The sequence below is a fragment of the Xenopus laevis genome, chromosome 4L (assembly GCF_017654675.1).
Source record: "Xenopus laevis strain J_2021 chromosome 4L, Xenopus_laevis_v10.1, whole genome shotgun sequence".
NCBI classification, from domain to species: Eukaryota; Metazoa; Chordata; class Amphibia; order Anura; family Pipidae; genus Xenopus; species Xenopus laevis.
This window is the reverse complement of record NC_054377.1, coordinates 89,867,950-91,021,382: the sequence shown is the minus strand read 5'-3', so window position 1 is coordinate 91,021,382 and position 1,153,433 is coordinate 89,867,950. Positions and strand designations below refer to the sequence as shown.

At 37.3% G+C, this 1,153,433-nt stretch overlaps 4 protein-coding genes and 2 long non-coding RNA genes across 15 annotated transcripts; 3 read left to right on the top strand and 3 right to left on the bottom strand.

Annotated features, from left to right (window-relative positions):
- Window positions 1–118,797: 118,797 nt before the first annotated feature.
- Window positions 118,798–183,705, bottom strand: elavl4.L (ELAV like neuron-specific RNA binding protein 4 L homeolog). 8 transcript variants are annotated; one of them, XM_018256505.2, is made up of 8 exons: window positions 183,445–183,705; window positions 143,492–143,732; window positions 137,236–137,322; window positions 130,360–130,463; window positions 127,708–127,861; window positions 126,394–126,619; window positions 123,070–123,108; window positions 118,798–121,157 (listed from the first exon to the last, which is right to left on the bottom strand). In XM_018256505.2, the coding sequence occupies exons 1-8, from the start codon at window positions 183,490–183,492 to the stop codon at window positions 120,830–120,832; spliced, it is 1,227 nt and encodes a 408-aa protein (XP_018111994.1). In that variant the 5' UTR covers window positions 183,493–183,705; the 3' UTR covers window positions 118,798–120,829. The 8 variants fall into 8 exon arrangements, with proteins under 8 accessions (XP_018111994.1, XP_041445103.1, XP_018111995.1 ...); XM_041589169.1 differs by lacking the exon at window positions 183,445–183,705 and adding an exon at window positions 182,903–183,051; XM_018256506.2 differs by lacking the exon at window positions 183,445–183,705 and adding an exon at window positions 179,427–179,781.
- A 41,412-nt stretch (window positions 183,706–225,117) lies between these two features.
- LOC108714306 (cytosolic carboxypeptidase 6) lies at window positions 225,118–1,096,765 on the top strand. Its single transcript, XM_018258404.2, has 13 exons — window positions 225,118–225,229; window positions 270,778–270,897; window positions 295,144–295,268; window positions 455,133–455,227; window positions 621,891–622,107; window positions 719,312–719,351; window positions 903,206–903,295; window positions 918,429–918,543; window positions 946,528–946,639; window positions 1,003,513–1,003,665; window positions 1,013,410–1,013,572; window positions 1,079,819–1,079,912; window positions 1,096,080–1,096,765. Exons 1-13 carry the CDS (start codon window positions 225,199–225,201, stop codon window positions 1,096,177–1,096,179), a joined length of 1,455 nt encoding a protein of 484 aa, XP_018113893.2. The 5' UTR covers window positions 225,118–225,198; the 3' UTR covers window positions 1,096,180–1,096,765.
- Window positions 782,215–783,092, bottom strand: LOC108714310. The gene is made up of 2 exons (XR_001935346.2): window positions 782,967–783,092; window positions 782,215–782,756 (listed from the first exon to the last, which is right to left on the bottom strand). It is a non-coding gene; the product is annotated as an uncharacterized LOC108714310 (long non-coding RNA).
- On the top strand, window positions 782,999–797,741 carry LOC108714305 (BEN domain-containing protein 5-like). 2 transcript variants are annotated; one of them, XM_018258402.2, is made up of 6 exons: window positions 782,999–783,273; window positions 785,583–785,719; window positions 786,701–787,085; window positions 794,643–794,728; window positions 796,282–796,495; window positions 797,569–797,741. In XM_018258402.2, the coding sequence occupies exons 1-6, from the start codon at window positions 783,084–783,086 to the stop codon at window positions 797,724–797,726; spliced, it is 1,170 nt and encodes a 389-aa protein (XP_018113891.1). In that variant the 5' UTR covers window positions 782,999–783,083; the 3' UTR covers window positions 797,727–797,741. The 2 variants fall into 2 exon arrangements, with proteins under 2 accessions (XP_018113891.1, XP_018113890.1); XM_018258401.2 differs by having other exon boundaries at window positions 783,003–783,273; window positions 794,643–794,797.
- On the bottom strand, window positions 894,205–915,917 carry LOC108714308. The gene is made up of 3 exons (XR_001935344.2): window positions 915,614–915,917; window positions 902,270–902,391; window positions 894,205–898,825 (listed from the first exon to the last, which is right to left on the bottom strand). It is a non-coding gene; the product is annotated as an uncharacterized LOC108714308 (long non-coding RNA).
- A 25,194-nt stretch (window positions 1,096,766–1,121,959) lies between the features above and the next one.
- LOC108714303 (spermatogenesis-associated protein 6) lies at window positions 1,121,960–1,149,694 on the top strand. Of its 2 annotated transcripts, XM_018258398.2 has the most exons (10): window positions 1,121,960–1,122,108; window positions 1,122,499–1,122,622; window positions 1,128,934–1,128,996; window positions 1,130,656–1,130,871; window positions 1,132,820–1,132,913; window positions 1,133,395–1,133,435; window positions 1,137,059–1,137,234; window positions 1,144,582–1,144,681; window positions 1,147,558–1,147,643; window positions 1,148,873–1,149,694. In XM_018258398.2, the coding sequence occupies exons 3-10, from the start codon at window positions 1,128,976–1,128,978 to the stop codon at window positions 1,149,054–1,149,056; spliced, it is 918 nt and encodes a 305-aa protein (XP_018113887.1). In that variant the 5' UTR covers window positions 1,121,960–1,122,108; window positions 1,122,499–1,122,622; window positions 1,128,934–1,128,975; the 3' UTR covers window positions 1,149,057–1,149,694. The 2 variants fall into 2 exon arrangements, with proteins under 2 accessions (XP_018113887.1, XP_018113888.1); XM_018258399.2 differs by lacking the exon at window positions 1,128,934–1,128,996.
- Window positions 1,149,695–1,153,433: the final 3,739 nt, after the last annotated feature.

Here is a 1,153,433-nt window from a genome sequence, read left to right as displayed (position 1 = left end):
TCTACTTAGAATCAAACAGAACCAGCAATTGGTTTGAGTTGCACCACTGCGCATTTAACCATCAGACTAGACTGTCACAACAATGAATTGCAGCGTCATTGACTTCCTTAATAATCCACTGTGGGTTTTTCTGTTCAGACAATCAACAATATGCTAGAAATCTGAACACGATGATTACTAAATCACCGTTGCAGTTACTTAATGAATTAATCAGAGGCTATACATTTGCTCACACATGTGAAGCCTGGACAATAACAAACTGTTTCAGAACTCTAGCTTTACCTTTAGCAGAACTACAACTCCTAATCACCAACACGATAGTGGAGAGCCTAACAACATCTCTGGAATTCCTTGTATGAAATAAACTTCTTTAATTACACCAATTAAATGTCTTCTCAGTGTGTAATTTAGAAACAATACCAAAGCCTCATACAAAAGGTTTTTTTCCCCTAAAGCTGGCTTGAGTAAAGGTCTGACATCTGTCCTGGCTACAGTGGGGCTCTATGAGCCGCTGGCACTCAGTGATGGAGCAGAGAAGCAGCTGCTGTCCATGGTACTGAAAGCTTCAGTCCAGAGGTAACGCTATAAAATAAAATACCGTAATCCATTTTTGTATATGATATGTATATATATATATATATATATATGATATATATATATATATATATATATATATATATATATATATATATATATATATATATATATATATATATATATATATATATGTAACTGCCTGTCTCAATAACATGCTGAAATTGTATTCCTGTGGACTATTGACACTCCTTATCTGCTGCAAGTATTAAAGACAATAATCAACCGTATTTCTTAGTGAGTTGTTATATTTAATAATTTGATGGATTACCAGCCAACAGGAGGTTAACATACAACATTTAGGAGGAATGTAATTAAAATTAGTCTTTGCAAATGTTTAGCACTGCTAGCAATGTAAAGTCAGTCGCTGGGGAATATTACATTGAGCATTTTCGCTAAGCAAAGGTTTAGTGTTAACACATATCTGGAGTTTTGTTAAATATTTTGTCTCAAAAAAGGTTTTGCGATTGTGAAATTTTATTACATCCATTAGAAAACGTCTGCAAAAACTATTAGGTCTTTAATCAGTCAAAAAGGACGCGAACATGGTTGCCAACATTTGCAATATATACATGAGTAATATTCTGAAAATGTTATATTTTTACAGAATGCAAGAGCTTCAACAACTCCAAGTGATTGTTTCTACCAATAAGTCGGACATGTCTTGCTAAAATGTTTTAAAGTTCAACTGGAGGAAGAAATGGTAGTTTGGCATTGAATTTTGCCACTATTCACAGCAAAAAAGTGTCATTGCAGTAATAAAAAGCAACTGAGAATCCATTCTATAAATAAACTGTAGTCCATGGCTGCTCACCGACACATTTCCACCTTCCCTAGTCAGACCGGTCTGTAAGAAAGTTGTGGGATTACATTTGTCCCTCAAAATTAGGCTTAATGTATATAAGGCCTCAGAAAGGAGAAATGTTTTTTAAGCATACATGGAATTATGTGGGCATTTGTATTAAAAAAAAAACATATGGTGGAAAAACAAATTATTTTTAATGGTGAGTTAGGTGCTCCTGAACACAAATCATAGCACATACAGATCATAGCCCTTGGCTATACAGGTGTGCAAAAGCAACTTGCCAAGGCAGGCATAATACCAACTGCAGCATTAGCATTAACTTGGTACTGTCAGAATGGTGTAAAATGTACATGCCAAGCTGAACAGTGCAAAAACAGATAGAACTGCTTATTGCATAGCCAGAGTGGTGAAAAGCTCCCTCTCTTTAAATTCAGTTTGCCTCACCTAATAGTTCAGATTAGACCAGCACTCCACTTGTATTTTAAAATGATTTTATTAAATCATCACTCATATTTTACCAACGTTTCGGCCCCCCTTGGGGCCTTTATCTATATATATATATATATATATATATATATAGAAAAAACAAAGAAAGTCTTTCGCACACCTTCCAATATTAACAATAACCAGGTGCTGCTGTCTTGTCAATTATGTAAAATTCCGGTTGTAGTTAACAGCGCACACTGGGATTCTTTAAAAGATTAATTTATTTATCAAATATTAAAATTCACACGTATCTATATATATATATATGCAATTGTATAATAAAAATTGCAATTGTAAATACAGAAAAGAATTACCCTTCTGCCTACCTGAAAAATACTAAAATGCTACCTGCCATGTAACACTTTCTTCCTCCAATTAACCTTTATATCATAGCTGTTAATTAATAACCAGGAACTAAACACTTTCAAAGGAACTTGGATTGATTCTGTCATCAGCATCCAAACACCATAAAAAAAGTGTAAAACTTTTGTGGGATATAAAAAGAGAAAATGGCTTAAACAAAACTTATTAGCTGGTTGCTGCTCTTCTGATTTATATGGTGTAGTGCATTGAGACACATTGGTGCTCTGTACAGAGGGCACTTTTTGTCTTGCACTTACTGGTCGCTCCCTATTGTTAATAAGAGAAGACTGCAATTTTTTATTAGAAAACAGAAACATAAAACTTATGGAGCTATGCATATGTTTGTTTCCTATCATAAGATGTTCATAACAGCCTCTGTTTGGTGATGTATTTGTCTGTAGCATGTACTTCTATGCCTAATGTGTGGAACTTTTCACATGTCAGCACTGAGTGTTTTTTCTTATTAAGCCTATGCATTGTCTTCAGGCTAAATCTATCCTTCAGCTGCTCTTTGTGGTTGCCTTTGATTTAGCTATTGTGCAGAACTGTCTACCATCTGCAGATTTTGCCACCTTGCTATTTACACTCCCATTTTAAATATGTATAAATTATATATCACATTATCTGTATAATAAAATATTAAAGAGGGATAGACTCAGTAAAGATCCTTGAGGAATATAAATATTTTGGAGTAAAAACTGTGTACTTCTGTGTACTGTAATCTGTAAACTGTGTACTGTAATCTGTATGTCTGGTACACGAACCATGAACCATGTCTTTGTCATAGTTAGTATTTGCTTTGTAATTAAATTCAAAGTTACTGGAGGTTGTGACCACATTAAAGTACAAGGCTGAAGGTCTTGGAACTCTGAGGTGACTTCTACATTGTACATGTTTTGCATTACCCTTTCCAGTTCATGCTGATGTGTCCTTTGCACAGGGTGTGCCCTGCATTAGTGGTAGGCTCCTCTCATGACCAATTATGTTTCCAGGTCCCAAGAGAGGCCCAACACATTTGTTGCATTAGGTGCATGTATAAAACTGGTGTAAAAATCAGTGCAAATGCATCTGTACAGCTATGTGCAAAAAGAAAATAATCAGTGCAGAAAGCTGCATAATTAGTAGAGTTATAGTATCCATTATCCGGAAACCTGTTATCCAGAAATTACATGAAGACTCCATTTTAATCAAACAATTTAGATTTTCAAAATTAATTTCCTTTTTCTTTGTAATAATAAAACAGTACCTTGTACTTCATCCCAGCTAAGATTAAAGTGATCCTCATTGGAGGCAAAACACGTTTGGGTTTATTTTAATGTTAAAATTAATTTTAAGTATACATAGGGGCCCATTTATTAAACCTTGGTTTTTTTCTGGCCGAGATTTTCAGGGGTAAAACTCACATTTTTCATGGAAAAAAACCCTAAATCTTTAGAGATTGATTATACCCCAAAGATGCTAAAAATCCTAATCCAAAAATACTCCATCTCAAACCTGTACAGGTCAGGTAGAAGTTTTTTTTTTTGGATAATCAGGAAAATTCTGGGTTTTCGATTGATAATCTAAAAAAGTCGGCCGATAATCTGAAAAAATTGGCCAATAAGCCAATGAAATTGAGTTTTTGCAGTGTTAATCTTATCATACGAATTGACGCTCGACTTTGTCGTGACGTTTTATTTGCTGCAATGCTGATGAAAAATTATTGATAAATTAGTTAAAATCAACTTTGTTTTCAGAAAAAAAGAGAGTTTTAATAAATCAGCCCCCTAATGTATTGAGATCCAAATTACGGAAAGATACCTTATCTGGAAAACCCCCAGATCCTACGTATTCTGGATAACAGGTGCTGTAGCTTTATAACTGTGTAACATTTGTGTAGCTTATGAATCTTTACTTACAACACAGATTTGTTCCCGTCCACTTCAATGGACCAAGTCCATAGCGCTATAAAATCCTTTTGAACACAAGGATGTAATTCTGGCTTACACATTTCATGAACAAGCCAATCAAACATTCAGACATACAAGATAGGGAGCGGTGTCAGTCATTTATTAAAAAAAACTGACCCTTAGTTTCTCTTTAATGACCGTTCATATACTTCATATACATGTGACCAAATGTCTCATCTGAAGGCACTGTAATTCTGACAGACATGCAACACCAGTAAATACAGTACCAGTATGGGATCTATTATACAGAAATCCATAATACAGAAAGCTCCGAATTACAGAAAGGCCTTTTCCCATAGGGGCAGATATAGGGGGGTGGGTGAGATAAAGAATTATGGGGAAGCTAGGGTAGACGGGGCAGTGGGGTTAGTAAGGGGTCATGGGGGAGGAGTAAGGGGGGCATACAGTTTACCAGCTAAGGAGGTCCCTCTGTTACAAGGAAAACAGAATAATACTAACTTAACGTATAATTCTCCACTAAGTAATGCAAATTTTAAAAGTAAAAGTAGGAACCTCCGCTGTATGCTGGCAAATGCACGGAGTTTGTCAGGTAAAATGGGAGACCTGGAATTAATTGCATGCTCTAAAAATTATGATATAATTGGTATTACTGAGACCTGGTGGGATGAAACATGTGACTGGATTGTGAATTTAAATGGTTACACCCTTTTTAGGAGGGACAGAGGGTTTAAAAAGGGTGGAGGAGTGTGTTTGTTTGTAAAGCCTGAATTAAAGCCATGCGCTAAAGAAATAACAATAGCTGGCACTGGTGAGGGTGTAGAATCCCTCTGGGTAGAGATTTTGACTGGGCAAAAGGTAACAAAAAGAATTATCATTGGTGTATGCTATAAACCACCTTGTATAAGTGTTGAGTATGAAGCCCAGCTACTCTTGCAGATACAAGCGGCTTCACAGCTGGGTCAGGTTGTTGCTATGGGTGACTTCAATTATCCAGACATTGACTGGGGTAATGGGGTTGCTAAGACAGAAAAAGCTAGTAGGTTTGTAAATATGCTGAATGACAACTTTTTATTCCAGCTCGTTCAAGAACCTACTAGGAATAACTCTCTTTTGGACCTTGTAATAACTAACAATACTGAACTCATCTCTAACATTTGTGTGGGTGAGCATTTAGGGAATAGTGATCATAACATGGTCTCCTTTGAGATTCTGTTGCAGAAGCAATTCTATAAGGGAGTAACTAAAACACTAAATTTCAGACATGCAAACTTTGACAGTATAAGGGCATCTCTGCAACATATTAAGTGGGAAATGCTTTTCACAGGGTTAAACACAGAACAAAAATGGGAAGTCTTTAAAATGCTGCTTAATAAATATACTTGTCAGTATATTCCACTTGTAAGCAAGGAACGTCGTTGCAAAGCAAAACCTTTTTGGTTCAATAGAAGCATTGGTGTTGAGGTGGGTAAGAAAAGACGTGCTTTTAAGGCTTTCAAGTTAGCTGGTACAGCCGAAACATTTATAAGGTACAAGGAGGCCAATAAATCATGCAAAGAAGCCATAAGGCAAGCTAAAATTGCTATAGAAAAGGATATTGCAGCAAGCAGTAAAAAAAATCCAAAATTATTTTTTAAATATGTTAATAGTAAAAAAATGAAGCAGGAAGGGGTGGGACCCTTACTATCAGAGGGGGGTCAGCTGGTTGATGAAAACAAAATAAAAGTGCAGATTCTGAACTCATATTTTTCATCGGTCTACACAAATGAGGAATCAGTAAGTGAAGGTTTCCTTCTTAACAGTCCCAATTCTAGTAATACAACTAATGATGCATGGTTCACACATGAAGAAATTCAAAAGAGACTAGAACATGTTAAGATTAACAAAGGTCCAGGGCCAGATGGTATTCATCCCAGGGTAATTAGCGAGCTTAGCTCTGTGATTGCCAAACCTCTTTACTTAATTTTTCAGGATTCATTGAGATCTGGCATAGTGCCGAGAGACTGGCGAATTGCTAATGTGGTGCCTCTATTCAAAAAAGGATCCCGTTCTCAGCCTCAAACCTATAGGCCAGTTAGTCTGACGTCAGTGGTAGGAAAGCTTTTCGAAGGTTTAATAAAGGATAAGATACTGGACTTCATAGCAAATCAAAATACTATGAGTTTGTGCCAGCATGGTTTTATGCGTAATAGATCTTGCCAGACTAACTTAATTTCTTTTTATGAGAATGTAAGTAGAGACCTCGATTCTGGGATGGCAGTGGATGTGATTTACTTAGATTTTGCTAAAGCATTTGATACAGTGCCACACAAAAGGTTACTGGTTAAATTAAGGAATGTTGGCCTGGAACATAGTATTTGTAACTGGATAGAGAACTGGCTAAAAGATAGACTACAAAGAGTGGTGGTAAATGGAACATTTTCTAATTGGACCAGTGTTGTTAGTGGAGTACCGCAGGGCTCTGTACTAGGTCCCTTGCTTTTCAACTTGTTTATTAATGACCTGGAGGTGGGCATTGAAAGTACTGTTTCTATTTTTGCAGATGATACTAAATTGTGCAGAACTATAGGTTCCATGCAGGATGCTGCCACTCTGCAGAGTGATTTGTCTAAACTGGAAAACTGGGCAGAAAACTGGAAAATGAGGTTCAATGTTGATAAATGCAAGGTTATGCACTTTGGCAAAAATAATATAAATGCAAGTTATACACTAAATGGCAGTGTGTTGGGAGTTTCCTTAAATGAGAAGGATCTAGGGGTCTTTGTAGATAACACGTTGTCTAATTCTGGGCAGTGTCATTCTGTGGCTACTAAAGCAAATAAAGTTCTGTCTTGCATAAAAAAGGGCATTAACTCAAGGGATGAAAACATAATTATGCCTCTTTATAGGTCCCTGGTAAGGCCTCATCTGGAGTATGCAGTGCAGTTTTGGACTCCAGTCCTTAAGAGGGATATAAATGAGCTGGAGAGAGTGCAGAGACGTGCAACTAAATTGGTTAGAGGGCGGAAGACTTAAATTATGAGGGTAGACTGTCAAGGTTGGGGTTGTTTTCTCTGGAAAAAAGGCGCTTGCGTGGGGACATGATTACACTTTACAAGTACATTAGAGGACATTATAGACAAATGGCAGGGGACCTTTTTACCCATAAAGTGGATCACCGTACCAGAGGCCACCCCTTTAGACTAGAAGAAAAGAACTTTCATTTGAAGCAACGTAGGGGGTTCTTCACAGTCAGGACAGTGAGGTTGTGGAATGCACTGCCGGGTGATGTTGTGATGGCTGATTCAGTTAATGCCTTTAAGAATGGCTTGGATGATTTTTTGGACAGACATAATATCAAAGGCTATTGTGATACTAAGCTCTATAGTTAGTATAGGTATGGGTATATAGAATTTAATTAAAAGTAGAGAGGGGTGTATGTATGGATGCTGGGTTTTCATTTGGAGGGGTTGAACTTGATGGACTTTGTCTTTTTTCAACCCAATTTAACTATGTAACTATGTAACTAAAGGGCGAATTGTCACCAGCGACCACTTCACACACTTCGCACCACTTCGCCAGGCACAAATTCGGTACCCCTATGCTAATTCACTAAAATGCGAAGTTGCGTCCTGGGTGCCTAACGCTGGCGACTTCTCGCTAGCGATACTTATTCAGTTTGAGCATTTCATAACAAAGATTCGCTATGGTTCGTTTATGCCTAGCGAAAAGTTGCTAGTGATCTTACGCTTAGGTCAATTTGAATAGGGCGGGTACATTAAAGTTGTATGGACGTCTTTATTAGAGATGTTGGTGCAAATGCTTGAAGTGATCACTTTTTATTACAAAACTAACCTACTGGGTTTATTTAATGTTTACATGATTTCTTAGTACACTTAGGATATGTAGATCAAAATTACGGAAAGATCAATTATCTGGAAAACCCGAGGTCCCGTGCATTATGGATAACAGGTCCCATACCTGTACTTTTAAATTAAAACGTCTATCAAATGTACAGCAATCAAAATGTTATACTGGCAATATATTCTCAACATTCACTTTTTCCTTGCTTAATCCCCCCGTAAGTATATAAGTATATACCATATATATATATATATATATATATATATATATATATATATATATATAGTGATTTACAGTGTATCTCTGCTATTTCTGTACCGGCACTGAATGACATCAGCAGACATTTGTTTAGGGAAGCATGAAATTGCAGGGAGTGGTGGGGCTTCCTTTGAGACTCCAGGCGGTACCTCCTGCTGGGACACCAAATGTAGCCGCGCCGGTCCAGTGGGACATTCAGCAGACAATTCTGGCGCCAGACTAATGGGCAGGTGTCTACTGCATGTAGGGCTTCAATAAACCCCTTCACTTCTGGATAGAAAGCAAAAGAGTTATTTTAATCACTGTATCATTCATCTTTTTGATCAGGGACATATTTGATAAACTTATCCATTTTTTTTAAAATTTAACCCAGCATATTAAAAACATGTATATAATGTGACAGGGCACACAGATGTGGATTTAAAGCAGGGACATGTCCAGCACAGAACACCGCAGAGAGAAATGGAATGTAGCCACCATCCACTGTAACAAAGGTCTTGTGTAATTTTCCAAAATATTTACATAGTAGCTGAGGTTGAAAAAAAACCTCCCTAACCAATCCTAGGCGATGCAGAGGAATGCAAACAAAATATATTTGCAGCTTCTTCCAGTTATAGATTTTTAGAACAGTTCGGACTCAAAAAGTTTAGTTTATTACATGTATAATGATAACTTAAAGTTAGGCATGACCACGCTGCATCTCACTGGCTGTTATTGAACTACTCCCAGCATAGTATTGATAGCTGAAGGCAGATTTAATTAGTGATAGGGTCCATCCATTGCTTTGAGCCTCCCTCTTCTGTAGCTTAGACCTTAAAGCAGTGATCCCCAACCATTTGAACTGTGAGCAACATTCAGAAGTAAAAGGAGTTGGGGAGCAACACTAGCATGAAAAATGTTCTTGGGGTGCCAAATAAGTGCTGTCATTTGGTAGCCCCTATGTGAATTGTCAACCTAGATTGAGGCTCTGTTTGACAGTGAACCTGGTTTTTACGCAACCAAAACTTGCCTCCAAGCCTGGAATTCAAAAATAAGCTCCTGCTTTGAGGCCACTGGGAGCAACATCCAAGGGGTTGGAGAGCAACATGTTGCTCACGAGCTACTGGATGAGGATCACTGCCTTAAAGTATTCAACTAAACCCTTCTAGAAGTGCCACTTTCCCCTTTAAATTAAAAATAGCATTGGACAAAAACACGACGTAGCTAACACAGATGGCTCTTTGAAGATCTAGTCTACGACAAAGGTGGTTGAAGTTTCTTCACAGAAGGTTGCTCTGCTTTTGGCTCATTAACCATCAGGTACGCAGGTCTCCATGTATACAGCTGAACTGTCAAACATTCTGACAGTCATTTACTGGGACATTAAGCAGCTAATGAAGCCCATTCAATATCTGCTGCCACATGCAGGTAAAAAAAGACACAACTTTTTAAAGATGCAATTTCTCCTCTCATGTTCAACTATTTATACAAAAATATGAACCTTCACAAGCAGCTTTGATAAATGAATATTTTAGCTGAAAAGGGCTCCCTGCACCCAGGATAAATGCTATGCGACTTACAGATGGGTCAAGAGTAATTGAAGTTTTGAATATTTGGGAGAATGCGAATGATTTGTAGGAAGCCTGCTGTGTAGCACACCATCATACATATTCACTTGCACTCTTGCATCAGGCATTAGTTGTGGTATATATTAAGTTACACCTGCATCATAATCCCTGAACATAGGTTCTGTTTAGGGTAAGAAAAGATGTAGTAATTTAGCACCCATAAGTATTTGCTTCAGATTGTAACACTGGAATGTAGGTTGAAAACACTTAAAATTCAAATTTATCAAATTTTTTTTATTAAAAAAAAGTCAACCTAACTCCCATCCACTAATTTAACTCATTTATTAAAACATCAGCTTAAAAAATTTGGCAAGGGAAAAGTCTTGACAATTCGAATCATACTAATTTTTCCAGTTTTGCCCGAAACTCAGAGTTATTCAGATTATCGTATAAAAACCAGGACAGATCACGATCATCATCATTTATTTATATCACGAAAGAACTCCAGAGACATCTGCCATTAAAGCTGCCCATAGACAAAATGATCCAAACGTTCGAATCCTCGAACGATCGGACTTCCCCATCTCCCGACCTGCCACTAACCTTAAGTTTAAAAAAAATAGAAAAAGAACAGATCAACGATGTTCTGCCTCTTACATCAATCCTACGAAAGTTATGCCGTCAGGAGGACTAAACCCTAAAAATGAATATGGCTAAAAATGCCATATTCTATATACTTAACTTGCACCAGCCTAACGTTTCAACTCCTCAATAGCAGTTACTGTATATTCTATGTGTACTGTATATTGTAAATGGGTCCCTAAGCTCAGTAAGTGACAGCAGCACAGAGCATGTGCAGTGAATCAGCAGAAAAGAGATACTGGGGCATCTTTGGAGACACAGATCTTCACTGATAAAGGGCTGTGGTTGCCTTGGGTTGGTACAGAAGCAACACAATCTACATGATTTACAATATTGCTAGCCTACTTCTTTAGTTAAGCTTTAATTCTCCTTTAAATGTAATTCCCCCAGCATGGAATATTCACCATACAAGGCTGACCAACGGTTAATTCAGATTCAAATTACATGGAAACCTGTGCATTCTGCATCTATAACAGATCATTCACTTTCTGCTAAAGTGTTGATTGTCCCAAAGCAGCCCTGAGCTCACTGAGCATGTGCAGTGTCACTGACACTCAAAACATGGCCAGACATGAGGAACTTTGAAGACATGGATCATGTTAAAGGTATGTTGAATCTCTAGCTTTGGACAGCAAGTTTAGTAAATACAATATAGTATTTCTAGCTATATTTAAATTGTAAGCACAGAAATATCACCCTGTAACACCCTACCACATATTGTGCTGGGAGAAGATTTTTGATCATTTTGATCCCTTATCTTTTGTTAAAATAAGGGGCTTATAGGATAATATGGATGAGTTTTATAGAGTGGTTAACAGAAGTAAAGTGATTACTTTTGCAGAGTGCACACTAAAGTTCACTAGGCCTTTCAGATGTGATATTTGCCAAACTAAAAAGAGAAATGAAATCTGAAAGTGTTATTTTATGGTAACAAGCCTTTAATGTTTTATTACATGAACAGTTAATGGATGCAGTGAGTCATCAGACAACAGCCTGTTCCCACTAAATACGTTGTGGTGCACTATTGCCAAGAAAGATATAAGCATTAGGTTTACATGTCCTCAAATATAATATGATAATTAATAAAAGTCAAAATGAGGCAGAGCCTGATAATCCAGGGCAGTGGTTTCCAAACTGTGGGGCTGTTTCCCTTAGGGGGGTCCAAAGCTATGGCTTTTTGTTAAAAGCCAGTTAGGATAGATAGTAGATACAGGTATAGGCTCAATTATCCAGAAAGCTCCAAATTATGGGAAGGCCTTTTCCATAGACTGTATTATAATCAATTGATTATAGTTTTTAAAAATAATTTCATTTTTCTCTATAATAAAACAGTACCTTGTACAAGAGGAAAGCAATTATATTGGATGTATATGTTTAAATGATTTTAGCTGACTAAAATTACATAAAGACCCCCTTATACTGAGCATTCTGGATTACAGTCCCCATACCTGTACTCCTAAAAGTCCAAATTAAAAGTCAGTTGGGGTGAGATCTGGGTTAAACGCATATTTGCTGTCTATATACAGTATCAAGTAGAATTAAGTGAAAGGCAACTGGACAATTAGAGTTTTTCTTTAAAACATTTCACCTCATATGAATGGCTTCTTCAGTTCCAAAGTGGAAAGAAAGTAACATGCACTGGAACAATCTCTGTCTGTTGTTTTCCAACAAGAGCATGATCCAGTCACAGTAGTACCATGATTTTACATTTCAATGTATATAACTGGAAGTGTGAATTGTTGTGAAGCTGCAGAGGTAAGGATGTCAAAGCGGCATTGTATATTGATGACAAATGGTGTCACTGGGCCCCTCCTCTGTTCAGGGATGGTTTCTCCACTTTGGCAAAAATGGCCTCTTTTATACCTCTTTCAAACCATCTGTCCTCTGTATCCAAAAGGTGCACATTTTTGTCCTCAAAGAAGAGTCCCTTTTCCTTGAGATGTAGATAGACTGCTAGACCTGAGGAGTGAACCCTTCTATGTTGGGCCATTCTCTTACAAAGCGGTTGTTGTGTCTCCCCAATGTATAGATCAGAGCACTCTTTACTACACTGGACAGCATAGACCACATTACTCTTCATGTGCTTTGATGTTAGGTCTGTAGGGTGCACCAACTGCTGTCTTAGGGTGTTTCGGCCACATATGGGATAACTATGTTGACTAAGAACTAAAGAAGCCACTCGGATGATCGGTGAAACATTTTAAAGAAAAACTCTAAGGGGCATATTTACTAAGCTCGAGTGAATTTTCAAAGTTAAAAAACTTTGAATTTCAAAGTAATTTCTTGGGTACTACGACCATCGAATAGGCTACTATGACCTTCAAATTCAACTTTGATTCGACCATTCGATAATCGAAGTAGTGTCTCTTTAAAAAAAACTTTGACTTCATACTTCGCCAAATTAAAGCTACCGAAGTGCAATGTTAGCCTATGGGGACCTTCCACAGCACTTTTCTATGTTTTATGTTTTGTCTAATAGAAATCCTTCGATCGATCGCTAAAAATCGATTCATTCGAACGATTTATATTCGATCTATCGAATACGATAAAAATACTTCGACTTCGATATTCAAAGTCGAAGGATTTCAATTTGAGGGTCGAATTTTGAAGTTTTTTTATCTTCGAAATTCGACCCTTAGTAAATCTGCTCCTAAATGTCCAGTTGCCTTTGACTTAATTCTACTAAATACTGTTAATCATGACCTGGATAAATGAGAATCTTTATAGAAATATTGCTGTCTATATATTCCTGGAATTATAGCTACAGTAGATGGCCAGTAATATGCCCTGTTGCCCGAGGCTAATCTCAAACCTTCAAGCAAAGACCATGGAGCTGTGAGGTCTATTAGGATATACTGTACATTATGTCACCAGCTGAACAGCATCATTAATGGCACTTTCCATATTAGGACAACTTGCTAGGTTATTTATATCCTGTAATGATATATATCATGTATCAATGCCAACATTTGTAGTCCCCATTGGTTTTCTGGACTTAAGTCTGAATTGGCCCTTAATGTCAACACAGATTGCAAGAAGGAGCTACAGAACACCCCCTTTTTTTGACTTAGGTGAATAGCATCAGTATGCAACACACTCCTACATGCCCACACACACAGACATGTGCATAGGACATTAGGTTACTATGAATCAAAATCATGACTTGCATTAGACTTTAGGGCTCAGTTACAGAACCCAGGTGCCCAAGTGCATTTTTGAGCAGCAAGTGGTTCCTAGATGAGAACTAAGGGGCGCCTGGGCCCATGGATCTGATGCTCTCTGCAGTGAGAACCAGATCAAAAATATCATATTATACAGAGTAGATTTTCTAGTCCATGGCACATAAATATTAATCTAAACAAACCCAAGCATAATGATGCAGTGCATATCAGCGTGGCATTATTAGTAAAATGATATTATTCATAATGCATTGTAACAATTTCTTCATAACTTAGTAAATATTTTAAAGGTCTTACTTTTAGTTTTAATTACATTTTTCTCCTTTATTAGCCAGTTGTGAAATAAAGCACAATCATTCTTTTTATGATCAAATATTTTATTCCTAACAAATTAATCAAAAAGGGAATAGATTGATTCTACTTAATAGAAGTTAATTATCCAGAAGAAGAAAAATCTGTGTTTGAAGCCCGCACCCCTCCCCTAATGTGCACACCTTCAATTGAGTTTCTTTTCTCTATCAGGCTGCTACGAATCAGAGGAATTCAACTCATGTACATTATGGCTCAGTGAGCACTTGCAAGAGCTGTGGATTTAAGAAATATGTTAAGCAATAAGAAGGGCTTTAGTGAGAGTTTGTTGTTGCTGCTTTGATATTAGTTTTCAGCCTCCAGAATCGTACGCCAAAGGCATAACTATCAGTAATGAGTATGCTAAGAACCACCACTTTAATGGGCATCCATTATGCATTTATTTTTAATGCTAGTGGGCAGATGATAGGAAAAAATAGTGAAGAAAAATTACTGAACTAAGTGAAGCAATTGATGTAATTTAAAAGAATATGTAAATACGGCAATATATGTGTATTATATATGTTTGGCATAGTGCAATATCTACATCAGTTGTCTCAAAACTGTAATGCTTGAACATTGGTTGTGGCAGTGCCAGACATAGCCAGCTGAGTGTCATAGGCTAACCGGCTGGCTAAAAGATCAGGAGAAGACCAGGAGGGCAGGAGATGAGCTGGCAGCCATTTCGAAGAGGGCACAGAGTATGGGTAGGCAGAGAGAAGAGGTACTTGCCACAACCATTACACCCTAGATAAATGCCTCTTCCGTCTACCCCTAATTCTGGCCCTGAGTAGTGGGGCTCAACAAGCCAATTAAATTGAGATTTGGGGATAATGTCGGTTTGCTTTCATACATAGCTCAGAGGTCAGCCAGAAGGTGAATTAGGATGAGATTTGGGGTGAACACCTATTGGTCCTAGATATTCTTGAAACTATGACTGAATAACTGATATGCCAATGTTTTACTATATCTGTAACTTTGTTATGAGCTAAGGGAGGCCCTGACCAAAGGTGAACCAATTTGGTTTGAGCCCTCATCTGCAAAAAAAGGCTGACAACCACCTGTCAACATAAATAATAAGATGAAGCACCTGAACGAGCTGTTAACTGTTCTCTACGTGGTGCATTAGTTAAGCCTTACCAGCAACACATGCCATTCTTACTATTCCCCAGCAAAAAGGACAGATACGAGCACAACATTATTATATATATATTACCACATTAGCAGGAATAATATTTATATACAAAAGTACTATTAAAGCAACAGACAGGTGCAAAATAAAAGCCATTAGTTATAATAAAGAAGCAACATGGATGATTTTGTCCTGGCATATCCCTGATTATTTTAAAGGGCCATATACTGAGTTACAAGCAGTAGTGACAAAAATTGTCTTTCGGGACTAGTCCATTGCATTGTTTTGAGGGCCTGTCAAATACAATATACTGTATTCAGTTGGAAGGAAATCATAAAAGGGTGGTCAGTCTTGTTGCCCCCCCCTACTGAACTACATTAAATGACTGTATAAAGCAAAAGAAGAAATGGCAAGCAGTAAAGCTTTGAAACAATAAGAGGAGCAATAAAGCTTGGCTTGTGCTAGAAATACGGGTGATATGTTATATGCTATAATGGATTTACATATCTGATATAAAACAAATTACATTCTCTGGCTCTGTTGTTTTATTTCTTTTTTCATTTGTTTCATGTTTACCGTCTCCATTTCCTTTTGTTGGAGCGGGTCGGAATGTTTAAGTGAAACAAAATGGAGAAAGCTCAAAATGAAAGATAGCAGAGAAATTAGCAGCAAGAGTGAGCAGAGCTCCTTCCACCTAGCCGCTGATTTTTCATAACATTCAGAGGAGCGGAGTCTTCAGATTGAGAAATATGTGTGTCTGTAAGATTGGATTGTGCAGTGAACAGTAGCAAGAAGTGAACAATAATAAATCATGGTGCCGTGAGACAGTGGGAGAAGCACATGCAAACCCCCTGCCGGAATCTTTCTGAAGGTGACCTTACTGGTAGAAGAAGGAAAAAATCATACCAAAATCAACACATACTTATACAAACAACGCTGGGTTTGATGGCTTAAGACAGAGGCCATGAAATGTGTCACACATTCTTCCGGCACTTGATGTACAGTACAAAATACATTTTGCAAAAGAAATAACCCTGTGTATGCCAATCATATCCCCTGTATCATAAAATTGTACTAATAGCATACAGATCAATACCTTTAGCATCAGTTCTGTGTTGGACCTTTAGAAATAATAATGCTGGAAGGAAACATTTGTGGCTATGAATGTTTAGCAAATAGCAGAAATTCTTAACCTCTCACTTGCTGCTGTTGTTTGTGCTCAATGCACCGGTTGCAGGTGTGCAGCTAACAGTATACACAGTTATGCACAGATCCCCAATAGAGCTGCTTGAGTGCATGATGACTTCAGATCTAGCAGTGTTTTCAAAATATACCATGAATTCACTTCTGAGCTCTTCCAGTATTCCTTATAAGTAAGGAAAAAGACATTGCTGCTTTGTGATAGGCTGCTATCTCTTCATCTGTTTGTCGCTCTCTCTGTCTAACACATACACACTCCCATTTGTCCCCTAAAGAAAAGGTGATACAATACTGTACACATCCATAGACAAGGGAAGATAGCATCACTTATCACCTTCTTACACATCATCAGAATCCTCTAAAAAGCAAGTCACCCATACACAATCCATGTGCTGTTTTATTTCACTGAAAGTCAAACTTAGTTATTGATATGTGACATTATATTATGCAAGAAAAAAAGTATTGAAAAAGAAACAAAAATATGTTGTTTGTGAATGTAGGAGGATTTTGCATATGACTTCAGACAGTTGCCATCAACGTTGAGCCAGCATAGGAAGGGGGGGGGGTTGTTTCCCTATCCAGGTCAAATTCACTGGTGTAATTATAGAGGTCTGTATCATCTATAGTATTGAAATCCCCCTCATGGGGGCACCCTCGACTCCTGGGGGAGGTTTCGCACAGGATTTCCTATGCACACCGAGCTCTCCAAATATTTTTCTGGTGGGGGGCCCGGCACACTGTTGTCACACCTCTGGGCCATGTAGTTATTTATTTGGCAAAGGATGTCAGGTTTGTCTGCACTTTAAAAAGGGAAGTCACCATGTGCTCAATCACTTTGGACTCCACTTGCAGGTGGGGGTGGTTGATGCCAGAAGAGGAGATAGGCCTCTGTAGGAGAAGTAAGTGTCAGGAGAGATCAGGGGAGTTTGCTCTAGGAGTGTGAGACAGGATTGGTGTAGTTAGTAGAGCAGCCATAGGCTCCAATGCAGAGACCAAAAAAGTTAATACCTCACAGTATCACTCACCATTATCGGAACTCGAGCAGTTTGTTTCAAGAGTAGGAAATTCCTGGCGTAATCCACCATTGTGAGCTGGAGACTAGTTCACTAGAGGTGCTTGATCACATGCATTTGCTTACTGGAGGTCACTGACCCAGGCAACCAAAATACTATTGCTCTGCAAGGCTACACTTTTATTATTATTTTTGAATTTTATTGCTATCATTATTTTTGTTACTTACTTTTCTGTTCAGGCCTTCTCCAATTCATCTCCAAGTCTCTTCTTCAAGCAACTGCCTGATTCCTAGGGTAAGACCCTAGCAACCAGATTGCTGCAGAAAAACCATACCGGACAGCAGCTGAACAAAAAGCTAAATGATTCCAAAAGCACACAAAAATATAAAAAATGAAGGCCAATTGCAAATTGTCTTAGAATATCAATGTCTACATCATTCTAATAGTGATTTTAATTGTGAACTACCTTTAAGGAAATATGCATTTGGTATTTGAATAATTTAACGCTTTTGTTCTGTGGCTCTCTATAAATGCTACCTGCTTCTAGACAGTCATTCAAATCACAAGATGTAACCATCCCTTTCTGTAAAATACCTGTTTTGTGATTGCGTGTTTCTAATGAAAGCACAAGTTGAGGGATTCTTGGCAAGTCTTTCTCTAGAAGGAAATCTTACAATCACATGCAAAGCAAAGATAAGACAAAGCAGCAAACAACAAAACCAGGATGTAAAATGTGCTTTTAAAGGGAAAATTGTTCCCAGTATACAATATTTTCTCCATCATTAGCAAAGTGCCTGTGACAGAAGAAGGAAAGAACCAAAATGCTGACCCCGGGTATAAAATGTGCAGCTCTACCTGGTTAGTATTGTTTTAACCAATGTGCTCATGATTCTAATTCTGTGTAACTGAAATGTGGTACCAACTGCATTATGTGACTAAAATCAGTAAGAAATTTGCCATTAGATACAAGTTAAGGTCAGAACTACTTTATTATTAGAAGTAAGTGCAATCAATACACAATTTTTCTTTTAGAGGTAGAAAACAGCAATGCTCAAACAGCTCATTATCTTAAGTATCCTTTCATGTACTCATGTATTATTTTATCTGTCCCTAAGTGGCCTGCAGTCCTTTGGAAACCAATGAGTTCTGGCCTTTGCCAAGTATGTTTTAATCTTTCCTCTTTTTAAGAGCTGTCAAGTTGAACATTTTGCAAGTCAGTACTCCAAAATAACCATGTTTTCAGCATCTTCTAGTTCTGGGTACTAAGAGGAGATAATGTAGTTTAAAGATCACCTACCACAAACATGTTCTAAACTGTGCTTGGTATAGAGAACACCAAAAAAAAGTGAGAGCCTCACATAATGTACAGTAAGGCAGCAATTTGTAAAAACATTTTTTCTGACATACAGTAATTCAAAATTTAATGCATTTCCTGCCTAATGGGACACTTGGTCAGTATTAAGTCTCCAACAAACGAATTATCAGCGTATCCCCAATCCTTGCAATAGTAGGCACTCCTTCCAAAGGTCACACCGTTTAGACCTCAAATAACATCAAAAGAAGAATAGTGAAAGGAAGCCATAGACTGCAGAGCTCTGCTGCGTTAGTGCTTTATTGTACACACGACATGTTTCGAGTCACACGGACCCTTTGTCAAGTGTAACTGTACACTTGAGAAAGGGTCCGCGTGACTCGAAACATGTCGTGTGTACAATAAAGCACTAACGCAGCAGAGCTCTGCAGTCTATGGCTTCCTTTCACTATTCTTCTTTTGGTCAGTATTAAGCTTGGTATAGTAATTACATATGGCAGTTAGAAATTCACCGAAAGGCTCCGTTAAAGGAATTGTTCAGTGTAAAAATAAAAACTGGGTAAATAGATATGCTGTGCAAAATAAAAAAATGTTTCTAATATAGTTAGTTAGCCAAAAATGTAATGTATAAAGGCTGGAGTGACTGGATGTGTAACATAATAGCCAGAACACTACTTCCTGCTTTTCAGCTCTCTTGGTTTACACTGACTGGTTACCCTGGTTACCAGGCAGTAACCAATCAGAGACTTGAAGGGGGGGCCACATGGGTCATATCTGTTGCTTTTGAATCTGAGCTGAATGCTGAGGATCAATTACAAACTCCCTGAACAGATATGTCCCATGTGCCCCCCCCTTCAAGTTGCTGACTAGCTCATAGTTATAGAGCTGAAAAGCAGGAAGTAGTGTTCTGGCTATTATGTGAGACATCCAGTCACTCAAGCCTTTATACATTACATTTTTGGCTAACTAACTATATTAGAAACATTTTTTATTTTGCACAGCCTATCTATTTACCCAGTTTTTATTTTCACGCTGAACTGTTCCTTTAAGTCCTTTAGCTATAGAGCGAGTTGTTCCTCTTGGCCTTTTCATGTTTGGACTCTTTTAGTCCAAGCTGATCTCAGGAGGTAAATCTGAGAGAATCACTAGAAATCTGAATATGCAATGCATGTGACACTTGTTTATTTTCAGATCATGTTTGCTGTTTAAAGAGGTCAAAGTAATCTCATATTTACATGTGCAACAGAAAGTCCCATATTCATGGTAATCCAAAAGGGGGCTTAGACTGTGTGTGCACAAGTAACTTTATAATCCAAACAACAAGGCTGCAAGCAGCATGACATTAGCATGCCATGATCCCCAACTACTGGCCTAAGAATAAGTTCCACTTACTACTTGCCTTACGTTGGAATTTATGTTGACCACAGCTTTATTACATTATTATTATTATACATATTATTAAGACATAAGCAATAAGAATACATAAATTAGAACAATAATATTGACAGTAATATAACAGTAACATAACAGTAGCTCTCAGAATCTGCAAGGTCCCTGGCAATGAATGAAAACAAGGCACATGGCAATCATACTAGGCCACCAGCCGCATGTGCCCTCCAACATGGTGGGTACCAGATAGTGCTGGGTATTATAACGTTGTAATATTTGTCCCTATTAGCTGTGATATATGCGGGGAATACAATGAACTATATAATAATATATGGGAAATGTGTGCTTGTTTTGTTCAGTATCTGCAGTGGCTGACTTTCCCATCTTGGCTTGCTCATTGCAGGACTTAAAAACTATTCTTCTGTAATGATTTTTGAAAGTAAGGGATTCTGCAAATATCTGATGTCATATTAGTACTTTTTCTCAAAGGCAGGAATATGGCTGCCAAAAATACACAGTGAATCTGCCAGGATTAGAGTTTTTACAGGCTATTTCATTATTTCAAAACATGATGGAAGCAGCTGTTGTACAAAAGAGCAGCAAGAAATCCTTATCTCCTTCATGCAGCGTCCATTGTAAGCGCTAATCCACCTGCTTAGCTAACCCCAATAACGTTATTAGTGCATGGCCTCTCATATCTGCTCTAGCACATAATGTGCTAAGATTATTATTTTGCTTTCATCCACCAAACCCAATTCCAGCTTTTTTCACTTAGCAACATGTAAGGTACAAGGAAAGCACTCAGCCAGGTTGACACTAAGAAAAAAACTTCTCCAACGCTAACATGAGTATTTTAGGATCACTGGCAGAACAATGTGGCACTTAGGTAACCTTTTTTAAATCTGTGAGAAATGCCGCAAACGTAATTACATATTAACAAGAGAAATTCTAAAACACTGTCAGGTCAGGTACTACAAGGACTTAATTGGACAAGTCTGGACACAAATTAGGTTGAAGAAGAACAAGCCATGATAAAAGGGATAGATGCAAGACCAAGCCTTGCATAATTAAAGATTAATCCAAGTGAAATACCCCAAGACTAAATATATTTTATTAATTGTATTAACTTTTATTAACATATAGCAATTCCATCCTTATTTTCTACACAGCTACATTTATCTCACATCTGTGAACAAAAGTTTGCAATGTATTGTAAAGGAAGTCTGAAATAGTCTTACATATCTCATATAATTACCAGTTAAATCTTTGGGGCTGAAGTACTTATATGCACAATTAGATATAAACTGGGTTAAGCATTTGCTAAACCCTTTGTATAAATAACACATTATTAAATGACAACTTTATAAAGATATTCTTTCTATAAGGTCATCCAACTCATTTCTTTTAATCACAACCACTGAATCACATATGATCTCAGCTGTAAATTCAACAGTCTTACTTCCCTTTCAGGGAACAAACCCTTCATGGACTTGAAAAACATCCTTGTCTTAATGAACGCCCATTTGTCACCTGCATCATCCCAAGTATGAAAAGTGTATTAGATAGATCTTTATACTGACCCTCTATGTATGAGCCAAAGTTGATTAAGTCAATTGTAAGGTGCCTCAGGTCATCAGATGATTGGAAATCACTTTGGTGAAAATGCTATTAGCGGTGCTGTACAGATTGCAATTGATTGCAATTAACCTAAACTAATCATTATTTACACCGCATGTACTTCACTATATGTGACCAGGGACCCGAAACTGAGTTGCTCATTCCCACCTTTGAAAACATAAGCATATACATTTTAAATACTTTATATAATGCAATATTGTAATAATCGACTATACATTTCATCATGAATTATTTCTTATTACAGGGTTTGTGATTAATGAAAGCCTCTAATTGCCTTATTACAGGCTTCTAAGGAGCTAATTAAAATATAATAACCTTATTGCAGGCTCCCAGTGACATTTTTATTAGACTAGATGTATAACAGGAACTTTTCTACTCATTAAAAATATATATACCAATATATAATTATATAAACAGCTGTATACATGTGTGTTCAAGTGCTGCTGTTTTGTTGTATATAAAATGAAGATGGTATTTGTTATTTCATTAGAGCTTAATATAAGAAAAGCAGAACAGAACCACAAACTCCCTCACTCTGTAATTACAAATTCACAAAACCATCTGATCTGCTAGTCTATCACGTTGTATATAAAGATTACCTCAACAACTTTGATGTATAGCATTTAATTTGTGATCTGATTGCCTTTCAGGAAGGATTTTTTCCCATTCTGAGGCAAATTGGAGATATTTTTGTTTCTTCTACGAAACAACCATGTGTGCAGTAGCTGGACATTATGCTGAAATTGGTGGGTTAAACTAGAAAAATCAACTTCACACTTGTAGTATGAATGAGTTGTTAGCAGCAGAAAATAACATGATAAGTGAGGAACTAAAAAAAAACCAAACATAACAAAAATGATATTTAGGAGAGACCAATAATGCACCCACTCAATAGTTGAATAGATTTTATTAATCATGCTGACAGATCCCCTTAACCAGTGAGGTTGGATTTGGCCATCTGAATTAATATTTGAATGATCATTTTGCAATTTGAAGAAATTCAGACAAACCATTTTTATGAGATACATTTTCTGCTGCACTTCATTTTCAATATATTACACATTACATTATGGAAAAGTGGACAACAAGGTTCAATGATAAGTACAAATGTGTGCACTTTGGTAGAAATAATATAAATGTGTGTTATATGTCAAATCATTGCTGTCCAACTTCTGTGGTACAGAGGGACGGAATTTTTCAGGGTGGAGGGCTGATAATGGAAGCCAGTGTTGACCACTCCCATTTTTTAAACAACACCCACTTTAAAGCACACCAATTTTATTAAAAAAAAATTCAAGACCAGACCCACATTAATGGTGGTAGTATGCCAAAAAACAAAATGGTTGATGCTCACTGCAGGGATATCACTCATTTGTGAAAAAGGTTTATTAAGTCATATTAAGGCATACCCATAAATCCATATGCTTCCTCCTCTCCTCTGGATACCACAACAGCCCCCAGTACATAATTAAACACCTTGGGCCCCCCTAAGTATTTCCATTGCACACAGAGGCTACATAAAGGTGGCCATACACGGGCCGATAAAAGCTGCCTACAGACAAAGTCTGCATCTTATTGGCCCATGTATGGGGCCCCCCAATGGACTTCCCCGATCGAGATCTGGCCGAAAGTCAGCCAGATCTCGATCAGATGGGAGAAAAAATCCCCTCGGATCGCGGCCGCATCTGCTCATTGATGCGGTCCCGCGATCCGACCCCCGTTTCCCATGCATTAGGATCCGATCGTTGGGCCCTAGGGCCAACAATCGGATCAGCCCGATATTGCCCACCTCAAGGTGGGCTTATCGGAGAGAGATCCGCTCGTTTGGCGACATCGCCAAACGAGCGGATATCTCCGTGTATGGTCACCTTTAGACAGACAGAGTATGGCACACATAGGCAATGAAGGGCAGGCAGAATATGGCATACACAAGCAGAGTAGTGCAGTCAGAGTATGACCCACACAGGTAGAGTAGGGTAGGCAAAGTATGGCTAACACAGGCAGAGTATGGCAGGTAAAGTATGGCACACACAGACAGCATATGGCAGGCAGAGTATGGCCCACACTGGCAGAGTAGGGCAAGTAAGGTATGGCACACTCAGGCAGAGTTAGGCAGGCAGAGTATGACACACACAGGCAACGTTGGACAGGCAGAGTATGACATACACAGTCAGGGTTGGACAGGCAAAGTAAGGTACACACAGGTAGGGTAGAGCAGGCAGACTATGGCACACACAGGCAGCATAGGGCAGGCAGAGTATGGTACACACAGGTAGGGTAGAGCAGGAACAGGCAGAGCAGGGTAGGAGATCCATCAGGACCATTTGAAAATGAACAGTAGACTCTACTATGTACAGTCACACAATGCCAGTGCTTCTCCTACAGTCTGTATGAGGTGTGACCAGGTGAACAATGTGGGCACTGACAGTCTGAGGTGTGATCAGTGCAGGGTTTTAAAGGTGTGAACAATACATGCTATTACAAGTGTGAACAACGCAGGGCTTTTACAGCCTGAATCTCAGGTGTGAAAAATGCAGGGGCCAGTTGATCTCAGTAGTGATACCTTTTTGAAGCTTACCCAAAGGTAAGCAATCGAAGCAACCAGACTTCAATGGAGGGCTACATAAAGGGGGTTGTGGGCTGGATGTGGCCCGGGGGCTGCCAGTTGGACAACGGATGTGTGTTGAGGATCTGGGGATTTTTGTGGATTATAAAATGTGTAACTCTAGGTAGTAGTGTCATTCAGTGGCTACTAATAATAAAAAGGGCATTAACTCAAGGAATTAAAACATAATTTTGCCTCTTTATAGAGTATGCATACTCACCTTGAGTATGCAATGTAATTTTGGGCTTCAGTTCTTAAAGGAGAACTAAAGCTTAACTAAAGAAGTAGACTAGAGCTGAGCTTAGGGACCAACTCACAATATACTGGACATATAGAATATAAATGGCACAATATGAGTCTGATTAGTAATTAATACAGATAATTACTACATGGCAGCACATAAATGAGCTGGAGACAGTGCAGAGACGTGCAACTAAACTGGCTAAACTAAGAGGAAAGACTATCAAGATTGGTGTTGTTTTTTCTGGAGAAAATGTGCTTGTGTGGGGCATCTTTACAAGTAAATTAGAGGGCATTATAGATAGCAGGGGATCTTTTTGTCATAGGAAAGATCAAAGAACGAAAGGCCATCCCTTTAGACTAGAGGAACATAACTTTCACTTGAAGCAGAATAGATAGTTCTTCTCAGTGAGGGCAGTGAGGTTGTGGAACGCCCTGCCGGGTGATTTTGTGATGTCTCATTCTATTTTTCCTTTAGGAATGGCTTGGATCATTTCTTGAACAAGCATAATATCCAAGGTTATTGTGATCTTAAAGTGGTGGTTCACCTTTTAGTATGTTATTGAATGCCCAATTCTAAGCAACTTTATAATTGGTCTTCATTATTTTTTTTTTTTATACATTTTTTAATTATTTGCTTTCTTCTTCTGACTCTTTCCAGCTTTCAAAGAGGGGGTCACTGACCCCATCTAAAAACAAATGCCATGAAAATCTACAAATTTATTGCTATTGCTACTTTTAATTACTCATTTTCCTATTCAGGCCTCTCCTATTCAAATGCCAATCTCTTATACGTTTCAATGCATGGTTGCTAGGGTAATTTGGACCCTAGCAACCAGATGAAATTGCAAACTGGAGAGCTGCCAAATAAAAAGCTAATTTACTATAAAAAACCGCAAATAAAAAATGAAAATCAATTGCAAATTGTCTCAGAACATCACGTTCCACAAGTTAACTCAAAGGTGAACAACCCCTTTAAGATCTACAGTTAGTATAGTATAGATAGTTAGTTAGATATTGGTTTATAGCTTATATATGTGAGTTTATAAATGGGTTGGTATGAGTGTGTGTGTATGTATGTGCACTGGGTTTCATTTGGAGGGGCTGAACTTTAAGGACTTTGGTTTCATCCCAACTTAAAAATGTAACTATGTACTATGCTCCCTGGATTTAAGTACACTGGCATATGTTCTCATACACATCAGCATTTTCGGTATAAGTGTTATCCCTCCGAACCTGATTACTGTTAATGATATTGATCATTCCATTGGGCATTGCACTAATACATAGTACACAGTGACAATCTATTCTAAATTGGAAGCAGTCTGGCCATCTAGTTCTCCTACAATCAGAGTAGCACATTGTTCATAGGTTGACTCAGTGCCCAAAACATTGAAGTGACTGTGATTTGACCGAATACATAATCTTCATGTAATCTTTTTTGCATTAATGCATAATAAACGTATAGCTCTAGTGTCAAATTTTATAAGCCATCAGAAATTATTTGCACTTTGCTAGTATGTTAAAAATCTGTTTTTTTTTAAAAAAGGGTCTCAAAATTAATGTACATATGCTTTATTATATACCTTGCACATAGAAGTAATCCATACAGACTGCAGTGAGGATAATACAACACATATAACCATGGATTTCCTCAGTGACTTGTAATATCCTTATTACACCCAGCAGGAGCACCATATCCCTTATATTCCATCTATTGCTGCAATCAGAGCAGATTAGGCTTACCACCTGTCCAGTTGTCAGAGGTTTTCCAGTATTTAAAGGGGTTGTATCACCTGCAGTCATAAAGAGTATTCGTTTCTCAAAATGAAATGTCTCCCATTTCTACGAGTTGCCTTTTCTTAGCAAAAAATTATTTCTTTAAGGTTTATAACTCCTGTACATGAGCCAAGACATATGGCAGATGTTAGCTTGCTCCCACCCATAATTCCTAGGTGAAAATTAAAATCATGTGTATTTATACTGTTGGAAATCCTGGTTCTTAATTGACTGTGGGCATTCAAATATCTCCTTATTACACAATGATATTTATTATGACGGTGTTATAGGAAGAAGTTTGCTCGCATCAGACACAAAATGGGCTTCATGACTTGTGATGAATGGATCCATAATTTTTTGGATTTTTTTTGGATTTAATAAAAATTAGAGTGTCTTCATTTATAAATAAAAATGTATCCAGTATTTCTATGTAGGTTTCATAGTCTATTGTGCAGTGGAATGTTGGCGCTTTGTAAATATATAGCAATAGAAATAATAATACTGTCCTTCAGTTGTACAGTGTTTTACATTGTAAAGTCACGTGACATTAGGGGGTCTATTAATGGAGTGTTTTCTGGTTCCGTTTTTTTAGGGGGAAAACTTGAATATTTAGAAAGAAATTATTATGCTCCAGAGCTGCTAAAAATCTGAATCCAAAAGTACTCCAGCTAAAACCTGTTGAAGTCATGGAAAAGTCAGTGGCACATGTCCCTTATACAATTTGAAGATGTTTCCTGCCTTTATGAGGTATCAGGCTGGTTTTTGTTTGAAAATCCGAAAAAGTTGAGTTTTTCTGGTGTCAAATCAAATTGAAAAAGTTCTATGATTCGGGCGTTCAATCAAAAAAAATCTTACTATTAGATTTTACGCATGATTTTGTCTCAACTTTTTGCCTCACCTTTGACTTTTTGAAGTAGATACTTTGATAAATTAGATATATTCGTGGATGGGAGTTAGGTCGACTGGGAAAAATTTGAGTGTTAGTAAATACCCCGCTAAGGGTTTAGATCTGGTTCAGAATACCAAGACTTCATCCAAATCTCGCAAAACGTGCTAAGGTTTGGCCTAGTTCTTAATATGGTCCTGGATACAATGCACTCCTGCTCAATGTAAGGTGAAAATTGGCACATGGGATCATCCAGTAAATTCTGTCATTTCACACTTTATTGTGTGTCACGGTCTGATCAGTGCTGCAAGGGTTAACACTACATTGGACTAGCTGCTATCTCATTTCTGCTGTGCAAACACATGCTACCTGCAACAAATGGTAGACAGGAAAGAGAGTGTCCCCAAGGGAGGATGACAACGCTGCTGTCTGCCTGTCTGGGTGGTGTTCAATCTATTATTCATTGAGTTGGGGAGGGGGAGCTGGGAGATTCTCGGAGCAGCTGTGACCTCACCATCTACTCACCAAAACAGGCAATTAACTGAAAAGTCATTTATAATAACAAGTGACATCCTGCTGAATCTCAAGACTTAACCACTTTATTGCTAGAGAGCAACCCATGCACATATTCTCTTGGTGGAGGGTGACCTTTTCTGCAACAGTTTATATGTTATTTACATCAAGTGATGTTGAAATATAAGTGGCCTGCAATTAGTGGCCTATAGTATTTTGACTGGAAATCAGAAACAAACATACAGTATAGTTTCCCTATGCAGATGCGGAAATAATATGAAAAGCAGTGATATAAAAATGAGCAGTTTTTCAAGATTTCAGCTCTGTAGTGTTTAAAATATGCTTAACTACTACTCCCAGCATCCTCAGTAAGCTGGAAATGCAGAATCTGTAAAACCTTAATGTATATGGGGGAAACTAAAAATATATATAAATACATACCAAGCAATAACTTTAAGGACCAGCACTCCCTGTATAATGTGTTTCTCTTCATATATGTTCACATTTTTAATGTTGGACATTTGTACAATGTGGAAAGAATAGAGAAACACATTATATAGGGAGTGCTTGACCTTGAAGTCATTTTTTTAGAAAATACTTGACCGTGCCTCCCATTCGTATCTTGTACACATCATTTTCTATGTACATTTTGACAGTTGCATTTCTGCTGCATCCAACTACTAGATTAGAGCATCTACTGTATGTGCAGAACACTCATTTACTAATGTGCACAAGAAACAAATTAAAATAGAATGTCTGACATGGGGAAATTAACAATAGAGCAGCTGTCTCTTCTATAGAAATATTTTAGCTCATATGTTTATCTGATACATTTAAAGTCTATAGGGATTTGACGTCTCATTTGCTTAAAGCAAGTGTGGGTACTGCTTATCCGGGAAAATGGCTGTGTCTTCATCCAGGTGATCTCAGCAGCGTTGCACTGCAACAATATACTCAGGGGATGTAATGTTGTGTCTGCCTGCACGGCAATTATTCTGCCTACAAAGAAGTCAGGAGACATGTCTGGTGCCTCTGCAGCACAAGGGAACTGGGTTCTTCTTTCCCCCTGAGGGTTTAATGTATAGCAATAATGCCAATAGTACAGAGAATTGTCTGCACTTGTTAGTGGGAACACGCAACCAACCTTAGTCGGCACAGCATAAGCATTCTAATTTCAATAACATTACCTAGCCATAATTCATTTCTGAGTATACAAAAACATATTTTATCATTTTGTTACTGCACAAGAAGATTTCATTACAAACATATATTATCCATATATTATAGGGATGCACAAATTTGTAACATAATTTGCTGCACATTCATTAATATTCATATTGTTAACCATCAGCATAGGACTCAATAGTGGCAAATGTTTCATGGCACATTATAATGCACACTTGCAAACACTTATTTTCACAATTAGACACCATTAGACCATATCTTACTTTCTAACTATAGGGATTAGTAATGAGTCAATCTGTCCCATTTTGCCAGAAAATTTGAGAAACTGTAGAAGAATTTGTGAAACTTTTTTGTTGTGAATATGTTTGTTGCGAGTAATTGTTATAGAAAACAATATTAGAGTCTATGGGGGAGTTTTTTTTGGAGCAACTTGTTTCTGTTTTGGGGCTATCAATAAAAAAAAAATTCTTACAAATCTGCCATGTTGTGCTTTGTGTCAAAATTTGCAATTTTGCAAAAAAGGCAAAATCACACACATTTTTCACTGCTACACACATGCCCTACATTGTTAGAGAACATCCTATCCACTAGGCTACAACTACTTTTTCAACAGAAAAAAAGAAATTTCTTATAAACATCAGTGATTTTTTACTTTACCTCTGGTCCACTGGTAATGGTAACCACTACTACACTATGTTGCTGTTTAAGCAAAAAATACCATCTATAGTTTATATATTACAAATAGCTTACAAACACAGGTACGACTAATAATAAAACTGACCACCAACAGATAATATCTGGGTGCTTTGTATCCCACATTAAAATCAATAAATCATATATTTTCGTTTCCACCGATCCCATCCCATTTTGTGGTAGGAGGATAATAAATGTAGTTTTCACCTGATCATTTCCAAAAAGTAGGATTATATGTGGGTCTTATAGTTACAATTTTAAAAATTGGCTGGAATGTCTTGTTGTGTCACTAACTTTCTGTGCACCCATGATCTTCTGTATATAGTCTGGTTTTCAACCTGCACACTCCACTGACACGCCCTATGTAGAGTTCCAATGATCTCCAGACTGCAAGGCTACCCTGCCCATATATTTATGCTTTCAAACTTGGACCAATAAAAGATTGATGTTTTAATGTTGGACCGATATCGTTTTTTTCTTAAATCATATTTTTAAGAGCGATTTGAGTGTGCCCATGTGTTCATGAACTTCACTCTAATGCAAATGTTCTATTCTCTTGGCATCTGGAAGCTGCATCCTGGGTCTCCTTTTCCCTTTCTAACTGATCTTTCTCTCTTGCTCATGCTAACAAATGTTCTTCCCCAGTTCAGCTTAATGTTGGGGTGCCTCAGGGATCTCTACTTGGTCACTGTTCTCCTTGTAAACTCTGTAGGAGAGTTGCTTTAAAGGAGAACTAAACCCTAAACATTAATGTGGTTAAAAATGCAGAGGACATCCAAATATATCTAGATACTCCATCATTAACCTTTGACACTCAGACCCTGATTTATAATGACTTGTTAGCGATTTCCTTGAACATAGCTAAAACTGGTCTTGCAACCCCAGCCTGGCCCTTCACTTTCTTTTACTATCACTATCAATGGCATGACTATTAATCAGCACAATGCATAAGAGTCATCTTGGATCATGTTACTGCCAAAACCTGCTGCTTTTTCCAATGTGATTTTGCCACGATATACCCCTTTATTCACAAGTAACAGCAAAAACATTAATCCATGTCCTTATCCTATCCCCTTTAGATTACTGCATTCTTTTACTAACCAGACTCCCACCTCTCTCCCCTGCAATCAGGCCCAGATTTGTGGAAAGGCCACCAAGGCCCAGGCCTAGGGCAGCAGGATTTTAGGGGGTGGCATGCTGCACATCCATACCCACATTGGTTCAGAAACACTGGGGATGCGCAGGAGATATAATAGTTTTTAAAATTTCCCGTGCACCAATCCCATTGCTCCAGCCCCGATGATGAAAATTTGTGCAAATAAAGGGGATTGGGGTGCTGAAAGGCAGTGGGCCTAGGGGCGCTCACTATGTAAATCCGGCCCTGCCTGCAATTAATCTTAAACTCTGTTGCTAGAATCCTCCTGCTCTCTCTGTAGAGGGAACCTGTTTTCCACTGTTAAAATCCCAAGGATAGCATACAAAATCTTTCTGCTAACATCCCATGCCCTTACTACACTGCTTCTCACTACATCTCTTAAAGTGGACCTGTCACCCAGCCACAAAAATCTGTATTATAAAAGTCCTTTTCAAATTAAACATGAAATCCAATTACTATTTTATATTAAAGCATTCATAGCTGTTGTAAGCTGATTTAAAAATCTCAGCTATCAATCAAATATTGTCTGCCACTCCTCTATGCCCTGGGCATAGAGGCGGGGCAGACAATTACTTTCACCTTCCATTCAGCACTTCCTAGATGTCACTGCTCTCCACACATTCCCCCGTTCTCTTTACCATTTAATTGTGTAGCCAGTGCATGGGGATGGACATCAGGTCCCCCATTCTGGTGCACAAACAAGATTCTGAGATGATGCAAGGCTTGCCTTAGTAACAATGTCCACAAAATGGATATTGCTATAATTATGAAATCCCAGACTGAAAGAAGCAAGATTCAAATAATTTATATAGTTTAATTAAAGTTCATTTTGTGTAACTAATGTGATAAAATAGGATTTTGAATAATTTTTTTGGGTGACGGGTCCACTTTAAATCCTCTCCTTGTACATTCCTTATTTACAACTATGCTTGTTATTTATTTAATATTAATTATTATTATTATTATTATGTTTGTGTTCCCTGTGTGTGCTGCATTTTCATGTGGCACTATATAACTAAAGTTATACATAACCAAACATGCTGAGATATATCTGTTTACTTGTATTTTCCAAGAAACAAACATTTCTTACTAATGTAGCCCAAATGCTTGTGCCTCATCATGGCCATATTCCATATTCCATATCATTTGAACCATTTCTATTTTTGTGCATTTATCTGCTTGATGGAAGTGACTGAATTCTTTGCAGCAGTGAAATCTTTATACAGAATCATCACTGCAGATTACTTTTAATATGTTCCTCTTGTAAGACTTTCCCAGTTCTTCTGTTTACTTTCATGAGAAACGTGAAATTAGAATTTATTTGTCTTTTCACTGTTTGATTATTTTAGTGAGTTTGCTCTTGTTAAGCAAATATTCCCACATATTTTCAGGTGCATAAAGTTTGTAATAGTATTTATCCTGTTTTATTGCTATCTGCACTTTGCACATAAATTACCATGTATTTGCATAGCATTTTTCAAGCTTGGCTTGTTTGTATCTACCAAGGCTCTGTAGACTTAGAACAATAATATCCCATGGACATAATAATTTTGCTGAGGTGTCAGGTAATGAAGTACAATTAAACTGCCAAACGGTGTAGTTCTGTCTACCATAACCCATTATTGGCTCATCTACGTTACAAGTTAATCTTTGCTGCATTTCAGGATCTAACCTACTTACCATGAATGATCTCACCTATGATTATTTACAAGCATGTTTTGCAAGGCTGAATTCCTAATTAATCTGCATACAAAATCTCCCAAATATGTTTCAACTGTGCGAGTAAAAAAGTGCACTGGCAGAATAATAAGCATAGCTATCACATATGTATTCTGCATGACATTATACATTAAAACAACTATTAAGTTGTGCAAACATGAGCAGATATCTTCTTTCTGATTAATTATGTCTGATTGGACAATTGGCTTTGCATATATCCATGTATAGAGAATGTAGCTGATTCACTGGCTCCCAAAGGGTAATCCAGTCATTGGGCCAAATGCTTGCAAAGGTGCATGTGTACACATGTATTGTTAGTTTGTTGAGCAAACTGTTAGGCAAAGTTATTTTTTCTTGTCTGTGTGGTTAATGAAGTTTTTTTAGGAGGAGATATCTTCTGGAGGAAGAGGAAGTGGATCGGCCTTCCTGTCATTGAACAGCAATGGGGTAACTATAGAGGAAGAAGACCCCACCTGGGACAGGACAGTTTATTTGCTTCTTCTATAGCTTTAAGAAATCCCCCGTCCTTGTCTTCTCTTTTACCTACCTTAAGTGTGCAGCAGGGGACATGGTCAGGTTGAGGGAGAGCCTGGTAGGTGTGTGCCAGGCCCCTCCAGATATTTTTACATCTTTAATGGAAAAGCTTTTTGAAAATTATATTTGTATATATTTTGTGGTTGGAACATTTCAAAATGTCACCAAATCCTCTGGAATCCTCACAAATATAGCACTGAAACTGCTCCTTGCTTCATATTGTCATTGGGATAGTATTTTATAGACAGATAATTAAAACAGTCCCTTTGCACTTACCATCCAGCACTTTTCCATTCACTGTAAACAATAATAGATATAATGTATTATAAAAATTTATGTACAGTAGAAAATATAAAAAACACATCTCCTATACTTGTAGTTCAGATTTTTTTTTAGCATCCTACCAATACTGACCTCCTGCTGCAATTCCATGGCCATAGTAACGGTAGCACATTCTCCAGCAGTTTTGCCCTGTACTTGTGATGAGAATATATCCCTTGCTATATCCTTTCATTTGATACTTATTTAATTTCTTGCTTTGAGGCATGTTTAATATTGCTTGATCCAATTTCTGCATTTTACTGACTGCCAGCGCTTAGAAGGATAAACCGTGGTATGTACACATGCTAAAGGCGGTATCCAGAGGTATGTTTAAACCAGATAAATCTGCCGGAATTAGACAGGCAGAAGTTATTTTAAAACAAATTCAACTGTAGTAATATCAACCACATAGTCATGCAAAACCTGGTATTAATATTAATTTCCTTCTGCTCATTTTATGATGTTCATATATTCACCCAATAAAGCCCAAATGAATATAACATTTCTTGCAGAAAATGTTGCCATGGATATAATTTACTGCCAAGTACATCCAAGCTAGACCATTTCTAATCACATTAAAAAGACAACTGTTTGGTTTCAACACAGTGACCCTATGTCTGATTTATATTATGCACCAAGGTTCCAAACTCTGTATCTATAGACAGAGAAACCTTTGGACATCTAAATATTGTTGAAACACTATGGGGACTATTCCATTTAGGAGCCAATGGCTGACTGCTAAATATATTATGCAACAGCTTGAGGACTACACATCTTTATTTTAGGCCATAGACAGGAGACAATATTTTTGAGATCGGTGGAGTATTATTTTATTTTATTATTAACATGTATTTATATAGCGCCAACATATTGCGTAGCACTGTAAAGTAAATGTGATTATACAACTACATCACATGAATTACATACATAGAACATATGGAGTAACAAACTCCATATGTAAGAGTCATTCCATAAACACCAGGAAAGGTGCCTATTTGTACAAATTCTGGTAAAAGCAATGAATGTAGCGATCCATGTTCATCTGATGCTTGTGCAAAATATAATGTTGATCTGGAAGGTTTTTTTGTAAGCAGCTGTGATTGAATACCTGCCAAGTTTAAAACAGGAAACCTAATTTTCCATGCCACGTTTCCCTCCACACTTTGTGACATATTTAGTAATGTTTCTCTTTTGCTTAGAAAACCCTATATTTAACATCACAGGGAGGATAATGCAACTGTTTATTCTTTGGATCTGTGAGCAGCAAATATGGCAAAAGTGTTGCAAAATATATTAATCACATGGCTTTCAAGGTACGCCACAAATAAATATCCATTTAAAGGCAATGCAAATCTTTACCATGACTTTAGATCTGCTTTATGGTGGCTCTCACAGAGCTACTGTTCTAGACACCTTATTTATAACTTACATAACTTCTAGCTTTAGCCTTTATAGGAAGTTCCATCCACCAACATGAAAAAATGCATGTTGCCTTGGTAGCATGCATATATCAGTTTTTTCTTTGTATAGACCATAAGGTACATGAACATAGCTAACTGTGGCAAAAGTACAATCCTTGCACAATACATGCACATATAGTGGGAGCTAAGGTGTTCTCAAGTATCGTCAAAAGTAATCGCAGCTAACTTTCATATGTATAATTCAAATATGTAGGGAAGAAAGGTTCTGTGCACACACAGAATTTTTATTTTAATATATAAAAAAAAAGATTTATATAAAGATAAATAACATGTAGTTTAAGGTGAACATTCCCTTTTATCTGCTTGTGTTTGTTTATTCCATAAGTACTGTTCATTCATGTATTACTGTAGAAGAAGCAAGGCCACTCTGTGACAAACACAAGGGACTTGACTGATGCAAGGACAATTATCTTTTTGTTATTGAACAGTGTGCACTTCATACCTCCACTCCATTCTTCCCCACCTCCCTTGGCCACTTCACAGAAAATGTAAAGGCAACAATTTCATTTTTTAACAAAACTGCATAACATCCGAATGTAATATGATAATAAAAGCTAAGATAAACAAAACAGCCATTTAAAATATACTGGACAATATTGATAATCATTTTATCATCTCAAAATAGTTTAGCATAACTTTTTAGATTCAATGGTAATAGATTACTCTATAACGGTATCAGTGTTTTAACATTTTATTCCAACCACCTAGGGACCTCAGGCCCTTAGAGAGATGATCAATATAAGACCCTGTACCGGGCACATTTCCTTAAACTTAACTCCCCATTACATCTCCGCTTCCATTTTTTATTGCAAGGACCTGGCACCATATGATACATTACACTTGCATTCACACCTTTTTTGCTTTTTCCATCCTTCTTCTTTGGCTAAACAATATGTCTAAGTTGACGATGTTTAAAAGAACTCTGTTGGGTCTAAGATGGTGTAACAGGACAACTCAACCCATAGGCCATGAATGACATACTGTGTATATATACAACTACAGTATAATACTACAGTATAATAAAACAATGTGAAGTAGGAGTAGCCTGTTTATATGGTTTTAGTGATTACAATAGGCTACGTCTCTGGTTCAGCACACCTAAAGAAAACGTAGCTATATAAGAACAGTATACCTAGGGGCATATCATGAGTCACAACCTTTCCAGGAAAGCACCTTGAGTCACGACCTTCCCAGGACAGCACCCAAACTGATTTCTATCTCCCCCTTTATCAGGGGTAGTATTTGCAATGGTCCATACTGGATACTCTTTCCTCATGTCCTGCACAACTGTGTAGTCCCCTCCTCTTGATTTCACCACTGAGTTCACCATTAATTCTATACGGTATGTTATCTTGCATGAATATTGACACTTTGAGCACCAGACCTCCACTAAAATTATTTTCCTGGATTTGTAATTGCTTTCTTAGTATATTTGTATTGAGTATTTAAAAAATTCCTTTGTCTGACCTGGAACAGAATGCATTATATTTGAGAGTAATGTGGGAGACATAAGGCAAGAAATGTATTAGTTATAAGATTGTTTCAAAATATTATAACAAATACAGAGAAATGTAATCAGTGCAGCATGCAAATTACCTCCATCCAAATGCAATAGTATGTATTTACCTCTTTAATATCATTCTGTCAGAAACTCGCATGAACCCAGAGTTGTGCGATAAACAGTCATACCTATTTCACACCTATGCGCATACCACACATACAGGTAATTATAAAAATACAAAAGCAATAAGACACACACATAAGCACACAGACCTGTGTATTGACAGACTTAGCACAGCACAAAGCCCACTTGTAGGAAGTATCCAGAAATATTGCACTGCAGTCATTATGCTAATGGTATAAAGAACATCAATTGTCCTTAAGAAAGAGCAGAATGGGGTGTGCAGTAAATGCCAGTGGATGAGTGATGGGCTTATTGCAGGGATGCTGGCTCCATCCTGCCTCCTCTCTACATTATCCTGATGAATTTTTATGGCCCTGCCTTTTTCCCTCTTTTCAGTAGCTGCACGGGAAGGTTTATGGTATGCAGGTTTTCTGGCTGATTGAATGCAACTGGCGTGCTTGCAGTGTAGGAAAAATGTACTAGGCTAACAAGTTTAACCCTTGCTCTGCTTATAGCTCCCTGAAAGCTTTCCTTATGAGAAGGAAGATTCAAGTTATGGGTCTCAAAAAGTCAACAAGAATAGTGTAATCGATTAGCCTTAACTGCTGTTAAACCTTATAGAAAGGAGAAATACTTGCTTATGTTGCCATTGGGATAGTTCCCATTATGGTCATTCTTGCATGAGACAATACACCTAAATAGGTTTTTGGAATACTTAAAGGATTTACATTTAATGCCATGAGACAGTCCACAAGTCAAGTTCTTGGTTAGCAATGAAGGTATTTTCCTGCATTGACCGGAGAATTGAAATTTTATTTCTGACAGTTCAGATAGTTTCTGCTGACAGCTGTCAACTGTTCTGGCAGTCCAAACATATAGGCTTTGTTTGTTCATTCAATTTAATTGGTCACGTATTGACAGAATGAAAAGCTGATCTGTGCTACAGACCTGTTTATTGTTCTGCTTTTGTAACTAGAATAAAAATGTCATTTTAGGGTGTATACATTTGATACTGTCCTGTCAGGAAAGCAGATAAATGTTTTGCCTTACAAAGAAATTCATTTAGGTAACAAAGAAAACACACTTTACACCTGTTGTTATTTATTACTCGACACAATAAACAAAATAAAAATAGAAGCAGCCATTGCAAAACAATTCTGCTCTACAGATTATTGTCTGCCAGTCATGGAAGCATTTGTAATGTGATTATTTTAAATCATGGAGGGAGAAAAACATCTGAGAATTCATTTTTGAAATATTCCAGTCCAGTTATGAATATGACAGTATCTTCTGGATAATGGCAATGGCAGAAGCAGCAATTATGGGCATTTTGTAGCCCTGTCTGTTGACAAAACACCTGGAAAGTGGGAATATCTTTACCATCTGCTTGAATGGCTAATGTCTGGATCCATGCTATATGTCAGCCTCACAATTGACCATACATTGAACTCTCAGATACTTTACTTAACAGTAGGTCTTTCCAGGGAACAAAGAGACATTGAAAATAACTAAGATCATCCTGCACACTTTGCATGTCGCCCTATACAGGCAGAGCATCCATGCGGAAATCCGTTATCCTGAAAGTTTCAAATTACCGAAAGGTTTTCTTCCATAGGGGCAGATTTACTAAAGGGCGAAGTAACTAATGCTAGCAAAAGAGATACTCTAGCGGTACTTCGCTCCCTTTGCCTGGCGAAGTTGCGCTCTGCTGAATGGACGTATGCCAATTCACTAAGATGCGGATTTAACTGAACGTTACCTCTTGTGCCAGACTTGCCTTTACACCTTAAACCAGGCGAAGTGCAATAGAGTAGATAGGACTTCCTCAAAAAATAGTTGAACATTTTTCCAAGTCCCAAAAAACGCTGGTAACTTTTCATTTTTCAGGGTAATAGGCTGCAAAAGTTCATAAATTTTTTCTGGGGTGCCCGGCTTCCCCCTACATTTCCTAACCTATGGCACATAAACTATACACTGAGCTCATGTCTAGGACAATATAACAACTCTATTTTCTTCTATTAAAGTTTCCCGGGCTTGTGTAGTGTGCTGTATTTGCTGCAACATATAAGTCCATTGAACTTTAACTTCCTGCCATATGCAAATTAGGCAACGCTAGCCTAATTTGCATATGGACGCAACTTCGGGCTCTATTGAACTAGCGTTGTCCTGGCGAATTTACACCTGCCGAAGTGTCGCGATGTGACCGAAGTCGTCGCTGGCGAATTTTTGGAGGTTAGTAAATTTGCCCCATAGACTTCATTTTCTCCAAATAATCCAAATTTTTTAAAATGATTTCCTTTCTCTCTGTAATAATAAAACAGTATGAGTAAGTGCCCATTTGACATGAAATGCATTAGGCTACACATGTCCTAATAAATACTTTTTAAATTTTACTACTACCTTTTCTACTGCATTTATATGTGGATCTCCTTCGCCTATTTTGAGTTTTCAAATTTTTGGTACCCTTGGACTGGGGTTTTTTGTAACAAGACCACAGGGTAACATACTTTTGGTAAACTTTACATGTACACGTACTCTATAGGAGCAGATATACATGTAATTTGTGTTTATTTAATAATAATAATACAGTGCCTTGTACTTGATCCAAACTAACATATAGTTAATCCTAATTAAAAGTAAAACCAGCCTATTGGGTTTATTTAGGGAGTTATTTATCAGAGGTCTAGTGCTAGAGTTTTTATACCTCGATTCAACTCAAAAGAACTCACAACTTGAAAGGTATCTTATTTAAAAACAACTTGAATGGAAAAAGTAGATTCTGTGCGTTTAAGTTGCAAAACCTGCAAAACCTGAAAACTCGAATTGATCGAGTTTTCGGCAAAAAAAAACTTGAATAAAAAGCAAGGCAATTAACATCTTCAAATGTTTCAAGGGACCTCTGCCATTGACTCCTTCATGACCTAGACAGGTTTTAAATGGTTTATTTTCAGATTTTAGCTATTTCCAGGGTCAGGGTATAATAAATCTCCAAAAATTAAAAAAAAAAAAAAAGTTTTTTTTAACCCAAAAATGCGAGTTTTGACCAAAAAAAAAAAAAAAAAATCAAAAACTAAAATTTTCTTGGAAAACACAATTCGAACCGTAATAACTATGCAAAGAATTTGTATTTATTACTGATTTTAGATTTATTTATTCATAATTTATTCACTGTGTTTCCTGGCCGGCCAGTGTTTTTGTGATTATATAATAAATTGTACTTATAATATATTGGTTTTGCAGTCTACCTTCTACTTATTTTTCTTAATAAATATGCCTCTTAATGTTTACATGATTTCCTAGTAAACTTAGGGTAAATTACAGAAAGATCAGTTATCCGGAAAACCCCAGGTTTATGGATAACAGGTCCCATACCTGTATCATGTAAATAGGATCCATCATCTTCAAGAAAGAGTATTCATTGAAAACAAAGCTCTGTTTGACTCATAACTGCTGCACAACATTTTGCTGGTCAGTTTCTGAGCCTGTTAGTAGTGTTGCCAAATAAAATGCCCTATGGCTAAAATGCAAGACAGGAGCACTGTGCTCTTTCAGTTATTCACACTAGAAACAACACAACAAAAGTACCGATCAAAGCTAACTCAACATGGTCTATGCTGCAACCACCTTTTCATATGAAAATAGTTCTTTGCCTACAGGAATATAACTGGACAGCGGATCTATAACCCTGTCTTTTAAGATACAAATTGCTTTGAGTTTCTGCTGGCATAAGGCCCACAATCCTCACACAGTTCAGAAGTATCAGCATCTCTTTAAAACCAAGTTATTATTTTAAATGTGTGAATCACAGGCAAATGGACCTTTAACTATTGTTTATTTATTGCAGAAAAATGTGCAGTGAAGAGTGAAGATATCTCTAAACATTCTGGGAAATTGGCTTAGTACTTATTTTACTTAATATTAATTCTGTGACACAGATCCAACATTTAAAAAAACACAACAATATTATATAAAAAGGCAGGGGCTGGGGTGTTAGATGGGCAACTATCCAGACACATATACTGCAGCTCATATATCTGAGAAGCAAAGATTCTTCTTCTTTGATTAAATGAAATGGAACCGAGTAAAGTGAGAGTTGCAAAGCAACCCCAAATTGATCTGTCAAAATGATTCAGGCATTAGGCCAACTATCTGATTTTTCTTTTTACCTTGCAATATTATTGAAATGGAGGTTTTATGCAATGCCTATTGATCTCATCAATCTCACTCTCCTTCATATCACCTTGATTTGCAGCAAATGCTCATGCAGATTAACTCTACATTACCCTGCAAGCAAGCATTCGTTCTATGTTTTTCTGATGAGTGGAATTTCATATTTGAAGATTACTTACAGACAAAAAAATATATAAAAGTAATTAGATGTAATTATTAAAAAGACAATAATGCATATAAAAGAAGAGATTTCCATCATTTGAGTAATGCATCCATATCTGTGAATTATATAAATATTAAGTGCATCAAGTATCAAATATCAAGTGCATTAAGTAAAGGCTGTATTCCCTGCTCTAATATCTTCCAGAATTGTAGTTAGCGTCAAATAAATGTGCTTTAACTGCATAAAAAAAATTAAAAAAAGGGACAGTATTCGCCCAATTTCAACATTATGAAAGGATAGGGCTTATTCTGAACATACTTTTTGGCTATTGTTTTAATTTTTACATTTCTAAGTGGTTCTTAGAGAATGTGAAGCCAGTTTCACTTTAGTACTTCTGGGCCCAAAAGAACCTGAAAGGAGTTGATAAACTAATTGCATAGGTACTTGTTGGGCATTCACAGCGATGTGGGGGCCTCTGTGGTAGGAGTGGTGGGCCTCAAGGTGGCAGTCCTGGGTGGGCCGTGCAACACCCCACTCTGACACTGCACATATTCACTATATATATATAGGAATGATAGAGATCGCACTCACAGGTCTTAGAAGAAATAAGTGGATTTTTTATTTGTGGATTTATTTGTGGATTTGCGATTGTCCACAAATAAAAAATCCATTTATTTCTTCTAAGATCTGCGAGTGCGATCTCTATCATTCCCATAAATTCATCTTCACTGAGGACTGCACCCAGGCATACGTGATTCCATTATCGTGAGTGCTGGTTCTCCTCACAGCTACATATATATTATATATATATGTGTATATATATATATATATATATATATATATATATATATATATATATACATATATACCATAATTAACATTCCACCTTACTTGTTCTCAGTTAGAATACCCACTGCTGTGGAACAATGTCTGTTCTGACTTCTTTTGTGTGAGAAAACCAATAAAAACACTTAAAAAAAAAAAAAGAATACCCACTGCTAGGTTTAAACTGTCTCTGGAAGCAATGTCATCACAACAACTATTAGTAGGAAGTGAAGGGTTGGGGTGATCATAGACATACAAACCCATCACCATGTACGATGCCTAGTGTCTCCTGAAGTGGTGTAAAGTTATGACTATTGCTCTTTGCAACACTGGAGATTTGTTTTCTCCAGTGATAAATGGCATTTTATCATTTGGCAGTCTGATATAAACGTCTGGGTTTGGCAGAAACCGACCTGCCTAAATAATAAATATTGAATAATTCAAGCTGTGACATTTGGTGTTAGAAGAATAATGGCCTGGGCTGTTTTCTGTGGCTTGGGCTAAGGCCCCAAATCTAGAGGCTGTAGTGTACACAGGCATAATTTCTATATTCCTTGCTGCCCTGAGGTAGACTTTCCTTTGCCATCCTCCTTGGGGCCCACATACACAAAGCAAGTTCTCTACAGAATTAGTCTGCTCTGATTTGGATGGAAGAACATGACTTGAAACAGAGCCCTGACCTCAACACAACTGAACACGTGGGATGAAACCCCAGATTTCAACAAGGGCTGATCCCCAACATCATTGTACAGCCTTGTTAATTCTTATGTGGATGAATAGAAATAGAGAAATAGATCCTATGACCAATTTGCCAAAATCTAGTGGAAACCGTTCCTAGAGGAGTAGTGGCGTTTATACCTGCAAAAGGGAACTCTAACTTCATATTAATAGTCATGGTTTGGGAATGAGATGTTGGACAGGCAGCTGTCCAAATACACTTGGCTGTATATATGTCTTATGGCTTCCCCGCAATCAATATTTTATTCCAAAAATGAGTATCTTCCTATTTCCAAACATTTATACACCTGCCCTGTAATCTTAGCAACTTCAGCAACCTGGAAAATGGACAGGCAAACACAGATACATTCTTATGTACAATTTATCAGACACGTTACAGTGGACTTAAAGAGGATAAAAAGTCATATCTCAGTCATATCTCAGTGCAGCTGCTGGTTCTCTCTTACAAAAAACTTAGTAACAGATTGGTTAATTCTCTGATTTACTAAGCATTGCTAACCATTTGGTCCTGTCACCAGTTACCTTATGCGACTGTCCATAGCAGGTTTTTAGCTGGTTAAGGATGTGTCTGAACTTAACTGGTTGTATTCTGGATGCATCAGGGGTCCGGCCTAAATTGAGTTTTGATAATTGAAATGTTGGGTGTTATAGATTTTCTTGCTAAAAAGCAAAGTGTAGTTGTTTTCTTGGTCTCTCTCAGCAAGCAATAACCACTTTTAATTAAGAAATGCCTTTACTCTGTAAATGCCAGGGATCCTTGATCTTGATGTGCTGTATGTTAAATAAACATAATGCAGCATAGATCAAAGAGTTGCTACAAAATATAAATGTTACATCAACTGATGGGAGTTGGAAATGTTAGTCTGTTGTTTTGCTACAGAAGCGATCTTTAAGCTGGCCATAGACGTGCAGATATACCTGCAATATCGGACGAACGATTGGACGTCCCAATCGCCTCACCTGCCACTAACCTTTCAGATTAAATAAAGTAGTAAAAGAACAGATTAGATGATGTTCTGCCCTAACAGTAATCGTACGAAAGTTATGTCCGACAAAAGATATTATCGGCAGCCGACAGAAATGTTCTAACCTGTCCGATCTACTGAACGACCAATCACCATGGCATGGAAAATGTCGGGAAACTCCACACATGCTCTGAAAATCATACAAAACAAAGGTTTGTACGATCATATCTGCACGTCTATGGCCAGCTTAACTAAAGGCTACTGCTGCAACAGAAGATTTAATAAAGGTCAGTACAGGGAAAAATCGACAAATCGTGTTGCTCACCACCCATATGGACCATATTGTTGGAAGCTGTGTTTTCTTTCCTTTAACTTTGAAGAAGTACAACACCCATCAAATATCTTACCTTCCATTTACAGTGGTAGAACTGTTCTTAAGTCCAACATATTATGCACCCATTCAAAGCCTTATCAAAAATAAAGAATTACGAAAGGATTTCATCCCAATTCGTTACAGTGCAAGGTAATTTTCTCTTCTATTTTTTTCCCCTGAAACAAAAACTTATCTCTCGCTGAAAGACTGCAGGAGTCAGGAGAGGTCAGAAAAAGAATATCTGTATCTCTGGGTACTTCCAGGCTGCTTGCAGGAGTGAGTGAAGATAACTGATTTAAAGCAGCTGATAGTATTTTTCATTATGCAATGCATTGCATTACACAGGTACACAGGATCCGACTGCTAATAAAAAATGAACATTCGTGACTGCAGAATTTTCTCTTAAGCTGGAGCAAAACACATTTGAAGTAAATTCATGTGAAATGAATGTTCTGTAATTTATTCATCCGCCAGCTTAATATGCATTTAGTGAATTTATTAAACTATAGATTACAGCCTGTGCTGGCGGTAGAAAAGAAGAAGCAACTAACTGTATGGCAGTGGTCCTTATTTGTAAGTAGAGGTTTATATTATTTGTAGAGTGATTCTGTGAGTTGCAATTTAACAGCAGTTATAGGGGGTGCAGATTGAGCATTTCTGATGTATATATTGATATAATTGATATTTTGTTTTTATTAGATCAAACAGTACTAACCTCTGCCTGCTCATATTGTCTTTAATCAGTGAAATCCATTCCAACTCATCTGGCTGATTAATAATTATTCTATCATTCAGAATGCAGAATGTGGCACACCTCTCAAGTATCAAATTCTCTCTATCCTAACTTGATTTCTCAAGATAAGGGGAAATGGGATTACAATATTAAAAAAAAGGCTGAACCAGATCTGTACATGACGACTTCTCATTCTTTCAAAATTTATTCTAGCAACAATATCCCCATTATCCTTTATATGAAAGTGTCTCTTTACTATGAGTGCAGATCAACAACCGACTCTTTGACAACTGCAGAATTGTACCCAGGAAAGATGCTATAAAGCTGATACATGTTTGACTCATTCCCTGAGTATGTTATCTGCAGACAGTCAAACACAGGGACACTATGAAAAGCCCATTAAGGACTGCATGATGTCTGAACAATAAAATCTTTCAAAGGACTGGTTTCACAAAGTGTGAATTATGCTGTCAAGTTGTCACTTTGTCTGACAATCATTCGACTTAAAGTACCAAAGCATCGCTAGATGGGGCCATAGAGCAAGCGTTTTATCATATTTTGCAACTAAAAAAAGACAACTGAGCCTCAGGCAGAACATTCCTTCTGAGTGAGGTGCATCAACACAGCCCTTTAATGAGGCCCATCACAGACCTCAGTCTCAGTTTGGTTGGTAAGAGGAAGATTTTATTTGTAAGACTATATAAAGTGCTACTTAACTTGCTGACTAAATAAATCATGATGGTGATTTAAGCTTGATTAAAGTATTGATTGCCTCCAGATATATTATCACTCCCTGTCTGTATAAGTTAATTCCATGCAAAAAGTATATATATATGGCTGTAAGTGCACCTTCCTTCTAATCCCCTAATTTTAATCCAAAGAAATCTCAGTGTTGCTGGTCTTCTTTAGTATATTTTGGATTTTTTACCATGTACCCAGGGATGATATGGAAGCAGAGTGCTGCCCTGATAAAAAACAAACAAAAAAAACAAACAAAAAATAAATAAAATATATATATATATATATTATACTGTATAAATTACATTTGCATTTAGAGCAACAACTTTGCACTCCTATATGTTTATCTCACTCTCTCACAATCTCTACACTCGTATTAGCTTTTGTTTTTAAAGGGGACCTATAACCTTAAGAAATAATTTCTATTGTGTTTGTCAAGTAAAATAAGCTTTACCTACACTATATAAGTTATTTAAATCTTGTTTCCTTCAGTCTTGGAGTTGCACAATCACAGCAAGCAGTCAGCAGCCATTTTGTGAACACTGTTATTAAGGCAAGCTTTGCATCATCCCAAAATCTTATTTATGTGCCAGAATAGGGGACCTGATAACCATGCCCATGCACTGGCTACACAATTAGATGGTGAGGAAGGAGGGGGGATGTGAGAACTGCCTGTCCTACATCTATGCTTGAGGCTGAGATGTTGAAATGTTGAACTACCTTTTATAACAGGTAGGGATGTTTTAAAAAAAAAAAATACAATTTGGATTTCATGTTTAATTAGAAAAAGGACTTTCATTATACAGCTTTTTATGTCTATGTGACAGTTCCCCTTTAAGAGGGCACAGCATGTAAAGTCACTTTGCATCTACACCTCTTGGTCTATTTATGTTTCTAAACAGTTCAAGACTAGGCGCTGATTTATAAGTTTCCTGCTGAGTACTGCAAGATGCCATTTAACTAACATGGAGCAGAAAGTGATGCCAGAGGTCAGGGTACTATCTGTGGTAATGCAGTTTTGCTTTGTATGTTGTGTATAATGTGGGAGGCCAAAGTGCAATGTTTTCTGGCAAGGAACCACCCTCCTGGTATGCCTCCATTGCCTTCTTTTGGATCAACAGTCTCAGTTTGGTGAATTTAGGGGTAGAGGAGGAGGGTTAAAAAACCTTTAAGCACTGCCCAGAATCCCATGAAAAAGATGGCACCACGTACAATAAAAAAAGTGGATTGATTCCATTTATTGGGGTAATTTCTCTTCTATGGGGCCAAGCAAAATCATCAATTTTTCAAGGGAAAGTCTTCTATTGGTGGTCTCCTCACCAATAGATGATTCTGCCTAACTTTGGGCTTACCATATGATGAAATGTCCCTGTGAGTGCACATATCTCTGCTCACTCCACTTTCATTGGTTTATCAAGCTGTTTGGTAAACCATTTTGCTTTTTCATTATGACTTGAATAGCCATTATTTAAGATATCTGTTTAGAGCAGGGGGTTCATAACTTATGGGTCAGGGCTCAAAAATACGTCCCCATGATCTGCCTTAAACTGGTGATATTTTCTATGGCAACACAATAGTTTTAATACACAGACAGTAGGAAAATAAAAGAATATAATCAGTTAATGATAAACCAAATTGTGGTTGCACCAAAAGATGTTGAAGAGACCAAATTCTTAAAAAAGAAAGCTCACTTGGACTCGTTTCATATTATTTATATTTTTTATTATTATATGGAACTTCTATCCCAAAATAACAACCAAACTATTTATATTTTATTCCTAAAATAGACATAATAACATATACAACCAAAACAGTATTTTACATTTACAGATTTTATATTTTCCGATTTTATATGTTCTTATCATTTCTGTTGTCCTGCAACTGTTTCCATTGTATATACGTTCTTATATTTTACTCCAAATATTTCCTGTTTCATCTCATTTTCCAATTTTTCATAATATAATATGTGTCTCATGCTGATCTGCTGATCTGGTGTCTGTAGACATCTGTTCCTGGCTTCTGATTGGCTTTTTTTAGTTAAATGCAGTGTCAGGCTTACTGAAATGTACTTCACCAGCTGTGAGTGTGTTGGCAGTACAAAGGAAGAAATAACTGTACCTGTCACATGGAGTCAAAGCAAGTAGATTTCCTCTTGGAAAATAAGTTTCTATTGTAACAAGCAGTAATCGAAAGTACCCTCATAGTACAGCATTGTATATATTTACTCTGAAGAACATAAACCTTGTGGCTTTTTGCAGCTTTGTTAAGATAATAAAAAATTTAATCTGTTTTGCTAATCAAATCTACAGTTTACAGATTAAACTAATTTCCTGAATTTTACATTTGACTACAGTGACTATAACTGTGATGCTTCTCTCTGATTTTAGACCTGTATTCAGGGATGCTTTTGCTGAAAGTGGAATGTCGGACCAGGGCTGGATTTGTGGAAAGGCCACCAAGGTCTGGGCCTAGGGCGGCAGGATTTTTGGGGGCGGCATGCTGCCCAACCACACCCATATTAGTTCAGAAACACTGGAAATGCGCAGGAGATACAATAATTTTTTTTAATTTCCCATGCGCCAATCCCCATTTCTCCAGTCCATGATGAAAATTTGCATGAATAAAGGGGAGGGGACAGGGGTGACGAATGGCAGTGGGCCTAGGGGCGCCCGCTATGTAAATCCGGCCCTGTGTCTGACATAAGCTAGCACTCATTATGAACAATGCCATATCTATCATAGGGGTAGGGCTGCATCAAGGCTGCGTCGTGTTGACCCGGTGGGCCCAGGTGCCAGTGGGCCCTAATGCTGCTAAACTTTTGGCCTATTTCATGGCCATTCCCTATTTCTATGAGAACAAAGAGGATAAATAGATGGAATAATTGATTATAGTATGTAAAGAAAACAGACTAGGAGAATATAGGTTGATAGAGGAGATGAAGAATAATAGTACTAAAAGTGGCCCCTGGTCTAAGGTTTTATGGTGGGCCCCTGGTCTGAGGTTTATGGGTGGGCCCCTGGTGTCCCAGTCCGACACTGTATGCAAATCAGGATGGGGAGGGAAACAAGAGCCGCTCGCAGCTAAATTACTTTCTTGTTTTGTGACAAAAAGTCACATGATTTTAAGGATTCGAATTCAGTTTAGCCAGACACAAGGATTTGCCCGAATCCAGATCCTGCTTAAAAAGCCCAAATCCTGCCCGAATAGGATCAGGATAGAATTCAATCAGTAGCTAGACTGACCTAATAGGAAACTAAAGCCTATCTTTGCTTTTTTGCATGGCTGTGATTGGATATCCCCCTCCTACTGTGCTTCTGGCAGGGACCATTAGGACATGCCCATACCATATTCCATACCATATACCCAGGGGTGCTCCATCAATGAAGCAACGCCCCCTGGTTGCCAGGGGCGGCAAAATGCCGCTCCTGGTAACTAAGAGCCAAAGTTTCAACTCGGAAATTCGGCTCTTCTAGTGCAGAGAGCACAATTGCGCTCTCTGTACTAGCGACTGGACCTTTCATGACCCCCTCTGACATGACGTAGTCCACCCGACCCACTCCGAGCTGAAAGTTGAGTGCCATGGGAAGGGTTGGGGGGCAGCAAAATGAGGGCCGCCTCAGGTAGCAAAATGGGCAGGATCGCCCCTGCATATACCATATACCATACCATATAAGGTGCATGAAATTCATACACTTTTATCGAAGCACTCTTTTGTGTCTTACTCCATTGATCTGCTATTTCTGACCGAAAGAGGCTGCTTTAAAACACATCAGGACATTAGCTGCTGAGAATAAAATTAAACAAGTGACACGCAATAAAAATAAAGATAAAAATAACAGGGTTTGCCTAAGCCATGGAAGCACTGTTACTTATTAAATTCTCAGAAGGGATGATGCTTTCATGGCTGTAAAGAGATTTCTGATAGTGTTGAAAGAGATAACAGCTCCACAAGCTAACTGGAATTATGCTTTAAATCAATACACAAATATGCCTTGGTTCTCTAACAAAACATATATGAAATGACAAGTAATAAAATTAGTTGTTGTGAAAAAACACTAAATTGCATATTAAAAACAGTATAATATAGTATATATGCATATTTCAAATCAGTATTTTCCCAGTTGTGAATCCATGCTAAGGCTGAAGAGCAGCAAAGTGCATAAAAAATGGGTACCTTGTGCAAGTACCTTTGTACATTGCACCCCTAAAGGTTCATTACATGGCAAAGCAAAATGTTTTTGCACACTGCAACCTGTTGTTGATCTCCCACAGATGCAATTCTGTGCCTCCCAGATGTATACAGTGCTTTCTGCTTTTGCAGAGCTGTACTCATAACCCTTAAATTGCACTTCAGAGCCCAGTCCTAACCTCCTGCCTGTCACTGTGCTCTTTAGTGCTCCATATAAATACTATGGTATATGCACTAGTGATTTATCATCATCATTATCATTATGTAGCAGATCGTCAGATTTACTGCTTTCTGGCACAGTTTCCTGCCATTCTCACTGAAATAAAAATGGGTCTTACTGTAAAATTGGTTGGAGATAAGGTGTAATCGAGCCTAGACAATATAACAAACCCTACTATGTGTGTTGTTATCCATCTAAGAAATCATAAACATAATTTGCATTAATAAAAATCCCCTTTTTATAGCAATTGCCTCCTTGGCCATTGAAGAAAAGAAGGTGCAAACATAGAAAAAAGGAAAAATTGATCAACGCACATTCCCTGGTCCCGTTTCACAAATGAATTTAGTATCTAAGCTAATGCATGTATTTTGCAAAACAGGGGTTTTTAGTTACAAAATTATGAGCATAAAATTGATAAGCCACCATACCACAACAAGGTGAACACCATATGGTGGCCCTAACTGTTTACCTCTGGTCAAGTTTTTTCTGGGGTGACATCTCTTTCATAACTGCATGTCTCAAGGTCAGTGTCTCCAGACCAGCACCAAAGTACTGATCTAACTATATATAAAGAAATGGCAAGCCTAGTTAAACTTATTAGGGCTCATTTAAGTCTGTAACTGCAGTGGACATTTTGCACTTTTCCCCACAGTGAGTTGCATGTGAAAATACTTTCATCCAAGGTACTTGCATCAAAATGTGCTCCTTGTACTCCTTTATATGTGCGCTAAGAGCCCTTTCTGCCATCCATTCTGAATTGGGTGCTGTTGTACCTATTGACACAGGGGAACCCTGGAGCTACCACCACCTCCTGACCAGTAAGTAGCCCCAGGGTTCCCCCTGTGCCTAAAGAATCAGGTGCCGATGTCATTGCCCAGATAGTCAGGTGTGCAATTGCATCCGGTTTGCAAACGTGGTTGGGCGCAGCCCAATACCATCAAGAGAATTGCCCTTTTGCTTCCACAATGACACTGGAATTCTGGGAAAAACGGTGCATGTGTGTGGGGAAAAACAAGTGAATGCACCACAATGTTTGCTTGTTTATTTATTTGATCTAATGAACATTGCTTTTTGTGTATTTATATACATGTGCCACAATTAATGCCCTTTAAATTATTACATTAAATTAGACCTGGGGATGAATTGCCTGTAAACTTGTTTTCCTAGCTAAAATATTTTGCTCAGCTCTAACTAGTTCCTAAATTTCTATTATAATTAATGTGATGTTTGGAATATTATTTTGAACATTTCTTTTGCATCTTTCTAAGTATGAAAGAAAGAGAGAGTGAAAGGGTTTTTTGTTGGTCAGTAAATCCCTCCAATGCATACTGGTTGCCACCTTTTCTGGAAAAGGGCTTTATTCCCTGTTAATAGCCTTGGCATCTAGTATAATTTATAGTTATAAGGTGACAATCCTATGCAGGCTCTCTGTCCCTTTTGCAAATGCATCTTATTTATATAGTATTAATAGGCTGCTGACATATACAGTCATTATTTTATTTTTCACAGCTTTCTAGTAGAGCTGTCTGTCTTCTGGGTGATGGTTAATTATTTTGCATTCATATAAGAATAGATCTGATTTCACCTGGCTATTATTAAAAAAGCCATGTCTCAAGCACAGACGAATGATAAACACAAACCAAAGCCTTTATCTTGCTTGGGAGAGAGTAACTAATTGGGGAGATGCTTACTGCAAAACAGTGCCCTTAAGAGCATGTGGTTGGTCCCCTTGGAATCTCTCCTGTATTTCTCCTAATGTAATCTAATGCTTTGTTGGAGACTTTATTCTCACTGAAGCATCCAGCCATGCAAGTAATTGGCCATATATGCTTATTATTAATTCACTGTCATTAAAAGAAAATACTATCCATGTTAAGCATACAAACAAACAAACAAAAAAAGTACATGTACAATATGTGTTTGTTATTTACATAAACCAGACATTATACTCCCTTTCTAGATAATGGCATACTGATACCAGAAATGTGTGTGAAACCCGGAACAGATTTTTGGAAAATCATGAAAACCCCTTTATAAATTCCAACGAACAGAACGCTATAAGGGGACATTCAGTTTCGTTATATTTTAGTAGGGAGACTTGGTAGGCAGAAGCTAATGCCTATAGTGAGATAGTTTTACTGTATGCTTCCCTACATCCCATTTCTTGAAATATCATGAATCTTTGGCTGTCCCAACCAATTTGAAATAAGACAGAACTGTGGTCATTTGTGGACTTAAAGTACTACAGTAAAAGGAGCAGACATAATTCCTAAATCCAACAACCCTCTGTATTCTTACATATGGCAGGCTTATATAATAAAAAGTATTGTTTGCCCAAACTGAACTCATAGCAGCTGCTTTAAAACTTAAATTCTAAATTATAAGATGACTGCTTGCTATTGTTTAATAGATATGTAGCAAATTAAATTACGTTGCTACCTAATTTATTGCATAAATGCCTAACCTGTGCTTTGCTTACTGTGTCTTTAAATAATAATTTTTGCTATTTCTAAAGCAGCTTATGTTCAATTTCACAGTGATAGGAATGGGACCTGTGTGACCAGATTATTCTTTTGTTACTTGGTATAATTGCAAAGAAGCAAAAATATGGCATTTTAACTGTGCCCGTTGGTTATTCATAAGCTCAGTGCTCTGAAATTCAATTTTACCTTTATTTATTATTCTTATATAATGCTAGATTCTGAGGGTAGAAAACAATGGAATGTGACATAACAAAGAAACAAGGCATATATAATACTCACGTAAATTGCACCATGCATTTCATTAAGTAAATAATTTGTACTGTAATATTAGTTTGCATAAAGTGTATTTTAATATAGTTTTCCCCCCACAAGCATTGAAAACCCACAGCAATTCAAATGAAAACAAAAGTAATAAAATCAAATGGAAATTGCAGTGCTAGTATTAGAGATATAAGAATAAAGGGAAGAAATTGGAACCTTTTTTAGGCATGCTTCAACAGTGCAATTAGTGGCTCTTGCTGTCACGCTAGGGATGTGTTTATCTATACAGGTGCGAGCAAATTGGAAAATGGCATGAGACAGTAACAATACCAAAAAGAAGGCTATGTCAAGAAACAAATCATATGCTACAAATAAAACATCCCTCTATGTAAACTGCATCATGCATATCAGGCTTTCTTTTATCATGCTTGCTTCATCCATGCTTGCTTCACTACATTAATAATCCAGGCCTGCATGAGATCTTTATTTTTATTTTTTTGCTCTGCTAAACTATTCAAAATATGCTGAATTGACTTTGTTATGTCAAATCATAGACTTTAGAGTACTGAGGTTTGTAAACCTGTCATAAGACAAATGTGTCCTTTTTTTAATGATGCAATGTCTTTGTCAGTATATTAACAGGTTCTGTCAGCCTTTGTGCTTGGATGAAACTCAAATTGCATTTTGCCTTGCAACTACAAATGACTACCCATGATAGTTGCCTCGGTCTGTCCGTGTATTACTTTTTAAAGACTCCATTGTAACGTATTCTAGAATAATATAATACACTTCTCTTTTCAATCTTGTTCATGGTGGAAGGCAAGTAATGTTAAAATTAAAGAGGAGGTGGTCTAGTTTAACCTGAAGATTACTAAGGATCCATTCACAATGACATATACTGTACTTACGTGAATATAGATAACTGCTAAACAATACTTTGTAAACTGTCTTTTGTGTATATTGATCTCCTTTCCTTTGGATACGTACTTAGTGGGAACCATGCGATCAATAATTTGTTGCCATGGACATGTAGAATATTCCTGTAAGCCCACGTTGTAAGTAAATTAGTGTGAGATTGTATTCTTTAAGCCATGTAGGAATGACTGTTACAGTAATGTTTTCATTTAATGATAACCTTGTTATTAGCTATCAATCCTTTAAGGGATCTTGATCTTTATAAAATCCAGAACTCATTGTAGAGGGTACCTTCAAAAAAGATATTATTGGTAAAGACTACATTTCCAGTTAAGGTCAGTTGTCCATAGGTCATAATGAGTAGGTTGATGTGCCTTATGGTTTGGTACTTCCAATGAAAAAATGCTCTTTATCTGAAAATATCTGGAAGTATCTTTGCTGATATATTAACTTCCCTCTTCTGGGAAATGTGATTCATCACTTCAGGGAATAAGTCTGCATTGCCCCAGAGATCACTAGTGACCACTTGGAAACGCAGGGGCACAAATGATCCCAGTGTAGCTCAATTTAATTTTTATCTACTTCTGATTAGTGATGGTTTGCTTTCCCTCACTTTACTTTTTTATTTCAGTCAGTCAGTTGCTAACTTATCCTGGTAAGGACTCAGAACCCTGCAGAGATTGAGACTGAACAACACCAGCCTTGTACCCTTGGGCAACTCTTAAACTAGGATTTAGTGCCTTTGGACTTTGTTCCAACTTTATTACTTCCATTGGTTTCTTGCACAGTTATTTTTTAACAAGACATCTGTTCTTTGTGACTGACAGACAGTTTAGAAAAGCAATGTTTAGAAGGACAACAATTAGAATCCTTGATTTACATACATGGGCTGTAAATAGGGATACAACATAAATTAATATTATGATTAAATGATAATAATAATGCAGTGTTTTGATGCAAATTATCTTCCTCAGAGATTTTGGTAAAAGAAACTGCTGAAATTTAATTATCTGTTATTTATATAGAGCTGGCATATTTACACTCTATTCACATTAGTCCTTGCTCCAGTGGAGCTTCCTGTCTAAGGTTCATCTCTCATACATGCAGTTAACCTGCATGTATGTTTTTGGACTGTGGGAGGCAGAGGAAAAAAATACAAACTCCTTTGGCTGGAATCAAACTGCTACCGAGTCACCACATGTTTACCTTTCTATATGTGAAGATGCTTTCCAATCTGAGCCATTCCATATCATTCTTGTGGGTACCCAAGTGAGTGACAGGAAGTTGGCAGTTATATCAGTAGCATATAATAGAGTGAGGAAGGTAAATGTGATTATTCTAATGAGGATTGCCAGGGACTACAGAGCAATACATGAGGTAAGAATGTAGGACTAATAATATGTCTGTGCTATAAATTAAACTTGGATAATAATATTAAATTAGCCCAAGGCTACTCAACAGCACATGTTAACTGAAGCACACGCAGATTGTTCTCGTGAATGATGATCATGTGCTGGGGGCATCCTTAATTGAGAGGGATCTGGAGATTTTTGTAGATAACAAGCTGTGTAACTCTAGGTAGTGTGACTCAGTGACTACTAAAGCAAATAAAGCACGGTGTTGCCTAAAAAAAGGGCATACATTTAAGGAATGAAAACAAAATCTTTCATCTTTACAGGTCCCTAGTACGGCCTCACCTTGAGTATGCAGTGCTGTTTTGGCCCAAGTCTTTAAGAAGTATATTGTGCAAAGTGCAAATAAAAAGCCACAATCAGTCACAATTTTTGCACTGGTGGAACAGGCCAGCGTGACACCCCCTGTCACTGTTTTCTGCACTGAGCTCTGGATTTATAACCGGATACTTGGTGCAGAGTGCACCAGGGAGCAAGTGCTTGTTAAGCATGTTCTCATACATGTCTTTGCACTATTGCATTTGCACCCTGGGGTTCAGTAAATGACTTATCATGGCTTAAGGCTAGTAACTGACCATTTGTTGCAGAGAGAAGGGAAATCAAGCATAAATTAAAAACAGTTATTTTGTGTGCAGTTCAATTATCATTTACTGATTGAATTTTACTTCACTACTTCCATTTTCTTCTTATCTTCTTTTTGGCATTAAACTCAAACAACAGGCAGGTTATTGGAGACAGATTTACAGACACTAGGACAAAATATAATTTACTTATAATACAAAAAAATATTTCCCTTCCTTAAAATCAGCAATGCAAACCCTCTAGCCCTTCTGATCATCAGCTTTGATATTCTGGTCTGGAATTGTTTTCTAGTAGTTACTGTATCCAAATTCCAAAACATGTGTGTGTAAAGTTGATTAAAGTTTGTATCTATAGCCAGTGAAACAATGACAGTATTTTAAGCACACAAATGAATACGTTTGTAGTTCTTGGGGAACCACTTTTTCAGCATGAATTAAGCAAGTCTAGTGCCTTGTGTCTGTGGCTGCATACACTCAAGTACTTAGCTGAGTATCATTATGGGTGGCTGGCTTTCTGTTTAATTATTTTAAGAAGATTTTTGGATTTTATGGATTTTTTTTGAATTCTTATTTTATTTGAGCAATCCCTTAAGCAATGCATTCTCTTTTAGAGAAAAAGCATACTGTACAGAGAGTACAGATGAAATCACAAGGAAAGGTATGGGTACTAGAAAATCATGACAGACAAGTGAATATCTGGCCAGTAAAAAAATATGTAGAAATTATGCTCAAAGAGACTGAAACCAGCACAAGTCAAAGGGTTGCATCTCTTGTCATTACAACTACATTTGTCTTGGATTTCAGTTGCTTTGTCCATAACAGAGCTGGTCATTAAGCAGTAGCTACAAACACTCTGCTGTCTCCTCCTGGATGTCACAGCACCACCTGAAACTGAAGCTTTCAAAAACAGAACTCATTATATTTCCTCCAAGATCTTCCTCTGTCCCTCAGATATCACTCACTGTAAACAACACCACCTTTCATTCCACCACACAGGCACGCTGCCTAGGAGTTATCTTAGACTCTCTTCTGTCTTTTTCACCACACATTCAAACACTTGCAAAATCTTGCCGTATTCAACTGCGCAACATTGCTCGAATACGACCATATCTCAGTTCAGAATCAACTAAAACACTGATTCAGTCTCTCATCATCTTTCATGATGCAGTAATCATCTCATGATTACTGCAACTTACTCACAGGTATTCCAACAAGTCACCTTTCACAACTCCAATCTGTTCTAAACGCGGCCGCTAGACTCATTCATCTAGCTTGCCACTCAACATCAGCTGCTCCCATATGCATGTCCCTTCACTGGCTCCCAATCTCTTCTAGATAGGGATGTAGCGAACCGCCGAGTATGTGTTCGCGAACGCCGTTCGCGAACACCGGCAAAAAATGCGAACAGTTCGCGAACTGTTCGCGAACTTCGAACATCCGAAAATCGTTCGATACGAACGATCGAAGGATTTTAATCGTTCGATCGAACGATTTTCGTTCGAATCGAACGAAAATCGTTCGATTTTAGCGATCGAATGGTCGAATGGTCGAACGATTTTGACGCGAACGCCTATTGGCGAACGTCGCGAACTTGTGGCGGACGCGAACAGTCGAAGTTCGCGCGAACTAGTTCGCCGGCGAACAGTTCGCTACATCCCTACTTCTAGAATCAAATTCAAATTACGTACACTCACATTCAAGGCCCTTAATAAAGAAACTCCTCCCTATATTTCATCTCTAATCTCCAAATACACTCCTTCACGAAACCTACGCTCTGCTTCTGATCTTCGCCTCACTTCTCCTCTGATCACTTCTGCCCATTCTCATCTACAAGACTTCTCTCGGGCTTCTGCTTTTCTCTGGAACTCTCTGCCACAAGCTGTCAGACTTTCTCCTTCCTTCCAAACTTTCAAGCGCTCCTTAAAGACCCATCTGTTTAAAGAGGCTTATTCGATGTACCTTAATTAATCATTGCTGTATCAAAAATGACAAAATATTTATATTATCCTAATGTCTCAATTGTACCCTAACCTTTTAATTTGTAAACTCTAATCTCTAGGTCCTTCTAACCCTATTGTATTCTGTAATCCTTGTTTGTTATCCACCATTTATTCCCTGTTTAACTGCAGTAAAGCACTGCGTATCTTGACAGCACTATATAAATAAATGATGATGATGATGATGATGAAACTAGAGAAGGCATCTTTGTTTTTTTTATCTACACAGGGAAAAAGTGCCTGCTATGGAACACCAAATGATGCAGATGCAAACCAGCTGCAGTAAAACTTATGCACAAATTATACAACCGCCCTCTGGCTTCTGATGGGCCCAGAGCAGTAAAGTGCTTGCACTCGTGTGCACACAGCAAACTATTCACACACCAGAAGATTTGCAGGCAATTTGGCTCAAATTGGCTCACATAAATTGGCTCAAACCAGTATATCTCTACGCACACCGTTTTTAAGCATGCAAACCTAGGGGCTCATTTACCAACCCGATAGTCATGAGTGCTGAGTTCTAAATACCACACAATTCTGCCCATCTATGGAACACTTGCACGTGCACATGTAGGATTGGTGGTGCAGAGTGCAGAACTGTTGGGTGCAAGTGAGCTTTTATGGCAGGCAGCAACAAAAGGACCCCCCAGCACCTTAAGTCATGTAATAAAGGGGTTAACCATTATAAATTCTGTGATTAGGATTTATTGCTAGTCAGCAATAATTTAGACACACAGGTAGAATTATATAGATATCTACTTAGCATGTTTTTTACCCTTAGGTTCCTAAAATCCAAGTAATTATCCAACATTTAAACCCTTGGGTATATTTATCAAAGAGTGAAGTTAATAGTGAAGTTCCGCCACTAGAGGGAAATTCCGCCACTCTCCATTCATTTCTATGGGATTTTTATAGGCGTATTTATCAAAGGGTGAACTTTCACTTTCACCCATTGATAAATACGCCTTTCAAAATCCCATAGAAATGAATTGAGAGCTGCGGAATTTCACTCTAGTGGCAGAACTTCACTCTTTGATAAATCTACCCCCTGGTCTTTCTTAAAAATGCTCCATTGCTCTTAACGGTTTTAGCTGTTCCAGGTGTTCCCAAAAGAAGAAAGTGCTATTTATAATTTTTGGTGGGATAAAGTTTACCACAACTAAAATAATGTGAAAGGTGCTATAGAGAGAAGCAGAAGCATTAACACAATGATGAGATTAATCTGTGAACTGTAATTTCTTCATAGTGACTATTAACACAAATGTTTTTGCCCTTGCCAGATCCGTTCTACTATTTCAACAGAATAAAATCAAGCACATTTTTGAGATTTAAAACAAAAGAAAAAAACTGACAGCAGCAAATGAATTTGTCACATAGCACTCCCTTTGGTATTGTTGCCTGCCATGTCTGAAGAGTGACCTGGATTAATGAAGATGTGGCTATGTTTTAATGAATAGAAAATGTTGCTGTGGTTTTTTGCACAGCTTTGGTGGGTATTACTGTCAGGAGGTAGGTGCTTTGATACTATCCTGATTTTTTTTATTATTATTTAAGAGCCACTTTGTACAGAGAGAATTCTAGATGAAACGTCCAAATAAGGGATTTGTACAAAGAAAACACAATTATGTAAGCAACTTAGCAAATAAAGCTGTTTATTTGTAAAACCTGTACCCTGTTGGTTTTATAAGTGATAGTGGCAATGTGCTCCCAGCCCTTCTTTACATTTCTAACCAAATTTTCATAATAGAATATTTAATATATCTACTGGATTTACACAAATCTGTCAATATACCAATTAAATTAGTACTAAACAACAACAAATAATAGTAGTTTGAGGGATTCGTTGGTGTGATTCCAAATCAAAGTCCAGGAAACTATCTGCCCCCAACCTTTCAGTGAAATATGTCATTACTAAGCCAATCCCTGACAGATTCTAATTCTAAATTAATGTTTCTAAAAGCCAAACCTCATGAGGATGAGTCTTTGAGCCGCTTTACATTGTTACTCAACTCTCAGAAATGGGCTCTGTCCAATCTAATTATAATTTAGTTAAAAATCAGATAATGTCAAGTGTATTATTCATTTACAAAGACTAATTATTGATAGATGGAATTCAATGTTACAGTTTGTACTAGTATTAAATCAAAAGAGCTTAAAAGAAACATTGCCTACCTGACTAACATATGACTATGCGGTACAAATATGCTTATTATTTAACAACCAATCTCCAAACTCCAGACACTGTTGTGAGCCAATCAACATCATTCTTCATGTACCTTTCTATAACTTTGTGTATTCACTGCAAAATTTTAATTAACAGGCCAATGTTTCTCCACGCCCCCCTTCACAATAGTCTTATGCAATGGAGAAAAGATATTTACTAAGTGTAAATGATACGTCTTAGACTAATTAAAGACTGCATCATACATTTTTTCAGTAGATACACAAACAGAAGATATTAACTCTATAGATATACAACTATAAAATATAATCCAACCTGGAGCTACAGTATATGTTTGCCTTCTACCTTTCCAGGGTTTCCTCTGCACTATATTACTAGATTATGTGGTAAAATGGGGATGGGCAGATTCTGCTAGGGAATGAGAATCAACATAAGAAAAGTTGGAAGTGGGAGATGCTTTGGTGGATTCCTGTTAATTAATATAAACATTTTATGCAACATGTTAAATAAATATATTATTCTTATTTATTATTATTATTCTTTTTGAAATTGTTTTTTTCTGGTGTGAAGCACAGATGACAGTTGCAGGTGTGTCCTTGGCATAGCAATGATCTGCACCTTGTGCTGTGGGCACATTGAAGCCCGGTATTCAATACTTGTAAAAGGCAGCCCTTGAATACAGGTGTAAGGTACTTACCCAGGGGACGGCAGGGACGCCTGCCGCCCCCTCGACGGGGACGCCCGTCTCGCACCTCCTCCGCCGATGCGGCTAGGCCCCAGGCGCCGGCTCCTATGGAGCGCGCGGCGCGCATGCGCTAGAATTAAAGACGCAGGCACGCTGGCGCAATTGCGCTGGCGTGTTTGCGCAGGCGCTGGCGCTGATTCGCCAGCGTCCAATGGCGCCAAATTCAAGTGTTTAAAGGGCCATCAGTCCTTTTGTGCCTTGCCCAACGTAGGTTCTGTATATGGTTCCTGGGTGCGATTATTTCTGTGATTCTTGTTGTGACCTTGGCTATCCCTGATTCCTGTTTGACTTCCGCCTGCCCTGACCCTTTGGCTTATCCCTGACTACTCTTTGGATTCCGTTCTGTACTTCGACCCTATTAGTTGCTGACCTGGCCTGTGACCTCGATTACTCTGCTGCTTACCGATTTTGTACTGCATTCCCGATTGGTTTCGACTCGGCCCGTTCCTGGACTTTGATAACCTTTACGTTACGTTCCCTTGCTCGCCCAGAGTTCTTCACTCAGTCTCCTCACTATTAAGTCCTGGCGGCATCCGAGTAGCGGAGGGCCCCACCCGACGTGAAAGGCGGCGGTTTTAGGCCGAAGCGTGAGCCGAGCCCGGGACATTGGGGTTTACTCTGGGTTGTGGGATACTGAACGTTACAACAGGGCTCAGTTGTTCCTTATACCTGCTGGTGCTCCAAGTGAATAACAACTTGGTATCCCCTGGAACTTGCCTCATGAATATATTGATGAAGGAAGGTATTCATGAAAACTGAGCAGGTCTTTGACTTCCATTCTAGTAGGCAAATAGATGTGCCTATGGGCCCTAAGCATAGGGCAGGGTGAAAAGTGCAAAAAAATATGATGCTTTGACCCATACAACACAAATTCACTAACCTGCGTAAATTCGCGACCCCCGGCTTCACTTACATGGCAACACTTCGGCAGGCGAAGATTCGCCAGGACAGCTACTTCACTAAAATCCAAAGTTGCGTCCAGGGCGCCAAAGCAAAGTTATGCTAGCGTTGGCTAATTTGCATACGGCGGGAAGTTCAAGTTGAATGGACGTATATTTTGCAGCAAATACATACACTACACAAGCCCAGGAAACCTTAATAAAATGAAATAGAGTTGTTATATTGCCCTACACATGTGCCCAGCATATATTTTATGTGCCATATGTTAGGAAATGGATGGGGGAGCCCGGGTACCCAAAAAAAAGGACTTTTGCAGCCTATCACCCTGAAAAAGTAAAAGACGCCAGCGTTTTTTGGGACTTCCATTGCAGTTCGCCTGGTCTGAGCTGGTGAAGGCAAGTTTGGCAGAACAGGTAACGTTGAGTAAAAGGCGCATCTTAGTGAATTTGCAAAGTAACGCTCTTTCACTAGAACAAAACTTCGCCTGGCGTAAGAGTGCGAAGTAGCGCTAGAGCCTATCTCCTTCGCTAGTGATGTTACGCCTGCGCCCGTTAGTAAATCTGTGAAGTCCTGAATTGACGTAACGCTGGCAATTTTCGCTAATGTTAGTCACTTGGCCCTTTAGTGAATTTACCCCAAAGGGTGCTGCATTAAGCACACTGGTGTATACGGTACCTGCCTTGGCTAAATACCAAAACCCACCATAATAGCATGTTTTTACCATTTTCTACCTACTCAGCTAGCAAGAGGTGTGCCTCAACAAAACACACAATGTCACATTGTTTCTTTCATTGAATAGTATTACTTTAAAACATGTTGCACTAAATATACAGTAGCTATTATGTAACATTTGCCTGCTCCATCTCTATGTCCATGAGATATGTCTTATTTTACCTCACAATAGTCTCAAATTTCATGACACAAAAGACAGTGGGAGGAGCTAGGGCAAGATAAGACTAAGGGTAAAGTAAGAGTGGATCATGGTCATATTAATAAATGAAAGAAACACATTTGAATTAAATTATGATTAAAGGGGAATTGCGGCTTCCAAACCAAAATTTGATGAAGAGGCCCACAGAACACAGAAACCCCAAATATACCCATCACAGTTACCTGTTTTTCTATGCTGAAATCCAACAGTTCTTCTCTTTCTGCATCATTTGAAATCCTGGCAGGGAAGGGGGGATTAAACACTGTTACAAATTGTAACAACTTCTCTACAGCTTACAGAAAGCATGCAGGAACTGCATAACCCACAATACATTGCACTGTGATGTTCTTTTCCTAGTGTAGGGAATTGTGGTGTTTGGAGGATGCAGGCTGAGGACAGATGATTGTTGATACAAAGTAACAGTAGTCAGCCAGCTCAGCAAAGTAGTCAGTAAGATCAACTGAACAGCAGGGGGCTAGGCTTAGGGAACTGCCAGAAACCATTAAAGATCATGAAAAGTCTGCATATTTTTTAATAGATGTATATTCCAAAGTTGCTTAAAATTATGTTTACTTTTCAAAAAGCTCAAGTTATGTTTTTGTGGAGTTCCCCTTTAAGTAAAACACATGCATATCTGAAATGGGTAAATAGTCTCTTCAGTACAGCAGCATATTCATCTATATTTATTGTTTCATGTGCATTTCACTTTACCAACTTTCATGCAATCTGTACAGTCTTTAAAAGAGATATACAGTAACATCATATCAAATGGGTGTTTATTAAAATGATTATCTTTTTGTAACTTGGCTCTGCAATAAACCTTCATTTCCATACTGCATAGTATTATACCTTTAGGGCCAGTAACACCAATGAATGAAAGGGTTTGTATACATTTAAATACTAATAGCCTGTGCTTATAAGAATTCTGTTTCTCCTTTGTATCCTCTAATATTGGTTATATAAATAAATTATTGTCTGGTTTTGGGGCTGCTATTTGAGTTCCATGGGGCTGTAAGTTCCATATTTTCCCAGTAGAACTGATCAGCTATTAAGAATACAATAGTTTTAAGGTGGCCATAGCTGATCCTCTGCAATACCTGACTGATGCCTTGTGCACTGAATGTATACACAATAGCCATACATGGACAGCCCAAATGATTGAAATTGTTGATGTACCATGCACCTGCCAATCGGACATATTATCTATGATCTGATAGGAAATACCATATAGTCTGTAGCAACCCACCCGCAACCTGGCAAGCCTTAACCAACAGGAGAGCCCCCAACTGAGTTTTTCCTCAAATTACTGAGCATGTTACTATACTATCATTATGTTCTCCTTAAAAATGCCTTCTATTTACAGGTCATTTGGTACAAGATGGACTCTAAAGTGGCCTCAATGCTATGTAGATGACCATCTGTTATTCACAGACACTGACACAAACTATTGATAAACTCCACCGAACTGGACAGTAGAACAGCGGCTAACTTAATTGACATGCATATCTACTTAGCAGGAAAGAAACTTGCCACAACACTATAACATAATGAAAATGACCAGCAAATCTTGTTTTTCCAAGCACTTAGAGCCCTGCAACATGACCAAGAGGGAGTTCTTTACTTTGACTCTCAATGAAACTAATAAGACAATCAAACAGAGTGCAAAGTACAGGTTCAACTCCAGAATGTTACAGAAAGGATTTACAACCATTAATTGACTATTAGAAAAGCCATTGACACATAGAGTTCTGATCTATCTATTTACAAATACTTTTTACTCAAAAAAGTGTTTACTGCAATTAAATATATGGTTATTAACCATGTACCCCCACCTGGAAGAGGTGGCAACTGTGAGATAGTTTTGCTATACTTGAGTCATGCTGGATACAACTTGGCACCTCGGGGTCTAAACAAAGTATTGCATCTATCAGTGTTCTTCTAATTCCTAATATGGGGCTACCTATGTGTGATATTCATGTGCATTTAACATTGACTCTGTTTATATATATATATATATATATATATATATACCTCACAATAGTCTCAAATTTCATGACACAAAAGACAGTGGGAGGAGCTAGGGCAAGATAAGAGTAAGGGTAAAGTAAGAGTGGATCATGGTCATATTAATAAATGAAAGAAACACATTTGAATTAAATTATGATTAAAGGGGAATTGCGGCTTCCAAACCAAAATTTGATGAAGAGGCCCACAGAACACAGAAACCCCAAATATACCCATCACAGTTACCTGTTTTTCTATGCTGAAATCCAACAGTTCTTCTCTTTCTGCATCATTTGAAATCCTGGCAGGGAAGGGGGGATTAAACACTGTTACAAATTGTAACAACTTCTCTACAGCTTACAGAAAGCATGCAGGAACTGCATAACCCACAATACATTGCACTGTGATGTTCTTTTCCTAGTGTAGGGAATTGTGGTGTTTGGAGGATGCAGGCTGAGGACAGATGATTGTTGATACAAAGTAACAGTAGTCAGCGAGCTCAGCAAAGTAGTCAGTAAGATCAACTGAACAGCAGGGGGCTAGGCTTAGGGAACTGCCAGAAACCATTAAAGATCATGAAAAGTCTGCATATTTTTTAATAGATGTATATTCCAAAGTTGCTTGAAATTATGTTTACTTTTCAAAAAGCTCAAGTTATGTTTTTGTGGAGTTCCCCTTTAAGTAAAACACATGCATATCTGAAATGGGTAAATAGGGGTCCGTTTACTAAAGTGCGGTAAATCTGACTTTAAGTTTCCGCATGTTATCGCTGAGAATATTTTTACGCCAGAATATTCGCAGCGACTAAGTTTACTAAACAGCGATGCGCTCAGAAGTCATTGCGATCACTTGCGGTAACTACGTTAAGGAACCAGCTTACGTTAGCGGTAATTTTAGCGAGTTGCGAATTTTCTGGCGAAAAATTACGTTTTTGCGAATATTTATGCTATAAAATAGTCTTGTTTTATGGCGGTTATTATGGCAATTTTTACTGTGACATTTATGGCCAGAAATGCATCTTCAAAACTTATAAACTTTATTGACTGATGATTATACCATCCAACAACATCACCAGAGTAATACCAAACATGTCTGCATCATATAAACTCTTCTGCCAATAGAATCATAGGAAATGATACCAGTCAATCTCTTTGCTTCATAGAAATGCACAGTTTAATGTAGCCAATCCCAATGAAACCAAAAAGTGTAGAGGCTGACGAATCCTTGGACTGTGATGCCACTGCCAATAATACGACTCTGAGCTGAAACTGCTGCTGTTGCACCAGATAGAAGCAGAAGCCAAAACATCCTGTCAGCAATAGCTACAGATCTCTCTCCTGTCAGCAAAGAATGATGGGTAAAAAAAAAACATTATTATGGGATATTTCCTGCCCCTTGAGAATTTTCTGGCAGAAAAAATACTTTTACGCCACTTCATATGTGGCGGTAAAAGTTTGCGAATATTCTGGCGTTAATTTTGTCTTTAGCACATTTCGCTGTTTAGTAAACCATGCGTTAATGTGTACGTAGCGTTATTTTCAGCAAATGCGATAACTGGCGAACAATTATTCTTGCGCAAGAAAATTCGCAAATTTATATTTACCGCAGGTTAGTAAACTGGCGATAACATATTTGGCGAAAATTCTGTCTATATATTGTGCGAATATTTTTAACGCACTTTAGTAAACGGACCCCATAGTCTCTTCAGTACAGCAGCATATTCATCTATATTTATTGTTTCATGTGCATTTCACTTTACCAACTTTCATGCAATCTGTACAGTCTTTAAAAGAGATATACAGTAACATCATATCAAATGGGTGTTTATTAAAATGATTATCTTTTTGTAACTTGGCTCTGCAATAAACCTTCATTTCCATACTGCATAGTATTATACCTTTAGGGCCAGTAACACCAATGAATGAAAGGGTTTGTATACATTTAAATACTAATAGCCTGTGCTTATAAGAATTCTGTTTCTCCTTTGTATCCTCTAATATTGGTTATATAAATAAATTATTGTCTGGTTTTGGGGCTGCTATTTGAGTTCCATGGGGCTGTAAGTTCCATATTTTCCCAGTAGAACTGATCAGCTATTAAGAATACAATAGTTTTAAGGTGGCCATAGCTGATCCTCTGCAATACCTGACTGATGCCTTGTGCACTGAATGTTTACACAATAGCCATACATGGACAGCCCAAATGATTGAAATTGTTGATGTACCATGCACCTGCCAATCGGACATATTATCTATGATCTGATAGGAAATACCATATAGTCTGTAGCAACCCACCCGCAACCTGGCAAGCCTTAACCAACAGGAGAGCCCCCAACTGAGTTTTTCCTCAAATTACTGAGCATGTTACTATACTATCATTATGTTCTCCTTAAAAATGCCTTCTATTTACAAGTCATTTGGTACAAGATGGACTCTAAAGTGGCCTCAATGCTATGTAGATGACCATCTGTTATTCACAGACACTGACACAAACTATTGATAAACTCCACCGAACTGGACAGTAGAACAGCGGCTAACTTAATTGACATGCATATCTACTTAGCAGGAAAGAAACTTGCCACAACACTATAACATAATGAATATGACCAGCAAATCTTGTTTTTCCAAGCACTTAGAGCCCTGCAACATGACCAAGAGGGAGTTCTTTACTTTGACTCTCAATGAAACTAATAAGACAATCAAACAGAGTGCAAAGTACAGGTTCAACTCCAGAATGTTACAGAAAGGATTTACAACCATTAATTGACTATTAGAAAAGCCATTGACACATAGAGTTCTGATCTATCTATTTACAAATACTTTTTACTCAAAAAAGTGTTTACTGCAATTAAATATATGGTTATTAACCATGTACCCCCACCTGGAAGAGGTGGCAACTGTGAGCTAGTTTTGCTATACTTGAGTCATGCTGGATACAACTTGGCACCTCGGGGGTCTAAACAAAGTATTGCATCTATCAGTGTTCTTCTAATTCCTAATATGGGGCTACCTATGTGTGATATTCATGTGCATTTAACATTGACTCTGTTTATATATATATATATATATATATATATATATATATATATATATATATATATATATATATATATTATATCTTCAGTTTCCGCACTCCAACAAAGCAATCGCAGGGGTGCACGGCCAAACATCAATCATATACTCGCAATTTGGAATAAAGCATTCCCAGGCCAGCACTTCCCTTAGTAGATCAAGTGATTTTATTTTTCACACATCACAGTGCTCCAACATTTCGGTGTTATTCCAAATTGCGAATATATATATTATAGCTTCAACATGTATTCTGATATTTCAGCCTTTCAGGCAATATATATATATATATATATATATATATAAATATATATATATATATATCCACCATTAAGGACCGCACTCGTCGTTATGAATCCAAACTCGGGTGCTGTGTGTAGATCGTGAAATCCAGAAGTCCAGTGGTTACACGCACACCGATGTTAATATTAAAATTAATTTATTAGAAATTCATTAAATATACATTGCATCATATATATATATATATATATATATATATATATATATATATATATATATATATATATATATATAACAAACAAGGGAAAGTTGTGCTCACCACTATTTTTTAAAACCATTAGGCGGGGGTGCAATGAGGCTGTGACCACAAAATACATATAGTCAAATACAAGAGTCCTCTGCACTCAACCCATTATTAATATATTTAAGACAGCGACATTTTGTGCATACTGCTACTAAAAAATGCCTTACCCTTTAAACAAAACAGGGATTGTTTGTCCATATATTGCAATATATTTAAGCTGGCCAACTACGTCAAAGTCATCCCATATCTGGCCAGTCCTATGCTCAATTTTATCTGATTCATTAAGAATTCTATTGCTTCATTATACATTTTACAAAGGGACTAGGTATTACCTGCAACTTAACTTGCTGCTTTCAAAGTAAACCTCCATACTTGGCTGCCCTTTTATTAGACACCAGTGGGATCACCTGACTATAGCTGGGAAGGGTGGGAGCTACAACATGGAGCTGGTCACTGCTCCTGTATAAACTATAACAAACAAGGGAAAGTTGTGCTCACCACTATTTTTTAAAACCATTAGGCGGGGGTGCAATGAGGCTGTGACCACAAAATACATATAGTCAAATACAAGAGTCCTCTGCACTCAACCCATTATCAATATATTTAAGACAGCGACATTTTGTGCATACTGCTACTAAAAATGCCTTACCCTTTAAACAAAACAGGGATTGTTTGTCCATATATTGCAATATATTTAAGCTGGCCAACTACGTCAAAGTCATCCCATATCTGGCCAGTCCTATGCTCAATTTTATCTTTATATATATATATATATATATATATATATATATATATATATATATATATATATATATATATATAATTACAAAAGGCTGGAGCACTCATAGAAATGGCAACCGCCTGAGTGCTGGTTCAAAAACATGTAAATCAACCTTGGAAAAAAACGCACATACAGGCCTTGTAAGTTGTGCAAAAAAATAGGAATAAAAACACTTTTTTTGCACAACTTACAAGGCCTGTATGTGTGTTTTTTCCCAAGGTTGATTTATATATATATATATATATATATATATATATATATATATATATATATATATATATATATACTGATATTATACACAGAAGCCATAAGGGACATCAAGGTGATCGGCTGTTGCTCGAGCCCCCCTAGCCTGTGCATTTATTTATCTCGATATCTCTGCTGATATAGAAATCACTTTTTTCATCACAAAAGACTTGTGAGTGCAGTATTATATACTCACATCTATCTATCTATCTATCTATCTATCTGTCTGTCTGTCTGTCTGTCTGTCTGTCTGTCTGTCTGTCTGTCTGTCTGTCTATCTATCTATCTATCTATCTATCTATCTATCTATCTGTCTATCTATCTATCTATCTATCTATGTATCTAATCCATCTATCCATGCTATACTTCTGCCTGCACCAGGTTTCTAAAGTTGTAGTTACTGATGAGCACAGAGCTACTATGTTGGATCAGTGTGGGAGCTGTCCATGGTGCTAAAGCACATTGTTCTAACAGAGACCAGGGGCTTATTTGTCTGTGAAATTGCAAAAATTATGCTTTCTTTCTACATGCCATTTATGTAGATGAACCCTGGTTGATTTAGAAAATAGTGTTACAAAGGGGTCTTCTGGGCATTAAGCATTTGCATGTAATGAATACACATACAGCCAGCCTACTGTGAGAAGAGTACAGAGTGCCAGAAAAAAGATAGAAATAATGCATAGTGAAGTGAAACGGAAACTACACCTGCCTAGTAAAGTGAGATGTAAGATATCTGCTTCTAAGTTCAGCTTTTCACTCTTCTCTAGTGTAGACCTGGGCCAGAACTTAGATCTAAGGAAAAGATTGTGACAAGGCTTTTCTTGCCTACTACCCTGGGCTGGTGAACAGTAGCAGTGGCCTGGGGACTTAGGTAAACGATTATAAGAGGGTGGTGACTATCCAGTTTAACATTAGAATTATCAACTTTATTCTTCAATAATCCTACATAGCAGTCAAGATAACTGATGGGCCAAGCTTTGTTCTGTGACTAATTAGAACATTTCAGAAATGTGCAAGCAAAGTTTTGTTGATATTGTTTAAAAGTCTTGACAACCAATGACAATGCACTGAATCAAAATACATTTTTTAATTGAATATTAATTAGTTTTATCAAAAATGGATTGGATTGTTTGACATAATTAAACTTGGAGCAAATGAGAAACAAAATGACAGAGCACTTTATTAACCAGCTAAAGGGACGCAGCACCTTTCCTAAGTATAACTACATGAAATACAAACCTAAATGTAAATGTGATATACCTTATTAATAGTGAATAGTGATGGGCGAATTTGCGTCGTTTCGGTTCGCCGAAAAATTCGCGAATTTCGCGAAACGGCGAAAAATTCGCGAAACGGCGCCGGCGTCTCGTTTTTGACGCCGGCGTCCGTTTTTTCGGAAAAAAATTTTGACTCCGGCGAATTTTTGCCGCGAATTTTCGCGGGCATTTCGCGAATTTATTCGCTGGCGGCGAATCGCGCAATTTTGCGCGAAATTCGCGCCTGGCGAATAAATTCGCCCATCACTAATAGTGAAACAAGTCTCACAGTAAATACCTGTGAGTCCTAATCTTTTTATACACAAGATTCCAATTATTATTTCAGCAGCTCCATATTAAAGGGGGGGTTTTGCACACCTTAACTGGTAACCACATTTAAGCTTTCCTTATATTGGCATCATTGCAATTCAGCATCGTTATTGTGATGGAAATTTCATGCGATGAAGCAAAAGAGCAGATATATATTAAATAAATCCCACAATGCATTACTTTTTGGGTTATCTAGAATTTACAGGGCTCCAAATCAAAATGGGAAAGAACTTGCCTATTTAATACTTCAGCTAAATCATCACCATGCCTTATTGGTATACTGTTAGACCCTTTGCATTGGCTGCATTAAAGGTATCCTCCATGCAGGCTGGTTAATGTGTCCTGTAAGCAGTTTCCTGTTGGCACTCTGTCTGCTGTTCCTCTATATCTGAGCTCATCCTTGTTTTTTTTTATTACAGTTCTATGTACTCATTGGAAAGCATAGTGCAAACTATTCTTCCATGGACTCAGCTAGGCTTGTGGCATATACCTTATTGTTGCATTAACTAATGCCTCCCTCTCTCCAAAGCATGACCAGTAACCTTGCATCCAACATTTTCTTCCTTTCTCAAGCATACAGGTATGGGATCTGTTATCCAGAAAGATCCGACTCACTGGAAGGCCATCTCCCAAAGACTCCATTATAATAATAAAACAGTTCCTTGTACTTGATCCCAACTAAGATATAATTAATTCCTATCGGAGGTTAAACAATCCTTTTGGGTTTAGTTAATATTTAAATTATTTTTAAGAAAATTTAAAGTGTGGAGATCCTAATTGCGGAAAGATTCCTTATCCGGAATACCCCAAGTCCCAATCTGGATAATAGGTCCCATACTTGTACTTATTTTCGTGCTGATTTACACATAGCATCAGTATGTAAGTAACATACTCATTATAGTTGTCTATTCCTCAGGATACCACAAAGGAGAAAGATATAGTTATCTGTCTCCTTTGCTCATTTCAAATTAAAAGCTTAAAAATATCCAGCATCATTAAACAGAGTGCTCATTATAAGCATATACTAAGGATCATTATAGTGAGTAATATGCTCACTATTCTTCTATGGACATCTTCTGTGGTTATGTGCAGTGATCTCATTATCAGTTTTCAACGACTCATTATACAAAAGAATCGTAACTAGGCAGTAGATGTAATAATGTTCACTCTGATATACATATAGTTGCTACTCTTCATGCTTAAGCTTATTACCAATGCAGAACCATTTACACTACACACACGCACATTCACGTACTCGGTGATGAATTCTGTATAAATGAATATAATCATAAACATATGAATTGCTTACATATTTTGATTAGCATATTTTTGCAACCAGTGTAAACCTGCATTATTTATTGCTTTATAATGGTTTGCATACCAGATGTCTTGAATGACAAGCATTTGTTGTTGATATGGTTCTGTCATTAATGTGATTGGTATGTGTATGTTATATTGTACCTGAAATGTTTTCTCATTAATTTGAAGATGAGTATAAGATTATCTTTAGTAGGTATGGGGTGGGAGTACAGTCAACATCTATTTTACCAATAAAGGATTATGTGGAAGACCATTATATGGGAAACAATTAGGACTGGTCATGGCCCCCCTTAACTGTCTTTAGAAAAGGGGAAATGAAGCACACCATACTTCGGCTCCTGCCTGTAAAAAACATTTATTGCAGCAGAAATGTGGCACAGGATTTCAAGACAACCCCTTCTTCAACTGTCATTTATCATACTCTGTAAAATGATTAATACCAGAAAAGGGTGCAAGGCAAGTACCAACAGACACAAATTGCAGAAAAAACTACACAACATTTTCAAGTGGCTACTTTCTTTAACACTGGATTTTTACACAGGTACTCAATAGTTGAAAATCATTACACAACTTCACAAGTACGCCATTTTTTATATAGTAATGCCTGGTGATATGTGGTGTATTTGGTTACCGTTTCTATTCAGCTAGGCAGTTAATAGCATCTAGGACAGCGAATAACTATTTGCCTCCATATATGTAGCAGAGCCAATAGACATTCTCCTCATATCACACTTTAATTGGCTTTCAATCTAACCCCTAAGATATTGATGCTGCACATACCATGAGTTTAAACAAAAATGGGTCTTACAATAGGATCTGAGGTCCCTGCTCACAAGAGCTTACAATCTAAAAGGTGAATAAACAGTTGAAACATAAGGAAGATGAAAACATTTGTCGAATCTTTATAGAGAAAAGCAGTAGTTTGAGTGAAGTCTTGCAGTTGTGATGAAGTGAGAGGTTCCTGAGAGGTGAGGCTCATGGAAGTGTTCATCTTTATATACATCTATTGATAGGCTTTGGTAAATACAGTTTTAGGCCCATGTCTCTAAAGATAAGAAGAGTTGCCAATGTCTTTCCTAAAATGTATGGATATCAAAGTCTTTACAGAAATGCATGTATATCACCAGTAGAGTCTTAAAGGAGAACTAAAGCTTAACTAAAGAAGCAGGCTAGAAATGTTGTACATTATGTTTTGGGCTTCTGTCCCAGTAGCTCCCCATCTTCTTTTCTGCTGATTCACTGCACATACTCAAAATATACTGTACACATAGATGTCATAATTTAATGGGGTGGTTCACCTTCAGGTTAACTTTTATTATGTTATATAATGGTCAATTCTAAGCAACTTTTCACTTGGTCTTCACTATTTATTTTTTATAGGTTATGAATTATTTGCCTTCTTCTCCTGATTGTTTCCAGCTTTCAAAAGGGGGGTCACTGACCCCGTCTAAAAACAAATGCTCTGTAAAGCTACAAATTTATTGTTATTGCTACTTTTTATTACTCATCTTTCTGTTAAGACCCACTCCTATTAATATTCCATATTCTCATTCAAATCAATGAATGGTTGCTAGGGTAATTTGGACCCTAGAAACTAGTTTGCTGACATTTCAAACTGGCATGCTGCTGAATAAAAAGCTAAAATGAAAACCAATTGCAAATGGTCTCAGAATATTATACTCTACATCATACTTAAAGTTAACTCAAAGGTGAACAACCCCTTTAAGGCTGATTAGAAATTAATACAGATATTTAATAATCTGCCTTGCAGCTTATATTACAGACCAACCTCATTATCTGCTTGAGAATTTGCAATGACCCCTATGCTTAGCTTCTCAACAGCTGCTCAGAGCCCACTGAGCATGTGAGTGTCTCAGACACTTTCCAAGATGGTGACCCCCTGTGACAAGTTTGAAGTCCTGGATCATTGCTGCTATTGAGAAGCTGAAACTTTAGGCTGGTACAACAAGTTTAGTATATAAAATATGCCTTTTTTAGCCATATTAATTTTTAGGGTTTAGTTCTCCTTTAAGCATGCCTCAGCTCATACACATCAATTTTTTTAAAAAAAAATAAATAAAAAAAACTTCTCTTTAATGCTGATTTATCTTTTGTATCTTTGGTAATTTTTGTAATTTTTGTATTGAAATTGATATTCTTCACATTTTTCTCTCATTTTTGTATAATTACTCACTAATTGGTTTGCCTTTATAATGTTCATCTACACCTGTATGTAGTATGCTTGACAAAGGGGCGGAGCCCGAAACGTTGCACCACCGCAGTAAAAACTTTTGCAAGGGCTTGCCCTGCAGATACAAGTCTCGTGTGCTAGTGTGGTTTTTCGATTCAGCTCATGGTCACGTTTGAGTTGAGACATATTTAAATAATACACACTCCACAATAGTCCACCGTCTTGAAGACGTCACTAGACATTTACAGAAGAAATTCTTGCATCAGTAAATTGAATTATGAAAAAACATGTCTTGTCTCAATTTCTTGGGATACTCTGATGTTTTATTTACAGTCATAAATGTACTTATTTTCTAAGGGATGAGTTTGGCTGAAGATATTGCATAAAGAAAAAAAGTTTATTATCAGATTACAGTGGGATCCTGACAAAGGGAAGATGTTCTTAACACTAGTTTGTACTATTTGCACAGGCACAAATGATACACGTCTGCTGGTATGCAATTTGCTAGGTACTGTGTGTGGGCACAATGGTGATTGGAAATGTGAGGTTTGTTTGAAAATAGAAACGTTACATCGCTACAGTTGATTTATTATGAGTAATAAAACCCAGTAAATCAAGAGAATGTCTAGCATGGAGTTATTCATTATTTTCTTGGTTGAATAAAAGTTTGTTTACAACTCGATTCTGCAGAGAACATTACACAAACAGAATATCAAAGGTAACACAATTAAACAAAAAAAAATAAAAAACCTCTCTAATTATATAGCACTTCACACAAATGTTTATCACAAAAGAGACTGATTTATGACTCATTTGAGATAAGGTTGTGTGGGTTCCTTCAGCCGCATGCAAGTGATGCATTTTAGAAGCAAAATCGTGCCTGCAGAAGATTCCCATTACACTAACAATGGTGGGAAAACTACATATTGATTCAGCTTAATTAAGGCTATATTTTTTACTTGCCACTTAATTCAAGATTTCAGAATTGTGTTAGTAAAGAAAACCCTTCAAGCATAACAAGATCTACTGTTATACTGTTATATTAATTGTGTATTTGAAACAATAATGAGTTTTAATTTTGCTTTTATTAAGAATTGCAATGCAGATTACAATTTGTCACAAGAATGGAATTCAAAAAATATATAGGTATAGGTGAAAAAGTGTATATGTTTATTCCAGTGTCATTGTTTTTATTAAGAATGACAAATTCTTAAATTCTTAAATTCTACCAGTCACAGGAAGAAATGGAATTCAAAAAAATATAAAGTTTATAGCATTGGTAGTTGTGCGTGCTTAAGGGCTAAGGAGGTACAAAATTGATGCCTCTTAGCCCTGAAATTAAGGATTTCTCTTTGAGGCACAACTCTTTGCATTCTCAGCAACCAGTGTATCCAGGGCAAATGGCAAAATGTGGTGTCTGCTTCAGTCAAATGTAATACCAGTTGAAAGATCATGGTGCATCACTCCCCTTGCCATGATGGGCCCTTGACAAATTATATTTTATTTTATAAATTTGACCCTGATTTTCCATCATTACCATTTTGCTTTATGGCTAATACCCTAATTTATTGTCAGGGAGGGTTAATGCAGTTTCAATTACTAAAAAAGATGTGGCCACTATTTCCAGCACCCTTGTATACCATGGTTAGCGTCACCATTGCATCAATTAAGTTAGCCATCTGTAAGAGTTGCTTTATGTATTTATTTTATAATACTGTGTTAAGAATAGATTAATGCCATACCTGTAAATGAGAAAACATGCAGATTTGAAAGTCTTTGCACAGAAATAAATTTTCTGTTTCCCTATGAGGTAGCGCATCCTATTTTTCTACTTCCTTACTTTCAAAAGAAACGGCAGCTCATTACTGGCCCCATGGTGTTATCTCATATTGCACTTCAAATGTGTTTTGTGTGCTGGAAATTGCCTTATGGAATAACACTCTTTGTAAACAAAGGCCTAAAGGTGCCCACAACATTTCACCGGTGTGTCTGACTGGGAAGATGTTAAAATAACTCAGCATTATTTGGGATGCCAGATAATTAGGGAGTCTTTAAAGCACATTTCCAAGTTGAGGGCAATGGAGACAATTTGTAGTGGAACAGATGGCTGGTCTTCATTTGCCTGTTGACAGGTAGAATGTCAGCACTTCAGGTTGTTATCATACAGAGAACAGCAGTTGAGAATCTTAATTAGGACCCAGAAGGGTTTGCTGTACTGAATTGGGTGCATCTTAACAGGCACACAAAGCTGCTTATAAAAGAATAAAAACAACCAGCTTGAGTTATCAATATGATTGAACTCGGAAAAAACACATACAGTACACATGGTGAAATGATTTCCATGCTCGGCTGACTTTGATACCTTGCTATAAATGAGGACTTGCAGAGCTATCAAAGCCAAATCAGAAGAGCCCTATTTACCAAACACTCTGCTGTCGGTGGGAGCTGAATAGACTATGGATGAGTAATAAACAGACAGGTTTGACAGCAATAAAGACAATACCTGTATTTACTTATGTATAAATCATGTACATTGTTCATTTCTAAGTTTAATACGAACATTTCTTTTCTCTGCAGTATTACAAATTGATACAAACCAAGCTCACTATTATCTGCTCAATAAAGTGTATGTCTTAGAAAGATACCAAAGGATCACTCTCACGCAACTTAATGGGTTTGTTCTGCCTTGTACTACACTGGCCAACAGATTTCTGTGGCCACAAAGCTACACATTAGGATAGTAATGGAGCTTTATAGCTTTTATATGAATCTTTCAAAATTGTATAAACATGCCTCTAATTGTTTATTCCCACCATCTCACAGATTAAGGGGATATTCACCTAAATAATTATTTTTTGCTTACTGAAAATGTTTTATTATATATTTCAAGTTATTTGTATATGAAATTGTAACAGACAGCAGTTTCTCTCTGCCCTGTTTTATTCCCTTCAGAAACAATTTATCAGAAAATGTTTTCTCCTTAACCATGAATAGAATATCGACAATGTCTCGCATTGTCTGTTATTCCTCTTGTCATATTTGTTAAAGGAAAAATATACCCCCAGAATCAATAATTAACCAACAGATTATATCATATTAAGATATTAAGATAGTCAGAAGGGTGTCAACTGTCAGAAGACAGAACTTTGTTCAGTAATTGGCTGATGACTAAAGTGACTTAACATGTATGTGTACCCTTGGTATGTTTGTGTGCACTGCAAATCGTAGGATTCCAGGGGACACCATTTAGTAATTAAAATGGCAATTTACTATGTAGGATTAGTTAATGGCACATACTACTGTACTAAAAAAGTATATTTTTATGAAAATGGTTATTTGGATAAAGCAGGGTTTTACATATACACACATATATATATATATATATATATATATATATATATATATATATATATATATATATATAAAGAAAAAAAACTTCCGCACACATAGGTCTTGATAAGTGAAAAAAAGCTGGTGGATTTATTTCAACGTTTCGGCTTACAAACTCAAGCCGTATATATATATATATATATATATAATGCACATGCACAAGAGCCATGAATATTTTGTAAATCATATCCTTATAAACAATACTTGGGGGCACATTTACTATGGGTCGAATATCGAGAGTTAATTAACCCTCGATATTCGACCATCGAAATTAAATCCTTCGACTTCGAATATCGAAGTCGAAGGATTTACCGCAATTCGTTCGATCGATTGCTAGGAAAGCCTATGGGGACCTTCCCTATAGGCTAACATTGGTGCTCGGTAGGTTTTAGGTGGCGAAGTAGGTGGTCGAAGCTTTTTTTAAAGAGACAGTACTTTGACTATCGAATGGTCAAATAGTCGAACGATTTTTAGTTTGAATTGTCCGATTTGAAGTCGTAGACGAAGGTCGAAGTAGCCAATTCGATGGTCGAAGTAGCCAAAAAAATACTTCGAAATTCAAAGTATTTTTCACTCTAATCCTTCACTCGAGCTAAGTAAATGTGCCCCTTAGTGATGTCATCAGTTACAATTGGCGCATAATGATTTATTTTTTGTCAAATGGCTCCTGTGTATTATAGTAAATAATGTACCCCTTAATGTAAAATACAGTATGAGGATATTTCATGACCTGTATAAACGCACTTAGATTATAAGATTACAAGATGTTGACGCTATATCAATACATGTTAATAAATTCCTTTACTTGTCAATACAGACCATATATAGTTATATAGTGTATCCAAATCACGTTTCACTCAGCCCCCCCATGGTGCATTTACATAAAGAAAGAGCTTTTGAGGATACAGGGCTGGTCCTATCAAATGTGGGGCCCAATTGGGACCATGTTGGCGGGGCCCCTAGACAAAGTGTTGCTGGCTACTGACACACCAAGTATTTAGGAAAATAAGGGCATACAGGCACAAAATAGAAAGGAAAGGGGCAGACAAGGTAAGAGAGTGAGAGGGATGAAATAGGGGCACATAATAGGGGCACACAGGGTAAGAGAGAGAGGGAGGAAATAGGAGAGTGGACTGGGCCAATTAGTTTGGGGCAGGCTGGGCCGATTCAGCTTGGGAGCAGGCTTGGTTGGATTGGGGGCAGGCAGGGCCTATAAAAGTTGGAGGAAAGCTGGACCTATGAGATTTGGGGGCGGGCTAGACCTATGGAGTTGGGGCATAGGCTGGCTTATCAGAGTTGGGGGTGGGCTGGACCTATGGATTTGGGGATGGGCTGGACTCTCAAAGTTGGGGGCAGGCCAGGCAGCATCATGTGCTGGGGGAAATACTATCTGTGCTGCCCTCTGGTGCGGGGCCCCCAGAGGTGCGGGGCCCTATTGGGCCCAATTGGTCCAATAGGCCTAAGGCCGGCCCTGTGAGGATACATATAAGGTGCAGGGAACAGTTACGATATCATTGTGTTAAGGACTCTTATTGCTTGTGGGAAGAAGCTTTTGCCATGTCTAGTGGTTTTAGTTTGAATACTGCGGAACCTTCTTCCAGATGACAAGAGAGAGAACAGAGAATGAGATGGATGGGAGATGTCTTTGGCTAAGATCTTTGCTTGACGTATAATGTGTTTCCGGTAGAGTTTGCCTCGGGTCATGAAACTCCTTGGTGACTTACAGTATAATACCCTTATATTTTACAATAGGGCATTTGTTGAGACACATCTTATATTTTACTGTATTTTACCCCAGTACATATGGACTGAAAAAATGTGGACCTTGAGGGCATGTAACCATTATCTATAGAGAGTAAGAAGTTCACATTTTTCTTTTATCGCTGTTATAACACAAATTTAGGATGAGGGCAAAAGATATTACTCTTAGCTTGCAGGAGTTCATGCCTCATAAACCCTCACTCTTTTTCTGTCTCCCTCTCTATTTTTCCAACACTTGCAATACGGTTTTGCAAAATTGTTGGCTTTTTGTAGCTGGGTTTTCTATTGCTAGTGTGGGCAAATATTTCTAAAAGTCAATGGGTGTTTTTTCACAGTGGTTGTTTTTCATGCATAATGCCTGAAAGAATAAGGTCACATGCCAAACATTGTTGCCTGAAAGAATAAGGTCACATGCCAAACACTGTAAATGACACCAGTGAACATTGTAAAAGAGGCCAGGCAAGTGCTTTAATTTTGGCAAAACAGATGCAATTGTGGAGTCAATAGCATCACACTTTTGTGACCTCAATGATGCTGGAATTCTGGCAAAAATACTGCATTATGGCAAGAAAATACAATGACAGAGGCTGTACTTCTTTCACTGTACTTGTGGACATATAACGCCCACACTGTCTCACTTTTAAATATATATAGCAAGACAGTTATCATGCACAAGCAACAATCTGAAATGATATGCGGTAAAAAAGCCACAATTTTCAAAGCTATAACAAACAGATCTGATTGGCAGCAGAAATCAAGATTATTTGTCACCATCTTTTGCTTTTGGAGACTGTAGTAGTCAAAGGTTTGTCTCATCATTTATATCAGCATCCCAGGTTTCTCCAGTGGTGCTGTGTGCTGCAGTTAAGTGACAGGAGAAGAAATGCAAGTATAGCACATATGATGGACTGACTAAGACTTACTCTAAATCTGTACTGAGCACATTTCCCTTCTATAAAGTGTTTCAAAACTATTAGGAGAGTCACAGCTACGCTGTTATTAATTTAATATTTATATTAAGTGGCAAAAAATGCTAATTTCCCCAGACATACGAATGGTATTCAACTGAAAAAACATTTATCTTTAGTTTGAATTTCCAAACAAATTAAAAACCTTTGTAAAAGTCAGGCTTCAATAACTTTGCTTATTAGTTTCTGAGAAAGGGCAAATGTACTTAAACAGGGGTATAAACAATTACTGAGATGAAGGAATGTACACTGTGATTTTATAATTAGGTTATATATTTTCCAGGAGCTGCTGGTGCTTAGACGCTTGTTTAGGTATGTTTAGATTAAGCCGCCCTAACCTTGCAATTAATTAGCACAGATTTTATTTCACTTAATTTAGATGTTAACACTTTAAATGCTTCTTTACTTTTCATATTCTGTTTAGGGGGAAGAACAGTATGGGTTTGTGGAACAGATCATATTTTCCAAGGCTTGGAGTTCTCTGTGGGGCCTTTAGCATCTACTTGTAAGGTTGCTGAATATGAAGATATTAAATTCAGCCTTTCTCAATGCTGTCCTGATATTGATAATGGCATGCCTAGTATTAAGACCCTGATAACAGCTGGCTGAGAGTTGTTCTACAAAACATCTGTTTAGTTTATTAACCTTCACACTCTGCATTTTAAAATCCCATTAAAAGGGGCAAATTAATCATGTAACAAGTTTTAAAATGTGGTCTTTAAAAAGTGCAATTGTTCATTAAATAACTTTAAAATTGATAACACAGCCAATTCATAATTATTTCCTTTGTAAACAAATATTCCATTGATAGCAAATTGTCCATTGCTATCACACATTGCAACTGTGCTTCAAGTTAAAATAGTGCAAACTGAGGTGTGTCTCATTTTAGAACAAACACAACTAATATATACTAATATCATTGATCACCCTAAGAACACCCAGGGTCCAGTATCCAAAAACATTTAAAAAAAATAATATCAAGCTTCATTAAGTAAACATGGCAGGTCTCCATTGACTATTAAAGCCCTTGGTCATAGAGTTCCCACTTCATTCATTTAATACGTTTCTCTTTCCTTTATGTGTAATACCATTATTTCCTCCTCTACTAAGCCTGTTGACTGCATCATTTACCTGAAATGTAAGTTATCATTTCATAACGAGACTGATATTGGGTTGATGATGTTCAATGTGATGTATTATGTTTTGGGTAATCTACTCCATGTATAAAATGCCACCCAGGCATTTCAATGAACCGTTTAGAAAAAATTACGTACAAAAAAAATTCTTATTTTATGCTAATTTTTTTGCATTGTATACGCAACATGTAGTTGCCTGTTAGGCAACCTTTTCCTACTACATGATGCAAATGTTTTAGCAATGGTGGTTTCCATTAACCCTAGAAGGAACATAACTTCTGACTTTTTCTCACTGGAGGAGATTAAGAATGGACAACTAAACTTCCCTCCAGTCATTACCTTTAGTTCTTGAAAAATGTATGCCAATTTTAAAACTTTTTTCTCATTTGAATATACAAATTAGGTTTAGATATACCACACAAGAATCATGAAGAAAACTGGAGAGTATTTAAATGTGAAAGAAAATGTAGTTTTTTATTGAGGCACTACATGTTTTGGGGTCTGAAACATGTGGTGAGTCAATAAAAAACTACATTTTCTTTCACATTTAAAGACTCTCCAGGATTCATGATATGGCTGTGGAGATGGCTTCTCCACTAATCTGTTGAAGAGTCTGACTACAAAGTCATTTGGAGGATCGCTTGGGAATAAATCCTGTGTCGATATACCACACAACCATCATCTGAAGTACAAGTGACATAAAGCCTCCATAAACACACATATTCACAAAGTAATATTATATACCCGTAAACATGCTCATGATTAAAGGGATACTGTCATGGGAAAAAACATTTTTTTCAAAATGAATCAGTTAATAATGCTGCTCCAGCAGAATTCTGCACTGAAATCCATTTCTCAAAAGAGCAAAAAAAAAGTTTTTTCCCATGACAGTATCCCTTTAAACACAAACTGGTGTTATTATGTTAAAATATATATATATATATGCATGATAAAATGTTCACCATATTTATTATGCTGTGTGAAATGAAATTCGCAGAAAAAACAACGGTGTAAAAGTCTGAGTAAAATAAGCAGTAAATTTACCAAGGTGTTTTATTTTCTGCCATGCAAATGCCATATTTGCTGCTGTTTTTTTTTTTACATTGGTTCCGGCAGAAAGCAAAAATACTTTTTTACATGGTGAAGCCTGGTGATATGTAGGGGCCCATTTACTTAAATCGAGTGAAGGAATAGAATAAAAAATACTTTGAATTTCGAATGTTTTGTTTGGCTTATTAGACCATCGAATGGGCTACTTTGACCTTTGACTACGATTTCGACTTGGAATCGAACGATTCAAACTAAAAATCATTTGACTATTCAACCATTCGATAGTCGAAGTACTCTCTCTTTAAAAAAAAACTTCGACCCCCTAGTTCGCCACCTAAAACCTACCGAAGTCAATGTTAGCCTATGAGGAAGGTCCCCATAGGCTTTGCTATCGTTTTTAGGTCGAAGAAAAATCGTCGATCGATGAATCAAACGATCAAACGAATTGTGGTAAATCCTTCGACTTCGATATTCGAAGTCGAAGGATTTCAATTCGGCAGTCAAATATCGAGGGTTAATTAACCCTCGATATTCGACCATAAGTAAATTTGCCCCGTGATGTATTATCCCACCATTTTTTACACCACATAATAAATATGCCCCTTAATGTTCTAGTCCTCTCATTTCCAATTGGTATACAAATTGCTTTAACCATGCAGAGAATCCCTTGGGCAGAAGTATCAACGTCTCTGAAGCCTCCCCATGGTGTCAGAGTGTTGGGTGGTGTTGGTGTCCATATTGGTACTTTAGGAATGTTTTCTATGGTTTTCTTCAGTCTCACTGGAGGTAATATTGGCAATTTTTTGTGTTGCAAGTGGAACTACTTTATACTGCTGTGTCAGAGGACTATGGTTATGTGGATTGAATATTTGTTTTTTTCAGTGTAGAATATGCTATTGTACTTGCCAATGGAGGGTTCCACATTCAGGTGACCATGTCCATCATTATAACATGCCCCCTTAGCTGCTCGGCCCTGTTTCCCCTTTTGAATAAGGCTGGCATTAAACACAGTGGTAGGTTGGGGAAAGCTTGAGTTAATTCAGACTCTCTAAAAGCTGGTAGGGGGTCAAAAGTAAATTAATTATACCCCTATTAGACAAATACAAAATTAATATCAGGAATATATCAGATTTCCAGTTGATAAGAGACTTTGAATCTAAACACAGGCCTGTAAGTACCTAATAGTGAAATATTCCCCAGACTACCTTTGGTCCAAAGGGTTATGTAGCTTGACAATCCTAGTGTTGTGGAAAAATGATATGTACAGATGAGAAGCTGTTGAACTATTCTTAGATATTTGTTCCTTTGCTTTTGAAAAGCACGTACTCCAGGCATATCAGCTTCATTTAATATTTCACTGTGGATACAGAGTGGCTTTGTTTAACTTACACAGCTACAGGAACGTGAGCGGAGTATTCCAACAAAGGATATTAGTCATTACAGAAACTGAAATGTGTTATTTCTGTTTGAAGGTGAAGCTATTATTCCTGCATAGGAGAAAGCTCTGTGGCTCTCAAAAGGAATCCTACTAATGAACTTGAAATAGCGTTTGATGATCTATGGGGCATTGGTTCACATGGCAGTCTAAGGGGCTGCAAACATATAAAATGGGGTTTTAAACTGTCATGGGAATTTTAAGTAAGGGGTTTTGCATAACAGATGCATAAGGGGAAGTTTATAAGCTCTGATAAATGGTAATTCTGTACTTCACCACAGGAATGGTGAACAGGGATGCTTACTTGGTCTTTCAGCATTTTCCAGATTTTGTCTAGAGTACAGTATCTTTGCAGTTTCCCTGCTGATGATACAATTCCATTGTAGTTTGGGCTTTGTTTTTTTTTTATGGTTTCTCTATGTTTTTAGTATAACTTTTTGTTATAGTGGCACACTTCTTCCTGGTTTCAGCCAGGTTGTGCCAGTGGGAATTCTGAGAAAGTTTTCTCTCTGAGTGCACTCTGAGGGGCCCATTCATTAAGTTCGAGTGAAGGAACAGAAGAAAAAATGCTTCGATTTTCGAAGTGTTTTTTTGGCTACTTCGACCATCGAATGGGCTACTTCTACCTTCGACAGCGAATCGAAGGATTCGAACTAAAAATCGTCCGACTATTCGACCATTCGATAGTCGAAGTACTGTCTCTTTAAGAAAAAACTTCGACCCCCTAGTTCCCCATAGGCTTGGCTAACTTTTTTTGGTCGAAGGATAATCCTTCGATCGTTGGATTAAAATCCTTCGTATAGTTGGATTCGAAGGATTTAATCGTTCAATTGAACGATTATTCCTTTGATCGCTCGATCGAAGTATTTGCGCAAAATCCTTTGACTTCGATATTCAAAGTCGAAAGATTTTCATTCTCCAGTCGAATATCGAGGGTTAATTAACCCTCGCTATTCGACCCTTGATGAATTTTTCCCTGAGTGTTGAGTTGGGGAAGTGCTACAAGAACAATGTTAATATTTAAATAAATACATTTAAGAAGTTTTTTCTGGATCACATTTTGAGTATATGTGAACTCAAGACGGCACTGGTATCGATTCAACATTGGAATATGTATCCATATAAAAGGCTTACAAATTATTCCTTTATGGTTATTAAATATACGTACCTAATAAAAGGCTGCGTACATTTCTAAAGAACTTGTTTTTTATTTGCCCTGAGTCAAAATGTTTAGCTCTAAAAATTGTGTATTTAACTAATTACTCGAAAGCACAAAAAAACTGATATTTATTACGTGTAAAAACTATAAAAAACTCTAATACAATACTACTTCATCATGTAGAAGTCAATGGGAGCTGTCCTTTGCAAATTGTAATAACTTTATTTGCTTTGAGCTTTTAGAAGTTTCAAAGGTTTTTGTTGTTTGTTATTGCATGAAAATTCGTACAAATATGATGACTGCAAGGTTTTCGTATTCTTATTTGGATTCGTTCCACGTTTCCATTCGTTCTTGTTTTTTATATTTGGATCTTTTAATAAATATTCATAAATTCATATTCATATTCATAAATATTCATGCTTTTTTAAAATGTGAGTTTAGTCGAGGTTGCAGAAACCTCTAAAATTATACAAATTCGTATTTTGATGGCACACAGGGTGCTTTCTTGCCTGTGGGCCATAAAGCAGCCGAAAGTACCTTGCTACTGGGAATTACATTATTGCAAAAATGTTTTATGGTTACATTATTCATATGTTTTTTCCCAATGGCCAGGTATTTTGTGCTCATTGTTGGCCACAAGTGAGTGGGATTTCCCACAGGTAAAAAAGCTCCCCATGTGACATGACCTGAAAAAGTATAAAAATGTTGCCATGCATACACAAACTGTTGTGTATATTATACTACTCTGCCTATTAGTGCCACTATTAACATGTTTCCACTTCCTTGGTGCCTTAGATTCTTAAATTATTATTAGATTATTTCGTATTTATTTTTGGATGTCTTGTAAGACTATTCTTCATGGTGAGCAACATGTTGAAACAATTCTATCTTGTTTACCATTCTAATTATTTTTTTTTTCCTGGCCTTGAATGAATAATAATATTACAATTATTCTATGTCATCAGTGGCTTTTCACAAGATACACCATAGCTTTCAAGGACATTTCCAAACACTGTATGTGGATACCACTGTATATTTTTTTTTTTTTACCTTTGATCCCCTGTCTCCTGAGATAAAGAACGTCATACATGCTGTATATCAATCATGCTTTATGTGTAGGGAAGATTTAATTTGGAAAGAGCAAGAAAAGAGAAATGATGGCATATCATATGTGATGCTGTGTTGGCAGTGTATTCAGGGTACTCTGTCGAGCATCTATTACTTCAAATTTGCATCCTGGACAACGAGGGGCAGATTTCTTAATTTTTGTGTTCACGTTTGTGATCTCAGTTTTTTGGTTGCAATAACAACATTGCCACTTAAATCCTGCCACGATTTTTACTTTTTGAAACAAACAAGCAAAACCAGGATCACTAGAAAAAAAATGATTGTGAAAAAGGAATAAATATCACCTTAGTGTAGTGGTGAATGAAACAGATTGTGACCTTGCTGCTAGTGAGTTGCAGTCCAATGATTGATTTAAGATGCTTTGATTGAATTAGCCTTCAATGTTATTCCATTCAATGTATTCATTACATGATTTATATGTACTCATGTTCTTTATATAGTGAATAAAGTACCCCCTCTTGTAAAATATAAGGATATTATAAGTTACCGAGGAGTTTCATGACCATATAAAAACACAAGGCCGAAGGCCGAGTGTTTTTATACAGGTCATGGAACTCCGATTTAACTTATAATATCCTCATATTTACAACTGGGAGTACTTTATTAATTATAATACACAAATTTTAGTGAGTCATGTGACAGAAATTACATCACTACTCACCGTTTATAACTGATGACATCAGAACTCACCGTTTATAAGGATATAATTTACAAGATATTCATGGCTTTTGTGTATTATATAGTGGATAATGTACCCCCTACTGTAATTTATAAAGATATTATGTTACCGAGGAGTTATGTGACCATATAAAAGCACGAGGGGGTACATTATCCATTATAATCTACAGTGTTTTTACTTTTTTTATTGTCTCCCTGTGTGATTCTTCTCCTTTAAACTAAGTTCTGTGGCATTCTGACCACATGGTTGCAGTTGCAGTCATTTGGCTTTAAGTTAAAAAGTGGCAAAAGGGGAAAGGCACGAAGGGTGTAAAATGCAGGGGGGTGGGCAACTCCAGAGATGAACTGAGTGAGATAAAGAGGAGATTGATGGCACAAGAGGTACGTGAGTGGGAGGGACAGACGCAGTGAGAGTTTGAAGCTGGGGGGTGGGAGCAGCAAACAGATCGAGACAAAGAGTAACAGGGTGTGGGAGGGGCAGATGGATTGTGACGAAGAAGGAGGGGGAGCAGTAGAGAGAGGCAGACGGAGCAATATTGAAGTTACCTGGATTGGAGCGCTGAAGAAACAGGAGCAAACGGTGACAGAGTGTGGGAGGGGCAGAGGGAGGAGGAGTGGAAGAGGAAGCCCGAGGCAGACGAAGCAAGATCAGTAATGGAGGGGGAACAGAAGAGGAAGAGAGACACTGAGGGAGCAAGCATCAGAGGGTGGGAGACAAATGGAGAACGGAGAGGTAGGAAAGGCAGCACGACCTTAATAGGAGGCGCGAGAGAGCACGCAGCGTGAAGGCGGAAGTGAGGCAGACAAAGCAGGAGGAAAGCTGTAGGGACAGTGCAGCACTGATAGCTGCTGACGCATTAAGCTATAATCGGCGCGTTCCGACGTCAGAACGCGCCGTTTATAAGGATATAATTTACAGTCTGGTCCCATAGGGAAATGACCAGACTGTAGATTATATAGTGAATAAAGTACCCCCTCTTGTAAAATATAAGGATATTATAAGTTACCGAGGAGTTTCATGACCATATAAAAACACGAGGCCGAAGGCCGAGTGTTTTTATACAGGTCATGGAACTCCGAGGTAACTTCTAATATCCTCATATTTTTCAACTGGGGGTACTTTATTTATTATAATACACAAGTTTCAGTGAGTCATGTGACGGAAATGACATCAGAACTCACCGTTTATAACTGATGACATCAGAACTCACCGTTTATAAGGATATAATTTACAGGATATTCATGGCTTTTGTGTATTATATAGATATAAGGAACACCAACAAGGCACAATATTTTAGACTACAAATAGGCCTTTAGTAATATTGGTAGTTAGTAGTACTACACTCATTTTCCCATGCATGCCACTATGTTGCTTCATGTAGTATTTTACTGATGGCTTGTTTGTTATAAAGTAAAGTAGAACAGTTATGGGGTAATTACAGGGTAGTTTTAATATCTCGGGGGTTAAAAGTGCAAAACCTGTTCCGACTATTTGTCTATGACAAAATGCGCAATTGCCATGGTTTTTTACACACAACGTTTTTTTGTACAGTTCCAACTCCTCCAGGGGGAGGTGCCTGATGCAATTGTGGTGGATATGTCAAAATTTATGTGGTTGCGATTGCACTTTGACGAGACAGGGGTAAAATCTTATTGCACCAACATGCAATTCCATGTAAGTTTCCTATAGTTAGGGCTTTTCTTTTTTGGGGTTTCTCTATGATTTTAGCATAACTTTTTATTAGCTATACTGTCACACTTCCACCAGGCCTTATTCCTTGTTGCTCACTAAACACCCACTGTTTTTCCCTGAAACAAAAGTTTTTTCAAAATATACAATAGCCATATCTTTTGTGCAGCCTTGGGCTGTGCTTTTACTCACTTTCTAGTAAACTCAAGTTGGTCATAACGCCCAGTAACCCCCATTACATTGCTAATCTTGCTATCTAAAATGTATTCCTAAATATTGATGTATGGATCACAAATCTGGGATGCCTCATTTATATTCCTGTGTTCAGTGTTTTAGATTCCCTAAACTGTTTTCCTACCTTACAGTTATACACAGCATGTGAAATGTTGAAAAATTAAAGATGTTAGCTTAGCTCAGTAAGAGCTATTGAGTGTGTACCATTTGGATTAGGCATTGTGATAATTTCAAGTTATCTCATCTCACTTTGATAAGTGTTCATTAGCTTTTTCCTACATCATGAGTAGATTCCTAATGTCTAATGACATTTTTCCTTTAAAAAAATGATTGTTAATGTACATGACACATAATAAATATAAAGACTAATTTAGTTTAGGAGAATGTATTAGTTTAGCAGTTTACCCTTAATGACAACTAGTGATTGTTGTTTGTTAGCAGCGACAAGAAACTCTCTCACAAATCCCGCCTATTCATCACTACCTAGACTTTTGGATAAGCCTCCAGTGGAATTAAATGACTCCAAAATGCCAAACAACTTGCTCTCTCTAATTGAAAGGAATAATGCAGAACAGCATGTAGAGGCCAAACCAAGATCTTTACAAGGCCTGGGGTTATTTTCCTATGCAGGAGGTACATTTTGTCAGTAGCCTTCTTTATTGAATGACCTCCCTCTCAGTGCTCTCAGGACATTGTGCAGGCTCTGGACTGATAAATTATCATTATTGACCTAGTGCAGTGTTTTGACAGCTATTGTGAACTCCCCTGTGGCTGTATCATATCTGTGCCTGTGGTTTGATGGGGACAGGATGCTTGCAATATACTACATTGTGAAAAACACTATTTTGGCAGAACATTTGAGCTGTCAAATCACTATTCTCAACTGAGAGAGTCCTGTTTTTTATGTTATCAGGTAGTGACGGGAAGCTGTAGGGGTGACTGGGGAGTTAGATGGTATAGTCTCCAAGGAAACAAAGTGCCCCCATGATTTTATCTGCTTAGTATATAGATAGAATGTACACTGAAGCAGCTTAAAAGTGAATGAATAAATGTTAATTTCTCATTTGCTTCTCAGTTACTTGAATTTATTTATTAGGGCAAAAACATTTTTTAACAATGAATTTTAGTGACGTTACTAATAATATAATGCTCCCCTTGGTAAAGCCATAAATAACCCCATTAAAGGATTATAATATATTTTACTGGAATTCAGTTTTTACAGGCCTCTGATTTTTATATATTTGTATGGCAGAACCCCCCAAATTTGTGCATTCCTTGGATTAGACATTGCTACACCCATTAACCTATTGGCCATGTAGGATTGTGTATTTTAATTAAGATAGAAATTCATATACAGGTACTCTACTTCCATACGATCACGTTCTTGTGTGTAAAATGTCCCATCACATCAATAGGTGTTGAATTATGCTGGAAAATATTTTCACAGTTATTTTTTGTGAGGAAATTAGATCTATTAATAGCTTAGATTTATTACCACTTTGTTCAGATTGTAGCAGCTATATCAGTATTGCACAACTCCCCCCACTAAAAACATGTGTGTTGACTGTTTAAGAAAAGGTCAATTAACCCATGTATAGTTGATAAAATGTATAATGATTGTGTGTGGCTGCTTACTCAAAACATTATAATGAAAGCGAGAGTAGGCTTGCTGATTTTCATAGTCATTCCACCTTGTCACTGCAATATACCTGCTTCATTTGTATAATTCATAGATTCCTTGGCATCCATGTACACAGGTTGTGTTTTAGTCTACTAGGTTATTGCATCTTTCATTTAACAATAGGAGACTTATAACAGTGAATTGCTGCAGAGATGCACTAAAATTCTAGTTTACATAGTACTGGGTCCTGCTTTTGCATGCAAGTCTACTATTCTAATAGTGAATATTCTGGTTCATCAATATATTCTTTTTGACAAAAGAGTAATTCATGTTTGCAAAAATGTGCATTTTCCATTTTAAAAGAATGTTCTTAGTGAGGGTTTTGCAAGTGCAGAAAGTTGATAGCACTTATTTTTTCACCTGCCTCTGGAGAAGAGAGATGTGGACACAGCCGGGCTGTACTTGTTGATTACGTTTTTCTTCTCATGAAAGAAAAAACTGCAGCATAGTCCGCTTTTCATGCTAGATTAGTGCTCCTGTGGCCAATTTGCTTTTACTAATGTCAGGGCCCTATGGAGCCAGATCATCTGTTGCATAGCAACAGCCCCAGCAGCAGAGAGGGTACCCATGCATAAAAGATTATACATGATGGCAGGGCAAAAGTGTGAAGAGTTTCAGAATTAGATACATGCTCTGCAGAAGCCTGAACTCTGGTGTTGAACTGGAAGGATTTCTTTAGACCTCAGTGCTCAGCTTACTCAGCGAATTCTATTTTACTCAAAGTGAAAATGCTTTAACATCTAGCAAACATTGCTTTCAACTTTAGCCTTTTCTGGAAGATAGCATTCAGCAAAGGCAGGAGATTATGCTGTAATTATTATTTGTTTATTACTATCACGATATGTTTGTTTGTGAGGGAACTAATTAATGCTCTAATAAGAACGACATTCCTTAAAGGAGAACTAAACCCTAAAAATAAATCTGGCTAAATATGCCATATTTTATGTAATGCACTTATTGCACCAGCCTAAAGTTTCAGCTACTCAGTAGCAGCAATGATCCAGAATTTCAAACTTGTCACAGGGGGTCACTACCTTGGAACGTGTTTGCTCTGCTCTGGGCTCTGAGCAGCTGTTAAAAAGTAGCTTAGGGGTTGTCGCAAATTATCAAGCAGAAGATGAGGTTAGCCTCTGATTTAAGCTGATGCTACAAGGCTGGTTAGTAATTCTGATGCTAGTTGCACGGGTTTCTGTGCTGCCATGTTGTATTTGAGCAGATAACAGCTCCCTAACACAAGATAACAGCTGCCTTGTAGATCTATGAACAACACTCAATAGTAAAAACCCATGTCCCACTGAGACACATTCAGTGCAGGCACAAGTCACATGACTGGGGGCAGCTGGGAAATTGACAATATGTCTAGCCCTATGTCAGATTTCAAAATTGAATATAAAAAAATCTGTTTGCTCTTTTGAGAAATGGATTTCAGTGCAGAATTCTGTCCCATGACAGTATCCCTTTAAGCTTTAGTTCTCCTGGGCTGGTCGTACTTTGAATATATAAAGTAATAATGAGCATCTACCGCCAAAACAAGTTTGGGAATGTTGTCATGTGGTCTCCTGGGATTGCTAGTATATTTTTGCATGCATATGGCTAAAGCACATAATATAACAATAAAAATAAAATATAGTACCCTTACATAATGCCAAGAGACATATTATTTTTTAATGTCCTGAATCTTCGCATTTGTCATAACACATAAGACTAGTGTGAATAACTAATGCTAAAATGGCTAGTAAAACTGCTCTAAAGGAAAAAGTAGGCAACAGTGTAAAAGACTTTTAAACCAGAATAAGCTACTGCAGTAACATTTATACAGTAAATTTAATTTTTTTTCTGGGAAAATATTGACTGCTGAGCTATTGGTAGTCTCTTTTCATTGATAACAAAGGTAAGATAAAAGCTTTGTGGCTAAGGTAAGCATTTATCTTTTATGGCTATTTCTGTTTGTTATCCCACCTTATTAAGAAGTTACAAATGAAATGGCTTGTATGGACATTTTTTGTGGACTGTATTTGACACTTTTGTACTTGCCAAATAAAAATTTTGAGTTACAAAATAAAATTAATATGGCTAAAAATTCCATATTATATATATTGAACGTGTTGCATCAGCCTACAGTTTCCGCTTTTCAATAGCAGCAATGATCCAGGACTTCAGACTTGTCACGGGGGGTCACCATCTTGGAAAGTGTCTGAGACACTCACATGCTCAGTGGGCTCTGAGCAGCTGTTGAGAAGATGAATTTAGGGATTGTCGCAAATTATCAAAAAGAAAATGAGGTTTGTCTCTAATATAAGCTACTACAGGGCTGATTATTAAATTCTGATGCTAGTTGTATTGGTTTCTGTTCTGCCATGTAGTAATTATCTGTATTAATTACTAATCAGACATATATTGTGACATTTCTATTCTATGTGTACTGTTTAGTGGGTCCCTAAGGTCAGTTACTGACAGCAGCACAGAGCATGTGCAGTAAATCAGCAGAAAAGAAGAGTGGAAGCTGCTGGGGGCATTTTCAGAGGCACAGATCTTCCCTGCTAAAGGGCTGTGATTGCCTTGGGCTGGTACTTAATTATGGAAGTTCAGTATCACAATAGACACTTTAGTGAACTATCAACCCTGTGCAATACAAAAAGGCATTAATAAAAGTATTTGTCATACTCTCTGATAATAATATACCATTGAGTCGACTGTAATGCATTTTCTTCTTCTGCATAATATTGATTTTATTTGTTTTAAGTGAAAATCAAATAAAATATTTAAACATGTGAATAAATGTTCATGTCAAACAAAAAAAACAAACAAAAAACAAAACAAAAAAAAATAGTATTTGTCTACGGTGTATTATACAAAAAAAACAAGGGCTTGCAATCAACTGTTTAACTTTGGTTCTGGTACTTGTATATATATGTATGTATATAAATACTGTACTTGTGAATGATCAATCTGTTATTATATGTAGCACCTGTTTTCAGTTTAGCATATTTTTATACTGAATACTAGCACTTCTTTTTTAGGTTTAGAAAACCTGTGAAAATGGCAGGTATGTAAGCCATGTCTATGATCAGGCAACACATGCCCAGGCAAAGTAAATAACCTTTTATGGGTAACAGTATGCAATTATATGTTTACTGTATGTCACCATCAATGTATGTTAAATAAGGATTAATCGAGCAGAACACCATAAAAAGAGGCAGCACAATATATTCTAAGTGTACAAATTATAAGTAACAGTAATTATGAAGTTATGTGCATTTGATATACAGCGTATTAATATTTATGTAGATACAGAGGTGATCATTTTATCAGTGCCCTTTTTTCTAGTGTATTTGTATGCAGGTCTGTGTCTGTGTGTATATATTTCTTAATATATATTCACTGCAGGTACAAGCTGCCTTATCTAAAATGTATGTAAAGAAGGTGCCATTTAAATCAAGCCAATGCAGAAGCAGGGATCCTTATAGGCTGAGATAGCCGGGTCTCTGGGTGCTGTAAAAGTCAGGCAGACACAATAGTGCGACAGACTAATTCTGCAGGCTACATATACAGTTCCTTGTGGACCTAGACGTTTACACTCAGTAGGGGAAAGCCAGGAGCCTGAAGGTATACACATACCTTGTCAATTTAGCTTCAGTGACTTTTACATGAAAATATGGCATGCTCAGCTTTGGGACATGAAATTAAAGTTAGGCTTAATAATAATAATAATAATAATTCAATAATTGTTTGAACTGAAGGAAAAGAGATGCAAAATACTACTAGTTTGTAAATGTGTTTTTCCCACCATCAAGTTCTTGCCTGCAAAGAGACCAAACCCCAAACCTGAAAACCAGAATTTAAACCGTGGTCAATATGGAAATATATAGATTTAAAAAAAAAATCACAAACCAAAAGGACACAACTTTATTAATTGATAAAGCAAAACAACCAAACCAAACATATTGTGTCAGAAGCTGAACAAGTCAGTAAGGATATACTGAATTGTGAGTTGAGTATTGTTGCCTGTAGTTGTTTCCTTTTCCTATAGGCTTATCATTATATAATTTACCTTTCTGTTTGCACTGCACCCTGCAGGGTCTTAAGATGGAGAGAGGTGCAGGACTATGACCACAAATTGAAGCACCAGCACCTTTGAAAACCCATATGTACCTGTTTTGTCCCATACATGTCCATTTTGTCCATCTTCAAGGAGTTTGTATGTTCTACCTGTATCAGTGTGGGTCTACTGGTTGCCTTCCAAATTACCAGGTTAATTGGTTATTGATACAATTGACCAGTGAGTGTGTGTTTGCACTGATGTGAATGATGTATAATCTCTGCTGCAGTCTATGTCAGTGATATAATAGAGAATAATATTCAAAGCATAGTCATTGACCTCCTCCTTGATGGGAGGATAGTCCCTTGGGAACTTTTTTGTTTATATTTTCATATTGTATCTGAAAACATAATGGACACAGCCGCCAAGCAAAATGATAAACCTACAAACTTTCCTTTCTATATATATAAGATAATTTGTGTAATAAATGTTTATTCCCTTGATACCAGCTGCTTACTCCATGTCAGTTAGAAATAAGCCCTTCAATTATAAAGTATCAACTCAAGAGATATATTAGTTTCTGCCAAGTGTGCTATAGGAACACTTTCACATTTTCTGCACACTGCAGAAGCATCATACACTGCATTTCTCACCATTGCTTTGATGCAAATAGGCACAACATAAGCTATAACTGTCACAGTCAAAACACTGCCTCCTATTCAAATGCAAATGAACAGATGAGGCTGAAGCAAGACTGCAGAGCAATGTATTCTTAGTTCTTTTAATGTTTAATAATCATATTGTCCTCTAGATAAAGTTGGGAAATTCCATAGCATTAGTGATGGGCGAATTTGCGCCGTTTCGCTGCGCCGGAAAATTTGCGAATTTCGCGAAACGGAAAAAAATTCGCGAAACAGCGCCGGCATCTCGTTTTTGACGCCGGCGCCTGTTTTTTTGACGCAGGCGTCCGTTTTTTTCTGACGCTGGTGAAAAACTTTTTTGACGCCGGCGAATTTTTTCGGGCGAATTTCCGAGGGCGTTTTGCGAATTTATTCGCTGGCGGCGAATCACACAAATTCACCGCAAATTCGTGCCAGCCGAATAAATTCGCCCATCACTACATAGCATGCATTATTATTACCTTGGGTCTTGAGGAGCAACCAACATACAAAAATAGTTGTTCAAAAATATGCACCTGCTTTGAGGACACTGAGAGCAACATTCAAGGGGTTGGGGAGCAACATGTTACTCGCGAGCTACTGGTTGGGGATCACTGCTCTAGCCTGTTGTATTTATATAAACATACCTCTGTTTATAAATAAGTAAACACAGATCTTAGTGAAATAATATATATGTTAATATATTATATGTCCATTAATGTAATGTATGTGCATTACTCGCTTCTCTCCTTCCAGTGACTGCAAAGCAACGCGTGCGTTGAATTAATCAGTTGGGCTTCATTTACTAAGATGGAGAAGGCAGTGGCCTTTCATTTGCTTGGTTTGTAACCAAGGAAATTCAATTCCAAGATATCTCCAAGAACATATATCCTGTCGCACGGAGCCTGCCACAGTTTCCTTACTCAATAACACCACAATTTATTTCTGAAAGAGAGATGTTCTTCTTGTGCTGAATGTCCCTTCTTGTCTATCAGGTACTGTGCCTGAAAGACCTTTTCATTACATCTTGCTGCCTGTGTTTTATCCTTTCTTATTTTAATTTCCTTTTGTGTTTTATATTGCTTTTTTGGGAGAATTCACTTTCTGCATGAAAACTAAGCAATGCATGGGGAACTCATTTAGAAAAGTCTTGTGTAGTTAAGAATGAATAATTACCCTTATTTGGGGACTGTTTGCAAGAGCAGAATTCGCATGATGCAAGAAAAGAAAATGTCACCTTAGATGTGTCCACAAAAATATCTGGCCAATAAAGAGGGTGAAATAGGAGTAACTTTAGGTGGACATTCTAGAATTAAAATAAATTGTGACTTTAGGGAAAGGTGCTTTAAAAAAAAAAGGAAACAAAAATACATAGTTCTTACAGTCCTATTTTCATTAATTTTTTTCATATGCAATAACATGTGGGGGATATTTAAATCAATAATCAACATCCTTTTTAAGTGATTCACATATTTAACACATATGATGTATGAATGTATGTGCATAATCAAGGTAGATACAAAGAAATTCAGTAGGAAGGTTTTGGGGGCAGTCAGGTTATGGAATACTCTACTGAAGGAGGTGGTAGTGAATGACCAATTGGCAAGGTTTAAACACAGATTAGATACCCTTTCAGGTAAAGGCCATATAGGACATCCCCATGTCCAGCCATAATTCAACTTTAGAGCCTTTTTAAATAGATTATCTGCAGGGTACAGGGCACAGAGTTCCAAGGTGTCTTTTAAGGCCCTTGCAAACTTTTATTGTTGTATATTATACAACAAAATTTGCTATTTGGAACCATAATTAGGGTGTTTGTGAAGATTCTCATTTATCCAGGTCATGTTATATCTGTAGTCAAATCAACTGGACTTGCTGTGTTTTTTTTTTCTTGAAGATGTTTCACCAGGCGTCCAAATGGCTTTCTCAATTTTTGAATTGAGAAAGTCAGTTGGATGACTGGTGTAACGTCTTCAAGAAAAAAAAACACAGTCCAGTTGATTTGTCTTATTTCTACAGATACACTATTAGGGTAATTTATTTTGGCCTTAAACACAAGGGGGCAGAAAATCAAGCCCCTTTGGGTTTATTTAAAAAAACAATACACTTGCCCAGATGCTAAATTGTTAATCCAAGTGGACCAGGGAATGTGCATTTATTGGCCAAGTTACTCAAAATACCATTTCAGTTTAGTTAGCCTTGACGTGCTCCCACAACTCCTTTTGTGTATTTACATAAGGACATTAACATTTATTATTATACATATCGCATATTTTACATACTAGATGCAATTTTTTTTATAAAGCTATATATACATATAGTAAAATAAAAAGCAGAACCAAATGTAACATTACTTTTAGCTGAACTTAATATCATTTATTTGCATTTGTTAATACCCATTGTGAGTAAAGACCCTGCACTGCATCATCACAGTAGCTGTAGTCTATCCATGCATGTCAATTCTAAGCCTACACCAGCTGCTAAAATATATAAGCATATCTAAAGTTACCCTTGTGACATGTATAAATTGCTCTTTTAACATATTATATATTAAATCTCATGTAAAATGTATGGATCTGTGCCTTCATATGAAATCATATAAAATTTAGTACAAAATGGAATGCAGATTGGACATACAAGTTCAGCTATTTTTAGTGTCTATATAGGGTTTCTTAGTGAGGAAGAAGGCAATACATTTAACGGAGCATCATAAAATAAAGATACATCATAAATCATGGCTAGCCTGATCAGTGTAAGGAGGAGTGAAGTCAGATTTGGTCAGGGTATCTCACTTAGGTTCTTTATAAGTGCGAGCAAGGGCGTGATATACAATTAACCCAGTTCAATATAAATGCTGATTTTGCATAGGTTTGGAAAGTTTGGTGCCTCTGTACTGTAGGCTCCCTAAAAGTGACTAGACATTGAAGGCCACGACTTAGAAGAGAATTTGATAATAATGGGGTAAATTAAATATTTAAGATAATTATGGTAAATAAACACAGGTATGAGATCAATTATCCAAAAACCTATTTAAAAGTGCAATTTTTCATTTTGGACTGATATGCTTTTTCCTATAATAAGTCAGCACCTTGTATTGGATGTTAGCTAAGCTACCATAAATCAATGTTATTGACAAACCAATACTACTATGTTTTGTAATATTTCATTGATTTTAGTAGCATTAAAGAGTAATGCTCTATCTTACAGGAAAAAAACCTTTTCTAGAACCCATATGTTCTCCAGCATTTTGGATAACCTATTCCATAACTGTAGCTGAAACGAGAGCAAGAAGAAGTACAAAAGCTATTTTCCTTCTTTTTATACTGTAAATGCCTGTAAGATTCTCATCTACTTCTCTATCTACCTTCACAATCTTTTTCCACACCAAATCTTTCAAATTTTTCACTAAGTCTGTCTGACGCTGGTACTCTCATTCTGCCAATTATTCAAGAAACTACAGTATGCTCTGATATATTTTAAAAGTCAGTCTACAATCTATGATTAAGGTTATTAGGCATTTGCTAGTGAAACATCATTATAAATACACAGCCATTATATTCTGCATATTTTATTAGGTACAGTATACAAATGTTTCCATGTGCCTTTCAGAATTCCTACGTATGTGCTCTTTTTAAGCTTCACCATTGTTCTCAGCTTTACAAAGTTGACTTTATATCCATTCTAGTTACTTTTGACTTCAATCAGTCCTTGGCTCTGCTACAGATTTACTGAGAGCTGATACTGATTATCACGGCAGAAATCAGAAAGTATGAAGCTATTACAAGCAAGAGCTTTAAGTACCATCATGACCTTTAAATCAAAACTAAAACCTAGATGAGGATGCCATTTGCCAGCTGAGGAGCATATGAACATGTGTATATAAAGATCTATATATATCTATCTATATATTCCTATTTATGGTGGAAGCCAAAACAAGATGGCAAAGGTTTCTTGTAGCATAATATAATGTCATTAATTGAATATAAATTTTAAAACAATTACAAATGTATATACAGTATATAAGTATAATATTGTTCATGTATTTCCTATATACATAATGAATTATAACTGGGCACATCACAAGTAAAAGGCTTGTTTTATAGGACAACTAAAGCCTAACTAAAGAAGCAGGTATAAATTTGTACATTGTGTTTTGGCTTCTGTACCAGCCCAAGGCAACCACAGTCCTTTAGCAGTAAACATCTGTGTCTCCAAAGATGCCCCAGTAGCTCCTGATTTCTTTTCGGCTGATTCACTGCACATGGTCTGTAGTGCTGTCACTTACTGTACTTAGGGACCCACTCACAATATACAGTACATATAAATAGAAATGTCACAATATAAGACTGATTAGTACTAGTAATACAGATAATTAATACATGGCAGCACATACATCAGTGCAATTAGAATCAGAATTTAATAATCAGCCCTGTAGCATCATCTTATATTACAGACAAACCTCATAATTTGTGATGACCCCTAAGCTTAGCTTCTCAACAGCTGCTCAGAGCTCACTGAGCATGTGAGTGTCGCAGACACTTTCCAATATGGTCACCCCATGTGACAAATTTGAAGTCCTGGATCATTGCTGCAGAAGCTGAAACTTTAGGTTGGTGCAATAAGTTCAGTATATAAAATACAGCATTTTTAGCCATATTCATTTTTAGGTTTAGTTCTCCTTTTAGGTGAATTTATGTCACTTTTCCAGCAACAGGTTTTATTGCATTACTGACTGGTGCAAACTAAAAAGTGCACACATTTTTTTCTAATGTCTGTCCATTCTAGGGTTGCCACTGTCAAGTTATGAACTAGACAGTTTGCTTGTCTTTAAAACTGTCTGATCAGGTTTCAGAGCTCTGAAACCCAAAAAAACTTTGTTGCTGAGGTTTCTGAAATACACCAATCCCCATCCTCTGCATAATTGCCCCACATCCTGATGTCGTAATCTTGCCCAAAATGCCATCACCCTTCTTCTGGATGTCATCCCCACCCCTAAATATCATCAACCAGTCCCCCGATATCATCTACCTGCCCTTCTGTCCAGTTTCAAAAGGGAAAGGTGGCAATCTGGCTGTCTTTGCATTCACACTCACAGTATCACTTACGGTAGTATTTATTCCACATATAACATGACATTTAGGGGCTCCTTTAATACTACTTAGTCAATAATAATCACTTGGATGAAGGATTATTCTTTGCTAGAAGTAAAATGCAGCAACCTGGGGGTATGTGGGAATGTGATTCCTTTTGTGTAAATATTTACTCCAGAGTCACATGTTGTTAAAAAATCCGTTGTGAATAACTGGAGAAATACACAAGTTCAATTCCGTTGCCATAATGTGTTCTAACACAATGCTGGTGGGTTCATATTTTTGTCACTCATATACAGGCAAGAGGTGTTATACCTGTTGTAGATTTGATTGCTGTACTACTTTTAGGGGGTTATTTACTGAAATCCAAATTTATCTCATATTTTATTAAAAATCCACAAATAAAATCCCATGCCCGATTTTAGTTTATTTATTAATAAAAAACTAGATTAAATTGGATAGTGGAAAAACCTGATAAAATCGAGCAAAAACCAAATTTCTCAAATTTTTCAAGTTTTTGCATGAAAACCCTGAAAAAGTTGGATTTTTGGGGCTAAACCTACCACAGACCACAAAAAATTTGATATAGGTGCCTCTCCCATTGACTTATAGATTGACTTTCGAATTTTGGCTTTTTGCAGTATTGAGGTATAATAAATCTCGTAAAAAAAACTAAATTTTTTGGAGATTTTACATTGGATATTAATAAATAATCCCCTTAGTGTTTATCTAATTAAGTGTCCATGCTCCCTGTATTATATTGGAAAAACAAATCAGATGTTTAAAATCAGGTTTGGGGAAAACCAATCTCACATAAAAAACACAATTGGTCGAGTTTGCTTAGGGAAAGTTAAGTGGAGATGAACATCCATTAGCAGTTTACTGTGCCATCAGATCTGTGAATTACCTACAATAGTAATCATTCAGGTGTGTGTGTGCTAAAACGAGGAGGAGATAGAGAGAAATATCTTCTTCAGAAAGAGGTGTTTTTGGGTATATACCTTAAACACAAAAAACCCACATGGGTTAAATACCTATTTGCCCTTTGAGTGCTGTTTTTAAACGAATGTTGATTTTGTTAAATTAATAAAGGGTTAATTTTGTGGGAGGCTGATCATGTGGGGGAAGAGGCGTGGTTTTGGTTTTTTAATGTAGGTGGGAGTTGTAGTTTGTATTTGACTTGCAAAATGGATACCGTGCTCTGCCAAAATGTTGTCTTATATAGTGCAATAAAAAGAAGTTTTTAGATTATTCCTGGCTGCCTTGGAGTCTGCATAAAGAAGATCATTACCAGTTCTTGGCAAGTCCCATCCAATTGAGCACCAGGTTAGATTTGATTGCTGAGTGCTGTATAGAATTACAAGATCCAAAATAAAGTCATCAACATTATCTTCACTGAAGCCCTTTAGCTCTTGGGCCTACTTGTCTCTGGCTCTTCACTGCCCATTTGCTCAAGTGTTCTGGTGGGATTTCCAGTTGCTGCCTCCTTTGGGTGTCTCCCTGAATTGGACTGATGCTTGGCTAAAATAAGATTAGAGAATGGGCTGAGTTCTTATTCCCCTCTGGGAGGGGGAGGATTAAGCCTCTGAAGAAGTCGCAGGACAAAACGCGTAAGGCAAGTGACGTCACTGGAAGGCGCCCCATACCACACAAGAGGAGAGGACGATATAAGCTAAGTTTACAACTCCCTTAAAGAAAAAAGTCTTTCCCTTTGGGACTCTGTGCGGACATTTCAAGGGGGAGCTTCCAGCAGGACAGAGGCATAGATATGCTTTATGTGAGTGCATTTTAACATTTTACTTTTTAAAAAAATAAAAAGGTATTTTACACTTACTGCTGCAGCATGTCATCTTACAGCTTTTACCAGGACGTACTTCACGAGTTTTTTTACATGCAAGTTGACAATATGTGAGTACCCATCTCAACAAGCTCTTTAAAGGAAAGTTTTTTAACCCTTTGGTGGTGGTGAATGTTAAATAAGGGTAACACTTTAAAGGTGGAGTTAACTATTTCCGCTGAACACAGAAGGTGACGACATTGTAAAACAATATTACCCTATTTAGCTATTTTGTCTGTTTCCTGTGCCTTTGGCGCTGGCTTTCATTATAGAAATGTCTCATAAGCTGTCAACCTGCTGACTATTTCAGGTATCTGCCAAACACCTCCATATAGCCTATTACAGAATTATATCTGAACTTATCTTAACTGCATGTCAAACTACACACTGCCTCAGGGTAATACGTAGTGGGGACAGAACATATATATATATATATATATACCTACCTACCATAACAATCAGTGTCGGACTGGGATGCCAGGGGCCACCAGAAAACATTAGACTGTGGGCCCACTTTCCAAACTATTATTCCTACTCTCCTCACTCAATCTCTTTATTCTTTTATATCTACTTAGTCTATTCTTCATTATTAAGCATTTTTTCCCATAAATAAATAAGGAATGACCATGAAATTGGCCACATAGTTAGAAGCACCTGGGCCTACCGGCAGTTTTCCTGGTTTCCCGGTGGGCCAGTCCGACACTGATAACAATATATATATTTTAAAAACTGCATCTCCAAGACAGCCCTTAAATAGCTTGACAAAAACCCCTTTGCCTTCAAATGATTGAAATTGACCAAAGATTTTCTTAAAAGAGCTCTTTTATATTGCAAAAGAAGTCTGCTAGGCTGGGTACATCTCCCTGCAAACCTTTTACAGTATGCAGACACGTTACTGATGAGAAAGAAATGTTAGTGAATCAGTAATGTATGGAGTGACTCAGTGACACAGGAACATCCCAGCAAATCAGCAATTCTGAATCCAGCCATGATAGGAATAGCATATGAAATGTACATTAGCCCATGCCTCCCTCTCAATGTGACTGTAATTTCAAGGATGCAGTCAATGGTACAGATTTCTGTAGATTTGCCTTTTTTCCATGTAGCAGTTTCTGAAAATAGATTTGGGTGTCATATGCTGCACTTTACTAGTAAAATGTATCCCAGAATGTTATGAAGGCTGTGTGCATTGAACATCCTTTCCCTGCTTAGTTACCTAGTTATATGAAAGGCTAGTGGATTCTATTTTCTTGCTTAAAAGCATTGTTCAGTGTAAAAATAAAAACTGGGTAAATAGATAGACTGTGCAAACTAAAAATGTTTTCAATATAGTTAGTTAGCCAAAAATGTAATGTATAAAGGCTGGAGTGACTGTGTATGTAACATAATAGCCAGAACACTACTTCCTGCTTTGCAGCTCTCTTAGTTTACACTGATTGTTATCAGTCAGTAACCAATCAGTGACTTGGGGGGGGGGGTCACATGGGTCATAATTGTTTGCTTTTGAATCTGACTTTCATGCTAAGGATCAATTGTAAACTCACTGAACAGTTATGTCCCATGTGGCCCCTCTTAAAGTTGCAGACTAACTCAGAGTTAGAGAGCTGAAAAACAGGAAGTAGTGTTCTGTTATATTAGATATCTAGTCCCTCCAGCCTTTATACATTACATTTTTGGCTAACTAACTATATTAGAAACATTTTTAATTTTGAACAAGCTATCCATATACCCAGCTATTAGTTTTACACTGAACTGTTCCTTTAAGGACTGTGGCCCACAGGAATGTGCAATTACTGTTGTCCCTTATGGGAAAAACATTAGTGATCAGTCTTATTTGCCAGTAGATGATTCCCATTCACATAAATAGGAATTTACTTGTCTATGGCAGATGCATTTGCAGGTTGGCAGGTATAATTTTGAAATTCAGAAATCTTGCACATGTCCAAAAAGCAACTGCCAGAAGAGAAGGCCATTTTGATAGACTATTCTCCCCCTGTGTCCCATTGCCCATAACGGAAACCTATTTATGAAGCAGGTGAAGCAACCAACAAGACACTGATGCATGGAACAGATATTCTGTGCACACAGTAAACTTTGCTATTACTCCACTGGGACTAAATAGAGAGTGCTGCTGATATGTGAGTATATATATTCTGCAATTTTAGTTGCATTTTTCCAATGAAACAGTCATCTTTTCTAATAAGACACGGGAATGCATTTATTATACATTATGCTGAAATGCATTTAATAAACTCTGCTTACTTTATACCTTTTACTAACATATCTGTTTGTTGCACATGGGCTCAGCACTTGTCTTTGTATTTCATTTCAGCAAAGCTTGCATTATGTTAAAAGCACTTCACAACCTATCTTGTTACTAAACAAAAAGTCCATACAAGCACATCCCACTAATAGCATGAAAAATGTATTTATCTGCTGTGTGAAAACTCAATTTTAGTTCTATCTCAGGTAAAAATATCTGGCCTATTTATTTATGACCTTAACGTCTACATTTTAAAAGAAAGGTGAGAGTTATGTAATAACAGAGGGGGGGGGGGGGTTGTCAAAAATTCTGCATGGAATTCCATTTTTCAAAAAAGCAGCTTTTTTATATTTAATTTTGAAATATGACATGGGGCTAGACATGTTGTTAGTTTCCCAGATGCCCTCATTCACTGAAAGTTGAAACAATATTACTCCCTCCCCCCCATCAGCCCATCAGCCCATCAGCAGAACAATGGGAAGGTAACTAGATAACAGCCCCCTGACACGAGATAACAGCTCCCTGGTAGATATGAGAATATCATTCAATAGTAAAAATCCACGTCTCAATGTGGCTTCTTTGGTTACAACTGAATAGGATAAACAATAGCTTTTCTGAAAGTAGTTCCATAGTGAAGTGCTGGCTCTTCCTGAAAGCACAAGATCAAGCGAAATGACCTGAGACGACTGTCTACACACCAATAGTACAACTACAAATACATTTGTTGGTTCAGGAATACGATTTTATATAGTAGAATGGATTATTTGCAGTGCAAACAGTATAGTTTAGAAATAAAAACGACACCATAAAAATCATGACAGAATCCCTTTAAGCTCAAATGCCTCTGTAATACAAACATTAAAATATATCAAGGGAATCAAAGCAATCAGAATAGAATCATGTTTTCAGAAATGCATGAACCAGAGGAAGCAACATGAGTCAGTAGGAGAAAAATGGAAAGGTATCCTAAGGAAGCACCTCTTTCTGAAAAAAAGTGATAAATACAGTACATGGAATAATCTACGATACCAGAAGACGGAGCAAAAACAAGTGTTGGAATTGAAACATGCATGAAAGAGTTCTAAAATTAAAACACAACCGATTAGCAGAATATAAAAATCTGCTTTAAAAATCGGTATTATGTGTTCTTATATACACGGTACGTGTATCTCAATATGCCAGTGTAATAAATAGCGAGGTGAATCTTCATACCCGCTGTGCCAATTCCCATTGTTTAAAACAGGATTTTTAGCAAACTATCAAATACAGTCAATTGTCTGCTAACACTTGGCCACCAGTAAAATGTTTTTTTCTAGAGCTTTCTTTAGCATTTGTGTAGCTGTCTCCATTGCAACTGCCATTGATATTTACTTCACCTGAGCTTCCCCTCTCTCTGTGTGTTCATTTTATGAGTGTCCTGTGAAGCAATGAATATACAATCAGTTTCATATTACAATGAAATCGAAATAATGCTAATTTTAACTTTCCAGCACTGGTATTATTCAGTAAGGGAGAAGATGATTTTTTTTTTCATATTCTGCTTCTGATCTTTCGTTACAAGAACAAAAAAACCACCTAACTGAACATAAAATATTAATGCCAGGCTCACACAAAACCTATTACAAAAAAAAAATCTATGACAAGCAAATCTCTCTCTTGGTGATAACGAAAGAAAACATTCCAGATTAAATTTAATGGTCATACAAATAACTCCCGAAAAATATCCTATGGGGAAAAAAAGCTGCAATCAATATTTATATACTTTTACTTGTGCAATATGCTGAAGATCAACAGCAGCCATACTCTGTGCTGAAATAAATGTAATTCCATGAATACTGGGATACTACTGACATGGCATTTGATATAGCAAAGAATGAACAAGGTATGAACACTTCTATGGCAAATTCATACCACAGGGCCTTTATACTCTTGGGTTACCCAGTGGCTATCTCTGTTCTTCCACCTCTGAATGTATCCTTTGAGGCCTATTTACTTGGGCGATATTTTTACACAACTGACTTGTATTGTGTGATCCAATAAACACTGTCTGATGCAAGTAGCAGCAACTTTGTTCATTTCAAATATTACTTTCCACATTACAATAAAACTTGCAGGCACCTGCAGACAGTAGACCCAAGTCATACTGCTGGGATTTTGATTGTCATTGACACAACCAGTTCGATCACAACAGCTTTTTCCTCTGGCAGCCCATTCCCATTCATTTAAAAGAGCTTTGGCCGCCAGAGAAGAAGGTCGTTTACTGTGGAGATCAAAATACCCAATATGTCAATAGCCTCATCGTTATATGCTGTACAGTTCCTCTACTGAATTTTTCAATCAGAAGAATAAGAATGCAATATCCTGACTGGAAATAGAAACTTTCACACATATTGTTGTAGACAAAGAGCAGGAGGCTGGCACTTAAAGGGTTTTAACTTCACAAAATGTGTTGCTATTATAGACTTGGCGAAAATGCTCATTGACTTCTATGTGTTCTGCGAATTTTCACAGTTTTGGCAATTTTTCACATTGCCGAAATGGGACAGATTAAGTCACCCCTATTATTAAATAATACACTGCAATTACTGACTTTTTAAATTGTTCTTGGATGTTTTGTTTTTAAATTGTTATTCTAAAATACACTGTTAAATATTATCCCACTTCAATCTGTTACAATTTGATACATTAGTTGCTGCCATTTCTCAGCAGCTGCTTCTGCCTCTACTGAACCTGCTCCATGAATCAGTGTTGGACTGGGGCATTGGGGGGCCACCAGGGCTTCAACACCATGGCCCCTGCCTGCAACAACTAGTGGCCTCCCTCTTCCAGATGTCCACCCCTCGCACATGTGCATGTGTGTCGCATTAAGTTTACCTGCTTGTTCTTTAAACTTTGAGGAGGGAACCTGTGGGGTGGAGTCCTGCGCGGGTCCATTTTTTATACCCGAACCCATACCCACAATCTGCAACCCAGACCCGCAACCCACATTCTTACCCGCTACCCAACCCGACCTGCAAGTATCTTATCCCCAACCCAGACCCACGACCCACTGGCCATCAAGAATCAGGAAGTGCTGTCATTGTAAACCGGAAGTGACGTCGTTGGAAGTAGGCGTGATCAGAAAAAGGGAGTAAATATCGCTATTGGGAAGACCCGCAAACTCGCAGAACCACTGACCCACTTCTATACCCGCACCCAGAACTTCTACCCACAAAACCCGAAGGGTACCGCAGGTTTTTGCAGGTAACCGGCGGGTACCAGCCCGCGAGGACAGTAGAGTCTGCAGGACTCTACTGTGGGGAATCAGACCTGGGCCGATGGGGCCCACAAGGGCCGGGCCCCATTGTATTTTTTCCTGGTGTCCCATCGGCTAAGTCTGACCCTGCCCTGAATTGAAGAATGCCCATTTTCTTCAACAGAGCAAATGTTACATTTTGATAGATAAGCTGCTGTCATTTCTCATCTGCTGAGAAATGCCAAGAAATTATTTATTAAATTGTAAGAGTTGGGGACCAGGAATTCTAAGTTTAGATTGGAAAACCTAAGGGGGGGAACTATAACATTAAGGGGCAGATTTATCAAAAGTTGGGGTGAATTTTCGAATTAAAAAAAAATCGAATTTCAAGCTATCTTTGTGTACCTCGACTAGGGAATAGTCCACATTAGATTTGAATTTGAAAAAATCTGAAAATTTAAATATTGAAATTTATCATGTACTGTCTCCTTAAAAATTCGACTTTGACCATTCGGCATCTAAAACCTGCCAAATTGCTGTTTAAGCCTATGGGGAACCTCCTACAATCTACTTGGAGTCAATTGGTGCGATTCGAATTTGCACTATTCGACCTTAAACTGACCTATTCGGCCAAAAAAAACCTTAATTTCGGTTGGTCCTTTTGAATTTTAATTTCGAATTTTTTTAAATTCGAAATTTGACCCTTGATAAATATGCCCCTAAGAAAGCAAATGAAAATAATCAAGGAGGTAACATCATAAATGCTTTTTTGTATAACTATAGTTGAGTTTAAGATGAAAAGAACAGAAAAAGGGATGTATGAAATGAGAAGAAAACATATGGTGAATATGATCTGGGGTGGGAGGAACTCTATTGAACTAGGAAGTGTTCAGTATAGTCTTGGGGGATACCACTCATAGTAAATAAAAATGCTATTTGTCAATAATGCCTCTCTTCACAATTCACAGCAATTAAGCTGGATTGCCACGAGTAATGTTTTACTTGCTCCAATACAAAACTATGGCATGGGGAAGGCATTTTCAGGACATTCATTGTCCAGGGTCGCTCAGATTTACCATAATCAACAAATCTCCTTGTATCAGTTCTATTAGGTGTCAAAGATTTAATTGATACAGTATGGGGCCGATTCATCAAGGGTCGAATATCGAGGGTTAATTAACCCTCGATATTCGACTAGGAACTAAAATCCTTCGACTTCGAATATCGAAGTCGAAGGATTTAGCGCAAATGCTACGATCGAATGATCGAAGGATTATTCCTTCGATCGAACGATTAAATCCTTCGAATCGAACGATTCGAAGGATTTAAATCCAACGATCGAAGGAATATCCTTCGATCAAAAAAACTTAGGCAAGCCTATGGGGACCTTCCCCATAGGCTAACATTGACTTCAGTAGCTTTTAGCTGCCGAAGTAGGGGGTCGAAGTTTTTTTTAAAGAGGCAGTACTTCGACTATCGAATGGTAGAATAGTCGAACGATTTTTAGTTCGAATCCTTCGATTCGAAGTCGTAGTCCTAGTCGAAGGTCGAAGTAGCCCATTCGATGGTCAAAGTAGCCCAAAAAACACTTCGAAATTCGAAGTTTTTTTACTTCGAATCCTTCACTCGAGCTTGATGAATCGGCCCCTATATGTAGAGAGCTATGGAAAACGATACAGAATTCCTTAGCATTACATCAGCAACAGAACTTTTTTTTACAAATCCTTGTACTCAAATATTGCCGTGTCTGTGTAACACAAATTTCATGGAACAAATACCAGCAACATTCTACAACATGAATAGGAAAGCTTGGGCACTTGCCTCAACTACAACACCCAGCAGTACTATAGTAAGTGTATGTCAGCAGTTTTAGTCTCTGCAACATTCAGAAAAATAAAGATTGTTAGTCTATACAGGTGGTTTGGTTTGCTATTGCAGTATAATTGCACTACTGTACTATCATACAGTAACGTTAAATTAGATATCCTTTTTTTGTGCTCAATTGAGGAAGAAAACACTTCTTTGATAAAGAAGAAGAATTCGCCTCCATGCAAAGAATCATTCCTATTAAAGTCAACACGAGGTACAGTATGTAATTAACTTTTTAAGCACAGAAATGTGAAATCCGCAGTGAAACTCCCACACATAGCCATCTGCTATGAGATGTCCACCTCGCAAAGGAAATCCTGAAACTTTGTGCGCAAAGAAAGAGGAGACATAGGAAAATCTTGACAATGCAGCCCATCTTTTTAGAAGCTAAAGGACAGTAGCGTGCCACTAGACCCACCACACCTACTGATTGAGTTGTACAAATAGTAAGGCACTATGCATATGATATGCACATCAGAAACAACCCCAGTTTGAAGAAAACAGGCTTCCTTAATTAGACTAATTTTACACACAGGGGCTTATTTTCCATTACCCCAGGCATTAAGAATCTGGCAAAAATGCACAGTTCAATGACTCCAGGTGCAGGGGAGTCCTGTACTTAACATCTGCACATCATTCAGGAGATGCCCCAGTACTGTACACTACCTGCCCCCTCTGAATGCAGATATTCCAAATGCAGGCAGCCCCTCCTTTAGAGAAAAGCATAGCTCCATTTCAGTTGGGCAGGTTTGTATAATACAAAGTTATAATTCAAAAATAGAAATATATGACGCATTCAGGGTACCATAATGAGTTATACTGAGTCAATAAAATATATTTGTAACATTTGTCATTATTTAACTTCATGTTGCTTTGTATGTACATTACAATATTGGAGATGCCTTATTTTGAGCGGTCAATTACAACTGAACTTCATAGCAGGAACAGTAAAAGCCTATCCTGCATGCAAACAAGCATCTTGGTTAAAGGAGAAGGAAAGTTCCAAGACAGTTTATTGCCAACAGATTAGCCACAAAAGTGTGAGCTAAAACGCTATATTTATTCTGCAGAATGCTTTACCATACCTGAGTAAACAGCTCTAGATGCTGTCTCTGTTTGTTTGTTTTTGGTGTGACATCACTTCCTGCCTGAGTCTCTCCCTGCTCACTTACAGCTCTGAGCTCAGATTACAACAGGAATGGAGGAGGGAGGGGGAGAGGAGCAAACTGAGCATGCTCAAGCCCTGCCCTGGAGGTTTATACTGAAAACAGGAAGTCTGATACAGAAGCCCATGTGTACACAATAAAAGGAAAGAAATGCTGTGTTTCTTTTGACAGAGGACTCAGAGCAGCATTACTTTGAGGGTTTACTGTTGTATTTATATAGACCTTTCTGATAAAGCTTACTTAATTTTAGCCTTTCCTTCTCCTTTAACCAAATGCCAGTGTTTTAAGACTGCAGTACATTTCAAAGATAGCTTTATCGAGAGAGAACAATATAGGGTTAATATAAGGAGAGACACCTTGATTAGCCTTCTAATATACGTGAGTTGGACAAAGCATGGGTCATTTTTCTGTGTCTGTACCTATCTGGTTTTCAATGGGCTATTTGATTTCTATTATTGTAGCATTCTAAATCATTATTTAGATTTTCCTCCAGTGTTGATGTCCACCAGTAGACAGCAACACTGGACCACTGATGGCACAAAATGACCACACAATTATAGAAACAACCATAAAGGTCCAATGAATTACCCATATATGGTGCCAGAACAACTGCTCGAGAAACCACAAACAAGTGACCATTTTTTGTGCCTCGTTACTGGCAACAGAGGTTTGAATTTCTGGAAAATCCAGTATCTGAAAGGTATTTTCAGTTTCAAAATAAGGGTCATTTGCATGTACCAGCTATCTTTCCAAGAGTAGAGCTACAGTATTTATTTTGTTCTTAGTCTAGTCTAGTTAGTTACGTTGTGTGGTGTATTCATTTTTCTTGCGATTTCCCTTCCAGACCCTAATTTTCATATGCAAATTAGTATTCAGATTCAGTTGGGCCAGGCACAAGGATTTGGCTGAATCTGAATCCTGCTGAAAAAGGCGGAATCCTGAGCAGAATCCTGGATTCATCCCTAGTCTATATTGTCTTAATTCGAGGCATAGAAATGACGTGTGTACAACAGCTGCTCATATAACTAATGGAGTCTTAAGAATGATCTGAAACCAAACGGACATAGTATTGAGAGACAACTGCTAAATGTTAAAGGTGCCAAGTAGTATTTCCATAAATACAAAACACAAGATTTATAGGCCTATATGAGATCATGCTTTTTAATGGAGCACAAAGGGAATTAATATCCTGCATGGTTGCTCAAAGTGAAATGCAACATACATACATTTATAAGAAAAAAGGCATAATATCCTACTGATTAAGAGGATTAGTACCCTGTATGGACATATAGGAGCTTATTTACTAAAACTCGAATTAAGTCAACCAAACTCCCATCCACAAATTGAACTCATTTATCAATAATTCTTCTCCAAAAAGTCAGAGCACAAAAACACTGTGTCAAATTTGTGTGTCAATTCGAATCATACGTTCAACAATCTGAAAACTCGTTTTTATCAAATTATCGCTGAGAAAACTCGACTACATCAAATAATCGGATGAAAACCTCAACTTTATTGGATTATCTAGCGCAGATCACAATGTCAAGAAACAAACTCAGGGACATCTGCCATTGACTTCTACAGGTTTGAGCTCAAACTTAAATGAATGAGCCCCTAACTCAAAATAAATGTGCCTCTAATCGATATCAGATGGTTTAATAAATGGGCCCCTAAGGACCTTCTTTTTTTTGAGAACAATTATTGATAAATTAGTTCAATAGTTTCAATGAAAAACTTGAGTTTTCTGGGAAAAAACCCTCAACATTTTCAAGATTTATTATGCTGTGAAGCTGCTAAAAGCCAGAATCCAAAAGTATTCCAGCTAAAACCTGTCGAGGTCTTGTAGAAGTCAATGGTGTTTTACGGTGGTTTGCACTCGAAAAGTTGAGGTATTCAAGGTTTTTTAGCCTATAAACTTGATAATTTAAAATTTTTCCCTGATTGCAATCAAGTTTTTTACATTGGGATTTTTCCATAAATAAGCAAACTTCTGTTGTGAGTTTATTTTAGGTAGAAAACACCTCACAAACCTAAACTTTGATAAATAACCCCCTTAATGTTGGAAACATAACTTCTTATCACTTACTGTATAAGGTCTGCAGTAAGTTATATTTATTCTGCAGATGTGATTCATGCTGGACTTGTAATGAACTTGGATATTACTTGTATATTTCATCTTCATAGATTATATAATAATATAGGGTACCTGTACTCTATTTGGAAGACATGTCTGTGTGCCCTAGCTGGTGTAGTTAGATTGGCATAAAAGTGGTCTATGGGAATTATTTAACATTTAGCTGTTTTGCATCTTATGTTTTTAACATAAATATGATAAAGGTCTTAGAAGGAGACCGAAACATTGGGCTGTTTTTAATTGTTCTAATTAGTTATGGGTGAATAAATTCGCCAGGCATGGATTTGCAGCGAATTTCCGAGTTTCGTCGCCTGCAAATGTTCGCCGGCGAAAAATCTGCCTCGACAAAAAAATTGACCTGCAGCAAAATTATTTGGACACCCATTGACTTAAATGCATTTGGACAAAATAGTTGTTCGTACAAAAATTCACGCTCCCGTCAAAAATAGTCAATGCATTTAGTTTTGTGAATTTTTCGCCGTTTCGCAAAAAATGGACAGATTTGCCCATCACTAGTTCTAATAAAATTATGATTGTTTAACTTTTCAAAGGCTCTTGTTGTGCACCCTCTCATTTTGGAATCTAAATAAATATATATACATTAATTAACCTTTTTAAACTGTTTGATGTTATTTATAGCTGATGTGTTAAATCTCAGTTGATATCTATGCTATAATATTATAGGGTACCTTTCTGTATACACTATTTAATGCTGGCACAGATAGAAATCAAGCCTGCATTCTTCTAAACAGTACTATTCCCATTTCTGCCCGCACAACACCACACCAAGAGGCAGATTGGCTTTGATTGATCTACTATTCTGTTCATGTTGAAGCATATTATATCCTGGATTCCCTGTAGTAAATGGGTTAAATAAGAATATATTCAGAGATAAAATCAGGCTGCAAATAGACGTATTTATTTTCTCCCAGTAAGGCTGCTGGATGACTGATATATCTGTGTATTCACTGGCTGTCAGAATGCAGTTTAAATATCATTAATCATCGCAGTACAGGCCGTACACTCAGGGCTGGCACACTCCACTGCCTTAATGTGGCCAATAAACTGGTCAAGGAGGAACATAAAATGTACTTTATGTATTCTATCTCATGGACAGACATACCAATATATACCCATTAACCCTTTCACTTGGTTAGATCTGCTATGGGTGCTGCTGTTGCAAAGAAGGTCAAGGAGCTGACATGCCATACAAAGTCCATTAAAGCTTTGATGTGTGCTTGAAACAAATCCTGTTTGATTTGCACACTATCTGGTATGGTGTTTTCTATAACATATGGTCATATAAATTTATTTTGCTTTAACATCATAGTTTAGTTCAGTATTTTACAGCTACAGTATAACATCAGTGGATTTCAATAACAAAACAAATGTCAAATAAATACTCTGCTGGTAACTCTGCTGGATAATTCATGATGGAAATGCTCATTTCACATTTAGATTTTCTATTGATTTGCCTATTTTATAACATCTTCCCTTTAGCAGATTGAACAAAATATATTATTTAACTATCATGTTTGCAGATCATTTTGGCATACAGTAATCCATTTATTTGTTATAACACTGCTTATTATGAATCCTTCACTTATTCAGTTTTGAAATAATTAAGAAACAATACTGTAAAAAAAAAAAAGCTTTACTTGTATATGAAATTAACAAAGGAGCTGCTCATAAATTGTTGGGGTCCATGTATCTCTCCTACAGCCTCCATCCATTCTGATAGTGGGGTGGGATATGGCTAAAGAGAAACAAGCTGGGTTAAATAGTCATCTTTGTCTGCATTCCTGCCCAGTTAATATATATATATATATATATATATATATATATATATATATATATATATTTGCAAAAAGAGCGACACTCACAGGGTTTTCTTTGCAGTCAAAAATGTGTTTTATTCCACTCAACGTTTCGATCCCCCACAGGGATCTTCGTCAGGAGATTACAAACAAAATACCCCAAAGCCATGAATATCTTGTAAATTATATCTTTATAAATTTTATAAATAGTGACTAGTGATATCATCGGTTATAAATGGTGAGTAGTGATATCATTTTGTCACATGACTCACTATTATAATAAATAAACCCCTTGTTGTAAAATATGAGGATATTAGAAGTAACCGTCGGATTTTGATGACCTGTATTATAGCACAAGGCCTTCTCTCTCTCTCTCTCTCTCTCTCTCTCTCTCTCTCTCTCTCTCTCTCTCTCTCTCTCTCTATATATATTTGGTATTATATATTATGTTATAAATAGGGATGAGCAAATATGTTTACCTTATACAGATTTGCAGTGAAATGTATGTTTTGTTTCTCTGGAAATAAATAGGTTGTTTATTGAACTGGAAATAAAACATTATATAACTTTTTGTTAACAAATATGAAATTGTTTATTTTTCTACTTTTTGCCTTTTTGGTGAGAAAAAAAACATCCATGGACTCCAATTCATTTAGTGCAAGAAAAAAAAAGACCACTGACTTTAAGGCATTTGGCAAAATTCTGACGCAATGTATCCATTTTGCAAATTTTTCTGTAGTTTCGCTAAGTTTTTGGCAAAAAGAAACTTTGTCCCCAGGAATGGTAAGGGCTGTGAATGTAACAATATAGATTGTGGCATAGTGGCATAACTAGAGTGCCCAGTGCACTCCTATCCCCATCCTTCTGCCCACTTCCAACCACACCCATGCCCTGCCCACACACATGCCCCACCCATACCCATGCCCCGCATTGACTCTACCCAATTCCCTCCCTGACTTGCGTCCCCTTCCTCACTGGTAAGAGAGCGGCTGGGAGGAGGGGGTTTTCTTATTAGCCATAGAGGAAGCAGACCCCCACAGTCCGCCCCCCCTTACACCCCTACGACTAGGGGGTTTACTTACTCTATAGTTACACTACTGGATTATCTTATACTGTACATAAAGAACAAGTCACAGCTGACGATGGCATCACTAGAAAAAAAAGAGGTTTGTAATTTTATCTGTCAAGCATGGTCTGTCTCTCATATCAAACATAGGGGGCAGCCCATGCTGTTGTGACAATTGCAATGAGGAAAATCTGTAGCAAAGTCAAAACATGGCAGATCTAACAGAAAGAAATAGGGAATACAACAAGTGGCAAAATATTTGTTCCTTTCCTAATTACTGTGAAAAATGCCATTATTTATATTTGTTGTGATTCCAGCATAAGGGTCTGTTAAATAACCTCATATCAAACTTCACTGTTTTTCTATTTCCTATATCTAAGATTTCTTGTGCAAATGTACCTTTTTGACTAATGTGGTAAAATGTCATATTTTATGTGTTGTCACTTCTATCATTTTTTTTAAATATCTAAAGGCCTTACTTAGACTGTTTCTCTATAAAACCGTGATGACTGTGGCAATAGGACAACAGGGTTTAGTTGCAATTGCAACTAAACAGGGTAGTTTCCTTTGCAGATGAAGATCTGAGAGGCAAGCCTTCTGGATGTGTGAGCATCACTGGTTATATCAGCTTCATTCTAAATTTAGAAGCCACTGGAAAAGATGTGTAATATTAAACTTGTTATTTTTTCAATGCATTTAATGATCTATGTTCACTAATGTGTTTTGGATTTATTTTGGCCTTTACATGTTATAAATAATGTGCTAATTGGGTCTGTTATTAAGGTGCAACTAACAAATACATTTTAAAAGAACATGGCTTCTTCCTGCTATAGCAAAGAGCTCTAATTCTCGGTCCATTCTCAGCACAATGTATTGAAGAACATGTTCTTTTATTTGCCAAATGTACACTAAACTCCAAGCTTTATAAACAACACTGGCAAAAATATGAGTTTGAATAAATGGTAGTGATCCTCCAATTACATTATAGGATGAGTCAGTATTGTTAGGTTTAATAAATAGGCCCCTATATCTATGTAACATCACCCACTTTTCTGCTAATTTCTCATAGCACTAGTATATGCAAAACCGAAGCCAATATTAACAACGTAAGGAGAATTCCCCTCTCGTTTATAGTTTCCTTTGATCTCAAGAAAAAAGTTTTTTACAGAAAGTCAGTGGATTGAAGAAAGAAAGTCTTCAATTTAATGGAAATTCAAAGTTTTAGACTATGAATCAATGAAGATGGAACACAGTGTGAATGCATCTACTGAACATATGGCCATGCCAATATTTCTAAATTACTTCTTTACAGCCAGAGGTGTCAGCAGTGCAATGTGGATAGGATGCTGGCAATCTAATAGATTTGCTTATAATACCTTCCTACCTTTGGTGTTTTATTGGAACTAGTGCTAAGATTGTTTGAATTTCTATGTGGCCTACAGCATATGTGTTTTACAACAATAAAGGATTACTGGGTTCCATTTTCCAGCTGAAGGAAAACACTCCATAGATGGAAAAATTATAAAATGGCCCTTACCCCTCAGGATCTCCATACAGTTCAAATAATCTTCTAGTCAGCACAATGGTGTGGTATGAAGGAATATTTATAAATACTTTGTTAGTAAATAATGAACATAGACCTTGTTTATAAACACAATGGAAGAAAGAGGCTTCCTGTACAACATAAATACTTGTGGTCAACAATGAAACTAAAAAGTAAGCAAGTTCTAGAATTACCCAATAGGAGCACACAGTGGGGCTCATTTATAAACACTGGCCAAATTTGCACCTGGGCAGTAACAAATAGTGGTTAAAAACTGCTCTGAAATGTCAGCCCATAATGAATTATATGAAGAAAAAAGAGATTACCACTTTAGAAAAAACTAGCTTAAATAGTCATTTTGAGTCATTTGTAGACACTTTGAACAAATAACTTATACAAATAACTTTATTCTATGTGTGATTCCTATTTACTTTAAAGATTTCCATTTTCTCCAAATCATTGTACCTGCCCTTTATATCACTGTACACTTTTCAGCATGCTATGGTGCAAACTAGAATGATACTGATTTAATAAAATCAATATTATTACTTGTATTTGTAAGAAAATAATGTAGGGTTCATTTATTTATTATCCATCTAGGTACTTATCAGAAACTGAAAAGTAATAGGACCATGTTGCTACCACCTATATGATTTAGCACAGATACAAAGCCAGATATACATGGCATTCTGAGAAGGGAGAGCGTTTGCACATACCTACTGGTGTTTGGGTGAGTATTGGGCACTGGACAAGCAAATTGAGAATGTTGTATGTGCATTTATCTTGCCAAGTACAGAGTAGCCACGGTTAAACTGTGTTGCACTGGTTACTATGATGGAAGAAAGGCTGCATACTGTATAGTTTTCTCATATAATAGTGACAACTAGTCAGCTTTGCATTGCTATTATTGTATATATATATTTACGGCAGATTTACTAAGGGTCGAAGTGAATTCAAGGGAATTTTCGAAGTAAAAAATTAGAAATTCAAAGTAATTTTTTGGATACTTTGACAATCGAATAGGATACTACGACTCTGAATTTACTTTGCCTTTGATTCGAAGTAAAAATCGTTCGAAATTCGACCATTCGATAATCGAAGTACTGTCTCTTTAAAAAAAACTTCGACTTCAATACTTCGCCAAGTTGAACCTGCCTAAGTGCTATGTTAGCCTATGGGGACCTTCTACAACCATTTTCAAAGTCTTTACACATCGAATAAAGAAATTTTTATTCTCTGCAGGATTGCCAAATTTGCTGAAAAACTTCAAATTCGATGGTCGAATTTCGAAGTTTTTTGTACTTTGAAATTCGACCCTTGATAAATCTGCCCCTTAAGGGGGTTATTTACTAAACTCCAAATTTTTCGTGTTTTTTTTTTCATATAAAATCAGACTTTTAAAATCACGAATTTTTCCGAATTTATTAAACCCTGAGGATGGAAAAGTCTGAATCTGAAAATCTGGCATCGCAGACTTGTCGAGGTTGCATATAAGTCAATGGGAGAAGTCCCAATGATTTTTTTGATGTGTACTGGGTTTTGGGCAATACCCCAAAGTTTTTGGAGCTTTCGGGTGAAAATTACGGAAAAATCTTGAAAATCGGATGAAAAAGTCAGAAAAATTCGTGAAAATCAGATTTTTTCCCACAAAGCAAATTTTCAGGAAAATGTAATAATAAATAAGCGTAAAAAACCTGAGCAGGTTTGATCGCATTTATAGCAGAAAATACTGAGATAAATTCAGACTTTGATAAATATACCCTCAGATGTGTAGCCATATAGAGCATTTGTTTTTTAGATGGGGTCAGTGACCCCCATTAAAAGCTCGAATGAGTCTGAAGATGAAGGTAAATAATTCAAAACTATAAAAATTTAAAAATGAAGGCCAATTGAAAATTTGCTTAGAATTAGGCATTCTATAACATTCTAAAAGTTAACTTAAAGGTGAACCACCTCTTTCAGCAGTAACAATTGCTGTTGGTTTTATAACCATGGCAAACTCTGGCAATGCTGGTACATAATCTACTATGCGTTTTGTAGGAGTGTTGCACAAGTAGTGAAAATGTTGACATGTCTTAACAACAAGTAGACAAAATAAATACACAAAATAATCACCTTATATATAACCATAACAACGTTTTATTACCATTAAGACTAAACTTGTATTCAAAAGATTTGATATAACAAGACAAGAAAAAGCAATAGCAAATTGTAACTATCAACTAGATTATGCATAGCGAGTAACTTCCTAGTACTCAGGGAAGAGCAGAACGTTTTTTATTTCATTTTATTTTTTAAAATATAGAACGCTACAGAGCACAAACATACTAAAATTATCAGTGCACTGGATGTGGGAGAACCACCCATTCCATCTTCTGTTCCCATAGCTTTGTTCTTTCATCCATCAGATTAACATTAAAATAAAGAACCAGTTTTTTTTTTCCGTTTCTACTGTGCATTAAGAAAAATTATTCACGACAAACATGACAACATATCAAACAATATTTCTACACAAGTTACCTTGATACGCTTGTCAATCAAGTATTATAAGAAAACATTTTAAGACATACAAACATAACTAGCAAAGTAGTACAACTTAATAATAAATTAACAGAAAGAAAAAAAAAAGAACTTTATATATATATATTTATATTATATATACACGTACACACACAAGAAATGACACAATAATATGCTTCTTCCCATAGTTTAAGTAAACAAATAAATAGACTAGCCAAACCTGCTATATTTGATATTGGCCAAATGCATTACATCAGCAATTAAATAAATAAGTGTTGCAAGCAACATAAAAACAGTGTTTTAAAATGTGCCAACGCAGCCCAGTTATATTGGAGTGGGCCATAAAGTGAACTCGAAACCTCTTAACAAATTTAAAGCAAATGTTTATTCTTTCTAAACACATTACATTTAACTATGATACTAAGATATGTAAATGATTTGTAGCACCTACTGCTCAAACTAAGGAAGTTTTTGCGCCAACCCCCCCAAAAAATTAGTTTTTCTTTTATTCTGCTGATTTCCCATACTGATGACTTAAAGAAAAAAATTGTCTTGCAATGCACCTCTTGCTTTTTTGGGTTTTGACTGTGGTTTGGGGGTTCTGTGAAGAACACCCTCCCTTGCTCAATAGGATTGTTTGTAACATGCTATGAAAAGGTACGAAGATCAACTGTTTGTAACCCATCTTTCAAAAAACATTCTACTAATCCAATTTAAAACATGTCTTGTTCTCTAAAAAGTTACCAGTGCAGTATGAATGACAAAGTTGTCAATTTCCCCTAAATTAGCCAGTCAAAATATTATTTTATTTTTTTCTCAAATCCAGATTCTCTTGTAAAAATTCTTTATATTTTATAAAAATAGATTTTTCTGGAAACCCATTTTCAGCAAAGAGACCAACTCTTTGGCAACATTGTTCATTTATTTAAATTGTTTTGCGTCATCAGGTATTCTGACCCCTGTGATCCCCTCAGATTTCTCTTATCAAAGCCTAACAAAGAAACAATACAGTTATTTGCAAAAGTCATTATTTTTGTTCCCTTTTTGCACAAATGTATTGTTTCTTTTTTTTGTAGCTCCCTTTCAGTGCTGAAACCTTTGCTACATCCCTGCACTTCAAGGGTTATCAGAAAGGAGGGAGGAGTTGGGTCACCAATCTGAAAGGACTCATTTTGTGAACAAAAAAAGAAAGCTGAGAAAGAAAAGAAAACATTTTTTTTCTTTTCTTTATTGTGTTTAGTTTGTAAAAATTGTTTTTTTCCAAGTTTTTTTAATTGTTTTTTTCTTTTTTTTTTTTTTTACTTCTTCAAATGAACTCATGGTCATCTTAAAAACAGCAACCTTCAAAGAAGGTGTAAAACTAGCCGGCTGGGTTAAAAAAGCCCTGCTCATTGTAATCTATGTATATTATATTCAACAACGACAGCTATGAAAGAACATTCAATGCATCAAAGTTTTTTTTTTCTAAGCATTATAAAATCCTTTCCGGTTTATCACAGGATATCCAATGGTAATACTTAGGCAACACCGGCTTATAAAGTCCATGGTTGGTTATAAGCCATTGAGAGTTTGTTTTTTTCATCTTCATTTTGTTCATAAGATTAGGGTGATGTGTATAGGCTAGAAATTCAAGACTTGTGGGTTTTGTTGGTTTTAAAGGAAACTTGCAAAACTCTGTCACCCAGGCGATATCCATTAAGGCTGGCAATGGCCATTGCAGCTTCATCATAATTGGTCATTGTGACAAAGCCAAATCCCTTGCACTTGTTGGTGTTAAAGTCACGGATGACTTTCACATTGTTGACAGCCCCAAATGGGCCAAAAAGCTGCCACAGAACACTTTCATCGGAGTCAGGAGAGAGGTTGTAAACAAAGATGCACCAACCAGTACCCGTGTGCCCAGGGATGTTCATTCCCACCAGGCTTGTCATTCCATCGATGGTGATAGGAGAAAACCTAGGCAGAGAAAAAAATATCATGTCAGTTGCTTGACACTGGGGGTTCAAGAATGGGAATGGATAATTAGTGAAAAAAGGAGCAATGCATTAAAAAAAGGTCATTGAATGAAGTTCATGAAGGAAATATTTTCTCTAAAGAACTGAAATAATAATATATAAAAGAACTCAAGGTTTAGATGACTACAATTCTTCAGCGACCATATTCTATGATATAAATATAGCTCAGCCAGATATATGCTCTCATAAAAGGCATGCAGTATAGCCAAGGGCAAAGGTTAATGATGAGTCTATCAACAAGAAAGATGGGTATATCACATACTAAATCAATCTGAAGAAGCCTTTGAGCTCAATGTAATATAAGGATGATCCATCCACATGATGACATATAATAATAAATTCCAACTTCTAAATTTAATTATATATATATATATATATATATATATATATATATATATATATATAAATATATATATATATATATATATATATTATATATATTTGATATATATCATTGACACCTTATATATCTGTAGTAGCATATGATAATATTGTGCAAAAAGAGTATTGAGCTATGTGCAGAAATGGTACATGTCTCTTATTTATCCCAACACTGAAACTGGCATACAGTACAATGTATTCTGTTTATTTTTATATTGTACTGTACTGAGAAAATTCTTGATGTTCTATATGAAACAATAATAATACCTTTAAAGTAAAATGAAAATAATCATGGCAAAAATGTATATAGGTATATGTGTATATATACACAAAACCCCCATACAAAACCACATTTAATATATTAAACAAGGGTATATTAAAGGAAACAAAATAAATGAAATGCTAAAGTTAGTTATTAAAATACTTCTTAAACCTGCAAGTAAAAACAGCCCATGGCTAGTTAAGGTGCACACATCTACACTGTTCATATGGATAAAATCTTCAATATATACAACCTAAATTGCAAGGATCAATTTTCCATTTTGTAAATATATTTAAATATTTTATAGGTGTGTAACATGATCTAAGTACAAACACAACTTTGTATTTGTGATAAAAGCACTCGTTCACTGAAATGCATTACTTGGAGACAGTAATGATCTGCCAGAATTAGAAATGTTGTTTAAGATCTCAAATTCTCCTGTTTCTCAAATCGGAAGAAAAAAGGATTTGTGCTACTAAAACATTGTATGAAATTTTGTAGAGTTCTGCCACAGCCCTTCTATTTAAGAGTGTTTATGGTAAGAGAAGGAAAACAACAGTGACTAACCTGCTAGTAACCATCCTAGGAGCTAAACAGGATTATATAGTTCCCATGATAACAGAGGATATCTTCTTTTTGGGTACATTTTTAGGAGGTAATGTTTTAAACTTTAAGTTTTAAAAAAAATGCAAATGAAACAAATACACTAATCAGCCTAGTGGTCATTTTGTGGTCAGTAACTATTTGAAGTGCTTTGTGGGTAAAAGATTATTAAGTGAAACCACTTCACTGTTCCTGCCAATAAAGATATGCCCAGTGAGGCTAGGGCAATTGTTATAGTTCTCATTAAATTTTATTATGTGTATTTTATTTTGAAGTTTCCTTGTATGTGTTTAGTAAACCTTATGTTTATACAACCAAACCAGTGTAGTAGATGTGCACCTTAGCTTTGTGTAGAGCCCACCTGCAAATAAAAGAAAATGGTAAAAAACACACAATGTATTTGCATCCTCAAATAAATAAACAGAACAGAAGTCCCAACTCAAAAGAACTGAATCTCACATGCTGGTGGGAAAAAAGAGCAATTAAACAAAACACAAATAAAGTTAGTGAATTGAAAAAATACATAACAAAACAAACAAAAAGAAATAAATTGTAGCACCAATTTGTGCCAACATGGACATCTGGCATTCTGTGAAATTCTAATTACCTCTTAACGCCATAGGCCATATTAAGCAAATTGTCCAGCCTGAAAGAGAAGGAGTGTCTTTGGGTTAATGTCTTACAGATGGTAAGAGAGCTCAATGGAGCTTTTATTAATGACGTCCCTCTTCAACAGAAAGACAAATCTTCTAGCACTTGATTTGGCTGCTTCTGGTTCAGCTTGTAGGAGTCATTCAAACAGTATTTCTTATTTAGAAAACCCACACAGAAATGTAACTTGCTGCTTATTAACTTCTGCATTGCTAGCATAGGGGGGAAAAGGACAAAAAAGTATGTACTTCATCTCAGATAGAGCTGAAATAGTCCTCTACATGAGAAGCAGTTAGCAGTTCTGTCAGCTGTGAGAAGGTCATGTAATGCATCTCCATGGAGATGAGATCTGAGCCAAGAATTTCAGCCCCCCAGGATCCAGGCCTTATTTTAGCCGATCAGCTGCCATAAGCCACATGTATGATAATGTGGTGGGGGAGGCGAAACGTTATCAACCATTTATTTAACATTTCTCAATAGAAGGGTATTATAATAAAAGACTATGCAGAATATGCACCCCCTGTGAAAACGAGTTCCCTGGAAGGCCTACAACACTCATATTTATTACAACTAGAAAAACATTTGCATGGAACATAAAATTACTGACACAGCAAAAATAATCAATTAATCTAAGTTCTATGCTGTTTATTACACAAACAAGGACATTTAGGAGACATTAATTCAAGGAAATATATGCCACAAAATTAGGGCAAACTGTGAAATGAAGGTAACTATAAGCATAGTGAAGACATTTTAATAAACACAATTTGCTTGAGGGGAAAGTCAAAAGGGAACCCTACCATTTTTAGGACTGATTTACAAAGATGTAAATTTGCACCAGTGAAGGAAACCATGGCAACCAATCAGAGATTGGACATTAGCCCAATCAAATCAATGCATGATTGGTAGCTAAGGGTCAATGCACCTAAGTTTGTAAATAAACCCTGCTCTCTTCAGAATTGTGTCCTTTCAGTCAACTTAAGAAGAGAGAAATGCTAGTTTTGCTTCATTCTTAAATATTCTGACCTGCAGAAAAACTTGGTTCATGCTTTATTGTAACCGTTAAATCTATAACGATTCCTTTTTTAATAGGTGAATCTACAAAAACGGCTTCACTAGGAGACGTTTCACATTAAGAAGAATGCAAGTAATAATGAATCTTTCTTTTTTCAATAGCCTCTGCATGCACAGACATTAAAAAATGATGGCATATAAAGGATTTCAGCTTCCCAGCTCTGCCCGTCAGCTTTCTGAAGCACCACAAGAGAATATCGGAGAAGCACTGATCAATAACCCCTGAAACTTGGCAAGAAGATTAGTTCTCAGCCTTGAATAAAATGGGCCTTTGAGCAGGTCTGAGTGAATAATCGATTTATCTTACATAGAGTTAAGAAGCCACCTAAGTTTACACTACATTACCTTTCTCAGTACTATATTCCACCATCTGCATCACCATATACTGCTGTTAACCCTTTCAAGATTACAAGGAATTAGAAATAATAAATAAATCTGAGTGTTTGGGCTTGATGCAGAACCAGGGTAAAGTAGCTTCTTTGCTTTATAACCATTTACGCTACGTAATGATGAATCCTATTTTATTCCCTAACTGGCCTTTGATTTTGTGTATTTAATGGAAAAGTTGCCAATGGAGGGATGGACTCTGCAGGCTGGAGGGTGTATGGGTGGGTTTGTGGGATTTTTTTTTTTTTTGTTTTGTTGTATGATTTGTGAACTGTTTATGAAATGATGATTATTTAATATAAAGTGATCTGTTAAATAAAAATAATCCTATTTTATTCTGTTTTAAGTTAAGTTTAATTTGGGATCAAGAGGGACAGATGCATGGAAAAGTTGCTGATGCGTTTCGTGTTCCAAACATTCAATCATAGGCTAAACTCGTAGAGCCGTGCCTGTATAAATATTTGAGGCACGGCTCTACGAGTTTAGCTTATGATTAAGTGTTTGGAACACAAAACGCGTCAGGCTGACACAATAAATTCTTCACTTGAACATTTGCCTGGTGGAAGTCTTGCCTTTTTGAGTGCTTGCTCCATATTTGTTCCTCAAAGACTTCCTCACCAAGTTTGCGACCAAATGACTTTTGCGAACATTTGCAGTGTATGTAATAACATTTTGCAATTGTATTTTGGGACAAAACTCCAGAGCAGGTGTTAACGCTAACCATTGCTCAGCGATGTAATATTCGCCAGGGAACAATTTTACATTGTAAGCAGCACAAAGCATTCGCAAAAACACAGCTTTAAACATCACTTGCTATTTTTAATTACATTCCCCTTATATATTTTGTGCCTGCATGAAAGACCGACTAATATATCCTATAAAAATACAGTAAGTCAGCTGAATCAGTGTCTCCCATGGTGTAGCAACTTCTAAAATGCATTAGATGATACATCCTTATATGCTTCCTTCTAAGTGTAAACAAGTGTATATAGTGATGTAGTTATAATATAAAATGCTCAGGTGCTTAGTAAACTGCTGGACACCAAAGGGTTATGGACATTACAATCAACTTCCAGTAGTGACCACATACTGAACTTCCCACACTCTCTAGTCTACTCCATACAAAGGCAAGATAACCTACTCACCAGACAGAGACATAAATCATGCCAAATGCAGACAATAAATCTTCCGGGCAACTTGGCCTCCAAACATCAATATGTCATAAAGGCAAGGGAAGGGCAAAAGTGCATGTACTGCAGATGTGTTTAACACTTTTTTAAAAAACTGCCCCACCACTTAGACCACTTATAGGATAGATAAAATCAAGAGGCATATTATCATAGAAGAATACATCTGTATAGATTTTCTGTGATTCCTACTTGATATACTCTATATACCCTATAAGGCTTTAAATTGAATGTCCAGTATTTTACTGAGAGTATAAGCACTTAATATTATAGAAATATATTAAGTTACTATACGATATACAATGTTATTGTATAGCCTCTTCAATATGTGTTGCTCCCTGTCTTAACAGCTGATTTTAAAAGGTGACCTAATCATAATGGGATATTTCAAAACCTGCCCTCTTTGGGATTATTTCTAGGTATATGAATTCCTAAAGTTGTGAACAGAGTGCAAAATAAAGGCATAATGACATTGAACTCCCTGACCATTCTGGGAAGATTTTTCATTGACTTTAAGCAAAAGGACTCTCGTCTCTAACAATCAAATGATGTACTTATTTTTCATTTCAACAATTCAGCCACTGTAGTATCAGTACTTGTTCCAACTTAATACAAGATATGGTTATATTTACCTGAATCTCTGAGCCTGATGATGAAGGGGGCCAGGATAACGTCTGTTGGGGGATTGGTAGAGTTGGGAAAGTAATGCCTGGCTTGTTTTCTGACTGGGGTTGTTGGCAAATTTCACAGTAATTGGTTCTGCGGCTCCACTTGGCTTCTGTCCATTCAATCCCTTTATGGCTTCCTCTGCTTCTATTCTCTTGTCAAAACGAATAAACCCAACTCCCCTGGACACACCTGAACACAAATGCATATTGTAAGTACACTGATCAACAAAGACAACAAACCATGTTCAATCTCAACATCTCATTCTGTCTTGAATGACTCAAGTCTATAATGTTTTGTTGGGTTTCTATCCTCAGCCCTGTACTTTAATGTCTTGTATGCTAGGTCTTACCAAATGTGCATTTTATAGCAAATGTTAGCATCACTTTAAGAGCTGCTGACGGTATTTAAAAAATATCATATTCATGCCATACCAAGGACCTAACATCCTGGGGTGACACTTTTTCCAAAAGGTGCATTTTTAGCAGCTGTTTAAGTCAAGCTGCAGTGCTGTCCAACTCACTATAGTAAGTGTGCCAATTATTGGTGATTTCTCTAGGGCTTAACTGTAATCCTGGGGTTGACATTACGTTTTTTGCAATAATACCAATATCACCTTTATGGCTTATATGTAAGAAGGTAATGCAAATGCACCTGTAGCGTATTTCTAAGCATCTGGATCATGCAATATAAGTTTATTGTTATTTGATAAAAATTAAGTCAAACAGTGGGAAAAGGAAGAAAAGTACAAACAAGAAATTCCACAAGGGAAAAAAAAAGAATCAGTCCTCTGACTTTGATTTTAATTCTTATGCCAAGTAAAGGTTTCTTTTTTTTCTTATAAGTGGCTGTCAAATACATTTTCTTTTTGTGGAAACTTTTACTTCTCATAGAATATGACAGTTCTCAATGCTACCTATGTGGCAGATACCCAAACAAAAACAAGATGAGACAGTCCTTGTGTGTGGGGGAAAATACATCAGAATTGAATACGAGTAGGCTTTGAGGTTAAACATTCATAGTTTGTAATGATTTATTTAATAAAGTACCTCAGGATACTCCATTGATTACTGAAGATGTTGAATTTTCCCTTTAACAAAAAACTGGCACATTCCACACATTTTTGTCATAATTTTAACATGGGCATGGGTCAAATCCGAAAAGATAGGTGCAATTACGAAAAACATGTGGCGGGGGATCTTACATTCATACAGTTATTCATACAGTAATTTAACAATATCCGATTGGATCCTAATCCTGTTGTATTAAAAAAATTGTACCTGTAACTTGATCGACTAAGATTCTTGAGGTGATGATGCGTCCATACTGTGAAAATAACTGCTCCAGCTCTTTCTGTGTCATGGTTTTTGGAAGGCCGCTTACATACAAGTTAGCATCACGGATTGATGCAGAGCTGGGGCGGGCATAGGAAACCTACCAAATAAGAAAATGAATTGCCTTAAAAACTTCATAGCATAAAAATACAGACATTTATAGTTTAGATTACATTTTCTCTTTCCACTGGATGCTCATTCGTATTTGCATACTATTTTGCAAGCACATTTGTTATACTTTTATACTGTAATGAACAAAAACTGCATTTTTAAGCAGAAAATAAAATAGTTTCTAGGACTGAAATAAATCCAGAGCAAAGTGTTTTTTCCCCTATATAAGAAACACTTTTATTAATAATTAGTGAAACAGTTTTCTTTCCAATGAAATAATTTATTTTTAAAGAATGAATCCATCTTTGTTTTTATATGTCACCCTATGTTTTCAGTAGAGCCCAATAGCCGGCATCATCTGACATGATCATTTTCAGTAACTTACTTATATAGGAGAAACTACTGCCAATATGAATGAATATTTACAGTTGGAATAAATAAAATAAAAACTATTCTCTGTGTGCTCAAATGTCAACTAATATGCAAGTATATATGCAATCGCACCCAAGCCTGCACCCCCTTGGGACCCGTCTAAGCCACAATAAGGATATTGCAGGCAGCAAGGCAGGGAGATCTTTCTGCACACATGAATCTGGAGGCAGTTGGAGCATGAAACTGGAGAAAGTTAAAGAAAATACAAAGATAGTTGATGAGACAAGCAATATGCCAGCTTGTACTCATGAAACATAAAGAAGCAAATATGTTAAAATTGAATATATAATATAATTGAAATCATATCATGATTTTGAAGATAATAACCATATTTTTCTTTATTATATTTTATATTATTGCACTTGAGTAGCAGTGCAAAAGGATTACATAGTAGTTCTGTCTCACTAAAACCCTGCTTGTCTTGCCTGCCAATACTGCAGCTATAACCACACTGTCTCTCAGAATATTCCTGACAAGTCATTGCACGCAGGATCTAATATTTCTGAACACATTCGTTTTTTGGTGTATCAGAATCTTAAAGGCTCCAAGGAAAATTGAGATGGGTTTCTGCAGGATTACGTGTTAACAATGTGATGTACAGAAGAACCATATAAAGCATCACATCCAGCCCCCAGCCACAAATGATCTGTCTTTTTCGGTTCTATGCTTAAAAATAGCTGATGAAAATGGAACTAATGTAAGCTTCAGCATAATGGATGAAGAAATCCAAACTTGCATTTTTATTTGATTGGTTGACTTTGGATCTTGCGCTCCAGCCCTTGATGTAACTGGATATTTAGGCTGTAGATTACACTATTACAAACAAGCTTAGTAAAGTCATTTGTAGGTCTAGCAGCCTTTAATTATCAATCTGCTTCTTGCTGAAATTGTAAATGCTTATGGCAGTATACTATTTTATTTACATTTCATGTAGAAGAAGCAATAGGTCACTTGCAGCCTATTTTTGGCTTTACAACAACAATCAATGATGCATCAGGTAACGTTGTCAATTGCTCACAGTAAATGGAAAACATTACCCTTTCATGCATTTATAAATCATGTGATATTGATTGACATCTGGCTTATATGTCATTTTTCATACAGTTATGTGCTTTTGACTGCCGAGCTTTCCTTTATATTTTTTAATACTTACAGACCCATTGAAACTGTACCTCAGTCTTTCACTTTCCAATAAAGATACATAATGCCTAGTGACATCCTAGTAAGTAATCATGTGTGGTCAGTAACCGAACCGACTATCCATATGGCAGAACAAGCTCAGCAACGATAACAGGACTAAGTTTATAACATTTTGGTATTAACAGCCCAGTAGCTAGCTTATAGACTGTCTTGTCTGAAATCATAGTTCATTCTGAACAGAACTAAAGCTTCTCATCATTACTGCATAAGTTTACAGAAAAAAGCACATATTGCTCTATTATCACCCTGTTTCATTCTGCAACCTTTGTTTGTTATTTGCGTTGTTTCCTATTGGATATAATTTTGCTACTGTTGCAACATAAGTAAGCAAAGATACAGTATATTGTGGCTAATTACTAACATTATAATCAAATTGCTTATGGCACAGGGGTGCAATCCTGATTGAAAATAGGAATGACCTTTTACTATAATGGAAGAAAATACCTAGCAATTCTTGATTTTGCCATACTGAAAATAAAAAAGTAAAGGTTTTTGTGGAGAAAAATATAAGAAGAAGTAAACCACCTTATCCAAAATAACAACTTTGAATGTACATTATATCCTGGAAATAAAACAGTATATGCCAAACACTTATTTATAATACATTGGGAAGCCCATTTATCAAAGGTCGAATTTCGAATTCATGTGAATTTTTTTTTAATTTGAATATACTCAGAATATATTTAAAAAAAGTGTGAATGTCTAATATTCAATCAAATGGTTCAGAGCCGACAATTCAAATCATATTTGATTTGTATTCGATTTGTACAAATCAAGTTTTTCTTCCAAAAAAAACCCTTGACTGTCAGGAAGGCTATTAACAAATGGCAGATTTAATAGCAAAATAGTCCTTACCTTGATGGTTTTGGTTTGTAGTCGGAGTCCATTTAATGTGTTAATGGCTTTTTCTGCATCCTTTGGATCAATGTAGTTAACAAATCCATAACCAAGGCTCTGCCCTGGGTGGGAACAAAAAAAGGCAAATTAAGGACTGATCCTGGTATGCCGTTAGCGTTGTCTTAAAGTTCTTCAGCTTTTCTATTGTTATAATCACAAATATACTGTGTGCTCTGTATGGATGGGCTTTTTAAAATTGTAATCATTAATGGCGAAGAACGTAAGAAAAACTAATTTATTATGAATTATATAAATTTAATAAGGATATAGCTATTTGTATTATTCTTTCATGCATGGTTTTTCTACCTCTGTGACCGACACTGTCAAATTTTTCTTTAAAACAAAAGGAGGAATATACATTGCAAGTTATTTGCTCGTATTTGCAATACTCATTTACTAATGTTCATGCAGTAACCCTTGGCAACAAATAAGCAATTACAGTGGTTTCAGTTGTTTTAGTTTAGTAAGGAAGGCTATTGACAGCAAATGTTGCTATAGGCTTCTGCACTGATGCATTTTTGCATATTTGTTGATAAAATACTCCTAGAATGATTATATTATAAAAGCAAATATATGACACAGAGGGAAGTAGTGGTAAAAGTAACGTTATCTAATGTAAGTAATCCTATACACTTGGGTAACTGGAAAAATATCTTTATTGCACACATTTATTAATACTGTACATTGGTAAAAACCCCCACCCAGCCCTCTTCACTTCTGACACCCCTACAGGGCCTGCTGTCTTAGTTGTTAAAGCCCTAGATACAGTCTGGCCTCATTTACTTGAGTGATAATAGTTCATGCTTTATTTGAAGGCTTCCCTTTCATTTCTTTCTTCAGACCTTTAAATGATTGACAGAATAAAAAACACAGTTCTATGAGCCCCAATGCAGTTGTACTATTATTCTGTCATTTAGCCCCATGCTGCATTGTAATTTATTCTGTTCTGTTGCACTGAAAATTAACAAGATATATACTACAACTTTCGCTTTCGCTTTGGAAAAATAAAGACAGAAGCATTATTAAGTGCAAACTCACAAGACTGCTTGGGGACATGTATAGTGTGACATGTTTGCCTGTTTCAGCCAAAAGCCAAATAAGCGAAGCTGTTATATAGGTGGTCGTGAAAGAGATGGCTCAAACAAGACAATAAATGCAGTTGGCTAGATGCTTGGGTCACTGGGTGGATCCATGCATCTCTTCTTACCTAAGCTGAATTACCTACTTTACATGTCTATTTTGGGAATACAGTAAGTTTCTTACATTTTTAATGATCTGCCCATAAACGTTCAGCTTAATTTTTACTTCTTCATCACAAAACCTTACACACACACACACAAATATATATATATATATATATATATATATATATATATATATATATATTATATATATATATATATATATATATATATATATATATATATATATATATATATATATATGTATATATATATATATATATATATATATATTTATTTAATGATCCCCTCGCCCATACCCATACTAAAGCACCTACAGCCTTTTACTGCAATCTACAAAAAATAAATGGATAGCTTTCCTATTCAGTGTAGACTACTGTTTACATCTCATTAGCACTGCTCAAATCCCTTTCTCAATCCACAAAATCAGTTAAATTGCCTGCCTGAGCAAGGCCTTAGTTAGAAAATGCTGACTAATAGACATGTCACTCTGTATTCCTTGCATTTCAAACCCCCACCCACCAGCTGTGGAACTATAATTCCCATCATCTCCAGCCTATGGAGCGAAAACTACACTTTATACTTAAATGTCAGATGACTGCTAAAATCTAAGCAGAATTAGAGATGTCAGTACTGGAAAAAAATCTAATTCCTCTCTGTCTTAAAAGGAGAATTCATTAGTGCTTTTGTTTTATTATAGCTGCAGTGAAACGCATCTGTATTGATATAAGCTCTGGCCTGTATAGAATATGTATATTAGCCATTACAGAATCTCTGCTGCACAAATGGTAGCTGGTCTTATGAATAATGCAGACACTATACCATGCAGGATGAGAAAGCAGCAGATGTGCATAGAGAAGAGTCAGCAGTGTAATTCTAAGGTTAAAATAATACAATCCGTAGGGATCAAAAGGTAAAAATAACCACGCGCTAACGCCAAGACAGCAGTGTCACAATAATTCTGCTGGTTACAGGTATTTTGCTGATAACATGCAGTCCTTGTACAATGTCACCCCAGACTGGCAGGTTTTAATATTTAACCCATCAGAATGATTAGGAAAAAGCGACTCTCCCTTGCACACCACAATCTTTATAAAAATGTTCTTTTATAACTATACAACATTTTTCCTTGCTGCTGTCCAAAGGGCCAGATGAAAGGCACACAAAGAGCCAATGTGAAGAGAAGTGCAGACCTGGCATGTTTTTTAAAGTTATTATAATGCTTCGGGAGATAACTGCCAAATGTGTACTTCTCCTTCATTTGAAAGACAAAAAACATGTGTCTATTGGTATTGAGCTCAAGGAGCTGCAAAAAGAGAAAGTACTTTTTTTAGGAAAAATAGCATTTTTATTTATAATGTATTCCCTACCTGTCATTATTTCTTTTTAGTGCAAGAGATCTAAACTCTAATGCTCTTTTTGCAGAGGCTGGCTGCAGAGTTTTTGAAGTCTGCTACACCTATATAGACCAAGGATAGAGACAGAAAAACATCATGCCTAGGGATGTGGGACACATTAAGGAGTTGCCATATGATCAACATCATGGCCTATTAGTTGGATCTGGTTGTAAATCGGTCTCTACTATGTTAAAAAATATTCAGTTTCTGCTGAAATTTCTATCAATGTCTTTTGCAAAACAATTGAACCTTTTAAAAACATGTTCTGCATGTGAAACCCATAAATTACTGTTTGATGTACAATACTGGGCTTAATATTTCTTGCTAAAGTAGTTGTAACTGAGCACCCACAACTAAGCTTTCTATGAATTTCTTTTGATAATATATAATACTCCTGTCTAGCCAGTTTCTGTTTCTGGAGGTAAAATAAAAATAGAGCAGACAGGTGACCTTTCCAGCATTTTCTCCTTGGTCTTTAGATGTGGCCTACTTTACTTAAAGCTCAACAGTAAATACATGTCTATGGTTTGTTTGTTTATACAAACCCTGGACCAAACCATTTACAGGGGTGGTTCTGCATGAAAAATAAGCACATTCTTTTTTCAGGTTAGTGGGACATGCTGTAAATCAGTCCAACTATGTCCTTGTGGGGATTTTCTGCTTTGCTAACACTGGAGTAGACTGTTTCATAATGTCATACAGAACAGTCTAGGGCAGGCTAAGGGATGAAATAAAAAAAGGCTCTTAGAAAGCTTCATTTTGTCTGACTAACCCTAGTTGCAAAGGTATGGGAGCTTTAATCCAGAATGCTCGGGACCTGGGGGTTTCTAACATAACAGATATCTCCATAATTTGGATCTTCATACCTTAAGTCTACTAGAAAGTCATGTAAACATTAAGTAAACCCAATAGGCTGGTTTTACTTCCAATGAGGATCAATTATATGTTTGTTTGGATCAAGTTCAATGTACTGTTTTATTATTACAAAAAAAAGGAAATCATTTAAGAGTTTTCTGGATAAAATTGAGTCTTTGGGAGCCTTCCTCTAATTCAGAGCTTTCTGGATAATGGATCCCATACCTGTACAGAAAAATCTAGTAAAAGTACACATTGTACAGAAATCTTTAAATTTTTCAATACTTTTGTACAGAAGGACAGATTTACTGGAAAAATACACTAGTAGAATTACTACAATTTATAAATGCCTACATCAGGCATTTTTTATAAGCATCACTTTTATTTTGCAAGATCTAGTAGTTTAAATATGGCAGCCTTATTTTCAATGTGTAGGTTTATAATTATGCTAAGAATTTCCCTGCAGTGATATACAATAGCCTTACAGCAGGAGGCCAGTAATAGCTGGCTGTTTTGTAAAATATAAATTCTAAGACAAACATTGTATCCAACGGGATAACAAAAACTATCCCAACTATGTTAATTTCTGTTAATTTATACAGAAACAAAGATGTGCATCGAGTTTGAGTTGTTATCATTTATCAGGAGGTTCCTCTTTCTAGGCAGGGGCCAACTGAACTTATTAAAGGTCTTTCCTGTTGAATCTCAGGGCAAAGTTTCTTGTCATCTCCCTCTTAAAGCTACCAGGTCATTGCTTTTAAATCCAGTGCAATCAGGGCAGGCCTTCTAGGGGTTTTCTAGGAGTGTTTCTAGAAAAGTCACACGATAACTTTATGATCAGTCTGTGTCCAAAAAGCTTACCCACTGAATATTTTGTAGCAGTCTATGAGCAGAAACACATTAAAATAATATGGCTATGGGGGGATGGGGTTGGATAACAGAAAAAACATTTTTCAAGTCCCATTATTGAATACAGTATTGAATGCATGAAAAGGCCTCTGTACTAAAACAGTAACGTTTCCTCTTGTGCTTGAAGACAATAAGGGGTCATTTGCTTTGTCCTCGGATGTAAGAGCAAGAGCACTAAAGGGTGTAAATGTGCACTTCTTAGCGCTCATTCAAATAGCACTATGTTCAGGACTTTATTGTGGCCGGTGCAAGCTGGCATTCCTTAACTTACATGTCTGAATAAAGGATATGGGACAGGTATGGCTTATGTGTCTCCCCATTCCTGCCTTCCTTTAATACAGAGTTATCCAACAAAGGTAGTGATGTATTTATAGGACAAGCACAGAGATCTGTTGCAATTCTTCAGGGTACACAATACAAAAAGGGTTAATTTTGTACAGGTATGGGATCCGTTATCCGGAAATCCGTTATCCAGGAAACTCCGAATTAAAGAATGAATGTCTCCCATAGAATCCATTTTATCCAAAATAATCCAAAATTGTAAAAATCGTTTTCTTTTTCTCGGTAATGATAATACTGTACCTTGTACTTGAATAATGAAAAATAAATAAGTTATTCTTTGAATTACATTTGAGAATAATGTAGACAGTTATATTCTAAGCCAAAATACAACTAGTCATGTATATTTTTAATCAGCTCTTTTTTTCTGCAGCTCTCGAACTTGGAATTTCAGCAGCTCTCTGGTTGCAACTTAACCTAGCAATTGAGCAGTTCTTGTTGAATTTGAGACTTGATAATGAAAATAGTAAGTAATGAAAAGAAAAATAATAATAATAAATTTTATCCTCACAGGGCAATCGTTTCTTGTCTACCAGCGACACCATTGGAATGGCAAAATGTAAGGTAAATACAAATTTCAACTATATTTTAAGGCTAAAAACATTTAAACATTTTTTTTGAAGAACAATAAAATATTGTTTAGCCACCAATTTGGATTTATGCTGTTTAGTTACCATGAAGTACAAGGTACTGTTTTATTTAATTAGAAGTTTATTTTAATTAGACTGGCTTTCCTGTAATTTGGAACTTTCTGGATAACGGGTTTCCGGATAAGAGATTCCATACCTATTCAAAAACTATAAAAAATGAAGACCAATGAAAATCATAAATAGGGCAACGTTAATGAGACATGCCTGGATGAATAAAGCAAAGTATGAGGTTGAGGAATAGAAACAAATCATTGTCCAGCACCCTGGACAGCAGCCTTGTAGTTTTCTAATAGTCAAATATATGCAAGGCTCTGTCCCTGCCTTGTATTATATTTATTTGTATAATAAATAGAAAGCCCCCTTTCTTCTTCGGTGTTCCTACAATACTCTTATAGTGGTATTTATTTAGGAACTTAACAGCACTTCATGCAATAGCATGTTTCCACATTGCTAAATTAAAGGTACTGTGTATGTGAATCTATTCCTCAGCACAAAAAAAATCAGTGCCTGATATCATATTTATTTCTTAATTTAATATTCATATTTGAATTTATTGAGGAAAGGTTTAACTATTTATCATTATAGCAGCTGCAATTTAAAAATCACATGAAGAATATGAAACTCTCTGAGAACTGAATATCCTGAATGCTATGTTAATTTTACGACTGCAGAATTGCTATTTTCTTATTTTGCCATTTGCCATATGTGACGCATATGGTACTTTTAAAATAAAGAGAATTTCTATTTCATTGTGAAATGTACATTAAAGGGTTAAGGTCAGCCTTCAGCAAAGGGAGTGGTTCAAACCCAGAAAAATGTAGAGCAGGCTGTTGTCTTTATTATGTCATTAATAAAGCCTTGCGCGTTTCGTGTTCACAATACTTAGTCATAGGCCTACGCCTAAGTGTTGTGAACACGAAATTCGTAAGGCTGTAATAATGACAAGCCTATTTTACTTAAATACTTTGCCTGGTGGAAGACTGCTCATTCGAGTGCCTGCTCTACATTTTTCCGGCTTTCTTAGTAAGACACTGATATAAACTGAGAGACATGTAAAATGAGTGGTCAATCATGGCAAAACATTACCACAAAATAAAAACAAAATCCACATATTACCCATAGGAGTATTATATACAGTAGTTGTCTGCTTTAATGCTTAGATTCATATACAGAGATGTTTCTATTTTTCCATTCTTTCTGTCTCTGAACTGATTAATATGATCCATAAGGGAACCATATTTGCAAAGACTAAGTTACAGAAGGCAAGTACAATTTTGGCACTTGTTAAGCAATTTTTGGTAAAAATTATCATAATAGGTCATGCACTATGTTCCCTCCCCCAATCCTATTCATAAAATAATCCAACAGTCTCCATCCACTAGATTACTATGGGGAGCAACCACCCATTGATGACTAAGACATTGCACTTCCCTCTGGAACAAAGATACATTATACCAAAAAGCAGTAACAAACACTACTGACCTTTCCCAAAGATAGGGCCCTCTTCAGTAAGGGGTTTCCATTTTGTGCCAGTGGCTAAATCCTTGAAGTTTTCCTCGAATTGTGTGCCTATGGCAAAAATCCTTAGTGAATAGGGCCCCATAAAAATTATTGCTCTGTATATAATATATTTATATCATACATATACAATATTAAATTGCCAAGGAGAGCAAAGCTCCTAGCAAAACATTTTGAAGGGTGAACACACTAATCACTTAAACACTCTAATCACTTAGCATTAACATTTTATATGGTGTTTTACAGTTGTTTAGAATTGTAAGGGTCTATTTATCATGCTGTGTAACATTGGAGAAAAATATCACTGGTGATGTGGCCCATAGCAACCAATCAGCAATTAGGTTTCAACAGTCACCTACACGTTAGAAATCAAAAGCAAAGATCTGATTGGTTGCTATGGGCAACATCACCGCTTCTTTTTTTCTTCAATATTTTACGCAGCATTATAAATAGGAACCATAGTGTTCCTTTTATCAAATAACTGTACAATCTTTAGATAATCTTCTGAAATGCTGTGCAGTTAAGCTCGGTTAGCCCACACTATCTAGGGCAGATTGCCCTTCTCTGCTAGAGTATATTGCAAATAGGAATAAAGAAATACCTCAATACATAATACAGTATCTCCTCCCCGCTATGCTGCGCCATTTACACACTGCAGTTCTTTCCATGTACTCCTCACTTCACCATAAAGGTCCTCTTTTTGCTAAATAAGCTTACATGCATCTCTTTTGTTCAGCATACCCTGTTTCTGCTATTCCAATTGTACCAGATAAAGACCCTGTAACTTCTGCTTTCCTTTATATACAGATCCCAAGAACTCTATGAAGTTGCAATTGTTTCCTATAGATCATCTTAGTGTTACAAAATGCACATCGTATATTTCTCTCTTTTAATACATCTCTCTCGCTGTGTGTGTCTGGAATCTTGATTACGTCTTACACACACGGGTTTCTAGAATCATTAAGTAATTCTTCTGTCTAACTTAATACAATCAAATACTGTAAATTTCTATTCTCTACTCTAAATACTCTTTTTTTTATATAGACTGTTGCTATTCTACTTATAATAACATGTTATCTTTACCACTACATACAATCTATCTATATGCTACAACATTGTGCCTGTGATGGATCCTCAATCTATATCCCAGCAGTTTCTGTACTGCATCAATGACGTTTCTTTTTTGTTTGAAAACTCTAATTTAAAATGGCTTACAGAAGTCTAAAATGGATACTTGCAGAGCATTATGCAAAATGTTGCTGTAAATTATAATACATTGTATACAGTATATTTTATATATCCTTGCTTAAAATCAATACAATTCTTATTTAAGTGTAATATTAAAGGGGAACTATCACAAAAAGGAAAATTACATATAAGCTTCATCATACTAAAACAATTTATTTTCTAAATATAAGCAATTACAAATTCTGACCATTTTCTGAAACAATCAAGTTTTTCATTCTCTCTGCATGCAGGAGTTGGGAGTCTGATTTGAATGATAGTTAGGTCTGATGCAACCTTTGCGGGAAGGTGTAGAATATGAATTAAAGTTCACTGTTTTAAAATCTTTAGAAATTCTGTCTCTCTACTTGCAGAATTTGTACCAAAGTCAGTTATTTTGTTCGATTTTGTTTGTGCTGGAATCAGTTATCTAAGCAAGCTCAAACATACTCTATCTCCTACAAAAGGGATTCTCCCTAAAATATGTATTGGATCTAACTGCCAATCAAAATCTGACACCCAACTATTAAATCATTTATATTAAATGTTAATTTTTGTGACAATTTCCCTTTAATATAGATAATCAAATCACCAACACTGCTTAGCTAACAAAAATGAAAAATGCACTGATGGTAAGCAAGTATTGGTCCGTGCCAAAATTAAGGATTTTTTAACATATTTTATAGATAAACGTGTCCTTTAAATAATGCCTGGGTCATCAAAACATTATGGCAGAAGCTCCATTGAAGGATGAAATAGCAAAGCACTTTGAACTGAGGCTCATGCTGGGCCCATGATCATTTTCTCTAGTAACCCTTTCAGGAAGTACACAATGCCATATAAAGCTTGGGGCATGTGCTATTAAAGCTAGGTAGACTTTGGATATGGCACCTAGAGGGTGATTTTATCTCAGGTACAATAATGGAATTTCAGCAGGGACAAATGTCTGTTCACTGACAGATTACGCAGACATTTTCTTTAGTGCAGGACCAAATACAAAAGAAAAAAAATCTGCAGGGATGTATAGAAACCAGTTCAACCCTATGCAATACATTTTTATAAGCATCCTGCATCCTTACTGGATTGCTGAAATCAATAGTTGTTTTCACAACAATAAAATTATAGGAATATTTCTGTTTTCTTTTGGGAAGTTGAAATAAATAAATGAAGGAGAAATAATGTAGATGCGTAAATGAGACTATAACTAATTACTAACCATACACACCATGCATGCTTATTAATACTCCTTCCTGTGCTAGTATTGACATTATGTTTAACCTTACATAGGAACAAAGAATGGAAAATTCCAAGGACCACGTTGGGTGGTGGTGGTTCTGAAAGGACTGAGCGAGACATTATTTAAAGGTAAAAGCATTACACTGGGGCCAGCAGACAACTGGTGCATCATTTATTTATAAGGAGCTGTGTAAGCCCTTTGAAATGCTTCAGCACGTCTAAGAGGATAGCAGTTTTTCTCCTCCAGCCTACCTTACAGCAGGGGTTTTCCTTATTAACCACTGCCAGGTTAGAGTGGGGATTGCAGATGTAAACCTCAGACTGTACAGACATTTCATTAGAAGAGTCTAACGCCTACATATATGTGCAGCATGGATACTGGGTGCTCCAGTGGGGTGCTTTTGAACAGCTGCCTCACTACCTCCAAATAACACAGGGTTGTGAGACTTAGTACTGAACATTGCTTTCTCTGATTGTGGAGGACAGATCCAGAATAAAGATCTGTTTTTTCTTTTTTTAAATACCTGAGCAAGGAGATGTATCATGTATTTTCAGAGCCCTGCCCCTTTGAAGACTGTTTAGCACTAAAATGGAAAATGAATTACATAAGTAAATGTTAACACTGTTAACACTGATAATCCAGCCCAGAAAACGTCATTCATTTGTACTCCTGCTGATATAAAACTACAACTACCAGCATGCTATGGGCTGCAAGGAGGGGAGGGGTGGATAAATTATTTCCTAGCAGCTGGAGCACAAAGGATTATTTTTCTATGGCTCGTAGCATTTTTTTGGGGTTTACTTTTTCCTGCAAGATTACAGCAGTCTCATAGCAGTTACTGCTACCGACAAAACTGTTTTGGTACGGTCTCAATTAGCAGTGCTCATCTGCTCTGAACAGAGAAAAAAAATCAGATCCTGCTAAAGCAAACGGTTTAGCTATGGGCTAATAAAACATGTATAGCATGAGAATCTATGGCAGGCGGTGAACAGCACACAGCATACAAGGCCCATTCATTTCACCGTGGCCTCATTTTATCATTTCCTTTCTGCTGAACAGGTAAAAAAGTTTATCAGTCTTCTTGCTGGCCTCTGTGCAGCTTCTATTGTTCAGCGGGGAACAATTTTACTGTTAATTTAAAAAGCCAGAATTAATTATGTTTTGCCACTGGAAGGCATAATAGGTTCACTTTATGGCTAAATCGCTTCCCCCCTCATCCGAGCTGAGCTTCTTTACAAGACAATAACAGATACGAATCATATCTGTTCATAACAGACTCATTAAGGTACCACTGTATCCTCTTAAAGGGGAATTGTTCTTCTTGTGTAAGAATAATCACATTTATAATGGAAATTTAGGTTTGAATTTTTTTAATACTTACCCCCTCTTCACCTAAATCAGTGTTTTCTACCATGCTGGACAGACAATAAAGTTAAGGCCCTACATGCCTCATCCAGATACAATAATTTAGGAGAATCAGGGAGACCAGAGCAAAAGAAATTACTCCAGAAAGTGCAATTTATTCACACTACATGGCTCATCTACTACCATTGGTGCTAAATTGCACAAACACAGTTACCAATAGCAACTAACAAGCAATTTACTTCACAATGTCTACTATGAGTTAGAAAATAAAAACAATGATCTGATTGGTTGCTATGAGTTACTGCACAGGTGGAGTTTAGCAACTATGTTAATTTATCAGCCTATACAAACCATATATCAAGTGTGACCAAAGTATGACTCTTGATAAAGGGATTGTGAAGCCAACATGAAGTATAAATAAATCACATATGTAATATCCTTGTACTAGTCTCCATGCTTTTGTTTTTTACTGGAAGATCCAATCACTCAGCTCATGCTACAGTTGCTTTGTATTTTATGGAAATTAATGAACAATTAATGATTTCTAAACCTAAGGATTTTACCAGGTGTAATAAACGGACCAATGCTACTTATTAGTATTTTGTAAACTGAGAATAAAGTGCCTACTGTTGTAAATGATAAGGTCATTAGAAATTGCAGATGACTTCCATCATCATAGACATGAAGCCACAGCTGGAGTGGTTTTATACAGGCCATAGAACTACAAGATGAATTCTAACATTCTCATATTTTATAACAGGTGGCACATTATTAAAAAAAAATACTCACATACTCACAATACTCACATTTCAATGAGTAATATGACAAATGTGACATAGCACCAGATATAACTGATTACATCAAAAAGCATGTGTAAGGATATAAAGGCTTAAGTAAATGATTATTATAATTTACAGTTTGCCTATTTTACTCTGGGCAAAACTATACATTATATAGTGAATAAAGTACCCCCTCTTGTAAAATATAAGGATATTACAAGTTGCCTTCGACCTCTTGCTTTTATTTGGTCATTGAACTCCGAGGTAACTTCTAATATCCTCATATTTTGCAACTGGGGGTACTTTATTTATTATAATACACAAGTTTCAGTGAGTCATGTGACAGAAATGACATCAGAACTCACCGTTTATAACTGATGACATCAGAACTCACCATTTATAAGGATATAATTTACAGGATATTCATGGCTTTTGTGTATTATATGATTATAATACACAAAAGCCATGAATTTCCTGTAAATATTATATCCTTATAATCGGTGCTTAGTGATGTCATTTCTGTCGCATGACTCACTGAAACTTGTGTATTATAATAAATAAAGTACCACCATTTGCAAAATATGAGGATATTGTCCAAGTGTTTTTATATGGTCATGGAACTCCTCAGTAACTTACAATAGGAGCAGATTATAAAGAAGAACTAAAGCCTAACTAACGAAGTAGACTAGAAATTATGTTTTGGCTTCTATACCAGCCCAAGGCAACCACAGCTCTTTATCAAGGAAGATATGTGCCTTCAAAGATGCCCCTGTAGCTCCCCATCTTTTTTTTCACTGCACATGATCTGTGCTGCTGCCAGTTATTAAGTTTAGGGACAATAGCACAATATACGGAATATATATCATATAAATGTCACAATATAAGTCTGGTTAGCACTTAGTACAGAAAATGACTACATGTCAGCTCAGAAAAAGTGCAATTAGCATTAGAATATAATAATCAGCCCTGTAGCATCAACTTACATTAGATAGAAATGTAATTTTCTGCTTGTATATTTGCAATGACCCCTAAGCTTAGCTTCTCAACAGCTGTTCAGAGCCCACTGAGGATATGAGTGTCGCAGACACTTTCCAAGATGGTGACCCCCTATAACAGGTTTGAAGTCCTGGATCATTGCTGCTATTAGGATGCTGAAACTTTAGGCTGGTACAATAAGTTACGTATGTAAATTATTGCATTTTGAACCAATTCATGTTTAGGCTTTAGTTCTCCTTTAAAAAGAGACACACAATCACAATTTGGTGTGTCTCTCCTAGCATCTCCCACCTTTTCCACTGTCTACCTGCATTGTTCTTGTGTTTCTTGTCTCTCCTGGCATCTCCCCTATAACCTGCTACACTACCTGTCCACATGCACCACTCCAGCATGCCTACCTGCACATCTCATCTGCACTCCTGCCCAAAGGAGGTCCATGCTATGGCCTTCATATAAAACATATCAGGTACAGATGACTCTTGTAATTCAATTTAATATTGTCAGAATATTTTTTGAGATAAACTATAATTAAATCTTTTTTTTTTTTTTAAGTTGCACTCATTTTTTGTTACCCCTGTTATGGCTTAGTGCTAAAATTAAACAGAATATTTATATGTACCTGTAATTTTATCCCGCACTAGTTTACAGGATTCTATCTCTCCGATGCTGCCAAATAGACTCCTGAATTCCTCCTGCGTCATATTTTGCGGCAAGTAGTTGACTATGAGGTTTGTTTTGCTGTCATCTGTGGCTGCGCCTGTCTGCATGGGAGAAGGACAGTTCCTGCTGTTACTGGAGGGGCCATTGCTTGTATTGGAAGTTGGGCCATTCGACACCTGAGGTTCCATGGTGCTAATTATCTGTAGAAAACACATAATCAAGAGTTAGCTACTCCATCAGCATGAGTTACATTAAAGAAAGAAACAAGAAATAAGGTGGCAAATAAATCGATGGAATGTGGACAATAAGATAATAGTTTTTAAAATTATAAAAGTATATTAAAAAAAAAATCAACCCCATTTTTTTACAGAGATATCTATTCCAGGATTGTAAAAAGCACTTGACAAAATACTTTAACAAGGATTTGGTCTGTATAATGTTGGACTGGGCAGGCAAGACAGCTGAAAATACCCGGTGTACTCCACCAGCCTGACCCCATTGTGGCCATAAGAAGAAAAAGGTAAGTGGGGGTTGTGGCTCAGGCAAGGGGTTGTAGGGTGAGTGTGGGGGGCTCCTGAGGTCATGTGTCCCCCAGTCCAAGGCTGAGTCTGTATTTGGTCTGTGGTTGCTACAAATGTTTCCTCTTATTGCCTTGTACCAACAATAAAACAAACATGATATAAATGCTGAGGCAATCCAATAACAGGTGGAGGCAGCACCTTTCATAACCAGAGATATGAGACAAATGTGCACAAATTATTGGTTGTCCCACAAGCTATCTTGCATCTGCCCACTATTACAGTGGATTTTGGGTAAAGAACTTGATTTGTGTCAATATTTTGCTTTTGCACTGCCATCATATACAGGTATGGGACCTGTTATCCAGAATGCTCGTGATCCTAATGGATCTTTCCATAATTTGGATCTTCATACCTTAAGTCTACTAGAAAATCATGCAAACATTAAATAAACCCAATAGGCTGGTTTTTCTTCCAATAAGGATTAATTATTTATTAGTTTGAATCAAGTACAAGGTACAGTTTTATTACTATAGAGAAAAAGGAAATCATTTTTTAAATTCTGGATTATTTGATTATAATGAGTCTATGGGAGCCAGTCTTTCTGTAATTCGGAGCATTATGGATAATGGGTTTCCGGATAACGGATCCCATACCTGTATACTGTAAATTATCATTTCAACTACTGAGTTAGTTGCTGACTAATTGTCCACTGTCTTTGCAAAAGTAAAGGTCTGCTCTTGCAGTAGGTTTGTCAAAAAAAGGACGCGACACACTGAAAGGCTCCTCTTTATATAATGGCTTACATGGCACTTAAAAATGAAGTGTATCCTTTTGTCCAATAACAATTCAGTGAAAAGGGCTTGTGCTGCTAGGTAGATAATAAGATTACCAAAATACAAACCCTTAATTTACACCTTGTTGTGATTATTGTATTAGCATGAATTCATGATGTAGGGGGATTATCTGTGCACTGGTAATCTAATGATCTACATGGCATGGACCAATCCAGGAGTAGCTTCAGTTTCTTTGCCTTGTTTAAAATTTTTCATAATTAAAACGACAAAAAGTATGACCAGCACAAGCACTATTTATTGCAATGATTTTGAACAAGGGGTATACTGTCCCTTTAAGACAGTGTTACAACATCAGCAGGTTTGTTACTCTGTGTATTGCTTCACATCATTTATAAAAATGCAAATCAATCATATTTCTTAAATAGCAGGTATGAGAGCATAAATCAAGGTGTGCACAGAACATTCAATGTATATATATGGATATTCATACTGTAGTTCTGGGTGGGAGATACTGTATCACTTGTTCTTAAGTGCAGAGCTCTACATCACAAAGCCAAAGCAATGACTTAGTAACACGGGAAACTGGTTTTTGCCCTTCTGTAAAACAACATACTTTCATTACATTTTTGCTATGATTAAACAAATATCAGCAATGCTGACTGCAAAACATGTTCAGGAGCTGGGACCACTAAAACAGCAAAGGCAGCACTAATGTTGCTGGGCTTGCCCTTTGTGAGAGAAATAAATATTTTGCATCCTTCTATGTGCCTACCTTGCAGTTTGCAAACTGCGGTTTAATTTTTTTTTGTGCTATAGACATATTTTGTAATCTCAGCTTTAAAAACAGTACGCAGAGTTTTGATACAACATGGATTCAACATCAAGAACACACAAAAAAAAAGGAATCCTATGGGTTTTTATAGATTACAGTGTATTTTGCATCTTAAAAGTGTACTGTTTACAAATAACAGCAGTCTATTTTGAAGGATGTAAGCATTTTATAGATATAATTCACTAGGCTAAGGGAATATATATTTATGAAGGCACCTGCTGCAAAGGCCCATTTTATTGTCAATGGTACAATGGGTATGCTTTGCCCTTGGCTACGAAATATTAGTTTTTTCCCCGGTAATCCTAGATTAGATGTCTGTTGGGACTTCAACTGAAAAATTGTATTATTATATAGATGTTACAAACAAAAACTGCAAATAATTGAATACGCATGCTCAGTTAAACAAGTCCCTGAATCTGCAACAACCCTGGCTTGATAAATTGCCGGCAGAGCCCGAAAAGTCACCTGGTGGCCCCTTGATTTCACAATTTTGGCATTCTGCTAGAATATTCTTTATATAAGTCACAGAGGAGTTCCATGACCAAATAAAGGTACAAGGCTGAATGCCAAATGCTTTTATAGCTCATATTTTATAACATGAAGTATAATACTAATATTTTACAACAGGGAGCACATTATTTATTATAAAACACAAGTCTCAGTGAGTCACGCGACATCACTAAGTACCAATTATAACGGATGACATCACTGTTTATAAGTATATAATTTACAGGTTATTAATTGCATATTATATGAGAATAATACATTATTTTCTGGTGTGTGAAGTACCATGGGTCAGAAGACTAAAGAAAAAGGTGCACATTTTTTATAAATAAATATACATCCTTAGATTATGAAACTTAATTGAGCTCTTTAGAGCCAATTTACTCTAGGCATGTGCGGGCTCCCCAGGTTACATTTACATACTTATAGTCACAATAGCAAATCTACAAAGAATACACGCTGAAATCGAGGCCATACATCTTCCTTGGAATGGTTAGCTGTAAAAAAAAATGAGAGTCATTGAAATTGTAGCACTTTCTCTACTTAAAATACAATGACTGCTACACAATGTTGCAGAGAATGTGACTGCTTGTTTTTGTATTGTACTTTTGGCCCTTATTGTGTGTTTGTGCTACCCACGAAAGCATGCTGAGAGTGTGAAGTTTAACGGTGCCTTGCACAGTTTAGTACTATAAACGAAATGACATTTGTTTGTTATTTATGGTATATATATATTGAAAATACTATCAAATCATTACACATAGTCAAGTTAACCCCTACAGGTTGCAGGCCTGCTGAGAGCTATAAGAAAACATAACCCATATAAATGTATAAATAATAGATTAACAATATAATAGTATATACTGAATCAGCAACAAGATCATTATATATCAGCATGCCAGCCTGTTACATGGATAAATGCTGTATTAGAGTCAGAGACATAGCAGTATAATTGCCTGTATTTATAGCTGATATAGCCAAAAGTCACTGATTCTTTAATATTCTGTCTCTCTTCTAGTTTTCCATGGTGTATTCTATATTTTAAATAGTATTTTGTATAGATCGTAAGCTCTCATGAGCAGGGCCCTCTCACCTCATGCCTTGATTTTTTCTTGTTGAGTAGTGATTTTTTTCTGTTTGATATCCTCTTTGTGTTCTTCCTAATACAATATACAGCAACTCTGAATGTTCTGCCACATTATAAATAAACTATGATAATAATAATGCTATCCTTTGCTGTGTGTTAAAGCCCAGCTGCGTCCACTTACCCACAATACTCAGTAAAACACAGTGGATTAGAATGATTACATTCCACCAATATCTTCTATAAATAAACAAGTCATATGGAGCACCAACCTGCTGTTTAGCTGGAACTACATAAATTACTACAACTGAAAATCAACGGGCTCATTGCTCTTAGCTCTATGCTAGATAAACATGTTTGGATTCTGTGGCACCTTACATTTAGGACCTTATTTAGCAAAGTCTGAATTTATCTGACTATTTTAATGAAAAAAAGTCAGACCAAACTAGAATCCATGATTGAGCCTTATTTATTATTAAAATATCGGGGACAAACACGGAAAAATCTAGAGAAAATTCAAACATAAATTGTTTACGGATTTTTTTCCTGAATCGATTTCGGGGAAAAAGTCAAAATTTTTCGGCTTTCTGTCCAAAATAATCTGTTTTTCCAGTGCAGACCACAGAAACTTCCAAATAGGATAGGGACCAGTTTTTGGCATTCAGACGTTTATAAATAACCCCCTTAATGTTTGTATTCTATGCTTTAGAATAAGAGAGTTCTTAGCTATAACTCACTTTCTCAAAAAATGGATCGACTTCTTTTTTACAGCAAAGGATGGAATTCTTTTCCCCTCGGACATAAATAAGAGATGATTTTTGACCCCACTTTGTTGGGTCAAATAGTTGGTAGGCAAATTTTACTTGGGAAAAGGGTTGACTTTAATAGACAAGTATCTTTTTCAACCTTTTCAAATATGTAACTAGCATAGAGAGGCATCAAATAAATCTATGCCTTCAGGGATCTCCTGATCCCATGCTATCTTTATCTACATGGTACTTTACTTTACTTTAAACGGTGTCATAAAATATGGCCTTTATAGACCAGGACTGGACCATGATTTGTGGATGTTGAATTATGTGGTCTGAATAAATTTCAGAATCGTTGATTTCAAAATTTCCCACAAAATACTCAACATGTTCCATTTGTCTCCCCAGTGTTGATTAAAGTGAGAAATGATCACACCATCCCATCATTTTTATTTTATTATTAGTCAACACAACATTCATCAGATGTGTGAAAAAGATGAATGTACTTAATCCATTTTCCAATGGACTTTTCCCTATGGCTTATGGATTTTTTTTCACATGCCAATAAGATGGCCAATGTAGTTTAACATCACCTGCTGGCATGTAATCTTTATTTTCAACTCATCTTATATATCCAGGAGCATGAACATAATTCCAGACCTACATTCCAGAATGTAAAATGCAAGTCCCTTTAAACCATATATGGAACATTCTGAACATATAATCTATAATATAATAGTCTAATAGAATGTTAATTGTATGTGATGTGTAAAATATATGTGGACAGTGGATAGCCTGCAATAATATTACCTTCATATCTTCTGTGAAATCACTTGCATATTTGTTATAAGTAGTATATCACTGACCTCAACAATACTTATATTGCCAAAAATAGAATTTTGGATGAAACAACATATTTTCTATTACAGACAACCCCCAAAAGCTCTAGGCATAGAGTTAAACATGTTACGCTGTCAATCTGTGTGCTTGTTTGCTGCCAATAAAAAGGTTTTCCCTATTTTAAGGCATGACCATATTGCTACAATCTCTGTCCTTAGCTTACTCACTGATACCCATAATTTCTGTTACTTGCACTGTGTAAATATGCCTCCATTAGCGTGGAAAGAAATGTCTTTCAAAGTGTGAGTGACACCAGGTGCCACTTTGCACCTGCTCTGTGGATCTGCTAATTTCACGCTTGCCGCTTCCTATCAGAAATCCTTTCAAGCAGCCAGGCACCCATAAATACCCTCTGTATGTGTCAGCATATATCACCTGACCATGAATTTGCTACAGGGAGAGAACCCATGAGTTGGTAGGTAAGTAGTAAAAGATCTATTATTATCATCTATCTATTATCTATCTATCTTTGCTATAGTGCCTATTGGAGCCTGTAGTTATTTATTCAGACCCAGAAGATATGCAAGGATGTGTGGAAATATTTAGACGGGGAATAAATCCCATCCCCCACTCTCCTTGAAATACAGCTGCTAGTAATCTAATAGCTAAATAACCAGAAATTGGCATTGTCTGGTATTTAGTCAACTGCAAGTTAAGAACCCCACTAAAGGCTTTAATTTTTTTTAAAAATTCTCACTAGCAGCAACACCATAACTCTGGGATATCACGATATATAAGCCATCTAAGAATATTAAGAGTTGTAGATCCTGACTACAAGATGGTAGATCCCATCTAGAGGAAGCAGCTTTCCTTGATGCCCTTTGCAAAGGATGACTTCTACCAATATCCATTAGCAAAAACCAATGGCATATGGAAAAACACTAAGTCAATATATGGAAGACCTTTCAATGTAAGGGATCCACACCAGGATATTTAGTGATGACTCAATGCAAACAAACATTTTCATTGCATTTATTTGCAAGCCAGCTGAGAATATTAAGAGTTGTAGATCCCAACTTAAAGAGGCCCATCTAGAAGAAGCAGCTTTCCTTGATGTTCTTTGCAAAGGAAGACGTATACCATTGACCATTAGCAAAAAGCAATGGCATTTGGAATAACACTAGGTCAATCAATGGAAAACCTTTCAATTGAAGGGATTCAAACCAGGATATTTAGTGATGACTCAATGCAAACAATCATTTTAATTGCATTTATTTGCTCTCAGTGCAAATACTTTTTGACACAACAGAGACGTATGGAGACAATAATCACAAGCCATCTGCTCTATGAATAAGCCCTAGAGTTAAATTCACAGGTAAATCCACACAATTCACTAAAACAGTCTAAATTTATGAAATACAGTTGTTTTTCTCTTTATTCCATCAAGCTTTTGCTAGTTTAGGAAAGATGTTAGTTTGGAATATGTAAAAGAATTCTTAGAATAGTTAAGCTGATATACCAATTATATACCAGTAGCACTTTACTACTGCCATGTAGCGGGCCTGTCATCCACTATTCCACATATTCTTTGGTTAGACACAGAAATAGTTGCATATAGTTGAACATGCAGGGAGAGAATGCACAAAGATTGGGAAAGCTGGGAAGGGAGTCTTGTATCTGGAAACGTGTTATCCAAAAGGCTCTCATATACGTCAAACAATCTCTATTTTTTTTTTTTTTTTGTAAAAAGACAACATTACAATGAACTTGATGGTAGGTTAGTAGCATAAATCCATATTAGTGCTAAAACGATTTTTTAATCTTTACATATTCTTTTAGTAGCCATGTGTATAAAAAGGCCAGTCTCTCACATTGCTGATACAAATGTGCATACAAGCTTTATACAATCATCTCAGGCATCTTCACTGCACATCTCCTGTATGTGGGCTCCATCCTATCTCAAGCATACTTCAGACGGGATGAGGGTAAGTCCACATGATTATTGAATTAAAGGTTGTTCATATTTATATTAGCAACATCAGAGACAATCCTTGTTTTACACATATACTGGTCTGACTTGAGAAGTAGTCCGTGGACTCCTGTGATCCAGCTACTGTTACATTAACTTTTTGTGGACTTAAGACATGGTGCTTAAAATGATGAAAGACCCATGTCACAGTCCAGTATCTTAGCCAGGTATTTGATTGTGTCTTTTATCATGACAATGGCAAGGACAAATAACTGTCTTACTACCACACTAATGTCCTAGAAATAACAGGTTGCAGACACTTTAAAATGAAGATGGATCCACAAAATGGATGCTCCCTTTTCAAATTCACTCTGGCTCCACCGTTTGCACTATAATAGCTGGACTCACTAAGTTAACCCTGCATGATCAGGATTGACCTTTCTCAAGGATCATCTTTCTAACTGTATTAGACTGGTGGTTTGGTTGATACACACAAGAAATCTCCTAGGAAGTTCCTTACCAACAGGCATGTCCAACTTATGCCCCTCTAGCTTCAAGCTGAGAAGGATATAGGCTAAGAATTATTCTTCACATCTATAAAGAAGGGATGTCTAAATGTACAGCCCCAACAGTCAACAGGTAGTCAACTGGTATAGATTGTAGTATAGTAACAGTGTAAGAGCTGGTGGGGAGGTCATGTTTACCTTAGAGCTTGTGAGCTGATAGCTGAAGGGTATTTTTACCCTAGATCCTTTTCAATTTGAATCTGCAGACGGCATTCATATCAGAGAAGCGATAGAAGCCTTTAATATTATTAGCTTTTAATATTTTATACTAAGGCTCCTTCAGTCCTGGAATATCCTCAAATATAGAATTGTTCCTACATCAGACACTAGGAAAGGATTTCGCAAGAGACATTCAGAAATGCACTGCATGACTCTCCACTGGCAGAATATTATACTGTCAATAACTATTTGATGATATAGAGGCTTTCTAGCTGTCCTACGTTGCTAATGTGAAAACAATTAAGCAAATAGGCTTAATTTTTATTTGTAACCTTTGACTGGCTCCATGATGAACAATTAACATCATACTTCAGAAAAATACTGACTGTAACATACACATTTTGCTCAACATTTCCTTGCGGTGATTAATATGGCCAAATGTTCCTTTATAGCTCTTATAATATGCAGGCACGTAAGTTTGAGCTCTGCCCACTGTAATTTGAATTCTCCTCTTTCCACTTTTCAGTAGAACACTGCTTTTCAAATTGCAAGACAAATTATTCCATGTCTGAATGCTTTTAAAAAAGCAAATTAATTCTAGCAGCTAATGACTTAAATTGTGCCATGACCCCTATCTCTAATTTACACTTGAATTATTTATACGGGAAATGGCACAGTCAGGAAATCTGAATCATACCTTTTTACTACTTTAAATGCCAGTCTGATTAATTAAGATAAATACAGCAGCATAAAAAGTTACAGTTATGGGTGATGAACAATATGAAACAATATGCATATTTTTTTGCGCTTCTGCATGTATTCTTTTTTAGTTAAAGGTAAAAAAATTAAAGTCTGCGGAAACAAGGTTAGGTAGGGAAAGTTATTTCTTTCATTATTCAAATAAGCCAGTGAAATGTGACAGCGTGTGACATTATACAATAGTATAGATTTAAAGGCATCTGAATGCAAAAAATATCTTAAATTTGTCATATAAATGTAGTTACAGGTAGGCTTAAAGAGATTAAGTCCTCCGCCACTTACTCTGACTCCCAAGGCAGAGACCTTGATTTGATTCCTTATGCCACCTCCTTGCTTTGTCAGCAATTAATGTGGATTAATCTAGGGCAGTTGGATTATGATGACAAACAGTTGCAGGATTGGGCTAAAATTGTCACTTTAATATTTGCATATGAATGACAGTGTTCCATAGCAGCAGAAAAAAAACTATACTTGCACTCTAGGCTATTTGAATTTAAGATGGCCTGATTGGCGGGATGTCTCTGCAATATAGCTACAGATGTGGGTGGACAAATTGCATGGATTAGCCTGCAGGCTGAATGGTATGATCACTTAAAATGGTGGGAAAGTCCATTTCTGGGTTTACCAGCTATCTGTCATATACACTGAATCAGGTCAACAGTCAGTCTGATTTTCTATTTAGCCTGATCATCTTTGCTGCAATTGCATTGAAGGTTCAAATATAATAATATTAATGGGCCACACAGACAAACAGGAATGTGAGTCAGAAATGGTTTAGACTGTATAAAAATGTAGGGTATGTGTGCGGCCAGCTGTACAGAACCCATGTATTGTTATTTTTCAGTGGGAGGTATTCTAAGCATGTCTATAATGTAACCATAACAGTATGACTAACAGTATGAAAAAACAGAGCTAGTAGTAAGAAAAAACTGTTTCATTTCTGGTTTCTTTTATGTACATCAGTGGTGTAACTAGATATTACTGGATCCCACAGCAAATAATTTTTTCAGGTCCCCTAAATGTGTAGAGGTTGACCTGTTTTACCGATATTTATTGAAATTGTATATGAATTAGGGCCCCTATACCTCCTGTGCCCCCTGAAGCCACAGGGTCTACTTTCTATAATGCTGAGCTTTCCAGAGAGAAGCCAATTTGCAGGCCCTCCAGCTCTTGTGAAACGGCAGACTGGGACTTGAGTTGTATAGCTGTCTTGTAGTATATCTGGCACTGACAGAAGGACACAAATGCAATGTAAATATAAAAAGGTAGGCCATGCAGCAAAGAGCTAACATCTGTAATAAAGTAGTCAGTTTCGCATGGAAAAGGAGGTCATTCTTACACACCGTAAACAACAGCAACGTAATGGTAAGATTTTATAGAGCCCCTGGCTAGAGAGTCAGTGATACAGAGCTTTAGCTATGCATTGCCTGCTGAACTTGCGAATCACAGTTCTCTACTTCTACAGCTGTTAACCTTTCCAGTGCCAAATGCATAAATGCTGAGCCATAACAGCACCAGCGATATATCATCATTCAACTCCTCACCCTTGCGAGAAACAAGGATTTCCACATTTCCTGAGAATCAGTCAGACTGACATTGGAAAGAACAACATTAAAAGACCATGTCCTTGTGCTATTCACCCGGCTTTGTGTGCCAGATTTTGCTGACATTGCAACAATCTTTAGTCAATGCTTTAAGGAATAATCTTCAAACTAAATGCTGCCTGCTAATCAAATATATTGATCTGTGCTATTTCCAAACGATGATGTTACTCTAACCGTGCTGTTAGGAAATAAATGCAGACATGCAAGTCTTGCCCACAGACATACTCATCCTAACAGAATACAAGATATGAAATATTTACATTGCATTTCATCACCAAGGAGCAGGCTTTCTAGCATTCAAAGCATTTCTCCCCAAGGAATTTGTGAATACAGTATTTCTCAGAACATTTGAGATAGGAAAAAACAATTTTTTTAATGCATTTTGAGTGTGATTTTTTTTTTATGATTGCAATTTATAAAAACCATGTTACATTCCATATGCAGCAGGAGGTACAGTATGAAGTCTTAAAACACAAGCAAATCTAATGAACAAATAACGAACAAATGAAAACCAGAAGCACAATGCACTGATGTCTGCTAAACAACAAATTAACATCAAGGACTGAAGTGGAAAAGACTCATCCTCAGCAGTAGGGATGTAGCGAACGTCGGAAGAAAAGTTCGCGAACATATTCGCGAACTTGCGCAAAAATGCGAGCGGTTCGCGAACGGTTCGCGAACCCCATAGACTTCAATGGGAAGGCGAACTTTAACATCTAGAAAAGACATTTCTGGCCAGAAAAATGATTTTAAAGTTGTTTAAAGGGTGCAACGACCTGGACAGTGGCATGCCAGAGGGGGATCAAGGGCAAAAATGTATCTGAAAAATCTGCCTGTGTGTGCTTGGAAGAGATAGTGTAGGGGGAGAGCTGTTAGTGATTTCAGGGACAGATGATAGTAAGCTTGCTGGCTAGTAATCTGCTTGATACTGCTCTGTATTGGAGGGACAGAAGTCTGCAGGGATTTGAGGGACATTTTAGCTTAGGTAGCTTTGCTGGCTAGTAATCTACTGTTCTCTTTAAACAACTGCCATACGTTGACCTTGTAGGCATTGTTTGCCCAGTTTTTTTGGACGCAGCCACTGAAGCACAGTTGCCAGAAAAAATATGCCATATAAATGCTGAAAATAGTAATTTTTCGCCATACGTTGACCTTGTAGACATTGTTTGCCCAGTTTTTTTGGACGCAGCCACTGAAGCACAGTTGCCAGAAAAATTATGCCATATAAATGCTGAAAATATAAATTTTTTTGGTTGCAGCCACTGAAGCACAGAGGCCAGAAAAATTATGCCATATAAATGCAGAAAATATGCATTTTTTTGGTCGCAGCCACTGAAGCACAGTTGCCAGAAAAATTATGCCATATAAATGCTGAAATATAAATTTTTTTGGTTGCAGCCACTGAAGCACAGAGGCCAGAAAAATTATGCCATATAAATGCAGAAAATATGCATTTTTTTGGTCGCAGCCACTGAAGCACAGTTGCCAGAAAAAATATGCCATATAAATGCTGAAAATAGTCATTTTTTGCCATATACGTTGAGTCAACGTATGGCAAAAAATTACTATTTTCAGCATTTATATGGCATATTTTTTCTGGCCTCTGTGCTTCAGTGGCTGCGGCCAAAAAAACTGGGCAAACAATGCCTACAAGGTCAACGTCGTTGACCTTGTAGGCATTGTTTGCCCAGTTTTTTTGGCCGCAGCCACTGAAGCACAGAGGCCAGAAAAAATATGCCATATAAATGCTGAAAATAGTAATTTTTTTGGTCGCAGCCACTGAAGCACAGTTGCCAGAAAAATTATGCCATATAAATGCTGAAAATATAAATTTTTTGGTTGCAGCCACTGAAGCACAGAGGCCAGAAAAATTATGCCATATAAATGCTGAAAATATAAATTTTTTGGTTGCAGCCACTGAAGCACAGAGGCCAGAAAATTATGCCATATAAATGCAGAAAATATGCATTTTTTTGGTCGCAGCCACTGAAGCACAGTTGCCAGAAAAATTATGCCATATAAATGCAGAAAATATGCATTTTTTTGGACGCAGCCACTGAAGCACAGTTGCCAGAAAAAATATGCCATATAAATGCTGAAAATAGTCATTTTTTGCCATACGTTGACCTTGTAGACATTGTTTGCCCAGTTTTTTTGGTTGCAGCCACTGAAGCACAGAGGCCAGAAAAAATTAAACCAGTAGGGTTTGCACCCTAGTTTGTAACGGTGGCGGAGGGAGGAGGAGGACGCTAAAGGACAGCTGTGTGTGGAGTCATGAGGCTTGAAGAGAAGGACAGCTGCATAGAAGTCAGAACAAGTCTTCCGGCGTGCAGTAACCCTCCGAGATCCACCCCTCATTCATTTTAATAAAGGTCAGGTAATCGACACTTTTGTGACCTAGGCGAGTTCTCTTCTCAGTTACAATCCCTCCTGCTGCACTGAAGGTCCTTTCTGAGAGCACACTTGAGGCTGGGCAAGACAAGAGGTTCATGGCAAATTGTGACAGCTCTGGCCACAGATCAAGCCTGCGCACCCAGTAGTCCAGGGGTTCATCGCTCCTCAGAGTGTCGATATCTGCAGTTAATGCCAGGTAGTCCGCTACCTGCCGGTCGAGGCGTTCTTTGAGGGTGGATCCAGAAGGGTTGTGGCGCTGCCTTGGACAGAAAAACATTTGCATGTCTGACGTTACAGACTGGCCAAAGGGCTTTGTCCTTGCAGGTGTGCTCGTGGCAGGATTACTGGCACCTCTGCCCCTGGAATGTTGATGAGTTCCTGAAGTGACATCACCCTTAAAAGCATTGTACAACATGTTTTGCAGGCTGGTTTGTAAATGCCGCATCTTTTCGGACTTGTGGTATGTTGGTAACATTTCTGACACTTTATGCTTGTACCGAGGGTCTAGTAGCGTTGCGACCCAGTACAGGTCCTTCTCCTTAAGCCTCTTGATACGGGGGTCCTTCAACAGGCATGACAGCATGAAAGACCCCATTCTCACAAGGTTGGATGCAGAGCTATCCATCTCCGCTTCCTCATTATCAAGGACTGCATCATCCACGGTCTCCTCCCCCCAGCCACGTACAAGACCAGGGGTCCCCAAAAGGTCACCACTAGCCCCCTGGGAAGCCTGCTCCTGTTGGTCCTCCTCCTCCTCCTCCACAAAGCCACCTTCCTCCTCTGACTCCACTTCTGGCACCTCTCCCTGCGTTGCAGCAGGTGCCTGGGTTCGTTCTGGTGATTCCGACCAGAAATCGTGCGCTTCCAGCTCCTCGTCACGCTGGTCTACAGCCTCATCTGTCACTCGTCGCACGGCACGCTCCAGGAAGAAAGCGAAGGGTATTAGGTCGCTGATGGTGCCTTCGGTGCGACTGACCATATTTGTCACCTCTTCAAAAGGTCGCATGAGCCTGCAGGCATCGCGCATAAGCACCCAGTAACGGGGGAAAAAAATCCCCAGCTGTGCAGATCCAGTCCTACCACCCAGTTCAAAAAGGTACTCGTTGACGGCCCTTTGTTGTTGCAGCAGACGTTCCAACATAAGGAGCGTTGAATTCCAGCGAGTCTGGCTGTCAGAAATCAAACGCCTGACTGGCATGTTGTAGCGCTGCTGAATGTCAGCAAGGCGTGCCATGGCTGTGTAGGAACGTCTGAAATGGGCCGACACCTTTCTGGACTGGGTGAGAACGTCCTGGAATCCTGGGTACTTGGAGACAAAACGTTGGACTATTAAATTTAACACATGTGCCATGCAGGGCACATGTGTTAAATTGCCTAGTCTCAACGCTGCCAACAGATTGCTTCCATTGTCACACACCACTTTTCCGATCTGCAGTTGGTGTGGGGTCAGCCACCGATCGGCCTGTGACTGCAGAGATGACAGGAGTACAGATCCGGTATGGTTTTTGCTTTCCAGGCACGTCATCCCCAAGACAGCGTGACAACGGCGTACCTGGCACGTCGAATAGCCTAGGGGAGCTGGGGGTGCACAGGTGTGGAGGAGGAGAAGGAGGACCCAGCAGCAGAGTAAGAAGAAGAAGAAGACGAGGTAGAGAGCGATGGAGGAGTAGAGGTGGTGGCAGAACCGCGTGCAATCCGTGGCGGTGACACCAACTCCACTGTTGTTGTTGAGCTACCCATTCCCTGCTTCCCAGCCATTACCAAGTTCACCCAGTGGGCAGTGTAGGTGACATACCTGCCCTGACCATGCTTGGAGGACCATGCGTCAGTAGTCATATGGACCTTTGGCCCAACACTAAGTGACAGAGATGCGGTAACTTGGCTCTGCACATGTTGGTACAGGTGTGGTATTCCCTTTTTAGAAAAAAAAATTGCGGCTGGGTACCTTCCACTGCGGTGTCCCAATTGCTACAAATTTGCGGAAGGCCTCAGAGTCCACCAGCTGGTATGGTAAAAGCTGGCGGGCTAAGAGTGCAGACAAGCCAGCTGTCAGACGCCGGGCAAGGGGGTGACAGTCAGACATTGGCTTCTTACGCTCAAACATGGCCTTCACAGAAACTTGGCTGGTGGCAGATGACTGGGAATGGGAACAGGTGGTCAAGGTGGAAGGCGGAGTGGAGGGTGGTTCAGACGGGTCAAGGAGAGCAGAGGTAGAGCAGTAAGATGCTGGACCAGAAGGAGTGTGGCTTTTAGTTTGCCTGTTGCCTTTGAGGTGTTGCTCCCAAAGTGCTTTGTGCTTGCCGCTCATGTGCCTTCGCATAGAAGTTGTACCTATGTGGCTGTTGGGCTTACCAAGGCTCAGTTTCTGACTGCACTCATTGCAAATTACAATGCTTTTGTCAGAGGCACACACATTAAAAAAATCCCACACTGCTGACTTTTTGGAAGTGTGCGATCTGGCGGTAACAGTAGAAGTTGGCGGAGTTGGCGGTATTGGCGGCAATGGCGGGTGCGTTGGCCGGCTGAACACAGGTGCCGATACATGTTGTTGCCCTGCTGATCCCTGCGGGCTGTCCTCCCTGCTTCTTCTAAGTCTTATTCTCCTACTGCCTCTCTGACTCTCCGTCTCTCCATCTGAACTACCCTCCTCTTGCTCTCTTCTACTAGGCACCCACAAAACATCAATCTCCTCATCATCATTCTCCTCAGATGCATCAATTTCTTCTGACACATCACAGAAGGAAGCAGCAGCGGGGACCTCCTCCTCATCACTCATTATGTCCATCTCTATCGTGTTCTCTGCCAGAATTAAATCTGGTGTAAGGTCCTCATCTCCTTCATCTTCTTCTGGCAATAATGGTTGCGCATTACTCAGTTCAAGAAACTCATTGGAAAATAACTCCTCTGACCCCAGTGAAGAAGGGGCACCGGTGGTGGAGGAAGTGTTACGTGGGGTGGCCATAGCAGTGGAGGATGAGGAGGATGTTGTGGTAAAGTTAGAAACGGTAGAGGATGGGGTGTGCTGTGTAAGCCAGTCAACTACCTCTTCAGCATTTTGGGAGTTCAGGGTCATTGGCTTTTTAAAACTGGGAAATTTGCTAGGGCCACAGGATTGCATAGCAGCACGGCCCCTAGCACGGCCTCTGCGTGGCGGCCTGCCTTTGCCTGGCATTATTTTAAAAAAACAACAACAACAACAAAAACTCAGTTGGTTTTTCTGGAAACGATAATACACACAGCTAGATGGCGGGTTGAAGAAAACACTGTGCAAATAATGCCTACAAAGTCAACGTATACACTACTACAGCGGTGGATACGGATTACGTAAAATATATGAATGCTGCTTGAAAAAAGTGACTCCGGTGTTTTTTCTGGAGACGGTAATATTATGGATATTTAGACAGAATGGAACAAGGTCACACAGCTCGATGGCGGTTGAAGAAAACAGTGTGCAAATAATGCCTACAAGGCCAACGTATACACTACTACAGCGGTGGATACGGATTACGTAAAATATATGAATGCTGCTTGAAAAAAAGTAACTCAAGTGGTTTTTCTAGAGACGATAATATTATCAATATTTAGACAAAATGTGAACAAGCTCACACAGCTCGATGGCGGGTTGAAGAAAACACTGTGCAAATAATGCCTACAAGGTCAACGTATACACTACTACAGCGGTGGATACGGATTACGTAAAATATATGAATGCTGCTTGAAAAAAAGTAACTCAAGTGGTTTTTCTAGAGACGATAATATTATCAATATTTAGACAAAATGTGAACAAGCTCACACAGCTCGATGGCGGGTTGAAGAAAACAGTGTGCAAATAATGCCTACAAGGTCAACGTATACACTACTACAGCGGTGGATACGGATTACGTAAAATATATGAATGCTGCTTGAAAAAAAGTAACTCAAGTGGTTTTCTAGAGACGATAATATTATCAATATTTAGACAAAATGTGAACAAGCTCACACAGCTCGATGGCGGGTTGAAGAAAACAGTGTGCAAATAATGCCTACAAGGTCAACGTATACACTACTACAGCGGTGGATACGGATTACGTAAAATATATGAATGCTGCTTGAAAAAAAGTAACTCAAGTGGTTTTTCTAGAGACGATAATATTATCAATATTTAGACAAAATGTGAACAAGCTCACACAGCTCGATGGCGGTTGAAGAAAACACTGTGCAAATAATGCCTACAAGGCCAACGTATACACTACTACAGCGGTGGATACGGATTACGTAAAATATATGAATGCTGCTTGAAAAAAGTGACTCCGGTGTTTTTCTGGAGACGGTAATATTATGGATATTTAGACAGAATGGGAACAAGGTCACACAGCTCGATGGCGGGTTGAAGAAAACAGTGTGCAAATAATGCCTACAAGGCCAACGTATACACTACTACAGCGGTGGATACGGATTACGTAAAATATATGAATGCTGCTTGAAAAAAGTGACTCCGGTGTTTTTTCTGGAGACGGTAATATTATGGATATTTAGACAGAATGGGAACAAGGTCACACAGCTCGATGGCGGGTTGAAGAAAACAGTGTGCAAATAATGCCTACAAGGCCAACGTATACACTACTACAGCGGTGGATACGGATTACGTAAAATATATGAATGCTGCTTGAAAAAAGTGACTCCGGTGTTTTTTCTGGAGACGGTAATATTATGGATATTTAGACAGAATGGGAACAAGGTCACACAGCTCGATGGCGGGTTGAAGAAAACAGTGTGCAAATAATGCCTACAAGGCCAACGTATACACTACTACAGCGGTGGATACGGATTACGTAAAATATATTATGGCTGCTTGAAAAAAGTGACTCCGGTGTTTTTTCTGGAGACGGTAATATTATGGATATTTAGACAGAATGTGAACAAGGTCACACAGCTCGATGGCGGGTTGAAGAAAACAGTGTGCAAATAATGCCTACAGGGCAAATAATGCCTAAAAGGTCAACTTATACACTACTACAGCGGTAGTAAAATAAAAAAAAGTAAAATAAAAAAAAAATGAATATTAAAAAAAAAAAATTAAAGTTGGTGCTGCTGAACTACTAGGAGCAGCAGATTAGCACACCAGTCCCACTCCCCAACACTGCTAGACTAATAGCACTGGGCTCTTATAGTAGTAGTAGTAGTAGTAGTAGTAAAACAACAAAAAAATAAATAAAAGCAGTCCTTACAAGGACTACTGTTATTGCAGCAGTCAGCAGATGAGATCAGAAGCAGGACAGCTGCCCACTGCAGCTACATACAGAGCACTGCAGTAGAAGGTAGATTACTAGCCAGCAAAGCTACCTAAGCTTAAATGTCCCTCAAACCCCTGCAGACTTCTGTCCCTCCAATAACAGAGCAGTATCAAAACGATTACTAGCCAGCAAACTTTCAACTGTCCCTGAAATCACTAACAGGCAGCAGCTCTCTCCCTACACTATCTCTTCAGCACACACAGGCAGAGTGAAAAAAACGCTGCAGGGCTTCGGTTTTTATAGGGAAGGGGAGTGGTCCAGGGGAGAGCTTCCTGATTGGCTGCCATGTACCTGCTGGTCTGGGGTGAGAGGGCAAAAAAAAGCGCCAACAATGGCGAACCCAAAATGGCGAACGTCGCGCGACGTTCGCGAACTTCCGGCGAGCGCGAACACCCGATGTTCGCGCGAACAAGTTCGCCGGTGAACAGTTCGCGACATCTCTACTCAGCAGAATGCTTGTCTTATTACATTAGCATTATCTATTCTAAATATATTGTTTCAGAGGCCTTCACAGTCCCATTCAACTACAACACTCCCAATTGTGGCTTTAGTTTACCATCAAGCTGGAGCATTGCATGTGAATTGTCAAGTGGTTAACTTAGGCCATGATAATACTCTATAACTTCCTGCATGGCAATGGTTTTTTAAGAAGACTTCCATCTTTATATGAATTAATATGAATACTAATGTTTTTGGGATGTAATGCCCAACCATGTAGATATTTAATATAAGCACACATTTGACCAGTCATTTTACAACCCGTAGTGCATTTGGGAATGTGTAGATTTCTGAACAGTCAGTTGCCCAAAACATTTCTTAAAGGTACTTGCATCAAAATGTAGCCCTTTCACTTCCATATAGTCCTTCCTGCTTCCTGTTCTGAATTGAATGCAGTTGCGCCTATTGATGCAGGGAAATCCTGGCACTTCCAACACCTCTGAACCAGGCAGTAGCTTCAGGGTTCCCACAGCAACCTGCATATAGGGCCCAAACATCACTTGCAAGCCAAATGGCATACATTTAGGCAACCAGTGCAATTTTATCCAATTTGCATGAAGTGTGAGCTCAATTGCATTCGTTTTTGTGCATCAGTTAAAGTTGTGTCAGATGTGTCTAAACCATGGTAACTGCAACAACCCTGGAAATTTGGGGAAAAAATGCTGCATTATGGGAAAAAAGCACTTTATGTTCACAGCACGTTTGGTTGTATATGACCCCTTTTGTATTTAAGTCAAACACATAGGACTCCCATCCACAGATATTGAAAACGGAACAGTGCTTGGAAAATTAAACCAATGCTGGTTAAAATTTGAGCTTTTTGTGTTTCAAAGCACCCGATTTCAAATGCCAGTACAATAAAGATCCATATCATGGGTTACAATTAATATATATATATATATATATATTTTTTTTTTTTTTTTTTCCTCATTTAACTAACGTATTTATAGAGCACCAAAATATTATGTCTTTCATAAACAGATGGATAGGAAAATGTGGAAAAATAGTGGAGCCCCAAGCATATAGATAACACCAGATGCCTGTGCTCAGAGGGTAACAATTGCTAGACATTACTTCTATATCACATAATTCTTTCAATAATTTAAAAACATATAGCTTATTTTCAAATATACAAATATATATGTATCTGTGCAGATATTTAATACTTGAGAACCAGATTTTTATTAATCTTCCCAATTTCCCCCATTTGTAGTCATTTGGCACATGCTTATAAGTGCCGAAATCCCTGTCTGCTCAGAGAGATGCCCAAAGGCCATAGTACACCCCCAACCAGCTGCTTAGCATAATACATGGAATATCAATTATCTTACAATCAGTCAAGGTGTGAAAAGGTTTACTTATATCTTTCCAAATGCCCTTTCAAGCGGCAGCAAGGCATATATTTGTAATCATTTTTACTTTTATAAACCCTAAATTGCAGATTATGTTCTTCAGCAGTTAAAGTAGTGGAAGTAATTTTCTTTTTAATAAAAACTTCTGAATTACTTTCTGTTTAGAAAACAACCAGCACTTGTTTATAAAGCTAAGAATCCCATTACTGGCTACCTAGGCAGAGGAAGGTAATATGACTTGCCCAAGGAACTAGAAAAGATTGAAGCCAGAGTTCAAGATATGGGGGCAAAATTCGCCAGCGTGATGTCATTTCGTTACTTCGTCGATTTACTAACTAGTGCTGGTGTAAATTCGCTAGCAAAGTGGACCTACTCTAGCTCTACTTCGCTCCCTTACGCCAGGTGAAGTTGCGCTATGGCGAAGGGACGTAAGTACGCTAATTCACTAACTTGCTCATTTTACTGAACGTTACCTCTTGCGCCAGACTTTACTTCGCCAGGTCAGACCAGGCGAAGTTCAATACAATAGATAGGAGTTTGTCCAAAAATAGTTGAAATTTTTTCTAAGCCCAAAAAAACGCGGGCGTCTTTTACTTTTTTTAAGGGTGATAGTATGAAAAATAGCGTAAATTTTTTGGGGGTACCCTCCTCCCCCCCTACATTTCCTAACATATGGCAACTCAACGATACAGTGGGCACATGTGTAGGGCAATAGAACACCTTTATTTTATTTTTTAAAGCTTTCCTTGGCTTGTGTAGTGTAATGTAGTTGCTGCAGCACATACGTCCATTATATTTTAACTTTGCGCTATATGCAAATTAGGCATTGCTAGCGTAACTTCGCTTTGCCTGATGAAGTACCGGTAGCGCAACTTCGCTACCGTTTGCCTCCCTGAGCACAACTTCGCATTTTAGTGAATTTGCATAGCACTGGACAAACTACGCCTGGCGAAGTGCGCTGGCGCAACTTCGGATCTTAGTGAATTTGCACCATGGTTTCCAGATCAGGAGGAAAATCAGTAGAACTTCTAATAAATGCAAGTTTTTAGGCTTCTCTAATTTCAGATGAGTTGTGTTTAAATGGGATCCTGTAAATATAGCCCTTCTAGTTGGATTTTTCTAGAAACTTCCCTGATTTTTTTATCCTGTCTTATTTCTTAGAGACATTTAAAATAAATACTGCTTTGTCTACAAGCCACCTCACTATTTTGCATAATGTCAGGTAGAATATGTGGATATTGTACAGAACTGTGCTACATAAATGCAATCTAATTCACAAATGTGAAAATTGCCATATTGTTCTAGCAGCATAGAGAAGAGTCATGTTTCAGTTCCATTAGTACAAAGAGCTAGTGCTCTGTGGTTGCATCAACAGGTTCTAAGTACAAGGTGCATGGAGACAAGTAGGTGATGGAATAAACACCTGCTTTGGGGAGCTGTTACTTTCAGGGCTCTGTTTTAGTGTTGCGCCTACACATGCAATTTAATTTGCATTGCCATCTCTAGCACTGCCAGCATTGGTTAGGTATTAGTTAAAGCTAAAATTTAAAAAAAATGGTACTGTACTTACAGATAATTTACCCTAATGCATTCATCCATCAGTTCATAGGTTAGAATCTAATAAAATTCTAATAGGACCAAGTTGTAAATCTATTGTAGATCATTATTGGCCATGTAAGGGTGTAACTCATAAATATAGACAGCGCATAGGTCAAAACTAATAGCATAACTACTGATGTTCAGCAGGTGCAAAACAGCACCAATGGTAAATATGTGCAAAACAAATGCACAGAATCATAATGGTAAAGTGTAGATGTTAATTCAGTAAAAAGAAGTAGAAAAATTGTACATACCCATGTAATTCATGCAAAGAAATTGGCATGAATTCAGTGCTAAAGATGTACCAACAGCATATGATATGTCCAAATCTCATTCTAATGCACAGATGTATTTTGCTGTTGTATAGGCAGCTAATTTGATCATCTGTAGAAAAAAGGCGCCAGCTGAATGTATAGAACTGTACTAATGCTGCATAGAAGCAACTCCCAATTCTTTTCCTTCAGCCATTTCCAGTCTCCAAAAATGCATATTTCTTGTTTCTTTGAATGCCATTAAGACAAAAGCTTGCCTTTTGGATTGTAAGCTCATTTGAGTTGTACCCTCATTATGTTGCCTCGTGGTACATTTTTTAAATACTATTTTTGACTATTCTGTAAGAAAAAAATGACTGATCTTTTATAGCTTTAGCAAAATGGCCCACAAAAAAAAAAGAAACAACACATTTCTCCAGTTATCCGGGGATTACCACATTGCAGTACTTTACTTTTTGCATCTACTTCTTCACCTCTTTTGGGCTGATGATGATTGCATTTAAAACACTCACTCCTTGGACTCTCCATAAGGACACTGACAGTGTAAAACAGAGGGTTTACCACTAAACTGACTATATGCAGTACTCGGATATAGTTTTCCTTTACAGAATCTTACAGTAGGGAAGTGTTGGCTCTTCTGCAGCACCTTTCATGTTCATTGGCATTAGACTTTGTTTTTATTTTGGCTGTGCAGTTTTTGAAGAATGGATTAGATGAGGCCTGCATGATGAATTATATTTGTAGCTCTAGGAATAATCTGGCACAGTTAAAAAGTTGTTACCTGTGTTTGTTTTGTACCATCAGATGTGCATCTGTAGAGGCTTTCTAATGATGACAAGGAGAAGTCTATTTATTCATGCCCAAGTGGCATTTGTTTGGAAAATATCAACTCAACAGAGCTTCACAGAAGTAAAATATTAGGGAGAAGACAGCAAACATGCTGTTACCATCCGATTCTGAGAACAGATTGCTATTCCTAGCAGCATGAAGAAGTCCAAAATATTATCTATGCATAAGAAACTGTTCACTGCACCTTTGTGCCAGGAAAAGAGATTGTGGTAAACTGTGTTTCATAAACTATTCATGAGCTCTGATTTCATATTATTTCTGATCTTCCTTAATGAAAACACATGCTGCATTTGACTGTAATGAAAGCATTCCGATATACTGTATAACACCTAGGGGGTTAATTACTAAAACTGAAATTAATCTTAATTTTTTCTGAAAACAAAGTTGACCAAACTTCCTTTCCACAAACTGAACTCATTTTTCAATAATTATTCTCAAAACAATCGGAGCGACAAAAATCACAAAAAAATTGTGCGTCAAAACATATCGTACGATTGGCGCTCCAAAAACTTGAATTTATCGAATTTCCAGTGCACATCATGATGTCGTGAGAAACTACTTCAGGGACATCTGCCATTGACTTCTACATGACCACCACAGGTTTGAAATGGATTTTTTGCAGCTTTGGGGGAATAATATATCTCCCCATGAAACATTCAATTTCCCCCCTTAAAAACCTTAACCAGATAAATTCAAGTTTTAATAAATGGGCCCCTTAATGTACTGATTCTAAAAGATTAAAAGACTAACAGACTGAGATAACATAATCAGGGGAGCATGTGCTGAAGTGCAAAGAGACACAAAGTTGCATCCCTTGGAGCCCATTCATTTAACAATTTCACCTCTGCTCATGGTCTATATTATCTGAGCCAAAATGAAAATCAAAACTGATAGACGCAAGAGAACCCTATTCTTGACACTTGACATTAACATGGGGTTGATACAAGATTTCCTGTGTCCCTCTGGTATGAACAAGAGCAACGGGGGCACAAAACATTGTCTTAACTAAAGACAGCACAGCAAGACTGATAGATTGAATAGATAGAATAGAGTGAAATGATAGGAAAAATCTGCATCAGTGTATATTTTCATTGTACTAAGACTTTATGCACTTTTTGTGTCAATTAGGGCAAATATTGCACATTAGCAAAATGATTGCTTTAGAATATTCTCAGGTTACTTGTACAGAGTTGAACTACAATACTCAGCAACTCAGCAGTGGGATGCCGAGAATTGTAGTTCAACATCATCTGGAGCACTTACAGTTGCTACAGACCGCCTTTTAAATTGTAAGCTCATGAGAGCAGGGTGCAATACATTGATGCAGAATACATTGGGGCACAGGGGAAAGGGGAATCCTGAGGGATTTCCAGCAGTGCCATATTTTTATTTTTTCAATTATGTTTTATGTATTATATTATTAACATATTTCTGACAGTCAGCAAATTTGTTTAATGTTTGACACATTCATAATTGCATTTACTGCTTTGGTCAATGAGTCAGTTGGTCAGAACATGTTCAAATGCTAAAAGCAATCAAATTCAATTTTACATTACTTAAACATCAAAACTGCTGTTTCATTTGGATAAAATACATGTAATTCCAAAGGGACCATGCAATGCTCATTTACTAACTTCGGTGTTAATTGCACAAGAGCAGATAGCTATTTTAACACCCGTCCTTGGAAAAAAGCCCTTTGAAATGATTAAATCAGCAACAATTATTTTAATGATTTTAAAGGAGAATTTTTCTATAAATAAACACTAGAATGCAAGTCACAAGCATCGATAACTCAATAACAAGCTAGCAGAATTTAAATAATCTTGTCTTTAAATACAACATACGTCTCACCATCTTTCAACAAATGTCATTCAAATAACCTTGACTATTGCAATGGTTTTTAGAAAAGTTAATCATACGACCTTGTATATTGACATTTAGATGGTGAAATACAAATGATACATATCATATACTGAATGCCCTAACTTCCATACAGGACAGAGTATAGAAATGGATTATAACAAAAAGATATTTGACCCATGGAATTTTACGATACACAATGTGAAATTCTAAAAGTAAAGTATAGCGTATACGGTATTGGAATTTTGAAACAACTACATAGATGAAAACATATTAGCATAGGTCAGGTGAAAAAATGTCACCTAGTACAGTATGTGAGCTGCCAATTTCAGCCTTTCAGGGGAAAAATCCTTGGTGATCTTAATTTCTGTTAATTGTCTAGCAAACTACAGTTGTAGATTTTTTTCTTTGCTGGCAAAGCATTTAGCCCATGTTGAACGTTGAACCTGACTGCCGTTACAGTAAAGAGATCCTTATTAGGCAGAAAGTGAAAATGCCTTTCTATGATCTTAAACAGCCATGCATTTCATGTTTTTACCTGCCATTTGTAATAATTGCCATAGACAAAACAAAGCTCTGCTGAGATGAGTGTGAGTCAACAGTCATGAATACAAGTGGAAGTCTTATAGGGGAGCAAATCTAGAGTACACATTTTCTATAGGGGAAACAAACCCTTTACCAAAAAAACTCTACCCCCACCCCACGTAGACCCCCTCCCTCGTCCCCTCCTGCCTAGCTGCCCCCCCCCCCCGGGAAATGCCCCTAACTTTTTACTTACCCCTCGGTGCAGAGTTACAGCATCTGAGTTCATGGCAGCCATCTTCAGGGTCTTCGTGTCTTCTTCCGGAGCTTCGTCAATTTCCGTCCATTCTGGCGCATGCGCAGTTGTCGGTAAATTGCTCCAACTGCGCATGCGTCGATTCACCGGCCTCTGTCCAGCTTACCGAAAACCCAGAAGATGGCTACGGTGAACTCAGATGATGTGACTCTGCACGAGGGGTAAGTAAAAAGTTAGGGGCATTTCCCCAGGGGGGGGGCAGCTAGGCTGGGGGGGGAGGGAGGGGGGTCTACATGGGGTGGGGTTTTTTTGGTAAAGGGTTTGTTTCTCCTTTAAGGGAGGACATATAAGAATAAGAACCTGTGCATTGCCTTTATAAAGTGACAGTTGACATTGCCTTCACATAAAGGTAATTGCTGCATGAAAGGTGACTTTTTTGTTTCTGTTTCAGGCATTGTAATCCATTAGTGACAACAATAACAAAAGAGCAGAAGATCAATGTTTATCTGGCTGAAGCCGTAAGGTAGAATATTAATCTTCAAATTATTGTACTTCTACTCATAATTATCCATGTTCAACTATGTGCAACCACAAATTTCCTGTTGTCTAGATTCTCCTGTCTGATACCGTTCCTTTAGCCAATTTGAATTAACCAAAACATAAAGGTTTCCGCAATTTTTCAACAGATAATAGTGGAGATTCAACTTACATGGTTGAATTTAATTACATTGGTATTATATGCTATTATAAGCATATTATATTATATGCTTATATGAGTTCATATCAATGAATTCAGAAGGCACATCTTTACAAGCCACCAACAATTAATGTTTTCTAGATGTTTTCAAATCAACAAGCATGGATCATTTAGTATTTACAGTATATAAGTATAGGCTAGCTATTTACAATCAATCTCTCCTAACTGATATAACTGACCACATCCCCTAATGAAAGTTCCTGTGCAGTGGGGCTCCAGGGGTGCCGAAGTCTAACACACACATCATTTCTGCTTTGGGAATACTCTTTGTATCAGTAGGAGCTGGGTAGCAGCTGCCACTGAACCTGAGGGAATAGAAAAGATCTAAGGGACACTCACATCCTCACCAGGTATACCTATATATTAAAAGCCATTGGTCCTACACAAAAAATAAATGCAGAACAATCATCAATTACCATTGTACACATTACTTACTGGTCTCCTCCAATAAGGCTCAAAACAGAGATCTTACAACGTATGGTACTAGTTTTCCATGAGTATATTTCCCCCATTCATTTGGTTTATATTTATGCAGAAGATGGAAAGCAAAAGAAAAACATCACTTAATTTACTATTTGGCAAAACATTCAATAAGCTGAGGTTCCTATAAACCTACAGTAGATGGTTGATAGATGAAACATTGATATTGCAGTAATGATGGATAAAACAGCACTAATGGCTGTAAAATGTTATTGTATAGACTGTATGATAGCAGATACTGCAAAAACTGTAACTTAAAAGGATATAAACATGTTTAAAAATGACAATTCATAAGTGAATTTTAATGCACAGTTCTGACACAGCAAAAACGGTTTTGTACAATCTGTATAATGTAATGCCACGTATTAGTATAAATTCAAAGGATAGTCAGCTTCTTAATGCCTAAAGATTGCTAAAGTATGATTTCCAATATTTCAAGCCAGCAAAATGCTGGCAAGAGAAACACTTTCTGGCTAGGCCAAGTATATACTGTACACAAATACAGTATATGAAACAAAAGCAATCTGATGACAGAAACAATGAGATCAATGTGTCACAGTTGCCTCAACTATACATACAACTACAGACTAGAGCTTTTATCATTAACTCTATAAATATGGCAAATTTGCAATTGCAAAAATGATTAAAGAGGGCTCCTAATTTGCAGGCCCTGCACACAAATGTTTACAGACATATATTTACTGCACACTACACTATTATATCATTTTATGAGGACATACAATGAGCAGATATATACCGTGTTCATTACTGGTAGCAAGAAAATAGTGCTGCATACCAGAAAGCACCTGATTTTTCAATGAATCAAGGTCCCCTAACTAGTCTATGATAAGCCCATCACTTAGTGAAGAAAGTCATACGTTCTATTGAGATCAATTCAAAAACAGAAAGTCAGCAAAATGTCTTGCACGACTGACCTTAAATTAGATCTACTCTCCACTGACACATCATTATATTTCTACTATCTTACACAGGACTCTTTCCTGCAATTCTTTATCATTTACCCCTACAAAAACTGTCACCAATAAAGTTTATAATAAATCCAGTTGTCAGGCTCATGCACCTCATCAGCTACACCTCCTCCGACATGCCAGTTCTTAAATGTGTTTCTTGTTTCCGCTACCATTCAGGACAAAATGGAAACTGCTGACGTTTAAGTGCAAAGTATTAGAGGGCTTAGATGATTAGTTAAGCAGCAAATCAACTTTGATGAACCTAGGGTAGTCAGAAATTAGTTTATTTCGATTCCCGAGCAAAGTATTTGTAATTTTTTTTCATACTAAAGGTTGCACATTTGCATCCTGCTTTCATTGAACCAAGAAGGTCCAAATAAGTGCACATTTAGCATCACAGTTTGCATCACTATTTGCCTAATAATAAACAAGTTGTTATCTTTCCAATAATATTATTATGGATTAGCGTTTAGAATAAATATAAGTATATAAGGCCCACATGACCCTTTTGTTAGAGGAAGGAAAGGAGCAGTTTCATTTCAAATGTGCATATTGCGTGTTTCCCTAAAAAGATCAAGATCACATTTATTTCTTTCACCAGAGGAAAAATATATTAAATAAAAGTGATGGGATATGTGTTTGGGAGCAATGACAAAATAAGGATAAGCTTTAGAGAAAAAATAAATAGGAAATAACTTTCTGTGAAGTCAAAAATGTGTGATAGCAAAAAGCTGCCCTCTGTTGCCATTAGAGCTACCCCATTAACATTAGAGACAACCTAAACACCTAAGAAGGTTGACCCTACACATTCGGAGATGTCTGCCCCCTATAAAGGCAGTTCACAAAATGTAAAAAAAAATAGGCCTTACAAAAATGATAAAGTAGATGTGACTTATGCACGCCTGTATTACTTAGTATGTATTTGTAGTTTTTATTGCTCTGATATATTTGAAAATAAAATTATCAGTACTGGCATCACTGTTGACCTATTTAAAATATATGATGTTATAATTTTGCATCTGCTATGAAACACACTAAAAAAATACAAAAGGGAGGAAGAATAATCATAAACCTTCGTGCATCTCTACATGAGACTAATCCCTGTTTCAGAAGTGTCTCCTTACACAACTTCCCTGCACGTGTGTAAATGTTGCATTGTCCTACCTTTGGGGACTTCTTCCAATGTCAGCACCATATATATATATATATATATATATATTGAGGTAAATATCACAAAGGAATCCGTATGAAGGTAAACTCACTCTGAAACCCCAACCAACCAACAAGAGACTTTATCAGATTAAAGTTATTCCCCCCCAAGTGGGAAGCAGGTTACAGTGGCACTGAATATGTTAAGTACAGGGGCAATAGAGCAGAGCAGCATTTTTCTGAGCTGGCTCTGCAATTTTCAGTGTGCTGCAGTCAGATCTTTGGAAATGTGCATGCACATCCATTTTACTGACCTTATTTCTCACACACCCTCGCCATCTCTCCATCCAATTTAATTAAAGATTCTGCGTGCTTCTAAACACTTCCTTACTCTTTCAAGATCACCTGATCCTCCAGGGATAAGGAATAATGAAGGATAGCGCAGGGTACAGCATGGTATGGTATCTCAGAGCTGCCCACTCTACTGATCTGGTAGAACTGAATGAAAATTATGTAGAAAAAAGGCCAAGAAAAAGATTATTACAGATTTAACCTCTCCACTGTCAAAGCCACACAGTTTCAAACAGAGGAATAGTGTCATTTAAAAAAAAAAAAGGCTATGGAAAGAGCACAGGTCATTTTCGGCTACTGAAAACAGCGGAGTATGGTTCAAATCCCACATCAGCTTCTTGTGACCTTCTGCAAGGCCTTTGTTTTCTACTGCCCCAGGTTCCAAAAATTAGATTATGAGATTCACAGAACAGATGCTTCCTGTGATTAAAAAATATGAGTATAATTAGCAGCACTGTACAAGAATAATTATTAAAGAAAGCCTTGGTTGTCCATGTATATAGGGAAGTGCAATTTTTTAGCAAGCAACTGGGGCCTGTTAATGACATTCCCTATGAAATCCATGTACGCACCATTCCCTATAAAATCCATGCACCCTCCATTCACATATTGTATATGTTAAAGCACATAGACACGTATTAAAACTGACTAACAGGGGCGTAACTAGAGAGGAAGCAGGACCTGCGTTTGCAGGGGGACCCAGGAGGTATAGGGGGCCCCATGAGGCCCTAATTAATGAGAAAACTCAATATATATTAGTAAAACAGGACAACCTCTGCATATGTTGGGGGCCATAAAATTATTTCACTGTGGGGCCCAGTAACATCTAGTTATGGCACTGCTGACTAATGCTTTTTATTTTTTCTAAACATGAATTGAAGTGTGAAATGCCTCTGAACTACAATTCCCATCACTCTCAGATAGCTTCTAGCTGTGGACCATTGCTTCTTTGGAGATACGGAAAGCAAAGCGTTAAAAGGAAATTGGCCATTTTTCATTTTGTCATTCATATGAATTTCAGAAGGATAGATAGGAAGCATATAATATGCTGTCAAAGTGGTCAATAACTTTGTTACAACCATTACTCTCTAGAGTCAGACAGTTTAAGACTTATTTCATCATTCCAATAGAGCCCCAAAATATTTTGCTCATGAATCGATACAACATATACCGGTAATAAAGGGATAAATCCCTATACAGTGTACAGAAAGAAAGAACAATAAATAAGTGTGCCGAAATAAATTCCAGCATGTTACTTATCTCGTCAAGGAGAGCATTACATTCTCTTCTGAAAGGCAATACATCATAACAGTCCATTTTAATTATATTGACGCATATTTTTTGTGGGGGTATTAACCGTTATGAAGCCTCCAAAATTTGCATCTTAATCATTTCTATCAATGCGAATATCACTCTGTTTTATGAATGGCTGCTTTGGAACACTTATCTTTATGGGATGCAGAGATTGTTTTTCTGCATTTAAATGTGTCGTCCTTCAGCATGCTGTTTGTGTGACAACATACCGGGTGAGAGGTCAAGCGAAGAATAGACTGGACTGATGCAATGGATAAAAGGAAGACAAAATGAACATTCAGCAAAATCCTCCCCCCATTTATACAACAGGTTCTTCTAATATTAACAATCTTCTAAATGTTCCATACAGACAGCTGTGACTCCTGCCACAATATATACGAGAGCAGCGCTCTATATGTTAATGTAACCCATTCCATCAATGAGGACTCCAGAGCAGTAAATATATTAAATATTTAATGCAGCTTTCACGCTAGACATAGTGACTGGGCTCAATGAACTATAAGATATTCCACTTAGAATAGTTCTCTGTGCTACCTGCCATGTAATTGAAAGAAGAGGTGAAAATAAAAACAGTCATCACTTGGGGAGATTAGTGATTGCATGAGGCCGATGGTCTATTTAATTTTGAAAACGTGATACATTTTTATTTCTAAATATATCTTAAAGTAAAGTGTAATATTCAGCATTTTACACTCTAACCATCAGGTCACCCTTCAAGGTCACGTGTGTTTATCTGTGAGTGTGTGCCTACAACCTCCATTTCCATCATTCTATGACTATTAGAAAACACAGTGAACCAGAGAAAATAAATGTTTTTTTCCTTTGCTTTTGGTGAGTGGATTAATTACTTTCTCACTTGACTTGTGGCCATATTTCCAGCATCATAGGTTAGTCTGTTTCTCTCTATACACTCACACGGGCACAGACACACACAGCTCAGCTGAAATCCATTCAAACGCTAAGCTTAATGATACATTTATACAAAGTACGTGTATTTCGTTTAGATCAACACAATACATTTCTCTCGTCTCAAAGAGCTTCAATCACTTAACAAAATATAGGAACCTCATAAATGGCCAATGTATCTCTTTTTAGCATTTCAGAATGACTTTGTAAATTAAACTTCTCCAATAAATGCTGAACACCCCACGTCACTAAAAGTTTGGTTTATCCCACTACTCGTATACAACCAGTTTCATGCTTAATTAGTCACGCTTCCCACATTTAGACATAGAATAGCAGAAGGAGGAGCTATGTTATCTCTTGGGTTTATTACTCCATCTGGAAAAGCCACATGGAATTTGGTGATTATTTTGAAACGTTACCCAGCAAAGTGCTCTCCCCTAAATATCCTAATGACATTGAAAAAATACTGCATTGCAGTACTCAGTCTACAGAGTTGTATCCTTAGCTGTCTTGTAGCCTAAAATAAATGTAAATAAATATACATACTGTATCCTGCATAGAGGGGCTGTTAAGTTATGAAGTGCATGTATATCCAAGATACATTGTGGGCTGTTTCTTGTAATTGCTTATACACATACTGTATACCCATTACTGGTTTCTGGAACTTTAGTGGCTAAGGACACAACTTCATATACCACAGAGCTTAGTGAACTGACCAATAGCATGTATGAAGGACATGCACAAATGACCATTGATGTTCTCTCTATTTGAACAAAAGAAAGTGTGCTTGTGTGCGTATGGTGGTGGGGGGGGGATCCATGCAAATCAGAGGCTGCTGAGAGACACTGAGATTGTCAGAACAAAGAAAGTGAAAGGAATTGGATTTAATTTTCCCAGAAAATCTGTATCCCTTAAAATATGAATATGCATCACATGAATTAAACGGTCCAGGTACCTTACTGCAGCACTCCAATTAATGAAATGCCATCATTTAAAAAAATGTATTTAGAAAATGCTTCATTGCACAAAACAAGAGGCTAATTACAATTTAACACTAGACACAACTCTTCATATGATAAATATCGATGGATGTTGGAAATATAATATCAATGGGTACTGTATATTTCAATACTTCTCTGTGGTTTTCAGTGTTTTCTCTATAGAGCTCAGTGCAGGTATAGGTATCTGTTTTATGGAATGCTTGGGACCTGGGATCTTTCTGTAAAACTGAATCACCCTAGCCTAAGTCTGCTAAATATAATTTAAACCAAGAAGACAGTACATGTGTCATCCGCATGGGCTCCTATACATCTCTCTGCTTGATTTCCTCCCTTCAACACATTTTCCCATCTTTAATCTGAAATCAGTGATCAGGCCTCCCGTGGAGGTGATGAGTGGGTGTCGTTTGAACAAACAACAAGGCACAAGCAAACTGGAAGAAAAATAAAAGTTCACATAAAGGAAACAGTGGTCCAACTCCAAGAACTTACAATTATTTTTTCTCTTCAGAAGAATCAATTGATCAGAGCGTGCTATGAGGGTTACCTACATCCCAGCCTATAACGTTTCACTGGAGCTAAACGAAAAGTGTCATTTTACATCTTTCTAGTGGAGAGAACTGGGAAAGGGAACAATATCTTCAGTTTCTCAGGGAGTTCTGGGAAATGTGATTACAAAAGACACGAAGGAAGTGATAACCACAGCAGGGAAAAAATGAAACAAATGACCATATTATCCTCTGCCTAAAACTTTACTCAAACCATAAATCTGAAAACTGGCATTTCTACAGGCTAATACTAAGTACACCACAGCACATTTTCTAAATAAAATAGCTTTGCATTGCACACTACTGGTAACAAGGTTCTCTCTTCCTCATATTAGTGACCACCATTTAGCTTTGGGTGAACTCGTGCACATCTGTAAACTCCTTAACCCATGACTACACACACACGTACACACATATATAGGCATGTTTGTGGGCATACATGTATATGTATATACATATGTATTTTTGTCTTAAATTACCTGTAAAAATGCACGCATGTACACGTTTATTCACATGAATTTTTAGTACACACTGCTTTCATTTATCCACTGCAATAAGGATCAAAGTCAGACATGACTGTATCATTGTACTCAACTGGAAGAGAACCTGCATTCAGCTACAATACATGCATTTCCAGAGCTGCATATTGTAAAAAAAGCTTTACCGGCTATACATTCTTTCATTTAGTAAATAGGAACGAACATTTAGGTATTGTGTGCAATGGAGTGAAATATATCGTATGATTACAGGGTTTTTTCTCTTCTCATGGGCTGATGTCTGACTGTATTTCACAATTTAACAAAAGAGCAGATTAGGACAGAGTAATTGCTGCTCATGGTTTTCAAACTTCCACCTAATGTATTATATAAAGTAGCTGGTAGGTAGGGTGCTGAAAAGAGAGTATCATTATGATCTGAAAGTACTTGAGCGACAGTGGTTTAAAGCCTATATAGTAAAAACGATGTGAAGTTTACAGTAAATTCCATTTATTATATCCGCCAGTGCAGAATGATATGCCCTTAAATTTCACATGTGCCCTGAATGACAGCGCATAACAACTCAGCAACAATGTAAATACATTTGCCATTAATTGTTCAGCCCTGAACAAAGAGAACTATGAAAGGTTAGACTGGAAAAAGTGCCCATATACATCTGAAGAACATTCTGCTACGTGTTCTCAAATGACTGGGTTCTTACTTCATCCAGAATTACTGGTGGTGGTTAAAACTCCTTTCTGACTGAGCTCAAAGACAGAAATGCATTTACTGAAACATTTTTCTTTCCTTCTCCTGTTCCCACTTGCCTTTGTTCTGATAGCAAAATGACTGCAGATCTGTGATTTGGCCCTTAAAGTGACTGCATAATGCAAATAAAAGCTAAAGTACAAACCCAAGCCCAGTTACACATGGTAGGCACAAATATGAGATGAAAAAAAGCATTACGTTATTGACACTCTAGGAACGGCAACATCTTATTTTGTAGGCAGAAGGGGAATAAACAGAGGCACAATGCCTATGAACGGACAGATGCTTAAATATACTGTTAGGCGAATCACTGTACATCTGTGGCAGCAATGTAATTAGCACCTATATGTAAAGAATAATTAAAGTTGTGACTGCCACAAAGAAGAGCAGATAATAGAGGTAGCCCCAGTCTTTTTTTGACGCGCTCGCAATATTCCCAAATGATTGCCACCTGCTCCCCTATCTCGGCTCCCTCCCTGGTTGTTTCCTCGGCAACCTTTCACTAGCTTCCCCTTGAAGCTATAGCTTTCAGTTCGACTGCTCTGTCTAATCTTGTTTGTTTTACAGCCATCAAAACAAGCAGACAGACAAAGATGATTCCTTAAGAATGGTAAAGCTGGGTGGGGTAGAATGGAGCCTCAATTTCCAGAAACAAGAAAGTGTTTTGTGGTGCAAGTCTACGGCAGGTTTCAAAGGCGCACGAATTGCAGTCAGGGGAGTACATTACGCCTGTGTCCCCGCAGTGTTTCAATGACATGCCATGCAGGTCACGACTGCAAGATTTAAGTGTGGCACTTTCCACTCATTGTGAGAAGCCTATAGAAAAGGAGCGTCAAGTAGTTACACAGTCTGGGTTTGGAAAGAGAGAAAAGAAAGGACAGATGTACTTATTTAACATATGTGCTTTCTGCGGCAGACGTTTTTGCTTAAAGGCACAAAGCTTTCAGCGGCAGACTCGGGGGGGGGGGGGGTAAACCAGTGGCACGTCCAAAGACTCATGTAATTCAAATGAAGATTACACAGCATCAAGTAAATCTTTGATGGACATGCATTGACATTATAGTTGTCAAGGAACCCTCCCAGACTGCCTGAAACACGCACTGGCAGCAGCAGGGAGATGACTGAATAGCATCTAACTGGGAAAAAAGGTCCAAAAATCAAAATAACTGCTTACATTCAAAAATAAGAAAGGTTGGGAAATTAGACTAAAATAGAAATATACAAGACACTCTAAGCCACTTACCATCTTCAAGCCATTCCACTCCATCTGTGACTATGGAGATGGAGCCTTGTAGCTTGTCACAATGTCAGAAGCAAAAAGAGCGTTATGTAAAAGCTGACATTCCTTCTTACAGTACTGCTGGCAAGCGATGCTACGAAGGACACACACACAGTGCGCGCTCAAACACACGCCAGCCTCCTCCTCTTTTTATGAGGTCACGGCAGGAAACTCTGAAATACAATATGCAGCATTCACAGAGTCCCTATAAATCATTCTGATGAAAGATTACCATACAGAACACGCATCTCATCTGAAATTAGCAGGCACGATCACATTCTGGGGACTTGGTCTATCTACATTTTTCTGGGTTTCGGGAGTCTTTTGTGCTGAAACACAATGACAGAACCCAAATCTTGCACACAACCCCCAGGATAGGCATAGACAGATGAACATGCACACTACAGACTTTGGAGGTGTTTTACTGATGAGGATGATGCTATCAAGTAACATAGAAATGACCTTGAAAATGCTATTTCTTTCAAAACAGCAGATTTCTAGGAGTCAAATCAGTGAAAAAAGCAGAATAGCACTGCTTAAGCGACAAAGACCAAACGTAAAGCAACATATTCAGGTGCAGACACAGACACAACAGATTAACAAACTGAATGGAACTTCAACACAAGAGAGGATTTACGTACCATCACCATTCTTATGGGATTAAATTGAGTCTTGCCGGACTTCGATATTTCTCCTCAATTTCTCAACAGACAGTTCGGGATGGTTTTATTTATTAAATGTTTTTGTTTGTTTAATGTATGATATAGATTCTGCTTGTTCCTAATCCAGAGACCACCATGAAAAAAAAAATATGTAATTATACCTAAAATATTTCAAACAAAAAGAACTAACAAAAATAAATAAATAAATAAAACCAAACCATAAAATAGAAAAATTAAAAAAAAAAGAAAGAAAAAAAAACAAAGGGAGAAAAAGGAGAAGCAGAGAATGTGGTTATGCCTCTCAGAAGTAGGGTGTAGATATGAAAATAGGCTTGAGCCTTGCTTGAAAATTGGCTAGATGCTTGCATGCATTTATGGGACTATCTGTCACATGAAGCCAGCGTCTGGTTGGCTGTCTGGCCTGGAGAAGGTGGGGCTATATAAGGTGCTATTGAAATTGGCTTCTAGCAGACTGAAGATCTTAACTCCTTGCCTGCTGTTGCAGGGAGGCTGTTCCCGATGTTCTTTTGATATAAGCTGCTGCCAGAGCCCTGGGGTCAATGGCTGGGGGATCAGCATTGAAATGTTCCTTGTATCACATCATTAATGACTAGCTGCATCCCTTAGACTCAAGCAGTTCATTGTATACCTTAACATCAGCCTGCAAACTGTTTTAGTCCCAATGATTTTTATTAAAATGTGTATGTATATATATATATATATATATATATATATTAAAAATTCATAAAAGACAAGGGTGATTGCAGCAATACAAGCAAGTACGAGCTGAATGACAATATTGGGGATGCTGGGAATTGTAGTGCACAATAACTAGAAGGCTATTAATTTAGTAACTTTAATATAGATACTATCCACCAGTAACCACTGTCTCTTTACTTCTACAAACAGCCCAGCTTTACATGTCTTAAACATTTGCAAATGGAAGCCCCCAGCATAACAGTTAACTAATGAGGTTTAAAGAGAAAGGCATGCATTCAACTTAAACAGAGAATCTATATTTAGAGAAACCTTGCTCCCTAGCGCCCAAAGAGTTAAGGAATGATTGAATATATTTAAGTAAAGCCACTATTTCTGTTTATGATAAACCATTTCTATGCATCTTGTGTTCTGGCCCTGGGGCTGTGATTTTTAACCTTTGACCCTGCAGCTGTTGCTGGTATAACACCCTAAAGGTTATCAGGGGTTGCTGGGAATTGTAGTCCAATGACATGTGGGAGGCCAATTACTGGATAGTGTTGTCATTTGCCTTAGTTATATATTTTACCATTTTATCTAGGATATCATTGTTTTGTATTTTGGGGGAAATTTAAGGAAGGTTATGTGGCCCATCTGCCTCAAGGTAGGAGGTCTCAGCTCCACTATATGTGTTGTCTATCTTTAGTTTATAATCAGAATGAAATCCTTTATTGACTGGAGGATTGCAACTCAGTGCATTATATCTATAGCAGTATAAGGGCTACTGGAAAATGTGTGTTTTTTTTTTAAATTGAATGCAGTTTTTTGGGACTCTTTGGCAATTGTCATACAAGCTTTTTGACATATACAAACTCTGCAATGTACACAAGAGCCTCTGTCTCCATTCATTACAGGAACACTGCATGTTTTGTCCACATGCTGTGAGGTTATATTGCTTTAGCACAATGTAAATTAGAGACATTATATATATATATTCCATTATTTTAGTATGGCTAACAATATAATGACAACCAACGGTTATACAGGAGAACACTAAAAAGGGCATAACTCCAGCTTTTTCAGAACTATTATTCCCATCATGCTCTGGGAGACTGAGTTTAAACCATCTGGAGTGCGAATGTTAATCAACACTGCTTAAGACTCATTGAAACAAGCATTGTTCTACACCCACATCCTGCACATGAAAATTGGAACATTTTGAAAATAGTGTGGATTAAATTTTAGTGGTTGGTATATCCATATGTCTCTGTTGTCTCCATGGCTGAGCAGAATATTGAAGATCAATGCCAACCCTCCAACAATCGCTAAGAGTCCCATGAAGCAGAGGAACTTAGAAAACCAATCCCACAGAGGAGAACAGTGTCTGTCAGGAGCTCATAGGTTCAACTTCAATAGAGTAAATTCACTTTTACTATAAATGTTAGGGGAAGTCACTGCTGAATCTCAGTTTCATGGTAGAATGAGTAAAACAATATACAGTTTTTTTTTTTCTCTTGCAGCTTCTTCATTTTTCACAGGAACCCAGGTGACACAGATGCATTAACCAGTGGGATAAACATGGGGTTAAATGTCTGTATTATATCTGCACATACGGTGGTGGCGCTGTCTGCCCAGCCTAAAAGTTATCCATTAACTCCTATGGTGGCCAAAATCCAATGCAATGTATATTATGAAGCTGTTTAATTATTATGACTCTTTTGCATTTGTTTTGTAACAAAATGGTAGTGTCAACTCCACTCTGTTTTGTATTCGCCCTAATGTATACAGCTATTTACACACTGAGCGAAAGCTGAACTGACACAAAAAAAGGCAAACCAGAGATGCTTATAAATATGTTGACTGTACACATTGAATTTATTTGGCAGATAAGAGAAACAGTTGTTTTACTCATCTCCTATCTCAGCAAATATCCTGATTTATCCAAGGTCACAAAAATAATGATTTCTGCATCAGCTGAATGCGTGTATATCTTACTAGCATGTCAGGGCAGAACAAGGAGAAATACACATATTGATTACGCTATTAAGCATGAACACATATCTTTGCAAAGTTGTATTTGCACAAAACCCTTCATGCTTTTATTTAAACGGCCCATAGTTCATATCTTTTAGAAAGGCAGAAGAAATGCATAGCTAACCTGTAAGAAAAGGACTTAACCATCACAATATATTAATGTGACCTTCGAAGGGTTGTACACAAATGTAACTTTATGTAGTATCATTGTACGAAAGTAATAGAGAAATGCGTTTAATGTCTTTTCAGATATCTGTTTAATGCAGTTAAAGATGATGCTGAGAACATGTTCTGCATGCTAGGGAACATATCCTATCAGCTTAGTCTCCCGTTCCGTTTGTAACTTTCCCAACCAGTGCAAACAAACAGTGCAAGACAGTTAATACCTGCAATAGTTACTATCGCTCCAATGTCTTTGCCATGAACCATCCCAACTTAAAGACCAATCTCACTGCCTTCTACACCTATTCCAGAGCATAGACATAAGGAGCACCAAATCACAAAGGGAGAATTTTTTTACAAGATTGACAGAATGCAGTTCCAGAATAGTGACGTGCCCCTCTACATCACAAAGGCTGAAGTGAAAGCATGCAGACTTCCAAGCTTCGTCCGGAGGAAAAAAAAACCCATCACATTGAAAGAATACAAAGACACATAAAGGAAAGCAAACTTCTCCAAAGCTGATCAACCACAATCAAATCAAAAGGATGACTGAATTTCCTTACCCTATATGAGCAGCCTTGTAAGTCATTAGTAGCAGATGCAGGTAAAAGAGATGGGTTCACGGCGTATCTCTTAGCCTGACTCCAGCAAGCATTGTTCCCAAAGGTTACAGACATCTTAATATCACAAGCAATCAGCAGTATCTCTTACCGTCCAGATGGGCTACACCACAAGCCAATTCAGCATTAATAAACACCTACTCTGGGCAATTTTAAAGCCCCACTCGGTACTATCACAGAACAAAAACAGGTGACTGATGCACTCATTAACCTCTGTGCTGTCACAAGGACCAACAACGTACTGCGCTGATGAATCCTTTGGCTGCAGAGAGGTTTGAACTTCATGAAAAAAAAAATCTTGGTTTTTTTTTGCTTGTCGTAAAATCATAAACGTACCATATAAATGAGAACATCAGGCTAATTTTGTCTTCGTTCAAAAAAAACCAAACAAACCCCAACAACAATGTAATCATTCTTCATTATCGCAGTTAATACTTCAGCATGAAAAATTTTAAGAGTCAGATAACAAAGTGCCAAAATGTTACCTCATTATTTAATAAAGCAGCATTAAGGGTCCTGGTGATTTCAAACATCTTGCCAGAGAGTAACAAAATGAAGCCTTTGCTAAGCTCCGTCTGCAAGGGGTCTGGCTGAATTGTTCTTTCCAAGAGAGTCAATATGATGATTCCCTAGGGTTCGCACATCAGAGCTTCTATTCAGTGAGCTGGATTTTCTCCCTGATCAAGCACACAGAGTACAAATGCATTCAGCAGCATGGACCGTTCTCTTGCAAGGTTACACTGCTACAAACATGGCTGGTGTTAAAAGTATTCTTTCAAAGTAACAATTCAAAGCATCACCACCAGGTGGTTTGAGCACTCACATGCAAATAACCTTGAGGAGAAAGAGTTTCTTGGTTGGATGTGCAGATACAGGTATATTGGCTGTTTGCAATCCCAGCTGCTGTCTCCCCACGACCCCTTATATCCCACTATCTCCAGAGATAGGAACTGCACATTTCACCAGTGTCGCAGCATAACACAGACATCCTTTTAACTGCAATGACTCACATCTGCTGTGTTGCTTATTGATTTACACCTGTAATGCATATATTTAGTGAGATCTAATTCCTGAGCATTGAAATACACATGCTGAAAATATAATCCTTCTACTCCTCCAGCTGTGCAGAATGCACAATCTTGCAGTGGGCTAGGGTTATAGTCATTGGTTTTTGGCTTGAGCCTTTAAAACTTAGATTTTAATGCTTGAATTGTGTGCCATTGGCTGGAGCTACAGTGCAGGGTTTGGGTTAGGGGGGTATCCTTGAAGGAAAAGTAAAAAAGATGAAATACAAGTTACTGTTATGATATGTGTATTATATATACAATATACTGTATACAAAATAACAAAAGAAATACCACACTCAACAGGCTCAGTTAGAGTAGCCGATTTTAATAAACAAGCAAAAGAAATTCCAACGTTTCAATCACATCATAGTGATCTTCCTCAGGGAAAAAAACATATATACAATATATACATATATAAACAAATATATATGTGTGTGAGGATAAAAGACAACAATATATATACTACTATTAACTAACACGGTAAATTACAATTATGTAAATGTAAAGCATAAATCAAGTAATTTGTTTATGTATTTGTTTAATTGTCTTTAATGGGATTGAAGGGCTTATTAATACAGACAAAAGTGCTAAGGGGTACAAAGCTATGCCCTATAGAGCTTATCTGTAGAACACTTGTGCCTGTACCTTTCAGAGGTGCAAGTTGTGCTATTTTTATTTGTAAATGGGTGCAGTAGGTATAGATAACTGTGTTTCAAAACATAAACATGCTTCATGTTTATGCTTCATTTGGTGGTAATAACATTTATTCTTGGCAGTGCTACCACAGCCAAAGAAATAGCTTAATTTATAACTATTGCATAGGTACTAACTCAATTATCACTTGCAGTAAAGCTTATAGCACTTCAAAAGTTATGGCCCTTTTTGCAATTACCCTTGTTTCCATTTCTGAGCTCTAAACGGACATGGACAGTGATAGTCTATATGTAATTGGTCTTTTTTTTATTGCTGGTTGTTTTTGAAATATTTAGCTTTTGATTTTTTTTCAACAGCTCTCCCTCCAATTTGGTATTGCAGTTATCAATGGTTGCTAGGATCCAAGTAGAAAGCAAATAATTCAAAAACTATAAAAAAATAAATAAAAAATGAAGACCAGTGTAGAAGTTGCAATCAATAGAATATTTTACAACATACTAAAGGTATGGGATCCATTATCCGGAAAGCTGTTATCCAGACCATTGTGGGATGGCCATCTTCCACAGACTCTATTTTAAATAAATAATTCATGTTTTTTCTCTGTGTAATAATATAAAAATTGATCCAATCTAATATATAATTAATCCTTATTGGTGGAAAAACAATTCTGTTGGGTTTATTTATTATGTATTATATGTTTAAATGATTATTTAGTAGACTTAAATATGGTAATTCGAACTACATAAAAATGCCTCATACATGAGGGGCGTGGCGTACCAGGCAACTAGAAAGACGCATCCTAGGGCACTCCCAGGGCTCCAGCCACAAACAGACCCAATCCTTCCACCAAGGCCACCAATTATCCATTCAGGCATTTAGCAAGGGCTGGGGGACTACCCGCAATCCGTACTGGGCCATAATAAATTTCCTGGCACTAACAGAACTGAACAAGGCCTAGAGGCGAGTGTGAAGTGGCTGCAGCCCCCGGCCGAAGCCCGACCAGAAGCACGGTCCCCATCAGAAGCACCCAGGGGACCCAGCAGGAGCCATAGACGGCACAGAAGAGTGCAGCAAGGTGGGGTGAGTGGTTTTGGAGCCCTGGAGGCCCCTTCTGCAGCCCATAGCAAACACTGCACAGGAGAGCCAGCACCTTATACCCAAAAAAGTCTTTATTCCCCAGCAAGAGATACTCACACCAGACACATATAATTCTCTATGGGTCCAGATAGTGCTGTCCTGGCCCACACAAGCAACAAATGGGGATAAAAGGGACTTTGTTCAAACACAGAATTGAGTGAGGGACCCTGTGAACAATCCTATAAGAAGGGAACCCTGCATTAACATAAAGGTTAAAATAACCCTTCACCCAGATTAACAGCCCAATGACTAAACTAATCACAGCAACAACGCAGGAGCTGTATAACAGAACCAGCACCCTCCAGGAACAACACTGGGCAACTGGCCCCCTGCCAACCTGAGACCTACCTCCAGGGTTAAGCCAGGTTCCCCTTAAACCAAGCATTTTACTACTCCTGGAGCACACGGAGGGTAATATACTCACTACCGACTTTTACAGCATAAAGAACCTAAAGAACTAAGGCGGTTACTCAGCAGGGTAAATGCAACAATCAACCACTAATCCCTGGACAACCGTGCCCAGTCTACTAATCCATCAAATCTGCCGAACTGCAAATTCCACTAGACTATTCCTTAACTTAAACGTGATACATCAAGATCAAATGAAAACATGGGCAAATACGGGTCAAAACTAAAGAATGACGCAGCATATAGTTTGGAGCACTATGCACATAGCTCCCAACAAGCACCAAACAAGGAAGGAAATAGTGACTCGCAACTAGTATCTCCACAATCTGACGAAACATGCCCTGAACCAATGCTAAGTGAAGTACTAGGGGCAATATTGGAGAACCGTACCACAGCCACAGCTCAGCTTGAAGAACTTAAAATAGATATATCATTGCTGAGACAGGACTTGCAAAATGTAAGGGAGAGAACATCAAAAGTTGAACACAGAGTTTCATCCCTCAAAGACCAAGTAACTCCCAAAACACCAAAAACATCCAGATTGTCAGACTGCCAGAAAGCAGAGGGACAACATCCTGAACAGTTCACAGAAACCTGGCTGAAAGCTTTGTTTGGAGCCAACGTTTTCTCCGAAGTGTTCACAGTGGAAAGAGCCCACAGGGTCCCCACTAGAGCACCTCCACCAGGAGCTCCACCTCGGCCCTTCCTGCTAAAAGTCCTTAACTATAGGGACAGAGATGCTATCCTTAGAGCAGCCCGTTAAAAAGGAGAAATACAATACAATAGCAACTGTATCTCCTTCTACCCAGACTTCTCAACAAGTACAGAAACAAAGAGCGACATTCCAGGGTGTTAAAAGGCACCTGGGAGATGCACAGATCCAGTACAGCATGCTCTTCCCTGCCAAATTAAGAGTTTTGGATGGTGGTCGAGCCCACATTTTTGCAAACCCAGCCGAGGCAGACAACTGGCTAGACGTAAGGGGCCCGAGGAGACAATCTCCTAATAACAGCCCAAGACGAGAATAATCACTTTTTATCAAGTCGTGTAAAAGATCATCTACCTATATAACCCATCGGTTTACATTAGAAACTGGCAACCCAGTAAACTTTAACTGATCCACCCTAGAAAATGGACTTGCCACACCCAATAAACCAGATACACCCCCCGCTCAGTCATCTGTACAGTTTTCAGTGACGTTGGGTCAGATAGGTTTTTAGATGGAAAACGATCATTCATATGCGGTGGGATTGGATACGTACAATATAAAGATTATTCCCCAACATAGCAGTACCACTATGTTAAGTTCTAACTGGGCCAGGAAGGATAATGGACACACAAGACCTTCAACCAGTTATGTTCTGGGTTTAAGAGGGCACATGCCCCACCACTGACATTTTCAAGGTCTACAGTTATGGATATTAGACCCATTAGCAAATTAGTAGTCAGCACAACTTCCACTCCCTTCTTTGGCTGGGTGCACGTCCTCCAATGGCCACTTTCCACTGGCAATACTGGCAAAGAAATCAGTCCAGCACCCACAGTTTTTGATAAAACGGCCTTTATTGAACCAAGGGCATTACAGGGTATTAGACCCACCCAAGTTTGGGGGGTAGGTAGGGTGGGAATTGGGGGAATGTTGAAATGTTGTTTGATTATTGTTTTAACTAATATTTTCTACTGTCAACCAATGTCTCTAGTCAAACCTCTACGGCATTAAATAGTGCCCAACGTGTTCTCTCAGGTATACCCCTTTAAACATGTCAACTTATAACATAATTTCGTGGAATATCAGGGGCCTCAATTCTAAATTTAAGTGCAGCCTGATGCACAACTACCTCAAGAAGCACACACCCTCCATCGTCCTTCTGCAAGAAACACATCTTACGGGGCAGAAATTTTTTCCCCTCAAAAGACCTTGGGTGGGTTGGTCCTATCATGCTACATTCTCCACGCATGCACGAAAAGTATCAATCCTAATAAGGAAAAACATTAAACTTCTCGATGAAGTCATTACCGACCAATATGGTCGTTACATTATTCTCCATGGCATGCTGTGTAATAAACCCATCACTATTGTTAATGTGTATATGCCCCCACCATTCAATAGGGCCCTGTTAGACCTGATTAACACTAAAATAGCATTCTCGCCACCATCCCCCCTGTGTATAATACATGACTTTAGCTCCACAATGCACCCCCCTCGCAAATCGCCTTCATTCTCAAGAGCCTAGCCCAACTAAACTACCACAATGGTCGGAAGCCCTCACTTCAGTAGAATCCTGGAGATAGAAACACCCAGAGGCTAAAGAATACTCTTGTCATTAAACCACTCACCACACCTTCTCAAGAATTGATCTAGCACTTGTAACTACTGATGTCCTTCCCCTCATTGACAGGGCACAGTTCCTACCATGCATTCTTTCTGACCACTCTCAACTTTTGCTCTCCCTCTGCTGGTCAACTCCAACAGGGTCCAGACTGTGGAGATCGAGTCCCTTATTGATGAATAATGATACAGTACAGGTGGCCAATTCTGAAGGATACTCAGATTACAGGGTACAAAATGTAGATTGCGACCCCCAGGCAAATTCTATGGGATGCAAGTAAGGCGGTAATGCGGGGAGTGCTGATGAGAGCTATTACACAAGCACGCCGACAAACACGAGAAATAGTAGAACAGGCAGAGGAAGAAGCAGAGCAATCAGAGAACAACCATACCGCAAACCCCACACCACAGACTTATGCACTATTACAAACAAAACGTAATGCCCTAGAACGTGAAAACACCCTCCTAACAAAGAATGCACTGCTATACCAATTCCAAAGAATGTTTGAAGAAGGAAACAAAAACGGGAGACTATTGGCATATTTTGCGAATACCCAAAGCCCTACAACGGTGGTGTCAAATATAAAGAGGGTAGATGGGACAATAGCTACAGACCCTAAACATATAGTGGAAGAATTCGCAACCTATTACCAGAATTTATATCAAACACTATACCACACCCAAACAAGATTGCTGTTCCAGGTCTTGCTCTTTTTTGCTAAAAAATGTGTAATAATGCATTGGATGGGGTCTAACACACCCACAAGAGACTCCTGGATTAATCCAAAATTAAACTTACCTATGAAGGTAGAGGCAGTGCAACTAAATTTAAAAAAATATGGAGTCCCGAGTGGGAGTCAGGACCTGGAGCAGAGCCAAGGGATACCGAGGGTAGGGTATGATGTGTTGCATATACAATTCTATATTATATACCAAAGATTGTAAAGATGTGTTTCGTGTTTCCACAGAGTGAGCAAAACCAGAGACAAATGTAATTTTAAATACAAATGTTTATTGCTTGTATTTTTACAAAAATTAAAAGAAATAAAGGTTACCTTTAAAAAAATGCATCATAAATAACATCCCAGGTCCTGAGCATTCTGGATAACATGTCCAATACCTTTAAGACTTGTGTACATATATTTGTCGCTTGTGCACCATTGATGCTCCTTTTATTAAAATCCATAGTCTGCATCCATAGTCCACCACACCAAAAACTTTTACTGCATCCTGTCTGGATTAAAAATCACAACTGGGAGTAACTATTCTAGGAGAGCCATGGCCCACCTGGCCACCCCAGTTCCAACTAAGGGGGACAAGCAAGCTAAGAGAATATAAAAATCATGAGGGTTTAACATTCAAAGTATATTTATTTGCATTTTTGAAGGCAGAACATACACTTATTAATTTCAAATTGGTACAGGTATAGGATAAATTATCTGGAATGCTTGGAACCCAGGGGTTTCTGGATAAGGGATCTATAATTTGGATCTCCATAGCTTAAGAATGCTAAAATCATTAAAATATTTAATAAACCAACTTGGACTGTTTTGCCACCAATACTATGTACTATGAACTTCACATTGAGGGTTTACTCTGTGTAATAACTTGTGTATTTATAGGATCATACAGAGTGAGCCACTGCCCCGGTTGGCTACCATGAACCAGGCTCTAACTAAACCACAAGGAATGAATTACAGTATAGTCTACAATTTGGCCATACATATGGAAGATTATATTCATCTGACTGTTTAAGTGGCAGATCCACTTTATTCCTTTTATTAAATATGCTTAGTGCTTAGTGCTATTGCCATTTCTAATTAGCATTTATGTTAAATTCACTATTACAGGTCACTGTTTTGCAAACACAATTTGCCATGGTTTTTACCCACGACGCAGTGGTCTTTTTCCCACAATTACAATTACAATTTCATCAAGTTAATGCATCGAATACAATTGTATCCAATGCATTAAAACTGAACTATACTATGAATTTAACTCAATTGAAAATGTTTGGAGTGGGAATTTAGTAGTTTCCGCTAAGTTGCATCAAAATTTTGTGCATGAACCTGGTTCAGAAAGTCGCTTATTCACAAACTACATTTTTTAGGGGAGGGGATTTTTTAATTCTGGAAAAAAACCCTGTATAGTGGTTAAAGAGTTTTGTACATTTTAGCACTTGTAGTTGCGTCCATAGATGATGCCTGGGGAGTATTAGGTGGGCAAAGGGTTTTAATTCCGCCTACAATTTTATTTCCCAGCCAGGACTAGTGAGCAATATGTTTGTGCCTTTGAAATCAATATTTGGAAATATCAGCCGTTACTATAAATGTTTTAAACCAGCCTGTTGTTATGGAGTGTTTTATTTAGATACTTATAACAATGATATACATTATAATAATACTAGTTCTGCCTAGTGTTTTATTAGATATCCGAGTAATAGCTCATTATTCATTTAAGCTGGTATTCCTCTACATTCCCCAACACATCTAACAAAACATTAAGCCCTATTCTTATATTTGATACATTTAAAGGTAATATTATGTAATGACTTCATTGATATTGCAGGGCTTTGATGATATTTTATCAAGTTATTGGAGCTTATATCATATCTATTTTTAAAGAGGTAGTTGGTCTTAATATAAACTTTAACTATTGTGTGCACAGTGGTAGCCTAATACAATTTGCAGTTGTTCTTGCCATTTTTAATTGCAATCTGGTTGCTATGGGTTTATGACCAGGTAGCAGTTTGAAATGATAGAAAATGGGCCTACATTGAAAGATATGCAATAAAAAATGGAAGACCTAGAAAAGTTCTCTTAGAAAACAAAAGTGACAGGTTTAACTCTTACTCAGGGATCATTGGAGGAGACATGCAAATTACACCTTAATGTCTCTATAAACAACCCTGGCTTAATAGCACAGTCTGCTTAGATCTTAAACAGAATAACCAAAGAAGTTATGGTTAGGAAGGCTTAAAACGGCCCTTCTACTGCAAAAAATAAGAGTAAAGATAAAAGTGAAGCCTCTCCGTTATCAGTATAACTATTGCAGGCTGCAAGAGGTAGAATATACAAGCTAATCATTCAAAAATCAAAAAGGCCAATTTAAAACCAATTAGAAATAATGTTTAAAGTAATACTGACACAAAAAAATTTCTTTTCAAAATATTAGGGGCAAATTCATCAAGGGTCGAATTTCGAGGGGTTCAATCCCTCGAAATTCGACTGGGGAATAGAATTGAATAGAATCGAATAGGCAATTCGGGCGAATTTACGCGCTGGCGAATAGTCGAATTGGCGAATATTCGCCAGGCAAATAGGCGCTCGATCGAATATTCGCTCGAAGGATTTTCATTCGATCGGATGCCTTTTTATTCGATCAAAAACTTGGACTTTCCCATAGGCTTTTAAAGCAATTCGGTAGGTTTTAGGTGGCGAAGTAGACAGTCGAAGTATTTTTAAAAGAGACAGTACTTCGACTATCGAATGGGCGAATAGTCGCAGCGTTTTTGCGCTCGATCCAGTACTTCGACTATCGAATGGAGAATAGTCGCAGCGTTTTTGTGCTCGATCTATTTGAATCATTCTACTCAGGCGAATTTACACCAATTCGATAGTCGAGGAGTACAAAAAACTACTCGAAATTCGAAGTTTTTTTACTTCGAATCCTTCACTCGAAGTTAGTGAATCAGCCCCTGTGTGTACATTAAGGGGCACATTTACTAAGGGTCGAATATCGAGGGTTAATAAATGAATATCGAATTTGAAGGATTTTGCGCAAATCCTACGATCGATCGAACGATCGAAGTAAAAATCGTTCAATCGAGCGATAAAATTCTTTGAATCGAACGATTCAAAGGATTTTAATCGATCGATCGAAGGATTTTTCTTCGATCAAAAAAAGCTTAGAAAAGTGATGGGGAAGGTCCCCATAGGCTAACATTGTACCTCGGTAGGTTTATGTAGTCGAAGTTTTTTTAAAGAGACAGTACTTTGACTATCGAATGGTGGAATAGTCGAATGATTTTTACTTTGAATCGTTCAAATCGAAGTCGAAGGTCATAGTAGCCTATTCAACGGTCAAAGTACCCAAAAAAATACTTAGAAATTCTACGTTTTTTTCATTCGAATCCTTCACTTGAGCTTAGTAAATGTGCCCCTAAAAGTTGCCTATAGGTTATGTCGCTAACATTGGTAACATAAAAGCATCAGGGAAATACTTTTATGGCAAAATTACAAATAACATTCAAAGATAATGTTATGATAGATTTAAAAAAGGTTATTTTCTGGTGTCAGAATCTCTTTAAAACCAATGTAGACGTTGCTTAAAATATGCTCATCAGTAATATATTAAAGGGCACATACCTAACAGAACTAACAGAGCCCACATACAGGATGGAGTAAATAATAGTATCCTTTGCAGAGCAGATATCCATTTTGGGGCACACAGATGCGCAAAATGATAGATATGTCGACTGCCTTTTGTCACCTGTAATTACCTCCATTGTATACAGCAGTAACTTCATTTTTTCTTCTACTGGTCTGGAAAATGTAGTATTGCAAGTTTCTCATAATAAAAACCACCATATAACCCTAGTTGTATTCATTTACTTTACATCTATTTCTGAAACATGTTTCAATAGTATTGTTTAGATGGAGGGGAGTCAATCCACTGTGAATAGAGGAATAATCTGTATGGCTTTAGCCTTTGTCTGGGGCATGAGATGTTGGATATAATCTTTATAAGCAGGAAAGGTCTTATCATATCTCAAACTAAAATAGTCTCTAAACATTCCCATAAAAGATCATGGAATTGGTCAGCTTGAAGGTGGCAATTTTTTTCGGTAACACTCCTTATTAAAAAGGTATTCCTTCTATTCATATACTTTCTTAGGGTTGCGAAAACACTTATTTTAAAAGCATTTCTAAGTATATGCAGAAAGCAATTGTTTTGGAAGTATACTATTTACCTTTTCTTAAATTTGCCTTTCAAATCCCAACAAGTGTCACCTCTAGTATTGTGTAAAGTGAGCTGAACTCCATTTATTCCAAGTTATGATCATCATTGATTAATGCTATCACTAACTTTCTACAATGTTTTTGCTTAGTAGTTCATGAAATGTGTCATACCTAATGTGTGATAAAATGAAAATCACATAGCATATTGGCAGACAAATTCCACTATGCTAGTAGGTTGTGTAAAATGTATTTGTTTATCATATACCATTTTTTATTATGACAGCTCATTCTTCTATTCCACATGCCATGGGTTAATTCATCAGAGGGCAACCAAGTAAAACTACTCCAGTTTTCCTAACCCGTTCCACCCTCAGGATACTTTGGCTGATCAATATTTACAATTCCCCATTGACATTACACCATCTGCCTCTTTGCGCTGCTAAGTGCAACTCAGCTGTTATAAAGAGACTTTTTCAGTCTCTTAAAGTCACAGATCCACTTAGCAAATTGTACTCAAGGTGCAGATGACTGAATGGATTCTTCCAAATGACACAGAGGTCATCCACTTTTTGAAGTTATAAAAAAACATGTTCTTCCCCATTTGTCACTATAGTTTTCGCATCTGATGGAGAAATTCATCATATTTTAAAATTCTCTGAATCTTTAAGAACATAATTAATAATAATAGTTGAATTGTTAAATTACTATTCATATGATGTAACACAAGGGCACGAAAATTTAAATTTGCAATTAAAATGCCACATTTATGTGCATATCTTCTACAACAGAATTCTTTCTGGATTTTAGGGAAAAATTACAGTTTATACAAATGTTGGTCTTTTCCTTCCACAGTAAAAATAATGGGGCTCATTTATCAACACTGGGCAAATTTGCCCATGGGCTGTTACCTATAGCAACCAATCAGTGATTAGCTTTTTAAAGCCAGCTGCAAGAAGAACAATGAATGCAGCATTCTGATTGGTTGCTATAGGTAATAGCCCATGGGCAAATTTGCCCAGTGTTGATAAATGAGCCCCAGTGTGCCTTTGCAATTTAAGCTTGAAATGTTATGCCTATTTGCTATGATGAGGAACCTCCTCTCACCACCCTTGGATTATTTAGACGTGTATACCCAACTCACATAACATAATTGCTAGTGCAATGATGAGTGTGTACATGTCATGGAGGGCTTTGCAGAAGGGCTATAAAAGGTAATGAGAATGGTTGTGTTCAGAAAGTTTACAGAAAAAAACTTTTTATTCAGTGCTGATTTGCAGGCAGCATTAGCTACACCTTCATAGAAGCTGGGCAAAAGATTATATTTTGAATTCTTACTATTCCCATTAGAGAAATACAAAGGGAAAGTAAGAAATACAAATTTAGTAAAATTGGAAAGCATTATTTGTTATTAATTTAAAAAAAATTTATGATCTTACATTCTCTGACAAATATTTGTTCACATTAAACATGAAAGCTTAGCATACTGAAATAAGAAACTTTCTAAATACAATCAATTAAACATTCTGTACCGTTTCTGAAATAATCAAGTTTATCTTCACTATTCCTCTCTTAGCATGTTTCTCCTCATTCTCTCTTCATTTAGGAGTTAGGTGTCATATGAATGGTCCAATATAAAGGGGGCTCCTTTTGCCTAGAAGATGTATTTGGGCTCACTCTATTAAAATCACCAGAAACCCTGTCTCTCTACATGCAAAATTTGTGCAAACGGCAGTTATTTTGTTAGATTTGTTAGATTTTGTTTGTACAGGTATAGGATCCCTTATCCGGAAACCCGATATCCAGAAAGCTCCAAATTATGGAATGGCTGTCTTCCATAGACTCCATTTTATCCAAATAGTCCAAATTTTTATTTAATGTTTAAATTAATTTCTAGTAGATTTAAGGCATGAAGACCCGAATTACGGAAAGATCCATTATCCAGAAAACCCCAGGTCCCGAGCATTCTGGATAACAGGTCCCATACCTGTACTGGAATCTGTTATTTGAGTGAGCTCTAATACATTTGCTAGGAAAGGGAGCCCCCCATAAGATATATTGGATCATTCATCTGACACCCAACTGCTCCATGAAGACAGAATGAAGAGAAACAGGTGCTGAGAGAGGAATAGTTAATATAAACTTGATTATTTCAGAAACAATGCAGAAAATTTAATTGTATTTAGAATGTTTCTTATTTATTTATTATTTCAGTATGAGGAAGCTCATATTAAATTTTCATTTTCGCAATAGTTTACCTTTAAATTTTCAAAGGAACCACAGTGAATGCTCTACAATTTTACAAACGGCTTTTATATAGTTGTTAGGTTTTGTCATATTCATCTTTCCCTGTCACTCAGGCTCCAGAAATACTTTGTTTAAATAGTGTAACTGTACTGTAATAGCAGGTAGAGATGCCCTGATTCCGTTTAGTTCAGGATTCGGATAGGATTCTGCATTTTCAGCTGAATTCTGATTTGGCCAAATCCAAGTGCCTGGTCAAACAGAATCCTTAAAATCATGTGACTTTTCGTCACATGAAGCTAAACTTTTTTAACAGAATCTTTCATGAAGGATTAAGGATTTGGCCAAAAGAGTGGATTTGGTGCATCCCAAATAACAGGTACAAAGTTTGCTCTATGTCTACCACCACATCTATTAAATAACTTGCCTTCTTCATTCTTGTTTTTTTCCCTTATCTTGAGTGACAATTCTATTGACTGATGTGAAGTTAAAATTTGATAGGAGGGTTTTGTAAGATTTTATAGGTTATGCACAGCTTTTTTATTTCTTGATGCCAGAAATAGCTTTTTTAGTAAGGTACATAAATACAGCACATTTGCACTTGCTTTATAGCAGTTATGCACTGTTCTCTGTATACTTTCTGTTGGTGACATGAACAGCAGATCCGCTGAGAAGGGAATAATCAAATTTCTGTGCAGAAGGATTTTATTTAATTTAGCCCATGATGGAGAGGGTATTAAGCTGGTTGATATTTATTACAGTTTGGTGAATTTGAGTGAGATACCTGGTCCCAGAGCTCCTTCTAAGTAAGGCTGTCTGCTTACAACTTGTAATTTTTTTGCACCATTGCCACCTGGGTTACTGTTGAACTATTCATTTGGGTTCTTCTACAGGCAATCCAGAGTCCTTTTATTAATGTGGTAGTTCACAAAAGAATGCAAATAATAAAAATAGTATAAAAATATTAAGACCAATTGAAAAGTTGCTTAGAATTGTTCATTCTATAACATACTAAAATGTAACTTTAAGGCGAACCACCACTTTAACGAAAATTCTTAGGTATTTTATGCTTTGAGTAATTTACACAGTTTTTTAATGGAAGCTTAGTGCTATAAATATTGAACAAAAATATATAAAGAGGAAATTTTGGTCATTTTGACTCTTTTTTTAACTAATGAAAATACCCTCTATGGCATTTTTTGTATATTGTCTATGGCAAATATTAGAGGCACTCGCTGTTGAGCCAAGCTATTAGAGGCAGGCTACATCAATGGCAGTCTGTGATTTGCCATTTCCCCCACATGTACAGACAAAAGGGCTATCATTATGTTAGAGAAGTGAGCAAGCATTTGGACACCCCACCACTGATGCAAGTGCATCTGTACATCTAATTATCTATGTTGGCCTCTTTATTTGTTAAAGGGTTAAAGACTAAAAGTAATTACATCCCAACTAATCTTGCCAAACAACGGGAGCATCCTATAGGCATGATTACCAAGAATGCTGTACAAATGCAAATAATAGCCTTCTTTTAGAAACTATAAGCTATTTCATGGATCTTATCCACGTGCATGTGTCTTCAAGACATAATTGTATTAGTTTACTCTAATAATCTGTTATTGCATTACATTGGCAGAAAGCTCATTCATTTGATTAGGACCGCAAAGTCCAGCATATGTTCAGTGCATTTGGCATGCAAGATATTGTCACTGTTTCTGCTCTAAAGCAGGAAGTAGATTAGATAACAGGAATCAGATTTCTAGTAAAAATGTAATTCTCTGTGGCTGCATTTAGAGACATTTAGCCATCTGGATCAATCAGGTCTGACCCTTGTAAACCATAGAAACATATGCACCAGAATTTCAGTAAATGTTTTATTCTGTTGTCCAGTAAGTCAGACAATGTATATACATTGTACCCATTTCAGATCTGATTAGTCTCTCTGTGTCTTTATATGGAATATTCCCTGCTTACTTGAGCTAAAGGAACCACTAGAAGGATCAGTGTGATTACAGAATAAATCTGCAGAAGAATCTGATTCACTGTGCTTTCATCACCGCCATGTTTCTGCTCTAGTGAGATCTGTATAAATAAGTCATATCAAGTGGACTTGCTGTCTTTTTATTTGAAGACGTTTCACCAGTCATCCGACTGGCTTTCTCAATTCAGAATGACTTGTAAAAAGATCTTTCTGGAATGTACGCCCTGGAATGTTGCTCCAATCATAATAATCAGTTTATCATAATCCACAAGGATCTCATGGATTTAGGTGTTGATTGTATTTGCATGATTGGATATTTGAGGTGTAATTAAACCTTTCAGATAGAGAGAGAGAGGTGCCAAAACAGCATTGTATGTGGCGGACAGTAGATGTTATACCCCCGCCTCTATCCAAACTTGTTTTTATCTGTTTTTACATATATGGCTTCTTTAACACCTCTTTTGAAACATTCATTCTTCTAGTCTCTGGATTTGGCAGTCTTCAAAAGTGTGTCCTTTTTTCTTTAGTTGTAGTTACACATCTGAGTCCTGACCAGAGGACATCTATTTTCTGCCACATACAATGCTGTTTTGGCACCTCTCTCTGAAAGGTTTAATAACACCGTAAAGCTTCAATCATGCTAATACAATCAACACCTAACTTCACAAAATCCATGCTGATTATTATAAAAAGATTATGCTGATTCCGGGGTATTTATTCCAGAAAGATCTTTTTACAAGTCATTCTGAATTGAGAAACCCAGTTGGATGACTGATGAAACATCTTCAAGAAAAACACAGCAAGTCCAGTTGATTTGACTTATTTCTAAAGATATATCATGACCTGGATGAATGATACTCTTCACAAACATGCTCTAGTGATGTTCTCCACGGTGATCTTCATGCACATTTGGAATCATTTAGACATTCTACATCACCAGTGCACAAGCTGAATCTTGAGTCATTTGATCCTTGGTGTGTGTTCCTTCAAGAAACTTGCTATTGAAATGATTATCTATCTGCTCATTTCTATGGGCTCATTGGCTCTTTATTATACCTAGGTATAATGCATTATAAACTATATATGAGACAGATGCTGTGGTCTGTTTTCCAAAGATAAATATTGACTTCTCAATATCTCTCATTAAAACATTGAAAATATATGTATAAATTGTACTGTGTCGCTTATGGAAGCATTGTACATTGAGTAATGTGATACAGCAAGAGCATACATTATTCTATACTAGACAACTTATGGTTTACAAATATGTTTAAAAATACAATATTTTAAAAATGTAGCAACTAATAATTACATCAATTGTTTAACGAGAGTATGAGCACTACAATCCATCAGTTAAGTCTTAAATGGACTATATATATATATATATATATATATATATATATATATATATATATATATATATATATATATATATATATATATATATATATATATATATATATATATATATATATATATATATATATATATATATACCAAGTCCAAAGGTGCACTCCATTGACTTTGTAGCAACCTGGGTGCCAGCACAGAGATACTAGATATTTGCAAGAAGAGCGACACTCACAGGGTTTTCTTTGCAGTCAAAAAAAAGTAAAACACATTTTTGACTGCAAAGAAAACCCTGTGAGTGTCGCTCTTCTTGCAAATATATATATATATATATATAGAATGGGTGAAAAGCATAGATTTGCAGCCCTTGGAGTTCAATGTCTGTGTCATTTGTTATACACATTCCTTTGTTTGCTTTAGTTTCTAAAGTATAAAATGAGATGCTATTTTTAGGGCCAGAGTAATTGTCAGGCCAGCCAAAAGCAGAAAGGATCCTAATGAAATTTCTCTTTTTTTAAACTGAGGTCTAGGGATGTTTGATTTTTTATTTTCTATTTATAAATTCATGTTGGGGATATTTAAGTTTGGTCCTAAGGCCCTCCTTACAATTCCCATACATAAAAAGTGGCATAAAGTTATGACCTGACTTCAGCTGAGGTATGCCAAAATATTTTTATTCATTAAGCAACTGGAACAAAACCTATGTTTGTTCATAGTCTTAACAAAAACTATAAAACAGGTAGTCACAGGTGTGGCAACTTATCAACAGCCAAGTCAAACCTACCAGTATAACCTGGTCTAACTGTATATTTCTAGGCAAAGGAGCAATTGTTTTGAAAAAATGATTACCTTTGTATTTTAAACTAAACTATTCCATTGATTTCGACTTCTCGTTACTACAATTATGTTTCAGCATATTCTAGCTGTGAATAGTTACCTCTGTCTAGCACATAGTGGCACTTCATGAACTACAAGGTTTACATTCAACATAGCAGTATGCAACCTTTCCCCTTAAATTTACTACTGCAAAATATCTATTGTGCATAAACAATATACTCCCTGGGGGAATGAACCACATTTCTTCACAGGAGGACTAATTACTAACAGATCTGAATGTATTAAACCAAATCACTGTAATACCTTGAAAACTGAGAGAATTCCACCCACCTATGAATAAAAATTGTTATTCAATTAAAAAATGTAGGAGGTGATCAGTTTATAAAACATGCATTCCAAACATAAATACATTTTACTTATATATTACTTGCTCAAAAGCAAATGATGTACCATTAATACCTAGTAACACTTTGGGGCAGATTTACATAGGGTCGAATATAGAGGGGTTAATTAACCCTCGATATTCAACTGCCGAATGTAAATCCTTCGACTTTGAATATTGAAGTAGAAGGATTTACCGCAAATAGTTAGATCGACCGATCGAACGAAAAATCGTTCGATCGATCGATTAAATCCTTTGAATCGTCCGATTCGAAGGATTTTAATCCATCGATCGAACGATTTTTCTTCGACCTAAAAATTGTTTGAAAGCCTATGGGGACCTTCCCCATAGGCTAACATGCCACCTTGGTAGGTTTTAGGTGGTGAAGTAGGGGGTCCAAGTTTTTTTTAAAGAGACATTACATCGACTATTGAATGGCCGAATAGTTGAACGATTTTTAGTTCGAATCGTTCGATTCAAAGTCGTAGTCGAAGGTCGAAGTAGCCAATTCGATGGTCGAAGTAGCCTAAAAAAACATTCGAAATTCTAATTGGAGAGAGTGCAGAGACGTGCAACTAAATTGGTTAGAGGGACGGAAGACTTAAATTATGAGGGTAGACTGTCAAGGTTGGGGTTGTTTTCTCTGGAAAAAAGGCGCTTGCGAGGGGCCATGATTACACTTTACAAGTACATTAGAGGACATTATAGACCAATAGCAGGGGACCTTTTTACCCATAAAGTGGATCACCGTACCAGAGGCCACCCCTTCAGACTAGAAGAAAAGAACTTTCATTTGAAGCAACGTAGGGGGTTCTTCACAGTCAGGACAGTGAGGTTGTGGAATGCACTGCCGGGTCATGTTGTGATGGCTGATTCAATTAATGCCTTTAAGAATGGCTTGGATGATTTCTTGGACAGACATAATATCAAAGGCTATTGTGATACTAAGCTCTATAGTTAGTATAGGTATGGGTATATAGAATTTAATTAAAAGTAGGGAGGGGTGTGTGTATGGATGCTGGGTTTTCATTTGGAGGGGTTGAACTTGATGGACTTTGTCTTTTTTCAACCCAATTTAACTATGTAACTAACTATGTAACTATGAAGTTTTTTTTCTTCTATTCCTTCACTTGAGCTAAGTAAATGGGCCCCTTTATGTGTGAAACTTATTATAGTTTTTTTTTCCCAAGATGAAGAAGGCAGTTTTATAATTGTCTGAGGTTTTATTTTTAATGATATTCATTAAAATCATGGCTTAAATATGAGGTTCCCCCCTTCCTTTCCCTGAGACAATAGCAGTTAGAAAAAACAGACTTGAAAATGTGTCTAACCAGATTTACTTGGGATTTAACAGCTTCTTTTATACTCTGCTGATATTGTTTGGCTGCCTCAAAGGCTTTGTGATGCAATGCTACTTAAGTGTTGTATATTTCTCAGGTTTAACAAGCACTTGTGAAATCAAGAGATAATTACTGCACTAGGCACCGGTAGTGTTACTGTTTCTTAAGTTCAATATGTAAAATAAAACTCTGAATGATATAATTTCATAAGCATTCTGCATTATTCCTCTTATTAGGTCTCACTAGTACTTTGGGGCAAATTCACTATAAGGGGGAATTTTCGCACCACTTTGTCAGGCTCTAATTCGCTACCACTATGCTAATTCACAAAAATGAAAAAGTGCGACTCAGCAGCCAAACGCTGGCAAAGTTTCGCTAAAAATTAAATAGTCAGCACTGACCTCCCAAAAAACAAATTAAGAACAGTAGCCATGCTAAATCCCATCCTGAATACAGTAAAGAACCAGCGGTGTATTTAAGATGAATAGACAATTCCCTTAATGTCACCAGAAGAATTCTATCATCTCTGTATTCACTTCTACAGGACTTCTTGCAAATTTGTGGTGATGTCTGCTTATTGCTCTGTAAATTTTACCCAAGTGTTCCAAAAGTTGTTAACATTCATAGGATATGTCAACATAATAACAAATGACTACTATTTGTAGAATAAAAACACAGCAATATTACGAATAACAAACATGTCTCATATATTGATCAATAAGAACAAATGCTATTGATTAAAGTCAACATGATAATTTACTAAACAGGATTAGCATGGCAAAGTAGAACAGGATAGACAAATCTTTGAGTAATACAATAAAGAAACTGGGGCAGCATGTATGAACAGTGGTAAGCAGTACGGGCCTCACATCGTTTGAGTCTTGGACTCAATTTACAGTGCCTAATGCAGGGGTCCTCAACCTTTCTTACTCGTGAGCCAGAGTCAAATGCAAAAAAAGTTGGGGAGCAACATAAGCATGAAAAAAGTTCCTGGGGTGCCAAATAAGGGCTATGATTGGCCCATATGAGGACTGGCAGCCTACAGGAGACTCTGTTTGGCAGTATACATGGTTATTATGTGACAAAAATGTGCCTCCAAGACTGGAATTCAGAGTTTGCAGCTACAGGACTCTACAGGACTCTAGTTTGTAAATACCTTTCTTGTAATGAAATTGATAGTGGTGCTCTGATTGGATCTTTCTGACAAGCTCTTCAATTAGAGTGCAGTTTTGCCCTGTATATGCAGTGGCATGCAGGGATGTTCCATAGCAAGTGGCCAGCCCAGCACAATATGGAGCAGGTACTTGAATTATCTGAAAGAGTATCACACAGTACTGCATGACAATCTGTTTCCTGCCAGTGTGGGGCATGCTGTTGCAGTCTACAGATATAGTTAGTGTTTTGAATATACTGCATTTCAAGATCACATGGGGCTACTTGCTGCCAGTAGTCTTATGCACATACTTACACTTACTTACAAAATTACTCATTGATTGGATATGTGACAGAAAACAGGTATGGGGATAATAGAACATTATTTTGTAGAGCAGATGAGGAAGAAAAACAGAATAGGAGAGCAGAACAGGAATGCATAAGAGATGGGAAGTGGGAAAAGCATAAAAGTGGAAGGGGAAGAAGGAAGAAATGATATGGGAAATGAGGGGATGAGAAGGAACTGAAAACTGAGAACATAAAAAATAAGAAGATACAAAGCCTTTAATATCACACAAGATATGAAACCAAAGAGGTAGAGTAAGTGAGGAAAAGGGCATGGGGTCACTGTTCCATTTAATGTAGGGGGTCAGTGTATCATTTTATGGTGCAGACAGAGCAGGTACAAAACATATCTAATGGGAATGGCTATTAAAGGTGGGTGGGGCTTATGTAAATTTTTGCCTCTGCACTTTGCATGCAACTACATTTTAACCCCACTGCTGTCTGTTCCTCTTTTTTGTTTTTACATTATGGGAGCCCTATGAATACCATATTTTGCTGAAAATATCCCCATTATAGTGTAGAGTTTTTTATAATAGCTGTTTTTAGTATATATACTTGATTCTAGCCAGGAAAATACAAATTGTCCAAAGAAGACCTAAACAATAATTACAAATAATTCTCTTTTTTTTAGTCAAGCAAAATTAACTTTATTACACTGTATAAATGATTTAAATAATGTTCCCTTCATTCTTTTGAATTCAGCAAGAAATTACAGGTGCCATTTTGTGGAAACTATTGTGAAGGCAAGTTTTGTATCATCTTAAATGTATGCGCCAGAAAGGGGGACCCAATGCACATCCCCATGCATAGGCTACGCAGTTATAGATAGTGAAGAGGGCGGTGGCATGTGATGACGTCAGGTACATGGGTCAGAAATGAAAGTGAAAGTAACTGTTGTGCCTTAGGAATGGGATTTTTAATGAGTTGAGAAACAGGTATGGTTGCTTTAATATAGAAAAAAAAATAATTTGGATTTCATGTACTGTATATGTTGAAAAGCACTTTTATTATACAGTTATGTCTGGGAGACAGGCCCCCTTAAATTAAAAAAAAGATCTCAGAGCATCGACTATGAAAAATTCTCACTAAGCACCTTTGTATCTTCATATTCATACTGCATTAACAGCAAAAAAGACCTCCTTTCTACCTCAATGGTAGATTTTATCAACCAAGGGAAGTAAACAACACAGCAAAGAATGTATGCAACCACTTTAATTTTATTGTGAAAAAGTGAATATGTCTTATTTATTTTGACCCTTAGGCATTATGCACACAGAGCTGAAGATTGGCCTGGTCAAATTACCCAGTGCAACCAATCAGCATTTGGCATTTCATCTTCTAGTACTGTTGTAATAATGAAATATTGAGGTTGTGGCTTACAGGTCAGAAATGCTACTTAGATTCATTTACTTTATCAGCCCATTTAAAATAAAGATTGCAGCCTAGATATATAGATGCAAACTATATCTAAGCTGGTTTAAATGCATGCAATAGATCTGCCATTGCAACCATACACAGGAGGCATACTGTAAATTTGCACTTGGATATTGTATAATTTAAAAAGATGCTCTAAACAGATGATCAAGACCCATCGATAGGCTGGAGGCCCATAATGAGCTTATCTTCTGCTAGAAACCTACTGAGCTATTTTTGGATTTTGGTATAAAGTTAACTGGATTGGGAATTATCCCTGTAACTCTCCCTAATGCAAAGCTTAATCCACTTTACTAGTGCTAAGCTTTGCATCTTCTCCTGGGATAATTAACCAAAACAAAAAAGATATTTCAGGCTTTAGAAAGACACAGATAAATCTAAAAGGATCATATTTATTGCAAGCTCTGTACCCTTTGACAACATAACAGTTGTGTTAAATCTCACCATTTTAACAGTTGTGAGTACTATTAAAGGAGCTTGTATAAGTCTTGCCCCTCAGTCATTCACTCATTTAAGACTGCTCAAAGCAGCCAAACAAATCGCCACATTCATCAGGTTTAATAAAAATAATAGTAACACTTCTCTGACTTTCAGGAAAGTGTTGATAAATGGAAAACATGTGAACTGCTAGGAATCTCTAACTCTTACTCTTAAATTGCCCATTCATGTACTAATGCCATTTACAGTGCAGTTCAGATTATTGTTTATGGCATTGTTCCATGTATGACAAAGATATCTTATTTAACTATCTACTTAACCCCTGACAACTAATAAAGTGTTTTACATTGTAAGCTGGAAAGAAGCAGAAGAAGACAAATAATTAAAGACTAACAAAAACAAACATGAAAAACAACTTGCTAAGAATAGTACATTTTATAACATATTAAAAGCTAAATTAAAGGTGAACTACTCTCTTAAGGTGACTTCAATTACATTTAAATTTATGTTCAATGTTTAACTGTTATTTCTGCCAGAAGGGGATTCTAATCATATGTCTTATATGCATTATTTTGCACTTTGGCATTTAGTACTACTTTATGTTTTAACTAATATTAACATTTTATTTACACCACCTATGATGTCCACTTTGTTGTAAATCCACACAGTGCACAGTACACTTTCCTAACCAAACCATATGCAATTTCACTAGTTGCAAGTAGTGTTTTACTAAGCAAGGCTGCCTTCACTGGACAGCACTATGCTTAGCTACTCTCTCATACAGGCTGTTTGAAAGCAGAAATTACAAAAAGCACTGCTAGTTCTATCAAGTAAAATGCACCCTTGATGACTTGAAACTTGATATAGATCTTCAGCATCAACTTTTTCCTTTTGTAGCCCTGTGGGTGCTGTGGCTTCAGGCATGAGCAGAAGAAAGTCTTGAAGCAAACAAAATCAATAAGGAAAACATCTACATTTTACCCATTAATGCAATTCACTTATTTTAATTATCGAACCACTGTTTATTGGACCTAGCATTTTTACCTTGCCTTAGCATCTTACTGGTGTGCCTTTGCCCTCATGCTCAAATGAGATGGCTGTACAGCAGCATATGACACCACATACAGTATGACATCAATACAGCTACATTGCATTCAATATTAACCCTGAAGCAGAAGCTATGCTACACTTTTTGCATAAGGCTCTTAAAAACAAGACTACAAAAAAGGTAAAGTTAAGACCTTGTGGTACTTACTTTTTTCACTGAAGAAAGAAAGAAGCTGCTTATAGACCCCTTCATATAAGCTGCTTGTCTGACAAAGTGATAAAGAACATTATACTGTATTTTTTACACTGAATATTTATGAATATTATCAACTAACATCTGCATATAAAGGACTGAATATGAAAATACTTTAAGTTAATGTTTCCATAAAGAAAATTTAGATTTAAGTAAACTTTAGTCGACTTTTCTTCATAAAGAATGATAATATTGCAGATTACCCTGGCATGTTTTGGGTGATTTGAGTGCAATCACCATATCTCTTTCTACTTATACAATTCAATTAACTATATATATATATATATATATATATATATATATATATATATATATATATATATATATATATATATATATATATATATATTTATCAGCTCCCACTCTAATCACATCCAGGGACAAACCAATACACAGTTATAAATCTCACTGACAAAAACAAATCTACTTCTCATCACTTTTTTTCAGTGTTCCTTCTTCCAACATTGATGATATCTCTTCTAATTCAAAGGATCCAACTTTATCTTTCTTAATCTTACTCTTTTATTACTTTCATCATTTTTATGTACTTTGTTGTAGGGCCAACTTCACTATTGTTAAATGTTTTTACCTGGCTATAGATGGTTAGATAAAAACACTGTGGCTTCAAGTATTTTAAATTATTATTTTTCAATTCCTATGTTTATACATGCTCATAAAAAATATTAGCTTTGCTAATCTGACTTTTCATTTGAGCAGTCCACCAATATCTTCTGTTTTAGACCTCCATGTTGTTTCTCACCTAGAAGGGACAAACTTGGTGAATGAGTTTGAGCTTAATGGTTCCCTTTTTCAAAATCCTGAATGGAATTATTTAATGGCTCTCTGCTGTATTATTATTTTGCCATGCCTTCTGACTGCTTCATCTGATTTACAGATTTTGCAATAGCAGAAGGCCACTCAGTTTATGCTTCCAAGTACATCCTCTCTGAATTTCTTTCCCTTCATAAATCAGACCCTTTATATTATGTCCAGTGAGTTCTAGTGTAAGTGTATGATTGGCATTGAGTGATAGTTTCAGTTGTAACTTGAATTACAAGTCACTGCTAGACTGTCAATGGAAAGCAAACCATTCTGTTTGACTTATTTACTTATAACTGGTTATATTTGTGTTGCATTTGCCAGTTTCCTTTTCAGTAAAACTTCTAGTTTTACTATTTTTAATACAATCTTCCTTTTCTAATTGGTCTTTCTTGCAACCTCAACTATTGTATATAGTGCTTACCTGAGCTCTTTTTTCCTCTGAAAGCACTAATCTCTGTTGAAGATTGCATGAATTTGCATCTTGTGTGAATAATAAATCCAATTATTGCTTATTTTTAGCATTTCAATATTCTTATTGTTTATGCCCAACAATGACCTACTATCATTACCTCACTGGCTGCTTCAGAACTCCAACACACTGGCAGCTGAAAGTTCAGTAAGATACACAAACCCTTATTCCATACCTAGTGGATGCTTGTTTAAGTTTCTTTTACTAGTCCATATTAGTATATGCTGACACAATGGGGCATATTTATTAAGGTTTAAATGGTAAATTCAAATTTTAGAGTTGGATTTTTGGGCAAAACTCAGAAATTGAGCTGGGAATAATCCAAACTCGAATTTGATTTAATTGATTTATCATATGTTGACACTAGGAACAACTCGAATTAAGATATGCCACCAAAAACCTGCCCAGTTCATGTAGAAGTCAATGGCAGAGGTCTGGTGACCCATTTGAAGATGTTAACAGCCTCCCTGACATTTCAGAAAAAAACTCAATTTGAGTTCCGTCAAATTCATTTCCAGTTTTCAGGGTCGGGAATATTTGTTCGAATTTTAAAAGTTCAAGATACTAGTCGAGTTTCGAGGTCATTTGAGTTAAAAAAAAATGTTAACACTTAACCTTTGATAAATTTGCTCCAATGTGTATGCAGGGACAAACAAAATTTGCAACAAATTTACACATTATTTATATCCATGAAAATCAGCCAATTTAGTATTCCCAAAGATGGCCAGATATAAGGTACAGTTGAAACAGAATCTGGCAAAAATCTACTGCCTCAGGCTTGATTGCTGGAGGATGTTGGAAGATGTACTTAAATAACAGCTTTATTTTCTAAAAGTGCAAAGATTTATCTACATTTTGTCTTCAAATAGGGGTTATGAGTTTTCCTGTACTCAGTAGGCTCCATATTCTTTTACAGCACTAACCAAACCAGAGCTTCAAGAAAAATGACATTGATAAATGGTTCTGCATGAAACTCAGAAAAGCAAACAATCAGAAGCAAGAACATGGCCATTGAGGACTAATATCTTTCAACCAATATTTCTAATATTCATACATTTTCTTAGAAACACTTCGGCAGGGAAGTTGCAGTTTATTGTTATCTTCTGTGCAATAAAGCATTAATTGCAATGCATGGTAACACACAAATTTAAAGTACCACTGTACTTCACACTAGTGTACTGCAAATAACAGTAGGTACTGGCCTACTGCTGTTTGTTGCAGGAACTCGTGGTACAGCTACATATTTACTGTTTATTTTATTTATTTGTCTAACTAAAAAGACTCATCTAGTGGCAATGTGGTACTAATGTTATACAAATCCACATATGTCCTAATGCCATGTTACTTCCAATCATGTGGAGGTTGTGCCATTAAATGACAGTTTGCCAAAAATCATGCATCACCACAAATCTGGGCCTGCATGTGAATAACATCAAATAAAGCGATATACTTTTCACCATTTTTGCCTTTTGACAAGGCACGTGGGTATATTAAAATCAGAACAGCCATGGACATTGTATTTGTTATCTTGTATTTGTCAGCTATCAATAATTAGATCTGGTTCCTTTAAGGAGCTCTCCTGCAGCTCTTTTTTATATACAAACACACATACATATTCATAAGCGTACAACAAATTCCCATAGGGATAATCTATTTGCAGAATGACGCTCTGTTATGACAACTCAACTGCAGCTGTCATCAGTAACACCAAGGGATTATGGGGATTTATAAATCCATACTCCCAGCTGGAGTGAGAAGAATCACAAAGGGGAAAATAATTTGATATCCCCTTTTCACTGAAGAAAGCTAAGATAAACATAATTTAAATGTACTACACAGTTTATTTCCCATTCCCATTTCCCATTATATGAAACAGCAAGTTTTAATCACTACTGTTAATTCCTTTTGTGGGAAGCACAATAAATAACCCAATGTATGCTGGGAATTATATTTGAAATAATAATTCCTTTCATAAAGGGCAGACCTTACTTTTAACCAGCAGCAATGTCATAAGGACCTTAAAGGAATAGGGGTAGTTCACCCTTAAATTAACTTTAGTAGGATGGAGACAATTTGCAATTGGTCTTCATTTTTTAAGTAGTGTTTTAATTATTTAGCTGTTAGTTCAGCAGCTTGTTAGAGTCCAATTTGCTCGGGCAACCAGGCAGTGACTTAAATTAGAGACTGGAAGATAAATAGAAGAGGACTCAAATAGAAAGAAGAAGTAAGAATGAAGTTACAAAAAGTATCAATGACAATAACACTGTAGCCTCACAGAGCAATAGTTTTGTGTCCAAAAGCTGGAAAGGGATTGAAGAAGGCAGCAAATAGTGATGGGAGCTAATTTGTGGCAAATTTGCAGTTTCGTCCCAGAGAATAAATTCGTGAATTTGCCATCACTAGCAGCAAATAATTTAATTTTTTTTAAAATAAATGAGCAATTGCAAAGCTGCTAAGATATAGGGCATAAAACAACATACTAATACTTTACTAAATGGTGACCTACCTTAAAGCAGCAACCACAGAAAAAGCCACAAGCTTAGCAAATCATGCGATAATGAGGCTTTATAACATACAATTTCCAGGGCTGCATTTATGGCAAGTCCACCGAATTTAAACTATAATTACTGCAGGAGTTTTAAAGTGCTCCATACGAATACACAAAATTATTTTATACTCCACATAGAACAAAGATTATTTGTATAAAACAGATTAAAAAATAGAAGGACAACCATTCATGATTGTTTGCCAAACTTTAATTACCGCTGCTGTTTCATAACTGAGGCCCAGACCCACGCTTTGCAGGGTGGAGTGGACTTGTGTACTACTCAAGCATTTCTGCTATATGAATTGTAGCAAAAAAGCATTTTGCATTCCTTCACTGTCCACCAAGCTTTTATTGTAAGTACTATCAGTGCAAGCAAGCATGGTTGGAAACAGAGTTTGTTTTTTTCTAATTTAAGTAATCTTTAACATTGTTTTACCCTGAATAACTATGGATGTTCCAGTAGGAATGGGTCAAAGCAATTCTTCAATTTATTTATTATTTCAAAATTTTCTTTATAGTGCACCCTTCCTGCTAAAACACAAATTAAGTCTTGTTTACTTCCCCAAACATGCTATTATAGTCTAAGAAATAATTTCATTATGGAAGTAAAGTTTCTCAAAATACAGTACTTACTACATACTAACAAATACACTAGTTAATGAATCTTATTTAGCATGTCAGTAAAAGAACCAACTATACTAACTGCACTGAACTAAGTCATCATTTTTATATAAAAAAGTATTTATAAAGTAGTGTGGTACTGTCTAACTGGAGGGCCTCAGGCCCTATTCTGTTATCTAGGTAAAGCTTAAGGTCTTCAGCCAGCCTCATATACCTCTGTTAAAAGAATACAGGTTTTGCGTTGCACTCAAATCCCAAACCAGTCAGCTGTCAGTAGTGTAGGATCCTCAGCTTTATACACACCAACCGGGAAATACTTAAAAAAGACAGAGAGCACACATAGGAAAACTCCCAACTCATTTTGTGGAAAATTTGATGGAAGCCAGGAGTGGTCAGTGGTGGGCCCTTACCTGATACTCACATTTTTTACTCACATTCTGTAGTAATTGGTAACAGGATTTGAAACTTTGTAATAATACTATTGGTGATATGTTATGGGATATGCCTTATGCTCTCTCTCTCATACTTCTTTGTATGACATCATCATTTTACTGCTAATTGGCAATGAATTTCCACTCTGTGGAGAGGTTGGACAGCACTTAAGTAGCACATTCCACATAAGCAGCCATTATATAATATTCATTTTCTAATATTTTCAGCTCAAGTCCCATTTAGGGAGTTATTTTTCAAAGGTTGAGTTTTAGAAGTTTGTGAGGTTTTTTTATACCTTGAAAGAGCTCACAATTTGAATGTTTTCCGATTTAAGAAAAAACTCAAATAGAAAAAATTCAAATCATTAAATTCGGGATGAACACCCTGGAAATTTGAATTATTCATGATTTTGGCAAAAAAAAAAGAATCGAATTGCACAAATTAATCTGGGTTTCAATCGAAATCCACAGAAAAAAACTGAACATCATGAAGGCTACATACATCTTCAAATGGTTCAAGAGATCTCTGCTATTGACTTCTACATGACCTTGACAGGTTTTAGCTTGAGTATTTTTGCATTTGAGTTATTTCCAGCTTCGGGGTATAATAAATCTGAGATATTTGAGATAAGGGCCCACCACTGAAAAATACCTTTGAAAACTCAAATTTTTGGGGTTAAATGCAACTCAACCTTTTATAAACCTGTCCCTTAGTCAAGTCTCCCTTTGCTCATGACCAGGTTATAGATATATGAAAACATTGCAGTTTCAGACATTTAGGGGCAGAATTATCAAAGGTCGAAGTGAAAATTCGAATTAGAAAAATTAGAATTTCGTTTTAATTTTTGTGTACTTCGATTAGGCAATTCGAACTAGAAAAAAATTGGAAAATTCGAATATCATAATTTATCATGTACTGTATCTTTAAAAAGTCTACTTTGACCATTCGCCATCTAAAACCTGCCAAATTGCTGTTTAAGCCTACGGGGGACCTCCTAGAACCTATTTAGAGTCAATTGGTGGACTTTCTTTTTAGATTTGTACGATTCGAATGCGCTATTAATTCGAATTTGGTTTATTCACCTGCAAAAAAAACTTTGGTTGGTCTTTTTGAATTGGAATTTCGAAGTTTTTCAAATTCGAAATTCGACCCTTGATAAATCTGCCCCTTAAACAATAGTTTCATGAAATAAATGTTCACACTAATTTAACTCTAATTGGAGTTCAAGCTGGACTTCAAGAACAATCTAGGAAAGCAAATAGCCATTCAAATATCACCAATACTGGTCTTCAGGCTGGACTTTCATAAAATGCACAAGAGACACCAGCCCCCAGTAAACCACTATCATATACATTAAAATGATGGACACTTTAGCTAGCTAGCTAAGCACATAGAAATAGACACTAACCCAATTGCCTGTTCATAAAATGTCAGAAAAATGCAGAACAGGAAAATTTTGGAACTTAATTTCCAGAAAAACACTGGTAAACCACATATTATTTTCATATTTATATGGGTGTATAAATTAGAGAGTGGGTGGTGTACTACAAATGGTCAGATCCTTCCAGAATGTGCTGCCAGAGTATTGCTGTAGTTAGAACTACATCTCCCTGCATTCCACTGACATCTAAAGGCTGGGACCCTTTGGGAGTTGTAGGTAAATAACAGCAGGTAGGACCACAGGGTGGATATATCTAAATAAGGTAGTATTTCTTTTTTACTTCTCAGGTAGGACAGATGGGCTTAATGTTAACATTGTCAGTTTAAAAAAGCAGCTGATCTTGTGTACCATAGTACTATGGAATATGTAGCAGGGATGGACAATATGCTAATTCTTCCCCCCTCGGCAATCTCTAGGGAGGAGCCAGTCTGTTGGGATAGGCTGCTGAGAGATGGTGTGTTTTCCAGTTACACTGCCTAGTCTGTGTTCTGAAAATTGGAAAGTTGATATGATAATTGTCTTTTTTATATCAATTATTTTATATAGTACTTCAACTTACCTGTGGGAGGAGGGAGTTATCTTGTAATGAGCCCATATGTCGTCTTATAGTACAATACATTTATACTTATTTGCTTTATTTATACATAAATGTGTGCAATCTTTTAATGCAAAAATGTTGCTGTTAGCACATCATTTCTATTAGAAGCTGTTTACTCTTTCCACTGTCTCTCAAGTACAGAAGGTACTTTTAATAGACATTCATGTTAAAGACTATACGGAGGAAATTAACAGTGTTAGCTTATCTACACTTAAGAATACTGTACTGTCTTGTATTAAAGGAGAATTCAACCCTAACATTAAAAAACACCTACCCCCTTACCCTACATAGACCCCCCTCCCTCCAGCCTAAGTGTTACCCCAGGCAAATGTCCCTAACATTTTACTTACCCCGCGGTGCAGATTCAGGCATCGGAGTTCACAGGCACCATCTTTGTTAATCTTCGTAATGAGACTGGTGCTTTGGCAATTTTCATGAGTTTTGGCGCATGCGCAGTTGTCGTCAAACAGATAATTGCTCCAACTGCGCATGCGCCGACACACCGGTCTCATTCTACAGATTTTCAAAGAGAAGATATCGCCCGTGAACTCCGGTGCCTGAATCTGCACCGAGGGGTAAGTAAAAAGTTAGGGCCAGGGGTAACACTTTGCTGGGGGGGGTCTATGTAGGGTACGGGGGGGGGGTAAGGTTTTTTAACATTAGGGTTTAATTCTCCTTCAAGAATTTATGTTCAGTAAGAAAATAAAAAAGCATATCTTCCTAAAATGAATTTTCTGCTTACTACTAGCGAGAGGTAGAAAAAAAACAGATCTAAATAAAATCTGGTGCAAAACTCTCACTTTTTATATATAACATCCATTGAAATCTTAATTACTTAGACTGCATTTCCATGGATCATCTCTGTACATTCACTGAAAATAAACCTACCTTCCCGAAAGAGTATTAAAACCATTGTACTGACAACTGGTTCTGCACCTTTTGTGGGCAATGGGAAATCCTGGCTATTACCATATAAATGAACATGTATATTTTGAGGTGTTAATCATACAACAAATATTTCATCAGTCACCAAAAGCAGCAAATGCTTGAATATTTATTCTATGAAATATATGGGATGAAGGTTTAGAAGAAGAAAAAAACTGCTAATCTGAAAACAAAAACTGAATCAAACACTGACATTTGCCCACATGGAAAGTGTTAGTCATAATCATAAGCAGCAAGCATGTGTTACTTTTGCATTCCATGAAAACAACTGATGGATTATCTTCCTGTCAACAAATACAAGATATCCAAATTGAACGTATGTCAGCTGTGCTGATAATATCACAATAAAGTATCATTAAGACTTACTGTATCGTTAGTGGCTCTTGATACTGATGGCAATGAGATGTAATCAGGAGCTGTGCAGCATGTGCATTGCATTTACCCTTTCTTACCAGTCCACCTATTTCTTTGTGTGGCATAGTCCCACCCGTACCTGTGTGTGTGAGGGAGGTACTGCTCCTCCCTGGATCAGCTTACTGTTGATAGGCTAGGACAATACATACCTGTGAGCTTAGAGTCACTAGGAAACTGTTGTCACAGGTGCTGATGTTAGTCTTCGCATCTGCATTTAAAGGAACACTAATTGTATTATACTGTATACATTAAACTAATATTGCATTGTTCAACTAATGTACCATGGTCACAAGGCTTATACAAACTGGATGTGCAACAAACACTTTCCATTTTCATGAAGCTGACCACAATGCTGACTTCTTTCTGTGTTAAATCACAGTTAAATGATATTCTGGGTACAGTACTACAATGAAATGCACAGCTAACGGAGAAATACTGGAAGCTGTTCTTCACTCATCAGTTCCTTAAGAATCTACAATCTATCCCCATATCTAATAAAAGGCAGTAGGTTGGGTGCAGGTACACCTGGTCAAATGTGTGCCTTTTATTATATAACTCCAAGTCTCTCTACAATATTTAGCATTCCAAAAGATATATAACATCACTGGAACCCAACCCCCAGGCTAGAAATAGGGAATGGCCAGTCAGAAATAAGTAAATGACTTATGTTAACAGCACTGGCTGTTCTAACCAAGGCAGGGGCTACTATAAAGATAAAGGGCATGACCCCCTTGGTCCATACAGCTCACCCCATTAATTCTGTGCTTGGGGTAAAATAATTCTTGCATATATATATATATATATATATATATATATATATATATATATATATATATATATATAATTGAACCTGTGAATAAAAGCACATTTATTTCACCTTTATGAATGAGTGCGGGTCCATTAACTGAATTGTAACATGGAATTTTGACCAACGCACCACCATCAACAGAATTTGAACCGGGAGGAGTGCGTTCACTGTACAAACTTTGTATATATATATATATATATATATATATATATATATATATATATATATATATATATATATATATATATATATATATATATATATATATAGGTAAGGGATCCGTTATCCAGATCCGAATTATGGAAAAACTGTCTCCCATAGACTCCATTATAATCAAATAATCTATATTTTTAAAAATGATTACCTTTTTTTCTATAATAATAAAATAGTATCTTGTACTGGATCCAAACTAAGATATAATTAATCCTTACTGGAAGCAAAACAAGCCTTTTGGGTTTATGTTTATGTCCTAGTTGATTTAAGGTATGAATATCCAAATTATCCATTATCCATTATCCAGAAAGCCCCAAGTCCCATGCATTCTGGATAATAGGTCCCATACCTGTGTATGTGTGTATATATATATATATATATATATATATATATATATATATATATATATATATATATACACACACATCAATCTCACTTGTTTGCTCGAGTATAGTAAAACGAATATTAATCAATGCTAGGTATAAATATAAATACAACAGTGTGTGGTGTGGTGTGACAGGAAAGGAAAGCTTGCAGCTCTACTGTAAGATAGTGCCGGCTATTTGCAAATTCACATAATACTAATGATGACAGTGACCAATTAGTGATGTGGCAATAGTGCCTTTTTATTTTACAATACATCCTATCTGCTTGGGCTGGTGGTTTTCCAAAATGTATTTATTACAGTAATCAAAGGTTCCAAAAAAAAGTTAATACAGTCTCCTGACCTTTATCATTTTTGAACTACCAAGTATTTGACACATCAAGGTTATTAAATGTAATGTAACGTATTTGGGGCTTGCCTCCTCAGGCTGTCGTCAAAATGTGGAAATTTACCTACAAAATGTTGACCTTTGCACATTTTTCTCAAAATGATTTGCTGTCAGTCTGCCACAAAATGAGAAGACAAGGAACATGGTCACAAAATAAAATCACAACAGAACACATCAGTGCTAGAGGGCATTTAGTAAAGCTCAAAGCTTACATTTATATTTCTTGCCTAGGGACAAAGAGCTTCCCTTTTTAATATTTTTTTTTATTTCTGTGTTTTCTATATTGACATGATATACAGGTATGGGACCTGTTATCCAGAATGCTCGGGACCTGGGGTTTTCCGGATAACAGATCTTTGCGTAATTTGGGTCTTCATGCCTCAAGTCTACTAGAAATTCATTTAAACATTAAATAAACCCAATAGGCTGGTTTTGCTTCCAATAAGGATTAATTATATCTTAGTCGGGATCAAGTACAAGCTACTATTTTATTAATAAAGAGAAAAAGGAAATCATTTTTAAAAATTTGGATTATTTGGATAAAATGGAGTCTATGGGAGACAGCCATTCCATAATTTGGAGCTTTCTGGATATCGGATTCCCGGATAATGGAACCTATACCTGTAATATATATATAGGCAGTATATATATTTTTTTAAAGGACTTGTTCACCTTTGAGCTAAATAGTAAGATGTAGAGTGATATCTAGTGATGGGCGAATTTATTCACCAGGTGGGAATTCGCGACAAATTTGCCCGATTCGCGGCCGGCGAAAATTGTCGCCGGCGTCCAAAAAAACTGACGCCGGCGTAAAAAACGTGCGTCGGCGTCAAAAACGAGACGCCGGCGCAGTTTCGCAAATTTTTCCCCGTTTCACGAATTTCGCGGGAAATTTGCAAATTATTCGGCGAAACGGTGCAAATTCGCCCATCACTAGTGATAGCAACTTGCAATTGGTGGTACTTGAGTTATTTGACTTTTTATTCAGCAGGTCTTCAGTTTACAATGTTTAGCAATCTGGTTGCTAGGGTCCAAACTACACTGATTTGAATAAGAGACTATAATATGAAGAGGAGAGGATTGAATAAATTAGTAATAAAAAGTAGCAATAACGATTAATTTGCAGCCTTACAGATCATTTGTTTTTAAATGGGGTCAGTTTGCTGATAGTTGGAAAGAGCCAGAAGACAAATAATTCAAAAACTTTAAAAACAATTGTAGCATAGTATACCACTAATGTTAAATGTTTTAAAAGGCAACAAGTTTTCCTCTTAAAAATGATAAATGGGCAGATGAATAAGTTAAGTTCTCTGCCAGGCTAAATTGTAGGGAAATGGACAGCTTTAAAAAACAAAAAATGAGCGAGAAAAAGATTTGATTTAGAAGCAATTTTTTTCTTGCATATTATTGCTAATTCTATTTTGTCAATCTTTGTTCCATCTCATTCAACTCCTCTATTATATTTTGCTCATCACAAATGTATCTGCCAGTTCAGTTTTTACCTACATAGAACTTTACTCCTCTTCATACTCCTCCTCATGCATCTCCCACTCCAGATGCTTGCCCCAATTGTCTCCAGATCTACCTCCCAACCTTCCTTCAGTTCTTTGTTCGTATTTTGGCCCCTGACTCACTGGACCCTATTATATATAGTTTCTTATTATTCCACAGTCCCAGTTCCCAACTCTTTCCATTTTGTACATAGTTTACCCTCGTCTACCTGCCCCCTCCATACCAATCCCACCAGGTCCCTACTTTTTTCTTCCCAAGTTTCTGCTTATTTATCCCATTTCCTTATGTAACAGTCCCTGTGTAGTGTTAAACAGATATGGGACAGTTGAAATTGGATTTTATGCTTGATGCATGAGGCTATGGTTAGAATGGGCAATATATGCACCCTCAACTCAGGACAGGGCCTTACAACCATCACAATAATACAGGTATTAGATTTATTAATATCAGAAACTGCTCAGGGTACTCCCTGAGAGGAGATATGATTAAAAGGCTGTTCCTTTAGCATGTAATACATGTTGCAATACTCTATGCAACATCCAGAGGGACATGTTACCAGAAAATTAAAACAATTACTGGGGCTCATTTAGCAGCAAAAGATTATTAACCATCACATTTTATTTGCTATTATGATTTTACTTGCAGCTGAAAAAAACGAATCATTGGATGCTATGGTCTACAGCCACAGTGCAAAGTTGCATAGTGTTGATAAATAAAGAGAGGAAAGTATCTCTTAACATTTCTCAGAATATGACATTCAATATAAAATCTGTTCATATCTAGTTTTGCAGAGATTGAGTCTGTGTCCTTGTGGATTAAGGATAAACTTCTAGCAGCTGAGATGCAGTTTTCAGATTCTATAGCTATGTGTTATTACATGCCATATTATAATTGAAGTCTAAGTCACCATCAAGTTAATGCCAGGCCAGGATCATATATTGTGATTTACTGTAATGGAATGATTATATGCCGTCAGTTTGGGATTACAACAGGAACCATTGCAAACCTCCCTGCCTTTTCTTTTACATAGAGACTGGGCTTGGGTGTGTTAACCCTAATGTGATTAGGAATGTTGCAGCAGATTATTGTTAGGCCAAGGAGATTTTAGCACGAACCTTTCAAATTGTTCATAAGCATCAGTAAAGGGGGACTGTAAAAGGTACAGTATGTAACTGTGACATTACAATGTTGCATTCAAACCCCATATGTAATAAAAGGCACTAAGTTTGCCTAGGAGCAGTTGCCCATGACAACCAAAAATATGTTTACTTGTAAATGGTGAGCAGAAAATGCTTTCTGCTGATTGGTTGTTATAGGCAATATTAATATGTATAGTTGAAAAATGACATTAGGGTTTTTTAATTTCATTTTTGTCTGTAATAAGACAGTATCTTGTACAGGTATAGGATCTATTATCCAGAATACTTGGGACCTGCAGTTGTCTGGGTAAGGGATCTTTCCATAATTTGGATTACCATACTTTAAAACTGTTAAAAATCATGCAAACATTAAATAAACACAATAGTACAAGGTACTATTAGACGATTACAGAAAAACATAATACGTTTTACATATTGGATTTATTTGCTTAAAATGGACTCTATGAGAGATGGCCTTCTTGTTATTCTGAGCTTTCTGGATAACAGGTTTTCAAAGGGTTCCCATACCTATACTTGATAATAACTAAGCTGCATGAATCCATGTCGGTGGCAAAACAATAATGCTGCTTTTTTGTCATGTTTGAATAGTTTAAAGGAATTGAGTTCCAAATTACGTAAAGACCCCTTATTCAGAAAGCCCCAATTTCCCTGAATTCCAGATGATAGCTCCCATGCCTGTACTAATAACTTTAAAACTATTAAAACATTCGAATTCATGGATAATGGAAGTTGCTTAGAATTACATTTTTCTTTCATTATACATAATCTTTTTTTCATTTCATTACTTTGTCTAAAAAAGTGATAAAAAGATAAAGTAGAATTCCCCAAGTTTGCAACCAGATATTTGTATTTTAGAGTCTTTTTTTAAAGTTTTCCTATGAAATCCAGTGGTATAAGAGTACTAGTTGATATTATTTTCCGTGTCTCCCACCAGCTGGGTCCCATATAAATTGGCTGCGTGCCAAGAGGGAGACAGGGTTGATAGCAATTTTCCGTGACTGTGTGTTCAGATCCTAACATAATCAGCTGATCATTTCTAGGTATACTGGTCTGCCACCTGTCAAGCTCTCTGTGGGCAAATTTCAGTTACACTAACTCACCGTGAGGCTTTATTTTATGTCTGAAATAAATGGACATTGTTACCCTGCAGTCTGACATACTGATCCAAGATGTGTTCCTCATGTTTAAAACCTTGTTAATGCTGACTGCCCCAATGTCTGTGCTTACCTGTGCCTGAGCCATGTCTTTTTTACAAGTGTTGACATAGTAATTAATCTAATCTCTATAATCTATACTTTATTTGTGTTGCTTGCAAGTCAACATACCGAGAGAGCTAGCACAGATTAGCATACTGCGGGATCTAATGAATTGAAACTGAGTGGGTGGGTTAAACATGCTGTGTTGTATTGTAGATTGCAGAAGCAGACTAATATCTAGCACTTGTATATTTCAACTAAGAAATATGAGTAGGTGATTTTTTTTTCTCTAGTAGCTCCCAAATCAAATGAGTGTGTCAGCTTTTAATGGCTCATTAATTGCAAGGAATACATACCTCAATTCAATTATTATTATTATTAATAATAATACTAATAATAATAATAATAACAATGCATATTTATAATATGCCAACATATTCCACAATGCTGTACAATAGAAGGGTATATACATTGTACATACAGATTACATTTAAAAAAAGCATACACATAAAATATATATACGATAACCAGTTCAAGGGGTAAATAGGGTCCTTGTAATGCATGCCAAAGTGTAAATTCACCAAGACAAAATAATCATCTCTTTTTACTTGTAAAGGATTGTGGAGTCCCTTTTGGCCAATTTTTACTATTAAATATGGATGATCAAACTTTTTCACTCATTACATTGCTATGAAGAAACTTGTTTCAGTGAAAATTTCACAAACGTGTGGTCTGTTTTGCTGAAAAAAACAGGGTGTAGTGCGGTCAGAAAAATAGAACACCATTGTCATTATTATCCGTCCTTGGTCTCCTACATGAACCAATGGCCTTCCCCTATCTATCTAAGGAGCTATCTGGGCAGTGAGCACCTTTCCATATATTTTCAGTGAAGCCAAACTCTGCAAGTCCACTCATCAGTACTCTATTTTATAAATTTCATTTTGCAGCAAATAACTTGCTTCAGCTGTAGAACACGTATAGGACCTGTTATCCAGAATGCTAGGGACCTGTAGTCTTATGGATAACAGATCTTTCTGTAATTTGGACCTTAAAGGAGAAACAAATCCTTAATAAAAAAAACCCTACCCCCTACCCTACATAGACCCCGCCCCAGCCTAGCTGCTACTCTTTACTCACCCCTCCATGCAGATTCTGTCTAGTGGAGTTCATGAGTGCTTTCTTCAGCATCTTAGATAATCTTCAGAATAAGACCGGCGCTTTGGCGATCTTTGTCACTTTTGGCGCAAGCGCAGTTGTCGTGAGACAGAAAATTGCTCCAACTGCGCATGCGCTGCTACGCCGGCCTCATTCTGAAGATTACTAAAGAGAAGATGGCTGCCGTGAACGCCGCTGGACAAAATCTGCATGAAGGGGTTAGTACAGACAGAGGGGCATTTGCCAGGGTTAAAACTTAGGCTGGGGGGGAGGAGGGAGGGGGTCTATGTAGGGTAGAGGGTAGGGATTTTTTTATTAAGGGGTTGTTTTTCCTTTAAGTCTACTAGAAAATTCTTTAAACATTAAATAAACCCAAAAGGCTGCTTTGCTTCCAATAAGGATCAATTATATCTTAGTTTGGATCAAGTACAAGGTACTGTTTTATTATTAAAGGGAAAAGGCAAATCATTTTGGATTATTTGGAACAGTTCAGTATAAAAATAAAAAATGGGGGCCCCCTTATAGTCACTGACTAACTCAGAGTTAGAGAGCTGAAAAGCAGGAAGTAGTATTCTGGCTATGTTAGACACCCATTCACTCCAGCCTTTATACATGACATTTTTGGCTAACTAAATATATTAGAAAGATTGTTTATTTCACACAGCCTGTCTATTTTTACACTGAACTATTTCTTTAAAAATTAAAAAATGTTCAAAACTGCCACTTTAATATGGGTCCAGTGAAATCAATCACAGATCAACTTAAATTTTATCCTACTTCCCCAACACAGTGGGTCCCTCAATGAAACCATTGAGCACCCCTAGTTCACGATTTGCAGTTGTTTTCAAACATGACCAATATGTATAACTAACATGGAAGCACAACATATTGACACAGTGGTATTGTTGCTAATGCTTTTTTGTGCAAATAAAGGCCCTTGTGATGCATTTCAGGAAACATAGTCTTTCTGCACAGACAATGAGCAACCTTTTGCAATAACAGTGTGCCGTTTCATGAATAATAATAAATAATAAAATAATAATTAATGTTTTTTTAATGTTAATACTAGCCACCACAGCCATTTTACATAAGTATACCCTTTACAGTACACTATAAAAGCTATAAATTACTTACATTTTTTAAAGAAGAGCTATACTTAGAAAAAGTATGAATGTGGCACCAATCATCAGGAGAAGCAAAGGTGTTGTGCAGGGTCAGATATACTTAATATGATTGAGGGAGAGAGGAGCGACCCATTATAGTTGCACCACCCCACCATCTTAGTGACAAATCTCAATTAGATGCGTAAAATGTAACTTTTATTAGTTATATAAAATATTAGATGTCTGTTGTGAATAAGTTAAAATTCTCAGGTAGTAGAGTTTTAGGGAAAACGCTAGAAGAAATCAACGGTACACAGCTCCCAGGTCCACTGTGTTCGGTATCGTGATCGGTATTGAGCCTAATCAGCTATGTCTCAGTGGCACCTAACAGGGTGAATATGAGGCTAATAGTCTATTGTAACCTTGCATTAGATCATTCTGTAGCCTCCCCCCACCAGTAGCTCACCCTCCCACCATGTGATAGCGATCGGTATTGAGCATGATTGGCTCTTATGAGGACATATCTGCAGCATTGGCGGCATCTAATACAGTGAATATGAGGCTAATGTTCTCTTAACCTATTGAGTTGGATCACTACATAGCCTCCCACCACCAGTAGCCAGTTCCAAGCCCTGCCTATGAAATCTAAAAGAATCAAATGCGCCTGACGCTCGTTTCGCCCGGGAACCCCAGGCTTTGTCAAAGGTAGCAATCTCGTTGACGGATGTCAGAATTTATAGCCACGTATGTCCGCTGAAATATTTAAACCTGCCAATGGCAGGTAGATATGTCATAGTGGGTGGAGAAGGAATAAAAAAACTTCCTACCTGAGGGTAGGCTTTTACCACTGCCTGTTTGCTAGGGTAAATTGGACCCTATCAACCAGATAGCTGCTAAAATTCCTCTAAAAAAACAGATAGCTGCTAAAATTCCAACTGGAGAGCTGCTGAGCAAAAAGCTAAATAATTAAAAAAAGACTAAAACTAAAAATGGAATATCATTTCCTAGAACATGCCTAAAATTAATTTAATCGGGAACTACCCCTTAATTGTGCAGGTGAAAAAAATCTTTTACTGGAATGCAAAGAAATGTCACTCAGTTTATGAAGCAATGCCACAGGGTTGCACATTTAATGTCATTAGAAAGCATGCAGCTCATGCAAAATGGATCTTGCCTATCTGACTGAGCTGCTGCAAGACATGCAGAACTGCAAATCTGTGTCTCCGACTGCAACCAACCAAACAAACATTGATGACAGTTCGTTAGCTCATGAAATCCTGAGCTTGCATAACTATCTGTTTTCAGATAAATACTCTTGGGCCCACCCAAAAACCTTAGACCAGGGGCCCACTCTCAGTACTATTATTATTCCTCTCCTCACTCAACCTCTATTCTTTTAGTCTCTATTCTTTACATACTATAAACTTTTATTCCATCAATTTAGCTTAATAGAAATAGGGAATGGCCATGAAATAGGCCAAATGTTTAACATCATGAGGGACCACTGGCACCTGGGCCCACTGGGAGTTTTACTGGTATCCAGGTGGGCCAGTCTGACACTAAAATGACAGTCCTGAGTCCTTGACTAGGCCTAATTAGAAGCCAGACAGACAAGGATTGGGTAAAATCCACCCCAGAGCACTTACTCCATTGTTTCACTAGCCATCATAAAGATGTACAGTGCCCTTTTATTAGCTGACCCTATAAATCCCCACCAGTTTTGGACTGGGATGCCAGGGGCCCACCAGAAAACCTTAGGGCCCACTTTCCAAACTATTATAGCTCCTCTCCTCACTCAACCTATTTATTCTCCTAGTCTCTTTTCTTTACACACTATACTATATTATTCCATTATTAAGCCTCTTTTTTTCTCATAAAGAAATAGGAAATGACCATGAAATATGTTAGAAGCAAGTGGCACACTGACTCCTGGGCCCACCGGGAGTTTTCCTGGTATCCCGGTGGGCCAGTCCGGCACTGATCCCCACACAAGCAATTCTAACGCACTATCCCTTCCAACTCTTAAAGTCTTTTATGGATAGAATCAGGCCCGGATTTGTGGAAAGGCCACCTAGGCCCGGGCCTAGGGTGGCAGGATTTTAGGGGGGCGGCATGCTGCCCAACCACACCCACAATGGTTCAAAAGCAGTGGGGATGAGCTGGAGATACAATCATTTTTTACATTTCCCCATTGATGATGAAAATTTGCACAAATAAATGGAAGAGCACAGGGGTGATGAACGGCAGTGGGCCTAGGGGCGCCCTCTATGTAAATCCGGCCCTGGATAGAATTAGCCACAAAATTCGATGATTTGAATTTGCTATCTGCATCTCCGGCCCAATAAAGCCACGTAGTGTATTAGCTAAAGTCCTCAAAAGTACTGGTGTTCGTGCCTTAATCTGTGTGCTAGAACATATCGTGGTCCAATGCCACCACCACGCACGCACAATGGCCCTGCAACTGCAAGACAGAAACCTCGTGTTGCGGTCACTGGGTCAAGGATATACGGAGAATTATTTCGTTTCAGCACCAAGGACAGCAGAATGGCTCCGCCTCCACGTGACATCATCATTACGCCTTGGACCATTCCCAACGCGAAACGGCAAGACGTCACTGGTTACTATAACAACGCTATAACAGCGTCTCTTAGATTCTTGCGGAGGAAAACAAACATGGCGGAAAGTCGCGGGAATACAGAGACGGGTCTGTTATTGTTCTGGCTTACGTGAGAACTCCGCGGGTCTGGGGAAAAGGGGGGGGGGGGTTTAGGGGACGGGCATATTGTATATTGGATAGAATCTGGTTGATCGTTGTTTGCGTTTTTAATGCAGGCTGTTCATTTGATCTTGTGGGTCTTAATTCCATTAATAACCCTATCAACATTAAATGGCTGTCTTAGTGTGCTAGTTTGAAGTGTTACGTTTTACTGGTGTATTCTACTGTAGTTCATAGCATCTCGTGTGTATTAGATCAGTCGGGTGTTCCATTCAAAGAGCAGACAGGCTAAACCATACATGATGCTTCATGCCAATGCTAAGAATCGTGCAAAAAGAGCAAAATATAGGAAGACCTGAGTTTACAGACCTTTCCAGGTGCCTATGGCGACAGGCAGTCCTCCTTTTACCCAGTATTTCTTAACCTTTTACTCAAGGGATCCTGAGTAAGTCATTCAATCCGTTTTGCCACCCTGAAGTTGTTTTATAACCAGTAATAATATGTGTTCTTTTAATTACTACTTGAAATAAATGCCACTGTTTTCAGAGGAGTCATAGCTACCCACCCTGTTTAATGTAGGTGGCCATAGTTTTCTGCTTTAGCCAATGATTTGTGGTCTATGTAGAATGACATATGAGCATGTTTTCAGGGCTGATGTATAGCATAAATGCTCATTTAAAAGAATTGTTCAGTGTAAAAACAAAAACTGTGCAAAATAAAAAAAAGTTTCTAATATAGTTAGTTAGGCAAAAATGTAATGTATAAAGACTGGAGTGACTGGATATGTAACATAATAGCCAGAACACTACTTCCTGCTTTTCATCTCTCTTGGTTAACACTGACTGGTTACCCTGGTTACCAGGCAGTAACCAATCCGAGACTTGAGGGGGGGGGGCACATTGGTCATATCTATTGCTTTTGAATCTGAGCTGAATGCTGAGGATCAATTGCAAACTCACTGAACAGAAATGTACCATGTGGCCCCCCTTCAAGTTGCTGACAAGCTCAGAGTTAGAGAGCTGAAAAGCAGGAAGTAGTGTTCTATTCTGTTATGTTAGACATCCACTCACTCCAGCCTTTATACATTACCTTTTTGCCTTACTAACTATATTAGAAACATTTTTTATTTTGCATAACCTTTCTATTTACACAGGTTTTATTTTCATACTGAACTGTTCCTTTAAGAGTCAAGAGTGGGTTTATTGTCATTTCATCCATATACGTTTGTACAGTACACAGGGAAACGAAACAACGTTCCTCTAGGACCATGGTGCTACACACAACAGACAAAAGATGCAAGTGCAAAAATATGCAACTCCTGCAAGACAGGACAGCATAGTGCAGGGACAGGACAAGACAGTGCACACTCAGCAGATGTAATATGTTAAGTAAATAATGCTAAACGTCAGACATGATGGGTGTATAATTGTGATATGATAGTAGTAAGAACATGATAAAGAACATGATAAAGTGCAGATGTGCTCATAGAGAACAATTGTATCCAATGGCTATTTATTTATACAATGGCGTACAGTGGCTGTGTAACGTTGTGGTATATAGTAAGGTCAGATGGAGTGTGTGTGGAGTGTGAGAGATCTGTCCGGTCCTTGAGTATTTAGGAGCCTTATGGCTTGGGGGAAGAAACTGTTACACAGTCATTTGCCCTTATCGAATGGGGTTGGGACATGGCACAACACATTTTGCAAAATGCAGGTGCAGATGGGGAAGTATAGATCACACACTTTTGTTGATAGTAGTCAGTATGAAAGTAGAAAAAGCTCAGGTTTTTAGTAGAACTCACCAGTTGTAAAGGGAGGTCCAGGTGCAGTCCAGGTGAACCCACAGCCCCTTTAAGAGGATCAGTTGATACTATACAAATAATTTTAATTTGAGCAAACTACATTGTGCATGCATCAGTAATCATTTACAGTGGATTTAGAGTGATTTGTAAATGTGATTCTTATTGTTAGCAGTATTTGTCTCTTTCTGTTCTCTGAATTGTTAGTTCTGATTCTTTAAACAATGTAGTAGATGCCAACTGAAAAGTCAGAACCAACATTGCAGAGAGGGACAAACACATAGTGCTTTCAGTTGCGATTACATTTACATCCATTTTCTGTGCCTTCCCCTCTAAAAAACACACACACACACTCACACATCATAACACCTATTTTATTGGATGGATCTTCCCTCAGGAGAATTGCAGACTGTGCTAATCATACATATAATTATCTGATTGTTGTTTAGAAGTAATGCTTAAATATATAAATATATATGTATGTGTGTGTAATGTACAGAATAATCACAACAGTTATGGTCATCTGTGCCTTTGACGTGCTGCTAAGTACACATTGTTGTGAATAGTGTTTTTAATTCTGTCAATTACGTTTTGGTAGTCCCAAAACAAACTGCTAATTATCTGTAATAATTGTTGGAATTTAAATTTTCAGTGTCAGGAAATTGCCGCAGCCATTCTAATTAGCTTTAATGGACTATTGTTACAAAAAATAACTACTTAGAGTAAAGGATGTAGCAGGACATCATTTGTATCACTAATAATATGCCATTAGTTATTAATTGCTTTCTAACTCACAAACTACGGCATAACAAGTAGATGAGAAATATATGATACTTATAGTTATCTCATATCTTATGAGGTAACAGTTTTAAAAAGGTAGACAATAACACTCAATTGCTGACACCTTGTTTACAATGTTTTATGTGTCATATGCACAAGAATCATTACAAATGCTGATATTATGCACATTTCATTCCCTGTTTGTTTTCTAGTGTTGAAGTAAAACAGTATACTGTATGCATTGAAAATTGCACAGAAGTATTAACTTTTTATACAAGAGTATTAAGGTGAAAAATGGAAAAGATAAACAATAAAGGAATAGCATTGTTGTGTGCTTAAATACAGATGCAGGTTGTAAATACAAGTAAGGTCTTTGAAAATGACACAAAAATATATAGATCTCTCCTGAATCTGATATTTTTCGGGTCAACAGTAGCAGGTGTCAAAAGAAGGATACAAAAGATACAGGAGCACCAGCAGTGGTCCCACCGTCCAACAAAGAAGATGCTATTTTCAGTTCAAGTTCCTGATTCAAATTGTAGCATCTCCCTGGTTTCATCTTATGATATAAGAGTCCTGGCTGCACCATATGTTTGCATATATTTAAGCTGTATTGGTTATTGAGGCCATGATTTATTTAAAAATTTCAACTCTTGTGATTACCTCAGTAATGTTAGGAACCTTATGAGTTTTCTTTGAAACGGGGAGTACCAGCTGGATGGCAGTTGCAATGTGATATACAAGTTTCTGTGGTGCACAGGTTCATTTTGGCATGGGTTGTGTTAGCAAGAAGTGTGGAAGGTTAATAGTAAGTGGTAATGCTAGTATGGTTCGTATGGGGTTCGATGACCAGGGAATATGTCTTAAAGTCCTCTGTACAACCCATTTCATAATGCATAACAAAATGCTATCTTTGATATGTTTGTATCAAATGAGCAAAACTGTTTTTTTTGTTTTCCTATTGAGAGCAAGTATGGGACCTGTTATCCAGAATGCTCGGGACCTGGGGTTTTCCAGATGACAGATCTTTCCATAATTTGTATCTTCATACCTTAAAGGAAAACTATACCCCCCAAACAATGTAGGTCTCTATTAAAAGATACTGAGTAAAACAGCTCAGGTGTAAAACCCTGCTTCAGGTAAATGAACCATTATCATAATAATATACTTTTTTTAGTAGTATGTGCCATTGGGTAATCATAAATAGAAAATTGCCATTTTAAAAATTTAGGGCAGCCCCCTGAGATCGTAAGATTCACTGTGTACACATACAAACCACATGTAAGGTCACATGAGTCAATTAACAGACAGAGTTCTGCCTTTTGCTTCCTCACTTCTTCCTGTTACAGTTAGTGTTGTAGTATTTCTGGTCAGGTGATCTCTGAGGCAGCACAGATAGAGTCACGAAATGGTGGTTCAAGGCAAGCGATGTAAAAGGACAATATTTATGTAAATATATATTCCAGTTTGGTAAGATTCTTTAATATGCCATTCAATTCAGTTACTCGGGTTCAAGTACAAGGTACTGTTTTATTACTACAGAGAAAAAGGAAATCATTTCTAAAAATTTATATTATTTGGATAAAATGGAGTCTATGGGAGACAGGCATTTTGTAATTTTGAACTTTCTGGATAACGGGTTTCCGGATAAGAGATACCATACCTGTATTATGTTAATCTTATTTATGTACTAGCAATAGTGCAGTAGTGACTTTTAAAGATCTGAATGATAGTGAATATATTTGTTAAAATAACAGTGTTTTGCTGCAGTTGCAATTCTACCTTTATACTTTTTATACTTAAAAGGAACAGTTCAGTGTGAAAATAAAAACTGGGTAAATAGATAGGCTGTGCAAAATATAAAATATTTCTAATATAGTTAGTTAACAAAAAATATAATGTATAAAGGCTGGAGTGACTGGATGTCTAACATAATAGCCAGAACACTACTTCCTGCTTTGCAACTCTCTAACTCTGAGTTAGTCAGCAACTTGAAGAGAGCTGCAAATCAGGAAGTAGTGTTCTGGCTATTATGTTACACATCCACTTACTCCAGCCTTTATACATTACATTTTCTAAACTCGGGTGAATAGGATCGACCCAAAAACTCGAATTAAATTCAAACCGAATTCGATCTGAGTTATTAAAACTCGATTCAAGTTTTTTTCTCTGCAAAAAAACTTGAATGTCAGGAAGTCTGCAAACATCACCAAATTGATCCCTGGACCAATTAACTTATACAGCAATTGGCAGGTTTTAGGTAGTGAATAGGCAAATAATAGTTTAGGTCTTAAAAAAGCTCGAAAATTCGAATTCTAAATTCGAATTCAAAATTCGACCCTTGATAAATCTGCCCCCCTAAGTGTAAAAATTAGCAAAATGGCCCTGCAATGTGTATGAAAACCACACCAGATGCCTGCCTGCAATTTACTGTATTGCATTTTATGGTATCTTTATCAGCTTCAGAAGTACAAACACAATTTTAGTAGAACCTTTTATAGCTCTGCACAGAGGCTGAAGTATCAAATACAACTTGAAATGAAAAATCAATGCAGCAAGTTGAACCGGGTGACTGGAAGATTTAATTGGATTTAGTCAGTCATAACAAGCTACAGTACATCTGTTTACAATTTAGATTTTTTGCATTGCCTGCATGGACTAGGACAGTATAAACATATATACATATGACATCAGCAGAATCTTGGTAATCGTGCTACATATGTAAACCGGCACAAAAGACAAGGAAAGAGTAAATGATAACATGCTCCTCGAACAGGGCAGCGGGACATTGGGAAAAAACCCAGTGGGCCCCAGCCCTCATGGCTCTGCTGGACCAGACCCGCCAGACACTGGTGAGGGGGGTGGCGGCGGGGCCCTGAAGTGTCTGCCCCGGTGGGCCCTGACCCCCCAGTCTGACCCTGAGACAGGGTGTACTTTGGGTGTATATTAAATGCAGGGTTAATATAGAGGTCACATTAGGTCAACAAAGGGACATTTCACAGCTCTATATTCAGTTTTATAGAATTGTTATCAAGGAGTGAAGTCAGGATAAAAATACCCTTAAAGGTTATGCAGTGGGATTGGCAGTGGGATTGGCAGGCACCATCTATGTCCAGATCTGCTTCAACCTCACATGCTTCTGCATGCTCAATGTCCACAATCTGACAGAAGAGTAACCAAAGCAGCATTAGATGGTGCCTGGCAACCTTGCTGCACAACTCTGCCTTTTTATAGCAGGTGCTAAATTAAGTATACTTTTGAAAGTAGCTGGTGATGTGGGAAGGGCGTGGAAAAGGGGGCGAATGGGGTTGTGGCAGGGTTTTGTTCCTCTTTAAAAATCCAATATAAGTGTACAGAGAGCAGTGAAATGTAAGCAATTCACCACCTACCCCACCCTTTAGCAAAGTAGCCCTTTGAGTTTAATCCTGATAGGCTCTAATACGAGTCTCTAAGCTAGCCATATACGCAAAGATCCGGTCATGTAAATCATCGAACTATCGGACTTCCCCATCTCCCAACCTGCCACTAACGGTTCCGATCAAATAAAGTAGAAAAGAACAGATCAGCAATGTTCTGCCCCTGACAGCAATCAAACGAAAGTTATGTCCGACCAAAGCTAGTGACAGTTTCCCACTGAAAACCATACAATCGGCAATACATGAAGAGATGTTTTCGGCAGCCAACAGAAATCTTTTAACCTGTCCAATCGACCAAACGACCGTTCTCCGCCAGACGAAAAATGTCAAGTCTCTCCATACACGGTTTGAAAATTGTACGGATCCTCGATTCGTACGATCAGATCTTTGTATCTATGGCCAGTTTTATTGAGAGTCCATCTGGTTTGTAATCTGATCTGATATGTGATATGTGGATTTGTGTGTCAAACCTGTAGTTTCTAAGACACCTGTCATGTAAAGAGATCCCTTAACTAGAAAACTGATATCCAGAAATCTCCAAATTCAAGAAGACTATAGAGTTAATTTTAAGCAATTAATTGTTTTTTCTTTAATGTTTTCCTTTTTCTCTGTAACAATAAAACAGTAACTTGCTCCCAACTAAGCTGTGTAAGTCCAAATTGGGGGCAAAACATTGCCACTGGGTTTAATTAAAGTTTAAAAGTTTTTAGTAGACTTTGGGGCTGATGTATCAATGTTCAAATAAAATTTTTTACTACAACTGGAATAAAAACTATGAATTTTAATTATGTTTCAAAAAGTTGCTTAGCCAATGGTATAGCAAAAGCAGTCTAAAGCTTAGAAGGTGCACACTCAAATCAAGAATGTGACGTGATAATTCAAAAGAGGGTCCTGCTGCCTTTTCAGTTTTATTTTCATTTTGATTGCCCCTGAGGAAGACCATGCTTTGGTCGAAATGCGTTGGGCTATGAGATTTGCTTTGCTATGACTTTTTTGATGTAATATATATTTAAATATTATATTATATCATAATAAATATTTTTGGAAAAATCCTTTTGAGAATTTTTGAGAACAATCCTGCCTATCAGGTGCCATTTAGCATATTTAAAAGCACGCTTGAAAGTTAGCAATCATATAGCAAATTTCTTTATTGTGTATTGATTTTTTTAAATTGTTTTTGAGTTTCAGTGATTCTACTGCTTACTTCTAAAAGGACTAGGGATGCACCGAATCCAGGATTCGGTTCGGGATTCTGACAGGATTCGGCCTTTTTCAGCAGGAATTGGATTCGGCTGAATCCTTTTGCTCAGCCGAACCGAATCCTAATTTGCATATTCAAATTAGGGGCAGGGGAGGGAAATCGCGTGACTTTTTGTTCCAAAAGAAGGCAGTAAAAATGTTTTCCACTTTCCACCTCTAATTTGCATATGCAAATTCAGATTTGGTTCGGTATTCGGCTGAATCTTTCTTGAAGGATTCGGGGGTTTGGCCGAATCCAAAATAGTGGATTCAGTGCATCCCTAAAAAGGGACAGCAACATCTATCATGCAAAAAGGAGCCATCTCAAACATATTGTCATAGAGTTTGATGCAAAAAGCTTTTTGCATGTATGTATGTATGTATATCTGCCTTGAAGCTTATACCTCCCAATATAGAGAACTGTAAGGAAAGACTACACATTTCTCTGGTCACTCTACCACACTCTACAAAGATATGCAGCGCTGTACAATCTTACAATATCCAAAAGTACACACAGGGAGGACAAATATTAAAACAAATAGGTATAAATACACAGATATTAAGTGTTATGTGGTATAAGACATAGTAGGAAGGAGGTCCCATCTAAAAAATCAGCTCATTCTTAGCAGTAGTACCCTATATGCCACAGTCTCTGTTCTTAGTGATGTGTGCAGCTACAGTGATGCACATTTTGCCCAACAATGTGCTTTGTTTAATTTAAAGGTGAACAATTTACATTTTTAGCTTTTAGTATGATGTACAGAGTGATCTTCTGAGACATTTGGTTTTCATTTTTTATTATTTGTGGTCCAAATTACTATAGCAACCATGCACTGATTTTAATTAGAAACTGGGATATGGATAGGAGAGGGCCTGACTATAAATATTAGTATGGGTTGATGGGAGCAGCCTGGTATGGCATTAGTCGTAGCCTCCACTATTAAGTACAACTTAAAGAGATACTGACACCAGAAATTAAAGGAACAGTAACAACAAAAAATGAAAGTGTTTTAAAGTAATAAAAATATAATGCAGTGTTGCCCTGCACTAGTAAAACTGTTGTGTTTGCCTCAGAAACACTGCTATTGTTTATATAAATAAGCTGCTGTGTAGCCATAATGTTGTTATCTGTTATCCACTATTTATCCTGTGCCATATAGCCCTTTTCAATTTCCGCCATTGCTACACAGCAGCTTATTTATATGAACTATAGTAGTGTTTCTGAAGCAAACAGATCAGTTTTACCAGTGCAGGGCAACACTACATTATATTTTCATTACTTTAAAACACTTTCATTTTTTCAAATGAAAGTTGCTGCTGATAATTCCATGTGCAAACACTTCAGTAAACATAACAGGTTACATGCACTGATCCATTTTAAACTGAACCTACTTAATTTATTGTAATCTGGGCCATTTAACCCTGACCTGAGAAATCAGTTACTATTTGCAGTTTTCTTTTGAATTGCCTACATGATCAAACTGCTCTATAATTAAATATAATTGCTTTTCATAAGCTTATTCAAGTCAGTTATCAGATGCAAGGAGAACTAATTATTTGTATTTTTATTGAAATGTAAGTTTGTGTTTACCCCCAAAATATTTTGTAACTGTTGTCAATATACTTACCCCTAACCTTTACCCCTTTTTTTGTACTAGGTCAGTGAACATCAAAGTAAGGTATAATTAGAAATGCAATGAAAAACAGTATTGCTTTTTTGTACCTGTACTTAGGCAGAGGCTTAAATTATTTGTGTTATTTGAACTGTCATTTTTACTTCACATACAACAGTAACCGAATATTCAACAGGAGATGAGGAATTGATTGAAGTAAACTAAAATTGGAGTAAAAGGTATTATTGGAGTATTATTGGAGTAAGAACTTCAGATTCACAATACCCTCAGTGCAATTAATGAGCACTTTAGGAAATTTGTAATACAAAATGTTGCCATAAAAACAACTTATGACACTGTGAAGTTTGTATACGTTATTTATGCCATTTTTACTGATAAGAATGTCAAATTCAAAAACATGTGCTAAATTGAAGAAATTGCTTTACTTCAACGTTTTAACAAAAATAATTTGGCATAGAGTGGAGTAAAAAGATGGCTTTCAGAGTATTGTAAATTTGTCTTTTGTTTGAGTAGACAAACATTTTAGTTAAATGTAACACCAAATGAATCTTAAAATGTGTTGCAAAAATGAAAATGTAATATGAGCTTCAGCATACTGAAATAAAACAGTTTTCTAAATATAATCAGTTAAAAAGTCTGTACCATTTCTGAAATAATCAAGTTTTTCTTCATTCTGTCTTCATGCAGGAGTTGGGTGTCAGATATTCATTGACAGTTAGATTCAATATATCTTATAGGGTGGCTCCTTTTGTCTAGAAGATGTATTAGAGCTCACTCTATTAAAATCGCCAGAAATCCTGTCTCTCCACATGCAGGATTTGTGCAAAACGCAGTTATTTTGTTAGATTTTGTTTGTACTGGAATCAGTTATTTGAGTGACCTCTAATACAGTTACTATGAAAGAGAGTCTCCCCCTATAAGATACAGTATATTGCATCTAACTGTCAATGAATATTTGACGCCCAACTGCTGCAAGAAGACAGAATGAAGAGAAACAGATGCTGAGAGAGGGATAGTGAAGATAAACTTGATTATTTTAGAAGCAATGCAGAATATGTAATTGATTGTATTGAGAAAGTTTCTTATTTCAGTATGATGAAGCTTATATTACATTTTCATTTTAAATTTGCCCAGTGTTTTTAAATGAGCCTCACCATGTGTATGTAGTATTAGGGCTCTGAGATATGGCTTTTTTATGTGTATGATGTATATTTAAGGCACACGTATGAGTGCACCCAAACGCATCAGCTTATCATGCAACATTGTCTTGCCCTTGAAGCACATTCAGAAGACAATATAATATAGGGTTACATTTGGAACTGACAAAAGTGGACTAAGGTGCATTTAAAAAAGCAATATAGAGGTTATGTAATAAAATACACTAAAAAGGGTGCCTATTTATCATGCTGTGAAAAAATGGAGTGTAAGCATTACCGTTGATGCTGCCAAGAGCAACCAGTCAGCAATTATAATTCAACAGTTAGAAAACAAAAGCAAACATCTGATTCGTAGCTATGAGCAACAACTTTCACTCCATTTTGTACACAGCATGATAAATATGCCCCTAAGTTTGCCCAGGTGCAGTAACCCATAGTAACCAATTAGCAGGTAGAATTTACTTGTAAGCCATTTAAAACCTTATTGTTGATTTACTGCAACTGGGCAAACTTAGTGTATTTCATTACATATAGGGGTAGTCTCAAGTCCTTGTAATGAATACAATATATAGCAATAAATATGTGCTTATTAAAGGAAAACTATACCCCCCAAACAATGTAGGTCTCTATAAAAAGATATTGCATAAAACAGCTCATATGTAAAATCCTGCTTCATGTAAATAAACCATTTTCATAATAATATACTTTTCTAGTAGTATGTGCCATTGGGTAATCATAAATAGAAAATTGCCATTTTAAAAAATAAGGGCCGCCCCCTGGGATCGTACGATTCACTGTACTCACAAACATACCAACAAACCATACATGTTAGGTCACATGAGCCAATTAACAGACAGAGTTGTGTCTTTTGCTTCCACACTTCTTCCTGTTACAGTTAGAGTTGTAGTATTTCTGGTCAGGTGATCTCTGAGGCAGCACACAGACCATCACGAAATGGTGGCTCAAGGCAAGAGATGTAAAAGGGCAATATTTACTTAAATATATATTCCAGTTTGGTAAGATTCTTTAATATGTCACTTAATTTGATATGAACTATCTGTTGCTTAAGTGTTCATTTTGGGGGTATAGTTTTCCTTTAAATAGCAAAATAAATTGATTATTAATATTTTTTTGGAGCAACTACTCTCTCTCTCAGCTAATGTTATTGTCTGGTTGTACTCATGTGTTCAGAGTTGTTATTTGCATATCTATGCTTTATTTAGACACCACATGCTGCATTGCTTGATGCACATTCAAAAGACAATAGGGTAAAGGGTTGCGTTTGGAACTCAAAACACACTTAGGTGCATTTAAAAAAAAATGTTTATATAAGCAATATTTGCATTTTGTCACTTTCAGCATGCATTTCTAAACTCTGTCTACAAGAGCCCTGAAAATGATTACCTAGTCATGTGTTAGGATTCATTAGCCTTACCTGTATTTAAAGGAGAAGGAAAGCCCCAGGGCGCAAAACCCCTCCCCCCCTCCCGTGTATTGCCCCCCCTCCCTCCTCCCCCCTGGCCTACCCCTCCCGCTGGGCAAATGCCCCTAACTTGTTACTCACCCCTCTGCGCAGGTCCTGTCCACGGAGTTCACAGTCGCCATCTTCTCCCACGCGCGTCTTCTTCCTGCTCTGACCGGCGTCTTCTGGCGCATGCGCAGTAGGAACAGGTACCGGTACAGCTCTATTGCGCATGCGCCGAATGTCACGAAGTGAAATCGGAAAACTTCGTGACATTCGGCGCATGCGCAATAGAGCTGTACCGGTACCTGTTCCTACTGCGCATGCGCCAGAAGACGCCGGTCAGAGCAGGAAGAAGACGCGCGTGGGAGAAGATGGCGACTGTGAACTCCGTGGACAGGACCTGCGCTGAGGGGTGAGTAACAAGTTAGGGGCATTTGCCCAGCGGGAGGGGTAGGCCAGGGGGGAGGAGGGAGGGGGGGCAATACACGGGAGGGGGGGAGGGGTTTTGCGCCCTGGGGCTTTCCTTCTCCTTTAAGAGGCATGGCCTGACCTGGTTGTGGGATTTGTGGCAGTGGTTGATTGGAAAGCTAAGAAACTACAAGTTTCTGTGAGTGTGATTGTGTCCTTTTCTGTTCTATTGATTTTATCCTAATTGTGGAGGTTTTCAGGAAGGTAGGACTTGATGTTACTTGTACAAGTATGGGATCTGTTATCTGAAAACTAGTTATCCAGAAAGCTCACAGATTACAGAAAGGCTGTCTCCCATAAACTCAATTTTATCCAAAAAATCTGAAATTTTAAAAATTATTTCCTTTTCTCTTATAATAAAACAGTACCTTATACTTGATCCAAACTAAGATATAATTAATCCTTACTGAAAGCAAAACCAGCCTATTGGGGTTATTTAATGTTTAAATGATTTTCTAGTAGACTTGAGGTAATGAAGATCCAAAATACGGAAAGATCCATTATCCAGGAAACCCCAGGTCCCAAGAATTCCTTCTTAAAAACAAATGCTCTGTAAGGCTACAAATGTATTCATCTTCCAGTCTCTTATGGTTGTTAGGGTAATTTGGACCCTCGTTACCAATTGCAAATTGAATAGCTGCTGAATAAAAAGCTAAATAACTCAAAAACCTTCAGTAATAGAAAATGACTACAAATTGCAAATTGTCTCAGAATATCACTCTCTATATACTTAAAGTTCTCAAAGGTGAAGAACCCCTTTAATGGGGTTATTTAGTAAACCTAAATTTTTTTCTGATCAAGCTATTTTGCCAAAAACTCAAACCTGTTGATCCTGTATAAGTCAATGGGAGAGGCACTAATCTCAATTTGAAGTTATTGCATTTGAGCTGGGTTTAGTCTGAAAATCAGACTTTTTCAGTCAAAAACTCAAGCGTTTCGGGGGAAAGACGGGCAAAAAATTCATACAATCCGAAATTTCGCTCAATTTAATTCGTTTTTTTTTCCCGAAAAATTAAATCGGATTCATAAGGCAACTAATTTAAAAGCTATAAATAATGAAGACCAACTGAAAAGTTTGTTATAATTGGCTGTTCTATAACATGCTAAAAGTTAAGTTAAAGGTGAACCTCCTCTTTAAAGCTGCTGCTTTGCCTACAAAAACCTTTGTGTACTTGTGTGCAGAGTAAATGTACGTTATAGTACAGATATGGGACCTATTATCCAGAATGCTTGAGACCTGGGATTTTCTGTTTAAGGGATGTTTTCGCCATTTGCATCTCCATACATTAAATCTGCTTAAAATTAATGTAAACATTAAATAAACACAATGGTATTGTTTTGCCTCTAATACCCATACTCTTTATTACAAGAAAAAAAGGAAATCCGTTTAAAAATTCTGAATTATTTAAATTAAAATGCAGTCTATGTGAGACTGCCTCCTTGTAATTTAAAGCTTTCTGAATAACAGATCTCATACCTTTATTTGGTTGCACTTTAGATTTGGGAAAGCGGCATAGGCTCCAGCACCTTTAAAAAAAAATTTTTTTTACCACAGTTGAGTTTCTTCTACTGAGTGCCTTCCATTTATTATATGTATCAACCCAAGGTTACCAAGAACAGGATTTATTACATGCTTATGAATCCTGTTGCAAAAACCTCTGCAGTTCTGAATACCTATTTTATTTTAAACCACCAATAATTGATATGTATATTTACTTAATAGTACAACAAATTCAGAATATCTTAAGCCATGTGTATGTATCATATTATACATATTCTACAATTACTGTATATGCTAAATAATTTCAATACCTTATTTTTTTTCCCAAAAAGCAGACTATGCCTTTTTCTTATCTGGATTGTACAATAGCAGCATGCATGTTTCTAGACACATCCTTCAAACAGTTAAATGTATTGTCATTTGAAATGACATTTCCATTACTCTTCCTTCTACAACTGGATGCCAGTTCTCTACAAATTATAAATAGGTTCTGTCTGCTGCTCAACTAGCTCATTTTTGTAGCATATAACAAATAACAGTATTTACAGGCAGTCATTTAGTGTTTCACAAATCGCAAGGTAAAATGTTCTGCCTCAGCGTAAATTGTGAATTAGCTGGCTGTAAAATGTAGTAATTGAAAAATATTTTGCAGAAAAGAAACATTCCTCTTAAACATCATTTGTTCGGCGTTGGCCTGAATGTAAATTAAAATTTATTTGTTCTGCATGGGCCTGAATGTAAATGAAAATTATCTTACCGTTTACTTTAAAATGTAGGAATGCATTTTTGCATCTGTTTACCAAGTATTTTAGAAAAATAGAACTGGATGAGAAAAAAACCAAGTCGGTAAGATGTTAAAGGTTCACTTGTACAGAGGAATGTGCTAAGACATTTTAAGGATATTCTTTAGTGATTGTCCTAACCCTCCCATTCCATTCAGTGAAATTGGGCTTAGCAAATCACGATGCAATTACCTGCATCAAGGTAAATACATGTAATCACAGCAAGTGTATGGTTTTTAATTCAGCATTTCCAACTCATGCCAATCAGTAAGAGCTAATAGCAGCTTTCAACTTGTGGTCCTTTTTTAAGGATCTCTATTCATAGACTCTTGCTCTGTTTTGGCTTTGAGTAGATAAGGAAATATTGACCTGATGAATCTTAAAACATTGTACAGGTATGGGACCTTTTATCCCGAATGCTCGGGACCTGGGGTTTTCCAGATAATGGATCTTTCTATAATTTGGATCTTCATACCTTAAGTCTAAGAGAAAATCATGTAAACATTAAATTAAACCCAATAGGTTGATTTTGCTTCCAATAAGAATTAATTATATATTGGGATCAAGTACAAGATATTGTTTTATTACTACAGAGTAAAAGGAATCGTTTTTAAAAATTTTGTTATTTGGATAAAATATCTATGGGTCTATGAGGCTATTGGAAATGGCCATTCCGTAATTCTGAGCTTTCTGGATAATGGGTTTCCGATCCCATACCTGTACAGTGCTTTTAAATCCTCATAGTAGGCAACACTGGTTGAGACAAAATTAAAGGAGAAGTCAACCCTTAACTAAAAAAAAACCCTACCCTAGCCTAGCTGCTACCCCGGGGAAATGTCCCTAACTTTTTACTTACCCCTCGGTGCAGATTCAGGGGTCGCAGTTCACGGCAGCCATCTTCCGGGTCTTCATGCCTTCTTTCAGCGATTCGGCAATTTCCGTCTATTTCTGCGCATGCACAGTTGTCGCAAACTGGGAAATTGCTCCAACTTTGCATGCGCTGCTTCGCCGTTCCCATTCTCAGATTACTGTAGTGTTGATTTAACCTTTAAGTACCTCTTCTGTATGTGGGGCTGCCTGCCCAACACCAGAATCCCCAGGTGCACACCTAGCTTGTTCAACATTCAGGCATAAAGAGCTGCCTTCGGTCTATCAGATTTTATGTGTTGTACTTTGAACTGCATTTTTGATCCTGCAAAAGATTCAGCAAATATATCACACTGGCAGTCAGTAATGGCCTTGGATTGTCCTTTTTACAGTGAGTTGCATTGTGCATCTTTTTTACCCACAATGCAACCTTTTTAAAAATGCATCTTAAAGGAGAAACCAACCCGTAACATAAACCCTACCCCCCTACCCTTTGTGTGTGTGTGTGTGTGTGTGTGTGTGTGTATGTGTATATATATATCTCTGCACTCACTTACTGGAGAAAAAGCCTGGGTGCATACTGCAGAAAAGTCATATAGAATATCATGTAAAGTAAGGCACTCACAGGTCTTAAAATATGGTGCACCATATTTTAAGACCTTTGAGTGCCTTGCTTTACATTATATTCAATATATAAATATGTATATGACCACTTCACTAACCACAACCTGGAATCTAGCCACACCCTAGAATGCTTACTGCAAATAACCACCACAACCACCAATAACCGTGCTACCCGTCACATAGGCCAACCAACAAAAGGAGTCCGGGCGGCAAGTGGAAACAGGAAACCAGTTATCATCTCTTGGTGGGACCTATGCCTATATCGGAAGCATGCTCTCTACCAGTTGGCTAGCTCAATGTAAATTTGCCCAGGCCTCTGCCTCCCAAATGGCAAGCATTCCCTGCTCACTATAACATCTCAACCCAAAACAGAACATCCTGAAAACTTTTTATATGAAACGTCTTTAATATGATACATCTTTAAAGACAATTGTTATGAAAGCTCATTGTTCCCTGGATCTTCCAATGAATGAATCGTTATCTGAACAAATATAAATCAGAAACCACATGCAGCTGATTTTCATAGAAATTTTGTGTATTTGTAGCTATTAAGTTTAATGCAGGTGCTAGTAGTTCCAGAGAGCAAGCCTGGTGTCTTATGAAGAAGATTTGTTCATTTTGCCTGTACTGTGCATAGATCATTTTCTACAGCAGCAGGAAGCTGTTTTCCCAGAGGAATAAGTGACTAAAGCATGAATACGTCTGTAGAATTTGGGGGTAGCAGATGGCAGACAGGCACTGCAGGATATCAAGGAGTCAGAGTAGAAGCCATGCTAAAAAGAGAAAACTCACAAATGAGTCATACAAGACTATTATGCATTATTTTGTGTTTATTGTTGGTGGCCCATGCCATTTTAGTACTGCTAGATATATGACCTGTGTGTGAATATGATTATAACTGGCTGTTACTGTCATACTGTAGGAAATAAGACCAGATGTGTTTACGGTATTTGTCACGTTAAATATTGAGACCGGCTTAGTGATAGAAGGAATGGGACTATCACTGCTGTATACCGTGTACATATAACTGTAATATTAGCACAGATTTTCAAATACAAGTACAGGTATGGGACCTGTTATCCAGAATGCTCGGGACCTGGGGTTTTCCGGATAAGTGATCTTTCTGTAATTTGGATCTTCATACCTTAGGTCTACTAGAAAATCATGTAAACATTAAATAAACCCAGTAGGCTTTTTTTTCTTCCAATAAGGATTACTTATCTTAGTTTGGCTCATGGGCAATGTGCTGTTTTATTATTACAGAGAAAAAGTAAATTCTGTATGGGAGACGGTATTTCCATAATTCAGAGCTTTGTGGACAATGGGTTTCCGAATAACAGATCCCATTCCTGTACAGGTATGGGACCTGTTATCCAGAATGCTCGGAACCTGGGGTTTTCAGTATAACGGATCTTTCTGGAGTTAGGATCATCATGCCTTAAGTCTACTAGAAAATCATGTAAACATTAAATAAACCCGATAATCTGGTATTACTTCCAATAAGGATTAATTATATCTTAGTTTGAATATCTTAGTTTGAAACCTGATATCCAGAAAGCTCAGAATTACGGAATGGCTGTCTCCCATAGATTCCATTCTATCCAAATAATCCAAATTTTTAAAAATTATTTCCCTTTTCTCTGTAATCATAAAACAGTAGCTTGTACTTGATCCCAACTAAGATATAATTAATCCTTATTGGAAGCAAAACCATGTTATTGGGTTTATTTAATGTTTAAATTAATTTCTAGTAGACTTAAGGAATGAAGACCCAAATTACGGAAAGATCTGTTATCCGGAAAACCCCAGGTCCCAAGCATTCTGGATAACAGGTCCCATACCTGTACAGAGAAAAAGGAAACCAATTTTAAAAATTTTGATTTGACTAGTGAATGGGAACATACACCATAATTAACATTTGGATAATGAAGCAAATGCTACACTAGGTATATATTAGGACTTTTTAATTATACACAAATATCTTGCATGGCTAGTGATGTTTAGGCTTATGCAGTCCCAAATTGTATTACATTTTATTAATCAGTAATGCAGTTGGGCCTACCTTGGGTTTAGCTGCTACTTCATTATAATAAATTACGCTATTGTTTATTGTGTGAAGAAAACATACCTTCTGTCTGTATTAGCATTTAGAAATGTTGTTGCTTGGAAATTTATATACAGTTTGCAGTTTTAGTCAGGTTTCTATGGTCCAAATTACCCTAGCAACCATGCATTGATTTGAATAAGAGACTGGAATATGAATAGGAGAGGCCTGAATAGAAAGATGGGTGGTTAAAAGTAGCAATAAATATACAGTTGTAGCCTTACAGAGCATTTGTTTTAAGATGGGGTCAGTGACCCCCATTTGAAAGTTGGAAAGAATCAGAAGAAGAAGGCAAATAATTAAAAAAAAACAACAACTATCAAAAACAAATAATGAAGAAAAATTGAAACATTGCTTAGTATTGGTCATTCTATAACATACTAAAAGTTAACTTGAAGGTGAACCACCCCTTTAATTCTTATGAAACGAGAAAAGACTGGTTCAGTCTGAATACTCTGGAAACCTGCTTTTTTTTCAAAGTTCAACTCACAGAGGCTGTCTTTTTATTTTTCTATTCAGCTCTCTCAGCTTCACCACACTTTTTTTTTTTTTTGTATGTGTTACATAGTTAAATTGGGTTGAAAAAAGACAAAGTCCATCACGTTCAACCCCTCCAAATGAAAACCCAGCATCCATACACACACCCCTCCCTACTTTTAATCAAATTCTATATACCCATACCTATACTAACTATAGAGTTTAGTATCACAATAGCCTTTGATATTATTTCTATCCAAGAAATCATCCAAGCCATTCTTAAAGGCATTAACTGAATCACAACCTCACTGTCCTGACTGTGAAGAACCACGTACGTTGCTTCAAATGAAAGTTCTTTTCTTCTAAAGGGGTGGCCTCTGGTACGGTGATCCACTTTATGGGTAAAAAGATCCCCTGCTATTTGTCTATAATGTCCTCTAATGTACTTGTAAAGTGTAATCATGTCCCCTCGCAAGCACCTTTTTTCCAGAGAAAACATCCCCAACCTTGACTCCCCTCCCTCTCCCCTCATAATTTAAGTCTTCCATTCCTCTAACCAGTTTAGTTGCATGTTTCTGCACTCTCACCAGCTCATTTATATCCCTTGTATGACCTACATACCCGCCTTCAGTAGTTGAAGCGGTGCTTTGTAGCCGCAATGTCACAAGTCTCTCGTGATTAAACTTCAGACGCTGGGAAAATGACTCGAAAGAAGCCTTGCTTTGCCACAGCCTTGGTGCTGTGGTCTAGCAGCTGCCATTATGGTTTGTTCTGGAGCCGTGGAGAGAGCAGCACTATTGGGTGGTGAGACAGCGGAGTAACGCCCCCACAATGCACTCCCGCTCTCTCTGCTGGTAAAGGTCCGTACGTTCTGCTGTGGAACGCATGGGCCCTTAGTAAAGATGGCTGAACTAGAGGTGCCGGTGTAGATGTGGGACGCATCACCTTGACACTGATGGCTGGCCTGCCTGCGTATGCTACGTGCCATCTGCATCTTCTCCAGCACATCTGCATCAGTAGAGGTGCGACTGAGCTGCTCTCTCTTAATTGGGCTGCAGCAGGCACAATCACTACGGGTGAGTTTGGGTTGACAGGCAGGATAGGCAGTCCATCCTTAGTAGCAAACTTGTTCAAAATTGACTGGCTGAATTTACCCATCATTCCATATGTTTGTGTTCTGCTGAAATTTACAGTTCATTACTTCTATATCACTTTAACAGAAACTATTAGAAACAAATGTTAGGCTCTCTTTTAGAAATGTACATTTTGGATGCTCCTTGAATGAAAATACAGTTGGGTTGCAAACTGACAAATAGGGTAGGGGTGTGTATGGGCCCCGATGCCACAACCCTCGGTGTTGTAGCACAGGCCGGAGTGGAACAAGAGGAGCCCAGATGTACTGCAGTATCTGGGTATCCAGAGATAAATGGCAGAGAACCAACTATAGACCCAAGATGAAACGGGTGAGAGCAAAGAGGAGGGAATGGTAGATAAAAGCATGGAAAATGATATTAGTATAATTATCAAACTATTTTTATCAAGGTACATCTATTCTAGATAGTATTAAAACCATTATATGGGCTTGTGATGTGCTGTACGGTAGACGGCCCACTATTTTTATCATGGTAGATTTCCTGACGGAGGCCAAATATCAAGAGTAGATCCCAGGGTAACAAAGTCTGGGCACCCCTGCTGTAAATGCCTCCTATAGCCTTTGATGAGTGTCTGGATTCTGGATGGCTGATTTTTTTACCATTCATCCACACATAATCTCTCAAGTTCAGTTAAATTTGATGGCTGCCGAGCATGGACAGCCTGCTTCAAATCATCCCATATATTTTCCATGATATTCAAGTCGGGGGACTGTGATGGCCATTCCAGAATATTATACTTCTCCCTCTGCATAAATGCCTTTGTAGATTTTGAAGTGTGTTTAGGGTCATTGTCTTCTTGGAATATCCAACCCCTGCGTAACTTCAACTTTCTGACTGATGCTTGAATATTATCCTGAAGAATTTGTTGATATTGGGTTGAATTCATCTGACCCTCAACATATTTGACAATTCTATCTATATTTGACAATTGTTTCTATCAATTATATTTATGGTAGACTAGTACTTAGTCTTAGAACTTAATGCAATAAAAAATACATTTTAATATATTTGCTCGTTTTCATGAAATGAAACCACATCTTTAAATGAAAATAACATGGGGACTAACAGTAAATATATATATATATTTTTTAAATCTGCTTTTAAGTTATTACAATTTATTTTTATGGAAATGTATGGAATGCAAAGTTGATTTGTACAAAGGCACAATACAGGCAAAATTAGCTGTCATTTCAATATTCTAAACACTTTATTTGCAATTATCCTGGAACAATGAATATAATCTCATTTTGCCACTTTAATGTAATGATTCCATTCGTCATAACATTACTTAGTCAAACGTTTAATGCATTATGTTTTTCTATAAAAGCATTTCTTCTGCTTTCTAGACTTGTCCATAAGCTGTAACATATATAATGCATATTTCAAGACATTATGGTATTTTCTCCTTCAGAATTCTTCTTAACAATTATTCAGTGGTATAACATATTACAAAGTAGTAGCCTTGGAAACTGGTCTGGATTACTACACCAGTACGACAGTTGATCTTAAGCGCAAATATTTTTCATGTTTTATAACTGATGCTATATTTCTGATACAAGCAGTGCAAAAGCAAGGGCCCTGGTATACAATCTGTATCATACCTAATTGCTCCATTAGTATGTATAGTATAGTATGGGGCAGAATGACATGCTTTTTTTTTTTTGCGTATGACTTAAGGTGGCCATAGACTCAAAGATCTGCTCGTTTGGCGACATCACCAAACGAGCAGATCTTTCCCCGATATGCCAGTAATGGCATGGCTATATGGGGGTATTCGAACGTTCGGCCGTATGGCCGAACAATCGAATTACAATGCGCCAAGGGGCTCCAACGGGTTGGTCGGTTAAAAATCAAACCTTCCCGATCGATATCGTGGCCAGATATCGATCGGGAAGACCCATCGGAAGCCCCCATACACGGGCAGATAAGCTGTCAAATTGGTCCAAACGACCGATATCGGCAGCTTTATCTGCCTGTGTATGGCCACCTTTAAAAGTATATTTCAGTGTTCTTGAGATGGCATTCAAAATATTACAGGTGAAATTATGCATTTGTAGTTGGCATAAAAGATATTTACAGGTATGGGACCTGTTATCCAGAATACTAGGTACCTGGGATTTCCTTTAAACCGGACCTGTCACCCAGACATAAAAACCTGTATAATAAGTAATTTTCAAATGAAACATGAAATCCAAATTCTTTTTATATTAAAGCATTCATAGCTGTTGTAAACTCATTTAAAAATCTCAGCTGTCAATCAAATATTGCCTGCCCCTCCTATGCCTAGGCATAAAGGCGGGACAGGCAATTACTTTCACTTTCCATTTAGCACTTCCTAGATGTCACCGCTCCCCCCACATTCCCCCCCGTTCTCTTCACCATTTAATTGTGTAGCCAGTGCATGGGGATGGACACCGGGTCCCCCATTCTGGTGCACAAACAAGATTTTGAGATGATGCAAGGCTTGTCTTAATAACAGTGTCCACAAAATGGCTCCTGCCTGCTTGATATTATTATGAATTCCCAGACTGAAGGAAACGGGATTCAAATAATTTTTACAGTGTAATTAAAATTCATTTTTCTTCACTAACATGATACAATAGGATATTGAATAATTCTTTTGGGTGACAGGTCCCCTTTAATGGCCAATTCACCTTCATTAGCAAAACTGTAATAACTGGAAAAAAAACACAGAAATATGTTCCAACTTTCATAACCTGCTGAATTTTGTAAAATGAACATGGTAATTATTGGGTGTTGTCCCCCCTCTTTTTCTTTCCACAATGTTGGGAGGTATGCCATACCTGTATTGTGCTAATCTCTCAACCTCGCAGTATCTTATGTTTTTTTCCTCTTTTGAACTGTTTTCTTATTAGCAAGCAAACAAGCCTATACATTTTTTTTTAAACTTCGAGAAATGCAAATTGGAGGTTGCCATATCTCCATAGTTCACAGTGGCAAACTGGTTTTGTTTCTTTGATAATCTGATATTTATTTTTGCACATTTTAATGTGATCTCTGGTACTTGTTAAAAACACTTTGATACAAGCAGGAGAGAAAAGAGCAGAGAAAATGTTTTGTTGTAAGCAGATTTGGTACTTGACCTTCACATACATTTTTTTAAAACCGAACATTAAAGGACAGTAGCTAATTTTTCTTTGGTATTACTGCAGTTAGTTATTTCATAAATTGACTTCTGATTGCTTCAGACTGGAATTATTTAGAATACTACCTTGGATGGAGGGGCAGGATAAAAAAGCAAATGTGTGGAATCCCCTTGTATTATTATACCAGAGTTCCCATCTGGAGGTTCACTGTATGGGGAGAGGGCAACTAACTCCCCTTCCCAGAGTATAAGCACCTGAACTCCCCCTCACAGTTGTATTCTTTTATATTGTAGGTGTGATATTTTGATGTCTTAGTACAAAGTAACAAGGAATTGATATATGAAGCTATTTAACCAGTTACACAGCAGTGAATTATTCAAATATGTATAAATACACCTCTATGTATTTATATACATGAATGCATGAATAAACAACATATATTTATTTGCATACAGATAGTAACAATGTTCCCTAATCCTGTTGCCCTGTTTAAGTATAGATTGAATGCTGTTACACGACTGCTCCCCACTAAGGGCAGAAGATGACATTGGGCTGGGTTAGGGTAGTACAGGTATGGGACCTGTTATCCAGAATGCTCAGGATGTGGGGTTTTCTGGATAACGGATCTTTCCACAATTTGGATCCTCATATCTTAACTCTATTAGAAAATTAACTATAGCTTAGTTTTGATCAAGTACAAGGTTCTGTGTTGTTGTTACAAAGAAAAAGGAAATCATTTTTGAAAATTTGGGTTATTTGATTTTAAGAGTCTGTAGGAAATGGATTTTCCGTAATTCTGAGCCTCTGGCTAAAGGCTTTCCAAATAACTGATCCCATATCTGTAGCAGATTAGGGTTGGATGTGAGATGAAACATTTGTCTTGTTCACTACTACAAAAGTAAAGAAAAGGTAAACTCGCCAGGATGTGTCAAGTTGAAAAACAGAGGCTACAAATTTATTGTTATTGCTACTTTTTATTACTCATATTTTATTCAGGCCCTCACTTATTCATATTCCAGTCTCTTATTCAAATTAATACATGGTTGCTAGTGTAATTTGGACCCTAGCAACAAAATTGCTGAAATTGTAAACTGGAGAGCGGCTGAATAAAAAGCTAAATATCTTAAAAGCAACAAATAAAACCAATTGCAAATTGTCTCAAGATATTACAGTTTTTAGGGATGCACCGAATCCACTATTATCCACTAACTCACCAGTTTGGAGTACTTTTTGCTAAGCACTACACCTTTTTCTTTCTTTCCTCTCCTCTAAGCATCGCCTTTAGTTTGGGCAGACTTTAAGATGAGATTTCTGTACTGCAGAAATTGCTGGCATATTTTATGAAGAAAAACAGCCTAGGGTAAAAGGAAAGCGACTAGAAGGTGCCCAATAACTTTATATGCTCCAATGATTTTACCTTTCCTTTGCCTTTAACCTACCCTGCATGTTTTAAGAAGAGGAGATGTCTTAAAAGCTCTATTCTTTACTCCCATACACATTTTGATGTTTTAAAAATACCTCCAGTATAATCCAGAAATCATAGATTAGGAGAAATGAGGGTCATGTGTACCATTCTAATTCATTGTATTTTGCCCTCTTCACTTTGTTGGTTTTTCTTCTTTAAAGGGATACTGTCATGGGAAAAAATCTTTTTTTCAAAATGAATCAGTTAATAGTGCTGCTCCAGCAGAATTCTGCACTGAAATCCATTTCTCAAAAGAGCAAACAGATTTTTTTATATTCAATTTTGAAATCCAACATGAGATTTTGTCAATTTCCCAGCTGCCCCAAGTCATGTGACTTGTGCGCTGATAAACTTCAATCACTTTTTACTGCTGTACTGCAAGTTGGAGTGATATCACCCCCTCCCTTTTTCTCACCAGCAGCCAAACAAAAGAACAATGGGAAGGTAACCAGATAACAGCTCCCTAACACAAGATAACAGCTGCCTGGTAGATCTAAGAACAGCACTCAATAGTAAAAACCCATGTCTCACTGAGACACATTCAGTTACATTGAGAAGGAAAAACAACAGCCTGCCAGAAAGCATTTCTCTCCTAAAGTGCAGGCACAATTCACATGACTGGGGGCAGCTGGGAAATTGACAAAATGTCTAGCCCCATGTCAGATTTGAAAATTGAATATAAAAAAATCTGTTTGCTCTTTTGAGAAATGGATTTCAGTGCAGAATTCTGCTGGAGCAGCACTAGTAACTGATTCATTTTCAAAAAATGTTTTTTTCCCATGACAGTATCCCTTTAATCACCATAATCAGAGTTTATATAGTTTATACAACCCCCTCTCTGTGGAGTCACAACATGCATAGTTTAATTTATTAAATATGATCTGCATTTTATTGAAAGGGAAGAAAGCAGCTGCCTCTTTAAATTTTAATTTGGCCCTTCGTTTAATTTGTAGCTGTTCTGATGCTCTAGGTAACAGATTGTCATCAGGATCCTGTTAAGCTCAATGGGTATTATAAATATTCTTTGCTGGAAATTAAGGCCGAAAAACTGTTGGTGAGGACTTTATAAAATACAGAAGCCCCAGTACAATTGTTATAAATTAGTACAAAACTCAAATGTTGATTTGAATGAGAGTACCTTGTACTTGATCCCAACTAAGATAAGATTGATCCTTATTGGTGGCAAAACAATCCTACTGGGATTATTTAATGTTTGAATGATTTTTTTTTGAGATCCAATCTGGAAAATCCCAGGTCCCAAGCATTCTGGATAACCAGTCCAATACCTGTAGTTTTACTTTTAGGGGCAGATTTATCAAGGGTCGAACTTCAAAGTGAAAAAAACGTCAAAATGCGACCATTGAATAGGGAAGTCCGACATTTGAAATCGAAAGATTTTTAGGATCATACGATTGTACTTCGAATCCTTCGACTTCTCAAAACTTAGCCTATGGGGACCTCCTAGAACCTATAGCCAGTATTTGGCTAACACAGCAATTCAGCAGGTTTATGTCGAAGTTTTTTAAAGAGACAGTACTTCGATTTTCGAATGGTCGAATTTGTGAAGTATTTTCAATTTGAATCGAAGTCGAATTTGGCCTTTTCGATGGTCGAAGTACCCAAAAATTACTTCGAAATTCGAAGTTTTTTAATTCGAAAATTCACTTCGACCCTTAGTAAATGGACCCCTTAATGTTTAAGAAATATTTATTTTGTGTTGACGTGCATTTAATGGGGGACAGAAAAAAATCATTCTCATAAACAACATCTTACATAAAAAGCTTTTGCACTAATCTTAAATTCATTTGTATCTTTGTCCAACAAGAAGAATCAAGATTGTTTTTCCACTACAGTATTATTTTTTTATATTCAAAATCCTTTTTTGGTTTGACATTCCCTTTAAGGTTTAAATAAGAAATCTGAATCGGGGAATGCATACAAAATAAAAAGGCATACAGTGTATACATAAAAATAGTATGTTTTTAACACTGCATCATCTCCTCAACATTGATTATTCAGAACACATTTTTGAATAGGTTAACTAGTTCTGCATTGTGTAATCAAACTGTTATCACATAATTTAGGAAGCCTGCAGAATGAGTTATTGATCACCCCTTCGTAAACCTATAGAAATGTTAATAATTTTTAATAGAATTAGATGGTATTAAATGGGGCTAGTCTATTATTATGTGAAGCTAGTTTTTAATCTCCGGCATCTATTTTGAGATGCCCATATAAAGATCACTTTTCTTTGGATAAAGGAGTCCTTAATGGAAAATTTGTTAAACAGTAGTTTACAATTGTGAATATAATTGCTGCTGGTTTTGGTGAATGTTGTAAAATGCATGAATAAATCCATCCCCTGCCTTAGATTGTAAACGCCACAGATTTGAATGATGTATAATCTTTGTGAAGTTCTGCGTAAATGTGTCAGCGCTATATAAATAAAGGATAATAAATGATACCTGTTTTATGCTAAATCAACCACCTATTAAACATGCCAACTGCTACACAGCATTTTGTGTTGCTGTGACCAATACAGGTATGGGACCTGTTATCCAGAACGCTCGGGACCTGGGGTTTTCCAGATCTTTCCTTCATATCTTAAGTCTACTAGAAAACCAAGTAAACCTTAAATAAAACCAATAGGTTGATCAAGTAAACATTAAATAAACCCAATAGGTTGGTTTTGCTTTCAGTAAGGTTTAATTATATCTTAGGATCAAGTGCAAGGTACTGGAGCTTTCTGGATAACTGATCACATACCTGTATGGCATTCTCTGTATGTATAAATGTAACTTTTGTGTTGGTTATTCTGTTTTATGGGAGACAGAATAAGTATTATTCTCATGAACTGACACCCTTTTACATAAATAGTGTGTGCACTAATCTTTAATTTGTATGCTATCTTTGTCAAACAAGAAGAATCATTTTTCAAGAAGCCGTTTTTTCCATTACGGCATTCTTTTTTTTTTTTACCGCAAAATCCTTTTAGAATTGATTTGGGTGGTGTAAAAACTTACATTTCAAGTTTTTTAGTATTCGAGAAAGCAGCCTCAGAAATAAGCATGTTTTTAATAAGCATTCATGAGACCAATTAAACAACCATACAATTCATTAAAATGCCCACCAGGCAGTTTTTTAAAAAAAATTTTTACTTTTCGTAATCATTGTAACACAGTGAGACAAAGTGAGCTAGAAATATTCAGATTTATAGAACACGCTAACATAATATAGCAAAAAAAAAGTCATACTTTAATATTGACATTGTAATTTTCAAAGGACTGAGAAAAAGCTATACCATTCTTACTGTCAGTTCTTAGGTTATATTTTCCTTTTTTTCCCCCACTTAGGAATTTGTCACCAGTCATTTATTCACCACGGTGGGTAAATAATTCAGGAAAAGAAAAGTCCGTTATTAACAGCCAGGGGAGTGAACATTATCTTCACAGATGAATTTATTCTTGGAAAAAAAATAGCAACATCTTGAAAGGAAAGTGCATCATTTGTTGCAGTCTTGGGACACTACAACTGATGCTCTAAGAATTTGCACTCCTGTGATGAGCTTGGTTAATCTGCTCCTCATTTCCAAAGCTGAAGTTACCATAGAAACTGCCACATTACATTGTTACCTGCACTATCTCTAATAAACAGAGCACCTTCTGTAAGACAAAATACAGATAGTGCGTGTATGCTGTGAAACATCTTCTGCACAACCAGCATAATAATGATTTTTATAGTCAATTTAAATGCTGGCACTAATATTCACATTTAGCCATTTGATTATACTATAGTTTTGTTATATATTAGTTTGGGAGAATTTTGAAAACTTTATGGATCCTTGTTTTAAGTGATTATTATAAATAGGCCATTGTCAGTTCTTGTTGGTTAACGTTTTAGATCTACACAAATACAGTGAGCAGGACAAAATTTAAATTGCTCATTTTTACAGAGTTTTTTTCGAAGACTTATGAAATGTTGATGTTTTGCATGAAGTGATAGTAGTATATTAGGAGGGTGCAAAGAAGTGTTTCTAATCACAGTTCTGCATTGATCATAGTAAGGGCACGCTTGGAATTCACAGGTCTGTTTGTCAGGAAGGCTAGACTTCAGCGTTGCATAGTACTGAACCACTGACATTCAATAAACTAGTTGCATAAGTAGTTACATATTTCCCCCTAGGCACGGTCAATAACATTTTGTGAGTGTGTAGATAGCTCATAGTACAAGGCTCTGTACTTGGTCCGCTGTTGTTCTCCCTGTACACTCTGTCTTTGGGAGATCTCATCCGTTCATTTAGCTTTAATTATCATCTGTATGCTGATGATGCCCAAATATATTTATCCACCCCTTCATCAACAGCTGAAACAGAGGTTCAAATCTCTAACTGCCTCCAAGCTATCTCAAATTGGATAAACCAGTGCCACTTCAAACTCAACCTAACAAAAACTGAACTAATCATCTTTCCACCTAAGCCTGGTTCTACTCCCCTATTTACTATCTCTATTGATGGCATGCTCATTAATCCTGTCAACTCAGCTCGCTGTCTGGGGGTAATCTTTGACTCCTCTCTCTCCTTCTCTGATCTGTCAAAACCTGTCACTTTTTCTTACCCAATATTGCCAAAATCTGTCTGCCTTCCTTTCACCTGCTACGGCCAATACGCTCATGCATGCTCTCATCCTATCCCGACTAGATTACTGTAACCTTCTACTAACTGGCCTCCCTAACTCCCATCTCTCCCTTCTACAGTCTGTATTAAACACTGCTGCCAGAATCATCCTCCTCTCATCCAAAAGGGTACAGGCCCCTCCGCTGCTGAAGTCCTTATCATGGCTTCCTATAAAACAAAGAATAACTTATAAACTCCTTCTCATAACCTTCAAAGCCCTTCATTCCTCTGCGCCTAACTACATCTCATCTCTTGTCTCTCTATATGTTCCTGCCCGAAACCTCCGCTCCTCTCAGAGCAACCGCTTGGTTGTACCCCCCACTACTACTGCTGTTTCCCGTATCAAACCCTTCTCTCTTGCGACTCCCTATATTTGGAATGCCATTCCTGAATCTCTCAGGAGAGAATCCTCCTTCAGTGTTTTTAAAATGAAACTCAAAGATTACCTCTGGGAGCACCTGGATAACACCTGAACTGGGAACTGGCACTTATATAACAGTGTAACAAACTGTAACCTGCAGCACCTTAATACCCCTCTGAATTGTGTCTGTATGTTACCCTCCCATTTAGACTGTAAGCCCTACAGGGTAGGGTCCTCTAGCCTTTTGTTTCCTTGACACTGAGCACTTAATCTGTATTGTAATTATATTATATATTTATGTCAATTGTATTTCTAATAATGCACTTATTGTTACTTTTTATTTCAATGACCCCTTGTTTGTTACTCCTAATTTATTTTGCTGTACAGTGCTTTGCCCTCAAAGAGCGCTATACAAATAAAAATATACATACATACATACATACATACATACATACATACATACATACATACAAGTTGACCAATTGCCATCTTGGAGTTAAGAAAGAATTTTTTTCCCCCTCTGAGGCAAAATAGAGAGGTTTCCTTCCTCTGGATAAACAGTTAGGCAGGTTATATAGACATAAAAGGTTGAACTTGATGGACATGTCTTTTTCAGCCTAACATATTGTGTTACTGTAAATCTTTAGAAGCTGCTTAAAGAATATTTGTGCAGAGAGATGAAAATTGACTGTTTTAGACTACCGTTTAAAGGTGATAAAGAATGTTAAATTCAGCATATTTCAATCGTTACAATTTATTGTATCTCCCTATGGTTCACTCAGTCCTGAGTGTTCCAGCACATACATGTCCCAATATTTTTGGTTATATCGTGTATATGTTAAGCTGGAAGTAAACACTGGTGTAAAAAAGTAGCAAAGATACTTAATTGTACAAGAGGTCAAAGCAAACAGAAAGCTGTATCTGGACTGGGCTGAACAACACAACACATGGCCCAAAACTTGACTTGATCTTGATTCACATATTCATTGACACTGTATACTGTATACTCTTTCAACTGCTTGCTGTTAGGGTCTGTTATTTGTTTTAAAGATTTCATTCAAAAAGTTGTTTCACTCTCTCAATTTAGAATAGCGTTTGAGTAGTAATAAAAAAATCTAGACTGCACACAAGCCATGGATGCAGCAACAGGGGCTATGCCCAACAATATATTTGTTTTTTAAAGTTAAGACCCACCAGCCTTTCAAAGCCTCGACTTTGCAAACTGAACCATCTATATTTCTGATTTCTAGACCACAAATGCATCACTACTGTATCTTATAAAATGGCAGCCGTTAAATTTTTAGCTGTAACCAAATATTTTTTTTGAAAATATTGTTATCTGAACGTTTCAGTGTCATGCTTCCCTCAGCTTATCAAATGGATTTTGTGTTATATGAAAATCTACATTACATTAAAGGGAAGAACAGGTTATGCATTTTTCATAAGGAAAGCAAATACTGTTTTTGAAACTAAAATTAAAAAAATGTGCTTATTGTTTTGCAAAAACAAATGACTTCATACTGATAGTAGTATGCTGGGATTAGAGTTTTGGGAATATATTAAAACTGGAAATACGTATGGCATTATGATTACCTTGCTTTAACTTATCTTATAAAATGTTCATTCTTTTTTTTTTGGTGGTTTCTTGCTTATTTTTTTTTTTTTACAGCTTTTTCCTTTTGACATCTCTTGCAAATGGATATGTAGTTTTAAGCGAGCACCTGCTAAGAGCTTAGAGGGCGTGATAAGCTTTCAGTATCCACTTTAGACCTAGCTAGAAATATTAATATTACTATTAGTTATGATTGAGTACCTGGTATTCCTTTTGAGGAGTTTGTTTTGATTTAACATGGCTCTGGGGCCTAGATTGATCAGTATCTGATTATAAACCAGAACACCTAAGCCTCTAACTAGGATCTCCACCAGCTATTGGTATTATTATTTTACTAATTGTCTGTCCATACATTTTTACAGTACCCTTAATGGGAAAATTAAACGTGGCTGATTAAAATTTGTTGCTGCATATACTGTATAAGCAAAAGAACCAGGTTACATATATAGAAAAGAGAAGCATAGACTGAGAGTGGGGCAAGTGGGGAATGTTTATGTGCTACTTACACACTCTATGACATCACACAAGCAGATGGTACAACACATTCTTTTGATATAGAGCCAAATGTAAGTTCAGTAGAAGTTAACTTAAAGGAACAGTTCAGTGTAAAAACTGGGTAAATAGGCTGTGCAAAATAATATATGTTTCTAATATAGTTGTAATGTAAAATGTAATCTGTAAAGTTTGGAGTGACTGGATGTCTAACATAACAGAACACTACTGCCTGCTTTTCAGCTCTCTAACTCTAAGTTAGTCAGTGATTGAAGGGGGGCCACATGGGACACGACTGTTCAGTGAGTTTGCAATTGATGCTTAGCATGTAGGTCAGCTTCAAAAGCAACAGTTATGGTCCACGTGCCCCCCCAAGTCTCTGATTGGTTACTTCCTGGGAACCAATCAGTGGAAACCAAGAGAGCTGCAAAGCAGGAAGTAGTGCTCAGACTATTATGTTAGACACCCAGTCATTCCAGCTTTCATACATTACATTTTTGGCTAACTATATTAGAAACATTTTTCATTTTGTACATACTGTCTATTTACCCAGTTTTTCATACTAAACTGTTCCTTTAAAGCGGATCGTTTTTTTTTTAAACCATACACAAAAAATGCACATGCTGCAGGTATGTAAGTCATGCAGCCACTTTCATGAGGATGGCAAAGCTGCATTCACGAACAGTTGAGATTCAATGAGCATGAAGGGCAGGGCTTCAAGCAACCCAAAATAATTTTGTTCAGTCTTTCTAAGCTGTATATGTCTATTGACAATGTAAACGTTGCTACACTTTTCCTCATAACAAAGGGCTAAAGATGGTGTAAGGCTCTGGTAATTGGCATACTATTATTTTAGACATCCTATACTCCCGCCTTCAGTGTCGGACTGGCCCACCGGGATACCAGGAAAACTCCCGGTGGGCCAAGGTGTCAGTGGGTCCTCATGCTGTTAAACTTTTGGCCTATTTCATGGTCATTCCCTATTTCTATGAGAACAAAGGGGCTAAATAGATGGACTAATAGAAAACAGACTAGGAGAATAGAGGTTGATTGAGGAGATGAAGAATAATAGTACTGAGAGTGGGCCCCTGGTCTAAGGGTTTTGGGTGGGACCCTGGTGTCCCAGTCCGACACTGCCAGCCTTTATAGATTACATGGCAGTTATACTAGTTATATTAGAAAAGCCTCTTATTTGTGCAGTTTTATGTTCACACTGAACTATTTTGACTAGCAAACAAATATACACTTAAATAGTTCCTTGTGTCTGTAACTGCAACAGTGTAGCAGCAGGTAAGGGTAGCCTCCAGTTCCAGAATGTCTATACTTACGTTTCCATTTAATGGGGAACTACAACTTTTTGCTTCACTCCCTCACAGGACAAGGTGGGTAATGTTATCCCCGCCATGCCAAATATCTGAATTAAAAAGTCACTAAGAAATTCTGTGCCCATACAAAGGACCACATATGGAGCATGCTCTTCTGCAAAACGACACATATTCAGTTGGTTGTCTGCATTAAATAGTAACATGTAGTAATCATTATAGGCTCCAAGGTGATCTTGTGCTAAACCAGCCTTGTGATCATAAGCCCTGTTGCTGATTATTGACTGTCTGATAGGACGAACATGCTCCCTTGTTCCTGAAAAATAAACAGATATTTTGTTTAAATCACAGCTCTTTACAACATATTTAATGTGTAACATTTGATAAACAATAAACAAGGTCTATTTGTAGATTTCCAAACAGCTTTGTAGCAAATTAAAATGATATTTTTATAAAACCTCTCATCAGGTTCACTTTAGCACCTACACACACATAGCTTTCATTTTCCCAAAATATAAGAATTTATTTTAGCATGGCATATGGCTTACACCTGCTTATTTTCTTCTGATGAGAATTTTTTTGTTTTTCTCATCATAAAACAATAGATTAAAGTACACTATAATGCTGCTTTCTATGCTACAATTCCAGACAAGCACAAAAGGATTAGATACCACCATGCTGTCCTGGACAGTCTCTGCTAGGGATATTGCAGGAATATTTTTTTTGTACAGGTATGGGACCATGGGCTCCAAATTACAGAAAGAAGAATCATTTAAAATGATTTCCTTTTTTGCTGTAATAATAAAACAGTACCTTGTACTTGATCCCAACTAAGATAAAACAAATCCTTATTGGAAGCAAAACCAGCCTATTGGGATTATACGATTTTCTAGTAGACTTGAAGATCCAAATTACTGTAAAATCCATTATCCGGAAAACCCCAGGTTCCGAGCATTCTAGATAAATGGTCCCATACCTGTATCCTTATATTTTGGTGCCAAAACTAGGCCCTTCTTCTGGAGCTTCCAACCCGCCCCGCCACTACTCTCGACAAAAATCTCTCTTCCAACTACCCCCAAGTACTGTATCTCTTATATAATACACAATATCTTGTAAATTATATCCTTATAAATGGTGAGTTCTGATGTCATCAGTTATAAACGGTGAGTTCTGATGTCATTTCTGTCACATGACTCCCTAAAACTTGTGTATTATAATAAATAAAGTACCCCCAGTTGCAAAATATGAGGATATTAGAAGTTACCTCGGAGTTCCATGACCTGTATAAAAATACTCGGCCTTCGGCCTCGTGTTTTTATATGGTCATGAAACTCCTCGGTAACTTATAATAGCCTTATATTTTACAAGAGGGGGTACTTTATTCACTATATATGCAGTATCCAGCCTTCTTTATAGATGCATATATCCTTAATCCCACTATTGATGTGTTTCAATTTGCCCACTCCTGTGTGCATTTATCTGCCACTCTCCCGATAGTATTTATTTATTCTCATGGGTTAATTTACTCCTTCCAAACTCTCTTCTTTCTGGACAGCATGCATGTTTATTTTTAGATAATTACATATCAGCTGTAACAAAGTAAATAATCAAAAATAAAATGAAGCATTGTCTTACATATAAAATAGATAAATAAACCCAATAGGATTGTTTTGCCTCCAATAAGAATGAATTATATTTTAGTTGGGATCAAGTACAAGGTACGGTTTTGTTATTACAGAGAAAAATGTTGAATTCTTTCATAAAAATGGAGGTTAAGTGAGATGGCCTTCCCTAATTTTGAGCTTTCTGGATAATGGGTTTCTGCATAATGTATCCCATACCTGTATTTAAGTTAATACACCATCTGCACTAATGGAGGGTGCTGCTGAATTGTGCTCCTGTAGCTGGAATTGAATGGCACTTCGCATACATACACAAGGTGGAAATTTTTTGGGCTAATTCCAGCACAGAAACTTTCAAATAGGATAGGAACCTCTCCCACTTGTATAAAACCTCAGCAGGTCTGGAGGATTTTCAAATTCAGACCTTTTGCATCCTCAGGGTATAATAAATCGCGAAAATCTAGTAGAATATTTTTTTTGTTTTGTTTTTAGCATTCAGACTTTAATAAATAACCCCCTTATTGCTAGTGAATGTAGTTTTTTCTACTTTAATTTCCCCCTGCACAATATTTTTTTTAATTATGATATAAGCAGACCTTTGCGTGGATGGAAAAAATTCGGGTATCTTTTTGATACACTTAATCGTTCAAACTATGGTTGTTTGTTGTATCCTGATGCACTAAGGAGTTAAATTGTAGAAGTCTCCGTTCCTACTGAAATAGTCTTATTGTGTTTACAAATGCATTAGTTTAAGATGGCAAGCATGAAAAGCTTTTTTTGTGCTTCTGTATTCACCCATTCAGATACACAAGTTAGGGAGCAATGGCGGACACAGACCACAATGGGGGCCTCTACCTACCGCCGGCTGATCACTTATGTTTTGTTGACTTGAACTGGGTAACATATAGAAGGCATATGGACTACTGTATGGATTCTTGTTTTGAGTTTGTTAATGCATTGCATCATTTTGCTGTAAACATACAACATGCGGTCAAAGGAGCTCTCCATACAGGTGAAACAAGCCATCCTTAAGCTGCAAAAACAGAACAAAGCCCATCTGGGAAATTGCTACAATATTAGCAGTGGCAAAATCTACAGTTTGGTACATCCTGAGAAAGAAAGAAAGCACTGGTGAACTCCGCAACGCAAAAAGACCTGGATGTCCACAGAAGATAACAGTGGTGGATGATCGCAGAATCATTTCCATGGTGAAGAGAAACCCGCTTCACAACAGCCAAACAAGTGAACAACACTCTCCATGTGGTAGGCAAATCGAGATCCAAGTCTACCATAAAGAAAAGACTGCATGAAAGTAAATACAGAGGGTGCACTTTTAAGGTGCAAGCTAGTGCATTGTGCAGAACCAATTTCTAAGACCCGAACCCGCAACCCGTGACCCGAACCGTAACCCACATATTTAGCCATTTTGGTCCGCTACTTGGACCTGCAACTGCCTTATCTGCAACCTGTCCTACAACCCGCCGACCACCATCAAACAGGAAGTGATGGTGCTGTAAACTGGAAGTGACGTTGTCGAATGTGGGCGGGACAGAAAATCGTTTCGTAAAACTTTAAAAGGAGTAAAATATAGACAATATTACATAAGATAAGACATTTAGATGAGACCAGCAACCCGACCTGCAGACCCACGGGTATACCCGCACATGAAAATCCTGCCCTCATTCCGCAGGGTACCCACTTTTTTTGCGGGTAACCCACGGGTACCTGACCCACTGCAGGACTCTAGTGCAAGCCACTCATAAGCATCAAGAATATAAAAGCTAGATTGGACTTTGCTAAAAAAAATCTAAAAATGATGAAACCTCTACAAGAATGATGGCAAGAAAACAGTATGGAGAAGGCGTGGAACAGCTCATGATCCAAAGCATACCACATCTCTATAAAACATGGCGGAGGCAGTGTAATGGCTTAGGCGTGCATGGCTGCCAGTGGCACTGGGACACTAGTGTTTATCCATGATGTGACACAGGACAGAAGCAGCTGAATGAATTCTGAGGTGTTCAGAGACACTGTCTGCTCAAATCCAGCTAAATGCAGTCAAATTTATTGGGAGGCGTTTCATAATACAGATGGACAATGGCCCAAAACATACAGCCAAAACAACCCAGGAGTTTATTGAAGCAAAGAAGTGGAATATTCTTGAATGGCCAAGTCAGTCACCTGATCTGAACCCAATTGAGCATGTATTTCACTTGTTGAAGACTAAACTTCGGACAGAAAGGGCCACAAACAAACGGCAACTGAAAGCCACTGCAGTAAAGGCCTGGCCAAGCATTAAAAAGGAGGCATCCCAGAATCTGGTGATGTCCATGAGTTCAAGACTTCAGGCTGTCATTGCCAGCAAAGGGTTTTCAACTTTTCAAGTATTAGAAATGAACATTTTATTTTTCAGTTTTTTAATTTGTCCAATTGCTTTTGAGCCCTGAAATGAAGTGATTGTGTTAAAAAAAGGCTTTAGGGCCTCACATTTTATGTAATATTTTTGTTCAACCCACTGAATTAAAGCTGAAAGTCTGCAGTTCAACTGCATCCAAGTTGTTTCATTTAAAATTTATTGTGGTGATATACAGAACCAAAATTAGAAAAAAAAGTTGTCTCTGTCCAAAGTTTTATGGACCTAACTGTATATGTGGCCTTACAAACACATAGCTACATTTAGGGGGTTATTTATCAAAGGCAGAATTTGTGAGGTTTTTTATACCTCGTATAAACTCACAACTTGAATGTTTTCTGATTTATGAAAAAACTCGATTGTGATAAACTCAGTAAATTCGGGTTGAAAAACACAAAAACTAAAATTTATCATTTTCTACTCAAAAGGAGCCCCCCCTATAAGATATATTGGATCTAACTGTCAATGAATATCTGACATCCAACTCCTGCATGACTAGTGAGTTAAGAGAAACAGATGCTGAAAGAGGGATAGTGACGATAAATTTGATTATTTCAGAAACGGTACAGAATATTTTATTGATTGTATTTAGAACTTTCCTTATTTCAGTATGCTGAAGATTTTAATATTTTCATTTTCATGATAGTTTCCCTTTAATGATTGTGAAGACAAGTAATTTGTAAAATGCATTAACTTACACAAAACATTTGTTGTAAATAGAATTAAGAAACTGGCCCTTACATTGTGCTAGATGATTGAATAACTTATTAACATATTTGGGATTTCTATTGGGAATCTGTGATTAAAAACATTTATGGATTTATTGTGGCACAGGAATGTTTCAGCAAACCCATGATAACGTTGAAGGTAGTAACACAAAAATTCCAGGAACTGCTGCACAGTTTTTATGCTGTAGTTAAACCAATTGTCTGCTGTATTTACCATGGCACACAAGCTTTACAAGTATTTTAAGTACTGATATTTTAGAATCTGGGTGTATTCCATTTTCAGAGTAGATGAAAATTAATATATTGCTGTTCCAAAACATCAGCCATTAAATATTAAACATTTTAATATTTAACATGCACCATGGTGAATGCTGCAGAGATTTGAACAATTGGGTGTTGGCTACAGAAAAAGCACCAAGTCACTTCTTTTATCCAGGAGAAGTACAGGTAATTTAAGAGACTTGAAATTTGTAGTGAAATAGAATTTTTACAGTGTTCAGTTTTACAACATGGGGTGGGGGAGAATGCAGACAGGGCATGAAGAGAGAAGATTTGAAGTCATAAAACCAGTAAGGAACAGCAGAAAGGCAGGCTTTTGATTGAGAAAACAATTTAGTAATGTAGCTTTGCAAATCCTCAGTTTCACCATACTATATACATTTATTTTACAGTGTAGCATTTCTAGTCCTGTCCAAACTAGAGTGTCCATACCCAGAGTCCTCCATCGGGTAAGGTACCCGCGGAATACCCGCGAAGTGATCAGGTTTTGGGGAAAAAAGTCACTGATTCCTTGGCCGTGCGGGCAGTCCTCAGGTAACCCAACTGGGTGCCCAACAAAGGTTTTGGTTTGATCCCTCACACCCACCACTGTGATTCTGCCCATTTTTATTTTTGGGAAGATTTGGTACCAGAGTGACATCATGTCCAGTTTTGCATCCCCTGGGTCGGAAGGTTAGTTGGCCTATTGCGGGTTGGGTAGTGGGAACATGCAGGTCAAATTGCGGGTATAAGTTGGCTACAGGTTTCAAATAAATGGACTTGCGCAGGACTCTATCTGTGCCTATTCAGTTTCCAGCGAGACACAATTGTCCATATATTCGTGTAGGTACATTTATTATTTATAGAATATATATGATCATCTGATGCAAAGATGCTGACTTGCTCTCGGGGACTACATTAACATATCTCGTAAGGGCCTTATAAATCCAGCATGGTTTCTAATTGTAAATGATGAGCCATCACTGTAAATACATGTGTTGCATATGTGATGACGACACTATTTAAAAAAAAAAGAAGATAATTCTGCCTTACAGTGCTTAACTTTATCAACTCACCCATACTTTATTTTTAGGCATGTTCCTGTTCTTCTCTTATTTATTAACCTATTTTAACTTAAAGGGCAACATTACATGTAAAGTAGAACCCCCATCTTACGTTTTTCAGGGGATCAGAAAAAAAGTGTAAAATCCAGGGAAATGTATTATGCATAATATGTAGGAAGGACTACAAAACAACAATGTGAAATGAGAGAAAACTTAAAATCACAGGATGCAAAATTGAGGTTCCACTGTATTTTACAAATTTCTGCACAAGTCTGTACTTTTAATTGTTGCAACAATAGCTTTGGTTGTATTGCTAAGCAACTAAATAGTTAACTTCCACTGGGAGGTGTTTCCCAAGTTACAATACAGGTAATGGCTTTTGTCCCATTTGTAATGGCATGTTATATTATAATATTACAATCTTTTTATGAATTATCCCTACCCTAGGCCTCCTACTCCCTCTTGGCTCATAAACTTCATCCTCATTCCCATAATGAATCCCCGATAGACTATAATTACTTTAAAAAATGTAAAAGTAGCAGAGCTGATGAAGCAGTATTGTAAACATATTGGCAGAAAATATTAAGTAAACATATATTTATAAAGAATATTAATATATTATAATTCTACATTGCTTAAAGGTTTTGATTTAGAGATGTCAAAACCTCAGTATTTATATGACTAAACGATGAATACAAAATGTGAACATATTTGGCACCTTAATAATAAGAATACTTATAAGTGACAGCTTGTCATGTAAAGTGACAGATTCTGTTGCAGTTTACTAATACAAAAATCTTGTAGTATTGCTAGTTTTAGATTTTGAGAAAAAGTTCCTTCATAGCCACTATGTCTGTTTTAATCTGACAAAAATAGTCTTTGTGCACTTGTTAAAAAAGAATGATGTCATATTAGATTTCTTTTACTCATAAAAGAAATAGATTTTAGCTACGTAATTGAGCTAAGAAAGTGCCTGTGATCATTGTTCCCTCTAATATGTGCACTTGTACATGCTGACAAATTTTGAGGCCAGCACAAGTGGTGAAAACACAACATTTTGCATTAATTCTGACCTGCACAGACAGTTTTTAAAAACCGCACACAAAAGTTTAAAATGTACACAAAAAATAATTTTGTACACATAACAGAGAGGGAATTAGCGGTAACATTGGCAAGTTTTGTTGGGGAGAAATTTTTCTTAATTTCTATTTATTTGAGAGCTTTCATTCTTTAGTTAAGCTAGCTATACATGAACAATATGATCTGTTGATGTTGCAAAATAGGTTGATCTTTATCCAATTTGACCACCTACAGTATGTGGACCAATGTTGGTATCGTAATAGAGGCTCATGCAGACCTCTTGAGAGAGAACTTGTCAACATCCCAATGTGGTCATTGCCATTAGTCTTTAAAACCTGCCCCAGTCGGATATTGGTCAAGCAGGGAAATGTTTTGGCTCCACGGGCCTGTAAATTGCAGAATTGGTTTGGAGTGCTAGGCTGACAGATAATGTTGTCCTGTGTACGGAGAGATTTTAGCCATATTTAATTGTGTGTTTGATTTTTTACTTTTTTCTTTTGCGTACTCTTATATTGATTGCACTGTAAAGATTCCCTGTAGGATCAGTCAGCTCTCTTGGTTTAATTACAAGACTAGAATATAAAAATATACCCACATATCAGATCATATATCGCATATTGTTGAATGTGATCCCTTAACAAACCTGAAAAACTTGTCAACAACAAATGTCAACTTACAGTTGCCAGGTTTCTATCATATTTCCTTTTTAAATATAAGAATTACATCATCATCATAGCATAATATCATCATCATATACACAATAAAGTCTCTGAGAAATAGTCTTTGAGACGTGTCTGAGAAAATGGAAAAAGTATACTGGCTAAAACTGAACTAAGCTCTCTTAAGTCCACAAGTGTATTCCATCATGCCCTAGGCCCTTGTTCATATTAACTTTTCTGATACATTTAAGGATCACATCCTGTGTTTGCTACTGAAAACTTGTTTGAGCTTTGCTCTGTGTACCTTTACATAGTTGTTCCTGTAACTAACTTCCCTGACTTCTGATTAAGCACATTTGCTTTTTCTCCTGCAGTCAATATGCCATTATAATAGTGACACCCTTGCAACCATATTTGTATTGCTGATATACTTTATAAAATGTGGGGGATTCGATTTTGCAAGTGAAGCAATATGTGAAGTCAAGCAAACCTCATTTTCTATTTTTGCTTTTTGATTGCTTGTTTTCCAGCACTTTTTCCAGTATTTATAGGTCTTAAAAGTGACCTACTATGTCCTTATTAAAATCTTTCCTCTTCTTCACTTCTTTACAGATTCTGGAAGTTTGTTCAAGTTCCTTTGTTGTGTTAAGTAAACAACACCAAATTCAAATAACGTAACATAAACACAAAATGCAGCTCTATGAAGAAATCTTTTCTTTAATAGATTCTGGTTATACTTCAATTCGAAGTTTGTTCAAGTCCCTGTGTTGTGTTGAATAAACAGCCAAATTAAATAACTTATTCAATATAACAGGGTTTATCAAACACCCAGGAATGTTCAAAACAAAACCTACAATTGGGTATCGAGCCGGCGTCGGCCCACGTCGTTCATGGGCTCCGCAATCTTGGACGTGGTGCTGCCGGAGACGGGATAGACATCAGGTGCTCCTGACAGTACCCCCTCCCCCAGGGGGGCCACTGGACAACCATCTTGTGGTTTCTTTGGAAACTGTTTTGTAGAATTCCCGTACCAGACTGGGAGCATGAAGATCAGCCTGTTTAATCCAACAGCATTTGGGACTGGGGACTGAAACCTTTCCATTGGATCAGGAACCTCTAGATATTGAGTCAGAGGAGGAGATTGTTCTGAGGAGAAGCGATAAACGATGACCAGCTTTACCAAAGACACATGGAACACTAGGGATTCGCATCTCAAGGGAAAGCTGAAGTCTGACAGCCATGGACCCAATTTGGGGGAAGGAATCTTGAGACGAATGTTCCTCGTAGAGAGCCACATTTTGTCCCCAACTTTATATGAGGGAGAAGACCTCTGTCCTTGATCAGCATACTTTTTGGTTTTGGTACCCAACCATCAGACAAGAGGAAGTCCTGAGGGAAAGCTTGAGGATGTTGTCCATACACGGTCAAGGGCGATCTTCCAGTCGAGGCATGGCAAGCGGTTTTGTGAGTGAATTCCGCCCAGGGAAGTAGATCGGCCCAATCATCCTGACAGACGGATACATGACTTCTCAGGAATTGTTCCAGTGCTCTTCTTGCAGAAGACGTCTGCAAAGTCTGTACACAGCGGGCAAAGATTGCAGCTCCACAGCAGCGAGGGACACCCCTTGGACGGGCTTAGCCGGCAAACAGTTCTTTTGACAAAAAGGACTCCAAATCAAAATCTGGTTAGCAGACCAACGGGAAATCTGGATAGCAGACCAGCCAATGGAGGAATTGCGCAGACATAGCCAGGGTAACCCCAACACCACAGGAGCCGATTGGCAGGTAATAATTAGGAACGAAAGTCTCTCTTTATGCAAAGTCCCAACCTGGTCTGTCATCAATGGCAGTAACCCGCAAGGGAGTAGATAAGGGGTAGAGGGGTACACCCATGTATTGGGCAAAGGAAGTGTCCATGAAATTCCCTCCAGCCCCGGAATCAAGGAAGGAGACACCCCAGTTTTACCTTGAGGAGAGGAACCTCCTGGCTTCGATCGGCAGGAATTGACAGTGAGCCTGGCCACCACAGTATAGACATGCCAGCCTAACATCTCTGAGGTCTCTCCTGCTCGGAGAGACGTGCCCTTCCGATCTGCATAGGTTCCTCCGGAGAAATGACTGGGGGTTGCTGGGATGGAGCAGGCGAAAGGGGTCGTTGGATGCGTGGAGCCAGTATTGGGTGGAACTTCTTGTTGCGCTCCTTGGCAAGTTGATGCTCTCTGAGATGTGTCCACCTTAATTGCAAGGGCAATTAAATCTTCCAGCAACTCAGGGAAGTTCTCTGGAGACGAGATCGTCTTTCAGTCAAGTGGACAGTCCTTGGTAGAAGACAGCTTTATATGCCTCATCATTCCAATTGGTTTCTGGCATTAAAGTTCTAAAGTCAATAGCATACTCACGGGCACTGTGACTTCTCTGCCGGAGCCAGGATGAAGCATTAGTGACTTGGCCCGGGGCATCAAACACAGTTCGGAAAGCCTGGAGGAACTCGTTCGCATCGAAGGTCAGAGGAGAATTCTTCCCCCAGAGAGGTGTTGCCCACTCTAGCGGTTACCCTCCAGACGGGATATCACATACCCCACTTTAGCCCTCTCAGAAGAGAGTTGCGAAGGTTGAAATTCAAACTGAATAAGACACTGGGTAACATACCCTCTGCAGGCTTGCAGGTCCCCATTATAGCGAAGTGGAGGAGGAATGTGTGGCTCACCAGCTGAAGAAATCACTGCCCCAGGAGCAACAGGAGTGGGAAGTGGGAGGCATACGAGAAAGAAGCGTGTCAAGTACTTGCCCAATGCGGACTTGTTGTGCCTCATAAGTTTCCATGTTGGACGCCAGCCCCCATAGGGCTCTTCGGAAATCCGGCGCAGCTTCCTCAGTGGGGTCCATGGCCCGATTGTAATGTCAGGGGGCCTATCGGCTCCCAGCTGGAATAGTCAGGACCAAGGAGAATGCTTTAGGCGTTAAAGTCCAAGTTCGCGGTACAAACAGGATCAGGCAAAATTGTAATCAAAGTCCAGGCAAAAGTCCAAAAGGCAGTCAGAATGATATCAAAGTCGAGGTTCAGGCAGGGTCAAAAGTCCAGGAATCAATATAACAGGATCCATCAAACACCCAGGAATGTTCAAAACAAAACCTACAATCGGGCATCGAACTGGCGTCCTTTTATTTTGAATTTCACGCGGGCCTGGTGACGTCATCACACCAGCGCCTGCTCACGTGGTTCATGGGCGCCGCGTCCAAGATGGCGGCGCCCATGAACCACGTGGGCCAACACCGCCGGCATAATTTTTCACAAAGCATGCAGTAAAAGAAGCATGTATCTCCCATGTATCACAGATAAAGATAATGTATGCAACCTCCACATTGCTAATAGGGTCCTTTTACAAAATGTTTTTGTAATACACTTCCCTGAAAATATTTGACTACTTTTCTTCGCCTTAGCTAACATCAACATAAAATGCAGTTTTGTGAAGAGAACTTTTCTTCTAACAGATTCTGGTTATAATTCAAGCAGAAGTTTGTCCAAGTCCCTTTGTTGTGTTGAATACATTGTTGTGTTGAATAAACAACCAAATTAAGTTAACTTTTGGGATAAATACTTCTTAGTTAATTATTGATTTTATGGAAAATTCAAGTATGTGCTTTTTTTTTTACTACAAAAAGTTTTGTTTTTGATAATATATTCTAAATCGAAGCAAAAGATAAATATTAGGTTATTTTTTTTTATACAAATGGTCAGTTTTGTAGGTAACAGTATTTTACTCAGCAACTATATAATTTGGCACTATATTTGCATTTCAAAAGTTAAATACAGTAAATAAAAATAGAAAAAATGAGCAGCATACAATGTATCACCTATAGATGTGCACTAAGAATGCAGAAATGGCTGGAGTTAGGAAAAAATGAATACCTTGCTGTGTTTTTGTGTGTGTTCTGTGTATGCTCATATGCTCCGGATAAATGTTGGTGACATACTTAGCATTTGGATGTTATTACTAGCATATCACCAGGCTATTCTTTTAGTTGTAATTGAATTCATTTTATAGATACTGTATATGGTATCTGTGATAATAAAGCTTATCCTATGCAGTTACTTGCCTTATATTGACATACCAATAGCCCCATAGTCCATCTTCTATTATCTCCCATGTGTCGTGACTGCATTTGGCAGAGCTATATTCATGAGGGGCAGACGGGAAGAGATGTAGATGGTAAATACAGGGCTGGCTGTGACCTATTGTATCACCTACACCTATTGCTTTTTAAGTGTCTTAAATGGATGTAGATATCCATCTTTTGTGGATAAAAAGATGGTGGTTATATTAATGATGTTTTTGTTGACCTATAATGTCATGGGTTGATCCCCTGCTAATATTAAAAATGACTAGTTACTTAATTCACTTAATACACATGTTTTTTTTACCCATAGGATCACCTATGCGCACACATTTCTGTGAGGAGATGCTAAAGTGTGAATTTTCACACTAAACTCATCTACTGTATGTTTATGCTGGCAAGCCAATCTTGTGCCTGCTAGTGAGTTTAGAACAGAGGTACCCAGTCTTTACCACCTTATATGTTGTACTTTCAAGCAAACCATAACCCTGCAACTAATTCATATTGTATTTACACTAACCATACTTATTTGCCAAGCCATTTTGTTTTACCATGCAAAACAAAACTTTTTGTGGATCATTTTTGGGTTGCTATCTACTGGGCAAAGATCTACTTGTATTTCATAGTCTTCTTATTGGGCCCCCTTATCTATAGAAAGGTAGATTTGCCATTTTCATGTAACAAAAACAAACAACTCTGGATTTATTTCAGCACAGTAATTCATATTGTTATCCCCTGTCCCCTAAAACAGGGAGAAAAGGGCCAAATGAAAGAAATAACCAAAAACAAACAAAAACAATGTTAATGGAGTATGTAAAAAAAAGGAACTAAGTTTGACTCGGTAATCCATAGCAACCAATCAGCAGGTAGTATTCATTGTCCACTTCTTTAAAAGCAAGTATCATATTTGTTGCAATAAGTTACTGCTCTTGGTCAAACTTAATGCCTTTATTACATATGGGGCTTAGAATCAAAACACATCAATGCACAGAATATAAAGAAACAGTTAATTGATTTCTTTGGTGCAACATTTAAATGTTTTTGTTATTATATATCCTACTTAAGTGATTAAAATTCCTCCTGTATATTTTTCAAACAGGAAAAGACAAGGGGCAGGAAGAGATATCTGGAAATGTGAGCAAGCTGGCCGTTTCTCCACATGGTTATTATGGTCAACTAAAAAAGGGTCATTTGATTTTTGATGCCTGCTTTGAAAGTGGTAAGTACCAAATGTACCACTTTCAATATGATCTACACTCTTGGGGGGGGTATGTACTAAAACTCAAAAAAAAAAAAAAAAAAAAAAATGTTGACCTAACTCCTGTCCACAAACTTGACTCATTTATCAAATAGTCAGCTTGAACAGAAATCGGTACAGGCAAAGTCCATATGACTTTTTCTAATTTGACGCCCAAATGGTGTGATTTGTCACTGAAAATCCAACTGTTTTTTGGATTATCAGCAGTTCACAATGTCAAGAAGCATCTTCATAAAACTGGGTGAGCTTGATTATTAATGTATTGTATGATTGTAAACATATTGATAGAGGGGAAATGTCAACTTATCTTGCTTTGACTTCTTTCTTGAAAGGTTTCTCTGTTATGTGTTTTTTATTCTGAAATGTGTGCAATATTTCACTTTTCCAAATGAGTATGCCATCTCAAATTAAGTCAAGATGACCTTACTGGTAGTGGGAAATTGTCTGCTGAATTGAAAAATTTTTTTTAGAATGTACTATATATATACATTTTTCTTTTTTTTTGGTAGTCTCTGAGCTCTGTTAAATGTAGTCATTAGGGAAGACATAGGGGCACATTTAATAAACTCAAATTAATCTAATTTCTTTATGAAAACGAATCTGACCGAACTCCCATCCACGATTTTAACTCATTTATCAATAATATTACTCGAAAAAATTGGAGTGACAAAACGTCAAGACAAAATTGAGCTTCAATTCGGATTGTACGATTGACGCTCAGAAAACGCAACTTTTTCGGATTTTCAGGCAAAAATCTCTATTTGGATTATCCTGTGCAGATCATGATGTTAAGAAACAACTTTATTGACATCTGCCATTGACTTCTACATGCTTTGTGGTATGATACAAAACATCAGTTTTTTCTGGTTGAGGTTTTTTAGGCAAAAACTTAAATTTTTAGAGGAAAAAAAGACTTGAATTTTTTGAAATTTATTATACCCCGAAGCTGCTAAAAGTCTGAATCTGAAAATCCTCCATCTCAAACCTGCAGAGGTCATGTAGAAGTCAATGACAGATGTCGCTTTTACAATTTGAAGATATAGGTATGGTATCCGTTATCCACAAACCCGTTATCCAGAAAGCTCAGAATTATGGAAAGCCCGTCACCCATAGACTCCATTTTAACCAAATAATCCAAAGTTTAAAAAATTATTTCCTTTTTCTCTGTAATAATAAAATGGTATCTTGTACTTGACCCAAACTAAGATATAATTTAACGCTTATATGATTTTGTAGTAGACTTAAGGTATGAAGATCCTTTAGATCCGTTATCTGGAATACCCCAGGTTGCGAGCATTGTAGATAACAGGTTGCATACCTGTATCGTGCTGCTCATAAAAATTGAGCAATTCGGGCATCAAATCCGAAAAATTCGTACAATTCCAGTTTTTAGTTGATTTTATTGAGTCATTTCCCGACCCGACTTTTTTGATTTATTTTATTGATAAAAAAGATAAAATCGTGAAAGGAATTTGGTCAAGCTTGGTTTTGTAAAGAGTTGTTTTCATGAATAAATTCCTCAATTGTAATACAAGGAGACATCTAGAAGGAGACGTCTAGAAGTAATCTGCTAATGGGTTTATTTTAAAATAAATGCAGCCCAGTAACACAAGAACCATAGGTTCATATAAAATGACTTATTTCTACAAATAACTTACTGAAAAGGGTTTATTTCCCCTGTAATAATGTGTAATGTATTAATTGTAGTAGTAATCGTAATTACGACATGTATGGGACCTATTATCCATAATGCTCAGGACCTGCGGTGTTCCATAATTTGAATCTTCATTTCTTAGTCTTCTAGAAAAACATATAAACATTAAATAAACCCAATAGACTGTTTTTTTTTTTCTCCAATAAGGATCAATTATATTTTAGTTTAGATCAAGTAAAAGGTACAATTTTATTATTACAGAGAAAAGGGAAATCATTTTTAAAAAATTTGGATTATTTGGATAAAATGGAGTCTGTCGTGGATGGCCTTTCCATAATTTGGAGCTTTCTGGATAATGGATCCCATTCCTGTACAAGGTAGTTCAAACAGTTTCATTATATTGGATAATTATCAATGGCTTGATGTAAATATCAGCCCATGTGACTTTGCAAGCCATTTTTGACTGGAATTTGAATATCAAAATAGCTGAGAGTAATAGTATCAACAAAATTAACTTTTCAGCACATTCTAATAACAGCCAATTCACTTTGGTTCCCTATAACAACACAAGGAGGATCTTAAAGCCCTTAAACAGTTAATACTCTTTATTTGGTCCATGGTAATTTGCCTTTGCCAATGTTTTCTTTTTCTGGAAAGCACCAGAAGACACCAAAGCGAGCAATGTGACAACAATGGTTCTGGGATGACCACCAGGACAGGGCCTGTGGAAATTATTTCCATAGGGGGTTCCTATTTACTTCGCCAACCGTTAACCTGAAGGCCAAGTAAATGTCTCTGTTGTTTGGTTCATCATTTCTAGCAAATGCTGTTGCATTTACAAAGACTGTAATCCCTAAACGCAATGTAGCCCTAAAACCCATGTAACAGACACAGTATAATGGTGTATGTATATATCTATATAAAAGACAGCTATACCCCCCATAAGATTGTTCAATCACATTATTATAATGAAGTCAAGAGAATTATTGAGAAAAATATAGCAATATACGTTAATCTGACACAAATGAAGCTGGTCATTGAAGCATATATATGATAACCTTATACAAATGTTTGTAGAAAATGACAGAACTTGAAGCAGAAATAAATATAATTATGGCTGTAACTAAAAGATTAATGTATATTTGGTATAATATTTGAACTATTACCAGAATACAGTCAAAATGGGACAAGCCTAGTATTACTCAGGTCTTCAACTTTTGCTCATTTGATCCTGCGGTGTGTAATGGGCAATAAATTTAAAAATTTTGGCCTAAAATTAAATAGTTATTAAGTTTCTGTTATAAGACAACTAAAACCATTACTCAAATTTGCTTACTACCTCATGTCTTATTATAGGGTTGCCCTTAAATATTTAGAGGTACAGCCAGCAGTACTATGATATATTAATTTTTCATATACCTCTATGCACTTGTGCACCTCTAGTAGGCCTGGTACAAATCAAGATTGATTTTTCAGGTTAAAAACAAACTCAAATTTTTAACCATTTGAAGATGTTAATAGCCTTCATGATGTGTGCGTTTTTAGCGAATGTTTGAGTTTTTCACCCCGACTACACTGATTTTGCATTTGAGTTTCTTCTTAAATTAGAAACCATTCTAGCTGTGAGTTCATTCCAGGTCTAAAAAAGCTCACTAAAATTCAACCTTTGATAAATAACTTTTTTCGCCTGTATTTATAATATATTACATACAGTATATCCCATGTATGCCCATTTTTAGTAAATCGATTTTTAATTTAGCATTTAATTTGCATTTATTGAACACCGTTACACCTATACTCTGCAGTAGCGATGGGCGAATTTATTTGCCTGGTGCAAATTCGCGGCGAATTTCCGAGTTTCTAAACGCCCATTGACTTTAATGGGTGTCGGAATTGTCACTGGCGTCAAAAATATTCTGACACTTGTGTCAAAATTTGCATTTCGCAAATGTTTCGCAAATTTCTCGGCGAAGCGAAACGGGAGAAATTCGCCAATCACTACTCTGCAGGCTTTTCTCCAAAAAAAAAAGTTTTTGTACTACTTCTGCATTATAATATGCTTTGGGTATATATATATATATATATATATATATATATATATATTTATTTGCTTTACAAAATCTAATAAATATTTTGCTTTTGTAGATGTAACACTATAAAAGAATACACAAACCTTATGTGGACTTGCCAATGTAAAAGGTGATAAAAGATAGTTAATTAATTATGGTACTCTTTTGGCTTTGTTTCAGATCATCCATTAATGTTAATAGAACATTCGGTACAGTCTTAAATTAAATATTGAATAATTACTACATTTTCAACTTCCAGTTTACAATTACAATTACGCAGCATAGAAGTATAATTATAATTCTATTGTTTCCTTTTTTTTTCATTTGATCCAGGAACCTTCAGCAGCTATACACTAAACACACACCATTTATTATTCTGTCTTTAGCATGCTTTCAGGATAGTTTCAGATTTTCTGATTGGGAAACATTGCTATAGATAGTAACATTAGATGTATTGTGCATCTGAAAATCTTTACAGCATTATTTCTAATACTTTCAGACTTACAAAGGATAATGTATATCTGCTGGAGTTTTCTCTTTATTTTCACATAAAAGGAAGCACAGTCTTTTCTGTTTTCAGATGTGCATTAAATTATATAACCTAACTTCCTTATTTTAAATTAGAATGGTTTTATTCTGCACTGAATTTCAGTTAACATTAACTCTTTATTTTATTTTTCCTTTAAGCATATAAGCTGTTAACATATAGCATCATAATTTATTTTGCAGAATGTTATTGATAAAACTGTGTAAAAAGTGGTGGAATTCATCTGGTTTCTACATGTCTGTTTTTTCAAGCTAACCTCTTAAAAATACCAGAATTTTCACTTAGTTACACATTGGAATAAAATTATTACATGTTTTTATAAATAAACTTGATGTGTTGTGTAACTATCTGTCCTCATACAAAGTAATTTGATATTGTTCAGCCCAAATGTATTAAATATAAATTATAAATTGTTTTATGCGCTGAAGTACTTTTACAATTTGTGGGTAGCGGCAAAAATATCATCATCTTAAGGAGTATACATATGTGTATATTTATATTATTCATGCTCACCCTGTTTTTACGGTGACCTGGTTGTATATACCCCATATACTGAGCCATATACCCCATATACTGCGCTTCTGAGTTTGCAGACTTTAATAATCACAGATCAAAAGGAAGGAGTCGCACGCACCGGGGGTGCGTCGCCCCGAACCCGTAGCTTAGGGGGAAATCCTTGAAGTGCAAAAAGAAAGACAGCAAGGACACCACTCATGAAGAAAAAATTTTGAAGTTTATTTCAGTAAGTTAAAATCATTAGCATCCTGACGCGTTTCGTATCACAAATATGTAATCATAGGCTATCTTCTGTCCTCAAGCTAATTTTATACTTCATGGGGATAAAGATCAGTTTAAATTTTAATTTGTTATATTTTACAATTCAAATATACATTCCTGTTGTAAGTGCTCCAATATGTTATGATTTGTTTACAATTTGACAAATTGTATGGCAATTTATTCAGTATTGAATCACATTTTGGGGCAACATTTCCTGACTATATATATATAGTTGGTTGTATTCAACTTTTATTTTATTTATTATTTTTTGTTTTTGTTTTAGCTCCTTACTACTTCGCTACTATCATACAGATTTAAATAACAATATGGTCAGTAACTTGGTTGTTATTCTTTCATTATGGCTTCATCAATTAAAGTAGTTTAACTTAGGGGGTTATTTATTAAAGGTTGAGTTGTGTTTTTTCCTGAAAAATTTGGGTAGTTTCTGTAAAAACTCGAATTTTCTGACATTTATTATGCCCTGAAGATGGAAATAGCTTGAATCGAAAATACTAAAATCTAAAACCTGTTGAGGTCATGTAGAAGTCCATGGCAGAGGTCCCTTGAACCATTTGAAGATGTAGTCTTCATAATGTTCGGGGGTTTTTTTCGGTGGTATTTACTCGAAAACTCAAATTGAAGTGATTTGGGGTTTTTTTTCGCCGATAACTCTATTAACTAGAGTTTTTCCCCCCCGATTACAATAATTGGAGTTTTTTACATTCAAGTTTTTTTCATAAATAACCAAACATTCGAGTTGTGAGTTCATTCGAGGTATAAAAAAACCTCACAAACTTGACCTTTGATAAACAACCCCCTATATGTTAAAGGACTTGACTCTTCTTTCAAGAGGTCCAAAACTGTGTGTCAAATGAATAAACTTAAAGGGATACTGTCATGGGAAAAAATTTTTTTTTCAAAAAGAACCAGTTAATATTTTGAGATGGAAAAATGGCAGCCTGCCAGAAAGCATTTCTCTCCTAAAGTGAAGGCACAAGTCACATGACTTGGGGCAGCTGGGAAATTGACAATATGTCTAGCCCCATGTCAGATTTCAAAATTGAATATAAAAAAATCTGTTTGCTCTTTTGAGAAATGGATTTCAGTGCAGAATTCTGCTGGAGCAGCACTATTAACTGATTCATTTTGAAAAAAATTTTTTTCCCATGACAGTATCCCTTTAAAGAAGATGTAGACTTTTTTGCAAGAATCACTTTACGATACACCTAATTTTTTCTCCAAATACCCTCATATATTGCTAGCATTGGTCCAAGAGAAAAAAGAATTATCATTCTGAATAGCTCTAGAATTGTTTTCTCTCTTTTACATGTTGAGGCTGACCAAAAGCTGTAATTTGTAGGTTAAATGGTAAAACAGTTTACATTGTGTAATTTATATGCCCCTAATAGTTCCCAGATGAATTTTTATCTATTGTCTTTTGTAAACTTCATACACTAAAACAAGATTATTTAGTTAGTCAGGAAATGTTAATCTTCTAATAGACCCTAAACTAGACACCACTTTAACACCATTAGCCATATTATTTTACAATAAAATGTATACAATGTGGCATAATCTAAATCCAGTCTAGAGACTACACAATGTATTCTTATCCTAGATTTCTTTTTGATAGATAAAAATCTTTGAACAAAACAGATATTGGTAGTATTACATGGACAGGCCATTCTTCTATAGAAAATTCAGACCTAATGTTATCCTCATATTTTTAATAAATCTCATGACATTCATAGTTTGAGTTTGTGAGTTTAGTCGTAGTTTCAAAAACCTCTAAAACTAAAACCTTTAAAATCTAAACATTTGATAAATAGGCCTCTAAGATTCTGCAATTACCAAATCATTAGATTCCAAAGGCTTTTCCAAAATTCCCACAACTGGGAAATTGGAATTGGTCTGGAAGAGAGCAATTCAAAAAGCTTCAAGCCCTTAAGATTTCAACAATGTATTCCAATATTTCCATGTGTTGAAGAGGTTTTGGAGAAGTTGGAAATATGCCACATATATTGTGGAGCTATAATAGTATTCATAATATTTGGATGTCTGTCTAATTTGCGCAATATGTTGGTGCTCTAAAAAGAAATAATAATAATTTAATGAAGTGTAATGATCGGTAGTTATAAGGCTATGTACAGGTGGTTTTGCTTGATTATATTTGTTTAAAATTGACATTTTCCAAACTGATTATGGCTATTGTAAAAAAACATTTATGCACAACATTGGATATAGAAAATCTATATCAAAAGTTGAAATTGTTATTGTAGGTTTTGAGGCAGGTTAGAGTGATAAACCTCATTTTTGCTTTTCTCTCAAGAGTCCCTAAAAATCTATTTATACAATTCACAAGATTTATAGTATAAATCAACTACTTACACACCAGGCCATCCTATTATTTCAGCAACCTATAAGTCTTAAGGAAGTTTGAACTGATAAAATCAACTTTTGAATTTTTCTCTGTGGAATATCGTCAAACTCAATTTATTCACACTTTTCTAAAGATTCATAAATCTACTGCTAACCCTCTAAGGTATTCTGTTATTTTAGAATGAAGATTATTACTGGATCAACTTTAGGAATGAGAAGTTTTTTTCAAAAAGGTCTGACTCACATCTGCCCCTCGTGTTATGACATTTTTAAATGTTAACTAATATTTAATCCCACTGGTGTCTAATAAAAGGGCAGCCAAGTTTGGGAGTTTTACTTTGAAAGCAGCTAGTAAGTTGCAGGTAAAACTTAGTCCCTTTGTAAAATGTATAATGAAGCAATAGAATTCTTAATGAATCAGATGAAAATTAAGCGTAGGACTGGCCAGATAAGGGATGACTTTGACGTAGTTGGCCAGCTTAAATATATTGCAATATATGGACAAACAATCCCTGTTTTGTTTAAAGGGTAAGGCATTTTTCAGTAGCAGTATGCACAAAATGTCTCTGTCTTAAATATATTGATAATGGGTTGAGTGCAGAGGACTCTTGTATTTGTCTATATGTAAACAAGTTAAACACAACCCTTAAATTAGGATTTGTATGTAAAAGTTCTTTTTTATGCCAGGTCAAGAGCTGAAAAATCAAGTACATCAATAATCAGGCCATGATATTTAGAAATAAACCAAAATTGATGGCATAGCTCCAAAAACAGATTGAAATAATCCTATAATAGAATAGTAAGTATACTGATTTACTTGACAGTCCTGGGTAACATTCCCTGGATATAATATTGTCTGATGTCACACTTGCATGAACTAAGGCATTTTAGCCTTTTCTTTATAAATGTATAATTAAATTCTGTGCAGCCTCATGTCTCTACTTCATTTGAGTGCCCCCATCAAAATTATTGGAGTTCTTACAGGTGGAAAAAAATGTAATTCATTTCAGTTTATTACTGTCACGCTATCAGTGTCAGCAGAGAAAATGAGAAAACACCAGCAGAGACTTTTGTATGTGGTAATATTTGGCATTAGTAGGTCAACTGGAAATGTAAACAGGTTAAAGTAAATAAAAAAAAAAAAAAGTGTTTTCTATGATACTGTTGTGGTACATTGACACCTTACTCTGGGTCAAAAAATTTTAGAGGTTGATTAACCTAGATTTGTAAGAACCTATACTCTTTGAGAATACACCCTCCTTCAGAAGAAAAACAGATTTCAAAATTCTCCACCTCCTTTTGCAAAATGATTTTTTCTATTACAAATATGCTAGTTACATGCAAACATCTCTTGTTCCAGCGAGGCAGTGGTTAAAACTGTATTTTATTTACTGAGACATGCCTGTTGGTGGTTCCACAGCCTAATATCTTAGCTAGTCACTTGCTCATTGCTGGGCACAAGCAAGTGGGAAAGTTCATGAGCAGGGAACAGCACATTGTTACAAATTAGAGTCTCCTTTCCCATTCTTGGCAAACTCATTACAAAGTAATCACGCCCTGCACAGAAGTGCACTACCTTCGGGACCAATAACTGTAAATAAAAAGGGCTGCAAGCTGGCTGATAAGTTGTTGTTCCACAGATAACGCTCCTTTTTAGCAGAGTGTTTGACCTTTTTCTTTATATTGCCTCAGGCTTGTCTAAGACCCTCAAGGTCTACTCTTCATCTGAAAATTCTCAGTAGGAAAGAAAAATGTGTGACATCTAAGGGATAAATAAACAGGTCTGTATTTTTTTTACACTTCCTTTTGTGATTTTTACTATAAAACTTATGTGATACAAGTTTTCATTGTTATTTGCTTTCCTCTGACTCAGATTAGATGTGATGTTAAATATCATATTTCAGGCCAATAGCTTTTTAATACATAAATACATTACCTACAGCTTGTATGTTGTTAAAGAAAAATTTTTATCGGTTGTCTAAAAGCATAATAAGCTGTTCAGTGGCAAAAATGCCATTTATAGCTGACACTGTCTAAATGAATTATTGCCATATACTTAAACAAGCAGCACTTTTTCTATAAATTCAGCCTTTTTTAACAATGAATTACACATAATTGGATTATGTTCTGATGATGGAAATAGATATTTTAAAATAATAAAATGCATCTACAAATCTGCAGCTGATAAACAAATAGTAAGTAAGCAATTGTTTTGTAGCCTGAATCCTGTGTATATGCACATTAGTTTCTATGGTGTTTTAAGCAGCTGCTACAGACCTGTTTATTTATCCCTTGGATGTCACACATTTTTCACTTATGGAGGGTTATTGATCAAAGGTTGAGTTTGTGAGGTTTTTTTCTACCTCGAAAAAACTCCAAACTCGAATGTTTGCTTATTTATGAAAAAAAAATTTATGTAAAAAAACTTGTTTGAATGCAATCGGGCGGAAAAACTTGAACACCTTGAATTTATCGAGTTATAGTCTAAAAACCTAGAATACCTTGAATTTATCGAGTTATCGAGCGCAAACCACTGTAAAAAAACAAAAATCATGAATGCAAAAACATCTTTAAATGGTTTAAGAAACCTCTGCCATTGAGGTCTACATAAAGGATTTTAGCTTGAGTACTTTCAGATTCTGACTTTAAGCAACTTCAGGGCATAATAGATCTCAAAAAATTTGAATTTTTTTTATCTCAGCTCGGCCTTTAATAAATAACCCCCTTAATGTAATTGCTGGACATACCTGCCTATGAGATTTTTAGCTTAGTAAAAAGAATGACACTAATTTTGGAATTTCTTACTCATACATTATCCCCAATGCATAATCTGAAATATGTTGACATGCATTTGATTTTCTTACATATATACCTAAAACTTTCTAATTTAACTCCAAAAATGCTTTTGAATGAAGATATCTATGAACTAATGGAATACTATATACAAACAAATTGTACCTTTTGGTGGCCAAGAAAGAGTGAACCTGCCTTAACAAACCCTTTATAAAGCATATTCCTCCCTCAATATTCATGCTATATCACATCCATTTTCTTGTCCAGTCTTAGCGTCCTGGATAAAATGTCATAATAAAGGACAGGGCCATAATCCTGTACACAAGAAGGGTATCACATTCCAAGAGACAAGAAGACTGCAATGATTTAAATGGAGGCCAATCCACGCTATTGCTGGGTGAAGGTGGCAGAGTCACTCTGCTGACTGCCCTGCTCTATACTCCTAAAGTACAAGGAAAGTCTAAAATAGAATAAGGCTAGAAATGCTGTATTTTGTATACTAAACATAAGCATGAACTTACTGCACCACAAAGCCTAATCAAACAAATGATTTATGCTTTCAAAGTTGGCCACAGGGGGCTTTCATCTTGTAACTATGTTAAACATTTTTGCAAGACTAAGACTGTGCACATGCTTAGTGTGGTCTGGTCTACTTAGGGATCGTCATAAACAAAGCTGCTTGAAATCTGCATGGCTGGGAAGTAAGGCGGGGACTCCCCCTGCTGTTCATAAGTATGATTGTTTCCCTGCTCAACCGTTAGGGACCATCTGACCATTCCTATCCACAGCAGTAAATGAAGGGAGAATTTCACTGCATACAGTCAGGTTTCTTCTAAAAACGGTACACATTTTTTAATTGAAGTATATTGGGGATAGGTTTATTTTTCATTAAAGAAAGTAAAAATGGGATTTTATTTTTTTGCCTTTCCTTGTCGTTTAAGAAGAGAGACCAAGCAGTGAAGGGCAGGTAATCTGTTGTTAGATTTTGTGTTTTCCCACTCTCCCAATTCCCTTTTGAACTATGGTACAGGTTGTTCATCTTTTCTCAATATAGCCGAGGTCACAAGATACAAGTTACTGATACATGGAGGAACTCGGCAGCAAAATTCAGCAAGATCCCAGAGGGTATGGCTGTGCCCAGGCTAGCAGACTGTGACTGTAAGTTTAGAAACCTGTTGTACAGACCATAATGGGGCTGACAAAAAAAGTACAGATTGGTGGTCCCTTTGCTACCCCTTGGCAGACACTCCTGGTTGTTAAGGTTGGGTACTATAGTTGTGTCTTAATAAAATCATCACACCTTTTCCATGATACTCTGCCCATTTCATTAATAGTAATTTTAACATAAAATAAACCCAATAGGCTGGGTTTTGCTTCCAATGAGGATTAATTATATCTTAATTGGGATCAAGTACAAGCTACTGTTTTATTATTACAGAGAAAAAGGAAATAATTCTTAAAAATATGGATTATTTGGATAAAATGGAGTCTATGGGAGACAGCCATTCCATAATTCGGAGCTTTCTGGATATCGGGTTTCTGGATAAGGGATCCTATACCTGTATTTACAAAATCAGTGTTTTTTTTTATTTTATTTACAAAGTTATTATGATCATAAAATTGGTAAGTCACCATACCACATCAAGGTAACCCCATTTTAGCATCATAACCACCAACCCCTGTTTTTATAAATAAATGCATAAATAAATGCACTTGCATAGATTTATGAAACCGGGGACTAGGGAATGTGCATTGATCAATACCCTCTCTTTTGTTTTATTTTACAGTTTGATAATGATGAATGTGGAGGCTGGCATGGTAAAGTAACTATAGAACATTTAGGCCTCATACAGTGCTTTTATTTACAAAAGGCACCACTGGTTCTTGCTAGAAGCCCTCCTCCATCTAACAACAATGTGGTCATCATGCAATTGACCAGTATTGCTTTTTGTTTAGCATTCCTATTACAGATGAGAATGAATTATGTTAACTCCCCAAAAGCTGTTTTATCCATCTCAGTATTGCAGTATTTCTCTCTACCTTCTCATCACTAAAGTCTCTCTTTTGGCTCCCGGGTAAATGGGGAACTATTCACAAAATGATTATCTCTATATATCTGCTCCGTTCTATACATCTGCTATTATCTTTCTATACACTTCCTCCATGCCCTGCACTCTGCTCAGACAATGTTTTGATACTACAGTTCACCAAAGTTGTGCATAAAACATTTCTCCCTGATTACACCTGGTATATATATTCTCTGGTATAGTCTACCTCCTTACATGAGGAATGCTCCAAAACTACTAACACTTTTCTCAATGTTCCTTAAAAATCAACATCTAGAGAAAGCTCTTGTCTTCCTCTGCAGTAACATATCCTTAACCATTGTATTAGTTTTCAACCAGTTTTGATTTGTCTGTCTCATCTTTCTAATAGATTGTAAGCTGTTTGGGGCAGGGGGCTCATCCTAACTGGGTACTGTAACACCTAAGCAATTAGGAACCTCAGCAACTGTACCTCGATTTGTGTTTATGCCTTATAAAGCACTGTGTAAATTTGTTGTGCTGTATAAATAAATACATTTACATAGACCACAAAATATGGTGAATTAACATTACAACACTCCTCCCCTGTGAGATCCTTAGATTTCCCTCCCTGCCTTTCAGATTTTGCACCTTCTGCTGGTTTGCTATCTCAAACACATACTCCATATGTTAACAGAGCTATGTTTAGGTTAAAATAAGAATAAAGAAATATAAATCGATGTAAACACTTAATTACTTTATTTGATTGAAGATACATCATAATAATATCCTCTACATAGAGAAGTCATTGAAGCTCAAACGGCATTGATATACCACATATACTTGTAAAAGTGTTTATAGATTTGCTTTAGCCACATTCTGCAGAAACATTTTTCACATCTGTGTTCTTGAGAAAAGTAACAGACTGAAGACACAGCCTTTTCTTTTCATTGGACCCTATTGTGACTTTTAAGGGAAAACTAAGCGCTTGGTTGCATTGCACTGATAATATTTTACTTCTAAAGTCATTATCAGGCTCCTGTCATGGTAAAGCATGTGTGACATCTATACTATGAAGGTATCATCTGTTGCATAATGTTTAAGAAGCAAAAATGTCTTTATAAAATTAGCCAAATACATCCCCAGCTCTGGATACAGTACTATATCAAACTGCTTATTCATTCTCTTATTTTGCTTTACCTTCTTTAGTTCATTACATGGACTGCTCCCAAGGACTTGCACTTTATTGTGATATTTTATGGTTCTCAATCAAATAATGTTACCTAAATTAGAGGTGTCCATTGAAGTCCCTACTTACTTCCACTGTGGAGGTTGGCTAAAACCATACACGAACCCCAAGAAATGTGTCGTTGAATTACGGCCCTGTTAGAAATATAGCATATGTAGGAGACTTCTTCAAATTGGCCTAATACAGCTCTAATCTGTTTTGTTTGTTTTTTTTCATTAGTATACAGCATATAGCTGCACATATTGGTAGCTATGTACTCTTGATTTTTTGAGTGTCCAATTTTTCATGTCCAATTTTTTTTTCATCTGAAAGATTATTTTTCTGACTTTCATTACAGAGCTTGCCTCTATGCTTTTATTGGTAGTGGAACATCCCATAAATTACTATATCCATAACCCTCTATGAGTGCACCTCTGTAGTAGAAAGGTGATGGTCTGTGATTTCTAAATTACACTCCTGTAGTACCTGAATTGATTTTTGGTACTACATGTACCCCATTGGTGCCCTTTCTGAATAAGGAAGATAGAGGATCAATACTGACAGCTGCACAGATTGGTCCATGACATATTGCCCATTGAACAGTTTACCCCAAATCTAGCCTTGTGAGATGTGGCTGAAATTTTACCATCTAAAATAACTTATCAAGGGCTTGTTTATAGTGTAGTGGGTAGAACGGAGTGGAAGGTTTGCTGTTAATTTATATGGTATTGGCACCAATTGTCAGTGCTGCCTACTATATATCGGCAAGGCATAACCCCTACCCCCTTTAGGAAACCAGATGCAAAGAAGTCCTGTGTAACTGTACCTGGTGGTCTAGTGGGGTGGCATGGAGGCCCTCCTCCAGGGGTGTTTCTGCTAGCAAGGTGAGTACCTTATAAGTTTATATCAAAAAAGATATATATCCCAAGGCCTTTTAGAGTAAAAATAAGAGTAATTTATTGAATTTCACATTTTAAAAGTATTCAGTACATACCACCCCACATATCCCACCTTACGCGTTTCGCACCTTCCGGCGCCTAGTCATAGGTGTGTCCCATGTCCTATGACTAGGCGCCGGAAGGTGCGAAACGCGTAAGGTGGGATATGTGGGGTGGTATGTACTGAATACTTTTTAAATGTGAAATTCAATAAATTACTCTTATTTTTACTCTAAAAGGCCTTGGGATATATATCTTTTTTGATATAAACTTATTTGGATTTGACTGCCTTGGAACTGGGGCTGGTCCCTTTGGCCATGCTGAATAGCTGTATGGACTCCCGATTTTTCAATAGATAAAGGTGAGTAACTTACCTCAGGCAACAGTTCCACAGAAATTACCTGTGCAGCAAATAGCCGCTTCTGGTAACTTAAAGAGCCAAATTTCCAGTTGCTAAACCAGAAATTTCACTTTTCTAGCGCAGCACAGAGAGCGCAATTCTGCTCTCTGCGCTAGCGATGCACCCCCGGCGATGTTAAGGTAAGTGCAAAGGGCGTGGGGGGGTTGCTATTGTGGACGCTGCCTCAGGCACCATTAATTCCTGAAACATCCCTGCCCATTGCTCTCCCAGTGGGGAAGCCCACATCCTGGTGTGAAATTCAAATATTTAAGATGTTTTGTCCAGTTTCCCATTGCACAAGGTAGGTCTGTTGTCAGTTCCAGGGCGTGTTTATTGTCTGGTTTTCCTGTACTTGCCCCGTCCTTGTCCATGACTTCTGCTTATTCGCTGCCTGACCCACCCATTGCCTGCTTTCTGATTATTCTTCCTGATTCTGTACTGCACTGACGGACTAGTTATCGACTCTGGCTTGTTTCTTGACTACACTTTGCTCTAACCCTTTTGCTCCTATCCCACATTACGGTGCCACTGTCTGCCCAGAACTCTAGCCTTGGTTCTCCCACTTTAAGACCTGGCGGTATCCTAATAGCGAAGGGCCCCTCCCGAAGTGAAAGATGGCTGTTATAGGCAGAAGCTTGAGCCGTGACGGAACCTTGGCATCTGTTCTGGGCTTTGGGATACCGTATGTGACATTCTGTACTTATTGCTTACAAGCAATGAGTACATTGCTCCCTTTTATCTGGGCTAAACCTCTTAGAGTGCACCTGGCATAGATAAGGCATATGTACAGGCCCTAAGGTCACAATTTTTATATCTCCTATATGCCTGCATCCATTATAAATGAGCCCTATAATGTCTATATGAAGCACTGTCTGCCAATGTTTATAATTGTGTGTGAAAATACATGACATTTTCTTTTTACTAGTTGTCAGAAACTGCCATATACAGGGGTTCCCAATTTAAGTTGATGCATGCAGATCATAATGCTATCAGGTGCATGGGTATCATGTTCTTAAAGCCTAAAGTGAAAAGTGCAGGACTTTCCAGCACCTCGTGTCTGGTGATTCCTCTCTTTTTGTCTAAATTATGCAAAAGCTAGGAAGTGTTCCAAGAGACACCCTTATGCCACCTACTCCCCCCCCCCCCGATGCAGAATTGCCAAAGGCAGACACAGCTGGATTTAGAGTGAGATGTGTTCTTCTTTCTAGGAACTCAAAAACTGCATTTCAAGGTAATGAATCAGGGCAATGTACTAAGAGAGAGTAATGATTAAATATGATATTGAAATGTGCTGTCTTCGGAATTTAATGACCAGATTCATTAAGGTATTTATTCTAGAAGATTATTTTATCTTCAGCTATGGTGGTCCAAGCAAGTCAAAACATTATCAAATATAGCTTGCTTCTTGAATTGGATAGTGATACATGTTAGATAAACCTTACTATCTCCATCTTTTTTTTGTTTTTTGAAGAAATCTTTTATTTCTGCAGCCAAAGAGAAACTTTCAGCAAAAGATTCCCACAACTACACGAGAGACAGGAACAAAATTGCTTGGCCACCTGTTACAATTATCCTATTGAAATGGATACTTCAACCAATCAATATTTCTCAGCTCGCAAAATGGTTATAGATTGTTGTGCACTTCAGCATTCTCTTTTATGTGTTACAAATGTATTTTGGGGTTCATTCTCTGAGCAAATGAACTAATGGAAGAGAAGAGTTGAACTGTAAAGGGTGACTTAACAGGGTGATAAGTATATTTTGCAAGAAATTTAGACTTATTACGAGCAATAGTATTTAGCGAATTGGTAGAAAACAGTACTTAAAAATGTAAAGCCTTTCTGAACAAAACACAAGTTCTAAAATTAAATGCATGGATGGAAAAGGTGCCAAGGCATCGCTAAGATTACGGATTAGTGAAAATTTGAGGGTTATCTCAACTTGAAATCTTTGCTGTAGATAATGACAAAGTGCCTGTTATCTTGGCAATACAGATGTGACAGATTTGAGTATTTAAGGTCAAGGTCATTTGTTCCTTTGCAATAAGTGACTGAGCTTTAAGAGGATGATTAATAATACTCTATTACATCTGTGCTTATTTTCTGAGTAGTCTATTTTTTCAGTAGCTTAGTAAAATATTGTGAAGTTGCAGGATTTCCACTGACACACCGGGGGTCATTTATAAACAGAACATTTGCACCTGGGCAGTAACCCATGGCAACCAATCAGATGATTGCTTTCAGCATTCAACCTGCAGCTGGCTGAAAAAAGCTTATTACTGTTTGGTTGCTGATGGTTACTGTCTAGGTGCAGTGTTTATAAGTGAGCCTAACTTTATTATAAATGCATTTACTGAGATGCCCAAGATCTTGCCAGCCCCCCTACACAAAACAGTGGTTACAGATTTTAACACTTGGGTTAAAACAGCTTTTACTGAGTATAGATACAATATAGATGTCTTATATGTATAATGAGTTTTAAAAATGCAGATATTTATGAGACTGTATTTTAACAATTAAGACTTACTGGGTAGATTCATTCTTATGGTAGTGGATCTTCAGATAGGATTCCATTCTAGACACCCATCATCATCCCAGAATTTGGTTTGTGTCTAGGGCTTTACAGAATATATGACTGTGTAAATCTTTGGAAATGTCCACCCACTTGAGCATAGGTCCACCCATTTTATTATTAAGCCATGGCTATGGTTGTTAATGTTTGTTTCTGGCTTGTGTTTTTGTATACATTTTTAACATTTAGAATGGATCTAAATGTTGGATCTTTGTTTGAGGTACACATTCTGTTCCATTGGGGGCTAGTATTTGTTAAACATTTTAGGTAACATTTTAACAGTCCATTTTATACACAAATGCAGGAATTTTAGTGTTCCCCAACCATTAACCAAACAGCAGGACTGACTACTACAGCAACTCACAAAACTCACTTTGTATTTGTGATAAACTAGCTATTCACAATATTTCTATTCTCTAAATAGCAAATGGTGCTTCACTATGGGGCAGGTAATAAAGGCATAATTGGTTTTGAATAACATTTTGAGAGACAACCATTTACTGTCTGTTTATCTTTTGGTTGCTGCCCCTGGAATACCCATTATATCTGGGATTGTTTCTCTTAGCAGTTTCCTGACAGAATTAATAAACTTTTTATCTACAATAAAATGCTTGGTATTTACATTGGGAGAAAGGCTACATATAGTTTACAGTTTATTCACTATCCCCCTCTGTGTCTGTTACTGTTCATTCTGTCTTCATGCAAGAGCTGGGTGTCAGATTTTCATGAACAGATTCAGCATATCTTATACTGGGGCTCCCTTTCCTAGCAGATGTATTAGAGCTTACTCAAAATAGTGATTCCAGTACAAACAAAATCTAACAAAATAGCTGACTTTGCACAAATTCTGCATGTAGAAAGACAGGATTTGTGGTGATTTTAATAAAGTAAGCTGTAATGCATCTTTTAGGCAAAAGGAGCCCCCATAAAATATGTATTGGATTTAACTGTCATTCAAAATCAGATACCCAACTTCTGACTAAAGAGAGAATGAAGAGAGGCATATGCTGAGAGGGGGATAGTGAAGAGAGTAACTTGTATTTGAGAAACCGCTCAGAATTTTTTAATTAATTGTTTACAAAGCTTCTTATTTCAGTATGATGAAGGTTTTATCAAATTTTAATTTTTGTCATAATTCCTCTTTAAGTTCTGGGGAGTAAGATAAAAGTTAAATGGGGCAAGTTTGTAATTCTTGATCAGCAGTAGACTGTCTATTTCTTGCTCCCTATTCTCAATTTAAATTTTTGGTATCAGTCTTGCCTATAAACACAGAACCTTGTCCGTCGTCTTTGACTATACTGTATAAGTAAATACTGTCCCGTCTCTACTTAATCAGATAATGCCACAGCAGGTCAGGGCTGGTAGCCTTACATCCCCATCAAAAATTTTGCAAATTACTTTTTTTTTACATACATTAGATGGTCCAGGACCCATGACCAAAAGACACAGCTTTGCAGATGTCCGTTAATCAAAAATATCTGAAATACATCAGTGACTCTGAAGGCAAATTCTAAATTAACATTAGTGACAGGCAGAAATTCCCAAGGGCCGCAATGACTAATGACTTATTGGGAAAAATATCTGCAGAACATTCATGAAGCATAGGTAAGGCTATTCATAGTTTAATGGAATCCTTTACAAATAATGCACAAAGAATAACACATGCAATTAAATATGCATATTTATTTAAGTACAGGTATGATTCACAAACACCAAAATAAGGTAAGCATCTAAACTCTTAGGGTTCATTTATATAAAATAAATCACTCTGTTTCTTTTAAAAAAATAATGGAAAATTGAAAGGTAGAATGTATGTGCACAATTCAATTTTACAAACATAAACAATGGGTAAGTGAAAGGTAGAATATTAACAGCTTATATAATATCATACATCAAATTGTAGATGAGGTGAGCATGAAGACATTTGGTATCGCATACTGAAATAATTGAGTTAAGGAATTTCTAGAGGCAATAAGAATAAAGATAAAGTGCAGTCTATATGTTATCTTCTGTCTAAATAATAGTCCCCCAGAGAGGAATAGGTGTTTTGCAATACGATTTATGTCAGTTTTTAGGATTCATGAGACATGCATTGAATGCATAGGATATAAGTGATCCAACTACACCACAGTTTAGCAAGCACAATAATAAAATAATATAATATAGAAGTATAATACATAAGAATAATGGCCCTAATGGATTCTTCTTTTTAGGGATTTACTGTAAATGGTTACATTGCTATTTTCATAGACCAAAGCCTGCATCATTTCTCATAACAAATTTTGATTTTGTAGTAAATATTATTTCTTTGTCATGCTTTAATACATTAGACATTTTGGATAAGAAATGAACACGATAATGCAGTTTTTGCTAAAGCGTGTTGCTGTAAACCTCGTTTTATTCTCAATTTACAGCTGGCACTGATTCAAAGCATTGTTCAGTTCTTGTTTAACAAAATGATAAAGAAATGGCAAGCAAATGACCGCATGCACTGTACAGCAAATGCAACACCCTCTTTTTTTTCTCTTGTTCTAAAGACATAAATTATAAGCTGTGGGTGACCACTGCACACTTTGCGTGCCTGTCCCATAAATATCGGCTGTGGAGAATAAGGTATCATTACAAAGTATTTAGAAGATGACATTTTGCTGGCATATTGCAATGAACCATATGGACTTTTAGATTCTTACTATATACATTATTTATCAAGCACAAGGATCCATTTTAACCCCATTACTTTGAAACATCCTGTTTTTCTACTACACTACTTTCCATTTAGGATAATGGATAGTGGCTTGTTGATAAAGGGGCTCTAATGGCTTTGTATGATTGCACTGATCTCATCTGACTCATGGGGAATGCAGCTCACATCAGCAGAACCACAAAAAGCAATTACAGAACAAAGCTATCAATATGCAAACACTCTTTAATCTGTATATTTTGAATTGTTGCTTTGTCCAAACATTGTATTATTTTAGCATATATATTTTATATATTTTTTTGTAAATCAGGATTATTGTAAGATCAAAGTCCTGATCTCTAGCACTAATAATAATAAAACAAAAGTATTTCAAAGGTACACGTCATTTCTGTATATTGCTGCTGTCAATAATAACTTTGCAAATTATCACTTCTACAAAAAGTTTTCTTAGATAAAAGTGCCAGTTCTCCAGTATTTTATAAAGGTCACTTAGAATGCAGTAAGTTGCAGTCTGGGATCTTCACTAAATAAACCATCTTTCAGCTTACTTGAAAGGTCAGGGTACAGCAGACATCCAGAATACTGTAAAGACTTGGTAGATTGTACTTATGTGTGATTTTCTTTTTTGAGCACAGCCAGTATTAGCAGTATTAGCAAGAATATCTAGATATCATATTTCTCAATTTTGGAGAAAATATCAAATATTAAAAAAGTCTATTGAATAAGTTTAGACAAATGTATGTTCAAAAGGCTTTAAAAAAAAGTGTCATCTCCACTGCCAAAAAAAAAAAATACCAGCACCACCTGTTCCTGTAGTGACATCTGTGGCATCTGTCATTGAGCACACTAGGCAGATTTCAATTTGAAAATGTACCTTTAACTTGCCTATGACCTTAATGTCACTGACTATAGGCTTGGGCGGTATTGGTGGTGGCCAATAATGTGATGTGCAATTCAATTTTCTAAATGAAATACTGACCAGCCAAATAAAAGACATGATCAGAAGTGGGTTTTCTTGGGTACAGTACTCCAGTTTATACCAAAATTCCAGAAATGTGATGGAAGGTTAACTGGTTGCCTTTAATTTAACTCTAGTATGTGATTGTGATAGGGACCTTGGATTGTAATCTCACCTGGTGCAGGCAACAATGTGAATCATATTGAATCTATGTAATGTGCAATATAACAATGCATGCTAGAAAGAATCAGAGTTCAGCTCATATCTGTATTTCTCTGTGACATATAGGTAGAATTCGGTAAAGAAGTATGCACGCCACTCCAAATATAGGGCCAGATTAAATTCAGTGAGAAAAAGGTTTCGCATGTGAAAACTCATGGACCAGATTCAATTTGAGATGCAATTTAATTCAGAAAAACTTATCTCACAATTTATCACATGAAAACTCTATTGAAGTCTATGGGAAAAAACTGGAAGAGAATTAGTAGAAATCTTTTTTCCTTGAATTGAATCTAGTCCATGAGTTTTCAAGTGATCAACCATGAGAACTTTTTTCTCACTGAATTGTATCTGGCCCATAGTCTGTTATGACAGTATTATTAGTACAGGTATGGTATCCGTTATCCGGAAATCTGTTATCCAGAAAGCTCCGAATTACGGAAAGGCTGTCTCCCATAGACTCCATTTTATTCAAATAATCCAAATTTTAAAAATGATTTCCTTTTTCTCTGTGATAATAAAACTAAGATAGTAATTCTTATTGAAGCAAAACCAGCCTATTGAGTTTATTTAAGGTTTACATGATCTTTTAGTAGACTAAAGGTGTGAAGATCCAAATTATGGAAAAATCCATTATCCAGAAAGCCCCAGGTCCCAAGCATTCTGGATAACAGGTCCCATACCTGTGGTAGTAGTAGTAGTAGTAGTATTATTATTATTAATCACATGTACTTTTAGAGCACCAACAAATTGCGAAGCGCTGTATTTTACAAGGAAGGGTGCTGAAAAATATGTTGAATAGAAGCACAAAGTTCCAATACATCAATACATTGTTTATCGCCTCAGTTTCAGCTTCTCAAAAGCAGCAATAATCCAAGACTTCAAACTTGTCAAAGGGAGTCACCATCTTGGAAATTGTCATGCTCAGTGGGCTCTGAGCAGCTGTTGAGAAGTAAAGTTTAGGGGTCGTTGCAAATTATCAAACAGAAAATTATATTGTCCTGTAATATAAGCTGATGCTACAGGGCTGATTATTTAATTCTGATGCTATTTGCACTGGTTTCTGTGAGACCAGGTACTATTTATCTATATTAAGAGAATGGATGCACACAGGTCAGCCATAAACACTGCATACCATGATCAAAAGTGCAATACGCCTGTGGCTAAACACTTTTTAGAGATCAAATACATAGCAATTGAGCATCTCCCAATGCCTCATAGGTGTTGATGAGCAATTTTTTTCGTCAGGTATGGATTCACTGCAAAATTCTGCATTTTGCCAAAAATTTGCCGCGACAAAACGACCATAAGAAAAAACGCCCATTGACTTTAATGCATTTGGACAAAAAAGTTGCCTTAAGTAAAAATGGCCATTGACTTTAATGCATTTGGAGCGAGAAAAAATTGTTGCATTGATTTCAATGCGTGTTGCAAATTTTTCAAGATTTTGCGAATTTTTGGCAAATGAAAACTGAACAGATTTGCTCAATAATGCACACAGGTGAGGGAACAGATCACAGGTGCTTTTGCAGCACGAAACTTTTTGGATATAAAAGCTGGATTTGGATTAATAAACTGATTGCTATCTAACCAAAAGGTATGTATGAGACTTGTTTATGTAATTTTTTAAGCATAAAGTAATCCTGTATTGTGATTTGCTGTAATTAATTGAATGTGACTAATCTCGACTGTTGGTCCTTCGGGGCCAGAGTGGGGTACTTTGCCTGCAGTTCCTGGTCCCAGTCGAACACACAGGATATATAGTGTCCCTACACCAGTACTTGATTCCAGTATGTGATCAGTAAAGTTATTTTAATACAGTTGTGTTTGAAACTGAGGACCATAAAGTTTTGTGAAAGGTTGATATAACCAAAAGGACAATAGCAAAGTATTGCTCAATAAAAGAGATTACTATGTGTGCATCTTTTTGTACTATACTGATGTCAGCCCTGGTGTGGCACCCATTTGATGAGTTCAACTGACTGAAGCAGTGTTGGTTATATATATAGGTATGGGACCTTTTATGTAGAATGTTTGGGACCTGGGGTTTTCCAGATAATGGGTCTTTATATACATACAAATGTATGTAAGTCATTATTTTAGATGTTGTCTACTTGGACAATGATTAAATTACTTTTGGTCATTTATTTTTTGTAGATCAAAAACTGAAATTTTAACTTTATTAATGCCCATTAATATTAGAGATTGAGACATACTTAACATTGGAAAACCAATTGTTAAAGGGGTTTTTCATCTTTAAATTAACTTTTAGTATTGTGTAGAAAGTGAAATTCTGAGGCAATTTGTAATTGGTTTTCATTTTTTATTATTTGTGTTTTTTAGTTATTTAGCCTTTTATTCAGCAGCTCTCAAGCAAGGGCTTAAATTACCCTAGCAATCATGCACTGATTTAAATGAGAGGCTGGAATATGGAATAGGAGAAGCCCCGAATAGAAAGATGAGTAATAAAAAGTGTACAGTGCATTTCAGTCAGTGTCCCCCATTTGAAATCTGGAAAAAGTCAGAAGAAGAAGGCAAATGATTAAAAAAAACTATAAATAATGATCAGCTGAATAGTTGCTTAGAATTAACCTATAACATACTTAAAGTAACTTAAAGGTTAACCACCCTTTTAAATACCCAGTTGTAGTAGAAAATGCCCATGCTCCAAGACCTTGATGGACCAAAATATTATATCTGTTTGAAATATATATTATAACATTTAGTACTACGTTTCACCATATCCAAAATATTGCTTGGAATTTCATATACAAATTACTTAAATCCTTTCAGAACATTCGATAAATGCTTAAAATGAACAGTTGTTGCATAATTGTATATATTGCCTATTATTACTTACTATTGCAAAACTAACCTTTCTAATCCAATTGCAGAGGTGTATGTATTCATATCAAACTGAATAAATTGTTTGCTTTATGCTTGTTTTAGGTAACCTTGGCAGGATTGACTATATTTCTGAATTTGAATATGACTTGTTTATTAGACCTGATACCTGTAACCCACGGTTTCGAGTTTGGTTCAACTTCACAGTGGAAAATGTGAGAAAATCGCAGGTATTGTTGCATTTCTTTTTATTCGAGCCATAACACTGCACATTTCTGTGGTTAGCATTTTGCTGCTGTTCATATTCACTACAATGTTTCCTCTGGCCAACACACAGTCACATTGTGGTCATCACTATGGTAAAAGCAATTTAACCCATGTATATTAAAAGATCAGTCATCCTGTTTGTACCTTTAACCTAGATCACTGGCCTTCAGCCCTAGCCTCTTTCTTGCCTGAGACATATCTGGAACTGAACGGAACTGCAATTATCTTAGTTTTCATTTTTCCAAATATATTTGGCTAGCTTGCTAACCGTTTCCTGCAACAGAAACTTACAGCTGTTGAGTACTAATTATAGTGAGATGTTAAAGGAACAGTAACATCAAAAAATGAAATTGTTTTAAAGTAATGCAGTGTTGCCCTGCACTAGTAAAATTGCTGTGTTTGCTTAAGAAACACTACTATTGTTTATATAAGTAAGCTGCTGTGTAGCCATGGGGGCAGCTATTCAAAGGAGAAAAGGCTCAAGTTACACAGCAGATAAGCTCTTTAGAACATAATGTTATCTGTTATCCACTATTTATCCTGTGTCATATAGCATTTTTTCAATTGCTACTCAGCAGCTTGTTTATATAAACAATAGTAGTGTTTCTGAAGCAAACACATCAGTTTTATCAGTGCAGGGCAATAGTATATGATATTTTCATTACTTTAAAACACTTAAATTTTTTGGTATTACTGTTCCTTTAAGCTTTTTAAATTTTAGTGTGCACCTCTGCACCTTTATAAATAAATTTTATGAGTTGTATTTTCATTAGTCTATGATTATGGGTTATCTAACCTGAAATACATCAGGCTTTAGACTTATTTAATAATTTATACTTTTTGAACAGAGTGTGGCATTAACTTAATAACTTTACCCAGAGTATTTGTTGATACGCCTGCAAGAATCTTAAAATATGTTGGGCATAATTTCTTATATTGTTGATAACATTTTAAGATTATAAAGTATTGTCAGTATATCATAAGATATGAAGTGAAAATGGACCACCATTTTCACAAAATAAACAAGACTTGCACAGAAGGAATATTATGTGATATATAAATATATAATGTTAAATAAACAGAGCCATCATGAGCATCATTGAGCTATACTTTATACTAACACTGACTATACCTTAAGAATCAATACTTAACCAACAGATAATTGATATCTTAATAAGTAACCTATCACAGAATTTTACCAAATAGGCATATACAGTAGATATCAGTAAATATTGGCCTTTTTATCTTTCACCTTGAGTAACCATTTTGTGGCTGTGTGCTGCCTCAGATATCACCTGACCGCAAATAAGGCAGCTCTAACTGAAACAGAAAAAAGTTTGTGAGTAACGACAAAGCAAGTTCTGTCCTTTCAATGGCTGATTCAACCTAGCATGCAAGAGTGCCCTTGGTTTGTGTGTCTTATGCATACATGTTTTTTTCCAAAATGCATCAGTTAATAGTGCTGTTCCAGCAGAATACTGCACTGCAAAAGAGCAAAAATGTTTTTTTATATTTAATTTTGCAATCTGACTTGAGGCTAGACATGTTAGTTTCCCAGGTGTCCTCAGCCATGTCACTCTTTACTGCTGCAATGCAAGTTGGAGTGATATGAGAATAGCACTCAAGAGTAAAGTCCCACTTGAATCTAGTTACATTAAGTAAGAGAGACAATAGCTTACCTGAAAGCAGTTCCATTGTGCTGGTTCTTTCAGAAAGCGCATGACCAGGCACAATGACCTGAGATGGCTGCCTAAACAACAATATCACAGCTAAAATAATTCACTTGTTGGTTGTGGAAGAAAACATTGTATGGTAAAGTGAATTATTTATAATGCAGTGTTATTTAGAAAAAAAAACTACACCATAAAAGTCATGGTAGAATCAGTGTTGGCCTATGGCTGAGAGACCTGCACAATGACAGGATCAGACGAGATGCTCAGAAGAAGATGAACAGAAGGGACAATGAAAAACAAAGGACCTGCATGATATAGAATCTAATTTAAAGTAGTAGATTAAGGTGGCTGGGCACATAGGATGCAGAAATATAGGACTGTGCATAAGGTATGTTATGGGAAAATGGGGATCCAACCAAGATTGGCAGGCACAGAATAAATGGACAAATGATGTGGAATGATGAGGACAGAATCAGAATCTGGAGAACCAGATTGGCAAACAAAGAAGATTGTGCTGGAATTATTCAGGAGGCCCATATGTTCCCTGAATCACCAAGAAGTGGATTCTATGACAAGTATTGAGGTAGTACACTGCCAAGTAATTAGGTCTATTTCTTCCATTGAATCTGTGACAGTTCTATTGCTTAATGTTCCAGCCGGAGGCTAACAGGCATCAACATTTTGTGGTGAGGCACTCTGAAAGAATAAAAGCCCTTCTTTATAAATGGAGAAAGCTACTGAGACAAAGTTTCCAGTTTATCAATAGAAAGATAAGTTTTAAGTAGGTCAAAATGAAACATTAAATTAAAAAAATCTCAGAAGAGGACTCTCAGATATTTACTTTATATTTGACATTATACATTGTGCAGTGAAACATGTACAATTTCTTGACAGTTGGGTATTTTTTCATACTGCTTCATGAATGATATTGCATATGTACTCCTCACATCAACCAGCATAGCAATTCCCACACATATGAATAAACTTCATCCAACTTATTAGACAGAATAACCTATGCCTACAGAGCTACACAGCTACTTGTCATGGCTACAAATGAGACAATGGTGATAATTGGCTTTACTTAGACATTACTGGGTTAATGTTATATTTTTCACTAGAACAAAAACCTGCGCAAAGATGGAGCAACCATGTTGGGATCCTTTTTAACTGATTAAAGACCTCAACAACTTCGCAAAGTTTGGAACAAATGGCCTTTGCGAACATTCACAGCGTATGTAATTCAATTTCACATGCATAAAATCTATTTGGCAGCAAAATATTTAACAAAACTCCAAAGTAAGTGTTTACGCTAAACCTTTGCTTGGCGAAAATGTGCAATTCAATATTCGCCAGTGACTGATTTTACATTGCTAAACATTCGCAAAGACATAATTTTATATTATGCTTGCAACCTTTAATTACACTCCCTCTACATGTGCTTTAGCATAGACAATTCTCAATATTGTCTATGGCAGAATATTTTAGAGCCAAAAAAAGTAACTGCAGCATAGCAGCAATGATCCAGGACTTCAAACTTGTCACAGGGAAAGTGTCTGTGACACTCACATGCTCAGTGGGCTCTGAGCAGCTGTTGAGAAGCTAAGCTTAGGGGTTGTCACAAATTATCAAGCAGAAAATGAGGTTTGTCTGTAATATAAGATGATGCTACAAACTGATTATTAGATTCTCATGCTAATTGCACTGGTGTATGTGCTGCCATATAATAATTATCTGTATTAATTACTAATCAGCCTTATATTGTGACATTTATATTCTATATGCACTGTATATTTTAAGTTCAGTAACTGACAGCAGCACAGAGCATGTGCAGTGAATCGGCAGAAAAGAAGATGGGGAATTACTGGGACATATTTAAAGACACAGATCTTCCCTGCTAAAGGGTTGTTTTTGCTTTGGGCTAGTACAGAAGCCCAAGACATAATGTACAACATTACTAGCCTACTTCATTCATTAAGCTTTAGTTGTGTTTTAAGGGGTTGTTCACCTTCCAACACTCTTTTCAGTTCTGTTTTCATACAGTTGACCAGAAATAGACGTTTTTTCAATTACTTTCAAAGTTTGTGACCAGTTTTTCTAATATTGATGCATACAGTTTTGGCCACCTGTTTTATATTGATACATTTAGTTGATACATTTCTTATATTTGGCCCTGAGTTTCATTAAAAGCAGCTGTTTTTTAACAGAATTTAAAGAATAATTGCAATATTCCAATAGATGTTACTGATAAATATCTACACCTGGATTACTGAGCTGCCACACTGAAACACTAGAGACAGGAACATTAAAATTTAAACTTCAGTTTTGGAAAAAAAATCTTTTTGCTGAACAATCTGAAAACAACTGAACTGAAAAAGTGTTTGGAAGGTGAAAAACCCCTTTAAAGAGCTCATGCTATAGTTTTCAAAAATACTATAAGGATTACTGCAGTCCTCTGTAGGCTTAGAGTTGTGTGTACACTGCCCTTTTGAACTACTTATAAGGAGCATGCCATTCTTTGAATAAAAATGCATAACAGAAGGATAACAAATCACAAGTTGAACTGCTTTCATCTGCTTTTATCCACTAATGAATTTAATACATGCGATTGTTGCACATCTGATTTTCTTTTTTATTCCTAGTCTTTTATATCGCACCCCTTCATGCTGTTCTTTAGAGTCTTCTGCAATCAAATGATAATCTCAAAATGAATGCGAATGTGTCAGTGGAAGGAAAGGTCTGTTGGAGAGATACAATCTATCTCTAGAACTCAGGATATTTGCTTCTGCTGTATACTACGTACATGAAAGGGAATGGTTTCACTGTTTGGCTTGACTTGCGTGGTCTGCTTTTATAATGTCTCTTTCTATAATCTTTTTTCATCTTTTCCAATTTCCGTCAGGATGAGCCCTGCTTGGATTTAATCAATGCTTAGACCTTGTTTAGAGTTTAGGGTGGCAAGCAACAGCATTTTTAGTCATTGGAAACTGCTACATTCATTTTTTCAGCTTTTGAAAAAGGTCTCAGAGATGCAAAACAACAAATATGGGCGATGGGAAATATACCCTACAAATAATTAGGCTTAAATTTTCTTCTTAAATAGACAGTGTAGTATAATTTCACAAATCTCTATGCACAACAAACTATGGGCTAGTCCCATGTTCCTTTTCTCAGGGGACCATTTAAGTTGAAAAAAAACTTTTGTACCCCAAAAATATGTTCCCTGTGGAAAGTATATCAACATATACAATCAGTTTTGCAGCTTCAACTCTTATGGTACATGCAAAAGAGTCATAAAGGGAGTTAATTCAAAAGGTAGTTTATGAGACAGGAAATTAGATTTTTGTTATATTTTGCAATACTGTACCAATATAAGTATCTGTGTTTGTAGAAGATAAAGAAGTTATAGAAGCTTCATATCCAACTGTAGAATCTGGTAGTCTGCTTTCATGATATACTGTATAAGAAAATAGTTTATTGGTTTCATCATTGAGTGCAAGGTCACTGGGTCAGAATCCTATATCAATCAATTAATCATGTAATGTTTTACCTACTAGATGACTAAAACTACCATAGGTCAATTCACTAATATAGTGTTGATATGATTAAACCACTTTTATGTGCAGCTTTTGAGTAAGTAGCTACTTATTATAACTATTTCCTGTATCTTTTTAAAGGGAGGCTGCATGGGGCGCCACAAATTCAGTCTGAAATAAATAAAATTTATATAGCACCAACATATTTCGCAGCATTGTCCATGCATTGCAGTCCATAGGGCAAATTTACTAAAGGGCATAGTGGCTAGCGAAAATTTGCTGATTTACTAATTTGAGCTGGTGTAAATTTGCTAGTGAAGTTGACCTACTCTAGCACTACTTCACACCCTTACGCCAGGCAAAGTTGCGCTATGGCAAAGGGACATAACTACGCTAATTCACTAACTTGAGAATTTTATTGAATGTTACCTCTTGCGCCAGACTTGCCTTCGCCACCTCAGACCAGGTGAAGTGCAATAGAGTAGATAGGGCTTGCTTCAAGTCCCAAAAAAAGCTGGCGTCTTTTACTTTTTTAAGGGTGATAGGCTGAAAAACATTTTTTTAAGGGTTCCCTCCTTCCCCCCCACATTTCCTAACATATGGCACCTAAACTATACAGTGGGCACATGTATAGTGCAAAATAACAACTCTTATTTTATTTTATGAAGCTTTCCCAGGCTTGTGTAGTATAATGTATTTGCTGCTACATATACGTCCATTGTACTTTAACTTGGCGCCGTATGCAAATTAGGCATCGCTAGTGTAACTTCGCTTTGCTTGACGAATTAATGCTAGCGTAACTTCGCTACCTTTTGCCTCCCTGAGCGCAACTTCGGATTTTAGTGAATTTGCAGCGCCCTGGTGAAGTGCGGCGAAGGCGTCGCTAATGCATTTTCGGCGCATAGTGAATTGGCCCCCATGCATCCAGACTGAATTTTCATTGACCGTACCCCAGGGAATGTCCCATATGAAAATGTACTTTGTCCCCCTTGCAAACCTACCAACTGAGTCTGAATATGGATACATATTATTTGGGATTGATATCCATTATTACAGGGTATCCCCAAATCCTGACAAAATGGCAAAATGATGTATTTAACATTTGCATTGCCTCTTGAAAAGATTGCTCCAGATGTCCCCCAAAATAGCAATGTATACTCTGTAAAGAGGGCATTTTTCTCATGTAGTGATTAAAGATAAAAGCCAATAATGCCCTTTATGTTACATATTTCCTGCACTAGAGGTTGTTAAATTGCCAATGTGAAGTGGGGAAAGGGGGCAGCCTTGCTTAGTGCTACACCCCAAGATAATGTGTGGGGATTGTTGAACTGATCCTGTGCAACCACGGCTTTATATCTGTTACTTCAAGAAATAAAATGAAGCCCAAGCCAAATGACCATAGCTCTGCCCATAAATCGAGCCACTCTGTGGCATAGCATGCTTTTGCTAAGTCGAGTGAAAGGGGATTCAATTTTAGACCGGCAAACATAATTCTGCTAATATGGATATCTCAGAGCAAGAATGCACCATGCTCGTAGAGTATCATGCTTCCATCAATGTTTTAGTTTAAAGAACTGCAACCAGATTAATTCAGGGAACTGATTATTTAATTATCCATAGAAACGAGAGCAGAAAGAAGAAATATAATGTGGACCAAATATGTAGACGGTCAATACAAAATAGTGTCTAACTTTTTTCTTTAGGTATATGAAGGTTACAAAAGACTAAAGGAAAGAAGGCTTCACTATTAGTATAAGAATTATTTCATTATATTTAAGGCAGTCATGCTGAGGTCATAAAGGAGATTCAAGAACAGTCTTGGACATTTTCCTATTAAGGAAAGAAAGGACATATTTAGTAACTGGTACTGAAAAAACCTACCAAATTCTGCCTGGTTGGGCACCCATGAACTTAGATCAGCTTGGCCTTTTAGAAAGGCCATGTCTACAGGTATTTTTCAAACTAAGAGCCATTGCAAATTGTGAAAAAGAAAAGTGTTTTCTTCACTATTAACTGCTGGTTCGTTACAGAAAAAAAAAAAAAAGATTTTTTTAATTATGCTTATTCATTTGTCTGTTTTCGTCTTTTTTCCTTTATACTTGCATCTAAAGGAAAATTCATTATCCTAACCGCTAATGGCTGGGCTTATGCATGCCATTTGCCTTAATTTTGAATCAATCAAAAGTAATGTTTTTTTCCAATCTATGTATCATAATTATTACTCCTATCACCCAGTGACATGCAATCTTCTCCTCAGTTTTATACAGTTGCTAAATTATCATCATTTACAGCTACTCATCAAATGGCAAGGCAGTGTAAATAAACATTGTATTTTCCATTTATCTATGATTTTTTTTAAAAAACTATTTACTAATATGTAGCACAATGAAAGCAAATGGAATTCTAAGCAATTTTCTTATATACGTTAATTACAAGTGGTTTAAAAGTTATTTGTACATATATTTGCAATTGAAAGCCATTCTTTTTTATTTTTGTATTTATTCATTCTGATTCTGGCAAAGTAGCAGAAAGAAGTTAGTTTTTCTCTAGGTCTATTAATCATCTGGCTTCTGCTACAATATTTTAGCAGTCAGGACCAGGAAAACAATAAACAAATACAAAATTGCAATTAATATTTATATAGTTGCATTTTCTCATGCAAAACATGTTTTAATGGACCCCTTTAATAGAAACTATGGATAAATGTCCTGAGTCTGCTTATGATATTATTTAGTTCAAGTTGCTTAGAGTCTTGTTTCCTTTTCCATGTGTAGAAATTGTAAATGGTACTAATGGCCTATAAATCTATACAGACACATTAGTATAACATGGTTAACATTCCAATTGACTAAAGAACCCACTGTGTGCTAAATATTTTACAAATGACCCATTCTTCACTTCATATCCATCCCTTCATTTTTATGTCCAGAGCCTTACTCTATGTAAGTACTTAGGGAATCCCCTTGACAAAGGACTAAGGGGCAAATTCACCAAGGGTCGAATATCGAGGGTTAATTAACCCTCGATATTCGACTGGGAATTAAAATCCTTCGACTTCGAATATCGAAGTCGAAGGATTTTAGCACAAATAGTTTGATCGAAGGAATAATCCTTCGATCGAACGATTAAATTCTTCGAATCGAACGATTCAAAGTATTTTAACCCAACGATCGAAGGATTATCCTTCAACCAAAAAGACTTCGAAATTCGAAGTTTTTTTACTTCGAATCCTTCACTCGAGCTTGGTGAATTGGCCCCTAAGTGTATTGAGTTGGGTTATTCTTCCATACACTAACTTGTTTGCCTTACCAGCTTGAGTGCTGGTGTTTATTTCTGGGCACTATGTTTGGTATGTACTAAATTGTATGTTTTAATGGCTTTATAATTATTCATTTTTGTAATTATTTGCTTTATTAAACCGTTTTTTTGCATACCTTAAAGGGATACTGTCATGGGGGAAAAAAAGGTTTTTTTTTTCAAAATGCAGTAGTTAATAGTGTTGCTCTAGCAGAATTCTGCACTGAAATCCATTTCTCCAAAGAGCAAACAGATTTTTTTATATTTCATTTTTAAATCTGACATGGGCTAGACATGTCGTCAGTTTCCCAGCTGGTTATTTTTCAAAATCCGAATTTTTCTGATTTTATTTTTAAAAAATGAGACCAAAATAGAATCCACGATTTGACCTTATTTATTATTAAAAAAGCTTCATTTAATCAGATCAGGAAAAAACTCAATAAAATTGAGCGAAAATCCGAATCTTACAAATTAGTCGGATTTTCGGCTAATTCCAGCGCAGACCAAAGAAACCTCCTAATAGGATAGAGACCTCTCCCATTGAGATGGCGGATTTTCGGATTTAGACTTTTTGCATCCTAGGGGTATAATAAATCTCGAAAAATTCAAGGTTTTTTTTTTCTCCACTTAAAATTCAGTTTTTATAGTAAAACAAAAAACAAACGTTTTTCACATTTTTAGCATTCAGACTTTAATAAATAACCCCCTAAGTGTCTGTACTAATGATGTGGTGCGCAGAGTAACTTTTGTAGCTTAAAGACAAGGAATGTAAAAATCATTGGGGGTGCTTATTTGTCAGGAACCACCCAGTGTTTATTATCAATAACTTAAGATGCTGAGTTGGTGCTCCTCTTCTCTAAAAAATGCACTGACCTGTCCTGTGAGTTTCCCAGCGGCCCATTTAGTTTGCCTAGGACTGCAAACATGTACAGTATAGGCAAAATATATATTTTTACTATACAGTGCATACACACAGTCCTGAAAAACTAAAAAGGACCATTGGGAAGCGGCAGAACATAGGGGCCTGGCAGAGATAGGAATATACCTCTGGCCAATGCCATAGGCAACGTTTCGGGCTACACAGGCCCTTTGTCAAGCCATTAATTAACAGTGTCTAAATGTGCTTAAATACCCACCTTAGGGAGGAGTCACACCATTGCACCTCCCATTTACCCATAAGTCACAGTGAACTATTTCCATATCAAATTACTTTCAATATATCAGATTACATGTCTCGTATTCATATATTGTTACAAAAGAAGTGAATTGCAGAAAGTGCTATATAGTAACAGGTAATAAATAAACATTTTTTCAAAGAGTGACACAATGTATTAAAAACCTTTTTAAATAACCTTTGCAACATAAGTGTCAAGGACAGGAAGTCTTACTTTGCTTTATCTCAATATTAGACTTCTGAATTTTGCTTATTTCTGGCTCCAATGCTGAATTCAGGGAACTAATACCCCTGAATTACTTTGAATCAGGAGCTTCCATATCTTTAAATTTCACTGTCCTATAACACAATAAAAATAGAGATAAAATTATTATATAATCATTTTAAATCTATAAACAGACACATGTTAAAAACAAGCATATCAATAAAGTGAACTTCAAGCACTTACTTATATAAATAACATAGGCGTATATTCTCTGTTTAAACCACCCGGCGTTAAAGTGCCCAATGTATTAATCCAACGCATCTCTAATTTCTTAAAGGAGAAGGAAACCCCCAGGGCGCTAAACCCCTCCCCCCCTCCCCTGTGCTGCCCCCCCTCCCTCCTCCCCCCTGGCCTACCTGTCCCCCTGGGCAAATGCCCCTAACTTTTTACTCACCCCTCTGCGCAGGTCCTGTCCACGGAGTACGCAGTCGCCATCTTCTCCCACGCGCGTCTTCTTCCTGCTCTGATCGGCGTTTTCTGGCGCATGCGCAGTAGGAACAGGTACCGGTACGGCTCTACTGCGCATGCGCCGAATGTCACGAAGTTTTCCGATTTCACTTCGTGACATTCGGCGCATGCGCAGTAGAGCCGTACCGGTACCTGTTCCTACTGCGCATGCGCCAGAAAACGCCGATCAGAGCAGGAAGAAGACGAGCGTGGGAGAAGATGGCGACTGCGTACTCCGTGGACAGGACCTGCGCAGAGGGGTGAGTAAAAAGTTAGGGGCATTTGCCCAGGGGGACAGGTAGGCCAGGGGGGAGGAGGGAGGGGGGGCAGCACAGGGGAGGGGGGGAGGGGTTTAGCGCCCTGGGGGTTTCCTTCTCCTTTAAGGATTTGTTGTCTGTCACCGCCACGTCTTATGTGCGGGTATCGGTAAATGTAGCAATTTACAACGTATATATGATTTATGTTGCTTTATCCTTTCTTTCACCTTCTGTGTCGTTTCACCCACATATGCTAATCCACATGGGCACTTAATCAGGTAGACTACAAACCTGGACTCACAAGTATAGTATTTTTTAATCAAAATATTTTTGCCCGTATAGGGATGTGTAAAGGAATTCCCTTTAGTAATGTTATTACAATCTGCGCAAGATAAACAAGGGAATGTCCCCTTTTGGGGGGTTCCTAAAAATTGTTGTCGAAGTTTCTTTTGGGGACCTATATCTGCTCTCACCAAAAGGTCCTTTAAGTTTTTATTACGTTTGTAAGCCATTAAAGGAACAGATGAGAATTCCTTGACATGTGAAACCCCTGTTTTGAGGATCTGCCAATGTTTTGTCAAAATGTTCTTAACCTGATCACTTGCCACTGAATACTGACTTACAAAGGCTAGTCTACTTTCTTTCTCTGTATTGTCTGTCTTTTTTGGAGTCCTTAACTGTACAGATGTTATATCTTTTATAGCTGTTAAATCTTCCATTAATTTACACTGAGAGTAACCCCTTTCTATGAAGCGTTCTGACATTTCTTTTAAACAGATTTCACACTGTTGTTCATTGGAAACGATCCTTTTGACCCTCTTAAACTGTGTCATTGGTAGAGACTTCAATAATGACCGCGGATGGAAACTAGTATTATATAACAGATTGTTCCTATCCGTCTCTTTCTTATACAGATCTGTTTCCAACAGTGTGCCATTTTTTTTGTATCATAACATCCAAAAAATTCAATTTCTCCATATCATGACATAATGTGAACTTCAAAAGTAGGTACCACAGAATTCAAAATATGGTGAAATTCAATAAGTGTACCCACTGGTCCTTCCCAAAACATTATAATATCATCAATATACCGGTGATATAGGGAACAGTATTGTTTAAATAGTATATCAGTATAAACGTAATTCTCCTCAAAATCTGCCATATAGAGGTTGGCGTAAGTGGGGGCCACATTATTCCCCATTGCTGTCCCCTGTACTTGTTTATAAAAATTGTCACCAAATAGGAAGTAACTATCCTTAAGTACTGTTTGTAATAAATCCAAAAGGAAAGATTTTTCTTTGTATATTCTGAAGATTTGTTTAGCCAATAATCTACTGCAGCCAAGCCCGCTGTGTGTGTTATAGAAGTATATAGACTACTTACATCTAGACTGACTAACACTGTTAGCATTAACTTTACAGTTATCCAAAATGTCTAGTAATTGGTTAGTGTCCTTAAGAAAAGATTTCGTTTTACGAACAATGGGTTGTAAAAGTCTATCCAAATAAATGGACAAAGGAGAGAAAACTGAATCTGTATTGGCCACTATGTGTTGCCCAGGTGGATGTTGTAAGTCCTTGTGAATTTTTGGGATAGTATAAAATACAGGTGTGATGGGGTTAATTTTATACAAATATTTTCTAAGATTCTCATCTATCACTTTATCCGCAAATGCCAATTCAACCACCTCTGGCCAATGGATATTACTGGCCTAGGGACCAAGGTTAGCGATCAAGGTTGCTGGGGATACCTGACAAATAGGAATCCACAATGATTTACATTTTCCTTGTCTTTCAAGAAAAGGAACCTTTATCCTACTCACCATCCTGCCGCATTCCCTTTTCTGCATTCTCAGTGTAATCAGTTTAGTGTTTTGACATAAGAACTTTCTTAAAATGCCCATTGCTGCTTCTGTTTTTACTGTGTTTACAAACCATTTTTAAATAACAAGTATACAAAACATTCAATGATTTTATACTGACTATGCCTGTTTGGAACATTATTGAACAATCTACAGCTACTTACACATACAGTATGCAACAAATTGTTAAATCAGATTGCTGTATCTTGCACGTTTCTTTGGAGCTTCAGTGGGAATAAATGGAGACAAGTAATGGTATGAAGCACTAGGGGGAGTTAATTACATGGTACACACAATATACTATAACTCCCACACTTTCTACATGTTTTATCATTTTTTTAAAGCTGCATCATAACCTTACTTACCCTGAGATACATATGCCTGGTATTTCATCTGTGATTCTATTTGCTATAGAGGTTTCTTAATATTTATAAGGATATATGGCATTGCTAGAATTTACAATCTGTTTGATTTATAATCCTGTGATCTCATGTATTGTATCTGGGTGTCTTTGAGATCACTGTATTTATCCTTTGTCTGCAAATAGTAAAAAGGAATAAATTATGCATACTAAACAATATCAAACATGCAAGTTTGGTGTTTTTGAAAACAAATACTGACAAATTGAAATTACATTTTAAATCCTAAATCTAGATCCTGAGTGGGAGTGGTATGGCTGATCTGGGGCATAACAAGATAAACTAGTTGCTTAAACAGCATACACAGATAAATGTAATTATCTGATCGGCAAAGTGTTTTTAATTTTTACCCATCAACAAAGCTGTTTATCATTTAGAATGCAGAGAAATGGAGATATTAATTAGTTTCAAGTTCATACTCTCTTTGTAATTTAAACTTCTTTCTATTCCTTGATTCTTATCACAAACATAAAAAGAAGTAATCAGTCACAGACTGCATGACTTTTTACTTTCCATTTTATAGCATACCACAAAAACTAAAACTTTTTTTTAACCATGCAGTTACTTTATGGTGACAACTACCTTTCATGCTATAAAATGGGTGTAATGCCAAAAATATAAGTAACACCTTGTTGTGCCATTTACTGTATTTGGTCCTGAACACCTGGCAGCTTATGAGTCTATATATGGGCTAAAATTGCCATTTAGACTGTTCTCACTTGCATGACCAAACTACGGAAAGATCCCTTACTCAAAAAACCCCAGGTCCCAAGCTTTTTGAATAACCTATCCCATGCAGCACTTGTATTTTTTTCCCCATTGATGTCGCTGATTGTGTCTCAACATATTCTGCAACCCAAGTTTTCTCAGTTGGAGTCAAATTTTCTCAATAGCCAAAACACTTGGCAATATTTTTATGGACTGTTTAATCCAGCAGATCAGAATGATTAACCACATTGAGTGCAGGACAGAGATCAATTAAAACACACCATCAGTTTGAATGAATCTCAACAGGTTTCAACTTAACAGGTAGTTATTTTGTCAAGGAAACACCGTCAACAATACTTAATGGATACCAGAATAATCTTTCTTTGAGGTTGAGCATCTCAACCTTTAATAAACCGGTCCCTACAAGTTTGAGAAGGAAACAACTTTCCAGAGAATTTTTAGGCAAGAAAATAATCATTATTTATTGTGTGCAATGCAGATATCAGCATCTTCACATCCAGTATAACAGCCTTTATCACAAAGAAGCTACAATTGAACACATAATCCTAGATTGAAAATGTCTGCTCTAGCACTCAGCGACACTGACGTGTCTTATAATTTCCTTACAGATGGAGGAGCTACATGAAAGCTTCTAATTTTCATACTAGCACTAGCTCAGTGCCCCTGTAGCTCATTATTTTTATCTTGTGGCAGCTGCTGATACTATTAGGAGCTGACTTTTTTTTATTTAAGAGAAACATTAGTCCGTTAGTGCTACATCTCTACAGAAAAGCTTTCTATTCATTGTTACAGGAAAAAGTGGAGAATTTAAGCAATTTGAACTCAGAAAAGGGTGTGATAAACTCTGGGTTAAGTTCAACACATCCCAATCAGGGTTGTTTTACTACCATCCCATCTGTGCTGCTGTCAAATTAATTCCCTGGAAGTCATGCCAACACTTCAGAAATGTCTCAAGCAGCGACAACGAAAGGCATGCAGCTTCAGTTGTATTTGTTTTTCACCCTGTACTGATATACAAAGAAAAATATTTTCTAAACAATGTCATTTCAGTTTTCACCAGTTAACTATAAAATGAGACAAGCTCTTCTAATGCTGAAATATATTACCCTTAAAGGGTCTCTGCTCTAGCAAACCTTTGATGCTCTGTTTTGCAAAAACACAGAAGGACTCCTTTACAAACCGTGGGCAAATTTGCACCTGGGCAGTAACCCCTAGCAACCAAACAGTGATTGTTTTTTCAAACAGCTGCAGGTTGAGCACTGAAATCGACCATCTGATTGGTTGCCATGGTTTACTACCCAAAATTTGTAAATTTGCTCACTGTTTATAAATGAGCCCCATAGACTGAATATCTGCCCACTTATTGCATCTCCAATAAAAATAAATGGGTTCTGAGTAAAACCACTCAACTGACTTCTCTTTTGCTGTTCTGAATCAATATTATTACTGAAAAATTAGGTTACATAGTTACAGTAAATCGGGTTGAAAAAAGACAAAGTCCATCAAGTTCAACCCCTCCAATGAAAACCCAGCATCCATACACACACCCCTCCCTACTTTCACATAAATTATATATACCCATATCTATACTAACTATAGAGTTTAGTATCACAATAGCCTTTGATATTATGTCTGTCCAAAAAATCATCCAAGCCATTCTTAAAGGCATTAACTGAATCAGCCATCACAACATCACCCGGCAGTGCATTCCACAACCTCACTGTCCTCACTGTAAAGAACCACCTATGTTGCTTCAAATGAAAGTTATTTTCTTCTAGTCTGAAGGGGTGGCCTCTGGTACTGTCATCCTCTTTATATTTAAAAGGTCCCCTGATATTTGTCTACAATGTCCTCTAATGTACTTGTAAAGTGTAATCATGTCCCCTCACAAGCACCGTTTTTCCAGCGAAAACAACCCCATCCTTGACAGTCTACCCTCATAATTTAAGTCTTCCACCCCGCTAACCAGTTTAGTTGCACATCTCTGCACTTACTCCAGCTAATTTATATTCCTCTTTAGGACTGGAGTCCAAAACTGCACTGCATACTCCAGATGAGGCCTTACCAGGGACCTATAAAGAGGCATAATTATGTTTTCATCCCTTGAGTTAATGCCCTTTTTTATGCAAGACAGAATGTATTTGCTTTAGTAGTTACAGAATGACACTGCCCAGAATTAGACAACTTGTTATCCCAACACACTGCCATTTAGTGTATAACTTGCATTAATATTATTTTTGCCAAAGTGCATAACCTTGCATTTATCAACATTGAAACTCATTTTCCAGTTTGCTGTAAGGTTAGAATTATTTATATATGTAATTTTATTTGCTATTGCCTGTTTCAAATACCACAAAAGATACTAAGAGGCTATATTTACTAATGCCACAGTCCTAAAGAGCTCAAGTGCTGTTGCCCAAAGGGGATTTGCTATGCTCTGCACCTTGAGCTGTATTAAAAATATGGCACCAGGTACATAGCAGCACTGTTGGAGGCAAGGCAGCCCTGTACCTGTTGGTGGCAAGGCAGCACCTGCCATAGGCAAACAGTGAATACAGGGTAGTGATGAGCAAATCTGTCCCCATTTTGAGGAACAGCAAAAATTTGCAAAATGGAACTTTTTTTAGCGTACAAAACATTGGAGTCCATAGTGTTTTTCTGGGACAATTTGTGGTGAAAATTGCTCGTCACTAGACTACAGGGACCTCCTGCATCTCTGATTCAATGGAGCTTTGGAATAACACAAAAACTAGGAGGGGGTTCAAGAGGTTTCACAAATGCTGCCCCTTGTGAATACAACAATGCTAAACACAGGTCCACTGTATTTACCCAAAGGTGAAGCTCCTTGCCCTCCATTCTGAGAGTGCACATTCAATTAAAAAATGTGGATACATAGAAAATAGGGTTTGCCTAAAAACTGACTTGGGCTAAACAAATTTCCCCTTATGATTGACAGAGATAACATCACAGGGTCAAGGGGTGCTGCCTATAAAAGTTTTTGGCTAAGAAAATGAACATAATATTGAGCACTGAGGTCTCCAGGACATCTTACTTTATTTCCTTGCAATGTTAAAGGACAAGGTATACTACAGTAGCTGCAGATTTTGGATCAATTTTTTAGTTAATTCTCCTTCTAGCTGTCTATTACCCATGTTTTCAGCTAGGTAAAACTATATTGCTTGCCTCTGAACAAACGTATGTAATATACTCATATTAGTGTAAGTTAATTCTTCAGATACAACATTTATAGATATATTTTATGCCTGAGCATTTTTGCACCCCAGGATTCCCACCCCTGGTTTGCCTTAAGGAGGCGCCAAAATTAAAGACAATAGCACACTTTTACTTTGGCACTTTAGGAGCACCTTCACTTTACACCAGACAGTTGGGGATTGGGTGTATTTTAGATTGGTTTTAAAGGAGAAATCATCCCCCCCCAATTAAGAAAAGCCCCTACCTACTAAACTAGATAGCCCCCCTTCACGGCTTCCCCCCCAGCATACTTCAATAGCCCTTAAAATGTCCCTAAAATATTTCTCACCTATCATTGCAGAGTAAGCGCAGAGGAGCTTGTGGGCACCATCTTCCTGATAGCATCTGTAATAGAGCGCCATATTGGCGTATGCGCAGTTGGAGCAGTCTTCCAGTTCATACGGACTGCGAAAAATTGCCGAAAGCGACTTGAATTGTTGAAGAGGACCCAAAGAAATCCGAAGATATGGAAAATGGCGCCCACGAGCTCCGCTGCGCTTACTCTGCACTGATAGGTGAAAAATATTTTAGGGACATTTTCGTGTCTATTGAAGTATGTGGGGGAGGTATCTAGGTTGTAGGTAGGGCATTTTTTAATTGGGGGGTTGAGTTCTCCTTCAAATCAGCTATTTGTGATCTTTTATTTATATTTTTATCTCAACTGTATGTCACTTTGGTACTATTTTCCATAGGGGGAATATGTGTGGCCATTAGGCTCAATCTCCCCCTGAAACCTGGCACAAACAATGTTGGTTTGACTTATTTTTTTACCTTATATGCCTTTGGCCTGGTGGGGATTGGACAAAAGGGCCCCCTAGCCTTGCGACAAAGGGGGTCTGAAGACCCTTGCCTTCTGCGGGCCTTTTGGTCGCTGAGGTTGGGGATAAAGATGCCCACCCAAGCCTGAACAAGGTGGGCCTGAAGACTGCCTTTTATTTTGTTTCCGTACGTCAGAAAACTAAGGCGATAGGGACAATTTTTGCAACCCTTGCACTTTGTGTTTTGCACTTTTTTTTTGCACTGAATGAAGATGAAGCTTCCAATAAAAAACTGTGGATTTTTTTCATACAGTTTAATTTTCACTATTCTTTATATTTTTTGAGAAATTGAGGTAAGTATGGAATTACATTTTATTGACATTTTTTCTATATTAAATATGTATGTGAAAAAATGTTGGTAAAATCACAATGTCATCATGCAGAGCAACATTTATTTTGATTGCCAGTATGTAAGCAAATACCTCGGTTTGGTTGCACAGATTAAGCTGGGATTTATTTTCATCCAGTAGTTCAGTCACCATTCAACTAATCACACAATTAAGTTTCAGTTTTTCATTATGTCTTACATAACAATTTATGAACACTGTGACTTGTCCAAATGGCCAGCAGTTCAGTAAAATCCAGCGATAGCCTTTAAGGTGCCATAGATTAACACTGTGCTGCAGGTAACGTATACAAAGTGGCATTGTTCTGTATTTAGCATGAAACAACAGATGTTCTTGCGGCAGCAAGGAAGAAACAATTATCATAACAAAGAGACATGTTATAGTGTTGGATTGCTCATTTTTGAGCATCAGTGGCCCAGGGCCCTTAATGTTCAGACAATGAAATGCATAAGCAGAACATGAGGCTCATAAATCTGAATTCCAGGCAGAACTATGCAGGATTTTAAATCTCCTGTTCTTGAAAGCTAAAAGAATTAAAATTACCCCCTTGAGATTAAATATATCTTTTGTATTGTCAGGTATAATTTTCTCTACTAAAGAAAGTTTATATTGAAACAAGCCTGTTTCTCTTATTATTCTCACTTATTTTAACCTATTTGAATCCATTTTTCCTTAGCCCCATTGTATTACAGAATTTTATATAATGGGATTTAAAATTCCAGGTATTTCTGTACTGCCAAAATACTGTTTTCTTAGCATAGGCACCACAGGAACTCAAGGAATCTTTTTAAGTCAGAACTGTATGCTGTTAAATGTTTGACATTCTTCCATAGTTAAAGGAGAACTAAACCCTAACAATGAATAGGGCTAAAAACGCCATGTTTTACATACTGAATTTATTGCACCAGTGTAAAGTTTCAGCTTGTCAATAGCAGCAATGATTCAGGACTTCATACTTGTCACAGGAGGTCACCATTTTTGGAAAGTGTCTGCGACACTCACATGCTCAGTGGGATCTGAGCAGCTGTTGAGAAGCTAAGCTTAGGAGTCATCACAAATTATCCAGCAGAAAACAAGATTGGCCTGTTATATAAACTGATTCTACAGGGCTGATTATTAAATTCTGATGCTAATTGCACTGAGTTCTGTGCCGCCATGTAATAATTATCTGTATTAATTACTAATCTGCCTTATACTGTGACATTTATATTCTATGCATATGGAGTCTGTCCCTAAGCTCAGTAACTGACAGCAGCACTTAGCATGTGCAGTGAATCAGCACAAAAAAAGATGGGTAGCTACTACGGCATCTTTGAAGGCACAGATCCTCCCTGCTAAAGGGCTGTGGCTGGTACAGAAGCTCAAAACAAACATCATGTACAACATTTCTAGCCTACTTCTTTAGTTTAACTTTCCTTGTCCTTTAAGGTACAAGCCCTATCCCTGCCCCTGATTTACTGGAACTAGCTGGGAATGCTGCATCATATTTGAATAATATTATGCAAAGCCTCCTGTGGCTCTAACCAACCAGCAGAACCCCTGGTAAGTGTCACCAGCAATATTTGCTTCATTTATAAACACTGGGCAAATTTCCACCTGGCCAATAACGCATAGAAACCGTTGATTGATTGTCTTTTTTGGCTCAAATCTGATGGATGTACGGCTACAGGTGCAAAATAACCGTTCCCAATATAAACTGCTGAATACCTATCACATAAAACTTCAACTTTAAAATACAGTGATAACTTCAACTTAAAAATAAACTGAAGAAGCAGTGGTGCAATAGAACATGGATATGAAGAATGTATTGATTGAAAAGTGATAGGACAGGGTGCTCTTGTTTGTCATGTTTATTGAACCACAATGGTTATTCACCATAGACAAGGTGACAGTTTAGAAAGTACAGCAGTATGTATATTTGATGAAGTCAACACTATCGTGTAGCAATCACATATAAATCTTTACTCCTCATATCTCTCTAAAGAGGGATAGAACAACCCTCAGTGATGAATCCATTGACAGCCGAAACAAATGTATCATTTAAATACAATAAGGAGCTGCAGTGCTTTCTATAGACTCGATGAGGTGACATTGGAAGGCAGCAGCATCATAACTAACTAGAGCTTCTTCCATAGCTGGCTTCTGCTACATTATTTCAAGAGTAAGAAGAGCAATACAGAGAACAATAAACAATTACTGCTTTTAATTGCAATTACATTTACAAATATGTTTAAAATCATATAATTATTTAATTAATGTATAATACAAAGTTGTTTAGATTGAAATGTTTCTTTGAGAACAGTTAAACCAAAATATGAAAGTTGTATATGCATTTAAATATAATGGACAGTGTGCTTGCTTCAGAAACAATAAATAAGCTGCTGTGTAGCCATGGAGGTAGCAATTCAAGCTGAAAAGAGCAAAAGGCACATGTTACACAGCTGATAACAGATAAGATGTGTAGAATACAATGGGTTTAGTTCTTGCACAGGACAATAAATAGGTAACAAATGCCAATCATTGCTCTCTACAGAGCTACAGACTGAAAATCTTTCTCACATAAAATAGAATATTTGTAGCTAATGAATGAATTGTAGGTGCTGGAAAAGGAGATGCAGACTTTGAAGGTACATGGACATTTACTTTTTAATGTAATGGGTCCTTTAAAAGCCATAGACATCTTTAATCCAACACTAAGAATATTTGTTTGTTGACTTTATATGTCATCTGCTCACTGGCTGATTTATAATTTATCAGTTTAGAATTTAACTATTTATTTTCTGTGCTGGCAACAGTTTGGATTCATTTGTATGCTGGAACAACACGTGATTTCTATTGGGAAGCATGGATTCAGATAGGAGATATTGCTCAGCACTGCTTCTGTATCCTCCAGTTCGAACTATAATAACTCTACCTTTTGTTGTTGCACATGGACATCATAAGAGTAATTTTACGGAATCTTATAAAAGTGTAGTAATATCTGGGGGTTTTTTTACATCTTGTTGCTTTTAATTGTTTTGAACTACTGAATATGCTGAGAAAACATAGTAGAAAGAAGACAATTGGCGGATGTGCCTGTTGCTAGTTCAGAAAAAACTAAAGGGGGCTGCTAGTGGGGTTTTTTTTCGACTTTTACAGCAAGTGGGATTAAAGAATAAAGTAAGAGTGTGAATATAAAACTGGATGCCTGTCATTTATGTTAATATAATAATATGTAAGTTGTGTGTAGTAATTGGAATGGCTCATCTTTGCACTGTTGCTTTCTCCATCTGCATTTAGTCTCAATTAGGAAAACTCATTTCCTTATAGCAAACAATTTAGCTCTGCTCTCAGAAATCCATGTGATTCAATTAAATGGCATTTGTAGTTCATGACTCCTAGATGACATACACATAGATGCTTGCACTTTGCCACCTCTATGCTAGAATAGCTGAGTTTACAGTCTTGGTAATTGCAAGGATGTGTTAGTATAAATGACACAAATATTCCCAGTTGGAGCTATTGTTTCCCATCTCTCTCATGAAAGTGAAACATTGGAGAATATTCTTGACATTCTTTCATTGCTGTTGCTTCTTCTGCATATCATCAGCATCTAATGAGTCATTCCTCTCAATGTAGCCAAGTATACTGCTGTTTAAATCAGAAAAAAAGCAGAGGTGGAGAGGTTAATTCATTGAATCTGCAAATATATTTCCTTAAAGTGTGTGCAAAGTACTCCTAAATTTGCATTTTCATTAAATTTAGCATTCAGCACTTAATGCTATAAATTTGTTCCTGAAACTCTCTAACTCCCCAGAGTGTTTCAATATATCGAATGCTATTTGCTTCGTGTTATGTCGGCAGCAAATCTGCAGTGAAAATACTGTCAATATGTATTCATAGCTAACATTGTTAACTAATAGCAATATTGTTTTTCTATTGTAAACTGTCATATATGTTTGGCACCCTGTGGTTTCAGCTAAAAAAGTCAAAGAAACATCAATGCCAGAAAAGAAATAATAAAGAAGCTTTGATACAGTGTCGGGCATTCACCATTTAAATTTGCTTCATTATCATTTAGTGGAGGCAGCTGAGACAGTGTAGATGTGAATTTGTAAGCAATGTAAAAAGAAATTTGTGTGCGTCAGTAAAAACATTTTATGGAAAGTGTACAGATATCGTAGTGAAAAATAAATGTATGAACACTATTATTGGCCAGGCTGAAATCCACTTCCCATTTCTATGGTTGTTAACTTATACCCAGTATTCCATTCCTGGGAAAATAGAACGCAATCAGCAATCATCTGTTCTTTCTATCTGCTGAGACCAGACCATCGGCCTTAGGTGTTAGTGGCATACAAGGAGATTTCTGTGGTCTGCAAAGTGTACTGCATGCCTTTAAGCTATATCGTATTTAAATTGTTTCCAACATGTGAATCTAGAAAAAAAAATACAACCTGTGAGATGAAATAGAAAGTAATTTTTAGGTACACATTTCTGCTGTCTCCTTGCAGACCTGTGTGTAAATTAAAGACGTGCTTTCTAGCTATACCTACATTCCAGGCAATTTCTGTTCCAATACATTTTTTCCCCCACCATTTCTGTATTTGAACTTTCTAACCACCTTTAGCTAGTAAGTTTTGGTTCATAAAATTATTAAAAACAACATATTGTAACCGTATCAACTGTGTATTAAGGCATTTTGCACTATGACCCCTGTAGGTGACACAAGTGCCAGAACTGTGCATCACAATGTTATTTAGTTGAGTCTGATTTGAGTTTTCGAAGACCCTTGTTTCTTCTCTGCCACTTGGAGGCAGAAGACCCAATGGCAACCTCCCTTACCAATCTGGGTTGAGGATTTAAAGGGTAAAGATTATAATTGCGCACTCTATGCTAAAAAAAATTTTTTTAATTTGGTACCAGGGGTGCTTCATGTCAACAATTTCCGTATTAGTTCTAGTATTGCAAGAACTGGGGACAGCTGGGAATCAGCGCCCAAATTTGATATATTTAGCCCTGCCAATCTGCACAAAGTGAGAGATTTGAGGTTCAGCACTGAAGACAAAGTTTCTAACATATTCTGTAACAGTTCTGTGCAGTCTTTTACATGTAGTAGACCACATATTTGTAATTTTCCACATCTGAGAGCAATATTATATTAAAATGATGTCTTTGGGCACATAATTCCTTGGAGGGCCACATCCGACATATGGGCCTCCAGATGGACAGCCATGTTCTATAATATGAGACTTCCATATGCAATCTTATCACCTAGAGTCCTGCATGGGCATGAGTCCTGCATCACCTAGACCCCTGCCCAGCCTGGACATACTGATCCACACTTGCCACCTTGCTATGTCACCTACCCAGAATCATTACTCAATCCCACCCAGAATGGGTCTACTTATTATCTGACCAGGGGACACACAGAACTGGAAGTGGTATCACCATGGGCCATAAGTGGCACCACTTCCGGAGGCAGATCAACCAAGTAAAAGGAAAAACTTTCTTGATCATTGAGGGAGAGGGATAATAAATGCAGCATAGCTGGATACCCAGGCAGGGTTCCAGCGGATCGCCTGCCCAATTGATGAATCTGGGATTTCCACACAAAACCCGACTGAGGTCTCTATTATGAACTATATTTTTCAAAAGCATTGCTTATTGTCAGAGGGTTTTGGTAACAGTACATGAGATCTCCTTTAGGGCAATGACTTGTTGCCATTTATGGGAAATCTCTCTCTGCACAGGATGGCATGCATCTTAAAATACTGTACAGAAATCACCATGTTTGGTCTGATCGTGAAATTGAGTGAACACTTTGGGAATTCAGTCACCCATGGATGCATGATTTCCCACAGACCACAAAGCACCCCTTGTGCCATTACCCTTAATCGCCTGTCTGCAGTGGTAAACCTTAACCTTCAAATGTCTCAAAACAAAAATGCCTTGTATGTCATGTTAAATCCTTTCATCACTCACATTTTTTGCATCAGTCCCAATGAATGTATTTACTTTTATTTACCTTAGTTACCTTCATCCTGTTAGTTCTTTTCATATTTTTGGAGTTCTCCTTCATTTTCTTTAAAAAAAATGTAAATAAAGTTACCTGTATTGTAAAAGTTATTTTATAGATGTGAAAGTGGACCACTATATATACAAAAGGGAATTTGGCATAGGATATTTGGCCTTAGTAAGCATGCCTTCTCAGGCAGACATGTGAGTGTACCTGACTGACTATTCGAATATACCTTTAATCCATTCTTATTGTTGCAAAAATGTTTGCACTTAACTTATGAAAAGAGCATTGCTACTCCTTCAGTATTACTACCATGCATTTAAGTCAAACCTCTTTGGTGATACCATTTACTTTAGCTCATATAGAGATGTCTTTGCTACTCTTTATATGTTTTCTGTGTAGTTTAAGAGCTGCCTTAATGCCTTGAATCATTGAGTGCAAATAAGAAGCAGAAACCACAGGAAAGTTTGGTCTTATACACAGGCTCTTGCACAAGGGCATCAATAATGGAGAACTAATGGAAATGTTGCATTAGAGCTACTAATAGAGCTTTCACACGGACAAATACAGTGGTGGAGAGGACTACATATTTCAGTTTTGTGCTAAAGTAAATTTGTAAATGATCCCCTCATTTTGGGGGGTTGATATATTTCTATGAATATCACTGTGGCTTAACAGCATTTTTGCAATTGTTAACCCAGTGGAGCACCATCTTCTTGTACAATATGCTTTGCTCTGTCTGTTCATTAGTCACAGTTGTTCTCCCAATTGTAAGTATGTGTGTGTGGGGGGGGGGGGAATTTAGGTCTCATTGTTCAGCATGAAGCTGCTTAGCACAGTGATATTTCTGTGACTATATACTCGGTGGACATATTGCACGGCTAGCCAATGCAGCAGTCAGTCAGAAATGGGTTATTGAAAAATGAGTAAAAAAAAGTAAATAGGAAAGAAAATATATAGATCAAAGTGTCCATATTTACTGGCAAAAAATAAGATAGGAGCAGCATAAAGGTGCTGAGATGAAACAAACCAGCACTTATCCAGAGTCAAATCTATAAAGTGTCTTCAATTGCTCAAGGGATCTTTAGATATTGCATTATTTTCTCTATCTTATGGATAACTTGACCACCTCCGCTATGAATTTTTCATGATTTTCCTGACCTAGCAGCTTTTGCCTTCGGAGAGAGTAATATAGTATTGATTTGGGTGTTAGGTTGCTGCCTTTTGTACCACAACAGGATTTTTGTAGCCTAGAAACTTCAATCCCTGATTAGTCATTAGAGACTTAGAAAGTTTTCTTAGATCTAAACAATAACATGCAAAAGCTGAGCTGATCTTAGATACAGGAGTCACAGCCTGCCTTTGTAGTGGAGTTTGAATGTATTTTGGTAATGAGATTTATTTATTGTTAAAATTTCTCCCTAATGAACTACAGGATCTTATTTTTTAAAGGTGTTTAAATTAGGGAATACAAATAGTCTTCATCACAAACATGAAATGAAGATGCCAGTAGTGTATATAGCTGATATTTTAGTTACTTTTTAATTGCACGCATTCACATATCTTTAAATATAAAAGTTGTAGGTTATATGCAAGGTTGTTTACAGGTATAATCAGAAACAAAAGGTTTTCTCTGTCACCCAGAGATTGGGGGTCTTACACCCATGTATGCGTGACCTAATGTTACCAAATCTTTCAGGTTTTTGTCACTATAAAATAAGCACTTGTACATGCTCTATGTAACATTCAGTATCAATACTTGTGCTTTTTACTAGTGTATTTATTACAAGATGCAGTGCACAGCACTTATGTAGCAAAGGAATACAATATGCTACACTTGGAAATGTACATCATAGAAGTAGGCATAGGGTTCCCTTTATGCACTGCACTCTTTTCAGCAAAGTTTTAGGGTAAAAAAATACACCAAAGCTCCATTTGTATGGTGACCATAGTGATGTAGCTGTAACTTCCATTGGCACTGTAATTATCAGGTAAATATGCTGCATTGTGGGAATAAAATCCATTAAATTGGAATGATTTTTACACTTAGGCAAGACTAGACTGGGATGCAGGCTACATAATTACATTTTGCTACGGACATGTGCGGTAAAATAGCAGCAGCATCAAGACTATAATGCTTATTTATGACCAGAAGTATGGGTATGTGTAACACAGTAAAGAGTTGCAGACTGATCATAGGCCTGATTAACCCTTAGCCGATTTATCAGAAATCATTAAAGGAATTGTTCAGTGTAAAAATAAAAACTGGGCAAAAAATGTGCAAAATAAAAAATTTTTCTAATATAGTTAGTTAGCCAAAAATGTAATGTATAAAGGCTGGAGTGACTGGATGTCTAACATAATAGCCAGAACACTACTTTTCAGCTCTCTTGGTTACCACGGATTGGTTACCAGGCAGTAACCAATCAGTGATTGGGGGGGGGGCAAATGGGTCATAACTGTTGCTTTTGAATCTGACCTGCATGCTGAGGATCATTTGCAAACTCACTGAACAGTTATGTTATGGTTTGGCTTTATGGTTTTACATACGAGCTGTTTTATTCAATATCTTTTTATAGAGACCTACATTGTTTGGGGGTATAGTTTTCCTTTAAATTATTTTTTTTAGAAGACTTAATATATAGAGATCCAAATTACTGAAAGAACCCTTATCAGGAAAATGCCCAGTCCCAATTCTGGATAATCAATCCCATACCTGTAATCATTTGCCATAATTTATACTTTAGTGGGTTAGTGGAGTAAGTATCACTTTCCCAGTTAAGAGATGAAAAGTGCAATGTGGCCATTGCGCCTATTAATGTGACGGAGCAACCATTGACTTTATTGATGCAAGTGTGCCCTATACATTACTGCTTTTATTGATCACTTGGTAATTATAGGCCTCCCTTTGTGTATTACACCAACACATACATTTTCTGTGCTTGTGATCGTTGTAGGGGGTGTATGAGTAAATGCTGGTCTCCCACATATGTGGTGCTCATAATGACGTGTGCAGCTTGCACAACCTTTACAATTGGATACAAATTTCGGGGCTTTTACTAAATAAATTAATTAATTTATAAATCAATCCCTAGTAGAGTTGATTTTTACACCCAAAAACTAAAAGACCGGGACACCGAGTGGAAGATTGAATCCAGATCTCTGGACTGCCAGCACGGGTCTGAGAAGCGGTTCTATCCAGCGATCACCGAAATTGACGCGCACCATCCGCAGGAGAAGAAGGCACTCACCTCCATATAAAAGCTTATACACAAAATATTTGTGCCTATAAGATCTATTGCTATATTCTTTTGTGAAAGGGAGTTATTCAAAAATTACCTTCTGTAATATTTTCTAGTATATTTCAGTTATGCTATCCAAAGCTGAAGCACATAGAAAATATGCATAAATTAAATATACTTTAACTCAGTAAAAGCTTCTTATACTGGCGTACAGCAAATGGACACAAAAGCATTCAATCTGGCACTGTGAAAAATAGAAAAGGCAAGCAGCTTGCATTTTGCAATAAAACGATGGAAAAGAAAACATAGATCAGATTGTGAGAATGCACCTCATGAGGCCATTATGGAAATGACAGAGAGTACAAAAATGTCTTTCCAGTAAACAGCAATAAAGGTTTGCTATGACCTTTCCTAAACACAGCAGAGCGGATCATTAAAAGCATTTGCATTCCTTAATTGAAAAAGCATTGCAACTCAAAAATGATTGTTGAGCCATGACACTGAAATCCTGTTCTGCTTCTTCTTACTAAACTGTAAGGCAATTATCTACATTACAAAATGGCAACTAGAACTGTTTTTCCTCTTCATGGCAATCTTTTGAAGATCACAAAGCAGTCATGCCTCTTGGCTGTGAAACTGGGCTGAAATTGTCTTGAAAACAGAGCACTGACTATAGGCACAGGTGTATTTGATTCTCATTTACTGAAAATAACCCAATAAAACCTCAAGTCCTCTACGCTTGGTTGTGTTGCCAGTTAAAATCGTTGAGAGAGTTCTGTTGTGACTTTTTAATCTGATCTTTCTCTGACATTCAAAATAACACTAGAACCCACCACAATATCACTGATGAAGTCTGACTGAATCCTAGACTTTACAGAATTTGAGCCACTTTAAACATCAGATTTCCAAATATATTATATACAGTAAATGAGTGGTATTGAGACCTCTCTCCAAGACAAGGAATTAAAACTTGGTCTGATAATTCTTCTCTAAACATGCAGTTTAATTAGCATGTTAACTACAGATGAGCTCTTGTGAGCCTTCTATGAAACTTTTTAATTTATAATACTTTTGAAGGACGGTAGGTGGCCATTTTTTGCACTTGCCTTTCATATACTTTTAGTAAATGTTTCAAAAGTTAGGCATGTGCATGTGTTTCATTCTATTGGGGGAATGTAATTAAATTCACAAGTGAAGTTCAAAATCGAATTTTTTCGAATGTTTAGTGAGTCTTACAATGTCAAATTATTCCCTGGTGAATATTAAATTATTGCTAAGCAAAGATAAGCATTAACACCTGCTCTGCAGTTTCTTAAATATTTTGGCACAAAAAAAACGCTTTGCGATTGTGACATTTTATTACATACACTGCTCATGTTCACCAACTTTGCGAGGACGTCGTTAAGGTCTGAAATTGGGGAAAAAAGGACCCAAACAATGAAAATCTTGGTTGCTAAGGTTCGTGGTGGTCTTTGAAAACTTTTTTTTTTATAATTTTACATTCTGGGAAAACTGTTTTAAACAAGGATAGGTTAAAAAAATGTAGGTGAGATCCAATGATATCACTTTAGAACTGTCATTTTGAAGGAATTGTTATTTTCAAAGATATAACAATATAAGATATCTTGATTTTTTTCTAAACTTTTGGGGCTGATTAACATCTTACAGTGATACCGATGCTTACCTCCCATAAAAGAGTTAAGAACGGTTTTAGGTTTAGCAAATTATTTTCCATGCTTGAACATCCATGAAAAATAATTGTCCGGATCCTTTCTCCCCACATTTGATTTGCATCATTTGAATATGTTACCTTTTGCAAAAATGTACTGTAACATTCCATACAATGTTCCTGTTTATAGGACTTCCTTTTGCTCTCTCTTCTTTGTCTGTATTACTGAAATACTGGCATTTACTGACAGTCAGTCACATTCAAGCTGCCTAATTTGATCACTTCTCTCACAGAATCATGTGTACTTCAGCATTTGCTAAAATGCAGCATGAAGAGTTGTGTCTCAGGGCACAACCCAAAAATTGTAATGGGCCAATGTGTAATTTACAAAAAAATGCATATTTTGCACCTTGGCCCCAAATTTGAGCCTACATCTGAGTTGTGATTATAGTCCTCCCTGAGTGGGCATTATCCAGTTTTTAGCTGTACAATAGGCTTGCATTATACCTGCTTCTGTGGCATTCACCTGATTCTGTAAGCATTTCAAAACGATTGAGCAACATATGCAGGCACTGCAGGACGGCACCAATGTAATCTTGGCAAAGCAAATCTTACCTAACTTCCATTATGGCAATGACACAGGTTGTTTTGTCTCCTACATTAAAGCACAAAAACTCCTGAATTCTTAGTGATGGCTAGTAAATTGCTGAGGGTAAAATCTCCAAAATTGTTCAATCACCCCAGAATGTCTTGAAGGCTACTTCATGCCATTTGACTAATATACTCTTGATATTTACATTCCAGCCCCTGGACATGTATATCCTATTGTTAGCCCAATACACTGAAAAAGTTGGACAGCACTGCTTTAGATATTTCTTCCAGAGAAGTAAAGTTTTGATTTATTACTGTGGCTAAAATAACTCTAAGGAGCCTATCTACAGTACTAACATTCGGATTTCTCAAACTCTAAAGATTAGATATTTATTAAGTGTACAAACCACAAAAAACTCTAATACAAAACTTCTCCAAGTGAAAGCTGAAGTCCCATAGTAGTCAATAAGAGCTGCACTGATCCTATCTAGCCATTCAGACTTTGAGGTTTTCAGATTTTTTTTCACTAGTAATTACCCAAAAACTAAAATTTTTAGATATATTCGTATTATTTTTTGCACTTTTTTTCCATTTATACTTTTTATATTAAATCTTTTAATAACTTTCATGGCATTTGTGATTTTAGAGAAATATGGGGTAATGTAATAAAAGTTGGTAAAGAAAAACTATTCGCAATGCGAAAAGTTATGCCTTTGCCCCAACAAATTTTCTTTTGAGCAAATTTAATATAGCTTTTTGCAAATTTTACATGTTGCGCCAATGCACAGTGAATGAACAACTTTTTCATTAAGAAGTTTTATGATTGCTCCAAAAGATTACGACACCTACAGGCACTACTTAAAGGTGCGCAGTTAAAATTTGCAATGTGCAATAAAAATTTGCAATGCAATAACAGTTTAAAGAGGACCTGTCACCCTAAGAAATAATTCCAAATCCCGTGTTATCATGTTAGTCAAGCAAAATCAACTTAACTTAGGCTTTATAAATTATTTAAATCTTGTTTCCTTGAGTCTGGAAATTCATAATTATAGCAAACATGCAGGCGCCATTTTGTGGAAACTGTTAAGGCAAGCTTAGCATCATCTTAAAATATTGTTTGTGCATCAGAACTGGGGGCCTGATGTTCATCTCCATGCATTGGTTACACAATTAAATGATGATGAGGGAGGGGTAATGTGAGGAATGCTGTGACATCTAGTAAGTACAGAATGGAAAGCGAAACTAACTGCCTGCCCTGCCTCTATGCGTAAGGCATAGAGGAGTGGCAGACATTATTTGATTGACAGCAGCAAATTTTAAATGAGTTTACAACAGCTATGAATGTTTTAATAAATAAAAGAATTTGGATTTCATGTTTAATTTGAAAATGCATATTAGTATACAACTTTTTATTTCTGGGTGACAGGTCCCCTTTAAGGAAGAATATTAAAGTTGTATTCTTATTTTTGCAAATAGATTTTTCTCTTTGCAAATTGTATTACTTTCCCCCAATAGATTTTAGCTGTGGTTTCAAAAAGCTTTAATACCCCTGAAATTAAACCTTTAATAAATGGGCCTCCCATTGTGTTGAGATGTTTGAGTTAAGCAAAGCCTTTTTTTATCCCTTATACGGGTTATCAAAGTTTGTATTTTATTTTCACGATTCAGTTTTTTTTACACTAAAAATCGTGAATAATGGTTTAAAAAACATAAATGTTTGATATTTTATAAAGCAAAATAGAACTTTGGCATCTAAAAGCTTGCAAAGGCATGTATAAGTCAATGATATCTCTTGTAGTTGAAATCTAAACTATGTGCCAATCTTCCACTATAAGGTGATCGAGGTGATTTTTTTTTTGGTCAAAACTCACATTTTCAGGTTTCTAATTCTTTTGAGTTTTTTTAAGAAAACAATTTTTTTTTCGAGATTATAACCCTTGAAATAGCAAGAATCTGAAAATACACCATCTTAAACCTGTCAAGGTCATGGAGAAGTCAATGACAGAGGTCCCTTGAACTATTTGAAGATGTTAATAGCCTGCATAATGTTGTAGTGTTTTTCGGAGGATTCTGCCCCTAAAGCTCAAATAATTTGAGAGATTCAATTCTTTTTCCGTGGAAAACTCAATTAATTCAAGTTTTTGAGTTTCGCAACTCGAACTCTCAAAATAGAGTTTTTTTCCATTCGAGTATTTTCTTAAATAAGATAACATTCGAGTTGTGAGCTCATTCATGTTCATTTGAGGTATAAAATGCGGTAACATTCGACCTTTGATAAATAACCCCTAAATCTTAAGTTTTTTGTACTTTGACCATTATCATATCATAAACTAACCCTAATTACTTTAGCATGCAGTGTGGCAGACATTCAGTTTGGTTACAAATATGTTTTGTGATTCTTTATCATAAAAAAATCTTATTATAAATATATTTGGATTCTCAATAAAATAACTTTTCGTGACAAGTGAGAAAGATGTTTTTAGCTTACCATCAAACGGAAGAATAAATTAGTAATGGCATAAAAAAAGCTTATGAAGATTTGATCAGACCAAGGACGTATTTTTAGAAACAAGATCTTCCTCGTGTGCAGTTGAATCACTTAATATTGTATAGAAGTAATGTTTTAGAAGAAATCACAGTGAGTCATATCCAATTTTAATAGATGGTAAATAAGCAGGGTATCAACAACAGTAAAAGACGATGAATCAGACTGTCACAAAATGCTCTGGGGTTGTTCTTGCATTTGATTTACTGTAATGAAAATTAAATTTCTTTCTGGTGTGTTATATTGAGTTGAATACATGTTCCAAAAAAAAGAATAAAAATCACAAATCCTTTGTCATATACAGTATCTGGGACAAACACCAGAAACATCAAAACAATGGCCATCTCAATAACATTATTAATTCTGCAAAATAATATAAAATAACATACACAAAAAATATATGCACTGTATATTGGTATTAGAAATTGCTCCAACTTTATATCATGAGCAAAAGCCACAAGACCAATGTCTTAAAGTATAAATATTTTACTTTTGGATTACCATTCTAGATAAGCAATGTAAAGAAGTACAATAGACGTAACTACTGTCATATGTTTGGAACACAATGCTCAGTCATATACAGTAGTATTTTGCCAGAATTGATAGTGAGCCCAACAGAGGATCCTACATCCGTCTTACTTAGCTTTCATAAAGGAAATTCTTTGGTTACAGTACTAAATGCCATCTTTTGTGGTTGGAATCATCCTAACTGGTGTATCCACTTTTGAGTGTCCTAGTAATTAAATGCTTAGACCTTATCCTATTCTGCTCTATTTATACAATATTGAATACAGGTATAGGATCCCTTATCCGGAAACCCGATATCCAGAAAGCTCCCATAGACTCCAAATAATCCAAATTTTTAAAAATGATTTCCTTTTTCTCTGTAATAATAAAACAGTAGCTTGTACTTGAGCCCAACTAAGATATAATTAATCCTTATTGGAATCAAAACCAGGCAGAATGTTTAAATTAATTTCTAGTAGACTTAAGGCATGAAGACCCAAATTACGCAAAGATCAGTTATCCGGAAAACCCCCAGGTCCCGAGCATTCTGGATAACAGGTCCCATACCTGTATTTTAATTTTCAGTGTTCTATTTTCATGTTCTCCAACCACATGATTGATAGCTGGGGCAAAACATACTTTTGGTGGTGAAAGTCATAGTCATATGACTTGTCATTGTCCTCACAGTGCTGAGATGGAATAGGTTTTTCTGAACTCTCTACCAGGTTTTGTGCTTTAAAATGAGGACCCTCCTTGTAAGTGTAAATGCTAGGTTTTGCCAAATCAGCTATGGCTGTTTTTAACTTCAGGACTATGTTGTGATATAAAAACTAAAACAATATTTTTTTTATATTTGGTGTCACTTAAATATGTGTTTTTATAAGGTTTTTTGTTCTACAAACTAGTTCCATAGTGTACTCATTTTTAATATTAAAAGTTATGCTAATGTATTATAAATAGTTATATGGACAAAAAAAAACAATGATTTGACTGAAAACAATGTTATCCTTACTCAAGGCCCTAAAATCCATTTTGTCAATACATTTACATATCTATTATGGCATTGAAATTGATAAAGTTGCGGGGATGGTTGGAAATGGGCTGTGACTTCAGCAGATAAACATATAGTTATCCTCAGTTCTTTTTTTATTCCTTAGTTTTACATGTATATATTGTGTTTAATATTCTGAACAGTTAGACCCTCAAGTCTTGAAATGTAATAACAGTGTGGGCCTCAGTTACAAAAACCCCAGATGCATGTGCTAGAGCAGGTCAGGATTTTGCACCCCGTGGTGCTTATTTAGTAAGCACTTTGACCCAGGCCATGGTGTACTCTGCACCGCAATCTGGAATAGAAATCTAGTATGAAGTGCATAGCACAGGGTTGGTGGATATAAAGCAGACCTGCCCTTACCACCTGTGGTAAAGACAGGATTTCTTAGCATTCTGCCCCCGACAGTGGTCACTAACTTGCAGGAATGATGAGATATGTATTGAGTGAGATAGGAGGCACCTACTCCACTCTGCTGTACAGTAATACAGTACTGCCAAATGCCGCCAACACTATATGCATGGGTGGAACACAGGTCTGGAATCCATTCTGGAATGTCTTTGGGCTACATTTGTTTATCATTTATTTTATTTTCAAGACTTGCATTTTCAAGTATGCTCAGGAGAAATCACATGTGCAAGGTAGCTAGGATCATGTATACATATGTATATACTGTATGCATACTAACATCCTTATAAAAAAGGCCATTATTTGTTTTCGCTGAATTGATTTTATTCACAGATCACTCAGTAGCTCCTTGTTTTGACAGGATTACTTACAAATGCATACTTGGCAGGTACAATAGCATATATTAACTGCAAATTTGCTTCCAGCATTCCATCATTAGCTGTCACTAAATTTATTTTTTCCGTCAATGAATTACATGTGTTGGCTTGTATTTCTGTTTATATGCAAGAAAATTCTGTTTACCTGATGACTTCACAGTAGCCACAAGGAGGAACATCTAGAGGCTCATTTATACCACTGTATTAAATTTTATACCACAAAATTGTCACATTTGGCATAACATCAAATACATATTTATAAAACTATGGTTTTCCTCTGATTATGGGTTTCTGAGTTTCCTGAGTGGCATAATTCCAATGTAAAAGCTATGGAGGTGTTTTTATAAAAATTGTGTTAACCAGATATTCCATAATTTATACCAAATAATATACTTTGATGGAATATACAAATCTATTTACATGAAGAAGGGTAGAAAACAGTGAATTATACATGGCCAACTACTGTAATTTAGCAAGTCTGCAGTTCGAACCTGGAAACGATACATGCCAAAATGACTCATAATGGAATAGTCTGGATTGGATATAGCATTTAGCCTCCAACACATCGAAATACTGAGATGTTGTCAGATATGCATTCAGTTAGGTTGTTAAATCAACCATCACCAGATGGATGTTTAACATATACATTCAGCATTGGTTGTTACATTAGCCAGCCCCCCAAACCACTGAGATGTTTTAGTATATACATTCAGTTTGGTTATTACATTAGCTGGCTCCAGAACCACTGAGAGGTTTAATATATACATTTCGTTAGATTATAGCATTAGCCAGCTTCAGAACTACTGAGATGTTTAACATAATATACATTCAGTTTGGTTGTTAATTAGCTAGTCCCAGATCCACTGAGGTGTTTACATATACATTCAGTTTGGTTGTTAATTAGCTGGCTCCAGAACCACTGAGAGGTTTAATATATACATTTCGTTAGATTATAGCATTAGCCAGCTTCAGAACTACTGAGATGTTTAACATAATATACATTCAGTTTGGTTGTTAATTAGCTAGTCCCAGATCCACTGAGGTGTTTACATATACATTCAGTTTGGTTATTACCTCAGCCAGCTCTAGAACTGCTGAGATGTTTTAGCAAATATATTCAGCTAGGTTATTACATTAGCCAGCTCCAAAAACACTAAGATGTTCACCATATACATTGTTTGGTTGTTACATTAAGGGGCAGATGTAAGAAGGGTCGAATATCGAGGGTTAATTAACCCTCGATATTCGACCAGGAACTAAAATCGTTCGACTTCGAATATCGAAGTTGAACGATTTAGCGCAAATCCTGCGATCGAACGATCGAAGGATTATTCGTTCGATCGAACGATTAAATTCTTCGAATCGAACGATTCGAAGGATTTTAATACAACGATCGAAGGAATATCCTTCGATCAAAAAATCACAGGCAAGCCTATGGGGACCTTCCCCATAGGCTAACATTGACTTCGGTAGCTTTTAGCTGCCGAAGTAGGGGGTCGAACTTTTTCTTAAAGAGACAGTACTTCGACTATCGAATGGTCGAATAGTCGAACGATTTTTAGTTCGAATCGTTCGATTCGAAGTCGAAGGTCGAAGTAGCCCATTCGATGGTCGAAGTAGCCCAAAAAACACTTCGAAATTCGAAGTTTTTTTAATTCGAATCCTTCACTCGAGCTTTGTAAATCTGCCCCTAAGTAAGTCTGGGAACACTCTGATAAAGAGCCATATGCTATACCTTCTATCTGGCTATCAATATACCAATATAAACAGTGGCTGAACAGCGTTAATCTGACATAATGCTGTATACCAGTTCCCTAGTTTCTAAAGCTAGGCAGACAATGGATGAGAAACATTTTGGAAAGAAATGCAGTTTAAAGCTAAAAACCTGCCCAGGACATCAGTGTAACACAGGGAATCTTACCTGATACTATAGAGCTTCACTCTGAGCTGCTACAGAAGGGAGAGAAGAGGGAACCTCCTACTCATTACCTACTCCTGAATACTGACCTCCAGTGTAATTACCCAATTATCTACAGTTGGTGTCTGCACAGACCAGCATTGCACTGCTCACAGAAAATACAGACAACCTTAAAGCTGCAATACTCACAGAATATACAGAAAGGCAATGAACTGTCCTGGATAACCAAACTAACCAATTCAAATTAAGACTTATGATATCAGACACCACGCTTGAGCATTATCTCTGAGCATTTTTTTTTTAATTACCTAAACCCTGGGAACGACTTGTGAAGGAGGCAGTTGGCTCTAGACCTAAAACCCTCCAAAAAGAAAAGTTAAGTATACCCCAGCATTGGGGAAAAGAAAAAAAAGGAGGCTATAAGGGTAGAACTACACAAGTGTTTTTCATCCGACGCGATGAGAGGAAATTGATGCAATGAAAATAACGTAAATAATAGAAATGTCCGATCTTGCCGCTGCGTGCATCTGACACGACTGTCTGATGAAGACACAACGTGCAGTGTTCGCATTCGACAGTCATGTAGTGTTGGATGCACGCAGTGACAAGGTCCGACATTTCTATTACTTACCTTATTTTTGTTGCATCTGTCTCGTCACATCTGTTTCCTCCCAGCGCTTTGGATCTGATGAAAAACGCTTGTGCAGTCCTACCCTAAGGCTCAGGCCCCTACATAAACATATCTTTGCAAAAGAGACGTCTGCTCACCCCATGACCCCTGGGCAACGGAGGACTACCAAAACCAGGCATCCCTATTACCCCAATGGGCTGGGCCAGCTGAAACCTCTGAAACTAAATGTTACTTGTCTCACTGCCACCTCCCATCAGTAAAAGTCATAATGTGTGTAGGGGCCACATACACCACAGCTGCTGGATACCTTGTGAGCAGGCCGGTAAGGCACATGGATGGGGCACCACAGTTGCCCCTGGACATGCTATAAGCAGGCCAGGAGGGCACATGAATTGGCAAATACATGATATAGCATCACAGTGCCCTACCTGATCCAGCCAATGAAGCTCTGAGGATACAAATGAGGTAATTTGCATAAGGGGATAAAAGATCTCAAAGACCAAAACCTCAATGCCTAGATCATCTTTTTGGCAGAGGTAATGCTTTCCCAAGGCTAAAAAGAAAACATGCTTCCATTGAAAGCAAGTGAAGTAGAAGGACAAAACACACTGGGGGTCATTTATCGACACTGGAAAACTCTTTGAAGTCTATGGGATTGGAACTGAGTTTAGGAAAAAAAAGCTTTACCTGTCCAACTGCATTTTATAAATGTACTGGTTATAGCCCTGCCTTGCTGTTTCCATTAGATGGACCGTCCCCAAGCTTTAAAAGCCCAACCCACGCAATACAGTGGGGCTCATTTATCAACACTGGGCAAATTTGCCCATGGGCAGTAACCAATAGCAACCAATCAAATTGCTGCATTCATTGTTCTACTAGCAGCTGCCTTTAAAAAGTGAATCACTGATTGGTTGCCATAGGTAACTGCCCATGGGCAAATTTGCCCAGTGTTGATAAATGAGCCCCACTGTATTGCGTGGGTTGGGCTTTTAAAGCTTGGGGACGGTCCATCTAATGGAAACAGCAAGGCAGGGCTATAACCAGTACATTTATAAAATGCAGTTGGACAGGTAAAGCTTTTTTTTCCTAAACTCAGTTCCAATCCCATAGACTTCAAAGAGTTTTCATGTGATAAATAAACAAGTTTTTCTCATTGTATTTTATATGGCTCTATGGGGCAATCTGGAAATGAATGAGAAGATAAGTCTTTCTCATCTTATTGAATCTGGCCTGTTGTTTAGGAAAGGTATCAATACCTAAATAAGCTGAATTTTGAAATCATTATAAGTATATATACAAATATTTGTTCTGCAGTATATAGTATAGTATAACTCGCATAGTAATCAATTATTATGCGGGGTGTCTCATTTGGACACAAGCAGGGTGCTGTGTCCTATTATTTTAATCAGAGCTATCCAGTCTGCTTTCCTCCAGCTGTTGTAGAACTAATCCCTGCATTTCCCACCAGCCTTCAAAGTTAAAAGCTGGATGTACAGTATGCAGATTCGACTGTCCTTTCTTTAAGGCATTGCTCACATAATACTGTAGCAAAGTAGCAGACTAAATCTGCAGTGTGGCAGTATTACTTCTGTAATTAGTGTTCCAAGCGACAACATTTTCATTTTCTCATTAAACTAGAAGTGGGTATTTTGGGCCAGATTCCATTTTAACACAAAAGCAAATGTCATGGTTCGGAAGTCAGTAGAAGTCTATGAGGCCATTTGGAATTATTAGTAGATACATTTTTACCACTGAATTTAATCTAGACCTACAGTATGTGTGATAGAGGATCTCTTCCTTGCCTGCTTTGTGCTGTCTAATACCATTCTGCTTTGTGGGATTTTAGAGCTCAGCAGAAGCACTAAATTCTAACACCTGTTAATCTCAGATGTAAATGGAATGTTGAGTTTAAAGATTTGGATCATTGGAAGAAAGTAGAGAATAATTGTTAAACCATCAATTGTTTTTTTTGCTTTAACAATTGTTACTATTTGTTACTGTTAAATTAAAAAAACAAAAGCTTTATAAATTGGTCCATTAATATGAAATATATGTAATCTCTTATAAATCTCCTATAATTGCCAATACTTTTGTTTGCAATTATAAATATTTCTCCATATCTTAGCTAAAGTTTAACAGGTATAGGAACTGTTATCCAAAATGCTTAGGACCTGGGGACTTCCAGATCTTTTCATAATTTCCATCTCCATACCTTAAATTTGCTTAAAAAAAAAAATCATTTAAACATTAAATAAATCTAATAACATTGTTTTGCCTATAATAATTATTAATTATATTTTGGTTGAGATCATGTACTGTTTCATTATTACTGAAAAAAGGAAATCTTGTTTTAAAAATGTGAATAATTTGTATAAAATTGATTCTATGGGAGGCTTTCTAGTTAATCGGTTTCCAGATAATGGATCCCAAACCATAAGTTGAAGAGAAAAACTATGCATGAAAAAGTAATTTGGTCTCCTGCTTTTTCATACACTTTCCTCCAAATATTTGTTTCCATTCCTTTTTAATTGTAGCTTGTTCTATGCACCACACAGTTTAATGCTTCCATTGTCCTTGTTTTAGCTCTCTGCTTCCTAAAGCTCCAAATTGTCCTTCATGCCGAGTTGAGCTTGTAATAGGTACCCTAGTTGCTGAGTAAATGCTTTTGCTGGCGTTCCCAGGATTACTTACTCAGTCAGCTTGAGTCACCTTCAAAACATCAAGATTATATGTGTGTACACAGTAATAAATAATCACCTGAGTTGGTCTGATGAAAATTGAATTTGTTGAAATATAGCCTGCTATATTACAATTTATGCTGCTATTATAATTTTTATTATATAAAACCACTTTAAGCTGGATAGGACTAAAAAGAAATTAGATGAGAAAAAACTTTACAAAGCTAACTGTGCTGCATAAAATAATATCAACATCCGTGAAGGACCGGCTTCATTTTGTGATTTTTCAATAATAAGTGGAATCTCAGATTATTGCAGTTATCATATTCTCTTTCTTTCTTTTTTTGTAATGAGGACACTCTTAGGGGCAGATTTATCAAGGTTCGAAGTGGATTCGAGGGAATTTTCGAAGTAAAAAATTTTTAAATTCGAAGTACTATGACTTCGAATTTACTTCGACTTCGATTCCAAATAAAAATCGTTAGAATATTCGACCATTCGATAATCGAAGTACTGTCTCTTTAAAAAAACTTTGACTTCAATACTTCCCCAAATTAAACCTGCCGAAGTGCTATGTTAGCCTATGGGGACCTTCTACAACCATTTTCTAAGCCTTCACATCGAAGTAAAATCGTTCAATTGTACGATAAAATAGTTTGAATCTTTCGATTCGAACAATTTAATCGTTCGATCGAACGATTATACTTCAATCGTTCGATGGCCAAATTTGGTGAAATATACTTCGACTTCGATATTCGAAGTCAAAGGGGCACATTTACTTAGCTCGCGTGAAGGATTAGAATGAAAAATACTTTGAATTTTGAAGGTTTTTTTTGGCTACTTCAACAATCGAATTGGGAACTTTGACCTTCGACTACGACTTCGACTTTGAATCAAACGATTCGAACTAAAAATTGTTCGACTATTCGACCATTCGATCATTCGATAGTCGAAGTACTGTCTTTAAAAAAAAACTTTGACTACCTACTTCACCACCTAAAACCTACCGAGCAGCAATGTTAGCCTATGGGGACCTTCCCCATAAGCTTTCTAAGCTTTTTTTGGTCGAAGGAAAATCCTTCGATTGATGGATTAAAATCCTTTGAATCGTTCGATTAGACGGATTTAATCGTTCGATTGAGCATTTGCGGTAAATCCTTCGACTTCGATATTCGAATTTGAAGGATTTTACTTAGAAGGTCGAATATCGAGGGTTAATTAACCCTCGATATTCGACCAATAGTAAATGTGCCCCCAAAGTATTTCAATTCGATGGTCGAATTTCGAAGTATTTTTTACTTCGAAATTTGACCCTTGATAAATCTGCCCCTAACAGTAAGAGAATGAGATAAACTCTCTGCTGAAATATCTTATTTTTTTTTTTTGTCACTTTCTGTGTCAGGTTTGCTTGCATTTCATACATAATGAATGTCTTAGGTGACAATAAATGTTACCCCATTTTAACAAGTAGTTACGTGTTTAAATGATTGACAACTTAACATCTGTCACTTTGACACATTTATGCGCTGTAATAGTCATGTGCAACTGGTTCCTTAGATAACTGACATCATTTATTTCAAATAAGAGCTTTTTCTGATAAATATAAAAAATATAAAAATAATCTGAAAATATTTAAAAGTTTGCATGGCTAAAAAAAAAGGTCCAATGGGATCAGCACAGCTCCTGTTGACATCTATAAGACCTTCACTGCTTTTACTTGGAGAAGTTTTGCATTAGAGTTTTTCATAGTTTTTATACTTAATAAATCTCAATTTTCAGATTCGCCCATCGCTACTCAGCAAGTGCAGTTGCTTTAGAGTTATAACTACTAGATGCTGTAATCTTTATCGGTGCAACTAAATAATTCCTGTTAAATTAAGCAAATGATACTATTCCAAGTAAAGAAAAAGGAAACATGTATAATATGTCCTAGCAAGAATTGCCAATATATGAATCACTTAAAACAAAACCAGCATAGTAAGTTCATAAAATAACCCACAGTGAAAAGTAAAAAGATGCAACTCAATAAAAAGATGATTAGACTTTGTGTCACAAAGAAAGGAAGGCAATGGTGTGTGCTAGGCATTTATCCACATATTGTCTTCAGCTAAAAAATACATTACAGATTCTAATGTCATCTGGAGTTAAAGCTTCTCTTTGTTGAATTAAGACTTCTGGTACCTTACTCTTAAGTTCTTCATGGCAGAATTTGCATTACTTATCTTTATATCCAGGTCCTCTCCTATTCATATTTCAGTCTCTTATTCAAATCAATGCATGGTTGCTAGGGTAATGTGGACCCTAGCAACCAGACTGCTGGAAATGCTGAATAAAAACCTAAATTACGCAAAACTACAAATAATGAAAAAATTAAAACCAGTTGCAAATCGGCTCGGAATATGACTCTCTAAATCATACTTAAAGTTAATTTCAAGATGAACAATCGCTTCAAAGTTCGAAATTTACTTGTTTTAGAGGTTTCTGAAACCACGACTAAACTCACTTTTGCTAAACCTATGAATGTCATGAGATTTATTAAAAAATCTGAATAAAGTACGAATGGAAAATTACGCTGAACAATGCACTAAATAATACAAATACCTCATAAAACCTTCCTTTTTTTCATGAATTGTATTTTTCTCTAACAAAACATAAAACTCAAATTACAATTAAAAGTAGTCGAAGTCCCAAAAATCAATGGGAGTTGCACAAATCCTATTGGACCTTTTTTTTTTTTAAACCAAACTTTTAGAGGTTTAATTTTTAATAGTAATTTTCAGAAAAACTCTCATTTTTAGAGGTATTAGAGATATTTATATATTTTTTCGGAACATTCATAATTTTTTTTCCATTTGTAGTTTTTTTTATTTGGATCTTTTATTAGCTTTCATGGCATTCATGTTTGTAGAGAAATAGAATTTAACCATGACTTCAAAAAGCTCTAATACCACTAAAATTCAACCCTAAATGGGCCTCCCCATGAAAAATACACGATACACACCTTTTGATAAAACAGAGTACAGTTAATGACTTGGATCAGATTTCAGGCTGTACTTGGCTCATTCTTGTGGTGCCACAGCCATAGGTAATGAGAGTATTATTTTCAGGTAACCCAACACAAGGATAAAGATTCATTGTCATACATGTCAGGTTTGAATTCTGTTGGGTTGTAAGTCCATTTTTGACCTTGTCTTGGGGGATTTGTAGGTTATGGTTTATAGATTTTGTTGTATGCCATTTAATTGTATCACTTTTTACATTGTACATATCTGTATTTCAGTTTTGAACTTTTTGTACATACAAAATGTGACAATTTTGCATATTTATTACAATAATTTGTCTAGTTTAAACTATTTAATCTGACCTTATTTGTGGGTGAAGCAGAGAGCAGCTTTACGCAATTTAAAAGCAATCCATGGTGGTAGCAGGGGATTTTAGTGTGTGGAATGCTTTGAGGTGTGACAGGCTAAAAGAGTGGTTTGAAAGAGCAGTCGCATATAAATGATGTGCTTCAGAAGTATATTTATATATAGAGAGAGAATAAATGTGTGTAGAAAATGCTGGTTTAACTGAATATCTGTGACAAACTTAAATACAGTCTTCTGTCCTAATGCCACAAAACAGAGTTGAAAGGGAACCAGGACAGCTTTTTAAGAATGCTGTACTAGGATAAGTGTCGTCTTTGGGAAAACAGGTTATCTGTTTGAGATGCCTTCTCCCTCCATTAGTGTACTCACTGAACTAGATCTAAGGTCCAATCACTTTTACCACTCAGAGCTCCCCAGAGAAGTGAGCCCAGGAGAGATTATACTGAAAATGTTACTTTTAACTTTCAAAGAAGCTACAACTGCAGCGTTCTATCTAACAGCAGCAGGGGTCCTACTGGTCAAAAATAAGAAAATGTAGAAGTACTGAAAACATTGTGAGACCAAAGAAAAATTCTGCTCCAAGGTTCTTTTTTTCCCTACCCAATTAACAGAGAAGGGAGATCATTTATAAACAAATACATTAATTTGGCCAAGTGCAGGTGCCAATAAAAACCAAGAAGCCAATAGAAACCAAGAAGCCAGTAGCTTTAACCATAGAAGTTACAAAATGAAAGCAAATGGCTGATTGAGTGCTAAAGGCAGCTGCATGTGTGCAATTTAGCACCTGTGTTTGTGAATGTATAGTTATTTTAAACTATATATATATATATTTATTTTCGTTGCTTTTTAGATAAGCTTTAGATAAAGCAAAATGTTGAAATATATCATAAATTAAACAAAATGTAAACCCTGAGCTTTGAGTACAGTTTAGTTAGAAATAATGGAAGTGTTAGTTCTTTAATATTATATTTAATTTTAATAAAGCACATTTTTTGGGGGGTTTACAAATTCTTTCATGATAACTGAAATCCTTAATTTATAGAAGGCTTATATGTACTGGGAGATACAGTAATAGGGGTCCTTTATGGGGAGTAAGTCTAGGTGCAGTTTACCATATTGTTGAGCTTTATACTATGTTTCCTTGCCTTAATGAATTGCTGCAGGACTTTGCTCTCTGATAAATACAGCACAACCTGTGTTCAGCAGCACTGTATTCATGAAGCATGTAGGTGCCTCTCCCTCCCCATTACCAGACAGTAACCAATCAGAGACTTGAGGGGGGCACATGGGTCATAACTGTTTGCTTTTAAATCTGAGCTGAATGCTGAGGATCAATTACAAACTCATTGAACAATTATGTCCCATGTGGACCCCCTTCGCGTCGCTGACTAACTCAGTTAGAGAGTTGAAAAGCAGGAAGTAGTGTTCTGTTTTGTTAGACATCCGCTCACTCCAGCCTTTATAGATTATACCCATTTTTTATTTTTACACTGAACTGTTACTTTAAGGGTTCATGGGAAGTGTGAGGCGCCTGTTTGCAAACTAGTACTGTATCTTGCAAGTAAATAATCCCTTAAAAATGATGACTAGCAGCAGGGACATTCTGGTCCAGGATACTGTGCATGTTACAAAAATGTTGGTTCAACTAGATGCCCCAAAGTTAATGCCAGGATATTCCCATACATCCTGGTGGGCAAGTCTGACCCTGCGGTGGTTTTTTAATAAAGTTACCTCCTGCTTAGAGAATAACACCATAAACTACCCATCTTACATAGTTGCCTTGCTGATTAATGCTACTTTAATTGCCATCAAGTACAATGTACAAAACATTTTGAAATATGACTATTGGTATATTTTGGAGCTTTCTGGTAATTGTATGATAGATCCCCTACCTGTAATTTTACTAATCCTACCACCAACCCAACTGCCATCTGTCCTAAAAAGAAACAGCTTTGTATCCCTAATAGTTTGAAGTGCAACTGTGACTTCCATTCAGTAATGTGTCTTACATACAAACACAGATCTAATTGTCACTACACTACATCATTATCAGTTAATTATTTTACTTTTATTGTGCCAGGATGGAAAAGGCTAATAAGGTTTCCTAGGTAGAGGGAAGTTGTTTCTCAGCAGTTTGCATACATTATTTTATAATTGTTTTAAAGCTATGTATTCAGTTGATTTTCATATTAGAAAATTATAGAATTTTTCCATCTCTATGAAGCACTATATTTACCAAGGTTAGTAGCTGTTATCCCTGCTTTATTGTGGGCTATAAAAGGTTTGCTATGGTCCTTAAAGGCCCCAAATCCCTACAGTTTTACAGCAATCCTCGTCAAGTGATTGTCGTTAAAGGAATTGTTTAGCATAAAAATAAAAACTGACTAAATAGTCTGTGCAAAATAAAAAAAGACTGGATGTCTAACATTAAAGCCAATAGTAAGGAAAGAAAGGCAATGGCACACTGGGCACGATCAAGCAGGGAAAACCCTTGCGAAGATTTATTTGCACACGATGCAACGTTTCGGGGTGGTCCCCTTTGTCAAGCACATTAAAGCCAGACACCAACTTCCTGTTTTGCAGCACTCTTGGTTTTCACTGATTGGTTACCAGGGTCATAACTGTTTTCTTTTGAATCTGAGCTGCATGCTAAGGATCGATTGCAAATGTCTCATGTGGCTCCCCTTAAAGTCACTGACTAACTCGGAGTTAGAGAGCTGAAAAGCAGGAAGTTGTGTTCTGTTCTGTTAGACATCCAGTCACTCTAGCCTTTTTAGATTAAATTGTTGTGCCTTTATAGGTAACATTGTTGCTAACTAACTATATTCATTTTTTATTTTGCGCCGCCTATCTTTTTACCCAGTTTTTTTTTTGTTTTTACACTGCGCTGCTCCTTTAAGACCTCTTCCATTGGTCACAGAAGGAAGTATGGGATTAAAAGACAAAGCTCTATTGATCATGCTGTAACTTACCAAATTTGTGTGCCCTTGGTTTGTGTGTGAGCACAGTGATGTGTAAGAGCCTGGAGGTGGCTCTTAGTACTTAAAAAGTCAGTACTGCTTGAAAAAAATGTTTTTATTTAGATGAAGCAGTGTTCTACATATGAGCTACTTTATTCAATCTATAGCTTCCCTTTAAACATTATTTATAAATTATTTTTGCTTTCTGGTATTGGTTTACCAAGCTGTTTCTAACTCTGGTAAAAGTGAAGTCTCCATTTTTCACTGACTGGCTTACCACAGCATTCTTTCTTTACTTACCATAGGCCTCTTACAGTGGCATAGTTCCCTAAAAAAACACCACCCCAGGAAAGTGTCTTATTGATTATGGAGACATGGTTTAACACCCTGCAAGTTAACTAGTTATAAACAGCCAAATATGGAAAATTACAGGCAGTGCTATAGCAGCAACAACATTTAGGGGCAGATTTATCAAGGGTCGAATAGAAAATTCTAATTTTCAAGTTATTTTTATGGCCAAAAATGTCAAACGCAACTAGGGAATTGTTAAAATTTGATTCGTTTTTTTAAAAATTTGAATTAGATTTTCAACATTTATTATACTCTGGCCGAATTGCTGTTTTAGTCTATGGAAGACATCCTGGTATCAATATGGAGTTGTTTCGGAGAAAAAACTCAACTAAATCTTTTTAAATAAATTTCAATTGGTCTAATTTCAAGTTCATGGGAGTTTATTGGAGTTAAAAAAAACTCCCATGAATTCAAAATTCGACCTTTGATAAATTTGCCCCTTACTGTATGTATTCTTATACCCTGCAGTGATACAGTATATAGCATAAAAGTAGTTCTATCCACACATGTAACATAAGCAAATCGCAATCCAGCAATTGGATGAAGGTGAGTTCAGCCCTAATGCTGGTTTGGGATATGTTTTATGCAAAAGATATTTGTTGTGCCCAGGGGGTGTACAGAGGAGGAAGTTATTTAATCAGTACACTTGTGGTTTTTCTGTTGTTATTCAATATTCAAATAGAGCTTTGCTTGGTCTTTAAAGGAATTGTTCAGTGTAAAAATAAAAACTGGGTAAATAGATAGACTGTGCAAAATAAAAAATGTTTCTAATATAGTTAGTTAGGCATAAATGTAATGTATAAAGGCTGGAGTGGTTTGATGTATAACATGTCAGTCAGACACTACTTTTCAGCTCTCTTGGTTTACACTGACTGGTTACCCTGGTTACCAGGCAGTAACCAATCAGAGACTTGAGGGGGAGCCACATGGGTCATATCTGTTGCTTTTGAATCTGAGCTGAATGCTGAGGATCAATTGTAAACTCACTGAACAGAAATGTACCATGTTGCCCCCCTTCAAGTCGCTGACTAACTCAGAGTTATAGAGCTGGAAAGCAGGAAGTTGGATTCTGGCTGTTTTATTAGACATCTGTTCACTCCAGCCTTTATACATTACATTTTTGGCTAACTAACTATATTAGAAACATTTTTTATTTTGCACAGCCTATCTATTTACACAGTTTTTATTTTCACACTGAACTGTTCCTTTAAGGACACGTAACTCAAAGTAGACATACCAATATAAAAATGAAACTGACTGAAACTGTGAATTACCCATGGTTGTAGGGACTTATGTAACATATAAGAGCTCGTAAATATTGCCCTCTGAATACCCATTCTTACAACTGAAAAGCGCAAAACATAAAAACATCTATTGCGTATTTATCACAGCTGAGACCATACAAAGGTGCATCCTAGTGCCACATGGCTCCCATGCATTTCCCTCAGTATTTTGCACCATGGGGCATTTCATCAAAGAAGGTGTACCCACAGGGTTCAGGCCGATGGAATACATGGTATAAGATGACGATCCATCCCACTCCCAAATGGGTGTCACTTCAGAAATTAATATGATCGACCTGTTACTGTGCACATGGCCTGGAATTTAGGCAGAAAACACCTGTGTGTAGTGACAGGCAGACTGCTTTCATTGCTATCAGTACACACACGGTACAGGTATGGGACAGACTGGCCTATTCATCATGTGTGCAATTGTTCTTAGGTGCACCTTTATGGCTTTAAGGCATCCTTGTCCAAAGAGACAATTAATGCTTATCTGTGTATCACCAGGCACATACGTTTTGTTGCTCTTACCTTAACAAGATACGAAGGAGCTGCATGATATGGTTTCGAAAAAAGTATAAACTTGTCCTTCATTTTATGTGAAAATATAAAAAATTGCAGTTAAGTGCTTAATGGGTAAAACAAAGACTTTGGTAGATGAATAATTTGCACCACAGGATTTTGTAAAATCTGAGATGACTGCAGTAACATAGCATAGCTGTTTTCTTTTAAAGAACTATAAAAAGAATGTGCAGACAATGTATTTTATGGTTTCATCTCAAACCTGCATCAGATGCTCTGCTAACTTTATTGGTTTGCTTGTTTCGTTATAGTATTATCTTTGAGCTTGTAAGTACAAGAACAAAAGTATCTTGAGAATATCCTTCTGATAACTTGCCCTGCCAAGTCCTTTCATTGCAGATGTTTTCTTCCTTCCCAGCTACAAACAGGCACTCCCAAGTCTGATGAAACAAGGAGCTTGCCACTAATTGAGCATTGTCCTAATACTGTAGACTGACTCCCGATAGCGCCTTTTAGGCTTTCACAGCAAGCATCTCCTGGAGTCACTCTGATGAAAACAGCATGGGAGTCAATAGGAAAGCATTGAAAATGGATAGAACTGTTTTAGTGTCTCAGCAGTTAATGTGCATTTAAATGTTTTTCAGGCAGTTAATGCAGTAATTTCTACATTACAGTTTGGAATCTAGCAGTCTAATGACTGTTGAAGCATACAATATGTTTTGGATTAAGCTTTATGTTTTCTTCAGCTACCTCAAATGGTTTACAATTACAGGGAAAAAAATATATTTTCGTAAATCTTCGAAAAACTCCTCTCTTTTAAATGACTTAAAATAAGTTTGCACCGTAATAAAAATGCATTGAAAAGCTTAATTTGCTTCCACCGGCAGAAAGTGTTAGCAAGCTGGGAGATCAGCACACACCTTACTGGGTACTGAATTACTTTCCATTAACTTATGTTCCATGACTTCAAAGTGAAGAGCAAGAATACGAGCATCAGAAGAATCGCTGATAACGATGCGCCAAAAATAAATTAAACCATTTTATACAAATGGAAAAAGACAAATGTTTAACAATTCCCCATGGGAAAGGCAAGAATATTAATCTGTTCTTTATCTGGAAACAAATCTACAGTCTGCCTCAACAAAAATTCTCTGAAATGATTAGGATGTATTTAAATGATATAAATCTACTCAACGGAACCAGAGGCAATATCAGGGAAGCTGACATATCTGAACATACATCAAGAACACACAGACTTAAACAGTAGAAAGTATGGCAGATGGTTATAATAATGCTAATGAAAAGTCAATTATTTAGTGCCGATCAATACAAAAGGAAAACAGGGGAGGGGCAACCTTGCATAAATCCTCAAAAGGTTTGCTCTTGTTTAACAAACCACAAACATCAGAAGGGAAGGAAAATATTTCACCCTTCTATAGTTTTGGCCAGGGATGTTAGGGCTGAATGCACCAAAGTAATATTTGAGTGTAGGTGCACTCTAAATATAGGAAGTTTTATTGATATGCCATGTGTGCAATATCTGCCCCAGTTGTTTTCCCAGTCTGATACCATGACTCAGATTTAGTGAAGGCATGTGAACCTGTCTAGTAACAATAGGGCTGTTTTACTAGCATAGGTGTAAATGCAGTTACCCCTAGCAACCAGACATCTGTTTCCATTATTTAAACTGTACTAGGCCAATCAAAGCTAATTGCTGACTGGTTGGTGTAAGTTACTGAATTGGTGCAAATTTTATCTTGTATCGGTAAATGAACCCCATTGTATTAATATGACAAAACTTAATGCTTAACCATATGCATACATATTCATATTATAAATTGCTTCATTCCCATTATACTGTATGCACATAATATGCAGGACGTGTACCCTATAACTAATACCTTTCACCCAGTTCTGCTTCATATAAAACTTTTAAGTGCAGTAAGTACATTAATCTAGCCTTATTATTTTCTACCTGCTCTATTGTTAATGAGACCACTAGGGACTTCATCATTTGTACACATACTACAGACAAAGCCCGTCTTGAACGAGAGTTAATCTTCATCATAATGACCCTTACCCTGATCTTGGCTCTTTCTCTGCCATGCAGTAATTAAATTCCATCCTTCAGTTTGAATAGATGGATTACATTTGCATGTCGGATCTTCTTCAACTTATTTAAACATTTGTTTATGGAGCTAATATCCATTATATTGGGCAACTTTTGCTGTTCTCGTTTTTCACGTTGAGTTCAAGATTTTAGATCTGCTATGAGGTACTTCAAACAAAATATAATTTGAGAATAAAAGTTTGTTGTATTGTTTTTTTCCCCATTTCAGTTAGGATTATGTGGAACAGAATGAACTAAAATGGACTGAAGATAAGAAGTGGGTGAACATAGTTAAAGAAAAAACAACCTTCTGGGGCTTATTTATTAAACCTCAGTTTTTTCTGGCCTGGCTTTTTTTGGGGCAAAACTATTTCGGGTAAAAAAAAACTACAATTGTTTTCTTATAACCCAAAAAAAAGCCAGATTCCGAAAATCCACCATCTAAGACCCGTTGAGGTCCTGTATAAGTCAATGGGAGAGTCACCTATCCCAAAGTGAAATTATCGAGGTCTTCGGTGGGTTTAGTCAGAAAATCTGACTTTTTCTGTGTTTTCAGGTAAAAAATAAAAAAAGACTAAAATGTAAGAATAAGAGTCAATAAAATTTTGTTAATTCATTAGTAAATAAGGCAAAATTGGGCATGGGAGTTTGGTCAAGCTTTTTTTTATTGGGAAAATTAGATAAATTCAGATTTTAGTAAATAACCCCCTATTAGTAGGTTACACCAATCAATATATTGCTTCAGGTCCAATTGCATGAAAAAAAACAGTATCTAGTATCTCCAGATACTAACATACATTTTAGCAGTGATTTTCAAAGGTAAATACCTTTTATCCAGCACCGGGCCAGGCCAGCCAGACACCCTAGGCAACCTGGCTGGGCACAGCCAGTGAGGCGAAATGGGGACTGGACTAGGGGAAGGATGCAGAGAAGGTATGTGCCTGGTGCCCCCCCCACACACTTTTGCGTCTAGACACATGCCTACTCTCCCTACCCCCTAGTGCCAGCTCTGCTTTTATCTTTCTTTAGTAACTAGATTCTCACCACAGCTAACTACACTTAGAAAAGGACAACATAGTTGATCATAAAGCCCAAACCTTAAAGGAATTGTTCAGTATAAAAAGAAAAACCTGGTAAATAGGCTGTGCAAATTAAAAAAAAAAAATCTTATACAGTTAACCAAACATGGAATGTATAAAGGCCAGACAGCGTGACATAATAGCCAGAACACTACTTCCTGCTTTGAAGCTATTTTGGTTTCCACTGATTGGTTAACAGGCAGTAACCAATCAGAGACTTGGGGGGGGCACATGGGTCATAACGGTTTGCTTTTGAATCTGACCTGCATGCTAAGGATCAATTGCAAACTTACTCAACAGTTATGTCCCATGTGGCCCACCTTAAAGTCCCTGACTAACTCAGAGCTGAAAAATCAGGAAGTTGTATTCCGTTCTGTTATGTTAGACATCAGCTCACGCCAGCCTATATACATTACATTTTTGGCTAACTATATTAGATTTTTTTTTTTTGCACAGCCTATCTATTTACACAGTTTTAATTTTTTCACTGAACTGTTCCTTTAACATCCACTTCTCGCCAATCAAATGTACAGTGCAATAGCATCACTTGCAATGGCCTCTAAGATGAAATGGGCTTTCCTCCAACAATATTGCAATCAGAAATTCAAGATTTTTCTTTTGGGTATCTTGTGGAAAAAAACAAAATATGTTCTTTTCTAGTCTTTGTCAGTACAGTAAGGAAATAAAAGGCATATAACCCCATGATATTGTCCCTTGATCATTTTATATCCGAGAATTTTTAAAAATCTTTATATTTTTTTGATATTTTCCACAAAAAGTTAAATATTGGAAAAATGGGAGAAATTATCTAATTATCTACAACATATAAAATGTTCTACTAATTTCATTTCAGAACTATTTTCAGATTTTGAAAAATAGTTTTCATGATAAACAATAAGTGTTTCCTAGTGGAACAGAATATGGCTCTAAATGTTTAGGGATGACGTTCATGCAAGCTGTGTGTGCCATTGCATGTATTATAGGCTATTTGTGAAAGGGTGATTCGTATATCGGTAATCTTGATTTCAGAATAGGCAAGTGCCATAGAATGTTGACACATGATTTAACCTCTAATAATGATATCTGTTATATTCACTGTCTGAGTACAATTTGTTTTAATATGAAGTAAACATATCAGCAAATTTGACATAGTAATGACTTATTAGTGAACCAAATAATCAAATATTCTGTCTGTTACAAATGTGCAATTTGAATTTGAAATGATGCATACCATATGAATAAATCATAAGAGAAAACACACATTTTTTGTTAATACCTAATATATAGGCTTCATTCTGCCAGCCAGCTAGGTGGAAGGTTAACTTGCTATTAATTAAGCTATGCAGGGCAAAACTATAAAGAGCTGAAGGCTTTTCCTAGCAAAAAGAAACAAATGTAGCACTGATGAAACTGCATGTAATGAGGCAAATGCACACCTTTTGATTTCACTGAACATACAGTATTAGCCAGATTATTTGCAATTTTATTAGAAAACACAACTACAATTATGAATTTGAGTTGAAAGAGCAGGCAACATTCAACTGTTTTACTCTACTGTTTTTTATATACTTTATGTTGTTGACACTTCTTGGTCAGGACAAGGTTACATAGAGTGTTACCAATTCTACAATGTCTGCTATGGTGGAAATTCTCTCAGGGGAGTGAACATACTTATACATGTAAAAGCTTTTATTTTGTATCTTAGCAAAATATGAGTCATTTACAACTACCCCAGAATCAAGTGCTAGTGCAATACGGTATTCAAATTGCAAACCTTATACTCAACCCTGCAACCGTTGTGCCCTGCAGCTGTTGTGGGCACAAGGCACACTGTCCTTAGCACCTGTCCTAGGCCATTAGGTAATACAGGGTTTTCTTTAACTCAGTTTCTGCTGGAGCATGGTGGGATGTCTATGAGCCTTCTGCCACCTGTTCCTCATGAATACAGCACATCCAAAACCAGGGCAGTAAATGACCCCTAGGGGCAAAATTACTTACCTTCGAGGTTTCGCCAATGCGCCGCTAATTCACTAAAATCCGAAGTTGTGCTCAGGCGAAAGGTAGTGAAGTTGCGCTAGCGATGTCTAATTTGAATATGGCGCCAAGTTAAAGTACATTGGACGTATATGTAGCAGCAAATACATTACACTACACAAGCCTGGAAAAGCTTCATAAAATAAAATAGAGTTGTTATTTTGCCCTATACATGTGCCCACTGTATAGTTTATGTGCCATATGTTAGGAAATGTAGGGGGGAAGAAATTACAATCTTTTTCAGCCTATCATCCTTAAAAAAGTATAAGACATCAGCGTTTTTTGAAGCAAGCCCTATCTACTCTATTGCTCTTCGCCTGGTCTGAGGTGGTGAAGGCAAGTCTGACGCAAGAGGTAACGTTCAGTAAAATGTGCAAGTTAGTGAATTAGTGTAGTTACATCTCTTCGCCATAGCTCAACTTCGCCGTTTAGTAAATTTGCCCCCTAATGTGTAAGGGAAAAATGCCCTTTAGCATAGAGAAGTGTATCTTTTAGATGCCCTATTACTGCATGGGGCAATGTACTAAAAGTAATTTAAGTATGTGCAGTGGAAACAACTATTCTTCTATGTGAATCATTTTTCCTTTGCGCTTATTTAATATAGGTTTTGTGAACCCACAAAAGTATTTAGCGACCTATCCACCAGTGGAAAACATGATTGCATGTATTTCATCATTTACAAAAGTGGCCAGTCTATAATAATAATAAAAGTTCTTTCATGTTATTTCTACTACAAATAAATGGCAGTGCATGCAATTTTAAAAACTGCTCTAGGCACAGCTAAAATGGTCAATGTAATAAACTGTCTAAAAAAGATCATTACACTGCAACAGGCAAATGGTGGTTCTTATTTATGCAAATATATTTTCAGTGTTTACCTTTTATTCTATTGCCCCGTAGACATCTAAATGGGCTTTATTGTGTATCATTACAGAATGGAGATGCCTTAAAGGAGAACTAAACCCTAGAAATGAATATGGCTAAAAATGCCATATTTTATATACTATACTTATTGCACCAACCTAAACTTTCAGCTTCTCAATGGCAGCAATGATCCAGAACTTGTCACAGGGGGGTCCCAATCTTGGAAAGTGTCTGCAACACTCACATGCTCAGTGAACTCTGAGCAGCTGTTGAGAAGCTTAGTTTAGGGGTTGTCTTAAAATTATCAAGCAGAAAATGAGGTTGGCCTGTAATATAAGCTGATACTACAGGGCTGATAATTAAATTCTGTTGCTAGTTGCACTGGTTTCTATGCTGCCATGTAGTAATTATCTGTATTAATTACTAAGCAGCCTGATATTGGGACATTTATATTCTATGCATATTATATATTTTGAGTCGGTCTGTAAGCTGAATATGTGACAGCAGCACAGAGCATGTGCAGTGAATCAGCAGAAAAAGAAGAGGGAGAGCTACAGGAGCATTTTCAGAAGCAAAGATCTTTACTGCTAAAGGGCTGTGGTTGCCTTGAGCTGGTAGAGAAGCCCAAAACATAATGTACAACATTTCTAACCTACTTCTTTAGTTAGGCTTTAGTTGTCCTTTAAACTACCAATAACACTAGAATATGAAAAAGATTTGAATTTAAATACAATGCATGTTACCTTGCACTGGTAAGCTGAGGAGCTCCAATATAGTTTGTATAAATGTGTTAACTATGTAGCCCTGGGGGCTGTCATTAAGGGCCTAATGGGGCCGTAGGGTCCACTTACCTTAGCTGTTTTGCAGATAAACTGGAAAAATGCAGTTACCTAAATTATTCACTTGAGGCAGTTTTTCTAAAATTCCTACAGAAATGATGGCCTTTTTTCCAACATGAAAACCTGTGAAAAATGTTTTCCAGCAATCAAGGCTTTCCCATTGATTCGTATGCTAAGAATTTGCTGCTGTTGCCAAAAAATTCAATTCAATCAGCTGAGATTTAGGGCAAATTTGACTGTAGGTTATCAAGTATTTTGCCACTAGTTATGAGCAAATCTGCCCTGTTTCGGTTTGCTTGAAAAACTCACAAAACTGCAGAAAAATTTGCAAAATGCATTGTCAATAGGGTTTTTTTTCTGCATTTTGTATGCACTCGGCTTCACTCCAAATACATTAGTCAATTGGTGTTTTTTTCTCACTCTGAATGTATTTTCAATGGGTGTTTTTTTTCTCACTCCAAATGCATTAGGCAAAGGGAGTTCTTCAGAAAAAAATTTGCCACAGTTTAGTGGAAAAATTTGGCGTTGTTGAAATGTGGAATTAGGCAGTGAATCCATGTGTACCGAAAAAAGGTGCTCATCTCTATTTTCTGCATTAGAGATGCCAAACAGTTTTAATGAAAACAAAAATTTTAAGGACAGTAAAAATGTTTTTACAAAAAATTTGAAAATCTAATTTTTTTATTTATTGCATGAATAAATGATACATTTTGCACGCATCATTTCATAAATGGGAAAATAATATTTGCAGTTAAGGAAACTTTTTACTGTAGGTAAAAAAATCAGCCTTTAATAATTCTGCCCCTTAGTGTTTAAGTAAATTATTTCGAATTTTTAAAATGTAAAACAAATGTAATCATAGTATTAGTAGTCTTGGCATTTTGGGGGCAGGCTTGCATGTTTGCATTGTGAGGCTTTATTGAATAGGATAGACTGGGTGAGATTTTGCAACACATATAAGGTAGACGAACCAAGGCTTCAACTTCAAAGAAAACACGTTTACATTAACATAATAGAAATAACTGGCATGTCCTTAAATGAATATAAATAGGGAAAATGTAATTGACTGTTCTTTTATACAAAATAGTCTTGTTGCTGTTTTGCAGGGATACAAGGCTTCATTTAAACACAGCTTCTGGGGCCCAAAGACTTGTGCCTGGCTATAAAATAGCCATTTATTAGGTCTAGATGTATCCACCATGTAAGGCTCAGCATGTACATAAACAATTAAGTAGAGAAATGTTTCCAGTTGTCACTTTCCATAAAAGGGAATTCCTGAATTAGGGAAGCCATTATTTCTCAAGCTATCAAAAACACAAGTAATGTTATATTTAACTACTAATTATTAGTGCAATATATTCACAAAGAATTGTTTAAGAGATGTTTGCTTTTCTACCATCTCAGAAGCTGAAATGTTGCCTCAAGTCCTTTTTAATTTCCCCTATAATTAATGCCCTTCATCCACTGCACTCGCGCTGATGCAGCAATTGTTTCCCATGCCACGTATAGGTCTTCTGCTTAACCTTGTTAGGATAAATACAATTACTGTATTTACTGACAAATTTAACAAGATAGCTAGAAGAAACAGCCACAAGATAAAACAACTATGTCTCAGATGTCAAAATAGAACAATTCCAGCATAATTATGCAAAAAACTGAATTTGTATAAAAATAGTGTTTTATGTATGTATATGCTTCGTGAAAAAACCTTATGGTAAAATAATATCCTGCTTATACTTTTAGTAAAATGTTTTACAGGTATAGGATCTATTATCCAGAAACCCATTATCCATAAAACTCCGAATTATGGGATGGCCATTTCCCATAGACTTCATTTTCATCTAATAATTTAAAATTTTAAAATTAATTTCCTGTTTCTCTGTAATAATAACTCAGTACCTTGTACTTGAGCCCAACTAAGATATAATTAATCCGTATTGTAGGCAAAACAATCCTATTGGGTGTATTTAATGTTTAAATAATTTTTTAGTAGACATAACATATGCTGATCTAAATTATGGAAAGATGCCTTATCTGGAAAACCCCTGGTCCCGAGCATTCTGGATAACAGGTCCCATACCTGTAATTAAATAAATTAAAAGCATTCCAATAAAGCAACATAACTTATATTCTACACCACAGAACAAATGAGAACATTCATACTGAGCAGGGATTTGTTTGGTGGGAAAATCCAGTTAAATAATTCTCTTTCCTAAATTCAAAAGGAGGAAGTTTGTGCAAAAACTAAACCCTCCTACCTTTATATAAATCAATAACCATCTCTTTAGAATCAACACAGATATATGTTAACAGCCATATTGTTGACTGTAGATACATACTGTACTTCCTGTTTCACAAAATAGACTCAAACTTACATTGTTTTTAATTGTTATTAATTTAACTGTTTGGGGGAAAACAGAGGGCAGGGTTTAACAAATGATTTCCTGCATCTTTTCATATTATAAATATTTACAATAGGAAAAGGTCCAATAGAAACTTTTCCCTTTACTCCATCTGTATGCATTTCTTACTTTCGGTCCACCAATCCCTTTCTAGCTAAACATAATACCATAGCAATTTGAGAAAAGTCTTGGTTTTATAGCTATACTTTCCATAACTTGATAGAACATAACATATCTGAAAGGTTCTGTTCTGCCAGAGTATAGTACATATGCTCTTTTAAATTAGAGCAAGCTGCATACTTTACACGAGAAGGGAACTTTTCTTGCACTCTGTGTTACTGACTCAAGTGGATGAAAGCAAATTGTGCTTGTTATTTGGAGCAAAGTAAAACTGGTAGTCATACATATAAGGAGTGACTCTTTTCTTATACTGTTTATACTGCGCCAAACAAGAAAATACTGTAAACCTCAAAAAGTCTTGCTATTTCTCACTGAATTACTTGTGGTTATTTTCTTTTTTCGAGTTATGTGATGTGCATACATAATAGATATACATTGTGCCTGGATTTTCAATATGGCCTGCCTACATCTGTCACAATTTTGCATTGTCATAGGAATGTAACAGTTAAGGTTGTAAGGGTGGGTGATGACGTACCATGTATGTAATATCATCAGGGACAACGTATGTGTCTAATTAGCTTACGTGATCATTAGTTTAACATGGCATTGCATACACTTTTGTGGTCTGGCTGTTTGACTAACTGTGCAGTTACTATGATCATCGTTAGATATATGGACCTTTTTGTAGACAGACCTTCCATTGAATTATAGCTTCTCAAAAAGGTTATGGTCATACTGGTTCCTCCCATCTGTGCGCATATGAAGCTTTGGCAGGCACAGAAATTCCTCTTCTGCTTACATTTGCTCAATTAAGTAGAAACATTTATATTTGGCTAATTTTGTGGATTGCCAAATGGGTCCATATCTGAGCATCTGGCATGTGGGCCTACAGCACAGACAGTCTGACTATAACCATCAGTCTGTGTATTGCCTATGTGTAGCAGTCCTTAGAACAATGCCTTCTATTAGAAAACAAAAGATTATCTGATAACAGTATAAACCGTGTGTAGATAAAATACCATATTTATCAAAAGGGGAAATTGAGCTCACTATAGATTCAGGGAAATTCCACCACTGTCTCACTCTTCCTTTCACCCTTTTGATAACTAAATAGTATCACATGCTGGTGCTTTATTTATGATGTCCCCCATTATCTGTTTTGATCAGAACCCTCTTTACCCCACTGAATTCTACTTTTCTTCAAAGTGCAGATGGCGGTCCTATGTCAGCTAAAAGTGGCCAGTAAGATGTCAGGTGTTTGAATATATTAAGGCAGTATCTTCCATATCTGATTTGGTAACATGATTAATACAACAGATTATTTATTGTATCATCATACCACATGCCAGACAGTTCCAGACTTTTTGGCCCTGTTTTTGGCCAGTGGTGAATTTGCCTTGCTCCATGTGGAATAAAACTTGAGAGAAAAGCAGGGATATGCATTGCTGGAGATTCCTTTCTTGTTGTACATTTAGAAAGTGATACAATTAAAATGCAGAAAAAGCTTTTGCCAGGGTTTAAAAGATATAGTTCATTTACAAAGCTGGGGGCATGATGCAAAGCACTAAAAAGTGTAAAAGTGTATACAAATTGTCCTGTTTCTTATAAGTATGTATATCTTTATTGTAAAGCGCTGTTAAGGAGCTGCAGCGCCGTGCAATATATAAAATAACAATATATAAATAGGACACACAGGGAGAACAAGTCAAATAATAGATATAATAAATATGCACAGTACACAGAGCTTATATAAGGACATCAAGCTTAAGTGCTATGTGGTAAGAGACACATCAAAAGGAGGTCCCTGCCCCATAGAGCTTGCAGTCTAAGTGGGTGGGTGGCTAACATACAGGCACAAATTGGAGGGGAATAAGTGCACAAGGTAAAGGCATTGTCCAATAGGTACAGAATTAGACTAATGTTCTAGTGCTCCAAAATGTAGACTCTTTGTTTTTTCTAAGAGATTGAGAGAGCACTCAGAGCTCAGAGCACTACAGAGGAATTCAGGTATGGAATGCCAGGTAAGGAGCAGCAAGATATAAAGGGTTGAGATGAGACGTGGCAGTGGATGGTTTAAAAAGGAGCTGGCTCCCAGAGGAGCCGAGAAGACCACTAGGATCATACAGTGAGACAAGTGAAGAAATGTAGTGATGATCATAGGAGTGAAGGGCTTTGAATGTTAACGTAAATATTTTATATGCTATCCTTTGCTTACCAGCCAGCCATGCTAGTTGGGTTTGGGCAGGTTCCCTCTTGGGAGAGTGCAGGAGGAGGTGGAAATCCGGAACACCAGTTTAAACCTTGCTTTGTGGGTTGTACCAAACAGTGCAGCTCCTTGAGCTTTTAGAATGGAGTGGAAAGATCTTTGCATTTCACAGAAGTCAGTAATGTGTTAAAAGGGGGTGTGGTGAGTAGCAATTGGGCTTCCCCTGGATCAACCTATAGCATAGCCCTTAAAAACTGGCCTATTGCATATAGTTAAGTTAATAACTGTATAATACACAAGAGCCATGAATATCCTGTAAATTATATCCTTATAGAAGGTGCTTAGTGATGTCATCGTTTATAATCTGAGTTTAGTGATGTCATTTCTGTCACAAGACTAACTGAAACGTATGTATTATAATAAATAAAGTACCCCCTGCTATAAAATATGAGGATATAAGAAGTCACCTGGGAGTTCCATGACCTGTACAAAAACCCTTGATCTTGTGCTTTAATATGGTCATGGAATGTCTCTGTAACTTATAATATCCTTATATTTTACAATGGGGGTACTTTATTATACTCTATAATGCCATCTGATGGTTGATAACTGAAAAACAGAAGATGTGATCAACTATTTGCCTTGAAGATGCTTCTGGTTTGAGTGGGGATTAAGATTTTAATATATTAACATACTTTAGCCTTAGCATGCATCTCTGTGTTATAACTGTGCCCTTTGTTTAACCAGGAATCAGTGCCACACTGCCATGCCAGAACATTACTTACTTGTGTCTTGTAATAATTTTGTGCATTCACCTGTGTCCTGCGTGTGTGTATGTGTGTAGCTTTGTTTCATTATTGCAGAGTATGGCAGTAGCATTGCTTGCCAGTGTCTGTATGTGAATGCCTCTGTGTAATTGTATTAAATGTGAGCAGGCTTTATGACCTTCACAAATGAATTAAAAAGTCATTTTCTATATTGGCTTGGATATATAACACAGCAGGGAAAACATGGGAATAAGGGAGGCTGACTAATTGTTGAAGGGGAAGAATTGCATAAAATCCCTTCAAGGGACCTGTGCCTTTGTTTTCTTGCTGTACAGCCCCCCCCCCCCCAATTCTGTTCTCTGCATCCTTTGTGGAAGATCCTAATCTTTTTCTGAGAGTGTATCCGAGAGCTTCATTTGTGACAGTCACAGAAGCATGCACGCTAACACCCACACATGCAGGTAAATCTGCTGTGGTGATATATTTTAATTACAGATTTAGTCAGATGTAATTAAGGGTCCGTGTCACAGGGACGGAGCAGAGTTTTATAGAAACACATGCAAATTTATCCTTTGTGTTTGCACAGTTTGTGACACGGAGGTTTGCAAAACAAGAACCCCTCTGTGCTGTTAGATTAATTAATAGAGAGAGAATAAACTTAATGGGGCCAGAAAAGTGCAAAAAATGGTGCTTTTTCCACTGAATATCACACAGATGGAATGGCTGTCTTGGGATTGCGGTGGGGGACAGTAATTGCATTTTAATTACAATGCTGATGGCTTCTGCTTCCTAGCAGATGGAAGGGCCTTTTAAAATAGAGGCACAAACGCAAGTCTCTGCTTATTTTGTTCTCTCATGTTGGCTAACGCAATCTGACACAAGACAAAAGCCATTATGTTATTGTTTGATCAAAAGGATCCTATTCAGCATTCTGATTCTTTACCTTAGGAGGGCAGGAAGGAGACAGCACGGAATGGGTTACTGGCTTTTGTGCAAAGCATTTTCCCTCGGTTCCTTTTAAGATTTGAAAAGCTTTATTTGAAGCAGCACAAATGATTCAGAGAACAGAGGTACCTCTTTATAATAAAACAGCCTGTGGGGCTCATGTAAATGTTCCAAGGTCGGTTTGCTTTGTATCAATGGGGAAATGATTTTTACTCTGGAAATATCAGTGGTTGCTTTAGGGTTGGTCACAGATGGGGTTTGGCCCAAGGCAAAGAAATTGCAAAAAGACTGTGTAATAGTCGTCCATGTAGAGTAAATTCCTGCTGTCCTTGCAGCCCTCCAACTGTTGCATTTTGGACATTCAGAATTAACTAATTTCTTCACCTCAGATATGGACCCACTTTCCTATATCACTTTCCCTAGAAATCATGGCAGATATAGGATCTGGAATCTCGTTATCCAGAAAGTTCACAATTACAGGAAGGCCGTCTCCAATAGACTCCATTTAAATCAATTAAAAAAAATTAAACATGGTTTCCTTTTTCTGTGTAACAGTATAATAGTACCTTGTATTTAATCCTAATTAAGATAAAAATAAGCCTTAATGGAGGCAAAATAATTGGGTTTAATTCATGTATAATTGTTTTTTTTTTTTAGACTTAAGGTATTAAGATCCAAATTACATAAAAATCCCTTATCCAGAAACACCCGATCACGAGCATTCTGCATTACTTGTCCCATACCTGTATAGAATACAAAGGTGTTTTAAGGTTGGTTACAGTGAGTGAAAGGCATCCTGTGTTCCTCCATATGTTTGGTGGGACTCTGGGAGTTGCAGCTAAACAACATTTGTAGATACACTGGATTTCCACACCCTTTGCATGCAACATATTTGGTATTTTGCAAGTGTTTATTTGGTGCCATCCATCTCGGTTGCTTAGCTCAAGCATAGTAGATGGAATTCTTTGACTCACAAAGAAACGTCTTGCCTAAAGAGAGTCATTATATTACTATGGAAAAATACCAACAAATTATTGATGTCCTAGTCAGCTGCCTTCAAATTTATGGAGTGTTACACAATACCAAATGCAGAAGAAATTACATGTGACTGAAACTGCCTCCTAACATTTCTTACCAGCTCTCATGAAATCAAATGCTGTATGGATAATTAGCAATTCATTTAGATGCATACTGCATGGGTATAGTCTGCAGCATTGATAATGGTGAGAAACAAAAGTGCCTTCTCTATATTTATAATGGTAGTTTGCCAGCCTGAACCAAATTCCTCTAGACAAAAATGTGTTCTGGTTCTCTTGATTAACTGGCAAAAAGCTTCCCACTGGAGACATTTTACCTTGCAAAAAGAGGTGAATATTTGAGAATGCGAGACTAATTTGGCTGAAATTGTAGTACTCACTCTTTGGTAAATTTAGTGGAAAACTTTCCAAAAACACAGTGTATATTTTAGGATAACATTCTTTATTATGGCTAATGATTTTTCCCTATTTTCTCTTTATTTTGTTACTCATTTTCTAATAGTTACATAGTTCATTTGGACTGGAAAAAGACCAAAGTCTATCAAGTTCAACCCCACCTAATGAACCCAGTGCACATATATACACATACATATCTATCTAGACACTCAAAAATATCAACTATGTATACCAATATCGATACCAACTAACTGATCACAATAGCCTTGTATATTATGCTTGTTCAAGAAATGATCCAAACCCTTAAAGGCATCAACAGAAACATCCCTCACACTGTCACCCGGCAGGGCATTCCACAATCTCACTGTCCTCACTGTGAAGAACCCCCTAAACTGCTTCTGTTCTCTAATCTAAAGGGTTGGACAAAATGAATTGGGCAAAACTTGTAGTATCTGTCTATAATTTCTAGTGATGGGCGAATTTGCACGGCTTTGCTTCGCCTAAAAATTTTCACGGGAAATTCGCAAAATGGCGAAAAATAAGCGAAACTGCGCCGGCGTCCGTTTTTTTCCGAAATTGTTTTGACGCTGGCGAATTTTCGCTAGTTTTTTGCCGACGGCGAATCGCGCAAATTCGCGCCTGGCGAATAAATTCGCCCATCACTAATAATGTCCTCTAATGTACTTGTAAAGAATAATCATGCCCCCTCTTTCTCCAGAGAAAACAATCACAATCTTGACAGTCTACCCTACCCTCTAATCCTCCACCCCCCTTACCAGTTTAGTTGCACGTCTCTCTGGCTAATATCAGTCTTAAGGATTGGAGCCCAAAACTGCACTGAAAACTAAAGGTGAGACCTTCAAAGACCTATAATGATACAAAATTATGTTTTGATCCCTTGATGTAATGCCCTTTTTTTATGAAAGACCGTACTTTATTTGTAGCCACTGAGAGCCACTGCCTAGAGTTACACAGCTTGTGATACACTAAAATCCCCCAATGTTTCTCAATTAAGGGTGCTGCCAACACTGTACCGTTTAGTGTATAATTAATATTTACTGTATGTTATTTCTACCAAAGTGCACCTCATTTACCAGTTTGCTGCCCAACTACATAGTCAAATCAATGTGAATTAATTTTGTTTTCGCAGCTCCGGAAAACTGGCCACAATTCTCCAAATGGTTCCAATCTGATTGCAACTTTTCTAAGCAGCAGCTTTAAGCTGGCCATAGACGCAAAGATCCGATCGTACGAATCGTGGATTCGTACGATTTTCGGACCATGTGTGGAGAGTCCCGACATTTTTCGTCCTTCGGAGATCGGTCGTTTGGTCGATCGGACAGGTTAGAAAATTTCTGTCGGCTGCCGATAATATCTCTGCGTGTATTGCCGATCGTATGATTTTCAGAGGGAGACTGTCGACTGTTGTCAGACATAAGTATCGTACGATTGCCGTCAGGGGCAGAACATTGGGTGATCTGTTCTTATTTAATCGGAATGGTAAAGACTTTGATCTGAATGGTTAGTGGAGGGTCGGGAGATGGGAAAGTCCGATCGTACGTTGATTCGTACGATCGGATCTTTGCGTCTATGGCCAGCTTTAGACCAGGAAAAAAGAAGCTTCCATCTAACTGTAAATGTAAAAATCTTAAACCTTAGTCTGCTGTCAACTAATATTCCTTGGTCATTTTCCTTTAGAAATTGTATTAAGAATTAACTTTAAAATAAGTCAACTATTTATAAATTCAGTTATAACTCCCACAATGTGCAGTTCCTGGATATCATCTGCCATTTACATGCCAATTTTTCCTGTTATTAGATTCTCTCTGAAAGGAACACAACACTTGGTTACATATGGAAAGATTGATGGTATGCATTCCTAGCCCCTGAACCTGTTTATATCACTAGTTGTATAAGGCCAATCTGGATGTCTTTAGCTGATCTTCAGGCCCACCCTACCTTTCCTGCTTTTCTTTTAGGTTTTATGATTTATCATGGCATTTCCATATCCATTAAACAGAGAGTAGTTAGAACAACATTACTTCAATTTTCAATGCATCCCGAATGGCCACTTTCCACTGGCATATACACAAGATCCAGAATAGAACAGCACCCCTTGTTGGAGAATAAAAAAATGCATTTATTGCATCATTTTATAGGGCATTACGTAAAGTTTTGGGCTGGATTTGGCCCTTTATCAGGTGCTCAATAAAGGGCCAAGTCCGGCATGAAACGTTTATGTACTGCCCTATAAAATTATGCAATAAAGGCATTTGTAACCCTTCAAAGAGTGCTGTTCCATTCTGGATTCTTTTCCCATATCCATTACCTCCAAAGACTTCTCATAATAGGACATTTATACTGATGTTCCCAAGTAAAGCAGCATCTACACAGGAATAACAGGATTTTGCTTAGCTTTAATGTATTATCTGTAGACACTGGGGAAGAGATATCTGGGAATTTATATTTTCTAAATACTACATAGACAGAAGATTGAGAATAGTGCTGTCCCTGAAGAGGAATTTAACAAGCATTGATTAAATCAATGCAAAAGCAAAGAAACGTTTCTTACAAAAAAAATGGGAAGTGAGTGATATTTCCGTGCCATGATTTAGGCATATATACCTTTTGATTTTAACATGATCTGCCAAGGGAAATGTCCTTTCTGCAAATTAATTTAAACTGAATAATTGTGCGTTAAGTATACAATTGCTACCTTGAGGGGAAAAGGGAAAAACTTGCATACATTATCACCTGCATCTTGGGGCTTACTGTGAATTGGTATCTAAGCATTTGTACTGATATGCGCTTAGAACACATGCTATACAAACTTGTCTGCAGTGGTATTGGATATCCATTAACATTACCATCCCTAGGCATACAGTGTTTCAAAAGTCTGGATTCAGATGTAATGGGCATTTAGGAGGCATATCTATAATGCCGTATGACAGGTATTATACCTACAAAGCAGCTCTGCTGTAGTCCCAATATATAAATGAAACCCAGTTCTTCATAATCACAAACATAATCCATTAGAATCCATTGTGTTTGTAGTATGTATCTTCTTTAAATCGGACTAACACCAACAATTATTGCACCTGGTATAACCTGTGGAAGCGAACGGGATACATTCAGGTGGCAAAGAATGTCTGCTTTGAAAATTGGATGTAAAAAGCTGATTACCATTCAGGTCAATGGAGGGTCAGTTGTGAGCATTTTGCCGACTTTATAGGTGAGCTTCTGCACCACCCTGATCTACATTAATGGTCTCTTCTAGCATGTTTAACCACTTGGCCTTACTTGAAAATAGGGATGCACTGAATCCAGGATCTTTTTCTAGATTTGGCAGAATCCTAATACATATGAAACAGGGAGGATGATTTATACATTTTCCAAGTTCAAGAAAACATTTTTTATGATCCAATTTTTCCACCTCAATTGCTAGCATATTAAAAAAATCTGAAAGTAATCATTATCAAATAAAACCTCAAATTTTTTGATAAGCTCAAAACAAAAACTCCAACATCAGCTTGCTTGTATTCTTCAGGACACTTCAGTTGTAAGCACACTTCCAATTGACTTATATAGAATCTCCACAGGTTTTAGGTGGTGGAGTTTTTCATTTACTTTTTCAAGATCTGTCCATTCAATAAATCGCAAATATTTCAAGTTTGAAAATCTGAACTTGAATATATATTTTATATATATATATATATATATATATATATATATATATATATATATATATATATATATATATATATATATATATATATATATATATATTGTCACGATTTTCTTGAATTGCCAAAAAAGTGATCTTGAATTTGAATAGATTTACCCTCAGTGTTTAGATAAACACCAATCCAAAGATTTTACATTTATGGGACTTGAAAACTCTGGGCAACAGAAGAAAACACATTATAATTGATGATCATGCAATTTTTGTTTGGAGTTCGTACAAATCTGAATCTTCAAATAAGGTTTTGTATTTTGTTCAGTATTCATCCGAATCCAATTTGGTGCCTGCATGCAACCTTCTAAACTGCTTTCAGGGTCTACAGAGAACAGTAGTAAAATTGAATTGTGTCAGAACTCAACAAATCAACAGTATTCATGGTCTCAGTCCATTTGTTGAAAGTTGGCATAAAGCAATTTAAAGAAGTTTGAATTAAAGAGACTTTAGAATTGGAAAAATACAAATCCCATTGACTTCTACATGACTGTATTATAATAAATAAAGTAACCCCTGTTGCAAAATATGAGCATAGTAGAAGTCACCTCAGAGTTCCATGACCTGTATAAAAACACTCAGCCTTCAGCTTATGTTTTCCATATGATCATGGAACGCCTCTGTAATTTGTCGTAATCGTAATATTTTACAAGAGGGTGTCATTTATTCACTATATAGTTCATATAGTCTCCAATTTCGACCCAGTTGCAAGGTAAAAAAAATATAACTGTAAGAAAGGACCAGCAATACTCCGAATCAGTAGACCACACCATGGACCAGATACAATTCAGTGAGAAAAATTTTTCTCACTGAATTGAATCTGGCCCTGTGTCTAAAACATAATGCTTTGTTATAAGGACATTGTGAAACCTGTGTACTGATGTATTAAAATGATCATCAAAAAAAAGGGAAACTCTCATCTGATTAGCTTATTAATGTTTTCCTGGAAATGACACAGTATTATTAGAGACTACAAGATTGTGCCATGCAGACATTTGACACTAGTGCATTGTTTTTCTCGTTAAGAAACAGATGGCACTTGAATAAGTGGAACTTGTTTTTCTCTTGTCTGTGGAAGCAGAGGAGACATTATAGATCAGGTGTATTGTTTAAGATTTAATAGGGTGTGGACAATTTATGCAAGTAACAATGGCATCTATTTCACCAAGAAAATTGGATTGTTACTGTATATGTTATAAATATCAGGGTTTGAAGTGCTGTGGTTTATAGAAGGTTTGGTATAGTATACAGTATATGAATCTACCAAATATACCGTATTTATCAATAGAATTACTAAACCCTCATTTAACATTTATTCTTCGCCTCATCTTTCTGTATATAGCATTTCAATGTTAACAGGGTGATGATGCATTTTGAAGACCTCCATCCATGGCAATATTTGGTGTAATGTTGAATATGGACTTAAAATGCCAGGAAAGGGTCATCAGATGGAGTTAGCTGATATTTTTAGTGTTGCTAGGGTCACAGGTACATTTTTGTGGAGCCAACAGTTGATATTTTATTCCACATACTTTCACAACCACGTGGCTCAACTGAAATAATGTTGTGCATTCTCTATACTGTCTGCATTGTAAAATGATTGTCTGCATTGTAAAATGATAGTCCTTATTTAATGAATTGGCACAGTGGCCTACTTCAGTTAAGTAGCACAGTGAGTGATTCTTAACATCATATAATATATAACAGTGACCCTCCGCACCAAATGAAACTGTGACCTCCAGTATCATTAATTGTATCATTAAATAACACCGTTATGTCCTGCATTGAAGGAGAAGGAAACCCAGTCGGCGCAAAAACCCCCCTCCCGTGTTGCCCACCCTCCCTCCCCCCCCTTACCTACCTGTCCCTCTGGACAAATGCCCCTAACTTGTTACCAGTCAAAGCAGGAAGAAGATCGCTTGGAAGAAGATGGTGTCGGTGAACTCCGTAGACTGGACCTGCGCAGAAGGGTAAGTAACAAGTTAGGGGCATTCGCCCAGCGGGACAGGTAGGCCAGGGGGGAGGAGGAAGGGGAAGCAACACAGGGGAGGGGGGAGGGTATTTGCGCTGACTATGTTTCCTTCTCCTTTAAATGTCACAAAGACTCACAGCATTAAATTGCACAGTGATTCCCAACAGTCATTCTAAACACAACAGCAATCAGCATCAAATGGCACATGACCCCAGCATCACATGGCACAGTGTTTCCCAGCATCATATGGCACAATGACCCTCAGCATCAAACAGTGAGGCATAACCTCATATGACACACTGACTCCCAGCATCAAATGGCGCAATGAACTCACAGCGTCAAATGGCACATTGAATCCCAGTATCAACTTGCACAGTGAACCACAGCATCAAATAGCATAGTTACCCACAGAATCAACAGGCATAATTATATTGAGCATTAGTGATGGGCTATTTGGGGCGTTTCCCGTCGCCGAAAAATTTGCGAATTTCCCACGAAATTTGCGAAACGGCAAAAAATTCCCGAAACGACAGAGCCATTAAAAAAACGAACGCGAATTTTCGCAGCGGTTTCGCAAATTTATTCACCGGCACTGAATCGCGGGAATTCGCATCAAAATGTACAGTGAACTACAGCATCAAATAGCACAGCTAATGCCAGCATTACCTGGCACAGCCACCTACAATGACCTCCAGGGTCAAATGGCATAGTGGTCCATTTTAAATCTGCTTAGTCCAACTACTCAGTGTTATAGAGATTATTGCCATTGTAGACATTCTTAATTTATCATCCTCACACAGAGGCCCATTTATTCTAAAGTTGGAATATTAGTTGTATTGGAACTTTTTGAAACCCCAATTTACTAATTGTACACACCAAAAAGTGACTTTATAGCTCAAGACAGTCTGCCAGCGTGAAATTCCTATATTCATTTCTATGGCTTTTTTAAAAACCTATTTATGTGTGAAAGTGAGAGTTCACCCTTTGACAAATACACATTTCATATCCAAATCCCATAGGACTGAATTCAGAGTGGAGATATTTCACTCTGGCAGACTCTAAATTAACTTTTTGGTAAATATACCCCTACTTTTCTATAAATCACAAATACCATGAAAGTTATTAAAAGATCCGAATATAAAAAGTCAGAATGAAAAAAAAAGTGCAGAAAAAATACATATATCTCTAAAACCTCTAAAAAAATGTTTTTGATAATTACTATTGAAAAAAAATCAGAATAACTCTAAAAGTCTGAATAGCTAAATAAAAGTTCAATAAGATCAGCACAGCTCCCATTGACCTCTATGGGGCATCAACTGCTTTTACCTGGAAAGTTTTGTATTGGTTTTTAGTGGTTTTTACACTTAAAGGGATACTGTCATGGGAAATTTTTTTTTTCAAAATGCATCAGTTAATTGTGCTGCCCTAGCAGAATTCTGCACTGAAATCCATTTCTGAAAAGAGCAAGCAGATTTTGTTTATATTTCATTTTGAAATCGGACATGGGGCTAGACATATTGTCAGTTTCCCAGCTGCCCCCAGTCATGTGACTTGTGCTTTAATAAACTTCAGTCACTCTGCTGCTGTACTGCAAGTTGGAGTAATGTCACCCCTCCCTTTCCCCCCCGCAAACTAACAACAGAACAATGGGAAGGTAACCAGATAGCAGCTCCCTAACACAAGATAACAGCTCCCTCAATAGTAAAATCCAAGTCACACTGTGACTCCTTCAGTTACATTGAGTAGGAGAAACAATGACCTGTCAGAAAACAGTTCCATAGTGCAGCACTGGCTCTTTCTGAAAGCACATGACCAGGCAAAATGACCTGAAATGGCTGCCTACACACCAATATTACAACTAAAAAAATACACTTGCTGGTTCAGGAATTACATTTTCTATTGTAGAGTGAATTATTTGCAGTGTACATAGTGTAATTTAGAAATAAAAACTACATAATAAAAATCATGACAGAATCCCTTTAATAAATCTCAAATTTGTGGAGAAATTTTCTAAAAAAACTCAAATTTTCTTTAGAGAAGAATACAATTTGTCGGAAAAAAATAAATCAATTTTTTAGTAAATAGGCCTCTTAGTTTGGGATGCACAAATACAAGATTGCCTTCCCTTTTCCTATTTACCCAGCAGGCTTGCTTGTTGAATAGGAATACCACATCATCCTTCAGCTGATCTCAACCATAATAACTATGGGACCCATTTAATAACATTAAATGGAAATTAACAGAAGTTGTCCTTTTCCAATTAAAATCTTTCATTAATTTGAGGTTTAGAGGTTTTTGTCATTTGTAATTGTATGAAGATGTCATGGTTTTTGTATTGGTATTTGGATTAATTTTAATATTTTTTTTTTATATATTTCCATAATCACTTTACTTGAAAAACAGTAAAACAATGGAATTGTCACAGTCGGCACCCAACACCAGAACAAATGCCAAGCACCCTGGTCTTGGCTCGTGCTTCGTCTGTAGTGTGACTGCCTTTGGCCTCAGGAGGAGCCCTCAGCTACTTGGATGCCACCAGGACTTAAACGAGAGGTGCAAGGCTAGATGTTCTGGATAGGCAGAGGGGCACGACTGTTAGCTATAGTCTTTGGGCACAAGGTCGTAGTACAAGGTGTTAGGCAATAGAGTAGTCAGATCAGGCCGGGTCGGGGCAGGCAGAGTATAAACGTTGTCAGGCAGGCAAGGGTCAAACCAGGAAGTCAATCAGAGGGTGAATCAGAAGAGGTATTCAAGCAGGGATCAGCATCCAGAAGTCAGAATAGTCAAAAGCCAGGCAGGGGTCACAACAGGATTCAATACAGGTTCAGAAACAAAATACCAAATGCTCAGAAGCAGCAGGAACAAACTCAGCACGTCACGTCAGCACGCATGCGCTAAAACCAGGAAGAGGCATTGTGGAGAAACAGTTCGGCGCGGCAGGCGTCCCGGCCGTAGGGGCGGAAGGCCTCCCTGCCGTCCCCCCACTAGACCAAGAGGGTGCGTGGACATCGTTACAGCAATATAATGAACAGTGAAATCATACTGTAAAATAAATTATAAAGAATACAAAATAATCTTTTTTTTAAAAAACTAATAAAAAACCAAAACAAAACCCTTTATCAGAAATTATCAACCCACATATAAATGATGTACATTTATGATCAGTCAAACCTTGTTGCATTTATGTATTTCTGAGTGTAAGTCCTTGTTACTAGTATACTAGTATAGTAAGGGTTGGGAATTGGTCTGGTGTGATATTTTTTTGGAGATAGGTGAGAGAGTTTAAGTTCCTCTGTTATGGGTCAGGTTTCAGACATGGTCATCTGAAGTTAGTGTATTATTGGTGTTAGGGTTGTCACGCCTCTTGAAATGTTCCCAAGGGTCCGATATTTGTTTGTGTGTTTCAGACAGTAAAGCCGAGATGTAGGACATTGCATGGATTTCATTTGGGGTATTGATAAGGATGGAGATAGCCAATTTCAACGATATTGTCCATTGTGTTGCCACTAATATTTGAGATAGCAGTTTGTTCTGCATTTTAGTCAGTTTCCTAGAATGTAGAAAAAGTAGAGCCATTTTCGGGTCTGGAGAAAGTTGTATGTTAAATACCTGAGATGCTAAAAGAAATGTTTCAGTCCATATTGTAGACACTATTGGGCAGTTACACCATGAGCGGATATATGTCCCTCTATCTGAGCAATTTCTAAAACAAGAAGCTATATATATTTTTGTTTCTGTACTGGGGTAGTATAGCATCTCATGATTAATTTGTATGCCGATTCTTTGATGCTGATGTTCGGTGAGATGTGTTTAATTACGTTCCAAATTCATACCCATTTCTCAAATTCTCAATATTTTTAATTTGCTGCTTCACTTCCATTGTGGGTTAAACAATGGCAATGTGCACCAGTTATTTTACTTTTCACTTTGCCCATCATAGTAAATGAAATCTGGTTACTTAGTAGTAAATACTACTTTTTTTAGTAAATACTTTTAACCTGCAATTGTACCAAAATCTGTCTATGGTAATTTAAAACTGGCATTTTTACAGCAACATGGAATCTGTTATGAAAAACCCAACAGCCTGTTATATGGCAGGATGTTTTGTTTACTAGAGCCATGAATATTCAGGCCAAATAGAATAGAAAAAAACACAGGGGTCTTAAATTTCTAGTCAGAGACCTAAGTATTTGCTGTATTTTTTATGTTAAAGTTTAGTAGCAAGGATGTTTTGGTATTTTTGACGCTCATATGACCTTGATATAAAATGGTACTCTGACAAATCAGTCTGTGAAACAACTAGCATCTGCCAGTGACTGTAACTTATCTGGGCTTTCTCTGCTTTCACAGCACATTTAACTCAGTCTAACATCTTCCAATTGGAAAATGAGAATTGTATCCCAAGCTAAGATACAGAATTTATACAGTGCTTACAGCTCTGGAATCGGCAATATTCAGTTTTATTGTTTTACTTATAATAACTCCAAGGTTGCTCTCAAAACTTATAACAGTATCTTTTTAAAATGAAGCCCTTATAAAGCTTTCACTTTTAGTCCTTATAAATGACAACACAATGATAGCGTCTCGTATTCAGCTCAGAGATTTCTATAAACGCCGAAGCATAACCAGTTTATAAAAATCACGTCATGGAAATTAGAACAAATATTTATCAACCATCCACATGCTCTTTAGCATTTTAATTATGCAGCAGTCGTGTTGCCTTTTTTTTTTTATTAAAAACAAAAAGGCAAAGCACACGCAAACAATATTTAAAATGCAAAATTAAAAAGCTTTGTGACATTATGCTAACTGGTATTATGTGAAAATAAGCAAAGCTATTAAAAACTGTTTTACTAATTTATACATATAAAATGCTACAATTATTTAGGCTTTAAAATGTTGCCTTCTGCTGCAGTGCATTTTCAGAAATGAAATGTAATGATTAGATGGTCTAATTAACACATTGGAGTTGGAGTTTTAGGCTTGGTGTCAGATGGACAACAGAAGACAAGCTGTAGCTGAATGCTCAGACTCTTTGTGATACCACCAACAGCTTGCTTATAGTGATTGGTGGTCTTTTGAGGGAAACATGACCGGTCAATAAGTCACACTATGTGGGATATTCTTTCGAACACATAACAAGCTCCATCCTGCTGGTTTATCAAACATTACGCCCAGTGGGGTATGCATGGGCTTTCCTAAGTGTTTATAAAGAAACCATACATAAGGGTCATTGTAATAATTAGATCAAGAAGACCATTAAGGGTGATAGGGTTTTAAATGAGTTGGGTCCCAAAATGATCTTTAACAATTTACAATAAAATCCCAGTGTTGCAAATTTGCACTGAATAAGTTCATGAAATAATATTTTGTTTATTGGATACATGCATGACCTTGCTTAGGAACACAGACCAAATTTACTTTAACATTTGTCTGTTCATAGTAGGACATCATGGTGTAAATGTCTGCCAGACCACATAGAAAATGGAACAGAACATTGCGTGTGCGTGTTTTTGTATTACAGATAGAAGATAAAAGTAATTCTGCTTAGCACACAATGCTGTGGGAATAAATGAACAGCTTTAATTGCAGGAAAAAGGCTTTCAAATTTTAGTTATATTGATTAGTACGGAAGTGGGGCTGGTGAAATATTTCCCTGGCACTCTTACCATTTTCTCCAATCAATGTTCTAGTATAATTTTATAGGAGGACTTGAGCCAAAAATCTAAATTTTTTTACACATGGCAATTTTACTAAGTTATTAAGAAATGTTTTATATCGTAAAAGGAAACATTTTTTTAAACTTTGATTTTAGTGTTGCTACTTATAATCACCTATTAGTTCCAGTCTTGAATTTGGAAGAAACTGAAGAGGAACTTTCACCCACAACAATCCACTCAATACAACTTTGGGACAAATAAAGACAAAAGCCTATCCTCACGTAACTCAATATTTTGCACATTCCTGAGAAATAAAAAATTCCCCCCCAGGGGAAGAACTACGAGATTTCCTTCCTTGGATGGATAACACAGCCTATCTATGCACAACTTTAGTAACAGGGAGAGAGATACAAACCTTTCAAGATCTCGGACAACCTTCAGATACCGAACAGCCAGTATTTTAGATACTTACAAATACGTAATTTTATATGTCAGACTTTTATGCAGGGCAATACACCGCCATCAGTCCCCACACAATTCGAAATACTGTGCAACACCTTGGATCAGAATACTCATATGATATCAATCTTGTATAATAGGCTTGTTGAAGACAATACAACAAGAGACAATTGAAAATGAAAAGTGGCAGATAATCTGGGACAAAGCCAGTAAAAAGTCAGTGTGCATTATAATGCTGGAGAAGGCCTATAAACTGATATTTAGATGGTACTGTACCCCCCTCAAAGCTGGCTCACCTATCAGGAAATACCTTTTCCCCACAATGCTTTGGGGGATGTGGAGAACGGCCTGTGACATAGTCAAAGCATTCTGTAAAATGGTAGCCCACACCTTGTCAGCTATTTTTAAACAGCCCATTGACCAGAATCCCTTATCATTCCTATTGGGTTTGCCTCTCAGAACGATGAAGCCCCAGAATCAAATAAACTAGCGTCACGTATTTACGGCATCGAAAACATTAAGAGCCGCCAATTGGAAGAGCACCTCCTTACCAAATCAACAGGCCCTCATCACTAAAGTGAAATGGATAAGAAATATGGAGACCATTGGAGCATATTTACAAGGCAAAGGATATACAAATGAACTGTTATGGCTATCCTTGGCGGAATTTGAAACAGCCCAAACAGAGTCAACTGACTCATAGACTTGGCTCCTCTGCATCCATCCAGTTTATCCCCTCTTTTTCTCTCCTCAAGTTATAAAAAAAGCATTGCTTACAAATTTGAGATGCCAACCTTAATAAAAAAAGAAAATGAAGAGGAACAAGTTCAGTCCTAGAGCAGACACAGTAAATATACTGGCTTGATTGGAAAGAACTTTGGAAGAGCTTTTTAGATGACCACATTAACTGAAGGTCTTAGGGTTCCTGGACTTTCTGTTACAAATCTTATGAAGATCTGAAATCTCTTAACATCACCAGTATAAAGCAGCAGATAGCTGAAGTGTGGTCACATAAATGGATGGGCAAGGGCAAGTAACTAATGTCATAAGGCAAAGTCCAAACCAAAGATTGTGATAGTCCGTGATTATCATAATCTGAACTTCAAGATTAAAGTGAGACCACAAGGCATGCATCATTATAGGGGAATTTAGAATTGAAATTACAGAGATAGGAAGCAGAAATGGCAAATTTTATAAGGTTGAAGGCAGCAGGGTAAGAGGGTGGTATGATAATATAGCTAAACCAATTTAGACATAAGTGAATAGATGTAGTGAGGTGAAGCAGACCAAAGGTCTTTGATGTCAGCAGTGGAAGAGTCAGCTCAACAGAGACATTCTGCCAGCAGCAGCAGCAGCAGCAGCAGCACCAGCAGCAGCAGCAGCAGCAGCAGAGTTTAATATAAAATGAACAGGAGAGAGGAGAGGGAGTCTGGAATCTTTGTTAGAAGAAGACTACCTTAATATAGATGAGATCTTGAAGGAAAATATTAATGGTTGATTTATAGAAAAAGTATGCATCTAGGAAATACTGAGAATAGGAAGAGTTTGCCAGTGGTGTTGATATGGCTAGAGAAGGTAAGGTAAAGTGTGAACAGAATGACTCATTCAAGCCAGCATTTTGTAAGTTGTTTATGAAGATATGAATAGTGTCACCTTCTGTAGGAGATGGTTATTCCTGACACATGCAATTAATATACTGTACTCTTAAACAGCTTGGCCTGAGTGTGTGATTCAAATCTGCTATAACAACTAGTAGCATTACACATACTGTACATTATCCTACAATAAGGTCTCTTATCTCTCATCTTCCCAGTACAGTTTACTTTATGCAAAGTGTTTTTTAGTTTAAATTTTTATGGATACAATGGATATTTATTATTCATTAGTGTTCCCTCTAATGGGTGGATCCAAGTAAATTGTGTGTATTCCCATTTTGTTCTATGAGCAGCGGTCATACATGGCATGCATTGGCAAAAGCTCACAGCTTAGACAAAAATTGCTGTAGGGAAGTGTATTTGTTTTGTACCTGTTAGTTATAAGCAATAGAGGATTTCAGGGTTATACCTTCTTAAACTTTTAAAACTGTCATACTCAGATGTCCCCCTCTGTCCCCAACGAAAAAAATGCTACACTAGGAAGCAAATGCTCCCTTTATTTGCAACAAGAGGAGATAGGAACATTTCCATTTCCTTCAAGATGTGCAGCCCATCCTTGAATGTTGATACAGTTTATTACAGAAATAATTCAAAGTGACTTAGGCTGTAAAATATCCACTCTTATTGACAGGAATTGGGGAAAACACATGTACAATGAGGTGTATGTTATTGTTAGCTAAATTTGTGGCATTGAAAGTAAATTTTCTTTTTAAGTGCCACCTCATTGCTCCAGCAATAAAATGTTCTTTATTCACTGATCTTGATGGAAATGTCAACCTTGGAGGAGTCAGATATATCCTCTGCCAAAATTATACCTCCTTGCTTGGTCTGATGTCTCAACTTTTATGAGCAATTTTTGAAGCCATTTAATGTGATTTGAATTTCAGCTGTGCATCCTTCTGTGACAGTGGTGAGTGAGAATCCCAGCTTTCTTGAAGTGTTGAGGTCTTTAATGTCTCACTGTGCAGCCATCTGCAACAGAAGTTTTACCTGTCCCTCCCGAATGACATTCGAGCTATCCTTCAGCACTTCATGAATAATGACACTGAAGATGATATTGCTGCATTTTGCCAGATGTAGAATATAAGTTAACGCATTGGCTTCCAATGAATCCTTCAGTGTATTTGTCTACAGAGTATTGCTCCGCTGCCTGAGAGTGACAGCGTTAAACTTTAAAGCTCCAATCAACTTGTCATCTGGGCCTTTCTTCCTTTTTATGCTGTATGTGTGCTGAAAAGAGATCATATTTGAATAAATGAGACCTGTGTTTCTGACACCATGACCCATTGCACATGTTTATCTACAGCTTGAAACTCAGCAGGGTTAGATAAGAATTGCAAGGTGAACTTCTGAATACTAAGAAGTAGACTATTCACTTTATTTTACCCTTAACGAATAGATGGGGATGTTGGCTTTGTGGAGTAAATCTGTTTCCCCCTGATCCCAGGTGCCTAGAAAATGCACATTTAGTAAAGATGCCTCCTCTTCTTTGTGGCTGGTGGTGTTTGCTTGTGGGTTGTAAGTTATGGCATGATTCTATAAAAAGGTTTCAAGTAAATAAAAAAATTGTGCATTAGTTACAGAGCTTGTGGATTAATCAGACAAATGTCTTGGCTAAATCTGACATGCAGAATGGGTGAAATGGCATAGGGATGTTATAATAGGCATGGTTGTGATAAGTTCAGCCATTCCCATATTTGTCCTGGTTTACATAGGTGAAAAAAATTCACATGGATTATCATATAGGCTTATACTTGTCATTTTGGGACTATAGGGAAGTTGTGGGGATCATTTACAAGTATTTGAACAAGCAAAACTGATAATTGTTATCATTACTACAACTGCAAAACATTCCCATATGCAAAGTTATGTGAACAAATAGAGAAAATCCAAGCTGACATTATGCCTAGGCAGCACAAGGGTAAACTGATTTGTATTGTTACCTTGCAATACTGGTGTCCTCTGTTCAATTTCAGTCAGGGTACTATCTGCAAGGAGTATTTATGCTCTCCCTTAGGATAGTTTGCTGCTTCTGTTCCCTCCCACACTCCAAAAACAAACAGACACATTAACTGGTTCCTGATAATGTTGACTATAGTGAGAGTGAGAATGCAGAGCAAAGGTGGGCTCATCTGGTGACCTTGCCAAATGAGCGAAACTTACCATGTATGGACAGATACTCCCTCACAAGGGATAGGGTTATCTGTATTTTTAGAGAATATTTTGAAAGGAGGTTTTTATATTTCCCAAAATATCATTTTTTTTGTATTGTTTTGATCTGAGGACCATTGAATTGTAGTTTTTAGAACAGCGTTTGCTCAAAATCTCTTTCAGCTGGCAAAGAGCTCCTGTGTTTCCTAAATCATCTGCTTCATTCTTACAGGAAGCGCATCCAGATAATCATAACCAAATTTTATTATAGCAAAATCAGATACCACTGCTCCATCATCCTTTGTCTGCAAAACTCTGTGAGCTTCTTGGTATTCTATTTCTGGAAGAGCTTGTAAATGATATTTGCTTCCTGTAAAAATCCAGAATTTAATTTTGAGTAATTTAATATCAATATTTGATTTGAGTAGGCAACATGCAATCTTCTGCGAGGAGCACTTTCAGGATGTGGTAATTAAAATTAAAAAAAAAGTTATTTATAAGTCCACACGTTTTGCTGAAAATGATTGTGTGTTAGTGTGCTGTATGTACAAAAGAGTTTAATGTCAGGTCTGACAATAAGCCATGCGAAAATGGAATCAAGCCAGTTTATAACATCTTTCTTAAATCCTACTTATTCTAAGGGCATAATATCACTCCTTGGAAAAAATAGTCCTCTTGTCCTATTTGATTCCCTATGGCAAAGTATCAGTCTAATTTGTTATCACTATGGGTCTGAATTACAGTTTTTAGCAATTTTGAAATATTCCAGTCTATAAACTCGCAACTGGAAGATTAGTTGGTCACTGTGTTCATTTGAATTTGTTTTTTATTATAATGTAAACATTTCCTTGCTAATGAGAAACCTTAGTGCATATAGCTAAATGCCCTTGAGGATAATGTTTGTGCTATTTCCTTCTAGGTCTTTTTACAGACAGGTGTGTTGATTATGAATGTGATCAGTTTTTATTTTGAATGAATTAGTTCAAACACACTACGGTCCAGTTAAGGATCTTTGGAATGTCAAGGGGGTTGCCCAAATATTTTCCAGCAGGATTCGGATTCGGCCGAATACTTCTGCCCGGCCAAACCAAATCCGAACTCTAATTTGCAAATGCAAATTAGGGGTGGGGAGGGAAATTGCGTGACTTTTTGTCACAAAACAAGGAAATTAAAAATGTTTTCCCCTTCCCACCCCTAATTTGCGGATTCAGATTTGTTTCTGTATTTGGCCAAATCATTCACAGAGGATTCAGGGATTCGGCCGAATCCAAAATAGTGGATTCGGTGCATCCCTAGTTATTTACAACCACAAGGGCAGTCTGCAAAGTGCCATTTAAACAAATGTTGCCTGTAAGTCTGGAGTGGTTTTTTTTTTAATAAACAAAACTTTTAAATCACTTAAAGGGATACTGTCATGGGATTTTTTTTTTTTCAAAATGAATCAGTTAATAGTGCTGCTCCAGCAGAATTCTGCACTGAAATCCATTTCTCAAAAGAGCAAACAGATTTTTTTCATATTCAATTTTGAAATCTGACATGGGGCTAGACATTTTGTCAATTTCCCAGCTGCCCCTGGTCATGTGACTTGTGCCTGCACTTTAGGACAGAAATGCTTTCTGGCAGGCTGCTGTTTTTCCTTCTCAATGTAACTGAATGTGTCTCAGTGGGACATAGGTTTTTACTATTGAGTGCTGTTCTTAGATCTACCAGGCAGCTGTTATCTTGTGTTAGGGAGCTGCTATCTGGTTACCTTCCTATTGTTCTTTTGTTTGGCTGCTGGGGGGAAAAAGGGAGGGGGTGCTATCACTCCAACTTGCAGTACAGCAGTAAAGAGTGATTGAAGTTTATCAGAGCACAAGTCACATGACTTGGGGCAGCTGGGAAATTGACAATATGTCTAGCCCCATGTCAGATTTCAAAATTGAATATAAAAAAATCTGTTTGCTCTTTTGAGAAATGGATTTCAGCGCAGAATTCTGCTAGAACAGCACTATTAAGTGATTTATTTAGAAAATTGTTTTTTTTCCCATGACAGTATCCATTTAAGCTGGCCATAGATGTAAAGATTTTTAAAATATCCAATCGTTATCGTGAGACCACGATTATCTCGAAATGATCGTTTATATGTACGATGTGTCCATCAACTAAAAAGACCATTTCAGGCGATATTGCCAGCAAAACTGAAGGGTAGCTGCCTGCTTGGCCCTGCAGACATAAATTGCACTAGGACCGATAAAGATTTTTTAACCTGGCCGATCAATTTTCTGACAGATGTCGGATAGAAAATTGTAAGATGTACGATCGTTCGAATCCCACTAACTTCATGATAATTTGACAGATTGGTCGGACTTCACAAAAATCTTCAAGATTCAGAAGCAACAGATATGACCCATGTAGCCCCTCCTCAAGTCTCTGATTGGTTACTGCCTGGTAGCCAGGGTAACCAGTCAGTGTAAACCAAGAGAGCTGAAAAGCAGGAAGTTGAGTTCTGACTGACAAGTTATACATCAAATCACTCCAGCCTTTATACATTACATTTTTGGCTAACTAACTATATTAGAAATATTTTTTATTTTGCACAGCCTATCTATTTACCCAGTTTTTATTTTTACACTGAACAATTCCTTTAAAAGTTTTTTAAGCTAACTGCCCTTGAGGATAATCTTTGTGCTATTTCCTTCTAGGTTATCAGATTTAATGTTAAATGGCTTGGTTCAACCGACTGTGGTCCTAATTAAAGATCTCTAGAAGGGGGATGGACCAAAGATCTAGGGTCTCCAAATTGTGGAACAATGTTCCAGTTTTATAGAGGGTTTCATAAAGGTTGATTTACAAACACAAGTTCAATGTGTCAAACAAACTGTTATTTCGATCAAACATTGCTATGGTTTTGACATATTGTGTGGAACAGTCAGGTCAACATAATTTCCAGAGATGGCATCAAAACTATGTAAGTGCAAGTATGCTGCTCCTATTGACACAGTCCAATGTGGGAACTCTGGAGTTACCTCCACCATAGAGAAGGCAGGATACACTAGCACAAAAGTGCAACTAAGCAAGATCCACACATGCAAAGGTGTCTAATGAAATTTCATCCATTTTTCCTGACCGCAACCACGGGGATGAGCCCTTAACTGTATGACTGACTGCTAGCTCAAGTCAGCTGGACCATGTCAGATAAATATTCCAAACACACAAAAATGATAACTGGATCACTGTATCAAGGAAACGATTCCCTATTTTAGAGAATTTATTGTAGTTATTTTCCTAGCAATGCCATCTCTGAATAGTAAAATTTATAGGTATAACTTCTTTTGAACACATTCGAAGAGAAGTTTTCCAGTGATGTTTCTGCCAAGGTTCCAAATTATAAATTTACATATGTGAAGATCCAAAAAAGAAGAAAAACTGAAAATGTTCCCTAGTTTAAACCATTTTCTGCCTCTTTATTTACTCACCAGAATCCTGGACTAGGAAAAAAACATTCAAGTTTCTTTGCCATGGGATTTAAATGTGCTGAAACAGACAGATCTTTTTCTAACCGTAAGCGCAATATAGCAACAGTATTTAACGCAATGCTAATTTAGTTACAACACCATTTTTCTGATGATAACAAAAAGATCATTTTGTAAATACAGTTTAGCACTGAATGGTGATGAGCATCTCTGATCCTTTCCATTGATCCAAGTCATGATTCATTTCATGATGTGAGGGGATTTGCCAATAGCTCATTTATTATTTCAAGTGTTGGTTTATAGCAACTGAAGGATAACAAGTGATCAGTGGACACAAAGCTCTCCCTCACTCTCTTTTTCCAAACGTATTTTCCTCTTTTATTGAATGCTGTTCAGTGTACAATAACACTCCATTCTGATCTGGCTTTCTCAGGAAGGCTCAAATGTTATTTCCCTACTCCAGTTGCTTAATGCTCTGTGACACAGGAATAGAAGTAATTTCCAGCCAATACACCTGATATACAGAAACCACAAGCAGCCTGCTTTCTGTTCCAAGAATCAACAAAGGCTGTTGAGTTGGCTTCACTAGAGGAGAGCCAATGCCTGTCATCAGCACATCTCAGGACTCTTCAGCTCACACTTTTGCTTAACTTTGATCCATTAAGTATTGTCAGTAGAGAGAAATATGATGGGAGAGGCAAGCCAGAGTCTGCAAGTCTGGATTGTTGTTGTTTTTTTTTTTTAAACAAAATATTTATCTCTTTTTTTATTTCTAGTAACAGTGTCAGAGCACAAATGTCATGTAAAAAGTAAAAGGGAAATACATATAAATGAATTGCTGAGCTTACCAATCTGCAAAACATTGAGAATCACAGTAAATATCCCTGCACTGGGTAGAGTGTGTTGCTCGATCTCTGCAAAATCTCAGGGATGTGAAACTGAGAAAGGAGCATCAAAAACCGGCTATTTAAATCAAATATACCAATCTGCAGCCCTCTAGCTGTCCCAATGGACAGATAGAGGCAAACCCTTTATATCAAACAATAAAAGCAGCCTTGCAAAATACATGCCAATGTGTGTAGTTTTACACCTAGGTAACTGGATTATCAGTGGCCGGTTTGGTTTTATCTTGTCTCTTGTGCACTCTTATGTTTTTTGCCAGCCCAGATGTCTAAATGTATTTTCTGTTGCCACAATCCATTGGCTTTAAAGAGGGCTGCAGTATGTTCTGTTGTTTCTCAGGTCAGTGGATCCAAGTTGTTGGCTAATGTTGCTGGTTCAGTTTGCAGCTGTATTCAGAATGGATGGACGCGCATGCAGTTCTCCATCTGCACAAATGACAAGTGCACAGCTCTGCTATATACTGGCCAGGATGCTTGCTAAACCAAATATGTTTGTGCTTGAAGTATTTTGGACAGAAGAAACACTGTTTAAAAAACATGGCAGCTTTGATAGATGTGTTCTTTAATTGGGGAGTTCTTGGACGCACTGTTTTACTTCTCATTTCTGTACGACTGAACACATTTCAATATTGACTCACAACATTTCAAGCCATTTGGACTGAGTTTTTTTTCTTTTTTGGTCTTTTCTTCAAAGTTTTAACAAGATTTAGAAAGAAAGATGTTTCATATTTTGGCAGCTCCGAAACATCAGTGCGTTTGTGCATAATTTCAATTGCTTTCCCATTCCAGAAATACTTTCATTGCTGCTTGATATATCTTTGTATAAATATACATGAACAATTCCTGTTATTGCAGGAAAGTAATATTTTCTCACTACAGTATTTTAAAAACAGCTAATCATTTAATGCTGCAGTATATACGCTCTCTTCATTCTGTATACTTCCTGAAGGAAAAACCTACCCATTTTATAAAGGGAAAGAAAAGTTTTTTTAGTCTTTACTTTGTAGAGCAGCCATGTACAATTATTCCACATCCCATTCTGCTTTTGGATGCCAGTTTGCCAGGTCATCACCCTCATTCACATCATATTCCTATATCTGAAAATCACCAGAATCCTTCATTGAATCTTGCCAAGACAAGAAGGAATGTAAATCAAACCTTCATTCCCGTTATCCCTTATAATAATAATATAGTAGAAAGTATCATTGGCAAAATGATACTTGTAACTTTTATCTATGGATTTACAGTAGCTGAATCCTGAACCAAATCCAAATCCCCAAAAATGTATATAATTTTACATAATCACATGATCTAAAATCGTATTTTTAGGTTACGGATTTGGTTTGGGCAGCCACTTGGATTTCACAGAATCCTGACAAAACAAAAACAAACTTTATTTTAACCATGAGCCACATTCAAATGTAAAAAAGAGTTGGGGAGCAACACAAGCATGTTAAAGGTCACTGGGTATGCCAAATAAAGGCTATGATTGGCTATATGTAGCCCCTATGTGGACTGTCAGCCTAAAGGGAGGTCTGTCTGGCCATAAATCTGGTTTTTATGAAACCAAAATTTGCCTTCAAGCCCAGAATTTAAAAATAAGCACCTGCTTTGAGGCCACTGGGAGCAACAGCCAAGGGGTTGGTGAGCAAGATGTTACTTGTGAGCCACTGGTTGGGGATCACTGCCTTACAGTTTGTAAATACCTATGCTGTAATAAAATATGTCAAAGTAATCTACAGTGCCCCTCAGTTTTATCTAACAGAGTATCATAGCTTTACACATTAGGCTGTTCCACATAAGACATATCACTGGTTCATTTATATCTGGAATGTAGAATGAGGGCCACCATTGCTCCAGTATTCCCAAAAACATTGTGCCTGTAAAATATGAACACATGATCTTTCATGGCAACAGGTCATTATAAAGTCCTATATACACTGACAATAAAGATCTTTTCTGTCTTATATTGACAGGGTAAAAAGAATGCCTATAACAATGGGAATGCTCTAAAAAAGACGTGTGTATTGTTAGGGCTTTGGATCGGTTATTTTTCTTGCACCTCTTCTTTGTATAAATAAAACATTATTTCAGATGTTCAATTAAGATAAGTGCCCTTAATTTACAGCCTCACTCCGTTGTGCTTTCTCATTATTCAGAGCACTGTCTGTGATTCACACAGACAATTACTCTCCCCTGCTTCCCCAGTTAAATTACTGGTAATTTCTGGTTTCCCATTTATTTGGAAGGACAAAGCAAGGCAGTGCATTATAGTCTTGCACTGGGACTAATGCTTTTGCTTAATAATGTTCAATTCTCAGTGTGTCTCCAAGACTCAAATGGAGAAAAAAAAAAAACACAAAAAACTTCTGTATTGTGCTTGAGAAAGCTTCAATCTTTTTAAGCTGAAATTTTGGAAATGGCTCATCTCATGATTCCACCTGCTCTGTTGCTGAAAAGAGAAACGAGTCATGCAAAAATATTACAAAATTTGTGTAAGTGCGCATGATGAATGCTTAAATTCCTTCCAGTTTTATTTTACAAAATGTAACCAAATGTAAGTAATGAGACCTGCAAAGACACAAGGGAAACACGTGTCTACTTTGTATATTCAATTGCTACAAAAATATTTATTTAATATTTCATTCAAGTTTGCAATCGTGCACACTGTAAGAATCTTCAGGCCTTGACTCGTTATCTCAGATGAGCAAATGAATGATAAACTGATGTGGCTGGATTGGTGGTGGGATGCAGAAGCCCTTAGAGAGGAAAGAGGAGAAGTACAGAATTGACATTGAGGAAGTACAAATTGTATCAGTGTATATGGAACTATGTTTGAGTGTGTCAGTAAGTAGCATGCATCAGTACCTCCGTGAATGTGTGTGCATTATTAAAATGTATTTTTAGAGCGACAACATATTTTGCAGCGTGAACATTTTCTGCGAGTGTGGTTAACCAACATACTTGAGGGCTCTCCAAACATGAAGCAGTATGGTAAATAAAGTGGTATGAACCTGCCCAATGCTTTCAAGCTGGCAGCAATGTTTCTTAAAACACAGTATGACTGGCGGCAAGTTTTGCATGTAGTAAAGTAAGCATATTAATGGCATGTATCTAGGCATTGCACAAATAATGTACTTATCTACACTATGCATTATAGGCCTACAATGTCTCACTGAGAAACATCTATAGAATTCAGCTTTGTCCTCTCATGCCTTTAACCCTCATTTACTGTCCTTGTTACCCAAGGTTCTTTTGATTTTGGACCCAGAGGGCCACTATCCCTCTTTATCCTATTTACATGTAATACATTACTAGAGGAATTCATTTATGCCTCCACAAAAATGCACTCAAAGTGTAAAGTACTTTACAATTTTTGCAGCAAAAGAAGTGTGTGTGTGTGTGGCTGAACAAAAAGGCCATGTCAAGAGTTCCTCCTTAATCCTACTTTTTGAACTGTTATGAAACTATTCATGGAAATGGGTAAGAAAGATGGAGGATTTCTGTACTGCTGTTCAACTATATCAGAGGAAGTTTGCTTTGGTCGTGAAAAATCTGCATCTGCAGCCTACAGATAATTAATTACATTATATTATCCTTCTAAAATGTTAACTTTTTGTTTTATGTAGGGTTAAGAAAGCGGGTTTAACTTCTCTGTAGATATAAATTAATGGCTGCATTATTGCAATTTTTCCCACTTTGCACAATGTGCATTGCATTTGAAGAATGGAAGCATTCCCTTTTGCCTGAATTAAGCCCCTTTAATCAAACAATGTCTGCAATGTCCCTAACTTATGCATCATTCACATAAGCAAGTTTGCCATTTTCAGGAGGTGCAGCCCTCATCGGGGCTAGCTGTATCTCCTAAGTGCCAGGAGCAGAACACAGCTTACAAGGGGTCACAGGTGCTTCTTATAGGACAAGGAAAGTTAAAATAAAGAAGTAGGCTAGAAATGTTGTACATTATGTTTTGAATATAAATGTCACAGTATACGGCTGATTAGTAATTAATATGGATAATTACTACATTGCAGCACAGAAACCAGTGCAATTAACTTCCGAATTTAATAATCAGCCCTGTAGCATCATATTATATATTCAGCTTTTAAATTTGCGACAACCCCTAAGCATAGCTTCTCAACAGCTGCTCAGAGCCCACTGAGCATGTGATTGTTGCAGACACTTTCGAAGAAGGTGACCCCCTGTGACAAGTTTGAAGTCCTGGATCGTTGCTGCTATTGAGAAGCTGAAACATTAGGCTGGTGCAATAAGTGCAGTATATAAAAAATGGCATTTTTAGCCCTATTCATTTTTAGGGTTTAGTTCTCCTTTAAGAGAACACTGAGGAGCAGATTTATTAAGCGTTGAATAGTAAATTCCAAAGCGAATTTTCGAGTGCAAAAAATTCACACATTACAATTTTAATCCCACTATTCGAATGTAAATTTGAATGTGAGGTTTATCACACCTCAACCATGGAAACAGTCCTAATTCTAATATTCGCCACCTAAAACCAGCCAAGTAGGTGCAAACACCAAACTCCCTCCAACTGCATGTACGCAAAAGACCTTAGTGTAGGTGGTCCTTTACCGAACGTATCCGAATATGCAGAAGATGTTGCCTGTGAGCTCTGCTACTCTGCATGCAGAGGTCTGTGTGACATTCAGTGAAACTTTTTAAAGTGGGCTATTCGGGGAGGAAGTGGCCAACGGGACACTGGGACTAGTGGATGGGACTTAATCTTTAGGATTAAAAAATTTGACTGCCCACATCATGATCCATTTAATCTGCAAAGACTTGTGACAGGTTTGCTCACCCCCACCCCTTCTGAGTGCACATTTGATTCACATGCATCAAGCAGTGTAGATATTTGAGCAAAGCCATAGAGATTACAGAGAACCAAAGCACCTGTCACTCACCTGCTCACTAATATGCAGGACCAGAGCTACAGAAGACTCAAGAGGTATGTGCCTAGGGTCCTAGAGCCCTCCCCGCAGTTGTACCCTAGACATTTACATTATTTGCCTACTTCTAGAGTTGGCTCTTAATATGGGTATGTACGGCTGCTAGTTAACTTTGTACAACTGCTAGTCAACTTTGCATCTTCTGAAACTATAGTGTAATAAAACATTGGGGGCCCATTTTTTAAACCTCACAATTTTCTGGTCAAGTTTTTAAAGGGATTAAATATTTAGAGGAAAAAAACTTGAATTTTTAGAGATGTATTGTACCCCAAAGCTGCTAAAAATCCAAATCCGAAAATACTCCATCTCAAACCTGTTGTAAAATGTATAATGAAGCAATTGAATTCTTAATGAATCAGATGAAAATTGAGTGTAGGACTGGCCATATCGGGGATGACTTTGACGTAGTTGGCCAGCTTAAATATATTGCAATATATGGACAAACAATCCCTGTTTTGTTTAAAGAGGAAGGCATTTTAGTAGCTTAAGGAACAAAATGTTTCAATGTCCTTAATATATTGATGGGTTGAGTGCAGAGGACCTCTTGTATTTGTCCTGTTGATGTCACTTAGAAGTCAATGGCAGATAGTGATGAGTTGTGTCGGGCCGATACTCGTGGGACCCGCAGGTTTACATGCTGGTCGGGAGGTTTCAGGCTGAACTAGATGTGCCGTTTGTGGGTCGTGGACGGGTTGGGTTGAGTTCTTCTGCCTGCTCTCCCCACCCACGACTTTAGACTTCCGGCTTCGGTTTTATAGGTGCGCGATTGAACTTTTTATCGACCAGCACATCATTAATGACTAGTAATGAGTGAATCTGTCCTGTTTCACCTCGCCAAAAAAATTGCAAAATGGCTAAATATTCTCAAAGCGCATTGAAGTCAATGGGCATCAACAATTTTTTTACGCGCAACAATTTTTAAATGCCCATCAAAAAATAATCCGATAAAGTTGTAGTTTTGAGGCAAAAAAATTGATAAAGTCATGTCAATTGTATGCATCGGATTGACACGCAAATTTGTTGCAATGTTTTTTCGCTCCGACTTATTTGAGAAGAATTATCAATAAATTATTACAATTTGGGGATGGGAGTTAAGTCAACTTTGTTTTAATAAAACAAATTTGATTAATTCTAGTTTTAGTAAATAACCCCCTTGGAGTGGAATTTTAAAATCACCAACATGTCTTTTCAGTAATTGGAAATAATTGTTTAATAACCATAGGAAAACAGATCTGTTCGTGCTGCAATGATGAGATGAGAATTATTTTAGAGAAATTACATTCTATTGATTGGGCTAGATGAGACAATATAATTGAATGACATCTAAACAAAAAAAAAAAACAACTTTTCTGAGCACATTTATCATTCACATTATTTTTTTGTATTTAGCAGTTTCTGAGATATTAGCAGTTTTATACTTCAAATTCCAGCAAACAAAGGGTTAACTGACTAAAAAGGAACTGCACAGAAAGTGAATAAACTGCCAGGGTCACTGAGACTGTGACCTTCAAAGACAGCTGTTGAGCCGAAAGCCTGCTATTAGTTGCCTAAAACTGTCTAAAACCACTAGTTTCTTCTAAACCTTAAAAATTTTAAATTCATGTCGGTTATAATAGTGTTTAAAGGGACATCAATTGATTTTATGGGCTTAGATCCTTTTTAAAGAGTTTTGTAAATTATGCTCGTGTTTTTGCTGAAATTATATTGTATTTTCTTTTGTGCAGCATCTTAATTATTGAATATATGCAGAAAAATGCTCTATGCCTCTGTCTAGAGTTAAGATTGTAAAATGGGAAGTTTAGGCAAAGAGATACAATTCTAAAAATGATTGTGTGAATCTGTTTTTAAGAATCTGCAAATCCTATACGTGGATGTATTAATGGATTTAATACCTGTCTGTGCCACTTCCATTGCCCCAGGGAGCTTTATACATCACTATCACACATGTAGCCTGTGTATGTTTCAGTAGGACCTCTGTAGCTGTCCTTTAAAAGGCAAACAATGGCGTTTTACTAGTTGTGATGTTTATAAATTACAGCAAGCATCACTTGTTGTCTACGCACAAGCAAAGCATTTTTCTCAAGGAAAGAGGTTAACACTGTGTCTCGTCACAAGGACATTTTTTTTGTCTTTACAAACTATTACAAAGTGGAATAGTAGCCTATAACTTTCAAATGGTTTGCCAGCTATTTTGTCTATGGGACCTGATTAAGCAATGGTCTTTAAATTCACTTTCAAGTCCTTGGAGGAAAAAAAACAAGCTATTTACAAATCTTCCAAGTATCCTTTCCATTGATATTTTGGTGCTTAGTTCCCTCAAATGCATATGATATTCAGGTCCATAACAAAATATACATTTGTGATGGCACACCTGTGTCTTTGGGGCAAATTCACTAAGGGCCGAAGCGCATTTTCGTTACTTCGCAAATTCACTAACAAACGCTGGCGTAACTTCGCTAGTGTTACTTCGCACCCTTACGCCTGGCGAATTTTCGCTACGGACGTAACTACGCAAATTCACTAACGCGAGCAGTGTACTGAACGCTACCTTTTACGCTAGACTTCCTTCGCCACCTCAGACTAGGCGAAGCGCAATAGAGTAGATAGGGATTGCTTCAAAAAAAGTTCAAATTTTTTCTAAGTCCCAAAAAACGCTGGCGTGTTTTCTATATTCAATCAAAAGCGGAGAACAGAGGAACAAACTTGCAGAATAACTGCTAAAGTGCAAATTTATTATAGTCCACACTATGGACTATAATAAATTTGCACTTTAGCAGTTATTCTGCAAGTTTGTTCCTCTGTTCTCCGCTTTTGATTGTATACAAGATTTGAGGTGTGTGGACGGAGCACCTGTGAGACAGGGGGACTGGCTACATTGCTGCTTTCTACGTGTATTAAATACAAAGTGTTTTCTATATTATGGGTGATAGGCTGAAAAAGATCGAAAATTTATTTGGGGCTCCCCTCCTTCCCCCCTACATTTCCTAACTCATGGCAACTTAACTATACAGTGGGAACATGTGTAGGGCAAAAAAAAAATTTTATTTGATGTTTTGAAGGTTTCCCAGGTATTTGTAGTGATTCTACGTATTCCTCCATTGAAATTTGAATTTGGAGCCGTATGCAAATTAACCATCGCTAGCGTAACTTCGCTTCACTTAGCGAATCAACGCTAGCGCAACTTCGCAGCCTTACGCTACCCCTGTGTGCAACTTCGGATTTTAGTGAATTTGCGGAGCGCTGGTGAAACTACGCCTGGCAAAGTGTGGCGAAGTGCGGCGAAGTGCGGCGAAGTTGCGCCTGGTGCAACTACGAATCTTAGTGAATTTGCCCCTTAGCCTCTTCTCCTAAGGTTTATGGCCAGGGTCCTCTTAACCTCTTATAATGGTTATTGTTTGTTTTTATATGTACTTTTGTATGTTTAATATATTCATCCATTCATTGTACAATGCTGTGGGATATGTTGGCATTTTATAAGCACATGTTGTTGTTGTTGTTATTATTAATAATAATAGTATGCAGATCTTGTCTGTGGCCTTACCCTACCCCATGCTTGACGGGACGAAGGCTCAACAAAAGTCAGTTTGGGTGTCACGGTACTTACATTTAAATTTATGGGTCCAAACTCACTCTTTTTTTTTCCAGTTTACAGTGGGATTGGGGAAATATGCAAGCAAATATGGGGTTCAAGACTGACAGAGATTATGGGATGTATATGGCTTCTGTGTATTGAGCTGTCTGGCTCTCTGACTGCAGGATCAAACATACACCTCAGGGTTTTATAGCTAACATACACATTTCTGCCTTTTGTTCCTGGGGCACATGCCTCATGCACTTTGACTGTTTTGCACCAAATCCCTTATTTAAATCTTCTTTCTACATTTGTCTTTGCCTAAGCTGCAACTTCTGCTGTAGAACCTATTAGAGCCCTTACTGCCCTTGCTATTGGTTATCCAGCTGTCTTCCTAGTTTTTGACCTTTGCTTGTCTATGGATTACTGCACTAGCTGCCTGCCCTGACAGCTGGCCTGGATACATACTATGCTTGTTCTCTACTTAGTTCCTGTCTATCTGTCTACTCCTTTGGGTGTTTTGGGAGTCATGAATGACATTTGATCCATGGTTTCCACTTAAGCTATATAGAACAGAATCATTTTAATACTCGTGTTTTATGTGAGCCCTGTATGTTTGCCACCACTGTTAAAAAGAAATGTTCTTATATAAATGGTATTGGAGCATCTGAAGCATGCACACGCAAGCAGTTTTTCAAATACGGGTAACAGAACATCTATCATGTATTTTAAATTGTGAACGGTTAACTGTAAACTTCTGTACATTGTGAAATGGTTTAAAGAGGTTGCTCTAGCTAGCAACATGAAGCTCCGATTTAATTGCTCTTTATTGTGATATTAAACTTCCTTAAACTCCTAATGATTTTATTCTCAATCTAAAATATCTCAACTATAAACATAGTGTATAAATAATAAACGAACAAGCAGTCTGAAACTGTTACTGCATTTAGAAATCAGGAAGGATAAGCTCTTACAGCTTTCTTTACTGCTGTTTTGTCATCTGTCAGTTGAGAAAGTTAGCAGCATATGTCCCTGTTGCAAACTGGTGTCACAGCCCAATTTTCTTCACTGCTGCTGTTACAGGGAAACAGAGGCTATTAATTTAACAGATAGGATTGCCAATATAAGCATCCTTTATATAGAACTCTGGAATAGCTATAACCTTACAGCTCAGATACACTAACTCTGCGACCAACTAATCCCTAGAGTCTGTGCTACTTTAGGATTGCTTTCTAGATCAGATCACCTGCTGGCCACAGCAACCTCTAAATACCCTCTGACAGCTTGCAGAGCTCAGCTTTTTTCAGCTAATTCTCCACTATTGTCCCAGAATTCAGTATATCTCTTCCTGGACAAAGCTGTACTCTGCCCTCTTTTATCTTGCACCTTCATCTCAACTCAGCACTTGTCATACAGCTACAGCCACTGGCACATATATTTGAAATCTAACTGGGCATGACACAGGTGAAACTCATAATAGATTTACTTTAGCGCATGACCTTGAAACTTGGCTGCTTTGTACTGATGTTAATATTCTGCTACAGTAGGGAAAATTCTATTTAAATAGCTGTGAATATTGTAAATATTCCTAGCTCAATACAGTAGGCTCTAAAATAATCTCAGTTTAGTAATGGTACCATGTTTGGCATTAGTTCCTGATTACTTTAGGCAGGGCCGGCCTTAGGCCAATTGGACCAATTGGGCCCCGCACCTCTGGGGGGCCCCGCACCACAGGGCAGCACAGATAATATTTCCCTCAGCACATGATGCTGCCTGGCCTGCCCCCAACTTTGAGAGTCCAGCCCATCCCCAAATCCATAGGTCTAGCCTGCCCCCAACTCTCATAGGCCCAGCTTTCCTCCAACCTTGATAGGCCCTGCCTGCCCCCAATCCAACCAAGCCTGCTCCCAAGCTGAATCGGCCCAGCCCCAAACTAATTGGCCCAGTCCACTCTCCTATTTCCTCCCTCTCTCTCTTACCCTGTGTGCCCCTATTATGTTACCTTGTCTGCCCCTTTCCTTTCTATTTTGTGCCTGTATGCCCTTATTTTCCTAAATACTTGGTGTGTCAGTAGCCAGCAACACTTTGTCTAGGGGCCCCGCCAACATGGTCGCAATTGGGCCCCACATTTGATAGGACCAGCCCTGACTTTAGGCATTAGAATTAAATTGTAGCTACAGGTATAGGATCTGTTATCAAGAAAGCTCAAAATTACGGGACAATTACGGGATTTCCTTTTTCTCTCCCAACGAAGATATAGTTAATCCTCATCGGAGGAATAAAAATCCTATTGGGTTTGTTTAATGTTTACATTTTTTCAATAGACTTAAAGGATGCTGTTCCAAATTACAGAAAGATCCCTTATCCGGAAAACCCCAGGCCCCAAGCATTCTTGATAACAGGTCCCATACCTGTACTAGAGGCCTGGGGAGAGGTTTAAAACTTGTATATATATTTCTGAGTAGAGATAATGTTTCTTTAAAAAAATATGAAAATACCCATCTCTGCTAATTCCAATTTGGTTGTGTCCTTTTCCTCAAAACTGTATTAGCAGGCACCACTGGCCAGTCACTCTCGTTTCCTTTACAATTGACAAAAATCATCTACAGGTATGGGACCTGTTATCCAGAATGCTACGAACCTGGGGTTTTCCTGCATAATGGATCTTTTCGTAATTTGGATTGTCATTCTTTAAATCTACTAGAAAATCATGTAAACATTAAACCCAATAGACTGGTTTTGCTTCCAATAAGGATTAATTACATGTATATCTTAGTTTGGATCAAGTACAATGACTGTTTTATTATTACAGAGTAAAAGGAAATAATTTGAAAAAATTGGAATATTTGGATAAAATGGAGTCTATGAAAACGGGTTTCCATATAACGGATCCTATACTTGCACATGTTGCTAGCGGAAAGGAATTGAAAGCAAAGGTTACCACCTGACCCCCCTCACCTCCCCTGCCAAATTTAGAGGTAAGTGTCCAGCGGGTATTTTTTTCCATATAGGCAGGCCTGGATTTGTGACAAGGCCAAAAAGGCCTGGGCATAGGGCGGCAAGATTTTAGGGGCGGCATGCTGTCTAGCCGCGACATACAGAGCGATGGGGAAGCGTGCTTCTGTAATCCCGAGCGCTCCAATGCATGTGCGCAGAGGGGGGGTACGCGAGGGACCCAGTGGCCTAGGGGCATCTCAGCCCAGTATCCGGGCCTGCATATAGGCACCCAAGGGCCATCCCCAAAAGCTGCCTCCCTAGGCACAGTGAACCTGTGAATTTTTGCTCCATTTGCTTGGTAAACAACATTGCTTTCACCGATTTTTAAGATGATCGCCTACGCCCTATTTGCACCTTCTTTAGAGTAGGAGCACATTGCTTTGTCTTTTTGCTCCTTTCTATGTTGTGGTAGAATGACCCCAGAGAACAGTAAAAAAATATGTGACCAGGTGATTGAGATGAGTCTAAAGTGCTGCCAGAAGGTGAGCCAGGCAGGAAGCTGGTGAATTTGTGTCCCTGGAGGGGCAGGCACGTTTCAGGGGCTGCTGCCGCCTGAGGCAGCAGCCCCAATGCCGCCCCTCCTCCTGCTCCGCTCTTCTAACTACCAGCGTCGAAGCGGGTGGAGGAGGGGCCGCATCGCTAGTGCAGTGAGCGCTATTGCGCTCGCTGCGCTAGAAGAGCCGAATTTCCGTTTTAAAAAACTGAAATTCGGCTCTTAAAGTTACCAGAGGCGGCTTTTTGCCGCCCCTGGTAACTGGCCGCTCCGTGCCGCCTGAGGCAAGATTCTCACCTTGCCTCATGGCCGGAGCGGCCCTGTGGAGGGGAGATTCAGAAGCCTGAATTTACCTCAGTGTGGAAGCCAATCTGTATTGTGAGAACCCCAGTGTGGGGAAAAGTCTTGAATGCGTGCTGTTAAAACGCAGATGAACTGTGTTCCTGTTTGCCAGTGACTTTATGTTGGAAGTTTTCCTGGCATAAGCTCAAGGGGTCCAACACAACCAAAGTCATAAAAAAGTGAATCCCTCAGAATATTGCCTTGCAAAGCATTATTCCTGCTCTTCAACTACTATAAATACATGTTTTTTTATGGGAGCAGGTTGCTAGCTATATTAATAGACTTTCCCTCTTACAAATGATGAGGGTTATGACGGCAACAAACAGCAGTTCAAAAACATATCACCAAAATTACAAATGGCAAACTCTAGCTTTTTTCAAATAGATATTGTAAAAAAATGGCTTAAGTATTGAAATGACTATTTAGGTCTCTATAGGTTATTATACATGTCCTTATGTTTAAATAAAATAAAAACAACTTTCAAATTACCATCCACAAAGTTTTCAAGAAAAAAATAGCAATTAATTTAAAGTTTTAGAAAGTGCAGCTAAAGTAATAACTGGCAGATAAAATTAAATGTATTATTTAATTATAATTAATAATAGTTTAGCTCTTGGAGTCTAAAGGTTCTGCAAATAGCCAAGTTCCTGAGCTGACTCACAGGGCATGCAGAAATAATTGACCCTGGAGGACAAAAGAGAAACTTTTACTATTTAGAGAATGACCCAAAAGCTGGTCAAAAACAGGCACATGGTATTTGAAAAAGATAACCCAGAGGTCTCTGAAACAAGAGTGACACTGACATGCACTATATGCAGTTATATAATCACAAACAAGAGACTTAGGGATTTTAGAAACAAATTTGTGATTTATAATATGACTTCCCTTTACAGGTGGGTCTTTAGGGAGCATTTGAAAGTTTGGAGGACAGCTCGAGGCAGAGAGTTCCAGAGAAAAGCAGAAGCCCGAGCAAAGTCTTGTAGGCAAGAATAGGCTGAAGTGATAAGAGGATAAGAGGCAAAGGTCAGAAGTAGAGTGAAGGTTGCGTGAACGAGAGTATTTTGAGATCAGAGATGAAATGTAGGGAGGGGCTTCATTGTTAAGGGCCTTGAATGTGAGTGTTAATAGTTTGAATTTGATTCTAGAGAAGTTTGGGAGCCAGTGAAGGTACATGCATAGGGAAGCAGCTGATGTTTACAGTGAGATAGATGAATGAGTCTAGCAGCAGCATTTAGAACAGGTTGGAGTTATGAAAAATGACTTGTTGGAATACCTGAGAAGAGTAGGTTACAGTAGTCAAGGCAGGAGATAATTAGAGATCACAGCCTGGATAAGTGGTTTGGTTGTGTCTGAACTGATATATGGCCATATTAGGGCAATGTTTCGCAGCTGAATATAACAGGATTTTGCGAGTGGACGTGTGGTGAAAAAGACAGACGAAAGTACTGATACTAAGAAACATCCATATAACCACTTAAAGCGGACCTGTCACCCTTAGAAACAATTCCAAATCTTATTTTTTTGTGTTAGTCAAATAAAAGTTAAATTTACTATATAAATTATTTAAATCTGTTTTTTTTTAGTCTCGGAATTCACAATCACAGCAAGCAGGCAATAGCCATTTTGTGAAAAGTGTAAAGGCAAGCTTTGGCTCATACCAGAATCTTATTTATGCACCAGAATGGGCCTTTTATCCATACTTCTTTTAAGCGATACTGTTCTGCAATAGAAAATCATTCTAACTAATGTAAAGATCATTCATAAACTAATGGATACAAGATGCTATCAATTGATATTTATCTTTTGCAACTATTCCTGTACAATTATCATTTTTATAATTTGGCAGAGTATAACAGTTTAAGGGTAAAAACTCTTTATTCTTCCTACATGGTAGTGAGAAGATTTCCTGTCTCCAGTATAGAAAACTAAATATAGAGTTTGCATCTTAATAGCACATTCCAAATAGACAATGCTCTGGTAGATGTTATGTATCACTGCACTCAAGCATTAGTAATAAGAGGTTTGACCGACGTCCAACAGATTTTGAGACCACAGTCAATAACGTCTTGATCGACCATCTGCTGCTAAGTGTGCTTTGATCCTGGGAGCTTCCCATTATGGGATGAGATTTCAAGACATTGTAGATTGTGGCTATTGGCAGCTTTGCCACATCTAAACTTCAATAAATGTTCTCAACCTCTACAATGCTACTTACCCACACTGGGAATTGTGTGTCTGAAATTAGACATCTTACAGACATTCTACACAACTTTGTTTTCAAGGTTATCTTGCTGTTTTGTATGGGTTTAGCTGCCATATATTGGTTGTATTGCTAGTATACTATACTTATCTAACAGTTATCTTTAAAGGAGAACTAAAGCCCCCGTCAATCAAAAATCCTCATCCCCTTCCATCCATTGCCCGCCCCAATGCTTTCTCCCTCCTTAGTAAGTCAGTGGAAAAAGTATCCCTGTCCTGTACCATATCATGATTATGCAGAGTAGCGCAGCGGAGCTCTTCGGTGCCATCTTCTGTGTCTTCGGATACTCTTCTTTTGCTTTGGAGCTTTTCACACATGCATAGTAGGCACGAATACCAGAATGGTCCCAACTGCGCATGCGCGAAAAGGCTCTGTGCTGGCACTCACTTCTGTGAGGAACCAGAACATGATGGTGCCGGGGAGCTCCTCTGCGCTACTCTGCATGAATATGCCAAGGTTCATGACAGGGACACTTTTTCCACTGAGTTACTAAGGAGGGAGAAAGCAGTGAGGGGGGCCAATGGATGGAAGGGGTGGGAATTTTTGATTAATGGGGGGTTAAGTTCTCCTTTAACAGTAAGCAAGTGTGCAGCTTTAGCTTAAAGGTTAGGGGTTCAATACACTCACGGTTTGTTGCAACTTTTATATACTTCTTTGTCTGTGCTACCTTTGATTTATCACGTGACAGAGTGAAGTGGAAGCCAAAATTGGAAAGAAAGGAAGATGCACTCAATTGATACAAAAAGTACCTCCAAACTTTTATTGGTACGGAGTACAAAAAGGGATCAAACGTTTCAGAGGCCTCACGTCTCCTTCGTCAGTAATCAACACCACATTTATCGTTTGAGTGCATCTTCCTTTTCTCTCCAATTTCAGCTTTAGCTTAGGCTTTATAATATTTTAAGTATATTAATCATCACAGTATCTCATTCCACATCACCACTGTTCTATCCTTCCCAAGTAGGAGATACAATAGTCACTAGACTGTGGAGAAATGAAATGTCTCCTTATATTTGCCACTCTCAGATGTCGGCAAGACAATTATGAGAATATATATATATGTAATGCTTCTGTCTCCCTTTATATAAAAATCCTTGCTGTTGACATCGGAACTCATATCGAATTCACGGACAGTCCAGCCAATCAGTAATATACATTGAATGCACAGTCATTTGATGCATGTTTTTAATAAGAGATCCATGTCCATCAATAAAAAGTCAGGTATCACCCATCAAGAGCTTTATGACTCAATCTAAAATAGATGACGATCACTCCTTTTCCTATTGAAATGAATGCTGAAAACAAAGATTGCTCTACCTGTTGTAAGAATAAGAATGTCTTCTACTTTTACCATGTAGTATGATTTTATGATGTAATGATGTATGATTTTGTGATGATGTATCAAAATGTCACCAGTGTCCTTTGTGATCATATAACATCAGTGTATTTTATTTTATAAGATATTCAAGTGAAATAATTCTCTTCAAGAAAATAACTTACCAACTGGGCAGCTTTTCCCACTGGAGAGATGCACTGCATGATAAATCTAATACTGTGTTTTCTATAAAAAAGGAATTAATATATGCCCATTACTCATACCTATAATCATCTATGGAGTTTTAATGAAATTTGTCTGTGACTGAATTGCAAGACAAACAATGTATATTAAAAAACACAATGCCGTTATTATGTTTAATATTTCTTGCTCATTTTACTTATTTGAATATAAACCTTTTAATATTTTTTTTCACGAGATATTTTAGAATGGCAGTAAAGTAACAAAACCTCCTTAACAATCTCCTGAGGATAATTTGTTAGACTTTTAATCGGTTTCTTGTAGGAGGCCTCATTTTCCCAGCATGAAGTATACAATCTGTAGGAGCTTTCTATAAGGAATTCACATCATGATTACACCGTCACTTATTCAAATGAAAACATTTTGAAGTGGTGCTATTGTCTGGCCAGTCAGGACTTCCATGATTGAGTGAAGGATGATGGCTCTGGTGTAGGCTAATTACATGGCTAATTTCTTTACTTTGCATAATAATAGATGGTTCCATAGATGAGCAATGACTGTGGATCTATTACCAGCCCAATACAATGCTTTAAATTAGTCAATATTTGCCAACAACCGTAATTAATTCTTTTACTACAGTTGCCTGCCAGAGAATATCTGACAGCTTTTCTACAAAAAAGAAATGTGGAGGAAGCTAAAATCAAGTGCATTTTAATAAAGTAATATTCAGATATTTTCTGCAGAATCTAGGGGGCACGTTTACTAACATTATGAGACAAATTCAAAGATTTTCCTTTTATTCCCCTGGGGAAAAAATTATCTTTTATTGCAATTTACTATATATTTTTCCCAACAGGAAAGACAGTGAAAGTATTTCTATACCCAGTGAGTGTTACATAAAGATGTCAGTGTTGATTCAGTTCAGCTTTTATCATTGCAGAATATCTTTTAGCAGTTGATTTTCATTGTTACTGTTTGTAGGTCTAGGGTTATATGGGCAGTCAGTGTTAGCCCTCTTAGTTGTCACTGTATCTAGGAAATAGCACAGCTGTAATATTGGCTGCTGTGGGAGATAGCCAGCAGTTTGGCTCATACATGGCTCCTATCAGCATTGGCAGACTCATTGTGATTGGATGCCTGCAAAGTCCCCAGTCACCCATGTTACATGTTGCTCTGCTAACTATGGCTAATAAGACAAGGCTGCCAGCATCTCTCTTGTGACTAGCAAATGTTTCTGGAAAATTGTGTGCCTCTGGATTATAGCTTTTGTTTCCATTTCTAAGATACTTTCCAGCTGTGAATAAATGCTGTGAAAAAACTTTCCATTTTAACCCTAGTGTGAAGGCACCAGGTTTATCCTCTACAGCTCTAGATGACCATTAGGAGTAACTAGCTAAATGTTCATGTTATAGGGTAACACATGTAAGCTTCTAAACTTTCAAACTTAATAGAAAACACATTTAGAGAAAAAAGCACAGCTCCTATAAAGAACAGGTGAATACTAGTCAATGAATTGATCAGTTTTATGAAACAAAAACATGATCGAGCAATTGAATAAAATCACATTCTCCACTAGCTGTGTACTGACACATGCTGTGCTTATTGGAGGAACCCCTTAAGTTGTTATTACCCTGAGCAAATGAGAAATGGTGGTGTTTGGAACTTCTCAAGCAATTTGCAGAATTACATTTTTATCAACCATTTTGATGGCAACACCCCCGCCCCATCTTTTTATTTGAACCTATTTGCTCAATTATTTTTCTCATCTCTAGTTTGCTGTCACCTAGGAGGGATACAGAAATCTTTTGGACAACCTAGGTCATTTGCCACAAATGAGTACATTTGCTTTAATACGATTACTATTTGACATGGCACTACAGACCACATTCCTGCTGTCCTGTATATGGTCCTAATATTTTAATTTGATTATATGATTATGTTAAAATTAGATACTAATACTGTAAACTGTATATATTGTATAGGGCAACAATTCTAAAATGTCATAAAGTGTATACACTCGGGTTTCCATTTCAATAATTTTGTAGTTTAAGGTCACTGCCCCTTTTGCTACTGTATACTTGAACTCAAAACAATAAATGGAAAGCTATCTGAAATATTTTACTAATGCAGCTCTGATTGGACAAGAGCCTCAATATCCAAATTAGGCTTAGCATTATTAATTATTATTTCTACTTTTGCCGGTTAACTCTCATTTCTGCTTTACTGTAATATAATTGACAAATAAGACAACTAACACAGTATCATATAGCCATAGCACTACTGAAGTCACTAGGTTAGCTCCCTTTCTGAGTTTGCTGAAAATGATCTGTAAACTAATGGTGAAGGTCCTATTATCAATTATTGCATATGCCATGAGAAATTAAGCATTTAAATTTTTTTTTTTTGCATAGCAGCTACTAAATTAGTTTGGAAAGAAAACAATTCACAGTGCTAGCAGGGTGCAATCATTTTGGTTTTATCAGACTCCCCAGTCTGGACTGATGGGCTTTCGTCCATGCTTCTTACAATGCTACAGATGGATCCATAAAAGAAACGGTGAACCATCTTGCCAACTGTCTTCAACAGGAGTCTGAGAGATCATAATTTATCTTTCTTTTTTTCAAGCAGTCTGATCTTTGAATCAAAGTAAAGTTAAAGCCAAAATAAAAATCTAGAGTGTGTAATGTCTTTCTTATATTGCTCTTTGCTAATCAAGGTATAGATGTAAGAATTTGTAGCTGCACCCAGTCATGTATTTTAACTAATTATATCTCTCTTCTAATATAATATATTTGTATCTCATACACAATAACATAACATAGTTATACTATTGTAATTGTGTGTTTGAAATTGTCTATCGTCATTTTCGTAAGGATGTGCCCATTTTTATTTCACTGTTCACTACTGAATCCATTGCGCTTGACAAATGCAAGCTTAGTGGCTAGAAAAACGTGAACGTACGAAACCGTTATGGACATAGGAAACAGCTCTACATTGACAGATAGAATGGAAACTTCAAGAGCAGCCTGTTCCTTTTGCTGCCTTTATTCCCAAATCGAGTGAGGAATGCTACTGCATTTTGCAATGGGGATTCAAAAATAAAGGTCAGTCCTTGTTCCATATTGTGAGCTGGGATTTCAACTTTATTACACATAGCCTACTAGCCAGGTAAGGGAGATGGGATTCAGGAGACATAACCTGTACAGCAGCTCCAATACTTTTGTTTTAGTGTCTCTTTTTATGGTCACATTGTGCTTTCCCAGAGCTCAGCTGCTCATTATATAGCTTCATAAAATTTTCAAAGTAGAACGAGCATGCTTTCTGCCACAGATGGTAAAAGAAGGATAATCATGTGGTTTCAGTATTGATTTCTTATTGAATTACCTCTCTGCAGCACTTAGTACTACTATGTAATCTACTCAAACTGCTTTTACAATATAAAATTTCCATTTTCTAAGGTCAACATAATGCAATCAAAGCATTGCTTTGAGGAAATCATATCCTATCGCTAGCTATCTTGCACTCTCAGCATCGAGGGAGTTAAGCGTCATATTGATAAAGAGTCCAATAGTCTGCTGTCCAGGGATATTTGTAAACTATGGCTTATACTTAGCTGCCTAATAGAATCATATGTATCAGTTTCTTTGTGTTCTGCCATCATTTCCTTCCAGAGAATGAAATTGCTTAGATAGCGTTACCATCAACCTAATGTTCTAAAGAAACCTATTGGGTTTAGTGGAAAGTTACTTCAAGGGCATTTTAAAGTGAGAGAAAAAGAATGGCACACCACACTTGAAAGAAACTAAAATAGTTTTTGTTCCTAGATATAATGTATTTAAGTATGAAAAGTTTTGAAAATGTTGACTAATTGAATTGCACATACAATTCATAATGACTATACAGCAAAGTTTTGGGGAACATTAAAGCAGAATTCTGCACACAAAAAAAGAATGAAAGTAAGTTAACTGGCTAGTCATTGCACTTGCACAATTTTAATTCCTAGCTGGTATTAAGAGAGATGGAAAATGCTGATGCACTTAAGTAATTAAATCATTCATACATTGGATAAGAATTTGGAAGCAAAAGCAATAGTATTATCAATACTATCATCCAAAGGGACATATGTGGAGTCATGCAGTGAAGGTCTTTTGATTGCAATGATTCATGACTAATTCTTCAAAGAAAGTGATAGAGAGCGAGTAAAACTAAAAGTAAGCTTCTCTAATAAGGTGTGTTTTAAGAGCTCAAGATAAACCTTGAGGTGTGGTGTATGAAGAAGTAAAATCTGAGATCCTCAACATACAGGCTAAGACACCTGTGTACACTATTTCATTCTAGGTATTGGGGCATAGTATCAGCTTGCCCAGAATTATTTCTTGAAGAGCCAGGTGCTGATTATTATTCTTGCATCACTCTTGACAAGAACTGAACTGCTTCATATATTAATTGCCTACTTTGTGATTCATTGTAAACCATAATTTAAAATGTTGCTTACTGATGTAAAGTGTATACAGTAGATATTTCCACAAGTATGAAATTGAAAACTGACGCATTACAAGGGTCTCAAGGGTTATTTAAAACATTTTGAGAATGAAATGTTCTTCTGATATTCTTAAAACAGTGTCATGCAAATCCACTGTCAACAAAAATCTGATTTTCATGTTATTTCATTTTATTACCCAAAAGAGACAAGTCAAAATAACATTTAAAGTCAGGCCTAGTAGCAGCTCAAAGAAATATTATCAAAACAGAGAAAAATAGCGCCAGACTTGCCTTCGCCACCTCAGACCAGGCGAAGTGCAACAGAGTAGATAGGGCTTGCTTCAAAAAAAGTTTACATTTTTTCCCAAAAAACGCTGGCGTATTTTACGTTTTAAGGATGATAGGCTGAAAAAGATCGTAAATTTTTTTGGGGGTACCCTCCTTCCCCCCTACATTTCCTAACATAAGTTCAACCAAACTCCCTTCCACAAATTGAACTCATTTATCAATAATTTTCTCGAAAAAATCAGAGCAGAGACAAAATCAATTTAATCAGATGTCCCCTGCGAAAACACAACTTTTTCAGTTTATCGGATGAAAACCCAGACTTTTTCAGATTATTCAGCCTAGATCACAATGTCAAGAAACAACTTCAGGGACATCTGCCATTGACTTCTACATGACCTTGACAGGTTTGAGAAAGTATATTTTTGGATTTAGAATTTTAGCAGATTTGGGGTATGATAAATCTCAAAAATCTTTTTTTTTCCACGGAAATTTTTAATTTATCCCCTTAAAACCTTGACCAGAAAAAATTGAGGTATAATAAATGGGCTCCATAATGTTGATAAGATAAAGCAATACACTAGGGGGGCTATTTTTTTTCTGGTCAAGTTTTCAAAGGGGAAACTCGAGTTTGAATTTTAGAGATTTATTATACACCAAAGATGCAAATGATCCAAAAATACTCCAGCTAAATCTATCAAGGATAATCCAAAAAAGTCTGGGTTTTTTGGGGCGACAACTCAAAAAAAAATCATACAATTCGGGAATCAGATTCAAAAAAGTCTTACAATACGAATTTTCTCACCATTTTATCAAGACTTTTCCAGCACCGAATTTTTGGAGCTGATAATTTGATAAAGCAGTTAAATTCAAGGATGGGAGTTAGGACGACTGTGTTTTAATAAAAAAATTAGATAAATTCAAGTTTTAGTAAACCCCTAAACTAGATGTGTTCTATCTGGAAATTAGGAACGTTAAAGGAACAGTAACACCAAAAAATCTTAATGTATCAAAATAATTAAAATATAAAGTACTGCTACTCTGCACTAGTAAAACAGGTGTGTTTGATTCAGAAACTCTACTATAGTTTATATAAATATGCTGCTGTGTAGCCATGGGGGCAGTCAATCAAAGCTGAAAAAGGAGAAAAGGCAAAGGATACAGAAGATAGCAGATTAGCTTTGTGGTATACAATGGGATTCTAAAGAAATTATCAGTTATCAACTGAGTCTCCTGTGCTTGAATAGCTGCCCCCATGGCTACACAGCAGCTTGGTTATATAAACAATAGCAGTGCTTCTGAAGCAAACACAACAGTTTTACCAGTGCCAACAGTACATGTTTTCATGCCTTTGGTGTTACTGTCCTTTTAAGTGCTACCTTCTTTTACGTTCTTTAGGCTATCTAGGAAAAGTAAGGTGTTTTGCTAGGTTTGACCGAGCTAAATACAGGTGCACTGTTGTTAGATTCTAACAGTATCAGTGCAATTTGGTTGCATATTGGGTAGCATTAACATTACAACAAATAGTTAAATCTCGTAACACAAATACACAAAATGTTATGAAGCAGTCAATGATTCTTTAAATGTCAGTGACTACATAAAATTGCTCAGTGTTTCTTTTTGAGCAAGTGCATGTTTTTTACAGATACATTTTAATCCCCCAAAGAACCTGGCATTCTGTTTCATCACCCCAGGCTGAATTTTGTGCAGGGATTCTATTTGATTTGGTAGTTATTTAATTCCAGACACACTCTCCTTTGGAAAATAGTTTGTGGATCCTCATTCCCCACCATCACCTGAAGGTTGTCATAAATGGAGTTGCTCAGCAGTGGCCTAAAGGCTACTGAGCATTTGACCAACCTCAGTGTATTTGAAAAACAATAGTGATGGGCGAATTAACCTTGCAAGAATTTGCAGCGATTTCCCGCATTTCGCCGAAGGCGAATAAATTTGCGAATCTTTCGCGAAAATTCGCCGGTGAAAATTTGCCAGCGTCAATTTCAGGTTTTCACGATTTTTTCGTGAAAAGGTTCAAAATGCTTGATTTTTTCATGAAAAGGTGCGAAATGCTTGATTTTTTCGTGAAAAGGTTCGAATTGCTCGTTTTTTCGTGAAAACTATAGAATTTCACGTTTTTCGGGAACTTTACAATTTCCCAAGTTTTTCACAGTTTCACGAATTTTGTAGGAAATTCGCAAATTTTTCGTCGAATCGAAATGGGAGAGATTTGCCCATCACTACATTGGGCTTGATATCTTTATGCAACCTATGTAACATAGCAAAGTCTTAGGTAGGGACTGTTCTATTGGGGGGGGGTCATAATTGTGGAATTTGTTTTAGATTTGTTTGGGAAAAGGCTAGTGAAGAGAGCGCACCTATGAAAATGATGACAAAAAAGAGTTAAATGGGAAACGTAAGGAGCATAATGTATGAGAGGCATCTAACACGGTCAGAGGCCCACTGCAAAAATCGCAGTGCTTCTGTATAGCCTCAAGCTATGAAAATGTCTGAGTAATTTATAGCTTTTGGGGGTAAGTGACTGGATATTGGTATGAACTGCATACAAACTTGTAGAGAGTGGAAAACGTAAAATAAATTAAAGGGTGATGTCAATTATTATTTTGCAATTTTAAAGTCCGAATCTTGGCTATGGACCAAATGCAAATCAATATTAACTCAATGGGTTCTAACTGGTCCATCCTTTGATAGTGTGCAGTCTCCTGTTATGAGTTAGTAATCGCAATTCTTGTTTGTGTCATTTCTAAGCAACATTTTAAGACAGAAAATACTTTTCTTAGCTGAATGAGAGTTACTCATATATTTGCTCAACTTTATTTTCTACCTGCTTTTCAGCAATTTCTGCTATGTGAATTTGTCCTTGGTGCTGTAGCTGAGGGCCACTGCTACACATTACATTTATTTACAGGCTCAAAGGATTGTGCCATGAATGATTGGTCATTTTCACTTTAAGTCTTCCATTGTCATTTGCTGAAAAAGATGCTTGACGGTCATGTTGGAGGACACAAAATTAGCCTCCTGGGCTCCAAAACTATTTTATCTGTGGGGCGATGCTGATCATATTTTTAGCAGCCACATTTATTTTTAAACATTTGGAGAATATAATGGCATTTAAGGGGTGTTATTAAAATTCTTTTTTACTCAAAGCACCAGAGTGCAAAATAACATAATGCTTGCATTTAGAATGTGATGGGAATTATACAAAATTGTATTAAACCTTTCCTAAAATATAACAACTTCACAGAACCTGCTATTTCCAATTATTCAGCTCTCAGTTATAAAAGTGTTAGATTCAGACAAAACCAAAAGGTTTCTGCAATAATCACTATATCACTTTTTTCCTAACCATCCCCATGGCTCTGGTCGTATATTTATATTTTTATATATATATATATATCTTCCTTGAAAAAGATCCCTATTGGGATCGAAACGTTGGAATAAGATACCATGTCACAATAAAAGATTGTTGATTTTTCACCAAAAGGGAGTGCTGGTCTGGAAAATTTTGCTATATATATATATATATATATATATATATATTGTATCATATTTTATTTTTATATATGTCAATAAAACTTATTAATAGTGAAATAAAATAAATATTTACAGCACAATGAAACAAGGTGCACACAGACAGTTGTTTTTATATAGAGGAGGAGGAGGAGGTTAGTCAAGTGGCGGTTGAGGTTTAAAACCTTATAGAAGTGTATAGTGTAGGGAAATTAGGGGGAAAACTTTACTACCCCCAAATGAATACTTAAAGGGATTGTTCACCTACAAACACTTTTTCTAGCTCAGTTGTTTTCAGACAGTTCACCAGAAATAAAGACTTTTTCCCAATTACTTTCTATTTGTGACCATTTCTCTAATACTAAAATGTAACGTTTCATTTTTCACCTTCTAAAGCAGCTCTAGGAGGGGAGGTCGCCGACCCTGTAAACTGTTCTATATTGATACATTTAGTTGAAACATTTGTTATCTTTGTTCCTGCTGAGCAGAATCCCTGGGTTTCATTACAGGCAGCTGTAATTGATATAATAGTTGCACTTATATTCCCCATAGATCCTACTGAGAAATGTAGCAACTATTTGTATCCAATTGTAACAGTTCAGATGCTCCTGGATAGGGATGGGCGAATTTTTCCGCCTTGTTCCACCGAAAAAATGACGCCCATAGACTTGTATGGCGCTGTGCGTCAAAATAAAAAGACGCGCGTCAAAAAAATTTCAACAATTTTTTTTTTGACGCCCATAGACTTTAATGGGCATTGGCAACATTACGAAATGGGTCAAATTCGCCCATTCCTACTCCTGGATCACTGAGCTGCCAGACTGAAACACTAGAGACAGGAATATTAAACTTTAAACTTCAATTTGGGGAAAATGGTAAAAAATTATCTGAAAACAACTGGAAAAAAGTTTTTGGAAGGTGAACACCCCCTTTAAGCAACCGTTTATATCATATTAAGTGTCATATTAAAGAATTTAACAAAACTGGAATATACTGTATATATCAGTAAATATTGCCCTGTTACATCTCTTACCTTGTACCACAATTTTGTGATGGTCTGTGTGCTGCTTCAGAGATCACCTGACCAGAAATGCTACAACTCTAACTGTAACAGAACTTTGTCCTCATGTGACCTAACATGTACAGTATGGTTTGTTGGTGTGCACCGTGAATGCTAGGATCCAAGGGGGCGGCCCTTGTTTTTTAAAATGGCAATTTTCTATTTGGGATTACCCAATGGCACATACTACTAGAAATGTATATTATTATGAAAATGGTTAATTACATGAAGCAAGGTTTTACATATGAGCTGTTTTATGCAATATACATTGTTTGGGGGGGGTATAGTTTTCCTTGAATACAGTGTACCATTATAGTATATGTTAAAATCTATCCCTTGCATGGGTAACTGCTAGAAGTATTCATATTCTATAAGACCTTAACTATTAACTAGGGGACTTCCATCGACAAAAGTGTTCTGCCTCTTTGGCACTAATTAGGTTAACATTTTCCTTGTAATAAATGGGATAGTGAGCACCAGTCCCATGGAAATACTTGCAGATTTATCCTTATTTTACAGGCTAAAACACCTTCTTGATAATTACTGCTGAATACACACAAGCAGATTAGACTGCACAAGTGGAGTCAAGTACTACAAAGAAAAAACCTCCAAAAAAGCAATTAAGGAAGAAAAAAAGTTTTAGTATTAGAAATAAAAGTTACAGTTAGAGCTGGCTCTCATTTGTGAGCTTACACGTAGTTCAGATATTATTCATCGTTAGTGAAATGATGGTATTGCCCAGAGTAGCAAAGTCCTTTACTCCACTACTTGAGGTTAGATTAATAAGACAACAACAAAGAACTCAAGATGCTTTAAAGTAAGGCTGATGTGAATTTAACAAAAATATAAATACAGTCAAGGGTATATGTTATAGACAGAGTCCTCTAGAGTACCTTGTGTATATTAGTGTGGTAATAACTCTTTTTCTTCTAGAGGCCTTACTTTACACTAAGGCCATTATAGAGGTATGAAAAATTCAATATATGTTCAATATAATATTACCTCCCAGTGGTCTATCTTTGATTGACATGTATCAAATCCCTCACCTCCTCAGTTTCAGCATCTCTTTACTAAATGCTAATTTGTCTTTTCAGTTCATATGTTACTCTAATTCCACAATCCTCAGAGACTGTTCACTTCATAATAACCATCTGTTTACTTCCACTTGACCACAAATCTGAGTTTAGCAAAGGCTGCATAATAAACAATCCTCCCTGCTAATTTGGGGGACAGTAACCTTTACACGGCATAAACTTTTTAATAGTTACCTTTTAAATGAAAAAAATGTCTAGGAAAAATATTGGCATTGTTTGTCCTTTTCAAAAACCTTAACATATAATTAGGGTTCACTTTATTTAATGGAAAGTCACACCCACTAACCATATTCACATGGTTCAATTGCACATGGAATTAACCCTGGAATTTCCAGTTATTTTAAAGTACTAAAATCTCTTACAACTCAAAAGAGTTATTTATTTTCCCAGTTTATTAAAATATTCAAACTTTTCAGCCTCGTTGAAAAAAATGAATGAAACAATATAATTCTCGATTAGGATTCTGTTTTGTTTTTTTCTTGAATAAGGTAGAAGGGAAAAAGAGATTGTGGCGTGCTGCTTTTTTTGCTTTATTGGCATTATATTTCCTCTCAGGTTTGTTAGGATTTTCCTGCAAAATATTTTTATATACAAGGGGGTCACTTATTCTATTATAAACAATTAATGAAATTCTCACTAATAAATAACCAGATGTCTATCACTGAAACACAAACACCAGTAATAAAAAAAATCAGAAGCAAATGCTTTAAGAGAATTTTATAAATGTATTTAACTGTAATTACAGTCAAGGTCAAATTTTTGTCTCTTGTTGCAGACAATATGGAAAACATGAGCATGTTCTGGTATATTGTCAGAATCCACTAATCATAATCCATATTCCTGATACATTTAAAAAAAATAAATTCTGCATCCTTCCTTCTTCCTTTTGTACTTAAAACACTTTTACATCCTTTTAAGTCAGAGCACAAAACATTTTAGTGGTGACCAGAGGTGGAGGAGCAATGCTAACCTCTTCCTAATGATCCTCTGATAATGATCTGTGTCACAAGTTATTTATCACAAGATCCCCCCCCCCCTTTGTCATGGTAAAATGTACAATGAATCCTCTGATGTTTTTAACTTATATTGTAATCCATCTCTTTACAAATAACATCTTCAAGGGCTCATGTGTCACTCCTGTGCCATTTAACTGACAAAATCAGTCCATTTATACATTTCATCTTGCTGCCTCACTCACTTGCCTCACCTTCAGGTGTAACATTTCAGCAATGAGGTAAGACAGAAAACCAAGGGGGCTCATTATTATTGAAGAAAAGAAAAACAACAAAAAGATTTAGCAAACTGTTACTTGTCAGACCAGCATTTCCAACAAGGGAGCTGAGAAACCAGAGACTATGTTTTAATCCAACATTATTACTAATTTAAAGAAACGCTACAGAAACCAATGTGTTGCGAAAGCTGGATGCATTGTCTCACTGTAAACAGTTGTTACTGGTTACAATTTTTTAAATACTTATCTCCCATACTAGCAATGGTTAAGTATACCCTCCTCCCAGAAGTAATGACGAAAGAAACTGCTCACTATAATCCCCCCCCTTTTTTGGTCTGTCGCTTAGGAGCACATTTACTTCGAATTTCGATTTTTTTTTTTGGGGTACTTCAACCATCGAAAAGGCTACTTTGACTACGATTTTGACTTCAAATCGAACGATTCTAACCTAAAATCATTTGACCATTCGATAGTCGTAGTACTGTCTCCTTTAAAAAAAACTTCGGCTACCTACTTCGGCACTTTAAACCTACCGAGCATCAATGTTAGCCTATGGAGACCTTCCCCATAAGCTTTTTAGGCTTTTTGTTGATCAAAGGAAAATCCTTTGATTGATGGATTAAAATCCTTCGAATCGTTCGATTCTAAGGATTTAATCGTTCGATCGAACGATTTTTCGTTCGATCGAAGTATTTGCGGTAAATCCTTCGACTTCGATATTCGAAGTTGAAGGATTTTACTTTGATGGTCGAATATCGATGGTTAATTAACCCTCAATGTTAGTAAATGTGCCCCTTAGTATCAAGCTTCTGAAATACACAAAATAATATCTGTCCCAAAATACTTAAAAAGTGAAATTGAATTATCCTCATTAACCTACTGGCCTATCTGACTAGTCCAATGCAAGAAAGTCAATGCCAAAAGTCCCAGTACCGTATATACCCGAGTATAAGCCGAGTTTTTCAGCATCCAAAATGTGCTGAAAAAGTCTACCTCGGCTTATACTCGGGTCAGCGGTACCTGACCCGAGTAGCTGAGATTGCAGTCACTTTTAATCATTCCTATACCAACAGTACACTTGGGGAGAGACTGCAATATCCCACAATGCCCTCTGTTGGTTATATGAAAGAACAGTGCGCCCTCTGTTGGTTATGTGAAAGAATAACAGTGACTGCAATATCACACAGCGCCATCTGTTGGTTATATGAAAGAATAACAGTGACTGCAATATCACACAGCGCCATCTGTTGGTTGTATGAAAGAATAAAAGTGCGTCCTCTGTTGGTTATATGAAAGATTAACAGTGACTGCAATATCACACAGCGCCATCTGTTTGTTGTATGAAAGAATAACAGTGCACCCTCTGTTGGTTATATTAAAGAATAACAGTGACTGCAATATCACACAGCACCCTCTGTTGGTTATATGAAAGAATAACAGTGCGCCCTCTGTTGGTTATATGAAAGAATAACAGTGACTGCAATATCACACAGCGCCATCTGTTGGTTATATGGAAGAATAACAGTGACTGCAATATCACACAGTGCCCTCTGTTGGTTATATGAAAGATTAACAGTGACTGCAATATCACACAGCACCCTCTGTTGGTTATATGAAAGAATAACAGTGACTGCAATATCACACAGTGCCTTCTGTTGGTTATACGAAAGATTAACAGTGATGGCAATATCAAACAGCAGCCTCTGCACATGGTAGTGGGACAGTGGGACAATGCACACAGTAATCCGTTTGGCAATTCTCTGTCACCATCAACTTTGCAAAGAAGTCCGGTTGATCGCTGGGGGGGGTCGCTTTGGCAGAATGTGCGCTGCTGGGAGACAGGGCTGTAGTTGTGTCTAGGCTTATACTAGAGTCAATAAGTTTTCCCAGTTTTCGTAGGTAAAATTAGGTACCTCGGCTTATACTCGGGTCGGCTTATACTCGAGTATATACGGTATCCTCAACATCTGCTGGCTGTAATACAGGTCTCTAGACAGACTTTTCTAGATTTCTATCTGAAGTCTCTATATCTTGAATCATCTTTACAGTCTTTACATCTTTATTGTTCACTGTATCTATTTAATCACCCAGATAAGCTAGAGTCCGAGAAGGATGTAGGTTGAATCTTCTTGTCATTTGTTATTCAACCCATTTCTCGGCTTGGTCAGTGTTAAATCTCAGATCTTTTACAGGCTCGTGTCTGGACCTTGCTGCTAGATGGAGATTGTCCAGTACACATGTAAAACTGATGTTTTCAGCTTGTTTATCATAAAATTCTACAGATGACTCAAATATTATTGCATTGGTTTTTTTGATAGAATTACAGTATATTACAATAATTATAGTCATACTTTATCTCACTGCATATCTTGTTTCCAAGTCAAATCATTCTTTTACCAAACCAAAGCTAATTCAAATATGCTCAATGAATAGCATAGCCATTTCAGAATAAACCATTTTGAGTTTCCACAGTTATCAGTTAGCCCATCAAAAGTGAGAATAAATACATATATTAACAACATACATATATTAGCAACATTAGACAACCTTTTTTTAAAAAATAATATTTTAATTAGTTTTACAAATAGGCAATGCATTTACTGTGTGGTAGAATTTATTACTTAAAAGAGGCCTTGAACAAGCATGTAATCCTAAATATGCAATTTATACAACTTTTGCCTACAGTATAATTAAATCCTAATGGAGCAGAGGTGCAATTACCTATAAATACTATGCTAATGTGCTTGAAATATGTGTATCTACTGTATTTTATTCAGCGTTTACAAACTCCAGCTCTCTGTGCTATGTTTGTAATTTGCTGGAATAGGTCAATAGATTGAACTGCTGTCTTTTTCTGTAATAAGCAAACAGATTCTAGACCATAAAGAACCAGACATTGTTTAGATACGTCATTATGGGGAAAGAAAAGGGCATCTGTTCCGTGCTAAGACTGAAACATGCTTCCGATTTAATGACCTAAAGCAAAAATACATTTTCCATGAGCATGCTGCATTAATATAACCTTTGATATATACCTTGGTTCCTTTGTATTTGCCATGAGCATCGCAATAGAAATAAAATGCCCCACTCTGCATATTTTTAACATTTTGCTTCTAATCTTGTGATAGGATTATTATTTTACAGAAGATCATGGGCACAATGTCTTCTTTATAAGGTTTTTTTTCAGAGAAGTCTGTATCCTCAAATATTTGTCAGACTGCATCTACCATCCCTTCAACGACCTTTATGAAATCTGTAGTTCATCAATACCTTGCAGGCTTAGGGAGAACTCCTCTGGTATTTATATACTGATTTTTGTAATTGGTTATTGGCAGAAACAATCTTTTGCTTTAGAGAACAGCAAGTTTGCACTTGACATAAATCTATAAAAAAAAACCTACCATGCATGTGCTATGTGGTATCATTCCATATGTCAGCTTTATGATCAAAGGTACATGTGCTGTCTTAAAAGGCATCAGTCCATTAAATGTAATGTACCCACTGGTGACTATAAGGCAAAAAGAAAACACCCGAATCTCTTGCCAATATATCTCTCTTCTTCCCATCTTCTTAACCACAACCTTCTTTGTTTCCTAGATCAGCATCAACTATTCATCATTCTAACCAAAATGAAGACTTAATGACTTAAAGGGAATGTATTGTATAGCCCAGCAATTTAAGGAGCCATTTACCTTGTTGAAGTTTACAAAAAACTCCTAATTTGTCATTATTATGGATATCTGTGTACCATCATTTTTTATGATTGGATAGGACCCCTAACATATAACCTTAGTACAGTAAGGCCCTGCCTGGTTTGGAATTGATGACTTTGTGTTTGCAGGTTGAGCACAGGAGATTGTTTGGTCTCCTGTTAACTGGAAACACTTCTGTTCTGTTTTGTCTTTCACCTGTAAAAACTTATTAGCTTCAGCTGCATGTCATTTCTTATTTAAAGAAATATTTATGCCTTCCACTTCTTCCTCTGAGGCAAAGTAGAGAGGCTCAGAGGACTTTTTTTGGCTTCCTCTGGATCAACCAGCAGTTAGGCAGGTTTGATATAGGCAGATGAACATGTGTGTTTTTTCACCCTAACTTACTATGTTACTATGGATAGGCTGCCTTGCTGTATAAAGGGTTTCCTATATCAAGCATACTTATTCACTCACTGCCTTCACTACAAATTCCCCCCAATGCCAGGCCCTGCACCCTGTACGAACCTTTACCATTCTGAAGCTTACTAGGGTAAGTGGAGGAGACCATTAGATTTGGATACCTGCATTTGGCACACAGGGTTTTCATGAATATAGCAGGTCTTGGATCCCCTGGAATGCAAACTGGACTTTCAATTCTTTAGTTCTCTTAATGAGAATCTTAGCAGCTAGAATGCCCTTACCAGCCTGCAGCTACTTTCCAGTCACATATAATTAAATTGTGCTGCCAATGGAAGATGCTTCTACTGTCATGAAGTGAGAACTTCTGAGCTGTCTCTGTCAGATATTGCCGGTATCTGCATAGGCAAAGCTGGTGAGTAATGGTGATTTCTGACTGGGTGCTTGCAGTGCTCTAATGGCCTTGTATCTGTTTATTTATTAAAAAATGTATAATAATGAATGACAGTCTCTTTATTTAGGAATGCATTCAGTTCTTCAATTGAATTATAATTTCAAATGGCTTTATAGCAGTGTGCATGTTGCAAACCCTAGACCCTAGAACCCTAGAAATGATATGAAACTAGGCTGATTTATAAAACACCAGCACCAGTCATTAGGTGAAATAAAAGAAGTTGCTTTTAGCACTGAAGCCTGTAAATATGTGCACCAATCAATGTGCATCCCATGGACTTTCTTGTACAGAATATTTAAATGAGATTCTAAACCTGTTGATCGGAACTATGACTCTTCTATTGGAATCAGTAATTTGTACTGTGGGTTTAGATGCATAAATAACTCAGAAGAGTAAGCCATTGCTTAGGCATTCAGGGCAGATTCCAGGAATTGTGCCTTGAGCTAGGGCTATAAATAAAGCAGTTCAGGCCACCAATCAATGAATGTCAGTGACACACATTAGGTTAGTGATTTGGTAACTGATTTTAATAATAATGGCATTGACTGGAAACCTTTTTATAAAAGCTCCAATGAACCCTCCATATCCTTTGTCCTTTGTTCTCAGCTAGTGCCTAACAGCAAATAGCGTAGTTTGGCAACTGTCACCTAAACCCCAAACCAACAAAACTGACTCTTTTGCATCTACACTAGGGATGTAGCGAACTGCCGATTTGGTGTTCGCGAACGCCGTTCGCGAACACCGGCAAAAAATGCGAACGTTCGCGAACAGTTTGTGAACTTCGAACACCGCTAAAATCGTTCGATTCGAACGATCGAAGGATTTTAATCGTTCGATCGAAGGATTTTCATTCGAATCGAACGATCGAAGCCATTCGATCGAATGCTTTTCATTGAATCGAATGCTTACAATCGTTCGAACGAATGGAAATCGTTCGATTTTTAGCGGTCGAAGGAATTCGAATGGTCGAATGGTCGAACGATCGAACACGAACTCAAAATGCGAAAGTTCCTAAACGTTCGCGAACATTCGGTGGACGCAAACGGTCGAAGTTCGCGCGAACTAGTTCGCGGGCGAACAGTTCGCTACATCCCTAATCTACACTGTTGGCACTTTAACACATTGCACAAAACAGTCAATTGTTCCATTGGTTCAGAACTCCCTGCTGCTGTAAATGTTTACTATTTCTCAGGGAGAAATGTGTGGAGCAAAAACAAATAAAAGTAAACCCGAAAGCATATTATTAATTGTTTTCTTTGCCAACCAACAGCTTTGACCTCTTTGACTTCATCCTTAATCTACAAAAAATAAGCAATTGCAGTTGTTCGTTCAGCACATCCCTTGCATGCTTTCATAAGATATATCAGCAGGCTTTTAATTATCCTGCAAATGATTCTATTAAGCATTCTCCTTGCATATTAAGTGGAGGGGACATTGTTTTGATATTCTCCCGCAGCCTGTGAAAAGAATGTGGGCAGACATAAAAAAAATCAAATTATTTTCATAAATGAAAACAACCTGAGCAGAAGAAATCATTCGGAATAATGATAGCTTGAGTAACACAGTGACCCCTTTCTTATATTTCACCATTACATAGGAACTCACTTGTCAAGAATGTGCCAAAAATGTGTCATGTACAAACAAGCAGAGGCACTATTAAAGTAAATATCGGAAAGTGGCAAAGTATTTTTATATGGAAGACAAAATGTGCTTTTATAATAGTTATCAGAGTTAGTGTGATTCCTGTTCAGCTCATACTCCACCAGGATATCAGACGTTAGAACAATGTCTGTCAGAATGGGGAGATTTGTTGTCTGGCCATGAAAATAGCTTATTAAATCCTTATTCTGCTGGTAGAACAATCATATATTGTAAGTGTCTTTGGCACCAAGATACAGGAGTTTCAGCTGCTGCCGCTAAATAAAAACATTCTACTCAAAACCTCTGAAATGCAGAATAAAAGGCATGTAATTTCAGGGGTCAGTTTCAGCAAGTTCATGGAAAATATTGAACTTGCTGTAAATCATCATATTTTTTCTGCCAATAAAACAACTCGTATTATTTTTATCAGCCTATTAATCACCTATTAATCAACTATTGTACTTGCTGCTACTGTATGTTTAGGTGTTTTTCAAACATTTCATGGTTCTTAGAAAAAAATAATAGACGGGGTTCATTGAATGTCAGCTAACCGCCAGTGCATAGTTGGGAGCACCTTATACTTATCTGGAGTAACATGATGAAAAACTCTTGTCTTGATATACTGTATACTGTATACTGGAGTACAATGGGCACTAATTTAAAATACAGTATGGCCATTGCACACAGAGCAGAAGAAATGCTTGCAGTAAATTGTGACTATTTTGCTAGGTATTCTGTTGTAACAATAGCTATAACTGAGAACGGAAGCTCATCATTGTCATTCTATCACTTTTCATGTTTGAATCTTTGTGTAATATTTCCCATATACACCAAGCAATATTCACTGGTCTTCTTAATGTATTCAGGAGAAATTAATAGTCTTACATTTAAGCAAAACCACCCTTATTGTAAGTATAAAAGCTGTCAAAAAAACACAGCATTTCTTTCCTTCTGTTGTGTAAACATGGGCTTCTGTATCAGACTTCCTGTTTTCAGCTTAAACATCCAGGGCTAGGGCTTGAGCATGCTCAGTTTGCTCCTCTCTCTCCATCTTCCCCTCCCTTCCCCCCCTTCCTCCTCCCCTTCCTGCTGTAATCTGTGATGTCACACCAAGCTAATATGGCAGCTGCTATCCTAAACCAACATAGAGAGTTTCTAGAGCCATTTACTCAGTTATGGTAAAGCATTCTGCAGAATAAATATGGTTTTATAATTTGCACTATTGTGGCTAATCTATTGGCAATAAACTGCATTGGTAGCTTTCCTTCTCCTTTAAATGGTGAAACACCAAAGATAGTATAATAGAGAAAGCTCACCATAGCAGACACAACTCTTCTGACAGAAGTACTCTACTGTCAAAGGTTAAATCTATGATATACCCTCTTTTGGATTTGTGGAGATTTGTGGAAAAAAAAGCTTTTAATAATTAATTTGAGTATCGTTTTTTACTTTACTTATTTTTCTATAGGAGATTGCCAATCCAATCTCTATAAATAAAGTTTCATGTCACAATGTATGGGCTGCATGGTGATCTTGTGATCTTGTTATGGTTGGAGGAAAACTATACCACCAAAATGTATACTTAAGCAACAGATTTAATGTGGCATATTAAAGAATCTTACCAAACTGGAATATATATTTAAGTAAATATTGTCATTTTACAGCTCTTGAACCACCATTTTGTGATGGTCTCTGTGCGGCTTCAGAGATCACCTGATCAGAAATACTACAACTGTAAGGGGTCTATTTATCAAAGGTTGCATTATGTGAATTTATTTTTACTCAAATAATAATAAAGTCGAATTTACTCAAACTCGAAAGGGAGCTTATATTTATAAAAACATTTTAATGTCTAAAGTTTGATCGAACGGTCCGAAAACTTGAACCAAATACAAACGCAAGTCGAATTGTGTTTTCCTCTGAAAAAGAACTTGAATGTTAGGAAGGCTATTAACATCTTCAAATTGGTCAACAGACTTCTGCCATGGCATTGACTTCTACGTGAACTTGGCAGGTTTTCGGTGGCGACATATTGAATTAGAGTTGGTGGTTTTAAACTCAAAACTGTGAGTTTTGACCAACTTTACCATTCAAACCTTAGTAAATCTGCCCCTAGCTGTAACAGGAAGACTTGTGGAAGCAAAAGACATAACTCTGTTTGTTAATTGGCTCATGTGACCAAACGTGTATGGTTTGTTTGTGTGCACCGTGAATCCTAGGATCCCAAGGGGTGGCCCTTATTTTTTAAAATGGCAATATTTATGATTACCCAATGGCACATACTACTAAAAAAGTATATTATGAAAATGGTTTTATTTATATGAAGCAGGGTTTTACATATGAGCTGTTTTATGCAATATCTTTTTATAGAGACCTACATTGTTGGGGTATACTTTTCCTTTAACTGAAGAATGAAGGTATCTGGGGTTAGTTAGTCAGTCATTTATCAAAAGATCTAAATTGAAAAAGCACAAATGGGAAAAAGTCTCTGAAAAAGTTGCCTGATTTCTTATTGCACAAAAGTCAGAAAGGTCAACCGAAAACCTCAAAAACCACAAACCAAAAAAAGATCATGGTCTTCTACATGATTTTTGAATTCAGAAATGTCACAGGTTTGTTTTTTACTTTTTTAATGCAACTTTTTCTAGAAACAAAAATCCAGACCGGAAAAAAGTCATGCTTTCGTAAATCAGCCCCTTAGAGTTTGCTACCCAGAGCACTGTCAAGGACAATTCAATACATTTCTCATGGAATTTGTTGATTCCTTTTTTTTAGTTACTTGAGTAGATAGAGTGGTTAAAAATAGATTTACAGGTATATAACCCAATTCAGCAGTATTGTGCCCTTTCTGGAGCAACTTGGACTGTTTTTCAGATTTCTGAAAACCAGTACATATGTCCATATTAATATATAATAATCTAATGCAAATATTTTGCAAGGTTAAACCAATACATATGAATTAGCTGAATGATTTTCCAGCATTAATATAGAGTAAAAGAGAGGAAAAGGAAAGAGAAACAGAGAATCCATTATAGGGGAGAGACTAATAAAGGCAGTGCATCTTGTGCAACCCGGAAAAGGCAGAATTCTTAAATATGTTGCATAGAAGTTAATGAAAATTTTAAGTGACTGACAAGAATGTTTTTTCCCAATTATGTTCAGCTTCTTGTGGTAAATCCACATCATTGCAGGCATACAGGTGGATATTGTTAATTCATGCGAAGATTGGCATGGCAGCAGGCAAAGATTTCATTAATGTGCCTCCATTCAAATGCAAGAATTCTTCAGGAGAAAGACTGAATGTTTAACTCATAAGTGATTGTTCTATGAATGTGTTGCCCTCCTCCATGTCCTATCTGGAAATGATAGCTTACCTGCTCCCATATCGATTACCACAGTTGCTTTTTGATGAAAATCACTTTGGTATGATTAAATGTACATTTTTTTGCCCATGATAAAGGCTATAGTTCAGGTAGTAGTGCTGGATGCTGACAGGCTTGTTTCCAGACTGTCACAATGAAATACTAATGGTGTTCCCTATCACTTATGACATTATTTTCTACATCTCAAGGTTATTCAAAGCCATGGCAACATTTAGTATGTAAATCAGTGTTTTGTATACGCATCGATGGGCATTTTTTTGTCAAGTTTTTCGTACTCTAAAAGCATTTGTCAATGCGTGTTTTTTTCTCACTCCAAATACATTGAAGTGAATGCGTGGTTTTTCTAGCGTTTTTTCGGGGCAAAGTTTTGTTGCAGTTTCACAAAAAAAAATCCACAAATGGCAAAATGCAGAATTTCGCATGGTACAAAAAAATGTTTAGAGTTTTTGCTATACCTTGAATGAACTTGAATGAACTCACAACTTGAATGGTTTCTTATTTAGGCAAAAACTAAATTCAGCAAGTTCAAGTTGCAAAGGCTGGATATTCAAATTAATCCCATTTTTGGCGAAAAAAACTGGAAGCTCTCAAATTGTTTTTTTTGTTTTGGGGCAAAACCCTCTGAAAAACATCATGAAGACTATCAACCGCTTCAAATGGTTCAAGGGACCTCTGTCATTTACTTCTACATGACCTCGACTGGTTATCCCTAAAGATTACTGTAGCGCTCAATATTACGCTTGTCCAAGATGCCATCTAAGGCCCTGATGAAGACATTAAAGGAACAGTGACACCAAAAAATGAAAGTGTATCAAAGTAATTAAAATATAATGTACTGTTACTCTGCACTGGTAAAAGTTTTGTGTTAGCTTCAGAAAGACTACTATAGTTTATATAAATAAGCTGAATGGCTGCCCCCATGGCTACAAAGCAGCTGGTTTATAAAAACTATAGTAGTCTTTCTGATGCAAACACAGAAGTTTTACCAGTGCAGGGCAACAGTACATTATACTTTTAATTCAGCATCACCCAGAAGGGTATTTCTCAGCCTCTCAGCTACTGGTTCAGGTGAAAATATGGTTCTCCAAGTCTAAACAGATGGCTTCTTTTTCTTTTCTGTGTGACAAATATCCCCTTCTATCTTTCTATAATATTCTCTAATTTCTTTATAAAGAGTAATCATATCCCTTAACAAGCACCTTTTCTCCAGAAATAAACAGCTTTGCTAGGACCAAGGCAAAATCCCAGAGGTATTCCACTAGCCTCACTGATCCAACTAAAATAAATGGCACACAAATCTATCTTTCATACAGTTTTTTACCTAGTACATATAATCAAGGCCAATGTTCCTTTTTAACATTTAAAGCTATACTGTAATGGGAAAAAATGTTTTATTCAAAACACATCAGTTAATAGTGCTGTTCCAGCAGAATTCTGCACTGAAATCTGACATGGGGCTAGACATATTGTCAATTTCTCAGCTGCCGCAGTCATGTATGTGACTTGTGTTCTGATAAACTTCAGTCATTATTCACTGCTGCACTGCAAGTTGGAGTGATATCACACCCTTCCTCCCCCCCCAGCAGCTTACAAAATAGCAATGGGAATGTAACCAGATAACAGCTCTGATAACAACTGCCTGGTAGATCTAAGAACAGCACTCAATAGTAAAAAGTCAAGTCCCACTGAGACACATTCAGTTACATTGAGTTGGAGAAACAACAGCCTGCCAGAAAGCAGTTTTACATTCTAGTGCTGGCTCTTAATTAAACTCACATGACCAGGCAAAATAACCTGAGATGGCTGCCTAAACATATATTATAAATTAAAAAAGAATGCACTTGCTGGTTCAGGAATGAAATTTTACATGGTAGAGTGAATTATTTGCAGTGTAAACAGTGTGATTTAGAAATAAAAACGACACCAGAAAAATCATGACAAAATCCCTTTAACCTTCCATGTGATATTGTTTAAAATGCTTTAGCAAAATTTAAGCAGATCACATCCACTACTACCACAAGGTCTGTGTTTCTGCTGACATCCTCGTAGGAGGCAATAAAATTTGTATGACAAGATCTTTTTGTTGCTTCTTAAATCTGCCCCATTCTTCTAAAATTCTTCATATGTATGTGTAGACCTTTTCTAACAGCATCTGTGCTTACCTACATACCCTCCAATCCAATATGTCATTTAACTTTTATAACCTTTAAATGCTCTACTTGCATAAAATGCTGCCAAGATTTACCTAGAGTATATTTAGTAATAAAAGTACTATCTTACTATGCTTCATAACACAATTATTATAATTCCTGTTGACCCATGACCCTTTACTTTAAACAACTCCATTTCTGGCAAGTTACAGTACTTTTGCTCATGCATTGCAGCTTTCTGTATAGCTATATCAATCCAACATGAGTTCTAAAAGGTATTTTTGTCTATAAAAGATGAGATGCGGTTCACCAGTAGTGGACGGCGTGCCTCTTTTGCCCTGGGAAATTAACCTGACTGTTTTCATTCAAATCTTTTTCAAAGAAACACTTCAGCTTCTTGATAGTTTTCTATATTGTGTTCCTCTTAGATGGTTGGCTGCTGCTGTTCACTTCGAGTGGCCTATCTGGCTGAAGGGAAGCTTTTATGGTTTCACAGAAACAATCCAGTTCTATTGCATTTTTTTGTGGATAACATTAACCTGTCCACTGCTTATATAGGGACATATTTAGTGATGGGTGAATAAATAAGGCAGGAGCAATTTTGCAGGGAATTTCCACGTTTCGCTGGCAGCGAATAATTTCGGCGTCGAAAATTCACAGGCAAAAAAATCCACTGCATCAAAAAAAATGGTCCTGCATCAAAATTATTCGGACGCCCATTGACTTTAATGCATTTGAACAAAATAGGCGCGCTTATAAAAATTGTTGCGGGCATCGAAATTGACACATGTCAAAATTATTTTCACGCCCATTGACTTCAATTCTTTACACAAATTCGCCCATCAACATATTTAGTGAAGTGCAAAATGTAAATTTTTCCCTATGACATTGTCAATTTACTTAAACCTTAAATGACAAATTTTGGCAAATGAGCTTTGCGTTGATGAAGAAACATCAACAATAAAGCTATTTCTGAAGAACAGCAAGCTGTTTTTTTTAACCAAAATTAATTTCGCCAGGTACAGGATGATTAACTATCTTAAAAATACAGCAGACATTCATCTGACATTCTGAGTTTTAGACAAAGTGAGTTTAGTTATGGTTCCAAAAACTTCTTAAACCACTAAATTCGGACCTTTGATAAATAAGCCTCATACTTAACACAAAACAAACTTTGGCAGAGATAGATGAGGAGGTTACTATAATTATATATTATTTATGATAAAAATGCTTCTTAATTTCCTTGTGCTCAGTCACAAAAGTTTAGACTGTAAACTGTGTTGGGATTGTATTTTTCTGTGAAAGAACCAGACAAAACAAACCATCCCGTTCAGTTATTTAAAGTATAATTCCCAGATCTATGACATTTATTGGTAGAAGATTAGTTAACCCCATATATAGGCTAATTTACAAATATAAGTGTTAAATTACGCAAGTGCATTTGTAAGTAGCAACCAATTAGAATTCAAGCTTATATTTACAGAACTTCAAAGCAAACATTTAATTGCTCATGGGTAACTGCAATGATGCAATTTAGGATCCATATTTCTTAATTATCTGAATCGAGTGTTACCATCTTATTCCATAATGTCTGATATCCTTTAAACTTCCTTTCTACAACTGCTTGTCTGCTGGGCCTGATAGAACAGCCAGTCCTTATTGCACCCTATAGACAGTTCTATCTCAAACTTCCTTTGTACAGTGTAGTGTGAAATTAGTAGCTTTGCATAAGAACATCATAATAGAACTCCCGGGAAGGGAAGTAAGATTTACTGCAGGGAGCTAAATACAGAGCCACATAATATCTGACAGCTTTTGGACCCTTCTTCATTAAAGTTGGGTCTGACCACATTTATTTGTTAGCAACATAAAAGAAAAATTATCCATACTTTGAGAGAAAGAGTTTCATTTCCCACAGTCACAGCATGAGAAGATGCCTCAATTCACTTTCTCTATTTTCACAGAATGTTTGATCTTTAATCATATTTTTTCATTATTATCTGTTGGATATCACACACTACAGTGCTCATATATAATCAGAAATGAAATAAACTCATTGTACTTGTGAAATATAAAGAAGTGTCACAGTGGGATTCCAATGTCCTCTCTTTATCTAAACACAAATGTGTGGACTGAAGCAGTAACAAGTTGCCCACTGTACACTAGATCCTCGGTGACCTTATCCTGGACCTAGCATTCTCTAAACAAAAGTAATTTTACCTTACACATGGACAGTTGCCTTCAGCACTCAGGCAGTCTCTTCTATAGGTCAGAAAGTGAATGCAAAATGCCTAAAATCTTCTTGTTGAATGGGCTAGTGACACCTGGACATGCACTCCAGGTTAATAAGCTTTGCCCAATGAATAATACACCTGTTCTCTTTTATCAACAAGCATTGTTAATGGTTCAATGGCTATGTCTGGCTTGCAATGATTCAATGAACCAGGCAAAATGGAGATTGTTTGGTGTGAAAAAAGAAAACTATACCCCCCGAACAATGGAGGTCTCTATAAAAAGATATTGCATAAAACAACTCATTTGTAATGCCCTGCTTCATGTAAATAAACCATTTTCATAATAATACACTTTTTTAGTAGTATGTGCCATTGGGTAATCATAAATAGAACATTGCCCTTTTAAAAAATAAGGTCCACCCCCTGGGATAATAGGATTCACAGTGTACAAAAACAAAGCAAACAAACCATACATGTTAGGTCACATGAGCCAATAAACAGACAATTAAAAGACAGAATAGAGTGCTGCCTTTTGCTTCCACATGTCTTGCCAATGTTACAGTTAAGAGTTGCAGTATTTCTGGTCAGATGATCTCTGAGGTAGCACACAGACCATCACAAAATGGTGTTTCAAGGCAAGAGATGTAAAAGGGCAATATTTATTTACAAGCTATACTGTATGTATATATATATATAAGATATATATATATATATATATATATATATATATATATATATATGTTTTGATAAATCATTTATAGAAGTAAACTTTTTTTTTTTCTTCTATCTATAAATTTACTCTAAACAGCCCCTCAGATAACTGTACCTTAGTCCCTGCTGCCAGTCTGCTCTGTTTCCTGTGTTATCGTAGCTTGTTTCCCCTTCTTCCTGGTGCAGAGTGAAGCCCCGCCCCATAGCTAACTGAGCTCTCCATATTTCTCTGACTAGTCGGAGAGATCATTTGCATGCTGTGACATAGCAGGTTGTCACAGGCTCATTCTGGTTCATTCCAGATCACAGCAGCACTGGGAGAAAGAGCTGGAAGGCTTTGTTTACTTCTTCTTTAAGGTCTTAGCTAAGATACTGTTTTTTTTAGAGTTTTTTAGTTCAAGCTTCCCTTTACTTTACCAGCAGTTGTTATGTTTCCTTAGTTATTAGCAATACTTATTACTGTCCTTAACATTGAAAGTATGAAATATAACAGATAAGCACTAATTACCACCTCTGCTGCCTCCTTTTCTCTCTATTGGATTTCCCTGTAGTGGCCAGACCCACAATTCGGAAACCTTTGACCAAGACTGAAAAAACATTGCCCTTCAACTGTTGACTTGCAACTTCCAGCAAGGAGAGAGAAGAATGATTCTTAGGTGTGAAAATCCAAGTTATAGATACAAAAGCTTCACCGGTGCTTAAAATGAGTGAACTGTAGTTGTTTGCTTTGATCATCAGGTCATTTACAAAAAGATTTGCTTCCTTAGGTGGATCTGCATTGTCAGAGATGGTTCATGAAATATCACTTTTGGATACACTGCCCCTAGCACTGCCTGTTATTGAGGCTGAATTAATTGTCCGTAGAAGCCCTGTCAACATCACAGAGTCTTGAATTTCAGAAATTTTCAGCTATAATTATCCTGGGTTTGTTTAAATTTTTCAGGGGTACAAACATTCCTATATAAATTGATATGGACATGCTAGTACTTGTAGGAAGAACCACAACCTCTTTTTAAAACTAAACCCAAGCTTCCTTTCCTGAAATCACAGGAGCAAAATATAGCACAATTAGATGCATATGAACAATTGTGCCTCACTTAGCCCGGCAGCAAAGTGAGTGATATGACAGGTTTACTGCTCTCAGGAACCTAAGATATGTTAGAGTGTTGGCTGCAGTTATGGTATGCCTATGATTAAGGGCGTTCATCCTGAAACGTCTTAGGTGTTATCAGCTTACTGCTATAATAAAGCCCTTCCAGAAGTGCCGTCCAATTCTTCAAGTTTATTGCATTTATACAGTGGGTACACTGAGGACTGAGCACCTGGAGTGAGGTATTGTGGGGAGCTTGAGCAGTCTTTTCTGTTTTATGTTACACATCGGCTGCAGTTATCCACACTAGGTTGGGGCAGTTTTGTAAAAGAAGTTTGTGGCCACTCCTTTCTAGTAATATAGGCATGCTCCTATTCATTTCCACATGAGAGTGTCACCTTAATTGTTGTACCTAAACTATGCAATTGGACTTTGCAAATTGCTGATTAATGATGGAATCAAACTATTAGATCAGGTGAAATCTATCAGGAATTTACAGAATGAGAATGGTGTCTGCGGCCTGAAAATGTTATGATTATTTCATAATGAAAGCTCCCCTCATAATGAAACAACTTGCAGAAACATTTTCACAAATGGGAAGGAGCTTCCTCATAGCCATGTTACCCAAAATGTTTACCATGTCGATGTAGTTTGTATCATGGCATCCCTGAATCCATGATGGTAACAAATACTACTTTTTGGTTACTAATTTTTTCCTAATTTCCTGACCCTGTTTCCTTCCTTTTCCCAAATAAGATTGTGTTTATTGTCCTCTCATCTGCTGGCTACCTAATGTGGACTTAAGTCTTTGTATCATGCAGTACTCCTGATTTCTTGCCTTTCTGCTGGTCTAATTTACTACATTCATAACCTGTGCATATGTTCCTCTCTGAACAATATTCCAGAATTTCCCACCAAATGAAAAAAAAAATAATTTAGATGAGATTATAAGCAGGTCTGCATTTAATATAAAACAGGGCAGTAAACTGAGGCTCATACTGTATATCCATCAGCATGACCTTTAAAAGGTTAAAACATTATGCTTCTAGTATGAAATTGCATTTGGGCTAGGTTACATTGCTAATACAATGAAAGAATGTCCTTTAAGTTGAAGTGAAAGCTCTACTCTTGATTTACAGTGCCCAAGGCTGTTTGTTTTTGCTTTTTAATGGGTTTATAGCAATTTAAAGTCGACCAAAGCTGTCAGATGCCCTCACATTCTCCGAAACTGTCTAACTGTAAGAACATGAAGCACAGCCAAAGAGTTTCAGTGCGCTGTAATCTCAACAAAAGTTTCCTGTTTAAATTGATTTTCTGCTGAGATTAGTTGGTATTTTTGCTTTAAGCCAGTTGGCTGATCCCTGTTCTGAAGATATCAGCAAAGCATTTTACCTTGCTCTATTTAACCAGCAGAGACCTCATTTAAAATGCAGCCTTTGCTTACAGTATAAATAATTATTGTGGTTATACAGGGCTGGAAAATGAAGTGTCTGAAAAATATTATAAACATGTCTCAAAATCGTATAAGGGATAGATACATAAGGTAACTAATTTTATATCCTAGCGTGCTGGACAGTAAGATTATGCTTATACAGTTCAAAATTGATATAATCACTGTTCTCACTCTGCAGTATACGTTTTTATATTTCAGAGCTTCAGTTGTATTATTTTGAACTTGTATGAAGCTGTAAAAATCAATGCTTCTTTATTTTCAGTGCTATTCAATACTTTAGATTCACTGTCAGTCCTGTACTTATTGTACCCACTTGGTAATCGAGAACATTCCCATTTTGTTCTTTATTTGTACATATTGTACCCATATATCTGATCTGTACTTTAAGCAAATAGAATCTGTCAGATCTGGAGGTACCTGATAAAAGTTATTTCGATTTCGCTATTTAGATCTCACAGGGTCCTTAAAACACACAACATTCCAGCAACATTTTTCCATCTAATTACGGTGCATGTTTTCTGGATTCAATGAAACGCAGATTAAATATACATAACTATAAATGCCTGCACGTCCTTGTTAATTCCTACAGTGATTTTGATATTCTCGTGTATGTCCATCCTCCAATATAAAGAAAAGAAAACAGACTGCAGTAAAGTATAGACTGATGTAGCATTCCGTTGACAATATTGCATTTTAGAACAGCAAATTATTATGTTTGTGGTTGGTTACATCAATATGTTCTCTTGTCATAAGAATGTAAAGTTAAGATACATTTCCTGCAGCTAAAAGCAGTCATACAAGGCCAAAAACTCTCTGCAAGGATGGTCAGATAACAATGATCCTTTCAATGGGAAGTTTACATTTATTACACTTGACTTGAATGAGGTGAGCTTGGAAAAAAAAAAAAGGAAAACTTAGAATTTATTGAAATTGTCTCCAAGATACTGTATACTGTAATGTTGGCCCTAAAGGGGACATTTATTCTTCCATGCACATTGATGGTCTTTACCTGTAGAAGATGTAATTTAATGAGAACATTTGTATTGGTACCTGGGCACTTTTTTATCAGAATGTGTGAATGTTTATAGACTAGTTGGCAAGGTTCCCAACCTGTTTTTTTAACCAGATATTCAGAAGTATCCATATTGTCCATTCCTTCCAGCTAGTTGTGTGTATGACAAGCATATGGATACAATAAAAAAGTGAATGTCATATCACATTTAGAGAACAAGGTGGTAACAAGTGAGTCAAACATTTGACCCATTTCCCAATGTCTGTGACTGCCAAGTGAAGTGTGCCTTGACCAAAGGTTGAATCTCGCAGATGACTAAAATAAAAACTCAATACTAAACTTCAATGAAAACCACTCCCAAGCAGGCCAATATCTAAAGCTGGCCATAGATGTTGAGATTTTTAAAAGATCAGATCCTGATCGTGAGACCACGATCTTCTCAGAAACATTGTACGATCGTACGAATTTACCATCAACTAAAAAGACCAATTTGCCAGGAAAACAAAGGGGAGCTGCCTGCTTGGCCCTGCAAACATAACTTAGATTGCACTGGGACCGACAAAGATTTTTTTGACCTGGCCGATTAATTTCCTGACAGATGTAGGCCAAAAAATCGCAAGATGTACGATCGTTCAAATCCCACTAACCGCACGATAATTTCGAAGGATTGGTCAGGCTTCCCTAAAATCGGTCGTTCGGCATGAAGAATCGTCGCGTCTATGGGGAGCTTAAGTAGTCAGTAGTTGTGTCCTTGAACATAGATTATATTTGTTATAAGGTACATATTAAACAGACCTGTGCATTCTAAACTGTGATGTGGGCAACTGAGAGCATTAGATTTTTGCGGGGATTATTTACTAAACTCTGGTCAGGAAATTTGGGGCAAAACTCACATTTTTCGGGTCGTTTTTTTTAATTTTTTTTCGAAATTTATTAAAGCCCAATGCAGCAAAAGGCCCGTATCTGAAAATCCGCCATTTCAAACCTGCCGAGGTTGTGTACTGTATAAGTCAATGGCAGATGCCCCTATCCTATTTTGAAGTTTCTGTGGTCTGCGTTGGAATAAGCCCAAAAATCCAACCATTTCGGGCTTTTCCGGCAAAAATCTGAAAAATGTGGGCTTTTAGTCGTGGGTTTTTTTATTTAAAGAATTATATAAATTCAGGTTTTAGTAAATATCCCCTTACATATCCACTGAAAATTAATTCACTAGACAAACACAATCACTATTTAAACATCAATAATTTGTCTTGTCTTTGCTTTACAGTTTTCTTCAGGCCCAAAAGCGCGGATAGATTTTTCAGTACTTTATTTGCATTAAAATGCTGATAAAATCTTTAGAACTGACCTTTTCCATAGGAATTTGTTCTTAAATTAGTAAAATGAATTACTGACATCATTAAAAAAAAAACAGACAGAGATAACTTTTATTTAAATAAACCTGGCAAAAACCGAGATTGAGGTTTCTGAAATAAAGATCTCTGTATCCTAGCAGGTCTTTTATTTCTTTTACAGAATACAATGAAATCTCCCCTAGGACTTATATAACTACTAATTGTCTTCAGTGTTATCTAAAAGCTTTAAATATATCAGCTTGGTAATAATAAAAAACAAACCCTTAGTCTCTGATGCGCTTCAGTTTTCTTTTGGATGTATTCTATCCATAAACGTTATCTAATCACAATAGACGCACTCTGGATACTTTCCCAGAGGAATAATGGATAAGTTAACTGTGCACTTTTTAATTTTGCAAAGTGCAGTCTTCCTTGTAATTTACTTAATACCAAAATTTCATGTACTGCACTTTACTGACCAAATTATGTTAAAAGTATTTTAAAGTTACAATGGAGGGTTACGTTTAGTAACTGTCTCTATTATTTGATTAGATAAGGGAAAGCAAACTTTATGAACCAGTGTTTCCAGGAATTACAGTTGACATAATGGTAGTTGTCACACTGAATATAAGGATACAGTAACATAGGACAGTTTTGCTACTATCAGGGTGTTAAAAGAAAGAAGGATGTATGTATGTCAGAGAGTGGGGTGAAAGGTGGGTTTTGCAGAGATCCACATATTCATATTTATAAACATAATAATAAAAAATAAATAAATATATATATATATATATATATATATATATATATATATATATATATATATATATATATATATAATATTGTAAATACCATGGAAAATGTTGCTGAGTCAATGGGAAGATGAAATTACATTGTGGTTAAAGGGCTAGGTCACTGATGAGGCTGATTAAAGCACAGCCATTTTGCTCATTTTGCTTTTAAAGTTATTGCCATTTAGTTTCTTATGTTTTTAAATACAAACCTCTGCTTATTGAGATGCAATGTAAACATGTTTTACAGGTATGGGACCTGTTATCCAGAATGTGCGGGGCCTGGGGTTTTCCGGATAATGGATCTTTCTGTAATTTGGATCTTCATACCTTAAGTCTACTAGAAAATCATATAAACATTAAATAAACCCTATAGGCTGTGTTGCCTGCAATAAGGATTAATTATATCTTAGTTTGAATAAAGTACAAGGTACTGTTTTGATAGAAAAAATACATAATTTTTAAACATTTTGGATGATTAAGATAAAATGGAGTCTATGGGAGATGGCCTTTTTGTAATTTGGAGCTTTCTAGATAAAGGGTTTCCAGATAACGGATCCCATACCTGTATAATGTTAGACAAGGACATGTTTGGTATAAAAATAGTACTGTGATACCATTATACACATAGAAAAACTTCATTGTTTTGTCTAACAATATTAGCAACAACATCACCGTGAAATCAACTGTTAGTATGATGTAGGCGTGTTGTTTTTTGATTTTCATATTTTGTTCAGCAGCTTTGTAGTTTGGAATTTCAGCAGCTATCTTGTTACTAGCATCTAATTCAACCAGGCAGTGGTTTGAATGAGAGACTGGAAATGGAAAAAGACAGGGCTCAAATGGAAAGATAAGTAATAACAAATACCGTAATAATGTTTTAGGCTCACAGAGGAATATTATTTTGGCTGCTGGGGTCAGTGGCCCTCATTTGAAAGCTGGAAAAGGCTACAGAGAAGGGCAAATATTAAAAAACCTATAAGATAAAATAAAGACCAATTGTAAAGTTGTTAAGAATGGGCATTTTTACAAAATACTGAAGTTAACGTAAAGCTGTTTTTGTTCTGCAATAGCATATACATTGTTAGAGAAGTTCCTTTCCACTATGCTTCAACCTTTCTTCATAGATAAATAGCAACATCTACATGCCATTTTTTCCAGTTGCTCAGGCCAGAAATCCTTGAAATCAACTTGCCCAAATCACCATTTTAATATTTTATTAATGGCCTCTACTAAGATAATTTTTTCCAGCTAAACAAGCAGCATGGAAATATTCTAATTCAGATTTGACACTGGCAAAACAGCAAATGTCCCCATTAAACTGTACCAGGTACAAATGTTTGCTAATCCCTTGTGGCAGTTTCATGCTTTCACCTAAACTGCCCTTGATTAAACTGCAATATTGAACTTTAATCTGGGCAACTTTGTGTCCAAAATTATCATTTGTATATTGTAAACTGACCTTTATACTGTCAGCCCCACTTTCATCACCACAACTTTATTTTTAAATAGCAAAATAAAGCAAATGTTTCCTTGATTTTCCACTGGTGTGAAATGCAATTATGTATTTCAGAACAATGATCAACTCGGCAAATAGTTTTCCCAAGGATTAAATCAAATTGTAGACTGATAGTCACTTACTGTGTATTGATATTTTTTAAAAATGTAATTGAACGTCTGGAGAAAAAAGATTGCAGTAATATCAGAAACCATTGACATGTGTATGCCTTCTTGCAAACCAGTATAAATGAGTTTTCCTAGTAATGTGATATTTAAGAGAAAAATAAATTCGACAAAAGGTATTAATGACTATTTAGAGATGAGAATACCGGGAACAAATGAACATTTTCAAGAGTAAATACTGTACATAAGCAGTTTTGTTTCCATTTTTTTGGGTTGCTTCTTTGCTACATATTTAGACCTTAAACAAGTTTACTGAATAACACATTTTACATTTCCTTGATTTAAAGCACCACATTTTTTTTAAATATGTTTTGAAATTGACAAAAAAAACTCTTTAGGAGTCCAAAGTCCTATAAGCCATTTCTCTGTTACTGTAGGGTAATGGAATTCAATGTTATCAAACCTGTGACAGTTGCTGCCATTAGTGATGGGCGAATTTATTCGCCAGGCGCGAATTCGCGGCGAATTTGTGCGATTCGCACCTGGCGAATAAATTCGCGAAACGCCCGCGAAAATTCGCGGAAAAAATTCAAAAACGAGACGCCGGCGCTGTTTAGCGAATTTTTCGCCGTTTCGCGAATTTCGCGCAAAATTCGCTAATTTTTTGGCGAAGCAAAACGGCGCAAATTCGCCCATCACTAGCTGCCATTGCTTTTTCCTACTGAGATAGAAAGCATTGTTTCCTGGCCAATTCTTGTCAGCAATACTATGGATATTTGCCCTGCCCCCATACCCCAGTTAGCTCTGTCCCTCCCCCAAAGAAAACGATAAAGGACCCAGCCCCTCCTCACTTACTTGTCTTTTTTTGCTTAGTCTTCATTCTGGTTAGCATGGGACATCTTGTCGGCTGATTTTGTTCAAATCCAACTCTTCAGAAAGGTTGACAATTTCTGAGGGCTATTCATTCAGTGCATTTTGGAATGCTTGAAAGTGCATACAATACTGGAAGTGGATAATTCGGTTTTCTGATCCAGTCAGATAATCAAATGCCTGTCTTACAGAAATGTTGGGTTTGTTAAAACTCAATACTTATTGTTCTCCTGTATTGCTTGTAGCACACCAGGAGTTACTGAAGTGTACTGGTGATCTTACAGCCTCAGTTACAGCTGCCCTTGTTGCTTGGTATGTCCCTCTTTAGTTCTCTCTCTTTGCGGTGTTTTACACCTTTAGTTTTTTGTTTATAATTTTTTTGATTCATCTTGTTGTTGTCTCTGTTCAGCTTGCCATATGGAGTCCATACAGAGGAAAAGATTGTTTGGCTCTTCTTCTCAAGTTTGTGCAGGCTGCGTTGATGCTCTGCTGTCGGGGAAAAAGTTTTGTAAATCATGCTTTGGCCTTCTACAAAGTACACCTGATAGTGAAGTCCCTTCAGGCCAAGGAGCTTCAATGTCCAGGGAGGATTCTGAGTCCTCCGATTTCTCAGGAGATGAAAGTCTAAAGCCAATGCCGGAGTTGTTTTCTGAGGAGGAAGAAGAAGAAACAGAATCTTCATCCTTTGATTTGGCCTTAATTCCTCCTTTGATTAAAGCAATTAAATTAATCATGGGAATGGAGGAGAAAGTGGATTCCCAGAAGTCTAAGGTGCTCCCTTCTTCTTCAAAACCGAAACAATTTTTTCCTGCCTTATGTTGGAGAAAATCTGTTTGGCCCTTAATTAGAAGAGGTCATAGCAAAGGCGACAGGGAGGAAAAGTACTTTCCTGCCGCAAGAAAAGAAGAAATCAAAGACCCAACCCTTTAAAGGTTTTTTTTTTTTTTCGAGGCTCAGGTACAGCTAGATGTTATGCCAATAATTACAGATACTTTGGCAGAGACAGTCCAATGAAATTGTCTTGGAGAAGAGGTCACTCCACAGTTATCAGGGGGACCAAGATTAAACTGTCTCCAACTTCTAAAAACCCTCCTGACAATCATGGAGTAAAGGATTCTCGAGTCAGGGCAAGACTTTCGAGATTTTAGACTTTTTTGTGAGCAGTCAATTTCAGACCAGTGGGTACTGGCCGTATTAAAAAGAGGTTACTGCATAGATTTTTTGTCAGTTCCAACTCTAAATATAATTTTGGTTTCCCCTATGCCTCGAGGTCTAGAAAAGAAAAAAGCCATTGAAGAGTATGTCCAAATGATTTTGGGCCAGGAGGTAGTGGTTCCAGTGCATCAGGAGGGAAAAAGGCATTTATTCCCTACTTTTTCTAGTGAAGAAGGCTTCGGGAGGATGGAGGCCAGTGCTAGATTTAAAGAAACTGAACTCCTTCGTGCATCTTCAAAAATTCAAAATGGAGTTAATAAACACCATTATTGCGGCAGTACAGGCAGGACACTGGCTCTTGTCAATCGATTTGAAAGATGCATACCTTCACCTTCCGATAGCAGATCAGCATCAACGTTTTCTTCTCTTTGCAGTTGGACACAAGCATTTTCAGTTTCTGGCCCTCCCCTTTGTCCTCTCAACATCTCCAAGAACGTTTACCAAGGTCCTCATCACCTTGGTGGCAGAACTGAGGAAACAGGCCCTGACAGTCTGGCATTACTTGGACTATATCCTCCTGTCCGCAAGGTCTCCAGAAGTCCTTTTGTTACACAGAGAGATTGAAATTTATTTTCTTCAATCACACGGGTGGCTAATCAACTGGGGAAAAAGTCAGTTGCAGCCATCTCAATCCCTGATTAACCTGGGGGCTCTATTCAACACGGCAGACAATGTAGTCCAATTGTCACAACAGAAGGTGGAGCGAATGGTGAAAGAAATTAAAGATTTCTGTTGCCACGGGAAAGTTACAATTTATGTCTCTCCTAGGTTTGATGGCGGCCTCTATTCCAATTACCAAATGGTTCAGATTCCATATGAAAGAGGCACAACATTATTTCCTGACTCATTGGAATCGATGGAAAATCAATTGGAATCAATTAATTCCTCTTTCTCCCCAACTCAAGGTCAACCTTCAGTGGTGGATGAGCCCTTCAAATTTGTCCAGGGGATTTCCCCTTACTCTAATAAATTGGAAGATAATAACAATGGTTGCCTCCTCCCAAGGTTGAGGAGCTCTCCTGGAGAGCAGTGTGGCATAAGGAGTCTGGAAGTCTCCACTGAAAGTGCATGCAAATGTGTTAGAGCTAAGAGCAGTGTCTCAAGCACTGAAAACCTTTGCTCCAGACATAAAGGGAATGGCGGTAAAAGTCAAAGTAGACAATTCCTCAGCAGTGTCATATATAAGGAAGCAAGGAGGAACAAGGAGTTGGTCACTATGGAAAGCAGTATTCCCAATCCTGAGCTGGGCAGAGTAGAATCTGGAGAATCTGAAGGCAGTTCATGTTCCAGGGATTCACAATCAGAAAGCGGACTTTCTCAGCCGTATGACTTTGTCAAAACATGATTGGAAACTGCATCCAGACGTTTTCCACCGACTAGTGGAGAAGTGGGGTCTTCCGGAAGTGGACTTCATGGCCTAACCGGACAATGCTCAATTGCCAATATTCTTTGCAAGATTTTTCAGGCATCTAGCTCAGGGGACAGATGCACTCCTTCAAGCCTGGATATTTCGTTTAGCTTCTGTGTTTCCACCAATTTCTCACCTCCTTCAAGTCCTACTGAAGTTTATTCAAGAGGAAGCAGAGGTCATTCTTGTGGCCCCTTATTGGCCTCGTCGCCCATGGTTTCCTCTGCTCAGAAGACTGTGGCAGTAGCAGATCCACAGTGTCATATCCAGACCCGCACTCTCTCTCATTGATGGCATGGAGGCTGAGCGCAAAAGGCTTGTAGCCTTGGGGCTCTCCGAAGCAGTGGTGGCTACATTGCTTAAGGCAAGAAAATGCACTACATCTACCACATATTATAAGATTTGGGAAAGATTTCTCCTATGGCAATTGGAGAAGGCAAATCCCATTTTTCCACCACCTTTACCTCAGGTTTTAGAATACCTGCAGGAAGGATTGAGCAAAGGATTTCAATACAGAACTCTAAAAGTTCATGTCGCAGCACTTTCACTTTAAATTCGCAGGCTATATATTTCGCCCATCACTACTGTTGATTAAAAACTGTTTTATGCCCTCCCTCTTGATTGTTTGTCATTGCTTGGGTAAAACCCATAGTATTGCGGACATGCAGCAATACTCAAGTGGCCAGGAAAAATGAGAATTTCCTATCATACTTACCGTAAATTTATTTTCCTGGTCACTTATCATGTCAACAAACCCACCCTCTATTGACTAAATTATGAGACAAGTAAGTGAGGAGGGGCTGGGTCCTTTATCATTTTCTTTGGGGGAGGGACAGAGCTAACCAGGGTATGGGGCAGGGCAAATACATGTAGTATTGCTGACATGATAAGTGGCCAGGAAAAGAAATTTACAGTTAGTATGATAGGAAATTTTCATTTTTTAAAAAGAGTCAAAAAAAGACATTTACATCTAACATCAAGGAATTCTGGGCCTTACATCTAACAGCAAAGAATTCTGGCCCATGCACGCAATGCATTTAACAATAACAATATGTGCAGATTTATCAAAGTTCGAATTTCTAATTTATGTGTTTTTGTTTTTTTTTTTACTTGAATAAATTTGAATATTTTCCCGACGCAAATGGGAGGTTATTTAAGAAAACAAATCGAAATTCTAATATTCAATCTGGTAGTCCTGAACTGAAATTTCGAATTGAATTTGAATCGAATGTAAATCGAGTTTTCCCTCCAAAAAAAACCTTGAATGTCAGGAAGGCAATTAACATATTCAAATGGTTGAATATACATCTACCATTGACTAGTAAATGAACTTGGCAGGTTTTAGGTGGCGAATATTCAAATTAGAACTTTTTCCATGTTCGAGTTGTGATAAATCACACATTCTAATTTACATTCAAATTTTAAAGTGTGAATTTTGACACAAAAAAACACCCTGAAAATTCGAATTTGAATTTACTGTTCAACCCTTATTTGAACTATAATTTGGAGTTATGGTTGCCACCTGGCTGATGGTTTACCAGTGCTACTAGTCGTGGAGAAGAAACCAGAAGTAAAAGGGACAGTATTCTTTTTCGAGGAGGGTGGTAAATTACTGTTCATGTGGCATCCATAATCAGCCTTTTGTTCATTGAGTCCAATGCAATGGATTAATGTCTAACAAATTTCAGTAGATATCTGGCTTATCTGAATTTAGCTACATTTGGGTAGTACAAAAGATGAGCAGATGCAAGATGGGGCAAAGCTCATTTTGAAATGGGTGGTCTATTTTGCTCAATTGAATCTTACTTTGAATGTGTTAAAATGTTTAATTTCAAGGAATTTTCAGTTAAGAGATATATGCCTGTGTGTAAGTAATGTGTTCTTTGGATAAGCACTGAATTTCATTCTGTTCAGGTGGGGGCAAGAACGAAGAAAAATCTGAGATTCTTGTGGCTTTGAAATGGTAGATTCTTTAATTAGCTGCGAAAGACACCGGCTCTATAGCCTGTTGTTTTATTATACTGTCTCTGTTTTCAGTTTTGATATTCAGGGGCATTTGCAGTCAGCTGCCTTATAAAATGTCTGTTCAGATTTGGATGTGACATGTTTAGTAGCCATGGCAACACAGGTTCACTTCAATCAGGATTTTCTTGTTGCTCATTTTCACTTTTTTATTGTAAAATTCAACTGTCATCCAGTGGATTTATTTCATGGAAGTAAGTGCCAGGTAGTTTAATGCAGAAGCTCATATTTCTGTTTCCAGCGATGCAGCCAACCCCCACATTGTGAAAACTAAAGCAAAGCAACATTTTTTTTCTTTCTAAAGACTTTTATTATAATGCAAATGGTTTTCAGTTATACATGTCAACAATGCTAAACAAAGGTCACAAAACATATTTTAAACCTTTCTAAAAAAAGATACAGTGAAATTTTAAATGTGATATAATTGATATCTGTGGATTTGAAGTTCAGGGAGGTGTTCTCCAATGGTTTCTTGCAGACAGTATTATTATTCTAGAATCCAGTATAACAGGACAGTGATATCCATGTTACCCATATGGGGTCATGGTTAAGAGTTCAGATGGATTCTGCATTATCAGCATAGACGTATAGATCTATGCTTCCAAGGCAGTGCTTTAGAGGTTCACATGTCAAGAAGTCTTTGTATTGCCCAGGTTCTAACTACATTTGTCATAAAGGGCATATTCTGCCCAGTAATCTAGAGTAGCCCATGAGTACACCATGAGCACATGCAATGTCAAAAGCACCAGCAGAATGATAGATCAGAGACAATTTAATTTTGGGTTGTTATAGTATTTCTGGTATGGTATGGATCAATGGGTGGAGACATGGAGACATGCACGTTATTCCTTTTGCCCCTGTGGCCATTAATGTATCCAGGACCAACTGTTCAATAGAGCAGATGCAGTTGAAGCCATAAATCCAATCTTGTGTGAATTATCTGTGAATTTTAATATGGTATCTATACTATTAAACCAGCTGTTCGGATCACAGAAATAACAATGTCTGTTACAGATTAAATGGCATAGATGCAGTGCATTATAATATATATGGTTTCCTACCCTAGCATGCAGCGAATGCGACATATGTACGTACTTACAGATCTCAGCTCAAAAGATCTGCAGGTTCACTGCACAGCACATGTTCCAAGGCAATATCTGGTGCTTGGTCTCTGGAAATAACAGCTACTACATTTGTAGCAGTCTCAGCAAATCTCAGCAAAGTCTCAGCAAATCATAAATGGAAAAGGATTTATAGAAGTTGTTTTTGCAGGCAATGTGCAAGATTAATAAAATTTCCCTGTACATTAAAAAATAATTATTTTCAAGATATGCAAAAATTAAAAATTATTATGGGGCAGATTTATCAAGGGTCGAATTTCGAAGTACAAAAAACTTCAAAATTCAACCATCGAATTGAAAAACTTAGAACTTAGAAGTATTTTCACCGAATTTGGCAATCCTACGATCTAATAAAATTGTTTCGAACGATTTTTAGCGATCGATCAAAGGATTTCTATTCGACCAAAAATTTTTTAGAAAAGTGCCGTGGAAGGTGCCCATAGGCTAATGTTACACTGCGATAGCTTTAATTTGGCGAAGTATGAAGTAGAAGTTTTTTTTAAAGAGACAGTACTTCGATTATCGAATGGTCGAATAGTCGAACGATTTTTACTTCGAACTGTTCGTATCGAAGTCGAATTGTCGAATATAGCCTATTCGATGATCCAAGTTCCCAAAAATTGACTTTGAAATTCGAACCATCACTCAAGCTTAGTAAATCTGCCCCTACAGTATGTGTATAAATATATGTTTACACTGCACTTTAGTTATTGTGTACAGTTTGAGGTATAAAAAAACTGGATAAAGAGAAAAATTGTCTTTAAAAATAATTATTAAAAATAATTAGTGTTAGCACCACACCTTGGCCAAAATATGTAAGCTCACATGCCATGTCAAGGTCCCTCATTGTATGCGAGTCATATACTATTTGTGAGCATTCTAAGTTTCTAGTGCATTTAAAATCAAGTCCCCCAGCAAGTAGTAAGTAGTAAGACCACTGTGCACTTACCCTTAGCTCAGGAGCAGCTCTAGTGAGAAAGCAAGGAGATTTTAAGCCCCAGCCAACAAACACACCTGTGAATAATTACCTTCCTCCACTATAACATTCTAAGTTTGTAGTGCATTTAAAGGAACAGTAACATCAAAAAAAAAAAATGTAAAAAAATTTGTTAGTATAGTTCGAAAAAAACCCCCACCAAGAAATAGCAAAGTCTTTATTAAGAAATAACTTACAGAAACTCCACTTCCGGTCCTCTTCAGAAAAGGCGGCATGGCGACCATCCATTCTGCGGTGCTTGATTTCTCCATCCTGGCTATTCTACTGACAGCATGTCCCCTGAGAAGCGCAGCCTTATCTGTCCATTCACAACATTGGGGGAAGCGTGGCTGCCAGCTTGCTTTTGAAGATCAGGGAAAATCAAGTGGCCCGTGGTGTCAGCGTGGGCTCCGGCAAAAATGAAGAGACTGTGCTGGGTGCTGGCGGCCTCCCTGAAGCCCCGGTTGCAGAAGCGTGACTGCCCCTGATTCACATTGTGCCCCCTGCAGCCTTGTCACTCGCATCCAGCCAAAAAAACGTTCAAAAAAGTTCAGAGAAAGGCAAGGAAAATGAAACAAATATATAACTTAGGAGGAAAAACTCAGAAAACTTGATGTGCTGCAAAGAGGCATTTTGAGGTACAGTTAGGCCCATAAATATTTGGACAGAGACAACTTTTTTCTAATTTTGGTTCTTTACATTACTACAAATAATTTTAGATGAAACAACTCAGATACAGTTGAACTGCAGACTTTCAGCTTTAATTCACTGGGTGGAACAAAAAGATAAAAATTTGAGGAACTAAAGCGCCTTTTTTTTTTTAACACAATCACTTAATTTCAGGGGCTCAAAACTAATTAGACAAATTAAAAACATGAAAATAAAATGTTTAATTCTAATACTTGGTTTAAAACCCTTTGCTGGCAATGTCAGGCTGAAGTCTTGAACTCATGGACATCACCAGATTCTGGGTTTCCTCCTTTTTAATGCTCTGCCAGGCCTTTACTGCAGCCGCTTTCAGTTCCTGTTTTTTATAGGCCTTTGTGCCCGAAGTTTAGTCTTCAACAAGTGAAATGCAGCTCCATTGGGTTCAGTTCAGGTGACTGACTTGGGCATTCAAGAATATTCCACTTCTTTGCTTTAATAAACTCTGGGGTTGCTTTGGCTGTATGTTTTGGGTCATTGTCCATCTGTATTATGAAATGCCTCCCAATCAATTTGACTGCATTTAGCTGGATTTGAGCAGACAGTGTCTCTGAACACCTCAGAATTCATTCGGCAGCTTCTGTCCTGTGTCACATCATGGATAAACACTAGTGTCCCAGTGCCACTGGCAGCCATGCACCCCAAGCCATCACACTGCCTCTTTCATTTTTTGCAGTTGATGTGGTATGCTTTGGATCATGAGCTGTTCTACGCCTTCTCCATACTTTTTTCTTGCCATCATTCTGGTAGAGGTTGATCTTGGTTTCATCTGTCCAACAAATGTTTTTCCAAAACTGTGCTGGCTTTTTTAGATGCTTTTTAGCAAAGTCCAATCTAGTAATTCAATTCTTGATGCTTATGAGTGGCTTGCACCTTGCAGTGCACCCTCTGTATTTACTTTCATGCAGTCTTCTCTTTATAATAGACTTGGATATTGATACGCCTACCTCCTGGAGAGTGTTGTTCACTTGTTTGGCTGTTGTGAAGGGGTTTCTCAGTTGAACTGAAGAAGCTGCTCGGATGAGTAGTGAAACGTCTTCAATGATTACTCAGCAAGTCCAGTTGTTTTTAGATTTACCTATACTAGATATACCATGACCTGGATGAATGAAAATCTTTATAGTCATATTAGTTGAGCCTCATTTTGCAAATGTAACAGCCTCTAGACGCCTCCTATAGCCTTTGATGAGTATCTGGATTCTGGATGGCGGTATTTTTGACCATTTGTTTCGTCCATACAAAATGTCTCCAGTTCAGTTAAATTTGATGGCTGCCGAGCATGGACAGCCTGCTTCAAATCATCCCATAGATTTTCGATGATATTCAAGTTAGGGGACTGTGACGGCCATTCCAGAATATTGTACTTTTCCCTTTGCATAAATGCCTTTGTAGATTTTGTGTTTAGGGTCATTGTCTTGTTGGAATATCCAACCCCTGCATAACTTCAACTTTGTGACTGATGCTTGAACATTATCCTGAAGAATTTTTTGATATCCACCAAATTTGAGAGTAGGCAGCAGTTGTTTTTCTTGGAATGCGGTGTTTTTCTTCCGACATGCAAAGTGCTTTTTGTTATGGCCAAATAACTAAATTTTTGTCAGTCCAAAGCACTTTTTTCCAAAATTATATAATATTTGCATACACTAATTGACTCTGTTTGTAGCGTGAGTGCAGAAAGGGCTTCTTTCTCATCACCCTGCCATACAAATGTTCTTGGTGCATATAGCGCTGAATTGTAGAATGATGTACAGATACACCATCTGCAGCAAGATGTTCTTGCAGGTCTTTGACTGTAACCATTCTCACAATCCTCCACATATGCCGCTCCTGTATTTCTCTTGGCCTGCCAGACCTGGGTTTTACAGCAACTGTGCCTGTGGCCTTCCATTTCCTGATTACACTCCTTAAAGTTGAAACAGACAGCTGAGATAGCTTCTTGTAGCCTTCCCCTAAACCATGATACTGAACAATCTTTGTTTTCAGATCTTTTGAGAGTTGTTTTGAGGATCCCATGCTGTCACTCTTCAGAGGAGAGTCAAACAGAAGCACAACTTGCAATTGGCCACCTTAAATACCTTTTCTCATGATTGGACACATCCACCTATGAAGTTCAAGGCTTAACAAGTTAATCCAACCAATTTGGTGTTGCCAGTAATCAGTATTGAGCAGTTACATGCATTCAAATTAGCAAAATTATAAGAGTACTCAAATTTTTGCACAACCAGTTTTTCACATTTGATTTAATTTCATGCAACTGAATACTGCTTCACTAAAAATCTTTGTTCAGAAAACACCCCAGTACTCAGATATTCCTGCGAAATGAAAGACATACCACTGTTATCTTTTTTTGTTGAAAGTGGAGTAAATTATTTTGCAGGCTGAAGTGGGGTTCCCAAACTTTTTCATATGACTGTATATATATATTGAATAAAGTACCCCTTATTGTAAAATATAATGATATTATAAGTTACCAAGGAGTTCCATGACCATATAAAGGTCATGCAGGCCATAGAACTCAGAGGTTCCATGATATAATTGATAGAACATTCCTCTGTCTAGTTTTATGATCCATATCCCTCATGTTAGATACTCTGGCCAATACTTCAGATTTTGAAGATGAGGGTTTTGCTCAGCATTTGTACTGGGGTCTAATGGCTTCCAAACTAAAATGGATAGGATATCTAAAACTTTGCTCAGTAAGTCTTCTATACACTTCTAGAATGGGGTTATAACATGGCAGAGCTACATTATATCTTGTCTATTCTATGTACTTTATTACTTTATTGCCTTCCTCTGGATCAACTGGCAGTTAGGTAGTTAATAAGAAAAAAAGAAAAAAAGTTGAACTCGATGGACATGTGTCTTTTTTCAACCTTACTTACTATGTTACTATGTTACTATGTTAAACACAACTGCATGTGTTATAGAAATTCAAGACAGAATATCAAGGTTACGGTTGGTGGGTTTCATTTGCATATTAATAATAACTTATATCAACCTTGTGTGATTCTCCATCTAGAATCTGATAATGGATGTTTTCTTATTATTTATACAGTACCATTGTATCCCTCAGCACTTTACAGAGTAATGGGATACAAATACAACACAAAACAGTTTACATATACAGACATAGGTTAGACTAGAATGAAAAAGTAGGGTTTATGTAATCATTTGAAAGGAGGCTTTTAATGGGGCTGGGCAGAAAGTACCAGACGAAGGGTGTCACATGCATCCTCTTTTTTTTAGGGTATGATTAGGTTATGATTTCCACATTTTTATTTGATAACTATGCTAAGTATGTTTAAGAATTGTTTTTATAAAGAGCACATGTATTTACTGATTTTATCTCAGTAGTTTCCTTTATCTCTGCAATAATAAAACAGTTCCTTGTACATGGTCCTGACTAAGCTGCATTTGCCTGCAAAACTTGGGTTCATTTAATTATGAAATGTTTTTAGTAGCCCTATCCCTAAAGTCCAAATTACAGAAAAAAATATATCCAGAAAACTCCAGGTCTCAAGCATTTCAGATAAAAGATCCCATGCCATGTATTAAACAATAGCTAACTCCTGAGAGTAATTCAGTTTGTATTTTAATGCGCATAATACATGCCTTTATATTTTAACCTTGTAAAGATGAATTTAACCTACATTGCAAGGGGAATTTTCTTTTCTTTACATCAACTAAAAAAGGGATTTGTGAGGGCTGACAATTGTTGCCTTTGCTTTTGGCTGTTTTTTTGACCTTGTTTGCTGCTGCCATATTATTTCTGAAAAAACATGCAGTCCTGCAGGTGTTTGAACTTAACATTTTATTGTTTCAGTCAGTCAGCAAAGATTGTGTAGCTTAAACTCAAGGGCTTTAATGTGCTGAAGTACTACTAATATCACATATTGTTATGTCATTCAAATGTCCAGGGCGAATAATAAAACCCATCTGTGTTCTTACATCCAGTGTTCCCTCTAAACCCCAACACCTTATTTTAATGTAATGCTCATTGATTTTTATCACTCTGTCAACTGAATTTCAGACAATATATCTTGTCCTGTGCTGAGTTCAACTTGTATGTTCTTCTCCTTATGTGAATGCTATTGCTATTAACCCTAGCATGTGTTTATTGTCAGGAGTGATCCTGGCCCCTCCACAGCCAGAGTCATCTTGCTGCCCCCCCCCATGCCTCACCTTTTTGCACCAGGGGGTCCATGAAGCCAGCAGAGGGGACCAGGAACAATTGTGCTCTCTGCACTAGAAAAGACAAATTTCTGGTTTGAAAACCGGGAATTTGGCTCTTAAAGTTACCATGAGCAGCATATTTGCAACCCCTGGTAACTAGTGGGGTTCTGCCATCTGAAGTGAGTTTCTAAACTCACCTCATTAGCGCAGCACCCCTGTTTGTTGTATGAATGTTATAGGGACCTTTGTGAGCTTCACTAGTACAAAGACTGATGTGAAGGATGAGTGGTTTCAATAATATTACGCAGTGTAAGGTGCATATTTCTTTTATAACTTTATAATTTTTCAGAAAGTGCAGCAAAAAAGAAGCCCTTCTTCATATGCACATTTTAGGCAGTAATTATGACTTTAGGCTGAGCTGACATATTCAGCAAGTTCCATGCTATCCTACCCCTTATTAATGATGGTAGGTTTTTTGAAGTGGGTGTTTCAAATGTCTTTTCTTAATTATCAGTGTGCCACGGAAGAAAAGCTCGAGTACACCAGCATTATAGGCTCTGAGTGGATTTGATTTGCTTTGTTTTGATATTTTTCTCAATTCAAAGTATGTACACAGATCAGAGAATGAGAAGGAATACAAACCGCCTATTGCATTACCACAGATACTCATTTCCATTAAAATGTGTTGACTCTTCCCTTTGCTGTTCTAACCCTCCTTGTTCTGATTTTCCTTATTCATTAACTGAAGTAGCTGGGGAATGTGTAAGACAAGCTATCCAAATGCATATGGATTCATTAGACGCAAAATAAAAATGTAACAATATATTTGAAGATGCCAGTGGTCTATTTTTTCCCTTTTTTATAAGATGCTTCAACTTGGTGATATAAAACAAAGCATCCACAGTGCAGGCTTACAGATGGACACATCAAAGTGTAAATCTAGGGCTGAAGCTGCTGTTTTTTTCCTCTCTCTCTTAGAGTAAAATGCTGTTGTATTTATTTCTGTTTAACAGAGATCAGCTTTAGAACAAAGAACCAAGGTTCATTTTTTATATGCTATCATATATATATGTTAAAAATAAATGTTGACATTGCATCAAATAAAAACATGTTCAGTATGTCGTTATTATATGCCAAAGTTCCCTTATTCTGTTTCTAGGTATTCTAGGTTTTTAAAGGTGAAGCGCACCTTCAAATGAACTTGTAGTACATTATATTTTTCCTAATGTTAGCAAGATTCTACATTTTGCATTCTTAGAGGCCTATCAAAATTTGAATAAACGTGAAATTTTACCGAACTTACATTTTTTCTTATATTTGATTGCATAAAACCAGGAAAAAGACTCAAATGCATCAAATTCATATTCTATTTATCATTTTCAATGGGTCTACAAATTCTAAAAAAAACAATAATATTTAAAAAAAAAAAAAAACTTGAATTAAATTTTTTTTTTTTTAATGTTTGGACTCTCATTGATTTCTACATGAACTTGCAAGCTTTTACATCCAAGTTTTTCAATTTGCTTATGCTTAATAAATATCAGATATTCAAGTTTTGGAAACTATTATTTAAATTTGTGAGTTTTAATATAAAAAAGTTGAATTTGAACATTGATAAATCAGCCCCCAAATTATTGGCTTTTCTTTTATACTATGGTTTTTCTGTTCCTGTCCTGCTTCAATCTTATTATGTTTTATTACTTATATTTCTATCCAACTTCTCTCATCTTCCATTCTGACTAGTAATGGGCAAGTCTGACCCATTTCGCCGAAAATTTGTGAAACGCCAAAAATTTGCCGAAATGCATTAAAGTCTATGGGTGTCAAAATGTTTTTGAAGCACAACATTTTTTATTCTCCCATTGGAGTCTATAACTAATTCTGACTTCAAAATGACTATAAAAAAACAACAATTTTTTTTTTAAGAATATTACTAGCTACTCTATACTTAAATGTATTTTGTGACTTGTTTAAACGTACATTTGACCAATACCAGTATCAAATGCACTTGAAAAGTTTTTTTTTCTAAATTTGTCTTCAGCAGCCTATGGGATTCGACATCTCAGACCAGTAAATCTGATATAATAAATCCTAAAGGCTTGGACTATGGTAAATAATGAATTTCAACAATTTGTGAAATCGGTTTACAGGATAATAGATTCCTAATTGTAATCTAGTTGTGCCTCTTGGTTATATTAGTTATCAATATATGGGTTAATTCATTATCTGTTTAATTACGGACATCTGTAGAAAAGTCATCTTGGTTCAAGTAATAATGAATATCACGTTTGTGTATTAAGCAATATTATCAATGGTATTATCATCATTTATTTATATAGCACCAGCCATTATGCAGAGTTTTACATTGTACAGGTATGTGCTTATCCAGAAAGCTCTGAATATAGAAAGGTCTGTAGACTCCATTTTAATCAAATAATTAAATTTTTTAAAAATGATTTACTTTTTCTCTGTAATAATAAAACAGTATCTTGTACTTGATTCCAAATAAGATATAATAAATCCAGGCTAAAGGAGATCCAAATTCCTTATCCTGAAAAACCCCAGGTCCTAATCATTCAGAATAACACGTCCCATACCTGTATATTAAAATCTAAGCTTTAGCTACTGTGAGCTGCTAGGTTTTTAGAGGTAAACTGTAAATGATAAATTATACTTTATAAAAGAAATACTATTCAGACAAGCTGATCTTGTATTTGGTTACATTTCATGTGTTAAATTCCAAATATTATATATTTAATGGTCTAAGGGGCATGTAATATATAATTTGTCTTTAAGGAATTTTTTTTGAAAAATACACAGAACATTATGTAGTAGCATTTATCATGAATGTGTATAAATAAACTGTATCTAAATAAATTAAAAAATACATACATACATGCAAAAATAAATATAGCTACATTCTTTTTTGATAGAGAATAGACTAGTTGTCATCCATTTATTGTATTAAAACTGAATTTTTCCCTTTATAAATATTTAACATTCCCAAGGAGATGTGTGTATATATATATATATATATATATATATATATATATATATATATATATATATATATATATATATATATATATATATATATATATATATATATATAAATTCAAGCAATTTAAAAATTTAGGACCTATGAACCCCAAATGTTACTGCAAACCAAGATACTTAAGTTCGTGCCCCCACCCCATTTAATAAATATTAGTATAACCAATGATACCACTTTTTGCCAACACAGCATTATTACATCAGTAATTGACCCTTGTTTTAGTCTTTTACAGTGCAAATGTGTGATGCTGAGCTTTTAAAGAACAATGTTGATCAAAGTGAAATTGCATCTAGTCAACCATGATTAGAGATCAGCAGAAAGTACAGAACTGTAGCCAACTGGAAAATGCTGGTAGCCTGACTCAACACAATGTCTTACTTTGAAAGTGGACTTAGACCAAATCAACTAGGCTGTTGCAAAAACACATTTTAAATGTATGTTACTGACTCTGTACACTGACAACATTAAATTAACTCTCTCTAAAAAATACTAACCTGTAAGATCTTTAACTGTGACTTTCCATATCTGATATCAACTGAAAGAAAAATAGGTACTGAGGTTTTAATAAAGCATGAGAAAGCATGTTAAAAAAAAGCAACAAAATGCATACTTTGTTAAATGCTAGCTCAATTAATAAAATTTTGCCAGAATCTTCATGGTCACTTTTTTAAAAAAAAAAAAAAACACACACACACAAGCAAATGAATGTTACAATTATTTTCAATGAGACTAAAAAAAGAGTTCTAAAGAATAAGCTTGTGTATATTTATGTATGCTCTTTTTCTAGAATTGAGATAAAGCACCATCTTGACTTTTCAGAAATCTCTCCCTTAGTGTAGGTTCTCTAAATTAGTAATTTCCAATTGATTACTGACACAACTATTACTCGTTCATGGAGCTTTGTTACCTTATTTAGGCAGGTTTAATATTCATCAAGCATGGGACAACACTTCCACCTTTTACTTTTCTACCTACATACATTGAAAAAAGACAAAGGCCTATAAAGCTCAACCCTCAAATATACACATATACATATACAGACCTATCTATACACTCATATACTGTATATAAACATTATATACCAATACCTATACTAAACTACATGTGTAGATCTCAAAATCCCAATAGCCTTGGATATTATACTTGTCCTAGAAGTCATCCAATCCATTCTTAAATGCATTCATAGAATCCACAATGAAAGTGTCACCTATCAAAACATTTTACATTCCACTGCCTTAACACAAAGAACCACCTTTGCTGCCTCAAATTAATGAATACTGTTCCTTAATTCTAAAGGGGTGTCTTTTAAATCTTTGATTTTTTTTTATAGGAAAAAATGTTCAGCGCTATCTATGATTACTTGTAAAGAGTATCCATGTCCCCTTGCAATAACCTTTACTTGTAAAGAGCAGTATTGTCTTTCCTGAGCTTATGCACTTTTTATGCCAGACAGTACTTTATTTAAAACTGTATTTACTTAATAGCCACTGAATGACTCTTACTAGAGTTACACAGTTTGTTGTCCACAAAGATCCCCAAATCCTTCTTAATTAAGGAGCACTCACATAATATTACTACAATAACCTTGCACTTACCAACATTGAATCTACAGTAATTTGCAAATCACATCCACTGCCACTCTTTGGGGCAAATTCACTAAGATGCGAAGTTGCGCCAGGCGTAGTTTCGCCAGCGTTCCGCAAATTCACTAAAATCCGAAGTTGCGCACAGGGGTAGCGTAAGGTTGCGAAGTTGCACTAGCATTGATTCGCTATGTAAAGCGAAGTTACGCTAGCGAAGGCTAATTTGCATATGGCGCGAAATTCAAATTTCAATGGAGGAATACGTATCAGCACTACAAATGCCTAGAAAACCTTCAAATCATCAAATATAAATTTTTATTTTCCCTACACATGTGCCCACTGTCTAGGTAAGTAGCCATGAGTCAGGAAATGTAGGGGGGAAGGAGGGGAGCCCCAAAAAAATTTTCGATCTTTTTCAGCCCATAATGTAGAAAACACGCCAGCGTTTTTTGGGACTTAGAAAAAATTTTGACTTTTTTTTAAACAATCCCTATCTACTCTATTGCGCTTCGCCAGGTCTGAGGTGGCGAAGGAAGTCTAGCGTAAAAGGTAGCGTTCAGTACACTGCGCAAGTTAGTGAATTTGCGTAGTTACGTCGCTATCGAAAATTCGCCTGGCGTAAGGGTGCGAAGTAACACTAGCAAAACTACGCCAGCGTTCGTTAGTGAATTTGCGCAGTAACGAAAATGCCAAACGCTAGCGAATTAACGCTAGCGTTCAGCGCTTCGGCGCTTAGTGAATTTGCACCCTAGAGTTTAGGTTTCTGCTCATCTCCTCATCAGTAATTACATGGTCTGGCAAGATCGATTAGACATAAAAAAAATGCAGGCATATTATGATTTGCATATGTATTCAAGTATCTTATCCCCAAGTACCCTGAGATAAACACCTTTCGGTCCTCTGTTTACTTGTTCTAATCTCTTTCGAATTTTTCTTCCGAGTTACACATGCAGCAATAGCAATATAATTGGAAATGGGTCTGGGTATTCAGAAAGGAAGCCTCCATTAACTGGTTCCTAAGTTGTGTAAGCAGGCAAAAAATAACAGTTAAGAATTTTTTCTTAACGAAAAAAATCACAAAAAACACTAATACAAAACTTTACGGCATTTTAGAACCATTCCATTTTCCTTTTGTGTTTAACCCCATGAAAAACCTTTCCCAGTCAATATAGTTAGTCCATATACTGGAAAAGCTTGCATATCTAAAATTTAGGGGCAGATTTATCAAAGTTTGAAATTAAAGCTCACCACAATAAAACTCCACTGCTCTCTATTCATTTCTATTAAATTTTCACTGACATATTTATCAAATTTTGAACTTTTTTTGCAACACATTCTCAAAGATGGTGATGTCATAGAAGGTCTGTGGAATTGCAAATAGAGAGTGGAGGTTACTACTTTTCAGTCTGATATATTATCCATTGGAAATTTAGATTTGTAGTTACTGTCAGACAGTTTTTTTTGTAACAGGGGGAACTCCTTACCTCCTAACCCATTCTAATCTGATGCTCTAAGTGACCAACCACACTCATTACCTAGTTTAAACACTCCTCTATTCTCTTAACCATTGTTTGCCCATAGCAAAGCTGAATTTCTTCCATTGAGGTGCAATCTGACATGGCTATATAGATTACACCCCGAAGTAAAATCAACCCAGTGCTCTAGGAATCCAAACCCTTCTTTCCTACGCCAACACTTTTGCCACACATTCAATTTAAAGAATTCCATCTAAGCCCCATGTGTCAATCTTATTTGCAATGTCACTAGATCTGCGGATTTCCATATAACACATATTTGACAGTCTACAGTAACATTTCATCAGAATATTTAATGAGAGCGATGATAATGCAACTGCAAAGTACCAAACCAACTTATAACATGTGGTCAGCATTTAGACATAAGTAGAATGACAGTTATTATACTGAGCTACTGTAAAGTCATACAAGAGTTCAGTTTCATAGCTTTAGGAGATTAAGTTGTCACATGCAATGCTTACATTTATAAGGAAAACAGTACCAAAGCAATAATGCACTTGAATGCAAACTCTGTTGCATTCTAGTGTAGATAGATTCCCAAAATGGCAGTTATGTCTATTTAATAATCACTGCTGCTGGTTTGGCATATTGCGTAGAAAAATAAAAGAGAAAGAGTGTTCAGCCTGTTAGCGAAAAAAGAGAAACAGCCCAAATCCTCATAGGATAAAGCTAAGAGATAGCAGAATGCTGAGAGCCATCCATCATTGCTGACAATTTCACAGCCTAGAATAACTTGACAGGGACGCAGAACAAATTGTTGTTGAGAATTGAATGCTGCTAAGCTGAGTGAATTGACTCTCTGGTGTCAGAAAGAGACCTTCTTCAAGTGGATGAAGATTCGTCTTCTTCATTCAAGGACAGAAGTGCTTTAAGCAGAGTCATAGAGAATGGGCACACATATTAACAAGACAATAATGGGCTGCAGTACATTTCAAATGAAGGATGTTAGTACCAAGTATTTTATTTTAAAACAAGAACATAATCCATGAATCAATAAGATTCTCCTAGACTCCTTTTGTAATAGGGGTTCATGTAATAGGGGTTAATGAAATGGTTTAATAAAGAAGTAAACAGGGAGGAGAAACTTCTGTCTCTTTCTTACCCTATACTGTTTGCAATGCGTTGGCAGAGAGAATAACATGGGGGGGACTCCTATTAGACAATTTAAACAAGATATCCAAGCAATAGTAGTATCTTATGGTATTTTGGATTTCTGGTGACCTGACTTTGATATCAATCATTTGGGCCCATATCCAGTTTGAGGAGAAAAACTTTTCTCTTAATTCAACTGCAGATTTTCCCCTAGACTTCACTTCATAGAGTTTTCATATGACAAACCCTTAGATAGGTTTTTCTCACTGAATTGAATTTGGCCTATTGTCTACCAAAATGTAATGTTGAAGCATTTAAAGTGTTTGATTGCATTAAGGCGAGCAAAGCAGGCTACTTTTAGTGATAAGCAAATCTGTCGCCAATGTGAAAATTTTCGAAACTGCAAAAAAATTTGCAAAAAAAACGAAAAGTTCGTGAAATGCATTGAAGTCAATGGGCGTCAATTTGTATGCACACAAATTATTTCTCGATCCAAATGCATTAAAGCCAATGCCCGTTTTTTCTTATGGCGACTTTTTTTTGTCCTAATGCATTAAAGTCAATGGCCATTTTTTCTTATGGGGGACTTTTGTCATAATGCATTAAAGGAAAACTATACCCCCAAAATGAATACTTAAGCAACAGATAGTTTATATCAAATTGAATGACATATTAAAGAATCTTACCAAACTGGAATATATATTTACATAAATATTGCCCTTTTACATCTCTTGCCTTGAACCACCATTTCGTGACTCTATCTGTGCTGCCTCAGAGATCACCTGACCAGAAATACTACAACACTAACTGTAACAGGAAGAAGTGAGGAAGCAAAAGGCAGAACTCTGTCTGTTAATTGGCTCATGTGACCTTACATGTGGTTTGTATGTGTGCACAGTGAATTTTACGATCTCAGGGGGCGGCCCTTATTTTTTAAAATGGCAATTTTCTATTTACGATATCCCAATGGCACATACTACTAAAAAAGTATATTATTATGATAATGGTTCATTTACATGAAGCAGGGTTTTACACATTTGCAGGGGAATGTAATAAAAGTCGCAAAGAGCAAAACAATTCGCACCAATAAGACTAAAAATCCACATCTCGCAATGTAATATTGTTCCTTAAACTGTTACTGCATTGCGAATTTTAATTGCGCATTGCGAATTTTAATTGCGCACTCATAAGAAGTGCTTGAAGGTGTTGTAATCTTTTGGAGCAAACATAACGACTTTTTCAGTAAGAAGTTTTATTACATTGACTGCGCATTGGCGCAAACTATAAAATTCGCAAACGGTCTTTCACTGTCGGAAGTGGTCGCTAAACAGTTTCCGGGCTCGCAAAAGCTATATTAAATTCGCACAAAGCAAAATTTGTTCGCACAAAGGCATAACTTTTCGCATTGCGAATAGTTTTTCCATTAGCGACTTTTATTACATTCCCCTGTTGCTGTTTTACTCAGTATCTTTTAATAGAGACCTACATTGTTTGGGGGGTATAGTTTTCCTTTAAAGTCAATGGGCGTTTTTTTGTAATGGTGACTTTTTTCTCCAGATACATTAAAATCAATGGGCATTTTTTCTTATGGGCATTCTTTGCCTGCAAAATTTTCCGCATGGCGAAATTCGGATTTGCACTGCGAATCCATGTCTGCAGAATACATTTGCTCATCACTAGCTACTTTGGTCATTTTGACATTCATATTGAACTTGAATACAGAATAGGGTCAACTGACAAAATATTGATATTGTTTTGTTTAGGTTAAATTACTAGCAAAGACCATACACCTTATTGCAACATAAATTTGGATTATAGCAAAGGATTTTCTTTTCCTTGAGTCATCTGTAATATCTGCATAACAGCACTGTTTTACAGTATGTTGCTCCATGTATGCGGATATCACATTTATGATGTTAACATCTGTAAACTATTTCTTAAAGTTTAATGCTTGACTTAATATACAACATGAACAAATTCCCATAACATTTTAACATTTCATTAGACTCCGGCCATACTATAGTTTATGTGAAATACAAATTGACTTTACTATTCAGAAAGTCCTAGGTGACCCTCAGACAAGATACTGCAACATCACTAAAATAACAGTGTCATAGATTTAAATTTGGCTTAAAAATAACACATCAGTCTTGCCCATAAATGTCTTGCAGATTTTAAAATTTGAGTGGAATGCACTGTTAATTTATTTTTAGTTTGAAAAGCCAGAATTTTCCAAATGGAGCCAGCACAATCTCATAACATCTTCTGTGTGTCTTGGACCTGTCACCCATCCAACAAAGACATTTAACTGGAGATATTCATCATTTTGTGATGTCTCTGTTTTGTTTACACTGCTTCAGTAATTCACATCTGGGACTGAAAGTCACTTTTGAGGTTTCGACACACTGCAGGATGCCAAGAAAGCATCAGATTTTTCTGCATTTGAAAGCTTTTGGGCCATCAAGTGATCAAAAGCTGCCAGAATCAAACCTGAGACCTGCCATCATGAATAAGACACTGACAATTCTTCTTGTGACTGTGTGCCCGAGGGGTTAAAGAATCAGACAATGCTACATTGTTTGCGCTTACTATGTAACTGTGACATATTTGAAACATTGACTGTTGTTAAAACGCTGTACATGAAGCCTGTGTAACAGCTTTTTTATTGAATTTTAAAAATGTAAACAAATACCCACACTCCATTATTGCTTAGCATGAAGCTGCATTATTCAATTATGATTTCAACAGTTTATAGTGTTTATTTAGCAGGTTATAGTTTTGGACCCAACTTTGTTCGGGTCAAGATGATATTTCATAGCTTCCACAATATGGTTTTCTAGCTTCTTTTGACGTACAGTATATAAAGTCCAGTTGCTTCACAGAATAGTCCAGCGAGCCCTATAAAAAAAGCTGTTATGAAATAAAAAGAGTCCAGGAGTTGCCAACTGCCTCTAATTTATATTGCTCCAACAGATATGTTGTCACTGTAAAGGCTGAGGGTAGGACTGTCTACAAAATAGCAATATATATGTCCTTGTTGCTGCTAAAATACGTTTCTTAGTGTATAATGACTGTTTCTTTTGGTTTCTGGTAATGGTAGTTGTTACCTTTACTGTTGCATTGTCCTAGAATCTACTAAGAAATCACTCCAGAAGTGAAATGTAATGTAGGAATATGGTTTCTTGTTTCATAGGCTATAAATTAGATTATATGTGTCTTTTTTTGAACGTAGAATTTAGTTTCACCGTCTTTGTAGGTTGGCATAAAAAGGTTAAATATCCTTAATTAATCTTAAATTAATGAAGGATGTTTAGGATATTATAGGTAGTGTATAAAGCTCTACATTCTGGACATTTTATCTTTTTCTAATGGTTGGTATGCTTTTCTGTGTCTAAATGCTGCCTTTGTTCAGAGTATTTGTTTATTTTTAACAAACATTTACAGGTCTGTCCATCTCAAGTACAGCCATGTTAATACACAAGAGCTATCAGAGCAAGTGTTTTCAAAAGGTAGATTATATAGAGAACTCCTATCTCTAATCCATTCAGCAATATCTTTTTCACACATGAAAGATCATGTGCCATTTTTTTTCAAGAGAATGTGGTTTGCTGAAGGCAATTTGAGAGGGCTGTGCTCTATTAACAGCTATATTATCCTTGTGTTTCTTGGAGTCGGATATTCAATCATTGATATATTAATTGAGCTACTGCATATAAGTAGTGATGAGCAAAAATGCCACTTAATTATGGCAAAAACTTAGCAGGAAACTGTAGAAAAATCCACAAAATTGTGAAATTATGCAAAATGCATTGAAGTCTGTGGCTGTTTTTTCTTTTTCTTTTTTCTTGCATTTTTTTTCTGGCCAAATAGTTAATAATGCTCTTCATTAATAATTGAGATGCAATTATCTGCTAAATGAAATTGCGGAATTTATTTCACATCAAAGAGAGATCAATTAAATTGTATATGTAGCAGAAGGGCTCTCCAGTGCAAATATCATGCAGGCCCCCTAAATTCCTTAATTTTAAGTGAAGACTATTTTCCATTATATGAAAGAAGACAAGGCACCAGGAATCCATTCTCAGATATGCATTTACTTTAGGTAAGGGACCTGTTATCCAGAATGCTTGGGACCTGGTGTTTTCTGGCTAAATGATCGTTCTGTAATTTGAATCTTCATTTCTTAAGTCTATTAGAAAATCATGCAAACGTTAAATAAGCCCGATAGGCTGGTTCTGATTCCAGTAAGGATTAATTATATCTTAGTTTTGATCAAGTACAAGCTACTGTTTTATTACAGAAATTTTTTTTAAATTTGGATAATCTGATTATAATGGAGTCTATGGGAGATTCCGTAATTCAGAGCTTTGAGTTTTTGGATAATGGATCCCATACCTAATAATAATAATATTTGATTAACATTAATCATTGACAATAATATTTACATTAGTAGGTATAAAAAAGTTAAATGTTCAGTACAGAAGTAGAAATATTTGGCTGAAAATTTTTTTTGCTCATGTAAGAATAAATCCTCTTGTAGAGATAGCAAATCTGTATAACAGGACTGTGTGTTACAAAGGTCATACATTTTATCTGCAGGATTTAGAGCTATTAACAGTATGAATTAGCACCAGGATTACGTAAGAAATTAAGCAAGGCAGAGCTCTACAGCAGTCTTAAAAAAACTTTCATTTTTAAGAATGTTAGTAACTACTATGCATGTAATTTCGGCACACACCAAAATAAAAAGAAAAATCTAAAAACAGGGAAATAATGGGATGGCAGTATGAACGTATCCTTTACCAGGCAATCGTTTGTAAAACAAACTAAAACCACTGCCACTGTAGTTGAAAAAAGGAACAATAGGGAATTAATCGACAGAAAATGATTTCTAAAGCCACAATCCATTTCGCTTCTAAAATATTTATTGTTTTTAAACACTTTCTTAATACCTGTGTGTTAAAGAAATTTAACATTTGCCCTGAGTGAGATTGAAAAGTACTCCTCTGTATCTCTGTAAATGAAATTTAAAGGATTGCGTGGAATGAGGGCAGTCTTTGAAGAGCCACATCTGACTCACCATGCAATATTCATTAAGAGAGATCCCTGTCTTATTTCTCTCGGGTAGCTTGTAGCTGTGACTTGAAGATGAATCTTTTATTTCTGGAGACGCCAGAATAATGCCAAAGGGCTTTCAGCTCTACAGGGAATGTAGAGGCTGTGTGGGTTCTTGTTAGTAGAGACGTGGAGCACTGAATGTACAGTGTCTAGTGTATTTTACCAAATACCTTCTGTATTACAATTTGTTGCATTACTGTACTGCACAATTAAAGCAATGGGTTATAATTTCTGCTAACTAGATCCATTCACAGTGCAACTGTCCACCTCTGTACTTCATTACTGTTTAGGTGATAGAGAGGGTGGCACAATATCTGTTATACTCTCTTATGTCTTACAAATGTTTAAAATCCATTTCTCTCTTTCTTTTTTTTTCTACTGGTTGATTAGCTTAATCTTTATGGAAGGAATGCGGCAGGCAGGGGGTCATGGTGCAATCTTTTCTACTGTTTATTTATTATGTTTCAGTAGTATTTACTTGTTGTCAGTGATGGACAGGAGAGCCTGGGGCTGATCAGAGTAAATGACCTTAAGGGTCCCCATGTGGCAGCTTTGGACAGTACGTGCCTATATATATATATGTTACTGCAAATGGGCAAATTTGCCCAGTGTTTTTAAATGACCCCCACTATCTCCTATGTGGGGGGATTTAATACATTAATGTGCAGATAAAAGCCTCTCTCCAAGTCATATGGAGAAACAAGTAAATGCACCTAGGGGTTCCCAACTGCAAAGTCAATGGTACCAAAAAAGGACAGCAACTCTGTGCTCTGGTAAAATCAATCTTACCAGCCCTAAAAATACATGACCATCTAAAAAGTTTTTTCTCACTGAAATAACATTCAATAGCTGTGCCAACCCATGTGAAAACGTTTCTTTTGAACTTGCCATGTTTTGATGAACTGGACCTATGGCCATTGAAATCTAGTGGTTTAAAATACATTTTTGTTATTAGAAACTAGAGTCCTGCATGTGTCCATTTTCTTTTACCCATACTTGACCCATACCCACTACATGTGACCAGCAACTCAGACCTGCCAACCACAATTTTCCCCCTACCTGGTATAGGACTCTATTAGAAACTCAGTTGGTGCCAATGTAAGGAATTGTTGGGTAGACAAGGCCAAAATGTGCAAGGTCAGATAGAAAAATATAGTTTTCTAAGAAAGCAAATAAATAGTTTGACTTCTATTCAAAGGTTAGTGTACATTCCCAAAGCAGCATACAATCAACATTGTGAAAGGATAAGGTCTACGAGTCTGCACATTTAAGACCCAGCAAGGTCTGAGGTTACACAGCCAGTATCTATGTCAAGTGCTGTGCAGGCAGCAAAGGGTTAGTTAGTTTGTGTGATGAGCTTTGCATTTCCCCCACATCTAAAGTAAGCACACGCAAGCTTTAATGTAATGTGCTTCCTTTTGGGCTTTGTGATAAAAGGATGTTCAGATTCTTCGTTCCTTCCTTGTGCATTTCATGGCTGATCCAAAAGCAATTACTGGACTAAATTTAGCCTAATGTGAAGACACAGCAGAGGAAAGTCAGTTGTGGGCAAATATGATGATGCATACAGTCTTAATGCTTTTTCACAGCATGCTGCGCACCTGTTCTGCAGATGTTGTCCTGCTATAACGGAGTTCATTTAAACTGGCACCTGCTCTGACGCATGATAAAAAGAAATGCATTTACAATGAAGATTTAAATAAAAAATATTCAAATTAATGAAGGGCAATGTGCTCTCAATATTGCTCTCAATATTGCTTATCATTTTTGTTTTAAACGTATGTACTAGTCATGGTAACACATGTAAAGGGCTACTGGCATGGTCCGCAATATTAAGCAAATTTGCCTGCTGAAAACAGAATGCAAAAGTTTACATGCGTTTCTGCATAACTCAGGTGCCAGTAGGGGGTCTAAATTGCATTGTATCTTCTTTCTTCTTCTGACACATGCCCTGTGTCAGAAGTATCCTGAAAATGGTGCAGAATATTGCAGTCACCTGGCAAAGCACTTTGCTTCTATAGAACCAGACTCATAATTTTTATTGTGAAAGTGGCTCTTTAAATAAGGTTAAATATATGTGTCCTTTATAAAGAATATTCAGTATAAATATGTTACTATTTAACTGGACAGTTTGTCTTTATTTGCTGTTGTATAAAATGTTTGTTTTTATTCATTCCATTTTTCAGAGAGTTATTTTTAACATTGTCAACTTCAGCAAAACAAAAAGCCTTTACCGAGATGGAATGGCCCCAGTAGTGAAATCAACAAGTCGGCCTAAGTGGTAAGTCAACAAAACAAATTAGTCTATAAATTCCATGTAAAACGAGAGCTTTCTTATTTCTTGCTTTTATATGAAGGTATGAGCCTAAATTAATGATCACTAGCAGCAGTGCTCACCAACAGGCCATCAATTTAGAGAGAGGAAAATGCATTTTCACCTACAGTATTGTTAATGGAAGTGAAAGTTTGCAATGCTTTCCAATGAGAACAAATGTATTTTTTAAAAACCATAGGCTATGTTCAGAGGCTTCCCAAACCTCACCACAGTGGAGTCCCTTTAATTGTACCTGGGGTTGGGGGTGCCATCTTATACAGATATAGGACCTGTTATCCAGAATGCTCAGGACCTGGGGTTTTCCAGATAAGGGATCTTTCCAAAATTTGGATCTTCATACCTCAAGTCTACTAGAAAATCATGTTTCTAGTTAAACAAACCCAATAGGCTGGTTTTGCTTCCAACAAGGATTAATTGCTGTGTATCTTAGTTTGGATCAAGTAAAATGTACTGTTTTATTATTACAGAGATAAAGGAAATCATTTTAAAAAATGTTAGATTATTTGGATAAAATCGAGTCTATAGGAGAAGGCCATTCCATAATTCGGAGCTTATTTTATAATTGATTTCCAGATAACTGATCCCATATCTGTACTACTTTTCAGTCTACATCACAGATCTTTATCAAGATCTTGTAATAATAATTGTTGGATTTGCTGTATTATGATATTGTAATATATATATATATATATATATATATATATATATATATATATATATATATATATATATATATATATATATATATATATAGTCCAATGATAAGGGTGCACACCGGGATTTTGTAGTTAAAACTTGGCCAACGTTTCGGTCTTTCTCTAAGACCTTTATCAAGGTCTTGATAAAGGTCTTAGAGAAAGACCGAAACGGTAGCCGGTTCCTGTTTTAAATTTATTTAATAAACATATCATTGGATATGGACTATGGATAACGCAGCTTTTTTAGGGTAGCACCCAGGTATATGATTTATACATATACATTTTTGAACCTCTAATGGATGGTGTGCGTTAGGACTTCGATTCTGTATATATATATATATATATATATATATATATATCAAACAGACAAACACAAGAGGTCCTCTGCACTCTGACATTTAGACATATGCCCCCATAAGTATATGATACCTGATAATTGATTGCTATAGCTTCCTGAACTTGAGCAAGCTTAGTGCCTTTATTTATTAACCCCATTTGTGCCTTAAGCTGCTAAAAAACTCTCCTTTAAACAAAAGAGGGATTGTTTGTCCATATATTGCAATATATTTAAGATAACCAACTACGTCAAAGTCATCCCTGTTACGGCCAGTCTACTGACCAAGTCTGCTGCTTCATTATGCGTTCTACACAGAGACTAAATTTTACCTGCAACTTTCTTGCTTTCAATGTTAAAACTCCCAAATGCTTGTTCTTTTAACTACAGGGATCACCTGACTATAGCTGGGAATGATGGGAGCTACAACATGGAGCTGGCCACTGCTCCTGTAACAAAAAAGCAAAAGTTGTGCTCACCACTAAATTTGAAACCATTAGCAGTGGGTGCAATAAGGCTGTGACCCTTTCTTGTTTTACATATGTACTGTACCATAGTATATTCATTAATCACTCTGCTTGCAATATATATATATATATATATATATATATATATATATATATATATATATATATATATATATATATATATATCCAAGGTAAACAGGTGCACACTGTTTAAAAAATCATCATATTTATTAAATCAAATTTAAAAACAGGCCAACGTTTCGGTCTACCTCTAAGACCTCTAAACGTTGGCATTTGGGAGTTTTAACATTGAAAGCAAGTAAGTTGCAGTTAAAATTTAGTCTCTGTGTAGAACGCATAATGAAGCAGCAGACTTGGCCAGTAGACTGGACATAACAGGGATGACTTTGACGTAGTTGGTTATCTTAAATAAATATATATATATATATATATATATATATATATATATATATATATATATATATATATATATATATATATATATATATATATATATATATATATATATATATATATATATATATATATATACACGGAATGAACACCCTTCCTTGTGCATACCTCTCCCACTAAGGAGAATTTAAAGGGAAAACACACATTTTCCCACATTGAATTGGTCACTCTACCACAATATATATATATTGTATATATATATATATATATATATATATATACACATCCTCCAGGGCCGAAATGTTAGTCCTATGATGTGTTATTTTCAATAAAACCTTTTTCATATTTTTAAGCCCTGAGAGTGCTGATCTTCTTTGGATGGATGGAGATATTATATTGATCGTGCAACCAGGCAAATTAACACTTTATTCGAGAGTGCTGGCTCTTCGCTGGTTTTATATATATACAGGTATATATATATATATATATATATATATATATATATATATATAGTTATATTTATGAGGTTATATTTTTTTATGAGGTTATATTTTGCATACCTCCCTACATTTGCAAATCAAGAGTTGGGACATTTTGGACAATGGACCTGATTCTTTATGACCCTCCCTACTTTCCTCTATGCCCCATGGTTTTTGGTGACAATCACATCTCCATTACGAAGTGTGTATGCAGGCACACAATAATAAAATCCAGCACACCCTTATTGTGTACGTGTTATTGTGCAAGGGTGTGTAATTTTGGCACATCAAATCAAATGCTACTGGTTTCTGAAGAGTTACATTTCCAGAAAGCAATCCTATTGTAACTGTGAGCAAAGAATGTCATGTGGATTTTTTTCATCTACAGCAGTTTATGGGTAAAACATATCTCACCTTAATCTGAATAGAATTGTATTTCCTAGCGAAACCAGTAATTGTGTTTTTGTGCTACAGTATTTCTCTCGCCTCCATAATCATGTAACATCCCATCTGTCAAATTCCTAGATTGTTATTATATACATTTAAATTAGAAACTCTTATTTGGATGCCTGAAGCAGGCGCTTTTACTTAAAATGAAAACTTTTATTGAAAGCATTTTCCCATATATTTGATTAAGTGGGTACACCATCTGAATCACTGAATCCGATTATGCCACAAGCACAATATTGTTAAACACAAGAATCCTGAAATATGTTATATTTTATTTTTCTCTAAAATATTCCTTATGGAAGTAACAGTTCTTTAATATCTCTGTGTAATATATTGTGAATTTTTGCAATACATATGGGTTAAAACCACAATGCCAGTCAGCAACTCTCACACAAGAAAGGAAATCATTTGTATACTTCATTGTATATAATAAAAGGCCCTTGAAAAAATGTAGAGGAGGACATGAATAATCAATCATATTATGGAGTGTTTTAAAAATAACTGCCAAAACCATAAAAGGTTCATACGGGATATTGATCTGCAGAGAAAAATTTAGAAACAGTCTTCTGGAATTATAGAATGTAGAGCTTTGGCACTAAAGAATTACTAAAGAAGAACTGGGAATGACATGGTTATAACAGGGCTAGGAAGTAAGGAACCAGAGGAGCGTGTTAGGGATTATGGGTGTTGTAGTTTTCCCTGGGTTGCTGTGGGGATAGGTGGAAAGACTAGGGGGTCTATTTATCATGCTATGTAAAAAGTGGAGTGAAATATTACCCCCGTTTGCGAGGGGACGTGATTACACTTTACAAGTACATTAGAGGACATTATAGACAAATAGCAGGGGACCTTTTTACCCATAAAGTGGATCACCGTACCAGAGGCCACCCCTTTAGACTAGAAGAAAAGAACTTTCATTTGAAGCAACGTAGGGGGTTCTTCACAGTCAGAACAGTGAGGTTGTGGAATGCACTGCCGGGTGATGTTGTGATGGCTGATTCAGTTAATGCCTTTAAGAATGGCTTGGATGATTTTTTGGACAGACATAATAACAAAGGCTATTGTGATACTTAACTCTATAGTTAATATAGGTAATTTATGTGAAAGTAGGGAGGGGTGTGTGTATGGATGCTGGGTTTTCATTTGGACGGGTTGAACCCGATTCAACTATGTAACTATGTACAATGTTGCTCATAGCAATGAATCAGATCTTTGCTTTTGTGTCACGGCCGGCACCCAATACCAGAACAGGTGCCAAGTACCCTGGTCTCGGCTCGGCTTCACCAGTAGTGTGACCACCGTTGGGCTTCGGGAGGAGCCCTCAGCTTACTTGGGTGCCACCTGGACTTAACGAGGGGTACAAGGCAAGATGTTCTGGCTAGCAGAGGGGCACGGCAGGTAGCAGAGTCTTTTGGGCCGAAGGTCACGGTACAAATGGAGCAGGCAACAGAATCGTCAGACAGGCTGGGTCGAGGCAGGCAGATAGCAAGAAACGTCAAACAGGCAAAAGGGTCAAAACCGGGTGATCAATCAAAGGGTTAAACTGTAGAGTAGTCGTAAGCAGGCAAGGTCAGGATCCAGAATTCAGAATAGTCAAAATAGCCAGGCAGGGGTCAAAACAGGAATCAGACAGAATCAGAATAAACACAAGGCTTAGGAACCACAAGAAACAAGTTCTTATCACGGGCAAGGTGCTGTGGACATGATGGGCTTTTTATACTGTTTGAATTTCGCGCCTTTGCGCGCTGACGTATGACGTCAGCGCACCTGCGCCTTTAACTGGAAGGAGACGCGCCACGCGCGCCCTAAGGAAGAGCCGGCGCCAGCGAAAACACGCTGGCGCGGCTAAGAAGAAGGAAGGTGCGGCGGGTGTCCCTGCCGGTATCGAGGCGGACGACCCCGCCGCACAGGTATCCTTACATTACCCCCCTCTCCAGGGGGGGCCACTGGACCCCCAGGCCTCCCAGGAAATTTTTGATGGAATTGCTTCCTGAGACGGTCAGCCTTGATGTCTTTAACTGAGACCCAAGAGTTCTCCTCGGGGCCATAGCCCTTCCATTTAATCAAATACTGGAGCTAACCAGGCGAGAATCAAGGAACTCTTGGATCTCAAATTCAGGTTGACCCTCAACCAGTACTGGGGGAGGAACAGATGACTGCCGGATTTGTGAAGCTGGTTTGAGAAGGGAGACATGAAAGGAATCAGAAATTTTAAAATTACCAGGTAACTTAAGACGAACAGAGGAAGGGTTCATTATAGCAGTGATGGGATATGGACCAATGAATTTAGGACCCAGTTTGAGAGAAGGCACCTTCAACTTGATATTCTTGGTAGATAACCAGACCAAATCTCCCACTTTATACTGGGGTGCCTCTCTACGGGATCTGTCAGCAGCCCTTTTTTGACAGAGATTCATGCACTTGAGACCAGACCTTAGAAAATAATTCAACAGAGGAATTGGCAGATGGTACAGGGGAACCCGACCCAGAGAACGAAAAAGCTTTGGGGTGCAGACCATTGACAATAAAGAAAGGGGATTCCCCAGAGGAAGAATGAGTAGCATTATTGTATGCGAACTCTGCCCAAGGTAATAGTTCTGCCCAAGTGGACTGGTTGTTAGACACATAACACCTGAGGTACTGTTCCAGTGACTGATTCACCCTCTCAGTTTGGCCGTTGGTTTGGGGATGATAAGCAGTGGAAAAAGATAACTCAATCCCCACCAAAGAACAGAAAGCACGCCAAAACTTTGAGACAAACTGAACCCCCCTGTCAGAAACAATATTTTCAGGAAAACCATGTAACTTAAAAATGTGATTAACAAACAAATCAGCCAAGGTTTTAGCAGAAGGGAGGTGTGGAAGGGGAACAAAATGGCTCATCTTGCTAAACCTATCCACCACCACCCAGATCACAGTTTTCCCCTGTGAAGGGGGCAAATCAACAATGAAGTCCATCGAAAGATGGGACCAAGGTTTTACTGGAATGGGTAAAGGAATTAACAAACCCTGGGAAGATTTTCGAGAAACCTTGGATCTTTGGCAGACTGGGCAGGAATTAACAAAGGCCTTCGCATCCAGTTTGAATGATGGCCACCAAACATGACGGGATAACAAAAAAAAACGTTTTAGAAATGCCAGGATGCCCTGCCATCTTAGAATCATGAACCTCTCTCAATACTTGCTCCCTTAACTCCTGTGGTACAAACCATCTCCCCGAAGGGGTATCCATAGGAGCAGATGCTTGAAGAGGGAGCAATAGAGAAGAAAGGTCAGATTCAAGGGTTGCAATGATAACTTCCCTGGGAATAATGGGAGTACACTCACTAGAGTCAGAAGAAATGGATTCGAAACTCCTAGAGAGTGCATCCGCCTTGGTGTTTTTAGTCCCAGGCCTGAAAGTCAAAGAAAAATTAAACCTTGTGAAAAATAGAGCCCACCTAGCCTGCCTTGGATTAAGGCGTTTAGCAGACTCTATATACAATAGATTTTTGTGGTCAGTATATACCGTCACCAGATGTTTTGCACCCTCCAGGAGATGTCGCCATTCCTCAAAGGCCCACTTAACTGCCAACAACTCCCTGTTACCTATATCATAATTCACCTCAGCAGATGAAAATTTCCTGGAGAAAAAGGCACAGGGATGTAATTTGTTGGTAGTCGGGTGCCTTTGAGAAAGGACTGCCCCAGCTCCTACCTCAGAGGCATCAACCTCAACAACAAAAGGTAGTGCCGTATCGGGGTGTCTGAGAATGGGGGCTGAACTGATTTCCTTTTTGAGGAATTCAAATGCTTGAACGGCCTCAGGGGGCCACATGCTGGGGTCAGCACCCTTTTTAGTCAGATTAGTGATGGGAGCCACAATGAGGGAAACATTTTTGATAAACTGCCGATAATAATTAGCAAAACCAAGAAATCTTTGGGTTGCACGTAACGAAAGGGGTTGGGTCCAATCCAGGACTGCTCTCACTTTGCCTGGATCCATTTCTAGACCCTTGCTGGAAATGTTAAACCCCAAAAACTGAACAGAAGAAACTCCAAAAGTACATTTCTCTAGTTTCGCATAAAGATTATTCCCCCTTAGCCTTTGTAAGACTTCACAAACATGATTTTGATGTTCCTTCATGTTGGAGGAATAAATAAGAATATCGTCTAGGTAGACCACTATGAAGATCCCCAGCAGGTCCCGGAAGATGTCATTGACAAACTCCTGGAACACTGCGGGGGCGTTACAGAGACCAAAAGGCATAACAAGATACTAGTAGTGGCCATCCCTGGTGTTAAATGCAGTCTTCCACTCATCACCCTCCCTGATTCGAATCAAGTTATAAGCCCCCCTAAGATCGAGCTTGGTAAAGACTTTTGCATTTTTAACTTGATCAAAAAGTTCAGAAATTAGAGGGAGAGGATAGCGATTTTTTATGGTAATCTTATTGAGCCCCCTATAATCAATACAGGGGCGAAGACCACCATCTTTTTTCCCAACAAAAAAGAAGCCCGTCCCCGCAGGGGAACTAGAAGGTCTGATGAAACCCCTTTCTAGATTTTCCCTTATATACTTTTTCATTGCCTGGGCTTCGGGCAATGAAAGAGGATAGGTTCTACCACGAGGAGGAGTAGATCCAGGAACCAGATCAATTGGGCAGTCATACTGCCGGTGTGGGGGTAAGGTTTCTGCTGCCTTTTTAGAGAAGACATCAGCGAATTCTGCATATGCAGCAGGTAACCCTTCAAGCGATGTAGTTGCTACTACAGAGGGAACACCTACTCCATTACACATAGTACCCCATTGAACCACCTCCCTTGAGACCCAGTCAATCAGAGGGTTATGCCTCTGGAGCCACGGTAACCCCAAAATAAGAGGAGAGGAAGCACCCTCTATGAGGTAAAAAGTTATCTCCTCACAATGCAAATTATTAACACACAAGGAAAGAGTTACCGTCTCTTTAGAGATTACACCTGACCCTAAGGGTCTTCTGTCCACAGCCATTATTCTCATGGGGGGCACTTAGAGGAACAACAGGGATACAGAATTTAGCTGCAAAAAGCAGTATCCAGAAAATTACCCTCTGCCCCTGAGTCCACAAATGCGGACAGTTTAACAGAGCCCGTAGGCCAAGTTAGTTTAACTGGTAATAAAACCTTAGAGGCAGATTGGGGAGAGGAAACTCCTACACCCAAATGGAGCTCCCCTTCTCCATTTAGGTTTCGGAGTTTCCCGGCCTCTTAGAACATTGGTTCAGAAAATGTCCCTTCTCACCACAGTACATACAGAGACCCATGGAACGCCTGCGTGCCTTTTCCTCAGGAGTTAGGTGGGATATGCCTAATTGCATAGGCTCCTCCTGAGGCAGAGGCACAAAGAGGTTAGGAGATTTTACATTGGTCACCACATTGGATCTTAAATTAGTAACCCCAGAGAAGTTTGTACTCCTTTCACCCCTTCTTTCCCTTTGTCTTCTATCTACCTGGATGGCGAAGGACATGAGGTCGTCCAGATTAGAAGGTAGGGGAAAATTAACCAGACTATCCTTTACAGAATCGGATAACCCCAAACGGAATTGACTCCTAAGAGCCAAATCATTCCACCCAGTTTCCACTGCCCACCGGCGGAATTCGGTGCAATACACCTCCGCATCCCTTTTCCCTTGGCGCAACTTACGAATCGCGGTATCGGCAGACGATGCACGATCCGGGTCATCGTAGAGAATGGCCATGCTGTTAAAGAAAGTGTCTAGGGAATAACGAGCAGGGTCAGAGGAAGGCAGCCTGAGAGCCCAAATTTGGGGGTCACCCAAAAGCAGGGTCATTATGAACCTTACTTTCTCCTCGTCAGATGGGAAAGAATGAGGAAAGAAACTAAGGTACAGCTTACATGCCTCTTTGAAAACAAAAAGTTTAGTGCGATCCCCACTGAACCTTTCGGGGGAACACAATTTTTGGTTCATGGGGTTTAGATGAGTTACCCCAATTGGCAGAGGTACTCACAGAAGGTGTTGGAACCGGAACAGACTGCTGCTGCGAAGCTTGCGTACCCTCCAGCTGTCGGGTTAGATTGTGAAAACCCTGTAGGAGGTAATTTTGCTTCTGTTCATGATCCTCCAAGCACTGTAACAGTGTAGTAAGAAGCACTTCGGTGGTAGTTGGAGGAGCAGCAGCGGCAGCAGCTTCGTCGTGACTTTCGTCCTCCATGGCCCGTGATAATGTCACGGCCGGCACCCAATACCAGAACAGGTGCCAAGTACCCTGGTCTCGGCTCGGCTTCACCAGTAGTGTGACCACCGTTGGGCTTCGGGAGGAGCCCTCAGCTTACTTGGGTGCCACCTGGACTTAACGAGGGGTACAAGGCAAGATGTTCTGGCTAGCAGAGGGGCACGGCAGGTAGCAGAGTCTTTTGGGCCGAAGGTCACGGTACAAATGGAGCAGGCAACAGAATCGTCAGACAGGCTGGGTCGAGGCAGGCAGATAGCAAGAAACGTCAAACAGGCAAAAGGGTCAAAACCGGGTGATCAATCAAAGGGTTAAACTGTAGAGTAGTCGTAAGCAGGCAAGGTCAGGATCCAGAATTCAGAATAGTCAAAATAGCCAGGCAGGGGTCAAAACAGGAATCAGACAGAATCAGAATAAACACAAGGCTTAGGAACCACAAGAAACAAGTTCTTATCATGGGCAAGGTGCTGTGGACATGATGGGCTTTTTATACTGTTTGAATTTCGCGCCTTTGCGCGCTGACGTATGACGTCAGCGCGCCTGCGCCTTTAACTGGAAGGAGACGCGCCGCACGTGCCCTAAGGAAGAGCCGGCGCCAGCGAAAACACGCTGGCGCGGCTAAGAAGAAGGAAGGTGCGGCGGGTGTCCCTGCCGGTAGCGAGGCGGACGACCCCGCCGCACAGGTATCCTTACATTTTGTTTTCAAACTGTTATAATTTAATTGCTGATTGGTTGCTCTGGGCAACATCATAGGTAATGATTCATTCCACTTTTTACACAGCATTATAAATAGACCCCTAGGGGTTAAAAGAGGAAGGAAGTGAAGAGGGTGTTCTCTTCTTAACCTTGAACAGTTCCTGCTTGCCCTCCCCAGAGCAAGGGGATTAGCGGTGTAGTGAGGGGAGTTATTGGTATAGTGTCATAGCGAGAGGGTCTCTCTTAGGGGGGGAGCCGATGATAATGGTATCAAGTGTAGGGCATTACAGGGGTTAGGCTTGGGGCCAAAGTGATGGAAGGGGCATAAGTTACAGATAAGCTTGGGTGAATTTGACCCGTTTCGTTTTGCCAAAAATTTGTCACCGACGCCCATTAAAGTCTATGGGCGTCAAAAAAATGTTGATACTTGGCAAAAAAATTTTTTTGCGGCGCGACGCGACGCCATACAAGTCTATAGGTGTCATTTCTGCGGCAAAACAAGGACAAAAAAAATCACCCATCCCTAGTTGCGGAGAAAAGCTGCATCTAGGAGGGACAACAGGTGGGCCCCTTACTTTTGTAGCCTTCAGCTGCTATCAGATGTTACAAAAGTTAATGGTTAAATACTAGTTAAATGTATTTGTTTACATTGACCTACACTTAACTGATGATTTACATTGGTCATTATTTATGTGAATTTGTTAATAAACAAACCTTTTCACCCAAAATATCTCACATGGTTTAGTTTGTTGTACTAAGGAAGGGGGGGAAGAGCTTTGTGTTGTTGGGAGGGGCTCGTCAGATTTACACTTTCCCTGTCAAGTCCTTTCAAGCTAATGCTGTAGATTCTAATATCTACAGAACTTAATGGGTTATACAAAATGTTGCTTCTGTCAATAAGATAAGTCTCATTGCATTGTTTTTGTTGATAGGATGCCCATTATTATAATTAATAGTGAATTTGGAGAACTTTTAGATACTTTACAAGGGTCATTAGACTCTCCAAATTAAATATTCAAGGTTGGCTACATTGAGATTAACACTAATGTAAGTAAATATTCTGCTAATAACTTTAGCAAATGTAATGTCGATGAAAGACACGTTTAAAAAATATAATATTGGTGTATGTTAAGAGATATGCTAGAGATATTGTTACATGTTGAAATGTGTGGAACATAAATTATTGTTTGGTTACACAAAGGTACAGTAAGAAGAGAAACACTTTTCAAGATAATAGTTGGGGGAGTTCTAAATACATGGAACTGAGAAAGTGCAAAGCTAAGCAGTAACTAAAGATAACAATATAGATGAATAGAGTAGAGTTCATCTCAAGGAAACAAAAATAGAGTAGGAGCTGTATCAATTTACTTTAAACAGTGATAAAATCATGTACAATAGACTGAAAAACAGTAACTTTAAATTGAAAATCGAATATTTTATCCTTGTGATATTGGGATAAGGATAAAGATAAGGTTAAGTTTGCTAGTGCTGAGCACCTTTCACTTGACTTTTCTATCAGAAGCGCGTTGCAGTGTTGGAGTGCAGTGACTACTACATTTAGAAAGCTCTGAATTATGGGGAGACTATGTCTCATAGACTCCATTTTAAACAAATAAATTACTTTGAAATAATTTCCCTTTCCTCTGTAATAATGTAGTAGATTGTATTTCATTCCAGCTAATATATAATAAATCCATATTGGAGGCATAATTGGGTTTATTTTACAGCATCTAAAACTTATAAGCCCTGTGAGTGTGGATCTTCTTTGCAACATCAGTTTATGTGTATATATATATACTTACATAAGCATTGTTCCAATGGCACTCAAAGGCTTATGAAAGCCCTCTCCTTCCCACATGGTCACATGTTAAGTACTGTATAGACCCCCTTTATACTCACATGACTACTACTTGCCCAAGACCTAAGGAAGTGCCAGAAATTAGTTAGAAACATGTCACTTGCAATTTTGTTCCTCTTAAATTATTGGCAGCTACTTCTATTTTATCAAATGAGCATTTTTTTATAGTTATATATTTTGCCTTCTAGAAATACTACTTTATAAATTAAGTGCATTGTACCCATTCATACTCAAGGATAACTATTTATTCCAAAAAAAATGTGTTTCAGAATTCTGAGCAAAGATTAGGCTTGCTATGAAAAAGGTATATTTTTGCCCAATATTTACAGAAACACAGATGGAAAGAGCAAATTACCTCTACTGGTAAATATCACCAATAATTACATGATGCATCAGAAAAACACAAATTAACCTTGTATGTGCTGAGAGGTCAAATGGATCCCATTATGACATAGCTCAATGCTGGTCTGTATCTGTTTAGTTAAGGTGAAGAGCAACGTCCAATGACAGAAAAATCTTTTTCATGCTTATTGCTAGCAAGAGAATGCTTAACCTACATAGTACCTGGCCCCATCTCTCTTTGATTACACACTAGGAAGGTTAGGGTATTAGATAATTTGTCACCACAGGAAAGCCAGTTGTCAACTCTTATGCAGATGATTGGCTCCCCATGGCTTTGGTGTTTTTCAGATCCTCCCAATCCCTTTATAGTCATCCATGAAAGAGGTTTTGTTTTCTTTTTACAAATCGCCTATGTATCTAGTAGAAGGTATATGAATGGTTTTCTGATTTCCTTATTAACATTTACTAGTAGCAACTAAAGATTTAAATGGCTAATAAAATTATTAAAATATTACAATAATTACTATTTTGCTAGTAAAATTGTCAATGTTATTCACATTTAATGGCATTCCATATGGCTATAGTTTAGGTTCAGATATTAAATTTAATTATTACTTTAGTCAATTATATTATGTTGTCTTTTTTTCTTAATATTTATATTGTAACTAAAAAACCTGCATTATTGACGTTAAGTAAACTACAAGTCATATCTGTATGTAATACAGTATATGGTGGTGGTGGTTTTGGTTCTTTTATTTAAGCATTGCTGCACATTTTCACTGATGATGACATTCAGAAAGGACAAACAGCCAATTTTGGGAACATTAGGACAACATTTTTATGTAAAATCTGGAAAAAAAACCCCCATAATATTAAATTAGGGTAAAGCACCCATTAAAATGCATTATGGTATGGGATCCATTATCCAGGGACCTGTTATCCAGAATTATGGAAAGGCCATCTCCCATAAACTCCATTTTAACCAAATAATCCAAATTGTTTAGAAATATTTCCTTTTTCACGATAATAATGAAACAGTTGCTTGTACTTGATTCCAACTAATATATAATTAATCCTTATTGGAAGTAATGTTTAATGTTTACATGATTTTCAAGTAGACTTAAATGGATTCTGTCATGTATATTATTTCTGTTATGATTTAGTTTTTATTGCTAAATTACACTGTTCACACTGCAAATAATTCACTCTACAATATAAAATTTCATTCCTGAACCATTAAGTGTATTTTTGTAGTATATTGGTGTGTAGGCAGCCTTCTCAGGTCATTTTGTCTTGTCATGTGCTTTCAGAAAGAGCCAGTACTCTAGGATAAAACTGCTTTCTGGCAGGTTGCTGTTTCTCCTACTCATGTAACGAACGTGTCACAGTGGGACCTGGATTTTACTATTGGGTTCTTTTCTTAGATCTACCAGGGAGCTGTTATCTTGTGTTAGGGAGCTGTTATCTGGTTACCTTCCCATTGTTGTTATTAGGCTGCTGGGGGGAAAGGGAGGGGGTGATATCACTCCAACTTGCAGCACAGCAGTAAAGAGTGACTGAAGTTTATCAGAGCACAAGTCACATGACTGGGCTGCTGGGAAACTGACAATATGTTTAGCACCATGTCTGATTTCAAAATTAAATATAAAAAAAATCTGTTTACTCTTTTGAGAAACTGTTTTGAGTTCAGAATTCTGCTGGAGCAGCACTATTAACTGATGTGTTTTGTGGAAAAAAAAAGTATAAAGGGATAAGGTATAAAGATCTAAATTATGGAAAGATCTGTTATTTGGAAAACCCCAGGTCCCAAACATTCTGGATAACAAGTCCCATACCTGTACCTTGGTAAGACCACAGAAAAATGTAAAATGTTGCAAAACTTAAAATCAGAGTATGTAAAATTAAAATTTCCCTTTATTTTGATAACATCAAAACAATGCACAAACACTCCAGAGACATGCATTACATTAGGTTAGAGCAATAATTGAGTTCACTGTAATTTCTGCAGCAAGATTATAACTGTTATGTTTTGTTAGCTGAGGATGAGTAGAGTATAAAAGTGCTTTATTAGCAGACTCTAACAGCCATTACACAACAATAACTTTTACTTTTAAGCTGTCCAGGAAGCATGCACAGTATAAGTCTGAACACAGTGACATCTACAGGCCATTTGTATAAACACCACAATAACCCATATGAAATAATGGAATTTGACTACTCAGGATGGCGATTCTTATGAAAAATGTAGTGCAGAATTGAGAACTGTTTGGATAAATGGGTAAAAGTATTTAACATTTTTCAGGATGTCAGAAAAAGGTTAAATGTAAAAAAAAAATCACACTGCTTGAAAAAATTCTAGAAATCAAAATTCTGACACTCACGATTACAGTTTTTGCTAAAATAAGTGGATCTGTCACTCAGACATAAAAAGCGGTATATTAAAAGTCCCTTTCAAATTAAACATGAAATCCAAATTCTTTTTTTTTATTAAAGCATCCATAGCATGAACTCATTTAGAAATCTCAGCTGTCAACCAAATATTGCCTGCCCCTCCTCTATGCCTTGGGCATAGAGGCGGGGGAAGCAATTACTTTCACTTTCAGCACTTCCTAGAAATCACTGCTTTCCCCACATTCCCCCAGTTTCTTAACCATTTAATGGTGTAGCCAGGGCACGGGGATGGACATTGGGTCCCCCATTCTGGTGCACAAACAAGATTTTGAGATGATGTAAGGCTTGCCTTAATAACAGTGTCCAGACTGATGGAAACAAGATTCAAATTAATTATATAGTGTAATTTAAGTTATTTTTGCTTGACTAACATGATAAAATAGGATTTGGATTAATTTTTTTTTTGGGTGATGGGTCCCCTTTAAGTCATTTTAGGACGTGCAATGGAAACATCTGGCAGAGGCCGCACATCTCCGTTTTAGTAGGTAGGGTCACCCCACCATAAAAAAGGATACACTATAGGTATGTAAATGCAAAAGTACATTCAACAAAAAAAAGTTTTTGATGCACCCACTGCTCCTTTTGCAAACGCCAGGTAATTCTTAAATCTATAACAGCACATTAAGTATAAGTGATTAATCTGCAGCAAACATAGCCAATTTTTAACTTAATTTATAAAATGTTTTTAAAAAAACCTCCAGAATAAGTTATGTTCCTAATTTTACAAAATACTGACAGTCTGGCCTACAGAGCTGCAATCTTTTTTTTACATTTTCAATACGTTTTTTGATTGATTGTCGAGTAGTAGACTTTTCTGTGTAATTCATCTCTTAAAGGCAGAGCAATCCACAGAAAGTGTCTGACAGGCAGAGGACTGGAAGTTTGCAAATACTTTTCAAATACAAATGGAAGTACCTTCCTGTAGAGGCATCTGACCTATTAAATGATAGAGTTGGCAAATACTCCTTGCGGGAATAGCATGAGCTATAATTCTTCACTATTCAGCAAGCCCACTATCGCGTTGGGGACATTAGTGCCATGAAATGAGATAATGTGTTTCAAGTAACTACTGACCACTCATCACCTGAGGTATTTCAGTAAAGTCATGTGAAAATTCCTAATTAGTATTTATAGAAGAGTAGGTCTTCCCAGTAGAACAGTATCCGTAGCTGCAAGATACTTAGTTGAGAATAGTTACGGAGATTTTATACAGATGAATTATTTTACCTATGATACCCTTGTTGTGTTTTAAAAAGAAATTAATTTTTTTCTGAACTGCTTTGGCCATACATTCACTTTTATAATGACCTTGCGGCACATGCACGCTGCCATTTGCTCCGAATGTTGCTTTAATTATAACCCGTCTCAAGATTCTCTGAATGTGTTTCTATGAAAATGTAAACTGCCTCGTATAAATAATGGGATGATTATGTGCAATCACTTTGTACTCCTAAGGTCGGCATGGGTCAAATCTCCTACATGGAAGAACAGCTGGAACATGTAAAAGATAATGTGATTATATAGAGCACAATGCAGTAATCAAAAGCTACTAAACTAAACCAATTGTTAGCTAATAATGCTACTACTAATAATATTTAGCACGTACTGTATGTGTAAAATGCATGTTTATAGCCCTAAAAGATTCTGACTTTTCAGTCTTTAGGTTGCAGGGCAATCAAGAGCGACTGTTCGCCCATGTACATTTATGGTTCTCAGCAGAGCAGTAGTCTTAGCTAGGAACAAGATTAAGCTCAGGAACAACATTTCTCTCTAGAAATGAGTAAAACATTTTGGCAAGGTTAGAAATTCTATGGAATTAGAAAAATAAACCACAACAGAATGCAAAGGTTCATTACACTTCTCAAATTTCAGAAGTTCTTTGTGTACAACCACATGCTAGTTAGATGACTAGACAGTTAGTGAATTACTGAAAGAGGCCCTTTTAAAACTGTTAAAAATATATTTGTGTATGTCACGATACAGATAAGGGATCCATTATCCATTAACATGTTATCCAGAAAACTTCATTACATATTTTTAAATAATTAAATTTTTTTTAAAAAAAATCATTTTTTCTGTAATAATAAAACAGTACCTTATACTTGATCCCTACTAAAGTATAATTAATCCTTATTGGAGGCAAAACAATCCGATTTGGTTAATTTAATGATTTTTAGTAGACTTAAGACATGGGGATCCAGATTATGGATGGACCCATTATCTGTAAAATCCCAGGTCCTGAGTATTCTGCATAACAGGTCCTTTACCTGTAGTATGAAAACATTTATGATATGTTATTTTGGTAATGTGAATCGGAATACTGGCTTTCAGCTGAATTGCTTCTGCGCTCACTGCATGTGGAAGGGTAATTTCGAAATTTGTACCTGTGAACCAAAATTAAAACATGCATTTCTAAAAAGTGCAAAATTTAAAACCATTATTTCCATTTTAATGCCTTAAGTTTCACAGACAATTTACAATTTGTAGATAAAAGTACCAGTGTCCCAGATTGAAGATTCCGTTTGCAGCACTTCTGGGCTGGATCGTTTTCTTATCACGCCAATAAGCAAAGGGGGAAATGGGAAACCCTGCCTCTGCTGTTAACTATTCTTCCTGTCCCTCCCACGGAGCCCATCTGTAACAATGAAGGCTCATTTACAGTCGCAAGTGCAAATAGATGTAAAAATGACCAAATCATTCTTAAGTAGTGCTTCCACCCATATCTGCTCCTTGCACTTGCAAGTACTAGTGGCAACACCAGAGCACCTGCCCAGCCTGCTGGATGCTAATTCCTTTATTAATATCATCCCTACTCTGAAAATGTTTGCTGCAACCCGTGAAAGCTGATTAGTGTTCTTATTGGCACACATGCTAGATAATTGTGATGCAACTTATCATGCACTCATTTTTACCCTGGAATTTTTAGAAAGCATTATGGGTAAAAAAGCAAGGCAATTTATGCATTATTAAGGAGTTCATAGTGTGAAATCCTGGCCTGGAGCTGTTTGCAAAATAAAAAAAAGAGCAGCATACTGTAATTGTGGTACCTAATTATCATTGTTTATAATTTGCAAAAAAAAAAGAAGAGAATAAGGCTTATAGAGTCGTAAATTCAAAAGCAGTTTCAAGTGCCAGTTTAAATAACGTGTAACCTATATTAGAGATATGAAAGGTCGATCGATTTAACCTTAGCTGTGCGATGACCAAGAAGAACTTGTTTGTTTTGCTGAGAGTCATAAAAGGACATAAATACAAGTGCCAAAAACTGCCAAAAAAACTTTTAGAACTTTGAATTCTTAGATTTTTTTTTCCTGATTTTTGTGATTTAAAGTTACCAGTATGTACCAATACTTACATGCCTGAGATACAATGATCTGGAACACAGAAGTAGTTATGTGTTTCTCCCACATAGAGCCCCCCTGTCGAACTGTTAGTGCACAGTCTCATAAAAATAACATAGATGCAGTACATATAAATCTACATGGATTGTCTGATCATGTTGTCTGTTAGGCTAGTAGCACTAATGGCATATTCTCTAGTGGTGTTTTTAAGCTGGTTGAAAAGTGCCTGAATCCGGTAATGCAAACTTTTGTGTTTGCTTAACAAAGAGACTCCTCAATTGACCCTTCACTTTCAGCCCTCCCACTGAACCCCATTGCTACATACCTTAATGAAACACCAGGAGCCAGAAATGAGGTAAAATGGCCACAGCATTTATTCACATTTTATCAAATAAATAGGCCCTTGCCAGACTCACCCCAAGGCAATATTCAAAGCCAGAATTCCATAAGAGATCACTACTATGCTCTGCAGTTCCTCTGTGAAGACTTGAGATCTATGAGCACTATGTCATTATATCCACCACTGAGTATTAGGCTGCCTCTACCTACAGACAGTTCAGCAGCCCTGCTGCCGCTCCTGAATCTTTAGTCTATAGATGAAAGGAAATCCAAGTAGACTGTCACCTAGCACAAGCTGTATTAGTGTCTGTATCAATCAACCAAACAACCAGAGAACCTCTTTTCTCCCTCTTCTAAATTGACATGTGCAGTACTCTGGCAGGGTCCTACGACTGCTGTGACAAATGAAACGTAAAATAACTTTATCATACATCCACTATTTTGATCCAGAGGAAGGCAAAAACCCAACCTAAAGAAAGTGGCAATTATGTCTCGAAAGGGAAAACAATTCCTTCCTGAGCCCAGTGGCATTGGAAACATTCCCTGGATCAAGCATTTGACATTCATCTAACATGAATTAATATAATGCAGACTCTCACATTTATACTGTATAACCGTACCAAAACCACAATCAAACAATGCAAGCAGGTAAACATCCACATTTAGTTATTATTAATATTAGGACATAAAGAAGAGAAACTCCTGAGATTTTACAAAATATGTAAAAAAGGAAGACAGGAGGATGGATGGGATGTTTCTACCTGCTCAGAAGATGAGAAAGTGAACTGCTTCTTCCCTTGACATCACATCCCTCTATTTCTCCAACACCAACACAGCTTTCCCCTGCTTTAACACATTCCTTCTCATCCAATAGCAGCTACAGCACATCTGATTCTGCCAATCTTTAAAGGAAAACTATACCCCCAAAATGAACACTTAAGCAACAGATAGTTTATATCAAATTGAATGACATATTAAAGAATCTTACCAAACTGGAATATATATTTACATAAATATTGCCGTGTACATCTCGTGCCTTGAACTACCATTTCGTGACTCTATCTGTGCTGCTGCAGAAAAGTTTATATCAAAAACGATATAAGTCCCAAGGCCTCTTCAAGTAAAAAATATTAATTAATTAATTTATTTATTATTAATGTGAATAACAATAAATTAATATTTTTTACTTGAAGAGGCCTTGGGACTTATATCGTTTTTGATATAAACTTTTCTGCAGTTGAATGCCTTTTTGAACTGGGGCGAGTCCCTTGGGCCTGGCTGAATAACTATATGGACTCCCGATTTTGAATTGAACTATCTGTGCTGCCTCAGAGATCACCTGACCAGAAATACTACAACACTAAGGGGCCGATTCACTAAATTCGAGTGAAGGATTCGAAGTAAAAAAACTTCGAATTTCAAAGTATTTTTTGGGCTACTTCGACCATCGAATGGGCTACTTCGACCTTCGACTACGACTACGAATCGAAGGATTCGTACTAAAAATCGGTCGACTATTCGACCATTCGATAGTCGAAGTACTGTCTCTTTAAAAAAAACTTCGACCCCCTACTTCGGCAGATAAAAGCTACCGAAGTCAATGTTAGCCTATGGGGAAGGTCCCCATAGGCTTGCCTACGTTTTTTTGATCGAAGGATATTCCTTCGATCGTTGGATTTAAATCCTTCAAATCGTTCCATTCGAAGGATTTAATCGTTCGATCGAAGGAATAATCCTTCGATCGTACGATCGTAGCATTTGCGCTAAATCCTTCGACTTCGATATTCTAACTCGAAGGATTTCAATTCCTAGTCGAATATCGAGGGTTAATTAACCCTCGATATTCGACCCATAGTGAATCAGCCCCTAACTGTAACAGGAAGAAGTGAGGAAGCAAAAGACAGAACTCTGTCTGTTAATTGGCTCATGTGACCTTACATGTGGTTTGTATGTGTACACAGTGAATCTTACGATCTCAGGGGGCGGCCCTTATTTTTTAAAATGGCAATTTTCTATTTATGATTACCCAATGGCACATACTACTAAATAAGTATATTATTATGATAATGGTTCATTTACATGAAGCAGGGTTTTACACATGAGCTGTTTTACTCAGTATCTTTTAATAGAGACCTACATTGTTAGGGGGTATAGTTTTCCTTTAAACATAAACCAGTGTAATCTGTCTGCTGGTCATTCAGATCCCTTGTTATGCAGCCCCTACGTTTATAGCTCCAGGGCTTTCCTTTAATTGAAAACTGCTCATTAAGGTCTTACTGTAAGCTTTAGGCACTGAAAAAAAGAATACTACTCTATGTTTGTGTATAAGATGTAAAGGCATGTCCCATAGGATACAAGAAAATGTGGCCATGGCTGCAGGTACAGTTAACTTTTAATAAATATTTTTCACATTTTGGGTATATACAGTATGTACGGTCATTATGGCACCCAGGTGCTATCTTAGCTAATATATACAGTATAAAAATGCAGGTATAGATGCACACTGGGGATTATTTCTTTAAAAACTTAACTTTTATTTATCATAATTAAAAGGAAAACAGGCAGACGTTTCAGTCCACGTCTAAGACATTTCTCAAGGTTTCAGATATTGGATCAGATTCAATTCAGTGAGAAGAAGTTATCTCACGTGAAAACTCATGGACGAGATTCAATTTGAGGAGAAAAAAACGTTTCTCCTAATTCAGTTCCAGTTTTCCCCATAGTCTTCAATAGAGTTTTCAGGTGATAAACTGCAAGATACGTTTTTCTGAATTGAATTACATCTCAAATTGAATCTCAACCATGAGTTTTCACGTGATAAACCTTTTTCTCACTGAATTGAATTGAATGTGGACCATTATCTGTTGGGTTGGTGGTCTGATTTATTCTGATTTATTAGTTGTGTCTGTGTTTGTAAGCTTTGGACATATGGCTCTGAACTATTAGGCTATATCTGTGCTATAAACCAGTGGTTCTGGATGCATAGTTGGCCAAAGGGACATAAAGGACTGATTTACATGTCTCTGCCCATATTGCCTTATGCAAGTGTAGCGTTATAGTAAATTGCATGCATCATTCTCTATCTATAAGCTCCACTCCACTGTGCTCCGGATGAGACCTTATTTCTTAGGGAGTGTAATTTAACTGTAACTTGATGCAGGGTGTAAAAATTGGGTGCCAGTGGTTCTTATAACTTAAGCAAGGAACATATTTACTAAACAGTCTCTGCAATGGGATGTACATACAGAGCAAGCAGGATCATACATCAATAGTGAATAATCATATACTCACAGAACCTTTGGTTAATATCAGTCACCACAGGGAAAAGACCATGTACAGCAGCACTTTCTTAAGGTATGCCAAGCTTCAGCCTTGATGGGAACCTGATGGGAATCTCTACATCCCTAGGTCTGTACACTTAGTCCAAACTTCTGGGTAATTAGTACCCGGGATCATAATCCCACTCACAATCCTCGGAGGAGCCTCAAGATGCTCAGCTAAATAACCTGTCACTCCAAGGGGCAAATTCACCAACCGCCAGAAATTCGCCAGCGACGGCTTCGCTCACTTCTCCAGGTTGAAAATTCGCCACGACAATGCCAATTCACTTAAATCTGGCAAGCAAAGCGAAGTTTTGATATCGTTGGCTAATTTGCATTCAGTGGGAAGTTAAATTTTAATGGACGTATATGTTGCAGCAAGTATATGTTGTAATACATTACATTACACAAGCCCGGGGAACCTTAATAAAAGAAAATAGAGTTGTTATAATACCCTACACATGTGCCCAGTGTATAGTTTATGTGCCATATGTAAGGAAATTTAGAGGGGAAGCCAGGTACCCTAAAAAAATTACGATCTTTTTCAGTCTATCACCCTGAAAAACTGAAACGTCGACAGCGTTTTTTGGAACTTTTTTTGAGGAACTCCTATCTACTTTATTGCACTTCGCCTGGTTTGAGGTGGCGAAGGCAGGTATCACGCAAGAGGTAACGTTCATTAAAATCCGCATCTTAGTGAATTTGCGTAGTTATTTCCATTCACCAGAGCGAAAATTCGCCTGGCGTTAGAGTGCGAAGTGGTGCTACAGTCTATCTCCTTCTCTAGCAAATTCACGCCAGCGCCCATTAGTAAATCGGTAAAGTCCCGAAATGACATCACGCTGGTGAATTTTTGCCAGTGTTAGTCACTTTGCCCTTTAATAAATTTGCCCCCAAGAGTGACCTCTTAAGGTGAGTAGCCTATCCTTACTAGACCTGACCTGTTTACGTTCCACTTGATACCTGCCTGTCTGCCCAGGCCAGGGCTAACACAAAATGGATCCTGATCTCATGGCAGCCCTGGACTTTATACTTTAGCCATCTACTGGTCACTGTGTGAACACCAATGGGGCATAGCTTTAGGCAGGATAAGGAACATGTCCCCCTCCTAACTGTATTTTAGGACCCAGTTAGGCATCTATAACAATAGGGAACTGCCTGCTAAATAATACTAGAGGACTAATTTACCAGTCCCCTACACAAACTTTCATTTTTGGTATTAAGGCAGTGCTATGTATAGGGCATGAGGAAAGTATATACCTTCTGTTTTCAGAAGGCTTAATGCTGCATGTCTTGCACACAAAGGGCTTTTTGGCTCCTTTTAGCCTGTCTCTCCCTAACCAGGCTAGGTTCCCTGCTTCGCTACTCCACAGTTTCTACCCACTCAGAAGCCATGTTCCAATATCTTGTACTGATGAGATCTAATAAGATCAAAACAGGTTATCTGCAAGTTTGGATATATGGCTCTGAACGGTTAGGCTGTATCTATGCTATAAAACAGCGGTTTTGAATGTATAGTTGGCCAAAGGGACATAAAGGAGTGATTTGTATGTCTCTGCCCATAATGCCTTATGTGAGCATTAAACTTTCATTTTTGGTATTATGGCAGTTCTATGTATGTTTGGTATGAGGCCTTCTGTTTTCAAAAAGCTTTATGTTGCATGTTTGTAAGCTACTAATTTTAGCTATTAACTAAAAAATAGTCATTTATGGTTAAACATAACAGAGTTACTAAGTGTAGTAGTGGAGACCATTACCTGTTGACCAGAGAAAATGTTTTTAAGAAATTGGCAACATGGGAACCATTTTTTTTATTTTGTAGCCTAGTGGATAGGAGGTCATCCAACAATGCAAGGCATGTGTGTAGCAGTATACTGAGCAAAAAATCTATGTGATTTTGCCTTTCCATCGACTCCAATGCAATACAGCAAATTTTGACGCAAAGCATAGCAGATTCGCTCAACACAGTCAGCAAGACTTGGAATTAGAGGGATTCTGTCATGATTTTTATGGTGTAGTTTTTATTTCTAAATTATTTACATAGCAAATAATTCACTCTACAATATAAAATTTCATTACTGTATTTTTTTTAGTTGTAATATTGGTGTGTAGGCAGCCATTTCAGGTCATTTTGCCTGGTCATGGGCTTTCAGAAAGAGCCAGCACTTTAGGATGGAACTGCTTTCTGGCAGGCTGTTGTTTGATCTTCCTTTCCTGGACGAACACCATGTCAGTACTCATCGGGATAGCCCCTCCTCCCTGCTCCCATTAGAAGGACCCTCCCCAAGCCTTTAAAAGGCCAACCACACCTACTTACTGGTATTTTTTTTCCTTCTCTTTTGCTTTTGTTCCCCTTGGAAGCAAAATTTTCTTTTTAACCTTGGGAAAGCATTAGGCCTGCCCACAAGGCGTCCTAGGGACAGGGGTTTTGGTCCACGGGACCTTTTTGTTCCCCAGCACACTACCTTATATCTGGAGTCTTCTGAACTTCAGCTGCCAGATCAGGTAAGGCACTGGTGTGCAATGTTTGCTACTCCTTGTCTGCCTGTGTTTCAGTTGCCTTCCTGTATTGCTGTCAAGAGCATTGGTTGTCTGATGCTTGTTCCTACATCCATTTTCCCTCCCAACCTGCCCAGACGGCGTCCAGTGGTTAGTGATGGGCAAATTTGTCCCATTTCGCTTCGCCGAAAAATTCCCACAAAATTCGCGAAAAATCGTGAAATTGGAAAGTTCCCGAAGAAATCTTGAAATTCGATGTTTTCACTCAAACTTGAAATTTGAAGGTTTTCAATAAAAAAAATGGGAAATTTGAAGGATTTCACTAAAAAATTGGGAAATTTGAAGGTTTTCAATAAAAACAATTGGGAAATTTGAAGGACTTCACTATAAAAATCGTGAAATTTAAAGGATTTTACTCAAAAATCGTGAAATTTGAAGGTTTTCATGAAAAAATCGGAAATTGACGCCGGTGAATTTTAACGGGAGATTCACAAATGTATTCGCTGGCGGCGAAACGTGGGAGTTTGCCACAAATTAGTGCCAGGCGAATTTATTCGCCCATCACTAGCAGTGGTGTATGTGGCCCCACGGATGGGCGAGGGAGGCGGCAGTTTAGGCATAATTAGTTAGGGGCCTGAACCTTACTGCCTCCTGTTACTTTTGTTTTCTTTTATGTTTTAATGGGGGCAGGTTTATGGACAGCTGCCTTCCTCAACAATCTTTCCTAAGGTGGAGGTAGTCAAAATTAAAAAGATCAAAACAAAAACAAAAGTTGCGCTATAGGCTTCAGCCAAAAAAGCAGCAAACTTGGGCCCTTGCAGGAGGCACCAACACTAATTATCCAACTTGCCTCAGTATAACCTCAGCAGTTGCTTTTGGTTACCTGCTTATGCAGACAAAACAGATTAATCCTCTGTCTGTGCTGACACCAGCTGAGTATAATCAAGTGATTCCTGTGCAACTGCCAGCTATAGCAAGTGGAGATGGCCCCACCCACTCTCTAAACTCAGCAGACTAGAACGCGGCTTCAGAAGCCTCAGGTAAGTACTGCTGTTGTCAGTAAACTTGTGAGGCCTGTCTTCCTGATAACAATGAACCTCCTAATGGATGTAAAGAGTGTCCTGAAATATGTGGCATTAAGGGGTCTACTTCCAGCCTTGCATAATAAGCAGCAGGTAAGCAGTGTGTCCATATGCTGTTCTGCAGTTTACTAAAGTCTAATTGCTTGCATGCAATGTAATCATAAGCTTACCTGCACTGTGCTTGCTTCTGGTTGTTTGCCCACCTGAAACAAGTAGCCCTAATACAAACAGATAAATGGGCTAGCATGCTCTTATGCTGACATGTATTGTATACTGATATGCAGGGTGCTGAGTTCAGGCCATTGGCATACATGACATCAGTAGCCCTATTGAATATAGATCTCTGGGCTGGGTGGCTGCTCGGCCCTGATATATGCTTGCTCTAAGCAGCAGCTAATCTAAAATTTGTATTCCATATTGCTGTGATTGTATCTATGTGCTCCTATCTTGTTCTGGCTATTGCTCACCTGGAACAAGTAGCCCTAATGGATGTAGAGCACAGGTCTGGCTGGCTGCTAGGCCCTGATACATGCTTGCTCTAAGCGGCAGCTAATATATAAGATATGTATTACATGTTGCTGGGATTGTATCTGTGTGCTCCTAGTTTGCTCTGCAGTATATGTTCTAGTTATTGCTCACCTGGAATGAGTAGCCCTAATGGATGTAGACCACTGGGCTGGGTGGCTGCTAGGTTCTGATATAGGCTTACCCTTTTTTCACTTAGGTAGGACTGATGCATGGACACTGCCTTGGCGGGCGCATCAGCTTATGCATACTTTGTACAAACCATGTAACTAAAAGTGTCTTTTTTTGCCAAATTCAGATAAGTTCCCTTTAATCCAATTGTTCCTTAAAGTTGTATAATGACCGTGATGGGTTAATTTGTTTAGATAATTCAGTGTAATTCAGTCACACCCACATACACTTTAGTTTTAAGACCTAAGATGCTGGGGGAGGGGTACTGTTTAGTAGAATATATGTATAGTTTTTGTCCTTGAGAGAGGTTCCTATGTGGATAAATAACCTATATTTTCATTCAACATACTTTTTTTTCTCCTTTTTATGAAAATCCTGTGAGTGCCAGTACTTTGAACTATTTATCCATCTACTAGAGCACCCAGGTCATCTGACTAATTTTTAGGGGTGCAGCCTGTGCCCATTTCTATGTATATGTATGTGTATATAGTGTAGTGTGTGTAGTAGTACAGGGCTACAAATTCTAACTATGACAGACAGTGTCGGACTGGGACACCTCTATTCTCCTAGTTTGTTTTCCGTGCATACAATAATCTATTATTCCATCTATTTAGCCTCCTTGTTCTCATAGAATAGGGAATGGCCATGAAATAGGTCAAAGGTTTAGTAGCATGAGGGCCCATTGACACCTGGGCCCACCGGGAGTTTTCCTGTTATCCCAGTGGGCCAGTCCGACACTAATGACAGAGTTAAAGAAGAACAAGGAATATAGTTCTCTATGCTTGGCTGAAATAACCCTATATGTATTTCTAACCTTTCTTGGGAGGCTCCTCAGTGCCTCCTACAAGCTAAAGAGGAGGGCTTCTGCCCAGGTTTATGCATTGACACTTACTACTGATAAGCTTAATGTCAGGATAGATGGGTACACATAGACATCAGGCCACTGGGAAGTTTTAGGTCTTGTCTTAAATAAGGCTGGTTGCATGCCTAAGGTCTATACTTCAGACCAAAGGTTTTCAGGTTATAGGCATCCTCAAAGTGTCTGTTAGACATAGAGATGGCCTTTGTTCAAGTTACAAATAGGACTGGCCCAGTATAGGAGTATTTTGCTTATACTGCCAGCAAAACAAAGCATCATTGTGGCTTAAAGGCCAGGTTTCTGCATCCAGAAGGCAGACTTATTTGGGTCTGTTTTTTCTTCAATTTTCCAATCCCCTAGTTAGTGGGTTTTTTTTAGAATTCAGGGCTGGCTGTTCTTCCATACCAGATAGGTAACTGATTAGACAGCAGATGGAAGCATCCAATGAGTGCTAAGTTTTTCCTCTCTAAGTCAGTGCCCTCTTGAACCACCAGCAGTATTGGAATCTGCCTCCTCACTGTTACATACTGGGGTTTCTACCTGTTCTATTGCCTCAGGTTGTAACATACTTGACTCTCCTGAGCAGGATCATAGTCTTCCCTTATGTGAGACGTTTGCAGTTATTACAGTCGAGTGCATTCTCCTACATCTGCCAGCATTATTCATTTCATTCTGAATGAATTGGAGATATTTAAGTATCTGTCCTGCAAGTCTGTCTGACTTCAAACAGGATGTTTGGATGTGTTTGTCTGTTTTGTCCATGTCTATCACATTGTTTCCTATACTATGGGGATTTACATTTACACTGGCTGAGAATTGGGTCTATTGTACATTATCACAGGGCTCTCTGTAACTTTCCAGATGCGACACTTCTATTATTAGCCTTGCTTGTTCTCTGATTCACATTCCTGTGCCACTTCTGGTACATATGACCCAGCATGGCTCTAGTGGATTAGAAGCCCTTCTGACACTTACTGGAACATCCATAGTCCTAAGGTCAGCTTCACTTAGGGAGTTCATATATGTAGTATAGTGGACTCCACATAATGGCGTCCAAATAAATATGTCCCTTACAGGTGGGATGAAAACACCGGTTTCGTGGGTGACTAGCCATCTCTCCATGGCGTACAACCTGCCTCCATGAGTCATGGGATTTCCATTTAGCTGCACTGGGGTTATTTTGGATCTGTAACCTTAGGGGTATCCAGTTATAACTCTCATAAGACTAGTTTGGGTCAACCAGCATGGGCTCCATTCCTTAGGTACTGTAGTTGCTCTGGTTTTCACGGTTAATCGAGTCTACCTCAACACAGGACCTTACACCGTGTAAGGACTTCTAAACCCAATTTATGTCTCAGGTGCCCTTGTCCCTGTTCTTTTAAGATCTGTTTTCTGTTAAAACAGTTCTGACTGGTAGGCGTTCTGATATGTAGATGTTTATGGCATATGCCTTGGGTGCCTCGTGGTACTTTGTATACCCTGCACTTGTTGTTATATTCTAAACAGGTCATACCTACAATGAGTCTCTTCTGGGTTCTTACTCCTACCAAGTGTTTCTTACAGGTACCTTGCAATTTGCACTGAGACTAGGTATACATGTGATGGATGCTTCTTGGTGAGTAGGAAAGTAAGTATTTCAGCTTGCTGAATTCGCCATGTGCGGGTCTCTCTCTCTCTCTCTCTCTCTCTCTCTCTCTCTCTCTCTCTCTCTCTCTCTCTCTCTCTCTCTCTCTCTCTCGTGAAGTGGTTGTTATTGAACTCACTTGTTCCTCACTCTGACGGTGGGCTAACACCTCCCTCTCTATATTATAGTCTATACTATATGTGGCTATTCTTAGCCTCGTGAATTTATTCTGGGGTTTTCACCTGGTGTCTCTATATTAACTTATAGAGGTTGCATGATTGTGGTCTATCTAGTCAGTGTTATTCCATTCCTGATTCTTAAAGTGTATTCCCTCCCATTGGGAAAATCGTAACTTGCTACATCCCAATGAGTACTGACATGAAGTTCATCTAGGGGGAAAAAGGAAGATTATTTCAAACTTATCGTGATCTTCCTTTCCTGGACGAACTCCATGTCAGTACAGCCTGCCCTTTTCCCAGTAATTTCAGAGCTTGTTACAAAGACGCCGGTAAGTGGATGTGGTTGGTCTTTTAAAGGCTTGGGGAGGGTCCTTCTAATGGGAGCAGGCAGGAGCGGGCTATCCCGATGAGTACTGACATGGAGTTCGTCCAGGAAAGGAAGATCACGGTAAGTATGAAATAATCATCTTTTTCTCCTATTCAATGTTACTGAATGTGTCGCAGTGGGACCTGGATTTTACTATTGAGTGCTGATTTGAATTCTGATGGAGCAGCACTATTAACTGACTTTTTTGAAAAAAACTTTTTTTCCATGACTGTATCCCTTTAAGTAAAAAATGTTGTATTATTAGGCCAAAAGCAGAAAAAAGGTATAACTAAAAACACCCATATACACTAATGTAGTTTGCTACAAAAAAGTCGCCAATAGACTAATATATTTTGCTACAAAAAAGTTGCCACAAGAAAAAAATCGTCCATAGATTTTAACGTGCTTCGTGAATTTTCCTGTAGTTTCACAAAATTTTCTACAAAACAGGACATATTTAATCTTCACTATCATTACAAACTGCTGAGTATCTACAGAGAGGCTAGTGAGACTAGTATAGTCTGTTACACTTCTCTTTTGAAAGATTCAGTGGAATCTTTATTTACTGTATTTCAAAAGTACCTTACACGGAAGAGCTGTTTGTGTGTTCACTTTATATAATCATTATAGGCTTGTACACTGAATAATGAGCAGGTTAGCAAGTGGATAGTGAGCTCTTCATGATTCAGTGGTTAACATTGATACCTTGCTGTGTGGGGGTTCGGAGGTTGATTCCAACCTACAGGCAGGTTATTAGGCTCCTGGTTGATGTGCATGTGTGGTAGGGTTCTTAATTTGTAATCTGCAATAGGGCAAGAATTCAATATTCAACAAACTCTGTTAAAGCTTCTGGTTTCACATATTATGGGGAGGGGTCAAGTCTATACCATTATTTATGTAATCAGCCTCTGTAAAACAATGAATAAAATGTACATAAATAAATAAAAATCTATAGCTCTAACTGAAAATGTGCAAATTGTAAGCAGCAAGAGCTAGCATGTGATAATTTAAACTCTTCAGGTTGGTGTTAAATCAATGAAACTCCTAATATTAAAACATTTGCACCTACTGACCACTGGAATATTGAATGTAGTGGTATTCTTTTAGCTTTATTTTTAACAGCTTCCAAACAATGCTGAAACCAAGGTCTCTATGAGCTAGGTTAAAAAATCCATCAATAATTTAATACAGATAAGTCATTGTTTAACTTTATCATGGAAGCAGAGCACAGAACTACAACAAATATTGTAGCTCATCCTTGTTGAACTGGCATTATGTACCCGCACAGGATGAAGAATGTATAAATATGCCATAAAAATGCAATCACTTAATAAGGAATGTCAGCAATGAAGCAGATTCATTTGGGATATGCACTGGGTGTTTGTATTCGCTTACAAATTCCATATAAAAATAACTGCAGAGAGAATTCATTGCATTTTTGCAGTTTGTTAATGTAGTAATGAATTCAGAACATGTCATCAAGAAAGACAGCTCATTCCAGAGACTTTCGCTTTGTACAACACACAGATATACACTTTATTTATTATAGCTAATGTCCTGCTTAATATAATACGTCGTTCTTAAATGGGAAACGGTTTTCATATTCTGCATGTAATAGAGCCAGCCTTGAATGAAAAGTCACCACAATAACTGTCATGAATTGCCTTAGATGAAATCTTATTATCTACATTTTCCCATCACAACCATATCAAAGCCAGTTAAACAGAGTATTATGAATAATACATGCATGTTATTATGTCTGCCTGTGATAATAACCCCTTCCTGTGGTTGCAGAGCTGTTAAAGTTTTGATAAAGTGTGTAAATATCCTGATCAGGAGTAATCTCTGTAAATGTATAGGGGGAAAAATACAATGAAATAAAGTATAATATCATTATGTCTGTCATGGTAAGTTCTCTCTATGATCTAGAGGAGATTATGAAGTTAAAAGTAAAAAGAGAATTATTATTTTGTTAATGCGTTAATGTCTAATGTCATGGAACACATGAAAGATTAATATCTTTTTATTGTAGGATTTGCTCTGTTAAAATGATAAACGAAAATAACTGAATTGCTTTTGACCCGTTTGCCATAATGTTCAGGTCAGAATTAAAAAATGCCTGCTTTTTGCAATTAAATCTTTTAATATCTATGTCCCTGTTGTTTTGCATGTGAACACCCTATTCTTTTCAGATCTGAAATAATTTATTTACACCTTAGGGGGGCACATTTACTTTACTCGAGTGAAGCATTAGAAGGAAAAAACTTTGAATTATGAAGGGTTTTTTTTTGGCTACTTTGACCATCGAATTGGCTACTTCGACCTTTGTCTACAACTTTGAATCAAACAATTCAAACCGACTATCGGATGGTCAAATAGTCGAACAATTTTTACAAAGTACTGTCTCTCTATAGTGGAAGCAAACCCTGCGGCTGCAGGGGGGCCCAGGAGGTATAGGGCCCATGAGGTCCTAATTCATATACAATTTAAATAAAATGTGGTAAAACTGGCCAACCTGGGGGCCTGAAAAATAATCTGCTGTGGGGTCCAGTAATATCTAGTTACGCCACTGGATCGAAGGAAAATCCTTCGATCAATCGATTAAAATTGAAGTATTTGCGGTAAATCCTTTGACTTCGATATTCGAAGTCGAAGGATTTAACTTTGAGGGTCGAATATCGAGGGTTAATTAACCCTCGATATTCTACCGATAGTAAATGTGCCCCTTAATATGTGGCAGCAGACTTTTCTAAAGAAGAAAAAAATTAAGTTTATTATAGATTGGCTTTCTACATCTTTTTCCTAACTCCATGCAAACTGCTCAATTTCTCCCCTCTTTAAGGGATACCTTCTTGTGTGTTCAGTGGGGTTGTGTCCTGCTGGATCAGCAACAGAGCCCCAAATTTATGACACTGGGTTCAACATAGCACTTAAAAATAAAATAGAAATCTCTTGATTTCAAGAAGTCATGCCCATGATCTTTGACAGAGAGACAGATTTATGACTCCAGGTCCAAAAATGCCTTGGGAATCTCGTGATATAATAATGCCATGAGCAGAATGAAAATGTTGGACTGTAGGGATGTTTTTTGTTTTTTTTTGGTAGGCTTCATTTTGTACCCTGCAAACAAAGAGGTGTTGTACTTTTATAAAAACCTCTAATTCTAACTATGCTTCTAGCAGTAGGTTTTTGGTTAATCAGGTTCATTTGACTCCAGTCAGGCTTTTTTTTTATGTATATTTGTTAGCAGTTGGGTGGGGTACTATAGTTCCCCATTTTATTGTGACTGTTGTACCTGGTGTCTATAGGTCAGCTTGAATCTCTCTGGCAATTGATACAGATTCCATTAATGGTTTCTAATAGTCCCATGGTATACTCAGTGTACAGGTCCAATATATGAGGTAAATAGGATCCACAATAAAACAGTAAGAGCCAAATGTTACAGATGTCATCAAGATGGCACTTAAAATGTATATTGTATATATTATAATTTTGATCAATCTGAAAGTGGTAGCCAGCTGTAGTCAGATCAATCTGCAAACAAATCCATATAGTGTCAGTAAGCCTGATTTGCATGAATTCAGAAAAACAAGTCATATTACCCAGTCTCCAGGGTCAACTGTCATAAAGCAGTTTGTGTGTAGGTGCATAATACGTGAGTCCCATCTGCATGACATTTTTCATTCATCTATCCATTTAAATCAGTTGTCATAATATAGTGTTTAAGAACCTGATATAACAGCAATGTTTACAATCACTGATGTTCCAAATGGCAGTGACTTGAGTTTGGCCCCTAAGGACAATTTTGAGAACCACTTAAATTATAGGCTGAAAGTGCAGACCTATCAAGTTTGTGCAAGCACTAATAAGGTCAGTCTGCCTTGTTTGCGCTATTACTGTGGTCCAATCTTGTTATAATTTGTTTTGTCAAATCAGGGGCTCTGCACAAGAAAGATGATTAGATTGTTCAGTTCCGAGACATTGGAATGGTACTAAATATTTGCCTTGCACTTGGTTAGCTTTTGCTTTGCAATCTTCGTGTATGAAAAACATATTTTTTAGTTCTAAAGACCATTTTGTCTTTTCTTTATTTCAAGAATTCTACAATAAAGCAGAGCCATTAGGTAATGTCATTATAGTTCTGTTCATTAATCTGTCTTTTGTTCCTTTAAACCTGAACATCTCATAATGGCATAAACAAGGAACATGATATCCATAAAATACATATTTTTTTCCAGAAAACAGTGTTTGCAGAAGGGGAATGAGACCATAGGAAATTGCATTTTTCCATTAACAGAAACTGTGAGTGTTCATTATGATGTTAGAGTTCTATTAGAAAATGTTTGCGTTCATAAATGGCTCAAGAATATAACAGTTGTAGCCAGTGCACGTCTAGGGGGGTTCCTGGCCCACTGGTGCTGCTGCTTCAGGGGCTGCACACACTCTCTGTCACCCCACAGGCCTACCACACCAGCAGTAAGCCCTGTCTGTCCCCCTTCTCAAATCCCAACATATACATTTTTATCTATTATACATCCACAATCAGGGCAGAAGGAGGTCAGAGAGTCAGTGGGAGTCAGGCGGCCATGGGGAGCAGGTATGGGCAGGCAGGCAACCAGTTCAAGTGATCAACAAGTTCAATACACTACATCAGTTCAAAGGGAATATACTATGGGTGACTATTTTAATTGCATGTGTATGCTAGATTTAAAGCAGTGTATATATGTGTGTGTTAAATGTACAAATATGACAAGTTGCCTAGACCTTGCACAATAGCTATCTCTAAAAAGAAAGTACAGCACTTTTGAATATGTGTACAGTATGTTCAGTTTTAAGGTACATGGAACTTCTTGTTAATGACTTAGGCTTGAGATTTGAAAAGTGTTTTGGGCTCTTAAAATTGTTATTATGAAGGTATGAACAAGGTAGATCGAAATGTAAAGAGGTTTTCTTGCACTGTGTTACAGACGTAGCCAGTTAAGATTAAGCGTCCCTTTGATCTGTCTGTAGAAAATCATCTCAGGTCAGGCTGAGGATACCGTAACAATATACGAAACTAGAATAACTGACTGAAATATTAACACAGGCTTATACAGTATGTGACCTCTACAGCTGAAAGCAAATGTTCCAAATGAACCAAAATGCTTGAGGGTTTTTAAAAGAACAAGCCTGCAGCATGGAAATAGGGCAGATAGGATTGTACCTTTGATCAACCACTCTGGGATATCATGTCAGTTGGCATACTGCTTCTTGTCATTACAACTGAGTTCCAAACGTACAGTCCTAAATAGAAGACACAGTTGAAGAATATTCTTCGATATCACTACTGTTGCTTTATGACTTAAGTGACATGAATTATTTGAGATTATGGGGGGTTATTTATCAAAGTTCGACTTTATCTCAATATTTTAAAAAACTCTGACCAAATCCGCACGTGGTTTTTCAGCTTATTTATTAATACACTTTCCTGAAAATTTTGTTTGTAGGAAAAATCTGAAAAAAACGTAAAAAAATACTATTATAAATTTTTCAAAATTTACACCCAAACTTTTTTTTTTTGGGATTTTTGCCCGAAAACCCCGAAAACTTCAGATTATTGACTTGTATGCAACATCGGCATTTCTGAGATGCCGGATTTTCGGATTGGCACTTTTTCCATCCTCTGGGTATAATAAATTCCGAAAAATTAGTGTATTTTTATACTAAAAAAAACCTCAAATGTTTCTGATTTTCGGCATTTAGAGTTTAGTAAAAAAAAAAAAACCTTGAATGTATGTTTGCTGAGTATTGTATTCAACTATTTGTATTCATAAATGTCAATATGTGTAAATTTGTCTGTTAGAAATCTCACATGAGCATGCGTGCATGTTAGGCATGTTTCAACATGGGCATACAAGCTGGACAGCAACTTTGTAGCAGGGAGTTTTTAGGATAAAAGATTTTAGTTGACTATGAGATGACATTTAAAATAAAAAATGCAACATAAAGTCATGTTTCTAGGTACGAAATTGACCTTTATAAATATGAGATACTCACTGTATTTTATATGAAGTGTACAAACAGTGTTTATGGCCTAGGTGTAGCTTTGGGTCCTATTTCTTGTGGTACAGGTTATAGCCACAATAGCCAAGCCTGTTGGCATCTGTATTATTAGTAAATAAATAAACTTAGGATAGAATTTACCCTACGATAAACTACTTGTCAGATCTGCCACACTCATTATGTTGCAATTGGTGTGGAAAGCAAATTCTTGGCTATTCATTTTCACCAGTCTCCTAGGACTCTCGCCCAAGAAGATCTAATCCAGTTGTGAACAAGGACAGATCTTGATCAAGACAGACAGTTTACAATTGACCTCAGGGGCAACATGGAATGCAAATGTATGTCCTAGTCAAGCAATGTTCATTAGAAGAAGAAGAAAGGTGATCAGTATAAAGGAAATAGGCCGTGATATCTAAGAGCAAATAGAGCCAGTCTTGCTGCATATGATTTCATGTTACAACGCCTTTCATATAAAAAAATGCAATAGGCAAACGTCTTAATGAACGCGCATGTTAACATTCATTGTATTTAACCAATGTTGATTTTTATCATACCCCTTTCATGTACTGAATAGTATAAAATGCTCAAATTAACTTTTCCTATGAAAGCTCAGCTTCATTTAAATTATTTACTTGCACATGGCATGCAGCTAGCATGTAACTGTAAGTGGCTGCTTGAGACCACATAACCTCTCAAAGAGTCTGCAGGTCAACTTACTTCTTGCTTTAAGCCTCTTTGCTGCCATGATCAGGTAACTTCTTCATGTTCTGTTACATGGGTTCATTCAGTGGGGGAGTATGTTGCTGCTAGAAACCATCCAGCATAATAATATTGTACATCATACATTACATTTTATTCTATTTTAATCAAACCTCTTATCTCACCCCTAAGCATACATTTTTGTGTTTGCATGCATCACTATTTTACAGGTGGCCTGTATAGTACTTTTTTTAAGACTTAACATTCTATAGCCCTAACAGAGGTGTGATTGGACCATTCCATATATTCATATATATTTTCTTGAAATTATAAGCACCCTTGCTCTCAGACATGTATGCCACACAATTGTGATATGTCTGTCTACTCTGTCTACTATACAGTGCTGTGTGGCCTTATATAATGTGGCTGGAAATCCAATGTGATTCTAATTAAATCTCTAACTAGCATCTTTGAATGGCATTATAGCTTCTGAAGTTCCAGCAATAAATTGTCAAGTTGACAATCACTGATGCCCATTTTCTGTTATTGAAACAATGTAGTAACTGCAGTATATACAGACAGAGTCCAAAATAGTAAAACCTGTTTGTTTGTGCTTGGCCAAAACATTGTTAAAAATGCTTACATGTTTAGAGATACTCATTCTAACTAGTATATTTCCCAAGTCATTTAGATCCCTTGGACCCAGGGTTTATGTTTAAAATTTAGTGCCTTGGAAACAGAGATTTCAGATTCATAAATACAGTAGGTATAAACATTAGTTTGATAGGTCCCTGGGTGGGGTATGCTGTGCATATTGTGGATCATTTGTTCTGAAAGTGTCTTATAACTGCTTTGAACAATTCCAGAATATTTCAAATGGTGACCACGTTGTAATATAAAACCTTATTTGATTCTATTTTTATAAGCATTAACAGCCAAGTTGGCCTATGAAGAAACCAAAATAATTGGTTTCCAAAATTTGTTTAAAATGTGTTTTGGAAGTGAAAGGTCTCCATGTCTGTGCACAGATGTACATTGCCATAATTTTATAATGATGCTAGATAAGAGTAAAGCTATAAAATGTTATCCAGGCGCAATAGATATTATAGTGACATAATAGATAAACAATCTGTTTTTACAGACTTGGGAACTGATGTCCAGTTGGAGAGTACAAAAATAAAAATGAATGATGAAGCCATTCCGCAGAGAAAAGTGGCATTCTTTATCTGATCCAGACACAATAACCCATGTGTCCAAGATGCAAAATGTAACTATAGCATCTACAATGAAACAATATATAGCATCTGGAACTGAAACCATACATTTCCACTAATAAGCGTAAAGAGGTTAAGGACTCCCAATCGAGCCAAGTCCAAAGTTGGTTCTATAATGAATGCAACTACTACCAAAGTCTACCAAATCCAGTTTTTCTTTTTTTGCATATTTAACATATATGTGTGACAAGATCTGTATTTCAGTTTCAAATTTTTCATAGAAATGGACATGTAGTGGCATTCAGTGTACAAACACACTGCTTGATATGAGAGTGGAGTGGTCAATAAATAAAGGTGACTCCATCTGATATCCATAAAATACAGAATCCATATTGTATTGAAAAAAAATGAGTGCAATTTGTATCCCCTGAAAGGCTGTGGAGGTAAGTAATATATATGCAGGAAGGGGTCAAGTGCCAGGTTAAATAGTAGCAGAGAGAGTGGGCAGCCCTGCCTAGTACCTTGTGCTAGAGAGTATGGGCAAGAGAGGTGTCCATTTACAAAGCGTTTGACCTGGCAGGAGCGATACAATATAGAGACAGCCTTTATGAACAAAGGTCCAAAATATCTAAATGTTACTAATCTGATCAGGTGAGAGGAATACCCAATCAAACACCTTATTGTATAGCATTTGAGAGTTTTTGTTCTGTGAATCAATTATTATAGCTGCTAGAGCAGAGTGTATTTCTTTTATAGATTGTCTATTACATGTACAACATAACTTCTTAGATGTTATAAGATCTGGCAGGATATTTTGCAATTTTCACAGAATTTTTAAGCAAACCATACTTTTGCTTTTTTTCTTTTCTAAAAAAAAAAGCACCAATAAACTACTTATTTGGTGGAGAGCTGGTTCACCAGCAAAGATAAATGAAAGCCATGCCATTGGCAAAGAAAGCTATTCCCTAATTTTCCATGAGCAATAAAATAACTACTGATTTGTAAAACTTTAATGGAAATTTAGCATTATAATGTAAAAATGATTTGACATCCTCCAGCTAAAAGTAACTTTTAACATACTGTCTGTATGGCTAAGTAAAAGAACACACCATTTATTGATGGAACAGCAGGGCAGCTGAACTAACCATTTCAGAAATCCTTCCCATTTTTGGAGAGTAAACTGTGTAAAGGGCAAGAAAAAGCTGCAATTAATTGGGTCCTTAGAGGAAGGGAGTTAAGCAGGAGGCAGACGTGTATTGTATTTTAAGAGTATGCAGCTGAGTACTTAAAGGACTGTTTGCCTTTTTTCAGCTTATACACTTTCCAGTGTCAAGGCACAAAATGATTCCAAAGCTTTAAAAATTGAGTTTAGTTTGCTTAAGATGAAGCACAATTTTGCCCAAACCCATGCTAATATTAATGATCTGCTTTGTCATCCTTTTGCTATGTAACTAATGTGCTCAATTTCTCTTTAGATAGATTTGCAAAATATACGCTATTTAAGAAACATAAAAAGGAAAATTATAGATTTATTGTTGTTTGGACACTGTGTTGTAGCTATGTATCCTTTCATGTCTTTCAGGATTTTATACAACATCTAGAAAAGGGTGCTCTTGTACAAATAAAAAGCAAATATATGTTTCATTAAAAAAAATCTAGGACATTTATGCCATAAAATCTTATTTTATATGACTTGAACAAAATATTAAATTGATCTACAAAGTTTAGGAAACTCTAGAAAGACATTAACATGAGCATGAGCAGCTGTGTCTGCAGATAATGATCTGTAGTCACCTTTGGACTGCATCTCCTTTGGCCCACCAAATTTCCTCAGAACCAAAGCCCACGCTAAGACCAGTTATATATAAAATGTACTAATTGTATTGGTGTGGCCTTGCTGAAATAAGAGAGTCAATTTGAATAATGCTACAATTTGACTTACTAGATCCTACTGATTCCCTGGTACCCTGGCAGGCCAGACCAGCTGTTACTTGAAGATGAAGAGTAGTTCATTATACTGGAGGTTTAATTGAGACTGCTAAATTGATTACCTTCTCCTCGGATTATTGCTCTCTGAAGAACCAAGTGTAAAGTGAAAGTGTTTCCTATTTTACTCTTTTGCATTGTTTAATTTTTAATTAACACATTTATCCAATTTAAGCCCCATTTATTGCAATTGTGTCCAAAAGTTATGTGATAGGTACAATAGTTTTGCTTTTAAGATAAATTTAAATATCATACAAATACTAAAAGAAAATACACCTACATTAAATTTCGGTATTCACACTTTCTTTAATTTTAAAAGTTGAAGAAGGACACAACAATATTTCTGATACTCGTTGGTATATACCAGTAAGTTATACATGATTAGTCACTAAATATTTCCATGGGCTCACCTGGGTTCTAAGTGAATGCTGTTATAACACTTATCCATTCTCAGTGTTCTACTCGAGTTCCAGGTTGACAGCCCTCTCACACTTTACAATGAAATGTGCCAAATATAAATTTAATTCCAATATAATCCAAGTGTAAAGTGTTAATCGTTTTCATGGTTACTGTACAGTTTATATATTTTCTAACACAGATAAGAATAAGGTTATAAAATCCAGTCCTAGAAATCTCTCAGACAGATTTCTTAGGAACCTATGAGCCTACATAATGCTTGAAGCACTAAAAAATCCTTTGTCACAAAATCCTTTATAATGTTTCCATGTGTCCAATAGGAATTAGTTCACTGTGTGTTTGTTTGTGGGGGGGGGGTGGCTGCATTTTTAGGTTTTGCTAGAGCCAATAGTTATATATTTTTTAATAGTGCTAAACTGACTATCATGGCAAGCTATTTCTGTGTACACTAAATATATTAATATTTGAGTTATTATTGATTAGTTGAATCAAATTTGCCTGCCCAGAACTCTCGCCTTGGTTCTTTCATTTTAAGACATGGCTCCTCCCAACATGAAAGACGGCTGTTCTAGGCAGAAGCGTGTGCCGTGGCATTTGTTCTGGGTTTTGGATACCGAACATGACCGTTTTGATGAGACCAAAATTAAATAACTGACCCTAAACAAACAACCAAATGTGCACTTGATTGTTTTAAACCAAGAACCTGTCATGAAATAGTCTGGTCAAAGTCCTTCACTTAATCCAATTGAAAATTTGTGGCAAGACTGCTTTTTACCAAGGGGCATCCAGCATGGCAGAGCTTGAGCAATTTTAACAAGAAAAATGTCCAAACATTTCAGGATCCAGATGTGCAAAGCTTACCAAACTATCTATGCAACCAACAAATTTCTGCTTTTTAGTTAAATAAACCTTTTAACTAAAATCATAAAAATCCCAATTAAATGTGTTGTAACACTACAAAATATGGATATATCTATGGGGATGATGGACGCATTGTAAATTATAAATAGCGTGTTTCGACAATTCATGCATATGCATGGGCAAAACAGGTCAAAGCTTCTGAGTAAGCAACACAATGAATTGAAAAGATTATGGGGGTTATGTAATAACAAACACTGTTTACCCAAGAGTAGTAACCATCAATAGGCAACATTTACTGGGCACCTGCTTAAAAGAATACATCTTATTGGTTGCTATGGGCATTTAGTCTTGGGCAAACTTATTACCCTTTATTACATTTGTTGGTTAAAAAATGAAATAAGATGTTAGGACAGATTATCTTGCCCAAAGAGCTTACAGTTTAATTTTTCTGGCCAGAAATTGAGGAACATATGTAGTTATTCACACTATTATTTAGGTTGCCTTTGTTAAAGCAGAATAGATGACAGCCTCAAATGCTTTTTCTTTGCTACATAAAATCATGCAGACATGCAAGTCAGAAAACTGTGGGCAAATGAGGTTAAAAAGCGTACATTTCACTGAAAGAAAGCGTGCCAATTGAAAGATGCTTGGATACATTTGCATTCTAGACTCTCTAGACTCATTAAGCATTCACCGCACAACTAAACAAGGCAACACACCCCTGTCTCTTTGAAAAGACAGTTCATATTCTTTGTGATATAAATAGCAGTGATTCTGTGTAAGCACAACCATAAAAAGGCAGTTTCTGAGTAAATGTACCTGCATTTGGACAGTTATGATGTGAGCTCCACAGAGAAAGCTCTGAGAAAGAATTTGCAGTCATTTAAAGTCACCTTTTGGGGGAAGTTAGCCGTTGAGCAAGTCGCCTTATCTATTTTTTTTCCCTCAGACTTTCACAGCCTACGATAGAAAACCAGTTTTATAACCAACAGCTACTGTACATCAAAATATTGAAATTCTGTTTTAAATGTCGTTTACCGTAGCAGCAGCTTTGCGCCAGTAATTGCCTTGTCAATCACTCAGCTTCCTACTGCTAGAGAAATAACAGGTTGGAATAAAATGTGGTATTTTTTTCCAGATAGCGATAAAAGTCAGTTATATAAATAGTATGGGAGCTTGAATACTGTGCTTCAAGAACAAGAAACACATAGTGTATGAAGAACCTGCCAGTCTCTATATACTCCCCTTCTTAAAGGTGTAGCTATACAAGTGACTAAACATTAGCAGTATATTTAGCAGTGTATTTCACCTGTGCAGGGGTTTTTGACTGTTAGTATTAAGTGGTGTTAAATAGGTTTAATGGAAACTGTTCTCGTGGTGCATAACTAAAATGCGGTTGGTACTTTCACCGTTTCAGGTATTACGTGTTTTTTTTTTTACACATAATACCCCAACCCTGTGCCCTTTGAACCACACTTGTTGCTTAAATTACCATCTCCATACCACTACAAAGGGAAGTTGCTTAAAAGAAATTGCATGATGCTGTGCTGGCTTATCTGCAAGCACAAGATCATGCATAATGAACACACCAATGCTGAAACTTTAACTAAAACTATTTAATTAAAACTTTTGTCTCCCCATCCCTCATTCCACAGAAGGGGTGATATCTAGGATCCCAACTAGTTTAGGAGTGAAGCTGCATTATACTTGAGATTTATTTTACTGCTCGGTTTGTTTTTCTAAAACAAGCAGTGCCTTCTGCTTTTCCAGATTAATTTACTGAAAACTAAGCTAATTGTGAACTGCAAATAATATAAAGTGGATGCAAAGAAATTCTGTTCACCTTCTTAAGTATAATAAGAAAAGAAAAAAAAGCAGTTCTTTAGCACATTAAGGACTAAGTTAATAATGTGTCCTGTAGTAAATATACCCCAAATGTTCACTATTATTTTCTATGGATATTCATATTTTACTTACCAGTGTCCTTTATCTTTTACCAAAGATGTTAGAGGCATTGGATTTTCAACAATCAGCAATTTTACGGACAAATGAAACCGTTTTTTAACAATTTGTTTAAAACAGATGAAGTCCTTTATGCCAAAGCTTCATTCTGACACAAGAAATATGAAAATAATGTTGTTTAAATGGCATTTATCCGTCGTATTTATTTATTTATTTATTTTTTTTAGAACTGACTTGCTTGAGCAATAGGCAAGAAAATGCTGAGTTCCACTATGTACCTGTCCATTGTTATTCAGTCTGCGACATTGAAAACAGCTTTTTCTCTGATGGTCACAGAGCTGTGAACTCAGGAGGTTTACAATATAATACATGTGGAACCCAAAAACCAAGGTCAAGTCAATGATGCAATAAGTGGTTTCATTCTGCTAGAATACAGGAGAAAGCATAGTATAAAGATGAAACAATCTTGTTTTCTCATTTCTTTTTTTTGTTTACATTTAAGACTCCATTCTGCTTTGTTTTCATTTACAATGAATGCTATCAAATCATCGAGAATACAGAGCTGTGTTGTTCTTATGCTGCTTACAAAGGACAGGAGGAAGAAAAATATTCAATTTTCAGGCAGCAAGAAATATAATCTCTAAAAGTATTCGATAATTTTAAAGGTGAACCCTCTCAAATATAAGTTTTAATAAAATGTTGGGTTTCTAATGTAATTTTTTAATATATATATATATATATATATATATATATATATATATATATATATATATATATATATATATATATATATATATATAGTAAAATTACTGTGAATAATCATAATCCTGTTTTATTTCTATTAAATATCTGTGATAAATGTAGGGGAATAAAGACAACATTTTACTTCAATGTGTAGTTTCATAGATTATATTTTGTACTAGCTGTTGCAAGTTGTGCAAATAGATCCACTTTGTATTATTTTTTACAATGGTCTCATCCCAATAACCTCAATAGGGGCCAATCAGCAGTTTAAATCATCAAGCTTAGTGTACTTATGATGGACATCAAAAAAACTGACCTGGCTGTGGCATACTTTGCCAAATATTACACATAGGGGCACATTTACTAAGTTTGAGTGAAGGATTAGAATAAAAAAAAACTTTGAATTTCGACGTTTTTTTTAGCTACTTCGACCTTCGACTACGACTTTGAATCAAACGATTCGAACTAGAAATCATTCGACTATTCGACCATTCGATAGTTGAAGTACTGTCTCGTTAAAAAAAACGTTGACCTCCTACTTCGCCACCTAAAACCTACCGAGCATCAATGTTAGCCTATGAGGAAGGTCCCCATAGGCTTTCTAGCAAATTTCTGATGGAAGGAATTTCGTTCGTTCGATCGATGGATTAAAATCCTTCGATTTGTTCGATCAAACGAATATCGCTAAATCCTTCGACTTCTATATTCGAAGTCGAAGGATTTAACTTTGATAGTCGAATATCGAGGGTTAATTAACCCTCGATATTCGACCAATAGTAAATGTGCCCCCTAATATTCTTCTACTCCATCATATGAAGGAGCCAGTGTGTGTTGAACTTAAACTTGACAGATGACCTGGAGAGCAGGATCATATTTAATCTCTCCTTTTGTTCAATCCACACACATACCACAAAAAGTAATAGACATTCCATGCCCAGACAGACCTGATTGTATATTGTATTTGGTGCATGCAGTGAACAAGCTACACCAATTCATTCAATGAGAACATAGGTTTAACTCTATACCAAATGCTGTAACTAAACCTGCTTCATCTTTATATGTTCCTTTAGTGTACTGTAGGCTTATTTTTGCTTGGTATTTGCTTCCTGATCCATAATTCCAGTTATTAATAGACATGTAAACCCTACTTCCTCCTACCATGTATCTAAGTTGGGCACATCTCCCTCACTCCAACCACATCATTTGTACTGCATTACCCCCCCCCTCTATTTGCCATCACAGTCACATTTTTCCTAAAACAAATAGCATCTTTCACCCAGCAACCATTTTCTCTCTGGCACATCGGTTACATTTACATCTGCAAACAGCACATGTGCACTGTAAAGTTTTTACAATGAAGAATGCATGCTTACACAGGCACAACTTACTTATAGGAGCAGAAAGCTACAGCAGAGTTTCTATAGAAAACAACAAAGCTACAGCAGAGAAACCAACAAAGCTACAGCAGAGTTTCTATAGAAACCAACAATGCCATCTCTTATTAGCTGCTAGACTGGAGGGCGTGTTTAATAATCTGAGTTGAGAAGTACTGAGCATGCTCAGTAGCCAAAAGCTAGAATAAATGAGATAAAAGGAAGGGGGCCAGGTGGGTTAGAGGAGGGGAAGAGATCCTAAGTGATTAGGTGGATGCTGCAGCCTTACTATTAACAACCAGAGTGGCAGGTATTTAAAGATTTCAAAGAGACTGTTCACTAATTACATTTTTTCGCGGGTTTTTACATGCCCTTTAAAATTTACAAATAAAATATGTAAGCAGCGCACAATACCTTTTGGTTAGTTTTAAATTTTATTGCCTATTCACTGCACTGAATTAAGAATTGAAGAATTCTTTTGAATGCCTGAGCCTTTGGCTATTAAAACCACACGAGAGTTTAGGTTTCTTCATTCAAATAACTTGTCTTCATGCTGAAAAAAAGCTCACCAGATTTTAGTTTTAGGAACACTTTCATTTTCTTTAGTAGCCAAAGGCTCGAACATTCTTAAATCATCCCCTGTGTTTGTTACAATTCTAGACGGCTCATCTACAAATATACTAAAAAAAAAAAAAAATAATAATTGTACTGTATGGCAAATGCCATACTTTAATGAAATGGGGGAAATATATAAAATACTCTATCATCAATGTTCTACATTATATATCTATTTTTTTTGCATGTTTAATGGCAATTTTTATGTAAAATATATTTTCTTTGAAGTTTATGATATTCACAAGGGCCTAGCCTTGTCAACAACATTTATTAATGCAGTAAATGAATGTGTACTAACTTTGCTAAGCATGACTCGTACATTTTAGCAATCCTTAAACGTGGTGCTAAATATTATTTTTTTTTTAATAATTGCTTATGTGATACAAAGATTTGCATTTTCTTCTGCTTAATAGTAAAAAATACTGCTGAAGATAATGAATTAAAAAGCATGTATACTTACATAGCTGCTATTACTCAAAAGTAAATAAATTATAAACATGGATTTAATTGAAAAACGGTGCTCCCATAAAATTAGACAGTTAGAAGACACATGTTAAAAATCAGTTTATTTCCATTTACAAAATATATGTTGAAGAAAAAAATCTATATAAATCCTGTTACTTTAGGTGAATATACTACTATATACAGTAAAACACATTCCATCAATGGTTTGGTAACAAACAAAAAAAAATATGATTCCTCTAGTACAAGTAGAAAGAAATGACCAGTTAATAGAATTATAATAATCACCAATAATAAGGACATTAGTAATAGTGAGGCGTGATATCATATCATTAGCCAGTGTACCAAATAAGATGTTATAACACTTTAGATCCTGTATGTACTGAGTTTCTTGGTTGTTATGGTGCAACTATAAAATAAATTAAATAAATTCAAAGGCTTAACAGTGTTAAAAATAGTTCACTAATAATTATAAATGTTACTAGAGATCTCTTCCAGACAGCTTATCTCCAAATAGTTACAATTCACACCACTGTGCAATATCTAAAATGGTGTCAGGGACAGTTGGCGACCAGGGGCACTTTCAGAGATCTTGCACCAATATCTTGATCTCTACATGTTTTGTGCTTATATGCTTTCTCAAGAGATATAAAGATCTAATTGTACTATTTTTTTGGGAAAGCCCAAGAGCTAATAGTGCAGGGGCTGGATGACAAGGGATCCAAGTGACCAGCAGCCAAATTACATTGGTTTATGCTTAAAGACTGGCACAATCAGATGTAGCTGTGATTGGGTGAGAATGAGTGAGTTAAGGGAGGGTAAAGCTGGGCTGGGGTGAAGAAAGAGGGATTTGATGTCAGGGGAAGAAGCAGTTAACTTCCTTATCTTCTGAGCAGGTAGAAACATCACATGGTATTATTCATGTTAAATGAATGTCAAATGCTTGATCCAGGGAATGTTTCCGATCACCATTGGGGTCAGGAAGGATTTTTCCCTCTTGATGCATAATTGACACTGTCTTCAGGCCTTCCTCTGGATCAAAACAGTGGATATTCGATAATGTGTTTTTAGTTTTATTTGTCACAGCAGCAGTAGGACCTTGCTACAGTACTGCACAGGTAAATTTAAAAGAGGGAGAAAGAAGGTTCTCTACTGTGACTGCACAGTAGTTTGATTGATACAGCCGCTACTACTTCTTGTGCTAGGTTTTCCTATCATCAAGACACTGTAGATTCAGGACTGGCAGTAGGACTCATGGTGGGAGATGCATCTCATGCTGGTTGCAGAGTTTGGGGCCATCCTCTCTGTAGGTAAAGGTAGAATAATACTCAGTGGTGGATATAATGACAGTGCAGATCTCAGGTCTGCAATGAGGAATGGCAGAGCGTAGTAGCAATCTCTTATGAAACGCTGACTTTGAATATTGCCTTTGGTGAGGCGGGCAAAGTCCTATGTATTTGATAAAATTTTAATAAATGCTGTGGCCATTTTACACCATTTATGACTCCTGGTGTTTCATTAACAATGGGGTTCAGCAGAATGGCTGAAAACTAAGGGTTAATTGAGGAGTCCCCTTGTCATGTTTGTTACCAAACCATTGTTGGTGTTACTTTTTATATGGTAGTGCAATTTTTTTTAGAACTCTTTATTTGTCATATTTATTAACATACATGGATAAAATCATAATAGTACATAAGAAAAAGGCAAATTCAAAGAAGTTACAAAAATAATTTACACAAAATAAAATAATACAAATAAATTAAACCATGCAAAGTCTAATCATGATTGCAGTATGGACGTTAGTAATCCTATGGTTGTTCAGAAAGAAACTTATCCCAAGGTGACCATATGGAGGTATGTAGATCAAGTTTGTCTTTCAGATGAGACGATAAATGATGCATAGACTGTATACATTTAAGTCTGTTAATAACATGTGAGATAGGAAGGGATGGAGACAACCAATGTAGGGCAATAACCAAACGCGTAACTGCTAATATCTGGGCTACAAGCTTGCATAAATGCGAGGCTAATTTAGGGTAGGGTAAAGATAAGTGCTGTTTCCATAGATGGTTTAATGGTTACCCCTATAATCTTAGAAGCTATAGTATACACTTCTGTCCACAGCACTGATACAATGGGGCAATGCCACCAAGCATAAAGATAATCACTGCTAATCGTGCATCCCCTCCACTCCTACATTGAATTCCATACTTTAGTCTCCAATAAAATAGGGTACCTAGATCTGTTTGCCATGCTATCATATATTTATGTTAGACAGGAGAAGAAACCTCCACCAATTGAGAGTAAAGTGACAATTATTTTGAGTGTACCTAAACTGTTCAGCATCTGGAAAAGCATACAGATCACGTAGTTGGGGGAAGGATTTAAGGCCTTGCAGGGACAATAGGTTGTATAAAGTATGAAGTCCAGTGGTAGACCATCTATGAAAAGCTGTATGAATTAGTCCAGGTGGAAAGTCTGGGTTGCCCACTAATGGCTGCATGTAACTACAGAAAGTATGTGGGATAAACTTTCACTTCAGAGTTTTCCATTACTGTAGATGAAATTTAATTATAGGATTAGTGATCTTATGTTTCTGAATCTTATCCATATCAGCCCATAAAAGAGAGGCAACCCGCAACGGATAAATACTAGCATTCTCAAAGTCAACCCACTTAGAGTGGCCAGATGGTAGGTGCCATTATGTCAGCTGTGCAAGCCTTGCGGCTTTGTAGTAATACATCAAATGGTTGAACCTTTAACCCTCCCTGGTTATAAGGTCTATATAATACATTTTTATTTATCCTATGTGATTTGTTGTTCCTAATAAAATTCCAGACTTTTCTCTGTAGTCGGGTAAGGTCTCTGTTATTAACTGGTATTGGTAAGGCTGGCAAGGCATACAGAAGTTTATGGAGAACCATCATCGCAATGCGTCCCAGCCATTAAATAGCATATTTGGACCAATTTTCTACCTAAAGTATTTATAAGTGGAGGAAAGTTTGCTTTATATATGGTATGTAAGGATTTAGTTATTTTAACCCCAAGATAATCTACTAAATGTTTTCTCCAATGAAAAATTCAGTTCCAGGAGTTTTAACTGTTGTTTAGGGATATTAAGAGGAAGTGCTTCAGTTTTGGAGATACTCACTTGAAGGCCTGAGAGCTTGTGAGACATATCCAAAGTATTCGTAGCCTGAGATATTATTGTCCTGTCGGATTAGCATGGCCAGTGGCTCAATGGCCAAGGAAAAAAGAAGTGGAGACAGGGGACATCCTTGGTGGGTGCCCCATGCTATAGGAATAATAGGATGGAGGGAAACCATCTGGTCCTGGACTAGAACTGTTCCTTAATTGTCAAATAGCTATTTCAATTTCCTTTATGGTGATTGGAGCATTTAGGGCAGTATTTTTGTCTAGAGATAGTTTTGGAAATTTAATTTGTGAAAGCAGCGTTTCCTGGAACTGAGCATTAATGTCTGAAGGAGTGTTTAAAAGCATACCATCGCCCAAAGTTTCCTCGTGAGGCTTCGGAAATCGAAGCACTGTGAGTGCATTAGCACAGGCGATTCTTCATTCAAGCAGACGGAAGGCAGTTTGGGGAGATTGTCGCACCGCAGAAGAGGCAATTGGTCGTCAGGCGACTAAATCTCCCTGAATCTGCCCGTCTGTCCCAACCCTAAGGGATTTGTTGGCTTTTTGGTATAAGAAAGTGGTTCGTTTTTGATGAGCTTTTAGTAAAGCTTCTAAGGTTTGTGGGTTAGGGTTATGCTTATGAACCTGATCTCGATTTGCCACATCTTGTTGCAAGCTCTTTATCTGATTATGAAAAACCTTATTTTCGTGTGCTGCAAATTTAATAAGATCCCAACGAATGGTAGCTTTATGGGCTGCCCACAGCCTGCTCATGGAAAGTGGCATCAAGATTATCTAACCAGTAATATTCAATAGCATCTGTAATCCTATTACATAGTGCAGTATCTGACAGTATTGATTAATTTAAGCGCCACATATGTTTACCTGGAAAGTGGTCAGGAATATGTAATGAAACAAAGACTGAAGAGTGGTCTGACCATGCTATAGGCACAATTGTAGCGTCTGTAACATTAGAAATAACTGATTGAGAAACATATACATAATCGATCCTAGAGTGAGAATTATGTAGCGCTGAATAAAAAGTAAAGTCTCTTGTTTTAGGGTATAAGCAGCGCCATGCATCGATTAAAGAAAGGTCAAAGAGATTTTGTTTTAAATATTTTAGTGCAGATATAGAAGTTGAGATAATTGGGCCTTGTCTATCCTTACTGGGATGCATTATTAAATCAGTCTCCAATTTCTCCAAGGAGAAAAAAACCTTTGAGAAAAACTTATGAAGACCTATAGAGTGTGCATAAATGTTCATAATTGTGATAGGTTTCCCTAACATACTGTAGTACCTTGCAGTAACAAATATCTACTTTCAGGATCAGATATTATTGTTTCTGGAACAAACACAACATGGGGACGGATCGCTACTGCCACTCTCGGTTTTTTTACTCATAGGTGGTAGCAAATATTTGCAGATTCGATTTATGTAAATAAGTTATAGGGCCTTCTATACCACATACCACAAGCTATTCAATATAAGTGTAGCACTGTTTATTTTCAACAGGCTGGTGTGTTGCTTTAAAACACAGACACCCCATTGTATCTGGAAACAGTGTGCATCAACTATAACCCTTTGGGCAGGACTCCACGGACGATTCCGGCGGGATCCAACGCGCTGCGCAAAAACGCAGGCGTTACATCGGATGCGACGGAAATAAGGTAGGTAATGCTATTGTCGGATCGTGTTGCATTGTTGATGCGATACGACTGTCGGATGCAGACGCAGCGTGCTAGCGATGCTGCGACATGATCCGACAATAGAATCACTTACCTTATTTCCGTCGCATCCGACGTGACGCCTGCGTTTTTGCATAGCACGTTGGATCGCCCGGGATCGTCCGTGGAGTCCTGCCCGTTATCTGCATTGTTGTGTCTTATTCACATTTTGCTTCTGGGAATTCTGAAGCTTTCAGTAGATACCTGTTTTGATCAATAGACAAAGGAGCATAGAAAGTAATTTCTTCAGTAACACCTACTATTAAAGTAAAGTTCAGAAAACTCAGAAAATTGCAGGCAAATTGCAGTCATTGATCTCCACAAATGGAGCTTAGTAAATCAGCAAAGTTTTCATTGGTAAATTGATTAACCTAACCCAAAACCATGAAAATTGGTCTGTGGGCTGTGATTTGTATGCTGTTAGAATACAAATTGCATTCAAATCTCAAAACAAATTGATTAGTATTGATTAATGGATGGATATGAATTCTGTGAATCACAGTTAAATTTTTTGTAACTGTTTCTTACATCTTTGCTTAGTTCTATTCACACATTTAAAAATAAAGCCTCCCCTCCCAGATTTGAGATTTAAAGCCTCAAAAAATAAAATGAGCACAGCCCCTGATGTTTCAACAGTAGCACCTTAACCCAGCTAAGTATTGATGGGGTTGAAAAAGCTTAGAACAGTTGAACTGTGCAGCACAGATACTGTATGTGTGTATCTTTCATTAAGATACACACATACACCTACTGGGAACCAGTTTGATTCGCTCAGTCCTTTTGAGAATGTAAAAGCTGGGTTCTACTGTATTATTTTACCTTTTACTAATTTCATATGTTTGATGTGATAACTTTTGTCATGAATTGTTCACCCCCACATCCTTTCAATAATCAGCAAACAAATGTAGTCTGGTATAGAATTTGATGCCTTCACACAATAAAGTGTCTTACAGTGTACTTAGCCAGTATACATAACCAGTCTATAAAAATGGTAAAGAGGATGCGTCTGTGTTTCTTAGCAGTGATACAGAATTCCTTGATCCTCACATGCACTTAGCTAAATTTGCATCTCATGGCACAATACAGTTCAACTCTCAATCGATTCTCATATTGCATGCAAAGTCAGTTTCTCAACTGGATGCTGGGAAAATTTGTGGCTACATTCAAGTTCATATTTTTATAACCTGTCCATTTATTGCCTTGTTTATCCCCATTTCTTGAGTCATTAGGTGATAGTTATATGTATGTGCAACACACAAAGGGAAGTAGCAGAATAATAGAAAATATTAGAGCTTCTAAAGCAAATGGGTAAATATGTAGTTCTATCCAAATCTATCAAACAACACATTTTCTAAATTTAGCTGCCTTAAATTTTTATCAAAATCACCTTAATGCTTAGAGTTTACATTATCTCCGACATGTGTTGAGACACACAGATAAACCATGGTACATTTGAATGAAAGGGATTAGTGATGGGCGAATTTATTCACCAGGCGCGAATTCATGGTGAATTTGCGCGATTCACCGCCAGTGAATAAATTCGCGAAACGCCCACGAAAATTTGCCCAAAAAAATTCGCCGGAGTCTATGAAAAATTTTTTTCGCCGGCGTCGAAAAAAACGGACGCCGGCGTCAAAAACGTCCGCCGGCGTCAAAAAAACATTTTGCGAATTTTTGGGCGAAGCGAAACTGCGCAAATTCGCCCATCACTACCAGGGATCTTCTGAACAGTTTGATGCCCAAATATTTATACCCAAGTATGTGGCATGTTAAGATCCAAAAATGAAATTTGTGCATATGAATTGCCATGACGGATTTTATGTGCATTAAAAGCCCCTAACAGTAACAGTAAATTGACCCCAGAAAATCATATATTTTTAAAAAGTCAAATTTATGGTAAAACTACCAAGCTGGTCGGTCTTATCAACTGCAATTTTGGCAGGCCATTAGATAGTGTTGCTGACTGGCATAAGGGTTTCAGGGCTAGGTGGGGAAATAGTGACCTGCCTTTTCACCTCTCTCTATCTTGTCCCATTAGCCTCCAACATATCATGGCACAATGTGGCCCCAAACACTTGTAACTGACACACCAAGTATATTATATACAGAGCGGGTGGAAATAGGGGCACACTGTGTGAGAGAGGCAGAGGAAATGGATCACATAGGACATGTTTTTGTTTACAGCTCTCACAAAATAGGGTTAATGCAGTGGCTTTTTCATGTACAGTATAATACCCTCAGAACTCATAGCAGGATGGCACTGTAGCAATTCCATATATAAAAAAGCCCCAAAACTCATAGAGAGACGGCACAGTGGCAATTCTATGTATAATTACCCCTAAAGCTCATAGCAGGATGGCACAGTGCCAATTGTTTGTATAATACCATAGAACTCATAGAAAGGTGTTATAGTGGCAATTCCGTGTTGAATACCCCCAGAACTCATAGCAAGATGGCACAGTGGCAGTTGCATGTATAATACCTCCAGAACTCATAGCAGGATGGCACAGTGGAAATTCCCTAGTAGTATAGCACTGTTGCAATCCCATAAACATATAAACACCCCAAAACTCACACGTATAAATATCCCCAGAACTCGCATGTATAAATATCCCCAGAACTCATAGAAAGATAGCACAGTGGCAATTCCATGTATGAATACCCCCAGAACTCATAGCAAGATGGCATAGTGGCAATTCAATATCGAAACAACCCTAGCACTCATAGCAGGATAGTACAGTGGCAGTTGCATGTATAATGCCTCCAGAACTCATAGCAGGATGTTGCAGTGGTGATTTTATATAAAATACACCCCCAGAATTCATAGCAGGATGGCACAGTTGCAATTCCATATATAAACACCCCATAACGCCCAGTAGGATGGCACAGTGCCAGTTTCATGTATAAATATCCCCAGAACTCATAGCAGGATAAAACAGTGGCCATTTCATATAGAATACCTGTATAACTCATAGCAGTGGCAGATTCATAGATCATATCCCCTGAACAAGGGAAGTGTTTGGGGGAAAGCCCTGAGGAGTTGACTACAGCAGAGAGATATATATGAGGCAATATCATATATGAGGCAAAAGCCTTGCCTTCGAGTGGGGTATTAGTGGAAGGTGTAGGCTGCAGTCAGTGCTGTAGGAGCAGCAGCGGAGAAAAAATGTCATATTCCTGCCTGGTTGTGTGAATTCACTGACTGCACCTGGAGGGAAAGCCAGCAGGCAGGTACAGCAGGGAATGCCTGTCAGTTAACCGTTGCAATCCCGGTGCAGGGCCCAATCAGTCCAATGTGCCGAAGGCCGGCCCGGGTCTCACTGTTGAACATTCTACAAAAAAAAAAGCAATCAATAGCAATGTGGGAGCTGAAAACAAAATACATAAAATAAAATTATTAAAAAATGCAAGAAATAAATTAATGAAATGTAATAAAAGAACAATGACACAGCCTGAATTAAGCATCAGACATAAAGATTGTTGTTTATTTAAAAAGTGTGTGTGCAGTAAAGCAGATACAAAAGTGCAAATTGGAGGAAGATAGCAGGAGGCAGTGATGGGAGGATGTTACGGTAGTAAGGATCATTTACCATGTGCCACTTGTTACCTTGTTGCTCTCTTTGTTGTCTTTTCAGGGGAATGAGTCAGAATATATTAGAAATATGCAATTTGTGGCACAAAAAAGTTAAACGCATAGCAAATACTTCAGTTGTTTAGTGTTACTAAGGGGCTCCTTTATTGTGTTTTTAGCTGATAAAAGAATAAGAAAACAGAACAGATTTAAGAAATGTACCTTTCAGAAAATCTTTGGATTTCATGGCATGATTTTTATACGAATAGGGTGGAGGCGAGCTCCCCTTTAAGAAGGCAGGCGTATTGCAAGTATGTAATAATTGGCACTATAGGAACTGCTGTTAAAATTACGTATCACAGTTGAACTGTGTCTTTTTGCCTAGATGTATGTTCTGTTCTAAGTATCGTAAGCATCTTATACTGTATCTCACTTCATGGCCCCATACCTTGGCAGTGGCCCATACAGAGAAAAAGAGGCCAGTAACCAATTCTCTATTGCATAGATAGCCTCTGTTATCAATAATATTAAACTATACGTTGCTGAGGGGTGGAGGACAGAAAATAGGGCATTTATATAAAGTTCTTTCAGTTTTCAGCTTTGATATAGCTGTTATTTATACAGTAATGTAGCTCTCTTTAATGTCAGCGGAGCTACCATAATAGTTCATGCTGTAAATGGATAACATATTAACTTTCTAACACATTCCTGGAAAAAGAAATGACACAATTTATCTCTAAAGCTGCAGAGTGATGAGATACAAGCAATGGCTAAAAACATAATTATACACTTGAGTAAATGTGCGATAAAAAGCATATTGAAAGCAAGTATACATATACGTAGTTCCTAAATTAATTAAGCAATTAACATCTCCTCACCTTTAGGGTTCTATTAAAAAAAAAAAAGACCAATTTTATTTAATTTTTTTTGACAGATTTCACAAAAGGAGGACATATTTATCAGAGAGAAAAAGGATAAAAATTGCTTAGCTTTCATGAGCAACAAGGCAATGTTAGTATAGAGTAAAATGTATACAAATATAATATATAAAAAGTACACACATGGGAGAACAAGACGCATAATAAATACAATAAATATGCACAGTACACAGAGCATTTATAAGAACATCAAGCTTAAGTGCTATGCAGAAAGAGACACGGTAGGATGGAGGTCCCTGCTCATAGAGATTAGTCTTAAGTGGGTGGGTGGCTAAGATACAGGCACAAATTGGAAGGGAAAAAGTGTACAAAGTAAAGGCATTATCCAATAGGTACCAGGATTAGACTAATTTCTAGTGCTCCAAAATGTAGGGTTTTTTCTATATGAGATATTGAGAGAGCACTCCTTAAGGAGGAATTTAGGATGTGGATTGAGTGAAAAGAAGCTGGCTCTGAGAGGAGCAAAGACGGCCAGGAATGTACAGTGAGACAAGTGAAGAAATGTAGTGAGGAGCAGATGAGTGAAGGGCTTTGAATATTAGCAGAATCATTTTATATGCTATCCTTTTCTTAACAGACAGCCATGCTAAGGATTTTAATTGAGGTTGAACAGGTTCCCACTTAGGAGAGAGCAAGAGGATCCTAGTAGAAGAGTTTAAGATTGTTTGGAGGAGAGAGAGATTACAATAGTACAAACTGGATAGGATAAGGGCATGGATTAGTGTTCTGGCTGTTATGTCTGATAGAAGGGGGCGTATCTTGGCTATATTGTGGAAGAGTGGCATGATAGCATGCTGAATTAATAGGGATGTAGCGAACGGCGGAAAAAATGTTCGCGAACATATTCGCGAACTTGCGTCAAAAATGCGAACGGTTCGCGAAGTCGCGAACCCCATAGACTTCAATGGGAAGGCGAATTTTAAAAGCTAGAAAAGACATTTCTGGCCAGAAAAATGATTTTAAAGTTGTTTAAAGGGTGCAACGACCTGGACAGTGGCATGCCAGAGGGGGATCAAGGGCAAAAATGTATCTGAAAAATACATTGTTGACACAGCGCTGCGTTTTGTGCTGTAAAGGGCAGAAATCACACTACCTCACTCAGGTTATGTTTCTGGACACGGAATGTGAAAAAGCTCACACAGCTAGGTGGCACTTGGTTAAAGACTGGGCAAACAATGCCTGCAAGGGCAACGTATACAGTAGTGGGTACGGAATATATTATTGCTGCTGTAAAAACATCACTCAGGTGATGTTTACGGACACGGAATTATTATTGTTATTTAGACAGAATGTGAAAAAGCTCACACAGCTAGGTGGCACTTGCATACCTCCCAACTGTCCCTCTTTTGACCACTCAACCCCCTGTCCCTCTTTTGTACTGGAAAGTCCCTCTTTTCTCTGAACTGAACAGCCAGAAAAAAAAACAGTTTCTAACTTAATTAGCTTTTGGCAGAGAGCTCAGAACAGCTAACAGGTGCAAATAAGATACTTTGTAGCAATTTTGACTCTGGTTGGTGCTGGTAGTGGTGAACTACTAGGAGGAGCAGCACACCAGTCCCTCTTTTCTCTGAACTGAACAGCCAGAAAAAAAACAGTTTCTAACTTAATTAGCTTTTGGCAGAGAGCTCAGAACAGCTAACAGGTGCAAATAAGATACTTTGTAACAATTTTGACTCTGGTTGGTGCTGGTAGTGGTGAACTACTAGGAGGAGCAGCACACCAGTCCCTCTTTTCTCTGAACTGAACAGCCAGAAAAAAAACAGTTTCTAACATAATTAGCTTTTGGCAGAGAGCTCAGAACAGCTAACAGGTGCAAATAAGAAACTTTGTAACAATTTTGACTCTGGTTGGTGCTAGTAGTGGTGAACTACTAGGAAGAGCAGCACACCAGTTCCTCTTTTCTCTGAACTGAACAGCCAGAAAAAAAACAGTTTCTAACTTAATTAGCTTTTGGCAGAGAGCTCAGAACAGCTAACAGGTGCAAATAAGATACTTTGTAACAATTTTGACTCTGGTTGGTGCTGGTAGTGGTGAACTACTAGGAGGAGCAGCACACCAGTCCCACTCCCCAACACAGCTAGACTAATAGCACTGGGCTCTTACAGTAGCAAAGTAAAAAAAACAAAAAAGAAAATAAAACCAGTCCTTACAAGGACTATTGGGTTACAGGCAGCAGTCAGCAGATGAGAGATCAGCAGCAGGACAGCTGCCCACAGCAGCTACATACAGAGCACTGCAGTAGAAGTTAGATTACTAGCCAGCAAAGCTACCTAACCTAAAATGTCCATCAAATCCTTGCAGAGTTCTGTAAAGGGCAGAAATCACACTACATTTCTAAACTTGTGTAATAAACTGCTTTAAAACGTCCGGCGTCTACATGCCAATCAAGTCGTGTAAAGGTTACAGCCTGTTCACACGCAAAGACAAAACGTGGCGCTTACTGCAACGCAAAAAAACGCAAAGAGCTTTAATGAATGATACCGTCAAGTGAGCAAATAATAGTTTTTAATTACTAGTTGCTTGTCACCTCCAGGATGTTCGTCCTGTTGGTGGCAATATTTCTGTAGTGGTGTGTTTAGCAGTCACCGTGCTTGTGCGCACGTGCACGGTCAGGCAGAGGTAATTCAATGTACAGTGAAGTGAACCAAAAAACACTGATTCTGCAGTGTTGGCCCAGTTTTGGTCTACTTTATTGATCACCTGCGGTGACCATAAAAGATGCGATTTTGCCACTGTTGCAGAACCCTGAAAAATTAGGCATGTGTACTTTCCTGAAAAATTATGTTTTTTTTGTCGCAGCCACTGAAGCACAGAGGCCAGAAAAAATATGCCATCTAAATGCTGAAAATATAAAAAATTTTTTGTCGCAGCCACTGAAGCACAGAGGCCAGAAAAAATATGCCATATAAATGCTAAAAATATAAAAAAAAATTGTCGCAGCCACTGAAGCACAGAGGCCAGAAAAAATATGCCATATAAATGCTGAAAATATTAAATTTTTTTTGTCGCAGCCACTGAAGCACAGAGGCCAGAAAAAATATGCCATATAAATGCTAAAAATATAAAAAAAAATTTGTCGCAGCCACTGAAGCACAGAGGCCAGAAAAAATATGCCATATAAATGCTAAAAATATAAAAAAAAATTGTCGCAGCCACTGAAGCACAGAGGCCAGAAAAAATATGCCATATAAATGCTGAAAATATATATTTTTTTGGTTGCAGCCACTGAAGCACAGAGGCCAGAAAAACTCAGGATTTACCTGTCCAAAAAGTTTTGATTAAAATGAAACCAGTAGGGTTTGCACCCTAGTTTGTTACGGTGGCGGAGGGAGGAGGACGCTAAAGGACAGCTGTGTGTGGAGTCATGCGGCGTGCAGAGAAGGACAGCTGCATGGGGAGTCAGAACAAGTCTTCCTGCGTGCAGTAACCCTCCGAGATCCATGCCTCGTTCATTTTAATAAAGGTCAGGTAATCCACACTTTTGTGACCTAGGCGAGTTCTCTTCTCAGTTACAATCCCTCCTGCTGCACTGAAGTTCCTTTCTGAGAGGACACTTGAGGCGGGGCAAGACAAGAGGTTCATGGCAAATTGTGACAGCTCTGGCCACAGATCAAGCCTGCGCACCCAGTAGTCCAGGGGTTCATCGCTCCTCAGAGTGTCGATATCTGCAGTTAATGCCAGGTAGTCCGCTACCTGCCGGTCGAGGTGTACTTTGAGGATGGATCCAGAAGGGTTCTGGCGCTGCCTTGGACTGAAAAACCTTTGCATGTCTGACGTTACAGAGTGGCCAAAGTGCATTGTCCTTGCAGGTGCGCTCGTGGCAGGATTACTGGCACCTCTGCCCCTGGAATGTTGATGAGTTCCTGAAGTGACATCACCCTTAAAAGCATTGTACAACATGTTTTGCAGGCTGGTTTGTAAATGCAGCATCCTTTCGGACTTGTGGTACGTTGGTAACATTTCTGCCACTTTATGCTTGTACCGAGGGTCTAGTAGCGTTGCGACCCAGTACAGGTCCTTCTCCTTAAGCCTCTTGATACGGGGGTCCTTCAACAGGCATGACAGCATGAAAGACCCCATTCTCACAAGGTTGGATGCAGAGGTATCCATCTCCGCTTCCTCGTTATCAAGGACTATATCATCCACGGTCTCCTCCCCCCAGCCACGTACAAGACCAGGGGTCCCCAAAAGGTCACCACAAGCCCCCTGGGAAGCCTGCTCCTGTTGGTCCTCCTCCTCCACAAAGCCACCTTCCTCCTCTGACTCCACTTCTGACACCTCTCCCTGCGTTGCAGCAGGTGCCTGGGCTCGTTCTGGTGATTCCGACCAGAAATCGTGCGCTTCCTGCTCCTCGTCACGCTGGTCTACAGCCTCATCTGTCACTCGTCACACGGCACGCTCCAGGAAGAAAGCAAAGGGTATTAGGTCGCTGATGGTGCCTTCGGTGCGACTGACCATGTTTGTAACCTCTTCAAAAGGGCGCATGAGCCTGCAGGCATCGCGCATAAGCACCCAGTAACGGGGGAAAAAAATCCCCAGCTCTGCAGATCCAGTCCTACCACCCAGTTCAAACAGGTATTCATTGACAGCTCTTTGTTGTTGCAGCAGACGTTCAAACATGAGGAGCGTTGAATTCCAGCGAGTCTGGCTGTCGCAAATTAAACGCCTGACTGGCATGTTGTACTGCTGCTGAATGTCAGCAAGGCGTGCCATGGCTGTGTAGGAACGTCTGAAATGGGCCGACACCTTCCTGGACTGCCTGAGAATGTCCTGGAATCCTGGGTACTTCGAGACAAAACGTTGGACTATTAAATTCAGAACATGTGCCATGCAGGGCACATGTGCAACAGATTGCTTCCGTTGTCACACACCACTTTTCCGATCTTCAGTTGGTGTGGGGTCAGCCACCGATCGGCCTGTGACTGCAGAGATGACAGGAGTACAGATCCGGTATGGTTTCTGCTTTCCAGGCACGTCATCCCCAAGACAGCATGACAACGGCGTACCTGGCACGTCGAATAGCCTAGGGGAGCTGGGGGTGCACAGGTGTGGAGGAGGAGGACCCAGCAGCAGAGGAGGAGGAAGCAGAGGAAGAAGACGAGGTAGAGAGCGAAGGAGGAGTAGAGGTGGTGGCAGAACCGCATGCAATCCGTGGCGGTGACACCAACTCCACTGTTGTTGTTGAGCCACGCATTCCCTGCTTCCCAGCCATAAGCAAGTTCACCCAGTGGGCAGTGTAGGTGACATACCTGCCCTGACCATGCTTGGAGGACCATGCGTCAGTAGTCATATGGACCTTTGGCCCAACACTAAGTGACAGAGATGCGGTGACTTGGCTCTGCACATGGTGGTACAGGTGTGGTATTCCCTTCTTGGAAAAAAAATTGCGGCTGGGTACCTTCCACTGCGGTGTCCCAATTGCTACAAATTTGCAGAAGGCCTCAGAGTCCACCAGCTGGTATGGTAAAAGCTGGCGGGCTAAGAGTGCATACAAGCCAGCTGTCAGATGCCGGGCAAGGGGGTGACTCGCAGACATTAGCTTCTTACGCTCAAACATGGCCCTCACAGAAACTTGGCTGGGGGCAGATGACTGGGAACTGGTGGTCAAGGTGGAAGGCGGAGTGGAGGGTGGTTCAGACGGGTCAAGGACAGCAGAGGTAGAGCAGTAAGATGCTCGACCAGAAGGAGGGTGGCTTTTAGTTTGTCTGCTGCCTTTGAGGTGTTGCTCCCATAGTGCTTTGTGCTTGCCGTTCATGTGCCTTCGCTTAGAAGTTGTACCTATGTGGGTGTTGGGCTTCCCAAGACTCAGTTTCTGACTGCACTCATTGCAAATTACAACGCTTTTGAGGCACACACATTAAAAAAATCCCACACTGCTGAGCTTTTTGAAGCTGGCAATCTGGCGGTAACAGTAGAAGTTGGCGGCAATGGCGGGTGCGTTGGCCGGCTGACCACAGGTGCCGATACATGTTGTTGCCCTACTGTTCCCTGCGAGCTGTCCTACCTGCTTCTTCTAAGTCTTGTTCTCCTCCTGCCTCTCTGACTCTCCGTCTCTCCATCTGAACTATCCTCCTCTTGCTCTCTTCTACTGGGCACCCACAAAACATCAATCTCCTCATCATCATTCTCCTCAGATGCATCAATTTCTTCTAACAGCTCACAGAAGGAAGCAGCAGCGGGGACCTCCTCATCACTCATTATGTCCATCTCTGTTGTGTTGTCTGCCAGAATTATATCTGGTGTAACGTCCTCATCTCCTTCATCTTCTTCTGCCAATAATGGTTGCGCATCACTCAGTTCAAGAAACTGAGGTGGAGGAAGTGTTACGTGGGGTGCCCATAGCAGATGAGGATGTTGTGGCAAAGTTAGAAACGGTAGAGGATGGGGTGTGCTGTGTAAGCCAGTCAACTACCACTTCAGCATTTTGGGAGTTCAGGGTAATTGCCTTTGTAAATCAGGGCAATTTCCTAGGGCCACAGGATAGCATAGCAGCACGGCCCCTAGTGCCTCTGCGTGGCGGCCTGCCTTTGCCTGGCATTTTTTTTAAAACAACAACAACAACAACAACAACTCAGGTGGTGTTTCTGGAGACGGTATTATTATTGATATTTAGACAGAATGTGAAAAAGCTCACACAGCTAGGTGGCAGTTGTTTGAAGAACACACTGGGCAAACAATGCCTGCAAGGTCAACGTATACACTACAGCAGTGGATACGGAATATATTATTGCTGCTTGGAAAACGTCACTCAGGTGGTGTTTCTGGAGACGGTATTATTATTGATATTTAGACAGAATGTGAACAAGCTCACACAGCTAGGTGGCAGTTGTTTGAAGAACACACTGGGCAAACAATGCCTGCAAGGTCAACGTATACACTACAGCAGTGGATACGGAATATATTATTGCTGCTTGGAAAACGTCACTCAGGTGGTGTTTCTGGAGATGGTATTATTATTGATATTTAGACAGAATGTGAACAAGCTCACACAGCTAGGTGGCAGTTGTTTGAAGAACACACTGGGCAAACAATGCCTGCAAGGTCAACGTATACACTACAGCAGTGGATACGGAATATATTATTGCTGCTTGGAAAACGTCACTCAGGTGGTGTTTCTGGAGACGGTATTATTATTGATATTTAGACAGAATGTGAACAAGCTCACCCAGCTAGGTGGCAGTTGTTTGAAGAACACACTGGGCAAACAATGCCTGCAAGGTCAATGTATACACTACAGCAGTGGATACGGAATATATTATTGCTGCTTGGAAAACGTCACTCAGGTGGTGTTTCTGGAGACGGTATTATTATTGATATTTAGACAGAATGTGAACAAGCTCACACAGCTAGGTGCCAGTTGTTTGAAGAACACACTGGGCAAACAATGCCTGCAAGGTCAACGTATACACTACAGCAGTGGATACGGAATATATTATTGCTGCTTGGAAAACGTCACTCAGGTGGTGTTTCTGGAGACGGTATTATTATTGATATTTAGACAGAATGTGAACAAGCTCACACAGCTAGGTGGCAGTTGTTTGAAGAACACACTGGGCAAACAATGCCTGCAAGGTCAACGTATACACTACAGCAGTGGATACGGAATATATTATTGCTGCTTGGAAAACGTCACTCAGGTGGTGTTTCTGGAGACGGTATTATTATTGATATTTAGACAGAATGTGAACAAGCTCACACAGCTAGGTGGCAGTTGTTTGAAGAACACACTGGGCAAACAATGCCTGCAAGTGCACTACTATTGGTGCACTACTATGAAGAACAGCAAACAGCACTGGACACGTTAAAGAACAGTAAGATAAGTAAAATAAAAAAAAATATATATATGTATATTAAAAAAAAAAAATTACTCTGGTTGGTGCTGAACTACTAGGAGCAGCACACCAGTCCCACTCCCCAACACAGCTAGACTAATAGCACTGGGCTCTTATAGTAGCAAAGTAAAAAAACAAAAAAGAAAATAAAAGCAGTCCTTACAAGGACTATTGGGTTATTACAGCAGTCAGCAGATGAGATCAGAAGCAGTGCCCACAGCAGCTACATACAGAGCACTGCAGTAGAAGGTAGATTACTAGTCAGCAAAGCTAACTAACCTAAACTCACTGTCCCTCAAATCCCTGCAGAATTCTGTCCCTACAATACAGAGCAGTATCAAGTAGATTACTAGCCAGCAAAGTTTCTATCAACTGTCCCTCAAATCACTAAACAGCTCTCTCCCTACACTAGCTCTTCCAAGCACACACAGGCAGAATAAAAAAACGCTGCAGGGCTTCAGTTTATATATGGAAGGGGAGTGGTGTGGGGGTGGTCCAGGAGGGAGAGCTTCCTGATTGGCTGCCATGTATCTGCTGCTCTGGGGTGAGAGGGCAAAAATAAGCGCCAGCTAAGGCGAACCCAAATTGGCGAACGTCGCGCGACGTTCGCGAACATTCGGCGGACGCGAACGGTCGATATTCGCGCGAATTAGTTCGCGGGCGAACAGTCCGCGACATCCCTATGAATTAATAGGATTAATGGTCATGCCACCACTAGCAATGGTGAAAGGAAGAAATGGGCTAGGTTTAGGTGGGAAAACAATGAGCTCCATTTTAGCCAGGTTGAGCTGGAGATGGTGTTGGTTCATCCATGAGGAGATATCTAGTAGGCAGTTTACAATCTTGGTCTGAACGTCAGTGGTTAGTAAAGGGGTGTCTAAATAAATCTGTATCTCATCGGCGTACAGGTGATATTTAGGACCAAATGAAGATATAAGGTCTTCTAAAGGTAGAATACATAAATGTACACGAATGACTGTTTATTACCAAAAATGCAGTATTTACCAGAATTCTACAGGTAGCTGATACGTAGTGTGGCATCCCAGAGCATGGGACTGGTTTATGGGCACATAAGAAGCACACAGGCAGGAAACAGTACAACCAAACTTTAATGGCAAGCAATTCCTTTATGTATATGGTAGGGAACAACTACCCAACAGGAGCTTAACTTAGTTTGGATTTGTGTCCTAGTCCCTTTAGGCAGCACCTGGCCCCAGTCTCATATCCAAATAACAGTTGTTTAGTAAACCTGAGTAACCAGTCCTCTTTAGGCCACAAGCAGAGTATGGAGGTAACTTCCCCTGTAATTACTTTATAGTCTCTCTACATAGAGTCCCTTATAAAATTCACCCTCCGCTTTCAGGCAGTCCAGCAAGGCGGAAAGTAAGTATTCCAGCTGCACTTCTGTGGGTGGGTGTATAACTGGGTTATAGTTCAACAGTCCAGGAACATAACATGGGGTGCAGCTCTGGGGAATCACAGTTCAAAGGGAGGGGATAATGCAGCTTATCCAACTCGGACCACAATGTAGCAGCCACCAGACCACACTGTAGCAAGTCTTTTCAGCAACTTCCTCCCCAGGAGGCACTCCTACTTCCTCCTGACCTCTCTGAGCAAACTGCTTCTTAGCCCTGTAACCTCCCAGTCCCACCCCCTTGAGCATGCAGCTTCCAGCATTATCAGAGCCCCTTTCACAGGTAGTGTGTTCAGAATAGGGATGGCCGAGAGCAATGTGTTTATAGGACTAACCTTTTGTGGTAGATGTATGTGCTGTACCAATTTTAAGTCCGCCGACCTTCTGCACAAGAGCATCACATTCATTTCCCCATGCTTCTCTTTCTTCTTTCCTAATCATTCTGTGTGGAATCATACCTCTGGCAGAAAACCAGTTAAGGACCAGTCACAAGTTTTTGAAAAAAGCCCATCTCCAAATGAACTGCAGTAACAGAACAATAATAGGATTCTTTGAGGCACTGATCCTCCATGACTCCTGTCGTCCCAGGAGGCTTGCTGAAAGAGACAGGGATCTAACCTATTATAGATTTACATGATGGAGTCATAAGAGTGGATTGTTTTCAGCTTTGCTCTGTTGGAAAAAAAAACTGAGAAGCAAGCAAGCTCTCCCGCTGGGCTGAAGCAATAAACAGGGCTAAGGAACCGAAGCCCTAATTGAAAAACATAGACAGCTATAATGAGTTTTATTAGACTGTGATATTTGAAACATTTTAGAAGATTGTGAACTTCATTGCTATTAAATTTATCTAATATTAGTCACTTTCTGTGTCACATCCCAAAGGACGATGACTTGTTGCAAAAATGAATAGAATTTAAACATTAAGCATCTGATTGGTGTTGTAATATATTTTTAAGTAGTATACAATAACAAAATATATACATGCCCCATTTTATTTCTTCTTATTGCATGAATGTGCAGTTATATGGTTACAAAAGCTTCCGCTAAGTATAGGGCACCAATGAAATTTGTACACCACTGGGCTATGTTTCATTTCAGCCCTAACCTTTTGAATAGTATCTATTTGAGCAAGTTATGATCACTCTGACAGTCTGAGATGCAGGGCATACAAACATAGCTCTGGAATTGACTATTTTTTCCATCATGGGGGTTGCTGCTGCAAGGAGAATGTGGGTGCAGCTACTGTAATTAGCTTAGCAGACAGGGCTTTTATAACTACCTCTATAAACAGTGTCTGAATCATCAGACAAAGTTTAGGCTGTGTGCCAGGGCTCCTAACAAAAGATACTATTTGTGCTTTAAAAATATTTAATTAACCAGGTGTCCCGTGGGACATTATTTACTAAGGGAAGTCTGGTCATTGCCACATAAAATACAATTCAGAGATGTATAAGTTCACAGTACAAGTGCCATAGAATTGTATCAGCATGTTCTTCTTAGGGGTATTGTGCTGCAGAAATGACTGATTTCTTCAGAGGAAAACAGTGGGGACCAGCTATGCATTCAATATGCATGTAAAAATTGTGAGAGGGAATTCTCAAAAGTAACTTTGTTCCAAAAGCAGAGAAAAGCTGCTATAAAATTTCTTTATGCACCAAAAATTATAATAATCATTTACTCATTGTATGATAAAGTGATGATTTTTCCAAAAGACCCACAACAGTTTGTAAAGATTAACACACAATTATTTTGAACATATACCGACAGATAATAATGTTTTCATTGGTAACTTTCAAATGTTTAGACAACGACAAATTCAGAAATATTATGCTGACACAACAAATATATGGCATAGAAACTTTTTTTTGAGGTTTGCATTATCTTAAAATGGCAGTTAAATATTTCAGAATCTAGTTAAAGAGCACATATGTCCAGCCAGAAGCCCATGGATGGATGTAATGGTCCCCTAAGGCATTTTTCTAGTCCCTAGTCTATCCATGGACTAGTTTTTTTTTTTTAAACCATTTTTATATGATCTAGTCTGCAAACATGCTCCAAACCAGATTATCAACCCACAGTGTATAACTAGCATTGATTGTATTTCTGCCAAAGTTTTCAAATTTAGCCAAATCAATGCAAAGTAGCAACATCCTGCATGGAACATGTAGTTTTGAACAATTTAGGGTATTATCAGCAAAAATAGGAACAGTACTTAAAATGACAACCTCAAGGTCATTAATAAACAAGTTAAAAAGCAAAGGGCCAAGGACAGACCCCTGGGGTAGACCACTAACAACACTGGCCCAATACACTCTTTGTAATCTTCAGCCAGTTCGCTATCCAAGTGCAAATACTTTATTCAAGGCCAATATTCCTTTAACCATTCACCTTCTGTGTGGTACTGTAGCAAATGCCTTAGCAAGATCTAAGTTGATCACATCCACTACCATCCCAGAATCTAGGATGAATTCCATACGTTCCTATTGTTCCCTGCCTGTAAGTAAAATTCCTTATTTATGTACTTTTAAGATGACTATTCAGAGACATATGAAAAGCGTAAGCCAGGGAATGTGCTACAATTTAAATTTGAGTGCTTTGTTCTTGCAAATAGGAGATCATTTTTTATTGGTTTATATTGTAAAATGGCTCCATAGTGAATGCACTGATCCATTATTAGTTTTGCCTTTAGATGTTATACAGGAAAACTTTAGCAATCATGGAAAATTATAAATAAAAGAGGAGAAACTGATAAGGAATGAAAAAGAAACAGAAGAGGCCATGAAAGAAAAGCAGCGAAGCTTTTACAACCACCATTAAACTCATTTTCTCTAGAATGCCATGAAAGTTATTAAAAGATCTGAATATAAAAGTATGAACAGAAAAAATGTTTAGCAAGGCGAATAAAAATAGGAAAACCTGTAATAGTCGACTCTTTCGGACAATTACTAGCGAAAAAAAATCTGACAACCTTCTAGAAAATAATGTAGACTGTAAATAAACCCAAAAAGACTGTTTTGCCACCAATAAGGATTAATTATAGCCAAGTTGGAATCAAGTACAAGCTACTGTTTAATTGCTACAGAGAAAAAGGAAATCATTTTTAAAAAATTTGGATTATTTATATATACTTCCAACATTTCAGCAGTTTAAAAAGTAGAGTTAAAAGAAGTATTTTTTAGTCACTGTAAAATGCCAATGGGCGCACTATCTTCAGCTGCTCTTTATGCGCTCTTACTGCAGTGATACTATAATAAAAAGCACAGCCACTACATCTCCTTCAAGCTCAGAAACATCTCTGTACCACATGTCTCTTCTACTGCCTCTCACACACAAACTCACAGATTTCAAACAGCTCAGAAGCCATATCTCTAAAATATCATGCTCTCCCACTGACAGCCTCAGCCATCACTTCATAACATTGAAGATTTCTCCCCTGACTCGTGAAGTTTCCTCGGGGAATGTCAGCTGTACAATTCTCTAGCGTGTTATGTTTTAGCTACTTACTACAGAGGAACCCGTGTACGGCTTTAATATCAGGTGGTTTTGCCTGGAGAACAAGACAAGAAGGCAGCCTGAAAACTGATAAAAATTAAACTCTAAATCTCACCAGCCCGCAAGGAAATAGAGACGGGAATCACAACTGCTTATTGAATTGAGCTGAAGATTACTTAATTAAACAGGGTTATGAATTCAACTTTAAACTTGAAATTTAAGTGAATTTCCTTGGTGAGGAATCTTTTAATGACTTCTTGAATGTCATTCTACTATTTTTCGTCAGCGCTGCTACTAAATGTCATTGCATTTTGAATAAGAATGAAAAAGTAATTACTTATTTGTTTCAAACACAGATGTTTTTACACATCAGTAAGCATTGCGTTCGAGAACCTTTTTTTTTTTTTTTTTTTTGTCTTTCGAGTAGCTTTTTGCCAACTGGAGAAATTGCCCAATGATATTTAATTTTCCATTATTTATAGTAGTCTGGTTTAAAGGAACACATTTTGCTTTTGAGGATGTTTATGTACAATCAGGTTCCTGAACTTTGACCTTAAAGGGGAAAAACAGTGCGACTCAACTACAGTTTTTTTTTTTTTTTTGTAACTAAGATTTTATTGAGTTTCACAATAAACTTACATAGTCAACAACAAAAGACTCATGTCATCATCTATAACAATCAGTTCCGTTCCATGCAAAGGTATCTAAATTACAGTACAGACTGAAGTTTGAATTACAGAAAAGTATCAAAACAGCACAACCGTAATGAAAAGCAACAGTCAAAATAATAAAAAAAAAAAGTTTGGAAAGTAAGAAGAGGGAGAGAAGAAAGCAACCAACACAAGAGATATCATAGGAAGGGGAAGAAGCAGCCAATAGAGACATTACGAATTCCGAGCTGTGTTTAAAGCAATAGGGAAATCAGGATCGGTCATCTCTAGAAGTTAGATAATAATCCCAGTTGCCCCAAATATTATTATGTAATTGCAAGGAATTGTTAATACGGGCAGTCATTTCCTCAAATCGTTTGTTATTTTCAAGCCTAAGGATTACTTCCTGTGCGGAAGGGATGGCGGAGGATTTCCATTTGGAAGTTATTGCCAATCTGGCCACAGTAGTTACCTGGTTGACCCACTTTTGAGACGCACCTTTCAAACCCGTCAACTACAGTTTTAAGGGGTTTCTATCTTTAATTTCTTAAAAGGGGTCTTTATCAGTTAGACCATTGTTATCCAACTGCTTTTGTATACAGCTTTTTAGTTTATTATACTGCATGCTCAAGGGCCGGACGGTCTGTCTGGAAATTATGATATCTGATGATCTCTATGAAGTTCTTGTGCAGTCTAGAGGCCATAAAAAAATTCTGGGAGGACAATATATGGACTTCAGTTGGACAGCCCTGAGTTAGATCTAAATGTTTAGGAATATTATTGCAACGTAGTTCTGACATTATTTCATTAGTCTTGCTTAACATGTATTTCTCCTACATATGATGCACAATTCTAGGAGGTGAAGAAGACCTTGTATATTGAAGGGTTAGTTCATCCTAACAAGAGAAATATGTAATGAAAAATGACCAGCAACACCAAGATATCTTGTGAAATTTTCAAAAAAGTGTATTGAAAATTACATGACAAGCCAACGTGACATTTCGGTCCACACAGGGACCTTTCTCAAGGCAACCATGTTTAACCCCACTCTCGTTTATATACCCATAATCCCATGAACCCATCAATAGGAAGTGACATAGACACCATTGAATGTAATTACAATGATTAGTGCTAAAAACCTCTATACAGATAAAATGACCATATGTCGTGATCAATAATTATGTGCTTAAAATTGTACATTAAAGTTATGCATTAGTGCAAGTCATACCTAGTGCATGTTTCTTCTTTAAGCATTGAGCAAGTGTTAAAGTGGCTGAAATATGCATAAGGTGCTTATATAAAAACATACTGGTAAAAGACATATTAATAAAAGTTCAGCTTTTTGTCACATAAACTGGTCAAATATTTACTACTTAATTTGTAATATACTCCTCTGGCTATTGGGCCCCCCCCCAGTGTTATATTGCTATATATTCTACATCATTATCTTTTCGACTCTATTAATTGACACAGGATTTCAGCAAACCAGATATGGTGTATAAGCTACACAACAGATTTCATGATAAAGTATCAGCAATATGCCCTATAATAAAAAATAACATCACAATGTGGATGAGTAGAAGAAGATAATTTATGGAAGATAATATGAGATAACAGTGTCATTGAATACCCATGGTCTTGTGTTTTGGATCAAAGATCTGACAAACAGATGTACAAATGTGCAGGAAATTGGTCTGAAAAGCATTTAAAGCAGTGTTTCAAACCAAACTGAATGGAGAAAAACATATGTTTCCTCAAATGTTATTATCTATATTTCTAACATTCAAAAAATATGTATATAAATATATTCATCTAATTGTAAAACTGGCACTCATACTTGTGTTCCAATCTATGTATTTCTCCTATTTCTGTATATATGGGAAACCATAGACCTCATATAAATAAATAATTTCATATAGGGATCAGTGCAAAAATTAGGATCAACACCAGCAATGTGTTGGTGAGTTTCATAGATTCACCAGGCACATTAAAACAATATCTTGCCGCTTCCTGGCAACTATGTGATAGTCAACCATATATGCATTCTGATAAGTGCAGTGACAAGCATCAAAAAAAACTTTTTTTTTTTTTTTTTTTTTTTTTTGACACACCAAGAAAAAAAAGTGCTCATCCCAGAATACCTTATATAATGCACATCCAAACAACGGTGTGAAGGAAAAGAACATTTAAGACTAAACTTTTATTGTTTATCTAAACTATTTTTAACATACTAGACCCCCCAAAAAATCCCTTATTTAAAATCAGCACGAGTCTTTTTTTTTAAAATTTTCTTTTCCTTAACCCTGTTGTTTAGAGGGTAGTGTATCATATAAGGGATTCTGGAATGATCCTTGTGTTTCAATACTTTAGGAGTCATATGATATTGTGTAAAATACCTTTGTTGCGTGGATAATAAATGTGAGAGAGCCTAGAGAGAGTTATCAAATTGACCTTTTCAGAGCAAAAAGATGGTCAAGGCAAAATAGAGATTGTAATTGATGAAATCTGCAAACAGCATATGGCACTTTATAAACACAACCTTTCCTATTGTGAGCAGTGGTACTTAGCATTAAATTGCATAGACCTACTGCATAACATTTAGATTCCTGCAAATCTGTGCTAGAATGTTGCCGTTTGCTTTCTTTCACTGACAAAACAAAATTGTGGTGTTGCACTCCCCCCAAAAAAAACACCCATTGACTGTAATATATGGGCAGACTCACCTGCCAGTAGAGCTACATATCTTTTGTGTATTTACCTGCTCCTTTCCAGGTCCCAAACCTATTTATGTTCTACTGTAGCTTGAGTATTAACTGATCTGAGCCTTCTCCTTTACTGTATTATGCCAGAGTGTAGATTGCACTTTTATTCTTTGTATGAGCACCTTGAGAGCTTGTCAGAGCCATTTATTCACATATGTGCCTAAGGCATCTTAATATAGATTTTTAAATCTACAGAGTAGTGGTCCACTGTGCTTAAAGATTTGTATAGTCAGTGCTGCTTGTTGGTAGCTCTGTATTATAATAAAGTTTATAATATCTGTTGTCTACTATTAGTTTCCAATCTTTCTGGTTTTGACCCTACAGACTTTACATTCCAATATTGCCAGACTGGAAATGGCATCTCATACTGTGAAAGCGCTATAATGGGTGAAAATTTAGATGCGCTGTCCATGCCGAAAGAACAAAGAAATTTGTAAGAATTAATTTTTATACTCAAGGAATGAATTCCTATTAGTGGCTTCGCTTGTATAACCATCACACTTTGTGGAGATGTAGTTTAGTGAAATTAACTCAGAGAGCTGCTCTTTGCTGTGTTAATATTCCACAGGGGTTTCTTTTCCAGAAAACTCATTAGAATACATGCTTGAAGCTAAAGGGAAATAAGAGTAAGGCATATTGTAGGGATACCAGTTGTGAGGAAGAGACAGCTGGTATGATAATTTTCTAATAAAGCTTGGGAAAATGGTTTATTTCTTAAAATGTTGAGCAAAAGACTGAGTAAAGGACAACAATTTCAATATACTTTTTGTTTAGCTGTGTTTTTTTCGCCGGAAATTCACGGATTTTTCGGCGAAGCGAAACACCCCAAATTCGCCCATCACTACTTTTCACTATCAGGAAAAAAATGTGATCTTGTCAAAACCTTTCAGAAAAATGTATTTTCAATGGACAAATATAGGCCGTGTATTTAAAAATCCGTGCCGGATCCGTGCTCAGCATTTTCTGCCTGTTAGTACATTTTGCTCTGTAATAACTGTATATGCATTACAGTTCTCATTTAAGTACCTTACTGTACATAATGTAAACATTTAATGAGGGGAAATTATATCATAATAAAACAGTGTCTGTTTACAGCAAGCAATTCTACAAATTCTAAAAAAAAAAAAATCAGAAAATTCAGAAAAAAAAAATCTAAATTTTGAATGGAAAAATTGCTAAAATTTCCAACTTCCATTGTCTTATACATGAGCTCATACACTATTGGATGCTGAATTTTACATCCCAGTTTTTAGGAGTTTTTTTTAGCTTAAAGGAACCTACATTTTGATAAAAAGTTCTGCTGGGGTTGAGCACTGTTATGGTAAAAGGGGTGGTCCACCTTCAACTTTTAATATGCTATATAGCCCATTCTAAGCAACTTTTCAATTGGTCTTCATTATTTATTTATTTTTTATAGTTTTTATATTATTTGCTTTCTTCTGACTCTTTTCAGATTTCAGATGGGGGTCACTGACCCCATCTAAAAAGTGAATGCTCAGTAAGCTACTAATGCATTGTTATTGCCACTTTTTATAACTCGTCTTTCTACTCAGGCCTCTCCTATTCATATTAAGTCTCTAATGCAAATCATTGTATTGTTGCTAGGGTAATTTGGACCATAGCAACCAGAAATTGCAAACTGGAGAGTAGCTGAATAAAAAGCTTAACAACTCAAAAACCACAAATAATAAAAATAAAAATAAAAAACAATTTCAAATTCTCAGAATATCAATCTCTGCATCATACTAAATGTTAACTTATGGTGAACAACCCCTTTAAGCTAAGCTCAGGAGGGGCGGTTAGGAGAAAAAGATCAGAGCGCTAGAGTTTCTATGGGAACCAACAATGCTATCTCTTCATTGGGTGGAGGGTGTGTAATCTGAGCTGAGAAGAACTGAGCATGCTTATAAGTCAACAACCACAGTAAATTCCTGAGGAAGGGGGCTGGGTGGGTTAGAGTAGGAAAAGGATTTCTAAGTTATTAAAGTAAGATGCAGCAGCCTTACTTTTAATCTTTTAATAACCAGAGTGTCAATTATCTCAAGATTCCAAAGACGCTGTTTTTTTTTGTGTGTGTTGGGGGGGTTACATGTTTACATGACAAGCATCTAATATTTGAAATTTTGAAAACATAATTTGAATTCATAAGTTTAAGTGCAAAAAAAATAGCAGTAGAAAATTTGAATTCGAAAATTGATACAGAATCCCGTTAGAATAGTATTTATGACTAGTTTAAGCATAATATCATGTGCTTGCTCTACATATGTTGGATATTAAACACCTATTCAAATAAACTGCAAAACTGGACATCCAGCCACTTGAACAAAGATCAATACTGACTTCTAGTACTTCTCAGAAATTAAATGAACTTAGAAAGTGACAGCAAGGTGTTGGCCTTCTCAACTCATTCCTGTGCTAGGAAGGGCTATGGGGCATATTTATTATGCGGTGTAAAAAACAGCAGGATACACTGCACACGTCTCTTAGCATTGCTGTGTAAATATAGGCATAATATTTTTACGCGTTTTTTTCTTAGCGTGGCTTCCACCAGAAGCAATGTAAAATAACGGCTGCAAATCTGGCGTTCGCATGATGTAAAATCATTGATTGTAAACTGCTTTTTACACCTTTTTTTGACCAATTTAGTTGTACAGAACATAATAAATTTACCCCTTAGAGTGAGTTTAGAACAGATTGAATGGCGTGCCGGAAGATTTCTGTTGTAATATAAATGAACATAGTTTTGCTATATACTGTAGATAAGAATAGCAAGTGACCTAGAGATATTCTGTATATGTCAACATAGTAGAAAAGTATAGTAGTTATTATAGGATTGTGGAAAATCCATTATATTAATCCATTGTAGTTACCAATAATGAGCCAGAACACCTAACTCATCTCCTGATTTCCCCATAGACCTTTAAAGGGGTAGTTCTACTTTGAGTTAACTTTTAGTATGATGTAGGAGTGATATTCTAAGACAATTTGCAATTGGTTTTAATTTTGTATTATTATTATTTTTTATATATTATATATCATTATTTGAGTTATTTAAATTTTTATTCAGCAGCTCTTCAGTTTGCAATGTCAGCAAGGTCCAAATTACCCCAGCAACCATGCATTGATTAAAATAAGAGACTGGAATATGAATAGGAGAGGACCTTACTAGAACGATGAGCAAAAAGCAAATGCTCTGTAAGGCTACAAATGTACTGTTATTGATCATTTTTATTTAATTGGGTCAGCGACGCCCATTTGAAAGCTGGAAAGAACCAGAAGAAAAAGGCAAATAATTATAAACTATAAAAAAATAAATAATGAAAACCAATTGAAAAGTTGATTAGAATTGGCCATTCTATAACATACTAAAAGTTACCTTAAAGGTGAACCACCCCTTTAATAGAGTTTTATTTTTTTTTTTTTTTAATGTTTTTCTAATGTTTGAAATAAATCTGCTCCAGTGTGTGGAATGGTTTATTGGGAGACATAAGACCAGACTCAAAACTTCTAATTTAACCCAGATTTGCTGATCATGTGATAATGTATTCTTTTAGTTGTTTTTCTTAAATGTTCTACCTTTATAGGAGTACTGCACCACCTGGTTTAAAACATCTAGCCAACTGGGGATGAAAATTGACTGCTAGCGTTGAGCACTACAATGCCTTGCCTCTAATATTTAAAGAAGGAGGTGGGTTATAGTACAAATGCAAACGTTAATGATGATTGATAGCTGCTGTAGCAGTGGCCAACTAGTGCTTTACAAAGTGCTACTGCTGTTCTCTACTGCTTAGATGGCTCTACAGCTTAGTATCCTTGAATCCCATGAATGCCTTTTTTTATTATTAATTGGGTGTTGTAGGTGTTTGGATTGGAAATCATCTCTAAATTCTGAATTGTGAATATTTCAAACCATCTCTTGACCAACCTGAGCTAAATTTCAAAGGCTAAATGGTTTTAGATGTATCTAAATAACAAAAGCAAAGCTCCCAGATCACTCTTGTAAATAATGATTGGAAGTGCATTTAATGGGGCCATGCTTTAATATATATTATTAGAAAAGCCTTTAGGGCCTACTTTTCATTAAACTGTTAGGAAAGAAATATTAGGTTATCATAAAAAGGTTTACTGCTGTTTCTTTTACAGTCAGGCAGTAAAACAGATTTAAATTAGAATTACAAGTAACTTTTTGCCAACTTAAAGATGCTAGCTCATACTTTCATGCATTAATAACAATAATCATTTCTGTAATGCTTTGGGAGTAGTTATGTTGTTAGCTAACAACAGCTTGTATAATAGATCTTGTCGTAAACGAATACTGTCATTTTTACAAAGTGGAAATGTATTTGTTCAGCAAGACCTGCCTTTATTTTTGGCCAGCAGGAGGTTGTGTGTATGGAGAAAAAACTTGGTAGGAAAGATAAGTAATAAAAATAACAGTAACGATAAAATTTATATATTTTTTTTTGCTGCTGTTGTCAGTGTGTGATCCCCTTTACATTCTGGAAAGAGGCTGTAGAAGAAGGCAAATAATGTGAAAACTGTAACAAATTAAAAATGAAGACATTCCTAAGTTGAAAAGTTGCTCAGATTTAGCCATTCTGGAATATACTAAAACACAAATTCAAATATGAACTACCCTTTAAATGCTGATATAGGCTCATCTGCAACACAACCCTCCCTTTCTCATTTATATTTTAAAGGAGAACTAAACCCTAAAAATGAATATGGCTAGAATTACCATATTTTATACATTTAACTTATTACACCAGTCTAAAGATTCAGCTTCTCTATGACAGCAATGATCCAGGCCTTCATAGTTGTCACAGGAGCTCCCCATCTTGAGTTACTAGACATGTCTGCGACACTCTGAGCAGCTGTTGAGAAGCTACGTTTAGGGGTTGCACAGGAAAATTTAAAAACAATTGTTTCCTGTGAATCCCAAGTGCATCCAAACCAATGGGCCTTTCCACAAAGCAGACAGAGGATATTCTCTGTATAACATAATGGTGTTACTATATATGTTATCCACTATTTAACCTGTGCCATATAGCCTTTTTTTCAATCTGCACCATTTCTACACAGCAGTTTGTTTATATGAACTATAGTAGTGTTTCTGAAGCAAACAGATTTGTTTTACCAGTGCAGGGCAACCGTACGTGATATTTTCAACACTAGAATTTTTTGGTGTAACTGTTCTACTAAGCTTTAATTCTACTTTAACTTTACAAATTTGCACTTCATTTGCTGTGGACATTCTGCTCTTTTTTAGGGCATTTTCTTGGCTAAAACTTTAATTTCCTTCGAAAAATTATATACTATTTAATATATCGTTTTTTTCATGACAACCTAAGCTTTCTAGTTCTCCCTAAATGCATGTGTAATTTTATTTCTGTAACAATATATTTGATTCTAATACCTAAAGTGTGAAACAAATTACATATACTCATACTATCGTGCTATAATAGAACATTTGCTCAAAAATAGAACTATATAATACTGAATTTTAAAATCATCACACCATAAATAAGCATACTTCAGGTTTCAAGGTGAAGAAAGTCAACCCCATAAAATCATGATTTTTTAGCAGGTATATATTCTGAGGAATTGCAAATTGGTAAATATACCTTTCATTTCCAAACTACCAAACTGAAAATCTTTGTGAACTTCAGTTTTTACATTTCTCAAAATCATCTTAGAACTTTTCCTTTATTATGTCTTGTTTTTTTTGGGGGGGGGGGTATAAAACAAACATTGTCACTTAAATTAAAATCTTTGCTGAAATTAGCATTTTTTACTATGCAAAAAAAGACCACGAACTCTTGGGTACACAGATAAAATGTTGTAACTGTGAATTTCACATGGTACTAAAGGTAGGTAGCTTGTAGATCCCTGAAGATATAAACTATTGCCGTGTCCTTTCTGACATTTCAGCCCCTGGAAACAAATTCTATTGTCAATCTCTTTAGCAATAAGGTAACCCCATAATCTAGCAACTAGCAGAATTTCCAGAAATAGGCTCAAATTTCAGTATTGCGTCATTTAGTTCTACCACCAGCTGTTTGGATACAAAGACTAAATCTGGCCATAGACACTCTGAACAATATGTACAATGGTTCAAATGATTTTTGGACATGTGTGGAGTTTCCTGACATTTTTTGGACATTCAGTCGATCAGACCGGTTAGAAGATTTATATCGGCTAACAATAATATCTCTGCATGTATTGCCTATCTAACGATATCAATGGGTAATTGGTGATGGGCGAATTTATTCGCCAGGCGTGAATTTGCAGCGAATTCAGCGATTCGCCGCCGGCGAATAAATTCACAAAACCACAGGAAATTTGTGCCGGGGTCCAAAACCGGACGCCGGCGTCAAAAATGAGACACCGGCGCCCTTTCCCGAATTTTTCGACGTTTTTTCGGCAAAGCGAAACGCCCCAAATTCACCCATCACTATGGGTGATTGTAACTACTATTTGTCTGACATACTGTCATTTTCGTACAATTGCTGTTTCTCAATTAATGGCCTGAGTAGCATGTGATTTGTTTTCATAACTAATTTATATTAATCTGAATGGCTGGTTGAAGGTTGGAAGATTGGCACGGACTATCGTTTGTCTGACTATAATCACCATAAAATATAAAAGTGCATTACAATTTTCTTTGCAGAAACACAGACTGAGTACATTTTTATATAGTAAAAACAACAGTAAGTTAAACGCTAGAAAACCATGTATTTTTGGAAAGTACACCTTTTTTATTCATGTGGGTAAATATTTCTTTTAATTCCAAACTAACAAAAAGCAAATAATTGCAGAAGTGGGCTGTCTATATTAGGGGGCAGATTTATCAAGGGTCGAAGTGAATTCCAGGGAATTTTCGAAGTAAAAAAATTGAAGTAATTTTTTGGATAATTCAACCATTGAATAGGATACTACGACTTCGAATTGATTCGAAGTAAAATCGTAAAATATTCGACCATTCGATAATCAAAGTACTGTCTCTTTAAAAAAAACTTCGACTTCAATACTTTGCCAAATTAAACCTGTCAAAGTGCTATGTTAGCCTATGGGGACCTTCTAGAGCATTTTTCTACGTTTTTGGAAGTCAAAGTAAAATCGTTCGTTCGATTGCTGAAATCCTTCGAATCCAACGATTTTACTTCGACCACAGGATACCCAAATTCGATGAAGAAAACTTCAACTTCAATATTCGAAGTCGAAGTATTTCAATTCAATGGTCGGATTTCGAAGTATTTTTAACTTCGAAATTCGACCCTTGATAAATCTGCCTCTAGATGTTAGTTCATATTGTAATTTGTTATTACTATAACACCTTTTGCACAGCTATACATTAACTGATACCAGAAATGATAACACCCCTTATGAATTACTGGTGGAAATTCTTACATTTAGAAATGTTTTAGCCAACTATTTGCTGAGCACTTATTTTGCTACATGCAGAAGGCCATCTTTTCCCAGAGCCACAAGCTGGATGTACTAGTTGTCAACGGGCTTCCACTGAAAAGAATACAATGATATGATGTTACAAAATGACGAATCTGACAAGTTGGAGATAAAGTGAAGGGACATAAAACACATATTGCCTTTGTGCAGTGATCCTCTAATTATATCTGGTGATTGAGAAAAGGGTGCGACTCACAAAGACGATGTCATATGTCAATTACACATTGAGATAAAGCATGAATTCAGCACTCAAAAGACAATGCTTGCACAGGAAGGATAACAATTAGCACAGTAAGAGATGAAATGAAAACCAATTGCTGAAACTCCCAGATTTAGGAATGTAATTGTGCACTGGAATATCCTGACCATATGGTGCACAGACAATAAACTAAACTGCTATTGTCAAGCTCTTGTTACATACATAGTTAAATTGGGTTGAAAAAAGACAAAGTCCATCAAGTTCAACCCCTCCAAATGAAAACCCAGCATCCATACACACACCCCTTCCTACTTTTAATTAAATTCTATATACCCATACCTATACTAACTATAGAGCTTAGTATCACAATAGCCTTTGATATTATGTCTGTCCAAAAAATCATCCAAGCCATTCTTAAAGGCATTAACTGAATCAGCCATCACAACATCACCCAGCAGTGCATTCCACAACCTCACTGTCCTGACGTTGCTTCAAATGAAAGTTCTTTTCTTCTAGTCTAAAGGGGTGGCCTCTGGTACGGTGATCCACTTTATGGGTAAAAAGGTCCCCTGCTATTTGTCTATAATGTCCTCTAATGTAGTTGTAAAGTGTAATCATGTCCCCTCACAACCTTGACAGTCTACCGTCATAATTTAAGTCTTCCATCCCTCTAACCAATTTAGTTGCACGTCTCTGCACTCTCTCCAGCTCATTTATATCCCTCTTAAGGAGTCCAAAACTGCACTGCATACTCCTGATGAGGCCTTACACTCACATTCAAGGCCCTTAACAATGAAGCCCCTCCCTATATTTGATCTCTGATCTCCAAATACACTCCATCACGCAAACTTCGCTCTGCTTCTCACTTTTACCTCGCTTCTCCTCTCATCACTTCTGCCCGTTCTCGTCTATAAGACTTCTCTCTGACTTCTGCTTTTCTCTGGAACTCTCTGCCTTGAGCTGTTAGATTTTCCCTTCTTTCCAAACTTTCAAATGCTCCTTGAAGACCCACCTGTTTAAAGAAGCTTATTCAAGGTACCTTAATTAATCAATCATTGCTGTATCATAAATCACAATTGTTTCTAAAATCCTAATGTTTCAATTGTACCCTAACCTATTTTGCAAATTCTTAATTTGTAGGGCCCTCTAATCCTATTGTACTCTGTAAACTCTTGTTTGTTATCCTCATTTATTCCCTGTTTGTTATAACTAAGGTAAAGCACTGCATATCTTGTCGGCGCTATATAAATAAATGATGATGTTAATATTACCTGATGTATATTTACTGCAGTTATGTGTTTGATCTTTGTATAGTGCTGTTTAGTTAATGTGTGGGAAGTGGGCTGGTCCTCTCTGAGATATACAATTGGTAAGAACCAAAAAAACAAGGAAGAATAGTTGGATCAGGTACAATTTTGCTTGGAGACTGAGGTTTCCAGGAGGACTGTACATTCAGAACCTGTGACCTTACTGAGACCCATTTCAAGCATCCAGTTGTGGGTTTTTCATGAGTTGCTTTTACATAAAACTCAGTTTATAGTATAGGTAGGATGCAAATATTGTTATATTTCTCTGCAATGATTGGTAAGGGATGTGTGGATATACCATTTTGTTTTAAGCTGTGCCTTCCATCATTTAATGCAACATTCCAGCAGGCAAAACTTTCCTGTAGACATCTGGTCTCCTATAAATTAAGATTCATTTCTGTTAGCACTGCTGTTTTAATTTGGCGTTCTGAAATTCAGATCAAGCCATGTCTATTGGGTGCATATTGACTGTCAGATTAATGGATGCTGTTTTCTTCAGTTTATAACTTCAAGACAGCTGTTTCTTTCTTATGGAACATCATAGAAATGAAATATTACAACAACAACAACAAATTATAAACAAGGCTGATTACAAGACAATAAATTGAATGGACTTTGCATGTCTAAATGTATTCAGCCACATTCCATAATTCTTACATTGTTGTGGCTCAGTTATTTTCTGAGGAAGATTTCATATTGTGTGCTTTATATTAGTAAGTTTGATTAAAAAATACATTTCTACTGAATGGTCATGGGTAGTGTAACCTACAGTATAATGTTCACTATAAACCGCAAACTATTAATATAAATATATATATATTTAGGGGGTGTCATGGGGCCTAACCACACCTGCATTGCTTTGGAAGCACTGGTGATTCATACAAGATGCAATCGTTTTTAAAATTTCCAGTGCACCAAGCCCTAGTATTCAGGACCCTATGCTGAAAAGTTGTGCATGTGCACAAGGAAGGGGACTGGGGTGATGAACAGCAGCGGGCCTAGGGGTGTGTGCTATGTAAATCCGGTCCTGTATATATCCACATATTTCTATAAGCCCCAATTCACTCATTCCAGAGAACATGGTCATAGTATTCATGTTAATATTTTGGCATGCTTAGGGTAGGTATATTGTAGTGCATGCATTTTTACAAGGAAATAGTCACAGTTGCAGAACACTTATCAACTCAATCTAGTAATCGTATCTTGAAATTTAAGCTATCACAACATCAAAATTTAATTAAACAGATTAACCAGCATTTGATTGGTAGACGAGACAAGTAAAGTCCTATTTTTCATATTTTATGCAGATACAGGTGTTACTATAATAGTTGGGGCAAACTTACTAAAAGCCGAAGTGACTAACGTCGGCGAAAATTCGCCAGCGTGACATCATTTCGGTACGTCACCAATTTACTAACGGGCGCAGGCGTAACTTTGCTAGCGAAGGAGACTGGCGCTCATTCACACTCAATTGCCAGGCAAAGTTGCACTCTGTCGAAGGGACGTAACTGCACAAATTCACTAAGATGTGGATTTTAGTGAACGTTGCCTCTTGAGCCAGACTTGCCTCCGCCACTGAGTCCCAAAAAAAGCTGGCGTCTTTCCCAGAGTGATAGGCTGCAAAAGAGCGTACAAATTGTTTGGGGTAACCGGCTTCCCCCTACATTTCCTAACATATGGCACATAAACTATACACTAGGCTTATGTGTAGGGCAATATAACAACTCTATTTCCCTGGGCTTGTGTAATGTATTTGCTGCAACATATACGTCCATTCAATTTTAACTTCCCGCCGTATGCAAATTAGCCAACGATATTGCAACTTTGCTCTGTTTGCCGAATTAACGTTAGCGCAACTTCGGCAGCGTTCGCCACCCTGGACGCAACTTTGCATGTTAGTGAATTAGCATTGTCTGCGTGAATTTTCACCTAGCGAAGTGTTGCGCTGCCTGAGAAGCCTTCGATGGCAAATTTTCGGCGCTTAGGAAATTTGCCCCTTGGGAGAACTTTTAAAGACACTTAGCCTACAAAGTAAAATTATTTTGCCACAAACTTGAGAGCCAATAACTGGCTTCATTATAAATCATATATCTACAAAGCCCAGAGATATACTTTCATATGAAGTTAGATTTTTTATCTTTTTCAAATAGGGTGACAAACATTTTAACCCAGAAGAGTTTTGTGATGAAATTCAAGGTATCATCAGCATTTTGTCTCCTATAAAGAGTTACTTTCTAACAAGGTATGGCAATGTATATGCTATTGCTGAACTTAAATCAACTTAACCACAACTTTATGTCTCCATCCTATGGACTCCCATGCATTTTGTTGAAATTTCTGTGGTTTGGTAAAGTTTTCGGCAAATCAAAATTCCAAATGTTCTATCAACTACCAAATATAGATTTAAAACCCTATGCACTGTTGCTCTTCTTTCCTTCACTTCCTTGTGAAGTGAATTTCACATTAAGAGGCCCATTTATCAAAGGTCGAATTTTGAATTCATTTGAGCTTTTTTAATCCGTATATACTCACAATTCAACTGGAAGGTTTATTTAAGAAAAAATTGAATGTCTAATATTCGATCGAATGGTTCCGACCTGAAAATTAGAATCGTCTTCAATTCGTACGAACCAAGTTTTTCTCCAGAAAAAACTTGAATGTCAGGAAGGCTATTAACACCTCCAAATGGCTCAATGGACCTCTGCCATTCATTTGTACATGAACTCGGCAGGTTTTAGGTGGTAAATATTTGAATTAGAACTGTTTCCATGGTTGAATTTACATTCGAATAGGGGGTTTAAAATTAGAATATGTGAATTATGAAACTCGAAGTTCAAAATCCAATTTACTATTGGAACATTGATAAATCTGCCCCCATATGTCTCTTTCACCACACCTTCCCTTATGTTGCAGTTATAGATCAACCTCTACTATGTCCCTATTCTAACTTTATTGTTTAGTTTGCTTGGCTCCCTCAAGTTCTCTTTTGACACACTAACTCTTATTTAAGATTACTTAATTTTCCTCTAGCATGAAACTGTCTCATCTTTCCACACCGAGAGGATTTTTAAAAGCATATTTATTAATGGGTGGAAAGTACAGTTTATAGTTCGATAAATATGCTTCCAAAAATTCCGTTGGAATGAATAGCAAGTGGGTGAGTTTTTCTGTGGCCAATTCTAATGCTGCCTTGCTGTCCTGTTCTTTCCCTAAAGATTGCCTTTCTGCTCCAACCTTCTGGCTGTCACAGAGCCAAAGTACAAAAGTTGGGTTTATTTACAGAAGATAAAAAGAACCCTCAAAACATAATTTGTTCACTAAGAGGCCTGATTTGTAGGTGCTCATTGTTTTGAGGGGTTTATATATTTGTAACATATAAGAATATGCATGAATATTAATAATATTAATGTTTATTTTACTGTATTATTGCTGAGGTTTGTTTAATTGCCATTTTAGAACCTAAAAATAGCGACTATATCCTAATAACAACTAAATCCTAAATATTGTTTCTTTACAAGTTCTTATGTATAGCGAGACAGACACAGCATTGGTTGCTTTATGTATTTCAGAGCACTGCAGTTCTAGATTCCCATTGTTTTGAATAAAGCAGCAACATTATTTTCTGTATTAATTCATTTAGCTATATAATTTTCCTCCTGTTGCTAGAGGGTTTATAATCTCTATTTTTTGAAAACTTTGCCTTTCCAAGATCTACAATCAAGGCATTCCTGCTTTAGGATTTAAGATGCAGAAACACTCTTGACAGCACCCTACTGATGGGATGCTTTGAAATTGGCAGGGGTATTAGTGGAATATACTGGCAGTTTGTGATCGTTCACAAAATCCCTTGCTATGTTTCTCCATTTACCTGAGCTGTAAAGGCACTGTGTTGATTTTTACAAATGTCAGCATGTGTTTCTGTTACCTGTCCAGAAGAATCCCACAGTCAGAAGAATTGTCTCAATCTGACATACAGTGTCACGGTCGGCACCCTAAATTCAGAAACAATGCTAAGCACCCTGTTCTCTGCTCTTGCTTCTGCTTTTAACAGCCGCCTTTCACCTCTGGAGAAGCCCTCGGCTAATCAGATGTCGCCAGGTCTTAAGAGAGGTGCCAAACGAGGGGTTCTGAACGAGCAAAGGGGCATGATGGTAAAGCAAAGTCTTTTAGGCAGACGGTCACGGTACAAGGCATAGACAGAAATCGTAGTCAGATCAGGCCGGGTCAAGGCAGGCAGAGTACAAACAGAGTCAGGCAGGCAAGGGTCAAACCAGGAAATCAATCAGAAAGGGATACAGCTATAGCAGAGTCGGTTTTCAGGCAGAGGTCAGGATTCAGAAGTCAGGATTCAGAAGTCAGGATCGTCAGTAGCAGGAAGGTCACAACAGAGTATCAGATTACAGAAATAGAGAAGCTTATATAGCACAGAGGCACCAGGAACTCACAATGTGGAAACCTATAATGGGCAATGAACTACAGCCCAAGTGCGCCTTTTAACTTTCAAACTTCGCGCCCCTGCATGTGGACGTCACCACGTCAGCACAAATGCGCCAAAGGAGCAGAGGAGCGCTGCTTGGTTTTATAGAGTCTATTCCCTACCCAACTGAGTTAATTTATTGATAAATAAGATAACATTGTGTATGGGAGTTTGGTTTAATAAAAATATGAGATACATTTGAGTTTTAATTTGGGACTGCAGCTTTATGGGGGATATTGTTTTTTACAATCACAACAGTTTCATTTCATTGAAAGAATTCATTATTTAGTCTTTGAAACATAAATGCTGAATCCAATGCATTTGCATTTGTGATATAACTTGGGAATTCAGACTTTAAATGAAAGAAAGCTTAACTGGATTAGTAAAAGATTAAATGCTTTTTACCTAATCTTGCACCAAGATTGGACCATGAGACAACTTGGATTAATGACTTTAAATGTGTCAGTCTTATTAAGAGATGTTTAGAGATATGCAAATTTGATGGTCTGTCCTACAAGTGCTAAGGAATTAGCATTTACTTCAATGTTCACCTTTTGCCAACTTTGAATTTAATGGTGGTTATCTGTCACCTTTAATAGGTTTGAGCTCTAAAAAACACATCTTCCAGGGACCTTATCTTATAGAGCATGGCTGCAATAGAATTTGAAAATATAAAACTAGACCCTGTGTACTAATTGAAAATACTACTGGTGCCGTAGTAGTGGATCTCTGGGCATGCTGGTATCACTGTTAATGATTCAAAATAAAAAGTAAAATGTGAGGGATCCAAGGTGCATAAATGTCTTGATGGACTGAAATGCAGTAAATGTTATAGAAATAGAAAGCATTTATCTAGATGGACCAGGAAAGCATTTATCTAGATGGACAAGGAATAAGCTGTTCTTTTTTCAACACACTCTGGTGCTAGTCCACTAAAACTAGTGTGCCAATATGCCATCTCTTTTGGTTCCTCAAATTTAGAAAGATACAATACATTTGTAGTCTCCATTTTTTGAACTATTAATCATTAGAAGTAATTATTATTATGTTACACTTATTTATAAAGTAGCAACGTATTGCACAGCGCTGTACTATAGATGTTTGTATACATTAAACATGCTGTAAATATAGCAACATTTTAAAATTTGTGTGCATGTATTGTAACTACAGTTATATAATGAGTGAGAGAGAAATAAACTGATGTCTAAGTATAACAATTCTACTTGAGTTCTTGTAAGAATAGAAGTCAAGTTCTGTCACTATTAAAAAGAAATGAGACGAAAAAGACATATTCAAAGAAAAGTGGTCAGTTAGGATAAAATGGGAAAGAAAAATGTCATTTCTAAAATAGAACCACACTTCGATAAAATTGTTTATTCAAATGCAACAGTCAAACCTCAGTCTAAATTCTGCATATAGTACACATTTGGCAAGAAGGAATTAATTATTAATTTCCTCCTGCTCTTACAATCTCCATGAGTCTTTGTGTGTTCAGTCTGAAATCACATTAACCCTTGGGTAGCTTAAGCACTCAGAAATGCTTGTTTTACTTCCCCAAAGTCAATTTTTGTTTTGCACATATTGTTATTCTAATTATAGCTGAACACAAAATAGTTCACACTCCTAAACATATATCATCACTCTCAGGACAACCAAGATTGTGCATCAATGAATTGGTCTGTGTCATAATATCAAAATATATATATATATGTATCCAGCAAATGACACAATATACAGTACATTTTAATAGTATGGACAATTGCTATTGACATTGCTTTATTTTTATATATTTATCTATACATTTTTTAGTATGAAAGCTCATTAATTTTAAGTAAGATTTGTCACCAATATTTATGAGGATAACACCAAACTATTGATAACCGCAATGATAACTCGATTCACCCTACGCCAAAAGTACCTCTCCCATCACTTTTAAAATTCCTGGGTTGGGATACAGATGTCTTGGAGACATTGAGTTGAGCCGAGTTTATAAGGAGTGGTCCTTTTCCTTTAGATGTAGATAGACTGCTGAATCTTGTCCTGAGAAGTTAGCCCTCCTATGCTGGGCCATTTGCTTTCTAAGTGGTTGTTTCTCCAATCTCCCCACTTTATAGATCCATGCACTCTAGTCTTCACTACACTGGACAGCACATACCACACTGTTTTTCTTGTGTTTTGGTGTTGGGATGTTTTAGTACCAAAACAGGATGTTACTTAGTTTGAAAAACATATGGGATGACTCTGTTTCACTTAATAGGCACTTCCCATCTCTGTGTTGATCTGGTGTTTCTGCTTGATCTTGATCATCTTTAGACAAAGGCCCAGTCTGGGTATCAATACACACAGGCACACCTTGAAAGTCTCCCTCTCTTGATAATCCAGTGCATGGCATAAGAAGGTGAACAGCACCCTCTTTGAATGGTAAAAGAGGACGAACCAAACTTTGCACATGGATACAATTCAGATCAGTACTCTTATTGTGTCCCCTCTAAATCTTGTGTTTATGTTTTGGGTTTATATATGCTATGCATCTGTGTGCTAGGTTTGGTTAGTTCTATGCTACCAGTATGGGTATCCAATGCTTTTCCTTAGACTCTGCATTATTTGTCACAGTTTCAGTATTGATAAAATTTACTTTTATGCCTTATGTTTTTTTTAAGCAAAAAAAGCTTTTTATTTAAGGTGTAACAATTTCATCATTACTTGTCTATATCTGAATTCTGCGAAAAGCACTTTTTTGAAAGAACCTTCCATCAAGGTGACTATATAATAATATTCAAGTCTATGAGAACATGTTTTCTCAAATAACAAAATACATAGAATGATGGTATAGGTATGGGTCTTGTTATCCATAATGCTCAGGACCTGGGGTTTTCTGGATAGTGGATCTTTCCGTAATTTGGATCTTCTCACCTTACATCTACTAGAAAAGCATCTAAATATTAAGTAAACCCAATTGGCTGGTTTTACTTCCAAAAAGTATTAATTATATCTTAGTACAAGATACAAGTACAATGTACGGTTATATTATTACAGAGAAAAAGGAATTTTTTTTAAATATTTGGATTATATGGATAAAATGGAGTATATGGGATATGGGAATTCTGTAGTTTGGAGCTTTCTGGATAATGGGTTTCCAAGTAACGGATCCCATATCTGTACCTTTTTTTGTCCAAAATGCCATATTTTGAAGATTTAGACTTGACCATTTTCTTACTTACATTTTTCTTGAACTTCTGGTGAAATGGAACCAAATGTTTGCTGTTTAACAGTGGAAACAAGCTATATCCTCAGGATATGCATGAATGCTTGCAGAACATTAGTAATTTGCTAATACCCTATTACATTCTGGCCTAGGCAAAGCACAAGGGAAAATTGTCAGTTATTTGCTAGAAGTCTGAAGGGGACTGCAAACAGAATTAAAAATTCCACAATATTCTTAGCAGAGATTGTAAAATACATCTCAGCTTGAAACATACTTATCCGCTGTATTATTGCATTGTGAATACATTCAGAATCATATGTTCTTCTAAAAACAGTCTTTGCTTCTAGAACTCCATATGTTCTATGTATATAATTCATGTGATTTAGTTGTATAATCACATTTACTTTACAGTGCTACGCAATATGTTGGCGCTATATAAATACATGTTAATAATAAAATAATAATAGACTGCTGATAGAATGTACTGTGTGATTTCATCAGTTGGTTCCCAGTTTCTGAAGTGGCCAGCTACTGTAGTTTTAGAAAAGCTGAGAAGCCAAGGGCTTTCTAATCTGTGCAAGGAGAGATTGTAGTGCAGTGTTGAAGAGCCCTATGAAGAAGAAGGTAAAGAGAGAAACCATATAAATCAGTGGTATCTATATGGAGGCCCTTAAGGTGACCTTCAAAAAAAAAAATGTTTTAGGCCACCACCCTTAAACTTGCAGTATGAGAAAAAACAGCATTAGCGGTGTTGAAAAACAGCAGTGCCAAAGTTAATCTAAGTGGCCAAATTGGATGTGTCCTTTCTTATATTTATTTTATTGATTTTGTTCTAGAACATGGTGCTACAGGATACCAATCAAACATGCACATTGTTGGGATCTACTTTATGAGAAGTAATAAGGTATATTTTTCCTCAAAAGCCTGAGGACAATATTCTCCAGGAAGAATAGGCAATAGAACTACCAAACTATATCATTCAAGAAGAACAGAAACACTGGGAGTTTAGCGAAACAAGTAAAAAATTGTATTCGTAAAATATTGTATTGCCTGTACTCTCAAAACAATATTCTATCCCATTTTGTAGCCATCGATACAAACAAATGTATTTATTGCTGGTGATCATCAGACATACCCTAATATAGACTATTGTATTATAACCACAATGGAAATATAATTCTGTATAGCACATTAATATGACAAATTAGTGCTTTGATCATGCTAGATATCACCATATTCATTTGTTTAATTAAACAATCTTGGCTTCTCATGGCGTAGGTCATTTTAAAAAATGTAAAAAATAAAATTAAACACATAATTAAGCTGACAAGAGATAAAGACCCTTGTGTTTTGAGTTGAAGGCAGTTAATTTATAAGAAGCTTGGTCCCCAAAGGCTATGCAGTTTATTAAACTTACTCAGGCAGAGATGTGATAAAATATTTTATGTGGTTCTTTAAAGGCTAAATTGCTCTGACACTTTTAAAGTCCACGAGATGCAGTCAATTAGGATGCCTTGTTATCATGTTGGTATGTGATAAAGTGAGCAAAACAAAGATCCTGGATGTTTGTGGATTAGTTATATTTCCCTTGTGTTTTGAGCGAGGTTGCTAGAAAGCCACTTTTGTTCGTTCAGTGGGGATATTTTCTGCAGCACATGTTTTTGGGTCCCACTGGCATACTGAATGCTTACACAGTCTCAGTAAATTGAATATATTAAATCTTTTGATTTATGGTTATAAATACTTTTTTGTTAACCGTACTATGTATGTATCCTTTCATTAACTGAACATGATTTAACACTGAAAACAGTGTAACTAAATGTTTGTGTGACTATTTTTTCTTAAGTTAAAAAATCCTTCAAACATTTTTTTATAGTATTATAATAATCTTGTTTCAGGTTTCAAGAAATACATGGGTTTATTTGGGTATTATATAATTAATGCCCAAGGATCATTTTTTGAGCTGTTTTAAGGTAGACTGAAACAAGCCATTACCTGCTAATGTTACTTCATAATGTAGTCAAACACAAAAAGAATAGGCCAACATTTCGGTCCTGTCCTGGGATCTTTCTCAAGACATTACAAAGGTTTTATATGAAAACGAGGTTTTTACCTTTGGTTGATTGGTTTTACTATATTAATAAAATATGATTGTTTTAATTGAATTACTATATTGCGCCCAGTAGGGGTCGCTATTCACATTTTGTATATAACCTGTCTGTTTGGATCAGGATGTATGCCTATGATTAAGGGAGTGATTCCCGAAACGCGTAGGGTGTTGGATCCTTGTTTCAAACTGGAATAAAAGTATATTCCATGCATCGGAGTGCCGTCCTTTTCTTTTCGAGGTCTATGTGTGTCTTTCTCAAGACATTACAAAGGTCCCAGACAGGACCGAAATGTTGACAATAAATAACTTTTGTGTTTGACTACATTATGAAGTCCTGGTGTGCATCAATTATGGGGAACAACTATCTTTAAATGTAACAGCACCCAGGCATGACCTGATTTTTTTACCGGAGTGCACTACATATGGAACTGTGTATGTGTATATGTGTGTGTGTGTGTGTATATATATATATATATATATAGATATAGATATAGATATAGATATAGATGTATGTGTGTATGTATTTGTATATGTATGTATTTATATATGTATATATATGTATATATATGTATATATGTATATATATGTATATATGTATATATATGTATATATATGTATATATATGTATATATATATAGTGTGTATATATAGACTGAAACAAGCAATTGCCTTCCATTTATAGCTACTGCTAATGGGGAGCTCACAAAAAAAAATCACTCACTTTCTATTCATTCCTATGGGATTTATAGAATTATATTTATCAGATGGTAAACTCTAATTTTCATGCATTGATAAATATAATTCTAAATTCACATTCTGTCCCAAAAGGCTATTTTAAAGGTAAGAGGGAAAACCTTGACAGGTTGATGGTGTTAAAAGCTTCTGAAAGATCTAGGAGTAATAAAAAAGTGGTGTTTTTTGGTTATTGCAGTTCATTGGTTTATAAAGATGGGTGAATTTATTCCCAGGCATGGATTCATAAAACATTTCTGCATTTCACCACCTGCGAATTGTTTTGCAAAAATTGGCCCGCGAAAAAAATCTGCTGCAACATAAAATTCACTCGTGTAAAAATTTTCACGTGTCAAAATAATTTTGACACCCATTGACTTCAATGTGTTTCGCAAGTTTTTCGCCATTTTGCAGATTTTTTTGGCGTTTCGCAAATTTTTAGACAAAATGAAACTGGACAGATTTGCCCTTCACTATTGGTCTGTCGTGTTGGAGCAGTTTACAAAGTTGTGACCAAAAAAACAGATGTATGCCATGATCCGAGAGCAGATCAGTCAGGCCAAGATCCGAGAGAATGAGATCTTTTTCACATTCGGGTTGAAGAGTGCATATTTGAAATGGGAGGGGAAGGACTTAGGGCTAGGGGTTAGGGCTGTCATTAAAATGGCGGTGGGATAGCAGAGGTTTGTAAGGAAGAGGTCAGAGAAAACAGGTAGGATGGGTGGAAACGAGAGACTTCCTCTCCAGTTACTTGGGAGCAGCAGCACAGAAGTAAGTGAGTAGTGTTCATGGAGAGAAATGGATGGTTAGGAGGATGCAGAGTGGTGTAATTTCATATTGGTCTTATTTTTATTTTAAAATAATTCCATGGGGGAAGGAGAGCGTAAGAAATGAAAAGTAGAGAAAAGCTTTGCAGGTTATTTTGAAAGTAAATGTTTGAGTGCAATAAAGTAGGTTTGTTTTGTTAAACAGAGACAAAATCTGGTTCTAAAAGGAACTGACATCAGCAGGGTTTAAGGACATGTGACCACCTTTGGAGAGCACTGGTCTGAGCTGTGTCAAGGTTGTAGGTATTTGGATTTTGTGTATTGTGACTTGGCAGTGGCAATCTCATTAAGGACAGCAGTAAGTGTGGGATAATTAACAGATGTAGTCTAATTAGGACAGGAGATGCTCAAGATGCTAGAGTAAAGAGAGTCAAGATAGAAAATGTGACAGAGTTTTCAGGTCCAGGTACAGTGTATGTACATGCCTATGGAGCTAGAAGAGGTAGAAGCAGCTATTGGGAGATGAAATGTGAGCAGATTGTTATCAGTGAAGGGTAAAGGGTACTTCATAAGCAGAATCCTTAGAATCTAAGACCAAGGTAGTTACCACTGGAGCGAGTGGGGGAATCTAAGCTCAAAGATAATACAAAACGGTATGATAGAAAAAGGGACGTTAGAGGCCACAGGGATATTAGGATATTAAAGTTACAAACAATGATAAATGGGCTGTCAGAAGAAAGGTGACAAGGTATGAAAGTCAAGCAGCAAATGCTTGAGGTACAGTAGGTGCAGGAGGTTGGTATCTGACAATTTGAAACAATACATGGGAAAAGACATGAACTGGGTATACTTCAAAAGTTGAAATTGAGAGGAGAAGCAGATGGAAATACTTGAAATAGGCAGGTCTGGGGTAACCCCCAGAAGACAGAGCAGCAAGTGAGGCAGTGTCTTTGAAAGAAACCAGGTTTCAATTATAGAGGGCAGGTAAAAGGAAATGGCAAAGAAGTCATGAATAGAAGTTCTTTGTGTGTTTATGATTGAGAGAGAATTCCACATTGCACAAGAGAAATTTAAAGCATAATGTAACAAAAACATTACAAGGTGCACCATTAAAGTAATCTCATAAGTACAAGGTATATTGTCTCCATCTTAAGAGACGACTATCTACTTAAAAGAAAAACAAACCCCTTATTAAAAAAACCCTCCCCGTCCTTCCTCCACCCCCCAGCCAAGCTGCTACCCCTGGCAAATGCCCCTAACGTTTTATGTACCTCTCGGTGCATATTTAGGCAGCTATCTTCTGGGTCTTCATGTCGTCTTCTGGCGATTCAGAAATTTCTGTTAATTTTGGTGCATGCACAGTTGTCGAGATCCAGGAAATTGCTCGAACTGCACATGCACCACCATGCCGGTCTCATTCTCAGATTACCAAAGACCCAGAAGATGGCTGCCGTGAACTCCGATCCCTGAATCAGCACAGAGGGGTAAGTAAAAAGTTAGGAGCATTTGTCCAGGGTAGCAACTAGGCTGTGGGGGGAGGAGGGAGGGGGGTCTATGTGGGGTCAGGTTTTTTAATAAGGGGTTTGTTTCTCCTTTAAACTCACACAGCATTAGCTGACCCGTTTTGTCGAAAATTTGCCAAAATGCATTGAAGTTTATGGACGACAACATTTTTTTTGACACTACATAACATGAGAATATATGTTATCTTCAAAATGAACATCTTACAACAGTGTGGTTTTAATACTGCATTTGACATGGCAACATTAAGGAGCAGTAATGCATTTATAGTCTATATATTGATATATGCTTATCATTCATCACTATTATAAACTATGGCACTGTACATAGTATTAAGTTATAGACAGGACATTTTAGACACCGAAACACCAGGCTGTACATATAGGCAATGGTTACATTCTATGTACATATACTACACATGGAGCCATGGTGACTCATGAATAGGAAGTGATGGGAATGTTATTTGTTGTGCCCAGAACCACTAGAGCTCCTGAGGTAGTGTGACCAGCAGCCTCTCAATTTCACATTGAGAGGCTGCTTCCTAAATATGCACTGTAATGAGTTGCAACTTTTCATTACAAATAACCTAAATAAAATAGTGATCCTTTGGAATAGTCCATCCACCCTTTCATTTTATATCATTTTTATGCTAATACTTTAAATCCTTCTCTAAATATTCTTATTTGGTAATATTTTTTAAAGGTAAACTGTGTGGTGGAAAGCTTTATCCTTTTTTCTGTGTAGAAATCATCACATGCCTGTGATATAGTGTTTCCTTTGCTGTATTATAGAACAGGGCAAGTATATGTCAGGGAAATGAGACTGTGAGCTTTGCTTTCACAGCTGTCAAGCTACAAGAGTTTAATTTGGCTACTTGACAGTTTTTGGTTTAATTGTCTCAATAAGCAAGCCCATGCATGCCACCTTTGTTTAGAACTAACACATTTTTTTTCCCAATGATAATTAGAATGAATGTTTGGAGGAACATTATTAAACTAGTAGCCCTTAGGATATAAAATACACACATTTTTAACTTTGATGTGGAAGGTTATTTTAATGTAATACCTACCTTCTTCCCCAAGTAAAGTTTGTGTATGTGTTTGGAAGGAGTTCCCTTAGGGTTATTAACAATGTATCATGGAGCTCAAGGTTTGAGATCATGACACCCAGTTAGAGAAAGACGGAGACCATTAATGACCTAAATCGCTTATCATCTTAGCTGGAGAAGCTAAATTCCAGCTAAGAACATATATACATTGTATTAGTGAGCAGATATGACTTCTGCACCTTCTCCACACTATTTGTTTATTCAAATAACACTAAGATAGATAGATTGATATACAGATATGGGATCTGTTATCCAGAATGCTTGGGACCTGGAGTTTTCAGTAATCTTCATACCTTGTCTACTTGAAAATGATGTAAACATTAAGTCAACCCAGTAGGCTGGTTTGGCTTCCAATAAAGAATAATTATATTTTAGCTGGGATCAATGCAAGGTACTGGTTTATTATTACTGAAAAAATGTAGATTTGGATAAAATGAGTCTTTATGTAATTCAGAGCTTTTGCATAACAGTTCCCATACCTGTACTTCAATCGACAAAACCAGGTTTTTGCAATTTCACCAATAATATACAGAACTTGCTATTTCTAGTGATGGGTGAATTTATTCGCCAGGCGCAAATTCGTGGGGAATTTGCACAATTCGCCGCCAGCGAATAAATTTGCGAAAAGCCCGCTAAAATTCGCGGCAAAAATTCGCCGGTGTCAAAACATTTTTTTTCAAAAAAACGGGCGTCGGCGTCAAAAACGAGACGCCATCGCCGTTTCGCGAATTTCGCACATCACTAGCTATTTCCATTGAAAGCATGACGCATCGTTTCAACCCTAGATTTCATATCTTTCCGTACCCTAGACTTAAAGGCACATTTGTAAAGGGTCGAACTTCGAATTCATGTGAGTTTTTTTTAAAGTGTAGTTGCCAGAAAGGGCAGCAGAAAACTTGAGATACAGGTATCTAGGGATAGAATTGCTTTTCATCTGCCAAGCAGAGCACAATACATGTCTGTCATTAGGAAGCAGAACCAGATATATGAAGCACTGTTATAGCAGATCATTGACAATGCTGTGTGGGCATTTGGGAGAATCTTTGGACATGATACTGTAGCTTGGAAGTATATTTGTAGTATTGGTTATCAATATCTGTGTTCTACAACACTGACTCTATTGGATTTCCATAATAAACCAAACTATAAGACTAAGAAAAACATTTTAGAATAATAAAAATATAGTTATACTCTTTCAGACATGTAATAATGCAAGATTTTACCTGGATACATCTTTCTTCAGAAATTGGCTTTCATGTGGTTATAAATCCAGTGTTCATCTATTAAAATGCATCAAAGGACAAAAATGAAATACAAGTGAGAATCGGCTGTGCTGTAAACAAATGTTTCAGCTACCTAAACACCAGACTGGAAATCAGCCCAGACACTGTTTTCACAAAATTGTCAAGATAATTTAACTAGTATGAGCAAAACAGAGAGGCACTTTGCTAAAATCATTGTAACTAGAAGCTTGAGTTATGTATATTAAATTCCCAAGAGATGATAAACTCTATTCTGCAAGCTGAGAAGTAAAAACAAGTTGTTTTGGTAAAGTTTAATAGCTTTTTTTATTCATATGTAGCAGTCAAAATAATGTAAATACTTCAAATGTGCAGTTTGTTTTATTCTTTAATAAAGCATAGCATAGTGTTAACTTTATAAGGATGTAAATTCTCAAATGTAGATAATTATTCTACATCATACATGCACAAATATATACAGTAGTAATTGAGTTATGTACAAACCCCCCCCATATGTGCATGAAGGTGCTCTCCAATCAAAGTATAATAGCAGACATTTTATGTATACTTAACTTAATATATATATGGGGTTACTAAGGATAAAACACTCTTTATATATTATGGCATGTGCCAGCCTTTATAGCTTCTAACCAATGACACAAAGTAGTATGATATGAGGTCTCATTGACAAGCACAAGTGCAGCATACAAAGTTCAATTTCAGACAAAAGTAGCAATTTTTTTAACCAGTGCAGCACCTATTAACTGATGCAAATCTGATGCAATTGCACTGATGTTTTTTGTTAGGATTTTGTCATTTCTAGCACTCATCATCAAAAGGAAGAGGATTTTGCTCATTTGGATTTCTTGCATGGTACTCCATGTCCACCAGAACTTGGGCACAGAGTCAAAAGCTCACCCTAGGATGCAGCATAAATTCAGGAGCCTCAAGAACAGAGAAAGGAAAAGTAGGTAGCAGTCAGCCATACCAGGAAAAAAAGCCAAAAGCTCAAGCGAAGGCAGCGACCAGATGTACTGTAGTTGCTATATATGACAAAGATAGGACAACTTATCAAGAACAGGAAAATAATTTCCTCAAGACCTCTGCAGAGGCCTCAACCCATCTAATGGACTTGACTGATAAACTTGGCATTTACAGATGATTTTGTTTTTGTTCTACAATATAAGACGATACAAAAAAATTTGTAATTTTGAGATAATTTGGAGAGAGTCATGGAATTTTTGTTCATAAAATAGTGCTCCATAAATATGCAAAAAAAAAACCCACAAAGCTCCTTGTTTTCTGCATAAATTACCTGGAAAGGAGTCCAAAAGTTTGTCATACAGGTGCCAATATTAAAGATAGAAGTGTTTCATATATTGGCTGTAACAATGTTATACCCCTTAGTGCCTAAACTGTTTTGTCCTTGCACCCAGAATACTAATATATGTGCTGCCTATTGCTACTCTTCTCTATCAACAGCTGTAATCTGACATTAAATTGAGTTTTAGACAAATAACTTTCATTTTGCAATAGCTTACCAGGTAATAGAAACATTCATTTCCGTTTTTGAAACAATATCAAAACTTGTATGTCAATAGAAAGTGACAAAGCTTTGCTGTAACCATTATTGATCGAGTAATATACTGAATATTGCGTGGCATCAGGGGATGATGATAAAACCTGTGTACATTAAGGATCATTTTATCTTTCTCTTGATCCATAAAACAAAATCCTCAGCCTCTCATATCACCTATGTCATATATCAAAGTATAAAGAAATCCTCTTATTTCACCATGTAACTGGAAAAAAATAATGAACTATTCTATTCATTTGGTTTATATCTTGCCAATAAAAAAAGTAAGCCCTGTAAAAATGTTAAGGGGAAATCCAATAGAATCCTGTAATTTTGCTGAGAAATCATTAGAATCATTAGAAATCATTATTAGTGAACAGTGAGTATACGAATAGTGATTTTTAATGATTATGTATAGTAGTTCATGTTGGACTTTCACATTTACATGTCTGAATTCCAAATGGACACTTAATTATTTCATCACAATTTGGGCTAGCTGGACAATTAAGGACTATGGGTAAGGGAGGTGGGATATTGGCTTTAAATGGTGTGAGTACACCACATTTTGTATCCTGATGAAGCAAGGGTGTCCACCCCCAGAAACGTAGAAACTTTTGGTGAAGCAATAATTGGAGAAAGCACCACAGCTGCATAAATTTTGGGATAGTGCTGCTCCGTATGTTTGCTGTTGTTAAGGACCAAGTCAGGTCAACAGTGCAGTGTTTGAGAAAACAAGAGTGTGGTGGATCCATTACATAAAACACAGTGCTTCAAAACTACGCCATTTAAATTCTAAAATGTTATTGTTTTGGCTGATTGGCCTCTTATTAAAACTCTACTTATTAAACACAGAATATAATAAATGCATGCAGATATTTTTGGGATGTTACATACAGAGATTGTAACGTAATAACTAATCTAAAGGATTCACATTTGGGTTATAGGAATAAGCATCACCTGGAAAATGTCATTTTACTCTGGTTACTTAAATGTCTAATTTATTGTCAGTGGGTAGAAAAACTCCTGTAATATGAAAGATGAATTCAGATTGTGAATTTACATCTCTGAGTAGTTATTATGAGATGATTTCTCTCAGTTCCCAGCATGTTCTTCTCTGTAGGTATCACAGACATTTGAAAGGTGAATCAGCAGGAAACATGGACCTCAGGCTGTTGGGTTTCTTCATTTCTCAGTTTTTCTTATATTCTCAAAGGTTGCCTTTCTAATAGAAAACACTACACATAGTAGGGGGGAATGCTAAATTTTGCTCGCTCTTTTTTGAGGAGGCTTTGCTTTCCATCTCGACATGAAACAGTAAGAGATTGTGGAATTAATTTGCTACAGGCAAATATGAAATATTTCGAATTTATTACGATCATAATGATTCACCTTTTTTTAAAACTAGTAGAAAAAGTTTTATAAAAAAAAAATATATAAATATACAGTATATAATACACGAGCCATGAATATCCTGTAAATTATATCCTTATATTTGGAGTTTAGTGAAGTTATTTCTATCACATGACTCACTGAAACGTGTGCATTATAATAAGTAAAGTACTCTCTACTGCAAAATATGAGCATATTAGAAGTCACCTCGGAGTTCCATGACCTGTATAAAAACACTCGGCAATCGGCCTTTTGCTGTTATATGGTCATGGAACGCCTCGCTAACTTATAATACTTTATTTACTATATAATACAGAAGAGCAAGGAAGATTTTGTAAATTATATCCTTATAAACAGTGCTTGGCAATGTCATCTATTATAATCTGTGTTTGCTGATGTAATTTCTGTTAAAGGGCTTGATAAAAGGCCGCATATAGGCCTGAAACGTTGCTGAACGGGTCTGCCATGAGAATTTGAATAAAGGCATTTTTTAACCACAAGGTGCTGTGCTGAATTAATTCTATGGTCTTGCCCCTTTTCTCATGGGACCCAAATTAAGTCATGGAACAGTGATGCACTTCATTTTATATGCTATTTTTCTTTGAGGAAGACATTTTCCATAACTAAAGGGGAAGATGGAGACTCCATAGGTCAAATATTACTGCCAATGCTGTCAATGATATTGCTTGATTTTGATGAATAAGGATTGCCTCCAAGGTACTCTCAGATAAGGGAGCACTTCGTTTTTAAAAGAAACAAATGTTCTGATCAATCTATTAGTATATATTTCATATGAAAAATATTAAATCCAGAATGAGTTGTGTTTTCAAACATGGAAGAAATTGTTAAAGAATAAAAAATGCTTCCTGAGAAACTTTCCTTTTAAGAGTTTGTGCTGATTTTAAAACATGTTTTGTGAACTGGAGACTTTGCTAAATGATCCGGTTCTCAGGCCATGTACTGAGACTGGATTTAAATAGGCTGTAAATATTTCTTTGCTAGAGCTGCTTATTGATCAGACCTTGGATGCAATTAAACAGTTGGACGGTCACAGCAAAACTTGCCTCTTTGCTTTGTAGTTTGTGTTCTTTGCCCAGAGCATTTCATTGAATGCAGCCAGATTCCAAAATGGCTATCATGTTTGATAGATGTTGTTTTACAACTAAAATATGCAGTGATACAATATTTATCATTAATAATATAACACAGGATATGTTATCTACAGTGTAGGAGAACTAAGAACAGGGCTGACAGTATTTAACAGCAGAATCAGAAGGGAAAAGCACTAACACCCTGCAGAGCAGAATGCTTAAAGAAGGGATATGACTCATAGAGACTCCATTCTGGGCCCTCTCTTACCTCTTTGCTATTCCCTGCCCAATAAATCACACTGACAACAAATCCTTTGGGTGGAAAGGCTGCAGTTTAATTTATTAGAAAATACATTGTAAATAACAACATACAACACACATACATATTATTAAACATCCATAATAATAATTCTTGACCTGTGATTTTTACGTGTGTCAATAGTCACCCACAGTCCCCCTACAGAGGAAACAGACCCCCTCCCCGCATGGCCGGTCTGATTCCTCTACAGTTAATCCAGTGCATAATCCACTGATGCCTGCATATAACCACTTCATTTAACCTGGATTCCATGCCTGATACTAGGCCTCAGCCACCTATCATTCCTAACAGCTTTCAACCTAAACATGCTGTCTAAAATGGCTGACTTCACTCCTCCTACTTACCCTTTTGATAGTTTCTCCTATCTCTCCTACCACTAACAGACCTACTGAACTATATGTCCCATAATCACACTATCCAACCATTTTAGGCTCTATTCATTCTCTAGTAAAGTTCCTGTCACTCCACCGGTCAGGCTCATTTCCCAGGGGCCCCGTAGCAACAAAGGATCAGTGCCCCTCAGTTTTACGTACCCAATGTAGCTAATCCTTATACAACATTCAAGCAATAAGTGTTACAGTATAGTAGTTTACACACATTTCTTCATACTATAAAAATTATCTTTCTGGTCATGTGGAAAATATTCCCAAGACAGTCTAAACTTTCATTTAATATACTCTTTCCAAGATTAGTCTAATTGTGCCTCGTGATACTTTATAGTAATGATAAAAACATCAGCGAATATTGGTATGCCCTTTTGGCGAAACGTAGAATAGAAAGGAGGGCCCATTTTATAGTGTTACATGTAAGCATCCAAAACTAGATGAAATAAATTGTGTACTTTTAGTACTGAGAGATCTGTCCTGTAATATTTTAGTCAAAATATTAATCAGTGGAATGATCAGATCTAATGGTACTTGCCAAATTTTGCGGGTGTTACTGTACCTAAGCAATGTGTGGCTGAATTACTAGCATGGTTACTAAGTTACTTACAATTGCTAATTGGTTGCTAGTGGCAACTGTGTCTGTGCAAGTTAGCGCCTATGTTAATAAATGAGCCATGATATCAGTTTCCATATTTAAGATTGTTTCTGAGTCTTTTTTTTGTAAGGAACTTGGAAACATCTTTTTCTACTAATAATTATGGAGGAAGGATTACTGTATTTGTACTCGTGAACTGGGCATTTTCTTAACCTTGTGGCTTAAGAGAGAAGATTAATTCTCCGCTTAAACGTACCAACCAAATTCACCTACAACGAAATCCTCTTCTCGGCAAACCAGCTTTTTAATAACTCTAAACAGTAAAATATTTAATTTAAAATTTTCTTCTGACAGGGATGTAAATTAACTTGTGAATTAATCACATTACATTTAATGAAAAAATATAAATACAGCCAGGCTGCACTTCTGCCTTTTGCTTCAGGGAAGAATGTAAAAAAAAAAAAAAAGTTTATTTTGTGTGAATATCCAACACTGACACACAGTTAATTTCAGGTTGTTTATGTTGGTCTATAAAGTGTTTTGTGGTTAGTTGTTTTAATTTCATAAATACAGATTCTACTTGGCAGTTCAAACTCTTAATTTGAATCAGTTATTCCTGTTTCTGGTTTAGGATTGACAACATTTCTAGCCTTTAAGCTAACCATACAGTATTAAGGGGTCATTATCATAACAGAAAGCAGTGTGCAAAGTGTAAAACAAATCTGCAATCTTGAAATTCATATTTGTAAAGTTGTGCTGATAGTTATGATTGGCACTACCAAGTGAAGCACCAACATACCTGCACATGGGGTATGTTGGTAGAGGTAATGGATCAGTTACCCAGAAACCCATTAACTGGGTGGCTAAGTGGCAGATGATAGTCAGTGTTAATAAATGTCATGCACCTGGGATGTAAAAATACGCAGTAGTCTTGAGCTGTATAAAAAGAGGCATACATTTGCGGAAGGAGGGGGTTAATCTTTCATTGTAAAGAGCACTGGTAAGGCCCCATCTAGAATATGCAGTGCAGTTTTAGTCTCCATCACTCAATGTAACGGGCCCGAAGGCTCAGTAATAGTGTAGACCAAAGAGGAGACCAGACCAGATTCGAGGTACAAGAGGGTTTATCCAAAGAATCGTCAAAATACAGGCAAATAGGTCAGACCAGGCAGAAGACAAGCAGAATCGAAGAACAGGCAGGAATCGGTACACAAGAATCAAATATAGATAATAACACCCAGGAACTCTGTAGCAGGAACCTATAGTTGGGCAAGGACTGGAAGGGGAAGTAGGTTTAAATAGTCTCTGGGTTGGCGCCAAATTTTGACGCGCTTGCGTCAGACGCAGACGCCAGCGTCCTCACGCTGACGTCTCGACGCCGGCGTCCGTTCCGTCGCCGACGACCAATCCTGGAGTGGGAAGAAGGTGAGGTCATAGACCTGTGCCCAGCAGGAGCCATGTGGTGAGGCAGGTGGTCGCCATCTTGGACGCCATCTTGGACGCCATCTTGAAGACCTGAGGTAGATTCCATTACAGTACCCCCCTCCTTAGGGGGGGCCTCAGGACCACCGAGTCTAGGGGAGAGAGGGAATAGTTTATGGAATCTACGAACCAAGATGGACGCATGGACATCTGAGCTCCTGACCCAGGAGCACTCCTCGGGACCGAACCCCTTCCACTCGATGAGATATTGAAGAGTGCCCCTGGAAAGACGAGAGTCCAAGATCCTCTTCACCTCGAATTCCTGGTGATCGTCAACCAGGACTGGAGCTGGGGAAGAAGAAGAAGAAGAAAAGGACACAGCAGGCTTAAGGAGAGAGACATGGAAGGCATTCGGGATCCGCATCTCTGGAGGGAGTTGAAGACGAACCGCCACCGGATTGATGATTTCAATGACAGGAAAGGGACCGATGAATCTGGGACCAAGCTTTGGGGTAGGAATCTTCAGGCGGATGTTACGGGTGGAAAGCCAAACTTTGTCACCAGGAGCATAGGGTGGAGCGGAAACCCTCTTCTTGTCGGCAAACCTCTTCTGGACCAGGGAGCTCTTCTGCAGATTAGAGGCAACAGCAGCCCAAATAGCCATCATGTGGGCAGCCTGATCGTTTGCGGCAGGAACATTGGTGAGGAGAAGATCCTGAGGGAACGCCAAAGGATTCTGACCGTAGACACAGAAGAAAGGGGACTGATGCGAGGAAGAATGCAAAGCATTGTTATGGCAGAACTCAGCCCAGGGAAGGAGATCCGACCAGTCGTCTTGGCACAGGGAAACATGGCAGCGAAGAAACTGTTCCAAAGCCTGGTTTACTCTCTCAGCAGCTCCATTGGACTGTGGGTGATAGGCAGAAGAAAATTGCAAAGAAATGTTGAGAGCTTTGCACAAGGATCTCCAGAATCTAGACACGAATTGTGAGCCACGGTCAGAGACGATCTCGGCAGGAAACCCATGGAGACGAAAAATATGTTGGATGAAAAGCTTGGAAAGTTCAGGAGCAGAGGGAAGTTTGCGGAGGGGAATGAAATGAGCCATTTTGCTGAACCTGTCAACGACAACCCAGATGACAGTGTGACCGGAGGAGACAGGCAGATCCACAATAAAATCCATGGCAAGATGAGTCCAAGGACGAGATGGAATGGGTAATGGAAGAAGGAGTCCTTTGGGAGGAGAATGTCCAGACTTGGAAATGGCACAGATGGTACAAGAAGAAACAAAGTCTTTAACATCCTTTTTCATGGATGGCCACCACACCAGGCGAGAAAGGAGTTCGGTAGTCTTCTCCACTCTGGGATGGCCGGCCTGTTTGGAACTGTGAGCCTGGGATAGGATAGACTGGCGACAATCAGGAGGAACAAAGGCAACCCCTAGAGGAATATTGTCAGGAGCAGAAGCTTGAGCGGAAAGAATTTGCGAAGCCAAGGAGGGAAATAGGGCAGCGACGATCTTGGAGGAAGGCACAATGGGTTCAGGATCTTCGGAGCAGGGAACTTCAGGAACAAAACTTCTTGACAAAGCATCAGCCTTTCTATTTCTAGAGCCAGGACAAAAGGTGATGACGAAGTTAAAACGGGAGAAGAACAGTGACCATCTGGCTTGTCGAGGATTCAAACGTTTGAGGGACTGGATAAATTCAAGGTTCTTATGGTCTGTAAAGATGGTCACAGGAATGGAGGATCCCTCCAGTAAATGTCTCCACTCCTCCAGGGCGAGTTTCACTGCCAATAACTCACGATTCCCCACATCGTAGTTCTGCTCGGAGGAGGAAAATTTCTTAGAAAAGAATGCACAGGGATGTAACTTCCCATCCAAGGATGATCTCTGTGACAAGACAGCTCCAACTCCCACATCTGAGGCGTCGACTTCAAGGAAGAAGGGAAGAAGAAGTTCGGGGTGTGTGAGAATAGGTGCAGAAGAAAAGGCAGTTTTCAAGGCTTCAAAGGCTTCAAAGGCTTCCAAGGCTAGAGGAGGCCAGTGCTGTGGTTTACCCCCTTTGCGGATAAGGGCCAGGATAGGAGAGATCTTGGAAGAGAAACCTTTAATAAATTGTCTGTAATAGTTGGCAAAGCCAATAAATCTTTGAATAGCCTTGACACTTGTGGGGAGGGGCCAATCAAGAATTGCTGAAACCTTGGCTGGATCCATCTTGAAACCCTGCTGGGAGATGATGTACCCAAGAAAAGGGATGGAAGACACTTCAAACGAACACTTTTCCAATTTAGCGAAGAGATTATTCTTTCTTAGGCGAAGAAGAACTTCCTTCACTTGGGAGCGATGCTCGTGGAGATTTTTGGAAAAGACAAGAATGTCATCCAGATAGACGACAACACTTTGCCCCAACAGGTCTCTGAATATATCATTTACGAACTCTTGGAAGACCGCGGGGGCATTACATAGTCCAAACGGCATGACTAGATAGTCGTAATGCCCGTCTCGGGTATTGAAGGCGGTCTTCCATTCGTCCCCTTCACGAACTCTAATGAGGTTATAGGCACCCCGAAGATCCAGCTTAGTGAAGATCTTGGCCCCTCTTAACTGATCGAAGAGTTCGGAGATTAGGGGGAGAGGGTAACGGTTTTTAATGGTGATTTTGTTTAACCCCCTATAGTCGATGCATGGTCGCAGACCTCCGTCCTTCTTTTCGACAAAGAAAAATCCAGCACCAGCAGGGGAGGAAGAAGGGCGGATGAAGCCTCTTTGGAGATTCTCCTGAATGTAGGTCTTCATGGCAGCCGTCTCAGAGGGGGAAAGAGGATAGGTGCGACCCCGGGGAGGCATAGAACCAGGAAGAAGTTCGACCGGACAGTCATAGGGTCGATGAGGAGGAAGGGTCTCTGCAGAGCCCTTATTGAAGACATCAGCAAAATCTTGATAGACGGATGGAAGGGACAACTTGGAAGAAACAGAAGAAACCTTGATAAGGGGTACAGCAGGCAAACAGTTCCGTTGGCAATAGGGGCTCCAGCGGGAGACTTGAGAGGAGGACCAGTCAATGACTGGATTATGGGTGCACAACCAGGGAAGTCCCAAAACGAGTGGAGTTGAAGGGCAATCGATGAGTAGGAAAGCTAATCTCTCCAGATGCATGGTGCCCACTCTAAGAGAAAGTTCAGCGGTGGTTTGAGAAATAATGGCCGAAGACAGAGGGCGGTCATCAATAGCCAACACCCGCAGAGGAGAGGCCAAGGGTTGTAGGGGAACCGCATGACGAGCAGCAAAAACTCTGTCCATGAAATTTCCGGCAGCACCAGAGTCCAGGAAAGCTTGCACTGGGATCTTCTGGGAACCGAATTGGATCTGTGCTGGAAGAAGGAAGCGTTGAGTAGAGGGTTGGGGAGAATGACAAACACCACCCAGATAGGTCTCCCCAAACCTACCTAGGTGCTGGCGTTTCCCGGCTTCACAGGACACTCATGGGCGAAGTGCGATTTGCCCCCACAATACAGGCATAGGCCGGCAGCCCTTCTCCGTAGCTTCTCCTGTTCGGAAAGACGAGCCCGTCCGATCTGCATGGGTTCCTCAGTAGATGGAGCAGAGGAAGCAGAAACCGCAGGAGTAGGAGAGGCAAAAGCAGAAGCCGGATTGAAGAGTAGGGGTCTCTGGAAGCGAGGAGCCAGGGTGGATTGGAACCGGGGATACTTCTTCGAACGCTCTCTGTCGAGCTCGAGTTGAAATTCCCTCTGCCGGGTGTCAACCATTATAGCCAGCGCCACCAGATCCTCCCACCGAGAAGGAATTTCCCGGGAGACCAAGTCGTTTTTAATCCGCATGGCTAGGCCGTTGTAGAAGGCGGCATGGTACCCATCATTGTTCCAGGTGGTCTCCGCAACTAGGGTGCGGAACTCAATAGCGTACTCTGGAACAGAGCGAGTGCCTTGCTGGATCTGGAACAGACGAGCAGAGGATGCCATAGCTCGACCAGGGGCATCAAAGACGACCCGAAGTTCACGGATGAAGGCACTGGCGTTGTCAATCAAAGGGTCCCCCTTCTCCCACAGAGGTGATGCCCACTCCAAAGCCTTCCCCTGCAGGCGAGTAATCATGTACCCCACTTTAGCTCGTTCGGATACAAACTGACCTGGCAGCAGGGCGAACTGGATCTCGCACTGGTTGATGAAACCTCTGCATGCATCAGGATCGCCGCTGTAGAGGGGAGGCGCAGGAATGCGAGGTTCCGAAGGCTGAAGTGGGCTTGCAGGAACGGCCACAGGGACCGGGGCCACAGGTGACAATGCCGACAGTTTGTCCAGAATAGCTTCAAGAGCCTGACCGAAGTGTGACTGCTGGGCTTCGTATGACTGCATGCGGGAAGCCAGACCGCGGATAGCGCCACCGACATCAGGTGGAGCTGGAGTCTCCTCCGAAGGGTCCATGGCCCAACTATACTGTAACGGGCCCGAAGGCTCAGTAATAGTGTAGAAAAAAGAGGAGACCAGACCAGGTTCGAGGTACAAGAGGGTTTATCCAAATAATCATCAAAATACAGGCAAATAGGTCAGACCAGGCAGAAGACAAGCAGAATCGAAGAACAGGCAGGAATCGGTACACAAGAATCAAATATAGATAATAACACCCAGGAACTCTGTAGCAGGAACCTATAGTTGGGCAAGGACTGGAAGGGGAAGTAGGTTTAAATAGTCTCTGGGTTGGCGCCAAATTTTGACGCGCTTGCGTCAGACGCAGACGCCAGCGTCCTCACGCTGACGTCTCGACGCCGGCGCCCGATTCTGACGCCGGCGTCCGTCGCCGACGACCAATCCTGGAGTGGGAAGAAGGTGAGGTCATAGACCTGTGCCCAGCAGGAGCCATGTGGTGAGGCAGGTGGTCGCCATCTTGGACGCCATCTTGGACGCCATCTTGAAGACCTGAGGTAGATTCCATTACACTCAAACAGGACATTATTGTATTAGAGAGAGTCCAGAGAAGGGTAACTAAGCTGGTAAAAGGTATGGAAAATATTAGCTATGAGGCCAAATTGGGTTTGTTCACGCTGGAGAAGAGACGCTTAAGGGGTTATATTATAACTGTATAAATATATAAGGGGATCGTACAATAACCTCTTTACTTGCTACTAGGTCCTTCCAGCTGACAAGGTGGCACGCATTCCAATTAGAATTTACAGTGAGAGCTGTGAAGATGTGGAATTCTCTCCCTGAATCAGTTGTACAGGCTGATACATTAGATAAGAAGGGGTTGGATTGCTTTTTAGAAAGTGAGGGAATACAGGGTAATGGAAGATAGCTCATAGTACAAGTTTATATAGGGACTAGTAAAATGGGGAGCCATATCTGGTAGAAGGCATTACTTTGCATATAGGGACTAGTCCGATTTTGGAGTCAGGAAGGAATTTTTACCCCCTATGAGGATAGGCGTCAAATATTTTTTTTTTTTGTCTTCATCAGAGTCATCTAGCAGTTAGGCTGGTTATATATAAACTTAATAGGTTGAACTTGGTGGACGTGTGTTTTTTTCATACTAACTTACTATGTTACTTGATTTAGATTTTCGAGATTTATCATACTCTGACCCTTTAAGAACTCAAATTTGACTATTCGCCACCGAAAGCCTGCCAAATTGCTGTTTAAGTCAAGGGAGTGGTTCAGGGATCAATTTTGAGTTGTTTGCAGCCTTCCTGGCATTCACGTTTTTTTCGGAGAAATTCGAATCAAACTAGATTCTAGTTTTCTAGAATTTTTGTCTGTAGAATTAATCCACCTTCATCCTATCTATATTTATCTATCATATGGGATCTATAGGAATGAATGTAGCTTTCAAGCTCACTATTTATCAAGCTGAGTACAAAAAGTGATAAACTGCCCCACAAATCACCATGCCAGACATCACCACATATGTATTTAGCTGTTTATTGATTTTCATTAATTGTACAAAATTCCAGTGTAAAGTGCAGCAGCTGCTTGAAAAAAACTGTTCATCTAAGCTCACATCTTTTACCAATTTTACGCCATTTGTTATTCCAGCATTTACTTTATGCCTGGAATTTTCGAACTGACATTTATACCTTACGCAAAGCCTAAAGGGGTGTAAGATCAGGCAACATGAAAGAAAACTGATTTTTGTAAACAAGCAATTTATGTTACCAACTTTGACACTATTTTCATCACCATAAATCATTTTGAACAGTTTTATAAATCTGCACTGATGTGTAGAGTTGATTACATTTTGGATAATGTTTAGGTATTAAAAAGAGATTGCCAAGCTGAGGGTATTCGCATTAGGACAGAATGAATATTAGACAAGGCCTGAATGTAGAGTCAATGGATTGTCACTGTCAACTTAATGCCGAGGTTTTGTAATTGGTTAGAAACTACCTTTCGCCATCCAACCACCCTTCTTGTTTCTTATTTTTTCAACCCCACTCAGAAATACTGTAAATAACCATTTTTATGAAGCGTACATAGTCTAAGTGGTTATGCAGAGCTGGCATTCAAAAAGAAACATATTCCAGCCTTTTGCATATGCAATGCCTTTTAGGGAATAAGTAGTTCTTTGCTAACATTCAATTTCTGCTGTGCAAGTGAGGTCATCATAACATAAAAACAACCATTGTTTTGAATTGAAAACCTACAATACAAAACCTACAATAAAATAGCATTCTACAATGTACTTTCTTTTGTTTTTAAACAAGATAAATATTTACTATATTTACAATATATTGCTTGTTATATTATAAATCTATTTTTACTAGGTCATTAGTCTTACTGGTATGTCAACAGAAATATGGTTTCTAGTTATTTTTATTAAAAATTCATGATAAATGCAGCATCACTTTATACATTTCAAGAGCATGTGGACACCTAGTATTTACACCAACATTTCTTTTTCCCCCGAAACACTAACTTTTTTTTTTTCGCCTCAACATACTGGTAACTGGATGCCTGCAATGACTCTACTGACATTGGCTCTCAGATTCAATTGTAAAGTGTTTAGTCGTCTCTTTAGCTGAGTGCACAGACATCTGATAATTAAACAGGATACCACAAGATATTAATTCCATTCCCAAGACAGAAAAGAACAACAGGAATAGAACAGAGCACTTATGCACCAGTGTCTGTCTAAAACTTGAACTATTTCATGAAATATTCTGCTTTTTCTGTCCTTTAATTAATTTTTAAATCCCCATTTGTCTGTTAACTAATTGATTGGTAACTTCTATAAAGAGGTGCACGATATCTTTCCCATTATGCCGCTTAGGGGCTTGCAGTCTTAGGAGGGAGGGATAATTTATTCATATTGTAAACTAGGATAACTCCAAAAAAGAAGTAAGGTGACATCAAGGACGAGTGTTCTCAGTCCAAATGTTTTGATTTGACAGCCCTCTACAAATTTGATTTTCTGTGACCTTGACTAGGGCTCCTCTGGGAGAACATCCCAAGCTTTCTAACCCCATTAAGTCACATCTCCCTTGGAACATACAGCCTAGGTAAGACAGCTCTTAACAAAAAAGCACCACAAAGTTGCATGCTGGAGGATCAGTGACCTTAGTAAGAGCCGCATTTTGGTATAAACTATTACTGACAGAATCAAAATAATAAGAAAGATGCAAGATTCAAAATGTCAGATAAGGGCTCTTTGACTTATCAACAATGGGAGTGTTTATAGAAAAAAATAACCTTTTTATTATTATTAGGGTTTACTTTTCACTTCTCAGGAACTGGCCAGTAGCGTTATGGTATAGTTTTTTTTTTTTATCTGATTTTAGCATTCTGTTTTAAATTATATATGTGGGAGTTTGTTTAATTTTCACCAGTTAAAGGGTTATTTATAGAGATTCATTCCAGATTCAACAGCCTCATCAGTATTTGTGAAGGAAATCATTTTAACTTGGCATTTATATATCTCCTACATACTGTATAGGTATAAAATATGTATAGTGTGGAGAAGGAATGTTGTATAAAAACAGTGCAGTCTGTGTTATTACTTTTCTATATATTTAAGAAGACTTACAATGAAGAAGGACCATGCTTATAAATAAGGTCCAGCTTATGCATGATATATTGCATTGTAGCATGTGCTCTGATATGTAAAGAGATACAAACTCATTTGTACTTTTAATGTATTTGAATGATGAAGTATAACGCCGTATGGATATATAAATATATTCCTGTTACTGCCTATATCCAAAATCATGTCTGGCTTCATTATTCTTTGTCAATTTCCCATAAACCTCTCTGTCAACAGCTCCTTTTAATTACCTTACAAGAAGCCAGCATGAAGTCTGATGACATTGAGGGCACAATAAATAAAAATATATGTAGCCGAGAAAAACAGAGAGCATGCAAAGGAACATCCGGAACAACCCCTAAAATCTTATCTATAGAATACAATTAAATTATCTTTTTCACTTGGATGCTGATATGTTGTAAATTATACTCTGCTTATACTATATTTCATTTAATTATAGGAATACTAAACTCCCATTTATGGGGGGTCTTTTTGCACTAAGGGGGTTATTTGTCAGAAGTCGAGGTTGTGAGGTTTTTTATACCTCAAATAAACTCACAATTCTAATGTTTGCTTATTTTTGAAAAAAACTGAATAAAAAAACTTGATTGAATGCAATCACGGGAAAAAACTTACAAGAAGACTTACAATGAAGAAGGACCATGCTTATAAATAAGGTCCAGCTTATGCATGATATATTGCATTGTAGCATGTGCTCTGATATGTAAAGAGATACAAACTCATTTGTACTTTTAATGTATTTGAATGATGAAGTATAACGCCGTATGGATATATAAATATATTCCTGTTACTGCCTATATCCAAAATCATGTCTGGCTTCATTATTCTTTGTCAATTTCCCATAAACCTCTCTGTCAACAGCTCCTTTTAATTACCTTACAAGAAGCCAGCATGAAGTCTGATGACATTGAGGGCACAATAAATAAAAATATATGTAGCCGAGAAAAACAGAGAGCATGCAAAGGAACATCCGGAACAACCCCTAAAATCTTATCTATAGAATACAATTAAATTATCTTTTTCACTTGGATGCTGATATGTTGTAAATTATACTCTGCTTATACTATATTTCATTTAATTATAGGAATACTAAACTCCCATTTATGGGGGGTCTTTTTGCACTAAGGGGGTTATTTGTCAGAAGTCGAGGTTGTGAGGTTTTTTATACCTCAAATAAACTCACAATTCTAATGTTTGCTTATTTTTGAAAAAAACTGAATAAAAAAACTTGATTGAATGCAATCACGGGAAAAAACTTGAATACCTCGAATTGATCAGGTTTTCAAGCACAAACCACCGTAAAAAAAAAAAATCCAAAAATCATGAAGGCAAAAAACATCTTTAAATGGTTAACGGGACCTCTGCCATTGACTTTTACATGACCTCAACAGGTTTTAGCTGGAGTTTTTAGTGGAAATACCCTAGAAAAACTCAAATTTTTAGGGGAAAACAACACAACTTGAACTTAACTAAATAACACCATAAATTTGAATTAGAATTTTTGAAACTTGAATTTTAGAGATTTATTAAGTGCAAAAAAAAGTTAATCAATGGGAATGTAAGTAATGTAAATGTAAGTAAATTTTTTAAATTATTTTGAGAATTTATAGACCGATTTGAAAATGAATGAGCAGTCGAATACAATTTGTTGCATCTCGGTATACAGTTTATGAACAGGCATAGGAATTTTTCCAGCTGCTACTTTACCTGGTTTACCCCAACTTTTGTTTGGTCATTGCATCAGCCATATCTATTATTCCAAATCCCTTGCTGCATTATTGTAAGGGGATTATCATACCACAGAAGGGCTATGAGAGGACATAAAAAAGGTTGTGGCAAGAATGGAAAGAACTGTGGAGACCATGTGCAATATATATCCTGTAAATCTGTAATACAGAACTGTGGAGACCATGTGCAATATATATCCTGTAAATCTGTAATAACTCTATAGAAGCTAATGAAAACAAACTTATAAAATATATTACAAATTCAATTCTAATGGCGCAGTGTGCTAAAACTCATAAAAAAATTGCATTTAGTGCTGTATTATGCTTCATTACACAGATAGGACATTGCAAACTTTATGGGGACCTGCTTAAAGGTGGCTACTTTTTTTAGTGCAAAAAATATTTTTTAGTAAACAAAGCTTCTTACTAAAAAAAGTGGTGCAAACTATAAAGTGGGCAGTCATTTTTTTCCACTGGCATATGGGACAGTAGATATTTTGAAAAAGCTATATGAAGTTTGAGCAAAGATATTATTTGCATTGCACATATGTTTTCCTTAATCAACTAGTTTTGCATGGGTTTTAATAATAATAATTAATATTGGCAAAGTTCAATAAAGCAACTGGTAAATGTAGCATGATTGTATGCTGTAATTTCCTTTGAAAAGTTGTGCTGCTTTTAGCTGAAGGAGAGATCGTTATCAAGGGGGATGCATTTATAATTTAAAGAAGCACCCCAAAGCTGCAACTGGCAGCAAAATGTATATTCTGCATATTTATGAGCTGCTGCCATATTTGCTCTTTAACAGGGCTATCGACCCTCACTGCCTGACCTTGTGCCTTGCTTTTCTGAGGGTTGAGCTCATCATGTTTTCACATGTCCAGCAAATGGAATAGGGACAGCACAGAGCCAGTCAATGAATAATGGCTGCTGCATTATAGAATAGTTAATTTGTTGTTATTTTTACAAACACAGCAGCAGTTTTTATTGTAATAGGAGACCCTTTGTGTAAATGCAGCTTCTATATACAGTGGATCGCACAGAGGATAACACTGTTCCTCTATAATCTTTTGTTTGTTTAATAGTATTTTGTTCAATGTTCTTAACCTTGTAAGGCAATCCATATTTTGATTTAGATAAAAAGTCCTTGAGAAAGGCAACACAGTTTTACCTACATTCACTGAATTAATTCTCCATTGGCACAATTTTAGTTCATATTTTGCATACATTTATACAGTATATTAAAATGCAGAGTTACATTTAAAAATAAGTTAAAAAAATATTATTTAACTTTCCCTATAAGAGGGAGTAGATGAATATTTTTCGTTGTTCACAAGCATGCTGGATATTGATTTCTGTTTGTAAGGTTACAATAACACACGAGGGACCAACAGGTCTAAGACTATGTAAACTTAGACAGACCTATTCTCTTTCAAACGGAGAATTACTTGACAGGAAAACTAAATATTATCCAGAAAAATAGACAAGTCATTACATCAAAAAGACTACAGTTTACCTGAATAAGTAGCCACTGTGAGCAGTACTGTATATCATAGAAAAAAGGAAATGTAGTCTTTTTCATTGGTTGCTTAATAGCCTATCTTGAAACTATTTACAGTATCAGTCAATGAAACTACTTCGGGGAGAGAATTCCAAAACTCCACAGCTCTCGATGTTTAAGAAAAAAAAAAGCCCTTCTTTGGCATTCCTTGACATTAGAAGAAAGATTAGAGGCAATGTGTTCTTGTGAAAGGTCTACTGTGAATAATGAGAATTAGTGACACTATTATGTTTATACATAGTGTTCATAAATACCTCTTCTATAAATCCATCTTGACCAGCCTTTCTTCATAAATTAGAACTTCTTCTATCACTTTAGCCAGTCTTTTCTGGAATTCCCAAATCATTAATGAATGATGAAAATAAGTGGAACAAATAAAGAACTTTCCAGCACACCATTTGGAATTGTAGTCCTATTGCTGAAAGTATCAACAACTAATACTCTCTGTTTTCTATCTACACGCAACTAGCACCAGTCAGACCAGCACACCTCTGTTTAGCAACATTTATGTGGCTCTGTATCAAATGCCTTGGCAAAATCTAAGTAGAACACACTGCACTCTAATGCAACTCCACTGTGCAATATACTATATCATAACAAGGATGTCAATTAGTTTTATATTATCTGTCCCTAACAAATCCATGCTTATGACTACTTACTTACAATTCCATTCACCAGAATGCCATATTGAATGGTATCTCTTAATAAAATAAATTAATTAAAATTAAGTCCGAACAGCAGATGTCAAACTTAGACTTATAATTGCCAGGTAAAGACCATAAACCATTAATAAATAAGGGAATTACAGCAGTGTTCCACCAATTCATTAGTACCATAATATATGAGAGGTAGTTTAAGAAAATAGGCTGTATTTACATTAACTTTGCGTACTTTCTTCATAGACTGCCACTGGCAACTCACAAGCTAAGCTTTCTGCAGTGCTACAGAGTGAGATCTGCAACACTGGCTATAGAAAACCACTAACATTATTTAGAGTGTCCTGTAACCGATGCATTTATTTTTTAATTGACTCAAATGGTCAACCCAAGATTGGGTATTGTTTTTTGCAAGTGAAGTAACCAGTGTCTTGTGTTATATGTTTGCAACACTTGTTATCTATATAGGTAACAGGTTACTCTCTAAAATAGTCTATCTGCAGTAAGTACATAGATACAAATGTAGAGAATCCTCCAGTGTTTTTATTTTAGTGGAATTCAGCTCACACTACCCTCCAGCAGGAGGCTGTTTTGTTTGATGTTTATAGCATTGATGATTTATTCTTCTATATAACATCAGCACATCTCCACCCTTATTTTTCCTTCCTCAAGTGAATAATTTTTACAGAAAGTCCTACCATTGTATAATAAAGCAACACACCTTCATTTATACGTATGAACTTCTGATCCCTTATCTCTCTCCTATTCCCATGAAATGCTCCCATAATACCTCTCAAATGTTGCCATTTCTGATGTTACCTAGGAGTTTCTGCATAGCAGATCAATAATAAGAGCTTTATAAACTTTGAAGAGAAGAAAGGGAAAGGTACAATGTAAAACATTGTTTAGGTCCTAGCCTACTGTACCCGCATTTCATGTTTATAGCAAAAAATAACATTATTAGGATTAAACAACAGAATGTATCTATTGTTTGCAGTGTTGGGCAATAAAATGCACTGGTAAACAACACATAGAAATGTTATTGACTTGTGGGTATGAGCATTTAATAAATCTAGTTTTGAATTTATGTTCTAGTCTGACTGATGGAGGACAATTGAATGATAATAACAAACATCTTGTTCTGTTGCCAGCAGAGGTGACACTCTGCATATGGCTACAAAAGGCTGCAAAAGGCTTTCTTGGACTCTGCTGAAGTTAATTGGCAGCATCTGCCGAATGTAACAATGGAGCAGGGGAATAGCTTCTTGATGTGCTGGGAAAAACCATAAAGTTACCGTTATCTTAACCCACTAGGAGCGAGTGGAATCTGAAAACATATAATTACTCATGATAAAAAAATATTTAACTCTTGCAGTGTAAGGTAGGTAAATCCCATAGTGAACAATAATTAAGCTAGCAGTGTTACATAGTGCAGAGGTGAGTGCAGCATAAGCTTTTGAGCAATAATAAACAGTGACTTAGGGCAGGTGGTAAGGACAGAGCCCCAAGACAGACTGCACCTTCTTACATGAATTATGGATTTTTAGTGTTTCCTGAATTTGTAGCAGTTTTTAATTGATAATCTCACTTTTGGCTCAGGAGCTTCCATTCACACATAACTAATCTTAGCACTCACCAACAGGTTACTTTTCTAGAATTGGCTGTCTATTCAATGAAATATATACAGATATCGAGGATTCTTGCGTTGTTTATTGCTGGAATTCAGCTCATACCACCCTCGAAAAGGAGCCTGTCCTGTTTGATGTTTATAACTGTTCTCCATAGTTATTAGCCCTTTTAGTCAAGGCCATTGATCAGCAACCAGAACCATTGGTGAACTGAATCTCTCAGTATTTCATGTATGGTAGTCGAAGTTACAAATTGTCATTTGGTGGGTTTAACTGGAATGGATAATGTCATTACTACCTTACCTCTTCCTTCTGTTACTTGGAATTGTTTAGTCCAACAAAAAAACAATTGTTGGTGATGGAGGGAAGATATGATGTGATTGGTTTGGCCGAAACATGTCTGAATGAGTCGCATGACTAGGCAGTTAATATCAGTGGCTATACTTTGTTTTGGAGGGACAGAGGCAATAAAAAATTAGAAGGGGTATGTCTGTTTGTTAGGCAGGATTTAAAAGCTAATATAAAGGAGAAGGTACTGTTAGAAAATGATCCAGAACGTATAGCAAATGTGCAAATAATTGAACCCCTGGGTAATAGTGACCATAATGTGCAAAAAACAAATATACACTGGGTCGACAAAAACCATGAATTTCAGAAAAGCTAATTTTAGTGCCTTGAGGGCTGCCCTTCAGAGCACAGACTGCAGCATTATGTATTCATATGAAAATACAGAACAGAAATGCCTGTCATTTAAAATGATATTAAATTGTTACTGTTCTCAATTTATTCCCTCAGGGAGTAAATGTAGAAACACTAAGAATCACCCTATATAGAAGTAAAAAAGTTGATAGGAAAGAAGAGAGACATTTAAAAACTACAACTCTGTTGGAACAGAAGCTGCATTTAATGAATATAAACACTATAATAAATGTTGTAAAACAGCAATCTGGAAGGCAAAGATAGGTAATGAGGAGTGCATTGTGGCTGAGGCTAATACTAACCCTAAAAAGTTTATATATTAATAATGAAAAGATGTGGGTTGAGAGTATTGCTGCTTAAAAAAATGGTACCAGTATGGTATACCTTCGTGCACCAGGTGTCGTTACTTTAATTTACTAAGGGTGTGCGAGAGCCATAGTTGAACTACCAGTATGGTTGTAACAGCTACAGAAAAGGCAAATGCGCTAAATCAGTTATTTTCTTAATTGTATACAATTGTCACTTCATAGCTGCACTCAGCTCAATCTAGTCAGTGGCTGACTCAGGATATGAATTATAAAGCTTTAATAAAAATAAATATAAACAAAGTGCCACGGCCAGATGGCATACACCCCCGAGAGCTTAGTTCAGTTTTAGACCTGCCCCTTCTCAGTATGGTACCTATGGATTGGAGAAAAGCTGATGTCATTCCAATATTTAAAAAGGGATTACGATCTCAGCCTGGCAATTATAGGCCAGTAAATTTGACATCTGTGGTGGGCAAATTATTTGAAGTCTTGTTAAGAGATCACATTCAAAGTTTTGTCCGAGTGAATGGCATTGAGCGGCAATCAGTGTGGCTTTATGAAGGATAGGTCATGTCAGACAAATCTGATTGCTTTTTATGATGAGGTAAGTAAGAGGTTGGACAGTGGGGGGGCAGTAGATGTCATCTATTTGGATTTTGCCAAAGCATTTGATGCTATACCCAACAAATGACTGCTTTCTAAACTAAGGCCTGTTGGGCTTAATGAAGTCGTTTGCACATGGATAGGAAACTGGCTACAGGATCAGGTACAGAGGGTGGTTGTTAATGGTACATTGTCTACTTGGAGTAAGGTTCTTAGTGGAGTCCCTCAGGGCTCGGTATTGGGTCCACTTTTATTTAACTTGTTCATTAATGACTTAGGGGAGGGTATTGTAAGTAATGTATCAGTGTTTGCAGATGACACGAAATTATCCAGCCCAATTAATTCCATCCAGGATGTGGCATCCTTGCAACACGATCTTGACAAACTGGCAAACTGGGCAGCTAAGTGGCAAATGGATTCAATGTTGATAAATGTAAAGTCATGCACCTGGGATGTAAAAATATTCAAGCCACTTATACCCTTAATGGGACTACACTAGGCAAATCCATTATGGAAAAGGACCCTGGAGTAGCTAAAAAACTTGGTTGTAGCAAGCAATGCCAGTCAGCAGCATAAAGGTCAAATAAGGTCTTGAGCTGTATTAAAAGGAGAATTGATTCACAGGAGGAGGGGGTCATTCTTCCAATGTTTAGAGCACTTGTAAGGCCCCATCTAGAATATGCCGTACAGTTTTGGTCTCCAGTACTCAAACAGGACATTATAGAATTATAAAAGGTACAGAGAAGGGCGACTAAGCTGGTAAAAGGTATTGAAAATCTTAGCTATGAGCAAAGACTGGCCAAATTGGGGTTGTTCACTCTGGAGAAGAGGCGCTGAAGGGGAGATGTGATAACTATGTATAAATATATAAGGGGATCATATAATAATCTATCTAATGCTTTATTTACCAGTAGGTCTCCAGCTGACACGAGGTCACCCATTCCGATTAGAATAAAGGAGGTTCCGCCTAAATATTCGGAAGGGGTGTTTTACAGTGAGAGCTGTGAGATGTGGAATTCTCTCCCTGAATCAGTTGTACAGGCTGATACATTAGATAGCTTTAAGAAGGGGTTGGATTGCTTTTTAGCAAGTGAGGGAATACAGGGTTATGGGAGATAGCTCATAGTACAAGTTGATCCAGGGACTAGTCGGCCTTTTTAGAGTCAGGAAGAAATTTTCCCCCCTCTGAGGCAAATTGGGGAGGCTTCAAATGGGGATTTTTTGCCTTCCTCTGGATCAACTAGCAGTTAGGCAGGTTAAAATAGTTACAAAAATTTTACTTGATGGACGTGTGTCTTTTTTTAACCTAACTTGCTATGTTACTATGTAATAGCAACACAGACTGCTAGTTTCTGATACATTTGCATCACCCCCAAACTAGGTTACAGATATACCTGTTAATATGAGCAAAGCTCTGGGCTTGTCGTTATAAAGTGCATATGCAGTCTAACCCACCTAGTTAATAATAATGTCATACCCAGCTGTAACTATTCAAAATCTCATTTTAAAGAGGATTAGTTAATACAAGATACTGTTACTGTTCTACTTCCCAATTTTAAATTCAACTTACATAGATGTCTCCTTTTTATCTTATTCTTCAACCCATAAAACTTTCGCTGCCTGGAATTTAAAATTTCTAATATCTGTTACTAGACATAACCAAAGTATATTTTAGTGGAGGAGCTAGCGTAATAAAATTTAACTCATGTGTACAATTTTTTTTCTTGCAAGATATGTAGCTACAAAAATCCATTAGCTGCATGTTCGGCTATCTTGTCAATGTAATGTTGAATATCCCTTCTCTGTTTTATTTACCCTGGTTTTTCATCACACACTGCCCTTCTTGTCTTCCCCATCCGTAAGATTTAGTATTTCACTTTTAAATCATTGATCAATGTCCAAAGCCACTTAATGCCAGTGGAAAAATCAATAGTTGCTCCTGATTGGCTGGCAAAGTGTCTTTAAAGAGCAGCTGCACAGTAAAGAGGGGGTATGGTTGTCTTCCCTGGTTTCATTTGCGGTTGCTATGCAATTTCTACACAAATCCAAATTAGCAATTTAAAAAACTGAGCACATCCTACACAGGCAGCTTTAATCTTTCTTTCCCGAATGTTAGCACCACGATATATACATTTATTAGCCTGATGTTATTACTCAGATTGCAGTTGCGCCTGGGGAATTGTATCTCCCTCAAGGTCACAAGCACATAAGACAGTAGGAGCATCAAACGTAATGAGAAGGCTACGTGTGTTGGGGTAACTTTAAGGACAATGAACTCTAGGGGCCTACAGTCACATATTTTATTTTAAACCAATTAATCAAATGAACTGCACTGTATTTCTGCAAAGCTTTATTGAAGCATAGTGAAAAAAAGAAAGAGAGAGAGAAAAAAAATCATACAATCAATATCTCGTTTCATACAACCAAGAGATCTGATGGGCATTCTGATCAGCTCTATCTTCTTTTTGTGTTACCGTGGCAAATAATTAGAAATTGTTCATGATAAATTCTGTGTCTCTTCACTCCAGCAGCCAGTTGTTATGGAAATCAGATGCAATCAATGCCAAGGGACACTGTTGATATTTAGCATTAATTGCTGTCGTTATGTAGAACAGAACGCTTGGAATTTGCATAACTCTCTGTTTCACAGCGCTTCTAAGATAGCACGACCGTTCAGCACTCAATGGGGGTCAGCTGGTGATGACTGTACTAAATACAGTGGCTACTAGCTGCAAAAATGAAGCCAAATGCTATGATTGAGAGGTAGGTTTTTCAATGCACTTGCTGCACCATGGGGGCTGATTGCTGTGAAAAATGTTTTTACTAAACAAACAGTAGACTGATTCGCTAGGTCACTTTTCTCAAATAATGTAAGATCAAAAGGGGGTCAAGATTTCATGACTTTTCATTTTTCAACTTCGAGTTAAGGTGTGAATAAGTGCCCCAAACCACAAGCCATCTATCAGTGTGGCTGTAATCTATGCCCATGTGCTGTTATTTTTCTTTGTATAATTATTGACTCTGCCACTAATTGATCCACTGGTGCCAAGTTGAATATATAATGTTGCAGCTCAGATATATAGAGTTTCAGTATCACTTTGTGCATACAGAACCTTCAACCTCTATGGTTAAGTATTCAAAACTGGTGGACAGAATGGGGGTGTGACTGGATGTGGGCCATCAGTCATTCAGAAGTAATATAGCAGCTTCATTTGTACATTTCATTTTATAGTTGTAAGGCTGTTTGGGCATTAAAGGGCAAAATTATGCAACTATACAAGGGACTTGCTCTAACTAAATCTATGTTCTGCTGGTGTAATGCAAACAAGTGCCCAAGATTCAGGTGTACTGTATCCTCTTTCAGAAATTCTATTAGTTCCAGGCCTTTATCTTTATTATCATTAAGAGGGGGAATTAATGGAAAACTATACACCCCAAACAATATAGGTATCTATAAAATATATTGCATGAAACAGCTCATATATAAAACACTTCTTTATCTAAATAAGCGATTTTCATAATATACTTTTTAGTAGTATGTGCCAATGGGTAATCACAAAACTAAGGGCCACCCCCTGGGATTGTATGATTTACGGTGCACACAAACAAACCAAACAAACCATACCTGTTAAGTCACATGAGCCAATTTAATATGCCACTTAATATGATATAAACTATCAATAACATAACTAGGTGGGGGGGGGGGCAGGCCGTGCAGCCGGGTCCCACCACCCCATCTGTTAAGTATTAATTTTTAGGGTTAAGCTTTCCTTTAAATTCACAAATTGGAGATTTGCACTGCATAGTTCAGTCAGCTGTTTTGAAAACAGTAAATACAGGTGGGTCATAGAAACTGCCTATTGTAGACTTACTGATGCAAGAAGACCATCCTTTCTAAAGTTCCTGTTGAACTATAACTTTGTCCTTTGATTTTGTGTTTTCTGCTATTTAATTTGTTACCTGCATTAGAACGCCAGAAAGAGAACATGGTTCTGGGCTGAAGTGCAATGTAATGTGCATGTTGGAAGTAGAGATGAATCGGCATATTGTTTTGCTAGTGTTATATTTAACACTGTCCTTTGTAATAGGATAAATTGCATTCAAGTTGCGTTTTTTTACTGCAGCCATGCTTCTGTCAGACAACCAGCAATCTAATTTGTTGCTGGCTTAACTAGCAGTAACAGGGTTAAATGTTCCCTAAAATAATTTTGTACATGGTTAACCCATTCAGGGCTCTCCTTCAGAACAATAACGTTACATGAAAATTCAATAATAATAAGGTATAGAGAAAAACCCATAATGCCATGCAGCTCCCACTTGGCCTGTTTCAGGCTGTTCCTAGCAGTGTCAGCAATTACTATTCCGAAGGCTTGCCCCTGGAAAGCTCCAGTTTGTACCTGTAGGGACACTGAATCCATTTGCTAGACGCCGGGGAGTCGGAGGCAGAGGCTGGCGCCAGTGAGGGAAAGGGGAAGATGATTAATATGTCTTATAGATTCACTGCCTCTTCACTTGTCTTGGCCCTGCCAGTAATTCCTATCCCCCGTGGATCCACCTTGATCACTGATAATGGAGGCAGATAGAAAGTTTGAAGACATGAGTCTCTCTCTCTCTGTGAACTGACATTACTCACTCAGATTAAATGAGTACTGACCTCCTGCACCTGCTTACTGCAATGTTTATCTTGCTATTGTGTTGCCTATGTACATAATTGTGTACATTATACAGTATATCCATTCACAGCAGCAAAAGAACATATGGTTATTATTTATTTCATCTGTGTGATATAGCGAGCTAAGTCATACGCATTTTGTGCTCTGGTTCAGAACGTTACAGCATCTCACTTTTACACAGGAGCCAGTTTACAAGGACTTCATAGCAAGAGTCATAAAGCTTTTATGTTTATCAGTACTAACTGACATATGTATTGCATATACCCTCCTATATACTACGATCTGTGCAGCTTTACATTAACTTAATTTTATCAGTGCATTAATAGAAAATGTATTGTGTCTCAGCACCTTATGGGGTATATTTTCGAAAGTTGCTTTTCTTGTTTCCTCACCTGCAAATTAATGCCATCCACAAGCATTCAAATAATCTATTAAAAAGAACCAGACCAGCATATTTATACATAGTAACATAATAAGTAAGGTTGAAAAAAGACACACGTCCATCAAGTTCAACCTTTTAGTTTTTTTTTTTTTAATCTGCCTAACTGCTAGTTGATCCAGAGGAAGGCAAAAACCTCATCTTTTTGTTTACACCAGGTTAATGCCTAAAATATGCCATTATTTTACACCCTCTAGACCTGCCATGACCCGTTAGAGTCACTGGGAACTAAGAGTTTATGGAGTAAAATACACTTTTATTTTTTTTATTGGAAACTGCAAATCTGAGGCAATTGACAAGTAGGAAACTGTGTTATTACTATAATTGATTTATAATTTGCCAACATGTTTCAATGAGCTATCAATGTATAGTATATATGAAATGGGGAAAAGTAGGGTTTTGAATGCTCTGTCCTCCTCCCCTCTAGGGATCAGATAGATAAATTACATATTTATATTAATCAGAGAAACCTCTATTAACTGCACATGCAGCAGGGCTGATTCAGGGATGAGATTCAGCTGCACACTGTGCCCTGTAGTGGAGTTTATCCAGGCAAGAATGTTTTTATAGAAGCCACAAAATAACATTAGTGCAACATGTAGGCAACTTTCATGCGAGATAAGCAGTACTTTTAAATTGCATTTATATACGGTCGTTAGATGCTTGTTTCTTGACCTCAGGTCCCCAGATGTTGCTGGACTACAAATTCCAGCATCCTCCAACAAAGAATTAAGGTTCAAAGTATTCTAGGTGCTGTAGTTCTGCAACATCTGGGGTCCAAGGTAAAGAACAGTCACATAGTTAAAGGTGACTGCAGTTTAAAATGACTACTCTTGGGCTTTGTTGCACTTTGGCATTGTTGCATTTAGAAGTATTACACTCTTTTGGATTGTATACACTCCTTATGCTTCCTACAGTACCCAGTAGCTTGCCCTAATATTCTGGTGTTGCAGCATACTTAGTGCTCCCAAAGATGACCATTATATAAGTATAATTCTTTATTTATACACAAGTAGAAATATTGTGACTACATTTCAAATATGGGTCATCTCATTTCACACATTTTGCCTTTTCAAGCTAAGCTTTTTATTTCTGCCGCTGTAACATTAACTGCCGATTCAACTTCAAAGCCAGATAATCGCATGAAAGCATCATATACCGTTACTAAATCAGGCAGGTGGAGTCTTTAACCATTTAGCAGGATGCACTTAGATGTTGCATTGATAGCATTACTACTCCCCCATACAACCTACAGTGTTGTCGCAGCAATTATATATGCAAAAATAATTAAAGAAAAGGGAAGATGAGTTACAGTAATGACTGTGCATTGGTTGTTAGGAAAAAGATATCACTATCGCTCTAACCATTGCAATGCTGATTGTGTAGCCCTCTTGATGTAGTTTAGAAAATATAAGTATTTATAATTTTACAAAAAACAGGTTTCATTCAAGAGAAACAATGTTAGGGCAGAGTTACTGTTTCATATTTATTGAAATCCCACATTTATCTGAGTATTCCAACATAAAGACCAAGAAACAAATCACTTGATAGAAAACATTATTTCGCTCAGGAAGTCCCTGCCATCTCAGCCCCAGAGAACTCTTATTTGTTGTCATGTGTACACTGAACCGGCCATTTATTTGTAAAATACAGTATTAGCATGAAATGTCTGTAATACGTTATGGGTTAAGCTGTATTGTATGTTGAAGATAAATATTGCCATTTCTCAACATACTACATACACTTCCTACATATGCTCATATTGTCATGGTCCCAGTAGAGAGCACACCATAATATGTTGTATTGCTTTTCCATGTATTTGATATATGATCTTTAAACTATTTGGGAATTATATTCCTTCATTTGTTATATATATATATATATGATGAAATATACTTTGTATTCCCATTGCCCATTTATGGTAGTGGGTATATACTGCAAATAGTCTCACCTGTATTTGCCACATAAACCCTTCCATATTCAGCTATACAGTAGTAACAGCTTGCAAATGACTTTTTTCTTTCTAATATTGCCAGGTTATCTGCTAAACAGAAACACAAGGTTATATGAAATAGCTGATTTTACTTACAAATAAAGGCTTGATGAAATAAGGTTGTTCTCCCAAAAACGTTTAGTAGTATTAGAGCTTTTTGAAACCACGATTAAACAAATTTCCTTTAAAACCACAAATGCCATGAAAGTTATTAAAAAATCCAAATAGAAAAAGTACAAATAGAAAAAAAACGACGTGCTAAAAAATACAAAAAAATCTTAAAATTCGTGTTTTTACGGACAATTACAAGTGAAAAAAGATTCAAACACCTATGAATAGGGAATAAATAAAGTCCAATAGGATCAGCACAGCTCCCATTGACTTCTATAGGACCTTGACTGCTTTTACTTGGCAAAGTTTGTATTAGAGTTTTTCATGGTTTTTACACTTGATAAATCTAGAATAGTAAGAGTTTTGATGAAATTTAAAAAATGATTTGTGAAAAAAAAAAAGAAAAAAAATAGAAATTCAAACATTAGTTAATCAGGCCCATAGAGTTAACAGGGGAATATAATCCACTAATTAAAAAAAAAAAATGCACGGTCGCATATATATATATATGTATATATTAAATTTTCTTTTTTCTTTCCGTACTACAATGCAGGTGACACTTTTACAGAGCATAGAAAGAAAGAAGATTCCACTCACTGCAGAGAAAGGGGTTCTTTAATATTAAGGCCATCAAACTATAGCAATTATAGCAACCTACTAAGAGAGGTGGTAATGAGTGAATCATTAGTCGGGTAACATTTTAAATACATTCCTTGTAAACCAAAATTAGTATTTATCTTTAGTATTTGGCAGGAATTGAGCAAGGGAGCAATGCAAATGTTATCTTCCATGAGGGTGATGCTGGAGCTCTTTAAGTAAAGGTGAACAAATAGTTTCTTTGGTTTTTGAGTTCAGGGAAAAATGCTTTTTGCCAGTTGCCTTTGTTCAGAGAACACACAAATAAGACAAACCATTTTCTCTGTGGCAAACAATAAGGATGAATGGAATCGCAGTGGTACTTGGGCTACTTAATTCAATCAGTCAACCAACAGTTCAGTCATCTAGTTCTGCCCTGAGTTGATCTATTCCCTCATATTGCTCCTATCTAATACTTACTCAATAGCTAGCCCACTGTTTTTGTGCTCTTCCCTTATACAGCACAGTATCAAGATAATTTAATTTGCACACACTCAAACACAGTAATATCAGTCCATTCACTCAATAAATGGCTTTAAAGGATCAAGCAGGGAAAGAGTTTTAGAGATGAACTAACTAGCTGCCCTAAAATTATGTGGCATGCTCCATACGAATGGAATCAGATAAAAGACATTGCAGTGACATGACCAACAATGATGGACAAGCTGCCTAGGATCAAGGTAGTTAAAGTTTTCAGTGAATGCAGTCAAGACATTTCATAGGTAACCTGCAATGCTTTATACCTGCCTCCACACCAAAGCTGATATAGTCACAAGTGCTACATTTTTTGATCAGAGGATTTTGTAGGTCCATAGCTTTTAGTATCTTGGTTGCGCTAAACCCCTTGCAAAAGGGCAATTTATGATAAAGAAAAGTCATGTTAAATTCAACCGTACAATTTATGCAACTGTACTTTTGTTTGCAATGCCGCTAGAATGTGTTGCTAGTGTTCATTCTGTTTAAAATAACAAACACAAATGAAACAAACAGCAAACACCAGAAAAGAGGAAAAGGTTGAGAAATTGGCAGTTAGCCTACTTTTAGTAAAGCAAAAGTGATTCTGCCTCACTGTACCCAGGGCACTGCTGTGTGGGAGGGAGAGAAGATAAATGGATAAACAGAATGGCCAGATTTATTTCTACAAGCTCTGGAAAATCACAAGTTTTCTACAAAGAACAAAATTTGAATTAAATGCTGTCTGAAGCTGCAGAGTGAATTATTGTGCAGCTCTGAGATAAGTTAACCAGTCTAGAGGACAATGTATAATGGGTGTTTGCCTTCACCCTTTCTGCGCCAGTGGATCCTGCAGTTATTTTGCACTCAGGTGACTTCTTTGACTTATGCCAATAATAAGGCAGTTTGTAATGCTGGAAATGGCCACACTAAAGCTTTAAGGATAAATACATTATGGTGATCAAATTGAACTTTGAGATGCTGTGCTTCATGTGGAAAACTATCTCCCTTTACTTGGCCAACAGAGGCTACAGTTTCAGTGGGATCTTTTAAAGAGGTTTATCTACTCGCTGTAACAAGTCGCTGTATGGGGGGGGGGCTCCCAATCATATCAGTAAACACACACATAGGAACTGCAACCGTTTGTGTTACACATAAATATAAAGGATATAAACCCTAAATATGAATTCTTTTTATAATCATAATATTTTTCACTATAAACATCTGAGTATTATACTACCTTATCTGTAGTAGCTTGAACTATAGACCAAATCTACTCTATATATAGACCATAATTAACTATAGACCATATTTGAATTGCTTGGACTAACAGTAACTTCCAGATATAGAATATCATACATTACATGCTATACGTATAGGATCTCTTATCCCAAATTACGGAAGGGCCATCTCTAGTGATGAGCTAATCTGTCCCGTTTTGTTTCGCCTAAAAATCTGCGAAACGCATTGAAATCATTGGGCGTTTTTACATGTGCAGCAATTTTTCTCGCTTCAAATGCATTTTTCTTATGGCGACTATATTTCTTCTAATGCATTAAAGTCAACAACCGTTTTTTCTTATGGCGACTATATTTCTTCTAATGCATTAAAGTCAATGGGCGTTTTTTCTTATGATGACTTTTTTTCTCCAATGCATTAAAGTCAATGAAATTACAACTTTTAAGGAAAGTTATTCAAAATAAATGTTAAATTCCAATTTTTTTCATTATTACTGCATTACTTTTTTAGTGGGGAACTGAAATTTCTTACTCTTTGCTATAATCACATTTGACCTGAGGAAATGCAAATGTTTTATAGCCTAATACGTTTCAACTCAATAAATGCCCTATATAAAGAAGGAGTCACCAAATGCGTCACATTAGCCCTGTGGATATGCAAATCTGGTGCTTTACAATAAAAGCCCCATATAATTAAGGAGTTCGCAAACTTGTGTAAAACTGAACTTTTTTTCAGGGATACAGCTCAAGTCTTTGACATTGGTTTAAGGGTAAGTATCATCATAAACTAATCAATGTGCATATTATACTGTATACTTTTATTAACACCTTGACAACTAATAGCAAATGGAAACTGGCATGTTTTGAGTTAACAGGTTACTTTTTCTGGTACTGTATTTTAATATATATTTTAATATAGAAAGAGATGGATTCACTGGGATAGGTGAGTGCAACTGCCAATGGAGCCTGCTGATTAGAGCTCCTAGATAAGGTGCAGGGGGCAGCAGCTGTGGGGCAATCCAGGTGCACATTTTGCACCAGTTTCCATAGTGTTAGTTACCTCACTGAGTAGATTCTTTGGCATGTCAATTTAATTATTACTACAGGTATGGGATCCATTATCCGGAAACCCGTTATCCAGAAAGCTCCTGTAATAATAAAACAGTATCTTGTACTTGATACCAACTAAGATATAATTAATCCTTATTGGAAGCAAACCAACTTATTGGGTTTATTTGCTGTTTACATGATTTTCTAATAGACTTGAGGTATGAAGATCCAAATTATGGAAAAATCCGTTATCCGAGAACCCCAGGTTGCGAGCATCAAGATAACAGGTCCTATACCTGTAGTACATGTTACCAACTCTTCTTTGCAATATTACTATAAGGAACAAATTTCTATTTCACTGCCTTATTTATATTTATGTGGGTTACGTAATAAAGTCAGGCGTTTCGGGCAAATATCAAAATAATTGAGACTTTTCAGGAAAAAGCCTGAAAAAATCGAGCGATTCCGGGAAAAAATCAGAAAACAACGTAAGATTCGGATTTTCACTCAATGTTATAGTTTCTCTGATCCAATTAAATTGTGCTTTTTTAATAATAGATAAGGTCCAATCGTTTGGTCAGACTTTTTTATTTAAAAATGTAGATTTTGATAAACAAGGCCCCCTATGTTGTATAAGTCTTTTGTTTCACAAATATAACTTGGGATTCTAATGCACAGGCATATTGGCATATCAATTCTGCTGCCCTGCACAGCAGACCTGTGAGCACCTATAAGCATGTGCAATTATGTCAGGGGGCATGATGATACAGTGGTACATGCCTGTGCACACTTCCACCTGCATGCCACCAAAAGAACACAATACCACCTCTGTCGGGTTTGATAGGAAAGAATCTGGCAGCATGTAAAGTTCTTTTTCCCCCCAAAAGTTTTATTTATCAAATAGGCATCAAAGGTCAAAAATTAAAACATTTACAGAAAATCAAAACTTCTTTATGCCAACAAAATGTTTTCCCATGTTGGTTCTTCCACTGCTAACAAGTGTTAATGCAATATTTAGAATCAGCAGAGCCCTCTTTGTTCTACTCACACAGCACAGAAAATTGGCCCATTCAATAAAGCTCTTTAGCTCATGTGAAATTAATGCAACACTTTACTTTAGCAATTACTCAGGCTGTATATTAGGCACTCTAGATAAATAGAAATTTCTATTCTGAATTCAGAACAGCTCGATCACATTCACAAATGATTATTTCCAAATGCTAATTTGATTAGGAAGGAACTTTTTGACACCATGAAGTTCAATCAAACAATCAGAATAAGAAAGAGAAATTGCTTTAATATTGGCTTGCAGTCCCAAATGTATTCTGCTTATAGAGAGATATGTTGCAGCCTTATCAAGAACACACTGGTGCATTAAGCTTTTAGGTCACTGAGTTGATAGATAAAGTATGCAAGTAGGACAGATTTATATAGTATATATAGTATATATTTTTTTCTCTGGAGTTTCGCCGTGGAAATGACACCCATATACTCCAATGGGGGAAAAAATGTTGCATGTCAAAAAAATTCATTGAGCGTCAAAAAAACTTGTCGCCCACAGACTTTAATGCATTTCAGCGAATTTTGACCGGCAGCTAATTTTTGGCAAAGAGAAACCGCTCAAATTCGCTCTATATGTGTATTTACACCTGCACAAATTGTTTGATGTTACACAGCAGAATCAGGCGTCATATATAAATTGCATCTCCTGCAGATAATGTATCTTTGTACCTAAAGAAAGTTTTCCTATTGCCTAAATAAATGATATGTTGTAAAGAAAGATTGTGTTCAAGTGGATCAATAACGAGAGGGGTATAATTCATCTAGTAATAGAACATATCAGTTGCAGCATTTCAGCCACTGTTTCATCTGTTAATGTTTCCTACTTTCCCGTAATGCACATCTAGAACTTGAATTTTAGTGGTATTTTTTTGAAACCAAAATGAAACTCTATTTCTCTAAAATAATAATTTCCATGAAAGTTATTAAAAGATACAAATATGAAAAGTGTATTTCTAAAATCTCCAAAAATTCAAGTTTTCCAGACAATTACAAGTGGTAAAAAAATCCAAAAACCTCTAAAAGTCTAAATGGCTAAAAAAAAGATCCAATAGGATCAGAGCAACTCCTATTAATTCTATAGGACCTCTACTGTTTTGTATTAGCATTTTTTTTAGATAAATTTAAAATTTAGAGTTTTAGAGAAATAAAATAAGCATGAATTTTTAGAGAAAAAATACAGTTTATGGAAAAAAAAAAAAAGGAAATCCAAATGTTAGTAAACAAATCCCTTAGAGTTAACTATTTGATAGCTACTCTCTTAAAATCCCATAGGAATGACAGGAAGAACAGGCAAGTTAAAATCTGAGAAACCAGGAAGAATCTGGACAAAACAGAAGCGGATGAATGTGTGGATGAAAAGTTTGAATATTTAAAGGGGCTGCACCCAATTGCACATTGCCCAACCTAGGTCTATTTGCAATAGTTCCAGGTGTGTTTAAGTCTTATTAGCCTGTTCTTGATCCTGCCTGACCCTGTCTAGTTTAGCTGCCTGTCCTGACCTTTGCCTGTTTCTGACCACTCTCTTGGATCTTGCTTCTGTACTGCGCTATTGATATGTTGACGCAACCTGTGACCTTGACTCCTGAGCCTGTCTCTTGACCAGGATCCTTGTTCCCCATTCTTCCATTAGATGTTTTTTTCCCTTGCCTGCAGAGAACTCTCCCCCTGGTCCTCTCTTTAAGACCTGGCATGATCCGCGTAGCGGAGGGCTTCTTCCGCAGTAAAAGGCGGCTGTTATAGGCGAAAGCGTGAACTGGGATACCATATGTAACAGTTAGCTTGTGTAATGGTAATGGGACAAGAAATTTCCACCAAGGAGGAAGGAAATTATGCCTGCACATAAAGCAATCAACAGTTGACCTAGGCATCATTATTAACCATCAGCCGCTGCGCCTAGAAAGAGTTATGTGTTAGACTGACCTGGTGCAAAACACTATTTAAATAAATAAATAAATATATAAATAAATACAATCCATCGTAAATCCATAGTAATGGAGAAAGCTGAGTTGAGAGTATCCAGGTTGAAGGTCCTCAGCCCACCTTTTGTATGATTACATTCCTTGTGACATTCCTTTTCCACTCACAGCAAAAACAAGGCCAGATGGAAAAGTTCCCAAAGACCTTCGAAAATGAAAATAGAATATAGATGAATTGTGCACACTTTCCCATGGATAAAGATGTGTGCAATATCTGCCAGTAACTGACATGATGGCAACTGCCTCTCAGTGAGCACAAGGTGCATTTTCTGTAGGAATAAACCTGCCTAGGTAGGAAGATTCAAGTTTCATTAGAGAAAGGTAATCGCTAATATAGAAGTTGCCATGGCTTCCCATTAAAACTAAAAATACATGTTACAATGTGTAGGAGGGCTAGATAAATATTTTTAAAAGGGGGGGTAGTGTACTGGGCATTGAAAATTCAGCATTTCCAGTAAATATGTTCTTGAAATAAAATCTTCAGTGTTCAATAGCCATGTCAATATGGAACTGTGACGAGTATAAATGCTATCAATATGCATAAATATTTTATGAGAAAAATGCACATCTAATTTCACAAATGGGTCTGCAAATGATCAGATTACATGTATTTTGACTTATGAGAAGGTTGTTGTTGATATCATTTCATTTGACTGAGCAAATATAATATCATTATTATCAAAGAGATATATATTAAGATGGGGGTAAGTGGTTTTGTTGTTTCTGCTAAAGTGTGTTATTGAGCAACTGATCATAGTTTGTGTAGAGGCTGTTTGTCTGTAATCGCTGAACTACAAGCTCAAAATAAATAAACAAGCAAACAAATAAAATGATCACGTAACCCTCTTAGTTCCCAGGAAGCTGGGCTTTTATTTTGGTAGGATTTAGGTGCAATTTAGGAGTTAGGTGCAACATTCGGTAGAGAAAAAAAAATTACATTGCATTTGCATTTACAATGCAAGGTTGAAAGGTACATTCGATATAGCATATGTAAAAAAATTACATTGCATTTGCATTTACAATGCAAGGTTGAAAGGTACATTCGATATAGCATATGGCAATTACTTTAAGACATTTTTGCAGTAAAAAGTGCTTTTCACATTTTTTTTAAATGTCATACTTTGTAATATCTTTTTATAGTTTTGTAAAAAAAAAAAGAAAAGAAAAAAAAAGAAATCGCTGTTATTATTCAAGCAATAACTGTTTCACCCCAGCAATATTAAACAATCAGAAATCTCTGATATTTATCATTGTATAATATTGTGCAGCGTCAGTCTTTACACTAACCCCAGTATACTGTATATGCTACCCTCCCTACACTTAATCTCACACAGGAGATAAAAATATGAAGTTTGGGCCACAGCGGTAGTTTGTTTTAAAACATGTAAGAAAGTATAGATAACATGTATGAGTTAAATAAAAAATAACATGAACCGTGAAATTATAAAAATCAAGTTGAAAACTCGATACTATGATGCAACCTCTGGAATACTATCTGAAAATCTCACAATGGGATACCCACCATGTCAGTTAAATGAGAAATGAGGAAACGGCTCCCTCCTGGGACCCCATGTCCAAGTTGACTGTAAATCTCTATTGGCCAACTTGGGCATAAATATGGGGCATATGCCTCCCCACCAATGGCAAACATCTACAAAACATCTACTTTCTCCTCACAATGTAGTCATAGTTAAAACCCCATTCTTGATATTTGTTTCACCCATGAAGAATTGTATCAACTTTTCTCTGACTGGTAAGATAAATTTCTTGCAATATCCCCAGTATTGGGAACATCAAGGCCTATTTATTAGAGGTCAAATTGTGGTGATTTTAGAGGTCTTTGAAAGCAACTAAACTCACTTTCTCTAAAACTACATGATATTGTCATGATATTTATTGAAAGATCCAAATAAAAAAGTATGAATTGAAAATAATGCTGAAGATGCGCTAAAAAACAAGATTAACTTGAAAACCTCTAAAAATTATAGATTTTCAGGCAATTCCTAGAAAATTGATTTAAAATGGTCCAATAGGATTAGCACAGCTCCCATTGACTTCTATAGGACCTCAACAACTTTTAGGTGGTGAAGTTTTATATTAGTGGTTTTCATGGTTTTACACATAATAAATCTCAAACATTTTGACCTTTTTTAAAAAAAAAAAAATAGGAAGACCATACATTTTTGGAGATTCGTGGAGAAAAGCAAAATTTGATTGTTAGTAAATGGACCGCGTGGAGGCCTATTTATCAAAGGTGGGATTTTAGTAGTTTTAGAGGTTTTTGAAACCGTGACCAAGATCACAAACTCTAAAACTACGAATGTCATGGACTTTATTAAAAGATCAGAAGTAAAAAAGTAAGAAAAGAAAATAATGCGATAAAAAATATGAATACCGTATATACTCGAGTATAAGCCGAGGTACCTAATTTTACCTCCAAAAATTGGGAAAGCTTATTGACTCGAGTATAAGCCGAGGGTGAGAAATGCAGCAGCTTCTGGTAAGTTTCAATCAAAAAATTTAAGGTTTCTGCTCCCATTGGAGGTGCCGGCGTCTCGTTTTTGGATGCCGACGACCATTCTTGGACGCCGGCGACTATTCTTGGAGACTATTCTTGGACGCCGGCGACTATTCTTAGGCGTGGGCGACCGTTTTTGCGCTTGACCCGAGTATAAGCCGAGGTAGAGTTTTTCAGCATATTTTGGGGGCTGAAAAACTCGGCTTATACTCGAGTATATACGGTACCTTTTAAACTCTAACAATTAAAAATCTCAAATTTTTAAGCTTTTTTTTAAAAAAAATAGTAAAACCACAAATTTTTAAAGATTCGTGGAAAAAATTGAAATTCGATTGTTGGTAAATGGGCCCATGGGTATGACCAACTGGTATTTTTTAATATGCTTTAAAAGTTCTTTTAGCCATATATATATTGGATCTAACTGTCAATAAATATCTGACACCCAACTGCTGCATGAAGAGAGAATGAAGAGAAACTGATGCAGAGAGAGGGATAGTGAGTATAAACTTGATTATTTCAGAAACAATGCAGAAAACGTAATTGATTATATTTAGAAAACTTCTTATTTGAGTATGCTAAAGCTTATAAAATGTTTTTATTTTCACCACAGTTCCCCTTTAAACAAAGCTCAAACCCCACGTCCTGCTATAAGGATTGTCAGTTAAAGGGAGTCCTGCTATATGACTTGTGGCAGTTTGCTTTTGACAAACTTACAATTCCATGTAGAATAGATGACAATCTGGCAACAGAAATATGTTAATCATAGGACTAATGATTTATCTCCTTGTAGTATATAAAGACAATTGCATATCCTTTCTTTTGAATTCCTTTAATCTATTGTATATTCAGAAGATGAGGTACAAAGCATATTATCCTAGGGTTGTGTTTATAGTTTCAAGGTTCATAATGTAGGTCTGAGTCAGTTGCTTATGGACTGTAAAGCAGCATGTGTGGGATATTGTTTGCCATGTGGCCCTGCTGGTCTATGGCCAGAATATTCATAACTTGATCATTGACTCTAGACAGACCAGATCGATAGTAGCCATTTTACATGAGTTGGTTTGGATTTGTTGAAAGGTTGGACAAGGTAAAATAATTTACATTAGGATATCCCTTTGATTTTAACCTTAAAGGAATAGTTCAGTGTGAAAATAAAAACTGGGTAAATGGAAAGGCTGTGCAAAATAAAAAATGTTTCTAATATAGTTAGTTAGCCAAAAATGTAATATCTAGAGGCTGGAGTGAACAGATGTCTAATAAAACAGCCAGAATCCAACTTGAAGCGACTTGAAGGCGGCCACATGGTACATTTCTGTTCAGTGAGTTTGTAATTGACCCTCAGCATTCAGCTCAGATTCAAAAGCAACAGATATGACCCATGTGGCCCCCCCTGAAGTCTCTGATTGGTTACTGCCTGGTAGCCAGGGTAACCAGTCAATGTAAACCAAGAGAGCTGAAAAGCAGGAAGTAGTGTTCAGACTGATATGTTACACATCAAATCACTCCAGCCTTTATACATTACATTTTTGGCTAACTAACTATATTAGAAACATTTTTTATTTTGCACAGCCTATCTATTTAGCCAGTTTTTATTTTTACACTGAACAATTCCTTTAAAATTAAGCCAAAAAAGAGGTGAAGGGCTAGAAAATAATTAAAACACAACACAGGATTGAGGGATTGTCAGAGTTCTTATACTGAATATTAACATTAATATCAAATATCTAAGTTTTAAAAATATTTTCAAGATTGAGATTTTTTTTGTCACTATTTTCTCAAATTGCCACAAATTAGGTTTTAAGATCAATTTTTGTCAATCTAAATGGACACTGGGAAAAGATTTGCAAGAGGCAGTATGAGTCCTGGACCTAGTTATACTGTAAGGGCTTTGCAGCCAGGTCCTAAGTCATGTAGATGCCTCATGGGGCACCAATCCCTTCCTGTAATTAATGCTGTAATAGATAGTAGGTCGATGCTACAGGATTTAAGGCTGGTATCAATCAATTTTTCTCTTGTAGCTTTGGGACTATCATTTGTAGCGTGTTCATAAATTATACTTCCCTTTGTAAAAAGAACAGTCAGCTTAGAATTGTGATTAGTTGGAAATTAAAAATGTCTTTTGGTAGAAGGACATTGTACATATACGTGAAGATGACAAGATTTAGATGTACTATAAGTAGTAAAAAAAAAAATGTTGAGATTAATTGTTTTGACTTAATTACAGTGATTGGGGTGCAGTGAAACAGTTGAACCCAGATAGAAGAAATATTAGGCATTTCTGACAAGTTTAAGAAATCCAAAAATACACACACTTTCCCTCTCCAGCTCATGACTGTATTCAGACTGGTAGTTTTGTGTGTGAAAATCATGATTTTGCAGTCATTATTGATGGGAAGTGGGTGTTTTATTGATGTCCCTCTTGCCTTAGAAAAAAACTGCAGTAATCAAATGCCAGAAGAGTGGGTGATGCCAGTCAATGGAAGATTGAAACAGCAAGTTAAGATTAAAGGAGAAGGAAAGCTACAGAAGCAGTTTATTTCAATAGATTAGCCACAATAGTACAAGCTATAAAACGATATTTATTCTGCAGAATGCTTTACCGTACTTGAGTAAACAGCTCTAGAAGTATTCTCTGTTTGTTTAGGATAGCAACTGATATATTGGCTTGGTGTGACATCACTTCCTGCCTCTGCCTATGAATATCTCCCTGCTCACTCATAGCTCTGGGCTCAGATTGCAGCTGGGAGGGGAGGAGGGAGGGGGAGAGGAGCAAACTGGGCATGCTCAAGGCCGTGCCCTGGAGGTTTAAGATGAAGGCAGGAAGTCTGATACAGAAGCCCATGAGTACACAATAGAAGGAAAGAAATGTGCTGTTTCTTTTGACAGAGGACTTTGAGGGTTTACTGGTGTATTTATATACCTTTCTAATAAAGCTGACTTACTTTTATCCTTTCCTTCTCCTTTAAATGATGTACAAGACAATGTGCACATACAAGTCAGAAGTTTGAAGGACAGTTAAAATATCTGTTGGATGAAAAGTAGAAGAATTGTGTGCATGAAGAGGCAGTCCTTTAATTCATTAAAATGTCTATGAGCATATAAGTAAATGTTAGTTTGATACTTTATGAACATTATTTCCAGCTGATGAAGCAATGTAAAGATTTACATTTATTTCATATGGCTGTTTATGACCAGCAAAGACTAGAGGAGTTGTTTTGTGATCAGGTTATTCAGTGTTTTAAAATATAGAGTCATTTTTACCCTCTTAGAATTGGCAAACTAGGACCCACATGAAATGTGGATATCTTGAAGTTGAATACAATCCCTAACCAAGGAACATCAAAGCAGTTTATAAAATAATAAATGTCAAATAGTTTCTTAAGTTTTTTTCTCAGCCTTTGCAAAAATAAAAGGCCTTCAATTTGTTGCCCATTGTTAGGGCACTGTGTGAAATTAAAAAGGTTCAATTAAACATGTTAAATGTTTAATCTTTTCAAATAATATTGGTATTGATATAATTATTCCATATGACATAAAAAGCCTCTTAATTCTACCTTCGTTTGCAGATTTTTACCAGCAGATTACACGTTGCAGGATATTTGAAAATAAAGTCATACTAGTCATAAATTGTTTATAAAATGATTTCATAGCTATCAGTTAAATGCCATGAGCTAATGTTTAGCTAATTTTGAACAGTTGATCTAATTAACCATGCATACAAAACACAATTATTGAATGAGAGTGAAACATAGTCAACGCCTATTGATTTGTAGAAGTATATTTTCTTCCAAGTGTTTTAATTAACTATACTATAATATTTACTTGGCATAGAACAATTCTGCATGTGCAATGCCTCCTTTGATTCTACAGTTGTTCTGTGCCCTCAAGGCAAAAGGATCATACATTGTTTAGAAGCAGTTCCAGTCACCAGAGAACACTGCTGCTGACTCTTTAGCCTTCATATACCCCCTTTGCCTTACCTGCCACTGTTCAGGATAGTATTAAGTGATGACTGAAAAAACACTCATTAGCTATAAAGATTTATATTTATATAGAGTCTCCTGTAGACTGCCAGTCCACATAGGGGCTACCAAATGGCCAATCACAGCACATATTTTGCATCGCTCCAGGAACATTTTTTATGGTTGCATTGCTCCCTAACTCTTTTTACACCTGAATGTGACTCATGGGTAGAAAAGGTTGAGGACTTTTGCCCAACAATGTGATGAAAGCAATATGGGAAAACACAGTTCATTGCAGCATTTTAGTGCAAGTAATAGAATATACATGGAACACTAATTAGAGCGAGAACAGGACAGGCATTTTCAAAAGTAAGCTCGACACCGTACTGTTTGAATGGAGGAGGGACAATTCCAGAAGTCCTTGAAACTGCAGATTTGAGAAAGTGCTTGGAGTACGCTCAGCAGCACAGTGTTTGAATAGGAAAGACGTCAAGAGAACAAGCTGTGACTTGTGAGTGGGGATGATAAGAGAAGTTGAGAGATCGAAATATTTAAGACAGGCTTAGGAAGGTGGAGCAAAGGCCCAACCATTTGGAGAGAGAGGATCAAATGTAATCTAGCGTAGAGGGGATTACATATTTATTTGCTATCCCTTGTTTACCAAAATACTGAATTGCCTAAATATTAGTTGTAGGATTTAATGAACCCAATATCATTGTGCTTTATTAACGTAGATTACAGTGTTAATTTACCGCTTAGGGCCCATAGACATAGCATCTGCACATGGGGCAATAGTCTGTTAAGTGCTCTCAGCACTTTGCGGTCATATTAAGAATCTAGTTCATGGTGCAGAATGCAGCACTGTCAGGAGCAGGTGAGCCCTGAATGTAATGTCTGCCATAGGCAGTCAATAAGTGAAAATCAAAGGAGCTATCATGCTCTTAGTGGCCCCTGGCTGGGTCAGACCGGGCCGGCAGGACACCGGGAAAAAACCCAGTGGGTCCCAGGTGTAGCTGTTTGTATTCTATTTTTAAAAAGTGTAGAAGTGCCCCTTAGGGTGCAACAGATTGCTAATTCATTTGGCTCCAATAATTTAATTACTTTGGTCATTGTTTGTATTAAGTCTATCTCTTGTGGACAAAGTAGTCAAATAATTGTCATTTTTGCTTCTACCCATTCTTGAGTTCATATAAATAAATCCCTGGTCATAGTGGGAAGTGTAAATTTACATAAATGACCTGTGAAGGCTGCTGACAGCTTTATATCTTGGATTGCAACATTACTCTGAACCTTCCTATAAATAGTAGTCAGCTAAACCCATCAATCTTTCTGGCTGTACCAAGTGTCAGGTAGAAAAAAAATCTGCCAACAGTTCACTTTTTGAAAGTAACAGAGGCCATTATCAATATTTACAAAAAAGCAAATATAATTTTACTCTGAGAAGTGATCATGTAGTAGTTGTTCATAGGATTAGGCTGATGCTAGAAGGAAAACATACAGTATTGCTGCTTAAAATAGATCAATAAAATGGTATAAGGAGAGCATTTGAGGTTTGCAGGACACACTTCTTTACAACAGAGCTTTAGAAATGAGGCAACTTGGTAGGAAACTTGGAGAATGTTGTGTACAAACAAGCCTCCCCGAAAAACTTTATATAGAAAAATTACATTTATGTGGGACATACAGGGACATCACCATAGGGAAGGGCTGCGTTTTTAGGATATTACTTTTTTTTAACTCAGTAGAATCCATTCATTCATCTGGATTTATAGCACTAATGCTGCATCTAGAAATGGTAAGTCTAAAATCACTGGACTTGCTGAGGAATTTTGAAAACTTTTCCACTTCATGACCTGGATGAATATAAATCCTTCCCAGACACGTGGCACTTATGCAAGTTAAAATATATATTAGGGGCATATTTACAAAACTGTATAAGTACTTGTATAAGAATAACGTTAACATTGCTATTTTAATGCCAGGGTAGAGTAAAATTGTACTTACCTTTCACTTATGACATGCACAGTTTTAATGAAGTATCCTGGTCGGCTAATTATCCAGAACTTTACCCTGCAGGAATTTCTGCAACCCCCCTTGACCACGTCCTCTTGAAACAACAAAAGGTTTTGGCAAAAAGAAGGCCATAGCATTTAATTAACAGATAAACAATAATGGTTAAACAGACATGAAAATCCCCCCCCCCCAAATAATTTCTTGCCACTTTTATCCAGCACACCCAGCCTGTCAAGGCTATTGTGCCAGCCACTAGATGGGCAAAAAAAAAAAATAGATGACCAATTGGCATAATCTTGCATATCCCACTCCTGGAGAGAGCATCTCTAGTTGGCTATTTTACCATAAATAACCCCTGGGCTTAAGCCACTAAAATGGCAAGCATTCCCCATATTCCTGGTGGGTACCAGCTGTGACAATGCCAGCTGATATCCATAAAATAATAACTACCCATCAAAGAAAATACCCAACAATAAATTAATGGTGGTGTGTGAGGGACACTGGAATTGTTGGATACTGTCACTTCCAGTCCAATGCTCTGTTCGGACCCACCTCTAACAACTGGTAAGGCTGCCTTCTCCAAAACCATGTCAAATAACACTGCTGCTTGCTAGTTTGAGGGGCTCCTTCAGGCTGTGTAATAAAATGATGCAAATGTGTAGCCGAGTATAGAAATGTGGCATAAATTTGTTAACTGCAGAAGGGTCACTAGCTCCATGTTTTGCACAGAATTTTACAGCAATTTTAACGCCATTGTTCACCACCCGCATTGCTCTCATTCATTTCAAAAGAATATACACACCTATACAATTATACCAGTTTTGGAATGGGTTATATATGCAACAAAACAATAACTTCTTTCTCAAAAGCAGTAAAAAAAATCCAAAATTATTTTTTAAATATGTCAATAGTAAAAAAATGAAGCAGGAAGGGGTGGGACCCTTACTATCAGAGGGGGGTCAGCTGGTTGATGAAAACAAAATAAAAGCGCAGATTCTGAACTCGTATTTTTCATCTGTCTACACAAATGAAGAACCAGTAAGTGAAGGTTTCCTTCTTAACACTCCCAATTCTAGTAATACAACTAATGATGCATGGTTCACACATGAAGAAATTCAAAAGAGACTTTAACATGTTAAGATTAACAAAGGTCCAGGGCCAGATGGTATTCATCCCAGGGTAATTAGCGAGCTTAGCTCTGTGATTGCCAAACCTCTTTACTTAATTTTTCAGGATTCATTGAGATCTGGCATAGTGCCGAGAGACTGGCGAATTGCTAATGTGGTGCCTCTATTCAAAAAAGGATCCCGTTCTCAGCCTCAAAACTATAGGCCAGTTAGTCTGACGTCAGTATTAGGAAAGCTTTTCGAAGGGTTAATAAAGGATAAGATACTGGACTTCATAGCAAATCATAATACTATGAGTTTGTGCCAGCATGGTTTTATGCGTAATAGATCTTGCCAGACTAACTTAATTTCTTTTTACAAGAATGTAAGTAGAGACCTCGATTCTGGGATGGCAGTGGATGTGATTTACTTAGACTTTGCTAAAGCATTTGATACAGTGCCACACAAAAGGTTACTGGTTAAATTAAGGAATGTTGGACTGGAACATAGTATTTGTACCTGGATAGAGAACTGGCTAAAAGATAGACTACAAAGAGTGGTGGTAAATGGAACATTTTCTAATTGGACCAGTGTTGTTAGTGGAGTACCGCAGGGCTCTGTACTAGGTCCCTTGCTTTTCAACTTGTTTATTAATGACCTGGAGGTGGGCATTGAAAGTACTGTTTCTATTTTTGCAGATGATACTAAATTGTGCAGAACTATAGGTTCCATGCAGGATGCTGCCACTTTGCAAAGTGATCTGTCTAAACTGGAAAACTGGGCAGCAAACTGGAAAATGAGGTTCAACGTTGATAAATGCAAGGTTATGCACTTCGGCAAAAATATAAATGCGAGTTATACACTAAATGGCAATGTGTTGGGAGTTTACTTAAATGAAAAGGATCTAGGGGTCTTTGTAGATAACACGTTGTCTAATTCTGGGCAGTGTCATTCTGTGACTACTAAAGCAAATAAAGTTCTGTCTTGCATAAAAAAGGGCATTAACTCAAGGGATGAAAACATAATTATACCTCTTTATAGGTCCCTGGTAAGGCCTCATCTGGAGTATGCAGTTCAGTTTTGGACTCCAGTCCTTAAGAGAGATATAAATGAGCTGGAGAGAGTGCAGAGACGTGCAACTAAATTGGTTAGAGGGACGGAAGACTTAAATTATGAGGGTAGACTGTCAAGGTTGGGGTTGTTTTCTCTGGAAAAAAGGCGCTTGCGAGGGGACATGATTACACTTTACAAGTACATTAGAGGACATTATAGACAAATGGCAGGGGACCTTTTTACCCATAAAGTGGATCACCGTACCAGAGGCCACCCCTTTAGACTAGAAGAAAAGAACTTTCATTTGAAGCAACGTAGGGGGTTCTTCACAGTCAGGACAGTGAGGTTGTGGAATGCACTGCCGGGTGATGTTGTGATGGCTGATTCAGTTAATGCCTTTAAGAATGGCTTGGATGATTTTTTAGACAGACATAGTATCAAAGGCTATTGTGATACTAAACTCTATAGTTAGTATAGGTATGTGTATATAGAATTTTAATTAAAAGTAGTTAGGAGTGTGTGTATGGATGCTGGGTTTTCATTTGGAGGGGTTGAACTTGATGGACTTTGTCTTTTTTCAACCCAATTTAACTATGTAACTATGTAACTATGTAAAAGCTTTAATCTATTCATTTTCAATTGAACCCATATTTACATAAGATGCATTGATTCAGTCTTCTGTTCCCGGGCACTTTGGTTACCAAAGAGTTCTCTCTATTTCTCCTCTCTGTGCACTTTGTCAGAAATGATTCTGAAGATTGTATGACTCAAAATATTTATTGAACCTTTCTCTTAGCGGCTAGGACTTAGCCAATGTTTAATCATTTTTCCAACATATACACTTACACAGGAAAATAAATCAACCCTTTCTACCAGTTGAAGGCAAATAGGACATTTGTGCATTTGCAGCAAAAAGCCACATAAAAAAACCCATCATGGGTTTTCCATCATTCCTCCAAAAACGGTGGAAGCCCAGACTATTAACCCATAGCAACCAGAAATAATCTCTAATTATGCACCTGCAGTATGGCGAATGAAAGCACATTTCTAATAGGTTGGAATGGGACACTACTCAGAATTTAAATTACACGCTTGTAGTGATTTCCTTATGATTGTATGTAAGCCAGCAATTTGAACGCACATGTATGCATAAAAGAGATCACAGTGCTTAACAGTGGCAATTTATATTGTAAGCGGTGCACAAGGTCATCTCGGCAACTAGTGTGCCCTCAAAACTAATTTCAAAACTTGAAGGCAATCATTATTACATAGTGAAGATGCCTCAGACTGTTGGGTTAGATGAGGTGTTGTATGGAATTCTGGCAAGAGAAAATCAGAATTCCCAGTACTGTTGAACATGGGGCAGTTAAAGGCATGGTCTGACCTTACCTAGGAATCCCCTAGGCATCATGCCTACCTTCCCACAATCTGGCTCTTGGCATTTGGAGTAGTAACAGAGCTATTCAGCATGGTATCTTTGTGGGGCATTGTAATCTAGAGAATCTCCCTTTGAACGCTGCCTTGTTGAGAGGGTAAGATTTATTTCTGTCCAGGCGGTGCTGACATTTTATGCTGATGCCGTGTGTGCAAATGTTTAGTGCCTACATGCTGGAGCAGTGACATTTTCTAAAGCAAATGATATTCCTTTCTAATGAATAGCCTCTAACTCCAAAACATATACAGTTTTCTCTTGCTGCCTTCCTCCGGGAGGCTGTGACAACATTTTGGCAAGTGGAAGTAAACAGCTTTGTGTTGGCATGCAGTAAATTAAACTGAGTAATTAAAATCAATAGCAAAACACCAGCTAGGCAGAAAGGTCATACAACGAAAAAGAACACTGTTGAGTAGCATATTGCGGAAAATCCAAATAATTTTTGGAACTTTTCAGTGATCCTTATAGGATTTAAAACAGCCCATGTACAGTATCCATGGGCATGCATGCAAATCGAATTATTGAATAAAAGATTTCCTAAAATACAATAAAAAAAATATATATATTTTATTGTTTTTTTCATTAATAGAAAAGGAGAGGGGAAGGAAGGGGGGGTTATAGTCACCTGGGTGTTCCATACAGTTATCATTTGCTTGAACAGTTATTATACCATACACATTTCACACTTGAACATATGTGGGCAGTTTTTTTTGGGTTGAAAAAAAAAAACTAGAATTAGTTTTGATATTTATTATACCCTGACCCTGGAAATAGTAGGAAAAGTCACCATCTAAAACCTGGCAAGTTCATGTAGGAGTCAAGGACAGAGGTCCCTTGAACCATTTGAATATGTTAACAGCCTACACGATATTTAAATGTTTTTCAAGTTTTGCTCGAAAACGCAATTAATTTGAGGAATTCAAGTTTTTTTTTTTTGCAGAAAACTTGATTAATTCGATTTATTTCTGGTTTTGCAACTCGAACTTGCTGAATCGAGTTTTTTTTTTTTTTCATTCAAGTTTTTTTCTGAAATAAAAAGTTTGATTTGCGAGTTCATTCGAGTTAATTCGAAGTATTAAAAACTCTTTGATAAATAACCCCGTGTTGTAGCCTATTCATCAAGGAGGATCAGTCCTTCCACATCAATCCATGGCTGCCAGATTTTGTCAAACTTGTCAGAGCAGCCCCTGGCAAGCTTCCCTGCTCTGCAATCAGCCCTTCTGGCTGCAGATGAATTGTGCACCTTGACCTCCCCCAATGAATACAGTGTTGCCCCTGTTTGGCAGCTCTGTAATAATAAAAAGGCCATGTAGGCACCTACTACTCTTCAACTAACTTGTGCATCATTGTGCGGTGTTCCACTCTTAGTCCAGTGCTGGTGCAGACTCCAGACACAAGAGATTCAGTGTATATGTTCACTGTGGGATGCAATTTATCCCCCATTTGTGCTCATCCAGAGACATGGTAAATGGAACCTACATTGTCTTCAAATCGTGAATCTTTAATGTACCACACCTTGGAGCAAGTATTTACTTGCAAAATAGGGCACACCATATTGCCAGTGCTGCATGTTACCAGTAAACATGTGGGATGCAGCTGAAACCCCATGATGTTAAAAATGTGGCAGATACAACACCCACCAGCATCAAACAATTCCCAATTTAATGGGGACACCCCAATACATTCGGATGCTATAATCACTAGGTCTATGTTTAAGCCCTTTTAATAACAAAACACCACCCATTTGAATAATCCTAGGCTTGGGATCAAGATTTAATAAAGGTAAGCAGCCTTTTCTAATAGACATATTTTAACCAAACCAGGCATTTAACAGTTCTTTTCTGAAGGGCCCTTTAAAGATCCTTTGAGTTATTCCAAGAGAATGCTTGTTTTGTTTTACAGGTTGTTTTTGATATATCCCTTTAGTTGTTGTAACAGTGAAACACATTATTCCACAGAACTGACAATCTATGTTGCAATGGAGGATTTGGTTTTGCACAGGTATCTTTGTATCAGACAGTGCAGGCTTGTGGGATTATGTACTTTAGATTCAAGGGCAGTCAATTCCTTTCTTAAACTGCTTAGTAAATGCTATATTTTCCTGTGGGAGAAGCATTTAATGAGTAGCTATAATGACAGAAATGCTGGCGGACTTTGCCGCTCAATAATATAATCACTAGTCATGGACCTGCTGCTACTGTAACTCAAAAAAGGTGAGTCCTGTGCGGGTTAGCAGATTAATGGTCTTGTGATTTAAAGGGGCAGCCTCCTCAGTAAACACATTTTCTTCTGCTACAGTTGCCTTATCCTGTCTGTTCTGATTATTGATTCTCCATTCTCAGGCCTGAACTCTGGACATATTGGCAATATTCATTTCACCATGCTTAGATTGCGACCTTTCTTCATCAGTTATTTGGCACGGAAGGTGATGGAATTAAATAGTTCCTAATGAGAACCGTAGAACAGTGTATTGATTGGCATATCGGGCTCTGAGAAAAAGAAGTTTGCTTACTTGCCGTTATCTTTAAGTGCCCTGATATTACAGTTTTTCAAAGCCTGGCTAAAGAACATTCAAAGTGTTCAGTTGTCTTCGAGTGGATGAGATAACAATAAAAGTCAAATTTGCAGCTGCATTTTATAATAAGCTATGTGACTGCAAAGTTCAATTCAGAAAAAATATTCCAGAGACGTGTCTAGCGAACACACGGCCCAATCATCTGTCTCATCATCAAGGGCCATTGAACTTATAGCACAGGCAAGTGTTTATTCCTAATATAAATAACTTTTAGTATTCCTGACAGACAGGAAGCCTGCACTTTCATTCCAGAAAATATGCCTGGTTTATTTGACTTGGCAATATTAAAGAATTTTCAGGTTCATTTACGAACATAGGTGCTTAATTGCACAAGTTTAGTTGCCAGTAGCAACCAATTAGCCAAGAGCTTTGAACTAAAAGTTGAAAAATTAAAGCAAGAGTAGATATAAGATAATTTTAGCAAAACGCTTGCTCCCAGAACTTGTATTATGTTAAAATCTTTATTGAAATATGATTATTTAAAATGTCTGTTTTGTTATATTGCACATTATCTTTTGGAAATACAGTAACAAACTCCACATGTAAGGGATACGTTATCCGAAAATCTGTTATCTAGAAAGCTCCAAATTATGGAAAGCCTGTCTCCCACAGACTCCATTTTATCCAAATAATCCAATTTTATTTAAAATGTGTTCCTTTTTCTCTGTAATAATAAAACAGTACCCTGTACTTGATGCAAACTAAGATATAATTAATCCTTATTGGAAGCAAAACCAGCCTATTGAGGTTATTTAATATTTACATGATTTTATAGTAGACTTAAGATATGAAGATCCAATTTACAGAAAGATCCATTATCAAGAAATCCCCAGGCCCTAGGCGAACTCAGGTGGGCCCCATCTCTATTGGGCCCCGCAGGACCAGACCAGCTCCCTGCACCCCTTCTCCTTACCTCCCTCCCTGATATGCTGGAAAACTGCATTCAGCAGTCAAATATTCATGAGTGGGAGCCATGCAGGAATCCCCCCTCCAACCCCTAACTTGCACATCATTGAAACTTGCAAGTAAGGGAGGTGACAAAGGTCTCAAACTACAATGGGTCCTGTCCATACCACCTTCCCTCTGGCTGGCGTGTGCCCCCTTATGCTGCATTGTATATCCATGCCAGGATTTGTATCTGGTTCCCCTTGCATATTGAAGTGATTTTTCTTGGGCAGATGTACTCCATGCATGAGCTCTTGGGGAAATTGTAAAAAAACTCCTTTTATATTAGTTTATTATATAACATAAAAATGACATTACATACTCACGTTTAGATCCCTCTCAGCTGCATCAAGCCATTTTTGTACAGCAAAGGCCATGTCAACATTTGAGCTAAATGGCCTAAAGAAGAGTATTCATATAGTTCAGGGAAGAATATGCATCAGGTTCTTAGGCAAAAGTGGAGAACAGAATGACCAGGATTGCTGCTGGGATAAGTTCAAATGCATAGGAAAAAAATACATAACCATCTGCACCTATATTCCCTTTATTAAGCCTTGTGAGCTCTAAAATCTAAAGTTATAGCGCCATTGCCATTGATTTTATGTATTGGATTATAGGTCAGTCAATGTCAGATTGTGCGTTGGTAGGCAAATTCTTTTTCTGTTTAACATGAACAAGAAGCAAATACATATGTTAGGAAAAAGCTCAGAAAAAAGATTGCATTAGTATTGCTTAAGGGCAGACTGAGTATATCCTGGCAGTAGACTAGCTGTATGTAATAGTCTAGGTTTTAGGATATTTGCCAGTAAATTTCATGGCAATCTGGCAATCCCACTGGATAGTTTATGATGTTGTTTGGCATAAAAAGCAGTGGTGTAGCATCCCACGTCTGCCCCACTCCCATTGGCCTGGTACCTGAATGTATGTGCTGCAATATCTTAGCACATGATACAGTATCACTGTGAATGGAAGGGGAATTCTGTTGTTGGAACAGGGAGAACCTATAGTAGTAATGTAACACTTTCTAGGTACCTTATTCCAGCTGCTCTCAATGCACTGTTACAATGTGACCCTCTTTTCTCAGCTGGTTTAGGAAGCTGAACTGTAACTCTCAATACTTTAGCACTTTAGTAAATGACTGGGCAGCATAGGTGGACGGTGGTGAGAATAGCTCCGACCGCTCCCAGTGTAGGTAGGCAGGTTCACCGCACGAGAATGGAAGGGGGGGGCTGCCTAACTTCGAAACATACTTACCTCACTTGAAGGGCTCACTATAATTAATGGCTACTCAGATGTACAGCTTATAGTAGCATCACACGTCCAACTGTGCAGTTTTTAGTTTTGTGGTTTTATGGACACGGTCCAGCACTGCGCTATTAAACGCAGTGGGTTTGTTGGTTGTGGCATAACGTTCATGCTTGGTGTGTTCGATTTTTAAACCTCTTTATTAAAAGTTATATTTGAAATAATGGTGTGGGATCATAAGTGCAATAATTATTTAAACTAGCATTGGAGGTCTGAACTGGGTTGCTAGGAGTTGTGGTACAGGCATTCAGGCTATCTGGATCCCTGACCCTTTGCCTATGACTAAGTGCTAGGTAAGCATGAAACGCGTTAGGCACTATAAGGGGTTTTCTAATATACTGATATAATAAACTTAATCTTTTACTTAATAGCATGTTTTGGAAAATTATTTAAGTTTACATGGTTGTACCTCTGTTCGGTCACTGGAGGTCTCCAACATGCTCATGATTGATGTTTATTGGCCTCTACTCCCAAGTTGATTAATATAGTTTCAATAATTATTTAAACTAGCTTTGGAAGTCTGAACTGGGTTGCTGGGAGTTGTGGTACAGGCATTCAGGCTTTCTGGATCCCTGACCCTCGCTCCAGTTGTTCTTTATGGCATTTGTAAATCGTAACACAACAGATGGTTTATCTTCTGGTGCTAAGGCATATTAACTCTACACTACTACTCCTACATGGTGCTCAACAGTCTATGTGGGAAATTTGTGAATATATGAGGGAATGGGGCAGTCACTACAAGCCAATGACAGAGGCCTAGGGTCACCTGCTAGTTAAGTGACCTGCCTGTCATACCCCATCCCCGTCTGCTAACTTTTCTAAGGATCTACTTAGGGTCCAAAGCTTGATAATAGGACCTTACTCTCCAGGCTCCCAGCATATCTACCCCTGGTACTAGGTGAAGACCAAAGAGAAAAAGCAATGTGCTCCCTCCCATTATATAACTACAGGTAGGATTTCCACCTTTCCCCGCTGTGAGCTCCGAGTAAGGGATGGGCCAATGATGTCACAGGAGCGGGATGATGACGTTGTGGGCAGGACAGTGACATTGCATGGGCGGGTCTGTGACGTGGTGGTTTGGAGATTGGCCAATTGTCGCATCAATGTTAGGGAATCCTGTCTAATTTGGAAAACCGGGCAGGCAGTTTTGACCGGGACAGCCATCCTGAAAACCGGGCTGTTCCGGTCAAATCCAGACAGGTGGCAACAGGAACTAGCCACAAGATCTTTGGGCCATTTGGGGAACCTACCTCCCACTGAAAGAGTTGGACTGGGGTGAGCAAGGCCCACTGGGGCTGCCTGCTCACTCACCCACTGCCCCTTAACCCCCCGTGTGCATGTACCATATACTTTTTTGTTGCGATCAGGGAAGGGCAGCAGGGGAGCAATGGGAACAGTGAAGCAGGTGGGGATCAGGTCTGGGCCGGCAGGGACCACAAAGGTTGGGGCTCACTGGTTTTTTTTCCTAGTGTCCTACTTGCCCAGAGCAGTAATACACAGTAACATAGCAAAAGCACATAACAAGAAGTCAACAATGCTTCATCATTGTTGCTTGAAAAGAAAAAAACCTATAAGTGACAAACTACTAGAACTGGACCAAACTTTGTGTTTAGATATTTAACAGTATACATTACATTCAGCAGTCAAGCAGTAGACAAAAATGCAATCTTCTGAAAGACTACATAGTCACAATCTGCCCACAGTTTGATTTGTGGGAAAGTTTAGCACAATTTTTTCTTCCTGACACCAAATAATTGTTTTGGGAGACAGGCTCCCTTTAAATATGAGGAAAATACCAGTCACTAATTATTCAAGTGATTTAGCAACAGTGGGGTTTCCAGAGAGAAAATCAGTGGTTCAGCTCTGTAGGAGTCCTGCTGTTCAGATGCCTAAAAAAAATCAGGTAGGTGAGATTATGCTTTTAATCCTTGCTCCAATCTATGTCTGCTAGGTGCTCATTAGGGGCTCGCGCTGATTAAAGGGCCATTCCAAAGCTGCTGCAATTAACAGTGCTTCTAGAAATAAATTGTTAATTTCCTTTTTTTTATGATTGGATTTAGAAGAGATTTTTCTAAGGGTTTTCAAGAATGACTCGGCCTTGCTGCCCTCAGAGACTTTAGAAACCTTCTGATTAAAAGCATATTAACTAAGGGAAAATGAAGTAGATGAATTGAAAGAAAACAACAAAAATGTGGCTGTGATTGTTTTATCCCCATGTTTATTTAGCGGGTCTGTGATTGGCCTATTGATCGCGGCTCTGCCTGTCATCTCATGTAACGGGTTAGAGATATTGATGTGTGTCTGTAACAAAGTGTGCACTTAATCCCAGAGGTGCCCTGTTTAAGGGGCCTTATTGATCTGGCCTTTTGCTTAAAGCCCTGAGAATAGCTATAATATGACGCTTTCATGTAGGCATTTTGCAGGTAGATGTTTATGGATACATAGCATATTGATAGCAAATGTACAAAGACAACAAAATCAAAGCAAAGCATTTGCATATTATAAATTATCTCAAGTCTGTGAAACTAATTCCTGCCTCATTACTGTATATATTGTTCTTGTTAGGCGAAGGCTTAGTGAACCCTTTATTGTGTTTCCTAATGATATGCAACACAAGGGGACATTAAGCACTTTGCCCACTACTGTAAATGAACCCTGTTGAGTCAATTCTCCCTTACCACCCAACACAAAGCTGATTTTAAAAAAAGGGGAGGGGGATTATAATGTCATACATTTGTTGCTTTTTGTTAAAATATTCCTTTTTATTTGTATTCATATATACTTATATATATGATTAGCATTGGACAAAATTCTCCTATGTATCTGGTACCATTGCATTCAGTGGCGGAACTACCGGGGGAGCAGGGGGTGCGAGCGGGCCATTGAAAATGTGGGCCGTACGGAGGGGGCGGGGCCCGGCTGCGCATCACGCACAAGGGCCCGCCCCCCTCTAGGATCGCTACTGATTGCATTGTTTCCAATGCATTGAAAAAGGAGTAGAAAGTTAAAGTTCACATTTACATACAATTTCAGTATGTTAAAAATGGATGAAAAGCTCTGAATATTCTCTATAAGTTGTCCTTCTGACTGCTGCTACACTTAAGTGAGTTGGCTGTCGGCTGAGACACCCTTTGGGGAACGCTGGAGATGGCATTGCTCAAGTTAGTTAAGTTGTGTTCTAATGGCCAGTACTTAACATCAGCAAGATGGGCACTTGAATAGACCACTATACCTGGTACTACAGACAGTTAGGGGCAGATTTATCAAGGGTTGAATGAAAATTCGAATTTTGAATTTTTATGGCCAAAATGGTCAAATTCGACTAGGGAATTGTTAAAATTTGATTCAAGGTTTTTTTTAAAAATTCGGATTCGATTTTCGAGATTTATCATACGCTGGCCCTTTAAGAACTCAAATTCCTAATTTCCTAACACCTGCTGAATTTCTATTTTAGTCAATGGGAGACGTCCTGGGGTCCATTTGAAGTTGTTTGCAGCCTTCCTGACGAGCAGTTTAGAAAATACGATTTTTTAAATAAATTTCGATTGGTCGAATTTCGAGTTCATGGGAGTTTAAAAAAAAAACAAAAAACTCCCATGAAATTGAAATTCGACCCTTGATAAATCTGCCCCATACTCTGAGCACAATATCATGAGCTGCCCTGCATTCTTCAGCAACTCCTTAATATGGTGGCAACATAGTCAGTTACTATCGACAGCTAGCTACAGCCTTCAGTCATTTATTGTCTGCCCATTTGGCCACATAATGTAAGGCAGGAGCAGAAATATATATTGAAATTGAAGGCATGCTGCAACACGTTCTGTTTTGATACTTGTATTTTATGGCAAACATGGTTTTAATTGCTTTTTTTCATTTAGGCGTTAGTAGCAGCAAGTTAACCCAGAACAATACACCTAAATACACGCTGCGTCTACATGCGACAGTCGTGTCACGTCTGATCAATGCTGCGACTTCATCCGACATTTCTATCTGATATCTCTTTTCTATCGGACTGGTCCGGCGGGACACCGGGAAAAAACCCAGTGGGCCCGACCCTTATGGGCCCCCGCCAGGCCAGACCCCCTCTCCTGATATTGGGGTTGGGTTTAAAAAAAAAATTCTTCTGCGCTGTGCAATCTGCGCATGCGCGAGTGGCGCTGTTTGTGCACGTAAGAAATGTATAGTTCACTAGTAGAAACGTTACGTTTGGGTGCCAAGCCCCAAACCTGCATCCAGAGGGGGTGGATTAAACCATTTTAGCAAAAATGAGCAGGCACTCAAAAACTCCAACGTAATGGGCCAAGTAAAGTAATAAGTATATTTCTGTTGAATCTACATATACGTAAAAGGATTTTTAGCTTCACTCCGTTTACTTGGGTTTGTCCCTGTGGTGTAACTTTGAATAAAGCCCGACAAATAGAAGTAATTTCACACGTGGACCCCCCTCCTACTATTTTTGATATTTGGAGAAGTAGAAAATCCAAATTATTTTGGCCTCTGCGTTATCTAAATATGTTTTTCATAACTTTTACCAATGCACATTCATAGTTGCTTGCTAAAATACCTTCCTTCTATTTATAGGGAGGCTGTGGTTTATTTTCTCTTATGCAAAACCTCCTGATGAATTCAGATTAGTGTAACAAGCTCCTTTGATTGAAGTTTATTCCGCAGACTTAATTAACATAACAAACCTCAGACACTTGTTTTTAGACTATTGCAACTCGGCGAATTCTTCAACTTCAATAAACCGGCAGAAATTTGCAGAGGAGTTTTTGATTTTCTTCTATTTTTTCGCCTTCTGATGCCTTGAGACTAGAAACTCTAAACGTGAAGTAGTAGAAAGACTTTGTGTTGCACAGCTGAGCTATAAAAGATGAGAGATATTCACAGAGACTCCTCTAATTAATGTTGGCAATAACAAAAGCAATACTATTAATCCTCTGCGTCTGCAATGGCTTCAGTGAACTGTGCCAAAAGATTTTACTTTCTGAAAAGAGCACTTAGAGCAGGATTCAATCTCAGATGAGAAATGTTCTTGGCTAGAGAACTATGTGATGTGAAATGTCTGCAAGGTTTATTCCAGCTAGGTCTGTGCATTTAGCTTCTTCATCCTTACAAGTGTTCGGATCTGTTTTCCAGAATGTCATTTTTGACATTAAATTGATGGTTGGAGAAGTGTTTTGAAGACGCGTCTCTCTTGGTAGCATTGCACTCGACTGCATTTATTTGTCATCCTTGCATCTGTAAGTAATCTTAAGAGCCAAGGATACATAACGCGTCGATTATTACAATATATCATTTTGTAATGTTTTCTATATGCCCCAGAGGAAACCGCAACATCTTCATTAATTCCTTTGACACCAGAAGTGTCTCTGATACACTGTGTTTAATGATTTGGGTGCCTCTGTAACACCCCGTGGCTTATGAAGCCTCTTGCTTAAAGGGTTATTTGATGCAGATGAATACAGTGCAGTCATTTTATAATTCTGAAGGCTTTAAAATGACAGCACAGTAAAGTATATGGCTTCTCAACTTGTGCAGTCCACAGAGGGAAAACGCATAATTGATAGATAATAATACATAGATCTGTTTTACTGAGGATACTGTATATTACACTGGTAAACCAATATTGATATCAGAGAGAGCACTTGTTAGCATTGTTTTTTTGAAATCAAAAAGTGGAAATTATGCAAATTAGATTTAAAGGGATACTGTCATGAGAGTTTTTTTTTTAAATGAATCAGTTAATAGTGCTGCTCCAGCAGAATTCTGCACTGAAATCCGTTTCTCAAAGGAGCAAACAGATTTTTTTTTTATATTTAATTTTGAAATCTGCTTTCCCAGCTACTCACAGTCATGAGACTTGTGTTCTGATAAACTTCAGTCACTCTTTACTGCTGTACTGCAAGTTGGAGTGATATCACCCCCTCCCTTCCCCCCAGCAGCCTAACAACAGAACAATGGGAAGGTAACCAGAAAGCCGCTCCCTAACACAAGATAACAGCTGCCTGGTAGATATAAGAACAACACTCAATAGTAAAATCATTCACTTACATTGAGTAGGAGAAACAACCACCTGCTTAAAAGCAGTTCCATCCTAAAGTGCTGGCTCTCAAAGCACATGACCAGGCAAAATGACCTGAGATGGCTGCCTACACACCAATATTACAACTAAAAAAATACACTTGCTGGTTCAGGAATGAAATTTTATATTGTAGAGTGAATTATTTGCAGCACAAACAGTGTAATTTAGAAATAAAAACTACACCATAAAAATCATCCCTTTAACTAGCAGAAATTGTTAAATTAATGAAAAAGAAATCCACCTAAATAATGACAATATAAAACTAGGCCTAATAAAAAGGCATGGACATACCAATATATACAGGTATGGAACCTGTTATCCAGAATGCTTGGGATCTGGGGGTTTCCGGATAACAGATCTATCTATAATTTGGATCTTCATAACTCTACTAGAAAAACATGTAAAAATTAAATAAACCGAAAAGGCTGGTTCTGCTTCCAATTAGTATTAATTATATCTTAGTTTGGATCAAGTACAAGGTACTGATTTATTATTACAGAAAATGAAAATAATGTTTAAAAATATGGATTATTTTATTATAACGGAGTCTATGAGACACAGCCTTTCAGTAATTTGGAGCTTTCTGGATAATGGGTCCCATACCTGTATTACTAAAAGATGTCAGTGATTTTAAGGTTATTTGTAAATGTAATTGCTCTGGTTTCAATCGACCCTAGCATTTTGTGAATCCAATAGGGACTTAGATTGTTAGCTCCACTGGGGCAGGGGCTGATGTAAATGATGTATAAGCTCTGTAAAGTGCTGCGGAATTTGTCGGTGCTACATAAAAAACAATAATAATAATACTGAAAGCAGTTTCTGTCTGTGTCTTATTATTCCCTCTCGTACCATTTAAACTTTGTTCCAGTTCCAATAATGCCTTGCATGTTTTGTTAGTAGCAGACCTGAGCATGCAAGTCATTGTGGGTATCAGAGCCTTGGCTGGAGAGCTGCTTTCTACTACATTGTTTCTGAGGCAGGCAAGCAGTGAAGCGAATAGCAAACAGACTGGTACCACCTTCAGTAGAAATTACATTTGCAATTAACTTTAAAAATAATTATATTTGTATATCGGAAAGCTGCATTTTCTAATTCTTACATTAGATAAACAAAATTCCCCTTGAATTATTAGAAAGCAACTTTTTCTTCTGTAGCTTTTAGAATCGTGGGAAGCTATGGTACTTTGAGTTTGACAGTAGTGAAGGGGGGGTTGGATTTTGCCATGGGCTGATAAGGTCTTAATGATTTTATAGTGACAAGATTACTTGTCTATTATTGTGACTACAGTATTACACGATAGCCTACAGCTGCTGCAGGAGCTCCTGAGACGCTGTGAATCACTGTTCTTTTTTAAGTAATACACCCCCAGAACAGAAAAATGACAGCTGTGATCATAAAAATTTGTCATTAAAGCCACCCTAGACAGGTTTGTCCCTATTTTATATACCGACTACTTTTGTTTCAATGTAAGGCATGCTGTAAAATTGCCAAAGCATTATCAATCCATTCAAGTCCTGACTATAGCTTTTTTTTTTTTATCTGAGATAGCTCCATGAGTCCTTGCCACTGCATTAGAGCTAATATGAATTCCTAAGAGGTTTATACAAATGGGAAAAATGCACTGGTAAATGGCAAATGAGGATCAACATTGATAAATGCAAAGCCAACCATTAGAGAAATAAAATACATTTGCAATATAAGCTCTAAATGAGATATTATTAGGAGAAAAGATTTCGGCAGATTTCCAGCAGACTGTATAGTGCACTGTTGTAAATCCGATGCATGATTTGCCTTTTGGCTTCCAGAGGGCCAGCAAACACAGTAGTAAGTAAGTAAGGAGCGGCCAATTATATATATGCCACTGGGCACCGTTTTTTTGCCACTGACAACATTGTACATCCCACATGTGTAAAATATAACACTGCAGCATTGCATCATAGCACAAACAGAGAGAGTCCCTTTTTGATCAAAGTGGGAAAATGGAAAATAAAGACAGCACAAACTTTTGTATTCAATAAAATTAGCCTCAAACAAATAAATAGAATTGAATTCCCATATCTACAACTAAAAAGGCGGCACATTAAGAGCAAGAGGAACTATTTGCCAAGATGTGGATCAGCATTTTGAGAAAGGGTTGTATTCAATGGCTTCACCTCCCCCTCCCTTATTTTGGCGTATTTATGCATGTCTAGCTCTTTTTGTAAATGTCATGTTTATATTTAAATCAAGGACACAGAGCCCAGTGGAATACCTGTGCGTGTAAAAAAAAAAGTGTTTGTTTTGCACAACATGCTTAGATAAAAAAATGAATGTATACCTGAGCATTACTGACGTCCTGGAAATGATGTGCTGAATAAACACATTCTTTATACTTGAGAATTCCACTGGACTTCCTGGTCAATATCGGTTACATAAGGGGGTTTCCAGGGTACAATCTTCCATTGAATTTAATGGAACATTAACCTGTGAACAATGGATTGCTACTAGAGGTTGGCCATGTAGGCTATATATGAAATGGCTATAAATGTACTAATCCATTATAACCTAAGGTAGTCTAACATGAGCTACCCCTAGGTTTTCCGGAAAAAAATACCGGCCTTCCTATATATTTATTTTTTTTCCCTATTAATAACATTGGGATAAACCATAATTTGTAAAGGCCAGGCCGGTAAAATACCGGCCAGGTGTCAACCCTAGCTACCCCTAAGGCACAGGCTTTTAAACATAATAAGGAATGTTGTGCCAGCTTGCATTGTACCACTATCATGCTGATAAAGCCAATGCTGAATAGTAGGAATTCTTTAGCTGAGGGAAAATGTCATATGTATATTGTTTAATTAAGCATTATAGTCACACAAGGCTTAGGATTCCACAATCATGAGAGTGGAACTTTCATCTCCAGTAAAAGTGTGTCAGAAGGGAAAACCTGAATGCCTCAAATAGGATAAAGAACATGTATGGCTGGGATTGGAAGCTATTTGTTTTTGCTTTGAATACTAGGTGGGTTGATAATGTACAGGCACCTAATAGGAAGGTAAGTGCACTGGGCAGATAATGTTCTTGTGCTCTAAAAGGTAGGCTCTAACCAACATCGAAAAAAATCTGAAGGGGACCTATGTACATTACCTCTCCCATTCTGCTGGTCATGCCCCCTCTCCGGCAGCCTGGAAGCCTACAGGAGGCTTTTATACAACCAAAATGTGCCTCCAAGTCAGGAATTCAAAAATTGCTATAGAGGAAGCCAACCCTGTTCCCCAGGCCCCCCAGCTACCAGGGGGTCTGCTTCCTCTATAGATATGTCACTGGATCTAACTTACGTTTTGAAGAGGGTGAGTGAGTGTTCCCTTGTGTAGACAACAGATGGCAGTGGGTGTTGAGAGTGTAAAGGAAGGGGTTTCTGAGAGAAGTGGAGGAGACAACCAGGAATGTACAGGGAGACAATGAGGAAATAAGGAAGGGCTTTGAATGTCAGCAAAAGGATTTTTTTCATCCTTTGCTTAACAAACAGTCATGATATATTTTACCAGGTAATGAACAGGTTTCCTCTTAGAAGAGAGCAGAATTCTAGCAGCAGAGTTTAAGATTAGTGATGGGCGAATACATTTGCCATGCATGGATTTACGGCAAATTTCTGAATTTAGCCACCTGCGAATACATTCGCTGTTGCAAAACTCGCAGTAACAAAAAAAATAGTCGATCTGCAAAATTGTTCGGACGCCTATTGACTTTAATGCATTTGGACAAAATAGTTACGCATATAAAAATTGTCAATATTATTTGACTTCAATGCATTTTGCTTATTTATCTCTGTTTCGCAATTTTTTTCGGCGTTTAACAAATTTTTGTCGTTTGTGAATTTTCCAGGGTAGCGATACGGGACAGATTCACCCATCGCTATTTAAGATTAATTGTGGGGTGAAATAGGTGGGAGTCTGAGAGACAGGTTAGGAGTGTGCAATTGTCTAAGTTGGAAAGGATAAGAGCAAATATTAGTGCTTTGAATGTTACTTGTGAAAGTAAGGGGTATATCTTGGCATAATTACAGAGAAAGAGGTGACTGTTTTTGGCAGTAGCATTAATATGATTAGAGATGATTAGAGAAAGAGACTGCTTTAAAAGTGCTCTTAGTTTCCTAATATTTGTTTTAAGCTAGAGAAATGAATTCACTTATTGCAACACTAGGCTAAGGGATTTGAGAAACTGTATTGCTTGGTTTGAGTTCAAGACAAGCTTATTTAAGTCTGCAAGACATACAGCGAATGGCATGGGGCAGGCAGATCCTATTGCCAGCTTTGCATAAATACTGATTGTCTAGCTCTACTGATAAAAAGTTCTAAACTTTCTTCTGGCATTGATTGAGTACATGTATCAAATTACTAAAGAGCTTAGCCATTATATCATTGCAGAGCTATAGTGCTGGGAAATTATCACCACATTTTATGCCATCACTGAATCTGCTGTTTGTAATCATTCTCACTGTCACTGCCTCGCTTCATACCACATCATTGCTAATTTTCTTTCCCATCGATCTTTTCAGATTCCTGCAGTTTTATTTGTTCTATCACCAGACCATCATATTACTTTGAATTCTGTTGACTTTGACAAGAATCATGCAGGCAGAAAAAAGATGATGAAGGGAAATGATTTTAACAGTTTTGATTATATAACCATTATAAACCAAACATGGCCATTAAAGTCAGAGTTTCTTAAGTAACAGGACTCACATTATGCTCAAGGGAATTTACCTCTAAATGAGACCCTCAATTTGCTCTTTAGCACTGACTATAGCAGCAGCTAATCAGGAGGGAACCACTTAACACATCTCTTCTACACATTTGCTGCACCTTATGTAGCAACTTTAAGGAGAAATGGGCCTAGCCTTTGAAAAAACTCTCTACGTTGAGTCAGGCAAAGGCATTTCAATAGGATGTTTTAACCACCAGGTTATATCATCTTATAAACCCTACTGCTTTTATGTAGCAGTCCATGTTTATTTTATAATGATGTTTATTAATAGTATAGAAGTATAGGTTCTACTCATAGAGGACAATCTCTTGCTAGAGATAAAAAGCGAATTCTACTGATATATGTAATGGATCTTGTATTTTCTATATTAAATATGTGTATAGTGTGTCATAAATATAAAATAGATCATCTACTTTAGTGATGAGATGGCTCATTGTTTCTCCTTACCTCCCTTCTCTAATTATTTAAAGCTTGGTTTACACATAAAGGGGTTGTGCATAAATATGGATAGATATTATTCTGGTTTTATTTATATTTGTGGATGGAATTGTTTGATACTAGTAGTTAAATTCCAACCAAAACAGAGTATAAATGTGTCTGCAGCAATTAGACTAACCAGGGGCGATCCTGGCCCCTCCGCAGCCTGAGACAGCAGCAGTTGCTGCTGCCCCCCCTCCCCCGGAAATTCGCTATTAAAGTACCAGGAGCAGCATTTTTGCTGCCCCTGGTACCTAGTGGGGCGCTGCCGCCTGAGGCGATAGCCTCAACTTGCCTCATAGGCGAAGCACCCCTGAGACTAACCTTTGTTCTGATTCTGGTGTTTTCTATGATGCTTTTTATGTGTCACAGCTACCAATATATATCTAGACTGCTGAACCATCTGCATTCATGCTCATTTGCTCATATATGCACATATGCTCATTCCTAGCCCCAAGAGACAACGATGTTGTCTACTCATTACAATATCTACTCTAACGTTGTCCTGTATTATGAAGGATCAAAATACAGAAGTCACACACAGCATCCAAATACATAGAAATTCTTATTTTCTTGATTCCTTGGTTTAATCAATTGCTGTGGACATTAGATAAGGGCAGTAGAATCAGAATATGCAGTTCATGACTCTGCTCTGACTTTGTTTAATAATGTTTCCATTTGTGGCTGGCTACTTCAATTTTACCATAATGTCACATATGTAATTAATTAATAAATAATGAATTTAAGGTTGTTTACGCTGTACCCATTTACTTGCTCCACTACTCTGTTCCATCATCCTTAGTTAGCTGTATCAGTGATATGATACATTAAACATTATATATTATGAAACATTATCGAATAGATCAGCATTGCTGCATATGAATATAGCAAGAATGAATAAGTGTGCATTAGATATTATAAATTAATCCCAAAGGCCTTCCGCTGTCTAGAGATGCTGGAGGATATAGCTTAATAATTGAATTGTTGAATTTTCCTGATATATAGAGAAGCATTGTTGCACATATCCATACAAGTCATGTTCTTTTGAAATGCTGCCCAGGTTGCTACAGGTCTGGAAAGTAAGCCACCCATTTAATTTAAAGCTGAAATTAGGCTACCTCGTCCCAGGTTAGCAAGCAGTACACTTAAATAGCAAATACAGTGTACTGGTGTGCCCATAGTGCCAGAGACTGGAGTTGTCATGGCTGACCACAACAAAACAAGGAAAACTGGTGCTCACCACTTATTTTTAAAAACATTAAGCAGGTGTGCAATGAGGTTGTGACCACACAATTCGTACAGACATACAAGAATCCTCTGCACTCAACCCTTTATCAATATATTTAAGACATTGTGATATTTTGTGCCTTGAGCTACTAAAAATACAACTGGGATTGTTTGTCCATATATTCCAATATATTTTAACTACGTCAGAACAGAACAAAACCCCCTACCTTGTTACAACCTAAGCAAATGTCCATCACAGTTCGACTTTGCTACAGAAGTTGCCCCTCATACATAAAGAGAAAAGCAGACCTGACAGAATTCACTTGCTAAATCCCATTGCTGTCAGTGAAAATTAATAGGACAAAATGTCCCAATCTGATTTTATTTGTCTCATATAGAATAACGTGTTTATCTGTATGAGCATTTTATAATTCAGTATATGTGATACAATGAGTAGTCTATGCTTTCAGAATAAATATTAACAAGCACCAAGCAACATTTACATTGAATTTAATTTTTGCCACTTAAAGAAATACCCCAGTGAGCTATATGATAAGCTGCTCAGAAACACCTATTTATCTATACATTTATTGGAAAGTATGGAAGCTGTATCACTCCTTACTAAAATAAAACATCTTCTTTGGACTTCATTGAAACCTTGAGTCCTTGTGGCCAAACTTTAGACAAAGTCGCAAATATTGATATTTAGTTGATTTTGTTTATTTTGCCTTTAATGCATAGGTAACATTTGGGTTACTTTTGCTGGAAGTCGCAATATACCCTAATATAACAGTGGAAGCACTTTCTTAAGGCTTTGAGTGGCAAATATGCACCCAGTGGATTGCTTTGCTCCTGTTGCTCAGATGCCAGAATTCAAAGGTTTATGACCTGAAGACACTTAAGTAGCACTGATTGTCAGCCCCACTCTTTGGGAACTATCTTGACAGATGCATAATTTCTACTCAGTGCTTCAGACCTGAGCTAAGTCATTTTCTTCCACTTGGAATGTGGCTTTTCCCTGCCAGGTTCTGTGCATATTAGTATTCCGCTGGCAGCAGAACCTAGGTTGGGATATTTTTTTTTTTTGTCCATAACCAGAGGGAACAATCACACTGAAGCCGTTCTACGGCTATAAAGCAGCCAGTGTAATTGGTTTTAATTTTAATTTTTGTAATGGCTTTAAATTAATAGGAGCAGCTGCCGTCACAGTGTGTGGGTGTCCTTTTCCAGAAGGCAGAGAGTGCAAAAATAAAATAATAAGGAAAAAAAAGGAAAGTAAACAGTATGATTTGTAGGACAATAAAGGTTAATTCAAGAGTTAAGCAATGTTTTTGGCTTAGCACATGCAAAGTGTGAGATTCAGGACTGTGATTTTCCTTCTTCTAATTCCCAGATAACATCGCAATCTTATTAGCCTGCACTATATAAAAAAGGAATGTGCCGTAAGTATGTGAGCATTAAACTCGCTGCCTCCCCATGACTCACTTAAATAGATTAGTGGTTACAAAGTGTTAGAAGAGATAAGAATAGATTAGGAGAGCTAGAAAGTTTAATATCATTACTTTAGAAGGAAGGAGTTGGAATAGGTTGTTGCATTTATTTTTGGTTTTGGCTATAATAACCTTAGGTACAATGAGACATTATCAATTATTTATAACTACGCAACCTGCCATGCAAGAGGACAATCTATATATACAGTCAATAATTTATTTTCGTATTTTTATATTAAGAACATACCTTGTTTGTGAGCCAGTGTTATCCCACCGATAACAGTGACTGAAATTGAAACAGAGCTGTATTGATGGAGGGATGGCAGTGGTGCTAGAGGCACAAAGAATCAGGCAGAGACCAAATGTGATAACCCAATGGTCAGGCAGAGATCGGGTCAGGACAGGCAGAGATCGGGTCAGGACAGGCAGAGATCGGGTCAGGACAGGCAGCACTAATATATTAGGAAGCAAAAATCAGGCCAAAGTCAGGAAAAAACTGTATATAGCAAAACAAAAGACCTGTGGCACAGCTGATGCAATTGATTCGGTGATCAGTGTTTATTCATCTCACAAAACAAAGCGTCAACGTTTCGGGCCTCTGCTGGTTCCTTTATCAAGCTCAGCAGTGGCCCAAAACATTGCCGCTTTGTTTTGTGAGCTGAATAAACACTGATCACCGAATCAATTGCATCAGCTGTGCCACAGGTCTTTTGTTTTGCTATATACAGTTTTTTGGGCTTTGGGCAGCATTGGGCCCGATACCTGACGGCACCTGACACCAATCCGGTGTTTCAGGCCTGGAGCAGCACTCCATTGTTGGGATTCAGGAAAAACAGGAGAGTCACAGGTAAGTAGAGTACAGGTAGGGATTAGGCAGACATCAAATCCAGAAACCTAGCAGAAAATCAGAAACCAGAGAATCAGTATAGGCTCAGTTACACTTTGTAAAGTGTAAAAGGCCTGGCATCTATTTTAGCATATTTGGGAATGGGCATGTTTGCACAGTGTCATGAAGATGCCCTAAAATGAACCCAAACCCCTGCACCATAGTGTAATGATCACAGGAGCGCTTGGGCTGAGTCCTGCCATATGCCTTAAGGCCCCCATAGACGCAAAGATTTCTCTTTGATGAACGGCCAAATTTAGTGCAATCCAACCAATATGTCAAATTATCGTGAGGTTAGTGGGATCGAACGATCGTGCATGTAATGATTTTTTGCCCGACATCGGTAAGAAAATTGATTGGCCAGGTTAGAAAATTTTCATCGGTCACAATAAAATCCATCTGTTGTCCAATTGTTTGCAGGCAGCTGCCCTCAGTTTTCCTGGCTTCAACTAGACAACATCGCTTGAAATGGTTTTTTTTAGTTGATGGACAAAATTGAAAATTTAAACGATCGTTTCTTGGTCTAACGATAACGAAAAGATCTTTTAAAAATCCTAACATATATGGCCAGCTTTACACAGTTACTACTCAACTCTTTTTAATACAAACATTCACTACTTTATAGTCCTGCACATGATTGGGATAATTAATTGCAATGTATGTATGTCTTTTCTAGTTGTCTATTTTTAACCTTCCGGATTACTTTTCATCAAATTAGGTTAGAAGGGGAGACTAAACACAGACTAACCTCTCCATACATGGGAAGCAATGCTCTCTGAAAAAGAACTACCACTTGCTCATCAACATGGGTGTATCTTAACAATAATTGTACATACTGTAGGTTAGTCAACGCTACATGACTAGTTGGCTCTGAACATACAAACCTTATACTGCATTTGGGTTGAATACCAGTTCATTCCCAACAACCAGTCAGAATACCACATGTAAACAGTTCCAAGTACTCATCATCAAACCTATCACACCCCCCTTCATACCCATCATTCAGAATTGTCAGAGCAGAAGCATAATCATCACAGGAGCATTAGAAGTAATAGTGTTATGTCACACAAAGGTACTTCATCCGCATTATCCTTCCTACATTTTTTTCTAATTGTTATTTCGCAACCCACAACTTAATTGTAACTGCCATTTATCAACTGAATATATTTCTTTAAGGGTAGAGCAGGACTCCTGAAAGGAAAGGAAAATTACGGTACACACACATACAATAAGGATTAATTATATCTTAGTTGGGATCCAGTACAAGCTACTGTTTTATTATTACAGATTAACAGGTAATCATTTAAAAAGTTTTTAATGTTTTATTAAAACGGAATCTATAATTTCAATCATTTCAAAAAATGTAATTATTTGATTGAAATTAAGTCTATAGGGGCAAATTTACTTACCTCGGAAGCTGCGCCAGCGTTGGCTTCGCCGCACTTCGCCAGGCGTAGATTCGTCAGGGCTGGGCAAATTCACAAAAGATCCGAAGTTGCGCACAAGTTACTGATCGTTTGCGAATTTTCACTAGCGATATTACGATCAGCGGTTCGAAGATACGCTAGCGATGGCAAATTTGCATACAGCGTGCAGTTAAAGTACAATAGACGTATATGCAGCAGCAAACACATTACACTACACAAGGCCAGAGAACCTTAATAAAGGTGTTCTAATGCCCTACACATGTGCCCACTCTATAGTTTAGGTGCCATATGTTATCAAATGTAGGGGGGGAAGGAGGGTACCCTACAAAAATTCAATCTTTTTCAGCCTATCACCCTATAAATAGTAAAAGGTGCCAGCGTTTTTTTGGGACTTAGAAAAAAATGTCACCTTTTTTTGGACCATCCCTGTCTACTCTATTGCACTTCGCCTGGTCTGAGGTGGCATAGTAAAGTCTGGCGCAAGAGGTAACGTTCACAAAAATCCGAAACTTAGTGAATTAGCGTAGTTATGTCCCTTCGCCAGAGCTCAACTTAGTCTGGCGTAAGGGTGCAAAGTAGCGCTAGAATAGGTCTACTTCGCTAGCAAATTTACGCCAGCACCCATTAGTAAATCGGCGAAGTGGCAAAATGACATCACGCTGGCGAATTTTCACTAGCGTTAGCCACTTCACCCTTTAGTAAATTTGCCCTAAAGGGAGAAATTCAGAGCTTTCTGGATAACTGAATCCCATACCTGTACACGGGTGCATGTTGTATATTGAAGATTTGCCAGTTTCCAGGATCTAAAGACTCCTGCTTAAAGCATCATAAATGCTTTATCATAAATGTCATAGATATTCAGTGTGAGGTACAACATATACTGGATTCAAAGTGATATTATCCTTCCATGCAGTCTGTAGAACGTTGTGGCAAGTCAGAGCTACACATGAGGAATACAGACACTGCTGCCATATGGCCTGGGATCCAAGGTTGGACATATTAGCCAGAGGCAATGCAACAACTAGTGTCATAGTGGGTAATAAAGCAGATGTTTAACTTCTGTAATGAAGGTAAATAAATTGAGGATGGTATAAAAATTTGTACAAGATCTTTTTGTTTGGGGGGAAAAAAGTATTCCTAAAATCTTTAACACTGGTCAGTTCTGGATACATTTAACCACTTATTTGCCTTGATATAATTTTTTTTCCATAAAAGAAGATATTCCACACAAATATATTTTGTTTGCAGTCTGGAATGGGCCAAATACAAAGAAAAGCTATTGTAATGCCACAACGTGTTATATCTGTCGTGGATGCCAAAAAAGGGTGATACTGTGGTAGGTTAAGCAGATTTAAGTGGATAACCTTTTTACAGAAAAGAGAAGGTAAAACCTTAATGATGTCCACTTAGATCAATCAACTTCAGTCTCAGCAGCATGGGGGTAGGTTTCTGAATCTTTACTAGTATCTGTTTGGGCACTATTCTAAAAACAGTGAATTTCTTAACTCAATTACGTTTTCTACAATCATTAGCTGTGACTTGTTTCCAAATAGGTTGGTTTTTTTATATAAAGCTCAACAGGTTTAAGTGGCAGTTTCTGCAGTTACTTTTCTGAACCTGAATGGGCAAAGAGTCCTATATCTGTCCCTTTGTCCTAACTATTCTTCGTTTTACTTCTTTGTCAGTACTGCTTCTTATTCTGCAAATAGATCTATAGATAGAGAACTAAAGATTGGAAATAGGGAGATATTTAACTCATTCAATCAGTTCTAATCCGCTTGCAGTATGTATATTAAATATCTTCCCAGTGTAATAAATGGCTAACGGTAAAAAATGATCTCTACCTCTCTGAGGGTTATTTACTACATGCAGGGTGCAAAGTGCAAAACAATGTGCACAATTCTAGGTGGAGATGGCAGCCAGACCCCACAAGTGATTTTAAATGAGAACTAAGAGGTACACTTCTGTGCTCTTGCAATTGTGTCCGGGGTCAAAGTAAATGACCACTTATGAAATCACAATGCCAACAGCAACAGCAGCACTATTCTTGTAACTGTGCAAGCCAGGTGAGCAAATATTGTTTGTGTAGGGATGAACTGGTTCCTATGCAATCCTTCAAAATGGTTTGCTCTGAAATCTTGAATTTTGGACATGTTTTTAATGATCTAATGAATCAGCATGCCAATTTATTGTTGCAACATTTAATAAGAGCATATGGCCAAAAAAAGGCAATTATCCTATTCTTAGAACATTTGAGACGTTTACATTTAGCTATGATATAATATGATATATAACAAATATGAGCCAAGTAGAGAACATTGATCTAGTAGTCCAATTATAAAAGGGAAATGCAACACAGTAACTGTATCCTATATGCTGATGGTGTTTTCTGTACAGTATATTCAATAAATGTCACTATAAGGATCATTATTTTGTTTCTTAAGATTCAGGGGTTCTACTTTAGAATTATCAGTTACTGAAGTGAGCCCAGAATGACTAAATAGGTACTACAACAAGATTCCCCTTCTAGTTTTCACTTTTCCAACTTTATTATTTTTATCATGTTATATTTTGAACACGCTTTCGTGTTTTAGGCCATTTAATTTTGGCAATGTAGAAAGAAAGGAATGTTTGATCCCTACATACCTGTTCTAACACAAAGATGCATTTAATTTACATACAAAACATACATTCTTTTATGTACTTGCCTACAAATGCAGTCACTGAACCAATTTTCAGAACAATTGTGCAGAAGAAGGTCTGAGTACGTTGACTATTGCAGTAACCGTGGTGACTCTCAAGTGGTCTAGTGGCCTTTTATTACATATATTATCTTATGAAAATGTAATGTATGTCCAGAGATAATTAAAAGCACATACAAATTATATAGAAATATTTAAAATATGAAAGTTTGGTAATTGTATCATCCCTGTAAACGTAGCATTGCAACAATTGATTTATTTCATTGTTTCTTTGCAGGCAAAGGCTCCCGTCCAAAAATGTGTATTATTATCGTTGCCCTGATCATCATAAAAACTATGTCATGTCGTTTGCCTTTTGCTTTGACCGAGATGATGATGTTTATCAGTTTGCCTACTGTTACCCATATACTTATACACGCCTTCAGCATTATTTGGAGAATCTGGACAAAAGGAACCTGGATTATGTTCAAAGGGAGCTACTTGGTTATAGTGTGGTAAGTAGTTGGTATTTACAGTAAACAACATATTAAGACTGCAATGAAGGATAGAGATGCTGCCCCTAATGGTCTGGGGGTCTGAAGGTTTGTCTGTACCTACTGTATCTGTAAGAAGATATGAGCTCTGAGTTAATGTAATAATTACAAAGCTTAGTCCCAGTGATAAGGGTTGAGAGAAATAGGGTGGAGGGACTGATACTTTTAGCTAGGGCTACACGGGTGCTGAAAACTGCAGAAGCCTCCTTTCTTTTCCGCATTCAGACGTATTGAATCGGAAGCAGTGCAAACAGACTTGGCGGATTACAGAGAAGAACCGCAAATCTCTGCATTTTGAGCCGAAATCCACTGAAGTCTGTTCACAACTTCCGACTGAATACTTCTGAATGCAGAAAGGAGAGGAAGCTTTTGCCCACAGCAGGGCTGAAATCAGCCAGTGGCTTTCTGCTAGTGGCTTTCGGCCCTGTGTGGCCCTAGCCTACAGATCCCTGTACCCTGGTAGTAGTAGGGATAAACCAATGATGAATGTCCCTCAAGCAGTATGTATACACCCTACAATATAAATTTACTGGTCCCCACTCTGCTAAGAATCTTGATTATTACAATAATGGTATGCAGAGTAATCATCCTGGTCCTGAACTATTGGTTGGCTGTAATAGCCTGAGATGGCATATCACAGTGTCGGACTGGGATACCAGAGGCCCACCAGAAAACCTTAGTTTGAGGGCACACTTTACAAACTATTATACCTCCTCTCCTCAATCACCCTCATTATTCTCCTAGTCTCTTTTCTCTACATACTATTCTCTATTCTTTGATTATTAAGCCTCTTTATTCCCATAAAGAAATAGAGAATGACCATGAAATAGGCCAAAAGGTTAGAAGCAGGAGGGCCCACTGACACCTTGGCCACCGGGAGTTTTCCTGGTATCCCAGTTTAGCCAGTCCGACACTGGCATATCATATAGGTGTCATGTGGGTCATCAGGGCCCAGTTGTAAAAATCATAGACCTCTCTAGTTGCTAGCTTTATGCACACTATCTAAGATTGCTTCTCATGAGTATATAATAATGGCATTCCCAGCCTTGAAAAACTTAAAAGACGCTGAGCAGAAATGTAGTACTTGCTAGCAACTGTCCACAATCAATTTTTACTGAGGGGCAAATGGAATAAATCTGCAGAATATGCTGCCATGAGGTGTATTTTACATTTTCCTACCCATATTCAAACCATGCATTGAAATGAAAAAAGGGCATTCATTAGCTGAGCTTTGCCTGTGGTGATGTGGAAAGGTTCAAGCTACAATATATGATCGAAAAATCACTTATTATTTCAGCTAGATGTTGTAATGATACCTGCTATGTAAAATCTCGGTGCGCTTTCCTACAGACTTTAACAAATTTAAATGATAAAAGGTAATAATATCACTCTTCCCGATGTGACTGTAGCACTAAATTTGTGGTGACAGGTCTGTCAAAATGTTAAAAGTACAGACAAAGAAGCAGGAACATGTGCTGCCATAGGAAAAAAAGAATGCAGTGAACACTTTAAGCATTACCTGCCTGTTCTGAAAAAGAGAGGTTCTCTGCTATTAATCATAGCGATTCACATTTTTTACAAATTTATTGCAAAGGAAAGAGATGGTTGATGTCACTTTAAAGGGTACATGTTTTTTTTACAAAATGCAGCAGTTAATAGCACTCCTCCAGCAGAATCATGCTTTGAAATCCATTTTCAAAAGAGCAAACACATTTTTTTATATTTAATTTTAAAATCTGACATGGGCCTAGACATGTTGTTAGTTTCCTAGGTGCCCCCAGTTAGTTTCCTAGGTGCCCCCAATGAGAATGTAACCAGATAACCGCTCCTTGACAAATAATGCTAAAAATGCAACCATGCCTCACCACATGGTAGAGATAAGAACAGCACTCAATAGTAAAAATCCAAGTCCCACTGCGACGTCTTCAGTTACATTACATTGAGTAGGAGACACAATGGCTTATCTGAAAGCAGTCCCATTGTAAAGTGCTGCCATTCAGAAATTAAGAAAGTGCACGATCAGGCACAATGACGGAGATGGTTGCCTATATACCAATATTACAACTAAAAAGATAAATTTATTGGTTTAAGAATAACACTTTAAATGGTAGGATGAATGTAATAAAAATGATACTATAAAAATCACGACAGAATCCTTTAAAGCATCACGGCCTGTCAGGGGGTGTGAGGAGCTACATGAGGAGCTGGGCCTTACTTTCTTTTGAACTACAGAACCAGAAAAGGGAAACACAGTAAAGCTCTATTAGGGGAGTCTAGTCAATGAGAACTAGCAGATATATGGGCCAATTGTCCAATGTAGGTGCCATAAGAGAACAAAGGCATTTTGGGCTGTATAGACTGAACAGCCAAGGCTACAAAGGGGAATATTAGGTGGGTTTATACCCCCAAACTAGTTCTTAGACACTAGTATTGGAGCTGTGCTATATACTTTTTATGTGGCATAAATGTATTATTACTATTTGTTTAATAACATTAATTTATATATGATCTTGTTCCTAATATTTTCACTAGAAAGACATGATGGGATAGTGTTGTGGCTCTTAAATGGAAAATAAAAAGCTTTCTGCAAGTTTCTTACTGGGAATGGAAATGAAAAAAAAATTATAACTTCTGGAAAGTGGCTTATTCTTTATCTGCCACCCTCACCTTCCATGATCCCTGTACTCTTTTAGCTGCATTCCTTAGGCAGAGGCGCATGTGTCCATTCTCCGAGCAAAAGCCTTATTAATACAAAACATTAAAGGTAGTGCTATAAATGATAATGGAATATGCTGGTAATTGAAAATGCTTTTCTGGAACACAATTACCAGCAAACTATTTACTTTCTAAAAAGGTTTGATGAAGCTGTTTTAGTATTTTTTGATGCATCTATTCTCAAGGGAATTCAGTTTCATGTACAGTGTGCTTCAATTGGGCTTCCATCTTTGCTGTCTTCACAGAGTCAACTTCTATAAATCTGTAGGATTAAATGTATATTTCCTCTATGTAGTCAATACATACAGTATATATTTAGTCAACCCATACTGCCATTGTTTAACCAACCTTTGCCTGCCAGGCAACTTTAGCAGTACATATTCTATCTCTAGTATGTCCAGTGGTGGTGCTCTAGTCAAATTGTACTTTAAAGGGATTCTGTCATGATTTTTTTATGGTGTAGTATGCATTTCTAAATTGTACTGTGTACACTACAAATAAGTCACTCTACCATTTAAAATGTAATTCCTGAACCAAGTATATGTTTTTAATTGTAATATTGGTGTGTAGGCAGCCATTTCATGTCATTGTGCCTGACCTGTGCTTTCAAAAGTAACCAGCACTTCATGATGGAACTGCTTTCAGATAAGCTATTGTTTTGCCAACTCAATGTAACTTAAGGAGTTGCAGTGGTATTTTTACTACTGAGTGTTGTTCTCATATCTAATATCTAATCTAAATATCTTGTGTCAGGGAACTGTTATCTAGTTACCTTCCCAGTAAGTAAAAGTTTATCATAGCACAACTCACATGGCTAAGAGTACCTGGGAAACTAAGGACATGTCTAGCCTATGTCAGATTTCAAAATAAATATTTAATAATCTGTTTGCTCTTTTGAAAAACAGATTTCAGTGCAGAATTCTGCTGGAACAGCACTTTGAACTGAAGCATTTTGAAAAACACGTTTTCCCTTGAATCCCTTTAAAATTGTTAATGTGACGGAACCAAAGCATACTTGAATAAAGCATTGCATAGCTGCGCCTATGTGCAAATTTACTGGATAGGAGGAGAGGTTTTTTTTATATTTTTTCAATGCATCAAGTTTACAGCAATTAACCCCCACAGCAGTCCAAGCTGTCCTCTGTTTTGCTGTTGGCACACATCCCTCTATGTGCTTCAGTGCTAAAGTGGGAAAATGGAATGTTTTCCAGTGTACTCTGGGCTGTCAGCAGTGTACCACCTAAGCACAAAGTGCCCTAGTAATCAGAAACAAAAAGAATGGAATGAATACCTGCAAAAAAATATAGGCATGGAATAACAGATTTAGGAGGCAGATAGGAAGTTTAAATCTGTAGATGTCAGTGTTTTGAATCTTTTATCCCATTACACTATTTCTTGGTCAAACCGAGGAAGCATTCATCCGTTTTATCATAATGTGACCACTGGGGAAACAGTTTTTTTACAGTCTATGGAAAATGTTTCATTATCCTTTAGCACAGCAAGCATGGAAGCCTCTCTGAGTTATTAATGAATACAAATATACAGATAACCCATGCATGTAAATGTTCCCAGAATATTTATATTAAAGTGATTTTAAATGTTACTTATCGAGCTGGTATGTTTTTCATGTCTGTGTCAATTCCTTTCTTCACTGGTTAATTATGGAGTAATGTAATAAATCCAGAAACCCACAGGAATTAACAGGCAGCATCTAATGTGGGTTCAGATGTGTATTTTTTTATTTTATTTTATTACACCTCTGTCTCCCAGCACTCAAAATATGTGTCTACCAGAGACCTGCCATCCAAAGCAACCAATAAGAAAGTAATCTTTCCTAGTCACCTGTCTGAAAGCAAATTTGCTTAATCTTAGGTTACCTTTATTACATTACCCCATTGTAAGTTTTATAGTTTGGAAAGGCACAGTTCTCAGTGCACTACTATTAATATAAGTGGCAGCATTGCATAAAAATATCAAATTAATAAATGTGAAGCAATAAACACCTGATTATTATATATTAAACAACTGATCAAAGGATAGATCACAGCCATTGTCTTGTCCTTGGCTTGCCATACGTTGTTACTAGGACTGGAAATTTATGATGTGTAGAAAAGGGAGAAGGTATGTGATTTGGGTGCCACTGCCAGCACTGGGAGAAATGAAATATGAGGTATGTTCGCTAGAATGTGCATCATTCAGGGATATTTATAGTCCCTGCAGGTTTTATCTTGGCACTTCATTGCTCTGCCTAATCTGACTGGTAATGGCCCTTAAATGGATCATTGAGCTGAAATGTTACCAATTGGAACCCAGTGAGTAATATAGGGAAAACAGCACATATTAACCCCTTCGCTTATAGCGAGGCAGTGAAAAGACATTTTTATTATCTGCTAGTAATTTCTACTTTTTATGGAACACCATACTCATTTGTAAATCAAATCAGCATGGCTATATACTTTAATTTATTTTAAAAAAACAACATTAAAGACACTGCAGTAAATAGTTTTATCCCTGTAAATACTCAATAACCGAATTACAATCCTAAAATAAAACTAGGAAACGCTAGTGTAGCTTAAAACTTCCATTTATTTTACTGTATATGGTGTACTTCTATTGTGCTTCTTCATAAAAACAACCTTTACGTTGTAAATGACCCCTACTTTTGGGCATTTTTACCAAACGGGTAATATACAGTAGATACATTTGTTCCTGAATTTCTTCCTCAGCGTAATATACAACTGAGAGATCTGTGGAGTTCTCTTTTATCTATCTTTAAACCACAGAGCTGCCCCTGTGTCTGCTATGATGTGCAGTCATATTGGTATAGTGCCCAGCTGAGAACAGTGTTTAATATTTTACCTGCAAAAATTTGGGACAATGCAGCATGGCGGTAGTGTGGTGTCATGGCAACCCATTTATCCTTTAGCTCCAACTACTTAATATTAGGAATGAGCAACCCAGCTCCCCACTAATTTATAATAAATGTTGCCGTATTTTAACTGTCGGTAGCTTAGCTTCTGAAAGATGTAGCTTTAGAAGCATAAATCTGCTGTATTTATGAATGTATGTTTGTATTGATATAGCGCTACTTGAATAACTCTCCTTTCAGCTGCTAATAAATCCGCATGCATTACACAATTAGGATGGGCATTCTGAGCAAGTCATATCCACACAAGGCACATCTGGTACAATCGTACTTCATTTTCTCCTCTCTCTCTGTCCCCCGATCTGGTACAGATTGCCACACATTACTCACATTTACAACATCAACTGCTCCTTCTACTGTGTTTGATCTGTGGCCTGAATTAAATAGATGTTCCTTTTGTATCCTAGGGAATTTATGGATAAATGCTCCCCTTTTATTACCAAATCCTTGTGAAACATTACATGATATCAGGTTTTAGTATTCAGCACAAAGCAGCTCTCAGGGTCCACAGCAGACTGCTCAAGTAAGCATTTTTTAATGCAAAGTAAAGGTCACAGTGCTGGAGTCTGCTTCCATTAATCCTTTGTGCCCTTAAAGCAGATAGGATTGTAACAGGAGAAAAAAATATGATTAAAAATGAAATCCCTTGAAATTCACAAAAGGGAACAGTTTAAATGTTTTTCGTCCTAATGTTTAATGTTAAAAGCCAGAACGTTTGCCACTTTGCATTTCTACAGGCAGAATCTGCCCCCCTCATATAGGCAGATGGTCATTTCTTTCCATGACTGGGGTGGATAGGTTAGGGTTCATGCTTTTACATTATTGCTTCTGTCATTCGATGGCAAACAAGAGGTGGGAATACTGCAATGTTTGCCATTTTTGTTGGACAGATATTAAAGTGGAAAATGAAATATACTTTACGGGAGCACAACTATGGGCTAATTAATTAGGCAGTGCCTGAGAATGATCCCCAAGTGATACATATAGTTTAACCCCTTCAGTGTTGTTCTGTTTATATGGAAGCTCTCTTTGTTTTTTTATATACTAAAAGAGTGTGCATGTTTGTATTTATGTGTGTGTTTAAAGATGGACAACAATGTAGGACTGGAAAGCACAGCAAGTGATATAAAGAGCACCACTATACATAATTAATTTAGACTAATGATTGTGACTGTAAAGTGAGCAGCCATTATGGTCACAAATTGGTTAATATTGTGCATTTTTATTTTTTGAAGGAACATGTTCTTTAGCAGTGTACAGCCTGTATGAGCCATATAAATAAACGAATGAGAAATAGGATGGGCCATGTATTTTGGGTGCTCAGACTCTAGCTAAGATTTGCACTGCCACCTGTCCTCCAACATTCCAAATTCCAGACTTTGGCTGTTAGTGGAATACTGACAGTTGTAGTGTGACAACATCTAGCAGAACATATTTCTTGGTTATGCAGACTGTAAACATTATAGTTTGCCTGGATCTCACATATTGAACATGCAGAATGTCAATTGTTTAATGGTCAGACTACTGTATTACATAATGTTTCTTAAATACTTTATTGAATAAATGTTCAAATTTCCTAAAGCCCTCGTTATTCTCTGCCTAGGCTATGCTGGTCTCCAGTCCCTCAGGCCACTTCAGGCTGGATATATTGTACATACATGCAGAAGAGTATTGCGTTGCTTTGTATATTTATCATTTATGCTTTTAGGTACAAGCAGAAAGGCCTTTTGACTTGGGTTCCAAGGTAGCAAGGGGGGCCCTAGGCCAAAAAAAGGACAATATTAGGTGCTGGGGGAATCCATTGATTTAAATATATTTTCCTTAAGTCCGATAAGCAATTGGCAGACTCCCTGTTATTGTACTAAACAAAAAGGTATTTTACAGTATTCAGTATTTTTGATAAAAAATCATTTTTAATATTAAAATCCATAGGTTCTTTTAGCAGAAAGGTTAAGTTGTGTGTTTGCCGTTTATAGAGAGGCCAGCAGCAGGCAGTCTTGCTGTATATTCCTATATCTGATTTCATTGCATGCTGAAGGCACAAATTCATTCTGCAAATAAAACCACTGGAATATCGACATCCGCCATCGATCAGCCCAGCTCAGCATCTGTCCCTGCGCACGTGTTCAAGTACAAAGGCACGTTCTGCTATCAAAAATGCTTTTCTGTCACGGCAAAAATAATATATGTTCTATTGTATAAATAATCTTTACACTTTTTTGGCTACGGTGAGGTGCTCTGTCAGCAAGATGAAAGGAGAATTTGCTGCACTTGTACTATATTTCCCTTGGGGGGGTGGGTGTAAAATATGGTTCTTTTTCCAAGGGCAATCTAGTAGGAGCAGCACCTGCAATTGATGTTTGACATAGCGCCCATTCCTCTCTTTTTGTCCCACAACCTTAAGTGAAAAGTTACAAGTTTCTTGTTAAATTGAATTTCTCTCCGTTTTGTCTTACAATTTATTGTGCTGCTGCAATTTTTATAACTTGATAAAAAAACTTGCTGTGGCATCATTTGTACAAGTGAAAGGCCATCTCGTATTGAACAGGTTTCTTTCAGAGCAGCTACTGCCTGCATAGCAAGATAGATAGGCGGTGTCATGCCTTTGTTTGGATCAACCTTTTTTCTTATTTCTTACCGCTAAAATTGTTCCCTTCTAAAACAGAATGCAGGTCAGAGCTCAATAAATGCCAGCCATATTTAATGTCCTAGATAGGCAGATTTTATTTCTATTGAAGAAAATGCTTTGATAATTTTAGTTTGTTTTAACCAATAACTAATGGCATTTTTACACCATGACATTACCATAATATATTATCTTAGTAAATAGATGCCATACCAAATATTATATCTAATATTAGAGCATTTTTCCATTATTAACAGCAAAGATTCAATTTTCTGTTGGATGGGTTTGACATTGTAAAAGTGGCATTGGCACCGTTACTTTTAAGTTGACTTTGTTTTTTTTAATATAAATAAAGGTTATTAACTATGCCACAGTCTTGCGTTAGGTCTTTAAATAATGCTCTAGAGTTCTGGGCTCTGGGGGGATACTTTATGATTTTCTGAAAATAAATGCAGCTGTCGTGTTTTTTTACCCATTATCCAGGGTTTATTCCCCACAATTCTAGTGTAATTTCAGGTATGAGGTGGCAATGCCTCTGACACAATTGCAGCCGATGCCTTAAAAAAGGTTGTACAACGTTCTCAATTTCATGTTATTTTGTGAGTATACCCAGTTGCTGGGGCACAATTTTAAATAAATATGTCTGTACTATCATATATTTCTTCTTTTTATGAACATTGTGTGAATACTTGAGGTTACCTTGGAGTCAGCACCAGTTTGCTTGATGTGTATGTAGGGGCCCATAGGGGTTAATCTGCCCCTATGGCTTTAAGGCCCTACCCTTTTCCTTAGTTACTAGGCAAAAGCCTATGTATCCATTTGAGTTTAAGCTCAGTGTTATTGGCCAAGAGGTGTAATGACAACTTCCTGCCACCCTGCACTATAGTGTGTGTAAGGAGTGGCCTCTTCCTCTTTGGCTGCTGGATGGTGATCCAGCTGGGTGTGCCCAGGGGAGCCTGGGTACAGCAAGGTCCAGAGAAGCAAGTGTTCTGGAGAGAAGTCGGGGACCAGGAAACCCTGTGAATGAGGTTTAGCTATAGAAGGGCAGACTTGTAATAGTCTCTCTAGGAGAGAAAAGTAGATAGGGTAAAAAGAAAGAGCAGTTGAAGCTCCAACAAGGATTTGTAGCAGGGAGTAGCTTCCCAGAGGCTCTGTGTGAATGCCTCCAGTGCAGGGAACTCGGAGAAGAGGGTGTTAGGTTAGCGGTCAGCTTTCCTGAACAGTGCACTGGATGGGAATGGCGTACTGATGTGACTTTGTGTCATGTGCTAACACCTCATCTGTGTACGTGAGTAAACTTGAGGATATTGTCATTCGGACTAATAAACAGTTTCTTGTTTGCATCAGAAGAACCTCCTGGCACCTAATCATTTGTATGTTTTGTATGCACAGTAGCCTGAGTGTTGTAGTTGAACTACACCTTAGAGGGAGTGCTTCCACTTAGCGAAGGCCCTGATCCTGAAGTGTGAGTCCAAATGTAACCATGCTCTGCTCACTAGCTGGAAAGTGACTATCTGTGGTGTGGATAGCCTAGATTGGTGTTACATGTACATACTTTGAAAATCTGGTGAGTAGGCAATTTTACTAGAGATTAGGGATGTAGCGAACGTCGGAAAAAAAGTTCGCGAACATATTCGCGAACTTGCGCAAAAATGCGAGCGGTTCGCGAACGGTTCGCGAACCCCATAGACTTCAATGGGAAGGCGAACTTTAACATCTAAAAAAGACATTTCTGGCCAGAAAAATGATTTTAAAGTTGTTTAAAGGGTGCAACGACCTGGACAGTGGCATGCCAGAGGGGGATCAAGGGCAAAAATGTATCTGAAAAATCTGCCTGTGTGTGCTTGGAAGAGATAGTGTAGGGGGAGAGCTGTTAGTGATTTCAGGGACAGATGATAGTAAGTTTGCTGGCTAGTAATCTGCTTGATACTGCTCTGTATTGGAGGGACAGAAGTCTGCAGGGATTTGAGGGACATTTTAGCTTAGGTAGCTTTGCTGGCTAGTAATCTACTGTTCTCTTTAAACAACTGCCATACGTTGACCTTGTAGGCATTGTTTGCCAAGTTTTTTTGGACGCAGCCACTGAAGCACAGTTGCCAGAAAAAATATGCCATATAAATGCTGAAAATAGTAATTTTTCGCCATACGTTGACCTTGTAGACATTGTTTGCCCAGTTTTTTTGGTTGCAGCCACTGAAGCACAGTTGCCAGAAAAAATATGCCATATAAATGCTGAAAATAGTCATTTTTTGCCATACGTTGACCTTGTAGGCATTGTTTGCCCAGTTTTTTTGGCCGCAGCCACTGAAGCACAGAGGCCAGAAAAAATATGCCATATAAATGCTGAAAATAGTCATTTTTTTGGTCGCAGCCACTGAAGCACAGTTGCCAGAAAAATTATGCCATATAAATGCTGAAAATATAAATTTTTTTGGTTGCAGCCACTGAAGCACAGAGGCCAGAAAAATTATGCCATATAAATGCTGAAAATATAAATTTTTTTGGTTGCAGCCACTGAAGCACAGAGGCCAGAAAAATTATGCCATATAAATGCTGAAAATATGCATTTTTTTGGTTGCAGCCACTGAAGCACAGAGGCCAGAAAAATTATGCCATATAAATGCTGAAAATATGCATTTTTTTGGTTGCAGCCACTGAAGCACAGAGGCCAGAAAAATTATGCCATATAAATGCTGAAAATATAAATTTTTTTGGTTGCAGCCACTGAAGCACAGAGGCCAGAAAAATTATGCCATATAAATGCTGAAAATATAAATTTTTTTGGTTGCAGCCACTGAAGCACAGAGGCCAGAAAAATTATGCCATATAAATGCTGAAAATATTAATTTTTTTGGTTGCAGCCACTGAAGCACAGAGGCCAGAAAAATTATGCCATATAAATGCAGAAAATATGCATTTTTTTGGTCGCAGCCACTGAAGCACAGTTGCCAGAAAAATTATGCCATATAAATGCTGAAAATATAAATTTTTTTGGTTGCAGCCACTGAAGCACAGAGGCCAGAAAAATTATGCCATATAAATGCTGAAAATATAAATTTTTTTGGTTGCAGCCACTGAAGCACAGAGGCCAGGAAAAATTATGCCATATAAATGCTGAAAATATGCATTTTTTTGGTTGCAGCCACTGAAGCACAGAGGCCAGAAAAATTATGCCATATAAATGCAGAAAATATGCATTTTTTTGGACGCAGCCACTGAAGCACAGTTGCCAGAAAAAATATGCCATATAAATGCTGAAAATAGTCATTTTTTGCCATACGTTGACCTTGTAGACATTGTTTGCCCAGTTTTTTTGGTTGCAGCCACTGAAGCACAGAGGCCAGAAAAAATTAAACCAGTAGGGTTTGCACCCTAGTTTGTAACGGTGGCGGAGGGAGGAGGACGCTAAAGGACAGCTGTGTGTGGAGTCATGAGGCTTGAAGAGAAGGACAGCTGCATAGAAGTCAGAACAAGTCTTCCGGCGTGCAGTAACCCTCCGAGATCCACCCCTCATTCATTTTAATAAAGGTCAGGTAATCGACACTTTTGTGACCTAGGCGAGTTCTCTTCTCAGTTACAATCCCTCCTGCTGCACTGAAGGTCCTTTCTGAGAGCACACTTGAGGCTGGGCAAGACAAGAGGTTCATGGCAAATTGTGACAGCTCTGGCCACAGATCAAGCCTGCACACCCAGTAGTCCAGGGGTTCATCGCTCCTCAGAGTGTCGATATCTGCAGTTAATGCCAGGTAGTCCGCTACCTGCCGGTCGAGGCGTTCTTTGAGGGTGGATCCAGAAGGGTTGTGGCGCTGCCTTGGACAGAAAAACATTTGCATGTCTGACGTTACAGACTGGCCAAAGGGCTTTGTCCTTGCAGGTGTGCTCGTGGCAGGATTACTGGCACCTCTGCCCCTGGAATGTTGATGAGTTCCTGAAGTGACATCACCCTTAAAAGCATTGTACAACATGTTTTGCAGGCTGGTTTGTAAATGCCGCATCTTTTCGGACTTGTGGTATGTTGGTAACATTTCTGACACTTTATGCTTGTACCGAGGGTCTAGTAGCGTTGCGACCCAGTACAGGTCCTTCTCCTTAAGCCTCTTGATACGGGGGTCCTTCAACAGGCATGACAGCATGAAAGACCCCATTCTCACAAGGTTGGATGCAGAGCTATCCATCTCCGCTTCCTCATTATCAAGGACTGCATCATCCACGGTCTCCTCCCCCCAGCCACGTACAAGACCAGGGGTCCCCAAAAGGTCACCACTAGCCCCCTGGGAAGCCTGCTCCTGTTGGTCCTCCTCCTCCTCCTCCACAAAGCCACCTTCCTCCTCTGACTCCACTTCTGGCACCTCTCCCTGCGTTGCAGCAGGTGCCTGGGTTCGTTCTGGTGATTCCGACCAGAAATCGCACGCTTCCAGCTCCTCGTCACGCTGGTCTACAGCCTCATCTGTCACTCGTCGCACGGCACGCTCCAGGAAGAAAGCGAAGGGTATTAGGTCGCTGATGGTGCCTTCGGTGCGACTGACCATATTTGTCACCTCTTCAAAAGGTCGCATGAGCCTGCAGGCATCGCGCATAAGCACCCAGTAACGGGGGAAAAAAATCCCCAGCTCTGCAGATCCAGTCCTACCACCCAGTTCAAAAAGGTACTCGTTGACGGCCCTTTGTTGTTGCAGCAGACGTTCCAACATAAGGAGCGTTGAATTCCAGCGAGTCTGGCTGTCAGAAATCAAACGCCTGACTGGCATGTTGTAGCGCTGCTGAATGTCAGCAAGGCGTGCCATGGCTGTGTAGGAACGTCTGAAATGGGCCGACACCTTTCTGGACTGGGTGAGAACGTCCTGGAATCCTGGGTACTTGGAGACAAAAACGTTGGACTATTAAATTTAACACATGTGCCATGCAGGGCACATGTGTTAAATTGCCCAGTCTCAACGCTGCCAACAGATTGCTTCCATTGTCACACACCACTTTTCCGATCTGCAGTTGGTGTGGGGTCAGCCACCGATCGGCCTGTGACTGCAGAGATGACAGGAGTACAGATCCGGTATGGTTTTTGCTTTCCAGGCACGTCATCCCCAAGACAGCGTGACAACGGCGTACCTGGCACGTCGAATAGCCTAGGGGGAGCTGGGGGTGCACAGGTGTGGAGGAGGAGAAGGAGGACCCAGCAGCAGAGTAAGAAGAAGAAGAGGAAGAAGACGAGGTAGAGAGCGATGGAGGAGTAGAGGTGGTGGCAGAACCGCGTGCAATCCGTGGCGGTGACACCAACTCCACTGTTGTTGTTGAGCTACCCATTCCCTGCTTCCCAGCCATTACCAAGTTCACCCAGTGGGCAGTGTAGGTGACATACCTGCCCTGACCATGCTTGGAGGACCATGCGTCAGTAGTCATATGGACCTTTGGCCCAACACTAAGTGACAGAGATGCGGTAACTTGGCTCTGCACATGTTGGTACAGGTGTGGTATTCCCTTTTTAGAAAAAAAATTGCGGCTAGGTACCTTCCACTGCGGTGTCCCAATTGCTACAAATTTGCGGAAGGCCTCAGAGTCCACCAGCTGGTATGGTAAAAGCTGGCGGGCTAAGAGTGCAGACAAGCCAGCTGTCAGACGCCGGGCAAGGGGGTGACAGTCAGACATTGGCTTCTTACGCTCAAACATGGCCTTCACAGAAACTTGGCTGGTGGCAGATGACTGGGAATGGGAACAGGTGGTCAAGGTGGAAGGCGGAGTGGAGGGTGGTTCAGACGGGTCAAGGAGAGCAGAGGTAGAGCAGTAAGATGCTGGACCAGAAGGAGTGTGGCTTTTAGTTTGCCTGTTGCCTTTGAGGTGTTGCTCCCAAAGTGCTTTGTGCTTGCCGCTCATGTGCCTTCGCATAGAAGTTGTACCTATGTGGCTGTTGGGCTTACCAAGGCTCAGTTTCTGACTGCACTCATTGCAAATTACAATGCTTTTGTCAGAGGCACACACATTAAAAAAATCCCACACTGCTGACTTTTTGGAAGTGTGCGATCTGGCGGTAACAGTAGAAGTTGGCGGCAATGGCGGGTGCATTGGCCGGCTGAACACAGGTGCCGATACATGTTGTTGCCCTACTGATCCCTGCGGGCTGTCCTCCCTGCTTCTTCTAAGTCTTATTCTCCTACTGCCTCTCTGACTCTCCGTCTCTCCATCTGAACTACCCTCCTCTTGCTCTCTTCTACTAGGCACCCACAAAACATCAATCTCCTCATCATCATTCTCCTCAGATGCATCAATTTCTTCTGACACATCACAGAAGGAAGCAGCAGCGGGGACCTCCTCCTCATCACTCATTATGTCCATCTCTATCGTGTTCTCTGCCAGAATTAAATCTGGTGTAACGTCCTCATCTCCTTCATCTTCTTCTGGCAATAATGGTTGCGCATTACTCAGTTCAAGAAACTCATGGGAAAATAACTCCTCTGACTCCAGTGAAGAAGGGGCACCGGTGTTGGAGGAAGTGTTACGTGGGGTGGCCATAGCAGTGGAGGATGAGGAGGATGTTGTGGTAAAGTTAGAAACGGTAGAGGATGGGGTGTGCTGTGTAAGCCAGTCAACTACCTCTTCAGCATTTTGGGAGTTCAGGGTCATTGGCTTTTTAAAACTGGGCAATTTGCTAGGGCCACAGGATTGCATAGCAGCACGGCCCCTAGCACGGCCTCTGCGTGGCGGCCTGCCTTTGCCTGGCATTATTTTTAAAAAAACAACAACAACAAAAACTCAGTTGGTTTTTCTGGAAACGATAATACACACAGCTAGATGGTAGTTTGAAGAAAACAGTGTGCAAATAATGCCTACAAGATCAACGTATACACTACTACAGCGGTGGATACGGATTACGTAAAATATATGAATGCTGCTTGAAAAAAAGTAACTCAAGTGGTTTTTCTAGAGACGATAATATTATCAATATTTAGACAAAATGTGAACAAGCTCACACAGCTAGATGGCAGTTTGAAGAAAACACTGTGCAAATAATGCCTACAAGGTCAACGTATACACTACTACAGCGGTGGATACGGATTACGTAAAATATATGAATGCTGCTTGAAAAAAAGTAACTCAAGTGGTTTTTCTAGAGACGATAATATTATCAATATTTAGACAAAATGTGAACAAGCTCACACAGCTAGATGGCGGTTTGAAGAAAACACTGTGCAAATACTGCCCACAAGATCAACGTATACACTACTACAGCGGTGGATACGGATTACGTAAAATATATGAATGCTGCTTGAAAAAAGTCACTCCGGTGTTTTTTCTGGAGACGGTAATATTATGGATATTTAGACAGAATGTGAACAAGGTCACACAGCTAGATGGCAGTTGGTTGAATAACACACTGGGCAAAAAATGCCTACAGGGCAAATAATGCCTAAAAGGTCAACTTATACACTACTACAGCGGTAGTAAAATAAAAAAAGTAAAATAAAAAAAAAAATGAATATTAAAAAAAAAAAAAATTAAAGTTGGTGCTGCTGAACTACTAGGAGCAGCAGATTAGCACACCAGTCCCACTCCCCAACACTGCTAGACTAATAGCACTGGGCTCTTATAGTAGTAGTAGTAGTAGTAGTAAAACAACAAAAAAATAAATAAAAGCAGTCCTTACAAGGACTACTGTTATTGCAGCAGTCAGCAGATGAGATCAGAAGCAGGACAGCTGCCCACTGCAGCTACATACAGAGCACTGCAGTAGAAGGTAGATTACTAGCCAGCAAAGCTACCTAAGCTTAAATGTCCCTCAAACCCCTGCAGACTTCTGTCCCTCCAATAACAGAGCAGTATCAAAACGATTACTAGCCAGCAAACTTTCAACTGTCCCTGAAATCACTAACAGGCAGCAGCTCTCTCCCTACACTATCTCTTCAGCACACACAGGCAGAGTGAAAAAACGCTGCAGGGCTTCGGTTTTTATAGGGAAGGGGAGTGGTCCAGGGGAGAGCTTCCTGATTGGCTGCCATGTACCTGCTGGTCTGGGGTGAGAGGGCAAAAAAAAGCGCCAACAATGGCGAACCCAAAATGGCGAACGTCGCGCGACGTTCGCGAACTTCCGGCGAGCGCGAACACCCGATGTTCGCGCGAACAAGTTCGCCGGCGAACAGTTCGCGCCATCTCTACTAGAGATGGGCTGATTTACCATCCTTGGTCTAACTTACCTAAGGGTCTACAGTACATGGCACTTTTTAAACCAGTTTCACATAATTAACACAGTGTGTTGCACTTGGCACTTTAATATACAAATGTAAGGGTATTGCACTATAGTATCCATTCTTGCGCTTCCCTACAGATATTTGTTTTGCATTGGAGAGTCCAGCAGAGTGGACCAGTGAAGGGCGGCTGCAATCAAGATTCTTTACACCAGTTGAAGATTTCACAATTTAAGCACTGAATGAACTTTGTTTGTATGGAAATGCTTTAGATGCAAATAATGGCATTTTGCAACGACAATGCTTAAAGTTGTATGACCCAACGTCACTTGCTAGTTGCAAATGACCTCTGAAATATTCACAAGTGACCGCTTTTATGGTTGAAAGGAAATGTGAGTCTTTGGGAAACCACAGGAAAAAAAATTGTAATTGCAGGAACATAGATTCCTGACATTTTCTTCAGGAGGTTCATTACCTGCATGTAGTATTTTGTTAAGCAGGTCCTATCATAATTCATAAGTAACTTGGTCTACTTCAAATACAAACATACTTTAAAACACTTATGGGGGGAATGTAATAAAGTCGCAAAGAGCAAAACAATTAGCACCAATAAGAATAAAAATCCACATCTTGCAATGTAATATTTTTCCTTAAACTGTTTTATTTTAATTACGCATTGCGAATTTTAATTGTGCACTCTTAAGAAGTGCTTGAAGGTGTCGTAATCTTTTGGAGCAAACATAAAGACTTTCTCAGTAAGAAGTTTATTTACATTTACTGCGCATTGGCACTAACAATAAAATTCACAAAGGCTTTCCACTGTCGGAAGTGGTCGCTAAACAGTTTCCAGGTTCGCAAAAGCAAATTAAATTTGCGCAAAGCATAATTTGTTCGCGCAAACGCATTGCGAATAGTTTTTCCATAACCAATTTTTATTCCATACCCCCATTACAATTAAAACCAATACTATTTTTGAACCCTTAATTAATTAAAGTAATCAATATACAAATTCATAATAACTTAAAGTGCATAGTGCCTAGAGAGGTTTTAGCAGCTCATGTATGTCTTTTCGACATTAAAGTGCAGAGTACAACAGTTCCTATATGTCTTTTTAATAGTCTATGGGTCCACAAGCTTTAGTACTTATATATGCCTAGATATGCCCACATTAGGAAAGATAATTATAATTAGAAGAGAGAAAACTCATGTATGATTGAATTAGGAGGCAGTTAGTCTCACTACTAAATCAATCATATATAAGTCTGCTTACAATCCTCATTGGTACTGTATAGAACTGAGTGTAGTTGAACTACATCTTGATGTACTTAAGAGTTGCAGTCTCCATAGATTTTTAAGAGACTTGTATGAACTGTTGTACTCTGCACTTTAATGTTGAAAATACATTCATGAGTTTTTTTGAACAATTACTAATGACAAAAAAATCCAAAAACCTCAGTCTGATATCTTAAAAAAAGGTCCAAATGTGAAAAAAAAGACAAATTTAGTAAATAGGCCCCTTAGTGTAATATTTTCTGTAAGCTCTATATCGTTGTCCCCAACCTTTTTTACCCATGAGTCACACTCAAATGTAAAAACTAGGGATGCACCGAATACAGGATTTGGTTCGGGATTCGGCCAGGATTCGGCCTTTTTCAGCAGGATTCGGGCGAATCCTTCTGCCTGGCCAAATCGAATCCGAATCCTAATTTGAAAATGCAAATTAGAGGCGGGAGGGAAATAGCATAACTTTTTGTCTCAATACAAGGAAGTAAAAAATGTTTTCCCTTCCCACCCCTAATTTGCATATGCAAATTATGATTCGGTATTCGCCCGAATCTTTCAAGAAGGATTCGGGGGTTCGGCCTAATCCAAAAAAGTGGATTCGGTGCATCCCTAGTAAAAACTGTTGGGGAGCCACACAAGCAAGAAAAAAAATCCTTGGGGATGACAAATAAGGGCTGTGATTGGCTAACTGAGTCCCCATGTGGACTGCTAGCCTTCAAGAGACTCTAATGGAGTAAAACTGTGTTTTTGTGACTCCAAACCTTCAATTTAAGCCAGGAAAATGGGCACAAGGAGCAACAGCATTGGGGTTGGAGAGCATCACGTTCTTCATGAGCCACTAGTTAGAGATCACTGCTCTATAGCATCAACATTTATCTGTGGAGTAGACCCTTTACAATTTGGGCTCTGTAAGGGCAGTTGAATTACACTGCCTGCAACATTGTAAGATTTAGGCCAGGTAAGAGACAGAAAACAATAAGACTGGATAGGATGATAAAAGATCTAGTTTATCTCTAGCTACCATAGTGTCACAAGGAAAGATGTACAAAAATGAAGCATGGAAAACTATGAATCTTTACATGGACACACATGGATGCCCTCAGAACTGGAACTTCATTGTATTTCACGACATGTCAATATCAGTTAATGTCATAGCAGCATGCAGGTTTACCTGCCAATTACTGGAATCAAAGCAGTCATCTTCGTGACACACTAATTATTATAATCACAGCATCAAACATTTTGGCCAAGTAATCCTGCAGAAACAAGCAGAACAGTAATGGATTGAACTTCAGGGCTTTGCACTGGAGAAATCCTATCTGCAGTTGCTTTCAATAAGTATGCTTCTTTTACTTAATTGTAAAGCAGGTCTAATTCCGGACAAAAATAATGCTTTATAAAGAAAAAAAAAAAAGTTTCATCCTGGCAGCAATACTGGAAAATTTGAAAGTTTGTTAAGGTTATAAACTGAGCCTAGCGTGATGGTCTACCAGTTTAATAGTTATTCATAAATAAAGTGCAGCCATTTATTCCAGCAGTAATGATTTGTAGCAAGTTTATTGATGGCTCTACGGACAATGAAGGAATTGATCAAAAAGCCGCTTCATCAGTCTGCTATACTTTTCTATTGATAACTCTATTTGTTTTGCTGAATACAATACAACATTTGTAATTTACGGTTTTAATTATTTAACAGTCTCACACTTTAACTTTTCTCTTCAATATGTTGAGTGATTTTACTGAGATAACTGCTGGTTTTATTACATAAAACAGACAGAAGGCTGGTCAGGGCCTTTTCACACTTTGCCTGAGTGTGAGTAAATACACAGTTCTGTCTGATGCTTTCTTACAGGATCTGTGCTAACGGTGACATATATTTGTTTACATTGTTAGAGACATACGGCACAATCTAAAAACAACAGCCACAGGGTTTATTGTGAATTAGTACATTCAAAGCATGGCTATATAAAAACACCAAAACTTGCACACACTCCGGGGCACATTTACTATTGGTCGAATATCGAGGGTTAATTAACCCTCGATATTCGACTATCGAAGTTAAATCCTTCGACTTCGAATATAGAAGTCAAAGGATTTAGCGTTATTCGTTCGATCAGAAATTGGCTAGAAAGCCTTTGGGGAAGGTCCTTTGACCTTTGATGCTCGGTAGGTTTTAGGTGGCGAAGTAGGTGGTCGAAGTTTTTTTTAAAGAGACAGTACTTCGACTATCGAATGGTCGAATAGTCGAACGATTTTTAGTTCGAATTGTTCGAGTCGAAGGAGCCAAAAAAATACTTTGAAATTCGAAGTATTTTTTATTCTACTCCTTCACTCGAGCTAAGTAAATGTGCCCCTCCGTGTTATAAATCTTTATTTTATAAAGCAAAAAAGCTTATTAGGATACATTTCATTTTTTCATTGACGTTTCGGTTCGTTGTCCAGAACCTTTTTCAAGATGCATTACTATATACTGTGTATATATATATATACTGTACATTGTATTATATATATATTTCTATTGTGGAATATTATACAATCTATTAGGTACTTTTAGCTTCTCAATATACAGGTATGGAATCCCATATCAGGAAACCGGTTACACAGAAATCTCCAAACTATATTTTAAGCATTAAATTCTCATTTTTAAAAATGATCTCCTTTTACACAGTAATAATAAAAGAGTATCTTGAGCTTGATGGCAACTAAGCTACACAAATCCATATTGGTGGCAAAACAAAACTTGGGTTTAATTCATGTTTAAATTTTAGCAAATGTAAGGTATTGTGATTCAAATTATGGAAGAATCCCTTCTCCTGAAAACCCCAATTATTTTGATAATAGATCCTATACCTGTACAGGTATGGGATCCATTATACGGAAAACTTTTATCCAGAAAGGCTATCTCCCATAGATTCCATTTTAATCAAATCATTAAAGTTTTAAATTATTACCTTTTAATCTGTAATAATAAAACAGTACATAAAACTTGATCCAAACTAAGGTATAATTAATCCTCATTGGAGACAAAATAATCCTATTGAGTTTATTTAATAATTAAATTATTTTTAAGTAGACTTAAGGTATGGAGAAAGATCCCTTATGGTCTTGAGCATTCTGGATAGCAAATCCCATACCCTTACTGGCTTTAAGAATGTCTTTACATGTGTGCAAGTGGATTATTCATTTGAGAATATCCATAAAGAAGCCGTGTTTGGAGGACCTGTACTGGAGAAATCTGTAGAAGCAATACCTTAAATACAAACATAGTTGAAATGCAGGATCCAGTTAATAGTCATGGGATATGGGCATCAGTTGGTACCAATGCCAAGTTATCGGATAGTCCAGTCAAATATTGTAACTCACCAGTCTAAGGTAGGATTTAATCAGAAGCTGTAATGCTGATTTATGAAATGTGAAACTGGTAAATCCTAAGACTGCAGTCATGCGTAGCTATATCTCCGGCTGTGTATAAATGCAGGCCAAGAAACAGCCAAGTCACTTGCCTCAGCCCACTCTGGTGTCTGCACTAACAGGGAAGCTACAGGTGTCTGTAGCTTTAAGGATGCCCAGCATTTCAATATTTTTTTTCCATTGAACAAAACTTTCCTGACTGTGAGAAACATTCTCCCAGTAGTTAAAAAGTATTGCCATATTGACACATACTAAACTTGATACCTGCATCAATCCATGAGAATGGGTTTGACTCCTTGGTGTATCCCATGCCTCCCAACATTGGAAAAAGGGAATAGGGGACAAAATGTTCTGCCACGTGTAGTGCAATGAAATTGTTTGACCGTGCCCATGTTCTGGCCATGCCCCCTAAATACCATGTTCATTATGCAAATTTGGCAGGTTAGGGAAAGTTTGAACACATTTCTGCAAGTTTTAGGGTCATGTTTTATGTGTTATTACAGTTTTACTAATGAAGGAGAATTGCATTTTAAGCTGTAGGTTTCAGTTCTCACAAGAGACCAGCTTATCTTATTAGTTACAGTTGCATTTAAGTGCAGGTGCTGAATATTCTGGGCTCTCTGCCAAAAAGTCTTTTAGTTTAGTTAAGTTTCAGAAACATCGTCCGTGCAAGAGATGAAAGAAAAACTCAAGGCATTTCAGTAAGAAATTGGGAGTGCAGACGGAGCTGTCAAAATTGTGACTGTCCCGCAGAAGATGGGACAGTTGGGAGGTATGGTGTACCCTTTAATCCCCTCTAGCTTACATGTCATCAAGTCATGAAGGCTAGGGAGTATGGGGGCCTAGCAGAGCCTTGTACATTCCTCTGGTGCAGAGTACAGCCTGCACAGACCATCATCGTCTTGAGAATAATTGCTTTGTGCATGGGTTCTAAGTGCATTACGTTGCTGTCCTTAGTGATTAGTTTAATTTAAATATTTAAAATTGATTAATAAATTCAATAACTCTATCTGAAGTAAATGTAATCACATGAAGAGCAGTTTCCCATTAAAAATACAAAGTAGAGACCAAATTACCTATAAACATATATACAAACTAATAGCTGTTTTTTTTCATCATTGGCTTTGCCCAACCTGTGTCTGAGTCAGAATATTAACTCATATTCATGGTGCTGTTTGATCAATGAGGAGAAAAAGAAAACACATTTCTATATTATAAAGTAGAACACTCAGGCTGGAAATTGTTATTCTGTGCATAGTCTGTGTATTACTATTGGGCCTGTTTGTGTAGCTGGCTTATTGCATTATTGCAGAGAATGAACATGCTGTGTGTTGGATGAGCTGCTGGTTGGGTGCATAATGTTAGAACTAAGCTACAGCTTTTGCCATTTAATTGCATTACTAAGGGAAAAAAAGGTTTTAAAATGGACCTGTTTAATTTTATTCAGATGATACAAATCTACAAATACCATTTGGCATCTAATGGGCATTTCATTGGCTAATTCATGTTTAGGTTTCAGCAAATAGTTTCTGATAACAATGTTACCCTGCTTTTAAAGCCATGATGCACATCACTGTTATCTTGTTAGTTCCACAATGCAAAGCACTTAGAATGAGTCTGAAATGGATCTCAGGTGAAGTCACAATGCCTTTATGGTTATAAGCGTTCCAGTGATGAAGTCATGCTCTAGATAAGAAACCTATTATAGTAAGATATGATTTGCAGCTAACCAAGTTTAGCAAAACACAATATAAAATTAAAGGTCTACGCCAATACAATAAAAATGCTTTATTTGTCATATGAAACGTTATTCTGCTGTGAATAAAATGAGTTAAAATTGAAAAAAGTAAAAGTTTTGAAACTGTATCACTTTTGGAACTATTTGTATATTTTATATAGAATGTGTAAAATAGCAATAGAGGATACTGTATGCCAATCTGGCTATAGTCCCCAGTTTCAATCAATTCCCAATTGTTTTCCATTTTTATATCATACAACCCCAGTTATTTTATAAAGATATTACAGCTGTATTTGGAAATAACATCAAAAAAAAGTTGTCTGATGCAAAGGAGCTATTCATGGATTTGGGTGAAGGAAGATTGAATGCTGATGAATTGAAGGGAGGAATACAGTGGATAGAGGCTGGTGAGAGCCAGAGGGAAATTGCTTTGAATTGAAATGATTCCAAACTATGGGGAAATGTTACTGGAGGGAGGGTGCAGATAGTTTGGGGTGGTGGAAACAAGAAAGATGCTGGTCTGTTGGTGGAAAGATTGTACATGTTGATGGTGAGGGAAAAATGGTAGAACTGGGAACTAGGGGTGAGGGACAAAGAAAATGTGTATGGATTGCTGTGTGGTGGAGTGATGTTGGTTCATTGAGCTATGGGAAAATGCCAATGGACTGAAGAGTAGAGAGAGAGAGAGATTTTGGCTTAAGGGCAATATGTATAGCCATTTATGAAAACAGTTAAATGTTAAAGACACATTGTCTTATCAATGTTCCCTTCTCAACTGCATGCTAAACAATGTGCAGTGCATTTGCTTGAATGGAAATACAATGTAAGGCAAGTGATTCAGAAGAACCATGATGGAGTCACCAGGAATTAGACATCTGGTGCACCCTGATGTGGGCCACAGGGATCTGAAAATTGTCTTGTTACCCTTTTTATTTTCAGTATCATAAAGAAGTAACTTAATTGTAAAATTCCCCTATAATAGGTACGTATTAGCAAACCAGCTATTGTTAGTACATAGAGAGAAACATGGCTGTTTTAAAAAGATTTACATTGGGCAAACAGACTGAACAATTGAATTTTATACCTTACATAGTAACATAGTAACATAGTAAGTAAGGTTGAAAAAAGACACGTCCATCGAGTTCAACCTTTTTTTTTTTTTTTTGTACATATACATTTTTTCCTGGTTCTAGGTAATAAAACCAGAAGTTACTAATAACAATTATATGTATCCCTTTGCTGATTTAACACGATGAATTGGGTGATAACGATATTTTATGTGCTGATATCTCACAAACTGATCTTGGCTGAAGGTAAGAACTCGTGATGTATTGCCTTGATGAACTGAGAGATAAAAGATTACACATTTTTACTCATTCAGACTCATGGGAGAAAGTAGTAAAAGCTGTAAACTGAAAAAAATGTGTGCATAAATAAGAACACAAATTTGCATTTTGCCATGTAGTTTTGTTTCATTCCACAAGAGAATATCTGAAGAAACTAAATATTCCTGTTTTAAAACTTAAGATGTCTTAAGCTGCTTTTTTGTTTGTATTAGCATAGTAGGTTGATTTCTGAGCCCTGCTTTCTCTGAGTAACAAAATCCACTAAGTAGCTTTGCATGATTCTTTTTTTAACTAGTGGGTATTTTTTTTACTTTTTTTACTTCTTTATTTTGATTCAATCCTCCGTTTCACCTGTATTGTAGGTCTTGAAATTATTTTACACATTTTCATACTAATAATTTGCAGCAATCAAATTCCTGTTAAGCGCCTTCAGGGTATCTGGCCTTGCAAGCAAGGAGAGCTACTTTTTTTTATACACAGCACTTTTCTTCACATTATCCCTTAATGGGCTTCTACTGATCATTTCTGGATTTAGAAAATGATATTTTATATTGTGTTTCTTGCTGCATGAATCGAGCTTAACCTTGTGCAAGGGATGCTCTTTTCAAATGTATTGTTGAACAAGGGCAATCGTTCTATTATTTTTGGTTACTGTCTACTGGAAAAGTAGATCGTTGCTGTCTGTCATTTACAACTTATAAAAATATATATTTGAATTTGAAAGAAATGAGGCTGTAAGTACTGAAGTTAAATTTCTTTGGGAAAATGTATTCAGATGTGCAGTATTAATTCCAACTTCTGCCCACTCCTATTAAATTCAGCAGAATATCAACAAAATGTCAACAGAGCTGCAACTGTACATGAGTTAAAACTATTACATTAAAATTGCCACTGGGCTTTATATGTCCAAGGAAGAGAATCTCACTATTGATGTACAGTTACTTGGTTCAATCATTTGTAAGACATCTAGAAGACCACTGGACCAGCTGCAGGGTTTTTACCTGATTGTTGTTGCATGAGAGCTTGAAACAGAAAATAAGGTTGACTGAAGACTTCCATCAGCATATATATTTGGTCTTCAGCTTGCTCAAACACTGGGACCGTATGTTGCCAGATTAGCTTTAATAATTTTAGCCCATTTATTTAAAAGTAGCGTAAACTAGTCAGTGCCTAACAAGAAATGCATTATACGTTAATTTCTTCCACTTGTATATGGTGTTTGCTGTTGTAGCGCAATTGCTATGTATACACCTTCAAGCAAAAACAAAATGTAACTATTACATCTATTAACTATTACAACTTATTTCACAGCTTTAAAATAGGGAATAATGCAGACCTTCTAATCCAAGGTTTCCTGCATCATTTTATTTCAGACGAGCTAGTGAAATGGAGAAAATTAAGCCACTACATTGGTTCCTTCATAAGAATTCAATTTCTGAAAATGTCCCCCATAAGACTCTAAATGACTTTTACTATGGATTCTGATTTTAAAGAATAATCGCTCCTTTTGTGATAATGTGAGCTATCATGCAGTTACTTTATTATAGAGCAACAGACTGTCGAAAAGTGGTTTCAGAAAGACATTCATTAATGTAATGGAGGAGAGCCAAAATGTTTTCTCCTTCTTGTAAAAGAACAAATGGTGAACATGCAATTTAAATTCTAAATATTTTGGGCCAGGAATTGCCAGCCCAGTATACCAGGTTGCAAATTGTTTTGGGGAAATTAGGAAAGCCTGATGTCCAATAGAGTCTTTGCTTTTTCAAATATTTTTCCTGCCATCTTTCTAATTCCGAGCATTATTGCTGTTGTTTGGAAGATGACATGTTTCTGTGTTCTCAGAGCAGCTAGTCAGAATTTAATTTCCTTGTGGAGACATAAATAGTTCACCTTTTACTAAAAATGTTTGCTGGTGGAATTTGTTGTCTTAATTTCTGCTATAATATTCATTTCCAAGCAACATCATCAAGACATCAATACTTGTTTTCTTATGCAAATATTCTATTAACACACACACACATATATGTTTGTATGTTATTTATAATCGGACAGCTAAGATATTGTCAGCTATTGTAGTACCATCATTCTGTAATACTTAGATTACGTCAACAGGGCTTTGGCAGAAGAATGTAAAATATGTTGAGATCTGGAATGTTATTACCCTTTGAGAGTTGCAGAGAGCTCCCTAAAGTATACAACTGGCATTGCTTAATAATATTGTATGCACACTTGAGGCTTGGCAACACTCAGAAGAGAGACCTTGCAAGTGATTATATTTGGTTAAATAATGCTTTATTGAAAAGACTGCAGGTCTCCTAAAACCCATAACATAAACCATTCAAGAGGCAGAATAAGAAAACAATAATATGTATTGTATTAAAATCTATTAAACACGCATGTAAGTGGGTCATACACAAACGATTAATCACACTTAGAATAAAGATGTTGCAGTCTTTTACTGTGTACAGAATCAGACCCACTTTACAGAACAGCAATGTTCCAGAGCCATTAACAAATGACAGAGCCTTTCACACTATAGAGACCATTCTGCCTGTGGAAGAGCTGCCAACTCTGTTAAAGGAGAATTCAACCCTAAAGTTAAAAAAAACCCTACCCCCCTACCCTACATAGACCCCCCTCCCCCCAGCCTAAGTGTTATCCCGGGCAAATGCCCCTAACGTTTTACTTACCCCTCGGTGAAGATTCTGTCCCACGGAGTTCACGGGCACCATCTTCTTCTCTTAAGATATCTTCAGAATGAGACCAGTATGGTGGCGCATTCGCAGTTGGAGCAATTTAATGTCTCACGACAACTGCGCATGGGCTGAAACTCATGAAAATTGCCAGAGCGCCGATCTCATTCCGAATATTTTCAAAGCGGCTGAAGATGTCGCCCGTTAACTCTGATGCCTGAATCTGCACGGAGGGGTAAGTAAAACGTTAAGGGCATTTACCCGGGGTAACACTTATGCTGGGGGGAGGAGGAAGGGGGTCTATGTAGACTAGGTTTTTTTTAACTTTAGTGTTGAATTCTTCTTTAAGGGGCCTCCTTGGAGAGGTAAAAGCCCTCCTGCAAACTCTACTAGTTTGTAGTATGCTGCATAATGTCCAGCTGCCTTCCTTGCAGCATCTGTGATTCATTGGACTAACCTGAGCCATGATGGTTTCACCATGATTAGGTGACACACCCACTATTGCCCTCACTGAAGCAAAGGCTGCCTGTGCTTACTAGCCTAACTATCTTTTACCTCAGAGGCAGACCACAACACTACTATCTTACCACTATCTGTTCTTATTAACAACAGATGCCCATGCGGATGTTACTTAGGTCAAAGAGGTTTTTCTGCTAAAAACGTTTAGTGGATTCCTAATCAAGGTGCCTATTTTTAATGCAAAGATAGACTCTACTCTGAGTATTTGGACTGTTATGTAGCATATGCTCGATATTTGCTAATATTGGGCAGGTTATGTTTCATATACTAACTCATGTGCAAAGATGCAAAAACAGGTGTAAATAATATTTACAGTAAATATACTTTTTGTAGTATGTGCCACTGGGTAATACTAAATAGAAAATTGCCATTTGAAGATCTAAGGGCCACCCCCTAGGATGCTACTGTTCACAGTGCACACTAACAAAGCAAATCATATATGTTAGGTCACATGAGCCAGATAACAGACAGTTTTGTCTTTTGCTTTCACACTTCTTTCAGTTACAGATAGATCTGCATTATTTCTTAAATATATATTCCCGATAGGTAAGATTCTTTAATAGGCCACTTGATATGACTGTTGCATAAGTAATTATTTTTGAGGTATAGTTTTCTTTTGACTGCGGTTTTATAAACAAAAAGTGCACAAGTTTTGGAAAATTTCATGTCAGCAGTCTTAGGGGTATATTTATCAAAAAGTTAATAGTCAAGTTCCGCCACTAGAGTGAAATTCCGCCACTCTCCATTCATTTCTATGGGATTTTTATAGGCGTATTTATCAAAGGGTGAACTTTCACTTTCACCCATTGATAAATACGCCTTTCAAAATCCCATAGAAATGAATTGAGAGCTGCGGAATTTCACTCTAGTGGCGGAACTTCACTCTTTGATAAATTTACCCCTTATTCTTTAATTTGTTTAGACATGTCACTGTAACATGCATGGGGGTCATTTATATTATAGAATGCAATGTACAATAAGGGGGTTATTTTCTAAACTCTGAATGCAAAAATCCCGAAACATTCTTGATTTTTTTTTATAAAATCTGACTTTTAAAGAAATCACGATTTTTTCGGAATTTATTAAACCCAGAGGATGGGAAAAGTCTGAATCTGAAAATCCGGCATCTCAGACCTGTCGAGGTTGCATAAAAGTCAATGTGAAAAGTCCCAATGATTTTTTTTATGTGCGCTGGGTTTCAGGCAATACCTCGAAGTTTTCGGAGTTTTCAGGTGAAAAATCCGAAAAAAAATCATGAAAATCGGATGAAAAATACTAAAAAATTATGAAAATCTGATTTCTCACGATTTTTTCCCGCAAACAAAATATTCGGGAAAGTGTATTAATAAATAAGCCCAAAAAACCTGTGCGGATTTGGTCGGAGTATTTTCCAGAAAATATTGAGATAAATTCGGACTTTGATAAATAACCCCCTAAATGTTGTGGTGGACCAAATTTTGCAATATGTGTTATGATCTTTAGGAACTGACACATTGTTTTGGAGCATAGGGACCTGCTTCTTCCCCAGGAATACAGCTCTGACTTCATTAGTCAGAGCTGTGTTGGTGAGTGGTGGGTGGGGTTAGGCACATAATCATCACTCCTCCTGCCTACCTTTCTGTCCCAATTCAGACATGCAAGTTAGGAAAATAAGAGGCACATAATACAACTGGACCTGTCTCCACATCCTTGCCTGACCCTGTGATCTGCTTCTCTTACTGGATTTTCAATCCAGTTAAAGGATTAGAAAAGTGGCATTGCTTATAATAATGAGTCCAAATATAGAAAATAAAGACTGGTATTGAGTCAAAATGTTAAAAAGAAGTTTGCGATATTTGTACAGTACATTGCTGAGAATTTTCAGGTTGGACATGCATGAAAACCAAAATCATCCATCTACTTTTTAATAAACTCATAAATGCCATCAGTGCATTCCAACATAATAATAACAGTTTGTCTCATTGGCTGATTTCCATTTTTGTCACGGAGTTCAAATTACAAAGCAAACAAAGAGGTTAGCGGGCTATAGACTAATGTATCCAAAATCCCCTGCAGTTTAAAGGAACAGTTCAGTGTAAAAAATAAAAACTGGGTAAATAGGCTGTGAAAAATAAAAAATATTTCTAATATAGTTAGTTAATCAAAAATGTAATCTATAAAGGCCAAGTGACTGGATGTGTAACATAATAGCCAGAACACTACTTCCTGCTTTTCAGCTCTCTCACTCTGAGTTAGTCAGTGACTTCAAGGGGGCCACATGGGACATAATTGTTCAGTGAGTTTGCAATTGATGAAAGGGCCAAATGTTTACATGCTTATTTCTATAGCAACTGTCATTTTCCAGTTAGTATATATGTTGTATGTACCAAAGGTTCAGATCACACCTTTGGGACAACAAACCATAAATACTTCCTTTGTTATTCTCAACATAATGCAGCTTACTGTTTCTTGGAATCATTGATCCAGTTGGTTACTTTTCTAAATTCACAGAGACTTGTTTTAACGTCACAGCTACATGTCTAATGACACATGTAAATCAATGCTAACATTGCCGTGGGCAGGCCGACGTCCAGTAAGCAATATGTTATGCTACTGGAAACAGTTATTGGTCTTCATTTTGTGACGCAAATGACCAGTGAATCAATAGAAATGATTTCATACAATAACAAATTACTGAACATAGAAATGCAAAAATAAGAATTAGTGTGAAAAACGTACACTTTATTCCACACTATCTGGAACGAATTACTCACCAACATGTTGCAGAACATTAGTCAATGTTGTGTCTGTACAGATGCCTTTCATAAATAGATAAGTAACGGCCCCATCACCGTAATGCATATATACTATATATATATATATATATATATATATATATATATATATATATATATATATATATATATATATATATATATATATATATATATATATAGACAATTATAAGAGTCCTGAGCACTCAACACATTGTCAATATATTTAAGACAGAGACATTTTGTGCATACTGCTACTGAAAAATGCCTTACCCTTTAAACAACACAGGGATTGTTTGTCCATATATTGCAATATATTTAAGCTGGCCAACTACGTCAAAGTCATCCCATATCTGGCCAGTCCTACGCTTAATTTTCATCTGATTCATTAAGAATTCAATTGCTTCATTATACATTTTATAAAACGGACGAAAACGTTTTACCTGCAACTTACTAGCTGCTTTCAAAGTAAAACTCCCAAACTTGGCTGCCCTTTTATTAGACACCAGTGGGATCACCTGACTATAGCTGGGAAGGGTGGGAGCTACAACATGGAGCTGGTCACTGCTCCTGTAGAACTATAACAAACAAGGGAAAGTTGTGGTTGCTAAACAGAATGATTCTTTCTTGGATTATGATTACATCACATAAAAGTAAATCAGAGAAGATGTTTAAACAATTTGAATGTATGTTATCCTTTCATGCAGAAGAATATTCTATATGGTCATCCAAGCTTGATTCATAGGTAACAAAAGGTCTCTGGCCTGACTGCAAACAAAAAAGAATATAAATCATGCTACTATTGCTTATATATGATGTCAGAGTACAAGGAGGAGGCAGTGATTTTAGTTCCCCAGTACCCCCAGAATTTGTGAGAGAATTTCAGCCTAACTTATTATTGACTCTATTGACTTATTGAATTTGAAGCCTGCAATACAGTCGACATTGTCGGTGAAACATATCTAAAATGTCAAGTTTGAAGCTCGGGCATTGTGGAGAACTGCTGATGGTGCTGGAATTTTAACAATCCCGCTTAAGGCCATACAATGGTCCCAACCGTACTAGGGTGGGCACAGAATTCATTATGTTTCTTCCTTTCAAAAGGAGAGATGTTCATTAGTTTCTGTATGAACAGATAAAACCCATATTCAATCAACTAACTCGATTTCAATTTATTTAGCTTTTTATTCAGCAGCTCTCTGCAATTTGAGCAATCTGGTTCCTAAGGCCCAACTTACCCTAGAGACTGGAATATGAATAGGAGAAACCTGAATAGAAAGATGAGTCATAAAAAGTAGCAATAACAAGACATTTGTAGCCTTACGGAAGATTTGTCTGAGCCCCTTTTAAAAACTGGAAAGAGTCAGAAGAAGAAGGCAAATAACTCCAAAACTATAAAAAAGAAAAAATGAAAACCAATTAGAAGTTGCTTAGAATTGGCCCTTCTATAACATATTAAAAGTTAAGGAGAGTTAAGGGGACATTTCTGATCTCCTGGGAAGTCCTGTGTTTTGCACATGTACTTCTGCCATTACCTTTGGATTCTGGCAGCCAAGGAGAGCTAATGGGACATTTCTGATCTCCTAGGAAGTCCTGCATTTTTGCTCATGGCATTCTGCTGTTTCAGCTTTGCCATGCACAGAGACTATAGCTGCCTCAATGAATATACCACTGCTCCACTCAGAAGCTCTACATTCATAAGATACTGGAGGCACATAGGCGCCTCTCTCCTATTACCTACCCATCCTTTTACTTGCAGGTCATTTAAACCTGGAAGTTAGAGAGGAAAAGAGGACACAGGCTGCAATGCATAGGGCACCTGGGCCCCTGAAACTGTTCTGCACACTTCAAACTAGATTTTTATGTGGCCCCGGATGATCAATTCAGCCATAGCCCATGGGCAGACGTGCTCTATGCAAGCTCTTGTGCCCCTTAGTGCTCTACTTTTCTAAACTTAATAATGTTCCATTCAAGACAAAGAAATATATGGAATCAACAGAATGCAAAGGATTCCAAGTTTTTTTTTATTCCTATAGAGAAAACTTTCAAGAATGTATACAAATTACAGTATTTTTGTATATATTGTATACATTGTACTGTGAATCCGTTCAGAATGTATTAGACAATTCAGCAATTCTTTTCACCAATTTACAGAGCTTCACATGTACATTTGGCTCAAATCAAACATAGTTTTTCTGGGGGGTGTATATATTGTGCGAGTGCTCAACTGAAAATGACCCTGTAATATAAAATATTGGGGAGAAGTCACTTCATCCAATCTTTCTGGCTAAGGATGAACATGTGAATTCATGCCTCTTGCATGACTGGTCAGTCTCTTACGTGGGAAACTAGATTCATGTTTAGGTATGTGATCCGTTATCCGGAAACCTGTTGTCCAGAATTTCCGAATAACGGAATGGCAATCTCCCATGGACTCCATTATATCCAAATAATCCAATTTTTTTTTAAATGATTTCCTTTTTCTCTGTAATAATAAAACAGTACCTTGTACTTGAACCAAACTAAGATATAATTACTCCTTATTGGACTCCAAACACGTGTTGGCTTTATTTAATGTTTATATTATTTTCTAATAGATTTATGGTATGAAGATCCAAATTATGGAAAGATCCATTATCCGGCAAACCCCAGGTCCCAATCATTCTGGATAACAGGTCACATACCAGTACTTGCATCTGTACACGAAAACTGGCATCCACTGTTATGTTAACCCTTATGGTAACCCATCTGGATCAGATACACTTACACATTTGACTAGATGGGATTAGATGAGTTTTGCTATGCCAGAATATATGTGTCTGCAATTGTATAAAGACCTAGCATGAAATCCTCAATGCTCTTATTTGCTTCGTAAGAGAGAAAAGCTTGTATGCTAACATGAAGGCAGAACTCAGACTGCAGTCACATAAGTGTAAAACTTTTACCATTATTGTTATACCAGGGATATTTAAATTGATTAAAGTGTTTGTCAAGTGTTGAGTCTGCAATATATACTTTGCTCCTGTACTCATGTACTTAACTATCAAGCTGTCCAAGCGAAAGCAGAGCCTTTTTATTGGTCATGGCTAATTGAGCAACATTAGGTTCTCATCTTTTCGCTGATTACAGAAACCTAAGCAGAAATCATGAGACACCTTAACCGAACTACCACCACATAGTTATTCAGCCATTATCAATCTGTAGCATTAGTGGCAATTGACCTTTGCATATGATAATGACTTTTTTGTAAGGTTGTACTTCTCAGTCAAAGGAAGGCAGAAAAAAGTGTAAGTCTCTAATGATGAATCCAGAATAGGGTGTCCTCATTAAAACAATTGCTGTGGCTGTGATTGAGGCACACACTTCATCTTCAAGAACCCTTCAAGCTGTATCTCTGCTTGATAAAGATTTTACTTAGCTCATAGACAGTTTGCAGCACAGACTCCATTGAACTTTCTTGCCTTGAAATGAAAGCTGGATACAAATGAGATGTGTGCAAAAAACTGAACACTGCAAAGAAAATAATAAGAGCAATACTAACCATTTGCATGGGCTGAAATACTTTGGATTTCTTGAGTAGAAAAGAAGCTTCTGTGCTTATTGTTAGTTTGTGTTAATGAAACCTGTTGAAAAGTAGAAAAAAAATTATTTGCTTATCACAGTTATATGGTATGTGTAATGTGATTAAACTAGTTATATCACTTAATGGATCTCTTTGCTCACATAACATTTTTGTGATTCTGTATTACATTTACTAGGATACAGGATTTTAAATCACACCTTCCTCTTGAAAAATGTTCACTAATCCTTTCATACTGTAAATTTATAAAACAATAGAGCCCAGTTATTTCCTTGTAGTGGCGGATACCTTATTTGAAAAAATAGTTGTTGTACTAAGAAGTCTGTGGACCTTTTGCTCCGTATTGGAGAGGCTATTGCTATCCCAAGGAATTCATCTCCACCAAACTACAAAATACCAAATGGCCTGGTGTCTCCATCACTTATTATAGTCTAAACCCCATTCAGGTAAAAGTGCAAGCCAATCATTGTTAAAGTATATGGAGGAACCATAAAGGAAAATTTTGTGCAAACTTAATATAACATAGAACCTGCAAAGGTATGTAGAGGACATTGCAACAGTGGAAAACAGATGAAGCATTTTATAGTTATTTACATGCACCAGTGTATGTTATAAAACTAGAAGGAAAGCATTGAACATAACCTGAAGAACCATGCTTCACTTCATGGGGTATATTTATCAAAGAGTGAAGTTCCGCCACTAGAGTGAAATTCCGCCACTTCCCATTAATTTCTATGGGGTTTTTAAAGGCGTATTTATCAAAGGGTGAAATTTCACTTTCACCCATTGATAAATACGCCTTTCAAAATCCCATAGAAATGAATGGAGAGCTGCGGAATTTCACTCTAGTGGCGGAACTTCACTCTTTGATAAATTACCCCCATGTCTATGCTTATTCTAGAAATAGATCTCCTTTGTCTCTTTTTATTTTTTTTCAAAGGGACCCTTCAGTTTGGGCTAAGTTACATAGTTACAGACAAAGTCCATCAAGTTCAACCCATCCAAAGGAAAACCCAATATCCATACACACACCCCTCCATGCTTTCACATAAATTCTATATACCCATATCTATACTAACTATAGAGTTTAGTATCGCAATAGCCTTTGATATTATGTCTGTCCAAAAAATCATCCAAGCCATTCTTAAAGGCATTAACTGAATCAGCCATCACAACATCACCCGGCAGTGCATTCCACAACCTCACTGACCTCACCATAAAGAACCCCCTACGTTGCTTCAAATTAAAGTTCTTTTCTTCTATTCTGAAGTGGTGGCCTCTGGTACGATGATCCTCTTTATGGGTAAAAAAGGTCTATTTGTCTATATTGTCCTCTAATGTACTTGTAAAGTGTAATCATGTCCCCTCGCAAGCGCCTTTTTTACAGAGAAAACAACCCCAACCTTGACAGTCTACCCTCATAATTTATTATTATTCCGTCCCTCTAACCAATTTAGTTGCACGTCTCTGCACTCTCTCCAGCTCATTTATATCCCTCTTAAGGACTGGAGTCCAAAACTGCACTGCATACTCCAGATGAGGCCTCACAGGGACCTATAAAGAGGCATAATTATGTTTTCATACCTTGAGTTAATGCCCTTTTTTATGCAAGGCAGAACTTTATTTGCTTTAGTAGCCACAGAATGACACTGCCCATAATTAGACAACTTGTTATCTACAAAACCCCCAAAATCCTTCTCATTTAAGGAAACTCCCAACACACTGCCATTTAGTGTATAACTTGCATTTATATTATTTTTGCCAAAGTGCATAACCTTGCATTTATCAACATTGAACCTCATTTTCCAGTTTGCTGCCCAGTTTCCCAACTTACACAAATCACTCTGCAAAGTGGCAGCATCCTGCATGGAACCTATAATTTAGTATCATCTGCAGAAATAGAAACAGTACTTTCAATGCCCACCTCCAGGTCATTAATAAACAAGTTGAAAAGCAAAGGACCAAGTACAGAGCCCTGCGGTACTCCACTAACAACACTGGTCCAATTAGAAAATGTTCCATTTACCACCACTCTTTGTAGTCTATCTTTTAGCCAGTTCTCCATCCAGGTACAAATACTATGTTCCAGGCCAACATTCCTTAATTTAACCAGTAACCTTCTATGTGGCACTGTATCAAATGCTTTAGCAAAGTCTAAGTAAATCACATCCACTGCCATCCCAGAATCGAGGTCTCTACTTACCTTCTCATAAAAAGAAATCAAGTTAGTCTGGCAAGATCTATTACACATCAAACCATGCTGGCACAAACTCCTAGCATTATGATTTGCTATGAAGTCCAGAATCTTACAACTGACATCAGACTAACTGGCCTATAGTTTTGAGGCTGAGAACGGGATCCCTTTTTTAATAGCGGCACCACATTAGCAATTCTCCAGTCTCTCGGCACCATGCCAGACCTCAATGAATCCTGAAAAATTAAGTAAAGAGGTTTGGCAATCACAGAGATAAGAGTTAGGATAAGTGTTTGGTACAGTGGCTATTGGTTTAGACTCACATTTCTGAAATTTCCTTGGAAGGAGGATCAAAAAGACATTGGTAGAACCAACAAGATACTAACAACAGTAGGTGGGGGATGACAAAAAAGTGCAATAAAACGTTTTCAAGTGTAGTGCACCCACACCTAATCAAAGTGGGTATTGATTGGTGTCTTGTTCACAAAATGAAGTCCATTGAAAAAGGTCCATTAAAATCAAAGTCCTTAAGTCCTAAATTAAATTTAACTTTGTTTACATTTATTCTGTATATACAGAGTTTAACCTTTTTGGGGAAAATGTATAAAATTTCCTGATCCAGTGTGCTTCTGTACATAAATATTTTTTATCCTAACTGTGGCAGTGATCCTCTCTAAAATTGTAAAACTGAATTTTTATGTTCAAAAAAATATTAAGCTACCAGATTTCATTTCTGTTTTTTATACCATTTAGCCTTATCTTTTTCTTTCTTGGTTTCTTTGGGTTTATAATTTTTCATATTGTTTGTATGTTTATTCAACTACATACCGCTGAATGAACATAGGCAAGGTCTGCATTGCATGGGTCATCCACATGGGAATATTATCAAGTAACTACACATTCTGTCTTACATGTAGTAAAATAGAAAAGGCCTTTTTGCTGGGAGTACACAGAATTCACCTTTGCTAATTGCTTTACAATACAATTTCTAAATTCAAAGTTTTAGAGAGAGAGAGAGAGAGAGAGAGAGAGAGAGAGAGAGAGAGAGAGAGAGAGAGAGAGAGAGAGAGAGAGAGAGAGAGAGAGAGAGAGAGAGAGAGAGAGAGAGAGTACCCCCTCTTGTAAAATATAAGGATATTATTTTTATACAGGTCATGGAACTCCGAGGTAACTTATAATATCCTCATATTTTACAATTGGGGTTACTTTATTTATTATAATACACAAATTTTAGTGAGTCATGTGACAGAAATTACATCACTACTCACCGTTTATAACTGATGACATCACTACTCACCGTTTATAAGGATATCATTTACAAGATATTCATGGCTTTTGTGTATTATATAGATATACATACACACACATACTGTATATATCATTTTCTATCATTTAGGCATTGCAAAAAACTGTGTGGTTTTTTTTAGACAAGGATGGTGAAATTTCTTGCACATATGTATCTACATAAATGGCCCAAGGTTGCAACAAGGACTCTTCCCTTGACACTATAGGCCTACCTGGAGGATTAGACAGGGATTTGTTCATTTTAGAGAGTAAATAAAACACTGGCCCTATGATTCTCTTTCGGTAATATCTCTTGTAATTCTTGTGTTATAATCCTATAATCAAGGCATGCATCCCCCAAACACATCTTTAAATTATTTTTAATGACATTGTAGGGTTGGTAGTCAATTTCCTGTAAAGCACCACATTTGTTCATTTGTTTCTCTCCTTCTAAAATAATAATTCATTTTCAAAAGAGTCCCCCTTTGTAAGTTTTTTTAAATAATTATAGACAAACAAGCAGAAAACAAGCAGTCCCCTAAACTCAACCCATTATCAATATATTAAACATATTGAGACATTTTGTGCCTTAAGTTACAAAAAATTCCTTACCCTTTAAACAAACAGGGATTGTTTGTCCATATCTTAATTGGCTTAGACATATTTCTCTGGATTTCAGTTTTGACAATATTGCAGAAAGTGTCTAGGGAAGCATTCTGAATATTTCGGCAATACCATGCATGTACAGAGACAACCCCTCCCTCCTGATGATTTAACCTTCTTTTATGCACAAAAATGTTAAGTTTCAGAGTTCTGAAAACCTTAATTCAATTTGCTCTGTGAATGTGTCTACTTTATAAGTGGTGACATAGCTCCGTTCCAGGGCCGGAACTACGGGTAGGCAGAGTAGGCACGTGCCTAGGGCGCATAGCTGGGGGGGGCGCCAGGCACGTACCTGTTCTGTCGCCTACCCGTCTCTCCCAGACTGGCGAGTGTAACTTTCACGAAAATTCGCTTCTGCGCATGCGCGGTGGAGCACAGTTTTGCACACACTGAGCCAGCGCCGTGGCCACCAGGTTGCCTAGGGCTCCTGGACTGGGTTGGCCCGGCTCTGCTCAGTTCTTTAATACCATTTTTTTTAGCAGGAAAAAGGGCACTAGACCAGGAGTCTCCAACCTTTTTTACCCTTGAGCCACATTCAAATAAGGGCTGCGATTGGCTATTTGAAGGCCCCTATGTGGAGGCTCTGTTTGCCAGTACACCTGATTTTATGCAACTAAAACATGCATCCAAGCTAGAAATTAAAAATTAAGCACCTAGTTTGAGGCCACTCAAACTGACCCTGGTCTCAGCAGCCAAAAAACGATTGCTCTGCAAGGCTATAATTTTATTTTTATTTATTTTTATTACTTATGCTTCTGTTCAGGTCCTCTCCTGTTCATCTTCGCGTCTCTCATTCAGGATGAAGATTTTCTCGTGGGTCTTTGTATCTCCAACCTACATTCCTCCCCTTGGGTTTACGCCTTGTGCTGAACCCCATAATGAGTAAAAGGGGTCTTGCAAAAATTGTCTGATACTGACTATGGGCACTATGATGGGTGACATTCATACCCCCTCTAGCCAGATGAAGATGTTGTGTTGGACTATATGGCGTCACATCTTATTAGAACACGTATATTTCGGAAAGCAGTGGTGCTTAAAAGAACAATTAATTAGTTAATTAAAACCAGGAGATCAAAAGACAAGGACAAGGAAGGGAACTTAAGGAACTCAAGGAAGGCTTGAGGAGAACACAGCTAAAATGATCCAGCAATAAGCAGAAAGAGGAGACTGTCTCAAATAACCTTTTACATGGGCAGTTGCTGGCAGCTGCACCACATGCAGATGCAGCTGAGTTCATGTAATCACAAGGAGATACAGAAGAAATATATCAAAACAAATAACTCGAGTCGCTAGAGCCCAAAATGTCTCTTGTGGCTCAACCGGTAGGAGAATAGCCTTTATTAGTAAACCCTGGTTTCTAGACCTGGCAGATGTAGTTACTAGTGCACCACTGTACATGATAGAGACATGTTTAAGATGATTGGCTGCCTAGCCCTAATTAATTTGCCTCTTAAATAATAATTGTTACACTGAATTTACTGTTACTAGTAAGTTCCTACTCAAATCTAAGGCCTCTATGCTAGTAGAAGAATCCAGTTTACTGTACTGTAGTAGAATCCAGTGTACTGTACTATATAGACAAATATATATATATTTAGGGGTGGCTTATAAAACAAATGACTGTTTAGTCCCTGGGGTTAACTACAGACTTGCACACTTGGAAGTACTGAGAAAGCAGGAGTTTTGTAAAATGTGTGTTCCTACAAAAGTTGAGAAAAAGCCATCCTCTATTAAATCTCTAAGATATGTGACACCTGCCTGAGCCCAGAACTTCATCCTCAGTAGCTGTTTAAATTGCTGTAGTCTGTCACTGGTCCATGAAGCAAGACTAGGGGATTTAGGAAGGTTATGAATTAAGTTTAAATACAAATGTATCACTTCGGCACAGATGCCTGTAACATAAATATGTAAATAAAATAAATATAGGCTTGTACGGGTAATTGTTAAAAATTCTCGAGATGGGATCACCCCTGGGAGCGATGTGTTCCAGCTGATGGCATTTCTGCTGTTTGTCTGAAGCAGTGAGTACTCTTCCAGTATGCTACAGCACAGATGGTTCGGATGGTAGTGAAAATTAGCACAGGGACTGCTACCAGCCAATGATGTGAGGCTGTTCAGATGCAGACAGGTGCTCAGACTTAAATTTAAAAAATGCGTAAGACTGAAAAAAAAAATAGCAATTAGTTTCCATATTATGAATTTAGCACAATTAACCCTTTAAAGTCTAGTAGGGATAGGCACAAAAGTGACACAACTCCTATTACAGTTACATTTCTTCAGTGATATGAAAGACTGATATTAGACTGTGCAAATCAGTTAGCAGTGCTGCCATAGTATATATACGTATGTGTATATATATGTACAGAGTTTAATATAACTAAAACAAGACCTAAGTTCATGGGCCTGGGTATTTTATCATTGATTTATCTTGTTCTGTACTGATTAATCATCATCACTGTTCTTGATACAAAGAAACATTCCTATGCTGAAAGGGAAACCTCCTTTTTCCCAGCCTCTATAAATGTTCTAGTGCCAACCGCACCATGCTGTGGGACAATTATTAATTAGACACTTACATTTATTGACCTTGAAGGTGTTTTTGCTGTGATGGCAATATTCATTTTTTTTATGGATAGCAAGGTGATTTGTCAAGTGTTCTACTGTAATTTAAAGAATAGTTTTTAATTCCACATGTTGCTCTTCTATGTTCTTTTGATAGGTAGACATGTAGAGTTGTATTAAACACTCATGAAGATCTAATGTGTAGACCAGATGCTGTGATATCAAAGCACTATAACTCCAAAGGAGTTTTCTGAGTTGTGCCTTGTCTCCCCTTTGTAACAAACAAATGGGATAATTTACCCCCTTTATACATGCTCTTTTGTGTATGGTTTTTTTATATGATGAGGCACAAACCTGTACACTACACATTGGCTGCCACCGAGCAGAATGTATGGTAAGAACACATGCCGCAGGGGATTTCTGCTAAAGCAGGAGGTTCCAGCATAGTGTGAAATGCTAATGGACATGTCTTCCTCTGGACAGTGGCAGCAAGAAGTCAGCACTGACACTGACCATGTTAAAGGCATTACATTAGGATATCTCATTGGTCACTAGGCAGACTCCTGGGAGTTTAAAAAGCCAAAGCTGCACGGATGAGGCACTCACATAGAGAAGCATGCAGTAAGCTTGAAATATGTTATCCATTTATCTAATGCAAAATGAAAACCCAGAACAGATACTATAAATAAAATGGTTTACTTGTACACGTGTACTTATTTTGTTGTTCTGTCAGAAAACATTAATATGTAAACATTCTCTAAACAAGTATATCTGAGAGGTTAGGAAAAGAAAATGAGTTGCGAAGAAGGTATTCACCAGTAAATGTGTGGGGTATAGGCGCCAAGCCCTGAAACTTCAACTAGGGCCAAGCCCTGAATCTTCAACTGTTTCTCCCCACTTTTTAATGAATGCATGCTATAATTTTTTACAGGACAGATCCCAGTTTTTAATGATAAGAAATATCTGTACTAATTCTGTAAGCCCTTTATAGATGAGCCTTGGTAATTAATGAAGTGCCTGTTCTTTTTTTTCCCAGGGAGAATCTATAGGGTTTTATAGTAAAGTGCTGCCACCCAACACCCCATAGGAAAGAACTGAATTTATTTGACTGCTTAAACCTGTCAAATCAATTCTGATGAATGGACACATTTAAAAAATGCCAAAAAGGCTATAATAAATATTCTGGTTTGATAAAACACCTGACTGTGTGGAAAGTTTTAAAGACAGGTGGAAATCAATCAGAATCCCCATTGTGAACTTTAAAAAAAAAAAAAGTTCCCTGTAGTGTAACTGTAGCCTGTATTGTACAGGTATTGGATGTGTTGTCCAGATGTTTTTCGGATAAGGGGTCTTTCTGTAATTTTTATGTCTTAACTCTACCAAAAAATTATTTAAGCATTAATTAAACCCAGTAGGATTATTTTGCCTCCAATAAGGATTAATTATATCTTAGTTTGTATCAAATACAATGAACTGTTTTATTATTACAGAGAAAAAGGAAATCATTTTTAAAAAATTAAATTTGATTGAAGTGGAGTCTATGGGAGATGGGCATCTGCTAAAATTGAAGCTTTCTGGATAACGAGCTTCCAGATAATGGAACCCATAGCTGTAAATGCAAGACCTGCTGAAAGGAGAGGGCAGCTGTGATACTTGCCTTCAGCATTTTCACCTGGCACATCTGGAAAACATCCACCTGTGAAACTCCTATATTCATACATACCGTGTATTTGCAAAAAGGTTTGGGTTGATTTTTTAAAGAATCCAATTTATGGCTACAATATATACATTAGTCTAATATCTAATGGCTTTTTATGTTTTTTTTTCTGCCACAACCAAACTATTATTAGACTCTGCACTGATATTCAGTGAAACATCCTATTCTGCAGTAGTTTTTTTTATATTTGTTTTTATTTTAAGCAAAAGCTACTTTATAAAATAACAAGAAACTCTTGAGCAGAGAAATGGAAGAGGGACCATATGCCTTCCCTCTGGATATCCCCTGGCATCAAGACACTGGCAAAGTACATTTCTTGGTATAGGAGCCAGAGAAAGATGCTTAATGGCTTTCAGACTCTGATATGAGATCTGTGACCATGTGGGTCCCTCTTCAGTTGTTGTAGGAGATGAGTTTGAATTACAGCTCAGCCTTGCTTGCCAAGTTTCCTCTGCAATTCCAAACGGCCAGCCTGCCAAGCAGGATTTATAGAGCTTTTAGCTGGGTATCAGTGGAAGAGACAGCGCCGTGTGATAGGGACTGCATGCCAGCGATTCTTATCAATGAAGAAAGGCATGACTACTATGATCATGCCTTTTGTATAACTCCTGCTTGCTTGAAACACTGTTCCGCAGTGCCGCTTCTATAAAATACAATATTAAAACAATACAATACAATGCAATATAAAGCCTAACAGAAAAAGAACAGCAAATATTTATTTTTCTAGCTAATTCTGGCACTGCAGTTGTTGCAGAATCTAAGACTGTGGCTTTACAACAGTTGCAGGTTTTGACTGACCATCCTTGCAATGCAAAATCCTTACCTGGCTTTATATCAGCAATCTTACGGTTAGGATTAAAGTGGTTAAAAGTACAAAAAACACTATTAGCAGAACTCCAGCTTCCATAGGAATGAATTTAAGAACCTCTTAGTTCTGCATAATCTCTGCAGTCCTTGAAATCCCATCTTTATATCTAAGATATATTGTTTAAAAGCACCATGTTAAATATTCTAACTTCCTTTTGGAGTGGGCTTTCAGGAATATCTAGTAGATCACACAAATCTCACCCTAAGAGGCACTGGAACAAGTCTCATTCAAAGGATATATTTAACATAGGTTTAACAAATAGGGGTTAATTTAGAAAAGTGTTATGGGCTTCTTGAAAGAAGTTTAACAAGTAAAATACAATACAGGTATGGGGCCTGTTATCCAGAATACTCGGAGCCTGGGATTGTCTGGATTATGGTTCTTTCTGTTTTTAGATCTTCAAGTCTACTAAAAATAATTTAAATATTAAATAAACCCAAGAGACTGGTTTTGCTTCCAATGAGGATTAATACGGAATATCTCAGTTTGGATTAAGTACAATGTACTATTTTATCATCATAGAGAAAAACAAATGGGGTCAATTTGCTCATCACTACTCCTCAACCACCACAATTTTTAGTATAATTAATAAATTATTTTAATTCGTATTGTATCAACTCTCGTTGGGAGGGAAATATTAGCATGAAGTGAATTTAGTTAATCAACCCCCCCAAGAGTCAAGTAGTAAAGAATCAAACCTAAATCTCCTTCTGGGTGAAAACTCTTGCCATATTTATTTGAAGGTGATGAGCCGTAGAGATGAGCAAACTTGTGCTTTGTTTCAACAATATGATCACTGAACCAATGATATATTTTATATATATTATTTCTAAATTTCCATTGACTTTTTTTTTACATGTTTAACCTTTGAAATTACTTACCCCTACAGTATGGGCCTGAATTGCTTAGTAAACAAGTGCTTAGTTACACCAAAAATAGGTATTTATTTGTCCTTTTAGTCCATCCTGTAACAATGTGAGGAATCTTTGCTTCCTGCTTGGTTTATGGATACTTTGGAAGTGGCCCACAAAATGTTGACAAAACACGTAGGGGTGAGTTTGTGAGGCATAAATTTGGCAATGCCATGGCTGTTTTCACTAGACCTGGGTCTAACTTATACTCTAAATCAAATAATTAATTTAATTTGGAGCTGAATTTTAGTTTCGATTTATGTTTATGTTAAGTTCAGAAATAAGGTGGCCATACACTGGCAAATCTGATAATCTGTTTTGATGACGTTGCCAAACAAGCAGATGTAGACCCAATCTGACCATCCACACTCCGGGCCAAATCGAGTTAATCTGATTGTTGGCCCTAGAGTCAACAATGGTATCATGCACTGGGGCCTACAGAGGTCCGTCGGATTAGAACTGCATCTGCGCTCAGATGCTCTCCTTGGCAGATGGGATTTTCAATCTGATTGATATCTTGACAAGTTGAGCAGGCCTATCATGTAGCCCAATACACAGGACAATAAGCTGCTGGCTCAGTCTGGAGGGACCAAGGGAAACTTTTATCAGCGCATGTATGGCGATCTTTAGTTGAATCAATTTCACCGAAAACTGTGAAAAACAAAATACACATTTAGCAACTAGGCTTATACATTGAGCTGAAATGTCTGAGTAACTCCAAGGGGAAGACCTGCAAGCACATAGTGCATTATCTGTCTCATTATTAGGGATTTGGTGCTGGGGCTGCCAGGCTAAAATCTGACATTGTATTTATATAGGCTGCGGGATATAACAGATTGTTGTCAAATGAAATACCACAAGAAATGTAAAATTTTCTGTATAGGGGTTTTTAGAAACCTACATAAGCAAGTCTTTCTTTATTCTGAAAACATTTTGTGCAAACAAACACAGCATGGGCTTCCTTGTGTCACTTGGAGTCAACAACTATAGCAGGGAGCCAGAAGCCTAGGGTAAGAGAGGAAAGGTAATTTGGCTTCCTTGCTAATTAAATTGTGATCCTTTTTGGAGAAGGTCAGCATCACTCATGCTTAAATTGGGCCAATTACCAGCTGGATGGATATTCGACTCTGACAGAGAGTTACAAACCGTGCAGCATCTGTGTTTGTTTTTGATTTCCAAATTCTTTATAAATACAGCTAGTAAGAAAAGGCAGCAGAACATGGAAATCTCTGTGCATTCTGGAGGAGTTCCATTGTTGAGTGAACAGCCATTGTAATAAATGCTGACCCGAATGCTCTTTGGTGTGAAATCATAATGAATATAAATGGAAGATAGGAAACACCAGCATAACTGAAAAAACAAATCACCCTTTTCTTATTCTGTTACTGGATTTGACATTTTGTGCAAGGCAACAGTTTTGACTGGATGAGAAACTTGGGAGTTGCAATCCAGCTACAGCAGAGGACGCACTCTTTGGCAATAACTTGTGTACAGTATATGTGTGCTTTTTGTGGTAATACAGGTTACAGTAGTGCTTCATGAGAAAATAAAAATATAATTTTCTTTCATTCAAAATCCACATGTGAGCAGATATACTGTATATCAGCTAATTGCTTTCATATAACTTTTGTAACTGGTTTATCTAAAAGTTATATTGTCAAGAAACCCCCCCCCCCAAAAAAAAAACTAAAGTTTTTACAAAGGGGGAGGGATCAGGGTGCATCATCATGGTTTTTTTCTCAGGGATTTGTTCTTAAAGGGGAACTATCGCGAAATTCATAATGCTTAGAAAGCACCCTTGGGTAAAGATAAGAATTTCTCTAAATACTTTTCATTAAAAATTGTTTGCATTTTTTTAAATATTTCCATTCTTTCTTCCTCACACTGCTCTGAGCTTCCCCTCTCCAGCAGCCTGGCGTCGGAGTCATATGCAAATGAGTGACAGGTACAGCTCCTCTCTTACTGGCTAGTCTGCTTGTCACTCAAAAGCAATGTTGCTAGTCTAATCAGCGACTTTCCCTTCAGCAGCTCCAACGTAGGTTTTACACATCAGTGGCAGGGACAGAGCTGCACAGCCAGCAGCCCCACAAAACCCTTAGAAACCTGTGTCGGTAAAAAGAAAATTTTTATAGTAGTAGAAGCCCATGTAGCCAGCAGATGAATGTATGCCATTATCAGTGGTTGCTGGATGCTGTTACGTACCGTCCTGTGTAGGCGGTCGGACATGCTCGGGCAGGGAGAGGACGGCAAGTAGGCTTGTGGCTCAAACTCCAGTCAGCGGCAGCAGCAGCTCAAAACTTCCCCCAACACACACACACACACAAGCAATATCCCTGCTGAGAGCAGCTACAGCAGGGATGCCGAACAGCTCACAATGACTGAGAGGGGGGAGAACTGGTGACTGAGAGGGGGAAAACTCTACCCATGATATATCCAAACTATCCCCACTCCTGCAAGGCCTGCCACCTCACAACCCCCAATAGTTTTACTAGGCTGCTGTTTTGGGAGATTAGGGGTTAAGGATGCAGGATGTTGCGTCATAAATCTCAGCAGGAGCGGTGTGTGGGGATCCTGCAGGTTAGCGTGTGTAACACAGTCTGCACTGAGTGAGCAGCGTGGGTAAAAGAAAGTGCCGCTGCGCTGCGATCTTTGGCCACTGGACAAGGAGCATGGGTGGAAAAAACGAACCAGGGCTGGGTGGGTTGAACTGAAGCAAAGAAAAGCAACAACACAGTCCGGGATCCACTGCGCGCACTACTAGAAGCACATGCGGGAGCAGAGGGGGACATCGGGCCCACAGAATGAGAGCGGGGTACACTGAGGGAATAACTGAGGGACGGCAGAAATGCATGTTAGGCCTGTAATATTGTGCTTGTCTCCGATATTTATTTTTTAAAAAAATATTATTGTGCCGTCGCTACTGTAATGCCCATTGTAAATTGAGTTCAGGTTGTTGCTGCATTTTCACTCCTTTGTACTGACACGTCCAAGTGCATCTTCAGCCTTTGCCTTAATTCCCCCATAAATCTCTACATAAATCTAGAATTGTAAGCGCTAGTGCATCAGAATCAAACAAGGAGCATCCGAAGTGCACTTTTGGCTTCTGCAGTAAAACAAACACTCCGTGTCTCCATTGTACAGGATGCTTATGTGTTTCATGTGTATTTCTGGGGTATGTGGGGAGGATGTTGAGTACACACAGTGTAAATCACAGTAAATCATGAAGGCAAACAAAGTATTATATTCAGCATATGCAATCCTTCTGCTGCTGGACCTAGGAGAGTTGCTGTTGCACTGTATGTGTCACTTTGCTTATTATGTTATCACTTGATTCTCTCGCTGACTGCTGTCAAGTTTTGAATGTGGGAAGTGGCATAACTAGATGTTACTAGGCCCCACATCAAATTCATTTTAGAGCCCCCAACATTGAAGGGTTAACATGCCTACGGTTAACTCTTCAAACATAACCAGAGGTTGTCCTGTTTTACCAATATTTGATGAAATTGCTTATTATTTGGGCCTCATGGGCCCCCTATACCTCCTCAGTCCCCCTGCAGCTGCAGGGTCTGCTTCCTCAGTAGTTACACCCCTGATTGTGCCCAATTTCAGTTGCTCATTCCCACACTACAATTTACACTGCGTGTCCTCTATTCTATGACAGGGATTTTCTGAAGAATCTGAATTACACTTTCCCAGCCTTCTTTAAAAAAGGAAGCGTTGTGAATTGTAGTTGAAGAGCAGACAATATGGCTGCATCTCCAGGCTCTTACAAACAGCCCCATGTCACATGCAAAAATGAGTTTTTGCTGTACAGAAGTCCTAAATCTCCAGAAAACTATACATATCTGGTATCAGCAGGTTCAAGAGACACGAGGCTTTCCAAATCAGTTGGATTTTCTTGCGTAAAATAAAATATTTTACTGGTATAAATTCATATATTATGAAAAATACTAATTTTTCTCTTTTTTTTGTATTTAGCGCTATAAATCTTGTTTCAGTGGTGTAAATACATGAAAACTAAAGGTTTCCCCTCAGAAAATGCTCCTAAAGTAAGAGAGCAGAAAATGTTTCAAAAATGTCTGGCATTTCATCTAACTGAAATGTCAAATTATGCTGACAGTTAAAGGGTTAAACTTCCTGCCCACACACAGGGTCCTGTTGATGAGGTGAGGGGAAAATTTCAAGCTGGGCTCTGCAGAAATTTATGGCAGGTTACTTTCCAGATTCTCTCCCCCCAAGAAGGACAAGATTTGTGAGAACTCTAGCCTTAACACTTTCCTTGTCTGCCGTTACCCATTCTGGGTGGTATACATGTAAGCAGGGCTGCCATCAGGGGGGAGAGTTGAAGGGGGCCCCGAGGGTAAGGGGGGCCCGCCACGCCACACTTACTTGATTATCCAGGCCCCCCATCTTTCTGAGAGCTGCTGACTTTGGGAAGTCATGGACGTTTTAGGGGCCCTGGCCACCAATTTTCTTATAATGTGGGGGGGGCCTGGCCACCAATTTTTTTTTCTCATGTGGGGTCCTAGCCACCAATATTTTTTAATGGGGGGGCCCTGGACACAAATGTTTTTTTATGGGGGGCCCTGACCACCAATATCTTATTTTTTATTAACATGTGGGAACCCTAGCCACCAGTATTTTTTTTGTTTTTTTACTGTGTGGTGGGGGGCGGACGGTGGGCGCAGCCGAGGGGGCCCAGGAAATTTGTCGTATGGGGCCCTGCGATTTCTGATGGCGGTCCTGCATGTAAGTGCCTTTGTCTTTTATCTTTTATTTACTCTTCCATTCTAAATGTTATCTATCCTGCTTTCTGTTTTTACTGCCTCTTCATTATTTTCTATTTTTTCACTTTATGCAACATTTGTCTCATGCCCTCCGATTCTAACCTTTTTCTTGCTCTTTTCTTTAATTCGCTCAATTCACATGATCTCGCTTCCTTCTGTTACCTCATACCCACTTATCCCACTTTTTACCTCCTACTCACCTGTTCTGATTTTTGCTTCATAGTATTCATATATGGTGCCCATAACACCACTTTGGGCAGGGGTGAGTCAGAGTGGAAAGTAGGTGTGGCAGGGTTGAGTATGAGAGTGACAGAAGTGGCAGGAGTGAGTGTGAAAGTAGAAGGTGGGAGAGGCAGGTGTACATGTAAGGAGGGTAGGAGTAGCTGACAGTACCAATGCCAGTATGTGGAACTAGCAGTACAAATGCCAGTGTATGGAGTTGGCAGTACCAACACCAGTGAACACCTGAAGTGTCTGTGTATGGAAGTTCTGGTACCAATGCCAGTGTGTGTGGAGGTGCCAGTGGCAGTACCGATTTCACTATATGTGTTGGTGCAGTACCAATGTGCGGAAGTGCCTGAGTATAGAAGTGTCAGTACCACTGTATTTGTGAAGGTGCAAATGGCAATGCCAATGTATGGAAGTTCCAGTACCAATGGTAATGTGCGAGTACCAATCAAACTGTATATGGTGGTGCCAGTGCTAAAGTATGGGAGTCCTTGTGTATGGAAGTACCAATATCAATGGCATTGTATGTGGTGGTGCCTTGAAATGTTTGAAGTGCAAGTGCCAATGCTAGTTTATGCAAAAGCCAGTGCTAATGGCAGTGTGTATGGAAGTGCCAGTGCTACTGCCAGTGCATGAGCTTCAAGTACCAATGTGTGTCTGAAGGTGCGATTGGCAATGCCAGTGTATGGAAGTGTCCATAGCAATGTCTGTGTGTGTTTAGTGGTGCCAGTGCCAATGTATGGAATTGTCTGTGTATATAAGTGCCAGTGCTAATGACACAGTATGGAGGTTCTAGTACCAATGCCAGTATGTGTGGAGGGACAGTACCAATGCTAGTATATGTAGGTGTGTATGGAAGTGCATTTCAGTGTAAAGATGTACCAATCACACCATATCTAGTCATGCAAGAAGGTAGGTGAGAGCTAAGGTAGGTGGGGGAGGAGGCAGAACATCCTCAGGGAGCAAAATAGTTCCATCTCAGCCTTGGCAGGATGATTAAGCTTCAGTGACAGTAATGCAGAGGGAGTAGCCCATAGGCTGGCATGGTGAGGAGGTATAACCAGGCTTCCAGGAACTGAACGCAGAGCCTCAGGCAGTACTAAAGGGCTGTCTCCTCATCTTGCAGGTAGCACTCCAGACTCTAGGGTTGCACATGGCCTGGGCAGTGAGTCCATTCAGGAAGGCCCTCCTAGTCCAGCAGCAGCTGTTCCCAGACACAGCAGCACAGCTGGAAGCTGGAGATCACTTCTTGGGCCACTTGCCTGGACAGCCCACCCTGTAGCACCTTCCCACTCCAGAGAGCTGAGCCCCAAAGTACCTGAGCTGTATCTATTAGGGTTGCCACCTGTCCGGTTTTGACCCGGACAGCCCAGTAATTTGAAGGGCTGCCCAAGTCAGAACTGCCTGCTCGGTTTTCCAAATTAGGAAAACCGGACAGGATTCCTGATGATTGACACAGTGATTGGCTAATCGCCGATCACTGCGTCAAGCCCTGCCCCCGGCAACACGATCCACCCCCTCTGTGGCCTGGCCCCCCCTCTCTGTGTCACAGCTCACCCCCTCCATGTCATAGCCCCACACCCTGCTCGGTCTCCACCGGGCATAAAGGTGGCAACCCTAGTATCCATGTCCTGCAGCCTGGGCTAGGATGTCTACCAGTGAATAATCCATGGGTATGTATACAATTTTACAGGCTGCTCAGATCTTCCATACGGGGCATATATGCAAACGTGAAATAAGAATGAACTAACTCTTATCCGATCCCTGGTAAAACTGGAGTGTTTGCTTCAGAAACACTACTATTGTTTACAAAATAAAAATAAGCTGCTTGCTAGCCATGGAGGCAGATAAACAGGTAACTGATGAATACAATGGGTTTAGCTACCTGTAAAAGAACTAAATCCATTGTATTTTACAGAGTTTATCTGCTACAAACCTGAGCCTTTTAGGGCTATTCCACACGGGGAGATAGCCACGCGTTTGCGGTCGCGGCGACAAAGCGCCGCGCCAGTCGCCGCGACCGGCGCAGGCGACAGTTTTGTATGGGCGCCTATGTAAAAACGCCTGTGCTAACCACACGAGGCGATGCGCTTTTCAACAGTCGCCTGAAAAAGCCTGGCGAGGCATTTTCAGGCGACTGTTGAAAAGCGCATCGCCTCGTGTGGTTAGCACAGGCGTTTTTACATAGGCGCCCATACAAAACTGTCGCCTGCGCCGGTCGCGGCGACTGGCGCGGCGCTTTGTCGCCGCGACCGCAAACGCGTGGCTATCTCCCCGTGTGGACTAGCCCTTAGCCCTAGTTCAACTTGAATGGCTGCTCTATGGCTTTGTTTCTGAAGCAAACAAAAGCAAGTTACTGGAAGACTACGGGTAAAGGCACACCTGGTGATTCGGGTAGATTCAGTCACCTGATGACTAATCGCCTCGTCTTTGCAGCGACTAATCTACCCAAATGCCTTCCCTCTGTCTTGCACCGGCTCTAATGAAAAGTTGCTTCAAAGACCAAGCGATTAGCACAAAGGTGCTTATTTGTACCAGTACAATTACCCATAATTTGGACCTTGTAGTAAGTAGCCAGTGAATTGCTGGCTGGTTGTTATTGACCTACAGAGACATATGCAAAATGTGAGGTGAGGTGCAAAAAAAAAGGTGCATAATACCCGTTTTTTTTTTTATTTCTGTGCAATATTTAGCAATTGTCCTGCCTTTGATCTGGGAGAGTGCAAAAACCTAATTCTGCCAATAATATCAGCATTTTCACACTATAAAAGAATGACAGCCTTACTGTTCTCAGAATGAGATTTCAGAGAATGCAGTTGGAGTCTGGATGCTTTGAATTCAGCATGAAGAGGGTGGGACTTTGCTAGTTGCTATGTGACATCACAGTTGAGGTATAGCCACTCCCATTCAGCAATTGCTTGAACTGGCTCTCAGAGAAAGCATTCTAACTCACTGTAGTATTATTGAATGCCTTTCAAAAAGTAAGCATTTCTGTTAAAGTAATATATCTGAGAATATTATTATTTTCATCCTATCTATCCACTGGGAAAATTAGATTTTCGCGATAGTTCCCCTTTAATGTTCAGAGAAGCACCTCTTTGTATTTCAACTTAGACCATGCACTCATTACTAGTAAATGAAGCCAAGAGAATGGCATAAGCAAAATCACACTGAGGTATGACATGGTGAACTTACAATTGAACTTACACCTTGTGCAATTAAGTAATGGGATGCACAACACAATAAAGGGCTCCATTCCCCAAAATGTCAAAAGATATAGTTTTGAATATGTGTGCGCCTCGTGCAAGAAAAAAAAAGTTTCTCTCCCGCTCCCTACTAGTTTAATGTCTCTTTAGGTCACGTTGTGTCCTGGGATATCGGTCTCTCTCTCCCCCAACGCCAACACCTCTCCTCACTCCTCAAAGACACAAAAAGCAGAGACAATAGCGCGCTACCGTGATAACACCGTAAGGTCCCTGCTTGGTTTATACTCACAGGATCCTCCGATCACAGATGTATAAAGGCTCTTATTCACCAGACATGCCTGCTTGTGGTTTGTTGCCTCCTGTTCCACTTGTCCGCACATGCCTAAGGGTCCTCAACTAGGTCAATCCGTGAAGTTATACACCTCTGAATTACATCGCCACTTCCTATTGGCTAGTAATTAAAATCTCAATTCATAAAAAAACCAAGTTAAAAACCAATACACAATTAGAAACTTGAATAAATATATAAATATCTGCCTTTAAGCAGTATATGTGAAATCAGCCAAAAGGGTCTAATGTCTTTAAGGATATTAAGTTTCCTCCATGGTGAAACCACATTGAAAAAATAATTATTATTTGCAGTGTCCAAATTACTGTGTGTTGTCTAATTGTAGAAGAACACTGGAGACCAGAGGGATTATCCACACCATCAGCAATAGAATAGTCTGGCCTTCACACATGTTCCTCTCTGTCCCCTTATCCAATCAAGCAATGACTTCTTGCCATGTAACTAGATAGAGTCCCTGCACACATAAGTTGCTTTCCACAGTTGCTTCTAACAATACACTGTATTGTTACTACAAATAATAGCACTGTATTAATAACTTTCTCTTATGTATCATGTGATATACTTTTATTTAAAAGAGAGATTACTATGGCATCACTTCCTAGAGCATAAGAAATAATATAGTAACTAAAATTCTTATAAATATAAAAAAGATTGGCCATTTTGTTTTCATCCAGTTCAATATTCAACAATCCTCTTACAATTAGATTGAACAATTTCATCCACAATGGTTTCTTATACAAATTCATGGTTTCAACTGCAGCAATATGTTTTGTAAATTTGTAGTAGAATTTCACAATCCGGTCCTTTTTGCTGGAGCAAAAATACTGTCTGTTACATTGGGGGGAAAAAAGCCTTGCCTTTCACATCAATCAATGGGATCAGAGCCCCTCCACCTAAGGAGCTGTTTGGGAGCAGGTTTGGAAGAAATTGGTAACATGGGAGGCTCTCCTTTCTATGAAGAACAGTCGTAGGATAGTGGAAAGGAGCCTCTAACAAGGTGGTGCAATATATATGAGATTGCAGAGCTAAAAGCACCTTAACTGCAATTAAATTTCACCTTCTTATTGACCCCATGAATTTTTGCAGTTTCATTCAATTGTTGTTGAAATGCTGTCAGTTTGCTCTTCACTGCTCACAATCATATTGCCACTATTCTGGTTCCAGTAGATTGGTGTCTGGCTTTTTCTATGACAAATAAAGAGCTACACTTGTTCCCTTAAACAAAGGTAAGGCCTCAGTAGATGCAATGGTTACTTAACTTCACTGTGTGTCAGATAAAGTACATTTTAATTTCCAAATACGTTGGTGCCTAGAATTCTTTGAATCCCACTTTGTAACCTTTTTTAAGCTGGTGCAGAACACAGTGAATAGGGGACACTCTTATATGAGGACACAGATAAACAGGTTAAAGGGATTCTGCCATTGAAAAACATGTTTTCTACAAAATGTGTCCGTTTATAGTGCTCCCCCAGCAGAATCCTGCACTGAAATCTTTTTTTCAAAAGAGCAAAATGTATATTTAATTTTGAAATATGATATGGCTAGACATGTTGTTAGATTTCTAGGTGCCCTCGACCATATGACTTATGCTCTGATAAATTCAGTCACTTTACTGCAAGTTGGTGTGATGCCACACCACTCCCTTCCTCCTGGTGGCCCATAAGCAGAACAATAGGAAGGTAACTATATAACAGCATTCGGATATCTGCATTGCTAAAAATGATTACATGCCTAGTGGTAGATATGAGAACAGCACTCAATAGTAAATAGTAAAATCCAAGTCCAGCTAACGAAAGTCACTACTCCTTTAAATACATTGAGTAGGAGAATGAATATCTTATCTTAAAAAGAAGTTCCAATATGAAGTGCTGACCCTTTTTGAAAACACATGACCAGACACAATGGCTGCGTACAAGCCATTATTTGAGCTAAAAGAAAATACATTTATTGGTTCCAATACTTGCAATGTACACTGTATAATTTAGTAATAAAAACTATACCATAAAAATCATGACAGAATCCCTTTGATTCAATTTTGACATTCTACATAAACAATACATATTTGTAGGCTTACAATCATTCCTTTATCATTATAGCAACAAGCCTTTCATTTTCTTTAGCAGGCATGATAAACTATTTACTAAGTAAAGAATTCCAGATGTTGGTCTGACATTCTCCCAACAACTAAATGTGGCATAAAGTTTCCAGCTTGAGTCTATTCTGAGTGGGCTTTGCACTTCTTAACTGCGACAGAACTGGAGCAACATACACAGTGCCATTAATGGGTTATAGTGATACAAAAAGACAAATCCATTCTCTAAGTAAATAGATTTCCCAATCCAATAATACACAGCACTGCAGAAAAGATACTCTGTCCTTTTAATGATCACATCCATCATCGTCATTGCTTTCTGGAAGATGATCTTAAGGCCATGTACGGGATTCAATGGCAATTTAATTAAAACGCATAACAAAGGCTGGCTAATGAAGTAAAAGGCAGGAAGTATAGAAGAAAAAAGCTAACTGTGTAAAAAAAGGGAAAACCACATTAAAAGCAGAAGAAAGGTCATTTGGAGCAATGTTTTTGTAAAATTTCTGGCCTCAGTGGAATACTACTCTGCTTTCAGGAAATGGTTCAGACTTTTAAAAGCAGCAGTTTAAACAAGGTTCCAATCTTGCCTATTCTAGAATGCTCTCTAATGCACTGACATTACCAAACTAAAGGGCACTGTGACCACGGAACATTTTGTGTTGCTCAGACAGTACTTTTTATATAAAAAGTGTCTACTGAGCACACATTCTGTTAAATACAATTGTATTAATCAAAGAGTGTAGGATGGAAGTCACTAGAAACTGTTTATTTTTAGCAGTGGTTTGAAAAACTGATGGGGTTTGGAGCAGTGGCTGGGTCCTAGTCTGAACATGGGATTTGGGGAAAAAATGCCCATTTGATCTATTAGATACACATAGAAGCTAAGTTGGAAAGTCAATTATGGTGAGAATTGGTATGACCTCCAGTTTGCTACCCTAAATATTCTGGGAACTATTGCTGATAGGACAATATGTTCACATGCATGTAACCTTGTTTTGAACTGACCCTGAATAAATGATGTGCCTCAAGGGTGGCTTGAAAAACAGTCCCAAAAACACTGATTTCTGTACCCTCTACTCAATCCTCTCTCTCTCTCACTTTACTACTACTACTACTACTACTACTACTACTACTACTACTACTATTACTACTACTACTACTACTACTATTACTACATGCACACACACAATTTTGTAATTTTGGGCAAAAAAGTTATTAATTTATATCTACATAATTCTATGAGATTATACATAAGTAAATGTTCCATCAGATACATGTCTTGCACTAGAAGAGCTTAGAGTATAATGTCACAATCACACAGATGCATTCACTAGGTTTTTAGGGTTTCGAGAATTGCAGTGTAAAAGTGAGCATCAGATAAGTATCATCTGCTGCAACTATCACATGATGTACCAATATGGACTCAAATGTAGTTAATTAGTACATTTCTGTACAACTAATGTAACTCCAAGCTCTTACTGTCAAAATGGCATATTAGTCCAATTGATGTGTGTGGCATGTTGGTTGCAACCAGATATAAAATCCTCTACGGCAGTGATCCACAACCTTTTTTTTTTACCTTTGAGCCACATGCAATGTAAAAAGATTTGGGAGCAACACAAGCATGAAAAAAGTCCCTAGGGTGCCAAATAAGGGCTGTGATTGGCGATTTGGTAGCCCCTATGTGGACTGACAGCCTACAGGGGGCTCTGTTTGACAGTACACTTGTTTTTTTTGCAACTAAAACTTGCCTCCAAGTCAGGAATTTAAAAATAAACAACTGCTTTGGGACCACTGGGAGCAACAGCCAAGGGGTTGGTGAGCAACATGTTGCTCAAAAGCCACTGGCTGGGGATCACTAGTCTAAGGGAACCCTGGAATTATGGTCAAGGTTGGCAGTAATTTCAGTGTTCCCTTGGGACCATACACACAGTGTACTGGAGAAGATCGAACAGCGTAATGGGATCCACTCATTTTAGAGGCTCATACATTGGCTACAAAGATACATAGGGGGAAATTCACTTAAGGGCAAATTTTAACCTCGGAAAGGATTTGCCACACTTCGCACCACTTTGTCAGACGTTAATTCGCAGTGCATACGCTAAATAAATTTTTTTGTGCACTGCTACAACTTATTTCAGTGTGCTGCTGGTATTTCTTCTACATATTGATATGACCTGTGGCAGGAGAGCGTCCTCCAGTACAGCATCTGACACAACAAATGTGATTTTGGTGCTTGAAGTGGCCACTTATTATTAAAAATGGTCCAAGGAAGCATAATAAAGACAAAATAGATCCTCTATTGTCCTAGACATGAGCCCACGCTAAAACAAATGTGTCATGCCCCTCAAATGACTAACAAAAATATTTAATAGTTACAACTTTTAAACACAATCCCACTTTAAAATACGAAAATGCCAGCTTTTTTTTTTTTTTTCTTTTTTATAACTTTTCGTCAAACAGGATATGATGTCACTGACATAAGATTGAGGAGGCTGTAGCTTCATCTTATCAGTTTGCCAGGTTTAAGCTGGCGAAGGAACTCTGGCGAAAGGGAAAATTCGCACTTTAGTGAATTTGCAGAGTAACGATTGTTTGCCTGAGCGAAAATTTGCCTGGTGATAGAGCAGAGCTGTCATAAGTAATCAACCCTTACGCCTGTGCAAGCAGTTCATATATGTGTTTAATCATCTTGTTAGTGTTCTACGACATAACGGCACTGGCATGTAAATGATAGTCTAACGGTACAGGATGACTTAGTAAACCTATTTAGAACCAGAAGTTATTTACAGCTTCTGCCATCATTCTTGCAGAGTTTGTTTTTTTTGCTCTCCATGGGTTAATTGCACTCAGAGGAATTTTTAGGCTACTTTATTCTAGTTAGCTGTTTTGATGTCAGCTCTTTTCTAAACAGTATCAGCTGTGTTAGCTGTTTTAGCATTAGGCCATTAGCATCACTAAATACCTCATACAGCCTACTGTGGGTTTTACCAAATCAGTACCATTAATATCCATTACCTGCTATAATCAGTCATGTACATTGATTTATTTGGAGCCTTACTCTTTATAACTTATGTCTGCCCTTTTTCCACCATAAAGTTTACTTTTGTTCATTTTGTTAAAATGCAGTGGCCCTGAAAGGTGCAATTTGGAGATCGGCTGATTAAAAAAATAGCCTTTCAGACTTTCTAGCCCCTGTATGTAAACATTAATAATAAACTATGCAGCCTTTAAATTTTCTGTTTATATCAGGCCCATTAAAGGCAGTCATTTTGTATCTGGAGAATTAAGACGTGTTTTTGTTAGTAAACAGTGTATATTCATAACTATAACCATTAATGAAATATGTGTAGAGCTGTGCTAAAGTCTGTGCAGTTTATTATCAACTATACTTTTTTATTCTGTTATTTGAACTTCACTTCATGTTGGAAGGAAGACACCTGCAGATTTCTGTACAGCTATGTCCAATGTGTTTTCTGGAAATTTCTTATTTAAAGGTGGATTTTGGAAGGTATGTAAGTTGGTTTGACAAAAGCAATTATCTTAATAACAATTTCAGTTTTTACTAGCCACCATGCCTCTGCCTACAAGAAATCAATAACAAAGCATTAGGGGCCTTTTTATTATGCTGTGTAAAACAATATTTGCTGGAAAAAAATGGTATAAAAAGCTGTGTAAAATAAATGATGAATTTATCAAGGTGTGTTTTATTTTACGCCATGAGAACGCCAGATTTGCCATTGTTATTTTACACTGCTTCAGACCTTTGTGAGTTCCAGAAGTTGCTCAAGAAAATCATGTAAAAAAAAGTTTTATGCTGTTTTTTACATGGAGAATTATTCCGCCATTTATTATACTACATAATAAATCTGCACCTTAGTGTGTATTGGGAGCAGATGCCATTGTAATGAAATTGCTTACAGAGCACAAGGAAACCTCACATATGACATATATAAAAGTAAGTGAATTGTACTCTCAGACCCCCTTGTGCAGCAATAACTACAACTAAACATTTGCAGTAACTGTTGACTAGTGATGGGCTAATTTGTGCCTTTTCGCCGGCAAATTTGTGAATTTCCAGCGAAATGGCAAAAAATTAACGAAACCCTGACGACAAATCTACACAAAATAAAGTCAATGGCCACGTTTAATTGTCGCCAGTGTCAAAATTATCGCCGCCGTCAGAATTGACGACAATTCAGCGACAATTCTGACTTTGCATTTTAGTAAATTAGTGTTGTCTGAGCGAATTTTCGCCTGGCGAAGTGTTGCGATGGCTGTGAAGCCGTCGCTGGCGAATTTTTAGCCACTTTTTAGCCCTTGGAGTTTTATGCTGTTCATATATTTAGTAAGAATTTTCTCAATATATTTAGATGCAGGTTTTTACAACTAAATTACTATAGCAGTGTAATTGGGGATTCTGGGAGTTGCAGTAAAAACAGCTTGTGCATGGATGTTAGTCTGATATCTCCAGATTGTATCTTCAAAGAGCATTAGGGTTCAATACATGATTGTACAGAAACGCAACTGCAGCATGGTCAGAGTACAGATGGTGGTACAATTATCCTACTTTTTAGTACAGTATAACTATAATAAAAGAACTCTCATTAGCTCAGGATTTCTTTAGTTAGTTTCCTCCAATGCACCCACAGGAGCAATATCTTTCCTCTCTGCAGATTTACCGATAACACATGAGAAAATTAGATATTCTGTGCTATCCTTCTCTAGAGAATTTCCCACTATAAATAGAGAGTTGATATAACTATGAGCCATCTGTATGTAAAGTTTTCTGCAACTTGTTAGAACTGTAGATCATTTCTAGTCTTACTACAGCTTAAGACTTCCAGCTATTTCACTTCCTAAGAAGTTGTTTCTGCTCATTTAACTGCAGATGCAATAAAAGGCAAAAAACAATTCACTTATTCTGCATTTTAAAGAATAATACAGAGTCTCCATTTTTGAACATATTTAACACTATACCATTAAAATGAATTGAGCATATTTACATACAGTATAAGGCATCAAAACTGGGGATTCACTTATAATGGGGGTCGTGCCAGATGTGCCAGAAAGCCCCCAAATCTGATTTTTAATTAATTGCTACCCACTGCCAGGCATTTCTATATATGTGTGTATAGGTTGCAAATCAAGAGTTAATCACTAGCAGAAACAGTAACGGAGTGTAGTAGCAGTTGGTAGTTTCAAGGCTCCCTGCTCTGTCAATGATCTGTTAAACTCTTCTGGGTCATATACAGTGTTTTTACTTACTTGCTTTTAAAATTTAAAAAAAAAAAAAGACAGCCCTGCCCTGCATTGGTTTATATGCTATGCCACACTAATAAATTAACCTTCTGCTGGTTTTGCTGACCATTAACAGGATTAAATAGAATCACTGCTCTCTCTCTATTGGCCGGGCTCTGGAACTTATGCTAAATTAACTTGTTCTTGTAATAATGAAATAGTGATAATAACGTAATGTATATTGGGATGCTGCTTCAAACTGCATTACAGTTACTTTTTATAGGTTTAGTGCCCACTCTTCTTCAAACAGAACAAAAGCCTGGCTGAATAACATGTCTATGCTTGCAGACTTTTACCTTCCAGCAGATGTTTTAAAGAAGGAAAGCTATGGAGGCATTTTATTGCCTATAGATTAGCTGCAATATTACAAGCTATAATGCTATATTTATTTTGTAAAATGTTTTACCATACCTGAGTAAAAAGCTCTAGAAGCTCTGTTTGTTTAGTATAGCAGCTGCAGTATTAGCTTGATGTAACATCACTCCCTGCTCACTTATAGCTCTGGACTCAGATTACAGCAGGGATGGGGGGAAGAGGAGCAAACTGAGCATGCTCACGCCCAGGGCAAGGAGGTTTTAGCTGAAGGCAGGAAGTCTGATACAGAAGCCCATGTGTACACAATAGAAGTAAAGAAATGCAGTGTTTCTTTTGACAAGGGACTCAGAGCAGCACTACTTTGAGGGTTTACTGGTATATTTACCTTCTCCTTTAAGAAAATCTACTCTTAGTTTGCCTGGATTACTTACACTTAGAAAACATGTATGCCCTGAAGGCATGCAGGACCATATAATTTGTCTGGTAATCACCGCATCTGAAGGTACAAGTATGAGATCAATTATCCAGAAACCTGTTATCCAGAAAGTTCCAAATTACAGGAAGGCCATCTCCCATAGGCTCCATATTAATACAATATTTCTTTTTTCCATTTAATAAGAAGACCGTACCTTGTACTTGAACTGAACAAAGATATCATAAATCCTTATTGAAGGCAAAACAATTCTATTGGGTTTAATTAATGTTTAAATAATTTTTTAGCAGACTTAAGGTATGACCCCCCTATAAGGAAACGGCCAGGTCCCGAGCATCCTGGATAAGAGGTGCCATGCCTGTACTAGGCAACTGGCTAAAGTATACTGAAAAGGCTGCATAAAAGACTCCACTGAATATAACTCAAAAAATTCATTTAAAAAATACATTTATTTGTGGAGGTCACCCATGTTATCAAGTAATGAATCAAAGTAATCATATTGTTTGGGCCCTAGCCCAAATGGAACACATTCTGGATATAAACCTAATAGGAGAGACCTGCATTTTTGGCCCAATGAAGTCCTTGACTAATGTCAGACTGATATTTTATTGAGACTGTACATGGGTTGCATACATGGGCCAATAAGTTACCATCATAGTCAAGAATCAGGAGTCACTGGGGTAAAGGTGACTATACACCGATTGGCCTTTTCATTATTCAACCAGTTGTCTCAATAAAATCACAGGGTGGTCTGCCAAATCTAGCCCAGATGGTGTCATACATGCCCAAATGATTAGAGTAGAGGCACAATCTGCCAAAATGCCCAGAATTAAGTATTCTATTCATAATGTTGCCTATAGTAAGCCAGTGAGTATATTACTACCACATATAATCATATCACAGTGGCTTGATTTCTGTTATAGAACATGTGATGACCAGACTGCTGTAAATTCAGGGCAGTATCATTTTATTTGAAGGTTAAGGGGCATATTTATTATGCTGTGTAAAACGAAAATTAGCGAAAAAATGGTGTAAAAAGCTGTGTAAAAGAAATGGCGAATTTATCATGGTGTGGGTAATGTTACGCCATGTGAACACCAGATTTGCCGCCATTATATTACATTGCTTCCGGCAGAAGTCACTCTATCACGCAATGTGTATTATCCTGCTGTTTTTTTACATTATAGAATAATAAATATGCCCCTAAATGGTACTGAAGTAAATCCTACCAATAAGTGTTTTAAGAAGAGATGAGTAGTCAGGGCCTGTAATCTTTGTCTGAATAAAACACATTTTTTTGTTTATAAAAATGTAGAACTTTTGTGGAAGCAATCCTACAGCCCTCAGATTAATAAAGGCAGCTACCCAAAGAATGCTCTTTTCAGCGCTTGTGACATTTAAACCATTTAGAAAGCCGAAGCACAAATAAAATAAAAAGACCACATCACTTCTCTGCTCCATTTCGGTGAAGGTTAAGCCTCATTCGAGGTAAAGTGGCAGCCATGTAATCAGTTTAAATGTTGGGATTGTAAGAGCGCGGTGCTGAATGATATATCTGAAACCAGAACATGTAAACAGGATTTCTTTCCCTGCAGAGTTCCAGCTTAGGCTGCTTGCTTGTCTCTTTTAATATGATTTGTCCTGGCCATACAAAACAAGAGCTTCTTTTTCCACCGATCCCTCTGCTAATGTAATTAGCATCTAGTCAATAATGTTCAGCATTTCATTTTACCGCTTTAATTAACAAATTCAATTTGTTCAAAGCACTGTGAAAGCAAATTAAAAGCAGACAGAAGGAAGAGCTGCAGGTCTGAAGATATATCGAAAGGTGTTTGGAAACCAGATCTTCATTCTTCTCCTTGTTTACCATCACTTTTTGTTTATCCCTCATATGCAAATAACTCTTAAACCTGCATGGTGTATGGCACTCATCCAATCACAATGACATTGTGTTTCCAGGTGCAAGTGGTTGTGGGTAATTTGAAGCTGTCTGAACTGCGAGAGAAAATGCATTGATGTACGTTTAGATGTAGATAGTTGTGAGGATCATCCGTTGCCAAAACTCAGCAACCTGTTACATTTTTTTCTGCCAACTGAACTAGGACACAAGCAGATAGCCAGTGGCATGATTGCTGGGTTTTGGCATTTATATTGCTAGGGTATTACATTTTATACTTTTGTTGCTGAAATCACTGCTGAGCAAACAGCTGTATATACCTGGAATTCCATTAAAAATGGAAAAACATCCAAGAAGTATTATTTGAACAGTGTTTTTTTATATTTTATTGTGCTAAATCAGGGATCCCCAACCTTTTGAACACGTGAGCAAAATTCAGAAGTAAAAGGAGTTGGAGAGCAACACAAGCATGAAAAATGTTCTTGGGGTGCCAAATAAGTGCTGGGATTTGCCATTTGGTGGCCCCTATGTGGATTGTCAACCTACATTGAGGCTCTGTTTGGCAGTACACCTGGTTTTTATACATCCAAAACTTGCCTCCAAGTCTGGAATTCAAAAATAACCACCTGCTTTGAGGACACTGAGAGCAACATCCAAGGGGTTGGAGAGCAACATGTTGCTCACAAGCTACTGGTTGGGGATCACTGTGCTAAATGCTGAATAACTCCTGGCATATAACATTTATTTTAAAATTACAAAATACATATGTGCAACCTCACTTATTTTGTGACTTGCCTTGGCAAACATCTAAAGTCAATTCATTCTTTACTGGCCACTGTACTATTTTTCAATGTGGTGCCCAGAATTGACTAATTTCATTCTTTTTTACTACTTTAGCTTGATAATATTACAATATGTGGCCTGCCTTGTGCAATTGCATCAGGTGCTACTCCCCCTTATGCTGGAAAAAAAACATGGCAGTTGCATCTAAAAGTTCGGCTTACAAGTACCATAACATACTTTTTGAAGTTTATTGCTACATTGGAGGGGTCCTTTACGACCCCTCCAATGTAGCGAGAAACTTCAAAGAGTATGTTACAGTATCTTCAGACTTGTACCCACTGGGTCTGTCCCTTGGGAAGTCTTTCCTTTTCTTGTTTTATTCACAAGAGCAACACAAACTGATTTGGTTCTAGTCAAGTGCTCAAACAATTTAATAACGATTGCACCACTGACACAAACTGGAAACCGATAGTATCTTACAAACTAACAGAGTGAGAGACAGGACTAAGTGGTTGCTTAAAGCTTTATCAAGATGGATCTACTTAATCTTAACTTCCAAACTTCTCAGTTGCTTAACTTAATTCTTGTGATTAGCTGTTATATTTGAAGTTCAAGAGAAGTAGGATAGTGAGAATCACTTTTGGTACAAAGCTAAATCAGATTTAGAGATATTATCTAAAACATTTATTCAATTATAAGATAGTCCACTGGTACAGCCATGTCCTTATTATAACTTTATTTGTTATCCTAATTAAGTAGATACAATACCACGTGTTCATTTTAAATGTTTGTACGACTCGGGTTGTGAATCCCAATATGAAAGCCTTTTTAAAGTGCATACATACATTCCACTATATGTAGCAGTGATGCCTTGAGTTTTTACTTGTCTCCAAAACCACAATTTAAAGTTATTGTGCTGTGTGGCTTTAACATGATCTCAAACCCCATTATACTGAAACTGATAGAAAATGCTTAATTAAAATACTTAATTACTCCTCCAACTGTAGTCATTTTATTGTCAGTTAACATCATATTATGAGTGTCTATGGCATTTCAAGTGTTAAATTCCACTGCATAGGCAGTTAACATAATTGCATTATCTAGAAGAACAGAGGGTCTTTATGCAGACACATTTCTGTATATAAGTGCAGAATAACCATTAAAGGAGCCTTCTGTCCCTAATTTACACTTACAGTAACTTCCATTAATAGTTTCCTTGGCAACAGTGTTATTGCCTAAAACAAAAGAGTGTTCCTGTGCTGTCACAGTGTATGAAAACAAAATATCACCGTCCAGGCAATTTTATAGCCAGCTGTGTCCAGGGGATAGTTAATCTTGGTATAATACGAGGACACTTGTCAAAAGGTTTGTGGTACTCAAGACTGGACTGCTCCTGAACTTTATGCTGTTCAAACTGTGTGTGTACAGTAGTGAGCATACCAAAAATAAAATAGAAACGTGGTCTCCCTAGCCTATGATAAGAAATAAATTGCTGCACTTTAAAAACATATTGCTCAGTGCATATGAAATTATTAATTAAGGTGACATTTGACTGGAGAAGCCTACATACCATTGTATTGGCCTTAGCCGTGCAGCATAGGCTTCTATATATAAATTGCATACTTGGTTAAAAAAACAGATTGTGCATGTACAGGTATGGGACCTGTTATCCAGAATTCCTGGGACGTGGGGCTTGACAGATCTTTCCATAATTTGGATCTTCATACTTTGTCTACTAAAAAAACATGTAAACATTAAATAAACCCAATAGGCTGGGTTTGCCTCCAATAAGGATTAATTATATCTTAGTTTGGATCAAGTACACTTCACTGTTTTATTATTACAGAGAAAAAAGGAAATAATTTTTATGTATTAAAATATGAAGTATTTGGATAAAATTGAGTCTATGGCAGATAGCCTTTCTGGATAACGGGTTTCCAAATAGCAGATCCCATACCTGTATCTATTCTCTTAAGATGGCTTTCAGTTCATTTCCATTAAACAGATAATTAAGTTCATGAACTTTTTTACTGTATGGATGTTTTCTTTTAAAAAAGGTTCCCATATCCTTTATAATAGCCAGAACTGAGATTATTAGATAAATGCTAAAGAAAATATTATCCTATTATGTGATGTGCCTATAGAACAATGTAATATATTGTAGAGTAATTATATTATAGCATATAATATGAGTGATCCGGCGATCCAGAGTAATTCATGGATGAGGCATTGTCATGTCTTTTGCGGGAATACATTACAAACACTGAATAAAATGCAATTAGTCTATAGCAATGTGTGAAATAATATTTTAAAAGCATAGATTATCTGAGTGATATAACAATGATGTAAATGCTTTCTGTTACAGGAATAGCGTGTGCATCAAGAGATAACTACATCAAAAAGGGTATACATTGCACATTGTACATCACCTTCTCCAGTGTGATAACAAAGTAGGTTAATTAAAACCACAAAGCTTATTAAAAAATATTTGTAGCTCCATGCAAAGTATCCCAAATCCCCAGATATTTTTATTCTGTTACTTATAACTCTGTCCTGTTTTTAGCACTCATAGTTTCTAACTGAAAAAACAGTGCAGTGCTGTAGCTTTAATGAATCTGGAAAGAAAGGTTGCCGTATACAGTAGAAATGCCAACTCTACGTGAAAAGAAACCATACAGTTGACTGTATAAGCAAACATATAAATCCTAGAGATGCAAACAGCCATCAAACACTTCAGAATGAACAATAATGATGAATGTGCATACAAAAGATGTCTACAAACTGTGAAGCAGAACCACAGCAAGAGGTCCATATCTGCTGGCAGCTGCTTCCCTTTCATATTACTGGGATATACGCATAAGCACTGTCTACTGCAAACCATTCTGCCAATGGTAGCTGCTGTGGATTGCTCAGAAATGCTCACTTATACAACAAATATAACGCACCATATCTCCTACAGGCAGGGCCGCCATCAGGGGGTCACAGGGGGGACAGTTGTCCCGGGCCCCACAGGGTTTTGTGTTTAAGGGGGGGCCCGGACATGCTTCACTTACTTGATTAGCCGGTCCCCCCTGCTTTCAGCGTGCTGCACAGCAGTTCTGTGCACTGAAGATTTTCTCCTGTTAAGATTTGCTGTAACCTCATTGGTCCTTTAAGAATAAGTCCGGGTAAATCTGCATTGGGATTGGAAGGACCAATTTTCTTCTTTAACTTGTAGGGGGGCCCTGATCACCAATTATTTTTTTTAAATTTTAAATTGGCCACCAATTTTTTTAAAACAAATTTATGGGGAGCCCTGGCACCACAATTTTTTTTTAACTTATAAGGGGGCCTGATCATCAATAGCTTTTTATAACATGTGTGTGTGGGGTTACCTTTTTAAGCACTGAAGTCTATGTGGTCTTTTAACTGTAGTGTGGAGTGGGCGGGATCTGGGGTGGGGCTTGGGGTGTGGGGCCCAGGGGGCCCTGAACATTTTGTTGTACGGGGCCCTGTGATTTCTAATGGCGGCCCTGCCTACAGGTATGGAACCTCTTATCCAGAATGCTTGGGACCTGCTGCTTTCTGTAATTTGGATCACCATACCTTGAGTCTACTAAAAAATAATTTTATTTAACGTAATAGGATGGTTTTGCTCCATTATGGATTAATTATATCTTAGTTGGGATCAAGAACAAGGTACTGTTTTATTATTACAGAGAAAAAAGAAATCATTTTTAAGCATCAGAATTATTTCCTTAAAATGGCTTCTATGGCCATCACATAATTCAGAGCTTCCTGGATAACAGGTTTTCGGATAATGGATCCCATACCTGTATTAATATCAATTGGATGTTAAAGTTGCACAGAAAGATTTTCAGTATTAAAATATGGTTTTATAGGAAAACCCATATCTATGAGGTTCCTAGTAGGGATGAGCCCTAGCGTAACTACATGTACAGCAGACCCTGTGGCAACGGGGGGCCCGGACCGTGGGTTCTGCTGCATCATAGTCCCCTCCCCATCTTTTACTTTTAAAATAGCATCACAGTTCTGGCCTGGGAGGTGTGGCGCGAGTGGGTTGGGGATGGGGACCAGGGGAAGAGGACTCTTTGCGCTGGGCTCTTTCAATAGATTTTTGGAGGGGTACCCGACACTACCAAGTTATGCCACTGGGGATGAGCATAATATTCCACTGTGTTTCACTGTAAAAAAAAAAAAAGCACATAATGTATAGTAAAAAAATGTTGTTCAGTTCGAAAGATTTTGCATTAAAAAATGACCATTGACCTCGAATTTGCCAAAATATTTTGCAGTTTCTCAAAGAAAAAAACAAGAACCTGCTGGTACATTCTAGAAAAAGTAAAAAGGAGCAATACTTTTAAATCTAGCAAAAGATTATTTAATTTAAAGATGGAAAGAATATGATAAAAAACAACAGTAGATATGTTTCACTGGTGAGATCAGTATAAAGTCACCCATTTCTATTCTGACAGCCACTCTGTTTCCAAATATTTGTTTGTTATGAGAACTATGGAGTGGTGCCCAGTGAAGTCGTTTCAGACAACTAAATGAATACTGGGATTTGTAAACATGATCTGGTGAATCCAATAACATACTTCACTGCCCATAATATAAAGTCCAGTGATACCATCTATTTTATTTTTAAGAAGAAGAACTTTTTGTCGGCTCTAACAAAGGGAACGGGTGTCTGTCGAGAGAAATGCTCTTGGTGCTGTGTGTGCTTTATTCTCCTAGGCTTTCATCCTGCAGATTTGCTAGGTGTAATGGATCTTCTAGAGGTTTATGTTCCCAATGAGGTTTCCTATTATTGCACATTAATCAGAGCCTCCAGGCATTTACACAGAGGCAACCAGGAGCTAAACAAGTTAGAATACATGAGAGCAGAGAAAATGCTGTAAGGGAAAAAGAGTTCCCTTTTGCTTCTCATATAATAAATATTCTATTTTATTAAGAGCAACTTAGACAAAATAGATAGTAAATGGAGACTAGACATTCCTTGTGTAGTCCCTGTGGACAATTCTCTTGGTCTACATAAAATATAGTACTTCCATGCTCTCACAACCAAATTGTGGTCATCTGATAATACTGGAAGGGCATAGCTATGTATGCAAGACACTTTGGGAATTACTTTGGGAGTTGACAGCATCATGGCACAATGACAATACCTAACCTGGAAGCACAGGTATGTTCAAAGCAGGTCACTAGTTGTTTCACAACATTGCAACTGAGTAATCCATTTGAAAACTCCTTGTCCAAGTCAATACAGACCTTAAACAGGCGTCTCCTGACTATTTTCTATTACACTTAGGGGCCTATTTATCATGCTGTGTAAAACATTGGAGAAAAACATCACCAGTGATGATGTCCAGAGCAACCAATCAGCAATTAGATTTCAACAATCACCTACAAGTTAGAAAACAAAAGCAGAGATATTATTGGTTGCTATGGGCAACAGCACTGGCGTTGTTTTTCTTCACTGTTTTACAAAAAAACATTTGCAAAGCAGCAGAAAATTTGCGAACTTTTTTAGTTTTGCCTAATTTTTGTAGCAAACTACATTAGAGTCTATGGAGCAGATTTACTAAAGGGAGAAGTGGCAAACACTGGCAACAATTCGCTAGCGTCATAGCCCACAGGGACATCAGCAATTTACTAATGGGCGCAGGTGCCAATTTGCTAGTGAAAGAGATTGGCGCTAGCACTCATTCGCACTCTATCGGCAGACTACAATTTGCTCTGGCGAATGGGCATTACTCCGCAAATTCACTAAAATGTGGATTTTACGGACTGTTACCTCTTTCGCCAGATTTGCCTTCTCTAGTTCAGACCAGGTGAAGTGCACTGGAGTGCATAGATCTTCCTCAATCTTCTGTTACTTAGAGTGCAAAAAGCATCAAAGTTCAAAAAAAACGGGCGTCTTTTCCATTATTCAGAGTGATATCCTGCAAAAGTTTTAAAATTTTTAATGGAACATTAACTATACAGTGGGCTCATGTATCCCTGGACATGTGTAATTAACAGTGGAGATGTAATGTATTTGCTGCAACATATAACATAAAGATGTTCATTCAACTTTAAATTTCCCGCTGTATGCAAATTAACCTGAGCACAAGACCTCTAGCGAATTTTCTCTAGGCAGAAATGAGCGCTAGCGCATCGTCGCTTTGTATTGCTCGATTTGCCGAAGTAACGATAGCGTAAAGTCGTCAGCGTTTGGCACCCACGACGAAACTCAGCATTTTAGTGAATTAGCGTTGCCTGAGCAAATTTTCACCTGGCAAAGTTTAGCGATGGGTGCGAAGCGGATGCTGGCAACTTTTTGCCGGTTAGTGAATCTGCCCCCATGGGTGTTTTTTTTCATGGCACATTGTTTCTGCTTTGGGAAGGCAAATTCACATGCATTTTTCACTCAGTATACTGCTACAAACACGCCCTACATTGTTAGAGAACCTCCTATCCACAGTGCAGCAACATGTCTTTTTTTTCACGTTTCATTTTTGTTTGGTCGAACAAAGAAAAATGAGCTGTGAGGCCAATTTTCTACGCAGTTTCATGAAAGTGTTCACCACCAGTGAAACGACAAATCTGAACATGGTGAAATTTTTTGCTCGTCCCTAGTGCACACATACCTCCAAGTCCAAATCCAGCATAACTATAAGCAGCCATTTGTGTATGTTTTTTTCTACAGTGTCTTCAACTAGAATGTGCGGGCCCCTTGAATTTTTCCCATTAACTTTAATGGATTAATGGTCTGAAGTGGTGTAAAATATTGACATCAAATCCAGCATTCGGGTGGCATAAACACCTTAATAAATTCCATATTTATTTTACACAGGTTTTTATGCCGTTTTTTTCAGCAATATTCATTTTATACAGCATAATAAATAGGTCTCTTTAACCTTTCCTTTTTCCCAGTAGCAGTTCAGTCATTTTCAACTGCTGGAAATTTCTCACAGCAACAGCTTACCAGACAAAACTTATCACAATGTTCAGATATGCAATACTGCAAGCCACGAACACATTGATCCCAGACTCACCTTACTATTGAGTAGCCATTGAGCCTAGCCGTTATCTTAAACCTGAACAGAAACACAAGCATTATCCATTTATTCTACATCTGATATTATTCAAATTTAAATTCAAACTTTAATGGCCATTTCATGGGCAAGTGCAGAAGTGTTAGATGCATTTTACTGTTGCATATATAAACTGTACAGCCGACATTTTATACAAGTCTAAAGCCACATTGCCTTGCAAAAAGCAATCAGCGCAAGTACTTTCTCAGAGATACAAACTGTCTTTCAAAGTTTCATTTTCATATGCTCTATTTCTGGTCTGGAAAGGAATTCCAGACACCTGAAATTACCCCCTGTAGTTGCCTATGCATTTTAATATTATATCACAGATGGGGCATCAGCATAGGTTCACTCAGCTGTGAAGATTCTTGGAAGACATTATCTTAAAATGGTAATATATTTCATTAACTATACCAGTGTTGACAAAATATTCCCTGGGGTAAAACATAAATCATGAAACTGACGTAAAATGGGGTACCTGGATGTATCTGACATATAGTCGGTTGCAGAACCCATAGGAGCGCTGAATAATTTTCTACTCTCTGATCAACATAAAAAGCAATCTAAGATAACCCTACAGGAGATCAGCTCAACTATACTATATCTTAGTGCTACCTCACAATTAATAAATATTTGGTTTGTTGCAGTAAACTGTTGTGATCTTCTTGTGAGCCAAGAACTTGCCAGACTGTCTAACATTCACTGTGTTTTAGGGAGTAAAGACGGATCTGTTGATATCCTTCTTCATTCTTGAGCCAATGAAACCGTGCCAGTCTAGACTCCTCCGCTATCATTTCTGGGATTTCACATTCACATATCTGGAATCAAATAATACAGTTTGCACACTGAAGTGGATTAGAGAGAGTACTTCTCCTAGGTGGATAGCATTGTGCATTAGTGCATACATGTCTCTACACTGCTTACAAAGACAAATTTGTACTCAATATATGGTGCAAGCCTTTAGGGTCCAATGCATGCTAACAGTTAGATCTAGAAAAAAATTGTATTTAGTGGGAGCACTTACCAGACGCTGGACTCAAACGTGCTGCACACCCACCCGCCATCCCATGTGGTCAAGTAAATTCCAAGGAAAAGAAGAAAAAACAGCGGAGCACCGTAGGAGTCCAGTAAAAGTATAAAAAAATGAAAATTTTATTTAATATACATATAAAAGCAGATTACAGCAGCAGTGAACCCTGGCTGCCTGCTTTACGCGTTTCGTGGCATCCTGCCACTTCAGTTAGATCTAGGCTCATGAACAAAGTGTTGTTTTTCTCTTTTATTTCTAGTGTACTACACATTTTAAGCATTTTTAACAGTTTTTATGAAGAATGAATAATGAGCTCTGATTTGCACTGTATTGTGCTGTTTTCATACCCCCCATGGCTGTGTGGTAATTGTAATTCTCCTTTTTTCCCCTCATTAAAATCACAGGCAAATCAAATAAAAAAAGTCAAAGGGAGGTCAACACAATATTATGCCATGCCAAACTGGGATCCTTTCAATGTATAATCCTTCACTCGTTTGAGGATTAACAAGTGTTCGTTGTCATCAAGCAGAGAAACCTAGTGATATACTTATTTTGTTTCAAACAGTGTTTATCCACAGGCTTGAAACATCTCATATGATCATTCACATTGAGTTCTAGAGGAGGTGAAAATAGCTTGTGCAAATAGTCTCCATAAAAAACATTACTTGACATACAGTAATGACAAAGAAATTCTGAATCTAAAAATTTCCACATTTCTGTGTAACCTTTGCTCTCTCACCCCCCTTAGGGCAGAGACCCACATGGAGATTCAGGGAGATTAGTCACCTGGCGACAAATCGCCTCTTCTTTGGGCAACTAATCTCCCCGAACTGCCTCCTCGCCGGCTCGAAAATTTAAATCGCCGATGGGATGGCACTCTGAGCGCTTCATTTTCCAAAGTCGCCTGAAGTTTCCTTGTGAGTTATTAAGCACTTACATGGGTTAAGTACAGTACAAGGTATGGTACACGTTATCCAGAAAGCTCTGAACTACAGAAAGGCTGCCTCCCATAGACTCCATTTTTAGCTAATAATTCAGATTTTTAAAAATGATTTTTTTCAATGTAATAATAAGAGTACCTTGTACTTGATGCCAGCTATATTATTTATTAGCAGATATAAGGTATGTAGATCCAAATTACGGAATATATTATCCAGAGAACAAGTCCCATACCTGTATTGCAACTTATCACTAATTCTCAATTTCAGCCTAATTGCCATTAAACCCAGTGTTTTTATCCACCCAAAGGAAGGGGGCCAGCCCTAAAGTTTTGCAATCATTTGTCTAAACTTAAACCAATATAATTTTATATTCTGATCTACTTACAAGGCATCAAAGACTTAATAAAATTTCTATGTGCCAATAGTTCTTCATAAAGGAAACGCAAAAGCTATTTATCCTTCACTGTGTGTGTGTTTCATTCTATCGACACTCAAACATTAAAGGGGACCCCTCACCCAAAAAAAAGTATTCAAAATTCTATTTTATCACATTAGTCAAGCAAAATGAACTTTAATTACACTATTTAAATTAATTGAATCTTGTTTCCTTCAGTCTGGGGGGTCCTAATTATAGCAAGCAGGCAGGAGCCATTTTGTGGACACTGTTATTAAGGCAAGTCTTGTATCATCTCAGAATCTTGTTTGTGCACCAGAATGGGGGACCCAATGTCCTTCCCCATAATTAAACAGTGAAGAGAATGGGGTAATGGAGAATGGAGAGCCGTCACATATAGGAAGTGCTGAATGGAAAGTGAAAGTAATTATCTGCCCCACCTCTATGCCATAGTGGCAGACCATATTTGATTGACAGTTAAGATTTTTAAATAAGCTTACAACAGCTATGAATGCTTTTATAAATAATAGAAGTTGGATTTCATGTTTAATTTGAAAAGGACTTTTATTATACAGCTTTTTGTGTCTGGGTGACAGGTCCACTTTAAGTGCAATTCTTGTGCATCTTACATCAAACAACAGCAGTGAATGAGGGTGAATCTGAATCTAGGGTAGTATCTTGATGTGTAAATAGCCCCCAGGTGAAGCTTATCGGGAGAAAGGTTAAAACTTAGTTTTTATTATACAACTTCACTTGAAGCGTATTATTTATAAAACACATAAAACCAGTTAAAATATTGCTTTATTTAGATCTATAATCTATACCATAAGGATACTGGTGATGGCTGATGATAGCTGCCTGATGTGGGTAATTATCATAAGGAGCATACCACAATTGGTCTCAATGAGAACAAACCTGTGTTATTAACTCGCTCACCAATATCCCTACAGCACAGACCATAGATCAAGATACAGCAATATTTTAACTTTCCCACAAAAATAAATACACCTTTTCTCCAACCCAATCTCTCAATATAAGAAAACTATGTAAATTGTAAGCCTCTTTTGGTTTAATTACTTTACAGACTGTGTGACTTGCTAACTCTTCAGGGGAGCCTTTGGCTTACATTTTTCCAGTCACTTGGCTGTTGAAGTTGATCTGATCAGTTCTGTGGCCTACCGCACAAGTGGCTATATCACAGTCAGCTTGATTTGCTCACACATCAAATCACAGGCAATGTGTACTGCACACAATCCTGAGTAGCAAAATATCTACTGTAGGAGAAGGAATGGTTAAAAGTTTTATCAGAAAGATCTAAATAAATACACCAGTAAACCGACAAAGTAATGCTCAAAGTAATCCTCTGTCAAAAGAAACACTGCATTTCTTTCCTTCTATTGTGTACACAAGGGCTTCCATATCAGACCTCCTTCTTTCGGATTAAACTTCCAGGGCACAGGCTTGAGCATGCTCCATTTACTCCTCTCTCCCTCACCCCTTCTCTCCTCCCCTCCCCGCTGTAATCTGAGCCCAGAGCTATGATTGAGAAGGAAGAGACTCGGACTGGAAGTGATGTCACACCAAGATAATATGGCAACTGCTATCCTAAACAGAGAGAATTATGGTAAATCATTCTACAGAATAAATATAGTGTTCTATCTTGCATTATTGTGGCTAATCTGTTGGCAATAATCTATAGCCTGCTTTTTCTTTTAGCATGGCCTTGAAATATAGATGCACTTTGCTATGTGTTATATTTTAACTTTTAATACTGTACCTATAAGCTGCTGGAATCTGCCGGAGGTTGTATCTCTGCAATGAGCAAAAATGCAATTATTGCAATATTAGTCAATATGAATTATTTATTATTTAAGATGGTTTAATATAATTGCAAATACAGTGTGTACATTGTGGTCATGTTGTCAATCCATTTTGCATCTGTACATACTGCTATAGCCTGGAGATTTGTCATTACAAGATAATTGTTAGAAAATGAGTAATTGTGACCATAGCTAACAAACACAGTAAAAAAACTGTTTACATCAGTGTTTCAGTGAAATTAAAAATCTCTGGAGCATTTCAGCTTGTGATATTAAAGTAAATGTACAAACAATGTATATATTAAAAAGAAAACATTTATTTAACCACAAAGGTGGGGCTAGGGTACAGTGCAATAGACACATCCTGAATTTTAAAGTGATTATATTACAAGACTAATCACACTAACCTAAATAATATTTACAACCCATTCTGTGTAAGCTGAATCACCTTTTTGTATCTGCTGACTTGATGACTGAGATCACAAATGTAGAAAGTTAAAAGAGACTGGGACATAGGCAGTGCTTTTGCCTGCAATCACCATTTATTGGTGCTGAATCACGACATGTTTCAGGAATAGATTTCTTTTTCAAGTGATCTCTTGTAGAAATCCAATTGGATCCCTGTCTCTCTCACTCTGGATCATAAATATGCATGTCAAGTACCAGCAGAAGGTGGCCTCAGATACATTTTAAGTGTGGAGTCGCTTGTAGATCTAATAGAAATATCTCTACAGGTATAGGATCTGTTAATCCAGAAACCAGTTATCCAATATTCTCATTGTGAAGGTTCTCATTTATCCAGGTCATGGTATATCTATAGTAATAAGTCAAATCAACTGGACTTGCTGTATTTATCTTTCCTTGAAAAAAGAAAAACTGGGAGGAGAAAAAACAAAACCAAAACTACCAGAGAAGGTGGAAAGCAGGACAGACAAAAGAACTTGGTCCTCACATATATTTCTGGGGTGTCACAAAAACTTGGAAGGATCTTTAATAAACACTGCATCCCAGTCTAATTTAAACCCAGCAACACAGTGAGGCAGCAACTGGTTCACCCAGAAGATCCAATACCAAAGCATAAGAAGAATAACATCCTGTATGCAGTGTAGTGTGGAATGCTCTGAATTTTTCGGGGGAGAAACTAAACAACCATTACACAAAAATATAGTGCAGCACAGGAGGGACAGCTCCTCTGTACCTGCATCTAAAGGAAAAAGGACACATGTTTGAAGACTACTGACTTCATATTCTGGACAGGGAGGAGGATTGGTTCAAAAGAGGGGGTCGAAGAAGCCATATATGGGAAAAACCACAGAGGCGAGGGGTGCGACACCTATTGCCTGCCACATATAATACTATTTTAGCACCTCTCCCCGGATGGTTTAATAACACATCATAGCTTTAATCATGCTAATACAATCAACACCTTACCTCCATGAGGTCTCTGACCCCATGCTGATTTCACAAATGTCTTCAAGGAAAAAGAAAATACAGAAAGTCCAGTTTGATTTTGTTTCTTTAGTTTTTTCTCTGTAGTAATTAAACAGTACCTTGTAATTGATCCAAACTAAGATATAATTAATCCTTATTGGAAGAAAAAACAGCCTATTGGGTTTAATGTTTACATGATTTTCTAGTGGACTTAAAGGGGACCTGTCACCCTAAGAAATAATTCCAAATTATTTTTTATTATGTTAGTTGAGCAAAATAAAACTTATTTACACTACATTTATTTTTTTACATTTTGCTTCCTTCAGTCTTTGAATTAAACAATCACAGCATGCAGGCAGGAGACATTTTGTGGACACTGTTATTAAGACAAGTTGTGTATCACCCCAAAATCTTGTGTATGCACCCCCCATACACATTGACCTACACAATTATAGAGTGTGAGGAGGGAGGGGGAATGTCGGGAGGGCAGTGACATCTAGGAAGTGCTGAATGGAAAGTGAAAGTAATTGACTGTCCCACCTCTATGCCTCAGGCATAGAGGTGGGGCAGGTAATATTTGATTGACAGCTCAGATATTTAAAAGCCTTCATAACAGGTATGAATGCTGTAATGAAAAAAACAATCTGGGTTCCATGTATAATTTGCAAATGACTTTTGTTATTCACCTTTTTATGTGTAGGTGACAGGTCCACTTTAAGGTTTGAAGATCCAATTTACAGAACAATACGGTATTCAGAAAACCCCAGGTCTTGAGCATTCTGGATAACAGGTTCCATACCTGTAGAATCATTAGATACTTAAGGCTAGAAAACAAGGACAGTCTCTCTGTCAAGCAGTGTCTAGTAACAGACTAGACCATGTCCTGGATGGTATTGGTTAATAACATTCTTCCGGTTCTAGATCATTATTCTTATTCTAGAGTCAGTAGGATGCCCCTTTCTTGCATCCTACTGACTCTATCACTGACACTGCTGTCCATCTCCATACTGTACCTCTTTTTCCTTTAGCTTTTCATCCATACTTCCTTTTCTCTCCACCAGTGGCTAATGTATTGTTTTTGTAACTATATATGCTGCCTGTGTTATTCTGCCAGAACCAAATGCTCACTCCGTCCCTATTTTTAGTTACCATTTTACCCTTACTCTTACTGTTTTTGCCTCCCAAGGACCTAGAAATAATAATTTACCAATCCCTACAATAATGGAAGGAAGGGGATTTGTATTTGTATCATATAAAGGTATAGGATCTATTATACGGAAAGCTTGGGACATGGGGTTTTCCATATGAGAGATCTCATAAACATTAAATAAACCCAGTAGGATTGTTTTTTCTCCAACAAGGATTAATTATTTCTTAGTCTGGATCAAGGACAAGGTACTGTTTTATTATTACAGAGAAAACAACATAATTATTTGCTTAAATTGGACTCTATGGGAGTTGGCTATGCCATAATTCAAAGCTTTCTGAATAATGTGTATAGGTATACGCAAACCCTGTACCTGTAAATAAATAATAAATATATTTATTATGGTCTATTTTACAGCATGCAAAATGTCTGTAGTTAACATGTTTCACATTTTTCTTAGTATGGAAATCATTTACACATTTTATTCCCTTTAATTTTATTAGCATGTATGAGATACACATGTAATTGGATGTGAACAGGCTTAGGCAGGGATGGACTTTGCGGAATTGCTGCAGGCTGTGTACAATAAGGAACATGCTAAGGGAGCACAGCTCTACATTAACCAGAAACCTGTTTCATTCTGCGCCTGTTACTACATCAGTGCTTGATTTGGTATAAATATTCTGGTAGCACTTTCCTTTTTGACTATTTCTGCACTACCATTTGGAAATGTGCCCCACGGTTTAGATCATGAGTGAACACCTTAAATCTATACATACTGTACTATTTTTTATTTTTGGCTATCTTTCACTTTCAATATAATTTATTTTCTCCATTGTGTAAATGGTGATGTATCCTTCAGAACTGTTTGTACTGCACCTTCTCTCTGGGATGCAGAGTGACTCCCAGTAAATGGTTGTGTGCAGAACACAGAAAATGAGAGTATCGGAGTATTGCAGTAACCTGGAGGCCATGTTATAAAGGCAATCTGCCTCACAAGGAGGAGGTCTGGCTGCCTTTTATAAATTAGCAGCACACACAGGAGAACATGACAGGAAAGGTTAATTAAATGATAGAAGGGAAACCTCCCAGAAATCACAACATGAAGCAGCCTTATATTTTAGCTAAACATGGATAACTGGTACTTCTTTTCTATAGACAAGAATTAATCCATACATTAATAACCACTTGGTGCCTCAGCTGCTTCTCAGTAGAAAAGAGAGAAACTCAAGCTATATGCTGCAAATATAGATAAAATAAATAAAAAATGTATATTATCATTTGATTTAGCCTTTTATTTTGCACTGCCTATCTATTTAGCCAGTTTATATTTTTACACTGAACTGTTCCTTTAAAGGGATTCTGTCATGGTTTTTATGATGTAGTTTTTTTTCTAAATTACACTGTTTACATTGCAAATAATTCACTCTACAATATAAAATTTATTTTCTGAACCAGCAAGTGTATTTTTTTAAGTTGTAATATTGGTATGTAGGCAGCCATCTCAGGTCATTTTGCCTGGTCATGTGCTTTCAGAAAGAGCCAGCACTTTAGGATGGAACTGCTTTCTGGTAGGCAGTTGTTTCTCCTACTCAATGCAACTGACTGTGTTCCAGTGTGACCTAGATTTTACTATTGAGTGCTGTTCTTAGATCTACCAGGCAGCTGTTATCTTGTGTTAGGGAGCTGCAATCTGGTTACCTTCCAGTTGTTCTGTTGTTAGGCTGCTGGGGGGGGGGTGATATCACTCCAACTTGCAGTACAGCGTGACTGAAGTTTATCAGAGCCCAAGTCATGACTTGGGCACCAGGGAAACTGACAATATGTCGAGCCTATGTCAGATTTCAAAATTAAATATAAAAAAATCTGTTTGGCCTTTTGAGAAATGGATTTCAGTGATGCATTTTTTTTTTTTAAAAAAACATTTTTCCCATGATAGTATCTCTTTAATTGTGAGTAGTTAGAACACCTATGAACACATCTCTAAATCTTAGCTGAAAGAGTAACAATCATAGAGCAGCAAGAGGAAGGATCTCACAAAGTGCATTATTTAAAAAAAATAAATAAATATTGATTAAAACTTTACTCTTACAACAACAACAACATATTTTATCTACAGTAAACCTGGCATGTTCAATGTCTGCCCCATCAGATCTAAAATAATGAGTCAATTTATGTGCATACATTGTGCTCTATAGCTTTGTTGGAAATGGTCAAGTTTTCAGAATGAATTTAGTACAATAAATGTTTCTTAGGAGACGAGTGCTGGTGTTAAGCATGTGTGAAACCAAACCACACGTAAAGTGTGGTACATGGGTCATTAGAGGGTTAGGGGTGTCCTCCTAGCTTTTCTTTCTCTTACTTGTTCTACTCTTAAATCTCCTATTACTTTGCTTCTCATGAAGGAAGGTTGGCATGTGTCTAGATCCTTGGGGTAGAGAGAAAGCATTAGAAAAGAGTGAGAAGAGAGCATACAATATGGATGTCATAAGATGACTAGATCCATGTAAATATATAACACAATTAACAAACAAGTAATTGTGTTATACTATAAATGCTCCCTCTATAAAAAAATACTTTTATGGTATATGTTATAAGTCAATTATGATATATACACTAGATCCCAAACCACTGGTGTAGACATAATGGGGTGCATTCACTACTGAGGCACAGTGAGCAAAGTGCAATTGTGAGCACAACTGGCATGTTTTTCCCACAATTCATATTTTTTTCCCAGATTCCAGTGTGATTGCAGATGCAAACAGGTGATTCTCTTGATTCGTCAAAATGGATGCCACTGCACGTGCACTTTGTTGCAAATCAGGCGCAGCCGCACTGAATATTTTTAAAGTCTGTCTGGCATCATCATGATGTTCACTGTGTGTTTGATGTCTGTGCCAGATTCTTTAGGCCAAGTATGATGTGCCTATTGACACAGGACATAAAGGGAAACTGGACTTACCCCCTGACAGGAAGTGGTTCCCCTTCATCAGTAGGTGCAACAGTGCCCAAATTGGAATGGAAGTCAGGATAACTGAGCATCAGAAATACAAGTAGCACATTTTGATGTAGGTACCCTTAATAAGTGTTTTTAGGTGCAACTCCCAGCAAAGAAAAGTGTAAGTTGCCCACTGCACTTGCAGGCATAAATGATCCCTAATGGTTTTTATTGGATCCATTATACCAATATGATATTCCATTAATATATACATATTCAATATTACAATCCAATTATAAGTGGTCAAAGTTTGATTCAAAGTTTTTTCTTTTTTCAGTAGATGCAATATATGCATCCCATACCTGTACTAATGTCGATCAGGGTCTTACAAAGAGTTTTCATGTGTATTAAGCAAACAACACAAGCAGATAACTATAAAGAAAATCATATTATCTTCAATACCACCAATACCCTATGATAATTTGACAATAACATATTCAGCACCATGCTATTAGTATATACACAAGGGATGTCCTATAAACTAGAAGACTTTTAGTCCTTCAAACATTGGTTCAATTCAGTGAGAAAATGGTTTATCATGTTGAAAATCATGGACGAGATTCAATTTCAGATGCAATTCAATTCAGAAAAACTCTATTGAAGTCTATGGTAAAGAAAAAATTCTCCTCAAACTGAATCTCGTCCATGAGTTTTCACCTGATAACCACGAGATAACTTTTTCTCACTGAATTGGATCCGGCCCATTATGTAATTTTGCTAACCCTTTTCAGTAATAATGTTCTACAATTTGTAGCCCATGAAGGGGGCACCTCTGAATATAGTTGAATATATTTTTAGCCCTATGCAAGTATTAAGGGTAAATGCTCCTGATTTTAGCATTACCCTTCTTTCTAATGTTTGTGCGTACATAACTCAAACTAGGGGTTTAGCACATTGCACTCAAACCACCACTCCTGTCTATTGAGTTTTAAGCCTCCATGTTTTTATTTTAACCAATACTTGTTTGAGAGTGACTTGGATTTAGAACCCAGTTGCAGCACCCTATTGTCCTCTTTTTAAGAAACCACATTTGTTTTGAAACATTCAGTGTAGTATACACAAACAAGGATGTAATCCTCAGTGTTTTGGGGCCCCAAAAATTTCTTTTTAAAAAAAACATTGGCGCTAGGGCCCCCCTTACAAGTTAAAAAAAATTGGGGCCCCAAAAAAATATTTTTTTAAAAAAACATTGGCGCCAGGGCCCCCCTTACAAGTTAAAAAAAAATTGGGGCCCCAAAAATTTATTTTTAAAAAAACATTAGCGCTAGAATATTAAAATAATACATTGGTGGCCAGGGGATTAAAAAAAACACAAATTGGTGTTCAGTAGAATTTAACTCATGGCTTCAGTACTTCAACTTCACCTCCTTTCGAGACTTTGGGTCTTTCCGCCGCTTTCTGGCTGTTTTCGTGACTTCGGGTCTTTTCATCACTTTGGGACTTCAGCTTCGACTATTTTCGTGACTTCGGGTATTTTCGTGGCTTCGGGTCTTTTCGCCGCTTCGGGAGTTCTGCTGCTGTTAGGCTTTTCGGCACTTCCGCATTTTAGGCTGTTCGGATGGCCACAAATCTTCAGCTCTGGCAAGGGGGGCCCGGCACTTTCTAAACTGCAGCACTGCCAGGCCCCACTTCATGCCCGGGCCTGGGGCACTTGTCCCCCCCTGATGGCGGCCCTGGACATTGTAGTTTGGGCTGAATGTACTATCTGCATTGCTTCCCCAAACTGAGTTCCAGGAGTCACAATATTACTGTATTAGTTACAGCCAGGTGTCTCAGTTGCCAGTAGAGGCTAGGTGGCATGGCAGTATGAAGGAGAGATCCTAGGAACTCTATCTTTTCCAGATGTTTAATTGCTACTCATCCCAGATACAATCACATGGGGTTATTTATTGTGTAATCTAATTTTTCCAGTGTCTACCTTTGTTGATATACAATTTTATTTGGCAAAGCAAGCTTTATCGAGGGATCAAAACAGTTGGGCCATTCTTTGTTTGTTTGTTTTTATAGTTTTTGCATCTGTTTTGGACACATTTTGCAGCTGAACAAATTTGATATGTAACTCCCTTGATGTTCACGGCTTGTTAACCACTGAACAAATTTAAATACATCTCAATAAATTAGCATGAAAAGATAAATAAAAAAATAAACACACACAGCAAATTGTGTGTCCTTCATTGCAGCCAATACTCGTCATCTTAACCTTATGAATATAACAGCTCTTTTAATAAGTCCTTGCATCAGCAAAGAGAAAACAGATCTAGCTAATAGGCTCTTTTGAACATAAACATCAATATATGTTTGTGGGACTCAACTCAGCACATTCCATAAGGGTAGTAATTTTAAAATTAGCAGTTGCAGTGAGAGATAAGCACCATCAATAAATTAAACTGTAACCCTGCGGTTTCTCCACAAAAAGGTTAAAATAAACTTGCGTGATTGACTGAGAATTTTAAGTAGTTTTTCTTCAATGTAATCAGGGCTGTACCAATGTCATTGCTCATTAAAAAGAAAGATTTTCATTCCAACATTTGATTGAGTGTGTTTTTCCTCTCATTTGCATTTAGCTTTCTACAGAGTAAGCATCTTGCCTTGCCAGTGATTTGATTTCTTCCCATCCTTTACTGTCTGTAAAGTCATACACTGAAAGGGAGCAGTGATTTGCAGGCCTCTTACATAAATGATTGAATGAGGATATTGACTGGAGAGTCCTACAGCAAACAGGCCGATGGATGGACTGTCTATGACAGAATGATGGAAGGGATCCTTGGTTCCTACTTAGCTGCCCTCCTAATTGGCCTTTATGAATATTTAATGAAATCAAGATGAAATTCAATCAGAGCTTTTAACTGCTGAATTTTAAAAGGAAAAAAATGCAGACTTTTATTTGAGTTCCCTGTGTACACAGTGCAGTGGTGCTGAACGCTACCAACACCCCCCTTCTATATTGGTTCTTATTTATTATAGTCTCCTCTCTGCATTACTCAAATAAGACAACACCAAAACAATGTGTCAATGCACTTTCAAAGGTCTACAGTCATCTATAGTATTCTTATTTTGGATACACAATGAAACTGGGCTGCTTTATGTTCCAGCATCTTAAATCGTGTTTGCACAAGCTTGCTTTTTAAGGCAAAAACACTACATTTCACCAGCATCTTGTTCAGCCGTTATCTACCATAAAAAAATAGGCTACTATAAAATACTAATTACTGCTTTTTGGGTGTGTATTCTTCAACCAAGGCGTCCATATGGTATTTGATTATTACAGGTATTGATCCTGTTGTACAGGATGCGGGTTTTCCGGATAATAGATCTTTATGTAATTTGGATCTTCATACCTTTAAGTCCCCCATAAACGGGCCGATAAAAGCTGCCGACAGACCGAGTCGGAAGCTTATTGGCCTGTGTGTGAGGCCATCCGACGGGTATCCCCGATCGATAGCTGGCCGAAAGTCAGCCAGATCCCGATTGGGCAGGTTAAAAATTCCCATCAGATTGCGGCCCATCTTTTTGTTGATTCGGTCCCACGATCAGACCGCCTGTTTGGCCTTCATTCTTTTCTGATCATTGGGCCCTAGGGGCCACGATTGGATCAGCCCAATTCAATGTGGGATTATCGGGGAGAGATTCGCTCGTTTGGTGAATGTGTATGACCACCTTAAGTCTGCTAGAAAATCATGTAAACATTAAATAAACCCAAAAGTCTGGTTTTACTTCCAAAAAGGATTAATATCTTAATTAGGATCCAATGCCATGTACTTATTTGGATAAAATGGAGTCTATGGGAGCCGGCCTTTACATAATTCGGAGCTTTCTGGATAATGGGTTTCCAGATAACGAATCCTATACATGTATTGTGTTTTGCTGAGAGATATGCTGTCCATTTAGACAGATGTCTGCAGATTTCCTTTACTACAGGGACTTCTGTTATTGTGCGGACTACATCCAGGGGAAGAGCTTCTGATACATGAGTGCGGCATGCTTTCTTTTTTAAATAAATCATATTTGATTGGTGCAATGTTTTAATAGGCATACTGTACTCATTCTGTTTCAGAAAGGTACAGCAGTTTGTGTACAGGCAGTGACTGAGTATTACACTGAAGTATTACACTGAAGTATTACAGTAGCTTTACAAATAAGCAATTTATATTTTCTATTACTCAACAGACAGCCTCTGTGTTATCCTGTGAAAAGCATGTTGTCAGAATGTATGGACTATAATATTTACTTAGAATATATTGATTCCTGTCTGCTTACTGGAAACTTGCACCATTGTCTTTCAACATAATAGCTATTTTTTTTGTGCAGCTGTCGGCGGGAGGCTGGGAGTTGCGGTGATAATATGCAATTATTACTATATCTTGGGGGATATAAATGCACTTATTCTTTGCATGGTGTTTCCTTTTGGAAAATTACTCTGATATACTTCTACAAAAAGCTATTGGAAAAGTAGCTGGATGTCCAAGTATTTTCACTACAGACTCGTTTTACTTTTTTACATTATTTTTGGCTTTGTAAACCTACCTCTGCTGTACTGTCTTGCTTATAGTCCCTTGTTGTATGACAGCATAGTGAGCTCTAAGCATCCAATTAAATATTTTCTGCAGGTCAAGGTGTTTGATAAAAAACAGTTCCCTTCCTACATGTAACAGTGCCTTGAAACACAAGACAGCTCCTAACATTCATCCTTGGGTTACATTTGAGGCATGTGGAGTCAATTCTAAGTTCCCCATGCAACCTGTCCACGGTTTGTGCCTCAGTTTGACAGAGTTCTGTTCTTCTGTTTCCATTCATTTAAATGTAGATTTTGTTTTCGGAAACGAAATGGCAGAAAATCTTTTCTTTCATGGAAGCACAAAGGGAAGATTAGTATATAAATGGAAAAGTCACACCACAGGAGAAGCTCTCTCCATTTTAGGATTGCAAATGTGCATGTGTCCTTCTCTCAGATAAGCTGTTCATTGAAGCAATGTGATGCCTTTATGCAAAGCAAAATACATTGTGTCGACAGCACTCTGAGCATTAGGAAATCTGAAAAAAGCACTTCTGTATTTTACAAGGAACACAAAATAAAAATCTAATCATACACCCATCCAGGCTGCCTACAAGAAGTCCCATTCAGAATGTATTGGGAAACATACATGTGGTCTGTTATAATGAGGGCGGTAATATTTTCTCTGATCCTATGGCATCGCTATTCTTCACTCACCAGGGAAAAAAACACACCCATCAGGAGAATCTTTTGAATAAAACGGGAAACACGCCATAGATTTAAATCAAGGTTGAAGGTGAAGGCAAGCATCAAAATATCTCAAACTCCCTCAATTTTATTGCCTGTTGCAGTGTGAATATCTACTAGCTAATGGCCCGTGTCACCATAGTCCACAAATAAGGTTACCTATTAAAACAAGGAAAGCATCTGATTGGTCGTTACTGAATTTTGTACTGTGACAAATTTATTCCTATATTATGAATATACTTATAGAGTAATAAAATATCTAGTAACTCATAGCAACCAATCAGATAAGTGTTTTCAAATAGCTGACCAGTAAATGTTCTCTGCTGATTGGTTGCTATAGGTCACTAGATAGGTCGCAAACTTCAGACCATTATTACATTACCCCCTACAGTATATATATGCTATATTCATTAGCTTTTTCCCAGTCCAGTTTATACCTGTGTGCATTCTTACACTAATGATTCACTCATTATAAGGCAACAGATGCAGCACTGATAACGGTTGAGGCATTTTGTAAATAATATTGCAAATAAAGTAAGCTGAGAGGGAACAGTGTTCCTTGCATGCAACAAGTCATTTTATCTCTCTGGACTGCAGGGAACACATTTATATTGTCATTGTATACGTTTATGGGTAAGCACTCGTTTTGCACATGCATATTTAATAACCTAAATACTACTTAAGCCAGAAACAGAATATTGTTCAAATACAAAAGCAAAATATTCAATTCTCACATGAAACACCAAATATAAATATAGCTAATTTAACAGACAAATTAGTAAATTTACAAAGTCTCATATACTGTAGGAGCAGTTGGTATTTTGTTATTAACATATATTTTAACCCCTATAGAGATTTCTGTCTGAATGACACTCACAGTGGCTTTCTGTGAATTTAGCCCAAGATTAGAAATAATGCATATTATTATCTTGAACTCAGATTATCTATCTGGACAGATATATTGTGATCCTCTGGGATCAAAGTATGGTCTATCACGGAATGCCAAATTGACTTACTGTAATGGTGCATGAATGGTATGGGATCTGTATTCCAGAATGCTCAGGACCTGGGGTTTTCTGGATAATGGATCTTTCCATAGTTTGGATCTTTGTACCTTATGTCTACTAAAAAATCATGTAAACATTAAATAAACCCAATAGTATTGTTTTGCTTCCAATAAGAGTTAATTATATCTTAGTTTGGATAAAGTACAAGGTATTGTTTTATTATTGCATGGAAAAAGGAAATCAGTTAAAAAATATTGGATTGTTTGTATAAAATGGAGTCTATGGGAAATGGCCTTTCTATAATTGAGAGCTTTCTAGATAACTGGTTCCCAGATAACAGATCCCATGTCTGTACTGTAACTAGATCTGCATTTATACATCAACTAAATTGACTTTTGTACATTCTATAACAGTACAAGTTCATATTTATTCTCCGTTAAACTTTAATAAAAAAAAAAAACAATTTCCTTAGCATTTCCTCTGTCATGTAAGATATTAAATTTGGCCTGGTTCCACCACAAAATTAGATCCATGACACGTGGTGTTTTTCAGCCAGCAGAGAAATGCCCAAATGTAGCTGTGCAGCCTTTCATTTATGTGACTGTAATAAATGCCAGGCAGATTTTGGCCAGAAAATGCTCAGTGCCAGGCAGATTCCATTTGAGTAAATGATAGTCTGCATAGCCATGTTTGTGTGCTTCTCAGCTAGCTGAAAACACCCTGGTGGAGAATATGCCCTCTGTGCCAAGGGTATTAACAATACAGTATTAACAATATATATTATGGCCCTTGGCTTGTGCTGGAATGTGCTAAAGATTTTAGGATTATTGACAACTAGGCAACATTCAGCAGCCATAATTCAGCTCCAAAAGGGGTACAGGTGCATTTGTAAACATGTAAATACGCTATATGCTCTACTGTTATAATACAGCTCTTTGGATTTATAGATGACTTGCAGTAATAAAATCAATACACAACAACAATGCTAACTTCAGCAGTTTGGCGTATGTGCATTTCTATGGTTCTCAGATATATAAGATCAGATAGCATAAACAAAGGAACAGAGGAAAGTTTGTGTAACTTCACTAAGCACATCACCTAACTCCCTTATTGACGTCTGAATACCTCTGCTAACCTTGTCCTTTAGATGTCATCATTGGCAAATGCAGAAGGGGTTGCAAGATCACAAACAGAAAGGGACGTTGCTGTTCCACGCACTCTCCTGCAACCACAATCCTCCCTCGTCATTTATAGACTGCATTGCGACACTATCAAGGTGACCCTGCATTAAAATAATAAGGCAGAAGCTGTAATGACTCCAGCATGTTCCCTTTTTGGTTTATAATACAGAGGTGGAAGTGTTTTGTAACAGCTGTATGTGAAAGTACAGCTCCCTGGAGCACAATATATTTAATACCCAAGTAAACATTAATAACACAGGCTGCCTGTGTTTTTGTAACTCCACAGAAAGAGACGTGGGTCCGCTCATAAAACAAACTGCTCACGGCTTTTCTCTTGAAATATGCATGTCCGGGGATTCCAAGCAGTGGGCAGTTTTAGTGTTTGGATGGATGCGCATTCAACCACAAAGATATGTTTGTGTACCTCTATATATTCAACAAATATAATGCTAAAACCTTTAACCACATCACTGCCAGAGGGAGCTGACATCTCACTGCAAGTGAAACGAGACAGAAATATGTTTTCTGAAGTTCATATTAACTCCTCCATTTAGCTGCCAAGTTCTGAGGTTTGCCCTCCAAAATGTGCACTTTATTTCGTAACTGAGACATGGATTTTCTTGTTGCTAATCTCCATGGAAACAGTGCGTCAGTTATTTAAAAAGCCCATTTCAACTGCGAATTGCAGTATCCTCTAGTGTGAATTTGCCAGCAAAATATAGTGAAATATTTAGTTTGAAAGCAAAATAAATACCTGTCTACTAGTGCCATATATTTCTGAAGAAAAGCTGTTTGCAGTCTCAAGACCTGCCATCCCAATTTCAAATAATACTGCTTTACAGTCACTACTGCCTACAATATGTGCCTAGCTGAGTGCAATATTTACAGAAAAATAGATACTGATAGTGGTTTTTGAGTATGCATTTACAAAAATAAATATATTATATTGTTTAATCTTTGCAGAAAAAACAAAAAGGTAGTGGGAGCACTTACTGACTTAGCTGCTCTCCAGTATGTTACACATTAGCCGCGATCCCCCACAGCTCTGAATTCATAGAAAAACTGTAGAATACGGAGCACCAGTAGAGGCCAGAAGTAGTAGCTCCTGAGGAAGTGCCGTGAAGCCACAAAACGAGTTGAGCACATGGCCCCTATCATGTCTGGGCACGCTACATTTGGATTTTAAATATGCCTAATAAATGTTTAATCTTTGCAGTTTGCTGATTTTTCGGGGGTTCCCTTTGGTATTTTGTTACATAGGAAGACATGTTGAATAACTTGCTGGTTGTATGTAAACAATTAAATGATGTTTATGATGACTAACCTTGGCTTGGCCATCCACCACGCATAATATTAATGACCTTCAATTAAACTTTTACTTGTGCACAAAAGCATATTGTTTAGTAGCTTTGGTACATGTCCTCAGAATGCAGACACACATATATGTGTTATTAGATTAGAGAAAATGTTTCTCCCCTTCTGGAATTCAGGTGAATGTGTATGGCTCACTAATTCCTAACTGGTTTTCAAAATACATCTAATTTTCTTATTGTTCTGTAATGTCCTAGCCCCTACTACGGAGTCAAGAACTTGTGTTAAGCAAAGATGTTACAATTTGAATGAGGTGGATTATAGTCTAATGGAGAGGGGTGTAGCTATATGGAGGCCTTAATATAAATCATTTTAGTCTAATACGTCAGGTTATATAGCTCAGTATAAAAAGTGTAAAAAAAAAATAAGACAAAATGGTTATTTACTAAGACAGCCTTAAAATACAAGGGGGGTTGTGGGAGCACTCCAAGGCTAAGTAAAAATGTGTTTAAATACAATAGGTGTTTAAATACAATGGAAGTGCGACTGATTTGTCCAATTAATCAATGCACGTTCCCTGGTCCCCTGTCTCACTTGTAATTCAGTATATATATATGCAAGTGCTTGTGTTTATAAAAACAGGAGTTTTTAGTTACAAAATTATGATCATAAAAGCCCCTTTAACACCATTCATTAAAGATACTTGCATCCTAACATGCTAAATGCACCTATCAGTGCTAAGAAACTGCGGACCTACTGCCACTCTGGTCATGGCAGTAATATCAGAGTTGCCACAGTGGGTTGTGTTAATAGGTGCAGCAGAGTTGCAATAACAGAATCATACATTAATGCCATTTTTTAAAGCCACTGCAGAAATGACATGATCCACATTCTAAAAATGTTAGCCACAACTTGAACCCAGTTTGCAACCAGACACACAAGTTCTTGCATTATTTTTGAAACATTGGCCAATGATCCAATCATGCTGGAATTTTGAGAGAAATGTTGCATTACTGGCAGTTTGTATGCAAAAATGCTCTTTGCCCACTGCATTTTAAAATGATCCAGAATGTTTTATTTGAGGTAGCAATTGACCAGAAAATATTGATTACATATTGGACCCCACAGTAAGATATTCAAGGCTCCACAAAACTTCATGGTATTCAGTGCAGTCAGTTCTCTGGATTTAACCAAATGTCTTAACTTTCTTTTGTTTGCTCTGGGAGTATGTGTTTTCAATAATAATTCATGTGGATCTAATAAGGGCCCTTCTCCATGCTGCAGAGTACCAAAATAGAGACTGCAAACAAGTGTACTGTATTTAAAGGGACCATATTTCATGGTCAAGGTCACAAAAAGTTGCGTTATTTCAGTGTTTTTTTTCACAATAGTTTGTGGGTGTAACCCAGAAGGTGAGGGTCTTATGACCCTGCACAGAAAAAAATCATATGAAAATATGTAGTATAAAGCATATTCATCCCCCTGTAGCAGAAAGAATTAAAATGTTTAATGTTAGTCCCAACATTAGCTAAGCTGAAACAACATTATTTTGAACATCGTGTTCTTTAAAATATCTGCTCACAACCTTGGGCTGAAATAACATGACTATTTTACATTATGTCGACGAATATTTACAGGCAAACAAAAAGAAAACAAACATTTTTTTTTTGTTGTAGAAGTTCATTAGCTTATGATTAGGTTATTTATAACAAGAATTTACTTTATGTTTACCATGTGTGGCACAGTAACATCAAAAACTCAGGAGGGAAGGTATGTCTCTCCCAGAATGCTCTATGAGACAGAGTAGATGTGGAGAAAAACAGGGGCTGTGTTCAGTAAAGGTGCTGTAATTGAGTCATATATAAGTAATATAAGACACTAAGTTTGGCCAGGAGCAGAAGCCGTAGCAACCAATGAGATGTTTGCATTTAAATAGGTGACCAGTAACTGCTACCTGCTGATTGGTTGCTATGGGTTAATGCCCCATGGCAAACTTAGTGCCTTTTATTACATAACAATGTGATAAAGGAAGTGAAGGAAGTAGGAAGTGGGAGATAAGCTCATGCAGTTTGACAGACTAAAGAAAAACTAGTCTAAGGACTATTAGTGAGAGAAAATATTTTACTTCTAGATAGAACTGCACTACAAGAGGCTGAGCTCTTTTTTTTTTGTCTGTCATAATTTAATTTGTTTGCTTGTGTTTTGGTGTATGAAAAAGTATCTTGTTCTGTGAATAAAATAAATGAATAAAAGCTACTCTGGCTTTTGAAGTTTCTTTCTGTGGATTTGTTCTTGGCGGCAATTTACTTTGCAGCACATTACAAGAATGGCTACGTGCCTCTGCTCTCCACCTGTGGCGTGCCCCTTGAATTGAGTGCTACCTGCTTTAGGCAGTGATCAATCGAAGACGGGTGGGGGGGGGGAAGGGAAGGCACATAGGCAGACCCTTAAACCCCCTAAATGTAATTTCATTCAGATTAGAGAGTGATATGAGGTGGAGTGCAGCTTTTCCCGGGTTATAGTATATGACCTCTCTTGTCACTTTCAGTAAATTTCCACATATACTATTACCATAGCGAAGTAAAGTAATAACACATTTCTAGAAGCAGAGGCCATTGCTTTATACAGAATATAAATGTGGGGAGAAGCTGTAACAGCAGAGGCCAGTTATACATGGAAATACAGCATTGGTCTTATTCTACTGTATATGACAGGAAACAAACAGCATTAGTTGGCCTAGATGTGTCAAAAATATGATGCTCATTTGAAATGTTTAAGATCTGCGTTTATCTGCTTATCTGACGCGTTTCACAGAAAATACCTGTTGTGAAATTCACTTTCGTTCTGAAAAGGGCCATGAGAGAGCCCAGATGCAACATTAGGTGGCACTGTCAGCCGTGGGGCCTTGATGTTCTGCTCAAATACTTGTCGCTTTGACAGACAAATCCATGTTGATACTGAAATTCAAAAAAAAAAAAAAAGTGAGGCAGTGCCAAAATCATTTGCTTCTGTGTTCTGTATTAATCTTTTCTAATCCAGTTACTGCCTCCTGCCAGGACTACTCCTGCTACATTTAGCAATAAAAGTCCCTCCTACACAGCAGAAATGATAAAGCCAGAATCCTCTGTGCCAAGCAGACACACTGAGCATTACATTATCCCTCACCTACCAACCAAAACTACAAACAAATTAAAAAAAGCGCACCCATTCCGTGCAAATGTTTCCTCTTTATTCCAAGGACTAACACAGCCTGAAATACTTCTTAGATCATACTAGAAATATTATAATAATGAGAAACTCTCAAATCAATTCTGCTTTTGTCCATATAAAAGAAAAGGAAACTTAACCCTGACTAGTATTTATTTCCTGCAAGGCCTCCCATTTTATGCTGGCTTATCTATAAACATGCTATCCCTGCTTTTTACCACCAAAGGTTCATTTTGTATCTCCTTATAAAAGCATCAAAATATCTTAGTGACATTGCTATATTGCTATACCCCCCTCTTAAATAGGATATATACAGTACATACATATTGTGGTTGCCTAATTAGATATATATACTCAAAGCTGGCAGGTTTATTTAGATATGTGATGCTGGTTTCACTGCTTTCTGTACAACATAGGGCTTATTTATTCTGATGCGCGTGTGTACGAGTGTATACATATGCACCCAATAGGCCCTATGAAGAGAGCACTTGTGCCCATGGCAATGGCATGTGCAGATGTTAAGTAAAAGGTTTTCCTGTGCCTTGTGTCTCCAGACATTCCCTAGCCTATTCCTATGATGCCACCTACCACCTGCCCTGTCTTGATACAGAGCTTCACAGAGCTGAACACAGGCAGCACTCAACTCATGTGTGCTTAATTCTAGGACATGCAGGCCTTATGTGTCTAATGCTAATTAGCCATACAGTATGTAAATATTACTAATATTCATTATTAAATGGATGCAATGGAACAAGCCCCATTAGGGTGGCCATCTGTCTGGTTTTGACCCAGACAGCCTGTTTTTCGGAATGACTGTCTGCCCAGTTTTCCAAATTAAGAAAACAGGGCAGGATCTTCTGACATTGCCCTGCCTCAGTGGCACCAAAGCCCCGCCCAGTGACATCCCCATCTGACCCCCCCCTGCCCAGACCCAGAGACAGGAAAAGGTGGCAACCCTACGTCTACCTGTTACTTTAATGTAAAAGTTGCGGAGCAACAGCAAAAGCAGCTTAAACAAGCCTAAAGCATTTAACATTTTTATGATTTTTATGATTACATTTTCTTTTGACATTCAAAGTATAACTTTTTTTTTCATTATTTGTGTGGAGTTCTCATTTAAGTCTATAGACTGAGAGCAAGAGAGAGAGAGGGCATATTTATTAAAAGGTCAAGGTGAAAATTCACCAATTCACCAATTTTCATCAAAAATGAAAAATCCACACAAAATCCCCAATTTTCTAACAGGAGGGCAGGACAAAACTTCCTAATTTTGCATCTCATTATCAGTCACCTCTTCCATGCCAATTTTTCATATACGTCATTTCTTTATAGCAAAAATTCTCTAGAGAATGTTCGATACTACAATTGTATGCGGAGTAAGCACAAAGAATTTATGGCAGGAAAAAACTCAACACATTTCTCTTGCAACAGTGTAATTATGATTTTAATAAATACGAGATGTGGTTTGAAAACATATCTGGCAAGGTAATCTCATGTGAAGTTCGACAAAGCTGAACTCATGAGATTTAAATCCAGGTGTTCGTTGTTACTGCTACCTTTTATGATCTCATTTAATTATTCAGTGGGTGGTCATTGACTACCTTGTGCTAGCTACCATGCTTTGCCTCATTAGATGGGATTTTTAGAAGTGTATTTATCAGTACGTGAACATTCAGAATTTGATAAATACACTTACTGTATAAAAAGTCCCATAGGAATGAATAGAAAGTGGGTGAGGTTTTCTGTGATGAACTCTAATCTCCCATTTTGAGCAATCTGGCCCATGGTATCTGTTGAAGTAACTACTTGCCTTCCCATACACAAAATACTGGACATTACTCATTTTGGACATTCAAAATTAGTGTTGCATTTCACTTTTATTGGTTGAAGATTGTGCTGTAGATATTCATAGATACAGACCTCTACTAAGACAGAAATGCCTTAAAGGAGACATATACATGTATCATAACTAAAAACCCTTCTACTCTTGAAGGCAATAATGAATAATATTTGGTTCAGGTTTCATTTTGGGCTAAAAATTAATATTTTTCTTAAAAATTGCCCCTTTATTGGAGCTCCCTATAAATCTGCTATGGTCCTTGCCCGTGTTTCAAATGAAAGGTGGACATGTCCTAACAGTCCCTGCTAGCTGCTGATTTGTTTCTATCCTACAGTGCAGTGTGCTTAGTGCCGCCGGCTCCCCTGAACAGCCTGGGAAATGAGGCAACAAAAAGTGTAACAGATGGGCGGGACTAGTGGGGGTTTTGCTGAAATTTTCAATAAATCAACTTGAAACACTACTTTTTTAAGCACATTCCTTCTATATTTTAAAGAGAGTAAACCACTGACACATTCTTGTTTTTTACACAATATGATGTTTCCTTAAATACAAATTGGAACTATTACTTATCTTAAGGGGTATAGTATATCTGGAGTTTGACCACCAAAGTTTTATCAATTTACACTTAAAAGAATGTGACATGCTTTGGTGACAGGTAAATATTTTGCATTCATTTGAAATCAAATCCGTACCAGACTGTGATAAAGCTATGATTGCCGTGGTTCTCTGTAATACCTTGACGTAATTTGGAGCTTTATAGATAATGGTGTTTCTAATCTATTAGTATCTTAGCATCCGCATCAGTTATATTTCACAGATGAACAATTGTGTATGAAGAAGTTCAGTGTTCCTAGCACACATCCCATTGGGCCATTGGGTGGGGTGTTTAAAATGCTAAAGAACTGTTGAAGAACATGTCTCAGTAATTAGTGGAATACAGTGGCAAGGCTGGAGGAGAGGTCAAGAAGTATAATAATAGAGCAATGGCTATTATTCTTGGCTGTGTGCAGGCTTTTGGTTACTTTAAAAGGTCTAATTTAGTCAGATGTCCTGATTGCAAAACATGCTGGATAGGGTCAAGGAGACAATAATTGTCAAGTCAAATAGGGTCAAGGAGACCATAATTGTCAAGTCAATAGGTGAAGTCAAGGACAGAAGATTTTTAAAGGTGCAAATGAATACATATACAGGGCTGTAGTAAGTGAGCACCAAAGGGCTATTGGAAGTTTTTTTATCATAAAGCAGGAGATAAATGGATGCTTTATACATGTAGTTCACCTCAATGACAGTAAGGACAATGTTGATACAGTTATGATCAATGTTTTCTAGGCAAATAAAGAAACATCTTTGAATCTTAATGAGCTGGCAAACTTTTTTTTAGGTATCACAATTTCTCCTTTTAGTTTTAATTCCACTTCTTATCCACTTAATGTAGTCCAACTTTACTGTACAAGACAAGGGTCCAAGATATCACCTCCATTACCACTATACGAGCAGGAAGAAATGTAACTGATGGTTTGCTGAAGATCAGACTGCTAAAGAGGTTATGACAGGGTTTAGATATGTTACACGGTTCCCTCAGCATGCAAATCTTTCATCCTCCATTAATAACTGCAAAATAAACAGCTGGAGCCATTACTGATTAAAAATAATAAATGCATACTAAACCTCTTTTTAATGCTTAACAAGCTTTCGTAAATCCTTTGGCAAGTGCCAGTTACGTACACGTTATGGATTCTTATTTACTTTTTATTTCTTATTTTACTTTTTTTCTTAAATCCTTCCGAGCTTAAAACTGAGTAAAGTGAATGTTAGCCTGCATAAGGATTCAAAAGCACAGGGATAATGGACACCTAAGGAGAGAGTGACACTTGGGGGCCCATTTACTTAGTTCGAGTGAAGGAATAGAGGAAAAAAAAGTCTGAATTTTGAATGGTCGAATATGGCTACTTCGACCATCGAATGGGCTACTTCGACCTTCGACTACGACCTTCAAATCGAACGATTCAAACTAAAAATCGTTCGACTATTTGACCGTTTCGATATTCGAAGTACTGTCTCTTTAAAAAATTCTTCGACCCCCTAGTTCGCCACCTAAAACCTACCGAGGCCAATGTTAGCCTATGGGGAAGGTCCCCATTGGCTTCCTAACAATTTCCTGATCGAAGGAATATCCTTCGATCGATGGATTAAAATCCTTTGAATCGTTCCATACGAAGGATTTAATCATTCGATCTAACGATTATTCCCTCGATATTCGACCCATAGTAAATGTGCCCCATGGTCTCTGTTTTTGGTATAATTCTAAGGAGAGAAGCAAAATTAAGATTTGTTTATAATAATAAAAGCAACTCATTGCAGTGTTTGCCAGGAAACTGTGACTTTCATAATTATTTCCATGCACTGCAATGACAAGGATTTGCAATGGGAAATTTTGGAATGGGTACAGAGATCTCCGCTGATCAATGTTTTTGCGATTTTTTTTAAAATCATGGAATGTATGAATCCCACTTTAATACATTAAAACCATTTGGGCATGTTTTCAATTCGTTAAATTTTAGCATGATGTAGAGAGTGATATTCTGAGATAATTTGCAATTGGTTTAAATTGTTTATTATTTGTGGTTTCACCTGTCCAGTTTGCAATTTCAGCAATCTGGTCACTAGTATACAAATTACCTTAGCAACCATGCGCTGATTTGAATAAGAGACTGGAATATGAATAGGAGAGGCCCTGAACAGAAAGATGAGTAAAGAAAAGTGGGCATAACAATACATTTGTAGCCTTACACGGCATTTGTTTTTTAGATGGGGTCAGTGATCCCCATTTGAAAGCTGGAAAGAGTCAGAAGAAGAAGGCAAATAAAAAACTATAAAAAAATAAATAATGAAGACTAGTTGAAAGGTTGCTTAGAACTAGCCATTCTATAACATACTAAAAGTTAACCACCACTTTAAGCATAGTGTGAATTAGGTACCAGATGAGCATATTAACATGTGCAAACGATTTCTATATGCTGGATTAGTATTGTGTATCCTATAAAAAAAAAAAGTATACCTGTAGTTTAAAATTTGGGTGTTCCCGATTTTATTATGGTGCTCTAGACACAGTATTAGTATTGTGTATACATTATAAATATTTCTAGAGAAATAGTTTAATATTGTTTAATGTTTTACTTTTATTACAGCAACAACGGAGAGTTGACCTCCTCACTATTACCAACCCTGGTAAGTAAGAACTACTTTTTATCTACTTTCATTTTACCGACATACCGTGGAAAGAGATTTCTCATGAAATCACGAAAATCTAGATTATGACATGGTTGGTTGAGAATTTATGCAAAAAAATCCCTTATGTGTCATCAAATCTGACCTTGCGTTTCTGTATGCACCCATATTAATAGACTGCTAATTTTTTCAGAGTAAATTTATTATACACATGGGGAGGACAGTTTATCAGCATCCTCATTTTAGTGGTTTTAGTATTTTGAAACCATGAAAAAATGAATTTTCTCTAAAACCAAAAATAAATGTATGCTCTCTAAAACCATGAATGCCAAGCAATTTATTAAAAGATCCCAATATAAAAAGTATGAACGCAAAAAAAAAAAAATAACTACAAAAAATTTCTAAGGAAACCTCTAAAGGTCTCCAAAAAAAAGTCCATTGACTTCTCTGGGACCTTGACTGCTTTTACTTGCTGATGTTTTGTGTTTGAGTTTTTTGTGGTTTTATACTTAATTAATCTCAATTTTTAGAGTTTAAGAGAAATAAAAAATCAAATTTTTAGAAAAAAAATTAAACTTGTGAAAAAAAATAGAAATTTGAATGTAATTAAATCAGCCCCAGATGGCTTGCCATGCCATTCTATGTCACAGATCATTTTTATTAAAACTGATTAACTGTATGATGTAACAAACACTGTTTCCTCTATCTGTAAAAGATGGAGCATAAAGCAAAAGGCTGTTTCAGGGCACTGATCAGGGTGGATACAGGCAGTACAACTGTTAAGTGCCCAGTCAGTACTGTACAGTACGGCACTGGTCATGGCCCTGGGTTGTTTCAGTTTTATTTAATTGAGATGCTTAATAAACTGGTTAAATAGTAACAGCTAAACATGTCTGTCACTAGTGAGCAACTATCAGAATTACAGGTATGGGATCCATTATCCAGAACCCCATTATCCAGAAAGCACCAAATTACAGAATGGCCATCTTCTATAGACTTCATTTTATCCAAATAGTCCCAAAATTACTTTCCTTTATCCTGTAGTAATAAAACAGTACAGTGTACTTAAACCAAACTAAGATATAATTAATTCTTATTGGAAGCAAAACCAGCCTATTGGGGTTATTTAATGTTTATATAATTTTCTAGTAGACTTAAGGTATGAAGAGCCAAATTATGGAAAGATCCATTATCCAGAAAACCCCTGGTACCGGGCATTCTGAATAACAGGTCCCATATCTGTATTATTAGCTAACTGCACAAAGTTATGACAGCTTCCTTCTTGTTTTTATCAGCCTGACAAGCTCTACAACACATATTTTATTTGAAAACAAAATACTCAATTGATTAATCCCTTTTATGTGGCACAGATAGATAATTTAGGAAGAAGCTAATTTTGAGGGGCATTATTAAAATTTACTCGAATCAAAATGTTTTATATGCAGTTACATGGGTATTTAAGATAGAATATTGATGCACCTGCAAAACCACAGGTTTTCCTTTTATATGCACTGTCATTTACTTTTCAAGTTTTAATTGCACTTACTTAAATGGCACATCCCTTATATCTGCATGCCGCAGGAGAGTGTTACGTTGGAGAAATGCATAATTAGAAGCTGTTTGTGTCATCAGAAAGAATACATTTAAAAAGTGCAATTTAGGTTACAGTCAATTTCATACAAAAATATGTCAACTGCTTGCAAATAATGCCAATGTGATTGCAATTGGTAAACACCTTTCCTCCAATACTGCAGCTGTTACATCAAATATATTGTCTATATCTTTTCTATATATGTTGTTTTACTGAAATAGGCACAGGCTTTAACAGGGTATGAATGGTTGGCATCACTGGATTCCAGCATAGAAATGCAAGGGTTTCATTCCATTGTAACCACTTATATGTCAGTTCCTTGGGTGAGTGAGTATTTTTGCTGATTAGACACCAAAATAATGTAGGGGACTGGTAAATTAGTTTCCCAGTATTAATTACCAGGCAGTCCCCTAGTGTTATAGATGCCTAACTGGGTCCTAAAATACAGTTAGGAGGGGGGACCTTTTCCTATTCCTGCTTCAAGCTGTGCCCCTTGGGTTCAAACAGTACCCAGTAGATGGCACTGTGCTAAAGTATAAAGTCCTGGGCAGCCATGTGCTCAGGGTCCACACTGTGCTAAAGTATAAAGTCCTGGGCAGCCATGTGCTCAGGGTCCATTTTGTGTTAGCTCTGGCCTGAACAGGCAGACAGAGCTCCAGTGGAGCCTAGACAGGTCAGGTCTAGTAAGGATAGGCTACTCACCTTAAGAGGTCACTTTAGGAGTGACAGATAGTTAGGCTATTTAGCTGAGCAACTTGAGACTACGTTTACAGACCTAGGAATGTAGAGATTCCCCTCAGGTTCCACTTAGGGAAAAGGCTGAAATCTGGGTGTACCCGAGTGGCTGCTGTGTATATGTTCCCATCTCTGTGGGAACTGATACTGACCAAAGGTGCTGTGAGTATATGCCTATCCACTGTTGATGTATGATCCTGTTTGCCCTGTATGTACACTCCATTCTGGATACTCTACAATAAATATGTTCATTGGTTAAGTTAACTAGCCCAATTGTTGTACCCTGCACCAAGTTACAGCTACACTACATCCTGCCTCCACACTGTTTGCAAGAGCTTACTCCCTAAGAATTAAGGTCTCATCCGGAGCACAGTATTGGGAGTGGAGCTTATAGCAGAGTACGGTGTACTCAATTTACTATAGTGCTACAATAGTAATGTTAGCTCTTCAGAACAAGGGTTTATTGTGCTTTAGTGTGTATAGTGCTACTGTATATCATTTGTGACTCTAAAAAGATGTTGAGAACTTACTAAATGGATGCATTATGAGGACTAATCCTATAACTTTCCAATATATTATATTAACCAGTGTAAAACATTGCTCCCCATATACTGTAAATATACTGTAAATACTTACTAGAAAATTGATCATTGTTCTAGTGCTGTGACTAGAGGGGTTAATGAGAAGACATATTGCCATTATTACATCTTTCAGTGTTTGGCTTTTCAATATTTTGTCCTCAGTCTAGTGGTTAATGAACAATAAACTGGAACTTTCCAAATCTTAACATTTGGAGGGTTATTTATCAATGGTAGAGTTTGTGAGGTTTGTGTTTTCTCACAACTAGAATGTTTTCTAATTTCTGAAAACACCTGGAAAAAAAACTTGATTTAATGCAATTGGGGGAAAAACTTGTATACTGCACCTCTTATTGATTGAGTTATAGGCTAAAAAACCTTGCATACCTTAAATTGATGAAGTTTTCGAGCACCAGCCACCGAAAAAACCCTGAAAATCATGAAGGCAAAAAACATCTTCAAATGGTTATAGGGACCTTTGCTGTTGACTTCTACGTAACTTCTCCAAGTTTTAGATGGAGTATTTTTGGATTTGGGCTTTTATCAACTTTGGGGCATGATAAATCTCGAAAAATAAAGGGTTTTTTTATCCCCAAAATTTTTAAACTACCCTCAAAAACCTAGAATTTTTCTGGAAAACACAACTCAACTTTTAATAAATAACTCCTGTAATTAGCAGTTCTTTGTAAATATTCTGAATTGGTAACTATTGTATCTACAGCATGTAACTGCAAGGGGTGATAACCAAATCCTGTAGCTTTTCACTCGTTCTCTCTCACAGCATCCCTATAATATTGAGAATTCTTGACCTCCAAGCACCTTTAACACTTAATTGTTGGATAACCTATTTTAAGGATGAACCATGGAAACAGATAGTATTAAGGACATATGTGGTCTATACTACATCAAGGTTAGAGTGACCCTATGTGACAATGTGGACCCTCTGGTCCAACTTATTTGCCATCTGCTGACCTGCACCCATGCTGGATCATGTGCACAAAGAATTGTTGTAGACACAAAATTAGCAGTTAAACACGTGTGAGAGCTGCTCTGGGCAAGTGCATAGGGTGGGATAACAGCAAAGCAAAAGATTAGAAAGTGCTAGCAGAAGATCAGGCTGCTGTACTTGGGACAACTTGCAATAGTACCATGCCCTGGAACAAGCATTCTAAGCTCAACTCTTGGGGTTTAATCCTGCAAGTAATTAACATCCAGCATGTGGGATATATAGAGTATATAGAGATGATGTTAAATCTAGACTCATTCATGTAATATGTAAGTATAGTTAAAGTTGCATCTTTCAGTAATATTGAAAGAAAAAAATCCATTAAGAAAGGAGTGCTGATTAATTGAGAGGCTGTATCAATGAACTGAGATAAGATGTACAGGCAGCTATTACAAACATTAGTATTAATCAAGAATAGAACAATATTAAACAGACAAAGGAAATATGTGGAAAAAAATAACACCTTCATGTAGGAATTATAATTACATAAAATTGTTAGATGACAACTTATCAACTGTAACTGTAACATAATATAAATTCTGGCTGTACATGTGTATGCCCTTGCCCCCCCCCATACACCCCGGCATCCTGCGACCATGGGGTCGGCTTCCTGATATGATATTTATTGAATTTATCTATATTTGTGAGGAAAGGAGGGAAATTGAGAAGGAGATTCATTTGTGAACACAATTTAGTTGGCCTCCCTATAAGGACCATCATCTGTTATAGGATATATATCTGACATATTCCACTATACACACCATTGTACACAACAATATATTGAATTTTATCAGGAGACAACTAACCTGCCTGAATATATTTGAGGTGTGGGAGAAAACTGGAGTACACGGCAGAACCCCACATAGACATAAGCAGAACATACAAACTTCACCCCAGGCAGAAACCAACCTGTAGAATTGTAAATTGTGCTGACTGATGCTATTGGTTATAAAAAGGGCTTAGTTATATCTCACATATGCATTAAATCTGTGAATTATGAGGATATCAGATACCTTGGTCTTGTCCTCATTTATATTCACTATATAGAGCACTTTGCAAACATGTAATTGTATTATATTACAATAAGGGGTAAAATATTCTCATACATATAAATATTTATAATACATCATATACATTGTGGAATTTAGAATGGAACATTCCACCTTTCCCTGTTGACCGCAAATGCCATGATGCTCTTTGGAATGATATTTGATCCACCAGATTGTGATTGATATTTGTCACGTTCCCTCTTGATCCCATTCCCTCTCATCTCATTCCTCCTCTTTGAACCATACTTGAACCATCTCTTGCTTTACTCTATCTTTTAATACCACACAAACCCTTCTTTGGATCCTACAATACCCTCCAATTATCATCCAATCTCTCTACTTCCTTTCTCCTCAAAATGAATTAAACAGTATGCGCACAGTAAACTCTCTTATTATCTATCACGTAACTCTCTACTAGACCAACTACAGTCTGGTTTCTGTTCCTACCACTCTTCAGAAACAGCCCTTACTAAAGTAGCAAACAATTTTCTTGCCGCAAAATCCATCTTAGATCTCTTCCTGTCTTTCTAATTGATCCTTCTGTATTTCCCATATTGTCATATTGTCTCCACTTCCTCACATCACCCTCTCTCAAGGCTTCATTCTGGACCCCCCCCCTATTGTCAATATACATTACTAGTCTTGCTCAATTGATCAGTAAAATTTGTATGCTGATAATACTCAAATCTTCCTTTTCTCTCCATACCTACTCTCCCACTACTAGTGTCAAATACTAGTAGTTGTCTAACTACACTCTCTACATTTAAGTCTTCTCATTCTCTGAAACCTAGTGGACAAAACTGAGCTGGTTATCTTTCCATGTTCCATGTCTGTTTCCCCAGCTGAGTTCATTGTTTAGGAGTCACCTTATGCCCTTGTTATTTCCTGTATGAGATACTGTAATTCACTTCTCCTCCAGTCTAATTAGCCCCCACTCAAATCCACAATGAACATTGCTGCCAGACTTTACTCTTCTTCTCCCACTCCACCAGTCCCTCCCCTCTCTGTCAGTCCCTGTACTGACTACTTGTTGTACATAGAATACACTTCAGGATACTTGTACTAATTTACAAAGCACTCAACATTGTCACAAAACCTCATCTCTCTAATGACCAAGTACACCCCCCAGACATAACCATCATCTGCACATGACCTCTTTCTCTCCTCCTCATTATTTCTTCTCACTCCTTCCATGCAGGATTTCTCACATGCTGCACCCATCATCTACAACGCTCAGCCCTGTCCCATGCAGGGACATGCAGAGTCTCTAGGCTTTTAAATATTCTCTTAAAACCAACCTTTTTATTCAAGCCTATAACCAAATCCCTCAGCTACTTGACCGCCTACCAAACCCCCTCACACATTAACTAGAGGTTTCATTAAGCACTTGTCATTACTGGCTTACCAAAAGAAACTCTTCAAACATGCTGGTTCCCCTTGACATATGTATCATGAGCTTTCACAGATGGGCCCTCCCCTTATTGTCTCTTAACAATATCCAATTGAAACTATACATCTAATCTGGAGAAAGTGTCTGCATTTGTAAAATATTTTTGTAAAATATATTGTGTTTTTTTATCCCTTACTCTGTAAAGGACTCTGGAAGACAATGGCGCAATATAAATGATAATCTGCCAGACAGAAATTGCATTATCATTGTTTGTATTTCACAAGATTTCATAAATCCTATAACTTTGCATCACAAATTCTATAGAACATATATAGCAGTGCTTTTGGCAGGATTTCTGTAGTTACAAGTTCTTCATATCTCTTTAATCACAAACTCTGTACCGCAAAGGATAATAAACCAGAGTGACTTCATTGATTTCTCCACAGGGCTGTTGGGCTCTATCCTGTTTGTAAAATGTGCATGTAAGAACCTAACATGTTTCATTTCTGTGTATTCAGTGGCATTAACTGTAAGTACTTTTGTCTGACCTGACATTTTTGTGTGAAATAGTCTCTTTTTTTGTTGAGCATCAGTTAGTCTCCCTGTAATTTGTAATTCAAGTTAAAATTGGTTTTCAAAACCCCAGTGATACTGGCCCTTATTGTTAATTGTGATTGCAGATTTCAGAATGGTGAGGACTATAGACAGGCTTTTTGATATCCTAATGCCGGGATCCCTAACCTATTGACCAGGAACCAAAAATGGGTCCTCGTGCTGTTTATAATGGGTCTCTGAGATCCCCTGAATAGAATTACATTTACTCCTATAATAGAAAATAGTCAAAGTTATTAAATCAATGTACATACACAAAGTGTATTTCATTTGGTGAAATTATTTTATGTTTCCGTCCCCTACGGAAAAAAAAGATTAAGAATCACTACAACTATAAGGTTAAGTATGGAGTTTACTTCTTTTATAGTAACTGTATTTGATGATATGAAATTAAATAGCAGCTCTTTCTTTTGTATTATATGCTGACAGTTAATTGTTGAGATGATTAGGTTCTTATCAAAATGACTGACACATCCTATGTGCTTTAAAGCTACTTGACAAAGCAATAAAACAATATTACCGTGATATATATTTTCACATTGTATTTTTGTACAAAACAATAAAACTAATACTCATGACAATAAATACTTCCAGCAAATATACTCAAGGATAAGCCTCATATATGCTCCAATAAGCTGGTGAGGAGTAACTGAGTGCAGGCAATATTAGCTGTGTAAATCCAGTTTTATTCATCCACACGAGCCTTAGATTCTTACATCTGCTGTAATTGACCATCATGATTTATACTGCAGACAGAAAAATATGTTGATTCTGTAATAGTTTACAAATCATAAAACAGAGCTTACAGTCACATTGATGCCCAATAATACATAATAATAAAATGGGAATATTGCAAAGCCATCCAAAACTGCCCTCAGACCAGTTTAGTCTCTCCGGCAGATGTTGTTTAACCACATTTGAGTTTCAGAAGTGTTTCTGTGCCTGCTATTTTTGTAGATAAGTGTGTACTCTACAGTATTCTTTTACCCAGGTTGCCTCGATGTTTCTATGCACCTTGGAATGTCCCATTAATTGGATACTTGGGCATGAAAGTCCACTGCGCTCCATTGAAAGCTGACATTTCTAACAAGATGACCTTTTCAGCACTTCGTAATGATTATCGCCTGGCTTTGTTTGGATACAATAACACATACTTCACACCACAGATAGAATATGGGCTTTGAAAACTATTCAAAATCCGGTTAGTAAAACGAGTAAATTGGGTACCAACATTCATCAGACTGTTATTGTTCTGCTATCGATTTAAATGCTCTTTCATCTCTCCTGTTGCATTATAGAGTTCCAAATTAACTCTTATTCCCTATTCTTGTTTTGCTGGATATTATTAAAAGGTCAAATGCTTTCAGAAAGACAGATCTGCTGGATAAAGGCTGTATGATAACCATCAACCTTCAAATAACCTTTAATGGGACTATCCCTCTCCTGACAAAAGTAATTGATGTGCTCATTAGACAAAGAGAAGCCAATTTTAAATATTTGGATCCCGTGGCAATAATCAAAAAAAAGGTTTTCAGATATGTGGCTATTGAACCCTTACTGTGAACAAGTGGCTCTCTCTTTCTAATGGCTTACGAGCATGGAAAAACACATTTAAAAAGGTCAGCAAGAATTATTATTTTGACTTTCTTTTAACAAGTAACAGACATTTATGTTGACTGGGACTTTTTGTGCACTTTTAAAGCATATCACTTCTACTTTTGTACACCAAAGCTGTTTGTTGTCATATTTATATTGACATTGTTTAATTACAGAACTCTGAAATAATATGGTATATGTTTATTATACAAAAGGACACAGCAGTTTAAGGGCAAATTAATTTACAAACTATGTTTTACCAATAATGAATGCTTCTTTACTATGCCCCATGGTGTGTGCAACTGCATTCCCATTGTTACAATACATTCTACATCAGATGGGACAATGTGCTCATTGATCTACGGATTTCTGCATTACTTGCTTCAGGTAGCTGTTATTTAATGGTTAACCAGTGTTAAAATAAATATGTTGCTATTTTTTTTATTGAATACAAGAAGGCTGAATTAAGGGTGACCAAACTGTCTTTGTACTCTCTTATGTACAGTATTATAAATGGGATACCTTACTCGTGTATGGCTCATTCGGATAAAGCAAGTTTTTACAAGTATAACCTCTTATTTGTGGTTAGAAACAACCTCAGTCTAGTTCCCCTGTGTACAATGAACATTAGCTTGAAGCATTGTATAGCTGGGAAAAATGTTAGCAACTTCTAGTCAAAGGCCAGTTCCTCAGCGACTAGTGACAAACAATTGCTTTATCTTTATGCCTCTAAGCAAAATATGATTGTCTGCATTTCTGATGCCATCACTTGTCAGTTGCTCATTGTTAATTCTCTATTTTATGCCACTTGCATGTTTATGACTTACAGCAGTGGACTTTAAAATGTTGATAAAGATATATGTCTAGTACCTAATCAGGCCTTACTTTACAAACACAGTAAGATATTCTTGAACTATAATAAGTAAATCCATTCAAGTACTGTAAAAAGCAATATGGACTGTGCACATTTGCATTCATTCAAATACTGACCTAAGATGACACTTCACAGTAGTTATCTTTATTGTGCTATGAGAGGAGACTTCTAAATTAATAACTTTTCAAGCATAAGGCAGATCTTATAGAATCACTCACCAAAGTAGAGACGTGGCCCAGGTGCTCCAGCCCCAGGCCCTCAGCTCAGGGGACAATCCGTATACAAAAGTGTAAATGTTGGTGCCGGGCACACTGGCAAACTCACGCATTGATCAGACCAGGAAAATAGTAGATTAAAAATTGAAGCTTTATTATATAGTCATCTCTCACCTGACGCGTTTGGTATCACTAGGATACTTAATCATAGGCTTGCTAGGCTTTAAACATTTGTATGAGAGGAGACACACATTTTACAGACAAATAATAAATATTTTTTGCCAGAAATATACATCATGTGGGGCTTTGCTTAAAACTAGTTGGCACTATGAACCCTTACACAGACCTGTATTAGGTATATTTCATAAGCATAAAGGGACACATTTCTATACTTTAAGTGGATACATACTGATCAGCTGCTTAGAAACCAGGCAGCCTATAGTACTTACTGACATTATTTGCTAATTAGCCATTTAAGACATGGATCTTATGTTGATCTGAAGGAAGTTTGTTACTAAGGGAAAGAATCAAGAAGAAAATGTGACAGAGGTTTACCTGGCTGAATTACTTTAAAGGGATTATGGCATGATGTTTATGGTAAAGTTTTATGACTACATTAAACTGTGTACATTGCAAGTAATTCATTCAACCATTTAAAATGTTATTCTTGAACCAATAAATGTACTTTTTTTTTTAAAAAAAATTATTGGTGTGTAGGCAGCCATCTCAGGTCATTGAGCCTGATAGCACTTCACATTGGAACTAATTTCAGATGGGCTATTGTTTCTTGAGTGCTGTTCTCATATCTACCACTAGGTGGGGCATGGCAGCATTTTTTAGCAATGCATGTTTTAGAGAGCAGGGAGCTGTTAACTGGTTACCTTCCTATTGTTCTGCTGATAGGCAGAGCATAAGATGACTGAGGGAGCCTGAGAAACCAACAGCATGTCAAGCCCCATGTCAGATTACAAAATCAAATAGAAAAAAAAAATCTGTTTGCACTTTAGAAAAATGTATTTCAATGCAGGATTATGCTCAAGGAGCACTATTTAACGGATGCATTTTTGAAAAAACTTTTCCCATAACAGAATCCCTTTAAGTAAATAAACGTAATTTTTCTTGAAACTTTGTGCTAATAGACAGAATTGAGTTTATGGAATATAGAAGAGGCTTAGTTTTGGAAAGGAAAAAAAAAGTATTATTTAGAAAATACTCAGCTCACACCAATTCTTTGCCAGCCTCTAACAACAACCCTTAACACCACTCTTATTAAAAACTTTGCTATTAGCTGAGTGGCTAATTCATGTAGGACACTTCAGCAATTCCCAAGGTATAACCTTGTAAAATACTTGCTATTTGTGCCACGTTGAGGGTCTATGGACTTGTACCTTTTTGTTAGCAGGGCTCAGGCTTCCTATAGGTTATACATTTGGAAGCATAAAGACACTCTTTCCTTTACACATTGGGGCCCATTTACTAAGGGTCGAAGTGAATTTTCGAATTCAAAAACTTCGAATTTCGAAGTAATTTTTGGGTACTTTGACCATCTAATAGGCCAAAATTAAATTCAAATAGCCCAAAATGAAATTCAAATTGAAACAACTTCGAATATACGTCCATTCGAAAATCGAAGTACTGTCTTCGACTTCGCCACCTTAAACCTGCCGAATTGCTATGTTAGCCTATGGGGACCCCTAAAACCTAAGTTTTTAGAAGTCAAAGTTTTTTTTTTTTGAAAATCTTTCGATCAATCAATTAAATTTCTACGTTCGATCGAACAATTTGAATTCGATCGAAAATGGCTAAATTCACTCATAAAAAACCCTTCGACTATCGAATTTCTACAATTTTTACCACTTCGAAATTCGACCCTTCGTAAATGTGCCCCATTGTGTGGTCAATTATGTTGGTAATACATGTATAAATCATAATAGTATTAATACTGCAATCATGTAATATTTACAATTGTCCTGAAGAGACAATAATATTTATTAAATTGCAGGTGATGCTGCAACACTAGATAAAGTTAGCAAACGTGTAGCCTGCTCAAATCACACAACCTGCTCCCTTGACCCCATACCCTCTCGTCTCCTTTATCCAATCTCTGATACACTCTCTCCTGCAATTACCCATCTATTTAACCTTTCACTTTCTACTGGTATTTTTAAATCGTTATACAAACAAGCAAGAATCACTCCTATCCTCAAAAAACCTTCCCTTGATCCCAACTCTCCTGCCAACTACCATCCAGTTTCCCTTCTTCCATTCACATCCAAATTGCTGGAAATGCTTGTTTTCAAACGCCTGATCCAGCATCTCACTCACAACTCCCTTCTCGACCCCCAGCAATCATTGCTGTATCACAAATCACAAAATTGTTTCTAAAATCCTAATGTCTCAATTGTACCCTCTAATACCCTATAATCCTATTGTACTCTGTAAACCCTTGTTTGTTATTCACAATTTATTCCCTGTTTGTTATAAACTAAGGTAAAGCACTGTGTAACTTGTCGGCGATATATAAATAAATGAGGATGATGATATGGTAAAGAGCTTTGCAGCCAAGCACAGACCTGCTGTTTAATACCTTAACTAAGGAAACACATCATCACTTATTCTTCTGAATTTAGACTTCACGTGACACAAAAACTGTTGGCACCAGATTTTAATGGCTGGATCGGGACCTAACATCTGTGGAAAGATCAGTTTTATTGCTTATAAAAAAGATATTTTATTCAACCACAGTTTTTGATAATGCTTAATTAGATGTTTGCTTTGGGTGCTTGTGCAGAGGAATGCCTCTGTGATGCATATTTTTTTCAGGGTTATGTAGAAATTGGAAATTTGCCCTAATTTGTATTCAGCAATTGAGTGCTGCTGATAAATTCTGCAAGTTAGACTAAGTGTAAAACTAGAATTCCTCATTAAGTACAATTAAGTGGAAGTACAGTCAAAATTCATACAATATAGATATGCCTGTAAATGCAGAGACGCCTAGAAACAGAGATAATGTATGTTTTACGAACCAGGTAGGTCAAACAGAGCATCTCCACTGGCATATACTGTATCAAGCACTATGTGTATAGATTTGCTGTTTTTAATGTAAGGGCTCCACTCATTGTCCAATAGTGTTGTTCATCAGTTTGGACATTGTTGACCAATTTGGCCTGATATATTTCTTTCTTTCAGTGGCAGTTGTTCAGCCAGTGATCAAAAAAAATTGGCAACTTATGGGCCCTCTATATATGTGACCAAGAGAGTATCAAATGTTGCCATAACATGTCTCAACCTCCCTATGACTGTCTCTGTGTCTTTATCATTTCCACCAATTACTTAAAGCTAGTCTTTCTTCAGCTCTGTAGGTTCTAGTTTGGGGAGGAGCAGAACACAGAGACAGTAAGTTTTGTCATTTCCAGATCCCTTCAGCAATTAGACTTCTGTCTAGTATGAACCTAGACAATGGCGTAGGGCAGATTCAAATGCATCTATGGCATGCTAAAGATATGATACTGGACAGCACCAACTACCACATCTGCCTGCATGAACCCAGTATTGCAGAGATGCCATGAAAACAAACTTTGAGAATAGAAGCTATGATTGATGTTATGGTTCCTTATGTGTAAGCTAGTAAAAGTTTTGTATAATTTTTCCCAGTGGCCAGATGGCTTTGTTATTGTTCCAGATGCGCATCTTTACAATATTCAGACACAGTGTACACAATTTCTTGCATATTCTGACTTGCCAAAATAAGAAAAAAAAACACACTAAATTAAAAACTAAATATATATATAGGTTGCAGAAATGTAAAAATCCCCAAGGTTTTGTGAAAGGTACTCTGCACAGAGATATAGTGGTTGGAGCTCAAATTTACAACCTGAGGATAAAGTTAATAGGTATTGAAGACTATAGGGCTCATTTTGAGCACAAGCCCTAAGATGATGTACAGTACATTTACATGCTATTCACCTAGTGCAAATATGCCGATTGAGCCTGTCTTGCTGAATTTCACGCAAGGTGCAAAAGTGCGGATGGTGATTCGCTGTGTATACCGTGTCTACACTAATATCACAACTTGCACATGACAATATTTTGGAGTGCCTGCCATTCTATTGGAATCTTCTTAAAAGATGCTGCCTTGTGTGTGTCATAACATGGAGATATGCGTGTATTATGCATTTGTTACTAAGCCCTCGTGACTCTAATTTCAACCACCCTTAACACCCTTTACAAATGGATAGCAGCAAATAAGCACTACCCCCATAACCACCATTAATTAGCAGGTACTGTATTATCAAAAATAGCTGATCAAATGTTTGAAGTTTAGCAGTTAACCTATAAAGCATTGTTACCACATTAGCAAATAAATCAAGATATAAGCAGCACACAGATGCCTATTAACTTATTAGGTCATAAAAAGTGGTAAAAACAAATACCAAAAATACTTGCCATTGTTCCTCCGCACTATTATGTACAATGATTTTCTAATATAAGAAACAACAGCTATTTAACATATTTTCTAAATCCAGAGAGTACATAACATCCATTCATGTATAACATATCCCTATTCCTATATGTTATAAAAACTTCACAAATCACTTTTGTAACGTTATTACTGAGAGTCGAAATATTTAAAACAGAGACAGATTTAAATCGCAGATTTACTTTAGCAGGAATAAGCAGTTTAAGTGCATTGCAGTCTATTTTGGATTTGATTGTTGGGAAACACAATTAATTATTTCCCATATAAAAAAGCTTGTTGAAGCATTTTTTTCTTTAGAAGCGAGCTAATAAAAGAGAAGAGTAATTAAGGACAGAATAGGTTTTAATATAACAAAACTGTTCTTTGCTATTACTTTTATAATCATTTGAATCATAGAGTTGCTGAATAATGCATCTGTGTCCCTGTTTTTATTTTATAATATTTCCTCTTGAGTTAGATGTTAACTCTTTTATACTCTTTCACACACAATGTGTATTTCTGCTTGCTACAACCGACACCTGTCGGCTTTCACCATCCTTTCAGTAAATTATTCAACCTGGCAAAATTAGAATACAACTATATCATATTTCCTGTAGTGCTAAAAATATATCTCCATATATCTTCCAGGTGGAAGAGGGGGATTTTAAGGTCATAGGAGGGACTGGCACATGATAAAGCTCAGTCCGAACCAGCCCGCGATGATTGTGTGAAAGTCGGTCCAAACCTACCCGCAGGTTTCGGACTGGCCCTCACATCACTAGCCTACGTGCCTGCCCCTTCTCAAATACAAACAATAATAAGGTCATTAGAAGAATAAAAATATGAGGCCCAAATGCTTAACTCCTTCTCCAATACCACAGTTCTTCTGGAATGACACATGTACATGGTCAATGTGTTCTTTTCCCACATTCACAATTCACTAACTCATCACCCCTTCTACAGATCTCTGACCCTCTTAAGCCTCTTCTTTTTCTCCAAACCGCTGTCACTTTTATACCCTCGTATGTCCTCTACTCCAAAGCCATCCACCATCCTCCATGTTAATGGTACTTCTAATAAATGAATGTAAACCTTATATGAGGTCTTGGGTGAACTTTTAGTTGCAATTAGTGATGGGCAAATTTCCGCGATTCGCAGTCGGCGAATAAATTTGCAAAACCGCGTAAAAAAAAAATGGATGCTGGCGTCTGTTTTTTTGGATGTCGGCACATTTTCGCCAGTGAATTGGCACCGGTGTCAAAAAATGGACGCCGGTTTAAAAAAACGGACACCGGCGTCAAAAACGAGACCCCCAGGAAATTCCCACATTTTTCGGCGAAGCAAAAACGCTCCAAATTTGCCCATCACTAATTGCAATTTATATAGTAAACTGAATAATGTTTTGCTTCTAAATTTCTAAATCTAAATTTTCAGTATCAACACTGTAATGCAACATGCTTAATTTCTATGCTTACATATTGCTTATAGTGCTTGAAATTTCAGCATAAAACAAACAGCAATTGTAAGGCTAGTAAAATGGTTGGAAAATGGTGGGGGAGGCATTTGAATAAATACTTTTTCTCTCCTGGAATACAGTAATTAAATATACAATTAGCTATACTATTTCTGGAGCGCTTACTGCTTTAAAATGCCATAGTCTTTTTTAAAATTTACCTTGGGGAAATGACACAATAAGCACTTAAATAACTTGACCTGTAAATGGAGCCATCCTGTCAGTTATAATAGAAAATGTACAGCGCCTCACCAACATGTGATTACATTAATTTCATCATTCCTCACATCAGTGTGAAATGGAAATGTTATTGTATTGTTGTATTGGGTGGGCAAGATCATTTTTATTTTCTTTGAAATGGCATCTGGATAAAATAAACACATGCAGGAAAGCCTCCCAATCAATCTCCATTAAAACATAAATAGAAGAACCGTCTAGTACAGTATATTGTTCAGGTTTCCAACACATTTAGCCAATTTAAGGTTTTATTATATAAAGGTTTATCTAATCTTTATAGAATTAAAAATAATCTCACATCCCACATATTAAACACTGAATAAAAAGTCATCGTAAAAATTATTTTATTCAACTTCCTCTACAGTCATTCCATTGTTATTATTGTTATGTATTTATAAAACGCCAAAATATTCCGCAGCGTAGTACGGTAGTGGTCTATAAGGTAGGAGCCTATTTTCTGGCTAGCATTCTAGAATGCATACAAATCACCAGTTCACACAACAATGTGTGAGCACACAGACAATGTTCTCTGCCCTTATATAATTCGGTATATGCTCAGACCCTCCCTCTTCTGTGTAACTTGTCTTGTTTTGCTAAAAAATGTATGAAATGCTTTTGTCGCGTAATAATTTTTTTTGTCGCGCTTAATTTTTGTAGCTTTAGAGCACATGGGAGTTTTTTTACTTTGGTATGCAAAATCACATGTACTCAGCTCAGTATACTGCTATACACATGCCCTACATTGTTAGAGGACCTCCTATTCACTGTGCTACAACTGCTTTTTCAATAGAAAAAAAAGCTCCCATGTTTTCTTAAAAACATGTCTGTGATTTTTGATTTCTTGTGAAATGAGCAGCAGCTAATTTTTGCCGCAGCTAAATTTTGCCACAGTTTGTGCGGTGAAGGTTTGCATCAATTTCTTTACATGGCAAAATTGTTTTGCTCATCACTAGCAGTGATCAAAAGAAAACACTAACTCAAAAGGGCCTCTGTTCCTGCAGAATACAGAAGCATCCTTTTACTTGACTGGCCTGGCAAGAGTCTGCTTCCTACAAGCTATGAAAAAATTGCATTGTCCTGGAGAATAATTCAGTCAGGCTGTCAGCCAAAACTCATATAGTACCTCGGACCATAATATCCTCTATACTTTAAAGCTGAAAGAATGCAGAAATGGCAGTTGTGAAAGGAAATCAAATAATTTGAAAAATAAAAAAAAAGTACATTTGCAGTACTTTTTTTCACCCAAAATGAAGCATTTTAACAGCAGGAAATGTAGCATCCAATGAAACATATTTATTGTGACATATGTGTCCAAAGTAGCACCTTGTGTTCATGAATCTCCTGCAAGTGGTGGTTTATTACTTCCAGTGCCAAATGTGTACTGCAATAGTAAAGGCAAGGTAGTTGGAGCAAGCCAGCTGCATCCATTGATGCTACCCACTAAAGAATCCTGGAATCACTGCCAGGTCCAGGATAGAGGTAGTTCCTTAGCAGTTGCTCTCAATTGTGTGTCCATTCTAGAAGTGATTTTCTTTTTCTCAAGAAAGTAAGAGAATTATTTGGTATTGAAATGTAAAGGCTTGCTGAAAATGCAAGCACCTAATGTGGACTATTAAGCAAATACACTAAATAGATTAGTCTTCTTTAGTGATGGGCGAATTTGGCCTGTTTCACTTCGCCACTAAATTTGCAAATTTCCTGTGAAACGGGTGAAAAATTAGCAAAATGCGAATTTTGACGCCGGTGAAAATTTGGACAGGGAATTTTTGTGGCAAATTCTCAAATTTATTTGCCGGCGACAAAACGCTGAAATTCGCAGTGAATTCGCGCCTGGCGAATAAATTCGCCCATCACTAGTCTTCTTATTATATTAGCACACTGCAATGAACTAGTGAATACTTAAAAGTGATTTTTTTTTCCCAGATCTGCATACATATTAGGCATGGCACTTTATTGTCCACAAGAGTACAATGCAGGCTGTTGACTGTTGACCAAAAGAACATTAGACTCTTTCTGTCATGTGTTTGTATTTTCACTCTGCAAGTTAGTACAGTCTTATTAAATACTGAATTATGCTAACGAAGAAAACAAAAATCAAAACAGATGCTTATGTACACAGATGCCTATACCCACACAGAATATCAGGCCATGAAAAGTTGTTAAATACAGTTAGCTACCAAATGTTGAGAATCAGTCTCAGCCCCATGGGGTTTAATATTATTTGCTCCATGTTTTGAAAAAAAACCTCACTTCATACAGGGTATGTTTAATCCAAATATACTGTTTGGAATTTCAGTTGTAAGTGTATTTTAGCAATCAGCAGATGTTGAGGGAATCAGTAATAAGCAGTTTCCACTGTACTCCCTCCATTAATCACTAGGCAATGCTGTTGCTCTGCTGCTCAAAAAAGAGCAGGCACTGTGATTTCTAACTGAACTGTGAATAATGCTCCTTGATAGACTACAATAGCAGGCTGATAATGCCGCCATCTTGGATGAAAGGGTTCCGTTTTCACGTATGTACATGAATGCAAGGCATTTATTAATGAAAGTGGCACTGACACCTACAACAAAGCAGTTTCACTGGATTCCTGACAGAAAACGAGAGCTTCTTGGTGCGCTTGCCATTCTGATCCAGTGTCACTGGAACTGGATCCACTTTTCGGATCTGATAATGAGTTCTCCAATGTGCTGAATTGGCCAGTGGAGGGATCTAAGCAAAGGCAATGTGCTGCTGTGGCTGTATGCTGCAACTTTGATCTGACAGTCTGTTACTCAGATCATCATATATTGTATGTACAGTATTGTATGTATGTATGTATGTATAACTTTATTTGTAAAGCGCTATTAAGGAGCCGCAGCACTGTACAGTGTATAAAAGTACAATGTGGGATGCGGTGGGGTGGGATTTCTTCTCTCCCCCAAATGTAGGTTTCAAAATCTAACTACACCGACTTCTCTCTCCTTCACTTCTTTTGAAGTCCACAGCATACGTTTGTTTTCTCCAATCTCTCTGCGTGTTGCTGTCATATATCGCCCCCCAGGTCCCTACTCCACCTTCTTGGATCACTTTGCTGCCTGGCTTCCATACTTTCTCTCCAGAGAGACACCTGCTCTCATTTTAGGGGACTACAACATCCCCATTGACAACTCTGCTTCTGCTGCCACCTCTAAACTTCTCTCTCTAACAGCTTCTTTTGGTCTCTCTCAGTGGACCGACTCACCTACCCACATCGAGGGTCATGCTCTTGACCTTATATTCTGCCACTCATGCTGCCCATCCAACTTAATTAACTCTCCCTACCCTCTGTCTGACCATCATCTACACTCCTTTCAGATACTGTTTTCACCTGCACCTTCACAACCATCTCTCTCTACCCACACGTACAGAAACCTTAATGCCTTTGAACCACAACAATTATCAACAGTATATCACAATCCATATCTCATATTAATACTCTCTCCTGTCCCAATATGGCAGCTTCTCTCTACAACGAAGCCCTCTCAACAGCACTTGACTCCCTTGCACCTTCTACCACCCGTCACAGCCGGCCAGCTAAACCCCAACCCTGGCACACTAGTGTAACACGGTACCTCAGAAGATGTAGTAGATCAGCTGAGCGACGGTGGAGAAAGTCACGAACTGATCCTGACTTCATCCACTTCAAATTCATGCTCTCCTGCTATAACCGAGCTCTATCATTAGCCAAAGAACAATACTTCTCTTATCTAATATCTACTATGTCCTCCAAACCACAGCAGCTGTTTGCCACATTTAACTCACTCCTATGCCCCCCTCCACCTCCTCCACCTATTAATGTTACCGCCCAAGACCTTGCTCATTTCTTTAATGAAAAAAACGATCTCATTAGGCTGAGCATACCGTCCGACAACAATCTCAGACCAACGTGCAGTCCACTCACATCTACTTTGTACTCCTTCACCCCTGCAACTCTAGATGAAGTTAACAAACTTCTAGCCAGCTCAAAACCCACCACCTGCTCCCTTGACCCCATACCCTCTCGCCTTCTCCACCCAATCTCTGATACACTCTCTCCTGCACTTACCCACCTATTCAATCTTTCACTCTCTACTGGTACCTTTCCATCATTATACAAACAAGCACTAATCACTCCTATCCTCAAAAAACCTTCCCTTGATCCCAGCTCTCCCACTAACTATCGACCGGTCTCCCTTCTTCCATTCGCATCCAAATTACTAGAAAGGCTTGTTTACAAACGCCTGATCCAGCATCTCACTCACAACTCCCTCCTCGACCCCTTGCAATCTGGCTTCCGCCCATCACACTCGACTGAAACTGCACTCACCAAAGTAACCAATGATCTTCTATTTGCAAAGTCTAAAGGTCATTATTCCATTCTAATCCTTCTAGATCTCTCTGCAGCCTTTGACACAGTTGACCACACACTCCTCCTTGACATTCTACACTAATCTGGCATTTGGGACACTGCTCTTTCATGGTTTACATCTTATCTGTCTGACCGTTCCTTTAAAGTTTCCTTCTCTAACTCTACTTCTACTACTTTCCCACTCTCTGTTGGAGTTCCTCAAGGCTCTGTTCTTGGCCCCCTGCTGTTCTCACTCTATACAACTTCACTAGGAAAACTCATTCAGTCATTTGGACTTCAGTATCACCTTTATGCTGATGACATCCAACTCTACTAGTCGACTCCTGATCTTTCTAGTTCTGTCCTTTCCCAAGTCACAGACTGTCTCTCTGCTGTCTCCTCCTGGATGTCACAGCGCCACCTGAAACTGAACCTTTCTAAAACAGAACTCATTATATTTCCTCCAAGATCTTCCCCTGTCCCTCAGATATCGCTCACCGTAAACAACACCACCTTTCATTCCACCACACAGGCACGCTGCCTAGGAGTCATCTTAGACTCTCATCTGTCTTTTTCACCACACATTCAAACACTTGCAAAATCTTGCCGTATTCAACTGCGCAACATTGCTCGAATACGACCCTATCTCAGTTCAGAATCAACTAAAACACTGATTCAGTCTCTCATCATCTCCCGCCTTGATTACTGCAACTTACTCCTCACAGGTATTCCAACAAGTCACCTTTCACAACTCCAATCTATTCTAAACGCGGCCGCTAGACTCATTCATCTAGCTTGCCGCTCAACATCAGCTGCTCCCATATGTATGTCCCTTCACTGGCTCCCAATCTCTTCTAGAATCAAATTCAAATTACTTACACTCACATTCAAGGCCCTTATTAATGAAACCCCTCCCTATATTTCATCTCTAATCTCCAAATACACTCCTTCACGAAACCTACGCTCTGCTTCTGATCTTCGCCTCACTTCTCCTCTGGTCACTTCTGCCCATTCTCGTCTACAAGACTTCTCTCGGGCTTCTGCTTTTCTCTGGAACTCTCTGCCACAAGCTGTCAGACTTTCTCCTTCCTTCCAAACTTTCAAGCGCTCCTTAAAGACCCATCTGTTTAAAGAGGCCTATTCGATGTACCTTAATTAATCATTGCTGTATCAAAAATGACAAAGTGTTTATACAATCCTAATGTCTCAATTGTACCCTAACCTTTTAGTTTGTAAACCCTATTGTACTCTGTATTCCTTGTCTGTTATCCACCATTTATTCCCTGTTTGCTATAACTGCAGTAAAGCACTGCGTATCTTGACAGCGCTATATAAATAAATGATGATGATGATGAAGTATACATGGGGGAGACAAATCATATAATAAATATATACAGAATCATAGGACAAAGAGCTTAAGTGCTATGTGGTAAGAGACATAGTCGGAAGGAGGTCCCTTCCCCGTAGAGCTTACAGTCTAAATGGATGGGAGGCTAACATACAGCTACAAATTGGATATGAAAAAGTGCACAAGGTAAGACAATGTAGTCAATGTAGTCCGAACACACATCGACTGCAAACCAAGTCAAGGTCTGTTGATATTGGATTATATTATTCATGCACATGTGATTGAGTTTAGTTTGCTTTATCATATAAAATCAACTCACCAGAATATCATTATTTTCTCTGCATCTATCTTGTAACAAGCAGGGCAGAGGTGAGGGATGGGTGCTTATAGGCATGATTTAGTAATAACAGGCATTTTAGAAGGAAGGCATTGGACAATGCTATGTTCCGATAGATACACTATAGTCTTCAGTATCCCTGACTAGCTAAAGCTGTTGTCCTACTTCAGTTTTAGGTTTGAATGTTGCCTATACCCACCTAAAACCAATTTAACATTATTGTAACTACAGGGCACCTGTTATCCACAATGCTCTGGACCTTCCATACACCCATGTGCTTTATGATATGTAGCACTGAATATTTTGATCACATCTACTTGGTGTTATAATATTAATTAATTAATTTCTATCTCACTTGTCTCACATATTAGTTGAAGCTGCTACACTGCCATTGCTTGCCTTTGTTCACACCAATTACAGCATTATTGATATCAGTCATAAGTGCATGGAAGTCTGATGTTGTTGCTAAATTGAACAGCAATAGGTAACCTTAAAGGGAGACTGTCATGGGAAAACATGTTTTTTTTCAAACGCATCAATTAATAGTGCTACTCCAGCAGACTTCTGCACTGAAATCCAATTCTCAAAAGAGCAAACTGATTTTTTGTACTCAATTTTGAAATCTGACATGGGGCTAGACATATTGTCAGTTTCCCAGCTGCCTCAGTCATGTGACTTGTGCCTGCACTTTAGGATGGAACTACTTTCTGGCAGGCTGTTATTTCTTCTACTTAATGTAACTGAATCAGTCTCAGTGGTACTTGGCTTTTACTATTGAGTGTTGTTTTTAGATCTACCAGGGAGCTGTTCTCTTGTGTTAGGGAGCTTCTATCTGGTAACTTTCCTATTGTTGTGTTGGGTGTGGGGGGGAGGGAGGGGGTTGATATCACTCCAACTTGTAGTACAGCAGTAAAGAGTGACTATCAGAGCAAAAGTCACATGACTGGGGGCAGTTGGGAAACTGATAATAAGTCAAGCCCCATGTCAGATTTAAAAATTGAATACAAAAAAATGTTTGCTCTTTTGAGAAATGGATTTCAGTACAGAATTCTGCTGGAACAGCACTCATAACTGATGCATTTTGAAAAAAACATGTTTTCCCATGACAGTTTCCCTTTAAGTTTTGTCAAATCATTCCTAATGATACAACTTGCATTTCAGAGGGCTCCTTTACTAAATGAGTGCAACACGCATAAAATTGTCAAAATTCACAATAGTTGTTACTTGAAATATTCCTGGGTAATTGTGGCCACTATAAGCAGGTGCAAAATTTTGATGGATACTGAAGGTTTCAAGATTTGTGTCATATAAATGGTATACAATTGTTGCTTGTATGGGAACTGATTGGTATACTTTCAGGTCTTGAGTGCACAACTTGCATGTTGCAAGCCCCTCTAGGTGAAACAAGCAAAACAATACATGTATTTACCATCTGTTAAAGGCATTTGTTAGATTGCTGTGACTTGCTGCTTCAGTGCCAAATTAGACTCTACAGGTTCATGTATAGAGTATGGTTGTTAATGGTACATCCTCTACTTCGAGTTAGGTTTTTAGTGGGGTCCTGCAGTGTTCAATTATATTTCATTTAGTCATGAATGCCTTAGGGGAGGGTATTGTAAGTAATGTATCAGTGTTTGCAGATGACACAAAATTATGCAACCCAATTAATTCCATCCAGGATGTGGCATCCTTGCAGAAGTATATTGACAAACTGTCAATCTGGGCAGCTAAGTGGCAGATGAAAGTTAATGTTGGTAAATGTAAAGTCATGCACCTGGTATGTAAAATAAACAACACACTTATACCCTTAATGGGACTGCGCTAGGCAAATACATAATGGAGAAGGACCTTGGAGTCATGTAGATAATAAACTTAATGCCAGTCAGCAGCTACAAGGGCAGTAAGGTTTTGAGCTGTATGAAAAGGGGCATATATTCACAGGATGAGAGGATGTTTCTTCTCCTTTACATAGCACTGGTAAGGCCCGTCTGAAATATGCTGTGTCTTTTTGGTATCCAGAGCCAAAACATTATTGAATAAACAAGAGTCTAGAGAAGGGCATTTAAGTTGGTAAAGAGTATGGAAGGATTCTGAAGAAAGACTGGCCAAGTTGAAGTTGTTTACACTGGAGAAGAGATGCTTAAGGAGAGATGATAACTATGTATACATACTGTATATAAGGGGATCATATAATCTCTCTAATGCTTTATTTACCAGTGGGTCCTTCCCGCTGACATGAGGGCACCCATTCTGATTAGAAGAAAGGAGGCTCTGTAGAAATATTAGGAAAGGGTTTTCTACAGTGAGAGCTGTGAAGTTGTGGAGTTTTCTCCCTGAATGAATTGTACTGGCCGATACATTAGTATAATATATATCGGCAGTTGGGAATAGTGCTGTTACAGTAAAAACAAGGGTACTTCGACCATGTGAAATTGACCCAGTAGATGGAGATGTTTATGAAGTAAAATTCTTTCAAAACCATTTTACAATGCAAAAAGACTGTTCAATGCACTTTGAAGAGGATCGTCATTAGAAATCACAATGTTATACTTACATTTGTGTGATAAGATCTACTTTCTGTGCAAGTATCTGGATCCAGCTACAGAAAATCTAATTATTTTGGATAATTTGGCTGATAATTAGTTCAGAGAAACTGAAAAGGACAACACAAAGCATTTCCCTGGCTCCTCTACAAGTTAATTTCAGAAAATATGCTGTCAGCAACCATTTCTTTAATTTTTGGTAAAAACAGTAAATCATTTACTATCACATCTGATTTAGGTTCAGCAAAGACAAATTAGCCCAGGATCTTACAGACCTACCAGTGTATGATGATAACCAGAAGCAAATGAGATAATGTATAATAGACTGTTTATTAGCCATGGTGCTAAATTTTCAAGACAGATGTGTTTTCTTTCTGGTGGTTTAAGTCTTGACCTTTTGATAACTGAATTGTCTCTGACACTTCCAGGTTCTTGTCAAAATATAATGAACAAATTGCAGTGCTAATCGAACACAGGCCTTTGCTTGATAGTCACCCATCAAAGGTCACTTCCCTTGCTAATGAGGCCTTATGATGGTACCTTGTGCACATCTTGAGTTTTCTTAAAGGGCAAGCTTTATTGGTGCCACTTGGGGACATTGTGCAGGAATCTGAACCAGGCAGAAATATCATCTTTAGCTAATATAAAGCATTCGAATTAAGATAGCAGTTACATTATTGAACTTGTTTTTATACCACGCTTTGCATAACATGTTTTTTAACACTGTATATGTAGACATGAGTTTGAAAAATACAGTATGTGAATTGTTCTTAAGACAGAAGCTTGAAGTTCAAGGAAAGAGCAGATTGTTAAACATGAGGTCCCATGTAATTAGCTCTAATAGTGATTAATGAATAAATAGCTGCCAATAACTGGATAAGGAACAACATAAATAAAGTTGTGTTTATTTTATCATAAGTGACCTTAAAATGCAATATGGGGTTCCATAAATGTTAATCGAATATTGCATTTTTAGAGTTTGCAGTGTAGACGGAGGAGGCATAATGTGGCAATAAGCCTTACTTATCATGACTAATAAGAATAATATGCCATGGGCCCAAGGCATCTGTAAAAGCTCCATTTGTACAAAGATGGCTGCACATAAAAAAGTGTAACATGATGTTTTCCGGATGTTGATGAGTAGAATAATAAATAGAACTAAAGGCAGCTATACACAAACCAACTCTGATGCCATCCAAATGATAGGACTATCAGCCAAACAGTCAAATAGAGTTTGCATTATATAGTTGGTTTAAAAACATATGATTAAGGCTGAAGGCCCAAGAAGGTGAACAATAATGGAAATGGGAGGATCACTGTACTGAATGCAATACAATGGGACTGCAGGATGATCCAACCAACTTGCACCCTGAGGTGCCTAAACACACACGAGAAGTTGGGCAGTAAGGTTCACCTTGGATAAACTTTCATACACACATATGGTTAAGGTGTTTGGCCAATTTTAATGGCACAGTGTCAGGGCCTGATGGCTCTTGCAAGAGTTAAAGTTGGGACCAAGGAGAAAGCAGCAATGCTGACAGGCAGGAACAGTCCAAGTTGCGGTACGCATGGGGTTAAGAAGCTTGGCGTCATGATCCAGGCAGATGTCAGAAACAGGTAGCAATCAGCTTAGTCAGGAACAAACCAGAAGAGTCAGGAACCAGGAATTGGTCAAATAGTAATTATAGTGAGCCCAAGAACTTACAGAAGCAAGCCCTATACTTGGGCATTGAACTCAGTGGCTATTTATTTGAAATTTGGGTGCCAAAATGTAGCACGATAACATCACCACGCCTAATGCATCCAACATAATGGCTATGGAAGCTGCTATCTTGGACATGCCGTTGAAGAGGAAGGGAGTACCATGGTGCTCTCCTTACATACGGTCCAGCATTCACAAAGCATTCATTCACCAATACAGATATGCATAAAGTTGCTACAAAAGAATTGAATGCTAAGAAACAATAGTTTTTTTGTTCTATGACTTATAATTAAAATCTCCATTATTAACAATATATGACCACAGTCAAGTTCCAGTTAACATGATACAAATACATTTTAAACAAGAAAAATATCAAAATGACATTCAGTATGACATTGATTTCACTTTGCTGGTATTGATCTGTTAAGCATGTGTTAGCAGAGGAAATTACAGGTGCCACCTCTCTCTACAAGGAATATGATGGCTATCATGGCGTTCTCACTATGCAAGGCATTTTGATTGCAAAGTAATCAAACAATGTGAAAAATATAGGGAAATACTATAGTATATGTATTTATTCTGATGGTATATAGTATATATACTATAGTATATGTATTTATTCTCTATATAGTATATGTATTTATTCTCTATTTTCCTCTTGTGGGAGTCAAGAGGATAACTGCAAGGGATAACTATCTCCATTATTAGATCTTTATATGTGCTTATCACTTGCGTGAGACTTGCATTTCTGTAACTAATCTGTAAAGATAATGAATTCTGGCCCTTAAGATGGCCATAGCGCAAAGATCTGATTGTGATCTGATCACGATTTTCGGACCGTGTGTGGAGAGTCCCGACATTTTTCGTCCGGCGGAGATCGGTTGTTTGGTCGATCGGACAGGTTAAAAGATTTCTGTCGGCTGCCGATAATATCTCTGCGTGTATTGCCAATCGTACGATTTTCAGTGGGAGACTGTCACTAGCTTTGGTCAGACATAACTTTTGTACGATTGCTGTCAGGGGCTGATCTGTTATTTTGTACTTTATTTGATCAGAATGGTTAGTGGCAGGTCGGGATGATTTGTACGATGATTTGTACTATTGCATCTTTGCGTCTATGGCCAGCTTAAGACTACTTGTTATTTTAGGGGTCTGAGATAAATGTAAAAGATGCCTTTATTTAATTAAAGTGGGGCATCAAGAAAAGAAGACTGACTATGTTAAAACAACACAGCATTTGATTTGCGAAATCTGCTCAGGGGACACAAATATAACAAGGCAAGTACAAGGCAGGCACTGCCAGAGGTAGGATTAACTGGCAAGTATGGCAAAGTGAAGATAATGACATACTAAGGGGCAGATTTATCAAGGGTTGACTTTCGAAGTGTAAAATACTTCGAAATTCGACCATCGAATATCAAAGTCAAAGTATTTTTCACCGAATTTGGACATCCTGCGATCAAAGTTTGAATATTCAAACTATTTTTACTTCTAACTGAATTCGAAGTAAATTAGAAGTTGTAGTATCCTATTCGATGGTCGAAGTATCCAAAAAATTACTTCGAATTTCGATTTTTTTTTTTACGTCAAAAATTCCCTCGAATTCACTTCGACCCTTGATAAATCTGCCCCTAAGGTTCGAATTAAAAATTCGAATTTGAATTTTCAATTTTTTTTTTATGGACAAAACTGTCAAATTAGACTAGGTAGTTATCCAAACCTGATTCGAGTTTGATCGAATTCAATTCAATTAGAGTTTTCCGGTCGTTTAAATTTGTCCGAGTTGGAATAATTCGATATTATCATTACATTTTCAAATATATGGGAGTTTAGAAAAACAAAAGGCAAATAGTTTTATAGTGTTGAGATAAAGAGCAGCATATTATACAGAGAGCCTGTCTGTGGACTGATGACTTTTTTTACTTTTATTGTTACTCATCAATGACTTGGCAGAACAAGGAAGTGGTTTATTTTCTAACAGGATGTTAGGAAATTAAAGTGTTTTCATTTCCTTGTTTAGTGCAAGAGGTTATTTAAACAATAGGCAACAAGTCATTCTTTAACTACCATCAGAACTGATTTTAAGTATGTTTAGGTCCTTTGGATGAGAAAAATCGTACTATTTTTTTCAATTTCTGTATTAATAACAAAAATCATGTTGTTTGATACGTACAGTATGCTGGTTGGCAGACAGACAGAGATTGATCCACATTTGCTAAAGAATTCAATAGAGTAAGACTGACAGTTTGAAAGAAACTTATAAAGAGATCGATTAATGGATATATACCCCTGAAAATACATTGGATTTGTATCTCTGCAAAACAGATACATTGAATCCGAAGGGGTTCATCATAAAACAGACATCAGTGTTTTACTTAATCTTCTTTACATTTTTATTTATTCAAACTAATGTCAAAACAATATCATAAACAGTAAAGTAGCTAATTATTTCAATGATCCCTATTCTATACACAAAAGTTGTAAAAGCAAACTTCAATGGCTCCCCTGCATATACCTTGAAAGTTAAATTAAAACTCTTGCTATAGCGCCAGGACTAGGTTATACAGGTATGGGACTTCTTATCCAAAATGCTCGTAACCTGGGGCTTTCCAGATAAGGGATATCTCTGTGATTTGGATCTCCATGCCTTAACTCTACTAAAACATCATTTAAACATTAATGAACCCTAATAGCCACCAAAAAAGGCTTAACTATATCATAGTTTGGCTCAAATACAAAGTACTCTCCTTTTCAAAGGGAAAAAAAACATAATTTTAAGAAAATTTAATTATTTGAGTCTTCCAGTAATTCAGTGCTTTCTGAATAATGTGTTACTGGATGTGTGATAACGGATCCAATGCCTGTACAGCAGGGGGCCCAACCTTTTTTTTTTTTTTACCCATCAGCCACATTCAAATGTGAAAAGAGGTGGGGAGCAACATCAGCATTCCAAAAAGTGTACTGTAATTGGCCATTTGGTAGCCCCTATGTGGACTGGCAGCCTACAAGCTCTGTTTGGCAGTACACATGGTTTTTATGAAACAAAGAGAAGCACCTGCTTTGAGGCCACTGAAAGCAACATCTAACAAGTTGGTGAGCAGCATCTTGCTTGCAAGCCACTGGTTGGGGATCACTGTTGTACAAGAAAGTCAATAGGTTAAGAAGCCTGTAGTACACCGATAATGTATTGTTCTGCTGAATAGTGCTGCATTCATAAGTAGCAATATATAAATAAGTATATACATACATACACTTCATAAAGGTCAATCTTTTTAACATTACCATAGTATTCTACTGGGCCTATTGCAGAGTGACTTATAGCATTTTGAGCCATTTGCTTAGCTGTTATAACAGGCGAGACTAAACTTATGTTAAGGAACAAACTGGGAAATGGATTGTTGTAGGAGATGCCTGAGCTCACTTAATTTTCAAACCCTGTGTAGAAGGCACCAAAGAGACAACCAATTTATGTTGCTCACCCTGCTGGCAGAGAAACGCTAACTGCTCTTCTGCAATTAAACTTTCAGGGGCTTATGTAGCTCCATTATTTTAAAAAGGGCTTTTCAGATTTCATATAAACACTGGTACAGGTATGTGATCAGTTATATGGAAACCTATTACCCAGAAAGCTCCGAATCTCTTGAAGGCCATCTGCAATAGACACATTTATATCAAATAATTCAAAACTTTTTAAATTATTTCCTTGTCATAACAAGACAGTACCTTGTATTTGATCCAAACTAAGATATACAGGTATGGGATCTGAAATCTGGAAACCCATTATCCAGAAAGCTCCAAATTACGAGATTGCTATTTTCCATAATCAAATAATTTACATTTAAAAAAATGATTTCATTTTTCTCTGAAATTATAAAACAGTAAATTGAACTTGGTCCCAATTTAAATATAATTAATACTTATTGGATTTGCAAACAATCCTACTGGCTTTAATTAATTTTTAAATGATTTTTAAATAGCGTTAACGTTTGGAGATCCAAATTACAGAAAGATCCCTTACTCAGAAAACCCCAGGAGCATTCTGGATAACAGGTCCAATACCTGTTCTTAATCCTTATTGGAGGCAAAAAATTCTATTGGGTTTGCGTAATGTTTTTTTTTAGTAGACTTAAATATAGTGATCTAAAGTAATCTATAAGGAAAAAACCTCTAATATGAAAACCCCCAGGTTGAGCATTCTGGATAACAGGCACCATACCTGCATTGGTATGCAGAATAGAGAACTTAAGCTATTTTTCTTTTTTACTTCTTTGACTCATTTGAATATAAGTGGGGTTTTCTTTTGTATCACACTCAGATAAATGTTTTGTTTTTCTTCTTGATTTATCTCACAACGAAAGCACTGATCTCTGGAGACCCATAAACATATTGAATATTATGTATTGTGTATATATACTTTTTATCTCAGTGACACCTCTAGATTTTTAAGCTCTGAACAATTTTACAATACATTCATAATACTTACAAGGAAGTAAATGTAAGATAGTAAATTCAAAATAAATACTAGTTTAATGTCCTGGCTCAAGCACATAAACACTGTAGTTTTAGACAACCATAGAGATCTACGGACCTTGTCCAGGTGAGCTTACAATCTAAGTTATATTCTGGATAAAGTAATTGATGCCTCTGCAAATGGCAGAACAGATGGATTTAATTTATAATGCACCTTTTTTTCATTTATTTCCCATGCCTTTAAAGCATTATGTCCTGCTCTTGTTTGTTTTATTTTTCCACTATTCCCAATAGTCCTTTGCATCACCCCTTTCCTTTCTATTTTTGTTTTACTGCTTTCCTTTATATGTACTTTATCAGTCTGAGGTCTGCAACTAAAAAGAAGACACTTTAAGCAATGTTCACTCAACGGCTAACTTGATTTCATCATTGCTTAGGTTATTGTGTTATATTGAAATATGAGGTCTTAGTAAGCCTTTTTTTAGTCATCATCAACATCCATAAATCACACAGGAGAATGTTCCAAATGGTGCATATGCTTTCATTTCTTATATTTTAGTTTACAATGTATATAACGATGAGCGTTATGATATAATCTACCACTTATAGAAGCAGCATAGAGCCTATAAATAAATTTCAGTGCCCATTTTGTTTAGTAAAATAGGCCCTCAGAACCCATTTGTGTTCAGTCATTAAAATTCACAGCCTTTTTATCGATGCGTTACAGTGAACAGGTACACATTCTATAGCCCCCATCATACCTTTATGATCTGTTGTAACATCTTGCCTGGGTTTGAACTAGTGACCTGCAGGTTGCTATGTAGTTTCAGTATTAGCCATTAGCCTTGCTATATAACCCCCTGTTCTACACTCAGGTATTGCCCATTATAGGTCAAGTGTGCTTGGTCCTAGGTGCTCAGTTCTTGGTTATTGTTAGTACTTTGACTCCTTCTACCTGCTCCTGTTCCCTGTGTGACTTCCTAGTTCTGACCCCAGCTCATTCCTGACCTTGAGTTTGCCTCACAATTCTGCTCCTGTTATCTGGTTCTGACCTGGCCTGTCTGCTTATGCCCAGCTCCTTCACCAGAGGTTACATTTGGCACCCTTGCCTGCCCCTGTGGGCCAAGCCAAAGGTAGCTGTTATAGGCAGAAGAGCACACCTAGATCAGAATCCAGTAACTCTTGGGGTTTGCCATACATGACATGATGTTAAACTGGCCATACACGGAAAGATTTGCAGTTGCAAGCAATTTTGCAATTCATTAAAGATACTCCTCTGCTCCTCACTACATTTCTTCTCTTGTCTCACGATACGCTGGTCGTCTTCTCCGCTCTTCTCAGAGCCACCTTCTCTTCAAACCATCCACATCCACTGCCACCTCTCGTCTCAAATACTTCTATCTTGCTGCTCCTTACATTTGGAATTCCATCCCTGAATTCCTCCGTAAGGAATCCTCTATTAATCTCTTCAAGAAAAAACCAAGAGTCTACCTTTTGGAGCACTAGAACATCAGCCTAGTCCTGTCCCTACTGACTATGCCTTACCTTGTGCACTTTTTTATCTCCAATTTGTACCTGTATGTTAGCATCCCATCCACTTAGACTGTAAGCTCTACGGGGCAGGGACCTCCTTCCCACTATGTCTCTTACCACATAGCACTTAAGCTCTTTGTCCTATGATTCTGTATATATTTATTATGTGATTTCTCTCCCCATGTATATGGTTTATATAGATATTGTACTTTTATGAAATAAAGTTATACATACATACATACTTGCGTCCAAACATTCCCTGCACTTGAGCATCTTTGCAGCAAGTACAATTGCCCCCATCTGATCAGCTTGGGTGAATCGGACAAATCCAACAATTAGACGCCCATTTATCCAAATTCATATTTGTCTGGTTTTTAGAGGTATTTGTGATTTTCACTAAAACCATGAATGTCAAGTAGTTTATTAAAAGATCCTAAAATAAAAAGCATGAATTAAAAGTGAAAAGAATCTGAAAATACAAAAACCTAGAAATCCCTTGTCAAAAAACAGAAAACCTCTAAAACCATGAAGGAAAGAGATTTTATAACTGAAAAATGAGAGCTCCCGTGGACTTGTACATGAACTTGGCTGCTTTTAGATGGCAAAGCTTTGTATTAGTGGTTTTTGTGGTTAGTAAATTACTATTTTTGTGTAATTTAAAGTAATTAGCATAATCCATGATTTTTAGCTCTAAAATGACTCAGGGAATGGAAAAAAAACATTTGTAAATCGATCCCTTAATGCAGGGGAACCCTATAGATACCACCATAATACCAGAGTTGCAGGCTTTGTGAATAGGCAAGCAATCTTGCATCCAAGTACAATTGCCCCCATCTAATCCGTAGTCTAATAAGTAATGGGTGCAATTGTATCTGACACAACACCCTTTTAGTTCACAAAAACTGGAATTGTGGGAAGCAAATGCAGTCTTGATAAAAACATGGCACATTTGATTCCTAAATTGCACTTTGCGCACTGCACTGGCTTTGGTAAATGACCCCTATAGTTTAATGAAGCTTAAACATTATGGTATGAAGTTAAAAATACTCTCCAGGTACAGTTAGGCATTATAACTGTAGTTAACCAGTAAATGGTAAATTGGTTATTATGGGAGACAAGAACTAGAGCAAACTTAGCTTAGAGTGCAGCAACAAGAGCAAACTGTTCCATTATTTATTTTCATCAAAGAACTGGAATTTTCCTACTGTAAAGTGTAAGGATATATATAGGTAAGCAATTTTGTATTATAAATCTCCTGATAAAACATCAGCACATGGTCACTGATTGAACAGAAAAACAAAAATTACTGTTCTTCAACTGCATAATTTGAGATTGCATTACTGGCAAAAGTGAATATCATTGACATGCATGTGAACCGTAATTTCAGAATTCTCAGTAGCTAAACCATTATTCTTGGAATTCAAATAATATTTATATTACTTTGGCTATTTACTGGCAGAAACACTCTGAAACATTCGAACATCAATTTGAATAGCATTTTGACAACTCCTAACCAAATTATAGTATGCATAATGTTTTATTGGCAGCTTCATATTCTGTTGATGATATTTTAATAATGTATCGAGCCTACTTGTTGCGTTTTGTGAAAATGGATAAATATTCGCTATAGAGAGAATTCAATTCAGTGACATAAAAAAACCCTAAATGATTGCTTGATATTGGATGTCTCACTTTGTTCGTTCTCATTAATCACTTCGACATCAATCACATCACTATCTCCATCTAGTCCACGGGTACTCCCAATGCGAGAATGTCTCATATTTGCACATTATCGCTGTTTGATCAGAGATTGTTTAGTTAGGGATACGTGTTATGGAATCCATCTTTGTGTTTGTGCTTTAAGTTACACGTTCGCATGTTTAAAAGTCTTAGCTGTCAAACATGTATTGCCTGCCCCCCCTCTGCCTTAGGCATAGAGGCGGAGCAGCTAATTACTTTCACTTTCCATTCTGTACATTACCCAATGCACTGCTTTTCCCACATATCCCCTCCCTTCTCCCCATCAAATTGTGTAGCCAGTGCATGGGCATCAGGTGCAACCATTCTAGCACATAAACAAGATTTTGGCATTATGGAATATTTTTCTATGTTTCTATTCAGGGCCTCTCCTATTCATCTTCTAGGTCCTCATTAAAACCACTGTAGTTCTTTTATCATTGGCAGAACTTGCAACTGCAAAATATTTCAAGTTATGGGATTGTATTACACCCAGGACAGTACCAAGGTAATTTAGTTGTAGGCTCAAGAGTGACTGCACCGGGCCCCAGTATCATACAGTTAAGGGGTACAGAAAGTGATGCATATCATGATACACGTATGGGACCTGTTATACAGAATGCCCAGGATCTGGGTGTTTCGAGGAAAACGTTCATTAAACCCAATTTGGATTGTTTTGTCTGTGATAAGGATACATCATATCTTACATCATATCTTAGTTAGAATCAAGTACAAAGTACTGTTTTAATATTATAGTGAAAAAATAAGTAATTTTTAAAAAATGTAATTATTTGATTGAAATTGAGTCTATGGGAGATTGCCTTCCCATAATTTGGAGCTTTCTGGTTTCCAGAGAACGGAGCTTATGACTAAGTGTTGTGAGAACATGAAATGTGTAAGGCTGTAATCCATACCTGTACTTTCATAAAGAGCGTTTTACTACAACTGACTGGAGGATTGCTCTTTGAGTGCCTACCCTATATATAATACGGTGATTCCAGAGAACGGACCCATACCTGTACAATGAGAACTGTATGCTTCTCATTTGGTAAAGGGAACTGTATCATTCTCATTTTGTTTCGTAAAATGTCTATGCACAAAATTTTAATCACGTATGTGTACTTGGTACTGATCTAGCAGTCTGTCTACTAAAGAACATTTTGAGAGAGAATTCTGTACAACCTCTATGCTGTAGAATAACTCTGATTTCATGCAGTGCTGCTTCTTAAATTTGTCTCTTCACTTGGAGCATTGAATGTATTATTTGGTGCCTAAGGCACAGCAAAACTAACATTGGAAAAGGCTTTCATGTTACAGAATTCTCCGGCCTAAAGAACTGTCAGGCTGTTTATCTGCTCCCAGTGTTCTGAACTCTCCTAAGATTTTACATTTATTCTGGTTAAACTACGGATTATACTAGTGGCTTTATTTGTATTTTCTTACTTCATATTTTCCCAGCTAAACAGTATATCTTAATTAAACTGTAAAAAAAATACAGAGTTCAATTTAGCTCTTCCCAGACTACTATTTTGCTTATCTCCATCTAAATCAGTATTCATTTTAGGTAGCACACAATCTAGAGTAGCCAGTCAAATGTTTACTTTCATTCAACATGCATTGAGCTGAAACTGTTTGTAACTGAGCCCCACTAAGTTTGCCCTGGTCAACCACTCCGTATGCAGGGTCACCTGTTTAAAGAAGAATTAAACCCTACAAATGAATGTGGCTAAAAGTCATATTTTGTATATTGAACTTGTTGCACCAGCAATGATCCAGAACGTCACGTTTGACACAGTGGGTCACCATCTTGGAAAGTGTCTGCGACACTCACATGCTCAGTGGACTCTGAGGGCCTGCTGAGAAGCTAAGCTTAGGGGTCACTGTTAATCATCAAGCAGAAAATAAGGTTTGGCATATAATATAAGATGAAGCTACAAGACTGATTATTAAATTCTGATGCTAATTGCACTAGTTTCTGTGCTGACTGCCATGTAGTAATTATCTGTATTAATTACTAATCAGCCTTATATTGTGACATTTCTATTCTGTATGTATTGTAAATTTTGAGTTGGTCCCTAAACTCAGTAAGTGACAGCAGCACAGTGAAGTGAATCAGACACAGTTCTTTACTGCTAAAGGGCTGTGGTTGCCTTGGGCTGGTACAAAAGCTCAAAACATAATGTACAACATTTCTAGTCTACTTCTTTAGTTAAGCTTTTGTTCTTCTTTAAGTGTAAACATCTTATTGGTTGCTATGGATAACTGCAGCTGGACGAATTTGCACCTGGGCAGTAACACATGGCAGCCAATCAAATGTATGCTTTAATTGTACAGTCTGTATCTGGGTGAAAAAGCCAATCACTGATTGGTTGCTATAGGTTACAGTTAGGGATGGGCGAATTTGACCTGTTTAGTTTCGACAAAAATTCACCGCCGGCGAAATGTCGCCGACGCCCATTGTGCATCAAAAAAATTATGACGCGCATCTTTTTTGTTTTCACACACAATGACATACATGTCTATGGGCGTCATTTTGCAGTGAAACAAGGTAAAAAAATCCGACCATCCCTAGTTACAGTCCATGTGCAAATGTGCTCAGTGTTTATAAATGAGACCAATAATGTGTCTTTTCCTCTGAGGCCCTCCAGCTGTAGGTTTTTCTGGACACTCTTGATGTTTCTTTTACCTTCAGGCAGGTTCATGTCCTTTCCTAACACCCTAGTCGTGACTTAATATACCACTCTAACAATGTAGCAAGAGTCATCTCTTGTTTAGCCATTTCCACAATCCCATACCATGCACATTTCTCTGATTCCCCTTCATTACAGGGAGAAAGAAAAGAACAATCACTGTGGAGGGGTGTTCCAAATTGTTAGGCACCCTACAGCAATACTAGGTGCTTACCTGCCACCCCGGACTGGTACTCCACTTTTTTAGAAAACGCACTAGCCTCTAAACTAGGGGAAGGACAATCTTTTTCCAGTCTTGGGGGCACATTTACTAAATAGGGAATTGTGTTTTGTTTTTTTTTACGAATTTCTGCTAAAAAGACAATTCACAGCAACATTAACTTTTGCTGTGTTTCACTAGGCGAATTTCCAATCAGACGAACAATCCACTAATTTATCAAAGTGTGAAAATTTCAATTCATTACCCTTTTCACCAAAATCTATATTGCCAGGTTCTAAATGGTGAATTAATACAACAAAGCTACATCCTAAACATTATTATGTCAGTGATATCATATCCTGTATTCCAAAAAAGTCACAAGCAAAAGTCAAAATGCTGGCATTTTGTCATATTTAAATTGGGATTATGTTTATAAATTGTTACAATTTTTTTTACATTTTAAGCTCATGCCACATTTGTTTTAGGTTGGGCTCATGGCCTATGACAATAGAGGGTCTCTGTCTTCATTGGACATATTTAATAAGAAGTGGCCACTTCCAGCAATTTAACCACATCACTAATAAATGCATACATATGAACTTTATATAAAAACTGCATTTAAATTGGTGTAAGTTTTGCTAGGAATGAAGTAACACTAGAGAAAACTCATAATGACATTGTCACACCAACAAATCATCACTGGCAAAATTACGCCTATGTACTTTTGCGGAGACATAATTGTGCATTTTGATGTATACACGTAATCGTCATGAAATAAAGTCTGGAATAGTTGCGCAAAGCATGGCAGAGATTTCTGAAGCGAAAATTCACAGGTAAGTAAATGTGTCCCTGTTGGGTGAGAATTTCTGCAATACAGAACTTTTGCTGAGATTTCTGCACTGCGTATATTTCACCCTAAAGCTGACACAGGGAACACCAGGCAGGACAAAAATGGAAGTAGTGCTTAGCCAACAGTGGGGTTTCTTAACAACTCAGGGTAGCAGGTAAGTGACTAGTATCACTGGAGGGATGGCTAACAACTCACATCCCAGTGATTTTACCTTTCCTTCTGCTTTAAACACAGAACATGCAATGGATTCTGGGAAATAAAGTCTTGGCTAGCTTGGCTAACATCATTGTTTTTATACTACATATAGATTCTACCCCTTTAAAAGATGGCGTTTCCCCCATTACTTTATTCTGTTACTGCTTACTAATAGCATTACAAGGTTAATAAGCCACACAAAATTATGTAAAGAAATATGCTTAGAACAGGATATTTCATCTCTTCCCAAAGACAAAATTGCATATGAATGGCAGGTGATTCTCAGTGCTGCTAATACAAGGTCGTGCATTTGGGGAACAAAAACAATTATGTAAATTGCATACTAAAAGGGACATCATTAGGGGAATCTTTAGTGGAGAATATGTGTGTGGGGGGTCAGAGACAGTTAATAGACTCTGCAAGAGTGTGCAATTGCAGTCTCTGCTAAAGCCGGCAATGTAGTATAATATATGCAGGGGGTAAAGTGAGAGCACCTCTCATCAATCAGCGAAATTGCAAGGCAGTCTTCCTGTAGCTGCTCCATTATAGTGAAGCTTATAATACATGATTCCATGCCATCCGTATTACTGGAAGCAGCTGCTAATAACATAACTCTAACATTATGGAAAGCAGAGTCTGTCTTTAAGTGTTCTGTTTACTGTTAACGTTTTCATTACTAAGAGGTTTTCTTGTTAAAGAGCTGCAAATTCACACCTTTCAGTTTTGAATTTGAGGCTTTTTTTTGTGCCACGGCAGCCTGATCTACTTTCATTCTATTCCACGGCTGGTGTCATTCATGTAACCTTTCTATGCAAAGGCAAGCTAGTATGCAGACAAACAAAGGGCTCCCTGGGAGCTGGCTTTAAATGAGAACGCCACCACTGTTCTGTGAATGTATGAGCTGTCAGATCTTAGCTATTAACTGCCTGCATCTCCCCACTGTGTGCATGTTAACCTGCCTGTAGACACTGCACACAGGCATACAGTAACACATTTTATCTACGACTACTTGAATATGCATTGCTTCTGATTATGTGCAGAACTGTGTCAACGGTAGTTAGATCTGAACTGAATTGGCTATATATGAATAAGGGACTGGTATATGAAACCATCTGAGGGCAAAAAAAGCATCTAGATAAGGCAATGAAGATGGCAAAATAAAAAAGTAATGAATGTAAATTATATATATATTAAGTGTACATTCATAAAATCCTTCAAAAAGCATTTATATAAGGCCATTTTTATGCACATTTCAGTGAAGTAATAATATATCTAAACAGCATCGGACTGGAGGGTCCAAGGACCACAGGGGCCCCCACTACTCCCTGGACCCCCCAGACCAGAAGGACCCCCCCAAGTGTGTGCCTGTCTCTTGTTTCAGCTGCAAATGGGGCCAAGGGGAAGAGGGCAGCATAGAGTCTCAGGCAGCAGCGGGTCTGGGATCCACCTTGTTTTTTCACGGTGTCCTCTCGGCCTAGTCCAACCCTGTATCTAAACAAATACCGTCAATATTACAGAATTATATTCTTTTTGCCTCCTGTTATTAAACAGCAACACCCACTGGTGTTGGTGTAAACTATTTTCTAAGAGCAATGAACCTGACTGAACCAGCTTACTCTGACTACAACTGAAAGAACATTAGCGTCAAGTATTCAGGCTTAATCCAGATCTGGGCCAATATTGGGATTTTAATTGGGCATTTTTTCCATAGTTTTTCACAGGATTTCAACAACAAGGAAACTAGCTGTAACTATTAATGTTTAAATTACTCTTCCACAACCAGTTCCAATCTATTAATCTATTAATCTTAATAAGTGTGCAGACCAAATGAGAGCATAATATATGCCAAAAGAGATTCTTCTCTGCATAGCCCTCTGTTGTGATTGAGAAGGTAAATTCTTAGACACTTTTAAAGTGTTGACTTCCCCCTACAGTAGAAAATGTATAGTGCAGTTGGTGATGCTAGGCAAAAGCAGCTACACAGGTACCAGGTTACAAATATTTAATAATTCTGAAGATACATATAACTCTTTCACCTGAAAAATATGTTTGATTACTATACAGTCTAGGGCTGAAAAAGAAGGGTGATCCTTCCATAAATTAAATCTTTATGGAGATCAGAAGGTTCGAAATGCACACACTATGACTAATGATAATGTGCAACAACAGCATTTCTTTTCAAGATGCAAGTTTGCAAGACTCCCTTTAAACCTTAGGAATCAAGATGTTTTTATTAACAAGCACCACTAAACGATTTAATTAATAGGGCACTATTGTTGAGTACTAATTAGCTGGCTCTTACTTAGAGTGAGAAATGTCTAACATTCAGGTTAAATTCTTTTCACAATTAGTGAGCACTGGTCCATTGCTTTGTTTAATTATTGCCTTGTAACTGTGGATATCTCTTGAAGAAATCACCTTCTACTTCAGTAAGAGAAAAAACATCTTAACAATTAGATGAATTATATTAATGCAGCTATAGGACCTGTTATACCCGGAAAACCCGTTATCCAGAAAGCTTTGAATTACAGGAAGGCCATCTCCCATAGACTCCATTTTAATCAAATAATTCAAATTTTTAAAAGTATTTAAAAATGAATTTCTTTTTTATTGTTATAATAAAATAGTACATTGTACATTTTATATTATTATTATTAGAGGCAAAGCAATCCTATTGGGTTTATTTAAAGTTTAAATGATTTTTAAGTAGACATGGTGATCCAAATTACAAAAAGACCCCTTATCTGGTAAACCCCAGATACCAAGTATTCTGGATAACAGTTCCCATACCTGTTATACAGTACTAAACATTGCAAATAAAAAAAAAATTGAAGCGTGCATACATAAAATACAAACACATACATATTTAATACCGGAAATTAGATGCATAAGCAATATTTCTAAAAAAATATATAATTTTGTCAATAACGTCAAGTGCTGGTTTTAAAGTTTGCCCAGGTCTCTGCATTAGAACAGAGCTGAAGGCTGTCAATGGGACCTATAGTTTAACAGAGATTGAACAATATGTTCCATTGTTTATTTTTTTTCTCTCAAAAGTGGTGTCAAGTCATACTGTATTGCAGAAGACCACCATTATTTTAACTACAGGCCCAAGGACATAAACGGGCAAAGTAATAATAAAGGTGAAATGTTCCATTCTGGATGTACAGGCAGCCCCCTGGTTACGTCCGAGATAGGGTCTGTAGGTTTGTTCATAAGTTCAATTAGAATGTACTATAAGTCGAAACATTTTTTTTTTACTTATTAAATGCAATTTAGATGTTTATCTTAACATAGTATTTATTTTTACCTTTCTGTGCACATGCCAGAGGGGATTGGGGCAGGTGGTTTATTAAAGCTAAATGCTAATAACCACAATATGTTACTGTAATAAAATCAGTATGTAAGTGTGAGTTGAATGTAAGTTGGGTGCATGTAACTCGAGGACTCCCTGTATACTATAGAAAAAATAAACATGTACGCTTATGACTTGTTTCCAGTGGTACACCTAAAAGGGATAATATTTGATTTAATCATAATGTTATATAATCTCTTACCTTGCTAACCTAATTAAATATCACATTAAACATGCCTTCAGATTTAAAAATGCATTCCAACTATGCACACATTCTAATGTAAAATCAATGGATGTTTCTTGGAGATAACACACTCCCAGACTTCACTTGCTACAGACTTCACTTGCTACAGTAACCTTTCAATTTCAGAATGTTCTTTGCTGAAATTTTCCTTCCTACCATCCAGCTATTCAGTAAGTACTTTTAATCTGCAGCTTTTGCCTTCTAGAATTCTTTCCTTTAGATACAATACTAGACCATACACACTTCTACTGCCAGTACTAACTAACTACTAAGACTTAATCCTCGTCCAAATCAAAAGACCAAAATAAAGAAGAAATCCACCTCAAGCCACTTTAAATTTCTGCTTGAGTTACTTTTCAATTACATTTGGTGGAGCAGAACCGAATTCTTGCAGCTTTGTATTGATTGTGTTACAATCCATTAAGGCAAAAAGAAGATATCTATCATATTGTGTAACAACTTAACTGCTTGCAATAAACGAGTGGTCCTAGATCTCACCTTATGTTACACCTGCAGGAAAACATTACTTCTTGGTTGAACAAAATAAAATCTAATTTGGTTCAAAGCACCTCATTCAATTTATGATGAAACAAATCACAAAGAAAGCTAACACAAATGCCATTCAATTGAAACTGCAAAGAAGCCATTTTCATCAAAGTGTGACTGTGCTTTTTACCTGTATTTCAGGATAATAAATTAATAGAAAATGGAATGTTGCATTAGATGTATAATGTTCTTTTAATGAAGACCAATTACTTGTAATAATTTGTATCATCTAATTTAAAATGCATGGCTACTTCCTTTTAAAAGAATAGTCTAAAAAATTTGACATTAAGGAATTTCAATACTTTGCTACAATGTATAAGTTTTTATAGCCGTTGATTCTTGCTCACAATTACTTAGAAAGAGACATCTGTAATACAGGCATGTTACCCCACAAATTCAGACAAGACAAGAAGGCTAGTAAAATTATGTGTAACCTTCACTGGAATCAGCTTTCAGCCTCCTCCTAAACAAAAGCAAAGGTGGTAAAGAGAAAGATTGTGAAAAAGTTGTAGTTAGGGGATACAGCACAATCTTGTCACCTTATCACTCATAATATATACACTCTGATCCTAGAAAATGTTCTTATAACTTCTGTGAGACCATGTAACATAAGACGCATGGACAAGTGGTGCCTATATGAAAATCTAATGGGTTCTGAAGGTGGTAAACATAAAGTTTTCATGTAAGGAACAGTATACAGAATGAGTACCTGGTCTGACCAATGGCAAAATGGACATATGTTAAAGACATGTAAATCCTAATCCGAAAGTCGGCCAGATCTCGATCGGATGGGACGAAAAATCCGACCCCCGTTTCCCATGTGTTAGGATCCGATCGTTGGGCCCTAGGGCCCACGATCAGATCAGCCCGATATTGCCCACCTCAAGGTGGGCATATCGGGGAGAGATCCGCTCGTTAATAATAAGTAATAATAAAGACAATGTCTGTTCCTGTGCACACAGCCTGTCCCTGATCCAGTCATGGTGCCTGCAATTATTTGCCACTATCTCGTATGTTGCCTTGGTTCCAGAATTGTCGGTATCTTGTTCTTATTATGCCTATAAGGCCCACCACTATTACATATATGATTCCTGTAGTTGTTTTCGAGTCTTTTTCCACTAACTGTTCCTTAAAGTCTGCTTCACTGACATTGTCCGTCCCATCCCACCTTGCCTTTAAGAGCATGTTACACTGGTATTGCTCGTATCCATATTTCAGTGTCCCATTCTTTCCTTTCCTTCATTCTCACTATGCTATGGTTTGTGAAAATCTGAAAGTGGTATCTATCTTCCAACATTCAGGTTCAGAAATTGTGACATTTTAGGCTACATCCTGACCCTACTCAGTTATGCCTAAACATGCTCTGATCCTATCAAACCCGGTACTTCCGGTGTTTTCTATAAGCTTTTCAGTTTTGCAATTCTTGAACTTCTCTGCTTAAATATGGCCAGTTCTTTGTTGTTTTCATCATACATGAGTGGAGTGCAGAAGAGCTTTGTCCACATTTCTTGTAGACAAGAGGGGTCATTTACTTATAAAATGTAATCACCATGTTCTTTACTCCAGTGTAATTGTTAATTGTGGCTGTAACTGTCCTCGGATCCTTGAAAGACTTTAAGAACATACCACTGGTACAAAAATAACTTTCTTTATTGGTAACATCATCAGGATAGGGAACCAGGAACAAAGATGATGAGTTTTAGCAATATTGGTGCAATACAAGTGCAGTAAGTACACGTAGAATGCGTAGAATGTGTAGAATGTGTAGAATGTGGGGCAAACATACAAAAGAGAATTCAGTATATATTCTAACATATAATCACTAACATTGTCATTAGCAGCATTAATCAGTACACATAAACAAAGATAGCTCACCTATTTTCGCCTCATAGGATCTTAAGGGCAGTTTCTTTACTCTGGCATGCTCTCTGAATATTCTGTCTCTAAGATGGCTGCTAGCATGTCTGGCTAGATTCTAGAAGATCTCAGAGTGAGGCTGGGTTCTGATTGGACTAGACTGTCAGGTGGCTGGAGTACTCAAATTAACCCTGTAATGTCCTGTGCCTAGCTGGCTATATTATAGCTGCTGGCTGTTACTTTACACACAAATGAACTTTAACAGCAGGAATAACTTTTCTGCTTGCCATACAACAGAGCTTATAGAGGTATATATTGTTCTGTACAGAAAACTAGCGCTAAGTTGCTATAAACTTTTCTTATTAACAGTAACAATGAATTATGCAGTTCAAATGTTAGATTGGCTTGGGCGGGCAGCTACACTCCCACCAAATTACCTTTAATTTATGCATTCATTGTTGAGTTGGGTTGCATAAATTAAGGTGATTTTACTTCTTCCTTCTTGTTATGCATTTGAGAATGTTCTTTATTATTTTCGATTAGAACAACCAATTTTTTGGCTAGGACGTTCTAGAATGAGTGGAGTGGTGAGATGTTCTCCTCTCTTACTTAATTTGGAATCTCCCATCTGTAATTTCACTCTTCTCACCAATCCATCATTGTCTTTCTGGACTTCAAGAACTTTAGCGATTCTCCATCGATTTCTGGGTATGTCCTCTTCTTTGACGATCACTATGTCGTTTATTTGAACATTTCTCCTAGGAGTATGCCATTTTTGTCTGAGAGTTAAGACTTGAATGACCTTCACTTCAGGATCGCACATTGATAGCTCTAGGCAATCTTTGTTGGATACTATTTCCCTTTCCCATAGGAACTTTGGGCCTGTAAACCAATTTGAGTCCTTCATTTCTGAAACTTTAAGACCTCTCGAAGCATGATCAGCTGGATTCCTTTCTGACTCAATGTAGTACCACTGGTCTGGATCAGTAATTTCTCTAATTCTTTGAACTCTGTTCGCCACAAAGACATGAAATCTTCGAGCTTCATTATTAATGTAGCCTAGAACCACCTGTGAGTCTGTCCAAAAGTACTCTTCATCTACCTTGAACTCTAATTTGTCTCTCAGAAACTTGCTCACTGAAGCAGAAACTACAGCCGCTGCTAGTTCCAATCTTGGTATTGTGAGAACATTGGTAGACGCAACTCTGGTCTTGGCCATGACAAGGGAGCAATGTACCTTTTCATCTCTTATCACCTTGATGTAGGAACATTGGCCATAACCGTAACTACTAGCGTCTGAGAAGTGATGCAGTTCGATTCTCTCATACTTTCCAAAGTTGTAGGGTGCAAAGCACCTTAGTATTCTGACTCCTTGCAGATCTTGTAAATCCTTAATCCAACTCTCCCACCTTGGCCTCAGGAAATCTCTATCTTCCTCTTTCACATGAAACCTGTGGAACATCTTTTCAATGTCACACATGAAAGCAATGGGGTATTTCCGAAATCTACCGAGAACTCCAGATAGCATATTCGTGAGGTCTGGTCCCGTTAACAGATAATCGTTCAATGCAACACCATCATACCTTGCTGAGCAATCAAACACCACTCTTATCTTGTCTGGTTTCTTCGAGTGATAGACACCTTGATGTGGAATGTACCAAACCTTCCCCAGGTCTGGTTGATGGTCAGCTCTTTCTGCATCTCCGTCTTGTATGATGCCTTCCATAAACTTGAAATAGTCACTTTTGAACTTTGGCTCTCTTCCCAGCTTTCTCTCTAAACGTCTTAGTCGTACTAAGGCAAGATTCTTATTGTATGGAAGGTCAGGGCGTTTTTTATAAGGTAAGGGCATCTCTAGATGGCCTTGTTGGTTTAGCTGAATGCCTCCTTCCAAGATGTGTAGGAATGTTATATCTTCTTGAGATATGCTCTTTTCCTTTGAGCTGGTGTCTGCAAAGTCGGACTCAAGAATCTTGATCACTGTAGCAGGACTTGGGGTTAGTGACATCTTGACAGATATGCGATTACATAACCCGGTTACTTGTCTTGAGCTTGCAGCCTGTTGTGGTCCTCCAACAATGCTCCATCCTAAATCAGTTTTGATGGCATATGGTTCATCATCACCTCCTGTTATTATTTGTCGTGGCATCAGTGCTTTAGAACAGTCATAACCTATCAGAAGCCCCACACGGTACTCCTTCAGAGGGGGTATTTTATGAGAGATGACTGATAGGTGCTTCCACTTTTGGGCTGTTTCACAGGTAGGTATGTGTTCACGATCAAGGGGTATGAAGTCTCTTGTATAGACCGGAGGTAGATCTATGGTGACATCTGAGCAAAGTCCCTTGACTTTTAGTCCTGTGACTCTTTGACTATCTTCCAATGAGTCTTTTCCCATAATCGTTGAGAGCTTAAGCTTCACTGGCTCCATTGCCACTTGCAATTTTTCACAGACTTCTTGATCAATAAATGTGTTACTGCTTTGTGTGTCTAGTAATGCATAAGCAAGTACCTCCTTGCTTTCTGTTCCTGGAGATGAGATACACACTGGGATGATCATTGACGTATTCTTACTCTCACTTTTAACCATACAGCAAGATGGTGTGGATATGATTTCTCCCTCAATGAGAGTACTGAGTGTTGAAGCTTTATCCCTTTTTGGGCGATCTTCATGTAATGGGGTTGGGTGACGTCCTTTACAAATGCCACAGGTGGCTCTTCTTTTACAGTCCTTGGCACTGTGTCCCTTTCTTAGGCAACCAAAACAGAGTTGGTTATCCAGTATGAATCTTTTCTTCTCCTCTACAGACTTTTCCTTCATTTGTTGACATTTGTAGATGTAGTGATTCTCTCCACAGAACATGCATTGAAGAGGTGTGTGACTCTCTGTCTGTACTTTCTCTCTATTCGGTACATCAATGACCTTAGGCTTACTCTCATTGGTATCATGGTCTTTAGTCATTGTATCGACTGCAAATGAAGTTGCCTTTGCACGTTTTATCTCTCTCGTTGGCTTTCCTTCCAAAGGTTTCAGAACGTGAAGGGATGACACTGGATTGCATGCTATACGTGCTTCTGAATTGACAAATGAAGAGAACTCTTCAAAACTGGGATACTCCTTGCCTTGGTCTAACTGTTTAGTTACATGACGATTCCATCTTGAGGTCACCCAATCAGGCAGCTTAAGTAACATTTTCTGGTTTTCTTCACAGTCATTCAGTACTTGCAAACCCTTTATGTGAGGAATGGCGTTGCTACATGCTTGCAGGAAGTCACCATACTCTCTAAGTCTAACATACTCTTTAGAGCTTATCTTTGGCCAACTGTTAAGTCTTTCCCTAAAGGCTCGCTGTACTACAAAGGGATGGCCATACCGTGCATTTAGCTTCTCCCATGCTTGTTTGTAGGCTTCTTCATCCTTCCTGTAGAAGCTACCTTCAAGAGCCCTCTTTGCTTCTCCACTAACATACTTCTGTAGGTAGAACAACTTGTCTGCTGGATTGGAGCAGCGACGTGCAATAAGTGCTTCAAAGCTTGTACTCCACTCTATGAACTTCAATGGGTCTCCTGAGAATACAGTTGGTTCAGGAGTTGGAAGTCTTGTAAGAACCATTGTCTCATGTATTGCTTGGGCAATAGCTGCAACACTTCCTTGGTCACTATGATGACTAGTGGGGATAGAAGGACAGGGATCTGTTCTCTCACTACACACTGACTTAGATTTCCCTTTGTTTTCCTCAGGGAGGATAGAAGGACAGGGACCTGTTCTCTCGGGAAGTACTGCTCTGGATCTATCACCATTTTCTTTTATTTCCTCTTCAGTATATACTCTAAGTTTAGCTTCCATGACCTCGATGTCTCTTTGGTTTTTTAACTTTTTTAATTGTTGACGTTGTGCTTCGATAACAGCTTCCATCTCAATCTCAGCTCTTTTAGCGGCAAGTTGTGCAGATGCTTCTACTCTTTTGGCTGAGGTACTTGTGCACTTAGATGAGTGGCTAGAATGTTTGCTAGAAGATGCTACTCTTGAAACTGTAGATCCATATACAGACTTTGCATAATCCCTTTGATAAAGCTCTAGTAGCCTTGTCCTCTCTGTCTCTACATCAAAGTCGGTTTCAATTGATCGTATTCTCATAAGCCCTAATAAATCTGCTGTTATTGCAGTGCATGTGTCGATCTTCCTCTTAATATCCTGGGAGGGTGCTGTGTATGACCTTAGCTCATCATATATTGTCTTCATATCTAACTCATGCTTCTCTACAGCATCCATCATGTTGGATAATTCATCCTCTGCACACTCTTGTTTTAGCTTCATGCGAACCTCATTGGTATGCGTTTTCCATTTTACGTACATTTGGTTGAATTTCCTTTCTCTTTGTGCAGCCTCTTGTTGCATATATTCTAGCATTTTTGGGGTAGGTCTTCTCTCACGAGATGACTGTCTCAACTGGCTTATCTGTTCTGAGACTGCTTGAGACTCCCTAAGCTCAGCTTCTAAATTCTCTATCTTAGACAGGTACTTTTTTATGTCACAATGTATCCTTTCTATCTCTTCAGGATCTGTCTCTGACTTTAAGGTTTCCCTCAACTCTAATACCTTCTGTTGTAGGGAATATCTCTCACTATTTAACGCTTCACCCTCTAACAATGGCATTGAATCACTATAAACAGACATTTTGACTTGAAAGAGTTAAATATCAGTTAAACACAAAGGAATAAATAACTTTATTCAAATTCACATAAAGTCCTTATAATGCAAATATCTCTGGATTCTCTCAAAGTTCTGATTACCTTTTATTCAGTGTCTCTTAATGTGCAAAGGTCAGCACATAACCATCAATAAGGAATAAACAGGAAACTCTGACCTTAATGTGAAGAGCAGGATACAGTGACTTGGCTTGCTGATTCAAAATAAGTGTCTCTCTATAGAAGTTAGGAATCACTCAGGATCAGTCTTTGCAGAAGTAGATGCAAGGTGAGGGACTTTGGCTTGCTTGCAGTTACTTACAGGATGCTGACGGTCTGTGTCTTTACTTGCAGAGATGCAGCTGTCAGGATTGTTGCGCTGCTTGTGTGCAATGTCTCTGGGTGAATTGCAGCACGTGGTTGTTTCACTCTGGGCGGTAACACGCTTTCCGATATGTGCACTCTCACTGTGGCAATGCTCTGACTCTGAAGGCCGCAGGAAAGGCATACATCTACTTGGGTGCAATACTGGGCTCTATTTGTGCTTCTTCTGTGGTATTTTGTCAGCTCTATTGCCACAGAAAAGGCAGGTTAGCTTTACAGGGCTGTTTAACTTTTATTTTATTTTTTGCGCACCGTCTCTTTAAGGGCTTGCAATTACACTCTGAGGCACACTTGATATGGCTTCTGCTCTAGCTCTGATGAGGTGCGTCTTCTCGCCTCCTCAGAGGGTAATAGTTCTACTGTAACTGTCCTCGGATCCTTGAAAGACTTTAAGAACATACCACTGGTACAAAAATAACTTTCTTTATTGGTAACATCATCAGGATAGGGAACCAGGAACAAAGATGATGAGTTTTAGCAATATTGGTGCAATACAAGTGCAGTAAGTACACGTAGAATGCGTAGAATGTGTAGAATGTGGGGCAAACATACAAAAGAGAATTCAGTATATATTCTAACATATAATCACTAACATTGTCATTAGCAGCATTAATCAGTACACATAAACAAAGATAGCTCACCTATTTTCGCCTCATAGGATCTTAAGGGCAGTTTCTTTACTCTGGCATGCTCTCTGAATATTCTGTCTCTAAGATGGCTGCTAGCATGTCTGGCTAGATTCTAGAAGATCTCAGAGTGAGGCTGGGTTCTGATTGGACTAGACTGTCAGGTGGCTGGAGTACTCAAATTAACCCTGTAATGTCCTGTGCCTAGCTGGCTATATTATAGCTGCTGGCTGTTACTTTACACACAAATGAACTTTAACAGCAGGAATAACTTTTCTGCTTGCCATACAACAGAGCTTATAGAGGTATATATTGTTCTGTACAGAAAACTAGCGCTAAGTTGCTATAAACTTTTCTTATTAACAGTAACAATGAATTATGCAGTTCAAATGTTAGATTGGCTTGGGCGGGCAGCTACAGTGGCCGCCAGGAGGAGATGCACCTTTTGCAATTTTGGCAGATGTTTTAACATTAACACAGTTGACTCTCGACATGAGTACCCGATTCTTTTGACACAAATGCACTGTGACCATTGACACATGCAGCTGAAGGTATCCTGGAGCTGGCAGAAGCTCCAGTGTCCCCATCCTTCAGTAGGTTCAGCTGCGATCGATTCAGAACAGGATGAGGAAGACCTGTGTTATAAGAGTATAAAAAGACAATGCAGTTACTAGGGGGCACAGTAGTGTCAATGCTCAAGGGGAGTTTTGAATAAATAGTCAATTCAATACATGTTTGTGAGAAAGGTCATCTTTCTGAAGTCTTAGGAAACATGAACATGTTTTTACTGTAGGGTAACTTCTAGGTATACATTTTTTTTCTAGTCATATTAGTTTAAACATGTTTACTTTGCTCTGTATGTGAATCATTTCTACTGATTTTTATCAAACTTTATTCAGTAAGCAAGATGTGCTAAGATGTAAATAAATTCATAAACCTACACATACTCGAGGGAGAATGGGTAAAATTAATGCTTTATTGTGACTTATTAAAATGCAACAAATTGCAATTGGCCTGAATTTTTATGATTATGTAAATCCAGGAGATAAAACCGTGGCTGTACCCGGCCTATTCTGGTCTGCTGGTTCTCCCTGAAGAAATGCTTTTGGAGTCGAAATGGAGAAGGCAGAGGGAGGATTCTTACAAACCAATTAACAGTGTCATGGAGTAAACCAAAGCATGCACTGAAGATCCATACAGCTATTATAAATCAAAAAGTTGTGGCACTATGTTTCAGTTCCAAGTGCAGATACTGCTTGAAACATTGAAATGGCCTGTATTATGCAAAAAAAGCAATTTATACATTCATTCAGCTGCTAAAAAAACTCTTTAGACCTTGAACAATAAATAAACAAGTAAAACGATCTTATGAGCAGAATGGCATAAAAATAAGTCAAGTGCTTAGATCACCTAACCTTGTCTCCTCTTACCCGCCGAACAACAGTCAAATATGTCTACACACATAAAGGCAAACGTGTACAAGGATTTTTTTAATTCCACTTTAGAGCTAAAATGGTTTGATAAAAATAGGTTTGATACATTTGATCGAATATTAGACATTATATTTTTATCTCAAATAACCTCCCAGTTGAATTGTGAGTATATTCAAATTGGCTGGTTATTTGTATTATTCTACACATTTTCTAATTTTATCAGCTAGTCAATAAGCACAACTCTCTTAAAGAAATAAACTGTACACATAACTGGCTTACATGATGGTTTAAAAAAATGACCTATAGAAATGGTGTCATTTCACAACACGTTTCTTTCTCATATATTGCCCTATTTTTGTCTCTGTATATCTCTTCTATTTGGTGATATATATGAAGGGAATAAAAAACTGCTATAACTTCTAAGATAACTCTGGATGACAAGATGGACCAAGAAGACTATCACCAGTGCATCTTTTCTGCAGGGTTACCAGCTTCATTACTCTCCCTACAGCCTGCCTAATGTATATAGTCTAATCTTCAACATAGGTTTTTATTAGCAGACCTCGCTAATAGGGTTAGGCAGAGATGATATTGTCTTATTTAATATCTACCTTTTTCTTTTTTTCCTTTTGTAAATCTGTTAACTGGGACAGCTGCTAGAGCTGTCAAATATAATATTTTATTATGTACAGATCAGTTTTATTGCTGCTGACCAGTGACAAAAATAAAAACACCAGGAACAAGAAACAAAGCATAATTGTCATACTGGAGCAGGATGCTATCACCTCTAAGATGTGGAAGACCTTATAATTGCTGCTCTTGAGACATTGTTATAGGGCAATGCAGCTTTAAAAATGTGTGTACGGCATTATGGGTAATATCCTGATATAAATCGGATGGTTTAACTAAGGATCTTTTACTTCACAGAATGACAGAGCCTTGGGCCACGAAAACCTTTTATGCCTTAGAAAGTAAAAAAAGAAATATTGATCCCTTAAACAAGATTAAACAGCGCACGCAGGTGCTCCTTTAGAACCAAACGTGTTAACATCTTTGAGATATGGGCTCACTCCGCCGTGAAATTTTACTGTGTTCTTTTGGATATAATCCCAATTGCTAACAGAATAAGTAATTGCTTGCTAACGGAACACTGAAAGCTAACAGTTTTGATGTTTTGGGGAGGTCAGATGTGAAAACACTGCATTGTTTAATACCATTACACTGAAAAGGGCAAATTAACCCCTATTGACCCCTTTAATACTTTACATGGTTTTAATTGCAAAAAGAGCCTGCCAACCTGTCTTCAATGTGAGAAAGGGTTACATAGACATACATATCCTGACTGGCCACGTGAGTTTCTATCAAACTGTAAGCATTTTATCACAGTGTGTTATGCAGTTCATGGAAAATAATAACGAAACATATAATTGTATGGAAAAAATAGAAAATGGGTAACTAGAACCAGCGGAGAAAAATTGCTAGCTAACATATGTTTAATGCTCTGTTGTCTAAGACAAAACATTCTCCTTAATCAAAGTCTCCCCAGCAACACCATGCCTGTCATTACGCAGATGCAAAGACATTCTTACTGTGCTCAGCAGTATTTTTTCATCCATGTGTACTGTATATTTAATATTTAAGAAGAGAAATTCATGTAGCTCCACAGCCTTTCTACTACAGTTCTCAATCCTTTATTTTTATGACTTGGCCACACACTGTACTTCAAATAGTTTTAGATTATGGCCTTGGCAAAAATGAAAGATGGGTTCCCTGAAACCTGTACAAATAGTTGCTTAAAGCTTCAACTAAAACGTACATATTAAACAACTATTGTGGTTAAACTGTCATTAGGGGGGGTAATGATGGTTTTAGTCAAACCACCCTGTGCCCCCATTAATTTAACAGAATACTTAATGCAGATGGTCTTGGAACAACAAAGTCCCATCTTGCATTACTGAGGCCAAAAAATATTGAGGGATATAGTTCTACAAACTTTTATTTTTTTAAATGGTCCCTGCTACAAATGATTCTGTTCTCTGGTTCTTTTAGAAGTCAGTTCTCCTCCAGATCTGCTAATGAGCTGATTTATACTGTGTTGCTTCAGGACTCTTACTGCAGGGCCAAAAACCCCTGCAGCTATGGAGTCAAAGCTTATGCACCCCAGGATTTGCACACCTGGGGTATCAGAAAATGATGGTGCTGCAGGGACATTGTAAATGAATGGCACTATGTGCATTTTATGCTGCACTTGCTTTGTTAAACCACCATTCTGCCAAGGGTACAGGGATTTTTTTTTAAATCTGACAGACACTTTTTTATGATTTTATTATCTATTTATTTTAACTCCATTGTTTGTCATTTCTTCGTATTTTTTCACTTCACTGCAGTGCAATGGACTCTTCTAGGTCTAAGCATGGATCGGCCATCAGGCTCCCCCCCCCCCCGCTGTCCCTGGCCCCTCCGATGGCACAAAAACTGTTTAGAGATCCATTTGTTTTATTTCTACCCTAGGAAGCCATCTGAATAATGAAGCATGGTTGATAAATGCACCCCCTTGTGGCTGGGGTGGATATGGGGTCTGCAGACCCTTTCCCCCTGCGGACCTTATGGCCGGGGGTCAGGATAAAGGGTTCTACCCTAGTTTTCAGATGATGCCGTGTCTGAAGAAAGTCTTTCATTGCAGGCCTTCTGGCCAGTCAACTTGGCATTTGGGACTCTATTTGCACCCCTTATGTACTTTGTGTATTCTTAGTGCATTTTTGCAATTTAGGTGAATTGAAACACTTCCTCTGGCTTTAATAAAATAAGTATGTCTTGTCTATTGTACACTTAGGGGCAAATTCACTAAAGAGCGAAGTGGCTAACGCTAGCGCAAATTCGCCAGCGTGACGTCATTTCGTTACTTCGCCGATTTACTAACGGGTGCTTTTTCTAAGTCCCAAAAAACGCTGGCGTCTTTTCCTTTTTTAAGTGTGATAGGCTGAAAAAGATCGTACATTTTTTTGGGGGTACCCTCCTTCCCCCCTAAATTTCCTAACATATGGCACCTAAACTATACCGTGGGCACATGTATAGGGCAAAATAACAACTCTATTTTATTTTATGAAGCTTTCCCAGCTTGTGTAGTATAATGTTTTGGTGCTACACATACGTCCATTGTACTTTAACTTGGCACCGTATGCAAATTAGGCATCGCTAGCGTAACTTCACTTTGCTTGACGAATTAACGCTAGCGCAACTTCTCTACCGTTCGCCTCCCTGAGCGCAACTTCGCATTTTAGTGAATTTGCGTAGCGCTGGCGAAACTACACCTGGCAAAGTGCGGCGGAGTGTGGCGAAGGCACATTTTCGCTGCTTAATGAATTTGCCCCTTAGCCTGCTCCACCAAAACAATGTGAAGAATGTATATTCAGTGTAGCTACTAATATTGGTGGGCCAGATGTTGAAGGGTAAGTAGAACAAGGAATCATAATAAAAAAAATAAATGATGGCTGCATTTATACAAGGACTTACATGAATAATGATACTTACATGATTTTTCTATAAAGTCCATAATTAGTCAGCATCATATAAGCAAACATCAATAATAATAATAATAATAAAAACACAGTCTGGGTGCTCATTATACCACAAGTCTTCTCCAAAAGCCACCTAAATCAACATTATGCATTCAATGAATTACATATTTAGAAAGTGGAGGCATCTATAACTGCGAAACGATTACACAATTATTCCGTTCTCTGCCCCGTGTAGGAATGTGGAATCACCGCTTGCACTGTGTATGACTGAAAGGGCTCTTAATAGTTTGTAAGGGGTAAGTTCTGTTCTATGGTATAACATGGAGATAGGAGGCCACAGGTTTTATTGCTATGTATGAGTTTCCTTCTTTCTCAGTCGAATCAGAAATATTCCAATTTATATTTGGTCACCAATTAATATCAGTATCCGAATGGCAAAGCCATTGTTTTAGAATAAGTGACAGTTATTATAAGCATCAGTTACATCCTATACTCATAACAGTTTCATGCTTCTCTTATTCTTGGTCTGAAAAACCAATGTTGTGATGAAGGTGAAGTTATGAGCAATATGAGCTATAAGCATAAATATCATATAAATTCACAGTCTCTGAATTATGTTATGGGGGAAAATTTACTAAAGGGTGAAGTGACTAACGCAGGCGAAAATTCACCAGCGTGACGTCATTTCGGAACTTCGTCGATTTATTAACGGGCGCAGGCGTAACTTCGCTAGCGAAAGAGACTGACTTCAGAGCAGGCGAAGTGCAATAGAGTAGATAGAGCGTAAAATTTTTTCGGGGTAACCGGCATCCCCCCTACATTTCCTAACATATGGTATGTAAACTATACACTGGGCTCATGTGCAGGGCATTATAACAACTCTATTTTCTTTTATTAACCTTCCCTGGGCTTGTGTAATGTAATGTATTTGCTGCAATAAATACGTCCATTCAACTTTAAATTCCCACTTTATGCAAATTAGCCAAAGCTAGCACAATTTCGCTCTGCTTGCAACTTCGCCAGCGTTTGGCGCCCTGGACACAACTTCGCATGTTAGTTAATTAGCGTTGTCTGAGTGAATTTTCACCTGGCGAAGTGTTGCGCTACCTGCGAAGCCATCGCTGGCGAATTTTCTGGGCTTAGTAAATTTGCCCCATAGAGTTCACAAATAGTGATGGGTGAATAAATTCGGCAGACGCAAATTTGCGGCAAATTTCTGCATTTTCCGCCGAAACTATACAAATTTGCCCATAGCTATTCACAATTTATTATGCTTCCTGTGTGATCCCCACATACAGAGCTTATAGAAGGGGTACAATTCCGAATCAGAAATTGTAAAAGTGGAATATCCCAACTTATAAATGAGTCTGCATTTGATAAATACAATATAATGTATTAATAAGTGGTGCTATAGCCATTAAAGTATCAATAAACTGTTAAACTGTTGTACAGTTAAATAAATGATATATTCTATGCTTGACTAGTTTTAGGGAAAATATTTTCTACTATATATTTCATTATATAACTCCTGCATATCTGCATGGACACATTTAACCAGCACACCAGGCTTATAAAAGAGCACTCTGTACCAAATTTGTGTAGAACCATCAAACATTTGAATTTGATTAAACGGAAAAACTAATCTTAAATATCTCCCAACTGAACTGTGCACATTGCAATTCACAGTCCGCATGGTGTGTTTCCATGCAATCATCTGTCAGAATATTTATTCCAACTGGGAGATGCGGGGGAATATTGAACAGAATAAAAATGGATGTATTAAATTTTTTACTCAGGTGCCCAGTTTTGATATTTGTAGGGAATTTAAGCTGCAGGCGATATAACCACCTGAACAGTGATTCATGAATAAGAAACACAACTAATATGGAAAGCCTAGAAAAAAATTGCCTTTCCTATGCATAAAGTAGGTGAATATAAAATATGCATTCCAGCTGCCTGTGCTAGCTTGTCATTATTTTTACTGATCTTATGTAACCTTGATAAACATTGCTGGTGAGCACTGAACATTGCAGCCATGCAAATATTGGTAACCTTGCCCTTGTAAATACAAATGAACTTTCTAGTAGAGAAAAAAAACATTAATAATGTACAGGGTGAATCTCGGGACATGGGCAATCATCCAGGACAGTGTTCTGTGCATTAGGACATGGTAATATGTTTTATGCCGCTCCATGTATTTTTTAAAAAAGGAAAGAATAAACAGAAAAGTGTAACTAACATCATTTTCTTTCCTACGTGTATTGGCAAGCGGATTCATTCTGGATTCAAATGTAAGTATATACATAAACACTTGTTTTACACCAATAACAAGCTATTCTGCTATTATGTATCATGTGCAGCACACTGGGCCTTGGTAGAAAGAGATTCCCTGTAGTTTGGGGGTTTCAGGCCACTATTTTGTGGCCTTTAATATATGGTTTAGAATCGGATTCATTCTCAGTAGATATATTGAACTGAACAATAGAATGGAATGAACACTGTACAAACAAAACAATGTTTCAGTTTTACTTAGGACCTTTCTCAACAAGATGATGCAAGCAGCAGCAGTAAGGATGGAACAGAGAGAGATTTTAGTAGTTAAGTGGTGGAGAGAGATTCAGATGCCGGTGAAATGATGCGGGTAGTAGTAAAGATGGAATGCAGCGGTTGGAGATGAGATTTTTGGAGACCAGCTAGTAATATGTTACAGTATTAGGGTTTGGTTGAATGCTTCTGCAGTAGAGAGACAGAGGAAGGGATGTATTTTTGTGCATGTCCTGGTCAGAGATGTAATGTAGGCTGGGTCAATATGTCCCAAGGTAAGATGACATCTGCAGCTTTGTATTTTGTGATTCAGATTTAAGGTCAGGCTTGTTCAAAGACATCTTACTTCTTCAGTTCTGCTATTGGGCAGTTTTCACCACAGCCTGGACAATTCTGATTTTTATTTTCATAGGCACATAAGTATACTTACAGTTCTTTTCTAGGTTGCCCATATTCCTTTTTCTAAGTAGTGGCCTGAGTTGTTTTCCTTGAATGCTGGATAATTAAATCAGTTATCCAATACCAAACTACTTCTATGTCTTAAACATCAACCTGTTTCAACCATTATTTTTTTCATATCTAGCTGTAGTCTAAACTTGTCTTATTTCATTCACAAGGGTCTTCAGGTTTTCTATATTTCCAGCTATAATAGAATTCCACATCAGAAAGGCATCCTGGTATATCCCATGTCCACATGTGGCCCTCTTTATACTATTTTGAGACCCTCTGTCCTTTTCTTGAATGTGTGCCCAACCTCTGAAAATGTTCTATATCACATAATACAGTATTTATGCTTTAACTTACTTTATATTAAAGCAAGTTACAAAGACATTTTTAAGTCCTTAAAGGGGTGGTTCACCTTTTAATTAACTTTAAGTATGCTATAGAATGACTTATTGTAATCAACATTTTAATTTTTTTTATATATATTTGTTGACTACTTCTGACTCTTTCCAGCTTTCAAATGGGGGTCACTGGCCCCATCTGAAAAACAAATACACTGTAAGACTACAATGTACTATTATTGCTACCTTTAATTACTGATCTTTCTATTCAGGCCCTCTCCTATTCATATTCCAGTCTTGTTTTCAAATCAATGCATGGTTGCTAGGGAAATTTGGATGCTAGCAACCAGATTTCTGAAATTGCAGACCAGAGAGCTGCTGAATAGAAAGCTAAAAAAAAATGTATATCACTTTCTACATTATACTAAAAGTTAACTTGAAGGTGAACAAACCCTTTAATATTGTAGAATGTGTGGCCTACTTTATGTGCCTCTAAGCAAAAAGTAACTGTTAATATATGCCCCTTAAAGGAACAGTTCAGTGTAAAAATAAAAACTGCATAAACAGGCTGTGCAAAACAAAAATGTTTCTAATATAGTTAGTTAGGCAAAAATCGAATTTGGCTGGAGTGACTGTATGTCTAACATTATAGCCAAAACACAACTTCCTGCTATTCAGCTCTCTTAACTCTGAGTCATTTAGCAAATTTAAGGGTGGGCACATAACTGTTCAGTGAGTTTACAATTGATCCTCAGCATTCAGCTCAGATTCAAAAGCAAACTGTTATGACCCATATAGCCCCTCAAGTCACTGATTGGTTACTGTCTGGTATCCAATCAGTGGAAACCAAGAGAGCTGCAAAGCAGGAAGTTGGGTTCTGGCTACACATCCAGTCACTCCAGCCTTTATCCATTACACTTTTGGCTAACTAACTATTTTGAAAATATTTTTTATTTTGCACCAACTATTTACCCAGTTTTTATTTTTACACTGAATGATAGCTTTAATATAATTTGAATTTGACCTTATATAGCTAGCGACCATACTTGACCCTCTATCATTTATCAAAGGCTGAACAATATTTCTCCCTAAAATTCCAAGTGAATTGAGAAATTAAGAGTTCAACTCTGGTGAACTTGGTAAACTGTATTTTCATTCCATAGTCCAAACAGTAATAAGTAATTTAGTATTAAGTGTTTTAATACATTTCAGAGATGGAAGGTGAGATGTACAGGTTGACAGTATGCACTGATAAGAGACGTGGCCTTTTTATTGTTTCATAGGACTACAAGAAATGGGTAATGACTTTCTGAAGAAAGTGCTTAATTTTAGGTACTTGCAGAAATAAAATGAATTAATATGAAGCAGAGTTTGGGTATCAAGGGTCTGCATGAATTGTTTCTTATATCTGGATTCAGATATTGCAGAGCTCTGCCTGAAAAGGTTTATCTGCAGAGTAGCAACGAAAAAAATATATTGGTAATGAGTATGGAAAAACATTTGTGAGTTTGTTGGATAACAGCCAGAATGTTTGCTGTGCCTTTCATGTCTATTCTGCATGTGTTGACCCATCACAGTGGGATGTCTGGACACAGTATTTGTTGTACTGTGATTTAAATGATGCTCTTGTTCTATGACTCAATTTCTGGCTCTTGCTGGGACATGCTATCTATTTTGGTTTAAAAACCAGAGGGCCAGATTAAAAATGTGGGGATATGTCTCTGGTTATACTGCATTGAACTGTCTGTGTCCCTGTTTTGGGTGTCTGGAAATTATCTTTGGGTTTTCCTACATGCTGGAGGAGGAGAGGTTGCTCCAAAGGACCTGGAACAGAGAATGTGTATGAGAAGTAAGTGCAAGGTTAAGTCTGTAATAATCCACTCTAGGAGGCAGGATCAGGGTAGTAAGTATAGCAGTCAGAGGCTCCAATAAGGATTAATAGCCTGTGGTATCAATGCTACCATTATAGTGACCCAAGAGGGTAGGCTAAGGAATAGGTAGATTCATGGAGTAATTCACTTCTGTAGACTTCACCTAGTGATAGAGATTGATCACCAAGGCAGGCAATACTACTTCTGGGTGTTGTGAACACTACATCTGATACAGAGTGAGTGACAACTGTTAAATAAAGTATTTGTGCATTTAATGATTGAGATCTTGTACTTTGTTGACACTGTAGCGTACTTATTTGTGACTTTACCACTGGGAGTAATATAGAGGGCGCTGTGCTGCATCTGCAGTAGAGAAGGTGTGTGACGTCAATCAATAAAGTGTTCCATCTGTGTTTAAAGAACCACTGGTGCCCAAGTTTATTTAAAAGATCAAGCTCAACAGTAACAATAAGGGCCCACTTGTCAGGAGCGCCCGTTGGTGATCCCGTCTCAGCCAGCATCCTATCCAAGATGGCGGCGCCCATGCTCCACGTGGGTTGACGCTGACGTCACGCGCCTGGCATGAAATTTAAAATAAAAGGATGCCAAGGATGCCGGTTCGATGCCCGATTATAGGATTTGTTTGGAACATTCCTGGGTGTTTGTTAATTCCTATTTTGATGATTCCTGGATTCTTGAACCTCAACTTTGCTACTTTATGCCTGCCTTTTGGACTTTTTGCCTGGACTTTGTTTACGATTTTGCCTGATCCTATTTGTACCACAAACTTGGACTTTAACCCCTTAAGCTTCCTCCTTGGTCCTGACTGCTCCCACTGGGAGCCGATAGGCCCCCTGACACCACCTGAGTGTGAAGAGTCGTGTGAAACACGTGCCTACATAGAGTTAGTGTTGATCCCAATACAACTGGGTCTGAGGTAACCTATTTGGGGTTATTATGATTTTATTGTACCCCTCTCCCATATTCCTGTTACAGCTAAATTAGTGGGCACTATGACTATGGGGAAATAACAAGACGAAAGCTGTTTTTATTTTCCTAATCATGTTCAAATATGTTTAATTTCACTTTAAAGGAGAACTTAAGATCAACAAAAAAGCAGGCTAGAAATACTGCACATTAGGGGGCTGATTTACTAAAACTCAAATTAATCTCCGTTTTTCAGAAAACAAAGTCGACCAAACTCCCTTCCATGAATTGAACTCTTTAAGCCTTATATATTTAGCCTTATATAAGGCTGACTAGTAATTATTGCAGATTCTCATTACCTGACAGCTCCAAAATCAGTGCAATTAGCATGAGAATTGCATAACCAGCTTATATGACAGGCAAACCTAATTTTCTGCTTGATTTGTGACGACATTGCATGCACCTGTTACTGACACTTCGAACAAAATCCAAGATGGGAAATAACTGTGACAACTTTAAAGGCTTTAGACTGGTGCAGTTCAGTACATAAAATTAAATTTATAACTATATTTGTTCCAAGGGTTTATTTTTTTATATGACTTAATAAAGATTTCATTTTTACTTTTAATTCTAACATTTTTTTAAGATTTCGTGTGTGTGTGTGTGTATTAATAGCCTAACTGAGTTAAGCATGCTTGTCAGCCTAAAGCTAGAATTGCCACTATTCTAATGGTATGGTTAACTTTCTTTATTATTAATTACATTTGCTTAAAGCTTAAGTTTTATTACCAGGTAGCAGCCCTACATCACAGTACACCTGCCCAGTAGGTAGATTGTGATCTACCAACAATTCTTTAGCTGGTGAGGAGTAGATCTCCAAAACAGAACATTTTATACCAACAGCTCCATTGTGTTACCTTCCTGAATGAATTTACAGTTATTACCTTGTACCTGATAAACGGCTGTAAAACTGATAATTTGTCACATAGTTTTATGTATCATTCACATAAAGAGTCCAGTCTTCGAGATATGATTGTTTGTAGATTGGCATATAGGTTAGGACATCATGTGGAAAGATTATATTACTGTTGTCAAGATTAACCATACTCATACAGGTATTGTCATATGAACAAGAGGTCAAGACCAACATTTTCTAACCTGTCTGATTGCAGGGTATGATAATATCTGTCACCTATCATTTGCTGAACACAGATTATTGTACATACCCTTGTTTAGACCAAAAATATATGAGGTTAGTGATTCTAATCTCCCCAGTGATTGTCTTTTGTGCTCCTTTAAAGAGACACTGCCATGGGAAAACATGTTTTTTTCAAAATGCATCAGTTAATAGTGCTGCTCCAGTGCTGACATGGGGCTAGACATATTGTCAGTTTCCCAGGTGTCCCCATTCATGTGACTTGTGCTCTGATAAACTTCAGTCACTCTTTACTGCTGTATTGAAAGTTGGAGTGATATCACCCTCCTCCCTTTCCCCCAGCAGCCCATCAGCAGAACATTGGGAAGATAACCAGATAACAGCTCGCTGGTAAATATAAGAACAGCACTCAATAGTAAAAACCCCAGTTACATTGAGTAGAAGAAACAACAGCCTGCCAGAAAGCAGTTCCATAGTGCAGCACTGGCTCTTTCTGAAAGAACATGACCAGGCAAAATGTCTATGACTGCCTACACACCAATATTACAACTATAAAAATACACTTGGATTAGGAATGAAATTTTATATGCAGCAGCGTTCCTAGAGGGGGGCTGGCCCTGGTGCGTGACACGCAGCTGGGCCCTGCCCCCCTCCGTACGGCGCTCTCCCAGGGTGAATTTAGTGGCGTGCGGCGCTGCCGGGGGGCCCTGAGGGGGTGCGTCCCTGGCCCGCTCGCACCCCGTTCCCCCGGTAGTTCCGCCACTGTCTATATGGCAGAGTGAATTATTTGCAGTGTAAACTGTGTAATTTAAGAATAAAAACTATACCATAATAATCATGACCAAATACTTTTAAGTTTAGTCTCCAGGTAACTGGATAAGAACCTGGATAAAACTTGCAGCAGTAGATATTTACTGGCAAGTGTTCCTAAGGGGGGGGGGGGGGGCAAGCGTTCCTAAGGGGTCTATTTATTAAACAGTCTAAAAACAGAGCGTGTAAAGTAAAATGGCATAATTGTAAAGTTGTGTATTATTCCTGATGTGTTATTAGGGTTACCACCTGGCCGGTATTTGTGATTTGCATTTGAATACATAAATCATTCATTAAAACAAACAAGTCTGTATTTATAAATGTGTTTATTTTCTTTTCTGATGCCTGAATGCCACATTTTACACCTAAGATGTTGCATAAGCCATATAAACTTAATGGAAAAAAGCCCCAGACTTCTGAATCAGTTTTTAGCTGAGCTTGGAGTTGACACTTTTTTTTTGCAGCTTTGTCTGCGGTTGAGGATGCAGGGGAGCATAAAATGGTAGAGGGGCTGTATTTAGCACTGGTTTGCGTCATGTACGGACTGCTAACACGTCACCAGAGTTTTTTGAGTACCTCAGGCCTAAACACTTGTATGTATTACTGATAACTGCATCAATAGTAGTAGTAGTGTGTGTGTTATACTAGTAAACACTTGATTTTAGTCAAATTAGAGTCCTGTCCATGTTTTACTAAATACTAATCAACAGTGGAGACTCTGATCCGTTGCAAACATTCTATTCTGCATTCTGGGCTTGAAAAACTGGCTCCATCCGGTGCAAAATGGCGCTCCAAAGGCCGTGAATTCAGGTTACCACATCACACCCCGAGTTCTCGACTTTTAGAAGAGGAACTAGGGCAAATGACAGAAATAGCGGTTATTAACAAGTCTTTCGTCGTTCAGTCGCGTACACAATGAATTTTATTCAGATAAAATGACACTGATGACGTTTAAAAAATGCTTGCTGGTTCTTAAGTGTGCAGTACAGAAGTCTCAGACAGTCTGGGTGTGAGGGTAGAAGTTATGCAGGGAGCAGATTGTGCTTGAGAGCGAAAGGGTTACCCGCAGCTCAGTTACTCCGGTATCAACTGCTCTCGCCTGTCCGCCGCTGTATCCTCCGTTGCCAGGGCAGCCGCGTCCTGCCGATCGCCGAATCCCGGGCCCGGGTGCAGGCGGATCATGTTCGCCTTCGTTCGCTTTTTAGAAGATAACGTCTGTTACGCGCTGCCAGCGACCCGGGTCCGGGATTTCCAACCCCGTTCTACACAGGATTTTGACAACCGGAGAGTGTACGCGGTGTACCGGAGCTTGGAGGAGGAGGCCGGCTTCCCTGTAGCGCCACAGCGAGCGCAGATCCTAGCACTGGCAGGTGAGAACCGCTAAAGGGATGGGAAGGCGGCGTTGGGTAATAAAGGCATCCTGCGTGAGCAAGACATAAATACAATGCTGACAGGTTGATAATAAGACACAATGAAACCAGACAGGCGCGGGGAGGTGGGTAATGTGAGACACAATGTACCGGGAGTCTGCACACAATTCGTGAGAGAAATGCAATTGAGGGGGTACGGGGTGTCATGAGGGTCAGACAAGAGTCAAGAAATCATTGGAGGACTATGGTGCACTGTCTAGAAAGATGAAAGGGAGACCTGTCTGGGGAAAGGGGTGGGCCAGAAGTATAACTAGACATGGGAGACAGGGGTTGGGGATAAAGGAATGCAGAACCAAAATGGGGTAAAATAGTGATTGGTTGGGGCAGAATAGCAATTGGATGGGGCAGGGAGACCTGGGCCTGATACAAATGAGAGGGAATGAAAAAAACATGGAAGGGGAATGGCGAATATGATAATATTAATAATAAAGAATAAAATCAATGGGAAATGGTATGGCTGCAGAACTTGTATGCAGATAGTCCTGCACCATACTTACTGGTGTAAAGTGTAAATAGTGACATATTAATATGTGGCCTGGAAGAAGGCAGGGCTGGGCTGGCCTGAAACTAGGCATTTGAGCACTCGCCAAACTGTTTGAAGAACGAATAAGCAGTTGCCCGTTTAGAGTTGTCCACTTCAACTGGTTCGTACAATGGTAACTGGGGTCACAGCTCCATCCATGTATATCATTTAAAAAGCTTTTATTGGTATCATGGCTCAGACAACAAACATTATTTCAGGCCTAAGCACAGCCTTTTTTTGAGTTACTCATCTACATATGGTCATATAACTTTATACTGTCATGTACAGTGCAACCTATATACATATTCCTAAATCACAGAAACCTAGCCAAACAAATAGAAGCTATGTGGATACGCCGCTTAGAGACTTTAGAACCCCATGGCATCAATCGGGATTATGACTTGCACCCTATAGTCCAGTATATGGGGTTTTTTTTTTAAACTATTGTCATTGTTTTTGTTTTTTTTAAACTTGGTCACTTCTATTGTCTGCAGATTTATTTATTTTTAAACTTGGTCACTTCTATTGTCTTTACAGATACTTTGTTACAGCGTTAACTATTAAGTTTGGACAAATGCAACAAGTGAAAAACATATGGACACTGTTGATATGTGACATTGTATCTGTAATTGTAGCTTTTTTCTTTTTTATTATTTGGATTGGTGTCTATGATTTAGGAATATGTCTATAGGTGGTGCTGTACGTGACAGTATAAATGTTATAGTATGTTGTCTGACATCTGAGCCATCATACAGATAAAGACTTTATAATTATGGCCTGGAAGGGGGTCCTTAGCAGGGCTGGCCTGGAAGGGGGCTCGTCTGAAAGGAAACACTTGCAGGTTTGGACAGGAACAAAGTACTTGCAGTTTCTCAAAATATAAAGGCAGTTGCAGGTCTGGACTGTGCACTTCTAGAAACTGATTTGTAACAAGGACGATGTGTAACACAAACACCACACTGTATTGTATCATGATACTTGACTGTATGGATAATGGTTGTGAGATTTCCTACAATATTAGCAGTGATACCATAAGGACTTGCTCTCCTGTGACCAAGTCCAGCAGCCAGAAAGGAAGCTAGTGTAGCTTGAGCCTAATTTGAGACCTAGATACTTGACCTATGACCCTAGACTTATATAGCTTTTTTTTAACCCTGCCTTCAATAGCTTTTCCATTGTCATGCCCAATCTAACATGGTTCCCCAGCAGACTCTGGGGTCTTTAACTACCTCCTTAAAAAAAAGTTTAAGCAAAGGAGCCATGAAGATCTAAACCAGGGGTCCTCAACCTTTTTAACCCGTGAGCCACATTCAAATGTAAACAAAGTTGGGGAGCAACACAAGCATGAAAAAGTCCCTTGGGGTGCCAAATAAGGGCAATGATTGGCTTTTTTGTAGCCCCTATGTGGACTGGCAGCCTACAAGAGGCTCTACTTGGCACTATACTTAGTTTTTATGCAATTAAAACTTGCTTCCAAGTCTGGAATTCAAAAATAAGCACCTGCTTTGAGGACCCTGAGAGCAACATCCATGGGGTTGAAGAGCAAAATGTTGCTCACGAGCTACTGGTTGGGGATCACTGATCTAAAGCAATAATTTGACAGGACAAAGCTATTTCGACTGCAGTGGCTCTCTCAGGTAAGGCACATCTTTTTTTTTATGGCTACAGATATGTCATTTAAGTTTTATAAAACCTCTGAATATGTCTTTTTTAACATTTCATTCAGAAAACAAAACTGATTTGGAAAACCGTGTAATGCAAAAAAAAATAAAAATCCCCAAGCTTTCTCTGAACTACTCAGAAGAGCCTTGGGAATATAAAGACTATGAAGATGAGGAAGACTCAGATTTTCGACATTTTAAGGTAACCAGTTACTCAAAGCTTTTTTGACTTTTAATTGAAGCCTGTCACTTTAAATGATAGGGGGTGTTTCTGTAATTTGGATATCCATACCTTAAATCTTCTTAAAAATAATTTAAACACTAAATGATCCCAATAAAATTGGTTTGCCTCCATTAAGGATTAATTATAACTTAATTGGGATCAAATACAAGGTACAGGTATGGGATCTGTTATCCAGAATGCTTGGGACCTGGGGTTTTTCCAGATAACTGATCTTTCTGTAATTTGGATCTTCATCTGTTAAGTCTTCTAGAAAATCTTGTAAACTTTAAATAAGCGCAATAGGCTGGTTTTGCTTCCAATAAGAATTAATTATAATCTTAGTTTGGATCAAGTACAAGATACTATTTTATTATTACAGAGTAAAAGGAAATCATTTCTAAAAATGAAAATCATTTGGATAAAATGTAGTCTATGGTAGATGGCCTTTTCTTAATTCAAAGCTTTCTGGCTAACGGGTTTTCAAATAAGGTATTCCATAACTGCACTGATGTTAAAATTTCAGACTTTTTTTGCATGACAAAATTGCACTCCTATGATGAAAAGACAGTTAATACCTATAATAAGAATTTGAAGACTTGGGTGTTTCTGTTTTAACTCTGTTTTGTTTTAATGCCCTCAACACTGAATAATTAACAGTTTCTTGTGAAACTGACTTTTGGTGCTGTATCAGCTGCAAAATGTCCACATTTATAGAAAGTAAAAAAAAATATATATTTTTTTTTGGTACCCTAATACCCAGTGCAGGTGCAGTTTTCTGGTAACAAGCTCCTGCCAGGGGTATCAGGTAAGTCATTACAATCCTTAAACAATTGGCATAATATGTAACTAGTAGTAAAGCTTTTCAGTTTTTTGTTGGTTGTTTAGCGAACCATTTCAGAACATGGCAGTTCAAAATGCTAGTCATTTTTTTCACACTTAAATTGTGATCATTTTACCTAGAGAGCAGATGGAAGAAAGCAAGTGGAAGGAGCTCACAAGAGTATTGAAGCTGTTGTTGCAAGACTGGAAAAGCAGAGTTTTATAGGACCAAGTCATAACACACGTTGTGATGAGGTTTTTTCAGAACCTTTTCACTCTGTAGGCCATATGGACAGGTTAGAAGCAGCAGTGGTTCCAAGAGTTTTATACGAAGAATTATTGAGGAGCTACCAACAGCAGCAACAGGAAATGAAGCATATTCAGCATGAACTGGAAAGAACTCGGAAACAGCTAGTGCAGCAGGCAAAAAAGCTGAAAGACTATGGATCTCTTGTGACAGAAGTGAAGGAACTTCGAGTCCTTAATAGGAGGCTTCAGGATGTCTTACTTTTAAGGCTGGGCAGCGGTAAGTTCAAGCTAAGGTTTAAATGAGAATTAAAGTCTAACTAAAGAAGTAGGCTAGATATGTTGTACATTATTTTTTGGGCATCTGTACCAGCCCAAGGGAACCACAGCCCTTTAGCAGTATACTGTATATATATATATAGAATAGAAATGCCACAGTATAAGGCTATTTAGTACTTAATACAGATAATTACTTCATCTAAACTCAGAAACCAGTGCAATTGGCATCAGAATTTAACAATCTGCCCTGTAGCATCAACTTATATTACAGGACAACCTCATTCCCTGCTTGTAAACTTGCAATGACCCCTAAGCTTAGCTTCTCAACAACTGTTTAGAGCCCACTGAGCATGTGAGTGTCGCAGGCCCTTTCCAAATAGTGACCCCCTGACACAAGTTTGAAATCCTGGATCATTGCTGCTATTGAGAAGCTGAAACTTTAGGCTGCTGCGATAAGTTCAGTATATATAATATGGCATTTTTAACTATATTAATCTTTAGGGTTTAGTTCTCCTTTAAACCCATGTACCTAATATGCACAAGTGTTGAAATTTTAAAAGCACCCAGAGAGTATGTATGATTATAATATGTTTAGATACACAGGCCTTGACAACCCATTCAATCTGTGGAGCCCGACATGGAGCTTAAACATGGGTAGCACAGACCGTATAGCAGAAAAGAGGAACAGACAGTGGCTTCAACCTAACCAGGTGCCTGTGGCTAAGAGTTAAATGCACCTTAAATGTGGAAAAATCTGCCAGGTACTCACACCCCTATTTTAAGAGAGACCTCTTTTCATCTATATTAGGGAAAACAGGCAAGTGGTTAGATAGCAGGTAAAACTGGTACATAGACAACTGGGGTATGAGTTGCCAAATGAAAATGAGGACAATATAAATCAGCTCTATACTAGCTCCATAAGAACAGTCATATATACAATGGCTTGCTCATCTATAATTATATATACAGGAAATAACAGAAATGTCAAGTAGATACTGTATATGCCCAGCTTGTTTTTATCGTCCTATGTTCAAGAAGCCTGTTTTACTTGCACTGTGTTTTAGAATGCTTCTGTGCTGCCGGTTATACTAGCGGTATATGTACCTAAAGAGACCGGATCCAGAGTAATCATATACTGTAATTATAGTAAACCTATGTAATTACAATTATCAGATTCTATGGAAATGCATACATTTTAACAGTGTTTCCACTTTGGCTTTGGTGGAGGAATGCTTTGCACTCTGTGTGCAAATGTGCTGAATTATCTAACAAAAGCTATTGTATGAACTTGTATACAGTGACCCTGGAACAGTAATCCTGCCCACGAAGAAAAATCATGGATTATTCTTTTTAATGTGAAGCAGGGGTACATGTAAAAGTGGTTCGAAATGGGTTTTGACCAGTGGTAATTGCCTCTTAAATTTCAGGAAACCCTGTTGGTCTTGCCTTGAAATGCAGTAGCTCTTGGGGTGAAAAAGATTTGCATTTGTTTTCCTAACCGCCAGACATTCGTCTGATTGTATTTGACTGCTTCCAGTTTGAACTCTATATTATTCTATGGTGTTTTAGAGCTCAGTGAATTGTTAACCCCAAGGGGTGGGGGGGGGGTAAAATTCAGGCATCTCTACCAGACTAGAATGAATAATTTTAACTTAGAAAATAAACAAGTTAAGGTTCAGTCGAAATAAACAATGCTTTGCAAATGCGGAACCTCAAAAATGTCCTTTTTGGACATATAACTTAATAAGAGAACCATTGCTGAACTCAAATCTTGTGCAAGGTTAGAATAAGGTATTGGGGTTATTTTTATAGACCATACATCTCCACTAGATGTGTTTAAAAACACAATGCATGTTTAAGAGGGGTACCTTTTTGGTAGTAATTTTCTTGTATATTTTTTCTTAGTTTCCTCCTGGAGTTACAGATCCAATGGAGTTCATTTCTCCTCTCAGGTGTTAATAGGGTTGCCACCTGTTCTGTTTTGACCCGAACAGCTTGGTTTTTGTAAGGCCTGTTCGGGTCTGAACTTTCTGTTCGATTTTCAACCTTGTGAAACCTGAACAATAATCTGGCCAATATGTGAAAAGCATTTAAATATTAAAGGCCTCAATACATGGGCCTATAAAAGCTGCCGATTGATATCTGGCTGAAAGTCGGCCAGATGTTGATCGGGCAGGGTAAAAAATCCCGTCCCAACCGCCCATATTGCCTCCATTCTGATCTGATTGTTGGGCCCTAGGGCCCACGATCGGATCAGCCCGAAATCACCCACCTCAATGTGGGCATATCGGGGAAAGATCCGCTTGTATGGCAAAATCGACAAAGGAGCGGATCTACCTGTGTATGGCCACCTTAAGATACTCACCTCAACATGGCTTAGTTACTATCAAGTACAGTTCATTTCTTATTATTACAGATACAAAAAAGCAAATTAATAAAAAATACGTGTTTTTTTCTAAATTAGCATTGCTGTATTTCAGAGCTTTCTGGATAACTGATATCTGTATAATAGATCTCATAACTGGGCATCAACACTTTAAAACATTGAGAATACTGGTTAGAAATCCAGCCAGTTGCATCTAAGTGATGCTATAACCTTGCCCTGGTGTCATAACTCCACCAACATCATTGTGCCCACCTCTGATGTCATCATGGCTGTTCCTACATCACTGCCCCACCCCCAATGTTATCTGCCCTGCCCCCATGTTTGGTTTTAGCCATCAGCAAAGGTGGCAACCCTAGGTGTTAATAGAATAGAAGTCAAAGAAAGAAATGCAGGTCAGACTCCCTTAACTGGTAGCCAATACCTTGCTTTAAATATTTAATGGCAATTAACCTAAATAAGGGTCACATTTTTAAATATTACATTTTCAAATATTAAAAGTAATTGTTTTGGATAAAAGAATAGTGCATTAAATACTGTGTTTAAAGTCCTAATATAATGCTATAATAAAATAGTTTTATTCGTCTGAAGCCCTAACAATGAATATCAGAGCAATGATTTCATAGATTAATAATCTATCTGCATTCCCTTGTGCGACAAACCAGTGAGCAGAAATTGTGGTCTGGGAGTACCAACTTTATATTTGTCCTTAGTTAATGATGTCTTTACCACATACAGTACTTGCTCTCTAGAGACTTTTCCTGTAAAACTTCAGCTAAGTTACCTTTATTCTGCCACATTTGTCCTAACAATCAGTTTACGCTGATTCCTTTCTAGCAAACATTTTGGGCATCTGCTTCTTCCCAGCATTTTATATTATAACACCATGATGGTATGTGTTTTGCTTAATGTAAAAAACATCAGTTGTACTATTGTAGGTACTGAGTTGGACTGAGCACTATGTCAACTTGTGCAGTGCTTTGGTGTATTGTAGAGAATGCAGTATATTTAGTTAGTGTCATACAGTATTTTTAAAAACATTACAAGACACACAAAGATTTGATTTGGTAAGTCAGGTCACCGCAGTGACAAATGATGCCACTTTTCCATGGAACTTAATAATATCCAACTGTAATATTTTGCTTCTTTTGATATATATTCTACTATTAAAGCCTCCATCTCTAGGTCTGTGACAGTGTTTTAAAATCCCCATACATTTAAAAGCTGTGCTGAGCATATGTCTTGAACAGTATTATTACATTTGGAGTATTTATAGCGGCCATCTTGGGCCTTCCAAGCTACATTCATTGGCATACTTAAAGGAAATAAATTAAAGCCATTGTTCAAGGCCCAAAGGAATCTCTTGTGATGGTGAGGAAGACCTGACATACATTTTCAAAAAATTTAGGGCCACTGGATGAAAATCTATAGATTTGTCTGTGTGGATTTTCTAATTTTGCTTTGTGCAGCATAATTATCTAATAGACACATTTTGTATTTTGCTCCATTGTGAAATATAGCCACTCACAATGCTCTGTTATTTGCAGTATTGCTTTGCTCCAAGTGGCTTAATAAAGGTATTGCATGGGGGGGAGCAGGTGCACATTATGTGCCCAGGCATGGCTAGTTACACCACTACCTCTGGCCCACTCCCTATGATTCTAAATAGCAGCTATACCAAAAGGTATGGTCACAATTGAGGCTATCCCCTCCATAGATGTGGAGGTTTGGTGTAAGAGGGCATTAATGATGCCTCCATTGCAGTCTGCACCTCTGGAGCTAAACCACCCCCATCAAAATAAAAATAATTGTGGGTCTAGACTGCAACTCCAGAGCCAAATTTTAAAAAAAAAGACGAGGTCTACTGAATATTTCAAAAAGTTATGAATGCTATTTATTATGGCTTGAATGCCTATATAATCATCATCATAATATAATGACTCAATGTCCATAGACACCCAACTATAATTATATGTCCAAATGTAGCATTTTATCTTATCAACACACGTCTAGCGTTCTTTAAATAAGATTTTAACTAATAAATAATGGACTGGAGATTAAAGGGGCCATTGACATAACAATTACAATCTTTCCTGGAAAAGATCTTTCCAGTAAAGATCAATCATTTCAATACACACGTGTAGAGCTGAAATGTCAGATACACAGGTAAAAACAATAGAATTGTGTTTGTATCTGACGATTCAGCACTAACAGTGGCTGATGTTCAGGAGCCTTCAAATTTTACAACCAGCCCGATCGATGAGCTGACTGATATTCAAGCCTTCTGCCAATATCTGTTGGCTCTTCTCCCACTGTACATTCAACGAATATCGTCTGAAAATTTGTTTCATATGATAATATTGGTGTGTATGTATGGCCACCTTTACATCAACCAAATCTGAAGGACTTTCATCTACAGATCGATGCTGACTACATTTGGTCATGCTTCTGGATGTATTATAGACTTGTGTATCTTTAGGAGGTGGTGTAGAATGGGGGTGAAAGGGAACTCTCTGATAATATAATCCTTCTTCCACATCAGCCACCCCCCCAAAATAAATTCCACAGTCAACCAATTTACCTAGCTCTTTATTAAATGTTTCCAAAGGATTCTGCTGCAGTTTACTGTAGTTGCCCTAATCCTGTAATTGTTTTATCAATTCATCTATGTAGTTTTGTATGTTAGACTAAAACACTGCCTCTTTTTCAGTGTTAAATGGGTATTTTCTGCAATTCTCCATGTCTTACCAGTGTTACAACCTAAGTCTTCCTACTGGCTAATGCAAGCGGGTCTGACTAAGTCTTGAAAGATGTTCATGCACAAATAACAAGATTGTATTGGATAAAAATCGGAGTTTAATTTTTTTGCCCAATTTTTAATTACTGATAATACTCCATATGATAATAACATCATATGATGTACAGTTAGGTCCATAAATATTTGGACAGAGACAACTTTTTTTTCTAATTTTGGTTCTGTACATTACCACAATGAATTTTAAATGAACTCAGATGCAGTTGAACTGCAGACTTTTAGCTTTAATTCAGTGGGTTGAACAAAAAGATTGCATAAAAATGTGAGGAACTAAAGCCTTTTTTTAACACAATCAATTCATTTCAGGGGCTCAAAAGCAATTGGACAAATTAAAAAACTGCAAATAAAAAGTTAATTTCTTATACTTTGTTAAAAACCCTTTGCTGGCAATGACAGCCTGAAGTCTTGAACTCATGGACATCCCCAGATTCTTGGTTTCCTCCTTTTTAATGCTCTGCCAGGCCTTTACTGCAGCGGCTTTCAGTTGCTGTTTGTTTCTGTCCGAAGTTTAGTTTTCAACAAGTGAAATGCAGCTCAATTGGGTTCAGATCAGGTGACTGACTTGGCCATTCAAGAATATTCCACTTCTTTAATAAACTCCTGGGTTGCTTTGGCTGTATGTTTTGGGTCATTGTCCATCTGTAGTATGAAACACTGCATGAAAGTCTGCAGTTCAACTGCATCTGAGTTGTTTCATTTAAAATGCATTGTGGTAATGTACAGAATAGGGATGGGCGAATTTTAGCTGTTTCGAAATGACGCTGACGTCCATTAAAGTCTATGGGCGTCAAAAAAAATGTTGTCGCGCGGCGAATTTTTTTTGACATGCGTCTTTTCATTTTGACGCACAGCGCCATACAAGTCTATGGCCGTAATTTTTTCGGCGAAACGAGGCGAAAAATTTCGCCCATCCCTAGTACAGAACCAAAATTAGAAAAAAAAGTTGCCTCTGTCCAAATATTTTTGGACCTAACTGTATTTTCCTGTTATCCGGAAACCCATTAGCCAGAAAATGCTGTCTCCCGTAGACTCCATTTTACCCAAATCCAAATTTTTAAAAAAATATTTCTATACGGAGATATAATTAATCCCTATTGGAAGCAAAATCAGCCTGTTGGGTTTGTTTAATGTTTACATGATTTTCTAATAGACCTAAGGTATGAAGATCCAAATTACGGAAAGATCCATTATCCGGAAAACCCTAGGTTCAAAGCATTCTGGCTAACATTCTGGAGCACATTCATAATTCGTAATAGAACCATGGGATTAACGTCCATAGTTAAGTCCTCATTGTCCACATATGTCATAAATCAATACCACCTTTATTAAAATTTCTCTGTAACCAGGCCAGTCTGTTAACATCTAAGATAGTCCTGAAGACATTAAAATGGCTGGTTAGAGCAAAACATACATTTACTCAAAAGTGAGCCTCAATGTTCCCTACCCAGATTTAAGGAAAGATTAACCGATCCTGTAAATTGTGCAATATGCCAAGTAACAATGTCCACAGATTGTTTGGTAAAAAGAGCCTACATGGGGTTTGTTATGTGAGGTTGTAGTGCAAAGCATGATATCTGTTGTTTAAAAAAAAAAAAAAAAAAAGGACTTTGTGGGATACTTTCAAGTTAGGCTAGTAATGAGATTCATTCAAATGGTAGTTTGTAGAGAGCAATAAACACAGTAAAAATATAAATGAGGAAAATTAGTGACAATATGGACTCTAATACTAATACTCAAAAAACAAAAACCTTGCAGTGTAAGACTGCTCTTTGAGAATTGGTGACCAGCTCATTTTATACTGTGCTAGTCTATGGGGCTCAAATCAGAAAAATCCTTTCCACATCTTTCCAGTCACAGAAAGAAGCCAGAAAACATGCAAATCCAGACTGATGTTTTTTTCCCCCCCGCGATCAATAGTAAATCTGCCCTTCAGTCTTTATATTACTGTCGCAGGTTTCAGCAAACTGATCAGTAATTGGAGACAGTTCTTTATATGTGTAAAGAAATTCATAAAAAAAGTAATGCTCTGCAAATCAATATTGTAAGGCATGAATTCTGCAAGCTGGTGATTGCTTTGCACACTTTAATACGTACTGTATGTTTGCCATATCAATAACACACCAGGCCACTTAAGGTACAGCCATACTTCAGTAGAAAATCCGTTTTGGGTTAGCATTTGTGCTATTGATTAGCAGCCATTGAAGGGAGGAACTACTAAGTTACATCTTTCTGTTTCAAAAGGGCAGACTAAACAATGTTGTTGTTCAACGTGTGTGGGTTTTTTTTTTTTGGCTGATGTTTTATTGCTTGCAGTTGTCAGTACACTATTCTGCATTAATCGTAGTAGCTCTTTCTTTCAGGCCCTACAATTGAACTGCAGATTGATAAGTCTGAATACTGTGATCCTGAGCCAGAGCCTGAAATTCAGAAGATAAGCAACGAAGAGGCAAGCACCTCCTCTTTCTTCTCTACGCCAGCTCCTGTGCTGGATAAATATATTCTAGAAAATGGAAAGGTATTCTACTATATATATCTATATAGATACAATAGATTTGGTATTTTTGTTATGGCTTGTGTTGCCAGCATACCAAATGGCCATTAACAATGCAGATAATAATTTCACATCCATACCCATGCGTGTTCAACACATCAGAGAATGCCAGGACTTGTATGTATGGTTTCCTACAGAATGAGCTGTCTGAATTATTTGTAATCCTTTACTAAATGCACAATTTTATACTAGAAAAATTGATTTTAACTATGCACACAAAAATAAAATGATTAGTTAATATTGATGGGCTTTGATGAGATTGTAATCTATACATGGATTACATGCATGCTTCACATTATGCATACTGCATACATTGTTTTTAGTCTAATTGTTTTTTTTACCGTAACAATTTGCCATCTACCAATTACAAAATACATTTTAATCCCTAAAACAAGATTTTCTTTTAATATTCACCCCAAAGGGCTTATTTACAAATGATTTTACAAATCATGCCTTTAGAATGGACAGATTTGGATCAGATCTGGCACAAATTTGAGCTTCTTACTGCACCTACACATTCAGCTTCATGTATAACGCAGCACTAAGTTTGTAAAGGGTGCACTCTTACTTGCTTACCTGTGGTTCTTCTGGCCAAATCCTGGACCACACTAGGCATGATATTAGCATGACTTGATGATAGCGTTTGATAATTAGAACTTGGCATGGCAGGTTGCAGATGTAGCACAAACACTAAACTCACACTTGTTAAACTTTTTAAGAGTTTTTCCAAGAGTGGCAGCTGCTGCTTAAGTGATCATGCTGGAGCTGTCGTTCAATCAGATTGCACCTCCATTATTGAAATAGGCATCTTAAAAGTTGTTGAGTATACAGTACACCTTAAAGGACAAGTCTACTAAAATTGTCCTTTTAGTCTACTGGGGGTGGCAATATAATGACTTAATTTAGACCCCATTCCAGGACTCCTGTTGACTGAAAGTTGCACTGTCCATGGTTCTATGATTTGAGCATCACTCCACCATCTCTGCCAATGTCCCTATGACCCTTTGTGGTAACACAGTTGCACCCCTTCCCTTGTCCTTTAAATTGAACAAAATGGCAGAGTGATGAGTACTAATCTTTGTGCCCACCGTAACTGAGGGCCAGATCAAAACTTGGACCATCTGTCATTTTCATCTGGGAAGTAAATGTTTAATTTTCTTAATCAATCATTCATTCTCCTTCACCTTTTTGCTTACTCCCCTTTCTCATCTGATGATTCACATGTTATTTGATGTCAATTTCCATTTGCAAGCAGACAATACCACTGTTGCAACCATTTTAACAATTTATTTAATTTATGATAATATCCCAATATTGCAGTTTATAAATAGAAACTCATATTACACATTAATTTTGTAATGAAGTCATTATAATTACAATCTGTGGATTTTGTTATGATTTCCAACAGACGATACAAGTCGTTAAGATCAATGTGATTTTTTTTGCAGGTCCACCTTGGCAGCAGTGTGTGGGTGAATGAAGAAAAATGGCACCAACTCCAGGCAACACAAGGAGACTCCAAATATACCAAGAATTTGGCTGTAATGATTTGGGGCACAGATGTATTAAAAAACCGTAGTGTCACTGGTGTGGCAACCAAAAAGAAGAAAGATGCAATTCCCAAACCCCCACTCTCACCTCACAAGCTGAGCGTAGTCAGAGGTAGAAATCTCAGTGTATTTATATTTGTACAAATGATTGTACAGTACTACACATTCTACCATGTTCTACACAGCATATTGTATAAGCTGATGTTCAATAGCATCAACAAGCTGGCTGCCTTGGGATGTTTCCTAAAAATACCTTTCCTATAATGATTGAAAATGTATTTCCAAGACTATAGCAGCTTTTGCCAGTTATTAGCCTTTGCAGATTGATTTACAGCTTCCATATCATAAGACATCTGTTTTGCCATCTCTGCTAACCTTTTGCAAATATTCCCCTAGCAAAATAATGGCCAAAGAAATACCACATACCAAGTAAAGAAACAATAAATAAAATACATTTTAAAATATAGTTTTTTATTTCCTTTGGCCAACTAACCAAAAGCAAGCAAACTGGTTATACTTTGCAGATTTGAGAGAGCAAGAGAGAAACTGGCTAATAAACTAGCACTTTGCTTATAGTCTAATTAGCTTGAGGGTTTAATATGTTTAACAATATTCTAATATACATAAGTGTTTTATAATGTTTCTAGCAACACTGGGTGAATTTTTATCATACATTTTTTGCTGTTTAGTTGGACATGAAACCTAAAACATTACGGTAAATTAACAGTGGCGTAGATCTGGTAAAATAAAGTGAAAACAATGCACTAAACTGACACTTAGAAAAAGCATTGAAAAAGAGCTTATTTATATTAAGTACATTTTCACACTTTTCAGCATGAGAAATCTAATTTACAATCATATTATCGTTGAATTTGTGTAGATCTAACACCATCTGGAGTTTAGCAGAGCATTATTAACTATTGTATATTTCAAAATATGGAAACAGATATAGCAAGGCCTCAGTCTACAGCAATAGCTTAAATGTAACAGGCGAAGCAAAAAATTGAATGTGACATATAGCAGGAGAAAGGGTATTCGTTTTCTTTATAACATGCCCTGCTATTTATTGTTTTGTTGATTGCACTTTTCAGTGTTCCATTTCAGAGTCATGTTTTACTAGTTAAAAATTGTAAAAGTAGATCACATCAAAGAATTAAAACAAATTTGTTTTTTCTTCTGCCTTAGAATGCATGTATGATAGAATTGCTCGAGAGACGATGGATGAAAATGAAATTGCACAAAGGCTATCCAAAGTCAACAAATACATCTGTGAAAAAATAATGGATATCAACAAGTCTTGTAAAAACGAAGAGAGGAGAGAAGCAAAGTATAATGTGCAATAAACGTTGACTATTTTATATGGTCTAAATGTGTCTGTTTTTCCATTGCGCAGACAAAATCTGACTTTATTTCAGAATGAGAACCAAAATTTGTGTTCAGTTACTTTCATGTTGTGGATATCTCATTAGTACAGCTTTTTACTTTGAGTTTTTAAATTAAATAGTGACAAACAAACAAAATCCTCATGACAAAATACACTGTTGGGTCCTAGAAAAAAAATTATTAAACTTACAAACACTAATTATTTATTTGTATTTTTTTTTCAGCAGTACATCATATAGATGGATATTCCTTGACAATTAAACCAAGCAATGCCAGGGTGAGAGATATTTTAAACTCTATGACTGGAAATACAAACTTGAAATTACTGTCAGCAGTATTTGCATTGCAAGCTGTGGACTGACAAGACACAGGGGATTGGTTTCTTGCCTTTCTTGCCATAAACTGTGAATAAACCCTAGATTCTAATTCTAGGGTCTTTCCTTTAAAGCATTCCCACCGCCAGCCTTTCAGCTTCTGTTAAGTAAAAGGATGATTTAATTGTGACGTACGTGTAACACTTTATAGTTGCTATCATGTCTCCATTCATGTTACTTGACATAGTGTTTCCAAATAAAAGGTAACACAGGGGTAGATTTGTGAATCTAACCCCTTGCATTTTGTGCCAATTTTTTTAATTTCTGAGTTGTTAAACTAATAATATGCCTTAATAATGCAGCCATAATATCGGCACGGTGACCAAAGCTGCTTATTAGAAACCATGTGCTACATTTATATAAAAGACAAACTGTTCTGCAGCAGGGATATGATTAACATAGGCCTATATTAAAAAATTCCTGTCAAATAGTACATGAACTACAAACATTTTATTATATATTATATAAATCTCTTTGGACTTTTTCGTAGAAACATTTGTCGGCTCTGACAAGTCACAGGGAGACGCCTGCACAAAAGTCAAATCTTTAGGAAAAGAGAAGTGACGTGCCAGAATTGCACTTGTTGATGTGATAAAGATAATGAGCCATAATTCCTTACTCTGCCTGAAGGAATACAAATAGTAATGAAGGGTTGCATGTCACCTAAAATATACGAGTATACTATTATTATACTTTGTGGTTTTGTTGTATTAACCGGTTTTATCTCTCCAGATGCAGGAAGAAAACAAGGCATTTAATATAAAAACCATAAAAAATGTGTACATGTGACTCGTTTTCTCGCGTAGAAAAATGAAAGATAAAGATAAACAGAAAGCAGAAAGGCTATTAAAAATGTGTATCTATTCTATATAAACTCATAGACATAGAGCATTGTGTTCTTGATTGACAGTGATCCCAGCAATCTTTTCAATTGTAAAGTAAGAAAAGGTAATATTTGAAAACCAATAGATAAAATAGATCTATAACATTGAGAAAGTTGTTTTCATGGTGACCTGCCTTTAAAATCTTAAAAAATTTAAAAATTACTTTGTTAATACAGTAGTTCTAAATATTGTATGTTTTTGTATTTTCCACTACTTTTATGTATCTCTGATGAACTGTTTCAAAAGTAGAATGTTATTTTTAACACACCTCTTCATTTGGGTTTCTAATTAGTACTTTGCAATGTGAGCAAACCATGAGTGCACAGTATATAAATTTACTTTAGGATAAGTTATTGAACAAACCTTCACACTGGACAGAATAATGTTTCCAGATTACATTTTCAGTCATGTTTTTATCATCTGAAACTTTTGATTCCAGTTAATTTTTTTCAAAAGCTAATTTTAAAATCAACTGGCAAAGGTGACTTGTTTTGGTTGGATTTTATTGTTTGCAAACACAATAGTTTGCTTTCATTGACCCTCCTTATTAATGAACGTTCAGTATAACTAGACCCAATACAGAACCTTAGGCATTTTACTACAACACTAGTCCAAATAGAGGATGTACAATTGGCAAGTACTCTCTGTAAACAGTCCTTCAACTAGCTAAACAATAGCATCACCAAGCAAATTTTGGTGCAAAATCCCTGGCAAAGGCTAGACTCCAATGAGTGAAAAAAATTGTCACGTGACAAAAACCATTTGATGCGCAGCATCGTGTGGAAAAACGAATTCAATGCCGATAGACCTCAATGTATTTTGATGAGGTGTTGGCAAAGCAAAATGGGTCAGATTTGCCCATGACTAATTACTGCTTAAAATCTCCAGGAACTTATTCTCGAATGTTGTCTCTACACAAACTTTCATATACAATCCCTAGAAAAAGTATTTGCCTAGAAAAGTATTTTCATGTTTTATTGTCACAGAATATCCAATCAAAGTGGATTTAATTTAGTTTTTTTGACAGTAATCCACAGAAATAGACTCTTAGGGTAGGGACACACTGGGCGATTTGGGGAGTTTTAGTCGCCTGGCGACTAATCGCCGCGACTTTTCTCCCCGAATGCCTCCCCTCGCTCTGCGCCTGGCTAAAATGAAAAATCGCCTGCGCTAATCACACGCGGCGATTCGTTTTCCGAAGTCGCCCGAAGTTTCCTCGTGAGGCAACTTCGGGCGATTTCGGAAAACGAATCGCCGCGTGTGATTAGCGCAGGCGATTTTTCATTTTAGCCAGGCGCAGAGCGAGGGGAGGCATTCGGGGAGAAAAGTCGCGGCGATTAGTCGCCAGGCGACTAAAACTCCCCAAATCGCCCAGTGTGTCCCTACCCTTAAGTCAATGTAAAAACAGATCTCTGCGATCTCTCTGTTCTTTGACAATAAAATATAAACCGAGATGAAGATGTTTTTTGTCACTGTATCTGTTTACTGGCCTTTAATTTTTAGAATTAATTACTGGAATTCGTTCCGTTTTCTTTGTCTACTGGTACCATACCAGAGTGTCAGAAATAAATGACTGTTAAAACTCCGCTAAATTCTTTGAGTTGTCATGAGTATATTCTACCGTTCCTTATTTTACTATCGATTTACTGGCATTGACCTTTGGTCCTCGTTTTCTATTTTCGCACTTGTGAAATTAAAGGGAAAGGAAATGCTTCCAAATAAGAATCCATATGATAAGGCACTTCAAAAGAACTGTGATAGCAAATTTCATAACTTTCTTTGTTTTTTGCTTGTATATTGCTAATGCTGTGCTTTGATAACGTCACAGCTGACTCCTCCTCCCTTCAGCACTGCGTGATTTTTAATCAAAACATGTGCAGTTGGAGAGGTCGACAATGTTGCACATTCACTGTAAGAGAGTTTGAAAATCCATGTTTGCATATTTGCTTAAAATGAGCATTACAAAGGGTGTCACCAGCACAAGTGGGGGCAGGAGGGGAATGGTGGCTGAGGAAACCAAGCCAGGACCTGGGCACAGATCTTCAATAATTGGAAAGTATTTAAGGAACATAATTTTGTTGTACTGTTGTAAGATTATGAAATATACTGTATATCATATCCACACTTCTTACTAGGGTAACGGTTCTTTAGCGCAAGCAGACAAATAATCCACATCAATAAGTGTATAGTAAAAGGAATATATTTAATACTAAATCAATAAATTCTTACACTTAAATGATTACACTTGGGCTCAAACAATATTTACACTATAGTTACAGAGTAATTATAGTTACAGTATTACCACCAGGCCCTTTTTGTATCTCTCAGGGTCATCGGTTGGCTCCTGCTCCCAACTTCTCACCAGACTGGCCAGCTCTCTTCACATGCAAAAGCCCCCCATCACATGGCTCCTGTTTTTCTCCTTGGCTGCTTCCTTTCTTCATATATCCTCTATCCTGTCTATCTTTATACAGGTTTTTTGATACCTGCCCCACAGTTAACATCCCAACTGCCCAGATGGAGGATGATAAACCTATACAAGCTCAACCATACCTTGTTGAGCTTGTATAATTTGGGTCAGGGTGTGACTTGGAACGTTAGCTACAAAACTGACTTTGTAATCAATACAACCCCCATACACAGTGTATAATAGCAAAATGGCTATTTCTTACACTATGAATATGGTTTACGTCTCTTTTGAAATAGTAACATTTGTTTTCTTTGAGTTTCTTTGTTGACCCAGTGAATATTTTGTAGTAGCTGTATCTGTCAAAAATGGCAGGCATATGTTTAACTTGTGCACACTCCTACCATCTCTCCATAGGTTATGTCTTTGAGATGAATGGGTTTCATGTTTTACATGCCTCCAATTTAGTATTCATTTGAAAAATCAATAGAGTTGTTTGACCTTTACATTGAAACTTTTCTTTTATAAAGCAGTTTTTAGTCCATTCCTCAATTGCCTAATGCAGTTTTTTTATTCAGCTTTTGCCATTGTGATACGTACACTTGAAAAACTTCTCCTAAATAACTTTGTACTCAAGTGAATGAGAAACTCTCGTATATCATGAGTAGGTTTGCCACAAGGCCGGTATTTTACCGGCCTGGCTGGTTAAAATGATGGTTGATCCCAATGTTACTAATAGAGAAAAAAGATAAATATTTAGGAAGGCCGGTATTATTTTCCAGAAAAGGTGACAACCCTACTCATGATATACGAGAGGTTCTCATTCACTTGATTACAATGGCATGTAGCGTTTTTAGTGTCAAGGCCTTTAACTGTATCATTGTGACGTGTGAATGATTCCTGTGTGTAATGTATATTGTAGATTTTTTTGTAAGAGAAAAGGGAAAGTCACAAACGGTGTTAAGTTAGTGAAGCCAGTAGTCTTTAGGAAATAGGGCTTTCTCGTTTGTTTAGCAGAGTATATAATTCAAAAGGGATTGTTCCTATACCGTTTCACCTCGTGTCCTAAAATGTTTTCAGCTAAATAAAACATAGTGACTCTGACTGACTGCAACAGTAAATACAGTATTACTAGAACAACCATTCAGATATTTGCTTTCATCTTTTCTTTTTAATGCATCTTTTTTCTAGTTCACTAATTATGTGACTGTTATTCTCTATTGACTCTTCTCTATTTCATTGTATATTTTGTAGTGGCAAGCAACTATATTTGTATATTATTATATCAAAACAAGAAAATCCCTAACCACGTTGCACAAAAATGCCAATATACATTTTTATTTATTTCATCATGATCAAAAATTAAAAACCGCACACACATGCAAAAATGCATGTTACTACACTCTACTGTTTTTTAACCCTTTAATAAATATGCTCAGAAAATCCTTTAAGTAAATGAAAGCAGCAATATTTACCTGTAGCAAACTCTATTTTTGCTTTTCGATAAATATGCCGTGATGTGTTTTGATAAAGAAAAATAATACCCACTAAAGGCAACTTTATTGCTTGTCTATTAAAAAGAATAATTGCAGGCAATCCTGTGCAGCATTTCAGGTTTTGTCTCAGAGGCAGGGGGTGTACCAGGAACCTATGCAGTTGTGTAATGAAATCATAAACACATGGTGATAGCCCCTGTCCATTTAAAACTTTGCATGTGTGAGCCTTTAGTATTGCCTGGCAAATGAATTTCTGATGTGTGAATTAAGATTGAAAGTGATTTACACACAGCTAAGTGCCATCACCTCCTGAATTATTATTCCTCTTCATATGCTTCTCATTGCTGTAGTGTGTAGCAGTTATCACATATACTTACTGTAGATGGAAAATAAAGATAATAAATCAACTTACAATATGTTTTTTCAGCAAACGTAAGGAAAACATGTTTGTACTGCCTACGGGTAGAATAGAATGAGCCTGTCATGAACCCATCTGTAATTATAAATCTGTTTCTACAGGTATCAACTGACTTGAGAATCTGAACACTGCTCTGAGAAACAAATACCCTATCTGCCATGAACTTTGAATGAAAATGAGTTGTTAATTAGTTAATGTATGATGTTGCATTAGATGTGGTGTCTGATAACTGTAATGGTTCCTTAGAAAAAAGCATTCATGGGTGTGTTTATGGTGATGGAAAGATGTTTTAACCATTAGCAAGAATGTTACATTATACTTTTGTAGCCAAGTGGTTTTTTTAAAAAAAAATTGTGAGATGTGCCAAAAGAAATTTTTTTGCAGTTTGATGCATGAAATCAAAATCCAAACTGTTTTAACAGCCCCCACCTTTTGTATTCATAATGGAAATATTGCTAGAACTGTGCTTCCCTTGCAAGACTGTGCAAAAGGTCTAATACATAGGCTGAAGGGCTATTTTCAGGTATCCGAGAAGCTTTTACAAAGGAGTTTAGGGGCTGATTTATTAACAGTAGTGGCTTGGGTTTGAGCAGTACACAGTAAGAAAACAAGACAGAGGTCTTAATCTCACGTTTTCTCGACAATGTATTTTCATGGTCAGCTCCTTAAAATGGCAGCATAGAAAGCCTGCAAGAGATGGCCACCATGAACAGAAATCGGAGAAGACAACAAGGCCAAAGACAGACAGCAATGCAGCAGAACCCAGTAGTTAGGCTGAGATATGCTTAGACAGCGATAGGCAAGGTCAAGAAACAAGCCAACGGTCCGAAGAAATAAACATGGGCAAAACTAGCCACCTCAAGCAGAAATCTGAATACTTAGAAGAAACCATACAACCAGTCAACTTAGGGGCCGATTTACTAAAATTTGGATTTCTATTTTCTTCACGAATCATAGTTTTTTATCAAACATTTGTGGGTTATTTATATGTTTCTAAAACCTTAAGAATTCAAGATAAGGGGCTAATTTATTAAAGGTTGAATTGGAAACTCTCAAATTCAAATTGGGAATTATCCAAACTCGATTAGAATTTTAATTCAAATTTCGAGATTTATCAAACCTATACCCTGGGAATAATTTGAATTTGACTATTCGCCACCTTAAACCAGCCGAGTTCATGTATAAGTCAATGGGAGAGGTCCAGTGACCAATTTGAATATGTTATTAGCCTTCCTGACATTCTATTATTTTCGGTGAAATAAACTCAAGTTTAGTCGATTCGAGTTTACGGGTCGTTAATAATTATTCAAGTTTTAGATATTCTTTTATTTTCTTTAATACCCCCCCAATTGAATTTTGAGTATATTCAAATGTATTAGTTAAAAAAAACTCACATGAATTCGAAATTCAACCTTTGATAAATGGGCCTCCACGTGTTAAAACCCACAAAAAACGAATACAAAAAGTAAAAGCTGCCAAAGTCCCATAGAAGTCCATGGGTTCTGCTCTGATACTATTGGTACATTTTTAATCAATTCAGACTTTGATTTTTTCACATTTTTTTCACTAGTAGTTGGAAAAACATACATTTTTAGAGGTTTTTGTATTTTTAGCTCATCCAGCATTTTTTTTTGTACTTTTTATAGTCGGATCTTTTTTAATGGCATTTGTGGTTTTAAAGAAATAAAGTTTAATTGTGGTTTCAAATACCTCTAAAACCACTAAAATTCTACTTTTGATAAGATAAATCTACCTCTAAGGGTGTTGAGTTTTATCTAATTTTTTTTATAGTTGGATCTTTTTTAATGGCATTTGTGGTTTTAAAGAAATAAAGTTTAATTGTGGTTTCAAATACCTCTAAAACCACTAAAATTCTACTTTTGATAAGATAAATCTACCTCTAAGGGTGTTGAGTTTTATCTAATTTTTTTATTAAAATAAAGTCGACCTAACTCCCATCCACAAATTTAACTAATTTATCAATAATTCTTCTCGAAAAAGTTTGACACTCCATAAACTCGACTTCATCGAATTGTCACTGCAAAAACTATTTATCAGATTATCAGTCCAAAACCAGTGCGGATCACAATGTCAAGAAACGTCATTGGCTTCTACATGACCTTGACAGGTTTGAGATGGAGTATTTTCAGATTTTTAGCAACTTGGGTATAATAAATCCAAAGATTCAAGTTTTTTTTTCTTCTAAAATTTCAACTCAACCAGAAAAATTTGAGGTTTAATAATTAGCATGCACATGTCAAATTTCACTAGAGATACAGTGGACTGTCACTATACCTTACACCAAGAGAGCAAAACACATTTTTATACAGTCATTTATGAAACTTTTGTCAGTGTTTTTGTGGAGTTATGATTTTTTGGTGAAAGATATGGTATATGCCTCTTTAAACTTAAACAAGCAAATGTAAAACCTATGGAGCTGGCACACTGTAACATGAGTTAGAAGCATAGATATTACTGTGTAAAGCATGTAAAGGATTTAATACCATTCACATGGCAATAAGCGATTCATGAGCCCCCTCCTAGTATATGTTTATATTGGAGAATGAGCTTCTGTTTAGCAGTGCTAAAGGCTAGCCGTTATATTTTATGTGTATTTAAATATAGTTTTATTGTGGCTAAAGATAATCTTTTCACATAGAGTAGAGTTTATATTGTCAAGGGAAACTGCCGAAAGCATTATTTTTATGCGTTTGAGGAAAAGTTCTTGAGTAATTACTGAAGCATTCAACCTGTGTTGTTTAAGGGCCTTTGACATTCATTTGTATCATGGAGACAAAGGAATCATTACTCTACAAAAATAGCTTCCCTAATGAGTGTTGGTTTTTCTGACTGCATACGTTTAATGAGACAATGGAGGCTTAATGGATTTCTTTGAGATGTTCTAACCTGTGCCAACCTTATGTACAACACAGTAAGCTCTGGCTCCTCACTCCATTACCTGTGCTGAAAGTAAATGAATCAAGTGCATCACATTTAAATGCACATTTTGACTGACTTTTAGCAAAAATGATTTGTGTTGTAGCTCTGCATTCTTTATGTCAAACATTAAGGGGGTTATTTATCAAAGATCAAATTTTAGAGCTATGTGAGCTTTTTTAGACCTTGAATGAACTCACAACTCAAATGGTTTCTAATTTAATTAAAAAACTCAAATTAGTGAAATTAGGATTAACAACCCAAAAACTCCAATTTTCGGCAGGAAACAAAAAGTTTTAAAGCGAAACCAAAAAAAAAAAATCTTGAACATCATGAAGGCTATTAACATCTTCAAATGGTTCAAGGGACTTCTGTCATTGACTTCTACATTACCTTGACATGTTTTAGATCTATTTAGGTGTATTTTCGGATATGAGCTATTTCCAGGGTCGGGGTATAATATATCTCAAAAAATTCTATTTTTTTAAATAAAAACTTGAAAAGACAGATTTTTTTTTTACACGAAAAAAAAACCAATACTCAAAAATACCCTTGAAAACGTAATTTTTTTGTGGAAAACACAACTCCACCCTTAATAAATCTGTCCCTAAGTGGCTTCGGGCTTTTAAATCGTTTTGTATCATTAACGAAAGGGATACTGTAAGCATTTGGCATTTTTTTCTACAAAAAACATTCTGACTCTGACTCTAAGAAATATTTTTTTGCCTAGATTTGTAAATTTAAGTTTTATCCATTATAAGCATTTTTATGCACATGACATGTTCAACTTGCTGCTGATTGAATAATAGTCCATCAGAGAGAGAGTTCCTAGGGCGGATTGGGGTGTTTATTAGCAGTGGCAGCTTCAGGTGCTAAAACTATGAAAAATACAAATGGGATTTTACAAGGTTGTTTCTAGTTTGCCTCAGAGGGAAAGGAATTACTTTCTATCTTGTACTTTCATACTCTCTCTCTCTCTCTCTCTCTCTCTCTCTCTCTCTCTCTCTCTCTCTCTCTCTCTCGTCACTTTTGAGCACCAAATATTGTAGATGGCCCCTTTACCAGTGCTTTATAAAGGACAAAATACAATTGATACACCTGTTTGTTGCTATTCCAAAATACATTAACTTCACGTAAAGGAAAATTAAAACTTAACAATGATGTAGGCCAGAAATGCTGCAAGTTAGGTTCTGAGGTTCTATACCTAGCCAAGTCAATGACAGACTTTTAGCAGTGAAGCTCTGGGCCTCTGAATATCACCCAGACGCTCCCCACCTTCATGTTCTGAGCTGCTATGAGTTACCCGACACACTCAACATACAGTATATATACAATATACAAGTCATGATATTAGTTAAATCAGAGTCACATTAAATGGAGGCTCAGGAACCAGTGCATTCTTCATCAGTATCGACACATGGGAACCTTTTAACAGACGTTTAAAGCAACTGAGCATGTGCAGTGTCACTGACACACCTAACAAAATACAATATAGAGAGCCTGTGTATTAAGTTCATTATATAAAATATGGCATTTGTAATCATATATTCTTTTTTTAGGTGTAGTTCTTCAAGGGTTGGTCTGGCTAATCTGAACTAAATTTATGAGCAAGCTCAGTCAGATTTTAAACCAAATAACCTTGGTTTTTTGCTTCATGAATAACATTTTTTGTTTCTTCAGCAGGGCTAAACAATAAATAATGTGCATTAACTAAATCTCAGAAACTGGAGTCTGAAACACATGAATTTAAATATGTTCAAGATTACGTTTTTGTTCCATGATTTTCTCGAATCAAAGAAAGAATTCAATCTTGAATTTTAATTAATTTACTTTTAGGGCGTTCTCATCTCTGGCAAAATGATCCCTTTAAATCCATGTAATCCTTGTGTAAAGTACATTGATTTAGACACCAATAATAGAATTCTCTAGATTACATAATGGTTCATTATTTTTCACGAAAAAGGAAAGATAACTCACTGCTACTGAATTAATTTGAAAATAATGGCCTTATTATCATAATTATTGTATGTATTGTATACATTTCTCTAATTTCTGAATATTGAATGACTGAAGATTCTGGCTTTTTTCACAGGGAAATTGCAGTTGGTACAATCCATCTTCCCCTTGTACCTTCTCAAAATTCTGCTAATATCATTCTCTATTGCATGTTCAACTTGTTACGGAAACATACTAACCATCCAGGCATATGGTTTAATTTAGTCCTTTGATTTTAAAATGGTTTCTTTACAGGGTATTCAGCTATTACTGAGTTAAGTTTTTACACAGGAAGAAAGTAATTCTGAGCACATTCTTTAAAGGGCTCTTACTCACTTGCGTTCTGACCTGCGCTCCCCTGCGTTCCGTTTTTTTGGCGTTCAGCCGCAGGGGAGCGCAGGAATAGACGCATGTCATTATTTCAAATGGGACTGTACTCATTCAGGCGCATGTAGGCGCCGAACGCAGGTTGAGACGCAACATGCTGCATTTTTCCTGCGTTCGGCGCCTACACGCGCCTGAGTGAGTACAGTCCCATTTGAAATAATGACATGCGTCTATTCCTGCGCTCCCCTGCGGCTGAACACCAAAAAACGGAACGCAGGGGAGCGCAGGTCAGAACGCAAGTGAGTAAGAGCCCTTAAGATGTTTTTTTTCTAAGCCTTGGGGAAGAAATAAAAAAAAATTAAGAAATCTTTCCTTAAAGCTTTAGTTTGAGAGTGTTTTTTTATTATGCCCCTGGCAATATCATTTTGTTTAAAACCATACAGATTGGGTGCAATATTCTCAGCAAATATGCAGCTACATCTAAATAATTTCAGCATCTGTTTGCTTGTACCTATGCGAATATAGTTTTTTTAAGTTGTTGAAGTATATTGTATACTTTTTTTATTAACATTTAATTGTGAAACTGTGTATTTTATTCCATTTCAGTTCAGTTCAGTTGAATGTTAAAAAACATAAGTTACACAGGCAGTTACTATAGAAAGCACATCACATTGAATGACCTTGGTGAATAATTTTCTTTTGTGCTTGTGTTAACTTGCAGTAAGTATGCATATGTACTGTCACAGGGAATGTATGTTGGAGATTTAAAATTGGATCCAAGGTCTTTCAGTACCAAGCTAATAGTTTGAGCTCAGGTGACACGGAACATTTAACATGGAAGCTTTATTGAATAAATAACATTGAAGATGTAAAGCCAGTGACCTAAATCAATTCCCAAATTGAGTATTGGTTTCAGTGCTGCAGATCAAGTTGAGCCATATAAACCAAGTCATAAAGGATAAATGGAATGGTCCAGGATATGTAGATACAATGATTAGACACAGTCACTGAACATTTTTCAGCCTTCTCTGTTAATGAATGGTTGTGGTTCCAGACTGATGTTTTTCTCACTGATGGCATAAATATGCCCCGGGATTTCGGGACAGTCAACCAAACAGGCAGGGCCGCCATTAGAAATCACGGGGCCCCGTACAACAAAATTTTTGGGGCCCCCTGGGCCCCGCCCACACTGACGACCAAGCTCCACCCCATATCCCGCCCACTCCACATCGCAGTTAAAAGACCACACAGACATCAGCGCTAAAAAAGTAACCCCCCCACACAAGTTGTAAAAAGCTATTGATGGTCAGGGCCCCCTTATAAAAAATTGGGGCCCCAAAAAAAAGAAAAAATTTTTTTTTTTTTTTTTTAAAAACATTGGTGGCAGGGGCCCCCTTATAAGTTAAAAAAAACTTGGGGCCCCAACAAAAATTTTTTAAAAAAACTAAAAAATAAACAAACATTGGTGGCAGGGGCCCCCTTATAAGTTAAAAACAAATTGGGGCCCCAAAAAAATTTGAAAAAAAAAAAAAATTTTTTTTGAAAAAAAAAACCATTGGCGGCAGGGGCCCCCTTATAAGTTAAAAACAAATTGGGGCCCCAAAAAAAATTTTGAAAAAAAAATTTTTTTTTGAAAAAAAAAAAAACTGGTGGCAGGGGCCCCCTTACAAGTTAAAAAAATTAAAAAATTTTTAAATTTAAAAAAAAAAAAAAAAACAATGGTGGCAAGGGGCCCCTTACGAGTTAAAAAAAAAAATTGGGGCCCCAAAAAAAAAGTTTTAAAAAAAAGATTGGAGGCAGGGGCCTATAGAATATTAAAATAATACATTGGTGGCCAGGGGATTAAAAAAAAAAAAAAACCACAAACTGGTGTTCAGTAGGATTGAACTCATGGCTTCAGTACTTCCACTTCGCCTCCTTTCGTGACTTCGGGTCTTTTCACCGCTTCAGGACTTCAATTTCGGCTCTTTTCGTGACTTCGGGTCTTTGCGCTGCTTCAGGACTTCGGCTTCGGCTGTTTTCGGGACTTTGGTTCTTTTCGGCGCTTCGTGACATCGGCTTTTTCCGTGACTTCGGGTCTTTTCGGCGCATCGGCTTCGGCTTTTCGGCACTTCCGCATTCGGCACGCAAGAGGCAAGACGTACGGCTCGGGCGCTCGTAAGGGGGGCCCGGATCTTCAAAAAATGCAGCGCTGCCGGGCCCCCCTTCATGCCCGGGCCCGGTACGCTTGTCCCCCCTGTCCCCCCCTGATGGCGGCCCTGCAAACAGGCTTCCAATGTGTTCACACTAAGGGGGATATTTACTAAACTTTGGATATATCTGGTTGGGCTTTTTGGGGCAAAAACATGAATATTTTGTTTCAAATAAAACTCAAATTTTTCAAGATTTATTATACTAAAATGCAAAGAGACCTTGTCGAGGTCCTGTATAAGTTAATGGGAGAGGCACCTATCTCAATTTTGAAGTTTTCATAGTCTGCACTGGGTTTAGCCCAAAAATCTGACTTTTTTTGGGGTTTTCAAGCAACAATTCGACAAATTATAGCACTACAGAAAAAAAGCACAAAATGTTGAGCAATTTGGGTTCCCTCCTCAATTTTATTGAGTTTTTCTGCAATCTCATTAATTCAGGTTATTTTATTAATAAGTAAGGTCAAATCGAGCATGGGAGGTTGGTCGTGTTTTGTTTTTTTTAAATAAAATATTAGATAAATTCAGATTTTAGTAAATAACCTATTTCTATTTAATCTCCTACACGTATTAACACAGCAGAGTTTGCTTGATTTATTTCAGGTTCTATTCTTTCTGCCCTCTCTTATGTTTGCTGGGTCGTCTCCATTCACAGTTTTTTTTATGCCCAAAATGATCTAGATGCTTTATCCCATTTCAGTCATGTTTCCCCATCAGTGACTCATTTCAATGGCATTAATAAAGCTATAGATCATACTGGCTGGTATTATTTGGTACACACACAGGCAGCGAGGCATTAATATTTCATCTACATGATAGCAAGGTGGCGTTGGATTTTGTCCTCTCTTCCTGTAGTGGTACTAGAACCACACATGCAAACCAGTCCCCCTCAAACAACATAAAGCCTAATATCTTTTTATGGTTGATTTGTTCCACCGGTAATGGAGGCAGTTGATAAACAAATTATATGCTGACTGTGATGTAATGTTGTATATAGGGATGGGCGAATTTTTTCGCCGCAGAAACAGACGCCCATAGACTTGTAAGGCGTCATGCGGCAAATTTTTGGCGAAATGAAGCAGGTCCAATTCGCCCATCCCTAGTTGTATGCTATTTTGAAATTCATGGTGAGCACCTATAGGAAAGCCATACTGGTATGACATTGACATCTGTGAAATTAGAGCTCGAACATCATTGGATGACCAGGCACACATTTTTGTACTGTATTTAATGTAGTGCTTGCCTGTTCCTTTACCATATGTGATTTGTTACAGTCTATCCCATTTTGGGGGAACACAATGACATATAAAATGTCTCATTCACTTATTCTGACACAGTGAGCAAAGTGCAGCTTTGGGCACAAAGCTGCCATGTTTTTTTTCATACAATATACTGTTTTTTCCTGGAGTTCATGCATCAGTGTGTGCAATGCAATTGTCCGATTCGCCAAAATAGATGCAACTGCATGTACACTTCACCTTGAATCAGACACAGTTGTGCCAAATATTTGGAGTAATTTCCAGTGTTTGCTATGCAAGTGAAGTCTGCGATCCATTCTTAGGCGCAACTGAGCTGCAGCGATTAGCGCGGGGTTCTGAGCTAACCCCAGAGCTACCACCTGTGAATTAGTATTTGTGAGAATTCTATTTTTTTGTTGTAGATTTGGTAGATTGATGGTTTTATAGCACTGCTAATGAATAACTCATCTTATTGTGTGATCTACATGTTTTTCTGAACTACTTAAAATATAACCTAGTCCTTGGCAATGCGATGCTACAGACAATTACCATGCAACTATTCACTTCCAGCTGTACTGGGGTTTCACTGAAGTTAAATATGCAAATCAGTGTAGCCAGGTCTGCTGGATGTAGGTCAGAAACCACACTAAAGTAACTGCAGTTTCAGTGAAGAGTTGCCGGGACTTGTCTGTGTATGTTTGTGACAAAGGCATTTTGAAAAAAAAGGGTGTAACTACAAAATACTACAACATATATTAGTAATATTTCTATGATTTTGCAATGTATATAAAAAGAAGAAAAAGAAATACTGCTCTGCAGTTGTGTTTTTCCAGCATGGGTTAATTGGGTTTTCCACAGCCTATTTCTGATCTAATTAGGGTTAATTGAGTTTGCCTGTGCTTGTAACATTATTTCCACTAACCTGGACTATGGATCAGAGGACCTCTTGAGCATGTTTATCGTCTTCTGTTAATTCTACAAGCTAGTGTTCTGTCAGTTCTACAATTACTAAGTACATGGCTTGATTGAGCATGTGCATTTATTTTCTCGACTGTTGAAGTTTTTAATATTCAGCCCAAAAATTACTATTCAGAGTGTGTGTGTGTGTGTGTGTGTGTATATATATATATATATATATATATATATATATATATGTGTGTATATATGTGTATGTATTGTATATTTAGATATACATATATATGCATGATACTGTTATATACAAATCAATATCTGTCATTTAGATTAGCCGCAAGTGTCAATATAAGGACCGGCTTTGCATTTAAAGGAAGAAAGCAGAAAAAAAAAAACACAAACTTCACGTGAGAACTGTTTTATTGGTTTTTTTTTATCTAAAATTAAATGCAGAAAAATGTGCAGCATTAGCAAATACATAACTATACGTGAAATGAGAGAAAACTGACTTTCATTAAAATCAATTCTTAGGAAATGTTCTCGATATTTTTAGGCATTTAGACCCATGAGAAACCCCACTAGTGCAATTTTTCCATTTTTGCCACCCATGACTGTATAATATAATAAATATATTAATAATATGATATTCTGTAAGGTACAGGTATGGGACCTGTTATCCAGAATGGCCGGGAGCTGGGGTTTTCTAGATAAGGGATTTTCCGTCATTTGAATCTCTATACCTTAAATCTGCTAAAAATCATTTAAACATTAAATAAACCCAATGGGATGGCTATCCCACCAATTAGGATTAATTATATTTTAGCTGGGATCAAGTAAAAAGTACTGTTTTGTTATTACAGAGAAAAATGAATATGGTTTAAAATTTTGAATTTTTGATTAAAACCCTTTCTGTAATTCAGAGCTTTCTGGTACCTTTCTGACTTCTTCCTTCCGTTTTCTCATTGTCTTCTTATCATCCTCTTCTAAATACATTTTAATACACTTGATTTGTGGCGAATTCCTGCGATTCGCCGTCGGGAAATAAATTCGCGAAACCACCATGAAAATTCGGCGGCGTAAAAAAAAATGGTGTTGGATCCAGCCCTGTTGGATAGTCCAGTTTTGACTTTATGTCTGGCTTAGGGTCCCCATGTATTAATTTGAGTAAGAGCAGGAATGGCAGATGCATGCATTTAAAGGGATTATTCAACTTTAAAATTAACTTTTCGTAAGATGCAGAGAATGATATTCTGAGACAAATTGTAATTGATCTTTATTTAATATTATTTATGATTTTTGAATTATTTTATATTTTTGTTAAGCATCCCTCCAGTTTGGAATTTTAGCAGGTATCTGGTTGCTAGGGTGCAATTTACCCCAGCAACCAGGCAGTAGTTTGCGAGACTGGAACATGCTTAGGAGATAGGGCCTGAATGGAAAGATAATTAATGAAATTAACAAAAGCAATAACATTATAGTCTCACAGAGCAAAAATTTTTTGGCTACCAGGGTCAGTGACCCTCATTTGAAAGCTGGAAAGAGTCAGTTTCTATTTAAAAAAGATAAGACCAGTTAGAAAAAATGCTGGGTATTGAATGTTCTAAAACATCCTAAAAGTAAACTTATAGGTAATTTGGACCCTATCAGCCAGATTGCTATAATTGCAAACTGGAGAGCTTCTGAATAAAAAACTCAAAAAACCAATCACAAATTGCCTCACAATATCACTCTCTACATCATAATATCATTAATTTAAAGGTGAAGCACCCCTTTAAAGCATTTTAGATAGTTGCATTAAACTAAAGCTTGGATTGTGATGAAATCCGCAATGTCAGAGAATTGAGAGGAGACAAAGGCACACATCTACTTACCTGCAAATTTTCACTTCGGAAGACTCAGCCAGACTTCGTGCAACTACGTCAAATGTTATTTCATGATAAATACGCGTATTCATCAAAATAAAAAATTACATCTCAGCAAAAGAACGTTGTATTTTCATCATTGATGATTCGTTGGCGTGAAAATGGCAAAACAGCGTTTTTGACTCCTGCTTATGACTTTTTTGGAATACAGGATATGATGTCACTGATGTAATAATGTTGAGGATGTAGCTTTGTAGATTTTGGTGAAAAGGGTAATGAACGGATATTTTCCTACATCAGATTTACGATCATTCGCCTAGCAAAACGCAACAAAAGTTCTGCAGCTTCATTATTTCACTAGTGAAGTGTGTTACTCAACTTTTAGTAAATAGGCAGTGCCGTGGGAAAATGTCTTTTAGCAAAAATTTGTAAAAAAAACCCACAATTCGCTCTTTTTTAAATGTGCCCCCAAGGGAAGAAGATCCACTGAATTTCATCACACATCAGTCTGGACTGTGACTCAATAAAACTGGCTAAAATGTCTGTTAAATGAGTGTGAGTGCCATTCCTGCTGATATAGAATAACTATTCCAGATATCCTTTTTTTTTTTTTGCTGGAAATTCATAATATTTTAGGTCAAGTTAACGAATAATGAACAGATATCTCTCTTTGTAACTGCAGTCAAAACCCCAAAGAGAAATGATTTTTTTTTATTCTTACTACAGATTTTCAAACTCCCTCTCTTTAATTGAGTTCGGCTGTAGAACAAAATGATGGCAACAAAAAACATTTGCTCTTTGAAGTAAAAAAAACAAGACAAACTGCTTTGAATTTACAATCCTTCCTGCTGCTTATATTATTATGCGACCATGTCATATATGTTGATTTGGGAACTTTGTTTATTAAAAATGTAATTTATTTCAAGAGTAGCAATAAAAACACTGACACCATTCTCCACAGCAGAGAAAAAAAAACATCTATTACTGCTTCCAGCCAAATGAATGCTGATATTCCAGATTGGCACAAAGATATTCAAATAAATTGCTCTGCCTCCTAGCAAAATGAAAATGTGTGCGTTGAAATAATCCACATATAAAAGGACGTAGAAGAATTCGTGTTACTTAAGTAATTTCATGGCTGATAAAGATAAGGAAAATTAGAGCCGTTTCTAATGATTTCCACGAAGGAAGGCTGGCGGACAATTTATAGGAAAAAAAATGTATCCGTAGCCGGGGACAGACTGATCTGTGTGATCGAGGTGGATTGCCCTAAAGGCTGGTTACATTACAGTGACACAGACTACCTGTCCACAAAGACCTTGTAGTGTAAATGCCTTGCTGTGTTTCAGGATCCCTTTCATGGTATGCCTGTTAATCATTGTTACCCTTGATAAGAATCATTACTTGTAATTGGGTTCTGCTTAATGAAACAGACTTGAAAGCGAGCAAGAGGTTCTGCAGTACCTGGCATACTGCCAAAAGCCAATTCGGATTCACAGCTTCAACTGACTATTTAGTTTAGATTGCATGGAGTCCTGAGATTGATTCCAACCTGAACCCAATCTGCAAGGAGTTTGTATATTCTCATAGACAAATATGCTATACAGATAAAGGATAACACTAGTTTAATTTCATTTGCTCTTAGTCCATAAATGAAAGTGAGCTGCTGGGGCAAACAGGTTTTAGCTTGGCGTAAAACATATATTCATATTGTTATTGGATTGCAGTCCAAAAGACGAAATTCAATATATATAAATCAGTTATAGTTTGCCATTCTTGTTGATGCTGAATTTAACTTGGGACAGTAACAATCATTTATTAATATTTCAATACAGAATAGATTATACATGTGCATTCAAATGTGCTGCTCGTATTTCTTTCATCCCTCTTGTTCAGATCTCATGTATATTAATCGTCACTATGTGAGGATTGGTGGAGAGCAAAAGCTACATCTTGTGTGGACGGCGAACCATTTGCACAAGACCACGACAGCCGTCTACTTTTAAGCTCACCGTTCAGATACAAAGAAAAAACAACACAGTGCAAAGTAAAATTGAGTAATTGGGATATTGCAAATCTGTTATATTTTCTGATGTGGCCAGATCAGAGTAAATGTATGAAGTAGTGATGGGAGAATAAATTCGGCAGGAACGAATTTGCAGCGTTTCGCCATCAGCAAATACATTTGCAAAACTGTTCGCCAGCGGAAAATCTGCCTCATCAAAACAATTTGGGTGCGCGTCAGCATTATTGGGATTCCCATTGACTATAATGAATTTGGACAAAGTAGGCGTATAAAGTATAAAAATAGTTTTGCGTGTCAAAATTGACCTGCATTGAAATCATTTTGATGCCCATTGACTTCAATGCGTTTCACAAATTTTTTGGGACAAATTCGCACATCACTAGTATGAAGTAAAGAAGTATAATAGACACAAAAACAAAAAATGACAAGGCGCTGGCGCTGATCTATTTACAAATTTTGGATACAGTAAAGAAGTGTTCTGCATATTGCTCTCTCCTAACAATAAAAAGCACTTCAAATCCTTTCGGTTTGTGCTTCTCTCATGTGCATGTTTTTCTATACATTTCTCTACTGCCTGGTTATAGAAGTTTATTGTAGAGTGCAACCCGCCCCCCAAGAAAAACAAACCACAATGAGGAAGTGGAACTTGATGTCTCTATTAGGTTTTGGGCCCCTTAAGGGTAACTTGTATTACTAATCCAGAGCAGAATGGTCAAAACATTTATCAATCACTGTGCAAAGTGTGAACAGGAACCCACGATACTAATCACATCTGTTGATGTCCGCCTTGAAAGTTTTCTGCATAATTATATTTAGCGCCGAAAACACACTGACATAGTTTATAGGAAATAGTATGTTTATGAAATAACAACAAAAGTTGCTCATGCTATAGAGGGATCCATTCATGTACCATTGCCACACTGAGCAGATGGTTGATACAGAAAGGTTTTAAGTGCAGGTTTTCCAGGAAATGGACCTCTAACTTCATTCCTCTACCTGTAGCTCGCTGAGATATTCCTCCTTGCTGTCTTCTCAAGGGAAAGTAATAAAGCAGGGAAACTAGATAAGAAATGTTGTTGCTGGCTAACCTGTAGGCTACAAGATGAGACAGTAATACCCTTATGAAAACTAGGAAGGAAAACCAGTAAGATTGTAATAGAACAGTTGGGTAATCGTAACCATAATATTGTCTTAAATAAGACATTTTTGAGGGAATATAATAAAAGTCAGTAACGGAAAAACTATTGCTATGTGAAAACATATGCCTTTGCATGAACAGATTTTTCCTTTACGTGAATTTACTATAGTTTCGCGAACATGGAAACTGCTCATCGACCAATACACAGTGAATGTAATAAAACTTCTTACTGAAAAAGTTGTATGCTCCAAAAGATTGACACTTTCAAGCACTTCTTAAAAGTGTACAATTAAAATTTGCAATGCAATAACAGTTTAAGGAAGAATGTTACATTACATACACATGTGAATTTTTATTCTTATTGGTGCAAATTGTTTTTCTCTTTGCAACTTTTATTACGTTCCCCCATTAGGTTTAACAAAAAAAACTGTCCTGGATATCCTGCCTGGAGTTGAACCAGGGACCTGGTGTATCTGTGCTGGCTACATTGCCACTGCTCTATTTGAGAAGACAGCTAAGGTCCTGGTTCACTGCTATTGCTATCCTTGTAATTGCAAGTAGGCATGGCTAACGTGTTCTGTGTATGGCATTAGTCTGGCTATAAGAACTTCCCCCACTCTAAACTCACTAATTGCCCAATGTAGATCTATTTCTTGATAGTTCCTGGTAGGGATGCACCGAATCAACTTTTTTTTGGATTCAGACGAACCCCCGAACCCTTTGCGAAAGATTAGGCCAAATACCGAACCGAATCTGAACCCTAATTTGCATATGCAAATTAGGATTGGGAAGGGGAAAATATTTTTTACTTCCTTGTTTTGTGACAGAAAGTCACATGATTTCCCTCCCCACCCCTAATTTACATATGCAAATTAGGATTTGGGTTCGGTCAGGCAGAAGGATTCAGCCAAATCCGAATCCTGCTGAAAAAGGCAGAATCCCGAACCGAATCCTGGATTCGGTGCATCCCTAGTTCCTGGGTGTGATTGGTGTCTGATTATCCATTTCTGATCCTTGCTTGTTTTTGACCTTAGCTGTATCACTGCCTGAACCAACCCTTGCCTGATATTGACCACTCTGTTCCCGACTCTGTACCCTATTACCAATTTGATTTGACTCCAGCCTGTTTCATTACTACTCTCTCTGTTCCCTGTATACATTATGGTTTCCTTGCCTGCCCAGAACTTCCCCCTTGGTCCTCTCACTTAAAACCTGGCTGTTATCCAAGTAGTGGAAGGCTCTTCCCGAAGCTAAAGGCCGTTGTTAAAGGCATAAGTGTGACCTTGGGGGTTGCTCTGGGTTTTGGTATACCATATGTTACAAACACTATATTTTAGGAAAACAAACTTCATCATTTAAGATTATTACTTTCATGTATATTTGGACGCCTGGTTAAAACCCCCGCAATAAAGTGGTTGCAATTTAGAATCAACACATAATTGTTTTAAATGTATGTATGTAAGAAATAAGTAATAGTCATTGTTGGACACACATTATACAAGTGATTATTTGTGAACAGAAGTTCTACAAAGAACCTGCTGACAGACATTTGTGAAGTAAACATGGATGCATGAATACAGGCACAGCTCATTTAAAAGACTGAAATCAGAATTATTGATATTGCTTATGATGTGCCAAGTAATGATGCCAATGTAAAAGTGGTTGATGGGATCTATTATCCAGAAGGGTTAAGGGGTTTTCTATAATTTGAATCTCTGTACATTAAGTCTACTAAAAATACCAAATATTAAATACAGCCAATAGAATGTTTTTTTCTTCCAATAAGGGTTAATTATGTGTTAGTTGGGAGCAAGTACTTGTTTGTGATCTGCCAAGTAATGATGCCAATGTAAAAGTGGTTCATGGTATCTATTATCCAAAATGCTCGGGACCTGGGGTTTTCTGAATAACTGATCTTTTCGTAATTTGAATCTTCATACCTTAAGTCTACTAGAAAATTATTTGAACATTAAATAAACCCAATAGGTTTGTTTTGCCAGCGTTAAGGATTCATTTTATCTAGTACAGGTATGGGACCTGTTATCCAGAATGCTCGGGACCTGGGGTTTTACGGATAATGGATCTTTCCGTAATTTGGGTCATCTTCCTTAAGTCTACTAGAAATTTATGTAAACATTAAATAAACCCAATAGGCTGGGTTTGCTTCCAATAAGGATTAATTATATCTTAGTTGGGATCAAGTACAAGCTGCTGTTTTATTATTACAGAGAAAAAGGAAATCATTTTTAAAAAATTTGGATAAAATGGAGTCTAGGGGAGACAGCCTTTCTGTACTTCGGAGCCCTCTGGATATCGGGTTTCCGGATAAGAGATCCTATATTGTACAAGGTACTGTTTTGCTATTACAGAGAAAAAGGAAATCATTGTTAAAAATGTGAATTACTTGATTAAAATTGAGTCTTTGGGAGATGGTCTTCCCATAATTCGGAACTTTCTGGATAATGGGTTTCAGGATAACAGATCCCCTGTGTGTGTGTGTTGATATGAATCAATTGCATTAAAAAGTCAATTGGTTTAGTAATGCTTATAAAACACTGAGTGCAGTTCCCCAGATACAGTAACTTGATTAAATTCCCCAGGTGATATATTATGTGCAGTAAATAGAATGGACAATGTATAAGGGACAGAGGTTGTAAAACATATTCTTTATTAAATAAACATCATTAAGATGTGTTAAAACTACATTATTCCTTAGCAAATGAAAAAGAAAATATAATTAGTACAGTAGAATCTTAGCATCTGACATTGGCCTAATAACCAGCAGATAATTGCAAACCATTGTATAAAACCATTTTTATAGGTATCGCATCTCTTTAGGTATTGTATATCTGATTTTCAGACACTATACGACTCTTTAACATATTTGGTAAGTCCTTGGGTATCTCCTTTTATAGCAGAAAGAAAGCTAGGGGATTATAAGGATACAGTAAACGTACAGTACAAGTCAAAATATATGCTTACATTATTCTATGGTTTCTCTCATCATAGGCAACAATCACATGAGAACATGACTATTGGCCTTTAAGCTACACCCCTTTCTAGATTTTAGTAAGGGAAGAGGACTCTGGAAGGTTATAAGGAAGGTTGTGTAGTAGCAGTGGCTTATCTTACCTGAGGCACCTTAGTAAAAGCTATGTGAGCAATTGAAATTGAATTAACTTTTAAATATTCATATTAGTCTGGTTTAATTGGCAAAATATAAGCAACAATTACACAGTAGGCATTCAAAGGAGAACTAAAACTAAAGAAGTAGCTAGATATGTTGTATATTATGTTTTGGGCTTATATACTAGCCCAAGGCAACCACAGCCCTTAAAGAGATACTGACACCAGAAAATAACCCTTTTTTTAATGTCTATCATAACATGATCTTTGAATGCTATTTATAATTTTGCCTTATGCTTTTACATTAACTTTGTCACCCCCATGTTCCTCTATGAGGGGGCTGCCATATTTGTGCAGCAGTACTTGGTTAGCATTAGAAACACTAGTTTCTAGTTTGAGTAAGGACAGTCAGGTTGACAAAACAGGTATAGGAACTTCAAGTAACAATTACTTACAAAAGCAGAACTATCGTTGAAAAACGATCAACATGACCTATATGTAACTTTTAACGTAGATGAATATTTTGAAAAGAAAAATTTTAGTGCCAGTATCATTTTAAGCAGGGAAGATCTGTGTCTCCAAAGATGCCCCAGTAGCTCCCCATCTTCTTTGATACTGATTCACTGCACATGCTCTGTGCTGGTGTCACTTACTGAGCTTAGGTATCCACTCACAATATACAGTACACATAGAATATAAATGTCACAACATAAGGCTGATTAGTAATTAATACAGATAATTACTACATGGCAGCACAGAAATCAGTGCAACTAACATCAGAATTTAATAATCAGCCCTGTAGCATCAGCTTATATCACAGGCTGATGTTTATTTTCTGCTTGATATTTTGCAATGACCCCTAAGCTTAGCTTCTCAACAGCTGCTGAGAGCCCACTGAGTATGTGAGTGTCGCAGACACTTTCCAAGATGGTGACCCCCGTGACACGTTTCAAGTCCTGGATCATTGCTGCTATTCACAAGCTGAAACATTAGGTTGGTGCAAAAAGTTCAGTATATAGAATATGACATATTTAGCCACATTCATTTTTAGGGTTTAGTTCTCCTTTAAGGCAATAGAAGTATGGCTCTATGAGAAATTATATAAATCCTTTGGGTGAATGTTATGAATCCTTGGCGTACCCACAGTCAGACTCAGACATGAGCACATATGAATCTTATTAGGAAGCGTTAATGGAAATAGTTTCAGACAGCAGAAAAATATATTCAATGCCAATAGAACAATACATTTGTTTAAGTCATGTAAATACAATGGTTAATTATAAAGGCATTTTTTCAAGAAAAAAAAAATCAATAACTAAACTCAATGCAATCCCAGCCATGATCGTTTTTAATTAGTCACTGTGCCACCCAGTAATGCTCCCATAGGGCTGTATCTATACTATCGTACATTGTGTTCCAGTGGATCATTGTCTTGGAAATTAAATCTAGAGGATGGAAGAGGATAGGGAAAAAGCAAGGTATGGAGAATGAAAAGAAGTAAAAACAACCTTAGTACAACATGCTTGCTGTTTTGTAAATTGTGAGCCCGGGTTTCTGGTGTTTATCAGGTTATCCACTTTAATACAGTGCAACGCAACTCATTCTCTCCTAAACTTTTTTTTTTTTTAAATATCTTGAGATGTTGAAAGACAGTCCTGCTAATATTATATTAACATATAAATTGTAGCAATAAAGAATGCTAGGGATTTGTAAGGGGCAGTCAGGGAACTGCCAAACAGGAAAATGCACTGGGATCCCATTCAACATTGTGTAGTGCAATTAAACACCTGTTTGTAAATCACAATCACCATATTGAGTATTGCCGAAATAGCCCACAGTGATTTGTAAAACTCTTCCCTAAACCATTCAATTGATGAGAAACAATTACTTATGAATATATTTTGTATTCTTTCACCTGTCAGGGAGTGCTGCTGCTGAATGCAGACAATTTAGCTTCATACAATGGGGCCCTTATTTACAATGAGTAATGATTCAATACAGTAACCAAGGCCATATTTGTACAGGTATAGGACCTATTATCCAGAATGCTCGGGACCTGGGGTTTTCCTGGGATTTTTCCATAATTTGGATCTTCATACTTTGTCTACTGAAAAACCATTTAAACATTAAATAAACCCAATAGGTTTGTTTTGCCTCCATTAAGGATTAATGATATCTTATTTTGGATCTAGTACAAGACACTGTTTTATTATTACAGAATAATACAAGCACCTGAGGGCCTGTACCTAGGGCGGCAAAACCACCACTTAACACTTGCAGCTTAATCCAGCTGCAGAATTGCTCAGTGCATCCTTGGATATGTGAAGATATCTATATACATATCGCAAGGACTTATGAATATGAATGAAATGTGAAATATGAATATGAAATGAAAGAACATACTATTGTAGTATCTATCTAACTCTGTTTAGAAAAGTAACACTATCATTTCTAGATAACTGATTTTTTGTTGAAAAGAAACGCTCAACATTCACCTATATTTATATTTGTATTTTCAGAACAAGCGTAATATGCTGATATTTTTCTTGTGAAAAAGTCTCTGTGAATAATTACTGGCAACATGTTCCCCTTCAGTTGTAGTGGGGAGAATTTGCTCGAGAATTTACACCAAAAAATTGGTAAACTTGGTAAGGTGAAGAATATTAGAAGTTTTGCACAGATGACCAGTAAATGCTAAATGTTGCTTTGGTATGCAATATAAGTAGACTGTTTGTTACATTACCCATAAAGTTTTTAAGCTAATGTCAGACCAAGCATTTTATCTGCAATGCCACCACATCATCTAGAAGTGACAGGCATGGCCTCCAACTGTCACTAAGCATATGATGTGGACTTTGGGGCAAAAGCTACTACAAGCTAGAAACTAAAGATCTGTTTGGTTTCTATGGGTGTGCTTGTACCTATATTACTAAATGAGCACTATAGTCTTCAATGTATGTTCCATCATTAATTCTTTATTATTGATCTTTATTATCCAGGTATTAAGCAAGAATGAGCCCATAAATGTAATACATTTCTTTAAGGTCATTACACTCCTTCTACTGAGAGAACCTCTGTTTTGCAATGTCCTGTTTTGTCCTGAGAGCCTGTGTATGACAGAGTTATTTATTACAGTAATGCTTTGTTTATTCTCCAAGTGATGCAGAAGTCTTCGTTTGCTGCCTTTCCATGGTTCTTACTTAAATGCATTCCAGATATTTAATCATACACGCTTAAGCTTGACATGCTGCCAAGCTTAAAGATTAATAAGGTTAACACTGGAAAACTGAAAAAATTGAAGAAAAAATGATTTTGTATTGATTTGAGAGCAAGAGGGAATTGGGTATTAGGCTGTGGTGCATTCTGGGAGTAAATATGGTTGGACAGTCATATAAAAGAATACATGGGAGACAGCAACTGTGCTGCACTGAAAAGAAGTAAACTTACTAATCAAATGTAGTCCAGTATATATAGAACTTAGATATTAATGCATATCCCTATAGGGCATTTTATTAGCTGCATAAAGGCCTTCACTAGAAAAGCCAACACTTTGAAAAGCATGCACTCTGAGTGTCTTAATAAATGTAAAGCACTGTTCTTTTTATTAAAAAATTATAAATAAATGAATACAATAAAAAAAAGAGCGAGCGTAGTGCCCATTGGGCAATCATGGATTTTGCTTGTGTGGCAGTTTTAATATAGATAATATTTATAAATATAAATGCCTTTGTTTATGCAGTACATGCTTGCCCAATGGGCATTACAGTTGCTGGCAATGTTTTAAAATATTACTAAAATTCAAGATGAACAGAATAATAAAGGATAATATTTTTAGGTTAGGTCAGGAAGGCAGAAGGCAGAAAACTAAATGGTAAATAGGTAAATGATGCTTTTGTGAGTCTGTGACAGTGATAACCAACTTTCTGTGTGGGGGGAAAGCCTTCAGTGAAACAGACGATGCAGAGAGTAGTAGTTCAATGATGTTCTCTTTATTGTCACAGCCTTCAGTTAAGTAGCAGCACATTCACAGCATCCCATGTAATACTGCCTGTAACTGCACACCGCCAGGGGACACACCCGCTCACAGGCACCCCTCTTGGGTCCTGTCTGGCTCTATCCAGATCAGCCTATCCACTTAAACCCTGGCTGGTGGGATTCCCGCTGGGAACACTATGCCCACTAACTCCTAATTGGAGCCATAGCTGCCCATGCTAATTACCTAGCTCTCTTACACTTCCTAGAGCCTACTCTTTTACCACTAGGCCTCTCACTACCTAGGCTTAGTACCTCTTCCAGGAGATGACTCTACTGCTGCAGTGCCCTCTGCTCATCTTTCTTCCCATGACGCGTCTCTGATCTAACTTCCTGAAACCTTCCCTTTTATAACTTGCTAGTCTCCACCCACTGGGGATTTACCCTTACAACTGTTATCCCCCAGTGGCCAGTCTAAATACATGTATTAACCATTACTTGAATGTTTGTATTAAACCATTAACATTTTCCCTATAACAAGTCACTTACACAGCGCCATATAATGCTGCAATTCCTCTACCTACTAGATCCATTCTGGAGCGTAGTGGCCCACCAATCTTCAAGAGTGGGAGCCCAGTCCTCCATGACAGACATGGTATGTCCCACCCTAGTTTTTCACAAGAGACACAGTGTGGCAATTAGCTTTTTTTTGGTATCATGGGGTCTGTATGTATTTTTCTCTTTTAATGGAACTTGAAATAATTTTAAATAAACTTTTGCCTTTTTAAGGAAAATTAGGTGATATGGGATATCTTTTTTGATAGATGACATGCCCTTGGTTCTCGGAGCCATATCCTGTTAATCCTGGCCCATTTTTTTGACTGGCCATCTATACTTCCTTTTGTGCATTTATATAATTTGACCTAAGCATTTTAGGACAGGCATAGTGGGAGCCCCCAGCTTTTTTTTTCATGAGAGATACAGTATGGAATTTTCGTGACAGGCACAGTGTGATCCCCAGTGTTAACAAATAGGCACAGTGTGGCCTATCCAGCATTTTTTACGACAGACAGTGGACAGAGTGTGGCCAGTAAATACATGGTTCAGCATTGGTCAAAAAGTAACCCTGATATATAAATTGTTGGCAGTCAGGCCCCTGACGCACCATAGGGTTGGTGTCATGTGGCATGCAACTGATAATTTATCTGAATACATATTTATGGGCTTATTTAGTAAAACTTGAATTAATTTCATATTTTTATGAGAACAAATCTGACCAACAGTTTTAAATAACTTATCTTGAAATTTTTCAAGAAAAAAACACAATGTTTTTGAGTTTTCACTGGGCCCTTGCAGCAGTTTATTTTGCAATACAATTAGAATGTAGGAATAGAAAGATACCGGAGGTCCCTGCTCAGAATAACTTACATTATAGGAATTTTAACATGGAAGCAAATATGATTACTTTACATTACTTTAAAATGTGCATACATTTATGTAAGGGAAAAGAAGTATCCAAATGTATTAATGTTTTTGTCTTTTCTATCGTTGTTTTCTTAAAAGAAATGGCAGCTTCTTGCAGCAACAAATGACCGACCGTGTCTCCTAGCAGGAAATGCCCGGTGAAGTGTTTAAGATGTTTATATTTATAACCTGTTCGGGCAGCTTTATATCTTATTATTTCCACTTTATTCAAACATGAGCTATTTTTGCTTTGCATTTGAAGGAATGTCCCAAGCTCTGGAGGGAAACCAGCACTGTAGTCCTGGGGACATTATGTTAATGACATTACTCCATTTCTGGAAGCAATGCTGATTAAATATTCATTGACTTTGATTATAGTGAAATTAGGGCTAAAGCGCGAACTCAAATTGAGTGGAATAATGGCAGTGTAAATAATGCATACTCTCTAAATTGAAAACAGCAGCTTGTGCATTGCATTGGCCTCTCTGTCATACTGCCATTTGTGTGGGAGCTAAGTGCTCTGATCCCAGTCACTCTGGGATAAACTATTGTGACAAAATAATTTGGTTTGCTTTTGTTTGTTTTTTTAGCAAATATTGGAGACATTTTAAATGGAAGGTGGAGAACTCCAAAAAAGATCCATTACATATTTGAATCAGTAAAAAAAAACACCAGTCTTGTGCTTCCTCCTTTTCCATGATGATCACTGGGATACATTTTGAAAATAGGGAGATATTTCTGCTGGCTGCTGTAAACCAAATGTAAAAGTGCAAGGCATTGGTAGCACATTAAACAATAGAACACAGATTTAAGATTGAGGGAGTCTTTTTGTCATTTCCCTTTTTCAAATAAGGGAAACCAGAATGAAAATTCAGCTACTGGTATGGTTAAGTCAGTGGAGTCAGAAAAAGTGAAGGTTTGACTTTCTAGGGCAGGGGTCCCCAACTTGTTTTACCCATGAGTCACATTTAAAGAGAAAAAGAGTTGGGGAGCAGCACAAGCATGAAGAAAGCTCATGGGGATGTCAAATAACACTCTCAGCCTACCATTTGTCAGTACAAGCAAAGGTTGGCTCCAATTCTGGAATTAAAAAATTAGCACACACTTTGAGGCCATTTAGAGCAACATCCAAGGGGATAGTGAGCAACATGTTTCTTGTACGCCACTGGTTTGGGCCCACTTTTCTAGGGAAACAATGCTCGGGGCACATTTACTTAGCTCGAGTGAAGGATTAGAATAAAAAATACTTCGAATTTCGAAGTATTTTTTTTGGCTACTTTGACCATCGAATTGGCTACTTCGAATCAAACTAAAAATCGTTTGACTATTCGACCATTCAATAGTTGAAGTACTGTCTCTTTAAAAAAAACTTCGACCACCTACTTCGCCACCTAAAACCTACCGAGCATCAATGTTTCTAGCCAATTTGGGATCGAAGGAAAATCGTTCAATCGATGGATTAAAATCGTTCAATTCAAAGGATTTAATCGTTATTATTCCTTAGATCGAACGAATTGCACTAAATCCTTCGACTTCGATATTCGAAGTCGAAGGATTTAACTTCGAGGGTCGAATATCTAGGGTTAATTAACCCTCGATATTCGACCATTAGTAAATGTGCCCCTCAGTATTCTTGGTATTTAGGTTTAAACTGATGACAAGTAGATGCACTGTAAAGTAAGAAAACAAATAAACAGTAGCCAATGATTTTAGAGATATACACAAAAAATGGTAGAAATATACTTCCTCCAAAAAGGAAATTAGAAACGAATTACACCTTATATGCTTAGGTGTCAATGAGTGTGATTATTAAAACTTAACTTTCTTTAAGTTATGTTAACTTATGTTAAAAGTAGTAGATAGAATAGAAAGAAAATAAAACTAAATATAAATGAATAAAACATATTTTGGTAAATCTCAAATAACTAAAAACTCTGCATCTTATCATGGAAAAAAACTTTAATTCCTTGAATTTGTATTTTACAAATCATTTCAAGTGAGTTTACAAGCTAAAAAAAATAGAAAACTAGAAAATCACAAATAAAAAGTTTTACATTTTTTAATAGCTCCAATTGACTTTTGCCAGACTGTGCGAGCTTTTGAGGCCGAAGTTGTACATTTAAGTTTTTCATGTTTTTTCACTTAATAGATATTAAATAGACTTCAAAAATGAAAATGTCATTACTTACATTCTTGATTAAATTGAAAATTCGAAATGCAGAGAAAAAAATAATACAAACATTGATTAATAACCCTCATAGTCATTTGCACTTGACATCATGTGCATGATTTGCATATTTAGGTGCTTGCATAAGACAGATGCAGATTTAACAGTTTCTTTGCATCTCTATGGGTTCGCTATACTGCTATAATTTAGACTCTCCTTGGTAGGTACTGTATACTCTATGTGGTTACTCTAATTCTGAACACAAGATAAGAGCTAAAGATATTAGTGCATGCAACAGTCTGAATCCAACAAACAGTACAATTGATCAGCTGGAACATTTACTTCAAAGTACATTAAAGGGAACAATGTAGGCTAATAGTTTCATTACATTTAACGTTTCAGTTCACTTCAATAAATAAATCAATTAGCATTAACTTATAATTTAGTTGCTGCATATACCATTCCTAAAACAATTTGGGAGCTCAAAAAGCTGGTGGGAGACAATCAGTAAATGAGTTTAGTAACTGGTCTCTTGTATTAGAGCAATTGTTAATTGGGATAGATTAGAAATCAATTTACAAAATATACTGTATTCTCTTCCACCAAAGCATTTAAGATGAAATAATTTTCATGCTGATGTTACAGAGAAAGAAGCTTTATTGCTGGGGCATTTTTTTCTACTATATTTTCTTTTAGAATTAGACGCATGCTTCTTTGTGTTTTTTAATCTGACATTTTAAAATCAAGCACAGTCTGTGCTTAAAGCCATAGGCCTTCTGATTGGTTGCTGGACTGGTTGCTACTCACTTAGTAAAATGCAGGTTAGAGAAATCATGTTATCTTTACAAACCCTGTATCTGAATGGACTATTCTTAAATCTGCCTTAAGTGTTACAAATTCGTATGAACAGCAACCCTTAAATTTCATGTAACATACTGAAAACTGTTAAAGGGATACTGTCATGGGAAAATTTTTTTTTCAAAATTAATCAGTTAATAGTGCTGCTCCAGCAGAATTCTGCACTGTAATCCATTTCTCAAAAGAGCAAACAGATTTTTTTATATTCAATTTTGAAATCTGACATGGGGCTAGACATTTTGTCAATTTCCCTGGTCATGTGACTTGTGCCTGCACATTAGGAGAGAAATGCTTTCTGGCAGGCTGCTGTTTTTCCTTCTCAATGTAACTGAATGTGTCTCAGTGGGACATGGGTTTTTACTATTGAGTGTTGTTCTTAGATCTACCAGGCAGCTGTTATCTTGTGTTAGGGAGCTGTTATCTGGTTACCTTCCCATTGTTCTTTTGTTTGGCTGCTGGGGGGAAAAGGGAGGGGGCTGATATCACTCCAACTTGCAGTACAGCAGTAAAGAGTGATTGAAGTTTATCAGAGCACAAGTCACATGACCAGGGGCAGCTGGGAAATTGACAAAATGTCTAGCCCCATGTCAGATTTCAAAATTGAATAGAAAAAAATCTGTTTGCTCTTTTGAGAAATGGATTTCAGTGCAGAATTCTGCTGGAGTAACACTATTAACTGATTCATTTTGAAAAAAATTTTTTTTCCCATGACAGTATCCCTTTAAATTCCTTTAATATTGCCATGACACCCAGCAACTCACTATTAAATACGCACAGTGTCAGAGCGCAAAGCCTACCCATTTGTATTCTGTTATGCCACACTCAGTAACTTTGTAACCAGAGAAACAGGGAACCTTATGATTCTGTATTCCTTATGAATGCAGTTCTTTATCTATGGTTTAATTAAACTGATTCACAGAGGGACTAAGCAGACCTTCTCATCCTGTTTGCTGTGCATTGAAAAATAACTGTCACTAAAAAGCCCAGATAAGACAATGGCGCCCGTTTACTAAAGCGCGGTAAATGCAACTATATTTTTCCGCACATTATTGCTGCGAATTCCTTTCCAACAAATTATTCAAAGTTTACAGGACGGCAATGTGCTCATACATCATTGCGATCAAACGCTAACGTATCCGCTTACGTTAGAGCTAATTTCATCGAGTTTCGAATTTCCTGGCGTTCAGAATAAGTTTACGAACATTTTTGCTATAAAATAGTCTTAATATCTGCAATTTTTTTTGCTTATTGCAATTTTTAATTGAAATGTGGTTCTTCATTGATACTTTACTGAACAGGCTGTTAATACAATAAAAATCACTTTGATATGCTTTTTCAAAACTTGATAGAGTTGTAAACTTCTATCAAGAATAGTTCAGTTTCATAATGACCTTACACTCTCTTAACAAAGGAAATATAAAAATTCAAGCCGAAAAAAGCTGCTGTAGCAGCAGACAAAAGCAGAAACCAAAACGTCTTTTCTCCTGTCACTTCTCACTCTTCTCCTGTCTCTTCTCTCTCTCTTCTTCTGTCAGCAATGGCAACAGGAACAGGAAAGAAAGATGGGTAAAAAAAAAGTGTTTCCTGTCCCCTTAAGAATTTTCTGGTGAAAAAATACTTTAACGGCACTACATAGGTGGCGGTAACATTTTGCAAATGTTCTGGCATTCATTTTGTCTTTCACACAGTTCGCTGTTTAGTAAACCCAGCATTAGTGTGTACATTATTTTCAGTGAATGCGATAACATGCGATTACATATTCTTACGCAAATATAAATTTGCAACTTTATATTTACCGCAAGTTAGTAAACTGTCTATATTTTGTGAGCATATTTTAATGCGCTTTAGTAAACGGACACCATGTTTCTGTTAGTAAGTATGACTTGCTGCGCAATATATTGACACTCTAAAAATACACAGTGATGACAATAACCTCATACTTACTCATATAGTTCATTTTACTGGACATTTTAAAAGGGGCACTTATGCTCATACTGCTGTGTATGATATATAGATAGATTATTGCAATAACAATGAGTTTCTTGTAGCAGGAAACTTCGTAACTTGTACTGTTTCAAACAAGAAGTTCTGCTCTCAAAGTGGCAGGAACTACTTGGGCGCTCCTATATTTTCTCCTGTGTGTGGCAATGTTATGTAATATCTTTAAAGCAGAACTTTATTGTGGTTGAATATTTACAGAGATCAAATAATGAACCCTTCTACAATTTTCTACTATCATTGGTCAACACATAATTGCAAACCAGGATAACCACACAATTGAACCTTTGATAAATACAGGCCTATTTATCAAAATTCAAATTTGTCTAGTTTTATAGTTTTTTTTTTCAACTTTGACTCTACCCACAATTCAAGACGTATTTACTTATTTATTAAAAGAACCAAATATAAAAAGCACAGACGGCTGAAAACACTGAACGAATAAGAATAGGAAAACATTGAAATCCAAATTGAAAATTATTCCAAATTGTGCATTTACAAAAAAAAAAGCTGAAAAATTCTAAAACCTCAAAGTAACTTCATTCATTTTACAATTTGCTTAGGACAGCCCCCAGTGACTTCTACGTGACTTGACAGCTTAGATAGCCTTCTTTTGCATTGAAGATTTTTGTGGATTTTACACTATATAAATAGTGAAAATATAATGTTTTAAAAACCATTCTTAACATGCAAGACTTTTAGCACTAGAATAGTTTGAATTGTGAAAAAAATACTAATGTTAATAAATCAGCCCCATACTGTTTACTACATTGGTGCTATGGACCTGAAGCCCCAGACAGGTAAATCCCCTAGCAACTAGCAGCTTATCATTGAAAGTCATCTAGTTACAATGGGATCGTTTTTTTTTTAATCTGTCCAACCTGATACATGTTTCCATATGGAACTTTTGGGAATATATGCTAGGGTGAAAGTTAAAAAAAAAAAACAATTGCCACAACATTAGACATTTACTATCATTATAAAGACACCGTAACCACTTTTGCTTCCCATTATTGATGCCATATCCTCCATGTATGCCAATATCCACATATGTCCTTGCTTTACTGCAACTGTTTGGGGAAAATGCTGGTGAATTAAATTAATCCTTTTTATTTTGATGGTGTTGCATAAGGAGAAAATTCACACTTTAGTCGGAGCAGATATTTTTTGATACTACCCCTGAAAAATCGCACAAGAGGTTTAGAAAACATGTAGTTAAGACATTTTTTTTTCACAAATGATATTCTTAGCAAAGAGCAAACCAGCAATCTTTGCATTCTGCATACATAGGCGTTGCTTCACACTCTAGCATCTGCCTCGTAACAAGCAGCTTTCTGAATCCCGCGACTCTCAAATTAAATGGTTTCAGGATTATTTTAATTAAAGCGCAATTAACCTAGCTCTGATTAGCCCTGGGAAATTTCACTTAAGTAGCGATCATTGGGAAATTACATATATAAATGTCTCTGGGTTGCCAGAAGATTTTATTTAAATTTGAGCTGTAGCCCCTTTAAGATGTGTATCTACACCAGAGGCGTGTTCTCATTGTATTAAATATATCATGCTTTACACACCATAATGTTACACATTAACTTGTAACACAATTATGTAACCATACACATAGTTAGATGGTTATCAATGGATGAAAAGACAAAATCCCTCAACATCCTTTTAAACATTTAGGGGCAGATTTATCAAGCGTCAAATTTCGATTATTAAAATAGTTATTTAAAACTCCCATGAACTTGAAATTTGACCAATTGAAATTTATTAAAAAAATCTAATTTTTCAATGTTGAGTGAATAGGATCGACCCGCAAACTGGAATTGAATTCGATTAAAATTTTAAAAACTCAATTCGAGTTTCTCCGAAAAAAACTTGAATGTCAACAAAACTGCAAACTCCAAATTGATCCCAGGATGTCTTTCACAGGCTAAAACAGCAATCTGGCAGGTTTAAGGGCAGGAATACACGGCCGATTCCGCCGTGATCCGACGCACTGCGCAAAATCGCAGGCGTCACGTCGGATGCGACGGAAACAAGGTAAGTAATGGCAGTGTAGGATCGTGTCGCATTGTTGATGTGACGCGACACGACTGTTGGATGCAGAAGCAGCGTGCAGCGTCTACATCCGACAGTCGTGTCGCGTTGCATCAACAATGCGACACGATGCGACAATTAAATTACTTACCTTATTTCCGTCGCATCCCACGTGACTGCTGCGATTTTGCACAGTGCATCGAATCGCGGCGGAATCGGTCGTGTAGTCCTGCCCTAAGGTGTCAAGTTCGAGTTCTTAAAGGGCCAGTGTATGATAAATTTTAAAAATCAAATGTGAATTTATTCAAAATCTTGAATCAAATTTTAATAATCCCCTAGTCGAATGTGACAGTTTTGGCCATAAAAAATCTGCCCCTTATAGATGGGCCTTGATTATGAGAGTATTTTCTAGAGAATTGTGTGAATTTTTTCTCCATTTTTGTATATAAAAATTCTATATACCTTTTTTTTTTGTGCCTCGTTTTCAAAGCATCTGTGGAGACCCCGAATTTTATTCAGGTTCACAAAGATGCATAGAGGTGTCATGCTGTGAAAATGTGAAATATTATTGGAAAAAAAATAGGGATTTTCCTTAAATTGTTGACTGCTTTGACCATTGTCTGAACACTGAACAGGACACCCTTTTGATATCTTGTTATTGGCCTTGGCCAGTCAAGATTGCTTGTTAGTCCAGACTTCTTCTGAAAAGGTGGTGTGGCTCTGGCACATGTCACTGGGGAAATGCTTAGATCCTTGTCTGTATTGACAACCTCAGGAAAATCCTGCAGAGACTGGGATGGGTGGATGTTATTAGTGGTGAATATAAGCATGAATTCTAAACCATTATGCAGAAGCAGTCACTCATTGGCCTTCATAAGCTGACATGACACTTCCCTGCTCATTTATTAAATGTCTGCTACGGAGGGAGGGGGGCTGGTGGCTTTTGTCTTGAAGAATTAAAGGCGATTACCTTTCCAAAAACATTCTCTTTAATGTAGTCATAAGCTACATAAAAATAGACGATTAGATCAATAAGATTAAGCTTCTGAACGTATCCCCCTCCGTGTGATGTTATCACAGCAACAAGCAACTCACAGATGCAGGTGCAAGGGTGGGTGCATGGTGATGCAGGACACTACTGAGCCACCCTCCCCCAGGTTCTCCTGCTGTTGTGGGTTCTGCTGAGATGAAGTTACGCCACTGCTTCTGAGAGCTCTAGAGTCTGAAAATGTCTTTAAAGGAATTGTTCAGTATAAAAATAAAAACTGGGTAAATAGATAAGCTTTGCAAAATAAAAATGTTTTCAATATAGTTAGTTAGCCAAAAATGTAATGTATAAAGGCTGGAGTGACTGGATGTCTCACATAATAGCCAGAACACTACTTCCTGCTCTGCAGCTCTCTTGGGTTCCACTGATTGGTTACCAGGCAGTAACCAATTTATGATATGAGGGGGCCATATAGGTCCCAACTGTTGCTTTTGAATCTGACCTGGATGCTAAGAATATATTATTGCTATATCAATTATATAAAATGATATGTTGCACTGCTGAAGTGATGCCCTGTCAGCAATCTAATATATCCCTGTGTATGCTCTACAGACAAGTGTATTTACATTTGCACTTTTATTTCATCCGAGTTTTTCCTCCTCTCTCGCGGCTCCACCATACTGTTTATATGCCATGCAATATTTCATTTTCACTGGAAGTGCGTCTTTGACTTTCTGTATCTTATCATTACTTTAACTGCATCTGAGGCGCATCTAATAGTCAATAAATCATGTTGCTGTTGATATCAATTATTAATTCTGAAATGAAAAATTATATAAAGGATATCACATTACTATTAAAGTTGCAGAAGCGCTGTGCTTCCAGAACAATACATTCTGTTTTGTAATAAAAAAAATAATAAAAAACAACACAGCAGCACGTGCCAGGAATGAAGGTTGCGGGCATTGTAGATGTCTTCCCAGAAAACATTAGTATTAGATAGAATATATACTCCATTTGCAATTTTATGCACATGAGCTAAAGGTACATACTGTAATAATAGCTTCTGACACCACTGCTGAAATAATCTCCTGTTTTATGAAAACTCATCAAGCACTAATCATTATCTATATAAAAATGTCATACTTTGATAATACCTAGAATTGTGATTTATTTAGGGCATTGTTATCAAGGCTTTATCAGGCTGAGTGTCTCATATATATAAAGTAGCTCCATACAACCATGGGTTGAATTAGTATTCAGGAAATATGGCTGTGTTGGCTGTACGCATGGTATTCCTACTTCTGTCCTGTCCATCCAAAATTATAGGTAATGGGCCCATGATTTTCAACGAGCAATGTATTGTTTGTTGTGACTTATTGTTTATTTCAGTGTTAAAGGATAGGGGGACACTTTACTTCAGTTATCAAGTAACCAGTATCAAAACAGCATTTCAAGGGAAAGTTTAAGGATCAGGTAGATATTGATATTTTGAGACAATGTGCAACTGGTGTTAATTTGTTTCAGTCATTTAGCTATTTGTTCAGCATCTTGCAATCTGGTAGCTAGGGTCCTATTTACCCTAGCAACCAGGCAGTGGTTTGAATGAGAGACTGGAATATGATCAGGTGAGGACTGAATAAGTACGATAAGTAATAAAAAAACAAAAACACAATTGTAGTCTCACAGAGGAAATATGTTTTTGACTACTGGAATCAATGACCCCAGTTTGAGAGTAGAGGCAGAAAAAGGAAGACAAATAATTACAAATAATTAATGAAGACCAACTGCAAACTGTGTGTTCCCTGCTCTGCCTGTGTGTGCCCTGTCCTGCCTGTGTGTGCCCTACTCTGCCTGTGTGTGACATACTCTGCCTATGTGTGCCCTAATCTGCCTGTGTGTGACATACTCTGCCTGTGTGCCATGTTCTGCCTTTGTGTGACATACTCTGCCTGTGTGTGCCCTACTCTGTCTGTATGTGACATACTCTGCCTGTGTGCCCTGCTCTGCCTGCGTATGGCAGAGTATGGCACACACAGGCAGAGAAAGGCACACACAGGCAGAGTATGGACACAAGCAGGCAGAGCATGGCACATGCAGACATAGCATGGCACATGCAGACATAGCAGGGCACAAGCAGGCAGAGCAGGGCACACACAGGCAGATAAGGTGAGCCTAAAGAAGGTGAGCCACCCCTTTAACTAGTGTTTTCATATACATGCTAGAGATGTTACCAGGTTTTAATAACCTGTGTATTTGGCCTGTGGTTTATTTATTATCAGTAAAGAGAAATCTGGCAGAAGAGGTGTACTATTAATATGGTTATGGGTATGACAGGGTAAGCATTACATACAGGGCTCTCATGCCCTCCCAAAATAGTCCAACTGAGAAATTGGTGAAGTGTGCTCATATGGAAAAGCACAAGGTTGTAACAGGTAATATCCTTTCGTTGTATGTTTCATTTTGTAGGAACCCTTATTATGAAAGTCATATCACAAATGCCCCCTTTTTCTGAAGTCTCTAGCATTGTTTTGCCTTATTGGAGGTGCTCATGCAACAAAGTTTCTACACAAAGCTTCTACCGGCAGTGAGTGGGTTACATTCTGAATGTAAATCAATATTAGAATTAATAGAAAGATACATTTTTGCAGGTATTTAAACGGTCCTGATTAGCCAGCAGCAGGAAACCTTTTTGATGTGAACCTTCTGAGCAGCACTTATCTTGAGTGAAATTGTAAATAGCTCTACTAATTTTTATCTTATATAATTTTTAATCAGCCCCCTGGAATTCATCTTCTCTCTTAGAAAAAACTGGATCTTTTTTTTTCTTGAGTAATGGCAGCTCTTTGCAGTGCCAAAAGCTGAAACTTTGGTAAACCTGCCATAGTTCTTTTTAACATTAAATTCACTGTTGAAGGAAACTGATGCTATACAGTGTACTTTGTGTGGCTGATTAAGATGAATTGTGTTTTTTAAAATCAGGGTCCATTTCAAAAGTAAACATTTATAAATACAAGCTGATAATTACATAAGTATAATTATTGCTATCTTGCTTATGGTGCTATGACCTATTATGAAAATATTTTACACACATATGTATTTGTCTGCAACGAAGATACAGTATCATGCCATTCCATATGCTCGAAGAGTGCTGCAAACTTCTTTGTAACATAGATCTGAACATAGGTCAGTTCATTCAGCAACCAGTAGTAGCAAGACTTTGGACCTGGAGTGGTTATGAGCTGCTTCCACCCACATGGACCTGTCACCCAGACATAAAAAGCTGTATAATAAAAGTCCTTCTCAAATTAAACATGAAACCCCATTTCTTTTTTAATTATAACATTCATAGTTGTTGCAAACTCATTTAAAAATCAAATATTGCCTGCTCCTCCTCTATGCTTTAACCAAAGAGGCGGGGCAGGCAATCACTTTGCATTCAGAACTTACTAGATGTCACTGCTCTCTCCACATTCCCCCCGAGCTCTTTACCATTTAATTGTGTAACCAGGGCATGGGGATGGACATCAGGTCCCCCATTTTGGTGCACAAACAAGATTTTGAGATGATGTAAGACTTGCCTTAATAACAGTGTCCACAAAATGGCTCCTGCCTCCTTGCTATAATTATAAATTCCCAGACCAAAGGAAACAAGATTCAAATAATTTATATAGTGTAATTAAAGTTCATTTTGCTTGACTAAGAAGATAAAATAGGATTTGGAATGTATTTTTTTTTTGGATGACAAAAAATATAACTGCTCCCCTAGATGTGAATCCTGCTTAACACGCTTACATTCAATAGAGACACTGTGGCTGGAGCTGGAGCACAAAAAAAAACTGTGGAATATTGTCAATTTCTGGGTGCTCTTCTAGTAAAGGGAATAAGCCTCATCTTTTATATGAGACAACTAAAGTGCAGTTTTTTATCAGGAAGAATTATACACTGTAGTATGGTCTTAAAAAAACTGCAAAACACAGTGAGATGTTGCATTAGTTAACAAAAAATTTGCTCTGGTGTCCAAATAATATTCAAATATACCAATACCCGGTGAGATGCTTTTAATGAGATTGGAGTTTGTAAGCAAAACCCAAGAGTAGTTATCTCTTTCCCAGAATGTTCCATGAGACACAGATAAACACAGCAGAATAACAGGGGCTGTGTTCACTCAGAACAAGAAGGAAATCAGATGGCACTCACAACAGCAAAGTGTGCTAGATAATCTTTGTTTTATTGATATCTCCACCCTGTGGCATGTGAAGATTTCAAAAAACCCAGAAACCCGGACCATAAACCCTCCAGAGGGGAGGGAGGGGAAGGTGACAGGAGGGAGGGGAGAGCGACGGAGGGGTGGGTGACAGAGGAAAGGAAGGGGAGGGTACGAACAAAGACTAGAGGTAGGCAGAAGACAATTTTAAAGGTAGCTGGCCAGTGCCCCCCTATTTCTGCCTACCCCTTGTTCGACCCTGGTGTATGGAACCCCTGAGCAGCAGAGTTCCCTTATAGAACACCACACTATTTGCTACACTGAACCTGGATTTGTGTTAAAGGAATTACTGGCTTTGTTCACTAAAGTACTGGAGCTGGAATTATTGAGCAATCACCTAGGCCAGGGAAGGAGAACTAAATGTGAATGAGCTCTCTGTCCAAGAAATAGTAACCAGGAAGTAGAGAACATGTCATGCAGTTTGAGCTGAGGGGAACAGAATAAGTGCAACTGAAACTTATTTTATGAGAAACATCCTCCTGTGAATAAAACACAGGCATATACCTACTTGAAGTTACCCTCACTGTATTTTACTTTGAAAAAAATGTATTACCACTTCTGCCATTTGAGTAAATTCCCAGAATATAAAACTGTTTATAATGATGTATTTAAGTGGACCCTAACTTTGCAGAATAGTGGATCTGAGGTATCTGTTTCATGTTTTCAAAGTATTTTTTTTTCCTTAGGTAAAATAGAAAGTAATACATTTCCACAGAATTTTCTCTTTAAATTTGTATTTCTTGTTGTAGGTAATGGCAAACTTATTTACCCTTAAAATCATACTGAGTCCTTTAACTTATGGCATTAAATATTACATTAAACAGATTTTTGCAAGCCTATTATGCTTATACATTTGCACCAGTTATATGAAGGCTAATAAGCGTATGTCACTGCGCCCAGTTATAAAAACGACTGACATCTCAGCTAGATACCATGAAATTTTGTTGAGTCAATAATGACTTTCTTGTTCTTGCCCAAACAAATATATGTATTTTTCCTGTTCTGTTGAATGAGATAGTATTGGCCATATGGTTCTTTTAGCATTATCGCTACATCTCCATCATCGTTCCACCAGCTGAACTACAAAATGGATGATGAAGTTGTAGTTGTGGAACATGTGGAATCTTGAAGGTTGTCTGTATCTGTTATAAGCTATAAGCTATTGTAGGAGTTTGTTTGAGATACCCTAATTAACACTCTGTCGGTTAAACAGCACATGATGGAGTATGTTTTGGATAAAAGCAAATTTACTTTAATTTCTTTGAAGCAGCTGACATGAACAGCTGTTCTGTAGTTAGAAACTTGTGGTTCAGTCTCCAGATCCTGAAATTAATACAAGACAACAAATCAGAATCTGAGCTTCCTCGTCCGGTGAACTGCATAGTATAGGGAAAAACAAGTTGGTGAGGTTTCTGGGCCCTAAAGTTCCCATACGATTAACCTATGAGAGGACAAAATAACCTTTACTTAAGGCCCCATACTCGGGCCGATAAAAGCTGCCAACAGGCCGAGTCAGCAGCTTATTGGCCCGTGTGTGGGGCCATCCGACGGGAGTCCCCAATCGATATCTGGCCGAAAGTCGGCCAGATGTTGATCGTACAGGGTAAAAAATCCCGTCAGATTGCGGCGCATCTGTTAGTTGATGCAGTCCCGCTATCCAACCACCCGTATTGCCTCCATTCTGATCAGATCGTTGGGCCCTAGGGCTCACGATCGGATCAGCCTGATATCATCCACCTCATGGTGGGCATATTGGGTAGAGATTCACTCGTTTTAAATTAACAGATTGTGGATTAGCTGGAATTATCTAATAATTCATTATTGTCCTTAATGTAAGGTCACCAAATGTTCAAAGAAATTCATCCAGCTCATTCAATCATCCAAGAAGCACAGTGCTGTAAAAGTGAGCTAGCAGAAATGCTGGTTGTTAAAAGATTGCATCCTAATGCAATCACCAACTGGCAAGATGGAGTTGGATTTTAACTTTTAAATCCCTGCCATACTTCTTGCGTACTGCCCCAGCCCTCTTGTGCATGATACAATATAAACTACAGGCGCAGTACCATTTCTAAACTAAAGCTTTGAATGTATTATGCACTATTATTTCAGAACAGAAACCTTTCATTTGGATACAGTGCCGTTCTAGGGCTCTTTTGCACTGTGTTGCGCTATTAGGAAAGACAATATGAAAAAAATCCAGAGAATCATTGCTTCTACAGTAAAGTTTCTGTATTGTTAAATCATGCATAATGCATTAAAAATCCTGTATTAGGAAATGGCACGGTTCCTATGGACTTCAGGAGTGTTACAGCTTCCAAATGAAATGCACAGTTGTAGAATACAGACAATTGGAAAAGTATGCAGTCAGTCCAACATTTAAGAAATGGCATATGGAATATGAAGTGAATTACAGGTATTTCCATCAATAAATGTACTGGAGCTTAGGATAGGCTTATATGGTGGCTGGAGACAATGTCAGTGGCGGTTTTCCATAGGAACCAAAGGTCTGAAATGAATGGCAACTTTACCTTAAAGCTGAGGTACCCGTGCATTTATATATTTTTGTTTTCGAATCACATGGTGACCTCCTTTTGTGCCAAAAATAAAGCAATTATGATTTTTGCACCAACTCTATTTTTCATCCTTTGTTTTGCCCTATCCTATAAACCATTTCAGCTCCATCTGTTGTTACCCATTCATATGTTGAGTGCAAATGCATTCCTCCTTGCCTGAGCCAATGAAATTCATACAGTATAAGTATGTAAGTATACAGACTTGTTGAATCTTTATATTGTTTACAGAAACATTATTACTCATTGTCCAACATACACTGACAAAGAAAGTTTTCCTAAAACATTACTGCAAATAGGCAAAATACATGTTCTCCCAATCACTTACAGAGGTATTTTCCCTTAGCTAAGTTGCTAAGCTAAGCTAAGGTGCAACACTGTGATTTTTAAATATTTAGGGAGGGCTTGAAGAAATCAAAGGTAGACAACACAAAACACAGATAGGCAATGTGCCTGATCCAGATGGCATACACCCAGGTATTGTTAGGGAGCTTAGTACAGTAATAACAAGATCACTAATTTTAATCTTCAAAGACTCAATTTGCTCAGGCAAGTTCCACGGTGTTGGCAGGATGCCAATTTGTTTCCTTTATTAAAAAGTGTTCTGGGAATAAAAAATACTTGTATCAGTAGAGTCAAACTGTGTGAAGGCTTAAACTGGTTTGTGTTTAAGAATATGCAGTGAAAAAAAAAAATACAAGTGCAAATCAGTATAATTTAATGACTACAGAGCTTGCCAAAGTGATTTTTGGGGTTTTATATAGAGGAAAGTTGAAATTTGGATCAAGGCAGTAAAATATACATAATAATATGAATAACCTTTGCTAGAGCGGTGAGCAGGAAGCTGTGCGTGAAAATAATAATGTTCTAGGTAGAAAAGAAAAAAATTATTTGTAGTTAGTCTGAAAACTGACTGAGTGGCATGTTCCTGTGAATGGCATTCATTGTTCACTTTCCTTTCTGCAGAGGAATATTGATTAAATAGGGGATTGTGATGACAAATTTCTCAGACGGTTGTACAGAAGAACTATGACTTTGTTACTAATCATTTAAAGGGTTCATTTAGGGAGAGGCCACAATGGAGAACAAAAGTTCCTGCAGAATTCCAAAGCAATCGCTCTCAATGCTAAACTGAATGGAATGATACTGCATTGGGGGAATTGTGAACTTTAAATTGTTACTTAAATAAATTACACTTGATCTGAGGTTATGTTTTCCCTTTAAATATGCAACTGCTCATAAATTATCTGCCGAAAAAGTGGTGGAAAACGGGTGAAGAACGTACCTGTGAGAGAGCAATGCCTCTGTGTCTGCTGCCCTTGACTGTTAGCTTGAAAGAGATTAACTGGCTGTCAAATGCATGCAAAGCTAGAGTACACAATTAGAAATCCACAGCATTCCCCTTGCACACTATTTATTTATTACCAGAAGCTGCCCCTTTGCCTTTTATTCATAGATTCATTTTTTGTTGTATGAAAGGTATTTTATGAAAGAAAAACAAAGTCAAATACAGATATTTACATTGGTTAATCCAAGTCTTCTATGTTTTTGGGTATAGGGTAAAATTCATGATTTTTTATGAGGAGGTTTTTTTCCCCAGGGGAACTCTGTAACCAACTTCTGAATACCAATCTGTATATGTGATGGGGCAATTTATCAAGCTGAAGGCTTCAACTTATTGACCCAAATTTATACTTGGGTCTCTTTCATGAAACTGTGTAACTTTTTACATAGCACAAGGTTGTGTAAAATCTGGTATTTTTAAAGGAGACAAGTTGTAGGCAATAATGAATATTATATAATGCTGGTTAAACTTTCAGCCAAAAATTAACATTATCTTTAAAAATTGCTCCTTTACTGGAGCTCCCCATAGATCTACTATTGTACCCGGTCCGTGTTTCAACGGAGTTCTGCTGACTCCCCTGCACAGCCTGGGAAAGGAGGCAGCAGGAAGAAGAACTGATGGACAGGACTAGTAGGGTTTTTGTAGCATTTTACAACCCAAAACACTACTTTTTTAAGCATGTTCCTTCTATATTTAAACGAGTATTGTCACGGCCGGCACCCAATACCAGAACAAGTGCCAAGTACCCTGGTCTCGGCTCGGCTTCGCCAGTAGTGTGACCACCGTTGGGCTTCGGGAGGAGCCCTCAGCTTACTTGGGTGCCACCTGGACTTAACGAGGGGTACAAGGCGAGATGTTCTGGCTGGCAAAGGGGCACGGCTGTTAGAGTCTTTTTGGCCCAAAGGTCAGGGTACAAAAGGATTAGGCAGAATCGTAGTCAGGCAGGCTGGGTCGAGGCAGGCAGATAGCAAGGATCGTCAAACAGGCAAAGGGTCAAAACTGGGTGATCGGGGCGCATGCGTGCCATGACCGAAGGCGGACGCAACTAGTGGGAGCTCCGCAATCATCGGGGTAAAGAACCCGGTTTTAGCTTCGCTCCAGCTCCGTTTTTGAATCCTGGGTGCAGGCAAAGCACGAGGCGCTCTAGCCGATATGGGGAAACGCCGGACCAAAGAGTTAGCAGGGACGATGTCGCCATACCTGCAGAAAACTCCGGGCCCTCGTCAGCGCATCCAAGATGGCGCCGACTTGACGGATTCGGAAGCGCCTCCTGATTCCTCTCCTCCTAGCTCACCAGGCTTGCCGGACACTGCTGCACCCTTATCGCAGCCATCAGATGAGCTTCTACAGCAAGCTGCTTCTTTGGCTACAGCTCCCCAGGCTATAATGTCTGATACTGTTACGGTACAAGTGCTTACGCAGCAACTATCTGAGCTGCATGAGAAGCTGACAGGCACTATTACTGACTCTATACGTTTGGCCCTTACTGATATCAGAGCGGATATTTGTGACTTGGGGGAACGAACAGATCAGCTTGAAAATAATATGGATGAGCTCTGTTCTAGATATAATCAGCTTGAAGAAGATAATTCCACCCTGAGGGAGGAACTTTCTCTCTTGCAATCGCATACAGAGGATTTGGAGAATAGATCCAGGCGGCAAAATCTGAGAGTCCGTGGAGTTTCGGAGGATGTTTCTCCACAGGACATTCGAACATTTTTACGTTCCCTCTTTTCTGCCATTAATCCGGATCTCCCCGTGGAAGCATGGCGCTTCGACAGAGCCCATAGAGCGTTGGGTGCCCGTCCGCTTAATACAACCGCACCACGCGACATTGTCGTTTGCCTACACTATTTTGAAAGCAAAGATAGCATCATTGCCAAGACCAGGAACACTACGCACTTCGACCATCAAGGTCACAAGGTACAAATCTTTAATGATATTTCACCAATTACGTTGAGCAAGAGGAGGGATCTTCGCCCGGTAACCCAGAAGTTGAGGGAGCACAATATCACCTACAGATGGGGGTTTCCATTTAAGCTGATTGCAACAAAGGGAAATCGTCAGTATCTTCTCCAGGATCCATCACAAGGTCCTAAATTGCTTCAGGATCTCGGTCTCTCACCCCTGGATCAGAGGAGCCCCCCCATAAGTCGGCGGAAACAGCTACCCAAGTTCTTGCCACCAATCTGGGAAAAGGTGAGATCTGGTGCCTCTAGATCGGCCCCTCCGTCAGACGCAACTTGACTGAATTTGTCTTGAGGCTCTGGGCATTGTCACATATTCCCTTTGGTTTGTATGCTCGAGTAAGTATACGGCTGCTTACTTTTCTCCCCTCCGCTGTCACCTGGGACGCTCCCAACGCAGACATGGTTAGTCTGTGGAGCCCCTACCCCCTTATTTCAGGGGCTAGGGTGTGATTTCTACCTCCTATCTCAGACTGGCGGTGTGCCATCTATTTTGTTTTTCAAGTTGTATTTTTTCTGCTTCCTTTTTGCAGCTTGACTTTTGTTTTTTATACCACTGCTTGTTTGGCCCTTGGGAGACTTTTCATTAACCTATGCGTTCCATTTTCTGCAGTACAAACGAAATGCAAATGTTATGCCTGTAGTCTTTTTAATGTTTTACCTCTGTGCTTTCAAAGTCTTAGGGTACTTTGGTTGTCACTGGCAGCTTTCACTGTTATGTTGTCATCATGGTTAAAATATTAACGTTAAATGTGAACGGGTTGAATAGCGTAATGAAGAGGTATATGCTCATTAGGGAATTGCATCAATTACGTCCTGATATTGCTATGTTACAGGAATCCCATTTTGTCTCCACAGACAATAATTCCCTTAACACCAAATTATACCCAAAAATGTATCAAGCTACCTCGATCTCTAAGAAAGCTGGGCTCATAACACTGATTCACAGGGACTGTCCTCTGGAGGTTCAAACTGTACAGGCGGATTCTAAGGGCCGCTATTTAATTTTGGACTGTTTGTTGGAGGGTAAACCCATTCGGTTGGCTAACATTTACTCCCCCAACAAACACCAGCTGCGTTTTCTTAATTCCACCCTCCCTAAAATCAGAGGAGAGTACCAAAGCCCCCTAATCATTGGAGGTGATTATAATTTGGTGTTGTCAGAGAACAAAGATCGTTCTCATCCCCCTATCTGTAGACAATATAAAAGTCAATGTCAGAGATTCAGGCAACTGCTCCATAAGCTGGATCTTTGGGATTTATGGCATATACATCACCCGAATGAAAGAGCATATACCTTTTACTCCGCTTGTCACCAACTATATTCAAGGTTAGATTTTTTCTTGGCCTCACGGGACCTTTTAGTTTATCCTGCCTCTTCAGATTTGTTCCCCATTTCGTGGTCAGATCATAATGCTATTATCCTGGATATACATTTGTCTGCCCGAATAGGGAAACCTACCCATTGGCGTTTGAATGAAGGCCTTTTGAATGATTCCCAAACATGTGCTGACCTCTTTCAGACCATTGAGAATTATTTTGTGGAAAATGTCCAATCGGTGGAGAAGGTTTCTGTCTTATGGGAGGCCCATAAGGCAGTAGTAAGGGGCAAGCTTATAGCCCTCGCTGCCGCAAAAAAAAAGGCACGGACACACACTAGATTAAGCCTCCAACATAAACTTAAGTCACTAGAACGGAAATCTCAACTCCTCCCGACTGTTAGGTTATGCCAGGAAATCCTTAGGGTCCGTAGAGAAATTAATCTACTTCTGTCAGGGGATGTAGAAAAAGCCCTTAAGTGGTCTAGGCAGAAATTCTATGAATGGGGGGATAAACCTCATTCGTTACTAGCTAGGAAGCTTAGGGAACAATCAGCTCAATCTGCCATAGTTTCCATAACTAATGACGATGGGGACAAAACCTTTTCCCCTCAGGGAATTGCGACTGCTTTTCAGGATTATTATACAAAGCTGTATAATTTATTGCCCATGCAACCCCAGTCATCCCAGGAGGATAACACTTCTAGGCGTGCCTTCCTTGCTGCTAACATACAAGCCTCCCTGTCACCTCTTGACTTAGAGTCACTCAACAAACCAATTTCTGAAACAGAACTCAAAGACACGATTGATTCTCTCCCGACTTCAAAGGCCCCAGGCCCAGATGGCTACTCATATGCCTATTATAAAAAGTTTTCTGCCCTCTCAATTCCACATTTAACTAAACTGTTTAATTCCTTTATGGCGGATGAGCCGATTCCCCAATCTATGTTAGCCTCCTATATCACCCTTCTCCTTAAAGAGGGAAAGGACCCCAACTTATGTAGCAGCTATAGGCCAATAGCTCTTTTAAATTCGGATCTCAAAGTCTTTACTAACCTTCTGGCGAATAGGTTGGGACCTCTGATGCCCAAATTGGTGGATCTAGATCAGGTAGGTTTTATATATGGTAGGCAGGCGGGAGACAAAACCCGTAGAATAATCGATTTGATTGATGCAGTTAACAAAACCAAGACCCCTACCCTGCTGCTTAGCTTGGACGCCGAGAAGGCATTTGATCGCCTGAATTGGGATTATATGCTTGATTTGCTTAGACAGTTGGGCATTGGGGGTCCCTTTCTTGGAGCCATCCAAAGTCTATATTCTAATCCCTCTGCTACCCTGAAATTACCGGAGGCTTCTCGGAATCAGATCTATATACGCAACGGTACTAGACAGGGGTGCCCCTTGTCCCCATTGCTTTATGCACTCAGCATTGAGCCCCTAGCATCTGCAATTCGCAATCATACTGATATTACTGGTCCTAAAATACAACAACAGGAGTTTGTAGTTTCATTATTTGCGGATGATATCCTCCTGACTTTGACGAATCCGGTTATATCTCTCCCCAACTTACATATCCTCCTGACGCAGTATAGTAAGCACTCGGGCTATAAGCTAAATGTCGATAAGACTGAAGCTTTACCCATTAATATACCTCAACACGTCACGGAGGCACTGGTCTCTAAATTTCCCTATAAGTGGAGGACCCGCTCCCTTAAGTATCTTGGAATCCAATTGACTAAAACATACCATCAACTTTACCAGTCTAACTTTCCCCACCTGATACAGAAAATAAAAGCATCCCTGCGTAATTGGAGTTCTTATACAATCTCTTGGCTGGGACGCATCATGGTGCTCAAGATGACAGTCCTTCCCAAGATTCTGTATCTGTTTGAGACTCTTCCGGTGACAGTCCCTAGACTGGTCCTTCGGGATCTTCAGGCATCCTTCCTTAGGTTCGTGTGGGGTAAACGTAGACACAGGGTGGCGAGAACAGTTTTATTGGCTAGCAAATCCCAGGGGGGATTGGCAGTCCCGGCTGTGCAAGCCTATTATGAGGCAGCTCACTTGAGACAGATACCAGGCTGGACTTCCTACAAGCCTACTAGCAAATGGGCTCTGCTTGAATCTCTCTGGAGCTCCCCTGCCCATTTGAGCTCACTGCTATGGAGTACCAAAGATGGGGGAACCTCTACCATCCTAGCGCCAATGGGCTTCACCTTGAAAATTTGGAAACAATGTAAATCCAAATATAAACTTGCTAATACGCATTCGCTGCTTACTCCCTTTCTAGCCAACCCTAGTTTCTCTCCGGGAATGACTGAAAGTTTCCAGAACCATTGGGGACCCTTAGGCTTGTTTAGGATACATGACCTGCTAAACCCACTGACGTTCAAACAATGGACTTTTACTGAGGTACTAAATAAGTTCCATGTCCTCCCTAAATGTTTTTTTGAATATTTGCAAATTTCCCACTTTGCCCGAATTTTTCTTATCAGGTACCCCAATATTCTTCCCCTTACACCATTTGAAAAACTCTGTGTTAGAGGCCTCCCTCAAAAAGCCTTGATCTCCACGCTTTATAGCATTATAACAACTTTACCGGAAATTCAGTTTCCCAGACATTCCTATATGGTAAAATGGGAGGAAATCACTTCGACTTCTCTCCCAATGGAAGAATGGAGGGAGATCTGGGAGAATGCTAAAAAAAGCATTACATGTGTTCGACAGAAAGAGAGTATTTATAAATCTATGTTTTTCTGGTATGACACCCCGGTGAAATTAAGTCGTATTTTTCCAGGCACCTCTCCTCTGTGTTGGAGAAATTGTGGTTTTATGGGTACATTGCAACACATCTTGTGGGAGTGTCCCGTAATAACAGCGTTATGGAAAGGGGTGGAAGATATGCTCTCACGGATACTACATAGGGATATTCACTTAGACATCTATACCACGTTGGTGGGTAAACCTATACCTGATAATTCTGCTTCTGAACAGAGGCTCACAAATTACATTCTTACTGCGACCAGACTAGCACTTACGTCACAATGGAAAGGTGTACTTTCCCCTGCACTATCTGATGTTATTCGGAGAGTTAAAGATATGAGGGACATGGAGTACATGACCGCTAATATTCGGGGACGCAGGGATAATTGGGAGAAAATATGGGCTGACTGGAACGTCTATATGACCTCCATTCAACAAGCTGGGAATGCTTCTCTCATATAGAGGCTCAGGCTCTCATTTTGTGTACAATTTGGATAAACTAGGATGGACTGCTTTGATTTTCCTCCCAAGGATAACTTTCTAATTTTTTCTTTTGCTATCTTCCTTTTTTTTTTTTTTTTTTCTCTTTCTTTCTTTTATTTCTTTTTCTTCTTTCTTCTTTTCTTGTTTTTTAAGTTGTGTATGGGTTGAGTACGAATACTGTGCTATGGTCTTCGGTTGAACATTGTAGCAGTTCTCAGTAAAATTTACATTAATGGGCCTCAATTATGCTATTCTGTCAGTTTGTATATCTTGTAATTGCTTATGCTGAACTGTATTGCTTATTACTAGATGTTAAAGTGCTACATATGCCATAATGTTCATATTTTCTTGTACTTTGTCTATGTAACAGCAAATGAATAAAAAACTTTAAGTTACAAAAAAAAAAACTGGGTGATCAATCAAGGGGTTAAACAGAAGAGTTGTCGTAAGCAGGCAAAGGTCAGGATCCAGAAGTCAGAATAGTCAAAATAGCAGGCAGGGGTCACAACAGGAATCAAACAGGTTCAGAAGATAGTAGACAAAATAGCACAAGGCTCAGGAGCACCAGGAAATACAATCCTATCACGGGCACTGAATCAACACAGAATTCCATTTAAATACTTTTTAAATTTCGCGCCACTGCGTGCCGATGTCAGCTTGCATGTGCTACAAATCAAGACACAGTGCGCGCGTCCCCCCCTAATGGAACCGGCGCCTGCAGAGGAACAGTAACTCAGCGCGTGGCTGGCCACCCCCCACTAGACTACCAGGGTGAGATTTCATTACAAGTATACTGTACAAGCACATTTTTGTTTTTCAAGAGTCATAGATGAGATTCAATTCGAGATGCAATTTAATTCAGAAAAACGCATCTCACAGTTTATCAAATGAGATTTTTCTCCTCAAATTGAATCTCAGCCATGACTTTTCATGTGATAAACCACAAGATACCTTTTTCCTCACTGAACTGAATCTATGTGGCCCATTATGTCTTCTTTAATAAGCCATGAGTAAAACCTTGCCAAAATCTTAAAAAGTCCTAAAAAGTATAATTAAGTAAAAAGCTGGAGAAGCCATCAGTTTTACTAACCAAGGTTTCGACTCAAGCTCACTATGGAGGTGATAGTTGCTTCTGAGAGAGAATAAAATTATTTTTATGCAGATTCCCCCGGGAGCCCCATAACTTGGATGGATTCTGTTCTCAAGCTAGCCTTGGTAGTACTACCTTGATCTTGAGGAAGAACCATTTCATGGTTATTTGAGCAGTTCTTTGTTTTTCTGTGCTGTGAAGAGATATCTCTGTGCTCTTGCAATGGTAACACCCATTTATGCCATAAGCTGTTATATCATACATTCCCATGTTTATAAAAACTTCGTGATTCCTTTGTCCGGGGGTTCTGACTCTTTGTGAGCTTGTGTCATATAAACTATTTTTTCACCTCAAGTGGTCTCCAGTTGGTTGCAGTTACACAACACTTATAAATTTTAATGGAGTTTGTCAAGTTAATTGAATTTATACATTTCGTGAGGTTCTAGCATTCACATATTAATACATTGTAACTTTTACAAGAATGTATATAATTTATATAAATATGTATTTAAATGTATATACTGTTACACGTCATTTTATAACTGTTTTATAACTGCTGTAAAAATAAATACTATAAGAAATATCCCCATAGGAACTATAAGATGTGTGTAGTCACAACTCTTGCACCCTGTGTTGTAATATGGAGGTGTGATCTGCACCTGCAGGAGCACATAGCACTGTAGGAACCTGAAGACAGGAAAAGCTACTTGTGAAATTCGAGTACACATTTCTCAAACTGAACCCCCTTAATTTAAACCCTTATAAACTGTAGAAAATAAATAACTTAAATTTTCATTTTTAAATTGAAATATCAGAAAATATTCTAACTTGCTCCACGTTGAGTCCTTTTGAATTTTTAAGCATTTGTTTGTTCACACTCCACTGAAACCATTTGTGCAAAGGATAACGTGCATATTTATACTCAACAATGTTTCTGTTTACATTTAGAAAAAAATCTGGCAATATAAGTGAAACCGTGCCAGGCAGAAAACATTTTTGAGATAACAGCTACAAAACTGTCAGACTCATGCTTCATTCTGATAAATATTCTCTCTTTGAATTCATAGAGCATAAAGCTTTTTGATGCACAAATAGGATGGATTTATCAATCATGCTACAAAGGAGCTCTTCATTTCCCCTCTGCTTGCTCTGCCACTATTTGTCCTGTATGCAAAATAACAGTGGGGGGACTTGACTTACGAATGTCGGCCCCCAACACCCCTACTCCCAAGAATACTCCAGACAATAATTATGGGTGAAAAAGGCCGCAGCATATTTTATTTCTTAACCTTATTTAAGCTTAATTAAAATAACCACCAAACAAACCTCATTATTATCACCACATTGAGTAGCCTGTTAACATGCATAAAACATTAGCCACTAAAGGCTGCATATAACTAAATGAATAACATGTTGACATGTGTAAAATAATAGCCACCGAAGGCTGCATATAACATTTCACAATAACTTGTAATAACTTACAGTATTCCGGTTAACCAACCATGTTCTCCAACCTAAGGCTAAACCTCCATCCCTTCCTTCCATGCCTGCTGTGCCCAAGCCTAGCCCCACGTCCCTCTCAGCTTAACACTACAATGCCCTCTCGGCTACCCATTAGGGGAGCCCCACTATGCCACTGCTGCGACTCAACTCCCAACCCTCCTGATCGGGCGGGCGGGAGGGAAACGATGCTCCTCCTGCTGTTCCCAAGGTAAGACTGGCTTCCCGCCACTCACCCCTTCTATTTATGGCCTAAGCCCAACCCCTTCACCCCTGCTTACATTCCTACAATCCCCATAATGCCAAGCGCCAACTCCCACCATAGGCCTACTCGTCCCTCAGTCATGCCCCTCTCTGCTTCACCTGTTCCAGGGGCGCTTGGTGGGCTTCTGGACAATTATGAGAATTACTTTTAAAATTGCAACAGTGAAATTGAATACTGCTTTATTTTTAGCTGTACTGCATTACAAACAATAAACCATTGCTTTATTTTGTGCATGCTGTCAACAGTTTGCAATATACAATAACAATACCTTAGCTTGTATAAATCTGGCACTTTATGGACTCAGTCTTTGTATTAGGAAAGTACTGCAAATGCCCTGCATAAAGTGGCCATACAACTTAGACACTGATTAAAGGGTTGATTCAATTCAGTTCAAAAATCTGCCTTTTCTAATTTAAGAAGCCACTGTTTCTCGTGACATTCTATGGACAATTTCTATTCAGAGAAAGTCAGGGCTTCTGGCTTTTTCATCCGATACGTAACTGAATCAGAATTTTTTTTTTTGAGTTGGTGGGTCCAATTAATGAAAAGCCTGAAGAAACATGTTACCTGGCTGAAGCTATTATTTTGGAATTCTTCAAATTTGAGCATAAAATGTTTTTGCCTAGAAGTACCAAAAAGACTGTGTATGTTTTTGCCTAGAAGTACCAAAACGACTGTGTAATGCAAAAGGAATAGTCAACCAACACTAGACTGGGTAATCTGTAAACCAAACAAAAAAATGCATATACTGTAACCATTTGTTTCAATGTTAAGTAGAAATGTGCCTTTTGACTCTTTCCCCAACCTTCTTTGTCATTTTTGTCTGTTCTTTGGGCTACTGATGTTTCTATGCTTTAGCAAAAGAGATTGGAGGAGTTAAATGTCCCCCAATGTTTACACCACAGTTCCCTGGCTTCCATGCCCCATATGTTTTGGGCTAGGTGGTAAAGAATATAAACAACATGAGTGGAGATGGTTCTAACTGTGAAAACCTTTTACTAAAATATACCTCCTGGAATATAATCTACCTTCTGGATGATGGAATGATTAATCAGTGCCTCACCCCTTAAATATTGTTTTGAGTGTCCAAAAAAGAATAGAAATCCGATTAAATATATCTTAGTGACTAACCAAGGGTTGGTGAAAGCCCATGCAATGAAAATAGTTCAGACTGCAGATGATTAATAAAGAATAGTGACTAAGAGGCTCTCACCATGGAAGTAAAATTAGTTGACTGCAAATATTAATGTAATTGTCATGGGGCAGTGTCATTAGGAAGCGTCGGTGAACTAGATTCTGTAAAATAATTCCTTTTGTTCTGCTATTTGCTTTATTTTAGCAGTTACATGTCTGTGTAATAGGATTGGGTTGATAGATGCAGCAGCTCTCTTTATACTCACCTTTTATAAAAATATATAATAATGTCTTCACCTTCTTAAATCTGTATTATGAGACAAGTGGTACAACGATTGTAGAACTGTGGTGTTAGTATATGCATATGGCAGACAAAGCTATTAGGCAGCACATTTGGTTATTTACAGAAACCTGCTATTTTAACTGCTGGATCATTTCAAGGCTGATAAACTTCTTTACATTTGTAGACTGAAACGTTCAGAAAAGAGTTAATATCACTCAGATCTAAGGTTGTCAAAATGAAATGGAATACAGTCATTTCATGTTTTTTTTTTCCTAGCCAGCAGGCAGCAAGATTGTATGTATGGGAAGATGTGGAGATAGAGAAACAGTAATATTGTCATTTGTTTTTCAGCAAGAAAGGATATTATAAAACGTGGATCATATGATATTATAGTTTGATAGTCCTAATGCTAGGAAACTTTTATTACATTGCATACTGGTAAAATTATGCCTATTTCCCACTGATGCAACTATCAGTTTATCACTTTAGATCTCCAGAGGGTACAGTCATTTTATTGGTCATCTCAGCACAGTTCCTGATGGTAATGTCAAGGAACATGAGAGCATATGATTGTCTCTTCCTGGAAAAACTGTTTCTAATATTCCAATCTGCCACATTTGTCTTGCCATCTTGTCTTGTCTAACCAATACCAAATCTCCAACTTTGAATGAAGATGCACATCCTCTTTCCTTGGCGTAGTGACTTGATCTCAAATCCATCAAATATTCCTTAAGCCACCTATTCCAGAATTTTGTTATGAGCACTTGACGGTATTTACGCCTTCTTGACAATGCCTCTTAAATCGAACAGTCGTGAGACACTGCAGGCACCTTAGATTGCAGCAATGTTGTAAGTCTTTGCCCAAAATGTCCTGGTGTTAATGGCTGGGAACCCCTGAGCATCACTATGATTAAAGGTTAGCATTCTAGAGTTTAGAACAGCCTCTTCTTCCATCAGAGTTGTGGTAAGCTCTTCAAAGGATGTAATTGCCATTCCCAAAATGTTCTTAAGACAAGACTTTACAGAATGAACAAGTCTTTCCCAGAATCCTCCCCACCAGGCACCTCTCTCAACAATGTACTTCCAAGTAATTCCCTTCTCAATGAAGAACTCATTTAAGAAAGTGGGGTTAAGGGTTTTCCATAGTTCTTGGAGAGACAAATCAGATCTCTTAAAAGACTTTGCATTATCAGAATATACAGCCTTGCATAGTCCCCTTCTGGCAATACATATCCTAAAGGCTAATAAAAAGTTCTCAGTTATCTGGTCTGAAACAAGTTCAAAGTGAACAGCTCTTGTGATCGCACAAGTAAACAATGCAATGTAAGCCTTTTTTGTAGATGGCTTGTCCTTCACAAATAGAGGACCTACAAAATGAACACCTGATACTTCATACTTCAAAAGAAGGGGTTCCAAGACTCTGTCCTAAGGGAGTGGAGCTGGTATTTCACTACCAGCCTTGACATACATTTTTTACAGATGTAAACATTTTTGTAGAACACACTTTACTAACTGACTTGCTTTTATTACCCCAAATTACTCTCTGAGTTGTGCCAGTATTGCCTGTAACCCCAGATGCATCACCTTTTCCTGCTGATATTGCACTTGAAGTTCTGAAAGGCGTAATTTTGCAGGCAATATCCAATAATTTCTCTGTTTTTCAGTCAATTTGCCAACCTTCCACCTACACACAAAGGTCCATCTTTATCAAGAAATGGATTTAAGTCTCTTATTTTGGAGTTGATAGGCAAGTTCCTTCCAGTGTTAAGAGGATTTCATCACTGAACTCACATCTTTGTGAGTATTTGACCCAATACCTTTCTGCCCTCAATATTACTTCTACAGACAGTTCACCAGTAATAATTTTACTTGGTTGAGAGGTGTTTTGAATAAATCTGTATATCCAGGGAGTAATTCTGTATACAGTATGTCGTTTACTAAATCTTTTTAGAGGGAAAACTGGGTCACATTTGAGTTCTGCACTAGTTATTATACACAGTTCCTTGGTTTTCTGTTTCCACATCTAGTGACCATTTGTGAATGTTGTGGCCACAGTCTGGCTCATGCTACCAAAAGTAATTTCAATTAGGTCATTTGAACCATGACTGCTTGTAAGGAAATCTGCAGGGTTATCCTTACCTGCACAGTGCAACCATGCTGTTGGTTCAGTGTGTGATTTTATCTCTTTCATCCCTTGCAACAAATGTTTTTCACAGGTTTATGGAACGTTGGATCCAGTGCAGTAGGTCAAATACAAAGTCAACAGTCTCTGTTCTCCATTTGAGGCCAAGTACCTTACAGTAGTTGACCCACCATAGTAGATCCTTGTTAAGTGTTATTCTCTTGCCATTTGAACTTTAATTCACTTGAATTAGTGACCCATTTACAGAAAACCATACAGTATCTGCAGCAAGCATTATCTCCCTTGCCTCTTTGGATATGGCATAGGCACCATCAACAGTGTCTGCTCACGATATGAGGTCATCCACATAAAGGAACTGGTTAAGAACCTGAACAGTCCTTTGATGAGATCCTTCATATTGTTTCAAATGGTGTTTGATGGTAGCTGTCAGAAGAAATGGGCTGGGTGATGGCCCAAATAACACTCTTGTCATCCTCAAAACACATAAGGATGGTTCCTGGTTAGGCCTTGGGGTATAATTAGTTCACAGGAATCTGATAGAGTCGCTGTCCTTTTCTGCAATGCTGATTTGTAAGAAGGCCTTTGTAATATCTGCCATCAAGGAAACCTTGTGAAGTCGGGTACTCAAGATTTTGGGAAGGTCAGGATTAAGATTTGGCAATCATTAAGTGATACTTGTTTGTTATCTTTTCTTCTCTTATACTCAACCTTATCCTTTGAGGCAGTTGGGGGTTAATTTATGTTACATCCTCAATAATACCTTCCTCGTGGTTCTCCTGGATTTCACTGTTGTACCTCTAGTAGAGCTGGAAATCTGCTAAAAACCTTTTAATCAAGCAATCAAACCTTTCTTTTAGCCACAGTAAAGATGTTTGCCAAGTATGATTGATCAGTTCGCCAAGTTAGTTCTTTCACATATCGTCCTGCAGTGTACTTAACTGTAGATGATAACCATTGTAGAAAGTCTTCCTCTGATTCTTAGTTTACCATTTTTTGTCCAGTCACCCCCTAAGGATTCCAATTCCCAAAAGGCTCATAGTTGACTGGAAACAAGGTTTTCATCAGCAACACTTAAATTCATGACTTCAACACTTTTGATGCCACTTACACTGGGTATCTGAACTGGCCTTTGTAGAGTCCACCCAAGGGATGTTTCAAGTGCAACAAAAGCTTCTCCCAGTCTCTCTATTATCCAGGATACTATACTCCAGTAGTAATCTTCTCTAATCAACATTGCTATTTCTGAGTCTTGGGCAGTCAGTTCAGCTAAGTCGGTTAACCGTAGTCCCTTGGCTTTCATCTCACAATGTAGGAGTTCTTTCAGGGTTTTCACAACCGCACTGCTGATAGGACTTCTCGAGCCTCCGTTTCTATATGTTTGGCACTACTGTGGGGGTTTTAAAGGAGAAGGAAAGGTTAAAACTAATTTAGCCTTATCAGAAAGGTCCATCTAAATATAACAGTAAACCCCCAAAGTAATGTTGCTCTGAGTCCGCTGTCAAAAGAAACACCACATTTCTTTCCTTCTATTGTGTACTCATGGGCTTCTGTATCAGACTTCCTGCCTTCAGCTTAAACCTCATTGCCCTGGGCAAGAGCATGCTCAGTTTGCTCCTCTCCCCCCACCCCTCCCTTCTCTACTGTAATCTGAGCCCAGAGCAGGGAGAGACTCAGGCAGGAAGTGATGTCACACCACATTAATACTGCAGCTCCTATTCTAAACAAACAGAGAGTTTCTAGAGCTTTTTACTCAGGTATGGTAAAACATTCTACAGAATAAATATAGCATTCTAGCTTGCACTATTGCAGCTAATCTATTGGCAATAAAATGCCTCTGTAGCTTTCCTTCTCCTTTAAGGTTGAGCTTGACATTTCTTTGATTGGCAATTACAGGGTTTTTGGACGCAAAGGTGTGGAGATTGATTCTTTCTTCCCCTACAACAGGAAGTTTAAAGGATCTGGAAATGTCCTCATGGGTGAAAGTTCTTTTACTTTCTCCATCAACAGCATACAATTTTTCTAATTGTAGGGCCCTCTGCCCATGCTTGGGCAGTCTGCAGTTTGTCACAGTCATACCTTTATTATCTGGAGATATTGATGAGATACCTGTGTCCTCTGTTGGGTTCACAGAGCTGTGTTTGATTCTTTTGTCACACACACTGAATTGTGATGTCTTTTGACATGTGTTGCACATAAGATTCCCTTCGCCCTGCAGTACTATATACTTATGCAATTGCAAACACACAAAACATTATCCTTTTCAGTCTTTCTTTGCATTCCTCTGGGGTGAACTTATGACAGTGCTCTGACCTATCACAAAATACACAGGTTTCAGGGTTTGAAGCTGAAGACAGGGTGGTTGGCATCATTAGCCTCTTCTTTTTTTGTTTAAAGTGTGTTCTTGATTTCTGATGGTGCTGTTCTTGATTGCACAACAGTGAGGTTTTTCTGATCTGGATACGTGTAATGCACTCTCTGTTCTCAAGGATAAGAAGAAAAAACAGCGGAGCACCATGAGAGTCCAGTAAAAGTATTAAAAAATGGAAAAAAAATTTATTCAGTAAGCATGGAAAAACAGGTTACAGCAGCAGTTCACCCTGGCTGCCCGCTTAACGCGTTTCGTGGCGTCCTGCCACTTCATCAGAAGCTCTTTTACTGGACTCTCACGGTGCTCCGCTGTTTTTTCTTCTTATCCTTGGGATTCCTTTGACCGCATGGGATGGCGGCTGGCTGTGCAGCACGTTTGAATCTGGTGTCCGGTAAGTGCTCCCACTAAACAATTTTTTTCTGGACTCTCTGTTCTCAACCTATTTTTTTTTAGGAATTTCAGACACATTAGCACATTTTTGGTTCTGTACATTACCGCAATGAATTTTAAAAGAAACAACTCTGATGCACTTGAACTGCAGACTTTCAGGTTTAATTCAGTGGGTTGAACAAAAAGATTGCATAAAAAGCCTTTTTTAACACAATCACTTCATTTCAGGGGCTCAAAAGTTATTGGACAAATTAAAAAACTGAAAATTAAATGTTAATTTCTAATACTTGGTTGAAAACCCTTTGCTGGCAATTACAGCCTTAAAGGGCATGTAAAGGCAAAACAAATAAAATCCCATTTTTACTTTACTGAAAAAGAAACCTATCTCCAATATACTTTAATTAAAAAAATGTGAACTGTTTTTATAAGAAACCTGACTGTATGCAGTAAAATTCTCCCTTCATTTACTGCTGTGGATTGGAATTGTCAGATGGTCCCTAACTGCTGAGCAGGGAAACAATCATACTTATGAACAGCAGGGGGAGCCCCCGCCTTACTTCCCAGCCATGCAGAACTCAAGCAGCTTTGTTTATGACGATCCCTAAGCAGCCCAGACCACACTGAGCATGTGCACAGTCTTAGTCTTGCAAAGATGTTTAACAAAGTTACAAGATGGTGACCCCCTGTAGCCAACTTTGAAAGCATAAATTATTTGTTTGATTAGGCTTGTGGTGCAGTAAGTTCATGTTTATATTTAGTGTACAAAATACAGCATTTCTAGCCTTATTCTATTTTAGACGGTACATGCTCCTATTTAATGCTCTGGGAGGGAAGAGCCCTCAGCTACTCAGATGCTGCCAGGTCTTAATATGAGAGGAGCAAAGCAAGTGAGCCTTTCATTGATAGGGTATGGTGTATATCCAACTGGAGACTCTGCAGGATTGGAGTGCAGGGCACCATCTCAGATTCAGCATGCATGTAGGAATCATTGGATGTATATCCTGCTGAGATATTGTACTTCCTTTTTCTGTCCAGACTTATCTATCAGGTTATGTCCAGGAGGCCCAGTCATTCTGATTCCGAATTATTTATTAGTACAACACGGGTTTCTCCTTGTGGTCACTTTAGTATTACCATGTGGTATTCTTATCTAGAACACAACATAGGGGAATTCTAGACTAGTTTCCCCTTTCTAAGCTAGTGGGGCTTTCCTTATGATATCTTGCACAATGCTTGGGTTTATGGTCCAAGGATAATGACAGAATTCCCAGGTGCTCTTTAGATTTCAGTGTCTAATAGAACATGATTTACACTAGGCATTGCATACGTATCTACAATATTTAATATAGATCTTGTGCAGGTAGAATGCTAACAATGTTATGTTTCTTTCATCTACTAAGCCATTTTTACAGATGCCCCACTTCTTGAGCTATTTCCAAGAGTGATCTTGTGGTGGGCATACAGTTGGTACAGCTATTGGTATTTTCCTTTCCCGGGCAGTACGTGCATTAGTTTCCCATCTCTTTTATGGCAGTTTCTAGAAGCTTATCACTAGACACTGGATTGGGAGTGGGGTTGGGCTTTGGGGAGGGTCCTTCTGATGGGAGCACTGGGTGGTACTATCCCTGTGAGTATGACATGAAGTGTCTCGGAATGGAAAATCACGTTAAGTATGATACAATTTTCCCTTTTCTAGTACCATGTAATGCAAAATGATGTGTTCACTGCACATTTTCCTTCCCAATTTACTATATACAGTGCTTTCACCTCTGCTCGTTATGAAAAGTTCACCTTTGCATTACTTTCCTAATAATATTCTCAAATTACATTGCCTTTCACTGTGCTCTACAGTATATTATATCTTTCCTTGCCTCCAGGAGGTGTATCCCTTATTTTGCACTGCATTATTCTAATATTGTTCTAATATATATTAGGTCAAGTTATATGTGTGCCTTTGTAAGGATATTTTATTGATCAATTCATGAAGTACCACTTTAATACTTTTCTTGCAGCAGTATGCTCTTTTCTCTTGTATATATATTTATTGCCCCAGTGAGACCCACTCGGGTGGATGCCTATACAGGAAAAAATACTGTAATTCATAAAAAATAGTCCTTCTTTCATCCAACTAGACGTATAATCAGATGTATCTATAGAGAGAGAGAGAGAGAGAGAGAGAAATATTAGAAGTCACTAAGACAGTGCTGTTTGAATATTACAGTCAGCCCGTTCGGTAATATTTAATGACTCCGGCCACCTAAGCCAGCATTCGTTTTTGCAGGAACATTAAAGCCAGTTATTTATTTTATTTACAATTAATAAGGACAGCACATGGGGCTCAGCATATTTATCAGCCTAGTAGTTTTAAGATAAATGCCACCAGAAACCCATGTCTTAACAACACACACTCATTTATTGTATAGCAGTCACATGAGAAAGAACAATGAGGCACAGTCAATTCAAAAAAATCAATACACAAACCATTCATTTAGTAGCAGATACAGTTTTTGATACATTTTGTGCATTAATTATAATTATGCTCCAAAAACTCAACTTTATTTTTTGTGCATTAATTAGAATAGTACTATTGATGCTCCAAAAACTATATTCAACTTTATTGAATTGTCGCTGTGAAAACTCAACTTTATCGGATTATCCAGCGCAGATCACAATGTCAAGAAACAATTTTAGGGACATCTGCCATTGATTTCTACATGACCTTGACAGGTTTGAGATGGAATATTTTTGGATTCAGATTTTTAGCAGCATTGGGGCATAATAAATCTCTAAAAATATGAGTTTTTTTAAAAAAAAAAATGAATCAGAGAAATGCAAGGTTTAAGAAATGGGCCCCACCATGTCTGCAGACAAACAAATTCAAGTCTGTGCTGGATCCAAGCCGTTAAACTTACTCTGCTTTCTAACACAGAAAAAAACACCCTGTTCTCTAAACGACATTGTTGCTTAGGAACAGGAGGTACAGATACATGCCACAAAAATCTTATTCTGAGCAAACATGTTTCAAAAACATGCCTGACTATGCTATGGTTAGTAAAGTTTCTTTAAATGGAGACAGGCTGGGGATTTAGCTTCCCGTGAATGTCAGTCATTGTGGGTGATGTTTAACAGGTTTATTCTTTTGTATCCATGTTGTGCCATCTTCCTTTGCCATTCCTGTCAGTTGGCATCTTAAGGATGTGCCTGTATACATCTCCGCATCAGCCAGCATGCCAATTTTGCAGCTTCTGATGCTTGGGGAGAGACTGACTAATGCTGACATGAAAACATGTCTGACAGAGCAAGAGCTTGATGCTAGAGAGGGAGCACGTGCCCAGCATGTTGTGTGTGCAGATTTCCTAATACCAACCAACCCTCAGTTTGTATAAGGGGTATATTTATCAAGGGTCAAAATTTGAATTTGAAAAACTTTGAAATTCAAAAAGACCAACCGAAATTAAGTTGAAGTATTTTTTTAGCTGAATAGGTCAGTTTTTGATCGAAATAGGTCCATATTCAGCCAAATTCGAGTCCACTAATTGACTCCAAAAGGGTTCTAGGAGGTCCCCCATAGGCTAAAACAGAAATTCAGCTGGTTTTAGATGTCGAATGGTCGAAGTCGAATTTTTAAAGAAACAGTACATGATAAATTTCGATATTCGAATTTTTGATTTTTTTCTTCAAATTCAAATCGAATTTGGAGTATTCCCTAGTCGAGGTAAAATAGTTCGAAATTCAATTTTTTTTCATTAGAAAATTCACCTCGACCTTTGATAAATCTGCCCCCAAGTATTTATCTTTCAGCAATGAAGTTTCTCTATATGAAGGTGTGTGGGAGAATGGAAGTGAAGATACAGATTTTAAAAATAGACTAAGATACAATATCTTGCATTTAAAGATCTGGCAATTCATTATCTTGCTGGTTGAAGGGCACATTGCTTAGCGGTAAGGGGAATTAATTCTCTTGTCCTTATTGATTTCTGAGTGCTGCCTTTCATACACATCTCTCCTTATCTGATGTCCTTCATTTCTGTCAAGTTTTGGATTCTGTCTTGGTAAGAAAATAAATCAGCCTATAACACGAGCCATGCTCAGTTACCCATCGCAAACATAACTACATGATGGATAAGCTGTCTGCTGGATAAATCAAAGTCTATATAACCAAAGACTGCTGTATGGTGGAGTGGGTAGTGGTATTATACGTGAAGAGTAGGGAATAAAAATAATATATAATGATTTTTTTGCCTGAGGAGTTGTTTTAAAACAACTCCAGTCTTAAATGCCAATTTTTGTGAATAAGGCCAGAACTAGGGATGGGTGAATTTTGTGCAGAGGTCCTCCTTATCCCTCCTTTACAGACTAGTTCAGTAATGGATAATTATTGTGAGAGTGACCATTTCACAAGCTATTTGGAGTAACCTGTATGTTTGTTTTTGTACTAGAGCTTCAAATCTTTGACCTATCACCTTGGGTAGGGTTGGAGGTTCTAAGGACTTCCAATTAGCTGCTATGGTAATTTGAGCTGTCAAGATATGATTGGCTAAGATCTGGGACTCTTTTGAGTGCTCAGGAAATGGCCTCTACAGAAAATATATGTGCTGGCAGGCATATGCTCCAACTCCCAAGAACGTATATAATAGGCTCTTTGGCAATTAGAGGGATTTCTCTGCATCGGCAGCTTTAGCAATCACTATGACCCCCTAGACAACGATCACAGGCAGATCTCCCAGCTGAATACGGACCTATTTGATCAAAAACGGACCTATTCAACCCAAAAAACACTTAGACTTAATTTTCAAATTCAAGTTTTTTTCAGTTCAAAATTCTACCCTTGATAAATATGCCCCTATGTGTCTATGCACATTAGACCTCAAACTATTGAGTGGACCCCTGGCATTCTTATTTAGTTTTGAGATGATTTTCCAAAATGACATGAAAATTTTAGAAAAGCTTTGCTACTAGGTGCTTTGGAGTAGAAAGACATGCACACCCAATTTGGATTCTGGGGAATGTGCACTTTCCAAAAATATATGGGTTTCTGGGTTGAACATACTTTTTGTATTTTATCTGGTACCTAGTGATACATGTATGTGGGAGATATGATGCTGTAGAATGAAAACTTTGAGGTAATTTTTCAAAAATTTCACACATTTTTTTAAAAAAGTGATAACTTTAGGATATTATTGCAACTTGGTAGTTTGGAATACAAAAAATAGATTTACCCATTTTGGATTCATGAAAAAAACAATATATAATTTTCCTGGGTAAACTAAAAGACCCCCTCTGGGAAAGGTCCCTAAAAGAATGAGAGCAAAATGTTCAAAAAATGGTCTGGCAATAAAAGTACCGAATCAGCTGTCAGTGAAAGGATTGAATTGACTCACTAGTCATTATTGCTGCATGGTGTAAAATAAATGTACTAAATATTTATGAATTCTTATATTTATAAAATTATTTATAAATTATTGTTAAGGAAAGGAAGGTAGGATCGAATAGAAGTGGAGGCAACACTACTGAATAACAAAATTGCTTATATTATACTGAATGTCTGCCGTGTATTCCAGATATTATGCTATTTTCAGGCCTCTGCAAGAAAACACAATGTGGCCCAGTTTATAACCCTGTCCATTGGACAGTTCATTTCAAGTATACTGTAAGTCCCTTACTGTTCAGTTGCTAGATAGGTAATGGTGTTTTGAAGGGTTTGTAATGTAAATAAATAGATGCTTCAGGCTCATTAAGTTTGTGTTGGGTGGATTGTGCAGGTATTCTGGGTGGTTTATGTTATGCAGTTTAAAGTTTAAGGACTGCGTGAAATGGTTCTAACGAGTCATATTTATTGTTAACACTTCAAGTGTTCCACTATACTGCACAAGTTTTAAAGTGTTGTGACAATTTTTATCACAACAGCAAATTGTCAAATCCTGCAGCTTGGGTAAGATATGCCAAAGTGGCTCTGAGCCTACACAAAATGCCGGCTTTCAACATCATTCTGCACCATATGATCATCCTAAAGCTCTATCCTATGGGCAGCAAAGAGGTTAATGGCAGATACCTTTGGTTTTTATGAACAGACAATGTGACATAAATCCCCAACATGTGGAGAGTGATTTGCAATCTGTCACGTTGCCGAGCGGGATCCCCACGCGCCATCCAGTGCCTCCAGGGACTGGCATCAGCATCCGCACAATGAAAATATATCCAGAGCTGTTAGCAAACACTGCCAGTGACACAGCCAGATGTGTGAGCTTCATGTTAATTCAGATGCACACAGCTTCAGGTCACCTCTAGGACCAGTAAGAAGTGACAAGACGCTGTGTAAATCTGCAGTCCACGACTAATTTTCTTAGACAGCTCTGGGTATCTCAACATAAATGAATCACACATACTGTAAGAGCCGTGCTGATAAGAGGCGCCAAGGTTTCAGGCAAATTTTAATTAATGCTGTGTTGCTGCTATAACACGTTAAGATTTCTGTCATAATGAACTTCCATAAACATTCTTTTAATGATTCTTTCTTTTGGACTTCACATATCATTTTTTACCTGGCAACCCTCAGGTTAGGATAGCCCATCTGGTATACAGCAACTCTGTGCACCCCACTGACAGCCATGGCTTCTGGCAGTTGTAGTTCAGACATAAGCAGCAGGGACTCAAGTTGGATATTATTGCTTTCGATACTTCTTTTGCTTTAATCTTCCAGACGGAATTTTTTTCCTTATACCCCAGTTAAAATAAACTGCAGGAACATATCAAAGATAATATTTTATGAAACTCCCTTTTTTTATTTATTTATTTTTCCAGAATGACATTTTCAGGTCAAAGCAATGTTATAATTAATGCAGTGTTTCAGCCCTTGGAACTTTCTGTAAACTGTCAAGTAAATGCCACTGGAGTTTACCCACACGACTGATCGAGCTGAGGTGCACTCAATGTGGTTTTGCTTTTTGAGCTAAAATACAAGTTTAAAAAACCTGCACTGGATGCAAAATACAGTTTCCACTCTGCTTGTATTAACAACGATGTCATATATGAGCCCAAAAATACCTAGCAACTCATCTGCCACTGCAAATTGTTATGTTTTGGTAGCCGAGGATGAGTAGAGTAGCTTTATTAGTAGGCTCATGCAGCCGTTACACAACAGTAAGCAACTCTAACACCACAAGCTGTATAGAAAGTATGCACAGTATAAGTCTTGAGCACAGTGACATCTACAGGCCATTTGTATAAACACTACATATTCCCCCTATAGTAGGAAAGCATTTGGACAACTATAGTAAACAGCAACAATTAAACAGTATGCATTTTAAAACAAAATTCTTCACATCACAAAGTCCTTGGTCCATGCAGGTAGTTTTCTGATTGTCTCAGTACTCTTATAGGTTCATATGCGAAAAAGAAATCTGGAGAGCCTTCAAGTGTGAATAAATGTAGTTATTTATTGTAGCACTACATGTTTCAGACCTCATGGGTCCTTCCTCTGGTGCAAGTTACAGACATGTGTAACCTACACAGTGACCTTTTTAAACCTATTTTTACCCATAAGCCCCAAAGTGTCCTTAGCTCCATCTTGTGGCCATAGGGCAGAATGCATCAGCATAATTAAATATATTTTGGATACTATGTTGCCATCTATCCAATCATACACCAATAAAGATTCTTTAGTAGTGTTACAATTCTGTAAAGAATATTTTCAGTAGTATTACATTTCAGTAGTATAAATAGTACATTGGGTTTCTCACCATATCACGTCGCAGTTGCAGTTGACATCAGGAGTAGGAAAATGTCCTTCATCAAAAGGAGCTTCTCCAAAGTCATATCTAACAGGAGCAAGACGACTTGCATTCCATATGACAGTTCATATGTGTATGGCTGGCGTCTTACTTCAAGTGATATAGTAAATTTAGATTGTCCTTGTTTCAGTATTCCTGGTTTCTTAATTCTGACTAAAGATCCAGGCTGAAAGTGTACTTCTCTGTCACCACGTTTTCTGTCAGTATATGCCTTGCATTTGGCTTGTTTCACAATGTCAGCAGTAGATGATTTTGTAGGCACAGTATTTTGTGGAGTTTGATGTCTGCAACATGTAACTGTGCGCACCTGTCTGCCATGTAATAATTCAGCTGGAGATGATTGGGTTGTTGCATGGCACGTTGCTCTGTAGTTATGTAGGAACTCTGTTGTAAATACTTTCCAAGATTTCCCCAGTAAGATTTGCTTACAAATATATGCTGTCCCTCTGCTCCCAAGCAGTGAATAAGTAAAGCACGCTTTCTAGCAGCAGAAATCTCCCCATGGTCAGCAGCAATAATGTAATTTTCAAACATACGGATCCAAGCAGTAAAAGGTATGCTAGGCTCACCAGTAGTGATGGGCGAATTTGCGCGAGACGCCGGCGCTGTTTCGTGAATTTTTCGCCATTTTGCACGAAATTTGCGAATTTTTCGGGAAAGTGGTGCAAATCGCCCATCACTACTCACCAGGGCTTGGAAGAAAAGGTAAAGGATGCTGCAGAGGTATAAGAGACATCTTGTCGCCAATTTGTTATGTTTTGGTAGGCGAGGAGTAGAGTATAACAGTGCTTTATTAGCAGGCTCATGTAGCCATTACACAACAGTAAGCAACGCTAACACCACAAGCTGTATAGAAATTATGCACAGTATATATCTTGAGCACAGTGACATCTACAGGCCATTTGTATAAACGCTACACAAATATTAATTATTAACGTATGTCATTAACCTTCCTACTGGTGTATTTACTCTTTACTACTCTGTATTTAGAAATGCATATATGACCAATGTCAGTGGAACATGGTAGTTTAAGAAATCAGTATTTGAATTTTAAGAAACACTAGTCAAATTTTACATTGCTTTATATAAATGAACTGCTATACTTGTGTATACATATGAGTCAAACATATATACTGACCATACGTTTTTCCAGATTGCACAAAAACAATTTAAATTATGCTTCTGGATTTTATAAAGATCCAACTGCAATGTTGATTGTGTTGACATTGCATCCGAACCCCCATGTTCCTCTATGCTGCTATATTTGTGCAGCAGTCTGTTTACCATTGGAAACTCTGACAGGTTGAGAAGGGACAGTCAGGTTGGCAAATCAGTCAGGTTTAGGAACTTCAAGTAACAATTACTTACAAAAGCAACCCTATCAGCAAATAATGATCAACATGAAATACAGATATGGGATTCGTTATCCAGAAACCCGTTTTCCTTTTTCACTATAATAATAAAACAGTACCTTGTACGTGATCCAAAATAAGACATAATTAACCCTTATTGGAAGCAAAACCAGTCAATTGGGTTTATTTAATGTTTAAATGATTTTCTAGTAGACTTAAGGTATTAAGATCCAAATTACGGAAAGATCCGTTATCTAGAAAGCTCCCTGTGCCGAGCATTCTGGCTAACAGGTCCTGTACCTGTATAGGTAACTTTGAATGCACATTAATATTTTGAACAGTAATTTTTTTGTGTCAGTATAATTGTAATGAAAACAATTCAGTTATTTCAGTTATTTGTAAATGTAATTGCTTCTTTTTTTTTTTAAACAATTTTTATTTCTGAGAATTTTTACAAATATAAACATTACAATGATGTGTCATATCCAATCCTGTTAATTTCAATGTTTTATAACAGATAACAGCTGAATTCAATACATTTTTAGTACAGTTTAAATTAACATTTGTATAAGTGCATTTGTTCCCCAAGTATCATCATAAATCCGTTCCATATGCTGTATTAGTGCTCTTTATATTTAAGTTGTGCAGTATAGCTCAAATTTTATTTAACTCAGATTTTCAAACCGAAGATTACTCCTAGTTATTGAAAAATATATGACAAAATCATACGAAAAAGGAAAGGTGAGTATTACAAACCATTTAACTTAGTAAAACTAACTAGTCTAGTCAAAACTAAACTGAACTAAACTAATGGAGACTTGTTGATATAACTTAAAATGAAGTACCTGTCCTTTGCCTCTATTTTAGGGACATTATTGCTATGTTGTGAGGAGTTGATCAGGGGGCACATCACCGAACCTGTATGTTATCCATGGTTGCCAGACGTTTTGAACCGACTGTAGCCTGTCAATAGCTATGCCTGTTAGCTTCTCAAAATGTAATTGCTTTTTAAAAGACTAGCTGTTTATTCTTTGCTATACTTTGCAATGCAAGTTGCGTGATTAACAGACCTGTAAATACAGGGAATCACATACATTTAAATAAATGAAGCCTGATAATCCCAAAGTAAGATATTTAAATGCCCTTTTTATGGTAATTTTTTTTTTAAATAAAAAACTGGCTGGCCAGATCTAAAATAAATTGTTAAATATAGAGGAGCATAAACTTCACTTAAAATTCATCAAGAATCAAGAGCAACTAAAGGTACATAGACAATATCCCTTTAGTGTAAAGAGGTTCTCAATTGTTGTTAAATGAGTTTATTAGCTATCTTAACTCTTATATTCAAAATATTGTATTAACTTCAACTGTAAGCAAGGAAGAGGTATTAATTTCCAATAATAATGGGATGGTTCATACAGCTACCCATTTTAAAAAAAGTGAATGTAAATTCCTACCTTCCGGTAGAAAACTGCCATAAAAAGTCCTGGATAGATGGAATCCCATTTAGCCTAAAAGGAACTGTACTAGTGCTGAAGTTTTTGAGAGACAAAAGTATAATTTAAAGAGAGATTTGTAGAGTAGGGATATAAGGTCAGATGGACAGGAAAGCTCTTCTGATGAGCATGTTTTTACTGCATATTAGAACCATTCACCCATTAAGGGTAAGATTGGAAGAATATTTAAATAATATAAAGAGGGGAAAATTTAGGAAAAGTGGGACTCTTTTTGTATGAACACTTTGCCTCTGTACTCAATAGAAATACGAACAATTTAAAATGAATGGCTATTGATTGGGTACCTAAACAAAAAAGAGGTGGAAATAGAGATAAATTGTTAAGATGTAAAAAGAGTGGATTTTTGAATTGGATGCATTGTGCCCAAAAGGCTTAAACAGTAAATTTGAATTGGCACCCTATGAATTATTACTTCTTAGATTCAATAGATAAATATCCTATGCTATTTTGTTGTAAATATGAGGATTTTATTGCCCTTATTTATGATATTGTATTAATATCATGACAAATGGGGTTCTCTCTATTTAGTGTTTTGTCACTTTAAGAATGAGGTTTTATTAGGAAGGAGGGAGGGGGAACACCCATTCCTGTGAAATAGAGAAAAAAGTCCTGTGAGACGAAATATGTTGCAGAGGTTTATTGTTTTACAGCTGGAGCACATAACCCAAAGAGACAGAAATATACACACTCCATATACCTTGTAAAGAAGTTACAAAAGTGTGAGGGAGTCTACAGAGATTTGCACTGTGGAACACACACAGGTTTGTGCACCAGCGCCATCTTGGCTGTAACTTGGAGACACCAGGGAGAAGCACAACTTGAGCAGTAAACATCAGTCCACACTTGTGCAAAGATATCAGGGACACGACACTCCTGAGTCCTGAGACAACAATACCCAGTGGCAAGAGCTTTTCATTAGTTCGGGGGGGGGGGGGGAAATGCCTATAGCAGGAGGGTTAAGGGGGATTCTCCATACACACTTCCTCCAATATAGTGCCTGGAAAAAAGAATCTTTTGCTATGAAGGACTTGTTTTAAAACAGGAAAAGCCATTTATAATATCTCCCTTTGGTGTTTACTGTATATATTTTCTCCTAAGTGCCCAAATTTGGGTTAAGTGCTTTCGACCATTTAAGTGCCTACAGCCTGGCTGCATAAACGAATATTATCTGGTTGCTATGGAATCTATGTAGTAACTCCTGGATTTATTGGAGAGACCGAGAACGTTTTTTTTTTTTTAACTCATTCTGGGTTTATTGAATTGCCTGGCTGCTATGGAATCTATGTAGTAACTTCTGAATAATTGGGCTGCATTTCTTAATTTTCTTTTACTTTTAAAAACTCCTTTGGGTTTAATAAATTGACTTTATTTCTAACTATTTATCTGAATTGTAGAGACTTCTATTTTAGTTGCTCTTGACTCTTTATGAATTTTAAGTGGTGTATGCTCCTCTATATTTATTAATTTCTTTTAGATCAGGCTGGCCAGTTTTTTATTTTTAAAAAATTTGTTAATAAAAGTAACCAAAGTTTGAATACATTATATCATCTGTTGAAACACCTCTGAAGTCTCCTCTGTCTTCACTTGTGGATCTGATGTATTGAGCTGTGATTGGTCCTGTGTCACTAGACCCCTCCCTCATCTATTATTCCTCAGTAAACTGGTTTTATCGAGTTCATTTTCCATCACTTGGGTGTTTTGCAACTGCATTTTAGTGTGTTTCAATAATACACAAGAGCAGATGGAAGTGGAATTTGCTTTGACTGCTTTCACTTGTTGTTATTGTATTTGTTTTCAGAAATGATTCATTTAGATTTTGAAGCATTGTAAGCATATTTTAAGCCCCGAAGGCCTTTGGGTTTTGTTTTATTAGCTCACTGTTTACTGGGAGCTATATTCTCAAACAACAGATCTCCAATCTTCAGGATTACCAAGTGCTATCGTCTGCATTTTGTGCAACCCCGCTCCCTTCAGCTCTCTTTTCCTTGAGTATATAAATCACTGTGTAGTATCCGACACTCATCATGCTTACCAGATTTGGAGATAGATTCCCCTTGTGAAGGTCATATTTCAAATGCGATCTAGCACTGCACTTTTATGGCTTTATAGCTGTCTAGCCATATTAAAGTCTAAACTGCATCTAGTTTAGGTTTCTATGTGCTGTGTTTTAGATGTATTGACACACTTTAAAAAGACATCTCTCACTGTCAGCATATGCGCATTGTTGTCGTTTGCTTTTTGGACTGGAGAGGATACGTGCAGTATACTTGATGTAAAACTTGTATTGCTGTGCATTAAAATGTATGACCTGAAAGAAGGATAGGTAGTGAAATCAGACTTATTTGCTTCAAAGCGCAATAAAACTTTAATGTAATCTGCATTTGTGTTTTGTAGTATGTAGAGAGCTCTGCGCTTACGAATAAGTTATATGCAAATGTAGATTTCTGGGAAGGAGATGGAATGTGCTGCCATTCCCTTTGTTTTAAAAAGCTATTTACTTTTATGTTTCTTTGTCCTTTTGGCTTCTGAAAATCATGGCTACCGTAGCACCCGCAGTCAGTGCCCCCTCAGGATAATAATAGCATTTGGCAAGGTATTGGCTGCTGTAATGTAAAAATCTTTCTAATAGTTTATTGTATCTTAGTGTTATATTAGGTAACAGTGTAGAACATACTTGAAAATGCCAAATGATGGATATGCTTGAAAATGAGAAGCAGGCTGGATTTCATGGGTGGGCGCCCATAGACCATGCAATCCTAGCGCTTGCCCTTACTACACATGCACCAGAGCACTGGGGAGCTGTGCGTTCCCAGTGCTCCCCAGAAAGTGGGTGGTATGCTGCCCCTAATATTTTGCCACCTAGGCCTCTCCACAAATCCGGGCATAATGAGAAACCCCAATGGGATAACTTTGGGAAATAAATATTGAAGTGATTAAAGGTTATCTAAATCTGAAGCCATGTATTTTCTATTTTTAGCGGTTTCTGGATATTTGCATTGTTAGAATGCTAATAGTAGGCTTTTAGATTAACTGAAAGTCTGAAACCCAGGAAATACAGTTAGGGTCACTGACACTCTGGACCTTGAAATAGCTGTTGAGCTGAAGAATGACTAGCAGTATAAAACTGCACAAAACTGGACCACTCTGAACACATTTTTGGGGGTTTAGATCCTCTTCAATATATTAAGGCAGAATATATATATATATATATATATATATATATATATATATATATATATATATATATGTTCCAAAATTAAACCGCACAAATTAAGAAAAAGTGGTTTATTCAACGTTTCAGCCCATTAATTTGGACCGTCTGTAGGAAAACCTTTCTAGGTCACTCTATTGTGGTAGACAGCATTAACTGTTTCACAATCTCCTCCATGCTGCACCGTTCTTATGGGATACCCCTTTAATTCACAGTCTCTGCAATATTATACTGCATTTTGTTGCTTTATTTTGTGCCCGCATCTTCCACCATATGTAAGAGTTTGGGTATCAGTTTTCCTGGGGTAACACAGCCCACGGCACAAGCACAACCCATGAGAGTATAGTCTCTTTTTGGCAGTTTATTGTCTCTTGCAGAAAAAATAAACAAAACAAACAATTCAAAATAAAATCCTTGCCACTTAATGGGCTTCTAACTAATACAGGTCAGTTTTCCTAACTAACCAGGAGAAGGCCTACCACCTGTCTCCCCAAAACAAAGAACATACAGGAAGATATAAAATCCCAAACCTTTTGGTGATTTCAATCCCTCTCACACAGGCAGCTTTCCTGTGTCTTTTCCCCAGCCAGGAACTCTCCACTCTGGCTTGAGCTGTTAATTTGTTAATTAACCACCTGAAATACATCAGTACAACTCATAACACCCGGGATGGACTAGCAGTCCCGGAACCACTCTGTTAGGAACCTGGGGCAGAAATAAGCTCCGTCCTGGACTTTCCCAGGTATCCTAGTAGTGACCTCACCACAACACACACACACACACACAGATATTACATCAATACTTAGTTGAGCCTACTTTTGCAAATGTAACAGCCTCTAGACGCCTCCTATAGCCTTTGATGTATTTTTGACCATTCATCTATACAAAAGCTCTCCAGTTCAGTTAAATTTGATGGCTACTGAGTATGGACAGTCTGCTTCAAATCATACCATAGATTTTCCATGATATTTAAGTCGGGGGACTGTGACGGCCATTTCAGAATATTGTACTTCTCCCTCTGCATAAATGCCTTTGTAGATTTCCAAGTGTGTTTAGGGTCATTGTCTTGTTGGAACATCCAACCCTGCGTAACTTCAACTTTGTGACTGATGCTTGAACATTATCCTGAAGAATTTGTTGATATTGGGTTGAATTCATCCGACCCTCGACTTTAACAAGGGCCCCAGTCCCTGAACTAGCCACACAGCCCCACAGCATGATGGTACCTCCACCAAATTTAACAGTAGGTAGCAGGTGTTTTTCTTGGAATGTGGTGTTCTTCTTCCAACACGCAAAGCGCTTTTTGTTATGACCAAATAACTAAATTTTTGTCTCATCAGTCCAAAGCACTTTTTTCCCAAAATGACTGAGGCTTGTCTTAATGAGCTTCTGCATACTGTTTGTGGCGTAATTACAGAAAGGGCTTCTTTCTCATCACCCTGCCATACAGATGTATTCTTCTTGGCCTGCCAGACCTGGGGTTTACAGCAACTGTGCCTGTGGCTTTCCATTTCCTGATTACATTCCTTACAGTTGAAACTGACAGTTTAAGCCTCTGAGATAGCTTTTTGTAGCCTTCCCCTAAACCATGATACTGAACAATCTTATTTTCAGATTGAGAGTTGCTTTGAGGATCCCATGCTGTCACTCTTCAGAGGAGAGTCAAACAGAAGTACAGAAGATAATAGCCGGAGAGAAAATGTTCTTGTTTAAAATGTAATTTCTTTATTTGCAGAAAGTCCTGCACAGGACTTATTGCAAATAAAGAAATGAAATTTTAAAACAAGAAAAACGTGCTCTCCGGCTATTATCTTCTGTACTTGGAATCCTTTTGCACTCCGGCACGGGGTTTGCAGCTCGTTGAGAGGCACAAATACACACATGACTAAATGAAGGACTACCCTTATTTTGTTTGAGTCAAACAGAAGCACAACTTGCAATTGGCCACCTTAAATACCTTTTCTCATGATTGGACACACCTGCCTATGAAGTTATAAAGTTCAAGGCTTAACAAGCTAATCCAACCAATTTAGTGTTGCCAGTAATCAGTATTGAGCAGTTATATGCATTCAAATGAGCAGAATTACAAGGGTACCCAAATTTTTGCACAGTCAGTTTTTCACATTTAATTTTATTTCATGTAATTGAATACTGCTTCACTAAAAATCTTTGTTCAGAAAACACCCCAGTACACCCCAGATGTTCCTGGGAAATGAAAGACATACCACTGTTATCTTTTTTGTTGAAAGTGGAGTAAATTATTATGCAGGCTGAGAGGGGTTCCCAAACTTTTTCATATGAATATATATATATATATATATATATATATATATATATATATATATATATATATATATATATATATATATATAATGTTTAAAATGGACCAACACCACAATTATTTTCCAATCAATTCTATTGAGTCATCCAACGTTTCGGCCCTCGCTGGGGCATTTATCAATCATCCTTGATAAAGGCCCCAATGAGGGCCGAAACGTTGGATACATGAGTGATGACTCAATAAAATTGATTGGAAAATAATTGGCGTGCTGGTCCATTTTGAACATTATACACAATACTTTGACCACCATTGGATTTTGGAGTAAGAATTAGGGTACTTTCCAAATTTTTGCACAGTCAGTTTTTCACATTTAATTTTATTTCATGTAATTGAATACTGCTTCACTAAAAATCTTTGTTCAGAAAACACCCCAGTACACCCCAGATGTTCCTGGGAAATGAAAGACATACCACTGTTATCTTTTTTGTTGAAAGTGGAGTAAATTATTATGCAGGCTGAGAGGGGTTCCCAAACTTTTTCATATGAATATATATATATATATATATATATATATATATATATATATATATATATATATATATATATATATATATATATATATATATATATATATATATATATATATATATATATATATATATATATAATGTTTAAAATGGACCAACACCACAATTATTTTCCAATCAATTCTATTGAGTCATCCAACGTTTCGGCCCTCGCTGGGGCATTTATCAATCATCCTTGATAAAGGCCCCAATGAGGGCCGAAACGTTGGATACATGAGTGATGACTCAATAAAATTGATTGGAAAATAATTGGCGTGCTGGTCCATTTTGAACATTATACACAATACTTTGACCACCATTGGATTTTGGAGTAAGAATTAGGGTACTTTCTGAATCATTATTCACCCAGGTGTTAATACATCCTGGGTGAAGAGGTCATGTAGCTTCTGAAGAAGTGGGGAAATGCCATAAAACGTGTTAGGCATAATGTCCATTTTGTGTCTGCTGCTTTGTTTTTAAATAGACAATAAACTATGATATTGTAACATATTCAGTGCTTCCATCTGTGCTCCATACCACAGTTGTATCCACATGGATTAAAGTGTTGACTTGGAGCTTGGTGTGCATGTAGCATGGTGAGATGCTGTGGCCAGTAGATTGCTCCTGCAGTTGAAATGTTCATTTTAATTATATCTTAGTTAGGATCAGGTACTGTTTAATTACTGCATAAAAAGGAAACATTTCCAGGTAGTGGATCCCTTACCTGTATATAGAATGCATATGTAGGGAATGTTTCTTCAACATATCATAATGTCAATGAATTACTTTGTCAGAACCTAAAATTTTGTTTGAGCCTTCATTTTTCTGTAATACCAATAAACTTCCAGGCTAAATCTACCTGTGTGTGTTTCACATGGCTGCTGTTGGTGAGAGTTGTAGTTCTGCATCACTTACTTGTTAGTAAATAGGATGAGCTGAACACGAGAGTAAAATCAAAACTATTGCCATTAATAAAGAGCTTGAGTCTTTGATAAAACAAATATAACAGCAAATATGCTGGCAAAGCTGAGATACAAAGCTATATCTGGCATTGAAATCCATGTACACAACTTCTAAAACTTGAAGAACACAAAAGCTTTTAATACCAGAAAGGGTTAAGAAGTACACAGCTGAAAGAGAAAAAACCTCCTTCAGACAGCAATCCTCATCAGCTCTGACATTACAAGGTAGCGCACTGTATCTTTTCAAAAAGAATTGTAAAATCCCTCAGTATAAATGGCAAAAGGTGATTTTGTTTGTTTCTTGAAGTCCGTGTATGCCAAACATTCTGACAAGGTGAAGCCGCACGCTCTCTATATCTTGACATCTTTTCATGCCCTCTGAAAAATTCTCTGTTTACGTCACCCATACTGGAACTCAGTTCAGAGGGATAGGGGCTTTTATGAAGAAAAGCTGAAATTACATTTTTTATTGTCTGTTAGGAAAGCTTTAGCTTTCCGTGAGTGGGAGGTTTTGGCTGGCATCTGTTCTTTATCTTTTCGCTGTGTGTGTTTTTTTTGTAATAGAAATATATATCTACAGGAGTTATGTACAGGTACTGGATCTGTTATCTAGAAACCCGTTATCCAGAAAGCTCAGAATTTCTGAAAGGCCATCTCCCATAGACTCCATTTTATCCAAATTTCTAAAAATGATTTCCTTTTTCTCTGTAATAATAAAACAGTACCTTGTACTTGATCCAAACCAAGATATTGATTGTTATTGGGGGTAATACCGGCCTATTGTGTTTGTGTTTAAATGATTTTCTAGTAGACTTAAAGGGATACTGTCATCGGAAAACATGTTTTTTTCAAAACACATCACTTAATAGTGCTGCTCCAGCAGAATTCTGCACTGAAATCCATTTCTCAAAAGAGCAAACAGATTTTTTTATATTCAATTTTGAAATCTGACATGGGGCTAGACATATTGTCAGTTTCCCAGTTTCCCAGCTGCCCCTGGTCATGTGACTTGTGCCTGCACTTTAGGAGAGAAATGCTTTCTGGCAGGCTGCTGTTTTTCCTTCTCAATGTAACTGAAGGAGTCTCATGTGGGACATGGGTTTTTACTATTGAGTGTTGTTCTTAGATCTACCAGGCAGCTGTTATCTTGTGTTAGGGAGCTGCTATCTGGTTACCTTCCCATTGTTCTTTTGTTTGCCTGCTGGGGGGGAAAAGAGAGGGGGTGATATCACTCCAACTTGCAGTACAGCAGTAAAGAGTGATTGAAGTTTATCAGAGCACAAGTGGCATGACTTGAGGCAACTGGGAAATTGTCAATATGTCTAGCCCCATGTCTGATTTCTAAATTGAATATAAAAAAAATCTGTTTGCTCTTTTGAGAAATGGATTTCAGTGCAGAATTCTGCTGGAGCAGCACTATTAACTGATTCATTTTGAATTTTTTTTTTCCCATGACAGTATCCCTTAAAGGTATAGTATAAGGGTCCAGTATCTGGAAAACACCAATTCCCAATCATTCTGGATAACAGGTCCTGTACCCAGACAATGCATTTGAGAACATCTTTGGTCTACTGTCAGGATTCATACATGAACATCATTGTATTTCCTGTCAAGTTTAAATCTGTTGATTGGTCTTTACACATCACCATCTGCAGTTCTATAGTTATTGCTCTGAACCCCTGATGTTTTGCAGAGAAGCCAACCCAAAGTCAGGTTTAATGTGATGAGACAAAATGTTTCCAAAGACCAGGACAAGATAATTGACAACCATAGATTTTATGACCTTTCTTTCTTTCAGTGGGTGAATTTTCACCTTGGAAAGCTCCTCCACACTCCGCACAACTTCGTCAGATGTAATTCATCACAATGCGAAGTTACATCTTGGCAGACTAACGCAGTTGAAGTTTCGCCAGCAAAAATTCTTCAGCACAAGCATTTCTAAGCGAACTTTCGCTAGCGTTACCTTTTTCCTAGCAAAACTTTGTTAACACACTTATGATTAGGTCAATTTGAATTAGCCGAGTACAAATAGGTCATATATATGTCTTTATTAGTGATGTTGGTGCAAATTCTTGGTCACCACTTATTATTAAAAGTGTCCAGGGAAGCAAAATAAAGACAAAATAGATCCTCTATTGTCCTGACATGAGCCCACCATAAAACAAATGTGTTTTGATGATAATGAATAAAATCATAAATTTGCATTATCAAGGGTACTTGCATCAAAATGCGCTCCTTGCATTTCTGTGTAGGTGTGCTTGGCACAGTTCTGTCCTTCCCGCCTTTTGTTCTGAATTGAGCGCTGGGGAACCCTGGAACTACACCAACCGCCAGACTTAGGTAATATTCAGCACAACTGTGCCCAATTTGTGACAAAGCATGCCTGTAATATTAATCTCTCACCAGGTTTCTTTCTTCGAACCTGCCTACATGGGGCATCAGCAGATCATCTGCGATCCAAAACTTCGTAAGGGACCTACCTTATATTAAACTGTTTTAAGCAATATATGTTGCTGTGCCATAAAAGAATTCTTCATTAGCGTACTATAGAATGCCTAAACTTAATTTGAAAAAACTGCAAGTTAAAAAGAAGCCATGTACTTTGCTAAAACTGTAAAACAACAACAATGTGGAAGACAGCTGTACTGTGTATTTGAAGTACAATAAATATAAACCATAAATCTCTACTCCTCGTCTCCAACACATCGTGCTTGATAAAATCATCTGATTAATGAGCAATGGATGAGTCATTATTTGCAGATTCTCGGATAGGATTGCAATTAAAACACAGAGCAAAGACTGAAGACAGATACTGCCTGGTGCCTTCTGAAGACGAAGCATCTATTTATCACTGTTATTTGGTTCTTCATTTTTTTTGAGAGAACGTGCCTCCAAAATCGATTTATCCTTATTTTATTTTGTATTAGAGTTTTAAAAATCTATTTTTTTTGTAAAGGATTCTTTACAATTCTCCTTGAATGTTCTTTTAATTCTTTCAGTGTGTTGAGTTTGGTAGAAAGGGAGCACACTTATAATTGATGTCTGCCCCACAAATACCATGCCACAGTGGCCGTATATAGGAGTACGGACAGATGCTGAGTATGTTAGTGTGGAAATTGTTGCTCCAAAGAGTCAAGGTAAAGCAGAGGCTAAAACCAATTAAAAGAGAAAGTGGCTACATGTGCCATAAGCAATGGACATCTAAGGGGTAATTTACAATAAGGAAGGCAGTGCTCATAATTGCCCATTTCCAGGTAGTGAAGACTGGAACTCCCATATGAAACAATACCCTATTAGACCTAGGGCTGACCGTTATCAGTGATTATTTTTTAATTATATCATAATAAACTTAAATGTAAATAAATGATATTAAAATCACAGTATCTGTCACATTTGTTGGTATAATTATGGGGCCTATTATCCAGAATGGTTGGGACCTGGGGTTTTCTGGATAAGGAATCTTCCCATAATTTGGATCACCATACCTTAAGTCTACTAAAAAATAATTGCAACATTTATGAAACCCAATGGGACGGTTTTGCCTCCAGTAAGGATTCATTATATTTTAGAATCAAGTACAAGGCTTTATTACTACAGGTATAGGAACTGTTATTCAGAATGCTCAGGGCCTGAGGTTTTCCGGATAACGAATCTTTACATAATTTGGATCGTCACACCATAAGTCCACTAGAAAATCAAATACACTTTAAATAAACGCAATAGGATAGTTTTGCTTCAAATAAGGATTAATTATATCTTAGTATGGATCCAGTACAAGGTACTGATTCATTATTACAGAGAAAAAGGAAATCATTTTTAAAAATGTAGATTATTTGGATAAAATGGAGTCTATGGGAGTCGGCCATTCCATAGTTTGGAGCTTTCTGGAAAATGGTTTCCGGATAACAGATCCCATACCAATAGAAATGGCAGTTCTTTAGCTTTGCATGCAACTCTAGGCTTCCGGGCACTTTGTAATTTGTCAGAATGTACAAAATCTGTTTTATTGCTTCTGAAACTTTTAAGGCTATGACAAAAATATTATAACTATAAATCTATGTTTAACTCATTATACTCAATGACAAACCCTGCTGTAAGCCCACGATTCACCTTTGCCTTTTTTTTATGGTTTGAGAAAAAAGCTGTTCAAGAATCCTTTAATGTTGGCACATAATTTTTCCAATTTTTATCACCCTCCTCAAGGCAAGAAATAGATGAGATTTCTGGGTCAGATCGTCAGGGGTCAAACTCAACAAGACCTTGTATCCACTTGTCAAAGAAGGGTTCATCCAGGCAATCTATAAAATACTTTTATATATACTAATATATTTATACTGGGGTCAGAAAAACAAAATTCATAGATGAAATGTTGAAGGAAACTGGTAGCAATATATATTTTCCATTAAAAGTCTTTAAACCACTAGGACAAAAAGAAACAGCAGCTTTAAAAGAGTAAGCAAACCCTGGCGTTACTTATGCTACAGAACTACAAATCCCAGCATTCCTACACTGGATGAAGTGACAGAGGACAAGTGTTATTGTAATTTATCCAGCATTCCACTGCATTAATTGTAAATTATCCAGCATTCTGCTGCATTACTTTTTTCATGATGCAATTTTGTAGTAATCAGCATTGCATAGAGCAAATTGGGTATAGGGAAGGTGGTAAGTATACAGACCTGTTAGGGACTAAATTTTTCATCACAATCACCACCCCTCATGGCACAATGGAAGAGGTCAATGTCCTGGAAAAATTAGCCAGAATACCGACCATCATGAACATAATAGATGTGTTAAGCTATGCTGTACAACACGTTGTAGTTATGTATGTCCAACAAATGCTCTTATACTGTTTATCCTCCTTTCAGTGGTCACACAGTTGTTCTAACATATAAACTGCCACAATGGCATGTGAACAAACAAATTGCATGGGTAGTTGTTCAAAATTTATAGCTCTTCTCCTAAAATTACTTTGAGTAAGCATGTTCCCAATGCTACTATTTTTTCTATAAGTAAGCAGAGGGAAATAATTAACAATACAGCCAAAGGATCCTTTGGTCAAAATATGCTTATTATGGACCATATTGTGTGATCATTGGTATTGAAAGTCATAATAAATCTATTTACGTCCTTCTTGTCTGCTTGATGTAAATGAGTCATATTCCTGAGCATGTAATAATAGGTTCATGTTCTGTGCAGGGCCCAATGATATGTTCTATAAAGAGTTCTAGCTCTATAGTCACATGCTTTAAATCTCAAGTTAAGGCCACACGTTTCCTTCTTAAAGTCCTCATCCGAGGAACAAATTTGTCTCAATCTTAAATATTGACCCTTGGGGATCAATGCACTTGGGAGGCTGCATGGATTTAGCATGGAGAAAACTATTATTAGCAGTTTTTTTTTATGAAATAAATTGGAAATGTAAACTCGGTCATTATTTCTGATGTGAATATCTAAGAATTCCAAAAATTGTCATAACTCAAAGTAAGGTTTAGATACAAATTCTTCCAATAACAACTCTGAGCCCTGATAATCCTAATAACACATATGCACCTGTGCCATCTTAATATGTGGCACAAGTACCTGTCAAACTCCTTCTGTAAAAACATATCTTTCCCATTCTCCAAAGTATAAATTAGCATAGCTGGGGGAACATTTTGCCCACACAGCCACACCTTGTCATTGTAAATAATGTACCTAAGTTTAATTCTTACTGTTTACTGCCAACTTCATTTGGTGGATCCTGACAGTCATAAGTTAGATGACCAAAAAAAGCAGAAGACTCAACCTGAAATCAAAAGTGTCTGTTTTGTGTAAGATGCATTGGACCAAAAGGTTCTTGCCAATGACTACCCATCAATCTCTAGGTACACTTGACATCTTTCCTGCAGCTGAGTCCATAATGCTAGGGGAATGTATTGAATAAAATAAAATGTTTACTAAAACAGGTAGTGCTATCAAATAATAAATACATAATAATATACATACATATTAAAGTGCCAAATGTGGTTTGCTGTCTCAGAAATGGCTAAACTGCTGACTATTTTTACTTATCTCCAGTCACCATAAACTAAATAAAATATCTAAAATCCAGGGAGACATACCTAGTCAAATTAAAAGGATCACTTGTAATATTCTGTTAGACCAAGATAACATCAATTGTATGGATTCCCTGGGGCAGGGGTCGCCAATCTTTTTTTATCCATGAGCCAAATGTAGGGTTGCCACCCAAAAACCGGGCTGTCTTGGTCAAAGACACGTCATAGCCCTGCACACCACTACATCATAAACCCACCCACAACACCCTAGCCACATTTAAATATAAAAAAAGAAGAAGCATGAAAAAAGTTCCTAGGGGGTGCCCAGTAAGGGATGTAATTGGTTATTTGGTAGCCACTGTGGACTTACAGACTGCATGTGGGACTGTTTTGTTCACATGGTCTTTATATCTCCAAAACTTGCCTCCAAGCCAGAAATCAAAAAATGAGCACCTGCTTTGAGGCTACTGAGAGCAATATCAAAGGGCTTGGTGAGCAGCATGTTGCTCGCAAGTCTCTGGTTGAGGATTACTGTTCTATCGTATACTTTTAACCAAAAACCTCAGGCGAATGGGCTCATTGACAAGTGCAAGTGCAAATTCAAATGCAGGTCCCATGTCTTTTTATGGACAATGCAATGTGTATTCCCCTAGTGCAGGGATCCCCCAACCAGTAGCTCGTGAGCAACATGTTGCTCTCCAACACCTTGAATGTTGCTCCCAGTGGCCTCAAAGTAGGTTGCTTATTTTTGAATTCCAGGCTTGGAGGCAACTTTTGGTTGCATAAAAACCAGGTGTATTGCCAAACAGAGCTTTAATGTAGGTTGACAATCCACATAGGAGCTACCAAATGGCCAATCACAGCCCTTATTTGGAACCCCAAGAACATTTTTCATGCTTGCGTTGCTCCCCAACTCCTTTTACTTCTGAATGTTGCTCATGGGTTTGAAAGGTTGGAGATCCCTGCCCTAGTGCAAGCACCATTTTGACATCAAGGGGGTGATGCACAGCTTTGTCGTGAATTGGGCACAATTGTGCTGAAAATCTTCAGTGTTCAGATGGTATTATTTCCTATGGCCAATGTCATAATGACATGATCTGTGCCTGAATTCTTAAGTTTGCTGTATTAATAAGTCTCCTTTAGGAAACTTGAAGCTACCATGGTTGTTTAGTGTTCCTCCTAGGTGCACTGTACTTAATTTGCAAGAGGAGGTAGGAAGCAAACAAAGGCATTTTTGTCAGTATATTAATGCCAGATTTTGGAAAATACAACATGAAGTATATAATTCCATGATAACAGATACGAACAGGATTTTTGCTGTATAAAAAAGGCAGGAGCAGCAAGGGTTACATACTATAGCTATTCTCAACAGCCTCTGATAGGTGGTCTATATTCCTAGGTTTTTATGTTTTGCTGAACACTGGGAAAATATTGATTTCTGTTTATCCCTCTGTTTATCCATGGAATCGGTTGCTAGGCAACACTTCGAAAGATGACAAATATCCATCTTCGCTGGCATCCTAATGCCCCTCTCCAGGAGAAACAGGTGTAGAATCCTGAGGGGAAATACCGAGACCATTAAATGTATTCACAGATCACAGAGGTTTTAAGAGGGCTATTTATCAAAGTCCCCCTGTTGTAAAGCTGGGGCAAAACAAATGCTAATGAAACAGCTCTGTTGAGCAGAGTAAATATAGAGTATTCCATTCTATTACTTTCAACATGATCTATAAATTCAGCGTGAAGTTTTTCATTTTCTTGCACCAGTTTGGCAGGCTTTTTTTTCCTGTTACACTGCAATTTTCTTTTTCATTCCCCCACTGAGGACCTTTTGGAATATAATATTTGATAATTGAGTTTCCTCCATTTGACACAGATCATTAGCAAAGGATCTTTGTACTGTTTCATAGACGAAAGGTTTTATGGCTCCTAGAAATAAGTGATGGAGAGATGCATAATTGGTAGCAAATCCTCCACTGAAGCCATTACTGGCGGGCAGGGAAGCAATACCGCCACTACGATGATTATTACATTTCCATATCTCAATCCAGCACCACAATATTCTTATATAGTTTCCTATAAGACGATTCCCTACTGCGGGGAATTGCAACCTATTACTCTAAAGATATTGCTGAACTAAACAGGTCAGTAAGAATGCTTGGAATTTTAGTTTAGCTGTTGGTGGACTGGAGGCTAAAGGTCTGCTATTTCAACATGGTTTTGATTTTGTTCATAATTTTGTAAAGATGCTTGATTTTTTTGTAACATAAGGAATGTATTTTATACTGCTTCAAGTACTGTGCTTTTATATGCTGTATGCCAGCAATATAATGACGGCCTGAAGGGATAAAAAAAAAAGTATATTGGTGCAGAATACACTGAGTGATCAGAACCTTCACCTTTTCAAGAATAAATGAAAAAAATTAATTAGAAATTCTATATTGTTTCTGAAATAGTCAAGTTACTGTTCTTCACTATCCCCCTCTCAGCAGTTACATGCAGGCTTTTCGTAAGAGGTGGCTATTTTGAAAGACGGTTAGCTCTAATATATTGTCTAGGGAAATGGAACACAAACATTCATTGGACCCCTAACTGCCCATTAAAATCTGAATCCTGCAGAAATTGGATGCCGATAGTGGAATAATCCAACGCAAGTTTATTATTTTAGAAGCGGTACACATTTTTATATTTATCATAGATAAGTATATATAAGTAATTTTTTATGAGATGAAGCTCATATTGTCTTTTTTATAGTTCCCTTTTTAAAATGGTTATGTGAACATTTGTGAATCAGTTATGATAAGTAAATAAAAATTGTCGCAATAAAAAATATAGCTCCTAAACATATTTGTTGGATAACTGTTTTTCAACGTTCTCCTGTAACCTTCCAGTGATACACCACATTTGTATCTCTCCGCTTACTCTAAAACAATCAAATAGACATGTAAATCAAATTAGACACATACCTGATGTACTTAAACAATAATCTCAATGGTTTATGCACTCGGATAAGATGGAGACATGGTGTGCCTGTACGGAAACAATATAAACCTGTTCTTGCAGCTATGTCTAGGCCTCCATCTGTTCCATCAATGTGCTTGCCTCAGTCTGCCCCTACCTTATAAGGTTCATCATTGAAGCATGGAACATTGTTTTATGACCAGAGGAATCACAAAAGAGACCTTACTCTCAAAAACGAAAGCCCATCAAAAACGTTGTGGGATACAGATTGTATTTGGAGAAGAAGGCTGTTTGATGGGGCAGGTGGTGGCCTGAGTTGGGTTTCTCATATAACAGGAGTGCATATACTGTGTGTCTGGGATTATCAGTTCATGACACCAGGCAACCTAATTTGGTACACTATAATGTGTGCTCCTCTTGCTTGTTTTACTGTGTTCAAAAGTGCTCTGTACTGCTGTTTTGCTTGTGATGCTTCCATCTCTCCTAGTCTTGCAGTTGTCTGACAGTGATGTTTCTATGAAGCAATGGCTAAGAAAGAGTCAGGTGCAGGGTCTCTATGCAAGTGGGAGAGGGGGCTTGGTGCATCAATGGTGTAACCTGAATTTTTATGGGGAGATTCCAACATTTTTAATGGCATTTCCACTTTTCATTATAATATAGAAACATGTTGCCATTGTGTGAGATGTGGGTGGAATCATGGCACTTCTAATAAGTATTTCAAATACTGATGATGATTTCCATTGGAGATAAATTGCTCTAAGGCATAAACCAGTAGCAAGCAATCAAGGTTAGTCTACTGCAAATTAGAAATAAAAGCCTAAAGCTCCCCATAGACGCGACGATTCTTCTTGCCGAATGACCGATTTTATGTAAACCCAAGCAATCCTTCGAAATTATCGTGCGGTTAGTGTGATTCGAACGATTGTGCATCTAACGATTTTTCGGCCGACATCTGTCAGAAAAAATCTTTGTCGGTCCCAGTGCAATCTATCTATGTATGCAGGGCCAACCAGGCAGCTCCCCTTTGTTTTCCTGGCAAATTGGTATTTTTAGTTGATGGTAAATTCGTACGATCGTATGATCGTTCTGAGAAGATCCTGGTCTCAACGATCAGGATCTGATCTTTTAAAAATCTCAACATCTATGGCCAGCTTTAATCTGCTTGGTTGCCTTGGATAGCTGCAAAAGGGCAATTTAGCACCTATGTTAGTAAATCAAGCAGTCAAAAGATTTTCTTATTTTATTGTAAAATGTACCCGCAAATGGCTCCTAATTATTATAGGAATCAACATTTTTCAAACACTTCACTTACTGAACCCTGCAGATGGTTCATTGACCCAAATAAAATTGTGCTTACTTTGACAAGAGTCCTGTGCTCGCCCATTATCCTTGGCTAGAGAAAACCGCATTATTTCAAGTGAAGAGACGAGGTGGGTGTTTTGCTTGTTCATGTGAAATAGAGAATTTAACACATCAGTGAGTGATCTTTTTCCTTCATCGTACAGAAATAAGCTAATCATTGTGTAACGTAGCACAACGAGTGCATGAGGGTGCATGTCACTTTAGCAGCTCACGTACTCGCATTTCATTGCCATTTCTGGGCTTTTCATTTCAGCAAAAACATTTTAGGAGAAGTAATGAGTGAAATTTCCATCTCAGTGTGTATTGTTTACAGAAGTAACCTTTAAACAGGCAGTTTAAAAGCAGCGCTATATTATATTGTAATATTTTCTATTTTAGCAAAATGCCTAGGTGACAAAGGAACATTTTTGAATCATGTATAATTGTAAAGTAACATGTTTATGTGTGCACAGTATATATATGTATAGAGAAAAAGCTGTTGCACTCTAGGCGCTTTTGCAAATAAAAAAACGTTTTATTTAGATCAACGTTTCGACTCTCATTGGAGTCTTTATCAAGATAACAAAACACAGGTCGAGACAACAAATTTATAACCTCATAGTTGCACACCCCCCAGATAGGTGCTAGCGACATGTGTCCAGCATCAAGCCAATTAGTCCCAAATTAGTTGTGAAGGTATAATCAAATATTGCCACCTAAAGGTGAAACATGGAAATAACCCAAAATGAATAAATACAGAAAATACACAAATACTATGTTAAAAACAATTATCATCGTTCATCTAAAAAAGACGCAAATTAACAATATTAATTTAGACCCCTTGGAGATAATGTATTATTTTTTTTAATCCAATAGGTTTACGTCACGACGAGGATTAGGGATGGTATCAATACCCATAAATCTAAATGTAGGTGGACCATGGGCATTTTCCAAATAGTGTTTATATAGAGGAATATCAGTTTGTTGTTTTTTAAATGCAGCATGAAGTGCTGATCTGTGTTTCCCCATGCGTTCCCGTATGGAATTTGGGGTTTTGCCTACATAGATCAAGCCACAAGGGCATATTATAATGTAGATGAAGAGTGTGGTGGTGCATGTTATTCTTTGTTTTATTTCAATGGGTTTACCTATATGTGGGTGGTGAAATCTTTTTCCAGTTAACTTATTTCTACAGGTAGTGCAACCTGCACATTTGTAGCAACCATTTTTTAATGGTGCCAACTGTAGTTGGGAAACATCATAACATTCCAAGGGATCTGTTGGCATTAGGATATCCTTAAGGTTCCTGGCACGTTTGTAACCCCATATGGGTTTATGTTTCAATGTACTGGGGAGGCTGTTGTCACTTGCCAAAATACGCCAATTTTTATTAACAATGTTTCGGATCGCAAAGGAACCAGTATTAAATTGGGAAGTGATAACTAACCTATTTTCATCTCCACTTTCTTTTGATTTAACCTGTGAAGCATGTGTTAAAGTCTTATTTTTAGCTGCAATCAGTTTGCTGGGCACTTTAGCCTTTTGCTAGAAATCGATTGTGTGCTTCTTTTAATTGTGTTTCACAGTTAATGCTGTTTGAGTTATTGCGAATTGTTCGCAACAACTGAGAAAAGGGAACACTGTCTTTAGTGGATGATGAGTGAAAGCTGTTATAGTGGAGAATTGTATTTCTGTCCGTGGGTTTACGGAACAGACTGTAACTCAAACCTCTTTCTTCCAATGAAACTGCCACATCTAGCAACTGGACTTTATTATAACCAATTTACACTGGGGTGTCAAGACTGTTGAAATCATCCACAATTTTTTCCAGAGAAATGGTCGCCCTGCCACACAATAAAGATATCATCGATATAACGATGGTACATTAAGATATTCGAATGATATTTAGGCATAATATGTTGATTTTCATAAAGAGACTTAAATCAATTCGCGTAAGCGGGGGCCTTGCCTGCTACCATGGCGGTACCCTCTTTCTGTAAGAAAAAAGCTATTTCAAAACAAAAATAATTGTATTTTAGAGATAAGTAGTGACTATAGCTGGAAGGGGTGGGAGCTACAACAGGAAGCTGGTCACTGCTCCTATATGAACTATAACAAACAAGGAAAAGTTGTGCTCACCACTAATTTTTGGTGAACACAACTTTTTTCGATCACTATATATATATATATATATATATATATATATATATATATATATATATATATATATATATATATATATATATATATATATATATATATATATATATATATATATATATATATATATAAAACTACAATTCAACAGAGAAGGTCCGCACTCTCAGGTCTTAAAAGTAAAAAAATGGTTTATTTTAAAAAGACTAACGTTTCGGCCTCTCCGAGGCCTTTCTCAAAGTACAGACATGTATACAATGAAGGCTTTATATACCCTAGATGGCGGGAAAGGCTAATTGGCTGACAGCATCATCATCATCATCATCATCACTATGCGTCAAGTACTATAGTTGTTAGAATACACATGTATAACACATTAAAATTCATAACACTTTTAAGTTAAAACCCCAATTCCAATGAATAAGGAAATAAAAACATACTATGTAACAGTATTATTTGTAACTTTTTGTTTTACAGCGCTCAGTCACCTGGCTATGTTGTTAAGGTTACATAGTAAAATATTCGAGTAGATGAAAGGTCTGTATATCACAATACCCCAAATACAATGTATAAGGATACAAAGAAAAATATATACAGCATGAAAGATAAAGCCTAGAACATGTCGATGGTCGCGATCCATTAAACAATTCAAATGTCTGTGCTAACTCTTAACTACTGGTGCAGAGGTCCACCCTTTATCAGTATACTACAAATTAACCCATTAGTAATATGTCGTTATTGTACTGTGTAGCTACTTATAAGAACACCCATAGTCTCGGTGATAGTGAGTAATATAACCATAAAGTGTCTCAAATACTTATTAAGTAAATAAATAACCCCTTGTGTCGGGAGTATTAACCCTAGATATACCAACTATTCCCATTCTTAATCTATCTCACTGAACCTTATAAGTGAACATATATCCTGGAGAATAAGTGCTGAAGATTTGTATAACATGTTTGTCATCTAGAACTATATCAAGTTAAATCAGAAAATCAAAATAAAATAAATCAAAATAATAAGTACATAAAAAATGAAAAAATAAAACTATATCTTAAAAACGAAAAAAAAGGAAGAAAAGAATACTAAAGCACCCAAAAAATGAATGATGAAGTCCCCAAAGTTTGTGAGACATATTGTTCAGTCAAAATATCCATATTGTTGAGGCCCATCAAGTAGACATGGATAGAGTCAACCGGGTAATCAGAGTATATGGCTTGCACTTATGGGCTCCATGATTGTAGTGTTAACACGGAGAGACTTTAGCACGTAGGTTCTTTACCGTTTAGCAGATCGAGAGGGAGGCAGGCATCAGTGTATGTCACGTGGAGCTAGGAGCGGACCTCCCGCAGTACAAGGACGACTCTGCCACGATCCGCCAGTCTCGCGACCGCACGGAAGCCGCAGTTGAATGTAGCCACCAGCAGAAAGTGAGTCGGGACCAGATATATAAGACAAACGAACTCACCATCGATCGCCAACTTCAGTTTTTCATACTCACGCGTCATTGTATGGACGCAGTGCTGAGGCGAGTTGTGTCGGTCCTTAGCTGTAAAGTGATTTTCATGGCTTCACACGCCATGTGTGCGGTAGATCTGTTGTAATACAATCAATGTAGCGGATCGTGCGCATCTGTATCAATTCATGTGGCTTGAATAATCGTGTCTGCAATAGCAGATATTCATGCAGTGTGTATCAGCAGCGAACACTGCTTCAAATCATTACATGCAGAGGGAGTCATGCAGGGGGGGGTTTATCATCATAGCGTTCCCAGAGTCGGCCATCATTATCGGCCTTGACTAATTCCCCATGTGCAGACCATTACAGACCTCAAAGAGAAGGGGTAAAAACGTCAGTCCCAATGCTGGCCTTGCAACGCCAATCCTGGTAACAGCTTTCATAGATGTAAAAAATGTCAGAACATAAAGAATAAACACGGGTGCCAGACTTTATAAATATCAAGTAACAATCCATGGGGAAGTCGGCACTCACGAAACATGGTACAAACGTGCCTGGGTGCAGTGTCCAAAGTATTCAGAACTACAATTCAACAGAGAAGGTCCGCACTCTCAGGTCTTAAAAGTAAAAAAACAGTTAGCTGTTACCAGGATTGGCGTTGCAAGGCCAGCATTGGGACTGACGTTTTTACCCCTTCTCTTTGAGGTCTGTAATGGTCTGCACATGGGGAATTAGTCAAGGCCGATAATGATGGCCGACTCTGGGGACGCTATGATGATAAACCCCCCCCTGCATGACTCCCTCTGCATGTAATGATTTGAAGCAGTGTTCGCTGCTGATACACACTGCATGAATATCTGCTATTGCAGACACGATTATTCAAGCCACATGAATTGATACAGATGCGCACGATCCGCTACATTGATTGTATTACAACAGATCTACCGCACACATGGCGTGTGAAGCCATGAAAATCACTTTACAGCTAAGGACCGACACAACTCGCCTCAGCACTGCGTCCATACAATGACGTGTGAGTATGAAAAACTGAAGTTGGCGATCGATGGTGAGTTCGTTTGTCTTATATATCTGGTCCCGACTCACTTTCTGCTGGTGGCTACATTCAACTGCGGCTTCCGTGCGGTCGCGAGACTGGCGGATCGTGGCAGAGTCGTCCTTGTACTGCGGGAGGTCCGCTCCTAGCTCCACGTGACATACACTGATGCCTGCCTCCCTCTCGATCTGCTAAACGGTAAAGAACCTACGTGCTAAAGTCTCTCCGTGTTAACACTACAATCATGGAGCCCATAAGTGCAAGCCATATACTCTGATTACCCGGTTGACTCTATCCATGTCTACTTGATGGGCCTCAACAATATGGATATTTTGACTGAACAATATGTCTCACAAACTTTGGGGACTTCATCATTCATTTTTTGGGTGCTTTAGTATTCTTTTCTTCCTTTTTTTTTGTTTTTAAGATATAGTTTTATTTTTTCATTTTTTATGTACTTATTATTTTGATTTATTTTATTTTGATTTTCTGATTTAACTTGATATAGTTCTAGATGACAAACATGTTATACAAATCTTCAGCACTTATTCTCCAGGATATATGTTCACTTATAAGGTTCAGTGAGATAGATTAAGAATGGGAATAGTTGGTATATCTAGGGTTAATACTCCCGACACAAGGGTTATTTATTTACTTAATAAGTATTTGAGACACTTTATGGTTATATTACTCACTATCACCGAGACTATGGGTGTTCTTATAAGTAGCTACACAGTACAATAACGACATATTACTAATGGGTTAATTTGTAGTATACTGATAAAGGGTGGACCTCTGCACCAGTAGTTAAGAGTTAGCACAGACATTTGAATTGTTTAATGGATCGCGACCATCGACATGTTCTAGGCTTTATCTTTCATGCTGTATATATTTTTCTTTGTATCCTTATACATTGTATTTGGGGTATTGTGATATACAGACCTTTCATCTACTCGAATATTTTACTATGTAACCTTAACAACATAGCCAGGTGACTGAGCGCTGTAAAACAAAAAGTTACAAATAATACTGTTACATAGTATGTTTTTATTTCCTTATTCATTGGAATTGGGGTTTTAACTTAAAAGTGTTATGAATTTTAATGTGTTATACATGTGTATTCTAACAACTATAGTACTTGACGCATAGTGATGATGATGATGATGATGATGATGATGATGCTGTCAGCCAATTAGCCTTTCCCGCCATCTAGGGTATATAAAGCCTTCATTGTATACATGTCTGTACTTTGAGAAAGGCCTCGGAGAGGCCGAAACGTTAGTCTTTTTAAAATAAACCATTTTTTTACTTTTAAGACCTGAGAGTGCGGACCTTCTCTGTTGAATTGTAGTTCTGAATACTTTGGACACTGCACCCAGGCACGTTTGTACCATGTTTCGTGAGTGCCGACTTCCCCATGGATTGTTACTATATATATATATATATATATGGTGATCGAAAAAAGTTGTGTTCACCAAAAATTAGTGGTGAGCACAACTTTTCCTTGTCCCTAGCTGGCAACCGGTTCCTTACTAAATGGAGTGCACCTTTGGAACTGACAAACCTGGACCCAAGGCTAGTTAGGTCTAGGGCCCAATTGTATATAGTCACAGAAAAAGGGAAATTATTACAGCTGACAACAGAGATACTTTACTTTCAGCACACAGAAAGAAGCACCAGACTTCTTCCCCTAATGAGTGCACATGGAACCCTAAATTACTTAGTTTACTATGCTAGTAACTAGCATAAATGTCAAATGGTTGCATGGTTCTGCTGTTGACATGTATTCTTAAAGGGGTTGTTCACCTTTAATTAACTTTTAGTATGTAGAGAGTGATATTCTGAGACACTTTGCAGTTGGTTTTCATTTTTTATTATTTGTGGTATTTGCATTATTTAGCTTTTTATTCAGCAGCTCTAGAGTTTCTCATTTCAGCAATCTGAATAGAAAGAGAAGTAATAAAAAGTAGCAACAACAATACATTTGTAGCCTTACAGAGCATTTCTTTTTAGATGGGGTCACTGACCCCCATTTGAAAGCTGGAGAGAGTCAGAAGGAAAAACAAATAATTAAAAACCTATAAAAAATGGAGTCTAATTTAAAAAAATGATTAGAATTACCTATTCTATAACATACTAAAAGTTACCTCAAAGGTGAACCATCCCTTTAATGTGGACTATATCTTTAAATAGACTCCTGGTCCCCAAAGAATGTTTATACACATTGCCTTTGACATCTATTAATTTTTCAGATGTGAGGCACTGTACTTTGTAACCTATAGGGTTTTTTTTTAAAAAAATGTAGTGATTTGGGCTTCATGGCCATTATAAAATGGAGAGATTTCAACCTGATGCGACATGTGTATATTAGAAAATCTAAAGGCAACACATGGAGGCCTATTAATCAACAGCCTCGTTTTAGCAGTTTGAGGTTTTTGAAACCACAGCTAAACTCATTTTCTCAAAACCACAAATGTCATGACATTTATTAAAAGATCAGACTTTAAAAAGCATGAATGAAAAAAAAGGGCTGAGCGATCTGAAAAAAAAAATAGGAATACCTCTAAAAATCCTCCTAGTGCAAAAAAAATCCGAAAACATCGAAGAGTCCGAATTGATTAAAAACGGTCCAATAGGATCAGCCCAGCTCCCCTTTACTTACTTCACTATAGGACCGTGACAACTTTTACCTGGCAAATTTTTGAATTGGAGCTTTTGTGGTTTTTACACTTAATAAATCTCAAATTTATAGAGCTTTTAAGAAAAATAGGAAAACCACAAATTTTTTAAGATACGTGGAAAAATAGCAATGCAATTGTTAGTAAATTGGCCCCTTAAACTTTGTGATGATTTAGAACCAATAATGAAAAATCACAATGTCATAACTATATGCAGTCAAGACTCTTTTTTTCTGTATTAATAAAACACCGTCAAGCACTTCTTAAAAGTTTGCAATGCGCAATTAAGATTCACAATGCAATAAAAGCCCAATGAAGAATATTATATTGCGACATGCACATTTTTATTCACAAATTTGTTCTCTTAGCAAATTTTATTAAATTTCACATTCACAAAAAAAATGTTATCTGTACAATTTATATGACCTAAGCAGTGTTTTAGTCCTAAAAGTTATTAAGGGAAGAATTACTTTGCATGATAGAAGACTGTATTTGGGTTGTATCAGTAGCATGATAAAAGAAAATGGGCAGGTAAACCGAGCCCAGGGAATACTGTTTCTGTGGTGCTGAAGGAATTTCTATTTAAAGGTTTCTTTATCCTTTAGAGATCTTCATTGACTTGTAGAAAAATACAGCTTTTAATCTCAAATCCCTACTGACATTTACATATAAGCACCAAAAATGCTAGCAGGCTTTGGAGATTTAATTTAACGAAAGAGAAAAGTATTTCTATGAAAGTGTACGTTTTCTAACTTAATGTTTTCTTACAACTGAGACAAACTAGATTAGTTATATATACAAAAAAATGAGCAGTCAGCAGTGTTAACTTTACCAACGATGCAAGTACCAAAGTTCTAAAGAGCGCAAAACTGTTACTTGTAGGCGCATGTACTACCAGGGATGCTTCGCCAATGAGGCGAGTTGAGGCTGTCGCCTCAGGCGGCAGCGCCCCACTAGGTACCAGGGGCAGCAAAAATGCTGCTCCTTGTACTTTAAGAGCGAATTTCTGGGGGAGGGGGGGGCAGCAGCAACTGCTGCTGCCTCAGGCGGCAGAGGGGCCAGGATCACCCCTGTGTACTACTCACAGGTGCAAGAATCTGGCTCAAGCAGCAGACAGTAAGTACAGAGCTCCCCAGATGTTTGTGTACTCCAGTGCTCCCCAGCTTGCAAGTTATATGTGAAACACAAGCTATGGGCATTCCAAGTGCTGCCCTTTCTCCCCTTCTGTATGCATTGCTGCTGAATGTATTGTAGGAACATATAAGAGGTAATTTTCGACCTCCTGGGCAGTGGAAAAGTGCAATACACAACGGGGTGATGGAGGCAGGTAGGCATCCATCTCCCAACACTAACTTCACCCTTATTCAGAAGCTTTTTATTGAGGGAATGGTAACTGACCTCTAAATTGTTTTGCTTTGCGGTACGACAAACAAATGCAGACAAGGAAAGGTCTAAAATTTCAGGTTCAAAGTACAAAACACATATCTGTTTGTACCTGTTTTTTTGTTACTTTGCACCTTACCCTGTGTTTTATAAGCAACTCCCTCAAGACATATTGAACTTCCAAAAAGGTTTCATTATTTCAGCCAAATCGGGAAAAACCCTGCTCTTTATTGATGTTTGACAGGTAAGAGCTCAACAACATGTAATAGGGCATCACTTATGAAGGGAACAAAAGTGCTATAATCTTTATAAGTGCCAAAAATTAACTGAATGTACTTTTTAATACAAGAAAGTATACAGGTCTTTGTAATTATTTTTTGTCGAAAACAAATATCCACTTTGGAAGCCTCCTGTTTTCTGTTGCAGTCGTGAATCACTTTATTGGTGGTATTGTATTAGTCGTCTTCTGGAAAAAATGGAAGTGTAATTATTAGTATTGTATGCAGATTTTTGAATTTGATGGCACGTCTCTCACTTTAATGACTAATATTTGCAACAACAAGCTTTCATAATGTAGCAATAGCATAAATATAGTGGGTAACAGACGTGCTCCAGGACTTCATAATGTGGTGAAATGAATTCATAATAAATGGGTATGCCTTTGGAAAGGTCCCAGCCTCCGCTTTTACAGAAAATTTACAAGGGCTCATTTAAATTCAAAAGTGCAGTGAGTAAAATGCCATGTTTTAATCCCTAAATGCAGTGTGTTTTTGGCAGAATTTCCAGTCTCAAAGTGGCAATGCTCTTGATGCAGCTGTGTCCAATTCACCAAAATGAACACAATTATGCCTGCGTTCCAAATCGGAAGTTATTGCATCAAGAGCCTTGCCCCCTGCAACTGCAGTGAGGCTGGGACTGCAACTGTACTTGCAGTTGCATACAGGGAAGATGTTTGCAATAGCCAGCAATAAATCGTTTCAAAAGCCTATTATTTTATTTCCCATACTTCTGTGTGCTGACACAGTTTAATTAACTGACCTAAACTATCTCCCAAATGCTAGTAAACGTATATACTGTACCTGTACAGAAATGGCAGGCGACGTCCTGCTATGAGTAGATAAGCACAGATTAACCATTTTGCTTACAGTAAGTCCAGATATTGGGCAGCAAGCATTTGATCTTCTATAAGAACCATAGCTTTCTTTATAAGCTTTTGGTTACGCTTGCAGATATTGAGGTAATGAAACACGGCAGGAATAGAGAACATTTAGATTAAACAGATTACTTTACGCCAAAATCTATTTCAAGTGCCTTTATAGACAGGTAGCATTCAGATTACAGAAGAAAGAAGCAGGATATTGGATTTTTCTTCCAACACTTTCCTCTGGTCTCAAATGATTAGGTGTGAATTTATTATAACTGTTTTTTTACCATTTATATCTTTTGTACTCGTTCAACAGGCCTATTGTTTAAATCTCCAAGGCAGCTCATTACATCTCCTTGGTAGAGTCATAAAAGTTCTTTAGAATATATTTCTTTTGCCTGGAAAGTGCCAGCGTCTCTCAGATTGACAAGATGTAAAATTTCACGTATATCACCTCGGTGAGGGCTCCCTTGTAATAAAAGGTGCAAGGTTTAATGGTCACCTGTTTAAAAGCATAAATCTTATTGGTTGCTAAAGGTAACTGCACAGAGACAACTTACCCACCATATGTAATAAAGGGCACATAGGTTGCAACGGTGCAGTTACCCATATCATCCAATAAGATGTTTGCTTTTAAACACTTGAGCAGAAAATGCTACATGCTGATTGGTTGCTATAGTTGATTAGCATATTACAAAACTCCCATAGTGCCTTTTAATACATGTGGGGCTATATTTTTTGGTCTTTGAATAATTTCCCTTTTTCCAGCCTATAACTAAACCCCCAGAAACAAAACACAGGTCACCCATGAGGCTTCGGGCCTTCAGTGATGTTTTTTTTCAAAGGCTACCTTGTAAGGGTGATTTAAAGTGATACTGACACTAAAAAAAGTCTCTTCGAAATATTACTGTACATTAAAAGCTACCTATAGGTCACGTTGATCATTTTTCACTGATAGGGCTCATTTTGTTAATAATTGTTATCTAAAGTTCCAACCTGCCAACCTGACTGTCCCTTCTGACCTGTCAAAGTTTCTTCTGCTGCACAATATGGCAGCTTCCTCACAGAGGAACATAGGGGATCAGACAGGTAATGTAAAAGCATAGGACAAATACTTTTATGGCACAATTATTAATAGCATGCAAAGAAAATGATAGATGTAAAAAAGGTTTAATTTCTGGTGTCAGTATATCTTTAAGACCTAGTAATTAAAAGGCAGGAGAAACTGCACAAGAAAAATGCAAATAATTTGAATGACCACTAGGAAGCACTTCATGAATGTACCCTTTTTCCACAAAAGGACCATGGGGTATTTCCAGAAAATACTGCCCAGACCTAGGGATATAAAGAAAGAACTATGCACAGAAAGATCATCTATCCTGAGTGTTCATAGGACAAATGTCAGACAAGTCTAGCTTTTTCTCCTGTTGACCTAAAGGCCATCTCATCTCAAAATGGAAACACATTCTTCTTATTTCTGCACCTACACAACCCATTTTCAAAAAAGTTAGGACACTGTGAAACATGTACATTGAAAATGAGATCATTTATATTTTAATGCAAACAGTACAAAGACATATTTTGAAACTGAGAAAGGACATTGTTTTCTGAAAAAAATATGCTCATTTTGAATTTGATGCCAGCAACACATTTATAAAAATTCGGGCTGGGCATGTTTCCCACTGTATTGCATTACCTTTTATTTTAACAACTCTCTGTAACAATTTGGGAACTAAGGAGACCAATGGCTGAGGTTTGTCCCATTCTTGCCTGATGTAGGATTTTCGCTGCTCAACAATTCGGAGTCTCCTTTGTCGTATTTTTACTTTCATAGTGTGCATAACATGCAATGTATTTCCCTGTTTGCCTCATTTGAACCATAGATGTTTTGTGATTAAAACAATAGCGATAAGGTATGTTCTAGCCTTATTCATTGAACTCGTGTTTAAAACTGTACCTTTTATAAATACAAGAGAGATAGGAATGCCTCTCTTCACAAAAGGTGATAACTCTACTTATAGCACAGTCACTAAATGTAATATGTGTTAACTACACCTATAACACTTGGAAAGGTCCATGAATAAATCAAAACTCAGCACATACTGGAAAAAGCTCAGGTGCACAGCCTTGAGCCTTCAGCTAAGGGAGCAGATCCAACCGTATTAAAGTAGAGCAGACACCCAAGACATTTCAAAAACAGGTGTTTATAATAGAAGTGAACAATTATGTACAAAAAGAGGTAGCCTCACGCATTTTGTGTTACACAGACACTACTCTGGAACATTAACTCTTCATGAGTGTCTGTGCTTGCGCTGGGTTTTGGACCAAAAAGCTCAGAGATTTCCATAATTTTCCCAGAAATGGCTTTTGTAACAAAGATATACCTCTGCAGCTTTTAGGATTACCTTGATGATGCCTCTTCGTATCACACAGATATATGGTTTCTTTTTAGACCATTTCCTTTATTAAATAAAAAATAAGCAGAAAAGCAAGATATGTTATACACAACAGAAATTATTAGCATCCCCCTTATCAACATGTCCTGTTCATCTTTACTGACAAGTTAAATGAAATGTAAATGACCCACAAGCTTTAACATCTAAAATAATATAGTACACATTTAAATTCTATATGTAAAGTCACTAAAATCAATGAGAATGGAGGGGCATGTTTAATAACATTGGAGATAAATATCTCTGGGGATGTCTGGAAATGTTGCCTATAGCAAGCAATCAGATCTTTGCTTTGGCATGGGCAACTTCACCGGAGATATTTATCTCCAATGTTAGTAAATATGCCCCTTAAAGAGTCAGAGTATTTAATATAAACTGCATAAGCAATGCAAGTTCATATAACTCTTTATTCTTATTGTCTCTTAAAAAAGTGGGAAGAAAACCAACATACAACTTAATTACCACTTATGAGCAGCTGCTCAGCTTGCATGTACTGAATTCCAGAACAATAACTTAAGGTAGTTTTGTTCTTTCCCTGTATTAAACCCAAATGTCCTATCTCTAAGGTACAAGCTGGAAGATGGCTTTTGAAGCAAAAAGTGTTTGATATTTGTTTATAGGAAGGAGCATAATTCATGGTGTTTATAAACATACTTTTCCCAGGCAAGCCAATATATGCTGTTCAAAGTCTACAAAAGTCTTTTTTGTCTATTGAAATTCGAAGTTATTGGAACTAAAGCATGGCTTCCTTTCTCCTGCCAAAATTTTTCTCTTGAGAGTGCAAGGGAAATTAGGGAGCCAATGTTAGCTGGCTTTGCAGTGTTATATAGAAAGCTATAATTCTTTTCAAATCAGGAAAAGATTCACTTGTTTTGCAACCTGTATATGACCATCCAAAGAAGGCTCCTTTACTCTCTCTCTCTATGGGGCAAATTCACTAAGATTTGTAGTTGAGCCAGGCGTAACTTTGCCGCACTTCGCCAGGCATAGTTTCGCCAGCGCTCTGCAAATTCACTAAAATCCGAAGTTGCGCACAGGGGTAGCGTAAGGTTGCGAAGTTGCGCTAGCGTTGATTCGCCAAGCAAAGCGAAGTTACGCTAGCGATGGTTAATTTGCATACGGCGCCAAATTCAAATTTCAATGGAGGAATACAAAGAATCACTGCAAATGCCTGGGAAACCTTCAAAACATCAAATAATTTTTTTTTTTGCCCTACACATGTGCCCACTGTATAGGTAAGGTGCCATGAGTTAGGAAATGTAGGGGGGAAGGAGAGGAGCCCCAAATCGATCTTTTTCAGCCTATCACCCATAATATAGAAAAAACACCAGCGTTTTTTGGGACTTAGAAAAAATTTGAACTTTTTTTTAAGCAATCCCTATCTACTCTATTGCGCTTCGCCTGGTCTGAGGTGGCGAAGGAAGTCTAGCGTAAAAGGTAGCGTTCAATACACTGCGCGCGTTAGTGAATTTGCGTAGTTACGTCTGTAGCGACGAAATTCGCCAGGCGTAAGGGTGCGAAGTAACACTAGCGAATTTACGCCAGCGTTCGTTAGTGAATTTGCGAAGTAACGAAAATGCCCAATGCTAGCGAATTGACGCTAGCGTTAGGCGCTTCGGCTCTTAGTGAATTTGCCCCTATCTCTCTACACACATATGCTGGTTTATATATATATATATATATATATATATATATATATATATATATATATATATATATATAGAAGTCCAGTAGTTACACGCACACCGTTGTTAATATGAAGATTTTTTTATTAGAAAATCATTAGACATGCATTGCATCAACGTTTCGGTTCGGAGTTTAGAACCTTTCTCAAGATGCCTTTCCCTATGAATGGCTATGTTTCAGTTACAAAATTTAAAACTTACTTACTCCCGCCCAGTTGCTGACATAGCAGCTCCCAATTGGAGCAGCATGAATGGCAACAATTAAAGTGCTAAATATGCTTATACACAAAGTCAAAAAAGAAACAAAGTAGTGATTCACACAAAAAATAATATACATCATATACCTTATCTTGGAAGACAAAAAGATGTTACAAAGTTGCAGAGACTAGCGTTTTTCAAGAAAGCAATTAAATGAGCAGTATTCATTTAACCCCCGTGGAGCTAATGTATCTAAGGTTTTAATCCAAAAACATTCACGCTGCAACAACATCCGTGAACGGTCACCTCCCCTACGTGGCATAGGGACATGATCGATCCCCATATATTTGAAAGTGGGCAAACCATGCCCCATCTCAAGATAATGTTTGGCTACAGGCTTAGAAGTCTTATTGTCCCTGAACGCCGTGTTGATGGCCGATCTATGGCCATCCATACGAAGTCTTAGTGCCATGTCTGTCTTGCCGACATATGACAATCCACAAGGGCAAGTTATTAAATAAATCACGTGTGTAGTAGTACATGTGATGTGATGTCGGATCGAGTACCGGCGTCCCGTCCGCGGATGAACAAAACTTTTACCAGGAGTCATATATCGGCAAGACAGACACGTAGGGCACTTAAAACAACCCATTTTATTGGAAGGAAGCCATGTAGGTTCAGAGCTTTGTGTGGAATAACATTCTACTGGATCTCCCAATATATATATATATATATATATATATATATATATATATATATATATATATATATATATATATATATATATATATATATATATATATATATATATATATATATATATATATATATATATATATATATATTAGAACTGCAAGTGACCCACTCCTTGAAAACCCTAAGTGAAAAAAAATGTTACCAAAATGTGAAAGGTAACTGGTAAGCATTAAAAAACCCATTGAGACTACAAACTATAATATGATGATATAATTAACTGTTTGTGCTATGGTATACTATATGGTATGGTGCACTACATACTCTATGGCAGGGGTCCCTAACCTTTTTTTGTTTTACCAGTGAGCTCCATTCAAATGTATAAAGAGTTGGGAGCAACACAAGCATGAAAAAGTTCCTTGGGGTGCCAAATAAGGGCTATGATTGGCTATTTGGTAGCCTAAGTGGTCTGGCAGCCTACAGGAGGCTCTACTTGGCACTATACTTCATTTTTATACAAATAAAACTTGCCTCCAAGCATAAAATTCAAAAATAAGCCTCTGCTTTGAGGCCACTGGGAGCAACATCCAAGGGGTTGGTGAGCAATACTGTTTGGAGATCACTGCTCTATGGTATAATACATCCCAGACTTTATGGAAAAATGCGCCAATTTTGACAATACAAAAAAGAAAACCATGTATAGAAAGTGAAGTGTCTTAATAGTTTTTGAGCATAGAGTAAATGAGAAAAAAATAGTAAATGGTGAAAACATCCTTTGATAAACAAGGCACAAACATTTAATAAGAGGGCATGTGGCAAAGTGATGTTGTGTAAAAGTGTCTTAATTATGGGTGCCGTGTCCATATGGTGCTTACCCCATTGCATCAATCAGAGGCATACCGTATTTGTGTAACTGTTGTGGCTCGTCGACAACGATCGAATCACTGCGTCCAAATAGCATGCATTGCAACACCAAAGGATACACTCAAAGCATAAACTAAAAGTGGTGGAAAGAAACAAAAGTGGTCAATAACTGAAAAAAGACCCCCCAAGACCCCCTCTGGTATCTACACCTGTAGATAAAACTGCAGAGGATGTACTATTTTGCATACGAGTTGTAAGCACAAGTATTTAGAAAAATCTGTTGTAATCCATTAAAGTTGATTTTTTTCAACAGGCAACAGCAATAGTTTCTGCACACGGGAACTTTAACTCTTTTTCCTGACAGTTAAATAAGAAAGACGTCATTAGCCTATTCTGGAAGCTGTCATTCATCAATAGTATTACATATTTCATGATACAATTTCTTGCTTCTTTTTCTATTGTTTTATGCAAATCAGAATGTTTCCACAGATGTCTTTCTGCATTTCAGTCTCAGAACCATTCTTGTGATCTGTAGTGAAAAGATCTATATTATACATACATTAGCTAAACAGAACAGGGAATTATCCATTGTGGGCTGATATTTTTCATTTCTTTCATTATTTTTGCTATAAGACTAGGGTCTATACATGCCATTTTTATATTCACTCTTGTAAAACCTTGTTATTTTCCATAAAGAATTGTATTAATCTTGCTTATTTTAAGCAATGGGTCCTCTGATTTCCACAAGGTTAGTCACTCTTTGGACCATGAAGGGTCAAGCTGGCGTTTCCTACTACTATGGAAGAATGAGAAGTTTCCGGCAATTTGTTTAATAATGGATTCAACGAAATTCATAATTTATTATGTATTTTAATAAGAGGGGATATATTAATATTAATGTTTCAATCTGCTTCTCTGAATTGATGAGGTCTGTTTCTTTCTTCTAGCGAACCTGGTGTCTGAAGATGAGCAAAAGGTTGCGTTTATAAGCGCTCGAGTACACCCTGGGGAAACGCCTTCATCCTTTGTGTGTCAGGGTGAGTGACTGTCAGTCTTTGACTTCCTTCAGGAAAGAAATGCACAAGGCTTTCAGGGTCAAAAGACATTAAACACCTACTTTTTTTTCCATAGAAAGGAAAGACTCAAACTGGAAGGTCAGTAACCGCATTCAGTGAGCCAGTAAATAGCTGCAACTGTGATAATAAACAACACCCTGTGGGGTCTAACACACCTAGCTATTTTATATAAGAAAGCACATCTAATAAATACACCATATCAATCCCTTACTGCAAATTTGTGATTATGAAGCACATTGTATCTCATAATAATGGTTACTGCATTGCAAAGAAAAATGCGGGTTTTCCCCCAACACAAAGCCTCTTTACGCTTAAGTGGAATAAGGAACACATTTTATATTAAATGGTGTATCATTCAATTTCCCGGCAGTTTATTAATCCTAGAGAAATATTTCTTTGCTACAGTTATGGATATAATTTAGGGGCTAACTTTACAGCTCTTCATAGATTATGTTATGAGATTATAAAAACTCTGCAGCCTAATCTTGGGTCTATGAAAGGATACTTACACAATATAATGTATCAATATATCAATATATCAATATATATATATCAATATATATATATATATATATATATCAATATATATATATATATATATATATATATATATATATATATATATATATATAAAACCAAGAGTCCCAGCACTGAATACATTTGCTTTTATTATTAAAAATCTAACATTTCGGCTGTGACACCAGCCTTTATGCCTTTTGATAAAGGCTGGTGTCACAGCTGAAACATTCGATTTTTTAAAATAAAAGCAAATGTATTCAATATAAAGTCCTGTGAGTGCCATCTCTGACAGCATCTACATCTGACATAATCTATAAATATTCATAGGTTCCATTATTTAGACCATGGAAAATTGTTTGTCGAAGTACTGAAAGTAGTTTAGCTAATAAGACAGAGTACAAGGTTGTAGATTTCTGCCATTTATTGAAAAAGAACATTGATTGTAGCTGCAATGGCTTATGATATATTAGTATTGACCATGCAATTCTGTAATACTAATGGAGTAGCAAAAATAAACAAGATCACTTATTAGAGCTTTAGGGAAACAAGTTAGCTAAAAACTTAATTTTGTTAGTCATTCAAAGTAAAACAAACATAAAGAAAAAGTTTTGTTTTTTGGTGCATTATTATGGAATTTTGTTCGAGAACATACTAATGGCCATATAGGCTATTTGTTTTGGCCTAGTAAACATTTGGATACTCAGTATTTGAATCCCACAGGTTTAATATAGGTTTATGATTCAGGCACAGGTGTATCTTAATTAATTTGTTAGGACTAGTGATGGGCAAATTTCTCCCATTTCGCTGCACCGAAAAAAAAGGTGAAAAATTTGCGAAACGCAAATTTTTACGCCGGCGACAATTACGACACCAGCGACTATTCTGACATGCATTAAAGTCATTGAGTGGCTTTAATTGTCCCCGGAGTCTTAATTCTCACCTGCATCAAAAAATTTACAAACTTTCATGCCAAGTTTGCGAATTTATTAGCCGGCGGCAAAACGTGGAAATTTGCTGTAGATTTGCGCCTGCCAAATAAATAAATCACTAGTTAGGACTTCCTTGCTGGTCTCACTAGAGTTTCACAGCAATGGGTAAATGAACATGGTTCCACCGCATAATGCACTGTGTTGCTGGGGGCTCCATAAATGAGATGCAAGGGTAAAAAAAGGGTAGAAAATGTAAGAGAAGACAGTGCTACCACTCAGTCACTTATAATGCACATTGTTGCTAGGGGTTTAATGTTTTTAAATGTTTAAAATACACTTCAGTATCTAGTACACAGTAGGACTCCTAAAGGGGTGGTTCACCTTTACATTAACTTTTAGGGGGGTATATTTATCAAAGAGTGAAGTTAATAGTGAAGTTGCGCCACTAGAGTGAAATTCCGCCACTCTCCATTCATTTCTATGGGATTTTTATAGGCGTATTTATCAAAGGGTGAACTTTCACTTCACCCTTTGATAAATACGCTTTTCAAAATCCCATAGAAATGAATTGAGAGCTGTGGAATTTCACTCTAGTGGCGGAACTTCACTCTTTGATAAATTTACCCCTAGTATGTTCTAGAATAGTGAATTATGAGCAACTTTTCAATTGACTCTTTCCAACTTTCAATGGGGCTTACTGACCCCATCAAAAAACAAATGTTCTGTAAAGCTACAAATTTATTGTTATCGGTACGTTTTATTACTCATTTTTCTATCCAGGCCCTCTCCTGTTCATATTTCATTGCAGAAATTGCAAACTCGAGAGCTGCTGAATAAAAAGCTAAATAACTAAAAAAACAAATAATAAAGAAATGAAAGCCAATTGGAGATTGTCTCAGAATATCACTCTTTACATCATACTAAAAGTTAACTCAAAGGTGAACAACCTCTATAAATTAGGGGCTTTGACCTGGGACATGAACTTCGATATTTTGGCCAAGTTGTAGTAATAACAACACAATTTTTTAAAAATGTTTTTAAGGGGATTCTCACAGGCTGAATTTGAGAGCTGGCAATTTTTTTCTCTTTCAAAACAAGATATTACATTTACAGAATGCCTGTAAAAACAAAACAAAATGGCAAAATTCTAGCACAGGTTAGTAACAACTTTGTTTGCAGTGACAATACAGCGCACAATACAGTGGAGGCTACAAGTTTTTTTTTCACAGCAAAATCTGGCAAAAAATGTTGCTCGTCACATGTAGGCCTGTGAACTAGGCATTTCTGACTTTCAGAACTGCCATAGAACTGCAAATATTTGTTTATTTGTTGTATGGCATTGTGTTTTTTACAGGTTGACCCTTTGGACACTTAATATAATGGATATTTGGCATACTGAAAAGAATCCGAACTGGTTTAATTGATCTCAGGACATGACACAAGAAATAAAAGAAACATGTCTGAGTATCCATGAATATACATTATAATATTTATGCTGCTCAATAAGTGCAGGTGCTAAGAAATGCTCTTATTTCAAGTAATTTGATTCTGCCTCCATCACAATTATTTTCTGTTTGGAAGAATTTAGACACCAAACTACATAAATTTGTTCCATTGGAAATAAGGAAATGTTTTACTTAAAGGTTTTTGTAAAACTCTGACCATGTAATAAATAGATGGCATCTTTGTTCTTCTGGCAATTCCTGCATGAGATTATACAACCCCTTTGCCAAAATAATCAAAATACAATATTTATAAGCCATGTGTCTGCTACGCAGGTACGCTTTCTGGAAATGAATATTCAACATAAGACTGGTTATATAAATATGCCATTCTATGTCAATTAAGAAATCCCTGCCAATACCTGGATTCCTATGAGTGTACACAAGTTGTTGAGCTTATGAAATATTTAAACATTAGGCATGATTATTAAGTTCTGTTTTTAGAGCAGATTATGTACATTGAAATATGAAAATGAGCAAATTATGGGCATTACTTCCATCTGTAGTTACAGGAGCACCTAAATTATAAAGTCCACTTGCACATAACCATTATATACAGAAAAACAAATGTACCAACAACTGTCAGATGGAGCCCTGGAGCATGCCAGATCACAGGTAACACAACATATGTGTAGGATGGATTTATCAAGCCATGCAATAAATTGCATTAAACGCCCCTGTGGCTATAGATGCATTGGACTGATAATATAACATTCTAAGAGCTAAAAAAACACTGAAGAGCAATCTGGCACCAGCAGGCACAAAGAAGCAAAGAAAATATTTCCATAATCTTCATCACTGTAATTCGAAATTCTCAGTAAATGAGAAAGAGAAGCATTAAAGGGGTGGTTCACTTTTAAATTAACGTTGTTATAGAATCTTAACTATGGCCATTTCTAAGTAACTTTATATTTGGTCTTCATTATTTAAATTTTTATATATTTTAAAATTATTTTCTTTTGATTGTTTCCAACTCTCAAATCTGGGTCAATGACCCCATCTAAAAAGCAAATGCTCTATAAGGCTACAAATGTATTGTCATTGCTACTTTTTATAACTCATCTTCTGTTCAGGTCCTCTCCAGTTAAAATTTCAGTCTCTTATTTAAATTATTGCACGGTTGCTAGGTTAATTTGGACCCTAGCAACCAGATTGCTGAAATTGCAAACTGTAGAGCAGCTGAAAAAAAAATGAAATAACTCAAAACCCACAAAGAATAAACAATTGAAACCAACTGCAATTGTTTTAGAATACTACTCTATAAAAACCATATGACCATACATACAATACATACTAAAAGTTAAAGTAAACGTGAACAACACGTTCAGACATAAGTTACATAGAAACTCATGACCTATGAACAGTACCAATTATACAGTGTATGAGCATGGACATATGTCTGTGGTGTTCATCCCCCCTTGAATTGTGTCATTTCATGTAGCAAATGGATCTCTGAAACCAGGCTGCATTGTTTCTAGGTGTGACAGTGACATACAGACAAGTAACTAATCCATGGTTCATTTTGGGAAATCCCAATGCCTTGTGTGTCATAACCTCTTTCTCCTTTTAGACTATAAACTCTACTGAGTAGGACCTACATACCTCCTCTTTGGAATCTGTATTTTCATTGTATACAGACATCTAGGGGCCAATTCATTAACTTCGAGTGAAGGAATAGAAGAAAAAATACTTTAGAATTTCGAAGTGTTTTTTTGGCTACTTCGACCATTGAATGGGCTACTCCGACCTTTGACTACGACTTTGAATCGAAGGATTCGAACTAAAAATGGTTTGACTATTCGACCATTCGATAGTCGTAGTACTGTCTCTTTAAGAAAAAAATTCGACCCCCTAGTTCACCACCTAAAAGATACCAAACCCAATGTTAGCTTATGGGGAAGGTCCCCATAGGCTTGGCTAAGTTTTTTTGGTCAAAGGATAATCCTTCGATCATTGGATTAAAATCCTTCGAATCATTTGATTCGAAGGATTTAATTGTTCTATCGAACGATTATTCCTTTGATCGTTCGATCGCAGTATTTGCACAAAATCCTTCGACTTCGATATTCGAAGTCGAAGGATTTTCATTCCCAGTCGAATATCAGGGTTATTTAACCCTCGATAGTCGACCCTTGATGAATTTGCCCCCTAATGTACAGTAATGGCAGTTTGAAAATAATAATAATACAGGTATGGGATCCGTTCTTTGGAAACGCCTTATCCAGAAAGCACTGAATTATGGAAAGTCTGTCTTTCCATAATTTTTAAAAATGATTTCCTTTTTCTCTGTAACAATTAAACAGTGATTTGTACTTGATCCACAGTAAGATATATTTAATCCTTATTCGAAGCAAATTCTGTTTATTGGGTTTATTTAAAGGGGTTGGTCACCTTCCAAACACTTTTTTCAGTTCAGTTGTTTTCAGATTGTTCCCCAGAAATAAAGACTTTTTTCAATTACTTTCCATTATTTATTTTTTACTGTTTTTCCAAAATCTAAGTTTAAATTTGAATGTCCCAGTTTCTGGTGTCTAATGGTGGCCATACACGGAGAGATCCGCTCATTTGGCGATGTCACCAAACGAGCGGATCTCTCTCCGATATATCCACCTTGAGGTGGGCAATATTGGGCTGATCCGATCGTGGGCCCTAGGGCCCAACGATCGGATCCTACCGAATGGGAACGGGCGGTTGAATCGCGGGACCGCATCAACGAACAGATGCGGCCGCGATCCAACAGGATTTTTTGTCCCATCCAATTGAGATTTGGCCGACTTTCGGCCAGATCTCGATCGGGGAAGCCCGTCAGGGGGCCTATACACGGGCCAATAAGCTGCCGACTCGGTCTGTCGGCAGCTTTTATCGGCCTGTGTATGGCCACCTTGAGTCTAGCAGCTCAGTAATTCAGGTGCAGACTCTGAACTGTCACAATTTTGCAACATTTCGTTGATACATTTCTCAGCAGCATCTCTGGAGTATTAGCAACTATTATATCAATTTATACAGCTGCCTGTAATGAAACCCAGAGATTCTGCTCAGCAGGGACAAAGATAAGAAATGTATCAACTAAATGTATCCATTTAGAACAGTTTACAGGGTCGGCGACCCCCCTCCCAGAGCTGCTTCAGAAGGAGAGAAATTACACTTTACACGTCAATATTAGAAAAACCGTCACACATAGAAAATAGAAAGTCATTGGAAAAAGTCATTATTTCTGGTGATCTATCTGAAAACAACTAGTTGTTTGAAGGTGAACCATCCCTTTAATGTTTACATGATTTTCTAGTAGACTTGAGTTATGAAGATCCAAATTATGGAAAGATTCATTATCTGAAAAATCCCAGGCCCCCAGCATTCTGGATAACAGGTTCCATAACATGTACCATACCTGTAGTAATTATTTTAGTATCTAGCTTGAAAAAATAAGAGGGAAGCTGTGTAGTTGCACAAATGTACCCACTTTCTTGTGACGGTTCTTAGCCCCTCAAAATTTTTGTCAAATACTATCCATATATATGGGTAAGGACATAAATTAGATTCAAGCCATGGAAGAAATTAAACCAATAAAGGGTAATAGTATATTATATTTAAACACATTTTTTTTTATGTTACCATCTCTTTAATAATAAAATACATAGTGTAAACATGCCCAAATGCATATAAATACATACCTTCACATTATATTGTGTTCCCAGAGATATTAGTGGCCTAGCACAAACTGATCTCATGTGGTCCCCAAACTAATTATTCTGTTCTTCACCTCATTTATTCTCTTCTAGCAAGACAAGAAGGATGTCAAAAATTGTTTTCACTTTACTGCCGAATTAGACTTGACAGTAGACGTATATAGTCAGGAGTATTAGCAGCGCTTCAACGTGTGATCAGATACAGTTCCTTTAGAAGTTTGTAGTTTAACCTTTAAGTTATACTTCCTTCAAAGTCCATTCAAGGACTTTGTTCTGTGGGCAAACTCCATGCATAGACATAGTAGAGAAAGAAGTATAGCTTTACAATTACTTATTACATTTTTTTCTTATTTTGTTTCTCTTTTTTTCTGCAAATGTTAGAAAATACCGCTATAGCAATTTAGACTTCAAATCTCTGGATAGAGGGGACTATGTGTAGGAACATTTACTGTTTATGCATGACCATCCATTTAACACTGTTAGATATTTAAAGGGTTAGTTTGTCTTAGAATTAACTAAGTATGATGTAGACTGTTGTATATAGTATGTTGCAACTGGTCTTTATTTATTTATAAATAATAAAAACTGCACTGACATAGTTATGTAGCACTGTACAGAGATTAATTATCATTTAATTAATTAATTAATCATTTATATCAGGTCCCTGTCCCAGTGGAGCATACAATCGAAGTTCCTTATCACTAGTGATGGGCAAATTTATTCAGCAGATATGGATTTGCGGTGAATTTCCCTATTTCGCAAAACGGGGGCAAAATTTTGGTGCAAGCATAAAAATTGTTGATCGACAAAATTTACCGGACGCCCATTGACTTTAATGCATTTGAAGAAAAGAGTCGCGCTAAAAAAAAATTGTCGCTCGTGTCAAAATCGTCTCGCATCAAAATTATTTTGATGTCCATTGACTTCAATGCGTTTCGCAAATTTTTCGCCATTTCGCGAGTTTTGCACATTTGTAGGCGAAACAGGACATATTCGTCCATCACTACTTAACAAAACTAAGGCCAATTTTATCAGACAGTTATCCTGTCTGTATGTTTGCGAGAGGCAACCCACACACAGTGGGGAATGTACTGAGTCATTGTGCTACCCAATCTTTAGGTTTTATTGTCCATGGGATTGGAATTATGTAACTTTTTGTTGTGAAACTCATGGTTTGACATTGACAAGCAACAGCTCATTGGTTTAACTTTAATAGGACCCAATTTTCCCTAGCAACCATGTAGTTTGGTGTATCTAATAATCATAATTCACATACTATGTCTATACTAAAATATAATTTGTTATTTTAGTAAATTGGGTACAGAGAGCTCAAATTAAAATAAAATCCTACTTAATGCCTTCACCAGACTAATTCCTTTCTGGTAAATAAACACACTGCTGTCTTCTCTGGATGGTGGGCGGTTTATTAATATTCAAAGCAGCTGGAAAAGAAAATAAGAGTTTTCTGTTTTCCATTTTGGTTGATAAGAATACTGAAGAATACAAGTCTCCCAGAATAGCTGATTATATCTGTCATGTGCCCACGAGTCAGAACAGAAAAAGACTTTCAGAGTAAGAAGCCTAGAAACCACAGTAAAGTGGAAATCAATATGCAGTCAAAATGTGCCGTTACAGGTGGTTTAGTGCATGTTTTCACATATGGGCTTCAGCAGGAAGGGTCTTTCGGAACTGTTCCCTCAGGCTAAGATGGAACAAAATGAGAGAGTAGTTTTACATGGAGCTGTCATCTGTTATTGGATCAGTATGCAGACAGAGTTCTTCTCACAAGATACAGAAAAGAGGTGGAGAGAAACACAGATCACAAGCAGGGTGTAAGACAGTAACTCACATCCAAGTGCAACCCTGCAATCTACATTTAGAAGTTAGTATATTTAATTATCTGTACTGTTCAATATCTGTTTATATAGCTCATTTATGATTGGCACAAATTTGTAACTTTTGGTCCTTATGCACAGAGCAATTGCAATGGCTGAGCTCTGCACCTTGCTACCTGCAGAAAACAATTGCATTGGGCAAAAAGCAGCGCTGTGCTTGACTCTACTGCTGTAAGCAGGCTGAGAATACACGGCTTTCCTAGTGGCCACTGGTACTCCTTAGTGTGTGTATCTGAATATTGCACAAGCTGCGGGGGTCATTTCAGGGATGCCATGTGAGCCCATTACCTGCTGCCTCTGAATATAGTGCTGGCAAGGCAGACAGTGCTGTATTCAAAGAAAGGCATAAGAAGTGGACCGTGATGTGTGTGGAAATGATTGAAAATGTTTGTATGATAATTGAATGTATGTATGGAAAATTTGAAATGTGTAAAACTATGAGTTAAATAATGTGTTGAATGCAGTTTGGCACTAGGTGGCAGCAAAGGAAACGCTTAAGTGTAATATTCACCTCCACCACTAGAGGAACCAGTGGCTAAAGGAGGGGTTATGCCCAAGGTGTGGTTGTCAGTTCCTGCAGGCGCAGATAGTTAGGTCTCCTAAAGTGCAGGCACTAGGTGCCTTAGCTAGACAGGGCTAGAGTAGCATGGGTAGCTGGTACCCCAACAAGGAGTCAGAGGCTTTAACAGCCATGGTTCTACCACAGATAGGGCATAGTGTGAGGGACAGTGTGGACAACCCAGGCCAGAGGTGAAGAAATTCCTACCCGGAAAGGCCAGACAGGGCACTGAGTTGTCAGGCTGGTTGAAGGAGGAAGGTGGCACAGAAGAAAATTCCTTTTTAGGGCTAAGTGGAGGGATGTATGACGTATGTCAAACTGCTTGACCAGTAGGTGGTGCAGGAAAATCCTTTGCTGAGGTTTGCAAGTCCAGTGATATGTTGGGATTGTATTTGGTAAATCTGTAAGCCTGCAAAAAGGAAAAATTGGACTCACTTGTAATTGTAAGAAAAGGGAGTACTGCTGTACTAAACCAAATAAAAATCTTTGTTCAAGTTTCACTTATGTGTACTGTGTCTAACAAAGGTGCAACTTTATGTGCGCTATTTAAGGAGTTTGAAGCGCTACACTTTTGGGCCCATACGAACAGTCTAGCTATATAGAAATATTACAAAACAAGCTTTCAGATCTCCAAGATCCAATATCCATTATAATTTATAATAATAAAACACACTTATCTGGGCATATAAGCATATGTTGCACTGTTTTGTGTATCATCTCTACACTTTCTAAAGCATAAACCTATATAAGATGCATGGAGCTTTAATAGGTGCCAATATATATCATAGTAAAAACAAGAAGACAAAAGTGACATAGCTGGTTACCAAAGTGTAACAATGCAACTCAAGTGTCACATCTATACACAAGCAGACACATCTTAAATGTGGAATTAGAATAAAAAAAATGTATTTTCTGTAACAACTACCTCATGAGCCATGCTCCAAAGAACAAAAATAAACAAATAACTGCACTTATAGCCAAGCATGTGGCTCTGCACAGGGTATTAGTGACCAAGGATATCTTGAGAACAAAATACATCCAAATCAGGGGGGATCCCAGGGAAACCTGCATAAACAGAATATTATTCTCTTTCACAAGCTAGGATTGCCACATGGCTGGTGTTTTTTACTGGTCTGGTCAGTAAAATATAGCTTGATGCTAATGTTATTTATAGAATAAAATAGACATGTTGTGGTGGGGTTAGGGTTATAAAAACCTCAGAAGTGCAGAGCTGCTAGACAAGTTAATCAGTCCATTGGTATAAGATACAAAACCGTTTGTCAGAGATACATTTTTGGACAAGATTCCCAAAAGGGGGACAAAAAAAGTATAGCTGCTGATATTTTCACCTGGGCAACCAATTAGATGCTTGCTCTTATTGTTGTACCTTCAGCTGGTTGAAATGCTAGTCACTGATATTGATAAATGAGCCCCTGAGCCTTATTTTACATTTTGTAACGTGTTACAAATGTTTCTGGATATATATAAAAAATTTTGGGGATTTTTATATATGTTCAGTTTTCAGTGTAATGAAAGATTTAATTACCATCCCCAAATTATCTCAGGCTTTGTATTTATTCCTCTGTGGGTTCACACAGCCAATTGTTTATCCAACAAATTCTGACCTACATAATTTTTACAGTAAATAAGCCCATAAAGTCCTGGAGTTCAACAGCTCTGTTACCTGCTATAGCTATTAATTAGAGAAACAGAAAAGCGTAAAACATAAGCCAGAGTGAACATAATGCAACCTTGGGGGTGGAAGCAAATGCTATTATAAGCTTTATGCCTTACTAAATTGCATTCTTTCTTTAAAAGTCTGGCATTGAGGTCTGAAATGTGGCCCCAAATACAGTGATTATTTCTTAATATAATTAGAAAATGTTGTTAGTTCACTACTTACAGAAACTGCTGCTTTAATTGAAAGGAAAAGAAAAACCCAGACTTGGCTGCAATGCAATAAAAGTTCCAACATCTGCCAAATAAAAGGTTACTCAGCATAATCTGATCTAATAAATGTCTTAAAAGGTTCAGCCCCATGTACCGACAAATACATTAGTTATAGCTGCTGGGAATTCTTTAGAATACAAAAAACTCATATATATTAATTGTCTCTTTTAAGGAGCAGTGCAGGCGTTCACATAAATACATTTATTATCTCTGTGCAGGTTCAAGATTACAAAAAGTTTGTCATAGCACCATTTAATTAATTTTTTTAATGCATGTGGCATTTTAATGTTCGTCGGTGCACTGTGTTGGATTTCTGAGTGCAAATCAGGAGGGTTATCACTGTGTTGCCAGTGTAGCTGGTAGATTTAGGTGACATTTCAGGTACAGAAGCTTGTGTACAACCAGGCAACATTATATTCAGCTCTATACAAAAACATTACAGGCAGTTTATCCAATTTCAATCTGAGTGCTTAACCATCTGTGCATGTTTGGTCACCTTGGGAGCAATTTGGCACCCTAACCTGTTCAAATTTCACATTTTATCTTATCTGCAGATGCTAGGGTGTCCTCCCGGCCAGTATTTGCTTGATGCCAATGTTATTTATAGGGGAAAAACCATAAGAATCCAGAAAAGGTGGCAACCCTAGCAAATGCCCTTATTTGGCACATATATGGGGCATTGACAGATGCAGCTGTTGGACTACAGTACCCAACACTTACTGGTTTGTAGTTTCACGATCACCAGTAAGCCTCATTTATGACTGCAAGTGTAGAAAAACAAGGCAATTTGCGTCCCCAAGCTGCGCACTGCCCTGTGTTCATGAATAAGACACAGCTTGATAGAATGTACTCATACCTCAGCATTACTCTATTACAGGTATGGGATCCAGAAAAGCTCCAGAAATCTTATGGAACGGCTGTCTCCCATTGACTCCATTTTATCCAAATAATCCAAATTTTTAAAAATGTATTTTTTTTCCTCTGTAATAATAAAACAGCACCTTGTGTAAGTTTATATAGTATATTATATCATTAATAATATTAATATACCTCAACCCACTTACGAGGGTTTTGGTTCTTTTGAGCAAGCAGAGAATGAATCCACACCAATGAGCTTATATTAAAGTTATATATTGTAAAATAAATCAATTGATTGTTATACATAAATGATTACATTTAGACTAAACAATAATTATAATATTTACAGTTACACATTACACAAGTCTACATTGTTGTTACCAAAAAGGCAGGGGAATTGAGTTCAGCATCATCTCTGCCTTCCCCTCTGGGCTGCATTCTTCACATGTTGTCTTGTCCCAGGCTCCTCTGGCTTCTCCAGCTCTTCCTCTCAGCTGCCCAGCTCCCTCTTCCTCTGTCCTGTGTTCTCTTATCCTGGGCTCTCACCTGCCCCCACAGAAACCTTTCCAACTGCCAAGATGCTGTGATAAACCCCCCAACTTGCCTACATCCTGTAGAGCAAGTTTTCTTGCATACAGTTAGTTGATGTATGGTCCCCACAGCAGACATAGGACTTAGTAGTCATAGGAAAACCTTTGTTATGATAATAAGGGCTTCATGTAACAACAGCTTCCATATTAAATAACAAAATCAAGATGGCAATTTCCTACACTTGTACTTGATCCAAACTGAGATATAATTAACCTTATTGGAAGCTAAACCAGCCCATTGGGTTTATTTAATGTTTACATGATTTTCTAGTAGACAAGGTATGAAGATCCAAATTATGGAAAGATCCATTAACTGGAAACCACAGGTTCCAGCCATTCTGAATAACAGGTCCCATACCTGTACTTTAAACATTTCTGCTTTATTAGGAAGTCAATCCTTTGTATTATTTGGTGAGTTTCATGCCATCATCTGTGGACACTGGACCTACATGCACTATATAATGCAGGTACCCACCTTTTGTACACTGGGTGGGTTACAAATAAGGGCATCTGTAACATGCATGGAAATGGTGGGCTGTGTAGTGAAAGGAATAACAGCAATTTCCATTTGAATAAAGTTTGACATTGAGTCCTCCATACGTGCATGGCATAAGTTGCAATATACATTTGTACATGGTGTGGACTTATGACAGTCGCTTCAGAATGGATAGCTGGTGGTGGTCCGTAGTGTACACAACACATTACAGTACAGACTGCTCTGTATTCCCCAGTATCATTCTAATTGTCAGACCAATTAATCCACTCATCTGTGAGCAGAAAATGTATTGCGCTAACTACCTTCCATTTGCCGAGCCATTCTCTGAGGTAACATAATCGTGGGCTTGTTTATCTCATGCCCTGAAATACACTACAACGCCTCGGCAGTATCAAAGGTCAATTAGTGGACAAATTAAGCTATTATTAGCTTCTAACGAGGGTGACTGGCATCATTACCCTTCCTGTTTACCAGCAAACTGTTATTTTAATACAAGGATCAAGTAATAAATCAGTACATCTGCTGCATCTCTGTGCCTGCGTTATGGAAATGATATTAAATGGGTCCAAGCAGCTGCCAAATTCTTTACCTAAGTTTAATAAGGAACAGTAATGGGTACCGTGCTGATTAAAGAAGCCTGAGGATGAGGCTTGCATTGATTGGTTAATGAAAAAAGAAGAGTTTGTGAAGATGTGTATCCTAACAGCCTGACACTTTAATGTGCTAGATAAACTCATTTCAGCAATGACATTATCATTTGTGTTGCATGCTTCATCTTATTGCCAGCTGGAATTTACATTTTTCTTGTGAATATTGTGTGGTCCTTTGCCACACAATTTCCTCTATTGGGAACCTTTATACAGGTATGGGATCCATTATCAGGAAACCCATTATCAAAAAAGTCTCCCCTAGACTCCATTTTCTCTTTAATTATAAAACAGTACATTGCACTTGATCCCAACTAAGGTATAATTAATTCTCATTGGAAGAAAAAAAATCCTTTTGGGTTTAATGTATTAATAATTTTCTAGTAGACTTAAGGTATAAAGATCTAAATTACCAGCAATTCCCAAGGTCCCAAGTGTTCTGGATAACAGGTCCCATTGCACTTTAAATCTCACTATATCTCCAGCCCTTTATATGGAAGATCATAGAGAGAGAGGGAGAGTAATGCTTAGGGGGGTTATTTACTAAACTCTGAATGCAAAAATCACAATTTGTTTTTTTTTATAAAATCAGACTTTTAAAAAATCACAAATTTTTCGGAATTTATTAAACCCTGAGGATGGAAAAGTCAGAATCTGAAAATCCAGCATCTAAGACCTGTTGAGGTTGCAAATAAGTCAGTGGGAGAATTCCCAATGATTTTTTGATATGCGCTGGGTTTTGTGCAATACCCCAAAGTTTTCGGAGTTTTCAGGTGAAAATTCTGAAAAAAATCATGAAATTCGTGAAAATTGGATGAAAAAATTCAAAAAAATCAAATTTTCGGGAAAATTTTTAATAAATAAGCATAAAAAACCAGAGCGGATTTGATTGGAGTTTGTAGCAGAAAATATTGAGATAAATTCGGGCTTTGATAAAGTTGACTATGTTTTATCCTGGCAGCTGAGGCAATGTCTATTTCAAATAGCTCTGATCAATAGTTTTGTACAGTATATAGCAATTTACTCATGTGCTACTTGTTACACAGTTTTATAAATGTGCACCTTAAATTTGTAAATTATTCTCTCTACCCTTAATGCAATGACAATTTGCTGAAATAGCATCTACTAATTTAAGAATTCTATTTCTTTCGGTTCTAAGAAAAAAAAAGTACTAAAAAAGAAAAGAGCATAATCTCAGCCAATGGCAGGCTGACCCCACTGTAAGTAGTTACCAGCCAGAAACTAAAATGAAGGGGATTAAACAGTTTGTAAATCTAAATTTACTTTATATTAAAAATATAAATAAAGTAGTACAGTATATGCATATATAAAGAATATGTACAGTATATATGTGTGTGTGATTATATATATATTATTTGGTTAGCGGAGATCATCATATGGTTCATAAGAAGAACTGCTCTTATTAATTGAACTTTATTGAAATTGGACATTTTGTCTTCCAGGTATCATTGATTTTCTTATAAGCCAGCATCCTGCCGCCATATCTCTGAGAGACCGTTTGGTTTTCAAGATAGCACCGATGCTTAATCCAGATGGAGTTTACTTTGGAAATTACAGGTATGAGAAAAAATATACTTAGAAAATGTTTTAACTTTTTTTGGAGCAATCCCTATCTACTCTATTGCACTTCGCCTGATCTGAGGTGGCGAAGGAAGTCTGGCGTAAAAGGTAGCGTTCAGAATAATTTGCGCGTCAGTGAATTTGCGTAGTTACCTCCGTTGCGCAAATTCGCCAGGCGTAAGGGTGCGAAGTAACACTAGCGAATTTACGCCAGAGTTCGTTAGTGAATCGGCGAATTAACGAAAATGCGCTACGCTGGCGCATTCACGCTAGCGTTAGGCGCTTCGTCGTTTAGTGAATTTGCCCCAGAGGGAGAGTCCAGTTCATATCAGTAAATCCTGTCTCAATGGCCTGGGCAGTTCCCCAATCTTGCAACCCTAATTGTACGCCATAAAAAACATTTATGTATAGATTTGTGCTTTGTGCCAAAAGATTAAAAGTGATGAATTTCTTTGATTAAATCATATCGAACATATGTGTGACTCAAATATGAAAGACTTTTTTAAAATGTTCACAATTTTTGAGGGAAGTGTAAGTAATAAGTTTGCATTTAGCTTAAGTGTTTGCTATAGAACTAGCTCTGGAAGCAAATCTGCTATGGATTATTCATTTCTCGTCTGGAAAGTAACAAATGACTTTTCCGTTTCTGACCAAGAAATCTCATGGTCACTTTGCTTGAATTAATTTAGCAGGAAGAAAGCAAAGGCATTTATCACGAAAGGCAATTCCCAAAGTCACCAAATGTTGTACGTTTAATTCCTGCAATAGGAACAACTGTGAGCAGCCAGAATACTTAAGCCATTTGCTATAGGTCTTAGTACTTTGCGGATTTAACTGCAAAATGTAGGAACCAAACATTAACTTGGACCAGAATGAGAGAACCTTTCTGTATTCCAAGATAGTTCATTATTCACATCTACCCTGCCCCAGTGGAGCTTACAATCTGAAGCCCCTATCATATTTACACAATAGGGACTATGTGATCAGGAACCAATGAACCTGCCTGGATGTTTTTGATGACAATTCAGAATAAACTCAAATACACATTGATATCAAAACAAATCAAATTCTAATGACTGAGCCATCCTATTTATTACTACAGCAACTTTGCAACATAATTATCTATTCACATTGCAATTGGAGAATTCTGCCCCTGTTTTTCTTTCTTTCTTGGAGCCATCCATCATCAAAAAAAACGTAATTGTTTTAAATAATAATAATATAATGTAGTGTTGCCCTGCACTGGTAATCTGTTTGCTTCAGAAACACTACTATAGTTCATATAAACAAGCTGCTGTGTAGCAATGGTGGAAATTGAAAAAAGGCTATATGGCACAGGTTAAATAGTGGATAACAGATAACACCATTATGTTCTACAGAGCGTATCTGCGATCTGCTGTGTAACCTGGGCCTTTTCACCTTTGAATGGCTGCCCCCATTGCTACACAGCAACTTAAAAATATAATGCAGTGTTGCCCTGCACTTATATATATATATATATATTACTTTAAAACAATTTCATCTTTTGATGTTACTGTTCCTTTAAACAGACAGGCAAAATTTACACTCTTTTCAGAGTTTTTTCTATGCGTCCCCAAAGGAATATGAGTAAGGCCGTCAGAAGCATAGACAACATTTCAGACACGGCTAAAGAAAAAGAACAGGTGTGAGTTACGCACATATCCAAGATGAAAGGTGCCCATTTTTGGCATCTAATAGTTATTTTTGTTCTACTTCGTTTTTTTTTTTGGATTGAATCACAGATTTAGTGAGCTCAGATCATAAAACTTGGTACTTTACCATGGCCAGCAACAAGCAGTAAAATGTATTATGGTTTCTATTATTTCTGACACTAAACTAGAATATGAAGCCAGTTTCACTTCCTGCCACTTCCTTTCCCTAATTACTAGTCCACTGAGAAGCACCTGATAATAAGCTGATCAAGGGCTGTTGCTTAAAGTAGGGTTTGTTTGTTCAAAGGTAGATAGGGAGCTCTAAATAAATTGCTGTCAGTATAAAAGAAGGTTACATGCAGTGAAAATAACCCTACTTTCAAATTAATGCTTTACCATGGCAGAAAAAATATGAAAATATGATTTTTTTTTAAAAAATTAGGCAGAATAATAATTTCAACACAAGTCCTATACATAGTGCGCATTTTTAGCAAAGTTGTTTTTAGGTGTAAGGTTTCCCTCAAACAAGTTAGTCCCCACGGCTGTGCATTTGTGTTACTGAGAGTCTGCGGATTCGAGTATCTCCACTAATCACTCTGCTGTCAGCAAGACCTACAGCAACTGGAGTAGACACACACCTAATTTGCTGATATAAGAGTTTGTATGAAGTTTAATCTATTAAATCTATTAAGTTTGATTAGATCGGATATATAGTATAGGCAACTGTCGGGGACTCTTGTGGAAATGAGCATTTTACTGGGCTTATTGCCAAATGTATTTATATACACTATTTATTTATTTAAGTGGCTTAATTGGAAAGAAAAAGAAAATTCATCTATGGACCCTGGATTAGATCTGAAATGTGATTATACTGTAAAAGGGCCATGATTATGCTCGCAAAGGAGTTGGAAAATGTCCAAGATGTTGTAATGATAAGGGGAAGGTGGACAAAGCTTGCAGTTATTCTGTAGTGCATTTAAACATAGTTGAGAATTTAATGGCAGGAAACTTTCTTCACGGAATTAGCAGCTGTAAAGCAGAATGATGCTACATTTCCATTTTCACTTCCTAGCGCAAGCCTGTTATGCTTATGTTTTGCTTACTCATCCTGCTTTCAATACAAATGCAGAAAGCAAGTCATTTACTTGGGTGGTAATTTACATAAAGCAATGGTATGATCCTTATGTCTGATACTTTCAGGCTGCTGACCGCGTTCCTTTGCTCCCCCACCCCAGATCGGAAGGACCCATTTTTGCAATGGGGCCTGAGGCTGTTGCTCCAATTGTCCCATTATTAATCCTGGCCTAAGCAAAGTGCTACTTTACAAAGAATATACAGATAAAGTTCAATAGACAATTAGATTTCTTTTCAGAATGCTGTGAATATGATGGTTTGGTTGCTATTTACATTTTTATTCTATTTAATTTGAAAAGGTTTGCAGCATGCCTTACAATATTTAGTCATTTAGGTGCCATATTAGACGTGTTTGAACACACCCTGACTCACAAGGGAATAATACAATCTGTATTCAGTTTCCAGCATTCACACCTCTTTTCGTGTGATTGCATTATTGAATAGCTGCATTTTTGAATATGAAAGTTTAAGATGTTAACTGTCTCAAAGCCTAAGTAAGTGCATAGATGAACATGTGTATTCTCCTCCTACAAGATACAAGCTTTCATGGAAATATATTGAGAGGTCACCCATGGTTAGTGTTTGCTTTCTATCCAGCAGACCTGCAGTAAGTTACAAGCATTGCTTCATGTGTGATGTTCATTCCAGGGCTAAAGGGAATTCTGATGTCTTTGGAATAGTCTGAGATGCAGGGTCTTTTGTGTTCATTCCATCTACAGTGTGTGCAATGCTGACCTCTACTGGTTACTAACATTCACTCAGTTTTAGCATTGAGAGGTCCTATCTAATCTGACAGAATAGATGCACGCTGGTCGAATGTGTGATCCAGCCCTCTGTCCAATATACAGGTTGTTTATAAATCATATTAGGCAGGATTTCATAAGAAAGATAGGAACTGAATATCCATGTGAATGCATGCCTGTATGCAGGTAACATATTGAGTGAAACAGTAAGCTATTTGATAATTTACAGGGAAATTTATGTTGTGTAAACCCCATCAGATTGCAATTGATTGCAACAGACTGGTAGCTCCTACTAGCAAGAGCAGGAGGCCAAAGGCAATGGGAACAGGACTGTAGAAGGGCAGTGTATTCCTGAAAGATGTGCTAGATTTAGTTGCATACCTCCCAATTACATAATTACCATGTTCATTTTACAAAAATTTGGCAGGTTATGAAAGTTCGAACACATTTCAGTGTTTTTTTTCAGTTACTACAGTTTTGCTAATGAAGGTGAGTTGCCCTTTAAGCTGTGAGTCTAACTTCTCCCAAGGGACCTGTTATCTTATATTGTTACAATTACTTATTTGATTATCTTGAAATTGTTACAAAAGTATTTTATCTGGAGCTGTGGCTGTTCTAGGCTCTCTGCCAAAAGCCAATTAAGTTGGAAACTTTTGTTTCTTTTTCTGGCTGTTCAGTGCAGAGAAAAATGGGACTTTCCAGTACAAACAAGGGACTGCGGGTTGAGCTGTCAAAAGAGGGACTCCATGGACTCCATATTTTTAAAAATGATATGCTTTTTCTCTGTAATAATAAAACAGTACCGTATACTTGATCCATATCAAATGTATTAAAAATTAATCCTTCTTGAAGGCAAAACAATTATATTGGGTTTATTTATATGTTTAAATGATTTTTTTACTAGACTTAATGTATGAAGATCCGTTATCTCTAAAACCCCAATGCTGAGCATTCTGAATAACAGGTCCCATACCTGTAATGTTTTATTATTACAGATGGGGTTGAACTGAATCAGGGTCGGACTGGGCCGACGGGGCACCGGAAAAAAACCCAGTGGGCTCTCAACTCTTGTGGGCCCTGCCGGTCCAGTCTTGTTCCCTGCGCTAGTCTTCTTGCTGCAGGTTGCCAAATACAAGGTGCACGTGTGCGCGGCAGGAGGGGGGGTGCGGCTCGGCGGGGGAACCTGATGGCAGTGGACCGAGAGGGGGGACTTGCCTCAGTCTGACCCTGCACTGAATCCAGGATTCAGGTGCCTGTTTGAACTGTATCTTTTAAATGATGTGACTTCATTACACAAACAAATTGCTTTTTTTCTTATACGCTGCACATTTTTAGCCTTTCCTTATCCTAATTTGCAAATAGTGGATTTGGTGGGCCCCTAATTACAGAAAAAAATGAAATAATTTAAAAAAAAAATAAATCTTGATTATTGGATTAAATAGACTTTTTGGGAGATGGCCTTCTCGTAGTTCAGAGCTTTCTTTATATATCGGGTAAATTTGGATAAGATATACCGTATCAGTACAGGCTATAATAGCACTGAGCTGAAACTCAGCCAAAAAGTCCACTCCATCCAAAAGCAGAACATTTAGTCTTAGCAACCTGGACAGCAACTGATACTGGGTTAGTGGACAGCAAGGCAGGTTGGGCAAATTTGCACCTGGGCAGCAACCCATAGCAACCAAAAAGTGATTAGACTTTTTTCTGCCAGCTGTTGTTAAACACTGAACTCAATTGTCGATTTGCTTGTCATGGCTCACTACCCATTTGCCCAGTGATTATAAATTACCCCTAGGGTGTTTCATAATTAAGTATAACAAATGCAAAAAAAAAAATGCCCTGCTGTACAAGATACTTGTACTTGTTGAAATGATACTTTAATGGGGTGGATTAGAATTCTCATGGGTTAATTGATAGCTAACAAAATAGTTTGCAAACTGGGGATGCATAGGTATTTCCTACTCCTCCAAAAAAGGAAGTCCGATTTATTCTCGCCAGCAATAAGCTTACATTTAGGAGCTAGGTAACAGCAACTGGGTGTACAGTAAAATGCTGGCAACAAACGTAACTATAGTGCATCATATATATTCATAAATATGCTGCACTGTTAGTCGGCATGTGTAAAAAGAAATAATCTTTGCTTCAAGCTTTTATACATATTATGTGTCCTTTGTAGATGTAGAAGTTACTCTGCGGGGCTCTAGGGCTCAATTTGCATAGCTAAATAAGATTAAGTCATTAACAACATATTCACATTACTTCTGGGATTGTGACGTTTACATAAACAAAGAGAGGCTGAATCTCATTCTGGTCCCTTATAGTACCATCTATTTATTTTGTTATAAGTACCTAATGTAAATCAATTGTTTATGTATATATTCTGTATTTTAAGCCCAGTCTAGAGTAACTGCAACTTTCCTTTTACTCCAAATACATTTTAAAAAATGCATGGGTATGTAACATTTCAAAGGGAGGTAACCCCAAAAATAACTAACTAACTAATAAAACATAAAATTACATAGTTAATTTGACAAAAGTCTATCAAGTTCAACCCTGCCAATGAACCCCAGCGCACACGTATCACATACATAAACAGGCCTATCTATATACCTGTACTCACATATAAATTATATATACTAATACCTATATTAAGCTAACTGTAGAACTTACGATCGCAATTGGCTTTGATATTATGCTTGTTTAAGAAATCATCCAAGCCCCTCTTAAAGGCATTAACTGAATCAGCCATCACAACATCACCCGGCAGTGCATTCCACAACCTCACTGTCCTGACTGTGAAGAACCCCCTACGTTGCTTCAACTGTGTATCCTGTTCCTCTAGTTTAAAGGGGTGGATCCACCACTATCTGTCTATAATGCCCCCTAATGTAATTGTAAAGAGTAAATTATGTCCTCTCACACAGGCCTGGATGTTGCCCCCTGAGTGAGTGCCGGAGCATTGGGGATTATTCATTTATCCATTTAATATACAGTGCATTCTTGCAACTCATATTTTACATTGGACACCATAGCCCAACCACACAATTAATTGTAGGTTCCAATCTAGCAATAACTGGTTCTGATGCAGATTGTTTTGCTGCAGGCAGATTTTCCAAATGAACTGGTACAAAACGCATTTTAGGACATCATCAGGAGAACATACGCTCCTGCATGCACTCTCGTTAAGAAGAAGTATGCAGACTCGCCTCTTATTCTACTAACTTATCTGAAGAAACTGCAGTCACAACTCTGTGCTGCCCACATTTGATGTTGCAATATTCCCCGTCTTGACTCATTCCTCAGCCCTCCCTCCTTGGTCCTCAGAAACACTGTCTACCTTGGAGTGTTGCCATTGTCATTCAAATAAAGATGAGTCAATTATGAGCATTTATTCCAGCTACACAACTCAAGTGACAAAAAGTTCGGAATCACCATGTGGGACATAGCCCCAAGAGGAATGTAGTGAATAAAGTGACCTCTGGTAATTACTTAGTGTAAGAGATCCTAGTGAGAGAGCTAGATTCTGAGCTGTATGAATATAAGTGAGATTGGCCAGGTTTCAACCAAATGGTGTCTGTGCTGGTTGTTCAAAGTGATGCTATGATGTAGATAGAGGAAAACTATGTGCTGCTAGAGTGGATAATAATGATGTTTGTGTTTTTTTTCTGATGCAAACCAGAATGCATGGTGAAATTCTAGTTCAGATTTGCAAAAATGTTCATAGCAGGGAACACCACAAATTTAGCCACAAAACTAGGCAAATCCCTCAATGTAATTTAATTTGTAACCCATGATTACTTGGGAAAGTACATTTCTACTGGCTTGCTGGAAGACAACCTTGTTCATAATAGAGGAAGAGGATTTAAACAATCCTCCAGTATTTTGTTAGAGCATAAAATGAAATTAGGCAATACACTACAGCTATATTCATTTTTTTGGATTATATTTCCATTTACTCTAGTATCCACTCAACAATCCATTATCTTCTGTCATCACCTAAGAACACAAAAATATGGTGATTGTTATACACCAGGATTTGACACTGAAAGAACTTCAAAATCTCCATACATTTAATTGTTAATCAATCTATCTTGAGTGTATGGTTTTCACTTTTGCAGATGGCTCTCAATGATAAGAAATACCAAAGCTCGGAGTTATTCTCACCACCAACAAACATTTGTAGTGGGAATTCAAAAAGTGAGAGAGGAAAACAAATTAGACCTTCTGTTTGTTATACTGACACCAATGTTTATTAGCCTCAAGAAATACTTCTTACAAAATATATCACCGGTGACCTTTATTTGCCTTAAATGAGCTTTTAATTGGGATATATTGATCAGGTAAATAACAGCATTGGATTTGGCAATCTATAAAGCGTATTACTCTTTAATAAACACTAACAGTTTTAATTACTATTGCTTTCATTGATTGCAATTCATTTGGTTTATAGTAAGATAACAGAGCACAAATAGAATTTTGAGTATTTAAATGAATGCTGTACATTACTAGAGACCAGCACTAAGCATGTGATTTGCCATTGGCCCATCCTTAGTTTTTCTGGTAACTAATTATCAGTTGGAACATGGGCATAACAGTACAGACAACAATAATGATTATTGGGGTTCTTAGGAATATAGTGGGTCCATAGACTATTATGGCCAATTAATACTTCAGTATAGGAGTGCTAACCATCTTCCCAAAGTTTGCTGGTAGTGGAGGACTTCTGTGGAGCTTTTAGTTATGCTCCTGGCTTGCAGCATGTTGTCTCCATGCTTGGCAGACTGCATTATCCTGGGCAGTAACTTAGTGCCCTGGGCGCTGGAATAAATAATCTTTTGTTTATTATAGTAGTATATTTTACTACAATCTATAGAATAGCAACTTTATATATTGCATATGATCATCTTCTCACTGGATCATATCTACTCTACAGCTGCAGAAATGCTTTATCCCCGAGCTCACATTATATCTGAAATGCCCTCCAAGGATTCTGAAAAAAAATCATATAAGCAAACTTGTCTTCACAAGCTGAGAGTAGGCAATGGGGAGTTAATTAAGAGATGGGCTGGGGTTTTAGATTTAAAGCCGAGCTGCTGTTGTGCCGGAGCGGCAATATAATCCTCTGCAATTCAATCTTCCGAGGTAAATAAATCAACAACTCTTACCTTCAGATGTTTTTGACATATTTTACATTTACTTTTGTGTGCCTATTTCAACAACGTATTTTACTGAGTTTCATTTACTTTTTAGTTTTCATAATATTTTTAATTCCTACATCATCTGATGTTCCTATTCTCTCTAATCACGTGCTGGATCACTTTCCCTAGTCTTCCCAGTAAGGTGATAAATAATATCTTCTCCACATTATTTGAAGCTAATAAACATCAATGAATACTACCACACTCCAACAATCAAACATTTTGTGTTATAGCCCTTATAACAGTATTCTAGAAGTACTAGATGTGCCAAAACAATGAATCACATACTGTGGGGCTGCTCCAAAAGCTAGGGTTTAAGATCATTTATAAATAGTGTTGAATGGAATTCAAGAGGTTAATACTGTAATACAGTACATCATGCTGTATAAGTTACTATGCTGTCATGCCCAGGAATGCTTGTATTTTCACCAACGTGATGATTCCCATTGTACAGTACTGCACTCTAGATACAGCTCCATATTTGCTTCCCATTGTACAATACTCCATTCTATATAAACCTCCATTTGCATTTATTATTGTACACTACTGCATTCTATATACACCTCCATTCTATATACATCAACATGTTTGCTTCCCATTGTACAGTACTGCATTCTATATAAACCTCCATGTTTGCTTCTCATTGTATAGTAATGCATTCTATATACAACTCCATGTTTGCTTCCCATTGTACAGTACTGCACTCTAGATACACCTCCATGTTTGCTTCCCATTGTACAATACTGCATTCTATATACATCAACATGTTTGTGTCACGGTCGGCACCCTAAACCAGAACTAGTGCCAAGCTCCCTGGTCTCGGCTCGGCTTCACCAGTAGTGTGACCGCCTTTGGCTTCGAGAGGAGCCCTCAGATGCCACCTTTTCGAGAAGAGCAAGGCGAGGAGTTCTGGCAAGCAAAGGGGCACGACAGTTGTTAAAGGAGAAGGAAAGCCCCAGGGCGCAAAACCCCTCCCCCCCTCCCGTGTATTGCCCCCCCTCCCTCCTCCCCCCTGGCCTACCCCTCCCGCTGGGCAAATGCCCCTAACTTGTTACTCACCCCTCTGCGCAGGTCCTGTCCACAGAGTTCACAGTCGCCATCTTCTCCCACGCGCGTCTTCTTCCTTCTCTGACCGGCGTCTTCTGGCGCATGCGCAGTAGGAACAGGTACCGGTACAGCTCTATTGCGCATGCGCCGAATGTCACGAAGTGAAATCGGAAAACTTCGTGACATTCGGCGCATGCCCAATAGAGCTGTACCGGTACCTGTTCCTACTGCGCATGCGCCAGAAGACGCCGGTCAGAGAAGGAAGAAGACGCGCGTGGGAGAAGATGGCGACTGTGAACTCCGTGGACAGGACCTGCGCAGAGGGGTGAGTAACAAGTTAGGGGCATTTGCCCAGCGGGAGGGGTAGGCCAGGGGGGAGGAGGGAGGGGGGGCAATACACGGGAGGGGGGGAGGGGTTTTGCGCCCTGGGGCTTTCCTTCTCCTTTAAAGTCAGTTAGGCCGAAGGTCATGGTACAATAACATAAGACATATTCGTGGTCAGACTGGCCGGGTCTAGGCAGGCAGATTGCTAGAATCGTCAGGCAGGCAAGGGTCAAACCGGGTAATCAATCAGATGGGATGAGGCAGAATTGGAGTGAAATAACAGGCAGAGGTCAAAACAGAACTTCAAACAGGAGGGTTAAGGAGAATCAAGGTCGGTTTCAGGCAAGGGTCAGGTTCCAGAGATCAGAGTAGTCAAACAGCCAGGCAGGGGTCAAAACAGATAATCAGAATCAGGTTCAAACAGAATAGCAACAGCTAACAGCACCAGGAACAAATCCTATCACGGGCAATAACATAGAAGAAAATGTCCCTTTAAATCCTATTTGAATTTTGCGCCATTGCACGCTGACGTCATCACGCCAGCGCACATGCGACTATAAAATACGTAAGTGCGCGGCGCGCACTAGGAAGCCAGCAGTGGAGGAGCAGGACCCACCGCACCACCACTAGACCAACAGGGTAAGGATTCCTTACAGTTTGCTTCCCATTGTACAGTACTGCATTCTCTATAAACCTCCATGTTTGCTTCCCATTGTACAGTAATGCATTCTATATACACTTCTATTTATGCTTCTTATTGTACAGTACAGCATTCTAAATATACACCTCCATCAGAATTCTATATATACAATACCTCATTTTATATACCCCTCCATTTGTACATTTTATTGCACAGAACTGCATTCTGTATACGCCTCCTTGTTTGTTTCTGATTGTATAGTACTGCATTCTAGATGCACCTCAATGTTTGCTTCCCATTGTACAGTATTGAATTCTTTATACATCCCTCCATTTTTGCTTCCCATCGTAGTGTATTACATACTGTGTTGGAGTCTTATAAATAATAGATTAAAGTTTTGTTACTATATTTTATTAATTAACCTTATATACACTGCAGGCCTCATGGCTGGCATAGCTAAGAGCAAATAGAGGCAGGCTATGTACGTCTTTGAATATCCTTTTTGTTTGTTAAAGGTAGACAAGTAACATTTCTAAGATATACTGTTTTTCCCCTTACTACTATGCATTGCATGCTTTTGTGATGAGGAAGGGGGGTAGTCTTTCATAATATAATATGCTGCTTCTCTTGGTAGTTTATCTGTGAGTATGTTAGTAATAAACACATTCTCATCTTCATAAACACTAGGCCAAAAAATGTTTGGCACGATTGATCTGTCTACATCTAAGCATTCAGCTCCTGTTGGAATCTAAGCCTTAACTAGCAGTGTTGTGCGCTTGTCTTAACTCTGCTTCTTCTTAGTGCGTTCTTGATGTCAGCCCCTGCAGCACAAGATGTTAGATCCATTTGTAACAATCTCTGTCTCCTTGGATAGAATCCCAGAACATCAATGAGCAGAAGATTTACATCTCAATGTTAGTTTCCTGCTGCAGTGTATGTAAACAAATACTATTTTGGAACAGAGGGTGAGAGAAATAACTTAGATTAAGCCAAAAATAAAATCAGGGCCAGATCAGGGTTAGTTTATGACAGACTCTGTGTTTTCAAGTGAGGCTAAAAGTAAGAGAAGGTGCTCTATTATATATCGAAGTTATTCATGTATTCAGTCTTTGGTAATGCAAAAAAAAAAATGCACGTTTACTGCAGATCTGAAATGACAGGCAGAGCCATTAAAAATAATGAACCATTTACTCTGATAGGCATTTTCATTAATGCGTACCAAGCTAATAATTCTGTAAAAATATCTCTTTAGCTGTTCTCATAGCTGCTTCACTCCAGATGATTAGTACTCAAACATTAGATTCCAAGGTGATAGGTTTTGTTTCACCATCTGGGCTGACAATTTGGAAAGGTACAGTAAAAATAATATAATGTCAGCAAATAATATTTCTTTTGTAATGCATTTCTTCACATGGATATGATTTAATAATGCAGATCGACTTCTTCTTTTTTATATAATTTAATTTAATGTAGAATCTATTTTGCCACAGAAATAACTCTTCTCTTGTGATACAAGGTGTCTTGCTTTAGTCAGCCAAGGTATTGCACAGCAGGGCACCTGTCTCAAAGTACTCCAGTGGGGCAGATCTGCATGACATAAGCATCTTCAGAAGATTGCCATGTTTGGTTACATTTGTGCTATTTTGAGTTCTTTCTCAAAGGAATATGAGTTGCAGCTCAGTAGTGTTGTCCTATAATTCTTTATTTAATGTTTTCCTTTGTGTATCACAGGGGAGACATTTTTCTTGTACTTCTAAGTGATCATGAAATACACGTCTCTCAGTATTTACTGTATACTTTAGCCAGAAAAGCATATTATGTCCTTAACTGGGAGCTATATATCAACATCCCTAATACTGTACCCACTACTTTAACATATATGAATATTTGAAGTTTTTGTCCATGACCATGAACACAAGTCTGAAATGGTTTCATTCAGTTCATGGAATTCCATGATGACTGATATTTTAAAATTTGAGTACCCAACATTAAAAGGGTCGTGTGACATCTTTATGCATTGTTTATCTAAGAAAGGGTTAACAGGGTATTCATGGCAACAGGGGCTACACCATTCCTTATACACAAAATGCTAAAACAGAAAACTATGTATCTATAGTATTACCAATAAATATATCATATACAAGTTATCAATATCTTGTAAAATAAATACTTATAAACATTGCTTAGTGTATGTCACATGACTTACTAAAACCTGTACCCCAACGGAATTTTTATACTGAGTGCATACAAACAGATACAAAGTAGTTAAGAAGTGAAACACTTATAACATATTGTAGATTGAAAGAGAAGCAAGAATGTAATTATAAAATATGGCAACTACGATTATAAAGGTTGTTATACTTCTACCGCAAGGAGGAAATCTACTCATAAAGAGAGATAGTTTGGCGTATATAATGATCATTCCACTCCATAGAAAAGACTTCTGGACTGCTGTGACAATCAAAGGGTAACAGTCCCTTTCACTGACATCTGTGCTTTGCCTCCACTATAAATCCAATGGCACCAAAGAAATAAACTATTCCCCTCACAATGGTGTGTCGTTAGCAGGCCCGGACTGGACTGGGTTATGGCAAATGCCAGAGGAGCTGCTATAAGGTGCCATAGAAAGTCAGTATTTAGTGGGCTGTAGGGGGCTGTTTGGGCCTCTGTGTGGGCTGATTGGGCCTCTGTATACCTGAAATACCAGGGCCTATTTTAATTCTCAGTCCGGACTTGGTCGTTAGTGTGGCTATCTGGAAAGTCATACACATACAAACAAGCTAACTTCATGCCATTTATTAGTATTTTACAGGTGGCTATCTGGGGCCACACATACATGTATTTAGTATCTGATATGACAGTATCTAGCAATTCACATACATGCATCTTCTCAAGAGTCAAGAGTGAGTTTGTCATTTCATCCATATATGTTTGTACAGTACACAGTGAAAAAACAACAACATTCCTCTAGGACCATGGTGCTACACACAACATAGAAGTACCAGACAACAGACAAAAAGTGCAAGTGCAAAAATATGCAACTCCTGCAAGACAGGACAGCACAGTGCAGGAACAGGACAAGACAGTGCACACTCAGCTGCTAAACGTCAGACATGATGGGTGTATAATTGTGATATGGTAGTAGTAAGAACATGATAAAGAACATGATAAAGTGCAGATGTGCTCATACAGAACAATTGTATCCAATGGCTATTTATTTATACAATGATGTACAGTGGCTCTGTAACGTTGTGGTATATAGTAAGGTCAGATGGAGTGTGTGTGTGAGAGAGATCTGTCTGGTCCCTGAGTATTCAGGAGCCTTATGGCTTGGGGGAAGAAACTGTTACACAGTCTGGTAGTGAGGGCCCTAATGCTTCTGTACATTTTTCCAGATGGCAGGAGTGTGAACAGTGAGTGTGAGGGGTGTGTTGGATCAGCCACAATGCTGGTGGCTTTATGGATGCAGCAAGTGGTGTAAATGTCCATGATTAAAGGAAGAAAGACACCTATGATCTTCTCTGCTGTCTTCACTATCCTCTGTAAGGTCTTGCGCTCCATGATAGTGCAGTTCCCAGCCCAGACAGTGATACAGCTGCTCAGAATGCTATCAATAGTCCCTCTGTAGAAGGTTTTGAGTGTAGCTGGTGTTTTAGGACCAGGTGAGGTTCTCCGCCAGGTGGACACCAAGGAATTTGGTGCTTTTGACGATCTCCACATTAGTGCCGTCGATGTACAGTGGCAGGTGGTCACTCCTAGTCTTCCTAAAGTCAACAACCATCTCCTTTGTCTACATTAAGAGACAGGTTGTCATATTGTGTTGAATGCTGAACTGAAGTCTATGAACAGCATTTGAACGTAGGTGTCTTTTTTGTCCAGATGAGCCAGATGTTATCCAGAAAGCTCCAAATGATGGAAAGGCCATCTCCCATAGACTCCATTATAAGCAAATAATTTACTTGATCCAAACTAAGATATAATTAATCCTTTTTGGGGCAAAATAATCATGTTGGTTTTTTTTTAATGTTTAAATGCTTTTTTTAGTAGACTTATCCCTAGGGCCTGAAACTTCAGGGTAACAGGTCCCATACCTGTACAGCTAGACATTTTTTAAGCCTAGCACATTTAGATTATATATAAAAAAAATAGATGCTATAAATATATGGGTATAGTTATTTTTTTCTTTTGGATTTTTAATCCTTTTAAGCTTTCGGTGTTGATGACCCATTATATTATCCATAAACAATGTCTACATGTCAGGGATTGTTATACCCTGCAAAGTAAAACTGGCATTTGTATGGAAGCATATACAGTAATAACTTGGCCTTTCGAAAATGTGCCATGTATTCTGTGCAGTAAGCATTTCTTTTATGCTAGAAATTCAGGATAACCGCTAAAAGATTGTGGAGTACAACCAACATTCAGCTTAACATGGAACATTTATTGTGTGTGTGAAGATTCATATGCAGTCTTTTATTTTTATAGGAACCATTTTGTCTGATTAGCAGCTTGTCACTGCTCATATAAGCAGAGCCTTGTGGAAGTAAACTAGAGGAGACCTCGGAATAAATGTGCTACTCTTTATTTATGTTTACGGCTGTATAAATCTATAATTATCAGGTACTGCCTCAATATATTGAAACTGCTCTTTAATGACAATGAAGTTTTGTTGCCATAGAAATGAGAGCAGTGAAGTTACCTACCATTTTTCACTCTTGGACCTCACGCTCACTGAATTATAGCATTACCATAGTAATTGCCAATTAGTCACCATGAAATAAGCAAACTATATAAAAATGGATCACATTTTCTCATGTAAAATGTAAATTTCCATCACAAAATGGGCCTTTTCTGACTGGTCAGGAAAAATGAAATGTTCAAGAGGATATTAACCTGTGCAAGGCTAGCATGATATTTGCTTTTCTTTAGATTTCCTTTTGCTGGTGTTACCAAATGACGGTACAGGATTGGACCTGTTATCCAGAATGCTCGAGTTTTCTGAATAAGGTGTATTTCCGTAATTTGGATCTCCATACCTTAAATCTCTTAAACAAAATCCCATCAATGTTAAATAAACCCAATAGGATTGTTTTGCCTCCAATGAGGATAAATTATATCTTAGTTGGGATAAAGTACTAGGTACTGTTTTATTATTACAGAGAAAAGGGGAAACATTTTGGAAAAGTTGAATTAAAATGGAGTCTATGGGAGACGTCCTTCCTGTAATTTGGAATTTTCTTAATAAGGGGTTTCCTGATAACAGATTACATACCTGTATTTTCAATATTAAAAGTCACAAATTCCTGGTACAAAATAGAATAGAGAAAGGTGTCCAGGTCAGGTATAACTAAGATAACGTTTTGGCTCACTGATCAGGGTAGTAAGTGATCAGGGTAAGTGGCAAGAGTGGCTGTTGTTCCAAAGAGTAATGTTAGCTTTACTGTTTAGATATAGTTTTCCATGTGTAGGGCTTTAAATTATCTTGAATGTTGAGGAAGGAATCTCTCCTGAATTGTTATTGCTCATAAGGACCAGATAAAAAATACGAGTTTACATTTTGTCTTAAAGATCTTAAAGATCTTTAATGGAATTCTGGAATTCAGATTTCATTAGACATTTCTTAGTATGTCTGTCTGCCAATGCCTCCCAAACAGAATGATGAGAAATCATGATACAGCGTAGGATCCATGTCTCTGGCTAAACAGGCATATCAAAAGTAACCCTGTCCAATGCATGTATTCCTTCCATCCTCTTTGTGCTGCTGTTTCACTTGACTTAGTTTAATTAACAGATAACTGTAGTCAGACTATATATAACTATCTGTCTGTAGTGATGGGCGAATGTGAAATTGTAAAAAAAAAATGCATTGAAGTCTATGGGTGACAAAATGTTTTTGACGCGACTAATTGTGCAACAATTGTTTGATGCTCAACAAATTGAGCCTATGGGTCTCAATTTGTCTATGGGTGTCATCTTCGCTGTGAAACTTGACTAGACCTTAAATATATATTTGAAATTACAGGTATATTTTTTTAAATTAAAAATTGCACTTGGGGGATTTTGTATAGTGAAACCAGGTGATACAGTGGTAAATGTATATAACAGTGACATTTGTTCATATTGTTAACAATATTGTTTTCTTGAAGTGAGAATGTCAGGTCCATGTCAGCTGAAACTTAACAAAAACGTAACTGATCATCTTTCCATATAAACCTGGTCCTACTATCTCTATTGATAGCATGCTCATTAAATCCATCAATTCAGCACACGTCTGGGGGTTAGTCTTTGATTTCTTCCTCTCCTTCTCTGGCTATATATAAACCTGTCACTTCAGTAATATTGCAAGTCCAACCCTTTTATTCACAAGTAACATCTAAGTTGCTCTCAACCTATCCTGTCTAGACTACTGTAACTTACTTACTGTCCTCCCTAACTCCCATCTCTCCCCTCTACAGGGGAGACTGCTCTTTACTGATGCTCTTTACTAATGCAAAGAACTGTACTCCTCTCATCCTAGAGAGTACAAGCCCCTCCATTAATCAAGTCCTTATCATGGCTTCCTATACAACAAAGAATGACTTATAAACTCCATCTCATAAACTTCAAAGCCCTTCCTTCCTCTGCACATCACTACATATCTTCTTGTGTGTCTCTATGCGTTTCTGCCCGACCCCTCCACTTTCATATCAACCACTTGACCCCCAGCACTACAACTTCTCTTTCCCACCTTATACCTTTCTGCCTTTCTGTTCCTTACATCTAAAATGCCATGCCAGAATTCCTCTAGAGACCATCCTCCCTCGGTCTATTCAGAAATAACTCAAAGACCACCTCTTGGAACACTCACATAACCCAGTTCTGGCACTTATAGTGCAGTATTAACTACTGTAACCTACAGCACTTAACTTCCTTTTTGTGTCTGTAAGTTACCTACCCACTGTAAGCTTGACGGGGCAGGGAGCTCCTTCTTCTTTTCTTTTTGACAGAAACATCATCACTGTTGTGTACACTAAAGAGAAGCCACTTAATTTAGCTTTGTTGGTCCATAAAAAATATACATTATTTTATTTGTATTATTTTAAAGAAGCATGTTGTTAAGAGGTGAATATGTTTAATTTGTCCCTACAGTTTTCTTCAACTGTTGCACTGTTTCTTAAATAGAGCTATTTTATGGTGTACTAATATTCAACATGACCTCAATGAATCAGGCTTATGCTGAACACCTGCTGTACTTCTTTTAAAAAATCTATATTTTTTTTATATCTTGCCCTATGTTTTATATCTGTGCAATATGTTGCCACTCTAAAAATACATGTTAATAATAACAATAATAATAATAAAGAAGTCAAAGACTGAAAGTGAAAATTTTCACTTTCCAACTTCCTGGCTCTACCAAGTGACGGTTTGAGGTCGAGAAAGCCTGTGGAATTCTGCAGCTTTGGGAAGGGATGTTTATATAGAGCAATTCATATAAAAAATTCACCTTGTTTTCAAGAAGAGAAAATGAATGAGTTCAGGGAAATATGTTTAAAACATTCTATTACTGCTTTATAATAGCAAAATTTAGGAAAATATGGATTGATTTAATTAAAACAATAGGCAGAATGAATACATTTTCAAACAAGTCCTATTTATTGTGTGACAGCAGCTTCTGCATTTCACAGTTGTACAGTACCCCTCTTGGATCTGTCTTGTTGCTTGTAACCCCGCACATACACCTCCAGTATGGAATGTTATTTTTGGTGTGTGTGTTGGGGGGTGGGTAAATCTGCCAGAAAATACCATTCAGTAAAGCACTTGACACAGAGCATTTTACTTTGTGTCACTTTATCCTGATTAAACTGCTGTTCTGTTGCTTTGGAGAGATTTTGTGAGGAAAATTTATCCAAGTCATACATCTTTGCCAAGTGAATCAAACGTCAGCACTTATGCTTTGCTTATTCATTTTCTCTGTATTCTCCTTCCAGATTCTCCTTAACCTTGTCTTGTTGTTTTTGTCTACTGTCTCTCTTACAAATGAAAGTCTTCACTAGCAGATTGCCGAGCTTCTCCATTAAGGAGATTGATTTAACTACACGTACAGTCGACGGAGCACTGTGCTATATGAATGAATGCAGAAGCAAAGATGACAAAAGGTGGCAAAGCCTGCACATTGGTTTGTGGTCTATTCTACCAAATGGATGTTATGTAAACTCATGTTTTATAGGGCCAATTTACATCTATGTGCCCCAATGATGTCCAGTAAATGTTCAGAATTTGCAGTTTGTGGTCTTTGGCAACTGAACTTTAACAAAGCGGGGGCCTACTTTTAGCAAAATAATTTTTTCAGGGTCTATGTACTACACTGCATCACTGTTGTGTACACTAAAGAGAAGCCACTTACTCAAATGTAGCTTTAATGCATAACTTGAAAAGAAAACACTGACAGCCTCAATTATAATCTCCAAGACATAGCATGCATCAGATATATTATACATTATCAAGGCTGAATTATTTAATGCTTATTTATTTTATATCAGTCCTTTTTAACCTTAGAAACTTTCCCATCAGTAAACAGTGACCATAAACTTTTTGTATCCTGAGACCTGGTGTCAGAGGGTAGGGCAGAGCAGCTCAGTAATCATCCCTCATCTTTAATGACATGTCAAGCTTCAGTCCTATCCACCCTCTCAGGTGTGTATTCACGTTGATCGTTTTTCTTGAGTTTTATGTATTTTACCTCTGGGTAAAATTATTTATGTTTTTCCATTCTGCTTGTAAGCTCAGCTATCTCCTGATCTATGACCTTATCACAAACAACAGAGTTTTAATGCTAAGGCCCTTGGGTACTCACTGGGCAAAAACACTAACCGAATGTCAAAAAGATGGTGCTGCTACTTTTATATTGTGTAAAATGTTTTGTGCTGAGAGTTTGTCTCACTGCGTGTGTGTGTATATATTATTGTTAGTTTTGGGTTGTTTTTTTTTATTTTTGGTTCATGAATAAAAACAGGCCAGGAAGTTATGCCTACAATATAAAATAGAGTGAGTGATCTACAACCTATGTTATATTTATACTAATCTAAAGAAAGAGCTATAAAACCCACAAACATTTATAGGAGACCACATAAAGCTTTGGCTCATAAACTGTATACATTTATAACTTGAACGGATAAATCAGTAGTAGAGATAATTCAATTTAAATGCGTTTCTTTAGCCTTAAATAGCACAGTTCTATTTTCTGACACAAGGTGGCATCTCTTCTACTCTCATAACTAAATTAGACAAAGACTTTGCCAGACAGCAGTGCAGTAAATGTGCCTAAAACATAAGGGAGTATTCTCTTTGTTATGTAGGACAAGGGCTCTGATTCTGTGCGTATTTTTAGACTCCTTGCTGTAGGTAGTCATAGTCCATTCCTTATTAAAATCATATTAGCTCCATTATACCTTTTATTTTGTTACACTTTGTATAAAGGAGGCCTTCTTAATTATTGCAGATTCAGTGATCAAACACCAAATGCCCAGACAACGAGTTTCCCCTTTCCATTAACTGTTATGTGTGGATTTTAGAGCATATAAAAAAGTATATGAAATACACACACGGTAGCTTTTTAGGCAAGGCAGAATCTTCATCCACTTTAAAGTGAATCTCATTTACAGGTATGTTATCCAGAAACCTTTCATCCAGAAAGCTCTAAATTACAAGATGGCCTTACTCCCATATACCTATTTTATCAAAATTATCTACATTTTTAAAAAGTATTTCCATTTTCTCTGTAATAATAAAATAGTACCTTTTATATATCTCCCATTAACTAATTTGTTTCAAATAATTCACATTTTTTAAATAATTACCTTGTTCTCAGTTATAAAACAGTGCCTTGTACTTGATCCAAATTAAGATTAAATTTAATCCTTGCTGAAGGTAAAACAATCATACTGTGTTTAATTCATGTTTAAATCTTATTTTAGCAGATTTACCCCCACATGTAATAAAATGCACTAAGTTTGCCCAGGAGCAGTAACCAGTAGCAACCAATAAGATGTTTGCTTTTAAACATGTGACCAGGAAATGCTACCTGCTGATTGGTTGCTATAGGTTATTGCCCCTGGGCAAACTTAGTGACTTTAATTACATTACCCCAATAGGGTGGTGGCACATGCTAAGATTCTGGGGAGATTAGTTGCCCAGTGACTCTTCTTCGGGTGACTAATCTCCCCAAAAAGCCTTCCTGCCGGCAAAAATGTGAATCGACAGCGGTTGGATCACTTCGGTTTTCTGAAGTCGCCCGAAGTTTCCTTGTGAGGCGACTTCGGAAAAAAGTAACAATCTGAAGCTCCCCGGAATCTTAGAGTGTGCCGCCACCCTTAAGGTATGAAAGGTATGGAAAGATCATTTATGTGGAAAACCCCAGGTCCCGAGCATTCTGGATAACATACCTGTACTTGATCCAAACTGAGAAAGAATGAATCCTTATTGGAAACAAACCCAGCCTATTGGGTTTTTTTTATAGTAAACTTAAGGTATGAAGAGCCAAATTACAGAAGGATCCATTATCCAGAAAACCCCAGGTCCCGAGCCTTCCGTATAACAGGTCTCATACCTGTTCAATATAATGCCTTGCAGTTTTGCTCAGCTCTACCAATATCTACAACTGATGCGATTACATTAACAACATGTGCTGAGATGTGTAGTGTAGTCAAAAATAATGTACAGTTGTGTCAGCAATTCAAAAAAAGATGTCTTTTTTAATGATTCATATACATTGTAATAGCAGCTTGTATAATAGCAACAGTTCCTATGTATTTGTTCTGTCTAGTGTGTCATTCAAATGTAGGTTCATGTGTGCAAGTGAAATGTAATATTTTTAAGCTGCATAAATATAGTTTAGTGCAAACTGATAACTCTGGGCTGTCTGTACAACACACTGTAATTATGGGTAGCTCAGGATGAGAGACGGCTGGAATCCATTTTAGCTATTTTACGGCTGAGGAAAACCACCCCACTATGGAAGTATGGCTTGGAAGTATGGCCATGTGATTGATGGACCACTTGTTCTCCAAGGTTTCTCTCAAATCTCAGTTCATAACACTTGCACTTGCCAGTGATGCTGCTGCTGGGAATTCATTGCTTTCTAGAGAAATTCAATCACAGCACCTTTCTTTTTATTGGATTTCCAATGGTTTCCAATTTGATCCTATTTTTGATTCCCGTCTGTTCTGCAGCTTCTGTTCAATCTTATCTCTCTGCCTCACAGCCCTTATAGGAATGGTATCACAAGGCATCACCTTTTATGTTGATGGCAGATGGCTTTTCACATGTTCCATGCAGGCTTTTTTCTGCTAAAAAAAATCATTGTGTTAGCCTTTACAGCTGCATTAAAAAGTACACAAACCTCTATTTCAAAAGAAATAACCTCTCCCATATAAGTTCAACTGTTTAGTTAAAGTCAAGTAGTAAGTGGATAATATGTGCTAATGGTTTGATTTAGGGAACTTAAAATGTTTTAGAAATGATGGTTCTTTTATTTAAAAAAAAATGTTGTGTCACTAAGTAGTAGGTGTAAATTTAACACATCTATCAGTCATCTGCCTTCAGTCCTCATTTCTCTCAGTCTCAGTTCTGTAATCTATACTCCCTCATGATCCATGGTCTATCCCATGGTCAGACTGAGCCAGCAGGACACTGGGAAAAAAACCTGGTGGACCCCCATTGACCCTGGTCTGCTTCTTCACCTGGAAAATGCAGCCTATAGTACCCCCGCTCACAACATTGAGTATACAGTACGCATTAAGCTATACTGTATGTGTGTGTGCGGGTGGGGAGGGATGGTTTAACTTGTGATTGGGAAGGGGGGTTGGTGGCACTTGTGACTGGGGTGTGGGCCCCAGGTAGCAGCCCCCTGGTCTAAGCTCAGTCCTTCACAATACACTTTCAGTGTATCCACTAGCTTCTCTTGGCTCTCCATGGCCTGCCCATAGCCTTCCACAATCTGGGACCAATGATGATTAGGGATGGGCGAATTTTTTCGGCTTGTTTCGCTGCGGAAATGACGCCCATAGACTTGTATGGCGTCGTGCGGCAAAAAAATGTTTTGACGCCCATAGACTATAATGGGCGTCTGCGACATTTCGCCGACGGCGAATTTTGGTTGAATCGAAACGGGTCAAATTCGCCCATCCCTAATGATGATAGATTAAGGAGGGCAGAAGAAGGAAGATAAATCTGTAGTTAAGGAGGTGGGATTAGGACATATTATAGTGAACCACAGATCTGTTGCATAGTAAATTTGGGTTGAACAACATACAAAAGTCCATCAAGTTCAACCTCACCAAATAAACCCCAGTGCACATATACACACACACAGACATATTTATACACTCATATACATGTATAACTATATATACAAATATCTATATTAACTAACTGTAGATCTAACTGTAGATCTCAATAGCCTTGGATATTAAGATCCAAACCAATCCTAAATGATTAAAAGTATCATTAATCACAACATCACCCAGCAGGGCATTCCACAACCTCAGTGCTCTCACCTTGAAGAACCACCTACATTGCTTCAAATTAAAGTTAATTTCCTCAAGTCTAAAGGGGTGACCTCTGATGTCCTCTTGCAAGCACCAACTGTGGCACTCTTTCCTTATAGTTTTTCCATCCCTTTTACCAGTCTAGTTGCATGTCTATGCACTCTTTCCATTTTATTATTATTCTTCTTAAGAACTGGAGCCCAAATTTGCACTGTATATTTAAGGGCGAAGCCTTGCCAGAGACTTAAAAAGAGGCAAAATTATGTTTTCATCCCTAGAGTTAAAGGCCTTTTTATACAAGACTTTGTACACATCAGTTACTACTGTTAAGCTGTAAACTATAATTGTGCTGCTATCTGAAATTGAAAGGCAATTACATTTCAGGTACATTTTTAATGTCAGTCATATCTTAGACAGTGCTTTACTAACCAGTCTATTGAAATGACAACAGGGTCACAACCTTAGTTACTACCAACCCTCTAGTTCAGAATATTAATTCCATTCGTTACCTGAGGTAATCAATAAGTTTGTCTATACACTTTCAGGTTCAGGAAAATAGTAGCTACTACACACCCTTGTTCCAGAGTTCTACTGTCCAGTTCTTTGAGGCAATCAGTCTGCTTATAGATTTAACAGTTAATGGGATCAACTACAGTATATGGGGCACATTTACTAAGGGTCGAATATCAAGGGTTAATTAACCCTCGATATTCGACCCTCGAAGAAAAATCCTTCGATGGATTTACCGCAAATACTTTGATCGATCAAAGTAAAAATCTAAGGAACTATTCGAAGGATTTTAATCTCATCGATCGAAAGATTTTCCTTCGATCAGAAAAAGCTTAGAAAACGTATGGGGAAGGTCCCCATAGGCTAACATTGTAGCTCGGTAGGTTTAAAGTGGCAAAGTAGGTAGTCAAATTTTTTTTTAAAGAGACAGTACTTCGACTATCAAATGGTTGAATAGTCAAACGCTTTTTAGTTTGAATCATTCGAATCAAAGTCGTAGTCGAAGGTCGAAGTAGCCTATTCAATGGTCGAAGTACCCAAAAAAACCTTCAAAATTCTAAGTTTTTTTTACTTCGAATCCTTCGCTCGAGCTTAGTAAATGTGGCCCAATCTGTGCTGCCATCTGAATTATGGAAGCTTAATATAAAGGTGCTCCAGGGGTAAATTCTAACAATCCTGTTCAATAGAAGCTTGAACGCAATACACTCTCTTAAGTACTATATGGAAATTGTATCCATTACTATCAGTGAGACTCTTATAGCACAGCATGTGCAGTGTAATTAAACACTGATGTAACATAATATGCATCTCTGTTTTGTGCTAAATTGTGATTAATGCATTATGTGCCCTTGTGTATGAAGCTAAAAGCTTTTGAAAGCAATCAAGCTCTATTTTTGGCCTGACCAAGTCTAACTTGCTTCCCATAACTGGTAACTGTGAGAGCATGTATAAATATATATATATGGCCTGTCAAAATCATATCACTACTGATAGAATCGTAAAGTTAAATAAAATATATCTCAAATGCTACATTTAAAACAATAAACACTGGAATCAGAAGTGAAAAGGGCCTCTTTGTCTGTCTTTTAAGAAATGATTTGTGCAGTTTAGACCTCTCGAGATTTACAATTCTTTCCTGATACCCAGTCAATGGTGCGTGCAGTGTATTTCTGTGCTCTGGATGTGTCTATAAACCTGGACTCCACCAAGTGGATTGTTTTAGTAATGATTGTATTTCAGTTACTAAGTGAAATATGCTGTAAAATGTGTATTCTTTCTGGTTTCTGCCTCTGGCAATAAAATTCAATAACTGCCACTTTTAATGAAATGGGTTGATAGCACCGAAGAGCTCATTTGCCAAAGCAGCACTTCTTGCTAAGTGCAAAAAATCTTGTGCAATTTTCTATGTTCCTTATCCACAATGCAGCATGTTTACCCAGCATTGCACTGTATTTAATTTTGGAAAATCAATTGCACAAAATGCAGTTTAGGCTGAATTACGGTATAAAGAGCCAAATTTGGGCCTATTTTTTAAAGACAGTGCTAATTGTGGCATTAATAAAGGTGTTATTAAAGGCTTGGCAACCATTTTCAATGCTCTGTACCTTGTGCCCTATTTTGCAAGACCGGTGCAATTTGCAGATCATGGCACAAGTATAAACATTTACCAGTAAGTGCTGCATAATCGCACAATTCTTTGTGTACACCCTCCTGTCTGAGAAAAAAATATTGTCAATTTTTTATGCATTTGAAATTGAGCCCCTTTGAGTGTTGCAAAATGATGGGTTACAGAAACTCTGATTTAAAACTATCAAATAAATACAAGCCAAATTATGTAACAGGCAACCTACCCTTTGTTTCTAGTGGCTGTCCTAAGATATGGTCCCTATACCTAATGCTTTTATGCTGCTTGGCCTTAGTTCTAGGCTGCAGAAGTAATAAACTATTAGACCTATTTTTTTCATGGATCTAGCTGAAGAACCGTACCTTGATCTTGGTCTGCACTCTGATGGTTTTCTTGATAGCCATTGTTTGTACTGTACTGTACTTCCTTATGTATTCTGTACTCCACTCTCTTCCATAAATATTTATTGTCTGCCCTTGGGGAATCTTATACAATAAGTCCTAGATATGTCGTGAAGACATTGTTTAGAAGCTAACATGCAGGAGGAGGTTATCCTGTTTAATCAAACTTCCAGTCTAAATGTATAAACAATTATGAACTTTGATTTAAAGTTATATTTTCAACATTAATGTAACATTGCAATAATATCTAATGAAGCTATTCTATTGCATTGTGGTTCACCTTCTTTTCTTCCCCACTAGCACTCAGTATCTCTAACCTTTCTGTGTTGCGCGGGGGGGGGGGGGAAGCCACCTGTCCCTGTAATGATGGTCTTATGCCTTTCTATTTCTCATAAAACTACAAGGGGGGTTAAGTCTCTGACAGCAGTGTTTTGGTCTTGACAGTCTCTCTCCTTTAAAAGCTAATAGTGGGGGGGAAGAATAAGCCCTGTGTGACCAGTCATTGGTCAGGAGACACTTATCCCAAGAAACACAATTATGCAGGGAGCTGCCAGCCATAAAAAATTAACAGAGCTAAATAGTTAAGGACCATCATATTGTGTTTACTTACGTGGTATGATGGCTTTTCAATTTTGATCAGAACTTTGTAAATATAAACCCAATTATACTCAGAGACAACTATCTCTAGCATGTACTATGTAAAGGGCTCTTTTCAAATATAGGGGCTCTGAATTAACAACTATTGTTAACTTGCATGTAACTACTTCTTTTCTGCACTTTAGCTGCTCCTCACTGGGAAATCAGAGTCGGGTAGTTAACAGGCTGAGCCAAGCTGCAGAGTAAAAGAAGAAAATAGAGTTCAGATGCATGTAACTGAAGGCAGAAATTAGGAACAATTGTGAGACTTAATCAAATCCACAGCCAGGCAGGGGTCAGAAACCAGAACTGAGGATCAGCAGAGGATAATCCAAAGAGAAGAACAAAACAACAAGGCAGTAGTCAGAACCTGGCATCAATACAACAAAGAATATTCAGTGTCAGTCTGGAAGATGATCACCTCACACACAACCAAAGGCCTTGGTGTCTATTTGCAATATATGTGCACGTATAAAAACATGCACATGTGTGTGTCAAGGACATGCATGCAGAGGGCAGTGTGTGGATGCAGGTTTGGGAGGATGGACAAATTTCAATTATATTATAATCTTGTCAATAGATGCCAGAGCAAACGCAGACAGAACCATGTGTTAATAGGGATGGGCGAATTTGGCCCGTTTAGTTTCGGCAAAAATTTGCCGCCGGCGAAATGTCGCAGACGCCCATTAAAGTCTAGGGGCGTCAAAACAATTTTGATTCACGTCTTTTTTTTTTTTTGATACACGCCGCCATACAAGTCTATGGGCGTCATTTTTTTGCGAAACGAGGCGAAAAAATTCGCCCATCCCTATGTTATGCCTGATATTGTGAATGTGTCATTTTACTTTTTCCTAATGTTCTACTATATACTTAGCTACCCAAAAAATAAGTTAGAGTAATTTTCCAAAATGACCTTTGTCATTTATAGTATCATCAATATTTTCAAAATTTGAATATATATGCAGCAGGGTTTGTTTTAGCCTAAATAATCATTTCATTTGACATTTATTTAATTAATTGGCCCTAATATAGTGCAATGCTAACCATTCAATAGTTTTACAATATCTATTTTTATGGCCAGTACACACCTTTGCATGCTCTTTTTCATGCTTTTTCCCTTTTCATATAGCCCTCAGTGTATAATGATAATGCACAAGTTAGGGGGTGGGCAGCAGCTTCATACCTTCCCTCCCCCCTCTCTCCATCATGAATACATTAAAACTGAATGCAGTATTGAGTGAAGGCTGACAGTAAATTGTATTTAAATACATACAAACCCTGTTTTTTTGTGTTATTAGTCCTTATAAAGCCATCACAAATGTTTGCACTGGCTTGATACTTATTCTTTCTTACCACATCTTTCTATTTAGTGAGTATACGGTGGAAAGGATAAATATAATTATACCATATTATTTGGATTAACATATATGAATGGGATGGCAATTTTAAGGAAAATATAACAACGAATGTATAGACACCACTATGACCTAATTGGAAATTGAGTGTCTGTGTCTACTTTTCTCTTAGATGTTCACTATTGGGTTTTGATTTAAACCGCCATTGGCAAGAGCCATCGCCTTGGGCCCACCCAACATTGTATGCGGTAAAAAGGCTTATTGTGGAGATGCACAACTGTGCGGTAAGTACAAAATCAACATATAGTACAATAACAGGTTGTTGTAAGGGAAAAACAGGGTGTCAACATTGTTTCACAATTAAAATAGCATCTTTATATATATTATTGATGTAGATATTTTCTTTAGTGCTTGGAAATCCCCATCTTGTTTCTTAAATGAAAATTCTTCAAAATATTTAACATACGGAGCCCTCTGGGCATCTGTCTAAGCTTTGTGGGAGATCGGACTCAAGTATTCTTTTATGACTGTTGAAATGAAGTTCTGTGTAAGCTTTTGAAAGGAGATGGATTCTCAGTAATATTCCCAGAGAGCCCACGTTCAAGGCAAGCAAGGTCTTTGAATCATTAACCAGACACTGATTGATTGAAACATCATATTTTTCCAGACTGATTTAAATGATGTATGTTGGGCGATATTCATTTGAGTGGTAGGATAACCCAGCTCTGTAGCCTGAAACTTATTTTATAGACAGTTTGCACATTTGATGGTACTTGCACATACATCTACTATATGTATAAAGAAACAAAGGAAAAAAAGAGAGAATTGATCTGTGCCATTTTTCAAAAATAAAAAAACAAAAGTGTTTATCATCCCTGTGTTTGTGGTCCAGTTGACACAATTATTTGTTTCGAGAATTGCATTTGTTTTTTAACACTTTCCTGAAATCTTTGTGTTGATAAGTTATGAAGAAATATGTTCCCATTGGTGTATATGAGGCATCCTTACACCCTACTATGCCTTTCGGTTAGGTGCTATTGACAAGACCTGGCAAGACCTCAATATTCATATGAAGTCAAAAGGCTTGGTACCAGTTTTGTTTTTACCTGACCAAACTGTTTTTTACCAGGGAAAGATATCGCTCTAAACACTAACCTCCATATGTAATAAAAGGCACTAAGTTTGCCCAGGAGCAGTAACCCATAGCAACCAATGAGATGTTTGCTTTTAAATAGATGACCAGTAAATTCTACCTGCTGATTGGTTGCTATGGGTTACTGCTCCTGGGCAAATTTAGTGCCTTTAAGTACATAACCACCTAGATGCTGTAACCTTGCTCTAAACCATAGAAACATATAGAGACACAAGGAAACAGCAGGCACTAGACATAGCCAAGACATTTGATACAGCCATCCTATTTCGTATCGGCCAGACATTTATAAATTTAGTAGTAGGCAGCAAGCCTGGATTGGTAATCTGTAGCATCTGGCCAGATGCCTTAGACCAGGCCCGGACTGGCAATCTGTGTATTCTGGCAAATGCCAGAGGGGCTGCTATAAGGTCCCATAGAAAGTCAGTATTTAGTGGGCTGGGGGGCTGTTTGGGCCTCTATGCGGGCTGATTGGGCCTCTGTGTACCTCAAACGCAAGGGCCTATTTTAATTCTCAGTCCGGACCTGCCTTAGACAGTCACTATTTAGTGTGCTGGTGGGGGACTGTTTGGGCCTCTGGGCACTTGGAATGCCAGGGACCTGCTATGCAGATATGCTCTGCTTTCGTCCCCCCTATTCACACTAGTCATCAGACCTTTTGTCCAAGATGTCTGCCATTCGAGTGACATTGTAGGTAAATTACACTTATATACAAATGACATAATAATATACCTCTTACTGCCAGTGTCTATTCTCACACATCTCCTCCAATTTAGTGACTGATTTGAAGCACTCTCTGGACCATTATTCTTGGTGGACCTAGCTGGGTTATGTCACCCCTATGTATCTGTATTTATTGCAAAATCTTGTTAAATATCGAATTCTGCAAACATGCTTGATTATGCCTGTACCATTTTATGCAATTTACCAATTTAATCTATCTGAGAAAAATAAATAAATAAGATAAAAAAAATTGTAGCCTCGCCTTAAATCAATTTATTGATTATTTGGCTGCGGTGGTAAGTTACTCTGACAATCAGCTAGCTATCTAAATTGCATTTTCAAATTTAAATTGGATTTGAAAGAGGCTGAATAGGAAGGCAAAAAAAAAAAAAAAAAAATATATATATATATATATATATATATATATATATTTCAACGTTTCGTTGAAATATATATATTTCAACGTTTCGGCTCAAAACTTAAGCCGTCATCAGGATGACGGCTTAAGTTTTGAGCCGAAACGTTGAAATAAACGTACACTATTTTCTACATTTTGAGCAAGTCCTGAGAGTTTGGTTCTTTTTTGAATTTCCACATTGTTTATTTAACCAGCACCTAGGCAGTGACCACTACAGGATTTTTGAGTGCACCGGTATGTAGCTGTATATATATATATATATATATATATATATATATATATATATATATATATATATATATATATATATATATATATATATATATATATATGCACTCTCAAGAGAAAGGTCCCGGTAGGGACCGAAACGTTACGTTGGCTGGAACATGCTTCACTAAATACACTTTCTACTTTTGAAAAATATCCCTGTGTTGCTGGTTCATTTGAGAGTGCATATGTGATACTTTAACCGTGCAACTGGGTGAAGTTGAGAAGCGGTGTGCCACCCATCCAAATACTATATATATATATATATATATATATATATATATATATATATATATATATATATATATATATATATATATATATATATATATATATATATATATATATATATATATATATATATATATATATATATATATATATAAAATAAATTAACAAAGACTGATTTAAAAGTCATTACGAATAAATCCAATTTATAACATACTAATAGTTTATTTGTTGATAAATTTCCCATTAAAAAAAGTTCTACTACTCACACATTCCCAATGCAATGCAATGCACAATGACTTTCTAATTAAGAATTAATTAAATACTCCCTGAAGCTGTAGCAACAGCCTGTCTAAGACACATATTAGCTTATCTTTAATAAAAGTAATAAGGAAGGGGGTTAGAAGAGTTGTCCTCTATCTATAGGACGAGATTAGTTGTTCATAAATATCCTGTGATGGTTTTTGAGATACTCTTGCGAAATCAAACATTTTTCAAAAGGAGACCCCCATTGCAGTTTAGCAGGCAAATGTTTATTTATAGATGCTCTGGCAACACAAGCCTCTTCAGCAGCAGGAATTGAAAAGTACAGTATATGAAAAAAAGCTTCTACCAAGAATGGCAACATCACTGGAGTTAATCTGATGGCTATAAATAATATTAAACAGCTAAGAGGGTTATTGTTGACTCTAATTCCTTGTTCAACCTTCTCATTGTGTAAAAAGTATATAGCCCCATTCAGTTGTTCCTCAGTTGTGTTTTGCATTACTGTAGATCCAGCTTTGGGAACAAGTGTCTCCTTGGTTTTTAGTGGGGCATACTCTTGGAAGTTAAGGGATGACATATTTATTTGCAAATCTATTTACCCTTCATCAGCCTCAGTATCTGTGTGTATGCCCCATAAAATATGCAATTGGGGGTGGTCAGAGGACCAAATACTTTAGAAAATGTTAGTGTGTAAGACATTTTAGGGACTGCAGTATAGCAAGAAGAACAGAGAATATAACTTAGGGGCAGATTTATCAAAGGTTGATTTGTGTTTTCCCAAGAGAAATTGAGTTTTTCAAAGATAGTTTTATCAAAAGCACAAATTTTTTTGGGGTTGAAAAAAACTCAGCTTTTATATAAAAAAGCCTACGATTTTTCAATATTTATTATAACTAGTGAATAAATAAAAACGCCCGCGAAAATTCCCTCACAAACCTCTAAAACTCTACTTTTGATAAATCTGCCCCTTAATGTAGGCACTCATCATCTTCAGAGAAGAAATGTGGGAGAAGGGGAAACAGCATTAAAGGAGAACTCCTGTGTGGATACTGTTTCTTTGTAGTTTAGTTTCATATCCGTCCTTAGCTTCACCTCCTCTACAATACTATTCAGGCTACATTACATAAAAAATTATTTATATTAAACTTTTTGTCTGGGACTTGGGCACAATAATGAGATTAAGGAATCAGGGTTCCCCCCTCAACCTGCAAAAATAATTTGAAGAATGAGGCCCAGTTTAGTAAAGGAGCTGGCTGCTACTTGCACCAATTGTGCCTTTGGTAGTTTATTTGGTGCAAAGAGCATAGTGCAGTTTCCTTTGCTAAAAGAAGTCTTGTATTTAACACCTTATTTAGGCATAAAGTACATGACTCGCAGTGCACTTTGCAACCATAGACACTGCTGATTTGCCTATAGGTTGTTGGGCTTAGTCTTAACTTGTTCCCACTTGCTTAGTTTATTGTCGGGTTGCAAACTTTTTGCTTCTGGAAAGGGTGCAAAAATTAAAACAAGAAGGTTCATGTGGGCCAAAAAGCACGATGCTTTGCATTTGTATGTCTATGTGAAGCTAAGTATGATTGGTGAAGTAGTAGCAATTCATGAAAAAGGTTAAACGTTTAAGGGTGTAAGGGTGGAGCTTTAATGTAGATTGCAAGAGAACAGGTGAGTTCGGTTCTGGAAATCAGTAATTGAAACCAAGCATATTGTTCATTTTTAACAGAACGCATTTTACATGAATAAATTCCTAGTAATAAATCTTCATTGCAGAACTAACTGGCACATAAATACGTTTTTCCTTTACCAACTTTTTTCCCCTACTGCTGAACTCTTCTGATCATTAGGGTAAGCAGACCTTTAGCTGGTGAGTGATGGAAGATACACATTGTGGGGGCAGCATGATGGATTTGCTTGTAAAGGTCAGGACAATTCCCAGCACAGGTCTTCACCTTTCCATCATTTAGTACAGTGCTGTGCCTCACAAATACTTTTCATCCTACTGTACTGACTCATGAGGCCATCATTCAGCAAAAATACAAAGCTGAAATTATCACTGACATTATGTAGAAAATTGCCAGTTATTAATCATCTTGCTATACTGCACTTTGGTAATGTCGGCGGCTGTGTTAAATCAGCACTTGTATATATTAAAAATGATTCTTTGTCTTCAAATTGGAGCAATTGATCCAATATATGCAATGAAATCTTATTTACAAGACAACATTTCATTATGAGATATTGTAAAATAAATAGTCCCCTCCCCTAAATAAATAGTCCCCTCCAGCTGATCTGCCATTTTAAAATGTTTTATTCCTGTATTTTTATGCTGTATGGGGTATGCGTTACTGTACTTGTAGTAGAACAGTGGTCAACTTCTCAAAAACAGTATTGAAATAGTGACTTTGGTTTTCTGGTCAAGTTTTGATTGCAGTGACTGGTGAAGTCTTGGTACAGTCGTTGGTAGGTGGATTTTAACATTCACAGAATACAAGCAACATAAACTACTTTTAGGGATTATTGATTAAAGTTTGTATATTTTCTTTCTGACTCGGCTACATGTTCTCTAGTTTGAAACCTCTACCAGAGCAAAAACCAGAAGGAGTTTAAATTTAAGATGTTTTTTTTTTACAAAAGCTAGGTACTGCAATCAACTGGTTTAAGGATGTACAAGCTAGAAGCAGTATTACATGTATGTTCCATAATGCAGGAAGCTTGGGTGATAAAATGGGCAAGTTTATGTAAAGAACAGAGGGGTGCACTCCCACAGTAAAATATCAACAACTCTTATATATGCTAACATATCATAAGATCAACAACTATAATGATAACATTTTTTGGTAAAATCAAAATTCACTTACAATGATGCAAATAGAATCAGCACGTCAAATCGTATGGCCAAACACGTTTGTCAGTAATCCAACTTCATCAGGGGTGATGGGACCTGGCTAAGAACTATTGGACCATGGCTAAATGAGTCATAACTGGCCAAAAAAATGTTAAGGCTACTTTCTATTGAAGAGACAGGGTAAATAGAAAAGCAAGGGGTATGTCAGTATGTTTAACATGATTTGAAAGCTAACATAAAGGTAAGTAGTAGAACCCTTCATACATTGAAAGGTGACATACATACAAGTTGTAGGAGAATGCTAAGGAACCCCTCATGTAAGTGAGGAGGAAGAAGCTCAGCCCCTTTTGTAAATAGGAAAGGCTGCAAGTGTCAACAAAGGGGGATTTAATTACCCTGCCTGAAAACTTTGGGGGTTATTTACTAACCTCTGAATTTATCTAATTTTATTTAAAAAAAACACAACCAAACTCCCATGCCCGATTTTACCTGATATTTATTACTAAAAACTCAAATTAATCGGGTCTGGAAAAAAACAGATAAAATCCAGCAAATATCTGAATCATCTGATTTTTTCTGACTTTTTTCCAAGATCACTCAATTATCTCTGACTTTTGCCTGAAAAACCCAAATTTTTTGGATTATCAGGCTAAACCCAGTGCAAACCATGATATCTTCAAATTGGGATAGCTGCCTCTCCCATTGACTTATACAGGAACGCAACAGGTCTGAGATGGAGGATTTTCGTAGCATCTGGGTATAATAAATCTCAAAAAATGAGTTTTTTTCCACAAAATTTAAAATTTTGCCCCAGAAAGCCCGACCAGATAAATTCAAGGTTTAGTAATAACCTCCTTCATGTCGCAGATTTAGATTTTTGAGGACCCAATCAGAAATGGGCTATTTTGCATCTAGTGGTTTCTAAAAACCAACAATATATTACAAATGTTCAAATAATACAACACCTGGGTAATAGTGACCATATTTTATCTTATTTAATGATGGTTGCAAAAAAATTGACTTTGCTGCCACAAATTACAGAAAAACCCCTTATTTGCAAAGCCAAGTTACCAAGTATGTGGGACCATATATATATATAATGTACCTACAGAATGTTGGCTTCTATTTATATATTTTTTAAGCATTGTATGTCTGACCAGGTAGCAGCACAATACTTATGTTCAGTCTCTGGCTTCGTAGTCGATGTTCAACTCATCACAATGCAGTAGGCATAAAAAAAAAATTTGTATTCTTTATTTCCTCTGGCAGAGTAGGATCAACGCACCCAAAGTTTTTCAACCCCTTTCTTCCTAAGACTCTGTTATGTATGTATCTTACAGGGTATGTGAATAATGGTATTTGAAATATACATCAAATTATTATTAAAACATATTTTTCTGGGCCACAATCATTTACAAAAATGACCCACTGCGTCTGTAGAAAGACGCAACACCAGAGATTTTCTGTCCTTTGCACTTGTGAATACAGATTTTTGAAAGCATTATCTATGACCAGCTAATCATTACAAACATTTATTACTCAAAATGCTATTCCCAGTGATCTGACAGGCCTGTTTCAGATAATTTATTAAAGGTGACAAAAATGCCTCATTTTGCTGTAGCTTCACCCTGACCTTCCCTCATACCAGAAAATTAATTTCTGGTGCTGCAACGAATGTATTAGTGTTGTCAGATTAATGCTGTGCCTGGGAGCATCTTTTTCACCTTAATCTATCACATAGGGACATATGACGGTGCTGTGACACTCACAGTTTGGTGACAAATCTTTTTATTCTCGGTCATTCTTAATGTTGGATGCTAATAGATCTATGTACACTATGATGGCAATTCGCTTAACAGAGGCTTACGCTCTGATTTTTAGGCCTAAAGGATGCCTGACCCTCCTTATTCCAAATATCAAAACAGTAGTGGCTTTGTGCTTCTGCTTTAACTCAGAAATGGGCTTGTGCTGAATCGCTAGCAGGGACAGTTTGTGGAGAGACATTGTAGTTTCAATTTGTTTTTTTATTCAAGTATGGAGACCAGCATTAGCCACAATCCAATAAAATAGTGTGATGTTGCATGATAAAAAAAACAAGGGATAAGGGATACAAGGGGATACAAAGGGCATCAACACCCTGAGGCACTGTACACTTTACTGCAGGCAGCAGTCCTGTGGCTCCTAAAGAGCTCATGTAAGTTTTACACATAAACTTTTTTCAAACAAAGTTTGTCTCTTACTATTGTAGGAGTGTGATGCACTTTCCACAGAGATTCTTTTGCAAAACATGTTCCTCCATGCCATAGCCAACACAATTGGTTCCAAAGATTTAACACAATGAGGACTGTGAAAATACAGGAGGATTTATTTAACAAATTTCCCTGCCCCTTAGTGCTTATTTTGTGGCAGGGGATTTGAGTCTGCACATTGCAACATGCACTGGATCGATAGCACAGATGTCAAGTACAGGGCCCAACTAGATCCTGTGCCTGCCAGTGCTCCCTAACTTACAGGTCTGAATGATGTTCTAGTTAGGAGGTGGAATAGGGGACATCTTCATGCTTCCTGCAGCTCTTGAATACTGAGGTGCTGAAAGCAGGCAGAGCTGTTTTCATTGGGGAGGTGCAAGTTCTTGCAATCCGTTGTGCAGTACCCAGACCTACACTGTACATCGTGGCCATTTGGTAAGGGGTAGGGTGCAAAGTACATAAAACATGACCGTTTGTATCTGTTTCTTTGCAACTCACAACCTGCCCTGTATGTTGTTAATGATTAATGTGAAGAACATCTGTGTGATAAAGCAGTAAAAAGTTTTGTGCACAAATACTTACAGTATTATTCAAAGTCTAAGCACAAGTGCAGTAGTGCTATGGGAGACAAACTATGTACCTAAGAGCTCCATACACAAAGTAATCCATTTCAGTGCACTCTGGGCTTTGTGCTGATATAAAAATCTGGCACATGGCACAAGGTGCAACCTAATGGGCCCAAAGCAGTCCTTAATGCTTGCTGTACCAAGGCCTTCCCCAGAGCTCCTGCATGCAAATTCTGAATGGCACACAACTAAGGGAATGCCAATGAAGACTCATGCTTCTCTGGTAAAGATTTACTTGCATGCAGTCCTGCGAAATGCAGCAAGCAAGAGCGAAAGGCTTAACTTTTTATGTTCTATATTTTGTATCTATTTGTTCACTTTGCACTTCCTGCTGATTATATTTGAACAAGCTTTATAGCTATATGGGACCTGTTATTCAGAATTCTCAGAACCTGGAGTTTTTCTGGATTTTGGATCTTTCTGTAATTTGGATCTTCATACCTTAAGTCTACTAGAAAATCATATAAGCATTAAATAAACCCAATAAGCTGGTTTTGCTTCCATTAAGAATTAATTATATCTTAGTTTGGATCAAGTACAAAATACAGGAAAAAACCCAGGTTCCGAGAATTCTGAATAACGGGTCCCATACCTGTATAGCTTGTTCAAATATAATTAGCAGGAAGTGCAAAGTGAACAAAATACTGTAGATTCAAAGTACCAATGTTTTCCAAAATCTAGAAAAAAAACCCAGGTTCTGAGAATTCTGGATGAGTTCCAAATCCTGGAAAGATCCATTATCCTGAAAACCCCAGGTCCAAAGCATTCTGGATAATAGGTCCATATCTGTAGCTGACTACATCAAGAAAGCATGTGCTAGCTAGTGGTTTTAGTTGCACATTAATGAAGCGCTAACATCTAAAACAATAAAAACAGATTCATTAATTTCCATTGAAGATGCCACGTTTAACACTGTCTGTGAATTGTGTTCTGTGTACTATAGCATCTACAGTTACTCTGGTACAAAAGCACACTACCAAGATGTACCGTTTCCTGCAGTGTGGGTGTTACATAATTAAGTTGGGTTGAAAAAAGACCAAAGTTCATCAAGTTCAACCACTATAAATGAAATGAAATACAGTGGACACACTGAATGGACACTGCCTGGAATTAGGCAACTTCTTATCTACAAATATCCCTAGAAGGAAACCCCCAAAACACTGTCATTCACTGTATAACTTGCATTTGTTATTATTATCAAAGTGCATAACCTTGCATTTATCAACATTGAACCTCTTTTTTCAGTTTGCTGCCCAGTTCTCCAATTAAGTCAAATCACTCTGCAAAAGGTTATAGTTCTTCACAATTTAGTATCATCAGCAAATGTAGAAATGCCCACCTCCAGGTCATTAATAAACACGTTAAATATCAAAGTACTAAGGACAGATACTATGTTCAAGGCCAAAATTCTTTAATTTAACTTGTAACCTTCCGTGTGGCACTGGATCAAATGCTTTAGCAAAGTGTAAGTACAGTAAATCACATCCACTGCCATCTCAGAGTTGAGGTACCTGCTCACATCCTCATTAAAAGGAATTGAATTAGCCTGGCAAGATGGTGGCACAAACATAGTATTATTATTATTTGTTACATATGCAAGGTACCAGTTGCTCCAGTGTGGGGACTATATATATATATATATATATATATATATATATATATATATATATATATATATATATATATATATATATATATATATGCAACTTACAATTCACAGTGTACTCAAGGGAGACCTGTATCCACCATCTATTGTACCTTGGTTCTTGGCACATACTAATCACTCTAATTTTACCACCTGCTGAAGGGCATGTAACTAAGGATTGTGCAGGTAAATGCCTGTGACCCTCCTTTTGTGAAATTCCTTACACGGAAAACACAGCATGTGCCCATATGTATACTTTTCACTACTCTAAGCTACATGCCAGACAATTGTATGTGCAAATGAATCAAGTGAATGAATAGTGCATTGAGGGCTGAGTAAAATTGCCTTTGATTAACATTTAATTGTGTTGACTCCCCAATAGTACCAGAGATGTAAAGTGTGATACCCTGGATTAAAGACTAATGGGGGAATGTGATAAATGTCAGTAACGGACAAACTATGCGCAATGCGAAAAGTTATGCCTTTGCGCGAATAAATTTTGTGAACCTAGAAACTGTTTAGTAACCTCTTCCGACAGTGGAAAAAAGTTTGTGAATTTTATTATTTGCTCCAGTGCGCAGTGAATGTAATAAAACTTACTGAAACGGTTGTTAGGTATGCTTCGAAAGATTACGACACCTTCAACCACTTCTTAAAAGTGCACAATTAAAGTTCGCAATGTGAAATTAAAATTCTTAATGCTATAAGTTTAAGGAAGAATATTACATTGCGTAATATGAATTTTTATACTTATTGATGCAAACTGTTTTTCTCTTCGCGACTTTAATTATATTTCCCCATAAGATTGCAGTCTACAACTAATGTACAGTATAGATACATGTACTAGCTCAGGAAGGGCAGCCATCAGGGGGGGAGAGTTGTAGGGGGCCCCGAGGGTAAGGGGGGCCCGGCCATGCCACACTTTCTTGATTATCCAGGCCCCCCTGCTTTCTGATAGCTGCCAACTTCGGGAAGGCAGGGCGGGAGCAAAAGGGGAGGTATCTTTTGTCCATTACTTCCCCTTATTGGTCACAGAGTTTAAGTCCCAGTTGAGCTGCTCAGGGATTGGATAGCTGAGGTTTGAACTTCTCCTTCAGCTCATTCAATCACCATGCAGCTTTACCAGGACTAGAAATTCTGTGACCAATAAGGGAAGAAAATGCTGTCATTGGAAGACGATGCAGCCACGTGTGCTCCCCTCCTCCCTTCTGTAGTTGGCAGCTCACTGACAGCAGGTGGGCCACACTAATGAAGTAAGTGTAACATGGCAGGGCCCCCCTAAAGGTAACCCTTTGTGATCCTTGTTGTGTGGTGGGGCCCTGGGCACCAAATTGTTTTTAAACTTCTGGGGGGGGGCAAGTTTTTTTTACATGGACGTTTAAAGGGGGCCCTGGCCACCAATTTTTTTTCTCCATGTGGGGTCCTAGCCACCAATATTTTTTAATGGAGGGCCCTGACCACAAATGTTTTTATCAATGGGGGGCCCTGTCCACCAATATTTTTTTTTAACATTTGGGAACCATAGCCACCAATGTTTTTTTTTTTTAGTGTGTGGTGGACCTGGTGGGTTGGGAAGGCGGACCTGTAGGTGGGGCTTGTGGTGGGCGCAGCCCAGGGGGCCCAGGAAATGTTTTCGTATGGAGCCCTGCGATTTCTGATGGTGGTCCTGAGCTCAGGGCATGGCCTACTGCAATTTCTTATACTGCTTCCATGACTTTACAACCCTGAAACTCAGGGTTAATTGGCAGTTGCTTATACTGCAAGTGCTAATTCTATTAGAATCCAGATGGATGAAGGTATGTGTAAATGCCTTGTAGATGCCGTTTAATTACCAAACTGGGTGTTACTTGTATTGGTATTTCTGTGCATTTGGATTGATCATTACTGGGCTGGATGTGTTTCACGCAAGGGTTTATTCCTGTGTTGCTTAGGCAGTCATAAGATAAGATATACCGGTAAACTGCAGTGGGCCAAATATTATGAAACTGGAAATTCCATACTTCCATACTTCTATAGATGCTAAATAGTGATTGTCTTTTTGTCACATTTCTAAAAATCAATTAAACATTGTGGGTTAGATTCAATTCAGTGAGGAACAGGTTTATCGTGTGAAAAGTCATAGACTAGATTCAATTGCAGATGCAATTCAATTTAGAAAAACTTCTCATGGTTTATCACGTGAAAATTCTATTGAAGTCTATGGGGAAAAAATGGATTTGAATTAACGTTTTTTTCTCCTCTAATCCACTCTTTTCCATGACTTTTCACATGATAAACCATGAGACAACTTTTTTTCACTGATCTGAATCTGACCCTTTAAATGCAATAAAAAATAAACTGGAAATTCCTTTTCTGGGTGTAAGGGTAGGGCTACATGGACGTTTTCGGCATGATCTGATGCGCTGCAACAAACCGCCGGTGACAAATCACATGCGGCGGAAATAAGGTAAATCGGATGGTGTTGCAGCATTAATCCAATGCGACACGACTGTCGGATGCAGACACAGCATGCAGTGTCGGATCAACGCTGCAACTTCATCCGACATTTCCATTACTTACCTTATTTTTGTCGAATGCGATTTGACGCCTGCGTTTGACGCCGTGCAGAAAACATACATGTAGTCCTACCCTAAGACATACTGTATGACAGCTGTCTGTAGTAATGCCATCTTTATAATTCCCTGCAATCTGCTAGTAATTGCTTATTTTCAGATATGGAAGTGCAGGATATATAACAACTCATTTCTGAATGAAAGCACAAAGCTTTAAATCATTCACTTAAACACATATACAGGGAAATTTATCACTCCTACCCATTTCCAGCCAGTCTGCTCTTCATGAACTGCTTTATCTGGATGCCTCGGGTCTGCTCCTTCTCCTGTACAACAGCAGCACAGGAATCTGTTTAACAACAACAGTGTGCAAGCATGGGCATTAGATTTGACATGCAAGATGGCTACACAGTTATATTATTCACAATTGCATTCAAAAAGCAAAGTACAGAATTCTACAGCTACTGTAAGTATGTGGACTATGACTGTAAGCAGAGATGTCTCCAGCTGCAACAGTGAGAATGGAATATTATTGTTGTTAGGAGGGCTATTTAACATGTAGGGAGAGTAGGAGCCTGGGGCATTCTGGCAGGACAAGGACAGGGACCATAGTTTATATGGGAGAAGATCAGGCAAGAAGACCATGCTCCAAGAGTCAGGGTCCCTCAGTGTTGGGTGCATTCAATCAGAGGAGTCTGCATACCTGGTTCTGGGTTGACACTGAATTGTTCATCAAAGAGGCTCAGTATGTTTTAAGAAGTGCTTCCATATTTCACCTTGATTGTCAAAAGCTCTTACCTACCATACCCAATATATTTTTGTTGAACTTTTACTTCACATGATTATATAGAAATATTATCAAAAATGCTCAACAGATTTTCACCTCTTGTCACTATTAAATCAACAGTCAAGCGACCGACTTTGTGAAGAAACGTTTGCAGGCCGCTGCTATTTACCATTAGATACCTTTTAGTACTTCCCAGTGCTTCAGGCCCCACTGCCAAAATAGGGTTTGTAATGTCTGTGTTCATATTGTTTGATAATCAAATCCAAATTTCCGCCCCATGCACAGAATGCTGACTCTTAACAACCTTTCCTAATGGAAAATGTAATTTATTTTCAAAATAAATGCCACATCTGCACAAGAACACATATTGAAAGACTTAATGTAGCTGAAAGTAATTTGTCTTTAGATGGACTTAAAAAATGCGAACCTGTCTGATATATACAAATATTGCAAGATTTACATGCTACAGATCAGCAAGATTTTCACTTCCATCAACAATGGAAATTACTTTTCCTTTTCTTTTGCAATATTTTTCTAACACTGTATTTATTCTTTTTAATTACATAATATGGCACATGCACAGGGCTCCCATTTCTGGAGTACATAAATGTACAGTATAATACTGTTAATTTTAGCTTAGCCTGGGAAAGCTTCATAAAATAAAATAGAGTTGTTATTTTGCCATATACATGTGCCCACTGTATAGTTTAGGGGCCATATGTTAGGAAATATAGGGGGGAAGGGGGGTACTCCCAAAAAAATTTACGATCTTTTTCAGCCTACTACCCTTAAAAATGTAATAGATGACAGCGTTTTTTAGAAATTTAAACTTTCGCCTCTATTGCACTTCGCCTGGTCTGAGGTGGTGATGGCAAGTCTGGCGCAAGAGGTAACGTTCAGTAAAATCCGCAAGTTATTGAATTAGCATAGTTACATCCCTTCGCCATATCGCAACTTAGCCTGGCGTAAGGTTGCGAAGTAGCGATATAGTAGGTCCACTTCGCTTGCAAATTTACGCCAGTGCCCGTTAGTAAATCAGTGAAGTAACGAAATGACGTTACGCTGGCAAATTTTCGCTAGCGTTAGCCACTTCGCCCTTTAGTAAATTTGCCCCGCAGTGTTTTCTTTTTCCATTTTCTTCCTTTTTTTTGGGTGGGCGGTAAAGGCAGGTTATATTATTGTGCATGGGAATGTGCTGTATGAATTTTAAAGGGTAGCTTTTCCAAAGTGTAAAAAAATAGAGTGCAATAGAACAGGGACATCCCCAATATTCAAGTAGATGGATGAAACATGAGCCCTTTAGCCAAGAAGTAGTTTGGGACTAAGAGTGTAACAATATGGGAAATTACAATGAGAAATGGCCAGGAAGGTAAACAGACTAAAGCAGGATTGAAAAAAGACAGAAGAAAAACAGACTGGAGTGAGACGCAGCAGGTGGAACAGCAGGACATGTGTCAGAAAAGTCAAGACAAGTCTCAAGCCATTAAAATTATTAAGGAAGGGTATAAATAGACTCTTTGACAAGCTCTAATAGGCTGGCCCTAAATAAGCGTGCTGGAATGTAGCAGACACAATGAGGAAGGCAGGTGAAAAGAACAAATTCTCAAGCACCTTCTGGTTGTATTCCTGCCCCAGTGGCTAGTAAAGAGCAGGGGCAGGGATGTTCCCAGTTCAAATTCCAGCAGAGCCTTACAAAGGGTACTAAAAGGATCGTTTATTAATACAAACTCAAATAACTCAAACAAAAACATGACAATTTGTGCCCCAAAAGTACACGTTGCACCCTGGCTGCATTTGTAAATGAGCCTTTTATAAACCCCTGTTCGTAATGCTGTTTTTTTAACAGTACAAAATGTATAGCAGCATAGAGATCATTGCATCCGTTTGTGTTATTTCTGAGTTCTCTAAAAATCACACACTTCCATAAAATGCTCTATTTTAAAAGGAGTTATGCAAAAGTTATAAGGATGATTACTGCTTCCCAAGTAAAATTCAGTGCTGAATAAACAAATGTACTAATTGTATTTTGGGAATGTAGTGCTCAGTAGGCTCCATCCACCCACCGTTCCTGTATTCTGCAACCAGAATCAGGCCTTCACCTCCCACTCTGATTTCCTTCTGATAGGACTTGTTATTGCTCACTCTGCTGATGATGCCTCTGACAGCTCTTTCTGTATGTAAATGAAATACAATTCATCTTGAGGGCACCGTGATTTGGCAGGCTCATCATAAAAATGCATGTTATTTAGGTTTAACCAGTTTCTGACTCGTGCCCCATGTCCTGTCAAAGAATCTGTTTTTCCTTTACTGATAATAAAAGTCAAAGAATGTGTCATAACTGAGATGCATTCCCCCCTCATCTTGTACTGTTTATAAGAGTAAAATAGTCTTAAAGTCATATCTTTGCTATTGTGAATAAAATAGTGTATATTTATAGTACAGGTACAGGATTTTCCCACACCCAGGTTTTCTTTCATCAGTGGTGAGACTAAAATAGGTATCTTAAAAAGTGAGTAGAAATCTTTGCTTTACTTATAAGTCTACTGGTAAGTAAGATTTTATCTTAAAGGGCTCCTGTCACCCTAAAATAGTTTCCCCCACCAGAGGTGCGGGCTAATAGAGCCTACACTTCAGTTGAAACAATATTTCTCTTTTGAAAAAAAAAACATTGCCCCCACCAGTGCTAGACTGCCCGCATTTGGAGGGTGTTTCCAGCTTGAGCGGCCATGTTGTGTATGCGCATAATGAGAGTCTGACCTCACAATCGACAATTGTGCTTTATTAGCCTACACCTCTGGTGGGGGAAACTGTAGTGGGGTGACAGGTTCCCTTTAAGCTGTCTACTGGTTATGTGGATTTTTACAACCTAAAAAGACGTGCTTTCAAGCTGCTCCAAAACACATTAGGGACCAGTAAAATTCTAAGATTAGTTGATGGCAAACACAGCTTTGAATTATTTTGTGGAACACTGGAACATTTATGTAAGGATTAGGTCAGTGCTTTGACATAGTGTTTGACCAAGAGGTAGGTAATGTATTTTTCCCAGTATGCATCATTAAGCACATGAGCAGAAACTGAAATACCAAACCTGTGCTGCAGGCAGGTGCTTTCTGCATGACAATTAGCTCACAATACATGTGACCATTCAACCATACATATGAAAATTGGTAGGTCAGTAGACTGGAGAATTAGTTTTTTGCTCTGTGGAGGGAGGAGGTAGAAACTTGTTTGTGTGGCTTTCATCATTAATCTGGACAGGTGTGTGTTACACGGGTCCAGTGAAAGCTGGAAAACACAAGGCGTAAAATGTTTTTAGTACTAATAATTATTGGCTAAAAATAAGAATATTGGCCTAACATTTCCATTGCTGTGACCCTAATAATGTAGGTTTTAGCCTGCGCTATTTCCTATATTTTCTATTGCATGCGCTGTATAGTCTTGCTTTATACTGTACAACAAGCAGTAGTTTAAATTCTTGAAGCTTTTCAAGTTTAACTCTATGGAGCACTGGTCCCCAACCTTTTTTTACCCATGAGCCACATTTAAATGTAAAAAGTGTTGGGGAGCAAGACAAGCATGGAAAAAGTTCCTGGGGATGGCAAATAAGGGTGATAGTTGAGTATTTAGTAGCCCCTATGTGGACTGGTAGTGTTAAGATATGTATTAATGGGTGTGCTCTTATACAGATCCCCTATTGATACTGATACAGTGTCATGTGACATGATCTTTGTCTGCTAATAAAGTTATGTCTTCTTAAAGCAAGAGAAGCATGATGTCTGTGTGCAGTTTCTCCTCTTATCTAAAAGAAAGCTGCAGGCTCATGTGAGATTGAGCTACCGGTTATCCCATCTCTTAAAGGAGAATTCAACCCCTTTGGCACTAAAAACCCTCCCCTGTGTTGCCCCCACTCCCTCCTCCCCCCAGGCAAATGTCCCTAACTTGTTACTGACCCCTCCGTGCAGTTCCTCTCCTGCTGTGTTCATGGCAGCCATGTTCGCCTGTGCGCTTTTCCTCCTGTATTTGCCGGCATTTGGTGGCGCATGTGCAGTAGAGGGATTTATCGGTAAGGATCTACTGTGCATGCGCCCGAAAGAAGAAATCAGAAACTTTATGACTTTCGGTGCATGCGCAGTAGATCCTTACTGATAAATCCCTCTACATGTAGCTTGATATCCACTGGTTGGGGACCACTGGGGACACTTAAATGTGAATTAAACCCAATAGGATTGTTTTGTCTCAAATAATGTTTAATGATATCTTAGTAGGGATCAAGTACAATGTACCTGTAACCCTTATTTGGCTGAATTAGGCAAATACCAACTAGTATGATAGAGCATGGGCTACACACAACCCTTTTTCAAGGATGGGCTTGCACTAAATGAAAAGAACACATGCTTATGTTGTTGAACTACAACTCACTACTGCCAAAGATGTAAAAGAATAGAGATGGATGCCAGGAGTTCTTTGCAAAACAGAAGACCAGGCTTTATTCAGGCATAAAGCACCACAGGGTTATCATACTCACACATGAGGTAGTCCAAGTACATTCACAGGTGTAGAAGACACATCATTTAAAGACACCACATTAGGAATAGTCAAATGAGTTGAGAGGATCACCTTCCAGGGTTTCAGTACCTCATGTGGCCCGGACCCTCTATAGCAGATGTGGAACAGGGATAGAACATAGCCTGATTCCCTTGTCAGTATTGTGGTTCCTTCACTACAGGCAAAACAGAGCCTGGGGAGAGCTACTCCTCTCTATCCTCCTAGATGGAGCTTAAGCTGCTCTTTCTAACTAAGTGTCAATGTCTCACTCTCTCTATAGCGAGCTATTACCGGAGCTACACTACACATTGACTTCACCTCGTTCAGGGGGTCCCTGTACTCTGACTTCACTAAAGGGGTTGTTCCTTTAGGGCCTAATACTTCTGGGGCCTTGTTGACTCCAGGCTCAATGGACACCTCCACCCAGATCAACTGCTGCAGGCCAAAGAGGAAGAACCTCCCCCTGCAAAGCACTTTGTTACAATGATGCAGGATATGGTCATATGGGTTCCTACATACTGTTTGATTATTATAGAAAAAAAGGAAATCATTTTTAAAATTGTAAATAATTAGACTTCCCGTAATTCTGAGCATTCTGAATAATGGGTTTCCAATTAGCAGGTCCTATATCTGTTCTCTTATATCTTACCTGCTAAAACTTTATCCCATGACCATCAGCAAGCCCAGCTGGTACTTCCAACTATGTATATATACATGTATGAAGCAGGTGATTATATTTATGTTATTGTAATCATAATTACTGTGCATTTGAATCATAGATGAAAAGAGCAAAAATAAAATAGAAACTGAAAAACGGCATGAATATTTTTAATGGATCAAATGCATATTTAAGGGTTAATCAATGTAATATACCACTTGGTAGAATGGCAGTTTCCAATAATTGAAAATGTTTTGGTTGAATCAAAAAATACCTCCACCTTTAAATACGGACTCATTTGGGTATCCCCAGCTGCTGTCTCATATAGTCTTAATTTTCTAAACACTTTGCATGATAACAAAGCCATGGAAACTTTGTCAGAATGTGTTAAATTAAAATCTTTTTACTGGAGGTCAGGAGAAGTCTATGATTTTGCCTTTTAGGCACCGAGCCAGCATCACTCAAGCTCATAAGTAATCAGACTCATTTTGTTACCACAGGGTTCCATCAAATTACAATAATGCAACGGGTAAATCTGGTCATAACTGCAGGCCCAGAGTGCCCTTTCAAAACTAATTTGGGAGCTCAATTAAAAAATAAACAGAAAATCTCATCTCATGTAGCATTAATATTGTTCCTTCATGTTTCTTGGAGGCTGTATAGCACAGGCAGACAAGCAATTCTGTGCTAGGGAATGCTTGGCAATTATTAGGATAAAAAATACAGTTCTTATAATTTAAAAGTGTAAAAAACAAAAAAAGGAGAAGAAGAAAAAAAAAAGGACAGAGAAGCTTCCTGCTGTGTTAAGCGTAGATACAAAAATTAGTGTGAATATAAATGCAGGGCTGGTCAGAACTTTAATATACTTGTGGTTACACTATCTTCCTTTAGTATCTAAAATTGCAGGATGGGCTCCGTTTTAAACAATAATCATTTGACCTGTATGTGAACCACTAGGTGCAGGTGATTTGCATATGAATTGCACATGCAGGCACATTGGCATGTATACAAATATATGGAGGAGTGCCAACTGGAAACATGAAATCTTTGGTGCCGGCACTTAGGTTTTTTTATGTGGGAACAGTAGATTCTGCATTCTATAGTACTTAAAGTGTTAAATATGTGTTTCAGTCTACAGTTTAGGAACTGTAGCCAATGATAATCAAGGGTTTTAGCATTTACAGAAACCTGAATAATTGTTGAAGAGATTGTCTCAATGTTTAAGACCCACCCAGGCTTAGTGTTTCTAATTAGTTATTTGAGCAGGTGAGAAAGCTTCTTAGACCATATCGTTTGTATTAGTAAATGAATCAATCTGTGTTCCACTTTTCCTGATCCCTCTTTGGTGTAGCATATCAGCCTAAGAAGAGATCAGACCAAACTGACAGTTTCAAGGTGGAAGGTGACAGCACAGGTGAAGACTTCAATATGACAAGCCAAGGACTGAACACACTCTATATAGAAGCCCATCACATGAATGGGTAAAACATTAAATTTAAACTAAGATGATCAATACAAACAAGGAGCATTCTAGCAGGTTATGAAACAGTTTGAATTGGTGCATCTGACTGGACAACCATATGCCTATTGAGACAGGGTGGTTCACCTTTAAGTTAACTTTTGGTATGTTATAGAATGACCTAGCCAATACTAAGCAATGTTTTGTTTGGTCTTCATTATTTCTTTTTTAGATTTGCTGTTTTCTTTCCTCCTTTCATCTTTCAAATGGGTCACTGACCCCATGTAAAAAGCAAATGCTCTGTAAAGCTACAAATGGATTGTTGTTGCGACTTTTTATTACTCCTGTTTCTATTCAGGCCTTCTCCTATTTATATTCCAGTCTCTTATTCAAATAAATTTGAACCCTAGCAGAAATTGCTGAAATTGCAAACTGGAGAGCTGCTGAATAGCTCAAAAACCACAACTAATAAAAAATGAAAACCAAATGCAAATTGTCTAAGAATATAACTCTCTACGTCATACTAAAAGTAATTTAAAGGTGAACAACCCCTTTAAAGGGGCCTTTATTATAGAAGGCAAGTGCTAGGGTTGTTTCTAGTCAGGCACATATCTTAGGTCAGTGTGAATTTTAATGTTTTGAGCCTGCTTTGACCTAGATCTGCATGATGGACTTCTGTATAATTCACACAATTATGGGCTGGTGGTCAGTACAGGGCCACTTTAAGGTCTGTGCACGTCAGTGCTCCCTAATGTGTACATCTAAGTGTTTGGCAAGCTAAGGACAGGTAAGTAATGGGTGGGGGGGGACACCTATGTGAATACAGTTATGCCAAATACAAGCAGCACTGCATTCATAGGGTGATGCAGGTCCTTGTGCTCCAGACCTTTAGTGGAGGCACTAATGGCAGGGCAGGGTACAAAAAACACACTGGCTTGCACCTGCTCTTTGCATTAGCACACTGCTCTACCACTAGTAAATGACTGGCTTTCAAAGCACTCTGGAACAGGTACAGGCTGAGACTGAGACAACAGTGTATGTTAAGAACAATATGATCTATTCAAATTCAAGCAATAAAGAGGCTCAGTCAAAACGTTTACACTGAAGGAGCTTTCTGCATTCTTCCCCTGAAGTACTCTGTGGAATGATGGTTAGATACCTTGCTGGGAAAAAAAATAACCTTCACTGTTAAGAAAACTGTTAACTTTTGCTATTTGAGGAAACCTCACTGTGATAATGAAAATTAAACAGCCTCCTGAAATTAAGTAGTCACTCACAGCTGATTAAACCCTTTTAGTCTTTGTGGTCATGTAGGACAGTGGCGTGCATGCCTCGTGGAAGCAGACAGATAACAGCAGTACTCATTAAAATCAAATATAATCCACTCCTTGGAGACCCTTTGCAGAGTATGCATTGGAGTGTGGGCTCCCAATGGCAAATGATCGTGTTTTCTTCTTAATAGACAGTTCCACTGGGATCTGACTAATGGCATTTTGGTTACATTCCTGGAATATTCCTCCCTCTGTAGGTTAATATCTCTGACTGCACCTGTCATGCTTCAGCTTTATGAGTTATGAATAGCAATCAATCACGGGCAGCATGATGTGAAGCGGCTTGTAATGCAAAATGAATTGTGAGAAGTGGGGACAAATTAAATGTGATGCAGTTAGCCTGTTCACTATGGAGTGATGCAGGATACTCAAAGAACTGACCAAAATATTTCATGACATTTTAACACTAACAAGGTGTGTACCATGTTAAAAAAAAACCCATACCACTGAATTTTAACTTGTTTGATCGTGCATTTATATCAATGTTGCCCTTCTATCAAGAATTTCTTGAAATGTGCCGAGTGCTTTAACCTGATCATAGACCTTATTTTTTAGCCAAATATAAAACAAACTTTCTCATTTCCCTTTTGACCCTCATTCTAAATACCAAGAGAAGTAAAAAAATGATCATGGTTCTTATTTTCTATTAGATTAGACAGTGGTGTAAATACCATTGTGACTGTACCTGGGCTCACCCACCCAGAAGGACCCACCAGAGTCACTGCAAGGAGGCCTGAAGATAAGATTGTGTGCCTGGCACATGATCTGTCAGGGGGGGGGGGCAGGTTTTGCACCCAGGTCCATGGTCCCCTAGTTGCACCATTCAGATTAGAACAAACAATATAGGGAAAATTATTATAATATCTGCTACCATGTTGAAATTTAAGGAAGATTACTAAATAATAGCTTGAATTTCAGCCCTACAGAGAAAACCTAACAATACACAATGCCTACTTCAGTGTTAATTAATCTTTATGCCTGCAATTGAATTGTGACATCATGGGGTCGAGTTGTGTTTTCAAGAGTAGTTTTCAATCAACAACTTGAATTTTTGGGTTAAAAAAACTAAACATTTTCGGTTTTTATAAGAAAAACTCAAGGTCCTGTAGAAGTCATTGGCAGAGGTCCCTTGAACCATTTGAAGATAATAGCCTTCATGGTGTTTGGGTTTTTTTCAGTGGGTTTCGTTGGAAAACTTGATTAAGTTTTCAGGTTTTTAACCCCAAATTCATTGAATCGAGTTTTTCCCACACAAGTTTATTCTTGAATTGGAATGCATTCAAGTTGTGAGTTCATTTGAGGTATAAAAATCCTCACAAACCTCTAGAACTCAACCTTTGATAAATAACCCCCCAAATATGTTATATGTACCAGACAAACAAGTTGCTTCTACATTCAGAATTGAATACATTTAGATGCAATATAATAACAGAAGCAAAGTTTGTTCCAGTAACCCATAGAAACCATCTGGCAGCAATTTCTGCTTGATGTGCACATTGCACTTGATGTTATACTTCTCCATTGATGTTAACTAAGGCAGGCTGAGTGCATAGATTGTGTGCACATTTTTAGGAGCAAAGGGTAAAACAGTAGGAGAGTAAGGGAACGTATTTAATACTTTTTTGCATCTTCTTTGTGAGCTGCTGCACATTCTGATATATCCACTTGTCACCAGTAAAGATGTAGCACAACATTAACCCAAAGCAGGACTGTATTTAAGTCTAGCTCTGCCCTGAGCATCAGACTTCATCCAGCCCACTTCTTCTGATGGATCTATGAATACATAAACGGTCATGTGCATGCACTGATCATGGAAACAATCAAACACTATTCGATTCAGTTTTGTGTAGAGTTAAAGCTCAGCAGTAGTGCTGACCTTTAACACCCAACCAACCTGATAAAATGTATTTCTTTAAATGTAGTGCAATACAAGTGAATAGGGGAAATTACTGACTCGGAACAGCTCTTTTCTGCAGAGTAATAAAATCATTCTAGCGTAAAAAAGAGCTTTTTAAATCAGAAGTGATTGGTATTTTATTAACAAATGGCAACCATTGTAAAAAAAATAGTGAATGTTACTATATCAGTTGCTCGGTATTTCAGAGGATCAGGACCATGTGTGCAGGGATTCCGTTTGCAATTATTTGTTCCAGCTCAGGAAACAATTGTCCGAATCCTTTCTCCCTGCATGCAATCATGCAGGGAGAAAGGGAGACAGGTGATCATTGCTCAGCAGCATTAAGCACTCCTACTGCATAGAGCACAATGGCGTTCTACTTAGTCAATTCATTAAAACCTTTCCTGACTATAAGGAAAATACTCCTGAGAGTCAAGAAAGTTCAGCAAAATCATTAAACTGATTGAACTGCCAGGAATCCTTTTGGGAGTTCATGTGAAATATTTGGTATTTGTAATATAAATTCTTTTCTGGCTGAATCTGGACAAAATATAGTACTGGGGTATTGAAACAAATACCTGAGGGAGAACACTCTTTTGAGTACTAATTTGAAGAAAGGTAGGTTTAGCTCATTTGCATAATACCCATGTGTAATAATGCAAGTAATGCCGTATTGCACAAGCTGGTACTGTACTTTATGGACATTTTAAGTTAAAAAAGAGACAAGCAAGTAGTAATAATTTCTTCTATCTAATGCGTGTGTCTTGGCCCTGCAGCTGAATACCAATGTTCACCAAAAAAAAGCTTTTAATTCTAAGAGAAGTTGCGTTTCTGCTGACTTCTGATCCCTCGCCAACAAAGAATAAGAGTTTTGAACCAGACAATAAATTATTCTGTACAGATTCAACCTGGTAAGCAGCATGCTTCAGATTTATCATCATGTGAGAAGAGTGGAAAAGTACCTTACTTCTTCCACAACAAAATCTAATGATTTAGTTAAATCTTTCATAATCCCAAATTGAACTCACAACATGAAGTGTAAGTAAGCAATAAGGCCCTGCTGGAAACATGATTTGTTATAGGTTTACTCATTTCAAGAGGATAAAGAGATCTTATCAGCTTCAGAAGAACCTAAAACTTGGTACACAAACTTATAGGGCTGTGCTTTACAAAATAGAAATATTACTCACAGATATGAGTGTTTTCTTTGGCTTCATACACAATGGTAGCTTTTCAATTTTACTTAGAGATATATTAAGTGAATCAGTTGGATTTTGGACTTCCAGACTATACATATGTATTTCTTTCAGCCCCATTTAACTGCAAAGAATTTGGATACTGCACATGATTTGCACTCTGTGCCTATCTGGAGCACATTCAATCTGAATCACTTTTTACACCAGGTACCTTGTGAATAGCTGTGGCAGCAAACTGGAAAATGAGGTTCAACGTTGGTAAATGCAAAGTTCTGCACTTTGGCAGAAATAATATAAATGCAAGTTGTACACTAAATTGTAGCGTTTTAGGGTTATCCTTAATTGAGAAGGATCTGGGGACCTTTGTACTGTAGATAACAAGTTGTATAATTCCAGGCAGTGTCATTCTGTGGCTACTAAAGCAAATGAAGTTCTGTCTTGTATTATAAAAGATATCAACCCAAAGGATGAAAACTTAATTCTGCCTCTTTATAGGTCCCAGGTAAGGCCTCATCTTGAGTATGCAGTGCAGTTTTGGGCTCCAGTCCTTAAAAAAGGATAAAAAAAAGCTGGAGAGTGTGAAGGGACGTGCAACTAAACTGGTTAAAGGGATGGAGGATTTACACTATGATTGTAGACTGTCAAGGTTGGGGTTGTTTTCCCTGGAAAAAAGGAGCTTGCAAGGGGACATGATTACTCTTTACAAGTGCATTCGTGGACATTATAGACAGATAGTGGGGGATCTTTTTTTTTCCACCAGAGGCCACACCTTAAGACTAGAGCAACAGAACTTTTATTTGAAGCAGCGTAGGTGGTTCTTTATGGTGATGCCAGTGAGGTTGTGGAATGCCCTGCCAGATGATGTTGTGATGGCTGATTGTATTAATATCTGTGAAAGGGATTGAACAAGCATAATATCAAAGGCTATTGTGATACTGTACTTGTGATAATGTACTTGCAATTTTTTATAATTGTGTAAGAGATTCTAATTTTTCAAGTGTTCTTAACACTGATATAAAATGTATGATGTTTGCAGGCTGCATGCCGTACTATTGTTTTCATAGCTAAGGCAAGCTGTTGGCCTCTCCTATTTTATGTTCTGGATTTTTCATGTATGGTACCTGTTATGCTCAGGACCTTGGATTTTCCGCATAACTAATCTTTCTGTAATTTGCATCTTCATACCTTAAGTCTACTAGAAAATCATTCAAACATTTAATAAACCCAAAAGGCTTGTTTGGCCTCCAGTAAAGATTGATTATATCTTAGTTTGGATCAAGTACAAGGTACTGTTTTCTTATTACAGATAAAAGGTACCGTAATGTTTTAAAAAATGTGATTATTTGGATAAAATTAAGTCTATGGGAGACAGCCTTGCAACAATTCTGAGCTTTTGGTTAATGGATCCCTTACCTATATTATTAACTTTGCTTTGTGCTCTCGCATTGGTGATCATCTTACTCAGCTGTGCTTGACATACAGGGCTAGTTTTAGGTTAGTGTAGACAAGGCATTTGAAGTGTGCCCTCAGCATCACTCAACACCAATTATTATTTATTCATTAGGAAAAGTCCATCTTGCAACCCTTGATCTGGTGTTCAACCAAAAATCCAAGAATCCCATTGACAGCTAAAGGTTGTAGGGTGATTCTGAGATTTGTACCTCAATGATAGCTGGAGAGCCACGCTGTATGTAATTTGCTGTCACTGAAGGGTGCCAACACCTGTGTATTGGCAAGGGCTCCATCTTCCTTTACTTTGGCCTTGGCAACAAATTATCATCCTCATAATATATCACTAGAAGCAGAAAAACACTCTACAGTAAGCAGTAGAGCCAAATACAAGGTAAACCCCCTCCCCTTCAACAGCTGTTTCTGCCTAGAGCTGTATATTGCTTTTTATTATCATTGTAGTCATAGTTTAAAATTTCTTTAGATTAAAAGAAACTTTTACCTCTATTCAGCCCAGATCCCCCATCAACGACCGAAAGACTGAGCTCTAACAGCATCCGCTTTGCTCCTGCTCAGGCTCCATCCATCAGGTTGACAGAGGAATCCGATGGGCCAGTCATATTGTCTATATTTCATACACAAACATCAGGCTTGCTGACAGCACTTTGCACACTCGGAAATTGCTTTTGCTGTGAGCTGAATTTTAACTAGAGCTCTTTTTTTCCTTTTGCCTGCCTGTGTCTCTCAGTGTTTATGACCCTCAGGAATATCAGAGCCTCTCCGAATAGATAATGCTGAGAGCGCTAGGTTCCATATCTCGAGTATTTAATGTTTACAGCAAAATTGCTGTTTCTTAATTTGCATTTTTATATAGCAAGCAGATTTGTCATCGTAACTTTTTGCTTATCCCTTCTGCAGATGGACAGTATTTTGGGCAGGGGGCATGGCCAAAGAGATTGGAGGCTGGTTTTACAGACGCTGCCCTATGACCCGTGTTGAAAATGTGTTTCATGAAGCAGGCAGTTAAAATGATGACATTGTAAAAGGCTAGGGAGAAGACATAAGTCTTGCGCGGCAGCTGGTTATAATCCTGTCTATAGCTGAATGCCTGGACAGTTGTTATTGAGGATAACTGGCAAGCAGGTTGGTTAACTATTCAGCCATATAAAAATGGGTGCGGTATAAGAGATTATTGCACCCATAGGAAATGCCTCGATGATTGAAATTATAATCTGGGAATTCTCACATTTTCCTCCAATCTGAACAATTCGGAACAGGCATTATAACACATTTCTCATCATCATGAACTGCAGTAAGAGGGCTTGTATGTACCCTTGACAATTATTTCTGCAGAGGGCTTGTGAGTATCTCTGGAAGCATGACCGTTCTATTTTCCCAAGCATTTTGTAGGACATTTTCATCTATGAAAAAACAGAAGGAAAGGATTTGGTCTTTTATCCTAGATAAATGGCAGATGCAAGTTTTAGTAAGTGGAGCTAAAATGTAGCAAATGACATACTGTATGTGTTAAGAACCAAAACACTATGCTAGGAGCTTTCTGAGAATTACATATAAATGTTCCACGCTCCATTCAAAGGTTTGCACATTTCAAATGCACAAAAATTAATGACTGTAAGCTCAGGGTTTGGATTTTTTTTTTTTTGACAAGAATCATTTCAAGTGACTTTGCATTTCAATTTGGTTGCAAACTGCATTCTAGCCAACATAGGCTTGCATAAGGACATCATAGTCTTGTAGCTTGGGTGGAGAACCACTCTCTTAGCTTCCTACTAGCAGCCTTCCAAAAGTGTCTGCCATGTGCCCTGTCTTAACAATGCAAATGGCTTCTGCAAGGCTCAATTCAAATGAGCATCTAGGCCAACCTTTAGAAAATCTAGCTTGCACCAGATATTTTAGATGGAAATGTAAGGGACTATCTGGGCTATGTCTCATATTCATGCAGTCCAGGCTCGTATTTGTGCCATTAACCAAGTTAGCATTCCTTTATTTCAGAACACCAAACATTTATATTAAAAGTAATTCCCAGGTTTGTTTAAATATTCACAAGATATTTTCAGGGTGAACAATTAACAGTACTAATCAGGCATTGCTATGAAATCGACTATACAAAACAATTATGTGACAGCATTTCTCTTAAAATTATTAAGGATAAAGCAATTGCACATTCCCAGCTTTTACAATGTGGATTTCGTGCACATAGAACTTAGTGGCATAAAACAGTTTTTATATCTACAGTATATAGGGTCACTTACTCGGAGTCCCCTTTATAAATACTTTACTTTGCAGTTTAAAATAGCACTAACCCCCCCCCGTAAATAGAACAATTTGCCTGTATTAAATTCCTGCTCCAGCCAGGGTTGAAATTTAAAATGAGGGAGCTGTGCTTCTCCATTCCCTGCTGTGTGTGGTATGATATCACACCACGTAAATATTGCGTTCAGTGTCACCATGCCTAATCTTCCAGTGAGACTCGGGCAGAGCAAAATTCTACGCTTTTCATACTTTGTGCTTTCTCAAGAATGCCCTCTGAGAATTCTGGATAGCTTTAAATATTCTCAGCACTTAACCCTTTTATTTCCCATCAATGGGACTACATCTCCCATCATGCTCAGCTTGCCCACATGCTATGCTAGGAACACATACTGTTCACAAATCATTATTACTGCATATACCTAATATAACTTATATACCTAAATAAAATTCCAAGCATTACTGCATATGCCCCAATTAAACATTCCAGGGTTCACTACATCTACCTTAATTGAACACTCCAGGTGCTGCTCAAAAAGAACATTAGTGGATGGATTGGAATCTATTTTATTGTGCAATTTAACTGGACGTATGCCGACAGTATTAAAGGAGAAGGAAACCTATCAAGGCAGTTTATTGCCAATAGATAGCCACAACAGTGAAAGCTAGAACACCATTTTTATTCTTTAGAATGCTTTTCCATACCTGAGTAAACAGCCCTAGACACTGTCTCTGTTTAGGATAGCAGCTGCCATATTAGCTTGCTGTGACATCACTTCCTGCCTTAGTCTCTTCCTTATCAGTCATAGCTCTGAGTTTACTTAGTTTTAACCTTTCTCTTCTCCTTTAAGAGCATGTGTTAAATTGCATGTGATTGCTTATGGATATAGTTGGAGCAGTTGGCTTAGACATAAAGGCCATTTAATGAATGCACCTGCAAATGAGAGCTCATATTAATGCAATGCATTAAGGTATCTGTGTCCAAACATACTTCCATATTGCTGCCAAAGCATCTTTCCTCTTCTAATGAATGGTTCTCAACTGTGCACTTTGACGCTGGAGAACCTTGAAGCTCCCACCACTTCAGACCTGAAGTTACCGCCAGGATCTAAACAGTGGGCTATGTCAATGGACGCACAAGACTTGTGGATGCAAATGCAATTTAAACAAGAAATCCTGCGGTAACACAACCACCTCTCTGACAAATCTAGATACAACTCAAGCCCAATTTGCATGTGGCTTCTGTTTTGATGCGTTGAGTGCCATAGCCATGGACGCAACTCAGAGCATTGCTAAAGTTATATATGAATGATCAGAAAACTCTGCATTATGGGTAAAGTAAAACATGTTGACTTGCTCCCAAAATGTCACTTGCACATGTACCTTGCATTCCTAAATGACACATATACTGTGCTATGTAGCAGCTAACATGTTTCATATGTCTACATTTGTAAAATCACATGGTCAGCTCAGAATAAACTGATAATATACAGAAGTTTGAGATGAATGAACAACTACCAGTTTGTTCAACAAAATATTTATCTGGGCAATAGGACAATTTTAGAAACTATTATAATCTTTTTTGCAAGTATAATCTTTCATCTGAAAGTTTTCAAAGCTTTCGAACAAAATACAAGCACTTCGATATAATAAGTGTAGCACATTCACCATATTTCTGCAGCTTGCTCCTTCCCTCCCTATTTACTGAAATGTGAAAACATAGAACAAATACATACATATTGGCCTCCAGCAGTTTTATGACTGTAATGTAACCAGATGTAATACAGAAGAGCAGGAGCTTTACTATTTCCCATCATTTTTTTTTTCATCAAAGGGCATGTCTCAGGTAGGTCATGCACAGTACCAGACACTTATCTATCCAATAGATTGCCTGAAAGGGCCTGGGCCAAGCTTGAAAGATGCAGCTATAATATGAAACTTATGTGTAGCCTGCACCCTTCCAACTGCAAGGAGTTATTACAATAAAGTACAACTAAATGTAAATGTGTAATTTTACTTTCTATGGTGGCCTAAGTAGAGGCCCCATTAAAGGAAAACTATACCCCCAAAATGAATACTTAAGCAACAGATAGTTTATATCAAATTGAATGACATATTAAAGAATTTTACCAAACTGGAATATATATTTACATAAATATTGTCCTTTTACATCTCTTGCCTTGAACCACCATTTCGTGACTCTATCTGTGCTGCCTCAGAGATCACCTGACCAGAAATACTACAACACTAACTGTAACAGGAAGAAGTGAGGAAGCAAAAGGCAGAACTCTGTCTGTTAATTGGCTCATGTGACCTAACATGTGGTTTGTATGTGTACACAGTGAATCTTACTATCTCAGGGGGCGGCCCTTGTTTTTTAAAATGGCAATTTTCTATTTATGATTACCCAATGGCACATACTACTAAATAAGTATATTATTATGATAATGGTTCATTTACATGAAGCAGGGTTTTACACATGAGCTGTTTTGCTCAGTATCTTTTAATAGAGACCTACATTGTTTGGGGGGTATAGTTTTCCTTTAACCTGGAAAATGCCCCAGGACCTACCAATGTGGTGCTTTGCATCTTACTATATTTAATAATGCAAAGATAATTGCATGTCACAGATAGTTATCCATCATGTATGTGTGAGATATTTTTCTGCACAGAAAAATCTTTTAGAATGATACCATTATAGACCAATACAGCATGCACTGTTGGTACATTGCTCAGGGCAACAACAAAAAAAAAATAGTAATTCTGGGGACAAATCTAATTATTTATGATGACATTTCATCCATCAAGTTCTAAGCTTCTCCTGATAGTAACATTTCATCTATTTGTCAGCCAACAAGGCACTGAGTGACTGGAAAATGTGTCAATGTATTTCAAACAGCAGCACTTAAGAATGGGAGGCAAAGTCAAATAAATTGCAAAGCATCGCCAGTGGTAAAAAGATGAAAACACACAGACTTACTGATTTACTAACAGGGGAATACTACTGCTTTTGTTTTGTGCATGCCTAGATAACAAGCCAAAGTTCCACTGCTAAACTGACATTTTAAGTACAATCTGTATAGTAAACTCTGTTGGAGGTGAGATGCTGTAGAAAGAAATGGCAGGGATATCAAATATAATTACAGAAAAATGTACAGTCTAGGTTAGTATGGTAAAACAGCACCTTCTACGACATTCACAGCAGGAACCAGTGGAGCTTATATTCTAACAAAAAATTACACACACTAGTCTCAATTTTCTCAGGAGCCAATTAATGTGCCTGTATGATTTTAGGGTGTGGGAGGAGGCTGGACTATTTAGAGAAAAACCATGCAGACAAAGGGGAATATTCTTCTCCATGCAGCTAGCCTTCTGCTCTTCTCCCTCATCTAATCCTTGGCTTTGTACATAAAATCATGTTTTTAGGGAAGGAAATATGCATTAACCCTTACAGTCTATAAAGTTTACTTACAGCCGCAAGTACAGTGTGTAAAGTGCAATGTCTGACTCAATTCACCATGTTTTTTACCCACAATGCAGTTTTGATTGCTATAATTTCAGTAATTGCCGCCATAAGACGGCGATGCATCTGATGAACGTTGACGTAAGCAATTTCATGCATTTTGACACATTGGAAGCAATTTTGCTGAAAAGTTTCAGCAGTACTGAGCTCAACTATGCAGAAGGAATGATCCCTTTAAAAATAAACTATACCCCCAAACAACTTCAAAATATATTGCATACATCAGCCCATATGTAAAACCCTGCTTCATCTAAATAACCATTTTCATAAAAAATATACTTTCCTAGCAGTATGTACCCTGGGATCCTACTATTCACAGTGCACACAAACACACTAAGGTCACTCTTTTGTCCAAATGCATTAAAGCCAATGGGCGTCTGAATAACATTGATGCGCGCCAAATTTTTATGCGTGCAACAATTTTTTCTGTTGCAGCAAATTTTTCCACAGTGAACTTTGGCAGCAGTTTCACAAAAACATTTGCGGGCGGCGAAGTCTGGAAATTCGTTCATCATTATTGGACAAAGTTCTGTGTTTTATTCCCACACGTCTTCCTGTAATATTTCTGGTCAGGTGATCTTTAAGGCAGCACACAGACAATTACAAAATGGTGGGTCTAGGCAAGAGATATAAAAGGGCAATATTTATTGATATATATTCCAGTTTGGTAAGATTCTTTAATAGGCCACTTAATATGATATATACTACCACGCGTTTAAATATTCATTCTGGGGGAAATGTTTCCCTTTAATTAATGGTCATTTTGTCACTGGGTTAACACACACTGCAAGTGCAGGGTTGTTTTGTTCCAATACAGGCCAGTGTTTTAATTTTGGTTTTCTGAATAACAAGGTTGACATCCTTGTTAATGAAATTAGTGTAGGGCTCATTTATGTCCAAAAGTGCAGTGAGCAAAGTGCCATTTTGAGCACAATTGCCATGCCCCCCCAATACAGTGTTTTCCCTAGACAACTAGCATTATTACGGTCACAAGACAGCACTGTGCTTGACGCAACTGTGCTGTGTCTGATCCACCAAGCACAATTACATGAAAGAGCAAGGAACTCATTTTGACAAAAGTACCTTTTATGCACAAGGAAAATTGCAACCGCACTTGCGGATGTAAATTAGACCTTTTTGTAACAAACCCATGTATAGCATTTCTGTAAGATCCGGCGGAAGAGTTCGGCGTTCTCTCACCTCCCGGCGCATCTCGTCTAAGGAGTTTGTGTGCAGGCGTGCACTTCCTCCTCTTGCGTCTACTTTGACACCGAGCGTCATGATGCACGCGTCACAGCGCCAAGTGACGTCACGAATTAGGCGCCGGATTCAAATTTGGCGCCAAATCAAAGCTCCAGTCCTCCATTTTGTGAGTGCCCAAGCTAGGCTTCTGTTTACTGTTCCTGCTCATGCGTATTTTCTATCTGATTATTTCGTTTTTTTACTTCTGCCTGACTCTCTTTTACGATTCCTGCAGCCTGCCTTTGACTCTTCGCCTGTTTGACTACGTCTATTCTAAATCCTTGCCGATACCTCGTTTACAGACTATTTGCTAAAGATCCTTGTTGGTTTTCAGCAGCAGAAAGCCCGGAGCCCCAAAAGGGGGTCGGTGAACACCGGAGACAGCAGGGTTATCCTGTGCAACTGAATGTACTCATCACTGTGCAAGGTTCTGATAACGAGATTGTTACAATTTCATACATCAATGGCACAATATGTCAGAGCAACATCCTACATATTTACTGCTGGGCAAATAATACGTTACTATAAATACCTTTGAATCAAAAGCAGGATGTACAGAATTGATGAAAAAGCTGAGTATGGCAGACAAAATGTGTCCCTTTTGCAAAGAAATAGCTGCTAGCAGATGTTTACAAAAGACCACAGCAGGAAATTTCAGAAGCCATACTAAGATGTTTACATACAGTACTAATTGTCTGGTTGCTATGTAAAAATATTCTGATTGTTTCATACCAGATTCAAAGAAAAAATGGACAACCAAATTACCTATTGTGAAGAACTAGTTGCATTCCAGCAACAAGGTTTTAATCATGCTAAAATATTTAAATGGAAAACAACAGACAACCATCTGATAGGCTAGGCATAGATAGATATCTTATCTGGTTATCTGGCCTCCAACTAAATTGCATAAATAATTTAATACCTGCTAATAAGGCTGCTAATGAGAGTATGAATATATATATAGTTTGCCACAGTTCACCAGAGGGATCACCGCTACCTTTTATCTTGTATGGGATTATTAGGGGTATATTTATGAATGGATGAACTTTCACAGAGAACCATAATACATCCCCTTCAATAAAAGACAGGAATATGATATCTGGAAGTTTCTGGTTTCAAATATGCTGAATAGTGATGAGCAAATCTGCCCCATTTCTCTTTGCAGAAAAATCTACAAAATGGCGACTTTTTTGTAGCAAAATATATTCGAGTCTATGGCTGACTTTCTTCACACTCGAATTGCATTAAAGTCAAGGGGTGTTTTTTTCAATTTTATTCTCACTCCAAATATTTTGTCAATGGGAATTTTTTTTCTCACTCCAAATGCATTGAAGTGGATGCGCATTTTTATCTTGTGATTTTTTTTCATCGAATTTTTCACTTTCACTTTTTTCTCCTCACTTTTACATTTTTGCTGCAGTTTCACAGAATAATTTGCCAATGTCAAAATGTGGAATTTTGCTGCAAAAAATTCAATCATCACTATTGAATTGGAAGTCAAAAAAAATATGAAAATAGTGAATGCCATGTCTATAACTCATTTAATACTCTTTTGGGCCCTCTTCACCTTTTATATTGGTTACTGATCGCTATGTATTTAACTCTGTATGTTCTTTGTATAAACGCTTTTATTTTACATTGCCGTAGAATATGTTGGTGCTCTAAAAATACATGTTAATAATAATTATAATAATAATTGTGAGCTTTCGATTTAACTAAGATAGCATACATTTTTGTGGGCTTTTTTTGTGTTTAAATATTGTATGTCATATTGCATGGTGCTCCCCATTACAGAAAGACCCCTTAGCTGGGATACTAAACCTGTGATAACCCCACACCATATGATCATATTCAAGAAAAAAAATCCAACCAAAATGGCAATTGCTATTTTGACTTTTATTTAGAGATCTTTATAGAAGATAAAAAGTAGTGAGTATTCACTTATCCTCACAGATGCACATCCTACAGTAGCCACTCACCTCCAGATTGATATAATTTCCCTAAAAATGACAGCTGTTCTTTTAGAATGCCAAAAAGGAGAAGCACACACTGGATATGGACACTCTGATTAATTAAACCTTGTGAAAGATGCATTGGCCTGCATTTATTTTGAACTCTTGTCTATAGCAGTAGGGACTGTCCTACCATGACAAGGTATTATGCCCTATGGGTTCTGTTTATCAGCATTTAAAGATATTTTTTAGTAGACATGCTGATGACTTGGCTAAAAACAACATGCATATTGGTTTTTATAGGTGTGTATTGCCCATAGCTTTGCCAGATTTTATATTGCATGTTTCCTTTGTCAACCCCCCCCCCCAGTGATTTAAACTTTGTTCTCCTTTAACCGAAGCTTCTTTGCCAAGATATACCCATATTAAGGCAAAATATCATAAGGGGGTCAAGAGCAGTGAGAAAAGTGTGTATTTCTACCATAATGCAGCTTTGTCCCTTCATAATTACAGCAATGCTGTGGTCGGGCAGTGTTGCATGTGATGCAAATGTGGTTGATGCATCACAGTTAATGCAACTGCACTTGCACTTAATGACAAATAAGGTGCAATTGCAATGAATGTTTCAATACAATTTCAGTGCAATTCAGTGTGCTCATAAAGCAGCACTCTATACACTGAGCATGTTGATGCAAGGCACTCTGGGAAGCCAGGAGCGATCGCTTGGTTTGGAGATGAAAGTAGCTCTAGAGTTCCTCTCTGTCAATAGGTGCAATTGCGCTCAATACGGAAAAGGAAAGCAGGAAGGACTGAGCATGTAAAAGTGCAAGGGGCATATTTTGATGCATGTATCTTTAATGAAAGAACTACATTTTCTGGACAGCAACACTTGTGGTTGTAAATGACCCCTTAAGTGATCTGTAATAATATCAAGGCCAAATTTGCTTTGCTCAAAACTATACTATACATTAGGGAAGACTTGGCACTCCATATATACTGTTAGATCAGTGAAAGGTAATGATGGGCAATAAATTAGGAAGTTACAGATAGATAGAGATCAATTGTAGAGATAATATAATAGTCTGCTAAGTTTCTTCCTTTTGTTTTGGACCAGATGATATTGTAGGCTTTTGTAATATTGTTGCAATGCCTAGGTGCTCTACAGGAGGCATATACATTGGTGAAACAGGACAAAAACTGCGCACAAGGATGCACCATCACAGACATAAAATCAACACCAAATCATGTGATACACCAGGGGGGCAACTCTTCTGCAGTCAAAATCACAGTCTTCAGGACATGCAGGTCTTAATTCTAAAAGGGAACTTTAAAACTGAACAGGAAAGGAAGATTTGTGAATTCAAATGTATGGAGTTATTTAACACATTAAGACAGGGCCTTAATTTAGGGTCAGGTTTCATGTCACACTATGGGACCTGACTGAATCCAGACTCCTGGACTATTTACAACCCACCCTAATTCATTGTATTATCTCTACAATTGATCTCTATCTATCTGTAACTTCCTAATTTATTGTCCATGAATACCTTTCACTGATCTAACAGAATATATGCTGTGCCTTTCTAGCTTTCATTTGTATTTTGCCCGACGAAGGGGCTTTGGTGCTCGGAAAGCTTGCAATGTATTTTTGTTGTTAGCCAATATAGGTATCACTTCTACAATACTTTTTGTATTTGTTTGTTTTTTTATTTGTTATTATTACGTGTTTATTAAAATTTTAATAAAATGTAAAATAGAAATTGTGAAATTCAATATAAAAATTGAGACAAATGGCCCTTTTTATCCAGCATGGAATTAGTTGCACTTCGCTGCAGAGTTGAAAAATGAATTTCTTACTACTTTTTTTCACAGCCAGGATATCCGTGCCAAATATATGTACACTGAACTAATAAATCACACAACATATTTTGAAAAGTGTTTTTTTAGGTTCTGTTCATCATAGAGATGAAAAGAACCAGATGAATTATGGCTGCTATATTTTAATAGTTCCTGGCCTTTGCAATTTCAAAGAGTGAAAGCCCTTTGGCAACCATGATAAAGAGAATTTGTGCAAATGGACTACTAGCGTATATTAATTTTAACTAGTGTACATTATTTTGTTTGGTATTTATTTTACAATAACTATGAAAAAATATTCAGTAACTGCAAATACTTGCAGGCTGGTAAACTTTATTGAAAATATTAAACTCTCATTTACAATATTACCTATGCCTTACATCTATCAGTAATATTGCTATTTGTTCTAACGTTTCAGACAAAGGTGACCAACCACCAAGAGTCTTGAGAGATTTGAAGCACGGAACCATGTAGCACATCTATTAATTAATCCATTATGTAGAAGCAGCATAGACTCTTTAAAGGAATTCTGTCAAATCATATAATGGCACTCCTCCAGCAAAGCCCTGCATTGAAATCCATTTTCAAACAGCGAATATTTTTGTGAAAATTGTTTTAACAAATTTAAATTATATTTAATTTTGAAATTTTGACATGGGATACCTTAGTTTCCCAGGTGCCCTCAGTGACTTGTGCTCTGTTAAACTTCAGTCACTCTTTACTGCTACTCTGTAAGATGGAGTGATAATACCCCCCCAGCAGACTATCAACAGAACAGTGGGAAGGTAACAAGTAGGGATGCACTAAACCCTGTAGTCGGGGTTCAGCAGAATTAGGGCTCTTACAAACAAGCGTTTGAAGCTGCGCTCCCCTGCGTTCCGTTTTTATGCGTTCAGCCGCAGGGGAGCGCGGGAGTAGACGCATTCAGTTTTTTTCAATGGGGCTGTACTCACACAGGTGCATGTTGGCGCAGAACGCAGGAAAAATGCAGCATGTTGGTTCTCAACCAGCGTTCGGCGCCTACATGCACCTGTGTGAGTACAGCCCCATTGAAAAAAACTGAATGCGTCTACTCCCGCGCTCCCCTGCGGCTGAACGCATGAAAACGGAACGCAGCTTCAAACTTTTTTGAAATTACATTTATTTTTTTAGTTGGCTCAATATTGTTATCTAAATAGTATTGTAGTACATTTTTCCTTTTAATTTATTTCTTATTTTTTGCTTTTAATGATGGATCGTTCTGCTTTTTAACCTGTATTATAGAATGGCCCAGTTACAAACACAACTGCAAAGCGCAAAATCATAAATATAGTGTATAAACTAGGCTTTGGTGTCATCTTTAAACCAACACTGTTCCTATAAAGTAAAGACCTTCCATTTGAACACCCCCACCAAAAAACACGTGCTCAGTGTTTAGGATCCATTCTGTAACATACTACTAAGAGCAGATATTTTGCAGCTTGGCCATTTGCATTTCGTATGGAAATGATTTTAGGGCTTTATTGATATGCTTTATATTTAGAAAAATACACCAGTTCTGTATTTAGAAGGATGCTATAGGCAATTGGGGGAACCAGTGCACTTCTACACACTGTGCGCTCTAGCTTCTGTGCCGAATGATTCGTAATAGTTCCATCAATCAAACAAGGCGACTAGATCTCTAAATACACAAACAAAATAGAAACAAAGGCACACACTACAATGCTTCTGCAAAAAATTCAAATCCTTTTCATTTTTATTTTAAGTGAGATCCCAGCAAACGTTTCGGGACAAGCCCCTTCTTCAAGTGCTACTTACAAAATGTGTGCAAACAAACAATTAAAGGGAAGGTTAATGTATAACCCCACCTCCTGTGATTAAGTAATGACATCATAATAATGATTGACAGTTATTCACAACCTTATTCTTATAGTAATAAAATCCGAAAGGGTACCAAGTACCTCAGTGCCATATTTGTCCATGAAACATAAAAGTCCATAGTCCAAAGTGGTGGGGTTATACATTAACCCTCCCTTTAAATGTTTGTTTGCACAGATTTTGTAAGTAGCACTTGAAGAAGGGGCTTGCCCCGAAACGTTTGCTGGGATCTCACAAAAATGAAAAGGATTTGAATTTTTTGCAGAAGCATTGTAGTGAGTGTGCCTTTGTTTCTATTTTGTTTGTGCATTGAAGAAAGCTCCATTTGCAGCAGGGCTAACATTGAGCACCTCACACCATTATAAATTACTTATTGGAATTTAGCCAAGCGGAAAAAGTTTATTGGAATTTTATACCATAGATCTCTAAATATGCAACCTCGTTGGCTTCACCTATTTTTGTAACCCTTTTGGATTAAAAATTGTGTTTTTATTTTATTAGTATATACACTGCAATATCAGTGTGGTGGACCTTTTTTCCTTTGATAAATGTGTTCTTTTTAATTAAAAAATAGCATAATTTAGAACAGAACTATCCATTATCTGCAAACAGATATAATAAATCTGTATATATCCACTCTAAGGGGCAGATTTAGCAAGGGTCGAATTTAAAATTGAAAAAACGTAAAAATTCAAATTAAAAAAGACCAACTGAAATGTATTTTAAAAAAATCTAAGTTTTTTTGCGGGTGAATAGTCCGTATTCGTTAGAATTCGTCCAAATTCGAATAGTATGAATCGAAGTAATAGCACATTTGAGTGAATTTGCGCATTTGAGTGAATTTGAATCAAAGCTTTTCCCAAAAAAACCTTTGATTTTTCAGAGTCCACCAATTGACTCCAAATAGGTTCTAGGAGGTCCCCCATAGGCTAAAACAGCAATTCGGCAGGTTTTAGATGGCGAATAGTCAAGTCGAATTTTTAAAGAGACAACACATGATAAAATTCGATATTCTAATTTTCGATTTTTTTTCAAATTCTAATCGAATTTGGACTATTCCCTAGTCGAGGTACACAAAAATTAGCTCAAAATTGGAATTTTTTTAATTCAAATTTTTGATAAAGCTGCCCCTAATAGTAGCTGCTCAAATCTTATTGGACGCATTTGGGTTGTCTGAACAAAAAATAGAAATCTAAGGTTTTACAAGTGGTCTTTATCAATATTATTCACCATAAGATACATATTTGTCATAAGGCAACTAATGGGCCCCTCCCAAATAATGAGTTTTTCACAGTATAACGGGATAATTGCATGATTTTGGGATTAGGCGGAGGCGGAGGTGTTCTGAGGAAGTAAACAAACTCAAAAGAAGTGTTAGTGAATGCCTTTCAGGTTGTATTGTTTTAAATAATTCTTGTGTCCTTACACCTTAATTACAAGTGATAAATATAGAAAAGAGAGAGTATTTGTGACCCCAGTCAGTAAATACACACGCAGCTTGTAAAAAAACATGTTCATTCTGTTGGTGAAACTGGCTGCACCCACTGTCTCTGGATTAAAAATCACCCAGGTTTAAATTAATACAAGAAGTATGGATAGTGAAACACTGATATTACTGTATTTTGACTGTACTGTCTTGCCAAACCAAATTTGCTCTTTTGCTGTGTTCACTGTATGTTTCAGTTACCAATAATTATAAAGGTTCATCAAAGCAGGGATCATTTTGATGATGGCGAGACATAGTTCAGTGGAACTCTAACTGAATGTTTTGGCTAAACTCATTAAAAAAGGTTCTCTCATCTCTAATCAATATTGAGGGTTATAAAGTTTGTGGGCGTTTTTAAAGTTTTAGCAAAATTGTTGATATTGGTATTCAATACTCTTTATTTCCAACCTCTACTTAATATTTTACATTTGCATGTTTTATTCACTGATTTTAATCTGCTACGTGTTGTTTTGGCTATTGTTCCCTCTAGTTGCATGACTGGTAACTTCTTAGCTTTGCAGTCTCAAGGACAAAGAGAGGACTGTCTTAGCCTCAGTGAAGTTTATACATGAATCAGTGTGGATGAGCTATGAGCAACATTTGTCTCCTTTCCGTTAAACTGTGAAGCTTTTGATGAATCCTATAAAACAAGATAAATGACAGGCTGGATAAGACATTGATTGCATCTGTTTTAACCTTAGTCTCTGTACGCCTGATAACTTCAACTGCATTTCAGATAAAATGTAGAATATTGATTTTTGGATCTTATTTTAAAGCAGACCCAATGAGAAATCTTTTTCTAACCCCTCTACCACTACACAGTCAGGAGAGAACTGGCAGGATTTTGAGTAGGTGACAAATGAATGTAACTGACCAAGGTACTGGCTCATCTGTAACCCTCACAATGTGTATGAGTGCTTCTGTGTTACTTAATGTTATATATTGCAATGTTTTTTGTTAGCTGCAATGATTGTCTATAGATATGAACAATATATAAAAAGGTGCATTTTTATGTTAAATGATGCACACGTTTTCCACTATATCCAAAAACAGAGGAAATTGAAGAAATTCAGATATGCCATTAGGGGTAATTCTCCAATTCCCCAACCCCTTGGGTTATATTTGTATTTAAGAATCATGAGAAATGTATGAGCCAACAATAAATATATGTTTAAGTGAAATGCTTCAGAAAGCTGAGTTTCTTTTTATTTTTTATTAGTTCAGTAAGTGCTGTAGTTATATACAACTGATGTTTCTCTACTAATTTACAAATAAAGGTTAAGGTGAAGTTTATTTAGCTGAGCAGCTTGAGGCTCCTACGAGGATTGTAGTGGGATTAAGATCCCAGGGTACTCATTGCCCAGAAGTATTGACTAAGTGTACAGACCTAGGGTAGATAGATTCCCCTCAGGTTCCACTTAGGGAAAAGGCTGAAAGCTGGGTGTACCTCCTCAAAGCTGCATGTATTGTTCCTATCTCTGAGGAGAATCATACTGACCAAAGGTGTTGTGAGTACTGCCTATTCAATGTACTGTATGAACCTGCATTGCTCTGATTTATGTACACTCCACTAAGGTTTGTATACTGTGCTCAATAAATCTGTTATTTGGTTAAGTTATAAGAACCACTGGCGCCCAATTCTTTGCACCCTGAATACAGTTACAGTTGCACTACACCCTGCTTCCACATCGATGCGAAGGCTCACTCCCTTAGGTTTTAAGGTCTCATCCAGAGCATATGTACTGGGAGTGAAGCTTATAGTAGAGTAAGGTGCACTCAAATTACTATAGCGCTACAGAACTATCCCGATTGCAGTTGCAAGTAGGAAGTATAGTCTGCAGTGTTGGGGTGGTAGGGTGGCTGGTGCCATATGGAGGAGTTGCAGCTGCTGACTGGGGTAGGGCCCCCCAGGTGGCTGCTGCTGGGCTCTGGACACTCCAGTCAAACACTGTTGATAATTTTTTGGTGGGTTGCCACCTGTCTGGTTTTCACCTGGGCAGCCTGGTTTTCAGAAGGGTTGTATGAGTGAAAACTGCCTGTCCAGATATCCAAATTAGGCACAGGGCTATAAAATGATTGGTGTGGAGAACACCCAATCGGCCTTTCACAATAACCCTGCCAATACATCATGGGCTCACCCTCAGACTGTCACTCTACCCCCAACATCATCCACCCACCCCCAATGTCATCAGGCCTGCCCCTTATCCATTCTGTGTTGGAGCAGAAAGTGACAACCCTACTCTGTTCACGTACATGACCCAACTTTTAACCATTAAAATCATTTAGATGTTTACATTGTGAGGTACAGTGGTCAATTATTACATTAAATGGAAACAATATATGAGTTGACCCACTGTGTTGTATACATTTCATGCAGTCAGCTGTTTGGTTCTTTAGTTTAAAAGTTCTTGTTAATCATTTTCATGTCCAATTTTATTATTTTATATGAATTAAACATTATATCATATATTTTTATCCAGAAAGGCAGTGTTTAACATAGATTTACATCTTTAATAACATGTTTAAAAAGTCCTTAGAAGCAGAAGGAACTAGTGACAGTCTCTACAGGTTCCCAGTGTAAAGCTCTGGAAAGGAAGATACTGGAATTTGTGAATATGCTGTAGTAACATTTTCAGTCAGTTGTAACATTCCTATTTGATATCTCTGCCAGTTTATATGGGATCTAAATTCAGTTGAGGGAGAGATAATAATGTGCACTGAAATGAGTAAAGCATACATTATGGTAAGTCAGCTATGGTTTGTATTGCACTTCAGATTACTTTGGAAAGAAAACCTAGTGATTTTTATAATTCAAAATTAGTCTTGTGTGATTCAGAGTGTCTTAATAAATCACAGGACTGCACATAATATAACGTCATAGTCCTTTTATTTTACCTTTAATCTTCCCCACTGCTATTAGATTTATGTACCACTTCACTGTACATAGACCCTTTCAGGCACATTATACCTCGTCTCTCCCTTGTACCTACATATAAATTTAGCATCTGAGGCGCAGGGAGATAAAGTGATATGCCTAGGGTCAAAATGAGCTAACAAGGGAATTGAACTAGGTTTCTATGCTCCTCACTATATTCCAATAGCATAACTCCTTTTACTTAAAAATGTCATCCTGTTTTCTAGTAAGCAAGAAAATATTTATCACACTCCTCCTTTCCCTGAAATGCCATTCATACTGGTGGCATATAATTGCCTTATCCTCAACCATGTCAAAGCAAATTGCAGTAAATTACAATTTTACAATTAATGGAACAGATGAAAAGGTGCACTAACTAAAAACAAGATCAACTCTTTTGTTCTTGCAGTGAGAGCATCAAACATGTAACCCCTGGAACCTTTGGTAGCCAGAGAATCTGAATGTCTGAATTTGTATACTGGAGTAACTATATTTTTTATAATTGGAGTAACTATATATTTTATAATTTCCACAATGTCTTGCACTCCAGATGTTCTGATAAATTCAACTGAACTGGAAAAAATGTTGGAAGGGGAACAACCCTTTAAGTCTTCTAAAAAAAATGATTTAAACCCAATAGGATTGTTTTGCCTCCAGTATGGATTAAAAAAAGTAACAGCAAAAAATGAAAATGTTTTAAATGGATGACAATATAATGTAGTGTTTTTGCTGAAGTATATAGTTATATAGTTTATATAAAGAAACTGTTGTGTAGCCATGGGCAGCCATTCAAGCACAGGTTACACAGTAGATACTTTTCTGAAGAATCCCATTGTATACGTTCTGATGAATCCCATTATATACTACAGAGCTACAACATCTGTTATCTGCTGTATATCCTGTGCCTTTTCTACTTTTCCAGCTATGAATGGCTGCCCCCATAGCTACACAGCAGCTTGTTTATAAAAACTATAGCAGAGTTTCTGAAGCAAACACCAATTGTACTAGTGCAGGGCAACAGTAAATTGTGTTTCGTTGCTGTATAGATTACCTTCTTTTTGTATGGGGAGGGGGTAAAAACTTTTTGAAGAGTTTATTACTAGTCTAATTAACCAGACCCTCAATCTTAAATTTACAAGCTGCTTTGATGCAGAGAATATAGCATATTTAGATCTATGGATCAACACCAAAGATGGTGATATTACAACCACAGTTTTTACTAAGCAGATAACTCTCTACTTAGAGCAGATTTGTGCCACCAACGAGGGATACCGAGAGGACAGTTTCTGCGTCTATGCTGTAACTGTAGTACAGAGGAGAAGTTTGTGGAGGAGTCATGTAAATTACAAGATAGGTTCCTACATAAAGGATATAATATGAAAGTTTTACAAAGTGTTCTCAGGGCAGCATTGGATTGCGACAGAATTAATCAAGGGAAAAAAAACTAAAGAAAACGGAGAAATAAAGGAAAGTAATCAATGTTACATAAATAAAACATTGATGAATGAAGTAACTAAAACAAAGACAGACACAAAAATTAACAATCAGTATGAAATACAGTACACAGTTTAATAAAATCGAGTATTATTAATGAGCACTTGAACCAAAATCTGATACGTGATTACATAGGACTGGAATGTTTAGATGTGGATCCGCAAGGTGTGTCACATGTAAAGTAATTAGAGTGGCGTATACATTTGAATGTACTGTTACTCAAGAGATATATCAAGTTGGAAGCTACATAGATTGTAACACAAAGGCTGTGGCTTATTTAATTCCCTGTTTAAAATGCCTGAAGCAGTATGTGGGGTGTACCATTAGGAACCTAAAGAACAGGATAAGGGAACACCTCAATGTTATCAAGTCAGGTAATGGGAACACCCCATTCTCGAGACATAAAAGAATGTAATGGTGGAGATATGAAATGGGTATCAGTACAGGGCATAGAGAGGGTGTCCCTGGGCCCTAGAGTGGGGATCTGCAAACCAAATTATTGAGAACTGAGGTTAAGTGGATTCACAAACTACTAGGCAGCTTGAAGGATTAAATTCAAGATTTGATATGTTTATATATACATTTAGGTTACACACTTCAGGTTTATAATAGAATCGCTACACTGTTTAAACTTTCTGCAAGCAACGGTTGATTGTTGCAATATTATATTAAATTAATCATTGATAAGAGATTTTAGGATTAGATGGAATTGTAAATAGTGTATATATATATATATATATATATATATATATATATATATATATATATATATATATATATAGAGCATGAAATAAAATACATAAAGAACATAATATATATATTTAAACACATATGGAATTGAATGAATGTTTAAACTGAATATTTACAATGGATCTGATTAACTTAATTGTTTTTAATGAATCAATTTTGAATGCCGTTTTTAAATCAATTTGAATATTGAATGTATTAATGAGTAGGTTTCTTAAGGAAGTGCATAGAAACGAAAAGCGTCAGACCTCAGATGCTACTGTTTGTTAATTGGTTGTAAAAATAAAGATTGTTAGCTTTTATCTATAATCCGCAAGTGTGAGATTCTTCAAGGAAATCCCGGAGTGCACTGTTACAACATGTGGTCAACAGTACATTGTATTTTCATTACTTTAATACACTTTATTTTTTTGGTATTACTGCTGTTCTGTTAATTATATCTTTGTTGGGAATCAAGTACAAGGTACTGTCTTTTTATTACAGGAAAAAAGAAAATAATTTTTAAAATTGTAGCGCTATAATAAATTGAGTGTACCGTCCTCTACTATTAACTCCACTCCCAATACTGTGCTCCAGATGAGACCTTAATTCATAGGGAGTAAGCCCTCGCAACGGTGTGGAGGCAGGGTGTAGTGTAACTGTAACTTGGTGGAGTATACAATAATTGGACGCTAATGGTTCTTATAACTTAACCAGAGAATATATTTATCGAACAAGATAATCCACAAAGGGGTATACATGGATAGCAAGCAGAATCACAAAGCAACTGTGGATAGGCGTATACTCACAGCACCTTTAGTCAGTATCAGTCCCCCCAGGGAAGAGAATATATACAGCTGCTCGGGGTACACCTAGCTTTCAGCCTTTTCCCTAAGTGGAACCTGAAGGGAATTTCTACATCCCTAGGTCTGTACACTTATGAGGGAATGAAATAAAAGTCAGTAACAGAAAAAATATTCACAATACTAAAAGTTATGCCTCTATGAGAACAAATTTTGCTTTGCACAAATTTAATATAGCTTTTGCGAACCCGGAAACTGTTTAGCGACCACTTCCGACAGTGGAATTTTATAGTTTGCACCAGTGCGTCGTGAATGTAATAAAACTTCTTACTGGAAAAGTTGTTATGTTTGCTCCAAAAGATTACGACACTAGTGGGCAATGCGCAATAAAAATTCGCAATGCAAAATTAAAATTCACAATGCAATAACAGTTTAAGGAAGAATATTACACTGTGAAATGCACATTTTTATTCTTATTTGTGCAAATTGTTTTGCTCTTTGTGACTTGTATTACATCCCCCCCCCTTAGTCCCTACTTCTGGGCAATTAGTACCCAGGATCATAATTCCACTCACAATACTCTGAGGAGCCTCAAGCTGTTTAGCCTGTCTGTCTGTCACTCCTAGAGTGACCTCTTAAGGTGAGTAGACTATCCTTACTAGACTTTACCTGTCTAGGTTCCACTTTAACCGGCCTACTTGCATTCTCAGACCAGGGCTTGCACAAGATGGATCCTGAGCACATGGCTGCCCAGGACTTTATACTTTAGCACAGTGCCATCTACTAGACACTTGTTGAACTACAGGGGCAATAGATAAAGGCTAAACGTTTCCTACTGACCACTATTGTTTAGAATTATGGCCCAACTACACATTTTTTATTTTTTATACTTTAAACCTATTGATGATCAACATATTAGGTACAGAGGTTCCAAAACTTGTTGGGCTTGTATCAGGGTTACCGGTATTTCTTATATAATCCCAAACCGTGGCTATTTTAATGAAATGAATAGAAGGATTTAAAGAAGAATGGACTATGCATGCATATTCTCAATTCAGACAATGAGAGTACAAATACAGGTTTAAGATGTGTTAAGCTTATATAAATGCTTAATTAGAAATAGCTCAAGAACAGAGGGAGCATTCACAGAGCTGAGATTTTTTTTAATTTACAGCTAAATAACAGATTCATGTGGTAGGCAAGCTATTATTCCCCCTTAAACTGAAAGTATGTCATTATACAGTAAAATAATTAAAAAGTGTCGAACATTCTCTGCACCATAATACTCTTCATGTCTTGCTTTTACTGAATGTCAGTCATTAGTAAAGCTTTTTCTTCTCTCCTTTTCTTATCCATAATCTTAACTTTCTTCTCACCTCCTGTACTTACTCTGCCTGACCACTTTTACCTCAACCCCCCCATTAGCCTTCTGACTTAATTATAATAAAAAACATATAAGATAGGCTCTTGTTGGTTTTTCTAAAATTTCCTTCCTGGTTCCACTTCAAATCATTATAAGCTGTAATATAGTTTAGTAAATACAATTATATTTTACTTACAGGCTCATATGTAAATTTCTTCATAATAATAAGATATATCAAAATCAGAGATTAGACCAGAGGGTTGTCCAGTACTCAGCATAAATATCTATTTGACCTGCTACACGTCCTTGGTACAGTCCTTCATTTTAACCTAAGTCAGAAAATATTTAGCTATCTAAACATTGCCCTATTGCTCTATCATTTGTACTTTAATATGCTCAGATATACTGTTCCAAGTAGGGTATACTATAAATGTAAATGCTAATTGTGCATCCTTTACCAAAAATGTAATTCCATGTATCTGTTTTAAATGTTGTTAGTAAACCTAGATTATTTATTTCACCCACAGGATCCATGGTTGTCATTTTAGCTGTTTAAAGCCAGAAACATATAAATGACTGAATGTCTAATTAGCAAGTAATTTAGTTATATACTGCATGGCTGCACAGAAATCAGGTTATGTTTCAGCATGCATCAAAATGAGATGCCAATTAGCCATGCAGGATGTGGATTTATTATTCACCAGGTTTTAAAGAGGCAAAGTCACAACCCTAGCTCAATTCTTTTTCACTTATGATGCAACTCCAAAAATCTCAGGCAGGCTGGGGGCCATATAAATCCCCATAATCACCACCTAGAGGCCTACAGCTAGAAAGCACTGTGCTACGTTATTGTAGACTACAAAAGTGCAAATCTATCTTTGTGAAGGTATTTTTATCATAAACACTCAATCAGCAGAAAAATGATGTGCTGCATGCACTATGTATGTTTAATATGCATCTCTAGTCCCCCTGCCCAGTATACTCTTTTTTTTTTTATCATGAACATCTATGAATCTGCTGGTAATACTGGCTAAAATGCATACTTTCATTATAAAAAATAATGCTTAATTTATTTAAATTATAGGGAAGCACAAAGTGGTCACCATGGCATATAGTGCCAAAAAGACAGCGTGAAAGCATTCTTCCCAAAATAACCTTTAGGCTGGCCCTCCACCGCTGCTCCTGGACAGATACAAAGTTTGGAAAACACTACTTTAGGGGAAGAGAGTTAATAGAGAGTTAATAGAATGCCAGATTGTTTTCCTGAAGTTTTTTCCCAATGTGAATGTGCTTCCAGAGCATGGTGTAGAGAACGGGTTCCAATAAATAGTGCACCCTGGGGTAAGATGATACCTAATTAGAAAGTTGGGGAGAAAGGACCCTATGAATGAGGCCTTGATCCTATAGGTAGTGGCTGTAGAAGTGTAGGATAGTAAGGGCTATTTATTAAGCATTGTGTAATAGTCTGTGATACTGAAGTGACTGATACTACAGGTATGGGATCCATTATTGGGAAACCTGTTATTCAGAAAGCTCTGAATTATGGGAATTTTGTCTCCCATAGACTCCATTTTTGATCCAGATGATCCAGATTTTTAAAAATGATTTCCCTTTTCTCTGTAGTAATAAAACAGTTTCTTACATTTGATCCAAACTAAGATATACTTAATCCTTATTGGAGGCAAAACCAGCATATTGGGCTTTTATAATCTTTAAATTATTTTCTTAAGGCATGAATGTCCAACTTATCCAGAAAACCCCAAGTCCCAAGCATTTTGCATAACAGGCCCTATACATGTACTTTGCCAAATGTATTACCAGTGTTTCTTGAATTAAACTGGTATGAAGTTGATTATGAGCAACTAGTTTTTAATTACTCTGTAAATGAAACAATGTGACACATCCTCTGCTATAATATGTGGGCTTTTGCTGAATATATACTGTAGTTTCACCAATGCTATACGAGAATGAGCGAGAAGCGCCTACTTCATAGCCTTACACACCCATATAATTGTACACTTATCAATAAGTACTGCAAATGTAGAACTTCACCATAAACATACCATGGGTGTTGCTTCCCATAAAGATGTCTTCCATAGACTTCATTATAATCAAATAAATAACATTTTTAAATATGACTTTCTTTTTCCTTGTAGTAATGACACAGTATCTTGTACTTGATCCCAACTAAGAGATCATAAATCCTTATTGGATGCAAAACAAGCCTATTGTGGTTTTAGAAATGTTGAAATAATGGTTTAGTAGACTTAAGGTATGGAGATCCAACTTACAGAAAGGCCCCTCATCTGGAAAACTCAAGCATTCCGGATAACAGATCCCATAACTGGACAGTGTTATGGTCAATAACATGTGAAACTGTCAAGATGCCCTATTTATCCGATATCTAATAATATCTATTTAAAGCTGCCGGTTACATAAATGTAAAATGAATTACTGCTGCTATTGTCTATATGGAAACCTCCTGCCCATAAACCGTACAAGAAGCATGCATTTTAGCAATGCTGCCTTACCCTGTTGTGGCTCTAGGTTCAATTCCAGCAAGGGCACTATCTGTAAGGAGTTTTTTCTCCCCCTGCTTGCTTGGGTTTCTTCTAGGTACTCTGGTTTCCCCCCATTCTCCAAAAACACACAAGCATGTTAACTGATGAATTTGCAATGTGTTATAGGAACATAAATTGTATGCTCCACTCGGGCAGGGACTGGTGTGATTGATGTATAACCACTGCAAAGCACTGCAGAATATAATGGGGCTATCTAAATAAAGGCTAAAAATAGTAATGTAAGTAATGCTTTCAGATTATTCTCACAGGAGTGCAGGTGGATCAATCTGAAGCACAGGTGACTCTGTCCTATTGATCTATTTATTGATCTTTGTGTGAAAATATCCTGCAAACGTGCACAGATGAAGGGGAAGGAAATGGGGTGAAAAAAGGTAATATATCTAAAAACAGAATTGAATTTCCATTATTTAGAGAAGCCTGAAGTCTGCAATAGTTTGTTTATTTCAGTGACTGAGGCCCCATATTGCTTATGTCACAGAGATCCCTCTCGCCGACGTCCGGAATGATAAACTTAAAAGTTTGCTTTATAGAAAAGTTCACTTACATGGAACATTATGAAGTCTTTTAGCTTCTCTTTTTTTATGAAATGCTCTCAGACAGCCTCAAATATCTGCCTAAGGACAACTACGGCAACGCAGCTTCTAAGATAGCTTTTCTCTGAATAAATGATTGGATAGATTTTATGTTGATAATAAAGATAAGTAATGCACTGCTTTCTGGAGCGCCGCCTGAAGGTACAAAGACATATGGGATTTTGAAGTGATAAGGAATTGAAACCTTTGGGTCATTTGCTTGTCAAGAGTAAAACTATCTCCTGCCATAAACCTCCCAATATACCTACATTTCAAGCAATGACGAGCTTCATGTCTTATGATTCTCGGCAGCAACTCTTGCTGTAATTTGCCATTTTAAAGACAAAATGCATTTTGAACTGAATGGAAAACCATTGTAACCATTCAATGCTAAACAGCTGCCCTTCCAGGTCTATATATATATTTCATATAAATCTTGGCAGGAACTCGTACAGGAGCCCAATACAGATTGTTACCCGCCTTGCTGTTAACTGTTGCTGCTGTCATTTTTTATTTAAATCCATAATTCCAATTAATTATGTATGATGACAATGATGATTATAAATACAATTACACAAGGGTAGTGTAATTATTGTATATATAAATAATTAGTGATAGGCAGAAAAATTCGGCAGACACGAATTTGTGGTGAATTTCCGCGTTTTGATGCAAGCAAATTAATTTGAAAACTTCTGCGACAATTCGCTAGTGAAGAATCCAGCAAAATTGTCGTGCATCAAAATTATTCAGACGCCCATTGATTTTAATGCATTTGGACCAAATAGTCGCGCATATAAAAATTGTTGCTCGTGTCAAAATTGACGTTATCCAGAAATACATTATCCACAAATTTCCGAATTAAAGGAAGGCCATCTCCCATAATTTAATTTAATCAAATAATTCACATTTCTAAAAATTATTTTCCTTTTTCTCTGTAATAATAAAATAGTACCTTTTACTTGATCCCAACTAAGATATAATTAATCCTTATTGGATGCAAAACCAGCCTATTGGGTTTCTTTAATATTTAAATGATTTTTGTACACTTAAGGTATGGAGGTCCAAATTACAGAAATACTCCTTATCCAGTACACCCCTGGTCAAAAGTATTCTGGAAAATAGATCCCATACTTGTATAAGCAATTGATTCACTTAACAAAGAAGCCCTAAGTGCTAATAAAGACTTTAGCAGGATCCTTTTGCAGTTCAGGATATAATCCAGAATGTGCAATAAAACTGCTGTGAAATAAGTAAGAGTTAAGGATTATGCACAAGGTTTGGAAAGGTTCTGCTAAAATAACTTTTAAGCAAACCTGCCACAGAGTGTGTGATGGTAAGAATTCATTAAGTAGGCAGGGATCCTTTGTTCACAGCAGTGCGATTTTCAAAGGCACTTTCATAGTAAATACATTTCACTCTACATCTTGAAGATTAGATTCTAATATACAGTATCCAGTATGATAACAGCTGAAATAAACTATTGGTGTTGCTGCTACTTTCATACTTCATTTTATTCCCAGCTCCTTGCTAAACTTGACTATCGGAAAACAGCAGCTCAGATATTAATTTAGCCAAGTGTTTCCCACTGGTTTGATCTTTTCACTCAAGGTATAACATTTCCTTGCAGCTTCAACACATGATTTGATTGGTTGCAATATATGCTATAATTACACTGTGTCTATTAAAAAGACAGTTTTATGTTGCATCCCTTATCCAGATAAATGGGTGGCCCTGAGCACTGACCTCCATCCATAACCTTATCATTCTGGTTCTTATAATAACACTTACCTAGATGAAATTGATTACCTAAAAAGATATTGAGCTCCAGGAGTAATAGGTGTCTGGAGTGTTTGCGTAATAGTTATTTACAAACTAGAACAAAAGAACATCCTGACTTAAAGTGGCCATACACGGGCCGATAAAAGCTGCCGATAGACCGAGTTGGCAGCTTATTGGCCCGTGTATGGGCCCCACTGACGGGCTTCCCCTTTCGGTCAGATCTTGATCGGATGGAACTAAAAATCCCGTCGGATCACGGCCGCATCTGTTCATTGATACGGTCCCGCGATCCAACCGCCCATTACCATTCGTTAGGATCTGATCGTTGGGCCCTAGGGCCCACGATCAGATCAGCCTGATATTGCCTCAAGGTGGGCATATCGAGGAGAGATCCGCAGGTTTGGCGACATCGCCAAACGAGAGGATCTCTCCGTGTATGGCCACCTTAAGAGATGAAGGGATGGACCAACTCCAAGATTCATTTTGGGATTCAGGGGATTTCAGTACTTTCAGCGGGTTTTATATTCAACAAACCTTTAGTTCTTAGCCAAATGATGGACTATGAACCCTGTGACCTTACTACACAACTGAAGTAGATTTGTTAATGTATCATCCTGAGTTTTTTAGGCTTTGGAGATAATATACCAGAAATTTCACTATAGCAGCCTGAAATTCAAGACCTGACTTACTAAGGAGCACTAATGCAGAGCTGTGCTGCCAGAGTGTATAAAGATTTTAAGCAGGGTTGCTGGTTTATTTTGGAGTCTTATACTATATCTCAAGAGTTATGACATGAACACAATTTCTCATATGTGTGCTGCTCACTCTCATAGGCAAGTCTTTGTGTATGGAAATCAATTTGCGGAACAATGAAAATGTCTATGAATTCCCATTTCATAGGTGGGATCAAATATTTCAGCATATAGGGAATGCTTGCATGTATGTCTAATGTAGCCAGATTATAGAATATCCCTGACATCTACAGCCAAGAGAAGTGCTTAGAACAAAGAGATATCATTTAGGATCGGGGAATCTGACTCATTTCACTTCGCCGAAGCGCGAGGCCATTGGCGTCTATGGGGGTAATTTTTTTGCGGCAAAAATTTCTGCTCATCACTAGATATAGTGCATTGCAATTGTATTGGAAGATTTCTATGTTTTGACCCATGCTCGATCCTGGGGGCCTTATCTGTCCTAACTTAGAAACACACCTACCCGTACTACTCTATTGAGCATTACTAAAAGATGTCAGGCTAGGAAAATGGTAGCATACGGATATGTATTTTGGTGCCTAGAAGGCATATTGATATTTCAGATATGAAAGGCAACCCAAACCAAAAAATATTGTAGATTGGATTAAAATATAAAGAAATCAGGATATTTCCCAAGCTGCCTAATGCAAAGAGAAACATGCAATGCCTTGCAGGAGAAATCCATGAACTCTGGAGCAGTGACCAATTTGATGATTATTAACATTTTCTCACTAGAGAGAGAGAAAAAAAAAACAAGAATTTGTATTCAGCGGAACTGTGAAAGTTATTATTTCTCTCTATGCTCTCGCTGTGCCTGCCATCCATTTCTGTTTTGACAAAAAAGAGAAAAGAAACTGCTTTTGTTTTATCAACTTGGAGAAAAATTGTTCATAGGTACATAGGGTCATCTGATCTCATAGGCAATTACAGTTTTACTTTAAAAAAAAAAACCTCCCAAGCCTTGTGAGCATAAAAAGAAGCACTTATGGGAATTAAGCAGAGAGATGACTTTCTAGATGTTGTGCATTGAATAGTTTAGCATTACACCTCTACAGCACAAAATGATGAGTTTAAAGGGGAACCACGGCTTCCAAACCAAAATTTGATTAAGAGACCCACATAACAAACAAAATCCCTAATATACCCATCACAGTTACCTGTTTCTTTGAAAGGTATGGATAAATGGCATTTTCTATGCTGCAATCCAGCTGTTTAACAGTTCTTTTCTTTCTGCATCATTTGAAATCCTGGCAGGGAAGGAGGGATTAAACACTTCTCCACAGTTTACAGACAGCATGCAGGAACTACATAACCCAGAATGCATTTCATTGTCATGTTTTTTTCCTTATTAAAATCACATGTGCAGGGAATTGTCGGGTTTGGATGATGCAGTCTAAGGACAGAGGGCTGATGATACAAATTAACGGTAGTCAGCCAGCTCAGCAAAGTAGTCAGAGAGATCAGCAGGAGAGCAGGGGGCTAAGCTTAGAGAACTGTCAGAAACCATTAAAAATCATGAAAAGTCTGCATATTTTTTAATTGCTGTATATTGCAAAGTTGCTTGAAATTATGTTTACTTTTAAAAAAAGCTTAAGTTATGTTTTTGTGGAGTTCCCCTTTAATATCATAGCAGGAGGTAGCTTGCATCTCTCTTAAAAGACTACTCTCAGCATCTAGCAATATTTCAGCTAATGATTTATTACTGTTTTTTTCCTTGTCTTCACTGACAAATTATGTGACAATCACCATTGCTTTTTATTTAGGCATGGCTAACCAGAGATCCTGCCAATACTGATGAACTGCATTCCCAGCATGTAATAGCAGGCAAAATGTAATAAACACTATTGATATACATGGGGAAATGTGAACAGAAATGAAGCAAATATGACTTAAAGGAGAAGTAAATCCTAAAACTGAATATGGTTAAAAATGCCATATTTTATATACTGAACTTATTGCACCAGCCTAAAGTTTCAGCTTCTCAATAGCAGCAATGGACTTCAAAATTGTCACAGGGGGTCACCATCTTGGAAAGTGTCTCAGTGGGCTCTGAGCAGCTGTTGAGAAGCTAAGCTTAGGGGTCATTGCAAATTATCAAGAAGAAAATTAGGTTTGTCTATAATATAAGCTGTAAGGTTAAACCATGTACAATAAATGCACAAAAACATTCACAAACTTTTACTGCATTTTAATATGTATTGCATCATTTTCTATCCAGTAATGACAAAAATAATACACTTCTGTTTTAATGGATTATTAAGTCTAATACAACATGTATTGTTGTGTGGAAATTACCAGACACCATTAAAAATGTTTCCAATTTTTCAAGATATCCCGTTAACTAGCCCATCAAGCCACGTCAATTTAAGCAAACTAGAATTAACCAAATACCTAACCCAATAATAACCCTAATGTGTATGTGCAAATATGGGGAGGGGGAATTACCATAACCTGAAAACCATTTGTCACGTTAGTTTTCAGGTTTGGCTTCGGGTTAAACATGGGCATGGCCCATTTATCAACATTCTCATTTAGTAGTTTTGGAGGTTTTTGAAACCACAAATAAATAAAAATAGATTTTCCAAAAATTACTACTGAAAAAAAAATTTGACCATGTGTTTTGTTTAGGCAGGAAAAATGTACAATAACAAAATGCCCTTTAACTCCAATGCATTTGGCACAACAAAAAACACGAAGCAAAAATGCTGATGGACTCCAATGCATTGGACGCAAGAAAATTGCTCATTAATTAAGATGTTTACTTTTAAACAAGTGACCAGCACATGCTACCTGCTCATTGGCTGATATAGGTCATTAGACCTGTAACAAACTTTCACCTTTTATTACATAATCCCCAAGCAGTTCTATGATCTTACAAAGAAATAAGATCATTTAAAGACTTGTGTATTATACATGAATACAAATATTTATACATTGTCATTTAGCATTTAATTCAGTAGAACATGTGACATAACCCTGTAATCGGCAGTAGTAGTGATGGGCGAATAAATTTGCCAGACATGAATTTGCAGTAAATTTCTGCATTTTGCTGAAAGCAAATTAATTTGCAAAACCGAAGCGACAATTCCCACGGTGAAAATTCCGTTGTGTCAAAAAAAAATTGACGCATAAAAATTGACGTGCATCAAAATTATTCAGACGCCCATTGACTTTAATGCATTTGGACCAAATAGTCGCGCGTATAAAAGTTAATGATGGCATCAAAATTGATGCGCGTCAGAATAATTTTGATGCCCATTGACTTTAATGTGTTTAACAAATTTTTCACTGTTTTGCGAATTCCACTGTAAATTTGTGAATGATTCGGCGAAACTGCACAGTCGCCCATCACTAGCCAGTAGGCCAGCAGAGGGAATAAAGGGATTGCTGTTAGTGGTTAACACTAGAGGTTCTGCCAAAGTGGGAACTGGCTCATACAGTCTAGCTGGCTTTTAAATTGTTCATTTATGTTCTGGTGTGTGTCATGGAGGCACCCAACTGTAACAAACAAGAATAAAATAATTACCCTCACACTGAATTTATTTTTATTTATTTTTTTAAATAGCAATAACACAGGTGTCAAACAAGGATTCAAACACATCAGCACATGATAGTTTCCCTTTCAACAGCCTTGTTTTAATTTATATTTCATTACATCAGAAGCATGTACATTTCATTGCTTTCTATTTCCACAGAAAACCAGCCTTGAGTTCTATATTGACATTCATGCTCATTCGACCATGATGAACGGATTCATGTATGGGAATATTTTTGAGCGGCAAGATCTATTTCAGAAACAGGCTATTTTTCCGAAGCTGCTGTGCCGGAATGCTGAAGATTTCTCTCTAGTAAGTGTAAAAATCCTCCGATAGATTAACAATAAAAATATGAATTCAGCTAATACTGATAAAGTATAAGGCATGACTGTATGGATCTGACTGTAACTGTTGCTGAAGGTAACTCCCTCAAGATTTTCTCTTGTTTTTACTTCCAAAGAAAATTCACCAACGACGGCTTCGCTCACATCGCAACATTTCGACAGGCGTAGATTCGCCAGGACAATGCTAATTCACTAAAATCCAAAGTTGTGTCCAGGGCGCCGAATGCTGGACAAGTTGCGCTAGCGTTACGGTGGCAAGCGAAGTGAAGTTGCGCTAGCGTTGCCTAATTTGCATACGGCAGGAAGTTAATGGACGTATATGTTGCAGCCAATACATTACACTACACAAGCCCGGGAAACCTTAATAAAATAAAAGAGTTGCTATATTGCCCTACACATGTGCCCAGTGTATAGTTTATGTGCCATATGTTAGGAAATGTAGGAGGGAAGCCGGTAACCCCCAAAAAAATGTACGATCTTTTGCAGCTTATCACCCTGAGAAATGAAAAGTCACCAGCATTTTTTTTTTCAGCTATTTTTTGAGACAGTCCTATCTACTCTATTAAACTTCGTTTGGTCTGAAGTGGCGAGGGCAAGTCTGGCGCAAGAGGTAACGTTCAGTAAAATCCGCATCTTAGTGAATTTGCATAGTTACGTCCATTCGCCAGGCGTAAGGGAGTGAATTACCGATCTATTTATCCGCGTTAGCGAAGTTACACCTGCGCCCGTTAGTAAATCGGCAAAGTAACGAAATGACATCACGCTGGCGAATTTTTGCTAACGTTAGTCACTACGCCTTTTAGTAAATCTGCCCGTTTGTTCTCTGGTTGGAGACCACTGGAATAGTGCCTATAATTTTTGCCTATAAGTTGCATTTTTAGTTTCATAAAATACTGGTTCATTTGTTAAGGTGACTTAAAACATTGACTGAATAGAATAAGTTATAATTCTTAATGCAGACTTCATTGACTTTTCTGCAACCACTTAAAAGGTAGCTTAACTAATTAATAAGCTTCATGGTCCAAGCCAAATCCAGTCTTGTGGGTTGACTTGTTGGTTTAGATGTTCAGCACATGCTACCTAAAACCAATCTAGTCTGTAGTGTGCATTTGATTATGCAATGCAGTAGACAACTCTAAAGCATGTCCCCTTATTTGTATACTACTGTTTAATACAATGCACACATCCTTCTGCATGAGGATATTATAGGTCCCCTAAATGGATCAAGAAGACACTTTAAGCAGCAGGTTACCTATTTGAATTGCAGCTCAGATTTTTTTTTTTTTTTTAAAAAAACATTTATTAGGAGCAAAAAGATTGATTGTAGTCAGGTTTAACATTCCCTTTACTTTAACAAAAAAGAACACATATTTCATCTTTAATCTCCAAACTGTAATTTTCGATCTTTCAACTAGAAACAGATGCGATAATCTTTTACCAACACGTTCATTCGATCATTTGTATATCTTTAAATTCTGCATCTATTCAGGTAATAGTTGAATGAGTAAAACAGTTTGAATAGATATGTCAAATAAAATCATTGGTATGGAGATTTACTGTAATACAATGTAGGAAAGTTGTTTCACCTTGTAGTGCTTTACTTTGTGCCATGATATAAATCTTCGTTGAAAAATTGTAGGTAGCGATCAAGTTGAAGCTAATTAATGTTGCCTTTCAGTTTGGGACTACTGAAGATGATGTGGATTCATCAGTGTCATTGTAAGATCTTAAGAAACATTAAAGTGTAATTAGTGAAGGAGAAGATAATGTTTATGCAGTGAATAGAACACAACTCAGGACACCACCTGGGCCTCCACATTTAAAAAATGAAGCCTTCAAAAGTTATAGAAATCCAATAAAATGTGAAGAAAAATGGCTCTGAAGTGTAAGGCTGCATTTTGCAGGCATAAAAGCATCAGACCTTAATCAGCACTATTGAAATGAAATGATTATGAAATTCAGCTCTTTCCATGACTGAAAATAGGTTGCTCCTGGGCCTGCCAGCAATTCACACTACTGTCCATAATTGACTGTCTACCTGCCTTAGCTGGGCTCAGAAACAATGTCCTATTACCTTAAACTGTGACAGTCACACTGAACAGATTATTCTCCTTAAAGCATCTGTCAGTACAGATTGATTTACTGAGGCTGAGAACTAAAAAGGTGGATACTATTTTGAAGGTATTTAGAGGACATGGTAGTTCTCCTTTGATTCCTAAAACCCATTTTACTTTAATCATCTTGAAAGATTTAAAATGCAAGCTGTGTGCATAGAGTTAATAACTTGTTTGCTGTGAAATGGGATTCAAGGTTTCATCTATCTGGATCTCCCCTAAATGAGTCACAGCTCAAAGGGATTTCATTCTGCAGCTTAGAAACGGCAATAGCATTGGGAACCAATCAACTAGGCAAAGAAATCATGTTCTCTACTATACAGCATGTCAACTGGAGATTAAGATGTTTACTTTGAATGGCTAATTGAATTTTTGGCAACTTAATATTTTGAATTTCCTGGTAAAAACTGCAGACACGGGCAACACAATATGTTAAAGAATGCAAATTTTTCAGGATGAGCACAAAAGGGTTTTAAAAAACGGCTTAACCTTCCCTAAGAAAAGGTGGGGTGTCATTACTTGAATTAAGGAAACAAAATTAGATTGGAACATGTAATTGATCAGAGAAAATTGAGGGTTATTTATTATATTGTTGCTGCATTACAGGCAAAATGTTTTTTTGTTAAGCTGTATCTTTGTTATATTTGTTATTGCTAGTGACCTGGGGTTTTCTGGATAACAGATCTTCTGTAATTTGGCTCTTCATACCTCAAGTCTACTAAAAATGATTTAATATTAAATAAACCCAACAGGCTTTTTTGCCTCCAGTAATGATTAATTGGTTCAAATTCAAGGTACTGTTTTAAAGGAAAATTTTTAATTATTTGGATAGAGTTGAGTCTATGGGAAAAAGCCTTCCAGTAATTCTGATCTTTCTGGATAATGGATTTCCAGATAACAGATACTTGTAGTGATTTGTGCCCCCCCCCCATTATTTTACAGGCACCCCTCATTTAGAGATGCATCCTTTTTTTGATTGGCCTATTCACTCCATTACTGTAATGGCAAATCAAAAGGCGAGATCTTACACTGCATCTTTGGTGCAATGATTTAGTCCGCTAGCAGTGGGGTTCTGCCTGGCACAGATTTGGGCCTAAAAAAAACCTAGGTTTCCTTGTGCTTATATGGACTTTCACACATAGTTCCATGTAGCCTAATACCCAAAGGGTTAAATGTTAATATGTATGTATGTATGTATGTATGTATCTATCATCTATTTATCTATCTATCATCTATTTATCTTTCTATTGAGTTTGTTTGTTGATCCTAAATATGGTACAAACAGTGTTTTGACAGTTATGAGCAGGTTTATGGAAGTTTTAGTATATCAATTCTTTATTATCTAGTGCACAACATAAAGTAAAAATGTGTAATGTAGTAGCCCAGTCAAGGACACAAAGAAAGGAGTTCATGTTTTCTGGCTTTGTTTACTGGGGATTCAGACCAAGACATTATTATTTAATTACTCTCTAAAATTTTATACTTTGAATTATTATCAAGGTTTTGCATTTCCTCAATTCTAGTATTGCTACAGTATGGTGCTCACTGTACCTTACATGTACTGCATTTTAATCACAGTAAACCAGTGACTTGATTTGCTATGATATCATTTCACTTTTTTGTTGCTAGATGACCAGGCCTGTTTAGGAATATAATGTTGTTCTATACAATCCATCACTCTGCTAGGTATGGGAATACTCACAGTTTGTAGTGGTGTTACATTTTTTAAAAGAATCATCTGGTACTCTGTTAAATATCTGTACAAGTATTAAGTATATGCATGTATATGCCCCTTTTCACCTAATGTTTCTGCTTTCCTAATCTGACTTGTTTGAAGGCATCAGTTGGCAAAATTGCCTTGATCAAATTTACAGCAATAGCTCCTAGCATTTAATGTTTCCTAGTAAGCATGCAAAAAGGGTTAAAACAGGCTAATTAGAGGCTAGAGGGAGTTCAAACGAAACATTTGTCCCTCCGAGAGTTAATTTCTGAGAAAGTATGAAGACATTTAATTTATATCACAATCACTGTGTCTTTCTCCAGGCGAGGGAAAACATATAGGTCACTTTGCAATATTTTCAGGGACAATTGAAAATAAATACAACTCAATCTGTCTACAAAGTGCATCCTTAGGCTGGTTATGATATTTTCTCATATGGAGATGCAGCCACTAGAATTTTTCCTGTGGGTGCAATTCTCTTGGCCACACAGCTGTAACAATTCTTTCCTATTTTTTGCAGGCATGTATTGGTGACAGGGAGTAACAGACTGTAAAAGATGCACATTCCCCCCTTTTCTCTGCTAGGAACATTGCCCTGCAGAAAATCTGGCAAACAAAAAAAACAAATAGGACAGCCTTGTCATTTGGTGGCACAGAGTCCGATCCTGCTTGACCTCGGGTGTTGTTTTAGAATTAACTGCCAGAGTCAGGCGCACGGAACGTGAAATTGAATTTACCACTTTTATGTCATTTATTCTGTGTTTTCTGCATTAAAAGTCCCCCTGGGTGGTATTCATCAGGGTTTGTTCTGGAGCAAAATACATTTCTCTGTTTTGTAATTTATGTGAGGCAACAATGATAGTCATCCAAGGTGTTAACTTTCTCTATATTCGAATAGTTTCCTACATTTTTTCTTTACTTTTGAATATGCCCAGATAAAGTGCTGTCTCAAACTTATGATTTGTTAAACTAATAATTTTCAGTTCCATTTGATGTACTTACAAAAATATAAAACTGGTAGAAATCCCAACTGTAATCAATGTGCCAATTGTATCCTGATATAACAGTGGTTCAAGAGAAGGGAATTGCAACAGACGAATTTGATTGGTTGTATGACCACTACACTTATTCTAAGTAATTGACCCCACTGAAGAATAAGAAGGATATCTAAGGAAGACTAAGGGAGTATATTGGTAGTTAGTGATATCTTTCCCTGCTGTAATATGAACTAGAACATTTATTTTAATTGATTTAGTGCTACTTAATGGGTCAGTACAACAATAAAAGCAAATAAATGTAAAGTACGTAAAGTACAGTTACAGTAAAGATTAAGAGCCAAATGTTAAAGAGACAAGAGAAAGGAGATCCCTCCCCCATAAAACCTTCACACCAGCTTCCGTTTTTATTTAGTTGAAATAAAATATGCTTTATCCAGATACTCAATCCCTTCTAATGGAAATCAGCATAACATTACTATGACCATACTTCACTGGGTTTGTTAACTCAGAATAGACAATCTTTGTAGGATAACACAAAATACCAGATAACACAGTAGGCAGACTTACAACAGGTAGTGCGGTAACATAAATGATACAGTACTCGGTTACAAAAAATATGTGAACTTTTGTTTTCAATGAACTGGTGTGCCCCACTTGGGCAGCGATAACTGCAACTAAATGTTCCCAGTAACCATTGACCAGTACTGCCTGTAAACCTGGAGGGATTTTAGCTCATTGATGTTGGTAGGCTTCCTCGCATGAACTGTCCACTTTAGGTTCTTCCACAACATATTCTATAGGATTGAGGACTTTGTCTTGGACATTCCAAAATATTAACCTTTTGCTTTAAACATTCTTTGATACGTTTGTTTATGGTTGTTGTCTAGCTATATGGCCCCCTTTCCATGGATTTTCCTACAGACTGGGCTGGTGTAATTCAGAATTTAGAGTTCCAGCAATGATGGCAAGCCATCCTACTTAATTTCCCACCTAAATATACAGCTTCAGTCCCCTGTGTTTTTAACACTCCTTTTTATAAACTTTACCACAATACTCTAGTGAACCCCTGATTTGATTTCAGTAAATGTACCTTACAATGGGAAATATTTCAGATATGAACCATTGTATAAAATCCAGAGACCAGTAAAAAGCAGCGGCTGATACTGAGTCCGGTTGGAGCAAAGAGTACATTTTAATGCATAGTTTACACCCAATAAACTTCTAACCATCCTACTAGTGTCCCATTTGGGTCTATTGGGTGAATGTAATATGATTCTTAGTGCAAAAAATGTTCACAAAGACATTTGTAAAATTAGCGACCATATTTGAGTCCTTTTTGACCAATTACAGACCTCAATGACTTCCTCCTTGAGACCAAATGGCTTTTGCGAACATGAGCAATGTATGTAATAAAATTTGCCAATTGCAAAGGGTATTTTGGGACAAAATAGTTAACAAAACTCCAGAGCAGGTGTTAACGCTAACCTTAACTTAGCGATGTAATATTTGCCAACCAATAATATTACATTGTAATCAGCTCTAAACATTTGCAAAAACACACCGCTTGTGCTTTTAAATTGCATCTCCCCTTATATCTGGGCTTAATGCTGTCTTTCCAGCCATCTGTTTTTAACTCATTTCCATTTTCTATATGTGTGTGAGCTGGAATCACTCATTTCCTAAATTGACATTATCATGTGGTTGTTCAAGGTGATTGGACAATTTATTTTTATCCAAAGAACAATTGCTTATAAGGTTTGTATTTCTTTGGAGTTACTTTCTTTTAGTCATCAAACAGTTCTTAGAGTCTTTACTCTTGATTCCATACTTGCTAACTAAGCTTATGAAGGAGATCATTTTGAGGCTCCTCAAATGGCATCCCTGGATTTAACAATTGCATTAAGAAAACCCTGTTTCATGATGACCTTAGACTCATAAAATGACACTTGATTTAAATGAATCCTTCTATGATTTGGGTTGTGATAAGTGCAGTCTGGTCACTACTATGTACTATGAAGTGATCAGTCACTAGTACCGGATAACTTGAACCTTGGTCTGTTTCCAGCATAGGGAGAAAATGGAAATTTCAAGCAAAACTCACCAAAAAAATTAAACATCATGAAGGCTATTAACATCTTCAAATAGTTTAAGGGACCTCTGCAATTGACCTTCTACATGACCTTGACAAATTTTAGCTGGAGTATTTTTGGATTCAAGCTATTTCCAGATTCGGCGTATAATAAATCTCAAAAAAAAAAATTTTTTTTTACAAAAACCCAAACAAATTTTTTTTAACCTGACAATCCGAGTTTTTGACTGGAAACTACCCTCCAAAACCTCAATTTTTTTGGGAAAATACAACTCAACCTTTGCTAAATCTGCCCCTTGTGTCCCTCTGCTATTCTGCTATCCAGATTATCTGTGCATTGTACACTATAGAAAGCAGAGGAACGTCCTTCCTTAAATGCTGAATGTTGGTTTAACTCCCCGGAAATTCAGTAACATTTCTGGCATTGCTATTTTGCAATTTTTCCAATATCTAAAGCTTATCTTAAACCACTATATGCTCATCATTTCAAAGAGGGGACAATCTGGAATAATAAACTGCTGTGCTTTCTTTACATAAGAGCCATACTTTACACTTCTGAACTGTGTTAATTTTCTCATTAGTCAGCTACTTTTGTTTTCCCCACCAAATGTTTGCTGGCATACTACTTTTCTTTTTTCTATACTACTATGCTGCTGAACTGATGTTTTATTTTCTCATAAGTCAGCTACTCGCAGATGTTCAACTGTTTTGCTTTCCACACAAAATGGTTTCTGGAATAATTGAAGCATGGCACTTTCTTACATAAGTGCTAATATGTCCATCAGGGACTCAGTCAGGGACCTGCTCACATACGTAAAACTGTTCCCTACATATGTTCAACTTTTCCTGTATAGTTAATATATATATGTGTGTAATAAATTTACATAGTTGCACTGTTGCAAGTTATGGTGCCAAGTTCTGTATCATTTGTGCTAAGACATTAACTTCAATTGTAATAATATTCCCTGAGCTGATTACGGATACACTACCACACGACAGTTTATCACATGAAAGCTCATGGACAAGATTCAGTTTTTAGGAGAAAAGTAATTTCTCCTAATTCACTTCCAGTTTTTCCCCCAGACTTCAATAGAGTTTTTCATATGATAAACAGTGAGATAAGTTTTTCTGAATTGAATTGTATCCCAAATTGAATTTCGCCCACGAATTTTCACGACAAACCTTTTTTTCACTGAATTGAATTGGCCCAATGTATCTAACTGAGCAGTGTACAATCAAATCAAATAATAGTGCGTGTGTGTGGCCTGACTATCAACCACATTATGCATAACAGATCATGTGTAATAAACAATTATTGTATATTGAATTGTTTTAATGTTCATATGTAGAAAACTAAGCCTGTAGATCCACTAATTTTTGAAATGATGTATACCAAATGGCTCTTGTTTTATAGCACAGTAAGTTATGTATATGTTTATTGTTGCAATGAGATGGATTCATGGTAAGTGGTGGTGCTGTGTGTGTTTGGCATACTGCATATGTATAGGGACACCACTGCCTTGTACTAAATGCCTAGAAACTGAGCTCCACTGACATTACACTCTAGGGCAGGGGTCCCCAACCTTTTTTACTCGTGAGCCACATTTAAATGTAAAAAAGAGTTGGAGAGCAACACAAGCATGAAACAGTCCATGGGGATGTCAAATAAGGGCTGTTATTAGCTGTTTGGTAGCCTCTATATGGACAGGCAGCCTACAGGAGACTCTGTTTGGCAGTACACCTGGTTTTTGTGCAACAAAAACTTGCCTGGAATTCAAAAATAAGCTCCTGCTTTGAGGCTACTGGGAGCAACATCCAATGGGTTGGTGAGCAACATGTTGCTCCCGAGCTACTGGTTGGGGACCACTGCTCTAGGGGGTTATTTACTAAAAATGTAATTAATTTAATTTTTTTATTAAAACAAAGTCGACCTAACTCCCATCCATAAATTGAACTCATGTATCAATAATTGTTTTCAAAAAAGTAGGAGAAAAAAAAACGTTGAGACAAATCCATGCATTAATTTGAATCATACGAATTGTTGCAACGAAAACAGATTATCGTACGAAAACCCAAACTTTATCAGATTATCAAGCACAGATCAAATGTCAAGAAACTACTTCAGGGACATCTGACATTGATTTCTACATGACCTCAATATGTTTTAGCTGGAGTATTTTTGGATTTGGATTTTTAGCAGCTTTTGGGGTATAATAAATCTCTAAAAATTTTAGTTTTTTTCACTCTAAAAATGTGAGTTTTCCCCTATAAAAACTCACAAGCAATTAATATTAGTGGGAGCACTTACCGATCAATATTAGACTTCAGTGTGCTACACGTCCACCGTGATCCCATAAAGCCAATCCTAACATATTGACTAATAAATCATATTTTTTAAATTGATAAACATTAGTTTCCATGGTGCTCTGTTTTTTGCATACGTCACCTTTAAAAACTTGACGAGAAAATGTTGAGGTTTTATAAATAGGCCCCTATATGCGTGAGATAAGCCAGTGTTATATCCCTGCATTGAATGTAAACTGTTTGTTGCATTTAACTCAGATCCAGCACAGGGTAAAAGTAATAATTATACAGCACAACTGAATGCAGAAGAATCATGAAATAGTTATTGGGGTTATTTGTGCGGAGCAATAGGGGTAATTAATTAGAAGAGCTACAATAAACAATAACATACAAAAATTAAATAGAGGAACTTAGAAAAGTAATGGTTTTATATTATGATTGCAGAATACATTGCTTATTAAACTATTTGTACTTTCTTTTCCTCTAGACCAATACTTCCTTTAATAAAGACATCGTAAAGGCTGGAACAGGACGCCGTTTCTTGGGGGGCCTCCTTGATGACTCTTCATATTGTTATACGTTGGAGGTCTCCTTCTACAGCTATATGCAAGGCGGTACCAGCGTGGCTATCCCCTACACTGAAGAAACTTGTATCCTTTATCTCAGTGATAAAAAGGGGGTTGACTATATGTTTAAATTTATACCCAGAAGATGCTTAAGGTAAGTTGCTTGACAATGCTTTGTATTATGTCACCAATGAATAAACTATAGTATATTCTCTATCCTACAGAAGAAGTGTTCAGTAAATAATAACAAGCAATCAGTAGACAGTTGGAGCATTGGGGTATTCATAGATAGAAGCATATTAATGCCATTTAAAAAGCAGTGTTTAAGTAAAAGTCTACACAACCAAAAGATCTAGCAATCTCTGACAACTTATTATCACAATGTATTGCAGTATGATCGCTCTACAATATTTTGGAAGAGGATAACATTATTTTCTAGCTGAATTTCTTTATGAAGCAATTTGTTTCTAATGTTGAAATATTGTGTATCTGAACCCATTTCATTTGTAAATAGATTATTTATTTTAGTATTTCTGGGCCCGCCCCTTAGCTATAAATTGAACTTTACTAAGCTGAACTTGTTTTTATTGTCCCAACCCCAATGTAATCATGGCGCATGGTACACCTATTAATTAAAATATGAGCGTGCACACAAAGCTTTCAAAGAAATACTTTAGACATACTGTGTTAATAATATCTGACTGGACTCCAGGCCTCAATAACAGACAAAGTGTAATTTAAACCTAGCTTAATTAAACTTACCCAAGGCAGTGTGTCTGCTATTCCTTCCTAAATGTTTTGTAATTGTCTCCTTTTATTGTGAATGCCCAGTCATCTGGATGAGTATAATCTGTCAGCATGGAAGGCTTTATCCTTTTATTATTGCAATATAACTGCATGGTATCATGTTTTAATGATGTCAGATTTCTTTTTAATCATATCAAATTGGAAAGGAAATTAGAACACTGAGACCAAATACAAAACAAATGCCATATATATATATATATATATATATATATATATATATATATATATATATATATACACTGTACAACAAATCCAACTTTAGCTGGATTTTCTGTCAACTAGAAAATCTTTTTTTTTTTTTTCCAGAAACCAGTTATCCAGAAGGCCCCCAATTATGGGTCAGGCACCTCCCATAGACTCCATTTTGAACATATAATCCAAATTTTTTAAAATGATTTCCTTTTTCTCTGTAATAATAAAACAGTACCTTGTACTTGATCCAAACTAAGATATAATTAATCCTTACTGGAAGCAGAACAATGCGATTAGGTATGTTTAATGTTTAAACATTTCTTTAGTAGATTTAAGGTGTAGAGATCCAAATTACGAAAAGATCCCTTATCAGGAAAACCCCAGGTCTGGTGCATTCAGAATAATAGGCCCTATACCTGTATTATCAATCAGAGCTTTCTGGCTATCAAATTTCTGGAAAAGAGATCCCACACTTGTATCAGGTTTATGGATAAGAGATCCAATACCTGTACTTTACTTTGTTTGGCAGTGGGGGGCAGATGGCTCAGAGGCTGTTGGGAAGTAGAATGTATATGCTTTCCTTTCTTCTCAGTGTGTTATATGCAGTATTACAAATTCACTTTCTACTTGAAACATAATTCTGCATACACTTTTGACCTAAGACATGACTGTGTAGTTGCTTTTAGATGGCCAAGAGACTGAATAAGCAGATGGTTCTTAATTCAGCTGATCAAAGACGTCTGCAACTAAGGAGCAGACAATCCCACTGCAATAAAAGCATTCCAAGAAAAACATAACAAATTGTGCATAAAAATAAATCATATCCCATTGCAAATGAACAATATTATTTTTAAGATGTAACAGTAAACTGTCTTAGAATTCTGTATGGATATCTAGTCTAAGGGACACTGGATCTCAGGGGGGTTGTAACAAACATACAACAATATTACAATGGTATAAAAACCAAAGAAAAAAGCCTTTACATGTAACTATTTCATATAGTAAAAAATTCCCTCAATGACATTTTAAATGTAAATGATGTACTAAGGGGTCCAGTTATACTGGAAAAGAAATGCTTCTCATAAGCATTTTGTTTTGAGTGTATAGAGGAATTTCCCCAAAGACAATTGGTTGTAACTTGGACATATGACCTGTTCGATTTCACAATGAGCAATTTATGAGGTTCACACTAAGGAGACTTCATATGTATAGCAATTGCTGGTTATAAGAGTGAGACAGGTTTTGCCCAATCATCATAGACAGTCCTCAGAGTGTACAACAGATATTGATGTTGCACCAGTATGAGTAATGCAACCTTCTTAAAAAGAGTGATTCTGATCTACTGATAGACACTAAGCCCCTCTATTTCCAGGTAAATCTTATCTTCAATCTTGGCTGCCCTATAGCACATTGAGAAAAAGTAATCTCATGGTTTATCGTGTGAAAACTCATGGACGAGATTCAATTCAAGGAGAAAAAACATTTCCCCTAATTCAGTTCTAGTTCTTATTCCCATAGACTTATATAGAGTTTTCAAGTGATAAACTGCGAGATACGTTTTTCTGAATTGAATTGCATCTCAAATTGATCTCTTCCATTACTTTTCAAGTGATAAACCTTTTTCTCACTGAATGGAATCTGGCCCATTGAATTGCAGTGTCAGCACATTTCTGTATGCCCCTACTAACCACATAGCAATGTCCTCTTGCCTGCCCCTTCTGTGATGCCAAGCCCTCTTGCCCCCAAAGTACTATAGTGATCATGTTTTTCACATTGTTAACCCAACAACCCAGTCCTCTTTTTATTTTAAATATCTCTGTTGTATATTCCCGCCATGCATACCTTTGTATTTTCTTCCTATTAACTCTGATAATACATTGGTTGAACTTACATCTATCTATCTATCTATCTATCATACATCTATCTATCTATCATACATCTATCTATCTATCATACATCTATCTATCTATCTATCTATCTATCTATACACACTACTACAAGATAATTTATTGGCACTGCACCCAGGCAGAGTCAAGCAACTTTATCTATCTATCTATCTATCTATCTATCTATCTATCTATCTATCTATATACACACTACTACAAGATTATTTATTGGCACTGCAAACAGGCAGATTCAAGCAACTTTATCGAGAGTGCTGGCAAACCTTGGACTTATATATATAGGCAAGCATTATGCATGTGTTGTCAAACTACAGTATCATCATCTGCAATTGCAATGCTAAATGGATAAATGAAGTTCTTGGTGCATGCATGGAATGTGAACAATGTAGATGGGGAGAGAATAACTTTCTTGCATTGTAGATGGGTTGTATATTTAAGTATTAAAGAGGTGGTTCATCTTTGAGTTAACTTTTAGTATGTTATAAAATGGTCAATTTTAAGCAACTTTTTATTTGGTCTCGTTTTTTTAATACTTTTTTTAATTATTTGTCGTCTTGAATATTTTCATCTTTCAAATGGGGGTCACTGACCCCATTCAAAAAACAAATGCTTTTTATTACTGAGCTTTCTATTCAGGCCCTTTCCTATTCATATTTCAGTCTCTTATTCTATTCAATGCATGGTTGTTAGGGTAATTTGGACCCTAGCAACCAGATTGCTGACTTTGCAAACTGGAGAGCTGCTGAATAAAAAGCTAAATAACTCAAAAATCACAAGTAACAAAAAATGAAAAGCCAATTGCAAATTGACCCAAAATATAGCTCAGTGCTTTGCAGAGATTAATAGAATATTGTCAGTGTCATCAGGAGACAATTAGGGGCAGATTTACTAAGGTTCGAGTGAATTTTCGAAGTTAAAAAAGTTCGAATTTCGAAGTAATTTTTTTAATACTTCGACCATCGAATAGGATACTATGACTTAGAATTTACTTCGATTCAAAGTAAAAATCGTTTGAATATTCAATCATTCGATAATCTAAGTACTGTCTCTTTAAAAAAAACTTTGACTTCAATACGTCGCCAAATTAAAATTGCCGAAGAGCTATGTTAGCCTATGGGGACCTTCTACAACCATTTTCTAAGTCATTGTATATCGAAGGTAAATCCTTCGATTGTACGCTAAAAACGTTCAGAACGTTCGATACAAAGGGTTTAATCGTTCGATCGATTTTCCTTCGATCGTTTGAACGCTAAATTCGGTGAAAAATATTCGAAGGATTTCAATTTGAGGGTCGGATTTCGAAGTTTTTTTAACTTCGAAATTCGACCCTTAGTAAATCTGCCCCATAATCTACTTGAATGTTTTTGGAATGTGGAAAGAAACTGAAGTGCTTAGAAGTGCTTGGAGGCAACCCAAGCAAACATGGGGAGAACATATGAACAGAATACTAATTGGCAATGGATAACACAAAGAACTTGGTTTTACTCAGCTTCCTAAGAAATCTGTATTTACACTAACCAAATAATGCAAAAGAAGTCAACCCCCCCCCCCCCAAATGAAGCACTTCCAGTTTCCTATTAAGGTAAAGTGTTTTCCTGACATAATCTAGCACTGTGAGCCTAGATAATAAAAATATGTTCTTTTTTATATCATAGTGCTGTTTCCTTTCTATGAGCATCTGGTGTGTAGAATTGCTTGATGTCCTTTTAACCAGTGCTCCAAATCAAGTAATCATTGTTGCTACAGCAACTGCTTGAAAAACTTCTCCATAACTTCTAAAGTGTCCTTCAGAGTTCCACCGATTCATTTAAATCCTATTACTGGCACCCTGTTTTAGCAAATTGTAAAGGTCCATGAAAAGCAGGTGCATTGTAGATCAAAACCAGTGAAGTGTTCTGAGAATATTATTATGGTAATTGCAGGACATGCAGAGAAACAATATCCTCAAAAGTCAGTAACATTACAGTTTCAGTACATTAAATTACACTTGGCATACACTTGTTATAATATTAACAGGATTATCAGCAAAAACAAACTCTAACAAGGGAGAATTTATGAAAAATACCCATTACGGACACATGGATTTTAACATAATCAATCCTTTAGAAATGTTGTTGGAAACACTGAAATCGACTGATTATAGGGTTTTAAAGGAAACAATTCATGGCACTTTTGCAGTCAACTTGGGTAGTTACAAGAATTTTTTTTTTTCTTTAAGCTGCAGCTAGAGAAAATTGTAAAAGCTATAAGACTAAATGAGCCAGGTCTAATAATACATTAAGAGTTTAATCCTTTAAAGCCCTACTATGCTAGAATCCTTGATATTATAGACTCATGCACATAAATATGTATATATACCTACAATTTCACACTGTATCTGCTTTAGTTCCACTTCAAGAGAGTTCTTTTCTCTGCTTCACTTCCTGTCTGTGAGGGATCAACTGGGCTTATGTAGATCACAGTTTATCTCGTCTACTTTATACAGCATGGACGTCTAAAGTCAGAGAGCAGAAAACAAGTTAGAGATCCTGAAGATTATTTGGAACATGGATTAGAGCTGTAGGGCTTTTTCCTAATAACTCCACCTTCAAAGATCAGCAAATAAATCAGGTGTGGTAGAAATCTGTGCAATGGAAATATTAGCAGGTAGAGAAATGCAGTATGGGTTTTAGATGATTTAATAATAAAAGAAAACTTTGGCTGTGCTGTCTGCGATATCTGTTCTTCTAATAATCATTTCTCTTTTTATCTTTCTATTAAAGGGCATTTCATGTTTTAGCAAAGATTGAGGGTCAGGTGTATTAAAGCTCAAATTGGGGAACACTTGAAAGATCTTTGACAAAACTTTTTCTGACTGTCAGTTTCAGAAAATGTTAATGAAAAATTTTAAATGCAGATAACGTGTCAGTTCTTCAGAATGTGTTTGAGCAATGCTAAGCACTAACACCTATCCAAATGTTTCCTCCTTTTTGCAAATCACTTGTGCAGAAAACAATATTCAGTCCATTATTTTCCAATATCAAAAATAATTAAATAGGAAAAAGATCAGTATTGGTACCACCGATAAAATATATTTTATTAATAAATTGGCTTGATTTGCAGAGAATGGCACTGGTCATAAACACCCAGATGGAAATAGATATTTGAAACAGTTCAGGGGTTATTTATCAAAGGTCGAATTTAGAATTTATGTGTTTTTTTTGTTTTTTTTACTCTAATAAATTCGAATGTACTCGAGACTCAAATGGGAGGTTATTTATGAAAAAACTCGAATTAATAATATTCAATCAAATAGTCCCGACCCGAAAATTCGAATCAAGTCTTCTTGGAAAAAAACTTCAATGTTAGGAAGGCAATTACATTTTACATATTCAAATGGTTCAACGGACCTCTGCCATTGACTTATAAATAAACACAGCAGGTTTTAGGTGGCGAATAATCAAATTAGAACTGTTTCCATGGTCAAGGTGTGATAAATTTCACAATCGAATTTACATTTATCATTCAAACCTTAATTAATCTGCTCTTCATGTTTTGCTATATTGTGGCATTCTAGAACTTCTCTCTCATTTTGAAATGTTTTATGGTCCTACATACAGAACAGATGTTGGAGAAGTAACATCAAATTGCCCTGGGTAATGTCTTATTACATGAGACCTAGCACTTCAAAGCATAGCAAAAAAGATGGCCAAGACAATTGTTTGGAAACCTCTCAAAGCTCTGATTCTCAAAATATTAACTTGGTTCTATATGTGAGTCTGAAATGTATGGTTAGTCAACTGTACAAGCTTTTAGCTATATCTGCAGTATTAGAGTGTGGACATTATAATCACTGCCTTTTTTTCTTTAATAATCTACACTTGTTTAATTGTTTTTAAAGAGGATACCGGTTATATAGGGGTCCGTTTATTAAAGCGCGGTAAAAATATGCACACAAAATATAGACAAATTTGTCGCCAAATATGTTTTTGCCAGTTTATTAACCTGTGGTAAATTTGCGAATTTTCTTGAGCAAAAATATGTTTTCACCAGTTAACGCATTCGCTGAAAATAACGCTACATACACATTAACACCTGGTTTACTAAACATCAAAATGTGCAAAAGACAAAATTTACGCAAGAATATTCGCAACATTTTACCGCCACCTACGTAGTGGTGTTAAAGTATTTTCTCGTCAGAAAATTCTCAAGAGGCAGGAAATATCCCATAATACTTTTTTTACCCATCATTCTTTGCTGACAGGAGAGAGATCTGTAGCTATTGTTGACAGGATGTTTTGGCTTCTGCTTCTATCTGTTGCAACAGCAGCAGTTTCAGCTCAGAGTCGTATTATTGGCAGCGGCATCACAGTCCAAGGATTCGTCAGCCTCTGCGCTTTTTTGGTTTCATTGTGATTGGCTACATTAAACTGTGCATTTATACGAAGCAAAGAGATTGACTGGAATGATTTCTTGTTCATATGATTCTATTGGCAGAAGGGTTTATATGATGCAGACATGTTTGATTAGTGTTACTCTGGTAATGTTGTTGGATGGTATAATCATCAGTCAATAAAGTTTATAATTTTTGAAGATGCACTTCTGGCCATAAATGTCACAGTAAAAATTGGCATAATAACCGCCATTAAACAAGACTAATTTATAGCATTAATATTCGCAAAAACTTAATTTGTCGCCAGAAAATTACCGCTAACGACTTCTGAGAGCATCGCTAAATAATTCTGGCGGGAAAATATTCTCAGCGATAACATGCGGAAACTTAAAGTCAGATTTACCGCACTCTAGTAAACTGACCCACTTGTAGTACAGTTAGTAACTGCTTGACGAACACTAATTTAGATCCCTTAATTGTTCCAGAGAAAAAGGCCTTAACTTAGCAGGTAGGTGTTAAAGTCACTTAGTATGGTGATTTCGGGAGAATGAATAGTTTCAGAAAGCAATTTTAGGCCATGATCCTTGCTGGTTCTTAAAATAATTATTAGGGTGAGATACAATTGTGGAGTATGGGAAAATATAATTAAGTCATCCAGAGAGAATGGTAGCTTAGACAAATTTTCAATGTCAACCTGAGAGAATGGCACCATAAATAATACTAAAACTACATGCCAAGATAATAAAAACTTTATAGAACTGTTGAAGACTGATTCTGCATTTACCCAATACACTAGTTATAGCAAATCAATCCAGCTCCAATCTTTTAGGGGCTATAAACTATAAATAGTGGCCTAGAAACTTATTTTTAAGAATCTGAGGAGCTGTATTAGTAAGAGAATCCATGCCTCTGTGAATGCTTCTGTTAATGTAAAGCATGTCTCTCTTTATATAAGTACTCAAATTAAAAACTCAATTTATTGGTTCTGTGGGTTTCCGGATTTTTTACATTTTGCAGGGGTTACTGCATGCCAATAAGGCCATATATAAACCAATCGTCTATGGCACCTTACAGCTGCCCCTCTGCTATTGGAGTCTTGGCCTGGATCAGAGACAAAAACAAATAGATAATAACCTATGAAAAATATGATACTGGACTCAGAATGTCAGTCAACCATAGGCTGGAGAAAGACAGAACAGAATAGTTTCAAAATATAACAGAACAAACTTTGTTTGCATCTTTATTGTATGTATTATGTCTGTTGTAATATTATTGTAAAGAGCATGTAACTTGTTGGCATTACATGAAAAATAATGATAAAAAATATGAACAAATTCTAGTTTCAGGCAATTATTGACAACCTTTTAAGAGGGTGCCATTTTTTTTGTAAAACAACTTTTAGAAAGAAATTGGTATATCTACAACATGAGCACAGTAAACACTGTATAAATATGATAATTTAGCATTGATCAGATTTACCATATTTCAGATTTGAAATCCTTATTCATTTGTGTATAAGGAGTGAAAGTAAATTTATAATCCTAGCACTTAATTTCCTACGAAAAAGGTTTAAAAATCTTGACTATATATGGCTGCTGCTACCCCTATTTCACAATTCCTGCATATTTATTTTAAAGTATAGAAATAAATTACAAGCAATATCCTTTGTATAGTTGTAAGAACAATAAACCCCAAAATGTCAAATATAAAAAAACAAAAACAAACAAAAAATGCAAACAAGCTTCAAGCTAGTTAGATTTATGGAGGATAAGAGGGGAGTATGACATGATGATATACATCCAGGATTCAAATGTCATGTAGAAAAAGACTAACTGTGTATATCTTTGATATGTTACACTTTGTTCATCCTACTTAGAGGACAATGAAGCATTGTGTACAGACAAAAGGTTTCATCTGCCAAAAATTACTATACAGGGATGAACCGTTATCCAGGATGCTGTTGATCTGGGTGTTTCCAGATAACGCATCTTTCCATAAGCTTGGTCTATTAAAAAATTATATAAACATCAAATAAATCCAATATGATTGCTTTGCCGCTAATAATTATAGTAATTGGGATCAAGTACAAGGAAAAGGACATTTTAAAAAATACTAAGGGGCATATTTATCAAGTGTCAAATTTCAAATTTGAAAGACTTCAAAATTTGAATTCAACTTAACCGAAATTAAGTTGGTTTTTTTTGGCTGAATAGGTCCATTTTTGTTTGAATAGGGCCGTATTCAAATCGTACGAATCAAAGTAATAGCGCATTCGATCAAATTAAATATTTTAAAGTCCATCAGTTGACTCCAAATAGGTTCTAGGAGACCCCCCCATAGGCCAAAACAGCAATTTGGCAGGTTTTAGATGGCGAATGGTCTTAGTCGAATTTTTAAAGAGTCAGTACAAGATAAATTTTGATATTCTAATTTTTGATTTTTTTTTTAAATTTGAATCGAATTTTGACTATACCCTAATCAAAGTACACAAAAAATATTTAGAAATTCTAATTTTTTGAATTTGAAAATTCACCTCGACCTTTGATAAATCTGCCCCTAAGTATTTGATTAAAATGGAGACTATGGTGCACATTTACTTATGTGCAAATTTTCCCTTTAGAAGTCTCCGAATAACGACAGACGTTATTCTTGACAAATACGCGTATTCATCAAAATATGCAATTAAGAACGTTGCAGTACTTTCGTCAGCATTTCATTTCATAACGAATTTTCTCTAGCCTTACTTTCTTCATAGCAAAACTTCATTATCTTACTTGTGCTTAACTTAGTTACGTCAATTTAAATTCAGTGGGTAATGTTAGTGATGTTGGTGAAATTGCTGGAAGTGGCCACTTTTTATTAACAATGTCCAAGGAAGCAAAATGAAGGCAGAGATCCTTTTTTGTCATATGCCATGAGTGCACCCTAAAACAAATGTGGCATGAGCTTCAAATGTTAAAAATAGTTTAAATAAGATATTTTTAACATTTACAACTTTTAAACATAATCCCACTTTAAATATGAAAAAACGCCAGCTTTTTGACTTTTTCTTATGACTTTTTTGGAATACAGGATATGATGTCACTGATATACTATAATAATGTTTAGGATGTAGCTTCATTGTATTAATTCGCCAGTCAGAACCTGGTGTAATAGATTTTGGTGAAAAGGGTAATAAATGAAAATTTTCACACTTTGATAAACTAGTGCATTTACGATCATTCGCTAGAGTGAAAATTCGCCTTGCGAAATGGCGCAAAACTTCTCCAGCGCTGAAGTTTTTTACTAGTGAAGTGTTTTACTCTCCCTTTAGTAAATTGCCAATGTTACTGCGAAGTGTCATTTTGGCAAATTTTTGCCAAAACCCCACAAATCGAGATTAGAAAATCTGCTCCTATGAGAGCTGACCTTCCCCTAATTTAGAGCTTTTTGGATAGGGTAAGTGCGGGTGTGTGTAAGTAGGGGCGCTGGGTTTCATTTGGAGAGGTTTACTTTGGTCTTTTTTCAACCCAACTTAACTAAATAACTATGGATCACATGCCTGTATTACAGACTAATACTGTTTTGAAAAATACAAAAACTGTCAGTGTCACAAATGCAACATTTCTTCTTGTAACATAAGAATAAACAGCTTCTCTCTATAGCAGTACCACATGTTTTATATAATATGAAATGGCCTTCACAACTAAAGAAACCTATCGGCAAAAAAAGAAACAGACTATTTAAAAGTAAATGTCATATAAGGTGAGGAGGACAAGCTACCTGTAGAATATCTTTGCAGAATGCAGCCAAGCTATACTTTCTAATTACTCTATCCACCAAGTGCTGTATTAATTAGTCTCCAATAGGGATAGGATTTATTTTAACATTTCTGTTTGTTTTGTTATACCAAAACGTGTCGGTTGAAATCGCTGCTTGCCAGTTTAATATGTACCTGTTGAGGGGCCCTGATATTCTTTATATCAAACAAAGTAAAGGAATGTACCAACAAAGGGCGCTGTTGTCATTTATGGTGGAGGATGCAGGAAGGAAAGATAAACTAAGGAGAATATTTTCAAAGCAGTGCTTCGAGCTACTGTCACTACAATACACAACTGGCATAATGCTGACTTCTTCTCTTGCTATAATGTAAGCATTATAGTAAAATGCATTCCTGAATGATATTAAGAACATGAACAGTGAAAGTAAATTCACTTTAGTACAAAATGTATGATGTTTGTTCTAAATCTGTGTTGTTCAACTTTTTTATGTAGTGGGGCAATTAGTTACAATGCAACATCTTTAGGGGTCAAATTGTAATTGGTGCAGCCATTGAGCTGTCTGGGGGCCACATCTGCCCTTATAGCCCTGATCTATACAATTGTTTTGCTATTAAAGGGATACTGTCTAGGGAAAAAATGTTTTTTTCAAAATGAATCAGTTAATAGTGCTGCTCCAGCAGAATTCTGCACTGAAATCCATTTCTCAAAAGAGCAAATCGATTTTTTTATATTCAATTTTGAAATCTGACATGGGGCTAGACATATTGTCAATTTCCCAGCTGCCCCAAGTCATGTGACTTGTGCTCTGATAAACTTCAATCACTCTTACTGCTGTACTGCAAGTTGGAGTGATATCACTGACTCCCTTTTTCCCCCCAGCAGCCAAACAACAGAACAATGGGAAGGTAACCAGATAGCAGCTCCCTAACACAAGATAACAGCCTGGTAGATCTACAAACAGCACTCAATAGTAAAAACCTATGTCCCACTGAGACACATTCAGTTACATTGAGAAGGAAAAACAGCAGCCTGCCAGAAAGCATTTCTCTCCAAAAGTGCAGGCACAAGTCACATGACTGGGAAATTGACAAAATGTCTAGCCCCATGTCAGATTTCAAAATTGAATATAAAAAAATTGGTTTGCTCTTTTGAGAAATGGATTTCAGTGCAGAATTCTGCTGGAGTAGCACTATTAACTGATGTGTTTTGAAAAAAACATGTTTTCCGATGACATGATCCCTTTAAACTCTGACAAGAAAAACACCAAACATGCTCCTCACAAGATGCCTTGTATTCAATGCAGTGGACTGCAAACTTCCAAACACAGAGCTGCTACTCCCAAACTTGTGAATGCCGTGTCACTTCCTATCTCTTGTGATGCAGGGAATCTGAGGGGATTTGAATCTATATTGCTTGTACCATTTGATCTTTTAAGTGCATTTTGAAGATTTCGTTAAAGCTTTATGTGTGTTATCACACTTGGAGCGCTCTCCTGTTCTCTTTTGTTATTAAATTCCCCAAGATGCTTATTTACGCCTCATGTACACTAGCCAGTTGCATCCTAAGTCATCTCATTAAGGTGCATAGCATTTATATCATAAAAACATTCACTAAAATTAAGATCTACATAAAATTAAAGGCTTGCTAAATATGAAAATAAGTGTATTGAGAAATGACTTCTGGCAGCAACCATAATAATATGGAAGAAATTAACCCATATAATCAATGATAAGGGGGTTATTTATTAAACTCCGAATTTATCTTTTTAGCTTTTTGGGGCAAAACTCAAATTTTAGTTTTTTTTAAACTTGAATTTTTTGAGATGTATTAAAGCCAGATGCTGCAAAAAGCCTGAATCCAAAAATATGGCCTCTCAGACCTTCCGAGGTTGTGTATAAATCAATGGCAGAGGTCCCTATTCTAATTGGAAGTTATTATGGTCTGTGTTGGGTTTAGCCCAAAAATCCGATCATTTTGTGCATTTTGGGCTTTTTGGGCAAAAACTTGAAAAAAATTGATTTTTCGTATGTTTTTTTACCGAACTTATTATTTGAGCTTTTTAAATAATAAATAAGGTCAAATTGGGTATGGGAGTATGGTCATGGTTTTTTTTTATTTAAATAATAAGATAAATTCAGATTCTAGTAAATAACCCTTTAGATGTCACATGCTGTGTATATATATATATATATATATATATATATATATATATATATATATATATATATATATATATATATATATATATATATATATATATATATATATATATATATATATATATATATATATATATATATATATTGTACTGGACTCCAGGGTGGCTCCTGGATGACAGGTATATTTCCCCTCTATTCAGGTACCTGGAAGGTGCACAGGAGGGCTAATTACTGCAGCAGTGCAGAAAATAAGAGAACCCTAGGAGTTCAGGAAGGGGGTGGGTAGACACACATGAGGTCTGCACATGGAAAAGTGTGTTGGAAACTGCTCTCCTGATTCAAAGTGGGTTCAAAGTTTTGCAAGGCTAGATGAGCCTGATCCGTGAATTGGAAAATTAACAGTTTGTTTTGTCAGTTTTGCTGAGCATGAAAGCTGATGTTACTTTATGCTGAAAACTGTATTTAAACTGCCAATTATTACCAGCTGAAGATACAGCTTGTTTAAGTTTGAATAAGAAATAAAAGGACATTTATACTACTGTGTTGTGGCCGTAGTGCATGGGCGATCCCATTCCCCCTGAACTTTACTATATATACAGTATATATATACATATATATATATATATATATATATATATATAACAAACAAGGGAAAGTTGTGCTCACCACTAGTTTTTAAAATCATTAGGCGGGGGTGCAATGAGGGTGTGACCACAAAAAACATAGAAAAATACAAGATTCCTCTGCACTCAACCCATTATCAATATATTTAAGACAGCAACATTTTGTGCATACTGCTACTGAAAAATGCCTTACCCTTTAAACAAAACAGGGATTGTTTGTCCATATATTGCAATATATTTAAGCTGGCCAACTACGTCAAAGTCATCCCATATCTGGCCAGTCCTATACTCAATTTTCATCTGATTCATTAAGAATTCTATGGTTTAATTATACATTTTATAAAAGGGACGAATACGTTTTACCTGCAACTTGCTAGCTGCTTTCAAAGTAAAACTCCCAAACTTGGCTGCCCTTTTATTAGACACCAGAGGGATCACCTGACTATAGTTGGAGGGGGTGGGAGCTACAACATGGAGCTGGTCACTGCTTCTGTAGAACTATAACAAACAAGGGAAAGTTGTGCTCACCACTAGTTTTTAAAATCATTAGGCGGGGGTGCAATGAGGGTGTGACCACAAAAAACATAGAAAAATACAAGATTCCTCTGCACTCAACCCATTATCAATATATTTAAGACAGCAACATTTTGTGCATACTGCTACTGAAAAATGCCTTACCCTTTAAACAAAACAGGGATTGTTTGTCCATATATTGCAGTATATTTAAGCTGGCCAACTACGTCAAAGTCATCCCATATCTGGCCAGTCCTATACTCAATTTTCATCTGATTCATTAAGAATTCTATGGTTTAATTATACATTTTATAAAAGGGACGAATACGTTTTACCTGCAACTTGCTAGCTGCTTTCAAAGTAAAACTCCCAAACTTGGCTGCCCTTTTATTAGACACCAGAGGGATCACCTGACTATAGTTGGAGGGGTGGGAGCTACAACATGGAGCTGGTCACTGCTTCTGTAGAACTATAACAAACAAGGGAAAGTTGTGCTCACCACTAGTTTTTAAAATCATTAGGCGGGGGTGCAATGAGGGTGTGACCATAAAAAACATAGAAAAATACAAGATTCCTCTGCACTCAACCCATTATCAATATATTTAAGACAGCAACATTTTGTGCATACTGCTACTGAAAAATGCCTTACCCTTTAAACAAAACAGGGATTGTTTGTCCATATATTGCAATATATTTAAGCTGGCCAACTACGTCAAAGTCATCCCATATCTGGCCAGTCCTATACTCAATTTTCATCTGATTCATTAAGAATTCTATGGTTTAATTATACATTTTATAAAAGGGACGAATACGTTTTACCTGCAACTTGCTAGCTGCTTTCAAAGTAAAACTCCCAAACTTGGCTGCCCTTTTATTAGACACCAGAGGGATCACCTGACTATAGTTGGAGGGGGTGGGAGCTACAACATGGAGCTGGTCACTGCTTCTGTAGAACTATAACAAACAAGGGAAAGTTGTGCTCACCACTAGTTTTTAAAATCATTAGGCGGGGGTGCAATGAGGGTGTGACCACAAAAAACATAGAAAAATACAAGATTCCTCTGCACTCAACCCATTATCAATATATTTAAGACAGCAACATTTTGTGCATACTGCTACTGAAAAATGCCTTACCCTTTAAACAAAACAGGGATTGTTTGTCCATATATTGCAATATATTTAAGCTGGCCAACTACGTCAAAGTCATCCCATATCTGGCCAGTCCTATACTCAATTTTCATCTGATTCATTAAGAATTCTATTGCTTCATTATACATTTTATAAAAGGGACGAATACGTATTCGTCCCTTTTATAAAATGTATAATTAAACCATAGAATTCTTAATGAATCAGATGAAAATTGAGTATAGGACTGGCCAGATATGGGATGACTTTGACGTAGTTGGCCAGCTTAAATATATTGCAATATATGGACAAACAATCCCTGTTTTGTTTAAAGGGTAAGGCATTTTTCAGTAGCAGTATGCACAAAATGTTGCTGTCTTAAATATATTGATAATGGGTTGAGTGCAGAGGAATCTTGTATTTTTATATATATATATATATATATATATATATATATATATATATATATATATGTATATATATATATCAATAATAAAAATACTCATTCAGTATAAGCCAATAAGGGTTAAAACTCACAGGAACAAGAAAAGCAGATCCAGCAGCAGGGATAGCTATTTACTTTTCCAGTTTGGCATACATGAAAATTGTGTTATCAAATGCACTGTCTGATCCTGTCAAGTGTATAGCAATCGCTTCAAACAATTTAATGTTGCTGAAAGCATACAGTTACAAATTATAGACTTTTAAAGTTATTTTGCAGTGATAATGCTGTCAGCCTTTAATACTGTTTCCAAAAGGCACATTGCCCATAATGACACACATAGTAGTTGTAAGCCTGTGCTGCAAATTCCTAGCATCTCCCTTTGTTGCTTTATTGATATTTATTTTCCTGTGTAATATCTCCAGTGGCTGCTCTCATGCCAACACTGGTTTCTTTAGCACTCTCCAGATGCCATATTATCACAGAGTGAAGTATAATGCAGGTGCAAAGAATTTGAATAGACGCTCACAAGTGTAAATTCTAAAGAGATAAGAAGCATTTGTCTCACCATATCTTTGCATTTTACTTATTCGTGCACAATTTAACGATTTACTGACATATAAAAATGACCTTTAGCTGCTGTCCTAAGGGTTATATTAAAAATGCTGGCCTTTATTGTACATTAAGGATATCAGACTTGTATTCCATTTACAGATGTGGTTACAGTCAGAGCAGAGCAAACGGATTTGAGATGGATCTGAGACTAGTGCAGAGAGAACCAATTCACTTAATCACTGGGCTGGAAGTGGATGCCATATAATTGATGCAGATAATATCATCTAGCGCCTCCCTTGTCACTGAGCATGCTAGGGAAGATTGCTGTGCACCCCATGACTCTATTTATAGAAAATTATATTTACATTTATATACAGCAAGTCTGTACTCCTTTTAGATTATACAATAATGACAATATGAACAGACACACTCCTACTTTGCATTGTACAATAGCTCATTCCTGCTTTCTTGGCACTCTACATGGCTATGTTTGACCCATAGTAATGTTGGTACAACAAACTGGACATTATTGTACAGGTATAGGATCCTTTATCCGAAAATCTATTATCCAGAAAGTTCAGAATTATGGAAAGGCCATCTCCCATAGATTTCATTACTATCAAATAATTAAAACATTTTTAAAATGTCCTTTTTCTTTGTAGTAATGAAACGGTACCTTTTACTTGATCTTAACTAAGATATAATAATTCCTAATTGGATGTAAAATAACCCTGTTGGGTTGTTAATATTTAAATGATTTTTAGTAGGCAAAGTATGGAGATTCAAATTATGAAAAAAAACCTTATCTAGAAAAACCCCATGTTCCAAACATTCTGGATAAAAGGTCCCATACCTGTACTAATCCTTGCACTGATGCTGGTGCTTTCCTTGTTTCTACGCAAGCAAATCTGAACTCCTGCTGCCGTGGTTTGGATAGAAAATGGGCCCTAGCATCATTTCCAAAGATCTAAGTCAAACACCTTCTGGAGATGAATTCCTATCTACTATGGGATCTTGAAATCCCCATGAGAAATTGATTGTAATGCTACTCTACATAATTTCCCCTCCGTAAAAGGAAAGGTATAATAAATAAAATTAATAATTGTGGGTTGAGAGTAGGATTGTCACCTTTTCTGAAAAGAAAATACTACCTTCCTAAATGTATGTTTATTCCCTTTTAATAACATTGGCATCAAGCGTCAATTTTACTGGCCCGGTAGCAACCCTAGTTGAGGGTGTTCACATAAACATAAAATATATTCAACCTCATAAATGCAAATAACTTCTGGGTACACTGCTTCACACTATAGATATATCGTGCAGATATTTATCTTGGCTATATGCAGTAATTATATGTATGTTGCTCCCTATAAATGGCTCACAAGGACCAAATATAGAGTACTTTTATTATCCCTGTTTGCCCTGTTTAACTAAAGGATAAGCAAATCTTAAAAATAAAAAATAATGAAAATTATTATCCCTGTTTGCCCTGTTTAACTAAAGGATAAGCAAATCTTAAAAATAAAAAATAATGAAAATTGCTCAGGGCAAGTGTTCTGATGTTGCTCTGCTCAGGAAAGAGATTAGAAGCCTCAATTACCCATTACCATCTCCTTCCAGAGCAGAGCGACATCAAAACACTTCTCTGTATACCTCTTTGTACAGTTACAGGAACTAACCAACCGGTGGCACTGTTGTTACAAAATGCTTTATATTGGTAGACTAGTTAATAAAACTTAAATAACTAAGGACAGAGAAAAACAAATAATTAATGTAGATTGCAGAAGTGCTTAGAAAAGTACTCTGAACAATGTTTATTTATTATTCAAGATGTAAAAAAAAGTTTTTTTGTGATTAAAACAATAGACAAAAGTAGTGTATTTCAACCCAAGCCCCCTTTGTTGTACTCAAGTTGAAAAGGGAGCATGCTGCACCTTTAGAAGGGTCTGTTTAAATTAGCTAGCAAGGTTACATTGTGAATTTTTTTTATAGACAATCAAGGTTTAGTTTTAAAGAATATAACAATTTAAAGCATTATTAATGTTTAGCATTTGTGTTTATGTGCAGTGGAGGCTTTAGAAGGCTGAATACTCTTTTGTGTATTTAGTTTAATTACAAAATAGCATATTGCTGTTAATATAACAACTATATTTTATGACTATATCATTTTCATGCTTACTTTCAATATGTTGTTCTACATATCATATACCTTGTATTTTATCTATGTTTTAGTGTATTCTGCCAGGTTGAACCCTCTGCTATAACACTAGCTATACATCCAGTTGTCAGTTCCACTACTTCATTGCTAATTAATTAATTAAATCAATTAATTTAGTTGCTTATTGCTGACACTTCTTTATAAAATGAAAAAAACACATAGGGGCAAATTTACTAAAGGACTCATTTTCATTTAGGAAGGATTCACCACACTTCACTCAACTTCGTCCGATGTTAATTCGCAGTGAATACATGTATTTATCAAAATGTGAAGTTTCATCTCGACAGATGAACACTGGCGAATTTGTCAGCATGGACGTTTCTAAGTGAATTTCTACTAGCGTTATTTTCTTCCAAGCGAAACTTTGTTAACATACGTACGATTACGTAAATTTATATATAGCGGGTACATACAGGTTATATATATGTCTTTATTAGTGGGTGTTGGTGAAATTGCTGGAAGTGGCCACTTATTATTAAAAGTGTCCAAGGAAGCCTTTTGGCAATGTCCCTGATAATTGTCTTTTTGGTGAATTCTTGCTAGAAAACCCCACTTTGCCCTTTTGTAAATTTATGCCAATTATCATAAAGCCCTATGAGCAGCACAGAGTTTAAAAGTTTGCCAAATCATGAGTAATCTGACTATTGTAAGGATCAAAATATTCAGGGATACCGTACCTGGCCCAAGTATGTTAGAGACCTATTGCAGTCTGCAGCATACAGCTACTGTACACTAGACACCACATTATATTAATTTATGCAAGTGACACTTCTCCTTTAGGGAACGAATTGTTCACAGAGTTTATTTGCATAACAGTTGTTATCTATATTTGCAAATGTGTCAGACTGGCCAAAGTGGGGCCCATTCAAGAACTTGAAATCCAACAAATAGATGTAGATGGGTACATATATTATAGGTGTTATACAAGCCTATGATGGAAATAAGGAAGCATTGAAGGGAACTACCTATTTGGGATTGGGCCCACAGGGACATCCTCTAGTATTCTGGATGGCCATTCCGAATCCTAACATAATCTTTATTATGTTTTTACAAAACATACAAGCTGCAAAGCACTTTCATTGTAAGTTCAGATGTACTGTATGCTGCAGAGCAATCACTACTGCAGGGAATCTCAGCCCTGGTTCCTTACAAGGTATTATCACTCATTTGCTGAAGTTATTACAAAACTTACTGCCAGAATATTTTGACCATGTCTGACCGCATAGTTTGGGCTGAAAAAACCCCAAAAGTCCATCAAGTTTAACCTCACCAAGTAAACCCCAGCACACATGTATCACACATACAAACTGACCTATCACCTGTAGATTACAATAGCCTTGGATATTATGCTTGTCCAATAAGTCATCCAACTCTTAAAGGAATAGTTCTTTTTTTTTTTTTTTAAAGGTTAATTTTTATTGAATTTTAACAACAGAAAAAATTAGAAAGAAGGAAAGCAAGTTAGAATTAAAGAGAGAGGGGGAAAGTAGAGAAAAGAGGTATGGCTGAAAAAGGGACTATCATTGGTTGGTCGAGGTGGCTGGCGACTCGAGCCAAGGGTTCCAAATATTTTAAATTTCTTCAGGCATCCGCGTGCTAAGTACGTGAGTTTATACAGTTCCAGTTGCGAATTAATTAGTCCAATCCATCTAGTCAGAGTTGTTGGCGATGGGCCCATCCAGTGTAGGGCAACAACTTTCTTTGCGTGAAAGAAAAGTAACCTGATCAGGCATCTAGTACTTACTCTAGGTATCACGGAGTCAAGGAGACCCAGAAGACAGGTAGCAGGGTTGAGTATCTGGGGAAGATCCAGCTCGGTAGCCATAAAGTTCACAAAGGAATAGTTCAGTGTGAAAATAAAAACTGTGTAAATAGATAGGCTGTGTAAAATAAAAAATGTTTCTAATATAGTAAGTTAGCCAAAAATGTAATATATAAAGGCTGGAGTGAACAGATGTCTAATAAAACATCCAGAATCCAACTTCCTGCTTTTCAGCTCTATAACTCTGAGTTAGTCAGCGACTTGAAGGGGGACCACATGGTACATTTCTGTTCAGTGAGTTTGTAATTGATCCTCAGCATTCAGCTCAGATTCAAAAGCAACAGATATGACCCATGTGCCCCCCCCCCCTCAAGTCTCTGATTGGCTACTGCCTGGTAACCAGGGCAACCAGTCAGTGTAAACCAAGAGAGCTGAAAAGCAGGAAGTTGGGTTCTGACTGACAAGTTATACATCAAATCACTCCAGTCTTTATACATTACATTTTTGGCTAACTAACTATATTAGAAACATTTTTTATTTTGCACAGCCTATCTATTTACTCAGTTTTTATTTTTACTCTGAACAATTCCTTTAAAGGCATTAATAGATTCTGCCATCACAACTTCATTGTCCTCACCTTTTTTGCTGTTTTAAATGAAAGTTCAGATTAATGGTATAATGTATTATTCTTTGTTCTTTCCTATGCGTATAATGCCCTCTAATGTACTTGCAAAGAGAAATCAAATCCCCTTGGAAACACTTTCTCTAGAGAAAACAACCCCAGTCTTAATAGTCTTTCCTCATATTTCAATTTCTCCATTTCCTTTACTAGTTTAGTTGCATATCTCTACTCTTTTGCTTAATAATAACAGCATCCCTTTAAAGGATATTAAGTACCACATTTCATTACTTCCAGTTAGACCCCAATGTTCCACAAATACCACACATTTAATACCACTTATATACTTTATATACCACTTATTAGACTGTTGGCACATATGTAACATATATTTTTACAAAGCTTTCCTGGAAAAAACATTATTTATTGATGTACCATTTCATTAGAGCAGAAGAGGAAGTATTTGAATTCTGCCTCCTACATTGACCTGGACTGGGCATCCTAGGGACGTAATGTAAAGTCAGTTCTCTTTTTAACTGTAACTGCTATGTTCTTCAAATGCCTCTGATATTGAAGGAAACAGCATGCTGCAGTTTTCATTCCTTTAAGAAGTAGTCATCAAGTGACCCTTAAAGTACCCTTGAAGTTACATGCGGTTCTATAGTTATAGTAATCAAAGGAAACTTCTTTTCCCAAGCTTATATCAAATATACTTTTGTTAATGCATACAAAAGACATCCAATCAAGAATCTAGAGTGACTTTATGACCAATTTAAATGGCTACAAAATAAATACTTTTCATAAGTAAGCAAAGTATTCAAATTCACATCTCTGAGCTTTAACCTTAACTTGTCTGATATAATAGTGTATGAACATGTTATCTTTTTCCCACTTGTCTTCAGTACCAGGGGAACCCTGAGGCAGTCAAAAGGTCAGTTACACCCTGCAGCCCAGAATACGTTATCACATTAGCAGCTAGTTATCTTAACACCTTTGCTTGGGTGTCCTTAGCAATTAATGCATCTCAGTATCCCACCAGTGTAGACTGAAAGGCTCTACAGATGGCACCTAAATGTGAAAGGGTTATTACTCTTGTCACACATGAGATGAAACGTTTCACTTGTGCCTTCTTGTGACATCCATTAATAGCTTTCAATCTATTACCTAGCATAACTTTTAGAAACTGCCATGCATTTTATACTGTATAGCCTTCTCTTCAGCAATGTAATGTTCTGTGTTCTATAACATAAATTTTTTATGAAGTTACTTAACGCTTTCTATTCATCAATTTACCCTTGACGTGCTGGCAACTGACACAGAAAACTACTGTCAGACAGGAATTGCCCCAGACTATAGATTAATAAAATAATAATTATGCAAGAACAAATTAGACTTAAAACAAAGATGGGTGTAAAGCCATACTAAGCCATAAAACAAGAAAATAAACCATTCAGGGTTCACAAAACAAGTGCCATTTATTAGACTGGGTATTTTTAATCCAAAATAGGTCCCGTTGCAGTTTAGGCTGTGTCACCTTGGTCCCCTTTAATAATGTGACATTCCTTTCTACAATAGAAAATAGCAACAACTGGGGTACATAATTCTGAGTTATGAAACTGATCGTTCCTGGCTGGGAAGACGTCCAGCTTGTAGTGTGAAAGAAAAGTGTTAGATGAGGACCAAGAAGCTGCCCTGCAAATGACCTCCAACTGAGTCCCCAGTTTAGCCACCCATGAAGCTGCTTATCCCTGGTAGAGTGAGCATTAATGCTTGCTGGATCCTGAGTGGTTTGAGACGAATAGTCCTTCTTGATAATCAACTTTATCCAACTGGAGATGGTATAGGAAGAGGCTGCTTTTCATTTATTTTTTCACGCATTGACAATGAAGAGGTGATCACCAGTTCATATCTGAGATGTGGCCTCACAATAAGATCTTATCACGGCCGCCACGTCTAAGGCTCGCAGAAAAAACACCTTGACTGGTGCTGTCACATAAAAGAGCCTGTAGTTCACCTACTCTCTTGGCGAGGTGATTGCCACCAAGAACACTGCCTTCAACATCAGAAACCATAATGACACCTCTTTTATAGGATGAAAAGTGTGTCTGGACAGCATCTGTAAGACCAAGGGCAGTTCCCACTGTGGGCATGAAGATCTGCTGGCTGGTAAGATTCTGATGGCTGCCTTGAAGAAGCAGACCACCTTGAAGAAGCAGACCACCAACAGGTGTTGAGACCAGCGTATATCAGAGAAGGCAGATAAAGCTGAGACTTGAGTCCTGAGGGTGCTAAGCCCTTAAACCCTAATTTAGGCCTGACTGCAAAAACTCGAGCATTTCACCAAGTTTGAGGATCGCCAAAGGTATGCCCCTAGCTTCTCTCTACAGCCTGAAACATTCCCAAGTTATCCCATATTTGCTATTGTGAATCCTTCCTGGATTTCAACATTGTGTTTACGACCTCTTCTGACAGGCCATGAGCCTTTAGGTTCTGCCGCTCAGACACCAATCCGTCAGGAAGTTCCCATTCGTGCCATCCTAGGGTATATCTGCTCAGGAAGTCTGCCCTCCAGTTCTCTCTGCCTGGAATGGAGACTGCTGAGAGATTTTCCAAGGCTTCTTCTGCAAATTGAAACAGAGGATCTTCTTCTAGGATCAGTAAGATGCTGCTTGTGCCTCCATGCCTTTTGATATAGGCCACTGTTGTCGGAACGGACCATCAACCTTTGGCCTTGAAGCTGACTGCTGAAGAACCAACAGGCCTCGGTCACTCTCGCTGAGATTCATTAACTTCCACACCCCCACCTGCATCCCAAAATTGAGGGGTCTGGCAGTGGACCGCGTGGTAGCCGGACGATTTATCAACAGGCCGGGGACCCGGGGAGTGCCAATATTTTTGGAAGCATATGGCGGAAAAAAGGCCCGCTCCAGGGAAGCCTTATGGGCAGGCCCCAGCTAATCCCCCCCCTAAAAGAAAGTGAGCTCCTAAAAGGAGCAGAGCATAGGAGAAGAACAAAAAAAGACACCTTCCGGGAGTGTAAGTGGCAGCTTTACTGACTTTGTGGGAGGGTTCTTCTGATGGGGCATGAGGGGAGGGGCCAGTCCCCGTGAGTACTTGACATGGAGAGGATAAGGGAAAAAAACTGTCAGCTTTAGTAGAATACAAAAAGTAAAAACAAATGCATAAAGGGATGATTAGGTAAAGCCTGATGCATTTCTCCATGTGCACCCCAAGTCACAAACTATTTTTGATGTATTGAGGTTGGTAAAAACATTAGTATATACTACACATATACTCATAAGAAGTAAGAAAGATGAGCAAAGTCTGTGAACTATCTACCTGAAAAGACAAGAGCTTGTGCAGTGAGGAGTGCTCGGACTTGTATGTGGGAGAAACCAAACAACAGTTACACAAACGTTTGGCTCAGAACAGGAGTGCCAGCTCCTCTGTTCAGGACTCAGCTGTGTACCTGCATCTAAAAGAAAAAGGATACACGTTTGAAGACTGCCAAGTTCACATTCTGGACAAGGGAGGAGGTTCAAAAGAGGCCATATATGTGAAAAAGGAAAAAAACAAGTTTTAACAGAGGCAGGGATGCAACACCTATTGTCTGCCACACACAATTCTGTTTTAGCACCTCTCCCTGGATGGTTTAATAACACCTCATAGGTCCAGTCATGCTAATACAATCAACACCTTACCTCCATGAAGCCTCTGATCCCATGCTGGTTTTATTAAACAGATTATGCTGATTAAAGTAAGATTGCAGGGTATATAACAACAAATATTTTCTTACAGTACATTCTGAATTGAGAAAGCCAATTGGATGACAAAAGGCTGTCTCAATGAGAGATGTCTTCAAGGAAAAAGAAAATACAGCAAGTCCAGTTGATTACAGGTATGTGACATGTTATCCAGAATGTTCAAGACCTGGGTGCTTCTGGATAATAGATCTTAACGTAATTTATATCTTTATACCTTAAGTCTACTAGAAAATCATGTAAATATTAAATAAACCCAATAAACTGGGTTTGCTTCCAATAAGGATTAATTATATCTCAGTTTACTTAGGTACAGTTTTATTATTACAGAGAAAAAGGAAATCATGTTTAAAAATGTGATTATTTTATTATGGGAGACAGCCTTTCAGTAGTGATGGGCGAATTTGCGCCGTTTCGCTTTGCCGAAAAATTCGCGAATTTTTTTTCGACGCCGGCGCCCGTTTTTGGCGTGAATTTTCGCGGGTGTTTCGCGAATTTATTCGCTGGCGGCGAAACGTGCAAATTCGCCGGGAATTCGCGCCTGGCGAATAAATTCGCCCATCACTACCTTTCAGTAATTCACAGCATTTTTTATAATGGGTTTCCGGATAACAGATCCCATACTTGTACTATAGATATAACTTTATGACATACTTAAGAATAAGGCTAAAATGCAAAATCTTATTTTAAAGCATAGTAAACACAAACATAATAAAATGTGGCAATGCTTTGAGCTTGCAGTGTGTGGTACGGAGAAATAAATAGTTAAGTAAGGAGTCAGTACTGACCTCTACCCCTTAGCAAGGAAGAAAGAAGCAAGTCGTGTGCAGGGAAAGGGTTGAATCCATTTATTCACCTTGCTTCACCACCGCTAGAGGGGAGGAGCATGAATAGTTAAAAAAACAAAATACCATCAAACTCATTTGAATAACGTTTCCACAGAATTACATGTAATGTACATTAATTCACTGCAAATAATGGCATTTGAAACAAACAGGCTATTTTCAGCCATTATGGGAAGGATGTTTCCCTGAGTGGTGTTTGGTGAGTGAGGACAGCAGAGAAAATTGCTACCCTTAGCTTCTGGGAAATGTACCTAATGTATTTGGAATATATTCATTTCTGCCAGTATTGGATGTGCGATATGATGTAGAGTTTATGCTGATTAAAAAGAGGGCTCTGCCATTCTGGTGAGATGATTCATCCCAAAGTTATTGCATTTTAAATGTCAGTGGTTTCTCTGCAACAGATCTCATAGCTGATTGCACTGTTCTGTTTCTGTCTATGCAAGGGATTTGCCTCCAGCAACAAGTGACAAATGGCACTGCTGCAAATTACAGTGGGATCTTTTAACTGATGTAACTTTTGATCTGCAAAATAAGGGCACACTAACCACACAAAGATTCTCTTCTGTTGTGAATCCTCAATATAGAATTATGTTCCCTCTTAGTGCAGCATATATACAAAGTCAGGAAATTTAGGTACCTTTCTAATGAGTGCTCTCACTCTATGTCGTGCCCCAAAAGACCGCACCCAGCATTTTATTCCATGTTTCCTACATACCATGTTATATTGTATAGGATGAGGTTTTAGAGATTTATTGATAACTTTAATTTAACAAATGAAAAATAAAATAATTTGGAAAGGTGTAAGTGTGCCCTTCGAAAATGGTAAATCTTGATTTCTATTACTAAAATGATTTTGACTGTTTGCCTATCATGGAGCGTGAATGCTGCAGAGTGCCTAACTCCATAGAATATACATTTCCACATAACTCTTGATTTATATCGCTACATATTTATACCACACTGAGGGGGATATTTTTTTTAAAATCCCTAAAAATTTGAGATTTTTTTTATACCTCAATGCTGCAAAAAGCCTGAATCTGAAAATCTGCCATCTCAGACCTATCGTGGTCCTGTATAAGTCAATGGGAGAGGCACCTATCTCAATTTGATGTTTTTGTGGTCTGCGCTGGGTTTAACCCGAAAATCCGACTTGTTCGGGCAAAAACTTGGAAAATAGAGCAATTTGGTAAAGAGCCCGAAAAATTTGAGCAATTTGGGTTTTCATTTGATTTTATTGATTTATACACAATCCAATTAAATCAGGTTGTTTTTTATCAATAAATAAGCTGAAATCGGACATGGGCATTTGGTCATCGTTTTTTTTTTTTTAAATACAATATTACATAAATTCGGATTTTAGTAAATAACCCCCTGAATGTTTACTGCCAGTGCATTGCATGGTAAGATGTAGCCCTTTATGGTTTGAAATATTTTATTTGATTTTACTTTAAACCATACAGATCAAAATGATACAGAACAGAGATGTAGCCCTTTAGAAGTGAAGATCTGTGAATCCAAAGATGCCGCATTAGCTCCCCATTTTCTTTTTGCTGATTCACTGCACATTGTCTGTGCTGCTTAGGGGCCGACTTACAATATACTATTTATAATATAAATGTTACAGTATACGGCTGATTAGTAATTCAGATTATTGCTACATGGCAGCACAGAAACCAGCATAATTAGCATAAGAATATAATTATCAGCCATGTAGCATCACCTTATATTATAGACAAACCTAATTTTCTGCTTGATGATTTGCAACAATCCCTAAGCTTAGCTTCTCAATAGCTTCCCAGAGTACACTGAGCATGTGCAGAGTCACTGACATTCCCAATGAAATCCAAGATGGGGCGCTCCTGTGACAATTTAAAAGGCCTAAAGCATTACTGTACTGTATTCTGCTGCAATAAGTTCCGTATATAAAATATGACATTTCTACCCATATTTGTTTTGAGGGTTTAGTACTGCTTTAAGTAGACCAAAATCATAACATTAAAATACTAGACTTATACTGCAATTGTGTACCAAGTGCTTGTACACGTATAGGACTTATCACCAAGTATGATCAGGACCTTACGTTTTTTAGATAAGGGTTCTTTCTTTCTTGGATCTCCATACCTAAACAAATTATTAAATAAACCCTAGATTATTTTTGTACTAATATGAATTAATGCTATCTTAGCTTGGATGCTGAATTATTGCTGCCAAGAAATATATATAAATATACATGGAAGTATTTAATGAGTCAAAAGCCTACTTATGTCCAGAAACACATGATCAAAGGACAAAATATTTTTGAAGGTTTAGTGTAATTTAGGAATCTGGCTAGGAAGGTTATTAGATCACTTGAAAAACCATGGGCATTTCTAAATAGTATTAGGATACAGAGCTATAAAAATTGTGGACTTTTAGCTGTGACCGCATATTCAACTATTGGTGTTCCTACTGTGCTATATGAATATAGGATGTTCTGGTGTATTACAAAAATAGGGCATTTTGCTTTAGTGTATACACATAGAGGTTCATTTTGTGATATACAAACACATTGTGGTTCCTGCTGTGCAAAAATACTTATTTAACCATTAAGGATGTTATTTAGGATAAATATTTGGGGGTCTAGATATGTCTGTTTATAATACTGGGGATGGCTTATGTGCGATGTAAATTTGCAGGGCCCTTCTACAACTATGTCATTATTGGGATGGGGTCATTCTGTGCAATTGAAAGCTCTGTGGATCGCACAGTTTTGTAAAATTTTTCTGAAGAGTAGGTGTGGTTTCAAAAAGTAGGCTTGGACAGCATTGTTTGATGAATGTCTAATGTTGCCTGGCCCTCTACCACCCAGGCATGTAAACTTAGAACCATTGGTACCCAAGATTTTTGTCAGGGGCCTATAGGCTCCCAGCGGGAGTAGTCAGGACCAAGGAGGAAGCTTCGGGGTTAAAGTCCAAGTTCAAGACAAGGGTTCAGGAATGAAGCAAAGTCAAAATCAAGGCAGAAGTCAAAAGGCAGGCAGAAAGTATCAATGTCAAAGTGCAGGCAGGGTCAATTTCCAGGAATCAGTAAATCAGCAATAATAAAACACCCAGGAATGTTAGAAAACAGAACCTATACTCGGGCATTGAACCAGCGTCATGGGTGTCCTTTTATTTTGAATTTGGCACCAGTCCGTGTGACATCATCGTGCCGGCGTCCTGACGCTGCCCACGTTGTAGCTATGGGCGCTGCCATCTTGGATTTCGCACCGGAGGGAACAGACGTGTCGGGAGCTACTGACAATGTTAAATGTATTTAACATCTTTATCATGGGTGGATTTTCGAGTTTACACCTGGGCCTGTATTGTGTGTATTCCTTTTGGAGCTTGAAGTTGACACATTGGCTGCGGCCTCCTCAGCTTCATCAGATATTCTGCATTACTCGTTGGAATGATTTATGGCAAGACAAGATATGACTATTTGAAACCTGTTGCTGAAGAAGAAAGGAAGGTAGAAGCTGAAGAGAAAAGACTGAGAGAGGAAGCAGAGCAAATTACTAAGGAATTAGCAGCAGCTAATGAAGATACCATTTTGAAATGAATTCCCATCCATTAAAGGACAGTGTACCACCAAAAAAAAAAGATGTTAAATGTACTGTATGCCAACTGAGAGCTGACAGAACAACCCTTTGAACGTTATCCATTGCTCCCTTCATCACTTTGCCCCAATATTTTACCCTATCCCTATTATAAATAATAATAGATCCATATTAAAAATAATAAGGCAGTACAGCAGCTTTCACCTTTGAATATATTTTTGGATCTGAGGAAGAGAGCAAATAACTCGATTTCTCAATTTCCCTTGTCACTTATATAGAAACTATGAACTATTTCATAATTGTATTTCTAAACAAATTAGAATTTTAAGTCTTTCTAGAATTTGGGGAAAATGAAGGAAGACAATAAACAAAAAAATGGTATTCTTTGGTAATGTGATGGGCTAAAACATAATGCAGCAGCCTTGTTATATTTAAGGAACACTTTAGCATGCGGCAGCTTTCTGCATTAGTGTCTCTGTCACCAGTATGAATATCCACCATCAATCTTCAATGGCACCTGCAGTCAGTTTTTGCAACCATATTGCTGTATGAATGACCTTCTGAGTGTGTGGCAGATTTACCTGAGCTTGAAGTTTGTGTTCAACGGATCAGGCACCAAATGGATATTTTAACCTTTCTATTCTAAAACCCGATCTATAAAATAGTAAAAAAAAAAAAAAAAATTAGCGTAATAAAACGTATTACAGCAAAGGATATACAATATGAAATAACTCAGATAACATTGTCTTCTTATCACCCTGGAAGATATAAATGAACAATATTAAATCATAAACAAATCTAGGTTCTGTCTGGTACCTGAAGAGCTTCATTCCGAGAAAGAATGCAATAGCCCAACTGCATACAGATCCCTGTTACTTGAGTGCCCTCTACTGATATAAATACTTTTCTGCATTCTGAGCATCAGCTCAGTGTGACACAGTCCACGCTGGAAACCATATATACATATAAATATTATGAACACGAGTATAAATAAATAGAAGAGGACAAATTAATTAGGTGTTACAGATGTTATAATCTGCTAATTAGAATCATACAAGGATAAATATGACTTCTCCCGTGACCTAAGAAATGTAATGTTTATACTGGAGAAACCTGCTTTTCAAGGTTATTGCAAGGACATATTTGTTTATGCAAGATGACCTTTTAATAATAATAATTATCATGGTTATTATGTCCGGTCTTACATTATAATGGCATCAAAGAAGCTAGGATAATGTGATGCGGCACACAAGCGACAACCTTATTTGCACTGAATGCGTGTTTATATAACATTGATGGTACAACCATACTTAGCTAAACTAATAGAACTGATGAGTTTAATAGATTAAAACTATAACATAATCCCAGATGAGTGAGCGTTTTAAACCCTCTACTAAGAGGTTTACATTGGGCACTTAAAATGTACGGTATATTCTTACTGCATCACAAGACATAAACACATTTTCTGGCATGATAGAAACTGGATTGTAAATTCAGAGCTTTTTTTTAATTTATATTTCAAGTTTAGACAGTGCAGAGCTGCACAGAGTTCAGTACTGAATCTGTCATGAGAGAATCCAGTTGAAAGGGGTAACCATAATGCGCAGTAGTCAATCTGATTCCCAGGAGTAATTTATCAGGCATATGCTACTATGTGACTGCAATGTGTCAGGACTGGCTGTTTTTACCTATTCATAAATGTCAGCCAGTATGAGATGCAGGTTTCTATTCTATATATTTAGCCCAGAAGAAAATATTATTTTGTAATATTTTACCTCATTTACAAAAATAGGGCAATGTCCAAAGTTTCAGCAATGAGTGCAATGCATTGAGGTTTTTTTTTTGTATCTTGGCCAATTAAATGTGTGCATTGCGCATTGAAGTAGAATCAGAGGCATAATGATAGAGGAAGCAAACCCTGTGGCTGCAGGGTCCCCAGGAGGTATAGGGGCCCCATGAGGTCCTAATTCGTATACAATTTAAATAAATATTGGTTAAAACTGGGGGCCTGAAAAATAATCTGCTGTGGGGCCCAGTAATATCTAGTTACGCAAATCAGCATGGCTAGAAGGAGCACAAAGAATTGCACTTGCATACAGATGGAGTAGAAGATAAGAAGTAGCTTGCATGCCATTCAGAAAACATAAGTTAGGAAGTGCTAGGAGAAGCAAGGGAACACAGCATTTACAGGCTACTTATAAGGTGTTCAGTATGGGGAGCACTTATTTGGATGTAGTGATGTAGAGAATCCATAATTTTTGGATTTAGTCAAAAAGTGAATCTGTACCAGATTTATTTATAAATACTAGATCAAATCCAGCTTCCGCTGCAAGGGTCCCCACTTCCCCCAGGGCCCCTGGTCTAATATCCGCGTACCTGTTCTCTTGCGCCTGATTTGATTGGGGACAGGGAGCGGGTCAGGGGAAGCACGGGGTCTCAGGTGGGAGCGGGTCTGGGTCGGCAGGGCCCACCGCGTTTGCTCCTATACAAGTCACATTATTACTAATAAAGCTCAGTCAATTTCACCATTCAAATTTTATTGAGGCTTTCACTTTTAACAGTTCCATTTCCAAGATGGAATGAGTATTACTACATTGTCCGGATTCTTTCTTAGAGCTCTAACACACTTGCGTTTTTTTATGCATTTGACGTGAGTTTGAGAAGCAGGGTTGAGTGCACCTAAACATGTCAGCTAATTGATTCCATTATATTCTGTATTGTTGTGAGTATTCAGAGTTGCACCTTACTCCATTTTCATTTCTTAACTTTTTTTTAGATAAAACATGCAGCATTTTTTTGCGCTTGAGGCATGTTCAGAAACCAATAGAATAGAGGGTTGCGTATGGAACTGACTAAAATGCAGTACAAGTAAGGGATCCGTTATTCAGAAACCTGGTTTCCAGAAAGCTCAGAATAACGGGAAGGCTACAATGTTCTCGATCCAAACTAAAACATAATTTATCCTTATTGTAGCTTGAGGCAAAAGAATTCTATTGGAATTATTTAAGGTTTTAAATGATTTTTTAGCAAACATTGTGGCATATTTACTAAAGGGCGAATTTTCGCCTGGAAAGGCTCCGCCACACTTCGGGCTTCTTCGTTAATGTTAATTCACAGCGAATACCTGTATTTATCAAAATGTAAAGTTTAGTCAGGGCAATCGAACACTGGCATACTTTCGCCAGCGAAAATTTGTCAGCGCCATGATTTCTAAGCAAATTTTTGCTAGTGTTACTTTGTTCTTAACTTTGTTAACATACTTGCACTTATGTCAATTTAAATATGGCGGGTACATATAGTTCATATATATGTCTTTATTAGTGAGTGTTGGTGATATTGCTGGAAGTGGCCACTTATTAAAAATGTCCAAGGAAGTAAAGCAAAGACAAAAGAGATCCTCTATTGTCCTAGACATAGACATGAGACCACCCTAAAACAAATGTGGAATGAGCTTTACATGGTTAAAAATTTTTTACAGTTACAACTTTTAAACACAATCCCTCATTAAAATTTTTAAAAAATGCCAGCGTTTTGTCTTTTTTTATGACATTGGCATACAGGATATGATGTCACTGACATTAGATTGTGGAGGATGTAGCTTCATCATATCAATTCGCCACATATAACCTCGCAAAACAGACTCTGGTGAAAATGGTAACGAATTGGAAAGTTCTAGTTTTGATGGATTTGTGGAGTAACGATCATTTGCCTGACCAAAAACCCGACCACATTGTAGTTTTGGCGAATTTTCGTCAGCGAAACCCACTTCGCCCCTTTAGTAGATGTAAGGAGAACCAAATTACAGAAAGACCCCCTTATCCGGAAAACACCAGATTCTGATCAATCTGAATAACAGGTCCCATACCTGTATATGCGAATGGCAGTCAGCTGCTCACATTATTCAATGCTATTCTGACAAACTGGCAAAAGTATAGAATTTAATATATTTACAATTCATTAAAACTTTCCTGACTGTCAGGGAAAATGTCTAAGACAGACAGGAAAGTTGTGTTAAAAATATGGCACTGCTGGGAATCCCTTAAGTATTCCCCAGTTCAATATATCATAAATCAGCCCCTATGTGTTTTATCCATTTGCTGTTTGTCTGTTTATATTCCCATTCTATTCTGTATAACGAAAATAAATACATAAAAAAACGAAACCCCTTATTAATCTCTAGACCAAATATTTCACTTACAAACACATAGGTGTTATTGTCTTGTAAATATCTGGGCCTTTGGCACATTCCCCAACAAGCATTTAGTTCTATATATCTAAACTAACAACAAAACACATGTCATGTTGGGCAGGCTCAGCAGGAATAAATTTAACCTAAATTGCTTGTCTGGGACTTGCTTACTCAGCACCTGGTAACACTAATCATAGATCTTTAGTAACTTTGTAGCCGGTGCCATTTCTCAGGTAGAAAAATTAAATTTTAAAGTGGATACAGAGTAACTCGCTGTGTGCTTGAAAAATAATAATCTCAAATAAAACTGATATGCTTTAGAAAAATGAAATTCTATTGCAATACAATTACACTTTACAAATAGTCTAATCGGCGGCCAGTTCGTATTTCCAGTTACAATTTAATCATAACACATGGCTAAATTACAACAGCTTTTTGGCATTTTATCATGTTAACTCCAAGGTGGCTGTTCACTAAATTTTGTATAAATTATCTGTAAATTATTGGGCATTAGTTCTGAAGATGTTTGTGCATCAAAATTATAACAGTTCCCTATGTATTAGTACAGTATAGTATTATTATTTGTCTTGTGATATTTGGCTTTAATTACACAAGTAGCAGTTAATGGGGCAGTTCAAATTTAAGGTAACTTTTAGGGGCAGATTTATCAACGTGTGAAATGATAGTTCACCCTTTTGGCTTCTAGTATTTTTAGAGTTTCTGTGGTTTCGGGAATCTCACTAATAATGCATTTATATGTATGATTTTTCACCATTGTTGACTGGTCATATTAGAAACTGATATCATGTCTCACCCAACATACAGTTTATTGTGTTATTTAATAAAATACAGATATGGGATCTGTTATCCGGAAACCCATTATCCAGAAGGCGCCAAATTAGAGAAAGGTCATCTCTCATGCACTCCATTTTAATCAAATAATCAACATTTTCTCTGTAATAATAAAACAGTGCCTTATACTTGATCCAAATTAAGATATAATGAATCCTTATTGGAAGAAAACCAGCCTATTGGGTTTATTTAATTTTTACATGATTTTCTAGTAGACATAAGGTATGGAGATCCAAATTATGGAAGATCCTTTATCAGGAAAACCCCAAGTCTGGAGCGTTCTGCATAATAGGTACCATACCTGTACCACTCTGGGTTGTGATAGATATTGGCGTCAATGTTGGCATAGTTAGACAATGTTAAACAGTTTATGCAACATGCACATATAGGTGTGCCAAACTGCAGTGAGATTTCTGGTGCAATTTATTATCGCACACTATAGCCCAAGTTGTCTATCCTAGCATAAGGAGCATCTCATAATACCACGAGTTCCTGTTGTAAATATTTTACCCCCCCTTACTCTGTTGGCTACAGAAGTGCTATCAATGATGGACAGGTTGTACCAGCATCTCCCACTTACACAGACATCATTTTGAAGAATATTTATTCCTAATATTTCCAATACAAAAATGTAAAAAAAAACAATTATTTCTTAAATACAAGATAAACTATTATAACAACATGCTGTATACATGGGTCGTGTACCTTGCTGCCCTCTTATTAGTGTGAAACTATAATTCCTATTGGCCACTGAAAGCCCTTAACGGTGGGCTACATATCAGCCAATACGATAATAAATGCATGCTGATATTCAATAATTAATTTTTTAAGGTACGCTGATTTTGGTTTGCTTTAACAAATGCGGTCACTGTAGTTCTTTAGCTAAAACCTCTATGGTGCCAAGATTAATTTAATTTAAAATGTAAGTGATTTTTTCCCATGGCATGCAGCATAACTGCCGCAATAAAGGAGAAAAGTAAAGGAAGAGAAAATTTATCTCTGTTAGCCTTTTCAGTAACAAATGCAATTAAATTACTCATTCTGTATGATAAAAGCTAAAGCTAACAAAGTTTATCCCAGTTGTGTGGTGCATCAGTAAAAAGAGAGACATTTATCAGCATTACGATCTGTTTATGCTTTTAAGGGAGGGCATTCTCTTGTGGGTTTCACCAGCCTACAGAATCTAAAGCTCTCCAACACCAAATCAGCTGAGATCTGTAGATCATTTATATATATTAGGGAGAACATGGGCACAGTCTTAACATTTGAAGACATTACAATTGCTATGTCCCTGATCTCTGACACAAACACTAAAGCAATTTAAGTGTACCGTTGGATTTCCAGGCAACTTATTTCCAGTACCAACTAATTTAAAGACACAGTTTACAGGCAGGCTGAAGTTTAAAAGGGATAATATAACATGATGTTTTCTGTTCTTTTCTGTCATTATAAATATAAATATACAGCTGTACCTAAGCCCATAATGATTGTCATCTCCAATCCTTGTGACAGATTTCAGCAATTATTTAGAAATCGAAGAAAGAACGTAGCTGTCCGGCACTCAAACGGATCCACAGGACCAGAAAAGTTTTAAGTTACAAATATATCTTTATTATACAAAGTTAAAAATGTATACTTGCATCTCCATCCACCCTACGTGTTTCGTACCCACCAGGGCTCTTAATCATAGCCCATAATTAAGTGCCCTGCTGGGTACGAAATGCATAGGGTGGATGGAGATGCAAGTATACATTTTTAACTTTGTAAAATAAAGATATATTTTTTAACTTAAAACTTTTCTGGTCCTGTAGTGCCGGACAGTCCTGTGATTTCTTCGATTTTTCTGGCGTGCCACTCCCTAAAGCCGGGGGTCTGGGGCTGGTGCACAATATATTCTGGGGCACCTTGTCTCTCTAAACATTGTAGCAATTATTTAAAAGCAAATCCACAAACGTTCCATACACAAACATCTCACGAAGCATACTAATCATGTTGGGACAACCCAGGGGGCATACTTGATAATGGTCACTTTAAACCCCCTAGTCCATCAGGTTCAAAGCTGCACTTACAGTTTCAGTCCAGATATCATAGGGATATAGCCTCAGAAGGGACCCCCTCAGAAGATTACAACAATGGTAACTTGCATAGCTATGAGGAAGGTCACTGTTTGTGCCTGAAACATTGATTAACTTTTTGCATGGCCGGGTGAATGCAGCACTATGTCTTTTTACATACTAGATTTTGTTACTTTGTCTAGTTTCCCATAAAACTGCCTTTTTATTTATTTAAATAATATATTCTTAGATGCATGATAATTCAGTTATTTACAATGAACCGTATATACCACAGTAAAAAAAAAAAAAGACCTCAACTCTGAACTTACTGCACTGCACAAATGGCAATAGATTTCTCAAACAATTAACAGGAACTTTATTTAATACAGAATACGGCTAGTGATGCCAAGTTATCCTGCATAATATATGCAGCTACATGTATAATAGCAGAAGACAACAACATTCACACAAAAAAAAAACAGTGAGGTAGGATGCATCAAATATGAACCAGGCTAGATACAGAGACACCTACCATACTAAATTGTGCAGAACTATAGGTTCCATGCAGGATGCTGCCACTTTGCAGAGTGATTTGTCTAAACTGGAAAACTGGGCAGCAAACTGGAAAATGAGGTTCAAAGTTGATAAATGCAAGGTTATGCACTTTGGCAAAATAATATGAATGCAAATTATACACTAAATGGCAGTGTGTTGGGAGTTTCCTTAAATGAGAAGGATCTAGGGGTCTTTGTAGATAACACGTTGTCTAATTCTGGGCAGTGTCATTCTGTGGCTACTAAAGCAAATAAAGTTCTGTCTTGCATAAAAAAGGACATTAACTCAAGGGATGAAAACATAATTATGCCTCTTTATAGGTCCCTGGTAAGGCCTCATCTGGAGTATGCAGTGCAGTTTTGGACTCCAGTCCTTAAGAGGGATATAAATGAGCTGGAGAGAGTGCAGAGACGTGCAACTAAATTGGTTAGAGGGACGGAAGATTTAAATTACGAGGGTAGACTGTCAAGTTTGGGGTTGTTTTCTCTGGAAAAAAGGCGCTTGCGAGGGGACATGATTACACTTTACAAGTACATTAGAGGACATTATAGACAAATAGCAGCGGACCTTTTTACCCATAAAGAGGATCACCGCACCAGAGGCCACCCCTTTAGACTAGAAGAAAAGAACTTTCATTTGAAGCAACGTAGGGGGTTCTTCACAGTCAGGACAGTGAGGTTGTGGAATGCACTGCCAGGTGATGTTGTGATGGCTGATTCTGTTAATGCCTTTAAGAATGGCTTGGATGAATTTTTGGACAGACATAATATCAAAGGCTATTGTGATACTAAACTCTATAGTTAGTATAGGTATGGGTAGATAGAATTTGATTAAAAGTAGGGAGGGGTGTGTGTATGGATGCTGGGTTTTCATTTGGAGGGGTTGAACCTGATGGACTTTGTCTTTTTTCAACCCAATTTAACTATGTAACTAACTATGTAACCTACAGTGAATGCCATACCCTTTCCACTGTGGTTCCTAATCTAGGACAGTATTGCCTAGGGGATACTAACCTGACTGATTTTCCTCAGTTGCAGCACTGATCTGCTCACTAACCTAACTTTCCTTACACCCCTGGGATGTAGTACAACAGGGTCTGACTATCAATAACTATTCTTAGTTCACAGGATCCTGGTATCCTGGCTTTAAGGAGAAGCAAACCCAAAAGTTAAAAACCCCTACCCCCCTACCCTACATTGACCCCCCTCCCTCCTCCCCCCAGCCTAAGTGTTACCCCAGGCAAATTCTCCTAACCCTTACTTACCCCTCCGTGCAGATTCTGTCCAGCAGAGTTCACGGGCGCAATCTTCTTCTCTTCGGTAATCTCTGGTATGAGACCGATCAGCGGCGCATGCGCAGTTGTCTGTTTCGCGACAACTGCGCATGTGCCAAAACTTACGAGAATTGCTGAAGTGCCGGTCTCATTCGGAAGATTACGGAAGCGGTTGAAGTTGTCGCCCGTGAACACTGATGTCTCCGAGGGGTAAGTAAAAAAACTAGGGGCATTTGCCCGGGGTAACAGACTGGGGGAAGGAGTGAGGGGGGTCTATGTAAGGTAGGGTTTTTTTAACTTTTGTGATTCATGGATGCCATCTTCAGCCATTTCGGTAATCTTTGGACATGAGAGACAGCGGAATAAAGTAGCCATTATTTTTGTGGCTTTTTATCAGTTAAATGCATTGAAGTCTATGTGTGTTTCCGTGGGATTTTTTTATGCAGCATTTTTCCTGTGCATTCTTGCAACAAAAATTTGTACAGGGCAATAATGCCAAGATTTTGTGATAACATTTTCAGATTGCAAAATGCGGAATTTTGCTGCAAATCCATGCAAAAAAATACTTGTGACATTATTTCTGAGCAATTTAGGCACCAAACTAGATTGTAAGCATTGTAATCTGTAAGATCTTTACCCACTCTTTCTACCTCAGACATTCTAAGTGCATGGCTCATAAAAAGAGTTTCTATATATATAAAGACAGTGATAATGATGATAAGGCAAGATCTAGTACTTATCAAATATACTCGTATTTTTCCATCAGATCAGAAATAGCTTTCCACTTCCTCTGCAATTAAAAGGGTTGCTGTGGATACAGTATTTAACTTTGTATAGCAGAGCAAGCAGGAAAAAAGAATGAAATGCTGTAGGATGCTGTTGACCTTTAAATGAGATTTTTAAACTCTGTTTAATAAAGTAAGAGAACTACATGGGTAAATGTTTTTCAGTGGGTGTGAGGAATGGATTTTTATGCTTTAAACTGCTATCACCTGTACATTTCACACATTCTGCATTAAAAAAGTAAAGGTAACTGTTGGGAACTCTGCATCAAGCCACCCACCCCTTCCAAAATCAATCATCTTTTAGCCTGTACTTAGCTGCCCATTGACTTCTGATGTCTATACATTAGTGTATCTCTTGCAAACAGAAAATGTCTTCTAACCTTTATCTAAATTTTTCTTTTTCTGATAATATATACACAGTATATACAGGTAGCTAGATTCCATAAGAGGAATACTTTTGCCGATCTGTCCTTTGTAATACAGCCTTTAAGATCCTCGTGGTGTTTAATAAATCAGTTCAATAGATTTTAGATACAGGAATCTTTAGTAACACCAATAATTCTGAACCTTCAAATTATAAAAACCCTGACAAAACTTACAGTGAAAAATACAATAAAATTAAAGTCTATTTGCATACAGCTTATTATAACTAACAAATGATAAGAGACAGACAGGCAGATTTATTCACTTTTGAATTAGAGAAAACAACAGGAAAAAAATTATCTAAATTTTAACTAAGGCTTTAAATAAAAAAGCTGACCGCAAATGAAAACCACATTGTTCCATATCTATTCATCACCAACTTGCATGAATTCTTCACACTTCCCATTCTACCCAAACTCGGGCAGCTTTTACCTGGCACAATTTTTTAGGCTTTCGTTTGAAAAACTTGAAAATATTCAATATCAAATTTTTGCTGTGATTTACTTTAATCACAAACAAACTCTCATAGGGAAAATGTTTTACATTTGTTTTCCTTCCTGAGGGAATATACAGTTAATAAAAATACTTTCTTTACCAAGTGAACCATTATTAAAAAATAATAATGGGGATGATATACGTAACGTGTAAGAAAACTATGTAATTTGCTACCAATTAAAACAAATTATTATCGTTTTCTCCAAATCAGAGCAGATGAAGGCCACTTGAGGTAGTAAAACAACAATTAAAAATATTTTAATAAAATAAAGTTTTTAATAAAGATGGGTCAGGTGGGTTTGGCCTAAACAATTGTCCCCTGCAGTGGGTCGTAGGTCGGTAGTGGATCAAATTTGCTCCAGCTTAGCTGCCTCTAGATTCTCCCTAACCTATCCCTACTCAACATCTCACGGCCGACATGGCTATGCTATGTTAAATCTATTATTGGATAATTTTCATGGACAGAACGAGGCATCAGGCTTAGTTCTGGGTAGCAATGAGGTGCTGTAAGTAGCAACCTGTAGTTACCAATTGAAGCTAGGGCACTCCACTGGGGGTATATCTGACATATCTGTCCCTGAGGGCGGATAAGCAAAGGATGCTATGGAGAGTTTTGAAAGTTCTCACAGACGTCACAGCATCTGCTTTCTCTGACATTCCCTGCTGCTCATTACAGAGTAATAAAAAGGAAAAAAAAGATCACTGTCTTAAACATTCAAACATCTCAAAACAAAATGTACTTTATAGATTTCCTTGAATGTGTGCTTTTTCACCTGTCAGCACATCTTTTCTACCTTTCTATTTCAGCTCTCCAATGTCTGCAGTCTAATCCTCACTGGCGGAGGAAGGAACCTTACAGCAATTTAGACACTCAAGCCATCATAATTACGTTTAAATTCTGAGTGAAATACTGTGAGCTGCAGGTCCAACCTGACACCTACAGTGGTTTTGAAAAGGTCACAGAGACATTATAGCATGTAAACAGTGAAGATAATAGCTGTGAGTGGTGAAAAGCGTCTAACCTTCACAGTGAAAAACCTTAAATTATTTTTGAAGTGTAAATGAGAGGCAGGTCTCCAAAGATAGAATAAGAGCCACGTCTCCAAAGATAGATGTGAAGCATGGAATTGCATAGCAGCAACATTTTAATAGTTATTACCTTAGTATCCCCTGGGAATCCCCAGATGGCAGCAAAAGAAATGGAGCATTCAGATATTCCATAGGTTTAGTTAAATAAAGAGCAGAGTATACTTTCCTATCCCTTAGATTTATATAGTATAGCAGTAAAGATAAAGTATATAGTCTTATCATTTTTGTTCAGTACAAGCTCATTACTCACCTGGTCATTTGAATGATTTAAAAGGCATCGATTTTGGAAAATATTTCTTGAAGTACAGAAGCCTTTTTTTACACGCATGTAGATATATTAGGCGATATTGAACAAAGAAATATCAGTTGCATTGGTTCACATCTTAAAGACTTACATTTTTAATAGGATGTGGCCAAACAAAAATAGCCTATTAGTAGGATGTGGCAGAATGTTGCATGTACCATTTCTGCATTTAAATCTTTCTGTATGACTACCAGGTATGCTACAGGTTTATTGCCTGCATGTCGGTTCTATGACCCATGTTAAGCATATGGTCCTCCATGTTCTTGATTGACTATGGGGCATGTTTACTAGCACTGAAGATAAATATCACAAGTGGTGTGCCCACAGCAACCAATCAGATCTTTGCTTTTGTTTTATAACTTGTAGCTAGCTGTTCAAATCTAATTGAATCCGATTCAGTATTATGTTTTGGAAAATACTTACATACTTAGGGGCACATTTACTTCGCTCGAGTGAAGGTTTAGAATAAAAAAATACTTCGAATTTCGAAGTATTTTTTTTGGCTACTTCGACCATCGGATTGGCTACTTCGACCTTTGACTACGACTTCGAATCGAACAATTCGAACTAAAAATCGTTCGACTATTCGACCATTCGATAGTCGAAGTACTGTCTCTTTAAAAAAAACTTTGACCACCTACTTCGCCACCTAAAACCTACCGAGCACCAATGTTAGCCTATGGGGAAAGTCCCCATAGGCTTTCTTAGCTTTTTTTGATCGAAGGAAAATCGTTCGATTCGAAGGATTTGCAGTAAGTCAAAGGATTTAACTTTGAGGGTCGAATATCGAGGGTTAATTAACCCTCGATATTTGACCAATAGTAAATGTGCCCCTTAGTAATCAGATTTTTCTTTTGAGGGACCGGTCTTGGCTAGAAGTAGTGATGGGCAAATAAATTTGCCTGGCACAAATTCACAGCGAATTTCAGTGTTTTGCTGCGAGCGAATAAATTCGCAAATCTCCCGCGAAAATTCACCGGTGAAAATTTGCATGCGTCAGTTTCCGATTTTCACGATTTTTCATGAAAATGTCAGATTTTTTTGTGAAAACCTTCAAATTTCACGATTTTTTTGCGAAACTGTTAGAATTCCACTATTTTTTTCGTGAGCTTTCCGATTTCACGATTTTTTGCAGTTTCGTGAATTTTGCAGGAAATTCACAAATTTTCCGGTGAAGCAGAACGCGAGAAATTTGCCCATCACTAGAAAAGCTTTACATGCTTTTTCCAATGTAGAGCATAGGGACAGAGAAAGTGGAGCATGCTACAGCCAGTGCATTGCCAAATGCTTTTGATACAGTGCCATAGAAATAATTACTGGGTAAAGTACACTCAGCACACAGAGTCCTGGGAACAATATATATAGCTAAAGGACCATGTACATGAGTCAATAGCACATCCTTTTCTTAAGTCCAAAGTTATAACTGGTGTGTCATAATGTTGTACATTAAGAATAATTTTGTTTAACCTGTGTATGAAGACAGGATGAGAGTAATGTCATTGTGTTCGTTAATAACAGAAGCTATGTAGACTTTAATAATAATATTATTAAATAATAATATTAATGTTTGTCCTAACATTAATAAGGACAAAGACATTACAGAGCAAGAGAGTTCGGGCAGCAGGTGTAATGTTTGTAGTGTGATCAAAACTGAAATTCATTGTTTATAAATGCAGCATTACGATACAGGCTTTGAAGCTACTCTCTCTAGCTGTTTATACTTTGATGGTTTAATCCTTGGAAAACTATAGCCATAAATAAATAATGCATCTGAATTCTTCAATACCAGGTAAATACTGTAATTTTAAGATGTTTTATTTATCTCAAGACATATTTTTTTTTTTAGATGTTTTAGACTTAATATCCCTATCAGGGATACCTATGGGGATACCTATGGCAGTAAATAAGTTCAGACTCCAAATCCCACCTCCCATCCACTGTCTTGAGCAGTAGAGGGACCAGCCACCCAGTTTGGGAGCCTCTGATTTACATAGTACTATAATGGGATTTCTGTATTCACATAGGATTCAGGTACAAATGAAAACAATTCCCTCTACTCCAATACAGACACAATGTCTAAGTCTTTTCTAATTCATCATGACCTTCTACAATTAATCTCCCAGTGTCACAATCATCAATCTTATTACCCTTCTGTAGTATAACTTATGTGCCACGGACATATATTTGTGGCACGGGCAAGAACACATGCAATCTTGACTGCTTTGCTCTCAGGAAAATATGTAAAATAGTGTAAAACTAATAACAGGATTTATGCCACTACTGTATTTTAGTGGTGAAACTACTGGTGAGGGGCAAATAAATTCGCCAGACACTAATTGGCGGCGAATTTCAGCATTTCACCACAAGCAAATTAATTTATGAAACTGTGGCAACAATCCGCGCGCATAAAAATTGGAGCACATCAAAATTATTAGGACGACGATTGACTTTAATGCATTTGGACCACATAGTCGCACGTATAAAAATTGTCAATCGCGTCAAAATTATTTTGACGCCCATTGACTTCAATGTGTTTTGCCAATTTGTGCCATTTTGCGTACATTTTTTTGAGTAAATTTTAAAAATTTTCGGTAAATTCACAAATTTTTCGGTAAATTCACAAATTTTTCGGGAAGTAAAACAGCACAGATTCCTCCATCACTACTGTTGTGAGATTATTTCTGTTTTAATTGCACGGCAGGGATTATCTCTCAAGATAAAGGCTCTAGAGGGGAGCCGAAACGTCAATTTTATGCCATAAATGGAATAAAGATTTGAACAATATATAAATCTCAGGAGTGCACTACCATACTTTGTTTGTGTACATACAGCCCCAGGAGCAGCACCCGGGTAGACGATTGAAGAGTTAATATTGTGAGTGCAGATCTGATTGGTCGGTATATATATATATATATATATATATATATATATATATATATATATATATATATATATATATATATATATATATATATATATATATATAAAAATTTCTATTGGAAAAGAATGTCAGTCGTCTTTAAAATTCATTTTGAATTAGGACTCATTTATGTGTGCATGAAATGTCACCATTTAAGGAAACACCTATCTTCCTTTGAGCCAGAAATATAATAAGGATCAGAATGCAGATGTGTATTGAGCAATGGGTTTTATTGTTCTCGTTGTTATCACTATGTTAGCACTGAGCATGCACATCATAAATAGAAACAAGCTCTTTTCGCAAAGGGACCTCTGTGTCCTTTGGGTCAGGTGGTGTTTTTCTTTTTATAACATTTAAGCATTTAGAAAAAATGCTTGAAGCGCAGAGTAACCTTTCCTTGCCTAATAACATTTAGAAGATTTTACTGTTCTGTGCAGAGAAAAGGACCTGATGAATTTTAAATGCTTTGGAGAATATAATATAGTCATGGATTATATATCTATGGATAAACATAGATTTTACCTTTTTTTTAAATAGCTATCATAAATATTGGGTTGTATATTAATCTTTGTCATTCCAAATGGTCTGAAACAAGAATAAATGATGGCATTCTAGCTATTATCAAGCTGGCAAAATGTAAGTTGGCAGTTCTGCAACAGCTGCAGTGTCGAAGGTGCTGTTGGACAAAGAACCTATACTTTACCTTAAATATTGTATCCAACATTGTGTGCATTTTAGGACACTATTCAATTAAATGATCAAATCTGTCATAAATTGCTGGTGGTGCATTTCTCTAAAATTAATATTTTCATTTTATATCAGGCACATTGCTGCCAAATGACTTCAATTAAAGTAAACAGACAGCTCAATGATATTTTAGAGAAATGACACATAGGGCTTTTTTTTATAGGAGTTGGCCCCTTCTATAGCAACAGCTATTCTTATGATGGTGTCTGCCAACATTTAAAATGATTTTAACAAACATATAGGTGTTGATATCATAGATACGCCATATACATTACATTTACTTGAGGCAGTACTTCTGTGCTGAATACATTGGGGTAGGTTCATTGAGTTCTGTCTATTTTTCTAGTATACCAACATGGATATCAAGTGGGTTACTAAGAACCCCATAACTTGCTCATTCTATTGGTGTGAGAAAGAGGATGTAAACCTATATGTAAAATGTTCCCTTCTGTAGTTTTACTTTAATTCACTTTCAGGAAACAAGATTATATTGTAAGTAAATAAAAACTCAATAAAACTTTGTAGACCATAATCATGCTGAGTTATGCAGATGGGTATCAGGTTCATGAAAGTTATCATTTGCTGCACAGAAGGATTTGTCCTGGGGTGCTGAATTGTCATGAAGTGCTGAAGGATCAGATTGAGGAGGTTGTTAGTCAGTTTGGGTTAGCATGTGTCAAAAGCTGAGGAGACAATCCCTCACAACCTTATACAGTACCTGCAACAAGAGATTAGGGCTATGCAGACTTCTTTCGGTGATTTTGTTTAAGTGAGTTGTCTCCGAAGCCTTGGATGAATATGTTCCATGCAGTTAACCAAATTGACCATGGCTGGTTTACCCAAGGGGGGCTGCACTATAGTATCGATATAGTTTTGATTTGCATTTGCACAGAGATTTGATTTGCATACTTACACAGGAGACTGTATTTTCCATTATTCAGGAGGGTGAGCTTGGTGGCCAGCATTACTCTTCGGAAGCCACAGTAATGGGATGAAATTATTACTTTTTGATTATCAGCCATCCTACTCCTTTGATTACCTCTGGCCCACCTCACAGGTCTCACAGATTTTTCTCACCTTCCATCTTCACATTTGTAAAGTGCACTTCCCCATACTACAGGTTCCTTGTGTGCATGTGTTGGTCTGTGATCTGGGACTTCACAGATTTCAAGGAAGGTGCATTAGTTAATATTTAATGAGCTGTAATCTTTTGGAATGTATACAACAAACCAATGCTTCAGTAATACTAGCATACCAACTATGTAGATTCAACATTACCGGGCAGTCACTGTGAGTAATCTGATTAATATATTAATACTATTAATATCTCCTACATGACTTTACCCTTCAAAAAAACAGAAAATGTTTTGTTTAAATATTGTTTGCTACAATGTGTGCCCCTGGCACATTTATGGAGATATGTGTATTCAAATGAATAGGCTATAAAACATTACCAGCTCTTTAGATGTAAAGTTTCTTAACCTGTAATGATTTTTTAATGATCCAATATTTTTTTTCACCTGGATCTTGCCCATAATTTTCAGAAGTGCAAAACACAATTTGCAGTTGAAATTAAACTCAACACTGCATTCTAGAAAAATAATCTGAGCAAGTTTATCAATTTTTAAAGATAAATACGATATAAAGAAATTGTACATACATATTGCACAACAGGAAAAAAATGACATGATATTGTTATTTCTAATTATGACATAACAGATTTACTATTAAATCCACTTGTGATACAGTCCTGCTAAGCTAAACACACACAATATGTAGCCTCTATAAATTCTAGTTAGTGAGAGTGTTTCATTTTCTTCCTTCATTATTATCTTCTGTTGTAAATGAGCAGCATTAACTGGCTGTTCAAAGAGCTCCCTATATAAGATTCTGTACTGTAATGTTTGGCCCTTATTTCCATTTGCCGCATTGTCTGCTAACAAACGACTTGCATTATAATCATTAGGCCATTAGTGAGAAGCAGCCTCAAGTCAAAAATGCCAGCCATTTTCACTCTGGCCATAAATCATTGTGAGGTTCTCTGGGTATCTGCTGGGAGAAAATATCTCAGGCAAGCGGCTGTGTACTAAAAGCCAATTCTCTTCTAGTTGCTATAGATTTAGCTGAAAAAAAATTTCATTAATGCCAGACACACTGTTTAACATCTAACCTAAAAGTACTAAAGAGAGTGTGTTCTGGAATGTATGCATACAAATAGAATTGCTTCCCAAAGGAGAATGCAAGGTATTGTATACTGGTGCTGTCCTGACACATTAGAGTTTGAAACCCTACAACTCAGTAGTTGCATTGCTCTATCCTAAAATACAGTATATAAGATGACAAGGAAAAAAACTATAAATCTGCTGTGACTATTTCTTTAAATCTGTCCATCAACAGTAAAAACAGACATTTATCATATAAGTAGTAGCTAAAATGTAAAGTAGATTGCATCTTATGGGGAGTCCATATAGTGCTTCCATACATAAATTCAAGCAAAAATGAATATGTCTATTCTCCACCACTGCATACATATAAAATATATGTCTGTCTCCAGGGTCTCAATGCAAAGACTATAATCCATATGTTTGTAGACTGAGGTTCATTTGTCTCTTTTCCTAGGCTTCTTGAGTGAACAGCTCAACATTTGCCTAGCATAAACATTTTTTGTTTATTCAAACTGTCAAAAGATGTACATATCCTTTTAGGGCAATTGGAAATGGTGGTATTGGGGTTGCTTTGGCCTTAGTGGAATAATCCTTTTCCAAGCTCAGGTACAGTATCTGATAATCACTTGCACTAGCGCTTTCATCTGTTGGCCATAGTAGGCAAATGAGAGGCAATTTTGACCACATTGGCCGTGCCCCTTAGTACTACAAAGAAATGTGCATGCCAAAGCACCTGAAATGGTCCTATGTGCCCCTGCCCTCAAACAAACATATATTACTATATATTAATTGATTCATTGTAAGGACTACAAACCAGTAAGTGACAAGGAGAAAACTTGCACAATTCAGTACTACCGATATCTGGTAGCTGCTAAGCAGTTTGATTCATATTTGTATATTATACAGTAGGGATGCACCGAATCCAGGATTCGGTTCGGGATTCCGCCAAGATTCGGCCTTTTTCAGCAGGATTCGGCTGAATCCTTCTGCCTGGCCGAACCAAATCCGAACCCTAATTTGCATATGCAAATTAAGGGTGGGAGGGAAATTGCGTGACTTTTGGACACAAAACAAGGAAGTAAAATGTTTTTCCCCTTCCCACCCCTAATTTGCATATGCAAATTAGGGTTCAGATTCAGTTTGGTTTTTGGCCGAATCTTTCACAACGGATTGGGGGGTTCGGCCGAATCCATAATAGTGGATTCGGTGCATCCCTATTATACAGCTTCAAAATGCACAAAAAGTCCTTGTAAAGGTATGGGATCTGTTATCAGGAAACCTGCAATCCAGAAATCTTCTAATTATAGAGGGGCAATCTCTCATAAATTCCATTTTAATAAAATAATTCACATTTATTAAAATGATTTCCCTTTTGTCTGTAATAATAAAACAGTATATTGCACTTGATCCAAACGAAAATATAATTAGTCCTTACCGGGGGCAAAACAATCGTATTGGGTGTATTTAATGTTTATAAAATGTTTCCAGATAATGGATCCCATATTATATCGGTATATTTATATATACATCTTGCTGTATTAAAGCTGAACATCCACGAATACCAGAACTAGCAATTTTCAAGAACAGGCTAACACTGTATGCATTATTTTTTCCCCAAGAAACCAGAGATGCATGAAATTAAAAAAAAGGATTTTTGGTACAGAACAGTGTGTTAGCTAGGGTATAGCAATATAGTTTGTCTCACATTTTACGTTTATACTATGTTCATGCAAAATGCAAAGCACAGGAAGAAAGCACTCTGTTTGCGGCATGTTGCCTTGCTATTTGCCCCTAACTCCCATATCACCTTACCCTATAACCCCTTACAATAGAGCAGTTTGGCAGCACTGCAATCAGAGGAGGTAGGTGACAGGTGGAACATAATTCAGACATGTTGGGTATAGAGCACCAGGGGCTGCAAGGTGCAGAATAATCCTGTACTAATAATTTATTAAGATGGCGAACCAAATAAAGAGGTTTAACAAAGACATTTACATCCATAGATGTGGTGGTCAATTTGTGCTTGTCCCTGCAGTTATTTGCATCTAAAACCATTTGTGTATGGTGTAGTGATGTAGGAGGCATCACTACCCCGAACCTACCATCATCTCCTGACCAGTTGATAGTTCCCAGGTTCCCTCAGCATCCTCCATCAACAGACAAATGCACACTTGCACCTAACAAATCAGGCACAGACGTTATTTGCACGTCGAAAACCAACATTGACACAAACAAACACCGGAAATTACAGGAAGACTGCAAAAATATTCACCACAACTGCATCTGATTTGTGATGAAGCGCACAAGCAGTTTTGTCTATTTTGACTAATCAAACACAGTTGAGTCAAGATGCAGCGCAAGTGAGGATTGCTTTGGATCAAGGGGAGCTCCATAATGAATGCTGTGGAGGAATGTGACAAACCTGAACGCAACCCAACTGAGCTTCTGTGGAATGATTTGGAATATTGACTGTGAGTCAAATCCAACCCCCCAACCAAGATTAGTGCTCAACCTCAGTATTGCTCTTGTGGCTGAAAGAAAGCAAATACCACCAATATCTAATGTAACATCTTTTCAAAAGAGTACAGGCTGTTATAAGCAAAACGAGGATCAACTTCACATTAATACTATTGATTTGGGTATGAGATATTGGCCAGGCCGGTGTCCAAATGCATTTGGCCAAACAGTGCATCTGGGCAAAGAGATAATACTATTAACTGTATTTCCTTCCTTGCAGCAAACATATATTTTGGGTGCTATGATAGATAGTCTATTTGTGTGTGTCTAAGTAACTCTTTGTTACTATTATTTTATTATTTTGAAACAATATAAAGCATTAAACTGAATTATTACTGTTCTCCTTGAGTCTAGATAATAAGGTTCTATAATACCTTTGATACAGCGTGTTTATCTGAACATTTAACTATCCAAGAGCATGTGAAGCTAATAATGATCGGTGTGAACATATTTCCAATTACCTTAAAGTACTTTTCTTCCCCCAAATTAGGTTTTCATTCTGCTATGGTGTTATTATAAATACAAGATGCCAAAAAAAAAAAACTCTTCAATCCTCATTATGTAATCTTAGTACAGTCTGAAATATTTTTTTTTTCTGTGTGAACCAAAATGAAGTACTGTATGCAATCTAACTCTTCTATATTAAGGATGATTTAGTAGACCACAGTGGCCAGAGCTTAATAAAACAAAAAGGTATTTTTTTCACTTCACAAGCTGAAGAGATTGAGCCCATAGATCTTCATTATGCTTGCTTGCCTTGAAAAAGTTAATGTCTCAGTTTGGCACATTTGAACAACTTTTTAATACCGAAACTTGAACGAAGTTCAGGTTATCACCGCTTATGAGTTAAATGTTATATGCCTTCAACACGAAATTACCGTGGGCACTTTACCAAGTAGAAATGTTTCATTTTCATATACGATATTCTGAAGCATACAGAAATCACATAAACTCATTTATATAAAAGGCTGTGCTGTAGAGACACTACTTCAGCCTGGAGAAGTTTCCATGGCAGAATACAGTTCCATGTGATATCAGACTGTAGTAATAAATATTTGAGGTTATGATTCTAAATGATCACCCCCTTTGATTGCTGTTTGCAACACTAATGAGTAGTGTTAAGTGGATGTTTTGATAAATGGAGAATCCAACTTTTTCCTATCCAAGTTTAAAATTATTAATGAGTTTGGCACTCTGTGCTTTTTACGAATGCCCCTTATATTGCTTTTCTTGTAGTTTTAAGAGCGCGGTTTGAATAATCCCAGCGTGGGAGGCAATGGTAAATGTTTAAATGGTCTTTCCAGCAGGGAGCTGTGATACATTGCTGTCTCAGTATTATTGAACTGCCAGGATGTCAGTTGTTTAGCTAGCATCATTTGTATTAGTGTCTAATAAAGACAAAGTGGTTGCAAAAAAAAATAAAAATGAACTCCTCACAACAGACATGGACTTTTTTTTTTTTTACAAAAGCCATATATTTATATTGTTACAGCTATGCAAGTTGACTTCAAACAACAAGGATGGAGTCATAATGTAGAAAACCTCATAATGAAGCAAAACAAAGCTGTGTTATCAGCCAGAAACTCTAAATTCCTAACATTGGAACAATATGTAATAGTACTCACTTGCTGTGAAAAAACACACAAATTAGTGTAAGTATTCATCAGATAATAGCTTCATATGAAATGCTAGATTTTGCATTAACATACAAAAGTTGTATTTTAAAGGGGTGGCTCACCTTTTTTTTTTTTTTAAAGTTCTCTTTTATTTAACAAAAAAGCAAATTGACATATCAGTACATATCAAGTAGACAAGTGTGATCAAAAATATACAGTCCACATAGTATATGCAAGCAGGTATACAAATAAAACAGTGCAGTCAACAAGGACAGGTTTGAATCAAAGCAATCACTGAACATTGGGATTAGGGTATACCTCAAGCCATCTCTCCCAGATTTTCTCAAATTTAGTTGAGGAGCCATGCGCTTCATAAGTGAGTTTGATAAGTGGTAAAGTGCGGTTGACCAGAGCAATCCAGTACTGAACTGAGGGAGGTGCAGGCTGAAGCCAATGAAGTATGATGGCTTTTTTAGCATAAAATAGCAAAGTACGATACAGAATTCTTACATGGGTTTGTGGAACAATATCATCTACGACTCCAAAAAGACAGGCTTCAGGAGAGAGGACTTGAGGCAACTCCAGGTTATCACTCAAACATTTAACCACTGTACGCCAAAATCGAACAATCTTGGGGCAGGACCACAAAACATGTAAAAAATCTGCTGATTGGTCTTGGCACCTGGGACAGGCTGGAGATTTATCTGGAAATATATTATGCAATCTGAGGGGTGTAAAATAATAAAGGTGAAGAACTTTAAAATTAATTAATCTATCTCTGGTAGAAATAAGAAAGCTATAGCTAGAAGTAGTGGCTTCCTCCCATACATCATCACTTATCTCAGGCAGTATTGATTGCCATTTACGGAGGGCAGAGTCAAATGGAGAAGGTCCAAGGTCTTGCAAAGCTCTGTATAAGTTAGTAACCAGCTGTCTCGTACTCTCTACTCTAAGAATATCTTCAAACCGAAAAGTATGATAAGTAATTGGACCCGGACCAAACTGGGCTCTACAAGCATGTTGTAGTTGCATAAACCGGAACACATTTAAACTTATAGGAGCTACAGAATCTTGTAATTGCTGAAAAGTTGGAAATGACCCGTGTTGCAACAGGTCTCCAAGGGTTTTAATTTTACGAATGGGCCAATATATAAAATCAGGCAGATGTCGAAGGTGGGGAAGCAAGGGATTTGACAAGTGCTGTAGCCTCCGTGCAGTCTGCCATGCATCATAGGGGGCCCTCAATACAGGAGGCAGAGTAGTAGAGTCCTTTAACTTCCTTTTAGGGCAGTGGCATAGGGATTCGATTGAACCCAGGATAAGGGAGTGAAATAACATATTGGGGTCTTCTGGATTAGGTACCAGCCACTCATGCACAATTGTGCTGCTATATAGTAAAACCAAAGATTAGGGAGTCCCAGGCCCCCATTCGGGACAGTAGCTGTAAGAGACTTCCATGAGATCCTAGGGTGTTTATCCGCCCATATATATGAGATTAAAGCACTATTGACTCTGCTAAAGAATGATTTAGGTATCTTCGTGGGAGCATTCCGAAAATAATACAAAAATTTCTTTAGGAAAATCATTTTAGATAGATTAATTTTCCCCCACAAAGTCAAAGGAAGACCCTTCCAGGAGGTTGCCGTTCTGATAAAACCAAGCAATGGTTGTAGATTGTCATCAATAAAGGAGGAGTCTTTGGCAGTTACAATAATGGGGTGGCTCACCTTTAAAGTAGAATTCAACCCATAATAAAAAAAACCCTCCCCCCTACCCCTGATTTCAAGGTGACAGATTAGGAGAGAATGTGTGTCAGGCAGGTTGAGCTCTGTAGAAATATATTGTATAACCTCAGCCCAAAACTGCTGAATTAATGTACACTCCCAGAATACATGGAAAAAAAGGTTCATATTGCAGTTCTGCACTTTGGACAAGTGTCAGATTCGATGAGATATAATTTAGCTAGTCTGTATGGTGTATAGTAGACTCTGTTAATAAATTTGATTTGTATAAACCTGTCCTTCATAGACTTAGTCACTTCAGGAACTTGTTTTAGAGCATCTCTCCACATATCATACTCCAATTCGGGGATGTCTCTCACCCATTTTTGCTTTGGCTTTTCCAATGGATCAGGTCCTGCCGGCAGAAGTATTGTATAGCATAGTGAAAGTGGTTTTCACAGGCCTGGTTTGAGTAGGTATTTTTATAAGGTTGTTTCTTTTGGTCAATACTGGTCTAACAGGGAATTGTGATAGTAATGTGTGTTTATGCTGGAGATAGCGAAACACCATGCTAGGGGGGAGGTTATACTCTTGTTGTAAGACTGGGAATTGTTTAATTTCCCCTCCTACAATAATATATTTTAAAACTTTAATGTCATAATTAGCCCAACAGCTGACTTCCGGTATGAGTTGAAAGTGGGGTAGGTGGCTATTGCCCTATACGGGAGTATATATTTACCATGTTGGGGAGCTAGCCATTACCATACCCTGGGCTTTCTGGAAGGTCCCCTTCACTGTAAGCATAGATATCATATTATTAGTTTTGGGATGGACCTCTATACAGTGACCTAGTCAACGCTTCAACTGAACCCACTATTGCTGCCTTGAGGGTCACAGTCTGGTTACCCAGTGATGGGTTAAAGGAGAAGGAAAGTTTAGAACTAAGTAAGCTTAATCAGAAAAGTCTATATAAATACACCAGTAAACCCTCAAAGCAATGCTCCTCTGTAAAAAGAAACACAGCATTTCTTTCCTTCTATTGTGTACACATGGGCTTCTGTATCAGACTTCTTGTTTTCAGCATAAACCTCCATGGCTAGGGCTTGAACATGCTCAGTTTGCTCCTTTCTCCCTCCCTCCTCCCCTCCCTGCTGTAATCTGAGCCCAGAGCTATGAGTGAGCAGGGAGAGACTCAGACAGGAAGTGATGTCACACCAAGTGAACATGGCAGCTGCTTTCCTAAACAAACAGAGAGCTTCTAGACATGTTAATCAGCTATGGTAAAGCATCCTGCAGAATAAATATAGTATTATAGATTGCACTATTGTGGCTAATCTATTGGCAATAAACTGTTTCGGGACTTTCCGTCTCCTTTAATTTACCAATGTGCATATACCAACTGACTAGACTAGATCTTGTTGGCTAGGCCTCCTCCTGTTGTTGGGGCACACAGTGTTTTGAGTGTTATCCTAGGGTGTCTCTCTGCCCACAAGAGTTTTCTGAACAGGCTTTTGCCCGATTGAACCAGGTAGCTTATGGAGTGATAGGGGAATTATTAGCATGTTAAAGTAAACTTTATATCACATAAAGGTACAGAACAAAAGTACTAAATTAAACTACTACTTGGTAATATACTTCATAATTTTCTCTGAATTTGGCGGTGTGGTTTATTAAGGACAGCTGCCCAATCAAAGGTTTAAAGCCCAGATACATTGTTATTTAAAGATATTGTTAAAATAAACTATGAAGTGTAACAGGATGTAGATGAAGCAAAACTGGCACTCACTAACATTTCTTGGTACTAGAAAAGCACCAGAGGCAGAAGTAGCTACGAGTGTCTGTGGTTAATATGCCATATGAATTCTCGCTGGAGGGAGGAATAGGAGACAACTGTGTAAAAAATTGCAGAATGTGGGTCTTTATTGATGGGAAACCAACATTTCTTTAGAATTTATAAAGAAATGCAGTATTTTATTGATTCATAAATCACCAACTATCTTGTTACTACAAGAATATGAATAATAAAAATGAACAAATGGAGAAGGCCAAAAAAGCTGACGAGTGTGTCAATGAAAGTAAATGGTAAGGCATTGTTGTTTTAATTAGGAACCCTTTCCACAGCCAAAGACACTATATATGCATAAAAGGGACAGACAGAAACATAATTGTTAGAGGGCTGGAAATGATTTAGTGCATGACAAAACAAATATTATTTTGCATTAATGGCCAATTAGAGGGAGTGCTAAATTACTGCATGTGAAAGTGCATATTTCTTATGATTTATCCTGCTGTCTTTTATTGGCAGTTTTTCCTGACTGTGACTATTTGTAAGCCGATTTTTTATATATTCAGAATTATTGTACAATTTTTCTCTTGGTCTTTGCAAACTTTCTCTTTAGCACAGTTTAGCATTCATTTACATATGCAAGACTTGTATGTGAGTTAATTTGCAGTCCAGTTGGTTCATAATTATGTATACACATTTTCAGATCCACAAAGGCTACTTTACTGATGAAAATGTATTGTACTATTAGTAGATGCACAAGGCAAATTTGGAAATCAACCATAGCTTTTTAATTATAAGATTTAGCAAGAGCCTATTAATTTTATATGAAAGTTATTAAGACTCATTAACCAATGCTATGGCCACAAGTGCTGGAGTGCCTCTTAGGGCCAATACAGATAATAACTGCAGCCATTGCATTGACTGGTGCTGTTTGCATAACAAGGTGCAGAGCATTTTAAAATAAATACCTGTAAGAAGGCCAACTTCCACAAAAGTTTTGGTCATCAATTTGTAAAAGGACAACTGATTCACAGAACATATCTGTTAGTTTTATGGTTTTATATAAATGCTTTTTATGTAAAAGTTCTTAAATGTGGTATAAAATTTGTCATTACTGCACCCCAAAAGTATATGAACATTTTTCTCCATAGTGATATAAGCCAAACAATTTAGCAACATTTTTTGTTGACATTTACAGGGTTTATCAAAGGTCAAGTTTATGAGGTTTGTGGGTTTCTAATAATAAACTCAAATGTTTGCTTATTTATGAAAAAAACTGAATGTAAAAAACTCGATTAAATGCAATCGAGGGGACTCAAAAACCTCAAATTTATCAAGGCTAAAAAACCTTGAATACCTAGAATCTTTCAACTGCAAACCACCGTGAAAAAAATGAAAATCATGAAACTGGAGTATTTTCAGATTTGGGTTTTTAGCAGATTCGGGGCATAATAAATCTAGAGAAAAAAATGTTTAAACTACCTTTGAAAAACTAGAATTTTTTGAGGAAAACATAACTTGACCTTTAATAAATAACCTCTTTAAATTGTGTCATAAAATGGGCCGACATGATGCATCAGCAGATTGAAATTTTTAAACCTGCCAACTTATATCTATAGTACACAACGTTGAGACTGGTGGTCCACTATACATGTAACAATAACTTTGCTTCCTACAATAACGTGTTTGGCCAGGTATTCTCATACAGAGTTCAATGTGTGAAATAAATGCAAAGGAATGATAAGACTTAAAGTGGTAGTATACCTTTTACTGAGCTTTTAGTATGACATAGACATTCATATTCTAAGACTATTTGCAATTGGTTTTCATTTTTTATGGTTTAAGAATTATTTAGCTTTATGTTCAGTAGTTCTTAAGTGTGAAATTTCCACAGCTAACTGGTTGCTAGGGTCCAGTTTATCCTAGTAATAAGTGGTATTAATGAGAAACTGGAATATGAATAGGAGAAGGGGTAACTAGAATGATAAGTAATAAATATTGACAATAGCAACAAAATTGTAGCCTCACAGAGCAATCACTTTTTGGTTGCTGGGGTCAGAGTCCCCAGAGTCTGGTTGTTATTTTTTTTTTTTTTTGCCATCACATTCTGTATTTGAATAATTTTAAAATTAGATTTTTCATTTCAAATGACAATTTAGGGACAAGTTTAATCAATGCACAAGTGATTACACTTGCAATCGGTGCACCCCTCCTAGCTGTTTTTTTCTTAAAGTGCCATTTATTTTTAATTTGATCGGGTCACTTATTCTATAAAAAACAGAAGTCAAATTGTCTCAGGACCAGCAGCAGTTACTTTGCATTTGTTTAAATGGGAAATACATAGTCTAGAGTACATTTTGAGGGTCAAATGTCAATCGCTCAGAAATGCTCACCTCCCAGTGACCAAGTTGTTAAGGCATGACACCATAAACAGAGGACAGTCTCTGATTCAAAGCCAAGCAGATCTATAAAAAAGTGTTTTGGAACTGTCCAGTAGAGTTCTGTGTGGGTCCAATCTGGCTGACCTGCAGCTGACCTGCACCCGCCACCCATTATGCCCCTGCTGCTCGTCCTAGCCTGCAAACAGCTCACTTAACCCTCCACTTGCTAGGTAGGAAAAGAAATCTTGCCACAAACTCAGGGGAGAGCAGGAGGGTCCAATCCTGCAATTTAGCAGGATACCCAGAAAGGTTATGCACAATCGGGCAATCAGAAATTTCTGGTCAAAACCCGACCACCTTGCAGGTATTCCGCAGGTACCCGACCTGATGCAAGACTCTACTGTCCAGGTCTGTGGTTTTACTGCAAACCATGTTCCCACATTCCTGTTGAACTTGTCCTAATTTTGATGCATTGGTATCACATTTAATCTTAGTTGATCTTTTTTTTCCTGGTTCAAACACATTAACATATGCATAAGTTTGGTCCTGCGGACATTAGCTCATCTTCCGTGTCTACTGTTTGCTTCCTCATACAATTGATAAATTCATTATCTGTAGTTTCTAAATCTTCCTAAACCGGTTACTCAACTAATTCTCCTGCTAATATTCCTTGTTGCCTACTAAAATGTGCCATCCAACTCATCATGCTGACGCTGTTAGGCCCCATTGAAGATATTTTAACATACCTTTATTCCCAGAGCAATGGCATCTTTACTAACCTCTGCACCTCCCTCCATCAAACCTGTAGCATTTAATGCTTGCTAATTGCCTCTTTCTTGTTCTGCTGTTCCCTGATATTCTCAAAATATGCCCCAATCTAGGGCTATGTGCTTTTCTACCACTTTACTACTAGTGAATGTGCTAGTCTGAATCAAAATGACCCCTTAATTATAAGTGTAATAGCGAAAGCTTATAAGGAATTGTGAGAAGGAAAGACAGTGGACCTTTTATTTAGAAAAAAGATGCCAAAATCTCTGGTTAGCTGGTTCTTATTTTTTTATTATAAAACTCAGCCCAATTTAGTACAATTCTGCACAGCTGACATATGTTGATCAATAGAGGACTCTGGATTTAACAGGCATAGAATTTTAATTAAATGGAATTACAGCAAACCATAGCTTCTCACTATACAACAGCGAGAAGTGCTGCACAAACAGAAGAGTAGGGCGCTTACTACCATGCTGAGCTGCATCCACATTCTGCATTCATAGAAGACCAAGCTTTCAACTTCTCATCAGTGCTTAATTCTTTAACAAAACCGTGTCATTAAAGTAAATTGTTTTTTTTTTTCTTTTTCTTACAGTCTATAGCTTAACCGTTTTTAGTGCCACTGGCTGTTTCAATACATCAAATAATCAGATTCAGAACTTTACAACAGTAGAACAGTAAAAGTTTAAAAAGGGCAGAGACAGTGTTTTACCACAAAATCATTCTACAACTGTTATAGTTTGCATTTGTTATTTCTAGCATAGTACAAGATCTATAATCTTATTCTCCACCCAAAATCAAATTCTTTCAGATTATATGCCTGCCCTAAACAATCCAAATGTGTGACCAAAGCACAGGTTGATTTTTGTTTACTTAATCTTCATTAAAAATAATTTATGAAGTGTATAACTAATCATTACCCTTAGCTGAGTTGTAAAATGAGCAGCAGTGGGAACTAAGATAATAGCACTATACATGGGGCAAGTTTTATTAAAGTATCTAGCTTGGACTGGTACTCTGTCATTTCTGGTATGGGATTCATTATCCAGAGACCCACTATTCAGAAAGCTCTGATATGGGGGACCATCTCCCATAGAGTCCAAGTTAAGCAAATAATTGTAATTACGTTTTAAACGATTTACGTTGATCCACGCTAGATGTAAATGATTCTTATTGGAGACAAAATCTTAAAGTCCAAATGTCAAAACCTCTAAAAAAAAATTTTTACTGGGAACCTATACGTTGGTTATTTTAAAAACATAGTTTTATTTAAGTTAATTAAAAAACAGGCCGTCGTTTTGGTCCACCTCTAGGACCTTTATCAAGATGGTATAACCAACGTATAGGTTCCCAGTGTGCACTCATTTCCCTTTGATTTATATATATATATATATATATATATATATATATATATATATATATATATATATATATATCACGATGGATCAGCACACACTGTTTTGAATGTGAAGTAATAGTGTTTATTTCAAGCAAAACACATTTTTATCGGACGTTTCGGACCCACCTGGGGACCTTTTTCAAGATCCTTGAAAAAGGTCCCCAGGTGGGACCGAAACGTTGGATAAAAATGTGTTTTGCTTGAAATAAACACTATTACTTCACATTCAAAACAGTGTGCTGATCCATCGTGATACATACATGCTTTATTGATCGTGCACTACTGGCCACATCTGTTCGAGTGCTGGTACTGTGGGATTCTATATATATATGTATATAAAGCGGTCTGAAAGCTGGCACAACTCGTCAATTGGTCGTAGTTGTCTGGGTGCAATAAGCCCAAAAATTAAGTAGAGAAATGAAGAAGCTCGCACTCTCAGGGCTTATCAAATCGAAAAAGGTGTTTATTTAGGTCAAAAAACAACTAAATAAACCTAAATAAACTAAATTTGACCTAAATAAACACCTTTTTCGATTTGATAAGCCCTGAGAGTTCTTCATTTCTCTCTCTCTCTCTCTCTCTCTCTCTCTCTCTCTCTCTCTCTCGCTCTCTCTCTCTCTCATCCTTGAAAAAGGTCCAAATGTGGACCGAAACGTCGGATACTACAGAATGATAATAAAATTACTAAACTTTTAAAGGGAGTACTGACTGAAGAATTTTGATACATAAACAATTACTGTGCACCCCGCCATTGACAGCAGCTTTGGAGTGCGGATACTCATTGGAAAATATATATATAAATATATATATATTTTTTTAAATTAATGATGATATTGCTTCCATGTTCTAGCGAGGAAGATGTGTGGATGGTTGTGGTTAAATGTGAGAAGCCAGCTATTACTATCTCTGTCATAAAAGTAATGAGAGCGACTAAATGTAATTCATTTCAGTCAAAGCTGCACTGCCCATGAAGAAACATATCTGAAACTGAAAGTTCCCATGTTACCCCTTTGTCATTATCATTTTCCTTTTATTTATTAGCAAATAGGGAAATTGTGATCTAAAACTATGGAACATTGCTTTGGAACAGGGGGAAACTGGTAGAGAAGCATGAGAAAGGCAAAAGGTAAGGGAATGTGTTGTAGTATGAGACTTTGCAGGAAGATTGATGGGTTTGAGATTTATTTGCTATCTTAAAGTGTGAGTTATATTATTCCTTTTCTTAAGAAAGTGCTGCATTGTACCGTGACTTTTCAGCGTTTTCATATTCTGCAGTAATCTAAATAACTTTGCATTTGATATTTACATTTTGCACTTTTGAAATTATTTTCCTTTCTATTCTGTCTCCAACCTGACATTTAAATTTCCATCTGGATGCAAAGATCACTGACCCTATGAAATTAAATATTATGTGTGAATATAAAAGCAGAGTATTAACAGAAATAGTAGCAAAATTATGCTGTATACATCTCACCACCTATTATGTACAAAACATTAATGGAGTTTTTTATCAAATGTCGAGTTTTAGAGGTTTGTGAGATTTTTTTTGTACCTCGAATGAACTCACAACTTGAATGGTTTCTAATTTAAGAAAAAACTTGAATGTAAAAAAAACTCGAATCAGTGTAGTTGGGGTGAAAAACTTGAATACTTAAATTGATCAAGTTTTCAGTGAAAAAAAAACTTGAATGGGTCGAATTGAGTTTTCGGGGGAAAGCCACCGAAAAAGACTCAAACATCATGAAGGCTATGAACATCTTCAAACATCTTCAAATAGTTCAAAATGAAAATAGGTGAACATTTTTCCCTGAAAAATCCACAATCATTTTTTTTCTCATCTCTGAATTTCATTTACAAATACTTCCACCTCATCCTCCTAATTTAAATGTTATCACTTAATTAAACAATTGTTTTTTTTTTTAAATATCCAGTTAATTCTAACTAATATGTCCATGCATCTCTTGCAAATAATTCCTTAATAATCAGTGAACCTTCACTACCAAATATTCATGGGTATTAAATACTGTATTTTGAGGCAGAGAAGTACTCTACTCTAAGGTGGTAATTTTGATGCTGAATACCCTTTAAGTGCAATGAGAAATATAGACTATAATTTGACTATTTGTTTAAGTTGACTGTATCTTTCATTGATGGGTAAGCGTATGGTAAATACTAAGTTAGTGTACTGCCATTGGGCATACACACACACAATTGTACTTATTGCCAGCAAAACTCTGTGTATTTATTAGCAGGTTCTGTGCACAATGAATACAATAATACATTCTGCATAAATCAACTTAACAACACAAAAAAGCAATACTAACAATGATCATCTGAAGGCGTGGGGTCTAGTGGAGTCAGTGGAGTTCTGCAAGGGTCTGTCCCTAACAATCATTATACACAAGGCTATAGTGATCTTTGGATCTTCAATTAGTTTAGTATATATTTTGTTATATGTGTATAGATATGTCTGTAAAGGTATGTGTATATACAATGTCAGGCTGGGTTACCAGGGGCCCACTATACAAAAAGGCTTATGCACCTTCATGCCTACTGCCTGCTGCCCTTCCCCCCAATATGGGGACTAACGCAAAAGTAAAGCTTGGCGCCCAAATAAATATAGCGCATGGAATGATGCTGAAAAAGGCCACTCCCTGTAGCTTTAATTACCCACATATGCCACTATGATCACTACAGATAATGGGCAATGAGTCCTCCATTAACCCCAGACATGCCAAAGAAGTATAGACATGCCAGCAAGCAATATCAGACACCCCTCATCAGATATGTATATAAAATTCTGAGCAAAAACAACTCTGAGCAAACAAAGGTTGGAAAGATTCAGAATGCAAATATTTTTTTAAAAACTATTGAAAAAATGAGCACCAATTGCAAAGTTGCTAGGAACAGACCAGTGTATAACTATACATTAGTGATGGGCGAATTTGCACCGTTTCGCTTCGCCAAAAATTCGCGAATATCGCGAAACGGCAAAAAATTCATTTTTGACTCCGGCACACGTTTTTTTGATGCCGGTGCCCATTGTTGACGAATTTTCTGGCGAATTTTCACGGGCGTTTCGTGAATTTATTCGCTGGCGGCAAATCACCCAAATTCACCGCGAATTCGCGCCTGGCGAATAAATTCGCCCATCACTACTATACATACTAAATAAACTTGAAGTTGAACCACCCCTTTAAATGGACCATATTTGCACACATTTTTAGGCCTAAACCTTGTACTCCAAGTTTAGTCACATATACTAACCAGTCGGCAAATGGCCTTTACTGGTTACTGGTCATGAGTAATGTGAGCTATAATGCTTGGGCACCTTTTATTGCATTACCCTATGCACCTTAAATACCTCTCTTTGAGCTGCTGCTATCATTTCTGAAAAAATGTTACCCCTTGTACCCCTTTCTCTTTCTATACATCACCCCTCAGATATATGCCCACAAAATTATTTCTTAGATGTTTAAACATAGAAGTTTAAAAATATAAAAATTACATGAAAAATGAGTTTCCTCAATTAATAAGACCTATTAGATTTCTGAGATTAACTTGCCCTTTAAAGAATTGAATATTTTAATTTTATTTCCATAACTTCACTTCCTCTCCCATATCTGCCGAGAGTTATTGTTTCCCTGCTGAAACCTTAAATCTCTTTTAAAAGACTGTGAGTTTTAATTGAAAATTCCCAATCAATCTCCCCCCACCCATTTTCCTCTGTACTTTTACGCACACAGCCATTTGCAGTAAATAATCTCTGGACTTGCTTCCAGCTCAGAGAAATAAATAATTTGGAATTTGCTTTATCCCATGTGATCTCTGAGCTTTAAATCACTGATTTTTGTACTGAGCTCCGGCAAAACAAAAAAACAGAGGCCAGTGAAGCGGAACTATTACTTAGAGACTGGAGCTGTAGAGCAAGAGTGCTTATCATTCCCTACACTGCAAGAAACCTTCTCAAAAGAAGAATGAAATGATAAACAGCAAGCAAGCAGTATTTCTTTGAAAAATGTATTTCAGAGTTTTCCCCAAAAAATGCTCCATTAATCTGTATTATAAATATGACCCTTATGTTAGTGAGGAACACTCAAACGTTCATTATCTCAGATATTTCTGCAAGTAGCTGCGCTTTCAAATGAGGACATTATTTATGAAATGTATTTATGAAAGCAGCGCCACTTAGTGAACACTATAGTAACGAACTAGCAAGTATGTCCAGAATTTAATTGTTAGGATTTAAAATGCCGAATTGTTTAACACTCAAATGTTAAATTGAATTTCTATCTCCAAACCTTGGAGGCTGCACAAAGAGGTTTTGCCTAAAATCATGTGGTATATTCTCCAGCATTTTTTTTGCAGTGGCAGAAACACCCCTTCCCTCCCCAATCGTTTGTAGAAGTTTGCAAGTGTGAATACTTTTCTGTCCAAATATAAAGTGATGGCTATCAGTCAAATATCACTCACACCGGTACATCCATGCATTTCCCACTGAAGTCAATGGAAACTATGGAGAAACGCTATTGGGGGTTATTTATCAAAGTCTGATTTTATCTAACATTTTCTGCTACAAACTCCGATCAAATCCACTCCGGTTTTTTACGCTTATTTACTATTACATTTCCCCCCCCCAAAAAAAAAACAGATTTTCGCGATTTTTACGGATTTTTCACCCGAAAACTCAGATTTCTTATGCTTTTTTGCCCGAAAACTTCAGGGTTTTGCACGAAACCAAGCGCACATCAAAAAATCATTGGGACTTCTCTCATTGACTTATATGCAACCTCGACAGAGATCTGAGATGCCTGATTTTCTGATTCGGACTTATGCAGCTCAGATTCAAAAGTAACAGATATGACCCATGTGCCTCCCCCCTTCAAGTCACTGATTTGTTACTGCCTGTAACCAATCAGTGGAAACCAAGAGAGCTGCAAAGCAGGAAGTAGTGTTCTGGCTATTATGTTAGACATCCAGTTACTCCAGCCTTTATACATTACATTTTTGGCTAAATAACTATATTGAAAACATTTTTATTTTGCACAGCCTATCTATTTACCCAGTTTTTACACTGAACTGTTCTTTTAACATGACCTGGAGTAGATTTAATTGCAACTTTACAGGAATACCATTGTATAACAGTAGAGTTTTTATGTCTCCATGTGAGGCAACTTCGGGCGACTACGGAAAACAAACCGGCGCGTGTGATTAGCTACAGCGTTTTTTTTTCTCATTTTAGCCGGCGCAGAGTCAGGGAAGGTGTTCGCCAGGCGACCAATTCTCCCCAAAACACCCTGTGTGGCCCTTATATGAATCTAGCTCATTCTGATTAGTTTAGGTTAATGGTCCGAAAAGCCTTTTTTTATTTTTTTTATCACAACTCTGCATTTAATTGATTTTTTTTTACTCAAAAAACTGGGCAAAATAAGAAAACAAAGAAAAGCATATGATCATAGTAACCCTTTAGCTTTATGTAAAGCAGATAATGATCTAGATAAGGACCTACATATCTATTTTTTTTTTACTATGATGTATTCTTGTTAAGGGCAATGGCAGATTAGATTTTTCATATGGGTGGAAGCTACTCTATCCACAAGTGACAAACGCCCTGACATTACCACCCTTAAAGGAGAACTGAAGTTTAATAATGAAGTAGGGTAGAAATGTTGTACATTCTATTTTGGACTTCTATACCAGCCCAAGGTAACTACAGACCTTTTGGAAGGAAGATCTGTGCCTTCAAAGATGCTCCAGTAGTTCCCCATCTTCGTTTCTGCTAATTCACTGCACATGCTCTGTGCTGCTGTCAGTTACCTGAACTTAGGGACCAAAGCACAATATACTGAATATACAGTATAAACTGTGTAAAATAAATGTCATAATATTATGTCATAATATTAGGCTGAATAGTAAATAATTCAGATTATGCCAGCTCAAAAATCAGCACAATTACCATAAGAATTTAATAGCTGCTCAAAGCACACTGAGCATGTGAGTGTCACAGAGAATCCTAAAAATCCAAGATGGGAAACTCCTTAATAATATTCTAAACACTGTTGCAGTGTTCAACATGTTACCATTCTATGTTGTTTAATACTTATCATTGCCTTTTATTGTGCTTCCGCTGTTTAGTAATGATGTACGCTATGCTTTTATCGCCTATAATGTCCGCGAGTGTGTTTACTCATTGCAGCCTCTCAAGTGTTAAATGCAATTCCAAACATTAGCGAGAGACCTTCACAAAGGTAATTAAAAGTTTGTCAATATTATTGGTGTGGAGTACAGATTGCTTATGCAATATCGAATTGAGAGCTCACCTTACAGTTATTTGAAATACTCTGCCTGACTGGTTTCTGTATAGGTCAGCAAAATGAAATAAAAATCTTCCATTAAAAAACGAACTGTTTGCTGTCTTTGGTGTTAGGGTTAGAGGGTTGAAAATAATTCCTTTTTTTATTAGTCACCCAAGCATGTACAGGTATGGGGCCTGTTATCCAGAATGCCTGGGACCTGGGGTTTTACGGATAATGGATCCTTCAGTAATTTGGCTCTTCATACCTTAAGTCTACTAGAAAATCACTTGAACATTAAATAAACCCAATATAATTCGGAGTCTACTATCTGGAAAAATCTAATAAACATTAAATAAACCCAATCGGATTGTTTTGCTTCCAATAAGGATTAATTATGTCTTAATTTGGCTTAAGTAAAAGGTACTGTACAAAATTTTGGATTATTCTAATAAAATGGAGTCTGTGGGTGACTGTCTGGATAATCTGGATAATGGATCCCATACCTGTATTTCATATTGTAATAATATCTATATTGGTGCTATAACATGTATTGGCCAGGCCAATAAATACAATATATTGGAAGTCAGAGGTCTAGATTTTCTGGGTGCATTATTCATTTAAAAAACCATGAACTATTTATAAATGTTTGTGAATCGTAATTGATTACCAAGTTTCATTTTGCTTCTGATCAGGTGAATAAATATTGTATCCATCACTTTACCTGCATATAGTCTTCCCTTAACTTGAAAAATAATAGATAAGAAATTTGGAAGGAATGTAGCAAAGACCTTCATGGATTACTACCAGTTAAACAGCTCCATAACAGCAGGACCTGAAGCTCCAATAACACGGTAAGCCTACTTGGATTATTCCTTTATGCAAGCATTTCATATACTATGGGGCCGATTTACTAACATTCAAATTTCTATTTTTTTTTTTTCATGAATCTTATTTTTTCTCTAAATATTTTAGTGTTTTTTTTTAATATCCCTAAAACCCTAAAATACAAGATTTATTAAGTGTAAAAACCAAGAAAAACTCGAAACACAACAGTTCACAAAGTAAAAGAAGTTGAGGTCCTATAGAAATCAATGGGCTTTTTTAGCCATTCAGACTTTGAGGTTTTTGGATTGTGTTTTCATAAGTAATTGTAAAGGTTTTTGTATTATTAAGAGCATCATTACTTTTTTTTGGTTAGTACTTTCAATATTTAGATCTTTTCATAAATTACATGGCATTCATTGTTTTAGAGGAAATGAGTTTATTCATGGTTTCAAAAACATCTAAAACCACTAAAATGAGAATGTTGATAAATTGGTCTCCCACGTTCAGATATCATGAATCCTGTAAATATATCCTGTATATAAGTCAATGGGAGAAGTCTGAATGATTTTTGATGTGCGCTGGGTTTCGTGCAATACCCCAAAGTTTTTGGGCAAAAATCCGAAAAAAATCATGAAAATCAGATGAGAAATCCAAAAAACCCCACTAAAATATGTTTTTTTTCCCGCAAAGCAAATTTTCGGGAAAATGTAATAATAAATAAACGTAAAAAACCCAAGTGGATTTGATCGGAATTTGTAGCAGAAAATATTGTTATAAATATTGACTTTAGGGGGCACATTTACTTAGCTCAAGTGAAGGAATAGAATAAAAAATACTTCAAATTTCGAAGTATTTTTTTGGCTACTTCGACCATTGAATTGGCTACTTCGACCTTCAACTACGACTTTGAATCTAACTATTCGAACTAAAAATCGTTCGACTATTCGACCATTCGATAGTCTAAGTACTGTCTCTTTAAAAAAAATTCGACCACCTATTTTGCCACCTAAAACCTACTGAGCATCAATGTTAGCCTATGGGGAAGGTCCTCATAGGCTTTCCTAGCTTTTTTGGATCGAAGGAAAATCGTTCCATCGATGGATTAAAATCCTTCGATCAAACGATTTTTCCTTCGATCGTACGAACAAAGGAAATGCGGTTAATCCTTTGACTTCGATATTCGAAGTCAAAGGATTTTACTTCGACCCATAGTAAATGTGCCCCTTAATAATAAATAACCCCCCAAGAGTTAGCAACTATTGGCAGTTTTCAAGGTGGTATTTTCTTGAAATCTTATTTCAGTAATTGCATACTACATCAGGTAAATGAACATGCATTATTTAACTGCAAAGGTACAACCTGAATTTGTAATTATCTAAAATGGTTTAAATGAGATTTCCTTGCAACACAATATAGTAACATACTGTTCCCACCAAAACTGCAGTCAGAAAACATTTTGTAAATGTTACACTTGATAAAGGCCTTAGCCTTTAGCTTAAAACTTTTCAAATAACATCTATAACTTTATAATACTCAAAAGGCCTTTGCCTGTACCCTTACAGCTCTTGATAACATCCTAAAAGATTTGTGTGGTTGGTATTTGTTTCACCTATTTATTTACAGGGCACGTTGGCATTGTGACATGTTGCAATGGTCATTAAAACACAGTCTGCTGTTCAGATTTCAGTGTTGGAATTCAGCACTGGGCTTCTGTACTGTATGGGGCAGATTTATCAAAGGTCGAGTTGAATTTTGGAATGAAAAGAATTTGAAAATTTAAAAATCTTTAAAAATTCGACTTCGACCATTCGCCATCTAAAATTTCCAAATTGCTGTTTTAGCCTATGGGTGACCTCCTAAAACCTATTTGGAGTCAATTGATGGGAAAATCTAGGTTTTTTTTTGGAAAAAACTTCAAATCGAATTTGATCGAATACGGACCTATTCAATCGAAAACTGAAAAAAAAAAACATATATATATATATATACACTTATATATACACACACACACATATATATATATATATATATATATATATATATACACATACATACATACATATTATTCTGTATCCATTCAAAGCTAATATGAAAATATGCATTTATACATACATGAAAAACCATATATATATATATATATATATATATATATATATATATATATATATATATATATATATATATATATATATATATATATATATATATATATATATATATATATATATATAAAACATACAGAGCACACAGTATGATCCTATCTTACTAATTACCCAGAGATTTTTGCTTAGCATTAGGGTCGTTCTGTTTTTATTTGCAGGAAACCAATTACAGCAAGGTCAAGCTTTCTCTGTCATTGCATATAAATGAATGTTTATGATATAGAGACTGTCAATTCTTCAGCAAGATGCTAAAATGTTGCATATATAAATAAATGTATTATATATATATATATATATATATATATATATATATTCCAGTATGTTTAGCACACCACTGCATGAATAGTCACAAACTCCTGACCCAGGTGCTACCATCAAAATGCTGCGTACATAAATCCAAAAAATGAGGTGCACACCGGGAACCTTTGTAAAGATAAAAAATCGATATTTTATTTATTACATGTTTAAAAGCAGGTCAACGTTTCGGTCTTTTCCTAAGACCTTTATCAAGACCCATAGTGCCCATTAAAACATCTTGCAAATAAATAGATAAAACCAACTGCACTCACCCAATCCCGTGCCCCCTGTGTGACATGTGATGAGAAGTTCCACCCCCTCAGTGAGGTTAAACAAGACACCACCTGAACCACATCAAGAAATGGAAAAAACATGGTTAATCTCATTTGTAATACTATCCACAGATACAATGTAGCACAACATAACATCAATGTAGCAGAACTGTAACCAATATGTCTCAAGATTAGCAGGATAACAAATCACTTCCTAATGTTGTTACTTGTATCCTTTATCTTTGGTTCAAAAAACAGAGGAAAGAGCAATGCTCATTTAACCCTGCCGGGGCCAAGGTGTTCAATCTTTTTATCCAGAACACCTCGCGCTGAAGCAACATTTTTGATCTATCACCTCCCCTCCTCGGTGGTGGTATGTGATCAACGGCAATATAACGTAATGTGGGTAATCTATAGCCTACTGCAAGAAAATGGTTCGCTACTGGTTTGTTGGTATGCCCATCACGGAATGCAGTGCTAATTGCGGACCGATGTCCGTCCATGCGTAGACGTAGTGTTTGATCAGTTTTACCCGCATACGATAGCCCACAAGGGCAAGTAATCATGTATACTACATGGGTAGTTGTACATGTAATGTGGTGTCTTATTAGAAACCGTTTGCCAGTCTGGGGGTGTAAAAAACTGTTTCCCGGTGACATAAATCTACAAGAGGTGCAGCTAGGGCATTTGAAACAACCTGGTGTATCATTCCGTAACTAGGATTCCTGTCTCGTCTGGTAGCACCTCACCGGGTCACTCTTTACTAAGAGATCCCTCAAGTTTGTCCCCCTTTGGTAACAAGTCATGGGTTTCTCAGGAATTATCCTATTTAAACTCTCATCAGCTTGGATTATACTCCAGTGATCCCTGATCACCTTTGTTACTATATTGGAGCTTGTTGAGAACTTAGTACTGTAAATGAAATTGGGGTGCTTCACCCCTTCTAACCGTGGGGTGCTTGCTGCAATACTAAATTAGGATACCCTCGTTCTCTAAATCTGGCCCACATCTCCTTTAACTGTTGCTCTGCCAAATCAGGGTTCGAATTATTCCGTAAAACACGGCAGAATTGTGAAATTGGCAAAGATTTTTTCATCGGTCTAGGGTGACAACTGTTGTAATGAAGGAGAACATTTTTGTCAGTTTTTTTACAAAACAATGTATATTCAATATGATCATTCTTTCTCCATAATTCAACATCTAGAAAATTAATACGCTCCGGATGTAATTCATAGGTAAATTTTACTGGGCCACCCAAGCTATTTAACTCACCAACCATCTCATGGAACTCTTCCTCCATGCTACCCCACACGATGATGATATCATCGATATAGCGACGGAAGAAGAGTATGCTATTTCCGTACTTTGGCACAATGCAATGTTGCTCAAACTGGTGCATAAACAGGTTGGCATATGAGGGTGCCATGGCCGCCCCCCATTGCCGTCCCGGAAACCTGTAAATAGAAATCTGACTGGAATCGGAAATAATTCATGGTAAGTGACAGTCTCAAAAGTTCCAAGATAAATGGTATTGGGGGTCCCCCATAGTGTTCAGACTCCTGAAGCAAACGTAGCACTGCCTCAATCCCAGCTTCATGGGGAATACAGGTATAGAGGCTGACCACATCCAAACTGGCTAGCCAACATCTCTGTCCCTTGGGGATCACAAGAGACTTCAAACATTCAAGCAGATGTGGGGTGTCCCTCAGGTAAGTTGGGGTATTTTGTACCACTGGCTGCAAAACAGTATCCAAATAGATGCATATAGGATGTAGTAAAGAACCCCTACTCGATACTATGGGGCGTCCTGGTGGTTTTAAAAGATTTTTGTGCACCGTGGGTAACGTGTAGAGTGTTGGGCAAATAGGATGATCTTGTTTCAAATAATCTCTCAGAGTAGCGTCAATAATATGATTATCAAACGCTTTGTCAATTACCCTGACCAACTGGGATTTAAATTGGACTATTGGATCTCTTGGCAGACATTTGTAGACCTCCTTGTCCAATAATTGACCCATAATCTCTTCTCTATAGTCAGAATAATTTAACAGTACGATGCCCCCGCCCTTATCGGCAAGCCGTATAACCAAATTGGTGTCATCTTGAAGTGATTTTATGGCAGCGCGTTCTTCCTTAGTTATATTATACTCCAATCGATCATTAATAACCCCCTTAGTTACATCGCGCTCCACAGCCTGTTTGAAGAGTTTAATAGTTGGATGCAGAAGTGGAGGGGTAAACAGACTTTTAAGTCTCAAGTTGGGCGCTTCAGGTAGAGCATCCTGTGAATTTTTAAAATGATCCTAAACAGAGGCCCCTGCATAATTTGAAAAGTCTAAAGCGTTAAATTGACATGTAGGAACATACGATAAACCCTTATGTAGTAAGCTCACCTCTGCTGCAGAAAGCGTGTGATGGGACAGGTTAAAGATAGGCACATCTACATTCTGTAGCCTTTTCCTCGTCTGCCCCCTCCGCGTTGGGTACTTCTTGTACGACCGTGGCCTGTCAGAGGTTTGTCGTGTGATGCCTGGCGTTCGTCTAAAAAATAAGAAGATGATGGAGCAGTGGGGGGAGAGGCCGCCGGAATCTGTTCTCGTGTCAGCGGTGCCTCAATCGATCCAGCCACATTCCCGGATGCTTCCATTGATAGTTCATCTGCGTCTGAGTCACCGGAGCTGTTGTCCACAGTTTTCAATTTATACCTCGGGGCCCGTTTGTATCGGCCCTGTCTTTGGAACTGGTCGCGCTCCCCACTGAGCCATCTGTATACTCGGCAGTTTGAATAATCTTCGTTCACACGCCATAGCTTCTCTTTCTTAAAGCGTAGAAGCTCCTGTTTGTATGCGTCCACTGCTGAGCGTGCTTTCATGAGTGCAGCATTAACTGTGTCCCCATTAAACAGCACTTTGTGTTCCGTCTCGTGTGCCACAAGGATCTTGCGGGTCTTAATTATATCGCTCGATACCTCCTCGATCAACAAGATCATTAGATCGAGGGAGCATTTATCCAATACGCCAATCCATTTTTTACAAAACTCCGGGTTAGATCTCCCAATAGTAGGTATGTTGCGAATACGAAAACCTTGTGGGATCCTTCTTAATCTGTAATAATCAGACAAAAACATGCCATGGAGGTCCAGATCGATTTCCCTTCTTTTCAATCTCTCCCATTCAGTCGCTATTTCTGTCTCACTTGATTTGCAAGGAATTTCAGTGTGTGTCTGATGCCACAAAACACGATCTGCGTCTGCTTCAGTAATATGCCAGGTTTCAGCATAGTCATTGGATAGAAATGCTCGATCAACGTAGTCTTCCATTGTGGGGCTTTGGGAACTTGGGAGTACTTAGTAGGAAAAGCTTAGCCCAAAAAATCAACCAAAAAATCTCAACAAATCTCAAAAATAGGGGTGCTTGAACTCAGTGTCTTGCAATCGGCACTTATTTAGAAATAGTCCAGTATGTTCAGCACACCACTGCCATCTATATATATAATTTTTTTTTTTTTTTTTTATTTTTTTTTACAAAATATCTGTATTTATATTGTTGAGGCTTATATTGATACATAAACATACAGTAATAAGTGTTCTGTGCAAGAGCATTAGTGCTTTTATCTGTAGTATGTACAGGTAGGAAATCCTTTATCCAGCTTTATCAAGCTATAACTTCACTAAGCTGTACATTGAGGTTTTTCATAGCTGAAAATGTTAAAGTGTAACATTTTGTGAGCCGTTTGCATGGCTGCCTTTAGTGTTATATTTAACTTGGTCCTTTAAAGAAGAGCAGGTTTAGTTATATTGGCATTGTCCCTTTAAATTCAGAGTGGATTCCTGTTCAGATTTGCCATTGATTTTTCTTTTTCCGGTTTTCGCATTTAAGGTGTTTCATTTCATGTTTTTACAAAGCAGTCCACAGAAATTGCAGGGATTAACAGAGACTGTATTTACCCAGAGTGAGAATAGCAGGTGGTTTTGATGCTAAAAGCATGCATAAGAAGATATCATCCAAAAGATGAGAAATCCTCATTCCCTCTCTCCCTCTCCCAAAGCACCTGCTGTTTCTCTGTAGTACTGCAGCCCCAGCTATTCACTGACTTAGAAAAGGACACAATGTAATAAACATAAAAAGAACATAGGGCAAAATATGCAGGTTAATTGGCCCTTAGCAACATCCATTCAAGCCAACATCATCCTTTTTTTTTTAAAGATGGGTAAAAATAGCAATTAAAATGGGTTAGAGATGACTCCTGGTTTAAAAACTAGATGGAATATATTTTACAGAATGCTTGGCACCTGCTTACAAATAAGGGTATTTATGTAATTTAGAACAGAATTCATTAAGGCTACAAAATATTAAAACCCAATAGGATTAATGATTTTTATTTCAGCTCAGTTACTATTAATTACACTGTACTCTTAGTATTACAGAGAAAATGCAAATCATTCAAAACTGAGAAGAATTGTTTGTTTAATAATTAGGACTCTATGGCAATGCTGTACTTAAAGACTCTCTTGATAACAGATATCTGGATAATAGATCCTATACCTGCATTATATTGCTTTCTTTTGCTATTAATGCTTTGCTTACTGGTCCTGCATTGCTATGCATTTTCAACTTTAGACACTGGCATCAAATAAAAGTGCTACCTTAAGACATTTTGCCCCAACCTATGGGAATGAATCAGTGTCTGGCTGTTTATACTAAAAAAAAGAAAGGTTAAGAGCCTGACTTTGCTTGAATTGCATGCATTGTTAGCAGCTCTAGACATGATGCTTAATTAGAATATACTGCTTCTCTGAAGCTATGTAATTAAGCCAGAGGGACTCTACACCTTGTTGTTCTTTGCCTATTAATGCTTATTTAAACCCTTTTTACTTAGAACTGTAGGGCCATGCAGCATATGAGTGATAGGCTAGGTATGGAAAAACATTTCTGTTGAATAAATGTATGCACAAAGGCAACAATAATGAAACTGAACACAGGCGCAACACCTTTAAGTGGGTGACTATGTTAGTGGTGTTTGTGTTTTTTTTACGGATCTATAGCATATAAAAACAATCAAACCATTTCATGAATTAACATGGCAAAAGTGAAGAATATACAGTGATATAGCTTAGTTACCATTAATTACAAGGCCCAGTTTTATTACTGCACATAAAAAGGAAACCATTAAAAGGAATTATATGATTAATATGGACTCTATGGGAAATGTCCTTCCTGTATTTCAAACGTATCTAGATAATGGGTTTCTGCATAAAAGATTCCATTAATTGAATGCTTGTGTATGACTTTATGACATTTCTATGCAACTTTCACTCAGTGTATGACATTGGTCTTTGGACTTCCCTGCTTCAAGTATTAACCACAAGTTAATACTTGTTCTAATCACTTGTAATAATGAGATTATTGTAAATTTTACAACATTCACTATTTCTAGATTCCATAACAGTCCCCTTAAAGGCATTCAAATATGTCAGATGGCCAGCAGCGTTATGGTTGCACCCCCTGGTGAGATTCTTGAAGAAAGAAAGACTTGTCAAAGGAATTACATTAGACAAAGTGAAAAATGCTTATTGATGTGGCCTACAATCTTACTCTGATGCAATGCCCGGAATCAAGTAAATTTTACATAGTTACATAGTTAAATTGGGTTGAAAAAAGACAAAGTCCATCAAGTTCAACCCCTCCAAATGAAAACCCAGCATCCATACACACACCCCTCCCTACTTTTAAATTCTATATACCCATACCTTTACTTTGTACAGTATATATTGTATGTGATCTCTGCTTCTAAAGATGACCTATAATTTTATTTTACATAAAAAAGTACCAAGCATCTGGCACTGAATCTCAAGTAAACGCATGAATAAACAGAGCTCATTCATTCTTGCCAGCACCCAGCACCCACAGCAGCATAGTGATGAATGGACATTATTAACGCATGTGTTCCCGTGTGGTGGAACACATCGAAAAGGCACCAGAGAAATTATATGTCACAAAAGTCAGGCTCAAATGCTGTTCCTCTAAGGCAGGGGTCCCCAACCTTTTTTTACTCGAGAGCCACATTTAAATGTAAAAATACTTGGAGAGCAACACAAGCCTAAAAAAGTCCATGGGGATGTCGAATAAAGGCTTTGACTGGCTGTTTGGTAGCCACTGTATGGACTGGTATCCTACAGGAGGTTCTATTTGACAGTAAACCTGGTTTTTATGCAACCAAAACTTGCCTCCATGCCAGGAATTCAAAAATAAGCACCTGCTTTGACACCACTGGGAGCAACATCCAAGGGGTTGGAGAGCAACATGTTGCTCGCGAGCTACTGGTTGGGGACCACTGCTCTAAGGGCTGCAAAATTGTGTCCCATAGGGTGCAATTCACTTAGCACTTGCAACTATTAATGGAGAAGTGCAAAGTGTGTTCTCCCCTTGTGAGAATTACATCATTGTTAGTAGTTTTTTAACTGAGAGAATTGCATGTAATGAGGGAGAGGGGGCAAAATGCATTGGGGGAAAAATATGGTACACTGCAACTGTTTTTTTGTGATTTTCTTACTGGCTCCTTTTAGTGAACAGATAGAGTTTTTTTTATCTCTTTAGTCTCTGAAACATTGATGGTGAATTACAAAGTGCATTCTGGCTCTGGTGACACTTGCACCATTGTTGGCACAGCTGATGCTCAGAGCAATAGAACTCTGTACTAAATGCCTACATTTCACAGGCATTCACTCCTTCTAACTTAATTATGCAGATGAGGATCCATGGACTGCTCACATGCTGCCTCCTACTTGGCCAGTGCAAATTGTTCCTGTCTGCTCAGTATTCTCTGCTGGGGAAACTTCTTGTCCCATGCTGCCCATGCAAAGATTGTGCAAAAAATTAGATGCTGAATGCATATGTCTAAACTTGAGTTATTCACAGTCACTGAATGATTTACATACTGAATAAGAGGGGAGTAAATGTGATCTCTGCAAATAGTTATGTAAGCATGTTGGTGCTGTTCAAAGGATAATAACAGAGGCACCAACCAATTACATTGTGCTTTATACATATGCACACATGTACTGCAGCTTTGAGGGTCACCCAAGTGCATGCGTCTGTTAATTTTGTATCTGTAAATTATATCTCCACCTGTGCTGCACGGCTAGGAGCTTTCAAAGAACCAAGCCAGTGTGCCTATACTGTGGGATAAACGTGTTCTGTCACGTAAGCCTCCTCACCTACCTATTTGGTTGATCATTATTTGAGAATTTCATTGTAGCCTGTAATATACACCACCAGGGAAAATGATAGTGCTCTTTAATACCAGTGTGTCACAATGCTGCTTCAGTTTTTTAACCCATTCGGTGTCTGCTAAGACACACTGGAGTAGTTATCAGTTCTTTCCCATCACTTATTGGCTATGCATGTTAATATCAGAGGTATTCTTGGCATTTTATGTAATGAAAATAATTATGGACCATGTAGTATCTGTATTGTGACTTCACAGATAATATATTAGTTAAATTGTTAATCTGTCTACATTTCTATCTATCTATCTATCTATCTATCTATCTATCTATCTATCTATCTATCTATCTATCTATCTATCTATCTATCTTTCCATCTATTCAGAAAGAAACATGCATCAGTAGAAAATATGGGCAAGTATACACACACACTCCAATCTGCACACTATTTACAAAACACTATACATGAAGCTGTCATACACAATGCCTGGGCTTAGCTGAAAGTATCCATTAAAGGAATCCTTCTAAACTATACAGCTTGGACAACCTCCTGTAGAGGGCTTACAAAAATCCCATCTTGTTACAATTACCCTGTCTAGTAGTTAAGAATCAGAATATACGGTTAGTAGCAAACAATACATTATGTTTCCCTAAGCACAACTGCAGTGCCAGGCTAGCTCCTCAGCATGCAGACTTTGATATATTACCACAAACAGCATATTAGTAAATACACAGCTCTAGCATAAATACATGTTATGGCTTTAGGATTTCACTTTGTACAAAACATGGGGAGATGATTATACTTTTGCAAGAAAAGAACCACTATAAATAAAAGCAGCAGGAATGAAAACCTGAAGTAGCTAATTATCAGCAGCTTGGTAAAGTATTCTTATTATATATAAAGGGAAAGTTCACAAACAATCTACTTTGTGTGTGGTAGATGATAATTATTCTCATAATTTTCAAATTCCATCATCCTATATATAGTTCACAAATACATCAAATAAATAATGCATAAATAATAATTAGGGATGAGCACATTTTTTCATTATGTTTGCCACGCAAATGACGCCCATAGAAAAAAAAAATTGTCGCCCATAGACTTTATTGCATTTTGGCGAACTTTCGCCGGCGACTAATTTTTGTCGAAACTGGTAAAATTTGCCCATCCCTAATAATCATAAAATCCGTACAGAAAAGATTACCTTTTCAGTTAGATTACAACTGCATTCATTATGAAAAATGTTACCTTAACCCTAATATATGTAGGTACATTGGTCTTGTATAATCTTCTAAGCTGTCAGTAGCTCCAGGGTTTCCACAGTGGCCTGCACTAAAAGATGCAGCAAATTTGTGGGTAATGATGTAGACACCCTGTGCAACTGCTGATGATTCACACTGATGTGAGTTGCCACCTCACGGCCGCAGATACACAGGACACCTATGTACAATGCCAAATACAAACTCAAGGTCACTAAGAGACACCTCATAAAGCAAAGGACAAAGGATAGAACCCTGCGGCACTCCACTAACAACAATGTTCCATTTACCACAACTCTTTGTAATGTATCCTTAGGCCAAGCCAAATATCCAAATACAAATATTAAATTTCAAGCTTATATGGTTAATCAGTAACAATCTGCTTGGTACTGTATTGATTGCTTTAGCAAAATCTAAGTAGATCACATCCATTAGCATTGTATTGTCATGGTTTCTGCTCATCTCCTCATAAAAGGTAGTTCAATTTGTCTGGCAAGACCTATTGCACGTAAAACCATGCTGGTGCAAGCTCACGGTTTTGAAATTTTAAATTTATTCAAGTATTTGATCTCTTATTACCCTCTCCAAAAGCTTTCCTAACACCAATGGTAAGGTAAGATGCTGAGGTGCTTTAGTCACAGAGCTTCGCTATTTTACTACCATGGGATAAATATTGTCTCATCCCGGACTTAATTTCACATGTTGAATTCCCAAATGAATCAACCAGCCAGCAATAGTTATCAATAGTTACATTATTAGAATTGTATGTATTAAAAAGGAAAGCATTATTAAATGGTTCCTCAGATGTGTAAACTCAGGGTCCTACCCCCTTCTTGCTTAATTTTTTGCATATTTAAAAAATTATGGCGAAATTGCTAACAATACAGTACAAACAATTGAATAGATAAGTGCTAAGAATATATATTTCAAGACTTGAACAGAGGAACAAAGAATAAATATGCATAATTATATAGTTGGCTGCAAAATAAGCGCAACCTGAATTGCCATGTGTTTAGGGGGCATTTAGGTTAACATTTATAGTGCTTCTGCCCATACTATAAGAGTAGCAACCATAGTCCTCCTATACTTTAAATAACTGTAGGGGACAGGAAGAATCCTTCCCCTGTTTGTCTTCCAGTGACATCATCCAGCCCAGTTGCATGCTGGATAGTGACCCGATTGGCTGGGAACCCCAGTGCATCCTGGGGAGAAAGGGTGTGCCTGACTTTAGAGCCAAAAGCACAGGGTCTCCCAGGAAGAGAGCTGAGAGAGCCAGCGTGAGTAGCTGTAAGACTGTGAGGTGCAGAGAAGAAGCTGCTGAATCTGGGGAGATTGAGCCCAGCCTGTCCCCTGCCAAGTTGCTGCAAACTCAGAAGGAGAAAGGTGCCACTAGTGAGACTGATTCTGCTGCAGAGCTGTGTGTGATCTCCTGTGTGAATTCCTCTGAGAGCACCCCGGTGAGTGAGCCACCCAAGGGAGGATACTGGCACGGATACAAGCGTGGGGCCCCATACTGAAGACAGCTGTTAACCCTTTACCTGCTACGAGAGAGCTGCTGCCAACATTCAAAAGGGGGAGGTACTTTTGGGGAATAAGGTAGCGCTACCTGGGGAGTAAGAGCTCTGGGGAAGGGACAATCATTTGACCTGTGTTATTATTAACCCCTTCAGGAGGATTGGGACTGTGATATCTACCAAGGACTGTGATATCTACCAAGGACTGTGTGAAGCAACAGTTAAGCACCTAATAGTGGTTTAGGGAGTGTCCCACGTGTCCCCAGTGTAGGAGTGCAGAGTGTATTAGTTGCCCAAGTGTTTACTTTTTGTTTATATAAAGTTTATATTGGTTCAAATTGCAAACTGTGTGTTTTATTATTCCTAGTGTAACCCCCTGAGGTGTCTTCCTCAGTGTTCACTAGGTGGAGGCACTGCGCTGTAATTCCCAGTTCCCAGTACTTTTCAATGCAAAAGGGACTCAGGGCCCCTGGATTGCCAAGGGTAAGTGGTGATTTAAAGAGACAGTAACCAAATTAGTGTTACATTTTGGAGGCACTGCTGAGATGTCGACTGGGAAGCTGGATATGTTTGATGAAAATATGTCTTCATTTGAAACTCCACAAACTGTTCGCCAGTGGTGTACTGCATTGGGACTTAACCCTCGAAAGGTTGCCGCCGTAGGGCCTATGGTGCCCAGAGTGAAAGAAGAATTTATTTACCAAATTCTCGATGGGGAACAGACTTTTTACCGCCCAAGAGTGGCTGCGTCACGGAGAGATTCTGCTGGGGTCCTACTAAATGTTCTTATAGAAAGCCCTAAAGAGATAGATCGTGACCAGGTTCCCCCTGATATTGATGCTGAAAGTGAAGGGCCCTGGAAGATTGTTCTGCCTGATATGTCTGATGATGCAGATGAGTTAACTTCCCAGGGTGATGCCCTTACTACTCAGTATGCTGTGAAGGCACAGGAAAGTGTGCTGCGGGACAAGACATTGTTTGATTCACCAGCTGGGAAGAGTCAAGTAAAGAGATGTCCATCCTGTGAGAGCGTGGTCTCCAAGGGGAGTCGGCATAGCTCTGGTTGCCGGCTGGATACCCCAGAGATTGTGAGCGCGCTGGGACAACTGACTGACCAACTAACACAGCTGGCCTGGAATGGTAATTTTAAGAGACTTAAAGTGTTTTCCGGCACAGATCCTGTACCTACTGGTGAAGAGTCCTTTGAGAGCTGGAGAGACTCCACTGTTGTGTCCGTGAGAGATTGGACTGGCCCCGAGACGACTATGAGAAGGAAGATCCTTGAGAGTCTCCGCAGTCCTGCCGTGGATGTTGTTAAATCCTATATGGTTGGCCACCCTGATGCTACTTCAGGTGATCTGATTGAAGTCCTGGAGGTGACGTTTGGCCCTGTAGAGAGTGCTACAGAGATGCTTCATCGCTTCCACTCTACCTTTCAAAAAGAGAAAGAAGATTTGTCTGTTTATCTTGTGCGGCTAGAACAAGGCCTGAGACTGCTAGTGAGCCGTGGTGCAATTTCAGACGGTGAAATGGATCCTCTGAGAATTCGCCAATTGAAGAGAGGGACCCTGAATAGTGACCCTGTTGCCATGACAATTAGAGCACACTACCAGGATAAGTTACCCCCTGGGTACATTGCTCTGATGGAGAGAGTGCGGCGAGAGGAGGCGGATGCCTATGTGAGGGTCAGACGAAGTCCCACTTCAGGGCATACAGAGAAATCCCCTGCTGATGCTAAACTGTTGGAGGAAAACAAGAAGCTTCGCAAAGAGTTGGAGGAGTTAAAAGCTCAACTGTCAGAGAGAGCCAGACCACCCCCAGCTGAGGCTAAGAAAATTCCTAAGTGTTACCGGTGTGGCAAGCTTGGCCACATCCAGCCAAACTGTCCAGTTCCTGATGAAGGTGAAACCCAATCTGCACTGTGTAAAGTACGCCGCAGGCGTAGAAGTTTCTTTGGAAGATGTTACAAGTGCCAAGTGATGGGTCATCAGGCCCGGAATTGTAAGACTTACAAAAATGTTACAGTACAGAAGTCTTATTATGAGCCTTCCATCTGTGAGAGTGACTCCCTTGAAGAGGATAAGGTGTTGAGTCGAGAGAAGACTACTGTGGAGAACCCTATTGGCATGAAGGTGGTCCCTGAAACCTCTGATACCCCCGATAGATCTAAAGGACTGGGTCTGGGTAAGCGCAGGTCTTCATGTAGGGCAAATGTTAGGGTCTCAGGTAACAGTAGTGACACCAACATTATTGACTGTTTTACTGTTCAGGCATGCCAGGGCGTACGGCAAGCGAGGTCGTTGCCGGTTTGTCCAAGGGGAGAATGTAGGGGACAGGAAGAATCCTTCCCCTGTTTGTCTTCCAGTGACATCATCCAGCCCAGTTGCATGCTGGATAGTGACCCGATTGGCTGGGAACCCCAGTGCATCCTGGGGAGAAAGGGTGTGCCTGACTTTAGAGCCAAAAGCACAGGGTCTCCCAGGAAGAGAGCTGAGAGAGCCAGCGTGAGTAGCTGTAAGACTGTGAGGTGCAGAGAAGAAGCTGCTGAATCTGGGGAGATTGAGCCCAGCCTGTCCCCTGCCAAGTTGCTGCAAACTCAGAAGGAGAAAGGTGCCACTAGTGAGACTGATTCTGCTGCAGAGCTGTGTGTGATCTCCTGTGTGAATTCCTCTGAGAGCACCCCGGTGAGTGAGCCACCCAAGGGAGGATACTGGCACGGATACAAGCGTGGGGCCCCATACTGAAGACAGCTGTTAACCCTTTACCTGCTACGAGAGAGCTGCTGCCAACATTCAAAAGGGGGAGGTACTTTTGGGGAATAAGGTAGCGCTACCTGGGGAGTAAGAGCTCTGGGGAAGGGACAATCATTTGACCTGTGTTATTATTAACCCCTTCAGGAGGATTGGGACTGTGATATCTACCAAGGACTGTGATATCTACCAAGGACTGTGTGAAGCAACAGTTAAGCACCTAATAGTGGTTTAGGGAGTGTCCCACGTGTCCCCAGTGTAGGAGTGCAGAGTGTATTAGTTGCCCAAGTGTTTACTTTTGTTTATATAAAGTTTATATTGGTTCAAATTGCAAACTGTGTGTTTTATTATTCCTAGTGTAACCCCCTGAGGTGTCTTCCTCAGTGTTCACTAGGTGGAGGCACTGCGCTGTAATTCCCAGTTCCCAGTACTTTTCAATGCAAAAGGGACTCAGGGCCCCTGGATTGCCAAGGGTAAGTGGTGATTTAAAGAGACAGTAACCAAATTAGTGTTACATAACATCTATACTCTCCAAATTACTGACAGCAACAGTTTAAATTACCTAAATTACTGTGAATTTTACTTACAGTAAAGTATTTATCAACGCTTACTGCTCCAGCATAAGTCTTATTACATTTCTAGTCAGATTGGAAAAAAAATGTATTAAAATATTGCTCATTGTATTGAAGTGTATTGTTTGTCTATTTTAACAGAGAGAAATCACCTGGCGTTGCAGCAGTGCACCAGCAAGGAGCAGGAGGATCCCAAAAAGGCCAAAAAAGTTTACTTACCACTAAGGAGCACCCAAAATGATTTTAAGATTGAGCCATGCCTACAAAGTCTGAGCCAACAAGGAGCTAGTTATCGTCAATCTATAAAATAAATAATAGACTAAAAGAGAAATTATTTTCTTCATCATAAACAGTGGCATGCAGTGAAGAAATATGCAACCTTAAAGGAGAAGGAAAAGCTTGTAGCACTTGGGGTTGCCAAATGTTAGGCACCCCAAGTGATTGTAGTTACTTACCCCTGGCAAGTGCTCCTATCTATCAGAAGAAAAATGCACTGGCCCAGGGTTATACCAGTGAGCACCACAGATCGATCCTCTTTCATCTTCTTCTGTCTTCAAATTTCCAGGAGCAAACACGTGTGCAGCTGTGTGAAGGAGGAAGACTGAAGAAGATCGCTCCATGGTGCTCACTGGTATAATCCCGGGGTTTCAGGTAAGTAACTACAATCACTTGGGGGTGCCTAACATTTGGCACCCCCAAGTGCTGCAAGCCGTTTCTTCTCCTTTAATGAAAATGTCATGGAAATTGTATTTCAATGCTGTCTATACATTTAAAAGGAAATATAATTGCTTGGTGATGATCATTATTAAAGTTGGAATGTTGTAAAACTGTGTGATTGCTTATGTCTAGCTTATGTATATGGCAGTGTTCTGGTGTGTAGTTGGAACAAGGTTCCTTTATACCGCAATAGACACACAATATAGACCCTGAAAAACAAGTAATCTAGTGCCTTTCTGCTTGAGGCATACCTGGTGAACTATCTCCAAAATTCCATTTTAAGAAGGTACCAGTTAATAATTATGTGTGTGTGTCTCTCTTTTAGATTTACTTGACTTGAGACTTGAGTATGAGGATCTTATCAGTTACTCACTACAGTATTTAAAGGCCACCCTTGACAGACACACACAGCCCTAGGAAATTTTTATCTTGTACTGTATGAAGCATACCGGTAAACACCCATGATATCATGACATTTAAATGGACTGCCAACAGCAGAAGAGCTTAACATCATACTTTAGCAACCAGGTACAGAAAACATGGTTTGCGCAGGACCAAATTTACAGTGCCCAATAGCGTAGGCTCCTCTATTCACACACAAAAAATATTGATACCTACCCAGGCTTCTCATAGCTTACATTTTGGTTTTTGTTTGAAAGGATGCTCAATTTTCTTTTGGTTTGTGCTCAGTAAAACAGTTTCTTTCAGTCCATTTAGCATTTTTGCATAGCTTACAGTGCTTTTTATAAAGCAAACTTTAGTACAGGTATGGGATCCATTATTAGGAAACCCATTATCCAGAAAGCTCAGAATAATGGAGAGGTCGTCTCCAACAGACCCCATTTTATCCAAATAATCCAAATTATTAAAAATAATCTCTGCAGTAATAAAACAGTACCTTGTACTTGAACCTAACTAAGATATAATTAATCCTTATTGGAAGCAAAACCAGCCTATTGGGTTTATTAAATGTTTACATGATTTTCTAGTAGACTTAAAGGAACTGTTCAGAGCAAAAAAAAAAAAAAAATGGGTAAATAGATAGGCTGTGCAAAATAAAAAATGTTTCTAATATAGTTAGTTAGCCAAAAATGTAATGTTTAAAGTCTGGAGTGACTGGATGTCTAATATAGTTGCCAGAACACTACTTCCTGCTTTTCAGCTCTATAACTCTAGTTAGTCAGCGACTTGAAGGGGGGCCACATGGGACATATTTGTTCAGTGAGTTTGCAATTGATCCTCAGCATTCAGCTCAGATTCAAAAGCAACAGATATGACCCATGTGGCCCCTCTTCAAGTCACTGATTGGTTACTGCCTGGTAACCAGGGTAGCCAGTCAGTGTAAACCAAGAGAGTTGAAAAGCAGGATGTTGTGTTCTGGCTATTAAGTTAGATATCCAGTTACTCCAGGCTTTATACATTACATTTTTGGCTAACTTACTATATTAGAAACATTTTTTATTTTGCACAGCCTATCTATTTACCCAGTTTTTATTTTTACACTGAACAATTCCTTTTTTTTTTTTTTTTTTTAAGTCCCCCGGTCCCCTCTGTAAAAATGGAACACTACAGATGAGACTAACCCATTAAGATTTTCTGAGCTACACTAATGTTGAAAGTGAAAATAAGCTTTTCCTGTGGGTGATGCTAAAATAGCTAACTAACATCCAGCATTTGCACAGTCCAGAAGGTCTCAAATTAAAATGATTACGGATTTGATTTCCTATTGTACATCGCTTGTATGCATGTTGATTTTGCAAGATAGCAAACTTTGGCAGGCTGAGCACATAAAAAAGGAACAGCTGTGTAAATACTAACAGACAACTGGTTGCCAAAAACAGTTTATTATTGTGTGTTCAAGTCAACTGGAGGGGTTTAATAAAGTATTTGAGGGAAGAATTAGTGTTTCGGTGTGACGCATTGTAAATTTATTATATTGCATACTATAATACAATTTATAATGCATGTGCAAAAATTAACTCTGTGATATAACTCATCTGTAAAAATAAATACATAAAGGTCAAGTTCCAAAGTTTAATTTTTTTTTTTAAACTTTGTCCGCACAGAATTTACATTTAGCACCTAGAGGCACAACTTTTGGCCTCCCAGAATAGAGCACACAATGTCTGTGTATGCTGCCTGCATTTTGCAGCATTGAATAGAGGAGAAGCAGATGGGAAATTAGCTCTATGGCGTTTATTTATATGCAGTAAAGTATGATATGTTGTCCAAAACATGTAAACGTCAAATAAACCCAGACAGATTCTCAGAGCTCAGATATACGGGTGCATTTGTATTACGAAACTGACAAATGCCACGGGCACATCAAAATTCACATGTGTACGGTTAGCTCAGGACCCCTGCTTACCAATGCTGGGGTTCTATTTGTGAATCTGGACTGAAATGAATCTGCAAAGAGTGTGTATGTTTTCCACTTGTCTATGTGGGTTTCCTTCCATGCTCCAAAAACATTTTCCTTATATTGGTCGGGCTTCCTCTAGATACTCTCTTGTTCATTTTTCTCCTGTGCTGCAAAAACATATGGACATGATAATTTACTCCCTATTGTGTGAGTGTGACAGAGTATTTAAATTATAAGCTGCATCGGGGAAGGGACTGATGTAAATGGTAAATAATAATGTTTGTGTACATATGTTGTCACTATGTAATAAAGGATAAATATATAATAATATATGACAATACAACAGACAAAGGGGCTCATATATGAGCACAAAGCTCATTTGCAGTTGCACAAAATTTGCTGCAGTTTTCTAAAAAGAAAAAAGAAATGACATTTATTAAAGGTACTAAAGCCACTCCTTGCACTTCCCGAATAATTGCGCTCTGCACTGCTATTTCTGTTCATCCCCTCATGCGAACTATGTGCAGTAAGCTTATTGACACAGGAGAATCCTATAGCTGCCACCACCCTCCAGAGTTCCCGCAGCAGCCTGCTGCAGAGAATGCACCTAAAGATTTGATGTAAAGACTAAAGATTTGGAAATTATGATCATGTGAAGACTATAGATTTTAAGCAAAATGGTGTCCGATTAGCTTTTAAACTGATTTGTGGATCTTCAAGGTTTTATGCATCGGCCAAATGACTGCTAAAAAGCATGTTAGCAAACAACTCATATTTGGAAACATTCAGTCAGGGGAAACCTTATATACAATATATCCCGATGATACAGTCAAATGCTAAAGGATTAGAAATCAACTAATGATCTACAAGATATGTTGGACAGGCTTTTAAAACATCCACCTGTGAAGAACCACTTAGTGTATTGGAGAAGCAATTGCAGAGTGATTCATTGTAGCAGGTACCTCTAATGCTTAACAAGCTAATTGCTTCAGTGATACCTTCAACAGGATTGGATCATCTTAGAATATGGGGTTTCACCATTAACTTCAAATGATCCATGTCACTTTAAGTCAGTTCTATTAAAATTATTGTTTTGTAATCAATAACATCACAAGTGCTGTTTTCTTTTAGCCATGTAAAATGAATCATGATCAAAATTCTGCTGTATATCAATGGATATTAACCGCAATTATAGAACAATATTGTTCTACTGCTTCTTTCACTACAACAGAGGTTAGGAGCTACTGGACACCAAAATAAATGAAAAACAGGCTGGTCATATATACAAAAAAAGGGCTAAGGATTTAACATGTTTTGTGAGCTCTAGTTTCACAATGTCGTGTTTCAGATGTTCTATGAAAATCAATTAAAAAGAAAAATGAGTGTAGATAGTATAAAGAAGAGATGCTATGGGGTTGAGTATAATCTGAATAGCTGTCAAATATAGTTGATTTGCATCTAAATGGTAGCTCTTTATGCTTCATTTTTTTTTGGTTGCGTCTCTCAAATGGGCGTCATGATAAAAAAAGTCACACTTTATACAATATATCCTCTAGCCCTAAAGGAAAAAAAAAAATATATATATATATAGCCGTTTACAAGAATTATTTAAAAAAATTGACTTTGTTATAGGTTTCTTGCTGCCATTTGCATATATCTTTAATATCAGCTTTTTATAGTAAAGCCCCAAGCTTCTGCATTTCCATCCAATCTTTTGTAGAACAGCAGAGTATGAAACTTTGGTGTTTAAGTTTAAGGCAGGCTGGGTGAGAGAGGTATCTGAGGGAATAATGCTGGCAAAATGCCCCCTATGTCATTGCCGTTAAAAGAAATAAATCAATAAGTGGCCTAAGGAAGTTGATAAGTAAAAGTGGCCATACATAGGCAGATAAAAACTCTAAAATATTCTGAACTAAGCTGGCAGCCTATTGTATAGCTTATGTATGGTGCCAGTTAACTGACCTGCTCCAATGGAGTGAGCACTGACCGACAATAGTAGCTTAGACAAAGATAAACAGCAAGTTGAACCAGTCGTACCTACAAATGAGGCAGATGAAAATATAATAGGGAACAATAAACAGGGAAATATGTATGCGACTGCAATGCATAAAGTGCAAATTTTATAAGCAAATCGATGTTTTTCACTCAAAATGCAGCTTTTTTTCCCCCAGCATGATGCTAAACTGTATCAGCAATTTTGGTAAGTTGTACACAAGTTTCCCAGATTTTGTACTGGAACTGTGTTATTTCTGGTAAGTACGCTTAGCATGATTATCCAATTCACTTGGCACAAGGCAAACTGCTAAGGCAAATCTGGAATTAGTGGCTGGTTGAGGGTAATGATAATACAGGATCCCTTTATGCCAATGCATGCATTTTAGCTTAATTCATTAGAGCACACTGAAGGGGTGGATTGGTGATTGTATTGTGTAAATTTAAAAAAACTTATCTAGCGGGTGCAAATATTTTTAGGAATAGTTACAATATGTGTCCAATTTTGCATAAAATTTTGCTCTGCACATTGTATTTTTAAATGACGTCTACATTAATTATTTTTATTGACATTTTAATTACATATCTCCGCTACAGAAATAGCTTAAACAGCAAAATATATTGTGGAATGATTCCAAACTGATATTTTTAATGAACTGACACATGTATCAAATCAGACAAATATGTTAATATCCAAAACATCCCCCTGGACATTCCATTTACCTGATTATTTTCTATGAATGATGATTTATTAACTATTTAATGTGAGAATTCAGAAGCATTCTCAGTTCTAAAACTGTCCAACTGTCCAACACTGATCCCTTTTAAAGTTTTTAACAAACTGATCAAATCTGATACTTGTGTCAGTTTGTTGTTGGACCATCATAAGCCAGGCTATTTCTCATGCAAATTAATGTTCTCCACTGCAAATCGCAAGCAGGAGAAAGCATTTGAACAATGATTTTCTGCACCAGAAAATACATTTTAAACAATTATAGAAAGTTTTTACGGAGAGGTAACTTACAAGTCGTTTTTCGAACTATTAATAAAGTGGTACAATTCAATAAATAATTATTGATACCTAAATGAATTAATAAATATTAAATTTAGTTGAATAGTGCATTCAATGAGCATGCTTCATTCAGTTTCCCTGAGCATGCAAATCACTTACGAGACCAATTTATTTCCCTGAAAATTATTTTCATAAAGTACATCGCTAAACTGAACATTCTATTTCTACATTCTGCTCAGCTACAGTTAAATGTAATAACGAGGCAAATTGAATATTCACAATTTAGTGGATGGAATTGATTTTTCAGCTGAATCAATGTTCATTGAATGTTTTAAAGGCAAATTAAACCCTAAAAATTAATATGGCTAAAAATGCCATATTTTATATTCTGTACAGCTCCTCAATAGCAGCAATGATCCAGGACTTCAAACTTGTCACGGGGGGTCACCATCTTGGAAAGTGTCTGCGACACTCACATGCTCAGTGGGCTCTGAGCAGCTGTTGAGAAGCTAAGATTAGGAGTCGTCGCAAATTATCAAGCAGAAAATTAAGTTGGCCTGTCATATAAGCTGATGCTACAGGGCTGATTATTAAATTCGGAAGCTAGTTGCACTGGTTTCTATGCTGCCATGTAGTAATTATCTGTATTAATTACTAGTGATGGGTGAATTTATTTGCCAGGTGCGAATTCACGCCGAATTCCCCCGATTTGCCGCCGGCGAATACATTTGCAAAACCGCCTTGAAAATTTTTCGGCATAAAAAAAACGGATGCCGGCATCCAAAAACAGACATTGGCGTCAAAAACGAGACGCCTGCGTCGTTTTGCAAATTTTTTGCCGTTTTGCAAATTTTCCGGCGAAGCGAACGGCTCAAATTCGCCCATCACTATTAATTACTAATCAGCCTTACATTGTGACATTTTTATCCTATGTATACTGTATATTTTGAGTCAGTCCCTAAGCTCAGTAAGTGACAGCAGCACAGAGCATGTGCAGTGAATCAGCAGAAAAGAAGATGGGGAGCTACTGGGGCATCTTTGGAGACACAGATCTTTACTGCTAAAGGGATGTGGTTGCCTGGAAAAAACATAATGTACAACATTTCTAGCCTACTTCTTTGGTTAAGCTTTAGTTCTCCTTTAAGGATTTAAACATTTTATTAAAACAAGGGGCAGATTTTTAAAATTTTAACAGTCAGAAAACAAACTGGCAAATTTCAAAATCAATACAAATAATTGTTTCCCATGTCCTATGCTAAAATCGTTACTACAGGACATCCATTCAGTGGTTAGTACATGACATCAACTCATTACATTAATAGTAAAAAAGTCACAAAATGTTGACAAAATGTTTTGGTGAATGAAAGGGTTAGCAAACTAGAATATAATGGAATAAAAACGAAATTGTCAGCTAAAATTAATATTTCATAGAAAATAATAATTTGCTTTGTTACTTGTTCCCTAATTATTTCAATACCCAAAATTTTCCATTCGCTTACCTACATTTGATTGTTTTGTTATTCCATTCCCCAGACATTCAATTTCTCTGCACAAACCAAATGTTTTGACATTACCATAAACATTGCATTGGTGAGAGTTTAGAATCATTCTGTGCCAACTTAAGCATGCCAAGTTCTATTCATTTGCTAATTGAGAGAACTTGGTTGTGTACATTATGCAATATGCTCCAGTGGTCATTTCGGAGTATGAGGCCAAACTCGCAGTAAAGAATCTTTTTTAGTACAGTAAGAAGTTGAGCTATAAAAATATACATACCACCAAAAAAAGAAATTTGTTTTAGGGACAATCACTCAATGGCTACTGACAGATATCAGATTTTATAAATATAAAATAAAACACAATAATACTTAAAAGTTAACTTTACATTTTAAGGATTTGTTGAAGTAAAAAGCCTAATACAGGTATGGGACCTGTTTATCCAGAATGCTCAGGACCTGGGGTATTCCGGATAACGGATATTTCTATAATTTGTATCTTCATACCTTAAGTCTACTAGCCAATAATTGAAACATTAAATCAATAGTCAGTTTTTTCTTCCAATGGAGATTAATTATATCTTAGTTTGGTTCAAGTATAAGGTACTGTTTTATTATTACAGAGAAAAAAATTTAGATTCATTTGATAAAATGAAGTCTTACGGACCATCCCATAATTTGGAGCTTTCTGGATAATGGGCTTCCGGATAACAGTTCTCATACCTGTAATACACTTGTGTTTTTGGACAAAGAAACCATGCTCAGCTAAGTATTTTCTAAAATATTGTTCCACTGTACGCCTTGAACAGTGGCTACGTTCTATGGAAATGCTATTCAAGTGTTATAAGCTGAAACCAACTAAAAGAATCAGAGATCTGTAAGTGGCTCTAGACAACAACTGATATAGCCCTAGCTAAAGCTCATCATTTTTCTGTACGTGTTTTCCTGTGCCTCTATATTAAATTTAATGTTTTCTCTTCAATATTTATAGGATGAACTGTCGTACGTAAAAGCCCAACTGATTGAATTATATCTTTCTGAAATCCTAGGACATAAAGGTCGCACATCTTCAATGTAAAAATCAATGTGTGACCTGATAACTAATAAAAATAAACTAATTGAATGTTATCCATTGCTTGCTATTTCTCTGATGAGAATCACCACAGAATAATTACAACAGAATTTAACATATGACATAAGTCCCACAGAAACACAAATGCTTGATGATCTCACGAACTTTACTATTAGTTCTGGGGCCTTTGGGAAAAAAACAAGAATTACTAATTTACATTTCCTGACAGTCTCTGTCTTTTCTCTCTCCCATGGGTGTGTTTAATTGCTCTGGAAGCGTTAGATTTAAGTATTTCTCAACAGCAAGAGTCAAGCTGCTGTTTGAAATGTGAAGAAAAAAACACAGTTGACATATTTATTAAATAGTTATAAGCACAAAGGATGTCAGCTCCAAGGTTTTACATATAAATTAAGTCACACACAAAATGTAACAGCAATACCGGTTTAGCGTGGGGGGAAAAAGAATCTAATCACATAGGCCATCCTGACACAATCATTACATATCAACTTAATTAGGCGATCCTGCATAAATTAATTTACATTTCAATTAATGTCCTTAGCAACAAAATGTCGCTTTAATGGGGTAATTGGCTGCTAGGGAATGTGCATAGAAATAAATACATTCCAGGCAAGAATTCATATTTTTAATTTTTTTGTATCACTATAAATTACCTCAGTAATGATTGTGCGTTTGGGCAGGTCTTTGCTCCCCTTCTGGGTCTAATTATAAAGACTTAGTACCTCATTAAGCAAAATGGTTTTGGACTAACAGGAAAACATTACTCTACCTGGAAATCATTAGTTTTTACAAAATAGGAAAATCTGCAAAAATTCAACACATTTCTTGGAGTTGCTTACTAAACTCAATAGCCTGTGTTACTTCTAAGGCCAATGGTACACACATGTTTTCTCTGCCATATTCTCTTACCATATTTGTTTGTACATGCATAATCCCATGAGCAGTACCCGGGTACTATATTAGTGAGACATTCGTTGGAGTGCACTCGCCATGTTTCAAACAAATCCCTGGTGCTTCCCAAATAAGATCAAACAATTGTAGAAACTGGAAGCACTCACAGATATAGAGAAAAAAGTTCACATGTGGGGGACCATGTGAAGCTCCAATAAAGTCACTTCTTTCTCTACAATTATATATTATCTCAATCACAGTATACAGTTGTAAATATGTATACATATTACAATAACATTTTAATGGTAGAATGAATTATTTGGAAGGCACCCAGTGTACTATAGTATTAAAAAAACCCACATAATAATCTTGATAGTATCCCATTAAGAGGAGATTAATATGGATCAGATGTTCCTCAACACTAACAATAGAATGATACCCTTTTAAATATAAAATATGACCTTTGTTGCCAAGGACACGTGTTGGATAAATAGTTCTAAAGGTAAATAAAACATCTTCACGTTATGTTATTACTGGTCCCTTAGGCAATTTCCTGCCACAGATGGTAGAATCAAGGACCTGACTGCCATGCTTCATAGATCCTGTTTCCTTCATACTGTCAGATCATTATCTGTTCACTTGTAGCCTTTTCAATCTCCTTAAAGGACCAGTAACACTAAATTTTTTTTCCCCAAAATTCGTTAGTATAGAACGAAAAATAAACACCAAGGCAAATAAAACTTTTAAATTGCAAAGCCTTTATTAAGAGATAACTTACCAAAACTCCACTTCCTGTCCTCTTCTAAAACGGCGAAAGGGCGACCATCCATGCAGCGGCGTTCAACTTCTCCTCCCTGGCTATTCTAGTGACAGTATGTGAAGAGGAGGCAGTGGTCCGCTCTGCAGCGCTTCCCCTATTCCCAGCAGTCGGACTTTGACTCCAGCCTTTGCTCCTCCGACGAGGAAGAAGAAGAGGAGGAGGGCAGCCTCTGCCTCTCCAGCGGCAAGTGCTGTCTGCAGAATGGTAGTAATAGTAAGCGGCAGGCGCACCGATCTGCTGAAGAATATCCACTTGTTCCCGTCGATGTGCCCATCTGAGTGTGCCTGGGGCTGGCAGTCCCAGCTGCTGCAGAAGAAGCCGGCGATTTTAGACTCCGGTTGCTGCAGAATCCATGGATGAGGTGGGAGCGCTGAACCACTTGCTACCCGTCGATGCGCTACGATTGCGGGTAGCAGTGGCCGGTGTATTTAGTAAAAATAAAAACGAGCCGGTAGCACTCCCGGCTCAAAGGCGGTGCGGAACGCAAAGCCAAGGTTTGCAGGAACTGTGCACTTGAAGAGTGCACTTAGCCGCATCGAAAGCCTTCAGTGTGCGCAGCTCCTCCACGTAGCGCTGGTTCGTCTTCACTTCGCTTGTGCACTGTAGTCCTACCCGCAATCGTAGCGCATCGACGGGTAGCAAGTGGTTCAGCGCTCCCACCTCATCCATGGATTCTGCAGCAACCGGAGTCTAAAATCGCCGGCTTCTTCTGCAGCAGCTGGGACTGCCAGCCCCAGGCACACTCAGATGGGCACATCGACGGGGAACAAGTGGATATTCTTCAGCAGATCGGTGCGCCTGCCGCTTACTATTACTACCATTCTGCAGACAGCACTTGCCGCTGGAGAGGCAGAGGCTGCCCTCCTCCTCTTCTTCTTCCTCGTCGGAGGAGCAAAGGCTGGAGTCAAAGTCCGACTGCTGGGAATAGGGGAAGCGCTGCAGAGCGGACCACTGCCTCCTCTTCACATACTGTCACTAGAATAGCCAGGGAGGAGAAGTTGAACGCCGCTGCATGGATGGTCGCCCTTTCGCCGTTTTAGAAGAGGACAGGAAGTGGAGTTTTGGTAAGTTATCTCTTAATAAAGGCTTTGCAATTTAAAAGTTTTATTTGCCTTGGTGTTTATTTTTCGTTCTATACTAACGAATTTTGGGGAAAAAAAATTTAGTGTTACTGGTCCTTTAAGCCCCCTTTATTACACACAAATCTCTGCTTCATGTGCTTCCTCTAACTTCTATTTTTTATTGCAAATGTTACTGTGCATTACATAACATAACATTACAATACATTTTAGTGCCACTGCACCAGAAGCTGATCAACCGCATCTTAAGTATACAACTTGAACTGTATGACAATTCCTTGTGTATAGAATGCTTTAATTGTCAACCAACTATAGCACTTACTGCATAATCAAAGTCAGTGATGTACTGTAGTAGTACATGGTAAAATTACTGTGCCCCCACCATATGGCAGAAATTTAGTGTATATGATGTTCTTTGAAGAATACTGACTATATATATATAAAAAAAAAACTTCCAGTTTAGTAGTCTTCTATTAATGAAGCTACTTACTGTGCCTTAAATCAGTAGTCACCTGATAGTATACTTTCATATAGTATACATACAGGAATGGTCCTCTAATTTGACGAGGCAGTTCTAAGATGAATTTTATAGTTACCAGGAGTGGGGTTTTTTTTTTACCTCTTCTGGCAACTTGTGGTGTACTGGTACCTATAGAAAGTTCTCAACTTGGCTTAAGATAGGAGCATCCTGATCATTGTGAGCTGAATCATATAGAAAATAAGCTGTCCCAGAAGCTGACATATTAGGTAAACAAGTAACTTAGATGTTGTGCCATTAAAAACATAAAGAATATGGCAAATGCTTATAATGTTATGGACTCATAGTGAGCGTGCTGTATATTCTAAACAAACAATTGTGTCCTAGAAGCTTTATAATAGAAAAATACTGTTACTACTGGCAGAGCAGGTAAGGAATTCTGCCAGTGGCAGCTTTCTATTTTATGTAGAAATTGAGCAGGTACTTCTAGGAACCAATCATCCAGGCAGACTTTTCAGTTAAAAAGTATTCAATTACCGGAGAGCACTAGGACACAACCTAACGCGTTTCGTATCAACAGGATACTTAATCATCCTGAGCCTATGATTAAGTATTATGTTGATATGAAACCCGTTAGGTTGTGTCCTAGTGCTCTCCAATAAATAGATACTTTTTAACTGAAAAGTCTGCCTGGAAGATTGGTTCCTAGAAGTGTCTGCTCAATTTCTTCCTATGGTTATCTGCTCCCTCAGCTGAAGGTTCAGGGTGCTGCACCTGGACCCCTCCCTTAAACTGGTGAGTGTTTTTCACTTTGAGACCTGAAAAGACTTACTACGTTTACCTATAGGTGTTTATGATCCTATTTCAAAGCTTTCTATTTTTAATCAAGACTTTCTAGATTTAATTCTGCTTGTTACTGAACTGATGAGTAAATGACTTGTTATATATTAACTGAAACGGAATTGGTAGGATTGCAGGTATTTAAAGCCATAATAATCAATGATCAGAAGATTGTAAAAATGAAGCACTTTCTCTTGTTACAAATGTCATATTATCTCTCACAAGCAGGGCTCTCGCCCTATTGTCTATGTGTAAACTGTCTGTCTGTCTTGTATTTGAATTCGTTTACAGGAATGCTGCGGGAGATGATGGTACAATACTACTACTACTAATAATAATAATAATAAGTCATTATTTCTCCCATGGAACCCAACTTTATGGTGCACTTTGATGCAAAATGTCCCCCCACCTTGGATAAATAGTAACAGGCTATTCATAAGACACCCTGAATTTAAATGTATTACTTTAAATGGGGTGCTGTAATGATCAGAGTGGGTTTTTTTTATTCTATTATAAATACCATGTGCTCAGTGCACAATTTATTTACATATGTACTTCCCTTTTCTGTTGATGGTTGCCTTAAACATTTTTCCCACATATTAATAATTCGATATCCCTGCTTGTTTGTCTTATGATTGAGCATGATCAAAGCTTTGCATGTTGATCAGCCTCTGCATACATGTAAAAAATTTACTATATTACTAGGGATAAATGGAGCCAGCAAATGCCCACTTAGGAAAAAGCCTGTGGGGTAATATCTGATATACAGTGGTGAATAATAATGCTACAGTGAATAATGTAGTCTGTATAAAATTTGAATCAAGGTCAGAAAATACATATTTAATGTATGACATTAAATTCAGAGCAAGAAATGTTTAATCTAGTCTGCAGATTATAATCATGCTGATTTAAAAATAGCAGGCCTCATTCAATAATACTGCTATGTACCTGTAGTAAAATCTTACCCTGGTGGGGTTCGTGGGGGTTGGTGGGGACGCCCGACGCACTTCAAGCCCGCCATGAATGTATTCTGCACCGGTTCCTAGGGTGAGCGCGGAGAGCGAAATTTAAAAGTACTTAAAGGTACATTTTCTTTTTACACACTGCCCGTTATAGGAGTTTGTTCCTGGTGCTATCTGAGTTTTGGCTAATCTGTTTTGAACCTGTTTGATTCCTGTTGTGACCCCTGCCTGGCTTTTGACTATTCTGACCTCTGGATCCTGACAGTCGTGCCCCTCTGCCTATCCAGAACCTCTAGCCTTCACCTCTCGTTTAAGTCCTGGTGGCATCCAAGTAGCTGAGGGCTCCTCCCAAGGCCAAAGGCGGTCACACTACAGGTGAAGCACGAGCCAAGACCAGGGTGCTTGGCATTTGTTCTGGTGTTGGGTGCCGACCGTGACAGTACATGTGCATCCAGTAATTTTTACTTCTAAGCATGCACTACATTTTTGGCCAATAAATCATGCTAAAATTAATATGGAAAAGGATATTGCAGCAAGCAGTAAAAAGAATCCAAAATGATTGTTTTAAATATGTTAATAGTAAAAAAAATAAAGCAGGAAGGGGTGGGACCTTTAATATCAGAGGGGGGTCAGCTGGTTGATGAAAACAAAATAAAAGCGCAGATTCTGAACTCATATTTTTTGTCTGTCTACACAAATGAGGAACCAGTTAAGGATTCCTTCTTAATAGTCCCAACTCTAGTAATAAAACTAATGATGCATGGTTCACACATGAGGAAATTCAAAAGAAACTAGAACATGTTAAGATTAACAAAGGGCCGGGCCAGAAGGTATATTCATCCCAGGGTACTTAGCGAGCTTAGCTCTGTAATCGCCAAACCTCTTTACTTAATTTTTCAGGATTCATTGAGGTCTGGCATAGTGCAGAGACTGGCGAATTGCTAATGTTCTCAGCCCCAAAACGATAGGCCAGTTAGTCTGACATCAGTGGTAGGGAAGCTTTTCGAAAGGATAAGATACTGGACTTCATAATCAAATCATAATACTATGAGTTTGTGCCAGCATGGTTTTATGCGTAATAGATCTTGCCAGACTAATTTAATTTCTTTTTATGAGAAGGTAAGCAGGGACCTAGATTCTGGGATGGCAGTGGATGTGATTTACTTACACTTTGCTAAAGCATTTCATACAGTGCCACACAGAAGATTACTTGTTAAAATAAGGAATGTAGGCCTGGAACATTAAGGGATGAAAACATAATTATGCCTATTTATAGGTCCCTGGTAAGGCCTCATCTGGAGTATGCAGTTCAGTTTTGGACTCCAGTCCTTAAGAGGGATATAAATGAGCTGAGAGCGTGCAGACACGTGCAACTAAACTGGTTAGAGGGATGGAAGACTTAAATTATGAGGGTAGACTGTCAAGGTAGGGGTTGTGAAGTCAATTAACAAGAGAGCTGAGAGAAAGCAAACGAAGAGGCAGAACTTGCTGCTAAGTGCTCTTTATTGCACACAACATGTTTCGGGCCCAGAGCCCTTTATCAAGTGTCACTCTTGATAAAGGGCTCTGGGTCCGAAACATGTTGTGTGCAATAAAGAGCACTTAGCAGCAAGTTCTGCCTCTTCGTTTGCTTTCTCTCAGCTCTCTTGTTAATTGACTTCATTTCCTACACCTGGAGCGGGGGTGCCTTGCTGAGATTGAGAGCATAGCTGCCAGTCCCCCAGTCACTCTGTTACATTGTCCAGAAGGTAGGGGTTGTTTTCTCTGGAAAAAAGGCGCTTGCGAGGGGACATGATTACACTTTACAAGTACATTAGAGGACATTATAAACAAATAGCAGGGGAACATTTTACCCATAAAGAGGATCACCGTACCAGAGGCCACCCCTTTAGACTAGAAGAAAAGAACTTTCATTTGAATAAACGTAGGTTGTTCTTTAAAGTGAGGACAGTGAGGTTGTGAATTGTACTGCCGGGTGATGTTGTGATGGCTGATTCTGTTAATGCCTTTAAGAGTGGCTTGGATGATTTCTTGGACACACATAATATCAAAATTGTGATACTAAACTCTATAGTTAGTATAGATACGGGTATATATATATTATGTGAAAGTATGGAGGGGGTGTGTGTATGGATATTGGGTTTAACTTGATGGATTTTGTCTTTTTTCAACCCGATTTAACTATGTAACTAACTATGTATGGATCAGTATGGCTCCATTTTGCATGTAAATTGTTTTTTTCGCTTGGCTTTTCTTCACAAAAGTTTACTAAAATTTTTATACTGGAATTGTGGGGAACAAAAAAAACAAAACTCCAGGCTGAAAAACGCATTTTATCATGCATGTGTGGTTTTATTGGCATATTTACGCTCGACCGTGTGTTTTTAAAAATGCAACATAAAAACTCCACGTGTGACCTTGCTCTTATAGTAGTTGGAATACCGTATTTTACATTATAAGTATGACAGCTATCAAATCATTTGTTTAAGTTTGTTTTCCTAAATAAATTCATGTGAAAATTTCGTCCCTCATCCAAGGAGACTGTTCCATCTAGGGAGTCTTGTGGCCTGTATTACTAATTGATGTCGGATGGAAGAGTATACAGCTTTCACATTGCATGATACGAACCAGGACCCTGGACACTGCAGTAGTGCCTGCAGTTTTAGTTATCATTTTGAAGAATCCCTAACACAAGAATGCAACATACTGATCTTCTGATAAAAAGTCTATGTTTCCTTCTTTATTCAATTGTTTTCTAAATACTTTCTTCAGGTTTTGTAATTCCTTTATGGCAATTCTCTCATCTTTGGTTTATTTATGGCCACTGGTCTTGGTACAGGTATAGGAACTGTTATCCAGAATGCTCAGGACCTAGGGTTTTCTGGATAACAGATCTTTCTGTAATTTGGATCTTTATACTTTGGGGAAAATTTACTAAAGCGTGACGTCATTTCGGTACTTCGCCGATTTACTAACGGTCACTGGAGTAACTTCGCTAGCGAAGAAGATAGACTCTAGCGCAGGCATGACCAAAGTCAGGCCCGCAGGCCAATTGCGGCCCGTTTTCAAATTTACACTGGCCCTCAGCCTCCATCATTAAATTATTAATAATAATGTGGCCCCCAAACACAGTACAATCAGGTAGCCGGAGCAGTAATATTTGGGCAAATTAGTGAAATGATCTGCCACTTGTCTATACTGCTGCCTGTGTGCTGAAGGTGTTAGTAATAGACACGTACTGGAATGTAGTGACGCACTGCTCTCGATATTTTTTTAGGGCTGAAGGTGCAATAGACGTAGTGACGTGCTAGTACAGTGTCTGTTGCCAACACCTTCAGCACACAGGCAGCAGTATAGACCAAGTGGCAGATCATTTCACTAATCATGTGCCCAAATATTACTGCTACGGCTACGCGATTTCTTGTTTAATTGTTTAGTGGGTCTTGAACTTATAACCCTATTGTATAGCAGTTTTTATTGTGTCTATGTAATTCAAATGCACTGCAATTGAAAATAATGAATGTAATAAAGAGTGTAATAGTAACATGACCCCCATAATGATGGGCATGCTATTTTAACTTTTGTATTCCAATAAAGTTGCCTGATAAATATACCATATTGGCCTGTTATAGATGGCTTTTAAAACCCATATATTTTTAAATATATAATAAAGTACAGTAGTCCCTTTATTAGTAATTACTGTACAGAATAAAAGGCACTATTGGTGAAACTCGTAGATGTGGACTGACACTGTGAATGATCATCAATCAAGAACTGATCTACCTTGAGGGACGTTTAGGGGGTTATTTGCTAAAACTCAATTTAATCTCATTGTTTCAATAAAAAAAGCTCGGCCAGACTCCCATCCCCGATTTTGGATTATTTATTAATAAAACAACTCAAATTAATCGGAACAGTTAAAAAAACTTGATACTTTTGTACTTGGACTTTTCTCCTGAATCGCTTGATATTTCCCGGGTTTTTTATTTTTTAATTGGATTATCGGCTAAACCCAGCACAGACCATGATATCTTCAAATTTGGAATAGGGACATCTCCCATTGACTTCTCATGACTTTGACAGGTTTGAGATGGTGGCTTTTTGGATTTGGGCTTTTTGCAGTATCCGGGTATAATAAAGCTCAGAAAATTTGAGTTTTTTGAGAACCCAATTAAACAAATACATTTAAATTAAAATTAAATTTAAAAATGAAAATTATTCAAATTTACATTTTGTGTGTGTCAAAAGTATGTGAACTGATCACCTGTTCAGGGGCCCTGTCTTATTAAAAAAAAAAACAGAAATACAATATATAAAAATTATATTTTACCCAAGATGCACCTTTAAGCTATAAAAGAAGGATTCATATATCTTTTAGTAGAAAATTATTGAAGTTCACAAACAGCTCTTTGTCAAAAATCAGACATATGTTGCCATTTAATTTGTAAATCTTAGCAGACTGACCTTAACCCAGCCATCAACATCTATAGCATTTTATAAGGGACATTTTAATGTCAGGCCTTTAATACCAACTGCAATATTATTTCTTAAATGTCACCAACAAATTCTGTTGCTTAGATCTCATTTGTTTCTATTCCTAACATTGACTACATTTCTGTTTTGTAGCCTATCTCAATCCCCCTGAGTGTTTCTGTGGGCTTTATAACTTGGTTTGTTGTTTTTCATTGAGTCTAAAGTAATACCTGGATTAAACTGCATTTACAGGCCAATCAATCACTTCTGAGCAGAGACACAGATTTGAAAATAAAATGCATTATGAAGATGTGGTAGCCTCTCCAGAAATGTTAAACAGTATATAAAAATAAGGACATGGGGAGGAAAAAATACATTTACATGTATGTTTTAATAATAAAAATGATTTAACTGTCAATGTACAGGTAGATAAAAGTGCCCTAAATTAGAATGATTTTCCAGTTTTTAGCATAAAACTAATATATTGATTAAAATGTTCCATTTCTGACATTTTTATGTACCTATTCTTTTAGTTTCTTATTAACAAAACACTTTATCATCCTTTTGGACAAAAAGTTAAATTAAAGTCTGTTCGTATCTGGTGAAATGCATTATTTTCTAAGGAATGCTGAAGATTGTTTTTATTTTTTGGCAACATGAAGACATAAATCCAAAAAATGTATCATATTGTTCTGCTTTTGTGTAAGATATTGAAATATTTTGAAAGTAACTGGATTTTTAGTAACGTTTTTTCTTAATTTTCATATATACACAGTGCTCAGAATTATAAAAATGTTGATTGCTTTATAGAAGGTTCTGAAAAATGAAAAGAATTCGATTTTTAGTAACATTTTAATTCCTATATACATAATCATAAACCATTTCAATTTACCCTTAATTTCAAAAAGTATTTGATGCTTTTTATTTAGACAATTACTGCTTCAGTAAAAACCATCAGTAGGAATAATTCAGTTTTTATAATTCATAAATACAGCACAATTTCTATTTGCTTGCTACTTTTCCCTTTTGTTTTTATAATAAATAATATACTAGAACTCCATGGTAAAAAATGTATTTGATCATAGGCTTCAGATCATAGGTTTTAGAAGATGTTGGGAGACGTAACTCAGCAAACTCAGCAGGCTGCTGGTTGTATAGGAGACCTTGGTTTATTAACATTTTGAAAAATAACAGTTTTCACACAGTGCAATATACTAATAATAATTTGATATAAAAAATAAATAAAAGTTAGACAGATTATGTAGATATACTGAGCTTGTCATTGTTTCCACCAAGGCTGTCTTTCGTCAGAACAAATGAAAACAACAAAAACCATTGCAACAAAATGTGCCCAATATAGTTACACCATTGTCATTGCTTCTAGTAAACAGTGTTACAACAAAGGAGTTTTCACCAGCATTCCTGACTACTATCATACTATCAATTTACTAGTATCCCTCATGCCACACAAACATTTCCTTACCCATCACTTGTATTACTGTGCATGCAAATAACTGATTAAAAACTTTTAGGGGCCAATTCATTAACTTCGAGTGAAGGGTTCGAAGTAAAAAAACTTCGAATTTTGAAGTGTTTTTTGGGCTACTTCGACCATCGAATGGGCTACTTCGACCTTCGACTACGACTTAGAATCGAAGGATTCAAACTAAAAATCATCCGACTATTCGACCATTCGATAGTCAAAGTACTGTCTCTTTAAGAAAAAACTTCGACCCCCAAGTTCGCCACCTAAAAGCTACCGAACCCAATGTTAGCCTATGGGGAAGGTCCCCATAGGCTTGGCTAAATTTTTTTGGTCGAAGGATAATCCTTCGATCGTTGGATTAAAATCGATTCGAAGGATTTAATCGTTCGATCGCAGTTTTTGCACAAAATCCTTCGACTTCGATATTCGAAGTCGAAGGATATTCATTCCCAGTCGAATATCGAGGGTAAATTAACCCTCGATATTCGACCCTTGATGCATCTGCCCCTTAGACTCAGGTGGTATGATAGAAAATACTTTACTGTTTAAAAAGAACAGTTTAACAGTAACACAATGTTTACAAAGACAATACATTCCACATAATTGTAATATACATACCACCCTTTGGTACAAAAGGGAATGACCTGAATCTAACAGTTTTTTGTGAGTGTGCAGACCTGATATTTGACATGTTACATTTGGTTGCTCTGTAGGGGTGACTTTAGGTTTTTTGCACCTCCTATTGCATTTTTGTTTCCTTAATTTTTTTTCTAAATGAGAGTGCCCTCCATTTACCTGCATTCGTGCAAATAACTGATGCCAGTTTTTTTGTACCTCAATTTGTTGTGCACAGTGGTCTGAAAAGATGTGTTAGTGTACAGCATTGATGGAACATCGCTTACAAGTTGAACATCTCAAAAGCTGGCCATTGGCCTTAAGTTTTGACTTAGTATGTCAAACATTTCCAAAAAATATTGGGCCTGGGCAAAATGTGGCATATTGTTATAACTTTAACTGCACACTTCTGAAGCTGAAGCCACAAAAATGTTCTCTCTTACAAAGAGGCTGTAAAAAAAGTTAAAGTATGAGGCTTTTATAATAATACAGAAACAAGTATAAAGGAAGCCTCTCCCTAATAAGTGAGTAAATCATAGACAGCTGGTGTTTTTGGTCAGGGAGGCAAGAAGAAGAGATTTAACGCAACTGCAAAAATGTTAACATACACCCATTTTTCCATGCCACATCTTTTTTTTTCAGTTTACTCTACAAATCTAGTGCATCTTAAAGAATAGGCAAAAGTATAACTACTGAGGTGTACCTAAATGTTAGGCACCCCTCAGTGATTACGACTAAAACTGAACCAGATAAGAGCATTAATGTAGAAGCACACCGCCACAATTTTCTTCTTCTTTCTCAATCTCCTCTATGGTCTGGTCCAGGTGCGCATGTGCTGCAGAGTGAAATGCAACATGGTGCTCCAATAGAAGAAACCCAAGGCTGGTGTAGTTTTTACTGAAGCACCAGCCCAAGGTCTCAGAATGTAAATATAAACACTGTGAAATGGCAGCAACCTGTGATTATACCTTTCCTTCTCCTTTAGGCTAGGGCCACCAGGGTGATCGAAATCCACTAACTGAAATACCATGGCTGATTTCAGCCCTACCACATTCAGAAGCTTCAGCGTGAATAGACTTTGGCAGATTTTGGCTCAAAATGTATTGATTCACCATTTTTCACCAAAATCTGATGAGTCTGTTCAAACAAAGGCTGATTCAACACTACTGAACGTGGAAAAGAGAGGAGGATACTACCTGTGGTAGGGCCAGTGTCGGACTGGGGGGCCCGGGGCCCACCGGGACTTTTGTCAAGGGCCCCCCTTGCTGAGCCGCACTTTACCATGCAGTGCGCTCCTTTCCTTCTGTGCGGTGCTGGTGCGCATGCGCAGACGGTGCGGTGCTGGCGCGCATGCACAGACGGCACGGCGCTCCGGCTTTTTTTTTATTTTAAATAACACGATTGGGGGTCTGGCCCGACGGGGGCCCATGACGGGTCGGGGCCCACCGGGTTTTTTCCCGGTTTCCCGCCGGGCCAGTCCGACCCTGGGTAGGGCTGAAATCAGCCAGCAGATTTCAGCCCTGTGAGGCCCTAGCCTAAAAGGAATTGTTCAGTGTAAAAATAAAAACTGGGTAAATAGATAGGCTGTGCAAAATAAAAAATGTTTCTAATATAGTTAGTTAGCCAAAAATGTAATGTATAAAGGCTGGAGTGATTTGATGTATAACATTTCAGTCAGAACACTACTTCCTGCTTTTCAGCTCTCTTGGTTTACACTGACTGGTTACCCTGGCTACCAGGCAGTAACCAATCAGAGACTTGAGGGGGGGCCACATGGGTCATATCTGTTGCTTTTGAATCTGAGCTGAATGCTGAGGATCAATTGTAAACTCACTGAACAGAAATGTACCATGTGGCACCCCTTCAAGTCGCTGACTAACTCAGAGTTATAGAGCTGAAAAGCAGGAAGTAGGATTCTGTCTGTTTTATTAGACATCTGTTCACGCCAGCCTTTATACATTACATTTTTGGCTAACTAACTATATTAGAAACATTTTTTATTTTGCATAGCCTATCTTTTTACCCAGTTTTTATTTTCACACTGAACTATTCCTTTAAGGTGTAGTTTGGCAAGGTTTTAAGGGAAATTATAGCAGTAGGAACAGTGCTGCACAAGTACATATCATACTCCATGGGTGTTTAGACTTAATTTACACGTCATCACTATAACTAAACTATAACTAAATTATTTTTCTTTCTCAAGTTTTTCCCATATCCTCTCTTCTCTGTCTTTGCATTACCCAATCACTTTTCTCAATATTCTCACAGTGAACAGTGGGTAACTAGGCAGAAGACTCTATGAGCACAAGGAGGGGAATCACAGTCAAGCTCAGGACCAATGTTTAGATCATAGACAACACTCAAACAAATCATCACATTCTTCCATTAATCAGACTTGATGCTTCAGAGTGGATAAAAATCAGTAGATTTTATTCCATCTGTAATTAAAAATACAGATGTGTGAAACATTTTGTGTGTAAGCACTTTATCAAAGACCAATACTGTAAGCATTATTTAAAATAGTTTAAATAGAGACGTGAACAACCCCTGAAGAAATAAAATCATGGTAACAATTAATCTAAGTATTGTCGCTGAGATTTGCCCACAAGCGACAGGTTTAGGGCATATGCGCCTGTACCAGACTGATTATGTGGTAAGCATAACGTGTCTTTATGATTTAATTTGCATGATGAGGTTTTAAGTTCTATTTGGTGTTGTGAACACTATTAGTTGCAGGTTCTGCCTTACTTTTCAAACCTCAAACAAGCAAAATTCCCAAAACAAGAAAATGGCCATTGGGCACAACATATACTAGTATATTCTACTACAAAGATACTGCTACAAAGAGAAAAATAGGCTCATTTATGCTTCAAGAAACCCAGCAGAGCAAGAAGGAATACTATTGAGGACACAACACTGTGCACTTAAATTGCCAATTTTATTAATTTTCTCCACAAGGTAAAAGTATAGGTGATGCATGAGCTATAAATACAACTCGACTCGGGTTGACTCAGGTCTGAAGTACAGTCAGTATGGGCGGTGGATCATGCCATCCACACGCTGGCTTAGAATAGGGACAGTGTTAGGGGCAGTGGTAGGTAGGTCACTCTAGCGGTCATCATGCTGCAGTCAGACTTACATGCTATCCATGTACAGGCTTAGATTAGGGGCAGTGTACGGGGTAGTGTAAGGGGTAGTTAAAATCAAATATGAAAGACTGCACTAATGATCCACAACAGAAACATTGCATTGCGGGTCTTTAGGGACTTAGGGGCAAATTCATCAAGGGTCGAATATCGAGGGTTAATTAACCCTTGATATTCAACTGGGAATGAAAATCCTTTGACTTCGATATTCGAAGTCGAAGGATTTTGCGCAAATACTGCAATCATACGATCGAAGGAACGATTAAATCCTTCGAAACGAACGATGGGGACCTTCCCCATAGGCTAACATTGGGTTCGGTAGCTTTTAGGTGGCGAACTAGGGGGTCGAAGTTTTTTCTTAAAGAGACAGTACTTCGACTATCGAATGGTCGAATAGTCGAACGATTTTTAGTTCGAATCATTCGATTCAAAGTCGTAGTCAAAGGTCGAAGTAGCCCATCGATGGTCGAAGTAGCCAAAAAAAACACTTCGAAATTCAAAGTTTTTTTACTTCGAATCCTTCACTCAAAGTTAATGAAATGATATGGAAAATTTGAGAATTAAAAAATGAAGAAACAGTTTATCCAAAGATGAACAACAAGCTCTAATGGAAATAAAAAATAATGAGCTAATGATAAAACCAGCAGATAAAGGAGGGGGGTTGTAATCATGGACAGGGATAAATATATAGCAGAGATTCGGAGACAATTATAAAATACAAACACATGAAAAATTAAAAGGAGATCCTACTAAGGAATACCAACAGGAGATTCTTGATATTTAGAGGGAGCAAGAAAGTTTGATATTATAAGTAAAAAGGAGTTTGAGTTTTTGTACATTTGCGAATTCATGAGTTCCTGTTATACCCTACCCAAGATTCATAAGGACCTTACAAAATCCATCGGGTCGACCCATAGTATCAGGGATTGGCTCTCTCAGCAGTAATTTATCAGAATATATAGATACATTTTTGCAACTTTATGTGACACAGTTACCCAGACACTATTGAGACGTTAAGTGGGAAGAATCTTTCATTATTGGACATGCTTCCCTGTACACTGTGATTAAACATAATTTAGGTCTGCAAGCAGTTGCATTTTATTTAGAAGAAGACCAAGAGATCCCAGAAGCCCAGGCTGATTTTATACTACAGGGAATTCCTTTTATTTAAAATCACAACTATTTTTGGTTTGAAAAGTCATTCTACCTATAAACCACAGGGACTGTCATGGGTACTAGGTGCACTCCTAGTAATGCTAACCTTTTTATGGGTTATTGGGAATCCAAGGTTATTAGCCCAAGATTGGCGCAGGGGGCAAACCTCGTGCCTGGAAACAGTACATAGATGATTGCATTTTCATTTGAAGAAGATCAGAAGAAGTGCCTTAAATATAAATAAATACAATTTGAGGTTTACCAGTACATACAGTATAAGCACTATTAATTTTATAGATCTAACCATCCTAATAGAAAATGGAAACATTGAAACCGTGTATCGGAAGGCCACTGACTATAACAGCTATATAGTGTACTGTAGTGGGCACTACCGTAGGACATCATGTGTGACATCAGTGGCGACTCACAAATGTTCTACCTCGATTCCCTGAGCATAACATTAGTTTACATCAGCGGACAGCTGATGTAAACTAATGTCTGCTTTTAAGACTATCTGAATAGTCATTGTGCCAAAGACACCACTCCATCGACCCCCACCGACCCATCAACTGGGGTTAGAAGTAAATGCACAGTTGGGACATAAATGATCTAGGCTAGGAATTTGGAAAGTGTGCATTCTCCACCACTGAGTTCCCCCTCTCTCTAACTTTACCTCTTGGTTGGTTGTCCCTGGCTGTGAAATAGGGTTGAGTATAGAATATAGTAGCGTTGGGAATAATATTTCTAGGAACCCTTCCAATTTTAGTCAGTAAGGATTATCTTCCCATAAAACAAGCTTTTTTTTTTTATGAAAGAATTAAAGTTCAAACAACCAGATTGCTGAAACTGCAAAGCTGCTGAATAAAAAGCTAAATAATTAAAAAAACACAAATAAAAAATAAAGAAAACCAATGGCAAATTTTCTCAGAATTTCACTCTCTACATCACGCTTAAGACCGGTTATATCCTATAGATACATATTTACAATATACTGGAGGATTTTGTTGCTGAAGCTTATAGCATTTTTGTAATTGTTATGGACATGCTAAGAAACTCTGGCAATGACTACATTAGAGCTCTGGGCAGGTTTGTTATGTCCACTCTATACAGTTTTCTGGGTAGATGTAATTGAACTCCCCCTTAAGGCACCCTCACATTTTAGCTATCAAACCTTGTTTCATCATCCCTAAGTAAGAACCTTGCAGCTAGAGAAAATCACACAGTGCTAAGCAATTGCTCTTTAAATACCCCCCTCTTCCTACTCTCTATTACATACAATAGCTCCAAGACTTGCTCGGGCAAAATTGGCTGAAAAGAAACAATAAGCAGCCTTCTATTGGCTACCAGTGATTAGCCCGCCCTCTTGATATCGATGATTGGCTGTTATGCTTTAAAACTGCAAGGATTGGCTTGTATGGTTTAGTGGGTGGGATGAAATGAGGAAAAACTTTGTTCAGTGTTATTAGGACTTGTTACGCCTGGTTAATGCAACAGGGAAGATGTCTGACTTTAGTTAGTGAGGAGGTCTCGAAGAGGATGTCAGGAAATGCTGGAAGGTACTATATTATATGCAGTAGAAGAGGTTGGGGTTGAAGCGGGGATGAGAATTCTCTGGGGACGAGGCAGGAAACAACAGGGAAGGCTCGTTACAGGGCTTTGTAAACTGCAGACAGTGAAAAGGCAGCGATGACTGGAGGGAGGAAGCAGCTATGACGCAGGAGAGGGAGGCTGCTGCATTAGCAACCGGCTTCTGATAGAAGTTGCGTCGTTTCCGCCTGAGTGCGCATGTGCAATAACTTAAGCGCTGTAACTAAGAAAGAAGAGGAAGGCTGTTTAGTTGAATAATTTGCACTTCTGATTACAATGTACACAGCATCAGAGTCTGCTGTCTCAATAGGTGGTTCATGTTTGTACTAATCTTGTTATTCTTCCTGATAACTCATTAGGGCAGGAGACATCTCCCAGACAACACATAAACAATGAAACCGAGTCTGTAGTAACACGTTCGTTTTGCTTTGCACTCTGGCCATTTCTTTCATTTGATCAGCAGTTCCTGTCCTGAGGAGACTTGTAAGTTTTCTTTCTTGTTGCTTTTTTTGCCTTTTTTTTTCAATTATTTTTCTGAATTCATTTTTGGGCTACCATTGACATTGAACTGTACAGAAATTCTGATGACTTTTACATTTTAACTTTACATTTTATATATATATATATATATATATATATATATATATATATATATATATATATATATATATATATATATATATATATATATATATATATATATATATACGTAACACCCTCCCAAGATCTATCTATCTATCTATCTATCTATCTATCTATCTATCATCTATCTCTCTATCATCTCTCTTTCTATCATCTATCATCTATCTATCATCTATCTATCTATCTATCTATCTATCTATCTATATACAGCAACAAAAGTTTTCCCTCAGTTTCTCAGTTCTGGGTGGACTGTATTTTAGGGAACTGAGTTTCCAGTGATAAGCTTGTAAAAACACCAGGGGTTCTGTGATGCCACGTAATTTGTGTGGTTATGAGTTGACTGCTGTCAGTTCTTTCATTTTTGTAAAGCACAGATTTACACAAAAGAGTACAGTAAAATTGTTAAAGCAAATAAAACAGCTTGAAATGCTGAGGCATTCTGTGTTTTTAGGTGGGTTAAAGGAAAACTAAACTCAAAATTTAACAGCCCTCCCCTCTACTGTGTCTTCTCTTTCAAACTGCAGTGAAACCCGGCAGAACAGCCCAGTACTGCTCTTAAAAGGCATAGTTGGGCCCTGGCTGGCCACTCCATTGTTGTTACTTTGGTGCTTTTAAAGCAAGGAACATTTTGTCTTCAAGTGGGTGTGCTCCTAGTCAGCAATTGCCCAGACAGTTGAGAACTAGAATGTTCTTGTAGATGTTCTGGTATAATTTGGAAATAGTTAAATCTATGTCAGATAGGGTTGGGGGCAAATGATAGAACATTTATTGTGCAACTTGTTATTCAAGAATTGCACATGACACAACCTTTTTTTTTAGTTGTAGGGAGCAATTCATGGTGTTCTACTGGGGTTTGCATGGGAAAACTCGCACCTGTACAGTAACCCGTTGCATCCAGTCAGTTGAGGCCAAAACTAAAATTTGACTGGTTACTATAAGTTGTGGCCCAAGTACAAATTTGGTCAAGCTGGTCATGAACATAAAGATTCACTCACTTGGCAAGGTAATTAAACAAGCAGATTTTGCCTGATTTGGCCACCTATCGATGACAACCCAAGTACAAACCCTAATACGGTGAGGGAGGGTTAAAAAATAACCCTGGGCAGAAAAAAAATGTAAATTTTTTTGTTGTTGTTGATACAATGAAAAATCACGTGATTTTAAGGATTCTTATTTGGTTCAGCCAGCCACTTGGATTTGGCCAAATCCTGCTGCAAAATGCAGAATCCTGAAGGAATACCGAATCCTGGATTCAGTGTATCCCTAACAAAAGGCAGCTAAACGTGTGTTCACATGTAAATGTGTATGTATATATATTATATATATATATATATATATATATATATATATATATATATATATATATATATATATATATATATATATATATATATATATATATATATATATATGCCAGCACTCTCGATATAGAGTGTTAGTATGCCTGGGTGCATGATCATCATTTAATCTCCAACAACTGCAAAAAGGATCAGCACTCTCAGGTCTTAAAATTGTAGAAAATATTTTTATTTATAAATATGTATCTGTCTGTTGCCAAATAGATAATAAGAATGTAAATAGAACATTTAGTGTCATTTGGTTTTGTAACCACAGAGGGCAGAAGCCGATGATAAAAAAAAATTGTGCCCTTGGTAAATACCCCAGTAGTAAAATGCAGGGTAATTGGCCTATTATTTCTGGTGCTAAGAAAATATCAGAACGTTTTTATATTCTCCCTGATAAATGACTGGATATTATATATACCCCACTAGATATTATATATACTATATTTTTTCATCAGGAGAAAACATGTTTAATGTTTGTATAGGTGGAGCCAAATTTACTGGTACATATGATGATGTGCACAGAACAAAAATAATTTCGGTTGGATGTGAATATATTAGCAATAAGCTTTCACCGTGTCAGATTCACATGTGCAGTAAGGTTTAAGAGTACAATGGTAATAATTATTTCTTACATTTGCATTATTTTTCTATAAATAAAGCATAAAATATACTGCCTTGTGCAAATCTGCCAGCCAGCCTTATTTATCTCTGTATATGGGTTTATACATATGAATGGGACTAGCTGCACTGATTGCTCTCATTGGTTGGCTGACTCGTGTTTATTAGCTTATTGGCAGGTTGACTGATGCACTTGTGAAAACTGCATTATCTATGGTCGGCAAAACTGCACATCTTTTACCAAATGGTTTAAAGGACAACTAATAAACATGGCTTTATTTAGCTGTTCTAATGACCGAAAAATCATAGCTTTCCGGTTTTGTCAGCCCTCCTTTTCCTTTTGTTTTGATAAAGAGTTGTTTTGTGAAAGAGTATCAAACACTCCTGCACCTGGAGGCAACACAGTGTGTGTGCACCGAGTCCTGGAGTTAGAGGTAGAAGTTTCCATAGAGTGAAACTCTATAACAATAAATTATGACCATGTGAGAGGGCCAAATTGTGAGAGTCACAAACAGTTGTCCTGTGAAAGTAGCGCATCAGCCTCTGCTGTACAGGTATAGGATCTATTATCCGGATACCCACGTAATCAAGAAAGTTCCGAAATACAGGAATTTTATCTGCCATAGACTCTATTTTAATGAAATAATTCAATATTTTAAAACATATTTCCTCTGTAATAACAAAACAGTACCTTCTACTTGATCCTAACTACTATATAATTAAACCTTTTGGGTGGTATAACAAATCCTGTTCAGTTTTTTTAATATTTAAATGATTTTTAGCAGACTTAAGGTATGAAGTTCAAAATTACAGAAAGATCCCTTATCTGGAAAACTCAAGCTCTCGGGGCATACTGTATAACAGGTCCCATACCTTTTGGCTTATTTTGTGCTTCCATAAAGTATTATACTTTGTTGCTGACGTGTGGTACACACATTAGCGATTTATATCTGATCCTGTGGGTATGAAACTACAGCTATTGGTCTTTTGTAAGATTGTTATATTTCATTCAGATCCAGTTTTCAAATAGAGAAAATTATTATTTGCAAAAGTTAGACTCGTGACCAATTCTCAAATTTTACCGGTTAACAAGTCCTACACTGACCTTTTGTGATGTTGGTTTATGTTTTAAGAAATAAAAAAAACCTGATGTATTCTTTATGCATAAATATTCAATCTCCACGCTGTTGTAAAGACCAACCTTTTTGGAGGCAGTAAACACATATACACAAAATAAATGGAACTTACATTGAAAATACATTCTGCTTGTTGCTTTAATTTAAGAAATTTGCAAAGCACTAAGACTAATTGCAGACATGGCTGGTCCTCTGTTTTGTTGAAAGGCCTGTGACTATTAAAATAGTTGGATACTGGGAAAGGATACTTACAAAGCTTACTAGTAAAGATATGGGATCCATTATCCGGAAACCCGTTATCTTGAAAGCTCAGAATTACAGGAAGTCCATCTTATGGTATGAAGATCCAAACTATGGATCTTATCCGGAAAACCCCAAGTCCCCAGCATTCTGGATAACAGGCCCCATACCTGTATTACTGGTGCTACCATCTGGAAAGACCCTAAATTGTGTGCTATTAGTTACTGCTCCTGGCAAACTTGGTGCCTTTTATTACATATGGGGGAAAGAGGCCTTTATAAACACCCCATTGCTTCATGTCTTTGTAGTTGTAGTACCTGTGCTCTAGTAATCTATACACTACCTTTATGCCCTTATAGGCAGCAATCAAGACAGCTATTAATTTGTGATTATTGGGTCTCTTGCGGGAGAGACGTGCTATAAATATTGGGAAATACAGACCATGTCCTACTTACTGACTCCGAAGTTGTTAGTTGTGTACAGTAGTTAATTGTAATATATATATATATATATATATATATATATATATTATACAATTAACCACAATTAACTAATTTATAAATATATACACATACATACACACGCACATATTGGTGCAGATGGGATTGCTTTTATCATTTAATATTCTTTAAAATATTAAGATAAAAGGCTAGCCTTGTAAAGACAGTCTTATGATTTGAGATGATTTGTCCTAAGCAGAATGTCCTTGAAGAGGTTTCTGGAATGTATCCCATTGCTCAGAGCACTCATAAATACACTTCTGCTGAGTAAAATGGCACTTCACCTAAGTGATGGTATATATGTATCATTATCAGTAAATGAAAGATTTATGGCCAGCAATCTTATTACTGGATGCTACATAGTTTTACACTGCATGCAGGGACAATCCAAAGCCAGTTTGTTCATTTCAAGCACCTGCCGGTGTCCTAATTAATTTATTTTAATCTCTAAATTTTAAAATGTCTCACTGTAATATCTGTGGTTTGACACCCCAAACTCACATCTGTTTATAGCGTAACTGATATAACTGGAATGAGGTATCAATGCTAAACTAAAGGACCAGTTATGTGTTAGGGCAGGGGTGTCCAAACTGCGGCCCGAGGGCCACATGCGGCCCAGGATGCATAGGAATGCGGCCCAGCTTGAAACACTTGGTTCCCGAGGAAATAGGAAGAGGGGGGACTCTGCCCATTGCCCAGTTAGTAATAATAATATTATAATAATAAGTCTATTTAATATCCAGGTGTCCCACATTCCAGTGTATTGCTCCATCTGGTTATCCAACTGGTATTGTAGTTCTTTTCTGTGTATTTCCTTTACTTTTACAAATCAAACGTGTTTGTGTATTTTATGTGTGGCCCCAGACGATTGTATCTTTTTCCAATGTGGCCCGGCGAGCCAAAAGTTTGGACACCCCTGTGTTAGGGGAAAGTTATACAGTGTAATTGCACTTAATAATCGAATCCGAACCTTACTTTGCAAATTAGTGGTGGGGAGCGTAATCACGTGAATTTTTGTCAGAAAACAAGGAAGTAAAAAATGTTTTCCCCTTCCCACCCCTAATATGGGGCATATGCAAATTAGGGTTCGGATTCTGTTCAGTATTCTGCCGAATCTTTCATGAAGGATTCGGGGGTTTGGCCGAATCCAAAAAAGGGGATTCGGTGCATCCCTAGCTACAATGCAATAAAGTAAGGACTTTTGGGCCTTAAAATATAGTGGTTCACAAGGGGCTACAGTAGCCAATCATTTGCGAAAGTAATATTTAATCTGTATGTCCAGTTAAGCAACATGAGAAATATAGACTGGAATTATAAATAAATGAGGCTACCTTAATTATCAAGCCCAAATTCATAGTCCATAAAGATCTTGTATAAGTAAAGGCCTGTACTGTGTTTTGGTTATACCCAGTGTGCCTTTTGAACTATATATTATTGTGGTAGGCATCAAAGGATGTAAAGTACTATAGAACCATTGCAGTGTGCATCAGTAAAAAATGCTGATCCAAAGACCCCTAACAAACTACCCCTCCCCACCACCAATTCATTTGGCTTTTCTTGTACCTGTATTATGATTGTCTCTCCTCATGCCTGTTGTGCGTGTAATGCAAGAGAACGATATGATGCATTGCTCCCTGATCATATGAATGGCATGACATTGCATCAAACTGCAGTAGCCATGTTTGTTTTGCTTGATCCTTAGGCCTTGTACAGTACTTTGCTGCCTTGAGAAATATGCACAATGATTTCATTTTTCCACCTTGCAAATTACATTAAAGGAAACAGTTCTTTTGTACGGCTCCTTTTTTAAAGGTGGTGGGGCTTATACAACACAATTTAACAATTCTGCATTTCAGTATTCTTAATTTTACTTTGCAATGCTATTAAACCTGAGATCAAAATTGGGGATAAGCAAGACTGATTGTAAATGTTATTTTGAATGTATTTCAGTTGTGTAATGGAGTGTTGTTCTGTAAATAAACTGTGCCCTATGAGATACTTTTTTTAAAAAAAATTGTCAGTTGTAATCTCCATTTCTGACAAATACAAGAACTGGAATATAAGTCAAATCTTAATTGTTGTACAAAGCAATGTAATCATTTGTAATTGAAGCGTCAGAAATGCAAATGTTATCTGTTTGACATTTTCTACCAGTCCTGTGTCTTTTCTAATTATCTTTATTAAAGTCTGAAGCTTACAAAGGGAATGCTTCACAATTAATCCCCAGTTTGTTAGACTGCGTGACATTTACCTCTGATAGCCTTTTTTCCTAGACCTTGATGTTTAATTATTGTTTTTTGTGCCCCCTCAAGGGAGTTGTTCAAGAACCTGTGTTTGAACAGTGACCCAGCTACATGGCGAGAATGCAGAAACAGGTTAAAGAGCATGTTTTCCACTGCTTTTGTTGTTCAATGACAAAATGTATTATGCAAAAGGAAAAAAAAAACATGGCATTTTTCTATTAAATCAGAAGCCTTCCTGATTATTTGTATCTCCTCCTAAACAAGTTTACTACCATGGGTTCCTTTGTTGTAAATAATGTAGACAGCACAATTAGATTTCATTAACAGTAAGTGATTTTATTACAGAAACACTGCATCTGTATAGATGGTGATATAATTGAAGTGGTCAGGTGCCTGCTCTGGAAGGTGCTGTATACTGTTTCAAGTGATTCTATTACATTTACAATATAAAGAATACTTGTCTTTACTATATAATACAGCAATGGTAACTCTGTGGCCCTCTAGATATTGAGAAATACAACTCCCACTTCCATCAGCTCTGAAGGTATGCTTATTGTTGTAGCCTAGCAAGATCTGAAAGTCAGTGTTTATTTCTGTACATGATTTAACATTTTTTGGTCAGGAGTTGGGCTTTTTATGGGCACTTTTGATTCTTTGATCGAAGCCTTGTATTGTGTGACCTCTCTGGAGTAGGTGGGTAATGTAACAAATTAATGTTTAGCCTTCTCTTAATTGTAAGTCAGGCATGTGCATTTAATGAATGCACTTAAAGGGGAAGTTAAGGCCAAAAATAAAATCCCACTTTTGCTTTCTTTAATAAAAGAAACCTATCTCCAATATGCTTTATTTAAAAAATGTGTACCGTTTTTATAAGAAACCTGACTGTGAAAATCCCCCCTTCGTTTTACTTGATCTGACTGCTGCGGGTAGGAAACTTCAGACAGTCCCTATCTGCTCTGCAGGGAAACAATCATACTTTCAAACAGCAGGGGAAACTCCCCCCACCTTACTTCCCAGCCTTGCAGAACTCAAGCAGCTGTGTTTGTTTCCCTTTAGAGCAGTCGACGACTGTGTAGAGATTCGTATTTGCCTTTACATCCCCTTTAATGTTTCCAAGTGGCAGGGACAAAGATCATGGAGCCAGATTTAAACAGATAAACTGAGATTCTCATTGAAGGATTATTTTGCTGCAGCCACTGATTCTGCAGCGTTGGAGAAAGTATGTATTAAGCATTACAAAAACTATAAAATCCACAGGGCCTAGTGCAGTCTGCATATTGTGAATATTAATCGGTCTTGCTGTATCTGCTTCTGCCAGATATTATTTGTGCTGTTTTGATAATTTATGACAATCCCTAAGGTTAGCCTCTCAACAGAATCCCAGACCACAATGAGCATGTGCATGGACTTGGTCTTTGCAAAGATTTTAACATAGTTACAAGATGATGACCCCCCCTGCAGCTAAATTTGAAAGCAGAAATCATTTGTTTTATTAGGTTTGTGCAGTAAGTTCATGTTTATGTTTAGTATACAAAATACAGCATTTCTAGCAATAATCTATTTTAGGCTTTAACCTATGTTCCTGCACCTTACACAAAAGAAATTTGTATTATTTTTGACAATATCCCATTAAATTTTTATGCAGTGTTCTCATCAAGCCATTTTTTCCATATTCCCATGCCTTTTGTCTGACACTTTTTTTTCCAGAACACTTTTGGGAAAGCTGACCTAGCGGGGCTTTTGCATTAGATCTATAAATATATCTGTTTCATCTTACTGATCTTTTTACAGCATTCACCGCATACCAAGAGGGACAACTCCTGTAGGACTTCAAGGAGCTATGAGCAGCCAACTATTGCCTCCAAATCTCGTTCTCCATCACCTTATACAAGGAGACGTATGTGTGAGCTGTCACAGGATGCTAAGCAGAGACTGGCCCATTTAAACTTGGGACCCTATGAATTTAAGAAGGAAACCAATACCAAGCCTCCGTTTGTTGTCAAACATGTAGGTTCAGCCAGTAAATATTAATTTGTTCTGACCTTGTTTGATGTATTTTTAAAGCACAGAAATGGCATAAAACCAATTGCATAAAACTCAGATGTGCCTATTACAATTATGCTGATTTTGTTGTTAGTCTTTTTCAAGAGGCTATGCCATTGCTACAAAGATAGTGATGACAAACTGTAATGTAAGCTATGTTTTGCATTGTTTTATAACTAGCCATAAATATATAGGATACCGAAACGTTGGAGCACTGTGATGTGTGAAATGAAATAATAAAAAGACACTTGTTTTACAAAGGGAAGTGCTGGCCCAGGAATGCTTTATTCCAGATTTTGATTATATATATATATATATATATATATATATATATATATATATATATATATATATATATATATATATATATATATATATATATATATTCAGCAAGGAAGATCCGCACTCTCAGGTCTTAAGTAAAAATGTAAAAAAATTTTATTGTTGCATACGAGACTGACGTTTCGGCCTCCTCCGAGGCCTTTTGAGAAAGGCCTCGGAGGAGGCCGAAACGTCAGTCTCGTATGCAACAATAACAATTTTTTAAATTTTTACTTAAGACCTGAGAGTGCGGATCTTCCTTTCTGAATATGTATTGATATCATTGATACTGCACCCAGGCACCTTGGACTACTTTTCGAGAGTGCTGGCTACCTCGTGGATTTATATATATATATATATATATATATATATATATATATATATATATATATATATATATATATATATATATATATATATATATATATATATATATATATATATATATATATATATATATATGTCGTCCTCAAGAAGGAGCACTCGCAGGTCTTAAAAATAATCAAAAAATGTTTTATTTAGGCACAACAACTACTAACGTTTCTGCTGGAACACCAGCCTTTCTCAAAAAATAACTTTTTTTGATTATTCGTAAGACCTGCAAGTGCTCCTTCTTGAGGAAGACATATATTCTGCTTTTAAGGATTGCACCCAGGCAGCCAGTTACAGCTTTTTCGTGTGTGCCAATATCCCAATAGTAGAATAGTGTGTGTGTATATGTATATGTATGTATATATATATATATATATATATATATATATATATATATATATATATATATATGTATATATATATATATATATAAAATTTTATTTATTTGTTTTTTTATCAATCCTCTTTTTCTCCCTGTATTTATTTCCTTTTAATGTATTAAGCTGTAAAATACAGATATTATAAATATCTAATATGAATAATAATAGTAATGAAGAATGAGTAAGTCTAAATATTCTCTTCCCTTCTACCTTGAACCCAGATTCTATGAAGGGATGTGGTGTAAAAAGTAAGAATACTGCTTATTTAAAGGGAAGAACTGTATCTTTCTTTCTAGTAGGGAACAAGATTTTTTTTCATCACCCCAGGTTTAGCATCCAGGATGGCAGAAACAATGTAATTTTTAGAGTGCCTTTTGAGGAAGCTGTCATCCTTGTAAACCTAAGGCCAAGGGCATACAGAGTGTAGGCTACACCGATGTCATCCTGTGTAATTTTTGCAGACTGAAAGAAGCTGATTCTCTCTGTACTCTCTCTCTATTGATTTAAATAAGATGAATGGAGAAGCAGATTTGCTCCGTGCCCCATCTCCATTGATTTAAATAAGATGAATTGAGATGGGGCTCAGAGCGGTTCCACTTCTCTCAGCCTGCAAAAACTATGCAAGTTGAAAGAAGTGGAGACAATGCTCTCTGTGCCCTTGCTCTGAAACTGTTGGGAGAGCCATAAGAGTGAGATAATTAGACAAAGATGACAAAGTGCTAAGGAACCATAACAGAAAAACTGAAGTAAATTGTGCATAGTAAATGGATTGAAATAGGGGTTTTGCTCACGTCTTTTAATTTATCTATTTCTTTATTTATTCATTTGTTTATTTTTAGGTTGACCCTGGTAGTCCTTGTCTAAACACAACACCTACATCTTGTATCCTCAAAGGAAGTATTAATGTAGAAGAATGGTCCAGAGTTTGCACTGGTAAGCACTACTGTGTTTATAATTTATATACAGTAATCAGTGAGAGCAAACACAGTTACAAGAACGGTTGTTTCCATAACTGAATATTTTACCTTCAGAGAACTGATCATTCCTACAATACTTGTTTAATGTGGGTCAGGCGATTAAGTGCCAGTAAATACATTTACTGTTAATAGATCACAAGACTGATGATACCAGACAGGCTGGCCTTGCTCAAGCTTTGTGCATGGTGTTAATTAAGACCATGACCTTTGTTGCTGCTGATGGTTTCCAAGCCTAGCCAGCTCCTAGAATGAGCCAAATGTTTACAAAATGTTATTGCATATGAATCCAAGTGATGGCATTTTTCCATAGACCGTGACAAGTGTTCTGAGGATAAAATGTAATTTTTTACATTTGCTACAGATTTGTTTGATGTTCTTTTGCATTTAATTTTGATTTATTCTTGATACATGTATACTAATAAAAGTGTTTTTAACAGGCAATTCATTACTTGGCAGCTACAAACCTAAGGACTCCAAAGTAAGTACAATAGAAGGTTATAGTTTGAAACAGAAGCATATTGTTTCTGTTCCTTTAGATAGCTAGTTTATTTAGTCTACTTTGATATAACCTTAATGAAGGGCTGGTTAGTGATCCGATGCATGGTGCAGACTAAATTGGCATCCATGTGCAATGCAGCGTCCAGCGCTCATTCCCTAAGCAAGAACATGCTTACTGCCATGTGACACTCACTCTAGCCATATTGGGCAATATAACACTCAATACAGTCCAAAGTATTTTTGTGTATATATATTTGTCTAACAGTTTCATGTTTATATGTGAGTGTGTACTGTAATTGTGCAAAAGTACCCCCATAGATGTGTGTAATTATAAGGTTGTGTTTTTGCTTTGGTGTATGCAGACATCTGATGTATGATGGCAGTGTCTCAGTTTGGAGGAAGAACTAGCAGGTAGCCCAAGATAGGAAGGCCAAATGTATAATTTACCACCTGTAGCAGTCTGTACTGCCAAAAGAGTATGTTCTTTATCTGTGGCAGTTAATCAGTTAATGTACTACAGGTATGGGACCTATTATCCAGAATGCTCGGGACCTGGGGTCTTCCGAATAATTCTGTAATTTGGATCTTTATACCTTAATTCTATAGGAAACCATTTAACTATTAAATAAACCCAAGAAGCTGGTTTGCCTCCAATAAGAATTAAATATATTTTAGTTGGGATCAAGTACAAGGTACTGTTTTGTTATTACAGAGAAAAAGGAAATAATTACAACAAACTTGAATTATTTGATGATAATGGAGTGCATCAGAGGCTGCTATCCCCTAATTCGGATATTTCTGGATAACGGATCCCATACCTGTATATGAATAAATGTATATTTGAAAAGGAGGTTAAAGGAGAAGGAAAGGTTAAAACTAAGTAAGCCTTATCAGAAAGGTCCATCTAAATATACCAGTAAACCCCCAAAGTAATGCTGCTCTGAGTCCTCTGTCAAAAGAAACACAGCATTTTTTTTCCTTCTATTGTGTACACATGGGCTTCTGTATCAGACTTCCTGCCTTCAGCTTAAACCTCATTGCCCTGGGCAAGAGCATGCTCAGTTTGCTCCTCTTCCCCCGCCCCCCTCCCTTTTCTACTGTAATCTGAGCCCAGAGCAGGGAGAGACTCAGCCAGGAAGTGATGTCACACCACGTTAATACTGCAGCTCCTATCTAAACAAACAGAGAGTTTCTAGAGCTATTTACTCCGGTATTGCAAAACATTCTACAGAATAAATATAGCATTCTAGCTTGCACTATTGCAGCTAATCTATTGGCAATAAAATGCCTCCGTAGCTTTCCTTCTCCTTTAATACTACTGTATAATATTAAGGAAGTTAAACACAGAAAAAAATCTCAACCAGAGTACATCTACATGTAGTCAGAGTACATGCACATGTACATCCATGTTTACCTACTTCTGTTTTTGTCTGAAACAGATTGTAGGGATATGTTATTTTAAATTAAATTAGCCTTTCAAAGGTTAAAATCAGTCTCCTTAGTAGCTGTAAGCAGTAACACGTTTTTCTTTTGCCTTTAAGACGCTTTTCTGAATTACATTGTAAATATATTTTCTCTCCAACAGATAAATCCTGGTTTAAATGTTATATTTGTTTTACTCTATAATCAGGGCTGGTTTTTCATTCAGTTTCATCCTAGGTATTGGAGATGCCTGACCCTGCCCCCCCCCCCCCCCCCCATACGCAGTACAATTTACAAAGGGGTGATGAGGCACAACCTGCATTGTACACAGTATTTGTAGTGGTCACACTGGAATGCTGGAAATACTCTGCATGTAGATGAGGATTAGATGCAAAATTTACAGTGTTTTTTTGAATTACAATGTCTTGCTGTACCCATGATCATATTCAAATGTTTGTGATTTTACTAGTAATTCCTGAAATTTTTAAATACCTAATATAAGAAGCAGTAGTAGAGGAACCTACATTTTTTGTTTTAGCGTGCAGAAGCCATTACTTGAAATTCCAATTTTCTGGTTGTGTTGCCCCTGGCCTCTCATTAACAACAACCCTGTGGCGGTGTTTTCTATATACTGCTAAGCCACACAAGCTCCATTTAATTTGGTTTCCTTGGAATGTCCTTATGATTCACAACTGTTTTATCATAGAGATTTTAATTAAAATTGATTTGTTAGAAGGGGAAAAAACAATATTAACAGCAGGAACTTTTGGGCCCTGTAAGACAGCAGTGGATGGACTTTAATTCATCACTCCTCGGATGGCCCAGAGCCGCTCTGCTTCTCCGCAAAGTAAGGGAGATTGAAATCTACCTTTATTAGCAACTGAAAGCACTGAACAGCTTTGAAATTAAATGAAGACGTGTTAGGAATGAACTATTTCAAGAAAGTACTCAGAATAAACAAATAAACACTAACTTTGTCAATGTGATATAAATGTGATTTTCCTTAAGCAGTAACATGCAAGATATCGATACACTGATTCTGGTCAATTAATGGATTCTTGTCTTATCAACTCACAGACTCTCATATGACAAGGAACATTTAAATACTTTCCTCATGATTTCAGACATTCTTGCTTATTTACTGCCTACAGCAAAATCTTTTTTTACTAAACCCTGATGGTGGTGTGCAATGCGTTCCTAAACAGCCAGGCTGAAATGATGTACATCCACATAAAGAAGCTCATGTTATTAAAGTGATCCAACATCTTTCATAAAATATGTTCATGCTACCTGAGGTTTTACTGTAATACAGAGCAACATGCTGCTTGGATTTGTGCTAGCTTAGTTAAAAAGGTGTACAATCTTATTACAGTCAAAAATTCAATTTGCCAAAACATGAAAAATAGTTTAGCTAAGGCACTGTTCAAAATAGCATTGCTGAGTTTTCAAGATTTCTGTATAATAGAAAATAATGCCCTTTTTTATGTTTGTTAAATAATTCAAACCATCATGCCTTCTGAGAACTTTTTATGTTTTTCTACCTCTACTACGTTTCCCCTGCATTCTGTGTTGGGGGTGGTGCAAGTAACATAACAGTTATTGTCAGTGGGATGCATGCTTACTGTAACAGATAACTCCTGCAGGAAAGCCATTTATTAACACTAATCCACCATCCATTTCATTATTGGTATTCCTGTAGCTTGTCGCATGCTTCACACTCTTCCCAATTTAAGCAGACAGGCTAGTGGTGGCTTTCCGTTTGATAAGTTGGGCCTATGGCACATGGGGAGAGTTTCTATCCCAGTCTTAAGGGCAATTACACACAACATGTATTAGAGCATTTTCCCACCCACATGATTTAGAGCTTGGTGGGTGGCAATCACTTGACTTTGCCTCTTCATAGACTTATATGGGAATCACGCTGACCTTCCCAATAAGCCTTACTAATGAGCTATTGAGTGACAATTGGTTGAGTTGCTCGTGCATGCAGAGCCAGAAAGATTCACACACAAATCACCAAGCTGGAAATATGTTTTTGCTGCCATTACCCTAAAATGCTGCAGCAACATCACATTTGGCTGCAGTATGGCAATGGTATGTGAAGTCTTTGCCAAGATTTGATGTATTTTGTTTTTGTTCGATTACTTTATAACTGATTCTTTAGTTTCATTTGCTTTACAGTTTACCAAACACCAGTATAGAGATGATCTTGAGGGTTCTCTGGACAGTTTAGAGGACCATCTGTTCTCAGAGCCAGCTGGCAGGATGTTCCATTCAACTAGATTGTCTCAGTCTGCATCATCTGTGCAGAAGCATCCACCAAGCCCCATCCTAAAGCGCTCTTCTCTAAGAGAAAGGTAACAACCATTCTACTTTCCTTTACTCACTATAAGGCCTGTCCTTGAGACACAACTTATGGTAATGACTCAATGCCAAGCAATTTGTTAGTACAAGTACAACAGATATTGAGGGAAATGTAATGAAATTTGCAAAGAGAACAAAGTTGCAAATAAAAATTCACATGTTGCAATTTAATATTCTTCATTAGGCTTCTATTGCTTTGCGAATCTTAATTGAGCATTGCAAAACTTTAACACCTGCTTGAAGGTGGTGTAAACTTTTGGAGCAAACATAATTTTTTTTTATTACATACACTGCGCACTGTTGCAAACTAAAAAATTGCCAATCACTCTCCTACTGTTGTGTGAGAGGCAAAGTGTTCTTTGCAAACATTAATTCATCTTTAGAATGAACAGCGACAATTTTTCCCGTATTACTTTCCCCCAATATTGAGAAAAAAATGTTACATATACTGTACCAGAAATGTGGTGTTTTTAGAAATATGTACAAAGCGTTGTTATTGTGAAATAACAAATGGTGTACTGTACCAAACACTGATGGACATTAGATACTTGGCAGTTTACCTCTTTCCTTTCAAATAACGTTTTTTTTTTTATATACATCATTTTCATATACTGCATGTTTTTTGTGATGTTCAAAGTTTATTACAATTCCATGTTTTTAATCCAATTTTCTGTGGTATCTCATAGGGAATTCTTTTAGAGTCCCACATTAGCTGCCAGCACATATTTGAGTGTCAGAAATAGACTTTAGCTCATTTAGCTTAGCAGTTCCATAAAAATTCAAATTAAATGCCAACAGAAAAGGGGCCAAGCAGAGAATGCATTGCAAAGTTTTGCTTGCATTTTAATGCAGAATAAGCATTTAATACAGAGTGTGTAAAGCACATTCTATATATATCAGGTAAATATCTACATTCCATTTTTTTTTCTTTTTATACCCTTCGTTTTATAAAGCTGTATGTTAAAATATTTTCAAAGCACTTCACTTTACTACTGAAATATGTTGACGTAAGTAATATTTTTCAGTAAGACAGTAACTTATGCTAAGCCATATTGTGATCTTTTCAACTGATACAAATCTGTACAGTTGCAAAAAGTATTCAAATATTTGACCAATTCTCTCATTGTCTGTGATATTGGTTACAGACCTGCTTATCAGTCCTTACTACATAAGGCGACACACATTTCACATAGGTTTTAGGGCTTACAGAGTGGCCTACACTACTGCAATATGTCCTCAATAGAGAGTATGACATGCTTACAAAGAGATTGCAGAGCCATTTATGCGTTTGCTAACACTGCCTGCAAATCTTAGGGGCCCATTTATTAAACCTCAAATTTAAGTGGAAAAAAAACAAATTTATTTTTAGAGATTTATCGTACCCCAAAGCTGCTAAAAATCCTCATCGGAAAATACACCATCTCAAACTGTCGAGGTAATGTAGAAGTCAATGGCAGATGCCCCTGAAGTTGTTTCTTGACATCATGATCTGCACTGGATAATCCAATAAAGTCAAGGTTTTTGCCCAATAATCCAATAAAGTAGGAGTTTTGCAATGGCAATTTGATTGAATTTAGTTTTCATACCAACAATCGTACAATACGAATTGACGCTCAATTATATTGTGATTTTTTTTCACTCCAACTTTTTTGAGAAAAATTAATGATAAATGAGTTCAATTAGTGAAAGGGAGTTTGGTCGGCTTTGTTTTACAAAAAAAATTACAAAAAGAAAAACTGCTTTTGGCTGCACTGTATCCATAAGGTGCTGGCAGGGGGCAGCATGTAGGCATCCCATGTCCTGAGATCATCAGAGAGTACAAGGTGCATCATTATTTGGCCAATTATGTATGGAGCCAATAATCTTGCTGGATGTTTTTGGAATGTGCAAACTGGAGGACACAGAGGAAACCCATGCATGGGCACAAAATAAAAACTTCATGCAGATCGCACCCCTGACTAGTATTGAATCATTAATTCAAGATTCATAAAAAGATATGTTTTGTCTTAAGAAATTGTCTTTGTAGTTAAACCCTAGTTCTTTCATAGCTGGGACAGTTTATAGTCAGAGTAATTTAACCTCTAATAAATACTTTAAAGGGGTTGTTCACCTTTGAGTTAACTTATAGTGTAGGGATTGATATTCTGAGACAATATGCAATTGGTTTTCATTTTAATTATTTGTGGTTTTTGAGTTATTTAGCTTTTTATTCAACTGCTCTCCAGATTGCAATTTTAGCAGTCTGGTTGCTAGGGTTCAAATTACCTTAGCAGCCATGCATTGCTTTGAAAAAGAGGCTGGGATATGAATAGGAGAGGACCTGAATAGAAAGATGAGTAATACAAAGTAGCAACAGCATTACATTTGTAGCCTTACAGAGCATTTGTTTTTAGATTGGGTCAGTGACCCCCTTTTTGAAAGCTGAAAAGAATCAGAAGAGAAATGTAAATAATTAAAAAAAAAACTATAAAACAATAAATAGTGGACTAATTGAAAAGTTGCTTAGAATTGGTCATTCTATAACATACTAAAAGGTAACTTAAAGGTGAACCAGTCCTTTAAAGGACATTGTAAATAATGTGAAACAGAGTCTGTGTTGGTGAGCCCTTACTTTATAGTATAGTTTTTGCTTGTTTTACTTGACATGCACAGTACACGATATATAGTTTACCAAAGCTGTGCAAATTGTTGTCCAGCTTGTCAAATGTACTTTTTTAATCTTATTGAATAAACTGTGAAGAATTCCAATGTAGATTCATTTTTGTTTTACTCTGCTTAACCATTGTGATTCTACAGCCATCCATATTGATTTCTATCCTTTGATAGTTTGTCCTTGTAAGTAGGTTTTCTCTCGGTGTACCGACTAAGCCTTTGAAGCTGATCGGAAAACGTGATCGCTAGCATCCTTCACAAATATGCGCGCCCTTGGGAATAGTGAAAAAGTTTACAGATATATTTGTGAAGATTATGTTCTTTTTATTCTGTGCTCTCAAGTTGTCCCCACTGATGTCGCTCGCATGTCTTTGTTTTAAACAGATAATTGTTTGACATTTGAGACAGGGTTTTGTATCGAATGATGAACTGACAGAGCGTGAACTCTTCTACAGATTTTGTCTTTGGGCTTGTAGCAACTGTCTTTAATCCCTCGGAGAGTTTTCACCACCGTCACGTTGGCTAATCAAGAAATCTCAGTTTTCACAATGCGAATTATTTGTTTTTCTCATTGTCCCCTTTTCATTCTTTCTTGCCATGCAAGCTGAGACCAAACATACCTTCTGCCACACCAAAGAGGAGGTTGATCACACTTGACAAAGCATCTTTGAAATGAATTATGTGGAGGTCTTCCATTGATCTGGCTTTTTTTTAGGTCACTGAGCAATAATTCCTAAGTGTTTATACAATCCATTGAAATCAATAAACAATTTAAACTGGTGTAAGGGCAGAATGTTTGCCTGGACCAAGAAGAATTGGAAGTATGAATATGAATATAGCTGAAGAAGTGTATTTTTATCATCATGGTATAACATATAATTACGGTATTTCATACTTAATATTTATACAAACTTGCTAGATGTGTTAGTTAGTTTTGTATATGTAAGAGCTCTATCAAGAATAGGTAAGTGGAAACGGAATAACAATATCCATCATCTTTAATGTACCTTTCTTTTAGCATAAAGTGGCAAGGAAAAAATTACATTATGCTGTCTGTTTTTACACATATACTCGTGGCAGAGTGAACTGCTGTGACAGCAACACAATGGTGCCATTGACCTAAGGTTCATTTAGTTTACACATTTGAAAATTCAGTTTTAGAAAGCATATATTTATTTAAAAGCATATTTACTTTTTACAGTAATTACAGCTGTCAATTTAGTCTTTCATTTAACTCCTTTCAAAAGCAAGCAAGAAAAATGAAAACTGGAATGGTTTTGAGTTGATCGACCTCAAAAGGACAACCATTAAGTGGATGATTGCATACATTATATGCTAATGTTTTATTTCATGTAAATTGCATATTTTGCACTGCAAAATTGGAATCCAGCAGGATTTCATTGTGAGACATGTAGCGGACTTCTCCCATCCTCTAAAACCACATATAATACAACATGTGCAAAACAATAGAAACTAGGTATTTCACACTACCAAGTACCTATAGAAATTGCATTATTTATATGGGCCATTCATGACCTTTCATGTTCTGCATAAGTCAACTTATCATGGTTGCTCTAGAAAGCAAAATAAACAGCACATTTTGCAAAATCATAATAAAGGGCATGTCTGCAATAAATGTAGATTCATTTTTGGAAACATGAAAGTTCCGTGGATATACACAGGGCAAAAGTGCACAAGGTGCTCCAAAAGGTAGAACTTGAGTTTTGTTTTGAAGACATTTAGAGAGTGTTCCTGTGGAGGAATTCAGGGAGGGAATTCCAGAATTCCATGCAATAAAAAAAAGAACTCTTCCTCTTAGAGGAGTGGAGGAGATGGCAAGGAACGTATAGGTAAACAAGTGAAGAAATATAGTAATGAGCAGAGAAGCGAAGATTTTGTATGCTATCCTTTGCTTAACCTGGGGCTGATTAGATTGCCTCTTAGGAGAAAGCAGGAGGATTTTAGCAGCTAAATTAAAGCTTGATTGGGTGAGGAAGGTGGGAGACTGATGAATATAAGATTGCAATAGTTTTAATGGGAAAGGGTAAGGGCATGGATTAGTGTTTTAGCTGTTACAGGTGAATGAAAGGGGAATTTCTTGGCAATATTACAGAGGAAAACACGGATTCCTGAAGCAGTTGTTATTTTTACTTGCTTGGCATAATACATTGTGAATGCTCAGATTGAATTGCCAATTCAATTATTTAATTACTTGAATCCCATTTTGAATTTTAATAGAGCAGCTACATAATATATATAGAGGTTACCAACCTAACACCACCTTCAATGCAATTAAATCAAGATCTTGATTTGGAGGGTTACAGATCAATATACGTTTTTCTATCACCTTGCTCAAAAGTTGCCACTGTTTATAAGGCCTTGGACCTGATTATGAATGCAATTGGCTGTCCAGTTGACCAAAGCAGCAGCTTGCATGTTAGTACCTGCCTAGTATTGGTAAGCATAGGTTTGCAAAACAAGGGAAAGTTGTGCTCCCCACTAATTTTTAAAATCATTTGGTGGGGGTGCAATGAGGCTGTGACCACAAAATACATATAGACAAATACAAGAGTCCTCTGCACTCAACCCATTCTTAATATATTTAAGATATCTATTAAATACATCTATTGCAATATATGGACAAACAATCCCTGTTTGTTTTTACCTGCATGTAAATGTTTGCTATGTAATGGTATTATATTACAACAGTCAATAACCGGTATATTCCATTGAATTGGTAGTCCAAATTGGCAGTATTCATGCAGGGTTTTTGCAAGTTCTCAAACATTGCAAGTTACTATTCAACGTTACAAGCTTAAAACCTTTTCTCACCCTTTTCCTACATAATCTAATCACATTTTTTACACATGACTGTGCAATATTTTACACTTCGTGAAGTGTTAACTTTGTGATGTAGATTGTACTTGCATTCCTTTTTTACACACACACACACTGCATATTTTTATATACTGTGTATATATATATATATATATATATATATATATATATATATATATATATATATATATATGCCTAATAAGTTTTTGTAATACAGCTTCTGATCATTGTGAAGCTGTGCTATGGGAATATCTTCATAAGTGATAAAGTAGCACAGACTAGTGGTGTGTTTCTGTATTTCCAGAAGAAAACGTTTACTAAAACCAAACAATGTATTACATTTTAATTTTTTTTTTTTCATTTTAATTTTTTTCCTGTTTTTCTGAAATTTGCTTTATTTTAAAAAATTATGATTAAGTGTTTTGAATATGTAAATGTATTTATAATGTAATATTACTTCACTTTGTACAGGGTTAAAGGGAGACTAAACTATTCTGTGTTACCTGTTAAGACCCTTCCTTCTTGGTGCGTAAATCATATGCACCGTTAATGAAGTAACAACTCTTGTATATCGTGTAGCCTCAACTATAGTTTACTATCCTTGAAGAACTTTACTCTGGTGATAACTGACCCTCAGGCAGCCATATATGAGCCAGTCATGTACCCTCTCAACCAGATTGGACCAAGGGCCAAATGGAGAGCACATGAGGGGCGCATAAAGTATGGCTGTCTGCCTATTCTTCCGATCATTCATGCAGAGGGCACAAACAATTAGAACAGCAGGAAGTAAAGGGGAGCTGCTTTGTTTCTTTGTTCTTTATTATAGTATGCAACTTTGTATGCATATGTGATTGAATGTGAAAGGGAACTACAGGTGGCCATACACCAGTAGACCTATATGGAAGGGTCCCTCTAACTTGTTCCTGTGCACAAACATTTTGAGTCCAGTGCACAACAAATAGTGATACACACATAATTTTGTGGGAAAACACATAGTTTTGAACCACCCTGTTTTCTGCACCTACATTTGAAAATTGTGCCATATGTCTGGATAGTTGGGCTGCCAAACCTCCAAACCAAGCATGAGTATATTTTTGTCTATTAACATTGTATGCTTCACTGGTACAGGGACTGGTGATAGCTTTATTTATTGAACTCATGTTGAACAGGAAAGTATACTGTTCAAAGTAGTCTTCATTTTTTAATTATTGGCTTTCTTTTTTTAGTTTTCAAGTGAGGGGTCACTAATCCCTGCAACCAAAAAATGACTACTCTGTAAGGCCACACTTTTATTGTTATTGTTGCTTTTTGTCAGTGGCGTAACTACCAGGGGGGCGATTGGGCCAGGGCCCGCACCCCCTCAGGGCCCCCCAGCAGCTTGTGGCCACTGTCTTCTACGGAGTTTCGGGTGTACGGCGGGGGGCCCGGCTGCACGTCCCACGCCAGGGCCCGCCCCCCTCTAGTTACGGTACTGCTTTTTGTTACCTTCTATTCAGATCCTCCCCTATTCATATTATGGCTCTTGTTTAAACCACTGCCTGGTTGCTAGGGTAAATTGGTCCATAGCAACCAGATATCAAACCAGAGAACTGTAAAACAAAAAGCTAAAAAATGGGAATGAATACAAAAATGAAGACCAGTTGCAAATTATTTCAGTATCTATGTTTACATCATGCTAAAAGTTAATTCAAAATTAACATTTTTAATGCAGTATGTTTTACCTGCACATTATCCTCAAAACAGCTGCATGTTTGGTATTACCTTTAAACTTCTAACCCTGTCTTAGTTATAGGTTTTGTATATTTACTGTTGGAAACAAATGACATTTGTCGTTATTCCTATAATTACAGGTTTCAGTCTGATCAGAGAGCATCAGCAAACTGGGAGGAAATCCACACAAGAGTCAAAAACATGCTTAGGACTCACAGCGGCAGACAACGTTTACATTCTGTAAGTATGTTTTCAAGATGGTACACACATATATAATTTGTATAGAATTTATTATTTTTAGAAATATGTGTATATCTATAAGATGAAGCAAGTTTTTTTTGAGATGCTTCCCTTTTTAATATGTTTTTAAACTATTTGTACATTTGGAAAATGAGAAACTGACAGGCCCATTTAAGATATTCTTCAATGTTTTGATGTTTAAGGTATAAGCAGCTATAAAGTCTGAAACCCAAAGTTAAAATATGAATTCAGCATCTTCATATGCATAAATGCTGTTAGCCTGTGCTCGGATGACATTTTTTAACTTGCAATTGATTTATGTTAGTAAGCTTTGGGGAAAAAAACAATATTGTCAACCTTAAAGAATACAGAAAAAAAAAACTAGCAACAAAAATGAAAATATCTCTAGAGAACCTCATAGTGTAATTCAATAACAAGAAAAACTTGTAAAAGAAAAATCACAAGTTGAGGCTGATATGGTCATCATTTTCCATGTTGCTACTGATTTTTAGTAAGGGGAAAGTAATTATTAGTTTTATTGCAATACACATTAATTTTCTTGGTGAGGTGTTAGAGCTTACCACTCTAACACCACATAGCACAACATAGAATTCCACTGCTTTGAACACTTTGAAGTGTATTTTTTTAACATTGGAGACAAACATCACAACTATATGTTGCCTATAGCAATTTGATTTGAACAGTCACCTATAAGTTTGAAAATAAAAGCAAAGATCTGATTTGTTGCTATGGGCAACATCACTGGTGATGTTTGTCTCCGGTGTAAATAAATGTGTCCCTTTGTTGTGTCTTGATTTTGTGATGTGTTTGGATACACATTTAGTACTTCATAAAAATAAATAGAAATGAATCATTGATGGTTTGATGTTTATTAGGGCAGTAGGACTGTAACGTTTTGCAGAACAGAAAAAGTTGAGATTGCAGAGAGCTGTAATTACAGCTAACTGGTACAAATGATCAGATGTCTAACAAGAGCGTATTACCATGAGAGCTCGCTGAGCTTTGAAATTTGACTCTGATGTGCCGTTTTACAAATGTTCTGCTGCCACAGGAGTTTTGAAGGCGTGAGCAGTGAATGGTAAGCGCCAGTGATTTCCAAGGCCTCTGCAGATCTTCTGAATTTATAACCCACAGGAATTCCCCTTCCCTCTCTCAATTCAACAATGTTTAATTAAAAATATTCATCAATTTGTGGCTCATTACTCTTCACTTTTTTTTTTTGCTTTAAAAAATCCCAGGCATAGCTGTGAAGAAATGGACACATTTACTTTATAAAAAAAAAATGAAGCCTTTTTTTTATTGCAAAATATATTTATTCTGCAGGAAATGCAATTGAATGTGATGTTAACATTACTCTTTTATTTAAAACTGTTGTATATCTAGTAATCACCTAAAATTGTATACATCTAACCGCAAATATCTCTACTGCAATTATTTTTATTTAAAATTTTCTGTAATTAAGTGAACTGACAATCAAATGAACTTAATGCTTTCATCATCAGAAAGTTCTATCATTTAAAAACAGAATGTTTTGCAGTTTAGACTGTCTAGCTTGTGTTATCATGCCAAGGAGAAAAGACATTGGCAGTTGTCTCAACTAAGTATTTTTCACTGCTTATCAGTCTGGCAAGGCTTTCGGGAAACCACTTCCAAAAAAATTAAGAAAAAAAATTCTCCATTGAGAAATATGGAAAAGACAGACTTTGGGGAAGGCATGCTCAGTGTGGTCTAATTTCGACATAACACCAGCATTCTGACATCAAGTTCCCAGAATCCCTTTAAAAGGCCAATCCAAGCCTGTGCCCCGTCCTAGTGCTCCTTTGCTGAAGTTTCTGTGTGTGCTTATTTCTAATCAGTCATCTATTATTTTGGAGTTGCTTTTTTTCGGATTTGCCTTGCCCTACGCTTCTTATGGGGGCCCTGCTGACCTGTCCCGGTTATCTGGGCTTGACTTCTGTATAGTCTAAACTTGCACCTCATCAAGTTCTGCTTCTTTCTAGTCCACTTCTAATTTTTGCATACTTTGCAGAATCTTCAAAACCCTGCAGTACTGCTTAGCTAGTAGGGTTTCTGCAGTTGATCCTGATAAGATCCGGCTTCGAAGAACATTAATTGTTAAAGTAATTGTTAATGTTAAAGGGGTGGTTCACCTTTAAGATAACTTTTAGTATAATTCTAAGCAACTATGTAATTGGTCTTGATTATTTTTTTCATAGTTTTTTAATTACTTTAAAAAAAATTTACTTTTAATATTATTATTTTACTTCAGACTCTATTACTCATCCTTCTATTTCGCCCATCTCCTATTCAGATTCCAGTCTTTTGTTCAAAGCTCTCCATGGTTGCTAGTGTAATTGGCACCCTAGCAACCAGATGGCCGACATTGCAAACTGGAGAACTGCCAAAGTATTGCCAGTATTGTCCTTCATGTTTCTGACTGATGCGCAACATTTATTTTAGTTCTTATGCATCATAAAACACAAATGCAACAACAGTCAACCAGAGTCCAGAGTGGCCACATATAGGTCAGTCAGTCGAAATGACTGTCAGGTGTATTAATCCAGTGAAACGTAATTAGTTAATGGAGCAGGACTGAGATTCCATTTGTATTGTTGACCATGAGAAGGATGCCATCTGATATAGCATGTGCGCATCCCTAGATGCACACAATATTTTTAAGATTGCATTTATTGTTGTGTTGCAAATGCTCTTTAAATAGGTGTATATTTATATAAATAGAAATCAGAACTTCTGCTTACAACTGCAACTTTTCTTTATTAAAAGTCTCCATGTCAATTTTTCCATTATAATCCACAGTGCAATTCAGTTGAATGCTTAAACATTTTCTTTTTTAGGAGAAAACTGTGTCATGGCAAGATGAATCTCACAAATGTAATACAGAGCATGATGACACTTTAGGTATCAGTGATCTGAAGGACAGGTAATTTAACACAATATTGATTTCGCTTGCTGCTTGGCTGTTAGCAGTGATGGAAACTGCCATGTGACTTATTAGCATGTTGGTGCATAATCGTTAACTCATGAGGTGCACAGTTACCATGTGAAATATTCACATAACAGCTGTATGTAGTAAATGAGAACATTGCTATGTGTAAGTGATTACAGGTCTTATGTGTTTCCTTGTTTATTTGGTTATGTTGCCTCTGGGCACACTTTTTTATGTAATGGGACAGTACATTTGTTGTCCTTAGAGAGCCATTCTCACTTGTGCAGTCTATTTAGGTTACAACTCCTTTTAATTAAATCCACTTGTACAGAATGCTCACTTTATTACTGTATGTTCAAGACTCCCAGCCCTTTGCTGTAGGTTCAGTGAGGACTTCTCTTGCTAGTCTAGCAAGTCTTTGTTAGAAGAGCTTTCAACACTTTATATAAAGGCATTCCTTGTGCTATCTGCATTTATGTGAGTGTGGTATGGGTAACTCCAACTGAAGAGAAAAAATGCCGCATTCTTGCTGATATTTTGTCATTTGTAGAAGGCTTTCTGTAGAAAATGTTTAAATGCGTTAAGGGAACACTACAGAGCCTAATCTGTATATTTGGCAAATATGCATTATGAATAGCAGAAATGTATAAAAAAGGCAGGTAATTGTCCTTGTCTAGTTATCAGGGCTTTTTCTTAACACATCTGACCTTTCGTACCTTTGAATCTCATCTCACTGAGAGTATGCAGATTTTATGTGGAAACACGGGGCGATAAAAGATTCCGACAGACCGAGTCAGCAGCTTTTTGGCCCGTGTATGTGGCTCGAAAGTCAACTAGATGTAGATCCGCAGAGTTAAAAATCCCATCAGATTGCGGATCACATCAGACCTCCTGTATTCCTTTCTAGGGCCCAACGATCGGATCAGCCCAAAATCGCCCACCTCAAGGTGGACATATGGTGGAGAGATCTGCTTGTCTGGTAACATCGCCAAATGAGTGGATTTCTCTGTGTATGGCCACCTTAAGTCGCAAACTAGGGCTATCTTATAAAAGTTTTTATTATTATTTTTATTTCTTTGATCGATCATACATTTTGTATTAGTGGGTCAGTGTGTTTAAATATGCCTTGGTGTAGCTTCCAGAAAATCAATATAATTTGTGGCTTTGATGTTAAATCAGCATGTTATTTAAAAAAAGTGGCCTTTCCTTTGTTTCTTTTCCAGGCCTTCATTTTATCCAGAAAATTCAGTTCATCTACACAATGGGGAGTTCTGGTCAAACAAAGCAGCTTTGTATCGAGGAAAGAGTCACAGATCTGTGTTTGAAGAAAGCCTAGATAAAATATACAAGAACATGTACAGAAAAGCCTCTGAAGGAAATATATATAGGAAGTCTTACAGTTCTTAATACATTTTTAAAGCTACAAATCTAACATATAGGTCTCACTAGGTCGCACCACTTGGCGTAGTATAAATTAAAAAAACAATAGTTATTTATGAACCCAGACATAGGGGTAAAAAAGACCCAGCTTGTATGCAAGAATCTTTCACATATTTCTCATTTTCCACACTTGCAAGACATCTATGCATCCCCTTTAGCTTAGTAAGTCATATGCAAGAGTAATAGCGGTAGAAGGAATTGCAAAAAATATATTTACCCCTTGGTGGAAATCTCACATTTTCTTTAGTATTATATAGGGTGTTGTTGTATACCATTTCCATTCAGCTTTAGGAACCAAAAGGTATGCCTCCATTCCAAAACCATTTTTGTCCTATAATGTGAAAAATCATTAGAAACCAGTGTTTCCCTTAAACTGTTTGTAAATACCAAAACACCTGCAAACTGTTCACTAGGACACACAATCACTTTTTTTAATATTAAAACAAACATATGTGATGAAATATATGCCGTACACTATTGTTATTTTACACCATTTATTATAAATTTAAAATTGATAAGTAGTTTTCTATATCCTAAACATGTATCTGTAAACATGTGTAAATGCTTACAGAGTAATATTTTTTATTAAAAGGGTTCTAACAAGACACAGTAATACTGTTTTTTATCATGGAATTGAAAACATCTGCCTTTAAAAGTATATAAAAGCAGACAAAAAAAATCGAGTTTTCTAGGGTATTTTTCAGTCAAAAATCACATTTTTAGGTTAAAAATAAATTTGAGATGTATTATACCCCGAAGCTGAAAATAGCTTGAATCCAAAAATACTCCATCTAAAACCAAAAAGGTCATGTAGAAGTCACTATCAGAGGTCCCTTGAACCATTTGAAGCCTTCATGATGTTCGAGTTTTTTTTCAGTGGGTTTCAAAAACTATCATTTTGAGCGATTCAAGTTTTTTTCCGCGGAAAACGTAATCAATTTGAGTATTTAAGTTTTTCACCCAGACTACACCGATTTGAGTTTTTTACATTTGAGTTTCTTCTTAAATTAGAAACCATCTGAGGTGTGAGTTCATTTGAAGTCTAAAAAAGATCACAGAGCTCTAAAATTCAACCTTGGCTACTGGATTTAAATCTGCAAAACAGATAAGAAAAATGAGCAGCAGTATTTAATTGCCAATTTTATACATCAAGCCCTCTTGATTTTGTTGATGACAGTGCATGCACAATAATGTTAATGGAAACCTGTTTTCTAGAATTTTCTGAATTACAGAAAGGTCATCTCCCAGTCCATTTTAAGCAAAAAAAAATCTCATTTTATAAAAAAAAAAAAAAAAAATGTCTCTAATAAAAAAGTACCTTGTACTTGATCCTAACAAAGACACGTTTAATCCTTACTGGAGGCAAACTAATCCTACTGGGTTTATTTAATGTTTAAATGATTTACAGACTGAAGGTATGGAGATGCAAACTATGCAAATAACTGGAAAATCCCAGGTCCCAAGCTGTATTTCATATTAGGGTAGATACTACTATTTCTCTGAGAAGATAAACAGATTTAATATATGTTCTTTTATAAAATGAAGAATATAGCAAACATTCAACTGCTTACCCTTGGAAGACGCACACATATGTAGTATGATTATGCTGCAAAGAACAGTACCATCTCCTAAACTCAAAAAACGCACAGAGATCCTAGAAGTGTTTCTTTTAAAGAATAATGTTTTTTTCCTGATCTCAGTGTTTTCATTCGGAATAAATGCTACCAATCCTTTGCTGACTGATGAATTTCTCTTTGCTTATTTGTTGTTCCATTTAATTTTACACCATTCACTTGGAGCCTGCCCATAGAAACAACGTGTTTGATTTACTACAAATAAGGCCGCAATAGCAATTTCACTCCGAATTACATCTGAGAGCAGCAAGCAGCCGTTTGCATTACTGGAGGCCCTGAAGCTGTTATTGCTTGCAACCTTTTTATCCTAATGTATGTCTCCTGCTGGCATATGTTGCTCTGGGGGATGATACATTTATCCATGTGAACAATCCCGGAGATGAATAAGCCTCACCAAAGCTAAACACAGAGTTTGTCTATTATGGTTGATGAATGGGTGAAAAGTTAAATGTAGACTTGGGTGGCACTTAACATTCTGGTCTGGAAACCTTTGCTGTTGAAGGAAACTGTAATACACCATAGAGTACATACATGTTTATTTAATATGAATGGCTTTTTAACAGATAATATTTCAATACACTGAGAGAATTTTTCGTTTGTTGCCAGAATGTGAGAATGAACAATAAGTAGTTAAAATAGGGAATGCATGTTATGAATTTGCTCAAAATGTTACCAAATGATTTTAGGTATGCTGCAATTGTATGAGATTTAGAATTAATAGGATGCATTCAAATTATTGTAATATGTATTGTTAATATGATTATAACTATCATTTTTGCACTCTTAGTAATGACAGCCTGGGCTTTCATTTGTTTCCTTTATGCAGAGTCAACTCATGAATCAGACCGTTACTGCTCTATGGAAGCATATAGAATTGTCACCCCTCATTACCCAAGCAGCTAGAGGACACTTTTTCCCCAGGTATTCCTCCTGAGATGATATTCTTAACGCCACTTTAGAGGGAGGGTTTGATTCAACAAAGATATTGCTATTCCAAACAAGTGTTCTTGAGCTGAAGATATCTAATGTATATATCTCCTCTCTCTTTCTGAACTATAGCGTGATGCATATTCCATTGCTGAGTGTCCCAACTCTGAGTAAAAGCTTTTCTTGATCTCTTTTATAATTAAAGTGAAAAAGAAAGTTCCAGTTCATGACGTGGGATTGGAGATGTAATCAATCCTGCTATTTTTCAGCCAGACTGCAGATAGGGGTTTCCCTTGAGTGTAAATAGGATATCTATTGCACATTAAGTATGGATTGATGATCAACAGGATGTTTTATTTTGTAGTGGTATTGTTTGTGTATGTGTTGGGGGATTGACATTGACACAAGAAAGTCCAACTGCTACTAACATGGTATGACAGATACCCCAGCCTTGGTACACACTACTGTCTATAGGGATCTCTTTGTGACGTGATCTCCTGGCTAGGTATTGCATGATTCAATAGGACAAGAAGGATCTTGGAAAAACAAATAATAGTTAAAATCATGAAAAACTTGCATGGCAGAAACTGATGCACAAAATAGCACAAAAATCTAATTAAATAAATCTGTTACAGGATAGGGACAGAAATATCAGACTTGCAAAACATACATTCAGCTGGATATAATAGTTCTTGAAGGAATACTTGTGCCCAGTACAGTTATTTTGGTTCAAACTTGATCTATACCCAGCTATTAAAAAACTATTTAACAGGAGTTTGCATTAATGGTGTGCAGTTGTGGGTGGGAAAGACAGTTCTGTGAGAGCATTTAATTAGACTGACCCAAACTGAAGCAGCTAGAGGCACCCCACACATACATTGGGGAAATCCCTCATTCCCTTAATAGAATAGTGTTCTGAATTTCTTCCTCTGGGCTGGAGTAAATTACTCCTATGTTCTCCTCCAGCTAAGAGTCAAAATTCTCACATTCCCTTGCATTCTTCTTTAATCTGAAATAATGTAGCAGGAGCCAACTGACAGCAAACGTAAGAGCTACCTGTGCAAGGGACTGATATTGGTGGCTTATAGAGCCATCCTCTGCTGCAGACAGAAAATATCCCTAGTGAAAGATCTGTTTAATGAACATCAAGAAGCGCCTATATTGCTCCTAAATGAATTAACAGGTGACTTTTTTTAATGATTACACAAGCTCTGAAACAAAGGAAATACTGCCAGGTTTACTGAAAGGAAGGCTTCTTCCCAAATGGACAGCTTGTCTTTCTTTACATTAAACTGTTATTGCTCAGGACAATAAATATCACTGGCCTGTCCTTCTCTCTTGGACAAAGCTAGAATATGATCTAATATTATGTCACTCCAGTCACATTAATATTTCAGAGCAGTTATATGTAAATGCAAAGGGCACATGGCTTGTAAAATAGTTTTATCTTCGCAAAAGACTGTTTATGGGGATATACATGAATGAATATCTCATCATTCAGCTGAGAAAAGAGGAAGGTTCCTTTACAAAAGTGGCAAGTCTCAACGATGAGTGGAAAGAAATTCAGTTGTTAATCTCCATTTTGTCAGAAGTTATGATTGTTTTTGGAAATATAAAAGTAAAGCTAGCTAATGCAGCTAAGGTATTTTCTAGATACCGTAACCTTTAGAGTTCTCCAAACTTTCCACCCGGAGGAACAGAAGAAATTATAACAGTAATCTCACTTAAGGCTGAAAGTCCAGAGAGACGCTGGCTTCAGGTTAATGGAAAACTGACACTACTT

Excerpts from the sequence above, each read along its gene's own strand:
- elavl4.L (XM_041589169.1), bottom strand. The coding sequence starts at position 183,016 with ATGTCTGTAACCTTTGGGAACAATGCTTGCTGGAGTCAGGCTAAGAGA. Across the intron at positions 143,733-182,902 it reads TACAAGGCTGCTCATATAGG|ATAATTAGCACCATGGAACC; the intron begins GTAAGGAAATTC and ends TGTTTTCTACAG. Across the intron at positions 130,464-137,235 it reads GGGCCCTATCTTTGGGAAAG|GGCAGAGCCTTGGTTATGGA; the intron begins GTCAGTAGTGTT and ends GTTCCCACCCAG.
- LOC108714306 (XM_018258404.2), top strand. The coding sequence starts at position 225,199 with ATGGCGGAAAGTCGCGGGAATACAGAGACGG. Across the intron at positions 225,230-270,777 it reads TCGCGGGAATACAGAGACGG|GAAAAGACAAGGGGCAGGAA; the intron begins GTCTGTTATTGT and ends TTTTTCAAACAG. Across the intron at positions 1,079,913-1,096,079 it reads CCTGAAGCTCCAATAACACG|AGAGAAATCACCTGGCGTTG; the intron begins GTAAGCCTACTT and ends CTATTTTAACAG.
- LOC108714305 (XM_018258401.2), top strand. The coding sequence starts at position 783,084 with ATGTTCGCCTTCGTTCGCTTTTTAGAAGATAACGTCTGTTACGCGCTG. Across the intron at positions 785,720-786,700 it reads CAGATTTTCGACATTTTAAG|AGAGCAGATGGAAGAAAGCA; the intron begins GTAACCAGTTAC and ends CATTTTACCTAG. Across the intron at positions 794,798-796,281 it reads ATATTCTAGAAAATGGAAAG|GTCCACCTTGGCAGCAGTGT; the intron begins GTATTCTACTAT and ends TTTTTTTTGCAG.
- LOC108714303 (XM_018258398.2), top strand. The coding sequence starts at position 1,128,976 with ATGGCGAGAATGCAGAAACAG. Across the intron at positions 1,130,872-1,132,819 it reads CTCCGTTTGTTGTCAAACAT|GTTGACCCTGGTAGTCCTTG; the intron begins GTAGGTTCAGCC and ends GTTTATTTTTAG. Across the intron at positions 1,147,644-1,148,872 it reads ATCAGTGATCTGAAGGACAG|GCCTTCATTTTATCCAGAAA; the intron begins GTAATTTAACAC and ends TTTCTTTTCCAG.